The 1,153,433-nt window shown below is 42.0% G+C and overlaps 4 protein-coding genes and 2 non-coding genes across 9 annotated transcripts; 3 read left to right on the forward strand and 3 right to left on the reverse strand.

Moving 5' to 3' along the window:
* Positions 1-93,624: 93,624 nt before the first annotated feature.
* LOC126416230 (reticulon-1-like) lies at positions 93,625-521,012 on the reverse strand. Of its 2 annotated transcripts, XM_050083835.1 has the most exons (6): positions 519,647-521,012; positions 150,404-150,439; positions 112,549-112,759; positions 106,623-106,831; positions 95,618-95,723; positions 93,625-95,254 (listed from the first exon to the last, which is right to left on the reverse strand). In XM_050083835.1, exons 1-6 carry the CDS (start codon positions 520,842-520,844, stop codon positions 95,200-95,202), a joined length of 1,815 nt encoding a protein of 604 aa, XP_049939792.1. In that variant the 5' UTR covers positions 520,845-521,012; the 3' UTR covers positions 93,625-95,199. The 2 variants fall into 2 exon arrangements, with proteins under 2 accessions (XP_049939792.1, XP_049939793.1); XM_050083836.1 differs by lacking the exon at positions 150,404-150,439.
* LOC126416231 (serine palmitoyltransferase 2) lies at positions 140,038-615,600 on the forward strand. 3 transcript variants are annotated; one of them, XM_050083838.1, is made up of 12 exons: positions 140,038-140,208; positions 521,209-521,401; positions 521,702-521,896; positions 525,282-525,436; positions 539,431-539,576; positions 547,745-547,963; positions 555,862-556,025; positions 556,103-556,264; positions 556,367-556,493; positions 569,717-569,852; positions 588,440-588,569; positions 604,762-609,244. In XM_050083838.1, exons 2-12 carry the CDS (start codon positions 521,225-521,227, stop codon positions 604,864-604,866), a joined length of 1,716 nt encoding a protein of 571 aa, XP_049939795.1. In that variant the 5' UTR covers positions 140,038-140,208; positions 521,209-521,224; the 3' UTR covers positions 604,867-609,244. The 3 variants fall into 3 exon arrangements, 2 of the variants coding, with proteins under 2 accessions (XP_049939795.1, XP_049939794.1); XM_050083837.1 differs by lacking the exon at positions 140,038-140,208 and adding an exon at positions 444,904-444,975; XR_007575420.1 differs by lacking the exon at positions 140,038-140,208 and adding an exon at positions 614,413-615,600 and having other exon boundaries at positions 604,762-605,102.
* Positions 264,082-264,155, reverse strand: Trnat-ugu (transfer RNA threonine (anticodon UGU)). Its single transcript has one exon. It is a non-coding gene; the product is annotated as a tRNA-Thr (tRNA).
* On the reverse strand, positions 468,192-468,266 carry Trnas-cga (transfer RNA serine (anticodon CGA)). The gene has a single exon. It is a non-coding gene; the product is annotated as a tRNA-Ser (tRNA).
* Positions 615,601-647,924: 32,324 nt separating the features above from the next.
* Positions 647,925-649,388, forward strand: LOC126416544 (KRR1 small subunit processome component homolog). The gene has a single exon (XM_050084288.1). It carries the CDS (start codon positions 648,118-648,120, stop codon positions 649,162-649,164), a length of 1,047 nt encoding a protein of 348 aa, XP_049940245.1. The 5' UTR covers positions 647,925-648,117; the 3' UTR covers positions 649,165-649,388.
* An 87,375-nt stretch (positions 649,389-736,763) lies between these two features.
* On the forward strand, positions 736,764-939,242 carry LOC126416901 (succinate dehydrogenase [ubiquinone] iron-sulfur subunit, mitochondrial-like). Its single transcript, XM_050084785.1, has 7 exons — positions 736,764-736,895; positions 749,451-749,587; positions 801,835-801,978; positions 847,010-847,208; positions 874,013-874,114; positions 927,572-927,694; positions 939,138-939,242. The coding sequence occupies exons 1-7, from the start codon at positions 736,764-736,766 to the stop codon at positions 939,240-939,242; spliced, it is 942 nt and encodes a 313-aa protein (XP_049940742.1).
* Positions 939,243-1,153,433: the final 214,191 nt, after the last annotated feature.

The following is a 1,153,433-nucleotide window of genomic DNA, read 5'->3' on the forward strand; positions in this document are numbered from 1 at the left end:
TGCAGTATGGAGTGGCTATGTGTGAATTTCAAACATTCACAAAACGAAAAGAGATTTCACATTATAAGGTTATTGCAGCGTCTCTAAAGACCAAAGGGCTCCAAGCTAAATCTGTGCAGTGAGGCAGCTTTCCTGTTAAATGAAAACAAGCACTTAGGATCATATTATGAAGAAGGAATTCTGAAACATGCAGAAACTGCAATCAAAATCTAGGCATCTTAACTTTTACACCCTTTGTACAGATATAAAACAATAATATGCATCATAAAAGATAGTTTGGAGTTGGTTACAACTGTTAGTGTACATGCCCACAGCACACAGAGGAAGAACAATATAGAAAGGGTAGTTCATCAACTGACAGTGCTTGAAAAAAGACCTCAGTATTCATGTATCAAGTTACTAAAGAGTTTGCCTAAAAAACTTGTATGATGGCTAACTTTCCAAAGAAAATCAGAGACTGTCCAGTGGAAAAGAAATTTTACAGTGTTCAAGAGCACTTATTACATTAAATTTGTGTGTATTATTCTTTATAATCAGTGTTGTTGGAGAGTATAATCAAAATGGTTAGGAAATCACTGCTCTTGACTTCATTCTATAGTTTATTTTCAAGATATTGTGTAGTGAACAAAAGTTTGAGACATCATTGATCACAAGCAAGTCTCAGTGATGACAGTCTTCTACAGTGAACACAACAAGAAACAGAATATCATCTTGATGTACTTTGTGCAACTAATTTTGCCCGTGCATAATCTTTGAGCCAAAATAAACTTAAAATAAATATTTATTTTTAACTATCTCTGAGAAAACAGTCATTGGTGATACTATTGTGGCTGTCCTAGATTTATGTAATTTATTCATAATTGAAGAGTCTTTCTGACAGTAGCTGAAATAGGTATGAGGATATTACCTACTGGTGACACATGAAAATTTATGCCAGACTAGGACTTGAACCTGAGTTTGCCATTTGTCATGAATGGCCACCTTAACTACTTTGCTATCTGAGCATGCTTCCAGGACCAACCAAAACTTCCAAATGTCATATGAAAGTATCTATGACCCCACTCCACACAACTTTACTTGGATTCCCAACATAGGGAATCCAGCTCATATTTGCATATTGATTGCAGGTATACTCACACTTTCTTCCAGTTTCACAATATGCATAACATATCTACATGTGTGTGTGTGTGTGTGTGTGTGTGTGTGTGTGTGTGTGTGTGTGTGTGTATGTTATCTATTTTCAACAAAAGCCTTGTTGTTACATCTTTCAACACGGTCATTTATGCCATAGTTGCCTTGGCACCAGTTTTGGATAGTGCCACTTAACCATGCACAGCATACTTTAACCATGGCAGCATGCAAATAGTTTATAATATTAGCCATTTTGGAAATGCTTCCACCCTTGTCCCAAATGCCAATGCTTATGCTCTTTTGGAAATCAGATAAATCGATCTGTTTCCATATTATAGCAACTACTGCACTGATTTTTGCATCCTTTGACACGATTTATGTACACACCACTGCTAGTGCTGCCACCTGCCATCTGTGACTGGCTGTTGTATGTTCACGTTAATGTGGGTGGACTGTTTATACTGGAACAGTTAAATTGTTATGGTATTAACTAAACCTTTATCAGTTGTGAAAAACTCCTTTCATTTACCACACTAATTATTGACATCATGATTTTATTTTTATACACTTCTGGCCATTAAAATTGCTACACCACAAAGATGACATGCTACAGATACGAAATTTAACTGACAGAAAGAAGATGCTGTGATATGCAAATGATTACCTTTTCAGAGCAATCAGACAAGATTGGCGCTGGTAGCGACACCTACAACGTGCTGACATGAGTAAAATTTCCAACCGGTTTCTCATACACAAACAGCAGTTGACCGGCGTTGCCTGGTGAAACGTTGTTGTGATGCCTCGTGTAAGGAAGAGAAATGCGTACCATCATGTTTCCGACTTTGATAAAGGTTGGATTGTAGCCTATCGCGATTGCGGTTTATCGTATCGCGACATTGATGCTCGCGTTGGTTGAGATCCACTGACTGTTAGCAGAATATGGAATCAGTGGGTTCAGGAGAGTAATACGGAATGCCATGCCGGATTCCAGTGGCCTCGTATCACTAGCAGTCAAAATGAGCGCCTGCAATGGTGTACTCAATGACGAACCGGGCTGCACGAATGACAAAATGTCATTTTTTCAGATGAATCCAGGTTCCGTTTACAGCATCATAATGGTCGCATCTGTGTTTCATGACATCATGGTGAATTCACATTGGAAGCGTGTATTCGTCATCGCCATACTGGTATATCACCCAGCGTGATGGTATGGTTACACATCACGGTCACCTCTTGTTCGCATAGACTTTGAACAGTGGACGTCACATTTCAGATGTGTTACGACCTGTGGCTCTACCCTTCATTTGATCCCTGCGAAACCCTACATTTCAGCAGGATAATGCATGACCGCATGTTGCAGGTCCCGTGTGGGCCTTTCTGGATACATAAAATGTTCGACTGGTGCCCTGACCAGCACATTCTCCAGATCTCTCACCAATTGAAAACGTCTGGTCAATGGTGGCAGAGCAACTGACTCGTAACAATACGCCAGTCACTACTCTTGACGAACTGTGGTATCGTATTGAAGCTGCATGGGCAGCTGTACCTGTACACGCCATCCAAGCTCTGTTTGACTCAATGCCCAGGCGTATCAAGGCCGTTATTACGGCCAGAGGTGGTTATTCTGGGTACTGATTTCTCAGGATATATGCATCCAAATTGCATGAAAATGTAATCACATGTCAGTTCTAGTATAATATATTTGTCCAATGAATACCCGTTTATCATCTGCATTTCTTCTTGGTGTAGCAATTTTAATGGCCAGTAGTGTACTTGGAATGTACTGATATTTCAACTGCTTAAATTTCTTAGATTTTTAGAAAATGAAGTTTGAAATATTACGACTTTCTGATTTATATTCTCATATGTTTTATTAATGTTGCTACTCAAACTGTAGCTTGCTATCTTGTTAAAGCTGAAACATTACAATGACTGAAAAAGTTTGTACTAAGTTTCAACAAAATTCTAACTGTTTAACTTGGTCAGAGGGTGACTCTGGAGTATGTAGCCAGTGATTTAAAAATACAGTTTTGCTATTGGCAACATTACTTAGTCACTCTAAGGCAGGGCGCTCACTGGAGTGACATGGCAAATGGCAGGAGATGTGGCATGGTACAGGGCATGCATCTAGGTTACAACTTTAGATGTAACACGTGTAGTCTAATGGAACAGTGCCTTCCGTACTGACGTGATGTAACTGAGTCATATTGGATGCCACACCACTGTCAGATGAATGCTGAGTACTCCACTTTTTACCATGCAGCACATCTGTGTTACTTACGAATTTTTCTGCATTGGTTGTGTGATTGATTCTGTACTCAGGAAAATGAGAAATAATCCTTAGTTCAGTATTCATTTTTGTTGCTCTAGTGAAAAAATATTCATGTATTTACAATTGCAGCAGTGCTGACTACAGCACAGAAAAGCTCAAAATAAACCATGGGAAAGGACTGATAGTGTAATATCATAGACATATGCAGTAATTGGAAGTCATTTAATTAGACTCTGGAAAAGAATGAAGACAGAGAACCAAATAGAATTACATAAGGTGGTTTTCTATAAAACTTGTCTGCAAATCTCTTTACCAATTTGCTGGACCTAATATAATATCAGGTCATTTCAGTATACAGCTACATACGTACAGTGTTCTGAAAAGACTGTGCTCCACTTGCCCTATGAGAGAAACAGTAGAATGGATTACTCAATTCCATAGAATTTTTTGTAGTTTGCTGTTGTTTTTGTGGTTTTTGTTGTGAGTTCTCAGTAGGGTGGTGCATATTATACTGCACAGATGACTTACCACCATGAATCCATAAAAGTTATGAAACAAACCCATAAGTTGAACTACCACAATATTTAATTCGTGCCACAATTTGTTGATGTACCCAACACATGTTTCTTCACCACTAACATACCAAAAGAATATTCTACAGATATACTGCCCCCAGACAACCCATAGTTAAACATATGCCTTTCATTAGTTAATTGTCTATGAGGAGGTAGTCTCACTGTGTGTTTTGTGAGAAGAAAAGCAGTGTTCTTCCAGCAAAGGTTCAGGTTCCAGAAGTGGGAGCATGTCTCCTAACAATGCTTTACTGAAAGAACTTTCTTTGAATATTTTGTAAGGTACATATGCTGAGTTATTGGGTGATCGGTATGGTTGAAAATGAACACACTGTGTATGCCACAGTCACAGCGTAGACCCTTTTGTTGTTCCAAAGAGACCAGTTTCAATGACATTATGCTGCCATCACCTGATCATATGGAACTTACTACAAAATTGCCATATTACATGAAATCAAAGATTAAAAGGCACCCCTATGTTATCTTGATAAAAATCCAATTGATAAAATACACACAGTTGGTAAAATGTATACAGATGATAATAAGCACACGGTTAAAATCCTCATATCATCCATGCATGCTGGTAGGAAATGCGATACTCAGAAACATTCTGCACAGCACTCCACACTGATGGAAAACTCTGCTGACAGCATAAAGCTGTGTGGCAAGTTTGTGAGAATCTTGTTCACCACCAGCATGCATGCATAGTATGAGTATTTCAACTGTGTGCCTATAGTAGGATAAAAGGATAGCAGAATACATATGCAGCTCTGTAAACACATGAAGGCTGACAAGGGGAACCCACCATACATCATTCGCTGACACTGTCAAAACTTCACCAGCTGGTGTGGCCGTGTGGTTCTAGGCGCTTCAGTCTGGAATCGCGTGACCGCTACGGTCGCAGGTTCGAATCCTGCCTTGGGCATGGATGTGTGTGATGTCCTTAGGTTAGTTAGGTTTAATTAGTTCTAAGTTATAGGTGACTGATGAACTCAGAAGTTAAGTCGCATAGTGCTCAGAGCCATTTGAACAGTCAAAACTTCATATGGTGACAGTAAAGAGAGACCTATTTTAGCTAAAGTGCCAACACCAAATTGTCTCTAAAAAAATGATGGACAAAGTTTTGACTCCATTTCATCAAGCCGCTTGTTCTGTGTATACTGAGTCAGATAGCTCAGTGGGTAAAAGCAAAATTTTTACTTCTGTGCCCCTTGTCAAAATTCAATCTTATGTTTTTTTTTTTTTCGTTTTTCCCTCCTCCCCCTCCTACCCTCCCACCCCCCCCCCCCCCCCCCCATGGAAGTATGTGACATCAATAGTTTTGTGACATTGCGAAATACAATGAAGACTAAAGGAATAAATATTTTAAATCTTATTAAAAATGAAATTTATCGTCACAAATTGAGTATTATCTGATATCATTAATGGAAAACGAAAATAAAAAATATTTTAATTCTAATATTTCAACTTTTGCTGTGATTTTTACTTTTATACTTCAATAACACCGGTGCATTCCCCGTGCTAATATCCGTCCAAAAACATTTAAAGAATTCGTAGCACCATGAGCAACTTGCAAAGGCACATATCCCACAGCCACATTGTGTGTGTGTGTGTGTGTGTGTGTGTGTGTGTGTCATGAATATCAAAGTACTTTCTTGAAAGTTGGAGCTGCAATTGATAATGGATCAAGGTGCATATTTTAATTACATCACTTCTACATGTGATTTCCTTTTTCTAAGAATAGGCCACTTCTGCAGTCAATGAATGTAATTCTTCACCTGTCAGTAAAAGTATACATTGAAGGTTTGACACAATGGTGTACACTTTAACAGAATTACTTTTAATGGCCACATTGGTATTCCAGTTATTATGCAACAGCCTCCTCCAAGGTCATTATGAACTGTTCGACACCACCTTTTTTATATGTATTAGAGTTGACACAGTTGAATAAGTAAAATACATTTATTGCCAGTAACTATATTTGCACTTCCATGTAAAATACATTGAACACAACAACCAAGGAACTTTTAATTACATACATAAAACTCAGAGTGTACAATAGCACCAGAGAGGTCTATTATATTCCACATGGTGCACTTTGCCGCCATTTCACACGAAGTATATTGTTCACACAATTCCAACACCCTCCTCTGAACATATATTTTGTGGCTTGCCTTCACAAGATAAATCAAATAGTCCCACAATCTTTCCTAAATTCTCTTTGTCCAAGGGTTTTGTCAGAAGGTCAGTCGACATGTCTTCTGTGCACAGGTATTCCACGGCAATGTTCTGTTGCTCTATGTGGTCCCAAATAAAATGGTGCCTTATATCAATATGTTTTGTTCTAGCACTAGTGACATCATTATTAGCTAGGTTAATGGTTCCTTTATTGTCACAGAAGATCTTTATGGGTTCCACTATTGCATCGGGTTCTATTTCACATATTAATGTTCTTAGCCACAATGATTCCTGTGTGGTGTTATATAGCGCCATATACTTAGCCTCTATAGTACTCAATGCAACAGTTTTTTGCTTTTGACAGGACCATGAAATGAGCCCCCCCCCCCCCCCAAAGTCATTTAAAGCAGCAGCCAGTAGTGGAGTGCCTGTCTCCCAATTCACTCCCCCAGTCTGCATCACTGTAGCCTACTAGTTTTGCATTACCTTCTCTATGGTATATTAATTTGTTGTTTGAAGTTCCTCTTAGGTATCCGAATATCCTTTTCACAGCTTTCCAGTGCTTTTCCTTTGGGTCTCTGCAGTATCTGCTCACTGCATTAGCAGCAAAAGCAATGTCGGGTCATGACGTTTGAGATAAATATAACAGACTCCCTAGTGCTTCTAAATATGGAACATTCTTATCGCATTCTACATCTGTCTCATTTATATTTAACTTCACTCCTACTTCCATTAGGGTAGTTATGGGTTTACCATCACTCATGACAAATTTCTTTAAGATTTTTTCTGTATATGACAATTGATTTATTCTCAATTCTTGTCTCTCTTCATCCTTAGTAATCTGCATACCTAGATAACGTTTAACTTCCCCCAAATCATGCACCTTAAACTTTGTTTGCAGCTGTTCCTTAAAAATTCTAATTTGACTTTTGTTTTCAGCCAGGGTAAAGAAGTTGTCCACCCATACCGACATTATTATTATCCCTTCTCTTTCATTTTTATAGTATATACTGAGATCTGCCTTAGATTGCTTCATATTCATATTTATTAGAGTTTTATGTAGATATTGATTCCAGCAATGTCCAGTCTGTTTAAGTCCATAAATACTCCACGATAAAGGATGACAGCCAAAAACAGTTGCAGCATAAAAATTTATTAAAATTCTTGACCAAGGTTTCGGTACATATAAATATACCTTCATTAGAAGTAAAAAAATCTAAAATTACATCATGCAATGGAGATTAATGAAACAATTGTGCCAAAAGCGTCATCAATAATTAAGACCATCTTCTCCATTTTTACAACATGACTATGGGCACAGGGTCTTAATTATTGATGATGCCTTTGGCACAATTGTTTTATTAATCTCCATTGCATGATATAATTTTAGATTTTTTACTTCTGATGAAGGTATATTTATATGTACTGAAACCTTGGTCAAGAATTTTAATAAATTTTTATCCTGCAACTGTTTTTGGCTGTCATCCTTTATCGTGAAGAATTTCAACAGTTGCTGTTGCAGCCATGTTTGAAATCTTGTCCATAAATACTTTTTCGCAATGCCAAATCTTTTCCCTTTTTTATCTGGTTTTCATAGCTGCTCTTGGTGGAATGACATATATCTCCTCCACAAATTTCCCATTTAAATATGGTGTTTTAACATCCATATGATGAATTGTTAAATGTCGTTTTGCTGCCAAGGCCAAAAGAGATCTCAATGAGGCATGTTTAACTGCGGGTGAAAAAGTTTCTTTGTAATGTACCCCTTATTTATGCTAATATACCTTTATTACAAGTCATGCTTTATATCTTGGTGATGAATTTTCGGAGCTCTTCAAAGTGAATATCCATCTTGTCTGTAATGGCTTCTTATCTGCTGGCATATTTACCCGCTCAAAGGTTTTGTTCTGAGATAAGGATTCCAATTCTCTATCCATTGCTTCTTTCCATTCTTGAGAGTTCAGGCTGCTCATTGCTTCTTCTGCTGTTGCTGGCTCATCATTAAAAGACTGGGATGCATACATTTCAAAATCCGGATATTCTTTTGGTTTTGGTACACGAGAAGAACACCTTACATTGTTTTCCTCTTCATTTTGTTCATCCTTAAACTCATTGTCACCATAAATAGTCTCCATTTGCCTTTGACTGTCCTCTTCCTCTTCTTCACTTTCTCTTTCTTCACATAAGGTTTCACTCTTAGAACTAGGTGCAGTTAACTTAGTAGTCTTGCCCTCTTCAGATTCATTTATATTATCAAAGAATACTGCATCTCTGCTTGCAACTATCCTTTTATTCAATGGATCCATTAATTGTTAGCCCTTTGAATTCTCACAATAGCCTACAAAAATATACTTTTCGGCTTTTGTGTCCCATTTTCCTCTTATCTATAGCACCTCACTGATTTCTTCTTTTTGTTTTTTGACTAAAGAGCAGATGCAGTTTCTTTCTCCAATAAATGAAAGCTTGAAATTCTCTTTACATCCTGTAGGATTTTCACTTTAACACTGTCACCTGTGATCGGTATACCTAAGCTTTCCAGCCCCATAATCATAGGTGCATCCCTTTCGGACAGTCCTGCCAACAGTCACTGATCCCAAACCCAATGTTTCTCAGTTGGTTCGACGTGGCTATTATTTTGTTGATGTATTTGTCTACACTCTTGCATTTGTCCAGCTGAGTGGTAATTAACTCACATAGTAATCCTACTTTCCTTGTAAGACCTCGATCCTCAAATGCGCTTCGTAATTTGTCCCAGACTTCTTTTGCCATTGCAGTGTTTTCAACGTGAACATAATTCACTGGGTCAACTAGTAATATCAACTTTGATTTTGCTTTCCTGTCCTTACTTGAATAATTCTGATCTGTAGATTTCATTGTCCCATTCACCACATCACACAGGTCGTCTAAACATAAATACGCTTCTACTGCAAATTTCCACATTGCATAGTTTTCGTGACACAAAAGTCTTTCAATCTGCGGAATTTGTTCCGCACTCATTTTACAGTAACTTTGATATTTCATGATGAAAAGAATAATACTGAAGAATAATATGAAAGAGTTGCATTAATCTTGTAAGGATAGCTCGTACTTCACGCAAGTTCACTACTAGGAACTTTTACAACTTTTCTCACTATTATGTAACCTATATACTTATTCCAAATGCATTGCTGGGCCCATAACCTATTAGAGTGGACACAGTTGAATACGAAATAGTGAGTAAAATACATTTTGTGCCAGTAACTATATTTGCAATTCCAGGTAAAATACATTGAACCCAATAACCAAGGAACATTTAATTACATACGTAAAACTCAGAGCATACAATAGCACCAGAGAGGTCTATTACATTCCACATGGTGCACTTTGCCACCGTTTCGCATGAAATATATTGTTCACACAATCCCAACAATATGCATCCGTGTATTTATCATATGATTCAGTGCTTCCTACGGCCTTTTATGTGTATTTTTATAGGTATCGTTCAGTTCAGTTTGCCCAAAACCCTATTCTTCTTTGTAAATACATATAGAATATTCTGGAATGATGTACATTCTTGTGATTGTTAATAGATTGTTGTCATTAACAAGTATATGTACATATGCCAAATTAAATATCAGATTGTGAAATTGAAGTAATAAATGTTTAACAACAAACTTTAAGAAGCTGTGGAAATGTTAGCATAAATAACTAATGCCTCTAATTACCATAATTGCAATTTGTAAATTCACTAACACAAAAACCTCATTACGATTCAAATGAAAATAACAATCATTATCCAGTGATGTAATTTCATTCATTATTCATTTTTATGTAATTAATTGTAATTAATGATAATTGTAAATTATGCAGATATTTACCTCTTGTTAGTTACACCACCCAAATTTACGAAATTCTGGTATTTCAGAAAACATTTGTGTATTTAATATATGTAATCTGGTGAAGCATGATGTGTATACTTTGAACAAATGTTAGCAATAAAATCCATACAGTCACTAACTACGAAATTAAAGTAAAATCAAAATAATTGCTGAAATCAGATTGTGAACTAATTTTCACACATAAAACCAAGATGATGATAAAAATATTATGTTATTTGACATTATATTTTATAACCTGTACAAATGTAACAGTAGTCAGTTTAGATGAAGTTGTTTTTAATTGTAAGTTACATTTTGTAATAAATTGACAACGGTAGCAATTCTTAAAACTGTATTTAAAGTGACACACCAATGCTGCTCAGGACAGTCAGTCAAATTTTGTTTACTTCAGGAATCAGTGCAGTTCAGTTCAGTTTAGATCAGTTTTGTCAGTTGTTTTGCACTTACGTCAGTTCTGTTGATCAGCTGATGTCAATAAATAATTTGTCAAGCTTGAAATTTTTGTGATGTTCTCATTATTCACAACATCCACAACATCGATGAACCACAGGCCAATGCAAGTTACTATAAGTAGTAACATTTAAAGATCACTACACAGCTCATCAACAAACAACCCATCATGTAAGGAAACTAAAATACTAGAATTCATATGTTTTTCATTTTAAATTATTGTTAATAAGGTTATATAAGATGTGTGATAATAAAAATTATTATTAATAAAATCTAAAATAGTTATTTCTTTTGTCAGTAATTCTTCCTAATTTCATGCTGTCACAAAAAATATTGACATCTCATATGTCTGCAACAACAAAAGATTGTTGTGCATTTAAACAGATTTATTTCATTCACAACATTAAACACCATGACTGCAACTTGACATTTTTCAGTCCAAGCAATTGGATACGAAAAACAACAGAATACTAATGAAAAGCAAAGAATAAATGTATGTCAGAGATTATATGATGTGGAGTATACACTTTGTGTTTGGCTCACACTTGTTGCTATGTTCAATTCACTGCTTTAGATGTGAGCATTCGATGGCCATTGGGGTTGTTCCTTGGTGGGTGGCAGAGCAGCGGCCAAGTCAGTCCCATTTGGGAGAAGTTTATCCAGTGATGTGTTTGTACCAGTGTACTGAAGGTGGGTTTCAGTTGGTCAGTAAAGATTGTGGTTGACATTCCCATAACATCAACTTTAGACATCTTCTGTTCTCTGCTGATAACTAGATACAGTTCGTCATGTCATGGCTGCAGTGGCTTATGTACTGCATCATGTCAGACTGGATTACACTTCCATAGGTCACTGAAAATGAAGGAATGGCAAGTCTGATGATCCCTGAGGGCAACGGGATATAGCTACTGAATTTATGAATGCAGCTTGTGGATGTAGTCTGATGCCTCGACGAGGTCTTTGGAATACTGCTGGGGAACTCACTGTGCAGCCAGATTGGTTGGCCACAGACAGTCTCTGCAGTCATGGCTTTTATGTCTTCCTTGACAGACCTGTGAGGGCCCTGGAGGATGATTGGTAGTGATTCTCTTCACTATTGTGAGTCATGACACCAATGGAATACTTTTGTTGGTGTATGCATTCTACTAATCCATTCATTGCCAGATGTATGCTGTAGTCCTAATATGCTTCATGCCCAATAGGTGAGTGCTTTGAATAGGCACGGCTCACATTGTCTACTGTAACACATAGTGATATCTGAAACAGGCAACCCATCCATGGAAGAAACAGGCAATCCATCCTTGAAAGAGTGTGGTCATAACTGTGTCAGCAGTAGTGTCAACCATGGGGAACACTTCAGACCAGCAAGTGAAGCAGTCAGAAGCTGTTAGGAAGTACATATATTTCTTTGGATGGTGGTAGAGGGCTGACAATTGCCAGCTGTACGTGACTGAATAGTTAGTTCGGTGGGACAAAAGTGCCAAGGGGTGCATTGACCTGACAGCTGATCTTATTCCATAAACATGCCTTACACTAGTGCACAGATATCTTACGGCCTTTGTCCAAATTTGACTACAGAAAAGCTCACTTCACTAGACTCATCATAGCATGAACCACAGCATGAGCTAAATCATGTAATAATGCTATTGCCTGTTGACAAAAGTCATTGGTCAAAAATGGTTGTGGCATTTTGCCCCAGCAATGTCGCTTTATAACAATGCACTCAGCTTCAGATCTGGTGGTTGTGTTAGCAAATATTATAGCTTGGTGTCAGATTCCTGGGCCGAAGAGAGTGCTTCAAAATCTACTGTGTCTGTGACTGCTTCTGTCTGAGAGAGTGTCTGCTGGTACATTCAGTTCTCCCTTTATGTGGGTAATGAGATCGAGGTGGCACAGTTGGCATGGTGATGCTTTGTCTGGTTGCTGACAGAAAGTGGTCATCAGTGGCTTGTGATCTGTGGTCAGTGCAAACTGTTGTCCTTCAAGCATGTGGCAGAACTTCTTGATAGTAATTTATGCTGCATACAGTTCATGATAGCAGATTGCCCAGCTCTGTTGTGCGGGTGAAAACTTCTGGCTGGAAGATGCCAAGGGCTGCCACTGTTCATCTACTCATTGCAGAGCTGTACCAATTGTAATGGCAGATGCACCGACCATTAGAACGAGAAGCAGCTGAGGAACTAAGTGTTCTAAAAGAGTAGCCTTTGCAATGGTGGTCTTCACTTTGGGAATGCCAACTCAGCCTTGCTAGTCCATGGCAGATAATCATTCAGTTTCAGTGAACCTCACAGCAAGTTCTTCAATAAAGCAGCTAAGAGTGCATGGTGGTGCATGAAATGGTGATAAAAGTTGATTGTGCTCAAAAATTGTCACAACTCTTGGACTGTTGATGGCTGTGGAAAGTTTTATGGCCTTGACTCTCTTGCAGTGCCTGTATTCCTCAGCATTGATGATGTTCCCCAGGAATTGGACCTAAGCTACTCCATACATGCACTTTGATGGATTGATAGGTAATCATGTGAACAGAGGAGAGTAAAAACTTGACATAACTGTGCTAGATTTTCTGGCTCCAACCTTCACATCACAAAGATATCATCAGTGTAAACATAACAAAAATCGAGGTCATGTGAGACTTCATCCATCAACTGCTGAAAGGTCTGTGCACCACTGCATAGTCCGAAAGGCAGCTGGTACATTAGGAGAGTCCAAATGGGTGCAGACAGCAATTTTCTAGCTATATCAACCAGAATGACAGGTATCTGATGGAACACAGCTACCAAGTCCAATGTGGAGTCTGCAGTACCAGATAATGATCAGGGACAGTCCTGGTATGAAGCTGTCTATAATTCCCACATGGGCACCATACATTATTCTTCTCCAGCACCACTTGAAGTGGATGGATAGCACATTCCTTAACAACTTATAGTTGCTGGGCCACAGATCCAAGCTATTACCCCTAGTTCATTGCCATTACTTAGTGCATGTAAGTTTTACATAAACATTTTATCAGAATTTTTTCATTGACTGCCATAGTTATGCACACAAATAGCTTTTCTTCTTAAAAACAGTCTTCACACACACTTATATGCTAAACACATATATACATACTAAACTACACATAATGATATTCATGTAAATGAGATGATTCTTAGAATACAAGAGATTATTTACAGACACCTTTGTCCCAGTTCATACAAATTTCTATCCTTGTTTAGTGCTTACTTGCTTCATGAATTACTTATTATAACATTAAAAGCTTACTTCTAATAAGCACTGTTTAATTTTGCGAAGCTGAAATGTGTAGAATCATTATTTTTGAAGACCTGGAAGATTATAGAGTGTTAAATGAGTGTAAGTCATTCGTAGCACATGACAATCTAATTTCTTAGGTGACCATGTATACAAATCAAATAATGGAAGTAGTCATGAACAATTTGGAGAGAAGTAACTAAATAATTGAAATTTTCATGCCATGAAATTGTTCATATAAACTGATTTGTGGCTAAATAGGATGCATGATGCTGGACTCAAGAGACAGATGAGGGTCCATAATTTTGATAAAAGTGGACAAATAAACTGCTGTTATCATCCCCAAGCAATCATTAAAAATTGTTTCCCACATGTATGGGATGCAGTGCACATGTTGGTTTTGGCATAGGGTTCAGTTTTATGGTCTTCTATGTATCTGATTTAACAAACTCTTTTTCACTTGCTGAACTGTTGTAATCTTCAGTGAAACACTTGTCGTGTATCTCGTTAATAAAAAAAGTAGATAAAAGGGGAGAGTAGGTGGGAGAGGGAACAAGGAATAGCTGGGAGTTAGTTTACACATGGAGGGTAATAAATTGAAGGAATACGATATTTCAGAGTTTGTCAAAAGTATGGCTTGAACTGCATGCAGTGAAGAAAACATGTAATGAAACAGTACTTGGAGTTTTGTAGTATACCCATGACTTAGCAACAAATACTTGAAACATGCAACAGTCCCACCTAGGTGAAATGAAATTACAAATATCTTAGTCAAAAATTATTTGGTATGAAAAAGTTAGTTGTCTCACATTGTACAGTACTTCACATTTTCAACAAAATGGCAGGGGCTGAGTATGTTTGATAAAGGAGGTCAGTACATGCGCCAAGCTCATTTGTCAAACCTAGATTATGTTGGAGCAAACATAAAAGAATTGACAAAGGTGAACAAGAAATCTCTGGCATAAGTGGCTGATTCATGTGACTAAACAGCATTTAGTCATTTTCAGTTTGGATTCACTAGTACTTGCTAGTGTTTTGCTGGTTGTCAGTCTTTAGCAAACCATCAAAGGAAGTTTCCACTTTGTTTGCTTTAGCAATAGCAATATAGAAGAAAGCTTTCATCTATTTTTCCTACTTTTGTTTTCTTTAACTTGTTTTGTGTGAGCAATTGAGTGATCTGGAGAAATATTAATGTTGCTGATCGAATGATGTATATATTGTAGATATTCGTGAGATCTAACAAGAGATGACAATCCCAGAGAAGGAAAGATGCTACTCACCATAGAGCGGAGATGCTGAGTCACGATAGGTACAACAAAAAGATTCACACAATTATAGCATTCAGCCATTAAGGCCTCTGTCAGCAGTAGACACACTTACACACAAGCATACACACACTCACGCAAACGCAACTTGCACACATGTCTGCATTTTCAGAGAACTGAAACCACACTGAAGAGATGACAATCATAAGATGTTTTAATTAGGTGGAAATTGAATGAATAAACAGTCTTTGTATTTCTTTTGTTAAAAGGAACAGCACAATAAGTTTCCTTGAAAATAAAGAAGTAAAAATGTGAACCTATTATGCTGATTAGGTATTTTCTATATTTTTAATTGTAATGGTTATCAATGCTTATGTTCATGGTATCTGTAATTACATTTTGTATGTGTCACTGTCACATGAGAAATTATTGATGATTTAAAAAATAGTTTAGCCAGGATCATGTTACCTACCATTGTAACATGCTATGTAATGTATTTTATCAAGTAGCCCATGTGACAGGTCACATGTATATTTCCCATTTTATTAATCATACTTTATAAATATTACTTCCCTTATTCATATTTTAATAAAATCTTCAAAGTGCTTTTCAGGTGTCACTAGAGGCATCAGAAATTATCTGATATATAGCAGCTGTTGAAATGTGAGGAAATCATTAATGTAATTGTCTCCAGTTGCTAATAACCAGAGAGAAAATGCTCGCCTTTCCTAGGATTATGTTCGTCAATGATAATTAGTAATCTGCTTTTAAGTTTCCTTCACAGTTGTAACGAGAAACCAGCAGAAAGCATCAGCTGCCATATGTATAAAGTTTTGGACTTGTACTAAGGAAAATAGGAGCAGGAATTTAGTGTCAAGCGCACTACCTCACACTTTCATGTTTATGTGCAAACTGACACACTTAAATTCTTTTTCCTACACCATCTTGCTTACTTAATCAAAGAAGTGTGGTTGTCAAGCAAAATAACCATATCTCAAAAGGTTTGCATGTAGTAGTTGATGTCTTCAGTCTGAAGACTGGTTTGAGGCAGCTCTCCATGCTACTCTATCTTGCACAAGCTTCTTCCCCTCTGAATAACTGCTGCAACTTAGATCATTCTGAATCTGCTTCCTGTATTCATCTCTTGGTCTCCTTCTACAATGTTTACCCCATACACTTCACTCAAGTCAAGGTTTGCATCATGGAAATATAAAAAAGTGTTCTATTGTGTGAAACGTGATGATTGTTAGTGTAAGGAAAAAATCTGTAGCATCCCAGGGCTGCCATGTTATGCACATCCCCTCGCATTTACTTCCATTCCCCCCAGTGAAAACAGGCATAAGCAGATGGTAGTGAACACTGGCAAATTGTCTTTGAATGCTCATTCACTTGTGCTCATGTTTTGATCACGAAGTTGGCAGCTGCTCAGGAGTGGAGTAGCAAGGAACTCTTGGCCTGCGTAAAAGAGCTCATGAGAGAGGGGAGTTGTAGCAAACGGGAGCATGGCAAAGTTTGTTAATCAGTGACCTGCAATTAAAACTCCACATACAAGTACACCTTTAATGATTAGATTATTTTATCACACTCTTTTGATCTTGACTTCCCCCCACCCTCCTCACACTTCTGACCTTTCCCCTCCCCCCCCTCGCTCCCGCCCCCGCCCCCGCCCCCTGCCCCCCGCCCCCGCCCCTTACTCTCAGCCTCACTTGCTTACAAGCATCATAAAATCACAGTTTTCATTTGTTGAACATGTTGCTACAAACAACACTGATGAAGTTATTTCATGACCATTCATAGGAATGAATTATATTTAAAGAAGTTGCAGGAGTAGTGCATCAAATCCCTCTTTGGTGATGAACATAATTCACAGGACTAAAAATACTTTCACCCACTATCTGAAATAAAAATAATGTTATTAAGTGCGTATTCTATCAAATACAGTTCCCTATCTCATTCTCTTGCCATTTCAAAACAATGAAACAAATAATGCTAAACTAGAAGAAAAAGAAAAGATGAAAATATTATGCTGATAATTTCAGTAATGGTTCCAAGATTAAACACCAGGAGGTCCTCTGGTAAATAAGAAATATTATTAAAATCTTTGATAAGACTAATGAAAAGATTCTTCTAAATCTGTTCCAAAAACTTATTACAAATTCCAGCTTCTGTTTTAATTTTATAACACACTATCTGGAGCTAATTGCAAACCTTAGTCAGTTTTTTGATTCATATTGAACAAAGAATTTAAATACGACAATTGACGAAAAAAAAAAATCAGTTTTTATAATTCTACCATGCCACCAATCAGAAACTGTAACATGTGTGAAAATAAACTTTGTCATTCTCATTTTAAATCTTTGTAAGAGTGAACAAGTAAAACTTCATAAAATCAGATAACATTGGCTTGGGCATCTCATTCATCTGATGTTTGATTATACAAATTCCTAATAAAATTAAACAATCAGTACACTGACACTGTCCCAGCTGTAACTACCCCAGCTTATTCCAGATCTGTTCTGAATAATGTGCATCTCATCTCTTAAATTTTCTAGAATGTCCACCCTTGTCATTATAGTTCTCTAACAAATAGTCTGCCTGCTTAGCTCGGTGGTAACGTGCTTACCTCATATGCACGTGGGCCTGGGTTTGGTTCCCAGCGGGGTTGGAGATTTTCTTTGGTCATGGACTGAGTGTTGTGCTGTCCTCATCATCATTTCATCCTCAACACCGGCATGCCAGTCACCCAATGTGGTGACAAATTAAATAAGACTTACACTTGGTGGCCGAGCTTCCCCGAATGGGGCCTCCCAGCCAACGATGCCATATGCTCATTTCCATTTCTAACAAACAGCACTTGATTGTGAACTATTATTATAAGCAGTACAAGCACAGTGGGAAAGTGGTATCATCAATGCCTACACCATGGCACCTACCACCATACAGCCACAGGTCACATGTTATAAAGCCCATGGCCAGCCATTCTTAGCACGTGTGCAGCACCTGCAAGCTGGACAGTGCAAGCACAGCCCATGCCCATAGACCTCTCAGTAGTAATGTAGCAACACCTGGCCAGCATACACACATCAAAGAGTCACATGGTGGCACCTCACCAATCACACTGCCAGACCATAGTAGGCTCACTGACACTGGCATGTTCCAACACCACTCGTGGTTGTATAAGTGTATGCAGGACATCAGTCTTATCAGTTTTATAATTGCTTGCAGTGCATCAGCCTTACCTTGGACCTCACAGCTACTGATAACAAGATGCCACACCATTTGTTTCATGAGCATTGATTTAAACTCCACTACAAAACTGGACTATTCAGGGATTCTGCTCCATGGCACTCCAACCTCAGTTCCATCCACGGTGTCTGGTGATCGTGATCCTGATGGCTGTTCTAAACCAGTTACTGCAGTGTGGTGTTATGCTGTATTTGGCTTTCCCTTGTTGTGGAATAAACTTTTCTTTTCACACCTGCTGTTATTTGCTGTTTCCCATTCATGGACACAACAGGAAAGTCGTAGGCTTGCTGTACAAGATGGCTGTTGCATGATCTTACCCCATTACATCCTCTGGCTGAAGATATGTGACAACAATTTTGTGAGCAAGCCCAAAGGCTGAGAAGACAGGTGTAGGTTCCAACAGCAGACAGCTGAACGCAGACCTGTAGAAGCTGGCTGTGAATATGGTGCCATTCCCATGTCTGCACTATTTCACGCCAGGCTATGCACCTCTGATCTCATGGGGCTCCCAGCAGTACTGTGCACTAACTCTGCCAGAGCTCACATAGCAGATGTTTGGTGCAAAGAACGTGATGGTTGCCTGCAACCCCAGGCATGATCACTACCCCATAATTATCATCAACTTCTGTGGTCACATGTCCATGAAGGAGATCGAACAGCAGATGCTCAACTTGCAGAACAAGAACAGCAGCTACTCTGTCAAGTAGATCCCCAACAACATCAAGATCACAGTATGTGACATCCCACCATGTTATCTGCCACCTTCATCGGTAACTCCACTGCCATCCAGAAGCTCTCCAAGTGAGCCTTTGAGCAGTTTATTGTCGTGTTCTGCAGGAATGCTTTCCTCCACTGGTATGTAATTCTTAGTCATGCACTAGTACTCTAGTAGTAGTAGTAGTAGTAGTAGTATTAGTAGTAGAGCATTCTCTAGCACAGGTTTCCTGTTCTTACTGATTAATAAAATGATAAAGTGGTTTCCAAATGTGTTAATTAATATTGTTTACATAGATCTTATTCTACACCACCACTCTAAAAGGGGTCCCCATAGGAGTTGATACATCAATCCCAACATTTCTGCTACTTCCATAATGCACCATAGAAGTTTTTCTGTTAGGGTGTGTGATAGCATCTGTTATTCCTCTTCATCTCCTCTGCTATATCTAGTCTTCACTTCTTCAACATCATTTTTATTTCTGAGAAGAGAAAGAAATTACATGTGGCAAAGTAAGAAGAGTATGTCATGTGGAGAACAACTGCCATCTTGTCAAAAATTTCTGAATAATGTAGGCCATTTGCAGACACACATTGCATGATCAAGTACCCTCTTGTCTGCATGCCATTTCTTGTAAGTTTCATTTCATGTCCTCCCTCAAGCTGTCTGCCAGGAAAAATGAACCCTTGGTGAAAAATCCTGTAAATATAAAAAAAATAAACAATAAACAAGGACTGTATGTTCCTCACGACTTAATTTCTTTTTTGCCCAGGGTGAAAAACTCTTCCATTCTTACAATTGCTGGTTAGTTTCAGATTAATAGTCATAAACCTAATGTTTGCCAGTGACAGTTACTGAAAGAAAGTTTAGATTATATTCAAGCACTTGATGGGTTTCTTATAGGCTTCAACATGTACCATAACTTACTTCCAGACCTTAGATGGTCTGTCTGCTATCTCATAGAATCAAATCCTTCATTTTCTGAACATTCTAACGTGATGTCACTTGATGGCCAATTGGGACAGTCATCATCAGCCTGTCTGCCTTTTTTTGAAATGCTTATACCAGTCATTAGTCTATGACTGACCTAAAACATTTTCTTTAAAAGCCTGTTAAAACATAGGTGGATTCCTGTAGCTGTTTTTCCCGAGTTTAAACAAAACTTTATAGAGAAAGGTGCTCTTTCAATTCAGCCATTGCTAAACTGCAGACCTGTGAAAACATTAAAGTTGTAATTTTTAATATTAACATTACTGCCAGAGACAGAAAAAATAAATGGCAGAACAACTTCTCAGATTGACTGGAAAACAAATTAAAGACTTGCATTTATAGCCTGACACTTACCTATGTAGCTCTGAGCCAGTTGGGAAAATCAAATGGGAGGATTCGAAGCCAGATACTAGTTCACATGAAGGCACCAACTAACAGTATACAAGACATAATTACTTGAAGCTTCTGATGGAACACCCCTATGTAGTAGACAAGTGGTGACATTTTTCCTCAAAAATCCTATTAAAGCCATGAGTCCTAGTGTTGTATTTTTGAATGCCAAGAAATGGTTCAAAAGAGGACTTCAAAAATCAAAAACAAATTCCAAATACCTTCCAATGTGCCACAAGCTGTGGTGCCTAATCATATGGAACTGGTATCTTCAGATAAAATTATGGTTTATGGCAGGAGGACTATAAAAGAGAAGAAATGATCTATTTATCCGTTTAATGAACACTCAAAACATTGTAGTTGTGAACAAGATCAGAGATGATAACCATTTCTAAGTAATAAGAATGTAAATGAAGTTCAGAGATATAATTTAAAAATATTAACACTAGAGTCCAACACACACCACTCCCTCCGCAGTGACAGCGTCCATGCATTTTCGAGGGAAGGTGACCTGTCAACCAGATCTGGTGATCTGTGGTGAAGGTGCACTGGCTTGATTGCTGTCTGTTGTCTTCTGAAGACTGACAGTCTTTGGAATGGAATGTGATGGAATAACCAAAGTGGTGTCTCCTGCTGTGTCTTCCATGTTGTCCGATGAATAGTCTGTCAGAAGGAAGGCCGGTTTCAATTGGTCAATGCTAATAGTTTGTTTTCCTGTTGGAATCTCCACCTTGAAGTACTTGTCATCACAAGACAGGACTACAGGACTAGATATGGCCTTTCATATGCTGGCTGAAGTGATGTTCTGACAGCATCATGCCAAACGAAGATGAACTAGCTTGTCATCAGTTGTGGGTGAATAAAGATCTTCTTGCGGTCATGATGTTCTGTTGCAACTGTTCTTGGGCTCCTCATTTTGTTCCTTCAGTTTGAAGATGAAGGTCGGGATGTCAGTTATTAATTTATGTTCATTGAGAAATGCTCCTGGTAAGCTAATTGCTGAACCGAAAGTCATGTCGACTGGTGAGGTGTTGACTCACAGGATTATGTAGGAGCAAAGCCCTAACAGGACCAGAGGAAGCTTCGAAACCCAATCATCAGACATGTGTGCCTTTAAAACAGATTTTAACTGATGATGCCATCGTTCAATTTTTCCATTTGCTGCTGGATGATATGCTGTAGTTTTAATGTGGACAATGCCCAGTGTGCTTGTGAGACATTTGAAAAGTTGATATTCAAACTGCCTTCTGCTATCAGCAGTTATAAAATGAGGCACGGCAAAACAAGGTATCCATATTGACACTATGGCAAATGAAACTGCTTCTGCTGTGATGTTAGCTAATGGAACTGCTTCTGGCCAACGGGAAAAATAATCAATAACTGTTAGTAAATAGAGATATCCTTGTGATGGAGGTAGGGGCCCAACTATGTTCACGTTAATGTGACTGAATCTTGTCATTTGAGGCTAATGTCCCACTGCGCTGTTGATGTGCCTCCAGACTTTACTTCATTGGCAAGGAATACACGCTGAAGTCCAGGCCTTCACGTCTGTTTTTAGTGATGGCCAAATGAAGTGCTTTCTCACCACATTATTGGTTGCTTGAACCCCAGGATGAGCTAGATTGTGCAGCGAGTTCAAAATTGCTTGTTTTAGTTGTTGAGGTACATATGGGTGAATCATATCTCCAGCTATGCCACAAACAAGTTCTTTACCATTTGGCAACATTATTGTTTGAAGTGCAAGGGACATCGTATTCTTGATGTGTGGAAGCTCTTCATCACATTGTTGGCTTTCCACAATTTGTTCCATGGTAACTGTTGGAGGTATAGTAATTGAAGCAATTCATGAACAAGCGTCGGCTGCGAGGTTCTCCTTCCCCGTAGTGTAACGTATGTCTGTGGTGAACTGTCCGATGAAACTAATGTGTTGGATATGACATGGAGAAGCTTTGTCTAAATGTTGCTTGAACATGAAGGTGAGTGGCTTGTGGTCAGTGTAAATTGGAAAAACATGCCCTTCAAGCATGTACTGAAAGTGCTTCACTGCTGATTAGGCAGCAAGAAGTTCTCTGTCATACGTGGAGTAATTCCTCTCTGTTTTTGTCAGTTTCTTGGAGAACAATGCTAATAGTTGCAAATTACTATCTCTGATTTGTTGTAAAGATGAAGCCCAAACTGAGTAATACTAGATACTCTCCATACATATTAATACCAGTGCCATTTCCAGCATAAAGCTTATGATCTATTTTCTTTTGGTGGTCACCATTTGAAGGCGGAATCACAGAAATATCAGCTCCGGTGTCAATTAAGTAACAACTTCCGCTACTTCTGTCTGTGAGAAATAGATGCGGTGAAAGATGGCTCAATCACCTTCTGCTGCCAGTGTGGAGCGTTTGAGTCTGACTGTTTGTCGGAATTTTGGGTGGAAGGTGGTCGAAACGAGCCTGGGCTCTGACATTTCTTTGCCCTGTGGTGATATTTAAAATGATACCAACATAGTGCTCCATTAGGATTAAAACACTCGGCTGACCATGACCTGTCTCGTCATCTACTTGGTGAGGAGTGAAATGAATGTGAGCTGCCTCTTGAACATGACAATGTTTTCAATTCATTGATTGTCAATGTTAATTCTGCAATGTGTGTTTCTTGTTTTGAGATTCTATCGTTAGTGGTATCGTGTACATTACTGACTGCAATAGTGGATGATGCCTGAAAGGTTTGAGCACATATATTCCACCCTGTTTGTGAAAATTCGACAGTTTTGTCAGCCATAGTGGCTATGGTGTCAAGATCATCTTTACTTGTAGCTAGTATAGTACATGCAGTGACAGGAAGCCGCTGCATAAATATAGTTTTCAAAAAATCGCCCTTGACTTGCATACCAGCTACAGTTCGCATCTCACATAATCCCACTTCCATTAATAATTTCATTACTTTTCTATTTCTGACTCTTCAAATTCCTGAATTAGTCTTGTTTTAAGCTCTGTGAATGGAGTGGTAGATAATGGTCAAGTCAAAAAGTCAGAAATTAATTCTACAACATCCGCTTCCAGTGACACAGCAACATGACTGAATTTTGTGGTTTTGTTAGTGATACCCAATGTGGTAAACTGTGCTTCAACTTGAAGGAACCATACCTTTATGTTTTTCTTCCAGACGGACAGAACCTTCACTGAAACATGAGCAATATCCGCTTTGTTCTGTACTGATGCGGGCGTTGGATTTGCGATGTTGCTGTCATTGATAATTTTTACGCTTCCCTAACCACTAATGTATTCTGCTTCTTATTAATCATGTCGAGGTCACCAGTATGGTTTATGGTTTGTGTTAGAAGGACCATAAAAGACAAGAAATGATGTATTTATCCATTTAATGAACACTCAAAACATTGTAGATGTGAACAAGATCAGAGATGATAACAGTTTCTAAGTAATAAGAATGTAAACAAAGTTCAGAGATATAATTCACAAATATTAACACTCGGGTCTGCCACAAGATCATAAGACAGGAAGTAGAAATTTGAGAAACATGAACACTCCATATAATACAACCATAACTGCCTCCTGTAGCTACAAGTTTCATGCTGCCTGCTGGTGTTGATCACCAGAGAGATTAGTGACATCTACGTAAGTAATATTACCAAGAAATTGGAGAAGGGAAACATTTACCTGCAAATGATTAGTGACAAATAATGACACTGCGTGTCTAATACCTTCCTGAACTTGATTTCTGTGGAGAATATAGCATTCAATTTATTATTCAGCAAAACATGCCTTTCACCACAGTTTTGTAAATTTCTATTGTAAGCATTACATTTCTATTTCAGCACTTTTGTTTTCATTGGGAATGTTTTGTTACGTAATCATACTTTTCATCATTAACATAAAAATTACTCTGTGTCGAAGTTTACAATGTCCTGTTTCCCACAGAAACTGTGACCACAAAAGTAATAAGATACATGGTAACAAATAAATACAAAATGTCATCCTCAGATGAACAACATTGCTAAAATATATTTGGATTGTAGATAGCTTCTTTTGCTAAGGTACATGGAACTAAAAGAAAGTAAATCTATGATTAATAAGTGTTTATATGCATGATCCATACCAGAGATAACAGAGAGTTTGGATAAATTGTGTGTTTTCCCAAAGTGTGCAGAAAATAGGACTGTTTACTGAGGAAATAAGCAAAAATTTTAGAATTAGAACCTGGGTGTTTACTTTTTAGATTCAGAAAGCAGTATAAATTATGCAGGAACAAATAAGGTTAAAGTATATTCTCCCCAACCCTAGATAAACACAGAAGAGAATCTCCTCCTGTTGCAGTGTCAAGTCTTAAAAATCTTCATAGATTATTGCAGTTTAGATGCTTGCAAAAACAAAATTAAACCCTAGAAAGAACTGAATAAAAACATATCCTAGATATTACAAGAAAAATGCATGCAGTTAAGTTTTAATGAAAATAATCCTAACGAAATGACTTGAGAACTTCATTATTAAAGATGACATCGCTTGATCATTCTCCACTTCGGTAATATTACAATTAATTCAGTACCTATAAGTGCAACAGTCTGCAATCTGCAGTGCTCAGTCTTATTTCTTTAAGATAAACGCTTTCATATTCTTTCAGGAATTTGGTATCCCTACAAATTTGCCTCTCAGAGCTCAACCACAGTGCAACCAGATACCAGTGTGTTCAGTCCAACAATTCACACATTATTTGTAATTATATTAAATGGTACTTGGCAAAGTAAAAAAAATGACACAGGTCCATGCAAATAAAAAAAGATCCTGAGTCAGAATTAGTTCTGCTTCTTATTGTTTATTTCAAAATAAAGAAATGTTAATGCGTTAAGCAGTTATGTGATGTTTCTTAATTTCAAGTACATTGGTGAAGGTATGGATGAAATGGAGTTTGCAGGAAATATCCAACATGCAAATTGTGCCACAGGCAATTTTACTGCCTCCCTCCTACAAACAGTGCTGCTGTGATAGTACTGCCACTTCACTATACTCATTATTTAAAAACTTTATGTGATGTTTTACTGGAATTTCTCTTGGATTTCCCCAGAAGTAGTAATTTCAAACCTTCCTCATATCCTACACATTCTCAGTACATATTTAACTAAAAAAAAAATCGAAAACCTTTGACATTTTGTTAACTTTAAACATGGAAGTTTCTACCATGTACTTTCTACCTCGTATTTTTATAATAATAATAACAATAACAATAACAATAATAAACTGAATCATCATGGGAGGGGTGTTGACATCAGGTTTTCAAATGGACTGAAGAGAAGAGTGAATACATGCATGCGACATAGTTGTATGTTTACAGACCTGGAGTCTGTTTTCTGAACAGATTGGAGGAAATGCAGGGAGCACAGCAGCATATTCAGGGTCCAGAAGTTTCCAGTGGGTTTCTAAGAGACGAAAAAAGTCATGAGGTATCTCCTAATATCATGTCAGACATCCTTTTGCCCAATAAGCAACTTGGCATGGCATATACTCAAAAACTCACTAGAAGCCCCCGCAGGAATATTGAGCTAGGCTGCCTCTATAGCCATCCACAGTTGCGAAAGTATTGCTAGTGCAGGATTTTATGCACAAAACGACCTTTCAATTATGTCCCTTAAACATCCAATGGGATTCATGCCGGTGATCTGTGTGGCCAAATAATTTGTTCAAATTGTCCAGAAAGTTCTTCAAACCAATCACCAACTATTGTGGCCCAGTAATATGATGTGCATTGTCAGCCATAAGAATTCAATCATTGTTTGAGAATATGAAATTCCTGAATGGCTGCAAATGGTCTCCAAGTAGCCAAAAATATGAGAGGACCCAGTACATTCCATGTAAATACAGCCCAGCCATTGTTGAGCCACCACCGGCTTGCACAGTGCCATGTTGACATCTTGGGTCAATGGCTGGTGGGGCTTGCACCACACATGAACCATACAGTCAGCTCTTACCAACTGAAATCAGGACTGATCTGACCAGGCCATGGTTTTTCAGTCACCTAGGTACCAACCGAAATGGTCACGAGCCCAAGAGAAGTGTTGCAGCTGATGTCATGCTGTTAGCAAAGGCACTCACATCGGTCATCTACTGCCACAGCCCATTAATGCCAAATTTCGCCACATTGTCCTAATAGATACATTCATCATAATGTCCTACACTGATTTCTGGAATTATTTCATGCAGTGTTGCTTGTCTGCTAGCACTGGCAAATATACGCAAATGTTGCTGCTCTTGGTCATTAAGTAAAGGCCACTGCATTGCCCTTTGTGAATGATAATGCCTGAAATTTAATATCCTCAGCACACTTTTGAAACTGTGGATCTCGTAATATTGAATTCTCTAATGATATCCGAAATGGAATGTCCCATGTGCCTAGCTCCAATGTTGTACCATTCCACATTCAAAGTCTGTTTATTCCTGTCATGTAGCCATAACAACATCAGACACCTTTTCACATGAATCACTTGACTATAAATGACAACTCTGTCAATGCACTGCCCTTTTTTACCTTGTGTACATGCTACTACCATCATCTATATGTATATTATGGTAATAATCTTAACTTTTGAACAGGTATGTTTCCCTGAGTTACAAAAGTATGCAGAAGTTTTAACCGGTGTTCAAAAATTGGGCAAGAGAGGATACATGAAATTATTATCCTACATCTCTTCTTCCTGTCCTGTTGAAAGTATTTGTAAAAGCTGCTGTCATCCAGTTTTGAATTTTTGTGAAAAAGTCAATTTTGAAAAATTAATTTGGATTCTGGTTTGGAAAAAGCACTGTGGAAGCAACTGACAAGATTAACACATCATTAGACAAAAAGAATAAAGTTACAATAATATTTTGTGACCTCACAAAAGCTTCTTCTCACTCAGTAAATCATGCATTGCTTATCTATAAACTTGACAGGTGTGTGATCAGGACGTGGTGTTCTACATTGGCTTACGTAATACCTATGCAGCAAAAAGCAATGATATTGTCTCTGCCAATGCAGCAAATTACACAGACCAACGATGGAAAAACTTTTTTGCTGAAAATACCTTATTCTTATGTTTTTTAGGGTGAGAAATCCAAATATGATACTTAAGAAACTGTATCACCCACCATTTCTTCACATGTTGCAGTTAAATTTATTAAATTAAGTGATTTTTAAAGAATTTAATAGCTTTTCTATAGTTAAAATAACTGGGTTTAATGAAAGAAAAAGCTGAATTGTTTGGCTCTAGATTAAAAGAAAAGAACTTATTGGCAGTTGGAACCAGCATATGCATGTACAGAAAGAAGGAGCAGCAATTTTCCAAGGTTTTTCAACAAGAAGGTGATTTAGTGTGCTTCTCAGACATTCCCAGTCTGATGAATGAGTTTGGTATTGAATACAAAAAGGAAGACTGGAAGGTGTTTATTGATTCATCCAAAACTAGTTTAAAGGCTGTTTTATTACACAATGGTAACATGAATGCAACAGTGCTAAATAAAATAGGCTATTCTGCTCATGGTTGGATGATATGTGATATGTGGTGATCTAAAAGTAACATGCATGCTCCTTGGTCAGCAAGGTGGCTTTACCAAATTTCCATGTTTCTTATGTGAATGGGTCAGTAGGGCTAGGGATCAACACTGGATCAGAAAGAACTGGCCTGTGATGGAGTCTTTAAAACTTGGTGAGAAGAACATTCTAAGCAAAAACCTTGTAGACCCAAAAAAAAACATACGTCTACCGCCTCTACATATAAAGTTAGGCCTAAAGAAACTGTTTGTAAAGGCTTTGCCTAAAGATGGACCATGTTTTAAGTATCTCTGCCAAAAGTTTCCACACCTTTCAGAAGCTAAACTAGAAGAAGGCGTCTCTGTCAGACCTGACATTAGAAAACTGAAGTTTGATGTTAACTTTGAATCCACAACAACCTTAAATGAGAGAGAAGCATGGGTATCATTCAAGCAAGTCGTTACAAAGTTCTTAGGACATGAATAAGACCCAGATATGCTTCTATTATAGCTACAATGCTAAAGAAGTTTAACACTTTAGGATGTTTAATGAGCCTGAATGTTCACTTTTTGAACTGTCATCTTGATTACTTCCCAGACAATATGGGAGATGTTAGAGAGGAGCAACGAGAGCGTTTTCACCAGGACATTAAAGTGGTGGAAAAATGCTACCAAGGCTGCTGGAACACCAACATGAAGGGGGACTACTGTTGGTCACTTCACCATGAAGTTCAGCAAGTGACTCATTGTAGAAAAAGCTACACAAGAAGCTTCAAAGAAAAAAGAGAAAGAAAATACAAACCAATTCCAGCTGACCAGTGAAACCTCTATTAACACATATCATTGTTGTAAGTGGCTTACTGTAAATACAAATCATGCTTATGTTGTAACAAAGCATTTCATTAATTTCCCCATTTACCATATAGCATAGGATTTTTATACTATATAGTAAAAAGCATATTGCTCGAAAACTATGGGTGATACAAAAAAATAACTAAGGCTAGATTTGGATTCAGCTCATAAAAATCTATGAAAATCAGCTATCAATGTAAAAAAAAGTTTTTCAAACAAAATATTTTGTTGTCTTGTGTTCTTCTTCCAAATGGGAAACAGTAACACAAGGTGTCCCTCAAGGGTGTATTTTAGTACCTACTTCGTTTGTTCCACATTAACAAATTACCCTTAAATGTAGAAGCCCCGTATATTTTATTTCTAATGATAGATCTGTATTAATTGAGGACCATGCAGTAGAAAACATCCCTGTTTGCAGCACCAGTACAATAAATCATTTAGAAACATGGTTTTAGCTCAATGGATGAATCCAGAATATCCCAAAAACCCATACTAACCAGTTCTGAACAAGTCAAGATGCTAGAAAATTAAAGTAATTCTTAAAAAGCAAGAACTAGCAGAAGTGTATTCTGTGACATTTTTAAGATTAAAATTAGATAATAATTTAAATTCGAATAATCATTTTTAAGAAAGAAAACATGATCTAAATAGGCTATTTGTGCTAATAGCTAAATTAGAATGCCAGCATTTTCAAACACTCATCACAAGCCTCAAACTTCACATCACATTTCACTAAACAGCCAGTACATATGTAAAGGCACATCACTTTCATGTGCCTGTGTCACGCAAATACAGTCCAATAGTGCATACACATTACATCCATTAGTAATACATATAGTATAGTTAAGAGCCTGAAAATGACTAACAGTTAAAATTATCTAATAACGTTGTCAATAATATATTACAGCCTGTTTGGACCATCTTTTCTTTCTTACAACATAATGGGGCTGTGAACCTCACAAGGATAAAAAAATGGGAATAACATGTTCAGCAGCTAGTAAACAAATTACAAAGCTTCAAATTTGCAATTCAAATATTAACTAGTGTCATTGACATGAACACAAGGAAAATGCTACTTACAATCAGTTATAAGGTATGGTTTTGTCTCTTTTGGGGAAAGTCAAGCAACATGTTCCACATACTGGAGCTACAGAAAAGAATCATTAGAAATGTGTGCTGTATGTCCAAGGAAGAAAAATTCACCCATTACTCAAAAATCTGGAATTTTTAAGTTACCTCGTATATATCTTTTCACATTGTATTGACCACTTGTACAATACAAGAAATAAAGATAATTTTATGCTCCCTGCTCACTGTTTAAACTAAAAGGCAACAGTATTCTGAAAATGAACCTAGTATTCAAGTACTGAGGAATGGTGAGTTGCATTTGAGTGTCTTGTAGGCTGTGGGTACTGCAGTAATGAATACCACAGTAGGCAGTGCACCTGAAGAGGAATGGACAACTCCCACAAGGAGGAGGGGGATGGCAGTCACCAAAGCTAGACATGCAAACATTTGTCAAGACAACTGAGAAGAAACCATACGAAATGAAAAATAATGTAATTGGTCAACAAGGTCAGAAAGAATGGGACCCAGCAGTCACTGAGGAATGAAATAAATAAATAAATAGGAATTGCAGGAAAGCCAAGGTGATGTGGCTGCAAACTCAAAACAATCTTCAATGATGTTAAATGCAAGAATATCAACAGTAAGAGCCCAATCTGAATTCCAATGTTAAACACAGAGGAGAGAGCAGATGGGTGGAAAGTGTACACTGAAGGCCTCTATGAGTGGAAGGACTTAACCTGATGATGTGATACAACAAGAAATGGGAGTAAATACGGAAGTCATACGGGATCCAGTATTACTCAGTCCAGCAAAGCTTTGGCATACTTGTGATCAAATAAGGCAAAAAAGATAGATAAAAATCTTCAGTAATTTCTAAAATCATTGGGGGAAATGGCAGCCAAGCATCTGTTCAAGTTGGTACGCACACTCTGAGACTGGAGACATGCCACCATACTTATGAAACAATATCCTTCCACACAATGCTGAAGACAGCAAAGGGCAGATAAGTGTGAGAACTACACAAAATCAGCTTAACAGCTCACGCATCAATGTTCCTGACAACAATAGATACAAAAGAACAAGGAAGGAAGTTGAGGATTGTTTACGTGATGATCAATAAGGTTTTTGGAAAGATAAGGGCACCAGAGATGCAGTTTTGATGTTGCGGTTGATATTGGAAACTTGACTTGTGAACAATCAAGAAATGTTCAAAGGATCTGTTGACCTCAGAAAAGTTTTCTACTATGTAAAATGGTGCGAGATGTTTGAAATTGTCAGAAAAATAGGCATGAGCTACAGTGAAAGATGGATAACATACAATATGTACAAAACCATGAGGTAACAATAAGATATGAAGACCAAGAATGAAGCACCAAAATTAAAGAGAGTGTAAGACAGAGATACAGTCTTTGGCCCAGACTGTTCAAATAATGCACCAAAGAAGCAATGACAGAAGTAAAAAATAAAAATTAAAAAAAAAAAAACAGAAATAATGAGCAGCAGAAATGAGAATAGTAAGAAACAAGGAACTTAACACCAAAATTGTGGATCACTAAGCAGACAAAGTGAAGAATTCTGCTATCTCAGAAGCAGATTAGCACAAGCAATGAAGGCATTTCTGGCCAAATCAAATCTGTCAACCATAGCTCTAACATTGAGGATGGAATTTCTGAAATAGTATGTTGGGAGCACAGCATTGTATGGTAGTGAATTGTGGACTGTGGGAAAAGCAAAATCAGGAGAACTGAAGTGTTTGAGATGTGCTGCTATAGAAGAATGTTGAAAATTAGATGAACTGATAATGAATGAGGGTGTTCTCTGCAGAATTAGTGAAGAAAACATTTGGAAAAGACTGACAAGAAGAATGGATATGGCAATAGGACCTGTATTAAGAAATGAGGGAATAACTTCCATGGTACTGATGAGAGTTGTATAGGGTAAAAACTGTAGGGAAAGATGGAGTTTCAAACACATCCAACAAATAATTGAGAATATAGGCTGAAAGTGCTAATGTGAGATGAAGAGTTTGGCACAGGTGTGGAATTCCATAGCAGCCTGCATCAAATGAGTCAGTAGAATGACGACTTGAAAAATACTGGTGATAAGCCAAATGGGACGTTAATGGTGAAGTGAACACTATGTACATTTAAAGTATGGAAGAAAATGGACTGTGGAACAAGGAAGTTAACTCAATAATGGACTGTTTTCTCTGTTTGACAGAAAAATAAAGAAAAACTTGTATAAAAACGGGTGATAAAACTCAAATTTACTTGTTAATCAATTGAACTTTTGTTAATCTAATTCAATAGAGGTAAATTTAAGGGATTCACATTCTCTACAAAATATAAGAACTAGATATTTCACTAATTCTAGAATTTAGTACCATCAGATAAGTTTTATAGTTTATCCAAAATTAAAATTTGGACAATTTTATTATACTGATGTCAGAATTTTATTCACATTCAATTTACAACATGATCAAATAAGCTTCACATCCAGTTTCTTTTTTATCTGTCCTTATAACTTAAATAATGTAATTGGATAGATAAAAAGAAAAATTACCCACCAAGTGGCAGCAGGAGAGCATACACATAAAAAGATTTTACTGTTTTTTTTTTTTATTTGTGTACATTCTCCCGCTGCTTGGTGAGTAACTTTTTTTAACTATCCAATTGCATTACATTATCAAAAATTGCTTATAACTTAAATGATATTTAAGCCAAGTACACATGTGTATCAAAGTGAATTACATATGTAAATTGCACCTGCATCCAAGTGGTGTTGGTTCAAGAATATTCCAGGCGTTTCTTAATTATTAATTGTTGTTATTATCATTATTACTATTATTTTTAGTATTATTAAAGAAACATTTACAAAATAACAGAAATAATGAGCAGTACAAACTTTTTTTAACGATTTCTGTCTCTGATGCATGATCCTTGAAGTCTGTTGCTTGACAGGGAACAGCAATGTTGTGTAGAGCATGCTCATTTATGGTGTTGTTTATTGGAACTCGTATCAATTGGATGTGATTATAAGAAATTGTGGCATTTCTGGTGCGGAGCGCCCTATCTTTGGCTCTGACTTCTTTGAACTGCTTTGTTCTCTGTCTCACTCGGCACGCAACTTGTGTACTTCCATGCTTTCTTCTTCTTACTTCAAGTCTAATAAATGCATTTACGATATTTAAAGTGTGTTATTACCGACCAGCATAACGGGATAGCCACAGTGGTGACCATGACATCATCGTTGTATAATCGCAAGTTATTTTTGTGCTTCTCTTAATCATTAATGGACTTCATGTTGCAGCCCACATTGCCTTCAGAACTATGGATTTACCAGTGTCTTTCAGTGCTAGTGCCACACATCCTATTAAATATGCTTGTGAACACAAGTGGTCAAGTGTACCTAATGCGGGTTTGGTTAAAATAAACAATTATCTACACCCGGCCATGCCGGCAGCCACTTAACCATAACTGGCCACACATGGCCACTGTCAAGTGTGACATCTCAACAATGGCCACAACATGGATAGTGCACGCCACCTAATCACATCGTGGACAATCACCCAGTTAAGGATGTTGTGGTTTACCCCTCAGCTAAGCAGTCTCCTTCAGTTTGGTTTGATGTGCCAACGAAGTTCCAGAACTGTGATTTGAACATTCCTATGCACAGGGTAGTGCATTCTTATATGCCTAGTGTTGCAGCACCCCCCCACCCTCCCCCGCTCCCCACCACATGCTGTCTCGGCAATGCCAGTCGCCTCAACCGCACTGGTTTCCATGACCGTCGCTCCGTGGTTACACCATGACCGCCTCCCACCCACTTTCATATCGGCACCGGCTGTTCTGCCTGCACTGGTTACCAGGTCAGACCCCAACCCCCCCCCACCCGTGTGTCTGCACCGCAGCCGCCTTCCACCCGCTGCTGCAACAGCAACGCCTGTTACACCCACACTGTGTTCATCGTTGGGCCTGCAGATGAGACACACGGTACTGACTTTTGCACCCGCACACTCTACACCATGTACTACATGTGGCCGCCCCCTCACACAGACCTCGGGCGATGCACCATCCACCGTTAGTGCACTCCCAGTGTCAGGAACTTCCTGCTCAGCTCGCACAGATCTCTGCCTGCCAGTGCTGCACCAACATGTTACCCAACAGGTTTCCTAAGCTGCCTGCTTTGCAAAAAGATAACCCAAAGACTTGGTCTGCATTGGTGGATCACCTGCTGGATATCCACGGTACGTCAGACGATGACACACGTTTTGCCTCCCTGATGAGTCACCTCCACACACATCTGGACCTCCTCAGCGATCTGCTTCTCTCACCGCACACCTCACACATGTACTCGATGGCAAAAGCACTGATCATCGAGCGCCTTTCTCACCCCCTGGCGTAGGCTATCCACCACATTATTCATGACAAGCACCTCAACAACTGCACACCTTCGCAGCTTTGGTGGCACCTCCGTGCATTAATTGATGATCAAGCATTACCTGATGCTGCGCTTTTGACATTGTGGATGGTCAAAATGCCTTCGGATCTATGAATGACTCCACCTGCTGTTCCATGTTGCTACCTCCCCCCCCCCCCCTTGAGGTTTGCTTTACACATGGCTGATCAAGCTTACGCTGTCATTCGTCACCAACACCACCTATCACAGACGACTCCTCCTTCACCATCATTTGGCACAACTGCATCTTTGGTTCCGCACCCTGCCGGCAGAGGCCAGCATGCCCACCTCGGCACCTCAGCTGACAGTCAGGAGCTGCCACCTAGTGCCCCACAGGAGGTAATGTCTGCGGCCTCCCGACAGCAGCCAACCTCGCCTGAGCAGCAGCCCGAGCAGCTCTCGGCACCGACGCAGCCAGCTGTGGCCCCCTCCCTCTCCACACCTCCTTGCCTCCCAGCCTACCCACTGTGTTGGTACCACACTACTTATGGGGACGCCGCACGCAACTGTCACGTGCCTTGCGCCTACCCAAATGATTCCAGTGGGTAAGTTTAGGCGCCACGTCCCGTCATGTTCCTTCATGGAGCCTACTGTCCAACCCCGCAACACTTGCTTCGGCAGCACAACGCCTCTACGCCACTGACTTGTCATCAGGCACTCACTTTCTCATTGGCACCGGCGCTGGCGTCAGTGTTTTCCCACCCAAGCACATAAGCAACATACTTTCACCTGCTAACCTAGCTTTGATCACTGCAAATAATTCTCCTATTGCAGTCTTTGGCTCCATCACGATGTCGCTTCACCTATCACCAGTTCCCACCTTCCCTTGGACTTTCCACATCACCGACATGGATGAACCTCTGATCAGGTTGGACTTTCTACATCATTACGAACTTCCATCAGACCTTCAGGTCACTGCGCTCCATCACACGTCTGGTTCTACTGTTCCGTGCTCAAACGAGTTTAGCATAACTTCACTCTCTGCCTCCTTGGCTACACTTTCCACATGTGCATCACTGCTCGAGCACATTACTACACAGCTCTCTGATTTGTCAGATGTGCGCACACAAATTGATGAACTCCACACCCACAATGATGCATTATGCAACTGCATTGCCTCTGCTTCCACTGAATTGTCACCCGCATTGAGTACAATCATCGCCTATCTGCAGAACCGCAACGAGGCAAACCAACGCACGCCTCTACTGCGTCTTCTCACCAATCTGCTCCTGTGTCAAGCATTCCTCTGCCTGCTATCATTTTCTCACAGCTGCAAACGAAAATAGAAGATGCAATTCCATGCTCTGCTCCCGTACTGCGTCTTCCATCGCCAACTTCAGCTGACGCACTGCCTACACCACCCCGGTTCAGCAAAGGTCAGTGAATCAAAGTTGCCTGCGGATCCCTTCCTGACCCCTCTTGCCAACCTTCCTTCGCAAGTATCGGCCATCAGTAATGGCACTTGACACAGGATTCACACCACAGACCTGTACGTTATAAGGCCAGGCACCTTAATGCTTCCAAACTTCTGTGCACCAAGGAAATCGTTCAGGATCTGTTGGCTTCGGGCAAGCTCCACCCCTCCGATAGCAACTGGCCTTCATCTATTCACCTTGTTCCTAAAAAGGACGGCACCTTATGCATGTGCAGGGGCAATAGGTCCCTTAATGCTCGCACCATTAGCGATAACTACCCCATTCCTCATATACAGGATTTCACACAATTACTACATGGTTCTAAGTTTTTCTCTGTTCCAAGGCATATCATCAAATCCCTTATGCATACTCCGGATATTCCGAAGACGGCCGTCATCACACCCTTACAGATTGAAAAATGCTGCGCAGACATGGCAGTGGTTCATTGATTCCATTTTGCTACCTTTTCCATTTGCTTATGCTTACTTAGATGATGTACTGATGTTTTCCTCCTCTGCTGAGGAACATCAAGTTCACCTCGATGCAGTTCGTTTGGCCTTCGCTGCCAATGATGTGGTGATCAATCATGATAAATCTCAACTCTGTTCCACATCTATTACATTCCTAGGCTATACTCTCCTCTCTCGAGTTCTCATGTCGAAACCACACTTGATCTCCCTCTTCCTGAAGATTACGTTCAGGTCCATCGTTTCCTGGGTATGGCAAACTTTTACCGCCGCCATATTCCTCAGGCTGCCTCCCATATTCCTTAGGCTGCCTCCTCCAATTAGCCCTCACTGACGCCCTCTCCGGAAAAACACCATGGGGAAACAGAAGTTGGACTGGACCAAACCCATGCTTGGCGAATTTGGTAACCTTAAAACTGCCCTCCCAAAGCCATTACATTCACGCCCACCCCGACCCTGAGGCCCGTGTTTCAATCACAACTGATGCCAGTGACTCAGCTGTGGGCGCTGTTTTACAACAGCATACCACCGACTCAACCCAACCGCTCTGCTACTTTTCCAAGAAACTGACTAAGAGCCAGTGTAAATGGTCAGCTTTCGATTGTGAGCTTCTCGCTGTGTACGAGGCAATTAAACACTTCTGTAGTGACCTCGAGGAGGCGACCTTTCATGATCTACTCAGATCACAAGCCTCTCATGGACACTACTTGTAATCCAGCTAAGGACCTTCCATTGAGGTGTTTCTATCATATGGTCTACATCTGTCAGCACTATTCCAATACATGTTATATCTGTGGCACGGAGAATGTTGTGGCAGACTACCTATCCCACATCTGCGTGCTAACCACACCACTAAACGTGGAAGAGCTCGCCCGATTTCAGGCTGAAGACAATTTTGGACAATGAGTCATCGCTCTCTGTCCATCCCCACATCCTACATGGGTCAATGACCCTGGTCCTTTGCGACATCTCTACAGGCACTCCCTGCCCTCTGGCCCCTACTGCTCTTTGATACGGGCTCTTTACTGCTTTGCACGGCTTGGCCCACCTCGGAACGCAGGCCATGATGAGGCTGGTTACTGAGTGCTTCGTCTGGCCCTGCTTGAAGCACAACTGCTGCACTTGACCTACATGTGTGTACCTTGTCAGTGTAACAAGGTCAGCAGGCACATCCAACATCCATTAGGCAAGTTTGATGTTCCGAGAGGATGCCTTTGACACGTCCACATGGAAATCGTTGGCCCCCTCACCCCTTCCGAGGGGTATAGATACATCTTATCAATCGTCGACCACATAACCCACTGGGTCGAGGCAGTCCCTCTTGTCAGCATCAAGGCTGAGATCATCGCTCACACTTTCATATCTACATGGGTCATGCTGTTCGGTTGTCCTTTTCCCTCACAACTGACCATGGATGACAATCTGAGTCCATCCTCTTTGCACGGCTGTGTGAACTCTGTGGTGTTGCTAAATTCCACACCACGGCCTACCACCCATAAGTGAATGGTCTGGTCAAATGGTGACACCACACCCTCAAGGCCACAATTACGTGCCACAGCAGTTTATGGTCCGGGGCCCTCCCTTGGGTCCTGCTGGGCATCCGCTCGGCACATAAAGAAGACTTGAACACATCACTCGCTGAGATTCTATACAGCGAGCCACTCCTCCTTCCAGCAGAGTTCATGGAGGACTCGCCATCAGCCAATACTATGAACCTTGCGGCTCTGGTTGAACAGGTCCGAGCACAAGTCACATGCCTCCACACACCCTGCCTCGTCCTCATTCCACCCTGTCTACATTGGTCCACAAGGACCTTGCATCTTGTAAATTTGTGATGCTGCATGACAACTCCATGCAAGAGGCCTTGCAACCACCTTATTTGGGGCCTCACCGAGTTTTATGTTGAGGTATGAACACATTCGTAATTCATCTACATGGACGACCACAGACCGTGTCTGTTCATTTGCCTGAAACCAGTATGGTCACTCCCTGACCTGCCTTCCGACATTTCCGATCTGCTGCCCTGTCTTCCGACGCTGCTGACCTGCTCTCAACTGATGCCTCTCAGCATACTCAGCAGTTGGCCACATGGGACCCTTGCAGCGCAGTTTCCGATGCACCTACTACTCATGCTGGCCACCGCCTACAACTGCTGCATTGGCACAAGGAACCACAATACTATACATAAAGTGTGGGAAAGTTAAATGAATGGCCTGTTACATTTCATGTAATAACATACACCATAAAACTTGGACAACCAGAATCTATTTTGCAACCAGGATCATCTCCCTGGAAAAGCCACGTCAACAATAAAAACAAGTAGTAAATGAACAACAAACACCACAGTGAAAATTTTAATCTTACAAAATGAACTTAAAATTATGGATATTCCAACATTCATCTCTCTCTTATTCTCGAGGTCATAAGAAAATATCAAGCAAAAAAATTGACACAAAAAAATGCAAAGTTTGCTATTCAAAAAACAAACAAAACAAAAATATTTTATTGTAAAATTGTAATTTTTGTCAAAGACACTGTAGCCAAATTATAGTTACAGTGGCCACAGCCATCCATAAAATGAAATACTACAACTTGGACAAAGCCAAGAACTAATATCTTGTCCAGCATGAGGATCATTTTGTTGGCGACTCCACAATTGTAGTAATGGTGTTGAAGTAAACATCCACATCAATTTCACTTTTCATGCTCTGATGTTATAATTCGGTTGTGACATGGTGAAGTCAATGAATTGAACTGGGAGTAAACTGGCTATGGTGACTGACTGCTCTGTAGCATAGAACAAGGTATAGGTTAGGTTGAAATGTTACCATTTGGATGTGAAGTGCTCAAGGCAATGAACATGGGTGTAAGAAAACTGGTTGTGGTGGTGGAATGATCTGTGACACAGCCCAAGGTATAGGTTAGGTTGAAATGTTAGTTTGGTCATGAGTTGACAAAGCCAATGAATGTGACTGGAGGAAAACTGGATATGGCAGTGGGCAGATCTGTAGTGTAGCCCAGTGATCATTTCCAAAACTTTGTGGGGTATTTTCAAAATGTCACAGTTTTTGAGCTTGTGGTTACGCATTTAAATTTTACAGAACACTATTTTATATGACAACATTCTGCACAATATATTCCTTTATTTCACCACATCATTTCATATTTACACTTCACATCATAATGACATTTATCAACACTACTTTCTCATTGATTCCACCATTGTGTCATCATCTGATTCATCATTCACTGTACACATGGTTACCAAATGCAGCATGCAACACAAATGCTGTCAACCCCATCAGTGCTCTTTTATGCTTCCATCAAACCATCAGAAGCCTAACAAATAAAAAAGTTGAACTTGTTATTTCTATTCAGGAAAATGCAGAAGGTTAGAACACCAAAAATGCAGATAAAATACCTCTGCACTATCCAAAATTTTTCAGCATTTAATATTCGTTGATAGTTTGTACTGCACTGCTAATTTTGAATCTGTAAGCTTTATTACAGAAACTATAGTTAATATATGATGGATGTAATAGTGTATTTATTTCTGACTGCGTATAATTGATTGCAGTTATGAATGCAAATATTGTGAATTGCTGGGTAACAGCCAAGGGAACTTTATTTTAAGGTATTGACAGCAACAATGAAATGGCAGTAGACATTCCATTGTTAATCTTTGCACATGCACGATCTCTGACAGGCTGCGAGCAGAGTGGAAACAGAGCAGCTTGATTGATGAAAGAGTGTGGAATTGTTTGTTGGTGTTCCCGAAGATGCGATGTGAAGCTATGATCGTGCCAGTGTTGCCGCCTCTAATTCATTAATCCACAAGTACTGAGGCCATGTTACGAGTGGACAAGCAGAGGAGGCTGCAATTCTAACCACTACCTGTCCCATAATTACCCATGGCTCTGGAGGCAACCTGGAGTTCTCAATCAGCAGCAGCAGTAGCAGCAGCAGCAACAGTGACAGATTAGCATTGTCATTGGCTAGATTGTTCATCATCTGCATAGCTACTGCGTCCTGAGAATGTTAAATGACAAAATATAACTAATCTTGTAGAGGCATTACCTGGTTACATTTCTTTCACAAAGTATGACTAACTTGAATAATAACCTGCAATAATTAAAACTTGTAGGGCACCTGTGTTGTCATTGTACTCGGACATTATTACCAAGCAAGGTCCCTTTCCTTTCCACGCAATCACCGAGTGTTGTAAAAATATGAAAATTGATTAACTATTTACTGCCACTTTTGTTTATTTGCTAATGACCAGTTTCAGTCTAAACTTTCCGCATCAGTAACTGTTCATTCTTGCATTCCATAATAGAGACTGAACTAATTTGCAATTTTCAGTATTAACTTCATTCACTTAAAGTCACCTAAAATTTCACTGGCAAAACTAATAATTAAAGATACAGTACAAATTAAGAGTGTGCAATTTCATTTATTCTGGATCTAGCTTAGCAATTAACTTCTGCCAGCTTGGTATGTATTTTATTGTTGTAATATTAAAAATAAAATCAGGTGCTCATTTGCTTAAAAGTGAATTCAGTTCAATCTTTCAATAAATTGAAGTGAATTGCTTGTCTTTTTTTTTTTTTTTAATTTTGCATTACATTACACTGAGGTTACTGAAAGTCTTGTTACATAACAAAGTTTTAGTTACATTTATTTAACGAGTAAGGTCATTTAACTTTACTTTGAAAATTTAGTATTTCAGAATAAGTAACTGCAAACTCAGTGCTTTCTGATGCTTTCTGATTCACTTATTTTCTCATGAACTGATGTGCTGTGGAAAAGCATGACAACCTTCTGTTGCCACACCAGTGATTATTTGCTTAAATTTCTTTGCCATTATTGTTCTTAAGATTCTGGAGATTCATTCCCTAGTGGGCTGGCAACTCTTTAATTATCCCTTTTTAGCTAACGAGTATTTTCTGTATTATCAGCATTTTTTGTATTAAATTTTATGTTGTACCCTTTCCCCCCTGGGTGGTTCATGTGTGATTGCGCTATAATCCAATCATTTCAAAATTATCATGAGTATTTAGATGTGAAACAAATACTAACAAAGAGATAGAGGGGCTGGCCAGTACTTACCTCAGCTCAGTACAGCCGATAGATACACAAAACAGAACAGAAAATTTACATTCCTAGCTTTCGGAACTTTGTTCCTTCATCAGGGAGGAGAGACGGGAAAAAAGGAAAGAAGGGCAAGTGGATTCAGTTACTCACAACCCAGGTTATGAAGCAACAGGGAAAGGTAAACAGGAAGGGTAGCAAGGATGGAGGCATGGTTGTCAGAGGGAAGCCAAAGATATTCTACTGTTAAGTACTGTGCCAGTTTCAAACCAAAGAGGATGCATACTGAAGTAAAGAGGTATGTAGTATAAAGATAAACACAACTATGTAGGATGAAAAGATGCGTGAATGGCTAAAGAAGAGAGGGAAAAAGGAGAAGACTGAAGAGTAAATGGGAGTGAGGTTGGTTAACATAGGTTCAGTCCAGGGGGATGGCCGTCCAGCATAATTCTAGGGACCTATGAACCTGCTACAACGTACGTGCCATTTGGCTTCTCCCATCCAACACCAGTCCCTCGGAACTGCGGAGATGGGAACTTGCACTCCAACACATCCTTTCATCCCGCCATCCCGCTGGAATGAACCTATGTTAACCAACCTCACTCCCATTTAATCTTCAGTCTTCTCCTTTTTCCCTCTCCTCTTTAGCCATTCACACATCTTTTCATTCTGTAATAATTTCCTTTGGTAATGATGGCCCTATTCACTGTAAAATGACCAGCAACAAACTGTCCATTCGCATCAATGGACACAGGCAGACAGTGTTTGTTGGTAATGAGGATCACCCTGTGGCTAAACATGCCTTGGTGCACAGCCAGCACATCTTGGCAAAGTGTTACACCGTCCGGGTTATCTGGATACTTCCCACCAACACCAACCTACCCGAACTCCGGAGATGGGAACTTGCCCTTCAGTATATCCTCTCTTCTCGTCATCCGCCAGGCCTCAATCTCCGCTAATTTCAAGTTGCCGCCACTCATACCTCACCTGTCTTTCAACAACTTCTTTGCCTCTACACTTCTGCCTCGACTGACATCTCTGCCCAAACTCTTTGTCTTTAAATATGTCTGCTTGTGTCTGTATGTGTGGATGGATATGTGCGTGTGTGCGAGTGTATACCTGTCCTTTTTTCCCCCTAAGGTAAGTCCTTCCGCTCCCGGGATTGGAATGACTCCTTTCCCTCTCCCTTAAAACCCACTTCCTTTCGTCTTCCCCTCTCCTTCCCTCTTTCCTGATGAGGCAACAGTTTGTTGCGAAAGCTTGAATTTTGTGTGTATGTTTGTGTTTGTTTGTGTGTCTATCGACCCACCAGCGCTTTCGTTCGGTAAGTCACCTCATCTTTGTTTTTATATATAATTTTTCCCACGTGGAATGTTTCCCTCTATTATATTGATATCATTAATTTGAATCCAACAATTACGTTTGTTATTGTCACTGTTGCATTTCGAAATCTTTTCTGTCGTCTTATTTTTCTCTTTCTGTTTTTGCCAGTAGTTTCACTTTGTATTCACCTTCTCCTTTTTACCGTAATCTGCTATACTAATTTATCCCACCTATATATGCTAAATAATACGTAATCCACTTCCAAACCATAACCAAAAATTTTTTTGCCGCTTTCAGCACTACCGTCGCTATAATATCCACCGTTTCTAGTTCACAAACAGCTCCTTTCACCTTTTAAACAACCATTTCGGCCAGTTCTAATAACTTTCGCTTTATTTCCATTTCCGTTTTTCCCACATCAGTTATAATTTTTAGCCGCTTCCCACAGGTTTTAACGTCATTATTTCTTCGTCAGACAATTGTTAGCCTCATTTCCATAATCTGCCACCACAATACCACTCCTTTTAATATACTACACGCAGTTTTTTCGAAATTTTCCCGAATTTCTCCGTCCTTTAACGTGTTTTGGCGGCAACACAACTACCTAACCTTTATGCACATCGTTGTCTATCAACCCAAGTCCAACATAGCCCAGCTGTAACCAACACCTTTTCGCCTTTTTTCATTCCAGATCTCCAGTTACTTTCCGGTTCACCTTTATCTCTCCCCATATATTTTTATTTTCATTTTCATTTCACCTCATGTTACACTTTCCACCTTCTAATACCATGTCACCCTCACAACACCCCCACAACGACCCCTTTAAGTTTTATTTACATTCCCTCCGCAAACATGCCTTCACCCTAGCCAGATTACGCTCCCATATTCTATTTTCTCAGGCTTGTCTGACATTTGGCATCACCCCCAAAGGCCTCACACTTAAAGTTCCCATCTCTGGATGCAACCCTTCCTTCCATCAGTCCCTATACCAGTTCCAAACTGAACAATCCATTGCCCTCACCCACCTAATCCTTCACCTACACATCAACTCAGCCAATGAACACACCCGTCAACTCCTATCCTTAATAAAAGTCCTTAATCTTTCCTCTCCCACATCCACACCGGCTGTTCAGAGCATCCTCCTACAGGCCAACCATAAATTAGAACAGCATGCCACTCTCCACCTCAAAAAACTATCCAATCTCCTGGTTTCCCACCTCCGGAAAGGCAACTCACTCACCCTTCACAACCTTTCCAGCAAACCTCAACCTCCTCTCATTGCACACAAACCCAGTCTCTCCCATCTACTCAATCTCCCACTTCCAGCTCCACTCCCTCCAAAACCTCAAAATTCCGATCAACACAATCTGGAGCCACAACACCCTAATTCAGTAGTTAACCTTTCCTCCAAACCTCTCTCCCAATCCGAAACCTCTGTCCTATCCAAAGGCCTCACCTTCAGCCCCACTCCCAGATTCAACCAAACAGCCCTCGTCAAAGATTTACTGTCCTACACTCGTACTCTCTGCTGGAAGTATCACTTTGCCATGAAGAAAAATGATCCTAATCCTACTCCTAATGATCCGACTCCCCAAGACACCATCCAAATTGAACCCTGCCTGGAACAGTTCCGTCCTCCGTCACAGCGGGACCCACCTCCTCTTCCTCAAAATCACCCTCTCCAAACCTTCCAGGAATTTCTGACTTCCAGCCTTGCATCTCAATCCTTCTTAAAAAACCTTAATCCTAGACCCAACATCACCACTGCTGAAGCCCAGGCTATCCGTGATCTGAAGGCTGACCGATCCATCGTCTTTCTTCCGGCGGACAAGGGTTCCACGACCGTGGTACTTGATCGTCGGGAGTATGTGGCTGAGGGACTGCGTCAGCTTTCAGACAACACCACATACAAAGTTTGCCAAGGTAACCCCATTCCCGATGTCCAGGCGGAGCTTCAAGGAATCCTCAGAACCTTAGGCCCCCTGCAAAACCTTTCACCTGACTCCATCAACCTCCTGACCCCACCGACACCCCGCACCCCTACCTTCTACCTTCTTCCTAAAATCCACAAACCCAATCATCCCGGCCGCCCCATTGTAGCTGGTTACCAAGCCCCCACAGAACGTATCTCTGCCTACGTAGATCAACACCTTCAACCCATTACATGCAGTCTCCCATCCTTCATCAAAGACACCAACCACTTCCTTGAACGCCTGGAATCCTTACCCAATCTGTTACCCCCGGAAACCATCCTTGTAACCATTGATGCCACGTCCTTACACAAATATTCCGCACGTCCAGGGCCTCGCTGCGATGGAGCATTTCCTTTCACGCCGATTACCTGCCACCCTACCTAAAACCTCTTTCCTCATTACCTTAGCCAGCTTCATCCTGACCCACAACTTCTTCACTTTTGAAGGCCAGACATACCAACAATTAAAGGGAACAGCCATGGGTACCAGGATGGCCCCCTCGTACGCCAACCTATTCATGGGTCGCTTAGAGGAAGCCTTCTTGGTTACCCAAGTCTGCCAACCCAAAGTTTGGTACAGATTTATTGATGACATCTTCATGATCTGGACTCACAGTGAAGAAGAACTCCAGAATTTCCTCTCCAACCTCAACTCCTTTGGTTCCATCAGATTCACCTGGTCCTACTCCAAATCCCATGCCACTTTCCTTGACGTTGACCTCCACCTGTCCAATGGCCAACTTCACACGTCCGTCCACATCAAACCCACCAACAAGTAACAGTACCTCCATTATGACAGCTGCCACCCATTCCACATCAAACGGTCCCTTCCCTACAGCCTAGGTCTTCGTGGCAAACGAATCTGCTCCAGTCCGGAATCCCTGAATCATTACACCAACAACCTGACAACAGCTTTCGCATCCCGCAACTACCCTCCCGACCTGGTACAGAAGCAAATAACCAGAGCCATTTCCTCATCCCCTCAAACCCAGAATCCCCCACAAAAGAACCACAAAAGTGCCCCACTTGTGACAGGATACTTTCCCGGACTGGACCAGACTCTGAATGTGGCTCTCCAGCAGGGATACGACTTCCTCAAATCCTGCCCTGAAATGAGATCCATCCTTCATGAAATCCTCCCCACTCCGCCAAGAGTGTCTTTCCGCCGTCCACCTAACCTTCGTAACCTGTTAGTTCATCCCTATGAAATCCCCAAACCACCTTCCCTACCCTCTGGCTCCTACCCTTGTAACCGCCCCCGATGCAAAACCTGTCCCATGCACCCTCCCACCACCACCTACTCCAGTCCTGTAACCCGGAAGGTGTACACGATCAAAGGCAGAGCCACGTGTGAAAGCACCCACGTGATTTACCAACTGACCTGCCTACACTGTGATGCATTCTATGTGGGAATGACCAGCAACAAACTGTCCATTCGCATGAATGGACACAGGCAGACAGTGTTTGTTGGTAATGAGGATCACCCTGAGGCTAAACATGCCTTGGTGCACGGCCAGCACATCTTGGCACAGTGTTACACCGTCCGGGTTATCTGGATACTTCCCACCAACACCAATCTATCCGAACTCCGGAGATGGGAACTTGCCCTTCAGTATATCCTCTTCTCGTCATCCGCCAGGCCTCAATCTCCGCTAATTTCAAGTTGCCGCCACTCATACCTCACCTGTCTTTCAACAACTTCTTTGCCTCTACACTTCTGCCTTGACTGACATCTCTGCCCAAACTCTTTGTCTTTAAATATGTTTGCTTGTGTCTGTGTATGTGTGGATGGATATGTGCGTGTGTGCGAGTGTATACCTGTCCTTTTTTCCCCCTAAGGTAAGTCTTTCCGCTCCCGGGATTGGAATGACTCCTTATCCTCTCCCTTAAAACCCACTTCCTTTCGTCTTCCCCTTTCCTTCCCTCTTTCCTGATGAGGCAACAGTTTGTTGCGAAAGCTTGAATTTTGTGTGTATGTTTGTGTTTGTTTGTGTGTCTATCGACCTGCCAGCGCTTTCGTTCGGTAAGTTACCTCATCTTTGTTTTTATGTAAAATTTCATTAGGTATACATGGCCACAGTCAACTATATCGCAATTCAGTAGGCCGATTAGGGAGGTGGAGGTTATACTTGGGGATGTTAGTGACAGGACAGTATCAATTTGCTATTGTTCCTGGCAAGTATTTTGCATTGTGCAGATTTATAGTGAGTTAAACCCTTTCGCTACAAAAATGTGGCTCATGCACCGCATTAGTAAATGGTGGAAATAAGCCACAAAATTTCTAAATTTGCTTTATTCAGTAAAACAGGTTACATGATGGACACAAATGAAAATGATAATGTGATTGAACTTAACAGAGAACAATCAGTAGCGCTGGCAGTGGAACCCATCATCGAGAAACTGGCAGCTAGCATCACAGATACTACTGATGAAACACAGGAACAAAGGAAAAAAGAATTCCTGGCATTGGCAGATGCTATGGAATTTGGAATAAAAATCAAAACTGAAACCATTGATGGTGGATACGAGGAAATCATTAAGAACGAACCAGAGTTAGAGCCAAAAACCAGTAATACCTGGAAATATAAATGATTTGTTGAAAATGTTAATCAGTACAATTAATGCTCAGTCCAAAGTACTAAAGGCTCTATCAAAATCAATTAATGGTCAATCTAAATCAAATAACAGTAAAATTTATGCTCAATTAAGTAAAACGGATGATCAGGACAAAGCAATCAAGATTATTAGCAATAATATTGGAGTTGTTAACAGGAAAGCTGATGAAATCAAGAAAGAAATAATTGTAATGAACACCAAAATTGGTAGTCTTAAGCAAGATATGACAGAGGAACAATCAAAAACAGGAATCATAAACATCATTTTGAGAAGGAAGTAGAGAGGATCGAACAGAAACTGGCACAGACTATTAATCACATTATTGAAAAATAAAGTAATTCAAAAGGTACAACTAGCACAAAAAGACGATAGGGGAAAGGTTACGAATGTGCAGACTTTAGTATCAGACATAGTTATTAGAGTGAGGAAACAGCTGACTGCATGTAATGACAAAAAGATGGGAGTAGAAGCGTTAGCAATGATCACTTGCCAAATAGTTACAAAGGCAACCGAACTCGCTAGCAGACAAGGCTAAGTGATGGGGCTCAAACCTTGATATTGTGAACTTCAACTGTCAAGTATTTAAGAATGCTTTCTTGAAAGAATATTGCTCAGAACAGAAGCAGGAGAGTGAATGGTGTGATTTTGAAGTGTCAAAATCCTATGATGCAAACTGGTGTGGTTTAATGATAGAATTTTGCAAAAATTGGATCCACCGCTTAGAATATTTGCATGATCAACACAATGCATCAGAGATTGTCTGGGAGCTGTGCAAGAAGCTTCCATATGATTCCAAGAGGTACATAGCCGATAGTTACAGACCAGTTACTGCATTCTTAGAGAAGTTCGAAGATGAAGACAACTGGCAGAATAACCGCGGACATTTAAGGGACATGGTAATAGCAACAGTTACCACAATGGTAACAACTATAATAACAATAACCATGGCAATAATGGTAACAACCACCATGGTAATAATAACTCTCACCACTGTGATAATAACAGTTGTAGTGGGAACAATAATAGTAGAAATGGCAGAGGCCAGTGTCAAGTGCATATGGTATTTGGTTCTCAGCAGAATGATAGTAGGCAGGAGCAAACTCAGCACAACTGCAACAGTGTGATAGAAACAGGTGTGTTGTACTCAATCAGGGAAACCATTAGTCATGTGGATTTTGGGCCCACCTGGCATGGGAAGACCTTGGCGGCCCAGTAGAAAGTCTAGGCAATGTCGCTATGACACATTCTGATGGATAAATCAGTGATGGGAGAATGTACAAGAAGGAAGAATGAGTAACAAACCCACAGTAACAATAACTGAAGATGAAACAGCAGTCGACAAAGCGATCGCTGCCCATAATAATGATGAAAATAGAGTACCTGTCATTAAGGAGGAGGCACTGCTGGTAAAGCAACAATTGTACCGCAGGCTACACTACATCGTGATTTGCTGGTGGAATTAAAGAAGCCAGTGTTGGATAAAACTTCTGTTACAGCACAGGGCAATGCATGGAGATGTGGCTAGGTCCACTGGGTCAGATATACAATGAACTGAAGACTTACGAGTACAAAGGATTGTTTGGCAGATGTACTAATGAGAAAGCGGACAATATATGACACTTCTCAACCCGCATGAAATTAGAATTTGTGAAGAAATGGAATGCCTTGTATTGAAGAAGCAGCTTGTCCAAATGCTTTAGTAATCGAAGTAACCAACCCCAATGACAATGGTCCTAAGTAAATGCGAGGTGAAATTTCTGAAGAGAGGCAAGATGAGTTTGCCGATGATGACCGGGTATGACTAATTGACAGTCACATAGATTACAACATCTATGAGGTTAAGATTGATCTCATACAGTCAGCCGAGTGTTATATGGGTTGTATGAGCTCAGAAGAAGAATTATAAGCAGAAATAGAGCACATCTCTCCAAGCAGTTTGGAAGATGACAGCCATCTTTCTGAAGAAAATTTACCTAACTTGACAGTTAGTGAATTGTTGGTAATACAGTGTTCATTAGTCGAAGAAATTGATAAAAAGATTTCAGTGTTGGAGTCAAAACAGCTTCAATAACAGACCAGTCAGATACAAATTATGAATTTCCAAGAACAGAAAATTAAAAAAACACCAGATAAATTGCTGTCAGTATCAGAGCAGGATGGATTTTTCTGGAATGACCTTGATGAGAACTTGATATGGGATAAACAATCCTAAGGTGTACTGAAATTGTACTACCTTCATGACACAGAAGGGTGAAAGAAGAGAGTATTTGTAGCAAGATGCATCATCATCAAAGCCAGATCAAATGCTTGAAAATAGTGAAGCTCAAGTAAGATGAAGAGAATAAAGATGGAGATAAGTTGAGAAAGTATTACATGACATACAACAATGTTCTACACATACACAAAGATGAGAACAGCAACACTTGGCGGGTGTGTTGGCCCACCAAGTACATCACCAAAATGGAAGACTATTATCACTTAGCCTTTGGTCATTGCTTACCACAGAAACGTACAGAGAAAATGGCTGAAGTTCTGAATTTTAACAAATGTTAAACAGAATAACGGATAGGATAATGACTTGCAATAAGTGAGAAGAACTGACATTGTACTAGATTTAATGTGTACTGCCCTATATGGCCCCCTGCCAAAGACCTCAGGTAATCTTGCCTACATTTTAGTAGTGCTGGAAGCCTTTTCGTAGTTCCCTAAGTAATATCTGATAAGAAAAGCAACACCAAAAATTGGCTTATAACAAACTAGCAAATGATTACTTTGTGCATATCAGCAAACCAAAAGTGATTTTGTCTAATAATGGGGCACATTTATTTCCAAATTATGGAATGAAGATATGGAAAATACTGGGGTTCAAGTGATACACATCTCGGCCTATTGCCTGGCAGGAAATCTAGTGGAATGGACATGCATGAGCTGGGCCGATTGTCACCACAATCACAGGGCATGGGGCAAATATATAATTGATTTTGAAAAAATTATGAATGTTTTGACGCACGAATTGATAGGATTTACTCCGGAGGAAATAAAATTAGACCGTAAGGCAAAGAGTTTGGTGGAAGAATTCATTAACCTCCGAGTACTGAGAGCATGGTAGGAATAGACAGGGGAAGAGGCTACAATTGTAACTATTGCCTGCCCCATAATTATCAGTGGCTCTGGAGATGACTCGGGGTTCTCAACCAGCAGCAGCAACAGCCATAACAATGGTGGCAGCTCAGCATTGTCATTGGCTACATTGTTCATCACTTGCATAGCTACAGCAACCTAAGAATGTTAAATGACAAAATGTAACTGTTGTGGCATAGGTTAACAGCCACGCCACTCGGAAGTAGCCGAAAGGCACGCGTTATCTCACGCAGGCTAGAGATAGGTCTGAAACAGGATACGTAATGAATGCTATAAAGAAAAGTAGGTAGCTGCTGGAATACTTAACTTTAATCCATCCTTGTTGTATACATCGTTCTTGATGAGACATGCTTTATATGATAAGTATCAATTGCTATGTAAGGCTAATGGCACCTTGCTAGGTCGTAGCCATGGACTTAGCTGAAGGCTATTCTAACTATCTGCTCGGCAAAGGAGCAAGGCTTCGTCAGTGTAGTCGCTAGCAAAGTCGTCCGTACAACTGGGCGAGTGCTAGTCCATATCTCAAGACCTGCCTTGTGGTGGCGCTCGGACTGCGATCACTAACAGTGGCGACACGCGGGTCCGACATGTACTAATGGACCGCGGCCGATTTAAAGCTACCACCTAGCAATTGTGGTGTCTGGCGGTGACACCACAATAACTAATTGTGTAGAGGCATTACCCGGTGATATTTCTTTCACAAAGTATGACTAACATGAATAATACCCTGCAATAGTTAAAACTTTTAGGGCACCTGTGTTGTCATTGTCCTCAGACATTATTACAAAGCAAGGTCCCTTTCCTTCCCATGCAATCACTGAGTGTTGTGAAAATATGAAAACTGATTAAGTATTTACTGCCACTTTTGTATGTTTGCTAATGACCAGTTTCAGTCTAAACTTTCTGCCTCAGTAACTGTTCATTCTTGCATTGCATAATAGAGGCTGAACTAATTTGCAACTTTCAGTATTAACTTCATTGACTTAAAGTAACCTAAAATTTCACCAGCAAAATTAATAACTAAAGATACAGCACAAATTAAGAGGGTGCAATTTCATTTATTCTGTATCAAGCTTAGTGATTGACTTCTGCTGGCTTGGTATGCATTTTATTGTTGTAATACTAAAAATAAAATCAGTTGCTCATTTGCTTAAAAGTGGATTCAGTTCAATCTTTCAATAACCAAAAGTTAATTGCTTGCCTTTTTCTAAATTCTGCATTGCATTACACTGAGGTTACTGAAAGTCTTTTGTTACGTAACAAAGTTTTAGTTATATTTATTTAACGAGTAACTTCATTTAACTTTACTTTCAAAATTTAGTATTTCAGAATAAGTAACTGCAAACTCAGTGCTTTCTGATTCATTTATTTTCTTGTGAACTGTTGTGCTGTGGAAAAGCATGACAACCTTCTGTTGCCACACCAGTGATTATTTGCTTAAATTTCTTTGCCATTATTGTTCTTAAGATTCTGAGGATTCATTGCCCTAGGGGGCTGGTGACTCTTTAATTATTCCTTTTTCAGCTAATGAGTATTTTTTGTATTATCAGCATTTTTTGTATTAAACATTACATAGTACCCTTTACCCATTGTGTGGTTCATGAGTGATTGCACTATATTCCACCCATTCAAAATTATCATTAGTATTTAGATTAGATTTAGAACAGATCTTTCCTTTAGAATGGTGTGTTGTACACTTTCCTCCTACGAAGCAGTATTATTTTCCTTCAGTAATGATGGTCTTACTCACTGTAAAATTTCATTAGGCATATGTGATCTTGGTCAATTATATTGCAATCCAGTAGGCTGATTAGGAAGGGGGAGGTTACAAAGTCAAGCAACTTTAACACACATGCTATGCATATCAGAACATAATATAGAAATCAATGAAACAGAACAGACTGATCTTGATGGATACAAGCTAGTATCATACCACTGTAGAACCAATAAAAAGAAAGGGGAATGCTTACAAATGCAAAAGGTGGAGTAAAATCCCATGCCCATCATGTTAATCAGTATGGTGTTAAAAAGCTTTTTTGAATCATGTGCCACAAGCTTGTAGTACTGACAATTTACAAACCACCAGAAGACAATATGTATATTGTGTACTACTTTGCACACAATGGTAAGGAGGAGTGGACTACAGAGTGGTGCAGCAGCTGTCTTTGTAGTGATTCTGACAGAAGGAAAAATGATTAGTTGACATGTAAATACAGCAAACAGAAGTTTTACCTAACTTGTAACTTTCTACAATAATTGCATAGAAAGTTTACAAAAGACCAAACAGCAATTAAGTCTACCTATTACAAGAAGCAAACTGTAGCATCATGCAGTGTGAGGCTCCTGCTAGTAATGCACAAGTGAACTCTCGAAGCCTAACTAAGATGGAAAACTGTGACTGAGACTGCCACCAGCCATCTATATTGCAACAGCAGAGGGCACTGATAGTTGGAGCCACTGAAGGTGTGGCTCAGTGGGTGTGGTCACTGGATCGACCAGTCTTCCACAACCGCTATCAGCATCTGTCAAACGTGCATTTCCATTGCCAACTGTGAGATGCTGGTGAGTTTGGTATCAATCTATGATAGCACAATTTTAAGCTTCTTAAAGTATCCAGAAACAGGTTAGCTTATGCAGACTTAATTTGAAAATCGTTGTTTTTCGAGACTTTAACAATGATTTTCTGCCATACAGTGCTGACAGAAGGCATCTAGAGTTGTTGGTAACCAACTTTGGATTATTTTCACTGTAAAATCCCCTAGAGGACTGAAGGGCATAGTGCAACATCTACAGACAATTTGTTTTTAGACTCAATAACCTGCAGTGATTTAGCTGTACGACAATAATCAATGGTTTATCTGACTATGATAATCAAATGTTAACAATAAATTTTATTGACAAGTTAGGCACAAATCATAGAAGAAAAATACTGTAGCACAGAATCATAAACAAATTATAACTGTGTTAAGAGGGAAATCATGGGAAGAACACTGTGGTTAACTTTATAAAGCAGAGTGTGTTAATCTATTTCTTCCCACTATTGAGCAGATACAACACAGAGTTGAGCATGTTACCATATCCTCAAGGGGGACAGACCTTATTCTGTACTGTTAACTCAAATTTTGATTGGAAGATTTGGAAGAATCAGGAGGCAATGCCTGTTCAGTAAACTGCTAATATTTTGTCAGTGACATACTTTCTATGTAGTTCTCATTAGTTTTAAACAATATAACTGTGTTGTTATGTTTTCCACACATCTATCAACATCTTATGTTTGTTTAACCTGTTATCCTGATGCTCCCTTATTTTCTACAGAATAATTAATCCAGCCATGGTCATTTATTGGAACAAAAGCCCATTCCTTCAAGTGGGAGATGTTACCAATTGCCAAATTGTCAGTTTTAACAGATAAATATAGTTGTCATTTTATTGAGCTCTTAGGGACACAGCCAGCTGTGGTGGCCGAGCGGTTCTAGGCGCTTTAGTCCGGGACCACGTGACTGCTACGGACGCAGGTTTGAATCCTGCCTCTGGCATGGGTGTGTGTGATGTTCTTAGGTTAGCTAAGTTTAAGTAGTTCTAAGTTCTAGAGGACTGATGACCTCAGAAGTTAAGTCCCACAGTGCTGAGAGCCATTTGAACCATTTTTTTCTTAGGGACACATGGTGCAAGTCACGGATAACATAAGGCAACACAATCTCCAGCATCAGAAAGAGGAAAGTGTACGCAGAAGCAAAGAGCAACCATGATATACAGTTTGTAACATGTGCAACAAATTAAAAAAGATTGTTTGACACAGCAGTTAAACACGAAAAACAAGTGGTACACAGTAACTTCATCTCAAATGACATAAACAAATCAAGAGCTTTATAACAGATTGTCAAGGCCGAAATTTATGGGGAAACTACTACAAACTCCAAACACATCTGTGAAGAATACAACAGGTACTTTATAACTTCTAATAAAATGGATAACTTATCTCTTACTTATGCAAATTCTAATAGGGGTCCTAAAATGATATGAAGAATTTAAATTCAATCATGTAGTCTGTCATGAGGTAGCTAGCATTATAAAATTCTTACAAAAATCTTAAATCTGTGGCCAGTGTTGAAAGCCACCGAATAAACCAATCATTTTATGAAAGCTATTTTTTCAACGTCCTGAAATATGTGACCAGTGTTTAATCTGTCATAAAAAAAACATAATGTTATTCTGAATAATCAGTGTGGACTGAGGAAGGGTAAAGTACTGTGCACATTGTTAATGAACAAATCACTAAAATAAGTGAATTCTTTGATAACAAGCTGTGCATATCTGGTATATTTTGTAACTTCACTAAACCAGCTGACATGGTAAACCATAAGCTGCTGCTTCAAAACGTGGCTGTTTATGGTTTCCATGGAAAATATTTAACCTGGTTCTCAACCTATCTCAGAAATAGAAAACAGAAAGTGGGTATACAACAAAAATGTGAGAGAGCCTGTTCTAATTGGAAGAAAATACAAGTAGCCATACCCCAGGGGTCCACATTTGGCCTATTACTGTTCCCGTATTACATAAATAGCATGTCATGTAAATAACCTCAGAAACAACTCTGTATGCTGACAACTCAGTACAGTAGTTTGCTCTAGAAACAATGAAGAACTGGCACAGAATACAAAACAAACTCTTCAAGAACTTGAAACTTCAATAAATAATAATACTACGACACTGAATCTTATAAAAATACAAACTGTGCATTTCTGGACCAAACTATCTGCTTAATATATATCACAGTAAAATTATGAATACAATTGCTGATCATCACAGACTTTGTTAAATTTCTTCGAGTTACTATAAACAAAATCTTGTAGCGGAATGACCATGTGGATTGTTTACTGATGCAATTAAACAGTATTTTTTATGGAATGAGAGTTCTAGTTACAGTAACTGACATGGCTGTTAAGAAAAAAATGTTATAATAGATATTTTATCTCAGTCTTTGGGGGTATTGCAAAAGCAAACATCCTTGGAGTGGTCAACCTATTGAAAAAATCATCAGTGCTATCAATGAGCATTCCTGCAAACAATTACCCAAAAGCCTTGACCTAATGACAATTCCTTGTGTGTTTGCATGTAAAATACCCTCTCTTTGCATTTTAAAAAAACCAACAACTTTTCATAAGAAACTATTCTACACATGTTTACGAAACAAGGCAGAGATCAGACTACATATTGTTTTAACAGATTTAGCTTGTTTAAAAATATGTCTTATTAAATAGTTTTGAAGTTTAGCAATAGGATGTGGTCCAAGTTGAATGACCACAAGTTAGCAACTAAAGAAGAAACACTGAAAAATGCATGTGAAGGAAATGTTATTACACTGTGTAAGGTTTAACAAATGAGTAAGACAAGTAGCTGATAGCAATTTATTTATTTCTCTACTTTTTCATTATAATCTATGTGTATGTGTGTGTTCCGTTTTAATGGAGGTATGTGCTCTTTTTAAATAAGCCTACATTTATAACATGTATATGTTGTTTTCATATATTCATAAGTAGGCATACAATTGTTTTCATTGATAAGTCACCAATGTTTCCATCAAATGATTGAATATGATGTGTTATGTGACAATAAAGACTCTATTATACTATATTCTACAGTTACAGACTGGCTGGGAGTATCTGCTACAAACAATCAGTGATGTGCATAGAAGCATTTGGTTCTGCACAGGGGACACATCCCTGGTGCCTACAAAAGTGCAGTGGTAAGTAACTGCCAACAATTTCTTACTGAAAGCAAATTTTCCATGCTGTGTTGGAGCTATTACTAGAAAACATATTTGAAATGTGAATCCATCAAATTTGATGTATTTCAACTACAAAGGATATTAATCCTTAGTGTTGATGGTAGCAGATACAGATTACCAGTTCAAAGTCAGATATGAATGTAGAAGAGTATCAGAGTAAAACAAATCTGTTTGGACTCCATGAAGAAACTGAGTAACCCACAGATTTTTTAAAAAATAATTGTGTCTGTCTGCAACTCAGCAAGTTATCTTTACAGTGAGTAGCACTCTGTCCTTTTCCTAATACTGTTGATATTCCAACCTATACTTTTCATTGTTAGATTTAAAAAAAGTCTAAATAAAGGATGTGGAAAATGTTATCTTATCGTCAAAAAACAAAATCTCTGGTGGCTGGGATGGGACACCCTCTAAAATGAACTAAAACAATATATCATATAATACTACCTCCACCAGCTCAAATATCAACAATCTTTTGAACAGGTGTGCTTTCCAGATGTGTTGAAGTATGCCCGAGTCAGACATCATTCAAGACAGGGGCAAGAGCAGACATGGGAAATGGTTGGCCTATTTCTATTCTTCCAGCCCTGTCAAAAGTGTCAGAGAAAGTAACTGCAAAACCAGATCCAAAATTTTATTGTAAAAAGTGTTATTATTACAAGTAATCAATTTGGATTTCAACAAGGAAAAAACTCTAGACGCAGTAGATAACTTCATTTAAAAGATAAGCAAAGCCCTGGATCAGAGGAGTAAAGTTGTAGGTATCTTCTGTGATCTTACAAAACCCTTTGACTGTATAACTAATATGCTGTTTATCTACAAATTACATTGCTCAACAAAAGTTTGGAATACTATCGAGAAATGTAGCCTACGATACTAGAGATCTCATTAACCTAGACACTTCATGCATTATCCAGTTAGAGCTCACATACTAGGTTTTACTACTGTCGTGCTTAGTGGCCATTCCCCAGTCATGCAACATGATACTGCCGCAATGGCATACCACGAGTCATCCACTACCAACAACCGCTTCATTCAGTTTGCATTGAGCACTGCAGTAACATGCCACACAGAGGCCTACTTTGGTAGAGTCAGGATAGTGGTTTGACTTTCAGAATATCATACACAGTGAGATGTTGCTGATTGGTTACATGTCACTGGTGTGTCTCAGGTGTGGAGAAGCTACAGAGAGATGGAAAATGTAAATGATACACTCACAGTGGTCATCCCCATATGACAACACCAATGCAGGATCATTGACTCCAACTGTCAGCTCACTGGTGCCCAACATAAATGCCAGAAATATTGAAAATGACTTCTGCCAGGCAACAGGGATTCATATCTCAGACCAAACAGTGTGTAAAACATTACATTAGGGTGATCTTCATTCCAGAAGACCAATGAGAAGTTTTGCTTTGAACCAACAGAACTGACACTATCGAAGGACCTGGGGTCTTGCACATCAAAATTGGACCATTTTGAATGGCTTAATGTCATGTTTGCTGATGAGACCAGGACTTGTTTGCGACCAAACATTAGACGTGTTTTGGTTTGGAGAAGCACTAGATGACACCAGGAACACCAATACATTCAGGAATTCCATCCATTTGCAGGTGGAAGTGTAATGTTTTGGGCAGCAGTAATGATGGGATGGTGGACCCCACTAACTCCTACCTACAGCAATTTGACTGGTCCTCAATACCCCCAAGAGGTCCTACAAACAATTGTAAGGCCCTACAGATATGAAATCGGAGACAGCTTCATCCAAGTCGATGACAATGCAAGACTACACTGTACTCCAGCAGCGTCTTGGCATCTTCAAAGATGCCACATCAACCCAATACCTTTGCCAGCAGAATCTCCAGTCACAAATGCAGCTGAGCATCCATGGGACCTATTGAAGGTGGCCATTGCACAGCATCCGAATCCACCTGCCAATCTTCAGGACCTCACTGAAGCTGCAACTGAGGAGTGGAACCTCATACCCCAAGATAAACTTGGTGGTCTCCTCCAGAGCATGCCTCACAGAGTGGAAGAACTCATCCGAGTGCAGGGAAGACATGCTCAGTACTAAAGACTGACAATCATCATCATGAGATAAAGATTTTCACTGTTTTTGTTTTCAAGGTGTACACTTAGGAGAGAGCCTGCTTTGATTTGTGATGATTTTTTTGTAACTCACCATAATCATTCTTGTTTTCAGAAAGAATTGTGTTTATGTTGTCAATTGTAAAAACCTAAATGGATCTTCTATAAAAAGTCATTGTAGTAAACTATGATTTTCCAAACTTCAGTTGAGGTGTGTAGATAAATATGGAATTACATGCTATGCTCTGAAATGGCTTACACAGACGTGCAGAACAGAAAACAAGTGGTGTATGTCACTTCAGATGCAGTAAATCATTATTCTGCAATGAGTACAGTACCACAATGTGTGCCCCAAAGTTTCATTTTAGGACCAAACACGTTCCTATTCTATGTAAATGACTTACCCATAAATATAAATCCCCCATCAGTCCTGTTAATAGTTTGAAACTGAACATTGTGAAATCAAGTATGGTACATTTCAAAACAAAGCATTTTAAGTCATAACAATCAAATTATGAAAGAGGTTGACACAATCAAATTTTTTGGACTACATGTGGACAAGAACTTACGCTGGAATACACATATTGACTTTCTATCAAATAAGTTAAGCTTTTTGCATTGATAGTACAAATGATGACAAATTATACTGACATGAGTACATGAAAAATAGCATATCATAGTTATACTTAAACTGCATTTACCCACATACAACACAAGGAATAAAAAGAATTTTGCACTACCCATACCACAGTTTATGGAGATGACAATATGTAACAAATTAAGGGCAAAAATCTATTTAATTTTAGGATAGATATTCAAAATGTAAAGCCACAGAAGATTCTGTCAGAGTAATGCTGCAATGCTGCTATTCAGTAGAATTCATAGAGGATTAAATGATAATTTGAGTGATAGGTAACTTAGTGTTAGATTTTTTTTATTGTATGTTCGTATTTATACTTATGTAACAAAACTGTATTGTTATTAAGATTTTGTTATTAACATAAGCTGTTCTATGTTTATGGTGAAGTTTTATCACAATTTGGATGTATCTCCTATACCTGAATCAGATGATTTAGACTATGTACATTTTGAGGCTATTACATCACAATTCACAACAGATGCCAATGTTGTACATTAGGGGAAGGACTGTGACATATTCAAAGCAAGTTCCATGCAGAAATTACTAGAAACTAAAGGACTGGAAATTTCTGAAGTGACATGGTCCAACAGTCCCCAAGAAACATTTTTTTTTTTATAGGGATGAGGGTTTTGGACTGCATAGACACCTTCTTCAGCCATAAGGAGGGAATATGTTTTAGTTGCAAAGAGAACTTTCAATTGCTGTCTTTCCAGAGCTTGAAGGCATGTAGAATGTGCATTTGGGATACTGAGCATCAAAAGGAAAATTTTTCAAAGTTCTTTGAGCTTGTCTCCTGATTATAACTGGACTTGAATGAGTACAGACAGGTAGACAGATAAGTGGAGGAATTTCAGCAAATAATCATAGTGATGGATTACTTTTGGCTCCAGCTGGGTCTGTAAACTGGCAGTTTTCTAAAATAGAATTTCTGGAAATATTGATATTACTCCATTCACAGTAAAAACATGTTCGAAAATGGTACAAGGAAACATCTTTAAGTGTTTGAATAACTAACTTACTGTACTCATTTTTCTTTCCTTATCATTCTTATTTGAAACAACCCATTCAGTTCATGAATATATCGATCCAAGCACTTTTTGTATAAACCCTGTCCTTGTAATTTTCTGGAGTTTTGTTCCACAAAACTCACCATTCTTCCCAAGCTGTGTGTAGGCCTATGAGAGTAAGTTATGAAAACAAAAAGAAAAGCAAATCACAGCAGAATGAATAAACCGATGCAGACATTGTTGCCTCAGAGACTGCTGTGCCGTGCTACATAATGCCTGAAAGATGTCACCAATGTGTACTAAGCTCCCATTATCTCATCCATCACCAAGACAATGTTACAGCTGCTACCCACCACTGTAGCAGACCCAATCAGCACCATGGTTGCCTTGTACCATCTGGACAGTGACGGTCTGTGATGTGCAGATGTGAAAGCTGCTGATGGTTCCATATTAGCCAACCAGCTTCATCTATGTACAATTGCTTTATCGGCTATCTGGTGATCTATGTGACACTGCTTGACTTGGTGATTCATGGGTTTGAGTCAGAGCCACCAAGAGGAGACCACATGTGGAATGACTTCACCTGGTCTGTGGGCATCTCCAAAAGGTCTCAGGTTTGAAGCCTGCACACCAGTGCATCTCACACCTGCCCCACTGCCAGAGCCACTGGTTTTCTGGTGCGCATGCACCTTGCTGCTGCAGAAATGCCTGTCACCACCCTCACGTCCACAAGACTGATGATGTTGCTATTTCACCGAGGCTGCTCTCCCCGTCAGTGACCACTTTGCCACCAAGCATGTTCCCTTGTATTTTGCCAAGGCAGACACTGCTGCCAGGAGTCAACACACACATTTGAGTCATTGCCTTCAACCATTTATGAACATCTTGATAAACAAAGGAAGTATCATCCAACTGAGCTCTGCTATTCCAAGACCAGTGAATTGTATGACTCTCAGATGGAATTTAAAGTATTTTTCATTCAGATTTCAAATATTTTGGTTCTTTCTGTATCACCTCACATTTTTGTACAAATCACATCTGAAGTTTTAGCTGAAATCTCATTTTTTTGTAATAGGGATGTTTTTAATTGCATTAAAAGTTACTATTTATTTCATAACTTTTTATACAATCACAACACACTGTATTGGAGTAGACAATGGTATATGTTATCTTAAAAATGGTAATATTTATTACAAAAACACAACAGATGTATGACAATTTAATTTCCGTTCAGCAAGTTCTTTCTAACATGGGGTGAAACTTCTCTTGCTCAATTATCTCCCTTCAGCAGTATCTTTCTCTAGCATTAAAACGTTAGTCAGCCATCATCTTTGCATTCAAGCTTCCCTGGTATATCTTTTCCAGCTCCTAGGTGTGCAACCATTCTCCCTCTTCTTCAATGATATCACCAAGATTCACAGGGAAAAAATCAATATTTGAATGTAAAAAATGAAGCTAGGCACTCCTGTTATGTTCAAATTTCATGAAACATTGTTTTAACCACGGTATTATAATTTTCATGTGTGTCAACCTCATATTTTGTTCATACTTATTATCAGCAACTGCTTGTATCAGTACCTGGATTGTTTCTATGTTTGTGTGTACATTGTCAACTGTTATTCACTTGTATGTGGAAGAAGAATGAACTTTGCTTCATTGTGACCATGCTGTTTGTGTCTTACCGTACAACTGACAAAGATTGTGGTGTCACTTATGCGTAGTCAGTCTATTTGGTTGTTCCTTCGATTCTTCTGTCCATGGAGGCAGTGCTCCAATCTCTCCTCAAGCAGCAGCAGGCTGTTATGATTGCTATCACGAACTTGTCAGCTTCATTGACTATGCAGGTTTCCACACTATCAACACACCGCCATCTTTTTTTCCCTTATGATAATGGGGCTGAAGATTGGGAGGCTTATGAGAAGTCACTTCCTCACTTTTTGTGTCACTGATGCAAACAAGTGTAAGGCTTTGTTTCGTTCTTGGATTTCTCCTCGGAGCTACCAGTTATGCAAGTTTGCCTCACTCCAGTAACCTCCATCACTTTTGTTAAATAAAACGTTTAAATTGTTGTCAAATTACCACTGTAAACACACCATACATGTCATTGTAGCATGTGTAGAGTTCTGTCACTGTTATAAACAGGCCCTCCATTCCCAATGGGCATTGGTGGCTGAGGTCAACGGCCTCAGTCAGAAATGCAAGTTTGTTACCAGTGCTCATCAAGATTTGTGTGCTGATTCTATGGTCTGTGATGTCACCATTCAGTTGACTCCTGACAATGAAGTGCATCAGCACACACAAGAATGCAAGGATCCATTTTTGAAGTGTTATATACTGCTCAGTCTTTCAAGGTATCTCATGCTGCTGGTGATCAGCTCGAGACATGGTGTGACATTTCTACATTTCCATGGGTGCTCCTGTTCCTGGTTGTCAAGTGTCAGTCAGCTCTTTGGGTGCAGGGAGGGTAGTGGGAGATTGGGGAGGGGGGGGGGGGGGAGACAATATGGTAGCTGAACAGACAGAGTCTCCATACCACAATGGACAGTGATGTGTCAAACAAAAATCACAATAAGCACAGCAACAGCAGCACTCTGCACTCCCATATTGCCCTTACTGTTTTGTGCAATGTGACAGGGCTGGATTCCCAAAGCACTGGGCAACTTGCGACAACTGTAGGATTACAAGAGATATAACATCTGTGTGTTGTTCCCAGCCCCCTCCTGCAGAAATTGACACGTGTCAATTGTGTGCCTCCAGCGCTTACAAATCATAGCAAATGGTTTATCGAAGTGTGAGTGATGGACAAAGTGTTCAGACTACAGTTGGACATGGGTGCAGCTGTAACTTTATTCAGCACACAAACTTATGTGGATTTGGGATCTGCAGCATTGTCTCTAGTTTCTCAACATTTAGTGAGTCACAACAAGCAGCATATTCCAATTTTGGGGCAATTTATGGCTCCCACTGTGTTGTTTGTTGCTTGACTTTTTTGGTAGTGGATGAAGCTGCTACCACAAATTTATTTAGTCTGCACTCAATCAATGCTTTTGGGTTTGCCAGTTTGGATACTATGCTCCTTGTTTCTGAGCAGGATCTTTACCAGCAGTTAGATTCTGTGTATTCAGAGCTCTCCTCTCTTTTCTCAGATGGGTTAGGTTGTGCACTAATTTTGCTTTTTCCATCCACTCTCTATCCCATTGCTCTGCATAATCAAGATAAATCAGAAGTGGACTGGTTAATGTTGTGGGGCATCATATAGCCTATTACACTGAGTGAGTGGTCTACCCCCATTGTGATTGTTAAAAAAAACTGACTGGTCAGCTTCATCTCTGCAGCAACTTTAAAGTTTCAGTTAATGCTTAATCTATCATTGTCACCTACTCTTTGTCCCATGCATATGACATATTCGCTAAACTGGCTGAGGGCCAGTTTTTCTCCAAAATTGCCTTATCTAAAGCCTACAAATTTGCAGGTGTGCCTACATATTTGCAGGTCCCATTGGATGAGAATTGTAAATGGCTCCTTGTGGTTAATATTCCCTTCAGGTGGTACCAGTATCAGTGCCTCCCATTCAGTGTATCTAGTCTCCCAACAATTTTTCAGCATTTTAACAATTGACAATGTCTGTTCTGTTGTGCATCAACTATCTCATTGACCTCTGTGATGGGTACATCCATGGAATAGCATTTATGTAACTCGCACACCTCGTTCATGGTATTACATATTGCAAGGCCAAAATGCAACTTGGCCAAGCCACATTCTTTCCAGTCATCCATTGCGTATTTGGGATTTAAGGTTTCTTGGGATGGTGTTAAGCCTTTACATCGCCATGTCACTGTGGTCGCAGCTCTACCTCATGCTACAAATGTCAAAGAACTCCAAGCATTTTATGTAAAATTGCTACCTATGAGAAATTTATTCTGGTTGAGACCACATTGGCCAATCCCCTCCACAAGCTGTGCCACAAGAACTGCAGGAGTAGCTTGTTTGGACCATTCTTTTTTCTGCTCACGGAATTATTCAATTTTCTCTTTGGAGAAAAGAATGAGGGCTGTGGATATGTAAGATTTCACAACTCTTGTAAAATCATCAGCATTCTGAATTGCAGCTGTATTTGGTCTGGAAAGATTATGTTTTGTAGCATGGTGTTTCAGCAGGCCTCATACACCATCACAAAGCTCCTTCCCGTGGCCAATAGCACTGTACACCCAGCCAGTTGGCACAAGCGACTCACTCAGTTCAAACAGCTGGTCATGATTTTTAAAATGACTAGGAGCACCATCAGAAGTAATTATGATCATCTCCACCCACTTGCAGTTGAAGAATTTTGCGCATTGGTAGCAATGCATGTGCTGAGTCACATCCTGCGTCATCACTTATAACTGCAACACTAGTGGTCTTGTTTTGAAAATATGTCACTCCTGCAAAAACTGAAACCAGGTCATTACTCCAACGGTACCCTTGTACTTCATGTGGGAGAATTACAGACCAGTTTTCAGCAAAATCACAGCGAAGCAGTGCAATGTGGTGGTGTTGCAATTTCTTCAGATGCTGGTGTGTTACTGCTTTCACTGACCATTTACCAGGTTCATCAATGAAACTGTCAAAGGCAACAGTTTATTAGTTTATTTTCCTCCCATGTCCCATATGTAATTTCTGCAGAGTTATCTGCCACATCTTCCAGGCCTCCCTTTCCATGGCAGTCACCACATTCTTGAAACAAACAAGTCTCTCACTTTACATTGCAGACTGCTAATGACTTCACACACCCAACCAAGGTGTCACATGCTCCAATATGTTCTTCAAATTTACCACACAAAGTTCAAAATTCATGCAGTACACACATAAATAGACATCTATAGCTGGGTGTGGAACTAGTCACTTAGATCATAGCACATAAAATTTTGATCTTCCAATATGTGCAGTTATATATTGTTCGCACAAACAAAGTTGACAGTTGCTCCCATCAGCCACCGCGCCGAGTGTGAAATGTAACAGTCTATTTCAAACCCATTTAAAAAACACATATTTTTCAACCATAAACAGTAATTACTGACGTAGAGGTGTAGGTAAACATGTGCTTGTGGAATGGATACAAAGAAACCAGTTACTATATTATAATTGTATTGAAGGGTGTAGGTCCTGTAATTGGTAGGAACATTCCCCGAACCATGAACCTTTTTAATTAATAAAAATAGTAAGAGGATTGTTAACATCACATATCTGAGAATTTATACATGGTTAAGTATTTATATACTTGAAAATTCAATACTGTATTTACTCTATAAGAGCTATTGTAGTTGTTGTTGACATGTGCCATTGGCTTTAAAATGAGAGCTTTAATTGTAATTTTGTTAGAGAACTTTTTAACAATACAGAGGATGAGGATTGTTTGGAATCATATACATATATAGGGGCAGCCATGTTAGCAGAGGAGGTCATTGTATGAGATGAGTTTGTGCACACAACATGTACGTCTTTTTTGAGTAAAAATAAAGTTATCTGAAACAAAAAAATTGTAAGTATTTTGACTTAACAGTCAAGTACAGTAGACAACATGTACCACAGGATGACTTACAGCAGCGGATCAAACCATTGAGGATGAGTACACCCAGTTGTAATTTATAACAATATAAATTGGTGACATGTCTGCCTGTGTCTGTATATGTGTGGATGGATATGTGTGTGTGTGCGCAAGTGTATACCTGTCCTTTTTTTCCTATAAGGTAAGTCTTTTCACTCCCGGGATTCGAATGTCTCCTTACCTTCTCCCTTAAAACCCACATCCTTTTGTCTTTCCCTCTCCTTCCCTCTTTCAATCTTGGGTTGCGAAAGCTTGAAATTTGTGTGTGTTTTTTATTGTCTCCTATCAACATACCAACGCTTTTGTTTGGTAAGTTACAGCATCTTTGTTTTTAGATATAAATTAGTAGTAGCGTTTTCATGATAGAAACTTTTCAAGTAGTGTATGGAGCTGGTATGTGTCATAATTCTGTATTTAATCTTACATTTTTGTTTCAGAAAACCCCTATCATATTTGAATGTTATGCAAAAAACATCGAGATGGTAAACGGCTGGATTACAATATGAAGGATGAGTGACCAACGACAAAAGGCGAGGTTGACTGAGAGGAGAAAAAGTGCTTTAAGTGTAAAACTTTAATTGTTTTTACTTGTTTGAAAATTGTTTTTGCTGGCTTTGTTGAAATGGAGGACAATAGGGATGATAATGAGGCAATTTATGCACCAATCAGTGATGATCTTAACAGTGTCCACAATAATATAAGGGTACGTTCACCTTTTCGTGGGTTCGAATCAAGTGTGTCTGTTTTGGATGGATTAGTTCAACTAATGGAGGAACAGAAAAAGTCGCTGGAGGAACAGCAAAAGTCGACTGATGAACATAAAATCTGTCTCAATCAAAAACTTGACTCTACTGAAAAGAAATTAGATGGACATGGGAACCAAATTTGTAAAACAAAAGATAGCTCAGAAAAATGTTGGGTACAAGTAGACAAAAATACCAAAAACATGTCAGTTACAGAGAGGGAAATTTCTACCTTAAAACAAGAACAGCAGAATTTTGAAGCAAGGTTAGATTCTGTAGAAAGAAAAGATAATTTTGAAGAATTTGCAACCTCAGAATTTCAACAATTAAAAAAGTTTAACAAAGACGTGGTGAAAAAATTTACCAAAACCGATAAAAGCATACAAAACTTTGTCAAAATTGCGAACTAAAAGAAGGCGTAGGTACATGTTTAGGGCGCATTTCAAATTTCAATTCAAAAATTCAGGAAACTGAGGACACTGTTACTATGAAATCTCTCAGCAACAACAATCAATTTTGGAATAATATCAATATCAAAACCCTTTCAGGGGAAGGGTATATACATCCTGTCGACTTTATGTTTCAAATTAAAGACAATTTTGAAAGTAATATGGGTGACAAATTAAAAATCAAATTCTTTAAAAAATTCTTGGATGGTGAGGCTCTTTTGTGGGCTAACGAGACAATCAAACCTGATATGTCTTTTTCTGATGTTGAACATGCTTTTATGAACAGATCCTGGTCAGAAACTAGACAAGCCAGAATCAAGTCCGAATTCTTAAATGGTCAAAATTTCAAGCAAGGTAGTGGACGTATGAAAACATTTTGTGAACAGAAGTTAAAAACATTAGTGCATTTAGATAAGCCATTAGATGAGATGATACAAATTGACGCCTTGAAGAGACGTCTGCCACAGAGAATACAGTAGAGTCTGGTCTATGGGCCTGATAACACTATTGAGGAATTTTTAAGATATATAAACAAATTAGACTTAGCCTGGGAAAGAAATGAAAGGCAAGATGACAGTAGAAATAGAAACAACAGAGCTTTCAATGATAATTTCGAACATAGGGATAGAAGGGGAGATTTTAGAAATGAAAATTATAGCGAGAATACCAAGGGAACAATAGATTCAGAAGAGATGAGGAAAGAAATGATAGGCAGAGACCAGAGAACAGAAATTTTGAACCAAGAAGTAGCCAGTGGGGACAAGGTCAAGGAAATAATGGTAACAATTTTGATAATGGAAGGAATGTTCTGGGAAACTAAGACCTGCCTCTTTTGGAGCCTGGTGGAGTTAGGCAAACAGAAATGGTAATTATGATGACGATGATGAGCGTTTGGCGTCATTGGCCGGGAGGCCCCTCGCGGGGCAGGTCCGGCCGCCATATTGCAGGTCTTATTACATTCGGCGCCACATTGGGCGACCTGCACGCCGGATGGGGATGAAATGATGATGAACACAACACAACACCCAGTCCCTGAGCGGAGAAAATCTCCGAGCCAGCCGGGAATCGAACCCGGGCCCAGAGGACGGCAATCCGTCACGCTGACCACTCAGCTACTGGGGCGGACATGGTAATTATGATCAGGCACATTGTGGAGATTTCAGAAGGGGAAGAGGTAGAACAAACAGAACATACCAAAACTATGTAACCAAAAGACAACCTGAAGTGAACATAATAAATTTTGATAGGGAATTTTGGGAAAATTTTCTATCTGAAAACAAAGATAAACAAAGAAGGAAAAGAAAATCTGAATTTAAAATAGAGGAAAACATTTTGACAAATTTCTTTGATAGTAGTAATGTAGTAGTAGTTACTGATAGTGATGAGAACAGAACTGATGAGAATGGTTCAGTGAAAATGTCGAGTGATTGTGAAATGAGTGATAGAACTGATACTGGTGTAGTATGTGTGGAAACTGATGATCATGTATTTAGAAATGAAAGTGAGGATGACAGTGATATTCCACAAAAAAATTTCAGTAAGCAATAAACTGGAAAAAGATGAGAATGATCATAGTGTTGAAGTTGTTGGTGTATTTGAAGAAGTGTGTGAAGATGAGAATGAATTTAGTGTAGAGAATGATATTAAATGTGATGATAATGTTTCTGATAATAATGATGATGATGTTGATGACAATGTATTGCTCACAGAATTGGACGGAATAGTTACGCAGAAGTTAAGGTTGATGATTGTGTGCTGAATGATTCTGGAAACTATGATGTAAGCTTGAGCGATGATTTTGAAATAAGTAGAAAAGTACATGATAGTTTAATTTTGCCAGTAGATGTTAGTGATATTGTGTCTGAATGTATTAATAAAAATGAGAGAGAAAATTTGATTAGTGATAAAGTAGTGAAAGTAGTTGGTGACTATAGTAACAGATGTGGAACCAGTGGATGCGTTGAAACTGTAGAAGAAAGGCATGATTGTGAGAAAAGGGTGAATTTCCAGGATATAGAGGAGGATCTGTTATTTGAAAATTAAGTCAATGTAAGTGGTAAAGAACTTGGAAGTCCATATGTTGTAGTACAGATTTCTGACTGGATAGGAAACTGTCTTTTGGACACAGGTAGCCCAATTACAGGATTATCAAAAAAGCTAAGAAATAGGATCAAAAATAATGAGAATTTCACAGAATTTCCAGTAACAGGGGTAAGAATAAAAGGAGCAACAGGAAAAAGTAGTAAATTGATTACCACACAAGTCTTACTAGAATTTAAAATTAATGATGTGCAAGTTGTACAAGGATGTTTAGTAATTGATGATTTGAATGAAAATTTTGGGTATGAACTGGATAGTTAAGGCAAAAGTAAATTTTATCTGGGCTGACATGAAAATAACATTTGTTGAACCAAGGAGTGGAATTCATGGGAAGCTAGTATTGTAATGGAAGATCGTGGCCAAAGTAATCTGATTAGGGAGGGTGCAAGAGACTAATGGTGATGGTTATTGTGAGGAAGGGGAAGAATTGAGCATTAATGAGAATGGTGTTGACTCCTAAAGTGAACTGGTAGCTAAAAAAGTGTCTGGAACTGAAAGCCTTAATGTAGAGAACAGAAGAGAACTTGAGGATTTTTATGACATATTTGATGTAAAACCTGGGAGAGTAATGGGGTATCGTTGTAAACTGAAATTAAAAGTGCATGACCCATTCTTCATTAAACCATATGCTATTCCCATCTGCAAAAGAAAAGAAGTAGAAAGAGAGCTTCAGAAAACGGAAAGGTGGAAAAAAATAGAAAGAAGTTGTAGTTCATACAATAACCCATAAGTAGTGGTTTCAAAACGAGATGGGGGTATCCGTTTCGTTCTGGATTCAAGACATCTAAATAGATACTTAGAGAGAGAAACTGACCATCCTGAAAGTATAGATGAGCTGCTTAACAAGTTTGAAAATGTAAAGTATATGACTAGCCTTGACTTAACTTCTGGGTTTCATCAGATTGAACTGGAAAGAGATTCTAGAAAGTAGATTGCATTTTTGTTTAATGGAAAAAGTTTCTGGTACTGTGTTGTACAATTTGGTTTAAATGTGTCTGTAGCAGAATCCATTACAGGATTAGACTTTTGGGTAAGGAATTCTTGGAAAAATTAATCATATACAGGGTTATTACAAATGATTGAAGCGATTTCACAGCTCTACAATAACTTTATTATTTGAGATATTTTCACAATGCTTTGCACACACATACAAAAACTCAAAAAGTTTTTTTAGGCATTCACAAATGTTTGATATGTGCCCCTTTAGTGATTCGGCAGACATCAAGCCGATAATCAAGTTCCTCGCACACTCAGCGCAGCATGTCTCCATCAATGAGTTCGAAAGCATCGTTGATGCGAGCTCGCAGTTCTGGCATGTTTCTTGGTAGAGGAGGTTTAAACACTGAATCTTTCACATAACCCCACAGAAAGAAATCGCATTGGGTTAAGTCAGGAGGGCGTGGAGGCCATGACATGAATTGCTGATCATGATCTCCACCACGACCGATCCATCGGTTTTCCAATCTCCTGTTTAAGAAATGCCGAACATCATGATGGAAGTGCGGTGGAGCACCATCCTGTTGAAAGATGAAGTCGGCGCTATCGGTCTCCAGTTGTGGTGTGAGCCAATTTTCCAGCATGTCCAGATACACGTGTCTTGTAACATTTTTTTCGCAGAAGAACTTTAAACTGTGAGATTGCACAAAACACGTTAACTATTGGTGAATTGCGAATTTGCTGCATGAATGCGTGAGGATTCTCTATGGCCCAGATACGCACATTGTGTCTGTTCACTTCACCATTAAGAAAAAATGTTGCTTCATCACTGAAAACAAGTTTCACACTGAACGCATCCTCTTCCATGAGCTGTTGCAACCGCGCCGAAAATTCAAAGCGTTTGAATTTGTCATCGGGTGTCAGGGCTTGTAGCAATTGTAAACGGTAAGACTTCTGCTTTAGCCTTTTCCGTAAGATTTTCCAAACCGTCGGCTGTGGAACGTTTAGCTCCCTGCTTGCTTTATTCGTCGACTTCCGCGGGCTACACGTGAAACTTGCCCGCACGCTTTCAACCGTTTCTTCACTCACTGCAGGCCGACCCGTTGATTTCCCCTTACAGAGGCATCCAGAAGCTTTAAACTGCGCATACCATCACCGAATGGAGTTAGCAGTTGGTGGATCTTTGTTGAACTTCGTCCTGAAGTGTCGTTGCACTGTTATGATTGACTGATGTGAGTGCATTTCAAGAACGACATACGCTTTCTCGGCTCCTGTCGCCATTTTGTCTCACTGCGCTCTCGAGCGCTCTGGCAGCAGAAACCTGAAGTGCGGCTTCAGCCGAACAAAACTTTATGAGTTTTTCTACGTATCTGTAGTGTGTCATGACCATATGTCAATGAATGGAGCTACAGTGAATTTATGAAATCGCTTCAATCATTTGTAATAGCCCTGTATGTGGATGACATTTTAGTATCAAGCAATACCTGGGAAGAACATACACAAATTTTAAAGGAAAATGGAGATAAAACGAGGCAGGGGGGTATGACACTAAAATTAGAAACTATCCATGTCCTCCAATAGTTAGTAACTCAATGATTAGTTAATAGAGAGAAAATGTTTAAATGAATACAGCTGGTCGGAAGATGTAATAAGGCAACACATGTATGATTTTTTAGGAGAGTTGGTCTGAAGTTTACTTATGATGTCTGTGCAGCTATAATTAAGTTCTGTTACTTTACTTTTTGAATATTTGCAATGAAACAATTAAAATTTCTTGGCCATTGCAAGAGTGAAAAAAGGATTTTACCTGATGGAGAAAAGATTGAGGCTATCACAAAATTTCCAAAACCTAGGAATAAAAAAGATTTGAAGTCATTTTTTTTAATTAGTAAACCTTTATCGAAAATATGTGAAAATCAGGCACTTAATGTACCATGTTTAAACAACCTGCTAAGAAAAAATGCATTGTGGGATTGGTCTGATGAATGTCAGTCAGCTTTTGAGGAAATTAAGAAAGAGGTGATAGAAAATAAAATCCTTTATAGGTCTGATTTATGATTACCATTTTGCTTGATGACTGACAGTTGTGATTATGGTTTGGGGGGACATTTGTTCCAAGAAAAGGAAGTCAATGGGGAAATAGAACACCATTCTATAGCATTTGCAAGTAGAACCTTACAGAAACATGAGAGAAATTATATGATTACAGAAAAGGAAATTTTGGCAATAGTATGGGGATTTAAAAAATTTAAAAATTATTTGTTTGGGCATGAAGTCAAACTTCATACACATCATAAAGCATTAACTTACATACAGGAATGTAAATTGTATAATGGGAGGATTACCAGGTGGTCAATGTTCTTACAGCAATTTAGATATACATTTCATTTCATAAAAGGAAAGGAAAATGTTATTGCTGATGCCCTGTCAAGAATGCCAGTGGGAAATGTAAATGATAGTGAAAATGATAGTCACTGTAAAAATTTCAAAATTATGTACTTTAAAGATGTGAAAGAAAAAAATGAAATTAGGAAAATCTGTAATCAATTGTGAAGATACCAAAATGGTGATGATCATTGGAAGCTTGTTAAGAGTTATATAGGAAAGAAAGGTGATGAAAAGGTACAAATGTACTACCAAGTCTTCAAAGGTATTCTGTTTTATAGACACCATCCGGACAGTGATGTATGGAAAGTTTGCTATCCAGGTTCTCACATCAATACTTTGATAAAATATACACATGAAAGTTTCAGACACTGTGGTGCATTGAAATGTATTCAAAAAAATCCAAGAATGTATATATTGTCATAACATGTATAGAACGGTTAGAACTTTTCTTGCCAGTTGCGATCGGTGTCAAAGAACAAAAGTAAGTAACAAAACCAACAAGGGTCTTTTACAAAATGTGATACCTCATAAACAGTTAGATTTAGTGGGAATAGATTTCTATGGGCAACTACTGAGAGCTAAAGGAGGATTTCAGTATATTTTTGTTATTGTAGATTTATTTTCAAAATATTTAAAATTTTATCCCTTAAAGAAAGCAACTAGCAAGAAAATAGCCAACAAATTTGTGAAAGGCTACTTCATTAAAGAGGGTGTACTAAAAGCAATTTTATCAGACAGTGGGAGTCAGTTTACTTCAAAGTTTTGGAAGGAATTTGTAGAAGAATATAATATCAGACATATCCTAATTTCATCTTATTCACCCAAATGTAACCTGACTAAACGTTATATCAGGGAAATTGGAAGATTATGTAGAATTTACTGTCAAAAGGATCACACTCAGTGGTTAAATTATATCAATGATTTTGAAGATGTTATGAATAGCTTACAACATACTACATTAGGATACTCTCCTTACAAGATTATGTTTGATCAAAAGTCACCTTACTTAATTAAAGAACTTGCAGAGTTTCCAGCTTGTAAAAGCATTACAGCAGCTGAAAGAGAGGACGTAGTTAGAAGAACCAGCGGCATCGAGGTCAACAAAGAAAAATTCCAGTTGCGTCAGCCTTCCGTCACTTTCTTGGGTTGCACCGTCTCCACCAACAGAATACAACCTTCCAAATCTCGCGTGCATACCATCACTTCGCTGCTGCCCCCGGCTACTTACAAAGAACTCCGATGTTTCCTGGGCACAATAAATTACTACCATTGTCACATGCCTTCTGTCACCGCCTTGCAGGCCCCGCTGACAGACTCACTGTCAAGTAAACAGACTTCAGGACTCAAATCCATTCGCTGGACTGCACCTATGCTGGAGGCTTTCAATGCATTCAAAACTTCATAAGCTCACGCCGTGACACTCGTCCATCCCAACCCCTCGGCTGAGTTGTTCATCACAACAGATGCCAGTGCCATTCAGCGGGAGAGGTACTGCAACAACGCAAGGCAGACATGGTTTCCCCTCTTCATTTCTTCTCTAAAAGACTATCAACAGCTCAGAAGAAATACTCAGCTTCGATAGAGAACTCCTTGCGGTCTATGAGGCCGTCAAAAATTTCCGCTCCAATGTGGAGAGTCACTCATTCTTCATCCTCATGGATCACAAACAACTCGCAGATGCTTTCTGCAACAACCTCCCCCCTCCCACAGGGATCCACCCCCTCGGCATTTCCGTCACTTTTACCTAGTCTCCCAATTCACAACCAACATTTGCTACATCAAAAGCAGATTTTTTTCATGGATCAATACTGTTTCACACATCATTGACTTATCCAACCTGGCCGCCCTACAAGCCTCCGTCACTTTAACCTAGTCTCCCAATTCAAAACCAACAATTGCTACATCAAAAGCAGATTTTTTTCATGGATCAATACAGTTTCACACATCATTGACTTATCCAACCTGGCCGCCCTACAAGCCTCCGATGAGGAATCTCAAGCTCTCCTCATGGGCCATTAAACATCCCTTGTGTTTATTAAAGCTAAATTCCCCGGCGTTGTGGACGAGATGTGGTGACTCTTCTACTGGTACCTTACGCCCGTTACTCCCATCCCCCCTGCCCGGCAGGCCTTCGACGCTCTGCATAACCTCACTCACCCTGGCATCTGCGCCACTACATGGCTCATCTCCAAGTGGTTCGTTTGGAAAAATATAAAACTGGACAGTCAGACCTGGGCACGCAGTTGCGTCCCCTGCCAACACAAAATTGGCCACCACGCCACCCCATCTCTGGGCAAGTTCGACATCCCTCCAGGACGATTTCGTCATGTACATATCGATCTTATCGGTCCTCTTCCACCATCAGAGGGCCACAGATAGATTCTACGCACAGCTGACCGCACGTCCCGCTGGGTAGAGGCAGTCCCCTTACCTAACATCACTGCTGACACCGTGGCAAAGGGTTTTATCTCCTCATGGATTGCTAGGTTTGGTTGTTTGACCACCATCACCACCGACCAGGGACGGCAGTTTGAGTCCTCCCTGTTCACCATTTTATGTAACATCTGTTGCACTACTGCCTCTGGTCTGAAGCACTTCCATGGGTACTGCTCTGTCTCTGTTCAACTTTCAAGCCCGACTTACAGGGAACTATCTCAGAATTTGTTTTTGGTGAGAAGCCCGTCCTACCAGGGGAACTCATTCATTCAACCTCAAGTACCTGAGGGCTTCCCCACCCCCCTCCCTGGATTTCATAAGTCGCATTCACACCCACTTCAAACATGCACACCTGCACCCACCTATCAGCCACTCCCCGCCAGACACTTACGTGCCAAGGCTCTTAACACTTGCTCCCATGTAATGCTGAGAGACGATTCAGTCTGACAATCTCAGCAACCACCTTATCTCGGTTCCTTTAAAGTCCTCCGACGGGGCGATACAACTTTCATCATCATCGTCAAAGGCTGTCCACAAACTGTTTCATTACACTGACACAAACCAACATTCGTGGACCCCGACTTCCCTCTGCTGGCTCAGTTGGATTCTCCTAACAACTCTCCCGCCAGTCTACCTCTCACCGAGGAGTCTGACAATGTTTCACCTCATGCCACCAGATCATTTTGTTCACCCGACGCTGCCCCGTCGCCTTTTGTGGGTTTCTCAGATACGTCATCCTCCACCCCATGTGCAGGTTTCGCTATTACCTCATCGACTACGGACATTGGGATATCCTGGGTAAATGTGGGTGATGTAAGCCCAAAGCTATTTAAATCATTACTGTAGTATCAAGATAAGGATGGATGTGACATACAAAAACACTTACGTAAAAAAACATTTTTTGCACTTGGATGATCAGCCCAAAGAGGCATTCCACTCTGTTTATTTATGGACCTGAAACTTGTAGTGATTTGATATGATATTTGTGTTCCTTATTTCTATATTTTCATGTTTATGTACTAATTATTTCTGAGCTGCAACAGATATCAGAGGAACTGAGTATTTCTATACCTCACTTTAATCTTTTCATGTTTATGTATCAGTTATGTCACAGGTTTCTATATTTTCATGTATATGTAATTAATTATGTTTGTTCTGAACCAGATATCTGAAGAATGCTTGTAAGTTAGCTGGTAATATCTGGCATTTGTTACTTGAATTAACCAACACGGTGTTAAATATGTCAATTACTCTGTCTTGCAGAATGATAATTGTTTACCCTTCATCGATCAGTCAATAGGGAGAGTTGGGGTTAATTTTTGCTGACTGGGAAGGTGAAGCTGTGGCAAGTCCGTTCTGCAGGGAATGCCGAACACACTTCTCCCTCTGGCGCCACAGTGAAGTACTGGGTGGGGGGTTCCTGTCATTGGGGTCTGTCATCTTTTCTTCTTCAACTCCAACACTCCGAATCTTCTACTTCATTTCTTACTTCTCACCAGAGTAACAAGCTATCCTTCCCTCTGTCCACATGCATATGTCTCTATTGCTGAGACCCTTTTCATTTACCATGTCACCTCTTGTTGTTGTTGACTAAAGCCTATTGTATAGGAGGATCCAGGAAACAAGCCAACATTTCTGCAAATCAAATATACTAAGTTCCAAAAAGTCACATGTATAGATAATCTTTGATATAATTGCTGTAACACTTTCAGATAACTTGGGAGCAGGTATACAATTTTCAACTGGATGTACTGATTACATATACTGAGTTCCAAAAATGTCACATGTATAGGTAATCTTTGATATAATTGATGATACAGTTTTGCTAATTCTGTTTTGAGATGGATGATTTAAAACCATATTTCTGTCATGATGTACCACTTACTTATGATTGAATTATTGTGTATTGACACCCAAAGTGGTGAACACTTATGAATGTGTAATGCCTAACCATAATTTTGCCGTGATGTACCAGTCACTTGTGATTCAATTATTGTGTATAAGAAATTACTTGTACTATATTACAATAATGTATCTGATGAACCAGGGAGCCCTGAAACAGTCTGTGTACTGTGACTTGGTCAATATTTGTACAGATGGTCCAAGTGGACTCTGTGGAGAATTGTATTTGGTTGGCCCAGATGGCAATGTTTGGAGGTGTACCTGTTCAGTATTGTGTGTAAATGATAGTGTAAAGTGCAGATATTAGTGAAGTGGCACTTGAGAATTTTGTATTAGTATAAATTTTAGTGATATTCTATCAAAGAACAAGTTAAATTGCAAAATGAGATTTAAGATAGGAAATGTTCAAGTATGAACAGTTGGAATTTTGTTGAATTGAACTATTCTATTCAAAAAAATCAATTACATGAAACATGAGGGTCATACAGTGTGAAATATGAGCTGCATTCCATCCCCCCCCCCCCCCTCCCAGCGAAGAACTTCCGATGAGCAGAGAACTACACCGAGCTTCAGTTCAGTGCTCCTCATTGCACATAGAGGAGACTGAACACTTTTGTATATTATGGTCTAATGCTGTGCATTACTAAGAACAACTTTGTGCACCTGTCTCAATTAGGAGGTTGCAAGTACAGTTTAATACGGATTTTTGAGTATTGTAGTATCCAATACTACTGCTTGTTCCACAATGCATCAAAAATATTGAGAAATAGTTATTCACACCAGTGTCTCCATTGCACTCAGGAGAACCTGGAGGCTCTACTGACAGACATAATTATTCAGAAACAAGGCCAATTCAGCTAACTTCCCTGGATAATTTTTCTGATTGAAATAGATTCACCTCATATTCATGCTGAAATACAAGCTACAGAAAATTCTGCAAAATTAACTTGTTCTTTCTTTGTGCTATTAATTAATATTTTGCCTAATCTAGTTGAATCTGATGCAAAATAATTTATGATAATTTTACATATTTGGTTGAGAACATATTTCAAATATCATTATGATGTATGTGTACACTTCATTCTGGAAATTAAGCAGAAATCTGATCACATATCTTACATAAATGGCTTGTTCTTCCAATTAATTGCAAAGTGAGTACTGTTACGTCGATCTGCCAGAAAGGGGTTTGTACAATTTTTTGTTGCACAAACCTTTTTGGAGGTGTTGAAATGCAACAGTCCATTTGAAACTGATTTAAAAAACGTATTTTTCGACCATAAACAGTAATTTCTGATGTAGGGGTGTAGGTAAACATGTGCTTGTGGAATGGATACGAAGAAACCACTTACTATATTATAATTGTATTGAAGGGTGTAGGTCCTGTAATTGGTAGGAACATTCACCCTGGCAAGAACACTCCCATTTATCTTCCATATAAAATTTTGAACTTTAGCTGCTTCTACAGGATGACCATAATAGGGATCTGGTATTCCAAAGGCTCCTTTTACAGACCTCACGTTTCTTGATTTGTCTACCACATACTTTGATACTGATGGAATGTGGGTCAAAATTGTTTTCTTTGAAAATGTCTCTGGAGTAATAGCTAAAACTTGCACCTTTTCACTGTAGGATGCACAATATTCAACAGCTGAATTGATATTTGTGAAAAATTCTGGGCAAAAGGTTCATTTTTTTTTCTGAAGATGGAATTTTTACTTTGGAGAGTGTGGTCAGTTTTGCTGTAGTGTATTCATCCATAGTTTTAGTAATTTCTCTGCACTTTCTTTAGGCATAGAGCTTATGACTCGACTTCACTGACCACAGTTTCTTAACAGGAGCAACACCTACCTCTGTAGCTGACTGATTCAAGGTATTTAATTCTTCCTCTGTTGATGCAAAATCTGCATCGCCTGCACCTTGGGAAGCTTTACCTTGTTCAGTTACTATCATTGTTGTCATTCTGTCAGAACACTTAGAACACAACAAGTTATCACTGGAAACATCTTCACTTTGAAACAGTCTTCAAATGAGAACACTTATTCCCAAACTGAACAAAGTCTGTTTCTTGTTTGTCTTATATATCACTCTTTTATGGATATGCAAATAGTCAGCACACTTCACTCTCCTGTGGTCCCAGTCAGAAAACATTTCAAAGTCCTTTTTCACAGAACACACTGCGACTGTGTCAACTGGCAAATTCCTCACGAAAACACTGAACTCACTGGATGGTCTCAGATTTCTTAGGAGCCTCTTCAGTAAACAAATTAGCACTGAACAGCTAGAAGACAAAAATCTGCAATGAACAACCACAACAAAGAAACCGACAAGGAACTACAACAAAGTGTAAGAAATATCTGTCAGTAATTTCCTGTCAGAAAGGCCACAGTTCGTAGTAACAGACAGGAAGCCATAGATTAAATCAGCAGTAATATCTGGCATTTCCTCAGAAATGTTATAGGCTCTCTGCTCTTCCTGATCTACATAAATGACATATGAGAAACTGAGCAGCCCTCTTAATTGTTCGCAAATGCTAGTGCCATTTATCATCCTTTAAAGATGTCAGACGGTCAAAACTAATTGCAAATTGATTTATACAAGGTATCTGTATGGTGTGAAAATGGCAATCAACTCTAAATAAAGAAATCGTGAAGCTATCCACATGAGTACTAAAAGAAACCCATGAAATTTCAGTTATATGACAAATCTAAAGACTGCAAATTCAACTAAATGCTTAGGGATTACAACTCTGAATAATAAAATGGGAAGACCACATATATAATCACGGTGTACACGCAGAAAAGAATCCCGGATTTCCCGATTAAAAATACACTTTCTCCCGGGTGGAAATACACCTTTTCTGTGTTAAGTGACAATATACTTTTCCTCGTAACTGCAAAACTTCTCAATCCTTTGAATGGTTACAGTTCTATACACCGGCATAGAACTTGCCTGCATTTGAGAATACAAAACTCAAGGGGAAAAAAAACACGTTTTGGAAAGATCTTCGATGTGCACCAACATGTACACGACATATTTTCGTATTACAAAAGTATAAATTCGAATTCCACCAAACACAGCATGATGCTTTCCGAAGCATTGAAATTGAGATTGCGATGCGCTTTTGTAAGCCAGTCACAGCTCAAGTCACGTGATCTCTTCAGCCAACGACAACGGATATTCAGAGCATAGGACACGTGATGTAGTGAGCGAATAGGCCGGTATTACACTATCAGATTTCTTTGTCAAAGATTTGATCAAATATTCGTCAAGTATATTTGACAAAGATTTTTGACGTGGCGCTAAAAAGAGGTATTACACTGTCGTCATATTTTTCGTCAAAGTTCAAGATAGCTGACAACAACAACTTATTAACCGCGGCAGTTGCATGTATCACAATCGCACTGTGTGCACATGCGGAAGAGAAGCATGGGAGGGAGGAAACGTACCTGGATGAAGCCGTGGGTTTTACGACGACATGATAAAGGCATTCAACAAAACTTGTTACGTGAGCTTATAGTGAACGACGTCAAGTCGTACGTCAATTACGTAGCAATGGATGAGCATACATCTCTGTATGTGCTGTGAGGTGTATCCTCATGTCACAAAGCACTAGAGGTGGCAAAAAATAACGTAACTGATAGAAATAACCGGTTACTGAGAAGTAACGGTTACTGTGATAACCATTCCTCTGATACAGGCAGTTATTTCAATAACTGTCTAATGTCAACAGTGCCTCGTGCCATCTGTTGACCGAAGATCATACTACGCTTTCCCGTCAACTCATCGGAGATCTGGCTAGGAACTACGGAAAGGATAGACCATTTGGAAGGCGTTCTATAGGCCATAAGAATAACTGTGAGACTGCGCGCCATCTGTTGATAAGAACTGTGTACTATATCGTGCGTCTTCGTTACTTTTAGCACAAACAATTAAATAAAGTTAATGTCCGAGCGGTGGCTGATAGGAGATACAGTACAGGCACTAACAAGTACGGTCGTTCCCTTAAGCCACCGCCTCATATGTCAATTTAGCTTGGACGGGTAGTATAAAGAGAGGTACCATAAGGAATTCGAGCGACTATGGAAATAACTGTCAGAGATCGGTATTTTCCTCTGGCAGTTATCATTATTGGCTCACCGTTCTCGCTCTCTGGCAATTATCGGGCTACCATTACAGCCTACAGGTAACCTGGAAGTTGGTAACGGAATAACTGTGTGTCTGTGTTCCTGACACAGTGACTCCAGTCTTAGGCCCCGGTGATATTTCAGAGACGATAGTTACTGGAGCGAACAAATATTTACGTACTTCTTCAGAAATACCCACTGGCCATCGCGAATGACAAATAACATGTCAGGAAGTATAACATAATACAGTTGAATATAATAATTATTATCCTCAACATTTGTCAGGAGATTGTCAAAATATGTGAATATATTACAGTAACTGCTAATATTTACAGAATTGATACACTGTCAGAATAAAACACAGTTACGCACTTTTAATAAATTCATCATACACAGAATACCCGATCTTGACTGTTGCAACCAAGTGCTGTCAAAACCGAAATATAGCAGAATTTTTACCTAAGCTGTTACGATATTCATCTACAGAGTAGGAGGAGGGGTCAATGGAAGCGTCCGATTCCACCCGTCTGCTTCGACGTAAAAAGGTGTTGTGGTGTGTGAATGTCATTGCGGCACGGTGTTTATGAGTTGGTTTTTTTGTGTGTGTGTGGGGGGGGGGGGGGGGGGCGGGGCTCGCCGATCTAGTTTGAAGTGCCGGAATTTGCTGGTGGTAATTAATTTTTTTGTTTCTAGCTGCGATGTTTTGTGTATTTATGGAGTATTGAATGTGATTTAATTTATTTAGGGATGATTGATTTGTGGACTTTTGGGATTGTGGTTTTATTTTTCGCAGTTGTAGGTGTTGGTTTTTTGGCATCAGTAGCTGTGGTGGACCTATATAGGTCACCAGAAATGACCGATTCCCATTTTCATAGTTGTACGTGTTGATGTTTTGGTATCGTCATCTGATTTTTACCTATGTAGGTCAAGGGAAATGTCCGATTCCAATTTTCGTGCTTTTAGTTGTGGGCATTGATGTTTTGGTATGGTCACCTATGGTTGACCTATAGTGTTCAAGGGAAGTGTCCGATTCCTGCAGATTTTTGTTGGTGTAGCACAATGCTGTATTTTTTTCTTTTTGTTCTTCATTTTGTGTTTTGGGATCATGGTGCGTGGGTGTTTTTTTTTTTTTTTTTTTTTTTTTTTTACTAGCTTCTCCTCACCCTAAAACCCCCAACTTCCCGCAGTTGTCCCGTTGGTCTGATTATATTTTTGGTGGGAGATCTTTTTGTATTATCCTTAAGTATCTTTGTGTTTGTTGCCATGTGTATGTAGTGATGTCCTAGACACACTTAAAATAGCAATTTCCGGCATATTGATGATCATTAAGTCTTTCAAACACACTGTAAACCATGCTTTATCTGAAACCAAGTTTTTAATGGTTGCTGACTTGCTGGCAGTTTATTGAAAATCCATGTTCCTGAATATTGGACCCCTTTTGGACCAAGGTAAGTGATTTTCGATCTTTATGTAGATAGCTGTTCCTATTTCCAGTACTGATATTATGTATTGAGCTATTGGTTGGAAATACTTGTAACAAATTTCATTAAGGAATAAATATACTAGGAAGCAGTGGTTAGAATACAAAGTTCCTTGAACAGGTTCCTACATGATGTTTTTGAATTTATACCACAAACGATTTTTATTACACGCTTTTACATGCGAAAAACTTTTGCTACGTTTGATCAGTTACCACAGAATATGCTCCCTTACGAAATAATAGAGTAAAAAAATGTGGTATGCCCTTCCCAACTGAATTTATAATCGAGTTGTAGTCCCAGAAATGTAACACTGTCAACTTTTTCGATCTGCATGTCTTCATATGTTATAAACATGCTGTAGCTGGAGAAATGGAGCAGTTTCCAAATCTCACATAAAACTTGGATTAGCGTTCTCACACTTTCCCCAATAGGACTATCTTTTACAGCACAGGAGTAAACGAATCTGTCACATTACGTAGATTTTTTGTTGTATTACAAGGCTGTACACTTTATTCTATTATGTGAGCAGCACAAGAAATTAAGCTTATAATTTAACCTACAGTACTCAGTTTACAAATTACTTCATACCTAAAAACACACGTTGTTAACATTTTACTTAAACAGTGCTGTGGCGAAGTTCCGCGTACTTTCTGTTGCAGCTGCTAAGATAATATTTCTAATAGCGACCGATAACCTACAAACATATAATATGAAACACTAATAATCGTTCTAACATCAACTAAAATGTACCCGGATATAATAACCTAAGGTTATGACACGATTCATATTACATTCCTGCCATTTCACACTACTCGCAGTTATATTGATAACTAAACTGATGGATTCCAACTACGTCGTTATTTAACTGTAGCTTCTCGGAGTATTCGGTATTCGCTAGCGAAAAATAACTTGGCAGTTATTAGTACCCGTTAACAATAACGGTTATCAGAGAATAACTGGAACTGTGATAACGGTTACTCCAGAATAACCGTTTGGCCCACCTCTACAAAGCACACATAACAAACTGCTATATCTGCAGAAGACAGGCTCACTGTAACACTCAGATTCCTTGCTACAGGAGAGAGTTATGTTAGGTCAGGTCTCAAATCTTTACAATCTATTTTTGTATTCTGAGTGCCACACGATGTAAAGCGCTTCATCAGCTTCATACATCTTTATTAATTTTGAAGTTGTCGGTACACACCAATTGTATTTACCGCCAATGTTTATAAAAACACTACAGATAACAGAACGCTGCAGCGATGCTAGCGCTCCACGTGGTAACATGTCACAATGCAGTGAACAGAAGACACGCGACTTTTTTGATCAAATCTAGAGCGAGGCCCTAGATTTGATCAAATATTTGACGACATCTGACAAAGTTCCCTAGTGCACCATCAAATTTCTTTGGCAAAGATATTGGACAAAGAAATTTGATAGTGTAATACCGGCCATAGCAACATCACTCTTAAGCAGCGCGAACACACAAATAGTAAAAGTTAATGGTTTAATACACAGTGTTACTACGAGAAAAAAAAAAAGCTTTCACATATAATGTTGATCTTTTTGGGTGTGCTACGTTTAAGATATATCACACAAATGTACCAGTAATATTTTTAACAAAGACATAAATTCTGATCTTCTGGACTTGGAATTCTTCTAAATGGTCGTCCTCAAATAGTTGATTTTTAAATGAGAGTCAAACGCTCTGGATTTAGGAAATCTTGCGTGAAAGGAAATTTACTTTGAAAGCAACGCTTTTCAAACAACCATTCGCAATATTTTCCCGCGACTTGTTAGAAACAGATTCGTTTCAGCAGTTGCCAGAGAGCGCCAGATAATAGTCATCACCGCGCTTGCGCAGCTACGATGACGCAGGAAACCCGTTGTTCGTACGTGTAAAACATTGAAAGACTTTACATGATGTCATAAAAAAAAGAAGACAGAGAATACTTCAGGAGCATCAGAATTTCGTGAACCATACTGAAATGCATAATTCAGCTTAAAGTTTAGATTCGGAGCTAAATTTTGGTGTACCAACACTATTATCTCATGTTTGGTTTCTAGAATATGAAAATATGCACTTGAAATGCAACGAAGAGTTGAAACTAGTCAATAGTGTTGAATTATACACTTCGTTTCAAATAAATTGACTGCTTCAGCGGAAAAGATTAATAAAAGCCAAATTTCTTTAGCAAACCGACAAAAATAATTTCATTATTCTGCAAAGCGATTAATGCTCGACTGTCAGAAAGGTGGAAATAAAATAATTAAACTAACAACATATTTTAGTCTTCCGTAATTATTTGAATGTATTTTAATTAACTTGCTAGCTCCCGTCCATAGAAATCAGTTTTGTTTTCATTTGACGTGAGAGCAATAAATGAAGAGGAAACAGCAAAATCACTAAACGTAAACACGGGTCACGTGAAGCCTACCCACCTCCCCACTGCAACTCAAGACTGCTCTGTGCATCAGCCCCGGATCTACGATATTTCCGGACGGGGCAATACCAGATAGTGACGAAATTTGGATGAGTTGAAGAATGCAATCATTCAAGAAATTGCTGCCGTCCCTGCAGATATTTTAGTCTGGGTGATGGAGGATTTTGGGAAGAGACTTGAATCCTGCATTCGAAATGGACATCACCTTGGCATAATTTTTGACAAATAACTTTGTTAACTAAAATGGCAAATAATGAGCTTTGATTTTGTGTAAATAAACACGCATTAATTTTAAAGTTGGCTGAGTATTATTTCATTAAAAACCGTCCGTCTGCCATGTGTCACCCTGTGTAAAACTTGTTATTTGGTCTTAATTGTGCCAAAGTGCTGTGCCACGCCTCTTTACACAGCATTGTTCTATCGCATGTCACTGTATTTCGCTCTCTGGAATTCAAACGTGTGATATTTTGTAATGGATGCCATCAAACTATATTCAAGGACAGTGGAAATTATAATGTCCTGTGGTGTCTCTCCTGATTCCAGTCGGCCAGTTTGACATTCTGCCCCTGTTAAAACAAACACGCAATTAATACTGGATGGGATTATTTGTAACCGGCAGAACAAGAATTCTTCAAAAAATTTGCACACTTTATTGCCCATTAGCTAATAACTTGCTGTTTTGTCTGACAAAATTAAATATAGGGTACATAGATTCAGAAGAGACAAGCAAGACAGTACACATTTCTTCAATTCTTGAGACCTGACTTTTTGTTGTCCCTAATCTTGTTACAGCTTTACACAGCGTAATTTCCTTTCTGGAAAAGAATCTACTAAATCATCGAAGTTCGTCAAACGTTTTGCTACATGAAAAAACGAAATGTTCTCTAATACCGAAAAAGCTGTTAATACAAATAGTACCCAAGACAGGTGTGGTTTCTCGATCTGATTACGTGTATTTTGCCACTGTGTGTTGGATAAAACTAAATAGACCTGCCTAATATCGCAGCAGTTGCTACACACACACACACACACACACACACACACACACACACACACACACACACACACACACCCACCAAATGAGACTGTTTTGGCACAAATGGTCATTTTTATAACCCAACAGAATATAATTCAGAAAGTATCAATACGGAATGCCTATTAGGCTTACTACAAGCAAAAAGCTTTATGTTAGGAAGTAGTTTCACAGTTCATACGCTCAAGCATGAGATCGAAAAGTAGTGGTACAAATTTTTTATATAAATTTGGAATGGTCATATTCTTCCATAATTTGTGTGATGTCCCCAATTCATCTCCTTCCTCATTCTAATAAACAATCTTATCATTAATTCTGGAACTATTCCTTCCAGTGCCAACACTTATTCTGCAGTTAGGCATTAGTAAGTGTTCGTACAACGCATTTTCCGCGCTGCTCCCAGAACAGAACTTAGCGGCAGCCAGCCGGAGACTGTACAACTGGCCCCTACTAGTGTAGCCAAAAATTTTCTGACAGAATTTAATTTTCTTGGATACAATGAGAAGATGATATGTAAACCTTCTTACCTGTTATTCCTGTTAGTCGTTTATTTCCATTCTGGTAGTATGAATCTATGAACTTCCCTACTAATTAACACTTACCATTCGCAATCCCAGCCAACCACATAAACAGCAATTGGCATTCACCCGTTCATCTTTATTCCGCTCAGCTCGTATAGCCCCGTCCCCTTTTGTCAGCAGGGAAGTTTATGTCTAGATGCGACAGGTATTCCCCTTGCAGACATATTACATACACAATGCACGCATTCAAAAATCAACTTATGATTCATTCGGAAATCAACTTAGAATGTGTTCAAAAACCGAAAGGAGTGCGTTTCAAGATCATATGAATAATCAATAGACCAACATGCGCTGGATGCTAGGTTTTTTTTCCCCCTCAAGAATTTGAATGTAATACAACAATTTCATTGTTGTATTACACCATTACATATGTTTCCATGTACTCCAGTACATAATAGAAATTTCGCAGCTGTCGTTCTTTCGTTTCCCAGCCCTAGTATCAGTACGATTTCTTCGAATCTGTACTAGCAATATTAAAGGTGAAACACCCGACAATTGAAATTTGTATCCCATCCTTCAGGTGACCTTTGCACTGACACTACCTATTTGATAAGAATGACATATGTAACACCGATGAGATTTACCTATATATGTCAACTAGAGAAGAAGGATGCAAATGGTGTGTAAAGCTATTTAGCTCAACTAAAGAGTGGGATAGTACGGGATACAACTTGCATGTCTGTTGTGTTATTGCCTCTTTGCGTAGTTTAACTGAGGTACAGGTTGGAAATGTAATGTACGTCCATTTCCACGTTTTCATTAGTGTACATGCATATAGGTCAACTGAAGGATGGGATACAAATATTATGTACGTAGCCCCTTCTGCCATTGGTAGTACAACCAACGTAAGAACATACTATTAGTGGTAGTGGAGGCAAAAGAAACAACACATGTAAAATTGGTATCCTGTGCTTCAGTTGACCTATATAATAAAACTGAACAACAGGATATTGATGCTAACGAAAACGAAGAAATCGACATACTCTAAACTTGTATTCTGTACTGCAGTTAACCAATACAGTTCGAATGAGGTTCGAGATACAACCCAGATATGTGACGCTAGTTATTCTACACTACCAATATTTCCATTTTTCCCCTTATTTTCCACACAAATAATACGATACAAACACGTGATATCCTTAACATGAAAATACTACTTGCCTTGATATATGTCAACTATCTTTTTCATCTCTAGTATTCCTTTGTTTCTGAACAGTCTTTTCAGCTCTCATCTGTGTAATAAATGCTCTCTGGCCAATTCTGACATCATTGAGCAAAGCCAACAGGTTGTATCCCTTGTTTCACTAGACCCGAAAACTGTTGTGCGAGATGAAAATACAATGAGATTGAGTTCAAAGTATTCTCGAGTGTACAGAGTTATTTTAAAATTATAGAAAATTCCTCCAACGTAGCATCTTATCTTCGGCGAAGAAGTTGTGCAGGACATCGCAATCAGCTGTCCTGAAATGAAGATCAGTGAAGCAACTCCAAGTAAGTTTGATAACCAAGGGGGAGTGAGTGTCCTGCACACCAGTACCACACTGCCACCCTTAAGCATCGGAAACTGCCAGATTACAACATGCTTTTCTGCGCTCTTCTGGAGTATTTGTGTGCTGTATGGGATCCACATCAAATGGGAATGATGGAGGACATCGAAAAAGTCCAAAGAAGGGCAGGTCAAATTTTATTATTGTGAAACGGGGGAGAGTGCCAAGAATATACACAAATTGGAGTGGCTATCATTCAAACAAAGGCATTTCTTGTTGCAGCTAGTTCTCACAACATTTCTATCACCAACATTCTCCTCATAGATTGCAAAAATATTTTGTTGGTGCCCACCTACATACAGAGAAATAATCATAATAAAATAAGAGAATCAGAATTCACACAGAAAAAGTTAAATGTTCGTTTTTCCCACATGCGTTCAAGAGTGGAACGGTGGAAAAATAGTGGTTCGATGAACTGTCTGCCAGGCAGTTAATCGTCAATTGCTGAGTAATCATGTAAATGTCGAAAACTTTTGATTCTTTTTATTTTCAAGTTCACTTCAGTGAGCTTTAAATATGATACATTAATTGTCCTCATTACTGTCAAACAAATAGTTTTCCAAACTAGATCTGTTACTGGTGTAGTTGATACCCAGTTGTCCACTTGCCACTGTGACTATGAAAGTTCAGACAAATATTTTCCCCTCAAATCACTAAGTTTTTCGTAATTACCCTGATTACTTGCAAAGCTAACTGGCTCAGCCAGGCAGCGACTATGCACAGAACTGAAACTTCCTGGCAGATTAAAACTGTGTGCCGGACCGAGACTTGAACTTGGGACCTTTGCCTTTCGTGGGCAAGTGCATTTGCCTGTGAAAGGCAAAGGTCCCAAGTTCAAGTCTCGGTCCGGTACACAGATTTAATCTGCAGGAAGTTTCATATCGGCGCACACACTGCTGCAGAGTGAAAATCTCATTATGCACAGAACTGCAAATTACAGCACCTGAAGAGAACTGAATCAGTTGTTAAAATACTGTGCATGAATTAGAGAAGAGCAACTCTAGGACATAACAGCTAGGTCCCTTAGGAATTCACACACATTTCAACATTTTGCTGAACACCTAGACGTACAAAAGTATCACAATAGCTATTAATGCCTTTGTTCTATTAAACATACTGTTACCAAATCTTCGTTGTTTACAGCAAGCTTATTTCCTATTAAGGGTTATAATGAAGTTTTTATTAGATATTATTATCCAGGAATACATGTACAGGATTACAAAATTGATCTGAGCAGAGGTCTGTCAGCTAATGGGAATATCAGAAGCAATACAAGACAGTGTAGGAAAAAAGTTGCTGCCACAATAAAGCAGCTAATGGGCCAGATCAGGTGACCTTTGCCCTCAGCACAGTGGTCTTTTCAAAAGCAGCATGCTTGATCCAAACATTTGGAGTAGTATACCAGGCACCCTCTAACAAGCAGAACACCCAATCTGGAGAGCTCTTAATGCATACGCATTGGATTTTCACAGGTTTCTACAACCCCTCCTTTTCTTCACAAAAATGTGTCCACTTCCATCACAAATATGATTGTTTCAATCTCTGATAATTGCATCTAGACTCCCAATTTTCCACCAAGACTACTAAAACACAAATGAAAATATCACAGGCCTTATCCTGGTACACTACAACACAGCTCACAGAAGTTAACACTGACATCCCTTCTGCATAGCAGTGCTAATCATCATGCAGACCTACAATAAATTACATTTCAAAAAGAAAATATTGTAATGTAAAAATGTTTCATATTCTAAATGGTCTCAATTTGTTATTACAAAGACTGGTTTTTCATCAATTTACTTTCATTGTTCCCATCTTAGCTTAATGTATTGCTCTAGTTTACCTCAAACAGTCCAATCTCATGCCTGCTGTAGACCAAGACCTGCATCTGTTGTGCTCCTTTCAGAATGTGCAATATTGTATCAGCTGCATTTGTGCTCATATGACCTAATGGAATTCACTTCGAAGTTCATCACTCCTTTTGCAATAAGCATACATCTTTACTACTTAGACTGGTAAGCTACCATTGAGGACTCTTGGCAGGTCATGTCTTATAGAATTAAATATAGTGAGGAAAAGTTTGGCAGAACCCAAGTAATTTAAGAGTAAGGAAGACCATTCCTCACATGCACACACGAAAGGGAAATAAAGTTTGCTAACTTTCAGAATACATCCTCTGTCGAGCATGCACATGCTAGGCATGTGATACTTGTGTACCAGTTGGAGAGGTGCAGGACAAGATTGTATGTGGAGACTGAGGGGAAAGTGAGAGGACAGAGAAAATGTAAACTTCATGGAAGGTGTGAAGTCAGTGCGCTAACTATGACTGACACAGGGAGAGTTACAAGGACAAAGGATGTGTTGCAAGGAGAACTCTCCTCTGCAAAGTTCATAACAGCTGGTTCTTGAGTGAAGGATTTTGATGGCCTGCGTTTCAGAGCAGCCACCAAATTCCAGCATGTTGCTCTCAGTTGCATGTTATGCCACTGGGTGGTCAACTGTATTCTTGGCGAGTTTAGTGGTGGCCAATCACACTGGTGGACAGTTGGTGTCATATTGACAAAGAGCTGTGGAGTGACTGCAGCAAACTTGGCAGGTAAACGACACGGCTGCTTTCACAGGTGGCCCTGTCACTCATTACATTTACATGCGACATCTTACAAAAGGTAAAACCCAAGTTTTGGAAACAGTTTTCAACTGTCATGTTTACATGTTAAGGTTTGAATTAGATTTACTAGCCCAGTTAAATATAGTGCCTGGAAAACAACTGATACAGTTTATGATTTAGTCAACAAAATCATTATTTCTCTTGAATCAGTCAAGGTGTAAACGACTTCAGTCTAATATTTTTCCTTACCTTTTTTCACTGTACAGAAGGCCACTCGTTGTACTAGCCAAAATTTTTTAGAAACAAGACAAAACCTGACAGTGCAAACAGGTTTCAAAACTGCATGCATTTGGATGGGAATGAAAATCTACTGCAGAATTGGAGAACTGACAACCAGAAGCAGGTTTCCAGAATTAATTATGAATTGTGTATGTGATCATCCAGAAGTGGTATTGGGAAATCAGTTTATGAAATCTGAGTCTGGGAGACCCAATCGATGATGGCAGTTAGGCCAGTATTACACTATCAAATTTCTTTGTCCAATATCTTTGTCAAAGATATTTGATAGTGTAATAGGGACTTCGTCAAATGTCGTCCAATATTTGATCAAATCTAGGGCCTCGCTGTATATTTGATCAAAGAAACCGCTTGTCTTCTGTTCACTGCAATGTGACATGTTACCACATGGAGCGCTAGCATCGCTGCAGCGTTCCGTCGTCTGTAGTGTTTTTATAACCATTGCCGGTAAATACCATTGGTGTGTGCCGACAACTACAAAATTAATAGAGATGTCTGAAGCTGATGAGGCGCTTTACAATGTGAGGCACCCTGAATACAAAAATAGATTAAGAAGATTGGAGACCTAACCTGACCTAACCTAACCTAACCTAACCCAACCTAACATAACCCTCTCCTGTAGCAAGGAATCTGAGTGTTATAGTGAGCCTGTCTTCTGAAGATGTAGCAGTTCTTAAGTGAATATTGTGCTTTGTGATAGGATGATACACTTCATTGAGCACATACAGAAATGTATGCTCATCCATTCTTAAGTAATTGCTGTACGACTTGACGTCTTCCACTGTAAGCTCACATAGCAAGTTTTGTTGAATGCTTTTATCGTGTCGTCTTAAAACCCACGGCTTCACCCAGATTAGATTAGTTTTTCGTTCCATAGATCCGTGCTGAGGGAATCCTCGTGGATGGGGAACATGTCGAATTTTTTAAGCTGAAATAACAATACTAATAGTATGAATAAATGCAATACATCATTTGTTTCTATTAAAAATTTCGCCAATGGAGTAGAAGGAATTGGCCAGTAGTAAGTCTTTCAGGCTCCTTTTAAACTGATCTTTATTTCTAACTAAATTTTTTATGTTTGCTGGCAAATTATTGAAGACGAGTGTTCCTGAGTAGTGGACCCCTTTTTGAACTAAAGTAAGTGCTTTTAAGTCCTTGTGCAGATCATTTTTGTTCCTGGTATTGTATGTATGAACTGAGTTGTTTGTTGGAAAAAGAGATTTACGACAAATTTCATTAAGAAGTAAATATACTGAGAGGCAGTAGTTAGTATACCCAGTTCTTTGAAGAGGTTTCTGCAGGAGGTCCGTGAATTTACTCCACAAATAATACGTATTACACGCTTTTGGACCTTGAAAACTTTTGTTTGACTTCAAGATTTACCCCCAAAATATTATCCCATATGACATTATGGAATGAAAGTATGCAAGCTTTTTCATTTTTATGTTGCCTCTGTCTGCAAACACACGAATTGCAAATACAGATTTGTTAAGGCCTTTCTGCAGTTCTGTGGTGTGCTCCTCCCAACTGAATTTATTATCAAGTTGTAATCCCAGGACTTAAGACTGTCAACCTCGTATGTATGGTTCCATTTTTCCCCCCCACTTCTTTTCCGCATGTGCACACAATGCAATTGGAGTACGTAGAACTGCTGCGGTTAAGTAACAAGTTGTTGTCAGCCATCTTGAACTTTGACGAAAAATTTGGTGACAGTGTAATACCCCTTCTAGCGCTACATCAAAGATCTTTGTCAAATATATTGGACGGAATATTGGATCACATCTTTGATCAAATCTTTGACAAAGAAATTTGATAGTGTAATACCGGCCTTAAACAACGTATAGGGGTGCAGAGGATATGCAAGCCCATATGCCCATATGCCGAACGTCTGGTAAATCGCCAGTGCCTGGGTGATAAGGTGGCAGCCCCACGAAGGCAATCTGAAGTGGTTGGCCAATCACCTGCCCTTCACAAATAAACACGCGCGCGCGCGCGCGCGCGCGCGCGCGCGCGCGCACACACACACACACACACACACACACACACACACACACACACACACACACACACACACACACACACACACACACACACACAGAGAGAGAGAGAGAGAGAGAGAGAGAGAGAGAGAGAGAGAGAGAGAGAGAGAGAGAGAGAGAGAGAGAATATAAATGGGGTGTATGATGGGACAGGATAAAGCTGTGATAGAACTGGAGTAAAATATGCTGAGTGGGTGGATTGGGCAGATTCGCATATTCATGTTGTCCACAGGGACATGATGCCTGTGTGTGGGAGTGGCATAGGGATGGACCAGGATGTGTCTGGTAGGGTGGGTGATAGAATATCACTTTAAGACAGTGGGTGGGTACTGGTGTGCCTATCAGTGACTCAAATTTCTGCTATCAGTCAAGTGCTCTCCTTTACCTACGGTAAATGTACACACCACGTCAGGTACCCACACTTCACATTTAACATGTTTATGTTACAAAGAAATACAAAGGGAGCACATACGATGCAACTACAATGATACAGTCCTCTGGGTCACAGTTTAACGGGATGTCAGTCGTTAGAGAAATATTGTGGTGTTTTTATATAAAATGTCCTTACTGTCAGATATTTATTTTCTGAACCCATAAGCAATCCTATTAGCAACTGTAACAAATACTGAATAATATTAAATAGGACAGTTTCATGATCTGCAAATTGTTATCCAGTTGTCAGCTGACAATGTCCTAATGTGCCCCAAGCTAGTTTGCGCCGGAATAAATAATATTGTGCAGTTTATCACGAAATTATTTTCTATTTAACATGATTGTCTACCTTTGTGATGCACAGACAGAAAATCATCTAAATTAAAATGTTTGATAGTTGATGTTCAAATGTATGTAAGGGTATTATTGACAGTGTTCTGTGTCCGGTGTTTTGATAGCATTTCTACCAACTTAAATTTATGCACTGAATATCAAAAATATTGAAAACAACTTGTTAAATCAGATCCTCAAAGGTGTTTGTAATCCTGAAGACACTGCCAGACAATACCAGAGTATTTTTTAAGCAGTAGATGAATTTATGAAAAACACTAAATCTGCTGTTGTGAGGACCACGCAGATATTACAGTTTTTTACAATAACCACTTCAGCATTACTAAAATCCACTAAACCATTGTAGAATTCAGACTCTACATTTAGATTTCAGAACTTACACATGTTCCAGGTAGATTTCTTTTTATTTGTGTACAAAGCACATCAATACAACTTAATATCTCCAAATTATACTTGACAAAAACCAGAATGAAACTAATACATACATATTTCTTCCAACAAAACATTGCACCAATTCTCTTAACACTAGACCTGAATTAATAACAGCTACTTTCATTATTACGAGTCTAGATGCTGTATGAAAAGCATTAGGGTGTATTTATGTCAAAAAGACAAATATGCAGTATTATCACCATATCTTTCCAATTTAAATAATCCCAACAATTAATTAGGCTAAGAATAATCATCTATACATGTGCATTTGGCAGAATACTCGTGTGCTCGCCCACCAACCATTAAGCGAATTATGCGGAGGGCAGTAAGTAAAAAGATCAATAAAAGTAACAATTTCACAAGCCATCTGATACTGTCTCCAGATTTCATATAGTTTTCGTACATATAGCAGAGATTCCACGTAGCTTTGTTATTTTTCAGTCACAAAGACAGCAATGTACAACAATTTTCTGTGAGAAATTTATTTAAGTGACATCTCACAGATAGCAGCATAGGTGCTCAATTTTATATAAAAATTTGTGGCACAAATAGTATCTTCTTACACCAATCAACTGATTCAGTTTTAAATTTGTGTTGAAAGCATCATTATTTAATGAATGTTCACCATTAAGAGCTTTATAAACCAAATAAGCAGCAAATAACTTTACAGCAACATATTCTGTTAATATTCACTTTTCATGTGAAATATTTGCAACACTTTAATAGATGAAACAAGAATTTTTGCAGCTTACAGTGACAACTACATGCAAACAATTGCATCCAGGCTTACTTTTAACAAGCAACACACACACACACACACACACACACACACACACACACACACACACACACACACACAGGATACAAAATTTCCATATCATCATTTAAACACAATAAAGTTGCGAGTTAGTAATCTCTCTCTCTCCAGTTTTTTGTCCAGTACCTATTCCTATTACGCAGAAAATTACAAAGACACACATTCAACCACACTTCATGCAAGCGAGGATTAACGCACCCAGTCTGTGAAAATTTAAGGGCCTGTTCACACACAACCAGACTCAATCCTTCAGAGGAAACTTAGTTAAATGGATAATAAAAACACCATTCTCTCACACATGCACACTTATTTTTCACAGGATATGCTACAAATCTCAAGCAGCATGGGGAACTTTGATAACAACTCTTCATTCTACAGTAGAGAGAAAACATTTAAAGAGTTTTACACTTACATGCTCTTACTCATATTTCAATCTTTCTGTTCAAAATTGAAATATTTACAGTAGTCTGAGCCAAGTGGAATAAATTACAATGTTAATAGAATGGACAGAATAAATTAGAAACCTAAGAAACCGTATGAAATTAATACAGCAATCACGTAGTTGGTCAAGGTTTATTACTGTGTGATGATGACATTCATACACATGGAATATATATGATGACTGCACAGAAGAAAGTGGTTGTTTTGTTCCAATTTCATTGCTGTTTTTGCAGTTCACTTTTAAATAATTTCCTCTGAAAAAGTAAGTATTTATTCTTTCTTTTCTTCTGGTTTCTTCCCACCAACACGGATGGTTGCTTTAATCCTGTAAAAGAAAATGAAATTTTTTATTATTTCGTACACACACACACACACACACACACACACACACAGGGGGGCGGGGGGGGGGGGGGTACATTCCATCAGTTCTGTCAACGTTTCACAAACAGTTCCATAACAATATTCGACTTAATTTTATGAAGTGATGTTGAAGGCTATAGTCACTGCTATTAAGAACAGAACCAGATATTAAAAGCAAAAAGATATTAAATATTTACACACTTAAAGAAGTTGTAAATATCTATTATTTATTGGCATTTAATCTTTCATAACAATACAACCAGTAACTACACAGATGCAGTTCATAGTAGCTAAAGTACTTTGTTAGAATTAACTACAAATTACTTACTTTGATGAGATCTCTGCTATTTTGCTCCTCACTAAATCAATGTTCTGATCAATCTGCACTTTGTTTGTTTCATAAACCTTTGGCAAGGTGAACAAGGCTACAAAAGCTGGAAACAAGAAATATTGAAATGTTATAATGACAGCATATAATTTGTGTAATCACACAAATACAACTCTCTTCTCTCTTAACGTTTTCCTTTACCTATCATAAGAACATATAAGGCAATATTAATTGGGCAAGGAGGAGGAATAACCAATAACTGTTTTGTTTTCAAGGGAGGAAACAATGACTTCTTATAGACGTGTAGTAGACTCCCTAGAGTCTATCTTTTCATTTTCACAACAAATGACTCACAACTTTCAATTTAGAGTCCTGTCACATTCCTCCACAGTGACTACCAGCTGATCAACAACTCAATAACACTCTGCTAAAAGAATTTCAGTTTTTATTTCCCTCTCGCACTGTTCCATGTTGTCTACCCCTGACCAAATGCCATTTTTTCCATGTAACTCCGTATCCATCTCATTTACTGCTTCTCTTCTCAACTGAAGGAACCCCTTCTATCTCCAGCACTTGACACGACTATCATCATTACCACTTCAGAAATCTTTTTCCTCCATTTTTAAGTGAAAGGCCAATTTGGAAATTTTTCTCTGCCAATATTATGAAACCTCTGAAGGATTTGTTTCAGTCACATATACTGCAGTCTGAAGATCAGATTTTTTTGCTTTTTAGAGGAAGGGGAAGGAGGAAGGGAGTAATTTGGTATGTTCAAAGCAGGTGACAAGGTTTCCGAGTACTTGGCATGAAGTTTGATAAGAAAAATGTGGTAAAGAGGGAAAAGGTGAAGTATTTTTAGAAAGAACCCATTACAGCATTTGACTGATTTGGGAAAATACTATTCAGAGATATGACAACAAATTTGAACTGCACTCCTCTTCAAGGTAAGCTTAGTGCATTAAGAACTTCAACATCTTACTCAGTTTTTTTAGTTTTTTAACAACACAAATTTACAATTGACACATGAATAAATTTTGGCTGGAAGGGAGACCTAACAAACACTAAAAAACAGTGCTCACAGCTGCAAATTAGTCATGAAAAGCTAAAAGTTAACATTAAATCCACAGGAAGTAGCAAAATCTGTGTTGAAAGTATAAAGAACAGTGTACAATACTCTTGGGAAGAGTTTTACTTTACAAAATTCTGTTTCTTCTTTTATGTCAATGTGCAGTAATGTTACTAGTGATTTTATTATTTCCACAGCATCCAGAAGGCACAGGGGAGGGGAGGGGGGAAAGGGGGGAGAGATCAATTTTAATTAGGGGCACCTTCCAAAAGTCTGAATTTCAATAGTTTAACAGCAGTTTAATTGGATAAAAGGTAAAGAATGGCTGATGAAAGGTTCCTCTCCATTATTATCCGCAACAGAACTGCTATTCAGTAAATACTGGGGTGTTCAAAATGAAATGTCATTTAAGTGTTTAATAGAACATTTTTGGTACTTAATAGAGGTAAATGAGCTTTATTTGGACAATTAGTAAGAAGATTCTTGATGTAATATACTGAAAGTCACTAAGCATGCGGACAGTTGGTATGTAAATCAAATAGTTGAAACTCACTGCCAAGACTTTCATAAGCTGCTATGAAATGATCATTGGTCAGGATACCATATCTGGAGCTGTTCAGCTGCCCGATGCAAGTCTCTGTATTTGACACCACTTCAGCGATTTGTGCAACAAAAGTGAGATGAAATCATTTGCAAAGAACAATAAAACTTACGAAATCCTGATGAGTATCAACAAGAGCAACGGATTTTAATAAAAGAAATCTTAATTTTTTTAAAACTATTATGAAGAATGCTATTTGTTCAGCTGACTGCAGAATAAATATAAAACCATGATATTTTAGGCATTCTTTGCATACTGAAGTTAACAGTGTAAGAATGTGATCCTACCAAAAGCAAAGCAAATCTGTTTTTAACTGTAGTCTAAGGCCTACAACAGAAAAAGCACTGAACTGTAAGCAAGTAAAAGTGAGGGCACCTGAAGATTGAGATCTGTTTTTCCAAAAGCAACAGTAAAAAGGGAAACAGGAGAAAGAAAAAAGTCAACAATATTAATTGAGGCTAAAGCCTGAATTTAAAAATGTAGATATATGGACTTTTATAGAGATGGCAATGGTATTGCATATTTCACTCCAATGTTTTGAAATCCACGGAGCCAAGAGAGTGCCAAAAACAGCAAATTGCAGGCATCACCTCTCATCGTGGACAACGCAGTGGCCAACAGTCTTCAAATAATGAACTAGAGAAGCAGCATTTGGCTAGTGTTGTCAGTGCTAACATAAGCAACACCGCATGCAGTAGCCACAGCTGTTAGGACAGTGGGACAAAATTTGGCGTTTATGAGCTATGGCAGCTGACAATCAATATGAGTGCCTTTGTTAACAGCACAACATTGCGTTCATTTCCTTTTGTGGACTGATGGCCACATCAGTTAGACCCTAGATGACTGGAAAACTGTTTCCTGGTCAGATCAGTGCCGATTTCAATAGGTAAAAGCAGATGGTAGAGTGCGAGTGTGGTAGAAACACCCTGAAGCCATGGACCAACACTGTCAACAAGGCACTGTGCAAGCTGGTGGTGGCTCCATAATGATGTAGGCTGTGTTTACATGGAATGGACTGGGTCCTCTGGTCCAACTGAATCAATCACTTATTGGAAATGGTTACATTCAGTTACTTTGGGACTATTTGCAGCCATTCATGCTTTCATGTTCCCAAAAGGTGATGGAATTTTTATGGATGGCAATGTGCCATGTCACCAGGCCACACCCGTTTGCGACTGGTTTGAAGAACATTCTGGACAGTTCGAGTGAATGATTTGGCCACCCTTCAATATTTCAGCAAAGGACTTCAACGGGTTCAGTCCATACCACACTGAATTCCTGCTCTATGCCAAGCAAAAGGATGTGCGACAATATTAGTAGGTACCTCATGACTTTAATTGTATACTGCCTGAACCTTCCTGCAGAGAAGATGGTGAAAATCTGACAAATCAAGTCAGACTTAAGTAGGGGCAATGATTTAACAACTAGGAAGAAAGGAAGTAGAGAAAAATCGAAGTAAAATTCGTGTGGCCAATCCTAGCTTTTTTGCATTTTATATCATAATATCAATAATTATGCTCAATTTAATTTGTGGCTATATTATGAGATAAATATATTATACGGCTATTATGACGAGAATGTGTGTGTTTAGCTGCCACAAGTAAAAAGCTGTTATTTAGGCACTGAAAGGTGTAGTAACTTTTACACCTTTGCCACCACAGTCGCAGAACATACCATACTTGAGTAGCGCACTGTTCAGCACCTGCACAGGCTGCCAACCATTGATGGTGCCCCATCTCCTCCTATAGGAAGCTAGCAGCCCCGGTGGGGCAATGTCCTTCATACTGACAGGCACCAGCTCCTGTGCCACAAAGTTGTACTGAACTTTCAATATACGTTTCTTATTGCACTCTGAGTTGGAATACAAGTGGCAATTAGGAGAACTTTCACGTGCTCCACTTCAGTGACTTTCACATAACTTCTCCATGGATATGGTACTTTAATCATTTGTCAGCCAGCAGCAACTTACCACAGTTGCTTTGGAAAAACTTGTTGCTACATTGACTGTTCATGCTCCGCTATCAAGTGGAACTGCTGCTGTAGTTGCTGCTTCCACTGTATCATGACTCTGCTGAAGACTAGGATGCTTATGAAAATTGGCTCCACCAGCACTTAGTCAATTTAAGGTGACTAAACGGGATATTTAAGGCTTTGTTTTGTTTCTGTGTCCTCTTGTCTACTAGTTGTGTCAGTTTGCCCTCTCACTGGAACTGCCTCACACTACTTTGATAAAATGTGTGGTTTGCCGTCCTCTTATCACAAGTGCACCTATTTTATTACTGCTGAAAGTTTTACCAGTGCCACAAGCTGCCCCATCTATCTTCTTGGGCTTGGATGGCAGAGCTGCTGGGTTTGGGCCATAAGAATCACATCGTTGCTAAAACCTCCGAAAAATCCTATGCAAACGCCATGGTTTGTGACGATCATCCTCCTCACACCCAACAAGGAAGTTCATCAGAGCCCTTCAATGAGAGGATCTGTCCTTTGAAGACAGTGCTCCGTCTTTTGGGGTATCCCATGCATTTGGCCAATAAATCAAATAATTCAGCACAGCTGTTGTTGATAGTGCACCACAGTGGAACATAGCAACAGGCTCGCCAAGCAAAGAGGAAGTCTGTCGTACCAACCAGAAAACCTGGCAGCAATGAGCAACCCCATCGGCAACAACAACATGCAGTACATCCATCATGCCCCTCTTGCTTTGTGCAAGACAAGAGACCTGCATGACCCAGATGGGCATCATATCAAGTGTTGCAATGAAGGCCGTATTCAGTCTTCCTCTGAACAAATGTTTCATTGCTGTCACCAGATCAGAATAAACACTTTTATTGAAACATCCATCATGCCAGAGCTGCTGTTTGACTCTTCAATTCTCCAACATAAGCACGGCTGTCCAGTACTGTCTGGTAAGCTACAATAAACAACATATTCCTGTTATTGATCCATTTACTGCCACCACAGCTTACAAATCTGTAGCCCATCCAATCATCTATTTGACAGTCTACTAAATTCATACAGAGAATTTGTCTGGTTTAGACGATTACGTTGCTTTTGAATATTCTATTACTGACAGTGTCACTCTTATCATAAGATCATGTCCTTCACTAAGTCCTAGAGGCGTAGTACATACCAGTGTCCTGCAAGCAAGTACAGTCCAAACTGGATCAGTTGGCATCACTACACATCATTCAATCAATGTTAATGATTGAGTGGACTATGTCATTAGCGATTGTAAAAAACAATCAGGTCAGCTCCGATTTTGTAGATACTTTAAAGTTACCATAAAAGCACAGTATTACTTACACACACGCTCTGCTTCTAACTGATGAATTACCTGCAAAATTTGCCGAGGGTCAATTCTTTTCCAAAATTAACTTAGCTGAGGTTCTATTAGATGATGCCTTGAAAAAATTGCTTGAAGTGAAGACACCTTTCTATCTTTGTCCATATCAACATTTGGTGTTTAGGGTGAAAGGGTACAGCTTTTTTCCAATGCTTTTTGAAGCAAATCTCGGCAGAGGTTCCTTGCTGTATTAACTATCTTGACGACATTGTAGTAATGGACACCTTGACAGGCTAACATTTACGTAACCTCTGTTCTCTATTGTTTAGCAAACCATAGGCATTAAGTGTAATCTTACTAAGTCACAATCTTTTAATCCACTATGGTTTATCTCTGTCCTGATTTTTCCATGCAGGGTGTTGAAGCACTGGAACTGCATGAAGCTGCTATTACAGCTTTGCCTCGCCCTACCTATCTGCAGCAACTACTGCATTCATTGCCGAGTTATCATACTATCACAAGTTTCTTCTGGGTGGAGCTATTCTGGCTGTTGCTTTGTAAAAAATGTCCATTTCAAGCAGTAGCTGGCCTATCAGCAAGCATTTTTACAGCTTAAAAACGAATTACGCTCTGCACCTTGCCTTGCGACCATCCAACAGAGTAAACCTATATGTCTAGACCAACTCACATCCCAGTATGGGGTGGGAGCCGTTCTGGCCCATCATTACACGTATAGTTCTGAGCAACGTGTCGCATCTGCATCCAAAACTCTCACCATAGCTCAGAAGCAGAATCTGCAAGTCGAAAAGAACCCCCCTGCAATTGTTTATGGCATGAGAAAATTTCATGTCTTCTTATTTGGTACCAAATTCGACCTAGTCACTGATCATAAAGCTATAGTTAGTGTGTTTCACCTTTCAGCTGCTTTATCTGACAAAGCAGCTCATCATCTTCAACAATGAGCCTCATTTTCGTCGAGATATAATTACAAGATGTATTTCCGATGTATGTCACAGCATGCAAGTGCTGACACATTGTCACGGCTGCCCATGCAGTCAGAGCCCTTGTCTGACCCGGAAAAACTGTCGTTTTCAAACTGGCACGAAAGCATGACATACTACACAGGCAAACGATGGAAAAACTTTTGCTGAAAATATGTTATTCTTATGTTTTTAGGGTGGGAATTCCAAATTTGATACTCAAAAAACTGTATCACCCACTATTTCTTCACATTTTACAGTTCAAAATATTAAATTAAAGCAATTTTTTAAAGAATTTAACAGCTTTTATATAGTTAAAATAATTTTAAAAGGAAGTGTAATTAATGTAGACGACGTTGGTATTACTGCTGACAATTCTATTTTTGTGTTAATAGATAGTGTTTTGTTCACTGTCAAACTAACCTCACTTTCCCCATTGCCTGTACATGTGCTCAGAACAATGTCTAATCGTAGTTGTAACAACCCTGACAGTTTGTTATATTTGTGGTGATTTTGTGATTAAAAAACACACCAAACAAACATTACAGACATTGAAAAAGATTTATTATCATACTTTGGATCTAAACTTGGTGATCAAGATAAATCTTGAGCACTGCAGAAGATGGATGTGTGTGTGTGTGTGTGTGTGTGTGTGTGTGTGTGTGTGTGTTGAAGGTCTGAGAAAATTGTCGAAAAAGAAGAAAAAAGCCTTTAGATTTGCTGTTCCTATGATATGGGTGTAGCCAAGAAATGATTCCAATGATTGCTACTTTTGCAGTGTTGATATTACTGGTCACAATTCGAGAAACAAGAATGTAATAAGCTACACTAACCTTCCATCCGCCATCCGACCAGTAGGGCATGGTGTAGATTTGCCGGTTCCTAAACCGCCAGATGATTTAAATTCTATTCCAACAGAAGTATTTTCTGGTGTACGTTCTGATTTAGATGAACGAGATGATGATGAATTCCATTGTAATACAGAAAGTATAGAGCCCAAATTGTTTACTCAGACCAAGCTTAACAATTTGGTTAGGGATATGGGCTTAACGAAAGAAGAAGCTGAATTGCTTGGCTCTAGATTAAAAGAAAATAATGTATTGGCAGTTGGAACCAGCATATACATGTAGAGAGAGAGAGAGAGAGAGAGAGAGAGAGAGAGAGAGAGAGAGAGAGAGAGAGAGAGAAAGAGAGAGAGAGAGAGAGAGAGAGAGAGAGAGAGAGGCAATTTCCAAAGTTTTTCCAACAAGGTGATTTAGTGTACTGCTCGGACATTCCCAGTCTGTCTGATGAATGAGTTTGGTATTGAATACAAAATGGAAGACTGGAGGCTGTTTATCGATTCATCCAAAACTAGTTTAAAGGCTGTTTTATTACACAGTGGTACCATGTATGCATCTATAGCTGTTGGACATTCTGTACATATGAAAGAAAGCTATGAAAACCTAGAAATAGTGCTAAATAAAATAGGCTATTCTGCTCATGGTTGGATGATATGTGGCAATCTGAAAGTAATATGCGTGCTCCTTTGTCAGAAAAGTCGCTTTAGAGAATTTCCATGTTTCTTGTGTGAATGGGACAGTAGGGCTAGGGATGAACACTGGTGCAGAAAGAACTGGCCTGTGAGGGAGTCTTTAAAACCTTGTGAGAAGAACATTCTATGCAAAAACCTTGTAGATAAAACACAATCCTACCACCTCTACATATAAAGTTAGGCCTAATAAACAGTTTGTAAAGGCTTTGCCTAAAGATGGACCATGTTTTAAGTATCTCTGCCAGAAGTTTCCACACCTTTCAGAAGCTAAACTAAAAAAGTAGTCTTTGTCATACCTGGCATTAGAAAACTGATGTTTGATGTTAACTTTGAATCCACAATGACCTTAAATGAGAAAGAAGCATGGGTATCATTCAAGCAGGTCATTACAAAGTTCGTAGTACAAGAAAGACCCAGAATATGTTTCTATTATAGCTACAATGTTAAAGAAGTTTAAAACTTTAGGATGTTTAATGAGCCAGTTCACTTTTTGAAGAGTCACCTTGATTACTTCCCAGACTAAAATGGGAGATTTTAGTGAGTAGCAAGGGGAGCGTTTTCACCAGGACATTAAAGTGGTGGAAAAACGCTACCAAGGCTGCTGGAACACCAACATAATGGGGGACCACTGTTGGTCACTTCATCGAGAAGTTCAGCAAGCGACTCATCATAGAAATAGCTATACAAGAAGCTTCAGAGAAAAAAAGAGAAAGAAAATACAAACCAATTCCAGTCGACAAGTGAAACCTCTATTAACACAGATAATTGTTTTAAGTAGCTTACTGTAAATGCAAACATGCTTATGTTGTAACGAAGTGCTTCATTAATTTCCCCATTTACCGTATAGCATATCATTTTTATACTATATAATTGAAGCATATGGCTCGGAAACTATGGGTGATCCAAAAAAGGTAACCCTAGATTTGGATTCAGCTCATAAAGATCAGCTTTCAAAAAAAACAAAACAAAAAATAATAAAAAAAAGGTTGGCCTGTGATAAAAGTTTCTCCGTTTCCAGCTGCAGGACTGCATCGCCCTAGCTGTGGACCCAGTGCTTAAACATGTTCTGCACATGATTCAACACGGGTGGCCTGACCAACCTCTGGGCTGGGCCATTTGACCTATTGTGAAACTTCTATGCTTTCTATCATCATCTTTTCCTGTAAGATGGGGTCATTCTCTCCTCGATAAAAATAAAGTACTACTCCTGTTGCAATTCCAGCAACGCTGTGTAAGAAGTTCTCCAACCTGTTACATGAAAGTCACTGGGGAGCTCCCTGACCAAACAATTTGCCTGTAAGCACTTGTTCTGGCCTGGTATTTATTGTCAGATGGCGAGCCTGGTCGCGGCCACTGAACAAAGGTGTAACGCACCGATTTTTCCCCTTTTGGCAGCACCCACACTGTCTTGGGAACAAATCCATATCAACTTAGCTGGAACTTCTCTAGACACTTCATGAGTGTTGGTTGTCAATGTCTTTTGCCATCTTTCTTATGCCTTTTGTTGTCCAGCTACTGCTGCAGATGCAATAGTCAACACGCTGTCAGCAATTTTTTGTATTAAGTGCCTAACTTAAATGGTGGTTTTGAACAATGGTCCTCAGTTTTTCGCTCAATCCTTTGAAGGTTTTTGCTCACACGATGGCAGCTGCTGCATTTTGACACCTCCGTCCAACCCAGAAGCTAATGGTGTGGTAGAACCATCGTATGGATTCTGGAAACGCAGACAGGAATCCAATTTGGGAACGAGCCCAGCTGAACACTTTCAAGGCTAGCAGCCATGGATGCTGCTCCATCTTCTGCTGGTGCTGCTGCTGCCAGTTTGCACCCAGAACTGTGCTACTGGCCCAAGGATTCGAACAGCAACTGCATTGGACTCCGGGCATCACCCACACCAACAGGCACTATGAGCACCACGTGTTCATGCTGCATGTCGACAAGTGGCTTGTGGCGCATCACTACCATCAGCTACACCCTCAGGTGGGCAACACTGCTTCCTCTGCGGACTGTCATCTTTTCCACTTGTGCCACCATTCACTGTGCGCAGCACATGCCATGCCCGCCCACCCTCCTGATGTCACCAGCTGCTCCGACATAAATTGACCACACACTGGCAACATGGCTCGATATCTCAGCACCTCTGCAGTGCCTTCTCTTGCAGGAATGCTGGGGCTTCATTGGCAAAGCTACAGGTGCCTCCTATGCCAACCACTGCTGCTGCCTCCACTCCCCAGGTACCTGCCAGCTACATCACCTCCAGACACTGCAGCTGCCCAGCTCACAGCCCCTCACACAGAGTGCGAAGTTGACATGATCCTTGTCTACAGGGTGCCGGAGTTCACTGCCTGCTTTCCTACAAGAGAAGTAGTAGCGTGTGTCCATGCTAGCACCATTTCTGCCTCTACCCCCTAGTTTACATGGACCAGGACCTGTTCGCACCCATAACAACCAATTCTGACACTATGGATGTATCACCCATATGAATGTTGCAGAGGAGCTGACCTCAGGGCATTCCTCTCCCCCTTAGGAGCAGTGTAGTAACTATCATGTTATTACACTTCTACCACCACCGCTACAGTGTGTGTCACATTTGAGTAGCACACTGTTCAGCGGTTCCAGGCACCCCACCAGAGGTCGCTGAACATAGCCGGCACACCTGTCACATGCAGCAGAAAGCTAGCAGACCTGGCACGCAAATACCCTTTATATTGTCAGTTACCGGCTCCTACCAGCCACTATTGTACGTGTCACATAACTAGAACTGTCTACATATGCCGTCACAGTGACTAAATAAATAGTTGGTTTCTCATAATCATGTTTTTTAATATGTTCGGAGATAGAAAAAAGGTACCTGATGCCCTGCAGGGAAGTTCCACATTTCAATGTAATACTATGGTTTAACTGAAATTAAAATTTGATCTTCTGTGTATTAAAAGTAACTGTGCTAAAAACTAGAAGCTGCCCAACACACCATAGTAGCCATGATTATTACAAAAATGTATGCAATATGTTTCTTAGGAAAATTCTATTGCAAAATGTCACAAAAGGTAACAACCACCCCCAACCCCCTTCCACAATTTTTTTAATTTCCAGTTTATGCAGCAGAGTCTAGGCACTCATTTTATTACACTTGCATGAAATGCTGAATAATATGTTCCTCAAAGCCTCCACAAACCACAAGCAGAACAGTCTTGTACTGAAGTACGTTTTGCCACCGTCCTCTTAGCAAACCATGCCAGGGGGAGGGGGAGGGGGGGGGGCTGTTCATCTGCATAACTTGTATGGTCTCTTCCTTGCAATACGACCCCCCCCCCCCCTTTTCCTTTTTAACAGCAGCACACCCATCAGAGTTTACACCACTTTAAAAGATCAGTGTCAAATGTTTTCCAATAACATATGTAATATGGCTCAAATTAATCGTTTATTTTCAATGTGAAAGTGCATCCGACAAAAATGGTAAGAAAATAGCTTTAAGATGAATTCCAATGGTCAACTGCATATAATGGTCTATGAGCTATGTTAAATTGCTGACAAAAATTACCTATGATGATTAGAGTCATGCCATTAAACCACGCCCCAACATATGTCAGGCACCACAGTAGAACTCCAAACTTAATTGAGTCTACAAGGTCCTCTACCAGGAACAGCCGCCTCAGTTCACAGGCTGCTGCATTCAGATGGGCAACAGCTAAGTCAGTCATCTCACGTACTTTCTCTTGCGGCAGGGTCAGATCCAGTTCCAGTATGTCCCTATAAAACAAATTCAGATTATTTATTTGCCACTGACCGCATATCATAGAATAGGCTCTCAGTGACAGCATGTTACAAATACAAAGTATTTCAATTTAATATTCTTGTTACACGTATGAGGGTGTGCTGGAAAGTAATACCCTCAAATTTTTGATGTGGAAACTCAAAGCTTTTTTTAATGAAAACTTTATTAACTTTCTATACCTTTATCCTTCATGTATACATATTTATTTCTAAACCTTCACTCTGACGAACACATTTTTTCTACAAATGAGAGATCGGTTTATTGATACAATCACCATAGAATGTCTGACTGTTGACGGAGCCACAAAATCACCTTAGCTTGCAATGCTGGATCACTACAAAAGTGAAGTCTTCAATGGTGTTTTGGAAACAGATGAAAATCAGATGGGGCCAATTTGGGCCTATGTGGAGGCCAACTGATGGTAGTGAATACAAGGTAGGTGTCTGTATCAGATGTCACGGCACTTACGTGGTCCGGCATTGTCACATTGAAGGAGAGGGTGCTCCACATGTTCAAAATATTGCAGCACACTTTCTCAACATGCTTCAACTGGGAGCATTCTAGCAGCAGAGCAATGCAACTTACGTCAGTGAAGTGGGAATGTTGACTGAGTAGTAAGCACTACATGTAGCAACTCAAATGGTGTTGAGATCGCAATAAAGGACTGAGGCATTACCTTTCAGCACACCCTCATACAAATTAGGTATCTTATTAAACCAGTTATGCAAATCAAAGAATTCCCTCATACTGTAGAATAGCTTGTCAACTAAGCGGCTGAACTGTTTAATGTGTTCAGATCAGAGTACAACAATTCAATCAGAATTCACAATTCATTTAAGAACTTTAGACAGTTCACTTTGTGATTTTCCTTTGTGTCCTGTCTGTGCCTAGGACATTCTAGTGTCAAAATATTTTATTTGTATAGTTCTTAAAGTAGAGCAATGAGGGAGAGAGATTTACAACTGTCATTTTCACCTTAGTGAATGGAAGATGGCAGCATTCCTTGGGGCCAACCTTACACGCTATTCACAGTACATGGTGTAGTCACATTACATGGTACAGCTACCACCTTAAATATGAGGGGCAGTGAAATGAAAATGTGAGAGGAAAAGTAAGTGAACTGTTTATGATTTCAAAAGTAATCACAATCACTTAATACATTTATCCCACTATGGGACAAGACTGCCAATGCCTCCAGAAAAAAATATTTGCAGTAGCCTATGGAACCATGATTGCACCCAGGCATATAACTATTCATTCGAAACACATCACATCAATGTCCACGTATTCCTTTAGCTCCAAAAAGATGGGAACGTTTGCAGAGAAATTGGGGCTGTACGCAGGATGTGTGAGGGCTTCCCAGGCAATTTCTGCAACATAGTTGAAGCAACCTTCAATATGTGGAAGGGTCTTAAAATGACATTAGGTCCAACAAAAAAAGAACTATCAGGGCTGGATTCTGGAAAGTCCAGTTGATGATAGAACAAATACTGAATAAAAAGGTTATGAAATTCTGAGAGAAAGATACTAATGGAAACGAGAATTTTTTGAAGAAAATGGTATACTGGAAAATTAATCTTGACCAACACCATGTGCAAAATAAAATTCCATTGATTTTTCTGTTAGTCCTTTGAAATCAAACAGTTCAACAGAGACTGGGTCCTCACCATTGTTCAACTGTGAATTGCAAAAATACAAGAATGAGGCAACTTAAACTTCTGAACCTGTCTCCATCTTTAAGGAGCAAGGGCAAAACAAATGTTTTTAGACATCAGTACAAGCCCGTTATCTTTTTCCTTCAGGTCCTTACATGAAATATACGTTGCTGGTGTTAGAATCTAACTGCAGCCAGCTACAAATGCTGGTTCTTTAAACTTTCTCAACAGTGATTCGCAAAAAGACCATCTTTCCTCCAGTGATTTTCATTTGGAATCAGAAAGTATACCTGTAATGCATACACATCAATCAAACCTGATAACAAAACGAGCAGCACACCTCTAAATTACTCTGATGTCTTCCTTTAATCCTACCTGGTGTGGATCTGAAGAACACTAGCAGTCCTCAAGAAATGTATTTTGGCAAAATCCCACTTACTGGGGTACTCCTGACAATACCCTTGTCCAGGACAACACATCTGGTTCTATTACCTAAGGAGTCCTCAAGCCCCTCACATATCTGGGAATTTGTTCCATATGCTCAGACCTTCTTTAACAGTCTGCATTATCTGTGTTACCCTACATCTGTGGTTCACTTAAAAAGCGGCAGAACAACAAAATGTACTGAGGTATCAGAATACACTTTCTTGCAAATATCTTGAAGTATGAAGCAATGGAAGGACAAAAACACAGTTTGAACACTTGATGCAAAGAACAAATCTTGTGAATAACTTCAAATAAAACAAATTAATATCATCATTGGGTTACTTGAAGTTGCCCTGCAAGCAATAAAGAGTGGGAGAAAAGGAAATACATTTTCAAGCTACATGACTGTTTTTCACTTAAATTGCTTTTTTGTAACAACAAAATTCAGCCTTAGAATTTTGTATGTACATGGAACTATGCATCATACTTTGGAATCAGAATGGAAAGGGGAGTTCTTGTACCACAAAAATCTACAAAACAAATATATGAAGAAAGAACAACTTACAATATGCAAATGCAAAATTCTTTTTAATGGCCACATCCAACTAATGAGAAACTAAATGGATTGAATATATATATATATATATATATATATATATATATATATATATATATATATATATGTCAAGTGACAGTGCTTCCATTTTTCAGTAAAGTGGTCTTTCACTGTACACCGACTGCTGGAATGTTAACATTTCTTCGAAAGGGATGAATTATTAAACAAAAGACTTATGAGATTTTAATTATAGAATGGTAAAAATCATCATCATTTTGCATTGTAGCAAGTGAAATATTTGCCAGACACTATTCGAGCGCAATAATTCAACTGCAACATTTGCTTAAATTGTTTCATTCCTGTGCATTCTAGTAGTGCAGTTGCACATATAAAACATACTATGGAGTATAGAACACACTGTGAGATTTGGCAATAACCAATGCTACCTTCTATAACATCATTTGACGACCGGCACATTACTGGAACAGCACACCGCTATGATTTTACTTATATTTTCCAGCAAGCAGTAAAAAAGTTCATTGCACACTAACTTCAAGCAACTTGAAATTATCTTTCAAACAATTATCCTTATTCTTATCCAACAGAAAGAAAACTTAAAATACAAGAAACAACAGGACTAAGTTGATTACAACCACAGAAGTCCATTTTCATTTTAGCAATGACAACAGGAAATACTACTTGCATCTCATCAAGTTTAAGCATAACTACACAGACATGGGAACACTCGCACCGGTGGTCACGCCAAGACTAATGAAAGTAACTAATGCAAACATCACAAGCCAAGATCACTAAAAAGCATTTTATTGGATGACTGGTTTCGACAGAGCTATGCTGTCATCTGATTTTATGCTTCTGAATTTTTACAACGTATTATCCATCAGTATTACTGAACCAGTCATCATCCTATAAACCACATTTTTAGCAGTCTTGGCTTGTGAATTCTCTTTCAGCTGCCACAGACTGCAGATTGTGCCCAGACTAACCATGTCAGGATTATTAACTTATGGAAGTGCAGTAATGAAATTATTACAGATTTGGAGTCTGGAGCTGAACATTTTGTGCACTGGCTGTATAGTTTCAGAGTTAAAAATTCTACTTTTAATATAATACTTCAATGACAAGCAATGTTTTCTTCACGCAAACAGCACCTACAGAAGACCAGGTTAAAGTGTGATATTAGACAGCCCCCACACCCAAAATCTAGGTTGTGGTAGAGACTGATCTGTAACGTAACCAAGGTCAAGATTAGGTCGAAAGGTCACGATTTGGTTGAGAGTCCTAGCTAATGTATGTGAAAACCAAGTAAAGGTTGTAGTAAAACAGTGAACTGTAATGTAGCCTCATGTTTGCCTTTCCTCCAGTAACATCAGTATTTGCACCACGAGAAATATTTAACATTAAGAAACCTTTAAACAATACTGCAGAATCTATGTCAATTTATTCCAGCACGGTTGACCTTATTTACAGTTCATGTCAATCTCTGAATGACACTGTGACTCCTTACCAATACAGTCCAATAAAGCACACAGAAGCTTGTAAGCTTATATCTAATGAAGTGGTAATCCTGGAAGAGATTTAAGGAATATTTTGTCATCTTCAAAAACTCAATGTTACTAGCATCCATTATGTTCAAACACACAAACTGAGTGTAATTAGGAAATGTCAAAGTAACTGAATACTTAAGTGGAATGCACACAGTAAAAGAAGAGTATTAGTACTCTTTACTGTGCAACAACTGGCAGTACATTCTTAGAAATATGGAATGAGACTATACTATTAGCATAGTCAGAAAAGTCTGAAGCCAACTTTTAAGGCAACAAAATATGAAATGTATTGCAGTATTTGAAAGTATGACTTGCAAGTCGTCATTAGTACTAGCCAGTGCTAACAAGGTTAGCAGCACGTGCAGTATTTACACAGCAGGGCTCCAGACAGCACACCATAACTCTTGACTTTCAGCATAATTACCGTTTATTACTGACCTTTAGACTCTAAAAACCATATTTAATCTGATATGACCAGTGGCACAAATGTACGAGATGGACTGTAATCATAATCCTCACTCCTGCCATGACATTCCCTTTTCAAATAAGTCCCAGTACATTCACAACTCAGTGACGAAACCGAATGCTCACCACCTACGTTCCTCTTCCATTAATTTACTACTAACTGCCAGGGTGCAATTTTATCATGTAAGCACTCTACAGCTTTATTCGGAACACTTCTCATGATCTGCATTTTCGGTCAATCTAAATCCTTTGATTACTGATTATTTCAGACAAAATTTCTGTCACCCCTCTAAAGCAAAGGAGCCAAACAAATTGATTCAAGTTTTTTTCCACATTCTCAAACACAGGCCTGTATCGAATGAGCTACCTTAGTATCTGGTCTATTTTGTTAACACCATTCCTGTAATAACTTCCCCCTGAATGAGAAATCCTGCTAATCAAATCTTGCCCATTAGGTTCTATACAATCATTTCAGACTTTGCTACATGCCAAGCATTTTTCACTTAGCAGTTCACAAAAAACATCATTTCCTGGAAAGTCTGTTTTGAAAGAGTACCCAGTTAAATTCATATAGTGGATGCCCTTTGTGTTGTTCGTAGTTCATGCACAATGTATGATCATAAGCATTAAAATACTTAGACTTATGGATCATGTAATATAGGTTTTCAGGATTTATTTTGCAATTTTGATTATGACAAGAGTGCATTAATAATGGTATGAATGTAAAAATTAAGCTATGCTACCCATCAGTCTGTTGCCACACATTTTATTTGGTATTCAAGTTTGTTGGATTTCCCCAACTAAATGAAATTACCACCTTGCAACCTAACCTACACATTGTGCTATTCTACAAACCAGATTATGATCGCAAGCAATATTTCAGAGCAATTACTTTTACACCACCACCACCACCACCACCACCACCACCACCACCACCACCACTACTACTACTACTACTACTACTACTACTACTACTACTACAATAATAATAATAATAATAATAATAATAATAATAATAATCTCACTTGAATGGGTGTCCATCTGAAGTGGTTTTCTGAACTGCCTGCAGCACAGTCTTGTAAACACGGAAACTAATTGTTCCCGTCAGAATTGCAAGTGAGAGATAAGCAATGACACTGATGAGTGAGACGTAAGTCAGAGACAGCAAAATTCCCAGCACACTTCCAAATACAATGCCAGACTTCTTTGGGTCCCTCCAGTAGATGAGCTCCACAACTGCAAGGAGAAACAACAATTCATAAGATTCATAACTTGAAAAGGTATTTTTAATTTAATAATTTACTTATAAGTCTTGTAACAAAGGGTGTAATAAAAAATCAAAGAGCTACTTCATGTGATTTTAATGGTGTATATTGTGGAATCTTGTGTAGTTGAACTGGACATGAAGAGTATTAGCATACCCACTGAAATTTAGTAAATGGCTCTGAGCACCATGGGACTTAACATCTGAGGTCGTCAGCCCCTGGAACTTAGAACTACTTAAACCTAACTAACCTAAGGACATCACACACATCCATGCCCGAGGCAGGATTCGAACCTGCCACCGTAGCGGTTCCAGAAGGTAGCGTCTAGAACTGCTCTGCCACTTTGGCCGGCTCAAATTTAGTATTTGAGTTTATAGATACAGTAAACCCAGGAAGAGAAAGGTGACATCATAAATTATTATTATTTTAAATTTGGAGTAACCGAGCGAGTGCATGAACCTGATGCGCAGAGAGAATTCACAAGTTATGGAAGGACAGCCCCACATTTAGTGGTGAAACATTTGTTCTTTGGAGGTTTTCTTACCCACGACATGAAAAGAAAAGTAATTATGGGGTCTCGCAGACCTGCACTCTGTTCAAATAACCTCTCAACAGAAGCCAGAGAGGTTCCAATGAAAGACTACAAAGCGCAGAAGTGTGTTTTGAACAAACTAGTTAACTGCATGTCCCACATGGCACATTTTCTATAAAAACAGTTTATATTAGTAAATGTAAACAGTTTGTGTGTATGGTTACATGTTTGTTCTTTCTTTATTACTAACACTGTGATACTGTATGTCATTAATGAAACATCCTTACATTCAACAGCAAAAGTTAACCGAAAGGAACACCTTTGCCTTGTTTCAAGAACTTCATTGTTTTTATACAAATTCAGTTTTGGATTGTAAGCCCATTCTCTAGCACATAACTGATCTAAAAGATGGTAACTAAGGAGACACAAACATGTCAACTTCTTAGCTTATTGTTTCTTGACAATCTATAAAAATTGTCCAGTGACAACTTGGACACAGGTTACAATTCTGCAACATTCATTAGTGCAGAATTTATAAATGAATAAAAGTGTTCACATACATGGGAATTTGTATATCAATGTACAAATGAAGGCACCAATGTGGTTCTGTGTACATGTCGGATATCTGTATGTTAACACCTCTGTTATTTAATTTATAGTATTTCTAATTGAGTTAGTTTTGTACCCTTTCCCCCTGAGTAAGACTCCCACATGTAATACATATTTGTGGCTCTGGTTTAAGCAATAGTATATACTGGATGAATCTGCCTTCTTTTATATGAAACTTCTATGGTGTTCTCTAATCCTAGTGCAGATTGTCCTCCCAGTCTATGAAATATAGCATGACTGACGCTTGACAGATGACCTTACAAAACTTTTTAAACAAGCAGAACTTCAACGTGTTTGCCTTCAATACTAAACATGAGGAATATTTCTGTCTTGCTGCTTGTTATATTTTGTTAGCTGGAAACAAAGAATTTTTCATCCAACACTGTTTTCAAATGACAACTTCAGTGATGAATAATGAATGTCTTCTAGCGCTGTAGATTTCGATTTATTGTAATCTGACAATTAATATTAAAAATTAAGATTTGGTTGGCTGTAATATTATCACTGCTTACACACTAAGTGATTTATTGCTCTAGATCATAGACTGAGTGAAATATGCAGGTATCTTAATATGTTGTTAGTTTGTTTCCCAAACCAGTTACTCTGCAACAGCTTCAGTTGCTGAACGTATCTGTTTGGCTCTATTCACAGATTCCTGTTTATGTGAAAGTTCTTTAATGTTATTTTTCTTGAAGATTTAATATATTTCATTCTTTGAAACTGAGATAGATAGTACATCTGAAACGAATGATTCATACATTTACAATGTCATCTACGAGGATTGACAGTGCTTTTTCACAGGCAAAATGAATATTTTATTGTTTGACACAAGTTGTTTCCCCACATGTTAGTAATATAAACGAGTACAAAATTTATTTGGTTACTGGAGAGTAAACATGACAATTTCGAAGTAATGAACTACCTAGTACAACATATTGCACATAGGGCGACGCAGCAAAAGGGAAACAGCACTTAAGACCCAAATTTGTATTATTCTGAGACATGCATATCTGCCAACATGAAGCCAATTCCTAAAAACCAACGAAAAGATGCAAGTAACACTGTCAATATGTCTGAGAAGCTAGAAATGAGGTGAAAGCAATAAGAATTCTCTAATCAAATTGGTAGTATTACGTTCGAAGTTCATGTTCATGTTGCAAATGCTCGACACTGTTCGCCAAACTGCTCCAGGAAAGTTTCAGACCAGGAAATTTGGAGTCTTCGCTGAAATCAAGTTGTTCACAGACAGACGTGACCCCACGTGAAAACGAGCAGCTGTTGTGCGCTACACGTGGCAGCTGCGTCTCCCGTCAAAAACACACGTGCGGTGCCATAGCGGCGTGCGGATGGCAATACGAGGGATGCTTACCTGGCCCCCTGTCCACGTACTCCTCGGCCATTTGGCCCTGCGACAGCTGCTGCTTCGGCCTGCGACCCATAATGAACACGCACGCAAACACGTGTGGCCCTGCGACACGCACGCGCTCGACAGAACTGCGGCTATGCGCGCCTCGAGCGCCGACCCCACATTTCGCTGCCCACTCCAGCCGCGGCTGCGACCGGACCTGTCCGACTCCAGCGCCACCGCATCACAGCCCAAACCACCGTGCGGCGCTTACTTTGAATTACTTGAAGCGCCCCAGTGCCGACTTGCATTTGCCGCCACACCCAATATCCCAGAAACTTTCTTCCACCCCTTCTTCGAAGCATGAACATTCACAATGAAACTTTTAGTCGCTAGACTTTCAATATATCTGCGATTTTTCCAGGTTTCTTGGCTGACCTTGATAATTTAGTCAGTTTTATTTTTCGCACTTTATTGCCACGTCATCTGGTCGACATCCCTTAGCGGTCAAACCGTTAAGTGTTAGTAGGCAAACTAAATTGAAAATGCGTACTAGAGCTTAAGTAGTTTTGGCGTGAACTGTATCAAGTAGCCACTAAACGGTGAAACAAACAATACAGTGGAATCTCGATATTTCGAGTCTCGGAACTGCGAGTTTCCCATAATTCACAGCCTCGCCGATTAAGTTTCCCCCACCTGCTCAAACCAGAACATCTACCGAACCATGCCTCTTAGTTCTGTCGCTGTCAATGGCCCCACGCATTTGCTTCTCCATGTTTTTAATTGTTTATACAAGCAAACCTTTGGCTGAAGGTGTTTTTCAATATCGGTACAGTACAGTGTTGTGTCGTTTTGTTTGTTGACTGCTTTTGTTCGTACACCTAAAAATGAGCGCTGTAACTAAGGAACAAAATCTGTGACTTTCAATGTTAGTTAGAAACACCGAAACGACTTGAGAAAGGAGAAGCGAACTTCCTCTTTAATACGGTGTCGGTGAATTTGGTCACTGGCGAAGAAGCAGACTGAAATTTGAACAGTTTTCTGGAAAGAAATGCTATAAAGAATCTCTTAGGCGAAAACTAAGTTGGTGTTAAAAAACAAGTAAGGTGTTGTGCATGTGGTTTATTTTCAACAATTGTTTTATTTACAGTTTGTCCTTGTCTCTATCACCTGTAAGTATTGAGACTCCAGTAGTTTGTTTCAGTTATAAAATCAATGCGAATTAAGACAGCTATTTCAACGCTCCTGTTGGCCCACAACTTAGCTCTACCTGACGTGCCAATCTGTACATGAACAGTACACACACTTCATTTCATAACGAAAATAAACTTGTGAGAGCAGATACCTTGCAAAACGGCTTGCACAGTTTTCGGGAGATGCTTAGGGGAATCCCTTACTCTTTATGTCTCGCATGCACGATACTACCATAGCACAGGAAGTAAGGGCCCGCAGTGATCATACTGATGGAACCATCCTACGAACACTAGGCATTTTATTTTCGGCAAATATTTGCCAGCTGCCTAGCATACCCACGTAACAGCACTGTGTTTCACAGTGTATATGACAGCAGTCTGAAAGGGACTACCTGGGCAACCTTCATGTACTACCCCGGAAGCGACTCAAGCTAGTGGGTCAACACGAGAAACCCACCCAATTATTACAAGCTGGTACAAGAAGAGGTAATTAGAGCCAAGAGTGGGCAATAAAGCATTAAGGACAACTTATTCAGCTGTACTACAGAGGAGCTTACTGAACTTTTCTCGCACTGGACCCAGGTTGTGTAACTACAGCCACATACTAATCGCACTGTTGAGGACACTGGTGCCTTCATGCACTACATGTAACTTGAGCTAGGTCAGCTTCGATAAATGAATCGTGAATCTCCCTATAATAACGGAGCGCGCCAATTTGGCTTTTGTTAATATATTTTACTGACTCATCTTTGGTGCCTACATTGACAGCCTTCACTCAAATCAGTGGTGTGTATATGCTTCTTACAAGGAGATCTGGATATTTTTATTGTGGGCTTACGTACAAGATCCATCCACTTTTCAATTCAAGTTATCTGTCCTCCACAAATCTATATTTTATCAAATGATTTTCTACAAACTATATTCTGTCCTTAAGAATTTCCGAAAGTAACGGGCAAACGATGCCGTGCTTCAATATCTAGGAAACAATATACTTTCACAGATTATTTTAACATGTCTTCTTGATTTCGCTTTTGTAATACGGTTTCACTTCGGGCAAGATTTCTTTCACCCGCTAGTTACGATCTTTTATGACCTAACATTTTTGTAAGTTTCTCTGAGATCAACTAAGCGCACGTACAGCAGAAGAGACTTCAGCCACTCTTTTCTCCATTTGTAACTACGAAAGGAACAAAATAAATTACACTGGCTACAGCATCTATTAACAGTAGACATTTTGGTCACTAGGTAGTCAACGGTATGTGCAGCGTACCTCTAGAGACGCTTGACAGACACACAAAGTATCTTTACACCACATGGAATGGGCAACAGACGACTGTACAGAATACAAATAAGTTTCAAAATCATTTCGTAACTTTTTCAAAATCTTTATGTCCTGATTCTTTTCGTATTCAAGCACCAAACAGCTTGTTGGCAGTGAAGAGCACCTGTCATGCTAAATGAGAAACCGCCGCTTTGCTGTTGATATTCCTTTTATATACGTGCTTGATAACGTTTATGGTATCTTAAAATTTGCAGGAAATGTAACACCATTTATAGAGAACACTGAATTTCATACAGAAATGTGTCCCTGTGAGGAACTTCACAAATACAGGTGTTGCCAAACTGCAATCAACGCACATCCGCCAAGGCGGGTTTGCCAACATTCTCAGCGGGCGTGTGGTGTGCAGGGACTCCCAACTAATTCAGCGGCTGCTATGGTGCATCGTATGCACGCGCTTTTACGCTTTTTTAAAGAATCCCACACGCAAAATGACCACAATTTTATATCCATACAGGTATCGACGGAAAAGTGCAAAACTGCAAACTTCAGCGACCTATGGATGCGGCAGCGCAATTTGATCACGCAGCTGGCAAGGGGTAGTGAAAAAGACATGTTGATGCCAGCGCGTGAAGTCTTTGCTAATCTCATTTCGTGTACTCTTCGCAGACAGGCGCGTGAACAATACACGCAGATGTCAGCATTTGAGAGAGGGCGTGTAGTTGTGTTCAAAGAAGATGGTTGGAATAAGAGGCGAATCGCTCGACACTTTAATAGGAGCGATGTCACTATTCGACGATGTAGGCAGGAATGGGTGCACCATGGCCGAACACAGCGTCAAGACGGAAGCGGCACCAGGAGAGAAGACAGGACGTGAGTGCCAAGTAACCATCAGAGAGGCACTCGATCCCTGGATTCACCATTATAATCGGCCCGACGTGCAACTGGTGCTTTAGTGACCAGAAGGAACATTAACAGGCGGCTCATAGAAAGGCCACTGAGCTCACGACTGCCCCTTGCACCAACCACCATTGAGTGTGTGTGTTGGGGCTTATGGGCGCTCAACGAGGTCATCAGCGCCCTGACACATTAAAAGGAGCGAATCAGCCACCACTGACAACAAGCCTGTTTGCAATGGTGTCTGGCACATTAGGCCTGGAATCTCTGGCTGGAGTGGAATTGCCTTCAGTGATGAGTCCCGCTTCGGACTGATCAATATCCAACTAGGACGTGTCTGGAGACGCCACAGGCAGTGGCAGGATACCAAACTGACTCGCCCACCATACGGCCAGACAACCGTAATTATGGTGCCATTTGATTTCATAGCAGGATCTCTTTGGTTGTCATCCACGGCACCCTTACAACACAGTGGTACGTCGACCATATTCTACGCCCTGTTTTGTTGCCCTTCATGGCAAGACATAGTGGGCTTAAATTTCAGCAAGAAACTTATAATGCCCGTCCACACACAGAATTTCCATAGCTTGTCTCCGTGCTTGCCAACAAAGTCGCCGGGTCTTCCCAAATGACAAAGTCTGGGACATTACGGGCTGGACCCTCCAACCAGCTCGGGATTTTCACGACCTAACGCGCCAATTGGACAGGATCTGGCACCATGTCCCTCAGGACATCAAACAACTGCAACAATAAATGCCAAGCCGAATAATTGCTTGTGTAAGGACCAGGTGGACCAATGCATTATTTATTTGCCCAATTTGCGAAGCTCTTTCTCTTGAATTATCCAATTTGTCTGAAATTGTGACCATTTGTTTGACATTTACATCGCATCTACCGATTCCCATCCTATTCGGACAATTCCTTAGTGGTGCAGTTTTCTTTCTCCTCTCTAGAGTGTATATCCTTACAAGATAATTCTGTTGTATGTTGATATTACGAAATTACTGACCAAAATTAGTAATGCACTTTATTTGCATATGAACATTTGAGCCTGTACAGTGTTTCAGCACAACGTCCAGTCCACTTCAGCATCCACCATAAACTGCATCCACGGATACTAATACATTAAACTCAAATTTCTTTGTTCTAGGCGAACTGGTTCTTATGTGCACATCCAAAACCATTCCTGCGTGCCCCATCCATGCTACCCCACTCATTTGTAGTCTAATTTTTCAAATTCGTTTACTTCTACGTTCATGACGATTCTTAGCATTTACACATGGCTTTCCTTTTCTCATTTTATTCATTCAGAAAAGTATAGTAATCTGAAAAAAGAGACTAATAACTTTATGATGCTTTTATGTCTTTACAGTGTGATCTTTCAACAATTATTTCAAAGATTTGCTAGTTTCACTTCCTTTGAAACTATCTTGTAATCCTGCTGCACATCCAAGTCCAAAGAGCTTATAAATGATCTAATATTTCTTCAAATAGTCCACCTGACCATTTAGTATTGTGACGAGCAACGGAACTGTGGGAAACCACGTAACAATCGGTGTTTTGGCGTTTCTGTATATGCGATCTTGAGGACGCTTGACCAGATGTGGTCTAACTATGCTACCAAAGATCTCAACGGCGCACGAAGAGCTCTTCAGGCTATCCATCACATACAACCAGAAGAAAAATATATTCAGACAATCCTCGATATCCTATCCCACCTTTCAGAGAAAGCGCAAGGAGGTGCTATACTGCTGTGCACTTAAGGACACAGGCTTGGAAAACAGTTTCCCACTGTGCTACTCTAACACCCGCGGTTTGTCACCTTGCTGTTTAGACAACGGGTCATGCAACTGCGGGAGGAGTGACGGCTCGGGATGAGGAAAAAGCTGCAAAACAAACGACGAAGCTATTACGTTCCACTTTCCGACCACTGATGCGGGATGAAGTTTTAACGCGCCTCGGGATAGGCCCGATCCTCGGGCGCATGGATTCGTCTCCGACGAGAGGACCCACCAACGTGCAGTGCTTGTAGTGTACAGATCTGACACCACACTGTAAACAAATGTGTGATATTCACATCTGATGGCTGCAACTGGCATTACCAGCTCATCAGCCATCTATTTTAGGTGATGAGACGAATGTGGACCGTATTTCACCGTTTTTGTGATGTATTTTAGTTTATTACGTAGAAGAGTTACTGTATTTTCTAAGTGGCTGGTCTATCCTATTTTCTTGCACCTACCACTGTAAGTAGGCTGTTTAGGTTTTTTTATTGGTAACGCCACCTCTGTATGAAAATCACTGGCTGTGCTGTGTGCAGTCTGTGGCTGCTTTGCATTGTTGTAATACTCGCCATTGTAGTGTTGCGCAGCGGCAGCTGGATGTGAACAGCGCATAGCGTTGCGCAGTTGGAGGTGAGCCGCCAGCAGTGGTGGATGTGGGGAGAGAGATGGAGTTTTGAAATTTGTCATGAACTGCTATATTTATATATGATGATATCAAGGTAAATACATTGTTTGTTCTCTATTAATATCTTTCATTTGCTAACTATCCCTATCAGTAGTTAGTGCCTTCAGTAGATTTAAGTTAGCTTAAGAGGGGGTAGACTATAAGAAACGAACTATGGAGAATAGGGGAAGAATGCTTTGAAAGTTACATGAAAACGGTTTGGGCCTAAATGAGTATTGTACAATGAGACATTTATTTTGAAAGAAATATGAATAGAATACAGAAAGCAGGTATAGATAGGACTTTTTGGGAATAATGACGAATGAAGGGAGATCTCCAAGAAGTAAAGAAAGTTTTGTTTGCAAAATACTGCAGTACAACAAACCCTGTCCTTTCCTTTTGTATTACCCCACTATGTGTTTGTGTACCCTTCTGTATTTGTTTTCTTCCTGTCTCTGTAGTTTCATAGAATTTCTTCTTCTTTTAATATTAAGCTACATTCACTATGATGAGGAATACTGTTATCCTCGAATATAATTGGCATTAATAATATGTTATTTACTTTGTAAAGATGTTAGACATTATTAATTCTGTTCTGTTTAATGCTCATGTGTGAAGTTGATGTTTCGAAAGTGATTCTGATCTTTTATTTTTGTACTCATGTCATAATTCCTGTAACACTGATGTATATGTTTATTTCTATTCTTTTGTAAAGCCTGTACTACAAATGTTATCTGTATTGTTATGTTTTTAATGATGTATTTTGTACCTTTGTAATTATATTTTCGTGTTATAATATTGTAATTGACACCAGTTAATCAAATTAAGTAACTTGTAAGTTCCATTTCACTGCACACGTTTCTGTTGGTCATAATATATGGACAATATGTGAGAAGTAGGGACTGTTAGTGTTTGCACGTGTGTTGATAATTCAGCAAGGGACTGGATAACAGCATTGCTCGTTCTAAGGACAATTTCAAAAAACTTTGTGAGTGCACAAGTGGTGGTTATGGACTTGCTATATTAACTGCAAGACTCTTCGATGGTGAATGTGCACCTGCACAATCGCAACAGATGGCTGCTGGCCATCTCTACAAGGACTGCAGTGGGTCTGCACCTCTGGTGGCCCACCAATACCGTAATCTCTACCAGGACTACAGTGGGTCTGCTCTGTGATGACCTACCAATACTCTTCAAAACGTCGAATGACTCTGCTGTGGGTTTGCTATGTTGTGGCCCATTACCTGTCAGCGTGTCAAGAGTCAGCACTGTCTTTCTGATGGAAGGACACTACTTCAAGACTGCATGGAAATCCACTGCTTCTGTGTGCATTCTCTTTTACTGTTCAGACTTTGAAAAAAAAAGAAAAACACTGTAATTTTACTGTGATGAATCAGGACTGTCTTTATGGGCTGTGAGAAAATTTTAGCTTTTGACCAACATCGTATCAATAAGTGTGTGCCTTTGATTTCTTTGTTATTGTAATTATGAAAATTTTTTCAAATCTGTATCGGCCACTGCCCAATTTGCAAAAATTTTTTGTGGGGAGCATGGGGGCTATGTAAGTAGGCTGTTTAGGTTTTTTTATTGGTAACGCCACCTCTGTATGAAAATCACTGGCTGTGCTGTGTGCAGTCTGTGGCTGCTTTGCATTGTTGTAATACTCGCCATTGTAGTGTTGGGCAGCGGCAGCTGGATGTGAACAGCGCATAGCGTTGCGCAGTTGGAGGTGAGCCACCAGCAGTGGTGGATGTGGGGAGAGAGATGGCGGAGTTTTGAAATTTGTCATGAACTGCTATATTTATATATGATGATATCAAGGTAAATACATTGTTTGTTCTCTATTAATATCTTTCATTTGCTAACTATCCCTATCAGTAGTTAGTGCCTTCAGTAGTTTGAATCTTTTATTTAGCTGGCAGTAGTGGCGTTCGCTGTATTGTAGTAGCTTGAGCAGCGAAGATTTTTGTGAGGTAAGTGATTTGTGAAAGGTATAGTTTAATGTTAGTCAGGGCCATTCTTTTGTAGGGAATTTTGAAAGTCAGATTGCGTTGCGCTAACAAAATATTGTGTGTCAGGTTAAGCACAGTCTTGTATAAATTTTTCTCACCCTTCGCATTTCCTTAGATGTTGGGTAGTTCTTGTCTACATGGTTTAACAATGGATTGAGAATGGAGGAGAATGGGTGTGATTTGTATTTCTTATTTTATATTTGGTAAGTACTTTTAAACATTTCAGCCACATTTAAATTCCCTCTTGATTGTGCTATAACCACCATCAACTTTCCTACTCCTAAATATCTAGAATCTCTCGCGCGGTGTATATAGCCCCGCGTACCCGTAAAATCACGCAGGTCATTCCTGTTTATTAAAGAAGGACGGGTACAGTGAGTTACAGATACAAAAATACTTCCGTAACAGCCCTCTATTAGCAAAAAAACTGCACGCACATTCAGATAAACTGGAATTCGAAATAAAATTTGTACCGTATCACCTAGTAACCAAGATACGATTATCTTTAGATATGCGATTGACTCACCGAATTTCTGACTAATGGAAACCAGTGCGTTAGACACGTGCATCTTAACTCTAACAGTAGATAATATATATAATCGCTGGTCTTGACTTTATTTACTATAATCAATAAATTGTACTGGTATTAATACATCCAATAGTTGCTCTGACACATTGTTTCTAAGTCGGTTAGCTTGACATATGAAGTAACAAGTGAGTAATGGTACAAGCATTAACTGATGGCCTTAGGCGCACTCGTCATTAGAGCTGGTTTTGTGATTAACTAGCATTTCCTACCTATTCCTTAAGCCTTCTGATTTTAATATACACGACCGAATTCAGTTCATAGTTACGTACAATTTCGCTGATTATATGCTTTGAAATGCTGCTTCTGACAAAGAATGAACACTGCACATAATACTGTTTCACAAATTATCACGAACATGTTAGTCCGAAGGATAAATTATTTCCGCTGACAGTGCACATGCAGGAAAGTTACTGGAACTCTAATGCAGTAGGCATATTAATTGCTCTTTTTTTTTACTTTGAGGAGGATCGCACTGACATTCGTGGGTAGTTCGTTTAAATCTGTAAGAATGACTTAATGGAGGTGGCATAGTTCCATGTCAGATGAAGTTCCGGCTGGTACTGCAATGAATGCTAGTAAGAAGTTACAGTAAAGGACGCAAACATTTAGGATTTGGAGAAGAGGCTGATGCAGATGTAGCTACTACCTCTACCATATCAAACACTACAATGACTGATGGCAGTCCGGGTACCAAATGGACCTGTGTTGAAACGTCAGCAGGTTGCTTATACATCGCCTGTGCTTGAAGCATTTCACGAAAGCCATTGAACTTATTTATGCTGACGTAGCTGCAAATGCCGGTTTATAAACATGGTCTTAAGTTGATTGTGAACTCCAGTCCTTTGGGACATGTCTTCCTCTTGTGTTTACTGACTGAAGCTGACAACTTCCTGCTTTTTTTCACATCTACCAATGAAGCTAACATGTACGATTTTGTGTTCATTCATTGGTACGAATATTTATCACCCCCGTAACTCATGGCGGACTTGGGGATACATAACAAATTGAGCTGTTTCCCTGCTTATTATACCCATAGAGTACACACTGGTGTATTTCATTGTTAGTTTGTATTGGTCATTTTGATACTTTAAAGGTTAAAGAAACAGATACTAATGCTTCACATCTTAATTATGAAATCTATTTTCCTGCTTTCCCTTAAAACCTATTCTTAACACAATGATCTGCTCTTACAGTATTTCGCCAACTGTCAACTTTAGCAAGTGAACACGGCGGTTGCTGTCAACTATTTTAGCAATCCTGCACGACGCTGACATTCAAAGTTCATGATAATTACCAGTGAGGAACACGAGAGGTAATATGACCATACGACTTCTCTTATAATATGGGTTAAGGAAACGCAAACCTATGTTTATAGCATTTGTAGACAACTTTTGATAATGTTGACTAGAAAACTTGTCGAAATTCTGGAGATAGCAGTGGTTGAACACAAGTAGCGAAATGCTGTTTACAACTTGCACAAGAGTCAAAAGTCATAAATGGGAAGCAGTGATTCCGAAAGTAGTAAGACAAGGTTGTGGCTTATCCCAATGTTAATCTGTACACTTAGCACGCAACAAAGGAAAACAAAGAAAAATTACAGTAGGAATTAAAGTCCAGAAAGCAGAAATAAAAACTTCGAGGTTTGCTGGAGACACTGTCATTCCGTTGGAGACAGCGAAGGACATGGAAGAGCACTTGTTTTGAGATGAATATCGACAACAGCAAAGCAAGGGTAATGGAATGTAGTCTACATCAACACCTACATATATATTCCGCTAGCCACCAAGCGTTGTGTGGCGGAAGGCACAATTCGCGCCTAAGTCATATTTCCCCCCTCTGTTCCACTCGCGGATCGCGCGAGGGAAAAACGGAAAAACGACTGCCTGAATGCCTCAGTACAAGCTCTTATTTCCCTTATCTTTGAATGGTGATCATTGTGCGGTTTGAAAGTTGGTGGTAATAATATATGCTCTACATCCTCGGGGAAGACTGGATTTCGGAATTTACTGAGCAGCCGCTTCTGTTCAGCGCGCCATCTGCAAGTGTGTCCCACTTCAAACTTTCTATGAGATTTGTAATGCTCTCGCGACGGCTAAATGTACCAGTCATGGATCTTGCCGCTCTTCTTTGGACCTTCTCAATCTCTTGAATCAGACCCAACTGGTAAGTGTCCCATACAGACGAACAATACTCCAAAACTGAAGTATTGTAAGCTATTTCCTTTGTTGAAGGACTGCATCGCTTCAGGATTCTACCAATAAACCGCAATCTAGAGTTCGCCTTACCCGTTATTTGTGTAACGGAAATTAGATTAGGTAACAAGACATTTGTTGTAGCAGATGAGTTTTGTTATTTGAACAGGAAAATAACTGATGACCGAAGTAACTGGCAATGGCAAGGAAAGCGTTTCTGAAGAATAGAAATTGTTAAAATCGAGTATAGATTTAAGGATCGGGAAGCCTCTCTTCTGAAAGTATATCGAAGTATGGAAGTTAAACATAAGCGATAAACTGTTTAGGCAAGAAACTTGTGAAATGTGATACCATCGAAGAATGCTGAAGATCAGATGGGTGGGCCATGTAACTAATGAGATGGTGCGGAACAGAATTGGGGAGAATACTTGACTGGAAGAAGGGATCGGTCGATAGGACACTGAGACATAAAGGGATCACCAATTTAGTACTGCATGGAAGTGTAGGGGGTGAAAATGAGTACAGTAAGCAGATTCAGAAGGATGTAGGTTGCAGTTATTCACAGACGAAGCTTGCATGGGATGGAGTAGCATGGAGAGCTGGATCAAAGCAGTCTTCGGACTGAAGACAACAACAACAACAAGCATCTGTTTCAGGCTTCCCCATGGTTACCTTCTTGATCAGAAATGACGCAACAGCTTACCCCTATTCTATATCAACAAAAGTACTTGTATAAGAGAGTAACGTGTTGGTTCGCGATGGAGGTTTCTCAGTACCATTTGCTGTACTTAGTGTTCTTTACCTACCATTGCAGAACGCATTTGTGGTCTCAGTGTTTCTGGCTATTAACTGGGTAGGGTGTTCTTGGGCGAGGGCCACTCAGTGCTGTAACGACGAAGACAAGCAAGAGCCCAAATAAATACCTGACGCCACACTTCATTACCGCGTGAAGTTTTACAGGTAACGTGCTTCTACAGAACTACTACTGATCAGACAGGACAGACTTTCCAACCGTTTGCCACACGCTGTTCATGTAGAACCACGACTTAAACAGTACTGATTCACTGGCTTGCAAAATGAACAGGAGAAACTTTCTAAACGCAAACGCTGCCAACAACAAAAAGCAAGTTTGACAGCGCCGATCTACGAATGCTTGTCCTCGAAATTTAACGAAGTGTCAACCTAGAAAAACTATCTAGCAGACAAACGATGGCGGGCACGGAAACTGCGACGGTCTTGGCAGCCGAGAAGATGAATCCGCTAGCAAGAATAATAATAAAGCGGCTACCTGTTACTACATTTCGGGAGCCAAGCCGTCCTAAAGATAGGCCACGCAAAGCGCTGCCCGCCAATACTCGTATGCGGCAGCCAGCGGCAGGGCATTCCTCGTCGCTAGCTGGAAGCCTGCCTGCATCGTCGCAAGAGCTCAATGGTCGTTTGAGCCGTGACCCGGACCCAAAAAACGCTGTCGCGGCAATTTCTCCCCATCGCCAGGGTTCCCGTATTTCACAGTCAGCTAGTTACCAACCAAGCATATCAATTTTCCGCCATTTCAGTTACATTTGACGAGAGAGAGAGAGAGAGAGAGAGAGAGAGAGAGAGAGAGAGAGAGAGAGAGACTTCTTTAGCGATCTCAATTTTAATTGGTTATATCTAACCTGGACAAACCACAGGGAAAAATTCCTGGGTTCGTTGTTGAAGGAACGCATGCACCTCCGTTACGAGACATTTACCTGGGACTGACCTGTATTACCAAAACCTGTGATTGGTGCTTGGTTAAATAAAAATTCCTCCGTAATCACGTGTTTCATGGAACATTATTCGGTAGTGTAACTATTTTCCGCGGTGCTAAAGAAACCTAAAAATACAATGTCCATGCGATGAACTTCATCCCAAGTGAACATTTTCTGATGCCCTCTAACTTTTTACTGTCAAGCGTTTTGTTACACTTATTTGGGTTACTTTCAGTTTCTTTTACTTTCAAATTGTGTATTCAACACGAGTTCTCCCTCACAGCTGACGCTTACAGCCCTCTTACATCTGAAACAACTTTCTTTTTATCAAATGGCATTAATAAGGCCAATAATCAACACCCGATTTATGTGACACATAGCTGACAGCAAGAAAGCTGCGTCTCACTTGTTTCGCAAGATCTGTTTCGCTTAGCTTAGTACCTCAACACACTTATCTCTAGTCTAACCGCACACGTGGGTGACGTTTGGACCATGGTCTGCTTCCTTGGATGTGCCAGAATCATTACTCTTACGGGGTATTAAAGGCAGCTTTCTATTTAGAACTTTTCATGCACAACAGTGTACACGAAGGCTGAAAGTCTGTTTTATGGAACCTGAAAAATGGTGCACGCCTTTCGGAACAGTTGTCAGTTAAGCGATGTTCATATGCAATCGTTTCTGGATTTCTTCTGAATGAGTGTATTCACAACGAATCGTTGAGAACATGTACAGGGAGGCAAGAGTTGGTATTCAGACACGCGTGAACAATGGCTTACACCAAGCTCGCTAAATCTCACAGTTGATAGTTCCGATGGCCTGTTTCTTTGGTCAATAGACCACACCTGAATGCACTGACTGCCCCAAAAAGCTTACCAAAGCCCGTAATAAAATGAAAACTGGACGAAGTAAAGAAGCTTTCGGCTTCAGTGTGTGTCATATTAGTAGTACTCAAGATTCCGTAAGTGTTCTGTAATGTTATAATCTAAAAACATTGATCTAAGGCCAGTATTACACTATCACATTTGACACAAAAATATCATCAGATATTCGTCAATTTCTTTGACAAAGATCTTTGAGGTGGCGCTAAAAAGGGGTATTACACTGTCATACTTTCATCAAATTTGAAGATGGCGGACAACAAGTTGTTATGCGGTGCAGTTGCTAGTTCCAGAATTGCATTGTGTGTGTATTTGAAAGATAAGAGGCGTAAGAAAAGAAAACACACTTGGATGACGCCACAGGTATTAGGTCGAGATAAGAGCATTTGGCAAAATTTGTTACGAGAGCTGCAAAAGTGTAGGATGTCAAGTCATACATATAAATTACTTACTAATGGATGAGAGTATTTCAGTGTTTGCTCAGTAAAATGGTTTCTCATATTAAAAAACGGAATACACACTTGAGAAATGTATGTGCAGAAGACAGGCAAACTGCAACACTGCGATTTCTTGACAACGGGAGAGGACTACTCTAGTTTATAACATAGCACTCTAAAATCACATTGCACATTAAACAAAACAATTCCAGGAAAGTTTGAAGCGATTTATAAAGCACTGAAGGCAAAATTTGTGAAGGTAAATAAATGTTTAGTACACTATATGGTCAATAGGAACTATTTTTGATAATTTAATGGAATGTGTGTTCCGTACTTTATTAATTTTGTAGTTTTTGGAACAGATGAAGCGCTTTTTAATTTGGGCCATCGAGAGTTCAAAAACAAAGTAGAACGGAAAGCTAAAAAAAATATATTTTAGAGAGTGACCACATACTAGTCCGGCTTGCTGAAAAGCGCCTGCTCGTTTCCAGATGTTAAGGTGGATGGCTGTGGCTGTGATTGTGGACATGAAGTCGCCTGCAGCGTATTCCACCTTCCGATCAACACACAATAGCAGGAATAAAGTCGAAGGAACGCCAACGCTCAAAGCAGTTACATTTCACATTGCAATGAACAGAAGACGGAAGGACATACGATCAAATCTACGGCGAGACCCTATATTTGATCACATTTGACGACAGGCGAGATTTGTGGAAGTTCCATATGACACCACCAAATTTGACATGTCGACTTTTACAAAGAAATATGATAGCGTAATACCGGCCCAACGACACCCTGAAACGAGTAACCGCTCTTTAACTCAGAGCTTTCGACAACAGACGCGAAGTCTACGTTTCGTAACGACCATTTACCACGTAACCGAACTTACGAAGTGTCGAAGACTGTACCTGCGGTGGACAAGAGCACAGTTGTCGCAGCCTGCCAATTTGTTCGCAGTACTCATGCTTCGATCGATGAAGACAAGGAAAGCTAGGCAATGGGAAAGTGTGCATATAGCAGTTACAAAATGCAGCTGCTACACTTAAGAAATCCTTATAAAAAGGCGCTAACTTCTGGGGGAAGTATGGCAGAATACAAAGTAACTGCTAAAGAGCATGGAAGTTTACTTTGACTTCTCGCAGTCATTGGAGACCAAGCACAAACTTAAGAAGAGAGCATAGGGAAGAAAAAGGCCTATTCAAAGAAGCTATTCCAGCATTTGGCACAAACGTTCTATTGGAACTACGAAAAACTCACATCTGGGCAAGGGCGCGAATTGGAATCTATGTCCTCCCTAATGCGAGAGGAGTCCGCTAAGCACTACGCCACCTCACCTCACGCGGCAACACGATGTTCCACACGAGGTGGCCACCGAAGGTGTTTTGCTGTCAAATGCACTATTTCCACGGGGAAACAATATCTTAATACTTGTTCCTTATATGCCGCTCACGAACAACTGTCGCTCCCTGGCCTGTATTCATATATTGCTTTGGTACAAAGCTTTTTGGAATTAACGCCAGAGTACGGTTTCTTCCTCTTGTGCATTGTAAGGTAGTGCTGCTCAGTTCGTATTAAGTTTGTCGTTGTAGCATGAATTTCACGGGTTAGTTTCACAATCTAACACAGCGGCTGCCTAATGTATTATTTCCGAAACAGTAATTCTAACTATCTTTTACTTGCATGAATTTTAATGGCCCAAAAAAACAGCGAAATATGTAAGCATTTATGACTTAAAACCCATATAAATATATCCATGAAATACTATATTTGGTTTAATAAATGCATTCTAGTTGGGTTTTTATATACAACCCAAAACAAAATTCACTTCTGAACAGATTGTTAGTGTAGTAAATACATTTTGCAGTGTCTGAAACCAACTAGCACTTATTTTTGAAATTTCGGCACGTGTCTGAAGAAAAACAATACAGTGAAAACAGTAACACTCATTCCAACACTGCAGAGTTGCACTGTATCATACGATGCTATTTCACGTTTTCTGTTTTCAATGATGTGTTATTCGCTAAAGACAGTTTTGTACCTGGAAAAGCTATCATCACAGGACGACACAGGAACGCAGTTCAAGGCGGTGACGTTACTGCAGGCCAGCTTTGGTCCACTGTCTTACAATGTTGTGGCATTCGCAGGTATACTAATTCTGGGAACTAGAATATCCAGGATGTCGCTGAAGACCACTTTGAAATTTGTTTACTTTGTCAGCCATATGACGATGAGCTGAACCCAAATTGCTCTGTACATGTTGGCACAAGATCCAGGGCGTCACGCAGTTGTGTACCAGCAGCTTCCAATCATGTGATGGCTTTTGATACTACTGAAAAGTTTGCGTTGACATGTGCCAAGTTTCCAGACGAGGTATCTGAAGACCCCTCTCACAGTTTCGACAAACATTCGTCGCTTCAAGCTCACAAAAGATTGTCTTTATTTTGGTGTATTTGGTGCAGTAATACTCAGCAGCATTAAGCCACGAACCTCATCCTGTAAGGCTGAGAGGCAGTGAAGGTGTTCGGTCCTTGAATTTCTGCACCCACAACAGAACTTTCACATGGACTTTCTTCCCAAAGGAATTGAATTTGTCCTCACCACCGTAATTTAATCGCAGCTCTTCTGCACCTCTGTGTAACACTTGTCTAAGCCAAGTTACGTACACCATAGCGGGATATAGAATCTTAAAGCCTCTTGGCTGCTTTAGTATGTATGAAGCAAGGTCTGTCACCAGCAACAAAACGTTGCCTCTGTTCACACCACGCGGCCACAGTAGCTTCCGACGACTGAAACAAAATGACACTTGTGGAGTTGTGCTTCTCATGTTAAGAGGAACATTTCTCCAGACCTGTCAACTTTTAGAACACCCACTTTGCAACAACGCCCACGCCAAATCGTTGTGTTCATCTATGTAAATCCCGATCTTTTGGTCAGCAACACTAATGCGTGTTTTGTTGAGTACCACCTCCTAGCACGAGAAATAGTTTTTTCTCAATGTAGATTCATCGGGAATTGGATGTGTCGTGTGGTTCACCACCAACTGTCTGAGGAGTTGATTTTTTTCTTCTCTAATGGAATGCTGCCAGGGAGACCATCTCAGGCAAGTCCTTGAACGATTGGACTTTTGAAATGGGACCTGTGATCAAATAACAGCATTTGTCTTATTTTTAGCCCTTCTTTTCACAGAGCTGCTATGTGTGGCGGTATTGCAATGTTGTTGCACATTGAACCGCTTTATTTTCTGTATCAACTCCCCATTGATTACAAAGTATTAATATCCCATCAGTGCTGAACTATTCTCCAAAATCATGAACAAAATCACGCAAGTTTCATGCTGTTGAAACACTATTTTCGACATGTTGAACCGCACCGAGATTTTATTTGAACTGAGTAGTGTTACCCTGTTTATCATTTATTACGTCGGAAGCTGCCTTTGTTGGCTTCGTGAGAGTTCTGTCGATTCCGCGTAAAAATCTTACGTCAGAGAACCAAGGAGGGTGTTACGCTGCTTGTCGACTGCAGTCCTCATAAATAAGGCTTTGTAGTAACTTTTGTTAATTTGTGACAATACCACCTGAAACATTGTCATGTGAGGAACACTTTCATGTTTTTATTCCTGTGTCCACAAATACGCTACAAAAATGAATTTTTGGCAAAATTTGGCGAAATAATGTGGGTCCTGATCGTTACTTACCTCACTATGAATGTTCACTAGCTACAGACAAGAACTGTTGTACGTTTACACACTACTGGCCATTAACATTGCTACGCCAAGAAGAAATGCAGATGATAAACGTGTATTCATTGGACAAATATATTATACTAGAACTGACATGTGACTACATTTTCACGCAATTTGGGTGTATAGTTCCTGAGAAATCAGTACCCAGAACAACCACCTCTGGCCGTAATAACGGCCTTGATACGCCTGTGCATTGAGTCAAACAGAGTTTGGATGGCATGTTCAGATACAGCTACCCATGCAGCTTCAACAAGATACCACAGTTCATCAAGAGTAGTGACTGGCGTATCGTGACGAGCCAGTTGCTCGGCCACCATTCACCAGACGTTTTCAATTGGTGAGAGATCTGGAGAATGTGCTGCCCAGGGCAGAAGTCGAACATTTTCTGTATCCAGAAAGGCCCGTAAAGGACCTGCAACATGCGGTCGTGCATTATCCTGTTGAAATGTAGGGTTTCACAGGGATCGAATGAAGGGTAGAGCCACGGGTCGTAACACATCTGAAATGTAACGTCCACTGTTCGAAGTGCCGTCAGTGCGAACAAGAGGTGACAGACGTGTAACCAATGGCACCCCATACCATCACGCCGCGTGATACGTCAGTATGGCGATGAGTACACGCTTCCAATGTGCGTTCACCGCGATGTCGCCAAACACGGATGCGACCATTGTGATGCTGTAAACAGAATCTGGATTCATCCGAAAAAATCACGTTTTGCCATTCGTGCACCCAGGTTCGTCGTTGAGTACACTATCGCAGGCGCTCCTGTCTGTGATGCAGCGTCGACGGTAACCGCAGCCATGGTCTCCAAGCTGATAGTCCATGCTGTTGCAAACATCTAACTGTTCGTGCAGATGGTTGTTGTCTTGCAAACGTCCCCATCTGCTAACTGAGGGATCGAGACGTGGCTGCACGATCCGTACAGCCATGCGGATAAGATGCCTGTCATCTCAACTGCTAGTGATATGAGGCCGTTGGGATCCAGCACGGCGTTCCGTATTACCCTCCTGAACCCACCGATTCCATATTCTGCTAACAGTCATTGGATCACGACCAACGCGCCAAGTAATGTCGCGATACGATAAACCGTAATCGTGATAGGCTACAATCCGACATTTATCAAAGTCGGAAACGTGATGGTACGCCTTTCTCCTCCTTACATGAGGCATCACAACGTTTCACCCGGCAACGCCGGTCAACTGCTGCTTGTGTATGAGAAATCGGTTGGAAACTTTCCTCATGTCAGTACACTTTAGCTGTCGCCACCGGCGCCAACCTTGTGTGAATGCTCTGAAAAGCTAATCTTTTGCATATCACAGCATCCTCTTCCTGCCGGTTAAATTTCGCGTCTGTAGCACGTCATCTTCGTGGTGTAGCAATTTTAATGGCCAGTAGTGTAGTACGACACTGAAAATCTGCGTTAGAAACTTATTATTGCCCTAAAAGAAAAAAGTGGTCAGTAGTGAAAAACGAACGACTTACAGCGAAGCACCGTCGACGACAATGTCATTACAGACTGAACACTGATCGGGTGACATGGATGGAAACCAGTTCCCTCTCCCCTAACCCCCCCCTCTCTCTCTCTCTCTCTCTCTCTCTCTCTCTCTCTCTCTATCTCTCTCTCTCTCTCTATCTCTCTCTCACCCCCCCCCTCTCCGTTTTCTTGGTGGATGCTTCGGTTTCTCCGAAATGGATGTGCCATCTCGTTTGGTACAACAGACAAGTTAGTTTAAGGCGTCGTTATCATGAAGTCGCAAAAAGAGCAAGCCGAAACAACAGTCTTTCCTCTAAATACTGTCCTACTCTATAGTTAAAATAGTTTATACCAAGCCTTTTCTCTTCGGTCAGTTCTTTACAGTGTATGTAATTCCCCTAACCAACTTCGATTAGAACTATTAATATAAGTTTTGTTAAAGCCCTTCACACCACTGTCTCATAATACTGAATCTATAAACTACGATGTGACGCGAGAATGTTCGTCTAAGTTTAGTGTGTTTCGACCTTAATGTGAGCTGAAGTGGTTATAATTTAAATTTTGACGTCTACCTATATCTAGAATGGTATGCCTCTTGTAGAAATGCTGGAGGCAGTTGCAGCTGCAGCGAGCGCCTGCACCTGCGACTTCCTCTGCGCAGGCGGCCAGGGGCCACGTGACCTTGGACTGCGTACACTCCCTGCCTGACGCACACTGCGCTTTCCCTCCCACACACGTTCTGACGTCATAACACAAACGCAAGCGCAGCGTGCTGATGACACACGAAACATTCATTACACTTTTCCCTGGCGCATGTGAGTCATCTTCCACCTAACTTATTGATGTCTAGTGAACAGAAAATCATTAATAGCGAAGCCTTAAATCTTACTGAAGGAGAAACAAAATACACTACCTATATTCCCGACCACAGAACATGATCTAGCAGCTCTGTTGCCCTGATAACGACGTACTTTCTGCAGTGGCACGTAGCTCGTATGACGCGCGCAATATGTAACATTCTAACAAACATGTATTATTTGAAATGTTACTGATCCTTACAAAAGTGCGTCAAAAAAACCCCTAACCAAATCACAATTCTCCGAAATATTACTCTGATGCAGAGGACGTCTCTGATAACTTTCGTACGATGTGTTCAGTTTCCATTGCTGAAGCTAAAAATTAACCGACGCATCAATATGCCCAATCTCCTCAGATCGACGATAACTAAACAATTCTGCGAACAGCGTATCGTAATATGCCGAGAAAGCTGCTTCGCTGCAATTTAATGCTACAGCAGAAGCTTTAGTATTATTGTCAGCACCCTGCAATATTTGGCAAACTGTATCCCGTTTGTTGCTCTGCTCCGACTGTCCTCCCTCCGTCACGTAAGAACAACGTTCTTCCGGCTGTCCAAATGTAACACAGCTGACCGTCTGAGACATTATGATGTGACATCGTGGGCTGGAGAAACCACCTTGTCATGTCTAGAACAGAAACGCTGGTGTAAAAGAGGCGATATTGAAAAGCAAGCTAGTCCGCGCACCGCGAAAGCGTCCAACTGTTGAGCTGCCTGCCATTCATGGCCCTCGCCGGTTAGCCAAAGCCAAGGTCGTACCGGACAGTCGCTGCATTGCAGCGCTCCGACGCCGTGTCCACCCACCAGTTGCCAAGTAGGCCAACTGTGTAAACCTACCTCTGCTACAAAAATTACGCTCACGGCGTCAAAGGAACTACTGTTTGCCCCTCTGTAGTAGACCTACCTTGGTCCAATGATACTCGCAGAAGTTACGAGTAAGATCACTTCAGTGCAAAAACTGCTTCTGCTTTAGCATCACAAACATTTAGTCAAATGGATGGATCCAGGTCCCCAAACACCCGACAGCGCGTGCGCGTGGCTTTAAGACGGCGGGAAGTCTTAACATGGGCTTTAAAGGTGCACCAACAAAATCTCTTAGAACCATCACTAAAAAATATAATGAATGATACTTTAAACCTGAAAGTTTTCTCAACGAGTCGAGATTACGAATCACTGCTGTCCTTACATCCTTGTACGTGGACGCGAGCTTAACGGGGTTCGAAGTAGGGCTTTTGATAAAATATCGAAATATCTATATGAAGTATCTATAGATATCCGCGACTTCTTATATCCTGGTAATCGATACATCGTTATCGAAATGAAAATATGGTGTGCCAATATCTCTCTTTTTATTATATTTTTTCACAATTGGTAAATATTTGAAATTGTAGGACAACTATTTTACTTTCACTGTTTGATGTAATCTTACTCATTTTTTGAGCTTTTATCACTGGCTGTGAAGCAAGTATATGTGGTACAAAGTAGTCCAATTGCACTAGGGAGCGGCGGTGTGAATGGAGTAACGAAACTTCCCATGCGAAGAAATAGCACACCACTTGCGTAAAAAAAATTAACGCAACTAGTGTGGTATTTCTTCAAATCAGCGTTCTTCAAAAACAGATGCTGAAAATGAACAAAAATTTAAATGACAAGATTGGTCTTTGCGGTGGGCGGAGACGTGCGAGGAGAAACGCTGACGTAATCAGCGCTCGGCGGTACGAACAGTAAGTGCAACGTTTAACTTCATCTCGCATTTTGGCAGAACTGCTAGGCCGCTGGCGTTTGCAGAAATAAAAAAATGGAGAAGTATCCATGAAGTGTTCCGGACAAATCCGATACGTGTCGAAACCGAACGACGGAACCATCGGACACCTATTACTGTGCCACTTACATGCTGTTACCATTGTTAGGGAAGCGGTTATCGCCAAGCGTGAAGGTGCATCGTTTCCTTTCAGCTCTTGCTCTAAGGGTGATAGCTTGTTGATATACAAAATATCAATAATGAATACTTAGATACATAGCTTCAAACGCGGCAGTATATTTACAATGTGCAGCCAATTTTTCCGTTGATATACCGATACTTCATTGTAATTTTTTAAAATATAGATACATCGGATTCCCGATGTTTTTAAAAACATCAGGCTTTCTAGTTCGAGTATGGCAACACATCTTGGAATGACTAGTCTCTCCTTAGGGTCTTCATACATTTGTCGAAGTGTCAAGCGAATTATCTGCTAGCATAAATAGTTTGGAATGATGCAAAACGTTGCACTGGCCGTAGATTGTTTCTTGATAACGTCGAAATGTTGTTCGAAGTAGACTTGTTACATCACTTAAGTTCGTTGAGACGATAGGACTGAACGTTGTTTCTGGAAACAATGAGGCTATGGGGCAGTGTTGCGCCAGAAAATAGGCAAGTTTACGGAGTAGGTGCTTGTTTGAACTCTCATGGCTGGTAACGCTAGATCTCTATATGAACATGTTTTCTGAAATTTGTTGTAATACCTGTAAGGTACACTAGCATACTTAGTTTACGAACTAGTTTTGCAAGTCAGATTCTATAAAATTTCCGCTTATAAACTTTTAACATCAGAAAATATTCCGGAAATACGTGTTCGAGGCTACAAATAAATATCCCCATTTGTGAGAGGTAGAATGCTCTCCGATAGTTCTCGGGACTGGCTGTGGAGTACACCATTTCCGTACAATGCTTAGCCTTCCCTGATGAAGTGCGCCCCTCTTTGGCGACTCATTAATGAAGACAAGTCTTTTGCGACAGAGCGAAGGTCCCGGCTGGCCGCGCCGTCGGTGACGCAACCATTACGTGGGCGGGCAGCCTCCACCGCGCAGTCACATGCAAACCAGGCGCCATTTTACATGGGTGTTACCGTCCGCAAAAACGAAGTTACGCCTCTCGGACCCAAGTTTTTCCGCAGTTTTCGTAGATGTAACTTAAAGTCTTCATAAAATATAATATGCCTAATTCTGAAAATCCGCAAATATCCGCTTTGTGGTTTTAATAAGAACAAAATCAACAGTGAAGTTCTATATGGAAAAGGGTAAAATGCCAAACAACTCACGCATTGCGTAAATAGCTACTGTACACGAGTAGAGCCCACTGTACCGCCCGAAACCAAACTGAACATTCACAGAGGACGTAACACTCCTTCACCTTAAGTTTTCGTTCAACTTTTACTGTGGGGACTGAAATCTGTGTGTCGCCATGTGGGCATAGTTGGGCCTAGTTTGTATCTGCGGGAGCCGCTGGCAACTGCTACATTAACATTCCGAGGAAAGAAGTCACAGGAAGTCGTTCCGTGTTCATGTCACGTCTTATGACGTAACGAGGGTCTAACAAGCAGCGACGGAGGGTCACCTCTCAAGCTAGCCTTAATATGTACGTGGCTTTGCTTCTTCGTAGTGTTAAATCTGTTCAGATTGCAGCGGAAAAACACACACACACACACACACACACACACACACGAGAGAGAGAGAGAGAGAGAGAGAGAGAGAGAGAGAGAGAGAGAGAGAGAGAGAGAGCCCATGAAATTAACGTCGTGTTCTTCGTACTGGATATTAGTCTTACTTCTATATGTGAAGTCAAAGATGAGCGCCGTGTCAGTGCTGATGTCCTGGCTACGACAATTATAGACAAGGGCGCAGACACACAATATTAACTTTTTAAAACTAGTTTGAACCGATTTAACAGACATGCGTCGGAGATACCACTCGCAGAGCTATACGAACCTCTTCACGTGTTTACCACTTCACGACTGAGCTAAAAATTTGGGTTTGGGGATTGTCATTGTTACAACTGAAAAGGCAGGATGTCAGAATTTCGCATTTTATTCCCAAATTATCAATGGTGATCTTTTACAGAATTTTCTACGCTTGCAATGGCAGTTTCGTCACGACTACCTACCGGGAGTGCAATACCAGTTACACACTGGTGGACCTTATACACAACGCACGGAGCTACCGTACATTACCTTGATACTGACCAGTTTGGAAATTCAATACAAAAGTTACTGACTTATGAGAATACTAATTAAGACTGTGACGAAACTACATCACTTTACTATTTCAGAAGTGACATTATCAAAAACATAAAAGTGAAAGGGCAAGTTGTTGAACTTTTCTTCATCGCGCTTACGTTACATAGCTTCAAAACGAGGTAGCAGAAATTGAGGCCTTAGCAATTGACTTCTGTGGCGTCGCTAGTCACCGATGAGGGCGATATTCTGTGTAACAGCACATGCTATTTGAGAAACTGTCCTCACACTTTCCAAATCAAATCAGAACATCGTCATAACATTTTTCTTCCTTTTATTTCGCTTCGTGAATACTGTATGGGAACTCCAATGCTCGTCGAAGCCCTCCAACTGCTGCGATCCTATGCGACCCCATTGAATCATTTCTGGGTTATTTCGAAAAATATGAAGTCCCTCTGTTAATTCTATATAAGGAATAGCCATCTAAGCTCCCAAGGGCTTAAATCAGTAGCAAGATACAAAGAATCGCGCTGCTGGCACGGTGTCAACGCCGTCACTTGGCACAGGTACGAGACATTCCCAGGCGCGCTCGTGCCTTTACTTACAGTCCTCCTTCGTGATAGGCCTCATGCCGGCGCCTCTGAGTGCACGTCAGTTAGTAGTCGTGAGCTGTTCGTTCCCTCAGCGGAGTAGGGAGGCGCGACTGGAGTGTACGGGCGGCGCTGCGTTCGCTGGTCCCTCGCACTGCCGGCCGGCGGCGCTTCGGCCGCTCGGCTCGCCGCGCCAGCTGCCGCGGCCGCGCCGGGCACTACGCCCGCCATCCTTGGCAAGGATCCCGGCGCCGCTCGCTCCTGCTAAATATAAAGGGAGGTGGACTCGCCGGACCGCCGCGACGCGACGCGACGGGACGGGACGGCCAAAGTCGGGGCCACCGCCCGGGGGGGATTTGCGAAGAGAGGGATCGTCGAGTAGGGCGCTAGCTACTTAGTGCCTCCGCAGAAATGCGAACGGAGCGAGCCGTTGCTGACAGCGCGGCCCCACTCGACAGCAGGTGCTGCAGCGCTGCAGATCAATAGCTCGTCCTGACCCGCCACGGGCGGCAGCACCGCCGCCGCAGACCGCCCCGGGCTGCACAAATATCACTGCGCAACCGGCACGCAAAGCCCGACCGCGAACGCTTCTCTTCTTCGAGACCAGATTCGCGTATCTCAGGTAGTGTACTGCTGTCGTCGGCACATGTTGCAAATGTTTGCGTTTTAACACTCATGATCACCGTGGTTCGTATTAACTGGTCGTCGGTATTACCTCAGAACGGCTTTTCCACACGACGAACGTCGTGGTGCTTTCGCCCACTAGATGACAGCGTATTTCGAATTTCACTTAAAAATTATGATTTAAGGATAGACGTTAAAGCTCTCTGCGTCGCTTATACTGTCCCGATTCCAGTCTCTGCGGACACCGGAATATGGCGAAACTCACGTGACAGTTGCAAGGAACACCTGTTTAAGAAATAACCGTCGACTTACATGTACATTTGTTATTTTACTTACAGAGGGTCAGCCACAGAACTATGATTGTTGTGTGACGGGATCAAATTGCATTTTCATCGGGCCCTTCGAAGACAGTTTTAAAAGCTAGTCGATAATGCCGACGATTGTTGCTTCTTCGCTGAACTAGCACATGGCTGAATGAAAGGTGGGGAGGGGGGCGGGGGTAGTGACTAGCTGGAGGTCACTCCGATTAGTAGCATAAAACCCAACGTCTTATTTCTTTAAAGGAGCAAAGTTTTCGGTAAATGGTTGTGCTCTGAGGGGCCCGTGTTGTTCTACATGGCAACTGATTGTTATTGAAATATGGTCTTTTGAATTGGAAAATTTTTTGCAACTGAATTCGAAAATCCCTCAGGAAAGACGAGCTCCGTGATGTAACGCTTGTTGTTGCGTAAGATTTCGCTGAAGTAACTGAGAAACTTGACGAAACAAGGCAGGCGGCTGGAACTGGCTGTTTATATATACCTCCAACCTTCTTGCTTCCTGCAACGGCGGAGTTTATCGAACGAGTCCTGCTCGACGGTGTTTACACTGTGATAACGAATTTGAGTCACTTTGCCTCTATTTCATAATATTTCTCAGGTTGATTCGTAAAGCGTTTTAACACCAACTGCAACAATAACAATCTTTTATATTATTTAACAAGGAAAGTCTCCGAATAGATGTTCAATTTGAGAAGTTGTTATACTTTCGCAACCAGTTTCGGCAGTTCAATATGCGATCTTCAGGCCTCATATGCACTTAATGTACCATTCAAATGTATCGATATTGGCACACTAGAGTCATCAGTATGTGGATATCGTAAATTGCTATTTAAAGTGCTTCCTTCGAAGACTTAGCAACAACCATCATCTTACACTGGAAGTTGTTAAGTCTCACTTCAAATACGTATTCACGAAGTCCAGATACTGATGGCTCCAGTATGCCAATATCGATACGTTTGAATATCTATACATGAGGTGCGTATGGGGCCTGAAGATGGCATACTGAATTTCCGAAACTGGCTGTGAGAAAATTTCTCAAATTGTACGACTGTTTGGCGATTTTCCTTGTATATTTGATTAGCCGTTGTTCCGTCACAATCGTTATATTACTCTCCTCCTCCACAGCTTTCGACGCCGTTCGTCTCGTTTGCCAAAGAGTTAACAGCATTAATCATTTAAGATAATTACGTACACATTTGCTCATTATATGCGGAACATGTGGCTTTGATGTCTTCACCTTTTCCAAACAATTGATATACATATTACACGCTTCATGTTATGTGGAATTCACTGAGGATCTTTCACAATATGCTTCGCCATTTACGAAGCCATCTACGGATCAGTACACCTTTTCTGTAGTTATGTAAGATTTCAATAAAGAAAGATGGAACTGGTAATCCGAAGACTGATTTGAATATCGGTGCATTTTACTAGGCATGACCTCATTCGAGATTACCTCGTCCTCCGATTTTTCAACTGACAGCTAGTTCTACGTGGGACCTACAATTTTTAGGCATTTTACTATTAGCCACATAGATCTGTATGCTAGAGTCGTTTAATAGTGTCTTCAATGCCTTGAAGAGGCTCAGTCAACAGACTTACCCCGCAGGTGTTAACCGATACAGAAAAACCAGTCCTGATTGGAGGATGCGTATCGATTGTCAAAACTTAGTGTGAAGTGTGTGAACCGTGGAATGCAGATGTCAAGAAAAATTGAGTTAACTGCAAACAGTAGCGCGTTTTTTGGCACTCTTGGTTGTGTCCATTGTCGATCATCTCCTGTGATTATGACGCCGATGTTCCCACGTTTGTGCGCTTGAAAATGACATTTCAGCAGTAAACTGGCCAGCAGTGCTGAATAAAGTACTCTTTTGGACTAACGGCCTGGTGAAAATAACGTCGTTTGTTCAAGAATACATACATCATTTATACGGTTGGTAATAGTAAATGCGCGACAACATGGAACGTCTCCAACTCCCAAGAAATAACTTTACTTCCATTTACTAACAGTTTTCTCGCGCATATTAGATGCTTACTACACTTTAACACGATTTTGGTTATAAATATAAGGAAAAACCTGTAAGTGTCTGCTGACTTGTACAACATAGGATAAGCTCTTTCACTTTTACCTACTGAGAAAGTCATCGTCCAATTTAGCGTGCGGAGACGAACTGTTTCCATTCAGATTGCAATAACTATGATGTACAGGGGGGCTTCATAACATTCTTATATTTAGCGTTTAGAATTATTAAAATGTAAAATCTGTAAGCTGCTCTTTTATATGGATGCACGCGCGAAGCCGAAAATATGCAAAAAGAATCACAAATTAAACAAAGTTATTGTGTAAAGGGAAAAACAAAGTAGATCGGATTGATAAAGACATTCTGCAACAAAGTAGCAGTTATTCATGAGCTGCAGTTCTACAGCAAATGTGTGTTATTTCAGTACTACGGCTCTCAAAATACCGACCTAGTAACATAAAAAGCTCCCTACTACGGAAACTGTTTGGTATTACAAATTCCATGACAGAAGAAAATGATTCGTTTCCATATGAAAGGAACTGCATGTTTACAGTAAGTGGATTCGCAATTGTAAACCAAGTCTTAAGAAATACCACTGACGTCTGTCACGGTTTCCATTTGCCAGATGCACTCCACTTTGCTAGTGATTTTCGCTTCTATTTTTACAGATAAACGTAAAAACTTTGCATGGCTCTTGATTCCCGTCCACAAGCACGCAAGCCATCTTATTTGCAACAAGTAACTCATCAAAAGTTTAAATTACTTTAAATTCAGTGACAATGAGATGAGACGTTTATCTTCGATTGGAAGATAATATAGGATAGAATCGATCATCACAGTGTTAGAACAATACATAACAGCATAGCAAGAGTTAGAATACAGCAGAAATATGACAGTTGAGTTTTTTTTACTGTGTACACACAATCTTATCAGAAGTATCTGAACACTCATCTCATACAATGGAGACTGTCGTGCCAGTATATATGGAGTATTGTATTGTCAGTAGAGAAGCAAGTAACAGCAGAATGTGTGTCAAATGTGCTCAGTGACTTCGAACGTGGGCTTCATGTCACTTGAGCAACAAATAAATTAGGGATATTGTAAACCTTCACAAGTTGCTCTGGTCCACTGTTGGTGATATGACGAAGCGTAAACGCCTAGAAATAACCAAAGTTAAATCACCACCAGGTAGACGTCATGTGCTGACGGACAGGGCTTGTCGCCCACTGCAGAGGGTGGAAAAAAACAAACAAAAGAAAACGAAGTCAGCGAAAGTAATCACCTTTGAGTTTCAAAGTGCTTTCAGAAGTCCGTCCTCCACAATGACGATGCGTAAGGAATTAGAAAGAACAGCAGTCTAGCAGCTCCTATAAGCCCGATCTTCTGTATTTAATGGTACACGAAGTTTGTAGTGGTGTAAAAGGCGATACCACTGTGCTGCAGAAGTCTGGAAGCGATTGATTTGGTGTGATAAACCCTGTGACAAATCAATGAAAGGATTGGGGTTGGGCAAATCCCTGGGCAATGTTTCCTGCCATCGTGTGTAGTGTCAAAAGTTGAGTACGGAGGTAGTGTTGCTATGGAAGGGGCAGTTTTTCGTTGTTAGGGTGTGGTCCATTATAACGCTTAAAGAAACGCTTAACCCAGAAGAATAACAACACATTTAACAGCATTGTGTACTGCGCAAAATAGAGGAACAATTCGGAAGGGAAGCTATGATTTATTATCAGCATCTCAGCTCACCCTGACAAAGCATCTATGGTGGCAATGGTTTGCAGACAACAGCATTCCAGAAATAAACTGACCGGTACCGAGTCCGAACCACAACCCAATGGAACACTTTTGGGAAGTGTTAGAACGTCAATTTTTCTCCAGACCCCAGCGTCTGGTTGACTAGCTTCTCTGGTTTTGGCTTTAAGAATGCGCAGCCATTTGTTCACAGACATTCAGACGCCACTGTAAGTGTTCCCACTCCAATTCAAGCCTTCTTAAAGGCGAAAGGTGGACACCTCACGCTGACTTCCATTAATAGGTGTCCGGATAGTTCTGATCAGATGGTGTAGGCTCTATTCTGTATCAGCGTATCATACGCTGTCTGAAGCGTTGGTTTCATCCTCGTAAATCCACTGCCGAGCTACTGTGAATGATGGACTAACCGCAACAGCTATGTCGGTAAAGTTGTGTTCAGAACTTTATAAAATTGATGCCGTTTTGGGTTAAAGCGCTTCGCGCCAGAATAAATGACATACGTTTAAAAAACAGTTATACATCGGCGATTGCTTCTTAAGTTTGCTTGTCAGCATCATGAGAGAATGCCTCTGAAACAACAGATGTTAGACAAACGCAATAATGATAGGTACGCGAGGATCCCAACTTCAGATGTGTTTGCTGAAGAAAGTTGCATATACGGCTGAGATCGTAAAACCAAAGATCTTCGCCCTGGAAGGACCCTGTACATCAGTAACGAAGTTAAAGACTATGCGTTTGCTGCTTTGAAACCGGATCATTTATATATATTTTATCCCTCAGTGTTCTAAGTCGTTTAAGGAGCATGTGGAAATTGGTGACACTTGCTACCGTCTGCCTGAGCTCTATCGAAAGTAAAGCCTTTAAGGTAAACGACCGTTGAAGTGCACTTTTTCATCGATCACGATGTCATGAATGATTGAGCACATGCTTGATAAGAGGCCACTTCACATTTCTAAATGTACAATTTGTAAGTCTTTTGCGATCCTGATCTTACAGGGCAAAAACAGGCTAAATCCCAGTTTGTGATTCTTTGAGGCCAGTCTCTAACGTGAAAGAGAATCTGCCGACCACAGCCGTGTCTAGTTGCCCCAACCAGGCTGGCTTTTCGAAAATCATAGCTTCGTAACTGAATGCAAAAAAAGTTGTGACGTTTTATGTGAAATAATGAAACCTGGTGTACGTATTTTTTCTTCACAGCTTAAGAACTCCTGCAGCGTACTCTAAACAACCTTGGCAACATGTGGGCCGGACCACATACTGCCTACGTTTTTTCTACTGGGAAGCCTTTACACGTCCTCCATTAAGTTTTGATCTCCATACGATTTCCATATTTCTGGTATCCTGGAGAAAGACACTCGCGGCCGTCGGTTTTCTTCGTAACAAGAGTGGCACGACTCGCCAGAATCAAGCCGCAAAAGTATCGAAGAAAAATCCCATTGAGGGATAAATGTACTAACAGTTTTGGCGATTACTTTTGGAATAACGAACGGGCTACTTACTTTTTCGATCTGTCTCATTTGGCTATCCCTTACACAAAATGCTTCACTGAATCATTTTGTTCTAAAAAAATTTACATACCGTTTTTACGCACCGTTTGCGACTGTTTTGAAACGCACAGCCATACAGAGAAACACTATACTACAAAGTGGACACCGCCGTTTCTTTTGAGCACAATTTCCCCTTCTAGCCGTTGCTAACATCGTAGGACTTTCAGATGTGTTTGACAAGTTTTTCCTCAGTAGGACTTATCTTTCCGGCGAAGCGTCCCAGTGAGGCTGCTCTGTCTAAGAAATGGGAAGACTCGGGTGCTGTCTGCTTGATTAATTATCGCTGCCCATGTCGTCCTCGTGTTCCGTCCACAATGTGTTACGAGACAGCTGTATCGTGTTGTCTAGTCACAAATCCTGATTAAGATCCATGAGAAAGTATTTTTGCGAAAGCACCACAGCAGAAGACAATCTTGAACTCTGGAAAACAAACGAACTACAGTGTGAACTGGACGAACTTAATTCAGCAAGAATATTTTAGGTTATATATACCCAGATAACAGTACGTTAACAAGATTCAGTGCGATACGGGTGTATGTAGGCCTCTATTCCCTATCAGTTGCCATGGCCCATAGTCTATATATTCGTTCAAAATCTATAATCTGCGCTCAAATGACTGCGAAGAAGTCACGACTATCAAGAATTCGTTATTTCTTATGGAGGATGTCCTTTCAGAGGATCTGCACTGCTCTTTAAGGTAACCCCCCCCCCCCCCCCCCCAACTTCGGTGCTCTGTGAATATAGTTGCATTTACTATTTTGTATGATCTCTAATTCTTGACTTCTCCATGGATGTTAAAATGAATTTTAAGGGAATATGGTACGTTTGTGTAATTTACTATTAGAGCAGCGCGAACACAGACTTAGGATGACTCCACAGGTGACACGTGACAGCCGGAATAGATGAATCAGTCAAGATAAAACGCACGACGAAGTCCTGGTCAGACAAACATTCCAAGACAACCACGACATGTAGAACTAAAATGTTTAGTCCTAGTAAAGATTGCTCGTATTTGCTCGACTAGTGGTACGTTTATATCAACTTCATTTTATCGTAAACCATTTGAGAAGTCAAACACACTATGGAAAGAACCAAGGCCATGCAAATTTTACAGTGATTCGAATTTGTTAGAAATCTGGGAGCATTCAACTGCCTGCTACTCGAGGATACGCAAGCATTTTCTGTTTATAATACATTAACTGCTTTTTCATCAACTGTTTAACCCTGAAGTTCAAAAACTAACGAAAATATTTATAGTAGATGATGGATTGAGGCGAATTGCTGGTGGAACACTCAATTCATGTTCAGATAGAAACAATGGACTTCTGTGTAAAAATGTTTCAAATAAAAGTCAACGAACCAAACAGTAGAAATCAACTTTTTTTGCAGAAAGAATGCTGGACGGCTACCGCAACTTATTTATATATTAGAGCTCCTGTGCTCCTGAAAATTTAACTATAGCTGCATCTTCCTAATGCAAGACTGAATACGTTTTTCGAAATGGAAATCTTAGTTTTCAGTACGGAGAAGGGCAAGAGCATTACAACTTGTATCAGCAGTAGTAGCAGAGTCCAGTCGGTAGACTGGCTTTATGCAGCTCTTGGTGCTAGTGCATCCCGTGCCAACAACCGCGTCACCTCTGTAACTACTCCAATCTACAGCCATTTGAACCAACTTACTGCAGTAAAGCCTTCGTTTCCCCTCTACAATTTCCAGCTCTCCCACTTCCCGCCATCACCGAAGTTAATTACTACTCGTTTTCAGATTTGCCCTGTGAAGTACTGCCTTTTTTGGAAGTCAAGCTTCCCATTACGTTATTTTTTTCGCCGATTCGATTCTGGACCGTAAAACAGGTATTCTATAGCCGTCTTGTTAGGCATGAACATAGTACCTGTCAGTCGCTCGCCGTAACATTTGAGAATTTGTAGCGGACTGGGACTCGAACCCGGATGTCCCGCTTATCGCCAGTAATCGCCTTTACCACTACGACTATCCGTTCACGCATCCCGGACCGACCCAATGCTCGCGATAAGCGGGAAATCCGGGTTCGAGTTCGAAATTCACTACATTCCATTAAACCTTTTCTGTTGATATTTGTCTTAATTTCTTTTCAAGACACTATTCATTCCCTTTAACTGCTCTTTTAAGTCCACTGCCGTCTGTGACAGATTTACCATATTAGCAAACCTCTTTTGCTCCTGCAATTTCTTTTTCAAACTACTATGTTTCCTTTAACGCTTGCTAAATGTACATATTAAGTAACCTGGTGGGGAAATGCTACATTTCTGCCCCACTCCATTATTTGCGCCATTTACCATGGCGAAGGGCGTTGTATTCACAAAAACTGATGAGAGATGTTTGCTTCGAGTTTTGACAAAAGCAAGCCAAAAAAGTGACAACGGAACCGCTTTGTTCAATGTAACTTTCATACAATTACTGAGTACAACACTAAAACTGAACTTTGGCAATTTCTGTAATGAATAATAAAGGGCAGTTCAGTAATTTCCCATTCAAGCTTATACTAGTAGTAATTTCTTTGTAATGCACCTACAATCTTATCACCAGATGTGGTTGTTACTCGAACCAAATGAAGCCGTTTGATGTATACAGCGCATCCGCATATTCAGGTCAGAACGACGGTTGGCATAGGTTCTGGATATGAGAGTATATTTTAATTCTTGCCGTTCTTCTAAACGGTCACATGCATACGTTGGCAGTCTCAAATGCTGCCGCGGAGGCCAGGAGGAGGGAGCGACGGGGGATCGGGAGGAGAGAAAACCAGTTCGTATCGTAACCTGGTAACTGCAATTTTCCAGAGTAAATCGTGATCTGCGTACGTGGCTGATAACTTGTTCAGTCACTCACGCACATAGTTCCATTTCAGAGCAACATGTGCGCGCGGACAATCGCTACATAACGACGGGCTTCATGTTATCTCGGAACGACAATGTAACACAAAATCCTCGACTAGAACGTGTCACTCTTGCTACCGAGGGAGCTTCAGGAACGTATTTTCTTGGTAACTTTTATTAAAGGTAAGTCGGTTTTATTGGAATAATAGTCCACAAATTTTCCGCGAGTATGCTTTGCAAGCTCCGGAGGTTTCTTAATGTATTCCGTTATAAAAGTCCATTGTTATACATTCTACCTGTCCACTTTTACGACATTCTATCAAACAGTGAGTAATACTGAGTATTTTAGAGTAACTACGTTAACTGAAATACCGAAGTAAGAGCGCTGGTGTTTTTTATGGCATTACTGTGAAGCTCCGAACGAAACTTACCTCTCGCCCATCGGTGCCGTTCGCGCCATCTGTTAGCACACTGAGCAACTACAACTTGCCTACCTTTCGATCTGAGTTCTCCGCGATCTACAAACAGTTTACATGTATTGATTGGTACTGCACGAACCGTAAATTTACAGGGTAGCTTAGCATGTCTTTCCTCCAGTTACTCCTCGACGTTAGATGCCTTTTCCTCACAGGCAAGTGTGCTGTGAATGCATGAACAAATGAGTAACTTATTCGGACTAATAACAAGCAATTCGTAATGTGTAGTGTCAGATAATCGTATGCGCTGACTTATCAACAAACAGCCATTTCGTTAAGTAGCATCGCGTTGACGCCTGAAATGTTCCAGATATGGTAGCTTGTTTTTAACCAGACCCCACCCTTTTGTCTTCAAAATTGCACAACTTTACATATTTTACAATTTTATTTGTTTATGTGGCTCACCTGTGGTCTGCAATGTGAGATACAGCACGAGCAAAGCTCAAAAATTTACATTAAGAACGTGATAGTGAACTAGAAACATGTTTTTTGGTTGACTGGAGAATTGACAGAGTACATGGAAGAAATCAGGCACAGAAGCTGGACTTAAGAGAATGTTCAAAGCACAGGGGAGAAGAATCTTTAATAATAAACAAAATGACGGCCAACGAAAGTTTTTCAGATTAATAAGCTATCCTCTTTAAGACAACTGCCTTCCTATACGAGGATACTATGAACTAAGTTACTTAAAATTTAAGCTGCTGTTTTCTGGAAAGATTTGGGAACAATTGGTACTGAAGTTCGGAACGATAATGCTGACCAACTATTTAAAATTATCTTTCACTTTTTGACATATTAAATTATTAACGTCCATATTTTCTTCCAGCATCAGTACTGGGAAAAGTTCCGATTACTGTGTTCTATTTGTGTATCATATCACTACTATAGCTTCAGTAATAAATTCACGTGTTACTGTCGTCGCTTAAAAAATTAACAAACAAGGTTATCTTGAAATGTGACAACAGAAAAGCTGAAGAAGCTATTTTATTACCAAACCAAAATACGAAATAATGTAGGCGGTGATGTGTGTAACATGCTTATTAGTAAGTTCATTTCCATCACTAAAATAATAAAATAGTTAAACTATTAAAATTGCAACGCACCAGTAAAATAACTAAATTTGAAATCAGTAGGTGTTACGGTAGTTTAAGTATGTTACAACAAAACTTTATAGTTAACGACACTGGAAAGCAAGTCCAAGACAATGTATGTTACTTTATTACATTACCTTTTGGATGAAGTCTGTCTGGCTTAAACCATGCGTCTGGAAGAGAAGTGAAGATAACTGTTAGCGAAAAGATTTTATGATACAGAAAGATTAAAAGAAGAATTAGTTGCATCTACGGGAATACACTGAGGGCACTATCGAATGCTTCAACAGTGTCTCATGAGCACAATTTATCCAACTTCACCGTTCTAAGTAAGTAGTCCCCTCAGTGTATTCAACACAACAGGATAAAGCAGGTTTAGTATTAAAAGCTTTTAGCCTCAAATGTACACGAAAATAATCATGCATAGCATATATACAGACGTTTATTAACAATATTAAAGAGCCAGTTTGAAAGAAGACAAAAGTACTCTCAGTTAAATGCCCTGCAAACTTACTTCTAAACACAGATCATTACATTTACAACAGGTGTTTTTAAATGATCTAGAATAGCACACGGCTTATTTCACTACACATCCCAAGTAAAACTGATCCCACAACAGTAGAATTACTGTATCCATAATCTGGTCACATGCTCACGATTTGGAGAAACAGATGGAGGAAATTTTAACTTGGACATATCTGCACCAGGACAACCGTATACCAGAAACTAGGTGAACGTCCATGAACAAAGCGATAATTTGTAGGGTACAGAGTATCTAACACTTATCAGTCCCCTGTGAAACAATAGTGCTGACTCAGCGGTGGGTGAGTAAATCTTTAGAGATAAAACCAGTATGTGTGTGAGGCATTTTTTCTTGTCGGCGAGTTGTTCAACGAAACAGACGACTCAATTCTAGGAGTGCAACCAGCAATAACATTCACAATTTGTAACCATGCCATTGTAGCTCACCTCGGCCACGTCCATCTTAGTCATCTATACTTCCGAAACAATAACTTCATCCAAGACACTCCTTACTAACGTAAACGACACAGCAAGAAAGAAGCACAAACTCTGTGCATCACCAACTACAGTTTTACTTGACAGCCCCTTATATGCTAAGCAGAAAAGGAAGTTACGTAGAACGCCGTGAATCAATATGGTCTTCTTACTTCGACCAGGAAAGAAAACTACTCCAAATTGAAAACAAACCTCCGAAAACATGCCATGGTTAAAGAGCGTAACAAGCTCATACAGAAGTGACGGTATTTATACTATAGACTAAAGACGTGAACAACAGTTCAGCAGCGATGGGAACCATAGTCCCAAGTTGACTAAGGAAAAACGCCCGCGAAAAATTTTTCAATCGGCAAACTTCAAATCGTTCCAAAACTTATCAGCGTAGTATTTTGGACATCGGGCGAGATTTGTTCGCGCGTCCGTGCAATTTATGGAAAGCTGAATAGTTTATTTTGAAGAGGAAGGAAGTGTTTGCGTTCTACTTATAAAATTACGGCATAAGAAATGGGCAAAATATTGCCTAGATGGAACAATAAGACCAAGCTATGTAAAATATCAGTTCAGTGGGTCTTAGAGTGAAATCACACCCACAAAAATTCTGTTATGTATTTCATCAGCTGTGTCATGTAACTTGCAATTATTTTACCTCACATGCCAATCAGAATGTCTTCTCATATTTGCAGAGTTTTTATTTATTTGAAATGTTAATCGAGGAAGGCTATCAATCATTGCTCTCAGGCGTTTCATTGGCTACGTTCAATTCAATCAACGAATACGACCAATGAATATGCGGCCGATGAACTTAAGACATCTACTGTCTGATCGGTAACATCTTCCAGGTTGTGTTCAACAATATGAAATTATCATTCTGACACATTCACTCTTCAGCAGTGTTCGCTATGTTTTGAAACTTCGCAACTGTGTCCAGACCGCGACTTGCACCAGGAACTTTGCTTTTCACAGGTAATGCTCTAGTCGAATGAGCTACCCAGGCGTAACTGCCGACCTGTCCTACTGGTGGAAGTGAAGCTGTGAACTCGGGTTGAGAGGCATGCATGTATAGCTCATTCAGTAAGTAAAAAAGATTCAGTATTCGAGTCACGCTTCAGTACAAAATATTTGATCTGGCAGCATATTGTAGTATGAAATTGAATTATTCCAACAAACTAATGTGGTTTCGAAATGAAATGTAAAATAAGCTATTAGAACGACTATTCGCGCGAATGGTGGCAACTGATTCGTTATTTTGTTAAGGAATAAAGACCAGCTACATTCGACAGTACGACAAAAGCGACACTTAAAAATGTGTCCGCTTAATTTTCAGCTGTGTTATAACAGAATCCCACACTGATGTGCCATAAATAACGAACTCGGCTGCATTACATCAAACTGTCAGGTAGCAGTAACGTTGGCTGCAGTGGCTACAGCCGCAGTCCCATTGATTTTCACTCCCTGAGGTCGCGATGCACGTGAATAGTTAAGTTTTTGCTCCGCTGCTTTCCGAAACACCACTGGAGTGGCTGATACACCTCTAGAAACAGTAAGCGCCGGAGAGCAGCAAAACCGTTCGTCATGCCTTATAACAACTACGAAAAAATACCTCTGATAACCTGCTGCACGTAATATCTCGTTACTTCTCTTAGGAACGCTTGAGAAGCTCTCTGCATGCTACGCAAAGGAGAGAAAGAGAGAGAAGAGAGAGAGAGAGAGAGAGAGAGAGAGAGAGAGAGAGAGAGAGTGTGTGTGTGCGTGCGCGTGCCCATCACAACAACACATTCTGAAGTTAATGAACGCGATTACAAATGCAAACTGAAATACAGTGTTCTCAAACCAATACGTGAAAATAGTGAAAAATCGAGAGCAGGTAATAAAACACGGTGTAGAGCATGGCTGCACAGTCTATAAAACTTAATGAACACACCTTGCTACTTTCCATCCCTACCGACTTTCTCTTTTAACGATTTCTCACTAATACTCTCATCAAACAAGACAAGATCACTGTGCCAGGGCCTATCAATATTCACTGTCGTCCCTGCACGTGAGTCATTTATTTCTCTACGAATATATAAGTTAACTTTAGTTTAACGACAGGAAGTTAGGCCTTTCGCTTCACACTTTTTCGTGTCGATAAGTTCTTGAGTCTGACAATGCAGTGGTGTCAGTTTCGGATTCAATTGGCTTCTTTCTTTAGTAACAGGTACGAAATATCTTGTCTCACGGGCCCAGCAGCCAGTGAACTTGCCAAGTGGCATTCGAAACGAACGCCAAGTATCGACCAAACTTACTGGCTAGGGAGTGTTTTGTATTGGGTGCTCAACAACTGACGGGCCTCATTGTATACAGGGTGTTACAAAATGGTACGGCCAAACTTTCAGGAAACATTCCTCACACACAAAGAAAGAAAATATGTTATGTGGACATGTGTCCGGAAACGCTTACTTTCCATGTTAGAGCTCATTTTATTACTTCTCTTCAAATCACATTAATCATGGAATGGAAACACACAGCAACAGAACGTACCAGCGTGACTTCAAACACTTTGTTACAGGAAATGTTCAAAATGTCCTCCGTTAGCGAGGATACATGCATCCACCCTCGTCGCACGGAATCCCTGATGCGCTGATGCAGCCCTGGAGAATGGCGTATTGTATCACAGCCGTCCACAATACGAGCACGAAGCGTCTCTACATTTGGTACCGGGGTTGCGTAGACAAGAGCTTTCTAATGCCCCATAAATGAAAGTCAAGAAGGTTGAGGTCAGGAGAGCGTGGAGGCCATGGAATTGGTCCACCTCTACCAATCCATCGGTCACCGAATCTGTTGTTGAGAAGCGTACGAACACTTCGACTGAAATGTGCAGGAGCTCCATCGTGCCTGAACCACATGTGTCGTACTTGTAAAGGCACGCGTTCTAGCAGCACAGGCAGAGTACCCCGTATGAAATCATGGCGGTGAATCGAGGAAGTACAGTACATACTGACGAAACTAAAATGAGCTCTAACATTGAAATTAAGCGTTTCCGGACACATGTCCACATCTTTTCTTTGTGTGTAAGGAATGTTTCCTGAACGTTTGGCCGTACCTTTTTGTAACACCCTGTATACTTGACAACGAAGAGTTTGGTAAAGACGTCACACGGGCCGTGGCATTCAACGCGCTATCTTCAACGTGGTTCTGTACGCTCAGGAAAGAGCCGGCCTCACCCTATGAACGAGACCGCAGCGCACTCCAGCGGCAGTTCGCTGTACCTTGCTACCAAATCGCACAATTTGTTTACGAAATGGACGGGTGTAAAATTCCCATGTTTAAGCTATTAAAACGCACATTTCCTCCCTCGTCCATATGATAGTCGTTTTGTTCCGTCTCTAGGAAACGCAAGTAAGAACATGATGTAAGGCAAAACGAAAGTTCCATGTCCAGTCTGTACGGACATTCAGCTTATTAGAACATCCATTGCAGACAGCACGATAAAATTTACTATAATCTTCCACAGGAGTTAATTGTTTCATCATTTACACTTTTCAGTAATACCCTAAGGTCATTCTTACTTTACCACTGCTTCTATACAATAGCAGAATCTTAGGAACGTGTGAAGCACCAGACTTTAAACAAAGTGCGAAATATCTTAAAGCTTGTAATGAGAGCTCTTTTTTACATAAAGCCAATCCAACAAACAATACTTAGAGAGTGCACTTGTATTTACATCACATCGGATATTACGGAACTAACTTCTGCTAAAACGGTGTCCCCAAAAGCAGAAAACGCGATGGTGAATAAAAAAAATTTCTTGAAATTAGCGAGACGCGAACGAGCTACACCCTGCACACATCAATTACGTAACGTTACGTCTTATTCTATGTTATGTCCTGCAGGCTTTAATCGCCGATACGTTATTAACTGCTAATTACAGTACACCACACGAAGAACACTTCCTGAAGGATCTTCAACGCGCCAACGCCTTGAAGGCATATTAGTGCCCGCTGTAGCATTGAACCGCCCCGGACGAAAGAGTTATAATGCCGCCCCTCGTCAAGCGCGCATCCTAGGGAGCGGATTGGGGGGGGGGGGGGGGTTTGGAGTCATGATCCACACATTATAATAAAGTATTTATATTTCTGATTTACGAAATCCTAGACACTACTATTATTGCTTAGTGGAGGGGGCGGGGTGGTGAGGATAAGGAAGTAGGTTGTATGCGGGAATACAAAAGCCTAACTATAAACATCGGTTCCGAACTCAGGTAGTAAATGGACTTTGCGCCCGGAGACGACAAAAGATTTCGCCACAACGGCGGAGGGAGTCTTCCTACGATATTCCTCGCAGCAGACCGAACCCCGTTGTTTGGACAGCATAGCGAAGCGACCGAGTTCTGCCGACTAGCCGAACCACAGGCCATCACGATGTAAAAATTGTTGTAAGATTTGGTTCGGCTTTAAATATGTTTTCCATCCACACCCAAAATGCCGCCCCGACGAAGTCCGTAATGTCGGGCCCTAGAGCGGGGCCCTAGGCGTGTTTACAGAACACGCGACATTTCATATTAAAATTCTTAACCACAAACATATTTCCCGCGTATTATCACACAACATAGCACCAACAACGTGTTTCTGACACCGCCAATGTGCTGGTGTTTTGGACGGCATAGGTTCTTGTTGTTGTTGTGGTCTTCAGTCCTGAGACTGGTTTGATGCAGCTCTCAATGCTACTATATGTTGTGCAAGCTGCTTCATCTCCCAGTACCTACTGCAGCCTACATCCTTCCGAATCTGCTTAGTGTATTCATCTCTTGGTCTCCCTCTACGATTTTTACCTTCCACGTTGCCCTCCAATGCTAAATTTGTAATCCCTTGATGCCTCAGAACATGTCCTACAACTAGTCAAGTTGTGCCAGAAACTCCTCTTCTTAATTCTATTCAATCCCTTCTCATTAGTTATGTGATCTACCCATCTATCTTCAGCATTCTTCTGTAGCACCACATTTCGAAAACTTCTATTCTCTTCTTGTCCAAACTATTTATCGTCCATGTTTCACTTCCATACATGGCTACACTCCATACAAGTACTTTCAGAAACGACTTCCTGACAAATCTATACTCGATGTAAACAAATTTCTCTTCTTCAGAAACGAGGACACTCTTATCATAAAACCCACCAAACATGGACTTCAACTGAAATCCAATACAGTGTCTCCCAATATTGTAAATTAGTACTGGAAAGAGATGGTTTGCACGTGGCGTAGGTGGCGTTTTTAGACCCCATTCGGAGGAGGGGGGGGGGGGGGGGGAAGAAGCAAGTCCTTCGCATAGTATTATGTGGATTACACTATTAGAATTGAGAAATCATCAGTCCACTGTTTAAACACAACTTGATCGGTCTATTTTCTCCACCCCCCTACAAACTTTTTTTTATAAACAGCGAACCCTCATCTGAGGTGGTCTGTATTCCCAGTTTAGTAGTTGGAGTCATGAGATTTTCCCTTCAACAATCATCCTCTTCCATCGCAGCACTTGTCTTGCATGACCACCAGCCAAACCAAATTCAGCAAGCACCTTCACGATCCAACGCCTTCCGAGCCCACGAACAAGACAATGCCCGGACATCAACTTCCTAAAGAAGAATGAGGAAATTGAGCTCTAAATAATCGGCCTTTTCAGATTTTGGAGCACTTAAGTATAATACATTTCGCGATTTAAACCTTCCCCCCGTTAACTGCATATTGCTGTTCTGATTTACTTTTATTTCAATTCCGTAATTACTTTCAAATGGAGACAGTAATTTTGAATCATTTTGTAAGAAAAATATTTTTATTACTAACCGCATGAATATCAAAATTTAATGTGCATATGCGAAATGTTTTATTATACGAAAAACTATTTGAAGAATATTGTTCAATCACTATAAAAAGAAAAATATTTCTTTTATGTTTTGCATTTTGTACCAAAGTTTAAATTACTGTGAACATCTGGGACAAGCCAGCAATTACCCTAAACGAGCGTGAAAAACACTACGAACGCACCCTTGCTGGCCCGCCTACCAGACCAATGGTCGTTAATCCAATGCGCGGATTCAGTCCGTGTCTTGTTAACCTCCCTGTCTCGTCAGCTAGGGAGCGTACCAGGCACATCGCATTGGTACTGCGGGGAACGATGCTGCCATTTCAAGCATCGTGATGATAATCTGCCAATTGATACATGATAACATCACAGTAATTGTAAACCCAAATCCTGGTTCATCAACACATCGTGCATAATGTGCTCCAATTACACCAATACGAGTGACTCGGCCGGTAATGTTCCCGATTTCAAATGTCCAAGTATTTAAAGTAGTTCGAAAGAGAAAGCCCTTTTGCATTCTGCACATTTGTATGCAGCTGCTACGAAAATGATGAACACAAACTTCTGCACATTCTTGAATTACCAAGAATCTTTATCAGGGACGATTTTTGGATCCAATACCATCAACCAAAAATGAGGAAGCGAGTAACGATTGCCACCATTCCTCACACAAACGAAAGAAATTGCAATAATATCTCTGAGTGGGGAATGTTACGCTGATCCTTTGAGACAAATATGGCGTCAGCATGCAGTATTACGTATCACGACGGCCACTTACTTACCATATCACAGAACGGCAAACTGGTTTCTATCAAACCCACACTCTAATTAGTCCATCCAAAATCTCCACTGCAATATGTCACTGCACGGCCGCCTTCTGGCCCTTCTAACAGTTTCATCTGCCACATGCCTGAAGTTTGAGCGACTTCCGCAACCATCGTACTCCCCTGACCTTCATTCGTAGAACTGCTTCCCCTTATTACGACCACCCTAAAGAACACTTGGCGGCAGTAAGTTTCAGTTGACAACATACGGCAGGGTGCATGTAAGTGGTCGGGGAGACCCCTTAATTCCGTTGTGTGCAATCTCTGTCACTAACAAGGGAACCTCCCCATCGCAACCCCCTCAGATTTCGTTATAAGTTGGCACAGTGGATAGGCCTTGAAAAACTGAACACAGATCAATTGAGAAAACAGGAAGAAGTTGTGTAGAACTGTGAAAAAATAAGCGAAATATACAAACTGAGTAGTTCAATGGAAGATAAGCAACAATAAGGACAATAGTAACGCAAGAGCGCCGTGGTCTCGTGGTAACGTCAGCAGCTGCGGAACGAAAGGTCCTAGGTTCAAATCTTCCATCAACTGTGAATTTTAATTTTTTATTTTCAGTTTATGTGACAAACTTATGTTTTCATCACTTTTTTGGGAGTGATTATCACATCCACAAGAAAATCGGGCAAGGTAGAAGAATCTTTTTACCCATTCGCCAAGTGTACAAGTTTGGTGGGTCGACAACATATTCCTGTCATGTGACGCACATGCCGTCACCAGTGTCGTATAGAATATATCAGACGTGTTTTCCTGTGGAGGAATCGGTTGACCTATGACCTTACGATCAAATGTTTTCTGTTCTCATTGGAGAGGCACGTCCTTTCGTCTACTAATCGCACGGTTTTGCAGTGCGGTCGCGAAACACAGACACTAAACTTATTACAGTGAACAGAGATGTCAATGAACCAACGGACAGATAATAACTATGCAAAAATAAAGAAAGTAAAATTTTCAGTCGAGGGAAGACTTGAACCAAGGAACTCTCGTTCAGCAGCTACTCACGCTACCACGGGACCATGGCGCTTCTAAGCACACTTCGTCCATGATGTTGCTTATGTCACCCATGGACTACTCAGTTTATGTATTTTGCTTATTTTTTCACAGTTCCACACAACTTCCTGTTTTCTCAATTGCTCTGTGTTCAGTTTTTCAAAACCTATCCACTGTGCCAACTTATAACTAAATCTGAGGGGGGTGCGATGGGGAGGTTCCCTTGTAAGAAGAGGAAGGCATCAGACGCGGGCAATCTATCTGACAAGTCCCATACGTGAAACCTAAAACGAAAGACTAAGATATTTTGGCCCGACATTCACTTTTTTTTTTTTTTTTTTTTTTAAGAAAACAGCCCTGAAGTACGTAACTCGCAATCGACTCAAAGTTGACGGAATAGATAGGTAATTGAAAATTGAGCATTTATCAGCATGTTCTCCTATAAATCGGCAAAAGAAACTTCTGCAACTGCCGCTGCCGTCGCAACCGAGACATCTGGGCGGGGAGCAGAGACTGCTCGATTCCCAAAGGCATTCTGCAGATTTTTTACATTTGTATTTATTTTCCGAATCTAAACTGCTAGGAATAGGGGGTTCAATAAGTAAATAAGAAACAAAGTAGGCAAATTTCTCAAACGAGTTGGATTAGTAAAGAAATAAAATGTGTAGCCTCGTTGTTTGAAAAAATTCCGAAGGAGACTGCTGCGAATTCTTAACGAGGGACCACCGACAGCCGATCACGCGACGCTTCTTTCCAGATGTGCGTGGGACAGGGCTCTATTTCGAGGCTTCAAAATTGCCATGTGCAGCTGGAAACGTGGCAGAAACGACCCAACCGAGCGGATGGAACAACTCCTGGCGTGAGTCATGATCAACTGCAGCACCGATAGTGGCTAGGTCATCGTATGCGTGGTACGCATCAGTACTAAATTCCGGAAAAGAAATATTTTTAATGTAAACCAAGTCTGTTTCCCGTCGAACCTTCAGAAAGAAGGTAATTGCGGGGAGATTATATTCATCAGATGTTTTTCCTGGCGCGAGTATATTTGCTTAGTAAGCTTCATGACAAGTGTCTTTCACGTGCTTGTTCGAAGGAAAGTGTGAGAACCGTTGTAAGGCGACCATGAATGAGGTTTTACTTCTTTACTAATCCAAGTTCTTTGAGAAATCTCTTCGCCTACCTTATTATTCCTTTACTTACCTTAGTAACACTCCCTACTCCTACCAATTTGGGAAGGAATACAGGTTCTCTCCTCCTCTGCCAGATACCTCAGTCACTACGCCAGCGTCGCTTCCGTTGTACCGCGTTTACCTTGTAGGTACATGAAGCGGCAGTCTGAACTTTCCTTCCGCGATTTCCACGAAAATTGAGGTTTACGGATACACGCGATGAAAATGCTCAATTACATATCGATTCCGTCCATTTTAATTCAACTGCGCGTCATGAACTTCAGGGGTGGTTTCCTAAAAACGAGGGCACGTTGTGCCAAAACATTTTAACTGAATTTTAGGTTTACCCCAGCGACCTACTCGAAATAAATCGGAACTGTTGGCCGTGTCCGAAGCCTTCCCCTGAAAGGTGGGCGCTGGCGTCAAAAAGCTTTCGATGTGCGATCACATACCTGTTCAGATATGCCATGGTTTATTTTCTAGATGAATGTATGGACGTGTCTGTCGATTTCTGTAAGAAACATGAAATTAACTAGGATACTTATCTACACAGTTTTGGTTCTCGCTAACGAAACCTCTCTGCGAACTTCGGAGGAAGCGTTAAATCCCAGCTCATTGGTAAACACCTTAAAAAGACGTGATTCACCCCATAGCCGCTTAGGCCCTGGAGTAGTGCCTGGCTTTCAACGTGGACAAAAACCAAAACCATTATCAAAGCCGCCTAAACATCCCGGCCAACTTGAGGCCAATTCGTGTTCTCTGAAACCACCGTAATGCACATTACACCAGCGTAACGATGGCCATTCGGTTTATCTGGCGCAGGACGTACGACTTGAGCGGACGCCTAGAGCCCTCTACCAGCTGCTGAACCCTCCACCAGCATTATGGAACACAGTTGCTGAGTGGTTCTACGACCGGCGCTGGAGTGTGTCGCCGTAATTCATGGGCCAGGTTTCGAGGGACAGTGCGAGCCAATGCTATTTTGTCACAAACTCAATATATAATTACAAAATTTATAAACAAAGTAAACTACAGATTTACTAGAACACGATAATTGTGATGGAACACACGAATAAAGGTATAGGGAAGTTATTAACAGGCGAGAGGAACTCCTTAACATCCACAGGGAAATCTTTCAAGTTGGATTTGAATGCTTTGAGTTTGTCAGTTTCTTCATTTCTTCAGGGAGGCTACTGCAAATAAAACCTGCTGAATGGTGTAAGTATTTCTGTGCACTTCTCAAGGGATGACTGAAAGTTTAGTTTTTTCTGAATGAGTCAATACAGTCAACTATAAATCCCTTGACTGAGCATGTACAGGAAAGGCAGAGTCAATTGAGATACACGAACAACGGCGTACACGAAGTTCGCGAACTGACACAGCAGATCAGCCCGAGCGTCATTATGTACGGCAAGAATATTCTTGAGTGCACGGAGTTGATCTGAACTATAATACGGGAGATAATAGTGGGAACATAAGCAAAGTACATAAGACGTCACATTTCAGCAACAAACAGTTGATATTATCTTTGTAATGAAGACAGCATTAACGTGGTAGACTGTGACGCTGTCCAGAATCCTGTACTGTGACTAGAACACCACATGGGAAAAGACGTCCCACAATCCAACTGCGGCTAAGTCATAGACGTTTCCTTCCTCTCCCTTTTCTCTCAAAACGTTTTAGGGAGACAGTAGCATCCTTTGAAAAAGATGCTTGACTGTCTCAACCATCAGAACCAGGCCCTCTCACAAAAAGCGAAAAATCATGGCGTAAGAGGGACACCTCAGAGCTCCCGATGCAACACGACAAAATCTGCTGACAAGGTAAACAGCACCCGATGAATAAAGGAACGGTAACCATAAACCAGCAAACTTGATACACTTATTTACGAAATTTGCAGCTCGCAAAAGTAGTGGTCTGAAACACTCCAAAATCAGATGAGCAGAACAGTGGGACCATAGAAAGTCATTTAGACTGCAGAGAGATGGTGTCCACATAAGCCCAGAAATGACGCCTTGTGTATCTGGACAGATCACGCAAAACTTGAGAGAGAGAGAGAGAGAGAGAGAGAGAGAGAGAGAGAGAGAGAGACCATTGAGAGGGTCGTACAGAGGCAAGCCGACCACACAAAGTGACCACAGGGCGGAATGACCGCCTTCTTGTCAGCATGATCTCAACCAACAGAACCGCTTTGCCAACAGTGTTCGCTCGATGTTTGACTACTGTAATGTGTGTAGACATGTCTTCGCCCACAGTTGGATGCTGCCTGCTGAAGTCTGGACTGGTGGCACGCAAGGCAATGGGTCGGCTTCCAGTGACCAGACAGCACCACTACCTCAGACCGAATTGGGCACGTGACGACGTCCTGCCATGCAAATTAAGAAAATGTAGTGCTTTTTGGAAGAATAACACACTAACTTGTCTTACACTGACGGCCGCGTACGTGTTATATGCTACCATGTCGAACACAGTGGGACGGACTGCATCCTTTTACGGCCTAGCGGGCAAAAGCCAAGAGTTAAGATTTTGGAATGCCATTAACTATTATATGTTGCCTCTGAAGTACTGAGGGCAACCTCAGTTGCAGCCACTATAAGGACTTTTTAAAGTCTGAGACACTGACACGCTTGCAGGCACCACCACATACGAGGGCTGTCCAGAAAGTAAGTTACAATTGATCGCGAAATGAAAATCACAGTGAAAATCAGAAATGTTTCATTTGTAACAGTTAGCTACACCTTTCAGCTACTTCTCTACGTAGTCGCCGTTCTGACTCAGACATTCGTCGTAGCGTTGTACCAACTTTCCAATACCCTCATCATAGACGCCAGCCGCCAGTGCTTTCCGCCAATTCTCTACGCTGGCCTAAAGCTCGTTGTCTGTGACAAAATGTTGTCTTCATAGCCAGCGGTTCGTTTGAGCAGAGATGAAACTCAATTGGAGACAATTACGGGCTGTATTGGGGGTAACCAAACATTTCCAATTGAAACGATGCAGGAACATCATTGCCCCTGCAGAATGAAGCTGAGAATTGTCTTGAAGAAACCGCACGACAGTTATGTAATGTTGGTTGCATAGCTTCAGGGGAAAATTCTCACCAGGTCCTCGTACTTGGCGGGAGACACTATTTTCTATAACATCTTTATGCGCTCACAAAGAGCTCAGGAATGAAAAGAGCGACATAATTCTACTTAGAGTCATACTAGAGAGACTCCCCAACACATCTTCGCAAACCTTTATCGAAATTTTATAGTCTTTTCCATTTCGCGACCGATCGTAACTTAGTTTCTGGACAGCCCTCGTATATCTGAACAGGACAAAGCCAAGGTCACATGTGGCGAGGAATGTGCAAGCCTTCCAAGAATGACGTATACGAATGCTTCCCTTGCCTGCGCGTTTACCTGTCAAGTCGTCCAGGATATCGTCGTTCAGCAACGTGTCCGTTCTGGTCCTCGTGCATCTACTGTCGATGCTTTATGGACTCGTGTGACAGTGGAAGTGCATGTTCTGTAATTCTGATCATTTGTGTATAGTCACATCCCTAATGCGTGGAATAGATTTTATTTGAATCGCATCTACTATTTTGTGTTGCAATTTTCACAAACAGCAGTGTATTTGTGCACTCAACAAAAGGGAAAAACAGAAGGCTGTGGACTGCAGCACAATCAGGGCAGACTGCTTGCTTGCGCACGCCAGTCCTGTTCCGCATTCGCTAGCAACCCAATCCCATGGGCGGCGCCTGGCGCGGGCAGCGGCAATCGATCCCGCCGATGCGACGCGACGCCCGGAACGAACGGGAAAGTCCACTGCCTCACCTCTACCTCCGCTTCCTCCGTATCACTCTGACATTTCACTTTTTGATTCCAGCTGACATTCTACGCTACTGCTGTCGAGTTTTCCGGCTTTTACTACAGTCTAACCGAAATATGCTGCTGTGAAAGAGCATCACATTGAGGTACCCATCGCCTCCATCTATATCAGTACCCCCCAAGCCACCTTATGGTGTGTAGCGGAGAGTACTTTTGATAACACTATCTGATCCCCCTCCCTCCCTGTTCCAAACGCGCATGGCGCGTGGGAAGAATGATTGCCAGAAAAACTTTGTATTAGCTCTATTTTCTCGTTCTGGTAATTTTGCGATGCATGTCGAAGGAATGTGTCGTACGACTCTTCCTGGAACGTACTCTTTTGGGTCGAGCACCTCAAGAACGACCTTATGACGAAACGCACTGCTTTTCGTCGGCTCTTGTCTCCTAGTCCCACCCGGTAACTGCCATACAATCATGAGCAAGAATCAATCGAACAACTGTTTTCTAAGCCATTTCTCTTGTGGGTTTTCATCTTTACGTTTTTCCTCTGAATCAGTCCGGAATCTACTTTTCCTCATATTTGTTTTACATGGTCATTTCACTTAAGGTCGTTTCATATTTTCCTGCTCCTAAGTGTTTTATGGGGTATACTGTCTACAGCAATTTGTTGGTTGGGTTGGAGAGTAAAGGGACCAAGCTAAAGGGTCCTCACTCCCTTCAGCAATTTGTCGTCAATGGTGTAGGTTTACATTAGGGAATTTCTTCTATATATGCGCAATATGTTACATTCATTCAGGTTAAACTTCAAGTGCCAGTCCCTGCACCATTCATCGATCCTCTGTAGGTCCTTTTGCCGATCACCAGTCTTCTGACGTTGCTACCTTCTTGCAGACATCCGCGTGATCTGCGAATCGCATTATGGAACATCCACAACTTTCTGCTAGATTATTTGAGTGTGTTATAGAGAGTAACGGTACCATCACACTTCCTTAGGGTATTCCCGAAATTTCCTTTAAATCTGTCGATTTTGCTCCATTAAGAGCGACATTTTAAGTTCTCTTTGCAGGTAAGTCTAATTTAGTCGCAAATCTGGTCCGATACTAGGTAAGCTCGTATTTTTTCCACTATGTCGAATTCCTTCCGGAAGTCTAGGAACAGTATCAAAGCGAGTACCGACGTCTATAGCAATGTGAATTTCATGGAGGAACACAGCGTGCTGAGTTTCGCAACATTTGTTTTCAAAATCCATGTTGATTTTACGGAGATTTTCGTTCTCCAAAAACTTCAAAATACGTGAACATGAAACACGTTCCATAATTGTACAACAGATTGACGTCAGCTATACAGATCTGTAATTACGTCCATCTGTCCTACGACCCCAACTGAAAACGGGAATGACGTGTGCTTTTCTAGATAAACTTCTGCTAGAAGGTGAGCAAGTTCTTTGCATACCCGTTTTAGAATCTTACATGTACATCTCTTGTGTTCCTGATGCCTTTCCACTACTTAACTCTTTTCTATTACACAATCAGTTATCCCAATACCAGCCATTTTGACGTTCGAACGATGATTGAAAGGAAGGACCATACTACTGTCTTCCCTGGTGCAATTATCTACGCAAATTCATTATTTCGGCCTTCTGTCATCTTCCGTTTCAGTGTCCGAGTGACAGATTATTTCGATCCGCTTACTGTTTTTACGTAAGACCACCTCCTGCTAGGATTTTTAGTCAGGTCGGTTGGCAAAAATCTTACTTTCAAAGACATTAAACATTTCTCTAATTGCTCTCACGCTTATTTTCTCTTCGTTCAGCTTTTGTTTGTCAGTTTTTGACTTCTCTTGAATCTGTAATGAAGCTGTCGTGGCAATGACAAGGAATCGACACGCTTACTAGCTAGCGTCAAATACTATGTCCATAATGGCTACCAGTGAAAGGCTTAACTTCAGCATTTTATTATTTACAACGCAATCTATTTCGAAGGTATGTGACCCAACTTAAACCACTGACTTAATAATACTTTTCCCCATGCTCTATCTTATATTTGCTATTTCAATTTACGAAAATCAGCATATTTTGTCTTACATAATTTTCTCTAATTAGAATCTTCGATAGGAATTCTTTACAAATTTATTCTTTGAAGTGACGAGGAGTTAGGGTAATACAGTTTTAGAAGTTTGTTGGCGTGGTATAGCCGAAAAAAAATTACGGGTATATGCAATGCCAGACCATTTCTCACCTCATACTTTGTATCACTTTTCTTCTTCATTTCTATGGACACTACAGTGTTTCTGGAGGATGTTTTCTTGGTGGGATGGGGTTACAAACCTAATAACGCCTGGAAACCACTGTTTATAACTCGCAAAATATCGAAATAAATCAAGTGTTATACATCACTAACTAGATCGATTTCTCAGCTGTCCAATGGTATACAACATGTCAAGCCATCTATTAACAGAGACGAACTCTGCCCGTCTCACAGCCGACAATTTAATAACGGACTTTAAACCTTCGACCAGCTGTGAGCCTCCTGTAGAAGCCAATGGGTTGAAGAGGCTCTGCGGAAGTACGCCTAACCCTAGTAACTAGCACGGTTTCAGCCTTCCATAAACATGAACAGATATGCCTACAAATTCCTTGGAAGTTCAGTCCAGTCGTGTCAGAGTACTACTACCCGAATCACTAGAAACTGACGAGGTCCTACTCTTACTTCACACTAAGTCCGCGTGCACGAGTTACCTACAACACATCTGTCTCCATGTAAGAACACCGAACAGAAAGGTAGCCACCCCAGGAAACATCACGATACTATGTTAACACTGTCTCTAGCTTTGGTAATGGACTCACTTCAGCGAAGGAGAGTCCATTGCAAGCTTCTGCAGACGTAACATTAAGGGAACCCACTAATCGATGAATAGATCCCACAGAGCTACCGAATTGCGGCTATGTTGACTGGTACGTTTCACTCACGTTCCAAAGAGTCGAAAATATTCTATATGGGAGTAAGATCGGGTGATTTTAGCGCAAAGTCGAGGTATAACAAGATAACAAGAGTTTTTATCAAACCAAGAATCCATCGACTTAGGACTGGAGTGTCCAAAGCATGATTAATATCGGTAGTTTGCACAAAGGTCACCGAAAACGTTGAAATAAACGTCCTCCATCTTCACTGCAACCTTAGTGGGCCAAAATTACGGTACGGAAGACACCCCCAAAACATCGGAGAATAATCTCCAGCCTGAACTACGAGTGCGCAACGATCGGTCGCGAAACGAAAACTACAGTGACAATCAAAACTTGCCCAACAACCTTGGAAGGCAGCCTCCTGTGTTTTTCGACAATTTTGTACGCTGGACTGCAGCTCGTTGCCTGTGACAAAATGTTCTCATAGCCAGCGATTCATTAGTGCAGAGATTAAAGTCAGAGGGAGCCTAGTCCGGGCCCTATAGTGGATGATCGTACACTTCCATCGAAAACACTGCAGGGGAGTCCTCATTGGCCCTGTAGTGAGAGACCGAGAGCTGTGACGAAGGAAATGCATCACAGCTGCAGTACGTTGGGTTGCATAAAATTAAGCGAAACCCTGCAACGGGCACCCATACTTGGGGGGAGACTAGGCATCCAAGTGCTTACTGTGAGCTCAGAAATGGAAAGAGCAACGTGACGCGATCGACAGGTATACTACAGACACACCTGTTCAAAGCTTTGCTGATTTTTCACTGTAGTTTCCATCTCGTGACCCATCGGGCCTTCCTTTCCGAATAACCCTCGTAGATCCTTAAGAAAACGCAGCATAAATGCCTCATTGGGTCGTCGATACTTTCGACGCCTTGGTCATTTGAAAAAGAGAAAAAAAATAGCAAACCGTCGGAGCGCATCACACGCCGCCAGCTAGCTACTGCCCTCTTCGGTGTTTGGTGCAAAGAAGTAGTGCAGCTATATGTGGCGCTGTGATCGAAGTCCATTGCACGCAATTCCCTTCGCAAGGTTCGCTCGCCTATTAGTTCATATGGACCTGCATTCACTGACCACAACGATCTCTGGTAGTTCGAAACTAATCATCTACATGTACATAAATACTCTAATTCAGAATTTAGTTGTCAAAAGGTTCATCGAACCACTTTCCGATTTCTCTAGCGTCCCATTCTCGACTAGCACGAACGAAAAATTAACTGGTAAATCTTGCCGTTAGAGCACAGATTTACTTCATTACGGTAGTGATAAGTAGGCGGAAGTCAGCAAAATATACTCATTCGGAGGAGAAAATTTGTGGCTGGAATTTTGTAAGAGACTTCGCCGCAACGAAAGAAGTGTTTTAGTGACTGCCACAGTAACTCGCGTTATCAGATGCGAAACACTTCCATATTCCGCGATACTACAAAACAAGCTGTTCTTTGAACTTAATGTCCATCAATCCTACGTGGTAAGTATTAAATGCCGTGCAGTAATACTAGAGATTAGGTCGAACTAGCGTAGTGTAACCAGTCTTAGATTTGTTGCATCTTCGAAGAGTTCTGTCAATAAAACAGTCTTTGGTTCGTCTTCTCCACAACGTTACCTATGCGGTCGTTCCAATCAGTAGGTATTTAGTTCAACTGACAGCCTTTAGATTGTGATTTATCGTGTAACCGAAATACAACGCAATTCTTTTTGTTCTCATGAGGATGAACTGCTTTTCATTCTTTAGTGTCGAAAGCCACTTTTCGCACCATGCAGATATATTGCATAAATCATTTTGCAATTGGCTTTGACTTTACTGGACTGTAAACGACAGTATCACCTGCACACAATCTAAGAGGGCTGCTCAGATTGTCTCCTAAATCAGTTTAGATCTATTAACAGCCCAGACGCTGCAGCAGTGTCTTGGGGAATGCCAGATACCACTTCTGTTGATTTGCTTGTTTTTCCACTAGTTATTACGAACTGCAACCTTTGTCACAGGAAATCGTAAATGCGGTTGCACAACTGCGAAGTCACTCCTTAAGTACGCTATTTAATGGTAGCCGCTTGTGAGGAGCGACATCAAAAGCATCCTGGAAATTTATAAATATGAAATCGAATTGACAACCTCCTGTGGAAAGAACTCAGTGGGTATGAAGTGATAAGTCACGGAAACAGCATCCGCGCTGAGTCAATATAGTGGAGTCTCCGATCTTACATGATTCACAGTTGTGGTTGTTCACATCAGTGTTCGATGTGTTACACAATGTTTTAAAATTGTGTATGTTCCACAACTCTAATGCACATTTAAGTCAGTGATACAAGTCTATAATTCAGCGAATTACATCTATTTTCTTTCTTGTGCATTGGTGTAACTTGTGGAACCTTCGGTCTTTGGGTAAGATTGTTAAATGTGAGGCTTTTACATCAGCATACTTCGAAAGGAACTTGGCTGGTACACAGGCTGGACCGTAAGATTAGCGTTTATTAAATGACGTAACACTGACGAACAAGGCACGACATTCCTCTCCGGTGCTTTTCAGTTATGATCTTTTTATAACCACTGTTCTTACGCTGTTGTCTACTTGCGAGCGGCACGCTATTCCTTGTAGACAAGTTACACACGATACCTCCTTTCTGTCACGTCTCCAGATCTTGCTTGCTGATTCAATGCAATAGACTGTCGCACGCACACAACCCCCACTTCCAGGCCGTAAATTAAGTTAGGAATGGATCATATCACTGGTACGAGTTCTACGTCATATACTGTACTCCAAAGAGATTCGTGTGCTCTTATAGAGGGACTAATATTTTGTACCATGAGCTATCTAACAAAAATTCCTACGGTGGGAAACTTTTTCCACGTACTTTCGTAGAAGTTATACCAGTAAATCAACGCGCCATGCAGTGACGCAGACAGGATTTACGATGGAACAATGAAAGTGTTATTTCTATTTTAAAACATCAGAAAAATATTTTCCTGTTGCCAGAATCTTTTTTCTCCTGAAATCATGCAGCAAACCAAAGAGAAATTTAGTGATCTGTACTGACGCCGGAACTTTACTACTACTACTACTACTACTACTACTACTACTACTACTACTACTACATGTTCTATCTACTGCAAACTTTGATCCAACGGGAACAGTTAAATTCTATGACCAATAGGTTGTTACTTCTTACACTGTCTTCCCGTCGAACAGAGGTAATTTAGACTCAAAACTAGCTCTTGTCCTTACTGAAGATTCATCCCAGTATTTACCGAAGATGTTTCAAACACTTCTGTCTGGAGTGCCAAAACCTCACTTGCAACGTCACACTTCTTCCACTTTTCCCGTCTTCTAAGGTTACCCTGTCCAGTCCTTGTTATCTCCCGTCTCATCCAGGCCTGTATTTCTTTGTTGACGAAACAATGTTAGAACAATTAACCCTCGCACATTTGCTACGCGTCTTAGTCACCTTACCCCGTCGGAATGTGTACGTCTGCAGAATAATAAATTCCTGAACCAATTTTAGCCGTTTAGCTAGTCTGTCGGAAAGGTTTCATTTAAGTGTGTTCTCAGATACCGAATGGGGAGATTAGACTGTAACGAGTAACACAAACTGGCTGTTACTATGCTGCTATTCTGGGCCAATTTGCTGAAAAAAAAAAAAAAAAAAAAAACACGAGGAGAACCACAATTACAAAAGAAAATCTAATTTTCATCAGGACAAAGAACACAAACATACATGGAAAAAGGAAACAGTTATTTCTATGTGGAAGTTTAATCGTTGCTACTGCCAGATATGGGTATTTTGCTTGATCTTATTGTAGCGTACCACCATCAGCAACTCTTACTACTTTCTCCCCTGTGGACTTTCCACGGTACCTCAAAGGTAACACTGAGGCCTAATTAGACGTGGCCCCACGAAGTGCCTGCCTGAGATGTACCCTCCGCCTTGGAGAGCCCCGTGCTGAGGTTGCAAAACGCGCTGTGACGTCACCAGGCAATAATGAGCTGGCCAATGCTGGTCCTTCGCTTGGCCTTGGCACCCTTCGCTTGGCCTTGGCACAGGCATACACTGCAGCGCAAGACAGGGCAGTCTTATCTTACGCGGCTGCTCTCTGCTTCAAAGTCCGCGTAACAGACAAGACATTAGCGACATCAGAACAGGAAGACTACGAGAGGCTGAACCGGTTCAGATCCGCCAGTGGCAAATCACACGGTCGCTGAAGTCACCGGAAATTTTCCTGTTGGCGCGCAAGCAACTGTACTTAACTTTGTAGTCCGCACATTTGGTGGACAGCTAATTCAGCTGTAACGGAGAAATCGATCTCTCTACAAAGGTAACAAAACATGTGCTCAAATACCGTGAAGTATGGTAATTTCAAAGCCACCTCACACTACAAGACTTCTCTGTGACTACATCTATCACTACAAAAACAAGTTTTTCCAACTTTACTCTTTTGATTCGTTTAGTATCAAATTTCATTATATTTTGCAGGTTCCAAAGTATGACATTCAGCTTCCTGAAAACCGATTACTTCTCAGGTTTTCATTCGCTAGCTGCACACCAGACCACCTTGCAGCGAAACTGACTATTAATAATTATCATTTCTTAATTTGTACCAATTGCACTGTGTGCATACTAAACAAGACAAATGTACGTCCCGAATACCCCATCTGCAATTCATACGGAGTATTTCCCACTCGCATTCATAATTATTTTATCTTTTTGCTAATACAGCTGTCAGAGATAATTTACATTAAGCGTATGGAAATACGGACGAATGAACTTTATAATAGGCGTAAACCATCAAACGAAATGGACTTTGGAAACTATCTGAAGGTTTGCCAACTAAGTTTTACAATGGATGCAGTAGCTAGTGCAACAGTCACATCACCATTCCGGATATGTGAAGTAAATTACGTAAGAATTGTCGCGTCTAAGATGAATCCTGTTTCTTATAAACAGCTTATATAAACATTGAAATTAGCTGACTCTTGGTTCTACTGTTGGCAACCGTGGAAGCTGCAGACCACGCAATGCAGGTTTCAAGAAGCAGCCGTCTATCATACTAGTAAGCAGTGTGAAATCCAGCACCAATTTTACTGGAAAGAATGCAACACGTAGAATAACTACGGAACAGGCCGACGGGAAAAACTGCACCGAACTACCAAAGGAAGTTGCACTTACACTCATTATCAGGAATTTTAATGCAGAAACAACGAATCGACTGCAAACTGCTGACGTAACCGCACTGGTTGGCTTCTTACACAGGCAAACGAGCCATTTATGTTATGACAAACATTTACTCAACGCCAAACTACGCCTACGAAGACCCGTGAAATCGCCATTTCTACTGTAGAAATATCCTCTCTCGTCTTTTATACTGATGCGGAAACTATTTTTTCGTTTGAATGAAACCTAGGTTAGGTCTGATCGCGAATGTTACACACACACACACAGACACACACAGACACACACAGACACACACAGACACACACAGACACACACACACAGACACACACACACAGACACACACACACAGACACACACACACAGACACACACACACAGACACACACACACAGACACACACACACAGACACACACACACAGACACACACACACAGACACACACACACAGACACACACACACAGACACACACACACAGACACACACACACAGACACACACACACAGACACACACACACAGACACACACACACAGACACACACACACAGACACACACACACAGACACACACACACAGACACACACACACAGACACACACACACAGACACACACACACAGACACACACACACAGACACACACACACAGACACACACACACAGACACACACACACAGACACACACACACACAGACACACACACACACAGACACACACACACACAGACACACACACACACAGACACACACACACACAGACACACACACACACAGACACACACACAGACAGACACACACACAGACAGACACACACACAGACAGACACACACACAGACAGACACACACACAGACAGACACACACACAGACAGACACACACACAGACAGACACACACACAGACAGACACACACACAGACAGACACACACACAGACAGACACACACACAGACAGACACACACACAGACAGACACACACACAGACAGACACACACACAGACAGACACACACACAGACAGACACACACACAGACAGACACACACACAGACAGACACACACACAGACAGACACACACACAGACAGACACACACACAGACAGACACACACACAGACAGACACACACACAGACAGACACACACACAGACAGACACACACACAGACAGACACACACACAGACAGACACACACACAGACAGACACACACAGACAGACACACACAGACAGACACACACAGACAGACACACACAGACAGACACACACAGACAGACACACACAGACAGACACACACAGACAGACACACACAGACAGACACACACAGACAGACACACACAGACAGACACACACAGACAGACACACACAGACAGACACACACAGACAGACACACACAGACAGACACACACAGACAGACACACACAGACAGACACACACAGACAGACACACACAGACAGACACACACAGACAGACACACACAGACAGACACACACAGACAGACACACACAGACAGACACACACAGACAGACACACACAGACAGACACACACAGACAGACACACACAGACAGACACACACAGACAGACACACACAGACAGACACACACAGACAGACACACACAGACAGACACACACAGACAGACACACACAGACAGACACACACAGACAGACACACACAGACAGACACACACAGACAGACACACACAGACAGACACACACAGACAGACACACACAGACAGACACACACAGACAGACACACACAGACAGACACACACAGACAGACACACACAGACAGACACACACAGACAGACACACACAGACAGACACACACAGACAGACACACACAGACAGACACACACAGACAGACACACACAGACAGACACACACAGACAGACACACACAGACAGACACACACAGACAGACACACACAGACAGACACACACAGACAGACACACACAGACAGACACACACAGACAGACACACACAGACAGACACACACAGACAGACACACACAGACAGACACACACAGACAGACACACACAGACAGACACACACAGACAGACACACACAGACAGACACACACAGACAGACACACACAGACAGACACACACAGACAGACACACACAGACAGACACACACAGACAGACACACACAGACAGACACACACAGACAGACACACACAGACAGACACACACAGACAGACACACACAGACAGACACACACAGACAGACACACACAGACAGACACACACAGACAGACACACACAGACAGACACACACAGACAGACACACACAGACAGACACACAGACAGACACACACAGACAGACACACAGACAGACACACAGACAGACACACAGACAGACACACAGACAGACACACAGACAGACACACAGACAGACACACAGACAGACACACAGACAGACACACAGACAGACACACAGACAGACACACAGACAGACACACAGACAGACACACAGACAGACACACAGACAGACACACAGACAGACACACAGACAGACACACAGACAGACACACAGACAGACACACAGACAGACACACAGACAGACACACAGACAGACACACAGACAGACACACAGACAGACACACAGACAGACACACAGACAGACACACACACAGACACACACACAGACACACACACAGACACACACACAGACACACACACAGACACACACACAGACACACACACAGACACACACACAGACACACACACAGACACACACACAGACACACACACAGACACACACACAGACACACACACAGACACACACACAGACACACACACAGACACACACACAGACACACACACAGACACACACACAGACACACACACAGACACACACAGACACACACAGACACACACAGACACACACAGACACACACAGACACACACAGACACACACAGACACACACAGACACACACAGACACACACAGAGAGAGAGAGAGAAATTACTCCAATCATACCTTAGTAGCGACGGATTAGTACAAGTAACTGGTTACAGTTGTATAAATTGCTGATGTTTCGGTGTTAACATGACGCCCCCAAGCGTAATTTCAGTTTTCTCAGGCCTGTGTCTAAAAATTTTAATAAGCAGTGCCACACATCACATATGCTAACCGAAGTTAGCCGATCGACCAACTTCATCCCTAAGTCCACAATTCAAAGTGAGTGAAAGCGACAATTTTAAAGATACCATACATTTTGTTTTATTTATTGGCATTTTGTGTGCGCTAGCTACCGATATCACCTTATAATTACATCCGATAATTTGTATATATAAAGCACGCTGTACCCCATAATTATATGTGTGGATTGCAATCTCTTGAAATTCCACGTTTTTTTCCATTTTCAGAGGGATCATGGAGGTACTAACGAGAAATTTAGAGTTGCAATTTGTTTTATCTTCTGATCAAGTGCTTGCGTTCCAGTCGAAGTGTGCGGTTGCGTGGGGGCTTAAACCGTGTAACGATTCTCAAATCCAAACCAGGGCTTGCTCATTTCGGAATACAGAAAACCCGCGATTCAGCAGACTGTACAAAAGATAGTCAAGTTTTGTAACAAGACGCAACAATAAGTCGCAGGAGGCCGAATGTTGTGTTCCGAGAATACTTCACACTTACACTGTAGCCGCTGTGCTAAGTCCGTTGGCGCAGTCGTTCATTAGCAGCGTTAATTCGAAGAGCTTGCTATGGCAGCGTGGTCACGGAGTGAGATTCGTGCAGTCTTGCTGGACAGCTTCGCGCGTGGTTTAAACACAGACTAGTGCGTTGAAGAAATGACTCTGGCATTCGTTGGCGTGTGTCCACATCGTACAACTAGGTTCAAGTGGTACAGAATTCCAATGAAGAAATTTCACTCTTGGGGATCGGAGTGGACGAGAAGGCTACGATCGTCAGTTACGGAGGAAAACAATGATGCTATGAGAAAAATGCTTGACGAAGACAGGCGAGTGACCTATAAGCAGATAGAGGATAGCCTAGATCTAAATGCACCAGCAATTCTTTCGATTCTGTATGATCATTTGCAAGTACAGAAACTTTAGTCTCTGGGTGCCTTTGAGACTCCGGGAAGAGAGATGAGACGACGTGTGACTTAGTGCCGGGAGATGTTAAAAAAGTTTTCGAAGGGATAATCTCAGTATGTGAATAACATCTTGACAGGTGACGAGACTTGACGTGCCGGCTAAGATTCAAAACAAAGTTTGGGTATTTGAAGATGACATCCATAGCGGTCACAAAATCGTAATCAGTGAAGAAAATGATTGCTTTTTTTTTTTCAAAAGCAGTAGAATTGAGAAGTGTTGTTTTGGACACGCAGAAGACAGTCACAGCTAAGTGGTACACTCAGAAAAACGCTCCAGCTCACCGCGCCGAAGTATGCACCGAATATTTGCGGAGTACAGGACAAACTTCTTGGGCACCCTCTTACAGTCCAGATCTGGCTCCTTGTGACTTCGCACTGTTCCCGCATGTGAAAATAAAGCTGAAAGGAATGCAGTTTTCAAGTGATGAGGACCTCATAAGGGCCTTACTCTCTACAGAAACTTGGGAGAACTGGTTTAGGGACAGGTTGCGGAGGATGGAGAGGAGTATCCAGTGTGGCGGAAATTACTTCGAAAAAATTAAATAAAGCAGTATTGCAGAACGTACCAGCGCTCTACAATGACACTGTATTATCGCTCACTCATCAGCTACTTGCCATTCACGGCAAAGCACATTTAAATCTAGTGAAATTACTTTTTCCACTGAAAAGTCATGGCTCGGTTAAAGTCAAGTATGGAGACTATGTTCAGGAGTTCATACTGAACATTCGCCTGTTCTTTAAATTTTTGTGACCCTTCTTCGCCAGTATTGTGAAGAAATGGGCTGCCGAGTTTAAACGAGATCGTGGAACCGTCAATGATACAAAGGAAGGACATCACATTCCAGTCAAAGACCATGTTCGAATAGGGAAAAACATTCGCGTAGTCGCAGAGTTTTGTACAGTGGCAGGAGGGAGTGTCACGAACGACGTAATAAATATCCTGACCAATGGGGTGTAGGCGTGGGAAGTGGAGAGTTTAATGCCTCTCTTGCATAATTGCAAAAACCGCGGCTTCTAGTTAAAATGTTTCCCCACCACGAAACTGAACATCAAAATTCCTACAAAAATGTATTTTTCTCTGTGCCTAAGTGTCCTTGTTGCAGGAGATGGAAAACCTCACACCATTAAAAATAATGTTTCAATGGTATAAAATTAATGCTTATTGATATTGTTTTAATGGTATAAAATTAATACTTTATGTTAAATGAAGTGGATTAAGAAGAAATATTAAATGTGTTTACAATATCTAAATCCTTTTCAAGCGTCCGAGAATTATGATGCATATATGCAGGCTGAAGCGATTAAAGAAAAATTATAGCATCTATTTCCGGGTTTCAGACAGGATCTCCTGTTTCGCTAGATGCCAAGGTGTTATTCCAAAACAGCTGAATAGCATCTGCGGGAATACGAAATGGGCTGAGGCGTGAATGGAAAATTTGGTTTGGGGAAGGAGACTTGCTAGGGTATCCGTGCATTTGTGCAAAGCCACAGTGCCAGGATGGCATGGTGGTTTGCGGATTGGCCTAGTGAACAGGAGACCTGTGTTTGAGCCCCAGCCTTGGCACAAATTTTTATTATTCACTTCAGTCTGCAATATACACCTTTACGTATGTCGATCTTACAACCTGTTTCTTCTATGCAGACATTTTCACTCCTTATCACCGGGTGGCAGTCCGTACACCAAAAACTTGCCCAAAATTTCATTATCTTCCATTTTTCCGTTGAGACACTTTCTAGCGGCAGATTTACTAACACGGACGACAGCAAACAGTGGCACCTGTCCGTCTACACTTCGCTCTTGGCGCGACTGTCCCGTCAAGTGACATGTTTCAATTAATGCTACGATCGGGTCGATACTTTGCGTTTGTGGCCTTCGAGTAATGGTCGTGAAATTAGTTATTTGTACCGTCCTTCGCTACAAGCAGTGGCTACCCTGCCGCCTCAATCCAGCGTTAATAGGTAAGGGCCGCGAACGACAATTCTGGGTGCTTCGCGATGTTCTCAACTTCCCATTCTGCACTTGAGTGGAAAAAAGCTGAAATTACAGGAAGGTGTTACACACTGTTTTACCCTGCCTGCTGTGACAGGGGTTTACGGCAAAAAACACGCGGGCGCCGACTGCGACTTCGGCAAAGCCGAGCCACTTGTGGCCGCGGAACAATGCGGACCAAACGAAGGCTCAGGGTACCGTCGTCGGCTCAATGCATTTGCCCTTCACGTGCCCGCTGACCGCCAACTGCGTGACCACGGCATGGCGCACCGATAACGTGAGGAGGAGTAACTTCGGAATGGCACAATCCACAATACTCTGCATTCTGGAATTTTACCACAGTATTGTAAGATACAACCAGTTATCTACGGTAATTCACAGCTGACACACAGTTCTCTTTGTACTCTCAGTGAACGTCTCTAACAACCAACATCTTTACGAATAGTATTTTATTTATATCCAATAAATATGAAAGCCGAGTCAACAAGTGATCGGATACTAAAGAGAGACTTTATTAATGTATTTTCTTATAGTTGTAAGAAATTTTATTAATATTCTTAATTTATTGGATACTGTTGACTTGACGTCTGATAGGTCAGAAAATTGTAAGTCTGTGCTGAAACAAGGAGTCTTATTTAAAGTTTACGACATTGAAACAACTTGCCCGTCTCTGATCCATTAAGAAAAATTAGCAAATGGAACAAAAAATACAGCGAACAATCCTGTAATGTTCGAATACAGCATTAGTGTTGTGCTGCTCGATACATCCCCATCGATTAAATACCTATGCGTAATGTTGCAGAGCGACACGTAACGGTGTGGGCCCGTCAGATTGATGGTCGGGAAGGCGAATGCTCGACTTCATTCATGGGGAGAATTTTGGGAACGTGTAGCTCATATAACAGGGGCATTTCATAAATAACGTACACTAACTTTTTAACTTACACCTTTATTTTTTCAGTCTCTCTTTACAGTCCTTCACCATAGTCTCCCTGATTCTCTATGACCATGGGCTATACTACCGGTAGTTAACCCGGCAATGGTTGCGTGGATTACATATGTAATCCACCTGTGGAAATTCAAATAAATTTGAAAGTCCAGAAGCGACAACGCTTCGAGCTTCTGTGTACTTTAAGATGAATTGTTGGGGACCCTCTCAATGTCACGTGTTGTTGCCTCACAGGACCTCGTCGAAGTCGGCCGTCTACCACTGTAGTCCGCGCAACCGTATTTTCGAAAACAGTTTTTTTCGTAGTCCACTTTTTCCACTTATTCCACTTATTTGTTGGAATACGTATTCCATCTATTCATTTTTGTTTTAGAACATATAAATATTTGAAATAGTAGAATTTCATTGAATTTTAGGTAAATTTGGATCAGAGGGAAGAAGCTCGGATTGTGGCATGGCTGAAGGAGATTGATGATAAAGATATTCCCGACTCAAGTTCCAACGATGAAGATGACGCCCTGGAAGAGCAGGACCATCAGGCTGAGTCTGAGCAAGAAGGAGAAGTACCAGGTGGGGCAACTAGAACAGTCCTGAATTTTCATGTGATGAACCATCCCAGAGAAGCAGACAGGTTGATTTTTATACTGGTGTAGATGACACAATCTGGTCAAAGACTCCTCTCATTATAGGAAGAACTAGAGCTCATAACATTGTATATGTTCCTCCTGGTCCTAAAAGAACCGCACGACAGAAAACTATCCAAGATCGCATGTCCCTGTTTTTGGACGATAATATGTATCTCATAACCGAATACACTAACATAAAAATAAACAACATCAAGAATAATTTTTCTAGAAATGTTAAACATACAGATCCAACTGAAATAAAAGGACTTATTGCGATTCTGTTGAGTGGAGTGCCGAAAATAAGCCGATCGAGCACAAGCCGGATGTTTGACCACGAACATACTGGAACTGATGCAATTTATTTGCTATCTGTGCGAAGATTTGAATTTCTTATCAGGACTTTGCGATTTGATGATATTAAAGATTGTAAAGTGCGTGCAAAAATTGGCAAACTGGCCCCAGTGCGTGAAATATTTCATCTGTTCCTTACAAACGTTCAACAGTACTTTGTTCCAAGTGCTGAAATGACTTTCGTTGAACAACTTTTGGCTTTCTGGGGACGCAGTCTATTTAGGCAGTACATTCCCAGCAAGCCAGCATAATATGTTGTGAAGGTATTTGCGCTTGTGGATGCTCACTTCCCCTATACTTTCAACTTGGAAATATAAGCAGGAAAACAACCGGAAAGGCCGGATCGCTAGAGGAACGAAAGGAGTGATGTGCTATTAAGAGTCTTACGTCCTGTGTTCGGCAAAAACATCAATATAACAATGGGCAATTGGTTCTTTTCGCTGCATGTTGCCAAGCAGCTGTTTGAAAATAGAACAACCACAGTTGTCACCATACGGAAGGACAAAAGAGAACTGCCCAGAGAATTTCGTGTGGTGAAAGGGAATCCAATAAATTCATCAAAATTTTGCTTCCACCCCCTTGCACATTGGTTTCTTACGTGCCAAAACCTAACAAAGTAGTGATTTTGATGTCAACAACGCACAAAGACGCAAAAATTGTCGCCGATATAGGATCTAAACAGAAACCAGAAATAACGCACTACAACCGTCCGAAGAACGGTGTGGATCTAGTTGATGGTATGCTTTATGGTGTAGCCAAGAAACTCTAGAAGATGGCTTCTTAATGTATTTTATGATTTGCTGAAACTTAGTGCCCTCGATGCACTATGCATTTATACAGGGAACCGAAACCACACTTATTCGACGTCGAGATTTTCTTGTTCACCTGTCTTTGATGAAGCCACTGGCTCAGCGGAGATTAGACAAGAATTGTTGCCAATAAGTGTGTCCTTCAAAATAAAGGACTTTCTTGGCATTCCTCTTGTGGAAAGTAAGCCAGCAATTTCAGGAATGACAGAGGAGTTCTGTGGGTCGCTGCTAAGAATGCGGAAGATCAAGAAATAGAAGTACAGGAAAAGTGTGTAACACGTAAAAAATGTTTGACCCGATCATTCCAAGATCGTCTGCATTTCTGTTCAGAAAATCATGATTAGATTTGTTTTTATACGCATGTGTGTTTTCTGAAAGTAAATCAAAGCAAATGATGCTCTCTTCCTTAAAATTGTGACTTGCTGTAAGAAGTTTGTTTTTCAAATATGAGGACATATGTATACTTTTGATATGTTTATTAAAAACATTACTATGGGCAATACATAAAAATATTTGAAAATTCATTGGCCTCTTTAGTTGAGAAAATAGCATGCATATGTAATACATGCAACCACTTACGAAGTCCAGTATTCGCCTTCCCGACCATCAACATGAGGGGCTATTCCATTCCATTTCGTATCACTCTGCAACGTCACGCCTGGGTATTTAATCGATATTATTTTGTTTCTAAGCATCCGAATTAAGTTTTTCCTAAATTTACAGCAAGTAAACCAAATCAGTTTTAAATTCTGTGTCATCTTGCATCCTCCTGCAATCACTCAAGGACGACTCCTTACCGTAAACCATAGCAGTGTACAGCTGTCTGCTATTCACCCTGTTCGCCCGCTCCGCAAGTACTCTGCCAGCCGAGTAGCTGCTTCCTATGTATAGAGCACCCTTGATCTATCGACGGGAGTCCCACAGTTCATCTCGTAACGCAGGTCTAGAAATCCGAAGCCAAGATCGTCATAGAATCGACGGAGCCTTTCGTCGAGACCCTTCACTCGGGTCTAAGCCGAAGGACCCCAATCAATTCTATGGAACTGTGAGCTCTGCTTGTACCCCACGCGCAAAGCCAACTGTCTTCACCATTTCCGCCGGCTGTCCGCACCAAACGAGGATGGCCTCAGAGGCCAAGATACAGACTTCATTGGTCACGATGAGACAAATTGCCGACTACTGACCCCCGATAGCCATAGGCAGGTCGCCTCCACATTTCGGATGAGGCGTCCCGCAAGACATACCGAACAAGCAATAGCTTTCTTTTCAACCCTGGACGCTATTTCCCTAAGGGGGTAACGCTCCTAATGTTGGAGTTCACGATGATTAGTGAACCTTTCCCCGTGTGCCTGCTCGGACCCTGCAGAAAGAGCGGCTACCTGCCCACTCATAACGTGGACGCTCGAGGCCAGACGGCCAGCCTCCACATCCTCGAGCGACCTGAACGCGTTACAATCCGCAACTCAGCCTGTGGTTAGCGCAGGTTCTCCGCGATGGGTACGCTGCAAGTTGCCTCGCCAGCAGAGCCCGTGGGCGGAACAATCGGCACCTGAAGTGTTCCATGCGACACCCAGAAGCAGCAGCCTGCAGGCGGATGACAGTGGTCATAATCGTCTTCAGTTCTCGTGAACTGCAGACCTTTCCTGTTGCGTCCGCACGCACCACGTACACGCCCTATCCATCCTAATAACTTAAAACTATGAAACAGAAAAATTCAAGTACGTGACCTGCCAGTTTCCTGGAGCTTCACCAGCGGAGGCTGGCAGCTGATTGGCTGTTATTAACGATTACTGGCTGGCCAAACTGCGCCACAGATTGCGTGAATGTACTACTCGACAACGACATTATTGCATTTATTCGTTTGGCCGTTATCGGAAAGACGTGATGACTTTACTGTAAAGAAGTACAGTGGCGACTAAAGAAAATGCATGACAGGTTTCAACAGTTTGGATATACTGACGAAAGTTTCATCGTGTTCTCTGAAATATCGTGATATAAACTGGCAATAAGCCGAGTGAAGCGACCTCTCGCAGGTGCGGTAATAACGCGGTCGATTTTTTCACGTTGCCGTCACTAAAATGTGGTACTATATCCCTGAAACACAAAAACACGCAATGAATTTATGAATTAAACTATGCAAGCACACCAAAACAATAATTAAAATAGGAACACGATAGAAATGCTAAATATGTGACCTGCTAATCTCATGGTGCTTCACTAACAACGGTTCATGGGTGACGAACCGGTTGCTGTGTGTATTGTTCTTGGAAGTCAACTTCTCGTCGGCGTGACTAATGAGCTGAAAGTATAGAGGGCTTCCACAAAAATTAGCGTAAAATAATTGACTGTAAACTCAAATATTTTGGCTAACTAAACAACGGTTGGTAACTGATCTTTCGAGCTACGTGGTGTCTTGGCTGAGTAATGCGTATAAAAAAAGTATTTGTAAATTGCTACGTTGAACTATTACTCCTGCAGCGTCGATGTTGATGGCCATATGGGGGTGAGAGAGAGAGAGAGAGAGAGAGAGAGAGAGAGAGAGAGAGAGAGAGAGAGAGACACACAAGAAAATTGCTAGAGTTGACAGTTTGTCGAAGACCGAGTAGTAGTTACAAAAACTTTAAAAAATCCATACAATGGATGATGCAGCAGGATGATGTGCTCGCAATGGCTACGGAAAGTACAGAGAAAATAATAATAATTATCATTAATAATAATCGGACTTAGTTGATAAACGCTGTGTTGTTGTTGTTGTTGTGGTCTTCAGTCCTGAGACTGGTTCGATGCAGCTCTCCATGCTACTCTATCCTGTGCAAGCTTCTTAATCTCCCAGTACCTACTGCAACCTACATTGTTCTGAATCGGTTTAGTGTATTCATCTCTTGGTCTCCCCCTACGATTTTTACCCTCCACGTTGCCCTCCAATACTAAATTGGTGATCCCTTGATGCCTCAGAACATGTCCTACCAACCGATCCCTTCTTCTGGTCAAGTTGTGCCACAAACTCCTCTTCTCCCCAATCCTATTCAGTACCTCCTCATTAGTTATGTGATCTACCCATCTAATCTTCAGCATTCTTCTGTAGCACCACATTTCGAAAGCTTCTATTCTCTTCTTGCCCAAACTATGTTTCACTTCCATACAAATACTTTCAGAAACGACTTCCTGACACTTAAATCTATACTCGATGTTAACAAATTTCTCTTCTTCAGAAACGATTTCCTTCCCATTGCCTGTCTACATTTTATATCCTCTCTACTTCGACCATCATCAGTTATTTTGCTCCCCAAATAGCAAAACTCCTTTACTACTTTAAGTGTCATTTCCTAATTAACAATTCCAATAAACTGGGGGAAGCTTAGCTGCAAAACATTCGGTTACGCCCATTTATCTACATAATCTGTTTACATTCTGGAAACATTCTTGTTAACGTAACATTAAGACGCATGTCGTCACTCGCGCAGCATCTCCTCCTCCTCCTCCCCCCCCCCCCTTTAACTTGCCACGATGGTGTTTTATTGTCTACATAAATGTGTTAAAACCAGGTGGAGGACGCTAACTCTAAACCAATTGAGGCGCTTAACTCTCGTTGTTACCAATGTTCGTCACTGCTTATACCCAGCTGAGAAGTCTCTCTACTTGCACGAGTGACTGTGGTACAATGACGGTTAAACACACGTTAAGCTGCATGCTGAAGGAATTTACGTAATGATGCAGCATAATTCAGACTTCTTAGTGGCAATGAAAGGAGACCTTAAGACAACCACCTTGACCGACGGGTTACTTCTTTGGTTACGTGTTACCCGATCAACGTCTAAGACGCTCTGCGTCACGGGGAGTAACACTACCCGCTACTCACAAGCCTCAGAGTCTTGTTAGCAGCTGACAAAACCGGTCCCCTCGTCACACACATGTCACGAAAGCCCCACCAGCAGAAAAGAAACCGCACGTGTGTGCATGGCAGAGTGGAACTAAAGTATCAATGTGCACACTAAAGAATAAAAAAAGCCGACCGTGATCACCGGCTACATGTCTCAAATACCGCAGTGGGCGTACATCTATTCGGTATCAGTTGACGGCGATCGAAATTCATGCACGGTCTGTAAAACGGATCGTAATGTCAGTCGCAGTCGTCGAACCGCTTAATACTTACGCAATGCCCTTGATAGCCTCAGGGGCAGCTTGCTTACAAACAGGTAGGCCGAAAAAGGGCAGTTCAGTCCCTGCTGCACAAGCTGGCAACGTTGAACGTGCCAGCTGATGGGTCTGTTGATACGCAAGGTTGCAACGCCTAAGATCAGACCCGATGAAGTGAAGCAACCAGAAAACCGTAGCAAAGAATATCTCACAAACCCATGTGAAAGCGCAGATGTCATCTCTGGTTATTCGTGAGATCCCAAAAGAGGATACTGTTGAGACCAAGCACTTTCAAGCGTTTCCCCTTACATCACTAAGGCCAGAGCGAACAAAAATAGAACGAGCACATTGAACTAGTAGCAGGAAATTCAGAGTTTTCTAGATATGGTTAACGCTCCTGAAGTACGTACATGGCGGGGAATCTGATGCACTCTGAAGCGTCAGATCTAGGTTCCGTCCAACCTATGATACTGACTCTCACACGAGACTGACGCCATGGCGCAGCGTTACTGACTCATGTCCTGCTGAATCATTCGCTGAACCCAGCATGAAGCAAATATCTCCGAAAGTGAAATCAAATACATCCGAAAGTGAAATTTCGATGCACAACATTGTCACCATAAGAAAAAAACCAGGAAATACTTTATCCCTGATAATGTGTGTACTACTTACCCATCGTTTTGCAATCAAAAGATGTTTTTAACAATTCAACCTTGTTTCAACACGTTACGCAGTTATCTCTAGATACTTTATACTTTCCATTGTTGTCATGCTGGCTGACCATAATCATGGACTTTGTACTAACAAGGGAACCTCCCCATCGCACCCCCTCTCAGATTTTGTTATGAGTTGGCACAGTGGATAGGCCTTGAAAAACTGAATGCAGATCAATGGAGAAAACAGGAAGAAGTTGTGTGGAACTACGAAAAAATAAGATAAATATACAAACTGAGTAGTCCATGTGCTAGATAGGCAACATCGAGGCTAATGTGAACTCACGAGCGCCGTGGTCCTGTGGTTAGCGTGAGCAACTGCGGAACGAAAGGTCATTGGTTCAAGTCTTCCCTCGAGTGAAAAGTTTAATTTTTTATTTTCAGACAATTATCAAAGTTCAGGCACTCACACACAACTTCGCTCTCCAAAATTCCAGGTGTTTAGATTTGCTTGGACATATGCAGGATTTGGCGGTCTAAACACGGAAAAATTTGAGAACGTTAGAAACATATGTTTTGACAGAGCACAGGGAAAACTGTGCGACTGTGAAACTGTTGCATTCATTTGTTGCAGTTATGTGACAAACTTATGTTTTCATCACTTTTTGGAAGTGATTATCATATCCACAAGAAAACCTAAATCGGGCAAGGTAGAAGAATCTTTTTACCCATTCGCCAAGTGTACAAGTTAGGTGGGTCGACAACATATTCCTGTCATGTGACGCACATGCCGTCACCAGTGTCGTATAGAATATATCAGACGCGTTTTCCTGTGGAGGAATCGGTTGACCTATGACCTTGCGATCAAATGTTTTCGGTTCCCATTGGAGAGGCACGTCCTTTCGTCTACTAATCGCACGGTTTACCGGTGCGGTCGCAAAACACAGACATTAAACTTATTACAGTGAACAGAGACGTCAATGAAAGAACGGACAGATCATAACTTTGCGAAAATAAAGAAATTAAACTTGTCACTGGAGGGAAGGCTTGAACCAAGGACCTCTCGTTCCGCAGCTGGTCACGCTAACCAAGGGACCACGGCGCTCCTGAGCTCATATTAGCCTTGATGTTGCCTATCTTACGCATTGACTACTCAGTTTGTATATTTTGCTTATTTTTTCATAGTTCCACACAATTTCTTCCTGTTTTCTCGATTGATCTGTGTTTAGTTTTTCAAGGCCTATCCAGTGTGCCAACTTATATCTAAATCTGAGGAGGGGGCGATGGGGAGGTTCCCTTGTATGCTGTGTTCCTAAAAACCAACGAACCCCCGAACCCATTGAAATAATCTGGTAAAACGAGTAACCCTCTTCTAAATGAACACCCACTAGCCAAAACAATCGCCACTTAACAGAATCCCACTGAAGAGGCCTAGTGTAATCAAACTGTGCGAAAATGAGAAATAAAAACGAGAAATTTCAGCTGCAAGTACTAAACATTAAGACATTCGATTAAGGGGGCAGTCGCGAAAAAATACAAATAAGATACTTAACAGTTTGTCACATTGCGTTGAAATTAATTACCCCACCAAATCTTCGAAGTTTTTATACTTTGAAACTTAGGACCCTTGGTTCAAAGCTGCTGGAAAATAAGCAACTATATGAAAAGGTAGCTGACTTTTCATTGATAAACATAAGGGTGCACCTGCAAAACACCTATTTTGAGAACAGCGTTCCTTGTAGACAGCCTCCACGGTGTTTGCTGCCCATTCTACTATAAGATCAGTTACAATGACATAGTGATCATGGTTTTATTGTAGTACGGATTCTTCCTAATGTCTCAAAATCATCAGTTTATCTGAACATATAATCCATCAAATCAAACAGGCTAGGCATACTGCTTTGCGGAAAAACAGTGACTGGTTCGTAAAAAATGTATTTCAGCCACAGGTCACAAAAATGCTATTACCGGTTACACCGCGAGCGCCTCTCCGCGACTGTTCAATTGATGAGATAGTAGTAGTAGTAGTAGTAGTAGTAGTAGTATTCAGTCCTGAGACTGGTTTGATGCAACTCTCCATGCTACTCTGTCCATCTCCCAGTACCTGCTGCAGCCTACATCCTTCTGAATCTGCTTAGTGTAGTCATCTCTGTCTCCCTCTACGATTTTTACCCTCCACGCTGCCCTCCAGTACCAAATTGGTGATCCCTTGATGCCTCAAAACATGTCCTACCAACCGATCCCTTCTTCTAGTCAGGTTCTGCCACAAGCTCCTCTTCTCCCCAATTCTATTCAATACCTCCTCATTAGTTATGTGATCTGTCCATCTAATCTTCAGCATTCTTCTGTAGCACCACATTTCGAAAGCCTCTATTCTCTTGTGCAAACTATTTATCGTCTATTTCACTTTCATACATGGCTACACTCCATACAAATACTTTCAGAAAACACTTCCTGACAAATGTATATTCGATGTTAAATTTCTCTTCTTCAGAAACGCTTTCCTTGCCATTGCCAGTCTACATTTTATATCCTCTCTGCTTCGACCATCAGTTATTTTGCTCCCCAAATAGCAAAACTCCTTTCCTATTTTAAGTGTCTCATTTCCTAATCTAATTGCCTCAGCATCACCCGACGTAATTCGACTACATTCCATTATCCTCGTTTTGCTTTTGTTAATGTTCATCTTATACCCTCCTTTCAAGACACTATTCATTCCGTTCAACTGCTCTTCCAAGTCCTTTGCTGCCTCTGACAGAATTACAATGTCATCGGCGAACCTCAAAGTTTTTATTTCTTCTCCATGGATTTTAATTCCAACTCCGAATTATTCTTTGGTTTCCTTTCTGCTTGCTCATTATACAGATTGAATAACATCGGGGAGACGCTACAACCCTGTCTCACTCCCTTCCCAACCACTGCATCCCTTTCATGTCCCTTGACTCATAAGTGCTATCTGCTTTCTATACAAATTTTAAAAAGCCTTTCGTTCCCTGTATTTTACCCCTGCCACCTTCAGAATTTTAAAGTAAGTACAGTAACGAATTCAAATCGCACGACGGCTTGATAACACATCGAAACCGATAATTACACCATTGGTGTGACCTGAAGCTGAAATGTATAGCAAAAATCTGTTACAGAATGCAGTAGTGCTTTTTCAAGTAATCACTTCCACAGCCAACTTGGGGAACCTAAGATTGTCGCCACTGATCCCAGTTCACCGCGAATAGCTGCCACACACCTTATAAGCTATCTGTAAGCGCGATTAAAAGAACTGGGACTTGTGTGTGCTGGAAAGTTAAATAACCTATACCAGAAACTATGACAGGAATAATGTGTAATGCGACGACGTAAATTTTGTTCACCACCACTACCGCCACCAAAAACTTTGTGGATCAAGAAGCACAACCACTATCAACCTACTATTAGCGTCGAACACTCCCACCAATAAGCGCACGAAGCATCATGGAAACACCCTTGAACGAGACAGCACTCGAACCCACGACCTCTGCAACATCGCGCCACTCGCATGCCCTCCCTGCTCGAGCCCCTGCTCCTCCGCCGGCCGTTGCAGAAGCCAGATCCCCACCAGTTGCGCAGTGAACCCTCACAAATGCGCCGCCGACCCGCCCTAGCCACTTGTGTCACCCAAGAGCTTGTGCGGCTAGGGTGACATTTATAACGGTACGTGCACTTCCCACCCTTCATCACAAAGGACGCGGTCCCTTTTCACTGCCGCAATTGAGTCAACTGTTCACACGGAGGCTTTGTTTTGCATAAAACACCGACCAACCTTCCAGTAACTAGGCGCCGGTTTCGTATATTGCGACGACGTTTGCGTCCAAAACATGAGTGCATACCTGTAAAACCAGCAGTTAACAGAGCAACAAAATTTAACCTCAAAAGCTACACACACACACACACACACACACACACACACACACACACACACACACACAAATGATCAAAGATATGACGGTCACATCCTTCCCATCCTGGAAGTACACCACCAAGTGGATTCGTGTGTCGCATGCAACATACTACACGCGCAAACTAAGGTGACACTCGGCGCAATGGCCGCCCGGAGAGGCCGTAAATGCACATCCCATTTAGTCTCCCATCAGCCACCGCGCCGATAGTCAACTTGTTTGCGCGAATATTACACCGACAGCGAAATACAAGTTGTGCAAGTACAACCATGCTAAGATTTAGGGCAGTATTATAAAGGGCATAGCTTCCGTGTCTCCCCGGTCCGCGTAAAACCTTGACAAGATTCAAGTTTGAGGTGAGGCATGTAGATAGGAAAACGAAGTGCTTGGAGAAGGAAAGTTTACAGATTAACATCTCTCCTACGGTGATGTCTTTGGGAACGCAATTCAACAATTGCAGCACCACCAGTCAGAAACGAATCTGCTGCAATTATGAATTCTTACGGCAATTCGGCTTAGGTGAATTAGGGAAACCGATAGTTGATGTCCCGTATTCTGCACCTCGATTTGAGAAGTGTCATTCGCTATTTCACGCATCCAGCGCTTGGGAGTTTCCGGCAAAATCATAAGCCTACTGTAACAGCTCCAAACAAACTTCCAAATGAGAGCACAGTGTTTAAGTGTGTAATGTATTACAATGGGTTCAGGCAGATTTTTGAGGTTCGCTGCCCGTAAGTTTGCTTTGACAGCTCCCACGAAATTTTAAGTAGCAACTCTGTCGGGTCTAGTATAGCAGGGGATACAACCCGTCGGCTTTGGACAATGACGTCACAAGTCGCCAGAGAGCAGTTTACCATCTTCGCTTTTGCTGCTATGTTTCAGTTTCGTTTTTTACTGATTGCTTAATAAAGTGGATCTGTTTATTCTATCTCTTGAGATTTTTTTTAAAATGCCAAACAACACTTATCAGCTACTGAAGGGAGCTACAACACTAAGAAGAATCGCTTCTCGTTTGGCGACTTGTGACATTGTCCAAAGCCGACGAGTTGTATCCCCTGCTACACTAGTCCCACTCTGTCCCCCTCCCCCCAAATAATTGCGATCATAGAACCCTATCAAGAATACCTAGAATACTTATGACACACAGCCACATTTATTTTCCTCGTCAACGAATAGGATCACGCAGCCTGTCAGTGGCCAACCTATTGGTTAAGAGTCGGCGTAATGCTAGATTTCCATTTCTGAGAGCTCGTTTGCGATCATGTTGCAAGTGAAAAATTAATTTTTAAAATGTCTTATATGCTCGTGTCATTTAAATTTAAATGATCTTACTGATATGCTCAGTTTCTGACTTTTGCAGTCTCCCTTAACCTTCGCACTCCTTCCACCGAATCGCTTCCACTTGCTTTGTCCTCACCGGCAACTACGAGAAGAAGCGTAGTCAAGACGTTTTGCACAGTTTTGTACACTAATAACGCATTTTAGATTTAACACATTCAGCTACGAACGGATATAGTTACTCCAACAAGTTTCCCCTTCTGGGCGACTGGAACTTCGAACGAAAGACTCCCATTACGAGACTATAACAAGCTCATTTATCTCCTCGCATTTCCAAAGAAATACATATTTGTTGCCAATGCTGAACCTTCCTAGTTGATTACTCGCTAGCACTGACCTTTCTCAAAGCTTCACAAATGTTTTCAATTTTGGCGCGCAACCGCTTATTGAGCGCTCTGGATGCGCATGGCAGTGACGTCATACGACTTGGTCACGTTATTCCTTGTAGAATGAATAATTTTGGTCCCATTTAACACACCCAATTCTGAAGTGTTTTTACTAGTAAAAAGGAAGAATGCAATTTCTTGAAAGTTAGCATGCAGCAAGTGCTTCAACCGCACCCTTTCCAGTTCTCTGTGGAAGTTATCGATTTCGGCACGAATCCTTTTCGGTTCCCTGTGGTAGTTATCGACTCCTGCACGAATGACAAGTGACAATGCGGTTTCACTCCGTAAATGATTTACAGATTTCAGTTTAGGCGCAACGAATGCTGTAATCAAAAAGAAAAACCGCTTAGCTCCAAAACGAAATTAGACGAATAGAAAGTTAACTAAATTAATTCTTAGAAATCTTGTAATTTCTCTGTCTCACCCTCAGTTTATACTTTGCTTTTCCTCACGAAAGATTTTTCATTCTTCAAATCTAACCAAGAATCTCCTCTAAGTTTTCTCGAATGTACCTGTATATTAAAATAATTAGATCATCAGTCGTAGCATGACAAAGTCAAAAAAAGGATCCCGCAGTTCAAAAAACAGACTTGTCCAGGCAGGAAGTTGTTAATTTACTACTAGGACAAGGAGTCAAATATTGTAACTGCTGAGGCAGTATTTCCCATGTACTGCATCGGCTGTTAATTTCCCTTAACAACATCTGCTGGTACTGGTCACGTGAGAGGGTTTAGTACACTTACGTGGGTCTAGCGTACTCCACAGGTACTTGTGGCTGCCATCTGAGCTGGATACAACCGGAGGCGACAGCGGTTTAGAAGAGGCTCCATTCCTCAGCAACGTGTTCACGGTGTCCGCTACCAGCTGTTCAGGGGCCGTATACGATTCGGACTGCATTGTCTGTGTGATGATTGCACTAATCACTGTCGACTGTCGGTGACGACACACGTAATCCTGGCCGCTCTCACCACTTCCCGGCGAAGACACAGAATACTGGCCACTGACGGTTGCTTCTATCGACCCGAGCCGCGCGGCCTTCCCCCACCACGCCGCCGTCCCGTGACCTCCCCACTACCTACGACTCGGATACGGCATTTTCCCGCCAAATTACCCGGCGACCCAGCAACGCCATGACTGATTGATTACTGACATCTACCTACGTACGCTTTAAAGCAAATGTATTGCAGTCATGCCAGGAGCTGTGGAGTACGTGTGATTTTTCTATACACTAATTCTGAAACAAAATCGCAGTGTCCCCAACTCCAATGTTGATAAGGAAAGACGACGTGCACGCCAGCACGTCTGCCATCTATTGGCTTCATGCGGTACCTGGAAGCAGGCTGACCTGGGAATGTACTTGTCATTAGTTGACTGGAACCATATTGTGAGCTAGTGATATTCACAAATTTTTTAACTGAAGCAGACAAATACTTTCAGCAACAACGTTTGAATTATCCACTCAGGGCATGAATACTACACATCGCGAGAAAAACACTTCTCAATGGGCCTCCAACAGCACTGGCAAATTTAAAGAACACCCGATGGCAAAACCGGAACTACAATAACCCTCGCCACACTTTCTTATTATTATTCATACTCTCAACGAAACGCCATTAGCTCTACATTTATAACGTATTTTAACATTCTTCAGAAACTTTCTTGCAAAATTGACTACCCTAATGCCAAGTCGAATTTTAAATACATTTCGCTACTGCTTATTATTTATAGAAGTATTGAGAGCCTGTAACAACTTATGGATGCGAGTGCTGGAAGCTTACAGGAAAATATGAAAACGGAGTTTTAGAATTGGACTATCTTAGAAGACTATGTAGACGTATAAAATACGATTAGGGAAGTGACTCAGGCGCAAAAAAGCGTCACAGAAGAGCGGCAGCGTGGTATGGGCACATGCAATCGGCGCCGGATCTACAATATTTTCGAACTGGAGCAGAAACTTTTAGTGGCGCAATCCTCGGGGAAGGAGGACAAAAGGAAGACTGATGGTTGCCTATTTAGAATGGATAAAGGAAGCTATGAGAAAAGAGGAAGTATGGGAAGATAAATCGATGGCGACAGATTGTGGGATGCGGCAGCTGTACTAAACTCACAGGAGGGAGAACACTTTCGTTTCTCTCTATGAAGGCAGAATTTTAATTACGTGATTCTCGTGTCTCTAGCACTAAGCATACGAGTTGGTGTAAAATTGAGACCACCCCCCCCCCCCCCCCCCCCCCCACAGGAACTTTATGAATGAATGGTGGTATACTATTCCTTTGACTCTTTTTACCTTACTTTAAGTAGTATTTTATATTCATTTCAGGAATGTTGGCAGTGGGTGCTAAGAAGACATTCCATTCCCCGAACCACCAATTTGGGAGCGAGGAAAAAAGGGAAAGAAAACGCACACGCAGAGAGAGAGAGAGAGAGAGAGAGAGAGAGAGAGAGAGAGAGAGAGAGAGAGGGGGGGGGGGGGGTTGTATGTGCATAAATACAGCAGTATCGCAAGAGCAGATGCAGACAGTGAATGAGGTACACGATGCCTGGTAAACTGACTTCAGCTGCACGTATGTGCCGTCTATTGTCTCTACTCTAACAAGTAGATGTAACTGATTAGCTACTATCCTGATAATGTTTAACAAAGTGCAAGTACCAGATATAAATACTAACGAGTAAGCGGAAGATAAAATTTTATTTTTAGTTATAAACATAGTATCTGAGCTAGTCTCATTGGGAGGCTGTACATTAAACTATTTCAAAATTCTCACCACCTCGCTGTCACTAACTACACCTAACAGAACATAGTAATGAACTCCGGAAAAAATTTAAACCGACAATAAAATCTAATTATTGGCACATTCTATTGCAGAGCAGACAGTAACCAGGAAACTTCCAAATGAAATATATTCTCTCTCTCTCTCTCTCTCTCTCTCTCTCTCTCTCTCTCTCTCTCTCTCTCTCTCTCTCTCTCTAAACATAGAATTAAAGGACCTCTTTTGCAGGGATCAGAGTGACGAAACGGTGACCTAAAGACAATCAATCTGGGCTAATTCACATCTTCATTAGCGGCGAATGTAAGCATGCACATGGTACTCGTATTTCATGGTACTGAAATGTTCATATAAATTCTAGTCAAATGTTTCAAAATAAAAGTGAAGCGTGATCAAGAAATATTTACAAATCGCGCAACAGCGTTCAAATGGCACAGATTCGTGAATAAACTGTGAAAGAGTTCATTTTCTGCAGTTGAACTTCGTTGATACCTTCCCAAGCCTAGCAATCTAAGAAAGAAGTTTGAGTTGTGTACTGAAAATTTGGGTCCGATTAACCATTTCTAGAGTTTTATCAGCGAACACGGTTGCGAAACGATTCAGCTACTAGCAACTATGGTTCGGAGAAATTTGAATTCTGTAGGTGCGCGCTCCACCTCTCCACGTTGGGGTAGTGTTTGTAATATATCTGAATGTTTTATACGGACACGCGGACTGCATTCTTCCATCTGAAAACGGTTTCCCCTGTTACCCTATCTCATTCCTCTGCTCGTACAGGGCAAACGAGTTTGCTAGATATCTACACCAATAAGTATATTATGGTGAGCAACGCCAACATTTCCATCACAAAAACCATCAGTTAATGGCACACGCATGATATTCTATATTTGTCAGCCGCACATTTAGAATTCCCATATCAGCAGACGCCGTCAGACAAGCTGCATTCCTGGGCGTTAGTCACCTGCTGTACACCTGCGCACACATGTTAACTAGCAGCCTTATCTTCAGTCTCTTACTGACGGGAGATAGCTAACAACCGTACAGCAATTTCCACATGTTTCGAGGAGGCAGTATACGAACTCTCGACTGGACGCGGATTGAAAGGCAAAACTAATCGTAATTCATCATTACCCGTCTGAAATTCAATACTGTTTTAGGGATGAGGCAAAAAATGAAATATTTTAAAACATTGTTCTGCACAGAAAACCAACCCTGAAAGATGTAAATGCTGAACTTGAGCACCGACGTGTTGCTTTCCTTTAACTACAGGTACCCTGTGAGGCCTATCTGATGGGCTACGTACGTATTGCATGCAAGAATGGTGAACACTGAGTAACCTGTAATGTGATGGCAACATTAAAGTTCAACCATCTTACCAGGTAACGCGTTTACATTGTTTCGCAATTCAAGCAGCATCATGTATTCCCTGAAATCTCTACTTAATGTCGATAGTCACACTTTCAACTTATCTGCTGCAATGTTTGATCAACGATTGTGGCCGAAACGCTGTTTCCCTTCTCTCATTTATACGGAATGGGAGAACAACTTTTTTGCCACTAGCGTTTTGAACATCGATGGCCTAGATCCAGTGTATATATACTATAGATTGCAGCACTTAAAACATCAGCGCTACACGACTCTGGCTCCCACACAGTCACTATATTTGCAGTTTGTTGAAGTTCATTTCAATTAGTATGTTTTCGTTCTTCTGTATTAAGGAACTTAATTTACATACCTCGGTCAATACTCAATCAAGGCTTGATCATTTGTCCAGTACTTGCGGAGGCGGTGGTCATGTTGTTCCAGAATTAAGATCAGCCGTCCATTTACATTACTATAAACGACTTTTTTGTACTGTCACCTCATTCCGTACGACTTGCTCGTTACGGCGCCTGTGTACGAGAGAGAGAGAGAGAGAGAGAGAGAGAGAGAGAGAGAGAGAGAGTCACGAAGTTCGTTACCCAGGAAAGGTCAAGCGGTGACCAGGAATCTTTGCTATGGGCTTGGTCCTTCCCCATGCATTCACGGTTCAATCTGACACATTGTACCCAAAGACGGATGGCTTTGCGGAGATCTAGGTTACGGAAGCCTGCATTTTGGCTGTACAGGAAACTTTCCACCCGAAAATCACCTCGTCGTTATTCTGGAAATGGTTCCCAGACTAATTTTTATTCGCAAAACTCTGACAGCATTAGATGAATTTGTGATAGTTAACCGGTTTCGACTCTAATGAGTGATCAGAAAACAGTATCTCGTAACCACAGCGAAACTTCACTCCGTTAGTTAGCGCTCAAGTTAGTCTCTTGAGATCAGCTGGGAAGAGGAAATAACCCTTGGGGCGGTGGTGAGGGGGCAGGGGATGAGAACCACAATACGATAGCCCAAAGAAACAGCATGTGTAACCGTTTCTTGTGCAGAATGAGTTGCGGCTTTACCATGTGGCAAAACCAACTCTTGCGATAGCGTTCCGCAATGCTTCGCCTGGACAGCCTCCCCTAACATCGTCATGAGATTTTAGTAGTCTGATCCTCTGATGGCTTCTCCCTTGCTAGCAATTTCTGTTATCACAACATGGCTGTCCAAAAAACGCTCAGTATCACTTTGGACATTGGTTGCGTCTTTGTCTTTTTCGGTGTTGGTGAATCCAGACGTTTCTATTGCTTGCTTTTGTGTCGCGGTCATATAAAATGCTTACTTGAGGTTTCCCAAACCTGATTTCGTAAACAAATTTTCCAATATCGCTTCCGGTTGGTCATGTAAGCACTCATATCTATTTTGGAAATGCTGGTCTAGCTGCCGGATTTCCACTTCCACGATCGATTTTCGGCCCCACGTAAACGCACTACTACTATTGAAACGTGCTTCGGTTGTGGGGTTATGTCAAGTTTTAAATACAGACAGTCCCATAAAGAAAGTAAAAATTAATTTAATAATGAATCACATAATTTATTTGAAAACTGCTGGTGTCATGTCAATATGAAACCCGAGAACTACGATTATCCTATGTCCTCCACAGCTCCGTTGGCACACATCCACTTCGCGGACAAAATTTTCGACGACTCTAGAGCAAAGACCCGCTTGAATTTGACCCATAATATGTCTGATTTATGACTAGAGGGAGGGTTCGTGGATTGATCACATAAACACAAGATTTGACATACCCCACGAAAAAGGTCACATTGTACCAAATCACACGACCTCTGTGGTAAATTCAGATCGCTACTGCGAGAGGTGAGACGAGCAGGCAATCTCCCTCCCTCCCCCCCCCCCCCCCCTCTCTCTCTCTCTCTCTCTCTCTCTCTCTCTCTCTCTCTCTCTCTCTCTCTCTCTCTCTCAGCAACTTTGTTGTTTCAACGACAGTGACAGATTGCCACGCTCTGTTGGAACCATGGGTTCCACAGTCAATTCTTGCAACTGCAGGCATAAAAACTGTATTATTATATGGCGATAACGATCACCACTCATGTACTGCTTTTCCAGTCTCGCGTTCAAAACAGTATGTCCCAATTAGTCAGCCAGCCCATCAACTGCACCAAACAGTGACTCGTTCTGGATAAAGACATATCTCACGGACCAGGCGATGGTTCTCTGTGCCCAAAATTCGGCAGTTTTGTTAATTCACATAACCATTAAGCTGAAGTGTGCCTGGTCACTGAGAATTATTTTCTTATGAAAATTCTTTTGTTAATACCCAATCGGCAAATGTTCGACGTTTGAAATGGTCCATCGGGTTCAGCTATTGTTAGTATGATCGTAAAAGGATGCAACTGCAGATGCAGATCTTTTGTAAAAATAAAGTGCAAACTGCTTCTGGGAATGGCTGATTGCTGAGAAAGGCGGTAAATCGACTTCACTGGACTCGTTGCAACGCTCTTACTGGCGAGAGCAACGTTCTATAGCGACCGACGTAACGAAGGCGTCCAGGCGACTGATGTTCGCTGTCTATCCTGCATCTTCAAATTTCCTTACTTTTGGCACATGAGGCGCAGTTCGCCTTCCAAAAATTACACGAAGTCTCCGAACTGTCTCCTACAACAGCATTCATCGTATCTGAAACGCACATTCAAACTCTGGATGCGTTGATCCAGTTGATGATAATACGCACTAATGCCAAGTGACAATGACAATCGGTAATCACAATATCAAAAAATGACAGTCGCTTAAATTACAGGTCCGGAAACCTAACAAAAAGGAAGAGGCACTCAGTATAGAAATTGCGTTCTTTACGGGACGCCCTTTAACGTCGAGTAACCTGGACGGAATGATTCACTGAAGAGAACAGGTACTGTGCCGATTAAATTAAAACCGCGATAATTGATTTCACGAGGACGTTTGTGTAGAACAATTGACGATCGGAATATTTGGCAGGACTAGCAAAATCGCTTCGGGCTGTAACATGTAAGCACGACAGCGAGCGACTTTCCGAAATTCTGTTTCGTGTTCCGGAAGGGGTGTCGTATGTAAACGTATTGATAGTGATACACCTAGTACCCATCCAAGGGGGCTAGGTGGCTATGAAGTCATCTGGATTGTCCTGACACAGCCGCAACATTTCCATTGTTGCCCAGTCCCGCGGGCCCTGGTTAGATGTGAGCAGTGGCAAAACACCACGGGAGGAGACCTTTGTCATGTTCAGAAAGCCGTATAACGTGTTTATGATTACTGAGTGATTGTTACACTTTTCCACTGTCGCCTCCACTGTGATACGCTGGTCTTTGACCATTACAGCCTCCACTTTTCTCCCGATTCCCGGTTCTCCACAGAGAATGCTCTGCCACTACCTTCGTCTTAGTTTCGTTTTACCAAATTGAATTGCAAACGTCTGCACGATAGGAATGGGAAAGACCGACCAGTTAAAATCTATACTGGTATTTTAGTTCTAAATAACCACTATTTTTCCGTATTTGTTTGGTCTTTGTTTTAGCAGGTGCTTCATTTTTTACTATAGCCGGGTAAAAACCGAAGTATCAATTAGCCATAGCAGCAGTGCTAAAATTTTTGGTTTTTAAATAAACCTTTTTAAAAACGAGTAATTTTTATTCGTGAAATTTTCACTGCTTCGGAATATTGCCCTATAATAGAATAAGGGAAAGGCGATTAGTGCTGTCTTAATAACAATGCCGACAGCAACGAGCAACAAGTATTACATTACATTAATACTTGCTCCATACGTCACGAATATGGCACTTCGTAATGATGCGAAACAGGTCAGCTTAACATAAGGTTTCCTAACACGATATAACCGATTTTTTTTATTTACAATTACTACTTCATATCTGAAAATTCATCTATTGAGCAGGAGGAGTTGTTATTCAATAATTCCTTTAATTAGTTCTTAAATGCTGGTTGGCTATCTCTCAGACTTCTAACTTTATTTGGTAAATGACTAAAGACTTTTGTGCCAGTGTTATTTTATGTACCAAAGTCAGATTTAATCCATAATAGTGAAGATCTCCTTTATTCTATTGTTGTGGCTATGGAACTTGCTATTATTTCTGAATTGGGATGGGTTATTAATAACAAATTTCTTAACTGAATATATGAATTGTAACGTACTGTTAATATCCCTTGTTCCTTAAATAAATGTCTGCAAGGTGATCTCGAGTTGGCTCCAGCTACTATTGTGATTACACGGCAGAACAACTGGTGCAGTGTCGCTGAGGTAATAAACAGTTACCACGTTGCGTGGCCTTTTTGAGGATATGCGTCTACAAGCAATGAACAAGACTTGCCCCATCTTCTCCACATGGTAGTTTCTCAACTGTCTTCGTCGGATATCATTTGTATGACAGAATGGCACCATCCCTCGTCTCCACAACTCTGCTGCCTGTCTACATAATATGCCTATCTGGCTGGTAGTCCGTGAAAACGGGCATATTAACACAAAATATACGCGTTTTTCAACCTCAGTTTTCACCCTTTGGCACTGAATATTCGTAATGCCCAAATAGTGGTACATCCTCGATATAACATGATTTTGGGTAGGGTTTCCAAAACTTAGAATCAATAGGAGAATATTGGTGATTTTTTGCAGTACTCAACCATTTATCAATTTTCGAGAAAAGCAGCGAACGGTGGAGAGAGAAACGTTTTCTTTATTTGCTTCTTTAACTTAATATTTTTGATTCTATTATCATGAAACGAGGGTCCAAATTTTGCAATCTTTGTTAGATTTTTGCGTTTATTACAGCAAACAACAGGAATAAAAAACCTAACATCGGTTATTTCAGAAATCGGTCATTTGAGCAGTTTTGATGCTCAGGTTAAACTGGCGCTGAAAAAACTTTATAACCGAAAACCGGTTGTTTTAGCGATAACCGCCATCACTACAGGATAACCCATTTTATCAATGTGCTATGCCGTTTTGTTCGGCACCTTGAGCAGCCTGCTACGGTACTGTGATGCTGGAATTTCGGTGTGTAAAAACATGTACCTACGAACAATTTTGGTGGGAGGGGAGTGGAATGAATGAAGGCTGGGGTTTGAAGTACCTTCGAGGACGAGATCGTCAGACTGAGCACGAGCTCGCACTCGAGAATGATGGAGAAGGTAGGTCGTGTCCTTTTCAAGGAAATCATTTGCCCAATTTGCGACTTAGAAAACCTCAGGAAACATAATTCTGGATCTCCGACGAGCGTTCGATTCCTGCTCGTTACCTCACTCAGGGGATTTATGGTGGTGATGGCTGCTGTTAAATTTATCGAATACACGAGTGATTGGTCACGCGGACAGTATAGTAAAACTTACGCTAGAGCAAAACGCTCAGCTATCACTATACTGAGTACACAAAAAAAAATCAATCTCACCTCCCCTTCTAAGAATTGGGTTGGTGGATAAGTTCGTTATGTTTGGTCATAAGTTTAACACACACAACATATACACGTAATAGCGACTACAGTTATCAACAATATATTCTTCACTATTAACAACAGTCTACGAAGACTGGGGTAACACTTTGACTCCGCATCGGTGGAAGCCACGCAATTTTGAGGCGAAGTACTAGTCGAGCCACGTTCGTGGCGCATTTTCATTCCGATAGGGAGTTCCTTGAAAGATGTGCAATCGAGAGCGGAAAAGGTGAAAATCTGAAGGCGCAGTTTCAGGTGACAAAGTGGGTGTGGAATGACTTCCCAACCCAATTCCTATACAGTGTTTGTCAGTCTAGTGGGATGCGTGCGATCGATATCGTGGTGTATCATTACTTCACGGAGTCTTCCTGGTCGTTGTCCTCGGAGTGCGTCTGCAAGACATCTCAGCTGTTGACAATAAATGTCAGCAGTGTTGGTTACACCTCAGGGAAGCAATTCGTAATACAACACACTGTCGCTGTCCTACCAGATGCACGATATTCTCTTTTGTGGATGCGTGCAGGTCTTTGTACGGACAGTTGCTGCAATGATTGTGCTCAATCATTCGTTTCTTTTCCTTAAGTCACCATAAAGACACCATTTCTCGTCGACGATAACGTTACGGGATAGTAATGGACGGTGTTGTTCACGAGCCACACTTATCTTTGGAATCAATATCAGCGAGTCCATACTAACCGAAGAATTCCGCATTTTAACGAAATCTTCACTAATGGATATCCTGCACAACAGACCGCCGTCCTGGACAATTTAATGAAAAATACGTTGCCTGACAAACGTTGGCTTACCAGTAACGGTATGTCCTGTAATGACTGTCTAGCCAGGAACCCATTTTACATCAAGAACATGGAAGTATAATAACACAGGATTTAAAATACCGCCATGAACACATGTGAAAACCACACCTATAACATCATCATCATCATCTCATACATCGAACAAAAAACGAGCAATTTAAATCCCCGCTGCCGTAACCGCTACGCAATTTTCTAACACTTCATCACATACTCGTGCAGAAAAACAATGTATTGCACTACCGAATTTCTATTTTCGAGATTCTAGAACAATCTGGTATCTCGTATTAAAATCTAATACACGGGAAATTGGCGAGCACATCAATGCGAAGTTTGACGTGATGCATGCAACAACAATGAATGGTGGCTCCAAAGCAAACCAACAATTTTAATGAACACAGTGACAGCAACCATTACCCATCACTAAAATTTCTTTTGAATTTGATGATTCGAATTCCTCTGGGTGCTGCACCGCGTCATTGCATAAAACACCGGGTGATTATAATGTAAGTGCAGTTACTCACGGAGGTCCAATGTGGGCTGTAACTAAAGTGTAGCAGAGAAAAACAGTAGGTATATTAATGTGAGAGTGCGGATCCGATTTACTCCGGACAAAAATAGTTCCAACTGTGGCACCTATGTGCCACTCAAGCGCTGTACACTGTTTGTATTGCATCCACACAGTCGTCTGACAGGCCGTAACGTGGGTGAACAGCATGGCTATCGAGAAGAGAGATCGTGCGCTGTTAGTGAAACTCTTAAGTGAACGGCAGCAATTAGTGTTGCATTGAGAGAGTGTAGCTGACTGCGAGGTCTGAGGGGAGGCCCGATATCATTAAATCGTTTAAAGATAACAGAATTCGAAAACACGGGTGAGACCGGTGTGGCACCTGAAAAAGGAAGGAATCCTATCCCGGTGGAAGATACCGACGGGCTTGCTGTTGCTATAACCGACCATGCAGCACGTGCCCGGGATAGGGATGGAGATCATGCAGTGACACGAGAACTGTCTACCCCATGGTCAACCATACGGAAAGCTTAGCGGCCTATATTACAACGGTACCCGTACAAGACGCACACGGTGCAACAACTAAAACCCATAATCCCCAGCAAAGTTCTGAATTTGCTCTCCGGTTGCTGGCACGAATCGAAGTTGAAGGCATGTGTCTGGACAATATTCTACAGAGCGACGAGACACATTTTACATTACAGGATGCAGCGAATTCACAGGCCTTTGCACTCGCTGTACCTGATAAGGATTCGCAAACACCTTTGGTCTCGGTCCGTTCTTTGAAGAGAGAATCTCAGAGCCTGTGTCGTGTGTACTGTGATGTCTGTATGTTACAGTGACCACCTTGTACAGCATGCGATTCCTGCTTTGGAAGAGGGCAACGGTGTGGAAACCACTGTTTTCATGCAAGATGGGGTAACATGTCGCTCGCCCAGTAAAATATCTCAATGTAACCTTCCACGAACGTGTCATTTCCAGAGGTTTTCCTGATGAATGCAATATCTCCCTATCCGAATCCCTGTGACTTTTGGCTCTGGGAATATTTAAAACAGAAGTGTTTATCAGGGACACGTTCGGTCACTACATGTTGCTCAGATTCCGCCGGAATTGGTGCGAGCAACTGTTGATCACGTCGTTCTAGGGATGCAGCACCTCGTCGACGTCTACGGCGCTCATACTGAACAAATTTTGTAAGCGACGGTTAGCAATAAAAATCAATATATGCCTTTCTCGTTCTACGCGCTACAGTCTCGAACCGCGCGACCGCTACGGTCGCAGGTTCGAATCCTGCCTCGGGCATGGATGTGTGTGATGTCCTTAGGTTAGATAGGTTTAAGTAGTTCTAAGTTCTAGGGAACTGATGACCTCAGAAGTTAAGTCCCATAGTGCTCAGAGCCATTTGAACCATTTTTTTATGCCTTTCTCACTTGTCTAACCTTTCCTGGCCACGTCCCATTCCTAATCCATTACTTAAGAAAACATTTCTGTACGCCTGTCATGAATTCGCAGCGCCAGATTTGAACGTAGTGGTCATAATTGGAATTTATTTTTTTTCCATTGTAATTCGGTTCCGCATTAACGCATTTGGATATCTACCAAGCTACGCTGCCATACGACGGTCACAGCTGGCACTGGGCCTCAGAGTAGCTGCACTTTATTTGGTAAGTGGTCATAACTGAACTATAGAACCAAAGTTTCGACTGTATTAAAACGGTCTTCTTGAGGGCAAGAGTGATTCTGCAGGAGGAAAGGTGCTCCTCTATTTATTGCAGACACTGAGTGTTGATACATCATATTTGTGAATACGTCTGTTTTATGGTTTATCCTTAAAGTATTTTATACAATGATACGGTCCAACATGGAGGAGAATTTTAATCACCACGACACCGGCTGCGTAACCCTACGTAGTTGTGTTTTAAACTTATCGATGTTACTATAAACAGCGACGCAGTAAAGCTGAAAGTTGGAATCAGTATATAGAATGACTATATAAAGGAAACAAATTTAACAGTATCATGGAAAGGGACGAGAAAGTAGATAAAGACAAGGTGCAAGACATTAAATTGCGACCATGATTCGTCGGAGCACTGAAAAACCTAAATCGCCACAAGAACCCTGTAGCAGATAAACATTCCTCAGAATTATTGATATGCCAGGAAGAACAGGCCTTGGCGAAACTATTTCACATGGTATGCAAGTTATGAAAGACAAAGGTTACGAGATGTACATAATAATTCAAATTCCAATAAAAGCAGGCGCCGACAGGTGTCAGTATTATCTAACTTATTTTGCTAAGTCATCTTTGCAAAATACTCACAAGAATTATTTACACAAGAATTGAAATACTCTTTAGAAACTGACCTCGGGGAAGATCAGTTGCGATTCTAGAGAAATGCAGAAACACGCTAGTCGTAGGATCAGTATTGTCTTATCTTAGAAGGTAGTAACGGAAAGGCAAATCTACATTTATAGCATTCGTAGATGTGGAGAAAGTTTTTGACGATGTTGACTGCAATAAAGTCTTTGAAATTCTTAAAGTAGCATGGGTAAAATACAGGGATCGAAAGGTTATTTACAAAGTGTACTGAGTCCTTACTGCAGGTATAAGAATCTAAGGACATGGAAGAGAAGCACTAGTTGAGACTGGAGGAAGGCAGTGTTGTAACCTATTCCCGGTTTTATTTAACCTGTACGCTGAGCATGCAGTAAAGGAAAACAAGGAGAAATTTGGAAAGGGAACTGAAGATCACATAGAAGATATAGATAATAAGGGTTGCCTATGACACTGTATTTCTGTCAGATACGGCAAAAAAACTTTGAAGAACAACTAAACAAAATGGATGGATGGAGTCTTAACAAACGCTAAAATTAACATGAAATAAAGCAAAATTAGGAAATGCGATAGTATGAGCAGTAGAGTAGTTTTGCTGTTTAGGTAATAAAATAACTAAGGATGGCCGAAGAAGAGATGACATAAAATGAAGAATGGCAATAATAAGAAAAACGCTTCTGAAATAGAAAAAATGTTACCATCGAACATAAATTTAACTGGTAGCTAAGGCTTACAGTTTTTGTTTGAATTTAGTCTTAAGTGTACAATGAACAGAGAGACAAGAAGAGAATATAAGCTTTCGAAATTTGGTGCTACAGAAAAATGCTGCAGACGAGATGTGTAGACCGAGTAACTATGCAAGAGATACCGAATCGAACTGGGGAAAAAATTACATGACTTGGCTATAAGAAGGAAACTGTTGGAGTACACACACACATACACACACATACACACACATACACACACGCACTTCCGATGAATATATCGGATCTCCATACTCTCCAGTCGACACACATGCTACGTGTACTGGCAAGCGCGCACGACTACAGACAACTACACGACACAATCTTTAAGCAAAAGACTCCGCTTGCTAATACCCGAGGTAACTTTTGGGACGATTTCAGAAGGAAAATTCTGCTGACTGGATTTGACAGACGAAGCGCACGTCCAGTGACCGACTGGTCAGGAAATTTGAAAGACAACCTTTCGCAAATATAAATTGCATCCAAAAAGAAACGAACCGGAAACCACAACCGATAACGATGTCATTGCTTACGGAAGAAGGTGTGGTCCCTATAAGATCGCCAAGGCCACAAACTCGCCGCTAGAGGGACATGGACACACACGCACGTGGCGACAGGAGCGAGCACCTGCACACGTCGACCGTCCACCGCACTCAGTCATGAAGGCTTCAAAAGAAGTGCTATGAGATTTAGTGCATCGCCTGACAGCGGGGAACGGAAATTCATCAACGAATGGCAGAAGCGAACCAAGGGCAATGCATGTCCGTTGCAAGGTTCAACGTATGGCCCAAGTGATTCAAGAAAGGACGGATGTTGCTGACCAGTAAGGCATGATCGGAAACCCACGCCGCATCACCGACATGTTGTTGTTGTTTTCTTCAGTCCTGAGACTGCTTTGATGCAGCTCTCCATGCTACTCTATCCTGTGCAAGCTGCTTCATCTCCCAGTACCTTCTGCAACCTACATCCTTCAATCTGCTTAGTGTATTCATCTCGTGGTCTCTCTCTACGATTTTTACCCTCCACGCTGCCCTCCAGTACGAAATTGGTGATCCCTTGATGCCTCAGAACATGTCCTACCAACCGATCCCTTCTTCTTGTCAAGTTGTGCCACGAACTCCTCCCCAATTCTATTCAATACCTCCTTATTAGTTATGTGATCTACCCATCTAATCTTCAGCATTCTTCTGCAGCACCACATTTTGAAAGCTTCTAATCTCTTCTTGTCTAAACTATTTATCGTCCACGTTTCACTGCCATACATGGCTACACTCCATACAAATACTTTCAGAAACGACTTCCTGACACTCAAATCTATACTCGATGTTAACAAATTTCTCTTCTTCAGAAACGCTTTCCTTGCCATTGCCAGTCTACATTTTGTATCCTCTCTACTTCGACTATCATCAGTTATTTTGCTCCCCAAATAGCAAAACTCCTTTACTACTTCAAGTGTCTCATTTCCTAATCTAATTCCCTCAGCATCACCCGATTTAATTCGACTACATTCCATTATCCTCGTTTTGCTTTTGTTGATGTTCATCACCGACATTGCCCGTGCAAACCCAGTTGGCACTCGGCCCGGTGGCTGATGGGAGAGATCGTAAAGGCACCTATTTACAGTCGCTCCCATCAGCCAATGCGCCAAGTGTCAATATGATTTGTTCGTATGATACCATTGTCCAGCGGGTGGACGCCTTCATACTTTAAGAACACAAGTTATGGACGCAGCCGTTGACCAACATGTCGGAACTGCAGCTGACATGAAGTGTTCTCCGTACACTAGAGCCATTCTTTGATAAATTTCCGTTCCCCGCACTCATCTCGCTGTAACGAGAGGCATTACACCCCTTTGCTCTTCTTTTGAAGCCTCCATTTCTGTTTTCTGCACTACTGAGTGCATCGAACGACCGACGCGTGATCGTCCTCGTTCTGTCGTCGTGTGGATGTGCGCTTATGTCCAGCGGCGAGTTTGGGACCTCAACGCTCTTAAAGGAACCACATCTTCTTCCCTAGGCAACGGCATTACGATCTATTCAGCGGTGTTCATTTTACAGCCGCCGGCTCTTTTCTTATTTGGCTGCACGCTGTTAACGCGATTCATCTTGCGCATTTTAACCTGGAAAACTAGCAAAGTTTTCCTTGAAAGAATGAGTCTCAATTGAGAGGGTCCTGGAGAGCTGCACAGCCAGCTGTCACCGATAATTACCTTTCCTGATGACTTTGGCTTTCTATCGACCAAGTGCAGTGCGTTTTCTTGTGATACCAACCAGTTAACCATCGCTTCCTTCATCTTCATGCAACGACAGACAATAACACTTAAGTTATTCTCTTAGTACACTACTTAAACAGAATCTCAGAATTTCAATACCCTTGCAACATCCACGAAGAGCGTCTCATACAAATATGAACCCAAGCTGAAAACTGGTGGAACAGAAGTGGGTGTCACTTCAGATTTTTTTAAAAGTGTTCAAAGGTGCAAAAAGAATGGTTTCCTTGTCGGACCGTATCACTGCAGATTCATCGGACGAAACGAAAATGCAAGCGAGATCCTGTGGTTCGGCGACGTCGAACGGTGCGACATAGGCACACGAGTTCGAAATGAGTAGAGGTATGAGGCAAACTGACACTAGATGGCGCTACTGAGTGTTACAATATTATCACCAATTAGTCAATTGATATGCTTTTAACAATGACCGTATAGAATTTTTCAAATTTAATGTCCACGTTTGAAGGAACAAGTGTGGTAAAAATGGAAATTTCCCAATGGATTTCGTTTGACGGGCTTCTTCCTGTTCTCGTGAAGGCCTAATTCAGCAACAAAGGCTTGAGTCTTATCAGGCATCTTTTGGTTGTAACTTACCTTCAGAAAAGATTGTTCCCAATTGTGTGCGAAATCTGTCTTAGTCGTGCTTGAAGATTTTTGTGAAGGGTGGCGAAAATCTGCTGTTGCTCAGATGAACATCAGTGCTGTGTAAGATGACTGAAGGGAATCATCATGTGACTTACGTGACATGGAGGCACATCGAGGACTGCAGTACATTCAATTTTGCTTCGACATTTAGCCATGAAAAATTTCTATTTGTCATGGATTCCGCACAATTTGTCCGAAGTTCAAAATACGGCTAGTGCCACGTTTGGTGAACGAAGTAATTCGAGCGAGGGAACACAACATCCAAAAAGAGCCAGAAACTAACACGCATTAAATAGTTAGCATGTTCAAGGTGACTCGAGACTAACAAAATGTCTCTTCATGAACACTTCCAAGTGACACTTTGTTTCTTTGGTTATACTTGGCATGTCACCACTACTGATTTGGACAATCTAAGAACAGTTAATGCTGAATGTTATACAATAAAACGATTTTGTTTACCACACACAATTGAAGAAATCAGGAAACACTGCAAATCCCGTATCAATCTTCATTATGACTATGCTAGCTGTCATGCAGCACGCTGAACAACTGACTTGACAGAGAAACGTGAGACTAACGTCTCAATGTCTGCATTCACCCGATTCATAGCAAAGCGACTTACTTTTGTTCCCTTATGTTAAACAACAAAACTATTCCGACTTTTATATAAGGTATAATATGGCGACATGAGATACGGTACACCCTCACACTTCAATAAGAAGGTAGCAATTCCAATTTCACATACAACAGGTGCTGACAGGAATGAATGTTACAGAATCATCAGTTTCATCGTCCGCCCCGGGCAGCTGAGTGGTCAGCGCGACTGAATGTCAATCCTAAGGGCCCGGGTTCGATTCCCGGCTGGGTCGGAGATTCTCTCCGCTCAGGGACTCTGTGTTGTGTTGTCCTAATCATCATCATTTCATCCCCATCGACGCGCAAGTCGCCGAAGTGGCGTCAAATCGAAAAACTTGCACCTGGCGAACGGTCTACCCCACGGGAGGCCCTAGTCACACGACATTTTTTATCAGTTTCATCGTGGCTGCAAAATACGGACTCGAATTATTTACAGAAGAATGGTGAAATTGGTAGAAGCAGGCCACGAGGCAAGATCAGTTTGGCTTCCGGAGACATGTAGAAACACACGAGGCCATAAAGACCCCAAAACTTACCCCAGACGGGAGACTTGGAAGAGGCAAATCTAAGGGTATAGCATTTACAGATTCAGAAAAAGTCAAGTCAAAGTTCGAAGACAGTAGGCAGGCCCAAATGGCTGTAAGCTGCTGTATTCATCAGACATGGAGGGGGGTTGCTCAGTGTAGACTTTTAGGACCGACGATGACGAATCACACAAGAAACGCCAAGTTTATAAATTTCACTTTAATAGTGCGCGATACATCGGGGTAGCTTTATGAAAGTAGATTAGGGTTTAATGTCGTCCAAACTATCAGTCTAGTGTCTTATACTTCATCTCCTCGCTCGGTCGCAAGCTTCAGAGAGGGAAACACTAAGCAACCGCACAAGCCGTATTTCAGCAAAACAATGTACAGTCCCACGCGGCGATAGATCTCCTCACAATGACCGTTATGAATTATGGAAAGCTAAATGGTTTCTCAAGAAGCTGCAGTGGTCAAGATCTTCCTTTTAAACAGAATAGTTTCTTCAAAATCAATTGACAAACGTTATACAACTAAGAGAAGAGGGGGGAAAAAGGAAAGAAACAGCAGAATGAGCAGAAGCCGATTCTTTTTCACGAGGTAAGAATAGCTTTTGATGAAAATATAAGTTATAAAACCATGTGGCATAGTCATACGAGTATATACGTTCGAAGTGTTTTTTCAGCGTGAAGATCGGGAAAGCCGTTTTCTCCCAGCTTCAAGCAGACGCCTTTGCCGAACCAACACTCTGTGCCTCAGGTGTTTATGTGATCACTCGTGCGCACATTTTGAGGAAGAGGCACGCACTTCCACAGATGCGTCTACTTGCGTGTGGGGCAAGCACAGCCGCACGACAACTATGCATAAGGCGCACAGATGTCAACGCTCCCTTAAGTCGTCACTGGGGAGCGAAGACAAACGGACACGGTCCAATGGCTTCTAGTCAGTAAGGTAACGGCTTCCCTCAGGTTTTTCATGAGTTTGTCTTAATAGGATATCTTTGCTGATACGTGTACTACAGCGATCGCACTGCGTATCACCAATGTAAACTAAGGGTCTTATGTAATCGAGGAAATAACTAATGTTTCCACAAATTACAGACCATGTTAAGCTGGACACTCTCGAAGTCTAATCTTATTAAGTTTTTATTGTTATTCCTCCGTGCTCACATGCAACATCAAGCGAACAGGCTGTGTCATTTCTGTCACAGCATTGACTCCAGAAAAAAAAATTCCATTTCTTGCAGGAGTTTAATACAGGGAAAAACAGGCTGTTTCAATTCCACCCTGACTGAATCTGGGTACAAAGAGAGATTCTTCTATGGTCTACCTAAATTATCTCTCCATGAAATTTGAAGTATTAGAAAGTGATATGATGGACAGGATATTAATTGAAGCTGTTGCCTCTAATTCAATATGTATACATTTGGTCTGAACCGGTGAACAATGAGCATCTGTATCTCCGTTCACTCAATGACAATCTCATTCGTAAATCACCTCTTGTTCCTAGAAAAAAGCGCTTTCATAAAACAAAATGTACGACACATACGTGCGTGTCCGAAGACTGTAAATAATACAATTTAGGTCCGCACTCATTTTTGGACAAGTCGTTTGTAAGATATAGTAAAGTTCACGTAACAGCAGGCAAGTATTGAAGTGATTTTGCCTTCAGAAATACAGTAAGTGATTTCTCCGTAGGGAATACAATGTGTTGCGGAATTAACACGAGGATTGTTTAAGAAGTGAATTTCATAAAAGGGAGTAAGTACTTTAATTATCATAATGAAATACAATATGACTTATACGATACGCAATTATCCAAGTAACACAAATACTGCGAAAAATGACACCAACAGAATGTGAATTGCAAAGAAAACTCGAAGCAATTTGCCAGATGCTCGCTAGGCTGCAGCATAGTGCAGATGCACAAAAACTGGCGCAGGAGCAATGTGGCTAACTCGCTGCATTTGTGTTCTTTTGAACTCTACAATGTTTTTAACTGATACCTTTCAGCCTCAATAGCTACTTCCATTGTGGCAAACTGAGTTCTTTAATTGGGTTTCTGGGTATTCTAGGTCTGAATCCTTTTTAAATGCATCGGACAATGAATGATGCATGTCTGTCACAGCGTCATGCCTACAAATGAAATATAAAGTTAGGAAAGTGAGACGTCCGAGACCATGCTTCCTATCCGGATCAGGCATATCGCGCTGTGAGTTCAGGAAAGACCGCAGCGATTTAAGCAGAAGTTTTCAAATTTCCAAATCTACATTTGGAAGAAAATCTTGTTATAGATTACGGTTTATTTTCTTTACAGCAATGCTATATATGACAGATTAGCGTCCTTCAAAAACGAGTAATATGAAATACAGAGCCTATGTCAGATTCTGAAAATATGACAAACTTTTGAAACAATGCCTAACTCCAAAGCAGTCAAAAAACCGAAACGTCTGCATTACGAAATTTATCTATCCTGGGCTATTTGTGTTCATATGTAAGTAATACATGAACTATTCCTATATTAATTTAAAGCTTTAGAGTTTTGGATGAATATTACACATTCTTCAGCATGATGTTAAAATTGCCAGCGACAAGATGTGGACCTTATGCGTTATAAATGACAAATTGGTTATTACTTAACTCTGTTGTACCAAACTAAATAAACGCGTTGAAGACTTCGAAAAATTTTAGCACCTTATTGTTTCAGAATAAGTCTAGTTCGCTAAATGATATGATGCGGAAAGATGAAGACAGCCACGTTACTTGTTAGCAAAATAAATTACAACTACAGCGGAGAAGATTGAAATGTCGTCTATGGCAGTCCAGGAAAAGAATGCTTAACGGGAAGGACTGGGGGAAAAGCCGGCCGGGGTGGCCGAGCGGTTCTAGGCGCTACAGTCTGGAACCGCGCGACCGCTACGGTAGATTTTTTCCCCAGTTCAAGCCTGGGGAAAAAATGAAAAAGAAAGCCTGAGCTGTTGTTGTCAACTTCAAACACAGTGCCTTATTCCAAATGAAATTGGACGTACTTTTTCACACGAGCATTACAGATTTGTTGATAGATGACAAACGTCCTTTAACGTCTTAATAGAACGCAATTAATTTGTCAATGCAGAAATCACACTGCTGTCCAGATGAGAGATGAGACGAGTGGACATATTCGTATCAAGTATTAAGTTCGTTCAATACTGACTGGCACTCCCCCTGTAGCCCCTGCATAGTAGCAGTTTGAAATGTATTCGATGCATGCATGAAGACTAACTACATGGTGTTCGGAAATTCCCGTTACAAATTGGTAGGACGTGTAGAGGGGAGTGCATAGGAACCCATGTGCTTCAGCTTCGATGTGTAACGCTTCCACATTGCAGAGGGAAAGAGGGCACTTGAAGAGTTGCTTATCCTAGTATGCAATATGGCAGACGTGTACTACTTAGACTGTTACCTGATGACAATGTCTGCCTTGCAGTGAGACATACTCATTGCCAATGCGTTTCCAACGGACGTCTCCGATGCAGTAAACATTACGCGGTACAGGGAATGTACAGACATCATCCTCGTTTATGACGAAGCTCGAGATAACGGAAGAGCTGCTTGGCTGTATGACGAACGTTGTCCGCAAAGCAGCACGCCGTCGCACAAACTTTTTGCCGGTAGTTATGTAGCGGCTCCGAGAAACAGGTTCCTTCACAGCGAGGAGACAGGACTGTGGTGCTCCACGGCAAAGGCGCACGCTTGAATTTCAAGATGATGTACCGCGTCGCGTTGAAGAAAACCCGTCAACGAGTACTCTAACAATTGAGCGTGCAGTGAATGACAGTCACAGTATCTTCTGGGACCTTTTGTGTGAGCAACAATTACGTCCTTATCACTTGCAAAGGCTACACGCTATGGATCCAGGCCAAATTCCATAACACGTTGCCCAACTGCATGGGTTCTTGCACAGCTGAATCAAATTCCCTGTTTCTACAACGAGCTCTGTTCACAGATGAATGTAAGTTCACTACATACTGTGTTCTGAATTCAACAGCAGCCATGTCTGGGCAGACAAAAATCTCGGGCCACGCATATTCATGGATTTCAGCACGGGTTTGGTATTAATGTGTGGGCAGATATTCTGGACGGTTGTGTGAATGGGACATACCTCCATCCACGGAAGCTAAGTTGCCCTGCATACTTTATTTCCCACAAAACGTACTGGATCCATTCTTGGAAGCTTTGCCGCTGAATGTCAGTCAGGAAATTTGGTTTCAGCACGATTGGTGCACCACCCTACTTCTCACGTGCGGTTCAGAGACATCTCATCGGACGATATGGTAACAGAGGGATAGGCCGAGCTGGTCCAAACACGTGGCCGCCGAAATCGCCGGATTTAGCTCCTATGGACTACTACTTGTGGGCTCGTATGCAAAGTTTCATTTACGAGACTCCTGTAGAGACAGAGGAGGACCTGCTGGCACGTTTTCTGCCCCCCTCCCCCCCCCCCCCCTGCACTAGAAATCTGTTTACGGAAATGAAGAACCGTGTTCATTTTCGTGAACAGATAAGTGCTACTCAACTTTAATAGAGTGCGTGTGTTGTGGTACAAGCTCATCCGTAATAGTTCTGGGACTAATGGCGCAGAAAAACGGCGACTGTGTTCTTGGTTCACGAAGGGATCCTGATGTTGGATTGCTTCCCTCAACAGTAATCGTTACTGCAGTACAATGCACCAACCCCGCCGACGCATGCAACACGCCGCCACGGAAAATAGGGACGCGGCGTTCTGCTCCAACACAATGCGTGGCCATATGCCAGACCAGTGCCCCTGCGTGAATTAGGGTTTACTGTGCTACCACATCCTCCATATTCACCGTATCTTGCTGCAAGCGACTATGCCCGATTCGACGCAATGAAAGGGGTCATGTGGCATAACAAGTCCACTAATTAATGGTGAACTTCATGCAGTTTTCCACCAAAGGCGTCGGGCTGCCCCCAAAGAATAGTTTACTACGCAAATACGTAAGCCGCCAGAACGATGGCAAAAGTGTACACACATTGGTGGGAAACATCTGTTATATTATGTGGGTCCATTTGTTCAGTAAGTGCTTCCAGTGGACACAAAAACTGCAGGGCCAATCATTTCTGAAAGCTCCAAGTATTTTTTTCGCTCGAGGCGTTTGCATATTTTATCGCGAAAACTGTTTCTGCGCCAATACGGTCATCAGCCGGAGCTACATGCTGCATTTTAGATGATCATGAAATGTCTATTTTTGTTCGCTTCCGAACAATTAGTCAAATACATTAAAATAATAATTCTGTATATACGTTTAACCAGGGGATGATGTGGTTACGTTTAACCAGGGGATGATGTGGTAGGATCATTTTGTTTTGTGAAAATGATTTTTGTTCCGCTGTTGAACGCTATTTTCTCAATACTTGGAACCTATTAAACTCCTCTCCCTTTGCGCGCCACCACGAAGTCGCTGCCGCCCGCGATAGGAGATAAGAAGGGCGCGAGAACGCTAAGAGAGTAATTAAGACCCTTCCACAACCGCGATGTAATAATTCTGCGCCTTTTTCAATTTATTATTTGTATTGCACAAATCAGAACGGGAGGCTGAGCACATACATCGATAGCTGCCAGAGCCATCAGACAGTGAAGACTACCTCCTGACAGATGGTAGCGAAAATGAATATCATGTATGTGAGCCGGAGTCACAGCACTCATACCGAGTAAGATGCAAGTGCGGGTTGTGAGAGCGAAGACAACATAACACTGTACGAGTTGCAAAACACTACTGGGGATCCAATGTTATCAGAAATAGTCGACGGGGTCGGCTAGCAAGTTCGTTTTATTTTGGTACAGATTGAATCTCACTGACTGGATCGGCAATGTCTTCAGTGATGAGTACCGCTTCGAACTGATCCCCGATAATCAGCGAAGACACGTCTGGAGACACGCCGGACAGCAGTGGGATACTCGTCATACGGCTCAACAACCGTGACTCATGGTTCATTCCATCTTCTTTCATAGCAGGACACCTTTAATTGTCATCCGCGGCACCCTTACAGCACAGCGGCCCCTTTCTTGCCCTTAATGGCAAGCCCTCCGGGGACTTACATTTAAGCAAGAAACTCTCAATGCCCCCCGCATGCGGCGAGAGTTTCTACTCTTTGTCTTCGTGCTTGCCAAACCCTACTCTGGCCAGTAAGATCGCTGGAATTCTCCCCAAATGAGAAAATTTGGAGCATAATGGACAAGACCCATCACCTAGCTCAAGCTTTTTAAACGATATAACGTGCCGATTGCACAGAATTTGGCACTACACTGCATAGCCAAAGGAACTGGTACACCTGCCTAATATCGTACAGGGACCCCGCGAGTACGCAGAGATCTGCAACACAACGTGGCATGGACTCGACTCATGTATGAAGTAGTGCTGGAGGGAATTGACACTTGTGAATCCTGCAGGGCTGTCCATAAATACGTAAGAGTACGAGTGGGTGGAGATCTCTCTCTAACAGCACGTTGCAAGGCATCCCCGATATGCTCAATAACGTTTGCATCTGTGGAATTTGGTGGCCAGCGGAAATGTTTAAACTCAGGAGAGTTTTTCGGAGCCACTCTGTACCAATTCTGGACGTGTGGGGTGTCGCATTGTCCTGCTGGAATTGCCCAAGTCCGTCGGAATGCACAATGGACATGTATGGATGAAGGGGATCAGACACAATGCTTACTTGCGTGTCACATGTCAGTCGTATCTAGATTTATCAGGGGTCACATATCACTCCAACTGCACACGCCCCACACCTTTACAGAACCTCCACCAGCTTGAACAATCCCCTGCTGACGTGCAGGGTCCATGGATTCATGAGGTTGTCTCCACACACTACACGTCCATCCACTCGAAACAATTTGAAACGAGACTCGTCCCTCCAGGCAACATCATCAACAATCCAATGCCAGAGTCGACGGGCCCAGGCGTCGCGTAAAGATCTGTGTCGTGCACTCATCGAGGTTACACGAGTGGGCATTCTGCTCCGAAAGCCGTGTCGACGATATTTAGTTAATGGTTCGCACGCTGACACTTGTTGATGGCCCAGCGCTGAAATCTGTAGCAATTTGTGCAAGTGTTGCACTTTTGTCACGTCGAACGATTCTCTTCAGTCGTCGTTGGTCCGTCCTTGAAGTATCTTTTTCCAGCCGCAGCGAAATCAGAGGTTTGATGTTTTACCGGATTCCTGATATTCATGGTACGCTCGTGAACTGGTCGTACGGGAAAATCCCCACTTCATCGCTACCTCTGAGATGCTGTGACCCATCGCTCGTGCGCCGTCTATAACACAAAGTTCGAACTCCCTTAAATCTTTATAACCTGCCATTGTAGCAGCAGTAACCCATCTAACTACTACACCAGTCACTTGTCTTATATATGTGTCGCCGACCGCTGCGCCGTATTCTGCCTGTCTACATCTGTCTATTTGAATACGCATGCCTGTACCAGTTTCTTTGGCACTTCAGTGTATATCCATCAGGAGGGTATCCAATAGCTACATCAATCAGTGCCAAGCCGAGCAACAGCTTGTAAAAGGGCCACAGGTGGAATAACGCGCTTTGGCTTGCCCAATTTGTAAAGCTCTTTTTCTTGAACAAATCACCCAATTTGTCTGAAATTGCAGTAATTTGTTTGTCTGTACACGTAAAACAGATCTACCGATTTCCGCCCCATTCTGAAAATTCCTCCGTAATGCGTTTTCTTTACTTTTTCTGTCCTTAAGAGTGTATTTTGGTTGACAATGACATGACAGCGTTTTCATTTTATTGAAAGCTGTCTTCATTTTCACCATAAATTCACACGCGAAGAAAGGAAGTTATCGGACAACGTGGCACCAATACGTCAGGTATTTGAAATGTTCGAAGAAGACTGCAAACAAGCCTATGGTCTAGGAGAATACACAACCCTAGACGAAACGCTCCTTGCATTTTGAGGCAGATGCAAATTTAGACAAAAAGTACCACTGAAATCGGCCAAACACGGCATAAAAATATTATCCTTCGTCGACACAAAGAACGTTTGTCTTTTACCACGAAATATATCCTGGAAAACAGTCAGATGGACCAGTTTCCGTTAGCAATAACCCATTTGATGTGATGAATCGTCTGGTACAGTCCATTTCAAAAACTGGTCGTAATGTGACTTTCGATAATTGGTTCACGAGCTATGAACTATTGTCACATCTGCTCAAAGAACCCTAATGGAGTGTTGGGTTGTTTGGGGGAGGAGACTAGACAGCGAGGTCATCGGTCTCATCGGATTAGGGAAGGAAGTAGGCCGTGCCCTTTCAAAGAAACCATCTCGGCATTTGCCTGGAGCGATTTAGGGAAATCACGGAAAACCTAAATCAGGATGGCCGGACGCGGGATTGAACCGTCGTCCTCCCGAGTGCGAGAAACCCAAATGGACTTCTGTGGGAAAAGTTCGCAACAACAAGAGAAAAATCCCTCCGGAATTTTGCAAAACTCGAGGTACAGATGTCTATCCATCTCAGTTTGGTTTTCAAAAGGATCTTACACTCTTATCCCTCACACGAAAGAAAAACAAAGTCGTCTTGCTCATGTCTAGTGTTTACCACAATGCTCAAAGAGGTGATAGTAATTTTCGAAACGGGAGAAGTGTCAAACACAGATCCGAAAATGCGTATTTTCTGAGAAAAGCAAGTGTTTACAGGTGGTGTTCAACGCGGCGTCCATTCATGACTTCGGCGTAAGAAATAATAAACCCTTTGACGTATACCAGGTGGTTGTTGTTGTTGTTTTACCTGCTGGCACGCATTGAAGGCGCGACACTGTAGTGTCCGCACATCGTTGATTGGTGTGGCGTAGACCAATTTCTTTAAGTGTCGCCATAACCATAAGTCTAGATGGGGACTATATTAGTCACCACGAAATGTGGAAATACAGTACGAATGATAGCAATGGAGACATGCTGGTCGATTGGTCCGAGGAACAAAATACATATCTAGTCTTTGATGCCAAGGACCGAGGGACATTCAGATCAGCCCCATGGAACTGCGAGTATAACCCGGATCTGTGCTTTCTTTCGAGGGATACAAACGATAAACCACTGACAGCCTCTAGAAGGGTCCTGACGGACTTCCTCCATAGCCAGCACCGCCCTGTGCTTATTAATATCGGTATATCCACCCCGATAATGTCTTACCCTCGACCAAGGTGGAATTTTACAAAAGCTGACTGGGCAAAATTCTCTGAACAACTTGATTATACCTTGAGCTGGATCCTCCAACCCGCAAGAGCTATGAGAGGTTTGTGGGAGCGGTCATTAGCTCTGCGAAAACAGCGATCCCAAGAGGTGGCGCAAAAAATACATTCCCGGTTGGACTGGGATATGCGATGACCTGTACGCGGAGTTCCTCAAGAATGGGGGACCGGGAAACAGCGGATGAACTATTACATAACATCGACTTTATTAGACGGCAAAAATAGGAGAATACTGCTGAAAATCTAGACTTTTCAAAGTCAAGCCGACAAGCCTGGTCCCTACTGCGCAAACCCACCTTAACATAGAAAGGACGAAATATCTCCCAACAAGGTTGCATCCCGCATAGTTTCTGCGTGTAGAGCCCCACGAGATAGAAAGCACACAACAAAAGGGAAGAAGGACCCGTGCAATGGACTCAGAATATTCATCAGATATTCGTATCGAGGAGGTTACCAATGCTATGAAGAAGGTTAAACCAGGCAAAGCTACGGGTTTCGATGGTATCCACCCTGAGTTCCTCATACATGTCGGAGCCTACACAAAACAATGGCTGGCTAAGTTCTTTACGGACATCCTCCAAGTGGGTAACATTCCTCCCTCACTTAAACGAGCAAAGATCATCGCAGTCCCGAAACCTAATAAACCAGGCGATAGACCAGAGAGTTGCCGCCCCATTGCCCTTCTCAGCATGGTCTATAAATTACTATAAAGACTGCTCCTCAACAGAACAGGCCAAACTATACTCAAAAAAATCCCTATCGAACAAACAGGATTCCGTCCCTATCGCTGCTGTACAGATCAAGTCCTATCACTGACAACAAATATATAGGCGGGGTTGCAGAATAAACGTAATGTAGCTGCAGCATTTATAGATCTAACATCAGCCTATGATACAGTTTGGAAACAGGGACTCATGTACAAATTAATCTGTGCCGTCCCCTGCAAGAAGATAACTAACCTCATTGACGATATGTTGTCAAATAGAACCTTCCAAGTAATAATGGGGAATTAGAGAAGTAAACAGATTAAACTTAATAATGGACTCCCACAAGGCTCTGTCCTTGCGCCGCCTCCTTTTCAGCCTCTTATCGCTGACATGCCTGCAACCAGATCGCGCAAATTTGGTTATGCTGACGACTGGGCTCGGCAACAGCCCACAGAAATATAGAAACTGCCGAAGATATCCTTACGAGTGACCTAGGGATTCTCAGCGAGTACTTTAGACAATGGAGGCTACAACCTAGTGCTACAAAGGCGGAAGTATCTGCCTTCCATTTGAACAACAAAATGGGCAACAGAGAACTAGGAAAATACTAAATCACAACAAACACCCAAAGTACCTCGGGGTTACCATAGATAGGGCACTAACATTCAAAGAATACCTGACGAAAACTGCAGCGAAACTTAAAACACGCAACAACATATTGCAGAAGCTCTGTGGCACCACTTGGGGCTCCACAGCATCTACCTTAAGAATATCCGCACTTGGCTTGGTGTATCCAGTGGCAGAATACTGTGCCCCAGTGTGGCTCAACAGCGAAAACACACACACACACACACACACACACACACACACGCACACGCACACACACAGTAGATAGCCAACTTATTGGAACAATGCGTATTATTATCAGGCCAACTCATACAGTGTGGCCGCCCGTTCTCAGTAACATAGCCCCTCCTAACCTGCGCCGAGAACACGCTCTGGTTAGAGAATTTCAAAAAATCATGACCATTACAAATCCTCCACTAAAGACCGCACAGGCGCTGCACCAAACCAACTTTAAAATAAATGACCGATGGAAAGAGGAATGGGAGAGCAAAACAGTAGTAAATTGCCACAGTATGCCATGCATCTTTAGTAAACCAAAAGGATTTGATTGCTCTCGCAAAGTTTGGTCAACTCTTAATCGCATCAGAACCATCTGTGGGAGATGCGCCGACTCCTTACACAGATGGGGTAAACTTCCTTGGGCCGCTTGCGACTGTGGCGCTGAGAGACAGACGGTCAAACACATCGTGCAGGAATGCCCACTAAGGGCATATGAGGGTGACCCACAGGATTTCCTAATGGCGACTCAAGAGGCAATCGACTATATATTACCTAAGCTGGACGTTCGTTTGTGGTTGCTCTTCTGTGAGTGTAAATTTACAATTAGTGGTGTCATTATATACAAACTTATTTATTGTTCTGTTTATACATGTGATTTTTTTTAAAATCATGTTGTTTCTGTAATTTTTACTGTGATGTTAGGAGCCATACGCTAAATAAAATAAATAAATAGGTGTTGAGGTCTGGGGAACGAGCAGGCCAAGGACACCCTTCCCCCCTTCCTCCGACCAATCCGGCGGTCCTGAAAGGTCTGCCTCAGATGTTCGCGCACCCTGTGACGAAAGTGTGCTGGTGCACCACCATGCATGAACCACATTTGTATTCGTTGCTGCAATGGCACGGCCTCCGGCAAGGTGGCCATATCTTAATGACAAAGTCCAGGTAATGAGCCCGACTTAATCTTTGTGGTAGCACGTATGGCTCTATTAATCTATTGCGAAGTATGCCTGTCTATACGTTGATTGAGAATCTGTGCTGATGCCCTCTTTCCTGAATTGCTTGGAGATTTATATCTGCCCATACATGCTGGTTACGGAAATTCACAATACCATCTGTTGTGAACTCTGCCTCATCGATAAATAAAATCTTGGATGTGAATAGTGGATCGGCGGTACACTTCTGTAATAGCCACTGACAGAACCGCCGTCTGCCATGATCCTGTGGCCTCAAGGCCTGAACGCGCTGTAGATGATGTACAGCGATTGCTCATGAAATACTCCCCCACATAAAGAATGAGACATGCAATTTGCTGCTGCTACTGATCGCACACTCGTCCCAGGGGTTTCTTCCACCGAACGTAGCACACGCTCTTCCATGTCAGGTGTGAGGACTGTGTGGGGCCTTCCCCTGTGTCTTCTGAGGTGCAAGACAGACGCTGGAGAAGTCTGTCTAACTGCTCATCAGATGGCACGGGCTCACAGGCGTAGAGCGCACGGGCTAACACAATAGCAGAATATCATATGCTTCATTTCACTTGTCTTGCAGTTGGCTTCCCTCGCTAACAATTGGTGGAGGGGAGAAAATGTAAATGTACTACACCATTTGTACGTACAAACAGCGCAATAACGTAAATACGTAAGTGAACCCGCGTTTGGAAGAAGTAAAACACGTACCCAGGGTTGGCAGTACTATACAATAAGGCACACGAACACGACGAAAACTAACGTAGCCTACAACACGACTCGGACCACACAATTGGCTGCAGACCGCGTATTGGTAGGCAGAGTACTGTGAGTACGACAAAGACACATGCGCCAATGTAACGACTGTGCTAATATCTGCAACCAAGTGGTGCGCAGCCCCTCCTATGAACACGTGTTTATCTCTGAAAGTATGCGCTTCCGGAACCATGTTTACTGGACTTCTTTTTCTTATTTCGATGAGACGTTGCTGATGAGCTGTCTGCGAGATTTGATGTACACCGCAGATACAAAAAACCGTGGCCTCAGACAATGTTCTATGGGGTATTATGTATCAGTGGCATAAACACTGATACTGCTCATCGATGAAGGAACAGTACAACCCAAAAACATTGAAATTTTATCGAAACATTTTTTCCTTACGCTCGTCAGAGAAAACATGAGTGTCCGAAAAGAAATGACTAAAGTTTCGAGCACTTAATGTAAGAGAATCAGAGGAAAATCTTCACACGGATCGACTGCCATTGTCCCAGGTGAACGAGGAAGGTGCCAAGAGTGTCCCCATGCCAGACCTCGTGAGACACCTCTCGCGTTTGCGAATGCTGTCGTGAAGCACGTTAGTAGCCATGAACACACTATTCCGCTCTGCTACGGCAAGAGATGATTGGTATCTCATACGTCTAATTTATTAGCGATTCTGTGACTGAAGGAATGTCAAACATCTATAAAAATGCTAATTACTGATACAATAATCGTTATTGTTGATTTTGAAAATATGTATCGAAAAATCGTACTAAGTATTATTTTTAGATTATGTATTATTCTAATTCTTAAACATTTGTACGCATTAATGCTGGTTTTTATGAATATCCTTTAGTTAATAACTAATTCGTAAGTTTACTTCCCGTCCTTTGTCAGATACTTAAAAAAAATGACAAACAGGGGTCGTCATGACCCTCCAAATCCTTTATATACTCTTGTACCACATCCTCGTCGAGTTAAGGTTTGCAAATGCAGTACTCTCTTTCCTGATGCGATGAGCGGCAACATTTTGAAATCACTAATTTTCCTACGTGCTTTGTATATTCAAAAGTAAGGCTCACGACTTCATCGACTGGCAAATATTTTAACTTGTACGTCATACAAACTTTTGCAATCTTTAGGAACATACAGAATGTAACTTCGGTATTGCAACATGTTAGTAGATTTATACAAGTACAATTGCAAAGATCGACCTCACAGTGAACCAATTATTATTTGAGCTCACTCACTCACTCTCTTTCAAATACATGGACTGGAAGTTTCAAATTCTGCAATGCTAACAAGTGACTTTCTGAATATTAACTGCAACGGTACATACGCTCTTTCAACTTTTTCGTTTCCAATATCGTGTATATTTTTCACAGCACAGTAGAACGATGAACATTGCAATAAGGTACACGTCAGTAAAAGTACCGTATCGGACACACGGATTTATGCAAGTAGAGCAGTCTGAAAGCACAAAAATATTTAAAATTCTAATTCGAAAAATGAAATATACATCATGTTAAAAATTGCAATTCAATGGATAAAAAATTAATTCAAAAGTGTTGTTACTAAACTTGATATAATTACAGGTCGTCATGTCACTTCCAAGACACATTCAACGATGTACTGTTTTTCCAGAGCGCTGTACCTAGACCTGTGCACGCACTAACTTACGTTTCTAACGAATTCTGAAATTAGCTGCCTTTTTGATGAAGATATTTTTTATTGATAATGAAAAAGAATAGACTAGTCCTCCGTAGAGAATATGGAATCAGTTCAAGCCGATGTTACGCAGTAAGTTACGAAAATCTACTGCATGTAATTTTTATAACGTAAAAATTAATCTTCATCCAGTTTACGTACCGTATCGTTTCTCCATTACTGTATTTCCAACGGTATTGAAACCCATCGCAAGGGCCACACAATACACAACACGTAACATCATCGATTCTGATCACTACAGTTTCACCTCAACAACATGTCTGTATGAAGAGACCCACATTTTTGTCAACGCAGTTGCCGCCATCACAGATAGTATTTAACGTGCACCAGCAAGCCAAAGGTAACAGCTCACAAATCTCTCAAAAAATGCGTCTTCGTGTGTTTGATCACGTCGACCTTGCCATTATTAAGCAAAATTGGAAATAACTTGGATGAACATACGAAATCAATCCATCAATTAACGTGAGGAAACTAGGGAAAAACTTTAAAACTTTTCTGTTAAAATGCATAACGTAATCTGATTCTCCTTATTGATTTTCGGTAAGTATCGATATCTGTGCACTCCGTTTTACCAAAACAAAACAGTGCTCAGAATTTTCATTTTCTTTGTACAGCTACAGCCTAACACGCTGTATCACCTCCAAATCCAGTATATCCTTCATTTCGACTTATCACTGCATCCTTCTCTAAGTCTGTACTGTAGTGTACTGCGCTTCAGAGTACCTTAGTGCTGTTCGTACAAACAGCTACGATACTCATCTTCGGGTTAATATTTCTGAGAAGGAATGAACAGACTACCGCACGATGATGTATAATAGAAAGCTCTTCCAGTTAATTGCTAAATGTCAATATTTAACACACTAGCGAGAACTGAAGTTTCTAACGAATATTTGACATTTTAGACCAAGTGTTCTGTTTTGTCCTCTGGCTTGTCTACCAGCTTACAAACGATTTTGCGCGTAAATGTCTAAGTAATAAATTCGTTCAGTTCTTGCTCGAAAAGTGAACCTAACCGACGTGGCCTGACACGGCCGACTAGAGTATCTAAGTCGGCCGTGTGGCGTGACAAGTGACATTAAGCCGCGTCGTCGCAGATACATGGCAGAGGCATGGCATGTGTGTGACTCAACGCAAAATAGAAGTGATTGAGTGATAGTGTGGCAGGATGCTGAAGATGTTCTTGCTTCAATCAACTTGATTAATCAACAAAAGCCGCAAAGATGTTGGTTACAACGTAACTGGCATCGTTGTGAAAAAACTGGTACTTTTAAGGTGTCTTAAAAGAGTTTATGCTTTTCGAAAGATTTCGGTCATTTTACAGAATGAAATGAGATACCTTTGATTTGTTGCACAGAAATGTTAGAGTATCGATTTCCAAACATGATACCAACTTCAGAGTCTCAGCGTATGCAGAAGAGCAGCTGTTAATAACTTAAGAAAAGGAAGAATTAATGACAAACAAATTATTATTGGTCTCTCCATCTTACGCTGTAACACAAAACGCCGTTTTTAATCTGAAACAACCAAAAATATAGAAACACAGAAATACTTTGTAAATAGAAGGCAAAACGCCTGGTGTAAAATTCTCTTTAATTCCAGTAAGCTTAAGACGGAAAAATCAGTAATAATTGCTTTTATCAGCTGCTGCAGAAGATGGCCATGCAAACGAACATATTAATGAAACAGTTTCAAGAATATATTCAATTTTAGTTTTAAGCGTAATTTACGCGCCACTGTTAATGGTCGTAATTAACACTAATTAAACTGACAAATAAGTTTTCATTACCTCATTTTTGAGTAAGCAATATGTTTCTAAGTATGGTTTACTTTCGATCTAGTGGTAGTGGGTAATAGAACAGTATGGCTCAGATGCAGCGGACATTTACAAAAAATGTAAGGCCGCGCAATGTAATTTAATAGCTCTATTACAGAACTCTTTCATTGTGCCAAATTTTGCTGTCTTTGACAATGCTGATTTGGCTGTCACGGTTACGGCTGTTGAAATATAAATTTGTGGTCTGCAGCTAGCTTTTTAATTAATTTTTATTGGTTTCTGAATTTTTACATACAGTCATCTTAATGATGGTTTTGTATTACAGTATTTTAGCAGATGCTATGGTGGGACGTTACGTAAGGTTACCAATGTACAAATTCCAGCATCATTCAAATTTCCACAGACACTGTATAACATAAGGATGATTAATTACATGATAAGTACGTATTGCAATGCACAGACGAAGTAGAAGTCTAGCATTTCCGCACATACAGCTAAGGTACTCTTTTTGCGTGTATGTAACAAACCTGAATTATAGGCCTGTGTATAGTTATAGTAATGAGTCTTCCTCGAGAATAACTGTGGAGAAGCCCAGATACTTTATCAGTTCGTATAGTTCCATCCATGGTGATTTGAAAATTTTAAGCTTATCCTAACATCAATTTACGGCGATATTTCATACGGACGTCCGTTATTCGGTGCAAGTAGAGCTTTCCACATCTCGTTCCTCAATTTCTGGATATCCTTATATAGTTCATTTAGATGACAATGATGAAGAGAGCAGTGGGTTGTGGTGAGCACAAGATTGTGGTAGCAATCACTTATCCTCACTTAAAATCTGCCCAGCCAAATTTAAAACTCCAATTTTGAAGCGCCTTTTTTAATCCCCATTCATTTCTTTCATATCAGGAAGAACACTTATAAAAAAATCCAAATCTGGATCTTCATTTTTGTTACTCTCGGTACATGCAATCTTTACAGACTGATTCTTCAGCTGTAAATGTTCATACGTTGACTTGTCGACATCTGTAACAGACATTGAATCTGTTTTGCTGACCTTTCTGTGTCTTTTTGGTTCAATTGTAGCTGATGTACAGTGTTCGATACATGACAGTGACTTATTTCTTGACTGACTGGCACGGTCACACTGGGTCGTAACGCCACATTCACTACCACTTTCAGTGCGCTCGTGCGCAACTTCTTGTTTGTGTTCTGGTGAAATGCTCACCGCACTTGCGACTGAAATTCTGCTCTTCATTTTGCGAGTCTTCGTAAATGGCTGTAAAAACTTAATGTATTCGGCAAGATAATAAGGTTTTCTTTTTTTAAATGCTGAACCAGATGCAGACTTCAAATTTCTAGTGTAGCTCCCCCTTAAATTCTTCCATCGTTCTCGACAATTTTCCACTGCAACAAATAGAAAACACAAACTTTGGAGTACACCTATCTTGGTACTAACATTTCACCGTTATATTTTGCTACTGTGTGCTTTCTCACGGCTTTTTTTATTATTTTCTCCGAGGACATACAATTCTTCGAATTGTGGTCGAAACATCAAAGGCAATATGGAAAATCTGCAGTCAGAATATCTGACACCAACTCATGAAACTGGCAAGAAATTCGATCTTCCTGGGAAGTATAGAATCTACCGAACTGTATTAGTAGCACAAACGGAAAGTTTATCAGAGTAAAGCTCCCGCTAAACCTGTATAAACATTTTATGGTTACAAAGGTTTTCCTTCCTTAGGTATGTAAAATATTCTTTCGATACGATTCGGGTGTTGGAAAATCAATAAACTGTGACGCGAATAAAATCAGTATGTTAGCCACATACATAATTTTATACAGATTGACGATGGTGTATATTCTGTCATCCGTGAAGCACAATGTAACCAACCCTACCAGAACTCCAGTCAACATGAAGGAAACCCAGACCTACAAACAATGTTCTAGAGTTGAGAAATCGGCTCTGTAATTTCTGTCTTAATTATTAGCCCAAGTGGAGCATTGTCTTGACGGAACACAGCAAGCCAACAATATGCAGCTACAAAGCTAAAGGATTTAGTATTTCATCCATCAAATCCGTACAATGATTTGCAGACGTGTTTTTAAAGGAAACCACATTCGCATTTCTATTTTCTTCCGACTGCACAAATAAATTAAACGAATAATAATTACTGTACCTGTTTCTGACACTTTCCCAAGCTATATCTTGAGCGTTCCTGTTGCTGTATTCCGCACTTTTGCAGTCGTACATACACGGGTATTTCTGGACAACACCAACATAATGGATATTGAAATCAGGATCTCCTCTCATTTTCCAAGGTTGACAGGCTCTCTCAATCACAGCAGGAACGTTCGTTAAGTGTCGCTAGCACAGTCGTGCGTGTCAACTGTGGAGCACGCCGCATTGACCTGTCATTCACGTGGCACGTCGTACGAAGCAGTTACGTCGTGTCTCTGCGGTAGGCGCTGCCCTCTGTGTGTGTGTGTGTGTGTGTGTGTGTGTGTGTGTGTGTGTGTGTTTTTTGCAAGCTAGATGCAAGAATTGTGCCACGCCACGCGCTACATATTGTCCCGTAACTCCGCTGGGCTGCGTGCCTAAAATGTCGATGGTAGTAGTGTTATAGTGTACATCATGGACATTTGTGTTAGCTACATCGATCTTCGAAGAAAGATCTTGAAGTGTTTTCCAACTGTCTCAATATTACCTGGCGTATCTGCTTGTTAAGTGTGCACGGTGACAGAGAGCCACTGTAAGAGAATGTGTCTACTGAATTTAGTGTTGACGCCTGATAAACTTTCTGCTAACCTTAAACGCATGAACAATTACGTTAGCTTCAGAAATCTAGAAATCAAACTAATAATATTCTTATAGTAAGTGTCGCACTTTTTGCAGTATCCACCTATACGGGTGTTGCTTTGTATGATCATCCGAATGAATTTACAAATTCCTGGGAACGCTACGTTACTGGAAAAAAAAATAAAATAAAATAAATAAAAATCTATTACCATGATTAAGGCATGTTTGTTTTCGAAGTACGAAGATCTTGTATTATCTCACGCAAAACAAAGCAATTTACCGCACCGTGCTAATTTAACCTTAACTTAGGCATGACCAATTTACTTCTAGTTAATGGTATGTTAAATGACAAGCCACCCGAATGAGCCACTTTGTCATGGTGCAGGGTACTGGCAACATTTCAAACAAGAGCGCAGCAGTGGAAAATTGGCGAAGAAGAAAACGCCTTACACTTATCTAGCCTCAAATGCAAAACCTAACTTCTCGAGTTGTTTCCTATAATAAAGACCGAAGCCTGCACAATCCTATTAAACTATGATGTTTGTGTTAACGTGTTCTGTTTCAGTTCTGTCTATTGATAACAGATGGCGTTGGCCCGGTCTCTGCTATAATCATGGCGGCGCAGTCCCCTGTCGCTGCTGCCACCTACCGCCGACGTCGAGAAATACTGGGCACCAGGACCAAGAGCCACGCCCACAGTTTCCGCGTCTGGACTGTTTGTTACTACAATTTTGCAGAATATTAATGTCCAAGTATAATAAATCTTGGAAGCCTTTTCATGATGTTACGTAACATGCTTACATTTTCTTTTTAATTTCAATGAATATCCAAGCCATTTTACTATTTCCTCCCCCCCCCCCCCCCCCCCCCACACACACACCCCTTGTGGAATTTAACTGACAATACGTTTCCGACTGTGCTCTAATTCGCTTCTGAGTGTGGACGCTTGATTAATTTGTTCCTGCTCCTCTCATGTGAGATCCTCGTATATTCTTATCACATTCTTGTTTTCTCCCTGTTTTTCCTAATATATTCAATCACTGGTACATCCGACCGAAGATATTTCTTCCTTCTTTCATTCAAATATTTCTTCTTATGCGCAATGTAAATTTCTAAAATCGGCTCAATTTTTTGCTCGTCACTCAATAGTTGCGTCGACCTGAAACTTGATCCGCGTCATGTTGTTAATTTCGGCGAGGTTCTTTTTCCGTTTTTAAACATCGGCGATGTATTTTAACCACGGAAAAAAAAAGATAGCAATGGTTATGAAAAGCCTGTGCAAGATCTGATTCCATTTACTCGCCATTACACTCTCTTCCCAAAAGAGCAACGGTGGCGAACTCATGGCCTACCGTAAATCCTTGACACACAGTTTTACATATTTTTTTCAACGGTTACTTTCCATGGATAGCTATACAACTAATTCAGTTGTTTCTTTCATTATACACCACAGTGGAGCGACAAATCGTTTCTGCGGAAATGTGTTATGGCTTAAATCCGAGTACACACTGCATGTTAAGCATTTTGATAAAAAAAACTAGGGCACTTCCATGTAAAATGATATCTAATAGACTTTATCACTCATTAGAGTCACTGGAAATCTTAGAAATATTGCAACAGATCACTACACGTAGAAGATAAGAAGCTTTAGATACGCAGACAATTGCGTAACGGGGAAACGATGCAGACACCACCTGTGCAATGACGAGAAGGCTATGTAAATCTGCCTACGTCGTGTGACCTTGTACCTCCCATACTGTCACGAGATTTACTGTGTAATTATGCTCCTTCACCCGAGGTAACTTCTTAGCCGTGAGTAAGGAAGCGTAGCAGATAAGAAACTGCTACAGGAGACAAAGAAGTAAGACCTGGGAAGGCAAATGTGAAAGTCTTCACGATCTGACTAACATGCGACATGCCACTGACCTCTTTCTACAGAGAAGACCAATGAAATCGTATGAGCGAGATCTAGTATTTGACTTGCAGTAGCGTTATACTAGTACGAAGCCGGTGCAAGTAACTTGTTGCTTGGCTCAAACATTAAGATAGCGCCCAGTGAACATAAGCAGAATTACACGGACGAAAATGCACAATTCATTCTTAACAGAAAGAGCCAATAAAACTCAGATTTTGTAAATAATCTAACCCCCTAAGTATAGAACTGCGTGGAACTTCTAATTATTTTACAGTTTGTTGGAAGTTGCTTAGTGCTGTAATTACGAAACTATGGATGGGTACAGTCTGAGTAACTTACGCTCCGTTTTAAGCTAAAGTTGGTTTTTCACGCATCACAATTTTTATGTCATACTCAAAAATGTGTCTTACAGTGATGCTTTCTATAGGTACGTTCAGTGATGTATGTGGATATCGTCCGCAAAATGCACTGCAGATAGTGTCAGCAGTGAATCATCATCATATCATCATCATCATCATCATCATCATCTAAGACTGATTATGCCTTTCAGCGTTCAGTCTCGAGCATAGTCTCCCTTATAAAATTCCTCCAAGATCCCCTATTCAGTGCTAACATTGGTGCCTCTTCTGATGTTAAACCTATTACTTCAAAATCATTCTTAACCGAATCCAGGTACCTTCTCCTTGGTCTGCCCCGACTCCTCCTACCCTCTACTGCTGAACCCATGAGTCTCTTGGGTAGCCTTGCTTCTCCCATGCGTGTAACATGACCCCACCATCTAAGCCTGTTCGTCCTGACTGCTACATCTGTAGAGTTCATTCCCAGTTTTTCTTTGATTTCCTCATTGTGCACACCCTCCTGCCATTGTTCCCATCTACTAGTACCTGCAATCTTCCTAACTACTTTCATATCCGTAACCTCAACCTTATTGATAAGGTAACCTGAATCCACCCAGCTTTCGCTCCCATAAAACAAAGTTGGTCGAAAGATTGAACGGTGCACAGATAACTTAGTCTTGGTACTGACTTCCTTCTTGCAGAAAAGAGTAGATCGTAGCTGAGCGCTCACTACATTAGCTTTGCTACACCTCGCTTCCAGTTCTTTCACTATGTTGCCATCCTGTGAGAATATGCATCCTAACGAGGGAACCTCCCCATCGCACCCCCTTCACATTTAGTTATAAATTGGCACAGTGGATAGGCCTTGAAAAACTGAACACAGATCAATCGAGAAAATAGGAAGAAGTTATGTGGAACTATGAAAAAACAAGCAAAATATACAAACTGAGTAGTCCATACGCAAGACAGGTAACATCATGGCTAGTGTGGAGACAGGAGCGCCGTGGTCCCGTGGTTAGCGTGAGCAGCTGCGGAATGAGAGGTCCTTGGTTCAAGTATGCCCTCGAGTGAAAAGTTTTCTTTATTTTCAGACAATTATCAAAGTTCAGGCACTCACACATAATCAAATTCACTCTCCAATATTCCAGGACATGTCCAGATTTCCTTTGACATATGCAGGATTTGATGGTCTACACACGGAAAAATTTGAAAACGTTAAAAACATATGTTTTGACAGAGCACAGGGAAAACTGTGCGACTGTGAAACTGTTGCATTCATTTTTTGCAGTTTATGTGACAAACTCTTACGTTTTCATCACTTTTTTGGGAGTGATTATCACATCCACAAGAAAACCTAAATCGGGCAAGGTAGAAGAATCTTTTTACCCATTCGCCAAGTGTACAAGTTAGGTGGGTCGACAACATATTGCTGTCATGTGACGCACATGCCGTCACCATTGTCGTATAGAATATATCAGACGCGTTTTCCTGTGGAGGAATCGGTTGACCTATGACCTTGCGATCAAATGTTTTCGGTTCCCATTGGAGAGGCACGTCCTTTCGTCTACTAATTGCACGGTTTTGCGGTGCGGTCGCAAAACACCGACGCTAAACTTATTACAGTGAACAGAGACATCAATGAACGAACGGACAGATCATAACTTAGCAAAAATAAAGTAAGTAAACTTTTCGCACGAGGGAAGACTTGAACCAAGGACCTGACGCTCCGCAGCTGCTCACGCTAACCACGGGACCACGGCGCTCCTGTCTTCAGATTAGCCATGATGTTACCTGTCTTGCGCATGGGCTACTCAGTTTGTATATTTGGTTATTTCTTCATAGTTCCACACAACTTATTCCTGTTTTCTCGATTGATCTGTGTTCAGTTTTTCAAGGCCTATCCACTGTGCCAACTTATAACTAAATCTGAGGGGGCTGCGATGGGGAGGTTCCCTTGTAAGTACTTGAAACCGTCCACCTGTTCTAACTTTGTTCCTCCTATTTGGCACTCAATCCGTTTATATCTCTTTCCCACTGACATTACTTTCGTTTTGGAGATGATAATCTTCATACTGTAGTCCTTACATTTCTGATCTAGCTCTGTAATATTACTTTACAAACTTTCAATAGAATCTGCCATCACAACTAAGTCATCCGCATATGCGAGAATGCTTATTTTGTGTTCACCTATCTTGATCTCACCCAGTCAGTCTATTGTTTTCAACATATGATCCATAAATAATATGAACAACAGTGGAGACAGGTTGCAACCTTGTCTTACCCTTGAAACTACTCTGAACCAGGAACTCAATTTACCGTCAACTCTAACTGCTGCCTGACTATCTATGTAAAGACCTTTAATTGCTTGCAAAAGTTTGCCTCCTATTCCATAATCACGTAGAACAGACAACTTCCTCCTAGGAACCCGGTCATATGCCTTTTCTAGATCTATAAAACATAAGATACAATTCCCTGTTCCACTCGTAACACTTCTCCATTATTTGCCGTAAGCTAAAGATCTGGTCCTGACAACCTCTAAGAGGCCTAAACCCACACTGATTTTCATCCAATTTGTCCTCAACTAATACTCGCACTTTCCTTTCAACAATACCTGAGAATATTTTACCCACAACGCTGATCAAAGAGATACCTCTGTAGCTGTTACAATCTTTTCTGTTTCCATCTTTAAAGATTGGTGTGATTACTGCTTTCGTCCAGTCTGATGGAACCTGTTCCGACTCCCAGGCCATTTCATTTCAGTTATCCTGTGTAGCAATTTAAGACCTGACATTCCACTGTATTTGATGAGTTCCGACTTAATTTCATCCACCCCAGCAGCTTTATTGCACTGCAATCTATTGACCATTTTCTCCACTTCCTCAAATGTGATCCTATTTCCATCATTATTCCTGTCCCATTGTACATCGAAATCTGAAACATTACCGTTCGTATTTTCACCTACATTGAGCAACTCTTCAAAATATTCCCTCCATCTGCCCAAGGCATCCACAGGATTCACCAGCAGTTTTCCTGCCCTGTCCAAAATACTTGTCATTTCGTTCTTACCTCCCTTTCGAATACTGCTAATTACACTCCAGAACGGTTTCCCAGCAGCTTGGCCCATAGTCTCCAACCTGTTTCCAAAGTCTTCCCAAGATTTCGTCTTGGATGCTGTATTTATCTGTTTGACTTTGTTTCTTTCTTCAACATAACTTTCTCTGTCTACATGAGTTCATGTATGTAGCCATTTTTGATATGCCTTTTTCCTTTTACAGGCTGCCTTGACTGTGTCATTCCACCAAGCTGTTTGCTTCATCCTACCTTTACACACTACTGTTCCAAGACATTCTTTGGCCACTTCTAGTACTGTGTCCCTGTACCTTGTCCATTCCTTTTTCCAGTGACTGCAATTGACTACATTCAACTAACTGGTACCTTTCTGAGATCACTGTTATGTACTTGTGTCTGATTTCCTTATCCCGAAGTTTCTCCACTCTTATCCTCCTACACATGGACCTCCTGCACTTTCGGCCTCACAATACCAATTTCACTGCAGATTAAATAGTGATCAGTGTCATCAAAGACTCCCCTGAATACACGTGTGTCCCTCACAGCCTTCCTGAATTCCTGATCTGTTATTATATAGTCAATGACAGATCTGGTTCCCCTGCCTTTCCAAGTATACTGGTGAATGTTCTTATGTTTAAAGGAGGAGTTTGTGATTACTAAGCCCATACTGGCACAGAAATCCAAGAATTTTTTCCCGTTCCTGTTGGCCTCCATATCCTCTCCAAATTTACCCATAACCTTTTCATACCCTTCTGTTCGATTTCCAATCCTGGCGTTAAAATCACCAATGAGCAGAACACTGTCCTTGTCCTTTACTCTAACAACTACATCACTGAGTGCCTCATAAAAACTATCCATCTTATCTTGATCTGTCCCTTCACAATGCGAATATACTGACACAATCCTAATTTTCTTGCTAGACACTGTCAAATCTATCCACATCAGTCATTCGTTTACATTCCTTATTGCAACTACGCTGGGTTCCATTTCTTTCCTGACGTAAAGCCCTACACCCCATTGTGCTATTCCTGCTTTGACTCCTGACGGGTAGACCTTGTATTCTCCCACTTCCTCTTCTTTCTCACCCCTTACCCGAATGTCACTAACAGCTAAAACGTCCAGCCCCATCTTACTTGCAGCCTCTGCCAGCTCTACCTTCTTCCCAGAGTAGCCCCCATTGATATTAATAGCTCCCCATCTCGTTACCATTCGTTTGCCGAGTCGTATCTTAGGAGTCCCTGGTTTGTCAATTAGAGGTGGGACTCCGTCACCTCCAAAGGTCAGAGGCATTTTGCTCTGATTGTTGCCAGCATCATATTTATAGTACCAGGGAAGCAGGTTGATAGCCTTACTTGCCCAGGGTCCCATTGAGTTTTACCCCTAACGATTGAGGGACTAACCGGTGGATTTGGTAGTCTTTGCCGTCTGAGCACAAAGGTGGCCACGACTCGCAATATGTCCGAGATGCCCAGCCTTATTCCAAAGTAACTGGTATCCCGACTGTCAGGACCACTTACTTGGTCACTCATACGTTGCCCGTGGTTCATGAACTAGGATATGATACAAGGAAACCACACCATGAAGGAGTAATATATTAGAACGTCATGCCTTCGTATAGCACGAAAAACTAAAATTTAGTAAGCGATGAACTTTTTTTCCTTTCATAATAATGTGTGGATAACAGCGAGAAAAAGTTTCCAAAGGGTTTGAAATTACGGGTAAAGTTTGTTGCAACAAAGGAAGTGCTATTTTCGAATACACTGGATGAATATAGTCGAGGTATTTGCGTGCTGTGAGTTAGGCTGCCCTGATACATAAACACAGTATCTGGCAGTAACACTTTCATTTCTGTGTTAAATCGTTAACGTAAGTTACACCTCTGTATGACAGCATTCTAAATTTTTGAATAATGTCAATAATTATATGAAATACTGAAAATCAAATGTTTGGTGCCCCCAGAAACCGTTAAGACAGGCAACCTGCAACTAGATTTTCGGCATAGAGATTGACGACTCCTTTTCACATTATCAGAGGTCAAAGGCTTCGGGGGATCTGAATCGTAAGCAGAAACAATGATTTCGCCACGGGCCATAACACACACTAACTGTTGGGAGTCCCTATTCAGTAGAGATAGGAAAAACCGACCGGTTAACTTTTAATTCTGAATAACCGGTATTTCCCGTATTTGGTCTCTGTTATAACAGGAGTTTTTTTGTTTTTACTAATAACTGGGCGGAAAAACCGAAATATCAATGATCCATAACAGAAGCGCTATTATTTTTTATTAAATAAACCTTTTTAAAAAACGAGAAATTTATATTACTAAAATTTCCATTCGTTTGGAACACTGCGTTATGATAGAAAATGGTAAAAGCGATCAGCGCTATTTTAACAACAATACGGACAGAAACGAGCAACGAACACATAGCGTATGAACTGGTACAGCATTGCTGAGACAATACCGTACCTGTTACCATGTGGCGTAGCGTATTTAATGGTACTAGAGAAAATTTAGTATCCGAGTTGACCCATATGGTTTATACGGCAGTGTCTTCTTGTTGTTGTTTTTATTGTTGTCATCGTTGTCAAGTATTAGTTGTATTACAGAATATGACCATCCCTAGTCTGGAAGTATTTTACGAAGGGCGGTGTCAGTGAAGCACGACGCACGATTTGCTTTACAAGGTTACGAACGGGATCATTCACAGTTTACAATAAAAACAGAAGTGTGTGATCTGCTGCCTGCGTCTACGTACTGTCTATCTGCTTGTAGCCGTTTAAAATGGCAACCTCTGTTTGCATCCTTGCTGACTATTCATAATGTCCAAACAGTGGTATGATCCTCAACTACAACACTCCGCTGCAGAGTGAAAATCTCATTCTGGAAACATCCCCCAGGCTGTGGCTAAGCCATGTCTCCGCAGTATCCTTTCTTTAAGGAGTGCTAGTTCTGCAAGGTTCGCAGAAGAGCTTCTGTAAAGTTTGGAAGGTAGGAGACGAGGTACTGGCAGAAGTGAAGCTGTGAGTACCGGGCGTGAGTCGTGCTTCGGTAGCTCAGTTGGTAGAGCACTTGCCCGCGAAAGGCAAAGGTCCCGAGTTCCAGTCTCGGTCGGGCACACAGTTTTAATCTGCCAGGAAGTTTCGTTTTACAACATGATATTTGAGCAGAGATTCAAAAAAATTAGAACAAACACTTGTGATGCTTTTTAGTATTCAGTGATTCATCACTTTCCTCGAAAAGCAATGAACGGCGGATGAGCAAAGTTTAATTTACCTATTTAATATTTTGATTCTCCGTCTCTTGAAATTGAGGGAGTCAATCTTTCCTCGATTTCTACGTTTATTACAAGACATAATAGAAATAAAAAACCGAAAATCGGTTATTTCAGAAACCGCTTATTTTGAGCAGTTTTAACATTCGAGTTTAATTGGCGTTGAAAAACCGATATAACCGTCCCGACAGGTTGAGGTACGCGGTCGACGCAACATCGGTGTGATTCTTTCGCTACTTCTAGTACGCACCCACGACTTTCGTACAACTGATGTTACGTGTCAAAAATTGACGGATGACCTATCTTTAAAAACTATATGCCAAAGTTACTGAGCGCTTCGTGACGAATTTGCATAGTCTGCATGAGAGCGACACACAGACGCGCGAACTGCAGAGAGACAAAGTCGCTGTGCGCTGCAAATGGTGATTCTCAAAACTGCGAGATGACTTATTCCAACACGGGGTTAAGGAGCATGCTACTTCGATCTGACAATTCGTGTAATGCACCGCGAAGGCAAAATTAAGAAAACCTTGGGGTATTGGATAGGGGTATTGATACTGAAACGTCCCTTCGAGCCACCCGCTAGTGAAGAATGAAGAAAGGAACAGAATGGTACACGGCACGCTACACTGCGAAGCGCAGGTGGAGATTTAGAAAATCATCTGTGGGCCATATCAAGTTATCTAGAAGGGAAGAAGAGTACATTCCACGGCGGAATCTCGTTTTATCAGCTGACGCGTTCTCTCTCAGCCCACACAAATGAGCAACCTGTCCCAACCAGTTCACTGGCGTAACACTATCGTTGCGCAACACGCGATGTTCTGGTCTACGCACACATTGCTAGTCATTAAAATTGCAATATGAGAAGACTATCAAGTAACGAAATTTTACTTCTTGTGCATTAACAGTGTAGTAGAAACAATACACGATTAAATTTGAAGGTGATTTGCGGAAGTACAGAGTGCAAAATCTAGTCAGAGAGCTGACACCTGCGGCAGTAACGGTGGCTTTAAGCTGGCTGGACGTCGATTCCAACTAAGCTTGCTTAACAGATACGATTATCATTCTATGATAGTTAACTTTATGCTAGGTGTCATTAACTGTTGACGATTGCTTGCGTGCAAATTCTGCATGACTGGGGCTTAGACCATCCATTTTTACAAAAACGCTGTTTTATTTTTACCAAAAATTTGTTTCGGCACCTCTGTCCAATCATCAGTGGGTTTTGTTTATTGAAAACAGTAAAAAGTGAACGTATTTTAGGCTGTAACAAGGCGAGGCCTTAAAAAAAACTTTTCTTCGTTTTTCTTCTTACCGTGATTTTACATTATATGGTTTTGCAGGACCATCTGTATGGGGTCCTGCACTGATAAGTTATCTGCAAACCAAACGTCGTAAATACGAATTTCATTGGCGATTTAACACATCCCTTGATTTTTAACTTAACTGGCAAATACGGGAAGGAAGACTGGAGCTGCAATCCAAAAGATGAATGTTTAAAATGTATTTTAGTATGTTTGCTGTCCTAGCAGTTTATATGAACTGGAACAGAATATTCCTGTATTCATAAAAGGAAAGGAGGCACGAGACCGGAACATCTATGACAACCGATATCCCCCTCCCACACACAATCGTCAGTCATCTGTTCGAGTTCTTACAACGAAATTTTGCCGCATCAGAGTGTTCCATAGCATATCATTCACTGATATTGTCTTTTGCTCACTGAAAGAAACCTCGCGTGAGAACCGTTCTGCAGAATACAGTCATTGGCACGACAGGGAATACTTTCACAGGCACAGGATGTGTGGCGTGGATACACACTTATAAATAGGGACGACTTCAGACGTTTTATTTCTGTCCGAAACGTTCAGTCTTCAGGAACGTCCAGTGTACAACTGTAGTAACGTACATTTTCTTATAGCTTGAGGGTTTACTACTGTAAAACATGTACAACATAAAACAAAGATCATAATAAAAGTGTGGTCCTATTACTGGGGGGGGGGGGGGGTAAGTTTGTTACAGGAAACCAATAAATTTTTCTCGTCGACAAAATCCGACCACTCATTAAGAATTATGTATGAAGAACGCTACGTCAACCCCTATTTCCAGGCTTTATTCGATCTTGTCCGTTAGTGTGTTCGATTTAGTAGTATTCACGGCATACCACCATAAAAATAAAGTTTTCAACGATTGTAAGCAAGCGCTGGGCGCTTCTGACGGAACTGGAAATCTGTGAATGCTGTTTATCTTTCTACTGTGCGGGGTTATGGCTAGAAAGCAGGCATCTTTCGCTACACATATGCAGGAATAGGAAAGAGCTAGAGATTTTACCTCTGAGACCTCTCGGTTACGGCAAAAAGTAAAAAGGGGTCGACTGCCACCGTGGGAAGGACGGACTCCCTCCTGCAGCGCTTGTGTGCACCGCACGACATTAGCCTGGCTCCAGCCAGGTCTGCCAGGCGTGGGTAAAGTTTCACCCGGCGTCCTTCCGCAGATCTGGGTGAAGGTCTGTGTCGGGCGATGGGCACTTAGCAGAGCTTTCTATTCAATTGGAAAGGCAGACACCAGGCCAGATGTGCAATTTCCACGAGGTGTGAGATGCTGCCAATGTCAAAATGCAGACCTACTTAAAAAGCCAATTTAATTCATTTTCGAGTGTTCGCAGGTAGAAGTGAAAGACAAATGTTTGCCACTGCAAGCAGATTTTGTAAGACAATAGGAACACACTAAAACAACAATTTCTTTAAAATTTTGCGTATGTTTATGGCGTCACACCTATGCACATGAGACCAGTCCATTACTAAAAAATTTAAGTGAATCCTTACCGAAGAAAAGTTAAACATATCTGAGTCATACCTTTGAATCGTGTAGCACTTCTTTTTGCACTGATAGGAACGATCCACATTACGGGAACTATTGCACTAGATACGAAACACTGATCCAAGTTATCCGGCACTGCGTAATAATTTTTTAAGGTGGTCATCTGTCTGTACCTGCACTGCGTTGTCTCCCTGTTAAGAACGCAATACTTCCGTCCATAAAACTTCTTCGATCATATTGTGTAACTGTTCCAATATTCCGTAACCATACATTTAATTTACCAGGCGATGATCCGGACCTGTATAGAGGTTTTGCCGGGAGTCAAGCACAAGACAACTCCAAGGCATATTTGAAAAGGAACGTTTGCTAATATTTAAATGTTGGCAGGTTTGAACGAAGCTGCGCGAATGTATGGTTATCTATTGACGCCACAGAAGTTATTGTTTTAATTCAGTAGACATTTGAAAGTGCCGGCCGGTGTGGCCGTGCGGTTCTAAGCGCGTCAGTTTGGAACCGCGTGACCGCTACGGTCGCAGGTTCGAATCCTGCCTCGGGCATGGATGTGTGTGATGTCCTTAGGTTAGTTAGGTTTAAGTAGTTCTAAGTTCTAGGGGACTGATGACCTCAGTAGTTAAGTCCCATAGTGCTCAGAGCCATTTTTGAACATTTGAAAGTGGGTCAATGCAAACAACGATGGTTTCCAGAGTAATTAACCCATCCAGTTGTGAAATATGAGCAGCAAATTCATTTTTGTGCGCAAACGGATCTACAGTTGGCCAAATTCATCAGCATTTTTTTTTTCCAACTGCTGACCTGGCACTAAGAATGAATGCGAGAATGAATAAATGAAGTAACGCTTAGACAACCGCACCGATCCTTTAAGAGTGGCCGCACAGAAGTGCATCGTGAACAGTCTAATGGCAGATTCAGTATTCACACCCATTAATCGTGCACCAAGTGGACCAAAAATTGCAATCTCACTTTAGACAGGGGCTCTGGCCGATACATTTTGTCGTGTAGGACGCACCATTACTTACACGATTATTACTTTAAAGATCTGTTACGCTACATGCAACGTGGGGACCTGCAATGTTTACTGACCAAGACCACTACCCACACCGCTGGTAAGATTCAGCAGTTCCACTGGAAATTTTTCGATCACCCACCCTACACTCCCAAACTGCCCCTCCACGCTTGTTAATTTCTTGCACTCTAAACAATTGTCTCAAACAGAGAAAGGCTTTTGTCTGCATAAAAATGACCGATCTTCCATTATTACGACACTTGCATTTGTCTCCAAAAATTAAGTACAGCGCTGGCATAGAACGCACCGAGAGGTAATATCAATACTGAAGAATTCTGCACTGTTTTCTTTGCATTCAGGCACGTGGGGTAGTTTGTGATATGTGTGGTTCCTAGAACAGTAACATCAATCGTGTGTAGATGCAGGTAACCACAGCAAGGAATTAGTAAACTGTCACCAACCCGTGCGTTGGTTTGAATACAGAAATGCGTTACGAGGCATGATCTTGTCACAGACGGTATGTCATCGTGTCCCTAACTACTTCCGCCCTTTGCAAATGTATTAGCTATATTTTTTGTGTGGTGTATTAATAGTTTAACTAACTCCGAACACGGCAACTTGCGATTTTTCGAACATACTCTTCAATGCTCGTGCTGAAAGAAGCGACAAATGACAAAAAAAATCTAGGGCAAAATGTCGATCGGACCATACACCTTTACGTTTGCAGTCTGACACTAAGCTACTGAGCAAGCCATAAATTCATACTGATACAAATTCAAGGTACATACATATCTAAGAACTGCCTGATCCTCCCTCAGGTTTCATCAAGACAATGAGTAATGCTTTTTGTCAAAATCCCCAATAACAGCGCAGTGACTTGCCCATTTGTTTTGCTGAAACGCCGCCTGCAACGTCATCACTGGACACGGAGACCATAAAATAATTGATCAAAAGCTATGCTTGGGAAACAATGTATGGGTGTCGAACAGTGGGAAGAAAGAAATTAAACGTTTAGAAACTAAGTGTGGCAGTACAGAGATTGCTGAAGATGAGGCACTGGTCGAGTAAGCAATCAAGACGTTCTGGAACGAGCCAACGGAGAAAAAAGAAAAACAAACGAAAAAAGCGACCGGTTTGTAAATGATTACAGAGTCGCAATTTTCTGTGATAGAACTGTGATTACAGTGCGTTAGTGTTGTTTATGCTGAGTGTTCTTACCAAATCTGGTACTTTATATAAGGGGCCGTGAACAGCGTCCCAGTTTGAAAGGGGGCCTCATTGTGCGTCTCGGTTTGGCCGGCTGCTCGAATCACGCAATATGCAGTCTGGGGGGGGGGGGGGGGAGGGGGGAGGGGGGAGGCGGGGAATTAGATGTGAGTCTGGTCCGGTATTTGACTGCACGGGAACGTGACAGTCGTCATACTCGTTTTCAAGATTCCAGTCGACCACGCTTGACCACTGCAAGGTACGATCGCCTTACCGTGCACCAAGCACACAGTCAACACTTCACATCAGCGACAGCCGTCCGAGAACAAGTAATGGACTGCCTAAAACCTTGCGTCATCCCGTACCAATGATCGAAGCCTAGCAGCAGCCAGATTGGGGAATTGCCGTTCACTGCATAGGCTGCCGTTAACACCACGAAACAAACTACTGCCACGATCAAGAAGCTTTGACTCGGATCGCGTTCAGCGATTAAGCGCGGTCCAGTACTACCCTAGATGACCATCGTCGGTGTTATGTCGGCGATCTGGGGAGAGGTTCTATTCATCAAATGTTTGAGAGGAGCAGCGTTACTCCTGCTTTCACAATGTGGGGACCTTCAGGTCGGGCTGGTAGTGACTGACGTAAGTCTGACGGCACAGCAGTACGTCACGGACATCCTGCGTCCTTGTGTGTTTCTTCTCATGCGACAATTTTTTCAACAGGACAATATTCGTCCACACATGTCACGCGTCTATATGAGTTGGCTGATGTTGTGGTACTTCCGCGGCCAGCAAGATCCCCCGATCTTACCCCGGCAGAGCTTGTACAGAGTAGCTCGGACGTCAACTATGCCCCAGTGACAGTATCCATGATATCAAGGACCAATTGTAGAACAGCTTACCTTAGGACATAACACAATGGCTTTATGGCACCCTTCCCAACCAAATCAGAACATGCATATAGGCCAGAGCTGGTGTAACGTCATACTGATAAATGAGCTCATAATCCCATGTTTGAAAACTTGAATATTTTGCAATAATTTAAATACTAAATACTGTCTCAACCCATTAAGATTCATTTTGCTGTCTCCTCCCCTTCTTGCGTGCTTCACTTAGTTTGTCACGCAGTGTGTCTACAAATAAAAATAGAATGATTGAGAACAAGACACTACGTAAGTCGTCCATTGAAACTATAATTGAAAGGATGGTGCAGGACGAGATTCGTAGAACACTCCTGGATATGAGCATGTAAAGGATGTAGCCGATTTGAAGCGTGATATTTATGCCGAAACGCATAGCTGGCAGGCAATAAGAATTGAGATCTGCAGCAAGCAAAACTTCGGGCACGACTTAACTACAGTATAACAACCCAGGTCTCCGGACAAAATACTAGTCACCCCCAGATAGGTTGGTTTGGAGCGGCAGATGTACAGTTGGGGCCATGCGGCAATGTGATTCTCCACATGGTTCGTATGTGCCAGTCAGTTGTATTGAATCAACACAGGGAGGTTCGTCGAATTGAAGACGTGACAGAATGGCAGGAGCGTGTCCATGACTACACCGTGAATGAAGCTGTCCCAATATGTGGTATATCAAAGCGGGCTTATCGAAACGGAGACTAGTGTCTCACCTTGTCAGTGACAGTTTTGTTGTGTCTAACAGAAGAAATGTTCACAGCGGTAAAGCGATAAGGCGGGGCCAGCCTCCACTACGGCGTAACAAGACAGTTACGCCCAGACGCCATAAACGGCGAACTTGACACTGACCATATCACGCTCCTGCTAGACGTCACGCAAATACTTGTGAAGCTAACATTCCGCCGCCAATCGCGGACATTAGCGGGCGCGCGGTTCCACTCAATCGGTGTTGCAGTATCCGCCCAACATCCGCTGCGTGTCGCAATGAGCGTGTGTCCAAAGTTCCCCGCCTGCCTCCGTAGCTGACTGGTAAACGCGGCTGACTGTCATGCACTTGGGTTCGATTACCAGCCGGGCCGGAGATTTTGTCCACTCGGGGACTTACAATCATCATCATCATCATCATCATCGGCGCCCAAGTCGCTGAAGTGGCGCCAAATATAAAGACTTGCACCAGGCGGCCGAAGAATCCCATATGGGTTCTCCTGGCCAATAATCCCTTATGGTCATTTCACAACAGTGGCCCCCAAGACAGCATCAGGACGTATCTGCCGTCGCCGCCAGGAGACCCCAACTGGACAGTCTACTAGCTATGTTAGTCAACGTTCATAAGAGTCAGGATTAGCCCAGTGCATCAGTGCAAGTGAACTTTAAGCCACATTTGCGCGCACATTATCATGCTAAAATTTAGTAGTGTATTAATTCCTTTAAGAAATTATTAAGTGTTGTTCATGTGTGTTGTCAAAATATACCCAAACATAGTTGGCTTTGTGAGGACTAATTGGTGCGTCCTAGAAAGCCACCTCAACAACAGTATCTACTTTCAGCGATTGAAGGGGGGGGGGGGGAGTGTTCCCTTTCGCCACATTTATATTTATACATAGTGGATGCCAAGTGTATTTGGAGTGCGCACTAATTTTCACCCCATACATACTGTTGCTGTAAACGAATATAGGCCCATCTTAATTTCAGAATGAACTTTGTTCGAGGAACTGCGTGCAATGGACATTTGCAGTAGGGTACCACGCCGAAGGTCATTGCCCACAGCGGAAAAGCTTCACACCTTCACAACCCAAACAGTACAGAAGCTGAGTGTAGGCCTGTAATGTCGCTCAACATCTGTTGTCTATTTCGAAGAATGGAAAGTGTCGAGTGCATAGACGGCGCAATGAAGTGTTCAACCCACGGTATGTGATAAATGTAATGTTTTTGGTGTTTTTCCTACCACGACTCGGGCCCACACATCAGAGTTACAGTGAACATGAATCACGACCTTATTTTAACGTTCTCGGTGGCCAAGTGTTGTCCTTCCTGCTACCTCTTCATGATGTGTGGCTGTGATTCCAATATTGCAAGATGCCAACAGTCGTTTTCACGGAGCTGTCTTGTCTGACGAACTTTCAGATGCCATATCCCATCTAAAATGGCCCACTTAATTACACGATGGTTATCCTATAGAAAATATCAGAGACTACATAGAAGAGTGGATGAAATATGAAACGTAGCACTCTACTTCCCCGCAGTTTGGTAACCGTGTGGGATCTAATCTACAAGAGTGATTGTCCCTGAAGAAACTTGTGGGCCCACTAAGAGGCGGTGTTACACGGTATTGATTTGATGTATCCTGCGGGTGGGGTGACGAAGTTTTCGTCCCGTGAGCTTATTAAAAAAAACTGTGCGCACTGCTCCAGATGTCTGCATTCACTCAGTTGACGCCATCTGCTATAACATCATGCATGAATTGAAACCGCTCGATACCAAGAGAAACAATATTCCCGCTGCCCTGCCTGCCCTGTGTCCGCCTCGACCTGGCGACGCCAGCGGCATCGTGGGTCTGGCACGCGTCGCCTTATCTCGCGGCCGCGATCGCGTCTGCAGCCAGTGTTCGCGTGCGCAAGTCCGGCGGCGCTGCAGAGGCGGACTGCCGAGGAAGTCTTAATTGTGATTTATTCAGAGCCCCCCTGCGCTATTTCTGGCCGCTGCTCCCACCCAGAGGCCTTGACCGACCAGGAAGCCTCCAAAGAAATTGAGGATACTGACAGGCACCGTAACCAATTCGTCCTCCGCGGCTGCAATGGAAAGGACCAGAAGAGAAAGACGCTCCACTCCGCTGGGCGAGGGCATGCTCAAGCCGGACTTACCGTTTCCATCGGATCCTCCGTCCCAGTGAAATCTGAGTGAACTGCCGTACTCACCTGAAACAGAAAGCAAGTTCCACGTCACGCAGAGGCTACACGACCCCCTCCACAAGATAAATTATATTCATGATCCACTTACGCGCCTTTTCCTGAACCTGAACCTGAACTTAAGTCATAAGAAAGTTAAGACGAGACTATCTTGAAAAAGGGAGATTACAGGCTATCAACAGGCAGGTAATTAGAGACTAAGCAACTGCTCGGTTCGTAAAAGATAGGGCGAAAGAAGCGGTCGTGGCATCGTTAACGAACAAACTCAGAATTAGGCTGAAGGGAATAGATAAGCACTTTACACATTAAAAAACTGACTGCATGGTATGTTAATTCAATATAACTACTGAAATGTGATCAGGCACTAAATATGTTTATTTCCATTAGTTTTCAAGCCCTTTCAGGCCTTCAGATGAGGCCAGAAGTTAATGTTAGTAGAGTGATGTTGAGCACTGCGGTAGTATGGGCGGAAGTGGCATCAACTTCCCTTTTCATTGCCTATCCGTCATATAATTAAGCTCTATTCCCTACAATACACAGTGACCAAGAAACGGCCAGCATGCAGACTTGAGAACACGTTATTAACAGCCTTCACAGGTTAGTGTGTGGTAAGACGGATGAAAGAACCTGTCGCCGTGACACACTCTCCATGCAACGTCGTTCGATTGTATTATGGACGCTTAAGGTGCCAGCACACAGCACTCCCACCCGTTTTTGTGAACTTTTAAGACCTTCAAGCCGCTACTTCGCAGTCGAATAGCTCCTCAATTACCATCACAGCTTTCAATTACCATCACAGATTTCAGTGAAGCTCGCGCGCGAAAATACATTTTTCACATTCCCTTTTTAGTTAATAAATTACCTACCTATTGTCATGGTCTCTGGCTCCTTGTGTTGCTCCGTCCTGTCCTCTTGATACGTAATACTTCCAACAACAAATCAATTCGGTTGTACAAGTATATTACCGTTCGTTCCTGGCCACTGGGTCTGACAATGCAACGATTGTGTGCGACGGAGCACCCGGTGGCTATCAGCGACTGCTCTGTCCGACGGGGGAAAAACTGTTCCCGCAACTTCCGTGTGATAACAGAGGCAGGCAGTCCACGTCCTGAAGACTCGTAGGTAGGAACACGGAGCTCATAACGCATGTATGTAACAGCAGTATGTCGGAGACTTAGAGACGACCAATTCGCAAATTATTTTAAGAGAAATGCACAAACTCGGTGAATACAAGGAGTGAAGTATATAGATATATGTTCGAAAGCATAGTCCACAGTCACGGGAGCGGAAGAATGTAACTTAAAAATCGAGAACGGAGTGATTGAGACTACAACTTTATATGTACATGGGCGTCACGCTGACAGTAAGTATGAAGTACTGTATGTTCAAGACATACGGGAAGGTTTCCCAAACTGTGTTCCGCAGAACACTGGTGTTCCGCAGAACACTGGTGTTCCGCAGAACACTGGTGTTCCGCAGAACACTGGTGTTCCGCGGAAAGTGAGTAAGTTCTCTGCGGAAAACTGTTAGTAACACCGCTTTTCTTTCCTTTTCGACCTTTTTAGTGACACTAATTACTTTTTTAAAATTGCTGCTAGAGCCGACAAAACTAAATGTTGCAGCCCACAAAGTGGAGTTGGTTGCATCATTCTGTTTTTGAGGCTCTGACGGTGTGTTACGATACTGTGGCTCGGGAATTCCATCGCGTAGCGGGACTGCATACATATATTTGCAAAAGAGCAGACAGTTACGTACTATTTTTTCCAGATTATAATTAAAATTTTATCACTACCTCCTCGTTTATACTTGAGCTTTTCCTTCGGCACTGTGACACGTAGAATTATAAGCCCGAAGGCTTCTGGTCGTTTGTGCTTTTTCTTCAGTTACTGACCTTAGCAATAAAAGAATATTGAACTCGCTAACAGTGCTGTAGTCATTGTGGGAGCTATGGTTTTAAGGAATCATTTCCACTGAAGAGCAAATAGTACTATTGATGACCTACTTACTCCAGCCATAAGAATGTTAGTTACGTGTTCTGATACTATATCTACATGATAACTCAGCAATTTACAATTTCGTGATGTTTTGTTTTAGCGCGCAAAAATAAACTCGGGTCATACGCGCCAATGTCAAAAGACGGAAGAGAATACAGCTAAAAACAGGGACGTGGAGAAAAGTCTAAAGTAAGCCAAGGAGAAACGGAGGGCCAGAACTGAAAATTAAATGGCCTTCACCATACTGCTACGACGGATAAAAAGTAAAACACGTCGACAGTCCGCGCGTCGTTCGCTAAAACGGCCGAAAACTTTGATGGCTAATACAAACGAGAACCTAAGCGGTTAAAAAAGGGGCATTCAGTCACGAAATGGCGCACCGTCAGAAGTCTGAGCGCAATGTGTACAGAGTGGTGGTTACAATTAAGTGAACTACCTGTAAGCTACTTCTCTACAGTTCCACTCTTAAGGCGAGCGGGAAAAACGAGCACTTTAATCTTCCCGTTCGAGCTCTGATTTACATCTACATCATCATCCCCCCCCCCCCCTCACTTAAGTGGGAGCCAACAAGATTTTTTTCACTCTGAGGAGAAAGGTGGTGATGGGAATTTCATTACAAAGTCCTACCGCAGCAAAAAACGCCTTTGTGTTAATATCTGTCACCCCAATACGTGCACCATATACGTGGCACACACTCCCCCGTTTCGCGATAATACAACACGAGCTGCCCTCTTTCGTACTTTTTCGATGTTCTGCGTCAATCTCGTCTGCTGCGGATCCAGCACCGCACAGCAATACTCGAGAAGAGGGCGGCAACCGTAGTGTAAGCAGTCTCTTCAGTAGAACTGGTACATTTTCTAAATGTTCTGCCAACAAAACGCAATCTTTGGTTGCTTTCCCCACAACGTTATCTATGTTATCCGGTTCTAGGCGCTCAGTCCGGAACTGCGAGACTGCTACGGTCGCAGGTTCGAATCCTGCCTCGGGCATGGATGTGTGTGATGTCCTTAGGTTAGTTAGGTTTAAGTAGTTTTAAGTTCTAGGGGACTGATGACCTCAGAAGTTAAGTCCCATAGTACTCAGAGCCATTTGAACCATCTATGTTATCGTTCTAATTTAAGTTATTTGTAATTGTAACCCGGAAGTATTTAATCGAGTTTACAGCCTTTAGATTTGTGTGATTTTTCGTGTAACTGGAATGTAGCGGGTTCTTTTTAGTGTTCATGTGAATGACTTCACACTTTTATTTAGAGTGAACTGGCACTTTTCGCACAATACAGATAAATTGCATAAATCGTTTTGCAATTGCTTTTGATCATCTGATGACTTTACATTACAGTAAATGACAGCACAATCTCCAAACAATTTAAGAGTGCTGCTCAGAGTGTCTCCTAAATCGCTTGTGTAGATCAGGAACCACAGAGGGCCTATAACACTTTCTTGGGGAACGCCGAATATTACTTCTGTTTTACTCGACGATTTTACGTTGATTACTTTCTTGTAGCACCGCGTTTTGAACCAACTTTCCTATCCGCTTGTCGAACATTGACTTTTTGTTAATAGTATGTCACGCGTTCCATGTCGCGCAAACTTACTTTTGAAGTCCTCTTGCACCATCATTATAGCGGACAGAGCAATAACCAGCAGAAGAAAAAAGGAAGGAAGGAAGGGCTTAGAGTGCAGGGCCCAGCATAGTGCTGACATGGAGGATCTGCGGCGCCTCGTGCAGCGATTCTGCTTCGGCGTTACAGCTTTGCCATAGTAGAGTCGGCGAAAGACGACCCCCTACAGTTGCAGTGAGCTTGGTGTGGGTGCTTCGCGTGCCTACCTCAATAATCACGTAACGTGATTTTGTATACGTCGCTATGACGACGCCGCAGTGTGGACGCAGCTGTGTAGAAGACTATTGTATCGCCTGCAACCGTTTGCACTTTGCAGCTGAAAGATAACAGCGCTGCGAGCTGTCAGGGATCATCTTTCGCCGACTCTTACAGTACCTTCGTTTCCCGCAACTAGCTGGGCAGTGTCATATCTGGCACGTGACACGGCCGGGAACTTCCTGCCAGAACGTTGGCGTGGGGGTAGGGTGGCGCACTTTCAAATGGTTCAAATGGCTCTGAGCACTATGGGACTTAACATCTGTGGTCATCAGTCCCCTAGAACTTGGAACTACTTAAACCTAACTAACTTAAGGACATCACACACATCCAAGCCCGAGGCAGGATTCGAAGCTGCGACCGTAGTGCTCGCGCGGTTCCAGACTGAAGCGCCTAGAACAGCTAGACCACAGCGGCCGGCGGCGCACTTTCAGGCAACTGGCAGGCGAGCAGACGTTATCTCTAAAGAGATCGCGCGGGACAAACGATTTTACGAGGAAATGTGCCAACAGTCACACCAGTGGTAGTGGACACTCAGCATCCTAAAATCGGGAGGAATGTTGTGAAGGGCTGATCTTTTCGTCACCATGTCTGATGCTATTTCTGTAGTACCTCCGGCAAGTTCTTGTAAGTGATAATGTTGGTAACTGTGGTAACCTTAAGTACAAATTCATAAGACGACGTAACATTCAGATAAAAAGACAAAAAAACAATGTTTTTCTGATGGTTCTCACCTGTAGTGCTTTCACTGTCTTTGTTATGAAACCGCCTTCCATCGGCTTGACCGAGTTCTGTTCATAACCATTACATCAATCCTAGCAATATCAATGCATTGTCAACAAGGTGTATTGCGGGGTTACTTGTTTTTACTTTAATTCACAACATACTTTGTAGAGATAATTACGTCCAAGAAGAGTACTGAACCGGAAAAATATTGACTGTGGGAGTCGTCGTGAAAGTCTACCAAACGTAGCTATGTTTAACTGAAAAATTTTGAAACATTTACGGAATCTGGTAGAATATCTCATTAAAGACAATAAATATATTTTAATTTTTTTTAAATATGAAGTACCTGACTAGATTACAATATTTTGAAAAACTGAGCATATAGTAGAGGTATTAATACTGTGTTTTGTACTTTAAACAAAAAGTTGTGTTCCTGAGCCAGTGCCTTCAGTATACTGTTGGTGAAGTTTTTAACCCATTCTCTTACAGCCAGAAGATTAGTGACAATTGTTGGTATCCCTTCTCCACACTCGACGTCTCTCCTCCCCCCCCCCCCCCCCACTCACAACGTCTCTCCCTCTCGCCCCCCCCCCCAACTCACAACGTCTCTCTGTCTCTCCCCCCCCCCTCTCCATGTCTCTCCCCCCCTCTCCATGTCTCTCCGTCTCTCCCCCCCCTCTCCATATCTCTCTCTCTCTCTCTCTCTCTCTCTCTCTCTCTCTCTCTCTCTCCACCAATACTGAAAAATATCTCTCGCTCTGCTAACCTTTAGCGTCTTTCAACTCATGCTATCGCTCTGAAACTGTAGGCGACTTCCTGCGGGCTTGTGGCAGCCGGTGCCACTACTATGGCTAGAGACGTCTGGCTGCACGTCAGTCAGCGTGCAGCGCCAGACCAAGTCAGCTGGGTGCGGAGGGTGCGCCCTTTGTTTTCTACACACCCTTGTTCGCGACAGCTAGCACACTGCACTCTCCTACGTACAAACGGTATTAGACTCCTCGTACCACTATCCATATTTATCTTTTCTGTGGTGTCCCTTGTATCACTCACTTCTGGTGCAGACAGGTTCCTCAGGAAAGGACACGGTCATCATATTGCGCCATCGTGAGTTTGTCTAACGTTCCCAGTCATGATGGGGTTTTAAAGCTACGTCTTCAATAAAATTTTTCATATCGGTATCGAAGTGAAAAGATACTGAAAGACAATTCAATTTTCCGCCTTGGTTGTTAGACAATCATTGCCATTTCTATCAAATGATCAGCTGATTTCGGTGATGCACGATTTTCAAGTTCTATTCCTATCGGCGCAATTTAGCACTGTCATTCTGTCTGGGGATATACAAATGTCCATCTGTCCTTTAACAGGAACTATCAACATGCATTCGGATACCTGACGTAACAGCAACAGAATCAATAGAGCATATTACAATGAAATTTTCTGAATGATGGATAATTTAAAAGTTGCCTCTGTCACCATTAGTACAAACCGTAATCAAAATTATCACCCTGGGCATCGATCATCGTACTCAGAGCCGTCTCACACAAAACAGTATCAGTTGCGTTAATTTCTCGTTGAATGTTCACCTCCAGTGCATCAGTACTGTGGGACTGGCTGCAGCAACTGCCTCATTTAACACTTTCAGGCCGGCGATGCGAATTTTTTCTCGTTGTGGATCAGCGCGTCTATTCACGCTTTCCTTCATCTGTCGGCGATACTGTCCCTCTTACTCGCCGTGGGTGGCAGTCTTATTCCAAATATGTAGGCTACTATTTAAATACAGGGTGTCCACAATGGGACTCCAACATTTTAATATCCTATATCTTTCTCATTTCAGATGATGGACCTGTGAATCCTGAAGGGGCAGACAGAGCAACTCAACAAGTTGGTGGTGCGCAAATTTGATACGCCAAGTGGCCGTAGTGGAGCTGCAATCAGTTGTTTTAGCAAAATGGAGGATACGAAGGAGCGTGCACAAGTCGTTTGGTGGTATGCAGAGACAAAATCGGCGACCCAAGTGCAAAGGAACCTTCGTCGAGTTTACAACAAAGCGCCCCCTCGTTCAAGACTATAAAGACGTGGTGTGATCAGTTTTTGGCTACTGGGAGTGTTGCGAAAGGGCATGGTGGTGGTAAGCCTGGGATCAGCGAACATCATGTGGAACAAGTGCGGCGGTCATTCGAACAAAGTCCCCAGAAGTCAGTGCGACAGACAGCACGAGAACTTCGTACGAAACGTTCAACAGTGCACAAACTGCTTCATCAGCGATTACGTTTGTACGCATATAAAGTGCAGGTTGTGAAAGAAATCAAGCCTGATGATCGACCAAAGCGAGAAGAATTTAAATGTGTCATGCTAGATCGCATTGCCGTGGACGAGTCATTTTTATCACGCGTGATGTTTACTAACGAGGCAACCTTTCACGTGTCAGGGGCTGTCAATCGTCACAATGTGCGCATCTGGGGGTTCGAAAATCCACATGCACCTAGGGAACACATGCGCGACAGTCCGAAAGTTAATGTGAGGTGTGGTTTGATGATTAATCGCATTGTTGGGCCGTTTTTCTATCAGAAGCCAACTGTGGATGGCGCCATCTACCTGGACATGCTGGTACAATCTGCCGTGCCACAAATAACAGACCTGCAGCCAAATGTGATGTTTCAACAGGACGGTGCACCACCACATTGGAGCCTTGATGTCCGAAAATTTTTAAGTGACACATTCCCGCAACAATGGATTGGCCGTGGAGGTCCAATTCCTTGGCCGCCGCGTTCCCTTTTCTAGTGGGGTTATGTGAAAGACCGGGTACACGCTACACCAGTAAAGGACCTGCAAGACTTGAAACAGCGCAGAAGAATTGTCATCAACTCTGTCACAGAACAGATGCTCCGCAACACATGGCACGAAATCGATTATAGACTTGATATTCTTCGCGCTACCCGTGGCACCCATGTTCAAGTGTACTGAACCGTCCACCTGTGTATGAAAACTTGATGAGCTGCTGTATGATTTCCCTGTATTTGTTCGTCAATAAATTGTGTTTCCTCTCATATTTTATGAGTTCAAATGTTGGAATCTCACTGTGGACACCCTGTATATTTACCTCTTATTTTGAAAGTGGAATAACCCATCCTTATAAAACGAGATAGCGTACTGCTGGTAGCATAGTTGGTAGAGTTGAGCGCGAGCCGCCGGTGGTAAGCGCCGCCCGAATGCAGGATCCAGCATGAGCCACGGTACAAGCCGTAGTCCCAAAGAAAAAAGTTGCAAGCAGACAACTCTGGCCAACATGGCGGCCACAATCCACTGTCGACAACTCGCTCACTTGTGAAAGCTGCTTGAACGTGACTAAGTGAAACACTGAATTTCGCTGCATTTGCTATCACTATGAAGAAGACGCAGGGACAAACGCTTCAAAGATCAGCATTCTATTTATCATATCCCGTCTTTACTCAAGGACAATTGTACGTAGCCTTTTCAAGGTAAACTAAACTAACTTTTCTGTATCCATTAAAGAAAATGAAAAGGTACACGAAGATTACGTATTAACGTCAAATATCGTTCAGGCTAAGGTATTTTAATGTTCTGTAAAGGATTTCGTTAAAAATAATGTGCATGGAAATGTATACACAAGGATCTTTCACAAATCCATGATTAGAATTTCACGTCGTCCGGCGCATTTTTCCAACATGTTTTCTCTTCAGTCCCACAGCTACCCATATTCCAACGACTACACTTATTCCAAATACTGTTGTTATTTAAAACTGTAGAAGTGCAAAGTTTCGCAAGGGTCCCGTGGTGTCTATAAATGACAGGTGTTGATTTGTATACATCCACATACAGTGGCTGTTAAATTACGATGATAAGAGCAGCAGTTGAAAATAGCACATCGTCGAAAGCAGCTGACTGTGTGATGTACGCAATAGTGACTGTCTAACACCTAGGTGGTAAATGGAACTGTTTTTCACGAGGAGAAAGGGTGGAGGTGGGGGCAGACGACGCACGAATCATACACTCCTCTCTTTAAGCATCTTAATACTGTGACGCATATTTCTCCTCTGTTTCTGGTCGTGCGTTAAAAACTGATGTCCGCTTCTCTGGTCTAGTCTTACAAATGAATGCAGTAATAAGGCCTGAGAAAAATACTCCTAGCTGCACCAATACCGGAGGACTGCTGTTCTTGAGGACAACTGCCATCGTTCCACCCGAGCAGCACAGCCTCTGTGCTTGCTCAGCCGGGAAGAGAATCAGACACGGCTGCTGATGGCAGGGACGGCGTGAAAGCTAGTCTCTGCAGTCGGCACTTCACTTCCTTGTGTGCCACGTTGTTGTACGGGAAATGCCCAAAAAGGCGGTGAAACCGTTCTCTTTCGTGAGGCGAAATTGGAACAGTGGGACCTTTCTCCTGTATGGTAGAGCATTAACAGCACATCGTGGAAGGCAGACATTCAAAGTAGAGGCCCCGCTAAAAAAGCAGTCTGATTTCTTAAACTGGTGAGGTCAAGACAGCAAAACTGGGTGTTATGAATCGCCCAAGCAACGTTTGTGTTTCTGTAATACATATATCACTAACAACTTCTGCGAATGGTTAGGTTACTAGAAACTTGTGCTGTAAATGCACGTAAAATAAAAGAAAGATTAGCTTTTATTAGCTTCTCGATGATGTGGTCATTAAGAGACGGACCACAAGCTGTGGAAGGAGTCCTTTCCTTTTGAAATGGGAACATTGCAGCATCCACGGTCATCGACACAGGGCAACCACGACAAACCCTAATTCGGATCGGCGGTCGGGTATTCATATCCCGTTCCTCCCAACGAGGATCGAGTGTGTTTACCACTCCACCACCTAACTCGGTGAAAATGGATGCCGTGTATGTGCTCGTAGACAGACTTGCCGGAATGCAGTAAACCGCGTCGAAAACGTAGTACTAATAGTAGTAGTCTCAGTCCCTTGGTTATTTTACAAGGATACCGACTATAACATTGTATTGCAGTTTCAGAAGAAAAATTCATATAAATAAGCATTACTGAGTTAAAGGTATAGCTTGACAACGACGGTACAGGTAATCTACCATACCCTTATGGTGACAACTATTCAGTCACTAAGTTTGGGGAAACCACGGTAAAGCTTAATCAGGATGGCCGTATGGAGATTAAAGCTTCCATCCTCCTCAATAGAAACCCAGTCTGCTAAAAACAATGCAATTGTCTGATAATTTAGTATTTTTTTATTTATAAGTTGCAGCACCACTCGCAGATCATTGCTTTGCCAGTCTTGAAAGGCCAATACGTAGCAAATGCTCGTCAGGGGACCCATATGAAAATCAGTTTTGCAGCTTTTAGGCACTAGTTTTCTTGAAGTGCAGAAGAATCACCGAAATTTGTTGGAGCTGTCGGGCTCAACTTTGGTAATTGGTTTGTCATTTCCCTAATATCCATGTAGCTCACTAAAAAGCGCTTAACACAGCTGTGTGACAGTTGCAATAATCGTGTAACTGCATATTCTCTGTGGCGTTATTGACCGACTTCGCTTTCTTGTAGGTAAAGAAAAGCTCGTAAGAAACCTCTGCCTTGCCTCTAGACTCTCGCGACGCGCTAGCACTCAACTGATTGTTTCTTCCCATGTTACTGCAGAGTCTTACTTTATCGACAAGGTAAACTCGTCTGGCAGAGTGCAGCATTTAAGCACCTTAGCGACAAAAAAAATAAACTAGTTTCTCGTACAATCATCTGAAAGGATGTGCATCGTGGACGCAACCAAGTGGTATGCACCACATATCTACCCCACACGAACTTGGGCATACACCGAGTTGTTAGTACTTTGGCGTACTTCACCACCCTCCATACGGCAGCACATAGGTGCTATTCAAGTTTCTCCTTTCTTCCACTGTACTGACTCCCTGAAGCACACAAACATTTGGGCTGCGTGCAGATGAGGAAGAAATTCCTGAAATGGAAATACTTGGTTATATAGTGAGCACTGTCATCTGCTGTGGCATAGCTTGATTGGATGTTATGGTGGAGCTGCTCACCGTGCTCTGGGTTTAAAATTTTTCTTGAAGGATGTCGAAAAATTCAGTGTCCGCCGGTAGCAGTCTCTTTACGCTAATTCATCTTCGCAAAGACTGGGGACGAATCTTTCGTCGTCCCCTTGCACCATCCATAAGACTGTTGCAGTACATGCTAATGCCCGCTACTTTCATCCATGAAAATTCATTGCCTGACTGCAATGAGGCAAAGTGGACGAGATAAAACTAGCCGATCAACAGAACAGACCTGCACTCGCCGAAACTATAAATACGCATAGACTCAGTTTATAAAAATTCTTTTGGGGCAAAAAATTTCAAAAAATTAATGCTATGATTCCATTAGCGTAAATGTAGCTAACTAATACGAATTAACGGGGCAAAGTAAGTACTTGCGAATCTTCTATCGACCATGACATGTTCTTGAAAATAGCAACAATATCGTTCATCGTCGGAAAGAATTGACAAGCGCGGAGTACGAAATAGTTTTCCTCTTAAAGGACTCAACAATCCCTCTGGGTGTCCTTGCCTATATTGCCTTACGGCCTTATTAATACTAGGATGATCTTATCGTCTCTGAGCTGGCGTACGGAGAACAGACATAAAATTTATCAGCCGATTCGCAGAGACGCCCATATCACTCCGACTTTGCAATTGATACTTCACGCGAAATTGCGCCATCCGTAATCAATACAGACATCCACAATACAAAAGCGCTGCAATGATTCACGAGTGGAAAACAGCGGCGACCAGAAGACGTCCTGTGACGATACAGATATGGAAGAACTTAGCAGTCAGTAATCCACGACGAATTTACGCGCCAACCAATGCGCAGCGGTTTAATAAGTCTTCCTCAAGAAGAACGGGAGCTGCACTTGTTCGAGAAAGAATGCTAAGTAGTATTAGATCGGTTTTGCGACCACCATTTTGCACCATCGCTTGTACATAACTGGTACGAATTTGCTAGAGCCAGACCTTAAGAACGTGGTAAGGGTTGTCGCGCTGAAGGCTGAAATCGTCGATCTGACACGATGCAAACATGCACGGAGCCTGGAAACCATTGTGTGTACAGATATCCAAGATTGATTCCGCTGAGCAGTCTCTGAGGAAGGTAATGACGATTACTCATTCAAAAGCAAGTCCCGAACATAATGGCTACCAAAGCCTAGAAAACTGAATTTTTAAGACCATGGCGATACGCTACTCAAGAAAATTCACAACCATCTGCATTATTTCATCACAAAGCGTACTTCAAGCTTATCTTATTTATCGAAAAGCACTGATCGACAGAGTACACGTTAAAGGTAATATTCTCCTACTTGAGGCGAAAGGGGGTAGAATACCGTTAGTTCAAATGCTGTATAGCGTTTGTTGACACAGGTAAATGAAATGGAACTCTGAAAAACCCTAAATCATGCACAACAGAATACGACGTTTTCCGTTATCAAATCACAGAGATTCAGTTCCAATTAACTCAAAGAAAATACCTTTGCACATCAATTACTACAATTAAGTGGTACTGAAATGAACGATAGAAACTTTTAATCTTTACATACAGTTAGTCCAATAGGTTTCGATAATGGATTAATAAACACAGAAACGTTAACACTGTGGCTTCAATGCTTCAGGTGTTTTAGTTCTTTGGCATGATGTTTAATTCGCACGTAACACCGGCCTGAATTTCTTATATTGTCAAATCAGTGACCTTTCACGTGAATCTCCCCAATTTTTTTTTAGGTAGGTAGGTACTGAAAGCAGTCAGTATCTTGTCAACGTGATTTTTTCCAGAAAAGAATTGCATTTCAATTGAGCTGCGATCTCGTTCGGGTGTCAAGGTGTGCAGGAAACACTTCATCCTTCTTCAAAATATTCTGGCGAATGTCTTTAACACTTGATTTGGAGGTGTATATCGGATTTGTAACAACGTTGGTACGCTACCGCCGCATGTCCAATAATAAACACTGCCTGCTCTCAGCTGACTCGCGAATGGACATCACCTGTCGTCTACAGCTGTTGTTAGTTCAAGCTGCCTCCGTAGCTACTGCGCTGACTTCGCTCATACGTCAGGGATAAACTCAGTCTCCGAAATTTTTTCACGGACGGTGTATTCGGGACCCAAGGTCTAAATTGTTTTGCATAAATTTAAAATATTAAGGTTATTTCACACCATCTTAAGTGAGGAGCTTGTTTCAACTATGCATTTACGAAAGTAGGTGCAGACTTTATCGTCGCGTCCACGGAGAGATCCTTTCACACGGAGCTCAAACTGATTAGAGGAAGAACTATCGGCCGTGTCCCCATGTCTTTAGCAGTTTCGGGAAATCGAAGGAAACCTAACGCTGGACAGTCGGGCGGAGATCTGAACCGTCGCCCTCCCGAGTACGAGTCCAGTGTCTTCCCACTGTGCAGCATTTGGGGCTCACTCGCGAAATTTAGAAAAGTTTGCGGCTGAAAAAATTCTTAGAATTCTCGTTGAGTTCTATTTATTGTCTTGATAGATTTTTTGGTAATGCACCTTTTAAGACTTTGGATATCTACCCTTCGTACAGGTATAAAAAGATTGCAAATATATTTGGAGGCGGCACAGCTTTTTTCTCTCTCTTTATTCGGAGCAGATTGCAGATAGCGGATCTCAACATGGCTTCACAATCACCTTGTACCTGTTATTTTGGAACTGCAGGCACAGCAGAAACACTATGAGATCAAAAGTATCCGGACACCTAGCTGAAAATCACACGTTCGTGGTGCCCTCCATCGGTAATGCTGGAATTCAATACGGTGTTGGCCCACACTTAGCCTTGTGACAGCTTCCACTCTCGCAGGCACACATTCAATCATGTGCTGAAGGGTTTCTTGGGGAATGGCAGCCCATTCTTCACGGAGTGCTGCACTGAGGAGAGGTATCTATCTCCGTCAGTGAGGCCTGGCACGAAGTCGGTGTTCTAAAGGATTCAGGTCAGGACTCTGTGCAGGCCAGTCCATTACAGGGATGTTATTATGGTGTAACCACTCCGCCACAGACCATGCATTATGAACAGGTGCTCGATCGTGTTGAAAGACGCAATCGCCGTCCCCTAATTACTCTCTAACAGTGGGAAGCAAGAAGTTGCTTAAAACATCAATGTAGGCCTGTGCCGTGATAGTGCCACGCAAAACAACAAGGGTGCAAGCCCCCTCCACGAAAAACACGACCACACAACACCACCACCGCCTCCGAATTTTAATGTTGGCACTACAAACGCTGGCAAATGACGTTCACCGGGCATTCGCCATACCCACATCCTGCCATCGGATCGCCACATTGTGTACCGTCATTCGTCACTCCACACAATGTTTTTCCACTGTTCTATCGTCCTATGTTTACGCTCCTTACACAAAGCGAGGCGTGATTTGGCATTTACCCGCGTGATGTGTGGCTTATGAGCAGCCGCTCAACCATGAAATCCAAGTTTTCTCACATCCCGCCAACTGTCATAGTACTTGCAGTGGATCCTGATGCAGTCTGGCATTCCTGTGTGATGGTCTGGATAGGTAGATGTTTTCCTATTACACATTACGACCTTCAATTGTTGGCGGTCTCTGTCAGTCAACAAACGAGGTATGCCTGTACACTTTTGTGCTGTACGTGTCCCTTCACGTTTCCACTTCACTATCAAATCGGAAACAGTGGACCGAGGGATGTTCAGGAGTGTGGAAATTTGGCGTACAGACGTATGATGGAAATAGGATCACATTTGAGGAAGTGGAGAAAATGGTCAATAGATTGCAGTGCAATAAAGCTGGTGGGGTGGATGAAATTAAGTCGGAAATCATCAAATACAGTGGAATGTCAGGTCTTAAATGGCTACACAGGATAATTGAAATGGCCTGGGAGTCGGGAAAGGTTCCATCAGACTGGACAAAAGCAGTAATCACACCAATCTTTAAAGATGGAAACAGAAAAGATTGTAACAACTACAGAGGTATCTCTTTAATCAGCGTTGTGGGTAAAATCTTCTCAGGTACTGTTGAAAGGAAAGTGCGAGTATTAGTTGAGGACAAATTGGATGAAAATCAGTGTGGGTTTAGGCCTCTTAGAGGTTGTCAGGACCAGATCTTTAGCTTACGGCAAATAATGGAGAAGTGTTATGAGTGGAACAGGGAATTGTAGGTATGCTTTATAGATCTAGAAAAGGCATATGACCGGGTTCCTAGGAGGAAGTTATTGTCTGTTCTACGAGATTATGGAATAGGAGGCAAACTTTTGCAAGCAATTAAAGGACTTTACATGGATAGTCAGGCAGCAGTTAGAGTTGACGGTAAATTGAGTTCATGGTTTAGAGTAGTTTCAGGGGTAAGACAAGGCTGCAACCTGTCTCCACTGTTGTTCATATTATTTATGGATCATATGTTGAAAACAATAGACTGGCTGGGTGAGATCAAGATATGTGAACACAAAATAAGCAGTCTTGCATATGCGGATGACTTAGTTGTGATGGCAGATTCGATTGAAAGTTTGCAAAGTAATATTTCAGAGCTAGATCAGAAATGTAAGGACTATGGTATGAAGATTAGCATCTCCAAAACGAAAGTAATGTCAGTGGGAAAGAAATATAAACGGATTGAGTGCCACATAGGAGGAACAAAGTTAGAACAGGTGGACAGTTTCAAGTACTTAGGATGCATATTCTCACAGGATGGCAACATAGTGAAAGAACTGGAAGCGAGGTGTAGCAAAGCTAATGCAGTGAGCGCTCAGCTACGATCTACTCTTCTGCAAGAAGGAAGTCAGTACCAAGACTAAGTTATCTGTGCACCGTTCAATCTTTCGGCGAACTTTGTTGTATGGGAGCGAAAGCTGGGTGGATTCAGGTTACCTTATCAATAAGGTTGAGGTTACGGATATGAAAGTAGCTAGGATGATTGCAGGTACTAGTAGATGGGAACAATGGCAGGAGGGTGTGGACAATGAGGAAATCAAAGAAAAACTGGGAATGAACTGTATAGATGTAGCAGTCAGGGCGAACAGGCTTAGATGGTGGGGTCATGTTACACGCATGGGAGAAGCAAGGTTACCCAAGAGACTCATGGATTCAGCAGTAGGGGGTAGGAGGAGTCGGCGCAGACCGAGGAGAAGGTACCTGGATTCGGTTAAGAATGACTTTGAAGTAATAGGTTTAACATCAGAAGAGGCACCAATGTTAGCACTGAATAGGGGATCATGGAGGAACTGTATAAGGGGGGGGGGGGGGGGGGCTATGCTCCAGACTGAACGCTGAAAGGCATAATCAGTCTTAGATGATGATGATGATGATGATGATGATGGATGATGACGTATGAAACAAGTGACATCCTATCACCTGACCACGTTCGAAGTCCGCGAGTTCTGCGGAGCGCCCCATTCTGCTTTCTCACGATGTTTAATAACTACTGAGGTAGCTGATGTTGAGTACCTGGCAGTAGATGGCAGCACAATGCACCTAATATGAAAGCGTATGTTTTTGTGGGTTTCCGGATACTTTTGATCACATAGTGTATATTGCAGGTTGCATCATATTTTACTGGTAGCGTAAACATTCCAAATACAGGGAGTCCAAAAATCAATATATACACTCTTTGAACCTTCAACCAAAGCAGGAAATGTTTTTGTGAGAAATAAACATCGCGTTATGGTTTAAGAAACGGGAGCAGGTGCTGAAATGTTAATGGAAAAAGAGTGAGTTCAATTTCGAACACCACCGACTTCACGGTTAACAATTGTAAGAATTCTAGAGAATTTCGAAGTAGATTAAACCATGAACGATGTGAAGGGACGTAGAGGAAGAATGAGATGTTAGACATCGAAAGTGTTGATGCAGCTAGTCGGGTGTTGACAATTCCCGTCAGAGTGAGGTAATGCTCTCGTGAGACTGGGATATGCAAAACCAGCCTTCACAGACATGTATGGACTCGGATATGGAAGCCTTACATTCTTACACTTTCCCATGCTCTGTATGAGGACGATACCGATAGGTGAAAATTTTGTGAGTGGTTGTTCAACGTGCCTTAAGAAAATGGACGTTTCCAATATCTAATTCTTTGGTCGAATGAAGCGACTTTTAAACTTAACCGAACAATTAACCATCGTAACTGCGTATACTGGGCTAACGAAAATCCACACGTAAATGTAGAAAAGCACGTTGATCTACCAGCATTATCCGTCTGTTGTGGTATGCCTCAATGGTTAATAGGGCTGCATTTCTTTGGTGGTACTGTCAAACGTGACTCTTACCTCCAGTCCGATTGAAATAACCTGACGTCTGTCACTTGCCACTACAGTATCGCCACATCCGCTGCCGGCTACCGCTAGGTTGTGGGAGACACTCAAACATGGCGGGTCACGTCACAAATGCTGTTATTAGGTAACGCGGAACAATGTTGGAAGCGGCCGCCGGGAGATAACGGAAATTGGAGATGCTCTGTCAACAGCTGATTTTAAATGACCAATGACTGAACTGCAGCAGAAGACGGATTTTGTAATCCTAAATTTAAACTCACGTCCTAACCTAATCACAACATCGTGATGTGCACTGTATCCGAGAAAACAGCGATCAACAATCTGCGGCATAACTACAATCATGATCTCTCTGTTCACGGCGTTTAAGGTTTAACCTCTAAGAGCAAACTCAGGACGAACATTTTTGGCTCTCATTGGTTACGTGAAACTATCCTCATACTAGCTGCACGGCACGCAACGTTACCAAACGATGAGCAGTTCTGGCTGGAACTTTGTTGCTAATTATGGGCGAAACAAGCAGATTCCAAATGAAAACCGAGTGATAGGGAAAAAATTACAGCAAATAAAAGAGTCGATACCATGATGAAAATGAAAAGGCGAAGTAATTAGAAATAAAAATTCATTTAAATCAAGTAATTGAATAAAAATGATAAAGTCTTTTTATTAGTTAAAAAATAAAAAACAGCTGGATTTGATGAGATTAGAGCGGCGGACGCTCTACACTACGCTAGGTCATTACATCGGAAAACGCTTCTGTATTTGACTCTGGCGTCCCAGTCGCAACGATTAACTGGCAGCTTTCAAAAATTATGTTTCATGCAATGTCGTGCGAAGCTTGTCTACTATAAGCCGATCTCTGTGGTTATAGTAATTGTATAAATGTCGCTGAATGGTGTCTTGTGGGGAAGGGTCCAGTAACGTTTGGTTAACGCTGTGTATGGAACGTACGTGTGTGTGTGTGTGTGTGTGTGTGTGTGTGTGTGTGTGTGTGTGTGTGTGTGTGTGTGTGTATTCGGGATTCAAATACATCAAGAACGAAAGCCGGACAAGGAAGCTGAAGTGAGCTAACTAATTGTTGTGGCAGTATGGCAACAGCAGACGGTTCGGGTGTGACGTTGAGCGTTCTGATTGGAGGAAACCGACTCCAACGCGCTAAGTGTCAACTATAATGTAATTTTAACCGAACTATAGTAATGTTGCACATGAGAACTCCAGGTTCTAACACTTTTGACAGTTTTGCTTTCAACAGGGTGGTGCGCAAAAAAGAAAGTGCTGTGGAATATCTAGCTCGATCACTTGATTTAACCCCTTAAGACTATCTTTGAGGTACTGTCAAAAACACAGTATACGCCGCAAAACCACAAGCACTTTGTGATCTAACAGAGCAAATTGAGGAAGCCTGCGATACTACTCCATCAAGACGAATCCAGCATATACGCCGGTCCATTTCAATTTATAAATGATAATTAGTTGAAACCCTCAGCTGGCGACAGGTGTTGTTAATATACCTCGATGGGGACAGATGAAAATGTGTGCCCCGACCGGGACTCGAACCCGGGATCTCCTGCTTACATGGCAGACGCTCTATCCATCTGAGCCATCGAGGACACAGATGAATAGCGCGACTGCAGGGACTTATCCCTCGCACGCTTCCCGTGAGACCCACATTCCCAACTGTTCACAATCTACACACGTAATGTGTCTAAGACATTTGCCCATCCACTCATTACTTGCGCACACTAAGGTGACGATTCCCCTAAGAGTTCGGGCAACCTGTGAGCATTCTCTAACTCTTACGGGAATCGTCACCTTAGTGTGCGCGAGTAATGAGTGGATGGGCAAAGTCTATCAGGTACATGACGTATGTAGATTGTGGACAGTTGGGAATGTGGGTATCACGGGAAGCGTGCAAGGGATAAGTCCCTGCAGTCGCGCTATTCATCTGTGTCCTCAGTGGCTCAGAGCCGGCACGGTAGCTCAGCGTGTTCGGTCAGAGGGTTAGCTGCCCTCTGTAATAAAGTAACGAAGTTAATCGATCGACAACGAACTTAAATGGATGTCTTACGATGTCCGCCACGAGCAGATTCAACGAGCAAATGCGAACAAAATTAGATTTAAATAAAATAAAATGGGTAGAGCGTCTGCCATGTAGGCAGGAGATCCCGAGTTAGAGTCCCAGTCGGGGCACACATTTTCAGCTGTCCCCATTGAGGTATATCAACAACACCTGTCGGCATCTGGGGGTTTCAACTAATTATGATTTATTCTAGAGAAGCTGCACGGTTATCAATGGTATCTGTTCTTTCGAGAACAGTTACTATCTTCATATATATTTTATTTATTGTAGACGATATAATGCGGTGGGAAGTGGTCATTTTGGGCATGTATCACCTCAACTAATTGGACACCAAAAACGCTTCGTTTCTATCTGCTTTAAATAAAGAGATATTCTGTTTGGAAGACTGAGGATTATTTTGGGGCAGCCTGCATTAAGTTTCATTCGGTTCGACAGTCGCTAGTGAAGAGGCGGTGTAGATAAGCTCAATTAATTATTCGCACTGACGTACGGCACACACGAGTGTGTGTCGGTGTACACTAGCTGGCAGCAGGCTGATGTAGGCTACTGCAGAGGGCGATGCGCCAGCGCGCACTGCGGCAGATCGAAGCCGCTGCAGCCTCTGGCGCCGGCTAGACTAGGCGCCCGGCCAGCACCAACAGACATCCGCGGCTAATGGTCCAGCACCGGCACCGGCATCCGACGCTACGTCTCTTCTCAGGGAGACAGCACGTGCACGTCTCCACCGCATTAGGGTTAGTAAGTATTGACAAGTGCTTCTGGAAGCAGACAGGAATTATTTTCATTCGGTAGTACAGACTGTTTACCACGATCAGGGACAGAGCACCGCGCCAAGTCGACCAGCCGTCATGTCATCCACTGCCATATGCCCGTTTTCAAGAAGGGACGTCGAACAGATGTGCAGAACTATAGACCTATATCTCTGACGTCGACCAGTTGTAGAATTTTGGAACACGTATTATGTTCGAGCATAATGACTTTTCTGGAGACTAGAAATCTACTCTGTAGGAATCAGTATGGGTTTCGAAAACGACAGTCGTGTGAAACCCAGTTCGCGCTATTCGTCCACGAGACTCAGAGGGCCATAGACGCGGGTTCACAGGTAGATACCGTGTTTCTTGACTTCCGCAAGGCGTTCGATACAGTTCCCCACAGTCGTTTAATGAACAAAGTAAGAGCATATGGACTATCAGACCAATTGTGTGATTGGATTGAAGAGTTCCTAGATAACAGAACGCAGCATGTCATTCTCAATGGAGAGAAGTCTTCCGAAGTAAGAGTGCTTTCAGGTGTGCCGCAGGGGAATGTCGTAGGACCGTTGCTATTCACAATATACATAAATGACCTTGTGGATGACATCGGAAGTTCACTGAGGCTTTTTGCGGATGATGCTGTGTTATATCGAGAGGTTTTAACAATGGAAAATTGTACTGAAATGCAAGAGGATCTGCAGCGAATTGACGGGTGGTGCAGGGAATGGCAATTGAATCTCAATGCAGACAAGTGTAAGGTGCTGCGAATACACAGAAAGAAAGATCCTTTATCATTTAGCTACAATATAGCAGGTCAGCAACTGGAAGCAGTTAATTCCATGAATTATCTGGGAGTACGCATTAGGAGTGATTTAAAATGGAATGACCATATAAAATTAATCGTCGGTAAAGCGATAGAGTTGATAGAAGGGAGAGAGAAGATCCAACGGAGAGCAGCGCCCTTCGTTACAGGATCATTTAGTAATCGCGAAAGCGTTACGGAGATGACAGTTAAACTCCAGTGGAAGACTCTGCAGGAGAGACGCTCAGTAGCTCGGTACGGGCTTTTGTTAAAGTTTCGAGAACATACCTTCACCGAAGAGTCAAGCAGTATATTGCTCCCTCCTACGTATATGTCGCGAAGAGACCATGAGGATAAAATCAGAGAAATTAGAGCCCACACAGAAGCATACCGACAATCCTCCTTTCCACGAACAATACGAGACTAGAATAGAAGGGAGAACCGATAGAGGTACTCAAGGTACCCTCCGCCACACATCGTCGGGTGGCTTGCGGAGTATGGAAGTAGATTAGGATCATGGAGGCTCACGGGATCAAGCACGTCGCTCTCCCGGTATTTTGTCGCCTTTTCAGACCTTCGTGCCGCTACTTCTCATTAAATTATCCTCTCGATTGACATCATGATGCCGCGGAGACTACGTTCCAGTCCTGCCACCAAGAAAAAAACTTCACGGCAACACTGGGAATTGAAGCCGGATTCCCCGAATGGCAGCCACACGCGTTTACCATTCACGTATGCAGATGGACACAAAATGATGTACAGCTGCTCAGATTAATGCGGAAGCGTGATACGCCTAGAGTAAAATGCATGAATGGAAGCTTTTTAAACAGTCTTATCACAAGCAGACCGAAAACTGATGGTCTCTCCGCTGAATTTCCTCATGGAAAATGTGCTACTATTTACACAACTGTCAAACTGTACTCGGCGCTAGGCAAGTACCGAAAATGCTTGCAGGACAACTCAAAGGACAAAGAATGTGGAGGGAACGAGTGTGTCTCCCGAAGTCGAGCTCGGAAATCGGTGTAGGATCATCGTACTCTACAATGAGCGTACAGATACCGCTGACTGTACCAGAGATTGGACTCGGCATTTCCGTTAGGAAGCTTTCCAACTCCTAACCCACACTGCCCACCTCGCACCCAGCGACTATATACGACTCTATGCAGATTAAACAGAGACTTCTGGACAACAGTCTAACTGGCCAATCGAGACCACCGTCCTGAACTGGTGCAATTCCCATGCAGAAAACTACTATGCAGAGATGGTTTACGAGTTGCTTTAGTCAAAATTTCGTGGAGACAATCACGTATCTGTGAAGATGATTGCACCTTGGTTACTCGCGACGAGATGGTACATCGTACAACGTTTTTTGAAATCTAGTTTATCTGCATCTGCCTGCAATATTTATTGTGAGAACACAGAGCTGTGTTTTACACTGCTTTTTTTCCCTTCCTGAATGCTGCTTATTCATTAACAGAAGTAGCCTTTCTTTCAGGGACGTCACAACGTTCTACTTTAAGAAACACTTAGCTGTCCTTCAACGAAATGCCGTTAGCTATATTGATCTGTAGCTCAATGCACTCGTTCTCGCCGTGTATGGGCGGCCATCGTCTTGCTGAAATGTAAGCCCAGGCTGGCTTGCAATGGTGAGTGACAAAACGGGGCGTAGAGTATCGTTGACGTACCGCTGTGATGTTACCTTGCCGCGGATGACAAACAAAGGGCTCCTGCTATGGAAAGAAATGGGACCCCCACACCACCAGTCCTGATTGTCAGACCGTACGTCGGGCGACAATCAGGCCGGCATGCTACCGCTGTTGGTGGGGTCTCCAGACATGTCGTCGCTGGCCATCGAGGCTCAGTTCAAAGTGTGACTCATCACTGAAGACAATTCTACAGGGTGGCGCACGAAATGCGTTACCATTTTGTTTTTTAATATAAACTTCATTGTCAATACAATCTGAAAGGAACATATACTACAATGAAGAGCCATACATGGAGATTTGATCTAACTCAGCACATGCTCAATATGTCCACAATTTCGTTTCCTAACTTCCTTCAAACGAACACTGAAGTTAGTTATTACCCTACGGCACATGTCTTCCGTAATTTCACTGCAAGCTTGAAGAATAAGTCTTCTGAGCTCCATTACATCACGTGGACGTTTCGGGAAAATTTTTTCCTTTAGGTACCCCCCAAAGAAAAAAATCACATGGATTGAGGTCTGGACTATTTGGGGGCCAATTTTGACCGTCATTGAAGCGACCTGGAAAACTGAGTGAAATGATCCGCATGTCGAAATGCTCGTGTAAAAACGCCAACACTGTGTTTTCAGTATGTGGCCTTGCTTCATCTTTCATGAACCACTGTGTGTTGAAGGGCAAGGCAGTAGCAAGAAGCTGTGGAATGAAGCTATTGCGAAGCATGCTCAACTAACGCTCGCTGGTCAGAGTTTCTTCAAAGAAAAAGGGTCCAACAAGTCCGTGACTGGAAATTGCTGCCCACACTGTAATCCTCGGAGCATAATGTTGTCGTTCATGAAGCACTCGTGGGTTTTCAGTGGCCCAAAAGCGTACATTTTATTAGCCACATCGTCTAAATGAAAATGAGCCTAGTCTTAAAACCATACGTTGTTGAGAGTTTCTTCCCTATCCTCCGTCCACTCAGTAAACAGTAGTCTCTGCTGCTTGTATTCTTCAGTGAGCTTCTGTGCACAGGTCATCTTGTATGGGTACATATGGAGGTCACTTTTAAGAATGCGTTGAACGGAGCGTCTGGATATTCTCAGCTGCACTGCTGCCTTTCTACACAATTTCCCGGGACTTCTCTGTACAGCAACTCGTACCGCTTCAATATTCTCCGGCGAACAAACAGTCTTAGGCCGAGGTCGCTTCGCTTCCAATACTGATCCTTCCTGTACAAATTTATCGTACAACCTGTGGATGGTCTTCTTGCAAGGGACCCATCGTGTATGAAACTGTTGTCGAAAACGCCTCCGAGTCACAACAAGGTTTTTCGTTTCATGAAAAAGTAACACAACTGCCGATCGTTGCTGTGTCGTCAGTCTTCCATTGTCAGCCATTGCTGCTTACTAGTCTCCAAGCGGCAGTATCGTGAATTACACGTCATTTCGTAACTCATTTGTTTTTCCAAGCTCTGCTGGTACTGCTGTAGAGATCCCAGCGGGATATCTAATGTGCATCGTAAATTGTGAAAGAAACAATTGGTAACACTTTTCGTGCGCCACCCTGTACTACAGTCCATGAGATTCAACGCCGCTTTTTTGGCCTTATGGCAACCCATCCTGGGCTTACATTCCAGCAAAATACAGCCCATTCACAGAGGGCGAGACTTTATACTGCTCGCCTTTGTGCTTGCCAAATCGCCAAATCCTTCCTTTGTCAACAAGGTCGCTGGCTCTCTTCAGTTGACAACGTTCGGAGCATTATGGGCAGGACCATCCCCCCCCCCCCCCCCCCCCCACCATCCGGCTCGGGATTTTGAACACCTAACGCGCCAATTGCACAGAATTTGGTAAAATATCCCTGAGAAGGACATCCAACTCTTATCAATCAACGCCAAGCTGTATAACTGCTTGCATAAGGGCCAGAAGTGGACCAACGTTTTAACGAGTTGCTCAATTTGCAAAGCACTCTCTCTTCAATAAATCATCCCGTCTGTCCTAAATTTTAACTGTCTGTACACGCACATCTCACCTACCGATTTCCATCCGATTCTGGTTGTTCGTTCGCGGTGCGTTTTTTGTTTTGTCTAGTGTGTTGGGAAAGAAGTGTTGGTGGTGGTGGTGCGTACATTGTGGTTATCAGTGAGGTCTTCAGCGCTCTTTACTAAACGGAGATGAATGTTTCTTAATGTTTAAATGTACTTAGCAAAAGGTAAAATATGGGATACAACTCTCATCTACTGTGTCATTCTCACTCACTCGCAGTCTCTCTTTCACACGGAAGAACGTAATACCTCAGACTCTGTCATTACTTTTATATCATCCACTGTTGCACCGCTGTGGGCAAAAAGAATGCAGTACTCACCATGAAAACACACTAAAATTTTACTTAATAACCTTAGGTCAGACAGGAAACAAAACAAAATCTTAAAACATTGCCCAGATGTCTTCAATCATCATCATCATCATCATCATCATCATCATCATCATCATCATCATCATCATCATCTAAGACTGATTATGCCTTTCAGCGTTCAGTCTGGAGCATAGCCCCCCCCCCCCCCCCCCCTTATACAGTTCCTCCATGATCCCCTATTCAGTGCTAACATTGGTGCCTCTTCTGATGTTAAACCTATTACTTCAAAGTCATTCTTAACCGAATCCAGGTACCTTCTCCTCGGTCTGCGCCGACTCCTCCTACCCCCTACTGCTGAATCCATGAGTCTCTTGGGTAACCTTGCTTCTCCCATGCGTGTAACATGACCCCACCATCTAAGCCTGTTCGCCCTGACTGCTACATCTATACAGTTCATTCCCAGTTTTTCTTTGATTTCCGCATTGTGGACACCCTCCTGCCATTGTTCCCATCTACTAGTACCTGCAATCATCCTAGCTACTTTCATATCCGTAACCTCAACTTTGTTGATAAGGTAACCTGAATCCACCCAGCTTTCGCTCCCATACAACAAAGTTGGTTGAAAGATTGAACGGTGCACAGATAACTTAGTCTTGGTACTGACTTCCTTCTTGCAGGAAAGAGTAGATCGTAGCTGAGCGCTCACTACATTAGAGCTTTGCTACACCTCGCTTCCAGTTCTTTCACTATGTTGCCATCCTGTGAGAATATGCATCCTAAGTACTTGAAACTGTCCACCTATTCTAACTTTGTTCCTCCTATTTGGCACTCAATCCGTTTATATTTCTTTCCCACTGACATTACTTTCGTTTTGGAGATGCTAATCTTCATACCACAGTCCTTACATTTCTGATCTAGCTCTGAAATATTACTTTGCAAACTTTCAATCGAATCTGCCATCACAACTAAGTCATCCGCATATGCAAGACTGCTTATTTTGTGTTCACATATCTTGATCTCACCCAGCCAGTCTATTGTTTTCAACATATGATCTATAAATAATATGAACAACAGTGGAGACAGGTTGCAGCCTTGTCTTACCCTTGAAACTACTCTGAACCATGAACTCAATTTACCGTCAACTCTAACTGCTGCCTGACTATCCATGTAAAGACCTTTAATTGCTTGCAAAAGTTTGCCTCCTATTCCATAATCTTGTAGAACAGACAATAACTTCCTCCTAGGAACCCGGTCATATGTCTTTTCTAGATCTATAAAACATAGATACAATTCCCTGTTCCACTCGTAGCACTTCTCCATTATTTGCCGTAAGCTAAAGATCTGGTCCTGACAACCTCTAAGAGGCCTAAACCCACACTGATTTTCATCCAATTGGTCCTCAACTAATACTGGCACTTCCCTTTCAACAATACCTGAGAAGATTTTACCCACAACGCTGATTAGAGAGATACCTCTATAGTTGTTACAATCTTTTCTGTTTCCATGTTTAAAGATTGGTGTGATTACTGCTTTTGTCCAGTCTGATGTCTTCAATCGTTTCCTAAAATAGAAGGCTGATCAGCTGGTAAGTCAATTGCAGCCCTCATATCGAAGTATAAATCCCATTCCGTCTCTGCAGTGTACAGATACCTGTTACGACAAGCGCACACTGGTGGGTCATCTCGCCGGAGGTGGAATCCATGCGTCAGAGGATGGTGCCATATCCGGGGGCGCCTGAAGTTCCTCCAGCATCAGCGGCCGAAAGGAGGAACTCAACGACCACCACCGACAGTCGTATGCTTCGGTGTCAGAAACGCGAGGTAACTTCACGTACGGGAGTAGCGCATTGGGATACTGTATTGCATTAACTGATTCGTCTGCTGTTTGGTTATTCTGAACTCCCACATGCCCTGATACATAACAGTATGATAGCACCTTTTCCACCGTAGGTGTGAAAGGCTATCGACGATTGTCCAATATATTTTCTCTACTTGGTCTATGTGACGGATACCTGAACGGCGCTTACGGTATCGGTGCAGAGGTAGCGGGATTACAGAACAGCACCGTCAAAATCGCATAGAATTCAGCTTCATACACAGCTAGGGTAGGTATTAGCTCGGTAGCGTATACAATTCGAAAGGTTATGTGAATATAATGCTAGGGTTTTTTTATGTGACGACCTCACATCTAGAGAGACGCAAAGCCGTGGGTCCATCTGGCTGCCAGCCGGAGCTAGATAGCGCGACAATCCGCCTCTCATTTGGCGGGCCATAATTCAGAGGTCCATCAGCGGCGGGGGGGATTGCCCCCGGCCCCGCCTGGTGCAGTGGACAGTCGGCGACCCAGTTTGATCCGGCCGGAGGCAGTTTATCAGTACGCGGCCGGCGGCGCCCGGATCCCGGATTTAGGACGCAACAATCTGCGCGCCCGCCGGGATTTAGCGCAGAACAATCGCGGGCTCGCCCACGGTACTCACAAATGGCGCCGGCGGCGGAGCTCACTAACTTGTCTTCCGGGCCGCCTCTCCTATGGTATTAAATCACTAGACGCATGCTGCCGGATTTTGCGTCTCGCTTACGGAAAGGAGCTGAACACAGATTTGCAACATCCATAGGTGAGTGGTTTTCTTCACTAACATGAAAATTCTATTAAAATAGCTTTAACGTTAAGTACCAGGTCTACCGGTATGAAATAAGCGTTTTTTGTGAAAATGAAACACTAATTTTGAATTGAAAAGTAAAAACATTTTATTCAAAGTACTGACCATTGCTTTCTATATATTTTGACCACCTTTCTGGCAATCTGTGGACACCACGCCAATAGAAATGTTCGTCGTTTGAAGCAAACCTATCAGACACCCAATTTTCGACTTCTTCGTAGGAATCGAAGTGTTCCTCAGCCAACGCGTGTCCCATCGATGGAAACAAATGGTAGTCGGAAGGGGCTAAGTCTGGTGAATATGCCGGGTGGGGCAGCAGCTCCCAGCCAAGTGTTTTGATTGTAACCTGAACCAGTTTTGCTTTGTGTGCAGGTGCATTGTCGTGTAAAAAAATTACTTTGCCATGTCTTCTGGCCCATTCTGGTCTTTTTTCGATCAATGCATAGTTCAAATTGATCATTTGTTGTCGGTAGCGATTAGTATTCACAGTTTCAGCGGGTTTTAGAAGCTCATGATACACCACACCTTTCTGATCCCACCAAACAGAGAGCATTGTCTTCTTGCCGAATCGATCTAGTTTTGCAGTCGATGTTGATGGTTGTCCCGGATTAACCCATGATTTTTCCCGTTTTGGATTCTTAAAATAAATTAGTTTTCATCGCCAGTAACAATTCGATGCAAATTTTATTTTCTTTCATGTCTTTGACGCAAAATTTGACACATGGGTTTTCGGTTTTCCATCTGTCTTTCATTCAGTTCATGTGGCACCCATTTTCCACACTTTTGGATGTTTCCCATAGCTTTAAAACGGTCAGAAATTGTTTGTTGTGCAACATTTAGCATTGCTGCCATTTGCTTCTGACTCAAAGTATCATCTTCATCCAATATTGCTTGCAATTCGGCGTCTTCGAACTTCTTTTGGTGGTCTTCCACGTTCTTCATTTCTTACATCAAAATCATTATTTCTGAACCATTGAAACCATCTTTTGCATGTTGTTTCTGATAGAGCATGATCGCCACATGCCTCGACAAGCATTCGATGCGACTCTGCAGCACTTTTTTTCAAATGAAAACAAAATATTAATACTTTCCGCAAATCGTCACTTTCTGGTACAAAGTTCGACATTGTTAACACGACGAAAACATATGATGATGTTTGTTCCATGACTTGATGCATACTAAATATCTTTGACAGATGTCATACCAACCAAACAGAAAAATAATTAAGGCTCGTTCCCAACAAATGTGCCCTATCGACACAAATGTGTCTAAACGCTCATTTCATACCGGTACACCTGGTAATTATTACGTCCCTAATGTAATCTGTGACAGTTCTGTTTTTCAGTCACTCGTTTGTTGTACCACTACGCGTTCCGATGGTTCACATAATCGCTTTCAGGTTGGAAGTTGCATATTTACATCCTTGATGTTAGTGAAGAATACAGAGGCCATTTCACTGCAGCAGCCCAACAAGGTAACTTTCGCCTTCTGGCGTAAAAAAAAAACCACGCTATTTGTTGTATAGGTCCTCCACTGTTCGTGATGTGTAACACGTTTGTATGAGGGGTAGTCAAGTGCAGCCCAGACACCCGTCACAGTGAGACGATGGAATGTTCTCTTCAAAAGTGATCACCATAGGCGTTGAGACACTTATGCCACTGGAAGATCAGTTCCCGTTTCGCAGGAAACGGTCCGCATTCAGAACCACTCCAACTCATGCACGTCCTCGTCCGAGTGATATCGATGTCCATGCATGTCTTTCTTCAGGATGCCACTGATGTGAAAATCCCACGACGATAGGTCCCGGCTGTACGGAAGATTTTGCAGTGTTTCACAGCCAGATCACCTTCTTCCGATTGGCAGTGTAGGAGCGGGCGTTATCTTGCAACAGGAGGATTATGTTTGATAGCACTCTTTGACGTCTTGACTTAACAGCGTGTCACTGTTTCTGCGAAGTGTCTTCATAGCACTGCGCATGAATTGTGGTTCCACGCTCATGAATTCGATAAGCAGAGGGCCCGTGCAGTCGTACAAGGAGACTATGATCCAACCGGGAATTCCTTCGTCGGGGGAACTGTGGGATGGCTCCAATACTGACTCTGCCGCTTGTCCTTGGGCTCTCGCAGTGACGTCGGACAAGATCATCCTGCTGCACGGTAACGCCCACCGCCCCCACACTGCCAATCCGACGAAAGCTAGGATCCGGCGATTTGGTTTGGGAAACACTGCAACATGCTCCGTACAGTCCAGATATTCCATCGTGTGGTTTTCACATCTTTGGTGATCTGTCAACAGACATGCGTGAACATCGGTTCTACATGGAATTGCAGGATTGTGGTATGGATGAGTCAGCGGCAGACTGCTTTCTGCAAAATAGGATATCGTCTTGTCTCCTAGTGAGATAAATGTCTTAATGCGCGTGCTGGTTAGTTTTAAATGTAACCATTCCGGCCGGCGTTCTGTTTCGAGTTGACTGCCTCTCATACGATGACGTTATACATCACGAACCGCGAAGGACCTACACAACGAACAGCGTGTACTATTTCTTTTCTTTTACTTTACGTCAAAATACGAAACATAACATGTTTTGCAGTTGGTCTGCTGCTGTGAAAAGGCATCTGTGCTCTTTACTAACATCAGTAACGTAAATCCTCTTAAAGACTATGGTGTGAAGAATCCAAACGTCTACTGGTACAGGAAACTACAGTAGACTCGCAATAATCCGACATCTCACAGTCGGACACGCTCGGTAGTCCGACGCCTCATCGTATGCCGGCACTGCACTTGCTCGAGACACAGGCAGCCACACACTTGTCGCGACAGGCGCCTGCTCCCGTCTGCCCAATGCCTACGCCATATAAATTTAATCTTCGTATATCCATAATTGAAACGGACGACTTGGGACGTCAGCTAGTATAATATATGTTAAAAAATGACGAAATTCCTCCAGCTGTATTAAGGTGTTGGTTTTATTGGCAACTAGTCTCGATGTTGTTACATCATCATCTTCAGGCCCATACTTGTTGACAGCAGGTAACGAAACTAGTTGCCAGTAAAACAAACACCTTAATACAGCGGGAGGAATTTAGTCTTTTTTAACATACATATATTTAATGCGTTATTGATAGTGCTCCTTCCATGTTATTAGTGCATTTGGATCCAGCTACATGGATTAATTGTTCTATTTTAATTTTTGTGTTGAGAAGCGTTGTGTGATGACGAGCAGAAGTGGAGACGCTAAACGTTAGAATAAAACTCTAACTCTTATTAACAACTGGGAAATTATTAAAAGGTATGACCGTGGTGAATCTCCAACTCCACTTATAAAGCTTTTGATATCGTGCGATCTACCGTTTACGACATAGAAAAAATAGGGGTAAAATAAAACAATTTATAAAACTGTAGACGATGACTAAGAGGAAAAAAAACCTTCGTCTAAGCGAATACCTTCAAGTTGAGGAAGCTCTGTGCGTTTGGTTTGAACAACAAAGAAGCAGACATGTCCCTGAAACTTCCTGGCAGATTAAAACTATGTGCCGGACCAAGACTCGAACTCGGGACCTTTGCCTTTCGCGGGCAAGTGCTCTACCAACTGAGCTACTCAAGCACGACTCACGCCCCGTCCTCACAGCTTTACTTCTGCCAGTACCTCGTCTCCTTCTGTCTCCTCGCCTCATTCTGGAGACACGTCCCTACTTCGGGAGATATTTTAAAACAGAAAGCCCAGCTTTATCATGAAACAAAGATGATTTTTGTGCCAGCGATGGCTGGTTTGAAAACTTTAAAAAGGGGCATGGTATTCGTGTCTTGCAGATGAACGGAGAAAACTATCAGGTGGCAAGACTGAAGTTTCTCAATTGATTCAAGATTTAAACGCCAAACTCGACGGACTAGGCGTTACGCCAACAACTGTATGATGCTGATGAAACAGGCTTCAACTGGCAGCAGCTCCCAACACAAACTTTTATAACGGAGGAAGGAGAAATGATTCAGGAAGAAAAACCTCAAAAACAGCGTCACGATAACTGTGTGCGCAAATGCGCTGAAAGCCATATACTAAACTCTTCGCTGGGGGAAAATACATGTCCCCATGGGCATTTAAAAACATAAAAGTCGAATCCCTGTAAGTGGTATACAAACGCTGAAGCCAAACATGGGCTACTGAAGATTTTTGAGACTGGTTTTCCAACTATTTCGTACAAGAAGTCAAGAAACACTTAAAGAGGAGAAGGCCCCATTTGTTGTTAGATTATGCTCCAGGATGCCAAGGCACGGACGAATTGAGAGTTAAGACAGCTGATGGTTACATGGAGGCTTTGTATTTGCCAAAAATATGACGGCACTGATTCAGCCTATAGATCAAAATGTTATCGAAACATCGAAAGCACAATACAATAATTGCCTACTGACATATCGTCAGCCAACCTGACGCAGACATCACATCAATCCTGAAAAAATTTAACATCACGCATGCCATTGCCACTGCGGCGTTAGCGTGGCGTGAAGTCAAGCCTTGAACTTCGATAAAATCTTGGGAAAATATTTGGCCAGTGAACCCACTTCTTCCAAGGAAAGACGACAGAGATAAGAAATCTGAAGATAACAAAGAAGTTACCACGGCTGCGCTTATACTTTCTGATGAAATTAACATTCCGCAAGAAGATGTAGAAGATTTGAGAAGATGGGTGTTCACTTGATAACCTTGATTCTGAACTGACAGAAGAGGAGATAATCCAGGAAGTTACGGCTCATGCTGTACACGACGACCCAACTGTGAGGCGGCCACGGAAGTGAAATGCACTATCACTTGCGATGAGGTTATGGTGGCTTCCAACACTGACACATTGGTGTGAAAGAGAGGGAACTTGGCTGTTAAAAGACATTTAACAAAAAGCCATGACGGACTCTTTACGAAAGAAAAACAAAAAACTATGCAGATTTTTAAGTGATAAATACGCCCTCTGTATACATCTGTAACAGATACATACATAATACATTTGTCTAATATGTATATAAAATTTTTTTATAACATCAATGGCCGTAAAATACATACGTATGTACTTAACATCTATTGTAACAATAGGCTAATTTTGGTACGTACAGTAGATACTCATTATTTATACAAAACAAATTTTCTAGCCTTAGAAGTCTAAATTCAAGTTTAAAAAGTCTACCTTTGGAAATCCGACATGTTTGTTAATTCGACGTCTCCTCGGTCCCGTAACTGTTGGCTTATCTCTGGTCTACTGCTGTGACTGCCAGCTGACCCATAACGTTAATAACTGTAACATTCCGCATCCGCCCTAAGTGGAATAACCATGCACAAATAATGGGATGCACTTGCCAGTCAGATTCACTGGGAGAATCTTCAGGATATGTCATTCATCAATGGGCAGTCATCCTTCCAACACACCACTCGCTAAACGAACACGGCAGGTAGCAAATTGTAATGGTGCCAGATGTACTCTCCGCCATGCACTGGAACGCGGGTACTTGAGTAATGATGTGAATGTGGTTTCAGTCTCCCATCGTGGGAATACAGAGATAATTCTTATGCAGAGTTTAGCACTCATCAAACAATTAATTACTCGCTCAACAAATATAGCAGCACACTACAGTGCGATCTTTCACGAGTCGTCCGGGCCATCCACGTAATGTAATTCTAAAAGGCAAAGAATATCAGAAACCAACAAATCCGTTGATTGTGTGACCATTGTATGTTCACTAACGCTGAGGTGACATGTCTACTTATCAGTTACGACATTTCGTCCATATGGTTGGCTTGCACGTGTCCTGTACCCGGCGGGAAGTCTGGCATCTATTCTGCAGTCTCACAATATGAGAATCAAATCTAGGTCAAACATTTGTAATTTCGTTATTCTATGGGATTACGCAGCAGATTTGTTCACCAATGTTCTGTCACGGAACAACGGTTCTGAATGAACCCTGATGCGCAGTAACCATGGGAGTTATGAGCTTACAGTCAGTACCGGCTGGCAACTGGCTTGCTTCATCACACATCCGATCTTCTTGCTACATCGCAACTGCAAACCACGATTGTTTCCATCCATGCGGCACATCCTGAAGAATGGACTATCAAATCCCTACGAGGTCTTTACTCTCCTGAACAGAATATGTTTCACATTGAAGATTATTAATCAGTAGCACGCGGACTAGACGTACGAGGACCCCACAGATGCAATTACAGACACTTTTACAGAGTGCTTTCTTTCCTTAAGCGCGTACTGTAAACTGAAGTTTCCCCTTTTAAGTGTACATCAAAAAATTTGTTAGACTGGAGCACTGAGATTGCAACTGTTCACAAATAATAATTAGCTCAAATTCTGCTTATCCACTACTTTGCTTTTTCGGCAAAAGCTTACTGAGTAATCGGGAGACTGGTGTCGGACTACTTATCAGCTCAATCAGCCAGTCATGCGGAACTGCATTTTAAGCTAACCATATTTCTATATACTATTTTACTGTTGCACAAAGTAGTGTCTCGCATGAATTTTAAATTTAATTATAAATAAAAGAAATGTGAAAATTTTTTAGTAATAGCCAGAAGTCGGAGAACGTAGCATTTTTTAATGCCAAATGAGCCACCAAGCGTATGCCATGAAGAGACCCTCTGCCTTGGCGTACATAATATCTACAATCCACCGAAAATGTTAATTCGGATTACTGACTACGATCTAGTTATTGAATAATGAAACAATCTGTTGTTTCGTTGTCTCAGTCTGTCGTGACTTGCAACCGTGATGGCATCATTAAATTTTTGTTTTGTGTAGACAGATAATGGTAAATAACTACAGGTGGATCAATTGAGATACATCGATCTGTCCAATGACAATGCCGCTGCTTATGCCTCGCATGTAATTTGTTCAAAAAATGGTTCAAATAGCTCTGAGCACTATGGGACTCAACTGCTGTGGTCGTAAGTCCCCTAGAACTTAGAACAACCTAAACCTAACTAACCTAAGGACAGTACACAACACCCAGCCATCACGAGGCAGAGAAAATCCCTGACCCCGCCGGGAATCGAACCCGGGAACCCGGGCGTGGGAAGCGAGAACGCTACCGCACGAACCACGAGATGCGGGCTGTAATTTGTTGTTCAGTTTAGTAAATACCAACAAAATTCTGGACTGAACGTTATTACCGAACTAAAAAAAAGTGTGTGTAGAGTACACATTAACTATCTGGAGAACCCTCCACCTTAACAGGACTTCGGAAACAAACGACATAATATAATATTAAGAATACCTATTAAACTGAGGAAAATACAGTCCAGTAACAAGAGATTCTTGTTGTCTACGAAACCAGGAGTAAGTCAGAGATAGATTGGTGAAAGGTAAGGTAGAGCTGAAAAATATTGTCCATGGTACAGAAATGAAGGAATTGTAAGGAAGACACTTGTTTTGGTGAGTACCGTTTTTCGTTTCAGGGTCACTTCCTTCAGCACTACTATGTATGCTTTGTAGCAACTACTTGGTCGTGCTTTACTTTTTTCCTCTCTTTTCCGCTCCAACAGACTGGTGCATAATATCAACCGCTTTATCGTATGCTCGATTAGTATGTATTTTTGATCATATACCTCATTTAACCTGGTAAGTACCCTCGATAGAGCATCATCAATGGTTATTTTTTCGTTTCATGGTAGTAGTGTACGTCGCCAGCGCTACATTTCGAGATATTTAATTAAAATTTTAACGCCTATTGAAACGCAATATTAGGGTTTACGTCCCGTCAATGATGAGGTCACTATCATAATTGACGACGTGTCTCAGCAAACATGTTATCTAGGTTGGTATAATGAACGGAACAAGCGCTGCCTACAACACTATTCTTTGGTTAGTGACGACTGTTTTCGATCTGACAAGCATGTCATCTTCAGATCCAACTTAGACCTAAAGATGAACTGCTATTAAGCTCGAAACTGGTCATCAATTTAAAAAATATCATCGAGACCGTGTCATGTTCTGTTTAGGGAAGGATAAAGAAGTAATTTACGGCGGTTTTTCCCCCACAGGAACCATGCCGTCAGTCGCCTTTACAGGGGAACCATCAGAACGTAAATCTGAATTACAGGGAGAAAATTACAACCGACTCCTTCCCGGATGTTTGTCCAGTGTCAACAGAGGAAAAACATTAGATTGTTTTTTTGGGAGGGTCTAGCTCTGAAGTCTATTTTGCTACATTTTACGAAAGATTACGCTGACCAGCTTTTCGTTTCAGTGAAACACTTTTCGCAATTGTTAGGTACTAAAAATAGGTCGCAAAAAGATCTATGAAAACACGAGGAAGAGGTGCACGTTAGTAGGACCACTGCAACAGCAATGAGGAACATCTCAACATCCGAAACAGCTACAGAATGGAGAAATTGTAGGAAAGAAGAAAAAGTGAATAGAAGCGTAGGCTTTAACGTCTCACCGACGATGACATCTATACAAACTGACCATACGCTCGAATTGGGGAAGCTAACCGGCCGCGCTCTTTTCATAGAAACTACTACTGCATTTGCTTTGGACGATTTTGGGAAACTACGGGAAACCTGAATCTGGATGGCAGGACAGCGTTTTTGAGCCGCCGTCCTCCCGAGTAAGGTTCCTGTATAATACTGGAAGTAAAGCAAATAGTCACTTCTATGTATAGCTTTATTTTATACAAGGATGTGTTTCGGACTACCGCTCATCGTCAACTTGCACGATACAGTTATAACATCAATATAATGATTTTCTTGACTGTATTTGGAAGTCTGCAGATGCGTTTGTTCTATAATCAGTGGCCTCTTTCCCTATTTTGATACTGACAGAACGAACACTTATGTTCACATATCACTGATTGAGTGCAGCATTCAGGATGGGGCCGACTATTGCGTTTGCTCACATCGGAAATTATATCCAACGTATCTAGATAAAAATTTTTAACGCATTCCAGAAGTAATTTTGAAGATAATTACATCTCAACGTTGCTACTCTTAAAGATATATACCTCCTCTCACATGGTTAAAACATGCTTAATATATGTGTAATTAGCATGAATGGTAATCTTCCTAATAGAGTAGTGACAAGAACTGACGGAATAACTGAATTATATTGGATGTTCTTTAATTTTATTTTATGAAGTGTTATTTTTCACGGGGCAGTAAGTAGGTGCGGTCAACACGCAGTCTGTAGGAATTATTATGCAACTGAAGATGGATAAGTCCGAAATGCGTCCTTGCATTACAAACGTATAAAAAAGTTGCTGGTTGCTGTATTTCGCCAAGTAATTCAATGTACAGGAACGCAGCTCAATCACCATTATTATGAATTATTTAACGAGTCCAGCGTCTTCACCACTGCGGGCGGAACTTTGCTCAGTGGAACTATAGGAGCGCGCAAAAAGATGGTATATTGCACGGACGACATTGAGCGCAGCGCACAAGCAAAGATGAAAAGCTTAGTAAGCTGTTGGAGAGCACAGACATCCGCGAAACAGCAGTTAAAACAATGACAACTAAATAATCCTCAGGATGTAGACCGTAAAGAAGTGGGATGGTTGACAGCGGCCGTGTCAAGTCACAACCATACCCTTCCCGTTTCGCAAATGCTCTGTCTCCAGTACAGACGGAAAAAGGGCAGAGAAAATACGAGGAAATATGTCATACAGTATATCTAAGGCTACATGCAACGTGACAGCTTACAGACAAATATTTCGTACACAACAGACGCAGAACGTAAACGAGTCAGCTTGCAATGCACTGAACGTTGTCCTTGTGTTATTTTCGGTGCCGACGTCGTTCGTATCGCGATACGGTATACGCTAATCAGCCAGAACATCATGACTATCGATGTACTATCGATATAACGAGGTTGGTGGGCTGGTTTGTTTGAAAGAGGGGGGAAGGGACCAAACTGCTAGGTCATCGGTTACTTGTTCCGAATAAAACAATGCCACAAGGGTGAGGAGAAAAGAAGCCAGACTGACAACACAACATGGAGAGAAAGGAAAAACCACAAGAACGACGGAAGGGCAACAAACACTTAAATGGGCAAAAGGGGAGAAGAAAACCACAGAAACGCAAGAAACAGGTAGAAGAGATTAAAACGACAAAATAGGTTACCATGGCTGACTGACCATGATAATAAGAAGGAAAGCCAGTCACTATGCAACACATTAAAACCTCCACCCTAAAAACACTAGGTCGAAGGACACAGAGGGACGAAGGACACGCGTTAAAACTTAGATGCAACCCACCCTCGCGAATAAAACCTAAAACTAAATCAGCCGATGAGGCGTTGTCAGATAAATTAGCGGCAACGAGTGTGGTAACCGAAGATTTCGTCGCAGATCAGTCACAGTGGGACAGTGCACCAGAATATGGGCCACTGTCAACCGGGCGCCGCATCGACACTGGGGAGGGTCTTCAAGGCCCAGGAGGTAGCCGCAGGTGGCCAATGCGGAGCCGACAGAACGACGACAGTCCCTGCGAGAGGCCCGCATGGAAGACTGCCACACATTCGTAGCCTCCTTAATGGCACGCAGTTTGTTGTGCGTACAGAGGCTATGCCATTCCGTCTCCCAAAGCCGAAAAACCCGGCGGCGTAGAAAAGAACGCAGGTCAGTTATTGGAATGCCGATCTCCATAAGCGGTTTCCGTATAGCCTGTTTGGCCAGCCTTTTTTTTTGTTTTGGTTTTAGGGCGCAAAACTGCTATGGTCATTAGCGCCCGGTCCGTGACTTAGGAAACAGTAAAAAACCGAAAATGGAAACCAGCAGCAATGGGAACGAAACTCAAAAAATTGGAGAAACAAAGCAGAAGGAAGGCTTAAAAATCCACTACAGAAAGGGGTTGGTTGTCCCCAAAAAAGCTTCACATGACTGACGTCATTTCACTGGCACTAAGAAACTCGAGAACGCGATCGGCCGAGCGCGTGTCATCTGCTAAAATTGACGATATATCAGGCGACAGCTGTAGACGGGCGCGTAACGGAGTAAAATAGGGGCACTCAATTAAAAGGTGTCTTACCGTCCACAGCTGAGAGCAGTGGGGACAGAGTGGGGGAGGATCGCCGCTTAAAAGATGTCGATGACTAAAAAGACAGTGCCCTATCCGGAGTCTAGTTAAAATTACCCCCTCCCGACGACGCGTTCGGGAGGAAGAGGTCCAAGCACAAGGAAGAGCTTTCACGTCCCGCAATTTATTATGGGGAAGTGTCGACCAATGTGCGTGCCATAAAAGAACAACACGACGACATAAAACGCTCCGTAGATTGGCGAAGGGAATCGATTGAATAGCTGGCCGAAGAAGAGAGAGTGCAGCCTTGGCCGCTATATCGGCCGCCTCATTTCCACATATACCAACGTGTCCCGGGAGCCAGAGGAACGCCACCGAGACGCCCCCCAGGTGGAGCAAGCGCAGACAGTCCTGAATCCGGTGGACCAGAGGGTGGACAGGGTAAAGAGCTTGGAGACTGAGGAGAGAGCTGAGAGAATCTGAGCAGATAACATTGTATCCGCTGATGGCGGTGGATGTAGTGGACAGCCTGGAGAACAGCGTAAAGCTCTGCAGTATAAACCGAACACTGGTCGGGAAGCCGAAATTGATTTGGGGTGTCGCCAACAATATAGGCACTCCCTACACCAAACGATGTTTTTGAGCCATCAGCGTAAATAAATGTGGCTTCCGTCATTTGTGCACATAGAGCAGAAAATGCCCGACGATAAACAAGTGAAGGGGTAACATCCTTGGGAAACTGACAAAGGTCACGAAGCAGGCAGATCCGGGGACGGAGCCAAGGCGGTGCTGTACCCCAAGTTGTCAAGAAGGTTTTAGGAAAGCGGAAGGAAAGAGAATGGAGCAGTTGACGGAAGCGGACTCCCGGTGGTAGTAGGGAGGAGGGGCGGCCTGCATACCCTTCATCAAAGGAGGCGTCGAAAAAAACGTCATGGGCTGGATGAGCAGGCATGGAAGACAGATGGCTAGCATAACGACTCAGAAGGACTGCCCGCCGATTGGACAGCGGAGGTTCTGCAGTCTCAGCATAAAGGCTTTCCACAGGGCTGGTGTAAAAAGCTCCAGACACTAAACGTAATCCACGGTGGTGGATAGAGTCGAGACGACGAAGAATAGACGGCCGAGCAGAGGAGTAAACTATGCTTCCATAGTCCAATTTCGAGAGCACTAAGGCGCTCGAGAGGCGGAGGAGGACAGCTCGGTCCGCTCCCCAGGAGGTACCATTCAGGACACGGAGGGGTTTGAGGGATCGCAGACAGCGAGCCGAAAGATAGGAAACGTGGGAGGACCAGCACAGTTTTCTGTCAAACATAAGACCCAAGAATTTAGCGACGTCCGAAACGGAAGGTTGACAGATCCTAGATGTAAGGAGGGTGGAAGAAACTCCTTACGTCGCCAAAAATTAACACAAATGGTCTTACTGGGAGAAAAACTGAAGCCGGTTTCGATGCTCCAAGAGTGGAGGCGATCGAGACATCCTTGAAGACGTCGTTCAAGATGGCTGGTCCGTTGAGAGCTGTAGTAGATCGCACAATCGTCCACAAAGAGGGAGCCCGAGACATCAGGAAGGAGACAATCCATAATTGGATTTATGGCAATGGCAAACAGTACAACACTCAGCATGGAGCCCTGGGGTACCGCGTTTTCTTGGGAGAAAGTACGGGAGAGAGTAGTGTTCACCCGCACTCTAAATGTGCGCTCTGCCATAAATACGCGAAGAAAAAGAGGCAGCCGACCTCGAAAGCCCCAAGAGAACAGTGTGCGAAGGATGCCTGTCGTCTAACAGGTATCGTACGCTCTCTCCAGATCAAAAAATATTGCTACTGTTTGGCGTTTCCGGAGAAAATTATTCATGATATAAGTGGAGAGAGCAACAAGATGGTCAACTGCAGAACGATGCTTTCGGAATCCGCATTGGGCAGGTGTTAAAAGACTGCGGGATTCCAGCCACCACGCTAAACGGTAATTCACCATACGCTCCAAAACCTTACAGACACTACTCGTGAGAGAAATGGGGCGATAGCTAGAGGGGAGATGTTTGTCCTTCCGCCATCGTCTGAGAAAAGTACTGTCAGTCCAAATTCGATTATAAAGGCGAAGGAGGTAACGCAGACTATGGGTTGGTAAATGCAGCAACATTTGGACGTGGACACCATCCGGTCCTGGGGCGGAGGAGCGAGAAGAAGAGAGTGCATGTTGGAGTTCCCGCATGGAGATATAGCTTTTGCGATTTGGAGAGGAGAAAGCAAGAGGTCGCAGTTCCGCTGCACGTTTCGTCGGGAGAAACGCTGGCGGTTAATTTGAAGAGCTCGAAATCTCAGCAAAGTACTGACCCAATGAGTTAGAAATTGCGACGGGGTCCACTAATGTATCATGCGCGACAGTGAGCCCAGAGACCGGGGAGAAACTAGGCGCGCCTGATAACCGTCGAAGCCGACTCCAAACTTCCGAGGAGGGAGTGAAGGTGTTAAATGAGCTAATAAAGAATTTCCAGCTTGCCTTCTTGCCATCGCGGATGCCGACGGCATCGCGCTCGGAACTGCTTATAGCGGATACAGTTGGCCAAAGTAGGATGGTGGCGGAAAACGCGAAGAGCACGTCGCCGCTCACGTATTGCGTCACGGCACGCCTCGTTCCACCAAGGAACTGGGGGGCGCCGGGGCAATTCGGAGGTGAGTGGTATTGAACGTTCCGTAGCTGTAAGAATAACGTCGGTAATATGGGTGACCTCACCGTCGACGCTGGGAAAGTGACGGTCATCGAATGTCGCTCGAGACGAAAAAGTGTCCAATCGGCTTGGGCAAACTTCCTGCGTCGCGGGCGCATATATGGCAGTTGAGGCTGCAGTCTAAGGACACATGGAAAGTGGTCACTCGAGTGTGTATCGTCAAGGGCGAGCCATTCGAAGCGCCGAGCTAACGGAACAGTACCGAACGAAAGGTCCAAGTGCGAGAAATTTGTCGTGGAGGCAGACAAAAATGTAGGGACCCCAGTGTTGAGGCAAACTAGATCCGCCTGGTGGAAGACGTCTAGCAATAGTGAGCCACGTTGACAAGGATGTGGAGATCCCCAAAGGGGGTGGTGGGCACTGAAGTCCCCAGCCAGCAAATAGGGGGGTGGAAGCTGACCAAGAAGATGAAGGAGATCAGCTCGTGCCATTGTTGTGGACGATGAAATGTATACAGTACAAAGAGAAAAGGTATATCCAGAAAGGGAAAGACTGACAGCGACAGCTTGGAAGGAAGTGTTTAAGTGGATTGGGTGATAATGGAGAGTATCATGGAGAAGAATCATGAGTCCTCCAAGGGCTGGAGTGCCTTCAACAGAAGGGAGATCAAATCGGACAGACCGAAAATGGGGGAGAACAAAGCGGTCATGGGGACGCATCTTTGTTTCCTGAAGACAGAAGATGACCGGCGAGTAGGAACGTAAGAGGATCGACAATTCATCCCGATTGACTCGAATGCCGCGGATATTCCAGTGGATAATGGACATAGGGTGAACAGAAAATGGAGGAATGTGATCAAAGTTGCTGTCAACTCATCGACTGCTCAGAGCTTGCGACCGACAGCATGGAATGGCATTCAGCCGAAGGCAGAAGATCCTGATCCATAGGTTGTTCTGGAGCAGCTCCTGCCACCAGCGATCGGCCGGTTGATCGGCCGCCAGCAGTGCGCCTCGGCGACACAGAAGACGGCCGAGGGCGATTTCCGCCAGGTGGTGCTGTAGATGGGACACGCCTTGACGGAGAAGGAGATGAACTGGGTTTCTTAGTAGCCTTCTTGGAAATATGTTTAGATGGAGGAGGAACCGATGGTTGTGAAGTTGGGGTACGTAAAAAATCTTCACGAGTATGCTCTTTTTACGAAATCTTTGTGTCTGACTTTTGGGCTCGAGACTTAGCAGAATCCGATGAAGGGTGAGCCATAGAGTGGGCAGGCGAAAGTGGTGAGGTTGAACGGGCGATCTTTGCGCTGGCCGATCTGACGACCGTGGCACTAAAGGTGAGGTCGCAAGTCTGCGTGGCCGCCTGCTTTGTTGGCTGAGGAGAAGCAAGGACAGTGCTGTATTTTCCTGTCTGAGGCACGGTGGGCTGTCGACTGGCGAATAATTTTCGAGCAGCGAAGGTCGACACCTTTTCCTTCCCTCTGATTTCCTGGATGAGCTTTTCGTCTTTAAGAACGGGGCAATCTCGAGAGGAAGCAGCGTGGTCACCCATGCAGTTGATGCAGCGAGGGGATGGAGGTGGACAAGCACCCTCATGGGCATCCTTGCCACACGTAACACATTTGGCCGGATTGGAACAGGACTTGCTGGTGTGATTGAACCACTGACACCGATAGCAACGCGTAGGGTTTGGGACGTAAGGGTGAATGGAAAGTATCTCATAGCCTGCTTTGATTTTCGATGGGAGTTGAACTTTGTCAAATGTCAAGAAGACAGTGCGGGTTGGAATGATGTTCGTGTCAACCCTTTTCATAACCCTATGAACAGCCGTTACGCCCTGGTCAGACAGGTAGTGCTGAATTTCTTCGTCAGACAATCCATCGAGGGAGCGTGTATAAACGACTCCACGCGAGGAATTTAAAGTATGGTGCGGTTCCACTCGGACAGGGAAGGTGTGTAGTAGTGAGGTACGCAGCAATTTTTGTGCCTGGAGGGCACTGACTGTTTCTAACAACAGGGTACCATTCCGTAATCTGGAACAAGACTTTACAGGACCTGCAATTGCGTCGACACCTTTCTGAATAATGAAAGGGTTGACTGTGGAGAAGTCGTGACCTTCGTCAGACCGAGAAACAACAAGGAACTGTGGCAATGATGGAAGAACTGTCTGTGGCTGAGACTCAGTGAACTTACGCTTGTAAGCAGACATAGTGGAAGGTGAGGAAACCATTGCGGAAGAATCCCCCATGATTACCGGCGTCTCCGATGGCGCACTCCTCCCTTGTGGGGGCCCTCTCTGAGGGCACTCCCGCCTTAGGTGATTGTTCACACCTCCCGACAAACTGACGGAGGGACCAATCGGCACTTTCGGAAGGTATCAGCTCGGGTAATCACCCCTCCCTGGGCCTGGCCGTTACCAGGGGGTACGTACGTGTCCTACCTGCCTACCCGGGGCGGGGAGTTACTCGTTACCCCGTCACCGGCTACGCACGAAAATGCGTGGATCGGCCTTCAGACACGCACAGGGAGGAAGAAAGAGAAAGGGAAGGGAAAGGAAAGGAAAGGAAAGGAAAGAAGAGAGGTCTCAAACGCCGCAGCGGAGAAAAGGGTAAAGAGAAGAGGTAAGGAAAAGAGAAGGACAAAGGAAGGATGAAGACATACAAGCAGGGAAGGCGAAGAATGCGTTAAATTTACGAGCGTCCGTCTCCGGATGTAGGCACAAACCATACTCCCAGAGGGGAAGAAAGGGAAGGAAAGAGCCAGAGGTGAGGGGAGGGGGGGCGAAGATGGGGGAGAGGGAAGGATGCGGAAAAGGAAGGTATGCACCCCGGAAAGGAAGGAGGGCCACATTAGCTCGGGGTCCCATGCTCGCAACGCACGTATCCACAAAAGAATTGTGGACCCCTGGGGGGGGGGGGGGGGGGGGGGTTTGGCCAGCCTGTCAGCAAATTCGATGCCTGGGATTCCGACGTGTCTTGGGGTCCACACGAACAGCACTGAACGACCGGGCCGTTCCAGGGAACAGATGGACTCCTGGATGGTCGCTACCAAAAGATGACGAGGGTAGCACTGGTCGATAGCTTGTAAGACCTCGAGTATGGGTGGTAAAGGCAAGGACTCCAGTTCAGATAAAAGGGATCGGACGCTACCTGCAGTTGTAAGCCATGACCTGGGCCGCCGATGCGGGAGATGAACCGCCGAGGTTGGCAAAAGGAGACGGTAATTCGGATGCACAAGAAAACTACGAACGTGTGCAACGTAACTGGCGAGCAGTTGCGCACGCCTGACCTTCACTGGAGGGACTCCAGCCTCCGCCAGGACGCTGGTCACTGGACTAGTCCTAAAAGCTCCTGTCGCTAGTCGAACGCCACAGTGGTGCACTGGGTCAAGTAAACGCAACGCTGAGGGCGCCGCCGAACCATAAACCACACTCCATAGTCAAGGCGGGATTGAACAAGGGCTCTGTAGAGCTGCAGTAGCGTAGAGCGATCTGCACCCCAGTTGGTGTTGCTCACGCAGCAGAGGGCATTGAGGTGCTGCCAACATTTCCGCTTAAGCTGACGAAGGTGAACAAGCCAAGTCAATCTGGCGTCGAAAACCAGTCCTTAGAATCGAGATGTTTCTACTACAGTGAGGGGATCTTCAGTAAGAAAAAGTTCTGGTTCCGGATGAACGGTACGACGCCGACAGAAGTGCATAACATACGACTTTGCGGCCGAAAATTGGAAGCCGTGGGCTGGAGCCCATGGCTGCGTCTTGTGGATGGCTCCCTGTAGGCGACGCTCAGCAACACCAGTACTGGTGGATGCAGAAGTCGTCTGCATACAGAGAGGGTGAGACGGAGGGCACTACAGCTGCTGCTGGGCCGTAAATGGCCACTAAAAATAGAGATACAATCAATACAGAGCCCCGCGGGAGCCCATTCTCCTGGATAGGGGGAGGGGGAGGACTATAAAAATCGGGAACAGGCCTCGATGACAAGGATATGATGTCTCCAAGTGGTGTCATACGCTTTTCGTAAATCAGAAAAGACGGCAGCAAGGTGTTGGCGTCTGGAGAAGGGTGTTCGGATGGCAGACTCGAGTGATACAAAATTATCAGTGATAGAGCGACCCAGGCGAAAACAGCCCTGGCATGGAGCCAGTAGGCCACGTGACTCCAGAACCCAACCCAACTGCCGACACACCATACGTTGAAGCAGCTTACAAAGAACGTTGGTGAGGCTGATGGGCCGATACCTATCCACATCAAGCGGGTTTTTGCCGGGTCTGAGTACTAACTAGTATGATGGTGCTCCCCCGCCAGTGCGATGGGAAGACGTCATCGCACCAGATCTGATTGAAGATGACGAGGAGATGCCACTTTTAGTCAGACGAGACAAGTTTACATCTGACTGCAGATCCGATCTGGCCCAGGAGCTGTGTCAGGGCAATGTGCAAGGGAACTGACGAGCTCCCACTCAGTAAATGGGGCTTTATAGGGTTAACTGTGGCGTGTAGTTAATGAGGACTTTCCCTTCCATCCGCCGTTTGAGAGTGGGAAAGGCCGGGGGTAATTCTCCGACGCAGAGACGCGAGCATAGTGCTCATGCGAAGTGCACGGCAATCGCGTTTGCATCGGTAGATAACACGCCATTTATGTTAACACTAGGAACACCTTTTCGGTCTGGTACCCGAAAACTCTATTGATCTTTGCCTAGACTTGGGAAGGTGACGTATGGCACCCAATGGTCGAGACGCATCTCTCCCAACACTCCTGTTTCCGTCTTTTGATACGCTGGCGAACAGCGGCACGGGCCGTTTGCAGGGCATGAGGTGCTCCAGGGAACGGTGCCGTTTATGTCACTGTAGAGCTCGCCGACACTCCGTAACTGCCTCAGCGACCTCCGGGGACCACCAAGGAACTGTCCTTCGCCGAGGCACCCTAAAGAACGAGGGATCGCGTTTTCTGCCGCAGAAACAATTGTTGTAGTTACCTGCTCAACCACCACATCGATGTTACCATGTGGGGGAGATGCAACGGTGACAGCATAGGTGAAATCTTCCCAGTCCGCCTTGTTTAAAGCCCATCTGGGAAGGCGTCCGTGGGCCTGACGCCGGGGCAGTGACAAGAAAATGGGGAAGTGGTCGCTACCACACAGTTCGTCATGTACTCTCCAGTGGATAGATGGGACAATTCCTGGGCTGCAAATTCATAAATCAATGGCCGAGTAACTACCATGAGCCACGATGAATTGTGTGGCGGCCCCAGTATTTACGAGGCAGAGGTCGAACTGAGACATTTCTGCCTTGGCCAGTAAGCACGGTGCCACACCACAAGGGGGGTTATGAGCGTTAAAATCTCCCAGTAGTAGGAAATGTACAGGGAGTTGATCAATCAGTGCAGCCAATGCGTTCAGGGGTATTGCACCATCTGGAGGAAGATATACGTTGCAGACAGTTATTTCCTGTGTCGTCTTTATCCTGACAGCCACAGTTTCAAGAGGGGTTCGAAGGGGCACAGGTTCACTGCATACCGAGTTCAGGACATCGACACAAACTCCACCTGAAACACTATTATAGTCACTACGGTTCTTTTAATATCCCCTAAAGCCGTGGAGGGCAGGGGTCCGCATTTCCGGGAACTAGATTTCCTGAAGGGCAATGCAGAAAGCAGGTTAAAGCTTAACAGCTGCCGCAGCTCAGCCAGGTGGTGGTAAAAACCGCCGCAATTCCACGGAGAATAACGTTATCGTGAGGCTGGGAAGGCATGAAGCGCGCAAGGTGGCAGGTTATGCCTCAGGGTCACCTGCTGCCACCGACTGCGTATTTGTGGCCGTTTCTATTGTGGATGAGGCATCAGTGAGATCCAGGTCCACAGGAGACGCCAAGATCTCCACCGCACACTCAGATGCGGAATTGATAGGGATTGGTGGTGTTGGGGCCACCAGAGGGTCCTGTTTCTTAGCGGACTATTACTTAGTTTGCTTGCTCTCTCGCTTCTCTTTAGGGGCCTGCTGGGAATATTTCTCTGAAGCCGCTTCAGGCACGGAGGAAGACCATGAAGCTCTTTGTCCAGCAGCTTTTGGCTCCTTAGCCACTACCGAGTGTCCGCCGTGGCGTTAGTGGGGACCTTGGGAGAGAGGGCTCCAAGGGACCTCCTCTCCCCCTCCCCCCCTCCCCACCACACGAGAGGAGCCGGAGGAGGCTGTTGCTTCTCCAGCAGGGGGGAGGGGATCGATGTCCCCTGCATTTGGCGGGGCCTTGCTCCCGAAGTAGGTGCTTTTGGAGCAACGGAGGAAGACTTGCCCCCTACCACCAAGGGGACGGATGTATTCTGGTGGCCCGGTGGGCCCACTGTTTGTAGCACAGAGTGAGGAACAACTGGCACTTGGGACGGCTTTGGTTACGTAGCTGTAGCATATGTCGACGTCAACCGAATGGGGTATAATCTTTCAAATTTCTGTTTTGCCTTTGTGTAAGTGAATCGATCTAGGGTCTTCTACTCCGTTATTTTCCGCTCCTTTTGGAGTACTGGGCAGTCTGGCGAACAGCGGGAGAGGTGCTCTCCACAGATGATGCAAGTGGGAGGCGGCGCACATTGAGTATCTGGGTGCAATGGACGTACACAGTCGACATGTGGCGCTGGAAGTGCAGCGGGAAGACATGGGCCCAAACTTCCAGCACTTAAATCACCGCATAGGGGGAGGGACGGACGGTTTAAGGTCATAGCAGTAAGCAATGAATCACCATCTAAGGCCAAGATGAAGGCACCGGTAGCAACCCTGTTGTCTTTGGGTATCCTGTAAACGCGCCGGATGATATGAACACCCTGCCGTTCTAAATTGGCGCGGAGGTCGTAGTCAGAATGCAAGAGGAGATCACGATGGAAAATTATCCCCTGGACCATGCTGAGGCTTTTATGGGGAGTGACGGAAACAGGAATATCGCCCAGCTTGTCACACGCGAGTAACGCTCGGGATTCGGCTGGGGATGCTGTCTGAATCAAGACTGCGCCGTTTCGCATCTTTGACAACGCTGTTACTTCTCCAAACTCACCCTCAAGGTGTTCACCGAAAAATTGAGGCTTCATAGGTAGAAAGGAGTCCCCGTCAGTTCTGCTACAAACTAAAAACCGAGGCGAATATAGCTCTTCCGTTCTGTACCCCTACGTTCCTCTCATGGCGTACCGAGGGAGGGAAACGATTTAGGGTCATATCTATCAGCATTGTATTCGATCTTGCCCTTCTTATAGACTGCTGGCGCCATACGGTCACCAGGAAGACATGGCTTAGTCCGCTTCATTGCGGGTCATCTGCCCTGATACCATCCATTCCGATCAGGGACTCTCCCCACAGGCGCCACCCAGCCACAGTAAAGGCTAACTGGCATGATGGCCGTTGCTAGGAGTCCTGATGCCCCAGGAAGACAGGCGTCTATACTTGGCATACGTGGGGAGTTTACATCAGCAGTTAAATCCCTGTGTTGTCAGGGGGCTACCACCAAATGGGTACATGACGGTCCCACCACAACGGACTGGCTACCGTGCTGGATATTGAGCACAGAGAAATTCAATATTGTCATGGGGACGAAAGAGGACTGGAGACAACAGAAGAAGACGACATATCCCGTAAAGTGTCCTCGCCCAAATAGTTAAATCGCAGGTGGAGATGCAAAGCCATGACAAGAGATTCAGGAGATCGAATTTAAGGGCACTATGGGTAGCTCGTGCACCACGTATGGCGTTCTTCCCCATACGACCCGCTCTTCTACAGAATTTTGAAAGAGGCCTGTCAAACCATAGAATGGGACCTGAACTCGTAGGACTGAGAAGTGAGAGACTCCTTTTAGTCGCCTCGTACAACAGGCAGGAATAGCTCGACCCTAATCTAACTCCCGGACCCGCAGGGGGAGGGGGGGGGGCGACGCAACGAGTAACGACTGCTAATAAGACACAGGCACGGTGCATCTAGGATCAGTGAGCGAGCTGCCCCTGTGTAGCTGAATGGGGAAGGTCGCGATCTATCAGAGTTCGGCCGAGGGAAGATAGTGATGGCCCGGAAGCTCGGCATGAGCATTTCGGAAACACCTCATTATAAATGATGGGCGTCATAGGCTGGGCAGACTGGTAAAACAGGACAGACGGCGAACTGTAGTGGAACTAACATCATAGTTTAACGCTGGGAAGAGTACAAGCGTGTGTGGACGCACAGTGCACCATACACTCCCAACGATGGGCCTCTACAGCCGACCGCCCATGCATGTGCCAATGTAAACACGACGACATCGGCAACTACAATGAAACGAGCACGTGACCATGGGCACTGGACGTTGGTGCAGTGGCAGATCATTGCATGGCCTGATGAATCCCGATACCTTCTTCATTATGCCGATGGGAGGGCGCGAATCCGTCGTCTTCCAGGGGAACAGCTTCTTGACAACTGTACTGCGGAACGGAGACAGGCTAGCGACGACTCCATTATACTTTGGGGTACGTTCACGTGGGCATCCATGTGTCTTGTGGAGCACATGCAAAGGCACCGCGACGGCGAAGGGGTATTTCACACTGGTTGCAGATCACGCACACCCTTTCATGACGATCACGCACACCCTTTCATGACGATCACGCACACCCTTTCATGTTTCCCGATGCCAGAGGCATTTTTCAGTAAGATAACTTGCAATGTCACAAGGCTAGGAGTGTTATGTAGTGGTACTAGGAACACAGTGATTGGTTCCAGCTGATGTACTGGCCCCTCCATCTCGCTAGGTCTAAACCCGATCGAATACATCCGAGATGTGACTGAACGTGGCGTCAGAGCTCATCGTCCGCCTCCCCGGAATTTGCGGTAATTAGGTGACTTGTGTAGGCAGACGTGGTGCCAACTCCCACCAGCGACCTACCAAGGCCTCACTGCTTCCAGGCCACGACCCGTCGCCGTTGTTACCCGTGCCGAAGGTGGACATACCGGCTATTAAGTGGGTGGTCATAATGTTCTGGCTGATTTGTGTACGTACATACACTGCGCGTCCGACGGTGCCTCACCTTCTGCACATTTCAGAGCCATACACAGTTTACGTCATAGTGGAGAGGCATGCAGCTACCAAGAACTTTAACCGCATATTTGAGGTGTCAGCTTCTGGTTGCTCGTTAACTATAAACCAGCTCACATCTTTGCTGCACTGGTATTCAAGCGATATGTGGCAGAGGGTACGAAATGCAAAATCATTTTATGATTATTTTCTTATGGTGGGAAGGTCTTTGAAAAGGTGTTTATTTGTAAGCCTCTCTATAGCCCTTAAATATAATCAGAATATTAGGTTGCATACACACAGAATCAAGTAACGCGTGTAAATTCCTTTTAGAGAATCATTATTACATTTATTGGGAAATGGGAATCATACTACACCTAATGGTGTTCTGGAACCAACAGTAATTGATGTATTACATATTTATTTCCGACTGACACTTCCCTTTCCCACCTCAACATCAATTTTCGTTCCATTCTGCGTTAGTAATTTTAACTGCATGTGTGTATTACTGTGTACGATTTGTGTGTAACTGCTCTACAGTAGTCAGTTTTCTTCCGTTTACCCATTAGGCGTAGTGCTACTGGGAGACTTATCATACAAAAACACAAGGAATCCATGAGTTACAAAACTGATGATGGAAATGTATCTTCAGGCAAACAAATGTAATTTAATAACAGAATTATAAACACCAGATTTGTATACAATTCTAAAAATTACTGCTATTCTGTGACTAACCAATGCACTTTGAACAGCCGATCTACTTCAAGTCTTGAAATACACTCATGCTCATAAGAAACAAAACACCTTGGAAGACTTGAGAGGACGTTCAAATTTACAGGACATGTACATTAGTATGTTCAGCAGAAATGATTACCATTCGGACCACGTTGGCCCGTGGGTTCAAGGTAAACATTGATAAAGCGGCGAAACGCCACCCACCGGTAAAATGTGCCTGCGGCTCTCGTTGTCTCTATAAGCTGAAGGTAATGGATCAGCGTGACTCTAGCAGGCGTGCAGGATGCCACGCAGGCGTATGTGCGAACCGTACCGTCAAATCAACGAGTTTGAAAGAGGGCACATTATTGGCATGAGAGAATGTGACGCATCCATCCGGGAGATTGCTGTGGTGTGGAATGAAGTGTTTCGGCAGTATAACCAGTCCGCCCCGGTAGCTGAGTGGTCAGCGCGACAGACTGTCAATCCAAAGGGCCCGGGTTCGATTCCCGGCTGGGTCGGAGATTTTCTCCGCTCAGGGACTGGGTGTTGTGTTGCCCTGATCATCATCATTTCATCCCCATCGACGCGCAAGTCGCCAAAGTGGCGTCAAATTGAAAGACTTGCACCAGGCGAACGGTCTACCCGACGGGAGGCCCTCGTCACACGACATTTCATTTCATTTCACCAGTGCGTGCCGAATGGTTCACGGAAGTCTGTAGAACATGACAAGTTGGGTCACATCGCACCTACCAGAGTACACCCTAAGAAGATCGACACCTCATCCGAATGGCACTGCAGGACAGATCTGCGTCCTCCTCGGCTCTGGGGCAACAGTGGAACAGTATAACACATTGTACACTGTCAGGGGTAACAGTCCATCGCCTTTTATGACGGCATGGGTTACGTGCACGTCGTTCACTTTTCCGCCTACCTTTGACAAACGTGCAGACACATGCTAGATGGCAATGGTGTGTGGAACGACGTCACTGGGGACAGAAGTGGCATCAGATAGTGTTTTCGGACGAATCCAGGTTCTGTCTGTCCGATTTTGGTTCGCCGTAGACAGGGGGTGCGGCATCACACTAACTGCATTCGCACAAGACATACAGCGCCAGCTCAAGACCTCGTGTGTGGCGTGCTATTGTGTGTAACCACGAATCACAGCTGCTACGTGTCCACGGCACTGTGGCCAGTGTTACCTACGTGAATGAGATCCTGTGATCCGTAACCACACCCTTTCTGCGCAACACCCCAGACGCCATTTGCTCAAAAAGAAAATGCACGACCACATATTGCTGCACGAACACCTGCCTTCTTGGTGTCGTAGGATGTCAGCCTTTTCCCCTGCCCCGCCCCATCACCAGATTTGTCGCCAGTCGAAGATGTGTGGGATAAGGTGAAACGACGGGTGCAGCGCTGTGACCCAAGGCCAACTACCACAGACGCAATTTGGAACCAGGTGAGTGCAGCATGGATGGCTATATCACAGGACGCCATTCGCGCCTCATAAGCGTCGATGCTCATGACGGACTCTGTGCTAGGCAACAGACTTATGCTGAAGCGAGGTGATTGAAATGCTAATAATTTCTGCAAAACATACTAATGTACATGTCCTGTCAGTCGTGAGGCATACGTGGCCAAGGCCCGTTCAGCCTTTATTACTGGCACAACGTGTGAGCTGTTTTATCTTTAATTTTCGGTTACGTGTGCGACAGAAAGTGTGCCCAAACAATCGATTGCCGCATCTGAACTAGAATTTTTCTGTAAAAATGGAACATTGTAGTATCTACGATACGTCCGTGATGCATCGAATGTGATCAAAATATTCGAAGTGTGTGATCAAATATACGTGGAAAGTGCCTTCTTTTGTCATGGCATGCGTAAAAAACAAACTGAGTCTGATACAGAAATGTCTTTGAAGTTAGTATGAGCACTAAGATTTATTAAATGCAGAATATGCTAATTACGAATCTTGTCTTCTATCACAAAGCTACTTACAAAGCACGAAAACCACCGAAGGCAACGAGCCCAGAATTTTCTTCCCTCTGCGGGACTGGATGTACGCCAGTTTTGGATCACTAGTTTTCGGTATCTTAAAGGTCCTTTGTCGGATGGACACAGACTTCCTTAATTGCCATCCTCTGAGGAACTACCCGTATCAGAGCTTTCGTTCTCCCTTCAGAAGATACTATATCCAGAAGGATGGTGTATTTCTATGCCATAGTGGTGAGCATTTCGCATAGCCTTTGTCAGAAGACAAAACAAAACACACTGATGATGGAGAGGCTACTGACTTCTACCCCGTACTGGCGCTTCCGGTTGATTAAACATCAACCGCACGGTTTACAGCTGGCGGTATTATAAAGTGACAGTCCTTATCCGGTAGATAAAAGCTATCACTCTTAACTACTGCTTTCTCACATTATTATGCCATCTGGACGACAGAGCAGTGAAGCTCTACTGCACCTATTTTCCCTCGAAAGCCACAAGATCGCTCTCGCTAAAAAATACAGACAAATATCTTACATTTGAACCTGGTAAGTGACAGAATATACGAAACAAATGCGCACGGATGGCGGGCGAAATAAATCAGTCTCAAAACGAATCAAGAAGTAAAAGGCAAATAAGTGAACATTGAACAGTAAGTAAAATTAGGAGTATCAAATCAATAATCGTGTAAGCTATCTACAGGTGAGGGTGGTGAGGAAGTGGGAGAGAGGTGAAAATTTTTTTAATTCTTATTCTTTCCACTCCAACGTCACGTTCATGATACATACACCGAAGCCGACGAGTACAGAACAGTATACATTCTTTATCTTTCCTTGCATAAAGTTGTAACTGGAAACCACGTTGAATTCTCAAAGCCTCCAAACGTCGTGGCAAAACACTACCAACCCTAGCACATGTGTCCACGGAATCTTTCTCCACGTTGTACCGGAGTCCACTAAGCATCAACAGATGGAGGGCTTTGACAGGTTTCCTACCAATGAAGTCAAAGGGGTTTCTGACGGGGGAGCACGTCGATGAACGTACAGGCCACAGAAACAGTGATCTCACTCGGTCTTCGAAGACGGCTTTCTACATTCCTCGGCTTGTGTGGCGCGGCGCTGTCCTAGTGAAAAGAGGCTCGAGGAGCTGCTTGATAGTCACACAGTAACATCGGATCAGAAGTTACACGAAACAGTGTGTGCAACCGCTCAAATTGTCCGCAATATGTAGGAGTCTATCTCGCGTGTTGTGGAGAATGGCGCACCTACTTAATTGCATTTGTCGGTTATGCCGCTCAACAGCAGCGCCTAATGAGTGTGCGGTCATTAGTGTGGGACACTGCCAAGCTGGACTACTGAACTTGTCGGGAAACTTTGCCAACCACTGCATTGGCTGGCCGTTGGCGGTTGCGGAGTCTAAATTCTGAACCCGAGAACGCGGCACGATGGCGCCTACGTTCCGAAGTGTTACAGCAGGCCAGAAAGAATTCACTTTTCCGAGGCCTACCTTTATACCACGTTTGAACTACAAGGAAATATTGCGCACTTTGATATCGTCGAGGCACACTGGCACTATGACATATCCTCGTTTTGCTTCTCTTCAAACTCACCTTGCCGTCACAGAGGAGTGGTCTGGTACCGAACGGTACACTATTTATTGCACGAGCACTGTTGTTCACGTCCTTGAAGTTTTGATTTATCCCAGCCCTCTCCCTGCGTGTTCTAACTTATTCAAACGACTTTTTTTCGTTTTAGTGATAGCATTTTCTCTTTGCTGAGCTACAGTTTCTTCACTATTCCCTCCCTTCCACGCATCTCCCTCTCTGCGTCGGTTTTATTCCTTTCCAAGTCCGCTCATAATTCAAGAACGATCCAGGATGAAAAGAGCTACCGAAAAGACGAGACTATCACGTAAAATAAAAGGGACGCCGAGCGACAGAGCTGCGATGGGTGCAGGAATAGGCGTGGCACCCTCCAGAATAGCGGCGGGCGGAGGAAGCCGTGGTTAGATGTTTGCTGTGAAGTTGCGAGGAGCCGTCCGCGCGGGCTGGTGTGCGTTGTGCCGACCATTAGCGCGCACCACGGCCGCTAATTGCTACCCGCCTTCCGCTCGCCGGATGCTTGCCCAAGTCAGCGAAGAAATGGGGATGCTTCTCCGCTTCAAAGCTAGCCGCACAACGCTGTCAGCTTCTTATCACGTTTCAGTACTGTAATACCGATCAGGAATTGCACTTCTGGTAACAGGGGGATACGAAGCAACGTTTTACTCCCAACCCCTGACTTGCTAGAGGAATACTGTCATAAAAAGCGAATTGGCCAGGTAAATAGCCAGTAGAGTGCGAAATATATTGTGCGTAACGTCTAGTTAGGATCGTCGCTGTTAGAGCACAACCTCCGGCTAAAAAAGTCTAGGGGAGGAAGTAAACTTCTCGTTGCAACAGGAACCTGCCCGAGGCAGGATTCGAACCTGCGACCGTAGCGGTCGCGTGGTTCCAGACTGTAGCGCCTAGAACCGCTCGGCCATAAAGAACAGAGACGGTTTTAAGTAATATAACTTAATTCAGGATTCTCACTAAGGGATAGGCTAGCTGAGGACAGCTTTGCATACGAAAGGAATTAGAAATGTTTTATCTGTTGTATTATGCATGTTTCCTGGAAGTAACTACTCATACTGGGGTAAATACCTTGGCCACTTTTTCCTACAAGTTGTGTGGCAACCTTTCACGATCGGACGCATGTCTGCCTTAGTGATCAACAAACTATCATACTGAAATAATGAACATGGAACCACATTTTTACGCCAGAAGACATTGTTTAAACATTGATATTGTAAAAAATTTCTTTCCACAGAAGTGAAGGAATTAGAGTAACGTAAATCACTTATTTTACATCAGACAATTCAAAAACAAAAATGCTTTTACTAAAAAGTAACGGAACAGGCGTCAGTTGTCAATCTCACTGACAATACCGATGTGTATCGGAACTAACCTGACGAGTTCTCGGCAAGCAGCACAGCTGTTCAGGGCAAAAACTATGCTGTGGCCACTGTCCCCGTCCTTGACACTTTGCCATAGCTCCCCACCGACCTTTATTTTAATTGATAACGAACATAAATTTGTATGTTGTCTTAATTATTAACAGTAGCTGCAATTAGGGGCACAATGACAAATATTTATTATATGTTTGCAATGTCATTTTTCTTTTACTTACTGCATTATATTGCAATAGCCTTAATTTGATTTCGTATTACTTACTACAAACATATACCGCATTTGAAGATGACTGTCTCTGGAATGCGCATTCACGGATCCATGTTTGACATTTATTCCGTAACAGCTGATCGGTGCTAATTGCGAACGTTCCTAAATTGTCAGCATTGGAAGACTAACGAAATATTCCCCCTCCCACTTGTATTAATCCACGCAGTGGCCGCGCAACGAACCACGCTGCCTCTGACTTAAGCGGCAGGCTTCACTTAGCCCGCGGTGGAATTCACCAATGTCAATTAAAATTAAGTGAAGCTTAAAATATTACTGTTCCTGTAAATATTTTGGTTTGTCACTGAGCGAGAGAAATAACCTCTCTTAAGAAGTTCTTAACGTTTGTTGATGTTTTCGGATTCTGCTGTTAGTTGTTAGAAGCATATTATTATAGCCGCTTGGTTACGTGCGCCATGTCACGGATTGCGTGGCCCCTCCCGTCAAGGGTTCGAGTCCACCCACGGGAATGGGTGTGCGTGTGCTTTTTTAGCGTAAGTTATTTACACATTATTATATAATGAGGATCGCGAGCCGCACGAACACTTTATTCGGGCCGCAGTTTGATGACCACTGCTCTACACGCAAGATGGAAAGCATCAAACTGATATTAAGACACCACAAAAAATTTAAATAGCCAGTGTGATTGAAATTCGATTCTCCCGAACACGTGTTCAGAGGTCTTAACCACTTGCACCGTCCCATTCACTACTTATTCTGTAAGGGGCAGTCAATGAAAAAGGAGACGGGTAGAAGAAACTAAATAAACTGTTTATCATTTCAAAAACAATCACCGCAACTGTTAATACGTTTATCCCACTCTGAAGCAAGACTTTCAGTGCCTTTTTGGGAAAATGTTTGCGGGTGCTTACGCAACCGTGACTGTACCGAGGCGTGCACCCCTCCGTAAGCAACAAATTTAGGTCCATGAATGTCATTTTCAGGGCTCCAAAAATATGGAAATTGGATGAGGAGAGATCGGAATTGCATGGATGACGTAAATGCTTCCCAGCGAAACATACGCGGTGTCGTCGATGCAGCCTCTGCAACATTTCAGCGGGAATTATCCTGCAACAAAATGGTGAATTTTTGCGAACTGTCCTTGTATCAATCCGCTGCGATCGCTTCATCAGGAGTCTGGTCTGACCACAATATTTCTGAAGAATTAAATGAAGGAATTGGATAGAACTTCGTTTTGCTTTGTTCTCGTCGAAGACGTCGAATAAGCCGAAAAGTATCCACGATGTTCTTTCCTTTAATTGTAGCCCCATATTCGAGAAAGCCAATGAGCAGCGAGCCCTGATAGTCAAAGAAAAAGGTGATTATGACTTTCCCGGGACCTGGTACTATTACCGTTTCGACTACGCTACAAAACTTCTGCTGGGAAGCTCTTACACACCATTCATACAGTCCCCGATCTCCTCCCATGCGAATTCAATATTTCGGGAGCCCTGTCTAAAGACATTCGTGGCCATCTGTTTGCTTCGGAAGAAGAGGTGCACAACTGGGTACAACCATGGTTGCGTACGCTACCGCAAAAATTGTCTCATGAAGGCATAGAACTTCTTATCTCTCAGTGGCGTAAAAGTCTTTAGTTATTGCGATTACTTTTGAAATAATTTAACGGTTTATTTACCTTTTTTCGCACTGTCTCGTTTTCGTTTCACTGCCGCCATACGATTCCTCTAACAAAAATATTACTGCTATTTCTTCTCTTTAATAGATTTACGTGACTGCATGTAATCGCTTTTCCTAGAAACAAGAAGTTTCTTGACTAATTAGGCAGTGCGCTTGTGTTGAACTTATTTTCTAGTGCTTATCTAACGGAAAAAAGCAAGGGGTTGAGGAAATACGGTAATGGTGTTTTAAATGCCACTATAAAGTAGATATTCCCGACTTTTGCCATAAAGCTAGGTACCTTTTTCCCTTATCAACAGTCCTATTTGCAGGAGCGCTGTTATCTACCAGGTAGTTTCCACGGCCAGAAAAAAAATAAAGAACTCCTTCCAAGTCCTATGTTATTACGAACGCAAAAATAATCTCTCTCCATTTCATTACTTATGTCTCAAAAAATTCAGAGTGTACCACAAGTTTCTAAATGAGTAAGATATCTGTAGCGTCTTTCGTTGGAAAGATACACTGGGCCTTCAACTTCCTGCAAGACTTCTACACACTGTGCAGTATTTTTATTTCTTTTAATACAGGAAACAGACAAATATTTTCTCTCTATTCACGCAAGGTTCCAGTACCATAAAGCTACGAAGTGGTTTACATGCAAATGTGTCCTCACAAAACACTATTTTCTATCTAAATTGAGGAACTAGTTAAAATTTACTATCTTACTACACGAGGACAGTAAAGAAGTTTCGACGTGACAGAGACCAGTTAGACATGTCACGACCGTCCTCTGCGCACGTTTAGGCCAGTGCATTCATGTCATGCTCGAAGTCTGTACACCCTCCTCTCAGATCAAATCTTGTCTTGGACGTTGCTCAGTTAGGATTTAGGAGACATCGCTGTCGACTAAAGGCGAGGAGTTCTGCGTCACAGTCCAGTTCCAAACACCTGACGGAAACTACGATTTATAACACTTCAGATTTTTTTCTCACGTATTACTCTCACGAAAACAGTGAAGCTTGTAAGAAAGTGTCTCACACAAACGAAAGAAGAGAAAATGAATCACTTACTGCTTGCTGAGTGAAATTAGAATTCTGTGCGAGAGGCAGTAAGAAAGGAAGATCGCGGGTTGCTGCCCCGTCCACGGCGGAGCCCTATACGCGACTGAAGATGAAAGAGTAGGCCATGACCGCTCCCTCCCTTCAAGCAACTATGTCGGAGGGCACTCTGATGCTCCAGCATGTGCTTGACGAGTACTTGTCATGAAACTCAGCAACCTTCTCTTGGCACACAATTTAGACGTCGCTAAGGCGGCAGCTTAAGGTACGTAACACCTATGAAAACAACACTGACTAGTAGGGTACGGATGATTTAATCTGGGCAGACTGAAAGGTTAAGCCTGCCAGATATCGGCATTGCATCATCATAATACAATGCCGCAGTCCGTATCGTACGATCGCAGTGTTCGCCATACCGATAACATCACGGTACATCGGAGGAAAGCGCGGTGGCTTTACAAAGCCCAATTTATCGCGGCAGCTAGCAACGCCAACTTAATTCTGTAAAACAGGATTAGGAGAAAACCGGGAAGGTGACTTTTTCCTTTAACCACTTTTCGACATCATTCACATTGTAGAATTTTGTTTACCTTAGTGATGTCAATATAGAAGTAACCACCTTGCCGAGGTCTTTCCGTTGTTATTAGCTTATGTAAACGTGTTTCTCCCGCTAACTTAACAACAGATCAGTTACTTTCCGTTCGTGCACGACGTGCGTCAGCTGCTTGTTCAAATCTTCAAATGTCTACATGAACGTTTGCCACGAATTCCACAACATTTCGTTTAGTGTCTATGTCTTCGTTGGCTGCGTAAAATAAGCTATTTAACAATATAATGGTGGCGACTTTGCAGGAAGTGCACAGGCATTTTCAATGGAGAAACAAGTGCCAAATTCGCGTAAAGCATACATATATTCGTTTTTCCACATAATGCTGAATCCATTTCGCTGTCCCTACCGACACAACGACTCCAACAACATTAACGGTACAGCTTATCCCTCTTATCATTGACACCGAATGAACGCTTTTCCTCCCACACTCTCCAAATTCTCACTGATTGCCAACTTACACTCGACGGTGTGTTAGATAATTAGTAGAAGATTCATTCTGTAACGTCTTCTCTGTGATAATTGGAGGCAGGTTATTATCGGCCGTTCGTAAGTTGTACGTAGGGACTTCAGAAAGTATGTTACTCAAGTCGTCCCACGCTAAGACTATTGCGCAACAAGAGAGATGCAGAGTCTATGAGTAGTTTCCTAGTTTTCTGCAGAGGAAGTGAAATGGAGCGGCAACTGGAAACGTAATCCGAAGTACGCGGGACAGACTTATTTTTTTGGTCAAAGCGTTTAAATTACACACAGATTCACCATGGGCTTCTGAGATTATGTTGACTAAATAGAATGTCGCGTGGCGTCCCGTCCTAGTGAAATGACGCCAAAAAGTTGACCATAGTTGCACATAGGTGGGTGATGCTGAACAGGAAGTCCCGATCTTTTACCATGAAATTTCAATCTTTTCGGCAAGCTGAAAGATGATTTGCGGGGGGAGCAAGGGAAGCAGTTTTCGAACAATCAGGGCGTTCACACAGCGGTTCTCGGCTGGCTCCGTGACCAAGGAACGTATTTCTACGCGTAAACGACTGGCAAAACATTCAAAATGAATGCTATAGAACTACCTGCCATAAGGTGGTATTTTATTTTTTTTAAATATTTTACACGACAAGCATGTTTCAGCTTATTGCCATTATCAACTGACCTGCGGAAATAACACTGGTAAGATTATCTATACGTAAATCGTGGTACGACGTTTCGATCGTCGTTCGCTGAAGCCTGCGAACTGTTCACAAGTTGTCACGTATCCGTGTCATTTTGAAGAGCAGTGCAGTTCCCTGATCTGTCATAATTATGTTTTAACTTACTTTCCGAAGTCCCATCGCTTGAAGCAGAATTTTTTTTCCATAATGCCCATAGCTTAGCAGGCCATCTTAACTATCAGTGAATTAACGGGATCGCATTCTTTAGACACAGGTATGAAGCCATTTCGTAACAAAACTTATCTCTAGGAGCCTGACTAAAGGAGAGCTACACTGTCCAGTATTTCGGTAAGAATTTGTTAGTCATAACCGTAGTTGGTAGTGTTAACAAATCTGAAAAACATTGGTTAGCATACAGTCAATTCAAAATTTGCTCTTACGACGGGAATTTATGCTTGCATTTTCCTAATCCACTGCATCGGTCAGTTAAGGAAAAAATGTGCTGAACGCGTGAAACTCCGATCGCGATGCGGCTTCATATTTTCGTAGATCCACAGATGGTGAAAGTCAGTCCGACTGAAGAAAGCACTTTACAATCGAACGAGGACTGAACTTCGGGCCTTGTACAACTGAGCCATTACGCAACAGTTAACAGAATATGGCCATTTTAACACTATTTTAAGTCCTTTTACTTCTTTGCGTCTCATTCAGTATGTGGCCAAAAACTATGAAATTGCTAAAAGTTCTAACTTGTGACGAAATGATACTTTTCTTAACCGAGGCCAAGTGAGGACAATATAAACGCCAATAACGTTTAATAAGAACAATTTATAGAATAATTTCAAGTCAGTTATGAGGTCGCACGAATTTGGTGGTCTTCAGCATACTACGACTAGTGGGAAAATGCTTTCAAAGAAACGCTTTTTAAGACGCTGTATAGAAACACGCAACAACTGAATTTAGTATACATACAAAATACGAGAGCGGAGTATTTCCTAAATGGAAAATCGCGGCTATTTATGATTTCAGTACTGCTTAGTGAACCAACACACCATGGCTGTAATGAGCAACATACTTGGCATTTGACGGTGGTTACACGCACCTCTTGAGCCTAGCGCCATATGCCTGCAAGGAGTAGCACCGGAAAGGAGGTATTTCCCTCGTTTTCGAAATTAAACGTGCAAGAAATTAAACGTGCAAGGAATTATCCTGCAAGTTAATATTACATGACCACCATACATGGACGGCCATGTGTGACGCAAAGTTAATCCAAGATGTTCAGTTCTCACAGCTTAAACGCAAACGGTCTTCTCGCATGTATGTCAGAAGTTTGTCGACTCGCCTCTGTCAGGTGTCTTCTATTTGCTTAAGTTTCGATGCTATAAAACTGCCGCATTTGGATCCAGACGCTACTGTTTAAGTGAATTATAAATACTTATTTCTTCTTGGTAAACGGATTAGTTGCCGGTCTTATTAAGGCTGGTTGTCTACGTTCAGTACTGTGGCTTTATTATAGGAAACTATCATCGAGGATTTTATTAATCTGCAGCGGAGGGTTGACGAGATTTCTTTGTTTTGAAAACAGTGGGCGCCATACGCAGACAGACTGGACGAGTATCCCTGGTCAGATGTGGCAAGCGACAATGGGTGTTTTTTTTTGTTGTTGTTTTTAGGGCGCACAACTTCAATGGTCATTAGCGCTCTGACTACGTTAAGAATGCACCGCGAGGCACAAGTTTAAAACAACAACTAAAAGGGAAAACACGATAAAAGACAGACTGACAGGCGCAGGATTAAAAAACAGCGTCATCAAATGTCCTTAGAGAGGTTTGTCAAATTGATAAAACGAAGAACACGAGCAGCTGCTCGTGGGTCATCCGCTAAAAGGGCAGCTAAAGTACATGGCAGGTTAAGATCTAGACGCAGTGTGTTAAAATCCGGACAGGACATTAAAATGTGGCGGACCGTCAGCAATTGCCCACATGGGCAGAACGGCGCCGGCGCCGGCGCAGCCGTCAGCAGATGGCGATGGCTGAACCGGCAGTGTCCAATGCGTAACCGGGCCAAAACGACCTCCTCCCGCCGAGAAGGGTGGGAGGAGGACGTCCAAGCCGCGGGAAGAGGTTTCAAGGCCCGAAGCTTGTTGTCTGTAAGTGCAGCCCAATCGGCATGCCACAGCGATAAAATGCGCCGACAAATAACCCTGCTACAATCTGATGAAGGGACACAACAAGAAGCTGTCCGAGGCTGGAGGACCGCAGCCTTGGCCGCGGCATCTGCAGCTTCGTTCCCAGGGATACCGACATGGCCAGGGACCCACATAAAGCTAACCGGAGAACCGACGTCCACCAGCTGCTGAAGAGAGCGTTGGATCCGGTGCACGAAAGGGTGAACCGGATACGGATCACTGAGGCTCTGGATGGCGCTCAGGGAATCGGAGCAGATGACATAAGCAGAATGTCGGTGGCGGCAGATGTAAAGAACAGCCTGGTAGAGGGCAAAGAGCTCAGCTGTGAAGACCGAACAATGGCCATGGAGCCGGTATTTGAAACTTTGTGCCCCGACAATAAAAGAACACCCGACCCCGTCATTGGTCTTTGAGCCATCTGTATAAATGAAGGTCATATTGAGGAACTTCGAACGAAGTTCAACAAAACGGGAGTGGTAGACCGAACCGGGGGTAACCTCTTTTGGGAACGAGCTGAGGTCAAGGTGAACGCGGATCTGAGCCTGGAGCCAAGGTGGCGTGTGGCTCTCGCCCACGCGAAAGGTTGCAGGGAGTGAAAAATTAAGGTGTTGAAGAAGGCGACGAAAGCGAACTCCAGGGGGTAGCAGGGCAGAGACATACAACCCGTATTGACGGTCGAGAGAGTCGTTAAAAAAGGAACGATAAGACGGGTGGTCGGGCATTTACAGTAATCGACAGGCATACCGACAAAGCAGTATATTGCGCCGGTAGGTGAGTGGCAATTCGCCAGCGTCAGCATGAAGACTCTCTACGGGACTAGTATAAAACGCTCCGATCGCAAGTAGTACACCCCGATGTTGTATGGAGTTGAGGCGGCGTAAGATGGATGGCCGTGCAGAGGAGTATACGAAGCTCCCATAATCCAGCTTGGAGCGGACGATCGTCGATATAGACGAAGCAGGACGGTTCGATCCGCTCCCCACGATATACCACTGAGAACACGGTGGACATTTAAAGAACGGGTACAACGGGCAGCCAAATATGACATGTGGAGACCAGCTAAGTTTCCTGTCAAATGTAAGACCTAAAAATTTTGTTGTCTCCACGATTGGGAGAGCAACGGGACCGAGTCGTAAGGACGGTGGGAGAAACTCTTTGTAGCGCCAGAAGTTAATGCAGACCGTCTTCTCGGCAGAAAAACGGAAGCCATTGGCGACACTCCAGGAGTAAAGACGGTCAAGAGAACGCTGAAGACAGCGCTCCAGGACACGTACACTGCGCGCTGCAATAGATGGTAAAATCGTCCACGAAAAGGGAGCCTGATACATCAGCTGGGAGGCAATCCATTATTGGATTGGTCGCGATGGCGAAGAGAGCGACGCTCAAAACTGAGCCCTGTGGCACCCCATTCTCCTGGCGAAAGGTGTCTGACAGGACAGAACCCACACGTACCCTGAACTGTCGATCCATTAAAAAGGAACGAATAAAAAGAGGGAGGCGACCGCGAAGGCCCCATGTATGCATGGTGCGGAGAATGCCCGCCCTCCAACAGGTGTCTTAAGCCTTCTCCAAATCAAAGAACACAGCCGCGGTCGGGCGCTTCCGCAAGAAGTTATTCATAATGAAGGTCGACAAGGTAACCAGATGGTCAACAGCAGAGCGGCGCCTACGAAATCCACATTGTACATTGGTAAGTAGGCGTCGAGACTCGAGCAGCCAAACCAATCGAGAGTTAACCATTCGCTCCATCACTTTACAGACACAGCTGGTAAGCGAGATGGGTCGATAACTGGAAGGCAAGTGCTTGTCCTTCCCCGGCTTAGGAATCGGGACAACAATAGACTCGCGCCAGCATGCGGGAACATGCCCCTCAATCCAGATGCGATTGTAAGTACGAAGAAGAAAACCTTTACCCGCAGGAGAAAGGTTCTTCAGCATCTGAATATGAACAGAATCAGGCCCTGGAGCGGAGGACCGTGATCGGCCAAGTGCGTTTTCGAGTTCCCGCATGGTGAATGGGGCATTATAACTTTCACGATTCGAGGAGCGGAAGTTAGGTGGCCTAGCCTCCTCTGCCTGTTTGCAGGGGAGGAAGGCAGGGTGGTAATGAGCGGAGCTCGAAACCTCGGCGAAAAAGCGGCCAAAGGCATTGGAGACATCCTCAGGGGCCACAAGGACGTCATTCGCGACCGTCAAGCCAGAAACTGGTGAGTAGACCTTAGTGCCAGATAGCCGGCGCAGGCTACCCCAGACAACAGAAGGAGTAAAACTGTTGGAGGTGCTTGTGAAAGCAGCCCAGCTGGCTTTCTTGCTTTCTTTAATAATACGACGACACTGAGCAGGTAATCGTTTATAATTGATACAATTCGCCACTGTAGGGTGGCGTTTAAAAGTGCGTAAAGCACGTCGACGGGCACGTAAAGCGTCTCTACATGCTGCGGTCCACCAGGGGACCGGTACGCGACGTGGAGAAGAAGTAGGATGAGGGATGGAATATTCAGCAACAGCGAGAATAACTTCCGTGAGGTGTGCGACCTGATGATCGCAGCTTGTGAAGGTTTGATCCTCAAAGGTCGCCCTGGAAGAGAAGAGCCCCCAGTCTGCCTTGGAGATGGTCCAACTAGAGGAGCACGGAGAGGGGGTATGCTGCAGGAGATGGATAACACACGGGAAGTGGTCGCTCGAATATGTATCAGAAAGTGCATACCACTCAAACCGGCGTGCAAGTTGGGGAGTACATATAGAGAGGTCTAAATGGGAATAGGCGTGAGATGTGTCCGAAAGAAAGGTAGGGGCGCCAGTATTGAGGCAGACAAGATTGAGCTGGTTGAAAAGGTCTGCTAACAGGGAGCCCCTCAGGCAGGATGCTGGAGAGCCCCAAAGGTGATGGTGGGCATTGAAGTCTCCAGTTAACAAAAATGGTGCAGGTAGCTCAGCAATAAGTTGCATCAAGTCTGCCCTGGTAACGGCAGATGACGATGGAGTGTAAACGGTACAAATTGAAAATGTAAAAGTGGGGAGAGTAATGCGGATGGCAACTGCCTGCAGGCCGGTGTGCAACGTGATGGGACCGTAGTAAATATCATCCCGGACCAGCAACATAACCCCTCCATGAGCCGGGATACCTACCACAGGGGGTAGGTCAAAACGCACAGAGGTGTAGTGTGCCAAGGCAATTTGATCGCATGGGCGTAGCTTCGTTTCCTGGAGGGCTACGACGAGCGGACGGTGCAAGCGGAGCAGCAACTTCAAGTCCTCTCGGTTGGAGCGAATGCTGCGAATATTCCAGTGAATAAGTGCCATCGTAAGAAGAAAAGGAAGATGAAAGAAGGGGTCACCTCGAAGGCCGCTGAGGGCCTGGGTTCGAGCGAGCACTGCCGCCGCTATCAGTAGGCGGACAGTCATCGTCCATTGGGTCTATAGGTTCATCGGCCATCTTGGGAAGATGGCCGGGAGGGGGAGCTTCCTCCGCCGGTGAACGGCCAGATGTTCGGCTACCAGCGGTACGGCCAGGCGAAACGGATGACGGCCTGGGGCGGCAACCGCTGGGTGGCGCAGGAGAAGAAATGCGCCGTGGCGGAGAAGGAGAACTGTGCTTCCTATGAGCCTTCTTGGAAGGACGTTTGGTGGAAGTACCGGTCGAAGGCTGGGAGGTCGAGGTACGTAGGAAGTCTGCACGGGACGGTTCCTTCTTGAAGGCCCGTGCATCTGACTTCTGGGTCTTCGTCTTAGCAGAAGCTGATGAAGGGGCTGGTGTCTGTGGGGTGATGGGAGGAAGAGAAGAGGTCGATCGCGCGATCTTAGCACTGGCCGAACGGACGACCGTGGTGCTGAGGTCAGATCGCATGTCTGGGTTGCCACCTCCCTGGTAATCCGAGGAGAGGCGAGGACAGTACTGTATTTCCCCGCTGGGAGCAGTGTGGGCTTCCTACTAGCCAATAGCTTGTGAGCAGCCGAGGTGGACACTTTCTCTTTGACCCGAATTTCTTGGATACAGCGTTCTTCCTTATAGACAGGACAGTCGCGGGAGGATGCGGCATGGTCACCCTGACAGTTCACACAACGAGGAGACGGAGGTGGACAGTCACCCTCATGGGCATCCCTGCCACAAGTGACACATTTAGCCGCATTGGAACAAGACTGTCGAGTGTGATTGAAACGCTGACAATGGTAGCAGCGCGTAGGTGTCGGGACATAGGGGCGAACAGAAATAACCTCGTAGCCCGCCTTGATGCGCGATGGCAGCTTAACACTATCGAAGGTCAAGAAAAGTGTCCGGGTCGGTACAAGGTCATTGTCGACCTTTTTCATGACCCTATGGACTGCCGTCACGCCCTGCTCAGCGAGGAAAGATTGAATCTCCTCGTCAGTCAATCCGTCGAGGGAGCTAGTATAGACTACACCACGAGACGAATTCAAAGTTCGGTGAGCCTCCACCCGGACAGGGAACGTGTACAGGAGTGTGGCCCGAAGCAGTTTTTGTGCCTGAAAGGCGCTCTCAGTTTCTAGTAATAAGGTACCGTTACGCAACCTGGTACAAGATTTGACAGATCCGGCTATGGCATCTACGCCCTTCTGGGTAACGAAAGGGTTGACAGAGGAAAAATCCTTTCCGTTCTCAGATCGAGAAACGACGAGGAACTGTGGGGCAGGCGGTAGTACTTTTGTCACTGGTGGCTGGTCATGTTTCCGTTTTTGGGCAGAAGTCGAGAGAGATGGAGTGAAATCCATTGCGGAGGAATCCCCCATGATTGCCAGCGTCTCCGATGGCGCGCTCCTTCCTTGTGGGGACCCTCTCAGGGGGCACTCCCGCCTTAGGTGAATGTTTACACCTCAGGTCACACCTCCCGAGAAACAGACGGAGGGACCAATCGGCATCGTCAGAAGGTATCAGCTCAGGCAATCACCCCTCCCCGGGCCTGGCCTTTACCAGGGGGTACGCGCGTGCCTTACATGTCTACCCAGGGCGGGGAATTACGCGTTACCCCGTCACCGGCTACGCGTGCGAACGCGTGGGTCGGCCTTCAGGCGCGCACAGGGAGGAAGGAAGAAGAGGAAAAAGGAGAGGGGAGAGAGAGAGAGAGAGAGAGAGAGAGAGAGAGAGAGAGAGAGAGAGAGAGAGGACAGACTGTCTCCAACGCCGAGGCGGAGACCAGAGAAGGCAAGGAGAAGAAGGCAATGAGAAGGAGAAGAAGGCAATAAGAAGGCAAGGAGATTTTGCAGGGGAAAGAGTAAGGAAGACAGTGAAGTGGAGAAGAGCAAAGAAAGGAACCAACCAAAGGTAGGAAGAAACGAGAAGTGAAAAAGCAACATGAGCGTAAATAGAGGTCGGGGAACCGTCCGTCTCCGGACGCAGGCGCTAACTACCCCCTTGAGAGGGAGGGACTCCTTTTAGTCGCCTCTTACGACAGGCAGGAATACCGCGGGCCTATTCTAATCCCCGGACCCGCAGGGGGGAACAATTGGTGTGAAAGACGTCGTTTGGAAACATATTACATTCATTTCCCATAGGGACATCTTATTTGTTTGTGCATACGCAAGTGCTCAAGTTACAGAGAAATGAGCTGAAAACGGTAACGATTTATCGCACGCAAGAATCGTCAAAACGTCTAATCCATCAATTTTATAATTGATGTTAGCTAGTGTCCGGAGCTGTAGGAGAGAGATCCTGACTGACTTCTCCGCGTATTATACACTGAGAACTCAAGTGCTGCCCCAGTGTTGTTCTCACAACACTAAAAAGACGTTGGATTTTGTATTAGTGTCAGCGGTGTTGAGAAAACGCTGAAATCGCTAAAATGGAACAAGGCAGCATAGCCCGATGTAATTCCCATCAGATTTGACACAGAATTGAATAGGTCAGCGAAAGGATGTGTTAACCCTTTAGTTCATTCAGATCATGTTATCTGTAATCCAATGCACTTCATGCTGGTAACAAATAATTCCACATGTCTCGCTAGGAAGCGCTGTCTTTTGTAAATTGGTTTGTACACTGAAGCGCCAAAGAAACTGGTATAGGCATGCATATTCAAATACAGAATTATGTAAAATGGCAGAATATGTCGCTGCGGTCGGCAACTCCTATATAAGCAAACAAGTGTGAGGCGCAGTTGTTAGACTGCTTACGGCTGCTACACTGGCAGGTTATCAAGATTTAAGCGAGTCTGAACTGCGTGTTTTAGTCTGCGCACGAGCTATGGGATACAGCATCTCCTAGGTAGCGATGAAGTGCGGATTTTTCCTATACGACCATTTCACGAATGTACTGTGAATGTCAGGAATCAGGTAAAACATCAAATTTCCGACATCGCGGCGGCCAGAAAAAGATCCTGCAAGAAGGGGACCAACGATGACTGAAGAGAAGCGTTCAACTTTAAAGAAGTGCAACCCTTCTGCCAATTTCTGCAGATTTCAATGCTGGGCCATCATCAACAAGTGTCAGCGTGCGAACCATTCAACGAAACATCATCGATACGGGCTTTCGAATCCGAAGGCTCACTCGTTTAGCCTTGATGATTGCACGACACAAAACTTTATGCCTCGCCTGGGCCCTTCAACACCGAAATTGGACTGTTGATGACTGGAAAGATGTTGCCTGATTGGAGGTGTCTCGTTTCAAATTTTAGAGAGCGGATGGACGGAACGGGTGTGGAATCCACGGATCCTGCATGTCAGCAGGGGACTGTTCACGGCTCTGTAAACTATATGAGCAGTTTTTTTACGAAGCTGTATGAGGAATTTTTTTTCTGCCAAGACAATACCTAAATAACGAACTTTCGCATCGGCTGGGTTGAACGAACAACTGTAGCCGATGAGATGGCGCATTACCATCCATAAAAACTCCACCGTTGTTTGGCAACATGAATTCCATGAATGGCTGTACATATTCTCGAAGTAGCCGAACGTAACCATGTCCTGCCAATGATCCATGTAAACACAGCTCACACCATTATGGAGCCACCACAATCTTTCTCACTGCCTTGTTGACAACTTGGCTCCATGACTTCCTGGGGCCTGCGCCACACTTTAACCCTAGCATCAGCTCTTATCAACAAAATCGGTCCTCATCGGACGAGACCACAATTTTCCAGTCGCCTAGGGTCCACCCGATTTGGTTACAAGCCCAGGAGAGGCGTTGCAGGCTATGTGCTGTTAGCAAAAGCACTCGCATCAGCCTTCTACTGCCATAGCGCATTAGCGCCCAATTTCGACGCACTGTCCTAACGGAGAATGATGATGATGATGATGATGATGATGATGATGATGATGATTGGTTTGTGGGGCGCTCAACTGCGAGATTATCAGCGCCCGTACAAAATCCCAATCTTTGCACAGTCCAATCTCGCCACTTTCACGGATGATGATGAAATGATGGGGACAACACAAACGCACAGTCCCCGGGCAGAGAAAATCCCCAACCCGGGACCCCTTAAGTCCTAACGGATACATTCGTCGTACGTCGCACATTGATTGCTGCGGTTATTGCGCGCAGTGCTGCTTGACTGCTGGCACTGTCAACTCTACATCAACGCCGTTGTCCACGCTCGTTGAAGTGTACTTAGTTGGCCACTGCTTTGTCCGTCGTGAGAGGTAATGCCTGAAATTTGGTATTCTCGGCCCACTCTAGACACTGTGAATCTCGGAATTCTTAATTCCCTAACGTCTTCCGAAAGTGAGTATCCCACGGATCTAGCACCAACTACCACTCCGCGTTCGAAGTCAAACTTTTCTCAAGAATTACCTGAGTACAGATGCCAGCTCCGATAATGCAATGCCCTTCTATACCTTGTGTAGGTGGTAATATCGCCGTCTGCATACGTGCATATCGCTATCCCGCGGCTTTTGTCACCTCAGTGTATAGAGCTTTGAAAACGAATAAATCACGTATAGCAGTCCCTGTATGTTGGAACTTCCACCTAGCAAGACGTGAAGACTTGTTACGTGTGATTACGCCGCCGTTGTGTGTACTGCACTTAACGGACAACAACAAATAATTCTGGTGAGCTTTATGAAATGTGCCTGACATTTGTTACAAATTAATTATTTGCGGAGATTTACATTGCACCGTAATATTTATCGGCTCACATCAATCCAACAAACGAGCGGATGTCCAAAGAAAGATCATTATAATATGCTCCCTCTTTCTACATAAATCGTTTTGATTACAGACTTTCAAGAAAACTCATTTCTGTAAATGTCCCTAATCACTTTGGCTTATATTTTGTCGAAGATAAAATTTCATTATTTCAGTTAAATTCGTATTTAGGTAACAGTTTCATATAGAAAGAGTTAGCGATGTTTTAAGTGTCAGACTTCTGGTTTTTCCCTAATGAGATGAAAGAATGAACAGGGAACTACTTAAAACAATAGACTGGTCTCATCTATGAAACTTTCGAATTCCTTTATTGACGCAGAGAAAGCGGTCAATTTCTATCGAGGCATGTTTCTTTGCTGATTCATAAAAACTGGATAGACCGCGATCCAAGATGAGTACGGGATTTGGAGCAGATATTGCAGTGCCGTACCCATTAACCCTTATCATACGTCTTTGAGACGGCTGTAGATCTTCCTGATGGTGGTGGTGGTGGTGGTCGTCGTCGTCGTCGTCGTCGTCGTCGTCGTCGTCGTCGTCGTCGTCGTCGTCGTCGTCTCTTCCACGGTCGTTTCAACTTTCCCGTCGGTCTACCTCTCGATTGGAATGTTGGTTTCTCGCTGTGACTGAGGCGCCGTTTATACCATTTTATGTTTTGAAAATTCACAATAAAGCTGCCGCGACGTACGGTAGACATGATACCAGTTGTGTGATGATTTTACGTCATATTTCGTGTTTACTGCGATACTTCATTTGTAATATATTATGACTATTACTGACTGTGTTAGACCCGCCAGGTTAGCCGCAAGCGCTAATGCGCTGCTTCCTGGACCCGGGTAGGCTCGCAGGCCCCGGATCGAATCCGCCCGGCGGATTAGCGACGTGGGCCGGTATGCCGGCCAGCCTAGATATGGTTTTTAGGCGGTTTTCCACATCCACTAGGTGAATGCCGGGCTGGTCCCCACATCCCGCCTCAGTTACACGACTCGCAGACATTTGAAACACGTTTCCGCTATTTCATGGTTTACACTCGACGGAGACAGCTGTGTTACACTGATTCTGTCCCAGGAGATATGGGGTGGCGGCAGGAGGGGCATCTGGCCACCCCTTTCAATTAACCATGCCAAATGCGAGTGTTACAATGCCAAAACTGCGGGACAAGACACAAGCCGAAGAAGAAGAAGAGACTGACAGAGTCTCGGAATTACTTTGCACAATATGGAGCTTCTATCTGATCTAGCTCACCATTCAAAACAAGAGTGAACAGGCTGCTTATTCTCGACGAGTTGTGATTTGTTTTGTTTTAAGGCGCAAAAACCAACTGGGGTCATATGCGTCCAAGTTATAACTATAGAACACAAACACAGAGGAGTTAAACGACTATAAGCCAGTCCCAATGGACAGAGTACGAGACAGCTAAAAACAGACATGTGGAAAATGGGCTAAAAAACTAAATATTAAATGGCCTTCATATTGCGTCGGCGGATAAAATGTGAAACGCGGTCGACAGTCCGCGCGTCATTCGCTAAAACGGCTGATGAATCAGACGGCATACACAAGCTGGAACATGAATGATTAAAAAAGGGCATTTCAGCAGGAAGTGGCTGACAGTTAAAATTTAATGGTGGGGTGGCGCCACTTAGCAAATGACGATTGCTAAAAAGGTTCAAATGGCTCTAAGCACTATGGGACTTAACATCTGAGGTCATCAGTCCTCGGATAAAAAAGCATTGCCCAATACGTAGCCGAGAGGACGTCGTCCAAGGCGCTGGGAGAGGTTTAATAAGCCGAAGCTTATTTCCGTGAAGGGAGGACAATTGGCGATGCCAAAGGGACACCACCTGCTGACAGACGGCAACGCAGAGATCATCGGACGGTATATAGGTACTCGCGGGCTGAGGTACGAAGACAGCACTTTGGCAGCAGAGTCAGCAGCCTCGTTTCCTGGCAGACCGATATGACCAGGGACCCACAGAAACGTGACACTGGCTCCACCAAGAGTGAGCAAGTGACAATTTTCCTGGACCCACTGCTCTAAGGGATGGGCAGTGTACAGCGCAGAGACTTTGGAGGGCACAGAGTGAGTCTGTAGTGAGGACACAATTCGAAAGGCTGTGTCGCCGGATGTATTCCGTGGCCTGTTACAAGGCGCAGAGCTCGGCCGTAAATACTGAGGAGTGTGCCGGAAGCCGATATAGGGAGACACGGGTTCCAATGACGAAGGCAAACACGACCCCACAGTCAATCCGAGAGCCATCAGTGTATACAAAAGGTACTATTATTGCAAAGTGCCATGTGAAGGTCGTGAAACTGAAGGCGATAGACCGACGCTGGAGTAGTGTTCTTGGAAAGCGAATGAAGGCTAAGGTTGGCATGGGCCGCTTCTTGAAGCCAAGACGGTGAAGGGTTCACACCCACTGGGAAAGTTGCAGGTAGTGTTAAGTTAAGCCGCCATAACAAGTGGCGAAAGCGGACTCCAGGAGGTAACAGAGAAGAGGGACAAGCCCCATACTAACGATCAAAGGAATCATTGAAGGAGGCATAGGAGGGGTGGCCACGCATGGCATACAAATGGCATGCATAACGGCTGAGGAGAAAGTCACGGCGGTAGGATAGTGGTAGTGTTCAGCAGCTTCAGCATACAGACTCTCAACCGGACTGGTGTAAAAGACGCCCGCGGCCGAATGGATGCCATGATGGTTGATAGTGTTAAGACGGCATAAGAGGGATGGGCATGTAGACATGAAAAAAGCACCCATAGTTGATTTTCGGATGGACAATGGACTGGTACAAACGGAGGTGGGTGGTTCAATCGGCACCTCAGGAAGTACCACTTAGGACACGTAGGAGATTGAGGGGCCGCGTACAGCGGGCTGCCAGGTAAAACACATGGGAGGACCAAGAGATCATGAGCCCCAGAAATTTCGTAGTTTCAACTAACGGAAGGGCAACAGGCCCAAGATGTACAGATAGTGGTAGAAACCATTTACGCGGCCAGAAATTCATACACACGGTTTTGTCAGTGGAAAACCGAAAGCCATTGTCGATGCTCCAGGAGTAATGACGACCAAGACATCGCTGAAGACGCCGATCAGTGAGACAGGTCCGTGGAGAACTGCAATAGGTGGCAAAATCATCAAAAAAGAGAGCCGGAGATGCCCCGCTGGAGACAGGCCATTATAGGGTTAATGGCGATAGCAAAGAGGACGACTCTCATGACGGAACCCTGAGGCACACCACTTTCCAGGATAAAGGTGTCCGACAAGGCAGAAACCACACGCAACTTCAAAATTCCTGAAGGAAATAGGACAGACGCCCACGGAAGCCCCCCGTGTAAAGAGTACGGTGGATACCAGTTCAGTAGGTGTCGTACGCCTTCTCCAAATCTAAAAAAAACACGGGCACAGTCTGGGATTTCCGCAGAAAACCATTCATGACATGGGTGGAGAAAGTAACTAGATGGTCAACTGCAGAACGCCGCGCTCGAAATCCACACTGTGCATTCGTTAGTAAATGGCGAGACTCAAGCCACCACACCAGTCGGGCATCAATCGTACGTTCCACCACCTTGCAAACGCAGCTGGTAAGAGAGATGGGGCGGTAACTAGAAGGAAGGTTTTTGTCCTTAGCGGGCTTAGGTATGGGTATGACTGTGGCTTCACGCTAGCATCCAGGAAATGTGCCCTCTGCCCAGATGTGGTTGTGTGTGTTAAGCAGAAATTGCTTGCGTGCATCTGAAAGTGGATGGCGTCTGGCCCTGGGGCGGAGGATCCGGATGAACTGAGAGCACTATGTAGCTCCCTTACAGTGAACGCGGCATTGCTTGTTTCCGATGGAGGAAGTCAGGGTGAGAGTGAGAAGAGCTCGAAATTCCGCAAAATGGCGCCCAAGGTGTTGGAGATAGTAATAGGGTCCACGAAGACATCGTCAACGACTGTCAGGCCGGAAATTGGGGAATGGATCGTGGTTCCAGAGAGCCGCCGGAGGTTGGTCCACACGACAGAGGAAGATGTGGAACTTTTAAAAGAATTGGTGAACGGACTCCAGCTAGTTCTTTTGCTATCCCGAAGAACGCGACGACACAGCTAATTTGAGGTAGTTTCCTGACTTGATAGACCACACGTGTCCCGTATCAAACTGTTCATCTCTACTTGCCATCTCAATATGCTACCTCTAAATGGCCTTCAGAAACTATGTAAGCTACAGCGCATGCGCATCGAGCGAGTTTTTCAACATTATCGCGCTCTCTTCGCACAGACCATTAGTTCTAGAGAGAGAAAAAATGAATATGACCTTTTTTGCAGGAAATTTAATATAGTTTAATTTTGTACTGCGACAAGTTTTCACTGGATGGTGCGGTTTTCGAGTTAGTCAAGAATAACATACGAAAGTGATATTAAATGCGGTTCTATCTCGGAAACCATTCGGAATAGGGCATACGTCCATGTGAAGTTTTTTTTGTTCAGAATCACTAATACTTTCACCCCTCAAAGCATGTGCCTTTCCTCCTGACTCACCCCGTGCGTGTGTGTGTGTGTGTGTGTGTGTGTGTGTGTGTGTGTGTGTGTGTGTGTGTGTTTGTGTGTGTGTGTGTTTGTGTGTGTGTGTGTGTGTGTGTGTGTTTTTGCTTTCTCGTGAGAGCAGCTTGAGCGGAGGCCATTAATTTTCTGTTTTATGTAGTCAGCCGTGGACCCGGGATGCATCTCACGGCTAGAGACCTTCGCAATTTTTTAATAGCTGCCGGTCACGGCTAGAGACCTCCGCAATTTTTTAATAGCTGCCGGCTGGGATGGCCGAGCGGGTATAGGCGCTACATTCTGGAACCGCGCGACCGGTAAGGTCGCAGGTTCGAATCCTGCCGCGGGCATGGACGTGTGTGATGTCCTTAGGTTAGTTAGGTTTGAGTAGTTCTAAGTTCTAGGGGACTGATGACCTCAGATGTTGAGTCCTGTAGTGCTCAGAGCCATTTGAACCATTTTTTATAGCTCTTCAGTCTTCTTAATCTGTTTTTGTACTGAGGGTGTCTAAAGTCGAAAAGCCTCATCACCTTTGTACATTTCTGTTAAGTTTGTGCATATCTGTTAAGTTTGTGCATATCTGTTAAGTTTGTGCATATCTGTTAAGTTTGTGCATATCTGTTAAGTTTGTGCATATCTGTTAAGTTTGTGCATATCTGTTAAGTTTGTGCATATCTGTTAAGTTTGTGCATATCTGTTAAGTTTGTGCATATCTGTTAAGTTTGTGCATATCTGTTAAGTTTGTGCATATCTGTTAAGTTTGTGCATATCTGTTAAGTTTGTGCATATCTGTTAAGTTTGTGCATATCTGTTAAGTTTGTGCATATCTGTTAAGTTTGTGCATATCTGTTAAGTTTGTGCATATCTGTTAAGTTTGTGCATATCTGTTAAGTTTGTGCATATCTGTTAAGTTTGTGCATATCTGTTAAGTTTGTAGTTGACGGCAGACACGAATTAAACTTCGCAGCGATATTTACAAACACAATACTGGTGACAGAACGCTGCAGCGATGCTAGCGCTCCAAGTGGGAACATTTCACACTGCAATGAACGTAAGACAAGCGACTTATGATCAAATCTACAACGAGGCCCTATACTTGATCATATTTATTTGACGACAGGCGAGATTTGACCAAGTTCCCTATTACACCGTCAAATTTCTTTGTCAAAGTTCATATGTCAAATATTTATGTCAAAGAAATATGAGTGTAATAGCGGCCTAACAGGTGGAACTTTCCCCCTACTCTGCACAGAACCAGTCGCCGGTGTAATGGGGCGGCAGCAAGTGGTGCCCCAATACTTCGGCGGGGTCGCCAGACACCCCGGATGAGTCACTGGGCCCCGCCGCAGCTGGTATCGACCACGCCACGCGGCACTGCGCGGCGCCGCGCTGCGGGCACGCCACGTCCCGTGATCCGGCGCGCTGACTCACACGATCCCGGGACTCTAGCCAGCCCGGCTGCTCCCTCCACCCCTTCAGCCGTCTGACCTCGCGCCGGCGACCATACATTTATTATACCTCGTACTGCATGCCCCAGACCAAGTCCCAAATCCGGAGCGAGTTATGACTTATTTTTAGAGAGAAAATCTAAAACACGGGAACTTCGGTACTCCACGACACTTACTTTATGAGAGGCAAACATTTAAAGTACCCATAACGATCAATAAAATAATTTGCACCGATTTCATTTTTCCTTAAATTCAAATCGCATTTCGAAACGAGTGAGTCGTTTCTCCAGATGCGTCCTGGATATAGATGGAACGGAATCCAAAAGGAATGAACTGCTTTCGATTAATTCTCTCCTATCTTTGCTGTGTACTTGCAATTCGTAACATAATAGAGCAAAATATTTTACTTAATGCAATGACAATTTTTGGCACAGTTCTAACGTTTCATTCCACACGTGTTAATAAACTTCGATATGAACATATTTTAAGCGTCATCATTAACACAAACGCGACCATGCACTACACTACGCTGCACTCTCGCCCACTGCTAACTGTGTAAGGACTTGACGCGCAAGCCATTCGGGTAACATCCTCTTTGAAGGCTGTACACGGAAAGTCGAGTTAAACAGTAGTAACATTTGGCGTTCATCAAGGAAGGTTTAGGCCCTCTGCTGTTCCTGATCTACATGAACGACGTAGGAGACAATCAGAGTAGTCCTAGATTTTTTGCAGATGATGCCGTCATGTACCGTCTTGGAAAGTCATCAAATGGTCAAAAACAACTGCAACATCTCTACTGTGCGAAAAGTGCCAACTGACTCTAAATAATGAAAAGTGAGAAGTCACCCATGAGTACTAAAAGGAATCCCCTAAGTTTCAGTTGTACGATTCACGCAAATCTTAAGGCTGTAAATTCAATTAACGGAATTACAGTTACCAAGAACATAAATTGGAACGATCACATAGATAATGTTGCGGAGAAAGCAAACCAAAGATTGCAATTTATTGGCAGAACATTTAGAAAATGTAACGGGTTTCCTAAAGAGACTCTTACACTCGCTTCTTCGTCCTCTTCTGAAGTATTGCCGTGCGAAGTGGGATCCTCATCAGATAGGACTGACGGAGGACATCGAAAAGTTTAGTGATTGTCAACTCGTTTTGTATTATCGCGAGAAAGTGCCACGGGTATGACACACGAATTGGGGTGGCAGCCATTAAAACAAAGGCTTTCTCACTGCAGCAGAACGTTCTCATGAAATTTCCATCACCAACTTTCTCCTCAGAGCGTGGAAATATTTCGTTGGCGTCCACCTACACAGCGAGAAATGGCTGGGCACTTAATTGTGAACTGCAGAGTAATCATGTAGATGTAGATACATTCGAAGCTAAAAGCCACGTTAGCACACAAAAATTAAGGCGACGTGCAAACTGACAGATTTGTGTGATTATCAACATATGCTATTACATACTGATCATTAGGTTTTGCTGATCTTGCAATGGCCGTGTTTGCCGATAAAATCCACTGGATATAAGGTCCATCTGTTATGCGTATCAGTTTTCCATACAGACCCAAACATATTTCAACACCTTTGTGCTATTCTTAATGGGTTTTCTTCATTTAAAAATCATAGTTTTACATACATAACCCTCTACTGTAAAATTAAGATTTTATTAAAACTCACTGAGGTTGGCACAAAGGTGCTGGAAAATGTTGCGTAATTGTAGGGCCTTATATACAGTAATGTTTTATGCTACTCTAATTCGTATACGTCGTCGGCGTATCAACAGTTAAGTGAACGTAGTAAGGTCCGAATTTTCGGAAAATAAATGGCAAACTCAAAAAGAAAGGGCTTCGGTTTGATATCTCCTACCAATTCAACGCATCGGAAAGCGTGTCACAGTGAATTTTTATCTGCAACTTGAAATGCGATGGTGCTCCTGTCTCTGTTAGTACAAATTTGTTATTTTCTTCCAGATTTCGTAGGAAAAACAAAATCTCTGAAAGATATGTGGACACCTGAAATTTTTATGAGTATTTATCGCTTCGCACAGGCATAGCTTAGTGGATACCACACTTTTATTTTGCCCTAATTCGTTTCTTAATTCCAAACTGAAACGTTGCAATTCTGCCGTTTTAAGCAGATGTAGACACGAGCCGTTACAATTTCTTGTTAACTTTCCCTCTTCTTCCTTCTCTATCGTAAGGTTCCCCTATCCTATGTCTATAATGTTCAGGCTGTGGCCAACTGACTTGGTTGGACACTCAGAGCGTACAGTTGTATTCTCTGACGCGTAGTTTACTTTGCATTACCGAACTCGACACATCACACTTTTATTGTCTCCCTCAATGCTGGCGCTGTTCGACTCCTCTTCAAACGTATGTTGCACTGGAACAAGAAACTGGGGAAGCGAATCGGACTAATGTGGGTTTTGTTACACGGACGACACGCCGGCCGTTGAGGCCGAGAGGTTCTAAGCGCTTCAGTCTTGAACAGCGCGACCGCTACGATCGCAGGTTCGAATCCTGCCTCGGGCATGGATGTGTGTGATGTCCTTAGGTTAGTTAGGTTTAAGTAGTTCTAATTTCTATGGGACTGAAGACCTCAGAAGTTAAGTCCCATAGTGCTCAGAGCCATTTGAGCCACAGCGACAACGTATCCCACTGACCAACAGAGGCTGCACTGGTATAGAGTTAACTAAGATTATAAAATAATTGGTGGTAGTTATGGTTAAGTCTTCGTTCACCTTCCGCACAATACGTTATGTACTTAAACTTTTCTAATGGTTCGAAAATCAAGCTGTTTTCCTTTTTAATATAACTTTGTTCTATTATGACATTTTGAATACACATCCACAAAATTACACAACTTTTAATATACTTGAGTAGCAGCTAAAGTGCCTATTTTAATAGTCTCAATACTTCCGAGTTTTCAAAACACGGTAGCTGACTAAATATCCGATAACATAATTCATTTCTTTCTGAAGACCAGAGCGACCGATACAAAAATGTTTCCCACCATTCGTTTTAAGTAAGTCTGGAACGCGACGTAAAATGTTAATCTGGATAACGGACATGTATTTTAAATTCTCTTTCTCCAGGATGTCAAATATTTCTGACACCCACAACTTCTCCGAAAAAACAAACACCATACACTGGGCGTTTCAGAATCTTGTAAATGTGTGGCGAGGCTGCAATATGTACATTCTACCGGTTCGTTATATGTAGAGATATCTTAAGGTGTTTGAACGAGAATGTAACACCCACCATGCTTACGATAAGGACTTGAGCCATGTATATTTTTGACGATGTAAGTCCCCTTGGAGTATCACGTTACTGGATAAAGAGCATGAAGTGTCACAAAAAATTAAAGTACTTGCTTCTAATGTCGTACCAATACAAAATAATTAATTGAAATCTCGAGTGGGCACTTTCCGGGAAGAGTCCGACAACGTATTACATCCTCCCACATACGCTACGAAATGATCATGACGAGAAAATTCGAGAAATTTGAGCTAATACTCCGCCACACACCGCGAAGTAGCTTGCGAAGTATGAAGTATATATAGAGATAGATATAAAGGGAGATTCACATAACATTTTTTTCATTTAAGGAATTTTCTGTGTGTTGTCATAATTATAATATTCCGTTTTCCTTGCGAACGTTACACTATTTCGTAGCACTACATAACACGTATGTTTAGTCTAAGTGCCGCAGTTTGCTAAAAATTACCATGTACTGATGTGACGATACAATGCTGTAACTTTCTTTAATGTCGTACTGTAACTTTATTTAATATCGTACGGACTACTAAAACTCGATCTGACGGTAAGCTCGGCGGCAGCAATGACGCCAAGGTCCTGGATTTCAAAAATGGCTCTGAGCACTATGGGACTTAACTGCTGAGGTCATCGGTCCCCTAGAACTTAGAACTACTTAAACCTAACTAACGTAAGGACATCACACACATCCATGCCCGTGGCAGGATTCGAACCTGTGACCGTAGCGGTCGCACGGTTCCAGACTGTAGCGCCTAGAACCGCTCTGCCATCCCGGCCGGTCCTTGATTTCAGTTCTTGTAACTACATAAAACAAAACAAAAAAAAATTTTCCCCTCTTGAGGATGAATCAGAAGCTACTAGGGTAAAAGTAACACAGAAATTGACCCGTAAGCAGCCGACTTTGCATCAAGTATGAATGTCTGCCTTAGGCTGAATTACGTGGGACACAACGTTATGGCTACACTAATATACTGACGCAGCTGGTCGGATTCTTTCACGACTCAGCGAACTTCCTGCTGTCACAAGTCAATTCTCCAAGCTCCCTCCCACGTTCCCCTTCCAAGTACACTTCATTAGGGAACGCCCAAGCTAAGAGCGTGCTGCTGTACTCACCGAACTCCAGCAACGACATTACTTAACGTGGCTTCCAATTCTAAGTACTCACCTACAACAGAGAAACATCAATTGTAGTATATCCACATAAATACAAGAAATTAAATGTTACAACTCGACAGATAATAAGATTTAAAATAACAGACTAGTGTCGCAGTTCAAAAGAAAGAAAAAAGAACACCAAAAAGTTTCTGAAGTACGCTGTGGTAAGAATAGGAACATAATAAAATTATTTCTTTGTTAAAATGATGAACCAGAACAGGAAAGACTCTAAAGAAGAGAAAATACGAATGTATATCGACAGATTTCATATTTAGTGCGTGCACATCAAATCACGACCTGGAAGTCATACTTTTAACCTATGACGATTGCACGCACTGTTGAACACACTTGTTAGTGCGGCTCCATGAAACGGATACCTCAACAAGTTTCACTAAGTTTCCGTTACGTCGGATCATTTCGGGTTCGATGACTCATTTTACAACGCATTTCCGGTTCACAGTACAAGTTAAACGGGGAAGGATTCTTCAAATCAGTACAAAAACAAGAAAAATACCCTCAAAACGACGCCACAATGTCAATGAAAAAAACCGTAACAGGTATCGGAAGACAGAGGTTTCAAATTCAAAACTAATTAGCCTTTTCGATAAAAGATTCGAACTTCGCTGGCTGACGAGTTTAATTCAGGAATCGGGTATTTTATTGTAGTACAACATGAATTTTTATACTTGTTCCTTATGTCCATTTCTTTGCATTTCAAGGATTGACGCCGTCTTATGTCGAGAGTAAAACAGTTTTACACTTTCATAGTGTTTCAGTATCAACACGTAGTTCCGTACGACGTGATTCGGAAGCAAGTGGTGGTGACCACCACCACCACCACCACCACCACCACCACCACCACCACCACCAGCCAATGTAGTATGTACGAATTACTTTTTCTAATTACATCTGGGAACAACTTCTTTGTTTATGACATACAGAGCACGAAACAAAATGAAAGAAAGGACCAACGAAAGTTCATCTCCCAACCCCACTGGCATACTCAATAAGAAAAAAAATCGCTCTTCTGCAAATATGATCAGAAAAATAATAACTGTAGAGTCACCTGGCGACGGTAAGCGTCGTAGAGAGATGAATATTGCTATTAAAAGGTGACAAACAGAAAACTAACTTATAAAATTCGATGGGTAATCTTACACATAGTATACATTTCTGTAGCAGTTAGTTTAAAAAAAAAAAGAGGCTCTCCAGCTGATGCCATGTTCGTTGACTTCCGGAAGGCATTCGATATAGCTCTTCACTGTCATTTAAAGAACAACGTATGAACTTAGTGTCGGACCAGATTTATGAATACTAAAGAGTTTCCAGCATATAGAATTCGTCTCAGTCTTAACGGGACGGAATCTACACATGTAATTACGGCAGTATTTTTGGGCCGTTGGAGTTTACGATGTATATAAATGATTGAGTGAATAACGTCGAAACCTTTTTTTTTGTTTGTGGTTTTAGGGCGCAAAACTTCTATGGTCATTAGCGCCCAGCCCGTGACTTAGGAAACAGGAAAAAACCGAAATTTAAAACCAGCAGCAATGGGAACAAAGTCATAAAATTTGAGAAACTAAAAGCAGAAGGAATGCTTAAAAATCCACTACAGGAAGGGGTTGGTTGTCCCCAAAAAAAGCTTCAAATGACTGACGTCATTTCACTGTCACTAATAAACTGGAGAACGCGGTCGGCTGAGCGCGTGTCATCTGCTAAAATCGACGATAGATCAGGCGATAGCTGTAGACGGGAGCGTAACGGATTAAAATAGGGACATTCAATTAAAAGGTGTCTGACCGTCCACAGCTGAGAGCAGTGGGGACAGAGTGGGGGAGGATCGCCGCTTAAAAGATGTCGATGGCTAAAAAGACAGTGCCCTATCCGGAGTCTAGCTAAAATTACCTCCTCCCGACGACGCGTTCGGGAGGAAGAGGTCCAAGCGCAAGGAAGGGCTTTCACTTCCCGCAATTTATTATGGGGAAGTGTTGACCAATGTGCATGCCATAAATGAGCAACTTGGCGACATAAACCGCTCCGTAGATCGGTGAAGGGAAGCGACTGAAGAGCTGGCCGAGGAAGAGAGACTGCAGCCTTGGCCGCTATATCGGCCGCCTCATTCCCACAGATACCAGCGTGTCCCGGGAGCCAGAGGAACGCCACCGAGACGCCCCCCAGGTGGAGCAAGAGCAGACAGTCCTGAATCCGGTGGACCAGAGGGTGCACAGGGTAAAGAGCTTGGAGACTGAGGAGAGGGCTGAGAGAATCTGAGCAGATCACGTACTGTATCCGCTGATGGCGGCGGATGTAGTGGACAGCCTGGAGAACAGCGTAAAGCTCCGCAGTATAAACCGAACACTGGTCGGGAAGCCGAAAGTGATTTGGGGTGTCGCCAACAATATAGGCACTCCCTACACCTAACGATGTTTTCGAGCCGTCGGTGTAAATAAATGTGGCGTCCGTCATTTGTGCACATAGAGCAGCAAATGCCCGACGGTAAACAAGTGTAGGGGTACCATCTTTGGGAAATTGACATAGGTCACGGAGCAAGTAGATCCGGGGACGGAGCCAAGGCGGTGCTGTACCCCAAGTTGTCAAGAGGGTTTTAGGAAAGCGGAAGGAAAGAGAATGGAGCAGTTGACGGAAGCGGACTCCCGGTGGTAGTAGGGAGGAGGAGCGGCCTGCATACCCTACATCAAAGGAGGCGTCGAAAAAAAGGTCATGGGCTGGATTAGCAGGCATGGAAGACAGATGGCTAGCATAACGACTCAGAAGGACTGCTCGCCGATTGGACAGCGGAGGTTCAGCAGTCTCAGCATAAAGGCTTTCCACAGGGCTGGTGTAAAAAGCTCCAGACACTAAACGTAATCCACGGTGGTGGATAGAGTCGAGACGCCGAAGAATAGACGGCCGAGCAGAGGAGTAGACTATGCTTCCATAATCCAATTTCGAGCGCACTAAGGCGCGATAGAGGCGGAGAAGGACCACTCGGTCCGCTCCCCAAGAGGTACCATTCAGGACACGGAGGGTGTTAAGAGAACGCAGACAGCGAGCCGAAAGATAGGAAACGTGGGAGGACCAGCACAGTTTTCTGTCAAACATAAGACCCAAGAATTTAGCGACGTCGGAAAACGGAAGGTTGACAGGACCTAGATGGAAGGAGGGCGGAAGAAACTCCTTACGTCGCCAAAAATTAACACAAACGGTCTTACTGGGTGAGAAACGGAAGCCGGTTTCGATGCTCCACGAGTGGAGGCGATCGAGACATCCTTGAAGACGTCGTTCAAGAAGGCTGGTCCGTTGAGAGCTGTAGTAGATCGCGAAATCGTCCACAAAGAGGGAGCCCGAGACATCAGGAAGGAGACTATCCATAATTGGATTTATGGCGATGGCAAACAGTACAACACTCAGCACGGAGCCCTGGGGTACCCCGTTTTCTTGGGAGAAAGTACGGGAGAGAGTAGTGTTCACCCGCACCCTAAATGTGCGCTCTGCCATAAATTCGCGAAGAAATAGGGGCAGCCGGCCTCGAAAGCCCCAAGAGAACAGTGTGCGGAGGATGCCTGTCCTCCAACAGGTATCGTATGCTCTCTCCAGATCAAAAAATATTGCTACCGTTTGGCGTTTCCGGAGAAAATTGTTCATGATATAAGTGGAGAGAGCAACAAGATGGTCAACTGCAGAACGATGCTTTCGGAATCCGCATTGGGCTGGTGTTAAAAGACTGCGGGATTCCAGCCACCAAGCTAAACGGTAATTCACCATACGCTCCAAAACCTTACAGACACTACTCGTGAGAGAAATGGGGCGATAGCTAGAGGGGAGATGTTTGTCCTTTCCAGGTTTTGGAACGGGAACGACAATAGCTTCCCGCCATCGTCTGGGAAAGGTACTGTCGGTCCAAATTCGATTATAAAGGCGAAGGAGGTAACGCAGACTATGGGTTGATAAATGCAGCAACATTTGGACATGGATACCATCCGGTCCTGGGGCGGAGGAGCGAGAAGAAGAGAGGGCATGTTGGAGTTCCCGCATGGAGAAAACAGTATTGTAGCTTTCGTGATTTTGAGAGGAGAAAGCAAGATGTCGCATTTCCGCTGCACGTTTCTTCGGGAGAAACGCTGGCGGGTAATTTGAAGAGCTCGACATCTCAGCAAAGCGCTGACCCAATGAGTTAGAAATTGCGACGGGGTCCACTAAGGTATCATGCGCGACAGTGAGCCCAGAGACCGGGGAGAAACTAGGCACGCCTGAGAACCGTCGAAGCCGACTCCAAACTTCCGAGGAGGGAGTGAAGGTGTTAAATGAGCTACTAAAGAATTCCCAGCTTGCCTTCTTGCTATCGCGGATGACGCGACGGCATCGCGCACGGAGCTGCTTATATCGGATACAGTTGGCCAAAGTTGGATGGTGACGGAAAATGCGAAGAGCACGTCGCCGCTCACGTATTGCGTCACGGCATGCCTCGTTCCACCAAGGAACTGGGGGGCGCCGGGGCAATTCGGAGGTGCGTGGTATTGAACGTTCCGCAGCTGTAAGAATAACGTCGGTCAGATGTGTGACCTCATCGTCGACGCTGGGAAAGCGACGGTCATCGAATGTCGCTAGAGACGAAAAAAGTGTCCAATCGGCTTGGGCAAACTTCCAGCGTCGCGAGCGCATATATGGCAGTTGAGGCTGCAGTCTAAGAACACATGGAAAGTGGTCACTCGAGTGTGTATCATCAAGGACGAACCATTCGAAGCGCTGAGCTAGCGGAACAGTACCGACCGAAAGGTCCAAATGAGATTAATTTGTCGTGGAGGCAGACAAAAATGTGGGGACCCCAGTGTTGAGGCAAACTAGATCCGCTTGGTGGAAGACGTCTAGCAATAGTGAGCCACGTGGACAAGGATGAGGAGATCCCCAAAGCGGGTGGTGGGCATTGAAGTCCCCAACCAGCAAATAGGGGGGTGGAAGCTGACCAAGAAGATGAAGGAGATCAGCTCGTGCCATTGGTGTAGAAGATGGAATGTATACCGTACAAAGAGAGAACGTGTATCCAGAAAGGGAAAGACGGACGGCGACAGCTTGGAAGGAACTGTTTAAGGGGATTGGGTGATAATGGAGAGTATCATGGAGCAGAATCATAAGTCCTCCATGGGCTGGAGTGCCTTCAGCAGAGGGGAGGTCATATCGGACGGACTGAAAATGAGGGAGAACAAAGCGGTCATGGGGACGCAGTTTTGTTTCCTGAAGACAGAAGATGACCGGCGAGTAGGATCGTAAGAGGATCGACAATTCCTCCCGATTGGCTCGAATGCCGCGGATATTCCAGTGGATAATGGACATAGGGTGAACAGAAAATGGAAGAATGTGACCAAGGGTGCTGTCAACTCAACGACTGCTCAGAGCTTGCGACCGACAGCATGGAATGGCATTCAGTCGAAGGCAGAAGATCCTGATCCATAGGCCGGTCAGGAGCAGCTCCTGCCACCAGCGATCTGCCGGTTGACCGGCCACCAGCAGTGCGCCTCGGCGACACAGAAGACGGCCGAGGGCGATTTCCGCCAGGTGGTGCTGTAGATGGGACACGCCTTGGCGGAGAAGGAGAGGAACTGTGTTTCTTCGTAGCCTTCTTGGAAGTATGATGTTTAGATGAAGGAGGAACCGATGGTTGTGAAGTTGCGGTACGTAAAAACTCTTCACGAGTATGCTCTTTTTTCATAGTCTTGGTGTCTGACTTTTGGGCTCGAGATTTAGCAGAACTCGACGAAGGGTGAGCCATAGAGTGGGCAGGCGAAAGTGGTGAGGTTGAACGGGCGATCTTTGCGCTGGCCGATCGGACGACCGTGGTACTAAAGGTGAGGTCACAAGTCTGCGTGGCCGCCTCCTTTGTTGGCCGAGGAGAAGCAAGGACAGTGCTGTATTTTCCTGTCTGAGGCACGGTGGGCTGTCGACTGGCGAATAATTTTCGAGCAGCAAAGGTCGACACCTTTTCCTTCACTCTTATTTCCTGGATGAGCTTTTCGTCCTTAAAAACGGGGCAATCTCGAGAGGAAGCAGCGTGGTCACCCATACAGTTGATGCAGCGAGGGGATGGAGGTGGACAAGCACCCTCATGGGCATCCTTGCCACACGTAACACATTTGGCCGGATTGGAACAGGACTGGCTGGTGTGATTGAACCGCTGACATCGATAGCAACGCGTAGGGTTTGGGACGTAAGGGCGAACGGAAAGTATCTCATAGCATGCTTTGATTTTCGATGGGAGTTGAACTTTGTCAAATGTCAAGAAGACAGTGCGGGTTGGAATGATGTTCGTGTCAACCCTTTTCATAACCCTATGAACAGCCGTTACACCCTGGTGTGCTGAATTTCTTCGTCAGACAATCCATCGAGGGAGCGTGTATAAACGACTCCATGCGAGGAATTTAAGGTACGGTGCGGTTCCACACGGACAGGGAAGGTGTGGAGCAGAGAAGTACGCAGCAATTTTTGAGCCTGGAGGGCACTGTGTGTTTCCAACAACAGGGTGCCATTCTGTAATCTGGAACAAGACTTTACAGGACCTGCAATTGCGTCGACACCTTTCTGAATAATGAAAGGGTTGACCGTGGAGAAGTCGTGACCTTCGTCAGACCGAGAAACAACAAGGAACTGTGGCAATGATGGAAGAACCGTCTGTGGCTGAGACTCAGTGAACTTACGTTTGTGAGCAGACGTAGTGGAAGGTGAGGAAACCATTGCGGAAGAATCCCCCATGATTACCGGCGTCTCCGATGGCGCGCTCCTCCCTTGTGGGGGCCCTCACCGAGGGCACACCCGCCTTAGGTGATTGTTCACACCTCAGGTCACACCTCCCGACAAACGGACGGAGGGACCAATCGGCACTTTCGGAAGGTATCAGCTCGGGTAATCACCCCTCCCAAGGGCCTGGCCGTTACCAGGGGGTACGTACGTGTCCTACCTGCCTACCCGGGGCGGGGAATTACGCGTTACCCCGTCACCGGCTACGCATGTAAGTGCGTGGGTCGGCCTTCAGACACGCACAGGGAGGAAAAAAGAGAAAGGGAAAGGAAAGAAGAGGGGGTCTCAAACGCCGCAGCGGAGAAAAGGGCAAGGAGAAGACGGAAGGAAAAGAGAAGGACAGAGGAAGGACGAGGACTTGCAAGTGTAGAAAGCAAGGATTTGGAACAGTTTCGAGCGTCCGTCTCCGGACGTAGGCACAAACCATACTCCCAGAGGGGGAAAAAGGGAAGGAAAGAGCCAGAGGTGAGGGGGGGGGGGCGAAGATGGGGGACGGGGAAGGATGCGGAAAGGGAAGGGAAGGTATGCAGCCCGGAAAGGAAGGAGGGCCACATTAGCTCGGGGTCCCGTGCTCGCTAAGCACGTGTCCACAAAAGAGGTGTGGACCCCCTGGGGGGGATGTCGAAACCTGTATGAGGCTGTTCGCAGACAGTGTTGTTTCGTATCGTTTCGTTGGAAGGCCAGAATACTAGCGAAATGCAGGAACACCTGCACAGGATCGACGATCACTACGGGGACTGGCAGCTGAAGCTGAACTTCAATAAATGTAACGTACTGCTTACAAACAGGCGAAAAACATCCATCATTGTTCTTTTACGTTATTGCCGACAAATCACTCGATAAAGTCCATGTCACAGAAAACCGAAGGAGTAACCGCCCAGAATGACAAACAGTCTTCTCTTATCCTTCCTCATCCTCCTCCTCTCTCATTTCACTACGGAGTCAACGTACTCGTGGCAGTGGGTGGCCGAATACCCTTCCTCTTCTCCCTTCCCCTTCCCGCCCCTCGAAAGGAATTTGTATACCTCGTCTGTCGACATCTAGTGCCGATCCCATGTTCAAGTGTATTAAACTTCCCTAAATGCTCGTGTACAGTGTCCAGGAGCAAAATGTGTAACGGTACGGCACTTAAGTAATTGGATTGGAAAACAGCTTAAAAACCACATCCAGACGGTGGATTCGATCTCGGGCTGGCTCGACTCAAGGTGTCCCGCAAGTGGCGAGATAGTACGCTCATCTCTCTGCGAGGGCGGCCTAGAGAATATTAATCCCTTCAAAAATATTTTAGGAAAAATTGATACCAAGCAGAGTATCACAGGAAGAGTCTTAAGGAAATTTAAATCATCCAAGAAACAAGTAGCTCAGAAAACAAGATCGAACCTTAAGTACTTCTCACCATTCTGGAACCACTACCAGCTTAGATTAACAGATAAGAGGAAAATCTAACGAAGAATAACGTGTTTCGTTACGGGATCGTTTAGCAAACGCAGGGGCTTCACGGAAATGCTACACGAACACAAGTGTCAGACGTTACGAGATAAACATTTCTTATCGAAGATTTACTGTTTAAATTCTGACAGCGTACACTGCAACAACAGCTGGGCAACATTAATTCCTCGCTCACGTGTCTTGTGAAATGACAGTGAAGAGAGAAATTAAAATTCCTAATGACACTTTTCGGCAGACTTTCTTCACATTCACCATTCACCACTGGAGCAGGATTGGGGGTAGTATGATGCAAGATATAAAGACGGAAGGAGGTAGGCCATTCCAACTCCTGGCGAGCAAAAAATTCCCAAACGCCCATAACGTCATCTTGAGGATTCTCGTAGCTTTTTATTATCATGTACATCCAAGGAAAATAACGCGTTTCTTGTCAGTGATGAAGAAGGGTCACTATAATTACGCAGTGGTATAGTGCGTTAATACTGCTCAAAATACTACAAACGTTATTTATCATAGTTTTCCAAAGATGAGCACTTGCATCGATAATGTCTAATTCGATGAAAACGCGCGGAAAAAATATGAAAACTGCACGTGCGTGTTCATTTTCAGACTAAAGAATATGAATAAGGTTTGAGAAACGAACTTTTAGAGTTACCTTCTAGTAAGAAGCTATTACCTATAGTAATCGCCAGCATAAACATTTCATACTGGAATGGTGAAGAAATTACAGAAAGCAGAGATGCGAGCGGAAAGATAAGAAGTCAATACGCGAATAACAGTCAAAGTAGTTATAACTCAAAAAATTACCTTAAAATAAACTAATTCACATAAATTTAATGATTTGTTCACGCGGTACTGGATTACTCTACGGCAAAGAACTATTCAGTATATTGTGTAGGAAATAAATACCGTTGCTTACGTTTGTTAGCTTTTGCTCCCGGATACTATAGGTTCATTTCTCGCGGAATTAGATATTTTTTTCGTGTTCTCAAGGTGTGTTCTACCTATTTCAGTGTAATAATATGGTAGAACTCGCGATTGAGCTCTTATGCCTGCAAATTTCGCATGCTGCACTAAAGCTTTAACGATAAGAGTAGAAGTCTCACTGGCTGCGTAGCTAAGTTGGTAAGACTGAGCCTGGCGTGTTTAAGGTTGAGTTCGAAATCTATGGACTACTTTATCAGTCTTTAAATTTTATCTAAGTAAGTTATCGCGGCGATTTATGTAACTGATATTTATCACTTTAATCTATAATTTATTTCATTAATAATTAGAAATGTTGCTTTACATTACTTAGTAAATAATTCTAGGAATAATAAAAGTAATTCCTTGGAGATCTGGAAGGCCTGCACAACGCTGTGAAACAGCAAATTTGAAAAGACGAGCTTTGACGATTTTAGGAACTGTCTCACCGAAAAAAAAAAAAAAAATAAATAAAATCGACGAGTCCACAGCTAGTTTGAGCTCATTAAAATGGTGAGTAAGGATTTAGAAATAAAGGAATTTAGGACCGAGATTGAATTTTTAATAGAACTAAATGCATAGAAAGAAGCAGCACCAAAGAAATATGGCGTAGTCTTCTGAAGGAAGATAAACGCTCTTCGCCATGTTCTTTTGTTAAAGTGGACAAAAAGGTCACCCGACTTTAAATAAAAATCCCAATTACACGTTTGACCTGTGTGTTGTCAAAATGTTTACACCGCCACAAATACCATGTCTGCTGAACGAAAGCAAAGGATAAAGCGCAATTCAGAGGCAACTGCCCATGCGTCGACTTCAACAGCTCAATCGACAAAAGCATATGCTTATTTGCGAAAGCGAAAAATTTTTGTTGAGTAGCGAAACATTTCAAAAATGGAGATAGGAATTTGGATGCACACCGAGTACTCTCGAGGATATTCTACATTTACTGAAGGCTACGTCAAACACTTTCACTACGCAAGAGAGAAGAGAGACTAGCAGTTTTGACATTTGTCGAAATGAATGTTGATGTTTTCATATGTTAAGATTCGTCGAAAGACATAGTAATCGGTCCACATTCCAACGTTCAACTTTGCATGATCCGTGGGTTTAAATTAGCGGTGGAAGCAAGCAGTTTGTTACGACTTCGACAAAATGACGACTTATTTTTCTTCAGAGTATCATTAGCGCAGTTGAGGAGGAATCGGGAATAAATGCTGTAGCTGTGATATGTAATACAAGCAGACAAAATATAGAAGTTTGGAAGAAAGTTGTGTCGATACAGATAAAACATTACGTAAATCCAGCCGACAATACCAGGAATGCATGGGTTTTCTTCGCTGTACCTCATCTGTTATACTGCATTTATGTGGCAGAACACTGATAAACCGCTAAGTTTTCCAAGAGGAAAAGATGTAATGTCTGAAGGAGGATTTGCTTGTCTTCATAGAATTGGATTGTGAAAATAAAAAATGGAAAGTCTCTGTGCTCTACTTTGAAACTAAAGTTTCCTGAGGCTCATGAGACAAGAACATTTATAAGAATTGGGTATCTGAATCGAGAAGCAGTTGGAAGGCATGAAGAAACGTGCCGTAAGGAGTAAGCAGCTATGAGCATCTTCATCTAGTAAACAGCAACGAAAGTCTGAAACAGACTACATTAAAATCTGCTTCTTCATGAAACGTTATTTTTCATCTTTTTAATTATCATATTTGCTTCTAATATGTAATAGATCTGTCATGCCACTTTATTTGCCGCGTGGTCAAGGCGCCCTGCCACGGTTCGCGTGGCTGCCCCGACGAGGGATAACCTAACCTAAGCTCCCTCGCGCGTGCGTGTGTTGTACTTCGCGTAAATTAGTTTAAGTCAGATTAAATAGGGTGTAAGCCTGGGGACTAATGACCTCAGCAGTCTGGTCCCATAGGAACTAACCACAAATTTCCACTTGATTTGTGCAACTGTATACTGAACCAAACCGAAACTAAAATGAACGAGTAACACGCCACAGTGTCTGTGGTGCGGCGCCTTCGTCGTAAATCACACTGCTGCCCCGCGCTATGATACGCAACCTCACAGTGACGTCAGGGGGCTCCATCTAATAACAAGCGTTTCTGCCAGAATGGTCGTGTCTCCCCCCCCCCCTCCCCCTCCTGGATGAAATAGTGGTATAGGCGTACTCTCGTCGTACAGCGGAATGTGGTTTGCGGAGTTCGTAGATCCGTGATGTCGATGATGGATGTAATGTTCGAATATCCGTAGCTGACGCCGTTAGAGCACTGTGGGTGATGTAACATAGGGGGCTCCACGGCAGAATACGTGGTGAACGCTCCTCCGGCAGGCTCGCGTGTTAACTGCGCAGCTCTGACCGGCCGTCGCCATTACGTAGACGTGGAGGACAGACGGCGCACCTCGCTAACACAGGTGGGCGTGGCCGGCCGCTGACTCACCCACCGGGCGGCCGCCACCGCGGCGCCACGGGGACCCCAAGAGTGTACACCTCTACCACTGCACCCTTGCTCCTTTGTATCAGCAGGTGTACCTACCTGTGGTCGCACTACCTGGGCGCATGGTCCAGTACCTGTTACCGAAATCTTGATTTACTCATACGGAAATATACGAGGCGTCATCAGCCTTTCACCATCATCTCCGGAAAATAGTCAACGCCTTTTACGTTTTTCCAGAAGTAGATACCTGCATATTCTCTCATACAGAACTCCGAGCGTCAAAAACTTAACGCCGTTAGAGGATCCAAATCAAAATAGCGCAGCCAATTAAATGGGGTATCTTGTGGTAATTCATTTTCTTCATTTGAAGCGGAACAACGTTGAGATAGTGGAAGCGATCGTGGTTATGTGGGGCAAAAAATCCCAGCGTGCTGAAGTCTGAATCAGTGAGAACGAAATGACAAGCCGTATCTCTCTGTATATCAGGACACACAATCGAAGTGCGAGGCCCTATCTCGAACACGGGTGTAATACAATCGATGCGATAGAGGAGGAAGTGGAAATCAGTCCTGGATGAGTTTTCAACGTCTTGCACGACATTTTGATCGAGACAAACACCGTCGCCAGCTGGGTTTCGCCACTGATCACACCCACCATTCAAAAAGCCCTCCGAATCGAGGCAACAGTTCCACTGCTACAACTGTATTGCGCCAATCCAGATGCCTTCTGTAGTCGTTTAATCGTCATGGACGAGTGCTGAGTGTATCATTATAGACGCAGTGGCAAAGGAGCAAAGGCACGACTGGAACATGTGGATTCACCACCGCCGAACAATGTGGAGATACAATCATCGGGCTACGTGATGCTGGCTTTTGAGACTGTCACTCTGTGCTGCTAATGGATTATGCCTATATGAGCAAACTGTCCTTGGAACATAGCACCGAAATATCTGAAGACGTACGGGAGGCTGTCAATGTGAAGCGTCGCGGGGAACAGTACAAAGCAGTGCATTTTTAATTTATTTATTTAATTACAACATTCCGACGGTCGTATCAACATCAACCGTGTCACATGCCGTCACTTCATGACACACAGCGGAAACCTGGACATTGCCGCGGACTCATAATCAGAAACTATCCAGAATGAGATTTCACTCCGCAGCGGAGTGTGCGCTGATATGAAACTTCCTGGCAGATTAAAACTGTGTGCCGGACCGAGACTCGAACTGGGGACCTTTGCCCTTCGCGGGCAAGTGCTCTTTCATCTGAGCTACCCAAGCGTGACTCACGCCCTCTCCTCACAGCTGTACTTCTGCCAGTACCTTGTCTCCTACCTTCCAAACTTTACAGAAACTTCCTGGCAGATTAAAACTGTGTGCCGGACCGAGACTCGAACTGGGGACCTTTGCCTTTCGCGGGCAAGTGCTCTTTCATCTGAGTTACCCAAGCGCGACTCACGCCCTGTCCTCACAGCTGTACTTCTGCCAGTACCTTGTCTCCTACCTTCCAAACTTTACAGAAGCTCTCCTGCGAACCTTGCAGAAGTAGCACTCCTGAAAGAAAGGATATCGTGGAGACATGGCTTAGCCACAGCCTAGGGGAGTTCTCAGAATGAGATTTTCGCAGGAGAGCTTCTGTAAAGTTTGGAAGGTAGGAGACGAGGTACTGGCAGAAGTAAAGCTGTGAGGACGGGGCGTGAGTCGTGCTTGGGTAGCTCAGTTGGTAGAGCACTTGGCCGCGAAAGGCAAAGGTCCCGAGTTCGAGTCTCGGTCCGGCGCGCAGTTTTAATCTGCCAGGAAGTTTCATATCAGAAACTTTACGTCCCCACCTCTTCCCCTTGTCGGTCAAATACTGGCAGTGAAACTTTTTTTCACCACCAAGATTCGAACCGATGTAACCCCTCAACTCCCCCAAGAAAAAGAACGCGTTAGCGGCCTCTGCCACGGAGGCGGCTTAAAGTAGTGTTTTTGCTCCGTGACAAAGCCCCAGCTCATCCTGCTCAGGTTACAGTCATACCACGCAATGCCGTTCCCATCTTTCTTCGGGTGAAGGAACCATTACGTGAAGGCGTTTTCAAGATGACAGTGACGTTATTTTTGAGGTGGAACGTTTCCTGAACAGCCAAATGGAATAGTTCTACATCCAAAGTCTCCTATATCTACATAAATACTCTGCAATCAACAAGTGCCTGGTAGAGGGTTCTTCGAACAATCTTCAGTCTACGTCTCTACCATTACCCTCCCCAACAGCGAGTGCAAAAAATGAACACTTTTTGTTCGCGCTCTGATTTCTCTTATTTTATTATGATTGTTTCTCCCTAGCTTGGTTGACGACAAATACTTTATTGTGGAAAAATACGTTGCACTGAAGGATGAATATGCAGAGAAAACCTAACACCATTACCAATTTTCATGGTCGTAGCTTGCTGTTTTCGAGGTGATAATTAAATCACAACCCATCCTCGTATTACTTGCCTGGCACCTCGCTAGTCAGTGAAATTGCGGCAGTCTGTATCAAACGTTCTAGAGTTGCTTTAAATCTCAATACCAGTGTAATTTCGTTCAGTAAATTTAAATTAAAATAAAACAGTAGGCCTACTTAACGTGAGTCCACCACAATGGAAAGTCGTTTATACATTACAGTCTAACATGCTTTTTTTTTTTCACTGAATACTGCATTATATTAGAATGCTGCTAAACACTGTGTGTACAACTCCAGTCTGTGGAACGACAGACAGGCTAGTAGGCAAAAAACAAAGCTGTCCAACTCGAACGTTCGTTTTAATGTCACAATCTTTTATTAGGCACAGTCCAATTTTAAGTTGTTTGTCCTTGCCTTCCTCCGACCTTTGAACTGACTGACCAGTCATTTACGGGGGGACCTACAGATTAACGTTAACTGCCAAGTACGTGGAGGCGAGAAGTGAAAGAAAAAATCCTAGGGCCGATGCAACTGGAAATAATCATTCCAGACCTGCCTACCTCATTCAGTCCTCTAAGTTCACGTAATTATTTTCGGTACTCATTTGTAATGTGAATGCCCCTAGGGAAAAGTCAGAAAACTTATCAAGTTCTCTTTTTAAACATCAGTACATATCCCTTCCGACAGTCCCGTCAAACTAAGGCGAACTGTCGACTACAGTCGCAGTGTCACGTCACAAAGACGATAACTTATGTCATTTTTTGTGAAAATCTAATATAACTGATATGCTGCCTGCTTGCGTTTTTAGTAAAAGACAAGTGGAGTGGCACTGTTCACCCAGAGAGCGTTTGTTGTGCTTTGACCGGACCACCTAGTTGGGAATCGTAATGACATTTGCCTCAAACAATTTAAGTATCGAAAATATAACTCTGAAAATACAACTGCCCCCTCAGTTTCGGTAGTAGATGTAAGTAAACAGTGAAACTAAACAGGGCGAACAGGACATTCAATCTGCTGGCACGAAAGAATACGCGCCACCTTCATCTGGTTGCCACTAGACACCTGTTACAGACGACACCCATCCGCTCTCACAGGGCGTGGTATTCTTACATTACCTCACACTCAAAAGAGGTTGACTGCCGAGGCGTAATCTACTGCCTGCTACGCCACTGGAATTCTCTCATGTCGATTATACACGCCGTCTGGCAGTAGTAACGCTACACGAAGTTCGATTCCTTCCTTTAAGTCAGAAATATTACTAACTTGGACCACTCTTAGACTGATATAGAATAAATACAGCAACGTTTACATTTTCTGCATTGGCTCTAAGCATTATGGGACTTAACATCTGAGGTCATCAGTCCCCTAGAACTTAGAACTACTTAAACCTAATAACCTAAGGACATCACACACAACCATGCCCGAAGCAGGATTCGAACCTGCGACCGTAGCGGTCGCGCGGTTCCAGACTGAAGCGCCTAGAACCGCTCGGCCACACCGGCCGGCCACTTTCTGCATTAATTTCATCTAGACTGATGGAGGAAATAGGAAAGATCCAAAGAAGAGCAGGGCGTTTCCTTACAGGTTCCTTTAGCATGCGCGAAAGAGTGACAGAGATAGTCAGCCAATTACCGTGGCAGACGCTTCATGAGAAGCGTTATGCCTCACGATGTGATTTATTGCTAAAGTTCCGAGAGCGTACGTTCCTAAAACAGTCAACGAATGCATTGCTTCGTTCCACATGTATCTCGCGAGAAGACCATGAAGGTAATAGGAGATATTCGAGTCAACATGGAGGCTTACCAGCAATAGCTTTTCCCGCCAACTATTGGTGACTTCCAGCAGGAAAAAGGGTGGACAGGGAAGTGACGGTACCCTCTGCCACACACCCCAAGGTGGCTTGCGGAACGTAGCTGTAGATGTATCACTAAGAATACTTGTTAAACGTGTTTAATCTTTTCCACTCTGATGTATTCGTTTCTTCCTACGCAGCAGCTGTATCCAGAAGAAAGTCCTCTCGCGTCAAAACTATTGTGAAAGATAGTGGTTTGCTACCGACAATGATCACTTGGCTTGTTCAAGACTTTGCTTTGCACCTACAACGCAGGACAATATTCTATTTGAATATTCCCAACTGGAACATCCTATCCTGCGTTCTCCAGGATGCCCATTACTTCAACGTCTCGCGCCTGCATTTCACCTAGTCTAAGCAAAACCTTAATGCGAACGTTCATTTCCTGACGCGCATTAAGACTCTTTTGCTGGAGTGGAGTTCCGTAGTTGCTATTAAAGAACATTTCCTCCTTACTTCGCCCAATAGTGTATTGTGTGAAGTCAATTTATAGACAATGCTTTGACATAGCCCCGTTCTATCGTTTTCTTCATTACTCCACGGTTACTATAGCCATAGTATAGGGTGCTGCTAGCTTGCGATTGCGATCGAATCAGTAAGTTGGATTAATGACAGATGATTTGGAATTAGCCATGAAGCCGATTTGTTTGGCGGAAATTGTTACAAAACCAGGAAAGTAAACAATATATAAGCTACTAACAGTTTCGTAATAAAAGCGAATTTTACCTTTCTTCATTTATAATTGACAAACACACAAATTACTCAAAAAATCGTGCCGTAGTTTAGCTGATTTATTCCTTACTGTAACACCGACTGAACGCGAATTTTTTTGTGTGCGCTCTAAAGGTCGGAATAACACATGTTGAGGTCGGCAAGGGTGACAAAACGCTCCCATCTTCGGCAATGAAAAGCAGAGTCTATTACAACAGGATGTACTCGCTGGCAGCTTAGTGTACTGCAGTGGGGCAACAACGTTCCACCTGTGCGGGAATGCAAAGCGCCATAATGTTAGAACGTGCGACACACACACACACACACACACACACACACACACACACACACATACACATACACACAAAACAAAACAAAAAGAAACAGTGGATTGCTGCATAAGTCGATATAACGTATACCACTATTTACAAACAGAGGCTACTGTCACTGACCTGACCTCAGCGGCACTACCAGAATTATGGACAGGCCGTGTCGGGACTAATGATATTGTGTTCTGTGTTCAGGCATCCGGCAGGGCCTGACTTAGCGTGCTTGAAATATTCCTATGTGCCACGAAGGCCGAACCAATTGAGTTGGTAACCGTGCCTGGGACGGAATGGAGCACGATGCAGACACAAAACGCGTCTAACCGTGTGCTGGTATGCATAATTCTTAATTTCTTGATGAACAACGATACCTCTCCAGACAGCGCATACGTCAACCAGACACCGCCCTAACTAATGGCTGTCATCTACTGCTGCATCGTACGGATGATCGTTCATGTCATTTCATTGACGACAAAATCTTGTTTTATATTCACCATTTTTTAGTAATCCCAAGTTTCGTTAAAGTAAACCCGGATGATTAGTGTCGTTATTAAAACGTTTGACCTTTGGCTTGTAGTTTTCTACATTTATTTCCCTCCCTCTCATAATAGCAATTGTCCCAAGTATGATATTTTATAACTTACACTTGTTTTCATTAATATAGTGTACATATAACCGCAAAGAAACCTTGCGCAACCGAACACTTACGTGGGCTGTTATGGATAGCCACCCACACCAGCTTCTGTCGCCCTAGGTGGTCTGCCAATTTGAATCGCGTACTTTAACTTTCAGTAACGGCCACGTGACGTTTATTTAGCGGCACCCGTTACTCGAAACTCAGACCGACCCACACTGAGCCCACCTTCCTGAACAGGTTTCTAACTCTCTTCTTGTTAAGAAGTATTACAAAAGAAATCACTGTCTTCATCTAAAAAAGTTACCCGTAATCAGTAACGATATGATAAGTGGCACGTGCTGTGGCAAACCCTTGGTTGTAACTCATCGATATCGAAGGAGATTATCTGAGATCATGAGATACTTGAGATGACAAGCAACCGTGACTCGCGCTGTGGCTGAGTTTTCTTGCACTATTTATGGTAGTGCAAACTCAATAATAGTAAAAGCAAAAGAAAAAGAAAAATCTGTACGACAGACTTCCAAAAACAATAACTAAAATGAAAATTATAAATTTTTTCTTAACATTTAATAGTATTTCTGCTAAGACTATACGGTGAACATCGTGAAGAGGCACCCGTCTGTGAGTTTCAGCTGCCTCTGTACTACGCAAGTAGGAGTAATCGGTAATTCTGTTTGCCTATTCTAGCCACTTCCCCGACTGATTTCTGCATTTTGATATGCCACATCTCACAGCACCAATTTAACTAGCAAATCTGTCAACTGCTTGAAATACCGCAGTCGAGCGCACGTTTTCCAAAATACAGGGTGGCGCAAAAGTCACTAGAAATTGGCACTGATTTAAACAGAAAGGTTGAATTTATGTTTAATTAAAAATACAAACAATACTTAGTTATATTTTAGTTCAAGCTCTTTTCCGTCTTCATTAATACATCTTTGACGTCTTTTTGGAACACTGTTACATACTCTATGGCACAGTATGGTATCACTGTCCAGATCATGAAACGCGTCGTCCATGTAGTCTTTTAGTTCAGCAATGGGCTGAGGCTTGAGAATAAACAGACTCCTAGACGACACCACATAGCTAACGACCCATGGGCGTGATATCGGTGAACGTGGAGACATGACAATATCTAGTCTTCGACCAATCACTTTTCTTTGGAAAGTTTCATTTATATTATGACAGTGGCATATTGTGATGAAGCACCATAGTGTTGAAAGTAAATTTCTTGAACGTTTACAACACAAGTCAAAGTCCTGGTACCACGTAATTCTGAAGCATATCCAAATAGTTCTATTCTGTCACTGTTCCTTCAAAAAAATATGGTGCAATTACGCCAAATGATGCTACTGACCCCTAAACACTCATATCAGATTGATTTATTGGTCTAACAAAAGATTTTAGTTGTCAGTATACCAGTAAGTACAGCTATGTACAACTTGGCCGCTGAACTTAAAATTGGCGTCGTCAGGCCACACAGTTTTACTGAATAGGTTAGAATCATGTTTCTGTTGTTCAAAAATCAATTCACAAAACTGAAGACGTAGATCTGGATGATCTTCAATGTAACCCATGTCGTAAACACAGACTGTAAACTTTAAACATATTTTTGTCTAACATTATTTGCACTGACCTTCGTGATAAATCCAGTTCAGTTGCTAATCGTCTGTTTGATTTTTGCGGACTTTGAGTCACAACTAAACATAAGCGCGATTCATTTTCCTCAGTTGCGACTGATGTGGGGCGGCGAAATCTTGGGGCATTCATAATAAATCGATGTTATTCAAATCTGTCTCTTATGTCCTACACTGTTTGTCTAGACGGTGGTTCTGATCTGAAGTGGCTTCCCCACTCATTAACAACTACAGTGGCACCACTTTCATAAAATATTTTTAACGGGAAAATCCTTTCTTTCGTTAACATCGCGACAATTCATGAGACTATAGCTGTAAACACGTTTCACAGATCACGCTTTGAACACTTCACTAGTTAGATTACTGTGTTTGTTCTGTTTGTCACTGCACTGTAAACCAACTTGACAAGACATAATTACCACCATTTGGTAATAAGTTAACGGGTTGTCACTTTTGTTTTCCTTTAACCAACTGTCCACAGATTCTTGCTTCACCCTTCGTGTTGATACCACCATTCCTCATTTAAAGTGTGTGTCGTGTGATTATTTTTTTCTACTCGTCTCATCACTGCCTGTTCGACATTTCATGAGCGACAGAAAAATGATACATCTGGTTATGTTGCCTTCATCATCGCAGCATTGTTATTTTAATGTGTGATCTATCTCCTAACATGTCTCTAGCTAACCGACTGCGCGAAACAATCTAAAACGCTGTAGCGGGATCGGAAAATTCTAACTATATCTCTTATTGCTGCTACTGGATTCTCACTACTTCCGCCTGATTCGCTTAGGGCAGAACAAAAGAGAAAACCTGAGTCAGATTATACTTCTCATTACGACAGTACCGTGATAAATTTTCCTTTAAAGCAAATAGTTCAGAGGAAGCAGTAATTTTTCAGTATAGATGTTTCGGAAACAACTGACACGTTCGTCTACATTCCCTTGTGAAGGAGGCATGTGCCAAGGACGTATCCCAAATTGTCGCCATTCTTTTCAACCGTCTGACACTTGAGCCTATTAATACCTGAACAAGCAGGCTTCAGATATCAAAGAAACCGCACAGCAGATGTAGCCAACTTAATCCAGTGCAGAGAGGACGTATTTCAAAGAGGTTGCATCTCTAGAGTTACTTTTATTGCTCTATCTTCATTCTATGATACTGTTCAACACCGCATAATGTTCCACAAGATCTACAGTATGACGCAGGATTATGGCTTCATGCACAATCTAAGCTTCTTTGTTGTTCAAGGAAGATGAAATTGTTGGATTATTCCAATTGAATTTTTTGTCCCCTAAAATATATTTACGAATAACCAACCAAGGCCCAACACATGTAGAAGCTACACACACACACACACACACACACACACACACACACACACACACACACACACACACACACACAATACATATATATTAGGCGATCGTGCTTCAGCAATCCAAACCAAGTTTGAGTATGCTGAACACGTTCGTACAACAGCTTTGTTAACTCTGAGTATTATGATACGAACTACCTGAAACTTAAGCCTCAGAAACGGGCACCAAGTTGGAACACTGCTTTATGCCTAAATATCTTGGCGTCACTTTAACATACCTCAAACACTGCCTCAACACTAAGCTGAAAGTGCCAGCCCGAAGTAACACTATTTGGACACTCACTGTCAGTAACTGGGACCCTAACCACAAGTAATTAAGGGTCTCCGCCGTAGCACTCTGTCTCTCTACTGAAAAATATGCGTGCCTTGTATGATACAGTTCTGCCTACGCAATGCAAGTGAGTGAAACTGTAAGACTGACAACTGTATGTCAGACACTGGCATCCGCAGTTTATTGCTTTGCAGATATTGCACCACCCGACAGACGTCGTAAAGTAACTGCAGACGCTGGAAGGAAGAAGGCTGAACCAACTCATTTCATCACTCCACGGGTACCAGTCACCAAGAACCGAGTTGAAAGCCAGCACAAGTTTCCTCAGTTCAATGTCAGTACTAACTATACCTACACGCGCTGCCAGAGAACACACATGCGGGCAGACAGATGTGACCAACTTCACAACTTCAAGCGTGGATGAAATCTGGCGCGCGCGCGGGGGGGAGATCGACATCGGATCACCTTTGCCACTGTCCACGCTGCTCCGAGTCATGCAATGATGTAGACTTTTTTTGTTATGGTTTTAGAGCGCAAAACTGCTACGGTCATTAGCGCCCGAGATGACGATGAGCTGGTGAATGCTAAAGGCGGTGCAGTTGCTGTTGCTAAGTCCGGACGAAGGTCATTTAGTTCATTATGTGAACTACGGAAAAATGTGGACTATGTGTACTGTTGCTTTAGTACTATCCGTTAACATAGCACAGTTATGTAAGAGTTTAGTACGGCTTCTGACAAAACGAGCTGGCTTACTTAGTATGCTGCCTTTCTGCAGATGCTGTAGTAAACATGTCGAACGGTCACGAAATTTTCGCGAAATCTAGGGAGACCTTTAGGAGATTAGCGCTTGGTGAGGGGAGTGGCAGTTTCCCAGAGATGTCAGGATTAAATTTTGTTGGAGGTATTCCATGGTTGTTTTACGTCTCGTCGTCTTATACAAGAAGGTGTATCATAGTTTCTCTATTTGAAAATTGTGTTATATGAAATGTGAGTGATCTAACAACCTCTTAACAACAGTGCAGAGTGCAATACCTATTCACTCGCCCACTAAAGCTGCGGAAAGTAACGATGTGAAATCTTTAAAAATTTTGATGTGTGAAGAGTTGCCTCCATTTATTACATGACAGTCTTCAGATGACGAAAGAAAACAGCGTTTAACTTAGAACTTTTCAGCCCCTCTTACTGCTTTTCTCAAACGCAATATAACTGACAATGGAATGAACTACTGTAGTGTCCAATTATACCTCATTTGTTTCTTATAGTATTCCACTGATCCACACTTCTTGCAGCCCAATTTTATTTAAGTTTATAGGTTTTTGTGTCTCCATCCATACAGCTAACTACAGACAATTTCTGGTAATTTGAACTGAATTCTTACAATTTCGTAGCATGTTTTTATAGCTGGTTTACGTAAGTCGTATACGTTGTTTCCACTTAAGTATGCAGAGAGATTGCTTAGAACGAAGTTTTTTGTTCAGAAAGTACGTTGTACTGGTGGTCATTTAAACTGGAGAGAAACAATACTGCTATGGAAGGCACGCACTACATAAGTAGACCATTAGTGGATTTACACGTCTGATAGAAGTGCTACCAATACATGTGGTGCACAGGTCCTAGATGAGTCACTGGACTACATGAGTCGTCTAAATTAAGAGGCGAATTCTAATTTACAAGTTTCTTCCATTTCAGTTTAAAAGTGATTCACCTGATTTGATGTATCTATATTACATATTTACTTTTTATGTAAACAGGAATAGAAAGACTTCTTTCTATACCCTGTAGTCTTTTGTCGTCAGGAGAGTCAGAAGAGTTGTTGAAAGAACGTATTAACACCACCAGACGCCGAATCAATGATGTGGATTGTTTTCTTCGACTGTCTTATTCATAGAACAAGTGGTTCACATCCTCCGTGATTCCATATTAACAAATCGGGTGACTCCGCAGCATAAACGCGATGCCGATAGTGTAGGAAGTGTGCATGACTGAAGCTCATCCGTGCAGAATTTTATATAAACATCCTGCAATAACTGCTCTTCGCGTACCAAAGTTTGCTTTGCATTACTGGTGATCTAACTACATAATTTCGGTCTCTTGATTTCGAAGTTGTGGCCATTCTTTATTCTATTCATTTCTGGTTAGTCGTCTACAGTTTCATAGGTAACCAGCAGCAGCAGATTCGAATTTTACCCCCAGTATAGTCTGCTTGTTAGTTCACATTCGCCAAAATAACCAGTTATCAGTTTTATCTGTAGGCATTACACCGACAGACATTTCCGTACCACTAATATTACCGAAAACTACGCGGTTTTTTAGAGAAAGTAATACGTTGTTGCATCCACACATCGTTTTCCGTAGAAAACAAGTTGTTGTTGTTGGTGTTGTTGTTGTTTGTTTTAGTGGTCTTTGTGGTGTCACCGCCAGACACCACACTTGCTAGGTGGTAGCTTAAATCGGCCGCGGTCCATTTAGTACATGTCGTACCCGCGTGTCGCCACTGTGTAATCGCAGACCTAGCGCCACCACCAAGGCAGGTCTCGTGATACGAGAGAGCACTCGCCCCAGTTGTACGAGAACCTAGCTACCGCCCAGTTGAACGAGAACCTAGCTACCGACCAGATGTACGAAGCCTTTCTCTCTCATTAGCCGAGAGACAGAATAGCCATCAGCTAAGTTAATGGCTACGAACTAGCAAGGCGCCATTTGTATCAGTGCCTATAGCTTACGAGTATTCAAGAGAGATGTATTCCAAGGACTAATAAAAAGATAAGTAATAAGCATCTACATACTTTTCTTCTTATTCATTTATAAGTTCTCATGTTCCAGACTTCACGCCCGTCTGCTTTAGTCTTGCGTGCATTTTCAGCCATCTCAACTTCACGGTGTCGGCCCAGCTACCGACACAACAGTCTTCAGTCCTGAGACTGTGTAATCTCCCCACGGAAAATTACCCTCTCCACGCAATAATTAATAATGGTCAACCAAATCATCCACATGTATTTACGTTTGAAAAGTATCTGATCAGATTTTCTAGTAATATATGCGCCGACAGCTCGTCGACGCCAAGGTATTTTTCTAGTACGTTTATCCTTTGGAACAACAGAGGTACAGAAATGTATGCTCCATGGTTATTAGAGAGAGAGAGAGAGAGAGAGAGAGAGGAACAGCTTCGGAAGTATCGGTTGGAAGATTGTCGGATTGCTAAAGGAGATTTATTTACTCTTCTTCGCGCTAAAGCGAGCTAGGAAAGTTTGTGCCGCTAGCGTGATAGATAAAGAGAAAGAAAAACCTGTAAAAGAAAATTACCTGAGACTTGGAACCAACAGAAAACGGAACATGTACGGAAATTGATTCAATATACAATTTTCCTCAGAAATAAGGTTTGTGACCATTTTACTCTAGAGTGAATGACGAATGAGTTCTCTGTCTGAACCATTGATGACTGTCTGGGCCCTGTAATTAATTGGGAAGTTTCAGCTGTGACGAAGAGAGCCTGCAATCTCTGAGTTTTTTTGAAATCGTCCAAAAAGGCTTCGTCCACATCTGAAATTTTAGATCTGTCGTAAACTGAACGAATTGTTCAAACGATCGATTTTCCCAACTGAATGCAGCGCTTAATAATAATAACAAATGTAAAGATCTTTTCTAGCAAGCCAGCCGCTGAATATTAAGACGAAGGGCTCCACCAGAGATTCTACTAGGCTGATTTCACGTAAATAATATATTTAAACTGTACACAGATAAAGGAGAGAGAGAGAGAGAGAGAGAGAGAGAGAGAGAATCCTCCATTAGCATAATTGTTTCTCTGTCTTTTCACGCATCAGCCTAACTAGAAAACACGAAGCCCTGACTTTATTGTACCGATTTATGTGTGAGAGGGAAAGAGCGATAAAGGCGACAGATACACTTCTGTACAGACAAAACATTACACCAAGTTAGCGGCAAGCTGCATTCACATAGACTTTCATCATTTACAAAAGCAGAGTAGAATTCATTATAACTGGTTTGATGCATCTCTCCATGCTACTCTATCCTGTGCAAGCTGGTTCGTCTCCCAGTACTTACTGCAACCTACATCCTTCTGAATCTGCTAAGTGTATTCATCTCTTGGTCTCCCTCTACGATTTTTACCCTCCACGCTGCCCTCCAATATTGAACTAGTGATCCCTTGATGCCTCAGAACATGTCCTACCAACCGATACCTTCTTCTAGTCAAGTTGTCACAAACTCCTTTTTCTCCCCGATTCTATACAATACCTCCGTATTAGTTATGTGATCTACCCATCTAATCTTCAGCATTCTTCTGTAGCACCACATTTCGAAAGCTTCTATTCTCTTCTTGTCCAAACTATTTATCGTCCACGTTTCACTTCCATACATGGCTACACTCCACACAAATACTTTCAGAAACGACCTCCTGACACTGAAATCTCTACTCGATGTTAACAAATTTCTCTTCCCCATAAATGCTTTCCTTGCCATTACCAGTCTACTTTTTATACACTCTCTACTTCCACCATCATCAGTTAATTTGCTTCCCATAGTTACTACTTTAAGTGTCTCATTTCCTAATCTAATTCCCTCAGCATCACACGACTTAATTTGACTACATTCCATTATCCTCGTTTTCCTTTTGTTGATGTTCATCTTATATCCTTCTTTCAAGACACTGTCCATTCCGTTCAACTGCTCTTCCAAGTCCTTTGCTGTCTCTGACAGAATTACAATGTCATCGGCGAACCTCAAAGTTTTTATTTCTTCTCCGTGGATTTTAATACCTACTTCGAACTTTTCTTTTGTTTCCTTTATTGCTTGTTCAATGTACAGAATGAATAACATCGGAGAGAGGCTACAACCCTGTCTCACTCCCTTCCCAACCACTGCTTCCCTTTTGTGCCCCTCGTCTTTTTCTGTACAAATTGTAAATAGCCTTTCGCTCCCTGTATAAATACTAAAACCACAAAATACGCGAGTATCGTGACAAAGATGTTATCCAATACAACCTAGCTCGATTCGCTTCGACCACCCAATCGCAGTGCGAAGAACTGACAGCCATCAATAACTGTTTCAAGTGATTGGTACCGAAACAATTTTCAACAGTGGTAACTGACGTCTCAGAATAACCGTTCAGCCCACCTCCAGCAGTGTATTTCACTTTCGAGAACAATGCGAATCGTGACAGCCGCGCTCCGGCCGCGAGGCAGAGCGGAAGGAAGGCGGGAGGTGGCGCAATGACGCACACTTAGGGGCGGCGATCGATCTGCGAGCCGCGCCCCCGCCCACCCTCGCGGTGGCCAAGGGCCAAGCCGGCTGCGATCGCCGGGCCACGCCGGGGCGACCGCGGCGCAGCTTCAGGCTCTCTCTGTCCACGAGAACTGGCTGGCGCACAAGCTACGGAAACTCTCCGTTGTCAAACACGGCTGTCGTATGCGGCAGTGGGCACTCATCCTCTCTCACCGGCTGGAAACCGTGGATTGCATTCCCGAACACGTACTCGACGAAGTGCCGAAAGCAGTTCATCAAATGGTTCAAATGGCTCAAATGGCTCTGAGCACTATGGGACCTAACATCTGTGGTCATCAGTCCCCTAGAACTTAGAACTACTTAAACCTAACTAACCTAAGGACATCACACACATCCATGCCCGAGGCAGGAGTCGAACCTGCGACCGTAGCAGTCCCGCGGTTCCGGACTGAGCGAATAGAACCACGAGACCACTGCGGCCGGCGGAGTTCATCATCAGGAGGGTCTAACGCATGAGCTGACCTCTTAACCACATGTCGCGCTGCTGGTGACGGAAATTTTTTAGTCATGAAACCGAAGATCGCCTCACGGATTTTTCCTTTAATTCTCTCAGCTGATTCCTTACGCCAGGGATGCTTACTATTACGTCATATACATGGACTCCCTGTAATGGTGAAACTACGATACGTTTGTACGAGTCTCTTGCGTGAACCGTTTCCTAAACGAGAAATTTAAAACCTCAGCCTTCCTTTTGCTATCTTCTACTGCCAAGCCAGACTGGTCAACGAGTAACTGGATGGAAGCCTCAGACTCGCTTAGAGATTTTACAGAGAATATTCTTTTCTCTCTACACTACATAACAAAAGCTTCTATTCTCTTTGTGTGTAAACTGTTTATCGTCAGGTTTTACTTTCAGACATGGCTACGCTCCTTAAATACCTTCAGAAAAGACTTCCTGAAACTTAAATCTACATTCGATGTTAACAAATTTATCTTCTTCAGAAGCCTTTTCTCGCTTTTGCCTGTCTGCATTTTATATCCTTCCCATTTCCGCTTAATTTACAAAGAAGTTCATGTGTTGAGTGTCTGATAAACACGTGATAATTTAGAAACGGCTTGAAATTATGTTTAAAGTTTGTTGGAGGTAGATAATTTGTCTCATTATCGAATGCTGATTAATTTGCCCTCCGTTTTAAGCAAAAACGCTAGCTTTTCAAGCATCTCAGTGTTTATGACATCTCCCCTGAACTGGATGTCGTGCACAGAATTCAGTTGCAAGTGCAGATGCTGATTGCAAAATGTGTTACGAACAGAGTTGGTACTAAAGAAAAAATGGTTAAAACGTCGTACCCGACGCGAGGTGTTACTTCATGAACAGCGAAAATTTAGTAAGCGATGAACTTTCTCCCTTTCAGCACTTAGTGAGGGTATCAACGAGAGAAATTTTCGTAAATGTTTCAGATTGAGTGTAATTTGTTGGAAGTCACGAAGTGGTCTCATTATCAGACACTGGATGATTACGATCTGGTTAGTTTGAGTGTCACGTGTCAAGCTGCCTCACGACGTAAATTATATAGCTTCTGACTGTAATACTTGTCTTACGGTGTTTAACCTTAGACGTAACATCATCATAGCTCTTAATTAGCTGATTATGACCGCATTTTAAATGCAGTCAGTTATATGAAATACTGGAAATCAAATTTTTGTTGCCCCTGGAAGCCCTTACGCAGGCAACGTGCAAGTGGCACGGTGGCCAGGCTCAGCCGTTCAGTAATACTGAAACAGACATAGAAGAACCTGCTCCTTTTGCTTCTCCTCAACGATTTTTCCAGTTTCAGGCTCACGCACAGCGGGAATTCTGACCTTTTCCCTGAAGATTTACAATTTAAGGCTTGCTTTAGTGTCCTGGTCACCTGAAAGGGTACAGTACCGCCCGACATTGAAAATAGGTACAACATACTTCATTATTCTTGTCAGAACAACAATTTTTTGTAAAAATAACTCAATTTCAATTAATACAGCGTGGCCGGATACCAGTGTGGGAAAGAATGACAATTTATTTATTTAATTGATCACATGTGCACTCCCATAAAATAAATCCCTACATCCAGTTTGGTGAGATCTGTGAAATGAAAAAGTATGGTCGTCTGCTAACCGCAGATAGTGAATGTGAATGTATGATCATCTTTGAGACGATCCTTTGGCCACCTTTGCTGGAACCAAAGAGATGAAACTGACCGGAGCTTTGAGCGCCTGAAATGTGTCTGACCAATACGGTAGCATGGTCTTCCCCCACCTCGACAGAGGTGCGAGATGACCTGAAGAACGGCCATGTTTCAGCACTCTGCCGCTGGATCCAGTGTTGGTAAGACCTGTCTTAGGTGTGCTCCGTAAGGACAAAAGAGTGGAAACATGGTATGCATGTGAAATACTTAAGAGTAGTTTAGAATAATAATTTCTCTATTTCAGGAACTTTTGTGGGGAGAATTAAATGTCAGGCAGGTAATATTAAGGGGATCGTAGTAATCTTCGGAAGTGACCAACGGTCGCAATGAAACCACGTGTAGCAATAAGTTGAAATACTTCCGAGTGCTTAAGTTAAGCTGAATTACTAGCGTGTGTACTATAAGATGGAAACATTTAAGAAATGGCGTGTGCAGGACTTGAAATTAGAGACGAGTACTTCCACGTGGTGAGTACTGTGTGAATCTCTATCTGTGTATGAGACAAAGGATAAAGAGAAGTACTCGTCCATGGTATCATTGAGGACTCGCGTGTGTGATGAATATGCTCCTAATATTACTTTGCGTGTTATGTTTCCGTGTGACGCTTGATTCAAACTAGAATACTCAGAGAGAAGCAAGGTGAGTCAGCTGTCTATACAGCAACGCCACTTGGTTTGCATTGTACAGGAAGACGTGCATATATCGTCCAGAGTTCGTAGTAGGAAAGAAAAGTTACGAAGTGGGGCAGTGTCGTGTGAAACTGGGACGAATACTAATTGAAGTGGGAAAGCTGAAAGTGAAGTGATTATAATGTTGTGACTATTCCTTATGTTGTATTCCATGTTGCAGTGTGGTGTATGTCATGTAATTTAAGATTGTGTGGTTTGCATGGGAGAGTAGCAAAGTAGTTTCAGAGGTAGTGGGTTATGCATGTTCCTTTTGTACCGCTCGGTCTGGAGGAAAGTTTCGTGATGATGGTTGTGAGAGTCGAAGTGTGAGATATAAAAAAAATCCACCATCCTATCCAGAAAGTGCACTGTAGCATTAAATAATTACGAGACCATAAGATAGAGAATCACCAATGTAAAGCCATGCCCACTGGGCGGAATTTCTCATGTGTTATTGTTGTAGGTTATAGAATTTGTGTGTTTAGGTTATAGAATTTATCGGAATAAATAAGATAATGAAAAGAAAAAGATTGGTGGCCTTTTCATTCTAATTGTATGTTGTCATGACATCCAGAATTTATAATGTGTGCGCCATTCATATTCAGTGCGATGGCCACGTGTTGATAAAAGCCGTTAAATAAAAAAAAAAAAAAAAAAAAAAATGATATTGCCAGTGCGTAGGGAAGTCAGAGCAGTGTAAATTACTAATAGTCAGATGTGCGTTTCCGTTGCGTAATATCCAAGCAGGAGAATAACTTAACTTAATTGTGAGTATTAGAGTTCATGTTACTCGACAAATAAAAATGAATCCACTCGCTTGGCAGACCACTCATCTTGCAGGCCTGACTGCTTGATGCCACAGTATGAGCAAGGCATGTGGGTGCCTCTCAACCGACATGAACACAACAGACTCATTTTTTTCTGTGCGCCTTTTTCAAAGACACATTTCACACCTAATTCTGCTTGTGTGTTCCTGATTTTATCTTCACGTGTTACAGCGTTGTATAATGTAAGAAACTTCATTCCCGATTTTTCTAATTGCCTTAAGTCGATCTTTCTTGCTGTCTTGAGCCCAGCGAACTGGTCCGTATAATAAACAGGTAACTGCAATTACTTCATAATTTTCCATTTACGCCTCTTTCCTCACTTTCCCATTGTTCTTGCAAGTTCCTCACATCTATATCACTAATCCGGTGGAACGGGCGTGATTCCAAATGCAGGTTGCCTACCTAACGGCTTCCAGGGGCAAAAGATTTTAATATTCCATATTTCATACTCGTGCTGTTATTCGCCAAACTTAAAAATTTACATTGCTGTCATCAACTACCCTGAAGTGTGTGTGTGTGTGTGTGTGTGTGTGTGTGTGTGTGTGTGTGTGTGTGTGTGTGTGTGTGTGTGGTGTTATCGTGTTTATTTCAAAGGTCAATAAAATTTTAAACAATGAGAACTTTTTTCAGTGATTACTTTGATTGTAAATCTCAACTAATAACACACAACTCGTACAATTTTTAAAAAATAATGAGTGAAGCCAAAATGTCGAGAGTAAACGTCATGTTATTAATACTTTTTCGCGGAGCACTTACCCACAGTTTGGGAAATAGTGTCTTACTATAAGCGGATTTCGAAAGAGATTTTCTGTACATTGGTGCAACATACAGAACTTTCAAGCTCATATTTTGAAAATTTTGTATTTGCGAATAATCCTATTCTAAAATGAGGCTATTATTCCCTCGTTTCCAAAGTTTGGAAAATACCACTCATTTTATTTGATAGTCTTTGTACTACAGAGAGGAAGGAAGTACAGTTTACAACGTCATGTTGACGGTGAGGTAATTTACTGTATGAGCTGAATGTCGCTTAGGACTGCTACATCTGAACGCCGCAACCCACCTTATGGCGTATTGAGTACGGTGCTTACTGTTCCAGTTGCAGCCGGTACGTGAAAAGAACGAGCGTTGGTTGGTCCCTGTGTGAGCTCTTGTGTTAGATTTTACTTTCACTACCTTTTCCGCGAGATGTAAAAGAGTTGTGAAAGTTGAATTCTGGTTGTGATGTAAGTTTCTGGTATTTTAATAGTAAACTACACGACGATGCACCACGACTACTGTGTTGCGTCTGTCACAGGAGATGCACGATCGTGTCCGTAACGCTTACGAGTTTACTCAAAAGCAACCACGGAAAAAACGGGTTGGCCTGCTTTTATTCCCCGTGAGTGGAAGATTCTTCCAATGAATCTCAGTTTGGCATCTGCTTTTCTTATCACATCAAACTTTTTCAGCGTGCTGTGGAGGAGTACCTATCCGCCAGGCAGGCGTCGCCTACAGCACGCACAAAAACGGTGAGCTAGGCAGCTGCCGGAAATGAAGCCATGTGCCAGATTGCGCTATCTTGCAGCCCACAAAGACCAACCGCCGTGTCAGGGTCGCGCATTGTGGAGCGTAGCAAACTGTCCCAAGCATGGAAGTAATTACTCATGCAGGGTTGTGAGCCTATTTGTTCCACATGCTGCACCCACGTACTGGGTGGCATATGTCCAGTTTTTGCTTGTCTGTATAACATCTTGTTTGTTCAGGAGGCACTTGATGATGTAGAAAAAGGTATAAAAGTTAAGGAAGTGTATATCAACAACATTCGCTACGCTGACGACACGGTACTGACAGCTGATAATTTATATGACCTTCAACTACTCATAGTAAGAGATTATAGCAGTACTCTGAATATTAAAATCAAAAAGATTGTCACACGACATTCTGATTCATTTAAAGATGCAAATCTACGATTTAAAGGGTCTGTAATACAAAGAGTCAACAAGTTTAAATAACTCGGAACCTGGCCTTGTGAAGACTGGTGAACAGACTTGGAAATAAAATGTCGCATAGAGAACGCCCGAAAAGCCTTCATATAATTGAAGAATATTCTTACAAGCACAGACCTCGACCTAAACCTAAACCTTAGAGTCCGCTTTGTAAAATGCTCCATCTGGTCCGTACTTTTATATGCCTCTGAAGGATGGACACTAAATATGAGAAGAACGAAGAAGTTAGAGGCCCCTGAAATGTGGATTTATCGCAGAATGCTTAAAATACCGTGGACTGTAAGAATAACCAACATCGAGGTTCTAGAACGAATGAACAAGCAGCGAAAAGTGTTGACAGTGCTTAAAAAAAGAAAAACTGCATACCGCGGACATATAGTACGGAACACAAAATATATGCTTCTGCAGTTAATAATTGAAGGGAAGATTGAAGGAAAAAGAAGACAAGGGCAAAGAAGAACATCCTGGTTGGACAACAGAAAACAGTGGACAGGACTACGAAGTGTAGACCAGCTATTACATACGGCGGTTCACAGAAGAAAGATGCAACATGTGGTCGCCAACATCCATTAATGGATAAGCAACAGAAGAAGTAAACAATATCTTGTACTTATCTGCACTTCGGCAACATTTGGCGATAAGAAAAAGTAGCTAAGAAACACTGCCGTTTCTCTGCAACATGACGGAGCTTCCACCTGTGGTTTGTATTCTGAGTGAAACTTAAGCTCTATCACAAAATGATTTGGTGAGGTAGTTCTCTCTGGGGAAAGCAGCGACAACCACCGCCAAAAAAGAAAAAAAAAACTTATCTCATACGCGCTGTTCCTGCGTTAATGGATTCACTTTGCGCTGGTTGTCAGTGTAGTTTCAGGGCGTTCGAAAGTGACGCTATTGTTGAATACGTACGGTACTTCCACATCTGACACACTAACTCTTGCCCTTGATTTATCATTACCATACGGAAGTGTGACACACACACACACACACACACACACACACACACACACACACACAGAGAGAAGACCCCGCTGCAGTGTCTCGTCACTGAAATATTCCATCGAATGCAGCGGGGTCTTATGACTCTACACGCTGCAAATGAAGTATGTGTTCTAGGAAATATGCTTCAGAGTGCGCTCTAGGTACTGAAGTGTGCCGAGCACAGCTGTCAAGTCATGCTCAAACAAATGTCTCATCCGTCATTACGAAAGACGACTTTGAACGTAGGACAATTTCTTACATAGGAGTCTACACCGAGCCTACAGTCTTGATTCAGTGTTCTGTGTGGATCGTCACAGGAAAATGACTGGCTGGTGCACGGACTACTAAAGGACGGCGTTCGAAGTATTTCTCAACTGTGCAATTCAAGTTGTTTCGCCGCTCGCTTTTCGAAATCTGCAGATCCCTACAGTACGAAAGGGTTTTCTTATACGTACATAGGCATCGTCAATTCTTGTTGAACGGTTGTGAATGTTACGTCAAATACGGTGTAGAATTAACCCCATTACCAGCAATTTTATACCGAAAAGCATTCGCACAGCTAATAAATGAATTTCAGTTTACCGTCCCGTTGATGACGAAACTAGGACTGCGCAAGAATGGGACACCAGGGCTTCTTACACTGAATCGTCCCTGAATTGAACTGGACTGATTTTGGATCACAATGGAAAAGTTTAAAACGGCTCGCTGTGCGGGGATTTAAGCCCCACTCCCTGCCCCATCTCGCTTACCCCAGCAAATAGTTTGTGAGGCGTGAATGGAATGCACTTCTGTAGGAGCAACTGAATGATTGCATAAAATTCAATGTCAACTTCGCACCGTTAAACTGTCGGAAAATCCTAGAATTTTCTTCAAGGATCTTGCAGGAAAATTATCTTCTATCAGAGAATGAACACTGGGTTGGGAAACTGGAGTCGCGTTGTATACGAGATGTGTGAGGAAAGAATGAGACAAACAACGCTGCGAGTTATCTGGCAACGTTGTTTTCTTCTGCTTGTGTAGACCTGTGTGTTCGTGCCTTCCCCGTGCTCAGTCAGACTTCCAGCTCCGCACAGCCATCAGGCGATTTCCGAGAGCGCGATCAGTGAAGTTGTGTGTTTTGTGTGTGTTACGAAAACGGAAAGGCTGAATTTAGAGCAACGTCAAGCCATCAACTTTTGTGCGAAACTTGGGGAATTCACGAGTGTGATCTTTGAAACGTTGAAACATGCCTATGAGGAAACATTTCTTATCAAGAACTCAAGTTTTTCGCTGGCGTAAGTTATTTTTGGTTGGCCGAGGCCACGTTGACGACGAACCTGATCCAGGGAGAGCAACTTCAAAAACCGCGTGCTCTTGTTGGACCAGATCGACGTTTAGCAATAAGGACGATCTGTTAAATATTTTCGACATACATTAGATTTTTTACACGCGAAAGATTTTTGCCAAAATGGTGCCCATAAACCTCATAACTGAGCAGAAGGACAATAAGAGAAAAGTGTGCGTTGATCATCTTGACAATGTTGCCAATAACCACGAATGGTTGGGTTGCGTCAACACAAGTTGTTGAGACCGATCCCGAGACTAAGTGGCAAAGTGAGGCGTGGCACACTGAGACATCTCCTCAACCAGAAAAAGCTCGAATGAGCAACTGATTTGCTTTTTCTGACAGTAGAGGTACCGTGCATAAAGAATTTGTTCCTCCAGGACGAACTGGCAACCAAGTGTTTTACTAATATGTCCTTGAAAGGCTCAGGACAAGGGCGAATCGACGGAGATCGTACATTACAGTGTATGTTTTATCATGGCAAGGGCCCATATCAGACAGCCGCTTCCAACACGGAATTTTTGACCTGAGAAAGTACTACTATTATTCCACAGTTCCCCAATTCACCTTATCTGAGTACCTGTGACTTTTTTCCCGAAATTGAAAAATGACAAGGTACGTCTTTCTGGGACTGTGGAGAACATTCAAAAGACTGTGACCGACACGCTAAAGACCCTACCAGCTGAAGTCTTTCAGCGTTGTTGCCAAGACTGGGAACAACGACTGCGCCTGTGTATAGCTGCCGAAGGGATCTGCTTTGAAGGGGTCAATATTATTGACTAACTAAACTGTAGTAGGTAAAAAAAATGAGTTATTACTTTTCTCACACAGCTCGTATTCCAGACGGCACTGCCTGTCGCCGGAAGGATTTGCCCAACAGCACGCACTAGAGTGGATGCTGCTACGGCCACTTTAAGACGGCGAAGTGGCGAGTCGTGGGCAGGGAGGACGGCCGTAGTGCAGGAGTGCAGAGGCGGTGGCGGGGCGGGATCAATACGCGTGGCGGTGCAGACTGCAGCTGCAGCGGCGTCGCCAGCGCAGCGTCTGGTTTGAAGCAGACGGTGACCGCGGCGGCCGCAAGCCGCCTCAAGGGCAGGCCAGCCGAGCGCCCATCTACCGGGCGGTCGCTGCTCCTTGTAAGGCGGCGTGCGACGGCCGAGCCGAGCAGTGTCGCGGCCGCAGCTTGCTGCAAGCTCTTTCCACTCGCAGCGACATCTCTAGCGCCTGCACCGCGAAGCTTATGGCTGTGTGAGTCTCTTCGCCTGTGCTGGTCGTTAACCCTTTGGCTACTACAGACGCCATCTTCGCATTCCATGCTGTGGCGCTTTTGTCACGGCTCTACTGCTCAAGGCGTTCCGGTCGATATGCAACACCAATTTTTTTCGAAAATACACTTCTGGCCATTAAAACTGTTACACCACGAAGATGACGTGCTACAGACGCGAAATTTAACCGACAGGAAGAAGATGCTGTGATATCCAAAAGATTAGCTTTTAAGAGCATTCACACAAGGTTGGTGCCGGTGGCGACACCTACAACGTGCTGACACGAGGAAAGTTTCGAACCGATTTCTCATACACAAACAGCAATTGACCGGCGTTGCCTGGTCAAACGTTGTTGTGATGCCTCGTGTAAGGAGGAGAAATGCGTACCATCACGTTCGCCACTTTGATAAAGATCGGATTGCAGCCTGTCGCGATTGCGGTTCATCGTATTGCGACATTGCTGCTCGCGTTGGTCGAGATCCAACGACTGTTAGCAGAATACGGAATCGGTGGGTTCAGGACGGTAATGCGGAACGCCGTACTGGATCCCAACGGCCTCCTATCACTAGCAGTCGAGATGACAGGCATCTTATCCGCATGGCTGTAACGGACCGTGCAGCCACGTCTCGATCCCTGAGTCAACAGATGGGGACGTTTGCAAGACAACAACCATCTGCACGAATAGTTCGACGTTTGCAGCAGCATGCACTATCAGCTCGGAGACCGTGGCTACGGTTACCCTTGACGCTGCATCACAGACAGGAGCGCCTGCGATGGTGTACTCAGCGACGAACCTGGGTGCACTAGTGGCAAAACGTCATTTTTTCGGACGAATCCAGGTTCTGTTTACAGCACCATGATGGTCGCATCCGTGTTTGGCGACATCGCGGTGAACGTACATTGGAAGCGTGTATTCGTCATCGCCAGACTGGCGTATCACCCGGGATTATGGTATGGGGTACCATTGGTTACACGTCTATGTCACCTCTTGTTCTTACTGATGGCACTTTGAACAGTGGACGTTACATTTCAGATGTGTTACGACCCGTGGCTCTACCCTTCATTCGATCCCTGTGAAATCCTACATTTCAGCAGGATAATGCACGACCGCATGTTGCAGAGCATGTACGGGCCTTTCTGGATACAGAAAATGTTCAACTGCTGTTCTGGCCAGCACATTCTCCTGACCTCTCACCAATTGAAAACGTATGGCCAATGGTGGCCGAGCAAGTGGCTCGTCACAATACGCCAGTCACTACTCTTGATGAACTGTGGTATCGTGTTGAAGCTGCATGGGCAGCTGTACCTGTACACGCCATCCAAGCTCTGTTTGACTCAATGCCCAGGCGTATCAAGGCCGTTATTACGGCCAGAGGTGGTTGGTTGTTCTAGGTACTGAGTTATCAGGATCTATGCACCCAAATTGCGTGAAAATGTAATCACATGTCAGTTCTAGTATATTTGTCCAATGAATACCCGTTTGTCATCTGCATGTCTTCTTGGTGTAGCGATTTTAATGGCCAGAAGTGTATTACTATGAGCTACGTTGGTATGCGGTGTATATCTAAAAATACAAATCTGCATTTCCGACCACTGGTTCCCCGTCTCAATATAATCGGTTGTGGATCCACTATTACATGTTTCAATCTGACGTAAAAAGTTTGGAACACCCTGCATTGAAGCCACTTAACTGAGGAAGGAACAGCTTAGTAGGATGTACAGTAGTAAATTTCAGGCCGAAAAGAGATGCAGAAAGGAAGAGTAGGAACAGTCAAACAAATGAATATGCATAACGAAGAATAAGGGATGTGTCGACAAGATGACAAAATTAGCAGCAGGTTGTGAAACATCGACGGCATGAACCCCATCTAAAGTTTGCGAGGTGAGTGCGACGCCGGCCGGAAGGTAACGGGACGCCAGGTGGCTAGACGGGAGACATCTACGCTCGGCAAGCCGTGGTAAGCTGGTCGGGAGCATCGGCCGCGGCTGGCACACTTTCCCCTGCACCCTGCTGAACGATGCACGGCGCAGCGGATGCATCGCGCGCGGCCGCTGATTGCTTCAGTCCGCACCAGAAACTGCGGCTGGTTTTCTTTGGCATACAGCCAGTGTCCTCGTTTTCAGGTTCAAGCTCACTTTTGACGTTAAAGTGTCTATATTCTCGTCACAGTGATAGTCGGCCAAACTTCCTTGTTTGACAAGGTAAATCTCGAATAACTACGAGACTAATAATCCGCAAGCAATGGTTGAGCTCAGAACGGATAGAACATGTCTGCAAGTGTCTCTTAATGGAGCTATAATAATGGGAGATGGCGCTAAATACTTATGCTCTGGGGCATGTTAGATACCAGACTACTGTTTATGGTTGCTTCTTGTTCTGTATTTCTGTACTGTGCAGCCAATACTTGTTTAAAATAGTAAATCTTGCAGTGCTTTCGTAAATAACAGTGCCTAGATGGCATTTTCAGACGTTTTCCTGGTCTTAAGTGCATATTCGATCCAGTGATTAGGCTCCATTTCGCCTCGCTAGTTTAACTTTTCGTTACACGTTTAGAATAACCAAAAAGAGAAGTGTGTGATGTGAAAAGCCTGCATTCGCAATCCAACATATTCGGTAACAAAGACTTACGAAATTTATGTTCGGTGTATGTCCTCTTCCCGAAAACGATTAACATATTTTGCTGTGTTTGGTAGGTTTCCAACATTTCTCTCCTACAGCGTTCAACTGGAGAGCTTTTCCAGTTCGACTGCTACGAAATCTAAGCCAAATGACAGAAATAAAAGCACTATATCAAAAGTGAACAGCGCTACCAAAATTTATGTATATAAAAGAAAAAATCGCTTGACTAAGTCCATTTACAAATTATTTATTTTATTTATTTATGCATTTATTTTACCTGGCAAGATTAGGGCCTTCAGGCCCTCTCTTACACCTAACCAGGCATACTCAGATTCAACAAATTTCAGTGTCTACAGAAAATTAGGACATATAACATGTTATACAGTATTAATGTTAAAGAAAAAAAATAGAGATTATAAAAGTAGTACAATGATAATTATAACAATCAAAAAATAATTATAACAATCAAGAATAATAAAAATAATAATGATAATAATAATAATAATAATAATGACTATGTATTATGAAAGTAAACATTTTTCTTTTATGAGTGTCAGTCCTATTGCTAGTTGGGAATTTTCTCGTTATATTCTTGCAGCTTGTGAGTTATTCTCATCAAGCAGAGACATAAGACGATGGAATGGGGTGAAAGAGATATAGAAGAGGTAGATAGGTTAGAGGAAGAGAAATAGAATGGTAAAATTCGAAGCTATGATGGAGAGGAGAAAGAAAAAGATGAGGGGGGCACAACAATGGTGGCTATACCGTCCCTAATATGTAAGTCTTAAGTTCCCTCTTGAATGTTGAGTGGTTTTGGATAAGACGCAGATCACAGGGGAGCGCGTTCCATAGTCGTATGGCTGAGATGGAGAATGACACGGAGAAAGATTTTGTGTTATGTAAAGGTACAGCCAAGATGCTAGACGTATCCGATCTGGTATTGCGGTTGTGGAATGATGATAGGTGTTTAATGTGAGAAGATAAGTATTGGGGGCACCAGTGGCTAAGAAATCGATGAAGTAAGCACATCGTGTGGAGATCGCGTGCCTTATGTGGGCGTATCCAACCTAGCTGGGAGTATGAAGGACTGATATGATCATACAACCGTATGTTGCATACGTATCTAACACAAGCATTCATCACTAGCTCGAGGCATCTCGAATTTTCATTATTTGTGCCATGTTGAACTACATCACAGTAGTAAAGATTAGGCAAGACTAGTGTTTGGACTAATTTTTGTTTAACATGGGTTGGAAATATTTTTCTAAATTTTTGAATTGCATGTAGGGAGGAGAGCGATTTCCGGCAAGCTGCGACTGTTTGTTCTTCCCAGTTTAGGTGTTCATCCAAGATTATTCCAAGGTCTTTTACTGTTTTTTGGTATGGTAGTTGGGTACCATTGAGGAGTATTTGAGGGACTGTTTCGCGAAAGTACCGACTGATTAACTTTGGATGAGATATAAGTATGACCTGGGATTTCTTGGGGTTTAGTTTCAGACCTAGGTTCTGTGCCCATCGAGAAACAGAGCAAAGATCTGCGTTCATACTCGCTACTGCGTCAGCAATGTTCTTGGGGCTTGCACTTATGTACAGTTGGATGTCGTCGGCATATAGATGGTAGTTGCAGGAGTGAATCACTGAAGAAATATCATTAATGTACAGTGAGAAGAGTAATGGACCAAGGACGGAGCCTTGGGGAACTCCAGAGCGCACGTTTTTCCATGATGACTTTTCCGACCCACAAATGACTTGTTGACTTCTGTTTTTGAGGTAGCTGTCGAACCAGTGTATTGCGCTGTTTGAGAAATTCAGCTGCTTCATTTTAATTAGTAATATATCAAAGTCAACTGTATCAAATGCCTTGCTAAAGTCAAGCAGTGTTAGGATGGTAGCTTCACGTCTGTCCATAGCATGTTTAATGTCATCAGTTACTTTGATTAATGCAGTTGCTGTACTATGGTGCTTTCGAAAGCCTGACTGATATTTGTCGTGGATGTTATGAGTTTTGAGGTAATCCGTCAGCTGTTCATGGACGATGTGTTCTAGGGCTTTAGATATTGCAGGAAGTATGCTGATCGGCCTGTAGTCACCTGGCGACTTAGGGTTGTCAGTTTGGGTATAGGTTGAATTAAGCTTTGCTTCCACTCAGTAGGATATGTACTACTGACAAGAGACAGGTTGAAGATGTCTGTGATAACTGGAGTAATAGTGTTTACGACGTTCTTAATCATGCCAATGCTCACTCCATCATTTCCTACTGCCTCGGAAGAGATTCTCATAATTGCCTTGTGTACTGTGCCGGTAGTGACATGTTTTAGGAAAAACTTGTCTCTCGAGAGATTGATATCTTGGGGCTGGTAATTTGTCGCTGCGTGGCAGTTTACGGCTGTTGAGAAGAAATCGTTTAATTCTTCTGCAGACGCTTGATAAACAGCGTCAGATCTTCGCTTCCCTATACCAAAACTGCGCAGCTTTTTCCACAGAGCAGCAGGTTTTGATATGCCGCATACGACAGAGCGGGCATGTCTGATTTTGGCATTCCTCACGCTTTGCTTGGTTCTATTTCGGAGTTTCCTATAAGCTTCGTACGCCTCGGGAGTTGGGTTACGCTTGAAGGCCCTATGTGCAGCATCACGTTCATTCATTAACTGGCGTAATGCAGTGGTGAGCCACGGAGTGGGAGCTCTCTTTACCTTGACAGTGCGTTGAGGAGCATGTTTATCATACAGTGCAATAATTTTGCGACATAATTCCCGAATTTTTCCGTCTAAAGTCGGTTCATTGCTTATATCATGCCAAGGGATGTCCGAGCAATCCTTTTGAAGAGCGTCATGGTTAACATTTTTTAGGTTTCTGTAGGTTACCAGGTGAGATTTTTCTTTGGTAGTATGTACTGAGTAATTTAAGAAAATCACGTCATGAGCAGAGAGTCCTGGAGCGGATGTCTGATTGGCGCGAATTATTTTATCTGGTCGCTTTGTTGCTATTATATCTATGAGTGTATGGCTGTGTGGCGTGTGATGAGTTGGTTTTTTTTTTGGTAGGGTTTAAGGGCGCTCAACTGCTGAGGTCATTAGCGCCCAGTCACTGGTGTTAGAGCACAAGGAACCTGCTAAAACTCAAGGGGATGGGGGGACATCAAAAGGACCTGACAAAGATGCAGATGAAATAAGTAAAAAGGTTAGATGTCTTTGGTCAAGCCAGTTAAAGTTATAAAACGCAGAAGACGAGCAGCTGCTCGAGCGTCATCAGCTAAAACATCCGGTAAGGTAGATGGCAGGGACAGGACAACACGAAATTGACTAAAACGGGGACACGACAATAAAACATGGCGCACCGTTAATGCCTGACCACAAGGGCACTGCGGGGCTGGGTCACCAGAGAGCAGGTAGCGGTGGCTAAACCGGCAATGCCCAATCCGCAACCTGGTCAGAAGGACCTCCTCGCGCCGAGATGGTCGGGAGGAAGTTGACCAAGCAGTTGGGAGCGGTTTGACTGCCTGGAGCTTGTTTCCTTGGAGGGATGACCAAGCATCCCACCACAAGGACACAAGCCTCTTACATACATCCCCACAAACGTCAGATGACGGGACACAATGGGAGGCTGGCCGAGGCTGGAGGACTGCAGCCTTGGCTGCAGCATCCGCAGCCTCATTCCCAGGCACTCCTACATGTCCGGGGACCCACAGAAAGCTGACAGAACCGCCATTATCGGCGAAACAATGGAGGGACTGCTGTATTCGTTGAATCAAGGGATGGACCGGATAGGGAGCCCCAAGGCTCTGAAGAGCACTGAGTGAGTCAGTGCAGAGGACATACGATGAATGGCGGTGGCGGCGGGCATACTGAATGGCCTGATGGAGAGCAAAAAGCTCGGCCGTAAAGCTGGAACATTGGTCAAGGAGCCGGTATTTAAAGGTGGCGGTCCCGACGACAAAGGCACAGCCGACACCATCGTCAGTTTTGGAGCCATCGGTGTAAATAAAGGTGTGACCAGCAAGTCGAGCACGAAGTTCGACAAATCGTGAGCAATACACTGCAGCCGGAGTACCCTCCTTCGGGAGTGAGCTGAGGTCGAGATAAATACGAACCGGAGCCTGGAGCCAAGGTGGTGTCGGGCTCTCACCCTCTCTGAAGGTGGTAGGGAGGGCAAAATCCAATTGTCGAAGCAGGCGACGGAAGCGGACTCCGGGGGGCAGCAGGGCACACACATATAACCCGTACTGACGGTCGAGAGAATCAGCGAAGAAGGACTTGTAAGAGGGGTGGTCGGGCATAGACAACAGCCGGCAGGCATACCGACACAGCAGTATGTCGCGCCGGTAGGTCAACGGTAACTCGGCAGCTTCAGCGTAAAGACTCTCGACAGGACTAGTGTAGAAGGCTCCGGTCGCAAGACGTATCCCCCGATGGTGGATGGAGTTGAGCCGGCGTAAGAGGGATGGCCGAGCGGACGAGTAGACGAAGCTCCCATAATCCAGCTTCGATCGGACTATGGACCGATACAAGCGAAGCAGGACAGTGCGATCCGCTCCCCAAGATGAACGGCTAAGAACTCTGAGGACATTAAGGGAACGTGTACAACGGGCCGCCAAATAAGAGACATGTGGAGACCAACACAGTTTCCGGTCCAACGTGAGCCCTAGAAACTTAGTTGTGTCCACGAATGGGAGAACAACGGGACCGAGATGTAAGGATGGCGGAAGGAACGCTTTATATCGCCAAAAGTTGATACAAACCGTCTTCTCTTCAGAGAACCGGAAGCCATTTGCCACGCTCCATGAGTAGAGGCTGTCTAGACAACGCTGGAGGCAGCGCTCCAGGAGGCATGTTCTCTGGGCACTGCAGTAGATCGCGAAGTCATCGACAAAGAGAGAGCCTGAGACATTAGGTGGAATGCAATCCATAATTGGATTGATCGCGATGGCAAAAAGGGCTACGCTCAAGACGGAGCCCTGAGGCACTCCGTTCTCCTGGAGGAAGACGTCGGACAATACTGAACCCACACGTACCCTAAACTTTCGATCCGTTAAAAAGGAATCAATAAAAAGGGGCAGACGACCACGTAGGCCCCACTTGTGCATAGTGCGGAGGATACCTCCTCTCCAACAGGTATCATAAGCCTTCTCCAAGTCGAAGAACACGGCTACCGTTTGGCGCCTTCGCAAAAAGTTGTTCATGATGAATGTCGACAAGGTCACAAGGTGGTCAACAGCGGAGCGGCGGCGACGAAAGCCGCATTGGACATTAGTAAGTAGTCGTCGAGATTCAAGAATCCAAACTAACCGAGCATTAACCATGCGCTCCATCACCTTACAGACACAGCTTGTAAGAGAAATGGGGCGGTAACTAGAAGGAAGGTGTCTATCCTTCCCGGGTTTGGGTATAGGAACAACAACGGCGTCACGCCAACGCATGGGGACCTGACCTTCGGTCCAGACGCGATTGTAGGTACGAAGAAGGAAGCTTTTGCCCGCCGGAGAAAGGTGTGCCAGCATCTGAACGTGAATGGCATCTGGCCCCGGAGCAGAGGACCGGGACAGTGCAAGCGCACGTTCGAGTTCCCGCATAGTAAAGGGGGCATTGTAAGTCTCCAGATTCAGCGAGTGGAAGGAAGGTCGCCGAGCCTCGTCTGCCTCTTTCCTGGGAAGGAAGGCAGGATGGTAATGGGCGGAGCTTGAAACCTCCGCGAAAAAGCGGCCAAAGGCGTTGGAGACAGCCACAGGATCAACAAGGACCTCATTACCTGAGGTCAGGCCAGGTACTGAGGAGTGGGCCTTAATGCCCGACAGCCGGCGCAGGCTACCCCAAACAACGGAAGAGGGAGTAAAACTGGTAAAGGAGCTCGTGAAAGAGGCCCAGCAAGCTTTTTTGCTGTCTTTGATGACTCTACGGCATTGCGCTCGGAGTCGTTTGTATTCAATACAATTCGCCAACGTAGGATGGCGGCGAAAGGTGCGTAAAGCACGTCGTCGAGCACGGATAGCGTCCCTACAAGCCTCGTTCCACCAGGGGACGGAAACGCGACGTGAAGAAGTAGTACGAGGAATGGAACGTTCGGCAGCATTGATAATAACAGCCGTGAGGTATTCGACCTGACTGTCACAACTGGAAAAATCGCGGTCCGGAAAGGTCGCCAGGGAGGAGTAAAGTCCCCAGTCAGCTTTCAGTATGTTCCAGCGCGAAGGACGTGGGGATGGGGTGTGGTGCAGGAGACGAACGACACAGGGGAAGTGGTCGCTCGAATAGGTGTCAGAAAGGACATACCACTCGAACCGACGGGCAAGAGTGGTAGAACAGATCGAGAGGTCCAAGTGGGAGTAGGTATGAGTAGAGTCCGAGAGGAAAGTCGGGGCGCCGGTATTGAGGCAGACAAGATTGAGATGGTTGAAGACATCCGCCAAGAGTGAGCCTCTTTGACAGGATGCAGGAGAGCCCCAAAGGGGATGATGGGCATTGAAGTCGCCAAACAATAAGAACGGCGGGGGAAGCTGATCGATCAGGTGCATCATGTCTGCCCGGCTAACAGCAGATGACGGTGGAGTGTAGACGGTACAAACTGAAAACGTAAAAGCAGAAAGAGTAATGTGGATAGCTATTGCTTGGAGTGGGGTGGTCAATGGGATGGGATGGTAATAGACATCGTCCCGAACGAGCAACATGACCCCACCATGAGCTGGGATACCGTCCACAGGGGCGAGGTCATACCGCTCCGAGGTATAGTGGGAAAAGGCAATACGGTCAGTCGGGCGCAACTTGGTTTCCTGGAGACCAAGGACGAGCGGACAGTGCAGGCGGAGGAGCAGTTGTAATTCCTCCCGATTAGATCGAATACCTCTGATGTTCCAATGAAACAACGCCATCGCTAGTCAAAAAGTTGGGGGAACGAGACGGGGAAGAGCTGGTCACCTCGATGGCCGCGGAGGGCCAGGTTGCGAGGCAACAACGCTACAACTGACGGCAGGCGGATCCGGTTCCATCGACTCGTCGCCAGCTGCGGCCGCTGTCCCTGATTGTGTAGGAGGGGCCGCATCATTTGCCGACAAAAGGCCGGCGGAACGCCTGGCAGCAGAGCGTCCTGGCGAAACTGAGGACGGCCGGGAGCAGCGACTCACGGATGAAGCGTCAGATGAAACGCGCCGGGGTGGAGAGGGGGAGAGAGATTTCTTCTTGGAGGCCTTCTTGGAAGGCCGAGGAGGCACAGGGATGGTGGGCTGGACCCGAAGAAGGTCCTCACGCGCGGGGTCCGTTTTGGAACGCCGGACCTCGGAAGCTGGGGTCCGGAACGTTTCCCCGATGGACGCCTGAGAAGAGGATCGCTTCTCAGGTGGCGTGGGGGGAGGAGGAGGAGGAAGGGTGGCCCCTGGGGCAGGGGGGGTGGGGGCCGCGGGGGAGGAGGAGTTGGAAGGGAGGGATTTGGGAGGCGGAGGCAGAGCCCCCTGACGGGCAGAGGAGGCGGAGGCGGGACAGGATAAAGGTGAGGATACAGCGGAAGGAGTGGACACAACTGAGGCAAACGAAGTGGCCAGTGACACGGGATGAAGGCGGTCATACTTCTTCCTGGCCTCAGAATAAGAGAGCCGATCCAAAGTTTTGATTTCTTGTAACTTTTTCTCCTTCTGATAGGCGGGGCAGTCTGGGGACCTAGGCGAGTGGACGCCAGGACAATTAGGGCACCGAGGTGGTGGGGTGCAAGTATGTTCCTCACGAAGAGGACGTCCACAGTCGCCGCAAAGGGGCTCAGCCTCACAACGGGACGACATGTGCCCAAAACGCAAACACTTAAAACAGCGCATAGGAGGCGGGACGTAAGGTCGCACGTCGCACCGGTAGCACATCACCTTGACCTTCTCCGGGAGAACGTCCCCCTCGAAGGCGAGGATAAAGGCCCCGGTGTCGATGCGACGGTCTTTGGGTCGCGCTGGACTCGCCGGACGAAATGCACGCCGCGGCGCTCCAGGTTGGCCCTGAGCTCCTCATCAGATTGTAGCAGGAGGTCACGATGAAAAATGACCCCCTGCGTCCTATTTAGTGCCAGATGTGGGACAATGGAGACTGGGATGTCCCCTAGGCGGTCGCACGCCTGGAGTGCCGCCGATTGTGTGGCAGAGGTGGTCTTGATAAGAACGGACCCAGATCGCATCTTGCTGAGAGCCTCGATTTCCCCGAAGACGTCCTCAATGTGTTGAACAAAGAACATGGGCTTGGAGGTGGCGAACGACCCCCCATCTGTTCGAGACCAGACCAAATAGCGGGGGAAGTACTTCGCCCCAAGCCGGCGGGCCTGTCCCTCCTCCCATGGAGTGGCCAAGGGGGAAAGGGCAGGAGAACCAGAACTAGAAACGGTACCTTTTCTTTTGGAAGACTCGGCCGCAGAGCGACCTGATACGTGTTGACGTTTCATGTGCGAAACGTCCGCCCCGATACCACCCACTCCGACCAGGGGCTCTCCCCACGGGCGCCACCCAGCCGCAGCAAGGGCCACATGGCAGGATGACCATTGCCGGGAGTCCTGATGCCCCAAGGAGACGGGCATCTACTCCTTGGCCAACGTGGGGAGGGTGCAGCTCAGGTATCGGCAGTACGATCCCTGTGTTGTCAGGGGGCTACAACCTAGAGGGTACATGACGACCCCACCACAACGGGCTGGCTACCGTGCTGGATTTCTGGTGCCATGGAAAGTCCATCATGATCGCTGGTGCAGATGGAGAGGCACTATGGGCGTAACGTGGACAACCCATCAGGCGTTTAGGCCCACTTGGAGGAATAATGGGTATGGTGACAACGCCGGTGCAATGCTGAGTGCCAAGGTCTTAGTGCACTTAGGACCAGTGGTACACCATGTAAGGTGTCCTTCCCCAAAAGGCTCGTACTTCTGTAGAATTTTGAAAAATGGAGGTCAAACCCCAAGGGGGACCATCACATTAAGGCCAAAACATTTGAGACTCCTTTTAGTCGCCTCTTACGACAGGCAGGAATACCGCGGGCCTATTCTAACCCCCGAACCCGCAGGGGGGGTGATGAGTTGGGTCCAGCGGTGTTAAACTCATATCATTGGAGTGGAACAGTCTCCTAAGTTTTTCTGCAGAGGGAGATTTTAACTGTAAGTCGATGTTTGTGTCGCCCATAATGATTATGTGTTCATACAGTGTCACGAGCGAGGACAGGGCAGACTGAAAGGAGGACATAGCACCGACGTTTGGAGGTTTATAGATTACTCCAATTAGCAGTTTCTGATTTGATGTATTTATTTCGAAAAACAAGAACTCTGCTTCTCCTTCGCCCTTTGCATCCGATGTGCATAGTATAGTAGGTGTCAGATCAGAGCGAATATAGGCACCCACACCACCCCCGCGTCGTGTTTCACGATCTGCCCTTAGGAGAGAGTAACCAGTGATTCGGATAGCGTCGGAAGAAATGTTTGGTTTCAACCAAGTTTCAGAGACGAGGATAATATGGAACAGCGATTGGCAGAACAGGTCACAGAACTCGTCGAAGTGAGCCGTTAGCGACTGAGCGTTCGCGTGGGCCACAAAGAGCCCGCCACCGGAACCGGTCCGTCCCATTGTGGCCGCCTGTAGGACCGAGCGCGCTCCGTCTACCTGCTGGCCGGAAGAGGGACAAAAGCTGGATTTCGCGGGGGAAGACATATTTACAGGTGTGTCCAAGGTCGTGACTGACTCAAGCGTCTGTGGGCTAAAGGTGAAAGACAAGCTGGAGGTATCGGAGAAGGGAGCGAAAAGAAAGATGGAAAGTGGCAGTAGTGGTTACGAAAAAGATAGTAGTAGTAGTAGTAGTAGTAGTAGTAGTAGTAGTAGTAGTAGTGGTAGTGACGAGGAAGAAAATAACAGATATAGAAAGGCGGTTTTAAGGAGATTCCTGTTAATGGAGAATGTTAATTCCCGTTTGACTGACAATATGAATATAAATGAGCACTTATGATAGGCAACTAAATAAGCAATATTTATGTGAAACAATTGACTGATTTTAAATAGAGTACTTATGGTACATATAGAAATAACGAAGCAATATTTACGTAAAAAAATGAAAAGAAAGAATAAAAATTAACTTATATTAGACAGAGTAAAATATGAGACTGTGTCTCGCGAGATTTCGCTCAGTCTTTCAGTTCGGACATGTTCGTCACCGTTTTCCTCCCTCCTTCCGTCTTGACTACGATCCTGCCATCCTGGGTCCATACATTTTGAAGGCCGAACTGTGTGATCGCAGTGTTCAAAACTTTTAGTCTTTCGCGCGTCAGATCTTCCCTCAGGGTAAACCCACTCTTGGCGAGTTTTCTTTTCTGAGCAAACACTTCAGCTCTTTTCCGGTATGACACAAATTTAATTATTATGGGCCTGGGTTTCATCGCACCTGGTATCCTGCGCCCGACACGGTGGCTTCTGTCAATATCGGCCACGTCGATCTGCACACCAAGTTTTTCACGCACGAGGCTAATGGCCAGGTCGTCGGTGTTTTCACGATCGTTTTCAGCTATCCCGAACAAGCGCAAGCTGTTCCTTCGCTGATACTGCTCAATTTCATCGGTGGCCGCAGACAGTTTAGCTTCTAGGTCGGCGGCTTTTTTCTCTTGTGCGGCCAAGGACTTTTTAAGAGACTGGATTTCGGTGCTGTTTCGCCCGACAGACTCTTGCAGTTTGTCCATGACCGCGGCCGTCACAGAGTCCGTGATGGATTGCACTATTACGTCCAGCGTGTCTTTACTGTGCAGCGCCGCACTCACCTGGGACCGGACGAGCTCCCCGATGTCGGGAAGCGAGGCCTCACCTGCCGCCGGAGACCGGGCGCCCGCGCTGCCTGCGCCCCCGTAGCCTCGCCTGCTGCCGCTTACTCGTGCTCTTCCCATTTTTTCACTCATCACTTATCACTTGTGGTAATCAACGGAGAACAACACACCACGGCAAGTAACACTTGTTTAGTCGGATGTACACGTTGTGGACTGCCGCACTTCTCTGTAACACCTTCAATGAGCGGAAAAACTCGCGAGCCAAAGAAACGCGCGTCACTCAGTGGCCGCCATCTTACTGGTATTCCTTTACGAATTCGACTATTATCTGAACAATTAGTACATCTGTAAATGAAGCCAGTTGGCAGTTTTGGTCACAACACTTCAACCAGTAGCTAATGTTATGGGGCAACTAACATCACGGACTTCAGGTTTGTGCGGTCACGATAAATCCTTTTTATTGTACCTCCATGTTTGTCACGCAGTTTTTGTTTTGCTCGTGACGTTGTCATAGCTTGTTGACATCATCATATCAGCGTAGACGCATTAGCGTCCGTGTTTTGGATTATCTTTGTGTGTGTAGCGTGGAAACGCCTTAGGTGAGATACTGATTCGGGTGTCGCTGTGAAGAGCCTGCGTAGACCCGAAGGAGACAAAAATATTCGCTGCAATTTAAGTGAAAATCGGAATTTGTAAATTTGAATTAAAGTAATGAAAGGTATCATCATCTCCTAGGGTTCGTAAATATGCTGAGAACTATAGAAAACGCCAAGTCAGAGATAAGCTCGTGTAGAAAGGAATCGAAAAAAAGCCTTATTTGTCCAGTGCCGTGAGAATGCGAGAACTACGGCAACATCAAACGAAACCAATCAATGAGCAAAGCCTTTGTGTAGCTGGCCCGTCAGGCATACAGCGGCCGTATCACGTGTAGGCGTCGTTGGAATGCAATACAGCAAACAGCGACAATACAGAGAGAAATGGCAACGTACAGCGCCAGACGATGTGTATCGTAGCTTTGTCGACCGACGCTATGGGCGCGTGGGAGGAGGGGGGGGGGGGGGGCGGCGGCGGCGGCCACAACCTTGTTACCTTTTCATCATTACCTTTAAAATTTCTCTCTCTTCCCACACACTTCGCATCACATTTCTCACGTTGTCTACCCATTCTCTCTCTTCCATCCTCCTCCAAATCCGCATCTCAAATGCTTCTATTCTTTCTTTCTCTTCCTCAGTGTCCATGTCTCAACTTCGTTTAATGCCAAGCTCCATATAAAGCATTTCGCCAGTCTCTTCTCCTTGGAATTTTCTATATGCGTTTTCACTTCAAGTCCTCCGTAATTCTGCTTCCCAGATATTTGAAAGCAATAACTTGTTCTGTATCTTCCTGTCTTTGTAGTTGTTCTTTCTTTTCTTGCACTTATCATCATACACTTGGTATTTTTCTTACTACTTTTCATTCTAAATGCCTCACATGTCTTAATTCTTTTAACATTTAAACCATAGATTTTTCGCATTCTGCCAATAACACCATTCCACCCACAAATCTAGTACATTATATCCTACCACCAATTCACACTCCTCTTTGTCGTTTCAACATTTCTGAATAATATGCTCCAAATATATGTTAAACAGTATTGGGGGGGAGAAAGCAATTTTGTCTCACTCCCCTTCCAACTGTGCTTTGCTCTATCATCTCATTCCCAATTTATACTCGTATTTTCTTTTTTAGTTATAGAGTCTCATCCAGCCTTTTGTTCCTCCAGTTACGTCTGTTCTTCCTTAGACTGTCCACAAATTTATTGTCCACTATGAAAGACAGTCCTCCAATCAATGAAAACAATATAATCTTCTCGTTCTCTTTTAAATTTACCTCCCACCTATGATTTTCAGCGGTCCAACTGCAGCTCTTGTACCTTTCCTTCTTCTAGATCCATACTATTCCTTTGCAATCATTTTCTCAAGTCTTCCGTGAAGTCTATTACCACTAATAGAAATTTTGCTGCATGAGAAATCTAACTTATGGCTCCAAAATCCTAACATTTCTTGGCATTGCCTTTCTTCACAGTCGGTATCACTACTGCCGAGAGGAAGTCATCTGGCCATTTACCTTTTTCATATATCTTGTCACATAGGTAAGTTATCTCTCGCACACTACTACTCCCAAAGCTGTTTAACAACTATACACTTAATCTATCAATTCCACTTGCTTACGAGTCATTTCCCTTAAAGCCCGTTTTACTTCTACTTCCAGGAAGCAGCTTCCTTTCTCCTGTTTTGTAACTATAGTCTCTTCTTATTCGATGTCGATAGATTTCTGATAGTACTCTTAAAGGCACTCTACATTTTCTTGTCACCTTCCCAACACCATTTTATCAACCACTGTACCATCACTTCTTTTAATTTTTCTTTGCTTCAAAGACTAGGTCAGCAGCTGATCTTTAATCATTTCATACTTTCCTTCCTTTTTCTAGTTTCTCTATTTCTTTACATCTCTTTCCCTCATGTCTTCCTTGCCTATTTTGTTTCTCTCCTTAATTCATTACTCAGCTTCCTGTTAATTCTCTTCCCTTCCTCAGTGCCTACTGTCTTCCATTTCCTTCTTTCTTACCTGTTACCCAGCACTGTCTTCCGTTACCCACTCTGTCATTCTTTCAAACTTCCTCACACCTACAACTTCTGCAAATTCCTTAAGCTTTTGTTTCATCCTCTTTCATTTCTCGTTTGCAGTCTCTTCACTGGGCCCTCTGTCCCATTTTGACAAATGCGCTTTCCAACTCAGCCGTCTTACTCTTCCTATAATCTTTCTAGGTCCAATTTCTCTCTGGTTTTGCCTCCTATCACTCTCTTCAAGTTTATTTGCAAGACCGCCACCACCACAAAGTTTTAGTCCGAATGTGTGTGTATTCTAGGGTATGCTCTGGCATTTTTGGGCAGTAGTTGTACCTATTCGGAATTATGGCATATTTAATTTGGTATCTATCGTCGTTCAACGTTAATATCCATGTATACAGTCTTCTGTGAACAATTACAAGAGAATTTTGTCTGCAGAAATTATCCAACCTTGCACCCCTGTCGTTTCTATTTCCCAATCCAAAGCTTCCAATCACTCCCCGTCCTTTTCCCTCTCCTACCACAAATCCCCATTACGATAATGCAGGAGTTTGTTTCTGGTTTATCCATAATACTCTTATTACTCTCCATCAGCATGTTGACTTGTTTGCATGTGTATTTGGAGATGCGATAAACTTAAGATTTATCCATTCTGTGACCACTGTACTACTCTGCGAAATAATTGCATTAATGCGACTAATAATTAAATATCAACACGAAACACATTTTCTGATTTTATCCAGATGTTTTCACGAAAATCGACGGTGCGGACCCGAACTGAGCGCACAACCTTTGTCCAGTTTGCTTTCATATGAAGAGGTTTTGAAGAGGCTTCTGCCTTGAGCGCATCATTTTCTTTTGTCCTACTTTCCACTCGACAGCTTTAACACGCATTCCAATAATATACTGATATTTCTCTGAACAAAGACCTGAAAACTTACGCTTAGGATGATGCCTAGTGCAAGCGTAAGTTACCCGTATCTATAACATGGAACGCACTGTACGGGGATCAAACCGTCCTGTACTTTACACGGTTTTCGAGAGAGCACAGACAATATTACTGATAGCAGCATCTCAAAACGACAGCAGAGATGGTTTCTCGAAGACTGGCTGTATCACTCCTAACGTAATACCGCACTGCTTGCATCTTCAACTACTTACCGTCTCCACGATGCAATCAACTTGTTTGTTACCGAACAGATTATTATCATTTACAGTTATTTTATTGTATTGATTGCAGTGCGCTAACATACCACCCCTGTACATTTCTGTAATTTCTAATGCGTTGGACTTTAACCTGAAAATTCATATCGGCTTCCAAATCACTATTATTCCCGTTATGTGGGACTACATAACACTATTAGCGATTGGTACGATTTAGAAGGTGAAAAGTTCCTACATTTTTCTCTTAGATTAACTTTTAGTTATATGGATGGATCAGCTGCCAAATTTGTTTGCCATTCCATCCGTCTTTGTGAAGGGGAAATTCAAAATTTGAACTTTTCTTATGTTTTTGCAGCGACCATGTGCTTTGTAGACTAATTATCTCGCGCAGTTGTTTTATATTTTGTAATTCAGTCAGACAAGTTTCCTTAGTTATCTGACTTAATTGTATCTGATTAACTGTCTTTATCTGAAAGTAAAATAGAACAAAAACCTCGATTTTCATGGAAAGTGTTAAGTACACATAAAAGAACTTCAATATTGCGGTGAACAGCAAACTCAAAATCCAATCAGGAGTAGACAAATTCTTTTGAGCTAACTACTGCAAAACGTTTCAACAGTTTACGTCAAACTTTAGGATAACCCCACGACTAACATCATTGCACTCTCTTTCAAAACCCGAGACCGTTCTCATTGTTGTGTTACGGAGGTGAGCCATCGATTTCCCTCTTGAACTTGCTTTAGTGTTTTAACCCGGCAGTCTCCGTCTTCAGACCAGCCCGACATTCTGAGATCCACGGCCCTTATTGTTAGTGGCAAACGAACGTCAATCGCCGCGGCCGATCCAGCAGCAGATTTAGTTGACCTACTGCCCTCCAGGGCTAGAGTGAGCCGAAGTTCGCAACACACTGTAGTAACATTCCCACTCTTCCAGTCAACTGCATCTTCTGCAACGACAGCGGAAGATCATACTGCAATGGATTTACGTACGTGTCTAAGCATACCGCTCAATCTGTGTACCAACAAACTTTGCTGTAGATGGCGCACCTAAGATACTCTCTTATTACAGGATAGTATTTATAGTATTTATTTTATGTTTTATGATGAGCTTTTACATGCATTTCCTCCAGTAAACAAATTGTATACCTCAAGCAAACATAACCAAAAAAGGTGTACTATTGACCAAGCCACCTATGGATGCTAACATATATTCTTCCTTCATCCTGCTGATGAAATATTCGGAACGCACCCTTCAGACACTGACTACTACAGTTTATACTAAAGGTGCAGACAGTTCTACACAATTCAAAACATCTTGTACCAATTTACCCTAACTTCTATTTACTTCAAGACCAACTCAGTTTAGTCCTGGTTTGGATATTGTCAACAGTGGATCTACATTCTTATAGATTAGCTGAACAGCACAATACATCTATATTTATGCTCTGCGAATCGGTGAACTGGGTGGCAGAGTATACTTTTTATAGTACGATACATTACGCTGCTTCGCGTTGCTTTCCCGCTTGGAGCGTGGCTAGAATGTCTGGGTACACGTTTCTGTGCGAGCTGTTATTTGGCTAATCGTAAATGTCCGAGCTCTACGGAAAAGATACGCAGGGGGCAAAGAATTTTCGGCGTCTCTGACCTGGAAAAGACGATTCTTTAATTTTCCAAGCAAAAGCTCGCGAGATGTGCGGCGTATTTCTTCGAGTACCTGTGGGTTATGAATTTTGAACATTTGCTACACACTCTCGCTAGGGATTCGAGTCAACAATTGCGCCCCCCTTCATACATACTACGTTCCATTTTAGTCTGACATCGTACGGATCCCATACACTTCAGCACTATTCAAGAACGGGCGTTACAAATGTTTCGTACGCAATCACTCTTTTAGACCCAGAAATCCCATCAATGCATTTTAGCCTTTCGCTCTTCCTTTAGTTACAAGTGAGCTTGATCGTTCCATCTTGTGTCGACGAAGTCAGTTATATTTCCACAGACCATGTATTTCCACGAAAAGTGCTTTGTAATGCACCACAGGCCTCATGAAGGTACCGCGATATTTTTCATTTTGGACGCACTGCGTGTGCTTTCTACAATAATTTTTTTGTTTCTGTGCGCCGCACGTAATGACCACGCCCAGATACATTTGTATTTCTACGGTTGATGCCTTTAGTCTGTCTCTGGCAAAGTCGTTACATGTACACCATATACATATACACCAAGAAATAGTGTGATTACCTACGAAGGTTAAACTGAAGGTGATTTATGTAGCATCAAATAAATACCAAATAATATTCGGTACAAGATCATTAGGATCTGCTCCTTAGCGCTTCTTTGTTACGGCCCAAGTTACGTGCAAACCTGTACGGCAAGGTTTCGTAGGGGCCGATGGACGTGTGTACGTTTTGTCAGCTTCAATTTTCTCGCTTTTGTTCTACGTATACGGAAAGATTAAAGTAACTAATATTCCGACACCTGCTGTTTACGACTCTACGAGAAGACAAGGCCAAGAATACCTAACGCGATTTCTTTCCTGAGCACTACTGAAATTTCGCTGATGTGATGTCGGGAAACTTTGCTATCGTCAATCTCCTGATTCACGTCATCGCAGACTGAGCACTAGTTCACTTTTATGTTGTGGGGTAAGCAACATTTCGACAGTGCTTACAGTGGACATCGAAACAACAACCCTTCCTCTCAATCAAAGATTATGATCTCCGCAGACAAGAACGTGATAAGAATTCATGGGATCAAACGTAAAGGCCTACACGAATTTTAAAATTTTCAGGGGTCCGGTAGCGAAAGTTTGCATTTTACTACCAATAAAAAAATTTTTACACTCTGCCTCTCATACCGGTCGATCTTAAAAGCGTCGCGTAAGGAAATTTTTCTTCGGAAGATTGCGACGTGCTGGTTACAGATTTAGCAAAAAACCTCTAGATTCCCTCGGTCGATTTTTATAAGCAACCATCTGCGAATCCCAAGCAGTAACCCTTTGAAACTTCCTGGTAGATTGAAACTGTGTGCCGGACCGAGACTCGAACTTTGGACCTTCGCCTTTCGCGGGCAAGTGCTCTACCAACTGAGCTACCCAAGCACTACTCACGACCCGTCCTCATAGCTTTATTTCCGCCAGTGGCAGAGTCGTGCATGCTTGGATAGCTCAGTTGGTAGAGCACTTGCCCGCGAAAGGCAAAGGTCCCGAGTTCGAGTCTCGGTCCATCACACAGTTTTAATCTGCCAGGAAGTTTCATATCAGCGCACACTCCGCTGCAGGGTGAAAATCTCATTCTAATAACCCTTTGTCAGTCCGAGTTTTATTTGCAGGGATTTCACCTGATGGTTCTTATGGCGACTGCCGTTGACTGCTAGGCCGTTTGTCTGCTGGGAGCCATGCAGGTTTTAACATGATAAACCCGGTGTTACTTTTCCTATTAGATTGCTTGAACGCAACCTGCGCTGGCAAATCAGAACTCCCGTCACCGCCTGACATCGCAACTTGAGTTAGAAGTCAATCTCGAAAGAGGAAGGAGTAAAGAAAGTACACTGACGGAAAAAAATTGCCAGTTGTGCGACATAAACGAAAGTTGGTAGGCGTGTTTCTATATCTGAAAGATGATATCTATTCAAATTTCGAGCGACCTAATAAGATTGGCGCGGCTAACCCCACTTTGAGGATGCAAACCAGGTTTGCTTTAAATATATGCTGTACCGGGCGTGAGCATTAGTTTGAGATTGGACGTGGTGAGTTGCTGTTGGTCAAAAATGCCTTTACGGCGGCAAAGAAGCCATTATCAGTATCTCAATGTGTTGGAACGAGGTCGTGTAACAGGACTATGACAATGTGGATGTTTCTTCTGTGGTATTGCAGGAGCACTCTCCTGACTAACCCACGCACCACGACTGCAAATCTAAAAGTCTATCTGGTGATCCTATCTGTTGTGTTGCACCTGACCTGTCTCCAATCGAGCATATATCTGATATCACTGGACGACAACTCCAGCGTCACCGACAGGCAAAATTAACCCTCCCTGTACTGACCGATCAAGTACAACAGGCACGGAACTCTATCACAAAAACTGACATCCGTCACTTGTACAACACAACGCAAGCACGTCTACATGCTGGCATTCAACATTCTGGCGGTTAGACCGTGTTTTTGATGTACCAGCATTTCACATATGCTATGGCGTATCTCACTCTTGCATTAACCTGTGATAGTGCAACGTTAATCACAAATGTGTTACCTATGCAAATGTATTCCCAAAATTTCATTATTGTACATAAATTATTTTTTGGTGCTGCGACTGTTTTCCCGTCAGTGTATAATCACTGTAAATGACGCATATCGGGAATTAGCCGTGCTTATACACTACGGGCCATTAAAATTGTTACACCACGAAGATGACGTGTTGCAGACGCGAAATTTAACGGACAGGAAGAGGATGCTGCGATATGCAAATGATTAGCTTTTCAGAGCATTCACACATGATTGGCGCCGGTGGCGACACCTACAACGTGCTAACATGAGGAAAGCTTCAAACCGATTTCTCATACACAAACGGCAGTTGACTGCGTTGTCTGGTGAAACGTTGTTGTGATGCCTCGTGTAAGGAGGAGAAATGCCTACCATCACGTTTCCGACTTTGATAAAGGTCGGATTGTAGCCTATCGCGATTGAGGTTTATCGTATCGCGACACTGGTGCTAGAATTGGTCGAGATCCAATGACTGTTAGCAGAATATGGAATCGGTGGGTTCAGGAGGGTAATACGGAACGCCGTGCTGGATCCCAACGGCCTCGTATCACTAGCAGTCGAGATGACAGACTTCTTATCCGCATGGATGTAACGGATCGTGCAGCAACGTCTCGATCCCTGAGTCAACAGATGGAGACGTTTGCAAGACGACAACCATCTGCACGAACAGTTCGACGACGTTCGCAGCAGCACGAACTATCAGCTCGGAGACCATGGCCGCGGTTACCCTTGACGCTGCATCACAGACAGGAGCGCCTGCGATGGTTTACTCAACGACGAACCTGGGTGCACGAATGGCAAAATGTCATTTTTTCGGATGAATCCAGGTTCTGTTTACAGCATCATGATGGTCGCATCCGTGTGTAGCGACATCGCGGTGAACGCACATTGAAACCGTGTATTCGTCATTGCCATACTGGCGTATTACCCGGCGTGATGGTATGGGGTGCGATTGGTTACACGTCTCTGTCAACTCTTGTTCGCATTGGTGGCACTTTGAACAGTGGACGTTACATTTCAGATGTGTTACGACCCGTGGCTCTACCCTTCATTCGATCCCTGCGAAACCCTACATTTCAGCAGGATAATGCACGACCGCACGTTGCAGGTCATGTACGGCCTTTCTGGATACAGAAAATGTTCGACTGCTGCCCTGGCCAGCACATTCTCCAGATCTCTCACCAATTGAATACGTTTCGTGAATGGTGGCCGAACAACTGGCTCGTCACAATACGGCAGTCACTACTCTTGATGAACTGTGGTATCGTGTTGAAGCTGCATGGGCAGTTGTAACTGTACACCCCATCCAAGCTCTGTTTGACTCAATGACCAGGCCGTTATTTCGGCCAGAGGTGACTGTTCTGGGTACTGATTTCCCAGGATCTATGCACCCAAATTGCATGAAAATGTAATCACATGTCAGTTCTAGTATAATGTATTTGTCCAATGAATACCCGTTCATCATCTGCATTTGTTCTTGGTGTAGCAATTTTAATGGCTAGTAGTGTATTATGGGAGACTTCTTCATTATTACAACCGAAGTCTGCACCCTAAAGGGACATTTAGCCGCCAAATAGTTTTTTTAACGGTTGGCGACAGGAGCCGCCACTCGGGCCACCCGAGGCGCCGCACAGTGGGTGTCGCCTCTCCGCTCTGTGGCGCGCCGGCTGCTGGCCTCAATAAGGCGCGCTGCAGGCGCTGGTATGCGGGGCAGCTGCGGGCACGCGCCAGCGCCGCCCGGGCCGCGCGCTGCTCCTGCCGCCACACGTGCGCTACTGCGGCTACGGTGACAGACGGCGACTCAGAAGGACAGATCCTACGAGGGATTGCCTTTTGGAAACCATCTATCCGGTATTCTACGATAACGTACCAGGTATCACCCTGCAGCCGTTCACCCTAGTGGACCCTCGTTTGCAAAGAAGTATTAAATATGAGGAGAAAGAAAACTAGCGTTCCTACGGATCAAAGCGTGGAATGTCAGATCCCTTAATCGGCCAGGTAGGTTAGAAAATTTAAAAAGGGAAATGGATAGGTTAAAGTTAGATATAGTGGGAATTAGTGAAGTTCGGTTGCAGGAGGAACAAAACTTTTGGTCAGGTGAATACAGGGTTATAAATACAAAATCTAATAGGGGTAACGCAGGAGTAAGTTTAATAATGAATAGGAAAATAGGAATGCGGGTAAGCTACTACAAACAGCATAGTGAACGCATTATTGTGGCCTAGATAGACACAAAGCCCATGCCTATTACAGTAGTACCATTTTACATGCCAACTATCTCTGCAGATGATGAAGAAATTGATGAAATGCATGATGAGATAAAAGAAATTATTCAGGTAGCGAAGCGAGACGAAAATTTAATACTCATGGGTGACGAATTCGGAACTAGGAAAATGGAGAGAAGGAAATATAGTGGGTGAATATGGATTAGGGGAGAGAAATGAAAGAGGAAGCCGTCTCGCAGAATTTTGCACAGAGCATAACTTAATCATAGCTAACACTTGGTTCAAGAATCATAAAAGAAAGTTGTATACATGGAAGAAGCTTGCAGATACTAAAAGGCATCAGATAAACTATATAATGGTAAGACAGAGATTTAGGAACCAGGTTTTAAACTGTAAGATATTCACAGGGTCAGATGTGGACTCTTATAGACCTGAATAGAAACAAGGCCCCGGGAGTAGACAACTTTCCATTAGAACTACTGACGGCCTTGGGAGAGCCAGTCCTGACGAAACTCTACCATGTGGTGAGCAAGATGTATGAGACAGGCGAAATACCCTCAGACTTCAAGAAGAATATAATAATTCCAATCCCAAAGAAAGCAGGTGTTGACAGATGTGTAAATTACCGAACTATCAGTTTAATAAGTCACAGCTGCAAAATACTAACGCGAATTCTTTACAGATGGATGGAAAAACTGGTAGAAGCGGACCTCGGGGAAGATCAGTTTGGATTCCGTAGAAATGTTGGAACAAGTGAGGAAATACTGACCCTACGACTTATCTTAGAAAATAGATTAAGGAAAGGCAAACCTACATTTATAGCATTTGTGGACTTAGAGAAAGCTTTTGACATTGTTGACTGGAATACTCTCTTTCAAATTCTAAAGGCGGCAGGGGTAAAATACAGGGAGCGAAAGGCTATTTACAACTTGTACAGAAACCGGATGGCAGTTATAAGAGTCGAGGGACATGAAAGGGAAGCAGTGGTTGGAAAGGGTGTGAGACAGGGTTGTAGCCTCTCTCCGATGTTATTCATTCTGTACATTGAACAAGCAATAAAGGAAACAAAAGAAAAGTTCGAAGTAGGTATTAAAATCCACGGAGAAGAAATAAAAACTTTGAGGTTCGCCGATGACATTGTAATTCTGTCAGAGACAGCAAAGGACTTGGAAGAGCAGTTGAACGGAATGGACAGTGTCTTGGAAGAAGGATATAAGATGAACATCAACAAAAGGAAAACGAGGATAATGGAATGTAGTCAAATTAAGTCGTGTGATGCTGAGGGAATTAGATTAGGAAATGAGACACTTAAAGTAGTAACTATGGGAAGCAAAATAACTGCTGATGGTGGAAGTAGAGAGGATATAAAAAGTAGACTGGTAATGGCAAGGAAAGCATTTCTGAGGAAGAGAAATTTGTTAACATCGAGTAGAGATTTCAGTGTCAGGAGGTCGTTTCTGAAAGTATTTGTGTGGAGTGTAGCCATGTATGGAAGTGAAACGTAGACGATAAATAGTTTGGACAAGAAGAGAATAGAAGCTTTCGAAATGTGGTGCTACAGAAGAATGCTGAAGATTAGATGGGTAGATCACATAACTAATACGGAGGTATTGTATAGAATTGGGGAGAAGAGGAGTTTGTGACAACTTGACTAGAAGAAGGGATCGGTTGGTAGGACATGTTCTGAGGCATCAAGGGATCACCAATTTAGTATTGGAGGGCAGCGTGGAGCGTAAAAATCGTAGAGGGAGACCAAGAGATGAATACACTAAGCAGATTCAGAAGGATGTAGACTGCAGTAGGTACTGGGAGATGAAGAGGCTTGCACAGGATAGAGTAGCATGGAGAGCTGCATCCAACCAGTCTCAGGATTGAAGACTACAACAACATTAAATAGAAAGGTATGTACAGACCGATTGCGTAGTCTAATGGTTATAGTCAGAGCCTCACTGCAAGAGGCTGTGACTTCGAATCTCATCAGGTGCCTTTAATATTTTTTATCGAACTGATTGATCACTTTTTATTCATTGGTGTAACTAATTTTTTATTTGTATTTCTTTGTCACTTCATTTTAATCTCCGTATTAACTTTTTAAATTGTTCTTATTTTTTCCTCGCATCTTTCTTTTTGCAGCTGGAATCTCTGAACTTATGAATTTAATTACTTTTCTTTATCTACCACAGTATTTACAAGTTTGAAAATGCCGATCTATCGTTTGAAAATGAAAGACGAAATATTCCGTTTTGGCTGTGCACTGGTGTCAAAAATGCAGTTCTAGTCACAAGATTTACATTCTCTCGAGTGGTGATCCTCGTACAAACATTTAAAACATAAAATTTTATTTCATTACGGACAAAATGACGCAGATGAATTTGTAAACGAAACAAGTGATTGTAAGTGAAACTGAATTCACACAAAATTGGGACTAGAAATAATGAATTACTTTTGTTCCAATTTACTGGCCTTCTGGCTGTGCCAATTCAGCCATCTCAATAGCAATGTCGAGTATGATCATACGAAAGCAAGTAGGACACAACACCCAATCGAATCCTGCCCCAGTCGCTTAGCAATCCGTCGCTCTGATGGCGCAGCTACTGAGGCTGGCTAGAAATAATGAATGCAATAACATGGCCTAATAAGATGATGAAACTGAAGAAATTAAATCGATATTATTACGTACAAACAATTCAACATCACACGCTCAGAGGTTCCAAGAGGAAAAAGAGTTATCGAAACACAAAACTAGAGCAACTGAGACAGATAAAACGGTGATGGAAATGTGAAAGGAGAAACATTCAAACCAGTTAATTGAAGAAAATGATCGAAGTCACTTTGAAAAACATTCAAAAATGAATATCTAAGCACCTGATGAGATTTGAACTCACGACCTCCAGCCTATGAGGCTTTAACTATAAAAATTTCACTAAGCGATCTTTCTGTATAGTATTTCGTTTTTAAAAACCGTAGAGCATCACGCGAAATTTCGAAATTTTTTTTTCGTGGATTACTCGCAAACGAGGGCGCACCAGGGTGAACGGCTGCCGGGTGTGATACCTGGGACCTTAACCTGAATCACAGTATAGATGGTTTCAAGAAGCCAATCCCACCGTTGGGAACAAACTTTTGTCGAATACCATCTGGACATCATTTAGCGAATAAACCGGGCTGAGATCGAAGATTGGCATACTGAAGATACGTCTAACCAGCTTCTTTTAAGTTCTTACTTCTCTTCCTCACGAAATGGAAGCGTTAAACAGCCAGAGCGAGCGCGGAAGAACAACGCGCATCGATTACGAATATTGGAAGAAAACCACGATATTATCCGCTTCACTTCTACATCGACAGTCTGCATGCCATTTTACTGATAAGACAGAGGATACTCCGGATACAAATATGCTTCAATCCCTTTTCTGTTCAAAGCCTTAATGATGCGTGTGAAAATCTATTCGCAAGACTCTCTATGAGTTCCAGTTTGGTAATTGTGTCCTTTATGTACGTGGTAGGCAGTAACATGAACACCACTGTATTTTAACATACGCCTCTGTGGTGCACATGTCTCTCTGCTGTACCTGGCGCTAGAGTTTGATGACGCCTAGCATTTACTAAAACTCTTGACGAAACGCGCCGCCAACTTTGTATTATCTCTCTGAGTTCTAATAACAACATGGTAAAGGCGCAGGACTACAAATAAATCCTCAAGAGTAGGTGAAAAAAATTTCGGAAGCTTTCTCTATTCGTAGAATTGTTGCAGTTAACGTCAATCTATTGCAGTATCTGCTTTTCCTACAGTAACTTTTACGTGACAACTTCACACATTTCTTTCGGTTGTGGTCTTACTAGTCCATTACGGCAATCTTGTAATTTAGTTATATTGGTTATTTCCATCAACTGATGGGAGTACATTGCAGGGTGAACAGCCACTGCAAGAGACGCAGGCGCGCGCGCGCGCCTGTGTCGCTAACACCCACGAGCGGCGTTTGGAAAGTCCGTGCAAAAATAAAAACTACTTACGTGTTTGAGGTAAAGCTTTTTTATTTTTCGACATTTCTTCTTTTAGACTTATACACTTCGTCCAACCCTGTTCTAATTTGTTGATCCCTTCCGGACAATAGGAATTGTCCAAGTCTGAAAAATAGCTATTAGTTGCTGCAGTCACCTCCTCGTTTGAACAAAATCTTTGTCCCGCCAGCCATTTCTTCAAATTGGAGAACAAATAGTAGTCATGCTGGAGAAGAGGGAGAATGTGAAACGAGTTGGAATCCTATTTCCATTAATTTTGTGACCACAACTGCTGAGGTGTGTGCTGGTGCATTGTCGTGATGGAAAATAACTGTTTGGCGGTCCAATCACCAGCGTTTTTCTTGCAGCTCGGTTTTCAAACGGTCCAATAACGATGAATTATATGCACCTGTAATAGTTTTATCCTTTTCCAGACCGTCGATGAGGATTATCCCTTCTGAATTCCAAAAGACAGTCGCCATAACCTTCCCGGCCTAAGGAATGGTCTTCGCCTTTTTTTGGTGCAGATTCTCCCTTGGTAACCCATTATTTAGATTGTTGTTTGGCCTCAGGAGTATAGTAATGTATCCACGTTTCATCCATAGTGACGAAACGACGCTTGAAGTCCTGCAGATTCTTCCTGAACAGCTGTAAACCATCCTTTCAACAATTCACGAGATTCCGTTTTTGGTCAAGCGTGAGCAATCGCGGAACCCGTCTTGCGGATAGCTTTCTCTTGTCCAAATGTTTATGCAAAATATGATGTAGCCATTCATTCGAGATGCCCACAGCACTATCAATCTCACGCACCTTAACTCTTCTGTTATCCATCACCTTATCATGGATTTTATCAATTATTTATTGAGTCTTAACCTCCACAGGGCGTCCAGAACGTTCAGCATCACTTGTGCAAATATGGCCACTATGAAAATTTTGAAACCAGTTATAAACTGTTCTAATCGGATGTGCAGGGTCATCGTAATGTTTATCATGCTTCTCTTTAGTCTCCTGTGGCGTTTTGCCTTTCATAAAGTAATGTTTAATCACAACACGAAATTCTTTTTCGTCCATTTTTTGAGAATCACTCGACTTCCTTGATTCACACGAATGCCAAACACAAGGAAGTTGCCCAATATGGCTGAAACTTGGTGTGCGTTCTTTCCAAAGATGCTATTAACTAAACATGACGTCGACATGCGCCAGTGCTTCCATCTCTCGGACTTTGCACGGACTTTTCAAAGCCCCCCGTACAGTGGACTTCACGTAAAAAAATTGATCTCCCGCGAAAGGTATCAGTGAAACACATTGCAGAATCAGTTTGTGTGTGTGTGTGTGTGTGTGTGTGTGTGTGTGTGTGTGTGTGCGTGTGTGTGTGTTTTTAGGGGGAGGGGGGGGGTGAAGGTGAAATCTTTAGTTTTCCAAAGTTCATTTGTGACTTGACGTGTCTGTAGTAATGACATATTTGCAGCTTATGTTTGCCCTTAGCCGTCTGCAACAGATGATTTCATCCTGCAGGTCGCAGACGTTCGACCACAAGGACTACTTTAGTGGAGAAACATCTTTAACTTCAGACAAGGAGACACACATGTGCAGAGGTTCCACAATTGACACATTAGGTTCAGTGTGATAGACACTTCAAAGCCTTTAAAATTTCGACTTTCATTGCATTGTTTGGATTTCTTTATATTCGAGCACATCATCTGCCGTGATGAAAACTGAGACGAGTAACTTTATCTAGTTTCATTTGCGACATTTCTGGGATGAATACATTCGAATTTCATTTGCTTTTGGCTGTAGCAATTTCTTCTAGACAAGCTAATCTAACTGCATCACGATTCCATCCGGAGGCTGGCAGAGTCAATAACAATCGCCAGAGAAACTTTCGGAACAGAGTCCATCCAGGGTGTCACAAATACACAGTAATATTTTTACTTCTATTGTAATTGAAACTTGGCGTTATTTCGTGGAAATCCATAAAGTCTAGAGATTCATTATTTTAACCACATTCAAAATGTTAATTTAAAAACTCATGCAGGAACTGACATACGAGGTGCGGCAATACAGTAATGAGACTTATTTTCTTTGCAGGACGTGACAACCCTGCAGGCTTGTGTAGGCACAATATCTTTGACCTTGGTCTATAAGCTGCTTCTAGTCCAAGCGGCACATCGATGCAACTGCTCAGTAGTGAGTTGTGCTGTAGTAAGTTAACATGTGTTTGTCTCTCTCGTCACGGAAATGGAACCGCATAATATTGCGCAACGGTATGTCATTTCTTTGTGCGCTAAATTGGGCGAAAACGCGACGAAAACTTACAGTAAGCTTCAGAATGCTTTTGGAGAGGTGGTTATGTCATGAGCTCAAGTTTTTCGTTGGCATAATATGTTTAGTGAAGGCAGAACGAATGCTGACGATGAAGACCGCAGACGACGACCATCAACCTCACGGACGGATTTCAACTTGGCCAGGGTGCGTGAAGTCTTTTCGATCTGATCGAAGATTATCCGTGAAAATAGTTGCAGAAGAACTGAACATCAATCGAGAAACGGTTCATCTAATAATAACAGAAGATCTTGGTGTGAAAAAGATTTGTGCAAAAATGGTCCCCAAAAATCTCACACAACAGCGAGAAACCAGGAAAAATGTGGCAGCCGATCTGTTAGAGCAAACGGAAATCAATCCAGAATTGTTGAGCCGTGTTATCACTGGTGATGAAAGTTGGTTTTTTCAAAGGTATCGCCCAGACCAAAAAAAGCTCGCATGTCAAAAGTCAAAAGTGAAATGCATGCTTGTGTGCTTCTCCGATTCCAAGAGAATTGTTCATAAAGAGTGGGTGCCTCCTGGACAAACAGTTAATCAATATTACTACAAAGAAATTTTAGAAAGACTTCGTAAAGGAGTTCTTCGTGTCCATGCTAACATTGCTGGTAATGGGATTCTGCCTCACGATAATGCGCCATCTCGTACTGCTGTCAGTACAGCAACTTTTAACCTCAAAACAAATTGCAGTACTACCACAGCTACCTTATTCACCAGATATCGCTCTGTGCGACATTTTTCTATTTCCAAGAGTCAAAACTGCGGTCAAGGGGCAATTTTCAAACACAAGATGTCCAAAAAGCTGTGACGTGGGTCTTTGAGGATATTACAGAAGATGAGTTGCAGAAAGGTTACCATCAATGGCAGAAGCGCTGGATAAAGTGTATGCAATCAGAATGGAATTACTTTGAAGGAGACAACACTAAACTTGATTAAAACGGTAAGCAGCATTTTTTTCCGTGTCAGTCTCATTACTTTATTATCCCACCTCGTACAATATTTTGCTTTTTGGGCACGGTATGTGGTTCACTGAAGGAAGAGGCGACAATAAGACTATTGACGTTGGTGTGTAGGATGTATGAGTCTGGCGATTTACCACCTAACTTTCCGAAAAACATCATCCACACATTTCCAAAGATATCAACAGCCGACAAGTGCGAGAATTGTAGCACAGTTAGCTGAACATACATCCAAGCTGCTGACAAGAATAATATACATAAGAATGGAAAAGAAAACTGAGGGTTTATTATATGACGATCAATTTGGGTTTAAGAAAGGTAAAGACATCAAAGAAGCAGTTCTGACGTTGTGGTTGATAATAGAAGCGAGACTGAAGAAAAAACAGGTTCCTATGATTTATCGCTCTGGAAAAAGCGTTCGACAATATGAAATGGTGGTTGACGTTCGAGATTCTGAGAAAAATAGGCGTAGGCTACAGCGAAATATGGGTAATATACAATATGTACAAGAGATAAGAGTGGAAGACCAAGAGCAAAGTGTTCGCATCAAAAAGGATGTAAGAGAAGGTCGTAGAATTCGCCCGTGCTGACAATAGGACTATCGTGCTGTTCAATCTGTATATAGAAAAGCAATGATTGAAATAAAGGAAAGGAACAAGAGAGGAATTATTATATACTACTACTACTACTACTACTACTACTACTACTACTACTAATAATAATAATAATAATAATAATAGTTAAGATTCGCTGAAGACATTGCTGTCCTCAGTGAAAGTGAATATGAAGATGAATTACTGGATTTGCTGAATGGAATGAACCGTACAGGATATGATTTGAGAGTAAATCAAAAAAAGGCTGAATTAATGAAAAGTAGCAAAAATGAGAATAGCGAGAAACTTACCAGAATTGGAGATCACGGACTAGACGAAGTTAAGGAATTATGCTATCTACGCAATTAAATAACCCGTGACGATCGGTGCAAAGATGACATAAAAAGCGGACCAGCACTGGCAAAAAGGGCATTCCTGGCCAAGAGAAGTATACTACTATCAAACTTAGGCCCTATTTCGAGCCAGAAATTTGTGATCGATGGTTGTTGCTTTAGGGCGCAAAACAGTTTAGGTCGTTCTAAGTGCCCATGTCGTATCTTAAAATGGTCAATTACTGGATTAAGTTGATGTCGATAATACTCAGAGCCTAATAGACTGCAGTAGAGGGACAGCTAAAAACTATCACTTCCCCTTTGAGGAGCATGCCCAAACAGTTGAAAATTAAACTCCCTTCGCCATATTACTACGACGAATAAAAAGTAAAACTTGATCTACTATGCTATATCTGCTAAATTACCTGATAATTCAGATGGCAAACATACTTTAAAACGTAAACTGATACAAAATCGGCATTGCGTTTGAAAATGGTCCACTGTTTGAGTGGACCAAACACGTGATAGAAGGGGGTGATCCAGTATTTCTAATTTGAGTTTCTGGAACGTTTCTGCAGTGTGGGCAGCAATATGCAGACGGGTATTGTTATGCAACAACACAGCACCTTTTGACAGCAATCCTCGGCGTTTGCTTCGAATTGCAGGCTTTAGCCTGGCAGTAAGCACCTCACTGTAAAGTACATTGTTTATTGTTTTGCCCCTTTCCCCATAATGTCCCAGTACTGGACCGCGTGCGACCCAGAAAACCCTAAGCATCAGTTTTCCTGCAGACGGTTGGGTCTTGAACTTTTTCTTGCACGGCGAATTTGGATGTTTCCATTCCATACTCTGCCGTTTACTCTCCGGTTTGTAATGATGGATCCATGTTTCGTCACCAGTAATGTTCCTGTCTAAGAAGTTGTCCCCTTCGTACCATAGCGATCCGAATTTTTTTGCAGATGTCCAAGCGCGTTTGTTTATGCAACTGTGGGAGTTGTTTTGGGAACCATCCTGCACAAACTTTATGAAATCCGAGTCTGTTGTGGGTGATTTCGTAGGCAGAACCGTTACGAATTTGCAGACGATGTGCCACTTCGTCAATAGTTAATCGTCTGTTTAAGAGAATCATTTCACGTGAACACTCAATGGTTTCTTCATTTGTGGCGGTAAACGGTCGTCCGGCTCCTTCATCGTGGATAACACTTGGGCGACCATTTCAGAGTTTTTCCAATCCATTCGTAGACACTCCGTTGTGGCAAAATACTGTTCCCGTGTTGTACCGAAAGTCTTCGATGAATTTTGGCCCCTGATACGCCTTCCGACCACAAAAAACTAATCACTGAACGTTGCTCTTCTTTGATGCAAATAGATAGCGGAGCAACCATGATTAACAAGCACGGCAGCGATAATGAAACTAACCAAACAGCTTGAAAATTGCAAAGATAACAACAACGAATAAAATATCCGTCATCAACGTAAAACGACAGTACTACCAAAATGAACAACAATATAACTAATGAGCCGTGGCCGGCTGGCGTTGATCCGTTTCTTCTTTGCCATTTTCTCACAATCGAGTGGCGTCTTATTGGACCCTGAGTTACTACCATAACGAGTTGCTGACTTGCCTCAGTCAGTGGCAGCAGCAGTGCTTATCGATACCAGTACTGCTGTACCATCTTTGGTGTGACCGCTATATTTCCGTGTGGTGGTTTGTGTGAGGCAGTCGGTCGGTTGCGACAGAGCAGCGAGGCAGTCTCCACGGCGCGAGGTCAGGTCGCGGCCGCTGGCGGCGTGCACGCGCGATCGGATTTGTGAGGCACCAGCTGTGAGAGCTGCGAAGTTCGTCGCCCACCTAACCAGGATACTGAGGTTGAGTGATCAGTTAACCTGTTATGAAACCTCGACTGCTGTAACATCTCTTCGTTCATTGCCCGTTGTTGCTTCCTGGGCCGTTCTCGCAAGTAGCAACGTATGGTGTGCTGGAGTTGGCAAAAATTTTGCAGCCGTCTTCCTGTATGGTGTTTAACTACTGAACTGATTGTAACTTATCAGTTAAGTGCACCAGTGGTATCTTCTGCCTTGTGGCCGTTAACATTCCGGTTACCTGCCCTGGTTGTTAGCGTAGTTTTCCGGCAGTGGGTTTTCCTCGCCGCGTTGATGCTGTCCGGCACGGCGTGTAGTTCGACAACCGTGGTGGTTTTTTTTTTTGGTTATTGTGCCTTGACTGTATACAGGCGCCAAGACGTAGTGCTGCTGGTATCTTTGTCCTCGCTGATATTTTCGGTTGTCGTGCTGTTGGTCGGGTGGAAGCGGATTGATTAGGTTGCTGGTTGGTTCTTCAGCCGTCCTTAGGTCATGTTGCCATCCGATTATTTAGTATTACACTTGGCTGCCTGTCTCACCTAAACAATTGTCAGAGTTTCCTCCCCAGGCCGACCCGTGGAACACTTCTGAGCATAACTGTTCTGTTGTTTTGGACTGTGATTTTTTTTTAGTCTCAAGTACTGTGCGATACCTTCAGCCGTGTCTTAATTCAGTTTGTTTGAATGTCAAGTATGTGGCCTTCAGCCGAATTTCTACGTGAAATATTTTGAATTTCTACGTGAAATATTTTAAGATAAGGCCTTCAGCAGTCTTAAAATTTGAAAAATCACTTGAAAATTTACCTCTCTATCTTAATTCTGTAATCTAGGCCTTAAGCCTTGAGTTGTTCTATGTTCAGTATATGGCCTTCAGCCGAACTTTATGTGAAATATTTTAAAGTAAGGCCTTCAGCCGTCTTAAATTTGAATTTGAAAGGTCATTTGTTTAAAACCTTTTAAAATTTTCTTACTGAAATTCTTGTTATCCAGCCCTTAAGCCCTCAGTTGTTCTATTTTGTAACTAAGGCCTTCGCCATGTGTTTTCCTTAGGCAATTTTATTAACTTGTGTTCTGGCCTTCAGCCGTATTGTTTCTGAATTCTTTTAAGGGCATGTGTGATTAAGTGTTTTAGCAAAATAAAGTTTCTATGTTTGTGCAACTAACAGCAACTGATTTGGGCCTCTTTCCACAACCTGATCCGCTCTGTCCTGCAAAAACAGATGTCAACTAAATTGCGGATAATGATTGCTTACCCTCTTATTTTCTGGAGACGAGAGAGGGCGAGAGGAAGTCGTCCAAGCTGTTGGGAGGTGTTTAATTCCTGGGAGTTTGTTGCCTTACAGAGAAGACTAGCCTTCAACCCAGAGGGACAGAAGGTACGTACGTGCCGCAGAGATCATCTTAAGGGACAAAGTAGCTAATACGCCTAGGTAGTCAGATTGCAGCCATGGCAACAGCATCGGCAGCTTCATTTCCCCGACACTCCCAAGTGACAAGGGACCCACATGAACATCACGTCATCAGTGAGCGAGTGGAATCCTTCGTGGATTCGAGGTATGTGTGAAGTGCACAGAGGCTATGGAGGGCACTAAGTGAATGGAAACGTAATTCGCAACTGAGAGGCCTGTGTCGTCTGATGTACTGAGTGGCCTGATAGAGGGCGGAAAGCTCTGCAATAAAATTCGAGCACTGGTCAAGAAGACGGTATCTAAAATGTTTGTTGCCAATGACAAAGGCGCATCCGACACCGCTGTGTTTTAGAGCCATTAGTGTAGACAAAAGTGCTATCTCCAAGTTGTGTGCAAAGTTCAAGCAACTTACAGCGAGAGGTCGAATCCAGAGTAGTGTCCTTGGAAAGTGAACGAAGTCCATGAGGAACGCAGACCTCTTCAAGGTGGTGAAGGGCTCTCAGCCATCGGAAAAGTGGCAGATAGTATGAGGTATACGAAAGCGAACACAGCTGCGCTTACACCTTATTGGCGGTGAAGGGAGTCCTCAAAAAAGGACGCATACGATGGATGGTTGGGCACAGCACAGATGGCAGGTTTATGTGCTGAGGAGAACCTCACGCCGATAATACAGTGGTTGGTTTAAAAGAAGGGGGAGGGGACTGAACTACGAGGTCATCGGTCCCTTGTTCCCAATAAAACAATGCCACAAGTGTGAGAATAAAACGGAGGAGACATAACACAAAACGGAAAGAAAGTAAAAACCACAAGAAACAAGGAAAGACAACAAACACTAAAAAGATCAAAAGAGGACAAGAAAACGACAGAGGCGCTAGAAACAGAAGAGAGTAAAACAAGAAAGCGGATTTCTGTGGTTGGCCGACCACGAGAATAAAAAGGGAAAGCCAGCCACTCTGCAACACATTAAAACCTCCACCCTAAAAGCATCAGGGTGGAGGACACAGAGGGACAAAGGATATGTGCAAAACCTACATAGATGCATAAAACCCACTCACAGATAAAACGTAAAACTAATGCTGCCGTTGAGGCATTGTCGCCCAATACCGAAGGCAGGGTGCTGGGAAAGTTAGAAGTCCGCCGCAGGGCGGCTAAAAGTGGGCAGTCCAGCAAGAGGTGGACGACTGTCATTTGGGAGCCACAGCGACACAGAGGTGGGTCCTTGCGACGGAGTAGGTACCCATGGATTAGCCACGTACGGCCAATGTGGAGCCGGCAGAGGACAACTGATTCCCCGCGGGAGGACTGCAAGGAAGACTTCCAAACATTCGTAGTCCCCTTAATGAGATGCAATTTTGTTGCGTATACTGTTATGCCATTCCCTCTCCCAAACTCGGAAAACCCTGCGGCTTAAGACAGAACGCAGGTCAGCTTCGGAGACGTCCATCTGCAGAAGCGATTTCCGCGTCGCTTGTTTGGCCAGCCTGTCGGCAATTTCGTTGTCGGGGATTCCGACGCGTCCTGGGGTCCACACAAACACCACTGAATGGCGCGACCGTTCAAGGGCATAGATGGACTCTTGGATGGACGCTACCAGAGGATGGCGAGGGTATCCTTGGTCGATGGCTTGTAGGCTGCTCAATGAGTCAGTACACAGGAGAAACGACTCGCCAGGGCATGAGCGGATGTACTCAAGAGCACGAGATATGGCCGTCAGCTCTGCAGTGAAAACACTGCAGCCAAGTGGCAAGGAGTGCTCTTGAGCATGTCCTCCATGAACATACGCAAAGCCGAAGTGACGATCAGCCCTCGAGCCGTCGGTGTAAACCACGTCAGAGCCCCGGAACACGTCAAGAATCGAGAGGAAGTGACAGCAGAGAGTGGCGGGGTTAACGGAGTCCTTGGGGCCATGCAAAAAGTCCAGACGAAACAGCAGCATAGGCGTACACTATGGAGGCGTATGTGAACGGACCGCAAGTAGAGGTGGTAAAGTGAAGGACTCCAGTTCGGAGAGAAGGGACCGCACGCAAACCGCGATTGTTAGCCCTGACCTGGGCCGCCGGTGCGGGAGATGGGCTGCCGCGGGTGGGAAAGGAGATGGTAATTCGGATGTTCAGGAGAGTTATGAATGTGTGCAATGAAACTAGGGAGCAGTCGTGCACGTCTATCTGCAGTGGAGGGACTCCAGCCTCCACTAGTACGCTTGTCACCGGACTCGTTCTAGAAAGCTCCTGTCGCTAGTCTAACTCCGCAATGGTGCAATGGGTCGAGCAAACGCAATGCTGAGGGCTCCGCCGAACCATAAATCACACTCCCATGGTCAAGGCGCGATTGAGTAAGGGCTCTGTAGAGCTGCAGCAGCGAGGAGCTATCTGCACCCCAGTTGGTGTTGCTCAGGCAGCGGAGGGCATTGAGGTGCTGCCATAACTTCAGCTTAAGCTGGCGAAGATGAGGGAGCCAAGTCAAACGAGCGACGAAAACCAGACCTCAGAATCGTTATGTCTCCACTACAGTCAGTGGATCGTCATTAAGATAAAGTGCTGGTTCCTGATGAACGGTACGACGCCGACAGAAATGCATGACACACGTCTTCATGGCGGAAAACTGGAAGCCAAGGACTAGAGCCCGTGATTGCGCCTTGTGGATAGCTCCCTGGAGGCGACGCTCAGTAACACCAGCACTGGAGCAGCAGTACGAAATGCTGAAGGCGTCTGCATACAGAGAAGTTGAGACGGAGGGCCCGACAACTGCTGCTAGACCGTTCATGGCCACTAAAAATAGACACACGCTTAATTCAGAGCCCTGCGGGACTACATTCTCATGGATATAGATGGAAATATGGAAGGCACCAACTTTGACATGGAAAGTACGGAGCAACTCGAAGTTTTGGGTAAAAATCGGGAGCGGGTCCTGGAGACCCCGCTCATACAATGTGGCAAGGATATGTCGCCAGGTCGTGTCATATGCTTTACCCAAGCCAAAAAAGGAAACAAACCAGGTGCTGGCGTCTGGAGAAGACCGTTCGGATGGCAGACTCGAGGGATACAAAATAATCAGTGGTAGGAGCGACCCAGGCGAAAATAGCCCTGGCATGGAGCCAGTAGGCCACGTGACTCCACGACCCAATCCAACCGCCGACACACCATACATTCCAGCAACTTACAAAGAACGTTGGTGAGGCTGATGGGAAGATAGCTATCCACATCAAGCGGGTTTTTACCGGGTCTGAGCACCAGAATTATGGTGCTCTCCCGCCCTTGCGTTGGAAAGACGCCATCGCACCAGATCCGGTTGAAGATGAAGATATGTCGCTTGTAGTCAGATGAGAGATGTTTAATCATCTGGCTGTGGATCCGATCAGGCCCAGGAGCTGTGTTGGGGCAATGTGCAAGGGCACTGAGGAGCTCCCACTCTGTAAATGGGGCGTTATAGGATTCACTGTGGCGTGTAGTGAATGAGAGGACTTTCCCTTACAGCCGCCGTGACAGCAGAGGTGACAGTTCCCCAATCCGCCTTGTTTAAAGCCCATCTGGACAGGCGTCCATGGGCCTGACACTGGGGCAGTGACAGGAAGATGGGGAAGTGGTCACTACCACACAGGTCGTCATGTGCTCTCCTGTGGATAGATGGGAGAAGTCCTGGGCTGCAAATCGATAAATCAATGGCAGAGTAACTACCATGAGCCACACTGAAATGTTTTGGGGGCACCAGTATTTGGAGGCAGAGGTCGAACTGAGACAAAGTTTCGACATCTCTGCCTTGGCCAGTAAGCACGGTGCCACCCCACAAGGGGTTATGAGCGTTAAAATTTCCAGAAAGTAGGAAAGGTATAGGGAGTTGATCGATCAGTGTAGCTAATACATCCAGGAGTACTGCACCATCTGGAGGAAGATATGCATTGCTGATTTATTTCCTGCGTCGTCCTTATTCTGACAGCCATAGCTTCGAGACGGGTTTGAAGGGGGGCACAGTGTCACTACAGACTGAGTTTAGGACATAAACGAGAACTTCACCTGGCAATCGATCATAGTCGCTACGGTTCCTGTAATATCCCTTATAGCTGCGGAGGGCAAGGGTCCGCATTGCTGGGGACCAGGTTTCCTGGAGGGCAATGCATAAAGCACGTGTAAAGCTTAACAGCTGTCGTAGCTTAGCAAGGCGGTGGAAAAAACCGCCGCAATTTCACTGGAGAATGACACCATCGTGAGACTGGGAAGGCATGGAACGTTCAATGAGACAGTTTACGCCGCAGTCACCTGCTGCCATCTACGTATTGTCTGAGCAGTCTATATCCATTGTGTGTTGGTTTGGCAAGATCTAGGTCCTCAGCGGAAGCCAGAATCTCCACCCCATCCTCAGATGCAGAGCTTGTAGGTAGCGGTGGTGTGGGTGCCACCGCAGTTTTCTTGGTCTTAGGGGTCTTCTTTTTGGATTTCTCTCGCTGCTCCTTGGGTTTCCCTGGCTGGGATGACTTAACTGGCTCAATCTCCGGGACTGGGGATGAGTGTGAAGCCCTACGACAAGCTGCTTTTGAGCTCTTCAGCCACTGGCGGGTGTCATCTTTCCCACTACCAGAAACCTGGGAAGGGACTGACCCAAGGGACCTCTTCTTAGCGAGAGAAGCCGAAGAAGGCTTACGCTTCTCCGGCTTAGAAGTGGGGACGGACGTCCCCGATGGTTGGGGGGTGGGGGTGGGGGGTTGCTTCCGAAGTAGGTTTCGTGGGAGCAACAGGGTGAGTAATATCCCCCACCATCAGGTGCAAAGAAGACCATGGTCGTCGTCGGCGCAGAAAGAGACACTGCATAGTGCATGGCGGAAACTGCACCCAGGAATGTATCCTCACCCCGGAGATGGAGAATGAGCGGGATTGCAATGCGACGACGAGAAAGGGGGGCTAAAGATCTCAATGCACGATGGACATGATGCACCATTTAAGGCGCCCTTCGCCAAAATTTTGAAAAAATGGAGGTCAAACCCTACAGGGGACCATCACATAAAGGCCGAAATGTGTGAGACTCCTTTTATTCGCCTCTTACGACAGGCAGGAATACCTCTGGCCTATTCTAACCCCCGGACCTGCAGGGGGAGCAGATTTTGGGCTTTAAAGGCACTGTGTCTCTAGAAGAAAAGTTTCACTGGGTAAGCGAGTGCAAGACTTTAGTGGGCCTACAATTGTATCCACGGGACGAACTGCTTCAAAACAAAGTTATGACCTGCTTCTGTGCGTGACACCATGAGGTGGCAGCACACAACTGTAAGATTCATAGGGTCTTTGGACTCATTCTAATTCCGTTTATTGGAAGGAGGTTGCACCGATGGAGTTTACGTGCTTATCGCGGCTAGATCCCCACGATTGCCTGCATCTCTGATGGTGCGCCCCATCCTTCTGCTGCCCCCCACCCCCAACAGCACACTCACCTGAGGTGATTGTTCTCACCTCAAGGCACACCGCCTGAACTCCAGACCGAGGGACCAATCGGCAGTTGGGATGGTTAACACCTCAGGCAATCGCTCGTCCCTGGCGTTTACCAGGGGGTACGCGCAAGTCTTATCTGCCGATCCAGGTGCTGCCAGTTACGCATTGCCCACTCCTCCTTTAAGTGTGAAATGTGTGAGCTGGCCTTCGGGCAGACACAAGGAGGAAGAAAGAAAAGGGAGACCTCAAACGCCGAAGCGGATGAAAGACAGGAAAAGTCAGAACAAAAAGGAGAATGGCAAAAATGAAACCCACTTAAGTCTTTCGACACTTTCATAAGTTCTGGTTTCCCGATTCCACAAGACATTTTCCCCTACGGAGGGGAGAAACAATACGAGGACGATCGGCAAAAGGAAGGAGTACTGCCAGGGCAGGGGCCCCATCTATGCCAAGCATTTACTCACGAAAGAGTTTTGAGTCCCCTGGGGAGAGGGGAACGAGATATTTCTGAGAAAGTGCGTTTGGAGAGCAGTATTGTTTGGCAGTGAAACATGGAGTGTGGGAGAACTGGAAGAGAATCTAAGCATTTGAAATGTGATGCTACAGAAGAACATTGAAAATTAGGTGGACTGATAAGATAAGAAATGAGATGGGGTTCTCTGTAGAATCGACGAGGAAAGGAATATATGGAAAAAACTTTCAAAAAGCAGGGTGGCAGAATATCAGTGCAGACATCACGGATAAACTATAAGGTACTAGAGGAAGCTGTAGAGGGTAAAATGTGTACAGAAAAACAGAAATTGGTATGTATCCAGCACATAATTTAGGGCGTAGGTTGCAAGTGCTATTCTGAGATGAAGAGGATATCAAAGGAGAGGAATTTGTGGCGGTCCCATCTAGCCAATAGGGAGACTAAAAAACCACGCCGTTTTTCCACGCCTCTACACAACCAACAATGCGGTATGCAACTTTACAGATTTGTTGCTAGGTGCAGTATTTTGGTGAGCGAAGTATTTCAGCAAGATGAATAGTTTTCCAGATATAATGTGGCAAACGTGAAGCTTTTTCCCAAAAGGAAAAAAAAAATCTAACCAGTCTAAAAACTACGGCCCGAATTAAAATTGAGAATTGTGGGTTTTTTATATACTTAGGAACACTACCTAGATCTGTATCATACTGAAATTGCGGGCTGTATGTTATATTTTATGAGAGAGACACACTGAAACAATCTATCGTGGCTGAGAGCGGACTGCTGTGGCAGCTGCCTCCAAACAGCGCTTGTTGCGACAATGTTGCAGCTGTGGCTCTTAAGATTAATTTCAACCAGACCATACAACAGAGGACATATCGGAGAATCTGAGCTTACGTTTCTGTAGCACGTCACTGTGCAAAGTTAAATTTGCTATAGGACGTTCTAAGCCCTAATACTTCGCACTTTTCTCACGTATGAATCGACAAAATCTTACAGTACTAGAGCTAGCTTCCGGAGATGAGAGCTTTTAACACGAGGGTCACTCCAAAAGAAATGCACACTACTTTTGTAAAAATACAGTTTTCATTCTGCATGTCTGAAAGTTTTACAGCGTGTAGATACATCCTTCCCGCTTGTTTTCAAACTTAGTTCAACCTGTTCCCGTGAATGGCGCCGTCATAGCATGTCTTCAAGATGGCTGCTACCCTTGGCGTTCGTCAGAAGCGACGTGCTGTCATAGAATGCCTGTGCTGTGAAAACGAGACATGGGAAACATCCACAAGAGGTTGAAAAAGATGTATGGAGATGCTACTGTCGATCGCAGTACAGTTAGTCGGTGGGCAAGCAGGTTGCGTAATGAAAGCAGGCACGGCAATATGAGGATTGTCCTCGCAGCGGCAGGCCTCGTACTGCGCCCATACTCCAGACAATGTGCAGAGAGTTGGTGTTGACAGACGCATCACAGTGAACGAATTGACACGCTACGTTGGGATAGGGGAAGGAAGTGTTTGCAGAATGCTGAAAGTGTTGGCGTTAAAAAAAAGTTTGTGCCAGGTGGGTTCCCAGGATGTTGACAGTGGCTCACAAAGAAACAAGAAAAACGGTATGCAGCGAACAGTAGGAGAGTGGTGGAGATGAATTTCTTGGAAGAATTGTGACAAGTGATGAAACATGGCTCCATCATTTTTTACCAGAGACGAAGAGGCAATCAATGGAGTGGCATCATGCAAATTCAACCAAGGAAAAAAAAAAAAATTCAAAACTACACCTTCTGCTGGAAACGTTATGGCTACGGTGTTTTTCGATCTCTAAGGACTCTTGCTTGTGGACAGCATGCCAAGTGGAACCACCATAAATTCTGATGCATATGTGACGACACTGAAGAAACTTGAAGCTCGACTGAGTCGTGTTCGACCACATCGGCAAAAGCACGATGTTTTGCTGTTGCACGACAATACACGGCCACATGCCAGTCAAAAAACCATGGAAGCGATCACAAAACTCGGATGGACAACACAAACACCCACCTGACCTGGCTCCATGTGACTATCATCTCTTTGGGAAACTGAAAGACCCTATTAATGGAACAAGGTTTGAAGATGATGACTGCCTTGTGCACGCTGCCAAACAGTGGCTCCAACAGGTTGGTCCAGAATTTTACCGTGCTGGTATATATGCGCTGGTTACAAGATGGCGTAATGCAGTTGAGAGGGATGGAAATTATGTGGAGAAATGAAAATATTGTTCCTAAAGGATGTATCTACACACTGTAAAACTTTCGCACACGTAGAATAAAATATGGACTTAAAAAACAGAGTGCATTTCTTTTGGAGTGACCCTCGTATGATGGGGAAACTACTATTTGACCCGCTAGATATCGTTTCGATCTTTAACTGTGTCTAATATACTACGCCACAAATTATTTCGCAAATATTACGTCCTACTTCTTGCGCTAGAATGTCTTGAAGGCAAACTTGTGACGATAAATCTAATTACCAATCTCTCACTGCCTGGTATTTCCCGCAACCTATAGGAAAGAAACTGAAGTCCAGATTCTCGAAAGGGAAGTACGCACATTATGAGTCGCACTGAGAATGAATGTTCACTCTGCAGCTGCGTGAGCGCTGATATAAAACTTCTTGGCAGATTAAAACTGTGTGGCACACCAAGACTCGAACCCGGAACCTTTGCCTTTTGCAGGCCTTCGGTAGAGCACTTACCCACGAAAGGCAAATGTCCCGTTTCGAGTCCCAGTCTGGCACGCAGTTTCAAGCTGCCAGGAAGTTTTATGAGTACAGTCTTTCATGGGAATCTCATCCAAGGCGCCAGTGCGACCAGTTTTAGAGTAGAGATCCAGCGTTTCGAGCCATTGCAAAGCAGCGTAACAGCAGATATTAATCAATTCAGGTAGTGGTATCTTGTATCGACACCACCCTATGGTAACAGAATGACAAGTTTCTGTTTGATGGTGACAGCGGTCGCGCAGGTTCTGGCGGACCCAATGGTGCGCATCCGCTGAGTCACACCTCCAGCAGCTCTGTACTGGAAGTGCCCTTTCCGCCGCAGTACAGGACGGCCAACGGCAGACACTCAAACCAATTGCACTTGGAGCCTCATTGCGATGATACCATCGTTCTTGCTTCATTCTTGTTAAAGCAGATAGCTGTACTCTGCTTTTTGCTGCATTATTTGCAATGAGTATTCAAGCACAAAGAGAAATACAAATCAAGTAATCTGTTTGTTGTGTTAGCATGTTCACTGATCATTTATACTCCTGTCTAGCTTTCTACGACGAGAGTTGCCGCACCATTCTACAGCTCACTTCTCCTTATCATTGTGTCCAAAGCCTTACCCAACAGAGATACCACCGCCACAATCAGTAAAGTCATTTATTTATTGTTCAGCTAATTCAATCTATACAAGAGGTAGCCTCTAAGTTATTAAATACATCTTTAAGAGGTGTTTCCATGCATCTCTGTCCGCTGCTGTCTTCTGCCAGTTGAAGCCCGAAACTTTCCTGAGTTCCTTATCCCAGAGATCAGGTGGCCTCCCTTGTGGTCTTCGGTTTTCTCTGGGACTCCACTCCAGACCTGATTTTGTCCATCATCCATCCTTCGTTCGTGTAATATGTCCCGCCCACCGCCATTTTGGAGTCTTAACCCGTTCTATAATATCTTTTACTCCCGTTACTGCTCGTAGTCTTCACTTTTCTGTCGATCTTTCTTAGTGAGACCCAACAGTGACCTTTCCATAGCTCTCTGAGCAGTTGTAAGTTTCCTTTTGAAAAATTCATTTTAAAGTCCAAGTTCCAAACCCGTACGTTAAAACCGGTAGAACACACTGATCAAAAACTGTCTCCTTTAAGAAGAATGGCTTGTTGGATTTGAAAACTGTTGCATTCCTTCCGTAAGCCTTCCAACTCAGTTTAATTCGACGAAAAATTTCAGGTTTCAAATCCCCTTTTGTGTCAATTAATTGTCCCAGATAAATGTATTCTGTAATATTGATTAGGATGTTGCCGTTCAGTGTTACTTGTGCTGCAGCTACCCACTTACGATGCTTAAAATTAAATCACTCTAAAACTAAGGTTAAGTCCAACTTCCTGACAACGATCTGTTAAGTCTTTTATAGAAGACTGCATTTCCATCTTACTGTTAGCTAGGACCACTATATCGTCAGCAAATCTCAGGTTGTTGAGCCTTTTACCATTTAACCTTATTCCTCTGTTGTTCCATATAATTTTGGACATAGCCGTCTCGAGAACTGCTATAAATAACTTCGGGGATATAGGATCGCCCTGCTTTTCTCCTTTTCCACTGGGAAATTCGCACTTGTTTTTTTCCTGTGTTGATAGATGCTACAGACGTGTCAAATGTTGCACAATATGTTTATATATTTTGTTTTCACTCCTTGCTCGGCCAATGCTTGTACGACTGCAGGATTTTTCGATGTCAATGAAGACTACGCATAGTGGCATTTCATACTCATTGGCCCCACTAATTACCTCATGCAGTGTGTTTATATGGTCAACTGTACTGAAACCACTGCGGAATCCAGCTTGGTCTATGTGCTGTACACTCTCCACTACCATTTTAATGCGAACTATCAGGACTTTAGTGAACACTTTATATATAACAGAAAGTAAGCTAATGGGGGCGGTAGTTCTTCAGATCGTGAATACTTCTCTTCTTATGTAGATTATGTCTGCTTTATTCCAGCAGGTTGGGATGCTGCCATTCTGTATACACAAAGACTTTAACCAGATGTTTCTCTGTTTCCTCCTATGTAAGCTTGAGTATGAGAATTGTCAGACCTTCATGACCCCCCTGCTCTGCCATTCAGCATCTCGTTTCTTCGGTGAGGATTTTTAGGGAATACTACATTTACGTAAGGTTTTCCTAGTGTTCATGAGTTTTTTCATATAATTTACTATAGAAATTCTTTTTATGCTTTAGAATTTCTTCCTTTACTGTTATGCGCCAATTATCACCGTCAATTGTTATGATTTCGTTTTTACCAATCATAAGCTTTTGTTTACCTTTCTTGCAGCTCCTTTTATTCTCTAATGCTAATTTAATAGTGTTTTCATTGTATTTTTGTATGTCGGCTTTCATATTCTTCCTTACACACTTACACAGTTCTCAATATTCTATATTGTCACAAGAAATTCTAATTTTCATCTCCCGCCTTTTTACGAGTGAAGCTTAACTTCCCTGGTTGTTAGGAATTGTTGCCAGTCCACCTATTTGTTTTGCAGTTTCCATTATCGTTTCAGCTAGATTTTCTTCTGTTGACTCTTCTAATCTCACTCTAAGGCCTTACTGAAAATCCTTTTCCCCTTAGTTTAATTTATCCATACCTCGAATTTCCTTTTTCTGTAATATTAGTTTTCTTCGTTCTTGTTGAGTATTAATGTTTATTTTCACTCTTACCAGTCTATGGTCGCTACCAGTATTACATTGATCTAAAACTGAAATATCTGATTATTTTAGTGTGATTTGAGATGATAAAATCTATTTCATTGTGGGTCTCATGATTTATGCTTCTCCAATTGCTATTATGGTTTCTTTAAAAAAAAGTTCATGATACAATATTTATCTTCTTCCGCAAATTGAATTAGCCTTTCACCCCTTTCGTTCCTCTCCGATTCCATGGCAGCCTACTGAGACATCACCCTGTTTTTTGATATCAGCCTTGGCATTGTCCCCAATTACCAGTTTAAAGTGGCAGTCTTGTCCTTTGTTATGCAGGGTGTTACAAAAAGGTACGGCCAAACTTTCAGGAAACATTCCTCACAGACAAATAAAGAGAAGATGTTTGTGGACATGTGTCCGGAAACGCTTAATTTCTATGTTAGAGCTCATTTTAGTTTCGTCAGTATGTACTGTACTTCCTCGATACACCGCCAGTTGGCCCAATTGAAGGAAGGTAATATTGACTTCGGTGCTTGTGTTGACATGCGACTCATTGCTCTACAGTACTAGCATCAAGCACATCAGTACGTAGGATCAACAGGTTAGTGTTCATCACGAACGTGGTTTTGCAGTCAGTGCAATGTTTACAAATGCAGAGTTGGCAGATGCCCATTTGATGTACGGATTAGCACGGGGCAATAGCCGTGACGCGGTACGTTTGTATCGAGACAGATTTCCAGAACGAAGGTGTCCCGACAGGAAGACGTTCGAAGCAATCGATCGGCGTCTTAGGGAGCGCGGAACATTCTAGCCTATGACTCGCGACTGGGGAAGACCTAGAACGACGAGGACACCTGCAATGGACGAGGCAATTCTTCGTGCAGTTGACGATAACCTTAATGTCGGCGTCAGAGAAGTTGCTGCTGTACAAGGTAACGTTGACCACGTCACTGTATGGAGAGTGCTACGGGAGAACCAGTTGTTTCCGTACCATGTACAGCGTGTGCAGGCACTATCAGCAGCCGATTGGCCTCCACGGGTACACTTCTGCGAATGGTTCATCCAACAATGTGTCAATCCTCATTTCAGTGCTAATGTTCTCTTTACGGATGAGGCTTCATTCCAACGTGATAAAATTGTAAATTTTCACAATCAACATGTGTGGGCTGACGAGAATCCGCACGCAATTGTGCAATCACATCATCAACACAGATTTTCTGTGAACGTTTGGCCAGACATTGTTGGTGATGTCTTGATTGGGCCCCATGTTCTTCCACCTACGCTCAATGGAGCACGTTATGATTTCATACGGGATACTCTACCTGTGCTGCTAGAACATGTGCCTTTACAAGTACGACAACATGTGGTTCATGTACGATGGCGCTCCTGCACATTTCAGTCGAAGTGTTCGTACGCTTCTCAACAACAGATTCGGTGACCGATGGATTGGTAGACACAGACCAATTCCATGGTCTCCACGCTCTCCTGACCTCAACCCTCTTGACTTTCATTTATGGGGGCATTTGAAAGCTCTTGTCTACGCAACCCCGGTACCAAATGTAGAGACTCTCCGTGCTCGTATTGTGGACGGCTGTGATACAATACGCCATTCTTCATTCTTCAGGGCTGCATCAGCGCATCAGGGATTCCATGCGACGGAGGGTGGATGCATGTATCCTGACTAACGGAGGACATTTTGAACATTTCCTGTAACAGTGTTTGAAGCCACGCTGGTACGTTCTGTCGCTGTGTGTTTCCATTCCATGATTAATGTGATTTGAAGAGAAGTAATAACATGAGCTGTAACTTGGAAAGTAAGCGTTTCCGGACACATGTCCACATAACATTTTCTTTCTTTGTGTGTGAGGAATGGTTCCCGAAAGTTTTGCCGTACCTTTTTGTAACACCCTGTATAACAAAGTTCTATATATACGATTGGAAAGTATAACAGAGACGCTCAGGGAACTAAAGTGAGAATCCCTGCAAGAAGATTATGTCCTCGCGAAACCCTGTTCGGTAAATTTAGACATCCCATTTTCAAGGCAGACTGTACGACTATTTTCTGAAATATAAGCCCAATTAAAAGAGAGGTTTTATAATGAAGTTCACATTTCAAGAAACTTTGTGGTAACTAGGGTAATATTTCGTATTAAAATCATTGGCATTCGTAATTATCTCGCTATTGACTCTTGAGGAACTATATTTAATGGGAAGTTTTTCGTGTACTATCGTATACTTTCACCTGTGTTACTTATTGCTATAAAGGTGATCTAGTGGTAAAGCGTGCGCCTGAAAACAGAAGACGTAGGATCCAATCCTGGTCGGACAACTTAAATTTTTAGTTTACCTTAAATATAGCCTTCACCTCTCGATGTGATGAGTCGCCAGGAACGACACGTGGTTCTTATTCCACGTTTAACTGTAAGTTCCCTTTCTGCAGTTGGACAACTGTAATAGATTAGGGACACCAGAGCCGTCCACTGAGTCACACGAAATTATAATTAATGATATGCTCTGAATACAACAAATAGCCGAGGTCGTTGGTAATACACTACTAATTGCTACACCAAGAAGAAATGCAGATGATAAACGGGTGTTCATTGGACAAATATATTATACAACTGAGAAGTGATTACATTTTCACGCAATTTGGGTGCATAGATCCTGAGAAATCAGTACCCAGAACAACCACCTCTGTCCGTAATAACGGCCTTGATACGCATGGGCATTGAGTCAAAGAGAGTTTGGATGGCGTGTAAAGGTACAGCTGCCCATGCAGCTTCAACACGATACCACAGTTCATCAAGAGTAGTGACTGGCGTATTGTAACGAGCCAGTTGCTCGGCCACCGTTGACCAGACGTTTTCAATTGGTGAGAGATCTGGACAATGTGCTGGCCAGGGCAGCAGTCAAGCATTTTCTGTATCCAGAAAGACCCCGTACATGACCAGCAACATGCAGTCGTGCATTCTCCTGCTGAAATGTAGGGTTTCGCAGCGATCGAATGAAGGGTAGAGCCACGGGTCGTAACACATCTGAAATGTAACAACCACTGTTCAAAGTGCCGTCAATGCGAACAGGAGGTGACAGAGACGTGTAACCAATGGCACCCCATACCATCACGCCAGTATGGCGATGACAAATTACACGCTTCCAATGTGCGTTCACCGGGATGTCGCCAAACACGGATGCGAGCATCATGATGCTGTAAACAGAACCTGGATTCATTCGAAAAAATGACGTTTTGCCATTGTGCACCCAGGTTCGTCGTCGAGTACACCATCCCATCGCAGGCGCCCCTGTCTGTGATGCAGCGTCAAGGGTAACCGCAGCCACGATCTCCGAACTGATAGTCCATGCTGCTGCAAACGTCGTCGAATTGTTCGTGCGGATGATTGTTGTCTTGCAAACGTCCCCATCTGTTGACTCAGGGATCGAGACGTGGCTGCACGATCCGTTACAGCCATGCGGATAAGATGCCTGTCATCTCGACTGCTAGTGATAGGAGGCCGTTGGGATCCAGTATGGCGTTGCGCATTACCCTCCTGAACCCACCGATTCCGTATTCTGCTAACAGTCGTTGGATCTCGACCAACGCGAGCAGCAATGTCGCGATACGATAAACCGCAATCGCAATAATCTACAATCCGACCTTTATCAAAGTTGGAAACGTGATGGTACGCATTTCTCCTCCTTACACGAGACATCACAACGTTTCATCAGGCAACGCCGGTCAACTGCTGTTTGTGTATGAGAAATCAGTTGGAAAGTTTCCTCATGTCCGCACGTCGTAGGTGTCGCCACCGGCGCAAACCTTGTGTGAATGCTCTGAAATACTAATCATTTGCATATCACACCACCCTCTTCCTGTCGGTTACATTTCGCGTCTGTAGCACGTCATCTTCGGGTGAAGCAATTATAATGACCAGTAGTGTACATAGTAGTCATAAGAAGAAATTGGTCTGATGTAGGTCACAACTAACTCCTATCGCGTGCCAGTCAGAAGACTGATGACAGAAATGCCTAGACATGATTATGTACTGTGGAGTTTTAATGAGCCGAAGTCAGAGCAACCCGATTAAACGTCTATGAGCACGAGCGGAGTTCACCGCTGCAACTGGAGCTCGTCGCGGAGTGAGTAGAAGCAAAGTCCGACGTTGATGATATTTGTCAGTAGCCTGGACGGTCGTCCAGAGTGGCGATATGAGAGCAGTTCATCACCAGCAACGACCAAGTCCATTAAGTGTGGGGAGGGCCGTGTTTTTCCGCCAGGTCGGGGCACCGCTAACGAAGCTGGAGATGCGGTTAGACGGGGACTGTTAATCGGCGGCGTGCGTTTGTTGTGCCACAGGAACTGGCTGGGCGGCGGGCTCGACTGGGTCTGGCTGTCTCCCCTCGGGCGCCGCGGCTGGTCGATAAGGCGACGCCACAAAGGCCCGCTTGCTCACAACACGTCGCAGTTAGGGGCCGTGCCACGGGCCAAAGGCGCAATCACGCGCCCGCCCCGTTGTACACGCGGGGTGTTAGCTCTCGCGCCTTCACTTACTTCGTCATTACTTCTTTCCTGTCTGATGCTGATGCTGTCTGATGCTGCTTACAGTGTCGGCCGCACACGCGACCCTTAGCGGCGCGTCTTAATCGAGTTGTGCATTCCTAGGAAAATTTTATAATATACAAATATATTTTTATCTTTAACGTGAGCACTGTTGCTGTAAACCATTTCATAACTATTTACTCTATGTAATGTAAATTTTTTTTTTTTACTTCTGATGAAGGCTGCCTTAGAACAGATGAAACCTAGGTAAAGTTGAAAATTTTTACCTGTGCAAGTAATATTATATCTTTCCTAAGTAGCCAAAATGAACAAAAATTTTCAGAAATGCGTCAACTGTGCATTCCTATTGTAATCTTCAGTCCGAACATTGGTTTGATTCAGTTTTTTTTCTAGGCTAATTATTCCGTACAGCCACCATCTCTGTATGCTTACTGCAATCCACATAGTTTTCAGTGTGCTAACTGTAATCAATACTGGGTCTCCCACCACAATTTTTGACCCTCCACCGCGTTTGCTTCCATAACCAAACTGACAATTACTTGACGCCTCCGTAGGGATCGGTTAATAGTACACATCCTTTTAGACAAGTTGTGGCACACACTTATCTTCTCCTTTGATTCAGTACCTCTTCAATAGTCATCCAATCTAGCCACCTAATCTTAGGCCTTTTTTCGTAGCACTACATTTCAAAAGCTTCTGATCTTAACTCTTCATAGTCCTAGTTTCACTTCTGCAAAAGCATACACTCCAGACAAATACCTTCAGAAAGGATTTCCTAACACTTACACATTTATATTACATGTTACTAAATTCCTCATTTTCAGAAATGCATTTCGTGCTACAGACAGTCTGCCTTTTATGTCCTCTCTACTTAGGCCGTCGTCAGCTATTTTTCTGCCAAAATTGCAGAAGTCATCTAATTTTTGGTACATCATTTCATAATTTAATCCCCTCTGCCAGCCTAATTTAATTCTACTACATGCCATTACTCTTGTTTTACTTCGTTGACATTTATTTCATGATCTCCTTTCAACACACTATCAGTTTTGCTCAACTGCTCTTCCAATCCTCTGCCGTCTCTAACGGAGTTACAATATCATCAGCAAATCTAGAAGTTTTTACGTCTTTTCCAGCAACAGTAATTACTTCTTGAATTTTTTTTTTGGTTGCTCTCACAGCTTGGTCAATACTCATATTAAACGATATCGGGGGTAAGCCACAAATCCGTCTCACTCCCTTCTCCACTACTGTATACTTTTCACGTCCTTCGACTCTCACTAAGTGTACTCCAGTCAACATTCTTTAACGCTTCTTCTTAAACTACGTATGCTATTAATGGAAGTTTGCCTTTCTTTTAAGATTACTCTTAGGGTCATATTGTCTCGTGTGTTCCTACATTTCAGCACAAATGTCATGCAGCACACACTATATTTTTCAATAAATAATTCGTGTCAGTAACTTACAAGCGCGACTTACACATTTAATAGTTGTATGGCATTCAAACCTGTAGGCATCTGGATCGTTCGGAATTGAAATTATTAAATTATTCTTCAAGTCTCATATCTTGCATACCAGGTGGAATACTTTTGTTTAAACAACAAGACTAGTGGCAAACATCTGCAGTACATCACAATGTTTAAGTATTTGGGGTTAGCACCATGAAGTAACATGAAATGGGGCAATTAGATAAAAGCAGAATTCATGAAGGCGAATGAAGATGTGTTTCGTTTAAATCTCTCTGGGAAAGTGAAATTCATCATTAAAGTAAGTCATGATGTTGCAAGCATACCAGCAGACATCTAATGAAATCAGAGAAGCGCTGTTCCGATCGTAACAGGTTGATATGGTCCTTGCAGGAGAGTAAGAGAGATGCTTCGTCATCTTAAACCAGTTCTATTAACTCTGGAGAACCACTATTCTAGGAAGACTGGGTGACCATTATTCTGCCTCCTTTTTTATCTCTCATGCGGATCGTGAGAGTAAGGTGAGGGACGTCAGGGCACGTAGAGAAACATATCCAGTTACACATTCATTTCGTGCACTCAATACGCCCACGGAATAGGACAGAGAATGGATACTTGTACGAAGTACACTCCGCTACGCAAAAAATATTAGCTTGGGTATCTATGTACAATTTATTGGCGAATTTAATCCAAAAATTCCTCATCGACACCAAACACTAACTGACGTTTCTCAACATACTGTCTATGATACGGATGAAGCGTGTTATACTGCTTTGCTAGGTATGAATAGGCACACCGACAACCAACGCATTCCAGGTAGTGTTTGCAGTCATGTGCCTTTACCTGTTTGTCGGAGAAAGATCTGGCATCTACTCAATAAAAACAAAGTTGCGACAAAGTGAATTAATATTTGGAACTCTGGAAGATCATCGCATCTCCCACTGTTGTTGTTGTGGTCTTCAGTCCTGAGACTGGTTTGATGCAGCTCTCCATGCTACTCTATCCTGCGCAAGCTTTTTCATCTCCCAGTACCTACTGCAACCTACATCCTTCTGAATCTTGGTCTCCCTCTACGATTTTTACCCTCCACGCTCCCCTCCAATACTAAATTGGTGATCCCTTGATGCCTCAGAACATGTCCTACCAACCGATCCCTTCTTCTGGTCAAGTTGCGCCACAAACTTCTCCCCAATCCTATTCAATACTTCCTCATTAGTTATGTGATCTACCCATCTAATCTTCAGCATTCTTCTGTAGCACCACATTTCGAAAGCTTCTATTCTCTTCTTGTCCAAACTATTTATCGTCCATGTTTCACTTCCATACATGGCTACACTCCATACAAATACTTTCAGAAATGACTTCCTGACACTTAAATCAATACTGGATGTAAACAAATTTCTCTTCTTCAGACACGCTTTCCTTGCCATTGCCAGCCTACATTTTATATCCTCTCTACTTCGACCATCATCAGTTATTTTGCTCCCCAAATAGCAAAACTCCTTTCCTAATTTAAGTGTCTCATTTCCTAATCTAATTCCCTCAGCATCACCCGACTTAATTCGACTACATTCCATTATCCTCGTTTTTCTTTTGTTGATGTTCATCTAATATCCTCCCTTCAAGACACCATCCATTCCGTTCAACTGCTCTTCCAAGTCCTTTGCTGTCTCTGTCAGAATTACAATGTCATCGGCGAACCTCAAAGTTTTTATTTCTTCTCCCTGGATTTTAATACCTACTCTGAATTTTTCTTTTGTTTCCTCTACTGCTTGCTCAATATACAGATTGAATAACATTGGGGAGAAGCTACAACCCTGTCTCACTCCCTTCCCAACCACTGCTTCCCTTTCATGCCCCTCGACTCTTATAACTGCCATCTGGTTTCTGTACAAATTGTAAATAGCCTTTCGCTCCCTGTATTTTACCCCTGCCACCTTCAGAATTTGAAAGAGAGTATTCCAGTCAACATTGTCAAAAGCTTTCTCTAAGTCTACAAATGCTAGAAACGTAGGTTTGCCTTTCCTTAATCTTTCTTCTAAAATAAGTCGTGAGGTCAGTATTGCCTCACGTGTTCCAGTGTTTCTACGGAATCCAAACTGATCTTCCCCGAGGTTGGCTTCTACTAGTTTTTCCATTCGTCTGTAAAGAATTCGTGTTAGTATTTTGCAGCTGTGACTTATTAAGCTGATAGTTCGGTAATTTTCACATCTGTCAACACCTGCTTTCTTTGGGATTGGAATTATTATATTCTTCTTGAAGTCTGAGGGTATTTCGCCTGTCTCATACATCTTGCTCACCAGATGGTAGAGTTTTGTCAGGACTGGCTCTCACAAGGCTGTCAGTAGTTCTAATGGAATGTTATTTACTTCTGGAGCTTTGTTTCGACTCAGGTCTTTGAGTGCTCTGTCAGACTCTTCACGCAGTATCATATCTCCCATTTCATCTTCATCTACATCCTCTTCCATTTCCATAATATTGTCCTCAAGTACATCGCCCTTGTATAGACCCTCTATATACTCCTTCCACCTTTCTGCTTTCCCTTCTTTGCTTAGAACTGGGTTTCCATCTGAGCTCTTGATATTCATACAAGTCGTTCTCTTATCTCCAAAGGTCTCTTTAATTTTCCTGTAGGCGGTATCTATCTTACCCCTAGTGAGATAGGCCTCTACATCCTTACATTTGTCCTCTAGCCATCCCTGCTCAGCCATTTTGCACTTCCTGTCGATCTCATTTTTGAGACGTTTGTATTCCTTTTTGCCTGTTTCACTCCCACTGTTAAGTTTCCATTCTGCGCCCAGCCACAGCAATTAACATGTACTAATTCTCTCTACAACGACTTTCACGAAGGAACTTTAAAAAACCGGTCGTCAAACTGTTTCATATTATTAGAAAGAGGTAACGAACTCATCCTTGGAAAAAATCCCTGCTTCTTTCACTTCCGATAATAGCTTTGAACCCAAATCGATAAACTGCACTGTACCGTCCACGGAATTCTTGTTCTAATAATATTTAACCTGTTATTTTGCAAGCTATCATGAATATGAAGCCAGATGAATTTAATATGACCCTATCTTCTGAAACACAGTCTCACAAGAAAGTTGGGCGCATATTTAAGAAACAGCGCGATTTCATGATGATGCTGCTGCTGGCTCTACTATTATTACCACCACACACACACACACACACACACACACACACACACACACACACACACACACACACACAATTTACGCTGTATTGCTGAAGCTATTCCGGATGTAGTTAGCTAACGCCGGATGGTGCTTTGGAGGAAATACTAGAGTAAGATAAGGCTTATGTCACGCAATTTATACGAGACACACTCGAGGAGGAAGTGGTTTTCAAATGTGTACATAATTTCAAGCGTACATCTGACAGATTTATGAACTGGAAGCATTCTGATGTTTGTACAGATGAGTAGGTTCCACATCGTCCTCAAATGAGAGCAGTCCTTTCCAGCAAGTACTTCATTTTTCGCGGTCTGCGAAAATAGTGTTTTTATAATCGGATATTATTTCTGGGCAAAACCCGCCAGGTTAGCCGAGAGTGCTAATGCGCTGATTCCTAGACTCTGGTAGGCGTGCCGGCCCCGGAACGAATCCGCCCAGCGTATTAATGACGAGGGCCGGTGTGCCGGCCGGCCTGGATGTGGTTTTTAGGCAGTTTTCCACATTCCACTGCAAGAATACCCACTAAACGCAGACAGCTGGAGAGCACTCATTCCGTCCCGGGGGGGGGGGGGGGGGGGGGGGGGGGGGGGTACTGGGTGGCGGCAGGAAGGGCATCCGGCCACCCCTTAAAATGAACCATGCCAAATCCGTACTTAACCCTGCCGACCCTGTACACGATGTGGGACACAGGAGGCAGCAGCAAAACCAAGATTATTTCTCTGCAAAGCATTCTATTTTTCGCATACATCGTGTATTTCAAACAAAAATTTTAAAAGACTTATGCGAAACTGGCGAACTGGAAGAGGCATGGAGTGATGCAGAAAGAAAGTACTGGCACTCCAGCGAAAGTGTCCATATTTATTTGGGGAAATGCACCTCGTTGCGGTGAAACTAATATACCACGCTTCTGCAATGTGTCCCAAGCTAAATGCACGTCGTTAATTCTGGCGCAGTAGCATTCCTCGTGTCACAAACAGGCGATGAAAATTAGATTTCGCCCAAAAAGGATGTGATGTTTCGTAAGTTAATAAGTATGTCACCCACTGTAATTGTTGTGGTTAAAAAAATAAAATTGAAAGAAGACTACGGCTCGCTGTTGTCAGAGGAAGGGCACTACAGACGGAGCACTACGTCAGAGCACACGGATGGAAACTATTGGACACGTCACTACCCAGGCATTAGTCTTAAATGATTTACGGAAACAACTGAAAATATATGGTCGAACACTGGGTGGGGCCAGAATTTAGCTTCTCGAAACCGAAAAGTTATCTTGGTTTGTAGCTGAAGGTCGTTCGAGGATTTGCGTCAGCTCACTTTACCGCGGACTGGCGACGGCCCCAGTCTTAACAGCAGCCCCTACATATGACCAATTTTTCCTCATTTACAGGACTTTCCATCCAGATGATACCGAGATTGCCAGACGCGTCGTAACAGCTCAGTTTCTACACGAACTGAGGCTCTCAGTCTTTCATAGGAGAACATCCCAAAACCTCTTGTACCTTCGATGGGAAATACACGTCTTACCACTCATTTTACTTTTTTTTAATGTTTGTTCCAAAACCTGGTTGGAGGTGTTTGAGAAGATGATGCGAATGCCAACATGCATTCGGACATCCATCACCAACCTGGACCTGAAAAACTCTACAGAAGCGCAAAATTACGCCTTTAGACAGAGGAGATATGTGCTTTCCAATACCTACAAGTGTTTCATACTGAATATTTTCGCAAATGTATGACTGGCTGAATGAATATTCGACTAACAGGGCTGAGTATATTATAGAAGGCAGTGAATTTTCCAAAAAAGTAACGCCTGGACTGTTTCATGGAAGGGTTATACAACATCGTCGTTGCACGGTCGTAAGGGATTGTGTAAAGAATGGCAACTCTTCTTAAATGTAGACGTGTGTAACATACCGTCTACAACAAAGTTAAGGAACCCAGTACTGACTATGGGATTAGTGGTGAACATTGTGAGAATGTCATATAGTGAAACCATTTACATGTGATTCTACGAAGCAGTATGAAACGGAGTGATCACCTAAAATCAGGATCAGTGGTGGAGAATGAAAGATTTGTTTTAAGGGTTCTGGGAAAATGTGTTGCATCTGTGAAGTAAATCACAGAGAAGGTGCTTATGCGACCGATTCTAGAGTGCTGCTCTCGCGTTTGAAGTCCATATCAAGTAGGCGTGACAACCAACATAGGAGGATAACTAACATAGGACGTGTTCAGAGATGAGCTGCTAGGCTCTTAGTAGATCGCTATCGTCTATGTAAGAGTGTGATGGTGATTCTCGAGGAACTTACAAGGCAATCAGTGGAAGAAAGACGTAGAGTTCTCGCAAACCCCGACGTGTAAATTTGGAGAACCTGTATTCGAGGATGACTGTTTGACCATTATGCTGCCACCAGAGTTATCTCACGTACGGATCATGAGGGGTTGGGTTGTTTGGGGAAAGAGACCAGACACCGAGGTCATCGGTCGCTATCAGATTACGGAAGGAAGTCGGCCGTGCCCTTTCAAAGGAACCATCCCGGCATTTTCCAGGAGCGATTAAGGGAAATCACGGAAAACCTAAATCAGGATGGCCGGACGCGGGATTGAACCGTCGTCCTCCAGAATGCGAGTCCAGTGGGATCATGAGAAAAAGATGAAATAATTAGTGTCCGTAGTGACGCATTTAGTCATTTTTCCTGCGCCCAGTACGCAAATGGACTAGGAAAGAAAACTGACAACATTGGGTCTGTCTAGCTGTCTGAGAAGTACAGGTATTTCTGAATTCTGCTGTAACATATCTTCAACTAGTTTCACGCTATAAGAATGTGTATTTTCAAACTCTCAACTGTATAGTGTGCCGCACTTACGTTGTTATCATGGGTGATTCCCAAGTGCTCTCCCCTTACAGGGTCCGATACAGTTACAAACTCCGCAAACAATCGGGCCAGAGTACTAGTCAAGCGTGTCAATGGCTCCGTTAGCGCGCTTTGTCGGGCCGGGTAAGTTTAGAACACCATCGAAAGACACGGTACAGTGATACACGATAGCCAAATATTCAAGTGTCAATGAAATACGACGAAACTGTAGCCAGTGTGCGCCAGGATGAATCCAGGAACTTCATAAACCAAAATATTGATCAAAACAGTGTCTTGAGATAGGGAGTAATAGCCGAAGAACGCGGACGAAAAACGTCTGAAAAGTTCGATACAAAAGAGTTTTGTGTTGTCTATTACAGCCAGACACAAATTACGCTCAGTTCACTGACTGCCTGGTTAACGTTTTTATCGACACTGTCGCTTTGGCCAGCAGCATGTAATCATGCTGGATTGTGAACATGCTGGATTGCAGTGTGTGATGTGCAGCGGAGTAATACACCGTGATTATTCCAGAACCTGTTCGCAGTGTCTCTTACGTAAAGAGCGCCTCCCACGCATGCCGATCTCCCACATTCCTGTTGGCACTCTGCCCGTGTAAGTTAGCGCGAACACTTATTCCGCGTCTAATCGTATATCTGGACTATACCACAACTGGCAGGTAGTTTGTGTGTCACCTAACATGAAGGACTACGATAGTGGGCTGAATTATCAACTGTTTTTGAGAAAACCACCCCTACATTCATTCATGACATGCAATCTATTTTATACCGGTTGAATCGATAGATGGCTGAAGACTGGATTTCTGATCAAAACTAGGGCCCGAAAAAATACATGTATTTCAGAGAAGCTGAGAAAAAAAAGTTTTAAGACTGCCGTTTATGTACCCATACTGTTACATCACTTAAGGTTAAGCTTCGTTGGCCGAGCGTCCAAGGAAACTGGAGAGGAGGACCTGTGTTCGATTCCTACATGTATTCTTTGTAGTATTTTTTCATTTTTCTCCTGTCGGAATTGGTGGTAGGTAATAGGAGGGTTAGTAATACAAATAAATAAGGAATAAGAACAAGGTAAGTAAATTTCTCAAACAACCTTGATTAGTGAAGAACTAAAATTTAATCCTCGTATGATAACCCCGAGAAGAACTGTTCCGAATTCGATCATAGGTCAACGGAAAGCCTTACCTCGTGGCTTCATAATTGCAATTCGCTTCTAGAAACCAAGAGAGAATGATACAACCGGGCGGATGTGATAATGATCCGTAACATTAGTCGTTATTAAATTTCAAGGTCGCTATCATGATGCAATGTTATCGTACATGTGCTGCGGAACAAAATTAATTCACACCAAAGAAATGTTTTTAAACCTAAAACAAGTCAGCTTTCCGCAATATCTTACGAGGAAACTGTGTCGTTCCACTATCTATCTATTCGAGGAAATGTCAGCATGTGTAACAGTTTAGAAGACTGTCAAACGGCCAGGATTGAAATGTTATATTTGTCTCAAGCAGCTTTGGTAACTGAGGAATTACCAACTGTTTTAAGTTATTGATTTAATTACTTTATTTACCTTTCTATCAACACCAATTTCTATACGGAGAAGACACACACGAGAAAGAACTTCAGAACGCAAAGGCTCCTCCGCCGCTCCCCAGACAGCTGCCTCGACGGCTCGTCCAGCACAGCTTTCCTTGAACGGCATTATCCTTTTCAGTACCGGAAAATACGCGGCAGTTTTACAAGTTTCATTTCTCGATTTCACGCAGAACCCCATACGTGAGCCTGGAAATTGCTCTCTTACCTATAGAGTACGTTAGTTTTTATCAGATTGCGCGTTATTAATTTCAGGGTTGATTTTCTTAAAAAACTGGGTGGCGCCGGGGGTGTAGCGAGCTAAAATATCTTTGAGGTTCACAAGCGACCTACCGAACAGCTCAATCGGTTGGCCGTATCCAAGGCCTTTCCTTTTTAAGATGGGAAGTAGATTTGGGATTCCGATGTGCCAAAGCTGTAACTTACTGTATGTATTTCACATTTTCATTCGCTTTTTACTGCTCAATCAAATCTTTAGAAATTACTCGTCAAGATACGAGTGAAGTTTTTAAAGAGCACACTTTGGGCCAATTTCCTCGTCACCTCGACTCACAAATCCATGATGGCGCCAAATGTCAGCTTTTTCCTCAGACTCTTTCCTTCTTGAAAGACAGTGCCAGCTGCCGCGACTTTTTATGCCAGCAAGGTGTGACTGGGATGACGCATGCGCACATACCGAGACAGAGCGACGCAGCTACACACAAACAATTTTTCCATTTCTTCTGAGCGACACTACAACGTCAGTGAGCTAGCTTCCATTCACCCTGTCTGCTGCTACTATTAAAACATATCAATTTTAAACATCGTACGGCTCTGAATCCGAGAACAGACTAATCTCTAGGGCCACTCCTCTCACAAACAAACAGCAGGTAGTAAGTCAGTCTTTTTCTTCACTTCGTGAGCTTTTAAAATTTATTTTATCACTTCTTAGGTCTTTCGATGTTTCTCCTCCCATATTAATTATAATCCGAGGCTAACCTCGGAAGTCGTTTTTACAGATTCGCTCATACTAATTGCTCCCATAGTTTATTTTATCCTGGAATGGCTCCACACTATAGCTCTTTGCGTATTATTTTCACTTCTTATAGAACAACTTTTTGATTCGTAGAATCATCGTTTCGGTACTTTGTATTCGACATTTTTAACGAGCTTTCCCTGCAATGTAAGAGGAGCGGAAAGGCCAATGTTTTATTGAACTTTGTCCTCTTATCTTCCCAGGTTTTTTTTTTCTTGGATAGTGCCGAATAAGATAGTACAATGACGAATTTTCTGCTTACCAACAACGGGCACGTTCCGTAAGGACACCGCATCAGATTAACAGAAGACCGCTGTTGAACACTGCCGTGTATGTTATTTCAGAGGTCAAGGAACGCTGAACAGGCTATACGTACAGACAGATTACTTATCTCTGATACCCGCCAAGGGTCGTAATAATACTTGACACCAAATTGCAATACAATGTGCACGAAATTAGCAGAGCCGCCACAGCACGCCTTACAATCGCCCAACACCTGCTTCAAGAGTCAATGCTTACGAACTTTTTAAACAGCGAACTCATTTTCTGAAGTTGACCTTGCCATATTATCTTGTCTTCAAATAGTTGCGACATTCCTGCAAATAATGTCTGCAATAAGGCGAAAATTAGAAGAACTGCCACTAGTTGCTAAAATTTTTGCTTACACTCTTCTGTTCGTGTCGTCCTATGCAGCATATACACCTTACTCTTCATAGATCATACTCAACATGCCATATAAACAGATATTCCGACGAAAAGATAATCCTACATTAAAGAAGACTGTCATGAAGAGAGATTTTCACATTTTACTTTCACATTGTACTCTTAAGACCTATGAATTCGCGATATCTAATCCTGGCAAGCATCTGCTCTAAAGGAACTGCAAGACGACAATGCAACTGCAGCCACATCCGCTGCTATTATCTTTTACCACTTCGCTCCCAGTCTTCTCGCCTTTCGTAACACGTCCCACAGATGCAGTAAGACATCTTACGAACTTCTTGTAAATATTTAGTTACATTGTCAAGTATCGCTAAGAAAACCAATATTACATACTTTACACTTACTCTGGTTCTCCACATGACAAAATTCTCAAAGAAAATTAGGTTTGACAAAATATTTGTCGGTTTGTTTTAATGCTTATTAGTTAATTAGGTGCACGTGGCCTAACAGGAATTAAATGATTTACTAAATTACGAGAGTGCAGCTGTACAAACTTCAGTATTTGTAAAATTTCTGTCGTGTCCTTTCGGCTGTCTTCAGAGTTGTGAAATGAGACGGCTTAGAAAGATGTTATTAAAATTTGACCAAAAATAGAAAAACTGAGAAGAAGAGAGAGAGAGCTAAAGGACGCAAGAGACGTTGAAAACCTCATACAATGAACAACTCTTTGGACGAAAGCGGAACAGGAATTTTCAGGAATTTTACCTATACTCTGCAGTGTAGAAGACTCGTCCCTGAAATGTTTTATCCCCGTAGATGACTTAGATCTCTCAGTGTTGTTCCGCAGTTTAGTCCTTCGCATTCCTGGGCGTCATATTTTATCGAAGCCATATCTCGAAGATAGCTCAACCGGGTTTGAAGATACACCGCACTGGCCTCGTCGACATCTGCCTACCGGCAAGATGAAGCGTTGCCTCACACTTGCGGGAGGTTTTAAACAAATGCAAGCTCGGACACTGTTCCTTGTCAATAGTTCTCGGTCTCCAAGTTGAGGCCAACGCCTAAATTTCGCTGAGCACATACGAACTGTCGAACATGATATAAGGGTACATACAGAAGTGCTCAAGGTGCCTACATGAATCTGCGCGGCTAATATCTCTCTCTCTCTCTCTCTCTCTCTCTCTCTCTCTCTCTCTCTCTCTCTCTCATCCCCCCCCCCCCGCCCACATACACACCTGCTCCACTTGGTAACCACTTGAGAGACAAGATCAGACGTTAATTACATGGTGAAATTTTCCCTATCTCCGATAAGGTAGAACAAAATGAAGAGCTCTGTGGCCTCGTCTTCCAGACGCTGCATGCCCAGCCTTCAGCGGAGATCTGCTTCGTGGTCTTCCTCTTGTGCTGTACATAATGTAAGTGTACAAATGCAATACTGCCTATTACAGTGGGCTCAGACAATTTCCATATAAATGACTACGCTTCCCCTGCAAAAGTCTCACAGGTAGAGCTTAGAAGTATTTTATTTTTAGAGTTGCACGTTCCTTTGACAGTGAGATTTTGGACTAATTACTCCCTGAGATGTGATTAAAACACTAAAGAATTTTAGTTCACCAAATTCGAAATTATTTTCAATGGGATTTGGTTTCTGAGGGAAAGCATTCTGCAGAATAAAAATCAGGAAACACGTTTTCCTCCTTTTTCATGGTGACAAGCAGACAGTTTTGTGGCTATCTTTGCAGTCATTAACACTGCTCATTGCATTCAGTTCGAATTCTGCTGTCTCCGTCATCTTGTACTACAGAGAGTCGTCAGCAGTATCCATAGGGTCATAGCTCATACAGTCAACGAGCTGAACTCTGAGCAAACTAAGTTCAAAAGATTTTTCACGCTACCCAGTTTCTAACAGCGTTTGAGTGAAAGTCAAAGATTTGTTAAGTGACCAACAATTCGTTCCTGGAATGTTCGAGTATCTCGACATCCTAAGGTTTACGAACGTTAAGCTACATATAGTGGTCGTGTCTAGCAAAGACAAACTGTTGGAAATTACTGTTACAGTAACATCGTACACGAGTAGAAACGGTATAGTTGTTTTCAATGTGACAAACTAAGAAAACTCCCATTGTATCAGTTTCATCGTTCAACAATGAGATAATCTGAAATATCCGATCACTTTTTTTGCAGTCCGTTTACCATGTTTAACATCTGCTGTGCTCTAGAGCGAAAGCGAACCACCCCCCCCCCCCCCTCTCTCTCTCTCTCTCTCTCTCTCTCTCTCTCTCTCTCTCTCTCTCTCTCTCTCTCTCTCTCTGACTTTTACAGACGTGTCGGTAAAACTCAGACTGTCTTTTTATTATCTTCTTGTACGAAGTATGCTGGATGAAGCAAAAGGATTAAACTAAATTTGACCTGTAGTCTTTCCCAGAAAGACTACAGGTCAAATTTAGTTTAATCCTTTTGCTTCATCCAGCATACCTGTTTCTCGCATAGTGTAACTGCACCGTCGTACACTGTCCGAAATGGCCGACAAAGAATTATACGCCCGTGCAGACAAGTTGCCCAAATACTACGATGCAACGACGCCATGATCAGAAAACCAGGTGACGACAAATTTTCGTACAGCAATATCGTTAAAAATCCTACTTTAGCTCCGTTTCCAAGATATTGTCTACAATGAACCATCCGCTCGTATAAAGATATATAGTTGTTAGTGATGCGATGCACCTCTCAGGTTCCCCACCCACAGCAATAGATAACAACAGTGCACTACAACCCACACGCAGTCAACACAGTCATTAATTCTCAACAGTGTTCAAATGCCTCACTCTCGCGAAGGAATGCTGCTAATTAGGTGACATACTTAGGAGTGGTTTTTTTTTTTTTTTTTTTTTGGTAGGGTTTAAGGGCGCTCAACTGCTGAGGTCATTAGCGCCCAGTCACTGGTGTCAGAGCACAAGGAACCTGCTAAAACTCAAGGGGATGGGGGGACATCAAAAGGACCGGACAAAGATGCAGATGAAAGAAGTAAAAGGTTAAATGTCTTTGGTCAAGCCAGTTAAAGTTATAAAACGCAGAAGACGAGCAGCTGCTCGAGCGTCATCAGCTAAAACATCCGGTAAGGTAGATGGCAGGGACAGGACAACACGAAATTGACTAAAACGGGGACACGACAATAAAACATGGCGCACCGTTAATGCCTGACCACAAGGGCACTGTGGGGCTGGGTCACCAGAGAGCAGGTAGCGGTGGCTAAACCGGCAATGCCCAATCCGCAACCTGGTCAGAAGGACCTCCTCGCGCCGAGATGGTCGGGAGGAAGTTGTCCAAGCAGTTGGGAGCGGTTTTACTGCCCGGAGCTTGTTTCCTTGGAGGGATGAGCAAGCATCCCACCACAAGGACACAAGCCTCTTACAGACATCCCCACAAACGTCAGATGACGGGACACAATGGGAGGCTGGGCGAGGCTGGAGGACTGCAGCCTTGGCTGCAGCATCCGCAGCCTCATTCCCAGGCACTCCCACATGTCCGGGGACCCACAGAAGGCTGACAGAACCGCCATTATCAGCGAAACTATGGAGGGACTGCTGTATTCGGTGAATCAAGGGATGGACCGGATAGGGAGCCCCAAGGCTCTGAAGAGCACTGAGTGAGTCAGTGCAGAGGACATACGATGAATGGCGGTGGCGGCGGGCATACTGAATGGCCTGATGGAGAGCAAAAAGCTCGGCCGTAAAGCTGGAACATTGGTCAAGGAGCCGGTATTTATAGGTGGCGGTCCCGACGACAAAGGCACAGCCGACACCATCGTCAGTTTTGGAGCCATCGGTGTAAATAAAGGTGTGACCAGCAAGTCGAGCACGAAGTTCGACAAACCGTGAGCAATACACAGCAGCCGGAGTACCCTCCTTCGGGAGTGAGCTGAGGTCGAGATAAATACGAACCGGAGCCTGGAGCCAAGGTGGTGTCGGGCTCTCACCCTCTCTGAAGGTGGTAGGGAGGGCAAAATCCAATTGTCGAAGCAGGCGACGGAAGCGGACTCCGGGGGGCAGCAGGGCAGACACATATAACCCGTACTGACGGTCGAGAGAATCAGCGAAGAAGGACTTGTAAGAGGGGTGGTCGGGCATAGACAACAGCCGGCAGGCATACCGACACAGCAGTATGTCGCGCCGGTAGGTCAACGGTAACTCGGCAGCTTCAGCGTAAAGACTCTCGACAGGACTAGTGTAGAAGGCTCCGGTCGCAAGACGTATCCCCCGATGGTGGATGGAGTTGAGCCGGCGTAAGAGGGATGGCCGAGCGGACGAGTAGACGAAGCTCCCATAATCCAGCTTCGATCGGACTATGGACCGATACAAGCGAAGCAGGACAGTGCGATCCGCTCCCCAAGATGAACCGCTAAGAACTCTGAGGACATTAAGGGAACGTGTACAACGGGCCGCCAAATAAGAGACATGTGGAGACCAACACAGTTTCCGGTCCAACGTGAGCCCTAGAAACTTAGTTGTGTCCACGAATGGGAGAACAACGGGACCAAGATGTAAGGATGGCGGAAGGAACGCTTTATATCGCCAAAAGTTGATACAAACCGTCTTCTCTTCAGAGAACCGGAAGCCATTTGCCACGCTCCATGAGTAGAGGCTGTCTAGACAACGCTGGAGGCAGCGCTCCAGGAGGCATGTTCTCTGGGCACTGCAGTAGATCGCGAAGTCATCGACAAAGAGAGAGCCTGAGACATTAGGTGGAATGCAATCCATAATTGGATTGATCGCGATGGCAAAAAGGGCTACGCTCAAGACGGAGCCCTGAGGCACTCCGTTCTCCTGGAGGAAGACGTCGGACAATACGGAACCCACACGTACCCTAAACTTTCGATCCGTTAAAAAGGAATCAATAAAAAGGGGCAGACGACCGCGTAGGCCCCACTTGTGCATAGTGCGGAGGATACCTCCTCTCCAACAGGTATCATAAGCCTTCTCCAAGTCGAAGAACACGGCGACCGTTTGGCGCCTTCGCAAAAAGTTGTTCATGATGAATGTCGACAAGGTCACAAGGTGGTCAACAGCGGAGCGGCGGCGACGAAAGCCGCATTGGACATTAGTAAGTAGTCGTCGAGATTCAAGAATCCAAACTAACCGAGCATTAACCATGCGCTCCATCACCTTACAGAGACAGCTTGTAAGAGAAATGGGGCGGTAACTAGAAGGAAGGTGTCTATCCTTCCCGGGTTTGGGTATAGGAACAACAACTGCGTCACGCCAACGCATGGGGACCTGACCTTCGGTCCAGACGCGATTGTAGGTACGAAGAAGGAAGCTTTTGCCCGCCGGAGAAAGGTGGGCCAGCATCTGAACGTGAATGGCATCAGGCCCCGGAGCAGAGGACCGGGACAGTGCAAGCGCACGTTCGAGTTCCCGCATGGTAAAGGGGGCATTGTAAGTCTCCAGATTCAGCGAGTGGAAGGAAGGTCGCCGAGCCTCGTCTGCCTCTTTCCTGGGAAGGAAGGCAGGATGGTAATGGGCAGAGCTTGAAACCTCCGCGAAAAAGCGGCCAAAGGCGTTGGAGACAGCCACAGGATCAACAAGGACCTCATTACCTGAGGTCAGGCCAGGTACTGAGGAGTGGGCCTTAATGCCCGACAGCCGGCGCAGGCTACCCCAAACTACGGAAGAGGGAGTAAAACTGGTAAAGGAGCTCGTGAAAGAGGCCCAGCACGCTTTTTTGCTGTCTTTGATGACTCTACGGCATTGCGCTCGGAGTCGTTTGTATTCAATACAATTCGCCAACGTAGGATGGCGGCGAAGGGTGCGTAAAGCACGTCGTCGAGCACGGATAGCGTCCCTACAAGCCTCGTTCCACCAGGGGACGGAAACGCGACGGGAAGAAGAAGTAGTACGAGGTATGGAACGTTCGGCAGCATTGATGATAACAGCCGTGAGGTATTCGACCTGACTGTCACAACTGGAAAAATCGCGGTCCGGAAAGGTCGCCAGGGAGGAGTAAAGTCCCCAGTCAGCTTTCAGTATGTTCCAGCGCGAAGGACGTGGGGATGGGGTGTGGTGCAGGAGACGAACGACACAGGGGAAGTGGTCGCTCGAATAGGTGTCAGAAAGGACATACCACTCGAACCGACGGGCAAGAGTGGTAGAACAGATCGAGAGGTCCAAGTGGGAGTAGGTATGAGTAGAGTCAGAGATGAAAGTCGGGGCGCCGGTATTGAGGCAGACAAGATTGAGATGGTTGAAGACATCCGCCAAGAGTGAGCCTCTTTGACAGGATGCAGGAGAGCCCCAAAGGGGATGATGGGCATTGAAGTCGCCAAACAATAAGAACGGCGGGGGAAGCTGATCGATCAGGTGCATCAGGTCAGCCCGACTAACAGCAGATGACGGTGGAGTGTAGACGGTACAAACGGAAAAAGTAAAAGCAGAAAGAGTAATGCGGATAGCTATTGCTTGGAGTGGGGTGGTCAATGGGATGGGATGGTAATATACATCGTCCCGAACGAGCAACATGACCCCACCATGAGCTGGGATACCGTCCACAGGGGCGAGGTCATACCGCTCCGAGGTATAGTGGGAAAAGGCAATACGGTCAGTCGGGCGCAACTTGGTTTCCTGGAGACCAAGGACGAGTGGACAGTGCAGGCGGAGGAGCAGTTGTAATTCCTCCCGATTAGATCGAATACCCCTTATGTTCCAATGAAACAACGCCATTGCTAGTCAAAAAGTTGGGGGAACGAGACGGGGAAGAGCTGGTCACCTCGATGGCCGCGGAGGGCCAGGTTGCGAGGCAACAACGCTACAACTGACGGCAGGCGGATCCGGTTCCATCGACTCGTCGCCAGCTGCGGCCGCTGTCCCTGATTGTGTAGGAGGGGCCGCATCATTTGCCGACAAAAGGCCGGCGGAACGCCTGGCAGCAGAGCGTCCCGGCGAAACTGAGGACGGCCGGGAGCAGCGACTCACGGATGAAGCGTCAGATGAAACGCGCCGGGGTGGAGAGGGGGATAGAGATTTCTTCTTGGAGGCCTTCTTGGAAGGCCGAGGAGGTACAGGGATGGTGGGCTGGACCCGAAGAAGGTCTTCACGCGCGGGGTCCGTTTTGGAACGCCGGACCTCGGAAGCCGGGGTCCGGAACGTTTCCCCGATGGACGCCTGAGAAGAGGATCGCTTCTCAGGTGGCGTGGGGGGAGGAGGAGGAGGAAGGGTGGCCCCTGGGGCAGGGGGGGTGGGGGCCGCGGGGGAGGAGGATTTGGAAGGGAGGGATTTGGGAGGCGGAGGCAGAGCCCCCTGACGGGCAGAGGAGGCAGAGGGGGGACAGGATAGAGGTGAGGATACAGCGGAAGGAGTGGACACAACGGAGGCAAACGAAGTGGCCAGTGACACGGGATGAAGGCGGTCATACTTCTTCCTGGCCTCAGAATAAGAGAGCCGATCCAAAGTTTTGAGTTCCTGTATCTTTTTCTCCTTCTGATAGGCGGGGCAGTCCGGGGACCTAGGCGAGTGGACGCCAGGACAATTAGGGCACCGAGGTGGTGGGGTGCAAGTATGTTCCTCACGAAGAGGACGTCCACAGTCGCCACAAAGGGGCTCAGCCTCACACCGGGACGACATGTGCCCAAAGCGCAAACACCTAAAACAGCGCATAGGAGGCGGGACGTAAGGTCGCACGTCGCACCGGTAGCACATCACCTTTACCTTCTCCGGGAGAACGTCCCCCTCGAAGGCGAGGATAAAGGCCCCGGTGTCGATGCGACGGTCCTTGGGGCCGCGCTGGACTCGCCGGACGAAATGCACGCCGCGGCGCTCCAGGTTGGCCCTGAGCTCCTCATCAGATTGTAGCAGGAGGTCACGATGAAAAATGACCCCCTGCGTCCTATTGAGTGCCAGATGTGGGACAATGGAGACTGGGATGTCCCCTAGGCGGTCGCACGCCTGGAGTGCCGCCGATTGTGTGGCAGAGGTGGTCTTGATAAGAACGGACCCCGATCTCATCTTGCTGAGAGCCTCGATTTCCCCGAAGACGTCCTCAATGTGTTGAACAAAGAACATGGGCTTGGAGGTGGCGAACGTCCCTCCATCTGTTCGAGAACAGACCAAATAGCGGGGGAAGTACTTCGCCCCAAGCCGGCGGGCCTGTCCCTCCTCCCATGGAGTGGCCAAGGGGGAAAGGGCAGGAGAACCAGAACTAGAAACCGTACCTTTTCTTTTGGAAGACTCGGCCGCAGAGCGACCTGATACATGCTGACGTTTCATGTGCGAAACGTCCGCCCCGATACCACCCACTCCGACCAGGGGCTCTCCCCACGGGCGCCACCCAGCCGCAGCAAGGGCCACCTGGCAGGATGACCATTGCCGGGAGTCCTGATGCCCCAAGGAGACGGGCATCTACTCCTTGGCCAACGTGGGGAGGGTGCAGCTCAGGTATCGGCAGTACGATCCCTGTGTTGTCAGGGGGCTACAACCTAGAGGGTACATGACGACCCCACCACAACGGGCTGGCTACCGTGCTGGATTTCTGGTGCCATGGAAAGTCCATCATGATCGCTGGTGCAGATGGAGAGGCACTATGGGCGTAACGTGGACAACCCATCAGGCGTTTAGGCCCAATTTGAGGAATAATGGGTATGGTGACAACGCCGGTGCAATGCTGAGTGCCAAGGTCTTAGTGCACTTAGGACCAGTGGTACACCATGTAAGGTGTCCTTCCCCAAAAGGCTCGTACTTCTGTAGAATTTTGAAAAATGGAGGTCAAACCCCAAGGGGGACCATCACATTAAGGCCAAAACATTTGAGACTCCTTTTAGTCGCCTCTTACGACAGGCAGGAATACCGCGGGCCTATTCTAATCCCCGGACCCGCAGGGGGGACTTAGGAGTGGATTACCTACAGTTTTTTTTTTAAATGAACGAGGCTTAGGTGATATGTTGTGAACAATACCATTCGATTACTTTTTAGATGTTACAAACTAAGCCTGTCTCGATTAATTCGTTTTTCAACTAGAAATGCGATAATATTCAGAAATGAGAAACACAAGAGGCACTTTACACATATTCGCTACACCTCCAAAATTATACAGGGTGGTCCACTCATAGTAACCGGACCAAATATCTCACGAAATAAGCATCAAACGAAAAAACTACAAAAAACGAAACTCGTCTAGCTTGAAGGGGGAAACCAGATGGCGCTATGGTTGGCCCGCTAGATGGCGCTACCATAGGTCGAACGGATATCAACTGCGTTTTTGCAAAATAGGAACCCCAATTTTTTATTACATATTCGTGTAGTACGTAAAGAAATGAATGTTTTGGTTGGACCACTTTTTTCGCTTTGTGATAGATGACGCTGTAATAGTCACAAACGTATAAGTACGTGGTATCACTTAACAATCCGCCAGTGCGGACTGTGTTTGCTTCGTGATACATCACTCGTGTTAAAATGGACCGTTTACCGATTGCGGAAAAGGTCGATATCATGTTGATGTATGGCTATTGTGATCAAAATGCCCAACGGGCGTGTGCTATGTATGCTGCTCGGTATCCTGGACGACATCATCCAAGTGTCCGCACCGTTCGCCGGATAGTTACGTTATTTAAGGAAACAGGAAGTGTTCAGCCACATGTGAAACGTCAACCACGACCTGCAACAAATGGTGCCCAAGTATGTGTTTTAGCTGCTGTCACGGCTAATCCGCACATCAGTAGCAGACAAATTGCGCGAGAATCGAGAATCTCAAAAACGTCGGTGTTGAGAATGCTACATCAACATAGATTGCACCCATACCATATTTCTATGCACCAGGAATTGCATGGCGACGACTTTGAACGTCGTGTACAGTTCTGTCACTGGGCAGAAGAGGAATTACGCGACGATGGCAGATTTTTTGCAGGCGTTCTATTTAGCGACGAAGCGTCATTCACCAACAGCGGTAACATAAACCGGCATAATATGCACTATTGGGCAACGGAAAATCCACGAACATCAGCGACCTTGGCGGGTGAATGTATGGTGCGACATTATGGGAGGCTGTATAATTGGCCCCCATTTTATCAATGGCAATCTAAATGTATGCTGATTCCTACGTAATGTTCTACCGATGTTACTACAACATGTTTCACTGCATGACAGAATGGCGATGTACTTCCAACATGATAGATGTCCGGCACATAGCTCAAGTGCGGTTGAGGCGGTATTGAGTAGCATATTTCATGACAGGTGGATTGGTCGTCAAAGCACCATACCATGTCGCGCACCTTCACCGGATCTGACGTCCCCGGATTTCTTTCTGTGGAGAAAGTTGAAGGATATTTGCTGTCATGATCCACCGACAACGCCTGGCAACATGTGTCAGCGCATTGTCAATGCATGTGCCAACATTACGGAAGATGAACTACTCGCTGTTGAGAGGAATGTCGTTACACGTATTGCCAAATGCACTGAGGTTGACGGACATAATTTGCAGCATTTATTGCGTTAATGTGGTATTTACAGGTAATCACGCTGTAACAGCCTGCGTTCTCAGAAATGATAAGTTCACAAAGGTACATGTATCACATTGGAACAACCGAAATAAAATGTTCAAACGTACCTACGTTCTGTATTTTAATTTAAAAACCCAACCTGTTACCAACTGTTCTAAAATTATGAGCCATATGTTTGTGACTATTACAGCGCCAGCTATCACAAAGCGAAAAACGTGGTGCAACTAAAACATATTTCTTTACGTACTACACGAATATGTAATAAAAAATGGGGTTCATATTTAAAAAACCGCAGTTGATATCCGTTTTACCTATGGCAGCGCCATCTAGCGGGCCAACCATAGCGCCATCTGGTTTCCCCCTTCAAGCTAGACAAGTTTCGTTCTTTGTAGTTTTTTCGTTTGACGCTTATTTCGAGAGGTATTTGGCCCGGTCACGATCATTGGACCACCCAGTATACAAGAACCAGGATATTACGGCGGTTTTTCTTTTTTGCTGTTGATTGTGAGTTTATTACACGAATCACTGCTTTCCTTCAGGTTTCATATATCATTTGTCAGTACTAGAAGGCGGCACTGTAGATATGCCGGGTGATTCAGCACGCTTGAGATTTTCGTGTTTTCTTGCTCGCAAAGCGCTTCTGCAAAATATATTATGGACAGGATCTTTTGTAGGTAACGTAATGGAGTTAAATTTTGTACTGGTAAGCGTTTTCGCTAGACTCCGCAGTTTTCGAGTTATTCAAGAAAAACTTAACAAAATCTACCTTCAGACGAACCCCCAACTCCCACACTGAGACCCCCACCGATCAGGATTTCTAGTATGTTGTTCATGGCATACCGTCCTACCACTGTACAAAAATTTACACCTGCACGAGTTATTTCCCATATTCGACATGTTTTCGCCTTCATTGACTGGCGTTATTATGCACCAACTTAGTCGAGCACTTAGAAATTTTACAACTGATGTTCGTAAGAGTTTGGCTCGAACTGTCAACATAATTAGTTTTAATGTAACGTTTACAAAAGTCTTCTTTCATAGCCGTCACTGGCGTGTTTAAATTAATAATGTTAACGAAATAACCGACTACGCCGGTGGCGTAATAGCCCAATCAAGAGAGATCAAGAAAGGTGGGATATCGGGAATGGTTGGTGTAGTTTAAATTTTTTATGCGGTGGTAGGGGGAGGGGTTTCCATTAACAACATGCAAGAAATCCTGACTGGTGAGGGATGACTGTGGGGACGGAGGTGCGTTTGAACAACACTTTTACGTTTTTCTTTAATAGCTCCACAACCATGGCCTCCAGCGAAAACGTATACCATAGAAAATTCAGCAGCATTACATTTCCTACAAAAGGTCCTGCTAATTTTCTTCCGTACGACTAACGGTTTCTGCGTAGCAAGCGAGAGAATATGAAAATCTCGCGTGTCGTTTATGGCCAGCTATAACACTGCGGGGTGCTTGAAAAGAGAGAGAGAGAGAGAGAGAGAGAGAGAGAGAGAGAGAGAGAGAGAGAGAGCTGAATTAGCCCCTATGCTAGAGTATTTCCAGTCTTGTTACCCCAGTGTCCGCTGTACGAAATCTTAGTCTTCTAGCAGATGCTGCAGCTGGTAATTCTGCTATGTAAGCACGGCTGTCACTCCTGCGACGGCTTAAGACGTAGCAGACACTGACTATGGGCTTATTTGCTTCAGTCATCCAAATATGGATTTCGAAGGGTCAATCAATGATCGCACACCGAGAGGGACCAACTGGATATAATGAAGTGATTTTTTTGAAGTGCATCAAAGTTATCAATCAAAAGTGGATTATTGTTCACCAATGCGATTGACCTGGGTTCAACCTCCGGGTATGGGCGGCAATTTTTCCTCGCCGTAGTCTCTCTAGGACGGCCCCAGGTCAACTCAGTCTGCTGTCAAAATGAACCCGGGAATCTTTTCCGGAGATAAAAGGCGACTGGGGCAAGAAGCCTGCTACCCCTCGCCCCTTGATGCGAGGGGCGAATAGAAAGGCTGCACTCTAGCTGTAGTCAAGCCGATGGTCCGGTCACGGTATTACGCCACAGACTTTTTACACGAAGCCTGGAGGAGACTATCAGTGTGGCCCTATCACTTGTCGTTCGTAGCCCTCTCAGACAACCAACTATAAACAGAATTGGGAAGGCCAGATTAGAAGCATGGGCCTTGGCCTCTAGAGTTCGACTCACTATACGTATCGGCTCGTGTAACGATCATTAACCGCGCATGGTATCAGCTCTGGAAAACATTTTACATGTAAGCGGTCTTTTCGGACCCTAAAGTGATTCTAGCAACAAAAGGGCGATAAAATACAAAATATTTCCACAAAAATGACATTGTGAGACCAACGCACGTTGTATGAATTACAACTCCACTGTTGCATGCTATAATTAAGTTGAAAACTTGGAAAAAAAGAAGTCAGTGGAAATGTTCCTACCACGTCTTCGCAGGTGATCAACTATAACATGTACCACTCGTTTCCCTTGATTTATTTCGATTTATTCAGCAGATTTCCCTGTATGCAGTTGTGCATTTATGAGACTATTGTTCTCACGATCTACAGCTGCGCGCTCTTTGATCCCGTACTGTCCAAGTTTTGAAGGAATACACACCTTGGACACCGTCCCCTGGAAGTACACAGTTGCCCATCAACTGTGATATAACGCCCAGGGGTGTAAGACGAAATTCATGCATCAATGAACATTTCGAACACATCCCGTATAGGTTCAGCTTTTGATCCAAAAACTGCTTTTCTTTTTTCCATTGTCTCGTTTATGATCGAACCGGAGGCACATCACAACACCACGAAATCTTGAAAAGCTCATCGTGGCTCGTCTGTAGAGTCAAGTTCAGTCTAGCGTTTAAGATGTGGGTATAGAATTTTACTGTCATCTGCACGATTGGTAGTATGTATTACTATTACACTCTGCATGGGATAAGAAGTCAGACAATCTGCGCTTGTCTGTATTTGTGGTCTAAGGTGACTTGGAATACGTGCATTTCATTTATTATACTCTTAGAAGCCTGCTTGCACAATTCATGTGGTACTACGTCGCTTATCTGCCCACTTCAATTTACGAAAGTAGAGGCACTAGTTTAGTGAGTACCACTTCATTCATTCGCATCCATCTCCATCCCGTTTATCTTCCTCTGTCTCATATACATCAGCATCTTCTGATCCCCTTCTCCAAAAATTGATCCATTAGCACTATCACTCCTACGTATAGTTGGCCAAAAGGCTGGTCGACCCTGTAGCCCCTTTCGAAATGTGTATCATGATCCATTATAAATAAAATATAATACCACGCGATGTCAACAAAACGCTATTCCTAACTGAATTTGTTCCAACGATGCACATGTACTTATTGCCTACGAACTGGTTACAACAGAAATACAAATTTTGGCTGAGCAGGTGCAATGTTGTCATTATTTTCTTAATGTTATATTTTAACATTCAAAATCACATTATACACGGGAGTATTTTCTGATACCACATTGGAAAAAATTTCAAACCGTGATGTAACCATTAATATTTCGTCCTATTCTCATAAAAAGCCCATAAAATGCATATAAAACTGTTTACCTGCAGACAAATGAGCTTTGGGAGTAGGGATCTGAAAAGACCCCAGATACCAGCAAGGGTAACGTGAATTATTGCATAAAACTATTTACAATTTCTGGTGTTCACAAGCAGTTTAATAAATTTTGTCAGAATTTACGACTTGTGCGTATTGAAGTTGTTATGAACACACTATAACCTATAAACTGAGTCGTGAATAAATTTCAGGGATACAATAATCTCTATAAACAACTGACCATTTTGATTTACGGAACGTAATTGCTGCTGGATAGAGTGACCAACTTCCCGTATTTTCCGAGTTCCACGGTATTACAGCAATTTTTTTAAAAGCATTTCGACTCCTTTGCTGACTGCCCGTTTCTTCCATATATTTCGACAGTGATTACTGTTATACGTATCAGTCCCGTGAAGTAAACTCGATAGTCCAAATTTCCTGTCCGACATATCAAAAAGTTTTCTTGTAATAACCGATACTACTGTCGACTGGCGAGGGTGCAATGGAACGGAGCAGTAGAGCACACCAAATAATGCTATATGCCTTTGACTCTTCACCAATGAGAAAAAACGTCGCCCTCATCCTTCATGCCTCATTTTGTTGCAGTGGGCTCCACCGTCGCCACACCTGCTCGTAGACGATTGAGCATTCGCCATGTCTTCCATGGAATGGAGGTGACATTTTCTCACTTGTTAGACAGTAGTTGCTAAGAACTAACTAGTTTGGGCTTAAATAACCGTTTTTCGAGTGTACCTACAACAACGTTCCACATGCACGTAAATGGTAGCTAATTGACACAATCTGCTATCGTTCGCTATTGTTTACAAATGTGCTCCTACCTTGGAAACAAAATAACTGACGACGGCAGCGGTCGAGAAGATATAAACTGAAGAGTTGTTCTGGCAAGAAAAGTATCTCTGAGGGAGAGGAAATTGTTAACACAAACAGAACCGCTGAGAGGTCATTTCTGAAAGAATTTATTTATCTGGAGTGTTGGTTTGTACGGAAATGAACAGAAAGAAGACGAGAAGAAAAGAGAAGCTTTTGAAATGTGATGCAACAGAAGAAACTTTAAAATTAGATGGGTATATCGAGTAATTGTGAGGCACTGAATCGAAATGGGGCAAGAAGAAATTTGTGGTACCACTGGACTAGAAGACGGGCTCAGTTGACAGGCAGCAAACTGTGAGAATTAGCTGCCATTTTCATGCGTATGGCACCTTGTTTTGGATACAGAATGGAAGCTTTTTTTTTTGTTTAAGTCCAAGCTAGTTGTTGAACTAATAAATGTGGGAAAACATCACCTCCATTCAACGAAGATACGGATACGGGGTTCATTATTAAAATCTTCCGTAGTGGTTTGATGCGAATAGGTTCATCCTTTTATGTGCGGGTCCATAGCCGCAGAAAATGTCTTAAACGTACTCAGTTTCCTAGGTAGGCTGTTCTCTTATTTCGAAATAAACGCTTCGGTTCATTATTTGAAAATTAGTTAATTTAACCTCCATTAGACATTATCAAGCTACATCACAAAATTATGCTTACAGCATGTTGTATTCCGCATATCAGTGTGGGGAGAAAAACGAACATGCGATTGCATCACTTACAAAGAATTCTGCACAGTGACAGCAGGCACGGGCAGAACTGTCACTGGTGTGAAGTCCCTGTATAAAACTGAAGAAGTGTGCAGCCCCGTCGCGGGTTTTGTTACTGCACCAATACACGTAACAAGAAAAAAAAAGGCATAATTATTGAAATGAACACACCGATATCGTTGTCGATGTCTTGAAATAAGAAAATGCCTTCTACACGTACGTCTATACTCCGCAAATCGCCTTATGAAACGTGGCAATGGGTACTTTGTATGCCAGTCTCTATTCCCCCCTCCTGTTCCATTCGTGAATGGTTCACGGGAGGGAAGATTACTGGTAAGATTTCGTAGGTGCTTTAATCCCTCTTATCTTCATGGTCTTTTCGACACATACGTGTGAGGAAGCAATAGGTTTGTTAACTCCTGTAGTCATATACGAGCAGTGACTATCAACTGTAGAACATACCGCGATTCAGATCACCTCACCTGCAGCCTCTAGAATGACTGAGGGTATCCGTGAATGTTTAACGAAACGCGATGCTCTCCTTTGGATCCTCTCTAATTCCTCTATCAATTCTGTCTGGGAAAGGTTACCGACTGGTGTACAGTATTCAAGTATTGGTTGAACGAGGGTTTTGTAAGCTACCTCCTTTGTGGGTAGACTACACTTCCTGTTTCTTCCACTGAATCAGTTTCGCACCTGCCGTAACTGCCATTACCTTTAAGTGGTCGTTCCAGTTTAAATCGCTCCAGATATTTAATGACTGAATGACTGGCTCCAGTGACAGTTATGCAATTGTTTAACGGGTTTGGCAGTTGACCCTCGACATAAAGAAATGTGACATAATGTACATAAATAACAATAGAGTCCCCGCATCAAGGGTCGATGGTCCTCTGCAGGTTCTTCCTGTACCTTGGGACAATTTTCTCACACTAATACACTTTTTAAAGAAATCATCCTCTCATACAAAGTGGCTACGAGGAACGTAACAAAGATACGGAGTATAATTAGAGACGCTGTGACACGTAACACACCTTGTGATGCCACGCTGGTTTACTATGCACCATATTTTCTAATGTCTTTCTGTGCTTGTTTTGAAAGCGAAATAGCATGCATACAGAGCGAAATAGCATGCATACAGAGCGAAATAGCATGCATACAGAGTTTTACGATAATCTATTGCCGAATTTCTTTTCGATATTACGCATATGATAGCGGAACAAACACTGGTAGCAGTTACTTCTGTAAAATATCTGGGAGTATGCGTGCGGAACGATTGTAAGTGGAAAGATCATATAAAATTAATTGTTGGTAAGGCGGGTGCCAGGTTGAGATTCATTGGGAGAGTCCTTAGAAAATGTAGTCCACCGGATTGAGCACTGAGGTGACAAAAGCCATGAGATACCTCCTAATATCGTGTCAGACCTTCTTTTGCCCAGCTTTGTGCGGCAACTCCACGTGGCATGGACTCAACAAGCCGCTGGAAGTCCCCTGCAGAAATACCGAGGCCTGCTGCCTCTATAGCCATCCTTAACTGGGAAAGTGTTGCCGCTGCAGGATTTTGTGCACGGACTCTCCTCTAAAAATGCTCGATAGAAATCATGCTGGGCTCGAATTGTCGAGAATGTTCTTCGAATCAATTGCGAAGCCCAGTGACATGGCGCATAGTCATTCAAAAACTTATTGCTTGGGAACATGTCGTCCATAAATGGCTGCAAATGGTCTCCAAGTAGACGAAAATAACCATTTCCAGTCAATGATCGGTTCAATTGTACCCGAGGACCGAGTCCGTTCCATGTAAACACAGCCCACACCATTATGGAGCCACCACCAGCTTGCACAGAGCCTTGCTGACAACTTCGGCCCAGGGCTTCGTGGGGTCCGCACCGCACTCTAACCCTACTATCAGTTCTTACCAACTGAAATCGGGTCTCATCTGACGAGGCCACAGTTTTCCAGTCGTCTAGGATCCAACCGATATGGTCATGGACCCAGGAAAGGCGTTGCAGGCGACGTGCTGTTAGCAAAGGCACTCGCATCGGTCATCTGCTGTCCTAGTTCATTAATGCCAAATTCCGCTGCACTGCCCGAATGGGTACGTTCGTCGTACGTACCAAATTGATATCTGCGGTTATTTTACGCAGTGTTTCTTGTCTGTGAGCAGTAACAACTCTACGCGAACGCCTTTGCTCTCGGTCGTTAAGTGAACATTGTCCGTCGTGAGAATGCATGAAATTTGGTAGTCTCGCAATACTAAATACCCTAACAATTTCCAAAATGGAATGTCCCATACATCTAGCTCCAACTACCATTCCCGTTCAAAGTTCGTTGATTTCCGTCGTGCGTTCATAATCACGTTGGAAACCTTTTCAAAGAAATCACGTGAGTATAAATGACAGCTCCGCCAATTCACTGCCCTTCCATACCTTGTACATGTGATACTGCCGCCATCTCTATATGTGCATATCTCTGTCCCACGACTTCCGTCACCTCAGTGTATCTTATTTCAACTCAGTGCTGTTAAAAATATTCTGTTACTAGGTTTTGTGTTATAAACGAGCACAAAAAGAACTTACACGTGTTTAAATGAATGTGTGTATTATTTTACGAAAGGTGTGATGTCACCGCCAGACACCACACTTGCTAGGTGGTAGCCTTTAAATCGGCCGCGGTCCGTTAGTATACGTCGGACCCGTGTGTCATCACTATCAGTGATTGCAGACCGAGCGCCGCCACACGGCAGGTCTAGAGACTTCCTAGCACTCGCCCCAGTTGTATAGCCGACTTTGCTAGCGATGGTTCACTGTCTACATACGCTCTCATTTGCAGAGACGACAGTTTAGCATAGCCTTCAGCTACGTCATTTGCTACGACCTAGCAAGGCGCCATATTCAGTCACGATAAGAACTATCTTCAAGAATGTATTCTGAACAGATAATATTGTGAATCGTGTACCGTCAAGAGCGACGTTCATCATTAATGGATTAAAGTTAAGTATCAAACTAATTACGTCCGCTTTCTGAATTCTCATTCCTTGTCATGTTCCAGACCTCACGTCAGTATAGTTCTTCCCTCCACAAGCCAGCCTGCGTGAGTTAAAACGCGTGCATTTCGGCCTCCATTCGTAACACGGTGTTGGCTCTTCTGCTAACACAAAAAAAAGGTTGATTTCCTTAGGCACTATCCTTTACCATGCCCGTTTGTTTTGAATTCCGAAAACATCGCTGAGGGTTGCTCGATTTTCTTCACTCTGGTCGCGGTGTTGCCAGTTCCTGGTATTCTAAGCTCGCACTGAGTAATGACGAGGAAAGAAGTCTGGCGTGCCTTTTTCAATGCGAACCAACTAACTGACTTTTGCCTGAAGTGACTTAGGGGTGGCCTAGCTGTGACTGTACCTGCTGTTACAAGTGGGGCAAATACAAGTGGCCCAGACATTTTGAAACCATCTGTAGCACCATTAACAGAGGAGGGAAAGCGCTACAGTTACTTCCAAGCATGACGGAGCAACTGCCCATACAGCCGGCCGAACCTCCGAGCACATTTACACCATCTCGGTGCCTGACAGAGTTTCTAGCAGAGGTCAGTCCGTTCCCGCCACCTAGGTCACCTGGTCTATCAGTGTGTGATTACTTTGTGTGGGGAGCCCTGAAGTCTAAGGTGTATCGCAACAACCCTCGGCCTTCAAGAACACTTCAGTCGAGACAGCAGCAATTCCAGGAGTCCACATTAGGTCTGCCTTCGGCAACTTGCTGATCAGGGCCCAAAAGTGCCAAGAGATGAACGGTGGTCACTTTCGACTTCTGCCATAATCAGGCCAGTGCCGTATTTTCTTCCCTCTGCTGTGTTTCTTTGTACTCGGGAGCTCTGTTCTCTGGGACACTTACAAGGTGTCCAGAAAGGGACTCCCTGATTTCAAAATTAAATATCTCGAAAACAAAGATCGATAGAGGAATGCAGTAAACGGTATGTTTATTGTGGAAGCTGCAAGAAGTTTATACAGCAGTTTGAAATAATAGTTACAAAAGCTGCTAACAGATGGCGCTGTAATCGCCATACGTAATGCCTAGTATATAAATAGTGATCCGAAGCCCAGAGCGATCAGTTCCACTATAGAAACGTGGAAGGAGGTTAGCGTACCGAAGGAAGAGTTTAAAACCATGTACTCCATTGAACAACGCGTTTTTCTGGTGCTAGAGTACCACAGGTTAGAAGAGTCCTACGGAAACAAGGCGAAGTTTTCAAGCACGATTTAATGTTCCAAAAGGACCCGATGCGAAAACCATTCATACGCTCTTCGCAAAATTTCAACGAACAGGCAGCGTAACTGATGATCTATTGGGGCATGTTGGCCGCAAGCAAACCGCAGTTACCCGTACGAGCTGTGCAACAAAGGGTTGCCTTTGCTAATCAGATGCTCACAACGATTGATTGTGAAGGATTTGGTGTTGGCTGCATCTGGTTTACAGATGAAGCACACTTCCACCTGAATGGATAAGTGAATAAGCAGAACTGGCGATTTTGGGGTTCCGAAAAGCCATATTGGTGTGAAGCGAAACCCCTGTATTCTCCTAAAGTTACTGTGTGGGCTGCAGTATGCAGCAGACGCATTATTGGCCATTTTTTCATTCCAGAAACGGTCACTGGTGCACGTTAAGTTGCAATTTTGGAACAATTTGTCGCCACACAGCAAGCGTTAGACGATCGACCAGGTACTGAATGGTTTATGCAAGATGGAGCCCGACCACATCGGACCGAACAAGTGTTTCGCTTTCTTGAGGAATACTTCGGGAATCCAGTCATTGCTTAGGAATATCCCAAATTTACTGGTGCAGGCATGGATTGGCCTCCATATTAGCCGGATTTGATTCCCTGTGACTTTTTTTTGTGGGGCACAGTGAAAGACATGGTCTACCCGAAGCATCCCGCCACGCTGGACGAGCTTGAATCGGCGATCTCTGTGGCATGTGAATCCATTTCGGTTGAGACACTACGAAATGTGATGGCGAATTTCATTCTTCGTTTGCGTCAACTCTGTAGTACCAATGGTGAACATTTTGAAAACATTGTTATGTAATTGTTTGCAAAGATTGTTTTCACGCGATTATTTCGCTTGTGTATGCTGATACGAGCTGTACAGCGTACAGCGCCATCTGTTAGCAGCTTTTGTAACTATTGTTTCAAAGTGCTGTACAAACGTCTTACAGCTTTCACAATAAACATACCGTTTATTGCATTCCTCTATCAATCTTTGTTTTCGAGATATTTAATTTCGAAATCAGGGAGCCCTTTTCTGGACACCCTGCATTTGCCCCACACTGTACTACGACTATGCGGATCGGGACGGACTGGGACTGTCCGATGAGGTCGCGGCGCACCGCGGCGACAGAGGAAGCTGGTGGGCGGCGCTGGACCGCGTGCTGTGGCGCGACGTAGCACGGCCGGCGTGGCGTGACCGGCTGGACGGCCGGCAGTCGCGTCGCCGCACGCGCCAGCGTCGGTCAGCCCCCACTGTCGGCCCGCAGGATACGCCGCGCGAGGCGCCTCCACACCACGTGAGTACTCTCAGAGACAACCCCCAACACTCTTCTCCCTCTCACCAGGGACAGGCGACGCCCTAGCTACGAGGCTGCTGCAACCGTGCCCCCCGAATAACACCCGTTCTCACTCTAGAGCTTTCAACTCACCGTCAAAGTACTGTTTTTCTTCAAATTATCTCGGCAGATAGAGTACGCCATCTTTCGCACTTGCTTGCGAGATAATATTTCTTCTCCCGATATTTCGGTTGATAACCTTACAGCCAGCCTCAACGTGAGTTGAGGGGATCTCAAGTTGATTCCGTAAATCTAGATTTCCGGAAAGCTTTTGACACCGTTCCTCACAAGCGACTTCTAATCAAGCTGCGGGCCTATGGGGTACCGTCTCAGTTGTGCGACTGGATTCGTGATTTCCTGTTAGAAAGGTCGTAGTTCGTTGTAATAGACGGCAAATCATCGAGTAAAATTGGAGTGATATCAGGTGTTCCCCAGGGAAGCGTCCTGGGACCTCTGCTCTTCCTGATCTATATAAATGAGCTGGGTGATAATCTGAGCAGTTACCTTAGGTTGTTCGCAGATGCTGTAATTTACCGTCTAGTAAGGTTATCCGAAGACCAGTATCAGTTGCAAAGCGATTTAGAAAAGATTGCTGTATGGTGTGGCAGGTGGCAGTCGACGCTAAATAACGAAAAGTGTGAGGTGATCCACATGAGTTCCAAAAGAAATCCGTTGGAATTCGATTACTCAATAAATAGTACTATTCTCAAGGCTGTCAATTCAACTAAGTACCTGGGTGTTAAAATTACGAACAACTTCAGTTGGAAAGACCACATCGATAATATTGTGGGGAAGGCGAGCCAAAGGTTGTGTTTCATTGGCAGGACACTTAGAAGATGCAACAAGTCCACTAAAGAGACAGCTTACACTATACTCGTTCGTCCTCTGTTAGAATATTGCTGCGCGGTGTGGGATTCTTATCAGATGGGATTGACGGAGGACCTCGAGGGGTGCAAAAAAAGGGTAGCTCGTTTTGTATTATCACGTAATAGGGGAGAGAGTGTGGCAGGTATGATACGCGAGTTGGGATGGAAGTCATTAAAGCAAAGACGTTTTTCGTCGCGGCGAGATCTATTTACGAAATTTCAGTCACCAACTTTCTCTTCCGAATGCGAAAATATATTGTTGAGCCCAACCTACATAGGAAAGAATGATCATCAAAATAAAATAAGAGAAATCAGAGCTCTAACAGAAAGTTTTAGGTTTTCGTTTTTCCCGCGCGCTGTTCGGGAGTGGAATGGTAGAGAGATAACATGAGTGTGGTTCGATGAACCCTCTGCCAAGCACTTAAATGTGAATTGCAGAGTAATGATGTAGATGTAGAGTCGATGGCAAATTGTAAACCACATGACAATAGTGTCGAGTAAAACGCGCATGCATCGGAGTCAACACTATCAGAAACCAGAGCGTCTGTCATAGAACTGTGTGACTAAGTAAAACAAATTAAGCGCAGTCAGCACTTCCACAGTGTTTACGAATTATGTGCTTGATTATTAAAATAGATGGCGTGTATTTGAATGCCAGGCACTGAAGGCTCACAACGATAATTGCTCAGAGGACGCACACGTGAAATGAGTAGTTTTCCACAATTGGTCGAGCTCGAAACCCCTATCTCGATTGAGCAGATTATCTGCTAATTGTACTTACACAGCTTCCCTAACCACTGATACATCTGAAAGCGCTGGCCGGGGTGGCCGAGCGGTTCTAGGCGCTACAGTATGGAACCGCGCGATCGATAAGGTCGCAGGTTCGAATCCTGCCTCGAGCATGGATGTGTGTGATGTCCTTAGGTTAGTTAGGTTTAAGTAGTTCTAAGTTCTAGGGGACTAATGACTTCAGAAGTTAAGTCCCATAGTGCGCAGAGCCATTTGAACCATTTTTTTGAACACCTGAAAGAGATGTTCAGTACAAATAAATACACGAAACATGAAATTAAGAGAGTTCTGCATGCGAAAGCACCAGACCAACCAAAGGAAAAGCAAGAAGAAAGATAAGATTTCGTACACTTCCCCGGTGATTAGTTATCTCGTAGAATCGGGTGTACTGCGGTGGTCCGCGTCTTCGCAACGCGATATTTCGACGTCGTAACTATCCGTCTTCATAAGGGTTTCCCGAGAAATTCGTGATGAAGAAACCGCCTTACGACGTCGAAATATCCTGTTGGGAAGACGCGGACCACCGCAGTGCACCCGATTCTACGAGGTGACAGGAAAGTGACCTGCTTTTAGGAAATACGAAATTCCTTGGGAGTGTGGTAAAAGTCATATAGGACCAACAATACGCACTGTACAAGAAAGGTGCATCAAACACTAACAGTACGTCCGCCTTCTACAACCCAACAATTCTGCAGTGGCCAAACATTCTGATTTCCACTCGCCATTCCATGACTTGCCGGTTTGAAGATATTGGCCACAGCCTCATCGTATTGGGATCGAGGAAGCATTGGAAATACAATTCACAGCAACCTGCTGAACCAGCTCAACAAATCATGGAAAACCTGTCGTTTCATCTTTGCCCTTAGAGGAATTATTACGCGAGTTCTCACCGCCTGGGATTCTAACATATGCCACCTGTGGTGTCACCGCCAGACACCACACTTGCTAGGTGGTAGCCTTTAAATCGGCCGCGGTCCCTTAGTATACGTCGGACCCGCGTGTCGCCACTGTCAGTGATTGCAGACCGAGCGCCACCACACGGCAGGTCTGAAGAGACTTCCTAGCACTCGCCCAGTTGTACAGCCGACTTTGCTAGCGATGCTACACTGACAAATACGCTCTCATTTGCCGAGACGATAGTTAGCATAGCCTTCAGCTACGTCATTTGCTCCGACCTAGCAAGGCGCCATTATCAATAGATATTTAACTTGTGATGCCTGTACCGTCAGACCGATGTACACCACTTACGGATTCAAGTTAAGTATTACATCAACTACGTACTTTATTTGCTACTATTAATTCCCTTAACTGTTCCAGACCTCGCGCCAGCCTGCGTGAGCATAAGCGTGTGCCTTTCGGCTTCCTCTCATAGTGACTTTGTTGTCTTGCCAAGTCACAATACCACCCATTTCAATAATCAACTACGTAATTCATTAGCAGTGTCGATTTGCCAACTCTGCACTTGCTTTGCTTTATTCTTAGAAGACGAAGTAAGTGTCTTTTACTCTTAGACGCATAACAGTTATCTCTGGCGCACATGCATGTACTCTACAGTGCTATGTATAGTCTTAAGTTTTACCAGCGACGCACCTTGGAGATGGCGTTAGGTTATCAGTCGATATATCGTAATAAGAAAACACTATCTACGATGCACGCCGATTTATGATGGAATGTATCACCATATTGATTGCCACGTTCACATGGAAACTTCCAACGCAATCGAGTAATTTAGCTGCAGTGGCGCGACCGATTTCCTTCCGTAATCAGAGCTTGTGTTCCGTCTCTAATGACCTGGTTATCGACGGCACAGTAACTCTAGTTTTCACTTTTATTTTACTGCCCCTCAATTACCAACTGATACTTCCTTGAAGTCTCAATATGTGGCCTGTCATCAATGGATCCTCCTTTTTACTGTAATAGTGTTTTAAATTTGTTTTTCCACAACCTGATTCAAGAGCCGCCTCCTTAGTTATGCCATCTACCAATCTAATCTTCAGCATACTCTTGCAGCACCTCTACAACACAGATACATTAACCTTGTCCGGAGTATAGCTCCTAATCCACAAGCCTCGGAGGGCAACGTGAATACCCCCTCTCCCCTTGTACATGTGATAACTTATATTCAAGTGTCCGCCTCTTAGCTGAGTGGTAACGTGTTTGCCTACGATGCAACGGACCCGGGTTCGATTCCCGGCCGGCCTGGACATTTTCTCCGCTCGCGAACAGGGTGCTGCTGTCCTATCACCGATGCGCAAGTCGCCCAATGTGGCGTCAGCTGAAATAAGACTTGCAACCCGGCGGCCGAACTTTCCCGGACGGGGCCTCCCGGCCAAAAATGCCACACCATTTCATTTCAGTTCTGTTCAAGTTGATTACTACACCACTGCAATGAGCACGAAACATACTGCCAGTGATGAGAAAGGAAGTTTCGAAATAGTTCAACAATCTTTTCTGCCCGTAAATCAGTAAGGCAGTTATAATGGAGAGTTTTTACTATTTTATTTATTACTGCTTATTTCAATGGAGGAAAATTTAGACACTCCTTTTGAAACAGCAAATAAATGGAAGTTTAGACTCTGTGAGGTGTGAACACTGAGGTCGTGACACACCGAACACACTTTTTGAAGAGGATACGCTACCAGAACTTCACGTGGAATAAACGTTCGACTCTACCTATTTAGGTAAACTACGACATAACTCAATTACAGTGGTCTGGCAGGAATTACACCCCTTCCTAACACATTCCTTAATCGGAATCTACTAGTTTTGACAAAAGCCACTAGCACTTAAATGGCAGTACTGAGAAATGCTGAAATTCCGAAGATGGATACTTCGCTCCACTGCTACTGTTTTCTTACGACCCGCCACCTAGTTTCTTATTGCTGAGTGTTCTTATTGCGCTGTTCGTCTCGTATTCCTTGCATCAGTCTTCAACGTGGCCTTAGAGCTCAAGATTCGTACTACATTGACACTGTCCCACTACACGGAGGTATGCAAGCGTTATCTTTTCATTTTGATGTATCTTTTTAATATACAAGTAGGGGAATAGAAGCAAGATGTGAATCGAAGTTTATGTTCGGCAGGATGATGGAGTGAGGGGGGGGGGGGAGGGGGAGGAGTTGGTGTAGCTATAGGGCTGTGGTGGTGTAAACCTTTCAAGTCCTGGGCATGGCAAAGAATTTAGTTCATTTCGTCAGCTTCCATCGTTATCTTTATAATATACTTACGATTTTTTATGACTAACATAAAATGGTGAGAAGTTACAAAAGAATATTTGTATTTAAGAACAGAAAAAATAGGAAACTTTTAGGAGTCCTGTTACTGCTGGTGCTCGAGAGTGACAGGCGTTTATATCTAACTTTTTACGAAAAATTGGTCTGAATTACAGTAGGACACTAGATACCAGATCCCAGCAGAAATTATCACTTTGCGAGGACTGACGTGACAGAGTCGTTACACAATTATTTCGTGGTATTTAACACATTGTCAGGCTGACAATCAACGTCGACTTACTCTGTTGTACACCAGAGTACTTTTAGAGTAGAGTTGGAGTGCCCCACTTTTAGAGATATATTTGTTTCTTGTTTTGTGTTACGCTGTACAACTTCGACACAATAAGACGACTAATAATGCAAATCTGGACACCTGCCAAATATTTTCTGTTAGTAGTGTTAGCCTTTGAAGTATGACTTATTTGAACCCATGTCAGTCTGCATTTGTTCCTTTCCTTTCTGCATATCGATATCCGCGTGACTACGATTGAGCTCCAGCGTTTTTTGCATTCCGTCGGAGAGACAGAACGTCTGTGATAAAACTGCTCATACATTGCTATGATCAATTCAGATAAAGTCTGGCATAGGCGAAGTGCGTAGTTAAATCTCTAGAAACAGTAATGCCAAGACATTCCTGAGTAATGTGAGCAGTATAGTACCCTGTACTGAACACAAAGAGACGTGCCTAAGCATGTGTACAAAGCACCTGAAATGCGCAAATAAGGGGTAAAGAAGGAGGGAGGGGCCTCCTACGTGTAACAATGACGAGCACGTTCCTTTTTCAGGACTTGTTTATAAACGGCTCTTCTTTAGAACAACGCCACCTCGCTCGTATTGGGATTACGTAGCTCTTGCTCCGAAAACACGGAAGTGAAATTAAATAACACCAGAGCGTATGCGCCTGCCTAAGACCTACAAATATTTCATACCAGGAATGCAAGGTGCCATTTCCGTCTTACTGCTATCGGGCTTGCCATAATTTTCCTCCCACCCACAGCAGCAAATGCAGTACAGTGAACAATGCCAAAATATGTCACATCAGAAAAGGCGCATTTCACCCGCCCTGCTTTCCATGGAGATTACTCTAACAATTCTGCCGATCATCCGTCCAAGCAGCGCCGCTCGTCATATCATACATACGGGCTTTCCTCCGGTGTTTCCATTCCCAACGTTTCCATAAAGACCGCGCAAGGCTTACTCAACAGCCTCCTGCTTTCGTAGACACGCGCTACGTATTATCTTTGTTGAAATTTCGTAACCTCCGCTGGTCACGTTACACACTGGGTATTGTTCTACCGAACACACTGGGTCGAGGAACGTCACTTGCATAATCAAGATGAACCTATATCACCACCTGGTGGAGAACCAGAGGACGACACAGCTGGTGTTAGCGATGTCATCCAAACATTTTATGAACTGTTTCAAGTTTGTTGATCACAATATAAAACACTAACAAGACACTGCTTCACTATCTTTCACCTGCAATTATTTTCGTTAGCAATCTTCGTAATGTCACTGTTGACACCATAGGAGGAGGAGGAGGAGGAGGTGGAGGAGGAGGAGGACAAAAGAACAGAAAATGAGTGAAAGACAAGTACATATGGGAAACCATTACGCTGGCTATTGACTGTTTGTGATTTATCACTTCACTGGTCTTAGTTGATAGTAAGCTAATCGAAAACTGTTAATGACATGACAGGAGCCTTCTGCCATAACGCTTTCCGTGTTCAGTTCCTTCGTCCAGTTTCTAAGCAAGGCGTCTCGGCTCATTTTGTGTTACACGACATGCGCAAAAAACAGATAGCACAGTTGTAACTAAAGATGATTGTTCCCCACAGCAAAAAACCGGGGTATTTTGCCTCGGCTTTAACACCTCTTAAGAAGTCAGTCTGTTAATGATGCAGCTGTAAATGATACGTCGCCATTTCATTGCCTATGCGTCAGTGTCTCAATTTATTAATCCAAACAGCTTCACATTTGGCGTCATTATACATGGTGGGCTCCGCTACACTATACGAGTCCCCGTCCCACAAGGGAAAAAAAAAATAAATAAAATGGGGTCACCGGCAATCAGTATCTGACATTGCTAGCCACTACACGATTAACGGACACTGTCACTGAAATCGCTGAACGACAGGGGGTTTCACATTATGGAGCACAAACTCTTCATATTTGTGGCCACATTGTCCGTACTTGCTTTATAATCATTGAAGGAATTTTTTCTCTCTTTGTAGTTACACGAAGCTTTCATGTTTTTACTAACACACACGTTCTGTTTCATTAAAATAAAACATTAGTGGTTTATGATAAAAGATATTTACAGTATTATTTTCTTTCTAAATCGGAAAACAGTTGTCACGAAAGACATTTGCTATATTCACGGTATTTTATGCCTGGTTTTCGGTCACATTCGAGAACGCACTGTAGATTCTAGCCTCCTCCTCCATCGCTTTTCATAACTATGCATTTCTTGATGTGAAACAACACAGAGCAGCGCCACTGCAGTACGTATCTTTCTGGCAACACGTCTCTTGTGTTCTGTGTAGTGTTACCAAATTCACCGCTAGTTTTCCCTTCTATTTATAAGTGTTCTCCCTTCCTCTGCGATTCAGTACTGAGCACAAATTTAAGAAAATGTTGCTTTTTAACATTCCTCTGCTGTAGTTCAAGCTTGATATGACGGGATCAGACTGTAGACTACCCGGCAGAAAAGCCGTTTCCGAAATTCAACGAGGTACTTCCGTCCCGGGTCGAATCCGCCCAGCGAATTAACGACGAGGACAAGAGTGCTGGTCAGCTTCGATGTAGTTTTTAGGCACTTCCTGTAAGATAAATACCTGGCACCTATGCCCCTACTCTGTTACACGGTTCGACATGAAGTCCTGAAGACAAATGTTGACTGTGGATATTTTATGAAGGACAGTCCCTTTAACTGTTCAGAGGTGTCACTAAATCCGCCCAAAGATGTAAACAACCATGCATGAGCAGCGCCTATTAGACGGAGGGAGTCTAACAGCCGATCAGTACCAGTCACTCCGCAAGGAAGGAGGTACACGGCACGTGTTGTCTGTAGTTCAACCATGCCCAGACGGTCAATACCGCGGTTCGATCGCTTCCGCATTGTTACCTTGTGCCAGGAAGGGCTCTCAACAAGGGAAGTGTCCAGGCGTGTCAGAGTGAACCAAAGTGATGTTGTTCGGACATGGAGGAAATACAGAGAGACAGGAACTGTTGATGACTTGCCTCGCTAAGGCCGCCCAAGAGCTACTACTGCAGTGGGTGACCGCTACCTACGGATTATGGCTCGGAGGAACCCCGACATCAACGCCACCATGTTGAATAATGCTTTTTGTGCAGCCACAGGACGTCGTGTTACGACTCAAACTGTGCGCATTAGGCTGCATGACGCGCAACTTCACTCCCGACGTCCATGGCGAGGTCGATATTTGCAAACACGACGCAATGCAGCGCGGTACAGATGGGCGTAACAACATTCCGAATGGACCGCTCAGGATTGGTATCACGTTCTCTTCGCTGATGAGTGTCTCATATGCCTTCAACCAGACAATCGTCGGAGAAGTGTTTGGAGGCAACCCGGTCAGGCTGAACGACTTAGAGACACTGTCCAGCGAGTGACGGGAAGGTGGAGGTTCCCAGATGTTTTAGTGTGGCACCATGTGGGGCCGACGTACGCCGCCGGTGGTCATGGAAGGAGCTGTAACGTCTGTACGATACGCGAATGTCATCGTCCGACCGATAGTGCAACCATACCGGCAGCATATTGGTGTGGCATTCGTCTTCATTGACGACAATTCGCGCCCCCATCGTGCACATCTTGTGAATTACTTCCTTCGGGGTAACGACATCGCTCAACTAGAGTGGCCAGCATGTTCTCCAGACAAACTCTATCGAACATGCCTGGGATAGATTGAAAAGGGCTGTTTTATGGACGACGTGACCCACCAACCACTGAGGGATCTACGCCGAATCGCCGTTGAGGATTAGGACAATCTGGCCTAACAGTGCCTTGATGAACTTGTGGATGGTATGCCACGACCAATACAGGCATGCATCAATGCTAGAGGACGTGCTACTGGGTAGCAGAGGTACCGGTGTGTACGACAATCTGGATCACCATCTCTGAAGGTCTATATGGTGGTACAACATGCAATGTGTGGTTTTCATGAGCAATAAAAAGGGCGGAAATGATGTTTATCTCTATACCAATTTTCTTGACAGGTTCCGGAAGTACCGGAAAAGAGATGATGCAAAACCTTTTTTAATGTGTGTAAATTCCGTCCCAAGGATGGTGGTGGTGGTGGTTGTGGTGGTGGTGGTGGTGGGGGGGGGGGGGGGGCTAAAAGGGTAGCGACCGGAGGAGTGTTCGTCCATCTTTGATCACCAACATCGCTAAATCCACATTAAAACCCTGACCATGTGAAGACCGCGCAAAGGCCACGAAGAAGAAATCGGACGTTAGATTAAATGAATCCAACAGGCGAGGAAGGAGCCAGTCGCAGTCTCTTCTTATGAAGTATTCCACACTATCAGTAGATCTGATGCACTTTCACGAAGAATCGGTTATAAAAAGGTCGTCTTTGTTGGAGAGCCAGAGGAGTATTTTGTTGAGCGAAGCAGACTCTTAGGTTCACCTTTCTTCTTTAGGAGATTTTGGGTTACAAATTCAAGTCTTCACACACAATTTAGTTCCCGGAGAGACAGCTAAGTAATACGCATTGCCGAGAAAAAATAAAGACTATAAATTTTTACCGGTCCTGAGGTGGCTGATGCACTGCATTTTGTTCCTTCAGCCATAGTGTAAGGAGTGTATGGTTCAGTTACCAGCTAACGAAAAACGGAGGATGTAGTGTGCACACTGCTGCCGGCTGTTAAAAACAAATTACTACGGCCTACTTAGTATCATGGTACCAAAAGCCGCTCCATTTACGCAAGGAGCTGAAACGGAGGATGCAAGCTGTCATAACGGACTTAGCGCTCAAAGTGGATAATTGTCGATACCAAATAAGACGAAAAAGCCTGGTATCTCATGGTGTGATAGGATTGATTTTATTCCTTTTTAGTCATCTTGTGCAAGTTACGTAACTCTGCTGGATGGTGGGAGCACGTTATCTCCAAATTCCGTCGTCAGGCACTAAAGGCAAAGCATCCCCGGTCCCTCGCCATTTTTACCATTTGGGTGTAGATGCTGCAGTTCATTCTACTAATAACGCGCCGTGTATAATAAAGATCAGCATTACTGTACACTGTGCTTGAAGCTGACAACACAAAAACAGCGAATACGCTTGCAGTCCACAGGGAAAAGACGTGAGGCAAGGGCGCTGGCATACCGTATTAGTGACGCGACAGGATACAGGAGAAGACCCGCACGGGTAGCGATAACACTGCCTGCGTCAGCGAAGCGCCTGTATCCAGCTGACACTGCTATATGCTCCGGTAACTGCGGAAAAAATCTCACACCTGGAGTGGCTCTACTCCACGAGAGGTAGTCAAAGTTTAAATTGTAGCCTGAAAAAAGTTATTTAATTACTTTTTCTCTTTGTTCTTATGTACTTATCCGTAGCCAGGTATTTTGGGAAGCCGTCGAGCCGCTACTTCCCATCTGTACTTTATCAATAGACCGCACTATTATGTTTGGCTTCCTCTCGCGATGTGCTGCTATACTATGGAGAGGATTTCACTGTGTACGAGGACTACAGGTATGCACCTCCAAACAAAAAATTACGTGGATTTATGTTTTCGACGTGATAATTAAAACTTTATGGCAATCTCGTACAGTCCGCCACCGGCTTCTCTATTTCTCATACTATAAATCCCGTTTGTGCTGCATAGTTTTCAATTTCCGGGAAGATAGAAGGCACCGTGTGTCCAAGTGTGCTACGGTAAGGCGCTTACTGCACCGACGTGGTTAACTAAAGCAACCACAAAACTGTTCCGCGTCTTGTGGCGCAAGATTAACAAACACAAACGTTCGCTCGCTGACGTCTCAATCTTCGAAGATTTCCTTGTACCCTTAGCGGGATTTCCCATTACATTAGTAGCCTGATTATTCTAGGAGCTTTCGAAATGTTTTACGTCACCGAGACACTTTAAGGAAGTTTTTCAGCAGCGTAAGATACTTCGCATTTAGCGACTCAGATTACCCTCCTTTTGCCTAATCTTTCCTTTAACGGTAGATCCAAGTCGCAGTCGGGTTCTCTGTCGTCCTTGAGACAGTTCCTTCGGAAGTGTGCGTTGCATTCGGCTTAGTGGAGATTAAATCCCCCCATGAACCATGCACCTTGCCGTTGGTGGGGAGGCTTGCGTGCCTCAGTGATACAGATAGCCGTACCGTAGGTACAACCACAACGGAGGGGTATTTGTTGAGAGGCCAGACAAACGTGTGGTTCCTGAAGAGAATGGCTCTGAGCACTATGGGACTCAACTGCTGAGGTCATTAGTCCCCTAGAACTTAGAACTAGTTAAACCTAACTAACCTAAGGACATCACAGACATCCATGCCCGAGGCAGGATTCGAACCTGCGACCGTAGCGGTCTTGCGGTTCCAGACTGCAGCGCCTTTAACCGCACGGCCACTTCGGCCGGCAGTTCCTGAAGAGAGGCAGCAGCCTTTTCAGTAGTTGCAAGGGCAACAGTCTGGATGATTGACTGATCTGGCCTTGTCACAATATCCAAAACGGCCTTGCTGTGCTGGTACTGCGAACGGCTGAAAGCAAGGGGAAACTACAGCCGTAATTTTTCCCGAGGGCATGCAGCTTTACTGTATGATTAAATGATTATGGCGTCCTCCTGGGTAAAATATTCCGGTGGTAAAATAGTCCCCCATTCGGATCTCCGGGCGGGGACTACTCAAGCGGATGTCGTTATCAGGAGAAAGAAAACTGGCATTCTACGGATCGGAGCGTGGAATGTCAGATCCCTTAATCGGGCAGGTAGGTTAGAAAATTTGAAAAGGGAAATGGATAGGTTGAAGTTAGATAGAGTGGGAATTAGTGAAGTTCAGTGGCAGGAGGAACAAGACTTCTGGTCAGGTGACTACAGGGTTATAAACACAAAGTCAAATAGGGATAATGCAGGAGTAGGCTTAATAATGAATAGGAAAATAGGAAACGCGGGTAAGCTACTACAAACAGCATAGTGAACGTATTATTGTGGCCAAGATAGACACAAAGCCCACACCTACTACAGTAGTACAAGTTTATATGCCAACTAGCTCTGCAGATGACGAAGAAATTGAAGAAATGTGTGATGAAATAAAAGAAATTATTCAGATAGTGAAGGGAGGCGAAAATTTAATAGTCATGGGTGACTGGAATTCAACAGTAGGGAAAGGGAGTGAAGGAAATGCAGTAGGTGAATATGGATTGGCGGTAAGAAATGAAAGAGGAAGCCGCCTGGTAGAATTTTGCACAGAGCACAACTTAATCATAGCTAACACTTGGTTTAAGAATCATGATAGAAGGTTGTATACGTAGAAGAACCCTGGAGATACTAAAAGGTATCAGATTATATAATGGTAAGACAGATTTAGGAACCAGGTTTTAAATTGTAAGACATTTCCAGGGGCAGATGTGGACTGACCACAATCTAGTGGTTATGACCTGTAGATTAAAACTGAAGAAACTGCAAAAAGGTGGGAATTTAAGGAGATGGGACCCGGATAAACTAAAAGAACCAGAGGTTGTACAGAGTTTCAGGGAGAGCATAAGGGAACAATTGACAGGAATGGGGGAAACAAATACAGTAGAAGAAGAATGGGTAGCTTTGAGGGATGAAGTAGTGAAGGCAGCAGAGGATCAAGTAGGTAAAAAGACGAGGGCTAGTAGCAGTAAATGAAGCAGGCAAAAAGGAATACAAACGTCTCAAAAATGAGATCGACAGGAAGTGCAAAATGGCTAAGCAGGGATGGCTAGAGGACAAATGTAAGGATGTAGAGGCTTACCTCACTAGGGGTAAGGTAGATACTGCCTACAGGAAAATTAAAGAGACCTTTGGAGATAAGAGAACCACTTGTATGAATATCAAGAGCTCAGATGGAAACCCAGTTCAAAGTAAAGAAGGGAAAGCAGAAAGGTGGAAGGAGTATATAGAGGGTCTATACAAGGGCGATGTACTTGAGGACAATATTATGGAAATGGAAGAGGATGAAGATGAAATGGGAGATATGATACTGCGTGAAGAGTTTGACTGAGCACTGAAAGACCTGAGTCGAAACAAGGCCCCCGGAGTAGGCAACATTCCATTGGAACTACTGAAGGCCTTGGGAGAACCAGTCCTGACAAAACTATACCATCTGGTGAGCAAGATGTATGACGCAGGCAAAATACCCTCAGACTTCAAGAAGAATATAATAATTCCAATCCCAAAGAAAGCAGGTGTTGACAGATGTGAAAATTACCGAACAATCAGTTTAATAAGCCACAGCTGCAAAATACTAACACGAATTCTTTACAGACGAATGGAAAAACTAGTAGAAGCCGACCTCGGGGAAGATCAGTTTGGATTCCGTAGAAATACTGGAACACGTGAGGCAATACTGACCTTACGACTTATCTTAGAAGAAAAATTAAGGAAAGGCAAACTTACGTTTCTAGCATTTGTAGACTTAGAGAAGGCTTTTGACAATGTTGATTGGAATACTCTCTTTCAGATTCTGGAGGTGGAAGGGGTAAAGTACAGAGAGCGAAAGGCTATTTACAATTTGAATAGAAACCAAATGGCAGTTATGAGAGTTGAGGAGCATGAAAGGGAATCAGTGGTTGGGAAGGGAGTGAGACAGGGTTGTAGCCTCTCCCCGATGTTATTCAATCTGTATATTGAGCAAGCAGTAAAGGAAACAAAAGAAAAATTCGGAGTAGGTATTAAAATCCACGGAGAAGAAATAAAAACTTTGAGGTTCGCCGATGACATTGTAATTCTGTCAGAGACAGCGAAGGACTTGGAAAAGCAGTTGAACGGAATGGATGGTGTCTTGAAGGGAGGATATAAGATGAACATCAACAAAAGCAAAACGAAGATAATGGAATGTAGTCGAATTAAGTCGGGTGATGTTGAGGGTATTAGATTAGGAAATGAGACACTTAAAGTAGTAAAGGAGTTTTGCTATTTGGGGAGCAAAATAACTGATGATGGTCGAAGTAGAGAGGATATAAAATGTAGACTGGCAATGGCAAGGAAATCGTTTCTGAAGAAGAGAAATTTGTTAACATCGAGTATAGATTTTAATGTCAGGAAGTCATTTCTGAAAGTATTTGTATGGAGTGTAGCCATGTATGGAAGTGAAACATGGACGGTAAATAGTTTGGACAAGAAGAGAATAGAAGCTTTTGAAATGTGGTGCTACAGAAGGATGCTGAAGATTAGATGTGTAGATCACATAACTAATGAGGAGGTACTGAACAGGATTGGGGAGAAGAGGAGTTTGTGGCACAACTTGACCAGAAGAAGGGATCGGTTGGTAGGACATGTTCTGAGGCATCAAGGGATCACCAATTTAGTATTGGAGGGCAGCGTGGAGGGTAAAAATCGTAGGGGGAGACCAAGAGATGAATACACTAAGCAGATTCAGAAGGATGTAGGTTGCAGTAGGTACTGGGAGATGAAGCTTGCACAGGATAGAGTAGCATGGAGAGCTGCATCAAACCAGTCTCAGGACTGAAGACCACAACAACAACGAGATTAAATTTCGTCTGTGGTGCAGTGCTAAGTCAATGTGGAAATGAGTTGCTCTTCTTTCGCTAACTACGATGTAATTCCTCCGTTACGCACTATTTTGTCACTTCCAGACCGCAACAGTAAACTGCCGGCAGTGTTACAACGTCAGTTCAGGCCTGCGCTGTATCTTCGGCTTAGAAGACTGATAGACACACCTGTTTCATTACATCTCCTAAGCAGATTAGGCATCGCTGCTAGGGCCATTGTACGGTGTCCTGACTGTGGCGTGAAGTAAACGGCCTTGGAACGGCCGAGAAATGAGCTGAGTCCTCGGTACGCCTTTCATTAAAGACAAAATTTATCCGCTAGATAGTAAAGAGTTGGTCTAATGACGCATCAATGTACTGATCACAAATCGGTTAACGAAAGAGCCACATTTGAGAACAGTAAAGCACTGCCGAAAAATTGTAGATGATGTACACTAATCAAGCTACCACTCTGAGTCTGAACAACCACCACCACCACCACCACCTAATACTACGTTACTATTTTAGTCTGGGACCTGGTGGTCCACGAATTAGCGCCGTTAACTGTGGAGTTTACGTCTTTCAGCCGGCTGCGAAGGATCGCTACGGACAAGATTTGCGAGATAATACCTACAGTTTTAAATTTGGTACAGTATCTCATTTGATGACGTTTTGTATATCTTAGATGGCTGCGCCGCTATTTGACGAACCGTCTGACCTGTGTCAGAAAAAATGCCGTACAAATGACTTTGGAACCGGCTTAAGCACTAAACTAATAACAGTAATGCATAAGAAATCTATGTCACAAGTAAGAAAATAGTTGCGTGCCTGATGACCAAGTCAGAGGGCCATTGAAAGTCGTCTGTTATCTTACAAAGCTTTGCGGTCGTTAGGTCTCCACATCGTTACCGGTCAGAACATTATGACCATCACCTAGTAGCCACGTTTTTAAAGGAAAACGTGAAATCACTGTGGCGTGTTGGGAAAGTGGAAGATGGAGCAGCGGCTAAGCTTTATTCATGATTCGTGGGCATCCCTAACTAATCTTTATACTCCTCAAAGCAAGAAAAGAATATTCTGACTTTTTGCGTGGATAGCAGTCCTACTCGAAATGGCATTTTCTTGTATGCATCTATACTCTGGAAGCCACCTTGCTGACAATGGCAGATGGTGCTTCTAATACTGTTACACCTCCCCCATAAATACTTCTAAACATCCACGCCGACCACTTTTTTTTCTAGATACATCTGCTAATGGTACTTGCGAAGAACGACTGTGTACGACCTCCCTAAGACCTCCAGTTTCTCTGCTTTTCTCGTCGTCAACATTCTGCAAGACGTAAGGTAACGGGTGCTAATAGCGTCCCCCTAGGAATTTCCGGTTTCCACAGTTGGCAAGAAATGTTTAACGTGCGTTCATACGTGACCTCAGTCCACAGTTTAGTTGAATCTACTAGGAATGAGCAATGAGGTGAGCTAGTGCAGCAGTCAACAGTCTGCTATTCATAGTGCGAGCACTAGTTCATATTCAAATATTAGGCTTTATTTCAGTCGTGTGTTTTAATTTATGGCGTTTAATCGCTATTATCAACGGTCTGGCCTCTGTTGCTTTAGCGGCCATTGTAATAAATCTGGGGATGTTCGTAATGTCGTCGTCCCCCCCCCCCCCCCCCTGCAGTTCCTATTTTTGTCCCGAGGACGAAATTTGGAACTTGTTAAAATTCATTTTATTTGCTATTTACAAGTATTATTTCATTTTTTCCAACTGAAAACGGCAAGCAGGGAAAAATGGATTGGTTGCACAAAATGCTTGGTTTGTTATCACGCAACAAGCTCTTCTACCCAGACGCACAAATTCCTGTATGACACGTTTAGAAGGCTGGAAATAACCTGAAAACAGTGTTCATTCATGGCCTTCCAGTGATTTATAACATAACGTTTTGGCAACGTTATAATGGAAAAAAACATTTAAATTAACTGTATTGTTGAGAATGTTTAGACCAAGCTCCGAACACTGTTTTCCATTTTGTTTCTGCATCGTTTTAGTATAAGAATGTACTTGTATGTTTCCTACATATGGATGATAAATACCGGAAACACACACACACACACACACACACACACACACACACACACACACACAGATTTACAGCCTTTTTCACAACCTTTCAGACAAAATTTGGGCCCCACTGCCTTGTATGGAAGCGATATATTGAGAAACTCGTCTTGGAAAGTGCACTCTCAAAATGTCGAGGGTAAACCTCTTCGTGATGGGCAACACCGCTACAGTAGCTTCTACCACTGCATTCTGTTGACCATTTCTGTAACACACTTACGCCGATTAAACAGTTCTGTTACGAAATGGACCACTTTTTCTTGGACCTCCAGTCTTTTTATTAATCCAACGAAATAAGGGCCAGAGACTATGAACATTACTCTAGTATCAATCTACGGGGCTTAATAGCAATTCCGTAAGATTCTTACCTGCCATCAGCGTTTCCAACAATTTGTTTGATGTAGTCTTAGTACTTTCGGTAGAGTGCGCACAAAGCAAGTGGCCAGTACATGTGCAGTCGGCAGGGCACACATGAGGAGACCGGTAGAGGTGGGGGGGTTACGGACATGTGCTGTAGGAGAAACGCTGAGCGCTGGAGGGGAAATGCCGTTCTACACTGAAGCGTACACTTAAATTTTTTTGTAAATATGAAGTGGAGCACCTCACCGCCCACACTGGCATGGTGACCATTCAAAAATATGTGAATTCTGCTTTGGTCACTATCTAAAAATGAATTTCTCTGAAAATAGAACAAAAGCAGTGATTTATTTTTTCCTGGATTGTTAAACATTTGTAACTTACAGATAAGCGTCAAGAGTGGCAAATTTTAAGTAAAACCACACATTTCTCTCGTTGCCATGTTAGAATTTGCTTCTTTTGTCAAACACAAGAGAGTTTGCGTAGTGTCGCCTCACTGACAGCTTGTGACTGTTGAGACGCAACTGCGAGAGAATTCTGAAAAGTGATTTATTAAGCTTACAAAGTAAGGAACAGAAGAAAAGTAAGGTCGATAGCTTACGAAAAGGCACATCCTCTGTACAAAAATGAACTTTTAATGTCTTCACTTGTGTTGTTCCAAAGCCCATAGCATTTCTAATTCCACTAGCTATCGATGGTCCGTAACACGTTAGGTATGAAGTTTTGCAAAACAACCATATGGAAAAATATTCTCCTCTTCGTGTGCTATCATTTTCCAGAATTCCATTTCGATATCTCACACCGTTTATGGGAAGAGGAATGTTGTGGATATTTCACTCTGGCTTCATCACTGGAGTAGGGCGATCGTAAATGAGTGTGCTACTTTCAGATCAGTTTTCCTCAAGTTTGGTGACAAACAAAATCATAGCGATCCGTACCTTTTATTACAAACTTTTTCGAATTTCGCGACATGTCTTATACGCAAATACCTCCGTAACTATGACCATTAACGAAATGATGGCACATCATCGTGAACCTGACATATGAAGCTGTAAGTAAAGCAAAAATGAATTTTTTTACCCAATAGTTTCTGTAAAATCGTTTTTCGGTTCTGTCATCGCTGACAGGCTGAAATGTCGCAATGTCGGCCTCTTCTTCCGAACAAACGTCGTAACTCGCCGACCGCTTTGGACGGCCGTCTTATCCAGCGCGCGGACTCTAGCTCCGGATGCTCACTCCTGTGTGTTTCACGGCAGTTCCTGTTTGCACTGGTGTACTGCCTAATAGAATAGTCTAACCGTAGTCGATCTCTTCGACTATTTATGCGAAATACGTTACTTTTATTTACGCCCGTGGTCAACTTCCAGTCGCTGCATCGCTCTTCGATCATCTGCAGGTCTTCCCGCATTTTGCTACAGTTTCCTGACGTCGCAACCCGCAGACCCACAAAGGCATCGTCTGTGTGTAGTCCCACACGGCCGCCAACGCTACGCACTGTATCTGTAATACAGCTTATAGACAGTAACGACATTACAAAACTTTCCTAGGGTACTCCCGAAATTACCTTCGGTTCGTAGGTTTCATTCTGGTAAGAATGGCGTGTCGAGTTCTGTCGGCAATGAAAGTCTGAAGCCAATCACAATCTCATCAGATACAAGGCAACCTCGCAGTTTGTCCTTACATCGAATGCCTTCCGGAAGGCAAGGAACACGGTGTCGAGTTGATCGATCGCCTTGTCTACGGCACTCTGGATATTGCCGGCAGTAACACTGCGATGACTTTCGTCGAAATCGCTGTTTGTAAAAATCTATGTTGGGTTTTGCAGAGAAGATTTCGTATCTCCGGAAACTTCACACAAGGTGAACACTGAACATGTCCATAACTCTACAAGAAATTGACGCCACTGTAACTACACTCCTGGAAATGGAAAAAAGAACACATTGACACCGGTGTGTCAGACCCACCATACTTGCTCCGGACACTGCGAGAGGGCTGTACAAGCAATGATCACACGCACGGCACAGCGGACACACCAGGAACCGCAGTGTTGGCCGTCGAATGGCGCTAGCTGCGCAGCATTTGTGCACCGCCGCCGTCAGTGACTGCCAGTTTGCCGTGGCATACCGAGCTCCATCGCAGTCTTTAACACTGGTAGCATGCCGCGACAGCGTGGACGTGAACCGTATGTGCAGTTGACGGACTTTGAGCGAGGGCGTATAGTGGGCATGCGGGAGGCCGGGTGGACGTACCGCCGAATTGCTCAACACGTGGGGCGTGAGGTCTCCACAGTACATCGATGTTGTCGCCAGTGGTCGGCGGAAGGTGCACGTGCCCGTCGACCTGGGACCGGACCGCAGCGACGCACGGATGCACGCCAAGACCGTAGGATCCTACGCAGTGCCGTAGGGGACCGCACCGCCACTTCCCAGCAAATTAGGGACACTGTTGCTCCTGGGGTATCGGCGAGGACCATTCGCAACAGTCTCCATGAAGCTGGGCTACGGTCCCGCACACCGTTAGGCCGTCTTCCGCTCACGCCCCAACATCGTGCAGCCCGCCTCCAGTGGTGTCGCGACAGGCGTGAATGGAGGGACGAATGGAGACGTGTCGTCTTCAGCGATGAGAGTCGCTTCTGCCTTGGTGCCAATGATGGTCGTATGCGTGTTTGGCGCCGTGCAGGTGAGCGCCACAATCAGGACTGCATACGACCGAGGCACACAGGGCCAACACCCGGCATCATGGTGTGGGGAGCGATCTCCTACACTGGCCGTACACCACTGGTGATCGTCGAGGGGACACTGAATAGTGCACGGTACATCCAAACCGTCATCGAACCCATCGTTCTACCTTTCCTAGACCGGCAAGGGAACTTGCTGTTCCAACAGGACAATGCACGTCCGCATGTATCCCGTGCCACCCAACGTGCTCTAGAAGGTGTAAGTCAACTACCCTGGCCAGCAAGATCTCCGGATCTGTCCCCCATTGAGCATGTTTGGGACTGGATGAAGCGTCGTCTCACGCGGTCTGCACGTCCAGCACGAACGCTGGTCCAACTGAGGCGCCAGGTGGAAATGGCATGGCAAGCCGTTCCACAGGACTACATCCAGCATCTCTACGATCGTCTCCATGGGAGAATAGCAGCCTGCATTGCTGCGAAAGGTGGATATACACTGTACTAGTGCCGACATTGTGCATGCTCTGTTGCCTGTGTCTATGTGCCTGTGGTTCTGTCCTTGTGATCATGTGATGTATCTGACCCCAGGAATGTGTCAATAAAGTTTCCCCTTCCTGGGACAATGAATTCACGGTGTTCTTATTTCAATTTCCAGGAGTGTATGTACCTCTGTCCGGACAAACCTCCTTGAAAACGGGAATCCATCACAGATGAGACTGGTCAGGGACATTATTTACCTTGTTCTCATCTTTGATGGTGTATGCTGTTACAATCTCGTGTGTGTCAGATGTTAACTACAACGTAACATTACCTACACCAACCTATTGTCTCGTTGCGCACGAGACAAACAGCGATTCTCCTGAAGATGCCGTACTCAGACACGACCAACGGCACGTGCTTCATTCTACTAGTTTCCAATGCATCACAGTCTAATCATTTATCCTGTGCCGTATGCAATCTGAACATATTTCATTCGGGTGAAGTAGATGCCATGCGTAAATTTCACAAAATTTGCTGCATCTAACTAGACTTAATGGTTAGCGAACAACCTGAAAGATACAAATTATTACGCCAAAGATTTTCGGATTCAAACGCTGACAAAATAAACCAGTGATTATATGTGAATGGCAAAAAGAAATAAGATTTTTTAAAGCAACTGGACCCCCTGAATTTAGGTTTTGTTTTGTTTCGTTGAGGAGAGTATTCGCATACAACATATTGTATCCGCTGTTAACGTTACAGTTTCCACGTAAGAATTCTCTTGCGCCAAGTGCCGGTCAACGTTAAATTGTGTGGCAGTGATCCACTTAGAATGCCGGAGGGTACACTGCTGTCAGTCCGTTGAGAACTTAAGATTAACTTAATACGGCCGTAGATACTGACCTGGAGTCGGGCAAATGTGGCAGCACTGTTGCATGCGACGCCAAGCGGAAAGGCACGTTAGCACGCAGCGGTCCGCGTGGTATCGCGCTTCCGGACAGGAAGCTATATAAAAGGTGGTGGAAGAAATGCCCGCCCTATAGCGTCCCCGTTACGTATATACCTCGAAGGAAATACGCGTGTTGGCTTCGCAGATAAACCATCAGGGCGTAAATACGTATTTACCTAGCAATCTTGTTCGACAGACAGTATGAATTGGAGCTGCTCTTTTGCGTAGTTCTATTAATGCCCTTTAAATCATTTGACTTTTGTTGGAGGCGATTTACAATACTTTAAGAATTCAAGTATTGTCGGATCGTCTTCTACATAGGGCCTTCAAGAAGTATGTCGTACACATAGTCCCACGCTAAGGCCAACGCGTAACAAGAGTAGCACATTGACACAAGATGGTACATGTTTCCCACGTTTGCTGCAGGGACAGTTCTACTGCAGTACATATAACACGTATCTCACAGTGTCTAAGTAAAATGGCGCGGCAACTGGGAACGTAGTCAACAGCTGAGTATGGGGGACCTTACTTTTACTGTGGGTAGAACTTCTGCATTGCACAAAGAATAACTGTGAAATTCTTGCGGCGTATGGACCAATGCATCGTTTTGTCCAGCCGTACAGAAATGGTATCCACAATTTAGAGAGAGAGAGAGAGAGAGAGAGAGAGAGAGAGAGAGAGAGAGAGAGAGAGAGAGAGAGAATTGTTACGTGACTACTAGAAAACTGTGTCACGTATCTCTGTCACTCTGAAGTGTAATGCAGCATGCAAGTAAAGTTAGTTGACTTGGTCTGCCATTATAATGTATAACTTACTTGTTGAGGTCACCTCGTGTAAGACAGCTTTCTTCACCACGATTATTTTTATACGAGGGCAAAATAATATTTCTCAACCTAGTATTGAGTTGGTGTGGTCGTCAATGAAATGCATTTTCTGTAATTTTTGTTCAAGTCTTGCAATATCGTAAATCAATGTTATCTGCGGAATGTTTTCATTTACATAGCTTTTTTATATAATACGTTCAAATGGCTAAACCTAAATAGAGCGCAGTAACAAAAATAACTCACTTTGTGTGCTTTCGGCGGAAATTCATCCAAAGTTTACTGAACGCTGTAAGGAGCCTATTTGATCACCTTCAAAAGTTAAGGAAATTGGTGGCCGAACGCGTAAGTGGAGTATTTCTCTTTGAGATTATCAACACAAAGAACTTCCAGAACTACCACAGATAAAAACACCGATAAAGATTACAAAATGATATTGTACAATCTGTGATTAAAAATGTGTAACATAGCTAAAGCCACAGGAGTAGGAGAAGAACTTACACATTAACTGAACTAAGATAGTAAACCAGTCTTACTGACAGACGACGATGCAGTTACGTACAAGATGGGTGGAACATTTGTCGAACAATGAGCAACGCAAATGCGAAAACTAATTTTTGTAGCAATGTTTATACTGTTTTAGAAAGGGCCAGACAGGTTTTCTGCACAAATTCGTTAGTGTGAATGAGCAGTGGGTTCTACATTACACGCCAGAAATTGTGCAGTTATCAGAGCAGTGGTTTTGAAACAGTCCCAAGAAAAAGAAATTTCGATTTCCTATGGCGGGAAGTTTGCGAACTATTAATTCAGCGATGTGGAATATATTCTTACTGACTAAATTGCAATAGTTAAAGCTGTAATTAACAGTACGCCAAGTCAGTGGACGTCGAGCTTTGAAGTACGAATTGTTGGCATATCTACCAGATTTGCCACCCGCTATGTCCCGTGACTAAATAAATTTGTACCCGGAAATTGTTTTGTATCAGAAGTAGAGTATATGGTAACAGTACTGAGGATATTTTTTCAGCCATTGCTGAATCGTAGTTTATGGAATAAGAACCAAAGCAAACGTTTGACGAAGCATACTGACAAACAGGACTACGTCTAGCTTTGTATCTAGAAAAACTTCTTGAAACTTCCTGGCAGATTAAAACTATGTGCCGGACCGAGACTCGAACTCGGGACCTTTGCCTTTCGCGGGCAAGTGCTCTACCAACTGAGCTACCCGCACACACATATCAGCGCACACTCCGCTGCAGAGTGAAAATCTCATTATAGAAAAACTTCTTGTCTGCCAGGTCGCGATTTTTTCAATCTGGCTCAGGTAGCTATTTCCTCAAAGCATTCTACTCGTATATTATCTCCGAAAAGTGCTTTTAGCAGAAAGATGAGGCCTGTTGCGTTCTTTTGAGTGAATGCTCAGTTCATTTACTTCGTTAAACATTTCTGCTATGACAACTTTAATACATGCATTCTGTGCGAATCCCTTATTTTAACAACTGGTGTGTGGGGATACTATATACTAGGTCAGAGGCGTTCGTGAAGCACAAAATTTTACAAAAAATTATGCGGCGGGCATAGTCCCTGACTGTGTTTAAAATGGACTGTCGCGCACAAGAAATCTGTTCTTTTTCTAATAACGAAAAGCTGGTTGGAAACACTATTTGCATCCTCTATCGCATGGGAGAAACTAAGAAGTGCCGCCACGCATGACTAATAAGCGCACTCTACGGACCAATGCCACGAGTGTTTAAGCTGACCGCTAAAACTTCAAGCGGCGAAACCAATCTGTAGTGACCAAGTTCAAGTTGGCAGCCACCTTTAATCAGGGAGAAAGTATAATGATGGCTTGTCGTGAATATGAACTCTTTTCCACAAGAATACTGCGAGCACTGTGCCGCATAACCTGAAGGAATAACCACAGATAACAGCGAGCTATGTTATCTCGACATGCGCGATCGCTTTTCTGATATGACCTTGATCTTTTATTTCTTAAAATGAATTCTGTCATTGAAGCGACCGTTTTAAGATAATGAGAATACGGCGGAGATTTTAAAGATTGCATCGGAAAACCAGACGAAATAGTCGTCTCCAATCGATAGTGATCGTTTGAAGGTCACTTTCGCAGCCAGTTATAACAAGTGCCTCATCTGGAGATTAATTTGCCTTCGTAAGTGGCTGTCTTCGTCTTCTGTCGCGGCTACATCAGCCGTTCACCTTTCAGAAGCTTACAATGCTAACATACACGATGAGTCTGAAATAAATGTGAAACTTGTAACGGAAATATTTACAGTGCGTTACACAGGATAGCGGACGATCAACAAAACTAATCTAACATCAGATATGCACGAGTGCGCTTAAAAGAATTTTAAGAAAATAAATTAATCTAGTTTGCTGATCAAGATGTTGTCCACGCAAAAACGTCCTATGGAAGATCAGAAGGAAATACAGGGTGACCTAAGCTGTATTTTTCATTTCGTGTACCGATACAAACTTCTCGAAATGTGGATAAAAGCAGGGTAATGCGCACGAACAAGAGTCTGACGCGTACTGAAATTTTAACTCGTTGACTCCCATAAATCCTTGAGTCCCTCAATGATTTCTGCGGTTATTTCACGCAGAGTTGCTTGTCTTATCACAGACAACTCTACGCAAACGCCGCTGCTTTCTGTCATTAAGTGAAGGTCGTTTGCCACTGCGTTGTCCGTGGTGAGAGGTAACACCTGAAATTTGGTATTTGATATTCTCGGCACACTCTTGACACTGTGCATCGCGGAATATTGAATTCCCTAACGATTTCCGAAATGGAATGTCCCATGCATCGATCTCCAACTACCATTCCATGTTCAAAGTCTTAATTCTCATCGTGCGGCCATAATCAGGCCGCAAACCTTTTCACATAAATCACCTGAGTACAAATGACAGCTCCGCCAAAGCATTGCCCTTTTATATCTTGTGTGCGCAATACTACTGCCATCTGTTTAAGTGCACATCGCTATCCCGGTCACCTCAGTGTACACTGATGAGCCGAACCATTGTGACTACTTGCTTAATAGCTTGTTAGTCCGTCTTTGGAACGAAATACGTCACTTATTCTGCGTATCAGGGATCCGACAGTTTGTAGGTAGGTAAATGGAGTTACGTGGCATTAGATGCCTAAGCACAAGTCATGTAATTCGCGTAAATAACGGGACGCTGATATGCGTATGCGCCGATGGCGACCAATAGCGACCCACATGGGTTGCATAGGAATCAGGCGAATTTGGTCGACGAGATGTCAACCTAAGTTCACTACGATGCTCCTCAAAACACTGTAGCTTGGATCAGGATCCGAGAAGCGGACAATCACACTGCTGAAAGATGACGTCGCCCTGGGGAAAGCATCAAACATGAAGGGATGCAGGTGGATCGCAGCTGTCAGCGTGTCTTCGATTACTACCGGAGGTACCATGAAAGCGCAGAAGAATATCTGCCACCAGCCGGCGTATGTGGCGCGCTGCACGTTTCGAGCCGCCGTTCACTTCAATGACTGCGCCCGTGTCCACTGAGGTCGTAATTGATGTCATTGCTCCACATGTGAACACGCAGAGGTAGTACGCTGCGGAGCTCCATGATAAACATTGTACAATGAACTGTGTGATCCGACAAAATTTTGCGTGCACCAGCATTGCGCTCTTTCGGCAGAGATGCCACAGGTCACCATCTACCCTACTTTATAGAGCAGACAAGCCTCCGAACCCAGCGGTCTATGAAGAGTCGTGGATGACCAACCATTTAGCGCCTAGTGATATTTTCACTTTCCTACCACTTTCCATAGATGCTCACGACAGTAGGACATGAACATTCGACCAGCTACGCCGTTTTCTACATCCAACTGACTAGCAGTGCCTGGCAGAGGGTTCAATGAACCACCTTCAAGCTGTCTCTCTACCGTTCCACTCTCGAACGTCGCGCGGGAAAAACGAGCACTTGAATTTTCTGTACGAGCCCTGATTTATTTTATCGTGATGATTCTCCCTATGTAGGTGGGTGTCAACGGAATGTTTTCGCAATCGGAGGAGAAAACTGGTGATTGAAATTTCATGAGAAGATCCCGTCGCAACGAAAATCGCCTTTGTTTTAATGATTGCCACTCCAATTCACGTATAATGTCTGTGACACTATCTCCCCTATTTCGCGATGATACAAAACAAGCTGCCCTTCTTTGTACTTTTTCGATGTTATCCGTCAGTCCCACCTGATGCGGATCCCACACCGCACAGAAATACTCCAGAGTAGGGCGGACGAGCGTGGTGTAAGCAGTCTCTTTAGTAGACCTGTTGCACCTTCAAATAGAGAGATGTTAACAGCAGAATATAAGACAGCTGTATGGCGTAGTTGTTAGGTCGTTTACTGCTGCTACAATGGCATCTCCGAGGTAGCGATGAAGTGGGTATTTTACCGTACGACCATTTCACGATTGTACCGCAAATATCGGGAATCCGGTAAAACATCAAATCTCTGACACCGCTGCGGCCGGTAAAAAGATACTGCAAGAACGAGACCAACAACGACTGAAGAGAATCTTTCAACGTGACAGAAGTGAAACCCTTCCGCAAATTGCTGCAGATTTCAATGCTGGACCATAAACAAGAGTCAAGGTGCGAACCATTCGACGAAATATCGATATGGGCTTTCGGAGCCGAAGTCCAACTTGTGTAACCTTGATGACTCCACGTCCACAAAGCTTTACGCCTCGCCGGGGCTCGTCAACATCGACATTGGACCGTTGATGACTGGAAACACGTTGGCTGTTCGGACGAGTCGTTTCAAATTGTATCGAGTGGTTGGACGTGTACGGGTATGGAGACAACCTCATGGATCCATGGACCCTGTATGTCAGTAGGGGACCGCTCAAGCTGGTGGAGGCTCTATAATGGTGTGGGGGCGCGAGCAGTTGGAGCGATTTTGAACCCCTGACACATCTAGATGGGTTACGACTCTGATAGGTGACACGTACTTTAACATCCTGTCTGATCATCTGCATCCATTCACGTCCACTGCCCATTCCGACGGACTTGGGCAATTCCAGCAGGACAATGCGACAATCCATACGTCCAGAATTGCTACAGAGTGGCTCCAGGAACACACTGAGTTTAAACACTTCCGCTGACCACCAAACTCCATAGACATGAACATTATTGAGCATATCTGGTATACCTTGCAACGCGCTGTTCAGAAGATACCTCCAACCCCACATACTTCTACGAATTTATGGACAACCCTGCTGGATTCATGGTGTCACTTCCCTCCAGCATTACTTCAAACATTAGTGGAGTCCATGCCAAGTCGTGTTGCGGCACTTCTGCGTGCTCGCGGGGGCCCTACACGATATTAAGCAGTAGCACGTTTCTTTGGGTCTTCAGTGTGTATCCCCCGATAGTAATATTTGGTTTGAGTTTAGCAGTATTCGAAGACGAGTCGCACGAGTGTCTTCAAACCAGTATCCTTTGTAGACTTCCTGCATTTTCACAGTATCCTGCCAACGAAACCAAGTCTACTATCTGTTTTAGCTACGACTACGTGTGCTTCATCTCTAAGTTCTGTAAGCTGTGACATATATTCCGGCATTTATTCATTGAATTATTCTACAGTTGCGCGCGCGCGCTCGTGCGTGTGCGTGTTTTAAGCTTTACATACGAATCAGAAAGTTGGTGACACTGTACTGGGGGTTTAGTCTAAGGTGAACTTTCGACGAGTGCTGCAAGTAAAAACTACTAAAACTGTAATATGCAGACTCGTGGAGAGACGGGTGAACTTCTCATCCTTACTTCGACAAATCCAATAGGAAATTTCGTTGTACCAATGGCAAATTTACGGGCAACAGTTTCATACTGAATTTTCTGTTCAGCTGAATGTTTGGTGCGTCTAGTTTAAGTAACTACATTAAAAAATTATATTTTCGTATGGTTTCGTAATTAACAACACGTCCGTTGGAACTACGGCTTAGTGGTTCATTGGTAACAATGACAGACTCAGGCTGGATAAATGAAAATGTATTTTCGAAATGGTTGCATCATTATCAAAGTCAGTGTTCCTGGGAGATGTCTGTTACTTCTGAATGGACACACTTTCCATTTAAGTTTACAGGCAATGGAGTTTTGCGAGGAAAATGACTGTCACACGATTTGTTTACATAGCCATACTACTCCTTCACTTCAGCCATTATAAAGATCATTTTTCAAGCCGCTGAAGTCATTATGATAACGAGTGTAATACCTTCGTGACAAACAACCAGGGGAAGGAAAACTAACAAGTTCTCTTTTGGAAAGATATTCAAAGCAGCCTGGTTGGAAACAGCGAATTAGCAATAAGAACGTGTAGAGAAGAGTGAACAGAGAGGCGTCCTCTTTTAGCAGTGCTGGGAAGCAGCGTTTCTCAGGGACAGGCCAGGTTGTTTACCCGGCGCCCGTCCTCCGCGCAGCAGTTCTAACTGGTACCGCAAACCCCGGCGCCTCTGCGCAGGTACACCTGAACCGAAAAAGCCTGGGGCCGGAAGCTGTGCTCGCCGCCAAATCATTGTCAGTCAGCACTAATAAAAATTACTTTATTGTACCTTACGTTGCATAATTACTTATTTCTCCCCTACTCCTTCACTAGGAGTGCTAGTGATGTCCATATGGTTAGTTAGATTCGTACCCACTTTGGGTGAAAATAGTTCAGCCGTCGAGGGTTATACTTAACATGGAAGGATATCAAACAACCTCACCCATTAGGGTTAAAAGTTGTCAATGCACGAAAAACTAGGGACTCCACACCAATACCGTTTTCGAAGATTTTCCATGAACCAAAAGCTGATAGCTGCGGGCGGTGTGAAATCATTTAGTAAATTCTTATCGTCTTAGGTCAGAGAATTAGTATCTTAGGACCCAGATGTAAAGAAAATAGCACAACATAAAAATTCTAGGCGTCTGAAAGTAATTATAGTTTACCAAAACTAAGTTCCAAGGGCTCAACTATACGACAGGGTAAGCTCGGGGCAGTTGCTGAATACGAACATTTTCAGAACACTGATTTCCTAGAAATCCACTTCAAATAAGAAGGTGCTAATATCTCCAGATAATCGTCTGTACCTCATGTATCAGAAAACCGCCAAACAGGAGAGCCAGTCTAATGTCGGGCTCTGAATTTCTTCAAACAGATACCAGTTGTTAAAGGAACAAAACTCTTCATATTTCTAATATCTTCTTTAAATTTCGTGTAATTATTTAACATTTACTCTCGTTATGTATTCGCTCGTGGCGGATTTTAAATCCGAGATCTAAAATGAGGTTCTAGTTCTTGCCCTGTTCATGGAAAATAGTTTCAGTGTAACCAAAGGTGATCAAACTACTTTTACGTCGAACAAGAAAAGCAATTAGAGCAACGGATGCTAGGTGTTCAGCATTCGGGTTTGGATTGGATTCTGACTTTTTAAAAAATCTTATTTCTTCGCAGAGCAAAATAGAATCGAAGTTAAGTTATAGAAATAACATCAAATGGCAGAAATTTTGTTGGCTTATTGGTTTTCCTAAGTGCAATCCTGAAACAATATACAGGAAGGCTGAAGGTCTCTTCATATCGCTGCAAGGACCTTCATAAGCATGACGTCGAGCAATATTTTACATTATCGAGTAAAACCAAGAAACAAATTAATTCGTTTGATAAGCGACAATTCATTTACAGCTCTCATTAATGAGACTGTCAAATGAGTAATAAACCAAACAAAAAAATATTTGCAGCGGAAGTTTGCAAAGCTGAATATTCTCAGACACGTGGAGAGAGGGGTAAACTTATCATCCTTGCTTCGACAAATCCTGTAGGAAATTTCGTTTAGTAATGGCAAATTTACAGGCAAAAGGATTCATACTGAATTCTATAATTCAGCTGAATGTTTGGTGTGTCTGGTTTCAGTAACGGTATTAAAAAATTACATTTTCGTATGGTTTCGTAAGTAACAACAAGTCCTTTGGAACTAAGGCTTAATGGTTCATTGGTAACAATGGGACTCAGGCTGGATAAATGAAAATTCATTTTCGAAATGGTCGCATCATTTTCAGAGTTCTAGGGTTCCTGGGAAATTTCTGTTACTTCTGAATGGGCACACTTCCCATTAAAGTTTACAGGCACAGGAGTTTTGCGAGGAATATGACGGTCACACGATTTATTTACATAGCCATACAACTCATCCACTTCAGCCATTAGAAAGGTCATTTTTCAGCCGCTGAAGTCAGGAGCCTGGTTGAAAGCATCGAGTGGATTCAGATCAACTAGAGTTAACTATTAAATGCAAATGTTCTCTCTGAACATGATTTTCTTCCTGGCTACAAAAAAAAAGATAGTTGCTGAAAATGTTACTGTGCCAATAGTTCTGCTCCTACATCACCAGAAACCGGTACAGAAAACCAGACGGAATCCGTGTCACCTTCGGTATCTTTCAATGATCTCCTTTCACCTCCAAATAAACAGGGAGTTCTTTCAACATCTCCCGAAAGTGTTGGCGCAGAGAGGAGATAAAGTGAAGAACGAAAAGGGAACGTGGAGAAAAAAGAGGGAGGGAAGGCTGCTTCCAAAATAATCATCCTCAGAATCACAGGAAGAAGACACAATGTGTGCATTTTGTTGTGTAAAATACAGTGTTCCCATATCATCAAAGCTGGGAGGCTGGATTAATTGCCAAGGCAAGGGAAAGGAGTGGTGCCATGAAAGTGTAGGGGTTTATGGGAAAAAAGTAGTGTTTTGTAGTAGATATGTACTTGAAAGATATAATCCGAAGTACAGAAGTTGTCCTGAGACGCCCAGTATACCTCTTGAATAAATATGTAAAGTACATGACAAACAAGCAGAAATATTGAAACACGGTCCCGATGCACGTAAGTGATTGTCCCAATTCATCCTCACTGGCAAGATTAAATAGGGAGATTAGTACCTAATCGGCATCTTTAATAGATTCTCTATGTACAGTATTTTATTACAGAAGTAATACGCCCTGCAATTTGTTCCTTAAATATTATGATGAAGAATGAATCAGAAATTTTTCGCAACGCGATTTTCCAATACCGCTTCTGGTTGGTCACGTAAACGGTCCTATTTTGTTGCTAGAAATGCGGTTCTAACTATTGGATTTCCTCCTGCACAATCTATTCCCCCCCCCCATGGAAACGCACAATTATTTTTGAAATGTGCTTGGTTTGCCAGGTTGCGTCTCGTTTTTAAAAATATAGAATATTTTTGTTGAATCCCTGAATGTGTCCGACTCCCTGTTTTACACCGTAGGAATCCTGAGACGGTGTTCCATTTATCTGTCATTCAGCTGTGTGGCACGATCTTAAGTCGCAAAATACGTTGACTTGAAGTAGCTCGCTTCAGTGCTCATTCTCGAGATTCCACTGACACACTGAGTAGAAAAAAGAGAAATTATAATTCATGCTTTTAAAGTAATTTAAGTCAACACAGGCAAGAAACAGCAACAGGGCGTTTTGGAACGATTTTCGTATCATTCCACTCTCATCACCATCCCATTGTATAGTATGGGTACCTGACTCCCACAGCACTTAAATAAAAAAATTTGTCGTGTATGCACAACATTTGGTCGAAAGCGCTCCAGAAGCTCCTGAATTAAGCTTCTTTGTCACCCCGTTTTCAATCTCCTCCTCCCCCTAACCACACCCCCTATGGACAATAGGTGGCTCTTACTCACGCACTGTCTATAAAGAGACAGTAAATGATATGTGCACCAAGTTTAGCTGAAATCTATCCACTGGTCTAGGAGGAGATGTGTGACATTTTTGTGACCCCCCCCCCCCACACACACACCAAAACATACCTAATTATCAAGATTCCTCCCCCCCCCCCCCCACACACACACACACACCAAAACATACCTAATTATCAAGATTTTCCTTTTCAAGGGACGAGTATTTATCAATACAGTCGATTTCTTCAGGTTGTAATTATCGAGATAGTGAAAATTAGAGTCACGTTACATCGTAGCTTAACTGTAAATAGGAATATGCTGAGCCGATATCTCCTTAGCACAAATACTGGCTCGCGACGTAAATCCAGAGCAGAAAAGCAGCAACGTGGTCAGATGGCAGATCCGGCTTGCAAGTCTTCCCCTATCCGGCTGGGCGGAAAGTTCTCCAACATGGCGGGAGGCCAAGCTGCGAGGCGGTTCAGTGTAGCGTGGATCCGGCGGAATACCAGGCACATCTCCTGCTGTATTCCCAGAGGAATGTGTCGCCTTGCGCGCAGCATACTGTAGTGTACCTGATACTCTAAGTCACCTCATTAAGTTTCCGAACCTGGAAACCAGGCAAGCAATGAAATTCAGTGCAACGAGACTACGTAGGGAGTGAGAGAATACAGCGGTGACAAAAGATGTACAAACTCCTGATAATATCCTTGAAAGAAAATGAAATGTAGTAACTTATTCGTCATTTTAGAGTTACTGGGTGTTCAAAGCCTAAGAGGCTGCTATCAAAATAATTAACACTTTCGATGCCGGTGAGCGGCAAGCGAAATACGGCTGTCACAGTGTACGGTGCGATGGAAGCACAATATCCTCCGCTACGTAGCCGTCGCGTCTTAAATGGAGCTGATGTGAATCCTTCAATGTTCTTCACATGCAGCACTCAAGGACGTCTATAGTCTGTTCAAAATTACTTTCGAGTTGACAGCTGCGATAGGACAGTGGAGTGCGGTCCACGAGGAAGGCACGACATGTATTTAGAGCTGTAGCTGCAGCAACCAACTGCTTTTACAACACCTTCTCGCTCACAACCGCAATTCCTGCTTGCACCGTGCTGCAGTTTCGGCCGGCTTGCAGTCGTATGGGACCGTCCACTGCGCTCCGAGATTCTGTATGTTTTCATTTTTCACAGTCGCCGGGTTAATACTTTATCTGCAACTACAATTGCGTGTAGTGTGATACTGATCAACTTTACTAGCATGTTCGTTAAATGTTGTTCAGTCAAAATGTCGGACGTCGATCGGCAACAGGGGACTGTCGGAAGAGGCCAGCCGAGAAAAAATGGTATGCACGTTATGAGGCTACATCGTCAACAATTCTCTTGATAATTTTCCCATCCATTCTCTTGTTGTCGACAAGACCCCAACCATTGTAAAATGACATATTTAGTCTGTGCGTCGAAACTAAATAATAAATTAAAAAAGGTGGAGCTTCTGAATCAAATCTCTCTTCATAAACCAAGGTTCCCCATATAAAAAGGCGACACGCTCGCAAAGACATACGGAAATACCGTCATTAGGCTGCCAACCTGTCGCTGCAATTTCAATCCAGTAAAAATGTTATGGACTCAAAAGTTTGCTTTGCCAGCAACAGCAAAAATTACGCTATCTGCAAAATTACACAGTCTGCAGTTGGGGCACTCGGCAACGAAGCTGTCAGTGGAGTCATCTCTGAAGAGAGCCGTCAGTCTTACGCAGCGTATCATGAAAAAAAAAAAAGCATAGCAGAATGAAAGTATTTAAAAAGGTCGTTATGGGAAATTACGTACCATAAAATAACGGCAGTGGCAGCGTCGCTTCAAGTACGTGTTCTTACGAGGAATGTAATATCAAAGTTTTTCGACTGTCATCATACAAAAGATGAACAGGTGGATTCAACTGAATGTTCGGTGTGTGTGAAGAAAGAACACAACATGTCATTCTTAACGGTTCAAAATCTGCAGATGTAGAGGTAATTTCGGGAGTACCGCAGGGAAGCGTGATAGGACCTTTATTGTTTACAATATACATAAATGACTTAGTTGACAACATCGGTAGCTCCGTGAGGCTATTTGCAGATGACACGGTTGTCTACAAGAAAGTAGCAACATCAGAAGACTCGTACGTACTCCAGGAGGACCTGCAGAGGATTAATGCATGGTGCGACAGCTGGCAGCTTTCCCTAAACGTAGATAAATGTAATATAATGCGCATACATAGGGGCAGAAATCCATTCCAGTACGATTATGCCATAGGTGGTAAATCATTGGAAGCAGTAACGACCGTAAAATACTTAGGAGTTACTATCCGGAGCGATCTGAAGTGGAATGATCACATAAAACAAATAGTGGGAAAAGCAGGCGCCAGGTTGAGATTCATAGGAAGAATTCTAAGAAAATGTGACTCATCGACGAAAGAAGTAGCTTACAAAACGCTTGTTCGTCCGATTCTTGAGTATTGCTCATCAGTATGGGACCCTTACCAGGTTGGATTAATAGAAGAGATAGACATGATCCAGCGAAAAGCAGCGCGATTAGTCATGGGGACATTTAGTCAGCGCGAGAGCGTTACGGAGATGCTGAACAAGCTCCAGTGGCGGACACTTCAAGAAAGGCGTTACGCAATACGGAGAGGTTTATTATCGAAATTACGAGAGAGCACATTCCGGGAAGAGATGGGCAACATATTACTACCGCCCACATATATCTCGCGTAATGATCACAACGAAAAGATCCGAGAAATTAGAGCAAATACGGAGACTTACAAGCAGTCGTTCTTCCCACGCACAATTCGTGAATGGAACAGGGAAGGGGGGATCAGATAGTGGTACAATAAGTACCCTCCGCCACACACCGTAAGGTGGCTCGCGGAGTATAGATGTAGATGTTTAAGTAACAGCCAGTGTCAGCAGCAGAGTCTGAAGTTCATCTCGGGAACTAAGTCTTAGTAGCACAAAATAACGTTTTTTGCATTGTAATTGCTTAAAAATAGCTGTTGCATATATAACTATAATGAATACCTAATGCAGCTCTTTCGGCAGATACTGACGCCAGTTCCATTTTTGAACATCAACTAGTTTGTGAACTGACTAGAATTTACCTTTACGACTGTTCTGTGCTACACGTGCCAATTCCGCTCTCTGCCCACTGTGTGCCTGCGGAAGTGTCAATCTTAAAGCAGTTTTGAACAGACTTAAAGCGACCCTGATGGTTACTCAGCAACATCTATACGATGAGGGGAAAAACTACTTACAAAACTTATTCAGTTTACCCCTTTCGGCAAATTAAATCTTGAATTATATCAGTATACACTATACGTCGAGACCTGATTATATGAACTTTCTTGTGCACGCTAACGTATGGTTAAGCAGGGGCACAGTGCAGAAAACTGTAGTTTTCATACCGTTCAGTTTCAACTGCACCGCTCAAACAAGACAACTAACACCGCAAATTCAACCTTGAGAACCGTGCTATCAAACCACTTGGCACTGATGCCTTCGATATGGATCGACGTCACTGCAACGTGACACTCCTGAAGTACAAGGTTTCCTAATTCACCATACACGTGATTAGTCTGCCCTGATGTGTGCACACCGACAGATGTTTCCGGTGAGTGTGTAAGTGTTGCAAAACCGCAACACTTGCTGATGGATTTTTTTCAGTTGGTGGTTCTTGATACCATTGTTCACGAACATTATGGGCAATATAAATGGCTTCAAATTTATCCAAAATACAGACTATTGTTCTGCTTAGCAAGAAAACTCGCAGCTACTTTCCTCTTTCGTTTTATTAGCTACAGTTAATCCTTTTATGCCTTATCGATCGATGCCCTACCTTCAGCTATTGCTAAAGCCCCTTGCTTTTACTTAAAGATGTCCATGTTGTAAATATTTAAACGCGCGCCAGCTCTTGTGACCTGCCGAAATGTTAAAAACGAACGTGGTAAAACAGGAAACATTTGATAACAAAATATTTCATAATGGTATCCATCCACGACTATGTGGAACAGCTAGTTTACTTTTTTTCCATTCTATTGTGAAAATTATTTTTTTCAACTCTACGAAATGATCTTATGCTAACAATCATTAACTCCATTTCATACGAATTTCTTTCCGCCAAAGGAAATCTTGAAGTTAGAAATAACAGGAAGTAGTCACTTCGAGCTAAATAGAAAATGGAGGGGTGGGGGATAAGGGACCATTTCGATGGTCAACATGTTCACTTTGTCTTGGCGCTGCAGTGAAGGACGATGCATTAGCCTGGAAAAGAAACTTTTCCGCATGCCGATCTTTGTCACTTTTCAGTCTACGCATGTTTGAAACAATTCAAAAATAGGCTCTGGTTATGGTAACGCCCTTTTCCAAATCATCCATCATCACGAATATACGCTGGAAATAACAATGGATACAGCCATCACGTCACCAGCTAACAAAATGGTTTTTTTTGCTGCTTCGGTGCTCTCTTGCGGGTCTTTATCCAATGTTTTGACTATTTCAACTCTACCGTGTAATGATGAATCCAAGTTCCATCCACAGCCATGAATCGGTGCAAATAGGCCTGTGAACTGTAATTAATACATGGTCAAACACCGCATTGTAGCACTGTTCCGAGTGCATTTTTGTCCAACCAACGCGTACATAGCTTTATCAATGTCAGATTTTTGTGGACGCTATTGCGTGTTCGTTCGGTTGAGGTAAATATGGTCTCAGCCAGGTATCCCGCACATTTACATTTATCTGTCCTGCATTTCGACACCATGCATTTTTTTAAGTATCTCCGTGCGGTGATCTCTATTGGGCGGTCAGAGCTCTGGTGTTCTCCATTGTTTCTAAGACACGATTAAAATCATTAACACAAAAATGAATTTAAGCCTACTCGTATTAATCACAACACCAATAATGCAAAACATTAGTTCTATAACACGAGCACAGTCTCTTAAATTCCTTGAGGCGCGTCAGCAAACAAAACCTAACACATCAAATGAATTCGCAATTGCGAATATGGACTACCATCAGCTATAGAATGGAATGACAGCGGAAATTTGTGCCGGACCGGGACTCGAACGCGCATTTCCCGCTTATCGCGAGACGCGCAATATGGTAATTTGGAAATACTAAGTTGATCTGGTAACAACTAAATACTCCGACAGGTGTACACTAACGTACCCTGGCCGCCACTGATGACAGACGCTTACGAGCCTTGGCCAATCCTGATGGCCGTTCATCATGCAGCGTACTGGATTTCGTCGTTTCATAGACTATCCTATGGAATGGCCCATTTGCTGCACTGATCAGACTGTGTTCCTCCTATTACTAATAGAAACACTGTCAAACTAAACGCAACGCAACTGGCCAACTGGCAGGTTTGGTTAAACACTATACTGCCCATCAAGCATAGTCCTTGAAGTCAGAGATCTTTGTGGTGAGAAACCCCAACATTACATATTTCACACAGTGACAAGTGTTATTTCAGAACGTGTTAACTACGAGAAAAGAAAACTGGTAAGCTGAACGCCAATTTTAACGTACTGTATCAAGATAAAGGTGTTTCCTAAAGTCTGCGAACATTATGTAGCAGACGGCTGCACTTGTCGCGCACTCAAGGCTGAACGTTGCTGGCCCACCGCTCCAAGCTAAACTGTCCCCACATCCTCAATAGCGAGGCCACGACATCTATTAGCAGCAGAAACAGCGCTGATTTTCTGTAACACACTAAGAACGGCACCAGCCAGTAGAACAAATCCGCCCCCTTTCGCTGCGCGCTCTCTTCAGCGGGCTGCAAGCCGGACGAGATTATCCCTTTACGTAAGCAGGAATCAGCACACTAATGCTGCTTGGTCTGGCTGGCAGTTCATGGCACTGTCTGCTGCTGGTAACACCTCTGGTATGCGAAAGAGCGACAGCGGCTCCTTGTGGTGAGTGTGGCTTTCAAACCATTCTGTCTTGCAACATCACACACTTTCCAACCAACTCATCGGTAAGACATTTCCATAGATATGGATAAAAAGTTTCATAAGTGATAGGTTAAGAATTTTAAAAATATGGACCACGTCACGCAGAAAAAACTGAACTGAGGACAGTTCATAATTTACGGGGCTTGGGACTCGTGCAACAACACTCAAGTCCATTCATTACTCGGCAAACAAATCTAAATGTAATCTTTCCAGCACTGTAGATTTAGCTCTTTCTGTACTTCCAACTGATGATTCTCCTAAATAATCAGCCGATGAAATTAATTAAACAGAAACAGAATATGTCTGAGGAGGATTCTCGACGCTGTTCGGGAGATAAACAGCTCATATGGACGGATACATTATGTCTTGAATGAAGTTTTGCTTGCGGAGAATCTGTGCGCGCAATGCGTATCACTTCTGTTGATACCCTATCAAAGAAGCTTGATACGGACTATCAGAATCATGTCACGAAACATCTAAGGGTAATGAAAATGTTACGACGCCGTTACGTGAATTTAGATAAAATTAGTTTATTACACGCACCAGACAAAACTCTTGTCAAAGAAGTTGTATGGCGCAGAAGAAAGCAAGAAAAAGCGTAAACAGTTCTGCTCGCGATGAAGTATTAGCGACTAATTTTTTGGGACTCCGAGCTACTTGGAAAGTGATAGAAATGTGACTTGCCCATATTGCGCGGGTTACTGGACAGTTTGCATAGGAGCTGAAAGCAGAAGCGGCCCATATACTACTTCCCAGTAGTGCCTTTACACGAGATCAGGTTTTCTCGCCAATGCACTGCGTTGGTATGAATCTTTCTCCAACAGGGCTCTTCTCGACAACGTACTCTTCTGCATAAGAAGTGCCCGTACCGTTCGCCAGGAACCTATAATGCGTAATCAGTGCTACTTTCAGACTACCGCTCATACAGTGTGCGGCCCTTATCCTTGAGGCTGACTCCACATGACATGAACATCGCAACTTGCACCCTCCGAGTGAGATTAGAGCGCAGAAATGAACAACTTCACCCCGATATGAACCTGCACATATGTCGCCCCCCCCCCCCCATCTCTCTCACTCACACACACACACACACACACACACACACACACACACACACACACACACACACATTATATATATAGCGCTGATTTTCTGTAATACACGAAGAACGGCACCAGCCAGTAGGACAAATCCGCCCCCTTTTGCTGCGCGCTCTCTTCAGCGGGCTGCAAGCCGGACGATATATATATGCGCGCGACGGAAGAGGGCGGAGGGGGGGGGGGGGGGCGGGGGGGAGATCGTAGACTACTTTTAATGTTACTCGAAAATTGCTGCTCACGTTGGTCGTGATCCCCCGAATGCCTTGCGAATATGGAAATATGGAATCAGTTTCAGCACCTCAACATCACGCAGGACCACGACAGCCTTACGTGACTAGCAACCGAGAAAACCGGCAATGCTCTAGATTCGTCACACAAGTAGCAAGGAGAGGCACTCAGCAGTGGGATCGACTTTTTGAAAGCACTTTTGATGTAGGTTAAAGATCGCAAGTATCACACCCTATAGCCTATTCCCCCTGGCGGGCTCTCGTTAACAAGTAATCAATGGGGGGGGGGAGGGGGGGGGGACGACGACTCTGAATTTTACGTGACGCTCAATAGCCTTAAAACAGTAGTATAATATCGACTAGTTGCATGGTGCAATGGATGTGGATGAGAAGAAGGTCGTGGTTTCGAATCTCGTCGGGTGCTTTTAATTTATTTTTAAATTTTTCTCGGAATGCCTTTGATCATTATTTTTATTGAAATAATTGGTTTACATGTATTTTTTATAACTATTCCTCTGTCACATTTCAATAACTATGATTTTCTTCACTTGTTCTCCTTTTTTATTTCTATCACTTTCTCCACTCGGAATTTTTGTAAATGTGAATTTATGTTTGCCTAATATTTAAATATATGACACTTCCGATCTATCGGTTAAAAAACAAAACACGAAATAATCTATATTGACTTTGCAATGTTTTGGAAAATTGTATTTTTTCGTTAAAAGACATGCAATGTTTTTGGGTCAATCGGGGATGGTAATCGTCAAACATTTAAAATATAGCCTAAATTCCTATTGCACTATTCACAAAATAACGCAGATGATTTAAACGAAAGTAATGAATATAAGCAAAACGAAATTCAAGCAAAATGATGAACACAAATAAAACGAAATAAATAAAATCCCAATTAATACATGATATTAATATCACTTCAACAGGAATTTCAAACGTTTAATTAATGATAGGAAGAAAAATGAGAGTAAATGAAGCTGCTATAATGATTAAAATGATTGACGAATTACGTTTAAATCAGTTAACTGAATGAAAATAATGATTAAACCCATTTCAATAAAAATTTAAAACCTAAAAAAGCTGTAGTACCTGACAAGATTCGAACCGATGACTTTCTGCATGCAATAGCTTAACCTATCCATTACACCACGCAACCAGTCAATATTGTACTTACATTTTAGTACTACTGAGTATCGCCAAGAATTGCGATTTTTTTTCGTCAGTTATCGCAAACTAGGGTGAATGGCTGCAGGGTGAGATACCTGGGATCTCAACCTACATCGCGATGTAGATGGTTTCAGAAAGTCGATCTCACTACTGGGGACCTCTTATTTTGCTTCAGGAGATGCAGTGGTTTGCAGCAAAGTGAATATCCACACGGGCGGTACGACGTCAGGCGGACCACCGACTGTCGCAACGGTAACCATGTTAAGGGCTACTACACACGCGGCAACAGACGTGCGCACCCAAGGTCAACACTGCAGGCAGGAGACGCACCACATTCTTTGCTATATCTTCGAGGCATCTGTGCCACAATCTTTGGAAACATCGCGTGTTGCTCGTGCTGTCAGCACGTACAGAGGGTATTCGACTGCTGCCCTGGTCATCAGATTCCAAATATTCTTGTGTATTATTCCTAATTTCCTGTATAAGCACCATAAATGAAATACCAGGTGTACCCGTATGAAATGAGCGTTTTCTGTGAAAATGAAACACTAATTTTGAATTGAAAATTTAAAAAATTTTATTCAAAGTACTGACCATTGCTTTCTATACACTTTGACCACCTTTCTGCCAATTTGTGGACACCACGCCAATAGAAATGTTCGTCTTTTGAAGCAAACCAATCAGACACCCAATTTTCGACTTCTTCGTAGGAATCGAAGTGTTCCTCAGCCAGTGAGTGTCCCATTGATTAAAACAAATGGTGGTCGAAAGGGGCTACGTCTGGTGAACACGACGGGTAGGGTAGCAGCTCCCAGCCAAGTGCTTCGATTGTAACTGAACCAGTTTTGCTTTGTGTGCAGGTGCATTGTGGTGTAAAAAAATTACTTTGCCATGTCTTCTGGCCCATTCTGGTCTTTTTTCAATCAATGCATAGTTCAAATTGATCATTTGTTGTCTTCTTGCCGAATCGATCTGGTTTTGCAGTCGATGTTGATGGTTGTCCCGGATTAACCCCCGATTTTTCCCGTTTAGGATTCTTAAAATAAATTTTTCATCACAAGTAACAATTCGATGCAAAATTGATTTTCTTTCATGTCTTTGAAGCAAAATTTGACAAATGGTTTTCCGGTTTTCCGTCTGTGTTTCATTCAATTCATATGGCACCCATTTTCCGCACTTTTGGATCTTTCTCACAGCTTTCAAACGGTCAGAAATTGTTGTGCAACATTGAGCATTCCTGCCATTTGCTTCTGACTCAAAGTATCATCTTCATCCAATATTGCTTGCAATTCGGCGTCTTCGAACTTTTTTGGGGGTCTTCCACGTTCTTAATTTCTTACATCAAAATCAGTATTTCTGAACCGTTGAAACAATCTTTTGCATGTTGCTTCTGATAGAGCATGATCACCATATGCCTCGACAAGCATTCGATGCGACTCCGCAGCACTTTTTTTCAAATGAAAACAAAAAATAATGCTTTCCGCAAATCGTCACTTTCTGGTACAAAATTCGACATTGTTAACACGATGAAAACATATGATTATGTTTGTTCCATGACTTGATGTATACTAAATATCTTTGACAGATGTCATACCAACCAAACAAAAAAAAGTTAAGGCTCGTTCACAACAAATGTTCCCTATCGACATATTTGTATCTTAACACTCATTTCATACTGGTACACCTGGTAGTTGGTTGCTATCCTTCCTGTTGTGGCAGTTATTATGGCCAACATTGTAGCTCTCACTGAAGGGTTTTGTGAACGGTATCGTTGGGCGCACTCAGTGCTAACTCGGTCCATCAAAGACCGCCTGGCTACCGCTGCTACATTAATAAAACAGCGAGTGCGTTCCCAACGTATATCTTTAGGGTAACGTTGTCTTGTTCTTGTCTCGCCCCAGAACAACGGTTGCTGCATCGTTTGGCCTTTCAACCAATATTCCAGTTTTTCGGGAAGCTTCCGACCTCGAGCGGCACCTCTCCTACTGCTGCGGCAAGGCCCGCACTGGCGACGAGCCAGTCCAGTCACGGACACGGTGCAGTGAGTCAGCGACGAAAGCTCCGGAGACGGGCGTCTGCAGGTCTGGCCAATGACGTGGTCTACAAGGCGCGTTGCGCCGTCTCCCAGTAATCCACAGTTGAGCCGAGTCTATCCTCTGCAGATAAAACACGTTTCCTATCTTGCTGGGAGGTACACCACATTTCCTACAGTCACATCTAGTCTGCACCAGTACTATTAGCCGCCCGCACTGCAGTGTTGCTAATAGTCCCGATAAATACAAAGATGACTTAATTCACTGTAACCATCAGATTATCGAACTACTCACTAAGTTACGCACGCGCCGAACGATGATAAAAATGTGTTATTTCTAATATTTCAGCCAGGTAGCAGATGCACCTGATGGTTGGGTAACAGGCAGAGGTAGAAAACTGAAAATTCTCATGCTGGGAAATGAGAAGGTGCGATCTGTTTTACTTGGTAAAAAATTTCCTATAGATTTAGATGGGCTTTGCTGTCATCTTCTGGTCTTCGAACATTATTACAAACGTTTTCATTGTGAGCTGGAACCTCATGCCAAGTTCTCATACTTCTGGATAAAATTCAGAACATTAGCAAAGGTACCTTGACAAACGTAGCATAATGTGCTAAATTTTATCCACTAATATCACAACTTGGCATGATGTTCCAACTCACAATGAACACGTTTTGTAACAATTTTTGAAGACCAGTAGATGACCGCAAAGCCTATCGAAACAGGTTGGCGAAAATAAATAAATATTTATGCGTCTTCGCTGTAGAAAGTTTTTTACTGAGAGGTACAAAAATTTCAACATTTCTATACTTTGTTTATAGTTTTGCTTCTCTGCCGCCTTCAGCGATGTGTGCTCTCACTTCGATGTTGAAGATATTTTCCTATTTATGACGAATGCTTCTCGGGCTATCAGCCGAGTAGTGACGTCGTCTTGTCGCAACGTTTCAATGAGTTTCGCACCCATCATCTTCTGGCGGGACTCAAACCAAGAACTTTTGCTCTACAGACTAAGCTATACAAAAGCAAATCCAAAAGTCTTTCTTCCAGCGTCGCTAATCCGGCAAGAGATGCAGGAAAATGTAGCTCGAAAAGGAGAGAGTACTGGCAGGCAAAGCTGTGACGTGGGTACTGTGAGGTTTGCCTAGATCGCTCACCCACTAACAGCGTTGCCTTACACTTGCAAGAGTGAGTGTCACAGTCACGCAGCTTTAAACATTCATTTTTTAATGTTTTCCCTCGTTTCTCAGTTGCTTCTGTTTTCTTGGGCATGTGGTCCATCTATGTAACTACATGGATGTACGCAAGCCCACTACATAAAACCCAGGAAGACATACTGACTAGTAAGATCACAAAATTGTCTGTAAAACGAGACAGCAAATCAACCTTACGAAACCTTTGGTAAAAAAGCTATTTATTAACAATAAGAATAACAAAAAACTGTAATATAAAAACTTACCTGGGATCATTAGGTATGTAGCAAATGTAGTATACATAAAACAATCTTACATTAGAGGTCACTGAAAAGGTTTCATAAATAAAAAGCGAAACGTCTATGGCACAATAAAGCTTTTCATTTAGTTACATTGTCGAACCACAGCACCAAGATTACTTCTTAATAATCTACATTCTTCAAATACTTTTACTGCTAGTCTATAGTAATACTTTTTCTGGAAATAATTCTTCCATGCGCGTTTTATTTATATGCTCACTACTAGCTTCTATAGCATGGTAAGGAGAGACATTAGATACGATTTGGCGTGTTTGCGCCAGGCAGTAAAATTTAAGCTTCTACGCGGATCGACATTTGGTAATAAGGCTTCAGTCTTTAAACTAGTAGAGAGTACGTTAACAACATAGCTGTGTTATAAAAGAAGTGTTACAAGAGTCCGTAGTTTGATAAATCTAGTCCTTTGTCGCAATCGTTCAACGAGAGATGAGATGAAAGACAGTGGGCGAAAGTAAGCAGTACACTTTCTTTGACGCAAGTGGAAAGATTGTCAATGCACACTTTGAAGGTGCTTAGTACACGCAGAATAGAGTACTGTATGTCTTCCTAAGCTTTTCGGAAGCATGAACTGGAAATGGAGGGCTTGTACGACATCGTGTTTAAACAAAACGCTCCTGCTTTTGCGGTGAAACCATTAGCATTTATTGAAAAGAGCCTAAATCAGACTCCTCCGGATCTAGTCCCCACATGTTTCTCTTCCAGTCTATTTTTGGTCTACGGAGACTGCTGTGTGTCTCCGACCACCTCAAGGCGGTCCTAAGAAGTCTAAAGAACTTTAATATAGAAGCTTCTAGACAAGTGATATTTCGCTATATCTTCATCCATTTCGTATGGACTTTGGTGTTTAGCAGTTACCACTAAACCATATGGAGGCTCTCTGCTGTTTTAACGCTTAAGCCACGAAGTGACTTTCCTGAAACGTATGCTATGAAGTGGAGTCTCCGGAACCCCTATGTTTAAACCGGAACGCAAGGCGCAAATCATTTAAAATTTTTAATCAGTGTTATATAACATTTATTTTTACGAACATTCAAGCCTGTAAATATTTATCGTTGATTTTATTGCGCACTAAATAAAGCCTGCAATATTATTCTTGCCACACCACTTTTCTGCTGTTTTTAAATACACTACTGGCCATTAAAATTGCTACACCACGAAGATGATGAAAAACACACACACACACACACACACACACACACACACACACACACACACACACACACACACACACACACACAAACAGCAGTTGACCGGCGTTGCCTGGTGAAACGTTGTTGTGATGCCTCGTGTAAGGAGGAGAAATGCGTACCATCACGTTTCCGACTTTGATAAAGGTCGGACTGTAGCCTATCGCGATTGCGGTTTATCGTATCGCGACATAGCTTCTCGCGTTGGTCGAGATCCAATGACTGTTAGCAGAATATGGAATCTGTGGGTTCAGGAGGATAATACGGAACGCCGTGTTGGATCCCAACGGCCTCATATCACTAGCAGTCGACATGACAGGCATCTTGTCCGCATGGCTGTAACGGATCGTGCAGATGGGGACGTTTTAAAGTCAACAACCATCTGCACGAACAGTTCGACGTTTGCAGCAGCATGGACTATCAGCTCGGAGTCCATGGCTGCGGTTAGCCTTGACGCTGCATCACAGACAGGAGCGCCTGCGATTGTGTACTCCACGACGAAACTGGGTGCGCGAATGGCAATACGTCATTTTTTCTAATGAATCCAGGTTCTGTTTACAGCATCATGATGGTCGCATCCGTGTTTGGCGACATCGCGGTGAACGCACATTGGAAGCGTGTATTCGTCATCGCTATACTGGCGTATCACCCGGCATGATGGTATGGGGTGCCATTGGTTACACGTCTCGGTCACCTCTTGTTCGCATTGACGGCGCTTTGAACAGTGGGCGTTACATTTCAGATGTGTTACGACCCGTGGCTCTACCCTTCACTCGATCCCTGCGAAACCCTACATTTCAGCAGGATAATGCACGACCGCATGTTGCAGGTCCTGTACGGGCCTTTCTGGATACAGAAAATGTTCGACTGCTGCCCTGGCTGGCACATTCTCCAGATCTATCACCAACTGAAAACGTCTGGCCAATGGTTGCAGAGCAACTGGCTCGTCACAATACGCCAGTCACTACTCTTGATGAACTGTGGTATCGTGTTGAAGCTGCATGGGCAGCTGTACCTGTACACGCCATCCAAGCTCTGTTTGACTCAATGCCCATGCGTATCAAGGCCGTTATTACGGCCAGAGGTGGTTGTTCTGGGTACTGATTTCTCAGGATCTATGCACCCACATTGCGTGAAAATGTAATCATATGTCAATTTTAGTATAATATATTTGTCCAATGAACACCCGTTTATCATCTGCATTTCTTCTTGGTGTAGCAATTTTAATGGCCAGTTAAACGAATTTTTAGAGAACTGAATTTTACAGCCTAAAAAATTATAGTACTTCTCTAGCAAGTAAAGTTTCACGTCAAACAAAATTCCAGAGATTGAATTCTTCATTGTGTGACCATATTAAACTTGCACTTAATGATCCTCCGCTAGCAGGACTGTGATTACTTACTATTGTGAAATCGTCTTTTTCGTACATTTCTTGATCTGTATCACTAACAACTTTCTCCATCCATGAACTAACAATTCCATCGAACTTAGTATCTTTAAAACTGACATTTCTGAGATTCAGTTGCGTACTATACTGAAGAAAACTGGTACGTTGTACACGAGGCGCGGTCCAGGAGATCTCAACACGTGACAATAACTAGCGTTGCCATCCGTCCCGAGATATCGGGCCCCTCACCGTTATGGACCTTCTTGTCCCAACAAGAGCCAGTTTTGCCACGATTTTGCGAAATACTGTTACAAGCTCGGCTCACGTACTGAAGTAACGCCACATGTAAACACAGCCTCCGTTTTTTTATGTTAATAAGGTCGTCCCATGTGAAGTTACATGTTGCGTATCCTGTACAGACGATGCATGCACCTCCTAGATCTAGCGCCATCGTAAGACGTAATACTATTTTCTCTAGGAATATAGGCTGTAGCATTTTAGCAGCTCCTTGTGGAAGAATCAGGCAGTTCGCATTTCAATAGCGATCTGATAAGACGATTCTTTCCAAACGTAATACGAACAACGAGTGTGGAAGTATCACTTTCGTTTCTATAACCCCATCTCATTGTGTCCCGACGAGGTCACAGCTAGATATGGCAATCTTAGACAGTAACACGTGTCAACAACAAACACAGAAGATGATAATGTAACCGACAACGAAGCATTGTAGGGCTGGGGATTTAAGATGAGTATGGGGTGGGCGTTAAAGGAGCATTCCGCCAGAACTGAACTTGGGAGAGCGACTTCGAGGATTTTCGCGCGGTTCTGAGAGACAACACCTCGTGAGTTAAGGATTCATTCAGATACAGTAAAACTTTACTACTTCTAGGGGCGCAGGTTTGACATCGAACAATGGCATGAAGACGTTCGACGTTCACTTTGTCACTGTAACATGTTTATTGTGCTCGTTTCTCAAAATGAGTAGTAGTAAGCTTCTCTCTCTCTCTCTCTCTCTCTCTCTCTCTCTCTCTCTCTCTCTCTATCTCTGAATTCATACTTTCAGGGAACAAAAAATAAACAGGTCGTTAGAAAAATTTTCCACTGAAGACAGCGCATATATTGTGTAGTCTTGTATAACAAAAACTTGGATGGAATGAACTAGTTCTTTGTGTGCGATATGTATGCCATTAATCGTGTCTGGCAAAGATCCCGCGTTAACGAACAGCAACTGTTACATCACACAAGCGCTGCTGTAGGCTACCCAATTTCATCTTTCTCTACATCTCCAGCGAAACACCACTTTGTCCGTAGAGTCTGTTTCTTATGCAAAAAAAAGTATTGGGAACCAAAACTCAACGAGATGTCAGGCACTCAATTCAAAGAAGCAGTATTACCACGGTCATCGCTATACACAGTGGCAACAAGACACTACATTCTTTTAATGTTTTCTAAATCTGGCCATGTGGGGGAAATAGGTGGATAACTAGATATTGCAAGTAACCCGAATGATATGCCTTCAGCAATACATATTTTTGATGAGTACGTGAAAATCCTTTGGTGTGGCCATTATTTTTCCATTTATAACAAATATAAAAACATGCGCTCCAAGTCTATGAGGCTATCACACCTTATTATGCTTCTCCTTGTACCAATTTTATGTATGACGTATGAGGAAGCAGAAGTGAAAAACGTTCAGTTACCCGAAATATGTAAGAGCGCTTGCGATCCTTTTGTTAACAGTCCGTCCGACGCTTTGGGTCAAAACATCGTACATTTTTCTTGTGTTGTACATGTATAGCAGAATTAACCTGCAGATTATGAGCTTTGATCTTTAAGAGTGCTGTTCAATCCACACTTCTAATGACACAGAACGTAACCAAACCACACCGGAAGAAACGTGTCTTTTCAACAAATATTGGCAATAAATTGTTCGTATACGTTGGGCAAAAGTCATGTCAAATCAAGCCCTATAAAAGCTCTCACGAGCACCCCAGTCAGCTTCATAGAGAACTTGTGCGACACCCTAAATAACCAAACACGACGGTCTCGAGCACGTATAGATCCGATATCAGCATGTTTTATTAGTTGCAGTATACTCCTGAAACTTTTGTGTGTCTATATATTTGCGCAAAGGAAAAATTTTGATAACATATTAGCAGAATCCAAACTATACCATGTTTTTGTGGTCTTCAGTTTTAAGACTGGTTTGATGCCGCTCTCCACACCTTTCTATCCCTTCAACTCCGAGTAACTAATGCAACATACAACCGATTGAACTTTCTTACCATATTCGCGAATAGGTATCCGTCTGAAGTTTTTATACCGACGCTTCCCCCACAACCAAGTTGACTACTATTAAGCACGCTTCGGTAGTACCACATTTCGAAAGCTTCTATTCCCTTCTGGTCTAAACAGCTTATCGTCCACGTTTCACTTCCGTACGAGGCTACACTCGCTACAAGCACCTTCAGCAGAAGACTTCCCAACACTTCAACTTACGTTCGATATTATATTTCTGATTCAGAAACGTTTTCTTGCTACTGCTACTCTGTTAACTTCGACCGTCATCAGTAATTTTGCCGCTGAAATAGCAAAACTCACCTATTATTAGAATCTCCTTTCTTATCCTGTCAGCATCGCCTGAATGAATTCGACTACAATCAATTACACTAGTTTTGCTTTTGTTAATGTTCGTCTTATATCTTCTTTTCAAAACAGCGTCCATTACGTTCAACTGCTCTTCAAAATCTTTTTCTCTCTCTCTCACACACACACACACACACACACACACACACACACACACACACACAGAGTCACCGGTATATTCGAAGTTTTTATTTCTCCTCTCTAAACTTTAATCCCTTTTCCAAATTTTTCTTTAATTTCCCCTTTAGTGCTTGGCTAATGTATTGACTGAAACAACAAAAGGGATGGGCCAAAACATTGTCTCACTCATTTTCTTAGTTACGGCTTCCCTTTCATGCCCCTCTACTCTAACGACTGCCGCCTGGCTTCTTTACACGTTGCAAATAGAATATAGCTCCCTGATTTTATCGTTGCTTTTTTCAGAATTTCAATGAACGTATTCCATTCAACATTGACAAAACCTTCTTAAATCTACAAATGCTATAAATGTAGGTCGGCCGTTTCTTAAACTACCTTCTATGCTGCCATAGGTTCAACTATTGCTCCGCGTGTCCCTACATTTCTTCGGAACCCAAAGCGATCCTCCCTCACGCCGGCTTCTAGCAGACCATGATGATCAATATTGTGGCTAATTACTGTCATTCAGATGAACAACTGAATGGCGCCTTCAGCACGCAGACTGCTGTTTGCTAAATATATCGAATCCAATCAGAAATTTCTATACTGATATCAACAGAAAAAATTGTTCTGTTTGACGACACAATCCTCTGACATTTCATAGATAACTACTAGTCAGGGATAATGAGGGAAAACCAATAAAATTACTTGTTTCATAACATATCCGCACACATATGACATCTCCGTCCTGATAGTTTTAACTTTTTGAACATGAAATCCTCTACATCCAAGTGAACAATACATTTGAAGTAATGCTCTGACATTCCTTCAAATATTACCTGTTTTTATAGGACTGACCGGAGTACAGTATTCGGTAAGATGTATAGCTGACAGCGCTTTGGAAGATTCCCGACGTTTATTTGGCTTGAATCAGAAGCCTGAAATATCTGTGAGCGTATGGGAGACTTCTGGCAGTGCTTCTGTTTAAGCTCCCACTGCAGGCGAACGAAGCGATCTGACAGCCTGCAGGCCCTATTTCCTGTCAAGAGTTCCTGTACAGCTGTTATTTTTGTATTCGATACACTTTTGGCTGTACTGCCTTAATATAAACGTAGGTATACCATCTGATACACTGCACATAACCATTTTACTTTTAGCCCCCCCCCCCCCCCCCAATGATACAGCCGTGAAGGTTCCTTCAGTTTCGATGCAACTTTCGCGCTTTAATCCCGCAATCCAGAGTCCTCGTCACCATAATTTACTTTAAGAAACCTTCGACTTATCTCAGACTGTCAAATTACAGACTGCATTACTGCCGCTCACCTACTCCATCAGTTTCCCTTAGGCGTGTGACACGAAGACCAAAACTATACTAAACATATTACGGAAATTTCAGCTATCCACAAAGTTGAATCCGGTACTTCACTTGCGTTTATGACTCTTTCAGGAGGAATGGTACCAGTGCAGGGACTTTTGGACAGTGAGTTCAAAACTGGTCTCAGATTTTCGACCTGGAACACTGATGGTGTATTTTTAAATCGCAAACTGACAGCAATAGATGTAGGCGGAATGACGCTCACGGGCCTAGCTTAATCTAACCAAGATTTCCTAGTACTTTAAAACAATCAAAAAATCATAGTAGTAGTAAGCTTACAGAAATACTGTACTAAAGGCATATTTCATATCAAATGCGCTCCTTCGAAAGAAATGAACGTGGCACCAGCACACGCGTCCATTGACGTCAAGTTGCAGTCACTTAACACTCGCTCTTCTGGGAATAATCTTATTTCGTAACTCTTCCTCGTAAAGTAACTGTTGGAGCTGAGAGGATACTGAAAGTCAGTCAAGCTTACCGGAAGATTAAATCACTAGTAGTAGAGAGCAGTCATGTGGTTTACATTACACCAGAACGGAAACAAGCCAGGTAATAACTTTACACTGACAGCTTGATTGAACATTAAAATCGTGTGACGACTTTGACAAACTATGAATTTGATTAAATCGAAAAAGGAAGATAAAAGTTTAACGTCCATTCGATGAAGAGGTTGTTATAGAGTGACCTGAACTAAGTGGCATTTGTCAGCTACTGTACTGAACTGTTAATGTCACCAGTACATGGACGGGTGTCTGGCACTACCTGCTCCCTTGGTGTTGCCATTTTTGCTGAGCAAAGCATCGTGCTTGCCAGTTCTCAGTAGGCCGTTGAAGTAGCAGATTAGTGTGACACTAAATTTTAATTATCTTACAACGTGCGATGAGAGTAGTCTACCCAAAGGAATAAAAATGGTTCAAATGGCTCTGAGCACTATGGGACTTAACATCTGTGGTCATCAGTCCCCTAGAACTTAGAACTACTTAAACCTAACTAACCTAAGGATATCACACACATCCATGCCCGAGGCAGGATTCGAATCTGCGACCGTAGCAGTCGTGCGGTCCCGGACTGAGTGCCTAGAACCGCTAGACCACCGCGGCCGGCCCAAAGGAAGAGGGGAAACGTTCTTGAGTTCTATACCGTACGAGGATACCGAAATTTGTACGTGACTTCATGCTTGTTGTGTACTAAATATTGATAAAAATGCAGAAAAGTAATCTTCCAAAGCTTATACAGCCAGTCGTCAATCTTCTGAATGGTCTGATACGACCTGTCGCGATTACCTTTCCTGTGTCAACCTCTTCTTCTCAGAGTAGCATTTGAATCCAAAGTCAACTACTTGCTGGATATATTCCAACTCCGTCTTCACCTACCGTTTCAATCCCCGCATCTTTCTATATACTGTGTTCGTCCTAAGAATAAACCTGATGCAAACGGTACACGTATTCTTCCGCGTTTGCTCGAATCTCACTGGTTTTCGTTTGAGCGGAAGCCAAGCTGCTTCGAGTACAGTCAAGAAGTATCATCATAAGGATACTTTTTTGCTGTGTTACAAGCACGTATCCTGAGTGATAATGTGGGACAGCAGCTTTGATAGCACTAGCCGGCCAGCTTGTCCAAACAACCTGCAATGATGTGGGCAGTTCCAGTTCAGACGTACTGTAAAAAGAAACGAGCAGGAAAACAATGATGCTTCGAATGTAATTTAATTTTTGAAGAGAACGTGACCAGATGGAAAGAATAAAATGCTCTCGATCTCACCTAACGTAGTATTCTAATTACAAACATGAGTGATGAAAACTCCCAAAAAACAGGGTAATTTTTCTGAGCGAGCTGTGTGTTACGCAAAAGCATACTGCAGAGATTTCACCGTACTGTTGAATACTGAAGCCACCGAAGATATTAATTAAAGACAGTCGTCTGGTAATCTCTTAGCTCCTTCCTTACCCGAATCTGAGAAATTATTTCAATTCTGGAACTTTTTTTTTTTTTTTTGGTAGGGGTTTAAGGGCGCTCAACTGCTGAGGTCATTAGCGCCCAGTCACTGGTGTCAGAGCACAAGGAACCTGCTAAAACTCAAGGGGATGGGGGGACATCAAAAGGACCGGACAAAGATGCAGATGAAATAAGTAAAAGGTTAAATGTCTTTGGTCAAGCCAGTTAAAGTTATAAAACGCAGAAGACGAGCAGCTGCTCGAGCGTCATCAGCTAAAACATCCGGTAAGGTAGATGGCAGGGACAGGACAACACGAAATTGACTAAAACGGGGACACGACAATAAAACATGGCGCACCGTTAATGCCTGACCACAAGGGCACTGTGGGGCTGGGTCACCAGAGAGCAGGTAGCGGTGGCTAAACCGGCAATGCCCAATCCGCAACCTAGTCAGAAGGACCTCCTCACGCCGAGATGGTCGGGAGGAAGTTGTCCAAGCAGTTGGGAGCGGTTTTACTGCCCGGAGCTTGTTTCCTTGGAGGGATGACCAAGCATCCCACCACAAGGACACAAGCCTCTTACAGACATCCCCACAAACGTCAGATGACGGGACACAATGGGAGGCTGGGCGAGGCTGGAGGACTGCAGCCTTGGCTGCAGCATCCGCAGCCTCATTCCCAGGCACTCCCACATGTCCGGGGACCCACAGAAGGCTGACAGTACCGCCATTATCAGCGAAACAATGGAGGGACTGCTGTATTCGGTGAATCAAGGGATGGACCGGATAGGGAGCCCCAAGGCTCTGAAGAGCACTGAGTGAGTCAGTGCAGAGGACATACGATGAATGGCGGTGGCGGCGGGCATACTGAATGGCCTGATGGAGAGCAAAAAGCTCGGCCGTAAAGCTGGAACATTGGTCAAGGAGCCGGTATTTAAAGGTGGCGGTCCCGACGACAAAGGCACAGCCGACACCATCGTCAGTTTTGGAGCCATCGGTGTAAATAAAGGTGTGACCAGCAAGTCGAGCACGAAGTTCGACAAACCGTGAGCAATACACAGCAGCCGGAGTACCCTCCTTCGGGAGTGAGCTGAGGTCGAGATAAATACGAACCGGAGCCTGGAGCCAAGGTGGTGTCGGGCTCTCACCCTCTCTGAAGGTGGTAGGGAGGGCAAAATCCAATTGTCGAAGCAGGCGACGGAAGCGGACTCCGGGGGGCAGCAGGGCAGACACATATAACCCGTACTGACGGTCGAGAGAATCAGCGAAGAAGGACTTGTAAGAGGGGTGGTCGGGCATAGACAACAGCCGGCAGGCATACCGACACAGCAGTATGTCGCGCCGGTAGGTCAACGGTAACTCGGCAGCTTCAGCGTAAAGACTCTCGACAGGACTAGTGTAGAAGGCTCCGGTCGCAAGACGTATCCCCCGATGGTGGATGGAGTTGAGCCGGCGTAAGAGGGATGGCCGAGCGGACGAGTAGACGAAGCTCCCATAATCCAGCTTCGATCGGACTATGGACCGATACAAGCGAAGCAGGACAGTGCGATCCGCTCCCCAAGATGAACCGCTAAGAACTCTGAGGACATTAAGGGAACGTGTACAACGGGCCGCCAAATAAGAGACATGTGGAGACCAACACAGTTTCCGGTCCAACGTGAGCCCTAGAAACTTAGTTGTGTCCACGAATGGGAGAACAACGGGACCAAGATGTAAGGATGGCGGAAGGAACGCTTTATATCGCCAAAAGTTGATACAAACCGTCTTCTCTTCAGAGAACCGGAAGCCATTTGCCACGCTCCATGAGTAGAGGCTGTCTAGACAACGCTGGAGGCAGCGCTCCAGGAGGCATGTTCTCTGGGCACTGCAGTAGATCGCGAAGTCATCGACAAAGAGAGAGCCTGAGACATTAGGTGGAATGCAATCCATAATTGGATTGATCGCGATGGCAAAAAGGGCTACGCTCAAGACGGAGCCCTGAGGCACTCCGTTCTCCTGGAGGAAGACGTCGGACAATACGGAACCCACACGTACCCTAAACTTTCGATCCGTTAAAAAGGAATCAATAAAAAGGGGCAGACGACCGCGTAGGCCCCACTTGTGCATAGTGCGGAGGATACCTCCTCTCCAACAGGTATCATAAGCCTTCTCCAAGTCGAAGAACACGGCGACCGTTTGGCGCCTTCGCAAAAAGTTGTTCATGATGAATGTCGACAAGGTCACAAGGTGGTCAACAGCGGAGCGGCGGCGACGAAAGCCGCATTGGACATTAGTAAGTAGTCGTCGAGATTCAAGAATCCAAACTAACCGAGCATTAACCATGCGCTCCATCACCTTACAGACACAGCTTGTAAGAGAAATGGGGCGGTAACTAGAAGGAAGGTGTCTATCCTTCCCGGGTTTGGGTATAGGAACAACAACGGCGTCACGCCAACGCATGGGGACCTGACCTTCGGTCCAGACGCGATTGTAGGTACGAAGAAGGAAGCTTTTGCCCGCCAGAGAAAGGTGTGCCAGCATCTGAACGTGAATGGCATCTGGCCCCGGAGCAGAGGACCGGGACAGTGCAAGCGCACGTTCGAGTTCCCGCATGGTAAAGGGGGCATTGTAAGTCTCCAGATTCAGCGAGTGGAAGGAAGGTCGCCGAGCCTCGTCTGCCTCTTTCCTGGGAAGGAAGGCAGGATGGTAATGGGCGGAGCTTGAAACCTCCGCGAAAAAGCGGCCAAAGGCGTTGGAGACAGCCACAGGATCAACAAGGACCTCATTACCTGAGGTCAGGCCAGGTACTGAGGAGTGGGCCTTAATGCCCGACAGCCGGCGCAGGCTACCCCAAACTACGGAAGAGGGAGTAAAACTGGTAAAGGAGCTCGTGAAAGAGGCCCAGCAAGCTTTTTTGCTGTCTTTGATGACTCTACGGCATTGCGCTCGGAGTCGTTTGTATTCAATACAATTCGCCAACGTAGGATGGCGGCGAAAGGTGCGTAAAGCACGTCGTCGAGCACGGATAGCGTCCCTACAAGCCTCGTTCCACCAGGGGACGGAAACGCGACGGGAAGAAGAAGTAGTACGAGGTATGGAACGTTCGGCAGCATTGATGATAACAGCCGTGAGGTATTCGACCTGACTGTCACAACTGGAAAAATCGCGGTCCGGAAAGGTCGCCAGGGAGGAGTAAAGTCCCCAGTCAGCTTTCAGTATGTTCCAGCGCGAAGGACGTGGGGATGGGGTGTGGTGCAGGAGACGAACGACACGGGGGAAGTGGTCGCTCGAATAGGTGTCAGAAAGGACATACCACTCGAACCGACGGGCAAGAGTGGTAGAACAGATCGAGAGGTCCAAGTGGGAGTAGGTATGAGTAGAGTCCGAGAGGAAAGTCGGGGCGCCGGTATTGAGGCAGACAAGATTGAGATGGTTGAAGACATCCGCCAAGAGTGAGCCTCTTTGACAGGATGCAGGAGAGCCCCAAAGGGGATGATGGGCATTGAAGTCGCCAAACAATAAGAACGGCGGGGGAAGCTGATCGATCAGGTGCATCAGGTCAGCCCGACTAACAGCAGATGACGGTGGAGTGTAGACGGTACAAACGGAAAAAGTAAAAGCAGAAAGAGTAATGCGGATAGCTATTGCTTGGAGTGGGGTGGTCAATGGGATGGGATGGTAATATACATCGTCCCGAACGAGCAACATGACCCCACCATGAGCTGGGATACCGTCCACAGGGGCGAGGTCATATCGCTCCGACGTATAGTGGGAAAAGGCAATACGGTCAGTCGGGCGCAACTTGGTTTCCTGGAGACCAAGGACGAGCGGACAGTGCAGGCGGAGGAGCAGTTGTAATTCCTCCCGATTAGATCGAATACCCCTTATGTTCCAATGAAACAACGCCATTGCTAGTCAAAAAGTTGGGGGAACGAGACGGGGAAGAGCTGGTCACCTCGATGGCCGCGGAGGGCCAGGTTGCGAGGCAACAACGCTACAACTGACGGCAGGCGGATCCGGTTCCATCGACTCGTCGCCAGCTGCGGCCGCTGTCCCTGATTGTGTAGGAGGGGCCGCATCATTTGCCGACAAAAGGCCGGCGGAACGCCTGGCAGCAGAGCGTCCCAGCGAAACTGAGGACGGCCGGGAGCAGCGACTCACGGATGAAGCGTCAGATGAAACGCGCCGGGGTGGAGAGGGGGATAGAGATTTCTTCTTGGAGGCCTTCTTGGAAGGCCGAGGAGGTACAGGGATGGTGGGCTGGACCCGAAGAAGGTCCTCACGCGCGGGGTCCGTTTTGGAACGCCGGACCTCGGAAGCCGGGGTCTGGAACGTTTCCCCGATGGACGCCTGAGAAGAGGATCGCTTCTCAGGTGGCGTGGGGGGAGGAGGAGGAGGAAGGGTGGCCCCTGGGGCAGGGGGGGTGGGGGCCGCGGGGGAGGAGGATTTGGAAGGGAGGGATTTGGGAGGCGGAGGCAGAGCCCCCTGACGGGCAGAGGAGGCGGAGGGGGGACAGGATAGAGGTGAGGATACAGCGGAAGGAGTGGACACAACGGAGGCAAACGAAGTGGCCAGTGACACGGGATGAAGGCGGTCATACTTCTTCCTGGCCTCAGAATAAGAGAGCCGATCCAAAGTTTTGAGTTCCTGTATCTTTTTCTCCTTCTGATAGGCGGGGCAGTCCGGGGACCTAGGCGAGTGGACGCCAGGACAATTAGGGCACCGAGGTGGTGGGGTGCAAGTATGTTCCTCACGAAGAGGACGTCCACAGTCGCCACAAAGGGGCTCAGCCTCACACCGGGACGACATGTGCCCAAAGCGCAAACACCTAAAACAGCGCATAGGAGGCGGGACGTAAGGTCGCACGTCGCACCGGTAGCACATCACCTTTACCTTCTCCGGGAGAACGTCCCCCTCGAAGGCGAGGATAAAGGCCCCGGTGTCGATGCGACGGTCCTTGGGGCCGCGCTGGACTCGCCGGACGAAATGCACGCCGCGGCGCTCCAGGTTGGCCCTGAGCTCCTCATCAGATTGTAGCAGGAGGTCACGATGAAAAATGACCCCCTGCGTCCTATTGAGTGCCAGATGTGGGACAATGGAGACTGGGATGTCCCCTAGGCGGTCGCACGCCTGGAGTGCCGCCGATTGTGTGGCAGAGGTGGTCTTGATAAGAACGGACCCTGATCTCATCTTGCTGAGAGCCTCGATTTCCCCGAAGACGTCCTCAATGTGTTGAACAAAGAACATGGGCTTGGAGGTGGCGAACGTCCCCCCATCTGTTCGAGAACAGACCAAATAGCGGGGGAAGTACTTCGCCCCAAGCCGGCGGGCCTGTCCCTCCTCCCATGGAGTGGCCAAGGGGGAAAGGGCAGGAGAACCAGAACTAGAAACCGTACCTTTTCTTTTGGAAGACTCGGCCGCAGAGCGACCTGATACATGCTGACGTTTCATGTGCGAAACGTCCGCCCCGATACCACCCACTCCGACCAGGGGCTCTCCCCACGGGCGCCACCCAGCCGCAGCAAGGGCCACCTGGCAGGATGACCATTGCCGGGAGTCCTGATGCCCCAAGGAGACGGGCATCTACTCCTTGGCCAACGTGGGGAGGGTGCAGCTCAGGTATCGGCAGTACGATCCCTGTGTTGTCAGGGGGCTACAACCTAGAGGGTACATGACGACCCCACCACAACGGGCTGGCTACCGTGCTGGATTTCTGGTGCCATGGAAAGTCCATCATGATCGCTGGTGCAGATGGAGAGGCACTATGGGCGTAACGTGGACAACCCATCAGGCGTTTAGGCCCAATTTGAGGAATAATGGGTATGGTGACAACGCCGGTGCAATGCTGAGTGCCAAGGTCTTAGTGCACTTAGGACCAGTGGTACACCATGTAAGGTGTCCTTCCCCAAAAGGCTCGTACTTCTGTAAAATTTGGAAAAATGGAGGTCAAACCCCAAGGGGGACCATCACATTAAGGCCAAAACATTTGAGACTCCTTTTAGTCGCCTCTTACGACAGGCAGGAATACCGCGGGCCTATTCTTATCCCCGGACCCGCAGGGGGTAATTCTGGAACTGTAGATAACAAGCCTATCAACAACAGAATACACTAAGCCAACCAGGCGTCGCATTTTCTCCTTTTTTTATGATGTGCCGTTCTATATCCCGCCAGCGTTTGGAAATGACATGGGAAAAAGCTACGTGCATTTGTTCCAGACATCTGGCAGATTAACAGTCTTTGTTATTTATCGCGACAAATCCCTTAAATTGGCTCCAGATCAGGTCTTTTGGATTCCTACTGTAATGCTACAGAGGAAACGTAAAATTGCAGAAATTTGTATGGTGTACTTGATGCGGTGAGAATGACTGTTGCAACATATTTCTGTGACACTTTCCACTTTGGCTCGTGTAAGACTACATATGTGGTATGAAACACTGGACGTAGTCCAAATGAAGAGTATTTGGTTTTTCATTTTAGTCCTAAAAAATTAAATTATGTTTCCTTAATTTAAGCAAACTTCATTAACAATCTTTCATAAAAGATCGATAATTAAGAATTTATATTTGAAATGAAAACAGGAATTTCGCGTGCAATATGTAATTACACACAAGAAAAGTGCATATTCATAAAAATGATGAATTTTACAATTACGAGATGTAGGTATTTCAAACTGAGCAAATAAGGATGATCAGTGCGAGACTTGAACCAGCGATCCCGTAACTGCACGCTACAGATTCCGCTCACATACAGTGTGCATTTGCAACTCAACTGTAAAACTTTAAATCCTATTTTTCCTGTAAATTTATGAAAAACTTTAAGAACAACCCACTTCTTGGCAGTTTTTAACCGAGATCCATACGTGTGCTTCACTACGGAGCAGGAAGCAGCCTCAGTCACTTTCATATTGCGTATTAACAGCACGACAATCAGAGGACAACAGTACAGAGATTGTGGCTGTACACGATTTTTGAAACAAAAACTACATAGCTAAAGCGCGATTATGAAAAACGTTGATGAAATCAGCCTATTAAAAAACATGATTCTGTAGCACCACATCTCAAATACTTCGATTGCCCGTTGTTCGGATTTTCCCACAGTCCATGTTTCATTACCTCACAACGCTGTGATAGAAATTTACAGTCTCAGAAATACCTTCATCAAATTAAGACTTAAGTTTGATACTAATAGACTTCTCTCTGTAGGAATGCCCTTTTTGCCAGTGCTACCCTTTTTCTGTCCTCCTTCCACCCTGTGTTACTGTGCTTTCTGAATTAACAGAATTCCTTCGCTTCGTCTCCTTAGTGGTCCCATATTTTGGTGCTACGTTTATCGCCGTTTCATTTCTTCTTTTATTACTTCTTTCTCCTGATTATTCTCAATCCATAACATGCGCTCATTAGACTTCATTTCATTCAACGAATTTTATAATTCAAGTTTACTGATGATAGCAGTATCATCAGAAAATCTTATTACTGATACTCTTTCAACCCTAACTTTAATTCCACTCCTCAACTTTTATTTCCGTCTTAGTTTTTTCGATGTATAGATGGAGCAGAAGGGGTGAACGACTACATTCCTCTTCTCTATCCCTTCCAATCCGAGAACTTTGTTCTTTATCTCTCAGTATTATTTTTCCTACATAATTTTCCAGCAATTTTCTGCTAAGAATGTCACATCTGTATGCCAAGTTGAACAGTCCAAATTCTCCCGCGAAACTCGCCCTTCTAGAGAGAATCAAGAACGCTTGAAAAAAGTTTTTGCTTATTTATGCTCCTCTAGTTTGCAATTACTTAAATAGCTGCCTTTAGGGAATTGAACATGTAAGGCTACTTTGTGTACATTTCGCCATAGCTCGTACTAATTGTTCATTCTAAGAAAAATCATGGCCCCTTGGCGGACAGGGGTAGCTGTTTCGACTGAAGTCGGTCTCTCAGTTAGCTTTCTCAGTTCGACCAAGCTAGTGAGCTTTATGTAGCAGACGACAACGTACTCTGTGCATCTTTATGCGGAATTGTGCTTTTATCACAAACACTGGTAAGTGTATGTCATTTATAGATGATCGTAATCACAGGTCGACGTCAACACGATAATATGGCTACAGCGATGTGAATACTAGAAAACACCTTTGAAAGCTGATGTTGGCAGCGAGTGGAAACAAGTGAATATCGATTGTAAGTTAAGACACAGTCTTCGGCTCATGTCACAAGAATTTTCTCGAAGTGAAGAACTGATACCGTGGCTGACGAAATAAGGCGACTACGGTTCAAAATACCCTCTTTTAAGCACACAATAGTTTTCTGCGAATCTGATCGAGAAGAAAGTGTGTGGAGACAGCGAAGTAGGGAGTTTAAGGTGGGTAAAAGGCGAGGACGAGCTCTGAGGGCTGGGCTCATTAGCCGAGGCTCATCGCATCGCGCCGAGGGTGCTCGTAGCCTCGAGGATCGAGCGGGTCCTTGGCCGAGAGGCCGCCCGTTAAGCCTCAGCTCAGCTGAAGAAACAGTCGCCACTAGCCCCTCCACGTGCACTTCCACCACATTCTAAACAACAAATACTTAACTTGCCGATGAGCTGCATAATCGGTTCATCTATAGCATTGGTTCCCAACCTTTCTTAGACCATTTACCCCAGAGTGTAATCAGACATTAGCTAACACCCCCCCCCCCCCCCATCGGCACCTGTTGCCCCCCACCCCTCCCCCACATTATCACCTAACTAAACTGTACAATGAGAGACTTTGCTTGGAACACTTACTTTTAAAGTAAGTCCTCCTCAGATAAGAAAGCCAGCTATCCACAGTGAGGGCAGGCACTTGTTACAAAACATACTTCCTCTCTGCATTACTCCTCTCCATTGTGACACTCGCTCAACCCCATGTAAAATCAACCAAGTTAAAATGTGTGCACTGTACCGTCCATAAATCACTTCATTGCTGCACTCCTGACATCTGAACGGGCAGAAATTGGAAGATTCCAGGCTTTTAATTCTTTGTATCTCACCGCAGCCACTAACAACAACAACAACAATGTGCAGCACTATAGTAGCCCTTATGTAGTTACTGCTGTGCCGCGCTGTCAATTCATTTATCTGTTTCGAAGCGAGTACTGAAGCAATTTCTGGAAACTGCAGATATTATCTACAACTTGGAGAAACATTATCTTGGGATATTTAGCATTTGTTACGTATATATCTCAATTTTATCATCAGAGACGTAAGGGACGAAACAACATATGTATGTAGTGAGTTGACTATGTGAGGAACCTGTAACCTGCACCGCATTAATGCTACCAAAATGAGAAGAACTAATTTTTGATAACTTAGATAAATCAGTATTACAGTCTTACAAAATTTTGATAATAGTGACCTTTTGAAAATAATTTAATTTCGTGACAAACAGAAACGAAACTTTTAGTTTTTGACCCTCAGGAAATTTCCATATTACCCCTCAAGGTGTAATTACCCCCAGGTTGGGGACCCCTGACCTATGCTCTAGAAGACGAAACAAGAGCCCTGACGACTGACAAGCTTTTAAGCGCGAAGTGCAAGAGGCTGCCGTCACAGCATTGCCTGATGCCAGTCGCCGGCAACAAGTTGCGATGGAAACTTAAACTAGACTGCGTTACGCGACTTTTAGTAGGCGCGTGAAGCAGCCCCGTCAAGCACACTTCAGCTATCAAGGTACTTCTTTAGTACTAAGGGGGCCAACTCCCCTCAGTGTCCACCATTATAAATATTAATCCGCGAAGTAGTATAGATAGTTCGAATTCCCTGTCCGACAGATCTGTTTTCTTGCAACAATCGATACCATTCTCGGTAGTCTTTTCTGTTCGTGTACTACGAAAAGAGGACTCTTTGGCTGTAGGTAATGCGAGGAACGGAGAAAAAAGCCATAGCTTATGCGTCACGAGAGGTTGTACGAAGGGTAATGTTTCCTCGGTCAGTATTGGCAACCAACGGAAGGGATCACCTCGCACCGATCAGCAGCTGTGGTATAAATAAGGCACGGAAATAACACCGACGCGCGGAGAAGGATAATACAAGGCGATTTTTTCCACCATGTAAGAACTCTAGAGATTGAGCGATGAGAGGACACGGAACAAAAAAGGTCTAACGAACGTATGTCCATAAATGTGTGGTTTCTATGCTAGTGACAATTTATTGAATCATACAATGTTACAGAGACTGCGGTCTAATACGCGCTGTACCATGCAGCCACAGTTACAGTACATGCTGAAAATGGTTTTCATCTGCCTCACCGCATGCGTGTAGGCGCCGTAGCATGTTCTGTCTCTCACGTTCACATTGGCCAGGCTGCATCTGAACAGTGTCAAAGGCAGCATGAATACGCTGCTCCACTGTCTCCACATCTGGAATGGGCTCTACTTACAAGATACCTTTGAGATGGCCTCATAACCAGAAATCGCACGAGTTGAGTCCGGTGAATGAACAGGCCATGCAACTGGGCCCCATCGTCCGATTCATCGACCAGACGTGATTGAGATGCGTCCGGACGTTAACGGTGAAGTGGGCGGAGATCCATGATGTAGCAGCAACAAACCCTTCGAATCATCAAGGGCACTTCTTCCAGCAGGTGAGGCAAAAAATGGTTCAAATGGCTCTGAGCACTATGCGACTCAACTTCTGGGGTTATCAGTCGCCTAGAACTTAGAACTAATTAAACCTAACTAACCTACGGACGTCACACACATCCATGCCCGAGGCAGGATTCGAACCTGCGACCGTAGCGGTTGCTCGGTTCCAGACTGTAGTGCTCAGAACCGCACGGCCACTCCGGCCGGCGGTGAGGCAGTCACCCGCATGAAACGCTGACAGTTCTGGCCTGTTAGACGATGTGGAAGGATGACTGGTCCCAAAATACGGTCGCCAAATATCCCGGCTCACAAATTTCGGCTGCGCCGATGCCGGTGATTCGCTGTCACCATATATGGGGGTTCTGCATACTATCCCGACAGATGAATTATGAAAGTTGAAGATACCACTCCGCGTAAATGTGGCCTCATCTGTGAATAGGATGGATGAAGAAACCACTGACAAAACTGCTCCCGATGTGGGAAGTACTTCGCCTGTAAGCCCTGCACACGCTGCAAGTGATTATAGGTAGTACCAATTGTCATGGAGAACGTTCCTCACAATCGTCTGTCTTACCTTGTATTGGCGGGCCAACTGCCTGGTAATGACACTGCAGTCGTCTTCACGTTTTCCTCCAAGTCTAGTGTCCGAACATTACGGGTACGTCCTTCATGATTACCTGAAACAACCCTGTCTCTGGCAAACGGCGAAACACTGTTGAAAACATTGAACGCTCTGGTTGCTGTAGGCGGGGACAGGTCTCATACAACCTTGCTCTCGATTCGAATACGGAACCACTGTGTACAACGCTGTATCACATCCACTACTTGCAGAGGCAACACGAGAAGTGAATCTGACACAACGTTACGAATTATCGCAGAAGAGGGCGCTAGGGCATGACGTATGAGGAACAATACCACCCTCTAGGAGAAAACCAAGCATACTGTAACTTGACTGCATGGTACAGCGCGCATTAAACCACAGTCTCTGAAACAAAGTACGATTGAATAAATGGTTTCTAGGATAGGGAACCCTGCATTTCCGGACATGAAGTTCATCGGACGTTTTTTGCTCCGTATCCTCTCATCGATCAATCCCTAGAGTTTGTACGCGTTCCAAAAATCACCGTGTAAGGACATTTGTGTCTAAACATACTCGTTGAATTATTTACTTATCAGCTGACCCACAGAAGCTTAGTGTGTGCTGTGTAAGCGTGACTTCAGCATCGCTCATATGGGCAATCCCGACAGCAGCCAACATTCTTTCATAGAAGTTCATAATCTAAACGAAAAGGAAGTGAAGGCGTCCTCAAATTTACTCAAATACTTCTGTAATGGCAGCAAGGTCATTACCAACGTTGCAGGTGAGCTAGAAATAGTTTTCACACTTTAAAACATATTATCAGTTACAGATGTACAGACTGTGGAAATAAATTATCGAAGGATGTTTTCCATGATTCTAATTTGGCTAAGATTATGACTATCGTCGAATTAAGCAGAAGCAATACCGAAAAAGGTTTTCGCGCCAAAAAGTGTTCAGAACTGCATTGATGCTTTAAAGATGCAGCTAAATCAAGAAACTTTTTCCTCTACTGCAGCCGATGCCACTAACCACAAAAACAAGATGTTCTCTAAGGTTGTAAGGTATTCTGATCCTGAAGATACTGTAAGAAATAGACTTCACTGAACTGGCTGATGAGACAACTAATGATGTTCTCAGTCTGATAAAGTTTTCACTGAATTTTCGCAATTAAGATGTAAACAACCGCAATACATACTGTGTAGATAACAGAAATTTAAATTATAGGAAGCATAAGTCTGTGTTGAAGCTGCTTCAAGAAGAGAAGCATTTGGTGAAACCAAATTCTCAGATTACATACTGCATTAGATGTAGATACGGAAACGCTGCTCTTGAAAATATATGGACATTTGTCTTTGCCACTCATTCCAAGAAAATGCGATGTAGTTGTAGAGTTGAAATTTATTAAGATCAAATCTCCCTTAAACTCATGGTCAGATGTTAGTCATTCTCCTTAAAACCATGATCAAATTTTAGAAGCCCTAGCTAGTACCCCCTTTTCTCCCAATATTAATATTAACGCCTAACTACGCTTTGGAATGAAAAATAATTTTCTTTCAACAATAACTGGTTCTTACGTTAACAATTTTTGTAGAACGATGTAGCAACTCTCAGTGCATAGTAAGTGCTTGCTATCTATATCAGGAAAGGAAGCTCTCCACATTGCGGGTAGATATTTGTTACAAAGACGCGTCACCTACACCAACTCTCACCTCAGCGACACTTTAGTTATCCACACCCTGCACTCCCATTTAAAGTCAAAGTTAAAAGTCGTGCACTATAGTTACTATCAATCACTAGATAGCTGGAATCTTCACTTATGAACTGGCATAAATTGGAAGACTTCATGTTGCCAATGCTTTGTGTCTACAAATAATAATAATAATAATAATAATAATAATAATGCTACTTTGTAGATCCTACATCAGTGTGATAACCACTATATATTTATACACACAACCCTGTGAATGTATTTTCATGAGATGGTGAAACATATGTTTTAATTTCGCTGTCACAGGTGCACGCTTTGAAGCGTATGTGCAGTAAGGAATACGTGGGGAACAGGGCATATCATGTTCCTACATTCTTTTCACAAGCTGTACTCTCCTCCACATCGTTAATGCAAATATTTGAAAAACTTAATTAATGATAATTTATTCGTAACAGATACGAAACAGTGATAATTGTAACGAGACTTTAAAAATAAATTTTGTTATCGAAACAACTGAACGCTTTTGATTTTGAACTTCAGGGGGGTATCCATCTCCTGGTGTGGAACCACTGGACTACTGTTACCATCGGGGAAGTTATGGCGGTGTTCACTTATGATCGATCTCGCCTCAACAACTGCAGCCGGGTGAAACGCTATGAAAGAACCATGAGAAAAGCTGGCTAGGCCCAGTTTAGAATAATGTGGTGACTGACACTAGCTCTTTTTCATCTCATCCATTAGGGACACTAAACAATAGCGGGTGCTTTTAATTAATAGTGCCACCGGGTCGTTTCAAAATTCTTATTCTTTCATTAGGTAGCTTCCGAACCACTGAAGACTTATCTTCAGATAGCTGGTAAATACAGCCAGCACTTCACATTTTATACAAGGTGCAGATGGGATTGAAGCGCTGCGATTCCAGTGACTAAATGCAGCTGGTATAAATGTGAAGTGCCAAGTGTAGACACCAACCGTCTGAAGATAAGGTTTCAGTGGCTCTAACGATAGCTAATGGAAGAATAAATGCTGTTAAAAAGCATTATAAAGCCACTGGTCGGAGTATAAAAGTATCCAATATGACAACTGTTATAGCGGAGCCCTATCATTATAGTTCTTCCACGTCAGGAGTCTTATTACAGACAGCTGCGGAAGGCAATTGCGGCCACAAAAGCAATTATTGTATTTTGTTTTCCTGATGTGCTGTTTCTCAGTACACTACTTTAATTTTACAGGGCGATGTCGGAAGCTGGTGGCAAAACTGAGTCGTAAAGTGATGAAGCTATTACGATGTTGCTACGCAAACCGTTACTGTAGGTTAAACGGATTTTGAATCTCAGTCTCTGGGGAAGCCATTCTGGACTCCGCGTGTTGTGGTAACGATGATACTGCTCCCTTCCAAGGCTGTCCGTCAATTTTAGATTTCGTACTGCTTATTCTGGTACGGAATAACAAACATAGATTTAGTGCCTGATTATTTTTAAGTTCAGAGTTTGGAAGTGTTGAAACAGACGATCATTTTAAGTATCCTGGAGAAACTGTGCAGCTAAAAGCTAATGAAACAATCTAAAAACAACGGATGGTACAAGACTGCTGTTGAACATGACTGGCAAGCTACAACTGTGTTGCGGAGCAGGATCGATCCCTACCTTTCGGCTGCAGCGCACTACAAACAAGGACGCCATATGGGATGACGTAACTCTTCCGATTGGCAGAGGATAAAGTGACTGACAGCTAATTTTTTAAAGGGCAGTTACCTCAGCAAAAAGCTATCGGAATGATCTCGCTTGGCTTCTGTTCACATTTTCTTTGTGCTCTTTGTTCGTCTGAATGGCGAGTAGTACCACATTTATAATCATTCTCAGAAGTGCGATTATACGGGGTACCAAACAGAATTTGTGACTGGACTTTTTGGTACGGAGGACGACACATGTTATCTTGGATAGAGTGTCATTGTCGGACGTATAATTAACTTCGGTGTATCCCAGGGAAGTGTGTTGAGACCTTTTTGCTCATGTTGTATATTAATTCAAATGGCTCTGAGCACTATGGGACTTAAAATCTGAGGCCATCAGTCCCCTAGAACTTAGAACTACTTAAACCTAACTAACCTAAGGACATCACACACCTCCACGCCCGAGGCAGGATTCGAACCTGCGACCGTAGCGGTCACGCGGTTCCAGACTGAAGCGCCTAGAACAGCACGGCCACACCGGCCGGCTGTATATTAATTACGTCGCGGACAAAATTAATAGTAACCTCAGACTTTTTGCAAATGACAGTTGTCTGTAATAAAATGCTGCCTGAAAGAAGCTACATAAATATTCAGTCAGATCTCGATAAGGTTTCAATGTGGTGCAACGATTGACAACTTGTTTCACACATTCAGAAACTTAAAACTGTGCGCTTCGCAAGCAATATCGTAGGACTATAATGTCAATGACTCACAGTCAGAATCGGCCAACTCCTACAAACACCTGCGTGTAATACTTTGTAGGGATATGAAATGGAATGATCTCTCACATGCTCAGTCGTGGGTAAAGCAGGTGGTACACTTCAGTTTATTGACAGAATACTGGGAAAATGCAATCAGTCTACAAAGGAGATTGGTTATGAATCACTCGTGCGAGCCACTCTGGAATGTGTGTGGGACCACTATCAAATTAACAGGGCTTATTTAATGTGCACACTCATCTCGAGGCAGGTGAAAATTCCTGACCCCACCGTGAATCGAACCCAGGACAACGTGCTCGGGAAGCGAGAACGCGACTGCGAGACCACGAGTCGCGGACGGAAAGAGATAAAGCGCTAATAACTAGTACAATGGGACGTACCCTCTGCCATGAACTTCACAGTGGTTTGCGGAGTATATACAGGGTGTTTCAAAAATGACCGGTATATTTGAAACGGCAATAAAAACTAAACGAGCAGCGATAGAAATACACCGTTTGTTGCAATATGCTTGGGACAACAGTACATTTTCAGGCAGACAAACTTTCAAAACTACAGTAGTTACAATTTTCAACAACAGATGGCGCTGCAAGTGATGTGAAAGATATAGAAGACAACGCAGTCTGTGGGTGCGCCATTCTGTACGTCGTCTTTCTGCTGTAAGCGTGTGCTGTTCACAACGTGCAAGTGTGCTGTAGACAACATGGTTTATTCCTTAGAACAGAGGATTTTTCTGGTGTTGGAATTCCACCGCCTAGAACACAGTGTTGTTGCAACAAGACGAAGTTTTCAACGGAGGTTTAATGTAACCAAAGGACCGAAAAGCGATACAATAGAGGATCAGTTTGAAAAATTTCAACAGACTGGGAACGTGACGGATGAACATGCTGGAAAGGTAGGGCGACCGCGTACGGCAACCACAGAGGGCAACGCGCAGCTAGTGCAGCAGGTGATCCAACAGCGGCCTCGGGTTTCCGTTCGCCGTGTTGCAGCTGCGGTCCAAATGACGCCAACGTCCACGTATCGTCTCATGCGCCAGAGTTTACACCTCTATCCATACAAAATTCAAACGCGGCAACCCCTCAGCGCCGCTACCGTTGCTGCACGAGAGACATTAGCAAACGATGTAGTGCACAGGATTGATGACGGCGATATGCATGTGGGCAGCATTTGGTTTACGGACGAAGCTTATTTTTACCTGGATGGCTTCGTCAATAAACAGAACTGGCGCATGTGGGGAACCGAAAAGCCCCATGTTGCAGTCCCATCGTCCCTGCATCCTCAAAAAGTACTGGTCTGGGCCGCCATTTCTTCCAAAGGAATCATTGGCCCATTTTTCAGATCCGAAACGATTACTGCATCACGCTATCTGGACATTCTTCGTGAATTTGTGGCGGTACAAACTGCCTTAGATGACACTGCGAACACCTCGTGGTTTATGCAAGATGATGCCCGGCCACATCGCACGGCCGACGTCTTTAATTTCCTGAATGAATATTTCGATGATCGTGTGATTGCTTTGGGCTATCCGAAACATACAGGAGGCGGCGTGGATTGGCCTCCCTATTCGCCAGACATGAACCCCTGTGACTTCTTTCTGTGGGGACACTTGAAAGACCAGGTGTACCGCCAGAATCCAGAAACAATTGAACAGCTGAAGCAGTACATCTCATCTGCATGTGAAGCCATTCCGCCAGACACGTTGTCAAAGGTTTCGGGTAATTTCATTCAGAGACTACGCCATATTATTGCTACGCATGGTGGATATGTGGAAAATATCGTACTATAGAGTTTCCCAGACCGCAGCGCCATCTGTTGTTGAAAATTGTAACTACTGTAATTTCGAAAGTTTGTCTGCCTGAAAATGTACTGTTGTCCCAAGCATATTGCAACAAACGGTGTATTTCTATCGCTGCTCGTTTAGTTTTTATTGCCGTTTCAAATATACCGGTCATTTTCGAAACACCCTGTACGTAGATGTAGATTTAACTCCACTTCGTATGAAGCCAGCAGTGGGAAGAAGCATAAAAACGATAGGGTTACTGCGGGCCTGCAAAGCAAAATCAATACCGCACGTTAACTGGCGCGTGTGAATATAATCAGAGGGCAGCATAGCTGTTCGCTGACGTAGCCACACATCGTGATCGGCAACTGCGAACCGACAGCGCCGCTCTCTACCATGCTCAACACTGCTCGAATGTCAGTAACTCGATATTGTGAACCCCCACATACGTGTATTCAACGATATTGCACGACTTGTCCCTAGTTGCGACTTATATACAGCCTTTGGGATATTACGGAAGTAACATTCTTCCCGCCTTAGCAAAGAAATAGTAATGCCCCATTCCTGGAAGATTAACTCCCATGAATAAAACACGGTTTCAAATTGTGATTACTTTATAAAGGAGTTAATGTGCTAAATATTCGACGTTAAGCGTCTGAGCGTCAAAAAGTTTAGAAAACCTTTGAAATTAATGTAAAGTTTGCTGGAAGTTGCGACGTTCACATTCCCAAAGACTGGATGAATACAGTCCTGGTATTTGCGCGGCGTTATTTATGCAGCCTCAGGACAAAACACCGTTTCTAGCTGCAATACTTATCTTATTGTGTTAAACTTATAATATACCTCTTAATGAGCAGATTGTGATGCGAAATACCGAAAATCAAATTTTTCTTGCCCTCGGAAGCCGATAGACTGAAAACTCGCAACTCGTATGAGACTTACGTAGACGTACCACCTCCACACTGGAGTAAGTGCCTTGAAAGGTTTAATGAAGGACATAAACCTAGCTGTTGGATAAGGTTTCTAAAGGTATTCGATAAATAAAAAGTCGTTAGTATTGTTAGTCAGTCAAACGAATAACAGGTTGGATTGACGGGAGCCTACTTCCAAACACGAATAAAAATAAATAAAAAAAAGACGCAGCCTACTTCCCCAAGAATTCTGCTCGTTCAATAACCAACACAGTACAATTTTCGAGAAACTGCGCGTATGAAGGCGTGTTGACAGTCCATCTACGAATCACTTCGTTTCTGCAGATACTGAAGATTCCAGCACTGCCTTTTTTAAGAAATCCTATGAATGAGTACACGGGCATATCTCTCACAGGCAAACCAATGCAGTAAAGCGGCAAGGTAGATAGAAGAATACCCGAGAAAAGCTCTTGATACTGTGCGCCCAGACATGTATCGGATGAAAAGTATTGTCTTTGTCGGTAACGCCCTTTTTCTACTGATCAATGCAGGCACGAATCACAACTCGACGGACAGTTTCGATATGCCAGCACCGCACTTCCCTCTCCATATCCTTTGGAGATCCAGCATTTCTCGCAAGAAGACTGCAGAATAAATTCTGTTCTGTTTGGAAAAAGGATAAAATGCAAACCTGTAGCTCTAACAGCAGGCCGCAAGTCGTGCCTGGCTAGTTCAGTCGCAAAACTACCGTGACAATTTTACTGTTCTGAAGACAAAAACTAAAAGGATTATATGGGCTGATTGAGGTTTAATGGTATGTCATCGACGTCATTAGAGGCGGCACATTTTCATATAGGACACGAAGGTGGAAGGAAATTGGCCGTGTCCTTTTTGAAGAACTACATCGCGAAATTTGCCTTAATCCACTAGTGAAGAGATTATATACGAAAGAGTAGGTGCATGTATGGATGTGACTTAAGCACGCGTATTCTCTGAAAACAGCACTTAACAGTAGAATATTTGCTGTTCGTCAACTACCGTTGACTGACGAAATAGAATGTCAATTGTGCCTCACTGTCGTTTGCACTTGCGAAGACTCCATTCTCATCCGTTTATTGAAAGGTACTGACGACATGTTTCGGATGTTTCATCGCTCTCTGAAATTTAAAACCGGATGCTTCACTTCCGAAACAGATTGTTGATTAATTGCTTGACAAATATTCCTGCGTCTCGGTTATTGCTAACCTCCATCTGTTTTCGCCAGCAGCAATTTCAAAGCGCCATAAACTTTAAATCAAAGTTGCACATTGAGATTTCAGACAGACATCCCCCTCAGGTCATCAGTACAGGTGTCCTCGTTTTAGGGTACCACCTTACGGCAAAAATGAAAGCCGATTAAAGTACTTTTAAAATAGTGGTGCACGTCATTATCATGCAGTGTTCCATAAATATGTAGATCAACAGCCAACAATCGAGTACTGCTCTTCAGACAACCACCTCCCTCGCACCTCGCAGTAAGACCTAGCTGTCGTGTAAGTTCCAAACGCAGCGATGACTACAAATCCCGTGCGCAGCGGAATGAGTCATAGATATTTGTAGACTAAAATCCAACGAGATGTCTTAAGGATGCAAACGGTAACGTTTCAGCACAATCGACAAATCATACCGTTTGTACGCGTTATAACTAGAATTACACAACATTCGGCCCATAAGCATATCGCTGGCGCGTATTCAGAAGTATTAAAGTGAGACCAATGTCCTTCATGGTGGGTTTTCGCTATAGAAGACTGTTTTAATCCCGCAATACTGACGGTAGACATTTATCTGATAACGATACAATACGATACTCTCTGAACACCTGCTTCTGCTTTTCCTAGTCACTTTTTAACTCGAGCCCTTGCTTGTCATAGGCGACTGGAAACTATACTGAAGTGAGAGTGCAAAGGGCACTTCAATATATTTAAATCAGAAATAGTATTTTTTTTAATAGGGCAAGAGACTAGGTACTGCTCTCTGGAATCCCACACATTTGGGGATCCCAGTTAATACAATTGTAATTTTCAGAAAATCATTACATGATAACAGAGTTTCAGTTCCATTCAGATAAGACTGTATGGCATGGGAAGTCTGTGATACATCGAAATGTATAACGCTTGGGCAAGCCAGTGATTTTTGTTGCGCTTTTTTTTATTGTCACTAGTAGAACTGAAACAACCACAGTGTCCAATGCCACTTCCAAAATCACATTCAGAACAATAAAGGCAGTAATATATATATATATATATATATATATATATATATATATATATATATATATATATATATATATATATATATATATATATATATATATATATATATGTGTGTGTGGTGGGACAGGCACCAGGCTAGTTATTTTTTATGCACAGATCATTCATATTTCAGTTGAGGTATTTTTATACGATACTGTAGATCCCACAAAACTCAAAAGGGGAGAGTGAAAAACAACACAACAGCTTGTTTGTTAAAAATTGCTATCACAATTAGGAACTCATTTTGAAGTTTCTGTGCTTGTAAAATGCAATGATCTGCAGGGACTGGCATGTCTCCATTAGGTTGATGATAACCTGAAGTTTTATGCAAATTTCAATCAAGTCCAAAAATGAAGGTAATTTTGTGCTTGTGGATCCCATAGCTTACAACCAAGATTATTTGCCTTACAAAGGTGAAAATTCTGGCCAATTTATGAAGTATGTGTAATGATTGTATGACATAATTATACTCTGCATCTACACTTTCAATTTGTTTCCTATGACAGATCTCTATCTTACAATTTTATGATGATTACATGCTTATGGTTCAACTTTTGTAACAACATTACGAACCAAAGCTCAGACTTTTCTAAGTTCACGAAAATAGATTTCCATGTACAAATGTGAAGAAAGCCAAGTATGCCACAAATCATCGCCACCCATCAGTCCTTTGACATCTACTTCTAGATAAATGCCTCCTCTAACAATTTCCATGCAATGAAGCTTTCAGCTGTATACATGGAGCATAAATTCATGAAACAAGTGTTACTTGAAATTTCTTTCTTTCACTTGGCAGAAGTTACCACAAGAACTGAACAACTCTCTTTAAAATAATGTATGAAGTATCAGCTAATCTCTTAACAGAGATATCTAACAGTAAATTTTTTGGAAAGTGCTTTTTCAAGCAAATTATTTTGAGTAACAGTCAAGGCAAAGTTTGTTAACAGAGTTTCTCTAGTTAGCTTTAACTTTCTGAGCTGTCATACTTCTTTTTAATTTTAGATCAGCTACATTATAATGCATATTTAAATTCTGGAACTTAGCTCTTAAAAAATAGCACTGGTTCATACAAAAAGTGTAAAGGAAAACATACTTTGCAACATTAGCAGAATCACTCCACAATAATTAAGATTTTTCTCAAAATAGCAATTCACACTATTACATTTATTAATAATGAGATAATCTATGTTAGTAAATAAACAGTCATAATCTTTGAAGCTGTCACATGTAGTTTGTTTAAGCAATAATAGATTCCTGAAAGAGTAAAATCAAATTTCATAGTGGCAGCTTCAGTCTTGAGCCATCAAGACATTTCATCAATTTGTACCAAGGGTAAAGTCAGTTTAAAAACCGTTTAGTTCAACAAACAAGAATGGAACTGCTTAGTAGTCTACCACATGCTTTGACAACCACAAAACTTAACAATCTGTTCAGTATTTGGTAGATGTGTAGCAGTCTTTGTCAATTTACCATACCCAAGTTAATGGCACTCCTGATGCAAGAAATAACCAATCTATCTCTCTTCCCCCCCCACCCCCCCTCCCGCCCCAAATACTAAAATCAGGTCTATACATCATTAGACTTAAGTAAACTTTTTGAATTTGTTTAGGCCAACGAACTGGTGTAGTTAACACATGTAGATGTATAATACAAAAAGTTTTTTTTATACTGAGACGCAGAGCTGTAGGCTTTCATTATACCATAACAAGGAGGGTTATTTGCGGAAAGAAACTTAAGAAAACCTTTCACAGAACCGGTAGTGCAATGGAAACAGATCCGAGAAATTTTAGAACCCTTAAAAACTTTAAAAAAAAGTGGGGCAGAAAAACGGGGTAAATTTTGACAGTACTGCCTGCGAAATGAGAGGATGCGCACATACAACTCATTGACAGCAATCAAAAATCAGTAAACATTGAAAAACTTTTCACTTACCTAAGCCAATTGATGCCAATGCGAATGGTGCTATTACAGGCTCATCATCGACTTTTGGGGGCGTTTTCTTTGCTTCCGACTTAATTGTGGGTGGTACTACTTCGTGTTTGGTTTTGACTGGCGATTTTTCTTCCAACTTCTGTTTTCCCGTTACTTTGGCAGGAATTCCAAGTTCCAAGTCATGCTTTGTTACATTGTCATCTGGCTTTGTTTCTTTAACTTTTTTGTCCTCTAGCCTGTCAGATGCAGAATTGTCTTCACTGCCTTTTGTAGCTGGTGCCGGCACATGAAAATCACCGTGTACATTAGGTTCTGGAAAACCGAAGTCCTGCTTTGAAGCGTGTATCTCTTCTGGAAAATCTTTGAATTTGTCTTCTGCCTTTATTTGTTCTGGTATGGAATCCGTATCTTTGAAGCTGTCATCATCATGGGCTTCATCTTTCAGGTGTGCAAAAGCTGGGTGAAACTCTGGCTCCGCTGGCTTCTTTTCCTCAGTTTTTTGTTTTGGTAATTCGTCTGTTTTTGGTTCTATATTCTGCACTTCAGGTTGAAGAATATCTTCATTTCTTAAGTTTTTCTCTTCCCGCATCCCTCCTCTCTCCATCTCCATAAACGCTTGGGACATAGCACTTGCATCAGACCCCTTGGGTGATATTTCAAATCTGTTAAATAAATCTAGACCAGAACCCTTCTGTGTGGGTAGATCGAACAAGTTTTCGGGAGCCTGCTTGTTTGATTCAGTCGTTCCAAAGAGGGATTTTTCAGGCTCCATGTTTAACTTCGGGTTGAGTTTTGTCTGCTCATCATGCGATTCAAAATCTATCAATTTGTTTGAAAACTCAGCTTGCGGAATTTCTTCAAGTGTCTCCGGCGTGTTGCCGGCTTCGACAGATCCTACCTTTGAATCACCCAAAAGCGAAAACTCTGAAGAATTCTGGTTGTTTTCAGCTTTACCAACGATAGTAGAAGAAACAATATCCTTACCAGAATTGACAGCGGGTTTCATGTCCTGATTAACATCAAAACTATGCTTCCCGGGTGTTTCTGACAAAGGAGAAGATTCGGGTTCTAAATGCTCAAAATCATCAATAGATTCATGATCTCGTCGCATACCCGTTGCTTCAGTGGAAACTGCCGAAGACACGATGTCGCTGGCATGCTCCTTATCCTTTTCCACGTTAGTAGCAGAGGTTTCCATTTTTGGTCGTTAAAACTTCAGAAGCTGGCGAAATCTGAGTCGTTCGGTCACTGTATCACTATCCACTCGGCGTACTCACGTTACAGAACGGAACTGCACATCCGCTAACCTGAAGCTGTCAAATGTCACAACCGAACGCCGGCAATTTCATTCACACACTCTGTAATCCAGAGGATGAGTCAGATGCGTCGATGTCCACACTAGCACTTTATGTAGTATACATATTCACGCAAAACAAAAGAATATTTATGAAATAATGAATAATTAATAGATTATTTTAGTACTGAATGGACAGTGATGTTTAGTTTGTACTTAAAATTTATCCATACTTTCAGTTGTTATTTTGATTATTACGCTTGCGCAGTGAGAGCCACAAAGTTATGCCGCCCAACCCTGGCGATCGACGCACGCGCACCACACTCATTTCAAATATGGCCACGAATGGTGTTGCTGGTGTGGTGTGTTCTGCCAAAGAAGATGTAAAGCTAGAAAAATACGACGTATGTAAACAAAATGGGAAACCAGTATTTACGGAAAGGAAAAATGGCCTCATTCGGGTGAGTAGTGTACACTGTGTGTTTTGAAAATATTTATAAGTTAAAGAGGTTTCATCTTAGGACTTGAAGTTTCACATGTCAGTATGTAGCGCGTTGCAGATAAGTGCAGAATAAGATTTTCGCGTCGTTTCTGTCACCGCGGAGCAGGTTTATGGGAAACAACACCACATTGTAGTGACTTTTATGTTGCTTTCCTGTTACTGTATGGGTGTCATACCGGTGTTTGTTTTCTGTGATTGATTCTTTGCTAATTTTACCGACACCTGAAAACTGTTAATCGCAGCACTGTTTGTTTTACAGGATATGCAAGATGTCAAGAAAGTGGATGAATTATTTAGTAAGGAAAAGCCAAAAAGATCGAAAGAGTCTTTCGAACAGGTGCCACTATATACAGCCATTATGACATTTATAGGATTTTATTTATTAATGTTTCTCGGCTATTTCAACCAAATTTTTTTCACGCCAAAAGTTGCCAAGGAGAAAAGCAACAGAGAGGTATGTATAGTATGAAATGGCATGGTAGGTTATTTAGGTTAGATGTGTGTTGCCTTCAGGAGCAGAAGCTAAGTGACAGCAGTGTTATTCTTCACTCCTGAAATCAATGTGCCTGTGAATGCTTTACTTGTATTTGTTATACCCGAAACTTTAATGGTTATGATTGATACACTGGGTTACAATCCTGAAGATTTTAACGGCGTTTTACACAAATTGGGACCTCTGTCAAGGTGTATCACGTAGAATGAGTTGTGCTGCATTTCAGTAGATATTTCTGAATTATTTTCTTGTCCTTAAAAAGTCTCCACTTTCAAGGAGGTAGTTTTTAGTTTGTAGGTTCATACAGAAGTATTGTAAAATACGAAGTTGCACTTGTCATTTTAATACTGCAACGCAAGTGTGTGTTCTGAGACTCTGTTTACGAGCAGTATGAAGATGTGGTAAACTCCTGCAATAGATTTCAAAACTTTAAGAATCACAAGTTACTACCATTGTTTATAAGTATAGGAGCCTAATATGGATTACATACGCCTCAAAAGAAAGAGCGAAAAACATTTTTGCATGTGCAGAATCTCATATTATTGTGCACTTTTAACAAATGATCACTTTGCAGGTAATGAATTGCAGTGATTTCATGTTGTATATCTTTTTAAATTTAAGGAACTCTTGAGTGGCATTTATAGATATCAAAATTTAGTTACCTCTAGAGAAAAGAACTATCTTGGAAAACAGTATTTGTTACAAGAGAGTTTAGGTTACTGGGGAACATTTGGTAATTGAGAATATGTGAAGTTTGGGGTGTGGCATAATCCATAGAAGTGATATACTCTCATAAAACAGGAGTTTTATATGTGACATTCTTAAGTTCCAAGAAGTCAGATCATAAGTAACATACTTTTCTTAAGAAAAATAAGGTCCCTGCATATTGATGCTTTGCAGTGGATATTTAGGACATACAAGAAGGCATCCCGTCGCCCCGAAGTGAGGTTTCTCATTACACAGCAGCTCTTTAAGTCTAAAACAGTCTAATGTACATCAGGTATGAAGAAAATTGTATTGTTTGCTGTATAGTAAACCAAATAATGTTTAGTTTTTTCTTATTTTTGTGATAATTAAAAGTGTGGGAGTGACTGTTTTGTAACTGAAACTAATGTGGAGTGAGTTTATATGCCTGCTTATAGTATAATTTCCTTTCCGTGTATAGTTGTATAACATTGAAATTATAACAGGGAGATTAAAACTACAACTTATATAAGTTATAACCTTCCTTCCAATGAATTGATTTGTGTAAAATGTTCATCATAAAAAATAGTTATTGTGTTTTATTCCCGAGGCTGCTTGGGACAGGAAATATGTTACCACTGGGGAATTATTCTGTATTGATTATGCTCGCCAAAGAATGACAAGTATTAACTGTCAACAAATTGATACTTAATTTTGACTAGGGTTCTGGACAGGCATTATAGTAAGCATGTATCCAAAGTGAGGATTTAACGTTCAATGTATGAAAAGCACCAACAAGTAGTTAAAATACTGGAAAAACCCTGGTAATTTGTTTAACCAAAATCATAAAATGCACGGTAAGTTTTTGAAGAAGTGAACAATTTCTGGACACTACCAACCCAGGGGGAAACGTTTCTTTGTGTTATAGTAAAGGATTTATGTCTTCTGCCAGATTTGCCTGACTGGATGAACTTCCTATTGCGTTACTTGACACTTTTGTTTTCAGTAAGCTCTGGTGATCTAATAGTTATCTTTGTGGTGAACTTGCAAATTTCCCTAGCTTCCAACATGTTGTGAGAAGCATTCATGTGAATTCTATACCATACTGTGTGTTAAAATTCAGATTGAAACATATCGTGTTATTTCTATATGTGTAGTCTTTAGGGAACAGCAACAATTAGGGTATCATGAACAACGCAAGTCAGTAATCTGTTGCATAGATGGTGTTTTTATTTATATGTTTTGGTTGTAGATGTCATTAGTAACTTTTGTTTATCAAACATCATTTATTTGTTTTGGATCTTAGGTTAGATTGTGTTTTTAATTAGACTGGGCTGGTCTGGTGTAGATTATTAATGTGTCGAAGATCATGATACTATTATTCTGCTTTGACCAGTGACGTTGCCAGTGTTACAAAGTGAAGGTTATGCTGATGGGCTCCTGTAGTGTAGCCCAAGGTCTAAGTTAGAGTGGAAAGTGATACTTCGGTTGTTAGTTAGCAAAACATATGACTGCATCACAGGAAAAAAACGCTGTCTATTTAAGTGTAGATGCTGGTGACACTGACCAGTAGTGTAGCTTGAGGTGTATGGCGTATTGTCTGATAACAATTTTGCACATTCCACAGTTACATGAATGCTATTAACAAAAACTCCTATTCACTTACTTTGTTATATTTACTCAATTTTTTTGGGCTGATATTTTTAAGCTTATAATGTGTTTGAAGGAGTTAATAACAAGAACTTCCTGCCCGAAATCACTTATTCCTGAGTAGGAGACTTTAGATTGTTGGTTTTAATATGGCTAATGTTTTAATGTTGTTTATGATGTCACTCATTGCTCATATTTTAAGGCACAAATCTTCACCATGTTAATGGTGTTATCAGCCTGTGTGTATAGTATATCTTCTTTTACTGATCTCAACAATTATCCCCATTGTTGTGTATTAATTAATCCATAAGACATAACATATAACCTGATGGAGAACCTTAAAGGATGAAGAATAGGGTAAATTATACATTAAAAGAGGCAATGGCCTCTAAAGGCTATATAACTACTGTAATTCAATGTATATACATGTAATATGGCTTTTGTTGAAAGTGCACACATTTAATACAGAAACTACCATCTTCAAAAATATTACTGGTTTTAGTAATATTCCCACTTGCTTAACATTCACACTGATAGTTGTCAAATGGTAAGTTATCGACATACTGAAAAACGGGCATGTTTACAAAGTGCATTGTTGTCACTTCAGTTACTAATTGTGATTTACAATTTCTGGATTTAGTTAATCAGATACTTTGTAAGATGTTTGGTTGGTTTGTGGGTGTTAAAGGGACTAAACTACAAAGGCCATTGGTCCCTACTTTGTAAGAGGTGGCGCAAATGATGTTACATTCACTGTTTTTGCTTGCAAGCAAAAAGAGAAAAAAGTCAAACCTTTGTCCCAGAGTTTCATCGGACAGTATTTAATGTCATGTTAAAAACCAAGTGAATTATTGTGGAAGAGTGAGAAAAGTATAGCATTTATTGTATTCTTCCCATTATTTGTCTCAAGTAATTGATAATGTACTTTAAGTGTTTTGTAAATATTGTCACATTAAAGCTGCAGTGTGGGTTACAATTAATAGTGGTTTAACAACAGGCTTTTGAATTCCAGGGCTATGCACCATTATATGACAGATTTGAAAGCTTTTACTTGCTCTATGTGTATCGCAGAGTGCGTGATTGTTGGAATCAACCAATTTGCAGTGTTCCTGGTGCTGAGGTTACGTTAAAAGACAGAATTACAAGGGATTATGGGTGGACATTTGAGTAAGTTTTCAGTTTTGGTAGGATGCCAATTTATTTTATTATTAAAATTTTATACTCTCTCTCTCTCTCTCTCTCTCTCTCTCTCTCTCTCTCTCTCCTGCATTGTGTTTTTGTTGTATTTCTTTAGAAACAATATTACTTACCAAGTAGATACTTTTTAACAACATGACACCACGGTATGCATATTATGTTTAATATTTGTTGCTGCAGTGTTCAAGAATTATATTACATCAAGACAGACATACTGAACTTTAGATTTATGGATGACAGTAGATATAATTATATTTATGTGTTGAGATCTGCCTATTTCGAATATCTGTTACAAGACATGGAGTGCTAAAAATAGTGAAGTTCACAAAATAGATTCTTTATTTTGGAATCATGCTACTAATTCACTTAAGAGTGCTGAGTTCCATAGCTGCCAGAATGCTACTGAGTTATTTCTTTTGTAGTTTCCTCAGCCTCTTCGTCAGCCCTTGCTTTACTCCTTTAATGTCAGCTGACACACATGTTTGTGGAAACATGAAATTAATGTGGTAGACGAAAGTAGTGGATAGAACAAATGCAGTGGTATGGGTGAAGACAACCACTTGCTGTGTGAAGCATCTGATACATGCATTTGATACATGCAAGCGAGGGACTGAAAGTTACAGGTCAGCTGTTGAACTTGCATTCTTGTTAACCACAGATAAGTTATTTGAGTTCTACAGTATGAGATTGATTATAACTTTGTTTTAATAATATTGTCCTCGCTTTAGGTGGTAGTGTTTTAGGAATTCAAATACAGATACATTTCCCTTCATGAACAACATGTTATGATGGCTAGATTCTACACTAGAACATATATCAATAACTGATGGGTGACATTTAAAAGGAAAATATTAGTTCTGAATTTATTGTTGTTGCAAATAAGTTTATAATGTTTGAAATGGATATCATAAAACTGCAGAATTAAAATTACCTACAAATTTTCATTAAAGTAAATCTCGTGTTGGGCTAAAGTGTTCCTGTATTTATTTCTTGCAGTGAAGGAAAAGTAAAGCAAAGTAAAATTGTCTTTCCTTATGCATTAGGAGTGGGCTAAAAGTAAATCTGTTTCACTGACATAAATCTATGTAGAAAGTTGGCGACATTAAATAAATTAAAAAATGTTACCTGTGGTTACCTTTTTTTAAGTGATGTTGAACATAGAAATCGTAATCTCTCATATATGCAAGTGAAACATAACTAATGTTCCTTATGAGACTGAGAGGTCCTTGGGAATACCAGGGATTGCGGTACCACACGTGTTTCACCCATGATATCATCAATGTGGCAGTTACACCTATATAAAGTTAATAAAATATGGCGACCATGACATTGCAGATAAGAACAACTCAAAAATATTTAATTATGGAACTAATGTGAAAGTAATGAGACAAGCGCAGGCATTAGGGGGTTTTGGGCAGGGACAAACTAAATATATGACAGTCCTAATAATGAAGACGTAGCAAAAAAATACAAATGCCAAAGTCAGCAAACTGACAACCTTGACAGTCAAAAAGCTACAATACCAAAAAACTTAAAAAAAGGTATCAGAAGTTGACCTACAGATCTAAAACAAAGTCAGTTATACCATGAACCAACAAAAACCTCTAGAAAATATGTACTGAAAATTTCACTTGATGTACATACCTTAAACAAAGCCTACAATATGCATCAACCATAACTAGCAGAACTAACTTTTATCAAACAAAACCACACAAAAATAACTAGAGCAAACTCCACCACTAGGAACCTCTAAACATGAACTTCAGGTTACTGCAACATAAATTTTGATACCCACATCACAAAGAAAATTGCACGCATAAACACCTGCATTACACTTCTTACAATAATAATAATAATAATAATAAAAATAATAATAATAATAATAATAATAATAATTCCCGTGGAGGCCCGGGAAAAGAATAGGCCTCCGGTATGTTCTGCCAGTCGTAAAAGGCGACGAAAAGAACAAACCACTAATAGGGCTAACCCCCCCTTTTAGTGTGATTAGTTGGTTCAGGACAGAACTAAAGAAGCCTCGGACAAGCGCCGTCATGGTGGGGGACGACGCTTGAACCCTATGCCCGCCCACAATGGTAACTACACTGCTAGCCAACTGGAAAATGATTCAAATCCAAATAGAGGTGTTTTGCGGGATATGCTTCCTGCAACCACCCTAGAAGGAAAACAAAGACAGAGGATGAAATGGTCAGATGAAGTTAATCGACACTTCATGTTCTGTTATTACCAAGCAACAAACCTAGGAACCAACACAACTGGATACAGATCACAAGTATACACAACATTTATTACCAGATACCGAGAATTAAAATTTTTAACAGAACAACGACTAGCTGATCGGATCCATGTAATAATCAAAAATAACAGGATACCCCAGTCAGAATTAGAAAACATCAAACTACAAGTACAACAAATACTGGAACAAAATAATGTGCAATCAGAAGAAGAAGAAAATACAGTAATGGACTCAAACATCCCAGAGCAAACAAACAAAGAACAACACACATCAGTTAAACAATCAGAGGAAAACGAAATCTTAAGACAGCCACCAGAACAAGCACAAATAGAACATGAAGTGACACACATGTCAGATATAGAAGAAAAATTTCAGCTGACATATATAGAATACAAAGACACAAATACAGACATTAGACCATTCTTGCATAGACCCCCAAATAACCCACAAGTCGAAACAACAATAACAACTATCAACACAATCATACACAACAAAATAAATGAAAATACAACTATGGAAGAGTTACAACTACTGATTTATATAGGAGCACTCACTACACTAAATACACACACTAGGCAGAGATCAGAACCAGCCAACACGCAGAAGAAACCCACAAAACCTGCATGGCAACACAGGCTACAGATCAGAATAGAAAAACTGAGAAAAGACATCGGACAGCTAACACAATTTATAAGAAATGAAATACCAGACAAAAAATGAAAAAGGTTAGGTAAAATCTCACAACAAGAAGCGATGGAGCAATTAGATGGAAAGAAGCAGAAATTACAAGCACTGGCCAAACGACTTAGAAGATACAAAAAAAGTGAAAATAGAAGAAAACAAAACCAAACATTCAACACAAACCAGAAGAAATTTTATCAGACAATAGATAACACACACATTAAAATAGACAATCCACCAAACAACAGACATGGAACACTTCTGGAGAGCAACATATGGTCAAACCCGGTACAACATAACAGACATGCACGGTGGATACAAGCAGAAACAGACACATACAAGATGATACCACAAATGCCTGAAGTGATAATTTTGCAACATGAAGTCACCCAAGCAATTAATTCTAAGCACAATTGGAAAGCCCCTGGAAAAGATAAAATAGCAAATTTCTGGCTAAAGAAGTTCACCTCAACACATTCACATCTAACTAAATTATTTAACATTATGGTTATAATAAAGGGAAACATTCCACGTAGGAAAAATATATCTAAAAACAAAGATGATGTGACTTACCAAATGAAAGTGCTGGCAGGTCGACAGACACACAAACGAACACAAACATACGTCTGCTTGTGTCTGTATATGTGTGGATGGATATGTGTGTGTGTGTGTGTGTGCGAAGTGTATACCCGTCCTTTTTTCCCCCCTAAGGTAAGTCTTTCCGCTCCCGGGATTGGAATGACTCCTTACCCTCTCCCTTAAAACCCACATCCTTTCGTCTTTCCCTCTCCTTCCCTCTTTCCTGATGAGGCAACAGTTTGTTGCGAAAGCTTGAATTTTGTGTGTATGTTTGTGTTTGTTTGCGTGTCTGTCGACCTGCCAGCACTTTCATTTGGTAAGTCACATCATCTTTGTTTTTAGATAAATTATTTAACATATGAATATAATAGAGGGAAACATTCCACGTGGGAAAAAATATCTAAAAACAAAGATGATGTGACTTACCAAACAAAAGCGATCGACACACAAACACACACACAAAATTCAAGCTTTGGCAACCAACGGTTGCTTCATCAGGAAAGAGGGAAGGAGAGGGAAAGACGAAAGGATGTGGGTTTTAAGGGAGAGGGTAGGGAGTCATTCCAATCCTGGGAGCGGAAAGACTTACCTTAAGGGGGAAAAAAGGACGGGTGTACACTCGCGAGTGCTGCAAAGGAGCACGAGGATGTAAAGAGCAACTGATAATAGATGCGAAGGTGACATATCAAGCTTAAACTAAACAAAGGTCACTACACTACGCATACTTTGATTACCAAAAAGCTTTTGATAGTGTACCCCACTCATGATTACTACAGATATTGGAAATATACAAAGTAGATCCTAAATTGATACAGTTCCTAAACATAGTAATGAAAAATTGGAAAACCACACTTAATATCCAAACAAATTCAATTAATATCACATCACAGCCAATACAGATTAAGCGTGGAATATACCAAGGAGACACATTAAGTCCTTTCTGGTTCTGCCTCACTCTGACCCCACTAGCCAACATGCTAAATAATACAAATTATGGATATAATATTACTGGAACATACCAACACAAAATCACACATTTGCTAGACATTGATGATCTAAAACTACTGGCAGCAACAACTCGACCAATTACTAAAGATAACAGAAGTATTCAGCAATGATATAAATATGGCTTTCTGAACAGACAAATGTAAGAAAAATAGCATAGTCAAGGGAAAACACACTAAACAAGAAGATTACTAATTGGATTACCACAGCGACTGCATAGAAGTGATGGAAAAAACAGATGCCTATAAATATCTAGGATACAGGCAAAAAATATGAATAGATAATACAAATATTAAAGAAGAACTAAAAGAAAAATATAGACAAAGACTAACAAAAATACTGAAAACAGAATTGACAGCAAGAAACAAGAGAAAAGCTATAAATACTTATGCTATACCAATATTGACCTACTCATTTGGAGTAGTGAAATGGAGTGACACAGAACTAGAAACACTCAATACACTTACACTATCACAATGCCACAAATATAGAATACATCACATACATTCAGCAACAGAAAGATTCACATTAAGCAGAAAGGAAGGAGAAAGGGTATTTATCGACATAAAAAACCTACCCCCCCATGAACCATGGACCCTGCCGTTGGTGAGGAGGCTTGTGTGCCCCAGCGATACAGATAGCTGTACTGTAGGTGCAACCACAACGGAGGGGTATCTGTTGAGAAGCCAGACAAACGTGTGGTTCCTGAAGAGGGGCAGCAGCCTTTTCAGTAGTTGCAGGGGCAACAGTCTGGATGATTGACTAATCTGGCCTTGTAACACTAACCAAAACGGCCTTGCTGTGCTGGTACTGCGAACGGTTGAAAGCAAGGGGAAACTACAGCCGTAATTTTTCCCGAGGGCATGCAGCTTTACTGTATGGTTAATGATGAAGGCGTCCTCTTGGGCAAAATGTTCTGGAGGTAAAATAGTCCCCCATTCGGATCTCCGGGCGGGGACTACTCAAGAGGATGTCGTTATCAGGAGAAAGAAAACTGGCGTTCTACTGATCGGAGCATGGAATGTCAGATCCCTTAATCGGGCAGGTAGGTTAGAAAATATGAAAAGGGAAATGGATATGTTAAAGTTAGATATAATGGGAATTAGTGAAGTTCAGTGGCAGGAGGAACAAGACTTTTATTCAGGCGAATACAGGGTTATAAATGCAAAATCAAATAGGGGTAATGCAGGAGTAGGCTTAATAATGAATAAAAAAAATAGGAATGCGGGTAAGATACTACAAACAGCATAGTGAACACATTATTGTGGCCAAGGTAGACAGGAAGCCCATGCCTACTACAGTAGTACAAGTTTATATGCCAACTAGCTCTGCAGATGACGAAGAAATTTGAAGAAATGTATGATGAAATAAAAAAATTATTCAGATAGTGAAGGGAGACGAAAATTTAATAGTCATGGGTGACTGGAATTCAACAGTAGGGAAAGGGAGTGAAGGAAATGCAGTAGGTGAATATGGATTGGCGGTAAGAAATGAAAGAGGAAGCCGCCTGGTAGAATTTTGCACAGAGCACAACTTAATAATAGCTAACACTTGGTTCACGAATCATAAAAGAAGGTTGTATACATGGAAGAATCCCGGAGATACTAAAAGGTATCGGATAGATTATATAATGGTAAGACAGAGATTTAGGAACCAGGTTTTAAATTGTAAGACATTTCCAGGGGCAGATGTGGACTCTGACCACAATCTATTGGTTATGAACTTTAGATTAAAACTGAAGAAACTGCAAAAAGGTGGGAATTTAAGGAGATGGGATCTGGATAAACTGAGTAAACCAGAGGTTGTACAGAGTTCCAGGAGAGCCTAAGGGAACAATTGACAGGAATGAAGGAAAGAAATACAGTAGAAGAAGAATGGGTAGCTTTCAGGGATGAAGTAGTGAAGGCAGCAGAGGTCCAAGTACGTAAAAAAAAAAAAGACGAGGGCTGTTAGAAATCCTTGGGTAACAGAAGAAATATTGAATTTAATTGATGAAAGGAGAAAATATAAAAATGCAATAAATGAAGCAGGCAAAATGGAATAGAAACGTCTCAAAAATGAGATCGACAGGAAGTGCAAAATGGCTAAGCAGGGATGGCTAGAGGATAAATGTAAGGATGTAGAGGCTTATCTCACTAGGGGTAAGATAGATACTGCCTACAGGAAAATTAAAGAGACATTTGGAGAAAAGAGGGCCACTTGTATGAATATTAAGAGCTCAGATGGAAACCCAGTTTTAAGCAAAGAAGGGAAAGCAGAAAGGTGGAAGGAGTATGTAGAGGGTCCATACAAGGGCGATGTACTGGAGGACAATATTATGGAAATGGAAGAGGATGTAGATGAAGATGAAATGGGAGATATGATACTGTCTGAAGAGTTTGACAGAGCACTGAAAGACCTGAGTCGAAACAAGGCCCTGGGAGTAGACAACATTCCATTAGAACTACTGATGGCCTTGGGAGAGCCAGTCCTGACAAAATTCTACCATCTGGTGAGCAAGATGTATGAGACAGGCGAAATACCCTCAGACTTCAAGAAGAATATAATAATTCCAATCCCAAAGAAAGCAGGTGTTGACAGATGTGAAAATTACCGAACTATCAGCTTAATAAGTCACAGCTGCAAAATACTAACACGAATTCTTTACAGACGAATGGAAAAACTAGTAGAAGCCAACCTTGGGGAAGATCAGTTTGGATTCTGTAGAGATATTGGCACATGTGAGGCAATACTGACCCTACGGCTTATCCTAGAAGCTAGATTAAGGAAAGGCAAATCTACGTTTCTAGCATTTGTAGACTTAGAGAAAGCTTTTGACAATGTTGATTGGAATACTCTCTTTCAGATTCTGAAGGTGGCAGGGGTAAAGTACAGAGAGCGAAAGGCTATTTACAATTTGAATAGAAACCAAATGGCCGTTATAAGAGTTGAGGAGCATGAAAGGGAAGCAGTGGTTGGGAAGGGAGTGAGACAGGGTTGTAGCCTCTCCCTGATGTTATTCAGTCTGTATATTGAGCAAGCGATAAAGGAAACAAAAGAAAAGTTCGGAGTAGGTATTAAAATCCATGGAGAAGAAATAAAAACTTTGAGGTTCGCCGATGACACTGTAATTCTGTCAGAGACAGCAAAGGACTTGGAAGAGCAGTTGAACGGAATGGATAGTGTCTTGAAGGGAGGATATAAGATGAAAATCAACAAAAGCAAAACGAGGATAATGGAATGTAGTCAAATTAGGTCGGCTGATGTTGAGGGTATTAGATTAGGAAATGAGGCACTTAAAGTAGCAAAGGAGTTTTGCTATTTGGGGAGCAAAATAACTGATGATCGTCGAAGTAGAGAGGATATAAAATGTAGACAGGCAATGGGAAGGAAAGCGTTTCTGAAGAAGAGAAATTTGTTAACATCGAGTATAGATTTAAGTGTCAGGAAGTCGTTTCTGAAAGTATTTGTATGGAGTGTAGCCATGTATGGAAGTGAAACATGGACGATAAATAGTTTGGACAAGAAGAGAATAGAAGCTTTTGAAATGTGGTGCTACAGAAGAATGCTGAAGATTAGATGGGTAGATCACATAAGTAATGAGGAGGTGTTGAATAGGATTGGGGAGAAGAGAAGTTTGTGGCACAACTTGACTAGAAGAAGGGATCGGTTGGTAGGACATGTTCTGAGGCGTCAAGGGATCACCAATTTAGTATTGGAGGACAGTGTGGAGAGTAAAAATTGTAGAGGGAGGCCAAGAGATGAATACACCAAGCAGATTCAGAAGGATGTAGGTTGCAGTAGGTACTGGGAGATGAAGCAGCTTGCACAGGATAGAGTAGCATGGAGAGCTGCATCAAACCAGTCTCAGGACTGAAGACCACAACAACAACAAAAACCCTACATGGTGGACAGGTAGACAATTTAAGAAAATTATTTACAGAACGAGCAGAAACTAGCAAAATACACAAAGCAATCACTCGTATAAATACATCAGTTACACCATTGAATTTTCATAACCACTTCTACAACCCTTTAGATCACATAACATCAACAGATACAAAGAAAGTAAATTGGAAAAAGAAAACACTACATGGCAAGCACCCGTATCGTCTAACACAGCCACAAATCGATCAAGACGCATCCAACACATGGTTAAGAAAAGGCAATATATACAGTGAGACAGAAGGATTCACAATTGCGATACAAGATCAAACAATAAACACCAGGTATTACAGCAAGCACATTATTAAAGATCCCAATACCACAACGGATAAATGCAGACTTTGTAAACAACAAATAGAAACAGTAGATCACATCACAAGCGGATGTACAATACTAGCAAATACAGAATACACCAGAAGACATGACAATGTAGCAAAAATAATATATCAACAACTTGGCATCAACATAAACTAATAAAACAACACGTTCCCACATACAAGTATGCACCACAAAATGTACTGGAGAATGATGAATACAAATTATACTATAACAGAACCATTATAACAGATAAAACAACACCACATAACGAACCTGACATCATACTCACCAATAAAAAGAAGAAATTAACACAACAAATCGAAATATCCATACCCAATACAACAAATATACAGAAGAAAACAGGAGAAAAAATTGAAAAATGCATCCAACTGGCTGAGGAAGTCAAGGATATGTGGTATCAGGATAAAGTTGACATTATACCAATTATACTATCAACTACAGGAGTCATACCACACAATATCCACCAGTACATCAACGCAATACAGCTACATCCAAACGTATATATACTACTACATAAATCTGTAATTATTGATACATGTTCAATTACCCGAAAGTTCCTAAATGCAATGTAACATATACCATACAGTTAAAAGGAAGTCACACTTGATCTAGGTCCGCTTCACTTTCCATTTTTAACCGGGTATAACGTCTGAGAAAGGAAAGAAATAATAATAATAATGCATTAGAAATGTACTCACCACCAAAGAAATGTACTCACCACCAAAGTCAGCAGACACATAATGCGCTGCTGACACCTCACACATTACATCACAAGGCCATATAACTAGAGAAATTTAATTTTAGCAGCCATATTGGCATCCATAGTAGCACCTAATGAGTGACTAGTAAATTTCATTGTAAGATCCATACCTAGCATCAAACAAAAAACAGAAGTACAGTCAATTTCAAACCATTGACAACACAATGAATAACAATTTCCAAACCGAAGACAGATTAGAGCCAATAACAAACGACATTATAATGGTGCCCAGACAAGCCAACAGAAGCAAACTTCCAAAACACAAGTAACACACTGCACTAAGTCCAGTGCCATACTATCATCACTCACAAACAGTTTAGAAATACAAACATCCCACACTAGAATGCGCCACTTCTTACTTAAACATGCCGCTTGAAACACAATCTCATTTCAGAGACCACACCACAGTGACTTCACATAATGCAAGTGTTGCGTCATGGGTTGAAGCCAATGGGTGATACTGTAAACTTCGGTTGACCCAGTTTGTCTTGAAGATATGTTGTATTAACTACCCAGTTTTCTCATGGGTGTAATATTATAACTGTTTTTTAGGAGGTGATGAAAATGTTCTTGTATACACCCTTCTTTAAAGTAAACTTCTTCGAGAAACTAAACATTTTATACGATTTTTGATACTACCATTGATCATATAATGAAACATCATTTTCTCAAATGAAAATTGTCAAGATCTCTAAAATATTCAACATAATGTAATAATAATCCATACTAAGCGTGCAGAGAGATTAGAACTGTATATATTGTATGACCTAATCCTGAACCCTTGTTTGTTGCTTTTACAGTTTAGGCTACCAAAATATGACTCTGAATGTCCCTCAGAGCTTTCTTCTTTCTGTACCCATCTTTTGAGTCTTTATTAGATAACCTTATTCCATTAGAATATTGCTGCTGAAAGATAAGGGCTATGCAGTTTTAATCTTCCAAGAAATTTTGCATCAGTGGATACATTACTTAACAGATAGGGAATATTTATAGAAAGTGGTGATGTTATGGGAGAAAGGGGGGGAGGGAGGGGAGGTAGTGCTCCAAGACTTAGTCAGCCTATGGTCTCGGTATCTGTATAATATTAACTGTTTGGTTGCTGTTGTCAGGTTAACTCGTCATACTCTGCCTTCCCAAGGTGCACTTGAAGAGTTTAAGTGTGGCCTCTGGGTTTTCTTTTAGTGCTACTTCCTTGCTGACCCTGAGTGCTGATAACAAATATATACACGCAACCAGTCCACATACCTGAGTGCTGTTGAGGAGTTTCAGCATACACCAGATTTTGTGCTCCATATCTTGGTAGCTTTTCACAGCTGTGGCCACTAATTTGTGTTTGAATACTGTGTTTGTTGTGATCTTGTTATGCTAGTTTAGCTTTCACTTTATGTCTTACAGTCCATCACTGTATTTTTATCGACATATGTTCTGCAAAGAAAATGTCACAACACCTTGGTTACACTGAGAATAACTGAAATACCCACAATACGAAACAGTGAGGATGACTTATTTGATGTCACCATAAGTGATAACACTGCTACAGATTCTTAATGCAACAGTCCTAACCTGTATACGTCAGCAGGTGTGGCACTACAGTCATATTTTTCAACAAATGATGTAATTGATTGTTCTTCTGAATCCAAAGAATCTGACAGTGATGGTAACTTTTGGATTGGATTAGAAACTATTAAGGAAAAAATCCATCTTTACATATCTACAGATTTGCAACAAGGGTAAATACACAGAGAAGCTTCAAGGTCGCTAACTAATTTTTACACATACTATAATGTTAATCTCGTCATTAGGAAGAGTTGGAAACCATATTACTTCAAGTTTTTGCTTGTCCATCCTTGTGATTGGAGGTCTGAGGAATGTTGACCGTTGACTTACGTAAAAAGATGAAACCCTACAGCCATTCTTATGATGTCATTTATTGTATGGCTACCAGTTTTGGAGCTTCAGTCTACTATCTTCAGGCCTTAGCTGATGCTAAAGGAGTTAACACAATCCGTATACACAATGCATCAGTGGCCAACATAACTGGTTTACGCAGACTGCCTACAGCTGTGATGTTATCTCTCTGACAATCAGTTGACTTAGTTGATAGCTGATGGTTGGAGAGACAACATCCCAGTTACAGGTAGTCTGCATTAACCAGTTACGTTGGCCACTGATGCATCGTGTATGTGGATAGTATTAACCCCATTAGCTAAGTCCTGAAGATTGCGCACTGAAGGAAAAGATCTGGTAGCCATGCAGTAGATGAAATAACAATGGCTGTAGGTGTTTCATTGTTACATATTACTTCATCTCACATAAGACTTGCAAAATGATCACAATGAGAAAATTGTAGAAAATAGAGCTGATACAGAAGTTTACTGACAACATTCGTCCCACACATAATTCGCAAGTGGAACAGTGAAGGGGGGGATCAGTTAAGTGGTGCCAGAGGTACCTTGTGCCACAAATCATTAGGTGGTTAGTGGAGTGTAGATGGAGATGATAAATCTTAGACAGAAGGAGACATTGCAGAAGGGCTCTAGACATATCCAGCACAAGATGATGTGGGCCCCTTGGATAACTGTGCCTCAGGTAGAAATCCAGATGCAGGCTACTTAGCGTAGGTAGAAACATCAGGCTATAATGACACAGTTTTCAGTTCAGGTCATTATATTATGCACTTCTTTATCATTTATCTAAATTAATAGCTTAAATGGGTTTATCTGTAAGCAGAATATTGGGATCTGGAGAAATGTGAAATTTTAATTAGATGTTGAGCACCTCCTTCCTCCACAGGAAGCAAGAGTTTCAAACAGCTTGAATGCATCATATTATAGTAATATTGCTAAGCATTTACATCTGCTTTGCTGTCCGCAGCTTGTGGTCCAGTGACTAGCGTTGCTGCCTCTGGATCACGGGGTCCCAGGTTCGATTCCCAGCTGGGTTGCGGATTTTCTCTTCCTGAGGGCTGGGTGTTTGTGTTATCATCATCATCATCATCATCATCATCATCATCATTCGTGACAGTGGCTTGATTGGATTGTGTAAAAAATTGAACCATGTAAAAATTGGGACTTTGTACGGGTGCTGATGACCGCACAGTTGAGCGTCCCACAAACCAATCATCATCATCATTTGCTCTGCGTTTTGAGGTGAATGTTTCTGAGATGATTAGAAGAAATTTATAACTAGAACAATGGTTGTTCTCATTCACGTACAGTGTATAAGAATTTAATTCGAGCAAATCGCAGCTAAAAAGGATTTTAATGAAAGATAAAAAGTTTTATAAAGCTTTTACATTCACATGATATTAAAATGTGGGGTGACACATCATATAGTAAATCAAAATATTTCTTTTAGAGGATAATTTATTAATAGGAAGCATGATATACTAATTAATGTATCTTGTTAACAAAAGATGCAACAACTCATGTTTAAAATACCAGCTAGTGAGAAATATCTCAACAAGTGGAATGGAAGCAGAAGTAGCCCCTATGGTCTGTTTAATGCTTGCTGAATGCTTTATTAGGAACATATTGAGGAACAAATAGTACAATAATTGTGACCATAGATCCAAAAACAGAAAGATCATATACAATAAAAAATTCGAGCAGTTAATGCAAGACATTAAGAAAAGAATTGTAAAATTTTAACAAAATTATGTGTGTGTGCTTTAATGTAATTGAAGACATTGTTTGCATCCTACGTTTATTTATTTGGATTGAATCTCAATAAACATTTCAGTTAGACTGGTTCCTTTAGGAGTAATTTTACAGATACAGTAATGGTACAAACCAGGTGCTTAAGCAAATTGTGTATTCCAATTAGTCCATCTCTAATGACCTATTCGTCGACAGGACATTAAACACTAATCTACTCCCTCTCCTCCATCTCCTCCTCCTCCTCCTGTTCCAATTTGATGGTCTGCTTGCCCAAAAGAGGATGAGAATTTTATGTGTGTTTGAGAAGAGAGGGTCTGGGAAGTGATTATTTTAAGGTCATACTTTTAAATAAGGCATCTGTGTTATGGGGAGGGGGGGTTGTACACACATTTTGCATTCCTTTTAGACTCTCTGTGAAGTTTACAATGTGCATTTCATTCACTGATTCCAACTAACATTTACTTACATGCACCTATTACTTCTTACAATGTGATCATCTCATACATCCTGTTAATGGTGTTTGAATGTGCTGCAAGACTTACATATTTTTTGTGCCATAAATCTAGAATTCAGATGATGCCTCTTACTATTAATATGTTCTTCATGAATTGTTAGCAGTTTGGTGTGGCTTCATTGTCTGTTTCTCACATTTGCTTTTTCATGTTTCCTATTCTGACCAGTTTTCGTGTAATTGTGCAGTTAATTTGTGTTCTTGTTTGTTTACAATAATGGAGCAAATAATCAATAATCATAACATTTTTAGGTTTACAGGTACTGAAACACAGTGCCTAAATTTGGGCTCTTACAATTACCTAGGATTTGCTGAAAAAACAGGCCCATGTGCTGATGCTGCTGAGAAGTCTATAAATGAATGTGGCATCTCCACATGCAGTCCTGTACAAGAGATAGGTATAGTACACTAATAATAATATGTCCTGTTGTCTTAATGCGTACTGTTTGGCACGAGCTGTTTCATTTTATGTCTGTTGGAAATCATTCATTAATGAACGGCTACGAGAATTGTATCATTGCTATTAGTTCATTGATACGAGATTTATTGTAAACTACGTATCAGTTTAGTCTAACAATGGAAAATCCAGAATGGAATGTAACAGTATTATGAGAAGGAAAGTTGCTACTCACCATATAATGGAGATGCTGAGTCGCAGATAGCCACAACAAAAAGATTTTCGCACACAAAGCTTTTGGCCAATGGCCTTCGTCAACAATATGTGCGCGCGCGCGTGCACACACACACACACACACACACACACACACACACACACACACACACGTCATCTTTTGTTGTGCCTATCTGCGACTCAGCATCTCCGCTATATGGTAAGTAGCAACTTTCCTTCTCATAATATTGTAACAGTTTAGTCTGTTTTTATTAATAAACTGAAGCATTAATTAAACTCCAGGCTGTTTAATTTCTCTTTCCGGATGATTCATCATGTTTCATAGATTCCCTAATAAAAACCATCTTAGGTGATGTGGAAGGAGACAAGTTATACGAGGGCTATTCAGAAAGTAGGTAACATTTTGCATTAAAAAAAAAAAAAAAAAACCAAGTACAAGAAATACATTTTATTATGTACATCTGAAAGAGCGACTGACATACTACTTTTCCACGTTGCCACCAAACACATCGAGGTACTTAAATAATAGCGGTGGACAAGCTTTGAAAGACCTTCGTCATAAAATTCTGCCGCCTGAGACTTAGCCAGTGAGTCACGCCCGCCTGGAGTTCCGCGTCATCATCAGAGCACTGCGTTGCAAGTCAGTTCTTCATCTTGGGAAACAAGTGGAAGTTGCTTGGTGCAAGATCAGGGCTGTAGGGCGGATGAGGGAAAATTTCCCATTTGAGTGAATTAAGGAGTTCTTTAGTGCAGTTTGCCATGTGAGGTCGGGCATTGTCATGCAAAAACAAAATTTTGGACGTCAGCTTTCCTCAGCGTTTGTTTTGAACTGCTCTTCTAAGGCTGTGCAACGTTGGACAGAAAATGCTCAGGTGCCCACACTTGAACTTTGGTTTGGTCATTTTTAAACCGAATGCACCATTTCCGGACAGAACATTCACTCATTATGTTGTTTCCATACACTTCACACAATTCATGATAAATTTCTATAGGTTTCAGGTTTTTTGCCAACAAAACTGTATCACAGACTGCACCTCACAACTGGCAGGATTTTCGATTGCAACCTCCATTTCAAATTCACATATCGAAAAAACCAGATGTGCAGAGACTTTCCCGCTGTCATGGATGGTTACTGACTGAGCTGCCGAGCATGCACATACCAAAATACATGCGATCGGCTCATGCCCAGCGGTGTCATATGAAACGTTCCTTACTTTCTGAATAGCCCTCGTATATTAACTTTGGGCAGTAGTAATTAGAAATTGTACTGATTAATAACTATAATTAAACTGCTTTCAAATGTTTGTGCTTACTTAGTTAACTTTAATGTCACAAAACTAGCAGGTAAATTGCTCCTCCCTCAGTTGTATTAAATAGCTACATTTTTCCTGCTATTGTTAGCTTAATATTCATGAGCTCATTTCTCCTTATTGTAAAACAACAGTTACCTATGTGCCATAAGAAAGAGACATGTTTATGTTCGAACATTACTACTTGATTGCCACTATCACATATGTTCAAGACTAGAATCTGGATAATCAGATAATTTGTAACTCTGATTTAGAAAAGTGATTTTAATTTTGTAGCAAAATCTTAAGGAATCTCAAATACACTCCAAACTCAGGCAAAAATCTGTATCTAAATTGTGTTTGTTGTAATGTGATTGGGCAAATAGTAGTTCAGCAGAATTACGATTAACAAATAATTTGTGGATGTGATGAGGTGACTACTGTACTTAGGTTGTTGGGAGGATTCGGGGGAAATGGGTCACATCTGTAAAGCAATCTGCAACTAATGCACTAGTAGTGACTGCGTTAGCATCTGGAGTTCTTATAAAGCAGACGTTGAAGGAATTCAGGGACATTAAGGTAGGATTGTAACAGTTCTGTATAGCTCATAAAACAAATTGAAGCTCAAGAACCTTTTAAATAATTGGGTTATTTGCTCTCTTGACCACACTGTTTGTGCACATCCGTTAGTCACCTACATGCACAGTTGTAATGTATCTGGATAGCACATTGTCTACCATGCACTGTTAGACCAGCATTTAGAATATATATGTAGGTGTAGACATTTACATTGCATTTCATTTAATTTATCATTATTAAAGTATATGTGTGTTTCTACATCTACATGTACATATATACTCCGCTAGCCACCAAGCGGTGTGTGGTGGAGGGCACAGTTCGCGCCAAAGTCATCTTCCCCCTCCCCCTCTCCCCCTCTCCCCTCCCCTCCCCCCACCCCAAGCCCCCTCCTCCTCCCCCTCTCCCCCTCTCCCCCCCTCCCCCCTCCCCCTCCCCCTCTCCAGCCTCCCCCCTCCCCCTCTCCCCCTATCCCCCTCTACCCCTCTACCCCTCTACCCATCCCCCCCTCTACCCATCCCCCCCTCTACCCATCCCCCCTCTACCCATCCCCCCTCTCCCCATCCCCCCTCTCCCTCCCCCTCCCCCTCTCCCTCTCCCTCTCCCTTCCCCCCTCCCCCACCCCCCTCCCCCACCCCCTCCCCCTCCCCCTCCCCCCACCCCCTCCCCCCTCCCCCCTCCCCCTCCCCCTCCCCCTCCCCCTCCCCCTCCCCCATCCCCCTCCCCCTCCCCCTCCCCCTCCCCCTCTCTCTGTTCCACTCCCGGATCGCGCGAGGGAAAAACGACTGTCTGAACGCCTCAGTACAAGCTCTTATTTCCCTTATCTTTGAATGGTGATCATTGTGCAATTTGAAAGTTGGTGGTAATTATATATGCTCTGCATCCTCGGTGAAGATTTAATTTCGGAATTTAGTGAGCAGCCCCTTCTGTTTAGCACGCCATCTATCTGCAAGTGTGTCCCACTTCAAACTTTCTGTGAGATTTGTAATGCTCTCGAGATGGCTAAATGTACCAGTCACGAATCTTGCCGCTCTTCTTTGGATCTTCTCAATCTGTTGAATCAGACCCAACTGGTAAGGGTCCCATAGAGACGAACAATACTCCAAGACTGGACAAACTAACTTATTGTAAGCTATTTCCTTTGTTGAACGACAGCATCGCTTCAGGATTCTACCAATAAACCGCAATCTAGAGTTCGCCTTACCCGTTACTTGTGTAAACTGATCATTCCATTTGAGATCATTTCGAATAGTCACACCCAGATACTTGACGGACGTTATTGCTTCCAAAGACTGAACATTTATTTTTTACTCGTACATTAATGGGGATTTTCGCCTTGTTATACACAGTAGGTTACACTTACTAATATTGAGAGATAACTGCCAGTCATTACAACACACATTTATTTTCTGCAAATCCTCGTTGATTTGTTCACAACTTTTGTATGATACTACTTTCCTGTAGACTACAGCATCATCGGCAAACAGTCCATTAGGTTATTTCCGCTTTTTTGATATTGTGGGGAGAGTGAATCTGTGTGATAGGCCCTTACTGTGACCCAATTGTAGACCTATTGAGCTATCATGCGGGCCATTAATTAGAAAGCCTGGATAATCAGTAAGTGTGACAGTTTTTGAACAGTCTGTACAGGTCATCAAGAAGTGGCTTATGTTTGTTAAGAATGGGAATAATCCCAGTATTAATCGTTGTGAGACTGCATATTTTATGATTATTCGTTTCTGAGTTTAGTTCAGTTCAGAAATGCAACTAGTGAGTGCACGTTTAAGCTTTTTATTATGAAAGAAGACTGGCTCCATGCTAGTTGGATGCCTTTAATGCAACATTTTACTTTTCAGAGTAAAATTTTATGACTCACAAAGTCAAAAGCTGTGGCAAGGTCATGGAACGTGCCAGTAAAAAAGATTTTTGTTGTTAAGCTCTGCTAGGACGCTTCTTCTTCTTCTCTCTCTCTTTCTTTCTTTCTCTTTTATTTATATTTTAGATCAAATTATCTTTTTCCTGTAACAGGTCTTTTATGAAAGGTGGTCTGAAAAGTAGTTAATGAAGAAAGATCCAGAGTGAGCATATCAGTTTATTACATTAGAAACAGTACTGTAGCCAAAAAATTACTGTATCCATTTTTACTGTTGTCATAATATTCGCTAATTTTGTTAGTAATTGTAGTTTTAAACTGGTTGGATGTGCAAACAAAGTCTGCTTGATTAAAGCTAATACAACTGTATTTAGTTCTTTGTTGGCACGTGCAATATTTATTTACATTGTGAGAAAATAATCATTGAATATGGTGGTCATTGATTTCAGTATGTCATCATTTCTGTCACAACTATTATCTGGTAACAGTGTCATTTACCTAACTATTTGTACTACTATCACTGCTCCAGATCTCATTTTCTGTTGCTTCTTTACTATTTTACTTTTGATATACAGTACATGTGTTTCACAGTTTTGATAATCCTGGAAGGTCATAGAACTGGTGATTTTATTATTATTTATTTTTATGGCTCACATGCAGTTTAAAATTACAGGTATATGGCATTAGAAATAATATATATATAACAGGAATATGAACATACAAAACTACATATAAAGCTAACTAAATGTCAATATCTAGGTTCCTAATCCATATAAGAACCATATCATCAGCTTTCATGAGGTCATTCAAACTCCTCTGGTAGGAACACAGGGGGTATTCATTCCTAATGTGACTGATAGTCTGGTTCGGAACCCCACAGTCACAAACTGGAGACTGTGTTGCACGCCATTTGTAAAGAGCATCTGCACATCAACCATGCCCAGGATGAGCACTGTTAAATTTGACCCACAGTTTCCTGTTGAGTTTTGTGCCAGCAGTATCATAGTTATACTTTCAGAACCACTCAAGCTGTTCAGAATTTTCAATAAGTAGACAGCTCTGGTCCCACAGGCCTTTCATCGTGGTATCACTGGCATCTAGCTGTTTTGCTTGTCGAAATGGTGGGGTTATTGAACCGAGTCTATTTCGTCGTAAACGTGGTATGTCTTCGTGTTTGGGTGATTCCAGGTTCTCCTTTAGCTTGTGGTATTTCTTAAGCAAGGCCTCGCTTCTGCAGATTGCAGATGGATCGATGTTGCTCATCAGAGGAATCCAATAAATCGGTGTTGGTCAGATTGCCCCATTTATTAACTGCTTAGTGTGGTTCAACTGGACACTGATAAAGTTGGTGTGGCAGCTGTTTAGCCATACACTTCTCAGCTGATGAGAAGACCAGCGCAATGGAGGATTTGCACAAGGTATCTGCTGAAGCTCCCCATGTCATTTCACACAATTTTTGAATAATATTGTTACGACTTATCTTGGCAGCAGTATATTCAAGATGTTTTTTATGTGAAAGGGAGCAGTCAAGGGTGACACCAAAGCACTTAGGGTACTTGGTATGGCAAAGGGAGTTTCCATTAAGTTTCACTCTGAGCTTCGCATTAATTTGTTTGTTTGTCAGATGGAATTCACATACTTCAGGTTTACTTGTACTTTGTTTAAGTCGCCACTTTCTAAAATAGGCGCTCATAATGGCTATATCATCTGGGAGAATTGTCTCCGCTTGTCCAAGGTCCTGGGTTATATGGACAAGAGCGATATTGTCTGCATAATAGAATTTTGTTGACCTGGTATTGGGGAGATCGAAGATTAAGTTGAATAATAGAGGGGCTAAGACGGAGCCCTGTGGTAGATCATTACTTAATTTCCTCTCCTTGCTCACATTTTCTCCCAAGTAAACATGGAAATTTCTATTGTTTATCATGGTGTTGATGAGGGTTACAGTTTTTTGGCATCAGATTGTTTTTAGTAATTTGTATACTATCCCTTCTCACCAGACTGTATCATATGCCGTGGTTAGGTCTATGAACATGATAGATGTCTTCACGTTTTTTTGGAACCCAGCCTCTATGAAAGTTGTTAGGGTCAGTACCTGGTCGCCGTAACTTCTCTGTGGCCTGAAACTCCCTTGCTCAGCTGAGATATATTCGAGAATGAAGCCACTAATTCTAGTGTAGAGGAGCTGCTCCAAGAGTTTATAAATACAGCTTAAAATGGAAATTGGTCTGAAACTTTTGAGGGTGGTCATCTGGTATACCTGGTTTCAAAATTGCCACTATTTTTGTTCTCTTTAGATCGTTTGGCAGTGATCTACTATCTAGGATGTTGGAGAAATGGACCAGCCATTTTTTCCCACCATTACCCATGTTGATCAGAAATTCTGGGTGTATATTATCCAGACAAGGTGCTTTATCATGTTTAATTTTTTTTCAAGGCCTCACCTAGTTCAGTCAGTGTAAATGGTGAAGAGAAATTGGATTTGTTTGGGCTCTGAGCTTTTAGAGATGTGAGTTCTTGTTTTACTTGGAAGTATGTTGTTTGTCATGGGATGATCTGGTATTTCAGCTATAAGGCTAGCGATGTGGCTATCTGAAATACATGGTTTCTGCCCCCCGATTTATTGGAGACTCTACCAAGCTTACGCTGAAGTCTCCATGCGTTTCTACGTGAATGTCTGAATTTTACATTTTCTACCATCTCACACCTTTTACTCTTCTAGCAGCGTCAAGACTTTGGAGGAGCTCGTCTGCAATATCACTGTTGCCAGTTTTGCTGTACAGTTAATAAAGTTGTTCACAATGTATTCCTTTCTGTACCAATGAGGGATAAACTTCTTACCAGCAGTAAGAACAGCTCAGACGAATTGAGCGTAGTTTTTACGTTTTGGTGGAATAAAACAGATGTATTTATGTAGGTGGTCAGCCAAACTCCACCACTCAGCCCTGTGGAAGTCCCATCTGGGTTATGGGATAGATTTCTATTGGGACACAGAACCCCATATTGAGGATTACTAGCCTGTGCTGGCTGTGTGGGAAATTAGATATGACTTCTCTGGATATAGGCACTGGGTGCCCTCTGCAGTCCTGGGACACAAAGCAGAGATCCATGTTGTAATCTCTTCGCCAAGTGGCTAATCTGAACGTTCCTAAATCCTTGGCATCATAAACCAGGTTCAGATTTTCGTTTTCAGCCCAATCACTGAGCGCAATACCAAACTCGCCGTCGCGTGCATACTTACAGTGACCATGGTGACTATTAAAACCTCCAGCATAAATCAGTGGGTGGTCAGTAATTGGCAGAATATCCAGTGGCCACAGCACATTTGGTGGCTTGTAAATATTATTTCTAAAGGTCTCCTCTACTTGTGTAGAGACATAATGGATGTTGTTTTCTGTATTTGTGGAAATGAGACGAGCATGCTCGACATTGATCCTCACATAGGTGGGAACACCATACATACTGTGATGTGTAGCACCCATAAGATTTTAGCCATGGATCCTACCTCTTTCACGCAGGCCTTCCTCAGTTGGAGCATGGGTTTCCTGGATTAGAACTTTGTCAATGTCATTATCTACAAGGAGTTTAGATAGGTACTTGCTTTTAGCTCGGCTTCCATGTTTAAATGGCATACTCGGATTGAAGGGCCGAGTCTTTTAATCAGTTGGTCCTGAAAATCCATTTTTTTAAAGCTTTTTGCTTTGCATGTTTCTAGCTAGGAAATCTCGTATCTGGTCTGGCTGCCTATTCATTCTAGATCATTTAGCGTTTCTCAGGGTGCATGTGTAGTATTCTGCTATGGATGCGAGCTAGTTTACACCTCAGTACTGGTGATAATGAGTATCTACTTTTGATCACAGCTTGTACTTTGAATTAGATAGAACTCTTTCTTGTTGCTACAACATAGTTTAATACCAAGTATTGTCAATTCACTACCTTCATCTTAATTTAGTCTTGGCCATTTTAGGTAACAAGACTTGACCTGCCTTGTAAATCTCTACAAATTTTTCATAATGTCTAAGAAAAAAAGTACTATATTGATTAATCATTGTAAATACTCAAAATATTAGAACCATTGTGTTACATCTGGCACATTCACCTATTTTCGTAGTAAGACTGTAGAAAGTGTGCTGAAAATTATTTTCTCAAAGGTACTCTGTTGATTTTGTGTTTATTAATGATCACCATCTGTTACAGGTACAACACCATTGCTCGTGGAACTGGAGCAGACAACAGCCAGGTTTCTCAGAGTAGAAGATGCCATTGTTTTTGGGATGGGCTTTGCAACTAATGCTCTTAATTTACCCAGTATTGTATCAAAAGGATGTTTGGTGCTCAGTGATGAGAAAAACCATGCATCTCTTATTTTGGGTTTACGTCTTTCTGGTGCCACCATCAGAGTCTTCAGACACAACAGTACGTAAAACGATTCCCTGTCTTTTGTTAAGATAGAGTCTTGCAGTATATCTGGCATTATATTATGTAATTTTGAGATTTTAATTTCTGTGCAACTCCTCTGTCTGAGAGTCAGGTTAACTGCCCAGTTCAGCAGTTTTTGTTGGTTTTACAATACCAAGTATTAGGTGATACAGAAATATGAAATATTCAGTGAAGTGTGTATGTAAACTTGGAACTGCAATCCATCACAATGGAACTAGTAGTGGGTTTCTAATTATCCACAACTTTGTACTTGGAAGTATCCAAGCGCCTTTGGCATCAGGATGCTTTTTAATGCTTTATATTTTAATCAAATGACCGTACTCATTTGAGAATATGGTTGTGTACTGTAGCCTTTATACTGTCATTACCTTGTCTCAAATAAATTTAAATTTTAAATGTGACTAGTCTGGCCTTGGCAAGCAGAGACTGTGCTCTTGTGTGTGTGTGTGTGTGTGTGTGTGTGTGTGTGTGTGTGTGTGTGTGTGTTTTCTGACAAAGGCCTGTTTGGTTGAAAGCTTTGTTTTACAGTCGTTTTGTTGTGCCTATCTGCAACTCATCATCTCTGCTATACAGTGAGTAGCAACTATATAATAGTGTCATTATTATGTCCTGGAATTTCTTTTGTATAACGTAAATAGTTCTACTTCTTATTTAGTAGTTTCCTAAGTCATAATGGGCAATTTTATCTCAAATCATAGAAGACATGTCAATTCATCACCATGAATGCCTTTGCTTTAAAGCTCCCTCATTATGTGTTCAAATTTAGTTCTCTCTCACTCACTCACTCACATATAGGCTTCCTTTCAACATAAATAAACCACCTCCATTAGGACCTTGCTGAGTATCGCGGTGCGGGTCCCCTGCATCATTCCCCTATGCTCTGTCAAGAAGCATGGGACTTCATTTCCATATTGTTTGTTTAATATGTTAGTAGTTACTGTAATCAAAGTGGGCAGTATTTTTCTGAATAAAATGTTAGAAATTTTTCAACATTCTGCGTATTTCGCATCATTGAATTTCTAGTGTAAAATATGTATGTAGCAACACTGTTTCCAGCTTTTTTTCTGTTTACAACAAATAAGTGAGAACTTGCACATGCATTATTCTGCAAAGGGTGCTATGTTTGATTTGAACTTTTTGTTTGGTACAGTGTCAGTGAGGAAATACAGTAATGAAAGAGTGAGGTTTCTGGACTGTGAAAAAAGACACAAGAAGGTGGTGTTTAAGAAAAGTGAAAAACACTTCACAATTGTTGGGAATGTGTCAGAGGCATTGTAGAAATGTCTTTGTCCTCAAGTAACTGTGTTACCATCACATGCATTGTGCAGGAATTGCTATACTCACTTATACAAGAAATTTAGTGATAACCCACCTGAATGATGGTAGCACTTCTGTTGTGATCCCTAATACATCCCCCTAAACACACAGCCAAGATAAGAAGGACAAGAAGAAAATGGTATGTACAAAGAAAAGTAGAACAACCTGAAACAAGCAACATCTTCAGAACTTTGTGAAGTGTATAATGTAGATGCACCTGGTGCAGAACTTGAAGATAGAGACATGTGCACCCAGTGTGATGTATGTTTTCAAAACCTAAACATTGCTGCCTCGGCAGCCACCCATACTGAGAAAGTACATTTACGGACACTGAGACCAGGTAGCTACTCCAAGAAGCAGATACAGAAATACCTATAAACTTCCTCACAATATTTAATTTCAAAAGCTCGAAAATAAAGAATGGAAAATTGACACACCCAGATTCCTACTGCGGGCATCCATTGCGAGATGATATGCTTAATATTGCTCTGGACTATTCCGTAAGTGAGGACTTAGACTGCAGCCAGAAAAGTCGTAATCAGGCTGATGTTGTGGTGAAAAAGTTAAAAAGATACCGAGACATATGACAAGATCAGTAAGAGAAGCAAGAAACATATCTTCTTAAGAAAAGGAGAACCCAAATTTAAAATTTGGTCTCTCAAAATTCTACTCCTTATAACCAAAATGGATAAAACACCAGACATGTGCTGTCGCTTCTAGTTTTTTTATTGTTTAAAATTTTTCCTTTTTTATGACACTTTCACAAAGACCCTCATTTAGATAGTTCTATAAGTTTTTAAAAAAATTCACTGGAAAACCAAAATATTTTAGTTTTTGAGAGGTTTCTTGCGGAAACGTGGGAAAAATGTATCTAAAACAAAGATGATGTGACTTGCCAAACGGCAGTGCTGGCAGGTCGATAGACACACAAACAAACACAAACATACACACAAAATTCAAGCTTTCACAACAGACAGTTGCTTCACCAGGAAAGAGGGAAGGAGAGGGAGAGACGAAAGGATGTGGGTTTTAAGGGAGAGGGTAAGGAGTCATTCCAATCCCGGGATCGGAAATACTTACCTTAGGGGAAGAAAAGGACAGGTATACACTCGCGCACACACACGCATATCCATCCACACTTACACAGACACAAGCAGACATTTGTAAAGGCAAAGAGTTTGGGCAGAGATGTCAGTCGAGGCGGAAGTACAGAGGCAAAGATGTTGTTGAAAGACAGGTGAGGTATGAGCGGCGGCAAATTGAAATTAGAAATTAGCGGAGATTGAGGCCTGGCGGATAACGAGAAGAGAGGATATACTGAAGGGCAAGTTCCCATCTCCGGAGTTCTGACAGGTTGGTGTTAGTGGGAAGTATCCAGATAACCCGGACGGTGTAACACTGTGCCAAGATGTGCTGGCCGTGCACCAAGGCATGTTGAGCCACAGGGTGATCCTCATTACCAACAAGCACTGTCTGCCTGTGTCCATTCATGCGAATGGACAGTTTGTTGCTGATTTGATTTGAACCCAACAATTACGTTTGTTATTGTCACTGTTGCATTTCAAAATCTTTCCTGTCATCTTATTTTCTCTTTCTGTTTTTGCAAGTAGTTTCACTTTGTATTCACCTCTTCCTCTTTACCGAATCTACCATACAATTTTATCCCGCCTATATATACTCAATAATACGTAACCCACTTCTAAACCATAACCAAAAAATTTTTTTCCGCTTTCAACACTACCGCTGCTATAAAATCCACGGTTTCCAGTTCACAAACAGTTCCTTTCAGCTATTAAACAGCCTTTTCGGCTAGTTCTAATAACTTTCGCCTTTTTCCCCCATTTCCGTTTTTCCCACATCACTGATCTTTTTCAGCCGCTTCCCACAGGTTTTAACGTCATTATTTCTTCGTCAGACAATTGTTAGCCTCATTTTCACAATCTGCCACCACAAAACCACTCCTTTTAATACATTTGCACGCAGTTTTTTCGAAATTTTCCCGAATTGCTCCACCTTTTAACGTGTTTTGGCAGCAACACAACCACCTAACCTTTGTGCGCATCGTTGTCTACCAACCCAAGTTCACCACAGGATCAACAAGCCCAGATATAACCAACACTTTTTCACCTTTTTTCACACCAGATCTCCAGTTGCTTTCCAGTTCACCTTTATCTCTACCCATATATTTTTATTTTCATTTTCATTTCAGCCTCATGTTGCACTTTCCACCCTCTAATACCATGTCACCCTCACACCATCCCCACAACAACCCCATTAAGTTTTATTTACATTCCCTCCGCAAATATGCCTTCGCCCTAGCCAGATTACGCTCCCATATTTTATTTTCTCAAGCTTGTCTGGCATTTGGCATTACCCCCAAAGGCCTCACACTTAAAGTTCCCATCTCTGGCTGTAACCCTTCTTTCCATCAGTCCCTATACCAGTTCCAAACTGAACAATCCATTGCCGTCACCCACGTAATCCTTCACCTACACCTCAACTCAGCCAATGAACACACCCGTCAACTCCTATCCTTATTAAAAGTCCTCAGTCTTTACTCTCCCACATCCACACCGGCTGTTCAGAGCATCCTCCTACAGGCCAACCGCAAATTAGAACAGCATGCCACCCTCCACCTCAAAAAACTATTCAATCTCCTGGTTTCCCACCTCCGGAAAAGCAACTCGCTCACCCTTCACAACCTTTCCAGCAAACCTCAACCTCCTCTCATTGCACACAGACCCAGTCTCTCACATCTACTCAATCTCCCACTTCCAGCTACACTCCCCCCAAAACCTCAAAATTCCAATCAACACAATCTGGAACCACAACACCCTAATTCAGTAGTTAACCTCTCCTCCAAACCTCTCTCCCAATCCGAAACCTCTGTCCTATTCAAAGGCCTCACCTTCAGCCCCACTCCCAGATTCAACCAAACAGCCCTTGTCAAAGATTTACTGTCCTACACCCGTGCTCTCTGCTGGAAATATCACTTTGCCACGAAGAAAAAGATCCTAATCCTACTGCTAATGATCCAACTCCCCAAGACACTATCCAAATTGAACCCTGTCTGGAACAGTTCCGTCCTCCGTCACAGTGGGACCCACCTCCTCTTCCTCAAAATCACCCTCTCCAAACTTCCCAGGAATTTCTGACTTCCAGCCTTGCCTCTCAATCCTTCTCAAAAAACCTTAATCCTACTCCCAACATCACCACTGCTGAAGCTCAGGCTATCCGTGATCTGAAGGCTGACCGATCCATCGTCATTCTTCCGGCGGACAAGGGTTCCACGACCGTGGTACTTGATCGTCGGGAGTATGTGGCTGAGGGACTGCGTCAGCTTTCAGACAACACTACTTACAAAGTGTGCCAAGGTAATCCCATTCCTGATATCCAGGTGGAGCTTCAAGGAATCCTCAGAACCTTAGGCCCCCTACAAAACCTTTCACCTGACTCCATCAACCTCCTGACCCAACCAACACCCCGCACCCCTACGTTCTACCTTCTTCCTAAAATTCACAAACCCAATCATCCCGGCCGTCCCATTGTAGCTGGTTACCAAGCTCCCACAGAACGTATCTCTGCCTACGTAGATCAACACCTTCAACACATTACATGCAGTCTCCCATCCTTCATCAAAGACACCAACCACTTCGTCGAACCCCGGGAATCATTACCCAGTCTGTTACCCCCCGAAAACCATCCTTGTAACCATTGATGCCACTTCCTTATACACAAATATTCCGCACGTCCAGGGCCTCGCTGCGATGGAGCACTTCCTTTCACGCCGATCACCTGCCACCCTGACTAAAACCTCTTTCCTCATTACCTTAGCCACCTTCATCCTGACCCACAACTTCTTCACTTTCGAAGGCCAGACATACCAACAATTAAATGGAACAGCCATGGGTACCAGGATGGCCCCCTCGTACGCCAACCTATTCGTGGGTCGCTTAGAGGAAGCCTTCTTGGTTACCCAGGCCTGCCAACCCAAAGTTTGGTACAGATTTATTGATGACATTTTCATGATCTGGACTCACAGTGAAGAAGAACTCCAGAATTTCCTCTCCAACCTCAACTCCTTTGGTTCCATCAGATTCACCTGGTCCTACTCCAAATCCCATGCCACTTTCCTTGATGTTGACCTCCACCTGTCCAATGGCCAGCTTCACACGTCCGTCCACATCAAATCCACCAACAAGCAACAGTACCTCCATTATGACAGCTGCCACCCATTCCACATCAAACGGTCCCTTCCCTACAGCCTAGGTCTTCGTGGCAAACGAATCTGCTCCAGTCCGGAATCCCTGAACCATTACACCAACAACCTGAAAACAGCTTTCGCATCCCGCAACTACCCTCCCGACCTGGTACAGAAGCAAATAACCAGAGCCACTTCCTCATCTCCTCAAACCCAGGACCTCCGACAGAAGAACCCCAAAAGTGCCCCACTTGTGACAGGATACTTTCCGGGACTGGATCAGACTCTGAATGTGGCTCTCCAGCAGGGATACGACTTCCTCAAATCCTGCCCTGAAATGAGATCCATCCTTCACAAAATCCTCCCCACTCCACCAAGAGTGTCTTTCCGCCGTCCACCTAACCTTCGTAACCTCTTAGTTCGTCCCTATGAAATCCCCAAACCACCTTCCCTACCCTCTGGCTCCTACCCTTGTAACCGCCCCCGGTGTAAAACCTGCCCCATGCACCCTCCCACCACCACCTACTCCAGTCCTGTAACCCGGAAGGTGTACACGATCAAAGGCGGAGCCACGTGTGAAAGCACCCACGTGATTTACCAACTGACCTGCCTACACTTTGAAGCTTTCTATGTGGGAATGACCAGCAACAAACTGTCGTGTTTGTTGGTAATGAGGATCACCCTGTGGTTAAACATGCCTTGGTGCACGGCCAGCAGATCTTGGCACAGTGTTACACCGTCCGAGTTATCTGGATACTTCCCACTAACACCAACCTGTCAGAACTCCGGAGATGGGAACTGGCCCTTCAGTATATCCTCTCTTCTCGTTATCCGCCAGTCCTCAATCTCCGCTAATTTCTAATTTCAATTTGCCGCCACTCATACCTCACCTGTCTTTCAACAACATCCTTGCCTCTGTACTTGTGCCTCGACTGACATCTCTGCCCAAACTCTTTGCCTTTACAAATGTCTGCTTGTGTCTGTGTATGTGCGGATGGATGTGTGTGTGTGTGTGTGTGTGTGTGTGTGTGTGTGTGTGTGTGTACCTGTCCTTTTTCCCCCCTAAGGTAAGTCTTTCCGCTCCCGGGATTGGAATGACTCCTTACCCTCTTCCTTAAAACCCACATCTTTCCCTCTCCTTCCCTCTTTCCTGATGAAGCAACCGTTTGTTGCGAAAACTTGAATTTTGTGTGTTTGCTTGTGTGTCTATCGACCTGCCAGCACTTTCGTTTGGTAAGTCACATCATCTTTGTTTTTAGATATATTTTTCCCACGTGGAATGTTTCTCTCTCTCTAATTTTTTTTTTTTTTTTTTTTTTTTTTTTTTTTTTTTTCTACTACAGATAATTTTGAAATAATGATGTTACACATTCGCTCTTGACCTGTATGATTTGAGATGAAATTGCCCTAATTTAAGAAGTTCAAGTTGCTATTGGAAAATTTCTTTGTAGCGAAAATCACTGAGCTAGTATAAAATACGTTTTGTGCATACTTTTGTATGAAAACAATTTTATGAAAGTTACCTCCCTTGATATTTTTGCTTTCTGCGTCAGTACTTGACAGATGCACTAAAATCCTTCACAATCCATATGTATTTATTTACTTTTATTTGCAAGCAAACATCTCTTGCAATTTCCATTTGCCTCATATACACCAAAATCTCCTCTGTTCCTCCATCTATTTGCTTCGAGTGTGTCATTCTAGAAATTTTTGTTACCAAATTAATTAGCTGTGGATTACTGTGGTAATTTTGTTAAAGTGCTCATGTCCCTTATCTTTGTGTGACAATGAAAAAAACTTGTGCAACTTTAAGAAGGTAGAATGGCTGGCCATTATGTTCCTTCAGGATGCAAAATTCCAAGTACTCCAGGTAGGTCCATATAGAAGTCAAATTAACTTTCCAATTTTCGCAGCTATTAGAGCCTTCTTCGGAGAGAGGAGAGGGATTGATAGAGAAAGGTTGGTTTGGATGAAATGTCATTCAGGCCTCACAATGAAAGGGACTTCCATGTTGATGAAGATAAATATGACAGCTGCGAGTCAGTTCATGCAGAGCAGTTGCAATCATATTTAATCAAAAAACTGTAAGAAAAGTCTTAAGCCACAAAAGTCTATGTCTTTGTCAGAATATTGGCCAAAATAGAAAGTAGCAGTTCACTTTTGCATTAATTCATGGTACAGTCCTTGTCATGTGGGGAAACTATTTTAATGTATCTACCATATACAATTTTTGATTAAATTGGTATATTTCAGTGACTCATTATCTTCAAATCCATCAAAATGAGCTGAAAAGTTTGACTTTGAGACTTGCTTTGATTCATTATTTCTAAACAAACTATTTTAATTTTTTTCCCAGATGTGAAACATTTGGAAAAGTTGCTGGAAGATGCCGTTGTTTATGGACAGCCTAGAACATACAGACCATGGAAAAAAATATTGATAGTCGTGGAAGGAGTTTTTAGCATGGAGGGATCAGTAGTACACCTGCCAGAAATCATAAGATTGAAAAAGAAGTACAAGGTATAAAATTATGAATTTTGAAATATTTTTCTTTTTACATTTTTCACAAAAATGTTCATGTTATTGTCAATTTTTAGGCTTACTTATACTTGGATGAAGCACACAGTATAGGAGCGATGGGAGAAAGAGGAAGAGGGGTGTTAGATTACTATGGCTGTGACCCAAAAGATGTTGATATTCTCATGGGGACATTCACTAAAAGTTTTGGTTCTGCTGGAGGGTATATAGCGGGATCAAAGGTGAGATTATCTGTTTTATTAGTAAAAAATGATGAAAGGAAGCATCAATCCATAAATCGAAAGTGCTGTTTTGTAATACAATTTCTATATTTTCATTGGCAGAAACTTATCAGTTATCTTCGTGTGCACAGTCATGCTGCATGTTATGCAGCATCAATGTCACCACCTGTTATTCAGCAGATACTCACCTCAATGAAAATAATAATGGGAGAAGATGGCAGCAGTGAAGGTGAGAGAATTTAATACACTCTACTATATGTGCATCAGAAATCAAATTTTGTGGAAGTCCTTGTATAAAAGAAATATTCTAAAAAGGAAATACTATATTAGCGAACTAAAAATATGTAAAGGAGGCATGTCTGGAAACGTAGTCATTGCTTAAAAATATGAATTGCAGATAGGGTTATAAATGTAAATCTGCTTAGTTAGTTATATCAATATAATAGAAGGAAACATTCCACGTGGGAAAAATTATATATAAAATCAAAGATGAGGTGACTTACCGAACGAAAGCGCTGGCAGGTCGATAGACACACAAACATACACACAAAATTCGAGCTTTCGCAACAAACTGTTGCCTCATCAGGAAAGAGGGAAGGAGAGGGGAAGACGAAAGGAAGTGGGTTTTAAGGGAGAGGGTAAGGAGTCATTCCAATCCCGGGAGCGGAAAGACTTACCTTAGGGGGAAAAAAGGACAGGTATACACTCGCACACACGCACATATCCATCCACACATACAGACACAAATATGTCTGCTTGTGTCTGTATGTGTGGATGGATATGTGCGTGAGTGCGAGTGTATACCTGTCCTTTTTTCCCCCTAAGGTAAGTCTTTCCGCTCCCGGGATTGGAATGACTCCTTACCCTCTCCCTTAAAACCCACTTCCTTTCATCTTCCCCTCTCCTTCCCTCTTTCCTGATGAGGCAACAGTTTGTTGCGAAAGCTTGAATTTTGTGTGTATGTTTGTGTTTGTTTGTGTGTCTATTGACCTGCCAGCGCTTTCGTTCGGTAAGTCACCTCATCTTTGATTTTATATATAATTTTTCCCACGTGCTTAGTTAGTTAGTTAGTTCAGTGGATCATTTTGCATGACAACTCATAATGCCGTGGAATGAAGTCATTTTACATTCGTGTCACAAATTAATTTGTACAAATGGTTACCTTCTGAACATTTTTTAGTAAAGAAAGAAATATCAAAAATTAAATGGGAAAATTGGGGTTGACATGTTGGTGAAGTAGAATGGAAGACAAAACAAAGCATACAAAATTATGAAGCACTTGAATAAACAAGAGTGAGATACTTTACAACTAAATATAATTTCTCAAAAATGGTAAAGTACTTTAAATGTGCATGAACTGATAATGAAGAAGAACCAGAAGTAAACACTAAAACCAATGACTATATAGATTTATAACAGTGGGAAAACTGTGAAAGTGATCAAGAAACAAAAAGTCACACGGCACTGATAATATAAATATAGAGCTGATTAACTATTTGCCTATCAGGTAAACCATAGAATTTCAATTGTTTTGAGTGTTTGTTGGTCAAGCAGATGTGCCAGATGAATAGAATGAAGCTTTTCGTATGCCCTACTTATGAAGGAGGTTATAAAACACAATGCGCACGCTACTGAAGAATAAGTGTGTTAAATTCTTCCTACAAACTGGATGCTAAAATTATAAACAAGGTGTTAATACCGATAGGGGAAGCACTGTGTTAGAGGTACAAAATAATTTTGGAAAATGTGGGTCGTGTTGTGATTGTTTTTCACTTTGTCACAAGTAACTGAGAAAAGAAGAGAATTTAGCTTTCCAACTCATTACAGTTTTGTTGATCATGAAAAGCTGTTTGACAAGGTAACATTGTAGGCCATTGCAACTCCTGGAGGAAATCGTCTCGTCTTCTGTTCAAGTTGTCTACACCTGTGGTCCAGCGATAAATAGTGCATCGTCTGAATGTGATGATGTCTTGCTTTTGAAACCACTCATTGCCTTAATTTTTATAATGCCTTTCATCTCAGTGCTGAAGTCCTAAGTGTAATGGTAGCACAGCTACTTTCTGACACATTGGTAATAACAATTAGACCAGTGACATTTTGTGACAGATTTCTTGGCAGACTGTCTGCCTTTGAACACTGCTTCTGCCAGGGCTCTGCAGGGCCCACTTGCTGGCTCCTGGGAATGGCTGTGTTCCCTTGCATCAGCTACTGCTCGTTGCTTCGGAGAGTATAAAGTGCGTCACTGTTGTTGAATGATGCTCCACAAAAATGTCTATGATTTGCATTTCACGCTCAATAGCAACAGAGGCAAACAACCCATTTTTATGTGGAGAGTTTTGTATGAAACTAATATGTGAGAAATGAATACGGCTCAAAATTGATTTTATAGTTTGTGATCCAGTCGGCGTACCTCACTATGTTATTTAGCTTTGTTATTAACCCTTTTGCTGCTGTAGGCGTACACATCCTGCTACACTGTTCCCCAAGTATTGTGGACGTGCGTACTTGCACGGCTTGGATTTTCCTATAATGCAATGGACATGTGAATGTGTCCTGAGCCGCTGATGTCTCACTGCTGCAGAAGAGTTACTTCCATATCTTGGTGAATAAAAAACTTTCAAGTGTTTATCATACAACATTTGTGCCCCATTGCGTGCCATCATTTACAGAAAACTTCGTTTCAGTATCTTGAATTGTTTGAGATACGACGATTGTTATGACCACGATTCACAGTGTGCAAGGACGTGAATGGGTCTGTTGCAAACCACTGTCCTTTGGATATAAAACCCAATAACTTGAGAACAAAATGCTGTTGCTCTAATATTTAAATAGTATTCCAATATCTTCTCTACATTTCATTCACTGCAATGTATGAGCTAAAATCAACCATACGCAAAGTTTACACAATGTGTTTTTACATCTACAGAGTCTTTAAATTTTGCACAATGTTTTACTTAATTTGATGCAGCACAGTAAGTATGGTGAATAATGGAAAGAAATTCAGTTCTTTATCGAGTGAAGATCTCGGACTATAAGAGGAGCAAAAATAAATTTTTTTCGCATGATGGTTTTTGAAAATTCAGATGATAAGTATTTTGCATCAGCCGGAATGCCATCTCTCAGCATTTGGCAACAGTACATCCGTAACAAATGCAGCCTGAGCATGGAACCCAAATAGCTCATATGTAGCAGTGAAAAGGTTAATACTTTATCTGTCTTTTCTTTTCTTTTTAGGAGTGATTCTTCATACAATTTTTATTTTGAATTTGTATGCTTTCACCCAGCTGTAGTGAGTAAATGTGGTGTTGTTATAGCTGTTTTTTGGCTTGGTATGGTAAATATATGTCATAAACTATGTGAGAATCTCTTGCAGTGCGTGCTGTATAGCAACACTGGCACAGTGCACATATTGAGGTCCACATATGGATTCGTAGAGAACTTAACACTGGTCAAAAGTGATATTTAAGGTATTCAATGAAATTCACACCAACAAAAGTTCCCATTTTTGAAGCTACTCAGAGAAGAAGGAAGTTGCTAAGCTTGGTGTTAGCAAACATCTACATGGTGCCTAATTGCTGTTGCACAGATTTACCTCATAGGAACTATATTCATTTTGTAACTATTCTCCTGACATCTGGGTCCTACATGATGAAGAAAACTTAAATTCATGTCATTGATGGCAAGTCAAAGTTCTTCAGAGTCGTCTGAAGAAGCTTGGTATTCACAGCAAAGCAGACATCTGTGACTATTAACACAGCTTACTGTATTGAACTTGTGAGAAGATTTAATGTGTAAATGTTTTCATCGTACTGTGTTAAAGAATTTCTTCTAAAAATTTGCAGCTCCATTAAATTAAGTGGAATTAAGTGGAAAGTAGGGCTGGTACAGCTGTGCACTGCAATTACATTTGAGAACTCGTGCCGCCTGTGCATCACAAGGCGTGTGGAACCACGGGGCTGATGAGATGCTGCTGGGAGCTGGTCTCTCTCATCACAGTATTGGTCGTGAGCCTCATAATGCAATTTAAAGAGAAGAACAGTTGCTGATTTTGTGAAATACAGCATTCTGGTAGTCCACAAATTGAATGTTCTATCTCAGTCTCTCATCTTACATGAGATTTTATGTAGCAAAAGTCATTGAAATGGAAAGGGAATGCTAAGTGAATTTAACAGAATAATTCAGGGCTACATGTGGAACTAAATGCACAGCCACATTGTTGCCAAATACTTGCAACCATATTGCCAAGTCTTTGCCTTGCTATGGGCAGCTGTACAGTGAAATGCTTGTAATGCTTGTCTTATACAGGTTCACAGATGGGTGGTGTTAAATGCAATTGTTCTTTTGTGCTGTGTAATCTCCTGTTACTTTCTAACATTCCTTTCAGCCTATCTTTATTTAAGGCACTCAATTAAATTTAAACTACAAATCCTCATTTTGGAAGCTGTCCAGCATGAAACAGAGCTGTTAATGCCAGGTGCTTCTCTCTCTCTCTCTCTCTCTCTCTCTCTCTCTCTCTCTCTCTCTCTCTCTCTCCTTTTTGGTCTACTAGGGACCATGGGGCTCGTCTTAACTCTCAGCTATGGTCCTCTACTTTTTCTTGGCCCAGTATCCATTCATCTTCTGGCTGTGAGCCTGCTTCCTCTCATCTGTCCACTTAGGTCTGGCGTTGCCTGTATACTTCTTGCTTGTGGGAAACAGTAAGAAGACTCCCTGCAGGATGACCTGTCAGTATTTAGTTCCGTTCTTGTCTGTCTTTAATAGGATCCGCAGTTCCTCTAAGTCTGATTTAACAGATGTGATCCACTTTTCCCCTACTTGTCACTGTGAGGATCCTGTTGGTGAGCCTGAAGTGATTCAGGCGGGTCGTGCCCATAGAAAGTCAGTCGCCTTTTCCTCATACATGTGACTATGTCTTCCTGATGTTCGTAGAGCTCGTTATTGTGCCTGATTCTGTAGGTACTGTCTTCCTCTCTTATGCATCCTAGTATTCTCCTCAGGATCTTCTCTTTTTTAAGTTCTAGTGTCCTGAATGGGCCCAGGCACTCAGAGGCATAGAGTGCAGAGGGTTTTACTTCCAAGTTGTAGTGTATGTTCTTGGATAGGTACTTGGAGGTATAGATGTTCTTACAGAAATGATAGGCCCTCTCGAACTTGGTGCACCTGGCGTCTATGGTCAAGGTTTTGCTCTCGCATGCTGAGATTCATTCTCCCAAGTGCTTGACTGTAGGAACTTTACAGATAGTATTGTTTTCTAGTGGGATTGTAGAAGAAGCCTGCTCGATAATGGTGGTGAACTCAGTCTTCTGTATGTTGGCCCTCAAGCCAGTTTTTGCCACAATACTGTAGAGGCTCTGTAGTTGGTGAGTAGCCTCCTTAATGCTGTTGGCCAATAGGGTGAGATAATCAGCAAAGGCTAGTCAGAGTAGATTGAGGTTATCTTTCTTGTACCCAACTTCAGTCCTGCTTCTGGGGACAATGTGGAAGTCCATTCTGACGATTTTCTCCAGAACACAGTTGAAGAGGATGCAAGAGGGGCCATCCCCCTTCCTGACTCCTGTCTGGATGGGAAAGCTCTCGGAGAGTTCTCCCCTGAACTTGACTTTGAAGGTGGTATTCTTCAGGGTAGCTTGGACCAGTCTGGTAGTCTTCCCATCTAGGCCTAGTTCCCACAGGTTAGAGAAGATGGTCTGTCAATCTATTTAGTCATATGCCTTTTGGAAGTCTACCATAATGTCAACCCAGGTGTCCCCCCCCCCCTCCCCCCGCCCTTGGCTCCTATATAAGAGGTTGGTCTTGAGGTTTTGAATCTGTTCTGTGCAGGACCTACTTGCATGGAAACCAGCCTGGTATTCACCGTGTTGGGAGTATAGCTGTTCGGTGACTATTTTGCAGGGCGTTAGAGAAGATCTTGTAGGCTATAAGCAACAAGGAGATGCCTCTGTAGTTGTTACGGTCGGTCTTATATTATTTCTTGTGTAGTGGATGGATCACAGCTGAGGTCCTTCCCTCTGGCAAGACCTCTGTTCTCCAAATGCCCTGAATGATCTGGGTGATACTCTAGTGCTTCCACATTTCTACAACTATACCATCTTCACCTGGGGCCTTCCTGTTCTTGAGGCCTTTGATGATCTTTATTTTTTCCCTGTTGGGTGGTATACAGTCCTGGTTCCTGACAGCACGCTCGGCAAAAGCAAGTCTCTTTCATTTGTTCTGCATTGAGGAGTTTCTGGAAGTATTCTGCGAAGGTTTTTGTGCAGTCCCTGTTATTCATTTGGAGTTTCCCATCTGGCCCTCTGAGTTGTAGGGTTGGGGCTATGTATGAAGTAGTCTGTTTCTTGAGTCGCTAGTAGAGATCTCTTAAATTGTTTTTCTTGAAGTCTTCTTCTGCCTGTAGTATTTGAGACCTGTTGCAGTTCCTCTTGGTTTTGCGGATGATGCTCGCTTTTGTTTTTCTTTGTGCCATGAAAGCCTGATGGTTCGGCTCATCTTTGCACTGATTCCACTTGTTAATGCCAGCATTATATAATTTCAGCACAGGGATAGCAAAGCTCGTGATATCAGTTCCCGCTCATGCAACATACAGCACCTGAAATAGTGAGGTATATAATTTTCAGTCACAATACGAATTCCCCAGAATAAAAATGAATAAAACATTACTTGGGTAGTGTGGAATGAAAACTTATTTCAGGGGAATTAAACTAATTGGAAATCAACCTTCACCCACAGGTGATGAAACAGTAAGATATCAAACACTTTGTGTCTTGAAATCAACTATGTCAATGTGCAGTCTTGTGCCACAACAAGTAGAATTTCATAACTCCCGCAGAATGCAGAAGTATGTTGGCGGACAGAAGCAAGAAGAAATGCAGTTAGCTAATTATTTGATGCCACACAGTAATTAAGTCATTTGAGGATTCAGAAGAGAAGAAGCTGAAAGTTATTGTTCATCAACACAGAAACTAAACTATGCATGTGTGAAATTCTGCTCCTTCGAGCTTTTTTCACCTTGTGGTCTATGTATATAATGGATATTAACTAGCCTATTCATTACTTTTGTAATGTTCCTTTCTTGTTTGGTCCATAAATGATGTAAAGAATCCAATTCTGTGTCACTGATGGTTCCTGTGAATCTTTCCAGTGACCTTTTCTGTGTGTCGTTGCTTGGTATTCTTAAAGCAGACCACTATGCCTGCTTACAGGGTAGGGTATTGGATCGAAGTTGCCAATCCCGAAAGTGAGTGAATGATCGCAAGGTGTCAAACATCATCAGCAATATTTCCAAGTTTCAGTTGCACTAGCATTGTGAAGAACTTAGTCGGCAACCCACAGGGTTCTCACTGCTATCGACAGCCTGCTTCTGCCGACCCTCATTGGCGCTGCGCTACCAGATGCTGAACTAAGGGCAGCCTCAAACTGATAATAGATTACACCATTGAAAAACGCAAATGAGTTGCACACTTGTCCTCTTCAGCTTAGGGTGAAAACTAATTTTAACAAAACTAAAAATATGTGCAAAAAGATCTTGTTCAAAGTGTCAACGAACAGTAAGATAATGTGCAATATTGACCGCGGCAGACTGTATCTACATCCAGTCTTGTGTCACACTCAACTATAATACCAAGAATACCACCAAAATGTAGGGACATTATGGACAGTAGAATAATAACCAGTGCCACAGAGTAATAAATCAGAGAAAAATTGAATTTATGTTTATTGAAGCAGAAACACACCAGAAGAGATAGGCAAATGTCCAGATTATTGTCACTGATAGTTGCTTTGAGTTTGTTCAGACACTTTCCACCGGTTTTCTGTTGATGTAAGTTGATACTCATGGAGCAGACAACTATGACTACAACTGCGACTTTAAGATTCACGATGTATGTGTGATAGTTAGCAGCTCAATTGAAGTATTGGTCAAAGGAAGTGATAAGATACAGCTTTCGCAGCAAAATTGGAAGTGATTTCGAAAACAGCTATTGTTTTAGAAAGTGAGCACTTAACAACTGTGTGGACAAGGCGTTGCTGCAATAAACACTCTTTCATTGCCATAAACATAGCTGAGTAGATAGAGTGCAATGTGAAATGCGAGAATAGGGCTAACTTTTACATGAAGCAATCTTTTTGGAATCTAAAAAGTTTAATTTACTAAGACAATGTGATATCTTTAGTGTGAATTATTCAGAATATTTCACGAAGTTGACAAGAAGTAGTGATGCAAATTCAGCGGACAATTAGTTCCACATCCACAAGTTACTGTCATGACAATAGAGTTGCAAAATAATGGATATGTCCTTGTAAAGTCTTGACTACACTAGTTGCAAGAAGAATGAATTTTCATCGCTATGACCAAATCTGGATATCCAATCCAACACAAGATAGTGTGCTACATTGGATGTCTGGGTCAGATAGTGTTGAATTCCAGGTACGAAAATACATTCTTCTTTTCACTAGCGTATTCAAGACTCTCATGGGTAAAGTAAAATGTAAGGGAAAAAACTTATTATTTATTTAAAAGTTTGTTGTCATAATGCTTAGAGTTTATTTAGAGCTTAGTTCGTTAGTTAAAGTGCATTAATGTCATGAGTAATGCATTGATTTTGTTGAAGCTAATAAAAATATCCAAACTTACTAGAATTCACAGTACTGGGTTCCAATGATCTCATTGTTAAGTACCGACTGTGCCGAAATTTCTTTGGTCACCTGTAGTCTAGAAATACGCTTTACTTGCTCTCGCGGAACTAACGGAATCTGTAGTGGTGCAAGTGCAATTCTGCAATGAGATTTCATAAATAAAAAAAATGGGACAATAATGAAATGTGTGCAGATTTGGCTGTTGAAGCATCCAGCTAACATCATTACGAAAATTCTACGGGCGTAGTTCATAGCCATAATAGTAAACCAGTCACTGTTCAAAAAAAAATATTTTGTACCTTTTTTACTAAGAAAATATATTCTTAAGTATTTTACATCAGTTTGGAGCCAAATATTAACTATTTGCAATGTTGGAACTGAATTAACTTCTGACAAACTCTATTGTCTACTGCAAACAGTTCCCTTACGACACAAATTGGGATTAATACCAATACATGTACTCGCTCATTAAATTTCTGCTTCAGCAAGGAAATTTTCTTCACGGAGTAGCACTGACGTTCTAAGAGCACCGGCTCTTTCATGGGCAAGTTCTGTTTCTTGGTTTGCAACTAGAAAAAACTGTTTGACAGTAAAAAAAGCTGTTTGACAATAAAAAAAGGTCATGGACTGCATACATGCTGCTGAAATCACAAGTTATGTTTTCAAATAAACATATGACATCGACACAATGGGTGATATAGTATACGTCATAGGCATTGTTTTGGCAACTCGGTTGTCATAATGGTGATTTGCGAGTGTGGGACTGATTGATCCTGCTTGTCAGCTTGACGAAATATTCTGAGTAATTCCCACTGAAGATACCACACTGTGTTACTAAAGTAAACTTTTTTAATTCCAGAAAGGTCGTTTCGTGCACTAGCTATCCCTATGCTTACCTTTCACATAACAATCTATCTACTCAGGAAAAATTATATATAAAAACAAAGATGAGGTGACTTACCGAACGAAAGCGCTGGCAGGTTGATAGACACACAAACAAACACAAACATACACACAAAATTCAAGCTTTCGCAACAAACTGTTGCCTCATCAGGAAAGAGGGAAGGAGAGGGGAAGATGAAAGGAAGTGGGTTTTAAGGGAGAGGGTAAGGAGTCATTCCAATCCCGGGAGCGGAAAGACTTACCTTAGGGGGAAAAAAGGACAGGTATACACTCGCACTCACGCACATATCCATCCACACATATAGACACAAGCAGACATATTAAATATGTCTGCTTGTGTCTATATGTGTGGATGGATATGTGCGTGAGTGCGAGTGTATACCTGTCCTTTTTTCCCCCTAAGGTAAGTCTTTCCGCTCCCGGGATTGGAATGACTCCTTACCCTCTCCCTTAAAACCCACTTCCTTTCGTCTTCCCCTCTCCTTCCCTCTTTCCTGATGAGGCAACAGTTTGTTGCGAAAGCTTGAATTTTGTGTGTATGTTTGTGTTTGTTTGTGTGTCTATCGACCTGCCAGCGCTTTCGTTCGATAAGTCACCTCATCTTTGTTTTTATATATAATTTTTCCCACGTGGAATGTTTCCCTCTATTATATTGATATCATTAATCTATCTACTCAGCTATGTATATGGAAATGAGAGTGTGTTTACTGCAGAAATGCCTTGTCGACACAGTTGTTACGTGCAAACTTTCTAAAGCAACAGGTGCTTTCAAAATCGGTTCCAATTTTACTGGAAGTCTGTATCTTATCTGCTTTTAGTACTACTTTAATTTAGTTACTAAGTCACAAGTAAGTGACAGATCTTAGCCCCCCCCCCCCATATCATATGTCTCCTGGTGCCCTGGTAGAAGTAGTCATAGTTGTCTGCTTCGTGAATACCAGCTTACATCACCAATAAAACAAGAGACTCTCTGAACAGCTTCATAGCAACTGTCAGTGACAACATTCTATATTTTGTTCATGATCTCAGTATCAAACAAGATGGGATAAATCACAGACAAAATGAACAAGCTTGTCAGTATGCATCACCTGTGGTAAATCTGAAGGTGTAAAACATGTGAAAGTGCACAACTGCACATTTGCCTATTTCCTCTGTTTAGTTTTTGCTTCTGTAATCATACATTCAATTTTTCCTTATGAATACACTCTCTGATTTATTACTCTGTGTTATCAGTTATTGTTCTATTATCCATGATATCTCTACATTTTGGTGGTACTCCTGACATTATAGTTGTGTATGACCCAAGACCAGACGTAGATGCAGCCTACTGAGGTCAGCATTGCATAATAGTTTACTATTTATTAACATTTTGAACAAGATACTTTTGCACCCATTTTTAATTTTGTTAAAATAAATTTTCATCCCAAGCTGAATAGGATAAGTCTGCAACTCATCTACATTTTTCAGTGGTGTACTCTACAGTCGATTTGAAGCTGCCCCACTAGATTGTCATCTGGTTGCGAAGCTCCATTGAGGGCTCATTGGAGCAGGCAGTGATGACATTGTGAGCTGCCCATGAAGTTCTTCATAATGCTAGTGGAGTTGAGACTTGGCAATATTAGTGACTATATTTGGCACCTCGTGATTCTTCACTTGCTCTGAAGAATCGGTGATGGTCGATCCTGCCACATTGTTGTAATATTCTCTTTTCACACTGGTGAAGTAAGCTGAACAGTCCATCACACGTATATGACGTAGGGCTCGTAAATTTAATTTTTCAACCGTGGCGAGGTCATTCTGCACTTAAATTTCAACGGTTTTTATTTCATGTTGTGAACTGTACTACATTATCTACCACCAGAGCAATGACAGAGAGCTAAATGAAACTTACATTTACTCATTGCTTGTCACGTGATCTAAGGAAAGGCTAGTTGTTTGTTCAGATCTTGTTGGATTACCGATGTGTATCACTAAAGTATTTGCCTTTTTTCTCTGCAAATAGCCAGAATTTTAATTCTCGACCTTCTTCTGTTATTCAATAAGCTACTTTTAATGTTGTTCGTTCTCTCACAAGAGGTTTTTTATCCGTATTTGATACAGATGCACATGACCAGTGAATCAGGAAAAACGAAATGTTGAATGTTTCCCCCTGTAGAATACCCACATTTACCGTGGTATCTGATTTCCAAGGCAACAGGAAAAGCCCACTAACAAGTCGACGGTAGGAGGCTGGTGATGTGGACAGAACTCTGCAACAATTTCTGTTGAATTAACACTGTGAAGAAAGATAAATTTGTGTCACAGTGTATTACTCAACAATTGAATACACAGTGAGCGGTTTCGACCACAAGATGTTACATTTAGATGATGTGTTGTTACTGCTAGTCTTTGGATGTAGATGTAGCTTAACACCTTGAACAAAAGAAATGGCTTCCTGTTGGAACTGCAGTAGCCTACAGTGTTGCCAGATTGTGCAGATTGCTGAACAAATCTATCAGAGAGGTCATGTTATTTATCTTGTGTTGTGATTGACACAACTTAGACTCTGTGGCAGCCTGCTGCTGGCTGTTTTGTATGTCAAAATGTGTTCCATAAAACATAATTTATGGAAAGAAACCTTAAATAAACTTGACAACATAATTGCTGCTGTGTGGTTGCAAATGCTGGACACGAACATCTGATCAATTACAATGAATCAAACTTATCAATGACAAAGTTACTCCACGTCGTAGCAGGATATTCATTACCGAGCCATATATGAAACACTGATATAAGACAAGAACTAACTGATGAACCCATTACAACTGTAACTGAACAATATAACTGAACTGAAAAGACCATGTCAAATGCATTTCTAATAATAGGATGAATAAAGTTACAATACTATATAACCCAACAGAAAAGAAAAATTTTGGGCTTCCCTTAACAAGATGCCACAAGAAATTCTGAGTTGAAACAGCCCAAAATGCTGAATCTGTAGAAATCGCCGATGCCAAGGATGGTGACCTTGAGTAAACATTGTAAAACACATTACAACCCACTTTTTTTTCCAGACGTTTAGTGAACTACCTTGCCTTCCTGTAAGTTGGGAACGGAAAGGACAACTTAATCATTGTAATCAAACGTTTGTACATGTGCGTAATACATCTTTGGCCCAAATTTGTCCTTTTTCTGCCCATCAGTATCAAAGTTGTGTACTCGTAGAAGTTTATTAATATATGACTAATAATAATAGCAGTGACAAATATCTGTTAGTTTTTTATTCATCCAGCACTGATTTTCATTTGTGCAATTTGCACAAGGGATTTGTGGTTGAAATACCTTCCAGTAGTTTGTGTAAAGCAGCTAGCCACTTATGTCAGGTAGTGATGTCCTCTCTGCCCTTATTGGCATGAGTTGCTCTTTCTTTTTAAATGTTCCCACATGAAAGTTGCCTGTCAGTAACATCATTACTCGGTCAAAGCATGAAGCCTCAAAAAGTGTGTGAGAAGTTATTAATTTTGCGAAGTGTCATAGAACCATTAATTATTCTAGTCAGTGTTTACTAACTTGAGTTAGTCATATATCGAGAGAAATATGCATGTTACCCTAGTACTCCTCCCTCCTCGATAACAGTTCAAAGTAATTCCTCAGCCCATTGCTACTCCCCTTATTACAAGGGGAATAGCAATGAGCTGAGGTGTGAATTGAAACATGTGTGTTTACAATTTTTATTCCGCTACACACTTTGCTTTTGTGGAACATGGGGCAGAAGAGAAGTGATTTTAAGCATTAATTACTGCAGTAAATTGGTACTTATTTGACGGAGAACTGTAAATGCAATTGAAAAATGGTATGATCTTTGTTATATAAGATGTCTCGCTACACAGACTTCAGTTACAAGATATTTTAAAAACATGCTTGTCTGTCTGGTTTCAGGAATGAGACGCGTTAAGCAGCTGGCAAATAACACAAGATATTTTCGCCGTAGATTAAAACAAATGGGAGTTATTATCTATGGTAATGAAGATTCACCCGTTGTCCCATTACTGGTGTACATGTTCTCAAAAATTGGGTAAGCAAAGCTAAACAACACTGTCCCTATAACTTAAAACTATTGTAAATTTGTGTTGTTCATGATATAATAATTGAGCAGTCCTTGTCATATTATAAAGAAGTGTTTTGTTAGAAGCTTCCTGTCTTAGGAGTGAGGAGACAATGGCAAAAAAAGAGAATATGAAGGAAAAGAGCATATGAAAAATACTTTAAAGGTAGCTTGATAGCGGAAAGTTGTTAGCATTCAGTTTGATTTAAAATATTCTGCTGTCAACAAATCAGTGTTATACCTGCATTGAGCTTTGCTTGGTGAAATATCAGAAATGTCAGTAAATAGAGGAGAAGTCTAAGAACAATTGACCTCTAAAAGAAGATGAAACTGAAAAAGGAGGTTGAGATCTGAGATCTACTACAGAATGTCATTGACATATTGACTGTCTTTGTGAACATGAGAAAGTTATTGTTGAAGGCAACACTAAATGATACATTCAGTACTATTGATAATTTCATTTGTAAACCCACAGGCCTCTTCAAAATTAAAAAGAAAAATAGCATTTGCAAAAGATTTTCTTGGCATACATAGCAGAAATCTCACTTAGAAGTGCTTGCTTGTCAACAGTCACTAGCTGGCATTGTTCAAGGAATGTTTAACAGTAGTCCAGTCTCTCTTTTGTATCTACATTAATGAGATTCAGTATTTGTTATATTTCACTTCCTTCCATTTAAAATTATTTTCAGATGATTTTTCTTGTAAAATGCAGTATGTACAAACTCATTTTATTGGACTTTATTCACATTTGGTGCCAGTGACCACATCTTGTCGTAGTTGAATCAAATGTTTCAATAAAATAGTAATAAACGTTTTTTATAAAAACCCGGAATACAACACTTTACATAAATGTTTAAATCATTTTTGAGGATAGTAGTTGAATTCAGAGGAAGAAGCAGGTATATTGAAGTCAAGGTTGAAATATTCACATGTTGTCTTAATTGGTTTCACAGTTGGAGCTCTAGAACTGTGTTTCTTGCATCATGACTTTCTTATAGAGATGTGTGTGTAAGAAGGTGTGGTGTGGGGTGAGGTGCAGTGGCAAGCAGCAATGTACCATGTGATGCTGCAGCCAGTACTGTCATTGTGCCTCAGAAGTCTGTAGTGTGTGCTTTGGGGTGCCTTGAATTGATTTCATGTTAGGTTAGGTATGCCTTGAATTGATTTCATGTTAGGTTAGGTATGGTGAAGATACTTAGACACTTTAGAGCTCACTATTGGTGTCAAAACACAAAAACAAACATGACAAGCAACCATGTAGGACAAGACACATTGCTACTTACCATAAGGAACACATTTTAAGTTGCAGACAGGCACAATTAAAAGACCCTTACATAAAGCTTTCAGCCACAGCCTTCATCAGTATAAGAGACACACACCATTCATACGAGGGTATTTCGGAAGGTAAAGATACACTGTACGCCAGAGGAACAGAAGAGCTTTGGTGAGCAAGTTGGCAACACTGGTGTTAACCTTGAACTGTTAGCTTTCTCCTCGCGGGCATTCGGCAGTTGAACCTTGCTTCTGGTTGAAGTAGATCGTGTTTAAAATGGCTGCGCCGATTCAGAATCCCGCCAAATGCGAAGTGCGCTCCATCATACGTTTTCTTCATGCAAAAGGTCAGCGACCAGCAGATATTCACAAAGACATTGTTTCTGTTTATGGGAACATTATGGATCGACAAAATGTAACGAAATGGTGGTGTCATTTCTCGGGAGGTAGGACCGATGTTCATGACGAACAAAGAACAGGTCGGCCATCTGTGATCTCTTAAGCCCTTCTTCGGAGAACAGAGGAAGCGATTCGTGCAAATAGACGTCTCGCATTGAAAGAGTTGCTTCAGATCATACCGGATGTGTCAATGACAACTCTTTATGATGTGACTGTCAAGTTAGGGTACAGGAAATTGTGTGCGCGCTGGGTTCCAAAGCTGTTAACGGAAGAACACAAAAGGAAAAGGATGGGCTTTGCACTCTGCTTCCTCACATGCTATGCTGAAGCAGGTGATGAGTTCCTTGATCACTTTGCGACAGCCATTTGAATTCACCAAAAGCCAAGAAATGCAAAACGTCAATTTCAGCGAAGAAAATCATGGCTTATGTTTCTTGGGACAGACAGGCATTCTTCTGTTGGAATTTATGCCTTCTGGAATGATGATTAATGCTGCTGCATATTGCCAGACTTTGAAACGTCTTCGAAGGGCAATTCAAAACAAACACAGGGGAATGCTGATAAGTGGAGTCTGCTTGCTTCATGACAATGCTCGGCCTTACACAGCGCTCGTAACCAAAGCACTACTCAAACAATTCAAATGGGATGTATTGGACCATCCGCTATACAGTCCGGACCTTGCACCCACCGACTTCCATGTCTTCCATTACCTGAAGTCATATCTTGGTGGAAAATCATTCCACGACGATGAAGAGGTCAAAGATGAAGTTGGAATGTGGTTCCGACAACAGGTGGCAACCTTCTATGACTGTGGGATACAAAAGCTTGTGCACTGACTTAACAAATGTTTGGATAACGGGGGTGATTATGTCGAAAAATAACAAATAATCCAGTTAATAAGATGTAACCGACGTTTTCTAAATAAATGGTCTATTTAAGGACTGCAAGCCATTGTATCTTTACTTTTCAAAATGCCCTCATACGTACAAGTAAGCACACCCCGTGCACACTTTACTGCCAACAGTTAGCAGTCATGTGAACATGATGTGTGCTTGAGGCTGGCTTGCTTGTGTGTATGAATAGTTTGTCTCTCTCTTTTACTGGTGGAGGCTGTGGCCAAAAGCGCTGTATTACAAAGTGGTCCAAAGCTTTTGAAGTCCCTTATAAAACAAAAGTGGGTGGATAAACACAAAAAATGAAGTACAAGAGGGGCATTGGCGACCTGTGAAACTGTGTTAACAATGAGGTGTCCATTTTTTTAAGTCGCCATTGTACATACAACTTTCAATTTTCAAATCAAAAGGGGATCATGTGTTGTATCTCACAGACAGAAATAGTAGAAAAATAAAGTCATCTTTCATTTGAGCATAACTGTTCATTCTTGAGTTACAGCACACTGTACAGTACAAGGTAAAAAGCACAAGAGGGAGGCTACAGGATGTGCTTGATGCATTGCCCAGCATGTTGTGGTTGTATGATTCACCCATTCCTCATGAACTTTAACCATTATGTGGCTGCATGGGGTCATTCTTTCTATTTGAATTTTCTTTGTGAGCTGCTTAGAATCACAGCCTGCCCTGAAGTGATGCATAATCTTGTTTAGCCTGGAAAAACTATTTAAAAAGACAGGCTGCACAATGCGTCATTAGGGCGCAGAAAATGTTTAATCTCCTGCTGCAAAGAGGGTTCATTGTAACAGATCTGAAAAAAGTTCTCTCTTAGTGTCTATGCATTTTAATGGTTGCCACCAAGTCTGAAGTAGTACACAGTTCTTGACATAAAAACATACACTGATGAGCCAATACATTATGACCACCTGCGTAATAGCTCGTATGTCCACCTTTGGCACATGGAACAGCGATGGCGTGTTGTGGCAAGGAAGCAGTAATGCCTTGGTAGGCCGCTAGAGGGAGTTGGCACCACATCTGCACACACAAGTCACCTAATTTCCATAAATTCCAGGGTGAAGGAGGTGGGGGGGGGGGGGGGCAATGAGCTCTGATGCCATGTTCAATCACATCCTAGATATGGTGAGTTCATGGGTGGGGGGGGGGGGCAGTATGTCAATTGAAACTCACCACTGTGTTCCTTGAACTACTCCATCACACTCCTGGCCTTGTGGTATGGTGCATTATCTTGTCAAAAAGTGCCTCTGGCATTGGGAAACATGACTGTCATGAATGAGTGTTCGTGGTCTACAACCGGTGTACGATAATCCGTGGCCATCATGATGCCTTGCATGAGCTCCACTGGACCTATGGATGCACACATGAAGATTCCCCAACCATAATGGAGCCGCTGCCAGCTTGTCTCTGTCCTGCAGAACAGATATCACGGAGCTGTTCCCCTGGGAGACAATGGATTTGCACCCTCCCATCGGCACAATGAAGAAGGTATCAGGATTCATTAGACCATGCAACTCTCTGTCACTGTACCAGCATCCAGTGCCAATGGTCATTGTGCCCATTTCAGCTGTAGTTGCCAATGTTTTGTTGTCAACATTGGCACATGCATGTGTTCTTGGCTGCAAAGGTGTTAGAAGTGTTCGGTGCACTGTGCGTTCAGACCCACTTGTACTCTGCCCAGCATTAAAATCTGGAGTTAGTTATGCCACAGTTTGCCGTCTGTTCTGTCTGCCCAGCATACATCTGATGTCTGTAATGACAGGTGACCGCCCAACTCCCACAATGTGTAGATGTGCTTCCACCTTGGTTTCACCACGTGTTGGAGACACCACAGCACTCTTCAAACACCCAAGAAGTCATGCAGTTTCTGAAATGCTTGTGCTGAGCCTCCAGACCATCCACCTTGGTTTCACCACGTGTTGGAGACACCACAGCACTCTTCAAACACCCAAGAAGTCATGCAGTTTCTGAAATGCTTGTGCTGAGCCTCCAGACCATCACAATCTGCCCATGGTCAAACTCAGATAACCGTGCGCCTTCCTCTTTCTACACACAGATGGCACGCTCATTAATACTGCATGCAGAGAGAGAGAGAGAGAGAGAGAGAGAGAGAGAGAGAGAGTGTGTGTGTGTGTGTGTGTGTGTGTGTGTGTGTGTGACTAGCAGTCATTTCTCGTCAGGTGGCGCTGCTATCACGTGGATGGGTTTATTCGATAGTAGGTCAGTGGTTATAATGGTCCGGCTGATTGATGTATACTTAGAAATCGCGACCTGCTGTCTGAAAACCGTAACATTCACCAGTCAGTAAACAGTAAGAAAGTTCACAGTGATTATCAGTTCAGTATCCTTGCTCAAATACTACAGTTCAGCATTATTCAAGAAATTTCACAACTGTTGACTGCACGTCATGCTGAGGGAGAGGGAGAGGGAAGGCCCATCAGAAGCAAAAATTCACAAGAAGTTCTCTAAGAATCCCAGAACTTCTAGAAACGTCATTTAAACCTAATCTCATTATTTTGCGAACGTCTCGGTGGAAACAAATTGTAACATTTCCTCAACATCACTAGAACACCTAAGCATAGGTCCTGATGCTAGTAGATCTGAACTATGACTTCCCGACACACACACAGACACACACACACAAATATCTCATGCTCACAGAATGTGCAGTCATTCCTGTTGCTGATCAGCTGAAACATACGGTACCCATTCAGCTTTCTGCAGACAACATGGTAATTTTGCTCCTTGACCAATCCTCAAGTCTAAATTTACTTCAGTCACTTTCTAGTCTTAGTCTTTTCCAAAAAGTATATAAGTTGAAAATGATCTCATCTGTACTTGTCTTAAGGACAAAAGTAAAGATCTGGCTTTTATAATCCTTAAATGGCTGCTTTACGGTAGGCATATATACAATTCACTGCTCAGTTACACAGTAAAATTCACACTCTTTTTCGTAATTAATTATTAATGAATCTGAAGAATCATACTTCGCTTAGATGCTGGACTAAATCAGCCTTACACTCTGTCAAGCAGTATAACAAATGAAAATAAGAAAGGCAACTGGCTGAAAATCGAGAACATTTAGGTAACTTTCACACTGTTATGAACAAAGTATTGTTTAATTCATTATTTAACAACAAAGTGCTTGTTTTAAACCAGCTTTTGATGTATTTATGAAGATATGTCTTGGAGGTTGTTTTTTAATGGGAAGTTATAAAATTTAGCTTTTAGATAATTTAGACTATCTCCAAAAATATTTAAAGTATAGAACTCAATGTTCTACAGCAAGTAGCTATTGTTCCGACAGGCTGTATAAAATTTCAAGGTTATTAGAGTACTGGTAGGGTCCAGAAAAATTTGCCTTCATGATAAATGCAAATATAGATGTGAATTCTGCCTCAAAATGCAAAAATGCAAATTGATGCAGGAAACACTATTTCAAAGAGAATTGTAGCAAGATGAATTACCTTATAAAAGATAATTTGAAATAGCTTTATTTTATGCATATAAAGTTCAAAAAGGAAACTGGCTTTGGTCACTGGTATTGCAGAATATCTGTCGAAGGCCAGTTTGGAAGGAGAATGCGTGTAAGAACATCTTCGCAAAATAAAGAGCACACTTATACACGAACACAGTGACATGTCAATGTGGTTGTAAGTTACATTTGGGTTCCACATTAGACTGTGGACGATTGAATCGTCTCTAAGATAAATACCGCATATGGCAAAGTAGGACTCAAGTGTTGGACTAAATACGGAAACGCTTAAATTTGTCTGTTAGCTGAAGTTGGTATTGTGCAAAATTGTGGACAATCTGATGTGGCAGTTTTAGGTGAGCTGTGTTTTGAACTACTGTTGCATAAGATATTGATGGGAGTATGGCTTTGACCTGTTTTGTTTACAACATTGCCAACCTCAGTAAGCAGCTGCGCAGTAGCCGTTACCAAATGCTTTGTGTTGTCCATTGCTCATTTTTCTTCTTTCCTTATTTTGAAATGAGCAAAAGAGATTAATTCTGATTCGCCATGGATTGGATACAACTATCACAATACCAGAAGGGATCAGTGATCCGTGTGTCACTTCTGCTTTCGCGAAAACACAGAATACAAGTGTAGGCTGGATGGCCTCTGAGATGAGTGAGTGACTTGTTAACACCCCCCCCCCCCCCCCTCCCCAACCAATCCTTACCAATCATTTATTCATATTTCTTGTTTGTTTGTGCTTGCAGCTGCCTGCTGTGTTTTCGTTGTCGTCTGCGCTGTAGTGACCATGCCCATAGGTGTGCGCAGAAAATTTTCCAAGAGGGGGCAAGATTCAAAACTTGTTAATCACTATACAACTGATTTCATGAGTCTGGAAATATACCATAGCTCAACAACTAAACTTGTCAGAAAATATACTAAATGTTTTGTGTGTCAAACATTAATAGTTTAACTTTTTAAGATTTTTTTGAAGGTAGGTTACTTTAATATCCAAAGGGAAACATGTTTTTGAATCATCAGGATGAACATTGGATCCACCTTTTATGATTTTACAATATGAAATTACATCCCCCACATGATTAAATCCAGCACATCAAATGAGTTAGATAATAAAGCTAGAACTATTCACAAAAGATGGTTTTGTTTGTATACCAATAATGTTACTTTGACACTGAAAATTAAAGATCTAAACTATAAAGAGAAGACTAAAAACTTAAGAAAGTCGTGTTGGTTATTAACAAAACAGCCAGAAGAAATGACAGTGTCAGTAGTATGTAGAAAAACAGGATGTGAACTTTAAAAGTGGTTATACAACTTTGATACCACCCATAACACTTACGAATTCTTAAACATGGTTATCAAAGTACAAAGTGTTGGGTCTTGCCCACTCGTCTCATATAGGGTGCCTAAAGGATGCTGCATTGTCGGAATGCTACACAACAATTCAAGCAAATATTAGTACTTTTATTTCAATAAAGCAGATTGACAATACTTAACGTTGGCTGTAGAACAATTGTCGCAAGCAATGGGTGACAGGCAATATAAATCAGAGCCCTGTGATGTATGCAATGTTCAGGCAAGCCTATCACCCAGTTTGTGGATCACTACTAACTGTTCTCATAGCACACTCTGCTAGGCTGTGCTAATACTCCGCAAATACTTTTCACTAACGTCCGGCCGAGGCTGGCAGGAGGCGGAGCTTGTATTCAGTTCTTGCAGAGGTTGCTCCTGTCGTGGTGCGGTCCTCATTAGCAGGCTATTGGCTGACGTCACCGCACTGCCTTCTCTGGTCTTGCGTTCTTCCTCTTCGTTCCGGTGCTTGTGGTTATGCCAGAACACAAAGGACAGCTAAAACAAGCAGAAAGTTACATATATTCAGTGAACTAGATAAAAATCATTAGTGTCATGTCTCAATGAGGAACTTGAAACTTTTCAGCACAAGGCAGGAGCATGTAGAGGAACTCTGGGTCAAGTTCAAAAAAATAGTTGACCATACGCTGGACAGATATTACACAGTAGAAAACTTCATAATGGGAGAGAACCTCCATGGCATACAGTCACTGTAAAGAAACTTCTAAAGAAACAGAGATTGCTGCATAATAGGTATAAAACAAGTGTAGGGCTATATGTAGAGAGATGCTGAACGAAACATCTTTGGCTGTCCAAAGAGCAATGCGTGAAGCCTTCAGTGACTATCAGAGCAGAATATTGTCATGTGGTCTTCCACAGAACCCAAATAAATTATAGTTATTTGTAAAAATTAATGTTCAGTTCCCAATGAATGAATGGAGCAGGAATTGAAATTGAGGGTAGCAAAGCAAAAGCTGAAATGCTTAACTCCATTTTCAAATGTTCCTTTACAAAGGAAACCCCTGGAGGACTGCCCCATTTAATCCTCGTACCACTGAAAAGAGTAATGAAATAAGTATTAGTGTCATTGATGTTGAGAAACAGCTGACACTGTTGAAGTTGAACGAAGCTCCAGGGCCTGATGGAATCCCTGACATATTCTGTACTGAATTTGCAGCAGAGTTAGCCACTCTTCTAACTATAATCTGTCACAGATCCCTCAAACAAAAAAACTGTGCCCAGTTCTTGGAAAAAGGCACAGGTCACATCATCTTATAGACGGGTAGTAGAAGTGCCGCAAAACTATTGTCCAGTATCCTTCACATTGATTTGTTGTAGAATCTTAGAACATATTCTGAGCTCCTATTCTGAGATCCAACATAGTGAGGTATCTTGAACAGAATGGGTTTCGAAAACATCCGTCTTGTGAAAGTCGACTCGTGTTTTTGTCACTTTCCTCACATGACATACTGAAGGCTTTGGACCAAGGCATTCAGGTAGATGCTGTATTTCTTGATTTCCGAAAAACATTTGACTCAATACCACACCTACGTTTATTGTCAAAAGTGCACTCATATGGGGTATGAAGTGAAATTTGTGACTAGATTGAGGACTTTTTGGTAGGTAGGATACAACATGTTATCTTGGGTGGAGAGTCATCATCAGATGTGGAACTAACTACAGATGTGCTCCAGGGAAGTGTGTTTATATCCTTGCTGTTTGTGTTGTTTATTAATGACCTTGCAGACGAGATTAATAGTAAAGTCACCTTTTTGGAGATGATGCATTTACCTATGGTGAAGTACTATGTGAAAGGAGTTGCATAAAGATTCAGTCAGAGATTTGCAAGATTTCAAAGTGGTGCAAAGATTAGCAACTTGCTTTAAATGTTCAGAAATGTAAAATTTTGCACTTCAAAATATTAAAAATGTAGTATTCTATGACTATAATATCAATGAGTCACTGTAGGAGTCTGCTCGATTTCCCTAAATTGCTTCAGGAATTTCTGGGATGGTTCCTACGAAAGGGCATGGCCGACTTCATTCCTCATCGTTTCCTAATCCGATGAGACCAATGATGTTGCTGTTTGGTCCCCTCCCTAAAATCAACCATATTTGAATCCGTCAGTCAACTTGTACAAATACCTGGGCATAACACTTTGTGGGTATATGAAGTGGAATGATGACAGAGGTCCAGTCATGGATAAAGTAGGTGGTAGACTTCGGTTTATTATTCTTACCACACTCCATTCGTAAATGTAACTGGAAGAAACCCTAATAACTGGTACAAAGGGACTTACCCTCTGGCATGCACATCACGGTGGTTTGCAGAGCATAGGAATAGCCCCTTTCTGCAGCACCATATGGGGAAAGAATATATTGGGGACTTCTTGGCAATGTTCGGTAAATCTTCACATTCACCGTAATTGCAGTACTGCACAGAAACTACCAACGTGCATAGGTAAGGGTGTAATTCACCTTGATACACCCAGCAATCAAACAAGCCCAAGTTATACAGTCATTGCTAAAGCCGCATTTCCTGTCACTCTTGGCAGTACCATGTCTATGGTGTAGTATAATCACAGACAATCATTCCTAGAAATTTATGAAAAATCTATACCCCAAATTCCAGGAGGGGCTAGTGCCCCCCGCCACCCCCCCCCCCCCCCCCCTTCCTGAAGTGAACGCCCAAATTGCAAATAATGAGAGAGGAGGGGAGGGGGGGAGGGAAGGGCAAGAAACTACCATACATTTTGACCAAGGGAATGGAAAGAGGCAAATGTATGTTGCAAAATCGGTTCTCATCTCTTAGAGTTTGAAGGCACTATTGATGGGAAGGGAGTCAGGCTACTAGTGAAAAAAGTCTTTCACGATTTGTTTTGCCCTGTGGCATGATTGTGTTCACAATAGTTTTAAGATGCTGTGGTGAAATCAGTGACACCTTTGGTGCTGCTGGAATCTGCGGAAATCCTAATGTCACTGTGTAACAGCAGTCCCTTTTCATCCTTGCTCAAGGTTGTGTGGCAGAGAATGGTGGGTTTACATTTATGTGACCAAAATGTGAATGTGGGAGCTAACCAAACAGTTGCCTCCTTATGCCCAAGTGACAGGTACGGCAGGGTATATATGACCTGGGAGATCTGGGGAAAACCCGCGAATTTTTTTTATCCAGGAGAAAACCAGGAAAAACCCGGGAATTTTTTAGATTTCCGGGAATTTTTCATTGTTTTTGATTTCAGTTTTTGTAATTTTGACTTGTAAGGACTGATATTCTAACAAAGGATATTTCTGTATCTCGTTTCTGCAGAATAATACTGCAACAATAAAACATGAATGAGAGAAAAAACGAAAATAAAACTTAAATTGCAAAGGAAATACGCCATATACATCAACAAAACACAGTGCGCATACAAGCATCTGCCAACAGCAAAATGTGCCGAAGGCTTTAGGAAGACTATGCAATGCTTCATAACAACAAATTGCTCCGATGAGTGTGACGTCACAATTGTTCGCATTAGATTTGTTTTAGCAGTTATGAGTGGGATCATGCGCATGCACAGTTGAGTAATACCTTCTCACTCTTGTGGCTGCAGAAATGTGGCTGTTGGGTGTGTAAGCAGTCGCAGAAAGCAGCTAGATGCTACCGGGAAAAATTTTACCGGCGCGCCCAAGCTGCCAGACTCAGGCATGCGCAGCTGGCCCGGATCTAGGAGGGTGAGAGGTGCAAATTTATTTTCTTGAGGGAAAAAAACCTTGTTTCGCAAAGCGCCTAGCATCCAGCGCACATTGGTCTATCGATTATTCATATGACATTGAAACACATTCCTGTCGATTTTTGAACACATTCTAAGTTGATTTCTGAATGTATCATAAGTTGATTTGTGAATGCATGCATAATGTACGTGATGTCTCTGTCAAGGGAATCCTAGTCGATCTAGAAACAAAGTTCCCTGCAGACAAAAGGAGCTGTACGAGCTGAGTGGAGTAAAGCTGAACGGATGAATTACCAACCGCTGTCTCATTATGTGGTTTATTGGTTTTGTGAAGGATTAGCATTGTTCTAATTACGTAGTGAAATCTGTAGATTCAGACTACCAGAGTGGAAATAAACAACTATCAGGAACAACAAGTAGACAGATTACGTATTATCTTCACGGTGTATCCAAGAAAATGAAATTTTGACAGAAAATTTTTGGCCAGATTGCTATACTAGTAAGGGCCAGTTATTCGGTCCCCCGCTAGCAGCCGCTTTAAGTTATATTCTGGAAGTAGCGCGGAAAACGCGTTGTATGAACATGTAACAACACCTAGCCGAGGAAAATCGCGGGTTAACTTAACCGGTTATTCTGGCAGAGTTAGTGAAATTAACCGACAAATAAGCTTTGACATTGGCAGGAATAGTTACAGAATTAGTGATGACAGGACTGTTTGTTAGAATGAGGAAGGAGAAAAAATGGGGACGTCACACAAATTATGGAAGAATATGACGATTCCAAATTTGTATAAAAATTTCGGACTACTACTTTTCAGTCTCATGCTTGAGAAACTGGAGCGTATGAATGAAGTGTGAAACTATTTCCTAACGTAAAGCTTTTTGCTTTTCAATTCCACAGAGCGAAATACAGCAACATTTGATAGAAGAATGCTGTGTGAAGATGCATGGCACTGCACTTTGGCACACTTAAAACCAAATAACATGTCTTACATTCCTTCAAATACATATGTTTTATGCATCAGACCCTTCAGAACGATGTGCACTACAGAATGAACATTTTTAAAAATTTTTGACGTCCTATCTCAAATGCTCGAGGGTGGGGCTGGGGGCCAATCTAGTATTGCCCCAGTTCAGAAATATCGTTGATCCAAGCAAGGCTGATGCGCAGAGCAGTCTTGAGTTATAGTGGGGTAGTGGGTAGTCTCCATGTGACCATGTTTACATTTAGTGATTTTGCTATTTCCTCTTAGTTTACTACTCTCACATCAAATGAAAACAAAACAGATTTCTGTGACTGGGAGCTATCAAGTGAATTAAAATACATTCACTTAATTACGGAAGGCTAAAATATGTTATTAGTTTCAGATTTGATTTTATTTCAATTTTTCTGACTGTCAAGCATTAATTGCCTTGCAGAACAATGATGTTATGTTTGTCAGTTTGCTAAAGAAATTTTCTTTTATACACTTTTCCACTGAGGCAATCAATATATTTGAAACGAAGTGTTTAATTCCACACTATTGGTTAGTTTCAACTGTTTGATGCATTTCATGTGCACGTTTTCATCTTCTAGCACGTATGGCATTATGCCATAATAAAGAACCAAACATGAGATAACACAGTACTGCTACTCCAAGAAAATTTACATCCCGAATACCACATTGAAAAGCCTAATATCAGGTCTAGGCCTGCTTCACTGGGAATCTGGTTATACGAATGTGCACTTTAAATGTGCATTTTAGTATGGGTCACGAAATTCCGATGCTCTTGGAGTATCCTCCGATGTCTGATGACATAATGTAAGATCTTTTAACTTTTTACACTTACAAATATACGGGCTTCCTATGTCATCGTAGCTGCACAAGGGCGGTGGCGCCTGTTATCTGGCGCTCTCTAGCAACTGCCGAAACAAACCTATTTCTAAAAGGTCACAAGAAAATATTGCGAATAATGGTTTGAAAATCGTTTCTTTCAGAGTAAATTTTATTTTATGCAAGTTGAACTATGTGCGATAATGTATGATGAATTCCTTCTATCACAGAGCGTTGATTTAAAAATCAACTTGTTGATGACGAGCCATTTAGATGAATTTGAGCCCAGAAGATCAGACATTTACATCATTATTAAAAATTTTACTGGCACATTTATGTCATATATCTTAAAGTGTAATACACGCATAAAAGACCAGCGTTGTATGTGAAAGCTTAGGTTCTCTTGCAGCATATTAACCTTAGAGACCAATGTTATATGTGGAACCTTTTGTAGCAACTCTGTGTGTATTAATTTAAACCATTAACTTTTCCTATTTGTGTGTTCGCACTATTAAACAGTGATGTTGCTATTGGCTGACTACATCACGTGTCCTAAACTCTGAATATCCTCTGTCATCGGCTGGCTAGATTACCTGACATGAGCTATGACTGCTTACAAAAGCGCATCGCAATCTTGATTTCAATGCTTCGGAAAGTAATATGTGGTGTTTGGTGGAATTAGAATTTATACTTTAGCAATATGAAAATATGCAGCGTACATGTTGCTATAAATTAAAGATCTTTCCAAAACGTGTTTTTTTCCCAGAGTTTCGTTTTCTAAACTGCCAGGAAATTCAATACCCATGTATAAAACCATAACCATACAAAGGATTGATACGTTATACAGGTCTGAGAGAAAATATACTGTCAGTTAACAGGGAAAAAGCATATTTTTAATCAGGAAATCCTGGAATTTTTTTTTGTCTTTGTCTGCATGTACACCCTGTACTAGTTGGTGCACAAATTGCCTGTTCTGATGGGTGAATGGCTTATTTTCCTGCCAAGACTGGACAAGCACAGAGGGTAGGTATGTCTGTGACTAGGAGCTCCAATGTTATGCTACTAATGAACACCTGTCAGGGAAACAGCAGGCATGTTGGGAAAGAAAGCCAGGTGCATCCAGTATGTTGGATAGGAGGTCCATCGAATGTTTGGAGGTGGTTTTGGTAGCTCTCATTGGCACAAATTACACGTGCTGCCTGGTTTTAAGTCCATCTTCCATTCTAAATGTGAATTGGTGGAGACAGTTAGCCTCAAATGCTGGTGGAATCAGGAGCCACTGTTTGTACCATCGTACACACAATCTATGATGATCCTGTTGTGGAGCAAAGAGGAAGATATGAATCAGAGGTTCAGATTATGTTACCAAGATCTCAGAGGCAGATGTCTTGACTTCTGCTATAGTTCAAGAAGTGTAGTGATCCCCAGAGGTATCTTTCCATAGGGTGAATGACGAGTTACATGCTGTAATTATAGAAACATGAGCCATGTTACTCACAGAAGAGAAAGTTTGTCCTTGTAGATGAAAACAAGAATATGTTACTGTAATACTAGTAATCTGCTGAAGCATCCACAGTCAGGTACCAGAATTAATAGGGGTAATAATCCCCATAAGCAATTATGACAAATGTGAATACCTGTGAAATTCTAAATTTAGATTCATATCAGGAGAAGCCAGATACTAATGGAGATGGCGTATTTATTGCAATGAAGAACTCTGTAGTCTCTAGTAATTGTATTACAGGCTGTGAATTTGAAATGATCTGGGCGAGGGCAAGCATCACGGATAGTTCAAACATGGTAATCACATCCTTTTATAGTCTTCCTGCTTCAAGAGCCATAGTGGCAGAGCACTTCAGAAGAAACTTGGAGAATGTAGTGAACTAGTCTCCTGCTCGAGCTATTGTAATAGGAAGAAACTTCAGATTGCCAGAAATAGAGCAGGACAGCCATGTAATTAAGAATGTTGCCGAATAGGGGTATTCATCTGTGATTTTTTTCCAAAAAATAAATAAAATAAAAATAAAAAATAAAATTGAACAGTTAGTTGGAAAACTAACTTGTGAGGGCAACATCTTAAACCTTGTAATAATTAACAAACTTAATTTTTTAAACCAGTTAATGATGAAGAGGGAATCACTGATCGTAAGGCTGTGATAGCATCATTGACTGTGGGTGTTACAAGGATTCTTAAGAAAGGAAACACACTATTTTTTTCTTAACAGGGATGGCCGAAAGGAAGGTGTACAAGCAAAGGTGTGGAGCACAAGTGAATAAAATTAAAAAGGATTGTACAATACATTGTAGATCTTTATGTGCATAGCAAGGGTATGAGAGAGGGAAAGAGCCACTGTGGTTCAGTAGCCGTGTTAGAAATCTGCTACGAAAGCAAAAAAGCACTTCATTACAGATTTAAGTGAAGTGAAACCCTAGTTGACAAACAAAAGATGAACGAAGGCAAATGAGCATAAGCAGAGCAATGTGAGAAGCATTCAGTGAATTTAAAAGTAAGAAATTCAACCAAAAATCCTAATAAGTTTTCATCACACATAAAATCAGTTATCTGATGAAACTGGTCTGTTCAGTTCCAATAGTGGCATCAGGACAGAAGATGACAGAGATAAAGTACTGAATTTGGCCTTCCAAAATTGTTCCACAGTAGAAGATTGTAATGCGGTTCTTTCTTTCAGTCACTGCATTAATGCCAGAATGGCAGATATTGAAACAAGCAATGGAAGAATAGAAAATCAGCTAAAATCACTGTTGTAGAATTATGGAACATGTTTTACCCTCAAGCATTAGAAACTTCTTGGAGAATGAAAATGTCCTTTATAGATAACATGAATTCTACAGACTTGACTATTCCATCTTGAAATCCAGAGTGCCGTGGGCAACATTTGTAAGACATTTGATATAGTTCTTCAGTGTCCTTTAGTGGAGAAAAGAAGAGCTTCTGAGTATTGGACTAGATTCTTGAAAGTATTCAGGACTTAATGTAGGTTAATTCGTACAGCCACTAGTTGCTGTCTTCTACTTTGTAAGAATTAACCTACATTAATTGTACACAGCCATGGTCTCACCATGTCAGTTTTAGACAAAATAGTATTCCGGACTTCCTTGCAGATAGAAATCTTCATATCAATCTTAAAGAGATGTAATTTCAGGTGTGTTCTGGGTGGGTGTTGTCGGCCCATTATTGTTTACAGTACATTTATATAAATGATGTATTAGAAATAACCTATGTGAGGCTGTTTGGGAATGATGCTGTTGTCTTTAGGATGGCTGCAACACATTAGTAGTAAAATGCAGGAAACTTGCAGAGGATTGATAGTTGGTGCAGGGGTTGGTAGTTAACTTCAGGTAACTTTGAATGTATCTAAATGTAGCATGTTAAGTATAAAAAGGTTATGAGATCCATTTCTGTACGCTGTTGGCAATAAATCATTGGAAATAATTAAAATGGTAAAATAGTTTTGAGCAGCCTTATTGAGTCCCTAAAGTGAAATGTTTTCATATAGATAGTCACAGGAAAGTCAGTTACCAGGCTGAGATTCATAGGCAGAATTTTAAGGTTATATAATTCATCCACTAAAGAGGTACCTTAAAAACAGTCGTTTGACTGATTTTTGAGTCTTGCTAATTAGTTGGGATTCCATATCAGGTGGATTAATAGAAAAGATGTGGAAGATTCAATGAAGAGCGGTACATTTTGTCACAGGATCATTTAATAAATGCATGAGTGTTATGAAGATGCTCAACAACCTCTAGTGGCAGAGAGCAAGACAGGCATTGTGTGTGAAGGAGGTCTTTACTATTTAAATGCCGAGAGTACAATGCAAGAAGAGTTTGTTCACATATAACTGCAACAAGAAAATCGGAAAAAATGAAGCTCATACAGGGGCTTGCTTACCAACAGTTGTTTTTCCCTTGAACCATTTGATAATGGAACAGAGAAAAGGCATACAGCATACCAGAAATCCCCATCACACGTCGTAAGGTAGTTGTGGGGCATAGATGGGGTTGGAATATGCACTGTGTCAGTGTGCCTGATGCAGTATTTGACTACACAACTGACATGGTGACAAACATGCAGTCAGGAAACATCTAAAAGGCATTGTAGGGATATTTTCATTTCTGTTTTATTGGAATGTCCTTGTTAATGTGTGTTAAATATTCTGCATGATGTTTTTATGGATAACTTTCATGGAAGATGTTTCGCCTAAGATTTGACCATCGTCACCTATGGCTAGTGCCACTTCTTGTTACCCATACCGTGTTCGAACATTACAGGTTTGTTCTTCCTATTCATCCACATTACCATACATTTTTCCACACTAAGAGCTAGCTGCCAGTCATCACACCAACTAAAAATTTTGTCTCAGTTTCTGCAGTAAACCAAATTTAGGGATATTGGTCTGTAATTTTGTGGATCCATTTCTTGCACCTTTTTTGTGTACTGGAGTTGCCTGCGCTTTTTGCCAGTCACAGGGGACTTTATGCTAGGTGAGAGATTCATAATAAATGCAGGCTAGGTAAGGGGCCAATGTCACAGATTACTCTTTGTAAAACTGAATCGGGATGCCATCTGGACCTCGTGGTTTATTTGCTTTCAAAGTTTTCAGTTGTATATCTATGCCAGGGATGCTTATTACTGTGTGTCGTTCATATGGGAGCCTTTGTATGTCCATCCTTCTATTGTAAGAAAATGAAACACTTAGAGCCATCCGTATGTTGTTATTTATTGTGTAGCTACCAGTTTCAGCAGTCAATGCACCATCTTCAGGCCTTAGTTGATGCTGAAGGGGTTATCAGTTCACAGTTGATAATTGGAGAGGCAACATCACAGTTACAAATAGTCTGTGTAATCATGTTGTAACCCATTGATGCATCGATATATAGGGAACGTGATAACCCCTTCAGCATCAGCTAAGGCCTGAAGACGATGCACTTAGATGCCAAAAGTGCTAGCTACACAATAAATAACAGCATGAGGATGGCTGTAGGTATTCCACTTTCTTATAATAAGAGATTCTGTCCAGTGGTCAAATGACGGAATGTTGTGTATGGATGGAGTTTTAAACTTTGTTATGCAGTATCTTGATCTATATGAGTCGAGATTCATGTCTGCTTTTATCCTTTTTTTAACACATGTGTTAAGTAATAAGTAAATCCTATTAATTCCTATAATGTTCCATGCCATTACACATTCTGTTAATGATCAGTGCAGCTGCCATAAAGCTCTTCTCTCTACAGTGCCATTCACTAAAAATATAAAAGTTAATAGTGCTTTTAGTTACAAGTATAGAAACTGAAAATTTGAATTGTTTGTGTGTGTATTGTGTCATTAAATATTTGATCTGCTGTACTACTCTATACCTTGCCAGCAATGTCAAAGCTTTAAAATTTGGAAGTGTCCCACACCCAAATATTGCCCTGTTGACTTCATATTTTTATCTAATCACAAATTTCCATGAAACTATAAAAATGTACAGGAATGTTTTATTAGACAAATGTTTTACAGTTGGGTATATTTAGTGCATAACGTGAACATTGAGTTTTCAAACAGTATCTGCAAAGCTTTGCAGTATATCTGTGCAATTTACTTTGTTTTGTTGAAAATTTTAGAGCTGTGGTTCGGTCTCTGAGAGCAAGGAAAATTGCAACTGTTGGTGTAGGATTCCCAGCCACGCCTCTAATGGAAGGCCGCATTCGTTTCTGCCTTTCTGCAGCACACACCAAAGAACAGCTAGATGCGGTAAGTTTTCTGATGAAATAGTGTGACATTAATGAATATTGGTTCTGCTCTAATATAAGAAGATAGATTTAACATATCCAGCATGTGGGAAGTTTTTGTAATATTTTGTTAGTAATGGCAACAATATGGGAAGAACATATTGTGACTCGCCATAATTATAGAGGTGGCATTGATTAGCAGTCTATTCTTTCCATATTGTTGTTCCATCCAGGACTTTCTATTAGTAGTAGTTTACGTATGATAAACTAGTGAACATTATTGTGCTGAAATTTATTTTTAACTACTGTGTATAAAAAAGCAGGTTCGTGTCTGACTGACTCCTCATCTCCCAGCCCCAAACCACTAAGGGTAGAAACTTGAAATTTGGAGAGGATGTGGACCTTCTACTGTAGCCATTGTTTAAGAAGGGATTGTTCAAAATTTCATTCTTAAGGGGATGAAAGAATTTTTGAAAATATGTCACTATTAAGGCAGAAATGTAGAACTATGAAAATTGGTATTTGGGTTCTCAGTCAGAAATAAAAAGAAATGTGTTTTCAGCATTTTTGAAAATTCAGTCACTAATGGGGTAAAATAGAGGGTGCTTTTTTTTTTATGAAAACTATTAAAGCATTTTTTAAGTTAAATTTATGAAAACTGGGATTTGAATTCGTGGTTATAAGTAAAATACGTGTTTGACTGGTTTTGGAGATTCAACCCATAAGATTGTGAAATAGGGGATGAAAATTTTTTAAAAAAATACTTTGTTGTACTAAAAAAATTTTAAAGTAAAATCTATAAAACTGATATTTCACATCTTGGTTAGATGTAAAGAAATATGTGTTATAGGATGAAAGTTTCTATGGAAATATCACTACAAGAATGCAAAAACCACAATTAACAAAAATACCTTGGATTCCAGCTACCAGAATTGCATTTTGGTCAGAAGCACATTCGGAAAAGACCATGCTAGTGGCCTTAATTAGTGTGAAAAGTTTAGAAGGTGTTGCAATTTATGAACAACATAAAAATTTGATTAAAGAAAAACATAAAAAAAGTTGTGCAGACAATACAGTCTACTACAGCAAAGCAACAGGTGCTAAGCTAGTTAAATTTAATACCGAAATGTCGTGGATGGAACACAAATAATGGAAAAGTGAAGGTAACCTCTCACTGTTTAGTTGATGCATTGAGGTACATAAACAAGGTTGATAATGTTACTAAGTTTATATTGTATGAAAGGAAAATTCTATTTATAAAACAAGATTTTAAACATGGCTGCAGCAGCAACTGTTAAAATTCTTCACAATAAAGGATGGCAGCCAAAAACAGTTGCAGGATAGAATTTTTTTATTAAAATTCTTGACCAAGGTTTCGGTACATATAAATATACCTTCATCAGAAGTACATTTCCTGAATAGAAAGACACATTCATTAGAAAAGCCATATCAACGAAAGTGAGAAACAGAAGCTTAAATAACGGTGAAATTGCTAAAGTAATACAGGCACACAATCTTTAATACTTACTAAAATTACATCATGCACTGGAGAATAATGAAACAATTATGCCAAAAGGCGTCGTCAGTAATTAAAATATCATCTCCATTTGTACAACATGTGTAATGGGTACAGGATCAAAGCGAACAGTTTAACAATGTTACTTCGCCTATGAACTGTTGAGACACGAGTGTGAAGGCACTAAGGCAGATTGTTTCGCCGAGAGAGGGCACTTGCATGTGCCAGACTCGCGCATATTACAATCCATAAATACATACATAGCGCATCAAAATTATTAAAGGTTGTGTTAATTCAAACTTTGTCTTAATAAATAAAGCGTATCACGCCAATTAAAGACATTTATGTAAACTAGAAATATAGAACCAAATTTACCTGTGTCCTAGTGTCAAACGGATAAAGCTTGCGCATGGAACATCTAACGAGAGAGGGCACTACTGTAATGCGCGAGAGTCTCGCGTAACGTAGGCAGTGAAATACATACTAGCGAAACAACCAAAATGTTATAATAAAACGAAACCATCTGTCTGTATGAATAAAACATAGTAGTCATTTAACCACACATACACATTGAAATTCATAATTAACAAACATCACAATATGTAGATCCCAACAAGATAGGAAAAGCGCATTTCACCGGCATCAACAAGCAAGAAAATAACTCCTAGTCAGCCAGACTATATTACATTAAGGCAATGAGGGGTTTGAAACTGTCTAAAAAATTTTTGTTTCGAAGCTGCACCTGTTCATTAAGAACAAAACCATCTTTTAGAGACAGATGCTTGAAAATCTCTAATTCTTCGAGCAAGTCTAGTTTGTCACCTTTATCAGCTTCATGAAGCAGCTCTACGTCGTCCAGTTCTCTTGGCGTGTGCTGTAAGAGCCATAGATGTTCAGCAAAGGTGGAATTATATACGTTTTCCCCATTTTTACCTAACTTGTGTTCTTTATACCTAACTTTAATGGGTCTACCTGTCTGCCCTATGTAATAGTTTGGGCAGTCGTTACAAGTAATTTTGTATACACCGGACTTAGTGCTGAGTTCTTCTCGTGCTCCAATATTATGAATTACTCTACGTTTGAGGCTATTATTTACGGAAAAAGCAACTCTATAACCGTATTGTTTCTGTAAAAGTCTTTTAATCTTATATGAAACGTTCCCTAAAAATGGAATAGAAATAAAGTTATTACTCTCATAGTTTTTTGCCCTGTTATCTCCTAAAGTAGAAAATTTTACAGCTGTTTTTTTCTTAGCAATTTGGTCAATTAATTTAGGGTCGTATCCATTGTTAGTGGCTATTGATTTTAATAAAAATATTTCATTTTCAAAACAATTCTGTGCTAAAGGTGTGCTCACAGCGCGATGAACTGCAGAATGAAAAAAGGCGATCTTGTGAGTTTGAGGATGACAGGAATCTGCTGGAATAATATTATCAGAAAAAGTTTCTTTACGGAAAATGTCGAAGCTAATGGTGTTACCCGATAATTTAAGTTTCAAATCAAGAAAATTGAGTTCTCTCTCGTTGTTTTGTATCTCTTTTGTAAATTTCATTTTCTCGTGGAAACTGTGGAAAACATGAAACAGTTGTTGTAGATCTTGGTCACAACCTTGAAATAGTATGAGTATATCATCAACATAACGAGCATAAAAAGAAATCTTATTGCCTAACGTAGGGTTGTTTTTGAAGAAATTTTCTTCTAGTGCATTCATAAAGATGTCAGCAAAGATGCCAGCTAACGGGCAACCCATGGCTAAGCCGAATGGTTGCTCATACATTTTACCATTAAACTGAAAGTAATTGTAATCTAGTACAACCTGCAGTAGTGACATAAGTTCCGACAACTGTAGCTCACTTAAAGTTTTGTGTTGTCGAATGTTATCTTCAATAATCTTAAGAGTGATATCCACTGGAACATTAGTGTATAAACTTACGACGTCAAAAGAAACCAAACGAGAGGATGAAGTGATCTCTATTGATTTTAGCTTGTTTATTACCTCAGCACTATTTTTAACAGAGTAATTGTTTTCAAAAACAAAGGCTTCTTTAATTTTAGTGTGTAAAAATCTCGCTAATTTGTGATGTGGGCTCTTTATTCCATTAACAATGGGACGAACTGGGTGTTGACTTTTGTGTACCTTAAACTGACTTCTAAGCGTAGGTGCTCTAGGGTTCATGTTAATTAAGGTTTTCTTTTGAAACTCTTTCATAAGATGTTTACTTCTCCTTAACGTATCTCTAATTTGCTTTTGTATGTATTTATGGATTGTAATATGCGCGAGTCTGGCACATGCAAGTGCCCTCTCCCGGCGAAACAATCTACCTTAGTGCCTTCACACTCGTGTCTCAACAGTTCATAGGCGAAGTAACATTGTTAAACTGTTCGCTTTGATCCTGTACCCATTACACATGTTGTACAAATGGAGATGATATTTTAATTACTGACGACGCCTTTTGGCATAATTGTTTCATTATTCTCCAGTGCATGATGTAATTTTAGTAAGTATTAAAGATTGTGTGCCTGTATTACTTTAGCAATTTCACCGTTATTTAAGCTTCTGTTTCTCACTTTCGTTGATATGGCTTTTCTAATGAATGTGTCTTTCTATTCAGGAAATGTACTTCTGATGAAGGTATATTTATATGTACCGAAACCTTGGTCAAGAATTTTAATAAAAAAATTCTATCCTGCAACTGTTTTTGGCTGCCATCCTTTATTGTGAACTATTTATAAAACTAAGAAAGTATGAGACAATTATTGGTCAGTCCTTGCCTTCAGTGTCAAAATTTTTGGTACTGCCAAGCTTTTGGAACTATTAGGAAAGGTTAGGGAAGATTAAAAAGGAAAGGCAGATCACTCATACCCCTGAATTAAATGGATCCACCTGTAGTGAGCATGGCACTAATGTTTCAGAAAGCAGTTTTATGCATGTCTGTTGGCATTACCAAACATTTTGTCTCCTGAACATAAGCAGTGGCCAGCAGTTCTGTCTTGTAATTTATCACTAAGCTTTTTCTACTCTTGTTTTTATCTGTTTACCACTTGTTACCTCAACCACACAATGAGTTTTCTTCCTTGCATTATTTATACTGTCAAATACAGGTAGATTGTTCTTGTTTAAACTCAAACAAAAGGTGGAACCAAAGGTTATTTGGCTAACAAAGCTGAGGAAATGGTCGAAGGAAGTAATATGATGAGTAAGAGAAGGACCAGCCTAGATCAAGTGAGACTCAGCAATATGGGAGGGATGAACAGTGACATGCCAGAAAAACTATATTTGATTATTTGAAAAGTTGGCTTGGTGAGTCACCAGAGGCTTAAAAAAAGGCACAGGAAGTTATAGAGGAGAACTAGCCAAAGGCAGGAAAGCTATAGAGAAACGGAATGTATGAAACGAAGGCAATGAAAGAATAATAAAAAATAAGAAACTGAAGGGACAAATGAGAGGGTTGGCAGCGGGAAACAACTACAAATATGCTGCCACTGGTAATGTTCAGAGATACTTGTGAGTGCTTGAATTCGAAACTGTCTTCAGTACTTTTCTCCACTGGTGGCAAGTCAAAACTTTGGGGTAGTAAGTTGTTGTGCAGCTTGCACTATTTGTTTTACTGCCTACTCCGTAAAGACATCAATGTCAACTGGATGTTAAAATCTAATCTTCCTTCCTTGTTGTGTACTTGATTAATTGGTCACATAGTCCACCTTTAAATTCTCCTCTTCACACTATAATCATTTTCATTTTTTCCATATTTTTATATTTTGTAGCTTTTGGTCTTCTCTTAGTTTGACAATTTATTCTATACAATTTGTGTACATTTTTCTTTTTTTCTGTAGCTGCTCATTTGTGTCTCAGACAAGTTGCTCTTTTTAGTGTTCTTCTGTACCTCTTACTTGTTGACTGCCACATTGTAGATCTGACATGACATGATTTCAAATATTGTTGGTAGCATTTGTTATGGTTTTCTGTCTCGTACTGACTTGATGTGCCTTCATTGACATCATTCTTGAATAATCTCATTTCCCTCAAAGCAATCCTCCTTTATCACAGGAAGAAATGTGCAGATTTGAATGTGAACGTATTTGTTTGCAATTGTCTAATGCCAGGTGATAAGAAAAGATTGTCTTTCTCATGATCTGAATTTAGCATCATCTCCAATATCCTTTTTTTAAGAATTGTTATTGGAACATTTATGGTTAAATTTAGCAGAGATTTAAAGTAAAATGTAACTTTACTGCCACAACAATTGCTCAGTTCACTTCCAATTTCTTCTACAGCATTCTTTCTTGATGTTTTTGGATCCCGATTCATGGACCTAACACCTATTTTGTGTGTCATCACTCATATTAAACCACTCCAAAGAAACACACACACACACACACACACACACACACACACACACACACACACACACACACACACACACACACACACAAACGAACAAACAAACAAACAAACTGATGAAATGTACATGTTTCACACATGGCACTAACAAAACCCTACTGTATACCGTCCGCACAAGATGTGAATCTGCATCATGCATACAGTTATCATAATCACAGAGATTGGCTTACATTAGATAAGCTTTGCACAACTTTGCGTCAAGCCAAATTTTTGAAAGCTGCAATTTCAACATTTTGAATGGAGCACCACAGTCGTAACTAATTATCAGAGTGTCATGGTATAATGTAATGGTTTGCATATCAGTCTCATATGTGAAACTTTATGGGTTCTTGTCAAAGGGAGTGAAAATTTTTTATTTCTAAATCTAATCAAAATCATTTGATTATTATTTGTTTTCAGTTAATTGGTTTAAATGTATTTTTTTTCTAATTTTTTGCCATATCATATTCATCATTGTAGTGACTTTATTTGCTCTTACTTTTCTTCCTGTTGTTCTTTCTTACTTGGAATCTGCCTGTGTCACATATAATCTCCAGCCAAGCGCCAGAGAGCACTGCTCAGTAATTAGTAACACAGCAGCTCATGTAGCTAATGTGAGGAGAGTTTCAGATAACCAGTAGTAGGGAGAAATTACAGTTTGCTTTTAGCACTGAAACTGATTTTTTTCCTGTTTCGACTTTGCTCATAGACATTAGCTTTAATGGCAGTGAATGAAGAGATTGTGATTTTAGTTCCACTGCAGATAGTTGACTGCAGTTTTATTGAATAAAAGTTGCACATCACAAGGTTATTGTTGGCTTAGGTCACAGTTTTAAATTCAGGGCTACAAAACACATCGTCTGCCACAGTTCAGTCATTGGTCACTTGAAAGCTCACATTTCTGACATACCTCACAGCAATCACTTCCAACATTTCTCTGTGTTGCACATTAACAGCATTTATGAAGTGACCCATCATATATGTGTGTGTTACCTATAGCCGAGCAGTAGATGGCAGCCAATGTGGCAACACTGTAGGGGAAAGCTTCAGGTGTCAACTATCAAGTAATTTTAATAGGACTGTAGTAACACTGCTTAATTTGGGTTTCATATACAATTAATATTTCCATGCATTACTTTTAATGTGAAGCTTTTTCTGTTGCACAATTGGCATTTGTCATATTGCTTAGAAGCAAAGCTACAGAAATGTAATGAGTGTGAAATTTTCATCTACAACAGAAGCTGATATGGAGAGATGAATTACTAAGAGAGATAGGAAATGAGCAGATGGGTCAGTGAACTCAGTGAAGTGAAGTGGAATCTGTGATGAAAATGAAATGGATGTGGGTGAGATGTCTAGCAGATAAGTGAATGGTGGATGAAACAAAGAATAGTTATAACTGTGATGACGAGAAGTGGTTGTGGTTGGGATGTTTAGCCAGATTAATGAATGGTGGATGAACCGAGGAAGTTATTAGTTGGGTTGCAAGAAATAAGAAAAGAGACATTGACTATAATGCATGGAGAACTCTACAGGCAGCCTTTATTCAGCAGTTTGTCATACAGGTGATAGTGATTATTATTATTATTTCTCTTTCCTGTCTCAGACGTTATGTCTGGTTAAAAATGGAAGGTGACGCGGACCTTGATCAAGCGTGACTTCCTTTTAACTGTATGGTATATGTTACATTGCATTTAGGAACTTTCGGGTAATTGAACAAGTATCAATAATTACAGATTTCTCTAGTTGTATATATAAGTTTGGATGTAGCTGTATTGCGTTGATGCACTGGTGGATATTGTGTGGTATGACTCCTGGTTGTTGTTATAACGTCAGTTTAACAAATATATTTCAGAACGACACAACATATGTTACAGAGCAAGTTGACAAGCAAGACATGTGTACACGTTAGCATTCGAATGAGCACTGAGTCCCAGTCTAGCGGCCACTGCTCGGCTGGCCGCTTAGGTGGCGCAGCTGCTGCATGGCTGGCAGACAGCGCCGCACGTAGAGGACGCGCGTAATTGCGCGGCGGCGCTTTGAATGATCGACGAGTCACAACACTTTTCTCCCCCTTTGAAATTGTTGCACTGGTCTTGATGGGGGTGTCCTGGAGATGGCTAACGTCCATAGGCGTTGTTTGACTCGCCGTAAAGTCTCGAGGAGGAGGTTTCCCGTATGGACGGAAGTGTCCCCGATGATAATGGGTCGAGATGACAGGAGACGTAGGGGTCGAATCTGCTGGGGCTCCCTGCACCAATCTGCCCATTGCGGCAAGTCCAGTTGATATATCAGGAGACATGGGTGATTTGTCGGCGTCCGTTGGAGGAGGAGGCGAGTAGATTTGCTTTGACAGAGGGTGGTCATGCTGTTCCTGCATGGGCACGTCTCCTGGTGGCGTCCGTTCTTGCGCTGGCATCGTGATGACAGTGAGAGGGCTGCGTTGTGAGTATTGAGAGATGCCAAGATCCCGAGCGTCAGGTAGGGACAAAAGTGGTGTAGCGGCATTTGGAACAGGCGTTGCTGGTCTGAATGACGCACTGCAACACCCATGTCCGTCTGGATTTCATACAGGCATCTGCCACGGTGTCTTAAGATGCGGCCCGGACTCCATTTTGGCCGCCTGCCATATCCCAGTACCCAGACGAAGTCATCGGCGGTGAACCGGCCAAGTGAAGGCACCCGCGGCCGTGAGGTGGGAGGCCACAGAAGATGAAGTAGCGTGTGGAGCTGTCGGCCATGTAAGAGCTCAGCCGGGTGGTGGTCGCCCATGGGGGTGAAACGGTAAGACGCCAGAAACTGGAGAAGCGCATCATCAGCAGCAGAAGAAGTCAGAAGTTTCTGCATCTGAGCCTTAAATGTGCGGACCAGTCGTTCAGCCTCACCTTTGGATTGTGGATGGAACGGCAGGGCCGTGACATGCATAACGCCGTGACGAGCACAAAAATCCGCAAATTCGGAATAGGCAAATTGCGGACCATTATCAGTAACAAGAGTAGAGGGGAGGCCTCCCAAAGAAAAAATGCGGGCGAGAGCGCTGGTGGTTGCCGCAGTGGTAGGCGACGTGCAACGGACAATGAAAGGAAAGTTAGAGTAGGCATCAATTACGAGGAGCCAATAAGTACCTAAAAAGGGTCCCGCAAAGTCAGCATGAATGCGCTCCCAGGGCTTCTCAGGCGAAGGCCGCGGTGACAAAGATGACTTCGGGGCAGCGGCCTGGGACGCACAAGGGCCGCAGGCAGTGACCATGTGTGCTATTTCAGAGTCGATGCCAGGCCAGTACACGTGACGGCGTACCAGAGATTTTGTGCGAGACACACCCCAGTGCCCTTGGTGAAGGAGGCGCAAGACCGAAGCACACAAAGACGCAGGTACAACAACATGCGGCGAAGCATTGTCAGTGGAGAGGAGGATAACACCATCCCTAGCCGTGAGGCGGTAGTGCAAAGCGTAGTAGTTCCGCAATGGATCAGAAGTCTTAGCGGACGGGCGATCCAGCCAACCCTTCTGAATACAGCGTAAAACCCAGGAGAGGGTAGGGTCAAAACCCGTAGCAGCCGCCAGTCTGTCACCAGTGATGGGGAACCCGTCCACAACCCACTGCTCGGCAACATCCAGGTGGAAACACAAAAGTTCGTCCCTATCGAATGCCTGATCAGGACCCATGGGAAGGCGAGACAGAGCATCAGCATTTGCATGTTGAGCCGTTGGCCAGAAATGAATCTCATAATTGAAACGAGACAAGTAAAGAACCCAACGCTGGAGGTGGTGTGCAGCCTTGTCGGGAAGTGACGTTGATGGATGAAACAAGGAAACAAGTGGTTTGTGATCCGTAACAAGATGAAATTTTGAGCCATAGAGAAAAACACCAAACTTATGAAGAGCATAAATAATGGTCAAAGCTTCTTTTTCAATTTGAGAATACTTTTGTTGGACATCCGTGAGAGTTTTGGAGGCATAAGCAATGGGTTGTTCCGAACCGTCAGAAAAACGGTGCACGAGGACTGCACCGACCCCGTATTGAGAGGCGTCTGTGGCAAGAACAAGATGTTGGCCAGGTCGATAAGTAGCCAGGCATGGGGCCTGTTTCAGCATAGTCTTCAATTTCTGGAAAGCCGCATCGCATGACGCGGGCCAGTGAAAAGGCATGTGTTTATGCAACAGGCGATGCAACGGCTGAGCCACCGAAGCCGCAGACGGTAAAAACTTGTGATAGTATGCTATTTTCCCCAAGAAGGCCTGCAGTTCCTTAACAGATGTAGGGCGAGGAAGGGCATCGATCACAGCGACAGTTTGCTGAGGCGGACGAATACCATCCCAAGAGAGTTGAAACCCCATGTACGTGATAGATACCTGAAAAAATTGTGATTTCTGAAGATTACACTTAAGACCAGCAGTCTGTAAGACATGGAAAACTGTGCGGAGATTTTGAAGATGTTCTTCAGTGGTGGAGCCAGTGACAACAATGTCGTCCATGTAATTGATACACCCAGGGACAGGGAGCAATAATTGTTCCAAGAATCGCTGAAAGAGAGCAGGAGCGCTAGCAACCCTGAATGGCAAGCGTTGGTATTGATAGAGGCCGAAAGGCGTGTTAAGGACCAGAAACTGCCGGGAAGCAGCGTCGAGAGGAAGTTGATGATAAGCTTCTGACAGGTCAATTTTAGAAAAATACTGGCCTCCAGCAAGTTTAGTGAACAGTTCTTCAGGACGGGGCATAGGGTAAGTGTCGATGAGGCATTGAGCATTTACAGTGCCTTTGAAATCGCCACAGAGACGAATATCACCATGTGGCTTAGCAACGATGACGACAGGAGAGTACCACTCACTGGAAGTGACAGGAAGCAAGACCTCTGAAGTAGTGAGACAATCCAACTCCCGTTTTACCCGATCACGAAGGGCCACAGGAATGGGCCGAGCCCGAAAAAACTTAGGCCGAGCAGTGGGTTTGAGCATGATATGAGCTTCAAAGTCGTTTGCACGGCCTAACCCAGGAGAAAAAAAGGGACGAAAATGTCGTCGACAAGGAATCCAGTTGAGCATAAGGAATAGCATCAGAGACAATATTGACAGAGTCTTCTATGGAGAACCCAAAAACGCGAAAGGCATCGAAACCAAAAAGATTTTCTGCGTTGCTCTGGTCGACCACAAATATGGGAACAGTGCAAACGACGGATTTTTAAGATACCTCAGCATTAAACTGTCCCAAGGGAGAAATCTTCTGTTTATTGTACATCCGTAATTGCCGAGTAACAGGTGACAGGAGTGGAGAACCCAACTGACGATACGTCTGAGAATTAATTATAGTGGCAGCAGAACCGGTATCCACTTGCATGCGAACATCTCGACCAAGGATTTCGACAGTGAGGAATAACTTCCCTGAAAGGGAAGAAGTGCAATTGACAGACAACACAGAATCAGAATCAGCGTCATGTTCATGAAAATTATGTATGTGGTTGGATTTGCAAACGGAAGACACATGACCTTTCTTTTTGCAATTGTGACACACAGCCCAACGTTGGGGACAATCCTCGCGTGAATGTTTCGTAAAACACCGCGGACATGAAGGAAGTTGCCGGGGGTTTTGCTGCAGTTTCTTAGCGGGTTGTTTATGGCTAGGCCGAGACTGCGCGTGGGAGCGCACTGCGGCCACGTCGGCCGGCAGGGACGCGCCTCACGCGTCGTCAACAGCGCACAGAGGTTTTATTTCCCTGGCATCACCCCACGCCTCTATTTGCCCCCCAGCGGCGCGAGAAATTTCAAAAGACTGCGCAATGGAGAGAACTTCATCTAGAGTCGGATTTGCCAACTGAAGGGCACGTTGCCGAACTTCTTTGTCGGGCGCTGACCGGATAATAGCATCCCGTACCATGGAATCGGCATAGGATTCTTTGTGAACGTCAGTAACAAATTGGCACTTTCAACAGTGGCCGTGAAGTTCAGCAGCCCAAGCGCGATAGGATTGATGTGGCTGTTTTTGACAACGATAAAAGGCAACATGAGAGGCTACCACATGCGTTTGCTTTTGAAAATAGACAGACAGAAGTGAGCACATTTCAGCAAAGGACAAAGATGCAGGATCCTTCAAAGGTGCCAATTGCGACAAAAACCGATACATTTGAGGTGAAATCCAGGAAAGGAACAGAGACTACATGGTTGTTCGTCCGTGACATGAAATGCTAAGAAGTGCTGTCGAAGACGTTTTTCATAATCAGATCAGTCTTCTGCCATCTCGTTGTAAGGAGGAAAAGGAGGTACAGCCAACACCGAGAAACGCCCCGCATTTGACGCCGCGACGAAATCGCGAATCGCCGCTGTTAGAAGCGTATGCTGTTCAAGGAGATTTTTCAATAGTTGCTCGACAGTAGCCATGGAACCCTGTGGGTCAACGGTGAAAAGGAAAAATCCCATCCTTGTCGCCAATTGCTATAACGTCAAGTTTAACAAATATATTTCACAACGACACAACACATATAAGTCACAGAGTAAGTTGACAAGCAAGACATGTGTACACGTTAGCATTCGAATGAGCACTGAGTCCCAGTCTAGCGGCCACTGCTCGGCTGGCCGCTTAGGTGGCGCAGCTGCTGCATGGCTGGCAGACAGCGCCGCACATAGAGGACGCGCGTAATTGCGCGGCGGCGCTTTGAATGATCGGCGAGTCACAACAGTTGTTTTATTAGTTTATGTTGTATGGCAAGTTGTTGATGTATAATTATTGCTACATTGTCATGTCTTCTGGGGTATTCTGTATTTGCTAGTATTGTACAGCCGCTTGTGATGTGATCTACAGTTTCTATTTGTTGTTTGCAAAGTCTGCATTTATCTGTTGTGGTATTGGGATCTTGTTGTAATATCTGGTGTTTATTGTTTGATCCTGTATTGCAATCATGAGTCCTTCCGTCTCACTGTATATATTCCCTTTTCTTAGCCATGTGTTGGATGCGTCTTGATGTATGTGTGGCTGTGTTAGATGATACGGGTGTTTGCCATGTAGTGTTTTCTTTTTCCAATTTACTTTCTTCGTATCTGTTGATGTTACGTGATCTAAAGGGTTGTAAAGGTGGTTATGAAATTGCAGTGGTGTAGCCGATGTATTTATATGAGCGATTGCTTTGTTTATTTTGCTAGTTTCTGCTCGTTCTAGAAAGAATTTTCTTAAATTGTCTACCTGTCCATAATGTAGGTTTTTTATGTTGATAAATCCCCTTCCTCCTTCCTTTCTGCTTAATGCGAATCTTTCTGTGGCTGAATGTATGTGATGTATTCTATATTTGTGGCACTGTGATGGTGTAAGTGTATTGAGTGCTGCTAGGTCTGTGTTACTCCATTTCACTACTCCAAATGAATAGGTCAATATTGGTATAGCATAAGTATTTATAGCTTTTGTCTTGTTTCTTGCTGTCAGTTCTGTTTTCAGTATTTTTGTTAGTCTTTGTCTATATTTTTCTTTTAGTTCTTGTTTAATATTTGTATTATCCATTCCTATTTTTTGCCTGTATCCTAGATATTTATAGGCATCTGTTTTTTCCATCGCTTCTTTGCAGTCGCTGTGGTTATCCAATATGTAATCTTCTTGTTTAGTGTGTTTTCCCTTGACTATGCTATTTTTCTTACATTTGTCTGTTCCGAAAGCCATATTTATATCATTGCTGAATACTTCTGTTATCTTTAGTAATTGGTTGAGTTGTTGCTGCCAGTAGTTTTAGATCATCAATGTCTAGCAAATGTGTGATTTTGTGTTGGTATGTTCCAGTAATATTATATCCATAATTTATATTATTTAGCATGTTGGCTAGTGGGTTCAGAGTGAGGCAGAACCAGAAAGGACTTAATGTGTCTCCTTGGTATATTCCACGCTTAATCTGTATTGGCTGTGATGTGATATTATTTGAATTTGTTTGGATATTAAGTGTGGTTTTCCAATTTTTCATTACTATGTTTAGGAACTGTATCAATTTAGGATCTACTTTGTATATTTCCAATATTTGTAGTAACCATGAGTGGGGTACACAATCAAAAGCATTTTGGTAATCAATGTATGCGTAGTGTAGCGACCTTTGTTTAGTTTTAGCTTGATATGTCACCTCTGCATCTATTATCAGTTGCTCTTTACATCCTCGTGCTCCTTTGCAACAGCCTTTTTGTTCTTCATTTATAATTTTGTTCTGTGTTGTATGTGTCATTAATTTCTGTGTAATGACTGAAGTTAATATTTTGTATATTGTTGGTAGGCATGTTATGGGGCGATATTTAGCTGGGTTTGCTGTGTGTGCGTGATCTTTAGGTTTCAGATAAGTTATTCCATGTGTAAGTGTATCAGGGAATGTGTATGGGTCAATGTAACTGTTAAATAATTTAGTTAGATGTGAATGTGTTGAGGTGAACTTCTTTAGCCAGAAATTTGCTATCTTTTCCAGGGGCTTTCCAATTGTGAGTAGAATTAATTGCTTGGCTGACTTCATGTTGCAAAATTATCACTTCAGGCGTTTGTGGTATCATCTTGTATGTGTCTGTTTCTGCTTGTATCCACCGTGCATGCCTGTTCTGCTGTACCGGGTTAGACCATATGTTGCTCCAGAAGTGTTCCATGTCTGTTATGTTTGGTGGATTGTCTATTTTAATGTGTGTGTTATCTATTGTCTGGTAAAGTTTCTTTTGGTTTGTGTTGAATGTTTGGTTTTGTTTCCTTCTATTTTCACTTTTTTTGTATCTTCTAAGTCGTTTGGCCAATGCTTGTAATTTCTGCATCTTTTCATCTAACTGCTCTATCGCTTCTTGTTGTGAGATTTTACCTAACCTTTTTCGTTTTTTGTCTGATATTTCATTTCTTATAAATTGTGTTAGCTGTCCGATGTCTTTCCTCAGTTTTTCTATTCTGATCTGTAGCCTGTGTTGCCATGCTGGTTTTGTGGGTTTCTTGTGTGTCTTGGTTGGTTCTGATCTCTGCCTAGTGTGTATATTTAGTGTAGTGAGTGCTCCTATATAAATCAGTAGTTGTAAATCTTCCATAGTTGTATTTTCATTTATTTTGTTGTGTATGATTGTGTTGATAGTTGTTATTGGTGTTTCGACTTGTGGGTTATTTGGTGGTCTATGCAAGAATGGTCTAATGTCTGTATTTGTGTCTTTGTATTCTATATATGTCAGCTGAAATTTTTCTTCTATATCTGACATGTGTGTCACTTCATGTTCTATTTGTGCTTGTTCTGGTGGCTGTCTTAAGATTTCGTTTTCCTCTGATTGTTTAATTGATGTGTGTTGTTCTTTGTTTGTTTGCTCTGGGATGTTTGAGTCCATTACTGTATTTTCTTCTTCTTCTGATTGCACATTATTTTGTTCTAGTATTTGTTGTACTTGTTGTTTGATGTTTTCTAACTCTGACTGGGGTATCCTGCTATTTTTGATTATTACATGGATCTGATCAGCTAGTCGTTGTTCTGTTACAAATTTTAATTCTGGGTATCTGGTAATAAATGTTGTGTATACTTGTGATCTGTATCCAGTTGTGTTTGTTCCTAAGTTTGTTGCTTGGTAATAACAGAACACGAGGTGTTGGTTAACTTCATCTGACCATCTCATCCTCTGTCTTTGTTTTCCTTCTAGAGTGGTTGCAGGAAGCATATCGTGCAAAACACCTCTATTTGGATTTAAATCATTTCCATGTGGCTAGCAGTGTCGTTACCATTGTGGACGGGCATAGGGTTCAAGCGTCGTCCCCCACCATGACGGCGCTTGTCCGAGGCTTCTTTAGTTCTGTCCTGAACCAACTAATCACACTAAAAGGGGGGTTAGCCCTATTAGTGGTTTGTTCTTTTCGTCGCCTTTTACGACTGGCAGAACATACTGAAGGCCTATTCTTTTCCCGGGCCTCCACGGGGTTTATTATTATTATTGAGCTTTATGCTATGCCTAGGAGTTCTTTTTGACATTACACCTTACAAATGGTAATGAATATGACAATAGTTAATAACTTTAAAATGAAAATTAGTAGCTTTTTTATTGTGGCTATCCTCTCAGTACACACAAATTAATATTAGTGTAGATAAGAGGCATAGTGCGCATGTTGTGTATAAAAACAGAAACATTTTTGAAATAACCATTTGCTCAGCCTTGTTTCTAAGAGGCTGTGCTCTGGTGTATTCATACAAAGGCATTAACAATTGTAGCACATCTGTCGTAATTTAGAATTCAGATAGTGAGGGAATGTTCCATTGAATAATTTTATGCAGTATTCTAACATACGACCAGATACCACATGTAAGCAGCATCTTATCTGTACCATTATGTACACTCACTTTTCTCCTTTTGTTACAGGCACTGAAAGTGATTGAAGAAATTTCCGACAATTTGGGATTAAGATATTCACAGCTTCCTCGTGAGAAAGGCACCATTCAGTATGGAGATGAAGCAGTGGAATGAGCATAGTAAAACTGTTTTCATGAATATGCATTTATTGCTCCACCAGATGTGTTTCAGGTTATGCTTACAGTAATCACAAACTGACTTCCCGATAGATATGTGCGACGTATATTCAGCATATTCATGGCACATTATTCATACTGTGGTTGGTGTTGCTTTTGCTGATCCTGCTGGTGCACTTCAGTGATAGTTCCATTGGTTTACTGTCATAACCTATGATACATATCAAAAAAAGTGTAATTTATATCTTCACATTTTATATAAACTGTGTGTTTTTGTTGTGTTATTTAATACAGAGTCTGCCTTTGTATGAAATAAGCTGTTTGCAGCACCATGCATTTCTTGTTTCTTTTTATGAATCTGTTTGTGTTATTTGCAGTTTTTTTTATTATTGAGTGTAATTTGTCCACAAGTTTTCCAGCTTGGAATTGATGTACATATACATATAAGTTCTATGAACTTTGTATCCATGTATTTTTAAATTTTTATGCCTTTTTGAAGTATATGACATGTTGTTTAACTGATACCCATATAGTGCATATTTAGATTGACTGAAAAAAAATATTGAGTGAAAGATTGCAGTGCAATGCTGTACTGTAAAAGTCTAGAAAATTATACTAAAGTATTAAAGAAATGCACAACTCTAATGTTTGTAATTCCTGTTTTGAATGTGTGTTCAGTTCTGAGTCTCATCAAGATACATATATATATTTACGGTATGAAATTGTTCTTTATTGTGGAAGTAAAAGTTCTAGCTGGAAGATTGTTTTGTTGCTCCTTTGTTTTAATTATGTAGAATACTTTTTATGGATTTGCCCTTTCTTTTTTAAAATTGTATACTGGATGACAATACTTTCCTGAATGGTGCCTGTGTAATCAAAATGGTCGTATATTACAATTTGAGAGAGCTGAAAATTGGTATGATAGTGAAAATGTGACATTGGATATGTTCCTTAAGAATTCAGTGCAGATTCTTAATTATGTGCATGTTGAGCATGCATCCATTACAACTGGTGACTTGGCTGATTTTGTGCTTGTCTGTTAATTTCAACAGTCATTAATTAGCGAAGTAAACCAGTTTCTGTTATTGGTCTAACAAACTTTTTGCCACTAGATTTAGAATGCTTCTGTGATAGATAGGTCCACAGAAGTCTACATTTAATTTTATGGAGAGATACTGGAGGAAATTAGATTTAGATGAGGTGCACAATAAAGTTAATGTAATTTTTCGTGACACAACACAGTGTATGTTATAGAACACCACCCTGCAGATCTGTACACGTAAAAGCTTAGTTTCTCCATTTGCTGTTTCATTGGCAGTTTCTAATCAAGAATTCAAAGTTTAAGCCACATAGATTCTTGAAGATCATTGTTTTGCAAGACTGAATTCATTGTGGTAGGATTTATCAGCTTAGTATTCATCTCTGGGAGTGTTCTGTTTTCCATATACTTGTTTTTGTGTCTCCTGGTAGTTTTTTTAATGCAACTAATCTCTTTTTATAAGAGTATGGTTTTTGGTCAGATAAGTCTTCCTACAATTGACAAGACCCACAAAAGCTGCATTGATATTTGGTTCAAGTCATTTTAATAATAAAATTGGAGGGAAATGTTGCATTTTATGTGGGTGGTGTGTCTACAAAAGGGGATCCCATTGGCGTGTGTCTCACATTGGTATGGACTAGACTCGATTGTGCAGAATTTGCGAGGTAACACTTTTTGTGATAATGGTCACTTGTGAGGACATTGAATAAGTATCCACATTTGGGACAGCATATTATCTTAAAGTCGAAAGTAAGGAACAGAAAGAAATCAAATTTTCCATTCATTAACTACTGTGTTGTCATCTAACTTGATTAGATTCATTCTGAGCAGGTAACATGAAAAAGATGGAGTATCAGAAGTCATATATTGCAGAAGAGTGCCTCAAAAAGTTGACTTGAAAACACAGAAATTTTCGAACTGTTATAGTGCAGTTCACCACCAACTATTTTAAAAATATTTGCAGCACATTTACTGCAGTCTGAAGCTGGCTCTTTAAGTACAATACTAAGGCTATTACGTGAAACACACACAATAATCCAGTGATTGTGGTATTGACTCCGGTTTTAAACAGATGTAACAGGAATTGTCCTACAGGCTTTATATGAAACTTCACTCAAGTCATCACTGCCAAAGATCTCTGTGTTTTAAAATTTTTCTCGTGGAGCATACACACATAGTAGTAGTTTAAAAAGAGTGTGTCTTTTGCTAATGGTTTTCTAATATAACTGAAAAGCTCAACAACTGACTGTGGCAATTCTCATGGCACAACACTGAGAATCATGTTCCATTAAGCAATGTGGTTCCGTCTCTCAGTCCACGATACGGAAATGCGTTTTATGGTACGAAACATGAGCTGTATATTGTGCTACATTTGAAATACAGTATTACCCCAAATGAGTAGCTACTTACTCATTTGCATTTTGAATGTTTTGAATCTAATCATATTTCCTTTTCCTAACTTGGGGTCCCTTCACAAATCTTGGTAATTTTCATGTTCAACATAACAACAGTATTTGTGCAATGACCTTTCAGTATTCCGAGAACCTGAAAAATTGCTTACTGAAATCAGCTTGTGAAGCAGTAATTCATTTTATCTTTGAAGCATTCCTTTATTGAAATAGCAAATAGTTAGTTGTGGGAGGATGGGCCTTTAGTCTCAGAAGTGCTGTCACTCATGTATCTAGTCTAATTAACTGAGTTTAATAATGTTCATTGTTACCAAAAATGCAGTAAATGACTACTTGTATTAAGAGTTTTGATTATATAATTTATACAATTACTGTCTGTGTTTTCAGTCATTCACTGCTGCCAGATGTGTGTATTATACTAAAGTTAAATTTTATGTAACGTGTGTTCCAGTGTTAAGTTTGGTAGAGAAATGAGTGCATTTGAAAGAAAGTGTTGAAACTTTGGGAATGTAAGTGGGTGTGTGTTAGTAGATATTTTAATCATCCTATACTGCAGTATGGTCACAGAATTGAATTGAACTGAACTGGAGTGTGGAAACTGTGGTGAACACTAGTTCGTATTTTGTGTTTAATATTGCTGTGCAATGAACTGTATACTGGGTTGCAGAGGATGGTTGTGTGGGGAGGGGAGTGATGGCTGGCAAACAGAGTAAAATATGGAAGATTAATCTTGAATGACGAAAAAATTTGAAACTGAATTTACTTATTGATCTACAAGAAAATAGGAAATGTGGCATTTATGTTCCAAGGGTTTCTTAAGAACAGTTGGAAGAAACAATACAAACATTTCAATGTGCTGTGGTTGTAATTTGTGTCTCTGCTTAAAACTACAACTTTTTAAAAGGAAGAAAGGATGATAAAAAGGGAGAGATTAATCACATTGTATAATGCAGTTCAGTAGCCAAACTCACACTTTATGTAAGAAACTTTGCCGTAAAAATTGTTTTACAAACTTTGCTGATTTAGTTCCTTGACTTAATTTTGATTGAAATCTACTGATCTAGTTTTATGAGTTTGTTTGATTGATTGAATAATTGGTTTGACAATTTCATACATATTTTTGGCTCCTCTTGGCTTCGAATATTCTTTACTTTCTTCTTCATCCAAGTACCTGTTTTTGTTAATGTTGGGCTGTAAAACACTGGTTTAATTGAATTGAATTACATGTTACTGTGTACGAGGTATTTTCGTGTAACTGGGGAGACTTGTCTATCAGTACAAACCGAGGTTATAAAGAACTGTGAAAAATTATTAAGATATCTGAGAAAAAAAATCAGGGGACCATATATTAATTTCAGGATATGTTAAAAAGTAGAAAGGGAGAAAGTTAAGAATATATAAAGAAGAACTGTGACCATCGGTAGAAAGGATTATTATTCGATTTTATTTCTGTTGAGTTTCTATAGTTGAAAAAGACTGGGAATTTTTGCATTAAAATAACTGTTTTGAAATATGTTCTGTTTCTAGTATTAAATCAAAATTTTTGTATTTATTCAGTCTGCCTTTTTTAATAAGAAAAGAGTCATTTTGTAATTTTGAAACCTATGCATGAACATAACTGTGATATTGATTCCTGATGTAATGTTGTGCCTTGTGCAACAGAACGTAGCAAAATTAACTTTGTTACAAAGTATTAAAATGGATGTTCAGCAATATGGTACAGCCTCAGGAAGAAACAATACAAACATTTGAATGTGCTTTGTAAGTGCTTCTTTTTATCGCTTGGAATTATTTGTATCTCAGTTAATAGACCAAGGAGCTGTAGTGTACAAGTAAAATTTCTCACTTATCACAGCAGCATACTTTGTTATACAACTTTGTAAGAAGAAAAATTGAATTAAAATAAATTGAAATTTGTTATGTTGTAACACACTCTTCTAGATACATCCTGAAGAAGCAGTGCAATACTGTTTGCTAGTTGTTCCTGACAAAGAATTGTTTGTTAATTGAAATCACGTTTACAGAAATTGGTTATAGAAATGCAACAACTGTGATCAAGCAAATATTCCTCTCTCACTTGGATATTGAGGCAAATTCCTGAGCACATATCTGAATCACAGTGTACTGTTAGCACTTGTAACACCTTTTCCAAATTCAGCAGTCATATTTAACAGCTGTAAGTACACCAGCATTCTGCAAATTACTTTATGGCAGATGGTGCTAAATTATATATGTTTAAAATTTAAATGATGATTTTATTGAAGTACATTGAAGTACATGCAGAACATATTGTGTGAAGGGTCTGTTGTAAACAAGAAAATTTTAAACTATTACAATTTAGTTAGTACTTTCAGGGTTGGTTCCAAGGCCTTCAAACTTCCTTGAAAGGTAACATTTCTGTTGGTAATGGAAGTGAACAATAACAAAGATTACTCACTAATGACATCTAGGTAACCATTTTCAAGTGGACAAGTCTCAGAGTACAAGATACTGAAGAAAACTATTTTGTATTTTAAGAGGAGGCACTATGGACCAGAACAAGGGAACATGGGGTCCAAAATTCATACCATAAAAGTGATGAGCACTTATTCATCTTTACTACTGTGAAACACGTCTTCTGCTGCATGCTCTTTGCTATTAAAAAAAAAAAAAAAAAAAAGACTGCAGAATGAGTAAACCAACAAGAAAACATTACTCTATTACTTGGGAACAGCAGAGCCTTTAATGTAATCTGTTTGCTATTACATACAACCTGCACTTGTGAGTCATAGTAAAGCATGCTTCTGTTTGAACTCTTACGGAGACACACACTTTCTGAAAAACTCCCAGTTGGACACGTTGCTCTGGCAGGCAGTAATGACACAGTCTTTTGGTGTTAGTACATCATTAATAGGACATGCTTACACCAAAGGTTTCAAGTGTCCCCACAATGAAAAATACAGTGGATTAGGATTGAGGGGAATGGTCTGCCTAAGACAGTAGACCTCCTCAACCAATCTATTGCCTCTATTAAATGTGAAGTGTTCTCGTACATTTAGGAGAAAATGTACTGGTGTTCCATTATGCATGAACTCCAGCTGTTGTTGAAGTGATACCTCCTCTAACAGACCAGACAAGTCATTTGATATAAACTGGAGATATCTTGCACCAGTTAATCTGATTGCTAGTATTACCCAGCATAATGGACACAGGCTTGACGGTTGCTTCCATTTGCCAGACCATAACAGAGAGCATATCTGCCGTTTGCTGTGTGGAATAATAGGCCTCCATTATGCAGGTAAGTGCAAAGATACATTGTAAAAGCAATTCACAGACTTATTAAAACAAGAAACTAGTTCCAATAGAACTACGGAATGCACTCCACTTAACCCAAAATATGTATACAGTTTACAGTAATAACACTAACTCGTTTACTGCGTGCTCTATCAACTGACTGAATGTGTCGTTTGTTTAGTGCATTCTGTAGGTTGTTCATAAAAGCAGAGAGCTTGGAGTGGAAGAGATGTGTTTCGTGCTACTGACGATGAATAAGTGCTCCTAGCTCATAAAGTAAGCATTTTACAGCCCATGTTTAGTGGCCATTTTTGGCATGTTTTGGTCCACACAACCACTTCTCAAAATATGGAACACTTTTTTTTCCCCAATCACCCTGTATATGTCAGATGACAACAAGCAATGCGTGCATCTAATCATGTGACATATTACACAGTCTGAAAAACGTATAAGCAGAAGTCTAGAAAAACTGGGCAAAGTAAAAAGTTCTCATTCATTTTGATAAACAGTTTGCTAATGATGTGCGATATGCTGAACAATTAGATGTCATTATTTCTGTTTACTGGGTCCACAGTCCTGCAGTATTTTAGAAAGTACATTATTTTCGCCCTGAGCTGTAATTCATTTAGTCATTACAGTTGTGACTTTGGCCTACATTGCCTTTTCAAATGATAGCTCATGAAGTGCATCAGTGCAGCTTTCCATTTAAGAGGACACTTGTGAAATTCATACTTAAACATTATGTATGTACAAGATGACAGAAGAAGTACCCTTACATGAAGTAAGGACCGAATATTTTTTTAAAGTCAAAACTGGAACAACAGTAAACATGTAGGTAATTTAATGAAAAACGATCAGCTAGATCGCAGAGGGTGTTTATTCTTCTGGTAACCAGTTTCAATCATAGATAGACCACCTTGAGACCTGTGTGTGTGTGTGTGTGTGTGTGTGTGTGTGTGTGTGGGCACGCGCCATGCTGACATGTGGAGCTATTTCACATGCTGGCAGTTGACAACAGTTGCCTCTTAGCATGTACAGTGGCTCTGTACATTGGCTCTATGTGTCATCAGTGGAGACACATATTGGCCTGAAGATGGTGTCTCTGGAACTGAAAGGGTTACCAGAAAAAAAGACACCATTTTCAATCTAGACTGATTGTTTTTTTTGTTACATTAAATAAAAGTTCAAGCAGAATATGTTGTCCTTTCTAAAATTAGATGCCCTGAGTGTTTGGGTGTAATATTGGTTTTAATAAACACTGTTCTGAGCACATGTACCTTCTTAAACAAATAATTTCTTTTGTGAAATATTACAAATATTGGAGGGACTGACAGAAAAGTTGCACTTGTTAAAAATATTTCATGGAAATTATTGAATTCTACTTGCTCACATTTTCAGGAGATCAGCGAATACCTGTACAAGGACATACAGAAGTTAGTAGATGACAGCAATTCTCGTGACAAGGTAATAAGGAGAATATTAATGCAAAAGTAAGACAAACACTAAAGAATGATTCCTCAGTGGGGAACTACGTATGGTAGAGATAAGGCATTGGTAGAAATTGTGAAGGGGCACATGTTTGCTCGTAGTGCACACTTACTGATGAAAAGAAAATGGAGTTGATTTGGCAAGGATCAAATAGGAGTAATAATGAAATTAACTATGTTTTCTCAGGTAGTAGGGAATTTATAATTTATGACAGCATATTGTAATCTTAAACCAGCTTAGAATTTCAAGAAATCAAAGACTAGTAATGCCCAAAACAAAAATAAACATAAAGGTAGAGAGAAATAGATTTATCAAGTAAGACTGAAGAAACGCTCCTCAAAGTCAAGTTGAGCAAGTTAGAAAATGAAGATTATAGTAAACAGAGCACAGATACAATTTTTTAACAAAGGCTATTAGCAAACAGCAAAGGTATTACAAGTGCGAAGATATCAAAAGAGAAAAAATATTAAAGAAGGCAATGGCTTCTAGTAAACAATGATGGGAAAATTATAGTCGGCCTACTCTGAGTGAAACAATACTATCCAGAAATATCTGTGAGAGAATGAGATGGCACAGTTAAAATCCCGAGAGAGATAGCTGAACTTATATTCTTATTATTCTTTGGCATTACAGACCTTGATGGGCCTCTGCTTTTCTCTTCTATCCTTGGATGTCTGTCTTGGTAAAGTCAGCCACACATTGTCCAGAAAGCTTTCTATTGGTCAGAAGCTGTGGCTCATCAGTTTAAGCTGGCACAGTAATGAGCATAAGAAAATTTTACAAGCATTCAAAGATTTGTTTAGATGCTTGTAAAGTACAAGAGATTTATAAGAAACACAGATTGTTATTAAGGAAACCAATAACATCCCAAAAGTGAAGATAATTGAAGCTTAAGGAGTAGTAGTCTACAGTGGGTTTGTCACAGCTGTCAAAGAGTTCACGTGCCAGTCGCCAGAGGCGCTGCTGTTCTGTACTGGTGGTTGATTTGTTCCTAGTGTTCCCTGAAAAGTGGCAGTGTTAGAACTTCCTTGCTAATAGAGAAAGAACCCTACTAGTGCTGATCTAACACAAAAAGTAGTCTCAAATCCTTCTTCTGTGTTGCATTAATAAAAGTTTATTATTCCTGGTAATAGTGTTCATATTTCATGTGCTATTTTTGGTCGACTTCCTAGAACATGAAAAAGTTTAGTTTGGATGGCTGTGCCAACATTTTTGACCCACAACATGATCCCACATGATGTGAACAGCCTAAAAGGACCACAAGAAGCAGTACAAACTTTCAAGAATGAACAAAGAATTTTTTCCTGAAAGTGAAAGACTTGGTGCCTGCTGAAGAACCGTTAGTATTGAGACTTTCTGTAAGATTATCTCCATTCTGGCCTACAGGAAGATATAGGCAACAGAAAGCCATCACACAGCAAAGCTGCACACAGGAACCGTACCCGACACACACTGCAACAAACACTTTGGAGTAGCCATCTCATAGCCCAGGTTAAAGCTATAATAGTGCTTCAGTCGGAACTGCCATCAGACACTTTTGCAGATCTAGATGAAATATTTGAGAAGTAATGAAGCTGCTATCAGTCAATGCAGTAGTAGCACTATACATTTTGTCATCAGCGGTGACAGTTGCAGATTTTGATTGCCCCTCAGGACTCTCATATAAGGTCCACACTCTGGTTAAACAGGTAAGTGAACTGCTTTCTTATTGCAACACCAGAGTGCATTGTCACAGGAGATAACTTAGTCATTCCATGAAGAACTTGTCGGCCCCGAATGGTGCAAAGCAGCTACTTGGTGTATGCTGGTATCACTGGGAATTTAGACATTAGGTACACAACCGCACACCACCTTGCACCTACCCGAACTGCAGCGGCAGTCGGACAGAGGCACATCTGACTGCTGGTTGAAGTACCATTGTCTCTTTGTCAGCAATTGAAAGACTGGGTGAAAATTTCTTGTGGACTGTGGCTAAAACTTTTGCATTTATTCATAGACTTTACTCTACAATTGTTAGCCACCAACTTCCTTCTGACACAAGCAAGTCATGTATAGTGACATGCGGTACACAGTGTACTGAGCTGGACTTGCAACTGCACCGTGCTTTCACCTGGAATTCTACTGTTGCTGACTTCCTGGCACAATATCATCTACTGTGGGATGCCACGAATACGAGACTCGTCAATAGCATCACTGGACTTCCAACGTATATTCAGCATATTCATGGCACATTATTCATACTGTGGTTGGTGTTGCTTTTGCTGATCCTGCTGGTGCACTTCAGTGATAGTTCCATTGGTTTACTGTCATAACCTATGATACATATCAAAAAAAGTGTAATTTATATCTTCACATTTTATATAAACTGTGTGTTTTTGTTGTGTTATTTAATACAGAGTCTGCCTTTGTATGAAATAAGCTGTTTGCAGCACCATGCATTTCTTGTTTCTTTTTATGAATCTGTTTGTGTTATTTGCAGTTTTTTTTATTATTGAGTGTAATTTGTCCACAAGTTTTCCAGCTTGGAATTGATGTACATATACATATAAGTTCTATGAACTTTGTATCCATGTATTTTTAAATTTTTATGCCTTTTTGAAGTATATGACATGTTGTTTAACTGATACCCATATAGTGCATATTTAGATTGACTGAAAAAAAATATTGAGTGAAAGATTGCAGTGCAATGCTGTACTGTAAAAGTCTAGAAAATCATACTAAAGTATTAAAGAAATGCACAACTCTAATGTTTGTAATTCCTGTTTTGAATGTGTGTTCAGTTCTGAGTCTCATCAAGATACATATATATATTTACGGTATGAAATTGTTCTTTATTGTGGAAGTAAAAGTTCTAGCTGGAAGATTGTTTTGTTGCTCCTTTGTTTTAATTATGTAGAATACTTTTTATGGATTTGCCCTTTCTTTTTTAAAATTGTATACTGGATGACAATACTTTCCTGAATGGTGCCTGTGTAATCAAAATGGTCGTATATTACAATTTGAGAGAGCTGAAAATTGGTATGATAGTGAAAATGTGACATTGGATATGTTCCTTAAGAATTCAGTGCAGATTCTTAATTATGTGCATGTTGAGCATGCATCCATTACAACTGGTGACTTGGCTGATTTTGTGCTTGTCTGTTAATTTCAACAGTCATTAATTAGCGAAGTAAACCAGTTTCTGTTATTGGTCTAACAAACTTTTTGCCACTAGATTTAGAATGCTTCTGTGATAGATAGGTCCACAGAAGTCTACATTTAATTTTATGGAGAGATACTGGAGGAAATTAGATTTAGATGAGGTGCACAATAAAGTTAATGTAATTTTTCGTGACACAACACAGTGTATGTTATAGAACACCACCCTGCAGATCTGTACACGTAAAAGCTTAGTTTCTCCATTTGCTGTTTCATTGGCAGTTTCTAATCAAGAATTCAAAGTTTAAGCCACATAGATTCTTGAAGATCATTGTTTTGCAAGACTGAATTCATTGTGGTAGGATTTATCAGCTTAGTATTCATCTCTGGGAGTGTTGCTGACTTCCTGGCACAATATCATCTACTGTGGGATGCCACGAATACGAGACTCGTCAATAGCATCACTGGACTTCCAACAGCTTGATTCTGACACAGTGCTGCACTCGTGTAGCCGAAGGAATGAAATACACTGAGTTGCTTGAAAAGTTTCCAACGACAATGTGAACACTGTGTGATCCAAGAGAGGTATGTAACAACACTGTGCATTGTATCAAATCAATGGGCCATCAGCTTCATGTTACTCTCGATGTTCAGCTCCTGATCATCTTTCTACCACAGAAGCAGAATGTGACTTGATGATCAAGGAAGGTATTATTCGCCCTTCTGTGATTGTCACCTCACCATTTAGTGTTCAACAAGTGTGGCATGCGGCACCTGTGTGGTGGTTATTGTGCACTTAATGCAAGGACAATCCTGAACAGGTATCCAGTACCTCTGTTAAGAGATTCCACCCACGCGCTGCATAGTGCAACTGTGGCTAGTGTGCTGGACTTGGCAAAAGCTTTTATGCAAATTCCTATGACAGACAAAGACATTCCAAAAACAGCCATAATCATTCTCTTCATGACTTTTGGTTTACGAACTCTGCTCAGTCTTGCAAAGATTCAGAGACTATGTGTTGCAGGGGTTGTCATTCTGTTTTGTGCGCCTAGATGATATCCTCATCATTTCAGCCATTGCAGAACAGCACCACCAACATTTGATGAAACTTCTCAAATGCTTAGAACAGGATGGCATGATGTTAAATAATGTCAAAGTGTGTCTTTTGTAAACCACAGATTACCTTCTGGTCATCTGTTTTTATCAGCAGTGTCATTGCCACTACCCGAGAAAGTAGGAGATGTTATGAAGATCCCGTGGTCAGAAACCATCAAAGAATTACACTCCTTCTTGGGTTATTACTGGCATCATCTGCTCTGCTGAGCTGAGTTGCAAGAACCACTGACTGCAGCAGTTTCTGGACTTAAGACTAAGGGGAATTCACTGACGCAATAGACAGATGCAGTGAGCTCTGCTTAGCAAATGCTGTCCTCCTAGTACACACCACACTGGATGCACCTCTTACACCCGTGTTTGAGGCTAGTCAGCCTGCTACAGTTTAGTATTGCAACAGCAAGTCGATGGTGCTTGGCAGCCACTCACTCACAACAGAAGTGATTGATTTGGGGGAGGGAACCAAACAGCAAGGTCATAGATACCATCGGGTTTAGAGACGGAAGTTGGCCATGCCCTTTCAAAGGAACCATTGCAATGTTTGCTGGAAGCAATTTAAGGAAATCACAGAAAACCTAAATCAGGGTGGCTGGACACAGGTTTGAAACGTTGCCCTCCCAAATGCAAGTCCAGTGTGCTAACCACTCAGTCAGCAAAAATGGAGCACTTAACAGTTGGAAGCTATGTGCTGCTCATGAATCAATCAAGTACTTTTGTCCCCAGTTGGAAGCCAGAGAGTTTATTGTATTTTAGGTCATGAGCTGCTTCCCTATACCTTCAGGAAGAATGAGTGTTCACTATGACAGTATAACCATTTGGAGTTCATTGACCAGTTCAGTACTGACGTCTACCATGTTTCAGGCTTTGACAATGTGGTCACTGACTGTCAGTCCCGAGTTAGCAGTGAAACAATGTTATTGATTTTGAAAAGGCAGCCGGCCAATGTCGCCGAGCGGTTCTAGGCACTTCAGTCTGGAGCTGCGCGACTGCTACAGTCGCAGGTTCGAATCCTGTCTCAGGCATGTGTATGTGTGATGTCGTTAGGTTAGTTAGGTATAAGTAGTTATAAGTTCTAGGGGACTGATGACCTCAGATGTGAAGTCCCATAGTGCTCAGAGCTATTTGACTCATTTGAAAAGGCACAAGAACTAATCAGAAACTACTGAACAATGGGTCTTCCACCCTTCATTTACAACAGGTTGATGTGGCTGGTTCATACATGAAGCTATATTGTGACATTTCAAGAGGAAGGTCTTGTCCTTTCCTGCCACCCACATTCTGCCCCCCATGATTTTGGCAACCTTCACAGTCTATGCCTCCCTGGCGTCAGATCATCAACTGGCCTGGTTTCGAAACGTTTCATCTGGCCTGGTATGCAAAGGGATTGTCATGAATGGGCTTGTGTGTGTCCTCATGTCAGCACAGTAAGATATTGCTTCACATGCATGTACCAGAGAGAGATTTCCCACATGTGACAATATGCTTTGCACATGTGCACATCAATGTAGTAGGACCACTCCCACCATCAAACGGTCAGTGCAATTAACACAAGTTGATTGTTTCACTCTTTGGCCAGAAGCTGTGCCAGTTGACAATGTATTGGCAAAAAGCATAGCCTTTGCATTTGCAACAAATTAGGTTTTGCACTTTGATGGTCCGCTGCACATCACTACAGACCACGACCAGCAATTTGAGTCAGAGTTGTTTACTAAACTTAGTAAATATATGGCACTCTCCATCACTGGACAACCAGCTACCACCCAGCGAGCAATAATATGACTGAATGTTGGCATCTTTCTTTAAAGGCTCCACTGATGTGTCATGGCACTAATTGGACAACTGCCTACCCATGGTTTTTCCTGGTCTCCGCACCACATACGAACCGGACTTGGATTCATTACCAATGGAGCTTGTGTGCGGTGAAGCACTTTGACAGGTTGGGGAGTTCATCAACTCATATTCCATACACCTGCCTAACCACGAGCAGTCAGACTTCATTTGTCACCTGTGAGAACATGTTGCACATGTTCACCATCATCAAGCATCAAGGCACCAAAAAACGCCTACCTATGTACACTGTGACTAGCAAAAATACACACTTGTCATGATGAACCAATGGTGTCAAACCATCATTACAGCCCCTACATACAGGCCCATACTGTGTCATCAAACGAGGAGCACAAACTTTGGGCATACTGTTAAGGCCACTATGGTCTCAATCGACAGACTGAAACCTGCATACATATTTCCATAAGTGCCGCCAACACTCATGCTGCAAAATCAGCCTTAAGTAGAAGTGCAACTACCCAAAACAGATAAACTATCTGAACAATGAACACACTATGGATGTCAAATGCACTTTCCTGCAAGGTTTTTGGATGATGCTCCAGTTACACCAAGGGGCTGATGTAGCAGCCAAGATCGTCGATTACTATGTTCTTCACAGCTGTCAAGGAGTTTTCGCCAGGCGCCAGAGGCACTGTTGTTCCATATCAGCAGTTGGTTTGGTGTTGGAGTTCCGTGCGATCTTCCGTGAAAAGTTACAATGTTAGAATTTGCTTGCTAATAGAAACTCTTAAAGCAGTGCTTACTTTATATCTTCTTTTCTGTTACATTGTGTTAATAAAAGTTTATTATTCCTGGTACATGAGTGTTCATGTTTCTTGTGTTAGTTTTGGTTGGGTTACTCGAACACAAAAACATATTTAGTTCATACAGTCAACACTTAGCCACAGTGACAAATTTAAAAGGACCTCCTGAATTATTTAAGAAATATTTGCCAAAGAAGGCTATACTTGAAAACTGCAACAATGGTGCAACTGTTCTACTTCAAAAGAAAAGGGACAGACAGTACTAAAAAAAAAAAAAATCGTAGGAGAGTTGTGGATCAGGTTTAAAGACTATTTATTTTATCATTCAGTGGACAGATAATTCATTTACAGTTCATGATCATAGGGACCCTCCATGGCATAGGGCTATAGACAGATGCTGAATGAAATAGTTTTGCTGCCAAGTAAAAAATGCATGAAGCCTCGATGATTACCATAGCAGAATCTTATTTGAAAGATTTCTTACAAAATACAAAGAAAGTCTGGTCATATGTAAAGGCTGTCAGTGGCAGTGAAGTTAGTGGCCAGACACTCATGGATGATGCAGGAACTGAAATTAAGAGTGGTGAAGCAAAAGTATAAATGCTGAACTCTGTTTACAAATATTCCTTTATTATGGGAGACACAAAAGTATTGTCCCAAAATACTTATCATACCACTACAAATTTGGTGATGCAGATATTAGTGCCAGTGGCATTTAGAAACAAGTAAGATCATTAAAATGAAACAATGCTCCTGGGCCCAATTGGATCTTTTTATGGTTCTACACAGGCTTTGCAGCTGAGTTAATTCTTGTTTTAGCTATAATATACAGTAGATCACTTGGGAATAGTGGGGAGGAGGGGGGGGGGGGGGGGGGGAGGAGGGGAAATTTTGCTCAGTGACAGGATGAAAGTTCAGGTCACACCTGCCTACAAGAAGTGTAGCAGAAATAATTCACAAAACTACAGTCCAATCTTATTGAACTAAAGGCGCTATGGCCACACAAATGAAAAACCTCATTTATGTCAACTTGTAGCATTCTAGAACATATTTTGAACTCAAATACAATTACACTATGTGATCAGAAGTATCCGGATACCAGGCTGAAAATGACTTACAATTTCATTGATAATGCTGGAATTCAACATGGTGTTGGCCCACCCTTAGCCTTGATGACAGCTTCCACTCTCACAGGCATGCATTCGATCAGGTGCTGGGAGGTTTCTTGGGGAATGGCAGCCCATTCTACATGGAGTGCTGCACTGAGGAGAGGTATCGATGTCAGTTGGTGAGGCTTGGCACAAAGTTGGCGTTCCAAAACATCCCAAAGGTGTTCTGTAGGATTCAGGTCAGGATTCTGTGCAGGCCAGTCCAATAGAGAGATGTTATTGTTGTGTAACCACTCCGCCATAGGCCATGCATTATAAACAGGTGCTCAAGCATGTTGAAAGATGCAATCGCCATCCCCGAATTGCTCTTCAACAGTGGGAAGTAAGAAGGTGCTTAAAACATCAATGCAGGCCTATGGTGTGACAGTGCCACGCAAAACAACAAGGGGTGCAAGCTCCCTCCATAAAAATGTGAACAAACCATAACACTTTGCAAAAACAGACATAATGTCTTATGGGATAACAGCAATCAGTGATTTTATGTTATTTTAAATCCGTCTTGATTGCAAATTTTTTATTTTTTATTATTCATATGACCGGTTTCGGTTCATTCAGAACCATCTTCAGATCTGTAAAAATAATTATACTAATTTACTATTTCACGAAAGCAAATCTTTTTCATCCTATCTTATCAACATCAAATGTACCAGAACGTACCTGATAGGGTTCCGAACAAATAACACGTTAAAATTGAAGCTCCGGCATAGAATATGTAATAGTAGGAATAAATTTCAGGATTCAGGTGTATATAAAATCAAATGTAATGACTGCTGTAAACAATATATAGGGCAGACTGGTAGGAACTTTGAAACCAGATTCAGGGAGCACACCTACTCTCAAAACAAAACAGCTTTTGGGGCGCATATGGCTGCGACAAAGCACTCAGTCACGAATATTGAAAACAACTTAGACATCCTGCATAGGGCTCACAAGGGACGGTTCCTTAACATTTTAGAAGAGATCGAAATATACACCCATAAAAATAAGGATCCGGATTTAATCCTCAACGAACAAAGCGAATTCAATCATAACGCCTATTTTAGCATTTATGACGACCTACTAAGATGACAACTGTTGCGTATGGAGATCCAGGCCGAGGGTTGAGAGATGGTGCGCGGTGGAGAAGCCGGAAGACGCGTGCAACGCCTGGCGTCGTTGACGGGGCCCTCCTGTGCGGCCCTCTTGCCCGCGGCGATGGACAGCAGACGACTGAGCGGACCGCGGCACAACACCAAAGTGGCGGGAACCACGGAAGCAGACCGTAGAAGAAAACAAGTTCACACCAGCACCATAGATATATAAATCGCCCTATGCCTGTTAGATCGTATAAAAATGATAATTTTACTGTTTTTTAATCCTGACAAGAACAGATTTTAGCTTTGACATCTACATATTTTAATTAAATATTTTTAATATAAAAAAGGTCTACTGAATACAGTATGTGCAAATGGAATGTAACAAATGTACCAGACGCCACCTGTCGGTAATAGTGTCATAATTAATATAAATGACGTGCACTCTGCCAACCAATTTTATGTGACGTAGCATGTGAAAGTTGCTGAATTGGACGGGTTACTCCTGTAACTTAAATATCAGGTACGTTCTGGTACATTTGATGTTGATAAGATAGGATGAAAAAGATTTGCTTTCGTGAAATAGTAAATTAGTATAATTATTTTTACAGATCTGAAGATGGTTCTGAATGAACCGAAACCGGTCATATGAATAATAAAAAATAAAAAATTTGCAATCAAGACGGATTTAAAATAACAAACCATAACACCACTGCCTCCGAATTTTACTGTTGGCACTACACATGCTGGCAGGTGACATTCACCGGGCATTCGCCATACCCACACCCTGCCATCGGATCACCACATTGTGTACCATGATTTGTCACTCTACACAACATTTTTCCACTGTTCAATCATCCAATGTTTATGTTCCTTACACCAAGCGAGGCGTCGTTAGCCGTTTACTGGCATGATGTGTGGCTTATGAGCAGCCTCACGAGCGTGAAATCCAAGTTTTCTCACCTCCCACCTAACGGTCATAGTACCTGCAATGGATCCTGATGCAGTTTGGAATTCCTGTGTGATGGTCTGGATAGATGTCTGCCTATTACACATTACAACTCCCCTCAACTGTCGGCGGTCTCTGTCAGTGAACAGATGAGAGGTCGGCCTGTACACTTTTGTGCTGTACGTGTCCCTTCATGTTTCCACTGCACCACCACATCGGAAATGTGGGACCTAGGGATGTTTAGGAGTGTGGAAATCTCACACACACAAGTGACACCCAATCACCTGACCACGTTCGAAGTCTATGAGTTCCGCGGAGTGCCCCATTCTGCTTTCTCATGATGTCTAATGTCTACTGAGGTTGCTGATATGGAGTACCTGGCAGTAGGTGACAGCACAATGCACCTAACATGAAAACTGTATGTTTTTGGGGGTGTCTGGATACTTTTGATCACATCGTGTAGCTATCTTGAACAGAAGACCTCCTTCTTCCATGCCAATTAGCACGGGTGCTGAAAATATTGGTCAAGCAAAATCCAGATTGTACTTTTCCTATGTGATGTGATGGATTGAGGCAATTGGGTTGAAGCTGTATTCCTTGACCTCCGAAAAACATTTGGCACAGTACCACACCAGTGCTTATTGGTAAAAGAATCATCGTATGGGATATCAAACGAAATTTGGGACTGGACTGAGGATTTCTTGGTGGTGTTGGTGGTGGTGGTGTAGGGGTGGGGGTGGGGGGGAGAAACATCCAGCACATTATCTGCATGGAGAGTCATTGACAGGTGTGCACCTAACTTCACGGGTGCCCCAGATGTGTGGTGGGATGGTTGTTATTCGTATTGCACATTAATGACCTTGCAGGCAATATTAACTATAACCTCAGACTTTTTGCAGTTGATGCTGTTATCTACAGTGGCATATTGTCTGAAAAAATTGGATTGGAGAAATGTCTAGCCAGGTCAAGATAAGATTTCAAAGTGGTGCAATAATTAGCAACCTGCTTTATGTTCAGGAATGTAAGATTGTGCACTTCACAAAATGAAAAAATGTTGTATCCTGTAACTATAACATCAGCGACTCACAACTGGAATCAGTCAATTCATACATCTAGAGTCTGCATTGAATACCATGGCTGGTAGATGCGCAGTTGACAAGGCATGCGTGGGGAGGGCAGTAGTGGTGGGGGTTACAGGCAGGTGCTGTACAGAAAACCCCATTTTAAACAAAAGCCTACACTCACTTTTTTTTGTAAATATTGAAGTGGAGACCCTCCAAGCCTAAACTTGCATTGTGACCATTCAGAAAAGATCTGTCACCTGTGCTTCAATTAGTTTCTAAAAAGAATTCCACCGAAAATGCAAAAATTTATTTTCACTTGGCTTGTTAACCATTTGTAACTTTCAGAGAAGCATCATGAGTGGCGAATGTTGAATAAAACCTACTTATTTCTCTTGTTGCCATGTTAAAATTTGCTTCTTTTGACAAAACACAGCAGAGTTAACACAACATTAACCTGTCTAGGATCTCGACAAACACAATTGAGAGAGTTCTGAAACAGTGGCTTATTAAATTGATTAAGTGAGGAACTGAGAAAAAGTAAGGTTAGTAGTGTATGAAAAAGCACATCCTTGGTACAAAACAAATGTGTAAAGTCTGCACTTATGTTGTTTCAAAACCAATAGCATTTCTTGTTTGGCCAGTTATTGGTGGCCCCTAAAAATTGTATTCTTTCATTGAAAAAATCTGTTGTTAATGGAATAACACACATGATAATGAAGTTTTGCATAATATTTATGTGGCAAAATACTTTCCTCTTTGCATGCTGTCTCATTTCAGTATAATTTTCTGGCTTTATCACTGGTGTGGCACGACCACAAATGAATGTGCTATGTCAGATCAATTTTCTTGAGAGTGGTTGCTGGTAGAGACCTCCACCCAAATCTAATGAAAATTTTGATATTTCACATGTTTGTAATATGCACCAAACAAAACATCTTAGTGACCTCCATTTTTCATTGCAAACTTTTTTCACTTTTATGTAAATATCGCAATAACTATATCCATTAATGAAATGATGGGCCCATCATCATGAAGCTGACATTTAAAGCTATAAGAAATGCAAAAATGGATTTTTTTTACCAAATAGTTTCTGTAAAATAGTTTGAGAAAGAATGCAGGGTATGCACCTCGACTCTGTCATCGCTAGCAAGCTGAAAGGTGGCAAACACTGTTGGCCTTCCAAACAAACGAACGAACTTGCCCATTGCTTTGGACGAAAATTGGTCACTGTGCATTGGCCAGCTTATCCCGCACAGACTCTACGTGGATGTAACAATTTTTAGGGGTATGAAGTGGGATGATAATTTAACCTCAGTTGTAGGTAAGGCAGTAGGCAGACTTTGGTTCATTGACAGAATACTGAGAAAATTTATTTAGGGTGCACGCCACGTAACTTCGTGGGTGGCTGCAGGCTTCTGCGCAGCCAGCAGTTAGTGATGGGCGAGCCATCTGTTGCAATGTAGCCATACTGTGCATTAGCTGCATTCCATTTGGCTATCAGCTACTGACAACACCAATTAATGTTAAGTCTGCATAAAAGAAAGGGGACAAGTGCAATGATTTATGCCTTTGTGAGGAAGGGCACACCATCAAACAGTGTGCGTTTAAAACATGGGGCTGCATAAAATGTGTAACATAGAAAAATAACAATGCATGGTAATAGGATGAACAGTGACAACAATAACAGACAGATTATGTTCACCTTGTGATGACCAACTAACTGTTGTCACAGCCATTTATTTGAAGTTGCAGAGGAGATATTTGCATAAATTAAATTTATACCTGTCCTTTTTAAGTGACTTAAGCAAATGTCTGAGCAAACTACATGTATAGTGTCTTTTCGGCACACAGCTAAATGAATATTATTTCAGAAAATATGAAAAAGGTCTGTCACACATTAAATATCATTTAAAAAAACAGTGTTTCTGTTTCTAGATACCTTACTTATAACAAATAATTTAACTTTCATCATTATTGTTTTTACTGTATACAGTTATTACCATACATAATATAAAACTAGTTTTCACTTATTGTTTGTTTGGGCTAATCCTGAGAAAAGTAAGGACAGATTTTGATAATCTTTCCAACACAAAGTTTTAAAGAAGGTTTTAGAATATTTAATCACTGACATAAATGACATAATGTGGAATGAATGAGTAACTACTTTTGAAAAATACAAAAGAAATTTTATATTTTTGCAGCTACGAGTGCAACTTTAAATAGAGTTCATAACAAAATTGGTAAGTTGTTGAAGACGGAAGACAATCATTAAAAGATGTCTACAATGAAGCTGCAAAAGGAATTAAAATCTTTTATGATTCCATTAGCAACGAAACAAACCTAGTCTCAGGTTATATGATACGCACTCAAATTGTACGCTATATTTTTAAATGCAGTAATAAGCAATACCAACACAGTTTTCCCAGGACATTGCTTCACCCTCACTGTCTGACTCAATGAATCAGAATCGTGAACATTAACACCATCACCAAGTCTCTGTTGATTTCCTTTTTAAAATATTCTTCCTGCAGTGTTTCTGAATGTCTGGTGCAGTTTACCCACGCAGAGATGGTTACATTGTTCACTGCTTCATGTGTGAATCTTTCGACATCAGGAATCCAGAATTTGCTTTTTCTTTCTGCGATATGTGTTTTAACTTGTTCCCATACCAGCTCAATAGGATTTTAGTGGCAGCGATATGGTGATAACCTGATTACTCAGTGACCATGCTGTCTTGGAAGTTCATCTATCTTGTGAGTACGGTATTTAGGCTTGTATGCATTTGTGAGAATGAGTAATTCTGTCCTTGTTGTGACATAGTGTAAGGAATTTAATTCTTTCTGGTTTTGAAGTAGGACCTTATTTACTTGCACAGAGTGCACACTTGCATTGTCCATGATAATAATAGAATTCTTCACTAGGTACGGAAGTAGCTGTTGTACAACTACTGCTTGAAGATAGTGTAAGTCATTTCAGAGTGGTAACATCTCAGTGCTATTACCTTGCTTCTTTAAATATTAATTTACTTTATGGTATGAAGTTTGTCTGCAGAACCAACGTGAGGCACAATAAGGCATTTCTCTTTTCCCACAGGAACCTTCAGGCTTCCAACATTCTCAGTTGTCTTCCAGCACATTGATCTTGAATGGTTCTGGCTCTTGTATGTTTCATTGAGATAATAAATATATAATTTTCCAGCTAGTTTTATCTTGTGCAGTGTTATCAAGAACACAGCCCTCTCCAAGAGTAGTTTTCTTCCATCATTGGTCTTTCCATAATTAAATAACATTTCCCTTAATGTTGTAAGCATTGTACATTTTCTGCCGTTGATACAGTTGGCTTCTTTCATGAGTGAACACAATTTATGTGCCCTAGCATATTGACCTTTACTATACATATCAAATATTTTTTGCCAAAATAAATTAATTGGATAGATAAAAATCTACTCACCAAGTGGTGGCAGAACACACACATAAAAGAAGGTTATAATTAGGTAAGCTTTCAGAGCCAGTGGCTCCTTCTTCAGGAGAAAAGGGTTGAAGAGGAAGGAAGAGAGGTGAAGGAAAAGGACTGGAGATGTGTAGGAAAAGGGATAGATTTCGGGAAAGTCACCCAAAACCGCAAGTCAGGGGAGACTTCCCAGATGGGATGAGAAGGAAAGATCTACCCTGACCCACGGTTCTGGGTGACTTTCCCAAAGTCTACCCCTTTCCCTAAACCTCTACAGTCCTTTTCCTTCACCTCTCTTCCTTTCCCTTCAACCCTTGTGCCTGAAGAAGGAGAAGCTTACCTTATTATAATCTTCTTTTATGTGAGTGTTCTGCCACCACTTGGTGAGTAGGTTTTGATCGATCCAGTTAATTTATTTTGTAAAAATTGATTGTTTTCGTTGTGAAATATTTTGTGCTGTAATACAGGGTGGGTCAAAATCGCCTTCACAACTTTGGACTGATATATAAATTTATTGAGATAGCTTACAGAATCGATAGATGTGTCATTTCGTAGACAGACAACCTCAAGTTTCACATAAAAGTGACAAGTGTCATTTTGGTTCGATGTGACTGTCATTTGTGATGTGGCAAAACCGTCCCACCAATAATCCATTTTCTTCCCACATTCACAGCAAATTGGGTGTAACTTGTTTAACTGCAGCATAGATTTGATTTTTCAGGTCGGCTAAATTTTTTGCTAGGGAAGGAACATACACACAGCCTTTAATGAAACCCCAGACAAAGAAATCCAGTGGTGTCAAGTTCAGGGAATGAGGTCACCATGCGATTGACTGTCCATGGCCATTCCATTGACCTAGGAAGCGATTAGCAAGGAAACCTCTAACTTCCATGAGGAAATGAGGTGTTGCACTGTCTTGTTGGTAGTGAACCATTCCATCTCAGTCATCTTCATTGATCTGTGGAATTAAAAAGTTTTCAGGTATATCCAAATACAAAATACCAATGACAGTTTTGTCCATGAGGAAGAAAGGGCCATACATTTTCAATTTGCTAAGTGCACAAACATGAAAACTTTATGGCTATCATGTGCGTGTTCCAGGGTTGCATATGGATTTTTGCTGCTCCATATTCTGCAGTTGTTGGTGTCCAATGTGCCACTGATAAGAAATGTTGACTTGTTGGTGAAAATTACTGTGTTCAGGAAAGTCTCGTCCTCTATCCAATTCAACATTTCTGCACAGAATTTCCCATGAGAAAACTTACCTGTATCACTAATGTGTTGTGCCATTGTGAATCTGTGTGGTTTAACACTCTTTTGTGGTTGCCAGTGTTGCACCATGGACATTACTTTAATTTTTGTGGACTGTGGGCAAAACTCTCCCTAACCTCTTCGACATAGTGATCAACATGCAGGTGACCTGGTAATTTATCATGTCACAGTGAACAACCCATCTCAACAAAGTTCTTGTGCCAAGAGTAAATTGTAGGCCTGCTTGGAGGTTCTTTAACATAATCAGTGCAAAATTTATGTGAAACAGTTGTTGCAGAATTCATTTCATGAAACGAAAACACACAGAGAGCACACTCTGTACCAATGAAAGTAGCAATTTTAACTGTGCACTATGGTGGTGCTCCTGGTGATGGAATAGGGTGCCGATGCACTCCATGAATCAAACTTGAGGTTGTTTGCTACAAAATAGCACATCCACCAATTCTGTAAGTTATCTCAATAAATTTCTATTTCATTCCAAAAATGTAAAGCCCTTTTCGACTCAGCCTGTACATTCTTTCAAATTTCTTTTGATTTAGGTACTTACCAGGTGACTTAAAAATAAGTGAGCCGATCTCTTCAGCCCATGCATTGGCTTCACTTGTGATCTGTTTAACAGTTCTCAATCTGATACTGCACTTCTCAGCTGTTAGTTCTTTGCACTTGAAAGCTCCGGGAGACACTCTGTGATTAGACGTGGATGCTGCTTCCTACTCCTGAACTGATACATGCGAAACACTATTTCTTTCGCATGCTTGTGAAATACACTCCTGGAAATTGAAATAAGAACACCGTGAATTCATTGTCCCAGGAAGGGGAAACTTTATTGACACATTCCTGGGGTCAGATACATCACATGATCACACTGACAGAACCACAGGCACATAGACACAGGCAACAGAGCATGCACAATGTCGGCACTAGTACAGTGTATATCCACCTTCCGCAGCAATGCAGGCTGCTATTCTCCCATGGAGACGATCGTAGAGATGCTGGATGTAGTCCTGTGGAACGGCTTGCCATGCCATTTCCACCTGGCGCCTCAGTTGGACCAGCGTTCGTGCTGGACGTGCAGACCGCGTGAGACGACGCTTCATCCAGTCCCAAACATGCTCAATGGGGGACAGATCCGGAGATCTTGCTGGCCAGGGTAGTTGATGTACACCTTCTAGAGCACGTTGGGTGGCACGGGATACATGCAGACGTGCATTGTCCTGTTGGAACAGCAAGTTCCCTTGCCGGTCTAGGAATGGTAGAACGATGGGTTCGATGACGGTTTGGATGTACCGTGCACTATTCAGTGTCCCCTCGACGATCACCAGTGGTGTACGGCCAGTGTAGGAGATCGCTCCCCACACCATGATGCCGGGTGTTGGCCCTGTGTGCCTCGGTCATATGCAGTCCTGATTGTGGCGCTCACCTGCACGGCGCCAAACACGCATACGACCATCATTGGCACCAAGGCAGAAGCGACTCTCATCGCTGAAGACGACACGTCTCCATTCGTCCCTCCATTCACGCCTGTCGCGACACCACTGGAGGCGGGCTGCACGATGTTGGGGCGTGAGCGGAAGACGGCCTAACGGTGTGCGGGACCATAGCCCAGCTTCATGGAGACGGTTGCGAATGGTCCTCGCCGATACCCCAGGAGCATAAGTGTCCCTAATTTGCTGGAAAGTGGCGGTGCGGTCCCCTACGGCACTGCGTAGGATCCTACGGTCTTGGCGTGCATCCGTGCGTCGCTGCGGTCCGGTCCCAGGTCGACGGGCACGTGCACCTCCCGCCGACCACTGGCGACAACATCGATGTACTGTGGAGACCTCACGTCCCACGTGTTGAGCAATTCGGCGGTACGTCCACCCGGCCTCCCGCATGCCCACTATACGCCCTCGCTCAAAGTCCGTCAACTGCACATACGGTTCACGTCCACGCTGTCGCGGCATGCTACCAGTGTTAAAGACTGCGATGGAGCTCCGTATGCCACGGAAACTGGCTGACACTGACGGCGGCGGTGCACAAATGCTGCGCAGCTAGCGCCATTCGACGGCCAACACCGCGGTTCCTGGTGTGTCCGCTGTGCCGTGCGTGTGATCATTGCTTGTACAGCCCTCTCGCAGTGTCCGGAGCAAGTATGGTGGGTCTGACACACCGGTGTCAATGTGTTCTTTTTTCCATTTCCAGGAGTGTACTTGGTGAGAACTGCTTTTTCCATTCATGTTAATCATATTGCCTCAAAACAACTTTCTAAAGAACACCACGCACACTGCTAAAACCAATCGTAAACTTGCTCAGCACAGTACCAAATGAACTCGGATGCACACTACGGCTGACTGACTGCTACTGGTCGGCAAATCATATGATGTATCCACACTTCTGCGCATTCAGACCTCACCTGCTAAATTATGTGGTGTACACTTTTTTCTACTCAACAAAGGAGATTGCTTACAAATAACTCATGTGTTCCATCCTAGAATCTTTCTCAAGTGAGTGAGACTTCTACAAAATAGGGTATTGAACATATACAAAGACAGGTGGCATGAATGATCACAAGTTTCTTTGATTCGTGGTAGGCGTATCACAGAAATATTGAAAAACTTGAATTGGCAAACCCTTGAAGATATTTGCCAGTTATCCTATTACAGCTTATTTACAAATTTTCAGGAACCAGTATCAATCAAAAAATCAGCCTCTTAGTTATTGCTCCTGTAGGGATTGTGAAGACGAGTTTAGACTAATTACATCACACACAGATGTGTATAAGCAATTGTTCTTCCTGCACTCCATATTTGATTGGAACGGGCAGAAACCACAACATACGGTATCATGCTAAGTGCTCTTTGCCAGGCACTTTACAGTGATTTGTAGAATATATATGTTGATGTAAATACTCTTCATAATGACAATGTATTCAATATAATTACCACTTAACATTTCTATAGAAAAAAGACAAAAAATAATTACTTCTGAAACGAACAAGAAAAATTGCTAATCACATTTTAAAAAAGTGGATTTCAGTGAAGAAAAAGGACAAACTAGCTTTAGAACTCTATATGGAACAATGGGCAATTTGCAGATCATGGATGAAATTATAGAATGGAACAATGAGTATGTGAGTTCCCACTTCTTATGGGATTCATAAATTATGAGAGAACTTTTGACTCAGTTTCAAAAAAATGTGTACCAAAGAAGCAAGCCATTGATTCAGCCTATGTTAGTGCACTATAGAACAGTTATGTCAATGCCACAGTGTCCATTAGACTTCCTCAAGATTGTGAAAAATTCGAATTTTATGTCAATGCCACAGTGTCCATTAGACTTCCTCAAAATTGTGAAAAATTCCAATTTGAAAGAGGAGTTCAGGTAACTAGATTACAAAAACTACTCTTAGCACCTCTAGATGAAGTTCTCAGCTTTCTTAAAGGAGGAAAATGAGAAGGAATACATGCTAATTCAATTTATCTGAGCCACCTCCATTTTACAGAAGACAGGGTACTGTTAAACTTCAACAGCTACCAAAAGAACTTCATAGAGCTAATTAGCAAGTCAATCTGAAATCAGATATAACAAAACTAACATAATATATAACTAACACACCAAGAAGAATACAATTTAACAAGACATATTAATACAACCAATTAATGAGTTGTTTATTTTGTGGAGTTGACAGTAACGACTAAATAAAAAGTAAATAAATAAACTAGAGCGCCTTCTGTAACCCAATCAGAGTTTTCGAAACTAAACTTATGATATTAGCTTATTCTGTAAAGGAGAGTTTACGATATTACCTATTTTAACTTACAGCAGTGAGTCATGAACTTTTACTTCTAAAACCATTCAAAAATGTGTTTTTGGAGAGATGCATATGGGGAATTGTTGGGATAGAAAGGAATGCATCCAGCAACAAGCTGGAGTGTTGGGCATACTTATAAGAGGTGAAACTGAGAAAGATGTGATAAGGATGGTTCTGGCAGAATGTAAATAATTTAGGAGTAAAGGGCACTGAATAGTGGAAATGTTGAGTTGTCGACAGGCACACAAAAAAGAATGAGAACTTCCTAGCTTTTGGCAGGTGGATGTGGATGAGATACTGTTTTGGGTAGGGTGGGTACAGAGATAAAGTGGTGGGAGGTGGGGTTTGGGGAAGGATAGCTGGCAGCTCAGAAGGAGCTATCAAGCATGTGGGATAGGAATGAGGGAGGGAAAGGCAGCAGCTGCATGTGACACATGGGCACCAGAGCCATATGATGATGAAAATGTGGATCGGAAGGGAGTGACAGAATAGAGGAAGGGGAGACTGTTGGGTAGAGTGTGTGTGTGTGCTTTTAGTTAGCGCAGATAGAGGCCACAAGGATTATGGAAGTGAAGGATATGTCACAAGGATAACACCCATCTGCGTAATTATGAAAAGCTGGTGTTGGAGGGAAGGACCTAGATGACATGGGTTGTGGGGCAGCCATTAAAGGTGAGCGTGTTGTGCTTAGCAGTGTGTTCTGCCACTAGCTGGTCAACTCCATTCACAGCCACAGTTTGTTGGTGGTCAATCATTCTGGCAGCCAGCCTACGTAAAATTCTGTGCAGAAATTGCAGCAGAACTGATATGTGACATGGTTGCTTTAACAGGTGCCCCTGCCTCTGATGGGGTAGGAGGTACCTGTGACAGGACTAGAGTAGGTTCTGCTAGGTGGGTGAATCATTCAGTTCTTGCACCTAAAGCCCTGACAAAGATGTGGTTCAGTTGCTCCAGTCTGGCTCATATGGGATGATTAGGGGAGCACTCCTTTGTGGCTGTTTCATGAGGATAGCGGGAAGATTAGGCAGAAAATGAAATAGAGGTGGACAGAACATATACCTAGACAAGATCAAGATGATGATGTCTCTTTTGGGAGGTGATAGGTGACTCTAGAAAACACACAGCAGCAAAATGGATGTTGTAGCTGAAGAACATAACGGATGGTAAAGTCTGGACAAGGCCTTCATCCAGTAGTTGATGTCAAATGGCTGCTGCTGAGTTGTTAAAGAAATTACTTATATCGGCTTTGTGTATAATTTGAATGTATCTGATGTTTCCAATATATGTAAATGAATAAATCCAAATTGTTACGGGCAACTGTGTTTCAATTCCTGGACAAAACCAGTGACACTAATAGTAATACACTAAACTCATCCAAATGGTCAACAATGTAAATTGAACCAGTACAATGATAAACTGAGCAACAAACTTAGATCTGCCTTTGCACTAGGACAGTAAGAGAGGGTTCTGCCTTACTGAAACCACCCTATTTGTGTCCTACAATTGAATGTGGAACCATACATTTAAACCACTCTGCAGGAAAAACAGTTTCTGTAATACTACTTGTCACACTTTTTTTGTACACTGGGTGTTCCAGATTTGAATTGTTAGAAGCTGGAAAACACTTACTGACAGTTGAGGTAGTCATTACGTAATGACTGTGTTATGCTATTGGAGTGTTTGTTTATTTCACAGTGGGTGATGAAGAAATTCCTGGTTGACTGCAGGCATTACCTTTGTCTCCATGTTTTCACAAAATATTGATGCATTAATTACTTCTTCGACACTTCTACAGTTTTGAATGTTCAGTATAGCGAACAAAAGTAGCATTCAATGTAACAGGAAGGTGAAAGTTGGAACTAGTTCCTCCCACACCTATCCTCTCTATGTAACAGGCAATGAATTACTTCTTCTAGTCTCCACACCATTTTCTGCCAGTGGTTACTACTTTACTATACATCTTGCTTGTTATGAGAAAATCAGGTGAAAAATAGGTTGCTGATAAAATTGTACAACCACTTTGCAACATAATCAACTGCTCCATGGGTACTGGCACTTTCCCTCAACCACCAAAAACCTCCAAGACAGTTCTGTTACACAAGGAAGGGGACAAGCACGAGGTCAACAACTACCAACCTATATCCCTCCTCCCAACTGTGTCTAAAATAACAGAAAAAAGTGTATGTACTTGAGTAATGTCCTTTCTTGAAAATAATTCTCTCCTAACAGCACGACAATTTGGCTTTCATAAAAATAAATCCATCAATGAGGCTCTCTTCTCATTTATTGACCAGATGATACAAGCACTTAATGAAAAACACTACTCTTCTGGACTTTGCATTGAAGGCATTTGACCTAGTGAATCACTCTCTGCTCCTACATAAACTGGGTGCTTACAGCATATGAGGAGTGTGCAATGAGTAGTTTCAGTCATATCTATCAAACAGATAGCAGCTGGTAGAAATAACAACAAATGATGGAAAAAAAGCTGTTCAGATATAAGACCAGTCACATCAGGACTCCCACAGGATTCAACCTTAGAATGCCTCTTCTTCCTTCTCTTTGTTAATGACCTCCCACAACACATTCCCTCAACAATACCATTATTATTCGCAGCTGATATGAACTTTCTCTCTTGTAACATTTCCCACAGCAGATGAGAGCTGAATTAGTTGACAGCTTTAAAAGGCTCCTATATTGGCTCTATGAAAACAGTATCTAACTTATCATGGGAAAATAGCGCATATGATATTTTGTCCATCAAGGATCCATACATCACATATAGAATCATTAGTCATAGACAAGAAAGTTATTGAACAGGTCAGTGAGACTAAATTCCTGGGGCTCTGGATAAACAACACATTAAAGTGAAATATCCACAGAGATAAACTACTGTGTAAAGTGAGTAGCCTCTCAGTATCTCCACAGGGAGCAATAACCAAGGTAAGCCATCCATTACCATGGCTAAATTTATCATTATTAAACAGTGCAAAATTCAAAATACCATCTATAAAAACACAAGGACCATCAAAGACAGTATGGGAACGAATGCCTTCCACCTTCACTTTATGTTTCTCCTTAGCTCCAGTCGTCGTTTTATTATTTCAATGGTCTTGTAAACAGTAGCATGGCCATTTCCAGTTGTGCTGGCAGTCTGGATTTGGCTGCTGCACAAGCAAATACTTTGAATGACTCATTTTAGGATTGTTTGGTGCTCCCGCACTACTGTTTACAAGGCCATTGATAATACTGAAATCACAACTGGGGCCAAGAAGAAACATAAAGTGATGGTGAAAGGTATTGTTTCCCATTCTGTCTTTGATGGTCCTTGGGTTTTTATAGGTGGTATTCTGAATTTCGCACGGCTTAATAATGGTAAATTTGGTCATGGTAATGGATGGGTTACCATGGTTATTACTCGCTGTGAAGGTATTGAGAGTACTGGTGGCCTTGAAAGTTTTAATAACTGTGACATTATTGCCTACTGCACTTTCAATGAAGTTTCAGTGAAGTTTTTATTAAGGAAACTGTTACACTTACAATGTCTCTGCACGTATAGACTTTGACATTGATACCTACATCAGAATATTTTATGATCTACAGATGGCAGTGGTTGAAACTGGTAATGGTGGATTGTAAAATTCATGTGGTCAAGACAGATCTTTATAAATAAAGTGAGTAGCCTCTTCCATGCCTTTAGAGATCTCAGTCAAAGGTGTGACTTGACTACCATTAAAACTGTGTGCTTTGCAGTAGCTAACTGAGTCATCATATATGTTATTCCTTTCTGTGGGTCAATAAACAAGCAAATATTTGTTATGCAGAAACGAATTGTCAAGATCATGATTCGGGTACTACCCTATACACCTACCAAGCCCATCTTTAAAGAATTGGGTATATTACATGTCCTGTGTATGTACACCTTAGTGACTGTTTAATTTATAAATAAGAATCTCCATTTCTTTCAAGCAAATAATGACGTGCATGATCATTGCACCTGTGGTGATGGTAACATTCATCTGACAAATCGAAGACTGAGTAAATGCCGTGACATTGTGAGGCATATATGCAGCAAACTCTATCATAAATTACCTTGCTCAATCAAAATTAATAAAAACTCTCTCAGGAATAATGTCACCAACATAAGGCTCCAGCATTGTTTTTATTCTGTTGCTGAATAGGCAGAGACTAACTAATGTCACTTGTGGCTTTAATTCTGTACAAAATGTATTAACCATGAATCTGAAGGTGGTTAGATAATAATAATTCTACACCTACATCCACATCTATACTCTGCAAACCCCTGTGAAGTGCATGGGAGAGGGTACACCCCACTGTACTGGTTATTAGGGTTCCTTCCAGTATAATTCATGTGTGGATTGTTGGAAGAATGATTATCTGATGCTTCTGTGTGTGCAGTAATTATTCTAATTTTGTCCTCATGATCCCTACATGAGCAATAAAGGGTTGTAGTATATTCCTAGACCCATTATTTAAAGACAGTTCTTGAAACTTTGTCAACAGACTTTCTCAGGATAGTTTACATCTATCTTAAAGAGTCTTACAGTTCAGTTCCTTCAGTATCTCTGTGACACTCTCCCATGGATCAAACAAACCTGTGACCCACACACTTGAGCAATATTCTAGAATCAGCTGCACATGTGATTTGTAAGCAATCTCCTATGTAGACTGATTGCACTTCCCCAGTATTCTACCAATAAACCAAAGTCTATCACCAGCTTTACCACAACTCAGCCTATGTGATCATTCCATTTCACATCCCTACAAAGTATTACACCCAGGTATTTGTATTAGTTGGCTGATTCAAGCAGTGACTCATTGGTATTATAGTCAGGATACTACTTTTTTTTCGTTTTGTGAAGTGTAAAATTTTACATTTCTAAACATTTAAAGCAAGTTACCAATCTTTGAACCACTTTGAATATTATCAAGATCTGACTGAATAGTTACGCAACTCCTTTCAGACAGTACTTCATCTGCAAAAAGTCTGAGGTTACTATTAATACTGTCTGCAAGGTCATTTATATACATCATGAACACCAAGTGTCCCAACACACCTCCCTGGGGCACATCTGCAGCTACTTCAATGTCTGATGATGGCTCTCCATCCAAGATAACATGCTGCGCTATCCCTACTGAAAAGTCCCTAATCCAGTCACAAATCTCTCTTGATTCACATAAGACTGCACTTTTGACAGTAAGCATAGGTGTGCTACTGAGCCAAATGCTTTTCAGAAATCAAGAAATACAGCATCTACCTGACTGCCTTGATCCAAAGCTTTCAGTACATCATCTGAGAACCATGCAAGTTGGGTTTCACAAGAGGGATGTTTTTGGAATCAATGCTGGTTGGCATTGAGAAGGTTATTCTGTTCAAGGCACCTCATTATATTTGAGCTGAGACTATGTTCTAAGATTCTACAACCAAGGTAGTTTTGTGAATCATTTCTACTACTCTTCTTTTAGAGAGGTGTGACCTGCACATGTTCCGAGAACTGGACAAATTTTTTTGTTCGAGAGATCTGTGATAGCTATAGTTAGAACAGGGGCTAACTCAGCCACAAATTCAATATAGAATACGATAGGGATTCCATCAGATCCTGGAGTTTTGTTCAATTTTAACGATTTCAGATACTAATACTTATTTCATACATCTTTTCAGTGGTGTAAGGATTAAGTTGGGGCAATTCTCCAGGGTTTTCCTTTGTAAAGGAACATTTGAAAACAAAGTTAAGCATTTCAGCTCTTGCTATGCTACCCTCAATTTCAGTTCCTGTCTCATTTGCTAGGGACTTTTTGGCACTAACTGTGGTGCCGCTAACAATTAAATCCAACCAGAATTTCTTTGGATTCTGTGAAAAATCATTTAACAATATGCTGCTATGATAGTCACTGAAGCCTTAATGAATTGCTGTCTTGACAGTTAAATGTGTTTCATTCAGCATCCCTCTATCTATAACCCTATGTGTTGTTTCACACCTATTACGCAGTAATCTCTGTTTCTTTGGAAATATGAACTAGGTACACATATATCCAGCGCATGGTCAACTATTCTTTCAAACTTTGGCCATAGTTTCTCTACATGCTCCTGCACTGTGCTGAAAGTTTCAGCTTCCTCATTGAACTATGCAACTACTGATTTTTTATCTAGTTTACTGAACATATATATCTTTCTGCATCTTTAGTTGGCCTTTGTACTTTGCACTTCGGTAATAATTGTTGCCACACCATGTCACGGTCACTGAACCAATTTTGATGTGGACATCCTCAAAGATTCAGGTCTATTTGTTGCCATTCTCATGTTGACTTTGTATTTTAAACCAGAGATCACTACTTAGAAACTATTGTAATATAACTGTATGTACATTCTGTCCCTCAAAGTGCATGTATATTTAGAGATCTATGTAACCAAAAGATTTATGCTAATTCAGCCATGTATTGCTATAACTTGTATCCCATATCATGAACATCATTTCATGGATAAATAAATAAATAAATAAATAAAAATATCCTGAAAATTACCTCTGTTCTTGCCTTTTAACTTTGGCCAATTGCTGTGTTTATTTAGTACTTCAAACTAGAAATATATGTAACCTACAAAGCATTACGTGCACACTAGGAGCTAACAATGTTGACTGAAAACTAACAATGATATTATTTTTGGGTTACAGAGAAATTTAGTTATATGCGAGGCAATACTGACATTACAGCTAATCTTTGGGGACAGGTTAAAGAAAAGCAAATAGCATTTGTAAGACTAAGAGAAAGCTTTTGATAAAATTGACTTGAATAAACACTGAAACTCTGAGGGTATCAGATATACCAATACAGGGGACAAGAGGATGTACAAGGCCTGTACAGAAACCAGACTGCAGTTATGAGTGTCTAAGGACATGAAGGGAAGCAGTGGCTGAGAAGTGTGCCAGGGCTGTAGCCTATCCCTGATGCTATTCAGTCTGTACATTAAGCAAGCAGTAACAGAAATAAAGGAGAAATTTGAAAAAAGAATTAAAGGGCAGGAAGAAGAAATAAAAACTTTGAGTTTTCTGGTGACTTTATAATTCTGTCAGAGACAGCAAAGGGCTTGGAAGTGCAGCTGAATGGAATGGATGGTCATAGAATGCAGGCTTTCATGGCAAGTATTTGCTTAATTGCTGAGGCTTGTTTTATGGGCATAAGGCCCTTGTCCAAGGTGTAATCCTCCAGCATTGGAAGAGGAAATGTCAGGCAAAGAATTATGCCTTGGACCATGGACTCACAACAATAAAATAATTATCAGCAATTATGGAATGGATAGTGTCTTGTAAAGAGGTTATAAGATGAGCATGAACAAAAGTAAAACAAGGGTAATGGGACATAGATAAATTAAATCGGGTGATGTTGTGGGGATTAGATTAAGAAATAAGACACTAGAAGAAGTAGGTGATGTTTGTTAAGGGCAGTGAAATAATTAATAATGGCCAAAGTATTGAGAATATGATTTGCAGACTGGCTACAGCAAGGTTTTAATGATAGATAGTTCTTTCAGCAGCTACTTTTCTGGAGTGTAGCCTTGCATGGAAGTGAAACATGGATGATAAACAATCATCATCATCATCATCATTTAAGACTGATTATGCCTTTCAGCATTCAGTCTGGAGCATAGCCCCCCTTACAAAATACCTCCATAATCCCCTATTCAGTGCTAACATTGGTGCCTCTTCTTATGTTAAACCTATTACTTCAAAATCATTCTTAACCGAATCCAGGTACCTTCTCCTTGGTCTGCCCCGACTCCTCCTACCCTCTACTGCTGAACCCATGAGTCTCTTGGGTACCCTTGCTTCTCCCATGCGTGTAACATGACCCCACCATCTAAGCCTGTTCACCCTGACTGCTACATCTATAGAGTTCATTCCCAGTTTTTCTTTGATTTCCTCATTGTGGACACCCTCCTGCCATTGTTCCCATCTACTAGTACCTGCAATCATCCTAGCTACTTTCATATCCGTAACCTCAACCTTATTGATAAGGTAACCTGAATCCACCCAGCTTTCGCTCCCATACAACAAAGTTGGTCGAAAGATTGAACGGTGCACAGATAACTTAGTCTTGGTACTGACTTCCTTCTTGCAAAAGAGAGTAGATCGTAGCTGAGCGCTCACTGCATTATCCTTGCTACACCTTGCTTCCAGTTCTTTCACTATGCTGCCATCCTGTGAGAATATGCATCCTAAGTACTTGAAACCGTCCACTTGGTCTAACTTTGTTCCTCCTATTTGGCACTCAATCCATTTATATTTCTTTCCCACTGACATTACTTTCGTTTTGGAGATGCTAATCTTCATACCATAGTCCTTACATTTCTGATCTAGCTCTGAAATATTACTCTGAAAACTTTCAATCGAATCTGCCATCACAACTAAGTCATCCGCATATGCAAGACTGCTTATTTTGTGTTCACATATCTTAATCTCACCCAGCCAGTCTATTGTTTTCAACATATGATCCATAAATAATATGAACAACAGCGGAGACAGGTTGCAGCCTTGTCTTACCCCTGAAACTACTCTGAACCATGAACTCAGTTTACTGTCAACTCTAACTGCTGCCTGACTATCCATGCAAAGACCTTTAATTGCTTGCAAAAGTTTGCCTCCTATTCCATAATCTCGTAGAACAGACAATAACTTCCTCCTAGGAACCCGGTCATATGCCTTTCCTAGATCTATAAAGCATAGATACAATTCCCTGTTCCACTCGTAACACTTCTCCATTATTTGCCGTAAGCTAAAGATCTGGTCCTGACAACCTCTAAGAGGCCTAAACCCACACTGATATTCATCCAATTGCTCCTCAACTAATACTCGCACTTTCCTTTCAACAATACCTGAGAAGATTTTACCCACAACGCTGATTAAAGAGATACCTCTATAGTTGTTACAATCTTTTCTGTTTCCATGTTCAAAGATTGGTGTGATTACTGCTTTTGTCCAGTCTGATGATAAACAATCAAGACAGAAACTTTTGAAATGTGGTACTATAGCAGAATGCTGAAGATTAGATGGGAGGAGGTACTGATGAGGAGGTACTGAACTGAGCTGGTGAGAAAGGAAATTAGTGGTACAACTAGGCTCAAAGAAGGCACTGGTGATGGAGACATTCTGAAGCATCAAGAAACTGTCAATATGGTACTGGAGGGACTGTGTGAGTAGATATTCTTGGTGGAGGGAGACCAGTGGATGAATACATTAAGCAGCTTCAAATGACTGTAGATTGTGGCTGTTAGTTGGAGATGAAGAGGCTTGCACAGGATACTAGAGTGCAGTGCTGCATCACACCAGTCATAGACTGAAGACCACCATGACAAGAACAAGTAAAATGACAAATAAGGATTTTGAACTGTACATTTGTACCCATAAAGGCCAGTTTACAATACACTTCTAATTGTCACACAGCTTTACAGTGAAATGTGCTTCTTGCCATGGAGAATTTTAGATTTGCAATATAGTCATTTGCTAGTATATACAGGGCACTAATGAATGTCCTTATTTCATTCTGAATCTTAAACAGTGCGAATGAGCAAATGCCTGTGCTGATACAATTTTTTTTAGTTATTTAGCAGCTTGAGACATACATTATGCATCAGGCCCAAGTACACATTTGCTTTGACAAGTTAACAAGTACACTTTTAGGTACACATTTCAATTATAATTGTGCTTTATGAGTATCAGTATTTTTTAAAACATCATCACACATATTTTAAAATTCATGACACAGTCAGTATAAAACATTTGAAATATTACATATGTATATCAATTTCAAATTCTTGAAAATTTCTTGGGTATTCAGCCAGGTAGCGACGTCCAAAAGGCACGATATTTCGGCAAGCTTCAGGCATTCTTACTGTCTGATTAATCTCTGATGGATGCCGACTTTATATAATCTCCACCCGTCTCCCGCAGCCTCCGTCTGGGTGCTTCCAAGTGGTCCGCAGCTGGTGTGGGGGAAGGGCGGCGCTGGGTGATGGGGGAAGTGTAGTGCTCCTGTGACATATCATGGGCCTCTGTCCTTCCGCGGCTACGGCCACTTGCAGAAATCTGCCGTCATGGTGACAATGCTTCTTCTTCTTCTTCTTCTTCTTCAGGTGTCCTGACAGGATTGGATTTCTATGTAGACTGTCATTGTGTTTTAATCATACTCAAAGCTGGAAGCCAGGCTTTGCTTAACTAGAAACTGCTGTCTTTATTTATTAGTTCGTCGTGCAGCCAGATCTCCACTGCCTCTTTGAGGAGATAATCGCAGAAGGTGTTTGATTGTGGTAACACCTTTGTGCCATCACAGTTCATGTCATGTCCATGTGAGATGCATTGCTCTGCCACGGCGGACTTAGTCGGCTGTGCATTGTCTGTGTGGTGTTTATGTTCACTACATCTCTCCAGTACTGAGTCGGCAGCCTACAAGCCCTCTTGCCTTTTTTGATATGGAGACAATACATTCGTAATCTGGCCACACGGACGACAACGCCTCCAAGACTTTCTGTAGCATACAAACTCGCTGCACCAGAATATCAAGTTCATGATGGAGATAGAAGAAAACAACCAGCTTCCATTTCTGGATGTACTTCTCAAGCAAAGACCAGATGGCACACTAGGACACAGTGTCTACCATAAAAGTACATATACAGATTTGTACCTGCATGCCTCCAGCTGTCATGCTCCTTCACAGAGAGAGGGTGTTCTGAGCACACTGTTGCACAGAGCATGCAAAATATTGGACTGTGACAGCCTAGCAGCTGAATTGCAGCACTTACAGGTCATGTTCCGCATGAACGGTTACAACAACTGGCAGATAAAATGCGCCTTAAGACCGAAGAAGCTGAGACCGTAGCCTTCCGAGGACGAAGACAAACCAGTTGTGACAGAAATCACACCATATGTTGGGAATAAATCAGCAAAGATTGGCAGAATACTCAGAAAACATAATGTCAAGTGCATGTTTTGCCCTCCATCCAAAACGAAATCATTATTAGGATCAGTCAAGGATGATTTAGAACTCCGGAAACTGGGAGTTTACAGCATCCCTTGCCAGTGCGGGAAAATGTATATTGGCCAGACCATCTGGACGGTACAGGAGAGATGTAGTGAACATAAATGCCACACAGACAATGCACAGCTGTCCAAGTCCGCCATGGCAGAGCACTGCATCTCACATGGACATGACATGAACTATGATGGCACAAAGGTGTTACAGCAATTGAACACCTTCTGGGATTGTCTCCTTAAAGAGGCAGTGGAGATCTGTCTGCATGATGAACTAATAAATAAAGACAGCAGTTTCCAGTTAAGCAAAGCCTGGGATCCAACTCTGAGAATGATTAAAATACGACGACAGTCTACATGGAAATCTGCTCCTGTCAGGACACCTGAAGAAGAAGAAGAAGAAGAAGAAGAAGAAGAAGAAGAAGAAGAGAAGAAGCATTGTCACCACGATGGTAGAGTTCTGCAAGTGGCTGTAGCCACGGAAGGACTGCAGCCCATGATCTATTGCGGGGCACTGCGCTTCCCCCTCCACCCAGCGCCGCCCTTCCCCCACCACCGGCCGCAGACCGCTCGGAAGCGCCCAGATGGAGGCTACGGGAGACAGGTGGAGATTATATAAAGTTGGCATCCATCAGAGATCAATCAGACATCAAGAACGCCTGAATATGGCAAGAAGTCAGCTTGCCGAAATATCGCATCTTTTGGACGACGCTACCTGACTGAATACCAGAGAAATTTTCAAGATCTCTGTACGCCGGGAAAATCTCAGATCACACAATTTCCAATTCATTGCATGTGAGATATAGCCATTGAGTGAAGAGGAAGAGTTTTAACATCAGTTTGATGCAATACTACACTGTTCCAAATATAAGCCATTTTCTGAATTTTGAGAAAAATTTATGATACATTATCCATTTAAAAAAAACTGTTCACTCCTAATCACAGTTTTTTGTTGTAATGTAGGTAAAATACACAGAAATACCAACCTTTGAATCACAGTGTTCATTGCTGTCACTCGTAACTTCACTACTAGTATTTGCTTCATCACTGTCATTCTCCTCGAGAAATTTTTATGCATCAGAATAACATAAGTGGGTAGTTTTATTCCATCTGCAGTAACCTCTAATGTCCCAGCAAAATTATTTGTTTTTGGTTACCAGCTGCTGTTAATGAGGTACTTTTCATCCTTTTATAGTGCAATGTCACTAGAATGTTTCAAAAGACAGCTGTCTCATTGGTGTTACCTTTCTAGCATATAGCTGCATTTGGCTTAAACGCTTCTGGAAGTTGAAGAATTTCTCAATGATGTCTTATGGCCATCTCTGTCCAACTGAAGCACTTCATTTGTTAGAGAATCCACTTCTGTGCACAAACCTGCAGCACGAACCAATACTCCCATGGAAATATGTTTGTGACATGTTTAAGGTCTTCATAATTTCCAAGCTCTTTAAATGGGAGATAGCCATCCCACCTTTCCTTTCAACTGTTACAAAGGAAAGAACTGCAGATTCAAGCTCAGCATACTTCTCAGCTGTTGGCCCCGTGTAGGATTTCCTTGATGAAACAGCAGTTTGCAGCTTGTTCTCTAGTGTGATTCTATTCTACACATGAGATTCACCAAAAACAAACTTTTGCAGCTTCTCTATTACATTTACATATATACCCTGCTAACCACTGCAAGGGTACAAGGCACAGAGTGCTTTACACTAAACCACTCATTTGGGTTTCTTCCCATTCCATTCACATTGACTTCAGCTGGTTCTTGAAACTTTGTTAAGTTTGCCTGCTTTAGTATCTATCTTCAAGCATCTGCCACTTCAGGTTTTCCATTATCTCAATAAGTTCCATCTATGGGTCAAACAAATGTGACAATGTGAGCTGCACTTCTTTCTATACATTCAGTATCTGCTGATAGTCTGTGCTTGGATTGGGTGTCATACACTTAAGTAATAGTCTACGGTGGGTTGCACTAATGTTTTGTTAGCAATCTCCTTTTTAATGTGGCCACATGCTTTACCTATGACTGAACCTATTTGATCATTATATGTAATATCCATACAAATTGTTAAACCTACATATTTGTATGAATTGAGTGATTTCAACTGGGACTCAGTCATATCGTAGTCATGGAACAATACTTTTATGCATTTTGGGGAGTGCAGAGTTTTACATTTTTGAATGTTTAAAACAAGTGGTCAGTATTCACACCACCCTGAAATTTTATCAAGATCTGACAGAATATTTGTGCAGTCTTTTTCAGGCAATATGTCATTACTAAGAACTGCATCATCTGCAAAATGTTTGAGGTTACTAATAATATTGTCTGCCAGTTAAACTAACATAACGATATGCAGAGACATGAATATTAACACAGGTGCTGACAGTAAAATTAGTAATAACTTCCTGGAGCAGTGGCAAATCAATCCTGGTATGAAGTGTAAAAAAATGGCTCTAAGCACTATGGGACCTAACAATGTGGTCACCAGTCCCCTAGACTTAGAACTACTTAAACCTAACTACGTAACCTAAGGACATTACACACATCCATGCCCAAGGCAGGATTCGGACCTGTGACCATAGCAGCGCAGTTCCTGACTGAAGTGCCTATAACCGCTTGGCCACAGCGGCCTATGAAGTGTACGTAGAAAACAATGTAGATTGTAATTTTGTAGGAAAGTCAGGTAAAATGTAAGTACTTTAGGAGCTAATGACACCATTCAGCAAAAAGCACACACACACACACACACACACACACACACACACACACACACACACACACACACACACATTAACCCTAAGCTTACATGATGCTGGCTGGATTCAGCAGGAGGACTAGATCGGAGTTGGGGTTGTGTCGTGTTGGGTGTGTAGAGTAAGAGAGAGGCAGGAGGCGAGGAGAGGGATTTGGGTTGGCAGGCTACTGGTTTGGAAGAAGGCAATTGGTTTGCTGGCTAAGTATGTGATATGTGGAGGTGGCAGGTGCATGAGTTATACATGTGATGGGGCTGGTGGGAAGCGATGCTTGCTGGAGATGACTTACGGACATGAAGTGGGAGGAGGTGGTGGGACACAACAAAGGGAAACAGTTGGATGGTGGGTGTAGGGATAGAGGGCTACCAGAGATTGATGCTAGGATGATAACGAGAGTGAAGGATGTCTTGCATGAATAACTCCCATCTGCATAGTTCGGAGAAGCTGGTGTTGGAGGGAAGGATACAGATGGCCCAGGTGGCGAAGTAATCATTAAAACTGAGCATTTTATACTCAGCTGCATGTTGTGCCACCAGGTGGTCAACTTTGTTCTTGCAACAGATAGATAGTGGCCATTCATCCTGGTGGGCAACTGGTAGGTAGTTGTACCAACATAAAAAGCTGTGCAAAGTTTGTAGCAGAGTTAGCATATGACATGGCAGCTTTCACAGGTGTCCTGGCCTCTGGCTGGATAAGCCTATGACAGCAATGAAGTAGGAAGGGCTGGGTGGGTGGTTTGTGCATGTCTTGCACAGAGATGTGATCCGTGTGCAAAGGGTTGGTTGGGAGAGAGCCATAAGGATGGACTATGATGATGTGTAAGTTGGCTAGGCAATGGAACACCACTTTCTTAAATGTGGGTAGGATCTCAGGTAGGGTATCCTTCATTTTAGGACATGGTAATAGATAATCAAAACCCCAACGAAGGATATAGTTCAGCTGTTCCAGTTCCTGAGTGATACTGGGTGATGAGTCCATCTCTGACGCTGAGTGGTCACCGTGATTGACTGCTATGCTGGAAGTCTGGGTTTGGTACCCAGCTGGGTTGGAGATTTTATTCGCTCTGGGACTGGGTGTTGGGTTGTTCTCATCATCATTTCATCGTCATCGACACAGCACTAGGTGGCAGAACAATCCTGGTTGGGGTCTCCCGGCCAATAATGCCACATGATTTTTTTTCTTCTCTTTTTTATTGGGTGGTGAGAGAGACGTTTGTTTGTAACTGATTCTTGGAGATGGTGTTAGGATTGTGGGTGCAAGAGGATTTGGTACAGGAAATCTGTTTGTAATGTAGGTTTTGGGCTAGTGTCTTTCTGTAAAGGCCTTTGTGTGACCTGCAGCATACTGAGCAAGAGAGTTCGCAATACTGCGGATACGTCATCCACAGTTGGCCACGCTGTAGGGGAGGAAATTTTTGGTGGTGAGATGGCAGCTGTCTTTGTTCTGGCAACCCCTCCTGTTGGCTGTTCGTTGTGTGTTTATATTCGTGATTTTACTGTGTGCAACAAAAAATAAGAAGGAAATGCCTGTCAAAAGTGATGTGTTTTCAATCAAACGATAGTAAATGTCCAATTAGTGTGGGAAGTCTACTAACAAAGTTCCGAGAACCGACTTTAAATGACTCCAGGAATATACTCTAACCACCTGTCGCTACAATAGAGGAATACGGCGTCTAAATCGAACCATGTTAGTGTTGACACAGACAGTTGCTTCGACGTCATCAGCTGCTTATTCAACCTGAAAGCAAGGATGTAGGGCTGCTGCTTCAGAAAGTGTGGCTTCGTTTGCACGAGGAGAACGACAAAAAATAAATAAAGCGGTTTTGTTTCATATTTCGAAAGAGATTGTGCCATTTTGTACTGTGGAGAAAGAAGGTTTCATCAATCTGATAAAAGTTTTAGTGAAATAATGTATAATTAAATTTAGGTTGCCTTAATTTGTTATTAATTCATAAACATAAGTTTTTGGCACTTATATCGAAATTTTTTCAATTGTAGTCACTATCGATTTTTAGTTGCGTAATATTCGATTATGCAGAATATCGATATTTATCTATCCATGTCCCATCGCTACTGCGAAGTGCCACCGGGAACTTCCAATTGTAAATGTGTTCTTCAGGCAACTGTAAGCAGCGGATATTCATGAGACTTGGCTGCATTATAACAATTTACTAATTTGCTACCAGTTTCGGCCACTGACCATCATCTGGCACGAAAAATTGGCTACTGTTTAATTAGTGATAGTACCGTTCCAAGCTTTCCTTACAGTACAGAGCAGGTGTGTAAGGAAATGTTCGATTACAGATAGTGTCACAACTTCTGTGCCCATAAATATTCGGAGTCTGAATATTGAAGAGTACGGGGTGCTGCTCAGAGTGACACTTGTTTGTTGCCAACATAGCTCCATAATTACCAACCTTTTAACGGATAGCGGGCGATGTTTGATCAGTCACATCTATGGTCGCAAGATCTTTGGAGTGTTTTGGTTTGTCGTGTGCGGTATGTTGTAATGCGTATTTTCCTTGTGTATCATCGTTTAGAAAAGTAATGCATAAAGGTATTCGAAGCATCATGGTTGCTGCTTAGTGAAGTACATTTAATTTCTCGTTTCATCTGTTGGGAGGAGAAGTTTAGTTACTATGGCTGGTGATGAAGATGAAGAGATACCGATCCAGAAGGGACCGATTGACAACGCATGGGCTATGAAGATACCATCGTTTAAGAAAGAAGACAACCCTCACCGATTGCTGGAAGAAAGTTCATTTGCTACGTTATTTCCGAAATACAGAGAACATTACTTAAGGGAATGTTGGCCACTTGTGCAGAAATCGTTGGACGAATATGGTATCAAGGCTGAACTTGACCTTATTGAGGGTAGTATGACAGTAAGAACAACTCGACATACTTGGGATCCATATATAATAATTAAAGCTAGAGATATGATAAAGTTGCTATCCCGCAGTGTACCATATGAGCAAGCAGTCCGTGTGCTTCAAGATGACATAGGTTCTGATATAATAAAAATTGGATCATTAGTAAGAAACAGAGAGAAATTCGTTAAAAGGCGGCAGAGGCTAATAGGTCCCGATGGGTGCACTTTGAAAGCTATTGAGCTACTAACTAACTGTTACGTTTTAGTTCAAGGGCAAACAGTTGCAGCCCTTGGACCTTATAAAGGACTTCAACAAGTTCGCAGGATTGCCGAAGATACAATGCGAAACATTCACCCAGTTTATAACATTAAAGCGCTCATGATAAAGCGTGAACTCGCAAAGGATCCCAAACTTAGAAATGAGAACTGGGAAAGGTTTCTTCCAAAATTCCATAGCAAGAATTTAAGCCACAGAAAGAAGCCAAAAATAAAGAAGACTAAGAAGGAATACACACCATTCCCACCTCCGCAACCGGAGAGTAAAGTGGACAAATTATTAGCATCAGGAGAATACTTTCTAAAAGAAGAACAACGTCGTGCCAAGAAACGCAAGGAAAAAGACGATAAGCAAGCAGAAGCTGCTAAACGACGTGAAGAAAAACGACAGAAAGTGTTTATTCCTCCTGCTGAACCTGAAAGGAAGGATGTGAAACCTCATACAAGTACTGATGTGGACATTAATGCTCTTAAAAAGAAAGTTAAGGAAGCACAGAAGAAAAACAAAAGTAAGCCACAGTTTGATATAAGACAGTAGTGCAGTGCACCTTAAAAGCTCCAGTCAGTCAGTTCATTGTTCTGCTGTGACACCGAGTGACTTTTGTTATAAATTTATGAAGAACTATGTCATGGCAGATTTCACGCCATAATTTATGCCATTTGTAGCGGTGTGTGACAAATGTACAAATTTTGTTCTGTTTGAAATGATTTTCTGATAAAGTGAAAAGGAAAATTTGCAATAAATCTAGATTTATGTTGGTAGCATACTGTTTGTTCTAGATGAAACATTTACACATTTCTGTAAGTTTGTGTCACATTTGAACATAGAATTTTGCCGTCACACCTGAAAGCAACAGTGCGGTACTCATTTCTCTTAGAAAAGGCTTAGGAGTGGTGTAGATTACAGATTTTTATTTGCTGGAGTACATAATGTGAGTTAATGAAGTGCTATACCATTATGGAGGCTGCTGTTTTGTCAACAGTGATAGTGACTTGTGCTTTCCATAATGGTTTGCAGATAAGTGTCTGATAAATAGTGGAGCAAAACAATAACACATTGCTTCCTGAACACGACTTAGTCTGGCTGTGAGACTTAGAAATGGTTAGGGTGGTAGTGCCCCCCCACCCCTTTCCATTACCCTTTTTGAAATCTAGGTTGAAATTATATAATGATAGACAGGTTGATAATGTAGCTCAAGGTCTGTGTTAGATGGGTAGCTGACAATTTGGTTTTGAGTTGGTGAAGCTAAAGGATATGATTAAGAAATAAAGATTGTGGCAACAGATTTATTTGTAGTGTAGCCCTATGTCTTACATTTGCACCATAATTACTGAATTTTTCATGACAAAAACTAGAAGTGCAATGTAAATTTAGAAATACTGTATTACATTACACGTACATCTGTGGTGAATATTTCATTGCATATTGTGTAGCCTACATATAACCGTTATCAACTATGTACTATAAAAATGAAAGGGAGCAGCAACTATATAACTGTATGTTTATTCATCCTTAGACTACTGGGTGTAACAATATATGATATGTGACAATTAATATATACATATATAAAATATTTACAAAGTGGGTTGGATTAGGTGACAATAGGGCAGGAAGTCAGCCATGGCCTTAACAAAGGAACCATTCCAGCGGTCACCTAATAACAACCCGGAAGAACGAAATCAGGATGGCCAGAAAGGGAACGAATCTTGTTTCCGAAAGAAAGTTCAATGCAGTTACACTGGCTTAGCCACCTTGCTTGGTAAATGATTTGGAAAGAAAACCACATGTACCTACTCTACAAGATTAACAAGGAGTATAATCAATGAACTAGAACACAAACTTTGTTATATTACACTTCTTTAAAATGTAAGCAAGTGACATTATATAATACTGTGGAATAATATAAACAAGTGAATACCTGCTTACACTATCCATCACAAATGTTCTTTTCAACAAATTCCCTTCTCTGATTTTGTATTTGTGTTCCATGTGAAACAGAGACAATAGGACGACGACAGCAGAAACATTCTTGTGCAAAGACACACAGCATAAATGGTACATCTGTTAACAGGTTAAAAACTACTGATCAATAAATGAAGGCTTCTTATTTCTGTAAGCCAACATATTCAATTACCCTGTAGAAACACTTCTCAATAAGCAATGTTTTTAACTGTGATGTAAAAGCTGTTTTCTTGTCCAACTTCTTTATGTGTATTGACAGTGCTTTATAAAGTATGGCACCAATGTGGCTCATGTGGAGGAAACCACAGCTGTGCGTGGTGTAACTATGGTAATCTCTATTAGTCTGCAGGTCTCCAAGATTAACTCTTGCCATTGACACACGTTTGTGTATTTATAGGGAAGGTCCTGTAAGTGCTCACAACTTTTAAAATAGAAGCTTGCAGAGAGCCCTTCTGGAGCTAAGCCGCAAGACTCCAATTACCCTTTTCTGTAATGTAAAAATTTCATTTAATCATCTATTCATATTACTCCAAAAAACTGTTCCTTTGTCATACGTGGTCTGTGCACTTTAATCTTTCCTAAAAGTTGTATACCTCATACTCTTTCTAACTCTTTTTTTCCCATTACAAGTTGGATTACTTGATTTGTAATTTGACATTTCTTATACCCAGGATATCACCTACTGTGGCCATTCTAGGTTGGGGTGAGATATTGGAAGTGTTGATATCTTGGATTCATTTTTCCAATTTTTTTTCTTTTCTTTTTTTTTTCTTTCTTTCTTTATATTAAGGATTGGTCTGTTGGCACTGAACAGTGAATGCAAGGCATTGAGGAACTGATCAGCTGTTTTATACAGGGGTTCCTTAACATTGCTCCCTATTGCAGTAGTGTCATCTACAAACAGCGTGATCGTAGCTGCAGTTTCTAAGGTCCGTAGGTCATTTATATAAATCCTGTGATACACTTATTTCAACTCTGTTTGCGTCAGACGCGAATCTGACATTTTGCCTGGAATCCATAATAGATGTCTTCTAAAGTGTGTGCCTTTTGGCTGTGTCAGGTATTTATTTTTACTTGATTCATAATTTGACATTTCTTATACCCAGTATATCACCTGCTGTGGCCATTCTAGGTTGGGGTGTGATATTGGATTGCCCCTCGTTGATATCTTGGATTTGGTGACAGACTGACTTGTAGTGTAGCCCGAGTTTGGGTCACAGGAAGTGTCCGATTCCTCCTGTGTGCTTTGACTCGTGATGCAAGTGTGTTGTGGTGTGTGACATCATTATGGTGCTGTGTTTTTTAGTTGGATCATGTTTGTAGATGGTGTATTGTATTTGGTAACATGGTCTTGTGGTCAATGTTCATGTTGGAAGATATTTGTACTATGAGTGGTGTTCTGCCATTTGGCTTTGTGTAATCATTCTGTGAAGTATTGTTGGAAATATGTGCTGTGTCATCAGAGATTTATGTTGATTTATTGTTTTGGGGGTTTATGCTTTTGTGTTTGTGTTAGGTGTGATTAGTGTTTGTTTTTTATGAAACAAAGGATAATAGTGTTTTTGTTGTTTTTTGTTAGAGATGGATATGACAACAAAAATGTAATAGTTATTCACTCTGATTTGTGCTGGTCGATGATATGATGACAATGATAAGGTTTTTGCAGTGGTTAGGTATGATTGGCGACCACATGATACATCATGTGTAATGAGAGTATGAAGTTGTCTAGAGTCCGATCTGTTCAGATCAGTGATCTTTATGTGTGGTGGTATTGCCATTACAATATTTGGATGTTTGGTGATGTATCTGACGGGAGACCTGACTCGAGAGATTGAGGGAGACTGTTTTACATATGTATTATTTTTTTATTGTTCATCTATGCATTTTTGTGGAGATTTATTTATTTTGCTTTCGGTGGACTTTTTTAATGTGTAAATGGTTTTAGTTTTTATTTGTTGTCTTTCTTGTGGATATTGTGTTTAGGAGGGGAATAGGATGGGTTGGGGTTGGTTAATTGGGAGGGGGGGGGGCACTGATTGGGATTATTTGTGTCCGTTTTATAATATGTGTGTGGTGAGGGGGGGGGGGGGGGTTGGCAGACCTGAATCTATTCCTTGGTGGCTTTGGTTGGTAAGTAATATTCTCATGTTACCTGGTTTTAATGCGTTATTTATGGTTTATTTGTTTTAGTGTATAGCTTTTAACACGTGAAGTGAATCTTTGGGTTTTGGGTTTTCAATTTGTGTGTAGAGTTTTGGAATTGTTTGCTTCATTTGAGCTATGTAGGTGATGGGAAATTTGCGATACCACATTTTGGAGATGCATGCTTTGGTTTTTTGGTATCAAGGACATTGTCTGAGCTATATAGGTCAGGTGCGATGTACAGTTCATCTAAATCTACATTTATACTCCGCAAGCCACCCAACAGTGTGTGGCGGAGGGCACTTTACGTGCCACTGTCATTACCTCACTTTACTGTTCCAGTCGCGTATGGTTCGCGGGAAGAAAGACTGCCGGAAAGCCTCCGTGCGCGCTCAAATCTCTCTAATTTTACATTCGTGATCTCCTCGGGAGGTATAAGTAGGGGGAAGCGATATATTTGATACTTCATCCAGAAACACACCCTCTCAAAACCTGGACAGCAAGCTACACCGCGATGCAGAGTGCCTCTCTTGCAGAATGTGCCACTTGAGTTTGCTAAACATCTCCATAACACTATCACGCTTACCAAATAACCCTGTGACGAAACGTGCCACTCTTCTTTGGATCTCTGTCAACCCAACCTGGTACAGATCCCACACTGATACTCAAGTACAGATCGAATGAGTGTTTTGTAAGCCACCTCCTTTGTTGATGGACTAAATTTTCTAAGGACTCTCCCAATGAGTCTCAACCTTGCACCTGCCTTACCAACAATTAATTTTATATGATCATTCCACTTCAAATCGTTCCGTACGCATACTCCCAGATATTTTACAGAAGTAACTGCTACCAGTGTTTATTCTGCTATCATATAATCGTACAATAAAGGATTCTTCTTTCTATGTATTTGCAATACATTACATTTGTCTATGTTAAGGGTCAGTTGCCACTCCCTACACCAAGTGCCTATCCGCTGCAGATCTTCCTGCATTTCGCTGCAATTTTCTAATGCTGCAACTTCTCTGTATACTACAGCATCATCCGCGAAAAACTTCCGAATTATCGAACGCCTTCCGGAAGTCAAGGAAAATGGCATCTACATGGGAGCCTGTATCTAATATTTTCTGAGTCTCATGAACAAATAAAGTGAGTTGGGTCTCACGCGATCGCTGTTTCCGGAATCCATGTTGATTCCTACAGAGTAGATTCTGGGTTTCCAGAAACGACATGATACACGGCAAAAAACATGTTCTAAAATTCTACAACAGATCGATGTCAGAGATATTAGTCCTATAGTTTTGCGCATCTGCTCAACGACCCTTCTTGAAAACTGGAGCTACCTGTGCTCTTTTCCAATCATTTGGAACCTTCCATTCCTCTTGAGACTTGCGGTACATGGCTGTTAGAAGGGGGGCAAGTTCTTTCACATTCTCTGTGTATAATTGAATTGGTATCCCGTCAGGTCTAGTGGACTTTCCTCTGTTGAGTGATATCAGTTGCTTTTCTATTCCTTGGACACTTAATTCGATGTCAGCCATTTTTTCGTTCGTGCGAGGATTTAGAGAAGGAACTGCAGTGTGGTCTTTCTCTGTGAAACAGCTTTGGAAAAAGGTGTTTAGTATTTCAACTTTACACGTGCCATTCTCTGTTTCAATGCCATTGTCATCCCAGAGTGTCTGGATATGCTGTTTTGATCCACTTACTGATTTAACGTAAGACCAGAACTTCCTAGGATTTTCTGTCAAGTCAGTACATAGAATTTTACTTTCGAATTCACTGAACACTTCATGCATAGCCCTCCTTACGCTAACTTTGACATCATTTAGCTTCTGTTTGTTTTCATGTTAATAGCGTTATGTCATATGTTGAGAAATTTTTGTGTTTGATTTTGTGAATAATATTTTTTTTGTAAAGCTGCTGTTTTTGTATTGTGATATATTTAGCTTGTCTCCACCCTAGACCCCCAACTTTCTACAGATGACCCATTACTTTATTGCTGGAGCGAAATAGTCTCAGTCTTATATTTTTGTTTGTGTGTGCATGTGGTGATGTTAAGGTCGCCATATTGTATATGCTGGAAGTAGGGGTGCCTGCCATCTTGATGGCATCATGGTTCGGATGCATACAGGGGTCGACCGAAGCGTCCGATCCCACCCGTTGGCTTTGACCCCTGACATAAGGCTGTTGGGGTGTGTGACGTCATGATGGTGCGGAGTTTGGTTTGTGAGTGTGACGTGTTTCTACGTGTCATCGTGTTGTGGTTCATGGTGCTCTCTGGTGGTGTGCTTGGGGTTTCATGTTGTGTGGTGTAATGGGTTCAGTTAGGTCTTACTGATTCTAGGGGCTGGTTCGCGTTTTGGCTGTGTTTCGAGCGGAACTGGTTTCAGTGAGTTAATGATTTAGTGGTTTTGTGTGAAAGTTAGTGTAGCGCTGTTCGCTGTAGGTCGTATGTTAATGTGAGTAAATGAATTTATTATTGGTCTTGTTAGGTACGGATATGACCGATAAAATAAATAGTGTGAGACTCCATGCTACGATGGGTGCAACTCAGTTGGAGCTGATCAAATTTCTACAGCTTTTTGGGTTGATTGCGGAGGTGGTCAAGTGCACTGTCTGTTGGAAGGAAATGACATTGGCAAAAGTTCTGGCGTCTTGGACCAGGGACGGTTATATGTGGCAGAGCCATAGGGATAACCTATGGTGCTCCATACGTCGCGGTTCCTGGTTCAGGAAGTCTCGGTTGGGCATGCGCGAGATTGTGTTGTTGACGTATTACTTTTGTTATAGATCATCTCAACGTTTTTGTGCGCATGAGACTGGCGTGAGTGAGAGGAGTGTGCTTGACTGGTTTTCGTTTTGCCGTGAAGTATGTTCTGAGTTTATTAAATACAGGGGTAAGTTGGGTGGCCCTGGGGTTGTGGTGGAGGTGGACGAGTCACAGTTTGGGAAAAGGAAGTATGGCAGGGGTAAGTCTTTGGTTGGTCTCTGGGTGTGGGGGGGGGGGGGGGACTGTTGTACTGGGGGTGGGTGTTCGGAATGTGTTTTCAGGGTTGTGGAGGGGCCATCTAAGACAGAATTAGTGGGGTTAATTGAGGAGTTTATAGAACTGGGTTCCACTGTAGTTTCAGATGCTTTTTTTTCTTATAGAGGGTTGGGTGAGAGGGGGTGCAATCATTTAGTTGTTAACCATAGTTTAGAGTTTAAAAAATATGAGGCAGGGGCTTTACAAATACTATAGAGGGGATGTGGGGAGCCGTTAAGTCAGTTCTTGGGAGGGGCAAGAAGCGCTCTTCCAACCTTCAGTCTCATTTAGATGAGTACTGTTGGCGGAAGAGCGTCCCTGAGGGGGTGGGTTTAGTTGTTGGTATCGTTTAGGGGGGGGGGGCAGTGTATTGGTTTGTGATTTAGTTGTGGAGGATCAATTTTGTTGCAGTTTTTGTTGAGTTAGTGTGTGTGTGTGTGTGTGTGTGTGTGTGTGTCTGTGTCTGTGTGTGTGTGTGTGTGTGTGTGTGTGTGTGTGTGTGTGTGTGAGAGAGAGAGAGAGAGAGAGATTGTGGTGGTCGACCAGGTTGTGGCGCTGGAACTTTGTTGTGGTAGTAAGTTTTTATTTTTCTTGTTCTTAGTGTATTTGTTGAGTGTTGGGGTCGAGGGAAGTGTTCCATTACAATGTGTGGTTGTGGCTGTGGGTGTTCCAGTACTGGGAGTTGCTGTTGAGCTATATAGGTCAAGGGAAGTGTTCGATTCCAATTTGTGGGATCACGAGCTGCTGTTTAGCTATATAGGTCAAGGGAAGTGTTAGATTATAATTTGTGGTTGTGGCTGTTGGTGTTTCATATGTGGTCAGCCAGTCTCATTTCCCTGTGCTGTTCTTTTCGCTGTTTTGTGGTTTGTTTTCCCTCTTTTACTTTCTTGATTAGCTGTCTTGCCTCCTCGTTGGTTTTAATGCATGTGAGAGTGCCTGTGCGATAGTCATTGTGTGGTCGTTTTGTGTGCATGCGTGGTATGACAGTTTTAGTTCTTATCCACATTCGTTTGTTTTCATCGATGTCAGGGTGCTAATAACCCCACCGTTGGGTGCCCATAAGTTCCCAAACCACACACACGCGCACGCACGTGCACACACACACACACACACACACACACACACACACACACACACACACACTCTTTTCCGGTAACAGGTGTTGCTTTTGAGTTATATAGGTCAAGGGAAGTGTTAGATTCTAATTTGTGGTTGTGGTTGTGGCTGTGGGTGTTCCGGTATCGGGAGTTGCTGTTGAGCTATATAGGTCAAGGGAGGTGTTCGATTCAAATTTGTGGGATCGGGAGCAGCTGTTGAGCTATATAGGTCAAGGGGAGTGTCTGATTCCAGCGGATATTGTGTTTAGTGGAATTTAGGGAGTTTTGTGTTGTCAGATTTTTCATCATTTTGTGTGATTTGGTATGGGGGTGTGTGTCTAAATTTGTTTGTATTTACTTTGTTCCCACCCAAAAACCCCCAATTTCCCATGCTTGTCTCATTAATGTCATTAGGTTTTTTGTGGAACATGTGTGTGTGTTGGTTTTTCGATGCATTTTCGTGTTTGTTATCATGTTTACGTAATGACATCACAGGCACCCTATTGGAGTCGTGGTGTGTGGTTTTGCCATATTTGTGATGTCATGGGTCAAAGCATACACACACACACACACACACACACACTCACACACATACACACGTTAGCTAAAATTTGTTATTGTTTTTTAAAACCGGCTTCCAAACACCATTTTATATCCTGCTACATGTATCGTCATTGGCTTGCAAAATTGTGAAGATACTGCACTGCCATTATTTGTAACTTTTGCTGATTCTTTTTCTCCTTTATTTTTTTTTATTTTTTTTTTGTTTTTTAACTGTATTATTGATCTGAGTAGATGATCTCTGTAAATCTTCTCTGTAGATATTTCTCCGTCAACTCCTTGGAAATTATTTTCCTGTTTCTGTAGGTCCCACTATCACCACTGCCGTGTACCATCACACTCCTGAGACTAAGTCTCCTCAGTTTCACAAGAAGTGACTTAACTTGGTAATAGCAATATAAAGAAAAGGATAGATTGCTACTCGCTGTAAAGATGACACGTAGAGTTGTAGATGAGCACAGCATACAGACTGTTCAGATAGACTTGCTAATAAGTTAGTTGTCTTCCATATGCAAAAACTTGTTTTCGTATTTCAGGTGTTTTTGATGCCTTTGTGCAGCGAATGATGTCTTTTATAATTATCGTGTCAAAATAACTGCACTTACGGAGTCAGTGACTATTCTGCTGCATTTTGCTGTTGGCAATTCATTTCAGTTGACTGTAGCCAGAAAGAATCGATGAATCTAATGACCTGTTATGGCAGAAGAAATAGATTGAGTACAGTTTATTTGTTTCCGACATGGAGAATGTGAGGTAGATGACTATTGATGTGGCTATCATGGATTATGAAGTTGTTTACTGATTTTTTATTTACTTCCTGTGTCATATTTTTTATCAGAAAATGACAAGATTACTTGGGATATTGTTTTGTATTCTTGTTATATAGTTTGGTTGTGAGTTGACAAAAGCCAGTAAATGTGACTGGAGGAAAACTGGTTGTGGTGACCAACTAGTCATTTCAAAAACTTTGTAGGATATTTATAGAATGTTCTGATTGTTGAGATGATCTTTAGGTAAGAACCTAAGAGTACAGTTTAAATTTTATGGAATATTCTGTCTTATGTGACAGCATTCTTCACAATATATTCTATTATGCTACCATGTAATTTTGTGCACTCAACAAACTGACAAAATTTATCAGGTGCTATTTTCTCATTGGTTCTGCCATCTTGTCAAACCATCTGGTTCATGCTTCATCATCATGTTCACTTTCCATCATTCACTGCACAAACAGTTACCACTTGCAACATGCAACAGAAAAGCTATTACCGCCATTAGTGCACTTTTACCAAAATAACTGAATTTTACATATGTCTTGTATTTTGTTTCTGGCAGTTTTGATAACAAGAATTCTGTTTCTCCTTAAAGATAGACATTGGTAATGTCCCCAAATTAAAAAAAAAAAAAAATTGAAACTCGTTAGGTACTCCTCTTGATTCTATAAATTCAAGCATTGAAGATACCTGTAAGTTGCTTGACAAACAGCTGTTTTCATTATGAACAAGCCTGTTTTGTTATAATGTAGGTAACTTGTTCTGGTATAAATATCAGTAATGTCAAATAGATTTTAAGATAAGAATAGGACAGAAACTGGAACTGCCCACTGTAACTAAGGAAGCTGTAGCGAATTTTTCAAAGTAACATAATTCTTGTTGCTATGTTAAATGGAACTTGGGCAAGCTCCAAGTGGCAGTTTATGAAAGTTAAATATTTACACAGTTTACAGTAGTAGCTTCATTTGTTAATGCATAGGTCTACCTTGACTTTAACAATATCCCTTATTTTGCTTCATCATAAAAGGGTCTATGGAACACCATGAGTGAACAAATGAATGGATTAAAGCAGAACATATCAGAAAAATTCAAAATAGAATAAATATTTCACACAAGAATTACCAGCAGTATTCTTAGATTTCACGTTATTCAATAGATAGCTTGTGAAGTGTCCATCAACGGTAAAAGCACACACTGAAAATAGACAATGTCAAAAAAAAGTTAAACAATGGTTTCAGGAGTGAGAATTTCAAAAAAAGTGGATGGAGTTCAATATTGTTGAACATCAGTACTTTTGTACAACCAAAGGAAGAAATTGACTGTTGCTCTAAGTAATATTTCAGCAACTAAAATGTACAAATTTTGAGACTTACTGAAATACATCGATTGTGCTAAGCAGTTCATCAGTAAGATGGAAGGTGTTGGGCACCAATAAGTTCACCGAGCGACGTGGCGCAGTGGTTAGACACTGGACTCACATTCGGGAGGACGACGGTTCAATCCCGCGTCCGGCCATCCTGATTTAGGTTTTCCGTGATTTCCCTAAATCGCTCCAGGCAAATGCCGGGATGGTTCATTTCAAAGGGCACGGCCGACTTCCTTCCCCGTCCTTCCCTAACCCGATGAGACCGATGACCTCGCTGTCTGGTCTCCTTCCTCAAAACCACCCAACCAACCAACCAATAAGTTCTAAGACTCAAGTGAAAACCTTATGTCTTATTTAGTAGATGAAGGCCTTCTGATACAGAGACCCAGCTATATTGCCTCCCACCTAACATTATTTCCACATCCCTCAGTTCCTCCTCTTATCTCTCTGTCTTTTGGAATTATAATGCCTAAATTATTAATTTTACCTACTTGCATTTTATTTCTTTCAATTTTAATGTTGGGAGTTGAGAAACAAGATTGGTTGTTGTTTAAGCATTTATATTAAGCTTGAGTTTTCCTCCCAAATTGTGGCACATTTAATTCTTTTTGCAACGTGTGGTTTTCTTCATTAGGAGTTGGAAATTTGATTATGGAATTTAGTCTGTCAGTGAGTATGTTTGCTGTTATATTTAGTTTCAGAACAGATAAGTTAACATGCTACAGAAAGTATTGATAATATAAACTTAATACATCTAAGATTATGCTGGAAAAACTGTAGTTTATTTCTATATTACATGGAACTGCTAATGTTACTATGGGGGAAGGGTAGTGTATCGCATGATTCAGGTCACACCATGCATATATAACAGAGCGCACTGTACTATAGAACAACATGTATATGCATGCACCTTTCACTACCATTACATATACACATAATTCACCACCCGAAAAATAACAAACAAGTATAATAATAATAATGATAATGTGAACCTTCTGGCTTTCTTGAGAAGACTGAAGGTGTACAACATTTTGAGTTTCTGCTTTACATGGTATTTCGACAATTTCTGTAGTTGTTTTTGTCAAATGTTGTGTGACAAGCCATCAGCCAACTGTTTCTTCAGTATGATGATAAGATGTTTGTACTCTGCCTATACGTAATGGACAAACTTCTTGAATGCCTACAGTGCCTCAACTCCATCCATCCAGATATAAAATTGACAATACAAATAGAACAAGAGGAACAGCCACCTCTTCTCAATGTTTTGGTTAAGAGGAAAGTGGACGGAACTCAGTGACACTGAACCTATACAAAGCCCATCCATACTGACTTGTTAATTGCATGCATCAACTTCAAGGAGTAATTCAGCACTTAGAACACTGGTCACAGAGCATGCATGCTGCGAGGCAAAGTAAGTCTCAGTGAAGAACTCTGACACCTAAGCAAAGTTTTCAAAAAGAATGTGTACTCAGAGCAAAAGATGAAGCATGCTGTAATAAACAAAAGACTGCCTCCGGAGGGAGCCTACAGTAATGAAGCAGCAGCCAGAATAGTATTCCTTCCATATGCAGGTACCATTTCCAGGAAGATCAAGAGAACATGTGGAAATATGGTTTTCATTGTACATATATCTCCTGATGGTTTTGAAATGTGACTTTTTTCGGATATGAGCTGTGAGGTACCATTTGCACAAAGTGTATTGAACTATGCTGTATTATGTTGTGTAGAAGATTATGTAGGGTCCCAAAAACTGAATGTGTACCACTTATATGAATGTGGTGTGTCATAAGTTAGACAGACTATAAGAACTGTTGAACAAGACGTAAAAAACAAAGGCTTTACACTTGACACAAGCAGCAAACTAAATCACCTGAAAGTGAATGCTACAATGTCTATGAACGTGAAAAGGGTGATGCAGTGAACATGAAAAGGAATGCAAAGATACTAGAACTGTGGTCCAGGTGACAAAACTTGGACAGTGTATTAAAGGAAGCAATCAAGAGTAAAGTGACAAATAATTTAATCAATGGGGACAGAGGCTTAATTTAAGTCACAGCATGGTCTTGGCAATCGGTTTGCTAAAATTGTGCCAAAAAACATCTCAGTGCTCTTCCTGGGTCTTAAATAAGTGCCTATTGAGAGGTGTGGTTTTTTATTTATTTGTTTATTTTTATGAAGAGTATCGTCTTGTAGCATTTTGCAGTCTTAAACTCTTTTAAATTTTGGTGCAGCCTTTCTATTACTTTTGAATTTATGTTGACTGTTTTATTGTGTAATGGTGCCAAGAAACAATCACTAGGGCAGCAGCAGTGAACTCAGCACTAAACTGGAGAGTACTCAAATGTGTCTTTGCAAGAAAACTGTGATGTTTGCCATATCTGCCATGTTGGCGAGAGGCATTCTGGTTAGCTAGTAGTGTGTGGGTGCAACTTTCGAGAAATTCTTTTATTGAACTACAAAGTAAACCTAGACAACATCCCACAGTATCATTAAACAGTAATTTCATGTCCCGTGTTCAGTAGAATGGTTCGATAGTTTGCCTGACCTATCATAGTGGCTGTGACATATTGTGTCACAGCTTGGCTTGGTTGAATAATCTCTTCATTTTAGTATTGAGCTCATTGGGTGCCACCAGCATCTACTGTTCACAGTTGGGTAGGACCCCAAACAGTGGCCAATGAAATCTGCATCAGACACTTCATAACAATCAGTCAAAATATTGTGTAAAGTGAAAATAGCAGTTCAGCTGCTAATTCAAAAACCTGTAAACCAATAATAAACTTTCAAAAACCCTGAAGTATTATTGAAACTTATGGTAAAGGCTTTCTGATTCAAGTTAAACTAATACTTATGTATGCGAAAAGACTTTAATGTGTCGTTCAGTCAGCAGTTGAAATGTAATAGAGAACATAAGATTCCGCTCTCATAATTACTAACTGTCATGTGGTAGTCATGCCAACATAAAAGGCAAAACAGTGTTTACATAACATATCACCCAGTTATCAGTCAGGATGAATGGACAAAGACAGAGGGTGCATACTGGCAATGCACAAGATCCTATTGCAGAGCATGCTCTACAGCATGACAGTCATGACCTGGGTGCCTCTTTCACTGCACACACCACCTGGATTATTCCCCCTGACACCAGTTTCTCAGAACTCCACAGATGGGAACTAGCACTACAACATGTCCTTAGTTCTCACCACCCAACTGGCTTTAATTTACATTAATTCCTTCTGTCTCAGCATTTATTCAAAATACTACTCCTTCTTCACTGTACTGTAGTTTTCTACATCTGTCATTTCCTGACCTGTCTATTTCTCGCCATACCCCCTCCCACCTTTGTTACATAAATGCACTTAGCTTTTCACTATCATTAACTCATGCACAATATTTTACTAGTAATCTCTGTCTTGGTGTACTACCCTGTCTTTCACTGTTAAGTTCTCAGGTTTTCAGATCTCGTCCAATGCAGTCCCCAACAATCAGATTTTCCTTCTCCTCTCGTCTGGTAAGTCTCCCCTGAACCGGGGTTCTGGGTGACTTTTCTGAACTGTACGCCTTTTCCTAAACCTCTCCGGTCCTTTTCCTTCACCTGTCTTCCTTCTCCTTCACCTGTCTTCCTTCTCCTTCAACTCTTCCACCAGGAAAAGGAACCACTGCCTCTGGAAGCTTGCAAAAGTTAAATCTTGTGTGTGTGTGTTTTCTCCTGCCACCTCCTGGTGAGTAGGTTTTTTACCTATCCGTTTACATTATATTGTCAATAATTGATTATTTTCATTGTTGTACCATACAAATATAGTTATTTTATGGCTATGCTTCAATCAAACAGAAGATGGAATGATATATGGCATCTGTTTACTAAAAATTCAAGCAACTGGATGAAGTAATTAATGATGCAACAAGAATAATTAATGATACAACATAAATACAGGCTTCTACCTAGTCACTTGGTGACCACTCTGGCATGACAATAGAATGTAGTAAGAGGAAAGCTGAAGTTCTAAATTTTGCGTTTTAAAATCAGTGATGCAGGAGGATTGTACAGACACAGCATCATTTGACGGCTGCACAGATTCTTGCATGGAGGACATAGCAATAGGCATTTCTTGTGTAGAGAAGCAGCTGAAGGAGTTGGAGACAAATAAGTCACTGGGTCTGGGTGGAATCCCAATTCAGTTTTACAGAAAGTATTCTACAGCATTGGTGCCTTACTTAGCTTGCATTTATGGCGAATCTTTCACCCAGCAGAAAGTCCCAAGTGACTGGAAAAATCTGCAGCTGACTCCTGTATAGAATAAGGCTAAAAGAACAGGCCTGCGAAATTACAGGTGTCTTTAACATAGGTTTGTTGCAAAATTGTTGAACATAGTCTCAGTTTGAATATAGTGAATTTCCGTGAGATGGAAAAGCTTCTGTCCACAAAATCAGCATGGATTTAGAAAGCACTGCTCATGCAAAACTGTGTGCCCTTTCCTCACATGATACGATGTGAACCACGGATAAGGGGTGACAGGCAGATTCCATATTTCTAGATTTCCAGAAAGCGTTTGACACAGTGCCTGACTGCAGAGAGTTAACATTGGTAGAAGCATGCCAACTACACTGCTGGCCACCGTAAATGCAGCACCAAGAAAGACAAGAGGTAGCACAACAAAATTTATTTTGTAGATAACATGTTGACCAAGTATCAAATGATTGCGTTTACAGACGTCTGTGACATGTGGTTCCTGCCAGAATCAGTAGCCAGAGTAGCCGCCGTTGTTGGAGATCACCGCTGCCACACGTCTCGGCATTGAGTCAAAGAGACGTTGGATGTGTTCCTGGGGTACAGCAGCCCAAGCAGCTTCCACATGTTGCCAAAGATCATCTGGTGTGGCAGCTGGGGATGTAATCTGGGTCACTCGTTGAGCAACCATGGACCACATGTTTTCTATTGGCGAAAGATCCGGAGAGCGAGCCGGTCAGGGAAGCACTTCAATCTGGTTATTGACGAAGAACCTTTGGACAATGCGTGCCACGTGTGGTCGCGCATTATCCTGTTGAAATATGGCTGTGGACGAGCCGTGAAGGTAAGGAAGGACAACTGGCTCCAGCACCTCGGATATGTAGCGCCGGCTATTTAAAGTACCGGCAATGCGTACTAGAGGCGTGCGAGAGTAATATCCAATACCGCCCCATACCATAATACCCGGTGCAAGACCAGTGTGGCGGTGCATAATGCAGCTGTCCAGCATCCTCTCTCCACGGTGTCTCCACACTCGAATCCGACCATCGTGGTGCTGCAGACAGAAGCGTGCCTCATCAGTAAAGACAACGTCATTCCATTCTGCCGTCCACATCCGTCTGTCATCACACCATTGGCGACGGAGACGTCTGTGGTTCTGCGTCAATGGTAGACGAAGCAATGGACGTCTTGCGGACAGACCACTCTGCTGTAAACGGCATCAAATGGTACGCGCAGACACTGGTTAATGCGTTACAGACACAATGTGCTGTGCTATGGTTCGGGATGCCACTGAGCGATCCGTCACTGCCATGCGCACAATTTGCCTATCAGCACGTGCAGTGGTGCACCGAGGTGAATGCTATCAACCACGTCGGTCCGTCGTACCCTCCTGCATCCAACGGTCACATATCCGCATTACAGTTGTTTGGTTTCGTCCAACACGACTAGCGATTTCTCTGTATGATAATCCACAATCTCGGTAAGCCACTATCCTTCCTCTGTCGAACTCGGATACTTGATCAAACGATGTTCGCTGTTGTCTACAAGGCATAACTGATCGTCTTGTGAAACAACCACAAGGTAAACACACATGCCGAACGTACATTCGTCGAAATCGCCAAGCCTTAAATGGCGCTATGAGGTGGCGCCACAGGCACGCTTGATGTGCGTCTGCGCTGAAATTCTAATCAGTTGCATATCTCATCGCTGCAAACCTATGGTGTAAATTTCACTTGATTCGGATGCTTCGTTCAGGGTGTTGCATTTACGGTGGCCACAGTGTAGCTTCCCAGATATGTGAGTGGCTCAATGACTTCTTAAATATTAGAACTCAGTACATTGTCCTCCATGTCGGGTGCACATCGAAGACAACCCAGTATAGTCAGCAGTGCCCCAGGGAAATGTGACAGGACTGCCTTTATTCTCTATATACAGGTTGTGTCTAATTATAGTTCCAGTTTCAAAATGATGTTGAAAGATAACCACTGCCCCGAATGAGATCTAATTTGAACAGTGTATGATTGATGCCGGGGGAAAGGAAAAAAGAAAAGAAAAGTATTTAAGATTTGACTAATAGATGGTGCTGTAAGTGTCAGAATATGCACACCAATAGAAGTGTAGCACACAGCCGTTCCTCAGTTTGCATCCAAGATGCTCAACATGACAGTCTCCATGAAGGATTTTGACAAAGCTGCTTTTTTGCAAGAACAGTGACTTTGTATCAGTAGTCCTGCAGAAGTTCCAGACATTCAAGTGTATGAAAAAAGGCATAGATTACAAAATTCGAAAAGAGAGGTGCTTTTGAAGTGCAGAGTGGCAGAGGGAGGAAAGCAGTTGATCCGAAGTTGTCACTGCAGGAGGGGTTAAGCGTGTTGTGCAAACATGCAGTGCACGGGGCATTGCCTGAATGTTGGACATGCCTGAGAGCACAGTACTTAAAATCCTATGAAACATCCCACATTGCTATCCATACAAAATCAGCTATCTTCAGGAGTTGCTTTCTGCTGGCCTTCCAGGAAAACAAACATTTGATCTGGAATTTCTTGCTCACACAGAAGTGGACAATGAATGCCTAGGGAACATTATATGGACAGATGAAGCCCATGTCCATCTCCAGGGACATGTCAGTATGCAGAATATGGGCAACAGAAAATCCACACACACATCAACTGGTACTATTTCATTGTACAAATGTGACTGTGCGGTACAAGTCGACAGCATTTTGAACATAAGCCATGTACTGTCACCGGTAAATACTTTGAGAGTCGTTTGCACACCAACGTCATTCCAACCATTCAACAGCATGGCTGTGTGGGCGGGATAATTTTTATGCAAGATGGTGTTGTTCTGTGCATTACACAGCCATTGAAGCGGCTGCTGCAGAGCATTTCAGAAATGCTAGAATTATCAGCTGTCATTTCCCTACAGTCTGGTCATGCAGATCAATTGATCTTAATTCGTGTGGCTTCCAGCTGTGGGGTTAACTGAAAGATGTTTTCAGTGCTCCAATTACAATCATAGCTGAATTGAAGTCATGCATTGCGCATCACATTCTGACTGTGATCTTGATTCACTCCAGTCTGATGTGTAATGTGCTCTTTCCTAATTTCAAATTGTGACAGAAAACACTGGACAGCATACTAAACATGTCTTGCACCAATCTCAGGACAATTAGGAACTAATGTCATTTTGCTGTTTATGGGATTTTGGCCCCAGGACAATTAAAAATCGATGTCATTTTCTTTTTGTGCAGTAGTTGTCCTCAGGATAGTTAAAAACTGATTTTCGTATCAGATGTGTTACAGCCTTGCTATCATGGATATGCTTATGTAAGTAACAGTGCCATAACTGTCTACTGCCAAACTTGTGCAGTCACGCACATTGAACAACCAAATCATAGCTGCCGTATTGTGATTTGTCTGTTATTTGTAGCTGACCTCTTATGTCAAGATGCTTACAGCGCCATCAATTGGTAAAATTTTTGTTGATTTTTTGTTCCATGACGTTTCCCCATGTGTCATTAATATGCTGTTCAAATCTGACATAATTCTGAGCAGTGGTTCTCTTTTTACAGTGTTTTGAAACTGGAACTTTAAAATTATGGACACCCTGTACATAAGTGATATTCTGGGCAGTGTGAGCAGCAATATAAGGCTGTTTGCTAATGATGCTGTGGTGTACTGGAAAGTGTTGTCATTGAGTGATTGTAGGATGATACAAGGTGACTTAGACAAAATTTCTAGTTTGTGTGATGAATGGTAGCCTGCTCTAAATGTAAAAAATGTAAGCTAATGGAGGTCAGTAGGGAAAACAATCCCGTATGTTTGAATACAGCATTAGTAGTATGCTGCTTGACACAGTCATTGTGATTAACTATCTAGGCCTAATGTGATATGAAATGGAATGAGCATCAAAGTACTTGGTTAGGGAAGCTGAATAGTTGACTTCATTTTACTGAGATAACATTAGAAAAGTGTGGTTCATTTCTATAGGAAACAACAAATGGGACACTTGTGCGACCCAATCTTGAGTTGTGCTCGAGTGTTTAGTGTCCTTATAAGGTCAGATTAAAGGAAGAAATTGAAGCAATTCAGAAGCATGTACTAGATTTGCTGCTGGGAGAGTCGATCACCACATGAGTGTTACAGTGTTTCATGAACTCAAATGGGAGTGTCTGGACATCCTTTTTGTGGAACGCTATTGAGAAAATTTAGAGAACCAGCATTTGAAGCTGACTGCAGAACAGTTCTACTGCCATCAATGTATATTTTGCGTACGGACCACGAAGATATGATAAGAGAAATTAGGTTTCATATGGAGGCATATAGACAGTCGTTTCCCATTGCTCTATTTGTGAATGGAACAGGAAAGGAAATGACAAGTAGCGAGACAAGATACCCCTCTGCTATGCCAACATACGATGGCTTATGGAGTTTGTACATAGCTGGACAGAAATACAGCATATGAGAAACAGGTCACATCACGCAATTATCCATATTGAAGCACTACATGAAAAAAATGCACACATACATTTAGTCAGATGAAATGCATTTGCAGCTGTGACTAAAGACAACCATCAGCTATATAAGGGAATGACAACGACAAATACTTGTGCCAGAGCAGGACTTGAACCTGGATTTTCCACTTATCATGAACACATTTCACATCTTTCATAATGGCTGTAGTCATGCATACATATATGAAGGAACATTGTGTTGTAATTCGGGATAACATAGGCACTGTAATATTGTGTTTAATCAGATTCAAAAAGATTTAAAAGTAGTGCAAAGACTGACAAATTACTTAAAATACACATAAATGTAAAATTTTGTACATCACTAATGGCAAAAATGTAATATACTACGACCACGATATTAATGAGTCATTATTGGAAACAGCTTATAAACTGTCCAGTCACATTAATGTCACTACCTGTCAAAAACCTGAATAATCACCTTTTGCAGTGTGGATTGCTGTGAGACATGCAGGAAGAGAATCAATAAAGTTCTGGAAGACAGTGATAGGGATATGCTGACTCCAGTACCGTGCCCAGCTGGGCTAGATTTCTCGGTTGAGGATCCATGGTGTGATGTGGTCCCACAGATTCTCAATTGGGTTTAAATCCATGGAATTTAGTGGCCAGGGGCGTGCAGTAAACTCAAACTGGTGTTCTTTGACACACGCACAGGCATTGCGAGCTGTGTGACGTGTCGCATTGTCCGGCTGATAGATGACATTGTGCCCAGGAAAAACAAACTTCATGTAGAGGGGGACATGGTCCCCAAGGATAGAGCCACACTTCTGTTGAACCATTGTGCCTCTCAGAATGATGAGATCATGCTGGGGATGCCACAAAAACATTCCCCAGATCATAATGTTCCCTCCTCTACCCTAGGTGTTGGCTTTCAGACATTTCACACCTTTTGTGCCAATAGCCATCTGTCTGACAGAGAATTGGAGCATAAAATGTGATTCATCTGAAAGGGCCGCTTGTTGCCACTCATTGGACGTGCAGTTATGGTACTGGCATGCAAATTGGAACATTCATCACTGATGAATAACAGTCAGCATGGGTGCATGAAACGTGCCTGTGCGGAGGCACATACACAGCAGTGTTCGCTGAACGGTTGTTGAGGAGACACTGTTGGTGGCCCCTTGGTTCCTCTGAGCGGTCAGTTGCCCTATGGTTGCATGCCTATTTACCTGTACACATCTCTGTAGCTGTCACGGGCTCCTGTCAACTATGATTTGTGGTCCACCGCATCTGCCGTGGTGCTAGTTTTGGATAGTGCCATTTTGCCATGCATGGTATACTTTAACCAAGTGAACAGTTTACAACCTTAGTCATTTCAGTAATGCTTTCATCCTTAGCCAAAAAGCCAATGATCGTGTCCTTTTGGATATCAGATAAGTTACTCTGTTTCTGCATTACAACAACAGGTGTCCCCGTGTCTTGTCTACCCACCACTGCTAGTGCCATCATCTGTTGTCTGTGAATGGTTATTGCAAGTACATGTTTAACGTAGGCAGTGGTCACATCAGTGTAGCTTGACTGCATATAAATATGTGCATGTAACAATTTGTGGGGTTATGAAAAGGACTGGTCTTGAAGCAATACGGAAATGCTGAAAAACCTGAACCAACTGATACCTGATGATAGACATCAATTTTTCACAGTTTTAAGGACCAGTATTAGGTCAGTCTGTGAATATACTACAGCCTCTTCATTGCGGCTCCAATAGATACCAAAAAGATATGATTTGACTAATTACATCATCCACAGAAGCATTTAAATACATATTCTTTCTATAATCCATACACAAATGGAACAGGAGGAAATTGTAATACAGAGCACTTCACAGTGGTTTGTAGAATATGGATGTAAATGTGGACTGATGTGAAGAAATGAAACCTAAATTTTTAAGCCATGTTAGTTAAAAATAAAAGTAGCTCATAGTTTCAGGAATTCTGTGAATTTTCTTGTCTAACTTTCTCTATTAATAATTCAGTCTCTAACTTAAATCTTGTTCTGAGTTAATTAAAAGGATGCTAATAAACACACAAAGTTTCAATTCTGGACACTTGATAATCCCTCTTGCATGGTGTCTTCCCTCACATCAGAAGGTAACGGGTCACATTGACAAATTGCATCATAAAAAATAAAACAAAACCCTGACTAAAAAACCTTAAATACAACGTCTTGCACAACACCATATTTAATGTTTCCCCACTTAGAATTAATTTTACTCCAACAGTATCACTTAATGTGACCCACATTTTCTGTTGTTAAGGTATGATTCCATTCTTTCAAGGAGGTGCCATTAATCACAGCATTTTAGGTACCCTAGTAGAATTTTGTTGTGTAAACTAGTTTTCAGCATCTCACAGTCCACATGATGCCAGCAAAAACATTTCATTCAGTCTGCAAAAACATTTCGTTCAGTGTGCAAAAACATTTCATGCAACCTGCAGAGACAGAAAAACTACCAAGATATCTCATGTGTTTCTCAAGAAGAAGAAGAAGAAGAAGAAGAAGAAGAAGAAGATGGACAGCAACATTTACACCAGGGTTGACTATGGTGTGTCAAACTTCACACATGCACAATGTGCTGCCCATGTGCAGTCAGAGACTCGGCCTATCTTGGCACTACTTGGTATGTCTCGACTTGCTCAGTCCTTCTCAGCAGTGTGACATTTCATTTAGCAGTGTGATGTGGTACTTTCTTCTAGCTTTTGGTGTGGCTTATTTTGGTCAGCACAGCTTTCTTCAGTTTGGCAGAATCATGGTGTAAGCACTGTTTATCCTTTGCTGTTTGTTCATGGTATAAAAGAAATTTACAGCTCCAGCATCTGTCTGTGCAAAAAGTGGCAGTCTAGCAATCTACCATCACACTCCTTTAAAAATGAATGGGAATCACAGAGAAGAAGGATGAGAAATCTCAGTATCTATTATGTAGTTTCATTTTGATGAGTAACACAGATTTGCTGTGAAGTGGCATTGCAATAAAATGTAGAAGGAATTTAAAGATTTAATTGACAAAGAAAGAGCTAAAAGTTATAACAAGTGAATTAAGAATACGAAGACATTATGTATCATTGAAAAATATGTTGGTTAAGTCAGAGCACATGCATGGAATGAGTTTTTGATGTAAGACTCACTATTGGTGACGTTTTTTGAAGGAAGAAGGAAAGCAAGAAGACTGTTGTGGACTGCAGTCCATGCATTTGAAATACAGTTGATTACAGACTGCCCTCTGAAAGACATTGCAAGGTGAGAAGCAACTTGTTTCTGGTTTGACAACGAAAGTGAACGCATTTAAAAAGAAAATTGCATTTTGGAATAAACAACATCTAGCAAGGAACACTGTCCATTTCCCTAAGCACATTGGCATTAAAAAATTTATATGAATTTTGACCACTCCATTGTGGTGTTGGAAGAAGTATACGAAGAGCCTTCTAAACATTTGAGGGCAATGCTGATCTCACTTTTGTTTTCGGGTTCCTTTGCCGTTTCATTTGAAAGCACTCCTGGGCATCTGAAGAAGGAAATGGTCAATCTGCAATGTAATTCCCATTTAAGAGACAAATTCTTTTACATTAAAACTGTCCAGAAATTCTACATCATTTTCCTTGGGGAGAGTTTAGATGTCTCCGTAACAAGGTTGCAAAAATGTTATCAATGTTTCAGTTAAGATATGTGTGCGAAAGGCTTTCTTCAATTATGAAACTAAATAAGTCATGATCATGTGGCAACCTGAGTGACAAAAATCTGTGGAACTGACTGCATTGGTCCATGTGCCTACAATTAGTACCAGATAAAAATTTTATTATGTTTAATTTTTTTTGTGATCTATGTTGATGAGATATATGAAACAATGCCATATGCGGCACTTTTGCAGTCCCCCCTCCCCCTCGCACCCACTTTTTTCCCATTCACATAATGTGTGACATGGTAGTGGGACAAATGTGCATGCGGGCAAGAGAGAGTCATGTCTATGCGCAAACCCCACATACATTACGAGCTCTTGATCAGTTCTGCTTTAGACATATGAGCCAATAGCACCAACACAGTTGATGGGTTTAGGTTGAAAATCAAGCTCCATTTACATTGTCAGTCACATTGCAGTATTGGAATATTAGTTTTGTTGTGGCCCATGCAGGGACGGGACTATGAAAGATAGCCTTGCTCTAATTTTGTTGGATATTTCTGGTGTAGAATATGGGATTCAATGTTTACAAACCAATAATGGTTTGTGTTCTTCTGTATGTCTACCAGCTGCAGTGCGGTTGTCGAGAATACGTTACAATGACCAATGAGTATATCAGTATAGATGTTTAAAGTTGATAGCTTTGTTTCATTTTGTGGAAAGTAATAGTATCCTGGTCAAAGATGTCTACAAAAAGAAAGGTAAAGCTCTAATTGATTCATAAGTTGGCTTCAACACATCAGTGTTTTACTAGGCAAGATCTGTAACAAGAGAAAAATCAAAAGAGAGTGTAGAATATCCAGCGGATAATGGACAGAGATACAATTTTTGTGCAACACAAGAATAATATTTCTTTGTTTAATTTGTGGAAGAAGTGTGTGTGTGTGTGTTTTGAAGGAACACAATTTGAAGTAATCCAGTTACAAGTTTCACTTAACATGCCATATGATCATGCTTTTGATAATAAGTCTAGATGGGGTATCAAGTCAAATGCTTTCCGGAAATCAAGAAATACTGCACGTAGCTGCCCGCCTTGATCCATGGCTTTCAGTACGTCACATGTAGAGTGCAAGTTGGTTTTCACATGATCAATGCGTATTGAGATAATTGAGATGGAGGAGGTCAGTTCGAGGTAGCTCATTTTGTTTGACTCAGGATCTGTTCTAACATTCTAGAACAAGTTGATGTCAAAGATATTGAACAGTAGTTTTGTGGATTGCTTCTGCTACCCTTCTTGTATACAGGTGTGACCTGTGCCTCCTTCCAACTACTGAGCACGGTTTTTTGTTTGAGAGATATACTGTAGATTGTAGTTGGTCGCAAATTGAGTATAGAATCTGACAAGAGGTTCCATTGGGCCATGGAGTTTTGTTCAGTTTCAGTGACTGTAATAAAAATGAAATGGCTGTGTGCGGGACATTTAAGTTGACAAATGGATGATGTATGAACAAGGAGTTTTTGTGGGATTCCAAGGGAAAACAAAAGAGCAAGGCAATAATGTAATTAACAAACAAATCAATGAAATTGGAAAACAGGCCGGAAAAATACAGGTGCCTATATCTGAAGACTGTAAAAACAAAAGAAGCCAGAGGGTGTCAAATGGCTGATGATGGAGTTCAAGTAAGCATTTTCTGATGAGTAATAGAATTTTCCTATTGATCTGCTATATGAAGTGTCAGCTCCTTGGTTTACCATGCAGTTCTGTTCAGCTCACCAACAGTATGACAATAAATCAGAAATAATGTAAAACATTTTGATATCATCTACTACAGGGGTGCTGGATCTAGAAATGTTTGATATGTGGAGGAGGGTACACTGCGACCAAAAAACAGTGACTGATGGGAGCGACTGTAAATAGGAAATGCCTTTATGATCACTCCCATCACCCAGCGTGCCGAGTGTCAATTGATTTGCATGGACAGTACAGTCCCTGTGTTTGGGTTGTGCAAGTTTTTCATCATTCTGTTTCTCACAGTTTCTCTGGCGGTAAAGCTAAAGAACGATTATAACTCTCATTATCTCAATACAAAGCTTGCTGACAAATGAGCTCATGAATGTGTGATCCATATGAAATCAAGTTCCGCATGAGAAATGACAATGTTGAAAAAAATTTAAGGTGATTCTAAAATATTTCTGTTTGCTGATGACACTAGTTTGGTAGTAAAGGATGTTGTTTGCACATTGACACTGTTTCAAATAGTGCAGTTCATGACATAAGTTCATGGCTTGTAGAAAATAAACGAATGAAATGAACAAATGCTAAATCAAAGTAAGACTCAGTTTTTACATTGTCTAACACACAATTCAAAAAAACCCTACGTTTTAATTTTATACAACGGGTATATGATTAGTGAAACTGAACAGTTCAAATTTCTAGGTGTTCAGATAGATAGTAAACTGTCATGGAAAGCCCACGCTCAGGATCTTGTTCGAAGACTTTATGCTGCCATTTTTACTGCTCTAACTGTATCTGAAGTAAGTGATAGTAAATTGCAAAAAATAGTCCACTTTGCTTATTTTGATTCACTTATGACATACGGTATTATATTATGTTCAGCATGTTTTTGGCTCAGAAAGGGGCGATTCGAGCAATAACTGGTGTAAGTTCGCGAACCCCTTATCGACCTCTGTTCATTAGCCTGGGTATTCTGACATTGGCCACTCAATATGTATATTCTTTACGTCGTTTCTTGTCAACAATAACACATTACTCCGAGGAATTAGCAGCTTTTACTCAGTTAATACTAGACAGAAATCTAATTTCCATTTGGATCGCACTTCCTTGACTCTTGTGCAGAAAGGTATGCGGTACTCTCAATGGCGCCAACTTGGGAGGGGGGGGGGGGGGAGGGGGGAAGGTACTTTGTGCCCCCCCAATAGTTAAAAGTAAAGGCCTCCCCCCTCCCCCCCCCCCCCCCCCCCCCAATATTCAAACGTGCATTTCTCATCGCTCTCTTCCCCTTCCTCATCCTTTACTGGGAAATTTTTTAAAACTTGCACATACATTTTTGCATAATAGTATGTAATGATTATGTTGGAAAAAATACCGATTTTACGAGCTATTGTGTATTCCTTTCTGCTACTCCTCCAACCTCTGCATATGACGAACTGTCCTGACAGGGTTTGTCCCCTGCATCTGTACTATTTGCGCACTTTTACTGTATGGAGGTATGCGGGGAACGAAAGCTCACCATAAGCTCGCAGCGCTTTGGCTGCTAGGACGAGCTCCACTTCCTCCCACAGCAGCCTGCTGGCAGCTTGTAAAAGGAGCTAATGAGCAAAAGTGACACCGAATTTGATGGCGATAGCTAGAAGGACTAGGTAACGTTAAAGACTCTTCATTCATTTTTGTAAATTCTATTGACAATCACTAGGTACAACACCACACAAGTCCGCACCAGCTCCAGGGATTTTGCCGCCCCGCACGAACATGTCAAGCGCTCCCGCCCCCCCCCCCCCCCCCTCCCCTTTTTTTCGACATCGTCAACTTTTCCCACAATATATTTCATACATGACACCTTATTTTCACATATCACACTCATTCGTCTCTTTGTTGTGAATATGTCTTTAAGATCGAAGCAGCAGTCAGTGACTCGTTTACAGTGCAATACATTTTAAGCCATTTTTGTTGGCGGAAACGTTCCTTTCGTAAATCGGAGCACACTGTTTCTGTACCATAGATTAAAACTGAAGAAACTGCAAAAAGGTGGGAATTTAACGAGATGGGACCTGGATAAACTGACTAAACCAGAGGTTGTACAGAGTTTCAGGGAGAGCATAAGGGAACAATTGACAGGAATGGGAAAAAGAAATACAGTAGAAGAAGAATGGGCAGCTTTGAGGGATGAAGTAGCGAAGGCAGCAGAGGATCAAGTAGGTAAAAATACGAGGTCTAGTTGAAATCCTTGGGTAACAGAAGAAATATTGAATTTAATTGATGAAAAGAGAAAATATAAAAATGCAGTAAATGAAGCAGGCAAAAAGGAATACAAACGTCTCAAAAATGAGACCGACAGGAAGTGCAAAATGGCTAAGCAGGGATGGCTAGAGGACAAATGTAAGGATGTAGAGGCTTATCTCACTAGGGGTAAGATAGATACTGCCTACAGGAAAATTAAAGAGACCTTTAGAGAAAAGAGAGCCACTTGTATGAATATCAAGAGCTCAGATGTAAACCCAGTTCAAAGTAAAGAAGGGAAAGCAGAAAGGTGGAAGGAGTATATAGAGGGTCTATACAAGGGCGATGTACTTGAGGACAATATTATGGAAATGGAAGAGGATGTAGATGAAGATGAAATGGGAGATATGATACTGCGTGAAGAGTTTGACAGAGCACTGAAAGACCTGAGTCGAAACAAGGCCCCGGGAGTAGACAACATTCCATTAGAACTACGGACGGCCTTGGGAGAGCCAGACCTGACAAAACTCTACCATCTGGTGAGCAAGATGTATGAGACAGGCGAAATACCCTCAGACTTCAAGAAGAATATAATAATTCCAATCCCAAAGAAAGCAGGTGTTGACAGATGTGAAAATTACAGAACTATCAGTTTAATAAGTCATGGCTGCAAAATACTAACACGAATTCTTTACAGACAAATGGAAAAACTAGTAGAAGCCGACCTAGGGGAAGATCAGTTTGGATTCCGTAGAAATATTGGAACACGTAAGGCAATACTGACCCTACGACTTATCTTAGAAGCTAGATAAAGGAAAGGCAAACCTACGTTTCTAGCATTTGTAGACTTAGAGAAAGCTTTTGACAATGTTGACTGGAATACTCTCTTTCAAATTCTGAAGGTGGCAGGGGTAAAATGCAGGGAGCGAAAGGCTATTTACAATTTGTACAGAAACCAGATGGCAGTTATAAGAGTAGAGGGACATGAAAGGGAAGCAGTGGTTGGGGAGGGAGTGAGACAGGGTTGTAGCCTCTCCCCGATGTTGTTCAATCTGTATATTGAGCAAGCAGTGAAGGAAACAAAAGAAAAATTCGGAGTAGGTATTAAAATCCATGGAGAAGAAATAAAAACTTTAAGGTTCGCCAATGACATTGTAATTCTGTCAGAGACAGCAAAGGACTTGGAAGAGCAGTTGAACGGAATAGATGGTGTCTTGAAGGGAGGATATAAGATGAACATCAACAAAAGAAAAACAAGGATAACGGAATGTAGTCGAATTAAGTCGGGTGATGCTGAGGGAATTAGATTAGGAAATGAAACACTTAAAGTAGTAAAGGAGTTTTGCTATTTGGGGAGCAAAGTAACTGATAATGGTCGAAGTAGAGAGGATATAAAATGTAGACTGGCAATGGCAAGGAAAGCATTTCTGAAGAAGAGAAATTTGTTAACATCGAGTATAGATTTAAGTGTCAGGAAGTCGTTTCTGAAAGTATTTGTATGGAGTGTAGCCATGTATGGAAGTGAAACATGGACGATAAATAGTTTAGACAAGAAGAGAATACTAGGTTTTGAAATGTGGTGCTACAGAAGAATGCTTAAGATTAGATGGGTAGATCACATAACTAATGAGGAAGTATTGAATAGGATTGGGGAGAAGAGAAGTTTGTGGCACAACTTCACAACTTGACTAGAAGATGGGATCGGTTGGTAGGACATGTTCTGAGGCATCAAGGGGTCACCAGTTTAGTATTGGAGGGCAGCGTGGACGGCAAAAATCGTAGAAGGAGACCAAGAGATGAATGCACTAAGCATGTTCAGAAGGATGTAGGTTGCAGTAGGTACTGGGAGATGAAGAAGCTTGCACAGGATAGAGTAGCATGGAGAGCTGCATCAAACCAGTCTCAGGACTGAAGACCACAACAACAACAACAGATAATTTTCAATAAGACCCTTGATTTTACGAATAATTTGTATTTCCAATTTATTCTCACATTCCTTCATTTACGCAAGATGGATTTGCCGCCCCCAAAAATCTGCCGCCCTGGGCGATGGCACGGTTCGCCCCTCCCCCTCCCTAGAGCCGGCCCTGACAATAATCAACACTATTGTTAGGCTAGGCGCAAATTGAGACGCGTATAGCGCGACGCAGCGCAGCGCGTGTTTTTGTAACATCACAGGTTCAAATGGGACCGCGCAAACTGCGACGCGACGCGACTGGGACGCGACACGCGCCTGCGTCAGGTCGCGCGGCGTTGTTGTTGAGGCACAGTTTCTCGGGCCGTGCGTCGCGCGTGCCTCGCTAGCACCGTGGGAAATTTGAGCCGCGGAGCGGAAAAGTAGCCCTGCCATATGCTCACATCGGAACGGCGCATATGAGCAGTGGTAGTATTGCCCATACGAGAAATTTTACCTTACTGTGTACTAAATTTTATTGCCTTTGGGTAGTGTTTCTTTTTTCCCCATTTAAATGCTCCAGCTTTCTTCGTTAGTACATTATACTTTTCTGTTATTTATATCTGTATAGTTTTGTTTTGTCTTTCTTCTGTCAAGAAAAATGCATACTTCAGTAACTGATGAGCCATTGGCCGCTGGAATTGTATCATATGCCTCCGCGATGTTTTCCGATCGCAAGAAGGGACAGTGGGTAGTGAATAAGGAAGCAAGGAATATTATGAAATCATGTGATTATGAATTAAGGCAGGAAAGTAAAAGAAGGTTATCTTCTCGCTGCCTAGTATGCTGGCGTATCTGTACGATCTGTTACAAAAATTTAGAAAGGGATATCTCCACAGTTGTGATCCCTTTGTGCTCCTGGTAAAAAGCGTCCAAGAAGTATACAAGTCTCACTGTGATTACTATGATATGAATGTAATAGTGTAATACGACACACTGTATTACATGCAGGTGAACATCACATTTCCACTGCAAGCTAGAAAGAGACGAAAAGCAGTCACAAATAACAATGTTTTAATTGATTCGCCGTGATGAGAAAAAGCATTTCAATTGTTGCATGCACATTATCAGCATCAATAAACTAATTATACAACAGGCTACACAAATGAAGAAAATGGTCGGTATTATTACGAAAGTAGGAATACCCTAAAAGAGTGTTATGATACGATATATTTAATTTTTTGAAATGTACAGATGACAAAGGCAGATCTACTTTCATGAAAATATTTTTCGAACTCCAACTCACAAGGCACACATGGCTAGCTTCTGCATTCCTGTCACGCGCATTATCCTCCGCTGCTGACAATACACTGACCATTGTGTTGCGCGACAGATCAATTGTTTATTTTTCTCAATAACAACTATTTTATTCGCGATCACAGTTTGTCAAGCCGTAGGTGAGTAACCAGTATCTGGCATGTGCCTATCATTCCGCCTGAAGAAACGCTCGTCATTATTTTAATACTGCTCAGATCAAGAAAAGAAACTTTGGTAAGTTTCCATTCCAGTCTCTCAGTGTAAAAAATACCATGGGTTACGGAGATTCTACCAAAATTCCAACAGAATTGGCAATCTATTTTTGTGTGAGTTGTTAACCTTTTCTCATTCGAAGAAGTATCACCGTTTGTAAGTAACGGCCACATTTCTCTTGGTGACTGGTTTAATTGTACTTCCTTTGTCACAGTGTAATTTGTCAAACTCATCTCACAGCAGCTATTGAGACAGTATTCTGAAACTGAGTGCCTCATTAAACAAGTAATTGGCAATCACAGAGCTCCAAAGCTTATGAAAAACTTCATTGTGTCGGTTTGCAGAAACATAAAAGAAGAGATTTCATATTTATTTTCATTCTAGGAAGCTCTTGGTTCGCTAGCTGTCGATAACCCTCAAAAAATTACAGTCACAGGAGTGAAATAAATAAAAAGGGGAGTATAAGTACTGATATATTGCCATAGATAAGAAAGTTCCGTGTGTTTAAGAATTTGGCAAAACACTCTCCTCCCTGTGTGCTATAATTCGCCAAACTTTCGTTTCGATGTCTCGAGCGGTTTAGGAGATATGAGAGATGTTGCGAGTATTTCATTCTCGCGGGCGTGAGATCGTAAGTGAGCGCGCTACATGGGATCCATTTTCTCGACATCGGAGGCAGATATAGACCTCCTCCCAAGTCTAAACAAAAATTGAACATGTTGGCTAAATTTCATACGCAGCAACATATGATGTAATACGCACCAAACGCAAAATCATAGCGACCCCTAATTTTCGTTGCAAACTTTTTGAGTTTTGCGTAGTGTCTTGCTAAAATGTGTATATCACAATAAGAATGGCCATTAGCAAGATGATGGGCATTTCGCCACGAAGCTGACATATAACGCTACAAGTAAGGCAAAAATCAAATATTTTCAGTGAATAGTTTCTGTAAAATCGTTTGAGAAAGATAACAGGTTGCACGCGGTTCGGTTCTGTCAGCGCAGTGTCGCCAGTCGGCGCGTGCGAAGTATGGTGTACGCGTCGCAATATGCGCTGCACCTGCGCGACTCGTGCGGCACGTGCGTGTCGCGCTGTAGTGCAGTGTCACGTCACACGTGCTATACGCGTCTCAATTTGCGCCTAGCCTACATGGCTACTTGTTGTTAGGCGCACAATACTGTTACTCAGTCCGCAGCTAAGGCTGCGTTCACACTGCCGGCCGGGCCGGGCCGGGCTGACGCGTACTGGCTCGCCTCGTGCCTAGCCAGCTCAGGCCGACGTGTAGTGCATTCACACTGCGCGCCGCGCCGAGCCGGGTCGGCGAAATGGGGAAAAATCCACTTCTCCGATTTTCATGTTCTAAAAATTCTTAGCGGTGTATAAGACTGCGCCACATCGTTTTATGAACTCATTTTTTCCTTAAAAGCGTTACTTACGTCGTGAAAAAAGAAAAAGTCTACTTTTCGTTTCGCGTGATTTCTTAGTTTCGTAACGCTTCCCAGCCGATTTTGAAGAAAGTATGCGGCTAAAAAATCTGATTTTTGTACACGTGCTAGTGTAACATCTTAGCTTCGTATTGAATCATTTATCTTTTCATATTTCTTAACAGTCATTGTGAAATGATGCTATTTGTCAACGTTGTGCACTTGATTTACCAATCTTGTAGTGAAAAAGTTATGTAGCGGGTAGCTTACTGTTAGATCCGTTTTAGACCATACATTGTTGCGAATGAAATGTAGCTAAAAGTACCAAAAAGTTTTTGAAATGATAATTACACTGATATCTGTCTCTGGTCACAAGTAATGCGAGATTTCAGTGGCGTCAGTGCCGCGTCCGCAAGCCACGGAGTTCGAGCGGTTACAGCTTGGTTTAATGTAGTCATATAATGCAGGGCAGAAAAAAACTAATTACTAGTGATCAGTGGTGTAAAACTAATCACAAAAACAAACTGGAGATTTGTGATACGTTTACTGCAGAAACTGAAGCGCAATTCTGTAGTCTCGTTGTCTACTTTGACAGAAAAAAAATAATGGAAAGTTAATGAAACTACTGTAGATCGACACAGATGTGCGTTTCATTGTTCTTCATCATTTTTTTCCTTCCTTGGCGGGCTGCGCTGCACCGTCAAGGTAATCCCTACTCTTTGGCTAAATGGCTGCTAGTTGCCGAAGGCCAAATAAATAAATTTAAAAAAATCCCCACCCTTCGACAGCTGACAAGCAAGTCACTAGAAAACGCAGCTGCAGTCAACAGTTGCTCGCCTTTGGCTAGTCTGTGCTGTCATGTAGAACAATGTCTTCACTCTTTTATTGGTATTGTTTTGACTCTGCAGTAACTCGTCGAGTTTTGAAGTACAGAAGAACTAGGAGGTTATGGATTCATCCCATAAATAGCGACAGACATTTAGGAGAGTTTTTTTCTTTACATGAAGAACTTAAAAACTATCCTGAAAAATTTTATTCATATTACAGAATGAATCATAATACATTTCAGTATGTGCTGCAGAACATCCAAGACAAAATTTCGAAACAGAACACAAATTTTCGCAGAAGTATAACAGCAGAAGAACAATTGTGTATAACGATAAGGTAAGATTCGTTAGTACACACTTTTTAGTTTGCAGTAGAACTTTGTGCAGCATTCACTACCTCCAATTAATTGTAGTCATGCTTTTGTATTTTAAATTTCACAAACGCTTACCTCTGAGGGGAAGAGAGTTTATGGGACTCCTGAGAATCATCAGTAAGTAATTAGCTTCGTCATTTTGGGTAATGTCTTGCTGTGCCTTCAACGAATAATCGCAGGTACACTTCTTCAGAATTTTCCAACTTTTTCTTCTTTTTTCTTCATGATGCAGCGCTTGGCAGTGGTGATGGTTCATCATGTGGAGCCACTGATGACCTCACAGAATTCTTTTCATTACCTTGTAAGATAGACAGACTGATATGCCCTTTGACTCAGTGGTTCTATTTCCACTGGTAAGGGACTGTGCATAGCTCTTGGAACTTAGGAAAATCATATGACAGAACAAAGCCCGAGTGGAATTGCATTTTAATATACTATTCCCTGGATCACATGACCTTATTTTGCCAAGCTATACAAGTTATTCACTGTAACTGTCTGTCAGGTCTTTGCATTTCGATTTCATTATTTTAATTGAAAGAATATAGAAGGATGCAAGAAAATGTCTCTTTAATTATTTATTGTTGTATAACTATGAAATGACATGGACTAAGTAAATATCTACTGTGCAAACAAAACTGTAAAAACTTCGCCCAACACCACACTTGAGTAACACGTTTTACGATTTTTTTTCTCAGGTATCTGTCCACTGGCATCTCCTTTCATGCACTAGCATCGTCATTCCGATTAGGAGTGTCCACCGTATCAGTGTTGGTGAAAGACGTTTGTATGGCCATATGGGAGTCACTTGCTCCCATTCATTTACCAACGCCAACTGTTTCTCGATTTAAAGAAATTGCCAGTGAAATGCATACGAGATGGGGATTTCCAAACTGTGTTGGATGTATAGACGGGAAGCACATACATGTCCAATGTCCTAAACTTTCTGGCAGCATGTTTTACAATTACAAACAGTATTATTCGATTCTACTCCAAGCAGTTGCTGATGCAAATTACAAATTTATAGCTGTGGATGTTGGTGCCTACGGTAAACAGTCTGATGCAGGCGTGTTTAAAGAAAGTATGTTATATAAGAAACTTACAAATGGGGAGCTGTTATTACCGCCACCAACAAGACTTGAAGGAATGTGTCAGGAGCTACCGTACGTCATTTTGGGAGATGAAGCTTACCCCTTATTAGAGAATTTGATGAGACCTTTTCCTCGCAGAAATTTGGACAACGAGAAGATTCTATACAATGATATGCATTCCAGAGCAAGAAAAGTTGTTGAATGTGCATTTGGTATAATGATCAATAAATGGAGACTACTGAGGAAGGAAATTGAAACATCCGTTGACGTAGCTGATTACATAGTCAAGTGCATTTGTCTACTTCATAATATTGTCATTGACAGAGAAGGATGCAATGTTGAAGCTGAAAAGTTTTGTAAAAATGCTGATATGCAGACAGCTGGTGCCACATTCAACAGAAATTCCACATTACGTTCGAAAACTGTGAGGAACACTTTTGTTGAATATTTCGTTAAAAATGCAACTTAAAATAATTAAAAAACCTCTCAAATAAATTTTGGAATTGAAAGTACTTTTCTATTTACTGTATTTTTTGTATCTCATTTCACTGTAAATAAAACAAATAAAATTATAAAGGAAAATAATTTATATTTGTGCGTACTATCTGAAACACACTCCTTGGTTACTTCGTTGCATAATCTGGAAACTGCATCATTACTGTCATACTAGCCGAATTTCTGATACCAAATTGATGGACACAAGTTAATATCATGTATATGTTATTCTGCATCCATTAAAGTAAGAACATCGTAAAAAGATGTCACAGACAACAGCTTATAGTAACGTGCCACAACATGACTTTACAATGCATTTTCATTTGGTAGGGACACATTTCCGTCCCTCAGTGACACTCATATCAGCCTCCGTTTACAAGTAAATGCGAACTATTCAGTGGCGGCAATGCCGCGATCGCTGGCAAGCTATTGTTGTAAATGCATGTAGATTAAATAAATGAAATAAAAGTAATTTCGCATGTATCATTATAATAAACGTAATTTTTCGTCACTGATTGTGAAATGTGAGGTAACACCTTAAAATAAAAGACGTGTGCAGTCACACTTGTGAAGAAAGCAGAAGGGAGACGTGTGATGCGTGTACTGCAGAAGCTGCAGTGCTGCTCCAGAGGCTCGCGCCTGCGGTCGGCTCGCGCCGGCAATATTAAACACTCGGAATGTCGCCGGCTTGGCTCCGGGAGGCTCACGCCGTGTCGGCGCGGCCCGGCCGCCAGTGTGAACACCGCAATTCAAAACCATGTGTTTGATACCAAAGCGGGCGGCGGCCCGGCCAGGCTCGGCTCGGCCCGGCCGGCAGTGTGAACGCAGCCTAATGTTTGCAGCGAACGTAACTTTTCCGGAGCTGGGCATCGCCAGTGGTCAGTTAGTCTTGCTGTGATTCGGTTCAGTTGTTAATCTTTCGTCCCTTACTGTCCAGTTTAAAATGGACAAGTTTATAATTGGGAAGAAATGTGACAATGTGTCAAGTGTTAGCGATGGTGAAGCTAGACCCAGTGTTAGTGGTGCTGTGTGTGACAACAAAGACACAGATAGTGACGGAACTGTGGCGGTGACAAAAAACACTGTTCCCAGAAAAAAACAACGCTGTTATCAGCCCTCTTGGAAACAGCAATTTGCATGGATCGATAACAATAAGGTAATAGATGTTATTTTTTGCAAAATTTGCAGACAATTGTTTGAAGAAAATCGTTTTCAGTTTTCTCACAAATTGGAAAAAACTTTTATGGAAACTGGTTTTTCGAACAGGAAGAAAGGGGTAGTAAAGTTTAAAGCGCATGAAGCATCGGGCTGCCACAGAGAATCTGTACTGGAATTCAAAGCCTTAAAATCGAATATCAGTGTATTTAGCCAGATTTCCAAAGAAAAACTGACACAAATGAAAGAAAACCGAGCTTGTTTACTAAAATCATATCTTCCCTCCGTTGTTTAGCTGTGCAGGGGCTTGCAATACGTGGGCACACTGATGAAACAAGTAACTTTGACAATTTATTAGCCTTCGATGTGAAGACAACCAGCTACTTTTAATATAGCTACAGCGCGGAACTTCAAATGGAAATCCCATTATGTGCAAAACGAAATTTTGGCCATTTTAAGTCATACAGTTCTCAGAAAATTATTGGAGGATATCAAGAGCGCAGAGTATTTTGCAATAATAGCAGACGAAACAACAGACATAGCACCAAAGAGCAATTTAGTATCTGTATAAGATTTGTTGATGCTTCGCTAGAGATAGAAGAATATTTTTTAGGGCTATACTCAATTTAAAGTACCGCAGCTAAGGCTCTGTTTGATATTATTATCGACATTTTAAGACGATTTGTTTGCCTACATCTAATTGTAGGAGCCAATGCTTTGACGGTTCAGCTAACATGGCCGGATTATATAATGGTGTCCAGGCAAAGTTTACGGAAATGGAGAAGAGAGCTATGTTTGTGCACTTCCTTGCACACAGTTTAAATATAACACTACAAGACACGGTGAAAGCATTTCCAGAATGTCGAAATGCATTGAATGTTATGAAGGACTTGCATTTTGTGAGAGATTCAGCTAAAAGATTAGATCTTTTTGCTCACCTGAAGGCAAGGTCTTCAGTTTTGTCCAACTATACAGAACTTCAGGAATTTTTTCTAAATGTTTCAAGAAATGACAATTCAGACACCGGGGCCAAAGCAAACTGCTTTTGATTAATATGCAGATATATGATTTCTTTTTCATGATATCACTTTTGATAAAACTGTTTGGTCACATTGATACTGTAAACATAGCACTACAGAGAAATCCCTACACTTAGAGGAGGCCAATAAGATGATTTCCACTCTTGTAACTTCTATTAAATTTACGAGAAACAATTTTGAATCATTCTGGGGTGAAATAACTTCAAAATGTCAAGATATGGATGTTGATTCTCCAAAATTACCCCGTAGAAGAAAATTCCCTAAGAAATTTGATGACTCCATCAATTCATCTCTAGAAACACTCACAGAAGTATGTGACAAATATAGAAGAATGTATTATGAAACAATGGATACATCCATCAGCTTCTTGGAATCACGGTTCAAAACTCAATCATTCATGTTTGTAAATCAAATTGAACAATTTCTTCTTGGTGATAACAAACATTCATTCTATATTTTATCTTTCTACGAATCAGATATAGACAAAGAACGCTTGCTTCTCCACCGAAGCATGTTTCAAGAGATTATCCAAAGTAGTGATCCAGCGAATATTAGTTCGTTGGATGACATAGTGAAATACCTAAAACAGGAAAACCAACAATTTGACCTACTGCTGAACTAGTGAAATTCATACGTGTAATGCTGACGATTCCGGTAACGTCCTGCACCGCTGAGCGATCGTTTTCTTGTCTGCGGAGGGTGAAAACTTATCTTCGTTCTATAATGCGTGAAAACGTATCTTCGTTCTATAATGCGTTTACATAAACTTATGCCATCGCCCTTCTGAACGCCCATAGATATGAATCGATGAAGCTCGACCTTGATGCCATATGTGGAGTTCATATGCAGGAATGATCTGAGGAGGAGTACATTTGACATCAAAAATTAAGGTATGTTTCTTCAACTTTACTTATATATTTGTTTTGTACCACTACTGTCCTATACTCCGACTGAAATGACATTGTGATTGACGTTTCAGCGAGTCGAGGGGTAGGGGCTAGTCGCCAGCCAGTCGTAGTTTGCATGATTTTCAGCTGTTTGCATTTTTCATTATCCTCACAATTTTTTTTGTTTCTTGAAAGTTGTTATGCTGTGAGGGAATTTTTCAAGAATATGATGTCATAACTCAAAAGGGAAAGTAAGCGTGCATAATACACCTCTCTCCTTCAGCACTTGTGTTGTTCCACATAATTCTCATTGCACAGGTTATTTTAGAAAGCTTAGAATTTAAGAATGTGATGTGGGAATTCCATTTCCGATTGTCTTGTAAGTAAACAAAGCAATTTTGTTTCAGTGATACTTAATTTTTTGGTTTTCCAGAGAAATATTTGGTTTTAATGGATTTTTAATTTTGCTGTCTGTGGAATTGTATAGTGGCGGTTTTTTTTTCTTTTTTTTAAGGGTTAATAAGTAGCTTATTCCCCACAAACCACTCTGAAATCTTTTCATTTGTGACTTCAGCATACAGCCTAAGAGCCTTTCTATTTCCACCTTCAATCAATATACTGGTGTCATCTGCAACTAGGACTGGTTTGGAGTGTCGAACAAGTAGCCTAGATGGAAACGCAAAGTTATCTGTCAAATGTAGTACCTAATAAAATTATTCTTGCCCCCCCAAAAATATTTTCAAGTCGGCGGCTCTGGGTACACTGCTGCATCCACTTTCAATAAACTACCGCAAGAATTCAAAAATCTTAGCAGTAATCCACGCTCTTTCGAATTGAAACTGAAGAGTTTCCTCATGGGTTACTCCTCCAATTCTGTCGTGGAGTTCCTTGAATAATTAAGCTGATTCCTGTGTTGCATTGTTGATTGCGTTTACATAAACTTAAGGTTGTTTTTTTGGGATTAATAAAAATTCTATTTTAACTGTTATCACTTTTATGTTGTTATTTCATGTACTGACAAGTTCCATGCCGGGGGAGATTTCCTCGTCAGTTTGGTCCTATGGAACTAGACGTGTAAAATAAAAAAAAAATGTAGGTCCTATTATCTGTCGTATAACGCTCGGAATTTTTGACAACTCAGCAGTTTGAATTTAGTCTCCCAATGTAACGAAATAAATGCGATTTTAAAAATAAATTGTTATTGCTCAGGTGACAAAAATCCTTTTTCTATTAAGTCTTATGCTCATCTGCGTCTTTATGGTCTGCCAGGCTGTTGACATGAAGTGCCGATATCAGCCTTGGAGAACTTAAATACACGGAAATGAGTGAGAAAGTAATGATCGACTTTTTCAAAACTGAAACATTGTGGGTCACATGAAGCAGCATGTCATGAAGAGACCATATTATCACTGCAAACTTTCATGTTATTACAAAATGTTTTAGGGTTAGTATTATACAGTTAAAATATGTTGCAATATTTAATAAAGAAATAACTGCTTTTTGAAAAGCAGTTATTGCCATCAAAATTTAAGGTATATTTCTTCAACTTTATTTATGTATTTGTTTTGTACCACTACTGACCTACACTCCGACTGAAGATGTCCCCATTTGCTTACACTGCTCGTTTATATGCACAATGATATGTCACAACTCTTGTGTCAATGATTTTCGCGATGTTCGAAAGCTGTTGAAATTGATGCACTGCACAAAACTTTGAAATATCAACCAACCGCAGAATCCAAGCGTTTATTTAGCCCTGAGTGCAGCATAATTTCCGTACAATACCGGTACCATATTTCAAGTCGTACAAACTCGGAAAACGTTTATAGTGTGTTACGGGTTAACAAAGGTACTGTACATCAGTAGCAGTCTGTAATTTCAAGTGCTACGTTCAAATTTTTTGTTCTATTAACTGATGAATTATCATTATCGCCAGCACCTGTACCGTTTGTTCTCTGCACCACCATTCCGCAATATTTTTGTTGCCATGTTGAAAGTAAGTTTCTGTTGATGAAAACCATATAATGCTCTGGCAGTTTACAGATTTCTTGTAAAAGAGACGAAGAGAAAGAAAAAACAAGGGTTATAAATTCCAAAGCAACTCAGTATATTAACTTTGACAAAGTAAATTTTGTTGACATTGTGAATGAGAGTTAGAGACAAGATACATGTTTCTTTTTATTAATAGGTACACGCGGCATGAGTACTAACGCTATTGTGCGATTATTGTCGCGCATACTGCGACATCAGTACCCGAAAATCCAAGTAAGTACGAACGGACAACATCGAGACATTACAACAGCATCGGCACTGTATACACGTTTTTTTCGAGCAGATTAAAGATACCGGTAATTTTTGATTTGGAGTGCGCTCGTGAAGGATGATAATTCTTTTTTTAACCAAACGTCAATTGTCAATATGAATTCCTAAAAGACGGTCATTATTTGTGACCTAATGACACGAAAAAGAAAATATAATAAAAAGAATAGTGAGTACACTACCCTTGGAGTGTTAGGATGATAAGGATGATAAGTGAAAGCTTTAAACAGTGTTTCATAAACATCGACAATGAAATTTTTTCAGTATTTTCGAATGATTGTCGAAAGTTTTGATGAATTACTTCGCATTTTACATGCATTAACATACAAAAGTGCGAACATGAGATTTCTGTCCCAGCTGAGCACATGTTGCCCCAAGTACTTGAAAATATTATACGACTGATTTCTTTCCATCCTTTAATTTTTATATTTATATCCAAATAATTTTTCAAATTTTTGTCGAGAAGTGCTGGTCTTTTCCCGTTTCTTCTATAAGTGTGGCATTATTGATCGTCTTCGTGCACAGTCACGTCGTGCGAAGATGTTGGTATTTGCATGTCACTGTGTCGTTTATAGGGAATAGAGAATGCACGGAGAGTGACAATTTTATCACCCGTGAGTGGGCGGCTATGCAATCCTAACAGCGCGGTGACGGTTCTGACACGGGCTTGTTCGCCAGTTGGCAGACAAAAAGTGTTACCCAGCTGTCACGTCGTATCTCTCAAACATTTTATTGAGGAAAGTGGCAGTGCTAGCTTTCTTGAAAGAAATGTCATAGCATTCATAGGGAGAGATGTAAAATTAGGGGCAGTCATAATTCTTGGTAAAGTGTTCGCCAAATTAACCCATTCTTAAGAAACCAAAATGAAACTTGAAGTTTTCCTTTTGTAGAGAAGTCTGTATTGATGCCTGTCTACGTAAAAATTGTCGAATAAATGTTTGGTAAAAGGAAATTACCGGTATGCAAAGAGAACTTGTATCAGGTAAGTGGGTATTTGATGTCATTGAACGTGGTCTAGTTCTGGCAAATCCTTCCTCATTATAGAGCAGCTTACAGAACTTATGAGTTTAACTGAATGGAATATACTTCCAGGAGCCATCATAATTTCACACTGCTTTAAATATTACGATTGACTATGAGGTGAAAGATTTCAGTATGTACTACCGGTAGTTTGCAGAATACGTATGTAGATGATTTTAAAAGTGTTACGAGATTCCCGACCTATCCGGCTACTCGCCATCACAAGACTGCCACAGCATTTTGACTTTTCAAGCAGAGCTGCCCTGCGGGCTACGCTACAACACCATTTGTCAATAGCCTCTTCATAAGAAATAGATAATAAATGTATTGACAAAAACGGTGATCAGAAATAATCGAATCGCGCATGACGTTATAGTAATAGTTCGAAAAAATGAAATCAAAAAATCGTTTCACCCAGTATGAGACTACATAATGGAACAGAAGAATAATACAAATAGTTACTGACGTGGATTGTACTAAGCTACTTAACATGAAATTCATGAACGAGTCTGGTTCTCACCATTCCTCTATTTGATCAGATACAAATCGAAGCGCGGTGAAGATTGCCATGTCGATTTGTTGCAGACCCTGTCCCTTCAATGGAATTCGTCTTGGCGCCTATTATCAGGTCGTTAAACGTAAATTGAGGTTCGGGTAAAAGTGCACTTGCGGTGTCTGCAGCTTTTGTGTTTGCATGCTGTAGCTGGTAACTGTTTGTGGGGCAGATGATGGGAATACGGTGCCACCACTGAGAAAGTAGTGTTCGATAAAAGTCGTCATGCGGAGTGTATGACATTACGTAGCGGCATAATGGAATACATAGTGCAAAATGTTATCGAATAAAACAGACTACTCTGTAAAATTTAAACTGTACAATAAGGCTCCTGGTTAGGTTAGGTTGACTAACTACAAACTCGGTAATCACATTTCGAAAATACCCCACGACAACCTGTTTTCTTACACTCACATTTGTTGGTTTCGCCAGCTCACAATCAAACTGTTACAATTCAGCCTAACCTAGACGTCGGGCTACACTACAGATCACGTTCGTTGGCATCGCCAACTCACTACCAAACTATAATCTTGGAATACGAAATAATGTCTCAAGAAATACTGTCATATTCCGAGAAACATACATTATAAGAAATACGTACAAAAATCAGTAACCAACTTTATAATCAATAATGTTGTTGTTGTTGTCTTCAGTCCTGAGACTGGTTTGATGCAGCTCTCCATGCTACTCTATCCTGTGCAAGCTTCTTCATCTCCCAGTACTTACTGCAACCTACATCCTTCTGAATCTTCTTAGTGTATTCATCTCTCGGTCTCCCTCTACGATTTTTACACTCCACGCTGCCCTCCAATGCTAAATTTGTGATCCCTTGATGCCTCAAAACATGTCCTACCAACCGGTCCCTTCTTCTTGTCAGGTTGTGCCACAAACTCCTCTTCTCCCCAATTCTATTCAATGCCTCCTCATTAGTTATGTGATCTACCCATCTAATCTTCAGCATTCTTCTGTAGCACCACATCTCCAAAGCTTCTATTCTCTTCTTGTCCAAACTATTTATCGTCCATGTTTCACTTCCATACATGGCTACACTCCATACAAATACTTTCAGAAAACACTTCCTGAGATTTAGAGACTTAAATCTATACTCGATGTTAACAAATTTCTCTTCTTCAGAAACGCTTTCCTTGCCATTGCCAGTCTACATTTTATATCCACTCTACTTCGACCATCATCAGTTATTTTGCTCCCCAAATAGCAAAACTCCTGTACTACTTTAAGTGTCTCATTTCCTAATCTAATTCCCTCAGCATCACCCGACTTAATTCGACTACATTACATTATCCTCGTTTTGCTTTTGTTGTTGTTCATCTTATATCCTCCTTTCAAGACACTGTCCATACCGTTCAACTGCTCTTCCAAGTCCTTTGCTGTCTTTGACAGAATTACAATGTCATCGGCGAACCTCAAAGTTTTTATTTCTTCTCCATGGATTTTAATACCTACTCCGAATTTTTCTTTTGTTTCCTTTACTGCTTGCTCAATATACATATTGAATAACATTGGGGACAGGCTACAACCCTGTCTCACTCCCTTCCCAACCGCTGCTTCCCTTTCATGCTCCTCGACTCTTATTACTGCCGTCTGGTTTCTGTACAAATTATAAATAGCCTTTCGCTCCCTGCATTTTAATCCTGCTCCCTTTAGAATTTGAAAGAGAGTATTCCAGTCAACATTGTCAAAAGCTTTCTCTAAGTCCACCAATGCTAGAAATGTAGGTTTGCCTTTCCTTAATCTATTTTCTAAGATAAGTCGTAGGGTCCGTATTGCATCACGTGTTCCAACATTTCTACGGAATCCAAACTGATCTTCGCCGAGGTCGGCTTCTACCAGTTTTTCCATTCGTCTGTAAAGAATTCGTGTTAGTATTTTGCAGCTGTGACTTATTAAACTGATAGTTCGGTAATTTTCACATCTGTCAACACCTGCTTTCTTTGGGATTGGAATTATTATATTCTTCTTGAAGTCTGAGGGTATTTCGCCTGTCTCATACATCTTGCTCACCAGATGGTAGAGTTTTGTCAGGATTGGCTCTCCCAAGGCCGTCAGTAGTTCCAATGGAATGTTGTTTACTCCGGGGCCTTGTTTCGACTCAGGTCTTTCAGTGCTCTGTCAAACTCTTCACTCAGAATCGTTTCTCCCATTTGATCTTCATCTACATCCTCTTCCATTTCCATAATATTGTCCTCAAGTACATCGCCCTTAGATCAATAACTGTCAGTCTTGCGCTATCCATGTCGAAAACAAAAGTCACGAGTTCGTATTTTCTGCTGAAGCAAGTCATTAGATTCACCGATTCCCATTGGCTACTTTGTCCTCTATACCACTCGATTGGATTTTACTGCAGAAATAGACTGCCGATGGCAGTACGTACCGGAGGCGCTGTAGACAACGAAAGTGCACTTAATTCCGGAAAGTGCATGGCATTGTACCATTTATTAGGGCTTCTTCCCGTTGCATTCAAGTATGGATCAAGGGAAGAAAGGTTGTTTAAAGGCTTTTGCGCCTGGTGTAATTAGCCAATCTTATCCCCACGATATCTAAATTAATGACATAAGTTTTTGAAACATCGTAAGTCTGCCTTCACAGGATAGTTTGCTTCTGTCTTCAGGTGTTTGCCAGTTCAGTATTTTCAGCATCAGTTTTTTAGTTTAATTTGGAAATTGGCTGTTATGTCTTTCGGAATTTCCGTAATGCTATTTTCAACAAAAAACGCCAAGGTCTTCGAAACGTACTCCTCCTCTTTTAATATTACGACTCTATTCCCCTTATCTGCTTTCGTGGCAATAGCTTTCACTTCATTAAGTTTTTTATTTATAGAATCGACAGTTAAACTAAAAAATGTTCTTAAACGCACACACTTCCGCTGACAGAAGCCGAAAAAAGAAGATGTGTTATCATGAATCCAACGGCCCCCAAATTAAGATCACAGATGAAGATACATAAAGATCTGCATCCGGTTCGTCCGATTGTTAACGGTCGAAATAGTCCAGCATATAAAATAACGAAATTGTTGAACCAAATTCTGAAAAAGACTTACGTGTATAAAAATAACTATTCGGTGCATGGTAGTATGACCATTATAGGTGAAATTAAAGATACGCCAGTCACTGACACTTCCCGTTTGGTTTCGTTAGATGTTAAGTAAACTTATACTCCAGTGTTCCGGTTAACGAAACTATAGAAATCATTAAGAGAAATTTCCTTAACCCTTTCAGACCTGGTGGTCACAATTGTGTGCATAAAGGTTGTTCAGTAATATTTTGCTGACAAGAAATGTCAGGTACATCCAAACCCACTGTGCACATTTGTGTATGTTTCTTTTAGCCATGCTCCAGCAGCTGCTGCTCTCTTGTGAACTGTCTGTGAACCACATAGTAAAATATACTCTCTGGTGTTGTCTCTCTGTGGGAAGCCATTACTTGTTGACTTTATTGCTATGATAGTCACATCGTGGGTTTTGTTTATGAATGTTTTGTGTGGTTTCCTTCTTTTGGAAACATTAGACATTCTTTCAGTGGAATTTTCAGCAATTTCATTAAGTTCATATTTGTGTTATGTATCAGGTAAGATAACAGGTCCTTAATGGTGCAAAATAGGAAAAATAAACTAAAATGTGTCTCAACTATATTTGCATGGCTGTGGTAGTTATGTGTGGTAATTTTTCCATTAATTTCAGTAGTAGCAGCAATGAGGAGAATAAGTGACCTGTACATATGATTTTATTTTATATTGCTGGCTTTTGGCTTACAAATATGGATAAGGAATGTCCTTCTGTGGAGAAAGATTGGGACTTGATAATGGACATAATTGAAAATGGTGGCCTTTCTGACATTAGTTTGAGTGGAGATGAGGATGGCAGTGTACCACTTATTGAAAGGCAAGCTCCGCAAATAGTAAAACATCTTGGAGCAAATAAGGTGGGCGTGAATGATGTGTGTAGAGACACCATATCTGAAGATGAAGATGATGGAGAGGTGGTGGATGCCGAAATGAACTTTTTATGCAATGAAAACAACCCAGAATTGAATAACCTGTGTGACAACATAATGGTGACACCTAAAGAATCCATAAATTGAAACAAAAGCCTCTAAGTACCATTGCAGAAACATGCAAAGCTCCAAATTTTGAAGAATCTCTCTTGTGTTCTCCAATGCAATACTTCAAAAGATATATACCAGATGATTTGTTCACTAACATGACAGCACATTCTCATATTTATGCATTACAACGAGGCCAAATACTCGTTCAAGCAGACAACTCCTCAAGCACTAAAGATGCTATTTGGTTTGCATATATTGACTGGCAACTTGAAATTTCCCAGATTATGAATGTATTGGGATACAAGCCTGAAGGTAAATGTGTTTTGGGAAAACATGTCACGAGACAGATTTTTAGAATTATGAACAAATTTACACTTGGTGAACAATCTGGAAAAGCCACCTGAAAAGAAAGATAAATTTTACAAAGTCAGGTCAATTTAATCAGCCATTTGAAAACGCTGCAGTGAACTTCCTGTAGAAGAGAATGTTTGTGTCAGTGTGTCAGTGAACGAATTATTCCTTTCACTGGGAAGTTTTCTGCAAAGCAGTATGTCAAGGGGAAACCAAGTCCATGGGGAATCAAAGTCTTCATGTGAAAAGAGTGGAATAGTGCATGATTTCCTTTTGTATCAAGGTGCTACAACTGAACTAAATACCGCATACAGTAAAAAATTTGGATTAGGTCCTGCTATTGGTTTATAATTTTCTGTCCCACTCTCAAAAGGTAAAGGCCATAAATTATACTTTGACAACTTCTTTTCACCTTATCATCTGTTCTGAAATCACAAGGCATCAATGCAGCAGGTACTGTCCATCAAAACAGATTTGGAAAGAACTTGCCTTTTTCAGATGATAAAACAATAATGAAACAAACCAGAGGTTACTGTGAAGAAATCACTAGTGCTGATGACATTACCATGTGTAAGTGGTTAGACTATAGGCCAGTTGCATTGTGTTCAAACTTTGTTAGTAAAGGCTCAGTGGATGAAGTTGGGTGTTGGGACAAAAAACACCATAAATATGTGAAAGTAGAAAGACCTGAAATATTGAGAAGATATAATGATGCAATGGATGGTGTGGAACTATTTGATCAATTGATAAGCTACTACAGAGTTTTCATCAGATCTCGAAAATGGCCTTTCCGTATGATTTTTCATTCTGTTTACTTTGCCATCGTGCAAAGTTGGTTGGCATACAGACGAGATGCAGACAACCTGTCTATCCCAACGAAGAAGCAAATGGACCTTCTTTCCTTTTGTATCAGGGTAGCAGATGGATTGATACTGTGCCAGAAGAAAGTGACTGATGAAGGACTGGCTTCAGACATGAGTCATACCAAGAAAAAAAGGAGAATTATGACCAGCTACAGAGATACAGTTTGATTCCATTGACCATTTGCCTTTGCCTGATGTAGAAGCTCCAAGTCGCTGCAAATTTCCAAAATGTACAGGGTGTTCTAGAATTCAGTGCAGAAAATGTAAAGTACATTTGTCTCCAAAAGGACAGAAATTTCTTTTGCAGTTTCATACGAAACCTTAAAATCATTGTTTTGACCATTGTTGTTTAAATAGGAACTGTAATTTGGAATTATTTTTATTTAAAGTGAAATAAAGAGTGGGATACTTGATCCATAGTGTTAACCGCCGTAATGTATGACATGAAGCTCGAGACCTGATGAACACAATTGTGTACATTAAATATCTAGAAAACTATAGTTCATTTGAAATTGTTTCGTAGAAAAATGTTGTCAGGAGACTCACCTGAATGTAAAAATGATGTCAAATATTTTCTTAATAAGTAAATAAAAAATCAGGTCTGAAAGTGTTAAATACGGTAAAATTTCAACGCAAGAGACAATTGAATTTATTGAACTCCCACAGCTCATTACAAGTTTTAATTATTTTACGTTTAATAACAAATTTTATATTCAGTTGATGGGTTAGCCATGGGGTCCAGTATTTCAGGAACTATGGCGGACATTTTTATCAACGACCTCGAAGATAAAGTTCTAAATTCTGACGATAGCATTATGGATAAAATTGTTTATTACGAACATTATGTTGACGACACTCTGTTACTTGTCGATGGTTCCCGTGAGGACACTGAGGAAATAGTAAAAAAGTTCAACGATGCACATAAGAAAATAGAATTTACCGTGGAGTATGAAACTGACAATTGTTTAAAGTTCCTGGACCTGAATATAAACAAGCAGGTCAACAAGCATGTGTTCTCCGTTTATAGAAAACAAACTACGACTGATGCCGTGATCCCGAATGATTCATGCCATCCGCAGGCTTATAAAGAAGCTGCTTTCTGTAGTCTCGTGCATAGGGCAGTCGATATACCTATAAGCGAAAAAGATAGGGAGACTGAAATTAATACCATTAAGAGAATAGCGATGAATAACGGTTACAGAATAGATATGGTTAAAAAATTGTTACGGAAAAGTAATAAGCGCAAAAAGAAAAAACCTGATGGAGAGAAAGTGAAAATTATCACGATGCCATAGTACGGAACAGACTCACCTCGGAAGATGTTGAGAACGAAACATCAGTGAGAAGAAGTTCTACAGATCGACCACGGCAACTTAACCCGGAAGTGTTTACTGATGAAGACGCCGGCCGTGAAAGCCTTCATCAGATGAGTCTCACAAAAGATAGCAAATATTTGTAAGCCATACGATGTTCAAATAGCTTTTCAGACTAATAACCTAGTGAGGTATAGCCTTAAGCACGATATTGGCGAGAAGAGAAATAAGTTTGAAAGATCGGGAGTTTATAAGATTCAGTGCAGAACTTGTGATGCAAAATATATAGGGCAGACAGGAAGATCATTCACGATCTGGTATAAAGAACATAAAGATGCGTTCAGGTTAGGAAATTATGACAAATCAGCTGTTGCGAACCATATATATGAAACAGGCCATCCCCTTTATAGCATAGAAGACAACGTAGAAATATTGCATGTAGAAAAGAAAGGGAGGAAACTTGATTTACTAGAGGAATTTGAGATAGCTATGCATGAAAAGAAACAAAGCAATATTCTAAATGCACAAGATAATTTTAAAGAAATGAGATTTTTTAGCGGGTTTTTAGAATTATTTTAGGGTAGGTATGCAACTTTAAACTTGTAGCATGTCACTGATGGAGTTGCAGGGGCTAACGATGGCTGACCAATGCAATAAGGAAATAAGGCGCCCAATAGCATAGCGTTACCGTCAAGCAGACGGCTGCAACCACGCCACAACACCTAGGCACGTCAGCCCACAACAGCTCCCGAGCCGGCACAGTGCGACAGCATGTCTGGTAGCTATGGGACGGCCATCGACTTGTGCCAACAACTTCAATGTAAGACGAGGACCCACAGTCCAATATACTTTTAATTCTGTTTTACTCTATGGACTTCCCAACTATTTGTGATGGTATTTTGTCTTTTTAGTCCGTTTAATTTCATGACATAGACTTTACAACCTGATGATAAGAGCATCATCTCTTGAAACGCGTTGTTAAAATATATGTATAAGAATCACGGTTGAATGCTAACAGTGATAACCAGTATAACGACAGCTGCTACCTCGACTCCATAATGGATTATATTAAAATAAATTTTGTATATGGTGTTGTATAAATGTTAGTTGAGAAACATTGTATTTGTGACGCAGTCTGTCCAGCCATGGCTGGTAAACGACGAAGGTATAGTAATATAGTAAATATCTGCTTTTATGAAGCTGGCGGGGTCACGTGACGTGAGCTATGATTGGCTGACAAAAGCGCTTGGCGGTCTTGATTTCAGTACTTCAGAAGCTACTCACAGGAAGCTACTGCGCTGTATGTGATGGAATTCGCGTTTACACTTGTAATACAAAAATATGCTGTGTAAATGTTGCCGCGCATCATAGATATTTCCAAAATACTTTGTTTTTTATTAGGTTTCATTTCGGGAAGTGCTTTGAAGTTTTATACCGGTGTATAAAACATTCAGCATTCAAAGGATTGGTAAGTTTTACAGCTTTGGTGAAAAGTATATTGTCACTTAACACAGCAAAATGTACTTCCACCAAGGACACAGTGTATTTTCACCTTGAAGAAATATTTTTAACTGGGAAATCCAGGATTTTTTTCTTGCCCATATATACACCCTGCTTGATTAATCGATCCATATTCCCTGTGATCCACTGTGCTGGAACTGCACTTAGCTTTCACTACCCCATTGGATTGAGTAGCTCCAGAATCTTTTGCAAATAATCTTCCATCTTCATTGTAGTGATTACATTTCTATTGTCGGCAGGCAGTACCTACAGGGTTATTACAAATGATTGAAGCGATTTCACAGCTCTACAATAACTTTGTTATTTGAGATATTTTCACAATGTTTTGCACACACATACAAAAACTCAAAAAGTTTTTTTAGGCATTCACAAATGTTCGATATGTGCCCCTTTAGTGATTCGGCAGACATCAAGCCGATAATCAAGTTCCTCCCACACTCGGCGCAGCATGTCCCCATCAATGAGTTCGAAAGCATCGTTGATGCGAGCTCGCAGTTCTGGTACGTTTCTTGGTAGAGGAGGTTTAAACACTGAATCTTTCACATAACCCCACACAGAGAAATCGCATGGGGTTAAGTCGGGAGAGCGTGGAGGCCATGACATGAATTGCTGATCATTATCTCCACCACGACCGATCCATCGGTTTTCCAATCTCCTGTTTAGGAAATGCCGAACATCATGATGGAAGTGCGGTGGAGCACCATCCTGTTGAAAGATGAAGTCGGCGCTGTCGGTCTCCAGTTGTGGCATGAGCCAATTTTCCAGCATTTCCAGATACATATGTCCTGTAACGTTTTTTTCGCAGAAGAAAAAGGGGCCGTAAACTGTAAACCGTGAGATTGCACAAAACACGTTAACTTTTGGTGAATTGCAAATTTGCTGCATGAATGCATGAGGATTCTCTACCGCCCAGATTTGCACATTGTGTCTGTTCACTTCACCATTAAGAAAAAATGTTGCTTCATCAGTGAAAACAAGTTTCGCACTGAACGCATCCTCTTCCATGAGCTGTTGCAACCACGCCGAAAATTCAAAGCATTTGACTTTGTCATCGGGTGTCAGGGCTTGTAGCAATTGTAAACGGTAAGGCTTCTGCTTTAGCCTTTTCCGTAAGATTTTCCAAACCGTCGGCTGTGGTACGTTTAGCTTCCTGCTTGCTTTATTCGTTGACTTCCGCGGGCTGCGCGTGAAACTTGCCCGCACGCGTTCAACCTTTTCTTCACTCACTGCAGGCCGACCCGTTGATTTCCCCTTACAGAGGCATCCAGAAGCTTTAAAGTGCGCATACCATCGCCAAATGGAGTTAGCAGTTCAGGATCTTTGTTGAACTTCATCCTGAAGTGTCGCTGTACTGTTATGACTGACTGATGTGAGTGCATTTCAAGCACGACATACGCTTTCTCAGCTCCTGTCGCCATTTTGTCTCACTGCGCTCTCGAGTGCTCTGGCGGCAGAAACCTTAAGTGCGGCTTCAGCCGAACAAAACTTTATGAGTTTTTCTACGTATCTGTAGTGTGTCGTGACCATATGTCAATGAATGGAGCTACAGTGAATTTATGAAATCGCTTCAATCATTTGTAATAGCCCTGTATATACTCTTGTCAGTGGTGAGGTGAGGTGCTTGATAGCTTGCAATGCTTCTTTCTTCAAGCTGCAAGCTGGTGGTTTTGCTCACCGCAATATCCTGGGAGTTTCAGTTGTTTTACCTCAGTTCTTTCATAGGGAAGGGTCTGGATGGTCACTTTGGTGTTAACAATGATTTCCTCCTTAGATGATTTTCTGTGGATGATAGTGAAATTCCTTCCATTTTGAAGGAGAGATTGTTCCTCTGCACTGTGTGAAACACCACGTAATGAAATTGGTTAACATGGAAAACGAATGACTGTTGCACGCAGCAAGGGGAGAACTGCAGCGGTAATGACTTCAGGTTGCCACAATTAGTGGAGGGTGAAGCTTCAATTATGCCAGCCACTCGTGCTGGTGAAATGTTAGAAAAATCATCAGACAGACTTTGACCAAAGAATTCCATACATAAGCCAATTGGCTATAAGTAAGTAGCCCAGCTTCAAAGACAAAGACGAATAAGGAAGCCACACTACACACTACCAAAATGCAGATTGACAATTTGGGTTGAGCTATAGGCCTATAGTTCACTATTGATGACATAGTCGTCTTGTGTGAAACAGCAACTGTATTAATATTTACGATAATTCTCATCTTTTGTTCCATCCCAGTAGCACATTTGTAATCAGATTACATGTTTCAATCAGTTAGATCATTTTTAGGTCCAAAATAAAGTAAAACTAAATATATGCCATTTTATATTTTACACTAATTAGAAAAAAAGGGAATTGTACATACACATAGAATTTATAGAAGTAGGATATCATCAGTCATGTCTAATCAGAACCACATATCAAAGTACAGTGTTTCGCAACTGTAGTCAGTGTTTTAAATAGGTATATGTTGGAGGTAGGGGGGAGGGGGGCGAATGGGAACTGGAATTAGGCTGATTTGGGGAGGAGAATGGAAGCAGGGAGGGGATGATGGGGATATCATGAGTTTGAGAGGGGTCTTGCTATAATTATAGAATGCATAATTATGTGAAAATTCTTTTTAAAGTCCAAATATGTCCAAACATGAGCATGTAAAATGTAAACAGCATAAAACAGTAAAACTATAAAACAGAATGAGGGGGATTAAGAGTGGGGTAAGAAGGCAGGGGAGATGGGAGAGAGGAATAGTGGCAAGGATTGCTGATGCAACTACTTAGGTAAAGTCTACATTTATCTACAATTCCTTTTCTCTGCCAAGTTTCAGAGTTATGGGTGTTGGTGCTTTGGTATCGATAGCTGGGGTTGAACTATATAGGTTAATGGGCACGTCCGATTCCACTTTTTTTTGGGTATTTATAGTTGCATTTGAGGTATATAGGTTTAAGGGAAATGTCCGATTCCTGTAGCGGAATGTTGTAATTTAATTTTTTTTAAATTGTTTGTTTAAACAATGCAGTGTTTTTTATTGTTGTATATTTAGCTTGTCACTGCCCTAAACCATCAATTTTCTGTAGTTGCCACATTTGTTGCATTTTACTTTCGCAGTGAGACGTTACTGTGTCATTTTTATCTTTGTTCACATTTTCTGGCGTCTGTATGTAGTGATATCATTGTCACCATATTGTATACACTGGAACTAGCTGTTTCCACCATATTGATGACGTCATGGGTCAAAGCAGATGGGCAGAATCAGACATTCCTGTAATGCCTGCCTAACTATCTATGTACCTAAAACTGAAAGTCTGACTTCACCACTACAGTACTAACAAAACACAATATCAACAACCTGAATTGAAATATATAGCTTACCTTGCCCCCCCCAAATGAACCATGGACCTTGCCGTTGGTGGGGAGGCTTGCGTGCCTCAGCGATACAGATACCGGTAGCTGTACCGTAGTGCAACCACAACGAAGGGGTATCTGTTGAGAGGCCAGACACACGTGTGGTTCCTGATGAGGGGCAGCAGTCTTTTCAGTAGTAGCAGGGGCAACAGTCTGGATGATTGACTGCTCTGGCCTTGTAACACTAAACAAAACGGTCTTATTGTGCTGGTACTGCGAACGGCTGAAAGCAAGGGGAAACTACAGCCGTAATTTTAACCGAGGGCATGCAGCTCTACTGTATGGTTAAATGATGATGGCGCCGTCTTGGGTAAAATATTCCGGAGGTAAAATGGTCCCCCATTCGGATCTCTAGGCGGGGACTACTCAAGAGGACGTCGTTATCAGGAGAAAGAAAACTGGCATTCTATGGATCAGAGTATGGAATGTCAGATCCCTTAATCAGGCAGGTAGGTTAGAAAATTTGAAAAGGGAAATGGATAGGTTAAAGTTAGATATAGTGGGAATTAGCGAAGTTCGGTGGCAGGAGGAAAAAAACTTTTGGTCAGGTGAATACAGGGTTATAAATACAAAATCAAATAGGGTAATGCAGGAGTAGGTTTAATAATGAATAGGAAAATAGGAATGCGGGTAAGCTACTACAAACAGCATAGTTAACGCATTATTGTGGCCAAGATAGAAACGAAGCCAACGCCTACCACAGTAGTACAAGATTATATGCCAACTTCCTCCACAGATGAGGAAGAGATTGATGAAATGTATAGTGAGATAAAAGAAATTATTCAGATAGTGAAGGGAGACGAAAATTTAATAGTCATGGGTCACTGGAACTAGATAATAAGATGGAACTTGATAGTAGGAAAAGGAAGAGAAGGAAATGTAGTAGGTGAATATGGATTTGGGGTAAGGAATGAAAGAGGAAACTGCCTGGTAGAATTCTGCACAGAGCATAACTTCATCATAGCTAACACTTGGTTCAAGAATCATAAAAGAAGGTTGTATACATGGAAGAAGCCTGGAGATACTGGAAGGTCTCAGATAGATTATATAATGGTAAGACAGAGATTCAGGAACCAGGTTTTAAATTGTAAGACATATCCAGGGACAGATGTGGACTCTGACTGCAATCTCTTGGTTATAAACTGTAAGTTAAAACTGAAGAAACTGCAAAAAGGTGGGAATTTGAGGAGATGGGACCTGGATAAACTGAAAGAACCAGAGGTTGTAGAGAGCTTCAGGGAGAGCATTAGGGAATGATGGGGGAAAGAAATACAATAGAAGAAGAATGAGTAGCTTTGAGAGATGAAATAGTGAAGGTAGCAGAGGATCAAGTAGTTAAAAAGACGAGGGCTAATAGAAATGCTTGGGTAACAGAAGAGATGTTGAATTTAATTGATGAAACGAGAAAATATAAAAATGCAGTAAATGAAGCAGGCAAAAAGGAATGAGATCAACAGGAAGTGCAAAATGGCTAAGCAGGGATAGCTAGAGGACAAATGCAAGGATGTAGAGGTGCATATCACTAGATAGATACTGCCTACAGGAAAATTAAAGAGACCTTTGGAGAAAAGAGAACCACTTGTACGAATATCAAGAGCTCAGATGGAAACCCAGTTCTAAGCAAAGAAGGGAAAGCAGAGAAGTGGAAGGAGTATATAGAGGGTATATACAAGGCTGATGTTTTTGAGGACAATATTATAGAAATGGAAGAGAATGTAGATGAAGATGAAATTGGAGATATGATACTGTGTGAAGAGTTTGACAGAGCACTGAAAGACCTAAGTCGAAACAAGGCCCTGGGAGTAGACAACATTCCATTAGAACTACTGACAGCCTTGGGAGAGCCAGGCCTAACAAAACTCAACCATCTAGAGAGCAAGATGTATGAGACAGGTGAAATACCCTCAGAGTTCAAGAAGAATATAATAATTCCAATCCCAAAGAAAGCAGATGTTGACAGATATGAAAATTACCGAACTATCGGTTTAATAAGCCACGGCTGCAAAATACTAACACGAATTCCTTACAGATAAATGGAAAAACTGGTAGAAGCTGACCTCGGGGAAGATCAGTTTTGATTCTGCAGAAATGTTGGAACACATGAGGCAATACTGACCCTACGACTTATCTTAGGAAAAAGATTAAGGAAAGGCAAACCTACATTTCTAACATTTGTAGACTTAGAGAAAGCTTTTGACAACGCTGACTGGAATACTCTCTTTCAAATTCTGAAGGAGGCAGGGGTAAAATACAGGGAGCGAAAGGCTATTTACAATTTGTACAGAAACCAGATGGCAGTTATAAGAGTCGAGGGGCATGAAAGAGAAGCAGTGGTTGGGGAGGGAGTGAGACAGGGTTGTAGCCTATCCCTGATGTTATTCAATCTGTATATTGAGCAAGCAGTAAAGGAAACAAAAGAAAAATTTGGAGTAGGAATTAAAATCCATGGAGAAGTAATAAAAACTTTGAGGTTCGCCAATGACATCATAATTCTGTCAGAAACAGCAAAGGACTTGGAAGAGCAGTTGAACGGAATGGATAGTGTCTTGAAAGGAGGATATAAGATGATCATCAACAAAAGAAAAATGAGGATAATGGAATGTAGTCGAATTAAATTGGGTGATGCTGCGGTAAGTAGATTAGGAAATGAGACGCTTAAAGCAGTAAAGGAGTTTTGCTATCTGGGGAGCAAAATAACTGAAGATGGTCGAAGTAGAGAGGATATAAAATGTAGACTGGCAATGGCAAGGAAAGCGTAAGGTAAAAATCGTAGAGGGAGACCAAGAGATGAATACACTAAACAGATTCAGAAGGATGTAGGTTGCAGTAGTTACTGGGAGATGAAGAAGCTTGCACAGGATAGAGTAGCATGGAGAGCTGCATCAAACCAGTCTCTGGACAGAAGACCACATCAACAACAACAATAGCTTACCTTGAAAGATCGATACCAATAAATAAATCCTGAAAGAAATTGCACTACACATATAATGAAAAATCATGAGAACTAAGAAAATTCAGTATTAACAACCTCATCTAAGCTATATAGCTCTGCTTGAAAAGTCAATACAATAAAGAAATCCTAAAATTAGTTTGACAACACATCTAGTGAATGATCACGAAAACTGATAAAACGCAGTATTGGCAACATCAGTTTAACTATGTTTATTTACTTATTTATTTACATTTTCTTTATGTGGAGCCATCTTAATGATGGCTTTTGCAAACATCAGACTTAATACTATGGTTATATTTACACTTATAAAGTACACTATATTCTGTAGCTGTTGCTTCTTATGTCTGTTTTTTTACATTTATCACATTACAACTGATATTCTAATGCCTCATGTTACAATCACTGTCTTAAAATTCGTTGTTGTTTTGTTAGTATGGAAATAGTTACACTTTGTTCTAGTGTTGCGATCATGTACATCACTGCCCTTGATAGCTTCTGTTGGTTGGCTTATAAAAAATACAACTATTTTGAAGATGTACAGAGAATATATTGTCAGATATTTGTCCTGCACAAACACTTCACAACATGAATCTCTATGTCCCATCCCATGTATATGTCTTGTTGCTCTTTTCTGTAGTAGTAGTATTCTTTTTAAGTGTACATCAGCTGCACAGCCCCATAGTTCAGTTCCGTAATTGAGAAAGGGGTAAAGTGTTCCATAATATACTAATTTCAGAGCTTGGCTAGGAACTATCTTTGCGAGCTGGGTGAGAAGATATATGGCACTACTGACTTTTCCACATTCGAAATTAATGCGGTATGTCCACCGCAACTTTTCATCCACATACACACCCAGGAATTTACAGTTACCATTTCCTGTTGCAGAGATAGTACACACACTATTCATATTGTTGTGGTGAGAACTGCCTGTTGTAAATGTCAGTAGTGGAGATTTGGTGACATTCACCTTGAGTCCCTGATCATTGAAGTATTTTGTTACTTCTTTTACACCACTAGTAGCAGGAGATTCTTGCTCATTAGATTCACTCCCATAGAATAAGACTGACATGTCATCTGCATAGCTTACCATATGGGAGTTAATGGGTTGTGCAATGTCATTAATATATATAAGGAAGAGAACCCCCCCCATGAACCATGGACCTTGCCGTTGGTGGGGAGGCTTGCGTGCCTCAGTGATACAGATGGCCGTACCGTAGGTGCAACCACAACGGAGGGGTATCTGTTGAGAGGCCAGACAAACATGTGGTTCCTGAAGAGGGGCAGCAGCCTTTTCAGTAGTTGCAGGGGCAACAGTCTGGATGATTGACTGATCTGGCCTTGTAACATTAACCAAAACGGCTTTGCTGTGCTGGTACTGCGAACGGCTGAAAGCAAGGGGAAACTACAGCCGTAATTTTTCCCGAGGACATGCAGCTTTACTGTATGATTAAATGATGATGGCGTCCTCTTGGGTAAAATATTCTGGAGGTAAAATAGTCCCCCATTCGGATCTCCGGGCGGGGACTACTCAGGAGGACGTCGTTATCAGGAGAATGAAAACTTGCGTTCTACGGATCGGAGCGTGGAATGTAAGATCCCTTAATCGGGCAGGTAGGTTAGAAAATTTAAAAAGGGAAATGGATAGGTTGAAGTTAGATATAGTGGGAATTAGTGAAGTTCGGTGGCAGGAGGAACAAGACTTTTGGTCAGGTGATTACAGGGTTCTAAATACAAAATCAAATAGGGGTAATGCAGGAGTAGGTTTAATAATGAATAAAAAAATAGGAGTGCGGGTTAGCTACTACAAACAGCATAGTGAACGCATTATTGTGGCCAAGATAGACACAAAGCCCATGCCTACTACAGTAGTACAAGTTTATATGCCAACTAGCTCTGCAGGTGATGAAGAAATAGATTAAATGTATGACGAGATAAAAGAAATTATTCAGATTGTGAAGGGAGACGAAAATTTAATAGTCATGGGTGACTGGAATTCGTCAGTAGGAAAAGGGAGAGAAGGAAACATAGTAGGTGAATATGGATTGGGAGGAAGAAATGAAAGAGGAAGCCGCCTTGTAGAATTTTGCACAGAGCATAACTTAATCATAGCTAACACTTGGTTCAAGAATCATAAAAGAAGGTTGTATACCTGGAAGAATCATGGAGATACTAAAAGGTATCAGATAGATTATATAATGGTAAGACAGAGATTTAGGAACCAGGTTTTAAATTGTAAGACATTTCCTGGGGCAGATGTGGATTCTGACCACAATCTATTGGTTATGAACTGCAGATTGAAACTGAAGAAACTGCAAAAAGGTGGGAATTTAAGGAGATGGGACCTGGATAAACTGAAAGAACCAGAGGTTGTAGAGAGTTTCAGGGAGAGCATAAGGGAACAATTGACAGGAATGGGGGAAAGAAATACAGTAGAAGAAGAATGGGTAGCTCTGAGGGATGAAGTAGTGAAGGCAGCAGACGATCAAGTAGGTAAAAAGACGAGGGCTAATAGAAATCCTTGGGTAACAGAAGAAATATTAAATTTAATTGATGAAAGGAGAAAATATAAAAATGCAGTAAATGAAGCAGGCAAAAAGGAATACAAACGTCTCAAAAATGACATCGACAGGAAGTGCAAAATGGCTAAGCAGGGATGGCTAGAGGACAAATGTAAGGATGTAGAGGCTTGTCTCACTAGGGGTAAAATAGATACTGCCTACAGGAAAATTAAAGAGACCTTTGGAGAGAAGAGAACCACTTGTATGAATATCAAGAGCTCAGATGGCAACCCAGTTCTAAGCAAAGAAGGGAAGGCAGAAAGGTGGAAGGAGTATATAGAGGGTTTATACAAGGGCGATGTACTTGAGGACATTATTATGGAAATGGAAGAGAATGTAGATGAAGACGAAATGGGAGATATGATACTGCGTGAAGAGTTTGACAGAGCACTGAAAGACCTGAGTCGAAACAGGGCCCCGGGAGTAGACAAAATTCCATTAGAACTACTGATGGCCTCGGGAGAGCCAGTCATGACAAAACTCTACCATCTGGTGAGCACGATGTATGAGACAGGCGAAATACCCTCAGACTTCAAGAAGAATATAATAATTCCAATCCCAAAGAAAGCAGGTGTTGACAGATGTGAAAATTACCGAACTATCAGTTTAATAAGTCACAGCTGCAAAATACTAACGCGAATTCTTTACAGACGAATGGAAAAACTGGTAGAAGCCGACCTTGGGGAAGATCAGTTTGCATTCCGTAGAAATGTTGGAACACGAGAGGCAATACTGACCTTACGACTTATCTTAGAAGAAAGATTAAGAAAAGGCAAACCTACGTTTCTAGCATTTGTAGACTTAGAGAAAGCTTTTGACAATGTTAACTGGAATACTCTCTTTCAAATTCTAAAGGTGGCAGGGGTAAAATACAGGGAGCAAAAGGCTACTTACAATTTGTACAGAAACCAGATGGCAGTTATAAGAGTCGAGGGGCATGAAAGGGAAGCAGTGGTTGGAAAAGAAGTGAGACAGGGTTGTAGCCTCTCCCCGATGTTATTCAATCTGTATATTGAGCAAGCAGTAAAGGAAACAAAAGAAAAATTTGGAGTAGGTATTAAAATCCATGGAGAAGAAATAAAAACTTTGAGGTTCGCCGATGACATTGTAATTCTGTCAGAGACAGCAAAGGACTTGGAAGAGCAGTTGAACGGAATGGACAGTGTCTTGAAAGGAGGATGTAAGATGAACATCAACAAAAGCAAAACGAGGATAATGGAATGTAGTCGAATTAAGTCGGGTGATGCTGAGGGAATTATATTAGGAAATGAGACACTTAAAGTAGTAAAGGAGTTTTGCTATTTAGGGAGTAAAATAACTGATGATGGTCGAAGTAGAGAGGATATAAAATGTAGACTGGCAATGGCAAGGAAAGCGTTTCTCAAGAAGAGAAATTTGTTAACATCAAGTATAGATTTAAGTGTCAGGAAGTCGTTTCTGAAAGTATTTGTATGGAGTGTAGCCATGTATGGAAGTGGAACATGGACGATAACTAGTTTGGACAAGAAGAGAATAGAAGCTTTCGAAATGTGGTGCTACAGAAGAATGCTGAAGATAAGGTGGGTAGATCACGTAACTAATGAGGAGGTATTGAATAGGATTGGGGAGAAGAGAAGTTTGTGGCACAACTTGACTAGAAGAAGGGATCGGTTGGTAGGACATGTTTTGAGGCATCAAGGGATCACAAATTTAGCATTGGAGGGCACCGTGGAGGGTAAAAATCGTAGAGGGAGACCAAGAGATGAATACACTAAGCAGATTCAGAAGGATGTAGGTTGCAGTAGGTACTGGGAGATGAAGAAGCTTGCACAGGATAGAGTAGCATGGAGAGCTGCATCAAACCAGTCTCAGGACTGAAGACAACAACAACAACAACAACAACAACAACAACAAGGAAGAGAAAGGGTCCAAGGATTGAGCCCTGTGGTACACCTTCTAATACATGTTCACTCCTGGTCTGGGAGTTCATGATTTTATTAACTAGTTGTTATGACAATTTAGTGCTTTGCTTAAGATTCAGCAGGTATGTGGTTAGAAGATTCATGGCTTGATCCTCAATACTATAAGATTTTGGCTTTTTAAGAAGTACCCTATGGTTTACCATATCAAACGCTCTTGTCAGGTCCAAAAATATACCTGCAGTCTGCATCTTCTGGTCCAACAGACAGTAAACTTCATGAATGAACAGCGTAACTGCTGTGGTTGTACTTAGCTCTTTTCTGAAGCCATGCTGCGAATCTACAAGCAGTTTATGTTTTGTGAAAAAGGCACTTAGCTGAGAAAGGATAATGCTTTCGAATATCCTGCTAAAAGTGGGAATTAATGATATTGGTCTGTAGTTGGAGACATCTTCCTTACTTCCCTTTTTATACACTTGTTTCACTACACTCATTTTTAGAACCATTGGATGTATGTTTTCTCTAATGCCGCAATTAATCAGGTGAGTAAGAGGTTTAGAGATTTCTTTTAAGCATGCTTTAGTAATAGCACTGGGTATGCCATCCCATCCAAATGAAAATTTTTTCTTTAGTATGTATATTGCCCTACAAACCTCCTGCTCATTCACTTCCACAAATTCAAATTTGGTACACTGGGTGAGATGGCATGTAACACAAAGTAAAACACCAAAAGAAAAAAAGAAAAAACTTAAATAACAAAAGCAGCTTCATTAAAATAAAAAATGAAATTTACTGATAAAATTTTTCATGAATGGTAGATTAAGACTCCTGAACAATACTGTGCCAAAATAACAGTTCATGAACCAATTTACAAACATCCAAACAATAACATAAACCACGATAACTGAACACCATGCCACACATGAAACAACCATCACCTTAACTGCCCCTTCCAACTCAACAAGGAACTCAAACAACACCAAACTACAATGTTACACAAAGTGTTCCCATCTCACCAACCAGAAACAAATTCACAAGAAATATATTGAAATAAGAAGTAGTACTCACTCAGTGATGAAAAATGAGTCCACATATTGCTCTTTTCTGCTTTAGAATTTTTCTATCAGTTTGGAGTTGAGACACTCATCATTGGCAAACCTATTCTATTCAGTGGAGAGCATTGTAAGGGCATTAAGCCATTGCTCAGATGTGATCTTCTGAAGAAAGGTGTTGGTCCTCTTGAGAGATGAAAAATATATTTCAGGTTAAGCAGTTATCATCGGTGTGGTCACTACTCTTTCTGGAACTTTTCTTATCTGAGAGAAGGTGTCCTGCAGATTGTTGTTCAAATGAACTGGAGTAATGATACAGCTCCAGCAATATCCCTAAAATCTGGTTATTGATATAATACCAAGAGCTCCGTCTTCAGCCTTTGTTTCTCCAACATGGTGTACGCTTGGACAGCAACATTAATTTCTCTGGTGAGAAGCAGCTTGAGTATTCTTTACACTTTGAGGAATTCTACTGTAATGTTGTGTCTAAAAAATCCAGGGCTTGGAAACAGCAATGAGCTTGTCTGCTAATCCTATCACAGACTTCTTTTGTATCATAATGTCAGCAAAGACTTATCTTCTGGGGCTTGCTCTGAGAGAGGTAGTGACTGTGACTGCAGTATCATTGTCATCGACTGAGGCTCTCATATTATTAATGACTTGTATGAAACAGGATACTGAGCTATTTACTCTTGCAGCATCAACCGAGTTTACCTGTAACTGACCACACATGGTATCTATAAAGAGCATTACTTTTTGGAAGTATGCCATCCAAAAGAGGAGTCTTGTAGACTCTGATGTGGTCCAACTGCTTGACAGTAGGTTTATTGGATGGTGATTTTCCCAGTGCTGATAAACATTCCAGCAGCAAGGATTTATTTTCAAGCACCACATTTATGGCCTGTCATTTAAAATTCCATCTAGTAGCTAGCCTGCTAGAAATCCTTTATGCCACCAATGTCTCTAATGTGGAAAGTCATTCCTGCAACCTCAAAATGAAGTCTGAAAAACCTTACAAATTTAAAAAGAACACATTAAGCTACTGATTTTGTGAAGCAATATACTGCACTGTTACATGTTATTGGTGCTCATAGCAATGTGCGAATGAGCATGAGGATACACTATTTTGATTTGTGTTTTTGCCATCTTTACAATCATTCATTACACCTGTTCCATCATCAGATTGCACGATAATTTTTGTGCTGTAACTTTGAACAAAGGTTGTATAACTTCGGAAAACATGTTATTAGAGCATTAGCATTATGCCCTTCAGGATTGGCGTGAAAAAAATGGAACCTTTCATATTGCACACTATTCTTTTCATAGTGCAACACTAACGCTAACAGTGTCTTTTTACAAATTTCTGTTGTTTCATCTGCAATTATAGCAGCACACTCAGTCCATTTTATTTCTTTCAAAATAACTTCATGGCAAGTTTCCAACATATAATCTAGAAACTGATTTTGGATGGATTTTGAAGTACACTTAAAACCGGATTACCATCTAAGTGTTCTTTCACTGCATTGCCTATATCAGAAATTAAGGCAGTCAAACCCAAAAAGACCCTGGATTTTTTTATGGTTCTATCTTGTAGTGCCCTCTCAGAGCCAGTTTGAAAGCACCACAGAATTTCTTACAATCAGTAATTCTAGAGAGCGCATACATTTTTTTTCCTGCTGTGTGTATTTCACTATGTCACCAAGATAGGTGCAAAGTAATATAGGTGTGATACTAGCTTTACATAATACACTAAGATAAAGATGTTGTTTATATGTTAATGTAATGTAATGCCACTCACCATGTAGACGAGATGTTGAGTTCCAAACAAGTACAACAAAAAATACTGGAACTTTTGGCTGAAAGACCTTCTAATGTAGAAAACACACACACAAATGTAGAAAACACGTGCGTGCACACACACGCGTGCGCACACACACACACACACACACACACACACACACACACACACACACACACACATGTGTGCGCACGCATGAGCGCTGTCTCTTGCCACCAAGGCTGGACTGTGAGCGACTGTGCCTGATGGGAGAAACAATCTAGGTAGTAGGTGTAAGGATGTGGCTGGAGAGGGGACAAAAGGGAGAAGTAGCAGTGGGAGAAAAAAGAGAGAAGTAGAGGAGGTGGGGGAAAGGAAAGAGAAGGAGAGAGACTAGTGGGTGCATTGGAGGAATAGAAGGCTGTGTAGTGCTGGCATGGTGGCATGGGAGCAGGGAAAGGGATAGGTGTGTGAAGGAGAGGGGATAGCAAAGGTTGGGGCCTGGGGGGGGGGGGGGGGGAGTTATGGAAACATAGGATATATTGCAGAGAGAGTTCCCACCTCTGCGATTCAGAAAAGCTGATGCTGGTAGGAAGTATTCAGATGACACAAGCTGTGAAGCAGTCAGTGAAGTTGGGCAGCATATGAAGCAGCTCAGTGGTCCTGTTGTCGTGGTCACAGTTTGTTAGTGGCTATTTATGCGAACATACAGCTTGTTGGTTGTCATGCCCACGTGGAATGCAGCACAGTGGTTGCAGCTTAGTTTGTAGATCACACAACATAATATTGTTGTTATTCAGTCCTGGATTTTCCATTGTTTGTTTATATGTTTATGATCTCCACTATGTGTTTTTTATTAATGCATAAATATGTTCTAGATCTTTTACTTCTCCTGTACACCACATATCACTGTTCCCGATAAAAACACACGGGAAGCAAAAAACGCACTGTGAACCTCACTCCCACAGCTCCAACTCCTTTCATTCACTTTCATACTAAATTTTCTCTTATACTCACTGTTTCTGCTACCACTTATAGTCTTTTGACTTACAAGACTAGTAACCGTAAGTAAATTCAGTATATTTATTTTATGCATATAAATTGATCTGTTTAAGTGCATTTAAATTTTATAGCCAATTGTTTAACATTGTGAAGAATAGAGTAAACTGGATAAAAAAGTGATAGTATCTGTGAGAATCAAGCACAAGCCACTGAATAGCCAGTTGGTGCACTTCACCACTGGGCTATGACATCAGTATGTGAACTGCAGCTCAAAAATCCTTCATAATCTACATGTAAATGTTTAGAGAGCATTTTATCTTTTCCGAAGGCTAAATATTCTAGTAACTTGAAAGGAGCATTTACCTGCATCTGCTCATGCAAGCTGAGCCAAATGAATGAGTCCCATCCCACACACTGTTATTGTTAGATTTAAATTGCAAGTAGATCTGCCTAATTCCTTAACTCTCACTTTCTCCTGCAAAGTTCTGCTGGAAAAGAGCCTCTTTAGCAGATCATCTACAGAAAACACTTTCATACTACATTTCCTTGTATATCACCATTTTTTACTGAGTGAGGTGGTGCAGTGGTTAGCACATTGGACTCACATTCAGGAGGATGACGGTTCAAGCTCAAGTCTGGCCATCCAGATTACAGTTTTCCATGATTTCCCTGAATCAAATGGCAAATGCCAAGATGGTTCCTTTAAAAGGGTACAGCTGATTTCCTTCCCCATCCTTGACACAATCCGAGCTTGTTCTCTGTCTCTAATGACTTCAATGTCGATGGGATGTTAAACATGATCTTCCAGCCTTCCTTCTTCTTTTACCACCATCTGTAACCTTTTGACTTACAAGGGTAATAACTGTAACTAATTGAGTATATTAATAATACATATATTAACTGAACTGTTTAAATGTATTTAAGTTTTATAATTAATAGTTTAACATTGTGAGAAATACAAAAACACTGATGGTAGCAATGTGAATCAAACCCAAGTCGATGAATTGCCCATCAGTGCTCTTGCCCATTGGGCTACAACACTGATATGCCAACTGCTGCTCAAAAATCCCTCATACTCTATGCTTACACAATGCATTACATGCACATTTAAAGAAAAATACTGACTTGATGCTGTGAGGAATGTGGCATTCGTAGTGCTGGAAGGGATGGCATAACATTAGAGCCTGCACAGCTGAAAACAGACAGCTGTGTTCCATTTCTGAGCTGATTGCAGTGTGGCTGACCATCATTTCAGCACTTGATGCTGGTTTCTAGTTATCATGAAGATAGCACTAAAATACATGCACACATTCAAAGAGAAGTGGCCTACTTTTAATGTGATTTCGAGCTTGCGTTACAACAGAAATGGTGTAATTTAAGTGCAATATTTGCAGTATGCTGTAGCATACTAGCACAAGATTTGTAGCTGCCACTGAAGTGAACACATATATTTGATACATCACTTCTCACCATTACAGTTTGATGATGTATGTAATATGATACAGGATCAGCTGTAGAAAGAGAAGGACTTACTACAGAAGAAACACACAAAGAAAATTTAAATGCAAATTTCGAAAGGAGCATACAGCAGGAAGGAAAGTGGAAGATGTTCATACATTTTTAACTGTGTTGCAAATTTATCAGACTGAATTTAAACAGCTATAGAGAACAATTGTCCAATAAGGGACTGCAGTACAATATTAGCCAAAATCAAGACAGTAACATAATTAAGAATACTATAGCTGAGATCAAAATGCCAAGGGAGTTAACCATAATGAATAAGAGTTAACAATTTAATACAGTGTGGGAGGAGACATGCTTCAAGTTTGATGTATCGTATTGGGCAGTCACATTGAATGTAACCAACCACACACCCTGTCTTGGTGTGTTTTGCAGGTGGTGGATAAATTTTGGTTCTCAGTTAGCATTCTTACATACATGTTGTTTGTTGTGGTTAAAATATCCATAGTTGATGACCCCACGGTGAAAATGGACACCAAGCAGCAGGTAAATGTGAGTCAACAGTGCCTATAGCAACAGACATTGTTTTGCCCAGACAGCAGTGGGATGTTCTGCTTGGAACACATACAAAGGTGAACAAATGAAACAGTCCATTAAATGAACAGACAAATAACAATATACTTTATTGATACAAAAAATATACTTATCTTTAGCTCTCCTCTGCTGTGGCTGTGAGAATATGTGTGGAACTGATTACACGGTTAAATGACTTGCTGTTCAAATACACAACAGGCAGCCATAGATGCTGAGCAGCATTTCAGTATAAGTCTACAGATAACTCTTGACTATTTACCACAGCTATGATGAATATGTGTCCACTGATGGCACTTATCACACTCTACTATTAAGACTAAATTAGGCTCCACTGAGTTATGGTAACAGGACACAGTCCCCTGGAGATGGAGGTGTAACTTCAGCATGTGACTGCACTCGAGATGGAACTGTAGACACTGCTCATGGACAGAACAGAACTGGCCACTCTTGTCCTATGTGTCAGTGTTTGATGAGCATGACATGGAGGTGGTGCATTGTAACTGCTTTTGGTGCTGCTGGGGTGAGCAGCATCTCTGTGATGGTCAACTGCTGATTTTCCATGGTCGGTTGTTGATGACACCACAACCCCCCCCCCCCCCTTCCCCTCCCCCCTGCCTCCTCTCCCAGAAAAATCTGCTCCAGCATCGGTTACAGAGATAGGGGAGGAGGATGGAACACTGTCCCAAGTGCTTAGAGTGCTGAGAGTGCAGTTGGTGTCAAGCATTAACCCGCACCTGGGTATTCTCTCTGAGCTTGGTGGGGACAGCTGACCAGAAGACTAACCACAGGTTGCACACCATTGTGCAGAGGTGTGTGTTCATGCAGGTGGTCCTCAAAGACAGCAATAGGGACCTCTAGGGTGCCTGGCCAGGTGACCAGAAGCATAACTTCTGCTGCTATGTGCACAGGCTGCCAGTACAGTTGTGACGCTGGATGAAGCTCCAGGTCAACCTCCATATGTGTCACCTGCTGTGGGGATGACTTTGCTGCAGGAGGAGGTGACTGTGACTGCAACAGCGGCTGCAGCAGGGCCTAGCAATGAAATTGGTCCGCAAACTAAATGGGGATGGGCGAATCTCGAGAGTTGATAGGCTGAAGTTGTTTCCATTGCTACCTATGCAGCCCCGTTGGTCTCTTGGTGGTGTAAGTGGAATGGGACATTACCTCTGACACTATACCACATTCCTATGTGCAACCTTTAAAGACTCTAAACTGGACAGATCGCTGAGGCTGAAACTTGGAAGTGATGAAGGGACATAGATCCTCTGAGTTGGGTGTATCAGGTGAAGCAAAATCCTGTGATGACAGCCATGCAGTAGCCCCGCTGGTGACTTGCCATCCCTGGCCAAGAAACAATATGATGATGAAATCACCTTGAGGGCCTGGTCCTGTGTGGATGGCTTGTAACTTGTCTATCTGTTTTGGAGGTCCTGCCAATCATTCAGCCTCACTGTTGGATTGGGGATGAAAGGCCATTGTGAAAATATGATTAATACCATTGTCACTGCAAAACTGTACAGACTCATGCAATGTGAACTGAGGCTCATTATCTGACACTAAGGCTTCTTGAAGTCAGGTATGACACTGTACTGATCCACTTATCGGAGGCCATGGGGTCGTTGGAGGGGGAACTTGCAGTAGGAGTCCACGACCAATAACCAGTGTGTGTTCCAGTTTGGCCTAGCAAAGTCAATTTGCAGCAGACGCCATGGTCCAGCAGGTTGCGATCAGTCGAAGTAATGCTGAGGGGTATTGGGCTGATGATCCATACACGTAGCACACTGCAACATCATTGCCTCTATTTGTGTGTCGATCCTTGGCTATGTGCAATGGTTCTCATCAACAACTTGCATATCCTTGCTGCAACAATCGAAGTACTTCCGCAGGAGGGACTGAGGGACCATTACCCGAGCACTGCCACTTTTGGAATGCATAAGGAGGACACCCATTTGACCAAGATGGTTCATCAGTGCACAGAGTAGTGGTGTACCATTGGGTGGTGGATTTTTCAATTCTATGACACCATTCACAGAAAGCAAAATCTAATACCACATGCAGAGCCATGTCCTATGCTCTTTCCTGTGCCACATGGTGAAAGGTCATTGGAAAATATTCCAACAGATGGATCTCCTCAGAGTGTTTATAAAAACAGGAGTCCTCCAAAGAATCGAAAGTGGCCCTGGAACCCACAGCTAGCTGTGATAGGAGGTCTGCATTGGAATGCTTGGTAGTGGGCTGATACTACTGATCATATTGATAATTGGACAACAGTAAGGCCCACTGCTGTAACTTCTGCACTCTCTGGGTTGGGACAGGTTGAGAGGAACCAAACAGGGCCGTCAGTGGCCTGTGGTCCATAACCAAGTATAAACGGTTGCATACAAGTACTGGTAGAAGTGAGTGACCCTGTAAATGATAGCCAGTGCCTCTTTTTCTAATTGGCTGTCACCTTGTTCAGAGTTAATGGATGCAAACGCAAATGGCCTGTCAGTGGAGCCTTCACATTATGACAACACCACACCTATAGCATGGGAGGAGGTGTCCACTGCAAGAATGAGAATGACAGGCTTGTTGGGGTCTAAGTGGACCAGATACTGGTTATTCAAAAATGCATCTTTTGAACGCTGAATTGCAGTCTAATACTCACTGGACCACACCAAAGAAACACCCTTTCAGTGTAAACAATTCAAAGGATTGCAGTCTGAGTGGCATTTGATATGGAACTAATGTCGTACATCAGCTATCCCATTACTGCTTGCATTTCTGACACATTCATGGGGGAAGGCAAATTGCAAATGATAGCTACATGTGACTGCAATGGATCTACGCTATGTGCATAGATCACATGACTGAGATACCCAGTTTTGGTGTTGAAAAATGAACATCTTGAATGGTTGCACTGTAACTCTGCCTCTGGTAATACTTTAAACAATGCCTCTAGGTTCTGTAAATTTTCTTCTGGGCTATGGCCAGAGACAACTATGCCATCCAAGTAACTGGCACATGAGGGCACTTGTGGCATAAGTTGTTCTAAGTACCACTGAAAAATATCTGGGGCTGATGCTCTACCGAGTGCTAAATGCTGAAATTGTAAAAGACCCAGGTGTATATTGATCAAAAAAATCTTTTTGGAGTCCTCATCCAAAGGCTCTTGCAGGTGTGCCTCCTATAAGTCAGTTTTCAAGAAGAAATGAGCTTGACTTATCTTGTACATTAAGTCTTCTGGACAGAGTAAGACAAAGGAATCAATCACTGTTCACGTATTAACAGTGACTTTGAAATCTCTGCAAAGGCTCAACTCACCCAACGGCTTCGAAAGAATGACCTAGGGTTATGTCCATTGACTGCCAGACACTGGTTTAATCACACCACAATCCTGCAACCATTTTAGCTGTGCTGCTACCAGTAAAACATTTGAGACAGGACGGCCATGAGGAAACTTAGGCTGTGCAATGTCTTTTAACATGATGTGGGCTCGTACCCTTGTGCCTTGCCTATACTACCATCAAAACCAAGAAGTATAGTTATTACACAAAGCAACAATGCTGGCAAGTGGCATAGATGAAGCAATTTCCAAAATGGTTCCTTGAATTGGTGCCTAAACAAATTAAAACTGTCCATGCCAAAAATGTTTGTACAGTCATGAGAACACAGTATGTGAAACAAAACTGTCTTTGCAGAACCATGGAAACTGGCAAGCAAATTACAAACATCTAAAACAAGAAGAATTTGTTTATTGAAAACTGGCAGTGTGGCACTTGGCTGCTGAAGCTGTGGGCTACCTGACTGTTCATATGTAGCGTGAGTGAGCAATGTAACAGTTGCTCGAGTATCTAATTGAAATTTCACATTTATATTCACCACATGAAAATAAATGAACAATTTGTTTGATGGCTTGTTTATTATTGCAGAGTGCTTGTGTTGGCAATTAGGTTGAGCTATTAAATGATTTGTGTGCACAGGTGCAGCAGAAATGACGTACACGGCATGTGAAATAGAGTCTGACATTAACTTAGAAAACTTTCCTGCATTAGATTGCTGCAGACACACTGCTTGTATGTGCCCTTGTTTGCTGGAAGTGAAACACTTAGCCTGCTGGCGCGGACACTGTGCCCTCGTATGTGCTCAATAACAACATGTGCAAAACTTCTGCATTTGAGCAGGCTGTGCGGTGCTCCGATGGCAAGACCTATCAGCACAAGTGATGCTGGGTGATGTCTGACCTGAGTGAGAGGACTGCCCATAGAACTTTCTTAATCTTTACAGTGAATGGAGCTTACAGGACATGTTCATAATGACATGATCTGTGTACTGTAAGTCAGTTATAGGCAACACAATTTTCAGGTCTGAGTTTAGATCCTTGAAAATGGAGGCCCAAACATGAGCATAAAAGACATTATTTGTAATTGCATCATGAAGCATGAGATCACTATAACAGAAACCACATCAGCACTTAAACTGAATCTGTTTTCTCAACACATGCAGTTCTGTGACCCATTGTTTGTATGGCAGCCCCAGCTGCTGTTTGAGCTGATAGAATATATACCTAGAAGGTGCAAAATGGACCTGTGATTCAAAACGATCAGACAGTTTAGCCACCAGGTCGTCGTACAGGACTTCATCAGGACAAAGACCAGGAAAAAATTTTTATTAGACTATACACCTGTATTCATACCATGGACAAGCACCTGTGGACAGAGGAGAACAAATATTACTGGTGAGTTTAGAGCCTTCCATACCAATTACAAACATTTTACCTGCCTCTTACATGGTCTTGATGATAACATGAAGCAAAGCAGAGATTCTGCCATATTTATTGCAGGAACTTGAATTATGGTCTCATATGCTGGCATTTTCTTTCACTGCATAAGGTGTTTTAAGTAATGAATTAACACATGCCAGACATTATTTAGTTAATGCCTGGAAAGAAAATGTACCAACATGTAACAATATTAGTCAGAGACTGCAAGAGTCATTAGAAAATGTGTTTTAGAAAATGAAAATCAGTTCCCGGTTGTAGCATTGTGTATAGTCGTCAACTCAGTGGGAAAGCAGACAGACTACATCTGACAATAATGAACACAGAAAACACAATGACCATTGACAGCAAACTGAAGACAGAGCTTTTGGGAGAAGCAATGCTCACAGCTATGTATGTAATCAGTATGAGCCCAGCTATCAATCAAACTGCTATACCAGAGGAAAAATGATTTGGAAGAAGACTAGATCTCTCAAGACTTCAAACTTTTATATCAAGACCTTTTGCAAAACGTCTAGGCCATTTGAACAAACTAAATGAAGAAATAATCTATACATTTTTGGTGGTTATGTGCTCCAAATGGCTACACACTTTGTGATGCTGAAAGAAGAAATATTGTTGTGTCAAGAGGTATTGAATTTGAATGGAGAGAGATGAAAGAAACTATACAGAAAAATCTTGTTGTTGGTGAAGTATCAAATTACCCTAAGAATCAAGTAAATGAAATTCAATATCAAGAAAAGGAAGGTGCAGAAAATCAAGAAGAAAGAGGGTGCTATGCAGAAAGAAGAAAATTATAGGGATACAATCAATTTGAAGAAACATATAAAATATGAAGTACTGTGCCACCATTCCACCTGGGGAAGCGCATGGGTACTGTGTCTGTTCAGCAGAACATCATAAGGAAGGTATCACAAGCTTGGAAACGAAGAACCATGGCACAAGAGCACATATCCAATATGTAAGAAGACATATTCAGTACACTGACAATTCAGATGATGCCGCCCAGTGCTCTGAAAGTCAGAGTTGTGACAGATTACAGCAGGGCTCCTGGAGGATGAGAAGATAGGAAATCTGGGACAAATGTCATCATAGTTTCACAATGATTACACCTAACAACTCCAGCTTTATGTGACTTAAAAGCCAGGGATGTTGCTGTCTGAGAAACACCAGCCAGCCTGGCTTGTATATGCACCACCAAATTTAGACTGTCATTCTCAGTTCTGCCCAGTATGCTCAGTTGTGCAGTCAGTGCCAGCCACTTTTTATGAGAAGAGGTCCATGTCTGCTTGCAGTTCGAAATGAACCATCAAGCTGGCACTGTCAGATGTTGCCATCAGTAACTGCAAGTCATTGCCTGAGCTGAGTTAGAATGCTGTCAGCTTGACGTCTTCGCATCATTGGGCCATCTGCAGGGTGACTACCATCTGCTGATGAGCTCCTTCCTGGTGGGCCTAGGTTCGGGTCTGGAATACCCAGTTACCACATCCCAAGCAGGCAAACTGTTACTGTTCCTCATCTTTGGCAGGCAGGTATACGGTGTTTCTGTCCATCACCCAGTTAGGGCACATGCCATCACCATCATCAGACGTGCTGTAAATTGTGGTTTGATCCCATCTGCTCCATTATGCTTCCCACTGAACTGTAGAAGGCTTTCAGCTGTCCATCACTACCAGCCACTGCCTCCTTGCATCAGTGCCTCTGCTGCCATGCTGACCACAGAATGCCACCAACAGCAGCCGTTGCCCATGGGTACATGTCTCGCACCTTCCTCTTGCTGGTCTTTCACTTACACCTGCATGCTCTGCTGACTGTGGCCATCTAAGTCCTGGAGACCACTGACTGGTTGTCCAGCTCCGATATCACCACAGTGATTACTAAGTAGTAAAAGGCTTATTCAACTAGAAATTTTACCGTGGGAGGTCACCATAAAACACCTGCCTTCACGCTACTGCAGCCACACTCTGATAGGTTAACTACACTGCAAGGTTAACTACACTGCATCCTGACATCACAACCAGCTGTGGGTCATACACCCTGACCGCTACTGAAGATACTGGAACTTTCATATGAAGAATGTATTAATCCATACCAAGACATAGCTAACACCTCGACCTTTATGTAAATGGTCAAAAACATCTGCAGCGTTGAGATCATGTAATGCCTTCAATATTATTGGTTACAGTTTATATGATATGCTATTGTGGCCCTCTTTAATTTTTCTGACAGGCTTCACAGGTTCTTAATACCTTTATTACCTATCTGCTTAGATTTTTAAAATAATAGAATTTATTCATATGCTTAATGCATTTACGAATACCAAAATGTCAGTACCCTCTATATACAGGGTGACACTGCATAATGAGAATGTTTGAAAAGAGTACTGGCAGCCATGGGCAGGTGGCAGCACTGCAGGTTCATGAAAGTTAGTAAATAGTCCGCCATTTCAGTAATCATGGATCACTGGAACGGACAATAGCGTGTGTTATCCAAAAAAATGTTTTATAAAAACAGTGATAGTTTGGTAGATACACCGAGGGAGTTTCGACATTTTTATAATTTAGAAAATCGTGGTATCATTCCACTGAAACACGTGATAAAATGTTGGATTAATAACTTTGAAGAGACAGGATCTGCCCTCAAGAAGAAACCAACAGGACAACCAGGGAGTTGTGCGTTCTCCAAAAACATTGATGTTGTACATGAGTCTGTCTTACACAGCCCTTGGCATTCAATCCGTAAGCAAGCAACAGTGGTTGGAATGTCACAGGAGAGTGTTCACAAAATTCTTCATCTTGATTTAAAATTTCATCCGTACAAACTACAGATGGTACAACAATTGAAGGACAATGATTTCCGATTGTGATTAGGATTCTGTCAACAAATGATAACAAGAATAAGCAATGATGATGAATTTCTAAACAAGTTGTGGCTGTCAGATGAGGCATGTTTTCATCTCACAGATTACGTGAATAAACAGAACTACTGTTACTGGGCAAACACAAATCCTAATGATGTTCATGAGCACCCTTACATGCTAGTAAAATGACAGTATGGTGTGGCGTTTCATCACATGGGATTATCAGACCATATTTTCTCGCAAATGAACAGGGAAACACAATTATTGTCAATGCCAATCATTACATGGAGATGTTAGGAACTTTCATTACACCTGAATTGAACAACTTTCCAAACATTCAAGATGTGTTGTTTTAACAGGTCGGAGTGACATGACACATTTCATGGCAATCAATGGCATATGTGCAAAATTTGTTTGGGAGCCATGTGATTTCATGATTTGATTACATTCTCTGGCCCCCCAGATTGCCAGATTTATCCGTTTGTGATTTTTTTCTTGTGGGGCTACCTCAAGAGGACAGTCTACTCGACTCGACCAAGAACCCTGGATGAGTTAAAACAGAGAATTCGGGATGCAATTCACAGTATCCCAGCTGAGGTGTCGCAGAGGTCAATGAGGAATCTCAACAGCAGATTTCACGAAGGTATTCGTACAGGAGGACACCATCTAAAGGACATAATTTAAAAAAAAAAAAAAAATGATAAATGCCATCAATGTTTTGTAAATGGCGAAGTTGTAAGGTTTCAGTTACTATGAATGCAATTTCTTCCCTTCATCACTTCTAGTTTTATTGGATTGTGGAAATGTTCCCATTTTTCTGTGTCATCCTGTATAAACCCTAATAAATAATTTCTTGTGTGTGGAGTACAGAGTTTCTAAGCCAATCCATTTTTGAAACTTCCTGGCAGATTAAAACTGTGTGCCGGACCGAGACTCGAACTCGGGACCTTTGCCTTTCGCGGGCAAGTGCTCTACCAACTGAGCTACCCAAGCATGACTCACGCCCCGTCCTCACAGCTTTACTTCTGCCAGTACCTTCATATCAGCGCACACTCCACTGCAGAGTGAAAATCTCATTCTGGAGGCAGTCCCTTTTTATTTAACCCCAGAACAATATATCTTCTGTCATGATCCATAAAGATTTTTCATCTGACAGACACAATGCCTGCTCATATAGTTTCTGAAGTTTCTTTCCAAAATACTCACCTGTCCAGACACTTGCTTTATTTTTAAAGCTAGGAAAAACAACCCCAGGTCCTTCTGTTTTAATCATTTCATCCACACTTTACGGGAGTCTTGATAGTGTACCTGGTACTTTATTCTGTGACCCTTTTATATAATTAATTTCTGTCTGAAATTCCAGTAGAATTAATACTTGTCACATAAAAAAATTGGCAAAAAGAAATAGAAGAAGAAAAAAAATCAACTGAACCGAGTGACACATGGAAGTTAGTGACTCCAAAGGAGGCAATGGGAGAAAGAGATCTTGACAAGCAAATTGATCTCTGAAGTCCAAGAGGATAGTCCATATATGGTCAGGCTGGTTGTCAGAGGTCGTCAACAAGAAAAGGATATACAAGGATCATTCCGAAAGTAATGTCTCTTATTTTTTTGTGGTGACTTTGGATGTCTGCACCAGATGTTGTTGGTGTAGTAGTAATGCTTGAACCTTCCTCTTTTATTTGCAGGCGGTTCCATTGTTCTGCGGTAGGTGGCGCCAGCATAGGAGTATGTGCGGTGAGGGTTTTTTAGTTCCTGTAGAGATGAACTCAGAACTGAGGAGGGATACAACAAAATACAATGTCAGATACAAAATGGAAGGGACATTCTGAAGAATGAGGGGCTTGACTTGTAAGTCAATGATCTACATTTTATTTATGTTTGTTCTCTCTTGCAAATATCAAAATCAGATGTATATGTTGTGATGTATTTATTTTTGCCAATGAATGAGGCAATTAAAACTTAAAGTTCAAATCTCTCTTCGCTCTTTCCAATCCCGACATAACAAATAGGGATTTCTATGCAACAAAACTCAACCTTCGAATGACCTTCGATAGCTAACTTCAAGAGCATGGTTATTAATAATGATACATGACCCCTTACACCCCTTCAAAATTGTATCTAACATTGTATTTTGCTGTATCTCTCATTTATTCCAAGTTAATCCTTACTAGAACTAAAAACATATTTGCTTATTTGACCTTCATTGAATCTTGTCCCAACCTTGAATTATGTATCAGTTTTGGTGTAAAATTTGCCGCTTTTTTTCTAATCTTAAATAAAACATTAGAGTTCCAATGTAAACAATAAAATAAAATAAAATAAACCTCCAAATCAACTTGAAAATCATGTTCAGGGTCATGACCATTAGCAGCAATCTGTGGCCCTCTTTGCCACCTACAACTTTTACCTGATACATTTTGCTGTATCTCATCTCTATCCCGAGGTATCTCCCATTAGGGATTAAAATGATCCATCCTGTAAATTAATCTGAAGCTACAGAAGTAATGAGCAAACCATAGAGACAGAATAGAAACAAAAGGGTTGAGAAATTTACCATGCAATGCCATGAGAAGGAAACTATAGGTATTTTAGTGTGAGTTTATACAGACACAAAAGGAAGTGTAGGTAAAGCACATTTGCAGAGGGGCTTGGAAACATCAGTTTATAGGCATCAAGGGGAAGTTGAAACTCCTTGGGAAAATTTCTTCAAATTAATGGATATGGGATGGGGTTGCATACTTTAATTATTATTGGTTTTTGGAATGCAGTGTACCTCATACAGCTGATGTGTTGGAGAGGAAAGGGTAGGTGAATTCAAGAAAGGGATGGCCTTTGACCAGGTTAGGTGAACCTATGGAAGCGATTACCAAAACCATTTTAGGGGAATAGGATTGGAAGGAGGACAATAGCATTATAAGGATTGTAGGTGATTGAGAAATGTCTTCCTGCAGAAGAAGGTATAAGCAGTTCCTACATAGATAAGAAACTGTAATATAATTGCAGTTCCCATTTGCAAAGAAGTCTCCAACTGACGGAGTATAAAGAGACTTACCTGGATAGTACTGAATAATGACAGAGGCATTTTGCTGAATGGTTGACATAATAGCTGTCTGAGATTTGCAGTTAACAATAACAGGTTATGATTACCTTTCATGGTGTAGCTCCTTGACTGTGATGGAACCAATTATTTGTAAAAGGAATATAAGTAAAATCATGCAATGGAAAATCCAGGATTGAATAATGATAATACACACATCAAAAAAGTTTTGCATCACCCTGGTTCCCTGAACTCCTGAAGATAGGCGTTGACTGTGGATATTGTATCACAGACACAGTCCCTTTGACTGTTCAGACATGTCACTAAACCCGCCCAAAGATGTAAACAACCATGCAGGAGCAGCGCCTATTAGACAGAGGGGGTCCAACAGTTGATCAGTTCCAGTCATTCCACCAGGAAGGAGGTACACGGCTTGCGTTGTCTGTAGTTCAACCACGCCTAGACTGTCAATATCAGGGTTTGATTGTGTCTGGATTGTTACTTTGTACAAGGAAGGGCTGCCAACAAGGGAAGTGTCCAGGTGTCTCGGAGTGAACCAAACTGATGTTATCTGCACATGGAGGAGATTCAGAGAGACAGGAACTATCGATGACATGCCTCGCTCAGGCCTCGCGGGTTACTACTGCAATGTGTGACCAGTAGCTACAATTTATGGCTTGGAGGAACCCTGAAAACAATGCCACAATGTTGCATAATGCTTTTCGTGCAGCCACAGGACGTTATGTTATGACTCAAACTGTGCACAAGAGGCTGCGTGATGCGCAACTAAAACTGTGCACAAGAGGCTGCGTGATGCACAACTTCACTCCTGATGTCCATGGTGAGGTCCATCTTTGCAGCCATGACACCATGCAGTGCGGTACAGATGGGCCCAACAACATGCTGAATGGACCGCTCAGGATTGGCATCATGTTCTCTTCACTGATGAGTGTCTTGTTGGAGCCGTGTTAGGAGGCAACCCACTCAGGCTGAAAGCCTTAGACACACTGTCCAGCGAGTGCAGCAAGGTGGAGGTTACCTGCTGCTTTGGGGTGGCATTATGTGGGGACAATGTACGCTGCTGGTGGTCATGGAAGGCACCATAACGGCTGTACGATACGTGAATGCCATCCTCTGACCTATAGTGCAACCATATCAGCAGCATATTGGCAAGGAATTCATCTTCACGGACAACAATTCGCACCCCCAGCGTGCACATCTTGTGAATGACTTCCTTCAGGATAATGATATCGCTCAGCTAGAGTGCTTAACATGTTCTCCAGACATGAATCCTATTGAACATATCTTGGAGAGATTGAAAAGGGCTGTTTAAGGATGACGTGGCCCACAAACCACTCTGAGGGATCTACACTGAATTGCCATTGAGGAGTGGGACAATCTGGACCAACAGTGCTTTGATGAATTTGTAGATAGTGTGCCATGATAAATACAGGCATGCATCACTGCAAGAGGATGTGCCACTGGGTATTAGAGGTACTGGTGTTGCAGCAATCTGGACCTCCACCTCTGAAGGTCTCACTGTATGGTGATACAACATGCAATGTGTGGTTTTCATGAGCAATAAAAAGGGCAGAAATGGTGTTTATGTTGATCTCTATTCCAATTTTCTGTACAAGTTCCAGAACTCTCGGAACTGAGGTGATGCAAAATGTTTTTTGATGTGTGTATTATGAAAAGGATAGATTGCTACACACCACATAGTGGAGATGTTGACTTGCAGACAGGCACAACAAAAAGGCTTTTAAACATGTAAGCTTCTGGCCAGAAGGCCTTCTTCCAAAATAGACATACACTCACACATTCACACAAACACAACTCGCACGTACATGACCACTGTCTTTGATGCTCTGACCCTGGCAGAGAGAGAGAGAGAGAGAGAGAGAGAGAGAGAGAGAGAGAGAGAGAGAGAGAGAGAGAGAAAGAGAGAGAGTTTAATAGTAGTCTTTCTGTTGTGCCTGTCTGGGTACATGGCTGTTTAGTAAAATTATGAAATATAACTAAGATTAAATCTTGTGGAAGAAAGAGACTGCACATACTTGGTGAAAGTAAAGTGGAAAAGTAAAATGAGCTTTTTAATTTCTCGCACACACACACATATCCATCCACACATTTACAGACACAACCGAGTGTATACCCGTCCTTTTTTCCCCCTAAGGTAAGTCTTTCCGCTCCCGGGATTGGAATGACTCCTTACCCTCTCCCTTAAAACCCAATCCTTAGGTCTTTCCCTCTCCTTCCCTCTTTCCTGACGAAGCAACTGTTGGTTGCGAAAGCTAGTATTTTGTGTGTATGTTTGTGTTTGTTTGTGTGTCTATCGACGTGCCAGCGCTTTCGTTTGGTAAGTCACATCATCTTTGTTTTTAGAACTATCAGTTAAGAGAGATATGTTACATCCTCAATTGTAAATAAAGTTGTACAGTCAAAACATTATGACTGTAATTCAGAAGAGCTACCACAGAAGTGACTGTATCATTTTAGTAGCTTGAATAGATTGGAGTTCTGTTTCAGCACCTGCCCCCAGCAAAACGTGAAGAAGTCTCACTTCGTGGTCTAGTGACACTGCATAACATGTACACTACAGCAAATAACTTCAAGACACCAAGATGTTTGTAAGCTAAAAGTTGCCATGTGCTCGGAGTGGAACCCATCATTCCAAAACCCCATTTGGCACCCTAGTGCAAGACATGAATTAGAGGTGCTAAAGAAAAAGTGCTTTAATAAAAATAAAAAAGAATTTTAATGAAAATAACAAGAAGATTGACATTGCCCAGAGCAAACCAAGTCAATAGCTGAGAGAATATAAGCCGGCACACATAGTGGGGTTGCCCGAATTAATTTAAATATTTAAGAAGAAATACATTTTATTTTTTTAAGTCAGAAGAAGTTTTAATTATTATGAAGAGTTGAATGAAGGATATTAGCTGCCCATAGTAACAAGGTCAACAGTGGAAGATATTTGCATGCTTAAGTAACCTTTGGCACATGAGCTGAGAAGAATTTTATCAACGTCGCAGAATATTTCCACAGTTTGATTTGGAGACTGCAGTTGCAGAAACTATCTATGATGGTATCCCTGCAGTGGCTGACCATCATGACAAAAGTGCAGCCCCACTTTGCAGTGCACTGGCCTATCAGCTGGCTATGCAGCGGCTTGTTGCTACATCGCTTAGCCATCATGTAACGCATCGGCAGTACAGTGCAGTTAGCAGTATGCCTGATTAGGTGAGCTGTAAATACCACTGGAATGAGATTTTTTTTTGTTGATATTTCATTCTATGAAGAGTTGGAAAGACACATATTGCTGGGTTTGGGTATTTAGATCAGAATCTAGTGACATTGTTTAAATATGAACAAAGATATACTTAGGGTTTTTAGGTTGTATGCCAGTTTAGACTAGAAAGATGGAGGAATTAGTATCTCTTATTAAGGCTCAAGGGGAGAAATTAAAAAACTTAAATATGAATTCCTCAAATTTAAAAACAAGGGGAGGAAATCAACAGACAAGGGGAGGAGGTACCTACAAAAGTAGGTAAATTTTCTAATATAGAAGCAACCTTATTAAAGTTACTTAAGGAGCTACAAGCAGAGATAGTAAACAATGTCACTTAATCAAAAATGAGGTTCAAAAACAATTTAAAGAAGTAAATGATAAGATGAAACAAACAGAAGAGTTGACAGCCCATGAGTATGAAAGTGTACACAATCAAATCTCAGGCACATGAGGTGTTAGAACAAAGCAGAGAATTTGGTGACCCAAACACTTTGACTAGTTTGAAAGGACGTCTTCAGGAACTATCTGAACAAAAAGTGCAAGAGAAGATTGAGTCCACTAGCGCCACCACTAATTCTATGGGTGAAACTGTAGAACACCAGAAGAAATTTAAGAAATTGTGAGAAGAAGAATGAGATTCCAAATATCAGAACAATTTTAAGACATTGTGTCCATTCAGTGGAGCCTTTAAGATAGAATTTAGGTGTCTGAGTGAGCTAACTAAAGTGTATGATGATTGTAAACGAAAATATGATTAATGTTTTCTTGCAGTGATTACATTCATGAAGATTTGAGATTGGAGTACGCTGATGGGTATGCTGGCCGATAGAGTTATGGTATTGATGTTTGTACTGGATTTAAATTTTGCTGTAATAAGAGTGTAAACATAAATAGGTATTTAAAGAAGCTTTAAGCTATGGTCGTGTGTTTCTTAAGTTAGTATGTGAACAACTGTCAGTTGGGAAAATGAAGTTTATTAGTAATAGATGCTTGGTAAAGTCACACAATCTGTGCTGTGTAAGTGAGATTTGTAGACTTGTAAGAGGTAAATGATTTAACAGGGAAGCAGGAAGAGGCTGAAGGTGTATCTCTTCTGCTGGCCCCGGAAGAGGCTATCATATATTGTGCTGAGGGCAACTAAAGATCATTATAGATGTGACGTTCCTCAAGTTAACCTGTTGTTGAACTGGAGAAAGGCCTAAGGTTTATTCAAAAATTGTAGGTTCAATTTTTACAATTTTATTTATTTTTATTACGTACCTGAGGCTGTATAGCCTTATTACCTGTTTATTTAATGTTTAGTTATAAAACAAATAGTATTCACCACAATTATAGATCTTAAGGGGTATGACTTGTTAGCAATGTCATGTAAACAAGGGAGGAGGAAGGGAAAGGAAACCATTCCCTAAGTGGAGTATGACGTGCTAATATGCAAGAGAGAAAGCAATAGTTTAGTGAATCTGTTGCGTACCTTCTGTAGTGGTAAAATTATGTTAAGGCTATTGTTACCTCTGGTCAGAGGGTGCTAATCAATAATTGCTTAACAGCTGAGGTGCAAAAATAATAAAAAAGAGTCAAACAATCCTAAACAGCCAGCATCCAAAACCCCTCACCTGGTTCAGGTTCACTGATGATATCTTCATGATCTTGATTGAGGATGAGGACTCCCTATCCATATTCCTCCAGAACCTCAACACCTTCACCACTGAGGAGCATTTCATCGTGACTCAGCAGCACTCAGGACTGGAGTAACTGAATTACATTCTCTGCCAGTGTTTCGACTATCTCTCATCGTGCTCTGAAATGAGAAATGACATACCCATTATCCTTGCCACCCCTCCCACAGCAGTATTCAGCCACCCACTGCCTATACACAATATCCTCGTCCATCCCTTCACAACCCCTGCTCCCAATTCCTTGCCTCATGGCTCATATCCCTATGATGGACCTAGATGCAGGATCTGTCCCATACATCCCCCCCCCCCCCCCCCCCACCTAGTCCAGTCCGGTCACAAGCATTACCTATCCCATCAAAGGCAGGGCTACCTGTGAAATAAGTCATGTGATCTACAAGCTAAGCTGCTACCACTATGTTGCATTCTATGTGGGCATGAGAACCACCAAGCTGTCTGTCAGCATGAATGGCCAATGACATACTGTGGCCAAGAAACAAATGGACTGCCCTGTTGCTGAGCACACTGCCCAAAACAGTCTTCTTCATTTCTATGACTGTTTCACAGCCTGTGCTATCTGGACCCTTCCCAACGACACCAACTTTTCTGAATTGCATAGGTGGGAACTCTCCTGGCAATATGTCCTATGTTCCCATAACACTCCTGACTTCAAGCTTCATTAGTCATTGTCTTGAGCCATCTAGCCCCTCCCTGTTTCTATTCCAGCACTACACAGCCTTCTATTCCACCAGTGAACCCAATCTTTTACTTCTCTCCTTTTCTGCTACTACCCCTCTCTTCCCCAACCTCTGTCTAACTTCCCGACTGCATCTAGCTGCCCTACCCTCTCTCCACGTTGTCCCTGCACGCTCCCACTAGCAGCACTTTACTGTCCCTCTCCCCATCCCAGCCTCCCCTTACCTTCACCTGGTTGCCTCTCCCATCATGTGCTGCTGCTCATAGTATGGCTTCAGCTGCCAAAGACTGTGGTCATGTGTGTGTGTGTGTGTGTGTGTGTGTGTGTGTGTGTGTGTGTTGTATTTGTATGAGTGTTTGTGTGTGTGTTTCTGTTCTCTTTTTTTGACAAAGGCCTTGTTGGTCGAAAGCTAATTTTGTGACAGTCTTTTTGTTGTGCCTATCTGCGACTCAGCATCTCTGCCACATGGTGAGTAGCAACTATCCTTTTCATAAAAAAGAGTCAAATTACCTCTGAGGAGAGAGTGTTAAAGAATAAATGACTTAAGTAAATGAAATAAAAGGCTGTAAGCCTAGTTATTAATGCATTACATTGATAGGCACAAAATTTAAGGATTGATGAGTTATTAAGTAGATGTACCTTACCTTGTAAAGACAGGAAAGACTAAATAATGAGAAACAACAAACTTAGTAGCAGAGACTATATATAACATAGACCGTGCATGTTGCTGTCTCTGCTGTGTTAAAGCTTGAAACCTACATCTACGTCACGTGACTCAGGGCAGAAAGCCGAGTTCCTGTAAAATGGAGCTGACAGTTACAGTTTTTCCCCATTTATAGCTGAAATCAAGTGTTGATTTTGACAATTCAATGAACTGTAGCACTGCTGTTACATGTATAGTAGTGCAATTAATCTATTTTCTCTGAAATTCCTGATACTAAAGCAGTGGTTGTTATTTTTACATGTGGTCAAATTGAAACATATTTACAGCTCATTTTAACAATCAACTGTTCTGTAGTGAGTACTTTTTTGCTTTTCACTGTGAATTCTTGTAGTTCATGGCTTCCACAGGAGTGGAAAAAAGTAACAATTTCACATTCAGAATTAGTTTTCTAATGATTCCACAAGAATATGTGTGAAATGTTGTAGTACACTTTTGTGAAAAAGGACTTTTGTTTTTATGCATAATGTCAGGTATTTACACAAAATAAGTGCATATATATTTTCTGACTTTCACTTAATCCAGTACAGATACTGAAATGATATCAAGATAGGAAGTGTCATATGTTGATTATACTTGTGTAGTGAGCCAGATACTAACAAAATGTCATCTCAAAATCTTAGTCATTTATCAAGTTTTACATGCAATGACCAATATCCATCCTAACTTTCAACTCATGGAAATACCTCTGCAAGGATTTTGAAACAAGTATTGAGATTTTCATCCAGTTGTGAAGTGTTTAGGGTCAAAAGAAGACTTCCCTGTACATATATGAAGGTCATTAATTATGCTGCTAATGCAAAGCACAAGATTTGATCTGTAATGAAAATACACTATAGGTGGAGAATCCTCAGGGATGTGGAATGAGTCAAGAACTACAGTAACAACACACAAATTGTAGACAGTCTTTTATTAACATTAATGTGCCTATCTCTATACTGCAAAGTTATATTCATACCCACAACAGCTAATTAATTAAAATAAAAAGAAAGTTGCTACTTTGAAAAAAGCTGCTGCATCCACAGTTACACTAAATACTTGCTGTTTGCCTCACACTGTTAGCTTAATACTAATTTGATTACACTTGAATTTTTCAAACAAAATAGTTACCTATATCTGCAAAAAACTGTCTCACTTGCAGCGCATTACTATTTACTATATAGCTTTACAAAACACTTTGGTACCTGCCAAGTCACCAACAGAGTTTTCTAATTATTGACTCTAGATCCTCAATCAATAAAAAAGAGTAGCTAATTTAAGTACAGTTTTCTTTTGAATTAGTAGAAACTCTCAATTTGTTGCTTTAAGTTAGATGGGAGCTTGCTGAATACCATACTTTTGCAGCAGAATCCATTACTCCTCTTGGAACATTGGGCAAGACTGCGAAGTGCACATGAAAATGATTTTTATTGCCTTGTATTAAGTACATCATAGTTCAGCTGAAACTTTTTTCATCAGTAAGAAAAACCATTAAGGAGTTTGGGTATTGGGGTGTAAGAATTCCAACAGCCTTAAAAAGCATTTTGTACGGTGTGTGGTTATGTGCTTTACACAGTAATCTTGCTGCTCACTTCTAGTGAATAGACACTACTTACTACATGTGCCAAAACACTTTATTTACTTAAAATGCCTTGCCCCAAAGGATTAATTTACAGCTGTGTGAAAATATACCAACACTAAAACCGAACAACAACAACAATAACACACACACACACACACACACACACACACACACACACACACACACACCAAAGAACATCATTTACATGGACAGCAATGTACACTCTAAATACTTTATACAGACATTAATCAAGCTTCATACCACTGTGTTTGTGTTCATATTATTGTATGTTTCTTGTAGACGAACTGCTCTCTTGGAAGAATAAGCAAACAGCTTTTTTTTAAGAAAAAAGAAACTGGATCATTATCAGTGTCATAACTTCTTTAGGATCTGCAATAGGCTATATTATGTGTGTTAAGGTTGTGGCTTTTTCTGGTGAAGTGTCAGGAGGGTATACATTTCTAGTGGCAACATTTTAACTTCCTGACCTGGTGACAAAATGTTGAACAGAATTCTAAAATCAGCAGTTAACACAAAAGAGAAATGAAAGTACTGATGGTAATAATACATTATCTTAATTAATTGCAGAAAAGCAGCACTTTTGCATAACTTATATCCTTGTACTATGGAAACTTATTACTGTGTCACTTAAAACATTTCTTTCAGAATCAGCATTATTTAATGTAAATTTTTCTGCATTGGAAACTTTGTATGAGAGGGAAGAAGAAAAAAATAGTTCAGCCATCTTAAAAATTAAGGTGATAACACAGTTTTATGGAATAGAAATTTGGAAACTGATATTCTGGATTAAACACTGAAACGAATACAAGGCATTGATTTCTCACTTGTCAGCAACAGAGTTTAAAAAAATACAGAGAAGGTTTTCAGAATGGGACTCAAGTTCATTACTTTATTTTACACAGACAAACTCAAAAACTACAGTTCAGCTGTAGGTGACCTGACTTCTGCAGCTGTAGGTGCCACCATATGTGTATGTAATTCTGTTGTCAAAGCAATCACAAAATCACTGATTAGTAAACAGAACTATTTTTGTGTGAACACTTCTAATTAGAGAATGGTGAAGCTTCTTGCGGTGGTCTCACTTCATCATGTAGCCTTATTTTACAATACTCAAGCAGCACAGCTGTTTTGAGTTTCTGTATGTGATTATCAAGGGAAGGACTGTTTGAAACTTGTTTATTCAGCTGAAGGAAAACATCATCCCTTATGTCATGCAAAGCTGAGGTAACTAATTTCTTAAATAGGGTTTTTCATGTTAAAAACAGACACTTGTCTAATACTTTCTGGCTCATTTTGCACAGATAAACATGATCATTGGATTAATAGATAAGCCATCCCTCTTTTTTCTGTTCAAGATACCGGTGCTACAAATTTTAGAACATTGTGAAATTTGCCAAATGCAGCACTCTAGTTTTTTGTTCAGCTTCACAGCCAAATACAGAGTGAGATATACTGCATGGGATATGTAGACATAGTCATTATTTACTAAAATGGCAGAGCAATCAGGAATAATAGAAGGAACACTCTGAATGTGTACCAGAAATTTCTTGGAAGCTGCTTCATACTGCTGTATTCATATTCTGCTCCTCCACGACTTCTCATAGCATTAAAGAAACACTTCCAGCAGGTCTTGTGTGAGTTTATATGCCAGTACAAAAGTCCTTTATGGTGCAGATATACTTCTAACAGTATCATACACAACTGAAGATGAATATAGACTGTTAATTATACCTATAAAATCTGTTCTTGTTGAGTGAACCAGTTAAGTTCCCTCAGGAGATTCTTTTAACTAAATTGGGAATCTTTTACATGGTTTACATACTGTCATAACTAAGTGGCAACAGTCATAAAATGTATATGCTTATTTTGCCTAAAAACCAGACCTTAGGTTATAATTGGATCGGATTTCCTATAAAAGTATAACTAAACACTTCAGATGTTTTGTTGAGGAATCTGCCAAACTGATATTTTGTGTTCAGCTTCTGTGGAAATAGTGTAGTCAAAGGATCACAGTGCAACGAAAACACTGGAGAACTGTAATTTTGTTGCTTGTAAATAGAACTGTCAGTATGTTTTACCTGGCCACATGTACAAATGATAATCATTGCATTAATATTACAAATTTTGGAGAAATCGGACTAGCTGCACTACTGAAAGTGTGACAGCAATAAGGCAAATTGTTTTCTTGTAAAAATCAGTGCTTGATTTCAGCTATAAATGAGAAAAACTGTAATTGTCAATTCCACTCCACCCAGTTTGTAATAACAGAAACTCAGTGTCCTGCCCCGAGGCATGTGACTTAGATGTTGGTTCCAGTGTAATGACATCACATGTAGTCTGTGTTATTTATGGCCTATGCTTAACAGTAATAAAGAGCTAACGTAGAAGTATTTTCAACATAACTCGAGAAGCTACCTTTTTATATATAGAGCAAGCATTTGTGAAAGGAATGAGTTAAAAAATGTTTCAGACATTAAGAAATGCATTTTTGCAGTAATTTTTGATGTGAGAGGAATGTGACCACTTCCATAATAAAGAATAAAGATAAATCTTATAATCTAGTAGCAATGAATAGATTCCTGATGGACAGTCACTGCGAACAAGTATTTATTGGAAGCTGAAGAGTTTTTAGAGAAGTGTGCATGAACATTATTAGTAATGCATGGTGAAAGAAATGTAAGAGGAATAACATAAAAGAAGGCTCATTGTTAGAAAATTTAATAGAATGTGTGTAAGTTATATCATTAGAAAGAGTGTATGTAAAAAGGTACAAAAGATGGAGTCAGGAAACACATGTTTGGAGTAACTGAGTAGAGTTGATGAGCTATGCAGAAACTTTGTCATTGGGATGCATAAAGATAAGGGCCAGGGGCTGTGTATACTCATAAGGATTTTAATATGGGACATACCTGATTTTTTTGTAGCTATTGGAGAGAAGGGGAGACAAACCCAGGAAATGGACGGTGTAATCCTTGGTCAGGTGAATCCATAGATGGAATGACCTGAACTATTTTCTGTATAGAGGGATTAATAAAGGGACACTTGTGTTGTACAGATGAAATGGTATTTACACCGTATCCACCATAAGTTGAGATGTAAGTGCAGCTCTTACAAAGCTGACTGTTAGTCAGACTGTTAAATTGTTCTCCACAATAGTTAAAGGCTTATAGACTTACGTGGGCAATGATGAGTCTTTGAATTTATGTTCTACATATGTTTGACTTACCACAGATCTGAGATCTGAAGTTGTGGAGAGCAGTACAGGTTAAAATGTCAGTATGTAAATCTATATGGTAAAGATGAACTTAAACATTTTCTGCCTCAATAAATTTGAAAAACTTGTGCTACTGTAATCAGTTAACTGAAAATGAAGTAAATGCACTTACCTTTGAGGAAGATTACTGTAATAGTGATATAGCCTAGTCATACAGGACAAATATCTCTCCTATCTTTATCTATGAAAGTGAAACAGTGTATGTTTAAAGTAATTGGTTGATAGTGCAAGGAAAATCCAATAAAAGGAGAGCAATAAAATGAATAATGACATATACCCCCTGAGGCATAAAATGGAATTTTCTGAAGGGTAAAAACTAAATGATTCGATTCTATTTCAATCACAAAACTAAATTACTTTCAAAAGATCGTAACTATTATCACAATTTTGTAAGATTGTAATATTGATTATATAAGCAATCAGTAATTAATTTTTCTCAAGTAGCAGTGTTAATGCTGTGGACATTAGAGGTTCCTCACATAGTCCACCCGCTACACACGTATGTTGTGCTTTGTACATCACTGATGATAAAAGTGAGACATGTATGTAACAAATGCTAAATATCTCAAGCCAATGTCTTCTTCAAGTTGTAGGCAGTATCTGCAGTAGTCATATACTCGTATTGCTTCATTACTTGCTTTGAAACAGAGCAATGAATTCAGATCATTGTCCATTGTTCATTGAGCTACCACAGACAGACAGGAATATTTCACGTATGAGAAGCCATATGAGCAGGAACTTTAGCAAAGAAAACTTGCTAACAGTTAGTGAGAAGCTAAAGGGGGAAACATGGCTTTTTGATCATTGTAACTCAAGTGATGAAAACTTTGAGAAATTCCTAAATAGTTTACTTGGTGTTTTTAATGAAACATTTTCACCTAGACTCTGCAGCAATAAAATAACAAATAAAGTAAAGTGGGTTACCTAGGGCATAAAATTTCCAGTGTAAGGAAAAGGCAACTGCACAGAGAACTAAAATATAACGAAGATGTTGATTTCATTAAATATGTTAGGCCCCCTAAAAAACCATATTTAAAAGAGTTGTTAGGCAGCAAAACAACTGGCAAATAACAGGATAATTTTAAATCATAAAAATAAGACAAAGGCTGAGTGGTCAGTCATTAAATCTGAGTTAGGCATTAAAACATATTACCAAGAAATTTCAAAAATTGACCTTGAAGGAAATACTATTGTAAATCTAATTCAAATACCAGAGTACTTTAATGAATTCTTTATTAATGTAGCAAAGTCTGATGTAGATGTAACAGATTATCACAACAAAGTAAATCCCTTTGGCGTAGGTGAAAACACTGAAAACTTCACAAAATTCTTAAAAGTTTCTGTGGAGGATGTAGAAAATGCTATTCTAACATTAAAAAACAAAAAATCTGCAGGTTGGGATGGAATACCCACCAAATTTATTGAAGTGGTACACAATAGAATTGCAAACCCACTAGCTCAAATAATAAATCAATGATTTGAAGAGGGTTGCTTCCCAGAGGTACTGAAATATGCTAAAGACAAACCACTCTTCAAGAAGGGATCAAGAGAGATCATGGAAGTTATAGTCCTATCTTGATTCTCCCAGCCCTACCTAAAATATTTGAAAAACTTGCTGTTACTCAAATCCAAAACTTCATTGCAGAATATTCTGTTATTGTAAACAATCAATTTGGTTTTCAGCTGGTGAAAAACACTGTAGATGCAGTAAACAGTTTCATTGATAAAATAAGTACATCATTAGACAAGAGGAATAAGGTGGCAGGAATTTCCTGCGACCTCACAAAGGCATTTGATTCTGTAAACCATGCATTACTTGTTTACAAACTTGAAAATTATGGCATTAGCAGCAGTGCCCTACAATTGTTTAAATCCTACTTATCCAACAGAAAGCAAAGAGTTAACATCTCTTCAAATGGCACATATTATTTTTCTGACTGAAAAAAAAACCTCAGAGTGTTCCAAAATGCTCCATATTAGGCCCAGTCCTATTTCTCTTCTATGTTAATGGCTTACCATTAAATATCAGCTCCCCATCAGTTCTCTTCACAGATGATACTTCTGTGTTAGTTGAAGATCAGGATTCATAAAAACTTCCAAAGTCTGTGATCAGTACCCTCAGTACCTTAGAAACTTAGTTTCAGCTAAGTGGGTTGAATCTACACATATCTAAGACTCACGTGATGCAGTTCAAAACCAAACAGTCAAAATGTGGGCAGATTAAGATTGTACACAACAAACAAGATATAGAAGACGTTGACTCAGTCAAATACTTAGCTTGAAATGTAGATAAAAATTTGAGCTGACAGGCACACATTGAATAACTGGCAAATAAACTGAGCAGCTTTGCATTTACAATGCAAATATTATCAACTGCAACTGACATGGACACACAAAAAGTAGTATATACAAGTTACTTCAAATCCATTATTAAGTATGGTATTGTTTTTTGGGGTGACTCAACAAACATAGTGTGGATACTAAAAATACAGAAAAAAATCATTCGAAATATGTGCAATGCAAATCACAAAGAACCATGTCAACCATTATTTAGTAAACTTAAAATATTAACTCTGCCATTCTTATACATATATGAGATTGTAATATTTTTGTACACCAGACATGAATTATTTGAGGGAAACTATTTTGTCCAGTCACATGATACTAGAAACAAAGAAAATTTTATGCTCCCCACTCACCGCCTCAGACTATATGCCCAGGGATCTCAATACATAGGAATGAAAATTTGTAATAAATTAAAAGGGAGCAAGTTGATGCAGATGAATTTAGGTTCACTTAAAAGAAAGCTATATGAGGTACTGGCACTGAAGTGTTATTACTCAGTAGATGAATTCATGCAGGACAAACTGGAAATTTGAACTGGATACAATGTGTTACACATTCCAAGAAATATTTTTATAGTGTTATTATTTATTGTAGTGCTATTATTTATTAATGTAAAAATCATTGTAACTGTATTATAAATTTTTGAAATGTCTCCTGTACGCAAACCAAATGGATTACAAATGTACGTCATGAGATGAATAAAACACAATTCACACTGCCAGCATGACACAGCAGTAACTACATAATGGCTACTATAGTGCTGTCAACAGTATTATTATTATTATTATTATTATTATTATTATTATTATTATTATTAGAGTGGTTAGACACAAAGCTTTAACATCCTAAAGTCTTCCCATTTCTGCGAATTCAGAAGTAAGGAGTCCTCAAGTGATTTATGAACAGTAAGTATAGTGCACACATCTGAATCTGTTTGGTTTTAAATGGGATTGCAGTGTGCAGGTCAAGCAAGTGCCGCAGCGAAGAGGAGTAATGCAGGGGAAATATGTTTTGTAACAAGAATCTGTCCTCACTGTGGATAGGTTAGCTTTCTTATCTGAGAAGGAGTTGTGGGTAGCATTGGTGATGCACCACAATTTCCTTCATCATTCATTCTAACACCCCTCCCCCTCCTCCTCGTCCCCCACACGCAAACTAGATATAATTCATCTTTCATCATTTTAAAAGTAAAAGTGTTCCAAGAAAAGTCTTTCATTCTACACTTTAGTTAGGTGCTAAAGTTTGCGAAAATGTAGGGGAGGGGGTGGGAACAGACGGCAGGAGGGGGATACTGGCTAATGTCTAATTGCACTCAGGGGTAATGGTCTAAGAGAGGTTGGGAATCACTGTACTACATTATAGCATGCAATAAACAGCTGTGTGGTTGAAAAGCCATATATTAGTATTTTGAATGAAGTGAAATGAAGCTGTTAAAGAGACACATTGTCGTCATTTACCTAAGCAAGCTGAATTACAAGATAGATATTTTTCTAAAATAAAAATGCAAAGGGGAGAGATATACTCTTGTAAACTACATGAAAAGAAGGTTTATGCAAGGAATAATGGGTAAAGAAATCTGCTCATACATATTATTTAAGGAAATAAAAGTGGGTATGGTCTTATGTGACTTTAAGTACAGATAATAATAATAATAATAATAACAATAATAATAATAATTGAGTAGAGGATAAAAGTATTGTTACTTGGTTGACATTTTCCCATGTTATGTGATATTTGTAATTAAACAATGGAAACTTCAGGTTGGAATAATAACAATGTTAGGAATAGAATAGATTGCTACTAACTCTTTGCCTTTACAAATGTCTGCTTGTGTCTGTATATGTGTGGATGGATATGTGTGTGTGTGTGAGTGTATACCTGTCCTTTTTTCCTCCAAAGGTAAGTCTTTCTGCTCCCGGGATTGGAATGACTCCTTACCCTCTTCCTTAAAACCCTCATCATTTCGTCTTTCCCTCTCCTTCCCTCTTTCCTGACGAAGCAACCGTTGGTTGCGAAAGCTTGAATTTTGTGTGTATTTGTGTTTGTTTGTGTGTCTATCAACATGCCAATGCTTTCGTTTGGTAAGTTACATCATCTTTGTTTTTAGATATATTTTTCCCACGTGGAATGTTTCCCTCTATTATATTCACATCAAAAATCTCATCACATCTTTTCGATGGGAAACTCTAGGTCATCCTCCGTACAGCCCCAATCTCGCACCCAGTGACTACCACCTGTTCCTGCACTTGAAGAAACACCTGGGCAGTCAGCGTCTTCAAGATGATGACGAAGTCAAAACAGTAGTGATGCAGCGGTTAACAAGTCAGGCGGCAGACTTCTGTGAGTAGGGTATTCAAAAACTGGTACAACATTATGAAAAGTGCCTCAATATTGATGGAAATTATGTAGAAAAGTAGATTAAGGTACAGGCTTCCATGTAAAAATAAAATTATTGAGATATCTTAGCACATCTTTTTTTTTAATTTCAAAATGGTACTTACTTAAAAACACGCCTCGTAGTAGTTTGGGGGGGGGGGGGGGGTCTGTTTCAGCACCTGCACACTGCAAAAGGTGAAGTAACCTCATGTCACGGTCTAGTGGCACTGCATAACAGGCCACTACAGCAAATAACTTCAAGAACAGCAACCGCAAGATATTTGTAAGGTAAAAGTTTGTACACATGTCAACTGGGCGACAGATCATGCATGGAGTGGAAAACATTATACCAAAACCCCATCCATCACACTACACTTCAAAACATAATTAGCAGGTTTAAATACAAGAAAAGTATGTATTCTCTAGAATTAGTAATTGTATGAAATTCTGTGGTGCTTTTCAGCTGACTTTTAAAGATGGAAACATCAACTGCTTGACTTAATTGAAGATGTAGAAAATGAACTGAAAGAACATGTAGAAGGTAATTAGATTTATAAGGGTACTTGAAAACCTGTCCAAAATGAGCTGCTGGACTGTATGTTGGAAACTTGCCATGAAGTTATTTCAGAAGAAATAAAGCAGATGGAGTTTGCTGCTATAATGGCAGGTGGAGCAGTAGATGTTTCTGAAAAGACATAGTACTAGTTTTGCACCATATGAAAGGTTCTGGGGTTTTTCTGTGCTGAAGGCATAATGCTGATGCTCTAAGACAATGTTTCCCAACCTTTCTGAGGCTATTACCTCTGAGTCATCATCATCATCATCATCGTCATCCTTGTGTTCCTTTCAAGATTATGCTGTTGCCTGTTCCGAACTCACAAACAAAAACATTTCCTTTTTTGTAGGTCTTCCAATATCTCTTTCCTCATTTGGCTTGTAGTTCAGGATATTCTGGGGAATTCTGTTCACGATATTTTTGAATTTTTTCATTCATGCTGAAAATATTTAATTCTTTTCCAATATCTTCGTTTCTAATCATATCTCTCCTTGTGCAGACCTTCATCTTCCTTAGGAACCTCATCTCTGCTGTTTGAATTTTATTTTCTAGTTTTTTTTTGTGGTAACCCAGCTTTCAATTTCATGGGATAATGTCAGAACCACCATTACTCTATAGAGTTTCATGATGGGTTCTTTTTGTACTTATGGGCCTATGCTCTGCTAATGGTGCCACAGACAGCTTGGAATTTATCTATTTTATTTTCAATAACAGGGTACAAATCAAGACCTATAGCACAGCCTAAAAAAAGAGATTTGGGGCACTTGTTCTAAAACTGAGTACAATAAGATATTACCTATTACCCCTTACCACTAACATCATCAACATCAGTGCTTAACTAAATTTTGGAATGAAAAGAAATATTCTGTTCGAACACTATTATTTTTAGAAAGACGAATGATAGTTTCTGCAAGTGTTTTATTATGTCATGAACTAATGATTCTGCTTATTTCTAACAATCTTTTGTTGTAGATTAATGGAACTAACTCCTCTTTAGAAATGAAAGCTAAATGTCCACATTAAGGCTAAGCACTTGTTACAAAATATGCTTCCTCTGCACCACTCCTCTTCCTAGCAACTCTTGCTTTACCCACACTCTACACGCCATATTAAAGCAACTGAATTAAGTTATGTGTGCTACTTCATTGCTGGACTCCTTACTTCTGAACTGGTTGAAATTGAAGGACCTTTGGCTGCCAAAGCTTCATGTCTCATTACTACTGCTAATGACTGTAAAACTGTGAAGGCCCTGCAGCAATTTAGTAACCATTACATAGTTACGTTTGTTGTGTGCCCTCAATTAGATGGATTATCTGTTGGCAAATGAGTAATCAAGCAATTTATGGTTCATTGAGGGAACGACCTAGAACTCAGAGAATGCATTTTGATGTGATATTAAAGTATATTTGATGCATACATCTCAATTTTGCTGTCACAGATGCAAGACACAAAGTAAAAAAATTGTGTGTAAAAAGTAGACTATGTGAGTAGAAGATGTTCATACATTTGTTTCATAATCTTTAACCTCAACCAAATAGTGTAGTGGGTTAGCGCACATGTGTGAAACAAAGATAAGGACTAGTAACTTAGTAATCAATATTACAGTCTTATGAAATAGTGACAATAATAATGATCTTTAAAAAAAACCATAGTTTCATAACCGTAACACAATCAAATTCTTTCATTTTACCCCTTAGAGAGTTTCATTTTACCCCTCAGGGAATAATAACGCCCAGGTTGAGAACCACTGCTCTAAGAACATGTATTTTGATTGTTGTAGATCCTTTGTTCAAAGATACACGAAAAAATTATCGCACAAATGTACTATGGGGCAAGTGTAATGAGTGGTTGTAAAGGTGGCCTGTAGACAAAAATTAAAAATTGTATCCTAATGCTCATTATGTGCATCATTATGTGCATGAATTAAATTTAACAATGGAACATGCTAATCAGTTGGCTGGGGGTGTTCTTTTTAAGTTTGTTACATTTTTTAGCTTTCTTTTCAAGGTTGGCAGAACAACATAGCACGTCAGAGGCATTGGTGGCTTGAAGTCCTTTTGGGACAGCTAAATGGTGGAATTTTAAGTCATGGACCACAAATGTGGTGTGTGAAAATAAATTCTTGCTGCAGGAATGTTTATTGATGCTGGAAAACTCATCATCTGACCAAACTAGTTGTCAAGCAGTTGGTCTTCTTTCAGTCTACAAGGTGAAGAATTCCTCTTTTGGATAGCTTTCTTCCAAAAAGTAATACCTCATATGCATATCATATACAGTCATTTGCAGACAAGGTTGGTCAATGCTGCAATAGTAAAAAATTCAGTTTCATGTTTCATAATGGGTTTTTAATAATTTAAAAGTTTCAAACAATGCCAGTAATAATGCAGTCACTGTGACAGCCATCTCTCAGAGAAAGCTCCAGAAGGTAAGTCTTTGCCAATGTTACAATGCAAAAGAAGTCTACATTGGGATTAACCCATTATTGTTTGCAAACCCTAGATCATCTACACGCAGCAATGCTGTTGGGTTTCTCAAAGAAAGATACTCAATATATTTACCAGAGAGAGAGAGAGAACTTAACATTGCTGTCCAGGCTTACACCATATTGGAGAAATAAAGGTTCAAGAATCAAGACTTTTATTCATCGTAGATCATTTTACAATGATATTGGCTTCATCATGCAGGATGTAGTAGTACATATATAATAATAAAATAAACTAGTGTCAGTACATTATAGAATACATTTTAAGCATGGCAGTGTACCAAATTACACCAAGATAATTTCTAAAACTTAATGCAATAAGCTATACTATAATCTAATATAATATAGTATTGTATTGTGTATTGTACACACAATGTAATTACACATGATTAACCACAGCACGCAATAATATGTTTAACTACAGACAACTTTGAAATGCTAATATCCTCCTCAGGCATCTCAAAGAATTCTTTAATGTCATAGAATGGATGATCTGACAGCCAGCTGTACCACTTAATTAAAAAAAAAATATATATCCATAGACTGAACATGAATGGGTTGTTTATTGAACATTTTGAATGGGTTTACTTCGTGGAAATTTCCTGTTCTTGCTAATCTGTAGCATGGTATATCTAAATTACCCTTAGCCCTGGTGTTGTGTTCATGAATTTCCCTCTGGCAAGACAGAGCTGTTGGGATTGTACCAAGACCAGACTTCAGGAATATTTATGGAGCTGTATCACTTTTCCAGTTCATTTCAAACAACTATCTGCAGAACACCTTCTCCCAGACAACAAAATTTCTGAAAATAGGAATGACCACAATGATGGCAACTTCTGAACCTTTAAGATGTTTTTCACCTGTGAAGAGGACCCAGAGCTTTCTCCAGAATAGCTTGTCAAAGCAACAAGTTAATTCCCTTCCAATGCTCTGCACTGAGAAGAATATGGTAGCTAGTGTTGAGGTTTTCAACCCCAAACTTATAGATAAATTCTGCAGCAGAAAACAGTGATGTATGGACTTCATTTTTCATCATTGAGTGAATACTTCTTCTTATTGCAATACAGGGTGGTGCAGGGAAATGGGAAATTTTGAAATAACGTCATTTCCATGAATAAATTCATAAAACTAGTAATTTATTAATGAAAGTGAATGCATTCAGTATGTCATTATTCAGTATGTCTTTACAATCAAAATATCCAAAAGTGTCTCTTTACTTTTTAAAGATGACATCGGAAAGATGTGTTCCCATTCGGCATTCACACTCTAACAGCGTGTTATGAAAACTCTGGAATGTGCGGTGTAGCAAATCTTGGGGAATGGCAGTTTTCAATGTTCTCCTTCAGTTCATGGGTTGTTGAAGGACGTGTATGGTACACCTTGCCTTTAAGATATCCTCACAGGAAGAAGTCGCACACACTAATTTCAGGGGATCTCGCAGGCCATGCAATGTCACCGTTACGTGAAATAATGCGTCTTCCAAACAATTGACGAACTGCTGCCATTGATTGTCGAGCAGTGTGTGATGTGGCTCCATCCTGCTGAAACAACATGTTTTCGACGTTAAGGTTAAGCTCGTACAGTCTCGGTGTAAAGAATGTTTGAAGCATTTCAATATATCGAGCATATGTTACTGTCACTGCACTACCATCCTCACGTTCAAAAAAATAAGGACCAATAACACCATGACATGATACAGCACACCATATTGTGACCTTGGCGCTATGTAGTGGTCACTGGTGAAATTCACAAGGATTTCCTGTGCCCAGTAACGAAAATTCTGTTTGTTCACGAATCTGTTCAGGTGGAAATGGGCTTCGTCTGATATCCATAAGTTACCAAGGAAATTCGCGTCCTTGTTGATTTTAGCCAATATCTGGCTACTAAACTCCATACGTGACGCTGGGTCTCGTTCATGTAAGTGTTGCACAATCTGCAACTTATCGGATGGAAGTCTAATTCATGTAGTATTCTTTGTAAGCTTCGTCGCTTAATCCCTAGTGAAGATGCATGCTGTCGAACAGAGCTCGATTGCAGCTCTAGCAGCTGCAATGTTCTCTGGGGTACGTACCGTTGGAATGCCACCTGGAGGTTTCTTTTTCAAGGCAGATCCTGTTTCTTCAAAATTACGCACCCATGTTGTAATCGCATTCGCAGGTGGGACACGTCCATGACGTCCAAGCTGGTAATGCTGTTGAAATGTTCTCTGCGCGGCAGTCGCACTATCACCATTTTTGTAAAACGCTCTCACAGCTACTGCACATTCCGCACCAGTCCAATTCTCCATGATTACAAATGGCAATGCGTTCACATCAGTTGTGCAAAGTTTCGAACTTCTGCCGGTGCTACAGTGCTGCCAACAGTAATGTTCAAAATTTCCTGTTCCCATGCACCACGCTGTATATATTTCGTGAATCTGTTTTCTGTTTATTTTTGTAATATTATAGCACACTGGTAAAATTTTGCATGAGCCACCATTGATTTATTCATTATTTTTTCATGAAAGACCTATTGTGTTTTGTATGCTTCCCATACTTTAGCTTTCAGCCATTGTGACTGACACTCTTTTTATATATGTTTCTATTGATCATGGAACAATTTTTAATTTCTGTCTGTGCATATTAGGGAATTATGCCAAAATATAACCACCTTTTATTAGTCAGTTTTAGATTCATTCTTGAGTTCTTCTAATTTGAACACTGTGATGTAATTGTCCACTGCAGCAAGCTGCTTTAAGGGTACTTCTTTGGCATTTTTAATCTGTTCTGAACCTGCAAATTCACACAGCCCATTCCAGTGGATACTCCGTACCGGTGCTGTGCCCTGCATGCATTTGCAGCCTTGAAAGCAATATTAACATCTGTCCACTGAAGAGGAAAACTGCGCCACATAGTTAATTTCAAGAAATCTCCTTACTCATGTCTGTACATAGTTTTAGGAAATAATGAATTTTGTCATTGAACATTGTGAGTGACTATGTTTTTAACATTGTATTGCTATTCAACACAAACACAAAATTTTTAAAAATGTTTTTAAGCATTTTGTGATTGTGTCAAGTGAAAATTAAATGTTGACAATATCATTAATAAAATTCACGGAAAGCAAAATGTCATTATTTCAAAAAACTTCTTAACCCTTATTTTCCTTTTTCAACAGAGTTGTCTAATAGATGAACCCACTTTGTCCAACATTTTTCAGTGAGTACAATCCATCCCTGAATTTATTGATTTATTTTTTATCAGTTTAGGAGCAGGTGGAAGTTGGAGTGTGCCACAGCAGATAAAAGATCGATTTTGTCAACAACTATTCTTCACATTACTGACGGTACTCATTGCCAAAGAACCTGTTGTGGGCCGTTGCAGTGCCCTAATGGAAGATTTTTTTTCTTTTTGCAGTTCAAGCCTCTTCTCATGTAACTTATTTCTGCCCCTTTCCACTAGTGTGCAGTAGATCAGGAGCTGCATAGTGTTTGCCAGCTACTGGCTTGCTGTGTACAAAATAATAAGTCAGAAGAACCTCTGTATGTTTCAGAGAACACTGCCTGTAAACTTTGCATCAGGTAAATTAACTTTACCTTTTCTGAGGTAAGGAAACTGGCTTTGATGCTATGCTTTGATTGCTTTTTCATTTTTGGCTACAGTACACAAATTGGGTGAATTCTCGTCAATATGATTGCCAAGAGAATCACATTTACTTTTAGCCAGAATTTAAAAATTGTATTACCAACACAGTGATTTTGCATTGTATATTCTGATGCAGTATTTCATATGTCATTAATGGCAGGTCATCGAACATCATATTATGCACTTTCTCAAAGTTTTCATGTGTGACTGCATTTGAGGGTGGTCCTTCATATTGATCATCTTGAAGAGAAGTATGATCATGTTTCATTTCAGCCACCAATTTCTCAATTGTTGGAAATAGGAAGCATATACCTGTAACCTGTAAATCTGTAACAATTTTGCAACATTTTGTGTTGGTGATAAACTATCCAAAAACAAAAAATTTTCAGGTGGCAATGTATTGTATTTGAATGAATCAAATACAACATTACATGCTTAAAACCCACATTAAGAAAACTGTTTCACAGATCAAATTTACTGCTGACTTACATTATTATGTAACCCATACTAATGCAATGAGCACAAAATTTCTATGTTGTTAGTGCCTTCTGTTTACCAGCACGAGAACATTTTACTTGTCACTCATAGATAAATTAAATTCTGATGTCTTTGTGGTTTAGTTGTTTTCACTTAAGATCTTCTTCTCCCCCAAGTGGCATTTAATTTTTCTTGTGTACATCATTTCACCAGTCTAGATGACAGACCTCCCAATATTTATGCCTGGTGTTTCTTTATGAATAAAATTTTCTTCCTTTTTTTCTTTTTTAGTTGTAGTTTTTCTGTATATCTTCTGCTACGTAGGTCAAAGTACATTATTTGTTATTTTTAATATTATCTATGATGGCTCTTTACTACTCATTACACACACCAATGAACAGGTGCAGCAGGCAATATATTCATCAACAAAAGCTGCTGTAAAGGGGCCCCGTATTAAGAAATTCTCTATATACCGGTGGAATCCTGCAACACCTGAGGTTAAGCCACATTTGCAGCATTTTGAAGTTGATCTGACTTGGTAAGTTTTGTCATTGATTGAACTATTCATTGTTTTGTTTGCTTTTTAACCTGCTGAACCATGTAAACATGACATATGTATTGTTCCCCTACAATATGTAGGCAGTAAAGAAAAGAAACTGTACTCTGTTGTTTTTGTTTGTTTATTTAATTTAACTGTTATCCAGTTTCACATCAGTGTCATTGATACAAAGTCATACAAGAAATTGTATCATACACACAACTAACTGAATGCACACAAAACAAAATAATGAAATCTAGAACCCTAAAATACTAAAGCATAATAATGCTAAAACAACAACAATAAGACTAAAATTACAGTATAAGTAAGAATAAGTATACCTTATGAAACTGTTGCTCTGCATATCAGAAGTATTCAGTAAAAGCCACAGTGATGAGAAAGCATTGATTAATGACTGCATGGAATAACATTTTTTTCCCCATTAACTCATTTTTCTCCTTATCATTGGAGTTTGACCATTGTATTCCATCAAATCACTGATGACGTGGGAAATACTTCATACTAGTTTGGTTAATGACAAGTAAATATTATTTCATGCAACATTATCAATGCTGTTTCTTCCTGGTGCTCCAGAATAATGCTGAAGATTATATGGGTAGATCAAGTAAGTAATGAGGAGGTACTGAATTGAATGAGGGCTGAAGGAAATTTATGGTCCAACTAGACTCGTTGAACAAACAATGGAGTGTCCAAGTTGGAATATCAACATTATGAAGAGGATGGATTGCTACTCACTGTAAAGATGACACATTGAGTTGCAGACGGGTACAATAAAAAGACTGTTACACATTGAGCCTTTGGTAAAAGCCTTCTTCAGAAAGGAAAACGCAACAACATTCATAGAAGCGAGCACACATCATGCACACATGGCTGATATCTCTGCCCAGAAGGCAACTGTCTTGCATCGGGCAGAAGGAGCATTCTGGAGTGAAGTGGCAAAGGGCTAGGGATAGCAGGGTATAGGTGGTGGGGGAGGAGTCAGTGCAGCTTAGCAGACTGTACAGGGACTAGGTGGCAGGACAAGGCTGAATATCACGGGGCAGAGAGGGCAGAAAATGTCAGGTGAAGGGTGTGGGGACAGTGGGTTACCATAGGGTGAGGCTGGTATGATTGTTGGAACAAAGAATGTGTGTGTAAGGAAAAGTGCCATCTGCACAGTTCAGGTAAGCTGGTGGTGGAGAGAAGGATCCAGATGGCCCGGGTTGTTAAGCAGCCATTGAAATCAAGCATGATATGTTTAGCTTCATGTTGTGCCACAGGGTGGTCCTCTTTGCTCTTGTTCACAGTTTGGCAGTGGCCATTCAACCTGGTTGGTATTCAACCATGTCATATATAAGCTCTGCTGCAATCAATGCACAGCTTTTAATACCAATATTAAAAGCTGTGCATTGATTGCAGCAGAGGTTGTATATGATATGGTTGCTTTCATAGATGGCCTGGCCCCTAATGGGGGTTGGAGTAGGAAGTGCTGGGTAGGTGGATTGGGCAGATCTTGCATCTGGGTCTTTCACAGGTATATGATCCCTGTGGCAAGGGATGGGACTGGGGGTGGCATAGGGATGGATTACAGTGCAGTGGAGGTTGGGTAGAGGTTTGATCACAACTTAATGAGTGGTGGGAAGGATTTTGAGTAGGATATCACAGGGTGACCCATACTCAAATCCATTACAGAGGATGATATTAGGTGATGAAAGGGGCACTCCTTTGTGGTGAGTTGCGGGGTTGATGCGAGGATTGGGGATCTGTGGGGATATGGTATGGAAAATCTGTTTGTGGACAAGGTCTGAGATTAGTGCCTGTCTGTGAGGGCGTTTGTGAGACCTTCAGCATACTGGACAAGAGAGTTCTTGTCACTGCAGGTACTCTGTCCCTGGGTAGCCAGGCCATATGGGAGACATTTTTTTGTGGGGAGGGACGGCAGCTGTCAAAATTCAGGCTTTAAGGAGGGATTTGAGGTTATGTTGGACTTCTGGAATGGGATCACTGAGGCAGAATTTATAGATGGAGTCAGACAACTGGCAGAGACTTTCTGCCAGGCAATCAGCGCAGTTCATAATGACAATTGTGGAACTTTTATCTGCATGTACGATGATTCTGTGAAGGTCTATTTTGAGGCTGTCCTTTCCTCTGCTGAAAGTTTGGTTTCCTAACAAGAGGCCTGGGGAAAGGTGGTGAGGCCAAGTTGGAGGTAAGCAATAAGATGAGCAGGGGTGGTTAGGTGGGAGGGGGAGGATCACAGTTAAATGGTGGTATGAAGTGGGATGTTTCCATTGCAGGGATTAGGAGAAGGAACATAAGTCTTTGGCAGGTCCAGTGTGGTTAAATTTGGGTGTGGGGGTGAAGGTGAGGTCTCTGGATAGGACTGAAACTTCTGTGTGGCTGAAAATTTTGGTGTAAAGGTTGTTTCAGCTCTGGATTTAGTGGAGTGTTGGCAGGGAGTTTTGGGCGATTTGGAAAGTTGAAAAGATCAGTTAGGTAGGGTCTGGGTGCTATCAGGGGTTGATGAGGAGGGACACTGGATAGGACAAGGATTCGATACTGGGGCCCCAAGGTGACAGTAGGATTTCAGTAGCTGGATAACTGAAGCCCCTATTACACGTTGTGCCTAAACCGTACATGTCTGCACCAGCGCCCCAAGCGGGCATATCTGTAACTACATACTGGTTCACGTAGACCTATTACACCAGCCACGTGGCATATACGTGGTACACATGCGCATTAGGCAGCAGTAATGTGTGAAATGCAAACAGAACTGTTTAATCTCTTGTAAAGTTGTTCGTTCTACCACGCGAAACATAATGGGCACCATGTGACATATTGGAACATCATTCGTTCAAAATATTTATGTGAGCTTCAGGTTCCTATTTCATAAGAAGTTTTTTTTTTTTTCACTATTTATTAAGTGATTGTTATTCTCTTATGTAGGCTACTACTGTTTGAGTTACAGACACAACAGTTAGTTTTATATTACAACACTTGGTCACGCAGGTATAAGTATATATACATTTACATTTATACACCAGTTTGCACAGAGAAGCCACTTGTTTTTGGAGCTATTGCTCTGGCAGTGGCAGTAAATCTTCGGATTGGGGCTCAGCGACGACAAAGACAAAAAGCCAGACATTGTTGAGTTCGACCCTGGCTGAAAAGAAGGATCGAAGGTAGGGGATTATATACACTGCTTATGAAAGAATTGAGGCCCAAAGATCTGCAAGAATTTCAGAACTTCATGAGAATGGGCATGGCTTGTTTTGGGAAGCTGCTGTTTATGATATGGGATGGATTTAGCAAGTATGACACAGTCATGAGGGAGGCTATCTCACAGTCTTGAAAGTAAGAATTAAATCATATGTTTTTACGTTTTGAGATCATACAAGCCTAAATCACTGATAAAATACTGCTAAACACCCTGTTATTTGCAGGCTGGTTGTAACATTACGTTTTCCGGCAAATGGGGCTTTTAGCCACAGAATAGCGCAGCCCACCATTTCAAAAGTTGTTGTGGATGTATGCACTGCAATTTGCAGCACTCAAAGGGACCAATACTTAAAGGTGTATTTGTGCTATTTTTTCAAGTTGAGAAAAAAAAAAAAAAAAAAAAAAAAAAAAAAATATATATATATATATATATATATATGTCTAAAAAGAAAGATGATGAAACTTACCAAACAAAAGCGCTGGCAGGTCGATAGACACACAAACAAACACAAACATACACACAAAATTCTAGCTTTCGCAACCAATGGTTGCCTCGTCAGGAAAGAGGGAAGGAGAAGGAAAGACAAAAGGATATGGGTTTTAAGGGAGAGGGTAAGGAGTCATTCCAATCCCGGGAGCGGAAAGACTTACCTTAGGGGGAAAAAAGGACAGGTATACACTCGCACACACACACATATCCATCCACACATACACAGACACAAGCAGACATCGACCTGCCAGCGCTTTTGTTTGGTAAGTTTCATCATCTTTCTTTTTAGACATATTTTTCCCACGTGGAATGTTTCCCTCTATTATATATATATATATATATATATATATATATATATATATATATATATATATATATATATATATATATATATATGATGTGACTTACCATACGAAAGCGCTGGCAGGTCGATAGAAATACAGACAGACACATACATACACACAAAATTCAAGCTTTCGCAACAAACTGTTGCCTCATCAGGAAAGAGGGAAGGAGAGGGAAACACGAAAGGAAGTGGGTTTTAAGGGAGAGGGTAAGGAGTCATTCAAATCCCGGGAGCGGAAAGACTTACCTTAGGGGGAAAAAAGGACAGGTATACACTCGCACACACACTCATATCCATCCACACATATACAGACACAAGCAGACATATTTAAAGACAAAGAGTTTGGGCAGAGATGTCAGTCGAGGCGGAAGTGCAGAGGCAAAGATGATGTTGAATGACAGGTCCTCGCTGCGATGGAGCATTTCCTTTCACGCCGATCACCTGCCACCCTACCAAAAACCTCTTTCCTCATCACCTTAGCCAGCTTCATCCTGACCCACAACTTCTTCACTTTTGAAGGCCAGACATACCAACAATTAAAGGGAACAGCTGTGGGTACCAGGATGGCCCCATCGTACGCCAACCTATTCATGGGTCGCTTAGAGGAAGCCTTCTTGGTTACCCAGGCCTGCCAACCCAAAGTTTGGTACAGATTTATTGATGACATCTTCATGATCTGGACTCACAGTGAAGAAGAACTCCAGGATTTCCTCTCCAACCTCAACTCCTTTGGTTCCATCAGATTCACCTGGTCCTACTCCAAATCCCATGCCACTTCCCTTGACGTTGACCTCCACCTGTCCAATGGCCAGCTTCACACGTCCGTCCACATCAAACCCACCAACAAGCAACAGTACCTCCATTATGACAGCTGCCACCCATTCCACATCAAACGGTCTCTTCCCTACAGCCTAGGTCTTCGTGGCAAACGAATCTGCTCCAGTCCGGAATCCCTGAACCATTACACCAACAACCTGACAACAGCTTTCGCATCCCGCAACTACCCTCCTGACCTGGTACAGAAGCAAATAATCAGAGCCACTTCCTCATCCCCTCAAACCCAGAATCCCCCACAGAAGAACCACGAAAGTGCCCCACTTGTGACAGGATACTTTCCGGGACTGGACCAGACTCTGAATGTGGCTCTCCAGCAGGGATACGACTTCCTCAAATCCTGCCCTGAAATGAGATCCATCCTTCATGAAATCCTCCCCACTCCACCAAGAGTGTCTTTCCGCCGTCCACCTAACCTTCGTAACCTGTTAGTTCATCCCTATGAAACCTCCCATGCACCCTCCTACCACCACCTACTCCAGTCCTGTAACCCGGAAGGTGTACACGATCAAAGGCAGAGCCACGTGTGAAAGCACCCACTTGATTTACCAACTGACCTGCCTGCCCTGTGAAGCTTTCTATGTGGGAATGACCAGCAACAAACTGTCCATTCGCATGAATGGACACAGGCAGACAGTGTTTGTTGGTAATGAGGCTCACCCTGTGGCTAAACATGCCTTGGTGCATGGCCAGCACATCTTGGCACAGTGTTACACCGTCCGGGTTATCTGGATACTTCCCACCAACACCAACCTATCCAAACTCCGGAGATGGGAACTTGCTCTTCAGTATATCCTCACTTCCCGTTACCCACCAGGCCTCAATCTCTGCTAATTTCAAGTTGCCGCCACTCATACGTTACCTGTCATTCAACCACATCTTTGCCTCTGCACTTCAGCCTCGACTGACATCTCTGCCCAAACTCTTTGTCTTTAAATATGTCTGCTTGTGTCTGTCTATGTGTGGATGGATATGTGTGTGTGTGCGAGTGTATACCTGTCCTTTTTCCCCCCTAAGGTAAGTCTTTCCGCTCCCGGGATTGGAATGACTCCTTACCCTCTCCCTTAAAAACCACTTCTTTTCGTGTTTCCCACTCCTTCCCTCTTTCCTTAAAAACCACTTCCTTTCGTGTTTCCCACTCCTTCCCTCTTTCGTGATGAGCAACGGTTTGTTGCGAAAGCTTGAATTTTGTGTGTATGTATGTGTCTGTTAGTGTTTCTATCGACCTGCCAGCGCTTTTGTATGGTAAGTCACATCATCTTTGTTTTTAAATATATTTTTCCCTCGTAGAATGTTTCCCTCTATTATATATGATTGGGTTTGTGAGTTTTAGGAAGAAGGTAGGGGTGCGGGGTGTTGGTGGGGTCAGGAGGTTGATGGAGTCAGGTGAAAGGTTTTGTAGGGGGCCTAAGATTCTGAGGATTCCTTGAAGCTCCGCCTGGACATCAGGAATGGGATTACCTTGGCAAACTTTGTATGTAGTGTTGTCTGAAAGCTGACACAGTCCCTCAGCCACATACTCCCGACGATCAAGTACCATGGTTGTGGAACCCTTGTCCACCGGAAGAATGGCGATGGATCGGTCAGCCTTCAGATCACGGATAGCCTGGGCTTCAGCAGTGGTGATGTTGGGAGTAGGATTAAGGTTTTTTAAGAAGGATTGAGAGGCAAGGCTGGAAGTTAGAAATTCCTGGAAAGTTTGGAGAGGGTGATTTTGAGGAAGAGGAGGTGGGTCCCGCTGTGACGGAGGACGGAACTGTTCCAGGCAGGGTTCAATTTGGATAGTGTCTTGGGGAGTTGGACCATTAGGAGTAGGATTAGGATCATTTTTCTTCGTGGCAAAGTAATATTTCCAGCAGAGAGTATGGGTGTAGGACAGTAAATCTTTGACAAGGGCTGTTTGGTTGAATCTGGGTGTGGGGCTGAAGGTGAGGCACTTGAATAGGACAGAGGTTTCGGATTGGGAGAGAGGTTTGGAGGAGAGGTTAACTACTGAATTAGGGTGTTGTGGTTCCAGATTGTGTTGATTGGAATTTTGAGGTTTTGGGAGGAGTGGAGCTGGAAGTGGGAGATTGAGTAGATGGGAGAGACTGTGTCTGTGTGCAATGAGAGGAGGTTGAGGTTTGCTGGAAAGGTTGTGAAGGGTGAGTGAGTTGCCTTTCTGGAGGTGGGAAGCCAGGAGATTGGATAGTTTTTTGAGGTGGAGGGTGGCATGCTGTTCTAATTTGCGATTGGCCTGTAGGAGGATGCTCTGAACAGCCGGTGTGGATGTGGAAGAGGAAAGATTGAGGACTTTTAATAAGGATAGGAGTTGACGGGTGTGTTCATTGGCTGAGTTGATGTGTAGGTGAAGGATTAGGTGGGTGAGGGCAATGGATTGTTCAGTTTGGAATTGGTATAGGGACTGATGGAAAGAAGGATTACAGCCAGAGATGGGAACTTTAAGTGTGAGGCCTTTGGGGGTAATGCCAAATGTCAGACAAGCCTGAGAAAATAAAATATGGGAGTGTAATCTGGCTAGGGCGAAGGCATGTTTGCGGAGGGAATGTAAATAAAACTTAATGGGATCATTGTGGGGATGTTGTGAGGGTGACATAGTATTAGAAGGTGGAAAGTGTAACATGAGGCTGAAATGAAAATGAAAATAAAAATATATGGCGAGAGATAAGGTGAACTAGAAAGCAACTGGAGATCTGCTGTGAAAAAAGGCGAAAAGGTGTTGGTTATAGCTGGGCTATGTTGATCCTGTGGTGAACTTGGGTTGGTAGACAACGATGTGCACAAAGGTTATGTGGTTGTGTTGCCGCCAAAACACGTTAAAAGGTGGAGCAATTCGGGAAAATTTCGAAAAAACTGCTTGTAAATGTATTAAAAGAAGTGGTTTTGTGGTGGCAGATTGTGAAAATGAGGCTAACAATTGTCTGATGAAGAAATAATGAGGTTAAAACCTGTGGGAAGCGGCTAAAAAAGATCAGTGATGTGGGAAAAACGGAAATGGAAAAAAAGCGAAAAAATGCGAAAGTTATTGGAACTAGCCGAAATGGCTGTTTAATAGCTGAAAGGAACTGTTTGTGAACTGGAAACGGTGGATTTTGTAGCAGCAGTATTGTTGAAGGCGGAAGGAAAAAAAAAATTTTTTTTTGGTTATGGTTTGGAAGTGGGTTACGTATTATTGAGTATTTCTAGAATATGAAGTAATCAATAGAAAAAATGCTACTGGCCAAAAATTTTTTTCTGCTTTTATGAAAACCTACTTACTGAAAAAGAAAATGCAGAAAATCCCCAACATGAAAATCTGAAATCAGCTACTAGCCACCAAACAGTAAGCAAATAACAAGCAGAAAACACTGCAGTAGCCCCTTCTGCGCACGCATGAGTTATTGCTGCCTAGTGCGCATGGCGCAGATTGACAGCAGTTTAGAACGGCTGTCCATTCTGGCGCAAGGATAATGTGTCTGGTAATTTTGTAGTTTCACCCGTTCTACCACTAGATGGCTGTCGTGCTAGAGCAGTACCGTTTGCGGCGGATCATTGTGTAATACGTGCTTTATGGAGGTGGTATCTGGAATGCTCTTTCAGATGCTGGAGAGCAAGGGATTCAATTTCAGAGATGTGATTTGTGTAGTAGGGATTGAACAGTAATATTATCATGTGGAGGGAGCAGTGGTAGTTCCGGGGTACCTGTGCCATGGAGATGTGTTTCTGCAGTACCAGGTTTTTGAGGGACAGGGACTGGCAGAATCTGAAAAGTCGGTCATTGTGAAAGAAGGGATGGGGTCCAGAGAGAGAAATTTTTATGGTTAGGGTTTGGAGGGGGGGGGGGATTCCATGATGTAGGCAGCATTTAAGGACCAGGAGGTGGGGCTGAGTCTTAGCTAGGCAAAGGAGTACTTTACTGATCTGGTGCAGAAAGATGGAACAGGTGTCCATTGTGGCAGTGATGGCATTGGGGAACTGGGAAAAAATATGTATGGATTGGGCAAATGAATGCATTTATGGTTGTGAGGGGAGCTGGACAACAGAAAACGACATGTAAAAATGTACAGATATGCAAAAATATGTACATATATGAAAAATGTGTAAAAATCTGCACAAATATGTAAAAATTGTTCAACAATAGGGGGGAAAAAAGGAAGTGGATGTGGTATGGAAGTATGCACATGTTGGGAGAAGGGAAGAGAGAGAGAACTTTCATTATTTATCATCATGCCCTGAAATGAGGGACATCCTACCCAAGATCCTTCCCAACCCTCCTAAAGTGGCAATCCATCACCCACTCAACCTCTACAGCAACCTAACTTATCCCTATGCCACTCACAATACCAACCCTTTACCTCAAGGATCATATACCTGTGGAAGACCCAGATGCAAGACTTGCCTAATCCACTCGCCCTGTACTACTTATTCCAGTCCAGTCACAGGCCAACTGTGAAAGCAGCCACGTTGTGTATGAGCTCTGCTGCAGTCATTGTACAGCTTTTTTTAATACTAATATAGATATCAACTAGCTGTCTGCTAGGATGAATGGCCACCGTCAAACTGTGAAATGAGCAAAATGGACCACCCTGTAGTACAGTATCCAACTGAACATAACATGCTTTATTCTATTATCGGCTTCATACCTCAGACCACCTTGATCCTCCCGTCCACCACCAGCTTTTATGAACTGTACATATGGGAGTTCTCCTTACAACCTCCTCTCTGCTTCCTAAGTCAACCTGCCCTCAACCTATAGTAACCTACTGTCCCCACACCCACTGCCCAGTAGTTTCACCCTCTCTGTCCTACCGCCTCATCCTTATTCTTGTCTCCCAGCCTCTTTGTACACCACCATCTGCCAGTGCACGCACTGGCCGGTTCCCCTTCTCTGCTCCTCTCCTTTTCTGCTGCAAGCCCCTCACTCCCTCTCCCACAGCCTTCTGACACAGCACCTAGCAGCCTTATCCTGCCACCTAATCCCTGCATGCTCTATCAGGCAGTGCTGACTCCTTTCCACCCACACACCAGGCTATCCATCACCTTTTGATGACCCACCCTGGATTGCTGATTCTTCTCTAAGCAAGACAGTTGGTTTCTGACGGGAGGGACCAGAGATAGTGGTCATGTGTGCATGAGGTTTGTTTGAGTGTGTGAATGGTCATGTGCATTTTCCTTTCTGAATGAGGTTTTGCCAAAAGCTCGATGTGTAACAATCTTTTGATTGTGCCTGTCTGCAACTCAATGTGTCATCATTATGGTGAGTAGTAATCTGTTCTTTCTATAGTACTGTAGAAGGGATTAATCAATTGTATACATCTTGTGGCACCAAGCCAGTATGGTAACTGAGGGAAGTGGCATGGGGGGGGGGGGGGGGCTAAAAGTAGTAGACAGATATTAAGTCAAACAATGGAAATTCCGAGATGGAATGTAACAATATTATGAAAAGGGAAGTTGCTGCTCACCATATAGCAGAGATGCTAAGTCACATATAGGTACAGTTGCTACTCACCATATAGTGGAGATGCTAAGTCACAAATAGGCACAACAGAAAGACTGTTTAAAAGGCCTTGCTGGCTGAAAGCTTATTTGTGGCAGTCATTTTGCTGTGCCTTTCTGCAACTCAGCATGCTAAGGATTTACTACAGTAAGTAGGTTCCGGTTGATGTAGGTTATGCAAAAATGAAGATACTTGCTCAGAATAGACCAACCTGGAGACCTGGAACAAATCAATCTTTGGGTTGAAGAACAAAGAAGACTTTGTTGTGCTAATTGGTGGGTCAAATGACGTATATAAAAACGAAACCCACAAAGCAAAACAAGAACTAAAAAGGTACTTAGGACAGTTGACACACACAAATGTTTTAGTGCTGAACATCCCACATTGGCATGACTTACCGTCTTCGTCATGCGTAAATAAAGAAATAATCAATGCCAACCAACAAATTTCATTACTTTGCAAACATTTCAGAAATGTAGAACTTGTAAATGTTAACAGTATTGGGTGCAGATTCCACACATTACATGGATTGCACATTAACAACATGGGGAAAAAACTGCTCGTCGGAAAAATTGAAGAAATTATCATCAAGAGGCATCAAACACTCAAAAGCAAAATCATCCTGGATTGGCCCCCCAAATATTCGATGGAAACAATGCCAGCAAGACTTCACTCACCAACATCAACAACAGAAGAAGGAACTAGGTGCCTCCAAGATTCAGGCACAGCAAAAACAATGAATGCAGTAACAGCTCTACCAATTGCAGACCCAGCTCTAACACCAGCAGCAATATTATCAACAGTAGGAGCAGCAGCTGAACAACTACCAGGGGAGCCAGACACAGAAGAAAATTCTGCTGCAGATGATAATAGAAGAATAGGTGCAGTCGGGAAAAGAAAAGCAGTACTTCCAGCACACCTGGATGATTTTTTACTGACAAGGTAAAGGTAAGTGATCAATTAAATATGCCAAAGTCTAACAATATGCCAAGCCTAACAAATCCTTTAATTTCATGCTGATTCATCAAAATGTCCAATCATTGCTAAACAAATTAAGTGAAGTGGAAATTTTATATACTGCTGAGCTAAAAAATGCTTCTGTAATGTGTATAGCTGAACACTGGCTGTCTAAAGATGCATTGTCAGTCACAAAACTTGCAGACTTCAATCTTTCATCATCATTTTCTAGAATTACATCCAGTCATGGAGGGTCATGTATATTTGTTAAAAGTGGCATTGATTATTGTAACATAAAACCCATTGAACTGTTAGCTGAAGAGAAAGCTTTTCAAGTATCCGCAGCTGAACTCTCTGCATTAAAATTAATAATCATCTGTGTATATAGGAGCCCTGATGGGAACCTAAATGATTTCTGTCGTCAACTAGAAGCAGCTTTAAATACTATAAAAAACTTCAACATAACAGTGATCATATGTGGAGATTTTAATATTGATTTTCAGGAAATCTCAAAAGACCAGCAAAGCTTGATGACCCTACTGGAAACATATAACATAAAAGCTACCATAGACCCTCCTACAAGAGTTACACCAACAACTAGCTCAACAATTGACCAGATAATACTAAATCCAAATGTAAATCACAATTTCTGTGCCGGAAATCTTACTACTGGCTTCAGTGATCACTGTGCACAGTTTATTGCTTTGCACACCCCAAGTGAAACAACTGAGAAAGAGCAATTGTAAAAGAAGCAAGGAAATTCACTAACAAACAAATAAACCTTTTAGTACAGAGACTAAGTGAAGAAACTTGGTATGAAGTGTATACTTGTGAAAATACTAACAAAAAGTTTGAAAATTTCATGGAAATCTTCATGTCATACTTTGAAGCTGCATTTCCATTAAAAAAGCAAAAATGTCTAACTTCAAAAAGAACAAATGGATTACAACAGGTATTAGGATATCTTGTGCAGAGAAAAGAAGATTACACGAAATAGCAAAGACACAGAACATGCCTCATTAATTTCATTTGTACCTGAAGAATTACAAGAGGATCCTCAAAAATGTTGTGAGGAAAGCTAAAACAATGACAAATGACAAATATATTGAAAATTCAAAAAACAAATCTAAAGCTGTATGGGAAGTTATAAAAAATCAAGCAACAAATGAAACTAAACAATACAAAAATATGAACTTATGTTATGAAGGACAAATGATTTCTTGTCCAACAGAAATTGCAGGGACCTTCAACAAACATTTTGCAAACGTAAGTGAACAGTTGGTGAGTGGACTGGAAGAACACAACAAAATATCACCTCCATCATGCAATAGTGTGAGAAATGTGTCTACATCTTTGTTCCTTTCACCCACAAATACTGAAGAAATTTTATCAGTTATAAAATCCTTGAAAACGGGGTACTCATATGGGATTGATGGAATACCAGATGCAATTATTAAAAAATGCTGTCTTGCCTTAGCTTAACCCTTGACACATTTGTGCAACAGCTCACTGGCATCAGGAACCTTCCCTTCATGCTTAAAAACAGCAAAACTGAAATCACTGTTCAAAAAAGGAAATCCGGAATGTGTTTCAAATTATAGACCAATAGCCCTACTGCCTGTATTTTCAAAAATTTTAGAAAAAGTTTTTTTATAAGAGATTGTCTGATTTCCTAAATAAAAATAAAATTCTGTCTCCTTCACAGCGTGGCTTCAGGAAAGGCTATTCAACTGAAAGTGCAATATTTGAATTTCTTAATGAAATCTATACTAAGCTGGATGCAAGTGAGTTTGTAACAGGCATATCTCTTGATTTATCTAAAGCTTTTGACGTCATTGACCATAATGCGCTACTGCAGAAGCTTGACCAATTAGGAATTACAGATATATCCAATGAGTGACTCACGACATACCTATGTGGTCGCAAACAGGTGGTTGAAGTGCAATATACTGGCCATAACAAAATCAGCTACTACTATTCAGGATATGAAAATGTGAAATATGGCGTCCCTCAAGGGTCAGTATTAGGACCCATTCTGTTTCTCCTCTATGTCAATGATCTTATGTACAACAAGCATTGCCAAACTACCCTCCACTTTGCAGATGATACAAGCTTCCTTATTAGTGGTAAAACAGAAGAAAAACTAAAAGACTCCACTATCCAAACAATGAACAGTGTAGAACAATGGTTCAGCTACAACAAGCTAATTATAAACAAAGAAAAGACAGTAGCACTGAACTTCTATAATGTAAAAGGAAGACACCACCCAAACATAGAAATAGAACTTAGGGACAGAGTTCTTGAAAGTGTTGACAGCACTAAATTTCTGGGACTCCGGCTCCAGAACAACACAAAATGGGAGGTACACATTGAATATTTGCAAAGGAAACTAAGCAAAACCTGTTACATGATACGGATCTTAAAAACTTGTTGCAGCAAAGCCAGCCTGTTAAATGTATACTACTCCTACATGCATTATGTAATTAAATATGGCATAATCTTCTGGGGCAATACAACAACAAATATTAAACTTTTTAGGATGCAAAAGAGAATACTAAGAATTATTGAAGGGGTAAATAATACGAAATCATGCAGATCCATATTCAAAAAAATGTCAGTTCTTCCTCTTCCTTGCATTTTTATCTACGAAACATCAGTTTTCATCAAACAATATATCGATAGACAGCCAGATATCTTATTAAAAAATGAAGATATACATGCACACAATACAAGGCAAAAATCTGACATTCATATGAAACAGATGAGAACATCATTGTGCCAAAAAGGCACACTACATACTGGGCTAAAGATTTTCAATAATCTACCTAAACATATTAAATCAATAGGTAAACTCTGTAGTTTTAAGGCTGAAGTAAAGACATATTTAATTGATCATTGCTTTTATAGTCTGACAGAATATATAAAAGCCAAACAACAAAAATAAAGATGCATTATTAATATTCTACTTTGTATGTTGCCTGTAATGTTGGTTGTATTTATGAATATTTGCTAAATTACTTCAATATCTAGTCCACAGGATCGCAATACAAACTGTATTTTATCTTGTAAATACCTAACCATGTCCAATATCCTTGTATATATTCTATACATATAGGATTTGTAGGACTAAATAAAATAAATAATCAACAATAATAAAAATTCTCTCAACACTGGTAATCAAACTGGCTGTGTTAAGATTGAGTACCACTGTAGTTTTAATATACAGGTGCCTTGTGACAGAGGCAGATGTTTTTTTATATGACACTGTAGAAGAGAATGGTACATTACACATAAAACTGAAGGCACTGCATAAAATGCTCAAGCCAGGACCGTTAGCATGTTAACTTTTAAATTAAAAGTTAGTTCTTAAGTATCCATGCAAAGTGAAGTAAGAAAAACCTTACACTGATTCCTGATTTCAAAAGCACAAGGCCAAAGGTAAGAGAGGGGCAGGTGAGCTGGAGATTACACTAATGCTTATGCAGTTAAGTAAGGACATTGTTGTTGCTATTTTCTTTGATAATGTGAAAAATGCAATATTTTTTCATATTAAAATATGTGATTGTAGAGGTACTCTAGCACAACAGTTTTCAGGGTTTTTTCATTTAATTCTGAAATGTCCTATCCTGCTCATTACGGTGGAGGATGAATTCTACATGTTGAAATGATTGACTGTGAATCCAGATTTTCTTTTTGATACAATTAAAAAAAGAAAAAGATAAAGAAAAACCAAATCAACACATACACGAAATCATTAGTATATGCATATTAAATATAAATGTATATGTCTAGTTCAGAATATAAGTGACCTCACCTCATATACTGGTAGTTATCTCTATAATAATGGTAGTGCTTGAATAAAATTGAGGAATATGGTGTTTTAAATACTAACAAAGAGATAGAGGAGCTGGCCAGTACTTACCTCAGCTCAGTACAGCCGATAGATACACATAAAACAGAACCGAAAATTTACGTTCCTAGCTTTCGGAACAAATGTTCCTTCATCGGGGAGGAGAGAGGGGAAAGAAAGGGAAGAAGGGAAAGGAGATTCAGTTACTCACAACCCAGGTTATGAAGCAACAGGGAAAGGAAAATAGGAAGGGTAGCAAGGATGGAGGCATGGTTGTCAGAGGGAAGCCAAAGATATTCTACTGTAAGTACTGTGCCAGCTTCAAACCAAAGAGGATGCATACAGAAGAAAAGAGGTATATAGTATAAAGATAAACACAACTATGTAGGATGAAAAGATGCGTGAATGGCTAAAGAGGAAGGGGAAAGAGGATAAGACTGAAGAGTAAATGGGAGTGAGGTTGTTTAACGTAGGTTCAGTCCAGGGGGATGGCGGGATGAAAGGATGTGTTGGAGTGCAAGTTCCCATCTCCGCAGTTCAGAGGGACTGGTGTTGGGTGGGAGAAGCCAAATGGCACATACGGTGTAGCAGGTTCCTAGGTCCCTAGAATTATGCTGGAGGGCATGCTCCGCTACTGGGTATTGGGCATCTCCTAGGCGGACAGTTCGTTGTGTCCATTCATGCGCTCAGCCAGTTTAGTTGTTGTCATGCCGATGTAAAAGGCTGTGCAGTGCAGGCATGTCAGTTGATAAATGACATGTGTAGTTTCACACGTGGCCCTGCCTTGAATTGCGTATGTTTTACCAGTAGCGGGGCTGGAGTAGGTGGTTGTGGAGGATGCATGGGGCAGGTTTTGCAGCGGGGTCGGTTACAGGGGTAGGAACCGCTGGGTAGAGAAGGTGGTCTGGGAATATTGTAGGGTTTAACAAGGATGTTACGGAGGTTAGGGGGGCGACGAAAAGCAACTCTGGGTGGTGTGGGGAGAATTTTGTCAAGGGATGATCTCATTTCAGGGGCTGACTTGAGAAAGTAATATCCCTGGCGGAGTAATTTGTTGATGTTTTCGAGACCAGGATAATATTGGGTGACAAGGCGGATGCTTCTGTGTGGTCTGGGGGTAGGAACATCGTTGTTGGACGGGGAGGAATGAATTGCTCGGGAAATCTGTTTGTGGACAAGGTCTGCAGGATAGTTGCGGGAGAGGAAAGCACTGGTTAGGTTATTGGTGTAATTGTTGAGGGATTCGTCACTGGAGCAGATACGTTTGCCACGAATACCTGGGCTGTAGGGAAGGGAGCGTTTGATGTGGAAAGGATGGCAGCTATCAAAGTGAAGGTACTGTTGTTTGTTTGTGGGTTTGATATGGACAGAGGTGTGGATGTGAGCTTCAACAAGATGAAGGTCAACATCCAGGAAGGGGGCTTGGGTTTTGGAGAAGGACCAGGTGAAATTCAGATTCGAAAAGGAGTTGAGGTTATGGAGGAAATTAAGGAGTGTTTCTTCACCATGAGTCCAGACCACAAAGATGTCATCTATAAACCTATACCAGGCCAGGGGAAGCAGCTGTTGGGTCTTCAGGAAAGCCTCCTCCATGCGGCCCATGAAGAGGTTGGCGTAGGATGGAGCCATCCTGGTTCCCATGGCCATTCCCCTGTATTGTTTGTAGGTCTGGCCCTCAAAATTGAAGTAATTATGGGTGAGGATGAAGTTGGTATGTGTGATAAGGAACGAGGTTTTTGGAAGATATTCGGGTGGGCGTTGGGAGAGGTAGTGCTCAAGGGCAGAGAGACCATGGGTATGTGGGATGTTTGTGTAAAGGGATGTAGCATCTATGGTGACAAGAAAGGTTTCAGGTGGGAGAGGGGTGGGGATGGATTTGAAGCGTTCTAGGAAGTGGTTTGTGTCTTTGATGTAGGATGGGAGTCTGCGGGTGATAGGTTGGAGGTGCTGGTCTACCAGAGCTGAGATACGTTCGGTTGGGGCTTTGAAGCCTGCTACAATGGGACGGCCAGGATGGTTCTCTTTGTGGATTTTGGGTAATAGGTAGAAGGTAGGGGTACGTGGCTCGGGTGGAGTGAGTAAGTCTATGGAAGCCGTTGTGAGGCCTTGTGAGGGACCTTGGATTTTTAGGATTTTTTGCAGCTCAGTCTGGATGGAGGGAATGGGATCCTGGGTAACAGCTTTGTAGGTTGAGGTGTCGGAGAGTTGACGCAGTCCTTCTGCCACATACTCCACACGGTCAAGTACAACAGTTGTGGAGCCTTTATCCGCTGGGAGGATGACAATAGAGCGGTCTATTTTCAGCTCCTTAATGGCACGGGATTCAGCTGGGGTGATGTTGGGGGTTGTCGGGACGTTCTTCAAGAAGGACTGGGAGGCAACACTGGATGTGAGGAATTCCTGAAATGTCTGCAAGGGATGGTTTTGGGGGAGGGGAGGAGGATCCCTTTGAGAAGGCAGTCGGAACTGTTCTAGACAGGGTTCAACACTGGGTCTAGCATTTGGGAGCTGTGTTTGGGTAGTGAAGTGATATTTCCAGTTGAGGTTCCAGGTGAATGAGAGGAGATCTTTAACCAGGGCAGTGTGGTTGAATTTAGGCGTGGGGCTAAAGGTTAAGCCTTTTGATAGAACAGATGTCTCTGGAGGAGAGAGGGATCTGGATGAGAGGTTTAGGACTGAATTGGGACTGGTGATAGGTGGCATTTGACTGTGGTTATAGTTGAGATTTGGTCTGTGTGGGGTATGTGCTGGGATGGGGAGACTGAGTAGGGTGGCTAGGCTAGGTTTGTTGGCTACGAGGGGGGTTTGTTGAAGGTTCTGTTGTGGTTGGTGTTTGTGAGGGATAAGGAGAGGGACCCCACTTCTTAGGTGTTGCACTAGCATTGTGGATAGTTTTTTTCAGGTGGTGTGCGGCATGGAACTCAAGTTTGCAGCTGGCTTCCAGGATGATGTTCCTGAGTGTGTTCTCCAAGCAAGGGTTTGAGAGGTGGAGGACGTTGAAGAGAGATAGGAGCTGTTGGGAATGGTGGTTACATGAAGTAGTGTAGAGATTCAGGACAAGTTGGGTAAGGGCTAAGGATTGAAGGTTCTGGAAGTCCAGGAGAGACTGGTGGAAGGAGGAATTGCACCCGGAGATGGGAACTTTTAAGGTAAGCCCTTTAGGGGTAATTCCAAAGGTTAAGCAGGACCAGAGGAAAAGTATGTGGGATTGCAGTTTGGCTACGGTGAATGCATGTTTCCGGAATGAATGTAAATAATGTGGTATAGGATTAGGGTACGTAGTGGGTAACTGGTGGGTAGGGAAATGAAATAACTGAAGTTGAAATAGTAATCATAAGAAGGAATAAAACGCGGAGGGAAGGACGAGAAAGAAAGAAATTAATTGTGTTGGTAATGTTCAATACCAAAGGAAGACCACTAAATAAGAAAAATACGGAAAAAGTTGGCCAGACCAAGCAAGTATGTCCAGATCAGGGTAAAAGAACACAGGTTGCTGAAAAACAGAGATAGCGAGTGGCGAAAAAAAGGATCGCGCGTGCCGCAGAAAGGAGATCGCGCGTGCCGCAAAAAAATTCGCGGGTGGCGCAGAAATGTCCCAAAAAAATTTTCTTGTGACAGAGAAAGATAGCCAATGGCACAAAAGTATCGCCAGCAACAAGTAATCGACGGAAATGGATGATACTGGTAGTGCGGAAGAGATTGTTGGGAGTGATTGTTGGCTGGAAAACAGCGAATAACGAACGTTAAAATTATGAAATTTTGAATAAATAAATCAATAAATAAAAAAGAGAAGAGGACTATAAACGGAACAAGATAATAGGAGGAAGAGGAAACTAGCACAGTTGGTGACAAAAATATTTATTTATGTATATATAAAACACTGAAGAAGAGAAAGTGTTAGATGACAGACATAAGTGATAGCTAACAAAAGGGACAAAACAATGAAGGTTGTGGACCATATAGGTGATCTAAATAATTAATGGAAAATCTCATATAAAGATGTGAAACAAATACTAACAAAGAGATAGAGGGGCTGGCCAGTACTTACCTCAGCTCAGTACAGCCGATAGATACACATAAAACAGAACCGAAAATTTACGTTCCTAGCTTTTGGAACAAATGTTCCTTCATCGGGGAGGGGAGAGGGGAAAGAAAGGGAAGAAGGGAAAGGAGATTCAGTTACTCACAACCCAGGTTATGAAGCAACAGGGAAAGGAAAATAGGGAGGGTAGCAAGGATGGAGGCATGGTTGTCAGAGGGAAGCCAAAGATATTCTACTGTAAGTACTGTGCCAGCTTCAAACCAAAGAGGATGCATACAGAAGAAAAGAGGTATATAGTATAAAGATAAACACAACTATGTAGGATGAAAAGATTCGTGAATGGCTAAAGAGGAAAGGGAAAGAGGATACGACTGAAGAGTAAATGGAAGTGAGGTCGTTCCTTATCACACTTACCAACTTCATCCTCACCCATAATTACTTCACTTTTGAAGGCCAGACCTACAGACAAATCAGGGGAATGGCCATCTGAACCAGGATGGCTCTGTCCTATGCCAACCTCTTCATGGGCCGCATGGAGGAGGCTTTCCTGAAGACCCAACAGCTGCTCCCCCTGGCCTGGTATAGGTTTATAGATGACATCTTTGTGGTCTGGACTCATGGTGAAGAAACACTCCTTAATTTCCTCCATAACCTCAACTCCTTTTCGAATCTGAATTTCACCTGGTCCTTCTCCAAAACCCAAGCCCCCTTCCTGGATGTTGACCTTCATCTTGTTGAAGCTCACATCCACACCTCTGTCCATATCAAACCCACAAACAAACAACAGTACCTTCACTTTGATAGCTGCCATCCTTTCCACATCAAACGCTCCCTTCCCTACAGCCCAGGTATTCGTGGCAAACGTATCTGCTCCAGTGACGAATCCCTCAACAATTACACCAATAACCTAACCAGTGCTTTCCTCTCCCGCAACTATCCCGCAGACCTTGTCCACAAAAAGATTTCCCGAGCAATACATTCCTCCCCGTCCAACAACAATGTCCCTACCCCCAGACCACACAGAAGCATCCGCCTTGTCACCAAATATTATCCTGGCCTCGAAACATCAACAAATTACTCCGCCAGGGATATGACTTTCTCAAGTCAACCCCTGAAATGAGGTCATCCCTTGACAAAATTCTCCCCACACCACCCAGAGTTGCTTTTCGTCGCCCCCCTAACCTCCGTAACATCCTTGTTAAACCCTACAATATTCCCAGAATACCTTCTCTACACAGTGGTTCCTACCCCTGTAACCGATCCCGCTGCAAAACCTGCCCCATGCATCCTCCACAACCACCTACTCCAGCCCCGCTACTGGTAAAACATACGCAATTCAAGGCAGGGCCACGTGTGAAACTACACATGTCATTTATCAACTGACATGCCTGCACTGCACAGCCTTTTACATCAGCATGACAACAACTAAACTGGCTGAGCGCATGAACGGACACAACGAACTGTCCGTCTAGGAGATGCCCAATACCCAGTAGCGGAGCATGCCCTCCAGCATAATTCTAGGGACCTAGGAACCTGCTACACCGTATGTGCCATTTGGCTTCTCCCACCCAACACCAGTCCCTCTGAACTGCGGAGATGGGAACTTGCACTCCAACACATCCTTTCATCCCGCCATCCCCCTGGACTGAACCTACGTTAAACAACCTCACTCCCATTTACTCTTCAGTCTTATCCTCTTTCCCTTTCCTCTTTAGCCATTCACGCATCTTTTCATCCTACATAATTGTGTTTATCTTTATACTATATACCCCTTTATTTCTGTATGCATCCTCTTTGGTTTGAAGCTGGCACAGTACTTACAGTAGAATATCTTTGGCTTCCCTCTGACAACCATGCCTCCATCCTTGCTACCCTTCCTATTTTCTTTTCCCTGTTGTTTCATAACCTGGGTTGTGAGTAACTGAATCTCCTTTCCCTTCTTCCCTTTCTTTCCCCTCTCTCCTCCCTGATAAAGGAACATTTGTTCCGAAAGCTAGGAACGTAAATTTTCGGTTCTGTTTTATGTGTATCTATCGGCTGTACTGAGCTGAGGTATGTACTGGCCAGCCCCTCTATCTCTTTGTTAGTATTTGTTTCACATCTTTATATGAGATTTTCCATTAATCATTTAATATGGTGTTTTATCATATTTAGCCTATAAAGCTGCAGTTCATGTGTAGTACTATTTTACATGCAGTGCGTTACTTAATATCAACGGTGGTGGTGGAGGAGTAAATATTTACAATTTTTTTCTCTAAACCTGTCCGTAGATGTTGCATTTCATTCAAATTTCATACCTCTTGAGATATTCGTGTACAAGTGTGTCAAACATTGCTGGTACATAGCCAGTAGTGTGAGATGGTAGAATATTGTTTCAAAGATGGTATCCGTTTTAACAGGTGTAATTACTGGAAATAGATCCCACTTATGAGTCCATGATAATATTTGAATTTTTTATTCCAATTTCTATCTATATCCCACCTTAACTAACAGGATTAAAAAATAACATATATGTCATAAGGTTCATTTAATGATTGAATATAATAGAGGGAAACATTCCACGTGAGAAAAATATATCTAAAAACACAGATGATGTGACTTACCGAACGAAAGTGCTGACATGTTGATAGACACACAAACAAACACAAACATATACACGAAATTCAAGCTTTCGCAACAAACTGTTGCCTCATCAGGAAAGAGGGAAGGAGAGGGAATGGCAAAAGGATGTGGGTTTTAAGGAAGAGGGTAAGGAGTCATTCCAATCCTGTCTGCTTGTGTCTGTGTATGTGCGGATGGATATGTGTGTGTGTGTGTGTGCGCGAGTGTATACCTGTCCTTTTTTCCCCCTAAGGTAAGTCTTTCTGCTCTCGGGATTGGAATGACTCCTTACCCTCTCCCTTAAAACCTACATCCTTTCGTGTTTCCCTCTCCTTCCCTCTTTCCTGATGAGGCAACAGTTTGTTGCGAAAGCTTGAATTTCGTGTGTATGTTTGTGTTTGTTTGTGTGTCTATCGACCTGCCAGCACTTCATTCGGTAAGTCACATCATCTGTGTTTTTAGATATAACGTTCATTTAGTTACTTACATGTCTCTATATTACTTTACTGTTACCTTCCTTGGGCAGCAACATTTGAGTCAATGAAATGCCATGAAATTGCAGCCCATCTTATCACAAAGCTGTATTCATGTTTAAAAGTATGTTGCAACCAGTCTGATGAGTAAATTTGTTTTAGTGTTTGTTATACCAGACTCATCATACCCATACCAGTCGTTTATTGAAGAAAATACTTTAGTGATTTCATAAAGTTATCATCTATGATTATTCTCCAAGGATGATTTCTTACATTGTGTCACTGTTTATTCCAATGCATTTCCATATTCAGCAGCAGCGTATCTTTTCTGCATTAGTCATAAAATTCCACTTACTAGTTTGTCAGTGAACATAACCTTCAAAAAGTTAAAGTTCCAGACACGAATTCCAAAATAGCTTGAGGGAAACAGTAAATTTTATCCAAAGTTTTTCTCTTGTTACAAAACAAACAGCTTTATTGAGCATTGTTGCTTCAGTGCTTAAAAGGGAATTTGTGGTTACTGGAGCATAAAATACTAACAAAAATTACAACAAGAACAGTCAGAAAGGTTAGTTTCAAGTTAGATTGTGGTTTTAAACTTTTCAAAAATACAAGAATGGTATCCCTTAAAGAAATGGCAGCAAGGGATAAGTTGGATCACCTTGTGCACTCATTGAGTATGCCTGAGAGCCTCATTCAACAGGTTGCAGCTGTTCCAGCAGCCATTGAGCTGCGGTGCATGTTGGAATAAATGATGCCTGTTCTCTGAGCTGCAAGGCCATTCTGAATCATTCCAACAATTGGTAAATGGTGCTCAAACACCAACCTTGCCAATGGAATTTCAACAAGGTTCACAAACTCAAAAACTGCAGCATTCTCTCCAGAACTGATCCCAGTCCCCTGGCTCTGAGTGGAGTGGAAGACTTGAACCAGAGACTATGACAAAGCAGGGTGTCACTTTTTTGACTTGATGTACGGGGATGAAAAAGTAGGTTCTACCTAAATGGGTCAGGGGTGCACTACACATCAGAGACTGCTAAGTAGTTAACTAACTGTATGCGGGGTACATACAAGAATTTCTATATTAGGTGTCTCTCTCCATCCAGACATTATTGTGATAATTGTGGTTGGAAATGCTAAAGTTTTAGTGCAAGACCAAAAGAAATGCAGCACACAGATGAGACTCTTATAATCCTGGTGATAAACTGCAGAAGCATTCACAACAACATGTCAAAACTTTGAGCACTGGTAGAATGCAGGGGTCTCACTTAATACTAGGTACATAAAGCTGGTTAGAACTAGAAATTCATCACAGTGGAAGTATGGGGAATTGATCTGATGTATTGTGGCAGTAGACAGGAAACTCATATCCACCAAGATAGAAATATGAGGAAGGGCAGAAACTTTTAATTGGGTCCTTGTAGCGACCACCAGATTCTCCCTCAGATATAACTGACAACTTGAGGAAAAAACCTCAGCTTTCTAATGCATATGTTCTCCAGTCATACTGTCATCATTGGAGCAGATTTTAATCTTCCACTAACTGCTAGGGATAATAACAGTTTTCTAAGTGGCAACACATCCTGAGAAACAATAGTAAATGATTTCTTTGAAAACTACCTAGAACAGGTAGTTCAGAAGCCCACCAATGACAGAAATATAGTGGATCTAATGACAACAAATAGACCAGATCTCTTTGCAGATGACCACATTGTTACTGGTGTCAGTGACGACAGTGAGTACATAAATACAAATGACAACTAAAACAAGTAGAAAGATTTATATGTCCATAAAGCTAGTAATAAGGCAGTAGGGTCATATCCCAAGTAGGAACGCAAATCATTTAGCTTTAGTCAGCAGCATTTGGAGGAACAGTAACTCAGGTTTAGACTAACAGTTGATCAAATGCTGGATAGATAGTTTACATTTCTTGTAAGACAAGCACTAACAAAATAGCTAGCACTGCACAATAGGTGTAAAACAGTGCACAGTGCTGTAGATAGAGAAATGTTCATGGTGTACTGTCTCTGTAAAGAACACTATCCCTCAAAAAAACTTGCAACTACTGCACATTAGATATAAAACATAGTGTGACAGAGCATAAGGCAATAGATAGAGAGAATTTGATCAAAATGTTTGGTTGCAAAAGAGCGATGAGTGAAGTCTTCAATAACTACCACAGCATAATGTTACTAATGTATCTCTCACAAAACCCAATAAATATATAAAGGCTGTTAATGGCACCAGAGTTAGTATACAGTCAGTCCTGAATGACACAGGAATTGAAAGTAGATTCAGATTCATATTTTTTATTGGTCATTCAGCATTATTACATGCAATAGACTTTGTCAGTTCACTTAACCTATTAATTTTACAAAATAAATTTTTACATATTTAAGTTGATAATGGCCATTTCTAAAAATTCTTCTAGTGAATAGAATGGATTAGTTAACAAGAAGTTATGTACATTTTCTTTAAGTAATTTGTCAGGCTTGATTGATACATTCTTAGACAACTTGTTATATATTTTAATTGCCATATACTTACGACTATTGTTAGTTTTAGCTAATCTATTTTGTGGCAACAGCAGAGAAGTACAGGTTCTTGTATAGTAGTCATGCCTTTGATTTGTTACACTTAAATTAGGTAGTTCAGCAAGTACATAGTTAACACTGTCAAGAATATATAAATTAATAACTGTTAAAATTCTTTATTTAATGAACAATGGTTTGCAATGTGTCCTATTATCTACCTTAGCCATTACTCTGATTGCTTTCTTCTGGATCACCATACTTTCACTTATTTTTCTGCTGTTTCCCCATAGTATTAACCCATACCTTAAAACAGATTGAAAAAAAGGCAAAGTACACTGTCTTTACGTACCCAATTGCCACACAACACATCAGTCTCTTCAACAAATATATAACTCCTGACAACCTAACCAATATGTGATCAACATGAAAGTTCCATGTCAGACTGTTGTCAAGTATGATACCTAAAAACTTTGCCTTTTGTTTTTCTATTTTTTTAGTCTTTGATAGACTGAACCACATATTCTGGGTCTTTTCCTCATTTAATAGTAGACCATTTGCATTAAACCATGTTGTTGCATTTTCTTTTTCCAATTTCATACCACTTACAAGGTTATCAAATACACGGTTTACAGATCATCTGCATACGTATATGTCTTTACATTTATATTTCCTGGTAAGTCATTTATGTGTACAAGGAAGAGAAGTGGTCCCAGTTTAGATCCCTGCGGCACTCCGTGTTGAACCTTTGAGTGTGTTTGACAGACGACTTCCTGAACTCACCACCTGTTTCCTTTTATTGAGGTATGATTTGATGAGTTTTAAATCTTTATCACATATTCCGTAGTACTCAAGTTCAGAGAGCAAAAGTGAGTGGTCAACACAGTCAAAGGCTTTGCTCAGATCGCGTAAGGTTACCTGTGTGTGAGGATGGTCCTCGAATGCTGCTAAAATGTCTCTGACTAAGAGCTCTATAGCATGTACAGCTGACCTTCCTCTTCTGTAACCAACTGTGATGCAGTTAACATATCATTTAGTTCTAGGTACTCATACATCTGCTGATATATTATGCCTTCAAAGGCTTTTCCTAGTACTGGAGTTAGTGAAATTGGTCTGTAGTTTGCAGGATCTGATTTGATACCCTTCTTAAAGACTGAAGTCACCTTTGATTTATTTATTTATTTATTTATTCATCCGTAGACAACTTGTGTTGTATGGATGTCGTCAACTGTATTCATGGAATGAGTATATACATGATAGTACTTCTGATAGTACATATTTCTATGGTGCAACTTGATCGTTTGTACACAAAACAAATACACACCAATCTTAGTTAAAAATAAATATAAATTTACAAATGTATTCTTGCATGGATTACACAAAACAAATACACACCAATCTTAATTACAGATAAATATAAATTTACAAAGGTACTCTTGCATGAATTGAGGTGAACACATGTCATTTACAGTATTCTTTGACAGTATAGTAACATTTATCTGCTAAATAACTTTTTTCAGCTTTCCTAAAGACATGTATTCCAGTTTCAGCTTTGATCTCCTCTGGAATTCTATTATACATTTTTATTCCATTAAATAATAAACTTTTTGGGTTTTTGTTTTGTTTTTTTTGTATGAGATGCAAATGGTGGCAGGATCTAGTTCAGTGTAGGTGTATAGATCTGTTTTGTGTGTACTGGTCAGTGTGTTTTTTAATATATATCACAGTCTGAAAGATGTATTCACATGGTACTGTCAAGATTCCCATGGTTTTGAATAAATCAGTACAGTGAGCTCTCTTGCTGCTTTTTGTTATTATTCGTACAGCCCTTCTTTTGTAGCTTGAAAATTGCTTGTATGTTCTGCACATTTGTACCCCAGAAGGTTATGCCATAACTAATTATTGAATGCACATATGCAAAGTATGTAGTCTTAGCACATGAACTATTACATACTGACATAATTATCCGGAGTGCATAGCAAGCAGTAGCAATTTTCTTTTCTAGTGCTGCAACATGGTCAGTCCAGTTAAGCTGTGAATCAACATGCATTCCTAGGAATTTTGTGTTTGTGACACAATCTATAAGTTCATCTTTAACTTTTAGGCCTATGCTATTATGTTTTTTATTTATGTGGAAATTAATACTGTTTGTTTTTTTAATATTGAGGGTTAATTTGTTGCTTACTACCCACTTGCATACATGATCGAGAGTTTCTTCAGCTTTGTCTCTCAATTTGTCTGGTGACTCATCACTGATAAGGATGCTGCTATCATCTGAAAATAGTATTGCTTCCCCGTATTTGACACTCTGGGGAAAATCATTGATCTATATTAGAAAGAGTATTGGCCCTAACACACTTCCCTGAGGGACTCCTATGTTAATATGTTCTGGTTTGGAAATGTGTTTTGTCAGTCTGCTGAACTTCGTTTGTGAGATCTCTACGCATTGTACCCTATTTTCCAAGTACGATTATTTACTGTTCCCCTTATTCATAGTGACTCCATTTTGTTTAGTAGTATTTTGTGGTCTCTCGTGTCAAATGCTTTGCTAAGGTCAAGGAATATGCCTGTTACATGTTAACTTTCGTCAAGTGCTTCTAAGACAAAATTTGTGAAGTGAGCTACTGATGAACCTGTGCTTCTTCCTGGCCTGAAACCAAACTGTTCTTTACACAGTAGGTTGTACTTGTTTAGGAAATCCATTAGTCTCTTTGTCATTATATTTTCTATTACCTTGGAAAAGGATGAGAGTAATGAGATGGGCCTATAGTTTTCTATATTTTCTGGATCGCCTTTCTTAAAAAGAGGCAGGACTTTTGCACATTTTAAGTATTCTGGGAAGCAGTCTGCAGTGAAAGATTCATTTATGATGTGTGCCAAAGGATGTTGTATGCTGTCAATGCAGTCCTTCAGTAAGCACACTGGCACTTCATCTAAACCTGCTGATGTTTTATTCTTTAGATTCTTCACAACCATCCTTACTTCTTCTGTAGAAGTCGGTAACAGTAACATTGAGTTATCCATATAGTTCAATTTTTGTTCAGGCTGTTTTTTGCCAAACTTTTGCTGTAGCTTGGTAGCAACACTGCTGAAGTGCTCATTTACAGTATTTACTAGTGTATTTGGGTTATGTATAATAGCACCATTATGTTTAATTTGAATGTTTACTGTTTTTAATTTATTACTGTTTGGTAACAGTCCAGGCTGCTTTAATTTTATTTTCAGCCTTTTCTATAATACTGTCATTGTGGGCTTTTTTTGCATCTCGTAATACTCTTCTGTATATTCTTTTGTATGTGTGGTAGTAGTTTAGGAAACCAGGATCACTATGGTAGTTTTTTAACCTGTTCAGTCGTTTGAGTGTTGCAGAGGATTTCCTTATTCCTTTGGTCACCCAGGTATTTCTTTTGTGTGAGTGTGCTGCAGTTTGCACCTTTGGGAATGCTTCATCAAATCTGAGTTTAAATAGTGACATGAATTTAGAAAATTTCTTATTTACACTAGTTTCAGCATACACTTCTTCCCAAGTTATACTGTTTATTTGCTTGGCAAATTCTGATCTGTTTGGTTTGGAGAAAACCCTTCTGTATGTGTATGTTTTAGTTGTATTGTCTATATTTATGTTTAATTTTAGGATTTGACAGGAGTGATCAGAAAGGCCAAGGTTATCTACAATAATTTCACAACTTTCTTTATCTATGTCTGTGATGATGTGATCAATTGTTGATGATGAGTTTTTGTCTATCCTCGTGGCTCTGTTAACTAATGGTGATAACTTATAACAGCACAGTATATTCAAGAATGAGTTACAGAATCTATCTGGGTTTTGTGTGTTTATATTTAAGTCTCCACAAATGAGAACCTTCCCTTTAGAATCTGGATTAGTTTTGCAGTGAAAATATCTGTATCACCACTGGGTGAACGGTAAATACATATTATAATTAACCTTTGTGCCTCATCTGTCTTGCTTATCTCTATGGCTGATATTTCTATGTGTTTTTCCTCACTTACAGAATTAATATCATTTCTAATTTTATAGGTAATTCTTTGCTTAACATATATAAATCATCCACCACCTCTAATGGTGGTTCTACTGTAATGACATGCTGGTATATATGAGTTTAAATTTATTAGTGTTATTTCAGTTCCTCTACACCAATGTTCAGTAATGCATTTGTCTGAACTGTTTAAAGTTTGTAGTTCCACTTCTAATTGTTGCACTTTGTTTCTGATAGATTGTATATTTTGATGAAAAACTGAGAAACGTGCACAGCTTATCTTGCCTGTATCTTTTGTTTGCATTTTGTTGACAGTGACTGATGCTTTGCGCCAGTTTCTCCCAGTTTTTTTCTCCTCTTGGTGCTGAACCATAAAAAATCCTCCTTTGGAGTGATGTACTTTCTTGTCCTCTGGCTCCTTCTGATGGGGTGTGGTTTAGCTGGTGGCTTCTCCATTGGTACTGTCGTTTCTGGTGCTACTGCTGTTGTTGGCCTTGCTGTTGTCTGTCCCACTGTTGCTGTGTCTCCTGTTCTTATTGTTGGTGGTGGTGATGAAGGTTCTGCTGATGTCACATCTGCTGTTGATGAGATGACCGCCTTTGTTGATTTTTCTTGTACTGTGGAATGTTCTATTACTGATAGTGGTATAACAGTTGTTTTTGCATTGAAGGTGTTTTGAAGTAGTTTTAATTCCTTCATTATCATGTTCGCCAGATATTCTTTCCAATACTGTTTAAGTGTAGTCCATGTTGTGTATGGAATCTACAACCTATATTATTTATATTAACACATTTAACATTTTTAAAACGTCTACAGGTTTTGGCAAACTAATAGTTGGCTTTTTGTATTTCTGTATTTACACATGATTGGTTATCCAGATCGTGCCGATGTGGTGTATTCACGATTATCACGTTTGTATGCGTGAGGTTCCTCAGACATTGTTTAAGATAACGTGTAGCATTTGCAGTTTCATTTTTATATACATCATTTGATAGTCTGAGAGGATCAGGAAAAACCCCTTCTATGAGACACAGGTTTATAGAATATGTTAATGGTGCTTCAGTGTAATGTATGATTTCTTTCAGTAGATTGTTTGACATATTAAAAATATCTGTACTGTATGAATCTTTCATTTCTTTGACTATTTTAAGAACTTAATGTTGGTGTACATCTTTAAAGTGTTTGAACGATGATCTGGCCCTATTATGATTTAGGTTTGCTCTCTTAAGATAATCTATATACACTCCTGGAAATGGAAAAAAGAACACATTGACACCGGTGTGTCAGACCCACCATACTTGCTCCGGACACTGCGAGAGGGCTGTACAAGCAATGATCACACGCACGGCACAGCGTGTTGGCCGTCGAATGGCGCTAGCCGCGCAGCATTTGTGCACCGCCGCCGTCAGTGTCGGCCAGTTTACCGTGGCATACGGAGCTCCATCGCAGTCTTTAACACTGGTAGCATGCCGCGACAGCGTGGACGTGAACCGTATGTGCAGTTGACGGACTTTGAGTGAGGGCGTATAGTGGGCATGCGGGAGGCCAGATGGACGTACCGCCGAATTGCTCAACACGTGGGGCGTGAGGTCTCCACAGTACATCGATGTTGTCGTCAGTGGTCGGCGGAAGGTGCACGTGCCCGTCGACCTGGGACCGGACCGCAGCGATGCACGGATGCACGCCAAGACCATAGGATCCTACGCAGTGCCGTAGGGGACCGCACCGCCACTTCCCAGCAAATTAGGGACACTGTTGCTCCTGGGGTATCGGCGAGGACCATTCGCAACCATCTCCATGAAGCTGGGCTACGGTCCCGCACGCCGTTAGGCCGTCTTCCGCTCACGCCCCAACATCGTGCAGCCCGCCTCCAGTGGTGTCGTGACAGGCGTGAATGGAGGGACGAATGGAGACGTGTCGTCTTCAGCAATGAGAGTCGCTTCTGCCTTGGTGCCAATGATGGTCGTATGCGTGTTTGGCACCGTGCAGGTGAGCGCCACAATCAGGACTGTATACGACCGAGGCACACAGGGCCAACACCCGGCATCATGGTGTGGGGAGCGATCTCCTACACTGGCCGTACACCACTGGTGATCGTCGAGGGGACACTGAATAGTGCACGGTACATCCAAACCGTCATCGAACCCATCGTTCTACCATTCCTAGACCGGCAAGGGAACTTGCTGTTCCAACAGGACAATGCACGTCCGCATGTATCCCGTGCCACCCAACGTGCTCTAGAAGGTGTAAGTCAACTACCCTGGCCAGCAAGATCTCCGGATCTGTCCCCCATTGAGCATGTTTGGGACTGGATGAAGCGTCGTCTCACGCGGTCTGCACGTCCAGCACGAACGCTGGTCCAACTGAGGCGCCAGGTGGAAATGGCATGGCAAGCCGTTCCACAGGACTACATCCAGCATCTCTACGATCGTCTCCATGGGAGAATAGCAGCCTGCATTGCTGCGAAAGGTGGATATACACTGTACTAGTGCCGACATTGTGCATGCTCTGTTGCCTGTGTCTATGTGCCTGTGGTTCTGTCAGTGTGATCATGTGATGTATCTGACCCCAGGAATGTGTCAATAAAGTTTCCGCTTCCTGGGACAATGAATTCACGGTGTTCTTATTTCAATTTCCAGGAGTGTATGTTATATTGGGTTTACTGATCAACTTTTTGATATCATCAGCACAGCTTACAAAATATTTGTTGAATGTATCTGCTGGTATTGGGATTGTCTTGATAAAGTTTCTGACTTCACCTTTAACAGTATTAATTACTGACCAGGCTGTTTTGAATTGGGTTTTACCATTTTTTATGAGATTTGTGTTGTATCTTTGTTTCGCCAATTGTAATTCTTTCTTATACAATTTCTTAGTGGTTAGGAAAGCCGAGGCAGTGAACTTCATTTTCAGTAGTTACTTTACAAAGAAAGATACAGGAATACTGCCCCAGTTTAATTCTTGCACCACTGCAAAGAAGTGATACAGGTATTAGTTTCAGTGTCATTGAGAAACTTTTAACATTAAACAACATTTGGGGTCTGATGAAGTCCCTGTCATATTCTCTGCAGAATTTGCAACATGGTTAGCCCCAGTTTTAACCACTGTATGCTGTAGATCTCACAAATATAAGCTGTTACTAGTTTTTGTAAGAAAGTGCAGATTACTCCTGTCTGTAATAAATATAACAGAAATGCTCCACAAAATTACCATCCAGTATCACTGACATCCATTTGTTGTAGAATATTACAACATGTTATGGGATAAACTTTAATGACATATCTGGGATAGAATCATTTTGTTCATGTAAACTAGCATGAATTCCAAAAACATTGGTCACGCAAATCCTAATTTGCAATTCTTTGTATTATGACACCCTGAAAGCTGTAGCTCAAGGAAGTCATGTGGTTGCAGTATTTCTTGAGTTCCAAAAAACATCTGGTTCAGGATCACACAATATTTGTTTACAGAACTAGCAGAGTACCTGGTATTTCCAAGGCATGTATTTATTCTGATTCCATTAGCACATCTCCTTCCTCTCTCTTTGTCCATCTTCTAAGTCCTCCTCTCTGTCCATCCCTTTGTCTTCTCTCTCTCTCTCTCTTTCTCTCTCTCTCTCTGTCCACCTTCTCCACCCTGCCCTCCCTAACTGTCTGTCTCCTCCAGTCCCTCTCTATGTCTATCTTTTCCTCTCCCTTCTCTCTCTGTCCATCTCTTCCTCCCCTCTCTCTGTCCACCTCCTCTTCCCTTTCTCCTTTTATTTCCTCCTCCCTGTCTTTCTCCCTATCTCTGACTCCACTGTCTCTCAGTACATCACCTCCTTCCGTCTCTCTGTCCATCTCCTCCTTTATCCTTCCTCTGTCCACCTGTCCCCCCCCCGTCCATCTCCTCTTCCTTTTCTCTGTCTATTTCCTCCTCCCCTCACTTTTTCCATTGATCCTCCCTCATATCTGTGTCCATGACTTCTTTCCCCCACTCTGCTGTCTATCTCCTCCCCTCATCTCTTTCCACGTTATCACATCCACTCCGGTAGGAGGTTGCTGGTTCTTATCCCCTATAGCACTTCTTTGCAGATAGTAAGAAGTGTATCACATTTGGTAGAAATCGATCCAGGGGCTTAGGAGGAGATTTTTAGCCATGGCTTTGTCAAAGTCCACATGTGTCACATGTATTTCACATTTATTTAACATATTTCACAGATATTTATACACATATTTCACCTGTATCTGAAGCACAATTCAACATGTAGTTTTTATTTCATGCAGCTCAATCTGTGTGATGTCACATCTCCAGAACAATGTGTCATACAATAATATAATTTTACAGGTGTATTCAGTGGTATATTTTTATACTGTTTGTAAAATTTGTTCCTAATAGCATGCATAATGTGGCAACTTTTCAAACATCTCAGTGTGTATGATGTCATACCTCCTGTCAGACAGTGATGTAATTTTGTAAGTACATTCAGCAGAACATGTGGCTACTGTCTTTAAATTTTGTTGTGACTAGATCTGGTAGCAAAGAAGTAATAAATTTAAATGTCATGCCTGGTGTGGCAGTTTTACTGCTTGAATAGTGAAAATGTAGTAAGCGATGAACTTTGCACGTCATGAGCTACATTACTCTTTCACTGCCCCCCCCCCCCCCCCTCCCCCGTCCCCATTTCCCTGCCCATCATAGGCATGTGGTTCTAACCCCAAAAATTTATTTCTTGAGACAGTAGGTGATATGTGCATGAAGTTTGGTTGAGATTGGTCCAGTGATGTAGGAGGAGACATGGAACATACATACATGTACACATATGTACGTTGATTTTTTAAAATATGTATGGATTCTAGTCACATGGGATATCAGACAAAATTTGTGAGTGGATTGAGGATTTCTGGCAGGCAATGTCAATAAAATCTCAGATTTTGCAGATGATTTAGCTGTCTACACTGAAATACTAGAGTGGTAAAATTTGAAAGTGGAGAAAAGATTGGCATCTTGCAGAAATGTAAGGCTGTTCATTGCACAAAACACAAAAAGCTGTATCCTATGACTGCATATCAGTGAACTGCAATTAGAATCAGTCAACTTATACAAATACACGAGTGTGATAATTTGTACTGATATGAAATGTAATGATAATATAATATCAATTATACATAAAGCAGATGGCAGACTTCAAATCATTGGTAGGATGCTGCGAAAATGCAGTTATTCTACAAAGGAGGCAGCTTACAAAACACTTGTGCATTCTATCCTAAAATATAGTTCTGGTGTGTGAGACTCATGACAAAAAAGACTAACAGAAGATGCTGAACATATCTTTAACTCACAGGAGAGCACCATGAAAATGATGACATATGGGAACTGGTAGATGCCTGAAGATACACACCACCTGTCCCACAAAATCTTACTTACAAAGTCCAAATAATAAGAATTAATTGAAGAATCTAGGAATATGCTGCAGTCCCCCTTAATACCACTCCCACAGGGCTGCAGAGATAAAATTAGACAAATTACAATGTGCACAGAGGCATTTAAACGAGCGTTCTTCCCATTCATCATAAACAAAGGAACGATTGGAAACCCTTACATATAGTGAAATGGGAAGTACTCCATGCCATATGCTTCACAGTAGTTTCAGAGTACAGGCTGAGTATAATTAAAGTTAAACTTTCAAAACACTGTAGTAATAACACCACTGGTCAGAATGATGTCAAATTGCAAAGGAATATTATCGGAGAAGGGGAAAAATGTATAGCAGAAGAAAAAAAATAGTGTGAAAGTTGATCAATAAATGGCACTGTATATGTAAGAAAACATAAATGAAAATGTCTGTCAAGCGCACGACCCATTGAAGTCAGTATAAACACGCTGGGTACAGGGCTTTTCCTTCTTTCGCAATTGCGACGTTCGCCATGACTGTCTCAAGGCAGGATCATGCTCTGGTTGTAAAGCTTTATTACAAGAATGATGACTGTGCACACGTTGCTCTGCAGAAGTTCCAGACACTGAAGGGTTTGAAATAATGACTGGTCTGGAGAAAATGATTCAGAAATTCGAAAAGACGGGTTCTTTGGGTGTGCAACCTGGTAGAGGGAGGGAACAAATTGATTCAATGTCAGTGGAAGCAGAGGCCACAGCAATGCAGGAGACGAGTGGTGGTGTGCAAATGTGTAGTGCATGGAGAACTGCCTGAACATTGGACATACCTGTGAGCACAATGTGTAAAATCCTACAAAACATCCTTCTTTGCTATCCATTCAAAATTATCCATGTGCACGAGTTGCTTCCTGTTGACCTGCTAGCAAGAGAGACCTTTGCTTTAGAATTTCTTGCTCGCATGGAAGTGGACAATGATTGGCTGTGGAAGATTTTGTGGAGAGATGAAGCTCACTTCCATGTGACAGGATATGCCAATATGCAGAATTGTCAAATACGGGCAACGGAAAATCCACACCCAAATCAACCAGTACCACTTCATCCTGAAAAGGTCACTGTGTGATGTGGCTTTATGGCATCATTTATCATAGGGCCATATTTTTTTGAAGAGACAGGTGCTTCCAGTCCTGTTGCCTGTACTATCAGTGGTAAGCACTATGAGTGTCTTTTGTGCAACCATGTCATTCGAGCTCTCCGACAGCGTGGATGTGCGGATGGGATCATTTTTATGCAAGATGCCGTACCTCCGCACATTGCAAATCAAGTTAAGCAGCTGTTGAAGCACCATTTCGGAAATGCTAGAAATATCAGCTGCCATTTCCCTACAACCTGGCTGTCCTGATCACTTGATCTTAATCCGTGTGACTTCTGGCTGTGGGGCTGTAAGGTAACAGGGGATAATATGGAGCTCTTTCAAGTAGTTGGTTGGTTGGTTGTTTGGGGAAGGAGACCAGACAGCGTGGTCATCAGTCTCATCGGATTAGGGAAGGAAATCGGCCGTGCCCTTTCAGAGGAACCATCCTGGCATTTGCCTGGAATGATTTAGGGAAATCACGGAAAACCTAAATCAGGATGGCCGGACGTGGGATTGAACCGTCGTCCTCCCGAATGCGAGTCCAGTGTCTAACCACTGCGCCACCTCGCTCGGTCCTTTCAAGTAGTTCATAATATAAATTTAAAGCACAGCAGCAGGAATAATATGTTGGGCAAAATAGACCGGAAAATACTTGTTTTGTGTTTTGATGGGCATTGTAGTTCCATTACATTGTGTTTTGTCTTTCTTTTAATTGCAATGAATTACAAAATTGTTGTGATAAATTTGTATAAAATTATATAGTGTACTTAGGTTTAAGTATTTAAATCTTATAAAAATTGTAAACAAATTGTGGCCATGTTTAGTGATTATTTTCACTAATGTAGTGTCACGTGACTTGACCGAGGACTGTGGATATGAGCAGAAAAATCAGGGTCTTTGGTCGTCATCCATTGTGGTGGTAAGTTGGGAGCAGCAAAGGGCCGCGAGTGTAAGCATGGACGCCAGTGTATATGAAGGAACAACGTGAAAGTGTGTAGGTGCGAGACAATAAACAGTGTACAAATTGCACCAATTATTATTATTATTTATACAGATTGGATTTATTTGTGAACTTAAAAATGCATGGCCACAAGGTTAAAGTGTTTCTTTTGAATAAATAAGTTTCAGTCTGAATGTGTGTAGTTCAATTCACTGCTGTTCAAAAGCTAGCCAATATATGACTCAATAATAGGTGCGCAAATGCAACCGTTCACTACCAACCCCCTTTGCAGATGAGCCACGTAAAAAAATAAAAAGGTAGTGAACAAGTCCGAGTACAGCTGCAATTGGGGGCTCAGCTGGGATGGGACTTTCTTCTCTATTCCATAGTATTTTGGAATCGGGTGTCCGTCTGATGTTTAGGCTTTTGGGCAGTCAGTGTGGGGGCTCTGAGCTAAATCGGTGCATTAGCAGTAGCGGCGTGTTTGTGCTGGACAAGATATGCATTGCCCCTTGGTTATGCCGATATAAGGCCACACGATTGTGAGGCAGTCATTAACAGCCTGATGAGTTGATCACATGTTGCCGTGGGTAAAATAGTTGTCCATGCTGTGTCCACGTGTTGCCGCAGAAAAAAAAAAAAAACATCGTCCATGCCGTGTCCATGTGTTGCTGCGGGTATAGCAGCTGAAGCTGTATCCATGTGCTGCCAATGATCAACGCCATCATCTGTGCCACCGACCAACATGACTACATGCTGCCAGGGGCCCATGCAACGTTTTCTCGCTCCTAATCGAGTTTGCTGCGTATCCATACCGCTGACTACAATTCATTGCATAGCTGTGCTGCCGGCGCTGACTGCAGACATTGCGTCACACGAGGATATAAAAGATAAGCACGCCAGCAGCTACATTGCAAAATTGTGCCCTTTCGTAAGACATGGCCGATGACATGCGTGGATCTCAAAGTGAAGGTGAATAAATTAGGAGAAATAGATCCAAAAGTAGGGAATATAAAAACTGAAATAGTTGGAGAAATGGATTCGAAAATAGGGGATATGGAATTGAGGCTTAGTGATAAAATAAAGACAGTGAGTGACAAATTTGATCATCTGTATCTCAAGTTCACTCAAATTACAGATAAAGTTGAAACCACAGTTAAAATTGTTGAGGGAATTATTGAGAGAGTTGATGAGGTTGTAAAAGGACTAGTAGCCAAGGTGGATACTGTGCAAAGTAATCTTTTGGAGCAGATTCAGGTACAGGAACAGAAATGCACATTATTTCAGAAACAAACAGAGGCAGACATTGAATCCATTAAGATAGGAGTGCTGGATTGCCATAAAAAGGAGTTAGAAGGGGAAATAAATGTCTTGAGGGAAACAGTTGATACTGTAGAAGCAGGGAATGGAAATTTGTTGTTGGGATATCCTATGGGGCATGGATTTCAGTCAAAACCTTTCAGTGGGGAGAATAAATACCATGCAGTTGACTTTATAGCTGCATGTAAGGATAACTTCATGACTGGGATGAGTGAGCAGGAAAAAATTAAATATGTTAAGAGGCAGTTGGAAGGGGGAACTCAAACATGGGCAAACCAAAATGATGATGAATTTTGTGATTTTAAAACCTGTTCTTGAACAAATACTGGGGCCAGGCAAAACAATTAAGATTGCAAAATGATTTTTTTAATGGACCAATACCCAGACTCATGAAAAGAGGTCGACAAGAGGTTCATGAACTCACACCACTTATTGCCCGAACTGCCCGTTTCTGAGCCAAAAATATCCTTCTAGAATGGGAAGAGTTACCCCAAAACATAACACCATATGACATAAGTGAATGAAAATAAGCAAAGTAGACTAATTTACGTGTCGAAATATCACTCACTTTCGATACCGTTCGAATAGTGAAAATGGCAGTGTTAAGTCTTTGAACAAGATCCTGAATGTGGGCTTTCCATGACAGCTTACTATCTATCTGAACACCTAGGAATTTGAACTGTTCAGTTTCACTAATCATATGCCCGTTCTGTGAGATTAAAACGTCAGGTTTTGTTGAATTGTGTATTACGAACTGTAAAAACTGAGTCTTACTGTGATTTAACGTTAGTTTATTTTCTACAAACCATGAACTGAGGTCTTGTACTGCTCTACTTGAAACCAATTCAATGTTGCACAGAACATCCTTTACTACCAAGCTAGTGTCATCAGCAAACATAAATATTTTAGAGTTACCCATAATACTAGAGGGCATATCATTTATATAAATAAGGAACAGGAGCGGCCCCAACACTAATCCCTGGGGCACCCCCCACTTGACAGTACCCCACTCAGATCCCACATCACAGCCGTTATCAACATTGTGAATAATGACCTTTTGCTGCCTGTTGCTAAAGTAAGAGGTCAACCAATTGTGAGCTACTCCCCTTATTCCGTAATGGTCCAACTTCTGGAGCAATATTGTGTGATCAACACAGTCAAATGCCTTTGTTAAATCAAAAAATACGCCAAGCGTTCGAAACTTTTTGTTTAGCCCATCCAGTACCTCACAGAGAAAAGAGAATATAGCATTTTCAGTTGTCAAATGACTTCTAAAGCCGAACTGTACATTTGATAGCAAATCGTGTGATATAAAATGATCAATTAACCTTACATACATAGCCTTTTTGATAACTTTTGCAAACACTGATGGCATAGAAATAGGTCTAAAATTATCTACATTATCCCTTTCTCCCTTCTTATAAAGTGGCTTTACTACTGAGTACTTTAATCACACAGGAAACTGACCATTCCTGAAGGAAACATTACAAATATGGCTAAATACAGGGCTAACATGTGCAGCACAGTACTTTAATATTCTAGTAGACACTCCATCATAACCATGAGAGTCCTTAGTCTTCAGTGATTTGATTATTGTCTCAATCTCCCTCTTGTCTGTATCACAGAGGAGTATTTCAGACGTCAATCTCGGAAAGGCATTTGCTAAGAAATTTATATGATTTCCTGTAGATACTAAAGTTTTATTTAATTCACCAGCAATGCTCAGAAAATGGTTGTTAAATACTGTACATATATCTGATTTATCAGTCTAATAACATTTTTAAGCACCTTACAATACTGTTTGTAATGGGCTACTGTAGCTTGATTGTGACTACTTCTAACATTTTGATATAATTCCCGCTTTGTTCTAGATGATATCCTTATCCCACTAGTCAGCCAACCGGGCTGTCTATTATTGCTAGTACCCCATTTAGAATGTTCTAACGGAAAGCAACTCTCAAAGAGCATGAGAAATGTGTTATGGAAAGCATTGTATTTATCATGTATATTATTGGCACTATAAACATCTTGCCACTCTTGTTCCTTGACAAGTTTTGAAAAACTCTCTATTGCTGTTGGATTAACTTTCCTACGTAGTTTGTAATTAAATACGACATTGGTTAGAGTACAAAAACCTTTTAGTGTTAAAATTTGTGCATCATGGTCTGAAAGGCCATTCACCCTTTTACTAACAGAATGCCCATCTAGTAATGAAGAATGAATAAAAATATTGTCTATGACTGTGCTACTGTTCCCCTGCACCCTAGTTGGAAAAAACACAGTTTGCATCAGATCATATGAATTTAGGAGATCTACCAACATCTTTTTTCTTGCACAATCATGTACAAAATTAATATTGAAGTCACCACATAGAACTACTTTCTGGTACTTCCTACAAAGTGAATCAAGAACCCTCTCTAGCTTAAGCAAAAATGCTCTGAAGTCGGAGTTAGGGGACCTATAAACAACAGCATTTAGAAGTTTAGTTTCACTAAATTCAACTAATGCTGCACAACTTTCAAATATCTGTTCAGTGCAGTGTCGTGATAAGTCTATGGAATCCAATGAAATACTGTTTTTTACGTACAGAGCCACTCCCCCACCCCGCAAGGAACTCCCTGAGAAACAGCCAGCTAATCTGTAGCCTGGTAAAGGAAGCCTCTGAACTATCAAATTATTTAAGTGGTGCTCTGATATACCAATAATTTCAGAGTTAACATCTATTAGCAGTTCACTAACTTTATCTCTAATACCTCTTATATTTTGATGAAATATGCTAATTCCTTCTCTACTTGGAAACATTACATCCTCTGGAGGTGAGCCCTTAGTTAGAGGCACTTCCTTTAAGAAGGTATATCTATCAGCTGACTTCAGTCTAAAAAAGGTGCAGCTCTAACACCAACTACTATAGGAATTTTTCCATGAGTGATACCACTACCACCACCACCACCCACTACACTGTCACCTATAAGCTTAGCCAGCCTCCCCTTCCCATACCTATTGAGGTGCAGGCCATGCCTAGTGAAACCCCATCTATTGATAGACCCAACTGGCACCACTGAGATGTGATACATGCCCTCCACCATCAGTGCCCTCCCCAGCCCCACATTAACGCGCCTAACAGCCGCATTAAGGTGAGGCCGATCATGACGCTGAAACAGTTGCACGAAATACACATTAGTACCACCAGTTTGAGTAGCTATCCTAACCAAGTCACCACTGACATCATATTCCCCGTCCCTATCGAGACTGTTCCCTGCTCCACCTACTATCACTACCTGATCCTCTTTCGTAAAATTCTTACATAACTCCCCTATGCTTTCAGTCACCTGAGCCAACCCTGCACTAGACTTCACAATGCTGGTGACCTGGTACTCACTCCCCAACACTTCCTGCAACTGCTGGCCTACACCTCTACCATGGGAACTACCTAGCAGCAGAACCTTCTTTCTGCTAGACTTTGCAACTAACCTATGCCTCCTAATTGCTGAGGACTGCTGCAAGTTACCTACATCTACGGCTACACGAGGCTCCTCTCCACTCAACTCTGACATTTGGTCATATGTATTGCATGTATGCAAAATAAAACTGTCTGAGTACCTCCTCTTCCTAGCTACCTTCTTGCCAACTGCCAGTTCCCATTCCCCACCATCCTTCACTCTCCTCAACCTATCTAGTTCCTCCTTTGTGCATTGTAACTGCATCTGAAGGGCACAGATCTTACGCTCCTGCTCCTCTATTAACTTGTTTCTACTACAGATTCTACATTCCCAGGAGAGGATCTCCCTAAAATGACCACTGGCTTCCCCACTGCATTCCCTCCAATGAAAATACTTTGAACAAATCCCACACCGTAATCCACTACTCACAAAGCTACAACAGAGCCCACACTTTTCACTCATGGTAAATTTTACAGTTACTGAAAATAAACTATACGTCTATGTTACCAAAGTTCAGTTACACCAGTAGAACTATTTAAGAATTAGCAATAATGGTCTCGAAATTCTCTGCCTACTAAGAAAGCAGCTACTTGTATTAATACTACTACAACACAGCCGATACCAATACCAGCAAAACTTCACAAAATTATTAGCTACAACCAAAAAGGTACAACTCTTGCCTGTTTTAACTGCTCTGGAAATGTTCCTGATGTAAAGGATTCATTTATTATATCTGTTAAGGGGCCTTATATAATCTCTATGCATTGTTTCCATACATGCATTGGTACTTCATCTAAGCCTACTGACTTTTAATTTTTTAGTTTTTGAACAGTTTTATTGACTTCATTCTCTGTGGTTGGAAGTAACATCATTGTATTTAGTGCAACATTATTTACAGGTGTTATATTTGTTGTGGTGAATTTTTACTGGAACTTTTCTGCAATACTTGAAAATGCTCATTTACATAGTTTGCTACTAAGTGTTGTGGATCATTTATCACCCTATCCCCCTCCCTGCATTTCTTTGCCTCTCCCCGTTTCCTTTTTTATAACATCCCAGAGAGCTTTGCTTTTATTCGCTGCATTATATATTATTTTGTCATTAAATGACTTTTTTGCAGCAGTCAGCACCTTCCTATAGATCTTTTTGTGTCTATGGTAGAAATTTAAGAATTCTGGATCACTGTGAGTCTTTTTCATGGAACTCAGGTATTTAAGTGTTTGGGAGGACTTCTTAATATTTGCTGTTATCCATCTGTTTTTGTGAGATGTTTATGCAGACATGCATACTTTTGGAAATGCCTTTTCAAAGTTCAATTTAAACAATGTGGAGAATTTAGAGAATTTCATATTCACATTGGTTTCCTTATACACTTCATCCCAGCTCTGTTTTGCTAGCTCCTTTGAAAAATCTTTTATTTTGATTTCTGATGGATGTCGTTTGTAGGATTGTAGTTTAGAGAATGATTCGATGCCTGATTTTACTGTTGTTATGTGACAGAGATGGTCTGGTAGTCCGAGATCTTTTACAGCTGCATCAAATTTTTCCCTATTCATATTTGTGGCCACATGGTCAATTACTGATGCAGTCATTGTAGTAACCCTTGATGCACTATTGACCAATAGGGACATGCCAAAACTTTGAAGGATATTTATGAGGGTGCGGCTGGATTCATTTATGATATTAGTGTTGATGTTTATGTCCCCACACAGAATTATGTTGACCTTTGTACTTGAGACTTTATCTAGGAATTCTGTTAATTTATTGAAAAAAGTGTCCACACTACCACTGGGATATCTATACACACATAAAATGATTAATTTCTTGGTGATATCAAGCCCTGTTAATTCAATAGCTGATATTTCAAAGTGTTTGTCTTCACTAATAATAATAATAATAATAATAATAATAAAGATTTTATTATCTTTAGTCCATTACAGCAATTGACAACGTCAAATGAAGTTACAATTTATAATACAGTGTGATAAGGTATTGACTACTGAAATATTTTAGCTTATATTACAATAAATGCACAGTGGGTCATCTGTTGGATTACTGTATTTTACAGTTGAAGAATTCATTGATATCATAGAAAGGGTGGGCAATAAACCATTCATGCAGTCTTTCTTTGAATGTATGTTCAGGAAGATCCTGTATAGCATGTGGCAGCTTATTAAATAGTTTGTGCCCTGTGACTTCATAGCTATTTATTGATTTTGATAATCTGTGGTAAGGCGTGTATAAGTGTTTGATGCTTCTTGTGTTGTAACAGTGTACATTTTCTCTACGTTTCACATCTTGTAGGTTCTTCTTCATAAAGATTAAGACATTGTATATATAGAGGTTTATTACTGTCATAATTTTTTGTTTAGTAAATAAGGGTTTGCAGTGAGCCTTATGTGAAGAATATGTAATTATCCTAATGGCTTTCTTCTGCAATAATAGGATGTCATGTATATGTCTACAGTTACCCCACAAGATAATGCCATATGATATTATACTTTGGAAAAATGCAAAATAAGATGATCTGATGCATGTTTCAGGTACACAATTTCTGAGTTGTCTTAATAAATAAATTACTCTAGATAGCTTACTACTAATTGTACTTGCCGCACTGAGGTCATGTCTTGATTTGGACTGTGTTCCTTTATCCCTTGAAGCAGTTCTGCAGTAAGAATTTGCCCTTTCGTATGATAATAACACTACGTGTTGGATTTATGCCTCTCTACACCAGTGCTCTGTAACACTTCAAATATTGATTGCATGTTTTGATGGAGGATTGTTAAGTCTGTGAAATGCCCCATGTTACTCTTCAGTTGTTTGCTTTTCTTTGTGACATCTGCTATGTGTGATATTTGGAGTGTTAAAATCCGTCTTGTGAGTGATTGTTTCAGTAGTTTTTAAGGTGCTGGAGCAGATTTCAGCTTCTAAGAAAATATGTCCTGTTAGGATATGCAGTACAAAAGTGAATCCAATTAAATTTTACAGGTACTAACAGACATTGCCATATGACTGAGTCAACAAAGACTTTACTCCAGAACCATCTGTGAATTCAAGTAATACAAATGAAAGTTGTGTTTGAAGATGGTCTTTCAAAATTAAATATATTTCACTTCATGATCATATATCAAAAGGAAACATCACTATAGAAATCTGTAAACTTACAATGAGGCTGAATGGCTCTCCACTACTTTCTTTAAGGAGAGGTTGTGGTGGGTGGATTGGGTGAGGGGAAAAGGGAGGTGGAGATTGGGAGGGAGGATTGGGGAAGTGTGGCTGGCTGCTTGGAGAAAGGTAGCAGGTGTGTGGGGTAGGAAATGGATGCAGGCACCTATGGGCTCATGTAGCACAAGATGATGAAGATGTGGAGTAGTGGGTTGTGAGTGTATGACAGAACTGATGAAGGGGAGACTGTGAGGAAGAGGGTGTGTATGCAGAATGAGTGAAGTTGGGGTCCTTGGGCAGGGAGATGTAGATCAGATTGTTGCTTTGCTTGGTTATTGAAAGATCTGTGGGCATCCTGAATGATGACAACTGAAGTCTACAGACTTGACATTTGCCAGGAATCCCTCTGACATTACAAGACTATAGGTGATGGATTTCTGTATTCAGTTGTAACTACAGAGATAATGTGGGTACACCACTACAGACCAGAGACAAAATGTCAATTCATGGAATATCAACACAAAGGTGCCATGGGGAAAAAAATTAAAGACACAGTCCTGAGCTGGAAAAATCATAGCGTCATTGTTTTGGAACACAGGCAGTACTATCCATTCACGGAGGTATTTTCTGTGTATGCCACTAATTGAAGACAGTTCATTTATTGCCATATGCATTTGCTGCTTTTATTTGTGAAGCATCTTCAGTGGCCTGTAAACATGCTTCTTTTTATACACATAATAAATTTATTATGTGACAGTTACAACATGCTACCAATATGGTACTATGGTACAATTTGTCATCTTTTTCCCTTTTTAAGGTAAGAATCAACTATTTTAGTACAAATTTCATGATGCGAAATAATTGTTCAGTGTTACCAACAATTTCCAACGTGTTAGCCCATGTGTGTGGTCCTGGAGATGTGTTCATTAATCTCCATGCTCCAGTTGATCGATTTCTGGAATTTTTGCACCCACATTTGTTTTAATAGATTACTTACGTCACTTGCACTTTACATTTTGTGGTCAGCATGTGTGTGTTTAAGGTGTGTTGTGTTGCCGACTGTCGCTGTGTATTTATCTGTCATCATTTGTTTGTGTTGTATTTATGGATTTGGTCATTAAGTACCTTCTTTTCCATTGCAAGGGCTCTTTATATGTGAAAGTACACCTTTTGTTGTGATCATTCACTCTAATAACTGTCACGTCTTATGCCATGTGGGGTGGTTTATGTCCATGTGTTAGCAGATGTTTGGCGAAGGTAGAATGGTTATTTTCATATTTCCAACTTCTTATATGTTCTTTATATCTAGTTTTGAAGTTCCTACCTGTCTTCCCAGATATATTGATTCACATTCTTGACACTCTAACTGGTATATACCTACTCCTTGGTAATTATCTGGTTTGTTTGTTGTTTGTAAATGTGACTGAAGTGTGTTTCTTGCTATGTAAGCAATGTGAAATTCCCGTTTCTTTAATATATTTGCTGTCTTATGTGTTGCTTTGTGTCCGTACATTAAAGTGTACCGTTTCTTCTGTCAGTCATGTCAAGAGGGTCACTGTTTTGTATTTCCGTGTGTTCTGTAGTGTCTGTGGGCTTCTTTGGCATTTGTTTTCTCTGTTTATTTTCGTTTTTCTTTAGTTGTGTTTTAATTTTTTGGTTAAGTTCTTGTACTACATGGGTGTTGTAACCATTGTTTGTGGCTATGAGTTGTAATGTTTCTAATTCATTATCATAGTTTTCTTTCCTGAGTGGGGCATTATTTAGTCTGTGTAACATGTGTCATAGGTCCCCAAATTTTTTGATTTTGCAGGTGGTTGGATGAAACATGTCGCTGTTGGCTTTCTGAAGATGTCAAACGTGTGTTTATTGTGGTCTCTCTTTATTGTTATATCCAAGAAATGTATTTGCTTTTATATCTCTTTTTCCATGGTATGAAGTTTATCAATTTTCTCTGTTGGTTCATCTACCATATAGATTATGTCGGCCACATATCTGTACCAGTAAAATATCAAGTCACACATATGAACCCACCCACCCTCACACATACATACACACACACACACACACACACACACACACACACACACACACGCTCACACACAAACACACACACACAAATTATAAACAAAAGACAAAAGATAAACACGCAGCGACAGCTGGCAATTCTACACACCGTAAACACTCACATGTTGAACACAAAATGTAAAGTGCAAGTGATGTAAGTGATGTGTTAAGACAAATGTGTATGAAAAAAACACTGGAAATTGGCCTACTGGACCATGGAGACTAATGAACACATCTCCAGGACCATACACATGGGCTAACAGCACTGGAAATCAAAGTAAGTAACACTGAACGATAATTTCACATCACGAAATTTGTGCTACAAAAGTTGATTCTAACCTAAGAAAACAAGAGAAAAACATGAAAAACCGTAACTTAGTAACCTATTGTAACTACCACAAGATACATTTATTGTTGTTGTTGTTGTGGTCTTCAGTCCTGAGACTGGTTTGATGCAGCTCTCCATGCTACTCTATCCTGTGCAAGCCTCTTCATCTCCCAGTACCTACTGCAACCTACATCCTTCTGAATCTGCTTAGTGTATTCATCTCTTGGTCTCCCTCTACGATTTTTACCCTCCACGCTGCCCTCCAATACTAAATTGGTGATCCCTTGATGCCTCAGAACATGTCCTACCAACCGATCCCTTCTTCTGGTCGAGTTGTGCCACAAACTTTTCTTCTCCCCAATCCTATTCAATACTTCCTCATTAGTTATGTGGTCTACCCATCTAATCTTCAGCATTCTTCTGTAGCACCACATTTCGAAAGCTTCTATTCTCTTCTTGTCCAAACTATTTATCGTCCATGTTTCACTTCCATACATGGCTACACTCCATACAAATACTTTCAGAAATGACTTCCTGACACTTAAATCTATACTCGATGTTAACAAATTTCTCTTCTTCAGAAACGCTTTCCTTGCCATTGCCAATCTACATTTTATATCCTCTCTACTTCGACCATCATCAGTTATTTTGCTCCCCAAATAGCAAAACTCCTTTACTGCTTTAAGTGTCTCATTTCCTAATCTAATTCCCTCAGCATCACCTGACTTAATTCGACTACATTCCATTATCCTCGTTTTGCTTTTGTTGATGTTCATCTTATATCCTCCTTTCAAGACACTGTCCATTCCATTCAACTGCTCTTCCAAGTCCTTTGCTGTCTCTGACAGAATTACAATGTCATCGGCGAACCTCAAATTTTTTATTTCTTCTCCATGGATTTTAATACCTACTCTGAATTTTTCTTTTGTTTCCTTTACTGCTTGCTCAATATACAGATTGAATAACATTGGGGAGAGACTACAACCCTGTCTTACTACCTTCCCAACCACAGCTTCCCTTTCATGTCCCTCGACTCTTATAACTGCCATCTGGTTTCTGCACAAATTGTAAATAGCCTGCCGCTCCCTGTATTTTGCCCCTGCCACCTTTAGAGTTTGAAAGAGAGTATTCCAGTTAACATTGTCAAAAGCTTTCTCTAAGTCTACAAATGCTAGAAACGTAGGTTTGCCTTTCCTTAATCTTTTTTCTAAGATACGTCATAAAGTCAGTATTGCCTCAAGTGTTCCAGTGTTTCTACGGAATCCAAACTGATCTTCCCCGAGGTCGGCTTCTACTAGTTTTTCCATTCATCTGTAAAGAATTCGTGTTAGTATTTTGCAGCTGTGGCTTATTAAACTAATTGTTTGGTAATTTTCACATCTGTCAACACCTGCTTTCTTTGGGATTGGAATTATTATATTCTTCTTGAAGTCTGAGGGTATTTCGCCTGTTTCATACATCTTGCTCACCAGATGGTAGAGTTTTGTCAGGACTGGCTCTCCCAAGGCTGTCAGTAGTTCCAATGGAATGTTGTCTACTCCCGGGGCCTTGTTTCGACTCATGTCTTTCAGAGCTCTGTCAAACTCTTCACGCAGTATTGTATCTCCCATTTCATCTTCATCTACATGCTCTTCCATTTCCATAATATTGTCCTCAAGTACATCGCCCTTGTATAGACCCTCTATATACTCCTTCCACCTTTCTGCTTTCCCTACTTTGCTTAGAACTGGGTTTCCATCTGAGCTCTTGATATTCATACAAGTCGATCTCTTATCTCCAAAGGTCTCTTTAATTTTCCTGTAGGCAGTATCTATCTTACCCCTAGTGAGATAAGTCTCTACATCCTTACATTTGTCCGCTAGCCATCCCTGCTTAGCCATTTTGCATTTCCTGTCGATCTCATTTTTGAGACGTTTGTATTCCTTTTTGCCTGCTTCATTTACTGCATTTTTATACTTTCTCCTTTCATCAATTAAATTCAATATTTCTTCTGTTACCCAAGGATTTCTACTAGTCCTCGTCTTTTTACCTACTTGATCCTCTGCTGCCTTCACTACTTCATCCCTCAAAGCTACCCATTCTTCTTCTACTGTATTTCTTTCCCCCATTCCTGTCAATTGTTCCCTTATGCTCTCCCTGAAACTCTGTACAACCTCTGGTTCTTTCAGTTTATCCAGGTCCCATCTCCTTAAATTTCCGCCTTTTTGCAGTTTCTTCAGTTTTAATCTACAGCTCATAACCAATAGATTGTGGTCAGAGTCCACATCTGCCCCTGGAAATGTCTTACAATTTAAAACCTGGTTCCTAAATCTCTGTCTTACCATTATATAATCTATCTGATACCTTTTAGTATCTCCAGGGTTCTTCCATGTATACAACCTTCTTTCATGGTTCTTAAACCAAGTGTTAGCTATGATTATGTTGTGCTCTGTGCAAAATTCTACCAGGCGGCTTCCTCTTTCATTTCTTAGCCCCAATCCATATTCACCTACTATGTTTCCTTCTCTCCCTTTTCCTACACTCGAATTCCAGTCACCCATGACTATTAAATTTTCATCTCCCTTCACTGTCTGAATAATTTCTTTTATTTCATCATACATTTCTTCAATTTCTTCGTCATCTGCAGAGCTAGTTGGCATATAAACTTGTACTACTGTAGCAGGTGTGGGCTTCGTATCTATCTTGGCCACAATAATGCGTTCACTATGCTGTTTGTAGTAGCTTACCCGCATTCCTATTTTCCTATTCATTATTAAACCTACTCCTGCATTACCCCTATTTGATTTTGTGTTTATAACCCTGTAGTCACCTGACCAGAAGTCTTGTTCCTCCTGCCACCTAACTTCACTGATTCCCACTATATCTAACTTTAACCTATCCATTTCCCTTTTTAAATTTTCTAACCTACCTGCCCGATTAAGGGATCTGACATTCCACACTCTGATCCGTAGAACGCCAGTTTTCTTTCTCCTGATAACGACATCCTCTTGAGTAGTCCCCGCCCGGAGATACGAATGGGGGACTATTTTACCTCCGGAATATTTTACCCAAGAGGACGCCATCATCGTTTAATCATACAGTAAAGCTGCATGCCCTCGGGAAAAATTACGGCTGTAGTTTCCCCTTGCTTTCAGCCGTTCGCAGTACCAGCACAGCAAGACCGTTTTGGTTATTGTTACAAGGCCAGATCAGTCAATCATCCAGACTGTTGCCCTTGCAACTACTGAAAAGGCTGCTGCCCCTCTTCAGGAACCACACGTTTGTCTGGCCTCTCAACAGATACCCCTCCGTTGTGGTTGCACCTACGGTACGGCTATCTGTATCGCTGAGGCACGCAAGCCTCCCCACCAACGGCAAGGTCCATGGTTCATGGGGGGGGGGGGGGGGGGGATACATTTATTATACATATAAAAAGAAACATTTTACAGGCCACTGAAGATGCTTCACAAATATAACAGACAAAATGCTATTAATTTAGAGTGTTACTTCACAATGCTTCACAATACCTTTGATATGATGAACAACAAGCACCTGAAAGGTAGAAGGAAATGTTTTCTTATTGCTTGACAATACCAGACCAGGCTCTTCACATGCCATCTGAACACAGCTTCAGAGATGGAGGCTCACCACTATATAGCATCCTCCATAGTATTCGGAACTGGCACTGTGTGACTTCCATCATTCCCAGTAATGGAACAAGATCTGCAGAGACATCTTATCCAGTTGTGTGGTTATTATGTGGAAAAGTGAATGTCAATAATTAAAGAGCACATTCTGAGGATTATCTCTGTTTTTAATTTATTTGAAATATTCCTATCAAAAAGCAAGTTATGAAGGTGGAGCCATTACTGTTTCACAACCCTTGTACATTATTGTACTTTTTCCTTTCTGTTTATGTTCTTCATAATTTATATATTTTATACTCCTTGACTTTGGAGTACTGAAATGAATGATGTTCTGTTTAGTAAGCACATGTTCGCTATGCCATATTATTGGAAAAATCTGTTGGTGACCAAATCGTTACTTATATTATCATCTTAAAATTCACTATCTAATGATAAGGAAAAATAAAATCTTCATGCTTCAAAAATATATTGTACACAAGATATAAATACACTCCTGGAAATGGAAAAAAGAACACATTGACATCGGTGTGTCAGACCCACCATACTTGCTCCGGACACTGCGAGAGGGCTGTACAAGCAATGATCACACGCACGGCACAGCGGACACACCAGGAACCGCGGTGTTGGCCGTCGAATGGCGCTAGCTGCGCAGCATTTGTGCACCGCCGCCGTCAGTGTCAGCCAGTTTGCCGTGGCATACGGTGCTCCATCGCAGTCTTTAACACTGGTAGCATGCCGCGACAGCGTGGACGTGAACCGTATGTGCAGTTGACGGACTTTGAGCGAGGGCGTATAGTGGGCATGCGGGAGGCCGGGTGGACGTACCGCCGAATTGCTCAACACGTGGGGCGTGAGGTCTCCACAGTACATCGATGTTGTCGCCAGTGGTCGGCGGAAGGTGCACATGCCCGTCGACCTGGGACCGGACCGCAGCGACGCACGGATGCACGCCAAGACCGTAGGATCCTAAGCAGCGCCGTAGGGGACCGCACCGCCACTTCCCAGCAAATTAGGGACACTGTTGCTCCTGGGGTATCGGCGAGGACCATTCGCAACCGTCTCCATGAAGCTGGGCTACGGTCCCGCACACCGTTAGGTCGTCTTCCCCTCACGCCCCAACATCGTGCAGCCCGCCTCCAGTGGTGTCGCGACAGGCGTGAATGGAGGGACGAATGGATACGTGTTGTCTTCAGCGATGAGAGTCGCTTCTGCCTTGGTGCCAATGATGGTCGTATGCGTGTTTGGCGCCGTGCAGGTAAGCGCCACAATCAGGACTGGATACGACCGAGGCACACAGGGCCAACACTCGGCATCATGGTGTGGGGAGCGATCTCCTACACTGGCCGTACACCACTGGTGATCGTCGAGGGGACACTGAATAGTGCACGGTACATCCAAACCGTCATCGAACCCATTGTTCTACCATTCCTAGACCGGCAAGGGAACTCGCTGTTCCAACAGGACAATGCACGTCCGCATGTATCCCGTGCCACCCAACGTGCTCTAGAAGGTGTAAGTCAACTACCCTGGCCAGCAAGATCTCCGGATCTGTCCCCCATTGAGCATGTTTGGGACTGGATGAAGCGTCGTCTCACGCGGTCTGCACGTCCAGCACGAACGCTGGTCCAACTGAGGCGCCAGGTGGAAATGGCATGGCAAGCCGTTCCACAGGACTACATCCAGCATCTCTACGATCGTCTCCATGGGAGAATAGCAGCCTGCATTGCTGCGAAAGGTGGATATACACTGTACTAGTGCCGACATTGTGCATGCTCTGTTGCCTGTGTCTATGTGCCTGTGGTTCTGTCAGTGTGATCATGTGATGTATCTGACCCCAGGAATGTGTCAATAAAGTTTCCCCTTCCTGGGACAATGAATTCACGGTGTTCTTATTTCAATTGCCAGGAGTGTATATGAATCAGCAAGAAGATTAATCTTAATCTATGTCATAGTGAGGAAGTTTCGAATAGGTTTTTTGAGAAAATCTACTCTTTGGCTTTTTGCGGTATACCAACAGCATGTTCTTATTATGTTGCAAGCAGTTGTGGACAGATGGTGTTGGATGCCTTGATGAAGATTAAGAATGAATGTGATGGTTCCCTCACATTTCGTAGATCATGTCGTGAGGGGATATGTGGGTCATGTGGAATGAATATCAATGGGAGAAACCAGTTAGCATGCCTCAGGTAGGTTGCTGAATGTATTTACTGTTTCTCAAGTATTACTAGCTAATTAGTAGTTAAGCACTGGACAGTCAATGGACACATGACTAATAAATTAAACACTATGCTTAGATTTTGAACTCATGTTCTTCTGCTATGTATTTTTCTAGCACTGTGGCTCAGTTACACTTTAAGGGAGGAAACTTCTTGTTGTTATTGACATTTGCACAAATATGTATTGTATCCATCCTGGATTATTATATTGTAGTTAATAACATTTGTCATGTTGAAGTCTATATTATTATAATTGTTATTATTATTATGTAAATACTGACAACACCAATTGCATGTAAATATGCTCAACAGTGGAATAAAACATTTGTATTCTTAGTGAACACAATGAATGAATGGGCAAATAAGTGAATGAAAGGTGAAATGACCAACATAATTTAATACTAGATGTTTGTGAGAGCCAAGTGCATGTTTGAAGAGTCAGTTTCTTGCTACAGAGTGCAGAGGCATTACTGTTGGAAGGAAGATTCCAACTGATCCTATGTTCAGTGCAATACCCATGCCTCTGGTGTTAATGTCCTCTACATTTCAGCATTCAGCATTCACCTCCACAACAATATTCCACTTGTGAAAAACATATCTATGGCTGCGATTTCTTTTCACATGCCCTCACAGTATGTGGGGTCCCTCTCATCTTGGGGTCTGAATGACCTACCCTTCCTTTTTAACTTTCAGCTATCTAAGGAATGGGAGAGGAGCTATCAGTTCCAAAGGCTAGGAAGTGTGGTATCTGATGTTTAAGCTTCAATGTTGTGATGTTGTCACATCAAGTACATTTATTTATTTATTTACATTTTCTTTGCGTGGAGCCATCATAATGATGGCTTTTGCACATGTCAGACTTAATACTATGGTTATATTTATCCTTATAAAATACACTATATTCTGGCTGTTGCTTCTTATGTCTATTTTTTACATTTATCACATTACAACTGATATGCTAATGCCTCATGTTACAATCACTATCTTAAAATTCATTGAAAGAATATAAACATTTTTCTATTAGAAAAGATTTTACTTTTGTTTTAAAAACATTTCCCGTGTACGTTCTTAGAGAGTTTGGTAGCTTGTTATACCAAATCAGACCACTGATATATGGACTTCTATCAGTCATTTTTAACATTGTTCTGTTACGGAAATAGTTACACTTTGTTCTAGTGTTGTGATCATGTACATCACTGCCCTCGATTGCTTCTGTTGGTTGACTTATGAAAAATACAACTATTTTGAAGATGTACAGAGAATATATTGTCAGATATTCGTGCTGCACAAACACTTCACAACATGAATCTCTATGTCCCATCCCATGTATAAGTCTTATTACTCTTTTCTGTAGTAGTAGTGTTCTTTTTAAATGTACATCAGCTGCGCAGCCCCATAGTTCAATTCCGTAATTGAGAAAGGGGTAAAGTGTTCCATAATATACTAATTTCAGTGCTTGGCTAGGAACTATCTTTGCGAGCTGGCTGAGGAGATATATGGCACTACTGACTTTTCCGCATATGAAATTAATGTGGTATGTCCACCGCAAATTTTCATCAACATATACACCCAGGAATTTACAGTTACCATTTTCTGTTGCAGAGATATTACACACACTATTCATATTGTTGTGATGAGAACTGCCTGTTTTAAATGTCAGTAGTTGAGATTTGGTGACATTCACCTTGAGTCTCTGATCATTGAAGTATTTTGTTACTTCTGTTACACCACTAGTAGCAAGCAATTCTAGCTCATTAGATTTGCTCCCATAAATAAGATTGATGTGTCATCTGCATAGCTTGCAATATGGGAGTTAATGGGTTGTGCAATGTCGTTAATATATACACTCCTGGAAATTGAAATAAGAACACCGTGAATTCATTGTCCCAGGAAGGGGAAACTTTATTGACACATTCCTGGGGTCAGATACATCACATGATCACACTGACAGAACCACAGGCACATAGACACAGGCAACAGAGCATGCACAATGTCGGCACTAGTACAGTGTATATCCACCTTTCGCAGCAATGCAGGCTGCTATTCTCCCATGGAGACGATCGTAGAGATGCTGGATGTAGTCCTGTGGAACGGCTTGCCATGCCATTTCCACCTGGCACCTCAGTTGGACCAGCGTTCGTGCTGGACGTGCAGACCGCGTGAGACGACGCTTCATCCAGTCCCAAACATGCTCAATGGGGGACAGATCCGGAGATCTTGCTGGCCAGGGTAGTTGACTTACACCTTCGAGAGCACGTTGGGTGGCACGGGATACATGCGGACGTGCATTGTCCTGTTGGAACAGCAAGTTCCCTTGCCGGTCTAGGAATGGTAGAACGATGGGTTCGATGACGGTTTGGATGTACCGTGCACTATACAGTGTCCCCTCGACGATCACCAGTGGTGTACGGCCAGTGTAGGAGATCGCTCCCCACACCATGATGCCGGGTGTTGGCCCTGTGTGCCTCGGTCGTATGCAGTCCTGATTGTGGCGCTCACCTGCACGGCGCCAAACACGCATACGACCATCATTGGCACCAAGGCAGAAGCGACTCTCATCGCTGAAGACGACACGTCTCCATTCGTCCCTCCATTCACGCCTGTCGCGACACCATTGGAGGCGGGCTGCACGATGTTGGGGCGTGAGCGGAAGACGGCCTAACGGTGTGCGGGAACGTAGCCTAGCTTCATGGAGACGGTTGCGAATGGTCCTCGCCGATACCCCAGGAGCAACAGTGTCCCTAATTTGCTGGGAAGTGGCGGTGCGGTCCCCTACGGCACTGCGTAGGATCCTACGGTCTTGGCGTGCATCCGTGCGTCGCTGCGGTCCGGACCCAGGTCGACGGGCACGTGCACCTTCCGCCGACCACTGGCGACAACATCGATGTACTGTGGAGACCTCACGCCCCACGTGTTGAGCAATTCGGCGGTACGTCCACCCGGCCTCCCGCATGCCCACTATACGCCCTCGCTCAAAGTCCGTCAACTGCACATACGGTTCACGTCCACGCTGTCGCGGCATGCTACCAGTGTTAAAGACTGCGATGGAGCTCCGTATGCCACGGCAAACTGGCTGACACTGACGGCGGCGGTGCACAAATGCTGCGCAACTAGCGCCATTCGACGGCCAACACCGCGGTTCCTGGTGTGTCCGCTGTGCCGTGCGTGTGATCATTGCTTGTACAGCCCTCTCGCAGTGTCCGGAGCAAGTATGGTGGGTCTGACACACCGGTGTCAATGTGTTCTTTTTTCCATTTCCAGGAGTGTATAAGGAAGAGAAAGGGTCCAAGGATTGAGCCCTGTGGTACACCTTGTAATACAGGTTCACTGGTGGACTGGGAGTTCATGATTTTATTATCTAGTTTGTATGACAATTTAGTGCTTTTCTTATGATTCAACAGGTATGTGGTTAAAAGATTCATGGCTTGATCCCCAATACTATAAGGTTTTAGCTTTTTAAGAAGTACCCTATGGTTTACCGTATCAAATGCTCTTGTCAGGTCCAAAAATATACCTGCAGTCTGCATCTTCTGGTCCAACAGACAGTAAACTTCATGAATGAACAGCGTAACTGCTGTGGTTGTACTTAGCTCTTTTCTGAAGCCATGCTGCGAATCTACAAGCAGTTTATGTTTCGTGAAAAAGGTACTTAGCTGAGAAAGGATAATGCTTTTGAATATCTTGCTAAGAGTGGGAATTAATGATATTGGTCTATAGTTGGAGACTTCTTCTTTACTTCCCTTTTTATACACTGGTTTCACTACACTCATTTTTAGAATCGTTGGATACATGTTTTCTCTAATGCTGCAATTAATCAGGTGAGTAAGAGGTTTAGAAATTTCTATTAAGCATGCTTTAGTAATAGCACTGGATATGCCATCCCATCCAGATGAAAATTTTTTCTTTAGCATGTATATTGCCCTGCGAACCTCCTTCTCATTCACTTCCACAAATTCAAATTCGGTACACTGGGTGAGATGGCACCGGAACTCTATCTGTGAATCTGTAATATGCGTTGATTGTTCACCAGAAATGTAGTAGTTATTAAAAATATTACATATAGTATCTGGGTTTTTTATAATGTTACCATCATGTCTTATGCTGAGTGGTTCCATGTTCATCATGCTGCGACCTTTTCGGTATTTGTCAATCAGCTTCCAAGATGCTTTGCTTATGTTGTCAGACCATTCTATTGTTTTACTGTTAATCTGCTTCCTTAGATTGACTATTTCAGTTTCAAAAGTTTTCTTGGCGCTATTGTATTTTTCCTTGAAAACCTGCATAGTAGTACCTTTATAAAGCTGGTTCAGATCATGTACTTGCGGCCTGAGCCTAATCAGATTTGTTGGGAGTTTTAGTCTAGGAATACTTCCATTTTGACAGTTTTTAACTACCTTCTGGATTTCTCTGACTGAGCAACTATATTCATAATGATGCAATAGGGTTGAGTAGAATTCATTCCATTTCTCATCTGACCCTTTTACCTCCTACATAGAATCCCATTTCTAATTTGCTAGTTTGTCTTTAAGAGCATTAATATTTGAGGTATTCAGCATTCGTTTCTGTAGCACAATTTTTGTTATTTTAGGCACAACTGAATTTTTGTATTCTATCACCTGACAGAAGTAGCCAGAATGAAGAAAATCTAAGTTACTGTAATTTACCTTGTCTATAACATCTTTGTTGATTATAGCATAATCTATTCTAGTGAAACATGTGTCTGTCACTCTGGTGTCAGGGTTCACTATATTTAGAAGGTTGTATGAGGTCAGTACATCACTGAGTGTCAAGTTTACTATACTATTTGAGTTTGCATCTATATTAAAGTCACCTAATATAGTAAGGTCATTAGAACCAGCCTGACCAGCAACACTACTAAGTTTATCCATAAACAGCATTACATCAGCATTTGGTGGCTTATACACTCCAATCACTTTATGCTTTGGTAACTTAAGATCATTATTGTGGAGTACAATGCCTGTCATTTCAATTGATCCTTCTTTGGTGTGGTGTTCAAGAAAGAAAATTTTTTAGCTTCTACATCCTTATTAACATAAATTGCCACACCACCACCTTTATGGTTTTGCCTACAATAACTACTTTGAAATACCTAAAAAGTTCCGCTCCAAATCTGGTGAAACAGTGTACAAAGTACCGTTGCAGAATCGTTTTGATGCCTTGTATCCAGGCATAAACACGATAGGCTGCGAAACGTGTGAACTAAACAAACATTCACAAGAAAAGTGCATAAACACAATTTCTGAGTGCAATGAAACACAAGACTGTTACACAACTGTACAGACTGATGTAAACACAGTAGGTCTAGCGGAAGAAACGTGTGAAGTGAACAAATTCAAAATTGATAAATGCATTATCGGAAGAACGAAGACGAAAAAGTGTTATAAACGTACAAAAGTAACAGTTTACTCTTATAACCATGGACGAAATCTTGCAGAAATATTGCGTGCTGAACACAATGTGATAGCGTGTGGATATGTTAAACCAGGGGCTCCTATACAGGAAGTAGCTAAAAACATTGAGCAAGACAGATTACAAAACAAAAATCGGCGCATTGTACTGATTGCGGGCGCAAACGATGTGTATAGGAATGAACTGGCAACTGCAGTCCGCAACCTAAAGAAAACTCTTCATGCTACCGAAAAGGACACAGTGATAGTAACAGGAATACCTCATAGGCATGATCTCATACCTAATTCTTGCGTAAATTTAGAAATTAAAAAAGCAAACAGGCAATTCCAGAAAATCTGTAAAGCCTACTCAAATGCCTATTTTCTCAGTGTGAATTTTCTTCAGAGATGTAGCTACACAAATCATGGAATGCACCTAAACAGAAGAGGCAAAAGACTGCTCAGTGAAAAAATCAGTGAAACTTTAGACAAACTCAACATGCAAGACGACTTTTTAACTGAAACTGTTATGCCACTGGACTTTCATGCAGAAAGCAATGATGACCAAAACACACATTCAAAGGAGGTTACAGCAGAATTAGCCGCCATCCCAGGCTATCCCAATAGCAAAAACGATGAAAACTCAACACTAGTAGAAGTAAGAGTAACATCAACAAAAATAGAGGCAGAAACACCAGCACAACTGCCACCAGTGTCACTAAACGCAGCAGTACCAGAAACAGCAGACACAGCACCGTCAGCAGCAGCACAATCAACAGAAGCAGTACAGACAACAGGAGCAGCAGCAGTTCCAACATCAGCAGTGGCAGAAAAGTACACAACCTCACATGGAGCAACAAGCAGACGGAAGAGAGTGCCTCCCTCCCATCTGCAAGATTTTTTAGTCACAAGCATGATGAAAAAGAAACCTCCAAGATAAGTAACATTAAATCTCTAACAGTGCTTCACCAAAACATTCAGAGTATAAAAAGCAAAGTGCAACAGCTAGAAGTTGAGTTACAATCCTTAGAAAGTCCAGTTATCTGCATCACAGAGCACTGGTGCAAAGTCAATGAAATTCAATACATAAATTTGCCCTCATATGTACTAGCTTGTTCTTATTGCAGAAACTCAATGAAAGGTGGAGGATCATATATTTTTGTTAAGAGTGGTATTTCATTTAAAGTCAGGAAAGATATTATCCTACTAAGTGTAGACAAGCATTTTGAAGTGTCAGCAGTAGAGATACCAGCTGTAGATATGCCCAAAAAACTAATTGTACTATGTGTATACCGTTCTCCCAGTGGTGATTTAGAAACATTCTTTTCAAAACTTATGCAAAGCCTAGAACAAGTGTCATCCCTGAAAAGTAATATACTCTTGTGTGGTGACTTAAACATTAACACAGCTAAGGCAGATGAAACCAGTAACACTTTTCTGAATATTCTGAATAGTTTTGGCATGTCCTCTTTAGTTAATTGTGCAACAAGAATAACCAAACACTCAACATCTACCATTGACCATGTAGCTACAGATATAGGTGGGGAAAACTGTGTCATAACTGTCAAAAATCTTGGACTGTCAGATCATTTATGCCAAATCATAAAAGTAAAAGCTTCTGTAGAAAAACCAGTAAACCTCCACATGTTTAAAAGAGTCTACTCAGACGCAGCAATACAAAAATTTTGCTTACAATTAAGACATGAAAGATGGGAAGAAGTATATTCAGAAAATAATGTGAATCAGAAATTCTCCAAATTCATGTCGGAGTTTAAGATAATATTCGAAGAAGCCTTCCCCAAAGCAGTAAGTTCTACTGGAACATCCACCAAAAATAAGTGGATTACCACAGGAATTAGAAAATCTGCCCAAACTTTTAAATACCTAAACTCTATAAAAAACAACAACAGTGATCCAGATTTTCTTCATTACTACAGAAACTACAAAAAAATCTATAGGAAGGTGCTCAATGTTGCAAAAAAAAAGGCCAATGATAGACTAATAAATCTAGCTAAAAATAAAAGTAAAGCTACATGGACTATAGTGAAACAAAAGACAGGAACAGCAACACAAAGGCAAATAAACACCCAAATCAGGAACAAAGAAAACCTAACAAGTACCCCAAAAGAACTAGCAAACTTTGTTAATTCTTACTTTAGTAGTATAGCTACAAAGTTACAGGAAAATTTTTCAAAATCTCATAATCCACGAACACGGGAATATACATCAAATTCAATGGTATTGCTACCCACTACTGAGGAAGAAGTATGTAATGTGGTAAGGAAATTAAAGAGCAAAAATTCAGCAGGTTTAGATGAAATTCCAATGTCTGTGCTGAAAAAATGCATAAATAGTATCAAAGCCCCCCTAACCAATATCATAAATGAATCTTTCAAAGCCGGTTGTTTCCCTGATTATCTGAAACTTGCAAAAATTTTACCTCTACACAAAAAAGATGATGTAGAAAACATTGAGAACTACAGGCCAATTGCCCTACTGTCATCATTTTCCAAAATAATAGAGTCCATAATGAAGAACAGACTTATGAGCTATCTAAACAAATACAACCTTCTTTCAAATGACCAATTTGGTTTCAGACCAGGCGGAGATACAGAAATGGTAATAGCACATTTCACTAAAGTGGTTCTAGAAGCACTGGATGAAGGCAACTATGTATCTGGCATATTCCTTGACCTGTCAAAGGCCTTTGATACAGTTGACCACCAGAATCTATTACTTAAGTTAGAAGCACTAGGAGTAAGAGGGGTAATCAACAAATGGTTCCATTCATACCTTAAAAATAGAGTACAGTGGGTAGAGATCTCGCATGTCTCCAGTAGATCAAAGTTCATAGAAAAACACCTGTCAGATCCACAGCATATTAATATTGGGGTCCCTCAGGGAAGTGTGCTGGGTCCGGTGTTGTTCTTGATTTATATAAATGACTTTCCACAATATATCCGACATGGAGAGAAGATATTGTTTGCCGATGACAGCAATATTATAATCACCAGTGAGACATCAGCACAAATGTTGGAAAATTGTAATGAATCACTGAAAGATGTCTACAAATGGTCTACGGAGAATAAAGTGACCTTAAATATTAAGAAAACAAATAGCATACGCTTTAGAATAAACAGAAAAAACAGTCCCCTAAAGTTAAAGCTACATAACACCTCTGTAGACGAAGTGCCCACCACAAAATTCCTAGGGTTGCATATTGACAGCCAGCTTAGGTGGAGTGAACATGTTAAAAAACTCACAAAAAAGATATCTACAACGTGTTACGCACTTAGAGTTCTCTCCTCAGTATGCAGCGATGAATGTCTAAGAACTGTATATTTTAGCTATGTAAATTCAGTCATAAGCTATGGGATAATTTTCTGGGGAAATAATGTACTCAACTTACAAACAGTTTTTAAAGTGCAGAAGAGAGCAGTGAGAATTATAACTAAAAGCAGTAAGTGGGCTCACTGCAGAGAACTATTCAAAATACTTGGTATTCTAACTGTTCCCTGTTTATTTATGTTCCACACTATAGTATATATAAAGAAAAATATAGTGAATTATAGTACAAACAGCATTTTACACAGCTATAGCACAAGAACAAGCCACTGCCTTCATCTAGATAGGAGAAACAAGCATAAGACCCAAAAAAGTTTCTTGTATCAGGGTGTAAAATTGTATAACAAGCTGCCACAGGAAATCAAAGAAATTAACAGCATGTACTGTTTCAGAAAAACTCTTAAACTGTATTTTCAGGAACACTGTTTTTACACAGTAAGTGAATATTTAAATGTTTGAATGTAATTTAAGTGACATAATGACATTGTATTGTATATTCTGTAAATGTATAACAAGCTGCACAGGACATCAAAGAAATTAACAACATGTACTGTTACAGAAAACCCTTAAACTATATTTTCAGGAACGCTGTTTCTAAACAATAAGTGAATATTTAATTGTTTGAATGTAATTTAAGTGATAAATGTCATTGTATTTGTATACTCTGTAAATGCATATAAAAGTGTCAATGTATCTGCAAAAATCACTGTATCCAAACTGACAACATCCATACATTGCAAAATGTCTACGGATGGCTAATCAAATAAATAAATAAATAAAATAAATAAGTAAGTAATCTTCTAATCTATAGTATATTATTTCACTGCATTTTAGCCCATGTTCCGTTATTACTAGTACATCTGGCAAGTGTGCCTCTATGAATATTTGTAGAATATCTAGTTTGTTTCTGAGATATTGCACATTTAAGTGCATTAACTGTAAGGGTGTTATCCCTTCTTGTTTATTTACCATTTTGCACGAATCAAAATTGTTTGAGTTACACTTTTTATGACATTTTTCATACACTGGATTTTTGGAACTGACCTGCAATGACTGAGCACTTACTTCACAGCCTGGCTTTTCTTTGCGCACACAAGACTCAGTCACATCCGAAATACATCCCTGAAAACTATTATTATGGTCCTTTATTCTAAAAAAGTCTCACTGTTGTAGCCCAGAGCAATTGGAGCTTTCTCCACACTGTCTTTCTCGCACAGTTTGCTTATGTGGGAAACTAGATTGGCCTTCCCTTTCCTGTTTAAGTGGAATCTGTGTTTTGTATATTCACCACGACTCTTCTTACTAAAGTCTATCAAATGTACATGGCTAAATTTATCACAGAGTTTCTTTAGCTCGGAATTGTAGTGTCAAACCTCTTTGTTTACACACGACCACAGTGGTAAATCATGTCGCACTGGCACGTTTGTGATGACAATGTTCATTTGAATTAGTTTTGGTAATATGTTACGGAAGCCTCGCAGGGTTGTCTTGCTTTTGTTTTTCTATACGTCGTTGCCGCCGCCAATAATCACAACGTTAGCGTCCTTGTCTACTTGACTTGTTTCTGTTGTAATATTCTCCACCACTGCATTTAACATTGCACCAGGCTTGATTTTCACGAAAACTGAATGCTTTGAAGGCATACTTTCACGAAAACATTTGGATAGATCTTTTCCATGACTGTTGGCATACAGAAGAAGCTCTTTGGTGCATCTTAAGGTTGGCAAGTTCCTTTTTGGTTCTTTAGCGGGAGTTTTGTGATAACTTTCTGGTTTTTTTATGTCTATTGTGTTACCACCATCCGCTACAAGTGCTGAGAATTTGTTTGATAATGGTATCACATGTGCGGCAGCTGCCACATAGCTTCGATCTCAGTGGCTATAAAAAATGGCCATAAATTGTTTATCTCTGACGAAGATCAAGTTACACATATCAAATTTATGTACAGTGTAGATTGCTATAATGTCCCTAAGCATGTCAAAAATCTGCTCTTAATTTTAATTAGGGCTACAGTTACGATAACTCATTTGAAACAGATGAAATTTTCCTGTTTGCTTAAACAGCTTCAAACTTACCAAGTCATATCTTGAAAACTACTGAACACATAATCAATTATTCTAAATGACAGTCATAATCGCATTATTTATTTTGCCGCCAACTGGTTTCAACCCGCAGTGGGGTCATCTTCAGGACAATTTACACCGTTTGGTCGCTCGCTGACGTCGTCACCCTTCCTGTGCACAGTTGGACAGTTGGACAGTTATCAATCGTGCACAGGCAGGGTGACGACTCCAGCAAGTGACCAAATGGTGTAAATTGTCCTGAAGATGACCCCACTGCGGGTTGAAACCAGTTGGTGGCAAAATAAATAATGTGATTGTGACTGTCATTTTGAATAATTGATTACAAGTAAATTAATTGCTGTATATCTCCATACAACTATGTTGTCGAAAAATTTATTTAACACATGGTAACACTTTTTCTGTTGATTACTAGATACCTTCCTTGACAATAAATCTTTGGAAAGTTGTGTATTACATTGCATTTCCTATACCTAAGCTTCTGAGAATGGCATTTTTATGCGGTTGTATTTGACTCAAAAGAAGTATGAAGTTTAAAGTTTCCATCTACTACAAAAATAACATAAAAATTCTGACATTCATTTATGTTAAAGCTCTCAGCAGGATATATTTTTTTACATTTTAATTATGATTTGTGTTTTGTTTATTATTGAAATGGAAGAAATTTTCATGAATGAATGAAGTTTTTGGCTTATCACTGCATATCTCTAAAACTATTACATGGATTGAGATAACATTTTGACGTCTACACAAAATGAAATACATTTAAAATGAAGTCTAACTTTCATAAGCAGGTGATGTCAGCAGGCTTAACAGTATTCCTTAGTTTCACAATGTGAAAGAGAAATTGATTGAGGTAAGTAGACAGACACAAGGCTTAATGCAAACAATAGGTTCATTTAAGTGCAGTAAATTCTATACACTGGTCAGACAATGGGAAAAAAGCTTAATTCAGTCTGAGTCAGTGAAACTATCAGTGTTGCTGCTTGCAGTGACATATATATATTTAAATCTTCATGTACCATTGTAATATACCTGTGGGAATTGAGATATTACATACAGTAATATCAAACCTAACATTAAGTATTCGCTCGTTTATAATGAATTAACTTTATTTTGATCATGTTGGTACAAACACATCCACTTGAATACGGAGTTCGGAACACACTGAGATCAACAGTTTTCAAAGAAGTTCATTCTCAAAGATGAGGCAGTCGACTCTTGCAGTCGATAACCGCCACAGAGCCCCCGCCGGTAGTGCGGAGCACGGTAAGGATGATGAGAGGTGTGTGTGCACCTGGCCGGCTGATGGCGCAGGTGCGCGTGACCGATCGTGTCGTGGCAGGCGCTTGTGTGAGGCGCGATCGGACTGTTTCTCGATGTCTTGGTAGGCGTGACTAGTGGAGGGAAGGAGGCACAGAAGGCGTCCTCAGGTTGACCGTGCCATGCTGCTGCTGGCACAGTGGAAGCAGAAGGTGGCGGCGTGTCAGTGGGGAGAACATTGTCATGCTGAGGCCGTGCGGGGCAGCAGGGTTTTGATCCAATCAAAGGTGTGGAGTGCGTCAAAGATGTGGTGCGATGTATTGCCAAAGTATTTGCCAGTGAGTGCCATGGTAAGTGCAACTTGTCCAGTAACAGTTTGTTATTGGCCGTATGACATAAAGGAGCATGCATGTTGTGGTTTAACAGGTTGTGTAAGAGATGCCGGATGAGCAACACTCGCAGTAATGACAGAGCTATAGAGGTGCTTGATTTCGCAGCAGGGGAGAAAACAGCAAGCTGCACATGACTGAACTTGGTGGTGGATGACTTCGGTGTAGACGGAAGCGTCACCTTAGAGTCCGTGGACGGTGAGTGTGTTACAGCGGTAGATGGCAGGATGTTCCAAGGAGTTGACAGTGTCAGTGTTTTGATGTGCAAAACAGCCGTGATCGAAGGTTGGGAGGGTGTGGCCGTGAGCCCTGTGCATGAGGCATGGCGACGGTGAGAGGTGGTGGTGGTGGAAGGCGGACATGGTCGGTGAAACTGTGGTCGGAACAGAAGGCGATGAGACATAATGTGAACATGAAGAAGTCAAATCGGTGGATGAACTACTGGGCCGTGGTGGAGAGGCGACACAGTTCAATGGAGCTGGAGCTGCATGTGTGTTGTCGCTGTTGGCGCTGTGGTCGAGTTGTAAGGCTGCAAGCTGCTCACGTGAAACTGCTGCATGGTCGTGTATCGGAGCGGAAAGATGCTCATTCGTCGAAGCAGAAATGGCAGATGTGTTGGTCGTACATAGCAGAGGTAATGAAGAGGGCGGCAAAGCAAGCAGCACTGGAATGCGGCTGGTTATGCCGTGGTACAGAAATGAAGTGTCTGGAACTACCAAGGAAAGGTGGCAGTGGCGTAAATAAGTTGCTTGTATCACATCAGTAACATAGAATTTCCACTTGAGGTGGCGTGATGATGACAGTTGTGACATCTGGGACATAGATCCATGTAGCGTGATCGTCAGGGTATTAGTTGTAGGTGGTAGTAATGGCAAAGGATCGTCAGCAGTCAGAGGTGGAACAATGACAGGAGTATCTCGTTGCATGTCTTGCTCGGTCGTTGTCGACTAAAGCATATTTAACTGATCTTGTACCAACAAGTTGTATGACACAATTTGCTCATGTACCTGTTGCAGTTGTTCAGGCGAAAATGTATGTAACGGCGAAGGATCATCAGCAGTCGGAGGTGGAACAATGACAGGAGCATCTCGTTGCATGTCGTGCTCGGTTGGTGTCAGCTGCAGCATGTGTTACTGATCTTGTACCAACAAGTTGTATGTCACAATTTGCTCCCATAGCTGTTGCAGTTGTTCAGGCAAAAATGTATGTTGTGAAGCAGTCTGCTGTGTATCACTGAGTAAGATGAGGTCGAAATCAGAATCTGTCTCTATCAAAGGGTAACCTGGCGTACAAGACAAGGTCGGCGGCACAGTGTTGATGTAACAGTTCAAGTAGAAGAGATCGTGTGTGCGATTGCAATTGTGAAACTCAGTACTCAGTGGCAGTGGAGTGAGAACACATTCACTGCTGTATGAAGCGTTGACATGGCTGAAATCATCTTCTGGGGTGGGTGAACAAGTTGCGGGCACGATTGAGTAGTGAACGGCCGGGCGGTAAGCGAGCAGAGTGTTGGTAAGCTATTGACAAGATGCAGGTGTGGTAGCTGTGGCAGGATCGTATGTCACGCAGCTGTTTGTTTTGACTGGGTTGAGGTCAGTGAGCCAGCAGGCGGCGGCCGTGATATCGCTGTCAGTAACGGTCGAGCAGAGTTGGTGCGGCTCGGGTGCTGTGTAGAGGGAGGCGTGGCATGTCCAGTGTTGCACTGAGAAACAGCCGGCATTGTCGTCGGTTTAATTGGTGCATTGTCGTTGATCGGTAGGATGCCCTTGATGAAATTGTTCCTGTGATGTTGGTGACAGGCACTGAATTAAAGTGGATTCTGCTCTGGTGTACTTGTCACTCAAATTGTCACAGATAATGTCTGTAATTATATAATGATAGTCCTTTAAGTACCTGAAGAGTACGAGGTATTTTTCACTTTCGTTGGTGATGCCATAAGAGGAGAATATATACTCCGCGGCCATGAACCACATTGGAAGTTGGTCCCAGAGAAATGTTGGTAGTTGAATGCTGCAAATGAGGGACAAGTGCGGAGAAGCAGCTGAAAAGTTGGCGCGAACATTCGAACTCTGGAAAATGGGCTGTACGGAAACTGGGTCGAACGAATTTGCATGCAGCGTGGAAGACATGGTAGCCATTACGGGCGTTTGTGAATTCGACCAGGCATGCGATTTAGCCATAGTTCGGAGTTCATGTGAACTGGGACTTGCAACATAGTCTCCGTTTGTTGCAGTCCATTGTTTGGCATGATTGTCCAATGTCGAAGCATCACACAAAGTTAATTCATTGCACAAAAGCAAGTCAAATTAATCAGCGAAGGAGCACTGCACTGTCTGGAAGTGAAATTACTGATGTCTTGAATGGGTTTTGATGGACGATGTGTGTGCCTCAGTCGCATTCTTGATGTGTGAGAAGGGGACGAAAGTTACCAAAAAGCACGATTCACACAAGAATCGGGAATTTACACACTAATTACACTTACGGTACACTGCATCCAGATGCAGCGCGATGTAGAAATCGGACAAAGGGTTGCTTCATTGTTTGTCCATGGTGATGTTCCAGTACACATTTCTGGCGTCGTAAGTGGCGTTCGTGAGCGTCGGGGTCACCAGTGTGGGAGTCAAGATGTTACGTATGGTAATATCGAACCCAACATTAGTATTCACTCGTATATAATGAATTAACTTTATTTTGATCATGTCGGTACAAACACGTCCGCTCAAGTACAGAGTTCAGAACACACTGAGATCAACAGTTTTCAAAGAAGTTCGTTCTCAAAGATGAGGCGGTTGACTCTTGCAGTTGATAACCGCCACATACCTTTATCATTCTGTGCTTCTTGTATCATTCATTTCACATATTTCACTGCCTTTTGACTGTCACCAGGTCTCACTTTTTCAGTTCCTGCCTTTAAAAAATGTATTCCACTTCAGCCAATGTATTTTTTTCTGTTGTGTAGCAATATGACATTTGATGTAAGCTGACATAAGTTCTGTTAGATCAGGGCTTCACAACATATGTGCTCGTGGAGCAAACTGTGAGCAGCAAGGCGTGAGCATGGAGCAGCGCGAGCACGCTACCCCCACTACCGGACCAGAGCGGAGAGTAGGGAGAGTCACATGGGGCACACAACAGCTGCCGCTAGTCAATGTAAATCCATGGCCACCTGCAGGGATATCACTCACGAATTATTACTGTGACAAATGAAACAAATAAAGGAGAATGTACACGTGCCACATAATTTTATTCGCGTAGTGTATGCCTCTACATTCGTATTAATTTGTGAACTGTTACACAATAAAAGGTGTCACTGAAGTGTGCGATTCTCGGTTATCTTGTACTTTTTGCCCTTTACAATTGCATCTGTGTTCGGAGTAATTGCTCTTGTGCATCGTAGGCGCAGCATGCAGTTTAAATTTCGATCAGACAATGCGTTTCTCAGGCGCGTCTTGCTACATTTCATTGCAGAGAACAGTTATTCACAAACATACATGGAACCAAACATTGATATTATTGTAGCCGCCAGTTTGTGCAAATGAGGAAATCTATCCTGAGGGAAGTGTCTGTAAAATTCCAAAATGTTTTTCTTGTTCTGAAATTTGTCTCTGTATTCTCTGTCACACTGCAGGTCAATAATTTCTAGTTGCAGCTCAGGACGAATCTCTTCAATATTCGCTGAATATGGAGAGGAGAACAGATCAGAATCACTGTCTAGTGCTGTCAGATCTTGAAAGCGTTGATCAAATTCTTCCTTAAGGGCAACTAAACTATGTGAATAACGTTCACAGTCTTTGTGAACATCTTGCATGGATGATAATTTAGGAAAATGAGCTAGATTTCCTGTTTCCAGCTGATTCACCCAAAGTGTCAATTTCATTTTAAAAGCTTGTTTTCGATCTATGAAATGAGTAATTAGCAGATCTTTACCTTGTAGTGAAATGTTCAAAGCATTCAGATGGCTAGTTAAATCTACTAAGAACGCAAGATCACATTTCCATGAATGCTCTTTCAATTCAGGAACACACATGTTATTTATTTCCATGAACATATTTATCTCATCTAATAGGCAAAAATTCGATTTAATAATTCGCCACGACTAAGCCAGCGGACCTCACTGTAATAAGGCAGGCTACCATACTGGCTTTCTACATCCTCAAGAAAGCTTTTAAATTGTCTGTGTTGTAGCCCATGCTTCCTTATATAATTGTTTGTACGAACAACAACACTCATCACATTTTTTAGAGTGATACTCTTTGCACACAAGTTTTCCTGGTGGATCACACAGTGAACGCCGCTTATTTCATTCGGCACAGTCATTTTTTGCATTTTCTCCTTCAACAGCCCAACGAAACCTAATTTTTTGCCCATCATCGCTGGTGCACCGTCTGTAGACACTGAAACTGAAGAATTCCACGACAATCCTGTATTTTCAATACTTTCTTCAACACTACTTAAAATATCACCTCTGGTTGTAGTGTTCTTCATGGCTACTACATCGAGGAGCTCCTTCCTCACCTGAAGATCTCTATTAACACCTCTAATAAATATGGAAAGCTGCGCTGTTCCAGTGATATCAACACTTTTGTCCAGAGCTAGAGAATACACCATAAAATCTTTATAGATATTTGCAAGCTGGCTCTGAACGTCGTCTGCCATGTCCTGTATGTGACGCATAATGGTCATGTCAGATAATGGCATAATCCGAAACTGTTCAACTTGAGATGGACACAAATGTTCCGCTGCAACTACCAAACATCTTTTATTAAATTGCCATCAGTGAAGGGGCGCAGGGATTTTGCTAAAAACAAAGCAATTTTGTAGCTCACTCTGAGAGCTGCCTCAGTTGATTTTTCTTCATCATCCAGATCTTCTTCGGATAGCTTCCTTTTAAGTTTAATAACTTTCTGTGCACGATCTGGTCCATCACATTTTCCACTTCTGTAGTCTTTCGCGTGGTACGACATATAATGTTGCTGCAAATTAAATTTCCTAAAAGAATTCAGCGTTTTGTGACATACTAAACATTTTGCAACACCATCTTTTTCTGTAAACAGATACAATTCCTCCCAATGGGGGTTGAACTGCGAAAGCATGGTTGAGGTTACACAACGGCAACTTGACATGATTCTTAACCAGCGAAGTGACTGTTAGAGCCGATCGTAGTACTTTAAACGTTACACAGTCGGTGCGAATTCAATAGGCATGCTGCGGCCCTATTCAAATGTGTGCGCGCATTTCCCCTCCCTCCCCTCCCTCCCTCCCTACTTCGCGACCTTGCACCTGCTCGTGAGCACGTGCCTGAGCAGATGCAAGTACTCATGCTCAAAACCGGCCAGTTGTTAAGCCCTGTGATAGATAGATAGGGATACAATCTGAGAATTTTATACTTTTATTTTTTTGCGATTTCATCCACAAAGTAAACTGGACATTTTGGCTTGTGTTGCAACACAATCTGTAATAATTAAGCTCTTTTCAAGCCACTGTCAACTGGTATGTTAAGTTTCTCTAGCCAGCAAGTCATGTCTCTCCTTGTTGCTTTTGTGGGCCCTTATCTTGTATGTCGAACAGAGAAATCGGAATGAGACATTTTGAAGTTCTGGCATGTGCTGCAGTATTTTCTTCCTTCTGCCAATTGGAGCTACCATACTACCGGTGATGGTATTGACTATAAAGCATTTTTTTTAAGAACTGTGTCCAACATATACCCATGTTTCATTAAGACAAGTGACATCATCAGAATTTGTCCCTACTACTTCCTGCAAAAAATGGAGTTCCAGGCAATAATGTCTTGGTGTTCCCATAATAAATTTTGGCCACAATACATTTATAACAAAATCCTAACTTTTTTTCACAGCTTGTAGCAGGGACATTTTCTTTCTCTAAAACAGGTCTGCTGCTACAAGAGTGGAATTTGGCTTTTTAAGTGTCAAATTCTCTTCCCTTGAATCACATAATTGCATCTTCCAGAAAGGTGTTGAGTTTTACAATCCTCCTCTCAAGGCACCTCTTCTTCAAAGTATTGTCTATTTGCACTGAAGAGCCAAAGAAACTGGTACACCTGTCTAATATCATTTAGGGCCCCCACGAGCACACAGAAGTGCCATAACACGACATAGTGTGGATTCATCTATGTCTGAAGTAGTGCTGGAGGGAATTGATACTATGGATCCTGCAGGGCTGTCCATAAATCCATAAGACTATGAGGGTATGGAGATCTCTTCTGAACAGCATGTTGCAAGGCATCCCAGATATGCTTAATAATGTTCATGTCTGGGGATCTTGGTGGCCAGCATATAATACCATTTTGCAAGATTGCGCCAAGTATATCGCTAAGCTCACAGACCGCGTTACCCTCTGGGAGGATTTTTTTTAGTGTTTTGACCCTGTGTTTGCACCTAATGGATAGAGGGTATTGAACAATAATTTTGTATATATGGCAGTCAATAGAAAACTTAACAGGCTGTACTTTGGGGGTAATGAAAGTAGAGAAGTGCAAACAAATGAAATAACAAACGGTCACCAGCCTAATTAGGCATAATAATTTTAAACATTATGTTCAAGGAAATTGAATATGAGTAGCTAAAGTGACTTTCATTAACGCTCCCATTGAATTGTGCAAAGGGCGAACTAAGTTATAGGTAACAGTAGGTACCATTAGCACAAATCAGTAATAATAGGAACATAACTGGTACTTCCCTCTTAATAATAATAGCTATGATTGAAGTCATTAATCAACACAGTACTGTGATGTTACCATATGAAACACTGGACTAAAGTTGGGTATGAAAATAATTCTGACTTAACTAAGATATAAATACCACAACTGAAATTAAATAATACTACATAGACACTTTTTCTACTCTCATTTATGGGAATGCATCAGTTTTCTTTAGTAACAACAAGTATCCCAGTTACCTGTCTAATATGAGAAAAACTACAATGAAACCATAAACTGTTACTGTCTCTCCAGGCAAACTCTGTGATTATTTCAGAACCAAAGTGTAATTCACTAATATTGATTTATAACCTCACCTGGAATAGTTTGTATTTTATTTTCCTCCTTAAAGCAAATTACTCAAACAGAAAGCTCAATTAACCTCAGAAAATAGTTCACGTTAACAATCAATACTAAATTACATTTCATATAAGTTCAATTTATGTGCCTTTTTCACCACCTGTGAAGTGGTATTTTAAATAGCAATATTTACACACTCTGGCACTGAACTTTAGCACGTTTAATCTGGAAGGAAATCACTACTTAGTTAGAAACAGGATACTCAGTTTCTGCACATTTAGGATGGAATCCTGCATTGGTTCATGATTAGGACAACTTTAAGGTTCAAACACAGGTTTACAGCAAATGTATTATTATTGAAAAACACTCACACAAATATACTGGTCCATGCTATAATACATATCTGTGTTCCTGAAGTTGGCGGAGCAGTGGCGCAATAGTGGTGGCAAACAATGTGGCAGCCAACTGGTCTCACACTCTTGATGTTGAATGCTCTATACAGTTTCTTCTTGGCAATGGATTTTTCTCATTTTAGAGCCATTCTGTAATACCAAGAGCACTATGCAACAGCCGAAACCACATCCGAGGCTATTTTCCATATAAAATGGCTTCCAAATGCCTCGACGTTTACAGTACAATGGCTAGCCACTGACTGCGTAGCGTTCCCACCAAGTAGCTGCCCAGATCGACCACCAAAACCACCTTTCATGGTGCACCAAGCCACTTTTGTAGCAGAGGGGGTTCCCTACAGCTTTTATACTGTACAATACAAGCTCCCTAAGCATGAACCAGCTTCCAAAACATTAATCTTTCTTTACAACCATACATATTTTATAAAATGTCATTATTTTTTAAACATTGTTTAACTTTTACAGTACATACATAATAAGCTTTAAATTTTCTCTCACCAATCAATGAACTTAATTAGTAAAGAACTATCACTTCATAGCCACACACACACATACTTACCTAGTATAACCTACTTACAGCCGATATTGGTGTTACAAGCAGAAGTGTTTAACCTTGGAAGAGTGTTCCTGGAGCCAATCTGTAGCAATTCTGGATGTGTGGGGTGTTGCATTGTCCTGCTGGAATCGTCCAAGTTTGTCGGGATGCACAATGGACATGAATGGATGCTGGTGATCAGACAGGATGCTTACGGATGTGTCACCTCTCAGAGCCATATCTAGATGTATCAGGGGCCCCAATCATTCCAACTGCACATGCCGCACACCATTGCAGAGCCTCCACCAGTTTGAACAGTTTCCTGCTGACATGCAGGGTCCATGGAGTCATGAGGTTTTCTCTATACCTGTACACATCCAGCTGCTAGATAGAATTTGAAATGAGACTCATCCATCCAGGCAACATGTTTCCAGTCATCAACAGTCCAATGTCAGTGTTGTCGGACACTAGTGAGGGGTAAAGCTTCGTGTCATGCAGTCATCAAGGGTACACGAGTGGGCCTTTGGCTCTGAAAGCTCATATCGCTGATCTTTCATTGAATGGTTTGCATGCTAACACTTGTTGATGGCCTAGCATTGAAATCTGTTGCAATTTGTGGAAGTGCAGCACTTCTGTCATTTTCAACAGTTCTCTTCAGTCATCATTGGTCCCATTCTTGCTAGATATTTTTCTGTCTGCAGTGATGTCGGAGATTTGATTTTTTACTGGATTCCTGATATTCATGGTACACCCGTGAAATGGTCGTACAGGAAAATACCCACTGCATCACCACCTTGGAGATGCTGTGTTCTATCACTCATGCACTGACTTTAACAGCGTATTCAACCTCTCTTAAATCTTGATAACCTGCCTTTGTAGCAGCAGTAACTGATCTAACAACTGCACCAGACAATTGTTGTCTTATATAGATGTTTCTGACCACAGCATCTTCTTCTGCCCGTTTACATATCTCTGTAGTTGAGCATGCATGCCTAACCAGTTTCTTTGGCACTTTAGTCTAGATGACTCACCCAATTCTTTCATTTTAAATTTATCCTTGCTAATTCTTATTACTGATTGTTCACTGATTTGTAGAGCAACTTAAATTCACTCCATCACTTTGTCCAAAGGACCATGTGACCTGCTTGCATCTGTCTTTCAAAATATTACCTCAAGAGAGACACAAATTCACACAATTAACTGCATTTAGTCAGCCACTCTCCGACTCTTTTTGAAAGTATCCTAGGAGAGTGGACCCTTCATCTGCCCTTCTTTTAATTACTTTTGTCATACATGGCAAGGCATGTGAAATTGAAAGTTACCCAGTTGTTTTACTACAGTGGCTCACTGAAGACTGGCTTACACAATGCTTTACAGAGAATAGCATAGTGCAACGGAAGTGATAACACAGCGGGAGCTGATAGTGCCAGTCTCTCATTGATGTACTGCTGTTGAGGGCCTTCTGGCATGCTACCTGTCAAGTGACAGCTAATTTCAGTCTGACTATAAAATGTCACATCTTGCATGTAGGTACTGGCCAGCAATTCTGTATCAAAATTTTATGGTTTTCTTGAATGAATTTTCCTTTTTATATTTAGCACGTTACAGTCTAACAAATAAACCTTACTGCTCAGTTTGGATTGCTACAGAAATAACAGGCAATTCACAAAATTAGTCAGCTGGGTCTTAGTGACTTTGTAGAAAGCAAGCTAAGATAGCTCTGAAGAGTCCATTATGATACCAAGTATTTCAGCAGCAATGTAGTTGGCAATCCTTGGAGTATCCAAAGAAAAATCCACATAAACATTGAGGATGGTATTGTAGCACAGCATGATATGAAGTGTCACAATCTTTTTCTGCAGTCAGTTTTATATGCTGCCTGAAAATGCCCACATGATAGTCTTTTGGTTCTTTCTATTGGCTGGTGGTGGTCCTCAGCAATGATGATAGTAATTTATTGACCTCACTAAGGACAGAGATATATTTTCCCTTCCCCCTTAAACTGGCCTGTATGGCTGAAAGTGTCTTTGCTGGTAGTGGACTTGCTGTACTGGTAGGGGACAGGACAATGAGGGATTTGATGTTCATCTTGACATTGATTGGTATTGGTGGCTGTGGATCAGTGATAACACTTTCCTCTGGTTGTAGCAGGGTGTCATCTCGATGTCAGAGTCATTGGCACTGAAGGAGATAAGGGGGCCAGCTCGATGGGGATGGACCAACTTTGACATTTCTGGAAATGTGTATGCTAATTTGACTTAGTGTGGCATTAAAAGTTATAACGAGCCAACTCCAGGTCACTGGGGGAGCTTGTGGTGGAATCTGCGGGGTGTGAGTTCAGTTGGTTTGCATCCCATAGCAACATGGTGCCACTGGGTTCCACAGTGAACATTAGTCATCCTCAATGGCTATGATGATGCTGGGTAGCTATCCTTGTGTACTTCCAGAAGTGAAAGCCCAGACCTCTGGTGCCCAGAGAGTAGCAAGGGTGACAGCTGAGCTGGTGTGGGCATGTTGTTGGTCACAGGAGGTGTTGGCAGCCGTGCAGCAGTTCTGCCAGAATTTATTCTTGGATTAGTGTTGTCCTGTAGGATGCCAGGAACTTGTCTGCAGGTCAGCCATACATTTTTTCACACTTGCTACCTTAAAGGTGCAAATGAACCACTTGGCTTCACCACTGGAGTTGGGATGGAATGGTGCTGTTGTTATATGCATTATGCAAACAGAACAGCAGAAACACTGAAACATACTAGAAGAAAATTGAGGACAGTATCCTGAAATGATTTTTTCTGGATACTATACAGTGGTGAATATTTTCTGTAAGGAACTGATGGTTTTCCTTGCTGTGGTATTCTGCAATTGACTGACATAAGAGAATTAACAGGCACTGATGACATCGAGCCTCATCTCTTGCAGGAATGGGACGGCTATCCTCATGTACATGCTCCTGCAGGTGCTATGGCTTTGGGCAGGTGGGGAATTGTTATAGAGGCAGTGACTTGGTTGACACATGGGTAGTGCAATAGCGGGCTGGCGGAAGTAAAGCTGTGAGGATGGGGCGTGAGTCATGCTTGGGTAGCTCAGATGGTAGAGCACTTGCCTGCAAAAGGGAAAGGTCCTGAGTTTGAGTCTCGGTCTGGCACACAGTTATAATCTGCCAGGAAGTTTTATATCAGCACACACTCCACTGCAGAGTGAAAATCTCATCCTGGAAACGTCCCCCAGGCTGTGGCTAAGCCATGTCTCTGCAATATCCTTTCTTCCAGGAGAGCTAGTTCTGCAAGGTTCGCAAGAAAGAGCTTCTGTGAACCTTGGAAGGTAGGAGACGAGGTACTGGCGGAAGGAAAGCTGTGAGGATGGGTCGTGAATCATGCTTGGGTAGCTCAGATGGTAGAGCGCTTGCCTGTGAAAGGCAAAGGTCCCGAGTTCGAGTCTCAGTCCGGCACACAGTTTTAATCTGCCAGGAAGTTTCATGATGTTACAGCTTCTACATATTGCTGGGTTGATTACAGTCCTTTATGACTCAATATGTGTTTTAAGTATTACACCAAAGCCCATTTTGCTGTAGTATTTGGAAAATTAGACCTTTGTTTTCAAGATATTGCTCTTTTGTAGCTCCACTTACTAATATATCATCCAGGTAGTTGATTGAATTCGATATGTGTTGATCAACTGCACCAAAAACCCTCAAAAATTCTGGTGCACTCACAGTTCCTAACGGCAACCAGTTATATCTGAAAAATTTTAATGGTGTGTTAATAATCATGAATTGGTGTGACCATTTGTCTGTTTGTAATTGCAGATATGCTTTGGATACAGGACCATACCAAAAGCATGATGCGGTAGGCCACCTGGAGGAAGGGGATGGTGGGGGGGGGGGGGGGGGTTATGAGAGAAGAAGATATTTGCTTTGGGGATTAACTGGGAGAGGTGCATAGAGCCAGTTTGAGTAAATTTTTCCACACAAGCAATTTATTTGCTTGCTCCATCCCCATTCCTTCCCCCTCCTACACTTTCATCCATGCCAGTAATTACGATATGCACAGCATACAAATTGAGCACCTGGGTAGTCAGGTGCTTCTCTCAGCTTGGCACCCCAAGTGGCCTCTGCTAAATGCAATACACCCTAGGCATCCACCTGTGTCTCTTGGACTTTAAACCAGCCCTGGAGGTGTGTCAGTTATTGTACCCAAGTTTCTATCTTCTGCTTGTGAGAAGAACCCCTACCCTTGGCCCTTGATTATAAACTCATGCTTTTAGCAGGAGAGCTTAGGTGAAATTTGGAAGGTAAGAGATGAGGTATTGGCAGAACTGGAGCTGTGAGGATGGTTTGCAAGCTGTGCTTGGGTATCTTAGTAGGTAGAGTACTTGCCTGCAAAAGGCAGAGGTCCCGAATTTGAATCTCAGTTGGGCACACAGTTTTAATCTGCCAGTAAGTTTCATAACAGCACACACTCTGCTGCAGAGTGAAAATTTCATTCTGTAAACACCCGCCAGGCTGTGGCTAAGCCATGTCTCCGTAATATCATTTCTTCCAGAGGTGCTATTTCTGCAAGGTTCGCAGGAGAGCTTCTGTGAAGTTTGGAAGGTAGGAGATGAGGTACTGGCAGAATTGGAGTTGTGAGGATGCATTGTGAGTTGTGCTTGGGTAGCTCAGTTGGTAGAGCATTTGCCCACGAAAAGGCAAAGGTCCTGAGTTCAAGTTTCAGTCCAGCACTCAGTTTTAATCTGCCAGGAAGTTTCATGCTGCCTTCATTGTACCATCCTAACACCATAATTTCATCCGGCAAAAAAATCATTGCTACCAAAGAGATGTCTGTCACTAATGTGGTTTCTGTGGCAACAGTGCATTTAGGTCACGTGACTGCTGACCGCTGCCTACAGAGCTCACTCATGTTCAACAGTGGAGTTCTTGGAGCTAATTTGCTCCAGTTTGTAGGATCTCAAAAATCAGCAAGCGGATGCTGAATCAAATATGTTATTTCAATGAAGGCTTCTGATTTTTGCCAATTTCTGTTTACTGAGGACTGGAGCAAGACTCTTTTGGGTTAGAGGGCTTGGAAGTATTTCATAGAGTAATAAGAGAAATGAAAAACAGATCTCAGTATGTCACAATAATTTATCTGACTTTAATTTTCTGTCAGGAAATGCCTTAAATGAAAGATCTGTGTCTTATTTTGAAAAATATGCAGCTGCTTTTGGTACCAAGTATCTGCTTCCAAGTTTGATTTGGGAATTTTAATGTTTTTTACACAGTATGGGTTATAACCAAATATCACTATAATATTTAGGATATTTATGACAATGACACTGAGTGGAGCATCTTGTGAATGCAATTTCAGCATATAAAAAATGAAAAATACTATTCAAGTTTGAATATGGGTCAAGACAGACTGTCAAATTTAGCTATATTTTCCACAAAATATGACACAGCTGCTAAACTTGACTTCAAAGAGGTAAAGAATGATTTTGCTTTGTTCAAATCAAGGAAATGCAAAGTAAAATTATGATAGAAACACAATTCCTGGAGAGAGAAATTTTCTCAATTCTTGACTGTACCCCTAATGTTTTATTCCTAATTACTAATTTATGAGGAGCAAATCACATCTTCTTTATTACACATTATATTAAAACCAGTGTTCAGAATTCAGGAGTAAAGATAATAACTCACTGAATAGTAGAAAAGTCAAACCATTCACAGTCACATTAATGAATCTGAAAACTTTGCTAGCTTATGGACAAATTGCTTTCCCAGCTAGAGTACACATAAACACACATACACAAATACACCGGAAGTCTTTGATTCAGTTTAGTAGTCAATGACTCAATGCCTCTACTATTCAGTGAGTTATTACCTCTACTCCTGAATTATACATATGTTCAACTAGAGCTTTCCAATTCGATGTTTAAAATGTATACACAGTAGCTGCCATAAACTATAGTACATAGATTTTGTCATAAGCAATGTTTTTCATCAGTAAAGTTCATTTTAGTAATATATTTTTGAATAGGGCTTCATTTTTGCTAAACTACTTACAAAATCATAAAATTTGCTGAATATGCATAGAAACAGTTGAAGAGAGATAGTTTTACAGAAAATGTGGAAAGGCAGGAGAGGTAGAGTGGGGGAGGGGAATGGGTGAGGGTTTGATGGCACTGTTCAGATAAGATAGACAATTTTAGAGAAGTGCTGGCCACCAGATAGTTGTGACATCGGCTCTTGTGGCCATGGAATGGGATAGAAAGCAATACCTGAGTGTATATTTATGGTTGCTTTGGAATTATTGTAAAGACGAAAGGAACCATTTGGTTTGTATAAAACTACCAGTGGTGTTGTCTATTGACTTAATGTGAGGAGTATGAGGATGTCTTGTTACACTAGATGATCTAATTCCATCTTCAGGTCATTTCACAATGCTAATGACACTTGTCCAGCTTTAAAGTAACAAGGTACTTTGAAGACTTTTGAGATACGTAATTATTTGCACACCCTAAGCCTGATGAAAGTAGATCTGAAAATTCAATCCACTTTGATTCTGGGTCATCAAATTGTAATAATGCTGTTGGTAATGTTGACTGGAATAAACTCTTTGAAGCTCTGAAAGTATCAAGGATAAAATACAAGGAGCAAAAAGTTATATATAACTTGAATAGAAGACAGGGTGAATGGTACGAGTCTAAGGGAAGTGGTGGTTGAGAAAGGAATGAGACAAGGTTGTAGTGTACCCTCAATATTATTTAATCTGTACATTGAGGAAGCAATGAAAGAAATAAATGAGAAATTTGGAAATGGAATTATAGTTCAGGGAGAAGAAATTAAAAAATTCATGCATGCCAGTGAAACTGTATTTCTGTAAGACAGTAAAGAACTTGAAGAAGCATTTGAACTGAATCAATAGTTTCTATAAAATGGGTTACAAGATGAAACTTCCTGTCAGATTAAAACAGTGTGCTGGACTGAGACTCAAATATGGGACCTTTGTCTCTCGTGGACAAATGCTCTACCGGCTGAGCTACCCAAGCACAATGCATGATCCATCCTCTCAGCTTTACTTCCAGCATATCTCATCTCCTACCTTCCAAACTTCAAAGAAGTTCTCCTGCAAAACTTGCTAGAATAGCGCTCCTAGAAGAAAAGGTATTGTGGAGACATGGCTAAGCCACAACCTGGGAGATGTTTACAGAATGAAATTTGCACTCTGCAGTGGAGTATGCACTCATATGAAACTTCCTGGCAAATTAAAACTGTGTGTTGGACTGAGACTTGAGCTCAGGACCTTTGCCTTTTATGGGCAAGTGCCCTACCAATTAAGCTAACTAAGCATGACTCAAGACACAACCTCACAGCTTTACTTTTGCCAGTACATTATCTCCTGCCTTCCAGACTTCACAGAAGCTGTCCTACAAAACTTGCTAGACTACCACTTCTGGAAGAAAGGATGTTGTGGAGACATGGCTTAGGCACAGCCTGGCAGATGTTTACAGAATGAAATTTTCACTCCGAAGCAGAATGTGTGTTAATATGAAACTTCTTGAAAAATTAAAAGTTTGTGGTGGACCAAGACTCAAACTCGGAACCTTTGCCTTTCACGAACAGTTTCATCTGCCAGGAAGTTTCACATAAGTGCACATGATGTGCTGCAGAAATAAAATTTCATTCTGGAGTTACAAGATGATCATCAAAAGTCAAACAGGAATAATGGAATCTGATCAAATTAAATCAGGTGATGCTGATTGAATTAGATTAGGAAGTCAAATATTCAAAGCCATAGATGAGTTTTGCTATTTGGGCAGCAAAAAAATGGTTCAAATGGCTCTGAGCACTATGGGACTTAACATCTGAGATCATCAGTCCCCTAGAACTGAGAACTAGTTAAACCTAACTAACCTAAGGACATCACACACATACATGCCCGAGGCAGGATTCGAACCTGCGACCATAGCGGTCGCGCGGTTCCAGACTGAAGCGCCTAGAACCGCTTGGCCACAACGGCCGGCTGGGCAGCAAAATAACTGATGATCACTGAAATAGATATTACATGAAAATTCAATAAGTTTGTGGTACATATGATGCTGATCCTCTTATGAAACAGTGGAAGGTTCAGGCAGGAACATCAAAACTGTTATGAAAAGGATAGATTGCTACTACCTGTAAAGACGACACATTGTGTTAGAGACAGGCACAATGAAGAGACTGTTATACACTGAGATTTTGGCCAAAGCTTTCTTTGAAAAGAAGGGAAAACACATACACATTCACACAAGCAGGCACACTTCACGGACACATGATCACTATCTCTGGGTACTATGGCCAATCTTCAGTTGTTGCACTGAGTGAAAGCAGCAATCCAGAGTTGGGCATGGAAGAGGAAAGAATAGCAATGTACAGGAGGAGATGCTGAATTGCAGATAGGCACAACAAAAAGACTGTCTGAAAGAGGGCTTTCGGCCAACAAGGCCTTTGTCGAATGTAGACAACATACATGCACACACCCACACAAATGCAACTCACACGCACATGACCCCGGTCTCTGACAGCTGAAGCCAGACTGTGAGCAGCAGCACATGATGGGAGAGGCAACAGGGTGATGGGGGTAAGGAGGGGCTGGATGGAGAGGGGGAAGGATAGCAGGGTAGGGATGGGGGATGGTAAAGTGCAGCTTATGGGAGTGTACAGCGACGAGGTGGGGAGAGGGTTGGGAAGATAGATGCAGTCAGGAGGTTAGATGAAGGGTGAGGGCAGTTGGTAGTGGAAAAGGAGAGAAGTAAAAAGACTGAGGGTGGGTAGGTGGAATAGAGGTCTGTGTATGCTGGAATGGGAACAGGGAAGGAGCTCGATAGGTAAGGACAATGACTAATGAAGATTGAGGCCAGGAGGGTTACACGAACATAGGATATATTGCAGAGAAAGTTTCCACCTGCACAGTTCAGAAAAGCTGGTGTTGGTGGGAATGATCTAGGTGGCACAGGTTGCGAAACAGTAATTTAACTGAAGAACGTCATGTTGGGCAGTGAGCTCAGCAACAGGGTTGTCCAGCTGTTTCTTGGCCACAGTTTGTCAGTTGCCATTCATGTGGATTGATAGTTTGTTGGTTCTCATGCACACATAGAATGCAACACAGTGGTTACAGCTTAGTTTGTAGATCTCATGACTGATTTCACAGATAGCCCTGCCTCTGATGGGATAGGTGATGTTTGTGATTGGACTGGAGTAGGTGATGGTTGGAGGACGTATGGGATAGATCTTGCATCTAGGTCTATTACAGGGATATGGGCCATGAGGGAAGTGGTTGGAAGCAGGGGCTGTTTAGGAATGGATGAGGATATTGTTTAGGTTTGGTGGGTAGCTGAATACCATTGTGAGAGGTGTGGGAAGGGTAGTAGGTAGGACATTTCTCATTTCAGGACATGATGGGAGGTGGTTGGAACCATGGTGGAGAATGTAATTCAGTTGCTCCAGTCCTTGGTGGCACTGTCTTATGAGGGGAATGCTCCTCTGTCACAGATGGTGGGACTTTGGCAGGTGGTGGGTGACTGGAAAGATAACGCATGGGAGATCGGTTTTTGCACAAGATTAGGAGTGTAATTATGGTCACTAAAGGCCTCAGTGAGACCCTCAGAATATTTTGAGAGAGAATGCTCACCACTACAGGTGCGATGGCCACAAGTGGCTAGGCTGTGTGGAAGGGACTTCTTGGTATGGAATGGGTGGCAACTGTTGAAGTGGAGGTATTGCTGCTGGTTGTTGGCGTTGATATGGATGGATGTACTGATGTAGCCATCTTTGATGTGGAGATCAACAATGACGAAGATGGCTTGTTGGGTTGAGAAGGACCAGATGAAGCAATGGTGAAGAAGGTGTTGAGGTTCTGGAGGAATATGGACAGGGTGTCCTCACCCTCGATCCGTATCACGAAGATGTCATCGGTGAATCTGAACCAGCTGAGGGGTTTGGGATTGTGGGTGCTTAGGAAGGATTCTTCTATATGGCATAGGATGGTGCCATGCAGGTACCCATAGCTGTAAACTGGATTTGTTTGTAGGTAATGCCTTCAAAGGAGACGTAATTGTGGGTGTTGGAGTTGGTTATGGTTACTAGGAAGGAGGTTGTTGGTTTGGAGTCCTTTGGGCATTGGGAAAGGTAGTGTTCAATAGTGATAAGGTCATGGGTGTTAGGGATGTTAGTGTAAAGTGAGGTGCATCAGTAGGGACGAGCAGGGCACCATGTGGTAAAGGAACAGGGACCGTGAAGAGTCAGTGGAGGAAATGGTTGGTGTATTTTATATAGGAGGGTAGGTAGCAAGTAATGGGCTGAAGGTGTTGGTCTAAGAAAGTGGAGATTCCGTCAGTGGGGGCGCAGTAACGGGCCATAATTGAGCGCCCTGATTGGCTGGGTTTATGGACTTTAGGAAGCATGTAGAAGGTAGGAGTGTGTGGGGTGGTAGGGGTGAGGAGAGAGGTGGACTCCAGGGAGAGATTCTGGGAAGGACCGAAGGATTTGAGGAGCGACTAGAAATCCTGCTGGATTTGTGGAATGGGGTCACCTGTGGAGTGGAGTCACTATGGCAGGGTTTGTAGGTGGATGAATCTGACAACTGGTGGAGTCCTTCTGCCAGGTAATCATTGCAGTTCAAAACAAGATTGGTGGAGCCTTAGTCAGCAGATAGGACTATAAGGTTGTGATCAGTTTTTAGGTGGTGGGTTGCAGTTCTTTCTGTGGATATAAAGTTAATTTGCATGTTGGGGGATTTGGGGAATGATAGTGAGGCAAGGTTTGAGGTTAAGAAATTCTGAAAAGTTAACAGTGGGTGATTTGGGGGCAGTGGGGGTGGATCATGGTTGGATGGAGGAGTGAACTCAGTTGTCAACCCCTCCCCCGCCCTCCATCTGACCTCCTGACTGCACCTAGCTTCCCCACCCTCTCTCCACCTTGTCCTTGTACGCTTCCACAAGCTGCACTTTACCATCCTCCACCCCACCATGCTGTCACTCCCCCCCTCCCTGTCCAGCCTCCTTGTTACCACCATTACCCGATTGCCTCTCCCATCATGTGCTGCTGTTGGCAGTCTTGCTTCAGCTGGCAGAGACTGTGGTCATGTCATTGTGGGTTGCATTTGCATGTCTGTGCATGTCTGTATATTGTCTGTTTTTGACAAAGGCCTTGTTGGCCAAAAACTCACTTTCTGGCAGTTCTTTTGTAGTGCCTATCTGCAACTCACCATCTCTGCTATATGGTGAGTAGCAACCATCCTTTTCATAATATTGTTACATTCCATCCTTGCTTTTCTGTTGTCTGAATGTATAGGTGGAGGGAGAGAAGAGCACTGTTTGGCAAAGTGTGCAGGTACTAGAAGGCGGCAGGCCAAGGCTGTCAGGTGTAGTGCCTGAAGGCTCTGGGAGAGAGGGTGGGGAGGAACGGGGAGTGGAGAAGGAGAGGAATAGAGAGGGGGAAAAGATTGGTGGGTGCACTGGCAGAAGGAGGTGCACAATGAGGGTGAGGGGTTGTGAATTAGGAGGAGGTGATAGGACAGAGGTGGTGGAAAGTGCTGGGTGGAGTGTGTGGGGATAACCTGCGATAACCTACTGCCTGAAGAGCCTCTACCCAAGTTTTCACCCCCTGTATCCTATCGCCTCTCTCAATTCCTATCTCCTAATCCTCGTTGTGTGTGCTGCTCTCTGCCAATACACCCATCAACCTTTGCTCTTCTCAGAGCATCTCTCCCTTTATGATCCCAATCCCCCCCCCTCCCTCTGCCATAGCCACGGTGCTGCTCCTGGCAGCCTTTTCCTGCTGCCTTCTAGTCCCTACACACTCCGCCAGAGAGTGCTCTTCTCTCCTTCCATGCATACTCTGCTATTCCTCCCTCTTCCCTGCCTCATTCCAGATTGGCGCTTTTGTTCAATATGACTGTTGCAGTCTGGCCAGAGATAGCAGTCATATGGGCATGAGGTGAACCTGCTTGTGTGAATGTGTGTGTGTTTTCCTTTTTTTCTGTAGAAGTCTTTGGCCAAAAGCTCAGATGTGACAGTATTTTCGTTGTACCTGTGTGCAACTCAATGTGATATCTTTACAGTGAGTAGCAATCTTCTTTTTCACATTATTGCTCCTCATGTTTCTTACTTATCCTGTGTCTCTGTTTGCACTATTTTATATATTGCAGTGCAATCTTTTGTTTCATACAAAAAAACTCTTGGCAGCAGGAAAATGGTTGCATCAAAAGTAGTCCATTACTGTTCAGAAAGAGAGTGAAGATCTTTCGCCCTTTTACAGCCAAAAAGGGTTGTAAGAGTTAGCTGGTTGCCTTTAGTCTTTGTAAAAGACACAAGACAGCAAATTTCTGATTGAGATCATTTTACTCCAGTAAGCAATGAAATTACTCATAGCAAGAATGAGGACCACTCTACAATTAGCCTGTGAATTTTAAAAAGCATTTGTAAGGTCCCTGGGATACACTGTAGCTTTGTAGACGCACATGCTAAAGAATTATTGAAAGACTGATGTGTTGTGAAACAAGTAATGCTATAGGGGAGAAACAAAAAAATTATTTTATTTATTTACTTATTAAAAACAGAGTTCAGTACACCTGTGTTCTGGCATAAGTAAAGGCACGGTATGCATGCCTTTAGATTTGACCATTTAAACCAAACTTTGTCTCCACCAGTTGTCAGATTCGTCCCCATACAAACCCTGCACAGTGACTCTACACCGCAGGTGATCCCATTCCACAAATCCAGCAGGATTTCCAGTTGCTCCTCAAATCCTTAGGTCCTTCCCAGAATCTCTCCTCGGAGTCCATCTCTCTCCTCACCCCTACCACTCCACACACTCCAACCTCCTACATGCTTCCTAAAGTCCATAAACCCAACCAATCAGGGCACTCCATTGTGGCCCATTAATGTGCCCCTATTGAGAGAATCTCTGCTCTGCAACCCACCCTCCTATATAAAAGATAACCGACCATTTCCTCCACTGACTCTCCACAGTTCCTGTTCCTTTACCACATGGTGCCCTGCTCGTCACAACTGATGTCACTTCCTTTTACACTAACATCCCTAATGCCCATGACCTTATCACTATTGAACACTACCTTTCCCAATGCCTGATCCCAAACCAACAAACCATTAGATATTCTGATACTGTGGTTTGGACATACTGCTGTTGGATGTAAAGGTAAACCTATATGTGATGGATATTTATCATCAGCACATGTGGAGGGATCATTTTTAAAGTAGGGTCTATATTTTAATAACAAGAAAACTAGTAATTATATCACCAAATATTTTTTATTTTACCATTTATACCTCAACCTTTTTTCCTACACATTTTTTAAAGTAATATCTGTATTTCAGTAACAATGAAACTAGTAAAGGTATTCCAATTTTTTTTTTCTATTCCACTTCTTAAACCATAAGCTTTTTTCTACACAGTTTCCTCCATTATTTAACGAATTATTGTGGTATTGTACTAATTTGCTTATGCCCACATCATGGACGCCATCCACCTGCTAGTACAACCAATCTTCAACTACTTTTTTTCACTTCTTCCGTCACTGTCAAACTATTAACCAGTGAATAATCCCGTCAGGTAGCATAACAAGAGGTAGTCTCTTGTTGCAACATCTTGGTTCTATAGGGGTTGGTCCATTTGCTCCCATCCAAATGATATGATTAACTCTTGAGCATGAGTGACAGAATGAGGTCATGAATTGGCATGCAAGGAAAAAAAACCCTCCAGATGACAGTAAGCCATATCACTTCTGCTGTATGGTTTGCTGAAAGTTACTCAAGGCCATAAGTAAGCAGCTGAATTTGTTGTTGTTCCTTGTGACATAAAGTTAACTAACAGAGCACCAAATCTGCCCGAACAAAAGTTGCTATAATCTTGCACGTTGAAATGGTTTCTTTGGCTTTCACTTTGTTCGAGAATTCCTGTGCCAACATTCTACTGACTGATATTTTGTTGATGGAGCCATGCAAGACACTCACTGTTCCAGCTACAATGTAGTCTAGAAGTTAATTTTCCTCACTGAAAACTGGATCACAAATTTTAAAGCACTGGCCATTCTCCTGTTAAAATGCTTCACTGAAAGCAGTGTGAGAACCTGACACAAACAAAATTTTCTTAACTTTATCTTTTCAGACATTCTGTGTAGCAGTCTCTTGCACAGATGTGGGAATAGCAGTGGAAATCGTGAACAAGTTTTCAACAATATCTGTATCAACTGCATGTTATAAATTGTCTCCAATTACAGCAGGTCAACCTGATCACTGTTCAACACTGTCTCACTTATCTTAGAATGGCATTTCCCATTTACACACATTACTGTCACCCAGTGCTTTAGGGCCATACATCTCTCGTATCTGGTGTTGAATATCTGCTGCAGACAAATTCTTTGTTGTTGAAAATCAAATTACAGGCCATATTTAACAGTTAGTGTTGTCCACTCAGTTGTCATATATATTTTAACCTCAGGGTATAAAAAAGCACAAAAAACCCAGTGACTGCAAATAGAATCTGCTTGTTCACAAGCACACTGGGAGTTGGCACACATACTTTTTTCTACAGGTGTGCAAAATTTATACAGCTGGAGTTAGTTTGAACTTATTTTAAAGAATACTCTACACTGAAGAATGATAATTACCTGAGGTTACAGTCACACTGGATGTGCCTCATATGGCACCTAGGTACCTTGCTACTCAGATGGCAACCCACTTTGCTAAGCAGACAGCTGTGACTTTTTGAGACCAGCCACACAGAGCACTAGATGACTAAGCTAGATGCTCGGTGTGTCATTAGATGAACAGTCATGTTGGTTCTTCCTGGATTGCCACCCAGTGGCTTCAAAGATTATACTACCTGATAAACACTTCTGCATATATAATTGCATTTTTTTCTTCTCTACCATGTGTGATGAAGCATTAATATCATAAATTTTCAAAAGAGAAAATCTGTGGAATCTAGCACATGATCTTCATAAAAATTAATGGTTCTAAAGATGTAGGAAGGTGTTGCAAAGGAAACTGGTAGCTCCAGTAAGTTTCAGTTTTATTTTTATTCATGAAAGCAACTAGAAATTAATTAACAATTGCAATTCCACAGCAGTAATCATAGTGGTTTACAGTATTTTTAATTTTGTAGGTAATTTAATTCTAAATACATTCCATGTCATGACCATCATGTTCAATAATGTTTTGAGACAGACAGTTAATTTACCAGGGCACCAAACCACTCCCACTGAAATAGTTATCCAGATATTCCTCATAGTAGGTGAATATGGATTGGGGCTAAGAAATGAAAGAGGAAGCCGTCTAGTAGAATTTTGCACAGAGCATAACTTAATCATAGCTAACACTTGGTTCAAGAATCATAAAAGAAGGTTGTATACATGGAAGAATCCTGGAGATACTAAAAGGTATCAGATAGATTATATAATGGTAAGACAGAGATTTAGGAACCAGGTTTTAAATTGTAGGACATTTCCAGGGGCAGATGTGGACTCTGACCACAATCTTTTGGTTATGAACTGTAGATTAAAACTGAAGAAATTGCAAAAAGGTGGGAATTTAAGGAGATGGGACCTGGATAATCTGACTAAACCAGAGGTTGTACAGAGTTTCAGGGACAGCATAAGGGAACAATTGACAGGAATGGGGGAAAGAAATACAGTAGAAGAAGAATGGGTAGCTCTGAGGGATGAACTAGTGAAGGCAGCAGAGGATCAAGTAGGTAAAAAGACGAGGGCTAGTAGAAATCCTTGGGTAACAGAAGAAATATTAATCAAAATATTTGGAGGACAAAACACAGTTCCTACCCGGTGTTTCTTCAGAATGTGGGCGATTTTCCCCGAGAGTGTGCCTGTGTATGGAATAAATGCAGTGCCTACCTCCTCCCCCGTGACTTCATCCATCTCAACAGGTTGTGCTGCAGTGGTTGGGCGGAGAGCACGTTGAATCTGCCACTCTGAGTACCCATTTTTTCGAAATACAGTTCTCAGATGTTCCAATTCCTGGGGTAGACTCTCTGCATCAGAGATAGTGCGCGCCCTATGTACTAGAGTTTTAAGTACCCCGTTCCTCAGTGAAGGGTGGTGGCAGCTGTCTGCATGCAAATACAGATCAGTGTGCATAGTCTTCCGATACACCCCATGACCTAGGGTGCTGTCAGCCCTTCTCTTGACCAAGACATCAAGGAAAGGTAATTTACCCTCCATTTCAGTCTCCATAGTGAATTTGATGTAGGGGTGTATGGAGTTTAGATGTGTAAGTCAAGGAGTTTATCCATACCATGTGGCCAGATGACGAATGTGTCGTCCACGTAACGGAAAAAGCAAGTAGGTTTCCATACGGATGATGACAGGGCTTCCTCCTCGAAGTTCTCTATGTACAAATTCGCTACCACCAGTGAGAGTGGGCTACCCATGGCGACTCCCTCCATTTGTTCGTAGTATTCTCCATTAAAAAGAAAATACGTGGAAGTCAAGACATGCCTAAAAAGTTCAGTGGTCTTCTCGTCAAACTTCTAACTAATCAATTCTAGTGACTCTCGCAGGGGTACCCTCGTAAACAAGGAAACAACGTCAAAACTCACCATGATATCTGACTCATCCAACCTGAAGCTATCAAGGCGTTTAACAAAATCCATGGAATTACAGATGTGATGAGGGCATTTACCCACATAAGGACTTAATATTCCCATCAGGTATTTGGCCAACAAATATGTAGGTGCCCTGATGTTGCTGACAATGGGGCGTAATGGTACCCCCTCTTTGTGAACCTTCGGGAGTCCATATAGTGTAGGCGGTACCGGACCTTGGGGTAACAATTTCTTAGCATCACCCTCTGGTAAATCTGCGTCCTTGAGAAGCACCCTCGTCTTGTTCTCCACCTTCTTTGTAGGTTCAATGCTGATCTTCCGGTAGGAATCGTCATTTAGCAGGCTCTGCATCTTATCAGTGTAGTCCTTATGGGAGACAACAAATGTAGGATTGCCTTTGTCAGCCGGTAAGACAACAATTTCAGAGCGCTCCCTCAGATCACGAATGGCCGACCTCTCTTTACTGCTGATATTTGACTTCATCGGCTTGGATTTCGTCAACGCACAACAAGTTTCACGACGTATTTCCTTGGCTGATTCTGGCGGAAGTCGAGCTGCAACCTGTTCAACAGCACTAACAATTTTTGCGACCGAAGTGAACTTGGGGGTGGGAGCGAAGTTGAGACCTTTCTGCAAAATCGAGACCGCATCATCACTCAACACCATGCCACTCAAATTGATGACAGTCTTGCACGGAACCTGCAGAGATGGTTTGTCAAGGAGACGTGAGAACTTAGCTGTTTGACATCCCATAGCCTTCTTATGGGCGGAATCAGCTGACACCCAGGTGACACCATCAATCCAATCCCAGGAACAAGAAGTGAATTTACTAGCCAGTTGCAAATGTAGTTTGAGTAATTCCTGTGAGATAAACTCAAGGCTCCGGCGGGTGAATTGCACTCTCTCACGTACCAATGCGAGGCTGGCTCGTTTCTTGATTCTCTTAGCTGCTGCAGAATCGATGTGATGCATAACCTTAGCAAAATTTGGAACAACATTCTCGGAACAACATCTCTTTAGAAAGGCAAGAGTACTTAGCAAACGACATCTACGGTGGCGCAACTTTTCAAATTTCTTCATGCTGCGATATATCTCCTCCCCGTAAAAGTGTATGATGTGATTCTTGAGTTTCTCCCGGCGTATTTGGTAATCAAAATATCCACGGGTGTGCCGCCGCGACTGAACCCAGTTCCTTCTGAGCAGCCATAGCGTACGGATCTCCGTGCTGGCACGTTCACAGGAGCTCAGTCCGTCAGTTCACCTGATGATGGCGACATGTATGATCGCCGAAATATTGTGCCCGTTGGACACTATAGACCGGCAGCACACCCGTGGAAATTTTGATTATCAAATACGCCGGGAGAAACTCAAGAATCACAGAAGAAATATTGAATTTAATTGATGAAAGGAGAAAATATAAAAATGCAGTAAATGAAGCAGGCAAAAAGGAATACAAATGTCTCAAAAATGAGATCGGCAGGAAGTGCAAAATGGGTAAGCAGGCATGGCTAGAGGACAAATGTAAGGATGTAGAGGCTTATCTCACTAGGGGTAAGACAGATACAGCCTACAGGAAAATTAAAGAGACCTTTGGAGAAAAGAGAGCCACTTGTATGAAGATCAAGAGCTCAGATGGAAACCCAGTTCCAAGCAAAGAGGGGAAAGCAGAAAGGTGGAAGGAGTATATAGAGGGTCTATACAAGGATGATGTACTTGAGGACAATATTATGGAAATGGAAGAGGATGTAGATAAAGATGAAATGGGAGATACAATACTGCGTGAAGAGTTTGACAGAGCACTGAAAGACCTAAGTCGAAACAAGGCCCCGGGAAAAGAGCCAGTCCTGACAAAAATCTACCATCTGGTGAGCAAGATGTACGAGACAGGCGAAATACCCTTAGACTTCAAGAAGAATATAATAATTCCAATCCCAAAGAAAGTAGGTGTTGACAGATGTGAAAATTACCAAACTATCAGTTTAATAAGTTACAGCTGCAAATTACTAATGTGAATTATTTACAGATGAATGGAAAAACTGGTAGAAGCCGACCTCGGGGAAGATGAGTTTGGATTCCTTAGAAATGTTGGAACATGTGAGGCAATACTGACCATACGACTTATCTTAGAAGAAAGATTAAAGAAAGGCAAACCTACGTTTCTAGCATTTGTAGACTTAGATAAAGCTTTTGACAATGTTGACTGGAATACTCTCTTTCAATTTCTGAAGGTGGCAGGGGTAAAATACAGGGAGCGAAAGGCTATTTACAATTTGTACAGAAAGCAGATGGCAGTTATAAGAGTCGAGGGGCATGAAAGGGAAGCAGTGGTTGGGAAGGGAGTGAGACAGGGTTGTAGCCTCTCCCCAATTTTATTCAATCTGTATATTGAGCAAGCAGTAGAGGAAACAAAAGAAAAATTCAGAGTAGGTATTAAAATCCAGGGAGAAGAAATAAAAACTTTGAGGTTCGCCAATGACATTGTAATTCTGTCAGAGACAGCAAAGGACTTGGAAGAGCAGTTGAACGGAATGGATGGTGTCTTGAAGGGAGGATATTAGATGAACATCAACAAAAGAAAAACGAGAATAATGGAATGTAGTCGAATTAAGTTTGGTGATGCTAAGGGAATTCGATTAGGAAATGAAACACTTAAAGTAGTAAAGGAGTTTTGCTATTTGGGGAGCAAAATAACTGATGATGGTCGAAGTAGAGAGGATATAAAATGTAGACTGGCAATGGCAAGGAAAGCGTTTCTGAAGAAGAGAAATTTGTTAACATCGAGTATAGATTTAAGTGTCAGGAAGTCGTTTCTGAAAGTATTTGTATTGAGTGTAGCCATGTATGGAAGTGAAACATGGACAATAAATAGTTTGGACAAGAAGAGAATAGAAGCTTTGGAGATGTGGTGCTACAGAAGAATGTTGAAGATTAGATGGGTAGATCACATAACTAATGAGGAGGTATTGGAGAGAATTGGGGAGAAGAGGAGTTTGTGGCACAACTTGACAAGAAGAAGGGACCGGTTGGTAGGACATGTTCTGAGGCATCAAGGGATCACTAATTTAGCATTGGAGGGCAGCGTGGAGGGTTAAAATCGTAGAGGCAGACCAAGAGATGAATACACTAAGCAGATTCAGAAGGATGTAGGTTGTAGTAGGTACTGGGAGATGAAGGAGCTTGCACAGGATAGATTAGCATGGAGAGCTGCATCAAACCAGTCTCAGGACTGAAGACTACAACAACAACAACAACAACAAAAACAACAACAACAACAACAACGTTTTCCTCATATGTATTGCACTGTTTTTGCATCTGTGCTGAGGTCCTTGGGAACTGAATGTTGGCAAAAATTTTGTATCAGTTGTTTTTTCGAGTTGTTCATGCTCCATCACAAGGTTATGGAGAGTACATACTGCTTTTGTAGTTATTATGGCAATACTTACATCAGTTTGAATAGCTTTTTGCAGTACTCTGCACTTTGTTGCTATTATGCCAAATTCACACTCAATGCTTAAGTGAGATCTCTAAAGAAGTAACTGTACACTCTTTTTCTGTCATCAGAATACCTTTCAGGAAAAGGTTTCACCAAGTAATCCAGTAGAGGATAGCCATCATCCCCAATTAAAAGCAATGGAATTGTGACATTTGTTCCTGGAATCTGTCTTATCGTGGGAATGTTGAGGTGACTTGAGTCTAGTATTTGAAGCAATGCTAAATCTCAGAAGTTCATCAAGTCACATTATTGCCCTTCTGTGGCAGTGTCAATGACAACAAACTTACAATTTGTATCTACTACAGCCTGCTTTAAAATAAAAGAGTATTGTTTGTAGCAGTAATGCAAAGGTCCACTGTGATATTGGCCATTTACATCCATGCGTTCCTCATCTGGTGCACCAATGCAGTTTGGAAAATTCCATTTCACAAAAAAGTTGCTGTCATTGTTTTACCATTGCACAATAGTAGCGATGGCAAGTATTTAGCCTTCAGTGAGCCCCAGAGTATTTGACAAGTTTCCTTTACTAAGCTGAGCAGCCTAAACAAAAATGGTACCCAGGAGATCTATAACTATGTCCAATAGCTAAAAATCTGAAATTAAAAATAATGAATATATTATTGTGATTCTTCAGTTTCTCACAGTGTACAGTTCACAGGTCTACTGCAGATCCTTAGTGACCCATTGGACACTATGAACTGGCAGTACACCCGTGGACTCTTTGAAGACATTATTATTTTGCTTTGGTACCAATTGTACACTCAGTTTCTAATCCTGATATAATAAACTTAAGGAACTGCACAAGTCAACCAGCAAAGCACAAAATGGAAATGTAGCTGATGATGTTGCCACAACGTCTTGTCACTTTTTCAAACAGTTACAATTTAAGAAAAAAAAAGAAAATACTACAGTGATCTCCGAACACAGAGATTCTAGTATTTTAGAAAGTGAAAGCAAACAACAGCATATGAAAGTGCTATGCTGTATTAAAATGTCCAATCTCCAGAGTTTGCCACATGTTTTTCACATATTGAATTTATATTTATTCATCTTTATGCTACCACTAGACACTCCTCAGGAGATAAACTAGCTTTGTAATTAATATTTTCTTTTTGTAGTTTTTCTGTAGTAGCCATGAGAAAGATGTTAAATGATTTTGCAGTCATTCATAAATAACCAAAAAATTTGCCTTGAAACTCCCAAAGTTGTTTGTACAACATATTAAGTTCACCGCATAAATTTCTCTCACAGTTAGTACTATGTACCCAACATGATGGGAGTTTCCTCATTTCAAAGAAACATTTTCTGACAGAAGCATTTTCTAACTCAGCATTGGAAGAAACATTTAGACACTATGCACTATGCCTATGGCGACTGGCATTGCTGCTCCAGTGTGGCCACCAAGCATCCAAGTACTTGGCACCAGGCAAGTAACAGTGTATCTAGGTGCCAAGTGAGGCACATCGGTCTGGCCGTAGTTTGAGTTATAGTCTAATGCGGTACAGAGAATGCCGTTAACGAGAACTATTAATGATTCAATAGATAAAAAATCCACTCACCAAGCAGTAACAAGAAAACATCGCTTAGTGAGTAGACCTTTTATCTATCCAATTACTTATATTTTCAAAACTGATAAGTTTTGTTGACACATGAACAAGAACTGTATGACCGTACTCTCTTTACAAGATCTCTTGAATGTTATTTAAAAAAGTAAATAGTTTGATTTAGGAAACTATAGTTCCTTCTAATTGTTTGATAAAAAATATTTTGAGTGTTCATGATAACAGACAAATATTTCTTTCTTAGTTTACTGTTATGATCTTTTGAAAAACCTTTTTTCATATCTTGAACTGATAATGAGTTATAAGAGTTGTCCACTTTGTGTGAGGCACTTTCTTTAGAAATATATCTTCATGGTACATGTGAAATGTTATTAAGAAATCGTTGCCAACCTTTAGTTGTAATATTCCTATGGACAGAAAAATGTTGTATACTTCCCATACAATCAAAGATGCTACTTTTATAAAATCTATTGTACTGCAGTCAGCCTCAAATGCTGGTTCTCTAAATTTCCTCAGTAGCGATTCACAAAAAGGACGTCTCCTTTCCTCTAGAGACTCCCACCCAAGTTCCTGAAGCATCTCCGTAACACTTGCATGACGATGAAACCTACCAGTAACAAGTCTAGCAGCTTGCTTCTGAATTGCTTCTATGTCCTCCCTCAATCCGACCTGATAGGGATCCCAAATGCTCAAGCAGTACTCAAGAATAGGTCGTATTAGTGTTTTATAAGCGGTCTCCTTTACAGATGAACTACATCTTCCCAAAATTCTATCAATGAACCGAAGACGACTATCCGCCTTCCCCACAACTGCCATTACATGCTTGTCCCACTTCATATCACTCTGCAGTGTTATGCCCAAATATTTAATCGATGTGACTGTGTCAAGCGCTGCACTACTAATGGAGTATTCAAACATTACGCGATTCTTTTTCCTATTCATCTGCATTAATTTACATTTATTAATATTTAGAGTTAGCTGCCAGTCTTTATACCAATCACAAATCCTGTCCAAGTCATCTTGTATCCTCCTACAGTCACTCAACAACGACACCTTCCCGTACACCACAGCATCATCAGCAAACAGCTGCACATTGCTACCCACCCTATCCAAAAGATCATTTATGTAAATAGAAAACAACAGCGGATCTCTCTCTCTCTCTCTCTCTCTCTAGGTGTGTGTGTGTGTGTGTGTGTGTGTGTGTGTTTGTGTGTGTGTGTGTGTGTGTGTGTGTGTGTGTGTGTGTGTGTGTGCGCGCGCACATGTGCATACACTCCCTTTGTGTAGAGATGTTTGGTCGTGATATTCTTTACTTTTAAAGATAATGATTAATATAGTAATTATACGGGATAAACGTTTTAATAGCTATGAAGAACATGTGTGGAAATATTTCAATCTCTGTTATAATATGTGATTAAAACTCTTTTCAGACAACTCATTCAAATCCTGTAATGTTATTTTAAAGCTGCTTTTAAGTAGTTTTACAAATTCTTTTGTTTGCACTTAATGTACTATTTTCATATCTACATTATATACAGGGTGACAATTATTGAACTATATGAAAAGAACATAAATTGGCTTCAAACTGTGGCATGCACACACTTTATTCAACATGTAAATGTCACTATAGAGATTTGCATTTAGGTTATGACATGTTTGATAGGGCTGCCATCCTTACCGATGATGTGGCACAGATGAATAGTGAAATTCTGCATAACCGACTGAAGTAATGTAACATGGATGCTATCGATGACCTCCTGAATAGCTATTTTCAGCTCAGCAATGGTTTTGGGAGTTATTGCTGTACATCTTGTCTTTAATATAGGCCCACAAAAAGGAGTTGCATGTGTTCTGATCCGGAGAATATTGTGGCCAATTGAGCCCCATGTCAGTGGGCCATGGGTACCTCAGAGGCAGAATGCGGTCTCCGAAGTGCTCCTCAGGGCATCAAACACTCTTCTGCTTTGATGGGGTCGAGCTCTGTCTTGCATGAACCACATCTTATAGAAATCAGGGCCACTTTATATAATGAGGATAAAATCATCTACGAAAACCTTCACGTACTGTTTGGTAGTCACAGTACCATCAAGGAATATCCCACCAATTATTCTGTGACTGGACATTGCACACCACACAGTCACCCATTGAGGGTGAAGGGACTTATCTATCGCAAAATGTAGAGTCTCAGTCCCCTAATGTGCCAATTTTGCGTATTGATAAGTCCATCCAAATGAAAGGGGGCTTCTTCGCTAAACCAAACCATTTTCACATCAAAGTCCAGTTTATCAATTCTGTGGATCATAGTGTTGGTGAAACACAATCGCTGTTCCCTGAGGCTTAATGGCTGATGTGTTTGAATTTTGTGTGGGAAGAGATGCTGGTCTTCAACAACAATTTGTCTCAGTGTCTCCTGGGTGATTCCCACTGTTTTCAGGCATTTTCACCCTTTTTGGATGACCAACGTTGTCAACACTGTCATCACGAACACTACCCATTCTCTCAAAACCGTGAATCAAATTTTGATTGTTAGCACACTTGGACCAGTCATCTTCAGCTTCAACTTGGTTGTAAACTTCCTTTGAGATGCAGCTTGGCTGTTATTGCTTCTCAAGTGCTATACACTCAGGCATGCTGTACCGTGACATTTTCATGTGCAAATGGCTGACAACAACAAGGTGCATGTGCATGGGTGTGCTGATTCCCATCATGCACACCAGCTATGCAGTTTGAGCATTGTAACACAAACCATTCAGAAGTTATGATGATTTTATTTCATATAGTTCAATAATGGTCACCCTGTAAATTGTTTTGTAGGAATGTTATGAAAGAATATTAAATAGTTATAAAACAAAGTGGTTCACTGTGTTCTGTACTGTAAACAAATATCTTTTATCACTTGTTTTCAGTTTTATTGATCAGAACTTAAAAAAGCCAACCATAATATATCCTCTTCCACACATGTATGTCATTAAAGATCTTGTGGTTGACATGAACCATTTCTTTAAACAATATGCTTACATAGAGCCATGGCTAATGAGGAAAGAAGATGAACAAACATACTGTGGTATACAGTATTTGCAGTCTCAACGAGATGCTAAAAAAATGGTATGCAACCATCCATCTTTTTAAATTAATGATTTTTTAAAAAAATAATCACTCTCATACCTAGTACTGACATAAATTTTTAATTTCCACAGAATATTTGTTTGGTTGCAGGCAGCAGAAGCTGAGCACATCATGGAAATGTGCAAAACATATCTTTTAATCCTTTCAGTAGAAAGTGATTAACAGTTATTTATTTATTTATTTATTTACATATACCATAGATCCTTTTGTATGTGTGAGATGCTAGGATGTGGAACTAGTTTAAGAATATGTAAACGTAGAAAATTACATATAACATATAACGAGGGAAGTACAGTTAATTCATAAACCAGTTACAGGAAAAATAAAAACATAAAACTATAACAAAAACAGAAACTAAGTGAAACAAAGATATCATACAGGCACTAGAGCACATTCCACAACACTACATATCAAACAATAAAAATATACATGTAAAAAAGTGTATATGTCTGATAAAACCTCATCTAATGAATACCCATAAAAAGTTTTATCACGTAAATACATAGTTATCTTATTTTAAAATAATGTGGTGGTACTGCATAGACCTTTGATGTTGTTGGACAGGAATTAAATATTTTAGTACTGGAATATATTACACCTTTGATTTTTCAAATCACAGTGGAGGTCAACCATTCTTCTTGTACGATTATCATGGTACATTAATTAGTTTCATAGAGCACAGGGTTTGTCAACCATGAAGCTCATAATGAATAAGTTGGGAGTCATCATAAGTATCACAAGTTACTTAAAAAGATTATGAAATATAATTTTTCAGCATAGGGAGCAAATAATAGGATGGAAGTATCCAAAGTAAGTGGTCATTGTGACACTGATGTTTCCAGTATGTGAGATTGTTCTAAAGGCAAAAGTAGCTGACAACAACTTTCTCATGATCTTGAGGACTTTATGTTCCCAGCTAACCATGCTACCCATGTGGAGACCTGAGAATTTGGTGGACTGCAATGAGAATCTCTGAACAATTGTGAGCCAAATTACCAACGCGTCTACAAGTAGAACATGTGGCTGCCACAACCTTAGTGCACGGCAGTTCGTACCCTGCATGATCACAAGACTGACACCTTACTGGTACTAGGTTATTGGGTCACCCATTACCCGTAAATAATAATAAGCCCACCGGCTTTGCAAATTTTACCTTAAACTTAACACAAGACTGACACCTTACTGGTACTAGGTTATTGGGCCTACCATTACCCGTAAATAATAATAAGTCCACCGGCTTTGCAAATTTAACCTTAAACTTAATTGATCTAGTAATCACAAACTAAATCTAATAACTCAGAACAGATACTGAATCAAACATAAACAAAATGGGACTTGTCACACAATGACACCCCATTGTGCTAAGCCAATACTACCGAGCTGGAGATATGCCATGTACCACTAGTTTTACACATTAGCAAAGTATCCAATCTTACTACCACACCATAGTGTTTGGGTGTCAAGAGTTATCCAGCAATCACTTCTCTAACATTGGGATGGATGAGAGAAATGGTGAGGGAGGGGGGCAGATTGTAGATTCACGCCAGGGCGTTCATTTAAGCTGTGGTAATATTGACGGGTGTTTATTCATGCAGGCTTGTATAACACTCTAAGTAGTCTCCAGGCCACACTATGTGCATGCAAGTGCAGCCAATTACAGAATGCGCTGAGGCCCTGATCACACTGGTGACATTCATTGTCCTGGATTTTGGGTGGCAACTGCCACAAAACCATGTGGGTCACTAGCAGGTGAAGAAGAGTGTGGCTCATCCAGGCCTCTGGAGCTATAGCAGTTAGGAACCCCCACGCATGCTCATCATTGTCCCCATGTCATGTGCTTGGATGTGATAGCTGACACTAGGGGCCCTGATGCCAAGCAGCAATGCCCCAATCATCCTCCAGCGGTGGACCAGGATGGTGACCAATGATATGTAGGTGGATAGGAGGCCACAATGGTGCACCTTCCCCAGCGGGATTGTAGACAGCTTGCAGTCCATCGGCCAAAATCCCTCAGAGGGCACTGCCTGGCTGGACACCAGCTGCCCCATCGGTGAAGTTTCCCCAAGTCCTGCAGTCACCACACCAAAGATATCGCATGCCTCATGCTAGAACTTGATAAATTAATCACTGTATAGGTAGTCAGCCAATCATCATCACCCAATAGTAAACATGATATCCTTGAAACTCAAAAGCCCATTATTTTCTCCAGTTTAAGATGCAGATGGCACTATGAGTGAATGCCTTGAGACCCTAAGCTTGTCTGGCTGGAATGGTCAGCGATACTGCTCAGTGATGTACTCTATTAGCACATCACCTGAGCTCACCCATACTGCCTGGCTGTGACTGGAATTCAACTGTAACAATTTACAATTCACATACCAAACTCTTCTGGGTTACAGCACATCTCCCCTGGTGTGACCAATTTGTCCTGAATCTTTCAATACTAGTCTTCCCTTAAAATTACTCTTAACCAACAGAACTCTGTACCATGGATGGCAAAAGCTAGTTTTAGCCAATATTTGTCCCAAATGGGTTTCTACCTTATCCACTACTACATGGGGTTATTCTTAAAGTGCAGTTTCCAGGACCTTATTGCAATAGAATCCTTAATCTAATGCTTACACTACTTAAATGCAGTGGGTTTACTTCCATCAACTATTGCCTCAGCCCATGCTGGTTAACCACTCAATTGGCAACTGATGTGTCAATGGATCCATAGACTGTGCTTGTCTGACAATTACAGAAATGCAATATGCAAGTACCTAGTAGAAACATGCCACAACTGGTACCTGAAATGATTACTGATGTAATCTTCTGCTGACAGTGTCCTTGAGAATTTTGAACATTTTGTAACATCTGCTCCATTGAAACGTTTCCTTGCTGAGACTTGATAAATTTGTCTAATGAATGCATAAGTTCAGGCTGAAGGCTGGTGTTAAGGTAAATTAAATGTTGTGTTGGTAATACCCTCAGAGACCCTTCTGTACAGTACAACATATTCCACATCAGTGCCTTAATAGTCATATCAGTGAAGGTAGCTGAAGATGGAAAGCTTTCCCGATGATCTCACATGTTGTGCTATTAATGATATCACCACTTCCTTACAACTCTAATTTCCTCAATCCCTTAAGTTTCCATTTTTCATAGCATGTTGTCAACACAGTTTCTGGTAATAATACTGAGTACAGCCATTATATTCCTACCTTTTGGAAATAAGAACATGTGGACAACATTTCCTTTTTGCAAATAGTCTCATTTATTTTCCCCATAAAAGTATTTGCCTCACATGTGTGCATATAACTCTGTACTGGTCTGTCTGGACACTCAACAGTACTCCCTTGGGTGCACTTCTCCAAATCCACTAATGACATAACTACATGAGCTTCCCTATTATCCGAAGTCAACGACACTCCCAGCTGCCTTATTTGTATCCTGTACCGTATAATGCAGGCTGTCCCCACATTCTTGTACATGAGGAAAAAAATTGTCCCCTCCTACCTTCTGAAATGAGTAACTAATGACAACCAGAAATAAGAAACAACACCAAATAAATCTGACAATAACCTGCAACAATAAAAGAAAAATACACTTGTCAATGATATGAAAACACTGAATCATGCAACACAGTGTGAAACATATTTATAAACTCAAATAACATGAATAAATCAAACACCACCAAAATATTGCAAAGAACCTAACTGTAGAACAAAAGCAAATTGGTGCTTTTTGTTTATTATTAAGAACCTAACTCGTTACGGCATAAGGCATGTCATGTAATTTGTGCTATCTGACCTTTAGAAGTTCCTTCTCCTTACCTGCTGCACCTTCACATACAGGGTTGGTCAAGGATAATTGTGGTACTGCATCCATTGTAACTTTAAATGGTTCTGCGTGACTGATGTGAACATTACACGTTTTAATAGGGAACTGTAGCTTTACATTAACTGGTCAGGTCATCTCTGTGACCCAATATGCTCCATGATATATGGTCAGGAACTTCTTTGTCTTTTCCTTCAGCATATAGGGATTAGTGACCAATACCCATTGCCCTATACGATACTGCAGTAGTTTTCCCATGTGCCTGTTTGGCTGTTCCTGTCATTCCAGAGCCTTTGTGTTTGCCTTTTATCTGTTTCTCCATACTTCCCGTATTCTGCTTGTAAACTTCTTTACTGATTTACAATCTTGTCCTAATTTAGGGCATAAAATATCAGAGGGGAATGGCATCTTCATCCCGTACACCACATCAAAGGGTGATATGCTTGTTCCTATATGAGTCTTCGAGTTGTACACACAAACCACATACTGAAGTTGATATCCCTGTCATTGTGTCTAGTGCTCATGCAGCTACTTAGCATATTTAAAGTAGTGTCATAGAAGGCTTCATCATTCCATTGCTCTGAGGGTGGAATATGTAACTCATGTCATTAGTTCTGAAATGAAGTTTGTACCCTGATCTGTGACTAAAGCACTCCAAACTTCAATACCTAACTGTTAACTAATGCTTCTGCCACAGTACTGGCCTGTTGCTATCATTACCAGAAACCATAAAAAATTGCCAATGATCAGAAGCATGTACCTATTCCCTGCATGTGTTTTGTTAAATGGCTCGCAAAAGCCAAGGCCAAGTATTTGAAATGGCTTCAACGTCTCTGGTAACCTCTGCAAAGGGATTTTCTGATGTGAAATATCTGGTCTTTGTGTGTATGGTACACATTCTCCTACACACTGCTCTACATCATGCTCCCTATTCCTCCACCAAAACTGTTTAGCAACTCACCTATCTGTTGCTTGTTGGCCACCATGACATGACAGCACATGGTATAGCCTTTTTTTGGGAAATAGCTGGGGCCATGACACTTAGTCTGCATTTTGTGACTCTGCACAACAAATCCTCATGTATGATAAAGAGCGGCTGTGGCTTAAAAGCCTAACAATCTTTACCCTTCACCTATACTTGTCACCATTCCAACACACTCTTGCCCAGTGTGCTCAACACAGCCAATTTGCAACTTAACATGTCTGCATTCGTGTCTTTTCTGCGTGGCTTATGGGTACCTAATAATAAAATTCACTAAGCTTGAGAACGCAGTGTGTTAGATGACTAGGTGGGTCTTTCAGACCAAGCAACCATTTCAATGATGCATGATCAATCAGAGCATTAAATCTTCTACCATACAAGTAACATTATAATTACATTAATGCAGTGTATGACCGCTAACATGTCCTTCTCAGTTGTTGAGTAGCTACATTCTGCTTTATTTAACTGCTTAAAAGCATATGAATTGTGGCTGTAAAATAACAGGACTGATACTGTCACAGAGTAGGTATGCATGTACCAAAAGTGAATGACAAATGATTGTGAAGCTTGAAGACTTCTCATTCGAATGAATCATCTCTGGTGTCTGTAGACAGATCATTGTGGCCATGTCCTTCCTTTGTGTAAGAGCTGTTATTTTGTCTTGTTAGAAAAATGGTAAGTGTAATAGTAGAGCAATGAATTGTTGAAGTTTCAGTTGAAACTTGGAAAAACTGCTACTGAAACTTACCTGTTACTAAAAGAAGTGAATGGTGAAGACTGTTTATCATATATGCTAGTTTTTGTGTGGTTCAAGTGTTTCAAATATGGCCAACAAAATGTTATTATGAAAATATAAAAAAAGTAGGTAATCTGATTCGATATGACAATCAGTTAAGTATGTGACTGATTGCTGAAACTGTACAAATTAATAAAGAATGGAGAAAGCAAATTTTACATAACTAGTTTAACATGAGAACATTGTGTGAACTGGTGCTGTAAATTCTCATGATTGAACAAAAGAAGGTCATGAAAATGTTAGTACTCACACTTTGAATACTATTGAAGATCATCCTTGGAAAGAGTGATAATGTGACAAATCTTGGTTTTTCATGTATGATTCAGAAACTAAGCACCAATCAATCATTGGAAGGCCCAACTTCACTGACAGCAAAAGAAGCCCGAATGAGCAAATCGAGATTCAAAATGATGCTTCACTGTGTGCCTGAAGGTCAAACTATTGGTTGATAGTACTAGATTGAGGTTCTCACTCAGTTCTGTGAGTTTATAAGAAAAAAAACGTTACCTGAATTGTGGAAGAACAAGTCATGGGTTCTGCATCAAGACAACACACTGGCTCATACTGCATTGTCCATTAAGAGGTTCCTAGTGAAGTACAGCATCTTAGCATTAGGCCACCCACCTTATTTGCCTGACCTAGCATAATGTGACTTTTATCTATTCCCCAGGGTCAAACCTGAATTAAAAGGAACAAAATTTCAGTCCTTTGAAGCAGTGAAAGAAAAAGCAGCATATGTCATCAAAGATCTCACAGAGGAAGAGTTCCATCACTGTTTCCATCATAGCAAAATTCTCACAGAGCATTATAGGGATATAGGAGGAGAGTATAGTGAGAGTGAAAATCGATAAATATGTATACTTTTGAAGTGAAATGTTTTACAAAAATGGTCCCATTATTTTATAGCCACAACTCATATGTTACTCTGACCCAAAATACAGCCAAGACTTGTTAGAAGCAGCAAATGAGAGGATGAATTCATTTTCAAAGTGTAGAAAAACCAATACTGGATCCAAAAATCAATGCCTCTGTGGGGATCTAGAACCACTGGCTCTCTCTCTCTCTCTCCCCCCCCCCCCCCCCCTCCCCCAATAATATTGCTGCCTGCTGCCCTATCGCAGCAAGAACAACTGTATCTTTGTTAGATCATCCTCTATAGTGTGTGCTTTATGCTGTACGCATTGTGTATACTGTGCGAGAATAAAAGTGACAGGAGTGTGAGTGATTATTTATTGTCGTAATTACCACGCCCGCTCCCCGCTACCTGCACCGCCTTCAGTTTCTCAATTACTAGCTCATGCTCCTTTGTCCACTGAAACTTTACACCAATTTTGAGTAATCTGTTCTTAGGTTCAGCTGTTTTCACAAAATCCTTTAGAAATGTTGTTAAACAAACTGATGAATGAATGTATTTTTTTGGTTGTTTGTGGTGTTGAAAAATTTTTATTGCTTCTGTAAGACAAGGATTGGTCTGAACACCTTGTTCACTAATTCTGTGTCCTAGACAGCTTGAGCAAAATGGCACTTGTCAATGCTTAGTATTAACCATGCTGATTATAATCATTTGAATCCATCCTCCAATTGTCTCACTAGCTCTAGTGTATCCTTGTCATAAACTATTATGTAATCTAAATATATAATACGGGTTTTAGGCCTTAATCCTCTTAAAACTCCATCCAGTAACTGCTTAAAAGTAGCAGGTGAATTTTTCAAACTGAATGACTTCCGCTTACACTGGTAATGACCACAAAGTGCCATAAATGCTGTTTTTGGTCTATCCTAAAGTGCTACTTGTGACTAACGATAACCTCTTTTGAGATCCACTGTTGTAAAGTAATGACCCTGACCCAAATTATCCAAGGCTTCCATAATATTAAACATCTGTGACCTGAGGCTGATATTTGTAATAAATATTATTTTAGGAGATCCAGTATTTGTGATTCTTGGAGTTTTCCCATCAGATAGAATATTTCATCATATTTCAGATTTGAATCCAGGACAGCATAACTCATATTCAAATATTTCAGCTGTTAACCATTCATCAATTTTTAAAATGAGTCAGTGATAGTTCTGAGTTACCAGTGTCCAAGTTTGCCTGTCTATGTGTGGAAATGCCAAAATTATGAGGTAAATAGATATACTGTCGAGTAAAATTAACATAAGTCGGCACTCCAGCAGCACAAATCATAGATAAAAATTATGCAGCTCAGACAAAAAAGCAGCAAGTATTGAGTCTGCAAATCTACAGTGTTTATGCTCACACATTAAGTCACCTGGGATTTCAGAATGGTGTGGAGGTTTGACAAGGAGAAATGTGGTATCATCCAGAGATCATGGTGCCACACCAAAGTTCGAAATGTGAATCAATACCACAGACATTAGTGATGGTTCGCTGCAATACACAACAATTGGAGGCACTCCAGAAGACCACGTATCCCTCTCAGTATAGCAGCACTTTCGCACTGAGGTCAATATAGTGTTGAGGATGCAAGAGCTCAGACTTCAAGGAGTCAAAATCATATTGTAGGGCCAATGAGCCATTGAAGTTTCTTATGAACTTGTACTTTAGCAAAGGTTGAACATTGTACCTCAGGAGACCAGTTTGTTAATTAGTGAATCAGGTGATTAATTAAAAATCAATGACAGTTGTAAGTTATCCAACAATCCTGTGGCAAGGAAGTGTGCCAAAGTTAAGTAAACCATTTATTTATGTAATAGAGTGAAGTAATACTTCATAAGTTACAATTGCTTTGTGCCACCTCACCGAGCAGTCAAAGAACCCACATTTATGGCTGGATGATTGTAGTTTTGTTTAGTCACAACAATTGTATTGGTAGTTTTCAAAGAAAATGGTTACACAAATTTGTAACAAAACAAGCCTGATGATAATACACTACTACTTTTGATATAGTTTTACACTGAATGCTGCTGTTTGCCTTGTAGCTAATAGGAATTTTCAATCCTTGAATCAAGGTACCATAAGCAGATAATTTGTAGAATTTTCTTTTGGGTTAGTAACAATCCTCAATTTCTTAATGTGTGCTATACAATAGTTTGTTTAATACCTTTATACTGGAGTATGTATCTCCACTGTGAATCATAGACAAGGAGACAAAGTTTGTGTGAAAATTATTTTTGTGTCTTGTATTGTGATCATACAATCAAAGTTCAGCTGAAAATGATCTTTTTTAATAGCATTTTATTTTTTTTTCTTGTTTTGAATTTCATAATATAGTGTTTGTGAGATTGAGATGTAAAATATTTGTTGTGAATCAAGTGTGTTCAGCTGTCATTTGAGCTTAATCTGATAATGTTGAGTTTGGACTTTTGATTAGTACACTTATGTCATCAGTATACAGTTCAGGTTTTGAACCATTGTTTAAAGCTATTGGAGGATCATTTATGTAGCTTAAGAACGAGAATGAATGAGGCACTGGTCCTTATAGGGCCATACTTGCTATGTTGTCATATTCTGAAGTTAATTTCAGTTCTGTCTCAGTCTGTCAGTATGATCCTCTTCTTTCTATTATGATAAAACTCTAACTACGCAACAGGGATGTCATTAGTGCCATAACATTTTAGTTTTCCAAGTAGAATTTTATAGTCCGCTCATTCGAGAACTTCAGTAAAACCACAGAAAGCCCCATCAGGATAAACGTTCTTGTTTGGCTCAGCTAGGACTTCATAAGTGAGTTCCTGTGCAGCATTCTCTGTGGAGAATCCTTTACAGAAGCTGAACTGACAAGGAAACTACACCAACTTCACCTCATATTTTAAGGAGAAAAAAGTACACTTGCAAAAATTAACCCCAGCAATTGACCCCATAGGAAAATTTCAGCCATAATTCTGTTAATATGCAGTTATGACAGTCTGAATATACAGCTTTTGAATTCACGTGCACTGGTTGTTTGTCACTTGATGTGCCCACCAGGGCTGGTCTGAGAACATTTTTTCACACAAGTGACCTCTAAATTGGTGCCACCATTTTCCATACAAACTACATTTAGTATGGCACCCCTTCCGTTTCCTGTCCTCACTCATACTTTAGACGCATGCCTATAAAAATAAACCAGTCTATTGAGCATGGAAATGGGTTGTTTTCGTTACTTATTATGATACTTCCTGTGTACAAATTTTTCACCAGGAACAATCTCTGGCATCCCTCTTAATTTTGTGTCCAAAGTGATCACTTGTGTTGGAAGAGCCTTAAACCAGACCATTGCCCCAATGCATCCACATAATATCCGAGTGTGGAGTAGTGTACAGTGGAGTGACAACCAAAGCTAACCTATTCGCAGTGTGTTGAAGGCGAGAGAAGAGGGGAGGTGGACACAACTGTCCAAAATGTTTTTAAATTTTTCCTGAACACACATTATCCTGTGTCAAAAATAGGTAAGCAAGTATGAGTGCATAATATGTTAACCTCATCCAGATATGTGTTCAATATTGGTTTAACAGTATTCTCATATTGATATTCTGCATCTCTGTATGTGCCTCAAAATCAAAATGATTAAACCAAAGCAACTGAAGAATTATTATGATATGGTGTTAATATTTTTCAACTAACAGTTTAATCAAACCAATCATATTTAAGAATAGCAATCTTCTTCTAATGTACTTCACTTTAGCGGTGTCAGTCTTAAAATTCAAAACAAACACTCACAAAATCAATAATAATAATTAAACAGCACTACCTCTATCTACAACTACATCTATATCTACATCCATACTCCGCAAGCCACCTGACGGTGTGTGGCAGAGGGTACCTTGAGTACCTCTATTGGTTCTCCCTTCTATTCCAGTCTCGTATTGTTCGTGGATAGAAGGATTGTCGGTATGCTTCTGTGTGGGCTCTAATCTCTCTGATTTTATACTCATGGTCTCTTCGCGAGATATACGTAGGAGGGAGCAATATACTGCTTGACTCTTTGGTGAAGGTATGTTCTCAAAACTTTAACAAAAGCCCGTACCGAGCTACTGAGCATCTCTCCTGCAGAGTCTTCCAATGGAGTTTATCTATCATCTCCGTAACGCTTTCGTGATTACTAAATGATCCTGTGTGCTGCTGTCCGTTGGATCTTCTCTATCTCTTCTATCAACCCTATCTGGTACGGATCCCACACTGCTGAGCAGTATTCAAGCAGTGGGTGAACAAGCGTACTGTAACCTACTTCTTTTGTTTCTGGATTGCATTTCCTTAGGATTCTTCCAATGAATCTCAGTCTGGCATCTGCTTTACCAACAATCAACTTTATATGATCATTCCATTTTAAATCACTCCTAATGTGTACTCCCAGATAATTTATGGAATTAACTGCTTCCAGTAGCTGACCTGCTATTTTGTAGCTAAATGATAAGGGATCTATATTTCTATGTATTCGCAGCACATTACACTTGTCTACATTGAGATTCAATTGCCATTCCCTGCACCATGCGTCAATTCGCTGCAGATCCTCCTGCATTTCAGTACAATTTTCCATTGTTACAACCTCTCAATACACCACAGCATCATCTGCAAGAAGCCTCAGTGAACTTCCGATGTCATCCACAAGGTCATTTATGTATATTGTGAATAGAAACGGTCCTATGACACTCCCCTGCGGCACACCTGAAATCACTCTTACTTAGGAAGACTTCTCTTCATTGAGAATGACATGCTGCGGTTTGTTATCTAGGAACTCTTCAATCCAATCACACAATTGGTCTGATAGTCCATATGCTCTTACTTTGTTCATTAAACGACTGTGGGGAACTGTATCGAACACCTTGCGGAAGTCAAGAAACACGGCATCTACCTGTGAACCCATGTCTATGGCCCTCTGAGTCTCGTGGACGAATAGCGCGAGGTGTGTTTCACACGACCGCCTTTTTCGAAACCCAAGCTGATTGCTACAGAGTAGTTTTCTAGTCTCCAGAAAAGTCATTATACTCGAACATAATACATGTTCCAAAATTCTACAACTGATCGACGTTAGAGATAGAGGTCTATAGTTCTGCACATCAGTTCGACGTCCCTTCTTGAAAATGGGGATGACCTGTGCCCTTTTCCAATCCTTGGGAATGCTACGTTCTTCTAGAGACCTATGGGGACACCGCTGCAAGTAGGGGGGCAAGTTCCTTCGCGTACTCTGTGTAAAATCAAACTGGTATCCCATCAGGTCCAGCCGCCTTTCCTCTTTTGAGCAATTTTAATTGTTTCTCTATCCCTCTGTCATCTATTTCGATACCTACCATTTTGTCATCTGTACGACAATCTAGAGAAGGAACTACAGTGCAATCCCCCTCTGTGAAACAGCTTTGGAAAAAGACATTTAGTATTTCGGCCTTTAGTCTGTCATCCTCTGTTTCAGTACCATTTTGGTCACAGAGTGTCTGGACATTTTGTTTTGATCCACCTACCGCTTTGACATAAGACCAAAATTTATAAGGATTTTCTGCCAAGTCAGTACATAGAACTTTACTTTTGAATTCATTGAACGCCTCTCGCATAGCCCTCATCACACTACATTTCGCTTCGCGTAATTTTTGTTTGTCTGCAAGGTTTTGGCTATGTTTATGTTTGCTGTGAAGTTCCCTTTGCTTCCGCAGCAGTTTTCTAACTCGGTTGTTGTACCACGGTGGCTATTTTCCATCTCTTATGATCTTGCTTGGCACATACTCATCTAATGTATATTGTACGATGGTTTTGAACTTTGTCCACTGATCCTCAACACTGTCTGTACTTGAGACAAAACTTTTGTGTTGAGCCATCAGGTACTCTGAAATCTGCTTTTTGTCACTTTTGCTGAACAGAAAAATCAACCTACTTTTTTTAATATTTATATTTACAGCTGAAATCATTGATGCAGTAATCGCTTTATCATTGCTGATTCCCTGTTCTGCGTTAACTGTTTCAAATAGTTTGGGTCTGTTTGTCACCAGAAGGTCTAATATGTTATCGCCACGAGTCGGTTCTCTGTTTAACTGCTTGAGGTAGTTTTCAGATAAAGCACTTAAAAGAATTTCACTGGATTCTTTGTCCCTGCCACCCGTTATGAACGTTTGAGTCTCCCAGTCTATATCCGGCAAATTAAAATCTCCACCCAGAACTATAACATGTGGGGAAATCTACTCAAAATATTTACCAAATTATCCTTCAGGTGCTCAGCCACAGCAGCTGCTGAGACAGGGGGCCTATAGAGACATCCAATTACCATGTCTGAGCCTGCTTTAACTGTGACCTTCACCAAATTATTTCACATTTCGGATCTCCGTCAATTTCCCTTGATACTATTGCACTTCTTATCACTTTAAACACGCCTCCCCCTTCACTGTCCTGCCTGTCTCTGCGGTATACACTCCAATCTGAGTTTAGGATTTAATTACTGTTTACATCTGGTTGCAGTGAACTTTCTGTCCCTAGTATTATATGGGCATTGTGACCGTTTATTAGTGAGAGCAGTTCCGGGACCTTTCTATAGACGCTCCTGCAGTTTACTATTAGCACATTAATATTGTTATTCCCTGTTGCATTTTGCCTACTCCTACCTTGCCGCTTCTCAGGAGGCGTCTTGTCAGGCCTAGGGAGGGAATTCTCTAACCTAAAAAACCCACATGTTCACTCCATACGTACTCCGCTACCCTTGTAACTGCTTCCAGCATGTAGTGCATGCCTGACCTATTCAGGGGGACCCTACATTTCTTCACTCAATAGCGGAGGTCGAGAAATTTGCACCCCAGATCTCCGCAGAATCGTCTGAGCCTCTGGTTTAAGCCTTCTACTCAGCTCCAAACCAGAGGGCCATGATCGGTTCTGGGAACGATACTACAAATAGTTAGCTCAGATTCCACCCCGCTAGCGAGGCTTTCCGCCTTCACCAATTCCGCCAACTGCCTGTACGAACTGAGGATGACCTCTGAACCCAGACGGCAGGAGTCATTGGTGCCAACATGAGCAACAATTTGCAGTCGGGTGCACCCAGTGCTCCCTATTGCCGCCGGCAGGGCCTCCTCCTCATCTCGGATGAGACCCCCCGGCAAGCAGACAGAGTGAACACTGGCCTTCTTCCCCGACCTTTCCGCTATTTCCCTAAGGGGCCCCATCACCCGCCTAATGTTGGAGCTCCCAATAACTAATAAACACCTCCCCCCATGTGCCTGTTCAGACCTTGCTGAAGGAGCGGCCACATGTCGACTCACAGGCAGAGTGGGCGATGCCACACGGCCAGCTTCCACATTGACCCTCCGCCTCGTGCGCCGCTGAACCCGCCACACCCCTTGGGGAGAGGGTGGCCCAATGGCGCCCGGTACCCGTGTACATGTCTCGACAGCAGGGACAGTGGGTGAAGCATGTAACACCTGGGGTGTACCATGCGACGCACCAGACTCCCCACTGCCGCTACACTCCGAGGCAGCAGCCTGAAGATGGCTGACCACGGCCATCAACACGTTCAGCTGTTCGCAAACAGTAGCCAGCTCCTCCTGCGTCCATACACAGCAGTCACACATCCTATCCATCCTAAGAAATCAATTTACTATAGAGAGTTAATCAACTTTTTACTAGACTGCTAATTCACTAAAGGCGGCTGATTGTTGACTAAACTGTGGTTGCTAGACGCTTCTTGCAGAAAACAATGAAAATAACACTACCTGTCTCTGGACTGTATTGAAAACAAACACTAGCACTACTGGCACTATGGTTGACAAAGGGACTCTCTCTGACTGTATTCAAAACAAACACGAAATCTATGGAACACTATTACTAGGACTCGACAATTAAAACTTCCTAAAAACCAAAAACACATGGAAGAAGAAGTGACAAGTAAGAAAAATACAGTTAATACTTAAATTAACGTAGCTCGCTGCACAACAGAAGTGAAGCAGATGGCAGTTATGATGACACTGCCACTACTGGCACCATGGCTGACTAAAGGGACTCTCTCTGACTGTATTCAAAACAAACACGAAATCTATGGAACACTGTTACTAGCACTCGACAATTAACACTTCCTAAAAGCAAAAACACACGGAATAAGAAGTGACAAGTGAGGAAAATACAGTTAATACTTAAATTAACGTAGCTCGCTGCACAGCAAACGTGAAGCAGACTGCAGTTATGACAAGCTACTCATTCATTTCATTAACTTACGCAGCATTTGTGAGTTGAAGCATAAAAATGTTAAAAGAAAAGAAGTCTCTGGCACCATCTACAGGTTATAAACCATGCATTGTGACCCAGTGAACAAACCTTGTTACCTATATCCAAACAGTACTTCACAAACCTTTTACTCACTTCACTGTACAGTGCTTCGCACTCGGGCATTAGGTGGCTATAGTAGGTGGGAGAGAGTGACAACCATTGTATATTCAGAAGGTCATGACTGCATACTGTCATAATTATGGCCCAAATATTTACACAGGATCAATTGCTGAGGCTGATACTTGCAAGTGAGCTTTTTTCTGCTTAAAATGTGAGGTCGAGTTGGTGACATTTCCTTATGAGAGGCAGTTAGTAAGTCCTTCTGGAGGAAAAAAAAGGGGCGGGGGTCTCAGTTTCCTACTGAAGGCCACTGTTATAACCTTTAATCCTAATAAATTGCATGGATATACAACGTAGAGCAATAGCGAGTTACATGCTTCCAACTCCGAATCTGTCACTCCACTGCCGTGCCGTGACACGCGGCCGGCGCCGTTCATAGCCAGGTGGCGCTCCCGTGCTCGGCCGAGCTGTGGAGCGCCTCTATCGCCGTGTTCGCGTACTGACCTAGCGGCACTTTTAAATCTCGTGGCACTGTCACAACACTTTTCCCCCCTTGAAAAAAAAACTCACTTCCTTGGAGACACGGACAGTGTGGTGACATCCATGGCCTCTCGGGAGGCCCCGAGAAGATCCCGCGGAGAAACACGAGAGTATGGTCGAAAATGTCTAGGACGGAAGCTTGCTTGTGGAACGGGCCTCCTGGACGAGATGATGGGTGAAAACTCTGAAGCAGCATCCATAGGTGTCGTGGACCTTGGGGTGTGGTCCAGCGAGAAGGGTCCCGGAGAAGGCGGCGTCGCGACTGGGGTCGGTTCCGGTGTACTCGGAAGCGGTAGCGACATCGGCTGCAGCAACATGCACGGAAGATCGGCAGCAGTGACAGGACTGGCTTCTCGGGTTGCTGGAGGCGAAAGAAGGGGCGGTGGCACCGGCGTGGCCACCACTCGTGGGCGCATCTGGTCGTAATGGCGAACAACCATGCTGTCGTCCGTATGTATTTCGCAAAGCCAGCGGCCGCAAAGAGCCTTGACCACCCCTGGAATCCATTTAGGGCGAGATCCGTACCCTCGTGCCCTCACGTCGGCGCCCACCGAGTACTTGCCCGCACTGGGGGATACAGTACAAGGCCTGACAGGGTGAAGCACGTGCAGTAGAGTGCGCGGTTGGCGGCCATGCAAGAGTTCAGCAGGGCTGCGATCACCCAGAGGCGTGAAGCGATAAGAACTCAGAAATTGCAACAGAGCGTCATCTGTGGAAAAATCACTAAGGAATTTTTTCATCTGGCTTTTGAAAGTGCGGACAAGGTGCTCGACCTCCCCATTCGATTGCGGATGGAAGGGCGGTGCTGTAACATGATGAATCCCTTGTCCAGTACAAAAATCACGGAAGGCCTGCGAAGAGAACTGAGGGCCATTGTCCGTGACAATCGTGGATGGAAGACCTTCTAGCGCAAAGATTTTAGAGAAAGCCAGCGTTGTCGCTGCAGTGGTGGGCGACGGACATCGAACAACAAACGGAAACTGCGAGAAGGTGTCAATCAACAGTAGCCAATAAGTGCCGAGGAAGGGGCCGGCAAAGTCAGCGTGCACCCGTTCCCACGGCTGCGCCAAATCAGGCCACGGAGAGGGCATTGTACGGGGTGCAGCCAGTTGTTGAGCACACTGACCACACGCAGCGACCATTTGGGTGATGTCTGAATCAATACTAGGCCAATAAACGTACCTGCGGGCCAGGGACTTAGTCCGAGAAATCCCCCCATGGCCTTCATGCAATAGTTTGAGAACATCTTTGCGAAGAGAGGCTGGCACCACGACCCGAGGAGATGCGCCATCCGTGGCCAGGAGAACAACATCCTCACGAACAGACAAACGAAGGCGCAAGGCATGGTAGTTGCGAAGGGGATCCGATGCCCGGCCCTTGGTCCTGTCCGGCCAACCCCGTTGAACAAAACCAATCACCTGACGCAGGACCGGGTCCCGCGCAGTAGCCGACGTGACCTGCGAACCTGTAAGTGGAAAACCCTCAACCGCACGACGTTCTCCCTCATCAATGTGGAAACAGAGTAGTTCATCTCGATCGAAAACCGGGTCGGGGCCCATCAGCAAACGCGACAATGCGTCAGCGTTGGCGTGCTGGGCCGTGGGGCGATAGTGAATCTCATAGTGAAAACGAGACAAGTATAAGGCCCAACGTTGCAGGCGGTGAGCTGCCTTATACGGAAGCGGCGCCGAGGGGCTGAACAGAGAGACCAGCGGCTTGTGGTCGGTGATGAGGTGAAACTTAGAACCATACAAAAAAACGCTGAACTTTTTTAGAGCATCAGTGATAGCGAGCGCCTCCTTTTCGATTTGAGAGTAATGCCGTTGGGCATCGTTGAGGGTCTTGGAAGCATAGGTGATGGGTCGTTCCGACCCATCCTCATACCGATGGGCGAGAACAGCCCCTAGGCCATACTGTGATGCGTCAGTCGCCAGAACCAAGTGCTGACCTGGACGGAATGTGATAAGACAAGGCGACGACTGCAAATGAGCCTTCAGGCGGACAAAAGCCTGCTCACACTCGTCGGACCGACAGAAAGGAACGTTTTCGCGTAACAGCTGATGCAGAGGATGAGCTACCGCCACCGCGGATGGGATGAATTTGTGATAATAAGCAATCTTGCCTAGAAACGCCTGAAGTTCTTTGATCATAGACGGCCGGGGTAGAGCGGTAATGGCCGCAACGTGCTGTCGTAGAGGACGTATACCCTCATGGGACAAGTGGAAACCAAGATACACAATGGAGGGTTGGAAGAACTGTGACTTGTCCAGATTGCACTTCAACCCAGCCGAACCCGAAACAGCGAACGCAAATTGCGAAGATGCTCCTCAGTGGAGGCCCCCGTGACAACAATGTCATCCAGGTAGTTGATGTAGCCGGGAATGGAAGCCGTGAGCTGTTCCAAAAACCGCTGAAAAATGGCCGGCGCGCTAGCGATGCCAAATGGTAACCGCTGGTACTGATATAACCCACAAGGAGTGTTGATGACGAGAAATTCCTTGGAAGAAGCATCCAACGGCAACTGATGGTACGCCTCCGATAAGTCAAGTTTGGAAAAGAACTGGCCCTCAGCGAACTTGGTGAATAACTCCTCAGGACGGGGAAGAGGATAAGTGTCAACGAGGCTCTGAGCATTCACAGTGGCTTTAAAATCACCACACAATCGCAGACTCCTGTTTGGTTTAGAAACCACCACGATTGGCGATGCCCATTCGCTGGAGGTAACAAAAAGGAGAATCCCTGAAGCTGTTAACCTGTCTATCTCAGCCTTGACAGGTGCACGCAACGCCATCAAAATAGGGCGTGCCCGGAAAAACTTAGGGCGAGCCGTAGGCTTAAGAGTAATGTGGGCTTCAAAATCCTTGGCATGATGCAGACCAGCAGAGAACACGGACGATAATTCAGAACACAATCCATCCAGCTGTTGATACGGAATATCCTCAGATATGAGGTGCATATCATCATCAATGGAGAACCCGAACAACTGGAAAGCATCATAACCGAACAGGTTTTCCGTGCCCGCATGATCCACCACATAAAACGTGAGGGGCCTAACAACAGACTTGTAGGCAGTGGAAGCATCAAACTGGCCAACGATAGGAATTTTCTGCTTATTATAAGTTCGCAGATTCCGCGTAACAGGAGACAAGGGAGGGGAGCCCAACGCCAAATACGTGCGAGAATTAATGAGAGTTACTGCAGAGCCAGTGTCCTCTTGCATGCGAATGTCTTTATCCAGAACACGAACCGTAACAAACAACTTATTTGTTTGAGAAAGCACACAGTTAACATCCATGTCCAATGCCTCGTCCTCATCAACAGGAACTTTAGGGGACTGACACACAGAAGCAATGTGGCCTTTTTTCCGACATGAATTACACGTGGCCCAACGTTTTGGACACGCGGCCCTGTCATGCTGTGTGAAACAACGTGGACAAGAAGGAAGTGCAGAACGAACCGGCTTCTGTGGTTGCGGTTTTCGCTGCGAGCGGGGTGGCCCAACGCGACGTTGTTGACGTGAGTGAACCGCCGCCACATCATCGTTCCCCTATGAAACAGGCAAATTGTCCACGTCGAAAGTGGTCTGTACAGCGCCCACATCACACCACGCGTCTATTTGCGCAACAGCAGCGTGAGACACTTCAAAAGATTGAGCGATGCTGTGAACTTCCGACAACGACGGGTTTGGCAGTTGTAAGGCACGTTGTCGAACTTCTTTATCAGGAGCAAGCCGCAGAATAGCGTCCCGAACCATTGAATCAGCATAAGACTCATGATGAGTGTCCGTGACAAATTGACATTTCCTACTCAGACTGTGTAGTTCCGCCGCCCAAGCCCGGTAAGATTGATGGGGCTGTTTACGACACTGGTAGAAAGCCACGCGAGCGGCAACGACGTGGGTGTTTTTTCGGTAATAGTCAGACAATAAGTCACACATTTCTTGGAAGGACAGAGAGGCAGGTTCCCGCAGACGGGCTAACTGAGATAGCAGCTGATAGATCCGTGGGGAAATCCAAGATAGAAATAACGACTTACACATAGAAGCGTCGACAACGCCGAAAGCCAAGAAGTGTTGCCGCAAACACTTCTCATAATCCTCCCAGTCTTCAGAGCCTCGTCGTAAGGAGGGAACGGAGGCGGAGAAGAGGAAGACAGACGATGAGTAAGCGACGTCGACAACGCCTGAATAGCAGCCGTCAGCTGTGTTTGTTGTGCCTGAATAGCAGCCGTAAGCTGTGTTTGTTGGTCAATGAGCGCTTGCATAAGCTGCCCCGACATGAACACACAATTCCACAACGCAGGAAAAAAAATATCCGACCTCGTCGCCAAAAAGTGTTATAACCTTTAATCCTAATAAATTGCGTGGATATACAACGTAGAGCAATAGCAAGTTACATGCTTCCAACTCCATCTGTCACTCCACTGCCGTGCCGTGACATGCGGCTGGCGCCGTTCATAGCCAGGTGGCGCTCCCGCGCTCGGCCGAGCTGTGGAGCGCCTCTATCGCCGTGTTCGCGTACTGACGTAGCGGCACTTTTAAATCTCGTGGCACTGTCGCAACAGCCACTTTCTCAAAACTTTTGAAAAGGCTGTAAATAGTGAAACAACCTTGTGATTAGACATGGCTTGCTTATCTTCACTTTTATTGACTGATGTTACTGCAATATATTTAGCCTGTCAGAAAGCATGTCCGGAGTCATTGATGGATTGCAGTGATATCCCCATCAAGTCACTACAAGATTTTTTATTACTCTCCTAGAATCGCCATCATAGTAAGCTACTTTCCTCCAGGACTTAACGCAATATATCACCATTAGCCATTTGAACTATGCAACTAATCTTCAACATTCTTCTGTAACATGAAATGACAAAAGAGATGCTATGTTCTTCTCTGTAATGTTTATTGGACATGTTTCACTTAGGACAAATACTTAAAAAAAGACTTCTAGTAGTTAAATTCTTATGTGATATTAATGTACTTCTCTTCTTCAGAAAACCTTTTCTTGCCATTGCCAATATACATCACTTATTCTCCTTATTTCTGTTGACATTTATTATTTTGTTCCAAAATATCAAAACTCATCTATTACTTTTAGGACGTAACTCCCTGATTTAATTTACCCAGAATCACCTAACTTAATTCTGCTAGACTCCATTGCCCATGTTTCAGTTTTATTGATACACAGCCGGCCGGTGTGGCCGTGCGATTCTAGGCACTTCAGTCTGGAACTGCGTGACCGCTACGGTCGCAGGTTTGAATCCTGCCTCGGGCAAGGATGTGTGTGATGTCCTTAGGTTAGTTAGTTTTAATTAGTTCTAAGTTCTAGGCGACTGATGACCTCAGAAGTTAAGTTGCATAGTGCTCAGAGCCATTTGAACCATTTATTGATACACACCATTTATCCCTTTTTCAAGACACTGCCTATTATGAAACTTCCTGGCAGATTAAAACTGTGTGCCCGACCGAGACTCGAACTCGGGACCTTTGCCTTTCGCAGGCAAGTGCTCTAAGCAAGAAAATCCAGCTTGTTGTTTTAGACTATGACTTTATCAAGAACTTTCATTATGTGGACCATAATTGTACCCATCAAACTTAAATTGCATCCCTCTTGCAAGAAAGGAGTCTTATCTTCAAAGCTTGTAGCATGGGGTCATACTGACTAACTGCATCACAGAATAAAACTAAATTCAGACTGAGAAAACATTCATAATGCTATAATGTTTGTTAATATATTCACTCTTCTTCATAACTTCCAAAAACTTGAAAGAACTATTATTCTTTTTCAATATATTCTATTAAAGTTCACTAATTTATTCAAGTAAAATTAATTTTGCAGAGTAAATTGCTATTCTGACAACAATAGTTGTATCATCTATAAACTGTGGAATGCCTTTTATAGTTTATCCTTGTGGAAGCTTGTTCTCTGCCTCCAGTGATCTTATTGTTGAAGGGATCTAAAATCTTAATCTTCCTTCAGTTTGGAACAATGGAAACTCCTGTAGAAATATCAACAATGTAGGAAAAGACAGACTGCTACTTACCATAAAGAAGAGACATTAAGTTGCAGACAGGCACAATTAAAAGACACTTTCATAAAGCTTTTGACCACAGGCTTCATCATTAGAAGAAAGACACACCCCATTCATACACACAGGCAACCACACTTCATGCGCACGTGCTTGCCAACTCCAGCATCTCAGGGCAGTGTGGGGAACATAATTTTTCAATTTCTTTCAAGCTTCATTTACATTATGATTTAGTTTTTATGTAAGAATTATTATTTTTTAGCTGGTCAGTGCAGACCTTTGGTTTGTAATATTCAGGATAATTTGCGAAGATTACAGAGATGTTCTTCTTTATAAGTTCCACAAACTACAATACTGTCCAAGAAGTTTGCACAAAGGACTGGTCCCTGTTAGTTGTTCTAGTTATCATCGGAAAATATTTCAGATTCTGTCTTCTGCTACAGTTTTGCCCCCTATAGATTTCTCAAGCACTACAGAAGTCAGTCTTTGGTGTCTTAAACACATATCCTGTTATCCTGCCCCTTCATCCTGTCAGTTTTTCCACATGTTCCTCTCATCACTGTTTCTGTGGATAGCCTCCTTGCTCCTTATATTATCTGTCCAACTAATTTTGAACATCCATCTGTAGCACCACATCTCAAATGTTTCAGTTCTTTTCTGTTCCAGTGTTTCCACAGTCCACTTCCAGAGAATGCTCTGCACCAGAAGTACATTTTCAGAAATTTCTTCCTCAAATTGAGTCCTATGTGTGACACCATTAGAGTTCTCTAGGTCAGATGTGCCCTCTTTGCCTGTGGAAGTCTGCTTTCTATGACCTTGTTTCACCCATCACGGCTTATTTTGTTTCCAAAATAGCAGAATTCCTTAACTTCGTGTGCTTAGTGACCACCAGTTCTCATGTTAAGTTTCTCATTATTCTCGTTTCTGCTACTTCTCATTTTTTTTTTTTGTCTCTTTTTCCAGTGTACTCTAAAGCCGTATTCGGGAACATTGGACTGTTCATTCCATTCAACAGACCCTGTAATTCTTCAATTTCATGGAGGATTGCAATGTCATCAGTGAATCTTATCATTTGTATTCTTTCACTATGAATATTAATCCAGTTCATGAACCTTTCTTATATTTTTGTCATTGCTTCCTTGATGTATAGCTTGAACAGTAAGAGCAGAAGACTACATCCCTGTCTAATACCCTTTCTGATCCTAGCACTTTATTTTGGTCTTCAATTCTTATTTTTACCTCTTTGTTCTTGTACATATTGTACATTATCTTTCTACATCCTAGTCCTATGGTCTTTCTAATACTTGCACTTCAGTTTAGGTCTTGCAGTCCTATTGTTCCCTCTTGGTGCTCATAAATATACTGTAGAGAAATCTGACATTGCACAGATATTTATTTATAGCTCTGTGTCCACGCCCATACCACACAGTGGATGGCCTTGTGCTTAATGTTTATGATGTCACATCTCCTGAACTGTGTGTTGTACAAAGATATAATGTTGTAGATACATTCAGAGGCACTATCTGCAGCTTGTGTTGCAAGTGTAGTTTGTAGCAACAAAGTAATAAATTTAAACATTATGTACGATGCGGCACTTTGTCATGCATCTCACTGTTTATGATATCGTACCTCCTGACCTATGTGTCATACAGTGATACAATATTGTAGGCACATTCAGTGGCGAATGTGCATACTGTCTGTGAAATTTATTGCAAATAGAATTAGTACCAAAGAAGTAATAAATTTAAAGGTCATAGATGATGCGGCAGTTTTTCATGTATCTCATTGTTTATTATGTCATATCTCATGAGCTCTGTATCCTACAGTGATGTAATTTACATTCAGTGATATAAGTGCATACTATCTGCAGAATGTTTCACAAATACAGTTAGTACTAAAGAAGTAATGTTGTGCCTCAGGCAGTACTATTACTGCATCAACAGTAGGAAAGTACTAAGCAATAAACCTTTTTTCTTTCATCATTTTATAGGGGTTGACAGTGAGAAAAAATTTGCAAGGATTTGCAATTATGTTTAAAGTTTGTTTCAAGTCACTAGAAACTCTCATTCTCAAATGCCGGATGAATGAAGTCTGGGCATTCACACATTGTGGACTAAGCTTCTTTTTCAGCACCACCACCCCTTTGATACTTACATGGTTCTTACCCCCATAGCAATTGTTGCTTGACAGTAAGGTATATGTGTACCAAGTTTGGGTGAAATCTGTTCAGTGGTTTAGAAGATGTGGAAAACACACACACACACACACACACACACACACACACACACACACATGGAATGCACACACACAATTTTATAATATGTATGGATTATCCATCTATCCCTAAATATTACACCTATTTTCCTGAGAATTTGAGCATCTTGTACCATTTTACATTGCCAAATATTTTTTGTAGGCTCACAAATCCTATACACATGCATTGATTTTCCTTAAATCTTGTTTCCATTATCAGGTATAAGTCAGATCTACCTCTGTGGTGCCTTTACCTTCCCTAAAGCCAAACTAATCATCATCTAACAAATCCTTGATTTTCCTTTCCATTGTTCTTGTCAACAATTTGGATACATGAGTTGTTAAAGTAAGTCACAACAGTACAGTGTTCTCAACCGCTAGTCTAAAGCACTGTCCTCTCCTAAATTAACTTGTATTATCCAAGGGTCTCATGTTCAGCCCTAAACCTCCATTTAATCATGCTATTATGGTGAAGGACCTACTTTCCTCCACACATAATGTCAATGGGAAATATCACTTTTCAACCCAATCCCAAAACCTTTCAAACAGCAAACCTGACATTGAACCCTGCTTTAAAAAGTTCCAACTATGGTCCCAACTCGATTCACCACTGCTACCTCAAAGTTATCCATTACAAGCCTTCCAAGAATTCCTCATATCTAGCATTGCTTCACAGCACTCCCTTAGGTCCCTACAACGTGAGCCTAACCTGTCTTCTGCACAACTCCAAGCTCTTCGTACCCCAAAAGCTGATGACTACATTATTATCCTTCCAGCAGACAAGGGATCTTCCACTGTGGTACTTGACTAACAGGAAAGTGTCATTGAAGGTCTATGACAGCTCTCTGACACCTCTACACACAGCATCTGCCATCAAGATCCCATCCCTGTGATTAAAACTGACCTGCAGTCCCTCCTTGAAACCTCAGGCCCCTCACAGGGGCTAACACCTCAATCCATAGAACTTCTTACCCCATCCAAACAACCCACCCTCACCTGTTCCGAATCCCATGCCACTTTCCTTGATGTTGATCTCATCCTCACCAAAGGCCAGCTACACACTTCTGTCCACATTCAACCTACTAACAAACAACAGTACTTACATTTTTACAATTACCATACTTCCCATGTCAAATATTCCCTCCCATACAGCCTTGGCATTTGAGGCAAACATATTTGTTCAGATGCAGACTCTTTACAACAATACACTTCTATTCTCACCTCAGCCTTCACCGAACATAATTACCCCACCAGCCTAGTTCAGAAACAGTTTTCCTGGGCCATCACATCCAATTCTGATACTGCTGATCCCTCCAAAAAACATACTAGGAGTACACCACTTGTCACTCAGTATTATCCTGATCTCGAATGTATTAATCAGCTACTACTACAAGGCCATGACTTCCTAAGATTATGCCCTGATATGAGGTCCATTCTGTCTGAGATTTTGCCCACCACACCCAGAATAGCTTTGTGTTGCCATCTCAAGCTCCACAATATCCTTGTCAGACACTATGCTCCTTCTGTACCTGTCTTCCTACTCTATGGCTCGTACCCCTGTGACTGCCTCCACTGCAAGACTCACACTTTGCACCATTCTACCAACCCCTATACTAACACTGTAACTGGCTATCAAAGGAGAGCCACCTGTGAAACGAGACACATCTATACCACCTTTTATGTAAACACTGTTTGGCCTTTTAAATCAGGATGACTACCACCAAGTTATCAGTTAGGATGAAGAGGCATAGGCAGAGGGTGTATACTGCCAACACACTATATCCTGTTACAGAATATGCACTACAACACGACAGTAGTGACCTTGACACCTGTTGCACCACATGTACCATCAGGATTCTTCCCCAGATGCCAATTTCTCAGAACTTTGGAGGCGGAAACTGGTGCTACAACATGTCCTTGGTTTTTGCCATCCACCTGGCCTTAATTTACATTAATTTCTTCAGTCTCAACATCTCTTCACAGTAACTATTCCTTCCTTCACTCCATTTTAGTTTTCTACATCTTTCATTTTCTGAACTGTCTATTTTTTTCCATCCTCCTCCCACTTCTAATCACATGCAATGTACTTATCTTTTTGCTCTTGTTAATGTGTGCACAATGTTTTAGCAGTAATATCTATCTTGAATATTACCATATCTTCCACCTTCAAGCTCTCAGGTTTTCAAATCTTGTATAGTGCAGCACCAACAATTAGTCTTTCTTTCTCATCCCATCCAGTAAGTTTCCCCCGACCCGGCGTTCTGGGTGACTTTTCTGAAATTTACCCCTTTTTCTAAACCTCTCCAGTTCATTTCCTTCACCCCTCTTTCTTCCCTTTCAACCTTCTGCCAGAAGAAGGAGCCATTGGCCTCAAAAGCTTGCATACGTAATGCCTTTTTTATATGTGTGTTGTCTTTGCTTGATGAATAGATTTTTGATCTACCCAACTACATTATATTTTCAAAAATTGAGTATTTTCGTTGATACAAGGTGATTGTGTGATAGTTCATGCCCATATCTGCCCTTGCCATCTTTGGGGTTGTGTGGATGATATTATTCTCAAAGTCTCTACAAATAAATTTGCATAGAGACATGATTGTCACTCCCTGTCTTCAATAATTTTAACAGGTGTGACATGAAGTCAAGTAAGATTTATGCACCCATTTTTATGTCATTAGAAGATTGTGTCAGTGCTGTTATGGATGCAATAAAAATATATGGAGATTGTTTCTCTTATCGGGTGCAGTTGCTGTATGCAGTCCATCCTCAGTGGCCAGAGACAAGGTCATGTGTGTGTGAATTGTGCTTGTGTGAATGTGTGTGTGTTTTCTACTTTAGAAGAAGGCCTTTTGGTTGAAATCTCAAATGTATAGCAGTCTTTTTGCTGAGCCTGTCAGTGATTCAACATCTCCTCCATACAGTGAGTAGCAATCTAATCTTTTCATAATATTGCTTTTTTTCCATCTTGTATTTTCCAGAGTAGAAACTGCTTATATCTTATTTCATAAATAAATTTGCCATGAATTTAATTTTAGTATTGAGATAAACACACAACTTTATTGCTTCAAAACTGAGTCTGAAGATTGTCCCTTTATTGAAGAGCATCTATGTTGTGTTGTTTCTTTCAGGAAAATCTCTATGAATGCATTTTGTGTGCCTGTTGCTCTACGTCATGCCCTTCGTACTGGTGGAATGGCACTAAATTTCTGGGACCAGCAGCACTCCTGCACGTAAGTGTCTGAAGTCCTCTTCACATTGCTTTTCGGGTTCCTTTTACTTTCCAAGAAAATTCACTTTCACTCTTTCTAGGGCATTTGTACAACATATTTTCTGTGAGATAACTGGAAAAAGTTGCTAATCACATATGAAACTTACAACACAACAGAGAGGATGGCAGATACATTAAAACTAAAATTCTTAGCTTTTTAAATTATGCAGTTCCTGTTAGCAATTTTTGTGTCTGAGCTACACAGAGATATTTTGGGACATGTGTTTGCTGACTTAGGTGACCACGCAATGATTGGTTGCCATGAATAAGAAAGTAAAAATAATTATAAATGGAAATCAAAATAATGTGTATATACTACAGTATTATTTCATTTACTGGTTTCCATATTACCAGGCCATCATCTGACTTTAACTATCATGGCCAAAGAGGCACAACTTTAGTGAACAACGTTGAAAAACATGTTTGACTTCCAGAGTGACATATGAGTATGAAGTAAATGTCATCTTGAAAGTGTAGTGGCAATGAAATTAAAAATGTTGATGTTAAATGACAAATAAATATGGAGGGAACAAGCCAGAAAAATGTTGATATAAAAACACAAAAAACAGTGCCTTTATAACAGTTTAAATTAAACTAACAATCACAGTAAAATGAAATTGGTACAAAACAAGAGTGCTGAAGAATAGCTTGAAGTGGTATTACGTACAGAAGGTGGAAAAACTACAAGGAAAATGTATGTATTATAAAACAACAAAACTTACGGAATACATAGACAGTCACAATAAAATAAATAAATATATGGAAAATTGTGAAACTTGCAGTTACCAGTGCCTCCTTATCTGGAAATAATTTTCTGTGGTGTAAGGAGTGTTTAAGAAGTGAATGTGACTGGCCATTCTGAACCATTTGGTACTTTTGTGATCTAAGAGCCCCGATGCTGCATGCTGATGCATTCAAAGTCAAAGCAAGAGGTAAATGAAGCTGATACAATGTCAGGCAAGAACCAGTTTAAGACATTGCTTCGGCTTATCAAGTACCTAATGACAGTCTGGAACTACTGAAAAGACTTGCCTTTTCTCAGCAGTCAATTCAATGGATGGGCTATCATTACAGTTTGGGGGATAAATTGTGCATAATACATAACCTTGCCCATACAAACCTGCAATTAATTTATGCTCTTTGGTGTAGGAACACGAAAAATGGCTACCACATTTTTTGATGTTCGTTTATGGCCATCACAGCTAAGGATATATCCTATATACTTGATGGAAGGCTGAAAGATGGAGCATTTCTAGTTACACTTTAGTCCGGCTTGTGAAAGGACTAAAAATACCCACTGGAGATTTGAGAGATGCTCCTTCTGAGTCCATCCTGCAATAATTATATCATCCAGATAATTGATATGTGGTGGAATATTGGCAATAGTTTGTTCTACAGATTTCTTGTGTGCTAGCAATGCTGATAGTAACCTGTTGTATTGATAGAGGCTGTAAGGAGTATTTAATACCAGTATGACTTTGGAAAAACTTGTCCAAAGGAAGTTGAAAATAAGGTTCCAAAAGAGAGCAGCCTTAGGAAAATACAGACCCTATTAATTTTGAAAATAATTCATCAAGATGCAGAAGGGCATATGAGTCCACAATTGACTGAAAATTTCCCAAACTTTTTAAATCTTCACAGTCTTGCATTAGCACACCTGGTTTGTGAGCAATGACTAAAGGTGATATCCATCCGCTACATAGAAATGGGGATGGCACTTTCAGCTCCTTTAAGTGATCCAGTCCTACTTTAATTTCATCCTGCAAGGTTAAAAGTATTGGGTGGGTTCCTAAAAATTTCTGTACTGCCAACTGTTTTAGTGTAATATAGGCGAAAATATTAGAAGCAATTCCCTGGTCTAGATGAAACAAGGCAGCATATTGGAGCCATAAAGGGTGCACTTCTGCACATGGAATAGTATTTTGAATTGCGTATACTGATGTCGGATATAAAACCCAAAGACTGTGTCTGCAACCACACCAAAGATACCTTCCACAATGGTTGTGTTACTACAAAGAAAGGAAGAGTTCCAGATACATGCTCACACGTTAATTACAGATCTACATGGCCTAGTATCACAATTTCATGATGAGCTTAATCCCATAGCTTAGCTGATACCGATTTTAAGGATGGGGAACCTGAGAGAAGATATGTAGGCTGATTAGTATCAAAAAGAAATAAAATGGAAGTACCATGAATTATTGCTGACAGCATAAGATGGCATAATAATACCTTTGATTCTTGATGTCATTTATTTGCATCAGCACACTTGACTGATGATGGCACGACTGGCTCTGACAAACATAATACTATACAAGACTGGAAAAAACACTGGCGAGATGCCTCATTAAATGTAGGCAACTGTGTATAGCATTTATAGAAAAACCATCTGGACAGCTAGGCAGTTGGGCAAAGTTTTGCCGAGGCTGGCAGGAAAAATTGTTTTGGTAGTGTGTTTTTCACCATTAGATGAACTAGGTCATGCTGCATTTACAGATCGAGATGACAGTTCTGGTGCCTCACAGTCGATAGAAATGGAAACCTGAGCTGTTTGCAGAATCTTGAAACTTCTAGTAATATGCAAGACTCAGCTAAAGAAGGCTCTGACTACCATAACACTCCAGCATGCACATCAATGCCCAGCACTAATCTAATCAGCACATAACATATTAATGATTCTGCATATGATACTCTACAAGAACACATAAACTTGCATTTTCTACTCAGACCTTCTAGGTGTGCATTCCGAGATGCATAATTGTCTGATTTTGCCTTACAATGTTGCAGGAACTCTAAATGAATGACCACCACATGCATTTTTATAAGAAACGACCACCACATGCGTTTTTACATCAAACTGTGCACTTAAAAGTAACTGAGTAGTGGCGATGGGCAGCACTGATGGGCCAGATAAAGTCATTAATTTTTGCACAAGATAATAGAATTGTAGGTCTGAAGATAATAGATAGGCTTGCAGTTGCTCAGGGCACTCAATATAACTTGTCTAGAAATGAAGTCCTAAATGTTTTGTACACCACCCAGTTCTACTGAATGGCTGGGAATCCAAGATATTGGAAGCAATTGTAAATGTAAGAACCTTCAACATCGCAGCACGTCAGCAATCGTTGGTTAATATATTAAAAAACTAAAAATCCGCCTCAATTGAGAAAAAAGCATCTAGTGTTAAGTGTTAACCCAGGTTTCGGCATAGATAACTACACCTTCTTCAGAACAACAATAAAACCCGCAAGTGCCTAAGAAGACCTTTGTTAATGATTAAAAGAACACCATAGCTATACATTTATAAACGAAAAGAAAAGGAAAACACAAACAGTACATATGTGCAAAGTCAAAACCACTACTTAACTTTATGGTGTACACTCCACCTCACACTGGCCTATGTTCGATGGGCCATGACCCGCCATAAACTGCAGCCACAAACGGTTGCTCACTTACAAGCCTCACTTGCTATGTATGCACATGCGCAAGACATGGGAAGTTACTTGAATGCACATGTGCATACAAATACGAGAAAGTTTTACATGGGTTGGGGCTAAATAGCCCATATATTCCCAACCATGGATCAATGTATATCAAAAAATGAAATGGATAGAACAAGAGACGAGCTAAATAGGAGATGAAACCTAAATATAACTGCACAGGGTTACTTACGCTAGTAAAGAAATTTATATATGAAGCTACCTATGCAGTTATATTTAGGTTTCATCTCCTATTTAGCTCATCTCTTGTTCTATCCATTTCATTTTTTGATATACATTGATCCATGGTTGGGAATATATGGGCTATTTAGCCCAAACCCATGTAAAACTTTCTCGTATTTGTAAGCGCATCCGCATTCAAGCAACTTCCCTTGCCTTGCGCATGTGCATACATAGCGCGTGAGGCTTGTAAGTGAGCAACCATTTGTAGCTGCAGTTTATGGCGGGTCATTGGCCCATCAAACATAGGCTGGTGTGAGGTGGAGTGTACATCATTAAGTTAAATACTGGTTCTGACTTTGCACATACGTACTGTTTGTGTTTTCCTTTTCTTTTTCATTTATAAATGTATAGCTATGGTGTTCTTTTAATCATTGACAAAGGTCTTCTTAGGCACTTGCGGGTTTTATTGTTTTTCTGAAGAAGGTGTAGTTACCTACGCCGAAGCCTGGGTTAACACTTAACACTAGGTGCTTTTTTTGCAATCGAGGCAGGTTTTTAGTTTTTTAATATAATTGTAAATGTGCCCAGTTTGTCAGATTCTGTATGATCTTGTGCTACTGATTGAGCTGTTGTTTCCATAGTTCAAAAAGCTGCTTGCCAATAGTGGTTGAAACAAGCAGCAAAACACCCTGACAAGCACGGGTTGGGTTATGGTTCCAAAAAATCATCACTGCCACTGTTGCAAGTCTGCTTCTTCAACAACACAGATTTTATTAAGCACAGATTATTTACAAATAAATCAGAGGAAGTAGTAGTTCCTAACTCTCCTGGAAATATACAAAATTAAAATCCTCTGGAGGTGGGTAGCTTTTGACCAATACAGTACCCTGGAAAATTTTTGAATAACTCCCATGATAGTGCAGGAGAACATTGTTTGCAGATTCAATTAGGAAGCACTCAGATACGAAGCATCATCTCAGTGCACCAGTATACCATCAGTTAGTTTACTGGGAATGCAACAGTCAGTTGAATGGTGAGCAAAGACAGTATCACATTATACAGACAAGCAAGTCCATGTGCTACTCGAAAATCAATGGTAGATAATAACAAAGTCCAAATCACAGTCCAGGAGAAAACTGCCTAGCACAGGATCATTGTGAGTAGGTACATGGGAGAACTGCAGTAAACATTGCCTGTTTGCAACAAGTGAGTCTGTGGCAGGCAACCCGTGGGAGCCATTAAATATGTTGTGGGTATTTTGCCCCATGACATGGTGGTGGCAGATGTAACCTTTTACCTCACAAAAAGTCACCTCACTACATGTATGAATAATTATATCAATTGATCTATTGATTCATCCAGGGGGGTTACAATATAAACTATCATTATACTGCTTAATGCTATTTATGCTATTATGATCTAAATTCAACCAAATAAATTAGTAAGAAAGCTGCTACCTTGAGAAACATGCTGCCTCCTCAGTTTTTGTTATGTTGATGCTGTTCGTCTGCTATTAGTAGCCTAATAATTACATGAATACAATGGTATTTTTCAAATAAAATATTTTTTACACCTATAAATAATGATTCTAATTATAGTGTGTTATTAGTTGTCATTCAGGTGTGTAACAAGCACTAATACTCGGCACATAGCCAACAGAACCTTTCAGTCCAGAATCAAGATATTCAGATAACTTTTACAATGAGTAGCTAATGAGGTACATTTTTAATTTTCTTTCACATAGCAAAGGTTTCATAGTGGCTCTAAAATGCCTTTGGGAGTGGCAACTAAATTGTAATAATAGCCTATCTATGGAAAGTTACTCCAAAACCAGCCTCAGATAAGGACCTCTACATCTACATAGATATTTCGCAAGTCACTGTATGGTGCATGGTGGAGAGTATCCTGTTGAAAAGAAGGAATCTGGACAGGAACAAAAAAAGTTTTAGAAGAAGAATGGTGGAAAGATGGGGGAAAGTGGAGAAGTACCATAAATGTCCCAAACTGGCTGATCCTGGATAAAGAGGAAACAAAGAAGATGCAAATGATGATGATGAGCAGGGATTTCCATCTTCTTGCCCTACCTTAAATGGGAGCTTGCTGAATACCTTACCAGAAGATACATAACTCCAGTCTGAAACCTGAAGAAGTTGGCAAAATCAACATGAAAATAATTTTTATGGCCTGTATTGCAGTAGCCAGTAATTTTATTGTGTCAGTGTATATCACAATTAGGTTGAAACTGATTTTTGTTGTTGTTGTTGTGGTATTCATTCCAGAAACTGATTTGATGATTCTCTCCATGCTGCTCTATCCTGTGCAAGCCTCTTCATCTCTGAGTAACCACTGCAATGTACATCCTTCTGAATCTGCTTAGTGTATTTAATATCTTGGTCTCCCTCTATGATTTTTACCCTCCATGCTTCTCTACAATACTAAATTGGAGATTCCTTGATGCCTGAAAACATGTCCTACCAACTGATCCTTTCTTCTAGTCAAGTTGTGCCACAAATTTCTCTTATCCCCAATTCTATTCAGTACCTCCTCATTAGTTACATGATCTACCCATATAATCTTCAGCATTCTTCTGTAGCACCACATTTCAAAAGCTTGTATTCTCTTTTTGTCCAAACTATTTATTGTCCATGCTTTACTTCCATACACTCCATACAAAAACTTCCAGAAAGAACTTTATGACACTTAAATCTATACTCAATGTTAATAAATTTCTCTTCTTCAGAAACACTTTCCTTGCCATAGCCATTCTACATTTTATATCCTCTCTACTTTGACCATAATCAGTTATTTTGCTTTCCAGATAGAAAAACTCATCTACTGCTTTAAGTGTCTCATTTCCTAATCTAATTCCCCCTGCATCACCTGAGTTAATTTCCTTGTTTTCCTTTTGTTGATGTTCATCTTAATCCTCCTTTCAAGACACTGTCCATTCCGTTCGACTGTTCTTCCAGGTCCTTTGTTGTCTCTGACAGAATTACAATGTCTTAGGCAAACCTCATGGATTTTAATTCATACTCCAAATTTTTCTTTTGTTTCCTTTATTGCTTGCTCAGTGTACTGATTGAATAACATCAGGGATAGGCTACAACCCTGTCGCACTCCCTTCTCAATCACTGCTTCCTTTTCATGCCTCTTGACTCTGGTTTCTGTACAAATTGTAAAAAGCCTTTTGCTCCCTGTGTTTTACCCCTGCCACTTTCAGACTTTGAAAGAGAATATTCCAGTCAACATCATCAAAAGCTTTCTTTAAGTCAAAAATGCTAGAAATGTAGGTTTGCTTTTCCTGAACCTATCTTCTAAGATAAGTTGTAGGGTCCATATTGCCTCACGTGTTCCAACATTTCTATGGAATCCAAACTGATCTTCCTCAAGGTCAGATTCTACTAGTTTTTCCATTCATCTGTAAAGAATATGTGTTAGTATTCTACAACCGTTACTTATTAAAGTGATAGTTCGGTAATTTTCACACCTGTAAACACCTGCTTTCTTTGGGATTGGAATTATTATGTTCTTCTTGAAGTCTGAGGGTATTCACCTGTCTTGTTCACCAAATGGAAGGCTATCAGTAGTTCTAATGGAATGCTGTCTACTCCCAGGTGCTAGTTTTGACTTAGGTCTTTCAGTACTCTGTCAAATTCTTCATGCAGTATCATATCTCCCATTTCGTCTTCATCTACATCCTCTTCCATTTCCATAATATTGTTCTCAAGTGCATTGCCCTTGTATAGTCCCTGTATATCCTCCTCCTACTTTTCTGCTTTTCCTTCTTTGCTTAGGACTGGTCTTCCATCTGAGCTCTTGGTATTCATACAGATGGTTCTCTTTTCTTCAAAGGTCTCTTTAATTTTCCTGTAGGCAGTATCTGTCTTGCCCCTAGTGATATATGCTCCTACATCCTTACATTTGTCCTCCAGCCATCCCTGCTTAGCCATTTTGCACTTCCTGTCAATCTCATTTTTGAGACGTTTATATTCCTTTTTCCCTGCTTCATTTACTGCATTTTTATATTTTCTCCTTTCATCAATCTCTTCTGTTACCCAAGGATTTCTACTAGCCCTCACCTTTTTACCTACTTGATCCTTTGCTGCCTTCACTTTTTCATCTCTCAAAGCTACCCATTCTTCCTCTAATGTATTTCTTTCTCATGTTCTGGTCAATCATTCCCTAACGCTCTCACTGACACTCTCTACAACCTCTGGTTCTTTCAGTTTACCCTGGTCCCATCTTCTTAAATTCCTGCATTTTTGTGGTTTCTTCAGTTCAAAACCAATAAATTGTGATCAGTGTCCACATCTGTTCCCCCAGAAATGTCTTACAATTTAAAACTGGTCCCTAAACCACTGTCTTACCATTATATAATCTATCTGAAATCTTCCAGTGTCTCCAGGCCTCTTCCATGCACACAACCTTCTTTCATGAGTCTTAAACCAATTGTTAGCTATGATTAAGTTATGCTCTGTGCAAAACTCTACCAGGTGGCTTTCTCTTTTATTCCTTACTTCCAGTCTATGTTCACCTACTACTTTTCCTTCTCTTCCTTTTCCTACTATCGAATTCTAGTCCTCCATGATTATTAAATTTTTATCTCCCTTAACTATCTGAATAATTTCTTTTATTGCATCATATATTTCTTCAATCTCTTCATCATCTGCAGAACTAGTTGGCATGTAAACTTGTACTACTGTGGTATGTGTGGGCTTCGTGTCTATCTTGGCTACAATAATGCATTCACTATGTTGTTCATAGTAGCTTACTGCATTCCTATTTTTTTAAATTCATTATTGAACCTCCTCCTGCATTATCCGCATTTGATTTTGTATTTATAACGTTGTATTTGCCTGATCAGAAGTCCTGTTCCTCCTGCCACTGAACTTCACTAATTCCCACTATATCTAACTTTAACCTACCCATTTCCCGTTTTAAATTTTCTAACATACCTGTCCAATTAAAGGATCTGATATTCCACACTCTTCACACCCTCTTGATAACAACGTCCTCCTGAGTAGTCCCTGCATGGAGATCTGAATGAGGGACTATTTTACGTCCAAAATATTTTACCCAAGAGGATGCCATCATCAGTTAACCATGCAGTAAAGCTGCATGCCCTCAGAAAAAATTACGGCAATAATTTCCCCTTGCTTTCAGCCATTTGCAGTACCAGCACAGCAAGGCCATTTTGGTTGATGTAATAAGGCCAGATCAGTTAATCATCCAGACTCTTGTACCTGCAACTACAGACAAGGCTGCTGCCTCTCTTCAGGACCCACACACTTGTCTGGCCACTCAACAGACACCCCTCCATTGTGGTTACACCTACAGTATGGATATCTTTATCGTGGAAGCTTGCAAGCCTCCCAGCCAATGGCAAGGTCCATGGTTCATGGAGGTGATTTTTATTTACAGCAACAAAAACAATTAAGGAGTAAATATATTGAGAAGTGAGATCAAGAATTTCAAGATGCTTAAAAAGGCTTCCACAAGATGTACTGTGATATACTGTACATAATATTCTTACAACTCACTTCTGCTGAACAGACACTTTATTTACTTCAGTTGCAGGTCCCAGAAGATAACAGCATAAGACAATAAGAAATGAAAGTATTCCAAATAAGCCACTACACTTGTCTTTAAGTGAACACAATGGGAGATGCTTCTAAGAGCATAACATGCCAAGCTGAGATTTTTGATTAGTTTATGCATTTTAACCTCTCATCTAGCTGGCCGCCAAGGAATTTCACACACTGTGCCTCATTAATGTTTACTCCTAGTGCTAGCATGCCACTATTGTTGGTTTGAAATTTCATAATACAGCACGAGTCTTTGTGAGGTTAAGACTTAAACTGTTAGCTGTGAATCACTGTTCAGCTGTCATCTGAACTGTTTTTGCTAGGGTTGAGTTTGGGCCCTTGATTAGTATGCTTGTGTCATCAGCAAAAATTAAAGATTTAGAATTGTCCTATAGTTATTGGAAGGTCATTTATGTGGGTTAGAAGCAAGGGTGGGACCAGTACAGTTCTGTGGCACACCTGAGGTTATTTTCACACCTGAGATACAGTCTTTTTCTGAGACCCTCTGCTTTCTGCTGTAGGAGCAAGATTCCATGCCTGCAAGAGGGATGCCAGTAATGCCACAACATTAAGATTACTGATATGGAACTCCTTGAGTGTGAGGTCACATGTTCAATCTTTAATAAGGCATATTTGAAGGTGGTGTGTTAACAGTCATGACAGGAAAAATATCAATTGCTAATGACAGACAATGTGCATCAGGAGGGTGACAGAAAATGAGTGTCTGGGAGGTGCAGAGCAATCTTCTATGGGATGAATTTATTACACTTCACGAAATGGACATCTTCAACAATCAAGAAATGTTCAAAACTTGCACCGGGAACACTGAATGAAAAATGGTGCGCCAGAGTGATCATGAACGATCACACCATCCAGATCAAAGGTGAACTCCTCAGGAGCTATGAAACCATGCAGAATGTTCCGCTAGGTATCCACTCCTTAAGGATGCGTATTGGTGTAATGGGTTGGTGAGAACTGATGGAATTTGATGGCTTACAGCTGAATGCAAAACAGTTTGTCGTGCAGCTTATGATGAAACTGGCTATTTTAAAGTGTACCTGCAAGTAATGCAATAATATGTATTATAGGCAAGGGGAGGGGGAACATCCAGAGGCTGAATTTGTCCAGTGATTCCAGGTGGTATGAATTGCAATGACACACACTTTTGAGGAGGGATAGTTTGCTCTGAAAGAGTATGATTTTTATATGTAGACCAGGAATCAAGGAAAAGCAAGTTATTTTGACCAGCTGCTGGCCAAAAGCAGTGCTCATACTGTAGCTGTAGTTCTCTTATGCCTTTTTCCCACTCTTGCTTGCTGTGATGTAAATATTCGCTACTGATCTTGCATGATCACTCACACAAGAAAAAATCATAGGGGGCAGAGCATCTCCAACTTCTCACAGCACAATAAATAACTTTCCAGCCAATTTACTACACAGCTAACAGTCAGCATAATTGTATGTTAATGCTTTAAGACATTGACGTTAGTTTATCTTGATAACAACTCTCATGATACCTCTAATTTCCAGGGTTCCTTTCAACATGTGCATTTCCTCTTCAAATCCTGATTGGTCAAAATTCAAACCAAATTCCTTACTGAATGATGGGATATGTTTATTTACCTCATCTAAAAATTTTATGCCAATTCCACAGTTTTCTCCGCATCGTCAAGTTGATGGTTTGTTTGACATTTCATTATCTTACATCTTCCAGTTCTATAGCATTGTTTAATGTTATGCCACCCTCCTCTAGTTCCCTTGAAATTACTGTAATCTATATATATCACATGCAATGTGATGTGCATAATGTAGTAGGTCACTATCATGCACATCTTGTAAATTTTATAGAGCATTCTTGAAATGCACAAACACCAGTTTTTGTAATAAGTGTGCCTTGTCCTCACTTGAACACCCATAGTTTTTCTTATGCACTACATGGTGATGTTACTGCACACTTATTTGAAATCCATTCATAATTGTTTTGTACTATGCCGCGGATGATCTTACATGTACATAATTATGTTTAGTACTCACTCCTTGGACAATGGCTGTCCTTTACTACATTTCACTGGAATCAGGATTTGTGGCTCTCTGTCCAAAAACGAGGATGAGCTCCATGTCTCGACACTTGTTTCAATATCAAGCATGTATTGTCCTCATTGTACTCCTCATTTACATTGTCCGCACAGTCGAGCCTACACGAGACCACACATTCCATTGACTGATGTCGCAGAAACACTAATGTTTCATCTGCCACTTCTTTCTCACTTTGTGAAATTCTTTGGTTTTTTTTCTGACAAAATGTCAACTTTGGCAACTGTTGTTGTAGATATAATGTAATGTTTGCTTTATTTATCATTGCTATTGCTCTGCTTTGTATCAACACCACTAGCACTACAGCACTGTTGTGAGTTACTCGTCGACGAAGCAGTTCAACTATGCACTGTAGTCTCATGCTCGCCATTGCACACCTGCAAGTCCTGCCCCCTGTTGCCATTATCAGCCATTATTATGGTTGCTTGAAAGACAATATGTGGGGTGTTGAAGGCCGTAAACACCATTGGCATTTTGCAATCTCACACTGAAGGGGTTCTCATTGGTGCAATTTTGTGATCCACATAATCAAAGCATAATTTTGAGTGTTTAGTTCTGCTAGGTCCTGTATTCCTTTCTTTGTGGAGAATCTGTTACAGAAGCCATACTGAAAAGTGGTTAATGAGTTCTGATCAATTAAATGGGTCAGTATTCTATCATAGGCCACTTTCTCAAACACTTTTGAAAAGACTGGAAAGAATATTTAGGCCTGTTGTTGGAGGTGGCTTGATTATCTCCAGTTTTGTAGATGGGTGTTATCGAGTGTATTAGCAAACATACCCTGAGACACTGATTGATAGAAAATATATCGTAGGTTTAATTGTATCAAACCATCTCAAGAGAAAAAGATAAATGGATGTATAAAATGACAGAAAGCATCAATTGTGTGTGTTGACACCAGATGAATATTGAGATCACCATATAGAGTTTTGCCACACCACAATTTTTATTTCACACTGAATACAAAATTAGTTATTAAATAAATGGTATAATTTTTTATTTGAACAAATCTCATAAAAATAAGAAATAAAAATAAGAATGTTCTTGTGTGAAATTCAAGCCAGCAGTCATTTTGTGTGACTTCTTGCAACTATGCATCAAATCTGTTCTTATCAACAGTAACATGTTTTTCATATACTTTTTCTGAGCTGACTGTATCCACAACCAGTACACTTTAATTGAAGAAATACAAGATCTAATGGAATTACAAGATTTATCAGGCCGCTGTAATGTGAAAATTCTGCTAGATGTGATGGTTTTTCTAGCAGAGGATCAAAACTGTGTGCTGATTTGATAGCAGCTATCTCTGCAATCAGTCAATGACTCAGCATATATTTCATCTGAGACTTAACTATTCTGTAGTAGCACCAATCTAAAAAATGGAGGTAAGCATACCACCTCTAATTACAGATTAATTTTACTATTTCAAGTCTTTTCAAAGGTTTTGATAAAGTGGCCTTCGAAAGAAGACTTACTCATTTTTCTCAGTAGAGCTTGTTAACTATCTGTGAGTTTATCTTTTGTAAAGACCTGTAGAGATAAAACCAAACAATACTTCACTTATTATCTAGTAAAGTCATAAGAAGATCTAAACCATCTGCAAAACAAGTTAGATATGTTTGGTGCAAAAATTGGCAGTTGACCTCTAAATAACTTAAATTGGAATGACCACATAGAAAATGTTGTGGGGAAGGTGAACCAAAGACTGTGTTTTACTAGCAGAACACTTAAAAGAGGCAACACATCTACATCTACATCTACATCTACATTTATACTCTGCAAGCCACCCAACGGTGTGTGGCAGAGGGCACTTTACGTGCCACTGTCATTACCTTCCTTTTCTGTTCCAGTCGGGTATGATTCGCGGGAAGAATGACTGTCACAAAGCCTCCGTGCGCACTCCAATCTCTCTAATTTTACATTCGTGATCTCCTTGGGAGGTATAAGTAGGGGGAAGCAATATATTCGATACCTCATCCAGAAACGCACCCTCTCGAAACCTGGCAAGCAAGCTACACCGCGATGCAGAACGCCTCTCTTGCAGAGTCTGCCACTTGAGTTTGCTAAACATCTCCGTAATGCTACCACGGTTACCAAATAACCCTGTGATGAAACGTGCCACTCTTCTTTGGATCTTCTCTACCTCCTCCATCAACCCGATCTGGTACATTCCATCACTGATGAGCAATACTCAAGTATAGGTCGAACGAGTGTTTTGTAAGCCACCTCCTTTGTTGATGGACTACATTTTCTAAGGACTCTCCCGATGAATCTCAACCTGGTACCTGCCTTACCAACAATTAATTTTATATGATCATTCCACTTCAAATAGTTCCGTATGCATACTCCCAGATATTTTACAGAAGTAACTGCTACCAGTGTTTGTTCCGCTATCATATAATCATACAATAAAGGATCCTTCTCTCTATGCATTTGCAATACATTACATTTGTCTATATTAAGGGTCAGTTGCCACTCTCTGCACCAAGTGCATATCTGCTGCAGATCTTCCTGCATTTTGCTACAATTTTCTAATGCTGCAACTTCTCTGTATACTACAGCATCATCTGCGAAAAACCACATGGAACTTCCGACACTATCTACTAGGTCATTTATATGTTGTTGTTGTTGTGGTCTTCAGTCCTGAGACTGGTTTGATGCAGCTCTCCATGTTACTCTATCCTGTGCAAGCTTTTTCATCTCCCAGTACCTACTGCAACCTACATCCTTCTGAATCTGCTTAGTGTATTCATCTCTTGGTCTCCCTCTACGATTTTTACCCTCCACGCTGCCCTCCAATACTAAATTGGTGATCCCTTGATGCCTCAGAACATGTCCTACCAACCGATCCCTTCTTCTGGTCAAGTTGTGCCACAAACTTCTCTTCTCCCCAATCCTATTCAATACTTCCTCATTAGTTATGTGATCTACCCATCTAATCTTCAGCATTCTTCTGTAGCACCACATTTCGAAAGCTTCTATTCTCTTCTTGTCCAAACTATTTATCGTCTCATGTTTCACTTCCATACATGGCTACACTCCATACGAATACTTTCAGAAATGACTTCCTGACACTTAAATCAATACTGGATGTTAACAAATTTCTCTTCTTCAAAAACGCTTTCCTTGCCATTGCCAGCCTACATTTTATATCCTCTCTACTTCGACCATCATCAGTTATTTTGCTCCCCAAATAGCAAAACTCCTTTACTACTTTAAGTGCCCCATTTCCTAATCTAATTCCCTCAGCATCACCCGACTTAATTAGACTACATTCCATTATCCTTGTTTTGCTTTTGTTGATGTTCATCTTATATCCTCCTTTCAAGACACTGTCCATTCCATTCAACTGCTCTTCCAAGTCCTTTGCTGTCTCTGACAAAATTACAATGTCATCGGCGAACCTCAAAGTTTTTATTTCTTCTCCATGAATTTTAATACCTACTCCGAATTTTTCTTTTGTTTCCTTTACTGCTTGCTCAATATACAGATTGAACAACATTGGGGAGAGGCTACAACCCTGTCTTACTCCCTTCCCAACCACTGCTTCCCTTTCATGTCCCTCGACTCTTATAACTGCCATCTGGTTTCTGTACAAATTGTAAATAGCCTTTCGCTCCCTGTATTTTACCCCTGCCACCTTTAGAATTTGAAAGAGAGTATTCCAGTCAACATTGTCAAAAGCTTTCTCTAAGTCTACAAATGCTAGAAACGTAGGTTTGCCTTTCCTTAATCTTTCTTCTAAGATAAGTCGTAAGGTGAGTATTGCCTCACGTGTTCCAGTGTTTCTACAGAATCCAAACTGATCTTCCCCAAGGTCGGCTTCTACTAGTTTTTCCATTCGTCTGTAAAGAATTCGTGTTAGTATTTTGCAGCTGTGACTTATTAAGCTGATAGTTCAGTAATTTTCACATCTGTCAACACCTGCTTTCTTTGGGATTGGAATTATTATATTCTTCTTGAAGTCTGAGGGTATGTCGCCTGTTTCATACATCTTGCTCACCAGATGGTAGAGTTTTGTCAGGACTGGCTCTCCCACGGCCGTCAGTAGTTCCAATGGAATATTGTCTACTCCGGGGGCCTTGTTTTGACTCAGATCTTTCAGTGCTCTGTCAAACTCTTCACGCAGTATCATATCTCCCATTTCATCTTCATCTACGTCCTCTTCCATTTCCATAATATTGTCCTCAAGTACATCGCCCTTGTATAGACCCTCTATATACTCCTTCCACCTTTCTGCTTTCCCTTCTTTGCTTAGAACTGGGTTTCCATCTGAGCTCTTGATATTCATACAAGTCGTTCTCTTATCTCCAAAGGTCTCTTTAATTTTCCTGTAGGCGGTATGTATCTTACCCCTATTGAGATAGGCCTCTACATCCTTACATTTGTCCTCTAGCCATCCCTGCTTAGCCATTTTGCACTTCCTGTCGATCTCATTTTTGAGACGTTTGTATTCCTTTTTGCCTGTTTCACTTACTGCATTTTTATATTTTCTCCTTTCATCAATTAAATTCAATATTTCTTGTGTTACCCAAGGATTTCTACTAGCCCTCGTCTTTTTACCTACTTGATCCTCTGCTGCCTTCACTACTTCATCCCTCAAAGCTACCCATTCTTCTTCTACTGTATTTATTTTCCCATTCCTGTCAATTGCTCCCTTATGTTCTCCCTGAATCTCTGTACAACCTCTGGTTCTTTTAGTTTATCCAGGTCCCATCTCCTTAAATTCCCACCTTTTTGCAGTTTCTTCAGTTTTAATCTACAGGTCATAACCAATAGATTGTGGTCAGAGTCCACATCTGCCCCTGGAAATGTCTTACAATTTAAAACCTGGTTCCTAAATCTCTGTCTTACCATTATATAATCTATCTGATACCTTTTAGTATCTCCAGGGTTCTTCCATGTATACAACCTTCTTTCATGATTCTTAAACCAAGTGTTAGTTATGATTATGTTGTGCTCTGTGCAAAATTCGACCAGGCGGCTTCCTCTTTCATTTCTGTCCCCCAATCCATATTCACCTACTATGTTTCCTTCTCTCCCATTTCCTACACTCGAATTCCAGTCACCCATGACTATTAAATTTTCGTCTCCCTTCACAATCTGAATAATTTCTTTTATTTCATCATACATTTCTTCAATTTCTTCGTCATCTGCAGAGCTAGTTGGCATATAAACTTGTACTACTGTAGTAGGCGTGGGCTTCGTATCTATCTTGGCCACAATAATGCGTTCACTATGCTGTTTGTAGTAGCTTACCCGCATTCCTATTTTCCTATTCATTATTAAACTTACTCCTGCATTACCCCTATTTGATTTTGTGTTTATAACCCTGTAGTCACCTGACCAGAAGTCTTGTTCCTCCTGCCACCGAACTTCACTAATTCCCACTATATCTAACTTCAACCTATCCATTTCCCTTCTTAAATTTTCTAACCTACCTGCCCGATTAAGGGATCTGACATTCCACGCTCCGATCCGTAGAACGCCAGTTTTCTTTCTCCTGATAACGACATCCTCTTGAGTAGTCCCCGCCCGGAGATCCGAATGGGGGACTATTTTACCTCCGGAATATTTTACCCAAGAGGACGCCATCATCATGTAATCATACAGTAAAGCTGCATGCCCTCGGGAAAAATTACGGCTGTAGTTTCCCCTTGCTTTCAGCCGTTCGCAGTTCCAGCACAGCAAGGCCGTTTTGGTTATTATTATAAGGCCAGATCAGTCAATCATCCAGACTGTTGCCCTTGCAACTACTGAAAAGGCTGCTGCCCCTCTTCAGGAACCACACGTTTGTCTGGCCTCTCAACAGATACCCCTCCGTTGTGGTTGCACCTACGGTACGGCTATCTGTATTGCTGAGGCACGCAAGCCTCCCCACCAACGGCAAGGTCCATGGTTCATGGGGGGGGGTCATTTATATATATTGTGAAAAGCAATGGTCCCATAACACTCACCTGTGGCCTCCGCACCAACGGCAAGGTCCATGGTTCATGGGGGGGGGGGGGGGGGGGTCATTTATATATATTGTGAAAAGCAATGGTCCCATAACACTCACCTGTGGCATGCCAGAGGTTACTTTAATGTCTGTAGACGTCTCTCCATTGATAACAACATGCTGTGTTCTGTTTGCTAAAAACTCTTCAATCCAGCCACACAGCTGGTGTGATATTCCGTAGGCTCTTACTTTGTTTAGGCGACAGTGCGGAACTGTATCGAACGCCTTCCAGAAGTCAAGGAAAAGTAGCATCTACCTGGGAGCCTGTATCTAATATTTTCTGGGTCTCATGAACAAATAAAGTGAGTTGGGTCTCACATGATTGCTGTTTCCGGAATCCATGTTGACTCCTACAGAATAGATTCTGGGTTTCCAAAAATGACATGATACGCGAGCAAGAAACATGTTCTAAAATTCTACAACAGATTGACATCAGAGATATAGGTCTATAGTTTTGTGCATCTGCTCAATGTCCCTTCTTGAAGACTGGGAGTACCTGAGCTCTTTTCCAATCATTTGGAACCTTCCGTTCCTCTAGAGACTTGCGGTACATGGCTGTTAGAAGGGGGGGGCAAGTTCTTTCGCGTACTCTGTGTAGAATCGAATTGGTATCCCGTCAGGTCCAGTGGACTTTCCTCTGTTGAGTGATTCCAGGTGCTTTTCTATTCCTTTGACACTTATTTCGATGTCAGCCATTTTTTCGTTTGTGCGAAGATTTAGAGAAGGAACTGCAATGCAGTCTTCCTCTGTGAAACAGCTTTGGAAAAAGGTGTTTAGTATTTCAGCTTTATGTGTGTCATCCTCTGTTTCAATGCCATCATAATTCCAGAGTGTCTGGATATGCTGTTTTGAGTCACTTACTGATTTAACATAAGACTAGAACTTCCTATGATTTTCTGTCAAGTCGATACATAGAATTTTACTTTCGAATTCACTGAATGCTTCAAGCATAGCCCTCCTTATGCTAACTTTGACATCGTTTAGCTTCTGTTTGTCTGAGAGGTTTTGGCTGCGTGTAAACTTGGAGTGAAGCTCTCTTTGCTTTCGCAGTAGTTTCCTAACTTTGCTGTTGAACCACGGAGGGTTTTTCCCATCCCTCACAGTTTTACTTGGTACATATCTGTCTAAAACACATTTTACGATTGCCTTGAACTTTTTCCATAAACACTCAACATTGTCAGTGTCGGAACAGAAATTTTCGTTTTGATCTGTTAGGTAGTCTGAAATCTGCCTTCTATTACTCTTGCTAAACAGATACAACTTCATCCCTTTTTTATATTCCTATTTACTTCCATATTCAGGGATGCTGCAATGGCCTTATGATCACTGATTCCCTGTTCTGCACTTACAGAGTCGAAAAGTTCGGGTCTGTTTGTTATCAGTAGGTCCAAGAGGCTGCCTACATTATGCTATCCATCCTCTTTTGGTATATTGCTGCACAGGGTAGGATCCTTACCGGATGGGATTAATGGAGTACATTGCAAAATTTCAAAAAAGCACAGCATCTTTTGTGTTATCGAGAATTAGGGGGTAGAATGTCACAGACATGATAAAGGATTTGGGGTGGAAATCATTAAAAGAAAGGTGTCTTTTATTGTGGCAGGATATTTTCACAAAATTTCAATCAACAACTTTCTCCTCTTGTGGGGTGGTGGGTGAATTATCTTCACCATTTACAAGAGCCTGAAAATTATTTTTTCCGTCAGCCAGAAAATGATGGAGAATATATTAACCACAACTTCCAGTCGGCAAGGCCACTTCACTCATTGTGCATATTGAAGGATAGAAGTTTTGAATTTTAACTGATAGATATATTCAGTAAACATACACATGCACAAAATATAATAATATTCTTAATAATAATAATAATAATAATAATAATAATAATAATGCTCGGTGGATACAAGCAGAAACAGACACATACAAGATGATACCACAAATGCCTGACATAATGTCTGAGAAAGGAAAGAAATAATAATAATAATAATAACCGTGGTGGCCCGGGAAAAGAATAGGCCTCCGGTATGTTCTGCCAGTTGCAAAAGGCGACGAAAAGAACAAACCACTAAGAGGGCTAACCCCCCTTTTAGTGTGATTTGTTGGTTCAGGACAGAACTAATGAAGCCTCAGACAAGCACTGTCATGGTCGGGGACGACGCTTGAACACTATGCCCGTTCACAATGGTAACGACAATGCTCGACACACGGAAAATGATTTAAATCCAAATAGAGGTGTTTTGCAGGATATGCTTCCTGCAACCACTCTAGAAGGAAAACAAAGACAGAGGATGAGATGGTCAGATGAAGTTAACCAACACCTCATGTTCTGTTATTACCAAGCAACAAACTTAGGAACCAACACAACTGGATACAGATCACAAGTATACACAACATTTATTACCAGATACCCAGAATTAAAATTTTTAACAGAACAACGATTAGCTGATCAGATCCGTGTAGTAATAACAAATAACAGGATACCCCAGTCAGAATTAGAAAACATCAAACAGTAGTACAACAAATACTAGAACAAAATAATGTGCAATCCGAAGAAGAAGAAAACACAGTAATGGACTCAAACATCCCAGAGCAAACAAACAAAGAACAACACACATCAATTAAACAATCAGAGGAAAACGAAATCTTAAGACAGCCACCAGAACAAGCACAAATAGAACACGAAGTGACACACATGCTAGATATAGAAGAAAAATTTCAACTGACATATATAGAATACAAAGACACAAATACAGACATTAGACCTTTTTTGCATAGACCACCAAATAACCCACAAGTCAAAACAACAATAACAACTATCAACACAATCATACACAACAAAATAAATGAAAATACAACTATGGAAGGGTTGCAACTATTGATTTATATAGGAGCACTCACTACACTAAATATACACACTAGGCAGAGATGAAAACCAACCAACACACAGAAGAAACCCACAAAACCAGCATGGCAACACAGGCTACAGATCAGAATAGAAAAACTGTGAAAAGACATCAGACAGCTAACACAATTTATAAGAAATGAAATATCAGACAAAAAACGAAAAAGGGTAGGTAAAATCTCACAACAAGAAGCGATAGAGCAATTAGATGAAAAGAAGCATAAATTACAAGCATTGGCCAAACGACTTAGAAGATACAAAAAAAGTGAAAATAGAAGGAAACAAAACCAAACATTCAACACAAACGAAAAGAAATTTTACCAGACAATAGGTAACACACACATTAAAATAGACAATCCACCAAATATAACAGACATGGAACACTTCTGGAGCAACATATGGTCAAACCCGGTACAACATAACAGACATGCACGGTGGATATAAGCAGAAACAGACACATACAAGATGATACCACAAATGCATGAAGTGATAATTTTGCAAGGTGAAGTCACCCAAGCAATTAATTCTACTCACAACTGGAAAGCCCCTGGAAAAGATAAAATAGCAAATTTCTGGCTAAAGAAGTTCACCTCAACACATTCACATCCAACTAAATTATTTAACAGTTACATTGACCCATACACATTCCCTGATACACTTACACATGGAATGACCTAAAGATCAAGCAGACACAGCAAACCCAGCTAAATATCACACCATAACATGCCTACCAACAATATACAAAATATTAACTTCAGTCATTACACAGAAATTAATGACACATACAACACAGAACAAAATTATAAATGAAGAACAAAAAGGCTGTTGCAAAGGAGCATGAGGATGTAAAGAGCAACTGATAATAGATGCAGAGATGACATATCAAGCTAAAACTAAACAAAGGTCGCTACACTACGCATACATTGATTACCAAAAAGCTTTTGATGGTGTACCCCACTCATGGTTACTACAAATATTGAAATATACAAAGTAGATTCTAAATTGATACAGTTCCTAAACATAGTAATGAAAAATTGGAAAACCACACTTAATATCCAAACAAATTCAAATAATATCACATCACAGCCAATACAGATTAAGCATGGAATATACCAAGGAGACACATTAAGTCCTTTCTGGTTCTGCCTTGCTCTGAACCCACTATCCAACATGCTAAATAATACAAATTATGGATATAGTATTACTGGAACATACCAACACAAAATCACACATTTGCTATACATGATGGATGATCTAAAACTACTGGCAGCAACAACTCAACCAATTACTAAAGATAACAGAAGTATTCAGCAATGATATAAATATGGCTTTTGGAATAGACAAATGTAAGAAAAATAGCATAGTCAAGGGAAAACACACTAAACAAGAAGATTACATATTGGATAACCACAGCGACTGCATGGAAGCGATGGAAAAAACAGATGCCTATAAATAATAATAATAATAATAATAGCTTTATTCAACATCGAATGGTACACTGCACATGTACAAAGAAACAGTAATGATTAAAGTTATTTGTACAATACACAAGACACATTCTTCTGACTACGTCATTAATTTACAACAAAATTACAATAAGGTGTTTACTTATTTCTGTTCACATAATTTCACAAAGCATTTGTTGTTCTTCATATAAGTATGGTACTCTTCTAATGTGTAGAAAGGGTTTCACTAAAAATTTCTTAAGCTGATGTTTCAGTTTAATTGTAGGAAGAGCCATGACTGCTCTAGGCAGTGCATTAGCTAATTTTATACCTGCATACTGAGGCCCCTTTTCGTAAAGTGCTGTTCTGTGGCTGCCAATGTAAAATCTTTCTTTATTTCTAGTATTGTACTGGTGGAAATCTGAATAAGTGTTTGGTGCAGTCTTTTCACAAGCAATATGGCTTTTAGAATGTATGTGTTTATAACAGTTAACACCTCTGTTTTTGGAAACAAGTTGCGAAAAGATTCCCTATATTTTGCTCCACAGATTATTCTCATACCCCTTTTTTGAAGAATGAGTAGCTTATCTAGATTAGCTTTGGTTGTTGCCCCCCAAATTTCAATACCATAGTTCAAGTGAGAGGAGAAAAGAGCATGGTATGCAGTCTTTAAGACTACGGTGTCTCTACAGAACTTGCTAATAGTACTGATTGCAAATATATTTTTTGACAACTTAGTTGCTAGAGAGTCAATATGTGTGTCCCATTTCAGGTTGCTTTGGATTGTTACGCCAAGGAATTTTACACTAGACTCTTTCTTTACCAATTCGTTGCCCATGTATAATTTAATTTCATTATTCAAACTACTTTTGTTAAACTCCATCAAACATGTTTTACTGGTGCTTACATTTAAGTGGCTTTCATTAAAAAAGTGAACAATTTCTTTTGTCACGTTATTACACTCGGCCTCTAGTTCATTACATGATTCCTTTTTACATACAATGGACGTGTCATCGGCATACAGAACAATTTTGGAATTTATAGTACAGTATTTAATATCATTTACATAGATCAAGAACAGAATGGGGCCCAATACCGAGCCCTGGGGCACCCCATATTTTATGCAAGTGATCTCTGATTTGTAGACACCACTTTCCGTTTTAAGTAGAACAAACTGCTTTCTATTGCTCACATAACACTTTATTAGGTCATAAGCAGCGCCTCTAATGCCCATGTTCCATAGCTTGTCTAATAGGATGTCAACGTTCACACAATCAAAGGCTTTTTCCAGGTCTAGGTATACACCTGCCACATGTTCCTCGCTTTCGATACCCCCTAACACCTCTTCAATTAGTTGAGCAGCTGCAGTGCTAGTTGATTTACCTTTTACGAATCCATTTTGATTTTCGAACATCAGGTTGTGTTTGTTAAGAAAGTTTATAATCCTGTTGTATATAACTTTCTCAACTATTTTGGAAAAGACAGGAAGGATTGAGACTGGTCTGCAGTTTTCTATTTTGTTGTTGTAACCTTTCTTAAAAATGGGTGTTACCTGTGCTATTTTTAGTCTGTCTGGAAAGGTGCCTGATTCTATTATATTGTTGACTGCTGCAGACAGAGGTACAGAGACATTTTGGCTACAGGCTTTTAAAACATTAGTATTTAGGCCATCATGCCCAACTGAATTAGAGGGTTTTAGAGAGCTAATGATGCCCATTATTTCTGCACAGTTTGTGGGTGCTAGATATATACTATGGTCACATGTATTGCCTTTAAAACTGTAGTGCATGTTTTTATGTTTGTCATTTATGGCTTCCCCTACGGAAGAAAAATATTCATTAAAAATATTTGCAATTTCCAGTTGGTCTTTTATGAGCATGCCATTGTGGTTAATAGTAAAGTCCATACAGGATTTGTCATTGCCGGTTCTAAAACTGTTTATGAATGCCCAGATGCCAGTAGTTACGTTGTGTGAGTTTTGAAGCTTATTTGCAACATAGTTGCTCCTGGTCTGTGTAAGTAAGTCCTTATAGTGTGCTTGATATATTTTGAAGGCTTCCTTTAGCTCAGGAATCTCTCTTTTATTCAGTATTGCACTGTGGAGTAGTTTTAATTTTTCCCTCGCTTCAGTGACATTACTATTTACCCAAATATTTTTGTTTGTATTTTTTGTTTGTTTCATTTTTATGATTACAACTGGGCATGTGGTATCAAAGCAGTAATAGAAGTAAGCAGCGAAGTTATCATATGAAAAGCTACTATTTTCAAACCATTTTATTTGTGCTAGCATCCAGTTTAGTCTATTTATGTTGTCATTATACATCATTATTTTAGTTACAAACTGTTGCTTTGTGGTGACAGTGGGGGCCTCATGGCGTTCCAATTTAAGCTGTACTGCATGGTGATCTGAGATGGCTACTTTTAAAACTGATGCACTGTGGGATAGGTGGGTCATGTTTGTTATTATGTTGTCAAGACATGTTTTACTATTGCCAATTTCTCTAGTGGGTTCCTGAATGAGTGGGGTCAGGTTAAATTCATCACACAGACGATGTAACTTTTTGGTGCTGACATCATTTGTTAATAACTATATTTATATCCCCAGTAACTATAATATTTACATGACCATTTGGCCCAGAAAATGTTGTGTCTATATATACAAGCAAGTCAGAAAGATTTACAAAAAAGGTATCTGTATTTGCTGCAGGTGGCCTGTAAACACCGATAACTGTTATGTTATCTCTACCCCATTTCAGGTTTATTGCAGCAAATTCTGAGACTCCTTCCAAGCAGAAGGCACTCACATCAATAACATTAAAATTACTTTCATTTACAGTGAAAATTGCTACACCTCCCCCAGTCTTGTCTTTTCTACTGAAGGCTGTGCAGAATTTCATACACAGTGGTTGACTAATGCTAATCAGAGCTTCATTGTACCAATGTTCAGTTACAACTAATATATCGGGTTTGTCAATCCGTGAAATTACATCTAGATCATTATGCTTATTTCTAAGACTACCAAGATTCTGGTGTATGATTTTAAGACTGACCTTAGAGGATAATTTTGGACTAGCAATGAGGCCAGCAGGCTTCACAAGTTTCCCTGGCTTGCCAGCGGTGGCTGGTCTTGTGGCAGATTTTGTTGAGGTGGGTTGTACCACCCCATGGCAATGGACATCTTTTCATCACTTTGTGATTTTGCTACTAATGATCTTTTTGCCTCTTTTGTTCATGTGCAGACCATGAGATGTGTGCAGCTCCCTTTCTAGATAGGTGACATCTACTAGAGACACATTCTGAAATTTACTACATAGATCTTTAATCATGTCATTTGTTTTATGAACTTCCCGGTTCACAATAGACTGTTTCATAAGATCATGCCTCTGTGGAATGTTGACAACAACTGTTTTAGTGTCATTTAACTTACCCAGTACCATTTTCATATGTCTAATTGCATCATTATCAGTTGGGTCAAGATGGCGGCTACAGTAAAAGTTAAGCAAGTGTCCTTCCAGAAAAACTTAAATTTTGCCGTAAAAAAGAAATCGTGTGAAAATTGTAAAGACGAAATCAAGAAACTGAATGAACGCATAACGAGCTTACAGTTCATAATCGGCAGTTTGAAAACGGACATTTCGAAAATACAACAAGAAAATAGTGAACTGAACACGCTAAAACTTGTGCGAGATAGTTCGTCCGTTACGGAAAAGTGGTCAAATGTAAAGTGCAAAAACAGCAAGTCCAAAGTGCAAATTCGGAAAACCTGCGAAAGTTACGCAAGCTTTGTGCACGAAAACACATTTCAAGTACTTTCGATCGCCGATAGTGAAAATGCAACTTACAGTTCGCATGAACGTTGGGAAAAGCAAAATGGCACTTTGGGGAATAAGGTAAGAGAAGAAAATTTACTGACGCAAACAACTGTGAAGGAGGTCAATATAAATGTGCCAACCAAAAATTGTGTTGAAGTGTGTGGTAAAACAATACAAAATGATTCGCAAATTGTGAACTCCAATAACAGGAAACTGTTTGTGTTTTCAGACAGCCATGGTCGTGGACTTCCTAGTAAACTAAAAGAAACAACTGAAACATTTTCGTGTGGTATAGTGAAACCGGGAGCCCCACTTAGCGAAATTAAAAAAATGACCGAATCCGCAGAGGCAAAAAATCTGCATGATAAAGACTTCGTTGTACTTATGGGAGGCGCAAACGATGTCTACAAAAATGAAACATTGAGTGCAACGCGCGATCTTAAACAGTGTCTGAGGAACCTCACTCACACTAACGTAATACTTGTCAATATTCTGCATCGCTATGATCTTGCAAGATGGTCATGTGTTAACAGGGAAATAGAAAGTGCCAACAGTCAGTTTGCAAAAATCTGCAAACATTTTAAAAACGTGAAATGCGTTGATATAAGCAGTATTGGACGTAGATTCCACACGCAACACGGACTTCACCTGAATGGCTTGGGGAAAGAATATCTGACAAGCCTGATAACCAGGGTAATAAAAAACCACCAAAACAAATTCAAAACCAAAACGATAATTGCATTGCCATCGCCTGACTCCATTATGAAAACACTTCAAAAAAATTCATTAGAAACTTCATCAGCAGCAGCAAAACATGTAAAAAAAGACCAAATTTTAACAGAAAGAACAGTGGACATCGATTTCAACAACAAAAGAACTACTGTTCCTCATCAGCCAAGTATTATTTTAGACGAAAATAACAAAAACGAGAAGACTCCAAGTTCACAAGGAAACACAGCAGTAGTGGTAGAACCAACATTTGAAGTGTCAGAAACAGCACCACCATCAACAACAACAAATAGAAGGCTGTTGGACAGAAGAAATGCTGAGCCTCCTTCTCATCTCAACGATTTTTTATGTGTGGGCCCGAAGAAAAAGAAGGGACAACAGTAGGTAGTGTCAGGTGTCTCCTCTCTCCTGTCTCAAGGCAGACTCCAATGGATTCTCAGTCAGGTAACACCACTAATAGAATGAAAAAGCAAGAGGAAGGCATCTCTTTCTTTCATCAAAATATAAGGGGCCTCTTAAACAAAATAGATCAACTCCTTATTAACATTAGTGAAAAGGACAGTATAAATAATGCCCAGATTTTGTGCTTAACTGAGCACCATGTTACTGATAAATGTGCCTTGCCATCTATAGCAAGTTATACTTTAGTAACATACTACTGTAGGGAAAGTAAAGATAAAGGTGGAGTAGCAATTTATGTTAAGGATAGTGTAGCATACAAAGCTATAGATATTAAGAAATATTGTGTGGAACAACAATTTGAGGCATGTGCCACAGAAATAACAACTAAATTCTATCCAATAATAGTGTTGGCTGTCTACAGGGCTCCTTCAGGTGACATAAAAACTTTTCTGCATTCAATGGAACTCCTTCTGTCATGGTTACTTTCAAAAGCGAAGGATATTGTAGTATTAGGTGATTTTAATATAAACTTTTTGACAGAAAATAAGAATAAAATAGACTTTGAGATTGTGATGAACTTACTCAATCTGACTTCAGTAATAAATTTCCCAACAAGAATTACATCCGAGTGCCAAACTATGATAGACAACGTTTTTTTAGATGTAAATAGACATCAGAACTATATTGTCAGGCAGGTTATAAGTGGGCTTTCAGATCATGATGGACAAATTCTCACTATTTATGACGTTAATCTGTTCAAAAAAGAATTTCCTCGATGGAAAGTCATAAGAGTAATTAATGAAAAGGCGAAAGGAACTTTCAACCACAGGTTGCAGCAAATGGATTGGTCTTTAGTATATAGCCATGATGATGTTGATACTAAATTTAACTGTTTTATAAATGAATTCTGTGCTCTTTTTGAAGAAATATTTCCCAAGAAATGGGTCAGAAACAGTGCTTCCAATTCTGTAAGCAAGCCTTGGATTACAAAAGGTATAAAACAGTCATGTAAAACCAAAAGGGAAACTTATGCTGCAATAAGATTCTGTAAAGATGTAGAAAAATGGGAACACTATAGAATATACTGTAAAATTTTGAAGAAACTAATACAGAAATCAAAAGCTCTTTATTATGAGAAGAAAATAGATAATTCTAATAATAAAATAAAAGCAATTTGGAGCATTGTAAAAAAAGAAACAGGAAGAGATGCAACAAGTAAAGAAGATATAAATAATATCAGATATGAAGGTATCCTAATAGATAACCCCAAAAGGGTGGCTGAGATTTTTAATAAACACTTCCTATCAGTATCTCAACAGATTGGTTGCAAGCCCGATGTTGATGAAGCTGTAACTCTTTGTCAAGCTGTATATTCTAACACAATTTCAGAAATGCACCTTAATGCTGTCACTGTAGAAGAAATTCAAAAAATCATCATGTCTCTAAAAAGTACGAATTCTGCAGGGGTTGATAATATATCTAGTAATTTATTGAAATATTCTTGTGTGTGGATAAGGGACATTCTCTGTCATATTTTCAATGCTTCCCTTCAGAAAGGTGTTGTTCCCAGTAGACTTAAGTATGCCATTGTGAAGCCCCTGTACAAAAAGGAGGATAAAGCTGAACTAACTAACTATCGACCTATCTCTTTGCTGACAGCTTTCTCCAAAATTATAGAAAAGCTAATACATGTAAGAATTACTGATCATCTCATGAAGAATGGAGTTCTCAGCAAAAGCCAGTTTGGCTTTCAAAAGGGCCGTTCAACAGAAGACGCAGTCTACACACTTGCAAATGAAGTTCTAGAAACCCTTAATGAAAAAATGCTAGCACTTGGTGTCTTCTGCGATTTATCCAAAGCGTTTGACTGTGTTGATCACCAGATTCTCTTGCAAAAAGCAAAATTAGTAGGAATAAGTGGTGTTGCAGGCAATTGGCTACAGTCGTACCTCCAAGACAGAAAACAAAAAGTTGTGTTGAATAGCTCGGGTGGAGTATGTGACACTTCCTCAGATTCTGAATGGAGTTCCATTACATGTGGAGTGCCCCAGGGCTCAATTCTTGGGCCACTATTATTCCTGATTTTTATAAATGATCTACCATCATGTACAAGCCTGCCGTGTAAATTTACATTATTTGCTGATGATACCACAATTTTTATGAGCAGTAGAACAGTCAACAATCTTGAGGAACTCAGTAATCACATACTCTCAGATATGGTTAATTGGTTCAAGGTGAATGGTCTCTCATTAAATTCCAGTAAGACCAGCTTTATTCAATTCTGTACAAAAACAGAAAAAGAGAGAGAGATAAGTGTGACATGTGGTAATCAACCAATAGTCAGAATGGAAACAACAAAATTTCTTGGAGTGCACATTGACAAGAAAATGAACTGGTCTTCACATATTATTGATCTCTGTAAGAGGCTTAGCTCTGCTACCTATGCTTTACAGGTTGTCACTACATGTGTTGAACCTAACACTGCAAAAGTGGCCTATTATGGCTATTTTCATTGTCTCATTGAGTACGGAATTATTTTTTGGGGCAACCAGCCATTAGCAAGGAAAGTGTTCATTGCACAGAAGCGAGCTTTAAGATTTATATGTAGATTGCGCCCAAGAGACTCTTGTAGAAATAGTTTTCGTAATCTTAAAATATACACAACTACATGCCAATATATTTTTTCTCTCATGTGTTTTGTTTGTAAAAATATAGATATATTTCAACCAAATAGTAATTATCATGAGCATAACACACGGAGGAAGAATGACATACACAGTGAACTCAGAAATTTGAGCTTGGCACAAAAGGGTGTCCATTACACTGGAGCAAAACTCTTCAATGCTCTTCCTCCCGAAATAAAGACAAAGATCCATAACAATAGCGAGTTTAAGAAAGCACTAAAAATATTTCTGCTAGAAAAAGCCTTTTACAGTCTAGATGAATTTTTAACTAAATAAATTGTAATATTTTAATATTATATAATACAAGTTGACATAATGCCACTACGAATTTTATTTAACCTGAGATCTGTATCTGTGTGTGCTCCGTATCTGTTTTCTGTAGTGTTTTAATAATTCTAAGAAAATATGTATTTTCTTTTTCTATATTGCTGCCCAAAGAATTTACTGTATAAGTTTTTATATAATTATGTACTCAATTTCTGTATATGCTATAAGATTATCAGACTGTATTTGTAAAAAACTGACTCGTTCCACGTCCTTGTGTATTCAGCACAGTTGACCTATGGAACACGAAATAAATCAAATCAAATCAAATCATTTGCTTGATTTCTTGCTAGATCAAATGAACCTCCCATAATAACGACACAGTCATTGGATGAGAAGGAGTCACACTCCTGCATGCACGGCTTCACCACAGCAGAAAGAGGGGCTCCAGGCTGGATGTGGCCTACAGCTGCAAAGTTGTCTTGCATGTTTGCAATGTTTTGTGCTATTTCACGTCCATGGCTGTCTCCATATAATAGAATCCGGCTCTGCTTATGTTTCTGATTGTCGTATCTAGGATACAGACAAAAAATAGGAATAGAGAATACAAATATTAAAGAAGAACTAAAAGAAAAATATAGACAAAGACTAACAAAAATACTGAAAACAGAATTGACAGCAAGAAACAAGACAAAAGCTATAAATACTTACACTATACCAATATTGACCTACTCATTTGGAGTAGTGAAATGGAGTAACACAGGCCTAGAAGCACTCAATACACTTACACGATCACAATGCCACAAATATAGAATACATCACATACATTCAGCCACAGAAAGATTCACGTTAAGCAGAAAGGAAGGAGGAAGGGGATTTATCGACATAAAAAACCTACATTATGGACAGGTAGACAATTTAAGAAAATTCTTTATAGAACGAGCAGAAACTAGCAAAATACACAAAGCAATCATTTATATAAATACATTGGCTACACCACTGCAATTTCATAACCAATTCTACAACCCTTTAGATCACATAACATCAACAGATACGAAGAAAGTAAATTGGAAAAAGAAAACACTACATGGCAAGCACCCGTATCATCTAACACAGCCACACATCGATCAAGACGCATCCAACACATGGCTAAGAAAAGGCAATATATACAGTGAGATGGAAGGATTCATCATTGCAATACAGTATCAAACAATAAACACCAGATATTACAGCAAGCATATTATTAAAGATCCCAATACCACAACAGATAAATGCAGACTTTGCAAACAACAAATAGAAACAGTAGATCACATCACAAGGGGATGTACAATACTAGAGAATACAGAATACACCAGAAGACATGACAATGTAGTAAAAATAATACATCAACAACTTGCCATACAACATACACTAATAAAACAACATGTTCCCACGTACAAGTATGCAACACAAAATCTACTGGAGAATGATGAATACAAATTATACTGGAACAGAACCATCATAACAGATAAAACAACACTACATAACAAACCTGACATCATACTCACCAATAAAAAGAAGAAATTAACACAACTAATCGAAATATCCATACCCAATACAACAAATATACAGAAGAAAACAGGAGAAAAAATTGAAAAATACATCCAACTGGCTGAAGAAGTCAAGGACATGTGGCATCAGGATAAAGTTGACATTATACCAATTATACTGTCAACTACAGGAGTCATACCACACAGTATCCGCCAGTACATCGACACAATACAGCTACAAACGTATCTATACAACTACAGAAATCTGTACTTATTGATACATGTTCAATTACCTGAAAGTTTCTAAATGCAATGTAACATATACTGTACAGTTAAAAGGAAGGCACACTTGATCAAGGTCTGTGTCACTTTCCATTTTTAACCAGGCATAACATCTGAGAAAGGAAAGAAATAATAATAATGTCCCTACCAGAAACAGCACTATTAAAAACCCAGAGGCAACCTCTGTAGAAAGTTCCAGGTAAAATGATCTGTTGTCCTATCTTCTAATCACCAAAACTTAATTGCTCACCCTAAAATTGGAAAATAATCCCGCCACTTGCCATACAGTTTTGTCAGCATGATGGATGGCACACAAACAATTACTTCCATGAAATCTAAGCGATCCAGGATGGTATACAGTCCTCATATAGGTGCAGAGGACTGCTGAACAGAACATCCACTATCAACAGCCCTAGGCACAGGTTGCAGCATGTAAATGGCCCCTTTCTGGACACATACAAGTTAATTTATCTGTTGTTTAACAATGTACAATGTTCATAATTATTATATAAATAGAGTGGAATTTCTTTTATCTATTGGAAAAAAAAAAAAAAAAAAAAAAAAAAAAAAAAAAAAAAAAAAAAAGAAATTTAGCTCTATTGCATGTGAACTTTGCCAGCCAGAATTTTTATAATGGAATTGACAGTAGAACATGACCTCTGAACTACCTCTTTAAGAGACCTTGTATTCACAGTTATTTAAAATACATTCTTGAAACTTGATACAGCTGTATTATAGCATTTTTGTAATACAGTGCTGCAAGTAGAACTTTCTATCACAAATACAAACAATAAATAATATATTATGAATAAAGACATTTCCTTTCCAAATCTGTTTTGTTTTTAGTAAATTACTCGAAAACTATTAGATATAGTGTAACGGACTCACATTGTTAATGTAGTTATATCAAACTGAGACTACATATGAATTTTCAACTTTCTGAGTCTAATATTTAGTGCCTTCAATTTATCATAAAAATGCTGAATTTGACCAAAATATTTCCCTGATCAAGTTGAGACTTGTAACTTTTGATTGTGACATACATTTGCACATTTTGCACAATTTTTAGCTTTCTAGTTTCATTATTTAGCAGTTCTTATTTTTTCTTAAAATAATATATTTAGCAAGACATATTCATAGAATCATTCTGAGACTTCACAATGTTAACATTAATATACTGAAGCATACATTGACAAAGTTTGGAAAAGTTATTTTAACTTTTAATTTCACTCTTAGATTATGGGGCAATCCTTTGTCTGTTAAGCACAGGTGCGTTTTGATGACGTGCCACTGGTAGTAGTGAACTGGGGTAAGTCATGGAACACTTGCTTGCCTCTGTATCCCTCACAGTGATACAATCCTTGTTTTGCCACATCACCCCTTATTTATTTTTCTGCAAAAATTTATTTTTGAACAAAGTTAAATATAAGAAACAACTGATATTACTATAGCTGACAGCCATTAAAGGAAATTGATTATGGCTAAATTTTCCTTTATACTACTCCCACACTGAATCAACCATATGTATACACCATAGAAAAACATAATATAGTGGATTTTTACAAATTATGCGCATAAAATGACAGAGAAACATGAAATAAAAATTTCGATTATTTCAAAATTAATTTTGTGATTTAGAATTTTCAGTCTTTACCTGAAAGAGAAATACACAAAAACATTTCACTTTTCAGTAGTCACTTATTTAATCACAACTGTAGGCAGTGTTGCGTGTGTCCTTACAAACCACTTTCACTAAAACATTTAAGGTAGAGGGTGGGAATTAACTGTGTAAGATGTTCTTTACGACACTCTACAACAAAAGGGAAATAGGAGGACGTTGATTTCCTTCTCACTTTCTTCTCCAATACAGCTTGTATGCTGCCTTTCATGAAGCCTCCACATCTCTGAGAAACAGATAACATAGCCTAAGCTTCTGTTCTCAGCTTACATCTAAGGGAGGACAAAACACATTCTGTATTTTATTTTTCTTCTATAATTAAAATGAACAATTGAGAAGTTATCACAAAGAATTTTTCTTTTCTTTTTTTAAATTTATTATCTGGAAAACTGTTATTAAGTTTTTCAAAATGATTGTTGACATTCATTGCTTCATAGAATTGTGATGTTACTCTAGCTCACTTTTACCAGTCACATCATTATTAAGCTTGAATTACAAAATTCACAATTAAAAAAAAAAAAATAAAAATCATAGCTATTATGCTCTGAAAGTCAATATAGGTTTTTCAAATAGTCACATTTTGGGCTAGTTCATAATTTACTACATTACCAAAGATGTTGCTTTACCTAGAAAATCAAATGGCGTTTGTAAGTTCTATCTTCTTATGGCTGAATTATTGTATGGATTAGTATGCTAAAAAGTTGACAGCAGTTACACACCATTGAAAAGCTGTTTTTAATATGACCTACCAATACTGTACAATCTGCTTTTCTTAACACATTTGTATATCTGTATTGTTACCTGTACCAGTCAATATTTATCTGTTAATTGACCATCTGCCTTAGGCAAGATTACACATTTCCCAACACTTTTATTTATGAGACATAACAGAACTATCCACCAGTTTTTCACCATTTTACCATATAATCAGCCTATTGACTTCATTTCTCCTATTTCTCCCTATTTTCATTTACCCATGTATTTCACTTTCCTACATATTTCGACACTTCTTTCTCCTTTCTTTTGTCTTCGTTAGCACACTGACGTCATTTACACATATTTTTGGTGTGATCCTCACACCACTTCCACACATCTCCTTTAATTAATATCAAGATGCTTTGGCTTGCCTCAGTTGGCACCATATTATTACTCTCTTTTATCTACAGACAACCTTACTTCCAGCATGACAAACTATTTGTTTATGCAGAGTTGATTCTTTCAGATTCTAAGAATTTTCAGCTTCAGTTACTTCTCTTAATGCAAAGTATCTGTATTTTGTTGTTAACAATTCTTTTGGTTGTTGTTGTTGGAGTCTTCAATCCAGAGACTGATTTGATGCAGCCCTCCATGCTACTATATCCTGTGCAAGCCTCTTCGTCTCCCAGTACCTACTGCAACCTACATCCTTCAGAATCTGCTTAGGGTCTCCCCCTACGATTTTTACCCTCCACGCTGCCCTCCAATACTAAACTGGCGATTCCTTGATGCCTCAGAACATGTCCCACCAACCAATCCCTTCCTCTAGTCAAGTTGTGCCACAAATTTCTCTTTTCCCCAGTTCTATTCAGGACATCCTCATTAGGTATGTGATGTACCCATATAATCTTCAACATTCTTGTGTAACGCCACATTTCGAAAGCTTATATTCTCTTCTTGTCTCAACTATTTATTGTCCATGTTTCACTTCCACACATGGCTACAATCCACACAAATACTTTTAGAAACGACTTCCTGACACTTAAATCTATACTCAATGTTAACAAATTTCTCATTGCCAGTCGACATTTTATATCCTCTACTTCAACCACCATCAGTTATTTTGCTTTCCAGATAGAAAAACTTATCTACTGCTTTAAGTGTCTCATTTCCTAATCTAATTCCCTCAGCATCACCTGATGTAATTTGGCTACATAGTTTTCATTTTGTTGATGTTCATCTTAATCTTCCTTTCAAGACACTGTCCATTCCATTCAACTGGTCTTCCAGGTCCTTTGCTGTCTCTGACAGAATGACAATGCCACTGGCAAACCTCGAAGTTTTTATTTCTTCTCTATGGATTTTAATTCCTACTCGAATTTTTTCTTTTGTTTCCTTTACTGCTTGCTCAATACACAGATTGGAAACATCGAGGATAGGCTACAACCCTGTCTCACTACCTTCCAAACCAGTGCTTCCCTTTCATGCCACTCGACTCTTTATAACTGCCATCTGGTTTCTGTACAAATTCTAAATAGTCTTTTTCTCCCTGTATTTGACCCCTGCTACCTCTAGAATTTGAAAGAGAGTATTCCAGTCAACTTTCTCAAAAGCTTTCTCTAAGTTTGGAAATGCTAGAAACCTAGGTTTTCCTTTCCTTAATCTATCTTCTAAGATAAGTTGTAGGCTCAGTATTGCTTCATGTATTACAACATTTCTATGGAATCTAAACTGATATTTCCCGAGGTCGGCTTATACCACTTTTTCCATTCATCTCATAAGAATTCATGTTAGTATTTTGCAGCTGTGACTTATTAAACTGATAGTTTGGTAATTTTTACACCTGTAAACACATTCTTTCTTTGGGATTGGAATTATCATGTTCTTCTTGAAGTCTGAGGGTATTTCATCTGTCTCATACATCTTGCTCACCATCTGGTGAGCAAGATGGTAGAGTTTTGTCAGGACTGGCTCTCCCAAGGCTGTCAGTAGTTCTAATGGAATGTTGTCTACTCCCAGGGCCTTGTTTCAACCTAGGTCTTTTGGTGCTCTGTCAAACTCTTCACACAGTATCATATCTCCCATTTCATCTTCATCTACATCCTCTTCCATTTCATAATATTGTTCTCAAGTACATCACCCTTGTATAGACCCTCTATATACTGCTTCCACCTTTCTGCTTTCCCTTCTTTGCTTAGAACTGGGTTTCAATTTGAGCTCTTGATATTCATACAAGAGGTTCTCTTTTCTCCAAAGGTCTCTTTAATTTTCCTGTAGGCAGTTTCTATCTTACCCCTAGTGAGGTAAGCCTCTACATCCTTACATTTGTCCTCTAGCCATCGCTGCTTAGCCATTTTGTACTTGCTGTCGATCTCATTTTTGAGATGCTTGTATTGCTTTTTGCCTGCTTCATTTACTGCATTTTTATATTTTCTCCTTTCATCAATTAAATTCAATATTTCTTCTGTTACCCAAGAATTTCTACTAGCCCTCATCTTTTTACCTACTTGATCCTCTGCTGCCTTCACTATTTCATCTCTTAAAGCTACCCATTCTTCTTCTACTGTATTTCTTTCCCCCCTTACTGTCAATTGTTCCTTATGCTCTCCCTGAAACTCTGTACAACCTCTGGTTGTTTCAGTTCATCCAGGTCCCATCTCTTTAAATTCCAACCTTTTTGCAGTTTCTTCAGTTTTAATCTACAGTTCATAACCAATAGATCGTGGTCAGAGTCCACATCTGCAACTGGAAATATCTTACAATTTAAAACCTGGTTCCTAAATCTCTGTCATACCATTATAAATCTATCTGATACCTTCTAGTATCTCCAGTCTTCTGCCATGTATGCAACCTTCTTTCATGATTCTTGAACCAAGTGTTAGCTATTATTAAGTTACACTCCATGCAAAAATTTTATCAGGTGGCATCCTCTTTTATTCCTTACCCCCTTCCATATTCACCTGCTATTTTTCCTTCTCTTACTTTTCCTACTGTCGAATTCCAGTCCCCCATGACTATTAAATTTTCATCTCCCTTCACTGTCTGTATAATTTCTTTTATCTCATCATACATTTAATTAATTTCTTCATCATCTGCGGAGCTAGTTGACATATAAACTTGTGCTACTTTGGTAGGTGTGGGCGTCATGTCTATCTTGGCTACAATAATATGTTCACTATACTGTTCATAGTAGCTTACATGCACTCCTATTTTTATTCATTATTAAACCTACTCCTGCATTACCCCTATTTGATTTTGTACTTATAACCCTGTAGTCATCTGACCAGAAGGGTTGTTCCTCCTGCCATCGTATTTCACTAATTCTCGCTATATCTAACTTAAACCTATCCATTTCTGTTTTTTAATTTTCTAACCTACCTGCCCAATTAAGGGATCTGACATTCCGTGCTCCGATCCATAGAACACCAGTTTTCTTTTTTATCCTGATAACGACGTACTCCTGAGTAGTTCCCACCCAGAGATCTAAATGGGGGACTATTTTACCTCCAAAATATTTTACCCAAGAGGATGCCGTCATCGGTAAACCATACAGTAAAGTCGCATGCCCTCGGGAAAAATTATGGCTATAGTTTCCCCCTTGCTTTCAGGCTTTCGCAGTACCAGCACAACAAGGCCGTTTTGGTTAGTATTACAAGGCCAGATTAGTAAATCACCCAGACTGTTGCCCCTGCAACTACTGAAAAGGCTGCTGCCCCTCTTCAGGAACCACATGTTTGTCTGGCCTCTCAACAGATACCCCTCAGTTGTGGTTGCATCTACGGTACGGCTATCTGTATCACTGAGGCACGCAAGCCTCCCCACCAATGGCAAGGTCCATGGTTCTTGGGGGGGGAATCCTTTTTATGGATCTTATTTACTATTTGTTAACTTTAGCCATTATTTTTTCTACCATTAGTGCTACCCATTGTTATTTCAACATTTTGAATTAGCTACTGCAAACTACCTCTCATATACACTTATTAGTCATTGTTCGGGTTTAGTCATTTTCAGGAATCATTCTTATTTACTAGGAAGATATTACAAAGTAATAGCATATGTATAACATTAAGGCATATATTACTTATGTTGTGTGTCCTTATGTTGGATAGATAATAAATCTACTCACGAAACATTGGCAGAACAAACACATAAAAGACTGTTTAATTGGCAAGCTTTTGGAGCCAGTAGCTCCTTCTTCAGGCAGAAGGGTTGAAGGGGAAGGAAGAAGGGTGAAGGAAAAGGACTGGAGAGGTCTAGGAACAGGGGTAGGTTTTGGGAAAGTCATCCAGAACTGCAGGTCAGGGGAGACTTACTGTCTTACCCTTCAATCCTTCTGCTTGGCATTTACAACCTTCTTTTATGTGTGTGTTTTGCTGCCGCTTGGTGAGTAGAATTTTTATCTATCCAGTTAAATAATTTTGTCAATAATTGGTTGTTTTCGTTGATCTGTATGTAGGAGTCCTGCATCCTGAGTTCACTAGACAAAGAATCAAACGACTAGTGTTAATGAGTTTTATTACAAAAGACAATTACAATACTTAACTTGGACATTCGTCACAAGCAAAGGGTGAATACAAAATAATCAGTCTTCTTCAGGATAGAGAAACAAGTCTGTGCTACATAGAGATTCCTAACGAAGTGGCTAATGTTGACGCTGCTATCAGGTGCGGCGCATATGTTGTCTTCACCTAGGGGCCGCTGCTGTTCCATTGTTGTCCTGGAAGGGAGGTCAGTCAGCATGCAGTTGGCTGACTTCTTCTCACAGCCTTCTCTTTCCTGTCTTTTCCAACTGGAGTGTTGCTGCTGACTTCATGATGGACTGTCATCGTATATGGAGCATGACAACGAGGGTGTGGGGGAGGGGGGGGGGGGGGTGAGGCAGGAGCTTGGACGCTCTGATGGACTGGAAGCTGTGATGCAGCAGATGTTAGACTTCTGGTGATACCCTGCTCTGGACTTTGCTCTGGTAGAAACGTCTCCCCGGAAAGGGTACGTGTCCACCTCCTGAGGCCCATATCCAGATGTCAAAGGCATTGGCAGCTGCAGTGTGGGTGGGTCCAGCTCAATTGGTAAGACGAGAAGAGGCAGAGGCGGCAAAGGCTCCATCTCCATGGAGTCGTCCTGTGGTATCGTGATGACATCCCCTGTGGCCGTGCTGTCCTCTGAATCCATGAATCAGGGGGAAGAGATACACAAGGATCACTGTGCACATGACAGAGGTGAATTTGATTGTGATGTCGGCACTGGAATCTGTTTGGACCTGAAGTGAGATACATGCATGCACCAAGTTCTCAAAGGATCTCACCTTGTGCCCACTGTGTGCTGCTGCTAAAAACCCTGAAAAACACAATATCGTGGGGCATGAAGTGATACTTGCGGCCTTCTGTTGGTGCCAGATGGTGAGGAGGGTGGAGCAGTGTCTGATGGTGGCAGCTGTGAAGCAATTCCACTGGCGATGGTCCATCTTGTGGATGCGAACAACAGAAGGCGAGAAACAGTTGCAGTGCTTGATCCCTGGTGTGTACAGTGCGAAGTTTGGCCATCCGCTGCTTGAAGGTTCTGAAAACATGTTCCACTTCACAATTTGACTGTGTATGGAATGGTGCACTAGTTAGATGCTGTATGCCATTGTATTCACAGAATGATTCAAATTCATTTGAGTGCCATTGTCCAACACTATGACTTCAGGAAAACCTTGGAGGCAAAAAGTAGAGGACAATGCCTGAACTGTGCTACGTGAGATTGTCGAGTTCATTGGTACAGCAAAAGGAAACTTGCTATAAGGGTCTACCACAATCAACCAATGAATGTTCCAAAAATATCCTGCAAAGTCTATGTGCACATGTTGCCATGATGATTGCAACTTAGGTCAAGCAGAGAATTTTGTCGTGGAACAGACTGATTTTCTGCACACACATGACACTGTGACATCATCTGTTCTATTTGGGTGTCAATACTCTGCCAAGTACAGTGTTGGTGCACTAACTGTTTCATACAAACAGTCCCCCCACTGTCCTTGGTGACGTAACTGCAACACTTCTTTTTGCAAAGAAGTGACTGTCCAGTGTCATTTTTGTTGTGTTGGCAGAAGAGCCAACACTGTGTTACAAATGGAGGACGAAACGCACACGTTTTAGCTCACGCAGGCTGGCGTGAGGAGGGAAGAGCTATACTGACGTGAGGTCTGGAACATGATAAGGAATTAGAATTCAGAAAGCGGACGTAATTAGTTTGATACTTAACTTTAATCCATTAATGATGAACATCGCTCTTGATGGTACATGATTCACAATATTATCTGTACAGAATAGTAACTGAATATGGTGCGTTGCTAGGTTGTGGCAAATGACGTAGCTGAAGGCTATGCTAAACTGTTGTCTCTGCAAATGAGAGTGTATGTAGACAGTGAACCATCGCTAGCAAAGTCGGCTGTACAACTGGGGCGAGTGCTAGGGAGTCTCTCTAGGCTAGACCTGCCGTGTGGTGGTGCTCGGTCTGCAATCACTGATAGTGGCGACACGCAGGTCCGACGTATACTAACGGACCGCGGCCGATTTAAAGGCTACCACCTAGCAAGTATGGTGTCTGGCAGTGACACCACAATTTTGAACAATAATCACACCTTGCTGTACAGCAAGACTATGCCATCGTGCAAAGTATCAGCAAACTACAGAGATCGTTATGCCAATGAGCGAGGCCAAGATGTGCATATGTATTTTAGCAAAATGTTCAAATCTAAATCAGCTTCTGTGACCTGTGGAATTTTCCTATAGTTCAGAGGAAAGGATTGGAGCAATTCAGAATTGTGACAACAAGATGCAGCAGAAGCATCTAAGTCTGTATCAGGGCCAATTGGAAGACGTGAAAGTGCATCTGCATTAGCATGTTAAGCTGTCGGATGATACACAATCTCGTCCTGGTACTGAGACAACAACAAAGGCATCATTGCAATTTTTGTGCAGTTCGTACAGGAACCGGCTTCATCGGATGAAACAAGGCTAGCAATGGCTTGTGATCCATTGCCAAATAGAATTTTCTGCCATACAAATAGTGATGGAATATGATAACACCATACACCATAACCAATGCCCGTTTCTCTATTTGAATAGTTACACTGAGCTTTGAACAACACTTTTGTTGCTAAAGCAATAGGCCTGTCTTTATCACCAAATCTGTGCAAAAGCACCGCACCAATTCTGTGAGAAGCAGCGTCAACATGCAACACAACTGGTTTGTCAGGATCAAAGTGAACCAAGTATCAATCACTGAGCAATGCATCTTTAAGCTTTTGAAAAGCTTCCTGGCACTCATCCGTCCAAACAAAGGGGGCATTCATGCGATGCAAGTGATGCAATGGAGCTGCAATTTGTGCAGCATTCAGTATGAACCGAATATAATAGTTCATTTTCCCTAAGACTGACTGCAATTCTGTGACATTGCAAGGAACTGGCAGATCACATATGGCTAACAAATGTGACTGATGAGGATGTATACCTTGACTGTTTATGACATGACCAAGATACTGAAACTCATGTTTAAAGAAATCACACTTGTTGAGTCTACTCTACTGTTTAATCCTGCATCAGATAACACACAAAACAAAGCATACAAATTTGCAATGTGGTCTTCAGGTGTATGAGCTGCTACAACAATATCGTCCAAATAGTTTGAACAGTTTGGTACTTGAGGAGTCTGCTATTCCATTGGAAAAAGGGTGGTGCACAAGCACTATGAAAAGGCAAACACAAATATTTAAAAAAGCCGAAATGAGTGTTCACAACACACATAGTTTGAGATTCTTCATTGCGGTATTTGAAGATATGGATCACGCAAAACAATTTTTGAAAAGTAGCGGCCAGTGTCTAATCTATCCATGACATCCTCTGGGCATGGCAATGGATTGGTATCAATCTCAGTTTGTGGGCTGGCCATAGACTTAAAGTCAACACAGAGGTGAATGTGACCTGAAAGTTGGGGAGCAAAACCAGAGGACATGTCCAATGAATAGCTTGTAGGGGCACAATAGCTCCGCTATCTTGCAATTCATTAAGTTCAGCAGCCACAGTGTTCCATAATGCAATGGGAACAGTTCTGGCCCAGAAAAAGTTTGGCTGACCATTGTCTTTCATAGTAATATGTGCAACAAAATTATTAGCCTTGCCTAAACCTTCAGAAAAGAGTCCAGGGAATTCCTTCAGCAAGCTAGCTACACTGCATTGAATTTGAAAGCCAAACAAATCAAGGCAAAATATGTTCTCACAATTGCGCAGTGAAAGTTACAGTTCATGTAATGTGCCCAATCTCTCTTCTGACAGCTCTATCAAAAATTTTTGAGAAAGTAATGTATTCAAGAGTAGCCTCCCATATTTGTAAAAATAAAATACTAACAAAATGTCAGTTTGGTTTTCAGAAAGGCTTTTCAACAGAAAATGCTATATACACTTTCACTGATCAAATATTAAATGCTCTGAATAACTGGACATCACCCATTGGTATTTTTTGTGATCTCTCAAAGGCCTTTGATTGTGTAAAGCATGGAATTCTTTTAGATAAGCTAAATCATTATGGTTTGAGTGGGGCAGTGCACAAATGGTTTAATTCATACTTAACTGGAAGAATGCAGAAAGTTGAAATAAGTGGTTCATGTAATGTTAAAACAACAGCTGATTCCTCAGACTGGGGGGGGGGGGGGGGGGCTACAAAGTACGGGGTCCCACAGGGTTTGGTCTTAGGTCCTTTACTGTTCTTGATATACATTAATGACTTACCATTCCACATTGATGAAGATGCAAAGTTAGTTCTTTTTGCTGATGATACAAGTATAGTAATAACATCCAAAAACCAAGAACTAATTGATGTAATTGTAAATGATGTTTTTCACAAAATTATTAAGTGGTTCTCAGCAAACGGACTCTCTTTAAATTTTGATAAACAGTTCCATACAGTAAATGGCACAACTCCAGTAATAAATATAAACTTTGCACAGAAGTCTGTAGCTAAGGTAGAATTTTCAAAATTTTTAGGTGTGTCCATTGATGAGAGATTAAACTGGAAGCAACACATTGATGGTCTGATGAAACGTCTGAGTTCGGCTACGTATGCTATTAGGGTTATTGCAAATTTTGGTGATAGGAATCTCAGTAAATTAGCTTACTATGCCTACTTTCATTCACTGCTTTCGTATGGCATCATATTCTGGGATAATTCATCATTGAGTAGAAAAGTATTCATTGCTCAAAAACGTGTAATCAGAATAATTGCTGGAGCCCACCCATGGTCATCCTGCAGGCAGCTATTTAAGAATCTAGGGATCCTCACAGTAACCTCACAGTATATATATTCACTTATGAAATTTGTTGTTAATAATCCAATCCAGTTCAAAAGTAATAGCAGTGTACATAGCTATAACACCAGGAGAAAGGACGATCTTCACTATGCAGGGTTAAATCTGACTTTGGCACAGAAAGGGGTTAATTATCCTGCCACAAAAGTCTTTGGTCACCTACCAAACAGCATAAAAAGCCTGACAGATAGCCAACTAACATTTAAAAATAAATTAAAAGAATTTCTAGATGACAACTCCTTCCACTCATTGTCTGAATTTTTAGATATAAATTAAGGGGGGGGGACAGACAACTTAAACATTAGTGTCATGCAATATTTTGTGTAATGTAATATCTTGTACAGACATCTTTTATTAACCTGACATGTTCCACATCATTATGAAGTGTCGTATTCATGATCTATGGAACAAGTATTAATCTAATCTAATCTGACCGATAAACGGCAGGCGAAATGCATTTTCCAAGAATGGGAATGTCTTGTCCATCATAAGCCGTCAGGTGCATACTATTTTAGACAGGTGTTGGTAGCCTAACAGTTCATATGTGTTACAATTCAACAATGTAACAGGGGCACTAATGTCCAGCTGAAGATGCAAATGAACAAAAAGTTTGTTGGACTGACATAGCACTGAAGAAACTGTTTGCTTGCTAGTTTTGCTAATGCCTGCAGCAGCCTTTGAATACACTGCATTGATTACATGGGCCTTGTGACTAGATTTTTGTGAGTGGGCAGAATTCTTATGTTTGTTCCATAGCAAATATGTGAATTGGACATGAACTTTCTTGCCACAAGCATGACACTGTGCTTGTCTGGATGGGCAATCTTGGCATTTATGCCGTGAATTCACTGATGTAGTCACCTGTTTAGAGAAAACTGTTTACACAGCTTGGTGCATGCATGCTCTTGCTGCCTACTAGGATGGTGATGAGGAAGGGACGACTCAACCTGACAAATTGGTGGCTGCTCAAATTTATCAACCACTATGGCACCTGAATCATACTGATCTAGAATTTGCACTAGGTGATGGAATGATGGATCTGACTGTTTCAGCATCTATTCTCTAAGGTTGACATCAGTTACATTGTACACAATTGCATCACACAACATAACTTCTGAATATAAAGCACCACAAGCACATTTGAATTTGCATTTCCTCATCATACCCTGCAAATCTGTTATCCACTTGCAATAAGTTTGTTCTGACCTTTTCTTGCAATGAAAGAATGGTACCTAGCTGTTCCCACACTCACTTGTTGGTCATAATAATTAGAGAATCTGCAACCTGATCATAGGAAAGCTCACTTGGAATGTACGGTGGCCCATTGTAATGTTAAGCTCTCTCTTTACAGCTTAAGCATTTTTGTGGACTTAGTTGTTGAAGAATACTGGTTCTGCTTTCTTGCAGCGCCGATGTCTTCTGCTAGCACCGGATGCTTCTCCGAAGATTTCACTGCTAGGAAGGGGAAATTTTCACTCTCTCACTCTCTCTCTTCTTATTTAAAAAATACGCTACTCTTGGAATATCATTCAATGCACCAGAACATATTTATTTTCACTTTGTACAAAAAAACAACTAAACTTTATGACATAAGCCCACACATTACCGGGCACCCAGAATCAGTTAATTACACATTTTTGAACACAATTAATACATAAGCTTTTATGGTGGCTGACTATCCACATCTAGTCCATATACTCTCAACAGCAGTTCAACGTCTAATAAACAGTCACTATTTCGAGTCTCTCCATTTGCTTTTTAACAATACAATGCTACAATACTCTTTGCAGCTGGCCACGGAGCTTCCGGGCCATATTTGCTTGTTCTTGGCAGGTTGCGCTGAAAACTTGCCAGCGCTGATGAATTATCTCAATTATCTCCCTTCCAGTTCCGCCTGCACAAACAATAAATGGGTGCAGTATCCCATGCTCATACTTACGCCCTGCTTTAAAATAACATGTGTTCGAAATGGCTGGAACACAAGTGTCTCCAGACTTTTGTAAAATTCTGGGGGCGATACAAATGGTGTTAGGGAACAATTTCTGAATGAGGTGAAAGACTGCACTTCCTACCATCGACAAAAAATAATGTAGTTTCACAGCACCTGATACTTTATGAGCAATGCTGTGGGCTTCATACTGTTGCAACGACTTGAGCATTCCTCTTCCATTTTGTTAAACTGGGAAAAAGGCAGTATGGCACATGGTATGGCACTCAGAGCTACAGTTGTGGCATGTTGTGCTCGGTTGGTGAGTAACTGCAGTACTGTGTTTAGAAGGGTTTCAGTCTGCTGCATCTGAAACTGAAACATCTGTGTTAGCTGCATTGCATCTATTGCTTGCAGCTGAGGTGCTTGAGCGGGGGGTGGAGGAGGTGGGTTGCTCATTTTGAAACAGGCAAATGCAATAAACAGACAATGCAAGCAATAAAAATAAGCACACAGGCAAAGAAAATTTCTCCAAACCCACCTGAAAACACTGCATAGAAAAAACGCTATAATAGACACTGTTAAAACATGTTAACACATCCCACAGAGAAAAGACAAAGTAGAATTAAGGTGCCAGCAAAACATAAAAGCCCACGACAAAATAAAATCTCTGGCAGCTGGTTGGCTCTGGTAACAGGTTGTCGCTACTGTATTCATTCACCTCGTCGCCAGTGTTTTTTTTTTTTTTTTTTCATCTCGTTGCCATTGTTGTGTCTAGGAGCCCTGCATCCTCGGTTTGCTAAACAAGCAGTCAAACAACTTGTAGTAATGAGTTTCAGTACAAAAGACAATTACAATACTTAACTTTGATATGTGTCACAAGCAAAGGGTGACATACAAAATAATGTCTTCTCCAGAATAGAGAAACAAGTCTGTGCTACATAGGTTCCTAATGAAGTGGCTAACATTGACACTACTATCAAAGTGGGGTGCCACCAGTCGGGCAAGTTGCTTATGTCTTTTTCACGAAGGGGGCCACTGCTGTTGCATTGTCATCCTGGAAGGGAGGTCAGTCAGCGCGCAGTTGGCTGAATTCTTCTCAGATCCTTCTCTTCCCTGTCATTCCCGACTGGCATGCCAGTGCTGACTTCACACCGTAACACCTTACTTTCTAATGCTAGAACAGAAGAAGAGAATGAAACTTGAAAGGGAAATAAAGTTTCAACCAGCTGGGCCACACAGTGTGCCAAACTGTGTATCCACCAAAGAGTGGCAGGCTTCATACAGAATCTAATTAGTAATTATTGTCAGTTTTGAAAGGCCTCAGTTCTACAATGTTTCATAGACCTAGTTCTTTCTTAGTTTTTGAGTATTCCAAATGATATGCATTTGCACGAGGCTTACCTGTTGTCCTGAATCATCATTGATAAACGTGCATGAACTCCTTTGTTTCTGCTGAAATTTTCTTAGATTCTTCTTTAGTTCTGACTAACACTAGTTCACCAATGTGGGGGAAGATTTCTGTCATACCTTCTTTTCCTGTCCAAGGCTCTTTCACCAGAAGTTTGATGTATTGACTGTCCCTTAGCCTCTGTTTCATCGAAGATATAGTTCTCTTCTGCACCAGCATATCACACATTATTTTCGAACTCAGTATCATTTTGCAAGTATCCCTTATTTCTTATTACTCTAATAGGAAGTTCCCATGCTTAATTATTACTGCCAACATAATTTCCAATGAAAGGCTCTATAATCACTTGAGACTCTGGTAAAATTAGTACTAAGTGGCTCAGATCAAAGTCAATCTTTCCTTGATATTTCAGTAAAACACCTGTACCAATTAACGTTTTGACACTTAAACCAAGCATGACCAAACAGTGATGCTGTATTATTATGTTGTGCATACCAACTGCTATCAAAGCTTTGTGCTTTAGTGGTCTAGAAACTTCTCCGGTAGCAGCCATTATTCTTAAATCACTTACTTTCATGGCAGTTAACTCATTCTTACTAGGAACAGAATCAAAGAATATTTGGGACAAAGCACTTACATCACTGCCACTATCAAGAAGACAATCCACTGTTACTCCTGAGATGTTAGTTTTTATAATAGGGTGAATTATTCTTACTTGAACAGGTTCCTCTTAAAAGGCTTCTAATAATCCTTTTCAGTATGTTTCCAGTTAAACTAATTATGTTCAGCTGCAGGTGTATTTTAACTCAGATTCACAGGGTTATCAAACTCTACATTCACAGTTGTCTTTTCTAAACATTACACCAATTTTAAATCAAAGCACATAACGACTTCCTCAACTTTCGTTTGCTACAAATCAGCTAAATTGCTCTCTATCTCAAAGCAACTGTGTCCATGCACAACATTGCTGTCTATAATACTGTTGTCAACTTTTACAGTTTGTGGCAAGTCAATACAGCTAATAGGTTCCTTGACCTCATTATTATTGCTACGTCCTTCATCTAATGACTCCTCCTCTTGAAAACTTTGCGAAACTGACTCTACTTCCTCTACCAAAACTTAAGCCTTCGGATTGCCATTATTGTTGAAGATATAAGGCTTTACTTCATCTTCATCCTTATCTTATTCAGACCAGTCAATTTGTTCTTCCCTATTGTATATAGCATTTTCTTTTTTCTTCTTGATACATTTTTCTAATGTGTCCAAAATGCTGTCAGCTCTATAATGAGAGTGGTTTAGCACATCACTGGTACTGTCTGTTCCTATTTTATCATCCCTATTATCGGTTTGCGTGTGCTGACTGACTGTAGTCTGTGTTTTTGTTGCTGGCTGTGTTACTGTTTCTACCTTGTGAGCACCAGTTCCTTCGTAGACAGGACTTAGTTTGCCATATGCAGCCTGTTGTGTTCATTCAATTCAGCATCAGATTGGGTAGCATTCTGCTCTCCATCTTGTCTCAATGGTACATTGCTTTCATTTATGCCTTCATCATAATAATTATTGCGAAAGCACAGTGGCTTTCTGCCTCCTCTCCCTCTACCGTGGTCTTGATCATGATAATTAGGTCATGTATTATGAATGCCCGTATTTCTAATATTCATGTTCCCACTGTCATTATTTTTGTTGTTTATTTGACTGTTGGAAGATCTATTATTATTCTGCACCTGCTCCTCAACAGCAGCTATTCTTTCCACTCACTCCAGATACTCAATGAACCTATCCATGTTATCTCTGGGTATGGAGGTGATTCTTTTCTGTCAATACCAATGCCGTTTACCTTCTAGTCGCATGACTGTCATTTCCAGTGTACTTTTTCTGTCATATGTGACAGCCATGAATCCCATCTTCTAGAAAACTCTTCAACTGATTCACAACCTGTAGTAAACTTTGTACCAGTCCAAAGTTGTCTCAAAACTTTGTTTTGTTTGTTGTGTGACCAGTACTCATTAAACAATGCAGTTTTAAATTCAGAAAGAGTTTTGCATCTAATCGTTATTTCAGCTGGCCATCGCAAAGCATCTCCTGACAAATGACTTCTTATGAAAGGAATTTTGCTCACATTCTGTCCATGCATTTGGTAAAACATCCTCAAAATCATTGCAGAACTCTAATGGGTGAATTTGTTTATCTGGATCAAAACATAGAAATTGGCAACATCCGATAAAAGCTGTGTCAACTGAAGCATTAGGCTGTAATGTAGCACTGAAAGAACTTCCAGAGATTACTCTATTTTCTCTGTTAGTAATACTAGTATTTAGTTCTTCTACCTGTAGTTCTACTGCTTCCACTCAATCAGAAATTTTTTTATTAACATCATCACGTAATTTCTCACAGTCAGATTTTAGTTTCTTAATATCCTTCTGAAAGACAATTACTTTATTAGTTACTTCCTCATACTGATTAGAGAAAAGTTTGGATTGATTGCTATTCTTTGTGACAACCTCACTTCCATAAGATCATCTACATCTTTGACATCTTTATGAACTTCACCAAGTTTGGTTCTGAAAATACTATGCAATTTAAGTTGTTGCCCTACTTTGACTTGCAGAGTACTTTACTTAGAATCAGTTTTGTAATTTAAGCTATTCAATTTTGAGGTCATTTCGTCCTTTAGTTCTTTGCTACTACCCTTTAGTTCTTTACTATTATCCTTTAGTTCTGTACTACTAGATTCAGTCGTACTGTTCAATTTTTTACTAGTATCCTTTAGCTCTTTATGAAGCAATTTAAGTTTAGAAACAATAATTGCATCCAGTTTGATGCCTCTACCTTCCCACTGGCATTTCCACTCGTTTTAAAGGAGGTTCTAGTATTCCCTGAGTTAGCTGAATTTCAGAAATATTGAACTCAGTTTCATTGTCTGATAACTCTATTAATTCCACTTTTTCTTTTTTGACCTCAGCTTCATTTACATCATCAAAGATTAGTTCTGACTTTGCAGTAACATTGAATTTTACCTACAGTTCTACTTTTGACAAATCACATTCAGATTTTTGATTTATTACTTTCACAGAACCATCCTTATTAATTTCAGTTTCTAATTCTGAGGATTCATCATCAGAGCCTGATTCCATCATAGCTTTCGCATCATCCCTATCATTAGATTCCATCTTTAATAGCCTGTTAGAAACAATTAACAAATCCTTTAAATATTCATGACTTAACTTAATTGCTTGACATTGATGAGTGATGCTGGCGTTGTGTACCAGCAAATGTGATGTGATGTGTTACGATGTAATGCAGGCAGCATCAGCAGCAACAGCTGTAGTGCTGAGGATGGTGGTGAATATTGCCTACTGCAGTAGCACAAGGGGGGGGGGGGGGGGAGGGGGGGTATCAGGGAGTTAGGCACTGGTGAGCACACACAATAGCTTGCAGGTAACTTGTATATCCACACAGCTCCATGATAAAACACCATCTTCTTCTAATCTCAGTGCCAGTGGTAGCTGCAGTGTAGTGTCACCTTCTTACCTCCTTCCATCATGTTCAAGGGATACTGAGCTTCCATCATGTTCAAGGATACTGAGGCTGACCTTCAAAATTCAGTTTCCACACTTGTGAGCAAATCTTAACACTGTTGTTGTGCTGATTTTGTCATATTTCACTTCAGTATCATGTTAGTGCCTACCGAGTTCCGTGTTTTGTACTGAACACTTTCACAGTTCAGTTTCTGGGCTTTGGCACCATATGTGGGTGGTGGGTAAATTATCTTCGCCATTTACAAGAGCATGAAAACTATCGTTGTGGTCAGCCAGAAAACGATGGAGAACATACTGATCATAATTTCCAGTCTGCAAGTCCACATTACTCACTGTGTTCACTGAAAGAAAATGTTCCTACTTGCTATTTACTCACCGGGATCAGAAACAATGACTATAAATTAAAGTTATAAATTTTAACTGATAGATATATTCAGTAAAAGTTCACATGCACAAAATATGATAATATTCATGATGATAATAATAATACTAATGTCCCTATCAGAAACAGCATATTAACAGTTCAGAGGTGACCTCTCTGGAAAGTTCCTGGTAAAGTAGTCTGTTGCTGTGGCCTCTAATCACCAAAAGTTAATTGCTCAACTTAAAAGTGGAAAACAGTCTTGCCACTCCCCACATAGTTTCGCCGACATTACAGGTGGCACATGAACAGTTACTTGCATGAAATCTAAGTGATCTGGGCTGATGTACAGTTCTCACAAATTCACTTCCTACTTTTATCAAAAATGCTTTTGGTAACTGCCCAACTGCGACATCATTCAAGGCACAGTGCAAGCAGGTATTTAACTCATATAGTCAGATTGGTATCTCTTTGTGAAATGTCTCCACTTTACTGCCTCTATGGCCATATTTATAAATAGGTGCAGTGACTGCCAAATGGAATATCTACTATCATCCGCTCTAGGCACAGGTTGCAGCATCTAAATGGCCCTTTTCTCAGACACATATTGATTAATATCTCTGTTGTTTAATAATTTACAATTTTCCTAATTGTTATAGGAGTTGATTTTGCTTTAGTTACTGAAAAAGTTTTAGCTCAATTGCATGTAAACTTTTCAAGCTAAAGTTTTTATAATGGAACTGGCAGTAGAACATGACCTCTGAACTGCCTCTTTAAGAGTTCTTGTATTCATAGTTATTTATAATAAATTCTTGAAACTTGGTGCAGCAGTATTATAGCATTATTGTAATCGAGTGCTGTAAGTAGCACAAATTGTGTAAAATATATTCATTAGGTCATTCTCTGAGATTTCACAATGTTAACCTTAATATACTGAAGCATACACTCACATAGTTTGGAAAAGTAATTTTAATTTTTAATTTCACTCTTAGATTATGGTGCAATCCTTTATCTGTTAAGCACAGGCACCTTGTGATGATGTGGTGCTGGTAGTAGTGAACTGTGGTAAGTCCCGGCACACACTGGAAATCTCACTTAGTAGTACCTTGTCTATCTAAAGCACCCAGAATAATAAAAAAAGGAGCAGCAGCAGCTGTGGGATCATTCATATATAATGAGACAGTATGTATTTATATATTCATGCTCTGTGGTTTATGAAGTTCTTTTGAATATCCCTACAGTTTAAATTTGGAAAACTGCTTTTAAGCATTCTATGACATGTCTGATATGCAACTTTAAACATTGATTATTCAGCGAGAGCATAGTAGATCACATTGTCAAAGAATATAGTGGAGTAGCCCCCTTCCCCCCTCTCTCTCTTTCACCTTTCTCCATCTGATTCCACACAGTATTGTGATTCATAATGATACCTTAATCTGTCTGATTCAACTAACTGGTTAATAAGAATGCTTTGTGGAATGCTAACTTGAGAAGTTGTTCTTGGATGGCAAAAAAGGACATAGAACTAATGTAAGCTTTAGTTATATGATTTATTCATGTGGAGAAATACCTTGGTTATACACAGTCCAAAGACATTATCACCATGCTGTGCATTTCCTCTGTATTTTCCTGAGTTACTACAAATTTTTTTATCTGTTCATGAATGGAACATTTTTACATCACCAATAGTGACTCACAATTCACTTGATCTTTACTTCCTACATGATTTTTTAAGTTTCTCTTATACCAGAAATGCTTATCAAGATGATGGAATGACGTGCCTCACAACAACGGAGAAATTACAAATTTTTGCATATAAAATGAATTTATTACTTATCTAATCAAATAATGGTAACTCTATCTTTTCTTTTTGCTGAGTATGTATACATTACATCCTACAGCTTCAAGGTCATTAACCAAACTCTTAGGCATATTTTAACCTCCTAACTGCTTTTCCTCTTCACTCAAAGACTATTTTTCTCTCCACCTTTTCTCTCCTTTTTTCACCCCTCTCCTTCCTAGGATAAGTATTGTCTGTGTGTAACACTTACTGTATTGTAAATTAATAGTGTATGTTCAGGAATTACTTTTATGTGTTATATAAAAATATAAATGCCAACATTGCAAAATGATAGTGTCTGAGCCAATGTAAGGGGAATCTCAAAGAGTGAAACTCTGACTGGTGTAAATAAATAAATAAATGAGTAAGCGAACTAATAAAAGAAATAAACTTTTTATATATGTTTGTATAATCGAGGAGGAGAAGGTCTCAGATCTGTTGTACCATAGCAAGTTGAAAGACCTGTTTGACAAGTCAGAAGGTGTTCAAGCAAGTAAAAATGCTTAACTAGCAACTTGAGAATTTCTAACATCTGCACATGTGCATTCAAGGAATAATCATATTTCACTAAGGCAGCTTGAATGCACATGTGCTTTCAGGATTACGAATTATATATCTCTTGTGCTGAGACTGTTGCTGTAAGAGTAGAGCAATACTCATTGACAACACAGTCATCAAGCAGTGTACTGCTTCAGTCTATGAAAGCAGGAAATATAAGTTACTCAGAAGGGAAGTACAAAAGATGAAGTTAATTTTTTGTACCTTCCTCTCACTGCCTATATCCTTGCCCACTCCATCTGACACAACTCCTTGCACTAGTCTATCTTCAGAATTGCAGTCATGGCATATTCTACCTCAAAAAAGGATTTGTCTGAGAATTTGTGGAGTTTTTTATGTGCCTGTCGATGACTCAATGCCACTACTGTTTGTTGAGCTGTTACCCTTACTCCTAAATTATTTATGTTTGACCATAATATGTTTCTACTCTTACCTTATTTCTTGTTTTTCCCTTCCTCCAGCACAATTCCTGTTTGGATTTCCACTCCATGTTAAAGACTGGATGCTTGTTTTCATTTAATATAATATTATAAAGGAGTACACCCAATGTGACTGTGATACGGCTTATATTTTATGTATATAATATTTTAATGTGGTGTAGCTTCTGTGGATGACGTTATGAATAAAACACATTCTCACAATTTTCTGGCAGGGGCTGATAATCATGTTTCATTGCAGGCATATAGATGGATAATTGATTCACGTGATGAATACAGTGAACACCGACTGAGAAGAATTAATGATAGTTACTCTGTTTTTCGATGTCACACGATCATGAACTGTACTGTTGCATGCCCTAAGGTAAGCATATATTTTAGTAAAAAAATCACTGTGATCCACACTGTTTACATATGTTTCTAGACGTACACCTGGGCTTACATTTGTGCTCCACAAGTCATCTTACAATGTTGGAGAAGGGTGCATAGTTTACCAGCATAACTATCCCCCATTCTATTCTATTCATGGATGGTATACAAGTAGAAAGACAGGCAATACCTCTGTGTGTGAGCCTGAATTCTTTAATGTTAGTTGGTTCATTGATTGGTGGAAGAGGAGAGGGGGGGGGGGGGGAGAATAAACAGTGAGGTCATCATCAGTCTCATGATCTGTGGTGGCAGAAACCAAGGGAGGAACAGCACAAACAGCCAATCCAGTCAAGGGGTAAGGAAAAAGGGCAAACAAAGAGGTAAAAGGCACAGGGGAAGAAGACACAAGACAAAGGGAAACAAAATGGCACAAAAGATGAGGCAAACTATAGGGAAAATGGGACAGAACCTGGCCAGTATGAAGGCAAGGCTAAGGTGTCCACAACTAATGGAAACACTAACCAAGTGATTCCAGTTCCAGATGGAAATTCAGGTACTTAAACCTGGGAGGACAAACCACTTTCATATAGAAAACCGAGGACAGGAGCAACAGGAGTAACCATGTGAGAGTCGTCTACTGACACCTGGGACAAGAAAGGTGGGATGGTGTACTTAGCAGGGCCAAAAGGTGGGGGCAGTCTAGAAATCTATGTCACTGTGAATGGGCCCCATGACTACAAAAGGGGTGAAGGGGGCGGGGGAGGGGGGGGGGGGGGAGAAGGTGGCACATTGCAGAATAAAAAACCATGAGTCAACACAGTATGGCCAATAAAGAGATGGCAGAGGATGGTACATTCCCACGAGGAGAGATGGAAGGAAGAACACCATGTGATGGGAGTCTCCTTGATTGTATGAAGTTTATTAGACAAGGGGATACCTCCTCAAGAAAAGGGATTGGACACAAAGCTGCAAATCTGTCCCTGGAGGGGTCATTGAGAACAGGGGGCTAGTTGGCTGCTGCCCCCCTTCCCCCCACTCTCCCTCCCCCCCATCCGTCCCCCCACCCTGCTCCCAGGCAGATGATCAGCAAGTTCATTACCCGGAATACCCACATTGCCAGCAACCCAAAGGGTGTCAACAAAACAAGCAGCATTGCCAAGATCAGTGAAAAGGTCATGGATAGCCGATGACAAGGGATGATGGGAAAAACACTGAGCTATAGCCTGAAGGCCACTCATTGAGTCCATGCATAACAAAAATTGAGTGAAGGAGAACTGTTTACTAAAGTGGATGGTCCAATAGATGGCCATCAGTTTCATGGTAAACACCCCACATGTGGCAGGCAAGAAATGGTGTTCTGTCCTAAAAGAAGATGTGAAAGGTGTAAAAATCAGTAGCATCCTGAAGCTGCCATAAGAGTGGGCAGAACGAACAATGGAACACAATTGGAGCAATGGAGCCTTTCGAACCCTGGAATCGATGCATCTGAATCTGGGGTCAAGGAACTAACCAGGAGGGCGGGGGTTAGGAGAGAATGTTGGGGGGAGGACAATGAGGGGAGATGGAAACTGCAGCAGAGAAAAGCGAGGTGGAGCCCAGCCAGTAAACTCACCCTATGGTGGGCAGCAAGTGGGCAATGTGCCGAAGGCACCAAAAGAATAGAACTAGAGGGGTGATGAAGGGGAGAGCGGATTGTGATGGCATAGGAAACCAGGAGCTGGGACTACTGAACCGATAGGGGAGGGATCCCAGCATCAGCTGGAAGACTGTCAACAGGGCTAGTGCTAATGGCACTGGTGATTAAACAGATAACATGCCGGTGAACAGGGTCCAAGAGGAGCAGCATGGAAGGGGCATCTGATCCATAAACTTGACAGCTATAGCCCACATGAGATGGAACTAATTCCCAATAAAGATGGAGAAGAGTTGAATGACCTGTGCCCCAAGAGGTGTGGGTAAGGAAGCGAAGGACATTAAGCATTAAGTTTATGAAAAAAAAGACCCAAGAAACGGAACTGGGGGAACATGGTCAGGTGACAGGCATTGAGGTACAGCTGCAGGTCAGGATGGACTGTAGTACAGTGACAGAAATGCACCACCCTCGACTTATGAGGATATAATTGAAAATTGTGTGTGTGTGTCCACATGGAAGTGCACTGGATGGCACCAAGTGGGAGCTAGCCCAAATACAAAAATTGTCCACATAAAGAGCAGGAGTGACTAATGGTCTGGCAGAGGCTGCAAGTCCATTAATAGCAATGAGAAAAAGGAAACTTAATACGGAGCCCTGCGGAGCACCATTTTCCTAGGCCTGCAGAGAGCTGAGAACTGTGCTAGCGCAAACTCTGAACTACCAGTGGGGTTGGAACTGGTAAGTAAAAATCAGGAGCGGGTCCCCGAAGACCCCACTCAATGGACTGTAGTAGGATGTGATGGCACCAAGCTGTGTCGTAAGCTTTATGGAGATCAAAGAACACTGTGACTAGATGGCAGCACTGAGAAGAGGCCTGCCAAACTGTGGTTTCCATTTGAAGCTGATGATTGATCAGAGACAATCCATCCTGAAAGCCACAGTGGTAAGGAGATAAAAGGTTCCAAGATTCGAGGACCCAAGTGAGCTGACTAGCCACCATCTGTTCAAATAACTTGCAGGTGAGATTGGTCAGACTCATTGGCCACTAACTATCAAGGGATGATGGATCCTTGCTGGGCTTAAGGACAGGAACCACAATACTGTCCCTCCACCAAGAGAGGAAAATGCCTTGCAGCCAAATATGGTTAAATATCTGGAAGAGATATTATTGCTGTGGAGGATTAAGGTGTTCGAGCAATTTGTTATCGATGGAATCAGGGCGAGGGGCTGAATCATGGGAAGAAGAGAGGGTCAGAAGTAGTTCCCATTCAGTCAGAGGTTGACGTAGGATGATGCCTGACAAGGAGTAAAACATAGGCTGGAAGCTTCAGCCCCCTGTTTCTGGAGGAGCAAGTGTATGGGTAGGAGATTGACGCCAATTCTGTTGCAAAATGGGTCACAAGGAGTTCTGCAAGAACTGGTGGATCTGTACGGAGGCCACCTGGAAGGGCAAGTCCCAGAATGGAAGACTGCTGCTGACAACCTTGGAGGATGTGGAGTGTAGCCCACACCTGTGATGAAGGACAGAAGAACATAGGGAGGAGACAAAGCATTCCAAACACACTCAGTTGCTCTGTTTGATTAAGTAATGGGCTTTGGCTTGAAGACATTTAAAGGTAATAAGACCAGTGAAGGACAGGTGCTTCTTAACATGTTGCAAAGCTTGTCAGTGATCTTGGATGGCAGTGGTAATAGCTATGCCCCACCACAGAACTGACCGGCGGCGAACAGAGCCTGTTGGCCGTGGAATGGCAATGCTGGTGGCGTGAATTATCTTATCAGACAGATCACAAATGGCTTCATCAATACAACCTGCCAAGTAAGGTTTAAAGACAACCTTGGAGATATATAGAAGCCAATCAGCATGACAGAAAGTCCAGTAGGGGTTACCTGACCATCAGTAGGTGGGCAGGGAACAAGAGAATCAGCAGGGAGTGGCCACTGTCTCAGAGGCCATCATGTGGTGACCAGTTTAAGGAAGGAAAAAGGGGAGGGAAAGTGAGAGAAAGATCAACGGCAAGGAAAAATACCATTTGTGGCACTAAAATGAGTAGGGGAACCATCATCAAGAAGGCACAGGTTGTGGTCTGCAGGAAACTGGTCATTGAGGAGCCTGCGACTAGACAAAAAAGCACTGACCCCTAAAGGGTGCTGGACACTGAAATCCCCAAGAAGGGGGAAGGGGGATGGGAGCTGCTGAAGGAAGGGTAGTTATGGCAGTGGGTGTAGGTGGCCTGTCAGGAGGGTGTAGGTGGCCTGTCAAGTGGACCTGGATGGCAGATGCTTCCAATGTGATATGAAGGGGGATCCATGTACTAACAATTTCTGTACAGACCAACATGCAAACACTATCAGAAGCACTCAGATGGCTGACCTGGTTCTGATAGAACGCATGGAATGCATGAAAGGTCAGTAACTGGGCATTGAAAATGAAATTCCTGGAGAATGATACAGATTGCTGAGTAAAAGGAAATGAGTGGCTACAACTCCATGAAGTGACGGTAGTATCCACTATAGTTCCATTGAATAAGCATGATATGGGGATCCAAATGGGAGGCAAACAAGCTGGAGCCAATCACATAACTGAGTCACCATCTGTCACAAATGAGGAGGGGGTGGCAGCCATAAATATGAGGTTAGACACAAGGGGTGCGTGGTCTGTGGATCCCACAGCTTGAGTTGTGGCAGCAGACCTCTGGCCTTGTTGATGCCAGAGAAAGGGGGCGGGGGGGTTGGTTCTGGGAGGAATCTCCATCAGTGGCACCGATGAAGGGAGGAGGAGAGGGGGGCAGGACTGGGCCAAGGAGCAGAGGGGAGGGGGAATTGACATAACAGAGGCAAAGTTAGATGTCATCGACACAGGGTGAAGATGGTGATATTTCTGATGAGCCACAGTGTAGGATGAATGATGAAGGGACTTGTACTCCTGTATCTTCTGTTCTTTCTTATAAACCAGGCAACCTGGTGAGCTAGGACGGTGATGGTTGTGACAGTTAACACACATGGACAACAGGGGCTCCCCTCATGGACGGGTGTCCATGTTCACTGCATAGAGGGTCCTCCATGCAGTGGGAAGGCATATGCCAGAAATGCAAACACTGAAAACAGCTCATGGGGTGAGACATACAGCTTCACATCACACCAGTAAACCATAACGTTGACCTTCTCCAGGAGCGTACCTCCCTCAAATTCCAGAGTAAAGGCAGTGGTATCGATGGAATTGTCCTTACAACTTTTCTGAACATGCCAAACAGAATGAAGGCCACTTAGTTCCAGATTGGCCTGTAGTTGCTCATCAGTTTGAAGAATGGGATCCCATATGAAACATGACTCCCTGAACCATATTCAAAGACTCATAACAAGTAATGGACACCAGAATGTCACCAAGATGGTTGCAAGCATGAAAGGCTACAGATTGGGCAGCAGAAGAAGTTTTGATCAACAGTGAACCCAAATGTATTTTACTGAGAGACTCCATGTCACCAAACTTGTGTTCGATATTTTCCACAAAAAATAACAGCTTGGTGGCGGTGAAAATATCCCCATCAATCCTAGTGTAGACAGGATAGCAGAGAATGTGTATCATACCAAGCCAGTGAGCCTGGCCATATTCACATGGTGTAGCCAGGAAGGGAGGGCTGCAGGGTCATAAGAAGCAGCATTAAATAATTCATTGTCAATCAAAGAGATGGCCGTAAAAGAGCAGCCTATTTTCTGGAGTTTTATGGATTTAATATGAAAAGAATCAACCCTGATATGACCCACTCTGATCAGGGGCTTTCCCCGTGGGCGCAACCCAGCCACAGCAAGGGCTGCCTGGCACAGTGACCATTGCTGGGAGTTCCGATGCTCCATAATGACAAGCACTCACTCTTAGGCATACACATGGAGGCAACAGCTCAGGTATCAGAAGTGTGGCCCCAGTGCTGTCAGGGGGCTTAGCCAGTTGGGTACACAACAGCTCCACCACACAGGCTGGCTACATATAGTGGTGGCCTAGTGGGTGGGATGGGGCTACAGTGGGGAAGGCAGAGGGGTAGGAGGAGGGAGAGGGATCAGCATAGATCCTGGGAAGGGAGTTCTTCCCCAAATAGCTCACACTACAGAGAGAAAATTGCTAAGTGGAGCTCAAACTTCAGAGGGGGACCAAAAATTTCAAAACAGCAAGGGGAAAAAACTGGAGGACATACAAGAAAATAGGTGGATAGTCAAGTCGACATAAGTAAGAATACCAAGAGATAGGAGGGAGGGGCAGAGGGGAAGGATTGAGGACAGGAAGGGATGGGCACAGGGGAAGACACACAGTCCAGGAGGGAAGAATCGGCTGCAATATCTTGAGGTTCCATGTGTGCCACACCCCAAAAACTCTAGAAAAAGCTGTGAGCCCCCTGGGGGCTCTGAAATTACTGTTATGGTCATTGTGCAAGATGTATCAAGAAGAAAGTAATATATTTCTTGACTCATTTTGGAATATGGGGATCTTTGCATTTAGGTAAAAAGGCACTCAGCAATGATCCTTCATTAATCTAATCTGGTAAGCATCCCAGACTAACGGGCAGTGCTCAAGAATTGCTTGATTGCAGGTTTTGTAAGCAACATCTTTTATGTATAATCTTTTTGGTGTGAATCACACTTTGTTAATATTCTTTCAATAAATCTGAATTCAGTTTTTTCCTTCCCCACATCAGTATTTACATTGTCATCCCACTTTAAATGGCCCAGAAAAGGAATTCCTAGATGCTTGAGGGTTATGCATGATTACCAACCACAGTTGAAAAATGTGAGTTATTTTCATCCATATACATGTGTTGTATTGTATTGCATTTATTTATGTTATCTATGGGTATGCACATGTGTCTCATATTTAGAGAGGTACACTAGTTTGCTTATGATAATTATGTCTGTTTATATATTTTTATGTATGTATTTGTTCTAACAGTGTAATTAATTTCTGTGAGTTTTCCAAGCCTTTTTTATGCTAATTATAGCTTTATTTCATTGGCAAAGACTGATGATATACATGGAAAAATCTCTTAGCAAGAAAGGAGGTTTATTGGAGATCTGCACATCCTGTGTTGTGTTTGGTGAAATAATCTTTCTGGGGGAAAATATATTAAGAAAACAATGTAATCATATTTCCTCAAAAATTACCAATAAAAGTACAAGAGCACAAGGTACAATTATTGTTGTTGCTCATCATAAGCCAAAACTTATTCATGGAGAACATCAGCAGTATATTATAAGTACTATGACAACCTTCTTTTCTTTTTTTCCCAATACAGGTGTGCAGTCTCTATTCTTGTGCTGAAAACAGCAGCTGTCCACACTATCTTGTGCAAGTCTCTTCCTCTCCACATAACTACTGCAACCTACATTCACTTGAATCAGCTTACTATATTGAGGCATTTTCTACCAAGGATGAAACTGCACAACAACTGGCTAAAGGAGATTAAAGAAATTGCTGAAAGGGAGTTAAAAAGTACTTGTTAAACAATACGTTCTATAAATTGGAGTATTACTTATGTATCACAGAGTAGGTGTTTGGCAGAAAATGTAACACAAAAAAACAGTTCAGTCAGATGCATTACTGAACATTGGTGTAGAGGAACTGAAATAACATTAATAAATTTAAACTCATATATACTAGCATGTCATTATAGTAGAACCACCATTAGAGGTGGTGGATCATGTATATATGTTAAGCAAGGAATTGCCTATAAAATTAGAAATGATATTAATTCTGTAAGTGAGGAAAAACACATAGAAATATCAGCCATAGAGATAAGCAAGACAGATGAGGCACAAAGGTTAACTATAATATGTATTTACTGTTCACCCAGTAGTGATATAGATACTTTCACTGCAAAACTAATCCAGATTCTAGACATGGCTTCGAATCCTAAAGGGAAGGTTCTCATTTGTGGAGACTTACATATAAACACACAAAACCCAGATAGATTCCGTAACTCATTCTTGAATATATTGCGCTGTTATAAGTTATCACCATTAGTTAACAGAGCCACGAGGATAGCCAAAAACTCATCATCAACAATTGATCACATCATCACAGACATAGATAAAGAAAGTTGTGAAATTATTGTAGATAACCTTGGCCTTTCTGATCACTCCTGTCAAATCCTAAAATTAAACATAAATATAGACAATACAACTAAAACATACACATACAGAAGGGTTTTCTCCAAACCAAACAGATCAGAATTTGCCAAGCAAATAAACAGTATAACTTGGGAAGAAGTGTATGCTGAAACTAGTGTAAATAAGATATTTTCTAAATTCATGTCACTATTTAAACTCAGATTTGATGAAGCATTCCCAAAGGTGCAAACTGCAGTACACTCACACAAAAGAAATACCTGGGTGACCAAAGGAATAAGGAAATCCTCTGCAAAACTCAAACAACTGAACAGGTTAAAAAACTACCATAGTGATCCTGGTTTCCTAAACTACTACCACACATACGAAAGAATATACAGAAGAGTATTACGAGATGCAAAAAAAAAGCCGACAATGACAGTATTATAGAAAAGGCAGAAAATAAAATTGAAGCAGCCTGGACTGTTACCATACAGGAAACAAACAGTAATAAATTAAAAACAGTAAACATTCAAATTAAACATAATGGTGCTATTATACATAACCCAAATACACTAGTAAATACTGTAAATGAGTACTTCAGCAGTGTTGCTACCAAGCTACAGCAAAAGTTTGGCAAAAAACAGCCTGAACAAAAATTGAACTATATGCATAACTCAATGTTACTGTTACCAACTTCTACAGAAGAAGTAAGGATGGTTGTGAAGAATCTAAAGAATAAAACATCAGCAGGTTTAGATGAAGTGCCAGTGTGCTTACTGAAGGACTGCATAGACAGCATACAACATCCTTTGGCATACATCATAAATGAATCTTTCACTGCAGGCTGCTTCCCAGAATACTTAAAATGTGCAAAAGTCCTGCCTCTATTTAAGAAAGGCAATCCAGAAAATACAGAAAACTATAGGCCCATCTCATTACTCTCATCCTTTTCCAAGGTAATAGAAAATACAATGAAAAAGAGACTAATGGATTTCCTAAACAAGTACAACCTACTGTGTAAAGAACAGTTTGGTTTCAAGCCAGGAAGAAGCACAGGTTCAGCAGTAGCTCACTTCACAAATTTTGTCTTAGAAGCACTTGACGAAGGTGAACATGTAACAGGCATATTCCTTGACCTTAGCAAAGCATTTGACACGGTAGACCACAAAATACTGCTAAACAAAATGGAGGCACTAGGAATAAGGGGAACAGTAAATAATTGGTTTCAATCGTACTTGGAAAATAGGGTACAGTGTGTAGAGATCTCACAAATGAAGTTCAGCAGATTGACAAAACACATTTCCAAACCAGAACATATTAACATAGGAGTCCGTCAGGGAAGTGTGCTAGGGCCAATACTCTTCCTAATATATACCAATGATTTTCCCCAGAGTGTCAAATACGGGGAAGCAATACTATTTGCAGATGATAGCAGCATCCTTATCAGTGATGAGTCACCAGACAAATTGAGAGACAAAGCTGAAGAAACTCTCGATCATGTATGCAAGTGGGTAGTAAGCAACAAATTAACCCTCAATATTTAAAAAAAAAAACAGTATTAATTTCCACATAAATAAAAAACATAATAGCATAGGCCTAAAAGTTAAAGATGAACTTACAGACTGTGTCACAAACACAAAATTCCTAGGAATGCATGTTGACTCACAGCTTAACGGGACTGACCATATTGCAGCACTAGAAAAGAAAATTGCTACTGCTTGCTATGCACTCCGGATAATTATGTCAGTATGTAATAGTTCATGTGCTAAGACTACATACTTTGCATATGTGCATTCAATAATTAGTTATGGCATAACCTTCTGGGGTACAAATGTGCAGAACATACAAGCAATTTTCAAGCTGCAAAAGAGGGCTGTACGAATAATAACAAAAAGCAGCAAGAGAGCTCACTGTACTGATTTATTCAAAATCATGGGAATCCTGACAGTACCATGTGAATACATCCTTCAGACTGTGATATATATAAAAAAACACATTGACCAGTACACACAAAACAGATCTATACACCAACACTGGACTAGGTCCTGCCACCATTTGCATCTCAAAAAAAAAAAAAAAAATAGTTTATTATTTAATGGAATAAAAATGTATAATAGACTTCCAGAGGGATTCAAACCTGAAACTGGAATACATGCCTTTAGGAAAGCTGCAAAAAATTATTTAGCAGATAAATGTTACTATACTGTCAAAGAATACTGTAAATGACATGTGTTCACCCCAATTCATGCAAGAGTACCTTTGTAAATTTATATTTATCTGTAATTAAGATTGGTGTGTATTTGTTTTGTGTAATCCATTCAAGAATACATTTGTAAATTTATATTTATTTGTAACTAAAATTGGTGTGTATGTGTTTTGTGTACAAACGATTAAGTTGCACCATAGAAATATGTACTACCAGAAGAACTATTATGTATATACTCATTCCATGTATACAGTTGACGACATCCATACAACACAAGTTGTCTACAGATGAATAAATAAATAAAAAATAATAATAGTGATAAAACATTTATCATTTCATTCCCCATAATATTTTCATACCATATTTTTCTTTCTTTTTCTCTCTTCTGATAAACTTACTCCCAGAGCTCAACGCCTCACTTGTTGTTGAGGGATGCTGAATCAGTTTTTCAGGCCAGAAAATGGGAGGTTGTGGTACACAAAATGAACCTGATGTCAGCTGGTAGGGTATGTGTAGTGTTGTGAAACAATGTGTGTATTACATTGTAGTGTGAGGTATGAATGAACAGTAAAGCATTAGCCTTTCCCAATATCGAACAATATTGTATACTAGGGAGAAACCAAAAGAGGTAGCACTGTTTTAAACAGAGTGGCTTCGTATTCAGGAGGGTGGAGGCTCCAATCTCCATCCAGCCATCCTGATTTAGATATTCCATGGTTTCCCTAAATTACTTCAGCCAACGATGGGATGGTTCCTACTATAAGATGACAGCTGACTACCTGTCCCATCCTTGTCATACTAGACATGGAAGTACACAGAAGTATATAAATGTGAGTTATTTTTGTTGTTCTTAAATTGTAATGCCAAGACATGCCCAATACCTTGAAAAAGAGGTCTACAGGTGAATAAAACCACCACCACCACCACTACTACTACTACTACTACTACTACTACTACTACTACTACTACCACTACTACCCTACAATTTTTCTCTGTTATTTAATTCAGTACCTCTTCATTGTTTAATTGATCTGCCCATATAATGTTTTTTGTTCTTCTGTAGCACTGAATTTCAAAAACTTCTGTTCTCATTTTGTGTGAACTGTTTATTGTAAGTGTTTCACTTCCTTACAAATACCTTCACAAACGACTTCCTAACAATTCACTTTATACTGAGTATTAATATATTTCCCTTTTACAGAAAAGATTTTCTTGTTATTACTACTCTGCATAGCAATGATTGTATGCCTTGTCTGGAAATATATTATGATTCATTCTGCTCAAGTTATTGATTTCAACTGTAAAAATGAATTGTAGAGCAGTTTGCATCATATTTAGGCTGCTAATATTGCTATATTATTCATGAGTGTTAAAATTCATTTTTGTGAGGAAAAAAAAGAATTCTAGCCCTAACTGATGTAAGGGAATTTTCAGTTTTATTGTCCATCTAAATCATATATCTCTTTGTTAGACATGTCTAAGGAATTGTTGGTATTTGCACAGCACCTGAATCCTGGCAAAGCAATAGCTGAAATCAAAAAACTTCTAGTTGGACTCAGCAAGAAGGAGGAAGCAGATATGCCCCCAGCAAAACTGCGTAAGGAGTAAACCTGCATTGATATTTCAGCTCTTCAATATAGTAGAAATCCTGTGTATTATTGCTTTGTGTAAATAAATATAGAATGAAAATACATGATTTCACATTTAAGATAGGTATTGTACTACAGACTGCTTGAAAATATTGTTTAATACAGCACTTTGTTTGGTATTTCCTACAGTATATGAAAGTGACTTCCCATCCAGCCATTTGTTGTGGGAGAGATTTTGGAGTTGTAGGCAAAATTTGATTTCAATAAATCATTTTGAATTAACTGATGCAACAGAGTATACCTGTTTCAATAAAAATCTGCTCTTATGTTAGGCTCTAGGGAGCCTGGCAACTGCACAATGAAACATAAGTCTTAACAACACTGATACCAGCTTCAGATCATTAGTGGTGATTGTGGAGAATAAAATTACATTCTGTACACTCTAACAGATCTTGCAACATTAAATCATGTGTATGAAAATATACCTGACCAGGTTAAACATCAGCTTGCATCAGCAATTGCAGCCAGCAACCAATTTGCAAATATCATGAGTGAATTATCAGCACCAAGCCATAGAATATCAAATTCCTGATGTCATATAATTTGATCAAACTTAGTATAGTAATGTAGTGTGTGTTCAGAAAGGTTGCCTGATGATCGGTTGAGGCTTGAAACAACTGAACAACATTCTTCATCATGGCTTTGATTATCTATCATCATGCCCTGAAACGAGCTTTATCCTATCCAAGATCCTTCCCACCCCTCCGAAAGTGGTGTTCCATCACCAAACCAACCTGCGACAATGGCCTAGTCCATCCCTATGCCACTCCCAATCCCCGTGGAGGACCCAAGTGCAAGACCTGCCTAATCCACAGACCCTGCACTTCCTATTCCAGTCCTGTCACAGGCTCATCATACCCCACGGAGGCTGTGTCAACTGTGAAAGCAGCCATGTCATATATTAGCCCTTCTGCAATCATTGCACAGCTTTTTATATTGGTATGACTACCAGTCAGCTACCCACCAGGAATAACGACCACTGCCAGCTGTGCAGAAGCAAAGTGGACTACCATGTGGCACAACATGCAGCTGAACTTTACACACTCGATTTCAGTGGTTGCTTTCCTAACCCAGGCCATCTAGATCCTCCCCTCCATCACCAGATTCTCTGAACTGTGCAGATGGGGAATATGCTTACAATGCATTCTCTGCTCCCAAAATTATCCCAGCCTCAACCTATAATAACCTACTGTCCCCACACCCTCCACCCAACAGTTTCCATCCTTCTGTCCTTCAACCTCTTCCCAATTTGTGTCCCCTCACCTTCATTGTGTGCCACTGTCTGCCATACACCTGCTGGTCTTTTCCCCTCTCTTCTCCTCTCCTTTTCTGCTCCCCTCCCTCCCCCACAGCCTCCTGACACTGTATCGGGCATCTGTGTCCTGCTGCCCTCTGGTCCCTGCACGCCCTGTCAGACAGCACTCTTCTTTCCCCCACCTGTCCCCTATCTCTCCCCCTTCCCTGCACCACTCAGTCTCACAGCTTTCATTCAGTGCACAGGCACTTAAGAAAGCTAGCTGGTACTCTACAAAGTGTAAACCATAAAATCCAAGTTACCAGGATGGTGAAGTCAGGAGTGAGAACAAAAAACATCATAGCAGACATAGATTTAAAAGGCAGAATGTTTCATAGTAATGTTTTTGTCATCAGTATAACAGCTACATCTGAAGTGGCATATAATGAAAATTATATTTGTATTGGCAGTTTGACTAATTTTCTAGAATGAGACAAATTGAAAATACATTTTGCTACCATTCCTCTACAGCATGATCTAATATACAACTCATATGTTAACAGAGAGATAAAAACAAAAAAAACAAAAAAAAAAAAAAAAACAAATGCAAAACATAAATTATTATGCTCACATTATGAAAATGATGATTATAGGTATGGGCACATTAAATAAAATCATGGACACTAAACATGGATAACATGAATTACATTGTAACTATGAGGGTAAGTGGTTTGCTTGTGAAAAATTAAGCAAAATGCTTACATTATAGGTCAAACTTCAACCATTAACACAGGAAAAAATTTCTGCTTGAAGTAAAAAATCAAAAATCATAATTTGCAACTAGTAATGTAGTGTTATAGACTACACAAGGTCTGATCTAACATGTGTTATATCTTCAGAACTGGGCACATGGCATATGTGAGAGAAAAATTAGAACATTTAATTTAGTAAAAGATTTTTATTCAATGTTTTGACGATTCACTGATAGGATTTATATGATTAAAAATGAAAAACATATCAAAACATACATTTAAAAAAGTGATATGTAATATAATATAGCCTTGTTCATGAAAATTGCAGAAAGTTTATTCTGTTGGTTAGATGCTGATGAACATTGCATGTACTACACATTAATACTATCTCTTTTTACAATCAGGTCTTTTATATCTTTGCCTTGTGTCTGTAACATGAGGGCAATGACATTCTACATCAGTTCACACAGGCTTGTCAGGAACTGGTTTTGTTGGACCCTAATGCTTCTTGTATAACTGTTTTGCATCTACATTGGCTGAAGGCCTATCTCACCTTTTTTTGTCACTTCTTTTCCCTGCTTGTAGAGTGCATCTGCTATTCTTGATTTGAATGCTGGTAGATCGTCTTGTTTATAAAGGGGATCTTGAAACTGTCACAGTCCCTCTCTGTACATGGAATACAATCTTTGAAATCTCTGTTTGCATTTCAGAAAGTGTAAAAGCTTGGGGATCCATTGCTAATCAAATAAACTCTTCAGAGTATTAGCAGTTCATTAGAATTTACACATTGCCACATTTTACAGTTAAATTTATTAAATTCAGCGATTTTTTAAAGAATTTAACAGCTTTTATATAGTTAAAATAATTTACAAAGGAGGTGTAATGAATGTAGATGACGTTGGTATCACTGCTGAAAAAACATTTGCTGGTAAAAAAAAAGGTCGATTCTATTTTTGTGATGATGTTTTGTTTACTGTCAACCTAACCTCACTTTCCCGTTTCCTGTATATGTGCTCAGTATAATGTCTAAACGTGGTTGTAAAAGTGAGTTTAGTATTGAATACAAAAAGGAAGACTGGAGGCTGTCTGTTGATTCATCCAAAACTAGTTTAAAGGCTGTTTTATTACACAATGGTAACATGTATGCATCTATACCTGTTGGGCATTCTGTACATATGAAAGAGAGCTATGAAAACCTAGAAATAGTGCTAAATAAAATAGGCTATTCTGCTCATGGTAGGATGATATGTGGTGATCCAAAAGTAACAGCAAGGAGGCTTTACCAAATTTCCATGTTTCTCATGTGAATGGGACAGTAGGGCTAGGGATCAACACTGGTGCAGGAAGAACTGGCCTATGAGGGAGTCTTTAAAACCTGGTGAGAAGAACGTTCTATGCAAAAATCTAGTAGGTCCAAAAAACGTACTCGTACCACCTCTACATATAAAGTTAGGCCTAATGAAACAGTTTGTTAAGGCTTTGCCTAAAGATGGACCATGTTTTATGTATTTCTGCCAAAAGTTTCCCCGCCTTTTAGAAGCTAAACTAAAAAAAGGCATCTTTGTCGGAGCTGACATTAGACAATTGATGTTTGATGTTAACTTCGAATCCACAATGACTTAAATGAGGAAGAGGCATGGGTATCATTCAAGCAAGTCATTACAAAGTTCTTAGGACATGAAAAAGATCCAGAATATGTTTCTATTATAGCTACAATGTTAAAGAAGTTTAAAACTTCAGGATGTTTAATGAGCCTGAAAGTTCACTTTTTAAACAGTCACCTTTATTACTTCCTGGACAATATGGGAGATGTTAGTGAGGAGCAAGGAGAGCATTTTCACCAGGACATTTAAAGTGATGGAAAAATGCTACCAAGGCCGCTGGAACACCAACATGATGGGGGACTACTTCACCAAGAAGTTCAGCAAGCGACTCATCGTAGAAAAAGCTACACAAGAAGCTTCAAAGAAAAAAGAGAAAGAAAATACAATCCAAGTCTAGCTGACAAGTGAAATCTCTGTTAACACATATCATTGTTTTAAGTAGTTTACTGTGAATACAAACCATGCTTATGTTGTAACAAAGCGTTTCATAATTTACCTCTTTACCGTATAGCTTAGAATTTCTATACTATATAATAAAAAGCATATTGCTCGAGAACTATGGGTGACACAAATAAAACTAAGGCTAGATTTGGATTCAGCTGATAAAAATCTATAATCAGTTACCAAAGGAAAAAAAGTTTTTTTAAAAAAAAATTTTGTTGGCCTGTGTAATTATCAAACCAGTGTTGAGGTTGGATGAACACAATTGGTCATCTAAGTATTCTGGTGCAAAAATCAATGGAAATATATGCTTTCACTTCACTTGATTTCATCTCTTTCATGTGCCCACAAAGTTTCACAAACACGTAATGATGTGTATTTTACACATACAGTATTTTTGAATCCACTTGCATGAGTAACAACTTTATTACATCAAAATGTGATTTGTGTCACATTGTAGATACTTAAGATTAGATTTAGATTAGATTAGATTTACTTTCATTCCAATTTATCCGTAGTGAGGAGGTCCTCCAGGATGTGGAACATGTCAGAAAAACAACAATACATGACAAATATTTACAACTAAAACAAATAAGCTAATGTACCATTCCACAGGTCCCAAGTGGAATGATCGTCATTTTTTAATGAACACTAAGAGTCATTTTACAAATACTAATGCACTGAATTTAAAATAAAAAAGGTTTTTATTTATTTATAAGGTAATAAACATGTAATACAACTACTGTAATACTTATTTACAATGAACACATTACTGCACTGAAATGGTGCAGAAGTTAGATTATACTTACACACACACACACACACACACACACACACACACACACACACACACACACACAGACACACAATTTTTCAATGAACACATTACTGCACTGAAATTGTGCAGAAGTTATGTTGTACTTATATACAAATCAGTTGGTTTTACTAAGAAATTCATCAATGGAGTAGAAGGAGTTGGCCACCAATAAATCCTTTAGGCTTCTCTTAAACTGAATTTCATTGGTTGTTAAGCTTTTTATGGCTGCTGGCAAATGTGTGTTCCTGAATAATGCACACCTTTTTGTACAAGACTAAGTGACTTTAAATCCTTGTGAAGATTATTCTTATTTCTAGTATTGATTCCATGAATTGAGCTGTTGGTTTGAAAAAGTGATATATTTTTAATGACAAATTTCATTAAGGAATAAATATATTGGGAAGCAGTAGTTAGTATCCCTAGTTCCCTAAACAGGCTTCTGCAGGATGTTCTTGAGTTCACACCACATATAACTCTTACTGCACGTTTTTGTGCCCAGAAAACTTTAGCTTGGCTTGATGAATTACCCCCAAAAAAATCCCATATGACATTGTGGAATGAAAGTAAGCATAGTATGCCAGCTTTTTCATTTTTATATCCCCTATGTCTGACAAAATTCGCATTGCAAACAGAGATTTGTTAAGACGCTTCAGCAGTTCTGTGGTGTGCTCCTCCCAGTTGAATTTATTGTCAAGCTGTAATCCCAAGAATTTAACACTGTCCACTTCTTCTATCTTCTTGTCATCGTATGTTAGACATATACTCTTGGGACACCCCTTACAAGTTCTGAACAGCATGTAGTGTGTTTTTTCAAAGTTCAGTGACAAAGAATTGGCTAGGAACCAGTGATTAATGTCAACAAATATTTTATTGGCTGATCTTTCTAAGACTACACTTGATTTACTATTTACTGCAATGTTTGTATCATCGTCAAACAAAACAAACTTGGCATCTGGTAATGTTACTGATGAATGATCATTGATATATACAAGAAAAAGTAAGGGCCCCAAAATGGAACCTTGTGGGACCCCACATGTAATTAGTCCCCATTTGGATGATGCCTGATAGCTTGATACATGTCTCTTTCCTAATAATACCCTTTGTCTCCTGCCAGAGATATAAGATTTGAACCATTTTGCAGCATTTCCTGTTACACTATAATATTCTAGTTTACTTAAAAGGATATTGTGATTTACACAGTCAAATGCCTTTGACAGATCACAAAATATACCAGTTGCCTGCAATTTTTTGTCTAATGAATTAAGCACATTTTCACTGTAAGTGTAGATAGCCTTCTCAATATCAGAACCTTTTAGAAATCCAAACTGTGACTTTGACAGTATGTTATTTGAGATAAGATGGTTATAAAGACGACTGTACATTACTTTTTCGAAAATTTTTGATGCTATTTCTTTATCTCCCTTCTTAAACAGTGGCTTAACTTCAGCATATTTCAGCCATTCAGGAAATATTCCACTGATAAACGACTGGTTACACAGATAGCTTAATATGTTACTTAGCTCAGAATCACATTCTTTAATTAACTTTGTTGATATTTCATCATACCCACTAGATGTTTTTGATTTTAAAGATTTTATGATGGACATTATTTCTGTTGGGGTAGTGAGGGTCAAATTCATATTATGGAAGTTACTTGAAATGTCTGATCGAAGGTAATCCATAGCAGCATCTACCGAACCTGACAACCCCATCTTTTCAGTAACAGTTATAAAATGTTTGTTAAAAAGTTCTGCAACACTATACACATCTGTCACCAATGTATCATTTACTCTTAATGCTATTTGTTCCTCTTCAAGTCTGGTTCTACCGGTCTCCTCCTTCACTATATCCCATATTGTCTTTATTTTGTTATCTGATATGACTATCTTTTCCTTGTAATATATTTGCTTTGACATCCGTATTACAGTCTTTAATATTTTGCAGTATTTCTTATAATGTGCTGTAGCATCAACATTGGAAATGTTTCGGATTGACAGATACAGTTTTCTTTTTGTTTTACAACATACCCCTATTCCTCGAGTAATCCATGGCTTCTTTGTAGACTTTGCTCTAACCTTGGTAAGTTTTGGGCAAAAGCAGTGTTCGAATAAGGTAAGCACTTTATTAGCAAAAATGTTATATTTTTCATTCATGCCATGAGCACTGTAAACATCAGTTCAGTGAATGTCTCTGAGGAGTGTCCTAAAATAATCAATTTTTGGCTTACTGATTACCCTCTTGAGCTCAGATTTAACAGATTTTATATCCTGTTCAGTATTAACATTTAACAGAAGGAACTGCATGTCATGGTCTGAGAGGCCATTGACTATTGGTTTTGTAATATAATTTTGTTCATTGGACTTTTCTATAAAGATATTATGAATGGCTGTTTGTGAGCAAGTGGCTATCCTAGTGGGGAACTTTACAGTGGGAATTAAGTTGAATGATAGTGTTACTAACTCAAATAAGTTCTTATTGGGAGAGTCTTTAAGGAAATCTATATTGAAATCACCAGCAACCACTATTTCTTTGTTTTTGGTTGTTAAATGGGCCAGACAGCTTCAAGGTGGTTTACAAACAGATTAAAGTTACCAGCAGGTGCTCGATATACACTTAATATTATGAAGGATTTTTTGTGAAATCCTAATTCTGTTGCACATGCTTCCATATGCTGTTCTAAGCAAAATTTATGAATGTCTATGTTCTTAAATTTATGACAGTTCCTGATGAATGTGGCAACTCCTCCTTTCTCCATTTCTGATCTACAAAAGTGAGATGCTAACCTAAACCCTGTAACACTTAAAAGTTCTATACCAGTGGTCACATGATGTTCAGAGAGGCAGATTATGTCAGCTGGGTTTGAAGACTCTAATTCATCTATGCAGATAGTTAATTCATTAATTTTATTTCTCAGTCCTCGAATATTTTGATGCAATAAAGATAGCTGACATTTCACATTGACTGATTTAAAATTGGGTGGAGTTATAATATCTGCTGACAGTTGAAAATTCTTAACCAATGGCTGTTTATGCTGATGTAATAAGCTGGAATTATGTTTTTTGATTTCTTTCTCAAACTGAAGGTTTGTCTCAGTTCTAACCTCTCTTAAAATTTGCTTTCTTTCTGTCCTCCCTACCCTAAAAAAGGGTCTTTTCTGAATCCTATAACCACTGGTATTTTACCACTCATGACAGTGCCTCCCCCCTTTAACTTTCCTGCTATTTCCCCAGCCAATTTACCCTTCCCCTTCCTGTTGAGGTGAAGGCCATGCCTAGTATAATACCACCTACTGAGAGAATCAACATGAACCACACCAATGTGTGACCCCGCACCCGACATGAGCAGCCGTTCCAGCTCCAAATTAACTCTCTTGACAGAAGAGTTCAAATGAGGTCGGTCATGGTGCCCAAGAACAGATACAAACTCAACACTAGTATGCTTCGATGCTGATGCAATATTCGCCAGGTCAGAATAAACAAATAATTTTCAAAATAAACTTACCTCTGTATCTAGTTGTAATGGTCCAGACAATGTTGATAACTTCTCATGTATTTGCGGGAGGAAGTTGCTCTAGAAGTAAAAACACTCACAAGATAGAAGCACAAGTCAGAGTCTTTGTGTAGAATTGGCACCTACTGTCAGCAACACTCAAAAATGATTAACTTTTCATTTATTAGTTTGCTTTGGTATGATACGAATTCACAACACTTGGTATTAAGGGAGTAATAGCCTAATATATGAAAACAGTCTGTTTACAAATGAACTTGGAAGTGTAAAGTAACCTTCATTGCACTCATGAGAATGAAAAGCATGTGTTGATAGCACCATAGAAGACAAAAATATAAAATAATTTTCCAAAATTCCAGTACATCACTAATAAAGTAAAACAAGTTGATGAACTTATAGCAGGGAGCAGGGTTGTATTGGAGGACACGGTCCCTCCACTTTTTTTCTGAGGGGCACACCATCACCTAGTTATTTTACTTGAAGACTATTTTTTAGTACAGTAGTTCTCGTTTGTTGTGTCTATAAGTTAAATTATCATCAATCTTGAGTTATAGCTCATAGAACATATTAGCTGTGAAGTCAACTGAGCATTGATAAAGGGCCCAGACAAACAGTGCAATAAAAAAGAACTGTGGACACCAGGCGCTTGGGGTCGAGTATCTGTGCAGAACGAAGAACAAACTCCAGCACAGCGTGGCTGGTGTATATGTCAAACCGCACTGCTCTGCACAACAATGAAAAGTCCTGTGCAGTGTTGGAACATCAGAGGAAATGCGCACTCTGTCTGGATGGCATTTCTTGTTTCCCACACACTGGAGCATTGCAGGGCACCCACAGATACTCTACTCCATTCTTTGCAGTCTGGGTTTCTCTTCACCATTCAGCGCCAGCCTGAGTGGTGCTGTGCGGTGGTGCATATCTGATGTTGGCATAACTGTAGGTGCTCACATCATGTGACATGATAATAATGCCTGAAAACGCTTAATTACCTTATTTGGTATGCTGATTTTGTATTATTTAACCTTAAGGTGCTCACGTGGGTGGTATTTACACCACAGCTTGAACATGTAACTGTTTACATGCTTAATCATCAGGTAATCCCTGATTATCTATCAGCTGATCTTATGGCACGTGATCTTGACACTAATTGATTTGACTCTATAGCCCAATGCAATAATATATGGGCAATCAAAAACAAAAACAAATTCATGGCAGTGTAAATGCCATCGCATGAGTGCAAACGTGCTTAAGATTGTGTGAGAGCCTCAAGGTTAATAATATAACAAAACATGGCTCCTATCAGAAAGATAATCTGTAAGATAAGATGTAAATAAAATAAAAACATTTCCCTCTTACTTATGCTGTTATTAGAATCTTCAGTTATCCAACCATAATACTGAATGTCGGCTCTTGACTTGACCTTCTGCTATGATAGTATTACGGTAGACCTATTTCGAGTCATTGTTGTGCCTTTTGTTTGTAAGCTTACAGTCCAATTGTTAACTGCATTAGTTTGTTAGCCACTACATGGCTGGCATTGGTATTGTTGTTCAGCTTTTTTTTCAGTGAAATAAGGCATTGTAGTGAACAGCTCTGTTGATTCCTTTCATTCTAAGTATTACATTGCTGTTTTAGAGACTGACATATTACATGTTTAAGTGCAAAATGTATAAACTGTGCTAGTAATTGAAAAGTGTAATTTTTCAGTATAAAGTGCAGTATAGCAGATTATTTCAGGAAATCTAGTTCTGGGATTTGAACTACAGACGACAGTTCATGTGGTTCTAAAAAATGTGAAGTTTATAATGATCCATCTTCTTCATAAATGAATAGTAGCACCCGAACAAGTATTGTTGAAGATAAAAGTCAATCACATGAAGTAATTCCTTGTTATTTCAATCCCTAAAACATATCTAATTATCCTCTTTGTTGGAATGACAGTACACGGAGAGAATTTAAGACAAAATATAAGTTGTTAGTGTATAGGGAAGGCAAGCTGGGTTCCTCAGTGTTTAAAGATGTGCAGAATATTGAAGTGAATATGTCACACAAAGTGTGCATTTCGAAAGAGTGGAGTAGTATTTCAGTGGGTCTAGTTTGCGGCAGTAAACAAGCTCGGTTAACATCATTGAGAAAGGACAATCATAAAGGCAGGAATTCCAAAGTCCATTTCACTTCATGCAGACAATGAAAACAAAGGCAAGACAATGTACTAGAAACCTTCTCATTGAACAGCAGAAAGACATTTTTAAAAGTACAAGGAAAGTTTTTTGCACAGCATATTTTGTAGCAAAAAATAACAAACCATGCTTTGACTTTCACAAGCTTGTGGATTTGCAAATTCAAAATGGTCTCCACGTGGGCAAAACACTGCATAATAAACTTAGTTGTGCCAACATCATAGACTGCATTGTGGACATTATGAGGAAGAAGCTCTGTTCATCCATAATATTGAGGAATTCCAAGGCCTCTGAACTTATTGATGAGTCTTATCTGTTGCTTCACAATCAATTTTAATAGTGTATTTTAAGGTGTGAAATAAGTGATGGTTGTGTAAATACCATCTTCTTGGATATTATCAAACTTAAAAAAGTACAGATGCAGAAACATTAGAAGCAAAACTTCTAAAATGTCTCTTGAAGCATGACTTTTCTTCACGTTACTTGAATGACAATGTGATTGGAGCATGCAGTGATTGTGTTAGTGTAATACTAGAGAGGAATTTAGGTGTTTTAGAATGACTTAAGAACAAGTACAACACACTGTTCACTATTATGGTGGCATTGTTTGTGCCACTGGATTGAATTGATGTGATTGAGGAGGAATCATATTATCATTTTTTTAACAAGCTATTTGTGTTGTATCATCAATTCCTAACAATCAGCATGAACTGTTGGCTGTTGCACAAGAGTCAGGTGCAGAACGTGAGAAAATATCTAAAGCTTTCTCAGTGCATTGGGTGACTTCAAGCTTTAGAGCAGTGCAAACAATATGGAAGTCCTACCAGGCTCTGAATACTCATTTCAATAGCCATTCAAATAACATGACTAGAAAATCAACTGTAAGGGAAGAGTTCAAGGGATTGCAGAAAACACTATCAAGACCTAGTTGTTAGCAACATTGCACTATTTTCTGATGTTCTTGAAGACATTAGTAACCTCTCACAGTACCTCTGTAAGGACAGTGTTAATATTCCCTCATCACATAGGGCAGTTATGAGATAAATAAAAGCCACTGAACAATTGAAGAAAATGCTGGGTGCTTGCATTAGGGAAGCAGTTCTGTCAGAGTCTTGGTGACAATTTGAGACAAAGGCTAATTTTAAATGACAGTGAAGAATTCAAATCCTTTATGAAAGAGATCGATATTTTGGACAGTAAAAAAAAATGGTCCTAAGACTTTGTGAGCCCATGGATAGAAGGGGAAGAAAATCTAAGAAAAATGTGTGATGGTTTTCTTCTTTCTTATCCAAATTTAAGAGAAGGTTTCAGAGATTATGTAGACAACAGCAGAGAGAACATTTCTGGAAACATGAAATCAGTTTTTTTTGTGGTGATACACTCCATGTGAGCACACTGGACTGTGAAAGAGGCTTCATCACAATGAACTTGGTTATAATAACACTGTGGAATTCGCTTTCTATTTGTCATCTCTCACCCTCAATGTTTATTTCGATTGTGGGGCCTGCACTGTATCTTTGGATCCCTGAGGATTATATCAAACTATGGATTAAAACCCAAAGGCATGCCAAAGACAACCAATGCGAGAAGGCTAATCTACGTGTGCAGCTATCTGACCAATAGTCCAGCACATGGGATCTTCTTTAGGTGAGTCCACCCACTATTTTTGTTAGAACTATAGTACAGACAGAGAGTAAACCACATTTATATATTGAGAATGATCTTAGATGCAAGAACAAACATACTTGTAGTTCTAAGTCAAAAAATTACAAAATTGAGAGTGTATATTAGAGAAAGAGACACAGTTCTCATCAAACAAAAAACAGGTCTTTAAGTAGTGGGGGATGTGGGCATAGACACTCTGTGCTATAATGTTTGTTATTTTAGGTATAACATAAAGTTGACAGAGGGTGATAGAGAGAAACTGTTTGCGCTACTGTATCCACAATATTGTGATTGATGCTTCCCCTACTTTGCTCGGATGTAGCCATTCAAAATGGGGTTCCCACTGAATACTATAGTCAAATGCAAAATTTTTTGTAATTATTCGATAGGCCTTAAATTGGTTGATATTCGCCACCAATTGACAGAAGTGTGTGGGCAGTCATGCATGGCTGTCAAAAACATTTGCAAGGGAATCTACAGCTGGTTGCACTAAAATTCACGACATAGAAAGGAGCAGTAGGCAGTGAATTTCTGAAAAGAGAAGGTTGAAGAAATCAAGCATAAAGATCAGAGGATCACCCTGAATGCTCTCCATATTTCAGTTCCTAACATTTACCAAAGCACCATCCACAAGATTTTAATGCAAAAGTTGCAATATTGGAAGGTGAAACAAGTTGGGTGCCATGTATGCTGACAGAAGTCTGCTAACGGGAATGAGTTGATTCTTCCTATGAATTTCTTCACCATTACGCAGACAAAAAGGACAATTTCTTAGATTCAGTTGTCACAGTCATCAAAACCAGGGTGTTCTACTTTACATCTGAGACAAAACAACAGCCATGTGAGTGGTGCTGTGCCTCTTCACCCAAGCTGGAAAAATTCAGACAAACACAGTCTGCCAGTGAAATCACGGCAACTGTGTTTTGACACCAGAAGGGGGTACAGTTGGCTAGCTTTCTGCCTGAAGGGACAACAGTAAATGCTGACGGGTGCTGTGAAACACTGAGAACACTCAGAAGGACAATACAGAATTGGAGAAGAGGACTGATGAGCAAGGGCATAAGCATTCTCTGCAACAACCAAAATGGCAATAATGTAGAAAAAACAAGTATTCTTCTGCCTATTACAGAAAATAAATGGTTGTTTGTGCTTCTAAAAATACAGGAGCTCTTACATTTGGGATTGACCTAATAATAAAAGTGCTGTAAGCGTGTTCATATAAATTTGTCATGAACCAGAATAACACCTGACTTACAAGCATTCACTGACCATAATGTTATGAATTGAAACAAGGGAGAATTAGTGGTAAGAACTACTGAAAACCATCTCTTCGACCATAGATCTCTATCCATGAAGATTAAGACAGACCAAAAAATAGTTATGCATAGTGACTTACTCACTTATGAAAGAAAAATTGACCACAATAAGTGTAAGAAGGGCCTCTCACACTTGGAGTGGATGCAGATATGCAAATCAGATATTAATGAAAAGTGAGGCCAAACATTTAAGACATGAAACCAAATTTTAACTGAGCATTTCCTGTAGTAAAACAATCAAAGAAATCAGATTATACAAATAATCTTAAAATCCCTTCGGAAATCCACAAACTGAAGTAAGGATGAAAGATCTATATGTGCTGTACAGGGAAACCAAATTGCTTTGTTTCCTAAAAGAGTACAAAAGCAGCAGAAAAACATTCAAGAAATCCCTGAAGTCTGTAAAAGCATGTTATTATGCTGAACAGATCAGCAAATCCAAAGTTGATAGGAAAACAGCCCATAAGATAGTGAATAATAAATGTGAAAAAAGAGAATATCCAAGTTTCAATAATACAGCACTAGGAGAAAATGGAATGTTGGTGAGTGAGCCCTTTATAGAATATTTTATTAAGCCATACAGAGAAGAAATTGATGAATTAATACTAGAAATAAACTCAGTTAAAATGAGATATTCATTTTCCTACAGAGTGTACCACAATGTGAGGTAATGAACTCAAACCATATTGGGGCTGGGATGTCATACCAAATACATTACTTGAAGAATACATAAATTAATTACTAAAACCACTAACACAATTTAATAAGCAGTTCAACTGGCAGGGGACCTTTCCTTAAAATTTTAAAAATCACAGACATATGGCCAGCGTATAAAAAGGGACCAACTGCTGACATAAATAATTACAGGCCAATTTCATTGACTTCAGCACTTGGAAAGTTAGTTGAAAGAGTAATTGTAGATCAGATGGACTCTTTCTTCTGCAAATTGATCTACTAAACAAACTGCAGCACAGGTTCCATAAAAGATGATCCACAGTAACAACAGCGCCAGCTTTTATTCCTGATCTGTTAAGCAGACAGGAAACAAAGTCATTGATAACTATTTTAAATTTGTCTAGGGCCTTTGATTTTGCTAATCAAGCAGTATTTTTATCCAAAATAAAAACATATCTGTAGAAGAGGACTCACACTAAATTTCTTAAGTTCTCATCTCTGAGACAGAAGACACTGTGCTAGAGTATATTATAAGAACAAAGGTAGGATCCTAACAGTAAAATCGGAATAGAATACTCTCAGCTGTAGAGTCCCACAGGGAAGTATTCTTGTGACATTTTTGTTCCTGTGATGTACACTCATGTTCAGAAAAAACACAACACCTTGAATGACTAAAGATAGGCATTCTTATTCTCAGGGCATGTCCATTGATATGTTCTACAAAAATGATTAGCACTTCAGTCACTTCAGTTAGGCATGTGTCCTTTTGCCCAGTAGGCACAGGGTCCACCACGGATACTGATAAGCTGTTCCATGCATGAAGACATCGGCGTGAATAAGGCACGGATGGTGGGTGTCCTGTGATATACCCATCCATGCTGCAATCACCTGGTTCCAAAGTTCATGTGTGGTGATTAGCATTTGGTCACATTGCCCCACCCATCGTTTCACTGTATTCCACACATTTTTGATTGGCAACAAGTCTGGTGATCTGGTAGGCCACTACATGAAGAAGGCATGTGTTCATGCACTAACATGTGATCGTGCATTGTCTTGCTGAAAAATGATGTCTGGGGTGTTGAGCAGAAGGGGTATGGCTGAGGGTCACAGGATGTCACTCACTTAGGTCACATTGGTCGCAATGCCCTGGACAAGCACCAGCTGTGATTTGTGGTTGTATCCAGTAGCACCCCGCACCATAAGGCCTTGAATTAGCACTGTATGCCTTGTGCACAAGCAGTCACTGTGTTGCCACCACACTGTCTGTGGTGAACAAAAATGTGGCCATCATTTTTAAACAAAAAGGACTTGGATTCATCCAGTAACACTATCTGATGCCATTCCTGCCTCAGTGATGCTGTTGCATACACCACTGCACATTCGTCAAAGGTAGGCAGAGAAGTGGACAACGCATATGTAACCCGTGCCATAATAAACTGTGACAGACTGTCACCCCTGATAGTGTACAATGTGTTACACTGTTCTACTGTTGTCCCAGATCTTAGGAGGACACACATGTGTCCTGCAATGCCATTACGATGATGTGTTGATCTTCTCTGGGAGTGGTTTGTGTGGTGTGGCCTGATGCAGCTTGTCATGCTCTACGGCTTCTGTGCACCATTCTGCACACACCTGTTGCACTGCCTAAACAGTTCATCCCACATGAGCGGCAGTTTCCCGGATGGATGTGTAACATTCTTTCATGTCAATAGAGTGCCTTCTTTCAAACTCACTGATTTGATGGTTCGGTTAGTGCACATGTCTGTGAAGCATCCTGCACGTCTGCTCAAGTCACACTGATCCATTACCTTCAGTTGATAGCAAGAATGACATGCACAGGCACGTTTTGCTGGTAAATGGTGTTGCCCACTCTGGCATGGTTCAAATGCTAATCATTTCTGCAGAACATACTAATGTACATGTCTTGTGAGTATGAACATCCTATCTCTAGTCATTCAGGTTGCTCTGTTTTTTTTTCCCTGAAATTGAGTGTATTAATGTCATAACAGAGCCACAAAACTCAATACTAGTGGGCTATGCTGATTATGCATCATTGGTTAGTTTCTGCTGTACTGAACAGCTAGCATCACAAAACAATAGAGATAACTTTGATCTGCTCACAGAAAATATAATTGTGAATTAGCTTACTTTGGATAAGGAGAGGACTGTTGTGATGAAGTTCTTGTTAAATCATAACCAGTCTCAAGTGGACGTAAATACTGAATCACTGGCTACGGATGAAACCTCTGACGTTAGTCATTGTGATTGAAGAAAATCTTATCTAGAAAGAATTTATCAGCTACACTTGTAAAAAGATTATCTGCAGCATTTACTTATTAAAGCTCCTCACAAATATGAAATTTCCTCCTGTCCTTAAAAAAAATGTACTATGGATTAATCTAACCACATCTGCAATATATGATTAAAATTTGGGGTGGCACATCCACAGTCTACATAGATAGAATAGAGCAATTAGAATAACTGCTAATATAATCAAATGCCAATCCTTTTGTGACTGCTTCATCAAGTTCCATTTACTGACTTTGTATTCTTTATATGCTCATAAGGTAATTATGTCTGTGAAAGAGAATGAAAACACAAGTGTAATCAATAGAGACATTCATAATTACAATATATAAACCAGATGTGATTATCATTCTGAGGTTGATCTTCCCCAGCCCAACTTTTCAGATGTAGTGTTTGTACAGACTGTCCTCCCATGGCCCATTAAGCTGATGTATGTACAGGCCGAGATGGAAAAAAAAACAGTCACCTTATAGACTGGCACACGTTGTCAGTTACAATTACTGACTGGACCATGTACCAAATCATCAGGTCTCCTATGATGCACCTTTTTGAGGCCAAATTATTTAGTTTTAGTAACGACCTCATTTCTGTGGCAGTATGCTTCCATACCAGGCTTTAGCATGGAGCCAAGGTAACCCCAGCTAGGATTTTGGTGGCAATAATCCTGGGGTCAACAAACTTGCTTGGTCTCGACCATTGAAAAGCAAACTCATTAGTCAACAGTACAAGGACTGAAATTTCTTTTGAGAGCCAAAATTTTTAAACTTAAGCTAAATATGTAGATACAATGGATTAGAGTGCTCCTAAACTGTCCTTTGCTAAAAACATCCTCATCTGATTGATGTACATTCTAAGTCTCCCATCCACACTCGTATTGTATACTAGATTTTTTTGTTGCTGTGATGTTTATAACTGCCAGGAATAAAAATTAATATACATACGTATTTTATTAAACACAAAAATGTTATTTGTTTGGGCTGCTTTAGTTTGCTGATTATCCGTACCACAGCATAACTGTCTCCACAGGAAACCCAGACCATGCACTCTCTCCGACAATGTGCTATTCCTGTGGTGCAGTGGTCTTAGCATAGCACAACATGTGTAACTCACTCTTTGAAGTCTTTTGTACTTATTCACCATCTGTGTGTGGCTTTCCTCTCTTACCAATCTCTTGACCAATCCTCTATTATCAATCTCTTGACCAACTACAAAACTTACAATATTAACATTGTTAGAAGATTGCTGCTGGTCATTAAATACAGAACTTAATTTTTCTTGATTCTTCTTAAGCTCCTCCACAGCTTTTTTCACTGCATCACAAGGAGGCTATTTAGTACTAAGACAGATTTTTAGGTGTAATGTCTATTCCCAAATTACTTCTTGTTATCAGCCAAATTTTCCTGACAAATTAAACAGCTCAGAGATCCATTCAAGGTCTCAAGGTCTGAACAAACATGGAAGTCTCTCTCAGTTCAACTTTAAATTCACGTTTTTCATCTTCCATTCTCCTTTACTTTTTCTTTGTGGCCATGTCAAACAGGGCAGCTAAAAAATGTTTCATTTTATAATAATAAAGACACCAACAAAGTATAATTTTGCTTCTTAAACTGTTGACAAAAATACCTGTGGGATTTGGAACTATTTAGAAAAATTAAGGAAATTTTGTGCTTTGAGAAGATACTTTTATTGCCCTCGTGCTATCTGATGATGATGATGATGATGATAATGATATTTGATTTGTGGGCTGCTCAACTGCATTGTTATCAGCACCTGTACAAATTTCCAATCTTTTCACAGTCCAGTCATGCCACTGGTTCTTAATGATTATGAAATGACGAGGAAAACACAAACACCCAGTCCCTGTGCAGAGAAAATCCCCAACCTGGCCGGGAATTGAACCGGGACCCTGTGATACCGAGGTAGCAATGCTACCGGCTAGACCACATGCTGCAGATGTGCTATCTGCAGATGCAACTAGCGCTAACCACTTTGCAATGAGACTACTGACTCACTGGTTCACTGGATTCTTGCATGAATTGTGCTCGTGTCTCCCGTGCATACAGGCTGTTTGAAACTTCGTGGCCCCTAAATGCACACAACAGAGCAGTGAGTAGAGGAAAAGTGCCACTGTTGGTAGAACCTTGGAGGGGAGGCAAAGTGCTTCAGACAGAGGCAGGTGAAGTTGCCAACCACAGGGGTACGGATTTTTTAATACAATTTTAGTCTTTCCTGCAGGGGCACTGTTATACTACATGTGACAGTTCTGAATCTACTCTTTCATTATGGTTAGTGATCATCCCAGAAGAAATTGTTTCTTGTGTAGACAATGTACCATTCAACATAGTTAACATTTCATTTTGATTGGATGATATTCCAGCACATCTAGCTGAAATTTAATTTTGTTTTAATTTTGAATTGTTAAACACTTGATTTCATAAGTATTTTTAACTTATGATAAAATGCAGCAAACAGATCTTGTAAGATGCTGGTGGTTGGATTAACTTTCTCATTCTCAGCATTTGATTCAGTTTTGCAAGCTGAGGCTTCAATGTTCTCAATGTTTGCTTCAGCAAATTCGCTGTCACCAGCATTTGATTCTATATCATCCCATATTTCAGTTTCCATTTTTGTCGGTTTCCTTATTTTTACCATAATATAAAAAATGACTGAATTTAAATCATGTATTTTTATTTTGATATCCGCTTACAAATGACAATATTCCTGAAATGAACTTTCCAGAAAGATGACATTAGCATTCTGAAACAATTGAGTATTGGTGCACCATTCTGTGCACAGGCAATGTAAAATCAACCATATTGTGCAAACCAACTTCACGATTATTGAAACTTATGACTACAAAAATTTTAAAAATATCCAATAAAACTGAACAGTGAATGATTAGATTTGTTCATCGGGTTCTAGTCTACACATAGGCAAAGGAGTATAACCAAAATTGCCCTTCCCTGTCTTGTTATCTTGTAATGTAGATCACTGTCCACAATTTCTTTGAAAAACTTGTCTGCACATGTAAATAGTGTGTAATTCTCACTACATTAATTCCTTTTCACAATTATACTGTTTTTTTGAATTTTTGTCCATAGTTTATAGTTTTCATGGTACCTCAAACAGACACAAAAAATCTGTAACATTCTAATGATATACAATTTTATACACAAATGAACATCAAAAACTTGTCCTGTAACTGTGTCACCAGTGTAATGTATCCTTCTGTTATGTGACAGTATATCTTGTAAAGTTTGCATGTTTGAAATTTAAAGTGCTGATGGAGGAGGGTGACATCACATAGCCAACAAGAAAAGTAAAATGTTTTGCTGTTTATTCAGTACTGTCATGCAAGTTGATGTTCATTGTCATAAGATACCTTTTCTAGTTGGAAGTTGAGATTATCATAGCCAGAGGCTGTAGTTGGAAATGAGTAAGCTTGTTGATGGCAGACTGTGCAGCTGCTATTGTTAATGCAAAAAGTCAACTTTGCATGAAAATAACAATTATGATCAGATTTAGCTAAAATTATTAACAGTAGGCCTGAATGATATATCTGCAATTTGGAAACAATAACACATTTATGGCATACATTCACTGAGTCACCAAACCAGCCACTTCCAAGTAATTTAACAGGCTCAAAAATGTATAAAAGATTTTTGATTAGTTGACTGAACTTCTACTAAAAAAAAAAAAAAACATAATGAACTGTAAATATATCTTTATTACTTCATTTTAAAAGTCATGATACATGATATTCCTAGATAGTATCTCGAAAAGGAGAAAGAATAAGTGTGGGTTTTACATTGTTTTCACATTTTTCAAAACATTAGAAAAACGAAATGCCAACAGATAGTAGAATACACAAAAGAGGTAAACAGTGAGTCATAATAATTTGCTACAGACTCATTCTCAAATACTGCTTGAGTGTTTTGGCTCTTCACCAGACTAGATTAAAGTAAGAAATTGAGTAATTCATTCAGAGGCATGCTGGTGAGTTTGATCACCTTATGAGTATTACAAAGGTGCTTTGTCATCTCAAATGGGAATTCACTGAGGGAAGACTATAGAGAAAATTTTGGGAACTGCATTTGCAGCTGACTGCACAATAATTCTACTGTCACCAGTACACATTTTGCGTAAGGACTGGAGGACCATAGGGCTCATATGGAAACATATACAGGATGGTCCATTGATCGTGACCGGGCCAAATATCTCACGAAATAGGTGTCAAACGATAAAACTACAAAGAATGAAACTTGTCTAGCTTGAACGGGGAAACCAAATGGTGCTATGGTTGGCCTGCTAGATGGCGCTGCCATAGGTCAAACGGATGTCACCTGCGTTTTTTTTAAATTGGAACCGCCCATTTTTTTTATTACATATTCATGTAGTACGTGAAGAAAAATGAATGTTTTAGTTGGACCACTTTTTTCGCTTTCTGATAGATGGCCCTGTAATAGTTACAAACATATGGCTCACAATTTTAGATGAACAGTTGGTAACAGGTAGGTTTTTTAAATTAAAATACAGAACGTAGGTACGTTTGAACATTTTATTTTGGTTGTTCCAATGTGATACATGTACCTTTGTGAACTTATCATTTCTGATGCTGCCAGAGCGTGATTATCTGTAAATACCACATTAATGCAATAAATGCTCACAATGATGTCCACAACCTCAATGCATTTGGCAATACATGTAATGGCATTCCTCTCAACAATGAGTAGTTCGTCTTCCGTAATGTTCGCACATGCATTGACAATGTGTTGACGCATGTTGCCAGGCGTTGTCAGTGGATCACGATAGCAAATATCCTTCAACTTTCCTCATAGAAAGAAATCCGGGGACGTCAGATCCGGTGAACGTGCGGGCCATAGTATGGTGCTTCGACGACCAATGCACCTGTCATGAAATATGCTATTCAACACTGCTTCAACCGCACATGAGCTATGTGCCAGACATCCATAATGTTGGAACTACATCGCCATTCTGTCATGCAGTGAAACATCTTGTAGTAACATTGGTAGAATATTACATAGGAAATCAGCATACAATGCACCATTCAGATTGCCATCGATAAAATAGGGGCCAATTATCCTTCCTCCCATAATGCCGCACCATACATTAACCCACCGAGGTCACTGATGTTCCACTTGTCACAGCCATCGTGGATTTTGCGTTGCCCAATAGCGCATATTATGCCGATTTACGTTACCGCTGTTGGTGAATGACGCTTCGTCTCTAAATAGAATGCGTGCAAAAAATCCGTAATTTCTCTTGTGCCCAGTGGTAGAACTGTACACGACGTTCAGAGTCGTCCCCATGCAATTCCTGGTGCATATAAATATGGTACGGATGCAATCGATGTTGATGTAGCATTCTCAACACCGACGTTTATGAGATTCCCGATTCTCGTGCAATTTGTCTGCTACTGATGTGCAGATTAGCTGCGACAGCAGCTAAAACACATTACTTGGGCATCATCATTTGTTGCAGGTCGTGGTTGAAGTTTCACATGTAGCTGAACACTTCCTGTTTCCTTAAATAATGTAACTATCCGGCAAACGGTCTGGACACTTGTAGGATGTCGTCCAGGATACCGAGCAGTATAAATAGCACACGCCCATTGGGCATTTTGCTCACAATACCCATACATCAACATGATATCAACCTTTTCTGCAGTTGGTAAATGGTCCATTTTAACACGGGTAATGTATCACGAAGCAAATACAGTCCGCACTGGCGGAATGTTACGTGATACCACGTAGTTATACGTTTGTGACTATTACAGCGCCATGTATCACAAAGAGAAAAAAGGGGTCCAACTAAAACATTCATATTTCTTTATGTACTACACGAATATGTAATAAAAACTGGGGGTTCCTATTTAAAAAAACACAGTTGATATCCGTTTGACCTATGGCAGCGCCATCTAGTGGGCCAACCATAGCGCCATCGGGTTTCCCCCTTCAAGCTAGACAAGTTTCGTTCTTTGTAGTTTTTTTCGTTTGACGCTTATTTCGTGAGATATTTGGCCCGGTCACTATCAATGGACCACCCTGTATACAATTGCTTTTCCCTTGCTCAATTTGGGAGTGGAACAGGAAAGGAAATGATTAGTAGTGGTTCAAGGTACCCTCCACCATGGTGTCTTGTGGAGTATGTATGTAGAATGACATTATTGTTGTGATTAACAATGAATTGTGTTTCTGCACTATCCCAGATGGCCATTGTCAATGAGTATAGCAGCAGCTTGGAGAAAGGTCTCATTTCTAATGTTTCGGAGAGGCACTGTTACTCCTGGTGGCATTGTGTAGGGTTCATTGGATATAACTTCAGGTTACAGCTGGTAGTGATGAGGGAACTCTGTTGGTACAATGGTCTGTGACAGACATCCTGCATCTTCATGCATTACCTCCCATGTGATAGCATCATAGTGTCATTTTTCATCAGGGCAATGCTCATCCACACATGGCACATGTCTGTATGGACTGTCTGCATGATGTTGAGGTATTCACATTGCCTGCAAGATCCCCAGATCTATTCCTGATGTTTGGGACCAGCTTGGATGCCAGTTCTGTTCTAGTGACATATCAAGGAGCAGTTATAACAGTTGTGGACCAGGTTTCCTTTGGAGAGGGTCCAGTGGCTTTATGGCTCACTAAATTCACACACATAAGTGAGCTCATACAGCCTTGTTCTTTGTAAATATGACTCATTTATTTTGTCAGTGTAATAACATCACATATCGGTACAATTTCAAACCATCAAGTTTCATTACAAAAGCTAACTAGAAGATTAGAAGATTTTAAGAAAGAAGAAATGTGGCACCTATTTAGATTTTAATGTAATCTCTCTCTCTCTCTCTCTCTCTCTCTCTGTGTGTGTGTGTGTGTGTGTGTGTGTGTGTGTGTGTGTGGGGAGGGGGGGGGGAGAGAAAAAGGGGGGGGGATGATGGGTGCATGCAAGTGTGTACTCTCTTTCAATGAATGTATGTATGTATGTATGTATTGTTTGGAATAAAGCTGTATTCATTGACGAATCACCAGCACTTCAATAAAATTATTGTACAGGAGACATGTCAAGCAACAATAAATTTTCTAGTCTAGTTTTCACTATAGAATTTTCCTTTGGTAAAAGGAATATTACCTCAGTCATACGCAAATATCTGCATGTTATAGTTGTGAGAAACCTAAATTGGGCTGAAGAGATTAAATTTGTAGTGGACAAGCACTACAAATCTCTACATTTCACAATGCCAACACTGAAATGTCCTACAAATACTTCAAATTTATGTAACGTATGTAATTCAGTTTAAAACTATTTCATCAAATAGCCATTCCACAGGCTTTTGCATGATATCTGAAGAGCTTGTACAACGTTTCATTTTTTAATGGGTTTAATAGCTGGTGAGAAAAGCACAAAAGAATAAAAATTTAGAAACGTGCCGTGTGCATCTCATTAGAGAAATAATTTCTGGTTACACTTGTACCGTACTTCGAATGCAGACATAACAATTTGAGATTTTATTTCTGTGATATGCATATAAAATATCAGCCCATTTGTTTTTCGATATTTTGACGCAAAATTGTATTTCTTTCGCGTAACTTTATTTTTCTGAGAAGAAATATTGCCCTGCACAAGTTCGCTGTTCCTCTCCTCACTTCAGTCGCTGCCACACCCTTTATTGCAATTGCGATGCACCTGACTTTCAAGTCATCCTACATAAATCAAAAATGGCTTTGCTCAGAACACCTTCCTTCGTTATTGTGGCATTTTCCCTGATAGACTGAAATATGCTATTGTTATACCTTTGCATAAAAAGGGGGATAGATCTGATGTCAACAATTACCGTCCAATCTCCCTTCTAACAGCTTTATCCAAAATTTTTGAGAAAGTAATGTATTCAAGAGTAGCTTCACATATCTGTAAAAATGAAGTACTAACAAAATGTCAGTTTGGTTTCCAGAAAGGTTTTTCAACAGAAAATGCCATATATGCTTTCACCAGTCAAATTTTGAATGATCTGAATAACCGAACACCTCCCATTGGGATTTTTTGTGATCTCTCAAAGGCTTTTGATTGTGTAAATCATGAAATTCTGCTAGACAAGCTCAAGTATTGTGGCATGAGTGGGACAGTGCACAAATGGTTTAATTCGTACCTAACTGGAAGAGTGCAGAAAGTTGAAATAAGTAGTTCTCGTAACATGCAAAGATCAGCACATTCCTCAAACTGGGGAACTATCAAGAATGGGGTTCCACAAGGGTCAGTCTTGGGTCCTTTGTTGTTCTTATTATATATTAATGACTTGCCATTCTATATTCATGAAGAGGCAAAGTTAGTTCTCTTTGCTGATGATACAAGTATAGTAATCACACCTGAGAAACAAGAATTAACTGATGAAATTGTCAATACTGTCTTTCAGAAAATTACTAAGTGGTTCCTTGTAAATGGACTCTCACTGAATTTTGATAAGACACAGTACATACAGTTCTGTACAGTGAATGGTATGACGCCATTAATAAATATAGACCTTAATCAGAAGCATATAGCTAAGGTAGAATATTCCAAATTTTTAGGTATGTCCATTGATGAGAGATTAAATTGGAAGAAACACATTGATGATCTGCTGAAACGTTTGAGTTCAGCTACTTATGCAATAAGGGTCATTGCAAATTTTGGTGATAAACATCTTAGTAAATTAGCTTACTACGCCTATTTTCACTCTTTGCTTTCATATGGCATCATATTTTGGGGTAATTCATCACTGAGGAATAAAGTATTCATTGCACAGAAGCGTGTAATCAGAATAATATCTGGAGTCCACCCAAGATCATCCTGCAGACATTTATTTAAGGATCTAGGGATATTCACAGTAGCTTCTCAGTATATATACTCTCTTATGAAATTTGTTATTAACAACCAAACCCAATTCAAAAGTAATAGCAGTGTGCATAACTACAATACTAGGAGAAAGGACGATCTTCACTATTCAAGATTAAATCTAACTTTGGCACAGAAAGGGGTGAATTATACTGGCACTAGAGTCTTTGGTCACTTACCAAATAGTATCAAAAGTCTGACAGATAACCAACAAGTATTTAAGAAGAAATTATAAGAATTTCTGAATGACAACTCCTTCTACTCCATAGAGGAATTTTTAGATATAAATTAAGGAAAAAAAAAAAGTTGTTATATTAACTTAAGTATGTTGTTAAATTAACCTAATTATGTCATGTATTGGAAAATTCGACTCGTTCCACATCATTACGAAATATCGTATTCATGATCCATGGAACTAGTATTAATCTAATCTAATCTAATCTAATCTGTGATACTATGCTATGTTGCAACAGCGTTTTCTGAAAGTCTCTCAAGTCTCAACTGTTTATTTTTCGGAGTTATGTTTTTGGTCTTGTGTACGTGTATGCTGACAAGCAACTGCTGTGTCCGGATGCAGGCTGAGTTGGCATCCCTTCGCTCCCAGCTTCAGACAGTGTTGGCTTCGGTCACACAGCTTGAGGCTGTTGCCAATGGGCATCACTGTGGGGGTCCGGATGGGGGTTTGTCGGGGACGGCCAGCTCGTCCCACGCATCCCCTGATCGGACTACGACTGTGGTTGCCCGTGATACTGCCCGCATTGAGGCTGATCCCTCACCTGTGGTAGAGTGGGAGGTCGTCTCAAGGTGTGGCAGGGGGTGAAAGACATTCCGGAGAGCTGAACGGAAAGCCTTCCCAGTTTGTCTGACAAACCGGTTTCAGGCTCTGTCTCAGGCTGATACTGATCTTCGGCCTGACATGGCTGCTTGTCCTGTTCCAGAGGTTGCCCCTCAGTCTGCAAGATCCGGGCAGTTGCAGAGGGTGGGCTTACTGGTAGTTGGGAGCTCCAACGTCAGGCGCATAATGGGGCCCCTTAGGGAAATGGCAGCAAGAGAGGGGAAGAAAACCAATGTGCACTCCGTGTGCATACCGGGGGGAGTCATTCCAGATGTGGAAAGGGTCCTTCCGGATGCCATGAAGGGTGCAGGGTGCACCCATCTGCAGGTGGTCGCTCATGTCGGCACCAATGATGTGTGTCGCTATGGATCGGAGGAAATCCTCTCTGGCTTCCGGCGGCTATCTGATTTGGTGAAGACTGCCAGTCTCGCTAGCGGGATGAAAGCAGAGCTCACCATCTGCAGCATCGTCGACAGGACTGACTGCGGACCTTTGGTACAGAGCCGAGTGGAGGGTCTGAATCAGAGGCTGAGACGGTTCTGCGACCGTGTGGGCTGCAGATTCCTCGACTTGCGCCATAGGGTGGTGGGGTTTCGGGTTCCGCTGGATAGGTCAGGAGTCCACTACACGCAACAAGCGGCTACACGGGTAGCAGGGGTTGTGTGGCGTGGGCTGGGCGGTTTTTTAGGTTAGATGGCCTTGGGCAAGTACAGAAAGGGCAACAGCCTCAACGGGTGCGGGGCAAAGTCAGGACATGCGGGGACCAAGCAGCAATCGGTATTGTAATTGTCAACTGTCGAAGCTGCGTTGGTAAAGTACCAGAACTTCAAGCGCTGATAGAAAGCACCGAAGCTGAAATCGTTATAGGTACAGAAAGCTGGCTTAAGCCAGAGATAAATTCTGCCGAAATTTTTACAAAGGTACAGACGGTGTTTAGAAAGGATAGATTGCATGCAACCGGTGGTGGAGTGTTCGTCGCTGTTAGTAGTAGTTTATCCTGTAGTGAAGTAGAAGTGGATAGTTCCTGTGAATTATTATGGGTGGAGGTTACACTCAACAACCTAACTAGGTTAATAATTGGCTCCTTTTACCGACCTCCCGACTCAGCAGCATTAGTGGCAGAACAACTGAGAGAAAATCTGGAATACATTTCACATAAATTATCTCAGCATGTTATAGTCTTAGGTGGAGATTTCAATTTACGAAATATAGACTGGGACACTCAGATGTTTAGGACGGGTGGTAGGGACAGAGCATCGAGTGACATTATACTGAATGCACTATCCGAAAATTACCTCGAGCAATTAAACAGAGAACCGATTCGTGGAGATAACATCTTGGACCTACTGATAACAAACAGACCCGAACTTTTCGACTCTGTATGTACGGAACAGGGAATCAGTGATCATAAGGCCGTTGCAGCATCCCTGAATATGGAAGTTAATAGGAATATAAAAAAAGGGAGGAAGGTTTATCTGTTTAGCAAGAGTAATAGAAGGCAGATTTCAGACTACTTAACAGATCAAAACGAAAATTTCTGTTCCGACACTGACAATGTTGAGTGTTTATGGAAAAAGTTCAAGGCAATCGTAAAATGCGTTTTAGACAGGTACGTGCCGAGTAAAACCGTGAGGGACGGGAAAAACCCACCGTGGCACAACAACAAAGTTAGCAAACTACTGCGAAAGCAAAGAGAGCTTCACTCAAAGTTTAAACGCAGCCAAAACCTCTCAGACAAACAGAAGCTCAACGATGTCAAAGTTAGCGTAAGGAGGGCTATGCGTGAAGCGTTCAGTGAATTCGAAAGTAAAATTCTATGTACCGACTTGACAGAAAATCCTAGGAAGTTCTGGTCTTACGTTAAATCAGTAAGTGGCTCGAAACAGCATATCCAGACACTACGGGATGATGATGGCATTGAAACAGAGGATGACACGCGTAAAGCTGAAATACTAAACACCTTTTTCCAAAGCTGTTTCACAGAGGAAGACCGCACTGCAGTTCCTTCTCTAAATCCTCGCACAAACGAAAAAATGGCTGACATCGAAATAAGTGTCCAAGGAATAGAAAAGCAACTGGAATCACTCAACAGAGGAAAGTCCACTGGACCTGACAGGATACCAATTCGATTCTACACAGAGTACGCGAAAGAACTTGCCCCCCTTCTAACAGCCGTGTACCACAAGTCTCTAGAGGAACGGAAGGTTCCAAATGATTGGAAAAGAGCACAGATAGTCCCAGTCTTCAAGAAGGGTCGTCGAGCAGATGCGCAAAACTATAGACCTATATCTCTGACGTCGATCTGTTGTAGAATTTTAGAACATGTTTTTTGCTCGAGTATCATGTCGTTTTTGGAAACCCAGAATCTACTATGTAGGAGTCAACATGGATTCCGGAAACAGCGATCGTGTGAGACCCAACTCGCTTTATTTGTTCATGAGACCCAGAAAATATTAGATACAGGCTCCCAGGTAGATGCTATTTTTCTTGACTTCCGGAAGGCGTTCGATACAGTTCCGCACTGTCGCCTGATAAACAAAGTAAGAGCCTACGGAATATCAGACCAGCTGTGTGGCTGGATTGAAGAGTTTTTAGCAAACAGAACACAGCATGTTGTTATCAATGGAGAGACGTCTACAGACGTTAAAGTAACCTCTGGCGTGCCACAGGGGAGTGTTATGGGACCATTGCTTTTCACAATATATATAAATGACCTAGTAGATAGTGTCGGAAGTTCCATGCGGCTTTTCGCGGATAATGCTGTAGTATACAGAGAAGTTGCAGCATTAGAAAATTGTAGCGAAATGCAGGAAGATCTGCAGCGGATAGGCACTTGGTGCAGGGAGTGGCAACTGACCCTTAACATAGACAAATGTAATGTATTGCGAATACATAGAAAGAAGGATCCTTTATTGTATGATTATATGATAGCGGAACAAACACTGGTAGCAGTTACTTCTGTAAAATATCTGGGAGTATGCGTGCGGAACGATTTGAAGTGGAATGATCATATAAAATTAATTGTTGGTAAGACGGGTAGCAGGTTGAGATTCATTGGGAGAGTGCTTAGAAAATGTAGTCCATCAACAAAGGAGGTGGCTTACAAAACACTCGTTCGACCTATACTTGAGTATTGCTCATCAGTGTGGGATCCGTACCAGATCGGTCTGACAGAGGAGATAAGAAGATCCAAAGAAGAGCGGCGCGTTTCGTCACAGGGTTATTTGGTAACCGTGATAGCGTTACGGAGATGTTTAATAAACTCAAGTGGCAGACTCTGCAAGAGAGGCGCTCTGCATCGCGGTGTAGCTTGCTCGCCAGGTTTCGAGAGGGTGCGTTTCTGGATGAGGTATCGAATATATTGCTTCCCCCTATTTATACCTCCCGAGGAGATCACGAATGTAAAATTAGAGAGATTAGAGCGCGCACGAAGGCTTTCAGACAGTCGTTCTTCCCGCGAACCATACGCGACTGGAAAAGGAAAGGGAGGTAATGACAATGGCACGTAAAGTGCCCTCCGCCACACACCGTTGGGTGGCTTGCGGAGTATAAATGTAGATGTAGATGTAGAACGTCGCCTACACAGATTTAGTTTTCTTTATTGTTCTTTGTAATTCAGTCTAATAATAAATTTTCATGGAATGTTGAAGCGAGTTTTGAAATCTGTGTTAAATGCAAATAATTTCCCTTCAATCAACATGGATTTTAATGCTTTCCTGTTGTCACGTAAAAAAGAAATCTAGAAAAGAATCCAATTGATCGCGAAAAATCCATACTTCCGTACCCTAGGTAAATCACTCACTTGCCAGTTAAACTGTATTAACAAGAGGCTCTCAAAGAGCTGGTTTGGCAACATTGCTGCTACACAAACGGAAAATACTGCGACTTTAGCACATCGGATAAGGAAGCAGAAAGACAGAATGTAGATAAAAAAAATTGTTTCTGTTATCATAATAATGAATGTGAACCATGTCTCAAGCGTTATTGTGTGGATGTTTCTGCTATAAGAGTTGTCTATGAATGACAAGCTACTCGGTCAATGAAGACAGGCTTGCTAATGTATTCACGTCAGCTGCAGACGCTTGTAAAAAGAAACTGCCAGGAAGCAGAAGGGCAGACGTCTCGCTGTTTCGTGCGAGACATTGCGACAGTGACATTGCGTGACTAGCAAGGACATGTACGTGTGTTTATGGTAGGTAATAATACGCACACCACATGAAATCTTCGTCAGAGAACACCGACATTATCCAAATATTCTTTTTCACTTTTACCATTCTACAGCTGCACGACACAGAGATTAGTACGTACTTGTTTACGAACCGGCTTCCTCGTCCCCAAAAGAAAGAAAGATGCACAGCTTCATTATAAACACCGTGATAACTAGCATTATCTCCACGTTGGGATAGTTCTTAGTGTTTTCAGTACACAGTACAGCCGCTGAAGTAATAATGGATAAAACATTAGTCACTGCCAGGAGACACACGCTAACACCGCGTAACTACGTCTCAAGCCACGACTCGGTTCGGCGAGGGAGGGAGTTCACAGTTTCTGTAGGCAACCCATACCCAGCTGAAGGCCAAAAACATATGCTTACAGTTCTATGAATGCGAATGAGGCACCTTGGAAGATGGGAGTGTCCACATCTTACTCATAATGAAGATTATGAGCCAAGCAACACTCAGCCACTGAGAATCTCTGTATCTCTATCAATAAATCCATAAATATTCACGAAAACTGAAGTCAGTACAGGGCGACAATTATTGAACTATATGAAATAAAATCGTCATAACTTCAGAACAGTTTGCGTAGGACGTTCAAATTGCACTGTCGACGGCGGGGTATGATATTGTTGGTATAGCTAAGCCTACTTTCATTTGGATGGGTTCTTTAACAAGTAAAACAGGCGCATTTGGGGGACTGAGAATCAGCATTTCGCGATCGAGAAGTCTCGTCACCCTCAAGGGGTGACTGTATGGTGTGCAATGTCCAGTCACGGAATAGTCGGTGCGATATTCCTTGATGGCACGGTGACTACCAAACGGTACGTGAAGATTTTGGAAGATGATTTCATCCCCATTATCCAAAGTGGCCCTAATTTCGATAAGATGTGGTTCATGCAAGACAGAGCACGAACCCATCGAAGCAGGAGAACGCTTAATGTCATGGAGGAGCACTTGGTGGACCGCATTCTAGGTCTGGGGTACCCAGAGGCCACTGGCAGGGGTCTCGATTGGCCGCCATATTCTCCCGAGAATATGGATCTGAACACATGCGACTCCTTTTTGGGGGCTATATTAAAGACAAGGTGTGCAGCAATAACCCCAAAACCATCGCTGAGATGACAGCATCGATGTTCCGACATTTCAGCGGGTCATGCAGAATTTCTCTATTTGTCTGCGTCACATCATCGCCAGTGATGGCAGCCATATCGAACATATCATAACCTAAATCTGAATATCTGTAGTTACGTTTACATGTTGAATAAAGTGTGTGCACATAGTAGTTTGTTACTAATTTACGTTTTTTTCATATACCGTATTTACGCAAATCTAGTGCGCACTTTTTTTTTTTTTTTTTTTTTTTTTGCCATACGAAGTACTCAAAATTGGGGTGCGCGTAAGATTCGATGGCGCATTAGATCGGAGTAGAAACTTGAATCGTTCACCGGTATTTCTTACCCTATGCGATTTGAAGTAGCAAAACATTTATTAAACTCTGCCAAGAAAATAGGTACATATTTCCAGTTCTGAATTCTGTACGCAGGCGTCAGAACAAAATCTATTACTGCCACAAGGGGAAATTTTCTTTAGTCGTCGGTTCAGATGGAACGTGCCGCATTTGTTTTTTTGTTTGTTTTTTATTTCCTCGTTGAAATTTAGGTACTGTCCCGTACATTACAATGCATTGTTGTACTTCTCAACCTTGTTTCATCGTTGTCGGCCTACTACAGTACTTCGCATTGTGTTTGCATTAGGTAGCCACGAAATGGAAGGCAAGCAGAGAAGAATATCTTATGAAGCTACTTTCAAGCGCGAAGGAATTCTTTATGCTGAAGAATATGGCAACAGAAGGGCAGGAAGAGATTTCAATGTAGCTGAGAGTAACATTCCCTTCTGGATGAAATAGAAATTGGGATTATTTGGAACTGACGCTACTACAAAGAAATTCACTGGACCTCGCAAAGGGAGACATCCTAACGTTGAAGTAAATGTTATGGAATTCGTCCGAGAAAGGAGGAAGAATGGGCAGCCTGTGACCAGTGACACCATAATAAAAGCAGCAAAAAAGGTGGCTGCAGCTCTTATTATACCGAAGGAAGAGTATAAGATTAGCCGGGAATGGGTTGATCGCTTTATGAAAACGAGCAGGCTTATCTCTGCGACACCGTACAACAATATGCCAAAAGCTTCCACAGAATTTTCAGGAGAAAATTCAAGAATTTCAGTGGTATGTTATCACACTTCGGGAAGAAGAATTTTTCGATGGGCCAAATAGGCAACGCTCATGAGACTACAGTTTGGTTTGATATGCCACGTAAATACACCATTGACGAGTTGGGTACAAAAGGAATTATCATCAAAACATCTGGGTGTGAAAAACAGCGCGTAACAGTAATGCTGGCAATCACAGCCAGATGGTAACAAACTTCCCACTGTTTTAATCTTCAAGCGAAAAACAAGGCCCAAGACTCCAAAAAATGAAAAGCTATTCCCTGATCGCGCCATTGCCCAGAATCAAGAGACAGGATGGATGACAGACTTTGATGCTTGACTGGCTTCGAAACGTGTGGGAACTCCGTCCTGGTGTGATTTCCAAGCAACCATCAATGATATGTCTTGATGCAGTTGGCGGTCATCTCACAGACGACGTAAAAAAGAAAATCCACAGCCTACCCAGAGACCTTGTTATTATTCCTGGAGAAATGACTTCTGTATTACAACCCCTGGACGTTAATATAAATAAACCTTTCAAAGGTTACGTTCAGGGACAGTAGGAAAAATGGTTTTGCGAACCAAATCGTGAACGGATTCCGAAAAGAAAAATTAAACGTCCGGCACCATACACAAGGGCGATGTACTTGAGGACAATATTATGGAAATGGAAGAGGATGTAGATGAAGATGAAAAGGGAGATATACTGCGTAAAGAGTTTGACAGAGCACTGAAAGAACTGAGTCGAAAAAAGGCGTAGACAATATTCCATTAGACCTACTGTCAGCCTTGGGAGAGCCAGTCCTGACAAAACTCTACCTTCTGGCGAGCAAGGTGTATGAGACATGCGAAATACCCTCAGACTTCAAGAAGAATGTAATAATTCCAATCCCAAAGAAAGAAGGTGTTGACAGATGTGAAAATTATCGAACTATCAGTTTAATAAGTCACAGCTGAAAAATACTAACACGAATTCTTTACAGACGAATGGAAAAACTGGTAGAAGCCGACCTCGGCGAAGATCAATTTGGAGTCTGTAGAAATGTTGGAACACGTGAGGCAATACTGACCCTGTGACTTATCATAGAAAATAGATTAAGGAAAGGCAAACTTACGTTCCTAGCATTTGTAGACTTAGAGAAAGCTTTTGACAATGTTGACTGGAACACTCTCTTCCAAATTCTGAAGGTGGCAGGGGTAAAATACAGTGAGCAAAAGGCTATTTACAATTTGTACAGAAACCAGATGGCAGTTATAGGAGTCGAGGGGCATGAAAGGGAAGCATCGGTTGGGAAGGGAGTGAGACAGGGTTGTAGCCTGTCCCCGATGTTATTCAGTCTGTATACTGAGCAAGCTGTGAAGGAAACAAAAGAAAAATTCGGAGTGGGTATTAAAATCCATGAAAAAGAAATAAAAACTTTGAGGTTCGCCGATGACATTGTAATTCTGTCAGAGACAGCAAAGGACTTGGAAGAGCAGTTGAACGGAATGGACAGTGTCTTGAAAGGAGGATATAAGATGAACATCAACAAAAGCAAAACGAGGATAATGGAATGTAGTCAAATTAAGTCGGGTGATGCGGAGGGAATTAGATTAGGAAATGAGACACTTATGGTAGTAAAGGAGTTTTGCTATTTGGGGAGCAAAATAACTGATGATGGTCAAAGTAGAGAGGATATAAAATGCAGACTGGCAATGGCAAGGAAAGCGTTTCTGAAGAAGAGAAATTTGTTAACATCGAGTATAGATTTAAGTGTCAGGAAGTCATTTCTGAAAGTATTTGTATGGAGTGTAGCCATGTATGGAAGTGAAACGTGGACGATAATTAGTTTGGACAAGAAGAGAATAGAAGCTTTCGAAATGTGGTGCTACAGAAGAATGCTGAAGATTAGACGGGTAGATCACGTAAGTAATGAGGAGATATTGAATAGAATTGGGGAGAATAGGAGTTTGTGGCACAACTTGACAAGAAGAAGGGACCGGTTGGTAGGACATGTTCTGAGGCATCGGGGGATCACAAATTTAGTATTGGAGGGCAGCGTGGAGGGTAAAAATCGTAGAGGAAGACCAAGAGAGGAATACACTAAGCAGATTCAGACGGATGTAGGTTGCAGTAGGTACTGGGAGATGAAGAAGCTTGCACGGGATAGAGTAGCATGGAGAGCTGCATCAAACTAGTCTCAGGACTGAAGACCACAACCACAACAACAACAACAGCCCTACATTATTGCGCACTGGGTTTCGGCTGCGTGGAAACGTATCGCAGCACCAATGATTGTAAAATTATTCAAGAAATGCTGTATTTCAAATACTTTGGATGGCAGTGAAGATGATGTGCTCTGGAATGAGACCGAGAATGACGGGGAAGGAGGAAATGACTCTATTTCTGATGCAGACGCTTCCGAGGATTCCAGTAACGATGACGTTAGTGAATAATGATGAGTAACGCCTGTAATTTACAGAACGGTTCTTTGTATGTCATGAAGGTAATCAAGTTAGGTGTTCTTTTTTTATAATGAAAATGCACTTATTACCATAATGAGTAACTTACAAATAAATTATTGTTGTTTTCTATAGTTCATCTATACATTCACTACTGTTTGAAATAAAGTTAGCATTGTAAAATAAATTTCAACAACACAAAAATAAACCAAAACAGCGATATGCCAAAATTTCTTTTTTTTATTAATTTAATTTTTAAAATTGGGGTGCGCATTACATTCAAAGGCGCTTAGATTCGCGTAAATACGGTAAAAAAAACAAAAAAAAAAAACAATACGGAAGTTCAATAATTGTCACCCTGTGTGTGTGTGTGTGTGTGTGTGTGTGTGTGTGTGTGTGTGTGTGTGTGTTCCACACCTTCTCTTAAACCACTTGACCGGTTTCAACCACACTTGGTAAATATATCCCATACTGTCAGGCAACAATCGCAGTGGGGTCAAGATCCACCTACTTCCGATTGCGCACATTTACGGGGCCCCTTTGTTATCGGTGGAAGAAGTTTGACTTCGTGCCGCTCCAGAATGTTTACGGTCGTTGCCAACGTTAGTGCAGTGCGCCGTAACGATAAGCAAACGTTATGAATATAGTGTTGATTTGTGTGCGATGCTGTGCGTAGTGATTGTTAATATCATTTATAAAAGATAGGGAAGGGTCTGTACCTAGTCCTTGTAGTGACTCGCCATCAACTTTCGAGTCACTTCTGTGGCGAATTAACCTACTACAGGTCCATTCCTTTTATAAGCTGTAAGGCGTCATAAACACTGAGATGCGTGAAAAATTGCCGCATCGGGCATGACGTTTACATTTATTACTTCTTTGCTGCCAACTCTATTCGCAACATATTTCTCATACAGTACCCACTTATGCCACTGGATGTTACTACACAAATATATCTTTGTTGTACAGCAGATAGTTAAAAAAACACGTCACAAACACTGAGATGCGCGAAAAAGTGCCACATCATGCATGAAGATTTAGTACATTTATTCTTTACTACTATGGCACCCCTACAGTCGTGTCAAGGTAATTGCCGACACCTGGCAGCACTTATGACGGCTTTTAACTGTGAGGCGCAAACGGCTAGAGGCGAAAGCAATAGTCGTCTTACAGAGCTATAGAGAGGCGATGCCATAGAGATGTTAACAAAACCGCGCTGTAGATACGCGAAGCAGCTGCGTCCAGCGTACAGAAATTGCCAGGTATCATACATTACTGGCCATTAAAATAGCTACACCACGAAGATGACGTGCTACAGACGCGAAATTTAACCGACGGGAAGATGATGCTGTGATATGTAAATGATTAGCTTTTCAGAGCATTCACACAAGGTTGCCGCCGGTGGAGACACCTACAACGTGCTGACATGAGGAAAGTTTCCAACCGATTTCTCATATACAAACAGCAGTTGACTGGCGTTGCCTGGTGAAACGTTGTTGTGATGCCTCGTGTAAGGAGGAGAAATGCGTACCATCACGTTTCCGACTTTGATAAAGGTCGGATTGTAGCCTATCACGATTGCGGTTTATCGTATCGCGACATTGCTACTCGCGTTGGTCGAGATCCAATGACTGTTGGCAGAATATGGAATCGGTGGGTTCAGGAGGGTAATACGGAATGCCGTGCTGGATCCCAACGGCCTCGTATCACTAGCAGTCGAGATGACAGGCATCTTATCCGCATGGCTATAACGGATCGTGCAGCCACGTCTCGATCCCTGAGTCAACAGACGGGGGCGTTTGCAAGGCAACAACCATCTGCACGAACAATTCGACGACGTTTGCAGCAGCATGGAATATCAGCTCGGAGACCATGGCTGCGGTTACCCTTGACGCTGCATTACAGACAGGGGCGCCTGCGATGGTGTACTCAACGACGAACCTGGATGCACGAATGGCAAAATGTCATTTTTCGGATGAATCCAGGTTCTTTTTACAGTATCATGATGATCGCATCCGTGTTTCGCGACATCGCAGTGAACGCACATTGGAAGCGTGTATTCGTCATCGCCATACTGGCGTATCACCCGGCGTGATGGTATGTGGTGCCATTAGTTACACGTCTCGGTCACCTTTTGTTCGCATTGATGGCACTTTGAACAGTGGACGTTACATTTCAGATGTGTTACGACCCGTGGCTCTACCCTTCATTCGATCGCTGCGAAAACCCTACATTTCAGCAGGATAATGCACGACCGCATGTTACAGGTCCTGTACGGGCCTTTCTGGATACAGAAAATGTTCGACAGCTGCTGTGGCCAGCATATTCCCCAGACCTCTCCCCAACTGAAAACGTCTGGTTAATGGTGGCCTAGCAACTGGCTCGTCACAGTACGCCAGTCACTACTCTTGATGAATTGTGGTATCGTGTTGAAGCTGCATGGGCAGCTGTACCTGTACACGGCATCCAAGCTCGGTTTGACTCAATGCCCAGGCGTATCAAGGCCGTTATTACGGACAGAGTTGGTTGTTCTGGGTACTGATTTCTCAGCATCTATGCACCCAAATTGCGTGAAAATGTAATCACATGTCAGTTCTAGTATAATATATTTGTCCAAAGAATACCCGTTTATCATCTGCTTTACTTCTTGGTGTAGCAATTTTAATTGCCAGTAATGTATGACGCCATAAGCACAGTGTTTTGCGTGAAAAAATAGGTTTTCTGGAAACGGAGTTGAAATTACCCAGTCTATGCTCATCCAGTGTTTAATGATGAGAGTACTTGGCGACTTCCAACAAACTGTAAACATAATTTGGAACCTTTTCTAAACTTTTTCTCGCTTACATACTTCACGTCGAATATTTAACACATTAACTCATTTGTAAAGTACGGTAACCAGGAGTTTGAAGCTTTTTCATACAGGGGAGTTCGAGCCTCTAAAGAATCGGGGGTTTAGTGGTTACTTCCTGCCTGGAAAGAAGTACAGTGGAATTAAGGACTACCTTGATCCCACAGGGGTGGGAATGTACAGCGGTTGCATTTAAGTGTTGCTCGGGAACACCTGGAGCAATTTCAACCAGACTCATAGGTACGCGACGTATTATTTGCATAAAAATAGTGTGGGAGAAAGATTTTATACCACTACTTGTGGTGGGCGTATGGGTGAGTAGAGATGACGTAAAAATGTTCGAAAATGATCTGTTGGTATTTGTTTCCTGTATTTGGTTGACTTGGAATGCTTTTAAAAGTATGAAGTCCAATATGTCTCTGAATTGTGCTGTTCATGTATCAACCAGGTAACGGGAATGACCCTTGAAACTAGCAGATAATGCTGTTTCGGTACCTCAGATCAAGCACACGGCTGAATATCACAAACAAATTTAAGGTCCTCTCTGGAGTTGGTGTAAAACGCAGAGAACAGATATACTGTGTTATTTACACATATTCAACATCTGATCCTAGGCCCTTGGATCGATTTGAGCCTAAGTAGATGTATACTGAGGTGACAAAAGCTATGTGAAGCCCACTAACATGGTGTTGGACCTCCTTTTGCCCGCCGTGGTGCAGTAACTCGTCCTGGCGTGACTCAGCAAGTCGTTGGAAGTTCCCTGCAGAAATATTGATCATGGCCGTCCATACTTGCGGAAGTGTTGCCCGTGTAGAATTTTGTGCACGAACTGACCTCTCGAATATGTCCCTTAAATGTTCGATGGGATTCATGTCGGGCGATCTGGGTGGCCAAATCATTTGCTCCAATTGTCCAGAATGTTCTAAACTGAAGTTTATGGACGGCTGCAAATGGCCTCCGCCACACAGGGAAGCCGCACGATCAGAGGCGTCTTGTCACGGTCCGCGCGGCTCCCCCCCTCGGAGGTTCGAGTCCTCACTCGGGAATGGGTGTATGTGTCATCCTTAGCGTTTAGATTAAGTAGTGTGTAAGCTTAGGAACCGATGATCACAGCAGCTTGGTCCCATAAGGCCCTGCCACAAAAAAGGTCTCCAAGCAACCGAACATAACCATTTCCAGTAAATTATCGGCTCAGTTGGACCAGTGGACCCATTCCATTCCATGTAACACAGCCCACACCATTATGAAGCCACAACCATCTTGCACAGTGCATTATTGACAACCTAGGTCCACAGCTTCATGGGGTCTGTGCCACACTTGAACCCTCCCATCAGTTCTTACCAACTGAGATCTGGACTCATCTTACCAGTCCACGGTTTTCCAGTCGTCTACGGTCCAACTGATATCGTCACGAGCCCAGGAGAGGCGGTGCAGGCGATGTCCTGTTGTTGGCAAAGGCACTCGCATAGGTCGACTGCTGCCATAGCCCATTAACGTCAAATTCTGCCTCACTGTCCTAATGGACACTTACGTTCGTTGTACGTTTGATAATGATTTCTGCGGTTATTTCGCCCAGTGTTGCTTGACTGTTAGCATTGACAGCTCTACACAGACGCTGCTACTCTGTCTTCCAGTCAAGGCCGTCGGCCTCTGCGTTGTCCGTGGTGAGAGGGTATGTCTGAAATCGCATATTCTCGGCATGCTCTTGATACTGTGGATCTTGGAGTATTGAATTCCCTAACGAATTCCGAAATGGAATGTCCCATGCTTTTACCTCCAGCTACTGTTTGGTGTTCCAAGTCTGTTAATTCGCGTCGTGTGGCCTTAATCTCGTCAGATACGTTTTCATGTGAATCGCGTGTGTACAAACAGCAGTTCCGTCAATGCTCCGTTCTTTTATACCTTGTTTAGGCGGTACTGCCGGCTGGAGTGGCCGAGCGGTTCTAGGCGCTACAGTCTGGAACCGTACGACCGCTACGGTCGCAGGTTCGAATCCTGCCTCCGACATGGATGTGTGTGATGTCCTTAGGTTAGTTAGGTTTAAGTAGTTCTAAGTTTTAGGGGACTGATGACCTAAGAAGTTAAGTCCCATAGTGCTCAGAGCCATATTTTAGGCGGTACTACCTCCATCTGTACAGTGTGTGTCAAAAAGAATCATCCGATTTAAAAAAGTCATAACTATTATCTTCTTTGAGATATGTGCGTGAACAGCGTACTCTTGAAAACAGCAAACTCTCGAGTTTTACACAGTTCCCGCTAGGTAGGAGCAGTGTGCGCCCACTTCATTTCCAGGAAGAATGGTGTCGAGGACAACAGAAAACATTTTGTGTTCTACGTTTTGCACAGTGCGGGTCAGTAATAACTGTTCAGTGTGACTTTCGTTCGAGGTATGGTGTGAATCCTCCTACAACACAGAGCATCTCTGCCGGCCGGTGTGGCCGTGCGGTTCTAGGCGCTTCAGTCTGGAACCGCCCGACCGCTACGGTCGCAGGTTCGAATCCTGCCTCGGGCATGGTTGGTTGGTTGGTTGGTTGTTTTGGGGAAGGAGACCAGACAGCGTGGTCATCGGTCTCATCGGATTAGGGAAGGATGGGGAAGGAAGTCGGCCGTGCCATCCCAGCATTTGCCTTGAGTGATTTAGGGAAATCACGGAAAACCTAAATCAGGATGGCCGGACGCGGGATTGAACCGCCGTCCTCCCGAACGCGAGTCCAGTGTCTAACCACTGCGCCACCTCGCTCGGTACCTCGGGCATGGATGTGCGTGATGTCCTTAGGTTAGTTAGGTTTCATTACTTCTAAGTTCTAGGCGACTGATGACCTCAGAAGTTAAGTCGCATAGTGCTCAGAGCCATTAGAACCATTTAAACAGAGCATCTGACGGATGGCATGACAATTCCGAGAAACATGCGCCGTCCGCCGACACAGACGTCAAACGCATCCTCCATAGTTTCACAACAAGTCCACAGAAATCCGTTTGCGGTGCTGCTCGACAGGTCAACATACCCTCGATGTTCGTCTGGCGTGTGTTGCATCGACGTGCGTGCGAGTTGAATAACGCACGCGGTATTCGTTTACTGCAGCAGTAGCATTATCATCAGAGTTGCCATAAATAAACACCATATCGGCGTATTCCTCTATCGTAAATTTGAAAGGCATCCCTATTTCATAAATAATCTACAAACTACAACAGTTACTAAGTGATATCACTTAAATCCACTGTTGTTATTATGTTCTTTCACTGAACAATACAGAAAACTAACTCGTTTCAAAGTTAGGAAACAACTGAAACAACTCGCTAACGGTTGCCCATAATGACATAAACGTTTCTACATTCTTAATGGAAATTAAACAAATTTACTTGTATAATAATCTTTGCTTCTCTAGACATTCTGGAAAACTGCTGCAGATACACGTCTGAGACATGTTTTATTAGATTCACCAGATCAGTAACAACAAAATAAATGGAAATCGTACTTTACTTTAACCTCGTACAGTTTTACGATGGCTTAATATAAGCGAAGTTGGTAAATTTCAGGCAAAATCTTTTATTAGCCGTAACTAAACATTTTCGGACCTATGTTTATACGAAGTTTTTCTTTAGTTTTACTTGTAGAATAACATATTAAAATATTTGCATATCTTGGTGAATCACCCTATATATATGATCGAGAAAATGTATACTTGGAAACACATGAAAGAATCTCTAGAACGCAGTAAACAGCGCCTTTTTCTTTGTTTGTTGTATCTTGGTTCCTTGGTAGGTGCCAAATAACACCGAAAATTGTTTTTTTCGACAAATAATTCTGACATTTTCACTGTTAAAATAACGTTAATTAAAACACGTTTATCCATTTACGTTTTATTTGTGCATAGCGTACGTTTTTTCTCTGTGAAACCTAAATACGTTTCGCTTTCACAAATCTGGTGCTCTCGCAGGAGCTCATTAACAGGAAAATATATTAGGACCTTGTGTAACTTTTCAATGTGTCACGAGAACAAAGTAAACAATACTTTTCTTGACTTCCGCAAGGCGTTCGATGCAGTTCCCCACAGTCGTTTAATGAACAAAGTAAGAGCATATGGACTATCAGACCAATTGTGTGATTGGATGGAAGAGATCCTAGATAACAGAACGCAGCATGTCATTCTCAATGGAGAGAAGTCTTCCGAAGTAAGAGTGATTTCAGGTGTGCCGCAGGGGAGTGTCGTGGACCGTTGCTATTCACAGTATACATAACTGACCTTGTGGCTGACATCGGAAGTTCACTGAGGCTTTTTGCGGATGATGATGTGGTATATCGAGAGGTTGTAACAATGGAAAACTGTACTGAAGTGCAGGAGCATCTGCAACGAATTGACGCACGGTGCAGGGAATGGCAATTGAATCTCAGTGTAGACAAGTGTAATGTGCTGCTAATACACAGAAAGAAAGATCCTTTATCATTTAGCTACAATATAGCAGGTCAGCAACTGGAAGCTGTAAGTTCCATAAATTATCTGGGAGTAGGCATTGTTGTTGTTGTTGTTGTTGTTGTTGTCTTCAGTCCTGAGACTAGTTTGATGCAGCTCTCCATGCTACTCTATCCTGTGCAAGCTTCCTCATCTCCCAGTACTTCCTGCAACCTACATCCTTCTGAATCTGCTTAGTGTATTCCTCTCTTGGTCTCCCTCTACGATTTTTGTCCTCCACGCTGCCCTCCAACGCTAAATTTGTGATCCCTTGATGCCTCAGAACATGTCCTACCAACCGGTCCCTTCTTCTTGTCAAGTTGTGCCACAAACTCCTCTTCTCCCCAATTCCATTCAATACCTCCTCATTAGTAATGTGATCTCCCCATCTAATCTTCAGCATTCTTCTGTAGCACCACATTTCGAAACCTTCTATTCTCTTCTTGTCCAAACTATTTATCGTCCATGTTTCACTTCCATACATGGCTACACTCCATACAAATACTTTCAGAAACGACTTCCTGACACTTAAATCTATACTCGATGTTAACAAATTTCTCTTCTTCAGAAACGCTTTCCTTGCCATTGCCAGTCTACGTTTTATATCCTCTCTACTTCGACCATCATCAGTTATTTTGCTCCCCAAATAGCAAAACTCCTTTACTACTTTAAGCGTCTCATTTCCTAATCTAATTCCCTCCGCATCACCCGACTTAATTTGACTACATTCCGTTATCCTCGTTTTGCTTTTGTTGATGTTCATCTTATATCCTCCTTTCAAGACACTGTCCATTCCGTTCAACTGCTCTTCCAAGTCCTTTGCTGTCTCTGACAGAATTACAATGTCATCGGCGAACCTCAAAGGTTTTATTTCTCTTTCATGGATTTTAATACCCACTCCGAATTTTTCTTTTGTTTCCTTCACAGCTCAATATACAGATTGATTAACATCGGGGAGAGGCTACAACCCTGTCTCACTCCCTTCCCTACAGATGCTTCCCTTTCATGCCCCTCGACTCCTATAACTGCCATCTGGTTTCCGTACGAATTGTAAATAGCCTCTCGCTCCCTGTAGTTTACCCTGCCACCTTCAGAATTTGAATGAGAGTATTCCAGTCAACATTGTGAAAAGCTTTCTCTAAGTCTACAAGTGCTAGAAATGTAGGTTTTCTAAGATAAGTCGTAGGGTCAGTATTGCCTCACGTGTTCCAACATTTCTGCGGAATCGAAACTGATCTTCGCCGAGGTCGGCTTCTACCAGTTTTTCCATTCGTCTGTAAAGAATACGCGTTAGTATTTTGCAGCCGTGGCTTATTAAACTGATAGTTCGGTGATTTTCTCATCTGTCAACACCTGCTTTGTTTGGGATTGGAATTATTATATTTTTCTTGAAGTCTGAGGGTATTTCGCCTGTCTCATACATCTTGCTCACCAGATGGTAGAGTTTTGTCAGGACTGGTTCTCCCAAGGCCGTCAGTAGTTCCAATGGAATGTTGTCTACTCCCGAGGCCTTGTTTCGACTCAGGTCTTTCAGTGCTCTGTCAAACTCTTCATGTGGTATCGTATCTCCCATTTCATCTTCTTCTACATCCTCTTCCATTTCCATAATATTGTCCTCAAGTACATCGCCCTTGTATAGACCCTCTATATACTCCTTCCACCTTTCTGCTTTCCCTTCTTTGCTTAGACCTGGGTTTCCATCTGAGCTCTTGATATTCATGCAAGTGGCTCTCTTTTCTCCAAAGGTCTCTTTAATTTTCCTGTAGGCAGTATCTATCTTACCCCTAGTGAGACAAGCCTCTACATCCTTACATTTGTCCTCTAGCCATCCATGCTTAGCCATTTTGCACTTCCTGTCGATCTCATTTTTGAGACGTTTGTATTCCTTTTTGCCTGCTTCATTTACTGAGTTTTTATATTTTCTCCTTTCATCAATTAAATTCAATATTTCTTCTGTTACCCAAGGATTTCTACTAGCCCTCGTCTTTTTACCTACTCGATCCTGTGCTGCCTTCACTACTTCATCCCTCAGAGCTACTCATTCTTCTTCTACAGTTTTTCTTTCCCCATTCCTGTCAATTGTTCCCTTATGCTCTCCCTGAAACTCTGTAAACCCTCTGGTTTAGTCAGTTGATCCAGGTCCCATCTCCTTAAATTGCCACTTTTTTGCAGTTTCTTCAGTTTTAATCTACAGTTCATAACCAATAGATTGTGGTCAGAGTCCACATTTGCCCCTGGAAATGTCTTACCATTTAAAACCTGGTTCCTAAATCGCTGTCTTACCATTTTATAATCTATCTGATACCTTCTAGTATCTCCAGGATTCTTCCACGTATACAACCTTCTTTTATGATTCTTGAACCAAGTGTTAGCTATAATTAAGTTATGCTCTGTGCAAAATTCTACCAGACGGCTTCCTCTTTCATTTCTCTCCCCCAATCCATATTCACCCACTATGTTTCCTTCCCTCCCTTTTCCTACTCTCGAATTCCAGTCACCCATGACTATTAAATTTTCGTCTCCCTTGACTACCTGAATAATTTCTTTTATCTCATCATACATTTCATCAATTTCTTCATCTACAGAGCTAGTTGGCATATAAACTTGTACTACTGTAGTAGGCATGGGCTTCGTGTCTATCTTGGCCACAATAATGCGTTCGCCGGCCGGTGTGGCCGTGCTGTTCTAGGCGCTTCAGTCTGGAACCGCGTGACCGCTACGGTCGCAGGTTCGAATCCTGCCTCGGGCATGGATGTGTGTGATGTCCTTAGGTTAGTTAGGTTTAAGTAGTTCTACGTTCTAGGGGACTGATGACCACAGATGTTAAGTCCCGTAGTGCTCAGAGCCAATAATGCGTTCACTATGCTGTTGGTAGTAGCTTACCCGCACTCCAGTTTTTTTATTCATTAGGCATTAGGAGTGATTTAAAATGGAATGATCATATAAAGTTGTTCGTCGGTAAAGCAGATGTCAGACTGAGATTCATTGGAAGAATCCTAAGGAAATGCAATCCGAATACAAAGTAAGTAGGTTACAGTACACTTGTCCGCCCACTGCTTGAATATTGCTCACCAGTGTGGGATCCGTACTAGATAGGGTTGATAGAAGAGATAGAGAAGATCCAACGGAGTGCAGCGCGCTTCCTTACAGGATCATTTAGTAATCGCGAAAGCGTTACGGAGATGATAATCTCCAGTGGAAGACTGTGCAGGAGAGACGCTCAGTAGCTCGGTACGGGCTTTTGTCGAAGTGTCGAGAACATACCTTCAGCGAGGAGTCGCCGGCCGGAGTGGCCGTGCGGTTCTAGGCGCTACAGTCTGGAGTCGAGCGACCGCTCCGGTCGCAGGTTCGAATCCTGCCTCGGGGATGGACGTGTGTGATGTCCTTAGGTTAGTTAAGTTTAATTAGTTCTATGTTCTAGGCGACTGATGACCTCAGAAGTTAAGTCGCATAGTGCTCAGAGCCATTTGAACCATTTTTCACCGAGGAGTCAAACAGCATATTGTTCCCTCCTATGTATATCTCGCGGAGAGACAATGAGGATAAAATCAGAGAGATTAGAGCCCACACAGAGGCATAGCGACAATCTTTCTTTCCACGACCAATACGAGACTGGAACAGAAGGGAGAACCGATAGAGGTACTCAAAGTACCCTCCGCCACACACCGTCAGGTGGCTTGCGGAGTGTGGATGTAGATGTAGATAAAGATTAAGAAGACCCGACAGCTTAAATCCATGTCTATAATAGGAATGAGCTCGGCCAGGTTAGGCGATGCTAGCAAAAGTCTCCTCGATCCCCTGTTTCTGCAGCATACTCGGAAATTTAGAACTCCACACTCGGCACTATCTATATAGATCACTGATGTTATAGAGACATAAGCATCGTGGTTGGTTGCTAATTCGCATGCAAGCACAAAAGGAGCACGCTCTTTGAGTAGTCGATTCTGACCAAAAAGCCGCTCGTGTAAAACGGCCTGAAAGCAGGATGGGTTGTGATGTGTGGCAGATCTGACGACAGTGTATAGTGTTTTGAAACACACCGTTGAGAGCACATTGTTGAACATAGGGCTCACCAGCATACGTGTTCCCAATGTCAACCCATCGACATGGTCAACTGCAGTTTCACTGGGCACAGGATCATCCACGTTCGGCATGGGTTATTGGAAACGTGTCGCCTGGTCTGATGAATCACTTTTTTCTTTACACAGGGTCGATGGTCGGGACTGGATTTGCAGTCATCCAGGAACATGGCTGCTCAAAACATCCGCTGTGTCTCGGATGCAAGCGGCAGACGGCTGTGTTATGCTGGACTTCCATAGGACCACTGGTCATAACTGAAGGTACCATTACAGCTGTGGACTTGGTGAACATTGCTGCGGATCACCTGCAACTCTTCATGCTCGATGTCTGCGCCTACGGTGAAGGATTCTTTCAGCAGGATAACTGTCCGTGTCACAATGCCAGAATCGTGCTACAGTGGTTTGAGGTGCATATTAGTGAATTCACGTTGATCTCTTGGGTGCCATATTCACTTGATCCGAACCCGATGGACCATATCCGTGATGCTATGGTGCATTAGCTCCGCTACCACACACAACAGGCCCGTAATTTAGAGGGAAGAGAGTGAACTGTGCTTGAATGTCTGGCGCCACAAATCTCCGAAAGCCTATCAAGAATGTATCGAATCTATGCAACGCATAATCGGTGCTGTGTTACGTTCCAAAGATGGAACAATGCGCTATTAAGCATTTGGTGATAATACACTACTGGCCATTAAAATTGCTACACCAAGAAGAAATGCAGATGATAAACGGGTATTCATTCGACAAATATATTATACTAGAACTGACGTGTGATTACATTTTCACGCAGTTTGGGTGCGTAGATCCTGAGAAATCATTACCCAGAACAACCACCTCTGGCCGTAATAACGGCCGTGATACGCCTCGGATTGAGTCAAACAGAGCTTGGATGGCGTGTACAGGTACAGTTGCCCATGCAGCTTCAACACGATACCACAGTTCATCAAGAGTAGTGACTGGCGTATTGCGACGAGCCAGTTGCTCGGCCACCATTGACCAGACGTTTTCAGTTGGTGAGATATCTGGAGAATGTGCTGGCCAGGGCAGCAGTCAAACATTTTCTGTATCCTGAAAGCCCCGTACAGGACCTGCAACATGCGGTCGTGCATTATCCTGCTGAAATGTAGGGTTTCGCAGGGATCGAATGAAGGGTAGAGCCACGGGTCGTAACACATCTGAAATGTAACGTCCACTATTCAAAGTGCCGTCAATGTGAACAAGAGGTGACCGAGGCGGGTAACCAATGGCACCCCGTACCATCACGCCGGGTGATACGCCAGTATGGCCATGACGCTTCCAACGTGTGTTCACAGCGATGTCGCCACACACGGATGCGACCATCATGATGCTGTACACAGAACCTGGATTCATCCGAAAAAATGACGTTTTGCCATTCGTGCCCAGGTTCGTCGTTGAGTACACCTCGCAGGCGCTCCTGTCTGTGATGCAGTGTCAAGGGTAACCGCAGCCGTGGTCTCCGAGCTGATAGTCCATGCTGGTGCAAACGTCGTCAAACTGTTCGTGCAGATGTTTGTTGTCTTGCAAACTTCCCCATCTGTTGACTCAGGGATCGAGACGTGGCTGCACGATCCGTTATAGCCATGCGGATAAGATGCCTGCTAGTGATACGAGGCCGTTGGGATCCAGCACAGCGTTCCGTATTACCCTCCTGAACCCACCGATTCCATATTCTGCTAATAGTCACTGGATCTCGACCAACACGAGCAGCAATGTGGCGATACGATAAACCGCAATAGCGATGGGCTACAATCCGACCTTTATCAAAGTCGGAAACGTGATGGTACGCATTTCTCCTCTTTACACGAGGCATCACAACAACGTTTGAGCATGCAACGCCGGTCAACTGCTGTTTGTGTATGAGAAATCAGTTGGAAACTTTCCTCATGTCAGCACGTTGTAGGTGTCGCCACACGTCGTCTTCGTGGTGTAGTAATTTTAAAGGCCAGAAATGTAATTTTGCATCATAGGTGTATATTCCTAACAGAGCCACGAATTACGCCTTCTTTCGCTGAAGCGCGGCACTGCCCAGGCGGAAGTACTTGTCACGCCTGAAACTTCCGCAGCACGCATAGCTTCTGCTGGCCTCAAAATTGCCGCACCAGCATTGAACGAGCACGCCGGAATACGCGGAGCGGTCGCATGGAACGCTGGTGACTGACTGTTGCTGGCGCCAGGTCTGATACCATTTAGTGAGTTGGTACACTGTGACTTTTAACTAAATTACGTACCATTATCAAGAATGCTGCAGCCTTCAGCTGAAGAGACTTAAACGACGCAACCTTCTACGCTGAAGGGTTTCCCATAACTGTCAAAGCTATTGACAGTTTATGAAAACTGAGAGATATATTAAAAATGAGCAACTGAACGAAAAGTGGCAAGATAGTCAAAGTTCATAAGGGCAGTTAAAGCATCTGCATGTGTTATTAAAGAATCACAATAATGAATGCAACATATTCAATTTACACCACAATAATTAAAAAAATTTGTAGCCCTTAGCAAACTAATACAACTTTAAAAAATTTGAAGGTGTTTCGCAGATACAATCTGTACAGGTTATTATAAAAACAGACTGTGTCGAGCCTATATGCTAGTTTTACCTCACAAATAAGCTTATAACGAAATAAGACGAAATAAGATGTGGAACATTCTTCAAGATTGTAACATACTATTTAAATTAATCAACGCCATTAAATCCATTTATGTTCAGAAAGGCATAGTATTTACATTAAAAAATGGTTCAAATGGCTCTGAGCACTATGAGACTTACCATCTGAGGTCATCAGACCCCTAGAACTTAGAACTACTTAAACCTAACTAACCTAAGGACATCACACACAATCATGCCCGAGGCAGGATTCGAACCTGCGACCATAGCGGTCACGCGGTTCCAGACTGAAGAGCAGGCGTGTGGTGACAGCTGTAAGGTAGGTCGCGCTCGCTGCTCCAGACCAAACCTTACCACGTAAATGAGAGAAGATATATAATGATTTCAATTTGTTTTTGTTAGATAACATTCATAGTTAGAATTTGTATGTCCAAGGTTTGACACAGTAAGCGTTTGGTAAAATTTTTTGTAAGAGTGTTTCATACTATGGCAGGTTTTGTGTTTGACTTAACATTATGACAATAGATATGTTGAGATCAACAATGTGTTTAAATCTAACAGCCTGAATCATAATCCAAATCATTTGCTTAAACTGAATATGAAAATGAGTAGTAGAGTACAGTTACCCACCAATGAAAGAACCAAGTAAACATCAGGGCCAAAAGTTAATTTTTGAGTACCATCTTAATGCCATTGCACAAACGGCATTATTCTCTTAAATTTTATTGCCGAGTCAAATACATGTTGCATTTCTGGCAAAATGGAGGAGTGCAAGAAACAAGTTCACAGACGCAGTCAGATGCATGTTTGCTGAATAATTTATTTAGAACAATCTCATCAATGATACTTTCACTTTCAATGTTCCTCCGCTTTACCTGTATTAGGTATAACTATTCGGTGCCTCTTGAAAGACCAAACACTTCGGCTATCTTAGCTGCGGAAGCATCCACCATACGAGCACCAACAATCTAATGCTCTCCCAGCTACCCCGAACACTGTTCTGACCATGATCGATACTTGCAACGTATTGAAGGTATTGCAAAGGTACCCTTCTTCGTCAAATACAACGTCGCTCGGATAGCAGTTTCGTTCATGAAGTTAACAGATGTGGCGCTAAACAAGAAGATGATCTTTGGAAACAACAAGTTGTGTGATGCGTTAATGAACGTTTTAGAAAACACATGAGGTAAGATCTCACTATCACAAAGTGTTACATCAGCTCTAAACGTGCTCTCGTTTGTGGAAGTGAGACATGGGGATTAATGAAACGAAAAAAGAGAAGGCGAGAGACGTCAGATATGAGATCTGGCAACAGGTCAAGGAAGTGATTTTACGAAATAATACGAAAAGTGATGTTAACCGTAAGAAAATCAATGCCAATTAAATGACCGATGAAATACACAGCTACCATAGGCAGTGACTCTTACAACTACAACAGATGACCCAGGACCGTCTCCTGCTGCGAACATAAATTTATAAATTCAAAAGAAGACGACGTGTTGACAGGCCTACGTCGTAGATCCATTAGTTTCGGGGCAGGAATTTTTTACGCAATCTTGTCTGCAAGAGGAAGAAAAAGAAGAAGAAGAAGACATGAGTCTGAGTGAAATATTGTAAGGGACCGGGACTTACGTGGGTTACAATAAAACTTGTCCTGCAGTTACGCAGGGTCAGCCATCGTTAATCGGATTTGGCATGTTAATGTTTAAGGGGTGGCCAGATGCCCTTCCTGCCACCACCCCGTACCCCCTGGGACAGAATTTGTTTACCCCAACTGCCTGTGTCAAGTGTAATCCATGGAATAGTGCCAATGTGTTCAGGCGTCTGCGAGCCGTGTAACTGAGGCGGAACATGGGGACCAGCCCGGTATTCACCTAGTGGGATGTGGAAAACCGCCTAAAAACCACATCCAGGCTGGCCGGCACATCGGCCCTCGTCGTTAATCCGACGGGCGGATTCGATCCGGGGCCGGCGCGCCTACTCAAGTCCAGGAAACAGCGCGTTAGCCTTCTCGGATACCCTTGCGGGTCCAATAGTCAGGATAAGAGATCTCCAAAAGTGAACTCCAGATCTGATCTAGGTGCGGTAAGGAAGAGGTGGTAAGGGGGGGGGGGGGGGAGGGAGACTCACTGATGTGAGTTTAGCAGGGATCGACGACACAGTTGCTCTGTGCACACTTGCTGGTAGTCAGTATCCACGGTGTCTTCTGTTTTCTTCATAGTCACACTGACCTGATACATCTGTCGGTTTTGCGGGGTAGGGTGCGAATATCGTTTGCCGAGGTTTTTCTTCTCGAGGGAAGGGACTGGTGCGAGGCAGCTGCTGTCAGTCTGAACAGGCATGGCTGTTGCAATGGTGTCGTGACTAACGAGCAGACTGCTTTACTCAACTGCAGTGGTCATCATACACGTACGTGGAGGGTACCTTAAGAGGGCTTTTTACCGTCAACTCGGTAGGCTCGTAATTCAGTGCTACCTACTCAGGTAATTCAAATGGTGCTTAGTTCTGACAACCATATTTAGTTTACCAAAAGATCTCCAGGCCAGTTTTACTCTTCTGTTAATTTCTTTCGTTGTCTATCAAATCTTTGTCTTTAATTCACGAGTGGCTCTATCACTTAATTATTAAGTTCTACTAATTTCTTCTCGATATATTGATTATATATTATTGTAGTCTGATTGTAATTGATTTTCAGGTCTTCTTTCACAACTGGTCTTCAAAGTTTTTCCATCTGTTGTTTTCGGTACTCGGGGCAAATAGTGTCATAAGCAAAACGAGGATGGAGCATATGTATTACACAAATACAACGCAATTGAAAATGAATACAGCGATTACAAACGACTGTAACTATACTGCTGGAAAAAAATTAGCACACCTGGAAAGACGTCGTCGATTTTAATCCGATGACGGCATATGCCACGTGGGGATTAGCTGCTAATGGTTTCACCGCCGTCCACCAACAGATAGCGTAGTGGTACGGTTACCAGAGCGCCATCTGCGTCTATCCTTTAACAGGGAATGATCACAGCCAGAAGGTGTGGTGTGGCACAAGTATGAAGCAAGCCGGAAACCAAGCAGTGAAGACGCACTCGTGCTTCCTACAGCCAACTGAGCGAATTTGATAGGGGTCGAACAGTGGCCTTCCGAGGGGCGAGTTTTTCTTTCAGGGAATTGCCAAACAAGCTGGAAGTGCTGCGTCAGTTGTCAACGATACTACACTCATGCTCATAAATTAAGGATAATGCTGATACATAGTGAAACAACGCTCTGGTGGGCGGTTTGCGGGATTAAAACACCTCGGGGTATGACCATGCGGTGCATTTGACCTGAGGTCGTCGCACGGTGGCGCTGGCAACAGTCCACATACGCAGAGGTGTGTTGGTGCATGTTAGAGTACGGTGTAGCGAGTAAGTGTGCAGACGTTTTCAGACGTGCTAATGGTGATTGTGCGTTGAAAATGGCTCAAAGAACACATATTGATGACGCTATGAGGGGCAGAATACTAGGGGACTGGAGGTTGGTCAAACACAGCAGGTCGTCCCACGGGCCCTCCGTGTGCCACAAAGTGTGATCTCAAGATAATGGCAACGATTCCAGCAGACAGAAAACGTGTCCAGGCACTACAGTACGGGACGTCCACAGTGTACAACACCACAAGAAGACCGATATCTCACCATCAGTGCCCGCAGACGGTCACGGAGTATTGCTCGGGACCTTACCGCAGCCACTGGAACAGTTGTCTCCAGACACACAGTCTACAGACGACTGAACGGACATGGTTTATTCGCCCGGAGACCTGCAAGGTGCATTCCACTGACCCCTGGTCACAGGAGAGCCCGTAAAGCTTTGTGTCAAGGATACAGTACGTGGTCATTGGAACAGAGGTCCTAAATTATGTTCATAGACGAGTCCAGGTATAGTCTGAACATTGATTCACGTCGGGTTTTCATCTGGCGTGAACCAGGAACCAGATCCAAACCCTTAATGTCCTTGAAAGGGACCTGTATGGAGGTCGTGGTTTGATGGTGTGGGGTGAGATTGTGATTGGTGCACGTACACCCCTGCATGTCTTTGACAGAGGAACTGTAACAGGTCAGGTGTATCGAGACGTCATTTTGCGCCAGTATGTCCGACTTTTCAGGGGTGCAGTGGGTCCTACCTTCCTCTTGTTGGATGATAACGCACGGCCCCACCGAGGTGCCATTGTGGAGGAGTACCTCGAAACAGAAGATATCAGGCGAATGGAGTGGCCTGCCTGTTCTCCAGACCTAAACCCCATCGAGCACGTCTGGGATGCTCTCGGTCGACGTATCGCTGCACGTCTTCAAACCCCTAGGACACTTCAGGAGCTCCGACAGGCACTGGTGCAAAATGGGAGGCTATACCGGTACCCCAGCAGCTGCTCGACCACCTGATCCAGAGTAGCCAACCCGTTGTGCGGCCTGTGTACGTGTGCATGGTGATCTTGTCCCATATTTATGTCGGGGGACACGCGCAGGAAACAGTGGCGTTTTGTAGCACATGTGTTTCGGGACGGTTTTCTCAGCTTATCACCACTACCGTGGACTTACAGATCTGTGTCGTGTGTATTCCCTATGTGCCTATGCTATTAGGACCAGTTTTGTGTAGTGCCACGTTGTGTGATACCGCATTCTGAAATTATCCTTAATTTATGAGCACGAGTGTAGTATCAGTGGACACGTGAAAATTCTCACATCCGTAGACAAGGTTCTAGACATCCACACGGTAAGGACTCCCGCCAGGATCGTCGTATTGTAGGGGCAGCAGTGGCAGACCGTACTGCTACCATAACGCTGATGCGAGGGCTTGTGAGCCCAAACGTATCAGCACAAACTTTGGCCCACCGTTTATGAGCAGTGGGACTAGGGGTACGTACAACTTTAGCCCGTCTTTCACTCTTGTCACAGCACCGACATGCACGGCTCGACTGGTGCTGTCAGAGTATCACTTGAAAGATAGAACAGCGGTCGTAGTCTTCAGCAATGAAAGCATATTCTGGTGCTATTTTGCGCATACGACTAGACCTGGTGAGCGCCGGCTCGTAGAGTGCATTCGTGCAACACTCACTGGCCGCACACCAAGTCTCACAATCTGAGTCTGATAAGCTACAACTCTCGTTCACCATTGGTGTTCGTGGAAGGGACACTAACCAGCGCGTGGTACGTGCAGAATGTTGAAAACCCGTTCTTTTACTGTTCTTCCAACAGGAAAGTGATGAGTTGTTCCAAGAGGATAATGCTCACCCACACACTGCCCATGAAACTCGACGTGCTCTGCAACACGTGCAGCAACTTCCCTGGCCAACACGATTTCCAGACTAGTCTCCAATCGAGCCACGTGTGGGATACGATGAGACGCGAAGTGACTCGTACCACTTGTCAACCAACAATTCTTACAAAATTGCGTGAACAAGTCGTGCAGGTGTGGTATAACTTATCCCAGGACAGCGTTCGTTATCTGTACGATCGACTGGATCACAGAGTCAGCGCCAACATTGCTGCCCGTGGAGGCTACAACACATCCTAATACCCGAGCGGTCTAAGGCACTGCAGTCATGGAATGTGCGGCTGGTCCCGGCGGAGGTTCGAGTCCTCCCTCGGGCATGGGTGTTTGTGTTTATCCTTAGGATGATTTAGGTTAAGTAGTGTGTAAGCTTAGGGATTGATGACCTTAGCAGTTAAGTCCAATAAGATTTCACACACATTTGAACATCCTAATACTGGTGTGGTTCAAATGGCTCTGAGCACTATGGGACTTAACTGCTGAGGTCATCAGTCCCCTAGAACTTAGAACTACTTAAACCTAACTAACCTAAAGACATCACACACATCTATGCCTGAGGCAGGATTCGAACCTGCGACCGTAGCGGTTGCGAGGTTCCAGACTGTAGCGCCTAGAACCGCTCGGCCACCCCGGCCAGCCAATACTGGTGTGCTATTGATCTGTAAATGTAATCTTTTCATGAATTCCACATGCACTGTTGCAACAAGAAGTTAAGTGATAACATCTAGAAAAGTGTACTAATTTTTTTCCGGCAGTAATTTAATGCTTAGCGATACATGGATAAGAGTTACAGAAAATGTAAATGAGAGTGAAATAGTTTTTTTTTTTTGCATACTTTTTAGGTGTTCTATAGGACTCCCCTTGGTCACACGGATAATAGCACCAAAACCCCATCCCCATAACCTTCCTTTATTTTCCCTTTCTAATGATCTGGTAACTTCATACTGGACTGCTGAGTATATTTTCAGTGAGTGATACAGAATTTCCTCGTCTGACTCCTCTTTCAATTCTAAATACCTCGCTCTCCTGATGAAGATGACGGAAGTCATAGCATTGGTTTATACGTTCTTCAGTGAAGTAACATGCAGGAGTAGGCTATCCACTCTTGTTTCGTCGGTGTTATAAAAAGTCGTGACACATGTTGTTCGCGAACTGCAGATATCATTCAACGCCAGTGGCAGAATGAGTTGTCTCGGGAATGCGTCGGTTATTGTGTCAGTATCCTGACCCCCTGCTGAGGTCACGTGACGCTGTCCATCTGCGCAACAGTCTTGTCCGTACATGCGCACACAACGCTGCCTGCTGCGCACTTTTAACAGTGTGACTGACATGTGGCACGAGAACTGCTTTTTTTGCGTAGCAATTGGTACTTCCCTACTTTTAGATACCGGTACATATTCAAATGGCTCTGAGCACTATGGGACTAAATATCTGAGGTCATCAGTCCCCTAGAACTTAGAACTACGTAAACCTAACTAACCTAAGACATCACACACATCCATGCCCGAGGCAGGATTCGAACCTGCGACCGTAGCGGTCGCGCGGTTCCAGACTGAAGCGCCTAGAAACGCTCGGCCACACCGGCCGGCTACGGTACATGTTTGGAACAAATCGCACATACAGTGCAATGTTTGCCATCATTTGAGCTTGAGTATACGTGACACCTTCTTTTGGTGGGCGGTGCTAGCTGACCCTGTTCCTTACATCCTTGCGTGCTGGCACCACTTTCTCTCGGTGCTAGATGTAGCTTTATTTTTTTGTCGTAGATTTAGATATACAGGGTGACTATCGTGTCTTGATAATGAAATATCTCAAAAACTACGCTTCGAATTAAAAACGGAAAAATACGTTTTCAATATTTTTTAAATTGTTGTCCTGTGATATCAAAGTTGACGCCCTGCCCCAGTCCCAGGGGGAACTTTCCATTTTTATTGTAGATTCGGATTCTACGGAAAAAATGCGCACCTTTAGTATGTAACACTTTTGTCGTTGTGCGACAGATAGCGCTGTTATCAAGAAATAACACAACTGAGTTCAAAAACGGTACTATCTCGAGGAAAACGCAATAAAAAGAAAAATCAGATGTGTTCAGTAACTGTGAAAAACGCTTGTTTGAGGCGTGTCCTCTTATCTCTTACCAATGGGGTGCTTATTTGCAAGACTTCGTTAAATATAAGTGTTCAAAAATGTTGACGGCCACTTCGATGCACTTATACTCCAATGCAAAAATAAAGTCGTACCACAAAGGAATTATCGCGTGCCACTCAAAAACATACAAAAAAACAAGGCCCCAAATGTTCAAATCAATATTTAACTAAAGCTGAAGTAGAATTAAAAATTAGCAGCAATCTTCGTCACAGTCGGCAGTCCAGACTCTTCAGTTAAACAACATCAAGAATGACGCGCATGAAATATTGTTGATCGCATTGACACCTCCAGATGAGTCCCTAAAGGCTAGCAGGTTGACTTTCAGTCAGCTACAGACTGCCTACTGCTGGATACCTAAATTTAGCTCTGAGGCAGCACAGGATTCCACTTTCAGTTGAGTCTAGTCCTTAGTGGTATTCCAAGCCATCCAGAACTAAAATTCTGTTTTGTGTTCGTCACCAAAGAGGGAATGCTTTACTGGTCCTCTGCTCATTCCATACACTTTGCAGCCGGCCGGGATGGCCGAGCGGTTCTAGGCGCTTCAGTCTGGAACCGCGCGACCACTACGGTCGCAGGTTCGAATCCTGCCTCGGGCATGGATGTGTGTGGTGCCCTTAGGTTAGTTAGGTTTAAGTAGTTCTAAGTTCTAGGGGACTGATGACCTCCGATGTTAAGTTCCATAGTGCTCAGAGCCATTTGAACCATACACTTTGCATACTGGAAATGTTTCCAGGCTATATCGTTTAGACATTGGAGGACTACTTGATATTAACCTTAGATATAAATTTCTACAGTGCGGAGTGTCACCATGAATTAGTAACTGTTTATTGGACAATATTTTTCTATATTCTCTTACGAGAGCATTTGGTCTTCTGAGATGTGTTGGGATAATGTCGGAGAAAAACAGGAGCTAGTGGAGAGGAGTGGACTGGAGTGTACAAGGCTGACTCCCCCTCGTGGCGACCATGGAGAGATACGTCGAAATAGAGTCTCCACTATCAACCAGTACGTCAGCGGCTACCTCATTCATTGTCATAACACTGATGAACTATAACATCATGGCTGCTTGCTCGATAGTGTGTCAGTTCATATTTTGAACGCAATACAGCAGCGATTTTGCGTAGCATCTATTCGACATGTCCGTGATTGTTTTCCGGGTGCATATGGCGCTACATGTAAAGGCACGCGTTACAGAATTACGATGTTGTTGTTCTTGTCTTGTCGTCTTCAGTCCAGACACTGGTTTGATGCAGCTCTCCATGCTACTCAATCCTGTGCAAGCTTCTTCATCTCCAGTACCTACTGCAACCTACATCCTTCTGAATCTGCTTAGTGTATTCCTCTTCTGGTCTCCCTCTACGAATTTTACCATCCACGCTGCCCTCCAATACAAAATTGGTGATCCCTTGATGCCTCAGAATATGTCCTACCAACCGATCCCTTCTTCTAGTCAAGCTGTGCCACAAATTTCTTTTCTCCCCAATTCTATTCAATACCTCCTCATTAGTTATGTGATCTACCCATCTAGTCTTCAGCATTCTTCTGTAGCACCCCATATCGAAAGCTTCTATTCTCTTCTTGTCTAAACTATTTGTCGTCCACGGTTCACTTCCATACATGGCTACACTCCACACAAATACTTTCAGAAACGACTTCCTGGCACTAACATCTATACTAGATGTTAAAAATTTCTCTTCCTCAGAAACACTTTCCTTGCCATTGCCAGTCTACATTTTACATCCTCTCTACTTCGACCATCATCAGTTATTTTGCTCCCCAAACAGCAAAACTCGGTTACTACTTTAAGCGTCTCATTTCCTAATCTAATTCCCGCAGCATCACCCGATTTAATTCGACTACATTCCATGATCCTCGTTTTGCTTTTCTTGATGTTCATCTTATATTCTCCTTTCAAGACACTGTCCATTCCGTTCAGCTGCTCCTCCAGGTCCTTTGCTGTCTCTGACAGAATTACAATGTCACCTGCGAACCTCAAAGTTTTTATTTCTTCTCCATCGATTTTATGATATACGCTCTAAGACAAAGAAAACTAAGCACAACGAAGAAATTATTCGAATGAGACGGAAATCGGTACGTGATGAACATGCAGAGGCAAATAAATGATTACAATTTCTGATGCAAGCAGTTATTGGGTTTGGCGCTGATTGATAGAATTGTTGGATATCCTCCTAAGGAATATCGCGCCAAATTCTTTCCAATTAGTGCATTAGACTGTCAAAATCCCGAACTGGTTGAAGGCAGCTGCCCATAATGCGGGAGAGATCAGGCGACCTTGCTGGCCAAAGTAGAATTTGCAGTAGAAACTCCCGCTGTGTGCGGTAGGGCCTTAGCTTGCTGAAGCCCGGAATAGCTTCGCATGAAGGGACGCAGAATATCGTCGGCGAACCGCTGTGATCAAAAGGATACCACGGATGACAACCAAAAGGTTCCTACTATGAAATGAAATGGCGCACTAGACCGTCAATCCTGGTATATACAGTTCCACACAGTAAATGGAATGACACCATTAATAAATATAGACTTCGATCAGAAATCGGTAGCTACGGTAGAATATTCAAAATTTCTAGGTGTATGCATTGATGAGGGGCTGAACTGGAAAAAAACACATTGAAGATCTGCTGAAACGTTCGAGTTCAACTGCTTATGCTATTAGGGTAATTGCAAATTTTGGCGATATACATCTCAGTAAATTATCTTATGTAATATTAGTAATTTTCGCCTCACAAACATTAATATACGCTCAATAGTAAACGCCTGATGGCCTAAAGTTATCGAACAATTTTAAAGTAAAAGAAATGAACCATCGCATAGCAGCGACAGAGTCTATTATTCTTTATCTTTGCCGTTCTTGCGCGGTGCCTGTAAATCTCTATGTACATGTATCGATTAATGGTATAAAAAAGAATTCTGTTGTTTCAAGACAAATGAGGCATTCGGCACGTCACCTTTTACTGTTTGTATTCTACATCTACATCTACATTTATACTCCGCAAGCCACCCAACGGTGTGTGGCGGAAGGCACTTTACGTGCCACTGTCATTACCTCCCTTTCCTGTTCCAGTCGCGTATGGTTCGCGGGAAGAACGACTGTCTGAAAGCCTCCGTGCGCGCTCTAATCTCTCTAATTTTACATTCGTGATCTCCTCGGGAGGTATAAGAAGGGGGAAGCAATATATTCGATACCTCATCCAGAAACGCACGCTCTCGAAACCTGGCGAGCAAGCTACACCGCCATGCAGAGCGCCTCTCTTGCAGAGTCTGCCACTTGAGTTAGTTAAACATCTCCATAACGCTATCACGGTTACCAAATAACCCTGTGACGAAACGCGCCGCTCTTCTTTGGATCTTCTCTATCTCCTCCGTCAACCCGATCTGGTACGGATCCCACACTGATGAGCAATACTCAAGTATAGGTCGAACGAGTGTTTTGTAAGCCTCCTCCTTTGCTGATGGACTACATTTTCTAAGGACTCTCCCAATGAATCTCAACCTGGTACCCGCCTTACCAACAATTAATTTTATATGATCATTCCACTTCAAATCGTTCCGCACGCATACTCCCAGATATTTTACAGAAGTAACTGCTACCAGTGTTTGTTCCGCTATCATATAATCATACGATAAAGGATCCTTCTTTCTATGTATTCGCAATACATTACATTTGTCTATGTTAAGGGTCAGTTGCCACTCCCTGCACCAAGTGCCTATCCGCTGCAGATCTTCCTGCATTTCGCTACAATTTTCTAATGCTGCAACTTCTCTGTATGCTACAGCATCATCCGCGAAAAGCCGCATGGGACTTCCGACACTATCTACTAGGTCACTTACATAAATTGTGAAAAGCGATAGTCCCATAACATTCCCCCGTGGCACGCCAGAGGTTACTTTAACGTCTGTAGACGTCTCTCCATTGATAACAACATGCTGTGTTCTGTTTGCTAAAAACTCTTCAATCCAGCCACACAGCTGGTCTGATATTCCGTAGGCTCTTACTTTGTTTATCAGGCGACAGTGCGGAACTGTATCGAACGCCTTCCGCAAGTCAAGAAAAATAGCATCTACCTGGGAGCCTGTATCTAATATTTTCTGGGTCTCATGAACAAATAAAGCGAGTTGGGTCTCACACGATCGCTGTTTCCGGAATCCATGTTGATTCCTACATAGTAGATTCTGGGTTTCCAAAAACGACATGATACTCGTGCAAAAAACATGTTCTAAAATTCTATAACAGATCGACATCAGAGATATAGGTCTATAGTTTTGCGCATCTGCTCGGCGACCCTTCTTGAAGACTGGGACTACCTGTGCTCTTTTCCAATCATTTGGAGCCTTCCGTTCCTCTAGAGACTTGCGGTACACGGCTGTTAGAAGGGGGGCAAGTTCTTTCGCGTACTCTGTGTAGAATCGAATTGGTATCCCGTCAGGTCCAGTGGACTTTCCTCTGTTGAGTGATTCCAGTTGCTTTTCTAGTCTATGAAAGGCGGACGCGGACTTGCTGCGTTCCGCAACTGTATTTTATATTTTATGTGAAAATATTGAGTGAATATGCTAATTGTTATTTTTTTTTTCAATCAGAAAACATGTAGTTCCTTGTAACTGATTACGAACAGACAGCATTAAGAGGACATTTTGACTGTTATGTATAAAGTATTTAACCACAATGGTCATCTATTGTAATTTAATATGAAAAGGTACGTAGCATTAAAAAAAGTGTGTTACAGATAAGTGTGCTTATTTTAGTAAATTAACCTTTGATGATTTACATCTCCTCATTCACTCAATTGATAATTATTTTGTGTTAGTTCATCACCAGAAATTACGATCATGCTGATGGGCCGAACGCAGCATGAGGCAGAAGGAACATTATCGTTTTCCTATTATTACTGAGCCATTTTTTTTAAATTGTGTAGTGTTGCATTTCTTTTAAAGTCCATAAATCTTCTAGTCCCTTGGTGTTGTTCCGGGTATGACTACATCGCGAATATAAAAATGCACAGAAATGATCATGTTTCTCTTATTCAGGTATTTAATGCTCAACGTATGTTATTATAATAGTGTAATCAATCCCTGATTCTGTTGCCAAGTGGCCCACAAAATATTCACTTTTTCGACATTTTTTCAAAAAAAAATTAAATAACAATTCTTTTTCTTTTTTGCCGCCTCAAGAGCAACGCTACACTTGGTGCCCGAACAGGGACTTGATCAAAAATCATTTCATGTATGTGTTTAAAAATTTTTCAGTGCTTATTCTAATAATTGTTTCATTTTTTCATGTGGATGCAATTCAACCGAGAAAGAGAAGTGGGAAAACCTTTTAATTAATTCAGAAGAACGATTGATGAATTTACCAAAAAACGCGAGTATCCATCCGTATCACCGTCAAGACAGCCATAGTAAGTGAAATTTTTATACGCAGTAGCCACGCTTTCGTATTGACGTTGCATCTTTCGAGTTGATCAGAACGTAAACCCGTCTTTCCTTGCCTTGAAACAGCTTTATTTCAATTTGTCCATAGTCCATTCTTATGTAGTTAAATTCAGTGAAAGTGTACCATTGTTATCAGTGCATAAAAAAATAATTACGATATGGTGGATAATTACGCTCAAAACTGGTAAAACGTGTGATATTTCATTTGTTTGTAATTAGTAGGAACCATCTTGTCTTCTTGGCGTACGTGATCGTCAGTTGTTACCCAGAGTTAAAACTTCATCTTAGGTCCCAGTAAGCCATAGCACTACGTCACAGACAAACGACTGACGGCAGTGACAAACAATATCTGTAGCATTTTGACGTTTGACAAATAATTCATGGCTGACGGTAAACAGCGGACACAAACAAAAGCAGACGACAGCAGTGATGCGAATGGACCTCACTATCCATTACGATCACGCGCGATAGGTACACGAGCGGAGGCAGAAGCAGCCTCGACCGAAGTTTCAGAAGCTGGTCCTAGTGTGCAAACTATTCCCGCTTTTGAAAAAATGACTTAGCCGCAATGATCGAAGCAATAATGGAACGTAAGTTCGAAAGCCAAAAACAGGAAAGATTAGATGTAAAAGCCTGCGAAGAAAAAGAGAAGGCCGAAAGACGGCATAATAAAGATCAGGTCCTTACAAATCTGTGCAATTCAGTAAAAACAGACATAAATTCAGTAAAAACAGACATAAATTCAGTAAAAACAGATCTGCAAACGGAGATAAATGACCTAAATACACGGTTAAATTCGGTAAAGGCCGAACTAAAGGCAGACATAACAGCTGATTTAAATACCCTGTTGGCTAATGTCCAAAGCAAAATCAGTAGTCAGATCACGACCATGAGACTAGAAATTGACACACAAGTAGAGTAAAAAATAGAGGATATTTCAAAACGGTTAGATGAAAAAATCAAAGCAGCCAAGGGAGAGATAAATTCAAAAGTGATGGAATATCAAAAACTAGCTGCGACCTTAAAAGAAGATTATACTGCAATCTCTGATGAGGTCAAGGCAGTTAAAACCGCAGTAGACACGATCGAGAATGTTGCTGATGATCTTTCCAAACAGATTGAGACTCTTATTAATGTAGAGGAACAAATAAAGAATACTGTTAAGGCACATGCTGAAGCATTGTCCGACCACTACCAAGAGTAGATTAAAAACAAAGACGGATTCATAGAAAACAAGGTCAAGAACGAACTCAAGGAAACTGTCAAAAACGTGACCTTTGAAATATTGGCAGCCCCTGGAAAAACAGGAGACACGGTCATGTAAGAATTAGGCCAGATAAGACGAACGTTAGCTCAAGATTTACCTGAATGGCGTCAACAGATAGTTGATGAAGTTCATACACTAAAATGTCAAGTTGAAAATTCCCCACCTCCCGTGTCAGGAGAGTGGAATAATTCACCACGATGTAATGAACAACAGCAGGTACATTACCGTTCACCATTTGATAACGCTCAAACTCATAGTTCTATAGAAGCACAAGTTAACCAGAGTACCAGCCCACCCACTTTAGTCAGTTTGATGCAGGAGGAAAGCGTGATCAAACATCGTGTTTTTTCGACCTTTCACCCACAGAAAAGAGAAATTCATCCTATAGTGTTCCTCCGAAATTTTTCATGAATTTTCCCGAATAGCTGGAGTCACCGCCAGCGAATTCAATTCGTTACTGGATTTATCGTAGGCGATGCTGCCTTATGGAGAACCGAAATGGTCGACTCTTGTAAAAGTTACAAAGAGTTTGAACAGAAGTTTTTAGCTAAATCCTGGAGTTCTGGTGTGCAGCAGCGCCTGAGAAAAGAGGTTTACAACGCCGAAGTGTTTAACAGTAAGCGCGATAGTTTGAGAAGATATTTTGAAAAGTATTTAGCGAAAATCAAATTCTGGGATTCGCCCATCACCGCCAAAGACGTTATTATGATTCTAAAAACTAAGCCACCGATTGCGATCGGGGAAAAGTTAGTAAACGTGTCTGAGGACGATACGGACACCTTCCTATCTGTGTTAGACTCATTAGATCTGATTTACGAGGACTCTAGAGTTGATGTTGGCAACGCCCACTTCAGTGCAGGCGGCCAGCACAATACAGAATATGCAGGCATCAATGGTAGCCGAGCGAAAGCGCGTCACAGCGACGGCCAGTACCAAACCCACAACGGTTTCAAAAATAAACACACTACGTACTCCAACAGCAAATACAAAAATAAGTACAATAACGGCCAGAGATACAATCCAATATATAATTCGTCACCACCCCAGTACGGAAATGCACATTATAATACACAGCCCCAGCAATATGGAAACACGCAACCGATCAGCGGTAATTATCAAGACGATCAGTCTTACTATTCAAATCGTCAGTGGAAAGGAAATAAATGGCATAATCAAGGTGGAGACCAACGTACACCTTTCAGTAACGTTTACAATCAACACAAGCCACAGCAAAATACATTTCAACCACAAAATATACACTTCACGCAACAAGCGAACGGACCTTCGATAAGTCTGAAGCCTAAACGCCCGCATAATACGCAAATTTATTATGCGCAAGCGAATACGCCAGAACAAGATCCATTTCCACCCGAGTTCGTACCACAAAACCAACACCAGTTCCAACCGGAAGAAACTTTAAGAAATATGTTTTGTTGTTGTTGTGGTCTTCAGTCCTGAGACTGGTTTGATGCAGCTCTCCACGCTACTGTATCCTGTGCAAGCTTCTTCATCTCCCAGTACCTACTGCAACCTACATCCTTCTGAATCTGCTTAGTGTATTCATCTCTTGGTCTCCCTCTACGATTTTTTCCCTCCACGCTGCCCTCCAATACTAAACTGGTGATTCCTTGATGCCTCAGAACATGTCCTAACAACCGATCCCTTCTTCTAGTCAAGTTGTGCCACAAACTTCTCTTCTCCCCAATCCTATTCAATACTTCCTCATTAGTTATGTGATCTACCCAACTAATCTTCAGCATTCTTCTGTAGCACCACATTTCGAAAGCTTCTATTCTCTTCTTGTCCAAACTATTTATCGTCCTTGTTTCACTTCCATACATGGCTACACTCCATACAAATACTTTCAGAGACGACTCCCTGACACTTAAACCTATAGTCGATGTTAACAAATTTCTCTTCTTCAGAAATACTTTCCTTGCCATTGCCTGTCTACATTTTATATCCTCTCTACTTCGACCATCATCAGTTATTTTGCTCCCCAAATAGCAAAACTCCTTTACAACTTTAAGCGTCTCATCTCCTAATCTAATTCCTTTGCTGTCTCTGACAGAATTACAATGTCATCGGCGAACCTCAAAGTTTTTATTTCTTCCCCATGGATTTTAATACCTACTCCGAATTTTTCTTTTGTTTCCTTTACTGGTTGCTCGATATACAGATTGAATAACATCGGGGAGAGGCTACAACCCTGTCTCACTCCCTTCCCAACCACTGCTTCCCTTTCATGTCCCTCGACTCTTGTAACTGCCATCTGCTTTCTGTACAAACTGTAAATAGCTTTTCGCTCCCTGTATTTTACCCCTGCCACCTACAGAATTAGAAAGAGAGTATTCCAGTCAACATTGTCAAAAGCTTTCTCTAAGTCTACAAATGCTAGAAAAGTAGGTTTGCCTTTCCTTAATTTAGCTTTAAGATAAGTCGTAGGGTCAGTATTGCCTCACGTGTTCCGATATTTCTACGGAATCCAAACTGATCTTCCACGATGTCGGCTTCTACTAGTTTTTCCATTCGTCTGTAAAGAATTCGCGTTAGTATTTTGCATCCGTGACTTATTAAACTGATAGTTCGGTAATTTTCACATCTGTCAACACCTGCGTTCTTTGGGATTGGAATTATTATATTCTTCTTGAAGTCTGAGGGTATTTCGCCTGTCTCATATATCTTGCTCACCAGATGGTAGAGTTTTGTCAGGACTGGCTCTCACAAGGCTGTCAGTAGTTCTAATGGAATGTTATTTACTTCCGGACCTTTGTTTCGACTCAGGTCTTTGAGTGCTCTGTCAGACTCTTCACGCAGTATCATATCTCCCATTTCATCTTCATCTACATCCTCTTCCATTTCCATAATATTGTCCTCAAGTACATCGCCCTTGTATAGACCCTCTATATACTCCTTCCACCTTTCTTCTTTCCCTTCTTTGCTTAGAACTGGGTTTCCATCTGAGCTCTTGATATTCATACAAGTCGTTCTCTTATCTCCAAAGGTCTCTTTAATTTTCCTGTAGGCGGTATCTATCTTACCCCTAGTGAGATAGGCCTCTACATCCTTACATTTGTCCTCTAGCCATCCCTGCTTAGCCATTTTGCACTTCCTGTCCATCTCATTGTTGAGACGTTTGTATTCCTTTTTGCCTGTTTCACTTACTGAATTTTTATATTTTCTCCTTTCATCAATTAAATTCAATATTTCTTCTGTTACCCAAGGATTTCTACTAGCCCTCGTCTTTTTACCTACTTGATCCTCTGCTGCCTTCACTACTTCATCCCTCAAAGCTACCCATTCTTCTTCTACTGTATTTATTTCCCCCATTCCTGTCAATTGCTCCCTTATGCTCTCCCTGAATCTCTGTACAACCTCTGGTTCTTTTAGTTTATCCAGGTCCCATCTCCTTAAATTCCCACCTTTTTGCAGTTTCTTCAGTTTTAATCTACAGGTCATAACCAATAGATTGTGGTCAGAGTCCACATCTGCCCCTGGAAATGTCTTACAATTTAAAACCTGGTTCCTAAATCTCTGTCTTACCATTATATAATCTATCTGATACCTTTTAGTATCTCCAGGGTTCTTCCATGTATACAACCTTCTTTCATGATTCTTAAACCAAGTGTTAGTTATGATTATGTTGTGCTCTGTGCAAAATTCTACCAGGCGGCTTCCTCTTTCGTTTCTTACCCCCAATCCATATTCACCTACTTCGTTTCCTTCTCTCCCTTTTCCTACTGACGAATTCCAGTCACCCATGACTATTAAATTTTCGTCTCCCTTCACTATCTGAATAATTTCTTTTATTTCATCATACATTTCTTCAATTTCTTCGTCATCTGCAGAGCTAGTAGGCATATAAACTTGTACTACTGTGGTAGGCGTGGGCTTCGTGTCTATCTTGGCCACAATAATGCGTTCACAATGAAGTTTGTAGTAGCTTGCCCGCATTCCTATTTTCCTATTCATTATTAAACCTACTCCTGCATTACCCCTATTTGATTATGTGTTTATAACCCTGTATTCACCTGACCAGAAGTCTTGTTCCTCCTGCCACCGAACTTCACTAATTCCCACTATATCTAACTTTAACCTATCCATTTCCTTTTTTAAATTTTCTAACCTACCTGCCCGATTAAGGGATCTGACATTCCACGCTCCGATCCGTAGAACGCCAGTTTTCTTTCTCCTGATAACGACATCCTCTTGAGTAGTCCCCGACCGGAGATCCGAATGGGGGACTATTTTACCTCCGGAATGTTTTACCCAAGAGGACGCCATCATCATTAACCATACAGTAAAGCTGCATGCCATCGGGAAAAATTACGGTCGTAGTTTCCCCTTGCTTTCAGCCGTTCGCAGTACCAGCACAGCAAGGCCGTTTTGGTTATTGTTACAAGGCCAGATTAGTCAATCATCCAGACTGTTGCCCCTGCAACTACTGGAAAGGCTGCTGCCCCTCTTCAGGAACCACACGTTTGTCTGGCCTCTCAACAGATACCCCTCCGTTGTGGTTGGACCTACAGTACGGCTATCTGTATCGATCGCTGAGGCACGCAAGCCTCCCCACCAACGTCAAGGTCCATGGTTCATGGGGGGGGGGGGTAAGAAATATAAATCAGCAGGAAAGTAAGCGTCGAGCGGAAAATTAAAAGCAGCACCTTTGACCCCCTAGAAGATGCTGCAGGTTTGAATGGGGGCACCCTGTCCATTAGTCCACACGAAATTAAAGCAATTAGGTATGACAAAGAGACATTCGTATGGGATGATCTAGTAGCAGACACTGAGACGAAAGACAATGATGACGTATAGGACGAAGAAGTTCAAGCTTCCGTAAGAGTATCAACTGCCAATAACAGCCATTGTAGATACAGGAGCTAATATAAATGTCTTATCTTTATGTTTATTTAAGCAAATATCCTCAGTATGCAAAGTTGTATCACTTCCAATTCAAGGTTGCACCGTTTCGGGAGCAATTGGTTCACTAACACAACGTGTAAATCTTCAGACTCTGCTTCAAATCCAGATAGAGTCTATTTCAGTAACTTATTGTTAAAAAACCTATCAGTGCCATGGATCCCGGGTATGGAATTCTTGAGGCAGACGAAAGCTAAAACTGACATCGAGTGTGGAATCTGTACTCTAGTAGCGAGTCAGCAACAAGTAACTGTAAATTTGTTAAGAAGTAAGGTGAAGACAAACTTTGGGGTGCTTCAAATAGCAGTACGGCCATGGACTAAAAGACAGCAGTACAGTCAGACAGATGACATGACAGATCTTGAAAGTGTTAATGACGATGAGTATAAAGACCTAATTCCCGGTCAGAATGAATTATACGGGAAAGCTAGTGAGTCCACTGAATTATCCAAACAACAGAAGAATGAGCTTTACAATTTCTTAACAGATTACGTTCAAGTATTTTCTAAGAAACCTGGACAAATAAAAGGCTTTGAATATCGAATGGATGTCCGGCCCCATTCAACCTACTGTAGAACAAGCTATTCCATTCCATATGCGAGACGCGAAGCTGTCAAGTGCGAGATCAGGAAAATGTTACGCTGGAATGTGATAGAAGTATTTCATTCACCTTATTCGAGTCCTTTATTGTCTTTACTAAAATCAGACGGTAGCGTAAGGCTAGTCCTAGATGCAAAATTAATCAATAAAATTATAGTACCCATAAGAATGAGACCAGAGGCTCTTGAAGAGCATCTGCAGAAGTTTCATGGAGTTAAGTATTTGAGCACCCTTCATTTGAAAAGCAGTTACTGGCAAGTAAAACTTGCGCAGGAGTCTAGGAAGTACACTGCGTTTATATTTGCAGGTAGATCTTACCATTTCAAAGTTGTACCGTTTGGACTAACGACTATGTACTAGGTCCTGAACTTTTAGATGAGGTAACAGCCTATATGGATGACGTTCTTGTAGCATCGAAAAATTGGGAAGATCATGTGGCCCTTCTGCAAAAGGTATTTCAACGATTCAGAGAGTATGGTGTTACAGCAAATCTTTAGAAATCCAAGTTTGGAAAAAGTGAAATTAAATTTTTAGGACACATCATTACCCCTGAAGGAATTAAACCTGACCCGGAAAAATTTTCTGCTATAAAAAACTTTCCAACTCCTGTTACAAAAAGGCAACTTAAAGGATTTGTCGGTCTTACGTCATTTTTCAGACGTTTTGTTCCCAATCAGGTATTGAACAATCCCGCTCTTCACAACCTTTTAAAAAAGAATTCACATTAGAATTGGACGCCGGGATGCCAAGACGGATTTCAGAAAATTAAAGACAGTTTGCTTAACAGTGACATCCTCCATCATCCTCAGATGGTAAGGAATTCTGCATTACTGCAGACGCTTCCTTTGTGGGTATCGGCGCTTGTCTTTTCCAGATTCAATTAGTAGATGGACACGAGCAAATCCAAGTGATTAGCTTTGCGAGTCGAGTGTTATCTGAGTGTGAAAAGTCTTATTTGGTTACGGAGTTGGAGGAACTCGCCGCTGTATGGGATTTTAGGCGATTTAACTATTATATCTATTTCATAAGACGTCTGAGTCATCTGAGAGGTGGTGTGTTTGCATCCCTCGAAATTTCGTTGAACATCTTCTGTGGCACACTCACATTTCATGGGGTCACTACGAACCAGAAAAATGTAAAAGGAAAATCTCGACTGACTGTTATGTTCCGAATCTACATCAGAGAATCCATAAATTATTGAGAAACTGTGTCATCTGTCAAAAGGCAAAATCCTTAAACATTTCCACTTCAACCCCACTAAATCCAGTGATTGCTGAAAGGCCAAACCAGCTTCTTAGTATTGATTTGGCAGGTCCACTACCCACCGGTAGGGGAGGCGCTAATTACTTAGTAGCAACCCTGGACAATTTTTCTAAGCACATAAGACTGTACGCAGTGAAATCTTCTTGTGCAAATCCGATAATTCGTCGCATTGAAAATGATTATTTCCCACGATTCGGGGTTCCAGATTCAATCTTGTCCGATAATGCTTCAAATTTCACATCACGCCCGTGGCGTGCATTTCTTGCTCGCCATGGAATCAAACAAATTTTGATATCCCTGTTTGACCGCAATCGAATCCGACAGAAAGAATCTTCAAAGAATTTAACAGATTTATAAGGATGTACATTCCGAATAAGCAATCTAAGTGGGTAGACTCCGTAACACCTTTCGAACAAATTGTAAACAACCTTCCTCATCTGTCGACCGGATTCACGCCACATGAGTGAATGTCAAGGTCAAAAGAAAGGAATGAATGGATAGACCCCCTTCCAAAGTTACAAGACAACGAATTGGACCTAGACGCAAAAATCAGGCAAGCTCTCATATCATTGACAACGTATGCTAACCTCCGAAAAAAGGCATTTGATAAGAAGGTAAACAGAGTTATCGATTTCAAAGAAGGAGAAAAGGTACTAGTCATTACTCACTTTAAACCATCCCTGTGTTAAAGAAGAATCGTAAGTGGCAACACATTTATGACGGTCCCTTTGTGATAATGAGGAAACCACACATTGGTAGCTATTTGTTATCTGACCCTGCCACGAATAAAATCAAAGGATTGTTCCACCATCATGATTTAAGAAAATTTTATAACGCCAGGAATTAAGTTAATTTAAGCTGTAAGAAAATTCTAAGGTATTGGAGATCAGGATTAACCAATGAGTACAAGAACTGAACTGAACTGACTACGGACGTTAACCGGTGCTAAAGGGAAACCTTATGTATTAAAACAACGTGTCTGGAAAATAAAATACAGAATAAGTTGTAGACAAGTATTTACATGAATAATCTTTATGTAAACAGGAGGACATGTCCTAGAGGCGATTTTCAACTTTAGTTATAAGTTAGTATGTAAGAAAAATGATGTACTCGAGAGGTATTAATTAGCCCCGAGGTACTAAAAGGAGGAAAGAGGAAGGAGCGAATAATGCACTTCCCTCGCTAAATAGTAATTTGAAAATGAGCAGGAAGGAGCGAATAATGCACTTCTCTCGGTAAATAGTAATATGAAAATGATGATTATATGTGCTTAGTATTAGTAAGTGAAGTTTAATCGAGGACAAATTAATGACCTGTTTTGAAAGAAAATACTTAACGTCCAGACAAAAGAGGAAAGTAGTGTGAGAAGATTCGATTCCATGAAGTTATTCCCTATTTTCAAATCTGACGTAAATAAGGCACCACCTGTTAGCGCAAAACAGTCGGTAGATTTAACTTGTAAATTCCAGCACAGTGCTGTGCCAGCGATAAAATATCATCTCTTTGAAGTAAACAGATACCTAGGATTAAGCAAGAACAGATTGATAACGCAGTGCAATTGTTCTAAAAAGACCTTAATTAAAAGCGTGATGGAATAAAAAGGAAGTTTATTATATAACGCAAAGTAAGACGAGTCCAGACTATAAACAAGCTGAGTAAAAGAACATATGAGTAACATGGTTTATTATGGCAACATCACGGTACTATTGAGCATTAGCGACACTACAAATTCACATGCTAGCACCAAATAGAATAAGAATCTCGCCCAAGCTTCACAGGTCGCCACAGCAGCAAACAACAACACTCTAGTGAGAGGCTTATATATACATATAATAATTAATACCCAAATGCGTAATGCATGAACTTGACTTGAGTCTAAGAAATGATCAAAGAGTAGTAAGCAAGCTGCAGCAAGATACATATTAGATATACATGCTTGAAGTGATAGATTTTATTTTAAGTGCGCACTGCAATATTTATTGTTTTCTCTGTGTTTATTGAATACCTTCCCTAAGTGCAAATCCTTTAACATTCTTGATCCTATCCACTCCCCAGGATCAACTTGTAAAGATGCACGTGTGCTTGGGAAGTGAGGCACTACGTATAAAAATGATTAGGTTCGCGAGGCGCAAATTGCTTTTGTAATGCGTGATGTAAATTAAATTTTCGACCTGGTTCAGGAGTAATTTAAATTCTGTCGACGATCCGCGAGTAGGCTCGCTTTGCCCACTTTTCTTTTTCGACTGTCTGTATTACTACACGAAATCCAGAGGCGGATTTGCTATTTTCAAATCTGTCCTCGAACTTTCTTTAAAGACAAGCACATGCGAGAGAAACTTTGATATAAATGAAGCTCCCCTCACAAGTCACTAAATAAGATGAGCATTAAAAAAATGTATTGGGCCTACAAAATGAATAAGCAAGCGTGATAAAGACTACTATGAATGAAATTAATTTGTAAAGGAGATTGGAATGAATTTGGTCAAAGAAAAAGGACTTTTAATAGCTTACCTGTGACCGTAGGCATAAATAGTAAAAAAAAGACTAATTAAGAAACAATCGTACTGATTAAAAGTGGTCAATTAGATTATTTCTCGATTTAAATGAACTCTTGTAAATATTAGTATGTAAATCAACTTGTAAACACCGTGTGATGTTATGAAGCGAGAATTTCTTTTAATACACCGTTCACGCTGACGCTCACCACAGTGCAAGTGAAGTTTTAAAGTTCGACGATTTTCAGTGGCAGTATTCTACTGCACCATATGTGTGAAAAATTCATCGATGTGTGCAGTGTGCAATAATCAGTGTCATTCCACACATGCAGCGGTAGCTACGACTTACCTATGAATCCGTAATTTGATAGTGGACAGCCAGTGACGCGTCATTGCAGTCTATGCAGTCTACGGTGCCAGTGAACCTGAACTGAAAGTGATATGTGGTATCTGTAACAGTACAATATTTTCGTTAGTAGCTAGTTTCGTAATGGAAAAAACAAAAAGTATTCATATGATGCGGGCTATAAACTGAAAGTAATAGCTTATGCAGAAGAACGTGGAAACAGAGCAGCTGGGCGGTATTTCGGTTCTCCACCAACAGAAAAATCCATTCGCTGTCGGCGGGCTAGTAAAGAAGAACTGAAAAAAATGAGGAAGATTAAATGTGCAAATAGAGGACTGAATGAAATGTGGCCAAAACTAGAACATGACTACTGAAACGGATTCAAGGACACCGTCAAAATCGCACAAGATTTAATACAATAATGGCTCGAATATACGATTGTGAGGTAGCGTTACAGTGGAACTCAACAGACTTTAAATGTGGCGTTGGTAGGTAGTACAGGTTTATGAAGCGCCATGGACTTAGCATCCGAAATAGCTCCAAAATATCTCAGAAAGTGCCACAAGAGTATGATGAGAAAATATTATCTTTCCATCGCTTTATTATTTGACATCGAAAGAAAACCAGAGTGAAACTAAACGAAACAGCGACTAATGACGAAACTCCTCTGACATTTGATGTATCGAGAAACAGAACCGTTGCCAAGAAGAGTGATAAAACTGTAACTATAGAAACAAGTGGACATGAAAAAATGCACTACTCTGTTGTCCTCTCGTGTCGTGCTGACGATACTAAACTTAATCGAGTGATCTTTTCAAGCGCAAAACAAAACCGAAACCTTCTGAAATACCGCCAGATGTTGTTCGCGTACATGATAAGGGTTGGATGGACGAGTCTGGTATGAAATTATGGATTAACAGAGTGTGGGAGAGAAGGAAAGTTGCTTTATTGAAGAAGAGTTCTCTTCTAGTGCTAGATCATTTTTAAAAATTCTTTGAAAAAGAAACTGAGACAGGAAAATACAAAGCTTGCTGCTATTACGGAAGGACTTACTTCACAATTTCAACCTCTTGACGTCTCGATAAATAAACCATTTAAAGCGTATATGAGAGAGGAATGGGATGAATGGGTGAGGGATGAAACCCAACATGAATTCACGCTGAAACGAGCTTTAAAACGACCTACAATCAAACAAGTGTGTCAGTGGTCGTGGTCTAGAGTGAGAGAACTTATTATTGTTAAATTTTTCAAGAAGTGTGGCATAAGTAACGCTCTCGATGCCAGTGAAGACCAACTCATATATAAAGAGGACAACGATGATGGCGAAGAAGAAGAAGAAGGAAGTTCAGATGACGACTTTCAGGGATTTTAAAGATCAATTCGCTTTAATAAATTAAGAATTTTTTTTAGTCTGGCTTTGCAATCTAATAACAAAAATGGTGAAAATGTTATTTAAAAAAATGCTTAAAAATAAAGGTGCGTCTTATAGTCCCTAGCGTCTTATAGGCCGTGATACGGTATTTAAGAAACGGGGGACGACTTGTATGCTATAGATGAAGTCGAATAATGAATGAATGAATGAATGTTTCAAAGCAACTCACGGAGAAAACTGCAAAGCAAGTCTGTTTTTATGTTTTTGATCCATTGCATTTTTCTCGAGGTAATTCCGTAAAGAACTCAGTTGTGTTATTGGTCGCTTACAGCTCCATTTATTGCTCAACGACAAAAGTGTTACATGCAAAAGTTGTGTGTTTTTGTCCTGTATGATCCGAATGAGTGGAGGGGGATGAACATTGTATCACTGGATAGCATTTTTGAAAATTTTGTACACAAATTTTTCCGTTTTTTAATCCGATCCGTAGTTTTTGATGTATTTCTTTGTCTCAAGAGAAAAAACTCATCCTGTATGTAAGGACTGTTTTGACAATATAGCCGATGAGCAACTTGTCCCGTACCCGTGGACAAGGGTGGGTGGGGGGGGGGGGGGGGGCTAGCTCCCGTCCCCCCACTGCCCTTAGCTTTTAGGAATAGGACAAAAATATAGTGTAGCCAGTTTTTTTTTCAAGAAAATTTTTTTTTAAAGTCGGTGTTAAGCATGGTCGGAACTGGAACTTTTTGTGGGTACTTACATGAGGCTATTCATTTTTCAAAGAATTAAAAACACTTCATACCCCCTGCCCTAACCCCCCCCCCCCCCCCCCATACAAAGTACTGTATGGGCGCCATTGACTTCAAAGACACATTCTTCAGAAGTTCACGTCTTGTAACTTTTTACCAGCCCTCAATTTATCAAGGATGTATGGATTCAGAGCAGACTCAACCGTGTACTCAACCGAAAAAAAACATCGCTAATGGGCATTTTATCGTTGTGCCTGTGCTGGAATTACTAAGTAACTGATGACAAATGTACATTCCACTTTTTGTACGATTGTGAGAGATTACAGCTTCTGGTTTCTTAGAGCCTGCAGCTTCACCGATCCTTTCTTCATTATGCATCTTGGGGATGAGTACAACTGATCGCGATTTGGCTGCAATATATGACACCATTGCTACATTTTGGATAAAACCGAACAGTTCTTTATTCACGGGCAAAAATTGTGAGCTGGGGAACGTTTGTGCTTTCGCGATGTTCTGACCTGTGTCGCCAGATTGCGAGGCAAGGCGGTGAGCCGGGCTGGGGTCGGCTGTAGCCGCTGCTTCAAAACTGTCATTGGTCGGTTCAGAAATCAGCTTGGCGGCTCCTGACACACGTTGGGGCTATCTTCAGGCTGACTCTTCGCCTTAACCTTACAACAAATAGTGAAAATGATCGAAGCAGACGAAATGAATCAAAATTTGTGCTGCGGCCGGGCCTCGAACCCGGGTCTTCTTTCTTGCTAGGCATGAATGCTAACCATATTTTGCCTAGTTCTAATTATATTCACATTTTCCTTGACAAAGAACTGAGGAATAATTCTAATCATATTAGCTTCAGAGCAGGAAAAGTTGCTTATCTTCAAGGATTCGAGGGTGATATTCATTAATGTTCACGTTTGTTCGCTGCCGATGTGTTGGTTTCATTCCTATCTTGAATGAAGCTGAATTCTTTTGCAATTCTCTTTGGGTAACTTTTTAAAGTGAAAAGATCCGACAGAAATATACCAATATATTTTCTTCATTTATTCGTTCCACCTGACAATCAAACAGACCTAACTTCAACTAAGTCATTGCTAAACAGCTCTGTTCTGCACCAGTGGTCCTACCTACCGTAGATGCAGTCACTTATTTAACATCTCGACAACACATGGTACTTACAGTATTGTTATAATTAATACTTTGTATTAAGCTTCTGTTAAATTATCTATGCGTAACAGTACGCTCAGCAGAATACAAAAAAAATTCCGTAAACAATTTCATAAAATACAGTCTTCCAATGTTAAATTTCGTAAAATACCAATTTTAAACAATCAATCTCTTCTTTAGCATATGGAGCATATTGATGCAAGTTCCGCAACTACCACTAATTTTGAATGAAATGCCAGCCTCAGCTGCACTTTTTATTTTAAAAACCTCGACCAGTTTCGGACCCCAAGGCCATTATTATCCATCAGTGTATGTCAGGCGTCCTGTGTTGTTCTGTGTTCTGTCAACACGCCTGACGGATAAGCCGGGGTAATTGCCTTGGCGACCAAAACCAGTCGCTGTTTTTAAAATACACTACTGGCCATTAAAATTGCTACACCACGAAGACGTGTTACAGACGCGAAATTTAACCGACAGGAAGAAGATGCTGTGATATGCAAATGATTAGCTTTTCAGAGCATTCACACAAGGCTGGCGCCAATGGCGACACCTATAACGTGCTGAGATCAGCAAAGTTTCCAACCGATTTCTCATAAACAACAGCAGTTGACCGGCGTTGCCTGGTGAAACGTTGTTGTGATGCATCGTGTAAGGAGGAGAAATGCGTACCATCACGTTTCCGACTTTGATAAGGGTCGGATTCTAGCCTATCGCGATTGCGGTTTCTCGTATAGCGACATTGCTGCTCGCGTTGGTCGAGATCCAATGACTGTTAGCAGAATATGGAATCGGTGGGTTCAGGAGGGTAATACGGAACGCTGCGCTGGATCCCAACGGCCTCGTATCACTAGCAGTCGAGATGACAGGCATCTTATCCGCATGGCTGTAACGGATCGTGCAGCCACGTCTCGATCCCTGAGTCAACAGATGGGGACGTTTGCAAGACCACTACCATCTGCACGAACAGTTCGATGACGTTTGTAGCAGCATGGACTATCAGCTCGGAGACCATGGCTGCGGTTACCCTTGACGCTGCATCACAGACAGGAGCGCCTGCGATGGTGTACTCAACGACGAACCTGGGTGCACGAATGACAAAACGTCATTTTTTCGGAAGAATCCGGGTTCTGTTTACAGCATCATGATAGTCGCATCCGTGTTTGGCGACATCGCGGTGAATGTACATTGGAAGCATGTATTCGTCATCGCCACACTGACGTATCACCCGGCGTGATGGTATGGGGTGCCATTGGTTACACGTCTCGGTCACCTCTTGTTCGCAATGACTTCACTTTGAACAGTGGATGTTACATTTCAGATGTGTTACGACCCGTGGCACTACGCTTCATTCGATCCCTGCGAAACCCTACATTACGTGAAAACTCTTAAAGCTTTTTAAATAAAACAGAAGTTATTAACATTCTTCATCTTTATTCTTCATGTCTACGTATTTGCAGCCCTCTGTCGCTAGAAGGCTCCGAATTGTAGCGTGTAACATGGCGGTGTGTAACGTTAACTATGTCGGTTTGTTAGAAACAGCGTACTGTAATCGAGTTTCGAATTGGAAGAGTTCGACCACATATGGAGCATCCTCTGCTTCAAAATGTCAACTCCAGACCACACATGAGACTTGCTAGATCTGCAACAATCCGACGCCATGGTTTCACTGTCAACAGTGGACCTTCACACAGTCCCAACTTGGTCCTATTCGATTCTCATATGTGTTCAAACCTTAAAGAACGCTTAGATAACTTGACTTTGGTATTCGACTGAAACGGTGCAAGCAGAGGTGAGGTTGTGGCTCCGTCAACAAAGTCAAACATTCTATATTGACATAAAAAAGAAACTCGTCCCTCGTTGAGAGAAATGTGTTTGTCGGCTGCGTGACTATGTTGACAGATAAATATGTAGACATGAGCAATAATGATACTGAATGTTAATAACGTTTGTTTTAGTTAAAAGAATTTAAAAATTTTCACATAAGAAATTAAGAGGGATTAGGTTTCAGTAGGCCGCGGATATTATATTTTATATTTCCTAAACGAACACTGCATACAAAAAATAGCTGTGTTGTATAATTTAGGTATTATTCTTTTAAATATGACAATTCTGTTTTAACTGAATATAGCTAGTAAACACATTTTTGTAAATAATCGAGCTTCATAATTTTGTTAATTACATGGTATGTTAAGCGTCGATACCTACAGAATTTTCAATTTTTCCAAATAATATTGGATAGTAAATAATAAATGCTAAATATAGCCATTCAAAAACACATACAGTGCACCGAGTAATTCACTGAAAGCTGTGTATCGTATACTCCCATACATTATCGAAGGCTATTACATTACAATTTATAGTTGCAACACAAAATAACTTAGAACAGAGTTCCCAAAACTGGCGGATAGCTTCCATTGGGAGTAACTAGACTGGCCATCACGAAATTAAAACACCTCAAGATCAGTCGGCCCGGCGCTAAGTGGTGTAATTCGCACACCTCATAGATCCCTTGCTGCATGTTCACTTAACAGTGCAGTAGGCCAGCGCCAGCAGAATGCTCCGTGTTTCTACGCGATATCGTCTGTTCACGTGTAGTTTCAGTCTTCTGAGGAACAGCACGCTGAAGTGTGTTTGCTAGTGAGTGAAATGCAGGACAAAGGGTCTACGCGCAGTGCTACTCTGGTCGGTGTGCGTAGAGGACAAGAAGACATTACAAAACACTCTAAAATGGTCGTATCGAACGTATTGAAGATTATTTTACTGATCTGGTCAACGAGGAACAGGCCAGAAAGAATACAAATTTCGTGAAAGTTGATACAATGACAACAAAGCGTTGTGGTATTTCCGAATCGACTGTATTCCTTACCGACGGTGTAGTAACATCGGCAGAATCTCTAGATATGAATATGTGTTTTGATTCTCTAATGGTTGGTTGATTCGGGGGAGGGAACCAAACAGAGTGGTCATCGGTCCGATTCTCTAATGAAGGCGTATAAATGAAAACTGAAGCCGGCCGGTGTGGCCGTGCGGTTCTAGTCGCTTCAGTCTGGAACCGCGTGGCCGCTACGGTCGCAGGTTCGAATCCTGCCTCGGGCATGGATGTATGTGATGTCCTTAGGTTAGTTAGGTTTAAGTAGTTCTAAGTTCTAGGGGACTGATGACCACAGCAGTTAAGTCCCATAGTGCTCAGAGCCATTTGAACCATTTTTGAAAACTGAAATAAAAGGAATTTGACGGTTTTGACAAAACTTTAGTACATAGAACTGTACTTCGATACTATGACAGAGGTGAGTGCTGCGGCCGCGCACTTCGGACATCGTAGCGGCTACTGCATTGGCATCCCACTTTACGTCCAACCATCACGGGATGCCTGCATCACAGGGTGTATATTCACCAGGAAAACCTACGTCGGTTGTGTTGTCAAAACGAAGACTTACCTGCGGCCACAACACAACACAACATTAGGTCTCCGCCAACGGCCGCCAGGGACCGCTGCGCGTTCGCAGAGTCTGCAGAATAGCTTCACCAGAGGTTGCGGCTAGCCTAGGAACTACTTTGCTACGCCAGGCATGTGATCGCAAATAGTTCTGACAGATACATCCGCCAAAGTCCGTGCAAAAATAAAAACTACTTTGGGGTAAACCTTTTTTATTTTTTGACATAGTCTCCTTTTAGACTCATACACTTCGTCCAACGCTGTTCTAATTTGTTGATCCCTTCCGAATAATAGGAACTGTCCAAATCTACAAAATAGCTATTAGTTATTGTAATCACCTCCTCGTTTGAATAAAATCTTTGTCCCGCCAGTCATTTCTTCAAATTGGGGAACAAATAGTAGTCCAACGGAGTCAAGTCTGGAGAATAGGGGGGATGGAAGCGAGTTGGAAACCTATTTCCATTAATTTTGCGACCACAACTGCTGAGGTGTATGCTGGTGCATTGTCGTGATGGAAAAGAACTTTTTTGCAGTCCAATCGCCAGCGTTTTTCTTGCAGCTCGGTTTGCAAACGGTCCAGTAACGATGAATAATATGCACCTGTAATAGTTTTACCGTTTTCAGATAGTCGATGAGCATTATCCCTTGCGAATCCCAAAAGACAGTCGCCATTAACCTTCTGGCCGAAGGAATAGTCTTCGCCTTTTTTGGTGCTGATTCTCCCTTGGTAACCCATTGTTTAGGTTGTTGTTTGGTTTCAGGATTATAGTAATGTATCTATGTTTCATCCACAGTGATGAAACGACGCTTACCTGCAGATTCTTCCTGAACAGCTGCAAACCATCGTTGGAAAATTAAACACAATTCCGTTTTTGGTCAAGCGTGAGCAATTGCAGAAGCCATCTTGCGGGTAGCTTTCTCATGTCCAAATGTTTATGCAAAATATTATGTATCCGTTCATTCGAAATGCCCACAGCACTAGCAATCTCATGCACCTTAACTCTTCTGTCATTCATCACCATATCATGGATTTTATCAATGATTTCTGGAGATGTAACCTCCACAAGGCGTCCAGAACGTTCAGCATCACTTGTGCCCATATGGCCCCTCTGAAAATTTTGAAACCACTTATAAATTGTTCTAATCGAAGGTGCAGAGTCACCGTAATGTTTATCAATTTTTTCTCTAGTCACCTGGAGCGTTTTGCCTTTCATAAAGTAATGTTTAATCACCACACGAAATTCTTTTTCGTCCATTGTTTGGCAATCATTCGACTTCCTTGATTCACACGAATGCCAAACACAAAGAAATATACCAATATGGCTGAAACTTGGTGTGCGTTCTTTCCAAAGATGCTACTAACTAAACATAACCTCCATACGCGCCGGTGGTGCCATCTCTCGGACTTAGCACGGACTTTTCAAACACTCCTCGTATAAGACGGCGCACTGACGTCAAAAGGCAATTCGACGCAACGCAACGAAGGATACCGAGCTGCCGCCCCGACAGCCGCGGCCTGACGCCTCTTCTAGCTGGCTGATCTTTCGGTATACTCGACGAGCCTCTTGAAGTTGTAAAATTGTCTGTGTGCGCTCCTCGTGAAGTGTCGGGTCTTTTCTGTTATTATTCGTTATTTTGTACTTGTGTCGATCCGTAGTTGGTGACGAGTCGATTGTTCTTTCGGAGACTGTATTATTGTTTCGTTTCGGTGAATCCAATAAATTGTTTTCGGACTTGTTTTCCACATTTCTATTCTGCTGGCGCAGATACTTCAGAGAGCATCAGACGGCTACAAAAGTACAAAGTGATCTCCGTGAAAAAAAAAAAAAAAATTCTGGCATAGAGACCTCAGTTCTTTGTCTTCTCCGCTCACTTGGGTTTTGATTCAGAAATTTTTTGCGGAGTGCAGAGGCAATGCAGTAGCAAGTTTTGCGTGAAATGCATTTCCTGTTTGTTGAGGACAGTAATCTTGTATAGTTGGAGTCACAAACGAAGGCGGTCGAGTTTAGGCTTGTTCTGCGCACCCACGTCACACATTCTCCGAAAGCCAATGAGCGTTCAGTGGCACTGTGACCGCTCTGCTGTTAATGCCGTAACTAATGCGAGCATTAAACGTGATCGTAGCGAGTTGTTTACTAAACTTTTATACCATTTGTTGCGAGTTGTCATCGCTGATAGTGGCGGTAAATGATGAATTCTACAGAAGCAAGCGAAAGACATAATTCGCAGGATATACGCTTTCTTCATGCGGAAAGCGCGCGCATGCGAGTATCGCAACTGTCATTAGGAATCGTCAGTAATGCAATCCCAGTATATACATCGACATGCGCGAACCGCCATCGGTCGTCGATGGGACTATAGTATACTTCGATGAAATTTGTGGTTTCACAAAGCCGCACGCAAAAATGTACTTCGCTCGAGTTAAACGGAAGTATTGGGCTGAAAGAACCTACAATTACTTTTACATGTTATAGGCGTTATGGGTGATGGGTGCAGTGACGAAGGCTCAGAAAGAACTGCAAATAAAAAATATCGGGAGGTAGGGAGTATCCTCGGCCGAATCATGGCGAGCTGTCGGAACTAAAATCCTCCAGGCGGCATAAAATTACTCGCGCGCTGTCGCTTTCGATCAGAAAAGATTCGCTCTGGTTTCGAGCAGCTAACAGAAGCGGTAAAGGCTGTCAGTCTTACTTGCGAGATGAAAGCAGAGCTGACCATTTGCAACATAGTCGATAAGACCGATTGCGGGCCTCTGGTACAGAGCCGAGTGGAGTGGTCTGAATCAGTGGCACAGACGGTTCTGCGACCGTATAGGCTGCAGATTCCTCAACTTGCGCCAAAGGGTGGTTGGGTTTCGGGTTCCGCTGAATAGGTCAGGAGTCCACTATACGCAGGAGGCGGTTACACGGGTAGCAGGCTCTGTGTGGCATGGACTGGGTGATGTTTTTAGGTTTTTTTTTTTAATTCTCATTTTGTCCGCGTTTGTTCGTTGTATCTACTCGGGGCGGACGTCGTAAGACATCCGATTAAGTTCGTTGATGATCGATTAACTCAGTTTTTTTTATTACAGAGGGTACATAAGCCTCTGTCCGAACACGCTAAGCTACCATGCCGGCATATACGAACACCTTTCCTTGCTATCGCCTGAATTAGGAGTCTTATTGCTTGTTTGGTTTAATTAATTAATAGAATTTGAAGCAATTGGTATAAAGAATGCTTTTTCCAAACTTTCTATGAAAGAAAGTCTGCTATCAAGACATTGCTTTTGTTCTATTACTTTATTTATGACTGAACATTTCTAAAACAGAAGACACTCGTCCGTGCTCTGCTCTGCAGTCGAGATCTGGAGGTTAGAGGGCCTCGGGAAAACACATAAAGGGCTTCAGTCACAAAGGGTGTAGGCCGAACACAGAAAGAACGTAGATACAAGAACCATCGGTATAACAATTGTAAATTGTCGTAGCTGTGATGGGAAAGTACCAGAGCTCCAAGCGTTAATAGCACTGATGCTCAAATCGTTATAGGCACTGGAAGCTGGATAAAGCCGGATATAAGCTCAGCCGAAATTTTTGCGAAGAACCTAACGGTGTTCCGAAAGTATAGGCTAAACACGGTTGGCGGTGGCGTGTTTGTTGCTGTTAGAAGTCGTTTATCTTGTCCCGAAATTGACACAGATAGTTCCTGTGAGTTAGTATGGGCCGAGGTCATTGTTGACAACCGGAATAAAATAATAATTGGATCCTTTTACCGACCTCCCAATTCAGATGATACAATTGCTGAAAGGTTCAAAGAAAACTTGAGTTTGAAATCAAGCACTTACCCGACCAATACGATTATAGTTGGTGGTGACTTTCATTTATCCTCGATATGTTGGCGAAAATACATATTTACTTCTGGAGGTTCGCATAAAACATCATCCGAAATTGTGCTAAACGCATTCTCTGAAAATGATTTCGAGCAGTTAGTTCATGAGCCCACGCGAGTAGTAAACGGGTATGAAAACACACTTGACCTCTTAGCAACAAATAATCCTGAGTTAATAACGAGCAACAAAACGGATACAGCTATTAGAAAACACAGGGTTGTCGTAGTGAGAATGAATATTGCAACCCCCAAATCCTACGAAAATAAACGAAAAAAAATACGTATTAAAAAAGGCAGATAAAAATTCAATTGACGCTTTCCTGAGAGACAATCTCCACTCCTTCCGAATTAACAATATAAGTGTAGACCAGATGTGGCTTGAATTCAAAGAAATAGAAACGGCAGCAATTGAAAGACTTCCACCAAAGAAATTAACGAACGACGGATCTGATCCTCCTTTGTACACAAAACGGGTGAGAACACTGTTGCAGAAACAACGGAACAAACATGCCAAATTTAAACAGCCGCAAAATCCCCAAGATTGGCGATCTTTTACTGAAGATCGAAATTTAGCGCAGACTTCAATGCGAGATGCTTATAGTAGTTTCCACAACGAAACTTTGTCTCAAAACCTGGCAGAAAAGAGATTATGGTCGTATGTGAAGCATGTGAAGTATGCTAGCGGCAAGGCACAATCAATGCTTCCTTTGCGCCAGAGCAATGAATGACAGTGCTACTAAAGCTAAATTACTAAACGTAGTCTTCTGAACCCCCCCCCCCCCCCCCCCCCCCCCATGAACCACGGACCCAGCCGTTGGTGGGGAGGCTTGCGTGCCTCAGCGATACAGATAGCCGTACCGTAGGTACTACCACAACGGAGGTGTATCTGTTGAGAGGCCAGACAAACGTGTGGTTCCTGAAGAGGGGCTGCAGCCTTTTCAGTAGTTGCAAGGGCAACAGTCTGGATGATTGACTGATCTGGCCTTGTAACAATAACCAAAACGGCCTTGCTGTGCTGGTACTGCGAACGCCTGAAAGCAAGGGGAAACTACGGCCGTAATTTTTCCCGAGGGCATGCAGCTTTACTGTATGATTAAATGATGATGGCGTCCTCTTGGGTAAAATATTCCGGAGGTAAAATAGTCCCCCATTCGGATCTCCGGGCGGGGACTACTCAAGAGGATGTCGTTATCAGCAGAAAGAAAACTGGCGTTCTACGGATCGGAGCGTGGAATGTCAGATCCCTTAATCGGGCAGGTAGGTTAGAAAATTTAAAAAGGGAAATGGATAGGTTAAAGTTAGATATAGTGGGAATTAGTGAAGTTCGGTGGCAGGAGGAACAAGACTTCTGGTCAGGTGACTACAGTGTTATAAACACAAAGTCAAATAGGGGTAATGCAGGAGTAGGTTTAATAATGAATAGGAAAATAGGAATGCGGGTAAGCTACTACAAACAGCATAATGAACGCATTATTGTGGCCAAGATAGATACGAAGCCCACGCCTACTACAGTAGTACAAGTTTATATGCCAACTAGCTCTGCAGATGACGAAGAAATTGAAGAAATGTATGATGAAATAAAAGAAATTATTCAGACAGTGAAGGGAGATGAAAATTTAATAGTCATGGGTGACTGGAATTCGAGTGTAGGAAAAGGGAGAGAAGGAAACGTAGTAGGTGAATATGGATTGGGGCTAAGAAATGAAAGAGGAAGCCGCCTGGTAGAATTTTGCACAGAGCACAACTTAATCATAGCTAACACTTGGTTTAAGAATCATGATAGAAGGTTGTATACATGGAAGAACCCTGGAGACACTAAAAGGTATCAGATAGATTATATAATAGTAAGACAGAGATTTAGGAACCAGGTTTTAAATTGTAAGACATTTGCAGGGGCAGATGTGGACTCTGACCACAATCTATTGGTTATGACCTGTAGATTAAAACTGAAGAAACTGCAAAAAGGTGGGAACTTAAGGAGATGGGACCTGGATAAACTGAAAGAACCAGAGGTTGTACAGAGTTTCAGGGAGAGAATAAGGGAACAATTGACAGGAATGGGGGATAGAAATACAGTAGAAGAAGAATGGGTAGCTTTGAGGGATGAAGTAGTGAAGGCAGCAGAGGATCAAGTAGGTAAAAAGACGAGGGCTAGTAGAAATCCTTGGGTAACAGAAGAAATATTGAATTTAATTGATGAAAGGAGAAAATATAAAAATGCAGTAAATGAAGCAGGCAAAAAGGAATACAAACGTCTCAAAAATGAGATCGACAGGAAGTGCAAAATGGCTAAGCAGGGATGGCTAGAGGACAAATGTAAGGATGTAGAGGCCTATCTCACTAGGGGTAAGATAGATACTGCCTACAGGAAAATTAAAGAGACTTTTGGAGATAAGAGAACCACTTGTATGAACATCAAGAGCTCAGATGGAAACCCAGTTCTAAGCAAAGAAGGGAAAGCAGAAAGGTGGAAGGAGTATATAGAGGGTCTATACAAGGGCGATGCACTTGAGGACAATATTATGGAAATGGAAGAGGATGTAGATGAAGATGAAATGGGAGATACGATACTGCGTGAAGAGTTTGACAGAGCACTGAAAGCCCTGAGTCGAAACAAGGCCCCCGGAGTAGACAACATTCCATTGGAACTACTGACGGCCTTGGGAGAGCCAGTCCTGACAAAACTCTACCATCTGGTGAGCAAGATGTATGAAACAGGCGAAATACCCTCAGACTTCAAGAAGAATATAATAATTCCAATCCCAAAGAAAGCAGGTGTTGACAGATGTGAAAATTACCGAACAATCAGTTTAATAAGCCACAGCTGCAAAATACTAACACGAATTCTTTACAGGCGAATGGAAAAACTAGTAGAAGCCGACCTCGGGGAAGATCAGTTTGGATTCCGTAGAAATACTGGAACACGTGAGGCAATACTGACCTTACGACTTATCTTAGAAGAAAGATTAAGGAAAGGCAAACCTACGTTTCTAGCATTTGTAGACTTAGAGAAAGCTTTTGACAATGTTGACTGGAATACTCTCTTTCAAATTCTAAAGGTGGCAGGGGTAAAATACAGGGAGCGAAAGGCTATTTACAATTTGTACAGAAACCAGATGGCAGTTATGAGAGTCGAGGGACATGAAAGGGAAGCAGTGGTTGGGAAGGGAGTAAGACAGGGTTGTAGCCTCTCCCCGATGTTATTCAATCTGTATATTGAGCAAGCAGTAAAGGAAACAAAAGAAAAATTTGGGGTAGGTATTAAAATCCATGGAGAAGAAATAAAAACTTTGAGGTTCGCCGATGACATTGTAATTCTGTCAGAGACAGCAAAGGACTTGGAAGAGCAGTTGAACGGAATGGATGGTGTCTTGAAGGGAAGATATAAGATGAACATCAACAAAAACAAAACGAGAATAATGTAATGTAGTCGAATTAAGTCGGGTGATGTTGAGGGTATTAGATTAGGAAATGAGACACTTAAAGTAGTAAAGGAGTTTTGCTATTTGGGGAGCAAAATAACTGATGATGGTCGAAGTAGAGAGGATATAAAATGTAGACTGGCAATGGCAAGGAAGGCGTTTCTGAAGAAGAGAAATTTGTTAACATCGAGTATAGATTTAAGTGTCAGGAAGTCATTTCTGAAAGTATTTGTATGGAGTGTAGCCATGTATGGAAGTGAAACATGGACGGTAAATAGTTTGGACAAGAAGAGAATAGAAGCTTTCGAAATGTGGTGCTACAGAAGAATGCTGAAGATTAGATGGGTAGATCACATAACTAATGAGGAAGTATTGAATAGGATTGGGGAGAAGAGAAGTTTGTGGCACAACTTGATCAGAAGAAGGGATCGGTTGGTAGGACATGTTCTGAGGCATCAAGGGATCACTAATTTAGTATTGGAGGGCAGCGTGGAGGGTAAAAATCGTAGGGGGAGACCCAGAGATGAATACACTAAGCAGATTCAGAAGGATGTGGGTTGCAGTAGGTACTGGGAGATGAAGCAGCTTGCACAGGATAGAGTAGCATGGAGAGCTGCATCAAACCAGTCTCAGGACTGAAGACCATAACAACAACAACAGTCTTCTGAAATGCCTACAGAAAAGAAGACGAAGTAAATATTCCAGAATTCGAATCAAGAACAACCGCCAACATGAGTAACGTAGAAGTAAATATCCTCGGAGTAGTGAAGAAACTTAAATCACTTTACAAAAGCAAGTCTTCTGGTCCAGACTGTATACCAATTAGGTTACTTTCAGAGTATGCTGATGCAATAGCCTCATACTCAACAATCACATACAACCGTTCGCTCGACGAAAAATCCGTACCCAAAGACTGGAAAGTTGCACAGGTCACACCAATATTCAAGAAAAGTAGTAGGAGTGATCCAATAAATTACCATACCATTAACGTCGATATGCAGCAGGATTTTGGAAGATATATTGTCTTTGAACATTATGAATTACCTCGAAGAAAACTCTCTACTGACACACAGTCAACAAGGATTTAGAAAACATCGCTATTGTGGAACACAACTAGTTCTCTATTCGGATGAAGTGTTGAGTGCTATTGACAAGGGATTTCAGACTGATTTCCGGAAAGCTTTTGACACTGTAGCACACAAGCGGCTTGTAGTGAAATTGCGTGCTTATGGAATATCGTCTCAGTTATGTGACTGGATTCGTGATTTCCTGTCAGAGAGGATACAGTTCGTAGTAATTGACGGAAAGTCATCGAGTAAAACAGAAGTGATTTATAACGTTCCCCAAGGTTGTGTTATAGGCCCTTTGATTTTCCTTACCTATACAAAAGACTTGGGAGACAATCTGAGCAGCAGTCTTATGTTGTTTGCAGATGACGCTATCGTTTATCGACCAATAAAGTTATCAGAAAATCAAAACAAATTGCAAAACGATTTAGAAAAGAAATCTGAATGGCGCGAAAATTGGCAGTTGACCCTAAATAACGAAAAGTGTGAGGTCATCCACAAGAGTGCTGAAAGGAATTCGTTAAACATCGGTTACACGATAAATCAGTCAAATATAAAGGCCGTAAATCAACAAAATACCTAGGAATTACGATTACGAACTACTTAAATTGGAAGGAACACATAGAAAATGTTGTGGGGAAGGCTAACCAAAGACTGCGTTTTATTTGCAGGACATTTAAAAAATGTAACAGATCTACTAAGGAGACTGCCTACACTACGCTTGTCCGTCCTCTTTTAGAGGATAGGACTGACGGAGTACATCGAAAAAGTTCAAAGAAGGGCAGCAGGTTTTGTGTTTTCGCCAAATATGGGAGAGAGTGTCACTGAAATTATACAAGATTCGGGTTGGACATCATTAAATCAAAGGCGTTTCTCGTTGCGGCGGTATCTTCTCACGAAATTCCAATCACCAACTTTTTCCTCTGAACGCGAAAATACATTGTGAGACCGACCTACATAGGGAGAAACGATCACCATGATAAAATAAGGGAAATCAGAGCTCGTACGGAAAGTTACAGGTGTTCGTTCTTTCCGCTCGCTATACGAGATTGGAATAATAGAGTATCGTGAACGTGGTTCGATGAACCCTCTGCCAGGCAGTTAAATGTGATTTACAGAGTATCCATGTAGATGTAGATGTAAATGTACAGTCTCTCGTAAATAAATGCTTTCATACGAGACACGATACAGTAATGATGTCTCAGATGTTTCAAAAATTAATTTCATAATTTTATTAACAATTTTCTCTCTGGGAGTTTCAACAAGGTCCAACAGAACGCAAATTCATCAGCGATGACATTCTTCGTTACAGAGGCGAAACAGTTTCACACCTCTTACGATATTATATTTTTTTATCTCGGAGTACTTTTATGTTTCCACTACAAAATATGTATCACATGCATCTATAAAATTTGACTACGTTCATGTATTATTTTCAGTCCAAAGATATCAGTGGCTCTGTTTTCTTCACAGGTTGAAGTAAAAGAATATATTTTTCGAAATTTTCGTATATAGCTAGTTTTATGTATTTCTTTTAGAAGCTGGCAATGATTTTCTTTTGGAAAGTGCTGTATCATATTCTAGACTGAAAATAGAGATATCTAATACTTTTTCGGAATTTTTGCTAACATTTGAAATTATCACTATCTGGTAACGCTGTAGGACTCTGAGGTGATGTCGAGGCGCCTGGTACTTAAAGCTGCACGGATACTGGACAGCAGGTCACTGGAGGCGTGTGGTTGGTCTGACGAGTCGCGATTTTGCTTCTCCTCAAATGATGCAAGTTGTCCAGTGAGGTGCTGTACTCGAAGTGTGTGGAGAATGTAACTGAGTCCGAAGGTGATTTTGCGGTGATGTTTTTCGTGCCATGACTTGGGCGCATTCATTACAGTGAACATGAACAAGCATGCTTACTTCAGCATTTTCGTTGACCTACTGCTGCCCTTTCATATACATTTTAATGATGAATGTGTTGGGGACACTTCTCTCTTCGACAGTGACAACAGCTGTGTTGACAGGCCTGTATGCGTGTGTTTCTGTTTAGTGAATACTCAATGTTGTGTCAGCCTTCTTAGACAATGAGGTGGCTAGTAATTATAAAGTTAATCAGAATACTCTGAATATGGTTCAAATGGCTCTGAGCACTATGGGACTTAACATCTGAGGTCATCAGTCTCCTAGAACTTAGAACTACTGAAACCTAACTAACCTAAGGACATCACACACATCCATGCCCGGGGTAGGATTCGAACCTGCGACCGCAGCGGTCGCGCGGTTCCAGACTGAAGCGCCTAGAACCGCTCGGCCACACCGGCCGGCTACTCTGAATACATAATACCTTATTAATTACAACGAAACTTATCTTTGCTCACCAGCCCGGGATGTATCTATAAAACTGCAAACATGGACTTACGGTTCATGTGCGGAAACACAGCACAGGAGCAGTCTTTCTCGATATCGAGAAAGCATTCGACAAAGCCTGGAATGATGGCTTAATATACAAGTTATCCCAGTTAGGCATTCCAGGACATATCATCAGCATGATTGACTCGCTTCTGGCGGGGAGGCATTACCGCATCAGGTGCGGCAATCGTGTAAGCGCTATCAGGGAGGCTGTGGCAGGAGTTCCGCAGGGCTCAGTTCTTGGCCACATATTATACTCGCTATACACAAACGACGTGCCAAAGTCGGCAAGAGGTGAGACAGCGCAGTATTCCGATGACACGGCGGGTTACAGGAGTAGAGCAACCTCAATTTCATAACAAAAAAGCTGCAGGAGCACTTGGACGAAATTGTAAAATGGTGCAATATTTGGAAAATAAAGATAAATCCTGAAAAGTCCGTAGCAGTCATGTTTACGAGGAAACTAACCCCCCCCCCCCCAAACAGACGTATTTTTGTAGCTGAAAAGGAAATAGAATGGATTGGCTCAGCTACATACCTAGGCCTTGAACTAAACGAACGCTTAACCTTCGCAAAGCAGATAAACAGATCCAGAGGTAGAGACTACACTGCTTTCATCCAACTGTACCCACTCTTAAAAGGTGGAGGACTCAGCATAGAAATGAAACTTAGATTATACAGGGCAGTTATACTGCCAAGTATTTTATGTGGATCGGAAGCTTAGTCCATGGCAGCAGACGGACATCTGCAAAAAATTGAGAGACTCCAAAACAGAATTCTCCGCGTCATCGCCGACGCAGACCACTACACACCAAACACACACATTAAGGACCTCTTAGAGGAACCATTCATCTATACCTATATTAAAAGAAACTCAGAAAAACTCTATGAAAAGGCACCTACCTGGAACCACCAACCAATAAATCAGTTAGGATCCCATTATCTTGATGCTACTGACAACCGTCCAATATCAACATTAACCAGAGAATTCAGGGCATAACAGTTACAGACAAAACAAGCAGACATGCAAACATGATTTTGACAAACTACAAAAGCTATTCCTCTAAATATCATACAGCCATATTAGAAGTGAGACGGGTAAAGCCCCGTGGTGCTTCGGTGGAACATTAATATAGATAAGCAACAGCACGGTTCAGAATACACTAAATGAGCCACGGTTACTGAGTGGCGAACTGATACAAGAACAGAATGGCCGCAATGTGGCTTCACTACAGCCACTAGAAAACACAAGTTCATAGACATCTTTTGACACAGTTATGACAGTGTCAGCGCGTAGCCACAGGTCATTGGAGACGAGACGGTTGACAAGGGCTGTGTCACGGCGAGTACGCAGCGCAACGACGTTACTCCGACGGGAACTTCCTGGAAGTGGGCAGGACCGGAGCTCGAACAGAAGTGCCCTCCTGGCCTCTGGGGACGTCATTCAAGGCAGAGTTGCGGCTGTGGCGCCTCTGGACTACGGGGGGCACGGCTTCTTCCTAGCATCTCACTGGCGCCTCGTCATACCGCTTTGCTGTGCACTATCTCAGAGGTGGTCGATACTTATTGGACCACTCTCGATAGTCGACGACACTTTCTGGCAGCCTATCGCTCATCAATCACCCCGCTTGATCACCCGACCTTAAACCTACAGAAAACGTCCGGTGTCATTTGGAACAGCAGGTGAATCACAGCAGTCAAATTATCCCCTATACGTTGACTGCTGTGATACTCGGTTTGGTTATTCTGCAGGATGTAATAATCAATGAGTGGCTTCAGCTGGATATGGGATTTCTGAAGAAACTTCTGGACCCACTTCCTGACCCATATGACCCCATTATCAAGGGTGGAGGTGGTGTTATGAACTATTGGCTTGATGTCTCCTGGGTGAGGGGGAGTAATTATTTTGTCGTGCGTGCTTACTTTCGCTAATCATTCCTAAGAATATTGCGATATAAAGACGTTAGTTTGGCAAGGGAAGCCAATCATCAGAACTGAGCTGCGGCTGGCTCAGATGGCAGTTATAAGAGTCGAGGGACATGAAAGGGAAGCAGTGGTTGGGAAGGGAGTGAGACGGGGTTGTAGCCTCTCCCCGATGTTATTCAATCTCTATATTGAGCAAGCAGTGAAGGAAACAAAAGAAAAATTCAGAGTAGGTATTAAAATCCATGGAGAAGAAATAAAAACTTTGAGGTTCGCCGATGACATTGTAATTCTGTCAGAGACAGCAAAGGACTTGGAAGAGCAGTTGAACGGAATGGACAGTGTCTTGAAAGGAGGATATAAGATGAACATCAACAAAAGCAAAACGAGGCTAATGGAATGTAGTCGAATTAGGTCGGGTGACGCTGAGGGAATTAGATTAGGAAATGACACACTTAAAGTAGTAAAGGAGTTTTGCTATTTGGGGAGCAAAATAACTGATGATGGTCGAAGTAGAGAGGATATAAAATGTAGACTGGCAATGGCAAGGAAAGCATTTCTGAAGAAGAGAAATTTGTTAACATCGAGTATAGGTTTAAGTGTCAGGAAGTCGTTTCTGAAAGTATTTGTATGGAATGTAGCCATGTATGGAAGTGAAACATAGACGATAAATAGGTTGGACAAGAAAAGAATAGAAGCTTTTGAAATGTGGTGTTACAGAAGAATGCTGAAGATTAGATGGGTAGTTCACTTAACTAATGAGGAGGTATTGAATAGGATTGGGGAGAAGAGAAGTTTGTGGCACAACTTGGCTAGAAGAAGGGATCGATTGGTAGGACATGTTCTGAGGCATCAAGGGATCACCAATTTAGCATTGGAGGGCAGCGTGGAGGGTAAAAATCGTAGAGGGAGACCAAGAGATGACTACACTAAGCAGATTCAGAAGGATGTAGGCTGCAGTAGGTACTGGGAGATGAAGCAGCTTGCACAGGATAGAGTAGCATGGAGAGTTGCATCAAACCAGTCTCAGGACTGAAGGCCACAACAACAACAAACCTTGGTTGCTATTCTGTATTTAGTCTCCCGCGGTTATCGCGATTATGCTGTTATCCTCTCTCTCCGCGAGTGGCAGAAGCGGTGTGTGTCGATATTCGCACCGTGTACTATCTTTGCCCTGGCGCTTACAGTTTCTGGCTGTGCTTGTGCGACCAGTTGGTGGGTTGGCGTGGAGCAGCAAGGAAACCTCCCCAGCGCGCAGTTTGACCGAGGCCGCTGGCGGCGTCCACGCTGTCCCCATTGCTACGAGGTCCGTGGCTCACCGATTCTGGACCCGAAAGTAGAGTTTTGACTTAATCTACTAGGAATTCATGACTGTTCACATTGTGGCGTTTGGATTTCGTTGTCGGCTGTTGGGACATTCCCGCGAGCAACAACGTGTGTTTTCAAGTTGGCAAATTTTAGCTACCCTCCGGTGGAGTTTAACTGTACTTGGTTACTTTGAATTGAAGTGCACCAGCGGAATCTTCTGCCTTGAGGCCTTTAACGTTCCGGTTACCTGCCCTGGCCGTTGAAGAAAATTCAGGCAGTGTATTTTCCTCATCGAATTGTCGCTGTCCAGCACGGTGTGTGGTTTGACAGGTTAGTGTATAATTGGCTGTGAGCGCCATACTTTCTACGTTGTTCCATTAAACTCCCTGTTGTGCGCTGGTCGGGTGGAGCGGAAGTTATCTTGTCGGTGGGTCCGTTGACTAGCTGTCGGTTTGGGTTGTCGTCGGATCGAAAATGGTTGGGCTGACTGCCTGTCTCACCTAAGCGAGCGTTAGTGTTTGAATTCCAGGCCGACCCTCAGAAACTTCTGAGCGCTGTTGGATGTACTGCCTTTTCTTATTTGTTCTTGTTGTTTGTATTTGTATGGCTTTTAGCCGATTTTTAGATTAAGGTTGTTTTGCCCTTAAGGCGTAGGATTGCTTGGGCCTTCAGCGTAATTTAAAGAACTGTTTTAAGCAAGGAATTTGGCCTTTTTTTAAAATTTAATTTTGTTGAGTCTTAAGTGATGGGCCTTCAGCCGATTTTGAATTGAAGTTGTTTTGCTCATTTGGACCTTCAGCCTAATTGAAAGAATTGATTTAATATAAGGTATTCTGCTTTTTAAATTTCTGATTTTGGTTTGAGTTTTAAATTATTAGCTTTCAGCCGATTTTAAATTAAAGTGGTCTTGCCCTTAAGGCATGAGATTGTATGGCGTATTCAGCCAGTTATTAAGTTCCAAAAATTAATGCTGTTTTTTTCTTTTTAAATTTCTTGGCTCTTGTAATGTTTGGTCAAATAAATAAAGTTGTATGTTCGAGTGTAACTGACAGCCGCTTCTTTTGGCCCCTTTCACAGTTTAAACTACCTGTCCTGTCCTGCGGGTTTAGCAGGGCGTCTCAAGAATACTATCTTGCGATCAAAACACACAAAATTTACGTCTAAAATTCAGAACGTATGCTCTGTAACTTAAAGATTTCAGTCGCTGTAAGACAGGTTTATCAGTTCTGAATTTTGGACTGGGTGGTTATGAAGACCAATCCAAGGTTCACTTTTAGGACGGCTCGCTATGACTGTTCGCAGGACGTCGGCGACAGTCCTCATCTGGGGCCGGTATATGCATAACAGATACGTGGAGCTCTGTTATGTGATACCAGTTATCTTAACGGCGACGAGTCTGTGAGTGCGTAGACGGCTGGGTGCAGCAGCGCGAAAACAAATGCACTGTGTTGACGCGAGAGGACACGGGACTGACTGTGAGCAGCAACAAATTTTACCGCGCCTGCTCGCCATTACCGATTTCGTCCAAATTTATGGTACCTGCAGAACTTGGGTATAAACGAAAGTGACGAAATTGGGAGCTCCAGATGGCCAAGCGATTATAAAAAGAGCAATTTTGGCACGGGCCGAGCGAGGCATGAGGTGTTTATGTTGGGGTAGCTTCCAGACAGCAGTTGGCGTAGCGGAAGTATTACAGGCTGTACACAAGGTTATGGGGTCGAGTCCGTATTCGGACAACCTTCTTATTTTCAATTTTTACGTTACTTATACTGTAAAAGAACCAAAATAATTCTCCATATTTTAGCCGGCCGAAGTGGCCGAGCGGTTAAAGGCGCTACAGTCTGGAACCGCACGACCGCTCCGGTCGCAGGTTCGAATCCTGCCTCGGGCATGGATGTGTGTGATGTCCTTAGGTTAGTTAGGTTTAAGTAGTTCTAAGTTCTAGGGGACTTATGACCACAGCAGTTGAGTCCCATAGTGCTCAGAGCCATTTGAACCATTTTTTTTCTGCATATTTTGTATTTATTAATATTTTCATAAAAGGGGTGAAAAATTTTGGACAGTGGATTCAAAGGTGGATAAGTACACGGCAAAAACCCCTACAAACGGGAGAACAAATTTATTCCGTTAACTGACTTGTGATGAGAACAAACAAATCCACATCTAAACGATGAGATTTTTCGAGATGAAGAAGGATTCGCATCGCGCATTTTAGAGCTTCGGCAGTGAAAACCTAAGCTGTCTATTTTTTATCGTCAGGTAAAGAATTTGGCGGAAAAGCTGTAAAACTGCTTTTAATGCGAAGAGAGATTAGAAGTCAAATACAGAGAAGACTGCATCAAAATATATTCCGGTGTACTTCACCATCTTTTCTCGCCAATATTTGGTGTAACGATGAGTCACCCGTGGTTTGCTGCCAAATTGTGAGAAAGAACCGTTCATGAATGTAAACTAAGCTCGTTTTTGTATAGAAACTTTAAAACAATGAAACTGATATAAATAAAAATCAGTTGCTGCATGTTTGAATGATCATCACTTGAGAAAGACTCGACCGATTTGGCTGATTTTTTTTTCGTATATATATATATATATATATATATATATTGTTCGCAGGTTGTTGGCAACAGTCCTCATCTGGGACCGGTATATGCATGACAGATACGTGTAGGTTGAAACTCTTAGCGGCCACGAGTCTGTGAGTGACGTTCAGTTTGACAATTCTGCTGTCGCATGTTTTCATAACAAATTTCGAATGAATAGCGATGTTTTGCGAAAAAATTGCAATTGAAAGCGTTATTTCAGTGTATTATTGATGATTATATCTTCGGTATGTTGAAAAGACTCAATTGATGTCAGTTCGTGGTAATTTGGTAAAATGCACACATTCTGTTGGTTTTAAATCGTCGTTTATTTCTTTGGAAAAAAATGCCACCAGTGAGGCGTCGAAATATCGACCGGCGTATGCGCAATGCAAGTCAGCTACGTGATCGTCAAGTCAGTGAGACTGGAGAAGACCGTATAAAGCGTTTGGAGGCAAGTCGAATAAGAATTATGCAATAAACACTTTCTGTTAATCTTACCTGTGAGAAAGAACAAGTAAAGGCGTGCTGTGAAGATGTACGGTTTTGTTTTCCTTTTCGCAACCATTTTTAACAGGGAAGTTGTGTTTATGGCTAACTTTGTAATCCTACCTGTTCGTAGATGAAAACCATGCGAAATGCTGTCATTAAAACTAGTATCCTCACAGATGCAGCAGCTGGCTGACTTCTATTCCCAATCAAGGTTCCGTCTGCAATAACGACAAATAAGGGCAGACAGAGAGGGCAAGGAGGAGATACCCGCCAGGGTAGCCGAGAGCGCTAACGTGCTACTTCCTGGACTCAGGTAGGAGCGCTGGCCACAAATCGAATCCGCCCGGCGGATTAACGGCGAGGGCCGGTGTGGCGGCTAGCCTGGATGTTGTTTTTAGGCGGTTATCTACATACCGCAAGGTGAATTCCGGGCTGATCCCCACGTTCCGCCTGAGTTACACGCGTCGCAGACACTTGAAACAAGTTCACACTATTTCACGATTTACACTAGATGCAGACAGCTGGGGTACACTGATTCCATCCCTGGGGGTACGGGGTGGCGGCAGGAAGGGCATCCGGCCACCCCTAAAACTAACCTTGCCAAATCCGTTGTAACCACACCGACACTGCGATCGCTGCGGGACTATGGCGTAAGCGAAAGAAAGAAAGAAAGAGGGGGGAAGGAGGAGATGGACAGAGAAGGGGGAGGAAATGAATATAAAAAAGGGGAAGGAGGATATGGACAGTCAGACGAAGAAGGAAGAGAGAGTGTGGGATAAGAGATGTGCAGGAGCTTGGCGAGGACGGGGGGGGGGGGGGGGAGGTGGTAGGCAGAGATAGGGGAAACGAGGAGAAGGAGGACGACGGGAGGGGGAGAGGGACAGAGAGAGGGGGCAATTGCGAAACACTGCCGGTTTCGCCAGTCAACAATAAAAATAGCCGAAATCAATTATGACGAGTAGGGGCGGTTCCATTGTAAGTGCCACTGGGAATTCTTCTGATTTTGAAAAACTCTTCTGTTCCCCATCACGAACGAACATGATCAGACACAGAAAAAACGCTAAACTGAAGTCTCTGAGAACTGTAGGCAGAGTTTATGTTTATAAGGAACATACACTCATCACTCAGAACACCGTGACCACCGACCTCCTACCGATATAAGCCCGTCCAGGCGATAGCAAAAAATGGTTCAAATGGCTCTGAGCTCTATGGGACTTAACATCTGAGGTCATCAGTCCCCTAGAACTTAGAACTACTTAAACCTAACTAATCTAAGGACATCACACACATCCACGCCCGAGGCAGGATTCGAACCTGCGACCGTAGCAGTCGCGCGGTTCCGGACCGAAGTGCCTAGAACCGCTTGGCCACCGCGGCCGGCTTTTAATTAAAAATGGTTCAAATGGCTCTGACCACTATGGGACTTAACATCTACGGTAATCAGTCCCCTAGAACTCAGAACTACTTAAACCTAACTAACCTAAGGACATCACACAACACCCAGTCATCACGAGGCAGAGAAAATCCCTGACCCCGCCGGGAATCGAACCCGGGAACCCGGGCGCGGGAAGCGAGAACGCTACCGCACGACCACGAGCTGCGGACCGGGCGATAGCAGCGACACCTGCCGACGAATGACTGCACGCACTGTGCATGTAGTAAGCATGCTGTCCGTGTGTATAATGGAGAAGGCTTGTGCTCTATCTGAGTCTGACCGAGGGCAGACTGGAAAATTTGTGGTAAGGTCTTATGGGACCAAACGGCTGACGTCATCGGTCCCTAAGCTTACGCACTACTTAATCTAACTTAAACTGGCTTACACTAAAGACAACACACGCACACTCATGTCCGTGACAAGACGCCTAAGACCATGCGGCTACTTCGCTCAGTGAGGGCAGATTGTGGTGGCCTGGAGACTCAAAAGGAGCATTTACGAAACTGCACGACTTGTCGGGTGTTCGAGTTGTGCTGTGGTGAGTGTCTTCAAAACGTGGTCAAACCTAGACGTCCAGACGTCTTTGCGTTGGGCAGCCACCTCTCATTACAGATCTCGGACGTCGTAGGCTGAGCAGACTGTTAGGACAGGCGGCGAGCAGTGGTGGAACTAACATCAGACTTCAATGTTGGGCCGAATACAAGTGTGTCTGAACATATAGTGCACTGAACACTCTTAACGATTGGCCTCCGCAGCAGATGACCCATGCGTGTGCCAATGTTAACACCACGACATCGGCGACTACGACTGAAATGGGCATGTGACCATCAGCACTGGACGCTGGCGCAGCGGCAGAGCATTGCTTTGTCTGATGAATCCCGATAGTTTCTTCATCATGCCGATGGGAGAGCGCGAATGCGTTGTCTTCCAGGAGAACAGCTCCTTGACACCTGTACTGCCGAACAGGGACGAGCTGGCGGCAGCTCCATTATGCTCTGGAGAGCATTCGCATGGGCTTCCAGGGTCCAGTGGAGCTCGAGCAAGGTACCATGACGACCAGGGAGTATCGTACCCTGGTTGCAGACCACGTACACCCTTTCATGTCGATCATGTTTCCTGACAGCAGTGACGTTTTTCAGCAAGATAACGCGCCATGTGGCAAGACAAGGAGTGTGATGGAGTGGTTCGAGGAACGCAGTGGTGAGTTTCAATTGATGTGCTGGCCCCCCAACATGCCACTTCTGAACCCGATTGGACGCATCTGGGATGTGATTGAAAGTGGCATCAGAGCTCAAGTCCCCTCCCCTCCCTGGAATTTACGGGAATTTGGTGACTTGTGAGTGGAGATGTGGTGCCACTTCCTTTCAGCGACCTAATAAATGGCTCTGAGCACTATGAGACTCAACTGCTGAGGTCATTAGTCCCCTAGAACTTAGAACTAGTTAAACCTAACTAACCTAAGGACATCACAAACATTCATGCCCGAGGCAGGATTCGAACCTGCGACCGTAGCGGTCTTGCGGTTCCAGACTGCAGCGCCTTTAACCGCACGGCCACTTCGGCCGGCGTTTCAGCGACCTAGTAAGGCCTCATTACTTCCACGCCATGGCGCATCGCCCCTGTTATCCGTGCCAAAGGTGGACATACCGGCTATTAGGCACGTGGTCATAATGTCCTGGCTGATCAATGTAAATACTTTGTTGTATTTCTTTATTTCAGATACTCTGTCTCATCAAGATGTGTGGCATTTTCCAATCTGCATTTTTGTAGTAGAAGCAGTAACGTAAATATTAAACTATGGAAGCCATTAACAAAACAACGAACCAATACTAACTTCGAAAACGGGCATAGGCATGTCTGTGCAGATGAAACTAAAGCACGAAATTAATTATGCGAGAAACTCAAATGGCGGCATACAGTCTTTCAAGCACATTTTCAATATTAATTTGAAATTTGTATAAGCCTTTACTTTTGTAGTTAACACTTGGCTGAAAGCATTGCAAGAGAAGAAGGTAAAAACAGCGGAGCTACTAAGAAGTCTCACTGGGAACGAAATATTTAATGCAATGAAAGGAAGAAATGGAAATGTTTCTACATTAATGAACCCTTCTTCCGGCGGAGTGCAAAAACTCGTCTGTACAAACTGCACATCAATTGTCACGGAGTTTATTGATTTTGATGAAACATATTACATCCGAAGAACGCAGTTGGAAGGACAAAACTGCAGTTACACATTAATGCGCCACGACAAATAGATCTTTAGTAATGCGAGCAACCTCGACCTTGTTTTGCCCGGCATTGTATTCTTCAGACACTGCCTCAAGAAAATTCCTTGTTCCCCAAGAATTCGAAATGGCTGCTTCGGGTCGAGAGAACTGCGTACCTGTGAGGTAGCAACCGTGACATAAAAAAAGCCAGTACTCTCGTGCATCAAAAGCCACATTACCACATAGGCCTGTATTTAGCGTACAGACAGTGCTAGGCTGAACGTGTGACACTATTTCTAGGATAGTAAATTTTCTGAAAACTAACCCCATAAAATGCCACTTAATAGCAATTCTCGAATTAAAATTAATTACAGAAAATTTTACTATATAGTTTATGTTGTACTGAACTGGGGAAGTTGAAAAACAAGAGTAAGTGAGCGTGTGTGTGTGAAATCTTGGGACTTAACTGCTAAGGTCATCAGTCCCTAAGCTTACACACTACTTAACCTAAATTATCCTAAGGACAAACACACACACCCATGCCCGAGGGAGGACTCGAACATCCGCCGAGACCAGCCGCACAATCCATGTCTGCAGCGCCTTCGACCGCTCGGCTAATCCCGCGCGGCTAAAGTTAGTGAATTGATAAAGTATTCAAACGATTTATGTACAGCGCTATGACAGGTTATAATTTTTTTAAAAAGAGGGATAGTCCGTTTTTCTACTCGATTTTTGCGAGTAATGTTGTCATCATTACCACTTTACAAGATACCGTTTGTAGCCAGGGTAGTTAGGTGGTGAGGCTGCCACCTTTAGGTGTCCCAGCACATCTGTTTTCCTTTAGGGGTTGTCTTCCCTCAGATGGTTGTTTTCACTACCCCTATGTATCCATCTCTCCCGGTTTTGTAGTATGTCCTTCCCTGTTTTTAATCAGGATTGTCCTCTCTAGGACAGTCGGCTTCCCTATGCCTAAGAGGCCCCCCCCCCTCCCCACTCCCCTGTGTCGTGGACTTCTTTTCGTCTGATTCCTGTTCAAAAGGCCAGTTTGGCTAGGGTGGTCCTGTCAGGAGCTTGCGTTGCCTCCAGAATAGCTCTCTGGGTCACAGACCTCCTCTCCACGGTAAGTCCACGAGGAGGGGAAAAGAGAAGAAACCCATGCAAATTATGAGTGCATGCAACGGTTAATGGAACACCTAAAGCTAAATATTTAATAATAGCTGGGGATTTCAAAGCGAAGATAGGTAAATCTACCATTAAAGGAATAGTGGGGCCACATGGAGAACATACGAAAAACTATAACAGAGAGCAGTTAGGGGATTTTTCTGCCTTCAACCACGTAGGGATAACAACTAGTTTTTTCCCCCTTAAAGGTATTCATAAATTTACGTGGAGTGCTAGTGATACTAGATCGATAATAGACTGTTATTTCAAATGAGAAAGCCATCCTATTAGTTTTCTGAGGCCTGGATGCGAGATATGTGCGAAACTAATAAGAAATAGACTAAAGGTACTTTCGAAAACGTTTCTCAATGAAGAACAGAAAGGGGGTCTCGGATGGTCTTAGATAGTGTTTTTCCAGTCTGCTAAATTATTGAAAAACATAGAGAATTCAATCATCCCATATACATAGCCTTTATTGACTAGGAGAAAGCTTTTGATAAAGTTAACAGAGTTGATGTATGGGAAATTTTAGAAAAGAATGGTATATCCCACCATCTAATAAATGTGGTTCAAAGTACGTATGTACAGAATAAAATCAAACTGCAGAAAGGAAGTCCGTTTGCGAGAAACATCTGTCAAGGAGTGAGACAAGAGTGTCCTTTATCACCCACATTATTTAATATATACATAGACGACGTCGTAAAGACATGGCAGAGTGAAGTAATGCGCCATTATAAGCTTAACTATAAAGTTATAAATACGCTACTGTCTGTAGAGGATGAAATAATCTTAGCGGACTCGGAAGACAATTTGGTCCTTGCAGAAAATAGAAAATAATTATAATATGACAGTATCTAAAAGCAAAACCAATATCGTTGCATTCAATGATAAGGAACATTTAAGGATAAGAATAACAATTTATGATGAGTCGCTAGAACAAATAAATACTTTTAAATACTTGGGACGTTACGCGTCATATATCAAGCACAATTACTTGGGATGTGACGTGTCATTTATCACATACAATGACCAAAAGTACAAACTGCAAAAATTCCAGCAGTTGGTTAGTACTATAAATCGCACTCTCCTCAGGAAAGTTGGAAAAGAGGCAGTACTAAAATTTCATACTGTGATGGCAGTACCAGTTGCACTGTATGGGCCAGAGACTTGGACTCTAACTACGACCAAAGAAGGGGGATTGAAGTAGCAGAGATGAGACTCCTAAGACATCTTGCTAGTTAAAAACTCACAGATCGGATAAAAATGTGAAATAAGGAATGAACTGGCTGCCAAAAGCACATTTCAGAAAATGGAGTAGTACCGAAAGAAATGGCATGAAAACATTCAAAGGAACCCAGAAGAACGAATATCTAAAATAATGTACAAACATACTCCTCAAGGCAAAAGGAATGTTGGGCGTCCAAAGAAGATGTGGAAAGATCATACGCAATCTACTTGAAATTGGAACGACAAGGATGGTTAAACCGAAACTGGATATGGTGATAATGAAAGGGACACGACGTTGATATTCACGTCCATGCTCGTTGCATACAGAGCCAATCGCTCGTGTTGTGCTAGCCTCCGACAGCGACTCGTCTCCCCATAGACACGTTCCAAGACCAAGCGGGTCTGCTGATCGCCGACAAACTCGGGAAGCAGCCATTTCTGGACGAATGCAACACAGGATGGCGCGCCCACCAAGCGTCCTACGCCGCAACGAAGTGTGGTACGGCAGCTGCTGCCCACGTCCCAAGCGCTGTCTTCCAAGTTGTGGCTGCTCTGCTAGGACTGTTGAGATTTTTAAAAATATCGAGAATCCGGTACATAGATGTTAAAAAAAATATCAGTATCAGCCCTCGATAAATTGAAAAAAAAAGTATAGATATAGCGACGGAAAAAATATCGTCGTACCGTCCTATGAAAATATCGGCTGCAAATTGCGAATATACTAGCTGTATATTGAAGTATTGACTTATTATTAGACATTATGTACATCCAGAAGCTAGCAGCCTGCCTATCCCGCTTAGAGCAAGAATTGAAAGGAAAACGATGCACATTCACGCTTGCGGCAAACCACTTTGCTAATTGTGGTAACTGCATTTAAGCGCCCAATCAAAGGTGTCCGATGACTGCGTCGTTCGGTTTCATCCGGATTTGACCGGATCGCTTCATGTGGACTTCCCTGTTTTTTCATTTCTGTGAACGCCAGCGAACTTGCAGTTGTAGTGTCAAAATTGATTGGTGAAGCTAAACGTTGCAGTTTCTGTTGGTAGCACCGAGCGCCGATTACGTCAGCATTGCCCCTCACACGTCTCTCCTCAATGCAGTCTTGTCATTTAGATTTTTATTCATCGTTTTCAAAAATGATTCAAATGGCTCTGAGCACTATAGGACTTAACTTCTGAGGTCATAAGTCCCCTAGATTTTAGAACTACTTAAACCTAACTAACCTAAGGACATCACACACATCCATGCCCAAGGCAGGATTCGAACCTGTGACCGTAGCGGCCGCGCGGTTCCAGACTGTAGCGCCAAGAACCGCTCGGCCGGCTCATTGTTTTCAGCAACTATTTTTTTTCAGGAACGGCGATGTGAAGAAATAACTCAACTTGTTGCGTTAAAGATTGTTTTTTAACGGAACTGGTGCGCTAAGTGTTCACATCGGAAGTCTTGCTACTCCATTCACACTGCCACCTCCCAGAGTCCCAGTGCAATTGGACTTCTTCTTTATGTCGCCTATACTTGCTTCACACAGTCAAAGAGAAAGACTGGACGTGATGAAAGCTCACACTGAAAGTAAAATTATGTCCTACTACAACTTCAACAGAACAGTTTCAAATATTTACCGAAAATTACGAAAAAATGTAATATAAGATAAAAATATCGGTACTCGATATAGCAATTTCGATATCGATATATCGCTGAAGAGAAAATGCTGATTTGTATCGGCATTTTTTGGAAAAAATATCCATATATTGATATTTTATCAACAGCCCTATACTCTGCTGTCTCACACCAGACTCCTTCCTGCCACAGTCTAACTTAAACTGTCAAGACACTCGCTGTTCTGAAAGTTGTTATCGTCTGACAGCTGGAACGCCATTAGCGCTTTTAGCCGCGATGAGGCCAGCCGTAGGATTAATGTTTGTTTTTAATCATACCTCTACTTAAGGGAAGAAATAGTTATTATATTTTTGCGTTCCAAGCAACAGTAAATTATCTGGAGACACAAATGGTCGCCAAATAAATGTAAAAAGAGCCGAAGCTGACTGATTCAGTGACAAAAGCTACAACTCGTTGCTGAAGAAACAGAGGATGTTTCAAAAAGAATGACCTGATATCAAAACTCCATACGCTTCCTTTCGTAAAAACTGTGCTTCAAATCAAAATGAACGATACTATTGGCACTTACCCTGTGATGTAGTCTGAAGAGCGAGGTGCCAAGGCAAAGTCTGTATCTCGCAACGGAACCACAAGTAAACGTAGTTGCTGCCAGAGGCAACGACGAATTAGAGACGGTAGCGTCGACGTGTCCAGAAGAGAGGCTTTCTACACGTCAGCGCGTTGACTCGCTTACTTACGTCCGAGCGCTGTGCTGCTCAGCCCCCGTCTGCAATCATCGCCGGGGACGGCAGCACGCGTCTCTCTAACGAGCCAGCAGTGCGACTATTGTACTACATAAAAGTCTGTAATCAGTTGTACTGTGTGAGGAGTATCGTGTACTGTATCAAGTCACACACTAACGTTCGCGACAGTAATAAATACTCATGACATTCCGATGGACGTGAACTGTAACAGTTAAGTACTTCATTTTGTTAAAGTTGTAATAAAGTGCGCCGATATTTTATGTGTTATACAAGAAGCATGTAGTGCACGTTCAATGATGTCATCATTTGTTGCTGTGGATGTTCGCCCGGCTCCCTCCTCGTGTGTAACACATGTGCCACCATTTTTGCATTTTGCAGTCCCTTCGTAGACACTCCGTTGCAACAAGACACTATTCCGGTATTGTGCCGAAAGTCTTTGATGGACTGCGGGCCCCGAACCAGCTTCCGACTAGGAACATCGGATCACTGTTCTTGTTCCTCTTTGGTGCAAACACCTGCCTCGAGCTGACGGGCGTTTGTGTTGTCCTCATAATTTCATCATAATTCATGAAAGTGGCGAGATTGGACTGGGAAAAGGTTGAGAATTTGTACGGGCGCTGGTAACCCAGGAAGTTGAGCGCCCCACAAACCAAACATCATTATCATCAGGAGTAGAAAAGCAACTGAAATCACTCAACAGAGAAAAGTCCACTGGACCTGACGATATACCAATTCGATTCTACTCAGAGTATGCGAAAGAACTTGCGCCCTTTCTAACAGCCGTGTACCGCAAGTCTCTAGAGGAACGGAAGGTTCCAAATGATTGGAAAAGAGCATAGGTAGTCCCAGTCTTCAAGAAGAGTCGTCGAGCAGATGCGCAAAACTATAGACCTGTATCTCTGACATCGATCTGTTGTAGAATTTTGGAAAATATTTTCTGCTCGCGTATCATGTCATTTCTGGAAATCGAGAATCTACTCTGTAGGAATCAACATGGATTCCGGAAACAGCGATCGTGTGAGACCCAACTCATGAGACCCAGAAAATACTAGATACAGGCTCCGAGGTAGATGCCATTTTCCTTGACTTCCGGAAGGCGTTAGATACAATTCCGCACTGTCACCTGATAAACGAAGTAAGAGCCTACGGAATAGGGTTATTTGGTAAGCGTGATAGCGTTACGGAGATGTTTAGCAAACTCAAGTGGCAGACTCTGCAAGAGAGGCGCTCTGCATCGCGGTGTAGCTTGCTGTCCAGGTTTCGAGAGGGTGCGTTTCAGGATGAGGTATCGAATATATTGCTTCCCCCAACTTACACCTCCCGAGGAGATAACGAATGTAAAATTAGAGTGAATCGTGCGCGCACGGAGGGTTTTCGGCAGTCGTTCTTCCCGCGAACCATACGCGACTGGAACAGGAAAGGGAGGTAATGATAGTGGCACGTTAAGTGCCCTCCACCACACACCGTTGCGGGGCTTGCGGAGTATAAATATAGATGTAGATGTAGATCGTCATCTTTGGTGCAAACCTCTAATGGAGCGGCCATGATCTGTCTACAGCAAAAGGAAGACAAATGGAGGAGATACCATCAAACTTTCTTAGCAGGACCACAACAACATAACAATAAAATAAACGAGGACAGAGGTCAGTATGAACAACGCAACAAGAATTATGTCAACATTGCGGATAATTTTTGACCTAACCTCGCAGTATAATCCCGGCCTCTGCTGGACTGAAGCTAAGAAACCAATCGCGAACGACTGTCGCATGGCGCATTGCCATCCATAAAAATGCTGTCATTGTTTGGAACCATGAAGTAAATGAATGGCTAAAAATGGTCTCCAAGTACCGAATATAGCCAAATCCAGTCAACGATCGGTTCAGTTGGATCAGAAGACCCAGTCCATTCCACGTATACACAGTCCACACTATTGTGGAGCCACCAACAGTTTGCACAGCGCCTCGTTGACAGCTTGGACCCATGGGTTCGTGGGTAATGCATCACATTCGAACACTATCGTTAGCTCTTACCAACCGAAATCCGGGCTGATCTGACTAGGTCACGATTTTCCAGTCGTCTAGCGACCAATCGATACCCAGAATGAGATTTTCACTCTGCAGTGGAGTGTGCGCTGATAAGAAACTTCCTGGCAGATTAAAACTGTGTGCCGGACCGAGACTCGAAGTCGGGACCTTTGCCTTTCGCGGGCAAGTGTTCTACCTTCTGAGCTACCCAAGCACGACTCACGGCCAATCGATACCCAGAATGAGATTTTCACTCTGCAGCGGAGTGTGCGCTGATATGAAACTTTCCTGGCAGATTAAAACTGTGTGCCGGACCGAGACTCAGGAAAGTTTCATATTAGCCCACACTCCGCTGCAGAGTGAAAATCTCAATCTGGAAACATCCCCCAGGCTGTGGCTAAGCCATGTCTCCGCAATATCCTTTCTTTCAGGAGTGCTAGTTCTGCAAGTTTCGCAGGAGGGCTTCTGTAAAGGTAGGAGACGAGGTACTGGCAGAAGTAAAGCTGTGAGGATGGGGCGTGAGTTGTGCTTGGGTAGCTCAGATGGTAGAGCACTTGCCCGCGAAAGGCAAAGGCCCCGAGTTCGAGTCTCGGTCTGGTACACAGTTTTAATCTGACAGGAAGACCAATCGATACGGCCACGAACGCAGGAGAAGCGCCGCAGGCTACGTCGTGCTGCCAGCAAAGGCATTTGCGTCAGCCATCTGCTGCCATAGCCCACTAATGCCAATTTTCGTCGCATTGTTCTAAGGGATACGTTCATCGTATGTCCCATATTGATTTCTGCGGTTATTTCACGTAGTGTTGCTTCTCTGTTAGAACTGACAACTCTATGGAAACGCCGGTGCTCTCTGTCGTTAAGTGAAGGTCATTGGCCACTGCGTTGTCCACGGTAAGAGGTAATACCTGAAATAATTCTCGTCACACTCTTGGCACCATAGATCTCGGGATACTGAATTCCCTAACGATTTCCGGAATGGAATGTGCCACGCATCTAAGTCCATCTACCAATCCGCGTTCAAAGTTTGTTAATTTTCGTCGTGCGCCCATAATCACACCGGAAACTTTTTCACATGAATTACCTGAGTATAAATGACAGCTTCACCAATGCATTGCCTTTTTATACTTTGTGTACGTGGTAATGTCGCCATCTGTGTATTTGCATATCGCTAGTCCACGAGTGTACTTCATACTAATGAAATTACACACACACTAGCTTCGTAGATAACACTGATGTGTAAAGCCTGTTTTTGATCAGCCGGTTTTGAAAATGACAGCTTCCTCCTGCCGTTCATGTACAAAAATGACATGTACAATCTTAGAGTGACCTCAATATTAGCAAGACAATCTTTAACATCTTAGCCTTCGTGTGTTGGTTGAAATTAGGTATGGAAGAAACAGACTTCCTAAAACATCGAACTCATTTAGAACTGGCAAAATTACGTTAACAATTGTAAAAATCTAAACGATTTTGCCGATTGATGTGTCTGATTCTTGGCCACTTGGAATTTGCGAGTGAGAAAGGGCTGTCCACTGTGAAATGCAGCCGAAAAAGCCCAGGCAGAAATTTTGTTCTATTTCTTTTACGATTTTAAAAATGTACCGTAATGCTAAATGCTAAACAATGGCGTTTTTATTTCGAGTTTTTGCTGTAACGGTCCCTCTATTATGTTGGCCCCTAGGTTGCAGCCTAGATAGCGGCCCTGTACCACAAAGTAAATAGTGGTTTGAGGAAAGTACTGTGCAGTGTGTTATCAAATATGTTTGCTTGCCTTAAACAGCACCTCAGTTTCGCCTTGCCGACGCCGTGAAGTGGGCACATATAGCTGGAAACTAACACTGCTCCACAATGGGCAATGTACATGTACTTTTGTCAGTACCGGTTTTATCTGCTGACGTCACATTTCCCGATAATTAAGCGTAACAAACCATACAAAAAATGAAGCGTTTTGTAGAGACCTTTAATAGAGTGTAGCACTGAAACTGCAATTTTCCTAATACGCAAGTGTAAATACGAAACCATCAAATATGCTATGTTAGATTCGCAAACACTGAAATCTAAATGGCAGCTGATCGGTTTGCTTCTGTCAGCCAATAACATCACGGGACACATGGCCTCATCAGCCAATCACAACACACGACACCTGATTGAGGTTGTGGTCATGTTGGGACCCAACAGCACAGCTGAAATTGCTGCAAGAAAAAGCAATCAAATATTTGTGACAAGTAAGATAACACTTGCACCAGTTTAGTCTGTTCCAACCAACTACAACAACGTAACTCAAAATATTCGAAAAAAAAACAGTCCAAGATTTGTGACAATCGAGATTAAATTAATAATCTAAGCTGTGATGTTGGGTCCCAAACTTACCACGACCTGAGACTCATGTTCTTTGCTGTTACTGGCTAACGGAGTTACATGTCCTGTACTGTGACTGGCTGACAGAAAGCAAATCGAGTAGCCGCCATGTTGGTTTCAGTGACTGCAAAGTCGTTTTCGTATTTGTGCCTGCGTATTACAAAAATATGTAATTTCAGTGCTACTCTACATTAAAGTTCTCTCCAAAATGCTTCATTTTCTCGCAATTCGTTGTACTAAAGTGTCGGGGACTTTTGTTTGTTTACCTGAGTGAATGCTGCACAAGATATTCGTGTTACCAATAAGCAGAGTTATTGTTTCTCGAAATAAATCTGTCTAATCAGAAATTTTTAATCAGGTTAACAATATCTAACCCACCCAAAATCGGCGCAATATCACCTTTCCATTGATCACACTCAAACAACAGTATGATCATGTAATCGTTAAAGGAGATTGTTGTTGTTGTTGTGGTCTTCAGTCCAGAGACTGGTTTGATGCAGCTCTCCATGCTACTCTATCCTGTACAAGCTTCTTCATCTCCCAGTACCTACTGCAACCTACATCCTTCTGAATCTGCTTAATGTATTCATCTCTTGGTCTCCCTCTACGATTTTTACCCTCCACGCTGCCCTCCAATGCTAAATTGGTTATCCCTTGATGCCTCAGAACATGTCCTACCAACCGATCCCTTCTTCTGGTCAACTTTTGCCACAAACTTCTCTTCTCCCCAATCCTATTCAATACTTCCTCATTAGTTATGTGATCTACCCATCTAATCTTTAGCATTCTTCTGTAGCACCACATTTCGAAAGCTTCTATTCTCTTCTTGTCCAAACTATTTATCGTCCATGTTTCACTTCCATACATGGCTACACTCCATACGAATACTTTCAGAAATGACTTCCTGACACTTAAATCAATACTGGATGTTAACAAATTTCTCTTCTTCAGAAACGCTTTCCTTGCTATTGCCAGCCTACATTTTATATCCTCTCTACTTCGACCATCATCAGTTATTTTGCTCCCCAAATAGCAAAACTCCTTTACTACTTTAAGTGCCTCATTTCCTAATGTAATTCCCTCAACATCACCCGACTTAATTAGACTACATTCCATTATCCTTGTTTTGCTTTTGTTGATGTTTATCTTATATCCTCCTTTCAAGACACTGTCCATTCCATTCAACTGCTCTTCCAAGTCCTTTGCTGTCTCTGACAGAATTACAATGTCATCGGCGAACCATGAGTTTTAATACCTACTCCGAGTTTTTCTTTTGTTTCCTTTACTGCTTGCTCAATATACAGATTGAACAACATCGGGGAAAGGCTACAACGAACATATAACAACTAAACGAACATATAACTAAAACCTCTTTTGCAGCTAATTTAGAGGCACTGGTCCACTCTGACGATATAAATGTTATACTATTGGATCCATCCCATCAGATGCCACATAGTACACCTTTATAGACATAATAGCAACCAAGAATACAAAAGATGTGTGACAGAGTTTTGTGTTTGGTATTTCTGCCCATGATGTGATATTCTCAACTAGCAACCCGCCTTTGTCTGGTGTACAGGTAATAAATTATATGCACAAACCTTTCTCGTAAATCAGTCTATCTATTATTGGAAACCATATCAAAATGCTTACAGCAGTTCCTAATATTAGCCTTCGCATACAGACAGAAAAAACGTATTGGGGGACGTTAACTTATAATTGCAGTGATGTATTCCATGCAGACCGCCAGCGAAAAATTTCACATAAATCCGCCAAAAACTACGGTGCCACACCTGCATTAATCAAAGCAACTGATAGGATCAAAAATGCCAGGGAAAGGCGCCAAATTACCACTGTAACACTGCTTGGTTTCAGAAAGGCTTCTCATAATGTTGATATTAATATATTACATATAAAAATAACACTGTTGTATTTTTTAAACAGTGCAATACGGAAGGTCAGCAGCTACCTAAAAACTGATATAGATGAGTGGAAGAAGTCATGGAAACTTGTGCTCTCAAGTGTTCTCTAAGATTCATCCTAGGTTCACTGTTTTTCTTGTAGTACATCAGTGATATTTCATGAAGTTAAGTTCTTATAGCTATCGCTTATATGCTGATGCCATCGAATTGCATCCAAGCATACTGATGCTGGCGTATCAGGTATCAATGATGAACTTTGTTCCATATCACGATGGACAAAAGACCTAGGTCTTGAACCAAATTCTAAGAAGGCACAAGTCATCCTCATATTACATCAAAAGTTGAGCAGAAACATTTTCGTGACTCAATCTCTCTTCTGCTCATTGATGGTATCCAGTTCCCCGATGAGTAACAGTAAAAATCTGAATCCGATTTTACGCAAATAACAAATTAAGAACAACAGAAAGACCTACAATCGATCAGGAATACACAAAGATAACTGATAATCATGTCTGAGGATATATATTGGTCAAACAGAAAGAACATTCAGCATACATTTCCAGGAACACATGTATGCTATTCGTTTAAAAGACTTCAGCAAGTCCGCATTTGCTTTAAATGAAGGTCAAGATGAACAACAAGTGACAGACATAGTACAAAACCTACAAATGCATCACCTGGCCCACAAAGGTAAAAGTATAAATGTACTTGCAGAAATTGAAATTTATTCGCATGAATATACATCCCTAAACGACATCCTGAATGACGAAACAGAGCAAACAACCAATTTTTTTCTAGAAACTTCCTTAATTTACTTATACAACCACGCACTAAGTGCAGGCTTGAAAAAACGCAACACTAATAATAAATATTAACATAAATTTCTGTTATCATATCCAATTTGAGGCAAACATTGTATATGTAAGTTGTTTTGTCTTTATTCATTACAAATGCCACTGCAACTGTAAGAAAAATGTGTGATACTAATTTTGTTTCGCATTCGGAAGGACGACGGTTCAATCCCGCGTCCGGCCATCCTGATTTAGGTTTTCCGTGATTTCCCTAAATCGCTCCAGGCAAATGCCGGGATGGTTCCTTCGAAAGGGCACGGCCGACTTCCTTCCCCATCCTTCCCTAATCCGATGAGACCGATGACCTCGCTGTTTGGTCTCTTCCCGCAAACAATCCAATCCAATCCAATTTTGTTATACAGGATGTGTCAAAAAGAATCATCCGATTTGGCACGTCTATATTTCTGAAAATAATAAACGTATACAATTAATTTTGTTTTTTGATTAATGGGAAAATCGAAAAGTTTTTTTCATATCTTTTCATAGGTGATCAATATGCTCCTCTTCAGATACACGGCACATGTCAATGCGGTATTCAGATTGTTCCCACACTGCAGCGATCATGTCTTGAGTTACAGCTTCCACAGCTGCTGTTATGCGATGTCTCAGTTCATTCATTGTTGTTGGTAAAGGAGACACATAAACAGTCTTTTATAAACCATCACAAGAAATAATCACATACAATCAGGTCCAGTGACCTTGGTGGCCAGTAATGTAAGACTGAATCATTAAATGCAGTGTGACCGATCCATCGTGCAGTAATCCTTTGATTTAAAAAGAACTGAAGTGGACTCACACTACTGCAACCTAGCGGAACCGTGTAAAACTCGAGAGTTTGCTCTTTCCAACAGAACGTTATTCACGCACATATCTCAAATAACACAAGTTATGTTTTTTTCGTATGATTCTTTTTTGATACACCCTGAATAATATGTCTCTACAATTTTCGTAATATTCTATATAGTTTGTTTAATCAGTTATCACTTTACTTATTTAGTAAGCGTACATAGCACTCAGTACATTCATTCTAAGCAGTTTCAATTTTTTAGTCACACAGGAACTTAGATTGGAAATAGCTGATGCATATACCCAAGTGACGTCATGAGTACTTTCAGAACTTGTAAGCAAATTATAACTGTGACCATAGACATTATGTTCTGATTTGACCAAAGATATCAATCAGCAACATGGCGTATACTGCGTTGTTTTTGTGCAACGCACAAAAGAAAAAGTGTTTGTGCCTCGATTATAGACGTGAAGATTGGAACGCCAACAGACGAATTAAAACGTAATTACCTCTAACGAGTTGTTCACCAGTTGAACCACTGACATGTTGTAACCACATCGATCTACAATGAAAAGAACAAAATAAAAGAAAGTCGTAGCCAGTAACATCGAAAGCCCGACGGTTACGAAAACTCACTTCGTACCAGGGAGCGGAGGATAGTATCTGCCCAACCGTCTCGCCGGGCAGGGCCACACTGTTAGTCAACGTAGTTTCGTGTCTCCTGACAGAAGACACTAGCACCATCACACAATTAAGCGGAGAAAATTACAAACATTTCCGCGCATATCCAAACATATGGGAATGACTGACGGCCCGTTCCACAGAATTACCGTAAAAACTATAAAATACACTCATGCTCATAAATTAAGGATAATTGCACAATGTGGTGCCACACAACGTGGCACTACACAAAACTGGCGCTAATAGCATAGGCACATAGGGAACACACACGACACAGATCTGTAAGTCCACGGTATTGGTGATAAGTTGAGAAAACCGTCCCAAAACACGTGTGCTGCAAAACGCCACTGTTTCCTGCACATGTACCCCGACATCAACATGGGATATGGTAACCACGCACACGTACACAGGCCGCACAACAGGTTGGCATACTCTGGATCAGGTGGTTGAGCAGCTGCTGGGGTATAGCCTCCCATTCTTGCACCAGTGCCCGTCGCAGCTCCTGCAGTGTCCTAGGAGTGTGAAGACGTGCAGCGATACGTCGACCGAGAGCATCCCAGACGTGCTCGATGGGGTTTAGGTCTGGAGAACAGGCAGGCCACTCCATTCGCCTGATATCTTCTGTTTCAAGGTACTCCTCCACGATGGCAGCTCGGTGCGGCCGTGCGTTATCATCCATCAGGAGGAAGGTGGGACCAACTGCAGCCCTGAAAACGACATACTGGTGCAAAAAGACGTCCCGACATACCTGACCTGTTACAGTTCCTCTGTCAAAGACATGCAGGTGTGTACGTGCACCAGTCATAATCCCACCCTACACCATCAAACCACGACCTCCATACAGGTCCCTTGCAAGGACATTAAGGGGTTGGTATCTGGTTCCTGGTTCACGCCAGATGAAAACCCGGCGAGGATCACTGTCCAGACTATACCTGGACTCGTCCGTGAACATAACCTGGGACCACTGTACTGTGTTCTTGACACCAGGCTTTACGGGCTCTCCTGTGACCAGGGGTCAGTGGAATGCACCTTGCACGTCTCCGGGCGAATAAACCACCTCTGTTCAGCGTTTGTAGAGTGGGTGTCTGGAGGCAACTCAACTGTTCCAGCGGCTGCGGTAAGGTCCCGAGCAAGGCTACCTGCAGTACTCCGTGGCCGTCTGCGGGCACTGATGGTGAGATATCGGTCTTATTGTGACGTTGTACACTGTGGACGTTCCGTACTGTAGCGCCTGGACACGTGTCCTGTGTGCTGAAATCGTTGCTATAATCGTGAGATCACACTTTGTGGCACACGGAGGGCCCGTGGGACGACCTGCTGTGTTTGACCAACCTCCAGTCGCCCTAGTATTCTGCCCCTCATAACGTCATCAATATGTGTTCTTTGAGCCATTTTCAACACACAGTCACCATTAGCACGTCTGAAAATGTCTGCATACTTACTCGCTGCACCGTACTCTGACATGCACCAATATACCTCTGCGTATGTGGTCTGCTGCCAGCGCCACCGTGGACGACCGCAGGTCAAATGCACCGCATGGTCATAGCCCGAGGTGATTTAAATCCGCAAACCGCCCACCAGAGCGTTGTTTCACCATGTGTCAGCATTATCCTTAATTTATGAGCATGAGTGTATTTCACCATACAAAAATAGATAGAACAAAATAGACCAGACTCAAGAGCATACAACAAGCCCAGAATAAATAACGAAACAGTCAAAAAATATGCCATTATGCCATTGAAGGGCACAAAAAGTCAATGTTTCACTGACATGTGAGTATTTCACATTGGTTGTCATATGGCTAAGAGTGTTAGGATAGGAGTCTGTTTTTGGATTATAATGTCGACTTTGTGCTTTGAATCTTGTTCACACCAGAGGAAATAACTTCATATCACGAAACCTGTCTCCGCAGCAGGCGCCTGGTTCGCGCAGCCAAGCTGATTGCCTTTCATCGGCGAGGAAGGCTGGAATTTGCACGCCAGTACCGCAATTGAAGTCCATAGAGCGGCGACAGGTGGTTTTTTCAGATGAATCACGTTTCATGCACCATCGGACAGATGGCCGTTGACGTGTAAGGCGTGAAACGTCTGCAGGCAAATATCCTGCAACAATCAGGGGAAGGGTCCAGGTCGGGAGGGGGTTCCCTGGGTAATTTCGTTATTCTGGAGCGCACAATGGGTCAACGCAACAGGTTGTTTTTCCTCGGCACGATGGCATCTTCTAGCAGGTCCATGCAACATGTGACACAGATCACAACGTATGTGCGTGCTTCGAAGAGCATCAGGACGAATTTACCGTACTCCCATTGAGAAATCTAGCGCAGCTGGCAACGGCATGGCTCCACATCCCTGTCGTTACCTTCCAGAACTCCACTGCTGTCCTTCCTGCACGACTCCCGTGTGTGTGTGTGTATGTGTGTGTGTGTGTGTGTGTGTGATGGCATGGGAACTGTTCACAGATACATCTGAAGGCGTGGCTAGAAGCCTCGAAACCAATCATGTCACAATAAAATTGAAGATTATTTAATTGAAAATCTGAAGCAAATTTATTCTTATTCTCAGTGTATATTAGATATACATCTATATCTACATGGTTAATCTGCAATTCACATTTAAGTGCCCGGCAGATGGTTCATCGAACCATTTTCATACTACTTTTCTACCATTCCACTCTCGAATGGCGCTTGGGAAAAGGGAACACCTAAATCTTTCCGTTCGAGCTCTGATTTCTCTCATTTTATTATGATGATCATTTCTCCCTAGGTAGGTGGGTGTCAACAAAATATTTTCGCTTTCGGAAGAGGAAGTTGGCTGTTGAAATTTCGTAAATAAATCTCACCGCAAAGGAAACCGCCTTTGTTTCAATGACTGCCACACCAATTCGCATATCATATCAGTGACACTCTCACCCCTATTCTGCGATAACACGAAACGAGCTGCCCTTCTCCGCACTTTTTCGATGTCCTCCGTCAAGCCTACCTGGTAAGGATCCCATACCGCGTAGCAATATTCCAGCAGAGCACGGACAAGTGTAATCTAGGCTGTCTCTTTAGTGGGTTTGTCGCATCTTCGAAGCGTTCCGCCAACGAAGCGCAGTCTTTGTTTCGCCTTCCCCACAATAATATCTATGTGGTCTTTCCAATTTAAGTTGCTCGTAATTGTAATGCCTAGGTATTTAGTCGAATTGACAGCCCTTAGATTTGTGCGATTTGACGTATACCCAAAATTTGTCGGAATTCTTTCAGTACCCATGTGGATGACTTTGAACCCTTCTTTGTTTAGTGCTAATTGCCAGCTTTCGCACCATACAGAAAATCTCTCTAGATCATTCTGTAATTGGAATTGATCGTCTGATGATTTTACTAGACGGCAAATTACAGCGTCATCTGCAAATAATATAAGGGGCTGCTCAGATTATCACCTAGATCATTTATGTAAATCAGGAACAGCAGATGACCTACGACACTACCTTGCGGAACGCCAGATATCACTTCTGTTCTACTCGATGATTTACCGTCTAGCACTACGAACTGTGACCTCTCTGAGAGGAAATCACGAATCCAGTCACACAACTGAGACGATACTCCTTAAGCACTCAATTTGATTAATAGTCGCTTGTGGGGATCGGTGTCAAAAGGCTTCTGGAAATCTAGGAATATGGAATCGAGCTGAGATCCCTTGTGGACAGCACTCATTACTTCATGGGAATAAATGTATGTTGTACAAGGACGATGTTTTCTGAATCCGTGTTGGTTATGTATCAATAAGTCATCTTCTTCAAGGTGATTCATAATGTTAGAGTACAGTATATGTTTCAAAATGCGACTGCAAATTGAGGTCAGTGATATGGGTCTGTAATTCAATGGGTTACTCCTATTTCCTTTCTTGAATATTGCTGTGACCTGTGCTACTTTCCAGTCCTTAGGAACAGACCTTTCGTATATGATTGCTAAGAAAGGCGCTATTGTGTCTGCATACTCTGAAAGGAACCTGACTGGTATACCATCTGGACCGGAAGAATTGCCTTTCTTAAGTGATTTGAGTTGTTTCGCAACACCTACGATATCTACTTTTATGTCACTCATGCTAACAGCTGTTCTGGTTTCGAATTCCGGAATATTTACCGCGTCTTCTTTCGTGAAGGAATTACGGAAAACTGTATTTAGTAACCGGCAACGGCCTTGCCGCAGTGGATACACCGGTTCCCTTGAGATCACCGAAGTTAAGCGTTGTCGGGCGTTGTCGGGCGTGGTCGGCACTTGGATGGGTGACCATCGAGCCGCCATGCGCTGTTGCCATTTTTCGGGGTGCACTCAGCCTCGTAATGCCAATTGAGGAGCTACTCGACCGAATAGTAGCGGCTCCGGTCAAAGAAAACCATCGTACCGGCCGGGAGAGCGGTGTGCTGACCACACGCCCCTCCTATCTGCATCCTCAGCTGAGGATGATACGGCGGTCAGATGGTCCCGATGGGCCACTTGTGGCCTGAAGACGGAGTTTATTTAGTAATTCCTCTTTAGTGGCACCATCATCGCTTACATTTCCATCGCTATCGCGGAGTGATGGTATTGACTTTACATACGACCAGAATCTCTTTGGGTTATCTACCATTTTTTGAGACAATGTTTCATTGCGGAAACTATTAAAAGCATCTCGCATTGACGTCCGCACTAAATTTCGAGTTTCCGTGAAACTTATCCAGTCTTTAAGGAAAAGAGGGAAAGCAAATATAAGCCAATGGATATATAATTTCAATGTAATGAAGAGGTTTTTTAATATTTATAATTCATTAAAACTATTGTTCAGATTGGAAAATTAAAATTCTTCTTCTTTTATGTTTCATTTGTTTATTTTTTGAGTTGTTATGAAGTCACATGTATAAAGCTGCCTTGATATAAAAAAATGAGGTCCGATTGGAATTTGCGTCCAAAAATAGATGAAACTGAGCTGTTACTTAACAAAAAATACAAACACAACTACGAAGGCCTCTGTGACCGAGTGGTTCTAGGCGCTTCAGTCGGAGCCCCGCGGCTGCTACGGTCGTGGGCTCGAATCCTGCCTCGGAAATGGATGTGTGTGATGTTCTTAGGTTAGTTAGGTTTAAGTCTAGGGGGCTGATGACCTTAGATGTTAAGTCCCATAGTGCTTAGAGCCATTTGAACACGCAACTACGCCACTTTTTTTATTTGTTTCAACTGTTGTATTAAAGTTTCCATGGGAACAGGGTAAGGAGAGTTCAGCGTAATTCACCAGTGCAAGAGAGAAGATTTTTTATGCAGTACCATGAATTACTCGTTATTGGAGAGACAGGGACATGTAAATATATGAAATAATAAAACAGAAAGTTTTAAATTCAGACACTTCGGACTTGAAATAAATTTTGAAATTTTTTGTCAGAAATTTATTACTTTTCTCCAGATTTCACTGTGAGGAAGATTAATTATACAGGGTGTCGCTAAAAAACAGCGACATGCTTTAGAGACAGGTTCCTTACACCAAATCAAGGAAAAAAGTCTACAGTAAACATGGTCTCTAAAATGCAAGAGCCATGACTGCCTGTTCATCTTCATACTATGAAACTGATCTCTTCTACCGGAAAGACTTTGCTTTTCATATTTTGAGAGGAGGTAGTACGGACCAAGCAAAGAAAAAAAGTCCACTAAACATAGGGTCTAAAATGCATACTTTAAGAGTTATGAGCACTTGTTCATCTCCGCAAGTGTGAAACATTTCTCTTTTATTAAGAAAGTGTTCATAGCTCTTAAAGTATGTATTTTAGAGCCCATGTTTACTACACATTTTTTTCTTATTTCGATACATACTACCTCCTCCCAAAATATGGAAGGCAAAAAGCCTGAAGTTAAAGAGATGTATGTCATAGTATCGAAGAAAATGCTCAAAACTCTTAAGGTATGCATTTTAGAGCCGACGTTTACTGGACTTTTTTGTTTTGCTGTAAGCTTGTCGATGTTCTTTTTGGACACCCTGTATACTTAATGTCCTGCACATTAAGTAAATCTTCATTAGGACACCTGTCAGCTGTTTGAAAATATATTACCTCGAACTCTCCGTGTCCACACCTGTCAGCTGTCTGAAGATATATTACCTCGAACTCTCCATCTCCATAGAACCGAGAAGGACTTCTTTCTCCCTCATCATCCCTCAACACAGCCAGACACCCTGTTGTCTCTCATTGGAGATACTTTATTTTCAGTCGTTCCACCGGTCGTTTCTTTACTAACTACTGTAGACAAAGCCGGTTCAGAGTTATGTCGATATAACTGTGAGATGTGGTTGGTCCTAAGGTGTCCAGGCATTAATAGTCTGAAGATAAGTATGAAAAAAAACTGGCCAAGTTGTGTTGTTTCCACAAAGTTTACTGGTATGCTACTGCCATGTTCTATTATTAAATCAAAATAGAACGACATATTTACATTTAAAAGTGTTTCTGGAAGACTATTATTCAGGGAGTCCCAGTATGAATGGCGAATATTGATTCACCTGACATGAACTTCTAGTAAACATGGGCTCTAAAATGCACACAGTAAGAGCCATCATCACTTGAATGAAATTTTCACTCTACAGCGGAGTGTGCGCTGACATGAAACTTCCTGGCAGATTAAAACTGTGTGCCGGACCGAGACTGGAACCCGGGACCTTTGCCTTTCGCGGGCAAGTGCTCTTCCGACTGAGCACGACTCACGCCCAGCCCTCACAGCTCTACTTCTGCCAGTACCTCGTCTCCTACCTTCCAAACTTTACAGAAGCTATCCCCGCGAACCTGGCAGAACTAACACTCCTGAAAGAAAGGATATTGCGGAGACATGGCTTAGCCATAGCCTGGGGGATGTTTCCAGAATGAGATTTTCACCCTGCAGCGGAGTGTGCGCTGATATGAAACTTCATGGCAGATTAAAACTGTGTGGTAGAGCACTTGCCTGTGAAAGGCAAAGGTCCCGAGTTCGAGTCTCGGTCCGGCACACAGTTTTAATCTGCCAGGAAGTTCCAGCATCACTTCTTCATCTTCGATACTATGAAAGTAATTTCTTCTGCTGCAAGCTCTTTCCTTTCCATATTTTGTGAGGCAGTAGTATGAATCAAAGAAGAAAAAAAGTGCACTTTAGCATGGGCTCTAAAGTGCATACCTTAAAAGTTACGAGGACTTGTTCATCTTCGCTACTGTGAAACACATCTATTATACTGGACAAGTCCTCAAAGCTCTTAAGATATGAATTTTAGAGCCGATGTTTTCTGGACTTTTTTGTTTAGAATGATCGTTCATGTCATAGACCTGAACATTAAGTATTCCTCCTGGCACACACTGTATACTTCATTAAGGAAAACAAACAGTTTTCAGTCAAATATGATGTGAATGAGTGAGTAGAACAAGACAGCTTTGTACACCACTAAAAAAATCATCTTCTCTAAACCGGAAGCAAAAACGTGACCTTGCTGGAAAAGCGCAAAATCGCCCGTTTTAAGTGTCCTCTGCGTGCAATACAAACAGCGTCAGGAACTTGGCAGAGTCCCAAATATAATCTTTTTCAATAACTGCCAAAGTTCTACCACGTGTCAAAGTTGTCCCACTCAAAGCAATCAAAAAGTATTTTTGGTTAGCCTGTGTACTAGAGATCAGAAATGGCCAGAGTACGAGTCTAATGTTCGGGTTGCATACTTCACAAATCAGGGCGCCGCAGCTACATCAATTCTAATAGGCCTCCTTCGTTCCCGCTGTAGTTCTGTCAGTTTGACGAATCTCAGAACTGTGGCGCTGCGGTCGCTTGACACTCAGCGACAGCTTCTCTCTGAAGCCTAGTTTACATTACGACATTGTGTTGCGCCAGTCATTGCGTGGAATGAGTTGCACACAAATGGTTTCATATTTGACTGTAGACACGGCGAAACCAATATATACTTCAGTTTCGTCATGATGTGGATTCCCGAGTCGCGTCTGAAATGAAAGTTTCGGCAGTTGCATGTCGCACGAGTTGTGATGGAGTTAAAGTTTGTTGCGTGGAATCGCTGCATAAGAAAAAAATATGAAACGTGTTTGGATTCTTGATTGGATGAAGAAGAGACGTCATCTCGGTTGCTCAGCATCCTTGCTGAAAGAATTTGTAATGGAAGACCCAAGAAGTTCTTTTAATTATCTTAGAATGTCACCAGAACTGTTCACGTTTCTTCTAAATAGAGTTAATTGTGTGATTAAGTAACAAAGATGTAGTAATGCATGAAGCACGGTCGCCAGAACTGAAGTTACATATCACATTGCATGCTCTCAGCATGCTATAAGATGCGGTTTTAGTTGGTGATGACGCTTTTTCATTAACAGTAATAATCATTAACATAACAGCAGTAATTATTCAAAGCAGGCCGCATTAAGAAGAGAATGGTTTGGAAACTACTCTCTTGAAGATAGATCTGTACAGTGGCAGTATTTCAAAATTCAAACATTTGTGAATAGGGAGCACTGCTGCGACGTTTTAAATAGATGAATATTGAATAAAGAACGTAGCTTCTTGATTTGCGTAGTCTTCCCTCCTGTCAACAGTATTCCTGAGATTTTAGTCTTGAAGACAAGAGCATTTCTACAGCTAGAATTAAATTTGCTTGTATTTTTCTTAATTCAGTTGTATATGTGCTCCTATTTCAATAAATTTTGCCTTGCAGCTCAGATATTGTCAAACTATCTATGTTCTGATCGCACATGAAGGTCTCAGGAGCAGCAAGATGTTGCTTATTTTTGTAACCAGCATCACTGAAATCCCACAAGTATCTATGCAAAGCACAGAAATCCAGAAAGAGAACATGCTTCTCCGTTCCCCACTTCATATTTCAGTTTGTCTACACTCTACAAACACACATAACCTCAAAACTCATGCAAACTAGTGTCGCCAAAGTTGGAACACGCCGAAACTGTTTAGTTTCACCGTCAAGTTGCGCAAACGAGCGGTGCACATGAGCTGTGGCTGGTAGCGCAGTTGCCTGCAACCTAGTGTCGTGTAAACTAGGCTTTACTAAAGACCGCAGGAACGTAAGGATAGTCGCCACTTATTGTTAGTATGGAAGATGAATACGCATCTTGCTGCTGTAAAGTAACAATGACATGGCGAAATGACCGACTATCGGCACCAGACGGCGTTTTAATGAAAGTGTGTTTTGTGAGATTGTGGAGGGAGTTAGACGAAAATTAATTAATGCAAATTAAGCAATTGCAAATGTGTTCCATTAGAGGAGGAGTGATATCTGGAATAAGTTTCGCGCTATAGTCCACGCTTCGCACAAAGAACACACAAATTTCGTCGAATCAAACAAAATGGCCAGGCAAATGCCGGGATGGTTCCTTTGAAAGGGCACGGCCGACTTCCTCCCCCGTCCTTCCCTAATCCGATGAGACCGATGACCTCGCTGTTTGGTCTCTTCCTCCAAACCACCCAACCCACCCCAAACAAAATGGTTCTATTCTTGTTTTCCCACCTCCGCCACGAGAAAACATATGTGCTGCATCAAACGAAAAATGCGCACTGAGCAACGTCACTGTTATATCGCTTCGACAAAAAAAAGGGCACTATTTGTGTATTCATCAACTTGCGTTTATAAGCTTATTATTCATTTCTGTAATTTTTTTTAACAATTGATCATCATTTCGAGATTGCATTTTATCCTGCCTCGGGCATGGATGTGTGTGATGTCATTAGGTTAGTTAGGTTTAAGTAGTTCTAAGTTCTAGGGGACTGTTGACCTCAGCAGTTAAGTCCCATAGTGCTCAGAGCCATTTTTCTGTCATTTAGCCTGGTCGGACATTTTGTGACTTGCACTTTAGAATGGCTATGAACCCGAAATCAAATGGCTCTGAGCACTATGGGACTCAACTGCTATGGTCATCAGTCCCCTAGAACTTAGAACTACTTAAACCTAACTAACCTAAGGACATCACACACACCCATGCCCGAGGCAGGATTCGAACCTGCGACCGTAGCAGCAGCGCGGCTCCGGACTGGAGCGCCTAGAACCGCACGGTCACCGCGGCCGGCTGAACCCGAAATCACGCGAATGAATAAACAGCAGTTTAAGTTTCATGGCGGAAACTTCCGTGGCTGTGCTGGCGAACTCGTGTACTCGTTCTCCCTTATGAGCGAGACGAGTGCTCTTGTAACCGACAGCACACGCAGGAGCGAGTGAGCTGCGGCGGAGACTCACGAGCCTAGTTTATGAGCACACGGAGACGGCGAATTCGGAGATGACGTCACACGACTCGCTGGAGAGCTTAAAGGAAGTATCCGGAGCTCAGTTCCGATCTCTGATGTGTACCATGTCATTCCTGTCGTACAGCATTTGACGCGAGTAAACAAATAAGTGCTCCCAGCTGACTTTCGAGAACAGCGAGCATACAGCGGTGAACAACACAGAGCTGGCGTGGCACGCACAAGCTGCAACTGATACGTGGCTCAAAGGGCGCACACGTGCGCGCTACTCGGCTTGCAGCGCCCGGTGACGCAACCTCCAGCCCGCCTGTCGTGTATCACGTGCAGCCGGCTACCAGGAAGCGAGGCACAGCCAACAGGCAACAGGCACCCCGAGGGCTTCTAATCTTCGCACCAGGCGTTGCGCAAGCGCCGCTTACAGCTACGAGTGACGTCACAGCCGCCACTGCACCCCTCTAACTGCTGGCGGCTGCGTAGCTGACGTGTGCCTCAAGGTCGAGGCCTGGAAGCAACTGAACATCTGTAAAGGCACGTGTCCTCTAGCAAGTAACAGCAGTACGTAACTTCTGCAATAACTTGTTGATAGGGTTACCACACGTTCTCATTTTCCCCCACACGTCCTCTTTTTGAATCAAGGAAATGTGTCCAGGCGGATTTCATAAAAACCTACAAAAGCTCTCTATTTTGGGCTACAAGAAGAAAAAAACGTGAGTTTTGAAAACAGGAAATCAGTCGTCGCTGTAATTAATCGTTAATAAATGCAACTCCTATACTTTTGACTAAAAAATCTGTCTTAGATTTGGTAAGTTTATTTTTGTGTTGTTGGTGTAATCATTAGGAAGTTGCCTATCCTGTATTCGACCTGTATGTTCTGTCTTCCACATTATATTCCTCGGTTTTGCTTCTACAAGCCTTTGAGGTTGAGGTTAAAGTTTTGTTGTTTATTTGAGATAGTGGTGCGTCTTTTCCACCAAATTAAGTTACAAATGTCAATACAAAATGCCGAAAACAAAAACAGTGTTTCACGATGAGCTCATGGGGAAATGCAAATCTTTCAAATGAGGAAGAAAGGAACACGAGCAGAATGTTTGGTTTGCCCTCTCGAAACATACATATCAGTTACAAATAAAGGTAAGTTGTATTACTATCGTAAGAGTTAAATTGGAGCTGCTTAATCTAAATGGGTATTTATAAAAATAGAGTTTAATACCTTCGCGTTATTTTCAGGTGCACTGGATCTAGAAGCACACGAAAGCAGCTATAAACACGAGACACATCTTATGGTGTAAGCTGATCTTCCAAACTTATAAATGTTTTGTTCTGAATCAAAGCAAAGAGAACGACTTGGTATAGGTAAACAGTACTCTGGCTTTTCATGTAGTTTGTAGCCATCATAACATATTTCAGTCAGTCAGAGAGTGTTGTTTGTTATTCCGAATGGCTGAAAATGGTAGAATTCTTTCTTTTTTCTACACCTAGTCATAATGCTAACGGAACATGTGTTTTCTCCTGTAAACACACAATGGATCAAAGATAGGAATAGATTTAAAACAGAAAACATACAAGGTGCTGTGTGTGTCCAGTTCAATTTCAAACACTTTTACCACCTGAGCTTTTATGAACACATGTGAAACAAAAAATTGTTAAGAGATATTTGTCATCCTCCAAATATTCGTGGTTTAAAAGTGTAAAAGGCAGTAATGAGATAATTCAGTGTACAGATGACGAATAAACTGCCAAGGTACTGTATATGAGTAGTAGAGTGGGGGGGGGGGGGGGGTGAGCACAGAGTGCATTGTTGCCAGATGTATCCAAGATGATGGCGATGACATCATCCAAGATGGCGGCCTATAGACTTGGCAACAGTGCATGTCGTCACCCAAGCTGGCGATCGTGATGTCAGCTGATGACAGGAGTACCGTTATCCAACATGGCGGTTTTTGGCGGGAAACTGCCACACCTCGCTGGTGGGAAGTTTGAATTTTGGAGGGAAATTGAATGATGTGCTTCTACGGGTCACCCGGCAGTCCCCTGCCACCCCCCCCCCCCCCCTTTCCGACTTTTCGCATGATGGTGCACCATCCTCTTGGAAAATGGGCGGGAATTTCGAATTCCTGCAGCTGAGGGGAGTTAGTATAATGTTGCCCCCACTAGAGATTGCTCACAACGTCATTCAATTCGAATAATATTTTTTGTTTAAATTTGTTCAAATTTGTTTAAATTTATTATGTACCTACAGCAGTAGTGGCTTAGTGTGGTGTTACCACCACAAGAGGCTGAGATACCAATGCTTGTTGAGCTGTCGGTGTGAAAGGAGCATGTGTTCTGTTGTGTCGGTATCTGGGCCGACACCGTGAAGTTGAGATGGCTGAAAAGGCAAGCTAGACTAACGCAGACGGGCGTGAAGTACTGGAACAGGATACGTAATTAATGTTAGGAAGAAAAGTACGGAGCAGGTTTAATACTTAACTTTACTCAATCATTGTGGTACATCGATCTTGACGATACACAGGAGACTTTAAGTACAATCACTGTATGGCTAATGGCGCCTTGCTAGTTCGTAGCCATTAACTTAGCTGATGGCTATTCTGTCTCTCGGCTAATGAGAGAGAAAGGCTTCGTACATCTGGTCGGTAGCTAGGTTCTCGTACAACTGGGGCGAGTGCTCTCTCGTATCACGAGACCTGCCTTGGTGGTGGCGCTAGGTCTGCGATTACACAGTGGCGACACGCGGGTCCGACATGTACTAAATGGACCGCGGCCGATTTAAGCTACCACCTAGCAAGTGTGGTGTCTGGCGGTGACACCACATTCCTCCCCCGCAAATCGGCGAACGGTCGTGTGATAAGGCTTCCGCCCGCCGTGGGGAGGACCACATTTTGACGTATGCGATGAGGTGGGGAGCCTAACAACAGGCGAGGCTGTGCCACCCGCACCCGGCCATTCGGTCCGAGGGGAGCTAGGAAACGCCTGAAAAACTAGTCCAGGGTGCACGTCAACATGCGGTGTATGCGCCCGTAAAGAGACAGGAGGGACCGAAGGATCAACCTCCATTGCGTCGGGGTAGCCGACGCGCGATGACGTCATGTGGTCCGGAGCGGGCGGGAGTTCCATGGCGGAGGACAGCTGGTCACGGGAAGCGATCGGCGGCGCGTGACCCTGGGAGGCGCTTGGCGGCTGCAACGAAGCGTCGAATGCGGGCGGCGCCGGCGGGAGAACAAGCGGCGGCGGCGGCGGCTGCTGCTGCTGCGGCGGCGGCGGCGCGTCGCCATGGGGCAAAATGGAAGGCATCGTCGGTAACACCTGGGGATGAGGCGAGCCAGGAGATGGGTCCCCAGGGCGCTGACCGGACGGCACCGTCGCTGAAAGCAGACGGGGAGCGGCAGAACCCGAGCGACGACAGAGGCGCAGCTGATTGAGATGCCGACGCACCTCACCAGAGGCCCCCAAAACCAAATACATCGCGCGGCCGAGGCAGCGAAGAATGCGCCCTGCGAGCCAACGCCGTGAACCTCGATAGTTGCGATAAAATACAACGTCGCCTGGAGCAAAAGCAGGAGTCTGCCGCTGCACAGGAACCTGATGCGGCGGATGCAGCAAAGACATCAAGGTGCGATGAGGACGACCGTGGAGCAACTCAGCCGGCGAGCGACCATCTCGGGGCTGAGAGCGATACGAAGACAAAAAGAGCAACAATGCGTCCTCCCGAGAATGCGACTCTTTCAATTTCAACATCTGTGACTTGAAAGTCCGGACCAATCGTTCAGCGGCACCGTTGGACTGAGGCGAAAACGGCGCGGATGTCAGATGTTGAATACCATTGGCCTGGCAGAATGACTGAAATTCTGCGGACATGAATTGTGGGCCATTGTCGGAAACAATAGTCTGCGGAAGACCTTCAATGCAAAAGATAGCAGACAACACTTGGATGGTGGCGGAGGACGTCGTGGAAGACATCCGGACAACAAAAGGAAAATTACTGAAGGCGTCGACCAGAACCAACCATCGAGCATTCCAGAATGGACCAGCAAAATCAATGTGCAAGCGTTGCCAAGGGGAAGTGGCTTTTGGCCACGCAAAGACTTTCCGCGGCGGTGCGGATTGTTGTTCGGCACACGCCGGGCACGAAGAACACATATTCGTAATCGCAGCATCGATTCCGAACCAAGTACAGTGCTGACGAGCAAGTTGTTTCGTTCGCACTATACCCCAATGTCCTTGGTGAAGAAGCCGTAAAACAGAGGACTGTAACGAACGTGGGACCACGACTCTGGACTGATCATTATCAGAACGCAACAACAAAACACCACGTCGAACAAAAAGTCTCTCCTTGTGAGCAAAAAATCGGCGAACCAACGGATCCTCGATCCGAGACTTTGACAAAGGCCATTGCGTAGCAACAAAACGTAAAACAGTAGCAAGGACAGGGTCAGCAGCTGTGGCTGTAGCGACACGACGAAAATCAATCGGAAACGATTCGACCACTTCATCGGTTTCCGAATCAATGAACATGCAAGCAAGTTCGGAAGAATCGAATGCTTTATCCTCAGCAACAGGCAAACGGGACAACGTATTGGCGTTTCCGTGCTTAGCAGTGGACCGATACAAGATATCGTAGCGGTACTGCGAGAGGAAAATAGACCAGCGAATGAATTTCTGCGCTGTACGTGGAGGTACAGGCTTGGTCGGATGAAAAAGCGATGTCAAAGGTTTGTGGTCTGTGATGATGGTAAAGTGACGACCATACAAGAAATCATGGAACTTAGTAACACCAAACACGAGAGCCAAAGCTTCTTTCTCTATCTGTGAATAATTTCTTTGCGCAGACGAGAGCAATTTGGACGCAAAGGCAATAGGGCGATCATGGGAGCCAACTTTGTGCGCAAGCACAGCACCGATCCCGAAATCCGATGCATCTACCATCAACAAAAGGGGTTTCTGGGGATCGAATGGCGTAAGGCAAGTATTAGAAAGCAACGCCGATTTCAACTGGCGAAAGGCGCGTTCACATTCCGTCGTCCAGACGAACGGAACACCTTTACGGCGTAAGCGATGAAGCGGAGCTGAAATGGAAGAGGCATTGCGCACATATTTATTGTAATAAGTAATTGTACCCAACACACTCTGTAGCTGTTTCACATTTTGAGGGGAAGGCAATTCTTGTATGGCACGGAGGTGCTCTGGACTCGGATGTATGCCTTGGGCATTAATGACATGTCCCAGGTATGGTAAGTCACGAGCAAAAAACACACATTTGTCCTTCCTCAAGCGAAGACCATTTTGCCGCAAGACCTGAAATAATGTTCGTAAGTTCGCAAGATGATCTTCTTCTGTCTGTCCGGAGAGCACTATATCGTCCAGATAGTTTGCTGCAGTAGGGACCGACGCACAAATAGTTTGTAAATATTGCTGAAACAAGGCAGGGGCGGATGCACACCCGAATGGCAGTCTTTTGAAGCGGTACAATCCAAGATGCGTGTTAACCACCAATACGCGCTGGGATTCGTCGTCCACCGGTATTTGCAAGTACGCATCGGCTAGGTCCAACTTTGAAAAATATTTTCCCGGGCACAGTTTAGCAAAAAGATCTTCCGGGCGGGGCAAAGGAAAAGTAGCAGTCACTAGCTGTGGATTCACTGTGGCCTTGAAGTCCACGCAAAGTCTCAATTTTCCGGAAGGTTTTGGCAAAATTACTAAGGGTGAGGCCCAGAGAGAAGCTTGCACACGTTCAATTACACCCTATGATTCGAGATCGTGTAACGTTCTTGCGACCTCATCACGCAATGCGTGGGGAATATTGCGCGCCCTGAAAAATTTCGGTTGCACGTTTACCTTCAGTTCTAAATGTGCTTCATAGTTTTTAGCGCAACCTAAGCCCGGTGCAAAAATGTCTGCAAATTCTTCACATACACTAGAAACACTGTCTGAAGGCACAGTTTGATTCACTGATAGCACCTGATTTACAATAGACATGTTAAACAACTGAAACAAATCTAGACCAAACAAGTTCACTGCAGAAGAAGAACGAAGAACGTAAAATGACACAAGTTTTGTTTGTCCCTTGTATGTTGCAAGAAGGCTGCACTGTCCTAACACAGGAATTTTCTGTCCGGAATATGTAGTTAGCTTAACATTTGCGGAACGCAACGGAGGTTTGCCCAGTTGTTTGTACATGTCGTGATTGAGCAATGAAACTGCAGCTCCGGTATCGAGCTGGAATGGTATCACTTTGCCATCAAAGTCTAAGTCCACAAAAAGTTTATTGTTCTGCTGACGACAAGAGCGACTGTTTTGTGCAATTGGAACAGACACTGGTACAGAATCACTTGCTAATTGACGTGATTTCCGGCGACGTCGACGCACAGTTTTTGTGGGACGATCACAGTCACTGTTAGAGAAAGTGTCACTGGACGAAGCGGAATTAACGACATGAATGTCCATAGGCGAAGGTCCACGAGCCTGAGTGTCCTTGGTTCGATTCCGGCGCGAAGCAAAGGGCCTGGAATGATTGTGATTGTCTGATCTGAGCTTTTTCTGGCAAACACTTTGAACATGTCCTTTCTTATTGCAGAAAAAGCAAATAGCTTGGCGTGACGGGCAATGTTCACGCGAATGTCTAGTAGCACACCGCGGGCACGATTTCACTACATTTGTGGGCTGGCGCGGCACACGTGGCTTAGCGCGCGGCGGCAGCTGTGCGGACGTGCGCGAGGCCCGGTTACCGGGCCGCGCAGCGCGTCCAGCGGACCGGTTAATGTTACACACGGCTGGCGAAGTTTCAAAAGATTCCTGAGCACAGTCAAGTGTGTCCTGTCTATCCAATATGTCTATCACTTGTTGAAGGGAGGGATTAACTAGTTTCAAAATTTGCTCCCGTATGCGAACATCAGAAACGTTCTGTGCAATTGCATCACGCACCATTGTATCTGAATAAGAAAGACCACAGTCACATTCAAAGGCACAGTCCCTAGTAAGTCCTTGCAATATTGCTACCCACTCCCTATTAGTTTGACCGGTCGTACGTTTTGTACGAAAGAACGTATACCGTTTTGCAACCACATTAACTGTTTCTTTGAAATAGGCATCTAATGCAGACAAAATTTCCTCGTAGGACAGAGTTGCTACGTCGCGTCGGGGAAACAATTTCACTATCACACGGTATGTGGACACACCGACACAAGAAAGCAAAAACGGCTGCCGCTCATTACCTTGAATTCTGTAGGCAGCGAGGTGGAACTCAAACTGGCGGGACCACTCGTGCCAGGTTTCTTGGTTCGGGTCGTAGTGCCTAAAAGGCGGTGCAACGGCATGTTGTGGCTGCGGTAGCGATGAAGCGGCGGCGGCCGCATCGGTTTGAATGGCACGTTGACCCTGGACGAGCTGTCCAAGGGCATCCAGTAACGCCTGCGTCTGCTGATTCTGCAAGCGATAAAATTCGGACAGTACATCTGGAGAATGTGGCGAAGCCATGACACAATTAAATGTAAGCAATCAGAAAGAACTCTTTTCCCTCGTCGCCAATGTTGTGTCGGTATCTGGGCCGACACCGTGAAGTTGAGATGGCTGAAAAGGCAAGCTAGACTAACGCAGACGGGCGTGAAGTACTGGAACAGGATACGTAATTAATGTTAGGAAGAAAAGTACGGAGCAGGTTTAATACTTAACTTTACTCAATCATTGTGGTACATCGATCTTGACGATACACAGGAGACTTTAAGTACAATCACTGTATGGCTAATGGCGCCTTGCTAGTTCGTAGCCATTAACTTAGCTGATGGCTATTCTGTCTCTCGGCTAATGAGAGAGAAAGGCTTCGTACATCTGGTCGGTAGCTAGGTTCTCGTACAACTGGGGCGAGTGCTCTCTCGTATCACGAGACCTGCCTTGGTGGTGGCGCTAGGTCTGCGATTACACAGTGGCGACACGCGGGTCCGACATGTACTAAATGGACTGCGGCCGATTTAAGCTACCACCTAGCAAGTGTGGTGTCTGGCGGTGACACCACATGTTCAACTAGCGAGATATTGGTGCCAGACAGGGGGAGTTGTAATAGCTGTATTACATGCACTCATTCAGCTGAGGACTGCACCGATAGCCTCCTACATGAAGAATGGAAGTGAGCGTTAATGCTTGAACATATGAAGAGGAAGAATACAGTCCTGCAAGTAAATGCTTTGCATCGAGCTGCATTTAAGTTGCATTACACAACTTATGGAAACATACGTCTGCTGGAATTGTCTGTCATTTCTAAAAACCTACGTATAAGCTCCCACCACACAAGAGACAACTGCCTCCGATCCAGCAAACCATAGAACTGAGCAAGTTCGCGAGTTCCCCGCTAGAGGGCGATGTAATAGGTGACATGATCATGCAGTTCAGTCAATAGGAGCACAACATCATGATGACATCATATGTTTTTCTGCACGTGTGCCCCAGCCTCCTCACCCCCCACCGGTCTGGAGGGGAAAATTGGCGGGAAAAAGAATCGTCCTATTCTGGGCTGCTGGAGAGAGGAAGGAGTGAACTTGATTTATTTTTGCAACAATTTGCTTAGGGACGAATTTCACGTAGTTTATTTATTATGCTGATGCAAAACAAATTGGGGTCACAATATACAGTTTACAGGCCTGGAAACTACTCGCAAATAATGCAGTACATCGATGTACAGAGACGCAGACAACTCATAAATTACCGAAATAGTCCAGTACACAGCATACAGGTGTCTGAACCGTCATTGGATGTGAATAGTGGGGGATATACACCTCTGAAAAGATATATTGTAGGTGTATCACAGGGAATTGATGTTTTAAGGAAGCAGTTTTTCATTTTACAGTTTATCATTATAGTTTATCGTAGAGAAACCTGCAAGGAGAATGTATGTCATGCGCTGGAAACATATTTCTTACATTGGGATAGAAACAGTGTTGCATTCCATACGACTAATTGGTCTGAAACTGCAACGATCTAACATTATAGTGTGTTCCAAGTGCAGAACATTGTAGCCTTAGGAGTGCCTGTATTTATGTTCTCTCTTCCCAATACCTTCTTGGTAAGGACCGCAGACACTAGAAAAATATTTTAGAACTGCTAGCGCAGTTGATTTACGTAAAACGCAACAAACTCCGTCTGTCTGGAGCTCCATTATGCATAAAAACCGCCCGTTTCTTGTTCTTAATAGTGTGTTATATCATCACAACGGTTTCATATCTACTGTACTCCGATAAGGGGTGCTAACCTCCTCGACATTCGTGCATCTGGAGAAATCTTGTGCTCTTGGATGGGTGCGCACAGTAATTACAGCCTCGGTTCGCACTGTTCCTACACGAAACATGGAAAGTAGCGGTCTACTTCTGGTCAGCTGCAGGTAGCGTTGGTCAAAGACAATGTGAGGAGATCTTTCGGTCTCTAACTTTATCCTAAGGATGCGAGAATGACCTGGGACTCTCATTCACATAGAGAGAGATCATAAGTTACGCAGTATGATCAAAGTGCTAGAGATATGTAGGTCAGTGTCTGGTATACTTTGGTGCATATGTTCGAAAATTAACAATGAATGAACATACTGCACAGTCACCTACTTACATTCGCGATGGTACTTGCAAAGTATTGGAGGGACTGTTTAGCGATGATACATAAATTGGTAAGCATGCTGCCGTGTCATTGGTCAGTGTTGAAATTATGATAAAATTGCTAAAATTTGTCAACTATGATGCTTATTATTACAGTACGTCAACAGTGTCTTTTCCATCCCAACAGTCCAGGTATGCTGTAGATTACCACATAATGTGATTTACACCACACGATGTGTAGTTTCCTTGGGGAGTCAGTGGACCAAACGTGTTAATGCCAGTTTAGAATCTGGCACAGCCGTCGAAGTCGTGGCGAAAAAAAAAAAAGGGATGGCAGTGTACAAAGCAGGTTACAGCAGCAAAAGCGGTGTATCAAACAATGAAACAGGGTCCCTCTCCTGTGACTGATAACATGATGGAGAAGGTTTTCGTACAGCACAGACGATGAAACTTTACACCTGTCTGTGCAAGACAGGTGTGCAAATATTCGTCAAAGGCAACGGCCTTGCCGCAGTGGATACACCGCTTCCCGTGAGATCACCGAAGTTAAGCGCTGTCGGGCGTGGCCGACACTTGAATGGGTGACCATCCAGGCCGCCATGCGCTGTTGCCATTTTTCGGGGTGCACTCAGCCTCGCGATGGCAATTGAGGAGCTACTCGACCGAATAGTAGCGGCTCCGGTCAAAGAAAACCATCATACCGGCCGGGAGAGCGGTGTGCTGACCACACGCCCCTCCTATCTGCATCCTCAGCTGAGGATGATACGGCGGTAGGCTGGCCCCGTTGGGCCACTTGTGGCCTGAAGACGGAGTGCTTCAAATATTTGTCATGGAGATGACGACTACTAGCTACTGCCAATGTAATGGACCAGAAATGTAACGGGAGGTACGAAAAATAGGAGAAAGGACAGCGAACTTCCCACTTTGTTGTGTAAAAGATCCACATTTTACCATCACGTGTTTGGCACTGGACTGAAGCAGTGTTACTTTCGTTGGACAGCCCAACCACACTATGCGCTCAGTGGCACGACACAATTTCATTGCATAAACAAAGTTCTTTGAACGAAACGGAACCGATACTACCATGCCAGCTGAGTGGCACCATGGTGCCTGGGATTTTGAAGTTAGTGCAGAAAATCAAAAATGATGTGCTCTTATTGTCTCCGGGGGGGGGGGGGGGGGTGACAATGTGGGCACAGTGTACACTATGCAGCAAGCGAACCAGCGTCTGCTCTTCACATAGTGGCAGCAGAGCGGCCTGCAGCCTGGATTCCGCAAAAGTTGCTCAACACAGCAGGGAGGCGTGCTTGCTCTAATGAGCCCTTTAACTTAGTTACTACGAGGGTTGCCCAGTAAATAATGCCCCATATTTTTTTTCTCCAGAAGTATTTATTCCACAACAATCAAATTTACATATGTGAAAGACTGATGTCTTGTCTACTTGCTTTATTTTTCCACATAATCTCCTTCAAGTTCGACGGCCTTTTTCCAGCGAGACACAAGAGCGTGTATTCCCTGCCGGTAAAATCTTTACTCTGCCTACGGAGCCAGGTTGTCACTTCGTGAATCACTTCTTCGTCATCGGCAAAACGTCTTCCACGAATGAAATTCTTCATTGGCCCAAACAAGTGAAAGTCTGAAGGAGCCAAATCGGGGCTGTAGGGTGGATGGGGTAACACTATCCAACCCAGTTTCGCGATGTGCTCACAAGTCCTCAAACTTGTGTGAGGACGAGCGTTATCATGCTGAATCAAAACATCCTGTGGGTTAACATGACGCCCAAGGCGCCGGAAGCGCTGCTTAAGTTTGTCTAATGTTTTGACATAAGCCTCTGAATTAATGGTACTGCCTTTTGGCATCACATCAATGAGAATTACGCCCTCGCAATCCCAAAACACAGTCATCATGACTTTTCCGGCTGAAGGAACTGTTTTGAATTTTTTCTTCTGTGGAGAATAAGCATGATGCCATTCCATCGATTGTCTTTTTGTTTCGGGCTCAAAATGATGCACCCAAGTTTCATCACCTGTCACAATCCGTGACAAAAAGGCCTCCCCGTCAACGTGAAAGCGTCGCAACAAATCGAAAGAAATGTCTTTTCTTTGGGATTTGTGATCGACAGTAAGACACCGAGGAACCCATCTTGCACACACTTTTGAGTATCCAAGCTGATTGATAATCACATCCACACTTCCTTTGCTTACTGACAACTCCAGTGCCAATTGTCGAGTCGTAATGCGTCGATACCGTCGAATGAGAACATCAGCCCGCTGCAACATGTCAGGCGTGACAGCCGTGGGAGGCCTTCCCGACCGCGGCAAATCTCGGAGCTCCGCAGCACCGCCCTCTGATGCTTTCACCCTCTGTGCCCAGCGACCAACAGTACTCCTATCGACTGCAGATGTTCCGTAGACGTTGCACAAGCGTTTATGAATGTTGCCCACGGTTTCTTCCTCTGCTACGAGAAATTCAATCACTGCACGTTGTTTCTGACGGATGTCACTTGCAGACGCCATTTTAGAACATTCCTACACCACCGCTCTCTGTCGGAGGAAATTTAAACTTTGCGTACACACGCGGGAAACTTCAAATAACTCGCACCTAAAGTGTCACATTTCTAATATTTTTTATTTCGGAGAAAAAAAATATGGGGCATTATTTACTGGGCAACCCTCGTAGTCTGCCCTGGGAACCTGTCACCACAGTTGTCTGCCCTGGGAGCGAGTTACCACAGACTGCCCTCTGTCGACAAAGAACGCCCGAGGTCATACTAGGGCCTACCTGCACCACTGGGAGGTGCAAAGCTTTCTCTCCAAATGTGACTGCAAAATAATGACCGAAAAATGAACTGATGTCGCGTAGTTGATGCATCGTTCCTTTCGACACATAGAAATTAAACACATAACCAGTTTGTGGTTGCCATACACTTCTTTATTACAAACACCGATACAGAACTTTCAAAATTTACTCAAGCAATTTCCATTAATACAAACAATGTCCATAAAACCCTATTAATAAAATTTAACTGACATAACTGAATGCTTCCATATCAAATTCTAAAACTGCTTCCATGGACTCATTTTAATCAATTGTAACAAATTAAAGTATTATCAGATTAATGCACTCGATTAAGATTCTATTTAGTATTACTTACAGGTACAAGGTTCACATACCTAACAATAGTATATTATATAGTCTTAACATGGAGCCGTTACTTTTTTTTTTTTTTGTTTTTACGTGGACATTAGTGATGGACGCGAGCAGACCGAAAGGTGCTACCAGATAGAGGAGATTTACGGACGAGAAGGTAAAATGGAGCTATACTCAACTTTGGGCTACAATTAAGCTTCCAGAAAACCACAACGCTCCACTGGAAAGATGGAATTGCAGGACACTAGCAACGTAACCACAGACACCGATGCAGGTCCTTAAATTTCCCTCTTCCACCGTGATACCCCGATCGGAGTTTACTCGCGTTGACCACTGCCAATTATCTGAAACATAAACACATTAGCGGCAGACAACATTCTGACGGATCAGATAGACAAACATATCCACCCAACTGGTTATAAATAAACCTTTGCCGCGCGGGATTAGCCGAGCGGTCTTAGGCGCTGCAGTCGTGGACTGCGCGGCTGGTCCCGGCGGAGGTTCAAGTCCTCCCTCGGGCATGGGTGTGTGTGTTTGTCCTTAGGATAATTTAGGTTAAGTAGTGTGTAAGCTTCGGGACTTTGCAGTTAAGTCCCGTAAGATTGCACACATCATTTGAAATAAACCTTTAATTATACACGGCACCAATGAACCCAGATGAGCACTTGCCCAGTAACGGCTCTCAAAATCTGATTAGCCAACTCTCTAGAACAAAGAAATAAAATAATAACACAGGAAAAGGAAATAGGAAAATTATTTCGGCCCGCTCTTGAACGTCATGCACAGACTTACGTACTACTTGGCATGACCTCTAGCTACGTATTAAGCATGGCTTCATGTCTATTGGTTGTGCGCAACTAGCACTCCCTTATATAGCATAAACATATCAGGCGCCCCGACCAAGTACAGTGACAAATCACTGAAATAACCAAGATAGTTTTCAGTGCACTCGGGTATTCAATTAACGTGAACAGAACCCACCAAGAAACAATTCGACGACTCCAGTTCGTTGACTTTGAGTAACATGTAACAGACGTGAAGGAAATCAGTCTTTCAAATCTCCAGGAAATCCCAGTCACCATGGGCAGCAGATCTGCATTCAAACGGCGAAACACGCCGCAGCAGCTGCCCACGCTCCTTCGTCGTACCGACTCGGCCACTCGCCAGCGCCACACGTCACTGTCGCTGACACAGCTGATACCCGAACGCAAAAACCCCAGCAGAGCGCGCGCCGCAGTTAAATAGCCACCCGCCAAAGATGCGAAGAAGACAAGCAGGCATCGAAAATCGACTCATAACGATCGAGATGACAATAGATGGAGACTCGCGCGATCAGCGCACCAGCTCAGTAGTTACACTACTGGCCATTAAAATTGCTAGATCAAGAAGAAATGCAGATGATAAACGCGTATTCATTCGACAAATATATTATACTAGAGCTGACATGTGATTACATTTTCACGCAATTTGGGTGCACAGATCCCGAGAAATCAGTACCCAGAACAACCACCTCTAGCTGTAATAACGGCCTTGATACGCCTGGGCACTGAGTCAGACAGAGCTTGGATGGCGTGTACAGGTACAGCTGCCCATGCGGCTTCAACACGATACCACAGTGCATCAAGAGTAGTGACTGGCGTATTGTGACGAGCCAGTTGCTCGCCTACCATTGACCAGACGTTTTCAATTGGTGAGAGATCTGGAGAATGTGCTGGCCAGTGCAGCAGTCGAACATTTTCTGTATCCAGAAAGGCCCGTACAGGACCTGCAACATGCGGTCGTGCATTATCCAGCGGAAATGCAGTGTTTCGCAGGGATCGAATGAAGGGTAGAGCCACGGGTCGTAACACATCTGAAATGTAATGTCCACTGTTCAAAGTGCCGTCAATGCGAATAAGAAGCGAACGAGACATGTAACCAATTGCACCCCATACCATCACGCCGGGTGATACGCCAGTATGGCGGTGACAAAAACGCGCTTCCAATGTGCGTCACCGCGATGTCGCCAAACACGGATGCGACCATCATGGTGCTGTAAATAGAACCTGGATTCATCCGACAAAATTACGGTTTGCCATTCGTGCACCCAGGTTCGTCGTTGAGTACACCATCGCAGGCGCTCCTGTCTGTGATGCAGTGTCAAGGGTAACCGCAGCCACGGTCTCCGTGCTGATAGTCCATGCTGCTGCAAACGTCATCGAGCTGTTCGTGCAGATGGTTGTCGTCTTGCAAACGTCCCCGTCTGTTGACTCAGGGATCGAGACGTGGCTGCACGATCCGTTACAGCCATGAGGATAAGATGCCTGTCATCTCCACTGCTAGTAATACGAGGCCGTTGGGTTTCCAGCACGGCGTTCCCGTATTACCCTCCTGAACACACCTATTCCACATTCTGCTAACAGTCATTGGATCTCGACCAACGCGAGCAGCAATGTCGCGATACGATAAGCCGCAATCGCGATAGGCTACAATCCGACCTGTATCAAAGTCGGAAACGTGATGGTACGCATTTCTCCTCCTTACACGAGGCATAACAACAACGTTTCACCAGGCAACGCCGGTCAACTGCTGTTTGTGTACGAGAAATCGGTTGGAAACTTTCCTCATGTCAGCATGTTGTAGGTGTCGCCACCGGCGCCAACCTTGTGTGAATGCTCTGAAAAGCTAATCATTTGCGTATCACAGCATCTTCTTCCTGTCGGTTGAATTTCGCGTCTGTAGCACGCCATCTTCGTGGTGTAGCAATTTTAATGGCCAGTAATGTATATGTGACAATAATGTTGCACACTAATTAGCTAATGCAGCATTTCGCCAAATTCGCCATAGTATACCTCGGTACACCGGCACGACACCTCGGTTGATGATCAACTGCTGGGGAGTCTGCATATCAGCATGCCTGACCATGGTACGTTTAAATACCGTCAGTTCAACCTGCTGCCGGCCGGGGTGGCCGAGCGGCTGTAGGCGCTTCAGTCTGGAACCGCGCGACCGGTACGGCCGCAGGTTCGAATCCTGCCTCGGACATGTGTGTTAGGTACTTAGGTTAGTTAGGTTTAAGTAGTTCCAAGTTCAAGGGACTGATGACCTCAGATATTAAGTCCCATAGTGTTCAGAATCATTTGAATTTTCAAGCTGCTAGTGGAACTGAATTGGAGAGCACTGTGGAGCTGGCTACAGCCATGATGGTGAGGAAGAATCGTTGCTCACCTGCCATTCTCTGGAGCAGCCATCTACATTCGCTGTTCTACATGCCCGCCTGCCTCCTCACCAATGAATCGATGGCCGCAGTGAGACCCTCCCAGGCGTTGATCTGTGGGTGTCCACCATCGTCAGGCGCCGCCAGCCAGACGTCCAAGCCGGGGTTTCCATCCCTGACGTCTATGCTTGCACTGCCAAGGCTGGGCATGCCTTCCACCTGCCTTGTTAGCAATACAGGCCGCAGAGCCAGCACCTGTCGCATTTTCACTGGCGGTGTGAAGTACCTACCACCCAAGATCGCTGTCCCACCGAAAAAAAATTTGGAAATTTGTGGTAAGGTCCTACGAGACCAAACTGCTAAGATTATCGGTCCCTAAGCTTACACACTACTTAATCTAACTTAAGCTAACTTAAGCTAAGAACAACACACACACGCCCATGTCCGAGGAAGGACTCCAACCTCCGACGCAGGTAGCCTCGGTAATCGTGACAAGGCGGCTGAGACCGCGCTGCTACCCCGCGAGGCGTCCTACCGAGACACGCAGAAGGTGGCGACCGATGGAGACTAAATGGCAACGCTTTGCTGTCGTGAAATTGGCGCCAACCCGGCGCCTCTGTAGAGATGGTATGCTGTTGCCTTTCCTCAGTCTTTGAACTGGTTTACCCTGCCCGTTATGGGGGGACCTACAGTTTAAGGGAAGGTTTATTATCTTCTGGTTAAAAAAAACGACTTTTTTAATTTACATTTTTGGACCCATAAAAGTGTTTAGAATCCAACCCTGAAACGGTTTTTCTGAGTACGGAACGGAAATTTTTGTTATTCGCGGTTGAACAAAAAAATATACCTGCCGGAAATCTGCCTTTTTCACGCACCAGTTTTTTTCTTTCGGAGGGCGAGTTGTTGTACCGGTGCTTGGGAAAAACCATACAAAATTCAAATGAAAGTTTGAACGCGTGTGTTTCGAAGTTAGCCCACAAGCATTTCTATTCAGGTGCGAAGACTGTGGATATTGCGACTTTCCTGGCAGTGAGCAGCTTCAACGAAGGGTATTCAGCAATTCCGAAGACCATGACAACGATGGACGTCACCCTGGGACTCTATTCGACGCAGTTCGCCAAGCATTCGGACGACCACCGGATTCAAGCGGCCGAAAACCGCTTGTCACCTGCCGTACGAGCGGCTCTGGAGCAGCGCAGGATGGCCCAGATCAAACAGAACGCCCTCTGTGAGGAAGAGGAAGGAATAATTTATGGACCTGGAATAGCAATTTGAAAGTACGTTGCATAATATTGCATTTATATGTACTCAAAACTTCAAACGCGTTTTTCTCGAAATGACGTTTTTTTAAAAATTAAAAATATTTTTTTTTTTTTTATTGCGCGATTTGGTGACTTCAAATCTACTGAACCGTTTGGCATGATTCTTTGTTTCCGACGAAGCTAACTAAATTTTCTGGGAGTTGCGCCACATTTATTCTGATCCATCAACTATAAATACAGGGTTATTACAAATGATTGAAGCGATTTCACAGCTTTCCAATAACTTTATTATTTGAGATATTTTCACAATGCTTTGCACACATATACAAAAACTCAAAAAGTTTTTTTAGGCATTCACAAATGTTCGATATGTGCCCCTTTAGTGATTCGGCAGACATCAAGCCGATAATCAAGTTCCTCCCACACTCGGCGCAGCATGTCCCCATCAATGAGGTCGAAAGCATTGTTGATGCGAACTCGCAGTTCTGGCACGTTTCTTGGTAGAGGAGGTTTAAACACTGAATCTTTCACATAACTATGCGTGAAACTTGCCCGCACGGTTTCAACCGTTTCTTCGCTCACTGCAGGCCGACCCGTTGATTTCCCCTTACAGAGGCATCCAGAAGCTTTAAACTGAGCATGCCATCGCCGAATGGAGTTAGCAGTTGGTGGATCTTTGTTGAACTTCGTCCTGAAGTGTCGTTGCACTGTTATGACTGACTGATGTGAGTGCATTTCAAGCACGACATGCGCTTTCTCGGCTCCTGTCGCCATTTTGTCTCACTGCGCTCTCGAGCGCTCTGGCGGCAGAAACCTGAAGTGCGGCTTCAGCCGAACAAAACTTTATGAGTTTTTCTACGTATCTGTAGTGTGTCGTGACCATATGTCAATGAATGGAGCTACAGTGAATTTATGAAATCGCTTCAATCATTTGTAATAGCCCTGTATTTTTGCTTGAATTGAAGAAAAAAACCCTATTTTTTTCAAATGGTCGCCATTTTGTTTGCTATGGTCCAAATAACTTAAGCGAGGTGCAACTGCTAAAGGATCTTATATACTTCGCTAACGTCAACGCAATTTTGATTTCAGACTAGCCGGCTAACCTGTGACATACCGCGCGTGGAGGTCTACATCGAAATTTTGTTTCGTTCCGACGGCATTCCGCCTTTACTCTTCGACATTTCCGGTCGAAAAAATTACAGTTTGTAGAGGAAATATCAATAAACAAATTGAACAAATTTGACATTGATATCTGTAACACATCCCGAGAAAAAAATTCTCAAAGAACATGCTTTTTTCGGGTCAAAGATAGTAAACCTCCCCTTAATGTGGACTCCGAACCACGCAGCAACTGGACATTTTTCGCATTAACAAACATTGCCGGTCACACGGATATCCTAGCACGGGATTGAATACAAAAGTGGCAATGCCGATTTAAGTACCAGCAGAGGGAATCGTGTAAGTGTTTGTGTTTTGAGCGGCTCCTGGGAGACCAGTATTAGATTCCGATGCATCAGTGCAGGTGTACTGTATCCCTTGGACCTTCAGATTGACCATTAAACACAAATATTACATCGGGGTTGAATTCAAAAGGGACAATGCCGACATAAGTACAAGAAGAGTGAATCTTCTAATAGTTTTTGGTTTGAGAGGCTCCTGGGAGACCAGCATTAGATTCCGATGCACCAGTGCAGGTTTACTGTATCCCTTGGACCTTCACATTGACCATGAAACACAGAAATTGCATCGGGATTGAATAACTTTTGCAGTACCACGAGTCTCACACTATCGATTTTCCTGTCGCCGGGCCTGGTGGTTTAGGAATTCATATGCTTTCCCACGAACACTCAGCTCACTTCTTGATCTCTTTGTTGATTTCCCAAGTTGTGGTCTGCCTGCACCTCTTGATGAGGTGGCTGGTGATAAGGTAGAAGCTGGCGATGAGGCAAAAATGGTTCAAATGGCTCTGAGCACTATGGAACTGAACATCTGAGGTCGTCAGTCCCCTAGAACTTAAAACTACTTAAACCTAACTAACCTATGGACATCACACACATCCATGCCCGAGGCAGGATTCGAACCTGCGACCGTAGCGGTCGCGAGGTTCCAGACTGAAGCGCCTAGAAACGCTCGGCCACCGGTGATGAGGCAGAAGGTTGTGATGAGGCAGATGACAAAATTTTTGCAACACTTTCGTCATCGTCTAATTCGAATACCTGTAGAAAGAAACAATGAATTTCATTAAAAGAGCTTAGTATCTAAACTTGTGATATTTCAAATACTTTAACATGCAGACTGAAAAAGTAAATACAATTACCATGTCACAGTATTCTGCACATTTGCATTATCCAGGAAACTCCAGCAAGTTCTGTACAAGAACTGGTAGTCATTGAAGACTATACAACAGCCACTATCACAAGAGGTTCTGATTGAGTGCGCCGAGATCTTTTGTAATTGCAAAGGGGGCGATTTCTGAATGCGCTTACTGCAGCAGATAATAAGGAGAAAACTTCTAGCAAAATAATGTCCTCTTGTATTAATTAAGTAATCTAAAGCTTAGTCAAAATATTGTAATTATTTGCAATAAAATAAACAAATACCATAAAGAACAACTTTGTTTTAATGTAGCTTACCACTTCCAACGAAACTGAGGAAGCCACGTAGCTCCCGGTGTCAATCAGAAAATGAAGCGCCTCGAACGTCCAGCACTTCGGTATGTAAACATCTGAAACTCCAGCTTCGGAGCGCTTATCGTCTTCTATTTTCTTAAAAATTCTTTTGTGAAGTTTGTTCTTAAGTATTTTTTTATTTATCACGTTTTCTAGTTTTGCATTAGCAAAACAAGTTCAATAAATTTTCAGTATTTCCTCGGAGGCGGCATTTTTCTTATTCCTGTCCATGTTTTCTTTTGCGGAGTGATTCCACAACAATTAATTACGCTGGTATCACTCTATAAATTCCACGATCATAGGCCGCCTCATTTTGTGAAGCGCAGGCCGGCCGGTGTGGCCGAGCGGTTCTAGGCGCTTCAGTCTGGAACCGCGCGACCGCTACGGTCGCAGGTTCGAATCCTGCCTCGGGCATGGATGTATGTGATGTCCTTGGGTTAGTTAGGTTTAAATAGTTCTAAGTTCTAAAGGACTGATGACCCCATATGGTAAGTCCCATAGTGCCCAGAGCCATTTTTGTGAAACGAAGATTTCGGCGGAACTTATAAACAAAGACCAACGTGGATGAACTGAAAACGCAAACACTACAGTGACTAGTGACTGCACATTAGTACCATGTGGCTGGTTAATGAAGCTGTGTCAACATCTGAAAGGCGAGTATTGTCAAACCGCCAATACACGACCTCACACGCTCAGTATGTGTTGACAATACTTGAAATATTTTGCTGATTATCAATATTTCTCAACATTATTTCTTGGAATGACAAACTGTCAGTACGCACCCTCAGACGGTCAATATATTGATGATTTGAAAATGTTATTGATCGTGTGAAGGCCCCTTAACGGTAAGCGCATGTCTGTAAACCGAGAGGTCGTGGGGTCGAATCCTAGTCGGCCCACAGATTTTTCAGTCTGCGTTTTAACCTAGCCTTTACTTCTCAACGATGTGAGGAGTCATCAGAAACAACGTGTGTTTCGGACTCCACGCTAAACTGCGGTTTCCTTTCACAGGTTGAATTGGTTAGGAACACGCAAATCACCGAAATGGCGTTCAGCTGAAAGACTTGCACCAGATCGATGAGCTACACGAATTCATTATTACTAACTGACGCAGCACTACAGCCTGCTAACGACAAGCACTAAAGAACTCCCGCAAACGCACCACTGCAAGTGTACCGTTTCTCTCTAAGTAAACAACAAGTAAAATGAACCTGATATAATTATTACAGTCTGCACATTATTGTTTTCTTATTGATCTTAGAGTATGATGGAAATGAGTTGTTTCAGAATAACTCTTCTAATGGGCAACAACAATCAGTTTTGGGCCTAATGTAAAACAGATATATTTTGTGCAAATAAAAGCAACTATTATGCAGTTTAATTACATTCCTAGAGCTGGCACACGTAATTTCTTTGTTACTGATTGCAAATTCCGCGCTCAAATGCTGTCATTAACGTAATAAATCCATCAACACATTAATAAATTTCGAGAAGTGATGTAACAAATTGCGTACTACAACGCAAATGGCGTTAACAAGTAAATCACAAAGTAAAGATTCCCGGAAATCACGTACAGAAGTTAATAGACCGTAATCTTATGCCTTGCCAGCACTCTTTTTTCAGTTTCTAAACCATTTGACGTCACATCTGACATCTTCCGCATACCTTACCAGGCTAAATCTGCGTTATATCTACACCGATAAGCAAAAATTAAGGACGGGATTTAACTTTCGTATGATGTGTCACCGACTGACTTGTTTCTGGTAATTGGGAACCCTAGCTACCGAACAATACTGTGGGACGCGGCAGTGTACCAACCATCGTGGGTGAAGTTTTCGTTCTGCTGTGCAGCGAACGCTGTTCATTCCTCGACCAGGTGTACTGGGGTGGACACTTGTATCTGCTCACCATCGTCTACGCGAGGCAGGAGTCACGTGCTTCCGCTCCCAACGGTCGCCGCGAGGAAAGACAGCTTACGGTACCCGCAATGTAGGAAGCCCAACCTGTCTCGCAGTCTACTGATTACAAATCCATTCTGTGATATACAATCCTATAATAAAGTATGGAAACTCTAGTAGATATTGGGAAATATCAGTTTGGGTACTGGAGAAATATAGGAAGACGGAGGCAATACTGACCCCGCGACTTACGTTAGAAGATAGAATGACGAAAGGCGAACCTACGTTTATAACATTTGTAAACTTTTAGAAGTTTTGATGGTGTTGACTGGAATATACTCTTTGAAATTCTGAAGATAGCACATACAGGGTGTGAAAAGTTATGTTCAGCTTATACAGAAACCAGACTGCAGTTATACACTACTGGCCATTAAAATTGCTACATCAAGAAGAAATACAGATGATAAACGGGTATTCATTGGACAAATATATTATACTACAACTGACATGTGATTACATATTCACGCAATTTGGGTGCATAGATCCTGAGAAATCAGTACCCAGAGCAACCACTTTTGGCCGTAATAACGGCCTTGATACGCCTGGGCACTGAGTCAAACAGAGCTTGGATGGCGTGTACAGGTACAGCTGCCCACGCAGCTTCAGCACGAAACCACAGTTCATCCAGAGTAGAGACTGGCGTATTGTGACGAGCCAGTTGCTCGGCCACCATTGACCAGACGTTTTCAATTGGTGAGAGATCTGGAGAATGTGCCGGCCACGACAGCAGTCGAACATTTTCTGTATCCAGAAAGACCCGTACAGGACCTGCAACATGCGGTCTTGCGTTATCCTGCTGAAATGTAAGGTTTCGCAGGGATCGAATGGAGGGTAGAGCCACGGGTCGTAACACATCTGAAATGTACAGTCCACTGTTCAAAGTGCCGTCAATGCGAACAAGAGGTGACAGAGACGTGTAACCAATGCCACCCAACCATCACGCCGGGTGATACGCCAGTATGGCGATGACGAATACACGCTTCCAATGTGCGTTCACCGTGATGTCGCCAAACACGGATGAGACCATCATGATGCTGTAACAGAACCTGGATTCATCCGAAAAAATTACGTTTCGCCATTCGTGCACCCAGGTTCGTCGTTGAGTACACTATCGCAGGCGCTCCTGTCTGTGATGCAGCGTCAAGGGTAACCGCAGCCGTGGTCTCCGAGCTGACAGTCCATGCTGCTGCAAACGTCGTCGAACTGTTCGTGCAGATGGTTGTTGTCTTGCAAACGTCCCCATCTGTTGACTCAGGGATCGAGACGTGGCTGCACGATCCGTTACAGCCATGCGGATAAGATGCGTGTCATCACGACTGATAGTGATACGAGGCCTTTGGGATCCAGCACAGCGTTCCGTATTACCCTCCTGAACCCACCGATTCCATATTCTGCTAACAGTCATTGGATCTGGACCAACGCGAGCAGCAATGTCGTGATACGATAAGCTGCAATCGCGATAGGCTACAATCCGACCTTTATCAAAGTCGGAAACGTGATGGTACGCATTTCTCCTCCTTTCACGAGGCATCACAACAACGTTTCACCAGGTAACGCTGGTCAACTGCTGTTTGTGTATGAGAAATCGGTTGGAAACTTTCCTCATGCCAGCACGTTATAGGTGTCGCCACCGGCGTCAACCTTGTGTGAATGTTCTGAAAAGCTAATCATTTGCATATCACAGCATTTTCTTCCTGTTGGTTAAATTTCGCGTCTGTAGCACGTTATCTTCGTGGTGTAGCAATTTTAATGGCCAGTAGTGTAAGCAGCGATGGGCGTGAAAGAGCAGTAGTAGTTGTGCAGGAAGTGAGACAGGGCTGTAGCCTATCCCTGATGTTACTCAACCTACACATTAAGTAAGCAGTAAATGAAACCAAACAGATATTTGGGAAGAGAGTGAAAATCGTGGAGAAGAGATAAAAATTTTGCGGTTAGCCGATGACGTAATTCTGTGCGAGACCGGCAAAGGAAGGGCAGTTGAAAGGTATGGATATTCTCTCGAAAAGAGACTATGAGATCAATGAGGGAATTAGTTTAGGAAATGAGACACTAAAAGTATTACAAGGATTTTGCTATTCAGGTAGCAAAGTAACTGATGGTGGCCAAGGTAGAGAGGATATAAAATGCAGACTGGCTATAGCAAGAAAAGCGTCCTGAAAACGATAAATTTGTCTACATAGGAAACAAATTTAAGTGTTAGGAAGTCTTTTGTAAAGGTATTTACACTGAAGAGTCAGAGAAACTGGTACACCTGCCTAATATTGTGTAGGGCCTCAGCGAGCACGCAGAAGTGCCGCAACACGATGTAGCATGGACTCGACTGATGTCTGAAGTAGTGCTGCAGGGAACTGACACCATAAATCCTGCAGGGCTGTCCATAAATACCTAGCAGTGCGGTGGTGGTGGTGGGGGGGGGGGGGGGGTGAACATATCTTCTGAACAACATCCCAGATATGCTCAATAATATTCATGTCTGGGAAGTTTGGTGGCCAGCGGAAGTGTTTAAACTCAGAAGAATGTTCCTGGAGCCACTCTGTAGCAGTTATGGGCGCGTGGGGTGTCGCATTGTCCTACTGGAATTGCACAAGTCCGTCGAAATGCACAATGGACAAGAATGGATGCAGGTGGTCAGACAGGATCCTTACGTACGTGTCACCTGTCACAGTCGTATCTAGACGTATCGAGGATGCCATGTCACTCCAACTGCACGCGCCCCACGCAATTACAGAGCCTCCAGCAGCTTGAACAGTCCCCTGTTGACATGCAGGGTCTGTGGATTCATGAGGTTGTCTCTGATGTGTTGGCAAATATGACAACACCTTTTAGATAGAGGAGGCCCAAAATGCACGCTATCTAACGCAGACGGGCGTGAATTCTGGAACAGGATAAGTAGTGAATGCTAATAAGAAAAGTATGCAGCTCCTCGAATACTTAACTTTTATCTATCCTTGTTGTATACAGCGTTCTTGATGAGACATTTCATACGATAACTATCAAACTATGTAAGGCTAATGGCGCCTTGCTAGGTCGTAGCTATGGACTTAGCTGAAGGCTATTCTAACTATCTGCTCGGCTAATGAGCGATGCTTTGTCTGTGTAGTCGCTAGCAATGTCGTCCGTACAACTGGGGCGAGTCTAGTCCGTATCTCGAGACCTGCCTTGTGGTGGCGCTCGGTCTGCGATCACACAGTGGCGACACGCGGGTCCGACATGTACTAAATGGACCGCGGCCGATTTAAAGCTACCACCTAGCAAGTGTGGTGTCTGGCGGTGACACCACAGTCTCCCTACCCGTACACGTCCATACTCTCGATACAATTTGAAACGAGACTCGTCCGACCAGGCAACATGTTTCCAGTCATGAACAGTCGAGTGTTGGCGATGAAGGGCACAAGCGAGGTGTAAAGCTTTTTGTCGCGCAGTCAGCATGCGTACACGAGTGAACCTTCGGCTCAAATAGCCCATATCGATGATTTTTCGTTGAATGGTTCGCGCGCTGACGCTTGTTGATGACTCAGCATTGAAAACTACAGCAATTTGTGAAAGAGTTGCACTTCTGTCAAGTTGAATGATTCTCTTCGGTCATCGTTGGTCCCGTTCTTACAGGATCTTTTTCCGGCCGCAGCGATTCGGAGATTTTATGTTTTACCGGATTCCTCATTTTCACGGTACGCTCGTGAAATGATCGTACGGGATAATCCACACTTCATCGCTACCTCGGAGACGCTTTGTCCCATCGCTCGTGCGCCGCCTACAACACCACGCTCAAACTCATTTACATCTTGAATGATGGTTCAAATGGCTCTGAGCACTATGGGACTCAACTGCTGAGGTCATTAGTCCCCTAGAACTTAGAACTAGTTAAACCTAACTAACCTAAGGACATCACAAACATCCATGCCCGAGGTTGGATTCGAACCTGCGACCGTAGCGGTCTTGCGGTTCCAGACTGCAGCGCCTTTAACCGCACGGCCACTTCGGCCGGCCATCTTGAATAAAATTTTCAATCTACAGCGAAGTGTGCGCTGATATGAAACTTCCTGGCAGATTAAAACTGTGTGCCGGACCGAGACTCGAGCTCGCGACCTTTGCCTTTCGCGGGCAAGTGCTCTACCAACTGAGCTACCCAAGCGCGACTCACGCCCCGTCCTCACACCTTTAATTCCGCCTTTCTTCCAGAAGTGCTAGTTCTGTAAGGTTCGCAGGAGAGTTTCGGTGAAGTTTGGAAGGTAGGAGACGAGGTACCGGCGGAATTAAAGCTGTGAGAAGGGGGCGTGAGTCGTTCTTGGGTAGCTCAGTTGGTAGAGCACTTGCCCGCGAAAGGCAAAGGTCCCGAGTGCGAACCTCGGTCCGGCACACAGTTTTAATCTGCCAGGAAGTTTCATATCACTTACATCTTGATAATCTGCCACTGCAGCAGCAGTAACCGATCTAACAACTGCACCAGACACTTGTCTTAGATAGGCATGTCGACCGCAGTGCCGTATCTGTCTGATTACATATCTCTGTATTTGAATAGGCATGCCTATATCCGTTTCTTTGGCGCATCACTGTATATGGATTGTAGCCTTGTACGGGAGTGAAATGTAGATAATAAACAGTCGAGATAAGAAGAGACTGTTGTTGTTGTGGTCTTCAGTCTAGAGACTGGTTTGATGCGGCTCTCCGTGCTACTCTATCCTGTGCAAGCTGCTTCATCTCCCAGTACGTACTGCAGCCTACATCCTTCTGAATCTGTTTAGTGTATTCATCTCTTGGTCTCCCTCTACGATATTTACCCTCCACGCTACCCTCTAATACTAAATTGGTGATCCCTTGATGCCTCAGAATATGCCCTACCAACCGATCCCTTCTTCTAGTCAAGTTGTGCCACAAACTCCTCTTCTCCCCAATTCTATTCAATACCTCCTCATTAGTTATGTGATCTACCCATTTAATCTTCAGCATTCTTCTGTAGCACCACATTTCGAAAGCTTCTATTCTATCCTTGTCCGAAATATTTACCGTCCATGTTTCACTTCCATACATGACTACACTCCATACAAATACTTTCAGAAACGACTTCCTGACACTTAAATCTATACTCGATGTTAACGAAGTTCTCTTCGTCAGAAAGAAGAGACTGTAAGATTTTGAAATTTGATGCCACAGAAGAAGTTTAAAAATTTTTTAGATTGGATAACTAATGAGGAGATACTGAATCGAATTGGAGAAAAATAAATTTGTGGTACACAAAGGTGGGACACATTCTGAGGCATCCAGGTATAGACAGTTCAGTAGTGGAAGGAAGTGTGAGGTAGAAATTGTAGAGAGAGACCAAGGTATCTTCCGGAGATCAGGATGCCACGCCACAGTCGGCAACGCTCATCGATACCACAGGCATTACCGATGTCTAGCTGCAATCCGCAATAACGAATCGCAGATGCTAGGGAAGACACGCCCCCTCTCTCAGCATGGCAGCGTCCTCGCACAGAGGTCAATCTAGAGCCGAGCATGGAAGCATTCCGCCCAGTTCTTGACCTCACCTGAAACAGTCAACATCTATGAGTGGGATTATAGTGTTATTCAAGTCGCAAGTGGCAATGTACCGGGTGTTAAAAAGTCAGTATAAATTTGAAAGCTGAATAAATCACGGAATAATGTAGATAGAGAGGTACAAATTGACGCACATGCTTGGAATGACATGGGGTTTTATTAGAACCAAAAAAATACAAGTTCAAAAAATGTCCGACAGATGGCGCTTCATCTGATCAGAACAGCAATAATTAGCATAACAAAGTAAGACAAAGCAAAGATGATGTTCTCTACAGGAAATGCTCAATACGTGCACCATCATTCCTCAACAATAGCTGTAGTCGAGGAATAATGTTGTGAACAGCACTTAAAGCATGTCCGGAGTAATGGTGGGGCATTGGCGTCGGATGTTGTCTTTTAGCATCCCTAGAGATGTCGGTCGATCAAGATTCACTTGCGACTTCAGGTAACCCCAAAGCCAATAACTGCACGGACCTGGGAGGCCAAGCATGACGAAAGTGGCGGCTAGCACACGATCATCACCAGACGACGCGCGCAAGAGATCTTTCACGCGTCTAGCAGTATGGGGTGGAGCGCCATCCTGCATAAACAACGTACGTTCCAGCGGGTGTTTCTCAGCCAGGCTGGGGATGATGCGATTCTGTAACATATCGGCGTACCTCTCACCCGTCACAGTAGCAGTTACAAAACCAGAATCACGCATTTCCTCGAAGAAAAAAGGCCCGATAACGGTAGATGTGGTAAATCCAACCCATACCGTGACTTTCTCGTCGTGCAATCGAGTTTCCACGAAAGTTCTAGGATTTTCGGTAGCCCAAATTCTGCAGTTGTGGGCGTTGACAGACCCTCGGAGCGTGAAATGAGCTTCGTCGGTCCACAACACGTTACTCAACCAATCGTCATCTTCCGCCATCTTTTGAAACGCCCACACCGCAAATGCCCTCCGTTTCACTAAATCGCCAGGTAACAGTTCATGATGCCGATGGATTTTGTACGGATAGCATCGGAGGGTACGCCTAAGTGCCAACCAAAACGTAGTGTATGGAATGCCGGTGCGACGTGCGACTGCACGAGCGCTGACTTCCCCGTGCATAGACGGACCCACTACAGTCTCCATTTCTTCCTGAACTGTCTCAGCAGCACTACGCCTTGTGCTCGGTCGGCCACTACGGGGTCTATCGTCTAAACAACCCGTGGCTTCGAACTTCGAATTTATTCTCGCCACAGCTGCATTTCTCAACGGACCTTTCCCCGTTCGAATCCCCTTCCTATGGCGATACGATCGTAACGCTGAACTAGCACATTCCCCATTCTGATAATACAGCTTCACTAAAAGGGAAGATCACTGGGGCTGTCTTCCTAAACCTATCAGCAGCCTACGACACAGTCAACCACCGACTGCTCCTGGGGAAAATATACGCAATGAGTAGGGACTGCAGACTAGCCTTACTGATTGGAAACCTACTCCAGAATCGAAGATTCTTCGTGGATTTTCAGGGACAGAGAAGCCGGTGGAGGATACAGAAAAATGGCCTTCCCCAAGGAAGTGTACTGGCACCAACACTTTTTAATATATATGCTAATGACCAGCCCCTCCCCCAAGACACCGAAAGCTTCATATATTCAGATGACTGCGCCATTACCGCTCAAGCAGACAGCTTTGGAACTGTTGAACAGAATCTGTCAGAAGACCTAGAACAGCTTGCCACCTACTATAAGGGGAACAATCTCAAACCCAACCCAGGGAACCTGCGCCTTCCACCTAAAGAACAGACAATCTGCAAGAAGACTACAACTTAACTGGGAAGGAGTGCCCCTGGAACATTGCGAAACACCAAAATACTTAGGCGTCACCCTGGATAGAGCAGTACCTATAAAAAGCACTGCATGAACACTAAACACAAAGTAGCCGCGAGAAACAACATTGTGCGCAAACTAACGGGCACTACATGGGGGGCACAGCCTGGAATAGTGAGAACGACAGCTCTTGCTTTGTGCTATTCAACAGCGGAGTACGCGTGCCCAGTGTGGTACAATTCTAGCCACGCCAAGCAAGTGGACATACCGCTTAATGAATCCTGCCGCATCATCACAGGCTGTCTGAGACCAACCCCGACTGATAAACTGTACTGTCTGGCAGGCGTGGCCCCACCAGATATTAGAAGGAAAGTAGCGGCCAGGAAGGAAAAGACAAAGGCGTTGACCTCACCTGCCCACCCGCTGTACAACACCACGTCGACTAAAATCGAGAAAAAGCTTCCTGCACACAGCAGAAAACATCGTCGGGACACCGCAGCAAGTGAGGCTAGCAATGTGGCAAGAAGAAAACGCGCACCTTGGGGAATGGTTAGTCCCAAACGAAGAACTCCCTCCCGGCCATATGGAAGGATGGACGACATGGAAAACTCTTAATAGGCTGCGCTCTGGTGTCACACGATCCAAAGAGAATATGCGCAAATGGGGCCTCTCAAATGAACCGGCGCTGTGTGACTGTGGACACACTCAAACCACCATCCACCTCACGCAGTGTGTGCTGTGCCCAAGCACCTGCACCATGAAGTATTTGATGAATGCCACCCCGGAAGCGCTGGACTTGGCCAGGTTCTGGTCCAAGACTTCATAAAATAAAAAACTACTTGGCCCTGCTTATATATCTGTATACTTTTATACTCTTTTTGTATTTGTTATATACTTGATAAGGAAAGGGTGGTTTTGCCTACTATGATCGCCTGGATTTTGGAAGGATTGACCTTAAGCAACCACTGGTTGCACCAAGTGGTGAATCGGTCAAGATGGGACTGGAGAAGGTGTTGCGAGCGCTGCAGGGTGGGGACGAGGGCAAGAAAGGCGGTGTCATCGGCGTACTGGATAAGGTGGATGGAGGGTAAAGGCGGCGGCATGTCCGCCGTATACAAAAGGTAGAGAAGAGGGGAGAGGACGAACCTTGGGGCACACCGGCGGATGGGAAGAAGGTGTAGGAATCCGTGTTATGGATGGTGACATAGGAAGGATGTTGGGAAAGAAAGGACCCGATCAGACGGACGTAGTTAATAGGAAGGGCGAAGGTTTGGAGCTTGAAGAGGAGACCAGAATGCCACACACGGCCATAGGCGCGTTCGAGGTCATCTGATTCTCTCTCTCATTACAGCTCGTTTTATACACGATTGTCATGTGCAGTCACTGACGTTTTGCTGTCCAGCGCCATCTGTCGGACATTTTGTGAACTTTGTTTTTGTTTTGTTCTAATAAAACCCCATGTCATTCCAAGCATGTGTGTCAATTTTTACCTCTCTATCTACATTATTCCGTGGTTTATTAAGTTTTCAAATTTATACTGACTTTTTGATCACCCAGTACTTTAGTACATGTTGAACATTGTACTTCAAGAGAACAGTTTGTTAATTATTAGATCAAGTGCTGCTTTATTAGGCAATGACAGTTGTAAATTATCAAGAACTCTTGTGGCAAGGTAAATCTTTTTATTTATTTCTGTAATATAGTGAACTAATATTTCAAATGTTGTAGTTCCAACGAGACATCTCCCGGAGCAATTAAAGAACTCGCAATTATGGCTAGATGGCCGGCCGGAGTGGCCGCGCGGTTCTAGGCGCTGCAGTCTAGAGCCGAGCGACCGCTACGGTCGCAGGTTCGAATCCTGCCTCGGGCATGGATGTGTGTGATGTCCTTAGGTTAGTTAGGTTTAATTAGTTCTAAGTTCTAAGCGACTGATGACCTCAGAAGTTAAGTCGCCTGGTGGTCAGAGCCATTTGAACCATTTTATGGCTAGACGGTTGTATTTTCTTCTGTTCATAAAACCTTGAACACGGTAAGGATGTTGAAATGGACGCTTGATGCTGTGGTTATGCAGAGGCAAAGAGACTCACAAGATAGGATGACGTGGAGAGCAGCATCAAACCCGTCTCCAAACGGAACACCAGAGCAATAACACTTCAAGATGCCAGTGTTTCACTTCATATCTTTTCTCTCCAACCGATCAAAACGTCTTATAAAATAATGTTACCAAGTGCCCTAGCTGTCTTGGTGTACCATTAACAGAGGTAGGGCCACAGTCAGAATCTGCAGCCACGGCAACAGGTAGTAGAGGTACAATACCGAGCGGTGAGCAGCCATTCACAGTGCGCAGCTGTTTGCCGGTCAACGCGCCGCTCCAGGATCTTGTACGGTTTCTTTAGACAGCGTAACATTCTTACCTGGCGTCGTGTCAGGGCTTCAGATGTAGCTGACAAAACCTGCAGCGTCAGCGGTCAACCGTTCGTTGCTTGTCTTCCGTACTGGTTTTCTTACCTAATGGAAACGCGAAACGTCTTCCTCTTCCTTCGTGCCACACTCTGATCGCCATCGAATGCACTGACGTCTCTTATCCTATACCTGATTGTCACAGCGGTAGCCGGTACAAGATCTAATTACACTACAGGCCATTGATATTGCTACACCACGAAGATGGCGTGCTACAGACGCGAAATTAAACGCACAAGGTTGGCGCCGGTGGCGACACCTACAACGTGCTGACGTGAGGAAAGTTTCCGACCAATTTCTCATACACAAACAGCAGTTCACCGGCGTTGCCTGGTGAAACGTTGTTGTGATGCCTCGTGTAAGGAGGGGAAATGCGTATCATCACGTTTTCGACTTTGATAAAGGTCGGATTGTAGCCTATCGCGATTGCGGTTTATCGTATCGCGACATTGCTGCTCGCGTTGGTCAAGATCCAATGTCTGTTAACAGAATATCGAATCGGTGGGTTCAGGAGGGTAATACGGAAAGCCGTGCTGGATCCCAACGGCCTCATATCACTAGCAGTCGAGATGACAGGCATCTTATCCGAATGGCTGTAACGGATCGTGCAGCCACATCTCGATCCCTGAGGCAACAGATGGGGACGTTTGCAAGATAACAACCATCTGCACGAACAGTTCGTCGACGTTTGCAGCAGCATGGACTATAAGCTCGGAGACCGTGGCTGCGGTTACCCTTGACGCTACATCACAGACAGGAGCGCCTGCGATGGTGTACTCAACGACGAACCTGGGTGCACGAATGGCAAAACGTCATTTTTTCGGATGAATCCAGGTTTTGTTTAGGGTGGCCGAGCGTTTCTAGGCGCTTCAGTCCTGAACCGCGCGACCGCTACGGTCGCAGGTTCGAATCCTTACTCGGGCATGGACATGTGTGATGTCCTTTGGTTAGTTGGGTTTAAATAGTTCTAAGTTCTAGGGGACTGATGACCTTAGATGTTAAGTCCCATAGTGTTCAGAGAGCCAGGTTCTGTTTACAGCATCATGATGGTCGCATTCGTGTTTGGCGACATCGTGGGGAACGCACACTGGAAGCGTGTATTCGTCATCGCCATACTGGCGTATCACCCGGCGTGATGGTATGGGGTGCCATTGGTTACACGACTCGGTCACCTCTTGTTCGCATTGACGGCACTTTGAACAGTGGACGTTACATTTCAAATGTGTTACGACCCGTGGCTCTACCCTTCATTCGGTCCCTGCGAAACCCTACATTTCAGCAGGTCCTGTACGGGCGTTTCTGGATGCAGAAAATGTTCGACTGCTGGCCTGACCAGCACATTCTCCATATCTCTCACCAACTGAAAACGTCTGGTCAATGGTGCCCGAGCAACTGACTTGTTACAAAATGCCAGTCACTACTCTTGATGAACTATGGTATCGTGTTGAAGCTGCATGGGCAGCTGTACCTGTACACGCCATCCTAGCTCTGTTTGACTCACTGCCCAGGCGTATCGAGGCCGTTATTATGGCCAGAGGTGGTTGTTATGGGTACTGATTTCTGGGTACTGATTCAGGATCTATGCACCCAAATTGCGTGAAAATGTAATCACATGTCAGTTCTAGTGTATTTGTCCAATGAATACCAGTTTATCATCTCCTTTTCTTCTTGGTGTAGCAATTTTAATGGCCAGTAGTGTATATCTCACTCACAAGACATTTTAAACTATTGCATTGGCAATGGCGACTTGAACGTTGTCTTTCCTACACAATAACTATATACACAAGAGAAACTACACCTACGCAACCAAAAATTCACAAGGATATAAAACTGTACAGAGAAGCAACAAAAATGGCTAAACCAACATCCATACCTATAACATGTTTAGGTACAATATCAACAAATTAAATGCACTAATGAAGAAGACAAGTATCCAATTCGTGCACAGAACCAATAACAATATCTAGCATAGACTTCAGTAAGGAAAAACAAAATTAACAATACACACAAACCCAGGCATACACAAAATCGAATGTGAGGATTGCAATAAATTTTACGAAGGACAGACAGAGCGCAATTCCGAAATAAGATATATCGAGAACACGCGAGAATTTATGAAAATAATTCATCTACATTCTTCAGCTACTTAAAGAACGATATCCACAACGCAAAAATGGCTCTGAGCATTATGCGACTTAACTTCTGAGGTCATCAGTCGCCTAGAACTTAGAACTAATTAAACCTAACTAACCTAAAGACATCACACACATCCATGCCCGAGGCAGGATTCGAACCTGCGACCGTAGCGGTCGCCCGGCTCCAGACTGTAGCGCCTAGAACCGCAAGGCCACTCCGGCCGGCTAACCACAAAGCACAACGAATGTAGTTAGCAATGAAAATTTTACGCATATTACCCAAGATTTGACAACGAACGGACTTGAAGAGATAGCGAACTACCAACACAAAATACAACTCACTGGTAACATTTTAAATGAACAAACAGATTTAAGACATGTGCATTGCATACAAAATTTTATTAAATTCTTAACCAAATGTAACGGATAGACAGAATGAACTGCCCACAGACAAATCGATTACAAAGATGATACATACAGCCCAAAACGATAACATCAACAGACCCTAGCAACTGCAACCATATAGCATCTTTGGCAAGCTGCCCAACTATCATAATCGTTTACGAAGTCCAGTTTCCCTGGTGTGTTGTACAAACGCTCGGTATCTCCTTCTGTCTTCATACATATTCTGTTCCAGGACAGCTTGCCATTTGTGTCCTTTCTCCTCCACATCTGATCTTATAGTCTCTATCCAGCGTTTTCTTTGTCTTTCTCGTGGCCGTTCATTCTCATTATGTGCCCATACCACTGAAGCCTGCGTTTCTTTATGACAGTGGCAACAGGAAACTCAGTAGCAACTACTTTTCTATTCACCTCATTCCTGATTTTGTCCTTACTAGTTGTTTGGTTCACTGTTCTAATGAATCTCATTTCTGTTGCCTGAATTCTGCTGAGGATTTTGTTTAGTAGTGTGCACTTTTCTAAACCATACGTTAGGATTGGTAGGAAATATACAAGGTCGCTTTTGCTTTTCGTGGCATTTTATTTCCCCAGAGAAGATTGCTGATTTGACTGTGAAAGTTGGATGCTTTCTGTGTCCTGCGTATTTCCTGCTTGATGGTGTTGTCTTTCGAGAATCTGTCCAACTATCAGTCTGTCAAATCTGACGTTAAAACGTCAAATTATAAAAATTACAGTAAAGAACAATTAAAAGCCGGCCGCAGTGACCGAGCGGTTCTAGGCGCTTCAGTCTGGAACCACGCTACCGCTACGGTCGCAGGTTCGAATCCTACCTCAGGCAAGGATGTGTGTGATGTCCTTAGGTTAGTAGGGTTTACGTAGTTCTAAGTTCTAGGGGACTGATGATCTCAGATGTTAAGTCCCATAATGTTCAGAGCCATTTGAACCATTTTGAACAATTAAAAACAGCAGCAAACCAAAAACCAGCATATAGCATAAAAGTCCTATATCTACACCACGTTACAGTACAATACAGAGTGACGGCGACCACTGACGATACATGGACGTAAGTACCAAATTTATATATTAGAAAATAAGATTAACCAACATTATAATTAAATTAAAAGAATGTAACTTTTGAAGATGATCGGCAGAGGGCAATCTAACCGAAATGGATCCATCACGATAAAAACATTAACCTATTATAGCAGCAATGTGTCTCTAAGACAACTGGGATTCATATATCACTCTGATCCATTGATCAAATATGATGCTGGAGTCTGGCATGGTATGACTGCAGTCAATGATACGCGTCGCACGGCATTCAGATCTCTACACTCGGACAATGTGCCTTTGTGAATTGGTTACCAGCTGTATAAGAAAACGTGGGTGCCTGAAGAACCAGCTATGTCGATTCTGCCCACAGAGTCCAAGGCTGCCAGTAGAATTCATATTTCTGGAGTAAACATTATGAGCGGGAGGGTGTCTCTCGTTTCCCATAAGCGGGACATCAATCATCTATCAGTCTGCTGAATCGTGTGACAAATAAACTGTCGAATATTCAGTGTCGTTTCGGCAGCTTGTCCTAATAAGACGTTCGTCAGAATGAATCGGTCTCAAGGCATTTTCCCAGGAACATAGCTATACCGACTTAAGTTTGTGAGTGGCGGGTTTGGAAGCGTGTTGTAGTAAATGTCCGTTACCCTTGAACATGATCAACATCTACATCTACATGGTTACTCTGCAGGTCACACTTAAGTGCCTGGCAGATGGTTCATCGAACCATTTTCATACTACTTCTCTACCATTCCACTCTCGAATGGAGCGTGGGAAAAAGGAACACCTAAATCTTTCCGTTCGAGCTCTGATTTCTCTTATTTTATTATGATGATCATTTCTCCCTACGTAGGTAGGAGTCAACATAATATTTTCGCATTCGGAAGAGAAAGTTGGTGATTGAAATTTCGTAAATAGATCTCGCCGCAAAGAAAACCGCCTTTGTTTCAGTGACTGCCACCCCAACTCGCATATCATATCAGTGACACTCTCACCCCTATTGCGCGATGACATGAAACGAGCTGCCCTTCTTTGCACATTTTCGATGTCCCCCGTCAATCTTATCTGGTAAGGATCCCATACCGCGTAGCAATATTCCAGTAGAGGGCGGACAAGTGTAATGTAGGCTGTCTCTTTAGTGGGTTTGTCTGCCAACAAAGCGCAGTCTGTGTTTCGCCTTCCCCACAATATTACCTTGTGGTCTTTCCAATTTAAGTTGCTCGTAATTGTAATTCCTAGATATTTAGTCGAATTGACAGTCCTTAGATTTGTGCGATTTATCGTATACCCAAAATTTATTGGATTTCTTTTAGTATCCATGTGGATGACTTCGCACTAGTCTTTGTTTAGTGCCAATTGTCACTTTTCGCACCGTACAGAAATTCTCCCTAGATCATTTTGTAACTGGAATTGATCGTCTGATGATTTTACTAGACGGTAAATTACAGCGTCAGCTGCAAACAACCTAAGGAGGCTGCTCAATTATCACCTAGATCATTTATATAAATCAGGAACAGCAGAGGGCCTATGACACTACCTTGCGGAACGACAGATATCACTTCTACTCGATGATTTACCGTCAAACGAATGTATGAAGAAAGTGGTACGCACAATGTTCCAGGTATAAATGTCACTGTGGTAATATTGTTTTCCGCTTACTTTATGATATGATAGAATCAGGCCATATTAATCCCATGTCAAGTATGACCCGTAAAATTTCGTTTTATTCAACACAGGTAAAGTGACATCTCGTGTTGAAATGCGTGAACTGGTCGTTCATATAATTTTATAGCTGAAGTTAACTAGTGAAAAATACTCATTCCAGAAATGTTTTCTCAAATTGTGAATACGGTAGCACCACAGCTGTAAAATTTACTAGAGAAAATGAAAATTTGCGCTGTACCAGAACTGGAACCAGTATTTTCCGCTTTACGCGAGCGGTCACCTTTATCGCTTCGGCTGTCTGAGCATGCTTCACGGACAGACTCAAACTTCCATATGTCCCAATGTCTGCCACCCATAGTGCTCGCACAATTACGTGATTCCCCCACACGGAGAGACTATTTAATTTCCTAGTCAGACTGCTTTGATTTGGTATGAAATACGTTAGTGCAGTGTCTTTATTTGGCAGTTTCTGTAACGTTCGATGCAATGTTCCTTCGGAGATGCATGCGTGTCCGCAAGGTCCATTGCACGGAACGTTACCGTAGTCGCAGTTTGCAAATACATTTGAGAGTTAATACGGCTATAAAGCGTAAGCAGTGTCTGTTGTTCCTTCGGACATGCATGCATGTGTGAAGGAACAATGCATCGAACTGTATAGACACTGCATTAATGAAAAAACTCGATATTGATAGGCGTTATCACCAAACCGCCGTGTAAGCACACAAATAACCATGTCTAAAATCAGGGAGAGAGATTCAGCACCCCAATGTGCAGAGAATCGGCATAGAGAACCTAGATACTGTGGAGTTTTAACTCACGGTGAAAAGATGTCGTCTGTATCCTGTACGTAGAGTAAAAACAAAAGTGGGCTAATGATGAAACCTTGGGGAAATCACATCGGCGATATGTTGTGTTGCTATGGAAAATGTTTTTCTGCCATGTTACTTCTATTGAAATATGTGTTTTAAGTTCCAGAATTTTTGTGACTGTGTTTTGGACTTTGCTGTATGACAAATGCCTTGTTACTACGCCTTTTTCGTATGGAAGAAACGAAAATTAGCGTAATGCGTCTCCTTGAGATTTGGATTGTTTGAGACTTAACACGTATTTGGACTGAAAAAGAGTGGGGACAAGTAATGGGCGTGTCCCTTTAAACGAAAAATCCCAAAATTCACATGAGGCACTTAGGGAAGTCAGCGAAGTGTTAAATCTGGATGGCCAGATGTGATGTTGAACTTGGTACTCCTGAATGCGAATCTAGTGCTGTGTTAGTGCGTCACATTGCTTGATTTGTGGGCGCCTGTAAAGATATATTTGGGTATTTAAAGGGGGCACAGCGTTTCAAAGTCCCATAGTAAACTAGTAGTGACTAGTATTTTACCAAATATGTGAAAGTCACATTATGACAGCATTGCTGGGAATTAGGTTCACAATATCTAACACGTGTGTCACAAAGACTTCACGTTTTTGCTTCTTGGAAAAAAGTAAATCAAGCTTTCACTTGTATCATTCCCAATATTACCTTTGTTTACAATGTTCATGGTAAACCGTAAAAAAAAGAAACACTTATGCGTGTAAAACCTGTTCGATGTAAGAGGAATCTTATTTGCTAATACAATCGGGTTAAAAACATTGTAACGGAGTATAACATTTTCGAACTGGGGTTGGTACCACTAAGGTTCCGTCAAAGGGTTACACACTTCTATGAGCGACAGTGTGACTAAGTTATAGTTTAGTATTGGGATAACCGTCGTAACATACTTACTATTGAGGTGGCATATCTTTAACAGAACATTTCTACCAATAATTATTTTTCGGTTGCTGGTCTCTAATAAATCAGTCAGATGGTTGAAAGTTCGTTCCATTTGAGAGCAACGCTCGATTAATACCGGATCTAGAACGACAGATCAGGGTTCTTTTCGAAGTTATCAGTTCCATTCAGCATGAATAATGTAAGGTCGACTGTGTTTGAAAATTGTTTGATAAAGTATCTGTCTGACAGATTACGCCAAGGCGAAAGACGTAATTTCGTCTCCATAGACGCAAGCAATATAATTTATCTTACAATTGAGGCGACATTAAATGAAGCACTTATCTGCAAGTAGGTGGCAGCTAAGGTGGGGGGAAAGGAAGTGGGTCAGAAAGGAGGAAGTGATACAACATTTTTAACTAATAACGCATAATATGGTACTTACTTAAAGCTATACGGGCTGAACATTAACAGAATCGACAAACAGTAGAACCGCATTCCTGACTGAAAAAGCGGTGAAAAAAGTCCTATGAACATGTGTTCGGAAATGAACGGTGTGCGTGCAGCGAAAATAAATTGTCCCGGAACGCACAACACAGTACAGAGCTGAATCGCATCCACTTCACACCAGATGTTCAAAGTGCTACTAACCCTATCACCTGCAGCCCCACGAAGGGATTGCATGCGATAGGGATAGTAGCGGTTGTCGTGCAGTGTACACACAATCGCATTTTGGCTTATACATTGTTGGAGGTCTACTTGCCTAGAGCTTGTACTGTGCTTCGTCTCAATGAATTGTGGATCCCGGTTCTCCAAATTTGCTGTACGCAGTCCACCACCTCCCTGCCCATTCGTCTGTCTGAAAGGACCCCTGATCACACAAACAGGCAAAAAGGGTTTGAAATGTTGTGTGTCGTGGTTGGTGTCTGTGTGGGAGCTTGTTTTGGTATAGCCTTGCTCCCTCTCAACCGTTTCCGTCTGCTTGGCCGTACTCATCTCGCCTTGTTCCCGACATGACCATTTTTTGATACAGTTTTTGCAACCTTTAGCTGAAGAGCGGTTTTTGTCCGCTGCCAGCCCGCCCCCCCAATGTGGGGAATTGAAATATACTACTGGCCATTAAAATTGCTGCACCACGAAGATGACGTGCTACAGACGCGAAATTTAACGGACAGGAATAAGATGCCGTTATATGCAAATGATTAGCTTTTCAGAGCATTCACACGAGGTTGGCGCCGGTGGCGACACCTACAACGTGCTGACGTGAGGAAAGTTTCCAACCGATTTCTCATACACAAACAGCAGTTGACTGGCGTTGCCTGGTGAAACGTTGTTGTGATGCCTCGTGTAAGGAGGAGAAATTCGTACCATCACGTTTCCGACTTTGATAAAGGTCGGATTGTAGCCTATCGCGACATTGCTGCTCGCGTTGGTCGAGATCCAGTAAATGTTAGCAGAATATGGAATCAGTGGGTTCAGGAGGGTAATACGGAACTCCGTGCTGGATCCCAACGGCCTCGTATGAGTCGAGATGACAGGCATCTTATCCGCTGTAACGGATCGTGCAGCCACGTCTCGATCCCTGAGTCAACACATGAGGATATTTGCAAGACGACAACCATCTGCACGAACAGTTCGACGACGTTTGCAGCAGCATGGACTATCAGCTCGGAGACCATGGCTGCGGTTACCCTTGACACTGCATCACAGACAGGGGCGCCTGCGATGGTGTACTCAACGACGAACCTGGGTGCACGAATGGCAAAACGTCATTTTTTCGGATGAATCCAGGCTCTGTTTACAGCATCATGATGGTCGCATCCGTGTTTGGCGACATCGCGGTGAACGCACATTGGAAGCGTGTATTCGTCATCGCCATACTGGCGTATCACCCGGCGTGATGGTATGGGGTACCATTGGTTACACGTCTCGGTCACCTCTTGTTCACACTGACGGCACTTTGAACAGTGGACGTTACATTTCAGATGTGTTACGACCCGTGGCTCTACCCTTCATTCGATCCCTGCGAAACCCTACATTTCAGTAGGATAATGCATGACCGCATGTTGTAGGTCTTGTACGGGCCTTTCTGGATACAGAAAATGTTCGACTGCTGCCCTGGCCAGCACATTCTCCAGATCTCTCACCAATTGAAAACGTCTGGTCAATGGTGGCCAGTCACTACTCTTGATGAACCGTGGTACCGTGTTGAAGCTGCATGGGCAGCTGTACCTGTACACGCCATCCAAGCTCTGTTTGACTCAATACCCAGGCGTATCAAGACCGTTATTATGGCCAGAGGTGGTTGCTCTGGGTACTGATTTCTCAGGATCTATGCACCCAAACTGCGTGAAAATGTAGTCACATGTCAGTTCTAATATAATATATTTGTCCAATGAATACCCGTTTATCTTCTGCATTTCTTCTTGGTGTAGGAATTTTAATGGCCAGTAGTGTAACAACAAAGAAAAAAAAGTTTTCGGTGATGGTATTCCGGTTGCTATGGGTTTATTTATCGATTGTCATTTTTATTTGTAAATCAGTGTTACTGCTTGGAGATAGGGAGCGGACCTGTAGAGTTACAAAATCGAATGTAAGTGGAAGAATCTGAACATATTGGAGGTATTCTACTGTCTGACTTTAATAGAGGTGACAGCAGGTGGGAAGTGTGGAACATTTCCGCCCTGTATGGGGGTAATGGCATTGGACAGAGCACGGCAAGAAAAGTTTTTCTCGTATTGAGGAGAGTCATTTCAAATTAGCGACTTCCATGTTCAGAAAGACTTACTGGGGTTATGAAGATCGTTTGAATGCATTAATCCACAATGATCCACGTCAGTGAACGCGAGAACTGGCAAATGCGACAAACTGTGATAATTCCATCATCGCGCGATACTGCATTTAATCGGGCAAGTTTAAAAATCGGGTTTATGGGTACGGCATGCTCTAAGCCAAAATCACAAAAATCAGCGGGTGGCTAAACGTGTATTTCTCCTTACTCTTCTTCAATTGGCTCGTGAACGTCACCGGCCATTCTGTCCTGTTTGTTACTTGCGACGAGAAATGGTGTCTCTATGCTAACATAAAGAAAAGAAAGAAATAGTTGAGTCCAAGCAAAGCAGCAACTCCCAGTATAAAGACTTGCGTGCATCCATAGAGGATAATACACACATCAAAAAAAGTTTTGCATCACCTTGGTTCCAAGAGTTCCAGAGCCCGTACAGAAAATTGGAATAGAGATTAACCTGAAGATAATTTCCGCCCTTTTTATTGTTCATGAAAACTACACATTGCATGTTGTACCACCATACAGCGAGACCTTCGTAGGTGATGGTCCAGACTGCTGTACACAGTGGTACCTCTAATACCTAGTAGCACGTCCTCTTGCATTGACGTATGCCTGTATTCGTCGTGGCATGCTATCCAGTTCATCAAGGCACTGTTGGTCCAGATTGTCCCACTCCTCAACGGCGATTCGGCGTAGATTCCTCAGAGTGGCTGGTGGGTCACGCGTCCATAAACAGCCCTTTTCAATCTATCCCAAGCATGATCGTTAGGATTCATGTCTGGAGAACATGCTGGCCACTCTACTCGAGCGACGTCGTTATCGCCGGCCGGTGTAGCCGAGCGGTTCTTGGCGCTTCAGTCTGGAACAGCGTGACCGCTACGGTCGAAGGTTCGAATCCTGCCTCGGGCATGGCTGTGTGGGATGTTCCTAGGTTAGTTAGATTTAAGTAGTTCTAAGTTCTAGGGGACTGATGACCTCAGATGTTAAGTCCCATAGTGCTCATAGCCATTTGAACAATTTTTTGATGTCGTTATCCTGAAGGAAGTCATTCACAAGATGTGCACGATGGGGGCACGAATTGTCGTCCATGAAGACGGGAGCCTTGCCAATATGCTGCCGAAGTGGTTGCACTGTCGGTCGGAGGATGGCATTCACGTATCGTACAGCCGTTACAGTGCCTTCCATGACCACCAGCGGCGTGCGGCGGCCCCACATAATGCCACCCTAAAACATCAGGGAACTTCCACCTTGGTGCACTCGCTGGACAGTGTGTCTAAGGCATTCAGCCTGACCGGGTTGTCACCAAACACGTCTCCGACGATTGTCTGGTTGATGGCATATGCGACATTCATCGGTGAAGATAACGTGATGCCAATCCTGAACAGTCCCTTCGGCATGTTTTTGGGTCCATCTTTACCGCGCTGCATGGTATCGTGGTTGCAAAGATAAACGTCACCTTGGACGTTGGGAGTGAAATTGCGCATCATGCAGCCTATTACGCACACTTTGAGTCGTCACACGACGTCCTGTGTCTGCACGAAAAGCATTATTCATCATGGTGGCGTCGCTGTCAGGGTTCCTCCGAGCCATAATCCGTAGGTAGCGGTCATCCACTGCAATAGTAGCCCTTGAACGGCCTGAGCGAGGCATGCTATCGACAGTTGCTGTCTCTCAAATGGTTCAAATGGCTCTGAGCGCTAAGGGACTTAACTTCTGAGGTCATCAGTCCCCTAGAACTTAGAACTACTTAAACCTAACTAACCTAAGGACATCACACACATCCATGCCCGAGGCAGGATTCGAACCTGCGACCGTAGCAGCAGCGCGGATCCAGACTGAAGCGCCTAGAACCGCTCGGCCTCCGCGGCCGGCTCCTGTCTCTCTGTATCTCCTGCATGTCCGAGCAACATCACTTTGGTCCACTCTGAGACGCCTGGACACTTCCCTTGTTGAGAGCCCTTCCTGGCGCAAAGTAACAATGCGGACGCTATCGAAGCGTGGTATTGACCGTCGAGGCATGGTTGAACTATAGACAACACCAGCCGTGTACCTCCTTCCTGGTGGAATGACTGGAACTGATCGGCTGTCGGACCCCCTCCGTCTAATAGGGCTGCTCATACATGGTTGTTTACATCTTTGGGCGGGTTTAGTGACATCTTGGAATAGTCAGAGTGACTGCGTCTGTGATACAATATCCATAGTCAACGTCTGTCTTCAGGAGTCTGGGAACCGGTATGACGCAAAACTCTTTTTGATGTGTGTATTATGCATCTGGTGGAACAGCGGCGGTGTGGTTTATTACGAATTGTTTTCACGAGGTGCAGCCATCATTGCTGACATTTATAGTCAAAGGCTGAGACGTCTTGTAGACGCAGTTCAAGAAAAACGACCAGAAAGACTGAGTAAAGTGAGGCTACTCCACAATAACGCCCACACGCATTGTGATGGAAAAAAAAAATCACTATACAGGAGCTGGGTTAAGAAGTCATTCCTCTCCCATGTTATGTATCTGACCTTGTGCCCTTGGATTTTCGCCTTGTCCGCTGTCTATGCCGGCCAGAGTGGCCGAGCGGTTAAAGGCGCTACAGTCTGGAACCGCACGACCGCTACGATCGCAGGTTCGAATCCTGCCTCGGGCATGGATGTGTGTGATGTCCTTAGGTTAGTTAGGTTTAAGTAGTTCTAAGTTCTAGGGGACTTATGACCACAGCAGTTGAGTCCCATAGTACTCAGAGCCGCTGTCTATCGCACAACTTTCAAGGAACTTCCTTCCCATATGAAAATGTTGTCCGAACGGTTCTTCACATCAAAACCAAGTAATTTCTACAGTCGCGGAATTGAAAAGTTACTCCAGCGTTGGCAGACTGTTGTAAATAGTGAAGGAGAATATACAGGGTTATTACAAATGATTGAAACGATTTCACAGCTCTACAATAACTTTATTATTTGAGATATTTTCACAATGCTTTGCACACACATACAAAAACTCAAAAAGTTTTTTTAGGCATTCACAAATGTTCGATATGTGCCCCTTTAGTGATTCGGCAGACATCAAGCCGATAATAAAGTTCCTCCCACACTCGGCGCAGCATGTCCCCATCAATGAGGTCGAAAGCATTGTTGATGCGAACTCGCAGTTCTGGCACGTTTCTTGGTAGAGGAGGTTTAAACACTGAATCTTTCACATCACTATGCGTGAAACTTGCCCGCACGCGTTCAACCGTTTCTTCGCTCACTGCAGACCGACCTGTTGATTTCTCCTTACAGAGGCATCCAGAAGCTTTAAACTGCGCATACCATCGCCGAATGGAGTTAGCAGTTGGTGGATCTTTGTTGAACTTCGTCCTGAAGTGTCGTTGCACTGTTATGACTGACTGATGTGAGGGCATTTCAAGCACGACATACGCTTTCTCGGCTCCTGTCGCCATTTTGCCTCACTGCGCTCTCGAGCGCTCTGGCGGCAGAAACCTGAAGTGCGGCTTCAGCCGAACAAAACTTTATGAGTTTTTCTACGTATCTGTAGTGTGTCGTGACTATATGTCAATGAATGGAGCTACAATGAATTTATGAAATCGCTTCAATCATTTGTAATAGCCCTGTATTGTTGACGACTAAACTCTATACTACGTCCATCATTTGTGTTTGTTAAACTTCCGGAGAAATGCTACGAACTTATACACCAACCTAATACATAGTGCAGACATTTGTGACGAGTATTTCAAGGCTGTCTCTTACGTAGCGCGTTGTTGATGCAAGTAGAGAGCGAAACACAGGTGTCAACATACTGCTTATTCCTCTTAAATAGGAGCAGGGGAGCTGTTGGATTTAATGTCCCAATCAGACGAAAAGTCCACCATCAACGTCCTTGCATGCTCACGTTCCAAGGGAGACGGTTTAGATTTTTAGCCCAGGATACTGCGCACACACTGGGGATCGTGAACGTCTCACACCTTTGCCGCTGACCAAATGCATACGATATGAATTTCTCATAACACAGAGGTTAGAACCGGTTGCCTCAAATTCTGAAGTGCGCAGAAGAGAACACAAACAGCCACAGTCGTTCACACACGATTCCGCCAACACGTCGTTCCGATTCAAGTGCCGGTCGTGGTGGCAGAGCGGTTCTAGGCGCTACAGTCTGGAACCACGCGACCGCTACGGTCGCAGGTTTGAATCCTGCCTCGGGCACGGATGTGTGTGATGTCCTTACGTTAGTTAGGTTTAAGTAGTTCTAAGATCTAGGGGACTGATGACATCAGAAGTTAAGTCCCGTAGTGCTCAGAGCCATTTGAACCGATTCAAGTTTTGTGTGCGTGGCGTTATTCAGTGTGATATCACAACTAAGTGCTCCCACTAGTGATAAACTAAATATTAGTGTCTGGTCATAGTTTACTTGTAAGTAGTTAAGATTTGGAGAATAATGTGTAGTATGTAAAATGTTACAAACAGTGCTGTGCCAAATAAACAGGAATACACTGGTGTGCAAAACTTAAGGTCAAAAGTTAACTTTAGCATGACGTGTCACTGTCAAGTAACATAGCTGTGTGAAACTAGAGCTATACACACAAAGAACTACTGGAATGTAGTACAGAAAGTAACTGAAAGAAATACGAAATTATACGGACAAAAATGACATCACGTGTTCCCACTGTAAGTAGGCCTCCAAACGCTTTATACGGTCTTCGACAGTCTCATTGACTTGACGATGACTTAAATAGGCTGTTTAGGTTTTTATGTTGGTAACGTCACGTAGCGCTCTGTATGAAAATCACTGACCGTGCTGTGTGCAATCTGTGGCCGGTTGGCATGGTTGGAATATTCGCTTGTGTAGCTGGGTGTGAACAGCGTAGCGTTGTGCAGTTGGAGGTGAGCCGCCAGCAGTGGTGGATGTGGGGAGAGAGATGCCAGAGTTTTGAGCGGACGATCTGGACGTGTGCCCGTCAGAAAAAGGAAATTTGTTTAATTGGATGTCACAAAATTATATATATATATATATATATATATATATATATATATATATATACCTTAATAACGTTCAAAAGTCATTATATATATACAGGGTTATTACAAATGATTGAAGCGATTTCACAGCTCTACAATAACTTTATTATTTGAGATATTTTCACAATGCTTTGCACATACATACAAAAACTCAAAAAGTTCTTTTAGGCATTCACAAATGTTCGATATGTGCCCCTTTAGTGATTCGGCAGACATCAAGCCGATAATCAAGTTCCTCCCACACTCGGCGCAGCATGTCCTATAACGATATGTTTACGTAATGTGTATACATAAACATACAGTTATAAATGTCCCCGTTCGTAGTCGCTAATTATAACAATATGTTTACTTTTGTGCTGTAACATATAGCTATAATCAGCGGTGGAAACATATTTGCGAACGCCGACCGTGTGCGGCTGTTTCTTGTTGAATCGTCTGATCAGTCGGAAGTTGCATTGCGGAAGAGAGTAAATGCCTATTCAAAATATAATTATTTTTGGATAGCTCAACATGAATTTCCTAAGGGACCGTAGTTTATCATGCATTTACCAATAGAATATGGCGCGGAGAAAATATTTCGCCGCATACAACTTCCGTCCGATTTCGACGAAAGAATTCGTGACTGTGAACTCTCTATTTGACAGAAACATAAAGAAAATTAAATAACTTCATGAAGGAGTGAGACATAGATTCTATATTAAATAAATAGTCCATACACCAGTTCCATTAAAATCTGAATTTATGGCAATTAATAGACGAACTGACACTGCAATGAAGGATTTAAGATGGATGCCGTTTTGACTGGCACTTCTCGTAATGAAAACAATTCCTTCGACGTTTTCACATACACGTCGCACAATAAATCTACTGCTAGGCACTTTTAGTATTACACATTTACTTTACACTAAAACAATATTATTTTTAACGATAATAATACGGCCGCAAGACATGCGCGTCCGACACAAGTTACAGGAGACAAGAGAAGAATGAGTAACTGTTCATCGAGAATATCTCGTACATCAAAAAAAAATGTGTAAAAAAGTGTTCTTCTTCTGTCTGTTTTTCGCGCCGCGGTTTTCAAAGTCAATAACTCACTGCATCTCTGACGGCGCTTCGACAATAAACAAGTTACGTCACAGGTCGTTCACCTTTTACATTCTCGCAACATTATTTGCTAACTGTAGCTGTTGCCGAGCGACTGCTCGATTAGTGAATGATTTAAAATGATAAGGCAATCACATAATGTTACATTGCCTTCCATGGGAATCTTGGAAATCAAGGAGATTACCAAGATTCACATGTCGCCGTTAACATTATGGGATTGAGTACTTTACAGATTTACATTGATCAAACACAGTATTCCTGTCATTTGATTATTAGGATTACACAAATATGGTGATCTCTCATTCATAGACAAAGTCAGTTCTTAAGGTAAAGATACACAAAGAATTTTAAAAACTAAGACAGTAAATCTACGAAGTTTACAATGGATATTATACATTATACTCATTACAGTCTTTTTTTTTACAGAGTTCATAACGACCATCTTTGTGGCCTCAAGTTATTGTCCAGAGCTCATACGCTCTTTGCTCCTGAAAGAAAACACATAGGATTCATCTTTTAATACACACATAATTCTCACACATGGAATTTCTCACACGTGTCCATTTTTATACACATATAATTCTCACACATGGAATTTCTCACACGTGTCTATTTTCCATTGCTCACTAGTTGTCATGATTTTTACGCTTTCATTGTTAGTGTATTGACAGGAAAGTTAAAATTTGATTCTTCTCCAGGCGAAGCTTATGCCTTGAGAAGTTGGATCGCTACTTTGCGGTCTCCGAGTAGAAAACTTTTCATCAGCTCTGGCGGGCGAGTCTCACTCGCACGTTACGTACTCACGTTACATGTAACAAAAAATATAAATACCCATTAGTCTAAGAACTAAGCTTAAATCTAATTTTAGGACTTGGGATTCATAGGAATTTGACTTTGTCACTATTCGCGTGTGGTTTGGCTGTTCGAATTTCATCCACGGGATATAACATTAGCATAGTATGTGATATGCTGTGAACTCATATAAGAGTCTTTTATTTTGGGAGCGGCTTTCATGGAAAGTCCGTTTCGTCGAACTGCAGCGGGAGTGCTGTGCAAGTACATCACTTTAAATTTAACGCGTTTGTTGCATCGATGGACGTTGACACAGGCTGATTGTTAGAGCTGAATCGCAACTCGAGGCGCTCACCAGCCTCCACGCGGTACTTCAGCTTTTCCGCGCACGGTTCAGTGAACACGTTGCGTCGATGGTGTTGTGGTTTGCTGAGCTGGTGTGGAGGGACAAGGATTACCAGGGACAGAGACTCCATTGAAACCATCCCTGTCTCCACATTTTCCAGCCGATTTTGAAGATTTTAAGGTAGGCTAGCGCTCGCACTTTGCAAAGCAGCTAACACACTTGGTTTCCGATGCACTGCACGTAATCACATCACCGCCTTCGGTTACACAACCGGACAATCATTGTCCGTCGGCCTATCTGCACGTTTAACACTTTTTATCTTCATCGTGTCTGTGGCAGACTTCCACACCATTTTAAGCCTTCACTTATACACTACTATGTACACAATTTTTTTTTACAATTTATAATCAAATAGTTTGTCTCACATTGAAGCTTGCTAATTGAGAGCTTCGATTATCATGTCCATTTCAATTTGTTACTTTGTTGGTAACTATCTTTAACATTTCGCTTTACACTGTTCATCATCTTTCTCTAAGACTAATTATGCTTTTAGTTCACAGTCACAATACATTAGTTTCTCCGATCTGTTAGCAATTATTATTATTTTAATTCATTTCAACCGTTCTTTCTATTTATTAGATTCATTAAAGTTATCACTGTCATTTCAACAAAAATTCTCTTTTTACTAGATGTGAGGATCAATCAGTCACATTTGATCGCCCTCTCACATGAGAACAGAACACCATTCAAGAAAATATTCAAATTCCTTATCGCGATCTCGGTTTCCGTCTCGGATTGACTTTAAAAGGAAAAATAAAGACATTTCAAAACTAGCTTTTCCCGATTTCGTTCACGCGTTTCCTTTTGAAAATCGTATGCCAAACCAGCCTTCCACGTCAACCGCATTTCTCAATCTGTGACGTCATGTCTACGGGACGGGTTTAGGCGGGTTAGGGTATTTACACAAATTCAGAAGAAAGACATAGATATAATAGTACATAGAAGAAGAAATCTAGCAAACAACTCCTTGTTCCTTATGATTTAGAAATTAATTTCCCTTTGCGCCGTACGTCTGCGTACGCGCTCCAATTAAGAACTAGTTGCGTTGTTTTGCCGGCTGTTTCATTATAATTTTATTCTCGCCTTGACGCCTGCTTGCGCTACACTGCATTGACCTCTATATATGACCTTAAGTCATATATCATTACTTTGTCCTTGCCACTTACGCTCTTATACTTGGTATTTATTTCACTTATGGCTTTGAATGTATCTGTCCTGCGTATTGCAATTACAATTAATGCTACTTTGTTTATCTAGCTGAAGGATAGCGCTTTCGTGGTCATGTTGGTACTTACAAGTAACTCACATGCTTCGTAAACATTACGTTATTTTAATGCAGAGATGAACCTGTTTCAGATTTCTATGTATATTGGAACTTAATCTAGACATAGCTGACTTAGAAACTAGTTACTTGTTTTCCTTTTTAGTGGGATCAGGAACTAATAATTGTCAAGCGACCCTTGTCCTTGACGAAAATAAATTTCGTTTCTGGATCATTGCTCCTTGAACTTAAAAAAAAAAATTCTTACATACTATGTTTTATTTTCACCTCTTTAGCATTTCATATCGCAGAAGCCGGCTTGTTAGGCACATCCTTCGCTTTATATTTCATTTTTCTCTCTTAAATATTATCTCCTTAAAACTAAATCTTAAAACTAGAGTTCTTGGAGTTGATCACTTTCTTTGTTAAACAAGAATTTTTTTTCATTTATCAGCTTGTCTGTACTTAAATTATGGCTCAAGATAACATATTTTAAATTGTCTGCTGTATAGCAAGATAGACTCACTGTCGTGTAATATATTCTAAGCATTTTTTTTTAACGAAGCCAAATCAGTTGTCACTTAGTCACTAGCGGCTAACCTTCTCTTGTCATTATAAAGCTTTCCTTTTGACTTATTCTGTAGCATGATATTTTTTAAGATCAGAGTGATGGTATAACCCTTTTATTTTTTCATTTGCGGGATCAGAAATCAGGTAACAACCTGTATGCGGTATACGAAGGATCTCGTAAGGTCCCTCAAAAAGACTTTGCCATTTTCGATTTTTGTGTAAGAGCAACGATGGTTTAAAGTGTGTTTTTACCAAGACCTTTTCGCCTACTTTATAAGTTAACACCTTATTAATATGTTTGACATACGCCTTCTTGCGTAAATTGGCTTGGGTGGTCAACGTTGTTAGAGCTTGTCTTATTCTGGCGTCTAAACTAGCACTTGTGTTGTTACACTTAGGAATTGAATTGACCTTGAACGTCCTTGGACGGGTAATGTTGGAATTTTAATTAATGTACTTATTTGCTTATACACTCCTGGAAATTGAAATAAGAACACCGTGAATTCATTGTCCCAGGAAGGGGAAACTTTATTGACACATTCCTGGGGTCAGATACATCACATGATCACACTGACAGAACCACAGGCACATAGACACAGGCAACAGAGCATGCACAATGTCGGCACTAGTACAGTGTATATCCACCTTTCGCAGCAATGCAGGCTGCTATTCTCCCATGGAGACGATCGTAGAGATGCTGGATGTAGTCCTGTGGAACGGCTTGCCATGCCATTTCCACCTGGCGCCTCAGTTGGACCAGCGTTCGTGCTGGACGTGCAGACCGCGTGAGACGACGCTTCATCCAGTCCCAAACATGCTCAATGGGGGACAGATCCGGAGATCTTGCTGGCCAGGGTAGTTGACTTACACCTTCTAGAGCACGTTGGGTGGCACGGGATACATGCGGACGTGCATTGTCCTGTTGGAACAGCAAGTTCCCTTGCCGGTCTAGGAATGGTAGAACGATGGGTTCGATGACGGTTTGGATGTACCGTGCACTATTCAGTGTCCCCTCGACGATCACCAGTGGTGTACGGCCAGTGTAGGAGATCGCTCCCCACACCATGATGCCGGGTGTTGGCCCTGTGTGCCTCGGTCGTATGCAGTCCTGATTGTGGCGCTCACCTGCACGGCGCCAAACACGCATACGACCATCATTGGCACCAAGGCAGAAGCGACTCTCATCGCTGAAGACGACACGTCTCCATTCGTCCCTCCATTCACGCCTGTCGCGACACCACTAGAGGCGGGCTGCACGATGTTGGGGCGTGAGCGGAAGACGGCCTAACGGTGTGCGGGACCGTAGCCCAGCTTCATGGAGACGGTTGCGAATGGTCCTCGCCGATACCCCAGGAGCAACAGTGTCCCTAATTTGCTGGGAAGTGGCGGTGCGGTCCCCTACGGCCCTGCGTAGGATCCTACGGTCTTGGCGTGCATCCGTGCGTCGCTGCGGTCCGGTCCCAGGTCGACGGGCACGTGCACCTTCCGCCGACCACTGGCGACAACATCGATGTACTGTGGAGACCTCACGCCCCACGTGTTGAGCAATTCGGCGGTACGTCCACCCGGTCTCCCGCATGCCCACTATACGCCCTCGCTCAAAGTCCGTCAACTGCACATACGGTTCACGTCCACGCTGTCGCGGCATGCTACCAGTGTGAAAGACTGCGATGGAGCTCCGTATGCCACGGCAAACTGGCTGACACTGACGGCGGCGGTGCACAAATGCTGCGCAGCTAGCGCCATTCGACGGCCAACACCGCGGTTCCTGGTGTGTCCGCTGTGCCGTGCGTGTGATCATTGCTTGTACAGCCCTCTCGCAGTGTCCGGAGCAAGTATGGTGGGTCTGACACACCGGTGTCAATGTGTTCTTTTTTCCATTTCCAGGAGTGTAGAAACATAAGGACATAGCATTAATATTTGCACCTGTATCTAGGATTACAGTCGTCAAAATTCCGGCTATAGGAAGTTTTGTCATAGCTTGCACTTGGTCATCTATCGGTTCATCACCGTCAGTCGTCTCTTTCTCTTGTAATAATTCTTGTCTCATGTCAATCCCGTCATTGTATCTCAGTACAAGTACGTCATGGTTAGTCTCTCCGTCGAAGTGGTAGCCCCCATTCTGTCTCACAGCATCACTTAGGGAGCTTTCAGATGCTGAACTTAGTTTTCCTGCTTGTGTGGTTTTGATTGGCCTTCATCATTAGAAAGTTCAACCAATCTGACATTATGAGAACACTGAGGAACAAAATTACTGTTATGCACAAACCTTGTGTCAAAATGTTGCTTCGTTTGTTCTGGTGTCCAATACGTGTTACTGTCTTCCGCGTTTGCGAAAAATACAGGGGGATTGTAATGCCTTCGCGGGGTCTGATGATTTTTATTACTATTATGATTTCCGGAATTGTTACTATGAAATCCACCTTCACACTGTGGTTTGCCGTTAAACTGTGTGTTTCTGTACATTCCCTGCGCTTGATTTTTACTAGGCGCGGAATTGTATTGGTATGAGTGGGCGTTATCAGCTGTTTGTTGCTGCCCGTAATCTGAGTGTTGGCTGCGCGAGTACGGTGCATTCCATTGCGATCCGCTCTGCTGTTGCCAACCTTTTTGACTGAAACCGTTTCCAAACTTCTGCTTGTACGATTGATTGCCGTACTGGTTACCAGTCGTGTTATACACGGGATTGAATCGGTTGTGTTGATTATGTCTATTCCTTTTGTGCGGATACCCACTGCCTTTATTTCCGTTTTGCCAATCGTTACTTTTTTTTGAATCGTTCCCTGGCTTTTCATAGCCGTTACTGTCGTAATGTTGTGGCCAAGAATTGTGCGGAGTATTCCGCGGTTTGTTAGCTCTCATGTCCTCATAGATCAGGTCTAGGGAATCTAATATCGACAGAAAGGCATCTGGATCATCATCTGGTATGGCTATCAGCTTTTCGCGAATCGAAATGGGTAATTTAGACTTGAGAATCATAATTACATCTTTACTATTGGTAGGGTTATCCCAATACCTAATTTTGCCAAGATATTTTTCGAAGTACTTTCTCAGGCTACTATTCCTGGGGTCAAATTGTTCTGCATTATAGGCTTCTTTACGAAGGCGCTTCTGAACACCTTCGCTCCAAAATTTGCTGAGGAAACAGTGCTCAAACTCCTCATATGTTCGACACTTATCAACCATTTCTGTTCCCCATATTGCCGATTCGCCATCTATATATCCGGTAACAAATTGGATACGCTGTCTATCAGTCCACGAATTTGGAAAAATGCCGGAGAATCCACGAAGAAAAACAATTGGGTGGATATTTCGTTTTTCCGGGTTAAAGGTTTGAAAAACTCGATGCTTTATCATGCTTTCTTCCTTCATCATTTTTACTACTGAGTCAGATTCTTGGTTTCGGTGACTAACTGGAATATGTGGTGGTGAAGTGTGTTCATTAGATACAACAGGTATTCGGAATTGACGAAATAATTCATCTTCTTCCTCTGAGGCTAAAGAGTTAGGAAAATTCGGTCTCTGTATTCGGGAACTACTACTCACTTGTGCCTTCAAGTTATTTAGCTGTTCCGTTACCTCTTGCTTCCAATTTGGTAATTCTTGCTGAAGGGTACGCCTAATGCTACCGAGTTCAGACATTACGGTATCTCCGGAGCTTCCAGGAGCTGACAAGATACCAAGAGTGGTTACTTTCACAGTCTCTACTAGATCTTTGTTAATTTTATCTTCGACAAATTTGTCCTTTCCAGCAATCCAGTTCTCATACTTTTCTCTAAATTCTCTCTCATGACTATCTAGCCTCTCCTTTACTTTCGTTTCCGTTTCCAGAGTCAAGTTTGACATTCCCTCGGTTAATTTTTCTACCTGCGTAGTTACTCTGTCTAATCTGTGATTAACCGTGGTTACGGTGGAATCAAGATTCTTGGTTGCGTTTCGGATGTTAGCTGTCTCGCTTTGCATGGTAGCTAAAGTGTCATTCAGTTCGATAATTATTCCACTTCGCATTTGAGAAACAGCATCCTTAACTTGCTTTGCTACTTCTTTGGCTACGTTTTCTCTAACAGTTTTTATTTCTTCGCTTACTGTAGACAGTTTATCTTCAAGCGAGGCTAACATTTGGCGATTTCCGTCCTGCATCATTTGACTTATTTGACTCAGTAGCTGTTTGAACACATCGTCTGTCACTACCCCGGAATTGCTTTCACCTGCCTCCCTTGTAACCGGTACATGGCTACGACTACTAGTGGCAGAAACTATGCTGGCATTGTCTAGTTCAGTACCAGTAACATTATGGTGTGAGGCATCAAAGTCCGTAAGATTTCCCACTTCACTTTCTACAATTGTTTCGATTGGTGTCTCAGCCCTACTAATTATTGTGCGGGACCGTAAGCGACGCGACACTTCACTCGTTTCATTCTGTTCATTTGAATCTAGTGACGACATTTTATCGTCTGCCATAGCTCACTTATTTATAAACAGTAAGTCAATGAAGTTCGTTTGAGCTACGGCCGTCAGCTGTAGACAGAGATGTAATTTATCGGTTGCGCGTCGGTTGTCACTGCTACGTCCAAGTTCGGAATGTCGGGAGTTGCGCGCCTAAGAACAAGAGACTATTCTGGACCGTAAAGAAAGTATGGCTGCACACTGGTCAAAATAAATGAAAACTAAGGCTGGTCAGCTCCGTGAGCAGGCAGCGGACATTTAAGAACAATTGATTTGCAATACACAACAATGTAATTTAAACAATACTTGAAGAAATTTCTACTCTAGTAAATGCAATCTACTGAATTCAAACCAAATTTTTACTGCAACTACTAAAGATCGTCACAAATTGATTAATGTCGGATGAAATTAAGGAAGCTTGGCTATGGCTAACGAAATTTTAACTTACGTTGTTAATGACTGCCTTGGGCGTTGCAACTAGATTTTCGCACAAATTCTGTTCCAAAAAAAAAAAAATCTCTCTTCCGTAATTTTCTCTGAATATCTCGTTTCTTTCGCTCAATGGAAATTTTATTGGATGGCGTTTGATGTCATGTAACAAATAAAAAGCACAAGATTAGCTACAATTATTTATGAATATTTCCACAATGCCTATCTTACATAAATTTTTATTCCTTTAAGTTTTTTTTTTTTTTTTTTTTAATTCGGGTCCCTGTCCGGGCGCCAATTATAACGATATGTTTACGTAATGTGTATACATAAAAATACAGTTATAAATGTCCCCGTTCGTAGCCGCTAATTATAACAATATGTTTACTTTTGTGCTGTAACATATAGCTATAATCAGCGGTGGAAACATATTTGCGAACGCCGACCGTGTGCGGCTGTTTCTTGTTGGATCGTCTGATCAGTCGGAAGTTGCATTGCGGAAGAGAGTAAATGCCTATTCAAAATATAATTATTTTTGGATAGCTCAACATGAATTTCCTAAGGGACCGTAGTTTATCATGCATTTACCAATAGAATATGGCGCGGAGAAAATATTTCGCCGCATACAACTTCCGTCCGATTTCGACGAAAGAATTCGTCACTGCGAAGTCTCCATTTGGCAGAAACATAAAGAAAATTAAATAACTTCATGAAGGAGTGAGACATAGATTCTATATTAAATAAATAGTCCATACACCAGTTCCATTAAAATCTGAATTTATGGCAATTAATAGACGAACTGACACTGCAATGAAGGATTTAAGATGGATGCCGTTTTGACTGGCACTTCTCGTAATGAAAACAATTCCTTCGACGTTTTCACATACACGTCGCACAATAAATCTACTGCTAGGCACTTTTAGTATTACACATTTACTTTACACTAAAACAATATTATTTTTAACGATAATAATACGGCCGCAAGACATGCGCGTCCGACACAAGTTACAGGAGACAAGAGAAGAATGAGTAACTGTTCATCGAGAATATCTCGTACATAAAAAAAATGTGTAAAAAAGCGTTCTTCTTCTGTCTGTTTTTCGCGCCGCGGTTTTCAAAGTCAATAACTCACAGCATCTCTGACGGCGCTTCGACAATAAACAAGTTACGTCACAGGTCGTTCACCTTTTACATTCTCGCAACATTATTTGCTAACTGTAGCTGTTGCCGAGCGACTGCTCGATTAGTGAATGATTTAAAATGATAAGGTAATCACATAATGTTACAGTCCCCATCAATGAGTTCGAAAGCATCGTTGATGCGAGCTCGCAGTTCTGGCACGTTTCTTGGTAGAGGAGGTTTAAACACTGAATCTTTCACATAACCCCACAGAAAGAAATCGCATGGGGTTAAGTCGGGAGAGCGTGGAGGCCATGACATGAGTTGCTGATCATGATCTCCACCACGACCGATCCATCGGTTTTCCAATCTCCTGTTTAAGAAATGCCGAACATCATGATGGAAGTGCGGTGGAGCACCATCCTGTTCAAAGATGAAGTCGGCGCGGTCGGTCTCCAGTTGTGGCATGAGCCAATTTTCCAGCATGTCCAGATACACGTGTCCTGTAACGTTTTTTCCGCAGAAGAAAATGGGGCCGTAAACTTTAAACCGTGAGATTGCACGAAACACGTTAACTTTTGGTGAATTGCGAATTTGCTGCACGAATGCGTGAGGATTCTCTACCGCCCAGATTCGCACATTGTGTCTGTTCACTTCACCATTAAGAAAAAATGTTGCTTCATCACTGAAAACAAGTTTCGCACTGAACGCATCCTCTTCCATGAGCTGTTGCAACCGCGCCGAAAATTCAAAGCGTTTGACTTTGTCATCGTGTGTCAGGGCTTGTAGCAATTGTAAACGATAAGGCTTCTGCTTTAGCCTTTTCCGTAAGATTTTCCAAACCGTCGGCTGAGGTACGTTTAGCTCCCTGCTTGCTTTATTCGTCGACTTCCGCGGGCTACACGTGAAACTTGCCCGCTAGCGTTCAACCGTTTCTTCGCTCACTGCAGGCCGACCCGTTGATTTCCCCTTACAGTGGCATCCAGAAGCTTTAAACTGCACATACCATCGCCGAATGGAGTTAGCAGTTGGTGGATCTTTGTTGAACTTCGTCCTGAAGTGTCGTTGCACTGTTATGACTAACTGATGTGAGGGCATTTCAAGCACGACATACGCTTTCTCGGCTCCTGTCGCCATTTTGTCTCACTGCGCTCTCGAGCAATCTGGCGGCAGAAACCTGAAATGCGGCTTCAGCCGAACAAAACTTTATGAGTTTTTCTACGTATTTGTAGTGTGTCGTGACCATATGTCAATGAATGGAGCTACAGTGAATTTATGAAATCGCTTCAATCATTTGTAATCGCCCTGTATATATATATATATATATATATATATATATATATATATATATATATATAATCTTTCATTTGCTAACTACGCCTATCAGTAGTGCCTTCAGTAGTTAGAATCTTTTATTTAGCTGGCAGTACTGGCGCTCGCTGTATTGCAGTAGTTCGAGTAACGAAGATTTTTGTGATGTATGTGATTCATGAAAGGTATAGGTTATTGTTAGTCAGGGCCATTCTTCTGTAGGGATTATTGAAAGTCAGATTGCGTTGCGACTAAAAAATATTGTGCGTCAGTTTAGTGATGATCAGAATAAGTAAAGAGAGAACTGTCTGAGTACGTTTAGTTTTGCTCAGCTGTTTGAAAATCAAATAACGTAAGAGTTTTTCCAGCACTGTCATTCTTAATTTTTCAAAGGGAACGTTTCACCACCTCTCGCCATATGAGGGTAGGTAATGCACCCAGGAACACATGATCGTTTTGGAGGTTCAGGTATTACGGTGCGCGGAGGCATCACTTCCGAGACAACACTAATAGGTCAAACGTTATTGTGATAGTGTACTCCTTACGAATGTACATCTTTTCAGGGTTGCATTCGGCCTCGACTTCACCTTTATGGATGACTTCGCATCGAACTGCACGGGTGGAGGAGCCCTTGGAATGAGAGAATATTCAGCGGATGTAATGGCCTGCACATTCACCCGACTTAAAATCCGTCTGACAGTGCGAAAGAACAGACACCATATATATAATACAGGTGAGGACGGCCAATGATCCCTTCACTGCAGATTCACACCAAGCTCGAACCCTACATTAATAGTTTTTCTTGTAAAGAAGAAACTGCCATGTGACTGTATATTATTGTATTTTTCTTCTGTACTGTCTAGATTTCGATTTTTATGCCATTATCGAGTACAATGCTGAAAGTTCTTAGACCATTAACACGTCATATCTAGTGTCAGCCCGAAACAGTGTGGATAAGTTGAGAATTCGGGTCTGGCGGGAGGTGTGCTACGGTAGTCCACGAAGTTGTGCTGACCACTGTGTCCGGATGGCGCAGTAATCAGTGCATCTGCCTTACTAAGCAGGAAAATTATATGATCTACTGAATGGAATGAACAGTCTAATGAGTACTGAATATGGATTGAGACTAAATAGAGGAAAGACGAAAGTAATGAGAAGTAGCAGAAATGAGAACAGCGAGAAACTTAACATCAGGACTAATGGTCACGAAGCAGGTGAAGCTAAGGGATTCTGCTACATAGGCAGTAAAATAGCCAATGATGGACGGAGCAAGGAGAACATCAAAAGCAGACTAGCAATGGCAAAGAGGGCACTCCTGGCGAAGAAAGTCCACTAGTATCAAACGTAGCGCTTAATTTGAGGAAATTTCTGAGAATGTACGTTTGGAGCATAGCATCGTACGGTAATGAAACATGGAGTTTGGGAAAACCAGAACAGAAGAGAATCAAAACATTTGAGATGTGGTGCTACAGACGAATGTTAAAAATTAGGTAGACTGATTAGGTAAGAAACGAGGAGATTCTGCGCAGAATCAGAGAGGAAAGGAATATGTGGAAAATACTGAAAAGGAGGACAGGACATGCGTTAAGACATCAGGGAATGTCTTCCATGGTACTAGAGGGAGCTGTAGAGGGCAAAAACTGTAAGGAAGACAGAGATTGGAATACATCCAGCAAATAATTGGGGACATCGATTACAAGTGTTACTCTGAGATGGAGAAGTTAGCGCAGGAAAGGAATTAGTGGTGGGCCGCATAAAAAAAAGTAGAAATCACAAAAGATGATCAGGTTCACACACACACACACACACACACACACACACACACACATTCCGCACTCCGTCTTCAGGCCACGAGTGGCCTAACGGGACCATCCGACCGCCATGTCATCCTCAATGGAGGATGCGGATAGGAGGGGCGTGGGGTCAGCACACCGCTCTCCCGGTCGTTATGGTGGTATTCTTGTCCGAAGCCGCTACTATTCGGTCGAGTAGCTCCTCAATTGTCATCACGAGGCTGAGTGCACCACGAAAAATGGCAAAAGCGCATGGTGGCCTGGATGGTCACCCATCCAAGTGATTTCCGATATGATTGCGGCCGCACGACGAGAAGAATAAACAGACTTTTGGTAAGAGCTGATGGTAGGGTTCAAGTGTGGCGCAGACATCACGAAGCCATGGAACCGAGTTGTCAACAAGGTACTGTGCAAGCTGGTGGTGGCTCCATAATGGTGGGCTGTTGTGGCGTCTGCGTCTCCTTAGAGTTGACACCACTCCGTGGTGATGGTTGTCCCAGTCGGTATGACGTGGAACGGCGTCCGTCGCTCACGACAACGCCATCCTGTAACTAGTAGAAAAACACAAACTCCTCACGTAGTTTGATCATATTTCAGATACAGTCTTTCGTGATTAATGTCAATATTTCGATAGAGCAGCGCGTCAGAATGTGTAAGCCGCTCCTGCTTCTTCACTGATAAACACGGCAATTGCACCACTCGATGACGCGATGACTCCCTTGACCTGAAATGATGACCACCAGTTTTCCTTTGTTGTGAGTCCGCGACAGACTTTTCAGCTTGCGCGAACTGGTTAACTGCAGTTCTTCTTTTCATTGTGCCGGGTTAGATAATGGCTGTTGAATATTAATAATATAAAGTCTTGAATCTTCAATCCCTCACCCAAGTCGTGGCCATATTATGGAATTGCGAGGATGTTAAGTTGGTAAATTGTTATTCCGTCGTCAAGACGTCGCTACGTCGCGTGTTCAATAACTACACGACGTAATTCCAGAGATAACATATACTTAAGCAATGTTCAGAATGCGTCGTAATCTTGGGACAAATCGATGACTGTTCACTGTTAAATAACAAAATGGTTAAAATAGCTCTGAGCACTGTGGGACTTAACATCTGAGGTCATCAGTCCCCTAGAACTTAGAACTACTTAAACCTAACTAACCTAAGGACATCACACACATCCATTCCCGAGACAGGATTCGAACCTGCGACCGTAGCATCGCGCGGTTCCGGGCTGAAGCGCCTAGAACCGCTCGGCCACACGGCCGGCCTGTTAAATAACCATGAATTCACTTTTCACTTCATAATATTCTAATAGTTAATTAATTTTCACTAATACACAAGATAATGTACAGGGTGATTCAAAAAGAATACCACAACTTTAAAAATGTGTATTTAATGAAAGAAACATAATATAACCTTCTGTTATACATCATAACAAAGAGTATTTAAAAAGGTTTTTTTCACTCAAAAACAAGTTCAGAGATGTTCAATATGGCCCCCTCCAGACACACGAGCAATATCAACCCGATACTCCAACTCGTTCCACACTCTCTGTAGCATATCAGGCGTAACAGTTGGGATAGCTGCTGTTATTTCTCGTTTCAAATCGTCAATGGTGGCTGGGAGAGGTGGCCGAAACACCATATCCTTAACATACCCCCATAAGAAAAAATTGCAGGGGGTAAGATCAGGGCTTCTTGGAGGCCAGTGATGAAGTGCTCTGTCACGGGCTGCCTGGCGGCCGATCCATCGCCTCGGGTAGTTGACGTTCAGGTTTCATAACTAACCTTTTTCGTAGGACTCTCCATACTGTTGATTGTGGAATTTGCAGCTCTCTGCTAGCTCTGCGAGTCGATTTTCCTGGGCTGCGAACAAATGCTTGCTGGATGCGTGCTACATTTTCATCACTCGTTCTCGGCCGTCCATAACTTTTCCCTTTGCACAAACACCCATTCTCTGTAAACTGTTTATACCAACGTTTAATACACCACCTGTCAGGAGGTTTAACACCATACTTCGTTCGAAATGCACGCTGAACAACTGTCGTCGATTCACTTCTGCCGTACTCAATAACACAAAAAGCTTTCTGTTGAGCGGTCGCCATCTTAGCATCAACTGACGCTGACGCCTAGTCAACAGCGCCTCAAGCGATCAGATGTACAACTAAATGAAACTTTATAGCTCCCTTAATTCGCCGACAGATAGTGCTTAGCTCTGCCTTTTGTCGTTGCAGAGTTTTAAATTCCTAAAGTTGGGGTATTCTTTTTGAATCACCCTGTATATTCAGTTATGTAGGCGACACGAAGAATTAAAGTCTGAATCCAATTTTATTGTTCCTTGTAATTAATTGTCCCTACGTTAAGCACGCACACCGATTTCTCACTCAGGTAATTGCTTCCGTTTGCATCAGTAATCCTGTCGTTAACGACAACTTCTGACAACTCGGCGCAATTGTACGTTTTTGTGTTTGCGTTTGTCTGTTACCTACTCGAGACTAAAATTGTTTTTCTGTTTGCGATCTTTCTTTTTCTATGTCCTTGAATGTTCGTGCTTATTCAGTATCACGAAGGCTAAGTCCCATCACAAATCTCACACGGTTTATATTCTTCGCGAATCTCCGTATCCCGTTATCTCGCTAACGGTAAAGATGACTTTGCTTTTGTATGACTTCTGAATAATACTTCAGTCTATATAGCAAAACTTTCAAACTTCCGATTAGCTTAAAACAGTCTAGTAGCCCTTACATGCATGCTACTATCGCAATAGTACCAGAGAGCGAGTATTTTAATTTAAAAAACCTACCTGTTGCCATCTGTTCGTCTAAAATTGTGAGCCATATGTTTTTGACTATTACAGCGCCATCTATCACAAAGCGAGAAAAGTGGTCCAACTAAAACATTCGTATTTATTTACGTACTACACGAATATGTAATAAAAAATGGGGGTTCCTATTTAAAAAAAACACAGTTGATATCCGTTTGACCTATGGCAGCGTGATCTAGCGGGCCAACCATAGCTCCATCTGGTTTCCCCTTTCAAGCTAGACAAGTTTCGTTCATTGTAGTTTCTTCGTTTGACGCTTATTTCGTGAGATATTTGGCCCGGTCACGATCAGTGGACCACCCTGTATATGTTACCTAGACAAATGTATTTCCGAAGTTGTATTACTCTACATTATTCATTCATTGGCGTTAGGGACCCGCGGAGTGGCTGCGCGGTTTCAGGCCCCATGTCACAGTTTGCGCGGCCCCTCCCGCCGGAGGTTCGAGTCCTCCCTCGGGCATGGGGGTGTGTGTGCGTTGTTTTTAGCGGATTTTAGTTTCAGTTAGTTTAAGTGGTGTTTAGGGAGCGATGATCTCAGCAGTTTTGTCCCTTAGGAATTCACACACATTTGAACATTTTCTTGGTTTGAGGATTTTCTTCGGTGTGTAAGCATTCTGTAAGTATGTGCCTCATTTGGGACTCTGTACAGCCTGAAATACACATATTTTTGTTCTCTGCATTAAAACACTCAGTTTAGGATGTAGTGTCCTATAATTTTTCCCATAGAAATTTGGGACACATTGTGTGTGTGTGTGTGTGTGTGTGTGTGTGTGTGTGTGTGTGTGTGTGTAGGATACAGCTTTCTGTGACGCATTAGTGTGCACCTGTACTCAGAACAAGGTTTTTCCGAATCTACTTTGCACTATTGTCCACAGTACCGCTTAGAACAACTCAGGTCCTGTGAGTCACGATGTCCACGACACGTCTAAAAAATTCGCTAACGCGAACATTGTTATCGTCTGGATGAACTACTGCAAATGAAAAAAAACAGGGCGAAAAGAACTTTGTACGCCGGTCGTGTTTTATCATCTGTTGCTCGTAGCTATCGTTTTTGCTGCGTTTCCTTATAGGGAGTCTTGCTTTTCTCCCGCTTTGAGATAGTAAGTCCCAGCTTGAGTCAATCTTTTCTATGACGCATCAAACGTGACGAATCACATTACCCATCAGCATGTGCACGGACCAAGGAAAAGAAAGGGAAGTCTAATAGGAGGACAGCATGTTAAAGAATGTTTTATGAAGAAAAAGTTCGTATATACGATTCCAAGACAACCGTAAACCGTACCAGATGAGTTACAAAAGACAGTCTCATTTATTTTACCTGTTTAAAGCCATTCACATGGTGCTCAGTGTGTTAAGCATTCGTAGCTCCTACGAAACCATTTTCTCACATGTCTTCTGCCAGTAGTTACATTCACGTTCTTGCTTCCAAACATGCATTCCACCAATTGCCGAGGGCACTTGTGAGGTCACTATTTTTGATACTAACTGGCGCCCCATCACATTGAAAACGTAATGGTGAAGGCGAACCAAAGATAATATTTTATTAGCAGAACACTTAAAAGATGCCTCAAACCCACTAAAGAGACGACCTACGCTACGCTTCGTCCTCTTGTGGAGTACTGCTGTGCGGTACGGGATCCTTACCAAATCGGATTTAGGGAGGACATCGAAAACGTCTCATTACGAAACGGGGGAGAGAGTGTCACGGATATGATAAGCGAGTTAAGGTGGCAATAATTAAAACAAAGGCGTCTTTCATTGCAGCTAGACCTTTTCAGGAAATCGCAATCATCAACCTTCCCCTTCGGATTTCGATACCATAGCGGTCGCGCGGTTCCAGACTGTAGCGCCTAGAACCGCTGGGCCACCCCGGGCGGCGGCGAAATGTCCATCGTTATAAAATAAGAGGAAACAGAGCTCGCACGGAGTGATTTAGGTGTTCATTTTTCCCACGTGCTATTTGGCAGTGGGAAGATCGAGATAGAGCCTTAAAGTGGTTCTGTGAACTCTACACTTAAGTTTGAAGCGCGGAGTGCTCGTGTGGACAATTGGTGGAGCAACTTCTGAACAATTGTTCACTTTCTCATCGCGGAGTAGTCAGTTGACGGAACGGCGTACTATGAAGATCTTTTTCTCCTTGCATTTTTATTAAAAAGAAAGTAAATCGAAGGATTAGGAAAATATGAAAACGTCTGCATTTGTACTCGACTGAGTAAACGTTTAATGTACACTGATTATCAGTCTACTGCATATGACAGTAACTTTTTCAGCTACCTTCGAAAGTCGAAAGCATCACTTATTTGGCAACATAAAAGAAGGCATAACGGGAATAAACACAGACCCAAATAAATGTTTATCAGTAAAAGAAACTTTGGTCCTGACACTGATGTAATTCATGCCATAGTAGTTATTTTATTTACCAAAATATATCTTGGGCCATTACCTATAATTTGAGTGGTGAACGCGACAGAATGTCAATCCTAAGGGTCCGGGTTCGATTCCCGGCTGGGTCGGAGATTTTCTCCGCTCAGGGACTGGATGTTGTGTTGTCCTAATCATCATAATTTCACCCCCATCGACACGCAAGTCGCCGAAGAGGCGTCAAATCGAAAGACTTACACCCGGCGAACGGTCTACCCGACAGGAGGCCCTAGTCACGCGACATTTATTTATTTACCTGTAATTTTGAAACATACACTGACGGAAAAAAAATCGCAACACCAAAATGTAATTAATGTAGAGTAACGAAATTTGGGGAAGATGTTTGTCTAGGTAACGTATTTAAGCGATTAACATTGCAAGATCACAGGTTAATGTAAATGCGAGATTAGCAATTGCAAATATGAGATACTGGTACATTAATAACCGGTTGAATTGCCAGAATGTTGAATGCAAGGATGAAAACGTGCATTCATTGTGCTGTACAGATACCGGATGTGAATTTGTGAGATGGACTTCCATACCTGTAGCACTTGCTCGGTCAACACAGTGACGGTTAATACTATTTGTGGATTACGATGGAGTTGGCGCCCGATGACGTCCCATATGTGCTCGTTTGGAGGCAGATCTGGTGATAGAGCAGACCAGGGCAAACCGTCGACACTCTATAGAGCATGTTGGTTTACAACAGCTGTATGCGAGCAGGCGTTATCTTGTTGGAAAGCATCCCCTGGAGTGGTGTTCATGGATGGCAGCACAACAGTCGAATCACCAGACTGACGTACAGTCAGGGTGCGTGGGATCAAGATGAGAGCGCTCCTGCTGTCTTAAGGAATAGCATCCCTGACTAGAAGTCGAGGTGTAGGTCGAGCGTGTCTAGCCAACACCACCTAGACTACAGGCCTGCGCGCCCACTTGTGACGTCACATACTGATGGCTGGGACTGTATCTGAACGCACTCTGCTGCTATACGAACTTTACGAGTTTTAGAACTGAGACTGCATAGGGATTCTCGTGCTTTCCTCTTCTACATGGCCGTGTAATGGAAGTATGGAAATTTGCATCATTGCTTAAAGTAACTGAACACAACTGCCCTATGATATTTCAAGATGTAAAATTATTTTGACTATTTGCCTTAAATACGTGTTTCTAGGCTTGAATACAAACTGTAATTATAAATTCTGTCTTTTACCTCAGGAGCTATGTTTTCTTGCAGTAAAAAATCAGCAATATGCAATAACAAGCAGACGTTTTCGGTTTTAGATAAAGCAGCTGGAGCTCCTACAGAATTTAAGAATTTGTTTCCCTGGTTATTTTCGTAAATTTTCTTCTCAACTTCAAAATTTGCTGACCTCACACGGAACTCAAATCATTCGATGAAATGGAGCACCTCCTGACGTAATGTTTAATAAATAAAAAAACAACCGAAAAAATGTTTTATTTCCCTGTTTCTCCAGAACTTTAGAACCTTAAACATGAAAACATTGTTTCTCCTGTATCCTTGACTGAAATTCGTGTCACAGAGTGCTATTAATTTAATCACTGCACTTACATCGAAATTCTGCTTTCTATACTGCTTAATCTGTCGAACAGTCTATTCATTAAAGCAATTTTCTGACGTAGTTTACCCAAATTGAAATTATTTCAGAATAGCTGTATATGTAAAACTGAACAAAATCATTCTGTAGCTCTTCCGTATAAAAGTACTGGAAACTCAATAATCTGGCAGGAATGATAAGGAATACTAAACATTTTCGTGTCACACTAATTAATATAACTATTCTGTGTGACAATAGTTGCTTCGTATTAACCCGCAGCAATGGTCCAGAATTAAGAAACAAATTATACTGGTACATGATACATAACTGCCTTTGGAACAATTGGCAAATGTGGTGCAATGGAAACAAGTAACACGCTACAAATTTTTCGTCATTTACTTACCCTTAAATGATGCGTAGACACAAATTCCTGTCTGGGAATAGCTGCAATTCAGCGATTTCTCAACTTCACACGTTTGGGAAATCGAAACATGCGCACTTTCCTACCATTTTGGGATTTATAATTTCCCTGGTAAAAGGGGACGCAACACTTGTATCCCATAGTTCGAAGAACTGTATGCGAATACTTTATGAAATATATATCACTTCCACGTGGCACACAGTTTCAACACGACATACACGCCAACAGGACTGCCCACTACAGATAAGATGGCCAACAGTTTGTGACGTCACGTACCAATATGGCCGCTGAGCGTAGGCCTTGTATCTAGAAGGCTTTGGTCTAGCACGCAGACACGATGGCTGCAGGTCCTCAACTGACCTCTTCCTAACCAACAAACGGTCATCACTGGCACCGAGGCAGAACCAGCTTTCATCAGAAAACGCAAGAGACCTCCACTCTTTCCTCCAATGAGCTTACGCCTGACACCGCTGAAGTTGTAAATGGCGTTGATTAGGAGTCAGTGAAATGCTCACAGCGAGGCATCGGCTCAGACCTGTTCTTAAAGTAACCGATTTGTAACAGTTCTTTGTGTCTCTGTGGTGCCAACAGTTGCTTAAATTGCTGCTGCAGATGCAGTACGCTGCGCCAGAGCCCCATGCCGAACACGATGGTCTTCCTCTCGGTAGCGTCACGTGTTCGTCCGGAACCAGATCTTCTTGCGATCGTTTATTCTCGTGACCACTGCTGCCAGCAGTCATGTACAGCAGCTCTATTGGTGCCAAGCCCTTCTGCAGTAGCGCAGCAGGAATATACAGTTTTTCGTAGCCCTATTACAGCACCTCGTTCATACTCAGTGAGGTGGCGATAATGGCTTCTTTGTAGAGTTAAATGGATTCTTGATTGGCTTCAATTCACCATGTCCAATCTCAAATGTAGCTAATGCTCAAGATCTTTACAGCGTGTGCTTAAAGCGAAGAACGTAATGTTATGTTTCTTCAACAGGTGGCAGCAGTGGCAAGGAAGTAACTGCAACATGGCGGACGTGCGTTTGAGCTTTGATGCGCGGAAGCAGATAATTAAGTGGTACCGGAAGTTTGAGAATGTAGCTGCGTTTCGAAGACAGTGGAGAAGTAAATATGGTACAGAACCACCTTCAAGATTAACAATTACACGTCTACGAGACAAATTCGAAATTCATGGAACAGTGTGTGATGTGCATAAAGGTCGATCAGAGCGACCTTGTACAGCTACAAGTGATGATTCCGCAACTGCGGTCTTGGAACTGTTTCAGCGTTCGCCTCAAAAATCTTCAAGGCAAGCGGCACGTGAGAGTAAAGTAAGTGCTAGTAGTGTGCTACGCATTCTGAAGAAAGGCAAGTTTCGTGTGTACATTCCAAGGCTGGTGCAACAGCTAAGTGACAACGATCCAGATCGAAGGTTAGAATTTTGTGAATGGGTTCAGGAGATGGTGAGACGTGAATCGGGATTTATGGGTAGCATAATTTGGTCGGATGAAGCCCAATTCAAACTCAATGGAAGTGTCAATAGGCACAATTGTGTGTACTGGGCTGAAGATAATCCTCACATTACAGTTGAAAAGGCTGTGAATTTGCTTGGTGTAAACGTGTGGTGTGGTTTGTCTGCAAGGGGCTCATTGGGCCTTTCCGCTTTGAAGGTGCTGTTACTGGAGAAACGTACCTAACAATACTTGCTGACTCCGTGCATTATACGGTAGTGATGAGTTTTATTTCCAACAAGATGGCGCCCCGCTTCACTATCATAGGGACGTACGAGCATACCTGGATCACAATGTGCCAGGCCAGTGGATAGGACGCAGGGGACCAATCGAGTTTCCTGCACGCTCTCCAGACCTCACGCCGCTGTATTTCTTCTTATGGCGCACAGTAAAAGATGAGGTGTACAAACGTAAACCACGTAACCTGGACACACTTTGGAATGAGATTCAGGCCGTGTGCGCAGAAATCACATTGAACACTTTGGTACGATGTGCGGAATCAGTGGTGACTCGTACTCAGAAATGTATTGATGCTGAAGGCCACCAGTTTGAACATCAATCACATTTGCAAAGTACAATTATTTTTCCAATTGGACTTTAAGCTTTCCATTTCCAGAAATTTAACATTGTCGAACGGGAAATAAATTTTCTACGACGCTTCAAAGTGTGTATACATTTTTTTGACGCACCCTGGTATGGTAATGACTAGTAACAACTGTAACCAGTAGTAAAAATGGTAGGCAAAAGCCAGCAATTAAGTAGGTATAATTGCGTAGGCTTCCATTGCCAGAGTCAGTCGACATAAAAGTTTTCCGGGTGTGGTACCGCGTCATAATGTAATAAAACTACTGCTGCTGGAGAAAAACCAACGTTTCGACCACGGCTGCAGGGGCCTTCTTCTGGGTCTAATGGTGCGTTCTAGCTATGCAGTGTCCTTTATATTTTGTTGTTACTGTTCACTGCTCATAATTTTAAAAAGGTAGTTAGTTTCATTGGCCACTTAAGGAAGAAGGAGAGAGAATTTTATTTTAATAGGGTATTGCGGTGGAGGGAGAACGTAACCTCTGTTACCTATTGGCTCTTGTGTTATGTGCCATGACTGGTGGTCACCGTCGATTGAGAAGTTGGCTGCTTTTTACCAATTGCTGTACGTCGGCCGCGCGGTGGCAGTTACTCGCCGGTAGTCTGCGCCACACTCGAACCCTACCGTCAGCGCTTACCAGATGAAATCGGGACTCATCTAACCAGGTCACGGTGATCCAGTCGTCTAGGGTGCAACCGATATAGTCAAGAGCCCAGGAGAGGCGCTGTAGGAGATGTGCTGTTTCAAAGGCAGTCGCGTCGATCGTCTGCTGACATAGCCTATGAACGCCAAACTTCGCCGCACTGTCCTAACGAATACATTCGTCATACGTCCCACATCCATTTCTGCGTTATTTCACGCAGTATTGCTTGCCTCTTAGTACTGACAACTGTACGCAAACGCCGCTGCTGTCGGCGTTAAGAGAAGACCATCGGCCACTGCATTGTCCATGGTGAGAGGTAATGCCTGAAAGTGGTGTTCTTGACACACTCTGGTCGTGCGGGATAGGCACCCGGTCTGTGGCGCCTTGCCACGCTGCGTGCCCCCCCCCCCCTGCCCCCCTCGGAGGTTCGAGGTTCGAGTCCTCCCTCGGGCATGGGTGTGTGTGTTGTCCTTAGCGTAAGTTAGTTATTAAATAGTGTGTAAGCCTAGGGTCCGAAGACATTATCAAAAATGGTTCAAATGGCTCTGAGCACTATGGGATTTAACATCTGTGGTCATCAGTCCCCTAGAACTTAGAACTACTTAAACCTAACTAACCTAAGGACATCACACACATCCATGCCCGAGGCAGGATTCGAACCTGCGACCGTAGCAGTCGCGCGGTTCCGGACTGAGAGCCTAGAACCGCTAGACCACCACGGCCGGCAAGACATTAGCAGTTTCGACCCATAGGAACTTACCACAAATTTCCCAAACCAAAGGTTGTGTATCTCGGAATATTGAAAACCGTAAGTATCTCCTGTTCCGCGTTCGAAGAGGAAACCTTCTAACACGAATCATCTGAGTACAAATGAAAGCTCCGCCTATGCACTGCCTGTTTGTACCTAGTGTACGCTAGGCTACCGCCATCTGTACATGTGCTTAACGCTATCCTGTGTCTTCTGTGATCTCAGTGCAATTGTGGTAGATGTGGAATGATTTTGTAGGAGGTGCAGTTTTTATCAATGAGAGAATTAATTATCGTGATGAGCGTTAGAATTGTGTTCGATACAATGATTTACCGTGTGATCAAACATTCAGTATAAATTTGAAAACTTAATAAACCACGAAATAATGTAGATAGAGAGGTAAAAATTGACACACATGCTTGGAATGACATGGGGTTTTACTAGAACAAAAAAAAAATCACAAAATGTCCGACAGATGGCGCTGGACAGCAAAACGTCAGTGACTGTGCGTGACAATCGTGTATATAAGGAGCTGTAATGAGAGAGAGAATCAGATGCGCCAGCAGTCGCAGCATGTTGACGTTACCTGAAAAGCCGCTTTTAGTGAAGCTGTATTATTCCGCGAGTCGTTTGGTGATCATCGTGTGCTCAGCCGCCACTTTCGTCATGCTTGGCCTCCCAGGTCCCCAGACCTCAGTCCGTGCGATTATTGGTTTTGGAGTTACCTGAAGTCGCAAGTGTATCGTGATCGACCGACATCTCTAGGGATGCTGAAAGACAACATCCAACGCCAATGCCTCACCATAACTCCGGACATGCTTTACAGTGCTGTTCACAACATTATTCCTCGACTACAGCTATTGTTGAGGAATGATGGTGGACATATTGAGCATTTCCTGTAAAGAACATCGTCTTTGCTTTGTCTTACATTGTTATGCCAAGCATGAAGCGCCATCTGTCGGACATTTTTTGAACTTTTGTATTTTTTTGGTTCTAATAAAACTCCATGTCATTCCAAGCATGTGTGTCAATTTGTATCTCTCTATCTGCATTATTCCGTGATTTATTCAATTTTCAAATTTATACTGACTTTTTGATCACCCAGTATGTTGTTCAGTTAGTTGCCGATGTACGGAAATAATATTATTGTTGATAGTCATAATTTGTGAAAGAATGAATATACTTTCTGTTTAAATTATAGGTAACGGGAAATAATTTAGTAAATAAATACATAAATAATCCCAGCGTCTAGTACACTCCTACCAATGTTGCGTGCTGTCGTCGCATTGTTGACATTTTAATGGTCAATCCTAGAGATACAGCATAGTAAAATGAATTATTTACCTAACATGTCAAGTAGATTATAATTATCAAAGAATAAAGAACAATATTCTTTCGTGGCAGCGGCACACGTTTGCCATAGAGTTCCTCTTACAACGGCCTCATCAACAGGCCTTGTGCCTATTCTAATATTTGGCTCTGTTCTCTGTTGCGTTACATATCCTTCTTTACGTAACAAGATAAGCCTGTGATATCCACGATCTTGGACGAACCTCAGATATCTGGCACTTTGTGCACACTCGCAGCGACCGTCTTTTGAGTAGTTGCTGCAGTTTGCTAATGACAGCAGCACACGAACAAGGCCTTTCAATTCACTGACACTCGTTCCCACAGGCTAGCAGCCAAATTGGCCTTCGTCCAAGGCGATTATATCATCAGCTTTTCTCATTCCTTGTATACAGAGTCGACCGTATGATTAATGCGTCTCCCAACACGTGTTACACACTTCACTTCTTGCACCGAGCGTTCGGCTTACTCTTACACAACTTAGGGTGCTGTTTATCGTGTTTCTGCCTGACAGTGATGAAGCTAATAATTAGTGGACTGTTAAAAATAGAGACTTGATGCCGTGATTTCGAAATGATAAATGAAGTAATATAGCATCCAATACCGAAATTTCAGTTAAATGGCAAAAACAGGGAACAAAAAATTCTTTTTTTGGGCTTTTAGAGTTCCATGTCTTAGTCGATAAAAACGGACCTCTTATAGGACCATTTCGTTGTCTGTTCTTCCGTCTATTAAGACCCCTTGCTCTAAGTAGTGGGTAGAGGTATGAAGTTGAATTTTATGTCAAATACTAAGGTCTACTGTCTCCTGGTAATGTAAAAAAATTAAGCTTTTAAGTCAACGCAGTCAAAAGATACGGCCATTTATGTCACATATTTTAACTCTCGCAGACTCACTCGTGGGAACATATAGACGAACTATACATACTCATAATTTGTTGAGAGCCCTCACATCGGGTGTTCTAACTCGCATTTGTCCGCTGTTTTTTTTCCCTCACTTGCGTACCTACAAGCGGCTCCCATCGTCGGAGGTTCGAGTCCTCCCTCGGGCATGGGTGTGTTTGTTGTCCTTAGCAAAAGCCTAGGGACCGATGATCTTAGCAGTTAGGTCCCATAGGAACATATCACAAATTTCCAGATTTCCCTGTCATGATATATCGGTGGGGGAGAGTCCACGATCGTATGACCGTGGAAAGATGCCTGAGACCGCGCGGTTATTCCGCGCGTCTCATAGCGGGGAAGTGGCGTGTTTGTGTTAGTCGATTAGCTTAGTAATATGGATCAACGTGGAAATATGAGAGAATGGCACGAAGGAGTTCGTGTGTTCGATGTGCCCAAACCGTAACGTGAGTTGAATGGTCAGGATTATTGACTTATCAACGCGTACTTGCAATGAGTCTATATGTATTTGTGTACTGATCACAGAGCAACGTAATATAGCGTTAGAACTGTGGCTGTAGAAAGGTTCTAATCTACAGGGACCAGGGACACGTGTCCCATGTTGCCAATGGCTATCATTTCAAATAGCTATAGAAATCACAGCTTCTTCTCAACCAGTTTCCTTGTGAACACACTGTGAAGGCAACTACGTGGAATGGATACATGGAGGTGGGTACTTCTCAACAATGACATATAGGTCGGCCTCTTCAGCGAGTCAAAAAACACAGAAGCTGTGCAGTTGCTGGCGGGAATGTGGAATGTGGTCTGCTAGTCGCCAATTTGTCTCTTTTAAAATCCTGCAGGGAATCAAGTGCACCGACAGCCCAATGAGGTGGTCAACCCGCAGCTTTTGGAGGGTGGTTTACGACAGTCATGGTTCTGTGGTGTCTTGGGAGATTTTATCGTATCACGACTGGGGCCCACTCATTCACCTTACGGTGAACATCAATGACGACGTTTATTTCATCACTCTCGGTGAGCAAATCTTGTCCTTACATCTGCATCGCCATGGCGAGGATGCTATGGATACTCCCGGCTTCCAAGATGACAACAGCTGAACTTACAGGGTTGCACGCATACGTTCCTTGTTTGAAGACCACTCTGGCACCTATCACTCCTTGACTGGCCCACTCAATCAATTGTTAATCCAACCGAAAATGTGTGGACATTATCAGTTCTGTGCCACCTGCAGTGATTCCCAGCGATCTATGCGCTCTTTTGTTAAGGCGACTAATGATTTGACAGACGGGATTATCCAGGGTGTAACGGCTAATAAGTGCAGACATCTTTATATATGGTGCCTTAATATGTACACATAAATGTGTTGGTTGTTTTTTTCTCTGCGTCAAACAGTCTTCCCACAAACATACCACTAACTCAATGACCTGTTTTCTGCAGGGGCGTAACTGCATTGCAAAGGGGATTACACCCTTCCGTATAGGCTATCATTTTGTCTCAAGGGCTAACTTGCGACCCAGAGAAAAATAGACTAATGTTTTGTTTGAGGCACACGTATGTGGAAGTACTACCCAACCTGAAAACATACGGCTAGTTATAGCTACACTACTGGCCATTAAAACTGCTACACCACGAAGATGACGCGATATTTAATTGACAGGAAGAAGATGCTGTGATATGCAAATGATTAGCTTTCCAGAGCATTCACAAAAGGCTGGCGCCGGTGGCGATACCTACAACGTGCTGACATGAGGAAAGTTTCCAACCGATTTCTCATACACAAACAGCAGTTGACCGGCGTTGCTGGTGAAAAGTTGTTGTGATGCCTCGTGTAAGGAGGAGAAATGCGTACCATCACGTTTCCGACTTTGATAGAGGTCGGATTGTAGCCTATCGCGATTGCAGTTTATCGTATCGCGACATTGCTACTCGCGTTGGTCGAGATCCAATGACTGTTAGCAGAATACGGAATCGGTGGGTACAGGAGGGTAATTCGGAACGCCGTGCTGGATCCAAACGGCTACGTATCACTAGCAGTCGAGATGACAGGCATCTTATCCGCATGGCTGTAACGGATCGTGCAGCCACGTCTCTATCCCTGATCAACAGGTGGGGACGTTTGCAAGACAACAACCATCTGCACGAACAGTTCGACGACGTTTGCAGCAGCATGGACTATCAGCTCGGAGACCATGACTGCGATTACCCTTGACCTTGCGCCTGCGATGGTGTACTCAACGACGAACCTGGGTATACGAATGGCAAAACGTCATTTTTTCGGATGAATCCAGATTCTGTTTACAGCATCATGATGGTCGCCTCCGTGTCTGGCGACATCGCGGTGAACGCACATTGGAAGCGTCTATTCATCGCCATACTGGCGTATCACTTGGCGTGATGGTATGGGGTGCCATTGGTTACACGTCCCGGTCACCTCTTGTTCGCACTGACGGCACTTTGAACAGTGGACGTTACGTTTCAGATGTGTTACGAGCCGTCGCTCTACCCTTCATTTGATCCCTGCGAAACCCTACATTTCAGTAGGATAATGCAGACCGCATGTTGCAGGTCTTGTACGGGCCTTTCTGGATACAGAAAATGTTCGACTGCTGCCCTGTCCAGCACATTCTCCATGTCTCTCACCAATAGAAAACGTCTCGTCAATGATGGCCGAGCAACTGGCTCGTCACAATACGCCAGTCACTACTCTTGATGAACTTTGGTATCGTGTTGAAGCTGCATGGGCAGCTGTACATGTACACGCCATCCAAGCTCTGTTTGACTCAATGCTCAGGCGTATCAAGGTCGTTATTACGGCCAGAGATGGTTGTTCTGGGTACTGAGTTCTCAGGATCTATGCACCCAGATTGCGTGAAAATGTAATCACATGTCAGTTCTAGTATAATATATTAGTCCAATGAATACCCGTTTATCATCTGCATTTCTTCTTGGTGTAGCAATTTTAATGGCCAGTAGTGTATAATTATTCGTCTGCAAATGACGTAATGTCGTCCAGTACACCGTCCTCAGTCACCAATAGAAATATATGCACTTATACTCATTACGCGCTGTATGTATGACGTAACACGTGTGGAACTTGATGAAGTATTAATAAGATACCATCGCTGCAAACCACAATCCCATCAGCAAGAGAAGGGGTCCTAGATAATTCTGCCCTGCTTAATTAAATGCATGAAAACAGCACTCAAAAAACTGCGCTGAAAGTTGGTATAACAATAGCGTTTTGAACTACGGCGGGCATTTCTCATGAAGTTGCACGAGTACAGAAACATATTACACTGCTTGAAATTCAAATTAAAACATCTGATCGTATAGCAGATAATGAAATTTTACTTATTGCGCATAAATCTATGGCAGGAAGAACACGATTAAATTTTAAGTAATTTACGGGTATACATGATGCACAGTTCTGATACAAAGAACTGCCACCTCTGAGAGTAAGAACGGTTCTGATTTTGCTGGTCATCGAGACTAACTGACCCAGGATGAGAGATACGGGTATGTCGTTGCATGCTGCTTCGACACTATGGCAGAGGTCATCAACGATAGTGGTTGGCGACTGATGTCTTACCGGTCTCTCGGCAAGTCAATGTCAGATTTTTTTTCAGTGGGTGTTAGATTTGGAGAACATGCTGACCAGAAGAACAATCTTCTGCACCGAGATACACATCTCTCTTTCTACCTACAAGATTACTCTGCGATTCACAGTTACGTTCTTGGCAGACGGTTGATCGAACCACGTTCCCACTGCACGGTTCAGTCACATTAATGTGACCACCGCTTATGCTCGAGGTCGATGTGCAGTAACCACTCACAAATGGAAGGTGGCAGAACAAGCAGTGAAGGACGTCAAAGCGTGTCGAAGGGGAAGCAGAAAATGGTACAGCCGTCGTAATGTGGACACGGATCATCTATCTATATCTTCATCTACATAGATATTCTGCAAATCACATTTAAGTGCCTGGCAGATCCCAATTCTCTATTATTCCAATCTCGCATAGCGCGCGGGAAGAATGAACAACTATATCTTTCCGTACGAGCTCTGATTTCCCTTATTTTATCGTGGTGATCGTTCCTCTCTATGTAGGCCGGTGTCAACAAAATATTTCACATTCGGAGGAGAAAGTCGGTGATTGGAATTTCGTGAGAAGATTTCGTCGCAACGAAAACCGCCTTCCTTTTAATAATTTCCAGCCCAAATCCCGTATAATTTCTGTGACACTCCCTCCCATATTTCGCGATAATACAAAACGTGCTGACTTTCTTTGAACTTTTTCGATGTACTCCGTCAGTCCTATCTGGTAAGGATCCCAAACTGCGCAGCAGTATTCTAAAAGAGGATGGACAAGCGTAGTGTAGGCAGTCTCCTTAATACGTCTGTTACATTTTCTAAGTGTCCTGCCAACAAAACGCAGCCTTTGGTTAGCTTTCCCCACAACATTTTCTATGTGTTCTTTCCAATTTAAGTTGTTCGTAATTGTAATACCTAGGTATTTAGCTGAGTTTAAGGCTTTTAGATTAGACTGACTTATCGTGTAACCGAAGTTTAACGAGTTCCTTTTAGCACTCCTGTGTATGACCTGACACTTTTCGTTATTTAGGGTAAACTGTATGAAACGTCCCCTTAGAACAATTATACATGACTGTGCTTAAACTGACACACAATATTTTGTTAGCGCAACGCAATCTGACTTTCAAAATTCCCTACAAAAGAATGGCCCTGACTAACATTAAACTATACCTTTCACAAATCACTTACCTCACAAAAATCTTCGCTGCTCAAGCTACTGCAATACAGCGAGCCACTACTGCCAGCTAAATAAAAGATTCAAACTATGGAAGGCACTAACTACTGATAGGGATAGTTAGCAAATGAAAGATATTAATAGAGAACAAACAATGTATTTACCTTGATATCATCATATATAAATATAGCAGTTCATGACAAATTTCAAAACTCCGCCATCTCTCTCCCCACATCCACCACTGCTGGCGGCTCACCTCCAACTGCGCAACGCTACGCGCTGTTCACATCCAGCTGCCGCTGCCCAACACTACAATGGCAGACAACAATGCAAACTAGACACAGACTGCACACAGCACAGCCAGTGATTTTCATACAGAGGTGGCGTTACCAATAAAAAAACCAAACAGCCTACTTACAACTGCCACTTTTCTCACCATTCAGATATTTTTTATAAATCGTTTTGCAGTTTGTTTTGATCTTCTGATGACTTTATTAGTCGATAAACTACAGCGTCTTCTGCAAACAACTGAAAACGGCTGCTCAGATTGTCTCCCAAATCCTTTATATACCACTCCTGGAAATTGAAATAAGAACACCGTGAATTCATTGTCCCAGGAAGGGGAAACTTTATTGACACATTCCTGGGGTCAGATACATCACATGATCACACTGACAGAACCACAGGCACATAGACACAGGCAACAGAGCATGCACAATGTCGGCACTAGTAAAGTGTATATCCACCTTTCGCAGCAATGCAGGCTGCTATTCTCCCATGGAGACGATCGTAGAGATGCTGGATGTAGTCCTGGGGAACGGCTTGCCATGCCATTTCCACCTGGCGCCTCAGTAGGACCAGCGTTCGTGCTGGACGTGCAGACCGCGTGAGACGACGCTTCATCCAGTCCCAAACATGCTCAATGGGGGACAGATCCGGAGATCTTGCTGGCCAGGGTAGTTGACTTACACCTTCTACAGCACGTTGGGTGGCACGGGATACATGCGGACGTGCATTGTCGTGTTGGAACAGCAAGTTCCCTTGCCGGTCTAGGAATGGTAGAACGATGGGTTCGATGACGGTTTGGATGTACCGTGCACTATTCAGTGTCCCCACGACGATCACCAGTGGTGTACGGCCAGTGTAGGAGATCGCTCCCCACACCATGATGCCGGGTGTTGGCCCTGTGTGCCTCGGTCGTATGCAGTCCTGATTGTGGCGCTCACCTGCACGGCGCCAAACACGCATACGACCATCATTGGCACCAAGGCAGAAGCGACTCTCATCGCTGAAGACGACACGTCTCCATTCGTCCCTCCATTCACGCCTGTCGCGACACCACTGGAGGCGGGCTGCACGATGTTGGGGCGTGAGCGGAAGACGGCCTAACGGTGTGCGGGACCGTAGCCCAGCTTCATGGAGACGGTTGCGAATGGTCCTCGCCGATACCCCAGGAGCAACAGTGTCCCTAATTTGCTGGGAAGTGGCGGTGCGGTCCCCTACGGCACTGCGTAGGATCCTACGGTCTTGGCGTGCATCCGTGCGTCGCTGCGGTCCGGTCCCAGGTCGACGGGCACGTGCACCTTCCGCCGACCACTGGCGACAACATCGATGTACTGTGGAGACCTCACGCCCCACGTGTTGAGCAATTCGGCGGTACGTCCACCCGGCCTCCCGCATGCCCACTATACGCCCTCGCTCAAAGTCCGTCAACTGCACATACGGTTCACGTCCACGCTGTCGCGGCATGCTACCAGTGTTAAGACTGCGATGGAGCTCCGTATGCCGCGGCAAACTGGCTGACACTGACGGCGGCGGTGCACAAATGCTACGCAGCTAGCGCCATTCGACGGCCAACACCGCGGTTCCTGGTGTGTCCGCTGTGCCGTGCGTGTGATCATTGCTTGTACAGCCCTCTCGCAGTGTCCGGAGCAAGTATGGTGGGTCTGACACACCGGTGTCAATGTGTTCTTTTTTCCATTTCCAGGAGTGTAGATATGGAACGGAGAGGGCCTATAACACAACCTTGCGGAACGCCTGAAATCACTTCTGCTTTACTCGATGACTTTCCGTCAGTTACTACGAACTGTGACCTCTCTGACAGGAAATCACAAATCCAGTCACATAACTGAGACGATATTACATAAGCACGCAATTTCACTACGAGCCGCTTGTGTGGTACAGTGTGAAAAGTCTTCCGGAAATCCAGAAATACGGAATCGATCTGAAATCCCTTGTCAATAGCACTCAGCACTTCATGTGAATAAAGAGCTAGTTGTGTTTCACAGGAACGATGTTTTCTTCACCCATCTTGAGTGTGTGTCAATAGACAGTTTCCTTCGAGGTTATTCATAATGTTCGAACACAATATATGTCCTAAAATCCCTTTGCATATCGACGTTAACGAGATGGGCCTGTGCCCGCATCTCGTGGTCTTGCGGTAGCGTTCTCGCTTCCCACGCCCGGGTTCCCGGGTTCGATTCCCGGCGGGGTCAGGGATTTTCTCTGCCTCGTGATGGCTGGGTGTTGTGTGATGTCCTTAGGTTAGTTAGGTTTAAGTAGTTCTAAGTTCTAGGGGACTGATGACCATAGATGTTAAGTCCCATAGTGCTCAGAGCCATTTGATATGGGCCTGTAATTTAGTGGATTACTCCTACTACCTTTCTTGAATATTGGTGTGACCTGTGCAACTTTCCAGTACGGATCTTTCGTCGAGGGAACGGTTGTATATGATTGTTAAGTATGGAGCTAATGCATCAGCACACTCCGAAAGGAACCTAATTGCTGTACAGTCTGGACCAGAAGACTTGATTTTATTGAGTGATTTGAGTTGCTTCACTACTCCGAGGATATTTACTTCTACGTTACTCATGTTGGCAGCTGTTCTCGATTCGAATTCTGGAATATTTACTACGTCTTCTTTTGTGAAGGCATTTCGGAAGGCTGTGTTCAGTAAATCTGCTTTGGCAGCACTGTCCTCGATAGTATTCCCATTGTTATCGCGAAGAGAAGGCATTGATTGTTTCTTGCCGCTAACATACTTCACATACGACCAGAATCTCTTTGGATTTTCTGCCAGGTTTCGAGACGAAATTTCGTTGTGGAAACTGTTATAGGCGTCTCGCATTGAACTCTGCGCTAAGTTTCGAGCTCCTGTAAAGGATTGATTTATCTGCCGTCCAAAAGGGAATGATAATTGGCTTTCGGGTCACGGCCGGAAGCATTTCCGAAACGGCTATGTTTGTAAACTATTCGTGTGCCGCCGTAGGTAAAGTATACCCTGCATGGTAAAATGGCGCTATCTACAACTGGCGCCGAGGCATTGTGATGTACCACGGGCCATAGATGACAGGGTGAACGACGGCTGCGGACGTGTATACGGCGGATAGATGTTCAACTACCCAAATGAACCATAGGGGCTACCGACAGTGTCTACTCATCACTCGTTCTGTGAACATTGCTACGTATGAGACTCTGCAGCAGGCACCTTGTTCGAGCACCCATGCTGATTGCTGTTCACCAGCGACGAAGGTGGAAATTTGCACACGAAAACTGCAACTGGAGGTCCACAGAGTGGTGAAAGTTGGCCTTTTCAGACGAATCACGTTTTATGGCCCATCGGACAGATGGCCATTGGGGCGTACGGCGTAAAACGTCTGAAAGCAAACACCCTGAAATAACCATCGGAAGGGTCCAGGCCGGAGAAGGGAGCGTTCTGGTCTAGAGAATGCTTTCGTGCCATTCCCTTTGTGATGTCGTCGTTCTGGAAGGCACAACAGTCAACACAGGTATGCGACTATCCTTGGGGACCATGTTCGCCACTACATGTGGTTTGTTTTTTCGTCAGCACAATAACATCTACCAGAAGGATCAGAAAATGGCTCTGAGCACTATGGGACTTAGCATCTGAGGCTATCAGACCCCTAGAACTATACTACTGGCCATTAAAATTGCAACACCACGAAGATGACGTGCTACAGACGCGAAATTTACCCAACAGGAAGAAGATGCTGTGATATGCAAATGATTAGCTTTTCAGAACATTCACACAAGGTTGGCGCCGGTGGCGACACCTATAACGTGCTGACATGAGTAAAGTTTCCAACCAATTTCTCATGCACAAACAGCAGTTGACCGGCGTTGCCTGGTGAAACGTGTTGTGATGCCTCGTGTAAGCAGGAGAAATGCGTACCATCACGTTTCGACTTTAATAAAGGTCGGATTGTAGCCTATCGCGATTGCGGTTTATCGTATCGCGACATTGCTGCTCGCGTTGGTCGAGATCCAATGACTGTTAGCAGAATATGGAATCAGGAGGGTAATACGGAACGCCGTGCTTGATCCCAACGGCCTCGTATCACTAGCAGTCGGGATGACAGGCATCTTATCCGCATGGCCGTAACGGATCGTGCAGCCACGTCTCGATCTCTGAGTCAACTGATGGGGACGTTTGCAAAACAACAACCATCTGCACGAACAGTTCGACGACGTTTGTAGCAGCGTGGACTATCACCTCGGAGACCATGGCTGCGGTTACCCTTGACGCTGCATCACAGACAGGAGCGCCAGCGATTGTGTACTCAACGACGAACCTGGGTGCACGAATGGCAAAACGTCATTTTTTCGGATGAATCCAGTTTCTGTTTACAGCATCATGATGGTAGCATCCGTGTTTGGCGACATCGCGGTGAACGCACATTGGAAGCGTGTATTCGTCATCGCCATACTGGCATATCGCCCGACGTGATGGTATGGGGTGCCATTGGTTAAACGTCTCGATCACCTCTTGTTCGCATTGACGGCATGGACGTTACATTTCGGGTGTGTTACGACCCGTGGCTCTACCCTTCATTCGATCCCTGCGAAACCCTACATTTCAGCAGGATAATGCACGACCGCATGTTGCAGGTCCTGTACGGGCCTTTTTGGATACAGAAAATGTTCAACTGCTGCCCTGGTCAGCACATTCTCCAGATCTCTCACCAATTGAAAACTTCTGGTCAATGGTGGCCGAGCAATTGGCTCGTCACAATACGCCAGTCGCTACTCTTGCCATCCAAGCTCTGTTTGACTCAATGCCCAGGCGTATCAAGGCCGTTATTACGGCCAGAGGTGGTTTTTCTGGGTACTGATTTCTCAGGATGTATGCACCAAAATTGCATGAAAATGTAATCACATGTCAGTTCTAGTACCAATGAATACCCGTTTATCATCTGCATTTCTTGTTGGTGTAGCAATTTTAATGGCCTGTAGTGTACTTAAACCTAACTATCCTAAGGACGACACACACATCCATGCCCGAGGCTGGATTCGAACCTACCACCGTAGCTGTCACGCGGTTCCAGAGTGAAGCGCCTAGAACCGCTCGGCCACTCCGGCCGGCACCAGAAGGTCAATTCAAAGTGTCACACAGCTCGCAGAGTACATGCGTGTTTCGAAGAGCACCAGGGTGATTTTACCGTACTCCCCAGGTAACCAAACTCCCAGGATTTAAATCCAGTCGAGAATCTGTGGGACCATCTCGATCGGGCTGTTAGCGCCGTGGATCCTCAACCGAGGAACATAGCGCAGTTGGCCGCGGCACTGGAGGCGGTGTGGCACCGCACCCTTGTCAGCGCCTTCCAGAAAGTTACTGACTCTCTTCCTGCACGCGGTCCGCTTAATCAGGCTTTTCACAGGACACATTAATGTGTCTAGACAGTGCATTTCTCTACCTTCTATTCTCTAGTAGCTCGTGGGTAAAACGAACACTTAAATCTGTTCTCTATGTACAAGACAGTCTACAAAATATTTTCGCATTCTGACGAGAAAGTTGGGGATTGAAATGTCATGAAAAGATTTCAGCACAACGAGAAACGCCTTTCTTTTAATGAATTCTACCCGATCTTGTGTTTAATCTTTGACACTCTCTCCCCTATTTCGCCAGTAATACAAAACGAGGAACCCTTCTTTGAACATTGTCGATGTTCTCCGTCAATCCTGTGTGGTGAAGATCCCATACCACAAAGCTATACTCCAGAAGAAAACGGATAAGCGTACAGTAGTTGGTGTCTTTGGTAGACCTGTTGCATCTTCTGTTATGCCTATAAAACGCAGTCTTTAGTTTGCCTTTCTCACAAGATTATCTCTGTGATCGTTCGAATTTAAGTTGTTAGTGAGTGTAACCCCATGGTATTCAGTGGAATTGACATCCTTAAAATTTGTGTGATTTATCAAAATGGCTCAAATGGCTCTGAGCACTATGGGACTTAACATCTGAAGTCATCAGTCCACTAGAACTTAGAACTACTAAAACCTAACTAACCTAAGGACATCACACACATCCATGCCCGAGGCAGGATTCGAGCTTGCGACCGTAGCGGTCGCTCGGTTCCAGACTGAAGTGCCTAGATCCGCTCGGCCACTCCGGCCGGTTGTGATTTGTCGCGCAATGGAAATTTCACAGATTCGTTTTAATGCACATATGCATCACATCATACTTTTTATTGTTTAGAATGAATTGCCACTTTTTGCGCCACCTTATCTAAATCATTATTTTGCAATTAGTTTGGATATCCAGATGAATTTACTAGAAAGTAAATGACAGTGTGATCTGCAAACAATGTAAGAGACCTGCTGAGACTCCTCTAAATCGTTTATAAGGATATCCCAGGAGGAATAGTAACTAGTCAAGGATGCGAAAGGAACGATCATTCGCCGGCCGCTGTGGCCGAGCGGTTCTAGTCGCTTCAGTCCGGAACCGCGCTGCTGCTACAGTCGCAGGTCGAATCATGCCTCGGGCATGGATGTGTGTGATGTCCTTAGGTTAGTTAGGTTTAAGCAGTTCTAATTTCTATGGGACTGATGACCTTAGAAGTTAAGTCCCATAGTGCTCAGAGCCAAAAACCTGGGCTCTAATATGCGTACCTTAAGACTATGAGGACTTCACCTTCGATAGTTTGAAATAAATCTCTTCTACTAAAAGCTCTTTGCTCTCAACATATTTGGCGGGGATAGTATGGACCTAACCAACAAAAAATCGTCTGGTAAAGATGGGCCCTAAAATGCATACTTTAAGAGCTATGAACACTTGTTCGGTAGAAGACGTATGTTTCACATTAGACCCATGATTACTGGAATTTTTTGTTTTGGTGCATATTACAACCTCTCAAAATATGGAAAAAAAATAGCTCGCAGTGGGAGAGACTTGTTTCACAGTATCGAAGATGAAGAAGTGTTCGTAGCTCTTCTCGAGGGGAATTTAGAGCCCACGTTTACTGGATTTTTTTTATTTTAAATATCGTTCCTGTCATATCTATGAATGTCGAACATCCCTCTGGGGACACCGCGTAAGTAGGGGGACTAGGCCGGTGTCGCCCAACTGACGTCATCTAAGATGGCGGCCATGATGTCAGCTGATGAGGTGAGTACGTGACGTTCCGTAACGTCATCCAAGATGGCGGCCGTGACGTCAGCTGATGACACGAGTTCCGTTATCCAAGATGGCGGCTTTTAGTGGGAAAGTGCCTTGTACCCGTGGTGGGAGATTTGAATTTTGGCGGGTAATTGAATTACGTGCTTCTATGGGTCTCCACTTCCCGACTTTTTGCCTGATGGTGCGTCATCCTCTTGGAAAGTGGGTGGGAATTTTGGAGGGATTTTTTGTTCTCCACTCACGTGACCAGAATTGGTGGCAGACATTCAGTCTTTGCTGAGCTGTCATTGTGGAACCATAGTGATGTGTTCGACCATCGCGATGAATGTGAAGGATAGAGCAGCTTTCAATAGCTGCATTACATGTACAGATTCGAAGAAGGATTGTAGCCACAGTTCACTACATGAGGCATGGAAGAGTGTGATAATGGAAGAGTATAGGAGAAAGAAGCAGAAGAATTCAGTTCAGCAGATTGCGACAATGCAGAGAGATGGAGCCAAGATGCATGTCGTAACCAACACATGTTCATGCGAACTGCAGAGATATTCAACATGAAACATTCACCCTCCCAAAATGGAAGAGGCGGGCAGTTGATTTCAATTTGCTTCAGTGGAAGCAAATTTGTATACGCGATATATACCAATGAGGAGCAGCTGCTCATACCCATCCTCGTGGCTGTGCAGAATGTGTTCTATCGAAGAGCTATTGGTGTATGACCAGGAGGAGTTTAACAGCCATGTTGTCTGTAAGCATACAGCCAAGGTCTGACCCCATAGCCCCCTACATGTAGAATGGAAGCGAGCATTAATGTTTGAACATATGAAGAGGAAGAATATGGTCCTGCAAATGAATGGTTTGCATCGAAATGCATTAAAGATGCATTACACAATGCATGGAAACATCTGTCGCTGCTGGAACTGTCCGTCATTTCTAAAACCTACGTATAAGGTCCCACCCATAAGAGACATCTGCCTCAGATCCAGCAGACCAAAGAACTGACCTAGTTCACAAGCCACTGTGATAGGTCATGTGATCATGTAGTTCAACCAATAGGAGCAAAGCATCATGATGAAGTAGGCATGGTGTATACAAGGAGAGCCCAGCAGCTGCTCAAAATCTATCGCCGTCCGTCAGTCAGTCAGCCAGGATGATGAAGCGCCAGTCAGCCCAGCAGAACAAGAGGAAGAAGCAGCAGAAAAGTAAGTATCTACTTCGCTCTATTATTATTATTATTATTATTTCTGTAGGAGCAACATATGATGATGATGATTATTCTTCTTTCTCCACCAGATGTATCCATAGAGCCCCCATCTAGCCTGTCGGGATCAGCACATGTGTCAGCAAGATCCAACATTTCGCCACTGGCAAGCTCCACCCTGGCAAGATCCAACCTGCCGGGACCAGCAAGTTCCATCCCATCGGGTCCCGCACACACTGTGGTGGCAAGCTCCAGCCTGTCGGGGTCGGCAGGTTCCAACCCACAGGGATCCACATCCAGGGCATCGGCGGATCCTCTAAGACAGCTTCTCAGCATGCTGGATCAGGAGAATGAGACTCTGTTGTCTGTGCCACTCGATACTGTGAAGGATGCAACATCGTACTGGGCTCCATCATACGCACTGTCCATTGGGCCAAGCGAAAGAGACATTCCAGCATCAGCACAAGAACAGATGGCTAACTGCGCTGGTGTGGATGTTGTGGATGAGAAGCTACCCACCCCCAGTGCACCATGACCTTCACTATTCGCCTCATGCTACAATTTAACACCAAGCGGTTAATCTAGGAACTGAAGTTTCACAAGACAGTGAAGTGTTAGCTGTGTTAGTGCTCGAAAATGTGCCAAAAATATTAAAGATCGTTTTTCAGACTATGAATGGGATGAACTGTGTCGCACGAAAGCTTACATCAAGAGGCGTATGACTACAGAATATTTTCTGGCCCGATGCTACCAGGACATCTACTGTGGAGGCCTATCTGTGAGTATATTATCAATGCATGATGATGCTGCACTAAAAGTTAAAAGTGCCGATGGGCAGAATATCTACATGCAGCACTCAACAGTTGATAACTTGTTCAATCTGCACTCAGCGATAACTACTATTATGGAAACCCTCGAGATGACTGGGTGTTTGTGTTGTCCTCATCATTTCATCATCATTCATGAAAGTGGCGAGACTGGGCTGAGAAAAGGTTGGGAATTTGTATGGGCGCTGATAACCGCGCAGTTGAGCGCCCCAAAAACCAAACATCATCATCAACACATACGATGGAAACACTAAATAGATGGCTCCCTTATGTTCAAGATGTATACATTGATATCATGAACTGACTTGACACATATAGCATTCACATAGAAGATATAGATCACTGTTTTTAGCATCTGTATAAGTGCAGTGCTTAAATTTCTCGCTATTGGTCGAATAGGTGTGGAAAATGTTGAAATTAAATTTACTAATGGAATACCAGACTATTGCAATGCACAGATAACATTGCAGGATATACGTGCAGAATTTGAGGGATATAAGAAGCAGCTCGTTTCCAAATACTGCACTGCTGCTGCACCTATAAAAAAAAGAAGCAAGTGATTTTTTTATGGTGATAATGCCATGTATAATTGTCAATGGTGAATAAAGAAATATATTTATTACCTCAGATTTGTGTTTGTGTTATTTCTCTAGGCAAAATGACCCTGCATATAATGTCACATGTTATTACGCACATTTTCTTTTTTATATAAAAGCCTATTGCACGACAGGACCTAACACAGTAGGTATCAAGGCAGGCTGGGTGAAGCAACCTCGCCACAAGGACTTTGTTGTAGATGACTGGTCTTGTGACGATGAAGATCTGGAGAAGAAGATTAAGAAGAGTGGAGTGCTCCTTCCCGACAGCATACGCCATATAATTGTAGGTCCCTCCAACTGTGGCAAGACAAGTCTTCTCATGACTCTGCTAACAGACATTGATGGAGTTCGCTTCGAGCATGTCTACATATTCTCCAAAACACTATTTCAACCCAAGTATCAGTTACCGCAGAGAATATTAGATGACGTAGATGGTGTAACGTACAGGGCATTCAATGAAAGTGAAGACATCCCTCGACCTGAAGAAGTAAAGCCAAACACGGTCTCCATGTTTGACAATGTAGCTGTTGAAAAGCAGGACCAGATCCGTAGATATTTCTGCTTTGGTTGTCATATGGGTGTTGACGTATATTATCCGAGTCAAACATACTCCAGGAACCCAAAACAGTTGGTCAGGATAACGCCAACCTCATTATAACATTCAAACAAGGCAGTCTCAATTTAAAACACATTTACCAGGCTCATGTGGGGGCTGAAATGTCGTGCAATGAATTTTTAAAGATATGTGGAGATTACTGGAATCACTTACAGTGCGGGTTTCTCGTTATTGATAAAACTCGAAAACTGAATGATTGTAGGTACAGCCGCAACTTCCAGGAGTTTCTTCTTATATAATCGTACAAAATAGGTGAATGCATCAGTATACTTTACACCATGCACAAGCTCGCACGCATGTCGGGCGCTCAGTCTGAGAGGTTAGGTTTACATAGACAAAATGCTCGCATGTATACTGATATGAAATTTCAAACTCTTGAGGGGAGACTCAACATACTTGGTAAGGGTGTAAGAGAATTAAAGGGCAATCAGAAAGTTTTTGCACATGACCAACACCGGCTAGAGAAAATAATTAGAGCAATTGAGGAGAAAATAAAAGCTAAGGTTCTTATTATTGAGGAGGAGGGGGAGGAGGATCCGGGAATGAAGAAGAAGAAGAAGAACAAAGGATAGATAAAGCCTCGCGATATACAGAGCTAAGATTAGTATGCGTCAAGATGTCGACTAAGCATAAAGTCATTCAGGCGCGTAAAGCTCCACGAGAGAAATTATGTTTGTTGAGGATGGGGCATATGGAGCGGGAGCAAACACTAAGAGAGACATTTAAACCCGATCCCGAATCTATCAGAAAGCTAGCATCACGAGATGATGGCAATGTTGAGAACGATACAAATGATGACTGCACTAACCAGTACACGACTAGGATAGATAGAACATTCGGTGTCAGCATGGAGAGACCGCATATGCTCGGCTCTCAGTCTATAAGTTTAACCGCCAGCACAATACGGGTCGGGGATAAAGAATTTAAAAGAACACTGACTTATTGAAACTCATCATCCTAAGAGCGTCAAAAAACTTATAATACTCTGCCAGTGATCGCAGGGCGTATGGAGAAATACTACAGTCGACTGAAGTATATAAAATGCAGACGGAACACTGAAAAGCCCGCAAAATGATAAATACACTAGCTTTATACAAACTTTTCTGAATGAGCAACCTCAAAGCATTGGTGAAGGTCTTGACATTCAACATAAACGAGTGAGCAGTCAAACCCCGCCCCCCCCTCCCCTCCCCAGTATAAATATTACGATGAGGCAGATGAACTAATAGATAGACTTCGGCTGTTGATGGCTTCAGCTGCAGCGGCTAATACAGCACATTCGAATGAGGATGTCTCAATAATTTCAGAACTTAGAGAAAGAGGAATCATCGAATAATATTAATAGCAAGTATGGAAACAGTAGTTCAGGAGCTGCACAAGCCAGCACGCAGAACATACCCTGGCAGACATGAGAAGATTAAAGGACTGGATAACTTATGGCAGGCTGATCTTGTGGATATGGGCCTGTACAACAGTGAGAATAAGGGTTTCAAGAATATTTTAATGGTCATTGATACATACTCTAAATTCGCATGGGCATTACCTGTGAAAACAAAGACAGGGAGAGATGTTGCTGCGGTGTTCGAGCGTTTGCTGCAAACAGGAACGAATCGATGTCTGGACAGCCTTCAAACCGATCATGGTGGACAGTTTTACAATGAACATTTCAAGACTGTTGGAGCGGAATGGAATACACCACTACTCAACGTTCACCCACCTGAAAGCGAGTATTGTTGAGCGTCTGAACAGGACAGTGAAAGTTCAAAGGTAGAAGTGATTTAATCTTCGTGGCTCGTACAAGTGGACGGATATCCTACCGTAGATAATAGCACCTTATAATCGAACCAAACATAATACAATAAAAATGCGACCGATTAACGTTAGTGACAATTCACTCATGGACTCGGTATATTTCCGCATTAAAATGCTGAATCCACGCAAACAAAGGTTTAATGTAGGTGACTTAGTACGTGTGTCAAAGCACAGGACTGCATTTGAGAAATCGTACTTACCAGACTGGTCCGCTGAAATATTCACAGTATCCAAAGTGCAGAGAACGAAACCCCGAACATATATCTTAAAGGATAGCAAGGGTGAAGAAATTGCAGGACGCTGTTACACAGAGGAATTGCTAAAGAGCTCTGTACCAGATGTATTCCTCATCGAACGTCAGTCTCCGTAGCGTTTTATAACAAAATATTTTTTTGTTTTATAAACAAAATATGTTATTATTTCAAACATTTTATATGTACTGCTAAAAAAAAGCTGGGACGTATTTGTCCCT

Source organism: Schistocerca serialis, chromosome 8 (genome assembly GCF_023864345.2).
Source record: "Schistocerca serialis cubense isolate TAMUIC-IGC-003099 chromosome 8, iqSchSeri2.2, whole genome shotgun sequence".
Lineage (NCBI taxonomy): Eukaryota > Metazoa > Arthropoda > Insecta > Orthoptera > Acrididae > Schistocerca > Schistocerca serialis.

Coding starts and splice junctions, on each gene's coding strand:
- LOC126416230 (XM_050083835.1), bottom strand. CDS start 520,844: ATGGAAACCTCTGCTACTAACGTGGAAAAGGATAAGGAGCATGCCAGC. Junction 112,760..150,403: donor AGACAGACTTCATCCAAAAG/GTAATGTAATAA, acceptor TTCTCCTTGCAG/TTGTGGAGCTCATCTACTGG. Junction 95,724..106,622: donor CATGACTCTAATCATCATAG/GTAATTTTTGTC, acceptor TCTTGTTTCCAG/CTTTTGTAGCCTTGTTCACC.
- LOC126416231 (XM_050083838.1), top strand. CDS start 521,225: ATGCCGCCCAACCCTGGCGATCGACGCACGCGCACCACACTCATTTCA. Junction 521,402..521,701: donor GGAAAAATGGCCTCATTCGG/GTGAGTAGTGTA, acceptor TTTGTTTTACAG/GATATGCAAGATGTCAAGAA. Junction 547,964..555,861: donor CAGAGTCTTCAGACACAACA/GTACGTAAAACG, acceptor TTTTTTTCCCAG/ATGTGAAACATTTGGAAAAG.
- LOC126416544 (XM_050084288.1), top strand. CDS start 648,118: ATGGCTGGTGATGAAGATGAAGAGATACCGATCCAGAAGGGACCGATT.
- LOC126416901 (XM_050084785.1), top strand. CDS start 736,764: ATGCATAAAGATAAGGGCCAGGGGCTGTGTATACTCATAAGGATTTTA. Junction 749,588..801,834: donor TTTGAAGTTGATCTGACTTG/GTAAGTTTTGTC, acceptor TGTTGCAAGCAG/TTGTGGACAGATGGTGTTGG. Junction 801,979..847,009: donor AACCAGTTAGCATGCCTCAG/GTAGGTTGCTGA, acceptor ACTTGTTTTCAG/TTTTATTGATCAGAACTTAA.